General features: G+C 37.7%; 2 protein-coding genes, 1 long non-coding RNA gene and 1 pseudogene across 20 annotated transcripts; 2 read left to right on the forward strand and 2 right to left on the reverse strand.

Moving 5' to 3' along the window:
* The first annotated feature begins 78,841 nt into the window (after positions 1-78,841).
* LOC134737046 (uncharacterized) lies at positions 78,842-86,848 on the forward strand. Its single transcript, XR_010121599.1, has 3 exons — positions 78,842-78,861; positions 78,972-79,121; positions 86,728-86,848. It is a non-coding gene; the product is annotated as an uncharacterized lncRNA (long non-coding RNA).
* Positions 86,849-114,937: 28,089 nt separating this feature from the next.
* GRM8 (glutamate metabotropic receptor 8) lies at positions 114,938-960,116 on the reverse strand. 11 transcript variants are annotated; one of them, XM_055283870.2, is made up of 12 exons: positions 959,796-960,116; positions 949,684-950,504; positions 805,380-805,596; positions 587,176-587,311; positions 586,590-586,744; positions 585,277-585,414; positions 456,082-456,282; positions 284,150-284,286; positions 210,413-211,348; positions 122,615-122,861; positions 121,726-121,768; positions 114,938-115,710 (listed from the first exon to the last, which is right to left on the reverse strand). In XM_055283870.2, the coding sequence occupies exons 2-12, from the start codon at positions 950,191-950,193 to the stop codon at positions 115,638-115,640; spliced, it is 2,793 nt and encodes a 930-aa protein (XP_055139845.1). In that variant the 5' UTR covers positions 950,194-950,504; positions 959,796-960,116; the 3' UTR covers positions 114,938-115,637. The 11 variants fall into 11 exon arrangements, with proteins under 11 accessions (XP_055139845.1, XP_063498306.1, XP_055139846.1 ...); XM_063642236.1 differs by lacking the exon at positions 121,726-121,768 and having other exon boundaries at positions 122,560-122,861; XM_055283871.2 differs by lacking the exon at positions 121,726-121,768 and having other exon boundaries at positions 959,796-960,013.
* A 43,195-nt stretch (positions 960,117-1,003,311) lies between these two features.
* LOC129484027 (PRELI domain containing protein 3B-like) lies at positions 1,003,312-1,004,009 on the forward strand (annotated as a pseudogene).
* Positions 1,004,010-1,065,314: 61,305 nt separating this feature from the next.
* On the reverse strand, positions 1,065,315-1,112,550 carry ZNF800 (zinc finger protein 800). 8 transcript variants are annotated; one of them, XM_055283884.2, is made up of 6 exons: positions 1,111,869-1,112,550; positions 1,111,306-1,111,424; positions 1,105,842-1,105,937; positions 1,097,240-1,097,383; positions 1,093,400-1,095,092; positions 1,065,315-1,065,650 (listed from the first exon to the last, which is right to left on the reverse strand). In XM_055283884.2, the coding sequence occupies exons 2-6, from the start codon at positions 1,111,364-1,111,366 to the stop codon at positions 1,065,452-1,065,454; spliced, it is 2,193 nt and encodes a 730-aa protein (XP_055139859.1). In that variant the 5' UTR covers positions 1,111,367-1,111,424; positions 1,111,869-1,112,550; the 3' UTR covers positions 1,065,315-1,065,451. The 8 variants fall into 8 exon arrangements, with proteins under 8 accessions (XP_055139859.1, XP_063498293.1, XP_063498294.1 ...); XM_063642223.1 differs by having other exon boundaries at positions 1,112,362-1,112,529; XM_063642226.1 differs by lacking the exon at positions 1,065,315-1,065,650 and adding an exon at positions 1,090,107-1,091,880 and having other exon boundaries at positions 1,112,362-1,112,550.
* Between the last annotated feature and the right edge of the window lie 40,883 nt (positions 1,112,551-1,153,433).

A 1,153,433-nucleotide genomic window follows, 5' to 3' on the forward strand; every position in this document is an offset into this window, starting at 1 on the left:
CATGTTTGACAGCTGCTGGGTGGTAGCTTGATGTTAAGTGAGAGAGGTGAGTTAGCATGAGATAATTCTGTTTCTTAAAGTATTTGCCTATGATTAAGTTGACTTTTTTTCCCTGTATTTAGAAACTAAAAGACAGTTTCAGGAATGGCTTAATTAATTCTTGAATCATGTCAATTTTATCCTCCACTAGATAGGCATTAAAAATTTCTATTTAATAAAAGTCTTTTGTCTTATATCACTTGCTGATTTCTGCAGGAGGCCTACCTAACCCAGTAATTTGTATTCCTATTTTAAAATTATGTATTACCAACAACTAGGTGAATCCTATTAATAGACAACTCCAGGTGCAGAAACAAAGAGTTATCTTTTCGTTCAGCCACAATGCACATTTTGCTCTCACCATGGGTAGTCTGAAGTTCACAGATTTGTTTATCTGTGTACTTCCTGAGAAGCTCCACTTTATCCTAGCAGAGAAATATCACAGAGATGCACAACGTTTTTCTAAATAAGCAATAAATTATCAGAAACTGAGATATTTCTCATTTAAATTAATAACCTATATCACAATTCTTTACTTTCTAAAACAAATGGTAGAAATGAATAGTATTAAATAAGAGACTTTAGAACATAGACTGGGAGAAAAAAGATTGGCTTAATTCATGGATTAATTAAGGCAATCCTAGAGCAAATGGCTTTACTATGACAAGTTCTCTCTCACAGTTTCCAGGCAACTGATAAAATACAGAAAGCTGTCAACTCAATTGTGGGTAAGCAGTCCAACAAATCACTCACATGTACCATAAAGTGTTTTTTTTTTTTCCCACTTACTTCCCAGTCAGATTTATACTCAGATCAGTCCAGCAAATGAACCCATAGAGAGAAATTTTACAGAAGTGGAACTGTGGTGTGAGAGCCAAGAGAGGAGGCCTTGCCTACTCTTTATATGTAAATATGAACCTCGTGTTTGGATCTCACCAAGAGTCCAGCATCCCATCTTGTGTCAATGACTGTGCATCTGGGAAGACTGGAGGCTAATGCTGAGAGGTCCAATTCTGTGTGCCTCAACTCTATCCAACTAACCTCAATGCCACTTTTTATACACTAAACATTTTATGCACTAAAAAAATTTAGTATTATTTCAGAACAAAATACAACAAACAGTAAGACCACAATCACAATTGGATATCAACATATAAAATAAAGTGCAGTTTTAGAAAAATTTATCTTAGTAGAAATAGAAATCTACTGTAGATTTTCCTATAATTATATTACTGGGTTTTAGGATATTTTAACCAGTATTTCTTTATAAGTCTACTATAAATATCAGTATTTTCCCCCAGAGAGACATGATCCTAGCATCACTGAAAAAATGTCAGTCACGCTTGTGACTATGTAGATACACACACTGACTAGTTGACTTTTTTGACGGATTTGTCTACTGTAAGGATCCAAAAATGATCCAGCTGGTGCAATTGTCAACAGGGCCTATGTATCAAATGTTGTCAGGCTCAGCTGAAAATGAGCATACTTTCTTAGCATCACTAACAGCTCTCTTAATAAAGCTGCCAACATTGCCAAATATAGTGTGTTGGTGTTTGAAAGGTTAAAGTCGTATAAGTATTTATGTTACACATCTAGAAACAATTAGTGGAAAACCACATGGTACGTTAATTAAATTTGATGTTTTATCATCTGGTTCTTGATAAGTAAGTTGTATTTTCAGAGCTTTTTCTACCCCCAATTAAACAAAATTGTGAGAAAAAAGTTTGTGATATCTCTGTAAGGATTGTGTGTGTATCTCTGTGTGTGTATATATGTATATGAAATCATATATATATATATGAAATTATATATATATAACATTTTAAAGCTACCTAATTTTTTGAAATTAAAGTTTTGCTTTTGTAAGTTTTTCCTATATGAATTGTATAATGCTCATGTTTTTTTTTTTGTACACTATAGACACACACACCACTTAGTAAATATTATATAACCATTTGATAGGCAAAGTTCTTTCTTGATTTAAAGAAACAGGTTATTTTCCCAGGTTACTACATATGCATCAACTTCATTCTTTTTACAAGCTAAAGAGTATAATATTGTATATACATGTACTACAATAATTTTTTACCAGTTCCTTGTCAGCGGTCATTATTTTCAGGTATTTTTGCTATTACAAACAATGCTACAATAAAGATCCTTAAATAAATAAATAAATAAATAAATATATATATATATATATATATATGGCATAAATTTGCAAGTGCATCTATAGAGATAATTCTTATTCATAGAACTGATGGCTCAGAGAGTGTGGCCATTTTTCAGTTTGATGAATACTGACTACTTGCACTCCAAAGCAGTTTACACTAACTTAAGTGTTCATGGCATACCTATATTCCTCACAGTGCTTATACCGTTACTAACTGTTGCCAAATTGGTAAATGAAGATTATTAGGGAATTTCTTTCAAGGGATTTCTGAGTTTCAAATCAGGATTTGATACAGAAACTTACAACCCAAGGTTTGTAATTCTAGGTCCAGGATTCTTTGAAACTGTATTTATGTGGGCATCTTCATTTTTCCCTAAGGAAAAAGCTCATATTTTTTTTTTATCAGATTTTCAAAGAAACCATTGATCCACACCTAACTATGACCACAATGCTCTATTTCTAGAGAAAGTTAAAAAAATGCAATTATTTATTTCTGTTTACTAATATAATCTTATAAAAACAGTAAATAATTATTTTTTCTAAATTCTTGAGTTTTTAATTTTACTCATAGGGGAAAATAAAGCACAACCCAGATAAGAGAGCATGACATCACTTTGATCATTATATAAGGCTTTTGAAAAGCTTAGAAAATGTCTTGCTGATTCCAACAACACCTAACTCAAGATGGCATCACCACGTTGTTCTTTCTCTTACCTCCTCTCTTCTATCCCCACCACAGTCTGTCTTTACACCCATTTACTCCTCAAGCCATTGCAAGCAATGCCACTTTTGCTGTCTCCACTTACTCGCTTGCTTTCATCAAAGGTAAGATAAATATATAAAATGGATAGTTATGACTCTAGGGTAATCCTGAACTGGTCAAGATAATGTAACAGGATAATGTAATGCTGATGTAACAATAAATCCCCAAATCTCAATTGCTAGAAAAAACAAAGTTTATCCAGACTGCCCGAGTTTCATGGCTCTTCCATCTTGATATATGCCTGTACCATTTCTGTGGCAGGGCAACATAGAGCACAGAGACTCAAACTTCAGCTCATTAATTATAGCCTGATAGTTAGAATGTATCATATACCCCTGCCTAACTGTACTAGGCATTTCAGATAAGCAAATGTAATATTTGAGAATAAATATTGCCTCTGCCACAAACATCTATCCAACAATTTTTTAAGTTATGCACACCTAACAGTTACGGTTAGTATGTGTCAGATGCCATTCTAGGAGACTTTCATGTATTATCACATTTAATCCTCACCAAAGTCCTATCATGAATTTGGAAGTAGAATCACTGGAAGGTTATATAGCTTGCTCAATATTGTTCAGATGGTGAATAGAAGATAACGGAATACAAATTCAGCAGCATGCCTCCAGAGCACCTGATTTTACTCGCTGCTCCACACTTCCTTTTTCATCTTCTTATTCATTTCACAATTACCAAAAACTTACAGTGCCTATGATACTGTAGTGTGTGTTAATGATATATCTAATCCTAGTCCTGGAGAAACTCATCATCTCATAAGCTCAATGGGGTTGTGAAGGTATTCAAGAGTAAGACACTGGCCTATGCACACATACAGAGCTGGGAGAGTGTGTGGTGTGTTAGGAGAAATGTCAGTGGTTGTACATAATTGGGGCTTAGAGTATGAGAGAAGTGGAAAGATATATGACAGTAAGAGCTGCTTATTCCTGAAACTAGCCATTCGATACAAACTATGAAATGGCAAACATTGCTCTCTATTGGCACTGCTATATTAAATTCCAATTATCCTAGAGGAGTAACCCCTCTAGAAAAACCATGTTGACTATTTCCTCTGTGATAGGTCTCTCACCCATGTCAGTCTCAAGGTATCTGCCCTTTGGGAAATCCCCTTCACAGTACTTCTCATGGTTTTTGGACACACATTGCTCTTTTCTATGAGACTTGCATGATTGAAGGACACATATGGTCATGTTTGTCTTTGAATCACCAGCAGAAAGGCCAAAGTGCCAGGCAAGCACTTAGTTCTTTATTTTTACCCTCTCTAGCTTCTTGAATAACAGGGTATTTCTCCAGGTCTCAATTGCCTTGATTCAATCATCAAACATTGTTTTATCAAAAAGTATCTTTCATTCTTGATACTGGAATGCAATATCATTAATGAATAAAATCATGGAATGCATTAGCTATTTCCCAGTCATGAAAAAATAAAGAGTAAAGATAAATAGAAGCCACACAAATATGTACTGCCTGAAATAATGGTTTCTCTGAATTTAATGACTTTACTTTTTACTCTTTATATATAAAAATAAAGCAGTCTTGTCAAGTTATAATTCAGATAAATATTTGTAAGAAAACTGAGGTTGTAGGTGCTTCTCTAAGAGATTATCTCCTGGTACATCATTAACTAGTTTTCTCTCCTACTATTTATTGATTCCTAAACTGAGTACTCTACCCTAAATAATTGGTGTCATGAGAAAAACATGCTCCCCTGGATAACACTATTTGTTACACTGGAAAATATCAGTAAGATCTCAAATAAATCCAGGTTTGCAATTTGAATTTACTTGACTTGTCTATCGGCCAAAATGATTGATTACATTTTCAGGTACCAAGAACAAATACAAATTTAAATTATCTTCTTCTACCTTTCAGGTTTAATTTAATTTTCCTCTCTAGTGTATTTATTAGACCATCAAAAACCTAAGAATAATTCTATTTTGCTGTCTTCTTCTAGTTTCCTAACATTTATTATTCAAAAACCTACAGAGTATTTCAACTTTCAGAGTTACTGATGCTTTGCTCTATGGCCTTCTAAGGTAACATCACAGAAGATAGATAGATCTGGCATCAGTTACAGTTTCTGCTCATCTTTACAGAAATTTCTAGCTCTGGAGACATCTCTGTGGAACAGAAACCTAGCTGTATTTAGCCTGTTACCTCTAGCTGATGTGTGTGTCGATATAATCTACATTTTTTACTGTGGTATTTTCTGTATTTCTGTTGTTAAGAGGGAAACCTGGCCCCCCTGGCATTTTTTTTCCTTTTTTTCAGGAGCATAAACATAACCACAGTGTCGGCATATTGTCTCTGAGTCTCACTTCAGTTCATCCGGCCAGTGTATATATGTCTCACCTTTACTATTTCCAATTTGTGTTCTTCTACCTTTGTAACACCTAGTGAAGATATTCTGATGTAGGTTGTGCTCTAAGGGCTTCCCATTGAGGGTCATAAGTGATAAAATGTTGCAAACTTTGGCATGACTTGGTTTACTGATATAATTTCTTGGCTATATGATGCTGCCTAGAGAATCTTAGCACTGGGAAGGGCTAGAAAACATGTGGAAGCAACAGCTTCCTTTTTGTAGAGAGGTGAACAATGAATGGCCTGGGGAGGATGAATGATTTACATAAACTGACATGCTGATTGAAGGCAGAGGTATGAATGAGAGCCCAGGGAGTCAGAGTCACTTCCACCTTTTCCATACAGCTTCCCTTCTCTGGAACTGCCTCTAGTCATTATTTGATGTTCGAAATGATCAACATTCATACTCATATTTGTGGGAAGACAAGATAAGAGGCAACCTGACTGCCCCAGAGAGAACCTGAAAAGATGTTAGAAACATCTTTCCCTACCTGCTGTGTGATCTGAGCATGACCAGTAGGATAACCCTGTCTGATTCTTGAGAGAGTGAAGCAAAGGAAACGGTTAGTAAAGAATTTTGTTATGACCCCTGCAGTGGTGTGGAGAGTCCAGCCTGTGGTGGTAGAGGCCGGAGCTCAGCAACGAGATGTTAACTAGGGATGATGCCAGGTGCGGAAGTGACAGCCAGCCATCAGTGATGTCTGGGTAGACATGGCTCTGCCTCACTTGGCTCTCATCATAGCCTGTGGCCTCCCTGTAGGTTCTGTAAGGCATCCTCCACACTTCCCATGAACTTTTTTTCTGTTTAAGTCAATCAGGGTATTTTTTTGTTATTTGTGACTAACAGAATAGCTATAGAAATCTATTAGGGATGCGGCTGCTGATTTACTTAGCACAAAGGCAATTTCTCTTTCCTCTTGTCTCTTGACAGATCTCTTTTTTTATTCAAATTAAATCCCTTGTGCCTATGTCTCAGCACCTGATGCTATATAAGCACTAAAACAGTAATTGTAGAAAAAAGAATGAAAGGAATAAAGAAATGAAAGAAGGAATGGGTGAGGGGGGAGAACAGAGATACAATTTGGTAGCCTTCAGCATGTTACAGACACTTAAACCCAAGGAACCAGACTATATTACCTAGGGTTAAAGAGTAGATAGGAGTAAAAGGAGCCAAGACCAGATTCTGGGTAAATTCTTATTTATACTTCCAAGTGAGGAAGTAGTTCCCATAAAGAAGCCTCAGAAAGGGCAGCCAGTGAGGTAGGAGAAATAAGACTGTAGGATCACTGAAGCCGAGAAGAAAGAAGTAGACACCTGTGCCAAAGGCCAATGAAAATTCAAATAAGAGAGAACAGAAAAGTAACTATTGTGTTTGGCACCACCCAGGTTATTGGTAGCTTTCGTTAGTATATACATTAGTGGTCTTCATTAGTGCACTCTCTGTGCAGTGGTGCAAAGAAAGTCTGATCTGAGTGGGTGGAGGAGAGATTAATAGATGAGTAAGTAGGGGCAGCAACTACAGGCAACTCTTTCAAACTGTGCTTCCATAGAAGAGAAAATAAGACAGAGCAGAAACCAGAGGGAGCTGAGTCATTTTTAATATGCTCTTAGAGTTAGATCTTTGTTGTTCTAATGCTACCTAAGCCTTCTTCTATTATCACTTCATTGTTGGTGCTCTCAAGTATTTTATGTGCAGATTCTTCATGACTGATTTCACTCATTTTGATTGCTTTGATGAATTCACACACTTAATTCATATACTTAACTACAGCTGCCTCCTTTCTTCTGAACATAAAAGTCTTACAAGCCCCTCATATATAACAACTGACTCAAGCCAGGCTCACACTGGCTCTCTCTTTCGTGTGGTCCTTTTCTGGCCCACAGAAAACACTCAAATCCTTTGTGCTGACAAATCCTGGGGGTGGAATGAGAGGACTCCTTCCCAGTTCAACAAGTTTTCCTTTATCATGTTGGTCGTAGTTTATCTCTCCACTTTCATATATAGAAATATATCTTGGCATATATATATATATATATATATATGAAAGTTGTCTGTATATATGTATGTTATACATATTTTATAGTATTTTATAATATAAAATAAAATTTATAAACTAAATGTAAATATGAATATATAAACTATATAAAATATATAAGCTATTATATATAAAGCATAAACATATACATATATGTTTGTATGTACATGTTGATATTATAGGATTAATATATATAATAGGACTAAGACTTTAAGTTCATCGAGTCAACTGTCTTCAAGAGATACATACTAAGTTGTACAAGTGGTCCCTATGAAGCATCCCTCAGCAGATGTAAAGTGAGGAGCTAGTATCCTCCATCTACAACACATCTTTCTTCTTTGTAGTCATATGGGACGGTATTTATAAAACATTTCACAAGTTATCCTCTAAAATCCTCCCTCCCAACAATCTCTAAAGCTTGTATACCTGAGTACCTGAGATGTGGGGAAGGTGCTCAAAAGCCAAGAGACCATTTTTAGCTAAAGCCTCAGAAAATGTGTGACTTTGGCACTTAAAAAAGCTTTATTGAGGTATAACTGATAAACAAAACCTTGTACATATTTAATGTATGTGAAAGCTTGAGGAGGTTGAACATATGTATACACCTTGAACATGTGTATACATATGATGAGTTTGAACATATGTATGTACCTGTGGCACAATCCCTACAATCATATGCTAAATGTATCCAGTTTGAGGTGATGGGTTTTGGTATTTTGGCATTTCTTTTTTTTTTTTTTTTTTTGAGGAGGATGCTCTGTATTGTATCTCGGCACCTCAGCAAACACTTGCCTTGAACATGCCCATGTTTTCTGTTTTAGAAAGCTACATTTCCCATTCCTTAGGAGTCTTGGGCCTCCTCTGAGTCTTCAGTGACAGGCAACAGAAACTGAGAGATGAGAAAAAGCTGAGAGATCAGAGCAAACACAACTCAATTAGGAGACTCCCTCCTTTTTCAGCCCCCATACCTGATTAGTTAGCAAAGTTGAACATCTGTTTCTGGAACCTGTTTCTCAAATCTGTTCCACCCCCCTCTATCTAATTGTTATTGCCTTTCTTCAGGTCTTCAGCTGGATTACTGACCATTTTGTTTTCCTCCAACCTCAACCCTCCAAGCCATTTTAATTAGTTTTCAAAATCATACACCTGGACTACCTCTTCGTTGCTTAAACATCCTTTAATAGCATCCCATTGTCTACTGTATGAACTTTAAACTTCTTCACAAATTAGTCTCTAATTATATTGCCAGAATTATCTCCTGCCAGCTTTTTTCTGCTGTATGCTAATCTTCAGTGACATTGAATTGTAGTTTGCACATGGGGTGATAGCAGGGCACTTATTAAATAGTTGAAAATAAATAAAATCTCTTAAACTATAAAATTATACAATGGAAAAGTACAGTAATATGCTAATTCATCTTAAAGAGGCAGCAATCATTCCTAACACATGGGTCCACCATGCCTACAGACTAGCAGAAGAAGTAAATAATTACTGGCAGTGGTAATTGACTGATTCTCATCAGGTGATAGACTTGTTGCTACTTAATGAAGGACATATGGAGTAGAGAAGTCAGGGATTGATCCACTGTGGAGCCTCTTGGTGCCATCATATCTAGTGGTAAACATAACTGGCCAACTGTAGCAACAGCTCACCAAGAGCTCTGATTTCTCAAGAACAGAGACCTGAGGAGTAGTGGAGAATTAGTGAACCTTAACAAAGACTGATAGAGAAGGAAGATGATAAACATATTTTTCCTGAGGAACTGATGTTGGTATAATCAAATAATCATATAAGCTGCAGGTATAATAGCTTACCCTACTAAAGTTCTTTTTGTAAGTTTCTTTCTTTCGTTTTCTTTCTTTCTTTCTCTCTCTCTTTCTTTCTTTTTCTTTCCTTCTTTCTTTCTTTCTATTTCTTTTCCTTGAGTGACTTCCAACTTAAAGAACCACTGACAGGCTAGATTAAATTTAACATGGATCAAAAGTGCATCTGAGTGATGCAAGGCATTTACCTCCTCTGCATTTAGGGCCTCAGCCATCATCACTATCGAATGGCTCACAGACTGTCTGATTCATGACTATCTCAGTTGTATCTGACCTTACATAATTGTTGCCTTGGATCAAGGAACCTACTTTATTGCTGGGAAGTTAGATATAACAATGATCACATGACCAGATAATTCACTGGTTCTACCATATTTCCCAAATCCCAGAAGCTTCCAGCCTAGTAGAACATTGTAATGTCTCCCTAAAGGCACTGTTGAGGTACTCGCTTGGGGACTGCATGCAATCAGTCAAAAACTATGGTGATTATGAGGTGTTGTGTCCCTGATAAGTGGAAGACATGGGTCTGGAATCAAAGTGTGGAAGTAAGAGGAAATCTTCTCATTATTATTCCTTGTGACTCTCTTGGGACATTTGTGATTTCCTTTCTCACAACTTTAGTTTTTACCAGCTTAGATATTCAGAGATGGATATGCTTCTACCAGGGAACATAGTGAAGGATCTTCTGAACTAAACTTAAGACTACAGCCTGTTCTGAATCACATCTATCTCATGTCCCCATCCTAGGTCTTAATTAAGGCCCTGAATTTAGCACAGAAGACTAACAAAGACTTTGCAAATCCACTAATTTCACAATCCTACCTCAAACCTAGATTTCGATGCATTCTGCCATATGATTAAAAAGATAAAGGTCACTGTAAATGCTACCCAAAGACCTTCTGGTGTTTATACTGTTCCTTGAATTAGTAGTTGACTGACCTGAGTCTCTCACTTGTTTTTCTTTCCATGTTTCAATGACACTTAACAACAACCAACTGCCTACACAAACCTTACCATTACCACTGATGTCTCAAATACTAGAGTTATTATATAAGCAATGTACTTCCTTCTACTTTTATCTTCTACCTATATTTCAATGCAGATATATATAAAAGAGGCATGAGTGAACCTCTTAATAACTGTGATACTACAGCATACCCACTTGCCATCAACAGTGCTGGCATCCCATCTTGATGATCTGACCAAGAGGAACTGGAGCTTAAACTAGCTACAAGGGCTATAGGAACAAGTATAGAATATATTCACTGTTGTCCCACTAAATAAGCAAGGAAGCAGGAGTATTTAAATATCAGCTCCTGAGAGCAATGGTTAAGGGATGCTCACAGGGAGCAATAATTCCCCTTTTCAGATTGCTATATTCACTAGCAAAATGGACTTCAGAAATCAAGGAAGGCTCTCCAACAAAGAATGCAGGTGCTGGTAACTGTCCACTTTTCAGTGAATAGGGCAGGGTATATGGGCAGGGCACCAACAGCATCCACTACTAGAGTCAAACCTGGAAATATTGAGGTTTTCAAGATATTCTTTTCCAGCTTCCCTCCCAACAAAATCTTAACTTTCATTAACTCTGTTTTAAATTCCAAACTGATTCTTAGCATTTTCTTGATCCCTCCATGAAATGAATTGCTCCATATCTTTATACATGGCATGCACCAGAATGTCCTCCTCTGGTTCTCAGCCTAGGAAACCATTCATTATTCAAGTAAGTTTAGATTTTCCCTCTTCCCAAAACATTATCTGTTTCCCTGGTTCTCTGTTACTAACTTGCTCTCATCTTTTTACTTTCATAGAGTGTTATGCTTATCCCTCTTATATTTCATACCATACTGTATTGTAACCAAGCGTGTCTTCCCAGTTATGCCAGTAGGTTTTTCATGGCCTTACTCATTGTAGCTTAGCCTAAGTTCTGGTATATACTGAACAGTTATATTGTGAATTAAACACATCCTTTAACCTTAAGAATTGTAGCTTTTCTCTACCGGTTTAAGTATCTTAATGAAAAGATGAGAAAGCAGGTCTGATCCACAAGTAAGCAAAAGTTAATTTTCTTAGAAGTCATTTACCAATTCATCATCATATATTATGGCCATTTTTGAAAGAAATTAAATTATAAGAAAAAAATAGAGACAATTGGTTTTTTTTTTTTTTGAGAGAAAAATCTGCAAGCAAATTAAGTCCAGACCAAATGTACTTGTGGGTTTGGTCTTTTAAGTGAAAATATAATTAATTAAATTACTGCCTAGTACTGTTCCTATGTATTGAATGGGAAGAGAATTATAAAGCATTGGCTTTCAAGTGCTCATTAGCCTGGAATGTGAAATGTAGTTGTCATGTATGGTAAAATAAGCAGAAATAAGCCTTACTAAGGAAACGTTAGGATGAGAAATTGCTTCTCTAACTGCCCAATTCTAAATATTAAAACCTTTACTTAAATGATCATTTGGGGTTTACCTGTGTTCAGATATATATCATTAAAAGTAGCTGAAGCTGGTCTTTATAAGAAAGAAGTACAGAAACATCTGTAAGGGGAGTGAATCAGTGGGGAAAAAAGATACTCCCTGGCATATATTTTTAAATGGTGGATTGATGTATTAGTCAGAGTTTTACAGAGAAATTAGACCATCAGGAAGTGTCTATACATGTGCGTGGGGGGGGCAAGATAGTGCAGAGAGAGAGAAACAGAGATTTTAAGCAATTGGCTGACATCACTCTGGGGGCTTGGTAAATCCAACATGTGCAGGGTAGGCCAGCAGGCTGGAGTCTCAGGGAAAAGTTGAGAGTGAGTTTGAAGGCAGTCTGCTGGCAGAATTCCATCTTGCTCAGGGGAGGTGGTCTGTGTTCTATTAAGGATTTTAACTGATTGTATAAGACCCATGACATTATAGAGTAATCTGCTTTACTCGGGTCCACTGATTTAAATGTTAATCTCATCCAACAAACACCTTCACAGAAACATCCAGAATAATGTGTGAACGAATCACTCAGCATCACAGCCCAGCCAAATTGATACTAAACTTCGGCATCACAATTTTCCATATCACTTTATCTCGTTTTTTTTTCTGAACTCCATTTAAATGGCAGCAATGTTTACACATAAAAGGAGAATGAGAAGAGAAGGACGTGAAATCAGAAAGACATAAATGGTTATAAGGGTACTGATGGACTCAACAAAGTAAAGGAAGTTAGAATCTAAAAATCCCTGCAGTGATATTGACAAGAAGCGAGCCAGTTCGCCCTGCAGAGCCCCAAGAAAATTGACCCACACTAATGCTACACATGAGGGAGCTGACTCCCTGTATTCCCTCTGCAGACAAACAACATGATCACAGGTGTATGGTTTATTTTCTGGAGTAATTAAACGGGAGCACTCCATAGTCAGGGATGTCAGGCTCACAGGGTACAGCTCAGGTATAAAATAAGGGACATTCAAGTCTGCATGCTGAATTGTGGGAGCTTTTCCTTTATCACACCTGCTCCCACAACATTGATAGCCAGAAACATGCTCTGCATGAAGAATATTGAAGAAATCTTTACTGAGGAAAATAAAAAAAATTATTTCAGAGAAAAGATCTCTGATCATGAATATTTGGGAATCCCTTCATGAAAAGTTGTGGTGTGAGAGATCTAAATCTTCCTCTCCCAAGACAGGAAGTGACTGGATAATGCCTAACCTTTATACATCAAGAAATGAAGTATCATTGAGACTCTTTAGAAGAAGGAACCAGAGTATAGAGGCAAGTCCTTTTGGGCAAGAAGAATTAGGGAATGGGTAAGGAAATATTTGAGTTATTTAGTACTATGGGTCATGTCATGGAAGGACACTGTCATCCAAATTATTACAATAGCCTCCTAACTAGTTTCTCCTCTTCACTGCTCACCCTGTGAAGACGTGAAGTGAAGAAACCAGAGCTCATTTAAAACATAGGTTGTAGCCCTCAGTTCCTCCATTGATTCCCCAGCTCACTCGTGTAACAGCTGATGTCCTGACAAGGCCTGAGGAGGCTGTGCAGGACTGACCCTCCTCCCTCCCACAGCATTCCCTCTCCTGGGCTTGTGTCCTACATTCTCCCCAACTCTCCTACTATTTCCCCTTAACTCCAACCTACTGCCCTACTTCCCATTTTTAAAACATGCCAGAAGCACTCCTTCCTGAGCGCCCTTTTACTACATTTTCTCAGCACCTCCAAGAATGCTCACTCTAGATACTCTCCTAGCTCATCCCTTACCTCCTTCATATATTTGTTGAAATGTCACATTTCTCAGTCTTCCTTGACCATCCTATTTAAAATTGCAACTATCATCCCTTGTTCCCATCCCGTAAAGTCCTTCTTTCTTCATTTTGCTTTTCTTTTAAGATCTGATAACCTGAGTATCTGAGTCCCAACTAGAATATAAACTCAATCAGAATATGAGTTTTTATGTTTCTGTTTTGTTTATCATTCAATTCCCAGTATCTAGAAAAATGCCTGACTTATAGTAGGAACTCAAACATTTATTTAAAAGAATAAATAAATTTAACACTTTAATCAGAGTTCATGAGATGCATTACTTTGATTTTAATAATAATATTTTAAAAAGCAGAAAAATTAAATGGTTAAAAGATGACGTTGCTGTAGACAACATATGATTTGGGTGTTCAAGGTAAGCATTTTTGTTATTTTAAAATTGAAATAGAAATTCTTTCAATTTTTAGAATACAACCAATACTTCAGGAAGTTATTGGTGGAACAGGGGGACATTTTAAGGTAGCAACATTTGATTGGGAATATCTGAACTCGCACTATGAAATGTGATAAAGAATTATGCATGTCTATATATGTACCACCTACACACAGGCACATAAAACTAGTGCAGCTCATTTCTAGAAACTAGCATATCTTGTTATAGTGCATCTGTTGAATTCCTAATTCATTGAGAATTATTAAAACCTGAAACCAAAATGACTAAAGGACTATCTTTTCATTTTGTTTTCTCACTGAGGCATGCTCCATAGTGTTCGTATAACATTTAATCTACAATAAGATAGCTCCATTAAGTTAGAACTTTCCAAAATTCACACAAGTATCAATTTCTACCTACCATTGTGTGAAAAGCATATTTAAATTACTAACTTTATCAGTTGTACATTTGTCACTCTATCTCTGTTTTAGATATATTACCAATTAACTGATGCTATATTATACTAAAAAACAATCATGACTCTTCAAAAAGGAAGAGAATATTTAGTACAGCCACCTGTTAGGAGAAGAATCTCTTTGTAGGCTACAGTTCTCATCAGTGAATGCCATCTTTGGACAACTTGCTTCTACTGTGAGCTGCAACAATGGGATGGGGAATATAGGCTTTCCTGGCTTGTGACATTAAGTGATTTCTTAGTCTGAAATCCTCTAAAGTTATTGCCTCTATAATGTTTCCTATTTCATACTGTGAAATATAGCCCTCTGTGTTGTAGTTCAAAAATTTGCAATTAATCACCAGGTATGGATTCCACAATTGTTGCTTCATCCCTTAGTTGGAAAAGAGTGAGGCAAGTTTTCTTTCCAGCTTCATATCCTTTTCATGAATGAAGGAACTTGAGTCTACTGCTCGGTAACATGATGGGTTTTGAGGTAAATTCCCTGACCTGAAGCTACCACAAGTATGAAATCTGCAAGGGGCTTCTGAATTTATCTTTTTGAACAACAGGAACTATTAGACTCTGGAGAAAATAAATAGCAGCTATAGAATGTATGGAGGACTCCAGGTTGGATTAGAGATGTCAGAAATTACTAAGGTTTTCATTTAAGGGCGACTAAGGGAAAATAAAAGGATTTGAGTTGTTTGTCTTGGCTGAAAGCACTTTAAATGGAGAAAAGCAACTACGGCACTTATTTATAAGCTTAGGTAAGGAATTAAATTGAATTTCATTGGGTACTGTGATAGCTCTTTCCATGGACTTAGCCTATATTTTATTGTATTTCATTCTAAGACTGTCTTTTGACCAAATGAGCCTTTCCAGAATAAAACATTTCAAAGTAGCATCAGCTCTACCTTGATCTAAAAGATATCTATTGCTGTTTACTACCATAATGAATATATACATTTTTCATCTACTCAGTGGTAACAGGATCACACTGCTCAGTTTTATAATAATAATTTCATTTATTGCATGCCCATGTGCTATGCACTGTAGATACATTATATCATTTGATATTCACAAACATTTTGAGAAAGAGGCAGTGTTTTCTATAGTTTATTAACGAGGTCATAAAGGTTATAGGACTTTCTTGTGGATAGAAAACTTGGAGGAGGCAAAGCTATGGCTTGAAGTCACGACTGTTTGATTGGGGGTGATTAGTACTTAGGAGTAAGACAACCACGCATGTACATCAGAATCACATGAGAATTTTTCCAAAACACATAGCCCAGGCAACACCATAGATTTACTTAGGACCAGAATAGTTGCACTTTGTAGAGCTGCCTGTGTGGCTAAAAACCTCAGGTCTAAGGGAGGGATCCAAGTTTCATCTCTCCAATGCTGCCATTCACAAATGATGATGAAGGCAGCACTCCAGGCCAAGCATATTTACATAGGACACATGCGGGACCTTTGGTTAGGGTTCTACTTGTATTATCATTGTTCAGTGCCTAATGAGTGTTAATTAAGAAACTCGTTTCCCTTACCACTGAAGAGTGGTCAGGACCAAAGCGCTGGGGCAAAGTTTTGTTTACTCTATCCAGGAAGAGAACAAATAGAGTGGAGCAAAAGAAAACACACAAAAGAATTTAGAAAAGTCATTTTTTTTTTCCAAAAAAAATGATGTTAGGATTTTTTCTTGGATAAAGTTCTGGGAGATCAGAAAATGCTAGTATAGGGCAGGCAAAACTGTATGTCTGTTACCTTAGGGTAGTTTTCTGGGCCTGAGAATTAAATTTATATAAGATAGATTAACAGGAGAACACCATATAAATTTATACAAGTTTTATGTATATTTGAAAGGATGTGGGAGCCCTTGAAAGAAAATGAAGACCCAAAGATGTAGCAAAACCTAAATGTTTACATAGAAGGTAGAGGCAATTGTGGGAAAATAGGCTATGTGAAAAGGATAAAGAAAGATGAGAATTCTTTTAACAGGGTCTGTTTGTAAAGAATTTCCTCAGTCTCAACTTCTTGTCCTTGACTATAAAAATGTTGCTTTCCTTTGGTATAGAAAGGACATCTTTCACATGAGAATTTCATTTCCTGCTTTTAAGAAAAAAAAAAAAAAAAGGTCAGAATGTTTTTCTTACATCTGCTGTTTTTCTAGTGCTTTTAGCTCAAAATAATCTGTATGGAAAGTGACATATTTGGGGGTGGCATATTCTGCTAACCTTGACTGGTCTGGTACTTCCTTCCTGAAACCATGGCTGTTAATTAAACTGGCCCTGGATGGCTTGAATAACGTGGTCCCGGAAAGCTGCCGATGCCTGAGCCATGGAGAGGGGACTAGCTAGAAGAAGGTCTTGAATCGTCACAGGGAAAGCCATGGAATTGAAATCTCTTGTGCTGGACTGCTGATAATGAAGGAATGGTATTGAAAAATAGCATAAGCAAAAGACACTGGGTAGTCTCTAGTAGTTTCTCCTGGAGAAAACAATTCCAGCCAGGGGCTGTTTATGTATTTATTCATTAATTAAACAAACATTTACTAAGTATTTTCTCTGTACTGGTACTAGGTCCTATGATGCAAAGTTAATTAATCAGCCTAGTTTTTAGGGAGGGGCAATCTAGTGAGTGAAAAAGGCCTTCAAACAAGTAAGTGTAGCCATCTTTTGCATTGCTGACGATTAATCTTGATTTTGTTTTTTTCTGACTTACAGAGAAACTCTTCTGTCCATTTCTGGAAGTGAGAAATGTATTAGGAAGTAACAAAATAGTGCTCACTCCCATCTAGGACGGAAGGCAAATCTTTCTCCTTCTCAAAACTGGATGATTATGTTTGTGTTCTAAGAGCCAAGGCCTCTTTATGATAATTGATCAAGCTTTTATGGATGAATGATCAACCCCAATTAAGCGAGGGGCAAAAATCAAATTACAGAAGAAAGATACTGGGTCCCAGAGTTTAATGTTTGAGTTCAGTCCCTGTGAAAGCTCAGAGTCTGGCAGGAGTCCCAGGAAGAACTGAATTCAGTGGACTGGGATAGGGGGCATTATTAGGGTCCTATGTGAGTGAATAACCAGGAGCTAGAGGATGGACTGGGGATGGGTCATTGAGTAACATCGGCTTCACTCATGGGTCATCCAATCACAAGAGCCAACATAATGTCCTGACCACAGCTCAGTCTCTCAACACCTGGTCAAAGCAGTCCTGGGCTAGGAGACTCACAAGACCTAGAGAAGAGCGAGGAGTTTTTGAACCTATACTTCAGGGCTAAATTAGGTAGTAAAAGGACCAATGAAGGGACATAAAGGAGTGGACACCTCTGGGATATATTATTATATATATATAACTCCAATATCAGCATTTTCTTTAAGATCGCTTCTCTCTACTATAGAGATCAATAATAGGTGATTTAAACAACGGAAATTTATTTTCTCACAGTTTTAGAGGCTAGATCAAGGTGCCGGCCAATTTGGTTTCTGGCAAGGATTTTCTTGGTTTGTAAACATCACCTTCTCACTGTGTCCTCACATAACAGAGAGAACAAGCGTTTTGGTATATTTTCTTATAAGGGCACTGGTACCATCAAACCAGGGCCCCATTCTTATGACCTCATTTAACCTTTGCCAGCTCCTCACAGGCCCTGTTTCCAAATACAGTCACATTAGAGGTTAGGGCTTTAACATATGAGTTTGGGGGGAACACCACATTCAGTCCATAACAGTGAGTCTATGGACATTTAATTTAAGGTGTTAATAGAGCCTCAAGTTTCTGGGATCTAGGTTTACAATTGTTTGGGGGTTTTTCCGAATTTAATTCTCTGGTTAGCTAAAACAAATACGATTTATAGAGAGAAAACTGATTCAGAGTTATAATTTACAATCAAATACATTTCCAAAGATAGAAATTTTTAATTTCATAAATAAGTGATTCCCAAATATAAGACTTGTGCTAATAGTTCATGTTTTATGAGTTCATGATAATGTTTTCTGTTTTCTATTACAAGAATCAGGTATCAACCTGGGTATCAACTTGCTACTCCAGTTGAAAATAGCATATTTACTAAAGATGCTGATAGCCTCAAGCCTGTTTGTGAGACATTCTTGTGACTACTTTATGCTCATAATGTTTAACCCTTGGAGTTCACAGTTTGGAAAAATCAGCTGTTCAGTCAGGGAGCTGCTTCAGAGAGTTTAATTTATAAATCTTCTAACTCTTTGGTTTTATAATAACTCAATTATTCTTCATGTTTTTCTAAGAACTCCCATTGTATTCAATTTGCTTGAAATAGGAACTCCTAATTCTCATCATGTCTGTTTATTACAGTTACTTTAAAAAAAATCTAATATAGAACATTCCAAGACCTAATAATTCATTAGAAGGTCCTTAATGCCTTACAACACTTTCCAATTTATAGCAGGCACCAGTTGAAGATACAAGTAATAGGCAAAGTAAGGCATATAATGTAACAGAAAACATTTTGAGATTTTTTTTAGTTCATTGAAACTATACTAGATTGTACTTTATACTGTTAGAATTTTGAAACCATCAAAAAGTAGTAAATTGTTTATAGTTTTGCTTTAAATGTTAGCCCAGAAGATTTGAAAGGACAAATATATGCAAGGAGATGAATTAGAAGAGTATTGAGCTGGACTGTTCTAGATGTGGCAAGAGCTTGAGCCAGGGCAGTAATATCAGGGATGTATCATGTATTAGTAGTATCAGACGGCAGTATCCTAGTTGAATATCTGGGAAATACTCATTAAAAATCCAACAAAATGTTTTATTTCCCCGTTATTGCCCAGTTCCATTCCAGGCAAACAATAGTTAGACTTGATGAGACATTGAAAGATGGTAGGCTATGACTGGGACTTTTTGAGATCAAGATAATAAGCCTATTGTTATCATTTAAGATACAAAATAATTATTATTTCTGATGTCCTGTCACATGCCAAGAAAAGCACTACATGCTTCACGTGTTATTCTATTTAGTTTATAAAATACTCATAATCACTTGGCAGTTGAATGTTAAATATTGGGATTTGGAAAGTAACTTGGTGCCAGTTTACTGTTTTATTCACTAGATCATGATTTTCCCAGATTTCTATCTCATCTAAAGTCTAAAGAATATATACCTTCAAAATGGAACCAGATTCCTCACACTAGGGATCCAGCAAAATATACATAGTTATTATGTATAATATTTTAAATTAAAGCACTGAACATGGACTAGGTATATTATTAATAATAAAACTATTAATATTTGAAATATAATTTCTAGGAGAAAAATGTGCTATTCAAAACAGTGTTCTTGCTTTAGTCATAATAATACATATTAAGCATTCAAATCAATTAAAATTAAGTCAATAAAAAGGCAGATGTGTACTCAGATCTGGAAAGATACTAATGTCGATCACACACAAAAAAAATGTTTGGGTAGAACAAGAATCTGGACCATAGTTATTTAAACCACAGATTCAAAATTATCCAGGACATTTACTAGCCTCATTTTTTCTCTGTCAGTCAACTTTCTTCCCTCAGACTACATTTTTCAGCCAACTAAAAACAAGGCTCTCTGGCAGCTTCCACTATCACATTTTCTGTATATCTTGACCAGAGTGGGAAAAAGTTCTTTTCGTCTAGCAAAGTTTAAATAAATAAACACACAAATAAAAAAACAGTAACAAACTTATATATGGCTTGCCAGGAGGATGAATTATTCTCCAAGACTAGACCAAGGTAAATCATATTTTAAGCTCTGTGTCTGGGGTGATAGGATACCATGATTATCAGTACAATCAGACCATGACTAGAACCAGGGGAAGACAAATGATTTCCCAAAAGAAAAGCTTGTAGGACACGTGTGGGCACTGGAAAAAAGGCAGTATACTGGACAGTCAATCCAACTAGGGTCTACTGAATCCCCTACTTGGTTATATTAAACTAGGTTATCAATCCTTTCATAAAAATACAGAAAATATTTTATCTTTTATAAGAGCTTAATATTAATATAATTGATGTAAACAAGTTAAATCGTTTAGATATATGCAGTATGTTCATTGTTAAACAATTAGAAAACTTTGATTTTAAAGTAAATTATTTTAAAAGAGCATATTAAGTAGATGGAGAGTCAACAAATGATGTTAGAACAACTAGATGGGCTTCTGGCAAAAAGTAAAGGTAAAGTTTTTTCATAACTTTAGCAGAAGAAAATGGATTAAAGATATAAATGTTGAAATCATAAAAAAACTAAATACTCTATGGTGGTATAAAACATACATACACACACACACACACACACACACACACACACACATATATATACAGATTCCAAAAAGCAAAGCCAAAGGAAAGGAGTTTGTTTCTCCAGGAGATACAAAGCATTGATATATCAATAAGAAAAATATCTGTCAACCCAGCAGAAACAAACTTGGACAACTCATTGGAAGGAAGAAAGGAAGAAAAATGAAGGAGGAGCACCCAGTGGTGAGCGAGCTAAGGCAGAGTGCTAGAATGTGGTCACTGACACAGGGCAGGAATAGCAGGGGTTGCATCATTGATCTGTTCCTGCAGCTAAGGTCTCCCTGTATTTTTATGTCAGCAATTCTACAAGAGCCTGTAGTGAATCTTGCATTACAACTAGCCACAAAAGAAAAATAAAAAGGAGTGCAAAAAATCCTGCTTGTTGTATTAATATTATCCCCTTCAGATTGTCAGCTGGTGGATATTCCAATTATGAAAGACAGAACACAGAGGCAAAATAAGAAACGTCTGTCCCTTTCTCAAGGTTTTTTATACTTGAAACTATGACTTGGGGACACAGACTGATATATAACAATTAATACAACCGATATAGAAGTAAAAGTTTTTCTTATGGAGATTCAGTTAGTTAAAATTAACTAAAGATATTTTTAAAGACTGCATTCCTATCCAAACTTTCATTAAGAAAATGACAAATAATTGAATAGACAATTGAGCAAAGATGCCAACAGGAAACTCACAGACATGAATACCTAAATAGCTTAAAAACACATAAACCACTTAGCCATACTCGTACTAAAAGTTAAACACAAACCAAAGTAAAAAGAAATATAATTTTATACTTAATAGATTGGCAAGTTTTAAAATTTAACAATGCAAAGTATTGACACACATTTGTAGAATCTTTAACTTTGCAATGCAATTTGGCAAAAACTAGCAAAGATGAACATACACCCTGACACGAAAATTCTAACACCAGATATACACTAATGAAACTATCATCTGTCCACAAAAAGACATAAGATTGCTCGTAGCAGCATTGATTTTTAATAGGAAAATAAGAGGAAAAACTCAAATGACCATCAAAGAGAAAATAGATACATGAATTACAATACTGTCTCTAATGGAGTACGGTATTACAGTGAAAAATGTATCATCATGAATTAATCTCACAAACAATGGTAGTTAGAAAGCAATCTGCAGAAGAATACGTACAACATGATACCTTATATATTAAATTTTAAAAACGTAAAATAACATATGTCAACCTTTGTAGTGAAAGATGAACATGGGAATGGTGAACACCAAATGTAGAATAGTTATTTCCCTTGGAGACTGTGGTTATATTAGATGGAAGAGGAAAAGGAGATCAGCAAGGAGTATATCGAGAAATTTAAAAATATTTAAAATATTTTATTCTTAAAGTTTGGTGGTCTAGAGTATTTGTTATATCATTAAAAATATCTAAAATATTTTAAAATGTATTAAAATCTCAACGCCTTCTATTATTGTGTAAAACTTCAGCTCACATTCTGATTACAGTAAAAATCTATGTAAACAAACACAGCCCTTTTGCTAAAAAAAGAAAGTGAAACAAATGTATTGAGATATACTGTATCTTTCAGTGAGAGAAAACCTACAAATGGTGACTTAACAGAGACCCAGATAGAAATGTGTTATATATTATGTATTTCAAGTGTATTAACATTTGCATCATATTGAAGTGTTATAATCTTAAAAATTATATAGTTCTGGTGTTATAATCAATAAACGAATCAGTACTAACCCAAAATACTTTTGTAATAATAATTTTTAAAAATGTATAAAATTAACATCAACAACAGCAATCAAATATCTGAAAAAATATGCATGTCGCTACCTTGAATAGAAATTTGCCTAATTTTCTATTCAAATATTTGTCATTTTTCTTAATGACCAAACTATTTCCCAATCTCCCTTGCAATTAGGCATCACAATGTGGCGGATCTGGCCAGTGGCATACAAGCTGAAATAATATGCTCAAATTTATTTTGAGTGTATATAAAGGGAACTGCTATCTTGGTCTTTGTTAAGTCACCACTTGTAGGTTTTCTCTCACTGAAAGATACTATTTTTACATCAAATATTTATCATTCTTCTAGACAAAATTTACAATCAAATTACAAGTCCTTCCTCCCTACACCTCCCATCCACCGATCCCTATATAATTTGAAAAATCACGTATAATATCTTTGAACTCAGTTTTTCCATCTTACATTTTAGATGATATAGCTCTGTCCCTATTACTATAAATATAATTCAGCAACATTTTATATTTTTATTGAAATGTTTGAAATCTCTTTTTCAACTTTAGGAACACATTACAATTTCTATGTCCTTATTTATATTTGACATCTCTCAAAGGCGAAGAACATACTAATTATTCTCTTCCACAATTCTGTTATGTAAATTTCCTATATTCATATTTGAGCTATACAATTTGATTTTTAGCACACAAAAATTCATTAAATGAATTCTTTCTCTTTTCAATGTGAAATAAAATTCTGTTGTTTTTTAATGAATTTTCCCTTGAATTCAATTTTTTCATAAATTATGGTCTTTGCCTATGCATTTGATTTATAGGTTCCTAATTAGCTTTTGTGTATTCTTTAATTTCCAACCTCTAATTTTCCTCGGTTGTGTTTCTTAAGAGCAGCCTAGAGTTGAATTTTTAAAAATATGGGGCTACATTACTTTTATACAGATGTTTCCATAACCTATGTGGTTGGTTATTTTCTCACCTATTTTTTCTCTATTTTACTATATGAACTATGTTTTGATTCTACAGTTATTTGTAATTCATGCACTTGAAATATTCAAATGATTTCCTTTAAGTTTCTCAGAAACATGATTCATTATATACTTCTCAAGTTAATCAATAATAAGTTATCTTTTGCTTATTCTTTATATAAGACTATAAAATTAGAACGCTTTATTTTTATCCCCTACTTTCTACCACCCCACTTTTCTCCCTCCCCCAACACAAACTTAGTGTTCTTACAATAGACTGGTCACTTGTACACAAATAATTGCTATTAAATTACATCATATTATACACTTATTTTTAATGGTTCCATTTTTATAACCATAATTAGGCCAATTATTTTAACCTTAGGTTTAATCAGTTTCAATATTCTCTACCTGCTTTCTATCTCACAGTATTCTTATGCTTGTGCTTTTAATCTTGGTTTTGTTTTGTTGCCTGAAGTGAGTTTTTCCAAGGTCACTGAAGCCCTATATTTCTAAAATACTTTATGGCCAGGATTGTCTTCTATTTCTATCTTACATAAAAGCAATTCAAAAGAATATATAATTCTTTGCTCATAATCTTTTCATCATGAATTTTAGACTGATCTTTCTGAACTTTTTTGGTTTTAAACATCTTTAAGAATTCAGTAAAATGGCCTCTACATAGGAAACAAGTATTCTATTCAAAATAGTAACAAGATTTTACATGGGCTTTTATAATTCAAGAATTTCCTGAAGCTCACACATTAATCTTCAAGTAAAGAACTTCTTTCAAAGACAGTTCTAAGGTACATATGAAACCAATCTTCCAATCCTTATAGGTAAAATATTTATTTACGTAAATAAGTTATTTGCAAGATTTTCTCGTCATCACAATAATTCAGATTTTTTTCCTTGCTTATGTTGGTTTGAAGTTGCCTTTTGATTTTTTTTGTGTGTGTGTTGTTTTTTCCTAGTGCCCTGGGCCCTGGTAAACTGACATGGCTTATATGAACCATAAATGGCTTTCTTGTCCTCTGGTTTCAAGCTGGATTCTACCTAAGGGAGGCATCAGTAGGAGACAGGAGGGCAGAAGAAAAATTGCTCCAGTTTATTTCCCAGGCTTTCTGCCTCCATGCTGTGTTGCTGGAAGTTGACTGCATCCCTCAGTGATGGCACATGGCTCTGCACAAGGGTCACTCACCAGACAGCTACTCTCTCTGGGTTCAGAGTGCCATTTCTCCCTTCCCTTCAGGCCTGAGGTGACTAATGTAGCCAACCAATTCCTCTGATTCTCCTTCCTTCTCATGACTTCCACTACTTAGTCTTCTGTTGGTATATGTTTCCCACTTACTATATTTTTCTTACCTGTCTTTTAGCTTCTGTCTGCTTCTTTCTTCCTCCTTCCTTCTGTCTGCTTCTTTCTCCGTGTGTCTAATAAGGGAGGACAATAACCATAAATCAATATTTAGCATGGAACAACCTCCTATCCCCCATCATCCTACAAACGGCTGATATGGGAAACAGGCAGCAATCGCTGATACAATGTCATGAAGGACAGGTGAGTAGAGTCCAGATAGGGTAAAACATTTAGTAAGAAATCCCTCACCGGTGCCCTAAAAACATGGTAGAGATCCTGCAGATGAAGGGACTAGAATACATAATTGTCACATAACTCTGACTTTTCTAATATATCTGCTTCAATTATTTTGCTTATCTCAACCAGTACTGATCTAGAAGCTCTCACGCTGCAGTCTGCTGGTGGATGGTGATGTTACCTCTATTCTTCTAAGATTCTGAACACTCCTCCAATCACTATCCATCCTTCATGGATCCACACATACATACACACAAGCACACATGTTAACCCCAAGCAGAAAGGCCTCCACTCTTCACATACTCCTGTTCCCTTAATTTTAAAACTTCTTATTTTTCTGTCTCAGGGAACATAACATTTGGGGGCATGACAGGGAGTGAAATGTATGGGATGTATGAGTTTTTCCATTGATTTTACATGGAAACCAGAGGAGAGTTTAAAAAATATATATATTTGAGTGGTTTTGTTTGTTTCTTTTTGTGATTTGCATTAGGCTTTTTCTAATTGTAACTTCATTATTTCATTCCAAACCTTTGGCTCTCTGCCTCAAGAAAATGTATTCTTTTTAGTTGGGTTCCTATTCTCCTCCTTCCAAAACAAAACTTGTCCTCACTATTTTCTTTGTTCCATTTTTGATTTCTTTATAACGTCAACTCTGTTGCTTGTAGCTGCCAATGAGGATTTTAATTTTTCATCCTTTTTTTTAGACCTTTTTCACTTTTTTTCTCATAGTTCCCTTTTTTATCTCAGTTATGTCACCTTTGCATCTTATTTTGTTGATTTTTAAATTTTTTTTTAGTTTGGATTTCTGTGGGTGCACAAAATACAATACATGGTAAATATATACACAGTAGGTGTATAGGTGTATATATTTATGGGGTACATGAGATATTTTGATACAGCATGCAATATGTAATAAGCATATCATGGAGAATGGGGTATCCATCCCCTCAAGCATTTATTTTTTAAATTACAAGCAATTCAATTCCTTTTTTTTTTTTTTTTTTTTTTTTTTTGAGGCAGAGTCTCGCCCTATCACCCAAGCTGGAGTGCAATGGTGCGACCTCGGCTCACTGCAACCTCTGCCTCCCAGGTTCAAGCGATTCTCCTGCCTCAGCCTCCCAATTACACTCTTTATTTTAAAATGTACAATTAAGTTATTATTGACAAGAGTCACTCTGTTATGCTATCAAATAGTAGGTCTTATTCATTCTTTCTACTTTTTTATACCATTAATCAACAGAGAAATGTAAATAAAAACTACAACGAGATATCATTAAGTTGATTTTTAAAAAGATTCTCCCATTGTATTTTATCTCAGTAATTCTTCTTCTATGACTTTCTGCTCCAGTTTCATGGGTGCCTCATCTTCATTAACTTACAAGTCCAGCTTTTGAAGTTTATTCTAATTACTTCCTAATAACTTTTAGAATTGTTGTACGGGTAATTCCAAAATTTCACCCATTTTGTTGTTGTTTCTTGTTTACTTTTCTTCAAAGATAGGTGATCTAACCTCAGAATTTGCTAGCTGAAATATGGTTTTCATGTGGCCCCCGCTCCTTGTCCACTTGGAACCTGATAAAATCGTGTTCTTAGATTTACAGCTGGAACACAAGTATTATTCTCAATGGGTTGGCAAGTTCTAGTATCTAGCCAGCTGCATCTCCCACAGATCTACAGGACCTTAATGGAGACTTTCTGGGAGTTTCAATTTCCACAATGAGGCAGCAACTGGAGAAATCACTTTGGCAATCTTGGGCATCAGAGTGTTGTGAGGGAGGGGAAAGAAGGGTGACATGGAACTATTCCCTCCAGGATAGAAGGATGACTACTCAACTTTCTCATTGGTATTAATATGTTTCTCTGAATAATTGGCAGAAAGTACGAGAAGACTAAATTGTTTTTTCTATATTACTTGTAGATGGATGGAGAATAGGCAGTCCACAAATTGTTTTTTCTTCAAAGACTTTCTATCACCTATAGTTAGTACATTCCTCTGAAACTGTAGGCATTTGGTTGGTTTCCAGAGTTAGTTAATATTTGATTTTTGTTTTCTTCATCTCTGGATTTCAAACAAAAAATTGAGGGTTTTCAAACAAAGATTGAGATTTGTTAATTACATATCATTTGAACAGGAATTGAACTAAAAAATCAAAAACAATGTTGGACAAGCAAGGAAAAAATAAATACAATCTATAATTCTTTCTCCTGGCTACCAACCACTTTTATTTAAATTGTATTTGGCTCCTAAAATTGTAATTCTAGAAGAATAGACTTTGAATATGGCCTAGGGCATGGTATCATGTCAGAATAGCTATTGGTTTTTAAAGTGCCACAGTGTAAGTATATATATAGCCCACTAAAATTGTTGCTATGTGTGTGTCTTATATCTATAATGTATATGCCTGAATGTGTATACATACAAGTCTTATATGTCTGAATGTGTATATATACGTCTTATATGTAAAGATAATTTTAACTATTATAAAAATTGCATGAGATTTATATTGAATAATCTAAAGACGTCTCCTTTTTTATCTTATCAGTAACTGGAAGAGTAAACTTGGATAGTTTAATCTGCAGATTTCTCAGTTCCTCTATCTGAAAAATAAAAATACTTTCAAAATTATTTTCCAAAATCATAATCACATAAAATATAGAGAAATCAAAAAGTGATTAACAATTGTAAACTTGAAGTATTGACTTAATCATTTATTTGAGATTTTTTTCAGTGATATTATGTACCAATTTCTTATTTATTTGTTTAATGCTTATCTTTCCTGACTGGAACCTAAACTCTTTCACTGTCTTGGTCTTTTTCATGTCCCAAGACCTAAGGACAGTTCTCAGCCCATAATGAGCATTTGTTGAATGAATAAATAAATAAGCCAGCAGGGTGCTGGAAATAGAAACATAGTTTATAGTCCTTGACCTGCTGGGTCTCACGTTAGCCTTAATTCATGAATTTGAGGTTTAGAATATTTTGTATACATGTGTTCAAGTGAAAGTTCATAGAGTAAAATATGCTAGTTAAGAATGAATTCAAATTTTGAGAAATAATAGGTCCAAGGTACTGTAAACCAAAAAGTATCTGAGACAGATCTTAATTAATTTAGAGATTTATTTTGTAAAGATTAAGAACCATGGCCTGGGATGCAGCCTCAGGAGATACTGAGAACATGTGCCCAAGGTGGTTGGGTTTCAGCTTGATTTTATACATCTTAGGAACACATAAGTTACAAAGACATAAATCAATACATGTAAGGTATACATTGGTTCAGCCTGGAAAGGACATCTAGAAGTGGGTGGGGCATGCACAGGGCTTCTAGGTCATAGGTCGATTCAAAGATTTCCTGATTGGCAATTGGTTGAAAGAGTTAAGCTCTTCCTGAAGGGTTGAAGTCAGCTTGAGTTAAGATAAGGTGGAGGGGATTGTGGAAACCAAGGATCTTGTCATACAGATGAAGTCTCCAGGTAGCAGGCTTCAGAGAGAATAGCTATGAATGTCTCTTACTGGACCTTAAAAGGTGTCAAACTCTCCCAAAAAGACCTAGTAAGGGAAGAAGATTCTCTACAGAATGTAAACTTCCATCACAAGAGACAGCTTTGCAGGGGCCGTTTCAAAATACGTCAAAGAAATATAATTTTGGGTAAAATACATCAACATCCTTCAGGGTCTGCTATCTGTCATGTGATATTATACCAGAGTCAGATTGAAATGTATCATCTTATTGCTACAAAGAGTCTGTTTCTCAGTCTTCAGATCTCTGTTTTAATGTTAATGCTGACCAGTTGTGTCTAAACTCCAAAGGGAGGAGGGTGTAGTGAGATACATCCAAGCCCCTCCCTTCCCACCATGCCTGAACTAGTTTTTCAGGTTTTGAGGGGATCTGCTTGGCCAAGAGGGGGTCTATTCAGTTGGTTGGGGGGGCTTAGAATTTTATTTTTGGTTTACAGTACTTAGGCCAACTTTTTTTTCTTGGAATAATTTTACTTCAATATCAGTTTCTTACCTAAAAGTGCTTGGCTACTTTTTACATAAAAGACACGTTTAACTGGCTCTTGCAAAATTTATGTAACATATCTAAGCTACTAATTTCTTAATGTATATAATTCTGTTATGCTATAGATCTAAGAAAGGGTTGAATTTGAATACCAGACTTACTCATTTCACTTTGAGCCCATAGAGTATCTTTTTTATCTGCGTCCAATTCTCCTTAAATGTAAATAGCTTAGTGTCATTATTATGGTACAGAATTTACAATTGTCCTTCCCCTGTCTCCAAATCTCCAGTTCTTTAAGAGATATTGGCTTGTTATATATATAAGGGCTTAGTAGTTTCAGATGAAAAATTTATCTCAAATTTTAACAAAAATCTTTTCTAAATTGATTAAATAAAAATTATGCTCTCATCCAAATAAATATTGTAAACCAATGTCTTACAGCCCAATTGCTGAGTTCCTCCAACTGACCCCCACAGTTATTCATCTTCTCTAAACCTCAATTTCCTCATCTGCAATTGGAAATACTGTTAATGCTCACTTTATAAGTGCTTTTAAGGCTCAAATGAGAAAATGCAGGTAAAGAACTCTAACTTATAGTAATTATATTTTTGAGTGCTTAGTTCCTGCCAGGCACTCTTCTAAGGGTATAATATTCATTGAATCTTCACAACCCTGTTAAGCAGGTAGTAGTGTACTTTTAGAATCTTCAATTTACACATGACAAACTTAAAGCACAAGGGTTACAGAGTTTGTCCAAGATTAAATAGTAAAGATTAGAATGTGGGCATCTGTAGAGAGCCATTATTCTCTCTACCACACTACTGAGGATAAAATGCAAAGTAGTTGGTGACTGATTAGGGGAGAATGAAGGGAGAAAAAGGAGTCAAGAATAAATCCTAGGTTTGTAGCTGGTAGAAATAGTTAAGAGGGCTATTACAAGTGTCTAGGTTGCCACCCATAGAGCCCTGAAGGAAAGGCTGTGGTATGTCAGAGTAAGACACCACTAACTGCCTGTGAAAACTGCAAAAGTTTTCAAAGGAAATATGGAAATATCTCTTGGTCTTGTAGGGACACTAGAAGTTTACCAGACAAAGATGTGGGGGAAGGGTACATTAGAAACCACATGAGTAATGCTAAGAAATATAACCCAAAGTTTCAATTCCTATATAATTCTAATTTTCCATTTAATCTGGTTATGTGTGAGCTATGTTACAATGGGGTTTAGCTGGATCCTGAATTCAAACCCGAAGCAAATAGTGAGCTATTCCAGGAACTATGAGACCAACATTACACATTCCATATGCTCAATTTCACTACAAATGAGCAGCTTTATGACCTGACTCCCTTGAGAGTCTTCAAATAGAGATTTAATTAGAAAGCATTAGAGAAACCCATCCCGAAATAACAAAGGCAGTGTTAGCCATAGGAAGGCATTATCCTGTTGAGAACTTGGAAGATTAACTGCAGGTACTATTAAGTAAATGGACAAATGAGAAAGTTATCTCCGAGGGCAATAATCTTGCAATATGACAAGAGGTATTGGTATTTGTAAACTTACCTTAGGATGATAAATATTTTTATGATTAGCTTTATTAAAAGTTTTTATTAGTTTTTATATTATCAGTGGAAATGCATCAGAAAGAAGATTGTAGAAGATATAGTAAAAACAGAAGAGAGCTCTCTGAAAATGATGATTAATTTTTCCATAATTATGGGTACTTTGTTATAATTAAAAATTTGCATTATATAAATCACCAGTGTTTATGGTAAATATTTATAAATGTGATCTAAGTTTTTTGATTGATAAATCACTGATATAGCTATTGATGATTTAATCCCTATTTTAATACTGTTGATATAATTTTCTAAGATTATATGATGTCTTCTGAGCCTATTCATTATGTCAACAATTCTAAAATACATATATGCATGAAGTTGTAATAACTATCTATTACAGAGTCATAGATAAGGTCTATTTTGGGAGTAACTGATTTTTGGCTAACAGAGAAAGTGGGAGATAATTCATTGTTTACATCACTTATCATTATATATATGGTGAAACTTATGTGTGGGCTATACCATTGTTTAATCCTAGTCCTAAATACTTCTTATCAAGAGTTTTTAATTCCTAAGTATATTTACGTGAATGCTTAAGGTTGACATAGCCCACGTTTGAAGTGATAGTGTTTCTTACCTACTGATCTATCAGTAAAAATTTGAATTTGGAAGGAAAGTAATAGGATACATGATAAGAATTAGGGTAAGGGGAAGTGATCCTTAAGATGGATGATCATACTGAAAAGTAAAGAAAAAGAGGAAAGAGGATGAGGGGGAGCAGTAATGTGCACACATACACACACTGTACACATATGGGACTTATTAATAATTAGAAGCTACAAATGACATTTCTTATTAAGCAAATACTAGAGCATCTGCTCTTTGCCAGGCACTGAAAATACAGCAGTAAGCATATGTCCCTGTCTTCATAGTGCTTATATTCTAGAGAAGGGAGACAGATGATAAAAGGAGTGTGATGGTTAATACAGAGTGTCAACTTGATTGGATTGAGGGTTACAAAGTACTAATCCTGGATGTGTTTGTGTGGGTGTGGCCAAAAGAAATTAACATTCGAGTCAGTGGGCTGGGGAAGGCAGATCCACCCTTAATCTGGTAGGCACAATCTAATCAGCTTCCAGGGAATATAAAGCAGGCAGAAAAACATTAAAAGGAGAGACAGGCCTAGCCTCCCAGGCTACACCTTTCTCCTGTGCTAGATGCTTCCTGCCCTCGAACATTGGACTTCAAGTTCATCAGTTTTGGGACTGGAACTGGTAATCCAAGTTCCTTATTGCAGACAGCCTATTATGGGACCTTGTGATCATGTGTACATACATATATACCCTATTAGTTCTGTCCCTCTAAGAGAACCCTGACTAATAAATACAAGAAGGAAATTAGTATTATGAGAAAAATAAAGCTGGCTAAGGGTCGTAGAGATGGAAGCTCTCTCTGATAAAGGGACATACAAGCAAAGACAGGAAGTTGTAATTGCAACCCATGAGGATATTTGAGGAAAGGGCATTGCAGGCAGAGAAAATAGCTAAAACAAACATACAAAATAGCTAATACAAGCATCCTTTCTTCCAGAGAGAGTAGCAAATCGAGAGCGCTGGAGTGCAGTAAATGATCAGGAGAATGGAAAGAAATGAAGCCACAGTTTAGAAGGCCAGATGATATAGGGTCTTGTTGATCATTATACTAGGACTTTAGATCTGTGTTGTACAATACTGTGGCCCTCGGCCAAACAGAGCTTGAAATGTGGCTAGTGTGATTGAAATGTTAATTGTATTTGAAATAAAGTAATCTCAATTTTAATTTAAAAATTGACACTTGATTCAGTTATTGGCAAACTGTTAAGTACCTTTTAAACAACTTGGGTATATGATACATTTTTCTGTTGTAAATTTAATAAAATCTGAACATGAACTCAGGGTTTCAATTAAAATTCAGTGTCTAAATTGAGATGGGGAAATATAAAGTACAAACATATCAAAGATTTAGTATAAAAGAGAGTTACATATCTCAATTTTTATATTGCTTACCTGTTAAAATGACAATGTATGTATTTTGGTTTTAAGCCATCCTAATAGGGAAAGAAGTATTATCAAATGTGTGATAAATGAATACTGATACATATCTATAGAGAATGTACACTAGAACATTTTCTGGAAGATATTTTTGGGAATGCAGAGCAAAAATCTAAAACACGAGCTTACTTATTTATCAAGCAATTTTGCATGTAGCTTTGTATTATAGAAATATACATATCACAAAAAAGAACATGTTTATTACAATTTATTTAAAATAGCATCAAACTAAATCTCTCCAAATAGAAGAGATATTAAATTAATCATAGTATAATCATACAATGAAATGTTAGGAAGTCATTAAAATTACAAATGTATGTGTGTTAATATGTGAAGGGAGTCATGAATTTTAAGTTAGAGAAGTTGATAATCGAATGGTATATACCTGTAACATCATATTATTAAAAATTTTATAAAATATAAGTAATGTATGTTTAAATAAGTTCATAGAAACATTTTCCTAGGTTAATTTATATCTATCTTTCTGAAGCGAGGCATAGACCAAAATTTTAACAATGTTTCCTTTTGGATTGTAATAAAACAGGCAATTTTTATTTTCTACATTTCCTTATACTCTAAAATTATGTACATTTTTGCAATATAAGGATTTTAGACCACAATGATAATCAGTAATGTAAAAAACTGTTTTATTATTTTATTATTGTTTTTGCAGAGTGACTTTGAGTAGAATTTGAAAAAAATATATATATGTTTCGACATCACAGATCATAGGTGAAGTTTAATGGCCTCCTTTTAGTCTCGGAGATGAAATGTTAATAATTGCTGTCACAGGTAATGATCCAATTTTTTATAGTCGAATCAGTTTTAAAACATTTTATTAAATAACTTTTGGATCTATGTCAATGAAGTACCAAAGAAACACTTCTAAAATAATAATACATAAGCAATTATGTAATAATGTAACAGAGGTTACATTTTAAAAATCAACATTTTACAGAAAAAAAACTCACAGGTTTTGGTCCAGGAGAATTCCATGGTGTTATGAGTCTGACCTTCAGTGAATGAAAGTTCTTCTAGGCTTGAATAGATCCCATTTTATTTATAACCCATTTTGTTAGCTATTGCTAGTCCCGCTGTCTCAAATTTTAAAATGAGTAAAATATCATTATGACTTGCTTAGTGAAAAATAAAAGGGAAAAAGTCATTCAAGATCTGGAGAGTTTTACGGAAGATAAGAAGTGGCAGAAATGAGCAGAGAGAGCTGGGAAGAGACGTTAATGAGCCCTGCCCAGCAATTTAGATTGAGAGGAAAAGTGTGTGCAGGTAAAATGGAAACAGCTGATGGCGATTCACGAAGGAACCTGAATGTGATAAAGCTGTTAAAACCATTATAAAAACCTGCAAAGGCACGAGGCCAGGGAAGAGTATTGAGAGTCTCTTTGATAGTCTTTTGGAGCTTAAAGTGAACACTACTAAAGTCACTGAAATTAATAAGGTCTAAAGATCTCTTTTAGACCTAGGAGTCTATACTTCTGTATGTATCAACATATGTGCACGGCCGGGCGCGGTGGCTCACGCTTGTAATCCTAGCACTTTGGGAGTCCGAGGCGGGCGGATCACGAGGTCAGGAGATCGAGACCATGGTGAAACCCCGTCTCTACTAAAAATACAAAAAATTAGCCGGGCGTGGTGGCGGGCGCCTGTAGTCCCAGCTACTCGGAGAGGCTGAGGCAGGAGAATGGCGTGAACCCGGGAGGCGGAGCTTGCAGTGAGCCGAGATTGCGCCACTGCACTCCAGCCTGGGCGACAGAGTGAGACTCCGTCTCAAAAAAAAAAAAAAAAAAAAAAACATATGTGCACATGCTCATCCTCTATCCAACTTAAAAACCTCAATGATTTTACAATACAAAATGCTATTTTTTATTTGCAATAAAGCTCTTGTATTGTGCTGGTGATATAGGTCAAGGATCATAAATGCAATAATGGGCTACCCATAAAAGAAATACATGTTTTATATACACAAAGCTTATGCAGTGACCTACAGTTTAACCCAAATAATGGGACACTGAGAATGTTTATATTGGAACGTATCTTTTTATTTTCCTTAGGTAAACTCTAATGTCCATCTTCTAGGGAAAATCTTTCGAGATTTTACTTCAACCCTCTTGATCTCTTTTACTTTAGTGATCTTGTAAGAAAAATCACTCCCTATGAAACACTTCCAGTGAGTTATACAAACCACATTTACAGTGTAGGATCGTACACAGAATATATGAATCACACTAAAAACACATCTTAACCTATCACATTATTAAATTATTTTTAAGATAAATAAATGTGATAGCATAGATTTCAGTCAAACAAGCAAGAAAATTTAATCTAAAAGAGCACATAGTTCAACTGTTGGTCTTGTCTCATGATATATTTTTATTTTTTTATTATTTATTTATTTATTTTTTGAGATGGAGCCTTGCTCTGTCACCCAGGCAGGAGTGCAGCGGCACGATCTCGGCTCACTGCAACTTCTGTCTCCTGGGTTTGAGCAATTATCTTGCCTCAGCCTCCCGAGTAGCTGGGATTACACGTGCCCACCATCATGCCTGACTAATTTCTGTATTTTTAGTAGAGACGGGGTTTCACCATGTTGGCCAGGCTGGTCTCGAGCTCCGGACCTCATGATCTGCCTGCCTCAGCCTCCCAAAGTGCTGGGATTATAGGTGTAAGTCACCGCACCTGGCCTTTTACATTTTTTATGAAGAAGAGAAGGGGGACAGAAGAAGAAATAAAAAAAAAACTCTCGATCTTGAATATGTGTATCATTTGTATGTAAAGTGCAAAATAAACTTGGAGTTTAAAAGTAAAGGAAATACTTGCTACAGTTTTTGTTATGATATGGTACTGAATGAGCCATAGCACAATACACACACACACACACACACACACATACACACACACACACACACACACAAATACTGAAGAGCACTGCAAGACAAGTCAAAATTTTCAGAAAGCCTAAAGAGATGCTTCCGTTTTAAGTTTCTGATATTAAAAATTATCCCTGTCCTTGCAAGCTCTAAAAAGTTGTGAATTCAATTCTATTGCAGAATAACCTTGTTAACTGCTTGAGAGAGTCGGGTCAGAATCCTCACCCATTCCACTATTAACTTTCGCCCTCACCATGACAACTTAATGCAGGTTAAAAGGGCCCAAAAGACTTGTTACCAGAAAATTAAGCTAATGAATCCTTCATTTTCCAGGTTGAAGTAGTTCCTAATCAGTCCTCTCAACTATGTCCACTCAATCATAATATTGTTTTAAATAGATTGTCTGTCTCAGGAGCAAATAGGAGTTCAAATGAACTATATTCCTGTTCAGATCATTAATAACAATAAATCCACTGCAGTATCAGCAACTTGATATAGATTCTTTTAGAAGAGAAGCATTTCACTTTTGGTGAAAAACATATCAGCAAAAGATTTGTTCAGAGGTAGCCAAAAAGCCAGTATCATCAACATTGCATTGCTCAATGTGTTTATTTTATATATACACCCTCTCTATCTTACCCATCTCATTTAGTGCGTTAATTTTAAGCATGGCAAATATATTCTCAGCATCAAATTTACTCAACTTTTCCTCACATTATATTTTACATTTTATTAAATATTATTAATCCATGTAGATTATTTTATTTCTCAAACTCCTCTTCCAAGAATTTCTGAAATAGTCTATTAGAGAGCTGCACTTTTTTTTTTTTTTTTTTTTTTTTTTTTGAGACTGAATCTCATACTGTCACCCAGGCTAGAGTGCAATGCTGCAATCTGGGCTCACTGCAGCCTCCGCCTTTCAGGCTCAAGCAATTCTTCTGCCTCATCCTCCCAAGTAGCTGGGATTACAGGCATGCACCACCATGCCCAGCTAATTTTTGTATTTTTAGTAGAGATGGGGTTTCATCATGTTGCTCAGGCTGGTCTTGAACTCTGGACCTCAAGTGACCCACCTGCCTCAGCCTCCCAAAGTGCTGGAATTACAGATGTGAGCCACTGCACCTGACTGCCTCTTTTTAAATTCCAAATTTTATTTTAGATACAGGGAGTACATGTGTAGATTTGTTATATGGGGAAATTGCATGATGCTGAGTTTTTAAGAGTACAGATCCCATCATTCAGTTAGTAAGCACTGTACATAATAGGTAGCTTTTTACCACCTGCCCCCCAAGCAGTCCAAGTGTCTATTTTTCCCACATTTATGTCCACGTGTGCTCAATGTTTAGCTCCCACTTATAAGTGAGGACATGTGATATTTGGTTTTCTGTTCTTATGTTAATTTGCTTAGGATTAAGGCCTCCAGCTCCATCCATGTTGCTGTAAAGGACATGACTTCATTCTTTGTTATGGCTGTGTAGTATTTCATGATGTTACAGGTATCACATTTTTTTAAATCCAATCTACTAGTGATGGGCACCTGGGTTTATTCCATGGCTTTGCTATTGTGAATAGTGCAGTGATGAGTACATGAGTACATATGTCTTAACAAAGAAAAAGAGAAGATTCAAATAAGCACACTCAGAAATGACAAAGGTAATATTACAACTGATCCCATAAAAATATAAAAGATCCTCAGAGACTACTATAAACAACTCTATGCACACAAATGAGAAAATCTAGAGGAACTGAATAAATTCCTGGATTGAATGAAGAAGAGATTGAAATCCTAACTAGACCAATATTAGCTTCTGAAATTGAATCAGCAATAAGTAACCTACCAACGAAAAAAAGTCCTGGACCAGATGGATTCACAGCTGAATTCTCCAGATACACAAAGAAGAAATGATACCACTCCTACCGAAACTATTCCAAAAAATTGAGGAGGAGAGGCTCCTTCCTAACTCATTCTATGAAGCCAGCATCAGCTTGATACCAAAATCTGGCAGAGACACAACAAAAAAATAAAACTTCAGATTCATATCTTTAATGAACATAGATGCAAAACCCTCAACAAAATACTAGCAAATTGAATCTAGCAGCACATCAAAACTTAATGCATTACAATCAAGTAGGCTTTATTTCCAGAATACAAGGCTGGTTCAACATACACAAATCAATAAATGCGATTCACCATATAAACAGAATTAGAAGCAAAAACCATTCGATCATCTCAATAGATTTAGGAAAACATTCAATAAAATTTAACATCCCTTCATGATTAAAAACCCTCAACAGAGTAGGCATCACAGGAGCATACCTCAAAATAATAAAAGCCATATGACAAGCCCACAGCCAACACCATACTAAATGAGCTCAAACCATTCTGCTTAAAAACTGGAACAAGACAATTTGCCCACTCATACTATGCCTATTCGACATAGTACTGGAAGTCCCAGTCAGGGTAATCAGAAAGAAATGAAAAGTATTTAAATAGGAAAAAAAAAGAAGTTAAACAATCTTTGCTATCTACATCTAGAAAATCCTAAAGACTCTGCCAAAAGGCTGCTAGAATTGTTCAACAACCTTAGTAAAGTTTCAGGATACAAAATCAATGTACAAAAATCAGTAGCATGTCTATACACCACCAAAGTCCAGGCTGGAAGTGAAACCAAGAACACAATCTTACTTAAAATAGCCACAAAGAAAATGAGATACCTAGGAATACAGCTAACCAAAGTGAAAGATCTTTACAAGAAGAACTACAAAACACAGCTGAAAGAAGTCAGAGGTCACACAAATAAATAGAAAAATATTTCGTGCTCATGGATTAGAGGAATCAATAACATGAAAATGGCCATACTGCCCAAAGCAATTTACAGATTCAATGCTATTTTTACCAAACTACCAATGTCATTTTTCACAGAATTTGAAGAACTATTAGAAAATTCATGTAGAACCAAAAAAGAGCCAAATAGCCATAGCAATCCTAAGCAAAAAGAACAAAGTCAGAGGTATCACATTACTTGATGTCAAACTATGCTATAAAGCCACAGTAACCAAAACAGCTTGATATTGAGACACAGACACATAGGCCAAGGGAATAGAATAGAAAACTCAAAAATAGGCCAGGTGCAATGGCTCATGCCTGCAATCTCAGCACTTTGGGAGGCCAAAAGGCGGGCAGATCACTTGAAGCCAGGAGTTTGAGATCAGCCCAGTCAACATGGTGAAACCACGTCTCTACCAAAAACACAAAAATTAGCTAGGCACTGCCTGTAGTCCTAGTTAGTTGGGAGCCTGAGGAACCAGAAAATCGCTTGAGCCACAGAGGCAGAGGTTGCAGTAAGCTGTGATTGAGGTACTGCACTCCAGCCTGGGCAACAGAGTGAGAAAAAGAAAGAAAGAAAGAGAGAGAGTGAGAGAGAGAAAGAGAGGAAGAGAGGAAGGAAGGAAGAGAGGAAGGAAGGGAGGGAGGGAAAGAGAGAGAAAAAAGGAAGGAAAGAAGGAAGGAAGGAAGGAAGGAAGGAAGGAAGGAAGGAAGGAAGGAAGGAAGGAGAGAGAAAGAGAAAGAAAAAGAGAGAGAGAAAGAAGGAAATAAGGAAAGAAAGAAAACAGAGAAAGAAAGAAAAAGAAAAGAAAGAAAGGAAGGAAGAAAGAAAGAAAAAAAACAGAGAGAAGGAAGGAAGGAAGGAAGGAAGGAAGGAAGGAAGGAAGGAAGGAAGGAGAAAAGAAAAGAAAAAGAAAGAAGGGCTCACAATTAAAGCTGCACACCTACAACTATCGGATATTCAAAAAGGCCAACAAAAACAAGCAATGGGGAAATGACTCCCTATTCAATAAATAATGCTGGGATAAATGGCTAGCCATATGCAGAAGATTGAAGGTGGATCGCCACCTTTCATCATATATAAAAATTGACTAAAATAGATTAAAGATTTAAATGCAACACCTCAAACTATTAAAATCCTGGAAGACAACCTAGAGGAACTGGATAAGTTCCTGGAATCACACAATCTCTGAAAATTGAATCAAGAAGAGATTGAAACCCTGAAATTTCAGCTTCTGAAATTGAATCAGTAATAAAGAACCTACCAACCAAAATGTCCTGGACCAGATGGATTCACAGCCGAATTCTACCAGATGTACAAAGAAGAAATGATACTAATCCCACTGAAACTATCCTAAAAAATAGAGGAGGAGTTGCTCCTTCCAACCTCATTCTGTGAAGCTGGCATCAGCCTGATACCAAAATCTGGCAGAGACACAAAAAAATAGAAAACTTAAGAGTAATCTCTGTGATAAACACAGATGCAAAAAACCCTGAAGACTAATATCTTCTCAGTATTGGCCTTGGCAAATAATTTTTTGCTAAGTCTCAAAAGTAATTGCAATAAAAACAAAGATTGACAAGTGGGACCTAATTAGACTGAAGAGCTTCTGCACAACAAAAGAAATTATCAACAGAGCAGATAAGCTACAGTATGGGAAAAAATACGAACTATACATCTGACAAAGGTCTAATATTCAGAATCAATAGAGAATTCACCAAGCAAATCACAAGCAAAAAAGCTCCAAAACCTCATTAAAAATGGGCAGAGGACATTAACAGACACTTCTCAAAAGAATACATGCAAGTAGCCAACAAATATATGAAAAATGCTGACCATCCCTGATCATTAGAGAAACGTAAAATCAAAACCACAACAAGATGATACCCTCCTCACACCAGTCAGAATAGCTATTATTAAAAAGTCAAAAAACAACAGATGCTGGTGAGGCTGCAGAGAAAGGAGAACCCTTATAAATTATTGGTGGAAATGTAAATTAGTACAGCCACTGTGGAAAAGAGTCTGAAGATTTCTCAAATAGTTCAAAACATAACTACCATTAGACCCAGCAATATCACTACTGACTATATATCCAGAAGGAAATAAATTATTCTACCAGGACTGTGCCTCTTAAATAAGAATCCACTCTTCTGTCTCTTCTGCCTTTATTCTTCCAAATCAATTGCTTTAAGATGACCACAGTCCTCAAATCCCCTTAAACTAATTTTTACTCTAATCTCTAACACTCCCACAGTAGATTCCCCTCCCACTAGATTTAGTAATGTTCCCCATTACTGCACAAAAGTTTTAATTCTGAGCATAATTTTTTTCCTGTATTTAGTAGCCACTAATGGGTTGTATTCTTCAATTACTGGACATCTGCTTACGCCCTCCTTGAAAGCTATTTGTGTCCTCTGCAATTCGATTGTGGGGTTGGACCAGCAAATAAACCCATTTATTATATATATATATATATTACACTTTAAGTTCTAGGGTACATGTGCACAACGTGCAAGTTTGTTACATGTGTATACATATGCCATGTTGGTGTGCTGCATCCATTAACTCATCATTAAATTTCTAGTCTTTTCCTAGTCTTTTCAGCAGTTTGATGTTTGACGTCTTCTGACTTTCAGTCAGGTAATAGCTTTTCTGAACAGTTTTAGGAACTTATTTTCAAGAAATAGCAATATAAAAGATCCAAACTGTTTCACTAATCTACAGGTAATTGACAGTTTAATGTATCCTCCAAATTTTTTTTTTTTTTTTTTTTTTTTTTTTTTTGAGACGGGGTCTCACTCTTTCGCCCAGCCCGGAGTGCAGTGGTGCAATCTCGGCCCACTGCAAGCTCCGCCTTCTGGGTTCACGCCATTCTCCTGCCTCAGCCCCCCGAGTAGCTGGGACTACAGGCACCCGCCACTGTGCCCGGCTAATTTTTTGTATTTTTAGTAGAGACGGGGTTTCACCGTGTTAACCAGGATGGTCTTGATCTCCTGACCTCGTGATCCGCCCGCCTCGGCCTCACAAAGTGCTGGGATTACAGGCGTGAGTATCCTCCAAATTTTAGGGAAACTCCATGTTCATTTCGAAATATCAACTTCCAAATACTTTATCTTTATGTCTAAATATTATTCTAGAAATGTATACGTAAGTATAAAATTCCTTTCATATATATGTATTCTTTGACATATACTGGGAGTATATAGGACTAAAAACATCAAATATATTTAAAGGCAAGTAGTCCACTAAACCAACAACATTTCATTTAAGGCAGACAATATGTTTGCTTTATTAAGAACTACATACAGGGTAGGGGGCTGTGGCTCACGCCTGTAATCCCAGCACTTTGGGAGGCTGAGGCGGGTGGATCACCTGAGGTCAGGAGCTCGAGACCAGCCTGACCAATGTGGAGATATCCCGCCTCTACTAAAAATACAAAATCAGCCAGGCAGGGTGGCACATGCCTATAATCCCAGCTACTCGGGAGGCTGAGGCAGGAGAATCACTTGAACCTGGGAGGAGGAGGTTGCAGTGAGCTGAGATCATGCCATTGCACTCCAGCCTGGGCAACAAGAGTGAAACTCTCTACCCCCCTCCTGCCCCCCCCAAAAAATACATACAGTACCTACATATACTTGAATAAATATGATTGGTTATTCAGGCATCTTTTTGAGTATCTAACTAGATATTAAAACCACTTTCTTCTCAAGCATTTCTCTAGAAATCTCACTCATTTTATAATTTCTGAGTACATAGAATTTATTAAAAGCCTAAACTTCCTACAGATATGTGTGCTGCAAGAATATATGTTGAAGAAGCAGGGCAAGTCTCCAAAATACATATTTCTTTCTTACAGAAAAGAATAGTTTGAGCTGAAGGCAATTGAGAAAAAAAAAGAATAGAAACTATTGTCAACTTAAATAACAGAGAGGAAGACTCTCTAAGAGAAAATATTTATTCAAGAATAGGCATTGCAATGGGAATACATGTGCCATAATAAATTATGTGTCTATTCAGAGAAGTAAAGGAAGACAAAGATTTAAAGGAAGAATTAGGAGGATTACATAATTGTTTTGAGATCATTATCCTTGTCTACAAGGATCAATAACAAGGGTGGTACCAGTTTGAGGTTGGGCAGGGAGTTCTGGGCAGATATGCTTACACACAAGTATTTTTTATGTAAGGTTGTGATGACCTTTATACAAGGTTATGATTTTTGCAGAGTCTTTTGTGACGTTTTGTTTTTCAAGCATTTGTGCATGAGGACCCTCTCTTCATGGCCTTCCCTGGCTCTATTTGTCAGGGTTTGTAACACAAGTAACTCCATTTTGATGCTGATAACTTTCACAATATAAAGCTAACTTTTTATTTTGTTTGGTATATAGTTCAAGATTCATGTTACATAGTTTGTCTACTGAATGAAATTCAGTTATAGCTGATATGCTACTTAAAGATGTTTATCGGCTCAGGACAGGATTGTCCATAGTTATAATTCATCCCCTAGATAAAATTTTAGAAGAGTTGAAGATTCCAACCAACCATTATCTGCACATTTCCTCCCTTACTCTGTCCTTCCACAAATGGTTTCAATGCATTTAAGACCTATGAATTTATACATTTTTTACATTCAGAAACAATATTTTAGAAAGTTTAAATGCTCTTTGATGTACTGATAACAGTCAACATATTACTTTATAAAATAGGTATGGAATTTTTTAAATGACTAAAGACTTTAGGTAGAACAAGGAAGCTCTACGAGAGAAGTCTTAGGTTTAGTAAAGGGATCTGGGGCTAGGGTAGGAAATAAAGGAGTTTCCCTACATTCTTGAAACTCCACTTGGATAAGAAACTCCACTAAATTTGTGCCAAGCCAATCTCAATCCTACAACCTTGGACATAAAGACTTCTTTATAACAATACTTGAGGGAAAGTTGACATGGTTTGGCTATGTTCCCACCCAAATCTCATCTTAAACTGTAGTTCCCATAATCCCCATGTGTTGTGGGTGGGACCCGGTGGGAGATAATTGAGTCATGGGAGAGGTTACTCCCATGCTGTTGTCATGATAGTCAGTTCTCACAAGATCTGATGGTTTTAGAGGGGACTTTTCCCCTTTGCTCAGCGCTTCTCCTTGCTGCCTAAATGTGAAGAAAGATATGTTGGCTTCTCTTTCCACCATGATTGTAAGTTTCCTGAGGTCTTCCCAGCCATGCAGAACTGTGAGTCAGTTAAACCTCCTTCCTTTATAAATTACCCAGTCTCAGGTATTTCTTCATAGCAGCTTGATAATGGACAAATACAAAACTATTTCACTCCAAGTACATCTTTCATATGTCATGGAAAGATACAGATCACTAAACCATGTCATGAATTTTAAACTTGTCAATTTCACCTAATATCAATGTTTTCTTTTGTGAAACGAGGGTAAATATACAGGCATAGAGTATACATTCTGGTATTATGAACATTTCATTAATGACTCTAAAGTGCCATGTTACATAAATGTTAGCAAAGCTTTGTTCACATGAATTGAGCATCTTATTAGCCTAGTGTGTATTTGCTTAATTAACAAGGTATTTGTCTTTTTAGAAGTTCTCTTCCTTTTTCTTACTATAAACTTGATCTCATAAACTAGCAGCATGTTCTCAGTAAAATGAAAGGAAAATTCTTATAATGAAAAATGGGAAATAATGAAATAAAATATAACTAATTACTTTATGCTGCTTTAATGATACATTATTTGTTTTATATGTGTCTGTGCTAACTCATTTCACATTGCTTTCATGAGAGTGTGGAGGAAAAAGTTCAGGGTGAACTCTAGAGTAACTGAAAAGGACCAAGTATGAAAACTTAGAATAAATAACATGAAAGATTAGGTGTTGGAGGAAACATTCCTGAAAAATAAATTTGCTACAGACAGAAAAATTTGAAAGCATTGTCTGTGTAATCACTGTGGTAAAGACAGAGTTTTAAGATGGAAGAAAGGATAAATCTTGTCAAATTCAGCAGAGTAAAGGCAAACATTTAAAAATCAAATGCTCTTTAAGATTTGTTATTAGGCAGTCATTAGCTTGTTTGTTAAAGATAATTTCAATGGATGGATAGAAAACATGGTTCCAGAATGATTGGGCTTGGAGGTAATGACTTCTCAAACTGTCTACTTTTTCCTATTTTTAAAATGAAATAAGATGGAAAGAGGATTTTTCAGTTGAAGAAGAGACTTTTTTTCTACCCCAGCCAAAGGCAGGCAGGAGTTGTGAAATGAGGATTATGCCATATTCCCAGAAGGGACTGTGTTGGCTTGATGTGGCTGCTACAACAAATTATCACAAACCTAGTGGTGTAACACAACAGAAATTTACTCTCTCATAATTCTGAAGGGCAGAAGTCTGAAATGAGTATTACTGGCCTGATATCCAGGTATCAACAGGCCTGTATAGCTTTTGGAGGTCCTAGGGGAGATTTTGTTTCTTACCTCTTCTAACTTCTGGTGGCTTTGGGTATTCATTGGCTTGTGGCCTGAGTATTCACATTCTGCCCAAATACACTGTCTCTGTCTCTCTCAATCTGTCTCGTGTGTGTGTGTGTGTGTGTGTGTGTGTGTGTGTGTGTGTGTGTGTGTGTAATCTTCCTCTTTTACAAGGATACGGGTGATTGTATTTAGGGCTGATCTGCATAAAACAGAATAATCTCCCCATCTCAAAATTCTTCATCATGTGTGTGAAGATCCTTTTTTGACAGGTAAAGTTTTAGGGATTACGATGTGAATTTTTTTGCCTTTTTGGGGGGAGAGGATACGTTTTCCAGCTCACCACAGAGATACATATTGAGATTATTCCAATTCCACAAGGAACCATAAATCCTACATTTCTGTAATAGAATCTTAGTTATTTCTCCCATTTTACCCATCTCTCCTCAGCAGCCATTCCTATTTCCCCTAGTATGAAGAAGGAAGAGAAAAGATGCTATCTCTGTCTTTTTTTTCTCATTAGGAGAAAATAAATGTGGTAGACACAGTCATATCCCTGTTATACAGCTGCCCCCACTCTTTGCTGAAAGAATCCCAGTTTGGTTCTGGAGCTCATGCACCTGGGCCCAGACATGGAACCATGATTTGTCTGAGCCAACCACAGTGCTGCTTTCTTCCCCCTTTCCCAGATTTCATGCAGCCACGTTTGACCAGCGACATGAGCAAGCCTATGATGGTCCCTCCGGAAAAGGATTGTGCTTTCCTAGTGACAACTTCAGGCTCTGAATGTGCATGTGCAGGAAGGGGACAAAAGAGGTAGGCAAAGAAGAAAGGGCCTGACATTGAATGATTTTCACTCAATTTGCTGCTTTTCACTGATTAACACTTTTGAAGTTTAGGGCTTAAGGGCATATGATCACATTACTAGCAATGAATTTATTTTGCTTCTTTTTCTAATTGGTATTAGTTTTATTAGGTGTTTCAATTAAGAGACTATAATCTTAGCTTAACGCATTTAGCCATGATATTCTGCTTTGACTTTAAATAAATGTGTCTGCCATTCTTTATACTGAAGGCAAAAAATATATATATATATGTATCTGTGTGGCTTTGTATCTCACCCAGCTTTGGAAATCTGCCTATATGAACACATATAATTATGATCTATGATAAAAAAGATAAAACAATTTGAATTTTGTGCCCAAAGGGCTTTTAAAATGTTAGCTCTTGTAAATCTCATTAAAAATCTGAAAAATGGTGCTAAAATTGAATACTGTGCAAACAGAAAGCTGAGTTTCTAAATAATAATATGTTTGAATATTCACAAAGAAATGTGGTCTTAATTGTCATTTTCAGAAATAAAAGCAAACAATAGTAAACTAAAAGCTTAAATCAAAATTAAATGCTATCATGGAGCAGCATTGAAGAAACCTAAAGGGTATGCAGACATAACTGTCTTCTGGTGTTGCCCTCCACAAATAGGATAAAAAATTCCAATTATTGTATATTATCTGTCACAGGACAGCAAAGTCCTATTAGTTATGTAGACTGTAGTTGCTGAAATATAAATGCTCTAGTTTGTATATCTCTGAAGAACCATGTCTAATTGAACATGCCTGTTTTAGTCTCTGTTGCCTTTAAAACAATAAAAATCGCTGTCCCTAATGGCAAAAAATCAAGTAGTGCTGAAAAAGCAAAACTGAAAGGACTGGCAAAGTCCAGAAATTGCAAGTGAAATTCAAAAGGATTTGCATTTGCTGTGTGAGTTGGCTGATGTAGCAAATCACATTTAATGCTGACAATTGTTAAAAATAATGATAAATGGAGCCCAAAATAAGTAGGTAAACCAAGCAAGCAAACCAGAGTTGCTGAGTTACTAATAGATGACAAAAAGCTCTGACATGGGTTAAAATCCTTTGAATGGCAAGAAATGGGGCAGAGAAGGGGGAAATGCAGGAAACGAATTTACAGATCTTCTGAGTTTCAATCCTGAGTGTAAATATTGTTTTCACATTAATATTTTATCTCCCTACTTCTGCCCAAAATTGTGGCTAAAATGAAATTAAAATACAAATCATATGCATTTTTAGATGAAGATGTGTGGATTTATAAGCTTGTAGAAAAAAACAAGTCTGAAAGAGAAATTATTCAGCCACATTTTTTTAAAACAAGTACTATAGCAAATATTTCAAAATAATCAGCAATTGTTGATGTTGTTTTTCACTCTACCCTGAAAATGCTTAATGTTGACCAAAAGTTGTAGAAAGTTCATCTTACGGGTCTTAACATTAAAAGACTATTTCAAGCCTGATTCATATTGAACCACCTGGTCTCAACATTGTTTCTCATATATATATGGCAAAAAGAAAGATATTTGGGGCAGTTGGGCATGGGTATGAATGGTTTTATGAGCCAAGTCAGTATTACAATAGGAATAAGCTATAAGCTTTTCCATCAGTATTACAATAGGAATAAGCTATAAGATTTTACATCAGTTCTAAGTAGGTTGTGTTGCCAGGAGAGTGTATCAAATGATGGTTATACATATGCAGAATCATTACTTTAATCAGGTCTATTTAAAAATAGATTCATTGTGGATGATTGCATATTTCTGTTTGCTAGGATAAACATCTACAAATTGTCTATGAAAGCACTTTGCGGGCTTCAAGGTAGTTTATCAATATGAAAGATCATATGCTGCAAATGATTTATTTGTGGCTGCTTCCCACTGGCCAAAAGCAGCCTTTTAGTTGCTAAACAAATATGATTGTTTTTCTATATATGTCATGATGTGCAAGTCAGGGAACAATGGCTAGCCTAGCATAGAATAGCAAGACACGTCAGTTTTTGTCAACAGATAATGGGTAGCTAGTCCAAGATTTGTCTGAGAGTGCAAGGATGGTCACTGTTATTAATAGGTATAAATACAATTTATTTTGTATGTTGATCTTATATCCAACCACCTTGTCGAACATGTTCATTATAATAATGTTCTATATCTGATATTGTCTTCTATAAAAATAATTTAATCACATGTGATAACAGTTTTGACAGCCTTGTGATTTCCCTGACTAATCATAACATCTTTTTTCTTTGTTTAACTTATGTTACTATTGTTTGCTGACACCTCCAGTAAAATATGAAGTAGATGTGGTGACAGTGGCTATCTTTGATTGTCCCTGACTGAATGAGAAAGATTTCAATAGTGAAGAATTATTTGCTGGAGAATATTAGTAAATAATTTAACAGATTAAGGAAATTTTTTTTCTTCCTAAAAGAAAGCATTCACCTGAAAATAACATACATGATATCCACTCACATTTTTTTTTAATTATACTTTAGGTTTTAGGGTACATGTGCACAATGTGCAGGTTTGTTACATATGTATCCATGTGCCATATTGATTTCCTGCACCCATTAACTCGTCATTTAGCATTAGGTATATCTCCTAATGCTGTCCCTCCCCATATCCACTCACATTTTATTGACGAAAGGAAGTCACACAGAACCATGTCTAACTTCAGATAGGGTAAGAAAATACAATTTCGCCATGGCCCAGGAAGCAGCTACATCAAAATATTCAGTGAACAAAAATACTGACTCACGTATTTATTAAGAAATAGTGATTATAGGGACTGAGAATGTGGAAGTGATGGATGTAAGTGAATTTTAACATATTTGCATATACAAGCAACAATCTGCGAAGTGATTAGAAAATGAAATATGTGACTCTTCCAATATGACCAGTAGGTGATACAGTCAATTACAGTTATGTGGATGAGTGGGAAAAAACAGGTTTTATTTTTATTGAGGTGGGAGGAAAATCAACTTCATCTGTAAATACAGAAAAGAAAATTAAAATAATGTGGTATATAACCTTATATCCATTTTTTAATTCTTATTCTTATTGAGGCAAAGAGAGAATCTGATTCATCAAAATTACAGAACGTAAAGCTGAAATAATGGATTATATAGTTCTATATATGTTTTCAGTTCACTGCATCTGCTTTTAGTAGTTTAGATACCCAAAGCTCTCTTATGAACTACAAATGAGAGAGAAAACTCTAGTTCCTTAAGTAGACACACGAGAACAAAAGATGTATATAAAAGGAAAACTCCCCCTATTTTGCCAAGGCCAAACAGGTGTCTGTTGGTTGTACCCTTACTTCAAAGTCCACTTTTTCAATGATTCTTTTTCTAGGCTCTTGTCAGTTTAAACTTCCTAGCTGTCAGGTACAATGGTGATGTGCTTCATTTAGCTGTGCCAAGCACATCACTTTATTTCAGTTCCCAATAAAATGATTTCAGATAGAAAGGCATGCTTTGGGGAAGACTTCAAACCAATTAAAAAATGACTTACCTTTTAAAAAGATTCAAATTAAGTTTGACAGAAAATATGGCATCCTGGACCATTCAGGTTGCAATTAATTTTGATAATGTTCAATTAATTACACCTTTCATTGTGATTATACAGAGACAATATTGCATATTAAAATTTTCTGGACATTAGAAATTCAAAATTTAGGTCTCCTTTATCTCCAGCTGCAGAGGTGTATAATTTGACATTTGTCATAAAAAATATTTGTTCCTCCTATCAAAATCATAGATAGCTCCGCATGCTTAAAGGATAAAGACCAAAACTTTGAGTAAATTCAAAACTATTTAGTTTTTTAACTCAAATATTACTTCCTAGCGCCCTAGCCCTATTTTCTACCATATCACCACATAGACAGACACACACCCATATACAGTACCTCTTAATTTTAACTATACTAAACATAAACAAATACTTTCAGAGTATTCTTAGGGCTTCAGTTCTGTTTATCATTTTTTTTTTTTACCTTCCTATAGGGTATTCAAATCAAGCTATAGCTACTCATATTAGCACTATAACCTACCATCCACAGGGGTAATATCTCCAATAGCATCTACAAAAAATAAAGGTTTTATAAACCAATATCCAGAAAATATCTTAAGTTTATTTACCCAAACTGAACCACATGCTTATATCTGAACCATTTGCTGTGTTAGAATGTGGATTTTGAGTCTATTCAAATAAATTCACTGTCAGGAACAGAAAATGGCTGTAGTCAAAGTCAGGTCCCCACCCTAATATCATGGCTGAGCATGAGGATGGGAGTTTCACCAAAAGTGATACAATTACAGAAACTGAATATTATCATTTTTATGTCTCATTATCTAGTATTTATATATGTTCAACATACATTTGAAGGGTGAAGGAACTGTGGTCCTTTATCTTTTATACTGTACTAATAGTTGAAGTTATGCCAATAAAGAAAAATGGATAAAAGTTATAACACTGAGATTATAAAGAAAACCGAAAATTTGTTTTCTGTCATACTTTTCTCTGTATCTGAATGCATCTTTTCCCCATTCTCTTGTCCAGTGCTTTCTTCATAGGTTCCCTATTCCCATTAACTCTTTCTTCCAGGTAGAAGGTAACTGCTTATAAAATAAATCCAATGAATGCAAAACGTTCCCATTTTAACCAGGGTAATCCAGCCCCACTCTAAACACTTTCTAGCATACATAACCCAGCAACCATGTGCCACATTTCAGCTCCACGGAGCCCTCTTCCAGGACCCTTGTGCAATGAACATTTTATACTCCTATCATGTTTAGGAAAAATAACTGCCTTTCAACTTCTTAGGATCTTATTCCCACCACAATATTTGCATTTCAAAAGAGAAGAAAATGTCAGATCAATACCCATTTTATATACACTTTATATACTTTTCCATCTGTATGAGGTATACATATATATCTTTGGTTTATTTAACCAAACATTTACATCTCATACAGATGGAAATGAAAGAAATAAAATGTCTTTGTTCACAGACAATAACATCGCATAGATAAAAAATCCTAATGATTCTACTAATAAACTACTATAAATTATAAGTGATTTAACAAGTTTGCAGAACATAAAGCCAATATGCAAAAGTCAATTGTGTATTTCTAAACAACTGTATTGGGGTAAATGTCCTCCACATATTTAATGCATACAATTGGATGAGTTTGGACCTATGATATACCCATGAAACCATCACCACAATCAAGGTTATAGACATATCAATTACATCCAGAAGTTTTCTTTTATCCATTAGGTTTTGTTGTGTTTGATTTTGTGGTAAGAACACTTAACATGAGATCTATTCTCTTAAAAAATTTTAAGTGCACAATAGGCACTACGCTGTATATCATATATCTAGAACTAGTTCATCTTGTGTAGGTGAAACTTTATACTAATTGCACCACATTCCCATGTCCCTCTTCCTCCAGCCATTGGTAACCACCCAACCATTCTATTCTCTGCTTTTAGGAGCAATTGTTTCTTTAAAAACTAGCTATAAATAATTGGAGAATGAAAGTAAAAATATGCCATTTGTAATACCATCAAAAAATAAAACTATTATGAAGAAACTTAATGACAGATATGCAAAGTACCCTATGAAGAAACTTAAAGACTCACATGCAAAGTCTCTACCCTGAGAATCACAAAATATTGGTGAAAGAAATGTTAAAAACGAAAGCAAAAACATACATAAATGGTAAGCCAACTGGTTCATAGATGGGTAGACTCAATATTGTTAAGATGTTCATTCGTCTAAAATGATTTTTTCACAATCCCAACAGCCCATTTTTGGCAGGGTACAATTGAAAACTTGACTCTAAAAGTTTTATGGAAATTCAAAGGGCCTAGAATAGTCAAAGAAATCTGGAAGTTTAAGAACTTGTACCAGCTCATTTCAGAACCTACTCTATTGGGTCAAGATAGTGTGGTACTGGTGTAAATAAAAATAAATAATAAGTTAGAAAGTTCAGAAACAGACCCACACTTCCACTATCAACTGATTTTCATCAAAGAAGCACAGTTAATTAAATGGAAAAGTGAATAGTGCCATAACGGATTAACCATATTTTAAAAAGTGACCTTTGGCCTCTATTTCTGACTGTCCTCAAATTTAAATTCTATATGGATAGATTTAATCATCAATGATATAAGTCTCTAGAATAATGTAAAGAAAATATCAGAGAATGTTTTCAAAACATTGGAGTAGCACTAGTTTTCTTAGAAAGTAAAAAGAAAGCAATAACAATAAAAAGTTAAAACATTGAACTTTTAAAGTTTAAAATACTTGATCATCAAAAGACAGACTGAAGTTGCTAATCAGCTTAAGGAGATTTTGGGCTGAGACAATGGGGTTTTCTAGATATACAATCATGTCATCTGCAAACAGGGACAATTTGACTTCCTCTTTTCCTAATTGAATACCCTTTATTTCCTTCTCCTGCCTGATTGCCCTGGCCAGAACTTCCAGCACTATGTTGAATAGGAGTGGTGAGAGAGGGCATCCCTGTCTTGTGCCAGTTTTCAAAGGGAATGTTCCAGTTTTTGCCCATTCAGTATGATATTGGCTGTGGGTCTGTCATAGATAGCTCTTATTATTTTGAGATACGTCCCATCAATACCTAATTTATTGAGAGTTTTTAGCATGAAGGGTTGTTGAATTTTGTCAAAGGCCTTTTCTGCATCTATTGAGATAATCATGTGGTTTTTGTCTTTGGTTCTGTTTATATGCTGGATTACATTTATTGATTTGTGTATGTTGAACCAGCCTTGCATCCCAGGGATGAAAGCCCACTTGATCATGGTGGATAAGCTTTTTGATGTGCTGCTGGATTTGGCTTGCCAGTATTTTATTGAGGATTTTTGCATCAATGTTCATCAAGGATATTGGTCTGAAATTCTCTTTTTTTGGTTATGTCTCTGCCAGGCTTTGATATCAGGACGATGCTGGCCTCATAAAATGTGTTAGGGAGGATTCCCTCTTTTTCTATGGATTGGAATAGTTTCAGAAGGAATGGAACCAGTTCCTCCTTGTACCTCTGGTAGAATTCAGCTGTGAATCCATCAGGTCCTGGACTCTTTTTGGTTGGTAAGCTATTGATTATTGCCACAATTTCAGAATCTGTTATTGGTCTATTCAGAGATTCAACTTCTGCCTGGTTTAGTCTTGGGAGGGTGTATTTGTCAAGGAATTTATCCATTTCTTCTAGATTTCCTAGTTTATTTGCGTAGAGGTGTTTGTAGTATCCTCTGATGGTAGATAATATATTTCTGTGGTATCGGTGGTGAAAATCAATGTTCAAAAATCACAAGCATTCTTGTACACCAATCACAGACAAACAGAGAGGCAAACCATGAGTGAACTCCCATTCACAATTGCTTCAAAGAGAATAAAATACCTAGGAATCCAACTTACAAGGGATGTGAAGGACCTCTTCAAGGAGAACTACAAACCACTGCTCAATGAAATAAAAGAGGATACAAACAAATGGAAGAACATTCCATGCTCATGGGTTGGAAGAATCAATATCGTGAAAATGGCCATACTGCCCAAGGTAATTTATAGATTCAATGCCATGCCCATCAAGCTACCAATGACTTTCTTCACAGAATTGGAAAAAACTACTTTAAAGTTCATATGGAACCAAAAAAGAGCCCGCATCGCCAAGTCAATCCTAAGCCAAAAGAACAAAGCTGGAGGCATCACGCTACCTGACTTCAAACTATACTACAAGGCTACAGTAACCAAAACAGCATGGTACTGGTACCACAACAGAGACATAGATCAATGGAACAGAACAAAGCCCTCAGAAATAATGCCGCATATCTACAACTATCTGATCTTTGACAAACCTGACAAAAACAAGAAATGGGGAAAGGATTCCCTATTTAATAAATGGTGCTGGGAAAACTGGCTAGCCATATGTAGAAAGCTGAAACTGGATCCCTTCCTTACACCTTATACAAAAATTAATTCAAGATGGATTAAAGACTTAAATGTTAGACCTAAAACCATTAAAATCCTACAAGAAAACCTAGGCAATACCACTCAGGACATAGGCGTGGGCAAGAATTTCATGTCTAAAACACCAAAAGCAATGGCAACAAAAACCAAAATTGACAAATAGGATCTAATTAAACTAAAGAGCTTCTGCACAGCAAAAGAAACTACCATCAGAGTGAACAGGCAACCTACAGAATGGGAGAAAACTTTTGCAACCTACTCATCTGACAAAGGGCTAATATCCAGAATCTACAATGAACTCAAACAAATTTACAAGAAAAAAACAAACAACCCCATCAAAAAGTGGGCGAAGGACATGGACAGACACTTCTCAAAAGAAGACATTTATGCAGCCAAAAAACACATGAAAAAATGCTCATCATCACTGGCCATCAGAGAAATGCAAATCAAAACCACAATGAGATACCATCTCACACCAGTTAGAATGGCCATTATTAAAAAGTCAGGAAACAACAGGTGCTGGAGAGGATGTGAAGAAATAGGAACACTTTTACACTGTTGGTGGGACTGTAAACTAGTTCAACCATTGTGGAAGTCAGTGTGGCTATTCCTCAGGGATCTAGAACTAGAAATACCATTTGACCCAGCCATCTCATTACTGGGTATATACCCAAAGGATTAGAAATCATGCTGCTATAAAGACACATGCACACGTATGTTTATTGCGGCACTATTCACAATAGCAAAGACTTGGAACCAACCCAAATGTCCAACAACGATAGACTGGATTAAGAAAATGTGGCACATATACACCATGGAATACTATGCAGCCCTAAAAAATGATGAGTTCGTGTCCTTTGTAGGGACATGGATGAAACTGGAAACCATCATTCTCAGTAAACTATCGCAAGGACAAAAAACCAAACACCACATGTTCTCACTCATAGGTGGGAATTGAACAATGAGAACTCATGGACACAGGAAGGGGAACATCACACTCCAGGGACTATTGTGGGGTGGGGGGAGGGGGGAGGGACAGCATTAGGAGATATACCTAATGCTAAATGACGAGATAATGGGTGCAACAAACCAACATGGCACATGTATACATATGTAACAAACCTGCACATCGTGCACATGTACCCTAAAACCTAAAGTATAATAATAAAATTAAAAAAAAAAGAAAAACATACACACACACAAAAAAAAACCTAAATTGCTTTTTAAAAAATTTGCTTTAAAGGGCAGGAGTGCACTGATCTGTTCTTTATCCAATTAAGGAGTTTCTCGTTTTTACCTTCCAAATTATGTTTTCTAGTTTTCATTCTTTGTTTTGTAGTTAAAAAGTTTACACTAATTTAACATACTGCAAATGTTATAACCCTTACACTTCCGTGTAACATTTTTGCTGTTTTGTAAACACCACACAAATTGTGAAAATTTGAAATGTTTTCAAATGTTACATAATGAAATTATATTATCCACCCATATTTCATATGAATTGAGTACATAAACCATTTTTATATAAAAAGGATAATTATCTGAATATAAAAAAAAGACAGACTGGTTATCCTGCCTTTTTAAGGATGGTATTATTTTATTGCTGAGCTGGGCAACTCTACGCTTACATGTGGGTTTCCTAAAAGTCTGGTACTGACTTTTGGTCACTATAAGGATGAGATATACTAGCAAATGGTTATGGTATGTTATTAAAAGTTTGAAGCACATCTGGAGACACCTACTACTCCCTTGTCTATGTAGTTTATAAATGTATACACTGGGGGTGTTGTCTTGGTTTAATTAGTTACATCACCTGGCTTTAGCTACCTGACAAGTGGAGTATAAAAGACTCTGCAGCAATTATGCTTTGCCTCTCGTGAATCTGAGCTATCTCATGCATATCTTGGTAGTTCAAAATCCAAAGGAGAAAAGAACCTGGGGGACTACAGCTGTAAATTTTCAGGTCTATGGTTGTCTGTGCTTTCCCCTGTTGTGCTTTACTGGATGGTAGGAAATGGTAAGCACAGTTATTTTTTTCCCCATATGATTAACCAGTTGTTACATCACCTTTTGTTGAAAATACTTTGCTTTCTTAACAAAAGGTGATGTAACAACTGGTTAATCATATGGGGAAAAAATACTTTTGTTGAAAATACTTTGCTTTCTCCACAAAAGGTGAATGTAACAACTGGTTACATCACTGGCTCAGCTTCACAAGAGGCAAAGCATAATTGCTGCAGAGTCTTTTATACTCCACCTCACACCAGTTAGAATGGCGATCATTAAAAAGTCAGGAAACAACAGGTGCTGGAGAGGAACAGGAACACTTTTACACTGTTAGTGGGACTGTAAACTAGTTCAACCATTGTGGAAGTCAGTGTGGCTATTCCTCAGGGACCTAGAACTAGAAATACCATTTGACCCAGCAATCCCATTATTGGGTATATACTCAAAGGATTAGAAATCATGCTGCTACAAAGACACATGCACACGTATGTTTATTGCGGCACTATTCACAATAGCAAAGACTTGGAACCAACCCAAATGTCCAACAACGATAGACTGGATTAAGAAAATGTGGCACATATACACCATGGAATACTATGCAGCCATAAAAAATGATGAGTTCATGTCCTTTTTAGGGACATGGATGAAGCTGGAAACCATCATTCTCAGCAAACTATCACAAGGACAAAAAACCAAACACCACATGTTCTCACTCATAGGTGGGAATTGAACAATGAGAACACATGGACACAGGAAGGGGAATATCATACACCAGGGCCTGTTGTGGGGTGGGGGGAGCAGGAAGGGACAGCATTTGGAGATATAACTAATGTTAAATGATGAGTTACTGGGTTCAGCATACCAACATGGCACATGTATACATATGTAACTAACCTGCATGTTGTGCACATGTACCCTAAAACTTAAAGTATAATTTAAAAAAAAGAAAATACTTCGCTTTCCTATCCTTTAGTTTTACTAAAGCCTTGCATGTAGTTACCCTATAGAATCTCATGAGTCTTCTTATTTATCCGATCCTGAGTTATACACACTCTTTCCCTCCTAAACTACTGAATTTCTTGTTTTAAATCTATAATATTCCACTTACTAGATATGAATACAGTGGCTAGTTGTTTAAATTTCTTAAGCTTTGGTTTTCTCATCAATATAATGAGAATAATTATAGTACCAACCTCATGGGGCTGTTGTGAGGATTAAATGAGTAATTATAAGTGAGGTGTTTAGAATTGTGCTAAATAGCTACTATTATTATTTATTACAACCATCATCACTGACACTACTGCTCCTGCTACTATTACTTCTATTATTTCTATAACTACTATTACTACTACCACCATGATCATTATCTTAACATAGATTTGAGAAATGCTCATAGCAGTGTTTGTTGAAGTTGATGCATATGCTTACTGACGTCTTCACTCTGATACCAATTTGTATTTATGCATTAATTTGCCATTAATTTTTAAAATTCAAATAAAATTACATTTTGAACAGAAATTATTATTCAAACTTAATTACTCTAGCAAAGAAAAAAATATGTCTCAGCCTTGTCTCACTGACTGGACATAAACTACCTAAAAGTCCCTATCTCATATACAAGCAATTCATTCTACACTTTCATACCTCTATTTCCGGCATGGTTTATAACCCAACACCATTTTCAGAAGGACAAACTCTGCACAGTTTAAAATGGGAAAAATTGGACCAGAACAGTGGACCAATTTGAAGGGATAAAAGAAAAATTTCAATATCATATCCCAAAAAAGGTTAAGAATGTATCAAAAACAAATGTGGTCTAATTCAAAATATGTTCCAACATTTTTCCAGAAATAGATAATTTAGAATTTAATTAAAAAATCAAAGGATAGAAAAATATATTCCGTGTAAACAGTAACCAAAAGAGAGATAGAGTTTTTATACTGATATTAGACAATATAGACTTTGTTAATAGAACACGAAATGTTACAAAGGACATTATATAATGAAAAAGGGTCAATCTATCAAGAACATACAAGTATAAATATACATTTACCAAAAAGCACAGTCTCAATATATATGAAGCCCACAAAGACAAAAGACAGAGTTGAAAGGAGAAATAGACAGTCAACAATAATATTTGGGGACTTCAATACTCAGCTTTCAATAACAGATAGAACAACTAGACAGAATATCAGAAAAGAAACAGATGATTCAAACAACACTATAAAGCAACTAAACCTAACAAACATTTATAAAACAGTTTCCATGACAGCAGCAGAATCCACAATCTTCTCAAGTGTACATAAAATCTTGTCCAAAACAGATCATATATTAGGTCACATACTTCAATACATTAGAAAAGATTCCTTATTTATTTTATTTTATCTATTATTTATTATATTTACTATTTATTTACCTGACAGCTATGAAATAAAATTAGAAGCCAATACACAATCAAAAGGACATTTGGGAAATTTACAACTATGTGCAAATTAACAACACACTCCTAAACCAATAAGTTAAAGAAGACATCACAATGGAAATTAAAACATACTTTGAGATGAATAAAACCAAAAATAGAACATAACAAAACTCAAGAGGTTCAGCAAAAGCAGTACCTAGAAAGAAATTCCTAATAACCAACTATATTAAAAAGAACATTTCAAATTAATAACTTAACTTTACACCTTTAGAAACAAAGCAAAGAATGGGCAGGTACAGCAAGAAGAAAGATGAAAATAATAAAGACCACAGCAGAGACAAATAGGATGAAGAACAGAAAAACTATACAGAAAATCAACAAACCCAAAAGTTGGTCTTTGAAAAGATTTTTAAAAGGCAATACTTTAGGTAAACCTCTCAAGAGAAAAGAAATGAGTAAAATTACTAGTCAAGAAAGAAAGTGGAGACATTACCATCAATTATAATGAAATTAAAGGATAGTTAAAGAATACTATAAATATTAAATGCTGACAAATTTGATAACTTAGATAAAATAGATGAATATCTGAAACACATAGACTATTGACACTGACTCAAACAGAAGTAGAAAACCTGAAAAAACATATAACAAATAGTCATCGATTTTGTGATCGAAAAGCTTTCCAGAAAGAAACATATAGGTCTAGATGACTTTGCTGAATAATTTACCAAAAATTTAAAGATGAATTAACACCCATCTTTCTCTTCCAAAAATAGAAGGGTGAGCAAACGCTTCTAAGAAAATACTGACAAACTGTATTCAGCAGAATATTAAAAGCCTTATGCAAACTGATCAAGTAGGATTTATCCCAGGAATGCGACAGTGGTTCAACATACAAAAATCAACCGATGTAATAAACTTTATTAATGATTTACAGGAAAAAACGAACACAATCATCTCAATGGACACCCCAAAAAAATAACAAAATGATAAAAACACTAAACAAGCTAGGAATACAAAGGAACTTTCTCAAAGTGATGAGAGCATATGTGAAAATTCCACAGCTAACGTCAAACTTAATGATGAAACACTAAGTGTTTCCCCTGAGATGTGAAATAGCAATGATGTCCAGGATCACCACTTCTATTCAACATTGTACTCGAATTCTAGCCACGATAATTAGATAAAAAATAAATAAAGGTATCCAGACTGAAAATTGATAGATTACATGATCTTATAGGAAAAAATTCTAAAGAATTCACAAAAATAAATTTATAGTTAATGAACAAATTATCAAAATGCAGAATACAAGGTCAATATAGAAAATCAGTTGTATTTTCATATACAAGGAATGCACAACCCAAAAGTGAAATTAAGAAAATAATTATTTTCATAATAAAATACCAAATAATAAAATATTTAGGAGTAATTTAGTCAAAGAAGTGCAAGACTTATAGACTGAAAACTATATAACATTTTTGGAAAGTAGTGAAAAGCCTAAATAAATGGAAAGACATTTCATGTTCATGGGTTAGAAAGCTTAATATTAGTAAGATGACAGATTGATCTACAGATTTAATGCAATTCCTATCAAAATATCATCTTGTCTTTTTTTTTTTGAAGAAAGGGACAAAGCACAAACCTCTAAAATTCATATAGAAATACAAAGGATCCAAATTAGCTAAAATGATCTTGAAATAGTGGAGCAAAATTGAGGGACTACATTTCTTGATTTCAAAATTAATGCAAGGCCACGGTAGTCATAAAGTGAAGTATTGACATAAGCACAGATGTATAGATCAATATAATTAAATCAAGATATCAGAAATAAACCCATGTATCTATGTTCAAGTTGATTTAGACAAAGGAACATACATATTCAATGAGGAAAGAATAATTTCTATAACAAATAGTACCAGGAAAACTGGATATCCACATACAGAATAATGAATCTGGATCCCTATCTTACACCATACATAAAAAATAACTCACAATGAATTAAAGACTGAAACATAAGAGTTAAATCTATAAAACACTTAGAAAAAAAAGTAGATCTTCATGAATTTGGATTGGTCAATCATTTTTTAAATATGGCAGCAGAATGTTAAATGGATTAACAATATGTGGGTGATCTGTACAGCTGGATATTGTTCATCAATAAAAAGAAATAAAGGAAAGGCTGATACATGCTATGATATGGATAAACTTCCAAAAGATTATGTGCAGTAAACAAACTAGACACAAAGGACCACATATTATATGATTCCATTTATGTGAAATATCCAGAATAGACATATCCATGGACATGGAAAGTAAATTAGTCATTACCAAGAAATAGGGTGAGGGATTGATTGGGAGGTTCAGGATTTTCTTTGAGCAAATGTTGAAAAGGTTCTGGAATTAGTTAGTGGTGGTGGTTGAACAACATTGGGAATATACTAAAATCCACTGACTTGTACAATTTCAAATTGTTTTTAAAAAGTCCTATTTCCCATTAGAATCACAAATCTCCTGAAATGAAATATTCGCAGTCTCTTTAGAAGATATACCTCTCTAGAAGTACATTTTTACAATGAAAGATGCTCCTGTGTATGCTGGTCCATTAAGTCCCATTATTGCAAGCATAATCAACTGCGTGGAATAAGACAACCCTATGACAGCTGCTGTGAGGATAGAGAAATGAAGATGTGGTTAGCCCCAGACACATAATCAGTTAACTTCTGCACAAGGAAAAACTAAAGTAAGTGCAGGAATTAAGACAAAATCAAAGTGCTGCAGAAAGCAGCCTCTATAATGGAAGGAGTATTTTAAAGGACCTTGAAATTTGAGTGAAATAAGGAGAGAAGGACATTGAACGTGGAGGCAACAACATAAACAAACAAGGGCAAATGACACAGACTGAAGGGTAGGGTACAGAGGATAGATACTGAGATGAAGCAGCACAGGTGCAACCTCTCAGAATGGACTATGGATTAATGGGACAAGAATGAGCCAAACAATGAATTTATATTAAGTGTACTATTATTATAACTCTCATTACCTTAATTAAAGAATACAGAATACCTTAACAATAGTTCTATTTCTCTTTTATAATGTCAGTCTTATCTCTGGGGCATGGTGGGGAATGACACTCAGCTGCTAGTGACTGTTGAAGAAAACTAGGATTTTTTTGGATTAAGGAAGCTTACTTTTACGCTGTATTCAAGTACTTTGATAATTAGGATTCTCATCAGTTTTCAGGAGAAATGCATTCAATTATACTTTCAATAGAAAAAATTACAAGCAGCTGGGCTTTCTTACCTCATACTCAACTTAATATTGACAAGACTATATTATAATCTAGGGAAAAAAACAAATTCCGTGCCTAGTATCATTTGTTTCCTTTCTCCACTCCCCAGCTGTCCAATGTTTCAGAAAATTATTTACCTTCAAAATCAGAAGAAAACAAAATGCCTAAACACCTTGAAAGTTACCCTAAGGAGTTATTTTCCTTACATAATGATATTCAAGAAGACTGAAGAAAGTTAAAAATGATATGATGCTACATGCAGATGACAAGAATAACTTAACAATGTGAAATGCTAAATTATAAAACAATGCAGGACAAAGAAATCCATTGCATGGTCAGTTTGAGCACTGACAATAAATGGAGGGGATGAGTTAAGGCACTGGCAGTATACATGGAAATCAGAAAGTGAAAGTAGGAGATGCCACACAGGTAGTTTAGTAAATGATGGATGTGGGAACAGCAAAGACAATGCAGTCAAGTTTACAAACTAGTGTGTTGGGAAAACGGTAAAACTGTTATATGAAAGAAGATTACAGGAGCAAAGCAGATTTCAGGAAGACAATTTTGATTCTAAACATGCTCAATTTGAGGTATCAATGGGAAATCCATTTGTGGATATGCAGCAAGCAGTTATTAACTGAGGTCTATTGTTCAGGAAATGAATTTGAAGCATTGTTTTAAATTTGAGACACATTAGTACACAGCAACATTTCAGTCTACGATAGTGGAATTGTAGGAATTTTAGGGAAATAATTCAGTAAAAACAATGTCCTTACTGACTATTTGACTATTTTAAACCACCTTTATATGTGTTATGTATCATAAACTTTTTTTTTTTTTTTGAGACTGAGTCTCATTCTGTCGCCCAGGCTGGAGTGCAGTGGCGCGATCTTGGCTCATTGCAAGCTCCGCCTCCCGGGTTCACGCCATTCTCCTGCCTCAGCCTCCCGAGTAGCTGAGACTACAGGCGCCTGTCACCACGCCCGGCTAATTTCTTGTATTTTTAGTAGAGACAGGGTTTCACCATGTTAGCCAGGATGGTCTCAATCTCCTGACCTCGTGATCCACCCACCTTGGCCTCCCAAAGTGCTGGGATTACAGGTGTGAGCCACCATGCCAGGCCATAAACTTCTTAAACAATGACATCAAGTCCTAGAACTGCTGAAACTATTCCAAGCCATAATCCTAAACACTATTCTAACTGGTCTTTCTTACTTCCATTCCCATTATGTTTTCCCATGGATCCAAGCTAGTGGATCCACATGTCATTTACAAAGTTTTAGTGCAGGCTTGCTTTCCTATATTTGCCAGATGGAAGATATGACATAGAATGCCTCTCTGATTTTCTTCAAAAATTTAACTCTTCCTTCTTCAATGTAATATTTACTACCACATCTCTTTCTCCCTCCCTCTTCAAAAAAATCATTTAAAATGTCATTCATTTTATATGACTGATCATTCTCTCTTAACCCACACCAAGCAAGCTTCTGTTTCTAACAATCAATCAAAACTATTGTTGTCAATGTCATGAACAGCACATTGCCCAACCCAAAGGTAAATTCTAAATGTTCGTCTTTCTTGACCTTCTTGAAGCACGGGAAATGATTCTCTCTTGCAAACTTTCTTTGCTTGGTCTCTAGGAGGAACATTTTGATGTTTTCTTTCTAACTCACTGACCTCCCTTTTTCCATAGCCATCCCTGGATTCTCCATCTCTTTCCAACCAATATTCAGGTTTGAGACCTCTTGTCACCTCTTCACTTCTCTATCTACACTCAATCTCTGCTTATTCCCTTCAGATCTAACTTCAAACACTATTTATAAACTGATAACTTTCATTTTTACAATTACAAACCTAAATTCCTCCATAGCTCCAAACTTTATTTATTTATTTATTTATTTTGAGATGGAGTTTTGCTCTTGTCGCCCAGGCTGGAGTGCAATGGCGCAATCTTGGCTCACTGCAACTTCTGCCTCCTGGGTTCAAGCAATTCTCCTGTCTCAGCCTCCCGAGTAGCTGGGATTACAGGCGCCTGCCACCATGCCCAGCTAACTATTTTTTATATTTTTAGTAGAGATAGGGTTTCACCATGTTGGCCAGGCTGGTCTCGAACTCCTGACCTCAGGTGATCCACCTGCCTTGGACCCCCAAAATGCTGGAATTACATGCATGAGCCACTGTGCCTGGCCAAGACTTTTATCTAATATCCTATTTAATATTTTCACTTGTCTGTATAATAAACTCAAATATATTTGAAACCATACTCCTTGTTCTTCCTCACTACACAAATATATGCTATACTGTTTCTGACTCACTGTCTCTATGTGAACAGATATCATCAACATTTACCCATTTGCTCAGGCCAAAAACTTTGGAATCATCACTCTTGCCTCTTTGATTACATTCACCATCTGCTCCATTAAAGGTTTTTAGCTGTATATTCGAAATTATATTCCCTGATTTGATCTTCTTACCAAATTTGTTGCTTCTTTCCTAGCCTAGGTAATCATTATAACAAACTTGGATAACTTGGGTATCATATTCCACCTTGCCTCCCAGCCTCTATTCTTGCCACATTCACTACACTTCTCTCTGTGTGTGTCTATCTCTCCTTCTCTCTCCTCTTCTCTCTCAAGAGTTGACTCTATACATAATATCCGAAAAGGCCCTTCTAGAATTTTCCTCCTGATGGCCATACCGTTCCCTGCAAAACATCCTCCCATGGAATTTAGCATAAAAGAAAAAAAAATCTTACAATGGCCTCAGGCCCTATATACTCCAAATCTAATTTTCAACCACTCTCTCTCACCACCATAACTAGCTTCTCAAAAATGTGAATATACATTCTTATTTTAAGCCTTTGTTTGTCCTATTGCCTAAAAATATCTTCCTCCAGATATTTATGCTAGTCACTCTCTCACTTAATTCAGGTCCCAAATCAGAATATAGTACCAGAAAAAGCCCTACAAGAATACAATCTTTATCCTCTCCCCTTATTCTGTTTTATTTTTCTCTAGAGTATTTATCAATACCTGACATTTTATTGAATTTTTTTTTGTCTTTAAAACTTTAAGCATCATGGAGGCAGAGAATTCTTTGTTTTGGCTAACACTTTATCACTAATACCCAAAATCATGTCTGCCACAGAGAGGACACTCAAGTACTTTTTGAAAAAAAAAAAAAAAAAAAAGCATGAACAAAGGGGAATTATCAATAGTGTGAACTAATAGAAAAGATGAAATGAGGGCACTCCATTTGATTGACAAGAGGCCTTTGATGACTTCAGAGAGGGCAGTGGTGAAATAGAGGAAGAAATTAAGAAAGTTTGAAGGTATTCTTGTGAACATGTTCCCAGAGTACTTGGAAGAGGAGTTTATAATTTTGAACATGCTAACTAGGCTATTTTAGATAAGATAAAATATAATTTGAGAAAAATGAATTCAGTGATTATTTAAATTTATGACTAGTATGTTTATTGTCATGATAGAATATTACATCTGTAAGAACAACACATTAAAACTTGAGATAAACTTTATATTGAGGATTTCACATGTTAGCAAATCCATTTTTCAAATTATTACAAGCCTCTCTTCAGTGTAAGTTTGGACACTAATCCAAGATATAAAGCTAAAAATGTTAGGTCCTTAGCAACATTTTACATGGGCATCCTTGTCCTTAGATACTGCACAGATATTTAACCTACTGTTTTTCTTTAAGGAAAGTTAGAGAGTAGTCACCAGCGAGAATTGAGTGGCTCTATGAAAATATCTGCCACCTCAGAAGAGCAAAGGCAACAGTAGAAATTATTAAATTAGTTGCACAGGAAGTTAAGTATACATAAGAAGGGTACAGATTAGTAGGAACACATAAACTGTACTCATGTGGATAAGTAAGTGTGTGCTGACATATACTGAAGCCTTTTGCATTGCTTTCTGGCCAGTGCATTTCGACATTACAATGAGTCATGAATCTTTCTTTCTATCACGCAAAATGAGCTTTTTCTATAATCTGCAGTTCCATCCACTGTGAATAAATCCCAAGCCCTTGTTGCCACTACAGGGAGTGGTAATTGTGTTCATAAATACCTTTCTGGGGTACGGTGGCTCATGTCTGTATTCCCAGAATTTTGGGAGGCTGAGGCGGGAGGATAACTTGAGGTCAGGAGTTCAAGCCCAGCCTGGCCAACACAGTGAAACCCCATCTCTACTAAAAATACAAAAATAAGTGGGGCGTGGTGGCACACGCCTGTAATTCCAGCTATTTGGGAGGGTGAGGCAGGAGAATTTCTTGAACCTGGGAAGTGGAGGTTGCAGTGAACTGAGATCATTCCACTGAACTCCAGCCTGAGAGTTGGAGTGAGACTCCATCTCAAAATAAATATATATATATATAGATATAAATATATTTATATAAATATAAATATAGATATAAATATATTTATATAAATATAAATATAGATATAAATATATATATTTATATATTTACTTATACATATATCTGGGGAGGCAAAACTGACAGTATGAGGGAAAGAGTATGAGGAAAAGGGATAGTTATTTGTTATGACACTGTGACTCCTCATCTATCTCATCGATATATTATTACACACACACACACACACACACACACAACTACTAATGTTAGCAAGAACAATCCTAAGTGTTATAATTCCATTAAGCTAAACAAATAGTGACTTTTAAAATAAGTGTATTGATGCATGTTTCAAATGAAGTCCAAAGTATGTGACAACTTATCTTTGTTTTGCTCCTTAAAAACAATCATCATGATTTAGTACTGTTTCTTTGGGCCTTTGATTCTCACCACCGTCAACTGCTTAGATCTGGAACACTTGAAATAGGGTATATCTCAAGCAACTTGGTCAGATGAAAGGCATTTTAAGACTATTTCCAGTACAAGACAAGAGCATTGCTGCACTATTTTTATATCTGCTCGTCAAATAATATTTTGATCAGGTACTTCAGATCACATTATAAAGAGTACAAAAACTTGTCATTTTGGAAGAAAGGAGGCAAATAATATTGTAATTCAATGCAGCCTGACAGGTTTTAGATCAAAGACTGGTTTCTAGCAATTTTTGTAATTAGAAAATATCTATAAACATGAGGCGTGCAATTCTTAATTTGAATTCAGCATGGACCACTTTCTCCTGGTGAGTATAGAAATGTGTCACTTACTTGTAAATGAATAAACATGACTTTGGTAATTTAGTTCTTGCATTAAAGAAAACATGCTGATTATTCTCTTAGAAATTGCTTATATTTCATAAGTTCAGTTGGTAAGTTCATGGCAATCATGTGAGTCAGGCACCTAGTATGAATTCACTTCTCTTTCCTTTATTGTCACAGACAATGTGCCTAATCCTGGCTTCTTATTATACATAATCACCACTGATCCCAAGAAGGGTCAGACAAAAACTTTACATCCATTTTGTGAAGTGGTAAACTCACCACTATAAAAGGGAAAAAGAGCGAAGATCACTACAAAAAAACCAATTTGTGTCCCTAAACCTGATAAAGTTATTCTATTTCCCTGTCATGTTTTACACATTTGGTTTTCCTGTTGTATTAGAATAAGACTTTAAGACAACATTGTGAAATGTTTCACTGGAGAGGATTTTTTTTTTCTTATGTGTTCTTCAATCATAATACATACTTTAGAATTAGGTTAGAGAAAGCAATGCCCTACTTTCTATTTACTCCATCTGGTAAATATAGCGTCAACAATTTCCTGAGATGCTGCTATCCAGACCAAGTTTTATCTCCTTTTGTAACATGTATGCAAGGTTGCCAAAAGGACATGCACAGTGACAATAATCATCCAAAGTAACTCTTATTGGACATTTAGTATTTAATGTTTTAGGCTAGTGGGAGGAAATAATCTGCAATTAACTCACCTGTAAGCAATATACTCATCCTTATTTTTAAAAAAAATCTTAGACAATAGAATATGACCTCAAAAGGATAGTTTGTGATGCTGGGCTGAAGAATTAACTTTTGAGAAGGAAAATATCAGTTGTAGATGACTTTGAGCTTAGGATAGGGGAGGGAATGAAGAAGTTGGGAAAATCAAAAGATTAGGGACGTAAGGGTATCTGGAGAGCACAGCAGCCATGCTGCATAGTTTATGAATCTCCCCAAAACTCTTTGTAAAACAGTCAAGTAATCACCTAGCAAAACCCTAAAACCAATGTACAAAATTTACAATGAACTAAATGACAAGATATACTCTATGAACTCCAAAATACAAGTGGGAAAGGAAAAAAAAAAAAAAGCACTAACAACCACATGTGCGTTGTGTTAGCACCTGTGTGGGACGGAGCAGAAGAAAGCAAAAGTGTGTGAAGAATCTAAGAACTGAAGAATCTCCTAACAGCAAACAACCTGCATTGGAAAGCACATCAGACCAAAAAGAACAGCAGGTTAAACAAGGAGCGGTTTAGACAAGCCTAATAGCTGGTATGCAAAGGGATCCCTATAGAAGATGAAACCTGAAATAGTCCAGATGCTATGAACTCTCAAAACTGACCAGCCTGGGCTCCCTTCCTGCTCAGGCCTGCACACTGGAGTAGGCCTCTGAAAATACTGTTAAAGTGTAGCAAAGTAGGGATAATAGAGACGAAGGAAGAGAAGGTTCAGATAAGAATAGAGAAGAGAAAAATCTGAGAGGCAGGAAATCTTAGAAAGTTATTCTGAATGACATCTTCCTGTAAAAGCTCAGGAAAACTACTTTTCACAAAACAAATGAGCAACAAAAATGAGCAATTTAAAGTCGAATTTATACAAAGTTGTAAGAACAAAGAAAATAAGGGACATGCAATACAAATATGAAAAATAATCTAATTTTCAAAATGAGCTAAAAGACATTAAAAAGATACAAATATGAAAGCAATATAACTCAAAATTAGAAAACTCAAAAGTAAAGTAACATAAATTCAAAGAATTACAAATAAAGAAAAAAATACAGAAATTAAAAAGAAATTACAAAGAATATAAGAGCAGATGAGCCCAACAGATCACTCCAGAGAAATAAAACTGTGAAAAGCAACAAAATCTTAAAAGTTATAAAGAAATAAAAATATTAAAATGATTCAAGAAAAAGCAACATGTACTGAAGGTAGACTTAAAAAAAGACTTAACCTATGGATAATACGAGTACCAGAAGAAATATCAAAACAAGAGAGAAGAAAATACTAAAAATTATAATTCAAGTAAAGTTTCATGAAATTTAAAAAAAGACTAAAAGATTTCAAAATACATATTCTGTACATACCAGACAATATTGGCCCAGATATGTAATCTAGTAAAATGACTAGATTTTAGGGAAAAGACAAAAAATGCTTTAGACATGGCAATAATAGGCATTGTGGACTATTAGATGGGGGAGTAAAGAAGGAGGTTGTGAGTTTAAAAACTATATTGGGTACTATGCTTACTACCTGGGTTCAATATACTTCTGAAACAATCCTACATATGTACCCCCGTATCTAAAATAAAAGCTGAAATTTTTAAAAAATGCTTTAGGAATCTAGGCAAAAAGAGTAAGGTATTAGTGATAGAAAATTAGATCATATGGTAGATCGCAAAAATGGCCCAATAAGTCTTGTCTCCATATCCCAATGTGAAGTATTTTTCTCCCACACTGAGCCTGTGCTTGCCTATGCAACCTCCTTTGGCTAACACTGATATAAGCAAATGTGATTCAGGCAGAAACTTAACAAATACCTGCACAATGAGGTTTGCCATCGCTTACTGCTTTTTGGAACCCTGCAACCACTGTGATGAAGTCTGGATTAGCCTAATGGATGATGAAAGACACCTGACTCCGTCACTCTTATCATCCCAGCTGCCAGCTAGCACCAACAGCTAGACACAGGAGTGAGTCTTCCGCTGGCCAAATATGGGACAGTTTTAATTCCAATAAGGATAATAATAGTAATGGATTGAAACTCATCAAACGTGTTTAAATCTATGAGTTCATAATGCTGCAAGAAAGAAAAAAGAACTGATTAGCTACTTTCAGAAGGTTATGGGTGACAAATTTACTGTTGTAAGAAGTAGGAAATATAAGGAAATAAGAAAACATTTATCCTCCCTTGCCAATATTATTGAGTACCAAGTAATAGTTGGGGAAGCGCCTCTATTTATAGATTTATTTCAATAAATAAATGAAAAATAAGTGACAGTAGAATATGACCATTTTACAGCTCCTATCAAATTAATGGATTTGGTCAAAGCATCCACAGCTGCTTATATCACACGAAAGACAATCAAACAGCATGTACCTTCTAACAAAAGAACACAACACAACTTGTAGTGTTGCCAGAGGGACAAAGCTTGAGTCTAATCAAACCTCTACGCCAGCTGCCAAGTTGTGGGAAATACAGGGGATAGAAGAATATAAAAATACAGGCTAAATGGACCTAATTTTTCAATGAATAAATTGCAGTGAAAAGTAAGGGATGGAGGGAGAAACTACAGAGTAATAGTGATTTAAGAGACACACCCAAAATTCATCAAAACATAAAACAATTATAAAACTAGGCAGGAGCAAGACTAAACATAGTGTCTAACAATGCACACTTGAGAATGCAACATCAATGACTTAACTTGTTAAACTTAGTGTATGCTATTTGCAGGGCTCTGTTCTAGTTACTAGAATAGTAAGGTAATAAAACTAAGGAAATGCAAAAAAAGTGACTACTATAAAAGGAAAGAAAGTGGTTACTTTTGTGGTGAAGGATGTTATTCTGATGGTATGAAGCAATAGAGAGCCTTTGAGGGTTCTGGGCATAAATCTATTTCTTTACGCCAATGGTATAATGAGAATTCATTAAGTTGTATGTTTGTTTTGTATATTTTTCTATATCTCTGTTTATTTACATTTTTAAAAAATCTTAAAAAAGAAACCCAATAGATTAGAAAAAGTTACTCTATGGCCAGATCTAGAAATAAAGCATGGAACTTCCTCTTTTGTTTCCTTGACCCTTCTGTCCTGGGTGACATGGCATGGTCTTCATATAGGAATCCAGAACTGAGCTCTCATTTCCAGATGGATTCCTGCTTTTGTTTTCTTGCTATATCTCTAATGACCAAAACAGAAACTAGCCCATAGTAGGTACTCAATAAATATTTGTTGAATGAATTTTAAAAATACAGGTTCAAAGTTTTTACACCTCTTAGATTTTTAAATCTATAAAGGCATGCTCTTTCAATACCAATTGAGGAAAAACTTCTTAGCAAGATTTAAGAAGAGCTGGTCCTATACTTTGAAGTCTTCATAAAATACATATTAAGATGCTTTCATGAATGTGTAGTTCTATTTCTCTGAGGTTTCCAGATCGTCTGTATTATATTATCTTTTGTTTACTTAGGTTAAAATGATTAAATCATTGCTTTTGTTAAATTTAGGTATATAAATGGAATTATAGCACAAAATGTTCCTGATTCAAAGCTAACTAAATTACAGCTGAAATCCTGGTGAATAGACACAACATGAGGTCACTAAACATCATTAAACCAATGATCAATGTTATGTAATTACCTAACTTTAAAAAGTGAAAATGTCTAATGTATTTTAATTTCTATCATGGGAACATTCAGAGTCAAAGCAATATTTTTGTTATCAGTTTCCAGTATCACTTTATATTGAAAACTTATACATGGATATGAGTTTTCTTACCCAGGTGGCATTAGAATTATAGCCACTATTTCTAGGCTATTAAAAGTTAATTTTAAAAACAGCAAAAATTAAGACCTTGATTAAACATTAACTTTCCTTTATATTCTAACACTAAAAAATAGACACAGGACAAAATGTAAGAGGTTTCAGCTGAAGTGCATACACTCTTTAAAGCCTTGATTATATCCAAAGTTTCCATTTCTCACCTCCTAGAAATAATGGAACAAGGTTATAAATGAAAATTAAATGAAAAAAATCAAAGCAAATGTCAGAAAGCATCTCTTCATGAAAGATTAGAAACACTTAAAAAAAAAAAAAGAAAAACAAAACAGGCAAGGTTGTTAAAATCACTAGAGCTATTTGAAAAACAATTATAGGAAATGGCATCCTGAGGGGATAAAGAGATCTAAACACTAACAGAGGATAAACCCCTACAGGTTGAGCCATCCTCACGTATCAAGCTTTTCCTTATTCTTCCAAAAGTTCATTTGGATTGTGTCAGTCCACAGATCAGGTAAATAAATTTTGCTCTCTACAGTGAAAAGCACACAGAATAAGAAAATACTTAAAGCATACCTAAAAATCCTTAAAATGGCTTTAATTACTTACAGGTGCTAAAAGGCAAAGACAGGCTAAATATAAGACCGTGACCTCTTTGAGTTGCTGCTAGCTTTTGAATTTTTTGTTGTTGTTGTTTTAGATTTTAAGTGAACTTTCTCTTGCAACTGATCTCTACCATAAGTGTCCTAAGAAAGGCTAGGATAACAGAATGACAGAACTGGGAAGAATCATTCAAGTCCCCGCTGGGTGACTGATCCATTTAGTAAGTTTCAGCTGTCTGCACAAGGGTATGCAACTTACGAGGTAGAATTTCGCATTCGATCTAGACATCTCCCTAGTGATTTCTTTCTGGGTTATTTGTTTTTGTAGAAAATAAATGTGATCAGAATTCTATTTTGAAAATTATTAATATGCTTTCTTTATCACAGTTTTCTTTGACCTTCACCTAACGCATCCATCTTTCTGGGGCTTCATTAGGTTTCCCTTAGAATATTTAGGGTTAGAAGTAAAGTAATATTTTGCTGTGGGCATTCAAAATAGGATTTTGCAGTATGAGACAATGGCCCTTTTTTTCTTAATGGCCTTGTTTTCTTCCTATCCCTTTTATTGTATTAACACAGAGTTTTCCAGTAATGAAATGGTCGGCTGTTGATCAAAGAGAAGAGGAAACTAAGGCATATGTGAAAGGCAGGGGGAAAATGATAAAACAGCCTATCATTTTCCTAGCCCTCAAGCAGAGTACACAGTGATTAAAAGTCAGATATGAGAGTTTAGGTTTATTTATCACACACACTGGGCTTTGGCTTAGACACGGAGATGTAACAATTAAGTAACTGAGGGAAAAGGAAGACCCTTGATTCTACTCTCCATGTAGAACCTGGAGGTGATGCCATCTCCCTCAACCTAGCACCAGAGGTATAGGTGTAGGTTTAAGATACAATAAATTATATCTCCATCTTCTTCATCCTTCTCTAGCTAAGCCTCAGGTCAGGGAAAGCCCCTGCAGCTAATAATACTCTTATCTAACAGCTTGAGGCAAGTATTTTTAAGATCTCTTAGCGTCAGTTTCTAGACTGGCAAAATAAAGAGACTGTGCAATATCCTTTTTAATATGTCCTGCAACTTTAAAATCTGATGATGAGTTTACTTAAAAAAATTCTGTAGCCTTAGTTTGCCATTCAAAAAAATTGCTTCTGCTAAACCTATATATTAATTTTCTTTTGTTTTCTTCTATTACTTGTACTTTCCTGTTAACAAACAATAGGAGTTAGCTGGATATATTGAACTAGTTTCATTTTGTCAGAAAGAAAAGATTTATAAAGTAATAAAATTACGATTTATAGTAATAAAGCAAACAACGTTTCTTCAAGGATCTTATAGAGATGGGTCAACAAATCATATAGGTTGCAGAGAAAAATAAAATAGGATCTCAGCAAAAATTATATAGATTAAGAGAAATGTTATAAATGTCGATAGCTGAACATATTTATGCCTTACCATCAGAAATGGTTTTTCTTCTATAAGTTACACATTCTTTCCATTTTGGGGAAATATATCTCACACGAGCTTTATGACCATAGTAAAAAAAAAAAAAAAATGCAGATTGGATTTCTACATTTTCTTAATATTACTTTCCATTCCCATGGAAAAGAAGAGAAATAGGAAAATCAAATACTACTAGATATTGGGTTATTTTTCCCCAGTCTAATACATTGTCTCAAACAGAGCAGCAGCTGTTTTGTTTCTTAAATTCCTACATGATTGAATTGTCAGGTCTACCTTCTAATCTACTGAAAATAAGTGATATATTTCACCAAAATTCAAAGAGTTTTTTCTGTAAAAATCTGATTTGCATTTAATGAGCTATAAGTGCTTGACATTATCATCACAGCAATAAATGACTTTTCTTGATGACTACTCAAACGAACTCGCAGGACAGCTGTAAACCCTGGCTCTAATACAAAGGTATAACTCTCATTCTAATAACCTCCCTTGTCCTTCTCTTGGTCCTTGGGCTTTCAAGGAGGAGAAAAAGACATAGCTTTCCTGGGGCTGTAGTTATCTGACTCATACTTACTTAACATAGTGAGAGGTGACAGCTTGCTGGCAGTCCTCACAGCCCTTGCTCGCTCTCGGCGCCTCCTCTGCCTGGGCTCCCACTTTGGCGGCACTTGAGGAGCCCTTCAGCCCACCGCTGCACTGTGCGAGCCCCTTTCTGAGCTGGCCAAGGCCAGAGCCGGCTCCCTCAGCTTGCAGGGAGGTGAGGAGGGAGAGGCGCGAGCTAGAACCGGGGCTGCTCGCAGCGCTTGCGGGCCAGCTGGAGTTCCGGGTGGGCGTGGGCTTGGCGGGCCCGCTCTCTGAGCCAGCCGGCCGGCCCTGCTGGCCCCGGGCAATGAGGGACTTAGCACCCGGCCAGCGGGTGCGGAGGGTGTACTGGGTCCCCCAGCAGTGCCAGCCCACCGACAGTGCACTCGATTTCTCACCGGACCTTAGCTGCCTTCCCGCGGGGCAGGGCTCGGGACCTGCAACCCGCCATGCCTGAGCCTCCCACCCTCTCCACCGGCTCCTGTGCGGCCTGAGCCTCCCTGACGAGCGCCGCCCCCTGCTCCACGGCGCCCAGTCCCATCAACCACCTAAGGGCTGAGAAGTGCAAGCGCACGGCGCGGGACTAGCAGGCAGCTCCACCTGCAGCCCGGTGCAGGATTCACTGGGTGAAGCCAGCTGGGCTCCTGAGTCTGGTGGAAATGTGGAGAACCTTTATAACTAGCTCAGGGATTGTAAACGCAGCAATCAGTGCCCTGTCAAAACAGACCACTCGGCTCTACCAATCAGCAGGACGTGGGTGGGGCCAGATAAGAGAATAAAAGCAGGCTGCCAGAACCAGCAGTGCCAACTCGCTCAGGTTCCCTTCCTCACTGTGGAAGCTTTGTTCTTTCGCTCTTTGCAAGAAATCTTACTATTCCTCACTCTTTGGGTCCACACTGCTTTTATGAGCTGTAACACTCACCGCGAAGGTCTGCAGCCTCACTCCTGAAGCCGGCGAGACCACGAGCCCACCGGCAGGAACAAACAACTCCAGACGCGATGCCTTAAGAGCTATAACACTCACCGCGAAGGTCTGCAGCTTCACTCCTGAGCCAGCGAGATCACGAACCCACCAGAAGAAAGAAACTCTGAACACATCTGAACATCAGAAGGAACAAACTCCAGACGCACCACCTTAAGAGCTGTAACACTCACCGTGAGGGTCCTCGGCTTCATTCTTGAAGTCAGTGAGACCAAGAACCCACCAATTCCGGACACAATAGCACTGTTACCCACCACTTGTCCTGGTCATAGCAAACATTGATAGAGATACACTTAATTGAAAGAACTAAAGGCCAATTAAGATAAATGTACAGACAAAGTAAATGAAAATTTTATGGAAGAGATAAAGTAAGATTTAAACAGGAAAATCAAGGTCACAATATGGGTGGCTGTCACTGAATTTATACTAATAAAATGAAGAAAGGGGAAAAATCAGATAATTGAAATGATACATATTTTATGGGGAAAATCACATCACAAGGACAACTTTTGTATGATCACCAACAAAGGCAGGGCATATGATAGAAAACCTTCAAAAATGAAGTATTTAACTCACAGAAAACAAACTATGTCAAGAAAAGTCACTCATGCAAGCAGAGTAAAAAAGCTAATTCAATTGTTTGAATGATTAAGAACAATTATAGACAAAAATACTTGCTGTTGAAGAAAACAAGAATATTTCCCTCATGTTATCCAGGTTGACTGCCTGCATTAATCTAATTTATTAGATTGATTAATCACTTAGCTTTGTTTTTATCAGCACAGTCTTAGTGTCTTAAAGCCTTAAGCCCTGTGGCGTATTCTTTAGTCTCATCATCTTCAAACTGAATCTTTGAATCAATTAATCTTAGAATGCATACTGATTGTGCTCCATGTACCTGTGTCTCAAAAATAATACCATTTGTGATTAAACGTATTTTTTACATAAATCAGTATACCAAAACTCAACATGATTATTTTTCAAAAAATGTAGCTGAATAAATAATGATGTTCATTAAGCATCAACTAACTATATGCTCACTCTTTCCTTATTTAATGGCCTTTACTAGAAACTGTTCAGCTCAATTTGTTATTTGTCTGTTTAACCAGATATTTCTCTATAACTCATCTGCAACTTCTCCAGGCTTAAAGGATTATTCGTATAATACCTAAATTGCCTAGCATGTTTGGTCAGAGGAAGCCAAGCCTTTGCCACTTACGATTTTAGAAAAACTCCACCAAATGCATTTGTGTTTTATGCAGCCTAATGGTCACTTAGTCTCTTCTTCCTTCTTCTCTGGTTCTCCTCTGTTCTATGGTCAAGTTAGTTTAAATAATCCTGGTCTCCTACACTATTTCATACTAAAGGAGAACACAAACTCTTCTCCCAGTTGTGCAAAGAAATTCTCAGACCTGGCTATCAATTTTAACAAAAATTCATCAAAATCTTGGGGACAATAGAAAGGTTAAAAAAAAAGTTAACTAAACTGAGAAAAAAAAAAATGTATACTCCTAGTCATACCTCCAGATTCTTCTACTGAATGAAGGTGCTCCCAACCCCCAGGCTACTGTCATTTCAAGAGGCCAGTTCATCCACCACATAGGAGTGACCGACCGCCTCAGACTCCCCTGACAGAAGTCAAGACTCTCACCCCTTATGAGGTTCCTAGAGAAGAAACAAAAGCTTTCTTCTGTTGCTTTATGCAACTTTGTTGTCTTCATTTCTCTAAAAGTAAAACATCTCAAAATTCAAATTCATCTGAAAGAAAATAAAATTTTCATTATTATTCGCCAGTATTTTTCTTCTCATTGCCTCTAATTATTCCCTTTCAGACTGGGGATATTGGCCTTTACATTAGAAAAATTTTTAAAAATCTATGAATGCCATTCCCCACTTCCTCAAAGATAAGGTACAACTTCCTCTCAAAAGTAAGCTAAAAATGTTGTATTCTAAAGAATATGCAACAATTGGCAACTCTAAAGCTGCTGTTTTTCCTCTATACCAACAAAACTACTTGAATCCTCTCCCACTAAAGTACTCTTAACACATTGGTATGATTTACTAGCTAGTTATTATTTAGTTATTACTAAAATTAATGGTTATGTGAATAAAATCAGCAAAGAATTTCTAAACCAATTGACATGTGAAGTTTATTACTATGTCCGAGTTTATGGGCATTTTGACAGTGTTCTTAGACTTACATGTCTGAAACTTGGAAAACACAGGATAAACTGGCTTTAGTTGAATATTGCTGGAATATATGGAGCGATTAGTCAGATCACCGACTATCTAACTGACTCTCACCTTTAAAGCACCATATAGGAATTGTGCTAAACATCTTAATTATTTTTAAGAAAGAACCAAAAAAGCTCTATATACATAAGACATTGAATATATATTTAATCTTCTTTCCCCTCAAAACGTAAAAGAGAAATCATCCACAACTTTTTGTATAAGACAGACAAATGCAATTCTTGTAAAACCTTAGATACTTTTGGAAAAGAGCCAAATATTTTGTCTTATTCCCTGGAAATAGCATCATAATCACACAATATTAAAATTTACCATTTACGTGAAGGTGAATGAAGTGTGGATTATTCAGTGGCAAAAGGCAGGATTTAATTGGGTCCTAACCTTAAATTTGAAAATAATGTTTGGTTGGAAGTTCTTTTTACAATTAGCAGAGAGTATGATGGCCAAGCTCTCAATACTCCTGGATAAAATATTCATGAATTGTGAGAGCCCTGAACAGGTCAGAGGCGAAGATCACGGGACAGTATGTATAGAGCACTTGCTTTCCATATCATGATGATTAGAAATTTCCTATGAATCAGACTGGGAAAATGGAGAGACTAAGATATTAACAACAACAAGAAAATGGTACAAAGAACAATTTATTTTCACAATGAACAGTTTTCTATGTTTATTTACTCAATACAAATATATACTTCCAAATATCTATATATTTGTTTTGATTCTCTCCTTTAGTTTATGTTTAAACACAGCCCAACTCAAGCTTTTCTCTTCTAGCAATCTGTAGACTTATAATTTTTCTCTCTATGGCTAGTCTTTTCATCTCCTGAAACCCAATTTTCCCTTGAAAATATTTATCCAATCCTGCCCAAACCCAGTGCCACAATAATAGTTTATTATTTTGTACCATACATGCTGGGATTATAGCTAGTTTGGTGACAGAGAGCAAGCATCAGCCTCCACCATTCATTTTCTTCATGCACACATTTATTTATTCACTCAAAAAAAGTTCAATGAGTGTGAGTGATGGCACTGTTGGGCTTATTTTCTGTACTCAGAAAATAAACATAAAAAGAACAAGAACATATCTGCTGGAAGGGGGTCATAATTTCCCAAGTAAGTCTTACTGTCTAGTTATAATACTTACTACTTACTGGCCTAAGTATTAAAATTTTTCAGCATTAATTAGAGAATACTGACATGGTATCATTAAAGGTGCTAACTAGTAAATGGAAAAAATTAAATTATTTCTCTTTGATCTTTCTAGAAATTACTATGATCTTCTGCTATGTGGTCATAAATAAAATAGGTTAAAATAGAGGGAGACATGACTGCAAGGAAGCTGTATTCTGTTACAGCAGGTAAAGAAACCAATATTTAATTGAGATGATCAAACTGTCCTGTCGGATTATCATTGATGTCTGTGAAGATATCATCTTAATCCATGAATTGGAATGGCTTACATCTTCTGTGATTTTTAGGATTTCCAGTGAAAATTCTCTATTAGGTCAAAAAATACACTGAGAATTAAGCTAAAAACAGGAGTGAAGTATAATGTCCTGTACTCTGAACTATGTGACATACACTTAAAAGTTATTTAAGAAAATAATGTATAAACCTTAATTTGGGAGTCTGATATTGTTTGGCTCTGTGTCACCACCCAAATCTGATCTTGAAGCTCCCATAATTCCCACAGGTTGTGGGAGGGACCCAGTGGGTGATGACTGAATCATGGGGGCAGGTCTTTCCCATGCTGTTCTCGTGAGAGTGACTAGGTCTCACGAGATCTGATGGTGTTAAAAACAGGAGTTTCTCTGCACCAGCTCTCTCTTTTTGCCTGCTGCCATCCATGTAAGATGTGACTTGCTCCTCCTTGCCTTCTGTCATGATTGTGAGGCCTCTCCAGCAACATGGAACTGTAAGTCCAAGTAAACCTCTTTCTTTTGTAAATTGCCCAGTCTCAGGTATGTCTTTATTGGCAGTGTGAAAATGGACTAATACAGGGTCATATCTAATTCTAATTTGAAGGATACTCAGTGTAAAACAATCAGAATAGAAGAACAGGGACATTGACCATGAATGAAGACAATCCTGAGAATACCAATGAGGGAGGATGCTACTGGGCAGCTTTCCAGGGGCCAGCAGCACCCAGTGAGGCCAGACAGTTTGTACTGAAAGGTGAGCACCAAGAAACTCATCCCATGTAACATCCTATTGTTATTATATTCTTTTGAATGACATCGGTTGTCTAAATTTTACTCCAATAAAATAAAAGTGGGGTGCCAATCATCAAGTCATAACATATTAAATATGTAAACTTAAATGTATGAAAGAGGATGCCCTGGGATCTGGGTACAATATCAAATATAAATCACTTAGCTATCAAAAACATTGTCTTAGTCTAGAGCCAGATAGTTACTCAGCCTCAAGAGGAGTTGGGTTTTCATGTTACGGGTCAGAATTCATGATCTCTTGAAATTAGATAGTGTCATCTCATATTGCACTCTCATGCTAAAGAAAGTGGGAAGAAAACATAGTGATTACATTCAGTGTGGTCTTCAAAGCCATAAAAGTTTCAACAGTGTTATTTTCACATGCTCATATGAGATAAAGCTGCTGACATCATGAGTAGATGCAAAGCACATCATGTGGAATCCCAGTAAACAAATAAGCAAAGTGGTAAATTTGGATTCTACTTTTGGTTATTTGAGTCAACGTAGCCTGGACAATAAATACTAATTATATTTGATTATGTGTTAATATTATATATACATATTTGTATACTATTATATCAAATGCAACTATATTTCATTAGTTTGTTCTTATATATTAACAAATATAGTTATATACTTGTTATAATATGAGTAGATACATCAGGTTTGTTTGTGAGACATAAAAATATAAAATAAAAGTGGCATAAATAAGATGTATATAAATAAAACCATTTGTAAACATAAGCTCTCCAGGGCTTGAAGAGTAGCCCCACAATGATTTCTCTCTTATCAATCTGCTATTATTTAAAGATAAATTTCACCTTCTAGTCCAGGCAAGCAGCTCTAACCATTATATCTGGATGGTGCTTTTTTGTTTATTTTTGTGTTTGTTTTTGTTTTGCCTTTGAAATAAATTTCTGTTTTATTAACAATATTTTCTGCATACAATCGAAGACATAATATTATAAATATTTGTTTACTCATGAAATTTAATTGTTCATTTAACTCTTTCTAGCCCCTTTTCATAACTTCATTAACCAACAATGTTTTATTTAAACTTTTTTGTTTTGAAATAATTATAGACTCAGACCCACAGAAAGTTGCAAAAATAGTATAGACAGGTCTTATGTAACTATCATCCAACTCCGCTCAACAATGACATCTTATTTAAATAAAAAGCACTATGAAATCCAGGAAATTAATTAGAACAGTACAATTATGCAGACTACAAACAGTATTCTGTTTTCTTTATTTTTTGCATACATTTACTTTTGTATGGTTCTGTAAATAATTATATAACAATTATTACAAAAATGGATTTCGATGTATAATGATCATTATAATGAAGATACAGAATTGTTCCATTACTACAAAATGCTTACCTCATGCTAACCCTGTATAATCACCCTACATTCTCTTTTCTAACCCCTGGCAACCACTAAGATGTTGCCCATCTCTATAATTTTGCCATTTCAAGAATTTTATATTAATGAAACCATACAGTATGTAATCTTTTGAGACTGCATTTTTTTTTCCCCTAAGCATAATATCCTGAAGATTGAATGAAATCACTGCATGTATCAATAGTTCATTCCTTTTCATTGCTGAATAGTATTCCATTGTCTGGATGTACCACAGTTTGTTTAACCATCTCACAGGATATTTGGATCATTTCCAGTTTTTAGCTATTGTAAATAAAACTTCTACGAATATTCATGTACATACACACACACACACACACACACACACGTTTCATTTCTCTAGGATAAATAACCAAAAGTGCAAGTGCTGGGTCCTATGGTAAGTATATGTTTAATTTTGCAATGAACTTCCAGACCAATTTATTGATTGGCCGTATCATTTATGTTTCCACAAGCAGTGTAAGAGAGATCCAGTTTCTTCACAACCTTGTCAGCAATTGACATATATTTAAAATTGTTTAACCATATTAATAGATATGTATAGTGTCTCATAGTCACTTTCATTTGCATTTCTTAAGGGCTAATTGAACACCTTTTACTATGTTTATCTGTCCCTCGAATATTGTCTTTGATAATATATCTGTGAAACACTTTGCTCATTTTTTAATTGTATTACTTGTTTTCCTGCTGTTGGGTGTAGAGAGTTCTTGAAATATTGTGGATATGAGTATTATGCCTGATATGTGATTTGCGAATGTTTTCTCTAAATCGGTGGCTTGTGTTTTCATTTTTTAGTATAGTCTTTCCCAGAGCAAAAGTATTTAATTTTGATGAAGTTTAATATTTTTTTTTCTCTTGTGGATCATGACTTGATGCCATGTCTAAGAATTTTTTGCTAACCCTAGGTCATGAAGATTTTCTCCCATATGTTGTTTAAAAAGCTTTATAGTTTTACATTTTATATCTATTTTAAGTTAATTTTGTGTAAAGCATGGGCTTCAGGTCAAAGTTCACTTTTTTTGGAAGTTGATGCCAATTGTTTCAGCACTATTTGTTAAAAAGAATCTCTTTCTTCCATTGAATTGGTTTTGCTTATTTGCCAGCAATCAGCTGGGTGTTTGTGTTTTAAACAGCAGGAAGGTAAAAGAGAGAAGAGAAGGTTCATGGTCACACCATTTGCATGGGAAAAATGAAATAGGGTCTTTGTTACAGGTAGGAATATATCCAGCTAAAAACTGAAGTGCCTGTTACCATATAAGAGGAGGATAATGAATATTCAGCAACAATTAGAAGTCTTTACCAGGGCAGCTATCATTTCAAAAAACACAAAAGTAAAAAATGAAAATGAAAGCATGATTCAGCAGTGTGGCCGATTTTCCTTCTCATCAAGTTCTGGCAGAGAAGTGAAATGGCTGACATCTCTGGGTGCTCAAGGTCCCCAAGTCCTTTCTGCCTGCCTCACTATGCGAACTTTAATATTCAATGCCAAACCGTTCTCCTCCTTCCTTCTTAAATGCTGACTGTAGTATTCTAACCTTCGACTGGTAACCACCCTTGATTTCTTTCAGGTACTTCTGCTTCACTCATGGTTCACGATTTATTTCTCGAAATAAATAACTCTGGTTAATTTCAGGGGAGTTCCTTTAAGCTAACAACTCTACCCTAATCTGAATATTTTTGGAACTTGAACATTATCTTGATTCAAGTAAAACATAATAAAACTACTGAAATGGAAGAGCACAATCCCTTTCCCTACACATTGAAAGTTATGAGGGAAAAGCGAGTGATGGAAATGAAAAGTAAGGCTGTATTGAATCTCGAGCCAAGTACACATTCGCACCAAGAAACTGCAAACCAAAGCTACTAGGGCAGTTGAGAGAATAGAAACTCACCCTATCTCAACTGTATTGGTAGTGGCTGTGTATGGCTTAATGTTTAAATGGTGCCCAAGCATCTTTGACATTTTTAACTCAGATGAGAAACAGCTAAACATCATTAGAAAATTTGCCCTGTTTAATCATATGCTGAACCCTTTCTAGTTCCAGAGGAGGATTAGTCTGGTCAGCATCCAGTTGACTTGGCATCAAGGTGCAGCTGGAATGGGAGCTTCGCTAGAACAGGGAATGAATGTCGTCGAAACATGAATCAGGTTTCCTGAGACCCACTGTGTGAAATATTGGCATTCCTGTTACTATATTATATTTTCTCCTTCTAAAACTGTTACATTTTGTAACATAACCTAGGCTTTTACAGAAGTGACAAAAAGGTAATTCGACACTTAGAATGTTCAAGGGTGCTCTGGAATGATGATTGTAGCTCTTTTTGTGGTACTGCAAATATGAACATTTTAGGACCCAAATTCTTTTTACATTACAGAAAACTGAGAAACTAGATCAACCAATAATAATTATATAAGCTTCAATGCTGGTTTGTAAAAATATGTCAAAAAATTAACATGCCTGCCCGCATTGGATATTAGATCTTATCAATTCTGATTGCTACAGATGTATGCAAAAAAAATCATATCATTAATGGCAGATGCACTTAAACACATTTATCACTGAGCTTTGATGTATATCTACAGAGTGTGTTTAACAGTTAACTTTGACTTACATTTCACTATAGTAAAAATGTTAGGGTTAGGTACAGGGAAAGAGCGTAAGTCCTGCATTTGTGGAATTGGAAGTGATTAAGAGAGTGGGTTTTGAAGTCAGGCAACTGAGTACTTGGCAAGACTATTTAAGAGATAATGAACTCAGGTGAATTTCTTAATCGTTCTGTGCCTCAGTTTACTCACATGTAAATGAAGGTAATATAAATACCATATACAGTAGTACAGCAAAGAAGATAATCCATATAAATTGTTTGAAGGATTGTTGAATATTTTATTCATATCACATGCTCCAATATTGCTTGTTACTTATTCATTCATTTCCTCATTCAACAAATATTTAATTGCTAAAGTGCCTACCGTATACTTATGGTTCTAGTAGCTTAGAATTCATTAGTAAATAAAACAGAAAAAATCTTTGCCTTTGGGAGGCTTTTTTTTTTTTTAATCTTTGGAGGTAAGCTTTATATCCAACATTTTTGCTTGACTGATTTATGTTAAAATAACTCATGTTTTACTGCAGCTGAAACATTTAAACTTCAACTCACATATTATCAGTAATTATAATCACAATTTTGTCTCTTCAGAGATGGCCCAGAGAAGTTAGTCTCAATTCCATTACTGGCTTGATTCAGTAGGAAAATACCCCTCTTACAAAAGAAAGCTTTTATATATTGTATACTTGAAAATTGCTAAAAGAAGAGGTTTTAAATGTCCTAACCACAAAAAAGTACATGAGGTAATGCATATTTTGAATAGCTTGATTTAACCATTCCACAATATTTATTTATATCAAAATGGCATGTTTTACACCATAAATATGTGCAATTTTTGTCAACAAAAAATAAACAAATAACTGAAATAATGTATTGTTTTTAGAAAGAAGGCCTTTAGAAGGGTGGTTGTCTCTGCAGATTTTAACAGACACAGATAGTAACATCAAATTTTATTCCTTAGTCCTTGGCTCTTCAACAACTTATTTCTTCTTTTAACATGTTTTTAAGGACATTAGGACAATGTGTCACAAGCCACATTCTATGCTGTCATTTATCTTATGCTGGATGATAGTAAATAAACTTACAGCTTTTCTTAAAGAATTTAAGAATAAATGTCATTTACAGAAGAATTATTTTGATACACTTTAAAATAACTAAAAAAGTGTGACTGGATTGTTTTTAAGACAAAGGATAAATGCTTTAGCCCGTTTACCATGATGTGATTATTATACATTGCATGCCTGTATCAAAGTGTCTCATGTACCCCATAAATATATACACCTACTACGTACCCACAAAAATTAAAAACTAAAAAAAGAAATTAATTTTAAAAGCCCTCAATGTGCAATATTAGCTACATATAACTGTTCAAGTGGCCTATTTTTAGAGAAAACTACCTATTGTTTTATTTTTGATAGAAACAAGTTGTTTCTAGAGCTACTTAATTGTACTGGCAAAATTTGGCAACTATGTGATTTTTGGTTTCCATAGTATCATCTTGGTTTTCTTTTAACATATATAAATAATAGAAATATCAAGTTTTTAATTATTTAATTAAAATTACTGTAGCTTTAATGTGTAATATAACATTCAGAACAACTTTAAAAATTGTTACTTTTTATGAAGCAAGCATTTCAATGACCCACTGAAGTGATCAAAACCATTGCCAAGAGACCCCTCTATCTTTGTTTTTGAGCTGCATACATATTTTGAGATAGGGTAAAAAATATAGAGAAGATCTTTCCATAATGTTTCAATTTCTTCAGGTAGAATAAAATCATTCAAAGATGCTCCTCGCTTTGGCTTATTCTCTTGCCATATCTATTTTACTCACAGATTTTATTCTTCTTTCCTTGCCTCTCCATTGCTTACCCTCCAAATATAATAAGAAATAAGTAATCAAACATGCTTAGTTAAAAATAGCAATTCATGGCTGGGCGTGGTGGCTCACGCCTGTAATCCCAGCACTTTGGGAGGCCGAGGCGGGTGGATCACCAGGTCAGGAGATCAAGACCATCCTGGCTAACACGGTGAAACCCCGTCTCTACTAAATATACAAAAAATTAGCCAGGCGTGATGGCGGGCACCTGTAGTCCCAGTTACTCGGGAGGCTGAGGCAGGAGAATGGTGTAAACCCAGGAGGAGGAGCTTGCAGTGAGCTGAGATCGTGCCACTGCACTCTAGCCTGGGAGACAGCAAGACTCCGTCTCAAAAAAAAAAAAAAAATAGCAATTCATGGGAAAATTTCTTGGTCCTCTTATCTCAGACTGCAAAGCAGACATATCTATGATGTCAATCAAATTTAGAATTGCTTTGTAAAATGCTCATCTATTTAATTTTTTTCTATCTTAGTGATATGTTAAAGACCACCTACTAAACATCATTCATTCATAATGAATTTGAACATCCATCTCTCCACTGATGGCTTGATGAATCATACTACTGTTCCCAAAAGAAATACAAGGTTTTGCCTTTTACTAGCAAAGCAAAGCAGAATCTATTGAAATCACAATAATCCAATTCCTTAATTCAGATACTCTTGGTCCAAGACTTGTTTTAACCTGGACCATCTGGATTGGTTGTATCCATAGCTCAGAGGTGATTAAGAAACTGGGAAGCCCTCCATTTTGAGAGTAAATATTGGTAAGTATTAACATTGCTTGTAGTCCTATGATGTTTCGTTTTGGCATTAAGCAAAAGGGATGGGGGATCAGTGGAGTCTCCAATTTGATGCTCATTAAGATTGCCAGAATATTTTCACTGAAATCAGATAATTTAGGATTAAATCAGCCACACAAATCTCCCTGGGTATTTTCTGCTATGATAGACCAACAATGAATGAGGTGACACATGTGGTTGACTTCATTAGGTCAGATTTTGTGGGTTATGGAAACAGAGCTGCCCTCAGCATTCTAGGCTTTTCTTAGTCTAAAAACCCATTTAGAAGGCAAATGGTCAGACAACCCCACTGTCACATTTTAACATGAAATGGTTCAGCACAGCAATATTCTCATTTAGGTTTGAAAATATTGTTATTGTGCTGCTGTAGATGACAGCCAAAGAAGAATGTTGATCAAAGTATTTGAGACATCGTTTCCATCTTTTCCTAAATATTCCCCTATTGTCACTGCTCAGTTCAACCCCCAAGCCTGAGAAACAAGTATCTTGTTTGGGGAGTTCATCATATTTAAGTAGGTGAACCTCAACTTTGTTTGCATCTACCATATAGCTCTTCTTTGTTATCAAGTATTTAATTTGTGATGAGCCTGCAGTTAGGGATTGAAAATAAATACATTTTAAGCTTATTAGATGTATGTAATTGTGTTTGAATTTGTATCATTTGAAAAACTGAAGTTAAAATGGGCTTTATAAAACCTTTTTCTCTTTAGAAAACAACAAAGCATACCTTTGAAAAGTACTATTGGCAAGTGCAACCAATGTGAAGAAAAACATACAGTCAATTTTACCTGAATTTGCTTTCACCTTGTTATTTGTTGCTATGTTTTTTTCTTTTTTTTTTTTTTGGCCTTCTGCCATTTTTAGGAAACAGTTCATTTTCTTAAACGAAGAAAGAGATTCTGAGAAGCAGAGATTCCGATTCCAAGCAATCTCCAGAATACAATTTCCAGCTACTGGTCTAAAGTATTTGGCGCTTTTAGCCGAGAATTTATAATCCTCCATCAGACCCTGCCATCTGAAATAATCATAGTTTTGTTATTTTACCTTGAAAATTGTGCTCTCTGGGACTGCCATTCAAAGAAAAATAAACCAAAAATATAGATAAAACCAATCATTCTGTCATTCCCTGTTCTGCATCTTAGTGGAGATGATGGTGACAGACGAAAATTATCTGAAAGAAGGATTGCTTCTGTATATCAACCCAAACGTAACTTGTTTTGTATTGCCAGATTACAATGCTGACTGGAGTAATGAGAAAATAAACATGGACAGGGGCATCAGTGGAAAAGTCCATCACTCAATTTCTACCAATAATAAATAAATGGAGGAAAAAAATATATTCATTACATGGTTGAAAGACCCAACACCCATAACATCTAGAAATGCAATTTCCAAACACCCTGTGAGCATTTTTAGAAGCTGTAGCTGAATATCAATATAGTATTTGTTCATCTCCAAAGTCATATTGTTGTTATTTTTTTCTTCCCTGTGTTTCAGTATGGCATACTTCTTTTACTGATCCAGTAAACATAAAGCTTGGCAAGGTCGCAGGTCACAATTACTATAAAATTGACAAGCAAATTGAAGAAGAGAGATATTGGTGAAACAAACTATCTATCATGGGGAGAACCACTCATATTGTGGTCAAACTATTTTCAAACTTTCCAAATAAAACAAGTTGTACTATTGGTCGGTTGATACTCTTATCAAACCAAGATCCCCCGTGTTCTTGCAATCATGGTAACAAGATGCACTGAAGTGTTTTGGAATGATGAATGTCAGAAAAAAAGATCATTAAATCACTGAAAATACTGTTTTGCATTTTGAGGATTGTACTCTGGATGTAAATATATAAATTTAGTGGCTCTTTTGACTGATTTCACTAGACTGACCAGTTGGTAGTTAGACCAACAATCAAAAATGGAGAAGTCAGCCTTTATGAACTGAACCCAGTCTTCTCGCAAATCTGGCAACTGAGTGATACATGAATGCAGAATACTTAGTAAGCAGAGGCTATCCTTTCTTTTTTCTTTCTTTTTTTTTTAAAATAAGGCCTTTCTCCAATGTGAGGTTATATTTTCAGTTTCTACCTAAAATAAAAATATTTTCTCTACTTAGTGTTTCATTTTTCTCAAAATGAAAACACTTACGCAACTTTCAGGAAATACATTGGGTATATAACTTTTCCAATCTTAATTAATTTCTTATTGGGAGAGTATCATTCTCAGGATTTCTTTCTAATTCTTGCTGGCTTTATAACATGGAGCAAAGTTTAAAACAATCTTAAGGTGTATAAGCTCTGGAGAAGTCAGCTGAATCGAGTAATTAATCAAGATGTCGCTTTTCTGCTCTCTGGCCTCTGTTTGTGAATACTCCCGCTATTGGGCTCCCCAAGAATTCTACTCTACTTTGCAGTGAGTTGTGTTCCCCCAAAATTTATATGTTGAAGCCTTAAGCCCCTATACCTCCCAAAGGTTCCATCTTCAATACCATCATATAAGATACTGAAAGTATAATCATTATTATACTTTTATACTATATCTTCATTATGCTTTCAATATCCTTGTTATTGAAGATGCAACCTTTGGGAGGTAATTAGGTTTTCATGTGGTCATGAGAGCTGGGCCCTCATGTTGGGATTAGTTCCCTTATAAAAAGAAACCAGAGAGCTTTTCCTCTGTCCCCTAACGCTGTGAGGACACAAAGAGAAGATAGTCAATTGCAAGCCAGGTAGAAAGCTCTCACTAGAAACCAAATCAGACAGCATTTAAATAGACTTTCTAGCCTCAAGATCTGTGAGAAATAAATGTCTGTTGTTTTAGCCCCCAGGTTATGAGATTTTTCTGTTGTTATAGTAGCCAGAGCAGATGAAGAAAACCTACTACTAATGTTGAAGAAACTCAACATTATGACACGTAGGACAAGTTCCACCATATCACCTGTATTAAGGTTTTCCCAGGGCATACGTGTTTACGGGTATTCCACCTCACCATCAAGCCTGCTAAAAAGTCATTGGCTTCTTATCTTGTTCTTGCCAAAGAGTATTTCTAGGCCATCAGTGGGACAACTGGAATTGAGAGTATCATAGAATCTCTTTGCGTGTTATTTTCTTAAGGTCTAACAATAAAAGACCAATATGAAAGCACTTTTTAGATTAGATATAAAAGTAATTACTATTAGAAAGATTTCCACCAATGATAGAAAGCAAAACACAGTAATTTTTCAGATGAGTTTGCTCTCCTTTGGGTTTAAAGACATAAGTCAATTTAATAAGAAATGAACTATAACCCCTAAATTCCTTTGGATTAATGTCACGTGTTGTGTATAGATTGCAAGGGAATTAAAACTGCATATACACAAGCAGAATTAGACAAGAAAGAACCATCAGAAATGATGGGTTTAAACTCCCTGCTAGAGGTTAAAGAGATTATAAAACAGTCACTTGAGCCAGAACTTGGACTCAACCACGTCATTGCTCTCAAGTATGAATACTGAAGATATTTATCTAATAAGAATTTTATTAATTCATTTTCCATTAATCTGAAATATATAATAATTTGACCTGTCTTTTATGTGGTTTGGCTTTATGCTATCTCTTGAAAAGCAAAGCATAGAGAATATTATAGAAAATATGTTTACCCTATTTGAAAGAAGTGTGTTTAACTGCTTTATCGCATTAATTCGTTTTACATAACTAGATGTTGTTACTTAAAGATCATGGAATCATGGGTCATGGTCTGGAAAGATCCTGAAAGTTCATCTGGTTTCACCATCTGCCTCCTAACCAATGAAACATTCTTCTACTCATTTTGCAGTAAAATATGCTGATTAGAAGAGGTCAGGCTGTACCTGGAAATATCTTGTCAGCAATTATTTTTGTTGTTGTCGTCATTTCTCTGAGTATAGCAAGACTGCATTCTTAATCGAACATATTCTGTAATTTGGATTTTCTCCCAAATTTGATTATCCTATCTCCCAATTAGTATAATTTGGAGGAGTCTTACTATGCATGTGCCTGCTTGTACTCAATTTTTATGTACAGAATTTGACTCTAACTTGTGTCATTGCTGTATTTTGTCCATTACATTTATAAACTGTAGTCAATTTTGTTTTATAAATGATCAAGGCATTTTACCTTTTATCTGGTATATTCCTGGGCCATGCTGTTAAATTATATTGTATTCTATATAAATGACAAGTAACATAAATCTGACGTGGAAAACACTTGTCTATTTACAAGATATAAGTTAATGAGATTGATTGGGTGTGTGACTTGAGAATTCAGTTTTATGATTTTATAGCCACCCTTTATATGATTATAGATTTAATTTTTCTCAAAAGTGTTAATTTCTACAGGGAAAACTTCCCTTCAATCTTTTCAGAAACAGAGTTGCTGATATGTAAATGCAGAAATGTGGTGCTGCATAATGCTTTACAACCATTCTGTTCCAGGTGAGAATCACATAAATTGGACTGGACTGGCAGAGCTCAGAAATGGCCTTCAAACCACATCAGCAAAGAAAACCCACACACATAGACACACACAGCTACCAGGAGTATCTATGGTATTTGTTAAATTATTTTTGCTTATTATTCTACATATGCACTTAGCTCCATTACTCAGTTCACTCTCCTTCCATGCTCATCAGTCAGCTGGAGAAAACAACCATCGCTAGTCCGTTGACTTCAGGAAAAAAAAATTGCTAATGGGAATCTAGAAATTTCCCTCTTTTTACTCACCCTCTTTTCACAATTATCTTGCAATATGAGGCAAAAAGAAGGTTACTGAAAAAATGCAATTGTTTTATATGATATATATTTATCTTGTAAACGTAGGGTGTGGGGGAAAGGGACTGCTAGCACCTCAGTCCTCATTGCTCACTATGTTCTAATTGCTCTGACCCGAAGGAAATCTGAGAAAAGGGTTTAGAAAAACTTGAAAGATATGCTGACCTTCCATGCCTATCAGGTGAATGGCTCCTGGTGCATCACTGGGAAAAGAAAAAGACAGTACTGTAAATACAATAAGACTGGGGTAAATAGGAATTGCAGGCAGTTAGCTATGCTTGCTTATTTGACTTTGCCCATGATAAGGGTCTTGATTGTAAAATAAAGGAAGAACAAAGAGAGTAGCATAGGGAGTAAGGTTGGTGGGGAAACAGAGTCAGTGGCTCTCTTCAGTGATGATAGGACAGAACTCTGTTCACAGAGAGATTCTGTGATTATAAAGCTGTGTTCCTGAAACTCCTAATGGCCTAGGGTGCAGGATAGTCTCCTTCTGATTGACCTTCAACACAGAAGCATGTGCCCTGTGTTCAGAGATGCTAAGTGGAATCTATACATCACATTGTGACTTCTGTGATATGTGACTTATTAATATTAAATGATCACCACACCCTCACCCTTAACTCCCTCTCACACCTCCAGCTGTGTGATGTTCTATATCTGCATTGTCCAGTATGACAGTCACCAGCCACATGTGGCTACTGAGCACTTTAAATGTGGCTAGTACAACTGATGAACTGAATTGTAAATTTTATTTTATTTTAATATCTTAAAATTAAGTAGTCACCTACGGCTTTGCTTTAGAAGTAGCACTGGTTTGGCCAATGTCACAGGTTATACAACTTCAAACAGTTTAGTAGATTTAAAGTTGACCTTACTTTCCTTCTCTCTTGTGCAGGAGTGACAATAAGAAGTGTGCACTGTGAAAATTGACATCCTGAGTACATAAGAGCTGTCAACATCTAGGGGAAGACTGTGACCTTACTTCATAGCCCTCACTCCTCCCCAAGGGTAAGACCCTCTCTACCCAATGAGATCAGTTGTTACATCAAGTTGAGAATACTGACTTAAAGCAGCAACCAGTAAATGTGGAGCAAAAAGATAATGGTTACAGTTAATATCTTCATTAATGTCTATAGAACCTGAATGGTAAGGGGACAGTCGATCAATACCTGCTAACTGCAAATGAGAAGGCTTGCTAGCTAGCTCTCTAACACTCTTCAGTGCATACTCTCTTCTATTTCCTTTCACCTCCATTCTAGGACACGATTAAGATATTTAGAAGCCCTACACACTTAAGGACTATGGTGCTTCATTCATATGTCATCCTTAATGAAAACATCATTAGAGAGTAAAATAAATGTAAACATGTTCAGCAAAGTTTGTCCAAAAATACTATTGCCTTAAGCACAATGGTGAGTCTGCCTTGTGGGTAATCAGTGACTTCACCACCTCCATCCCCAGTGCTTTTTTTTTGTCAGTCCAACAGCTATTACCCTGGTTTGAAGAGATCAAGAGCAGGCATCCCAAACCAGCAACTCCCTTGGGGCATTGAAGTAAATGGTTTCTTTTATTCGACCTCTCAGTCCTTTTCCTCTAACTTTACATCTACCTTCCTCAGTTCTGAACCTTTTTTTTTTTTTGAGATGGAGACTCACTCTTTCACCCAGGCCCCAGGCTGGAGTGCAGTGGCGTGATCTCTGCTCACTGCAAGCTCTGCCTCCTGGGTTCAAGTGATTCTCCTGCCTCAGCCTCTTCCTGAATAGCTGGAACTACAGGCATGCACCACCATGCCCAGCTAATTTTTGTGTTTTAAGTAGAGATGGGGTTTCATCATGTTGGCCAGGATGGTCTCGATCTCTTGACCTCATGATCCACCCACCTCTGCCTCCCAAAGTGTTGGGATTACAGGCGTGAGCCACCACGCCCGACCCTCAGTTCCGAATTTAAAACCAAAGACCTGGGATAGACTTTGGAGAAAGTAGGAAGACCTCGTGACCATAGTTTATGTTGTTCTTTTAAGTCTTTGGTCCTTAAATATGAGTAACGCGTCCAAATCACCAGCAGAGCTCCTTAAAAAATACAGACTGCTAAGCCCCTTTTCAGAATGGCAGACTGAGTAGCTCTGAGATGAGGCGTGAGAATTTGCACTTCTAATACGTTTTCAGGTAATACTCAGATACTGATCTGGGAAACTTACTTTGAGAACAAATATTCTAGGTCTTGCTTTGGAATTTAGGTTTCAGCTCCAGCTGGTAAGGGTAACGGTTATTTTGTTTCCTTGCCTCAGTTGTGTGTGAGTGCGTGTGTATGTGTGCACACACGTGTGTATTCCCAAGGAACTCTTAGAGGAGCACTTGTGCCTGAGGGCAAGATTCTGCATCTTTGCATCCCTTGAACAAATGCCACCATTAAAATAATCTTTTCAAGGTACCCAAGAACAAGACCCAAATATTACTTCTACTTTCTCTTCTCCCTATTTTTAGGTTGTTATTTTTTATTAACCCTACCCTTGGTGATCGAATGACTTTTCATTTTTTGAGTTATATTCCAAGGTTAGGAATATTGGCTGAAATAGGAGCTAGCTAACCAATGGTTTCTGTTTTAACTTAACCTATGCAGGATAAGAAAACAGAACTATCTCTCATGCCATCACCATTTTTTCCGTGCTCATGGGAGAGGCAGAGCCTGACTGAGATAGTGGTTGCTATGCCCATGATAGGTCTACACAGCCAAATTTCCAAATTTCTCCCCCCCACCTTTTTTTTTTGGCATGGAAAAGTAAGGGTTGAACTGGAGATCTGAAGAGTTGCAGAGAAAAGGTATGAGGCTGCAAAATACCATTTCTTAAACACAAAAAGTATGTTATGAACTTTACCTACTCCCATGAATGGGCTGCTCATTGGAGTCCCTTGTGAAACTTTCTCCAAAGACATGAGCCTGAAAGTCACTTCTAGAGGGTCTGGTTCAATGGATCTGGTTTCATAAATGAAGGACCTGAGAAGATTGATTTAATACCACACATACTGTCAAAGTCAGATTTGAAATTCAGTTGCCTGAAACAACCTGTGCTGTTTCCACATCTGCTGCCTCTCTTTAAAGGTTACACTAATGATTCTTCCAAAAGAGAGAAAAAAATCTACCTTCATCCCTTCACTTAAAAATGGCAGCATTGCTATGGCTGAGACTGCAGGGGAAAAGGAATTTTATCGTTTTTCTGAACCCACCAAGATACTAAAATGTTCAAAAACAGGAAGAGTGTATTATTCTCACCTCTTCTGTAAGAGCAGTCCACTTCTGCAAATAGCCCACAGATCTTAGGGCTCCAAAGACACACTTTATAAAAGTCCAGATGTTCACAGACACTCTGCAATCAATTTCAACCTTGGATAATTGCACTCTTTCTATCCAAGGGCAGTTTCAACAGGATATGATATATTTTGTTTTTGTTTGCTGTAAGTACCAATAGCTCAAGAAGTGCTGTTATAATAACCCACTTTATCCCAGCAAGTAGCTGACCTCCAGGGAGCTCAAAACATTTTTTATGAGGTTCATATTAGTTATCAAAATTGAGGTCTTCTGAAGGAAATAGAAAGTCTATTACTTCCATTTTACAGATAAAGTAGTCAAGGCCCAAAGGATGAATGATTTTTTTGGATCATCACAAAATCAAAGCCCTTGCGTTTCTGGGGTCAGGGGTCTGAGATCTAGAAATAAAAACCAGAACAAAACCCTGCTGTATAAAATATCTATCTTGTCATCTCTTAACCTAAAAGGGAGTGGACTTTTCTTTCTGGCAAATAAATCATAACTTATACTTGATTCATGGAGCAACAAAACACATTTCTTTCTCCTCTCATTTTTGTTGTTAAGGTTGTTTTAAGTGAGTTTAGTCATGAGAATGTTAAATATTAAATTTTAAGAAGTTTAACCTATATTTTTCTTTCTACAGGTATAGTTTGGAGATATTCCAGGTTCTGTTCCAGACCATTACAATAAAGCAAATATCACAATAAATCAATTCACACAGGTTTTTTGGTTTCCCAGTACATATAAAAGTTATGTTTATACTATATTGTAGTATATTGTGTGCAATAGTATTATGTCCAAAACAATGTACGTAACTTAATTTTAAAAAGTCTTTATTATTTAATAATAATGACAATCATCTGAGCTCTCAGCAAGTCACCTTTTTGCTGGTGAAGGTTTTTGCTTCAATGTTGATGACTGCTGACTAATCAGGGTAGTGGTTGATGAAGGCTGGGGTAGCTGTGGCAATTTCTAAAAATAAGACAGCAATGAAGTTTGCTGCATTGACTGACTCGTCCTTTTGTGAAAGATTTCTCTGTAAAACGTGATGCTGTTTGATAGCATTTGACCCACAACAGAATTTATTTCAAAATTAGAGTCAATACTCTCAAACTCTCCTGCTGCTTTATCAACTAAGTTCACTCAATATTCTAAATTCTTTGTTGTCATTTCAACAGTGTTCACAACATCTTCACCAGGAGTAGATCCCATTTCAAGAAATCGCTTTTTTTGCTCATCCAAGGAAACAACTCCTTTTTCATTAAAGTTTAAAATGACATTGCAGCAATTCACTCACATCTTCAAGCTTTGATTCTAATTCTAGTTCTCTTGCTATTTCTGCCACATCTGCAGTTACTTTCTCCACTGAAGCCTTGAATCTTCAGTCTTTCATGGCAGTTGAAATAAACTTCTTCCAAACACCTGTTAATGTCGATATTTTGAGCTCCTCCCATGAATCATGAATGTTCTTAGTGGCATCTAAAGTGATTAATACTTTCCAGAGGGTTTTCAATTTACTTTGCCTAGATCCTTGAGAATACTCACTATAGCAGCTATAGCCTTACAAAAATGTGTTTCTTAAATAATAAGACTTGAAAATCAAAATTACTCCTTGATCCATGGGGTACAGAATGGATGTTGTGTTAGCAGGCATGAAAACAAGTCTTCTGGTACATCTCCATCAGAGCTCTTGGGTGACCAGGTGCATTGTCAATGACTAGCCCACATTTTGAAAGGGATATTTTTCCCTAAGAAGCACACCTCAACAGTGAGCTTAAAATATTCAGTAAACCATGTTGTACACAGATGTACTGTCATTCAGGCTTTGTTGTTCCATGTATAGACCACAGGCTGAGTAGATTTAGCATAATTCTTAAGGTACCTAGGATTTTCAGAATGGCCAATGGCTTTAAATTGGCTTCAATTTAAAGTCACCAGCTTCATTAGCTCTAAATAAGAGAATCAGGCTGTCCTTTGAAATTTTGAAGCCTGGCATTGGCTTTTTTCTGGCTACAAAAGTTCTAGATGGCATCCTCTTCTAATAAGAGGGCTGTCTGATCTACACTAAAAATCTTTTGTTTAGTATGGCCACCTCCATTCATTGTCTTAGCCAGGTTGCCTGGATAACTTGCTGCAACTTCCACATCAGTAGTTACTGCATCACCTTACACTTATACAGGTTGTTTTTTCCTTAAATCTCATGAACCAACCTCTGTTAACCTCACCGTTTTCTTTTGCAGCTTCCTCAGCTCTCTTAGCCTTCCTAGAATTGAAAAGAGTTAGAGCCTTGTTCTGGATCAGGTTTCAGCTTAAGGAAACGTTGTGGCTGGTTTAATCTTCTATCCAGACCACTAAAACTTTGTCTATATTAGCAATAATGTTGTGTTTTCTTACCATTAATGAGTTCACTGAAGCAGCACTTTTAATTTCCTTCAATAACTTACTCTTTGCATTCACAACTTGGCTAACTGTTGGGTGTAAGAGGTCTAGTTTTCAGCCTGTCTCAGCTTTGAACATGCCTTCCTCACTAAGTTTAATTATTTTTAGTTTTTGATTTAAAGTGTGAGACATGCAATTCTTCCTTTCACTTGAACACTTAGGTAATTGTAGGGTTATTAATTGGCCTAATTTCACTATTGTTGTGCCTCAGGGAATAGGGAGGCCAGGGAATGGGTATGGTTTTGTGGCTCCCCAAAACAATTACTGTAGTAACATCAAAGATCATTGATCACAGATCACCATAACAGATGTAATTACAGTAATAATAATAATAAAGCTTGAAGTGTTTTGAGAATTACTAAAATGTGACACAGAGACATGAAGTGAGCACATGCTGTTGGAAAAATCATGCTGCTAGACTTGCTTGAGGCAGGGTTGCCACAAACCTTCAATTTGTATAAAGCAAAATATCTGTGAAGTGCAATAGAATGAGGTATGCAGCCTGCATAAATAAATAATCAGCTGGATTCAGAAAAATATCCCTGGATTTGGAGCTTTGTGATGGCAAAATGGGACTTGGAAACTACACTACTCCATTAATTTCATCTTTATTCTGTTTTACTTTTGTGGCAATTGTGGTTTTATATAAATACTGATGGTGCATAGGAGAAGGAAGCTACTATAGGTTAAGTCCTTTCTATTTGTCCTGAGCCTCCCAGGCCTATTTCTAACAAAATACTCACAAAACCACTAGGAATTTCCCTATTTACTCATCTGACTTCCTGAAGGGCAGAGACTGTTCACTGTATCGTTGTACCCCATATACATAGAAAGGAGGCTTGCAAACAATAAGCAATGGTCTACTTTATTGAACTCCCTAGAGCACGCTCTAGCTTCATACACTCTATTGTGTGCCTTGTAGGCTGACACACATGGAAGCTATCAAAAAGCTCTCTTGGGTTCCGCCAATAGAAGGCACCCATAGGAGATCTGAGGGCAGAAGAAGAGTGAGGTTGAGGTAGGTCTTCCTCTAACTTTCTCCTTGTCAGGTTACTATGGGTTAACACTATCCATCTAGTAAAATCCACAACAATGTTCATAAACATTTCATGAAGGTTTGTTCAGAAATAACAGGCATGAGCTTAAAAAACAAAAAAGAGAAGGAAAGCATACAAGACAAAACAAAAATAGATCATGTCTTTCTTTTCCAGAAAGCTGAAATTTATATTAGGCTGACAGTCAGAAAACTATTTAATGTGATCTATGTGGTTTGCTGTTAAATTACAGATCAATGAGATTGCATTTTAAAATAAATTTTAATGTGCTTGAATTTGCATTTTCATGTTTGCTTTTTATTTGTCAGTGAATATAGATTTTATACATGTATACCTGAAAGACGTGCATCACACTGGCATATTAGTCATCCTGAGCAGATATTTAAAAAATAGTTTTCTAGAAACATCCTACAATCTCCCACATTTACCCATGCCTGTCTCTGCTCATGTTATACTTGTTAGAGGACTTGACTTAAGTCCTCTACTATGTAAGATGATTTTTCTTTTCCAGGTTAATTGTGGTTGATAGATTTTGAATCCTATTCAATATCACTCTAATAACTGCATGATGAATCTCAAAAGGGACTCGCAAATCAAGAGAATCTTAGCTATTAAACATATCCCTGCTGTGAAACCCCACAGGATTTTTTGCTTTTCTTCTAACATCTATCACAGTTGAGAAAACATATGGTGTCTTTTCTCCTTTGTGTTCCTTGCAGCCCCTAGCAGGGTGATTGGCGCATTGTAGGTAAGCAGCACATCATTGCTGGAATAAACTGAAGGGTCATCTAGTTGCACCTGATGGTTTAAAACAAGAAATTTCTGCACATTTCTAAGAGACAGTCATATAGCTTCTGTCTGAAACCTTGTAACACTGAGAGACAGTTTTAATATGCCTTATAACTTAACCAAATTCAATCCCTCTTCTAAGCAAGCCCAAGCATCTGGTATTAGGTTTCTCTTGACTTAAGTCTTGTCTTCTAACTTAACATGCTTAGTTCTTTCTATTTTTCCTTCAAAACTTTCTATAGTATAATGATTTCAGTTCATGTTCATCTGATTATTCTTGTTTGTTACTATCTCTGTTCAACTATGACTGCCCTCAGATTTGCTCGAATTATTGGAGTAACACTCCAGTAATTTAAGAGAGTTCCTTCAGTTCATCCATATAACCTAATGGTTCTCAAATTTTATTGAGTACTGGTCTCTCACAGGTACTAGTTTAAAATCTAGAGCCTTATACCCTGAAATTCTAATTTAGTAGGTCTAATTCATCAGGTTTTCATAATCTACCTTAAAAACAGGATGTGACAAACTATTTCTATGTCTGATCACTGTGCTTATTTTAACACCAAATGAGTCCTATTGCCTTTAAAGAGTATTACATCATACTGACCTAAATGCAAAGACAATTGTTAGCATATATAGAAAACAAAGACAGTGGCATGACAAACCACACACCGTTATCCAACTATTCAACTAGGGAAGAGGTCCTTCTCAGAGAGGGTTTATTAGGTTCTGACTTTTCAATAGAGAGAGCTTCTGTTGTCTCAATAGGCTTTACTCCATGTCACAGAGAGGCAAAGTGCTGAGAAAAACACATCACAAGTACATAAGTATTTTTTATTTATGCAAAAATGCATTCCATCATTTTTTATAAAAAGAGAAAGAGAAAAAAAAACAAGTTTGGTAACATGAGGAGGAATATGGACTAAGAAAAGAGATGACATTAAACTTAGGTATGCACACAGGTCAACATTTTCAGGATTCTTAAAGAATAATTTGTAATATCCATAAAGTAAACTCATTATATATTACTATATTGCTAATAGTTAGAATCTAATCGATTTTGCATGCCACATTTACTCCCTAGTGACCCATGACATGACAAACTATGTCTTTGTTTGAGATATAAGAGCAAAATACTGGTGGGAGGATGATCCCTATTATTCATATGCATGTTTAAATGCAATTCTACCCATTAGGGTGTGGTGCTGGAATGGGGAGAGTTAGATCATAGGAAAGTCTTTTCAAGTTTACCAGACTGAACAGTAAATGTTATTGGTTCTAGACTTTATTAAATAGAGAATGGTAAATCACTATTGTATGGAAAAGACTTTTCATTGAGATTAAGAAGAATGCTGAGATAAAGTCTTCATATCATATAGGAACTACAAAGGGTCTTGGTCATTTAAACACTACTGTAATTTCATATTCTGTTAAAATCTTCATATACTTATATGTAATATTAATGCAGTACAAAGAACTGATCAAAGTTAGGCTAAAAATGATAAGGTTTAACAGAAAAAAACTATATTTAGGTTGCACTGTGTATATAACAGAGTTCCTTCAACTTATCCCTCCAATTGAGCGGTTCTCAAATATATTGAGTACTGGACTCTCACAGGTACTAATTTAAAATCTAGAGTCGCTCTGAAATTCTAATTCAGTAGAATTCAGCAGGTCTTCAGAATCTACCTTATGAACCACATTCCAATTAATCCTGATGCCAGTGGTTTTCAGACAACTCTTGGAGAAGTACTGGATTAAAACTATAATTAAAGCATTTTCATTTTATAAGTTTTCTGAAATATTTGTGTCCAATGTACCCTCAAAGTGAACTGCTGGGGTCAGTAGTTACTAATCAGAAAAGAGAAGAAAGGCATATTTATGGATTGTCTTTTAAAACTTTTTATTTTGAACTAATTTTAGGCTTATAGATTGACACACTATCTTAAAAGGCCTAGTTTTAGGTCATTCTATGATACCGAGCATGATGAAATGATAATATATGTGTCCACCAGAAACATGAGAACTGAGCTCCCTGTTTGCTCATTACCTATCTTGTAAAATGACTTCCCCAAATACATTTATATAGGCTTCTAATATTCTAGTTTAATCAGCACCATCTGTTGATATATGATATACATGCTTCTTTTTGTATTTCATGCTTCAAAATATAATGCCAGTCAACTTAGTACGTGGACCAACCATATCATACTTATAGCATTTATATTAATCCTTTGAAATTATACAATTTTAGAATATACCTTAAATATTTGCTGCTAAATTTTCCATTGAAAAGAAGTATCTGTGCTCTATGCAATCATAAATTGATTTTATCCAGCTATGAAAAATTAAAAAGAAAAATTTTAGCGTGTGGGTATGCAAGTGACCTATGTACAACCTTTAAACAAAATCTGTCCATTAAAGATTTCAATTCCATAGTATAGCTGAACTTTGTCATTACTACGTTTAAAGCAATTTTAAATATTTATTTAGCTTAATTCTGCATAAGCCATTTCATCCTGGATTTTAATACTGACCTCAGAACATATACTGATTGAAAGAAGGAATCATTATTATGTATTAATGGTGAAAATTAAGTTAAAATATATGTTAACACATTTGTGAATTTCTAAAGCTGACAGCAATAAGGAATGTACTAAGAAGACATTATCTATTTTTCATATTAAATATACCACTTTTTATATTCTATAGGCAGAATGAGACCCACAAATATGGTAATTGTATTTGAATATTATACAATCAATATATTTTGAAATTAAGTAGGTTGAATCAGCTGAATTCTTCTCTTATTGGTCACTAGTAAAAAGTAATCTCATCAATAAAAGACAGTTGTCACTGTTAATTAAAAATCCCTACTGTGTAAATTGGTATTTAGGTACTTGCTAAGAGGTTTCTGCTACAATAGGCTATTACAACTTCTTCATAATAGTTAAGGCATAACACTGAAACCCTTCTGTGCTCTGTTTCAGTGACCCACTCCATAAAGTCATTGTGGACTATTGTGCTTGTCCAACAGCCTCAGGGCTCCATTAAACATCTATTTCAGATCTCAGATCCTTGCTGATAAAAGATGCATGATCTGAAATCTTGGCCACAACATAAGATAGGTCTAACAAAGTTCACATTTGAAATTTTCTTTCATGTGACTCAAACGGGGCCTAGCTTTTGCTTCTTAAAAATCAGGAGGTGGAGCCAAGATGGCCGAATAGGAACAGCTCCATTCTATAGCTCCCAGCATGAGCGATGCAGAAGATGGGTGATTTCTGCATTTCCAGCTGAGGTACTGGGTTCATCTCACTGGGGAGTGCAGGACAGTGGGTGCAGGACAGTGGGTGCAGCGCATCGTGATGAGCCGAAGTGCAAGGGGTCAGGGAATTCCCTTTCCTAGTCAAAGAAAGGGGTGACAGATGGCACCTGGAAAACTGGGTCACTCCCACCCTAATACTGCGCTTTTCCAACGGGCTTAACAAATGGCACAGCAGGAGATTATATCCTGCACCTGGCTTGGAGGGTCCTACGCTCATGGAGCCTCACTCATTGCTAGCACAGCAGTCTCAGATCAAACTGCAAAGTGGCAGTGAGGCTGGGGGAGGGGTGCCCACCATTGCCAAGGCTTGAGTAGGTAAACAAAGTGGCCAGGAAGCTCGAAATGGGTGGAGCCCACCACAGCTTAAGGAGGCCTGCCTGCCTCTGTAGGCTCCACTTCTGGGGCAGGGCACAGACAAACAAAAGGCAGCAGTAACCTCTGCAGACTTAAATGTCCCTGTCTGACAGCTTTGAAGAGAGTAGTGGTTCTCCCAGCACACAGCTTGAGATCCAAGAACAGGCAGACTGCCTCCTCAAGTGGGTCCCTGACTCCCGAGTAGCCTAACTAGGAGACACCCCCAAGTAAGGGCGGATTGACACCTCACATGGCCGGGTACTCCTCTGAGACAAACCTTCCAGAGGAACGATTAGGCAGCAGCATTTGCAGTTCACCAATATCCGCTGTTCTGCAGCCACCACTGCTGATACCCAGGAAAACAGGGTCTGGAGTGCACCTCCAGCAAACTCCAACAGACCTGCAGCTGAGGGTCCTGACTGTTAGAAGGAAAACTAACAAACAGAAAGGACATCCACACCAAAAACCCATCTGTATGTCACCATCATTAAAGACCAAAGGTAGATAAAACCACAAAGATGGGGAAAAAACAGAGCAGAAAAACCGGAAACTCTAAAAATCAGAATGCCTCTCCTCCTCCAAAGGAACACAGCTCCTCACCAGCAATGGAACAAAGCTGGATGGACAATGACTTTGACGAGTTGAGAGAAGAAGGCTTCAGAAGATCAAACTACTCCAAGCTAAAGGAGGAAGTTTGAACCAATGGCAAAGAAGTTAAAAACTTTGAAAAAAAATTAGATGAATGGCTAACTAGGATAACCAACGCAGAAAAGTCCTTAAAGGACCTGATGGAGTTGAAAACCATGACACAAGAACTACATGACGAATGCACAAGCCTCAGTAGCCAATGTGATCAACTGGAAGAAAGGGTATCAGCGATGGAAGATGAAATGAATGAAATGAAGTGTGAAGAGAAGGTTAGAGAAAAAAGGATAAAAAGAAACAAACAAAGCCTCCAAGAAATATGGGACTATGTGAAAAGACCAAATCTACATCTGATTGGTGTACCTGAAAGTGATGGGGAGAATGGAACTAACTTGAAAAACACTCTGTAGGATATTATCCAGGAGAACTTCCCCAATCTAGAAAGGCAGGCCAACATTCAAGCTCAGGAAATACAGAGAATGCCATAAAGATACTCCTCAAGAAGAGCAACTCCAAGACACGTAATTGTCAGATTCACCAAAGTTGAAATGAAGGAAATGTTAAGGGCAGTCAGAGAGAAAGGTCGGGTTACCCACAAAAGGAAGCCCATCAGACTAACAGCTGATCTCTCAGCAGAAACTCTACAAGCCAGAAGAGAGTGGGGGCCAATATTCAACATTTTTAAAGAAAATAATTTTCAACCAAGAATTTCATATCCAGCCAAACTAAGCTTCATAAGTGAAGGAGAAATAAAATACTTTACAGACGAGCAAATGCTGAGAGATTTTGTCACCACCAGTCCTGCCTGAAAAGAGCTCTTGAAGGAAGCACTAAACATGGAAAGGAACAACTGGTACCAGCCACTGCAAAAACATGCCAAGTTGTAAAGATCATCAAGGCTAGGAAGAAACTGCATCAACTAACGGGCAAAATAACCAGCTAACATCATAATGACAGGATCAAATTCACACATAACAATATTAACCTTAAATGTAAATGGCCTAAATGCTCCAATTAAAAGACACAGACTGGCAAATTGGATAGTCAAGACCCATCAGTGTGCTGTATTCAGGAAACCCATCTCACGTGCAGAGACTCACATAGGCTCAAAATAAAGGGATGGAGGAAGATCTACCAAGCAAATGGAAAACAAAAAAAGGCATGGGTTGCAATCCTAGTCTCGGATAAAACAGACTTTAAACCAACAAAGACCAAAAGAGACAAAGAAGGCCATTATATAATGGTAAAGGGATCAATTCAACAAGAAGAGCTAACTATCCTAAATATATATGCACCCAATACAGGAGCACCCAGATACATAAAGCAAGTCCTTAGTGACCTACAAAGAGACAGACTCCCACACAATAATAATGGGAGACTTTAACACCCCACTCTCAACATTAGACAGATCAATGAGACAGAAAATTAACAAGGATATCTAGGACTTGAACTCAGCTCTGAACCAAGCAGACCTAATAGACATCTACAGAACTCTCCACCCCAAATCAACAGAATATACATTTTTTTCAGCACCACACCACACCTATTCCAAAACTGACCACGTAGTTGGAAGTAAAGCTCTCCTCAGCAAATGTAAAAGAACAGAAATTATAACAAACTGTCTCTCAGGCCACAGTGCAATCAAACTAGAACTCAGGATTAAGAAACTCACTCAAAACCTCTCAACTACATGGGAACTGAACAACCTGCTCCTGAATGACTACTGGGTACATAACGAAATGAAGGCAGAAATAAAGATGTTCTTTGAAACCAATGAGAACAAAGACGCAACATACCAGAATCTCTGGGACACATTCAAAGCGGTGTGTAGAGGGAAATTTATAGCACTAAATGCCCACAAGAGAAAGCAGGAAGGATCTAAAATTGACACCCTAACATTGCAATTAAAAGAACTAGAGAGGCAAGAGCAAACACATTCAAAAGCTAGCAGAAGGCAAGAAATAACTATGATCAGAGCAGAACTTAAGGAAACAGAGACATAAAAAACTCTTCAAAAAATAAATGAATCCAGGAGCTGCTTTTTTTGAAAAGATCAACAAAATTGATAGAACGCTAGCAAGACTAATGAAGAAGAAAAGAGAGAAGAATCAAATAGACGCAATAAAAAATGACAAAGGGGATATCACCACCGATCCCACAGAAATACAAACTACCATCAGAGAATACTATAAACACCTCTCTGCAAATAAAATAAAAAAAAAGAAAATGAAAAAAAAGAAAATCTGTAAGAAATGGATAAATTCCTCAACACATACACCCTCCCAAACTAAACCAGGAAGAACTTAAATCCCTGAATAGACCAATAACAGGCTCTGAAATTGAGGCAATAATGAATAGCTTACCAAACAAAAAAAGTCCAAGACCAGATGGATTCACAGCCAAATTCTACCAGAGGTACAAGGAGGAGCTGGTACCACTCCTCCTGAAACTATTCCAATCAATAGAAAAAGAGGGAATCCTCCCTAACTCATTTTATGAGGCCAGCATCATCCTGATACGAAAACCTGGCAAAAACAGAACAAAAAAAGAATTTTAGACCAATATCCCCGATGAACATAGATGCAAAAATCCTCAATAAAATACTGGCAAACCGAATCCAGCAGCACATTAAAAAGCTTATCCACCATGATAATGTGGGCTTCATCCCTGGGATGCAAGGCTGGTTCAACATATGAAAATCAATAAATGTGATCCAGCACATAAACAGAACCAAAGACAAAAACCACATGATTATCTCAATAGGTGCAGAAAAGGCCTTTGACAAAATTCAACAACCCTTCATGCTAAAACCTCTCAATAAATTAGATATTCATGGGGCGTATCTCAAAATAATAAGAGCTATCTATGACAAACACACAGCCAATATCATACTGAATGGGGAAAAACTGGAAGCATTCCCTTTGAAAACTGGCACAAGACAGGGATGCCCTCTCTCACCACTCCTATTCAACATAGTGTTGGAAGTTCTGGCCAGGGCAATCAGGCAGGAGAAGGAAATAAAGGGCATTCAATTAGGAAAAGAGGAGGTCAAATTGTCCCTGTTTGCAGATGACATGATTGTATATCTAGAAAACCCCATTGTCTCAGCCCAAAATCTCCTTAAGCTGATTAGCAACTTCAGCAAAGTCTCAGGATACAAAATCAATGTACAAAAATCACAAGCATTCTTGTACACAAATAACAGACAGAGAGGCAAATCATGAGTGAAATCCCATTCACAATTGCTTCAAAGAGAATAAAATACCTAGGAATCCAACTTACAACGGATGTGAAGGACCTCTTCAAGGAGAACTACAAACCACTGCTCAATGAAATAAAAGAGGATACAAACAAATGGAAGAACATTCCATGCTCGTGGGTTGGAAGAATCAATATCGTGAAAATGGCCATACTGCCCAAGGTAATTTATAGATTCAATGCCATCCCTGTCAAGCTGCCAACGACTTTCTTCACTGAATTGGAAAAAACTACTTTAAAATTCATATGGAACCAAAAAAGAGCCTGCATCACCAAGTCAATCCTAAGCCAAAAGAACAAAGCTGGAGGCATCACGCTACCTGACTTCAAACTATACTACAAGGCTACAGTAACCAAAACAGCATGGTACTGGTACCACAACAGAGACATAGATCAATGGAACACAAGAGAGCTTTCAGAAATAACGCTGCATATCTACAACTATCTGATCTTTGACAAACCTGACAAAAACAAGCAATGGGGAAAGGATTCCCTATTTAATAAATGGTGCTGGGAAAACTGGCTCACCATATGTAGAAAGCTGAAACTGGATCTCTTCCTTACACCTTATACAAAAATTAATTCAAGATGGATTAAAGACTTACCTGTTAGACATAAAACCATAAAAACCCTAGAAGAAAACCTAGGCAATACCATTCAGGACATAGGCGTGGGCAAGGACTTCATGTCTAAAACACCAAAAGCAATGGCAACAAAAGCCAAAATTGACAAATGGGATCTAATTAAACTAAAGAGCTTCTGCACAGCAAAAGAAACTACCATCGGAGTGAACAGGCAACCTACAGAGTTGGAGAAAATTTTTGCAACCTACTCTGACAAAGGGCTAATACCCAGAATCTACAATGAACTCAGACAAATTTACAAGAAAAAAACAAACAACCCCATCAAAAAGTGGCCGAAGGATATGTACAGACACTTCTTAAAAGAAGACATTTATACAGCCAAAAGACACATGAAAAAATGCTCATCATCACTGGCCATCAGAGAAATGCAAATCAAAACCACAATGAGATACCATCTCACACCAGTTAGAATGGTGATCATTAAAAAGTCAGGAAACAACAGGTGCTGGAGAGGATGTGGAAAAATGGGAACACATTTACACTGTTGGTAGGACTGTAAACTAGTTCAACCATTGTAGAAGTCAGTGTGGCGATTCCTCAAGGATCTAGAACTAGAATTACCATTTGACCCAGCCATCCCATTACTGGGTATATACCCAAAGGATTATAAATCATGCTGCTATAAAGACACATGCACACCTATGTTTATTGCAGCACTATTCACAACAGCAAAGACTTGGAACCAACCCAAATGTCCAACAATGATAGATCAGATTAAGAAAATGTGGCACATATACACCATGGAATACTATGCAGCCATAAAATATGATGAGTTTATGTCTTTGTAGAGACATGGATGAAGCTGGAAACCGTCATTCTCAGCAAAGTATCGCAAGGACAAAAAACCAAACACCGCATGTTCTCACTCATAGTTGGGAATTGAACAATGAGAACACATGGACACAGGAAGGGGAACATCACACTCTGTGGACTGTTGTGGGGTAGGGGGAGGGGGAGGGATAGCATTAGGAGATATACCTAATGCTAAAGGACGAGTTAATGGGTGCAGCACACCAATATGGCACATGTATACATATGTAACAAACCTGCACTTTGTGCACATGTACCCTAAAGCTTAAAGTATAATAATAATAAAATCTAAAAAAAAGATTGAAACGTATTTGCTGTAAAAAAGAAATCATTACCCATGTTAGAATGTGTGTGTATGTGTGTGTGTGCACATGCATACATGCTGGGGAGTGAAGATGACTGGATAGTACCTACACTGTTAAAACTTTAAAACATCTAGGAAACCTTTTTGGCTAAGTTGGTTGACGTATCCAGTAAAGGTGAGTGTCAGCTAAGTATCCAAACACCTTACCTCTCCCCTGTGACCTATAAGGTTTAGCCCTGCCAGAAAAATTTAGCAAGATTACTGCCAAGTCTTCCTTTTTTGCTCTGCCAAGAGTTTCCATTGCAAAAGACTTCGGGAATGTAGACAGTTTCTATTAACACCAATACTAAGGTTGCAGGTCTAGTAAATATTAGATAACAACAATGTTCAAGATGCTGCGGTGATGGTGGGGTCATGTTGTCCAGGAGAGGTGGTGTTAGCCCAGTGTTGTGGATTGTTAGGTCCTATTCTTGGCTCGAATACTGGGAAATGATTTGACATTGAGCTTTAATAATCTTTGGCCCTGATCTTCCTGTTTGGAAGACATTATAATAATAATGTGCTAAGTATTATGAAGTAGTTGATGCACTAGTTACCCAAGAAATTACTTGTGCATGAAAGAAACAATCACAGCTTGCCATCCTAGGGGTATAACAAGAGCACACTCACAAACAATTTGGATAAATTTCTGAATAAAGTTAAATAAGGCAAATTATATAACTAGGTTAACTTTTGTGAACCGAAGTTGTAAATAAGTCCCTCAAGTAGTATTGTCATTTTTTCTCATTTCTTTCATATTACTTGAAAAATTTTCCATATAACATAACAGATCATGAACTATGTAAAGAAAAAGGCCTACATTCTATATCTTGTCTTGTGATGTGCATGGGTAACTAAAAACTTCACATTATGGACAAATCAATAAAAATGAAAACTGTCAAATAAAAAGTTGTCACTAACTTGAATTTACCCAAAGAGTATTCCCCAACATAAATATATTTCCCAAAGCCAAGATTTGATAACTGTCCTAGAAACAGGTTGTAATTCATGAAACACTGATATCAACAACCAAATCGAAGAATTCCAGGAATGTCTTTCACAGGCTTGTACCTAATTTTCCCAGTTGAATGGGAGTGTCTCTATTCTGGACCCCACAGCATTTTGTTCTCATCTGGCACATTTTGTCCGAAACTGCAGCTCAGTCCCAGCTGTGCACCTATGTATGCTATGACCTACAGCAAGTTAGCTAATCAACTTTTGCTTCCAGTTCATCATCTATAAATAGGAGTAATAACAGCACCTAGCCCATAACGTGAATGCCAAACCTGCTCCATAGCACTTAGCATGGTGTCTGATATACAAGTGCCCGATAATCTTAGCTATTATTATTATTATACTTATAATCGTTATTATTAGATATTATCATCACTCCCAGTTAGTAAGCTCCTTGTACCCCCACATAATAATTAATATATGATTTTTCACATTGGTTTTATTGTAAGAATGAAAAAGTGAATGATTGAATGGATGAAATAATGAATGGAAAAAAAGGCAAGCACTTGAAAGACAGGGAGCTTATTTACCAGAAGACGACATAAAAACTAAAGCAGATCCTAATGGCATATCTTTTTTGAAAATTTCCACAGTCTGACCACTTCTCATTACCTCCGCTGCTTTGCCCAGTCCAAGTCATGATTATTTCTAACCTAGATTTTCCAAAAATCTTCTAAGGGAAGACTGTGTTCCTGATATTGGCTTCTTTAAGGCTAATCTCACCTCAGATAATTTAGAAAGACTCAATTAAAATTAATACTTATCCTGTTACTTTTCTGCTCAAAATCCTGTAATGATTTCCTATCACTAAAGGTGAAATGTGAAGGTCTTTCAATGACTGACCAGGCCCTACAAGATCTTATAATTCACCCCTAACTTCTTTCACCTTTGCTTTGTCTAGACAAGCTGCTGCTTCAGGGGCTGTCTCCTTGATGCTCTTAGCTTGAAATTCTCTTTCCCAAGAGACTACCTGGATTAACCCCTCATCTTTTTAGACCTGTACTCAAATGTCATCTTTCTTAGCCATCCTACCTAACATTCCAACCCTGTCCTCCACTTCACAATTTTACTTCTTAAACTATTTTCCTATCCATCATTTTCCCTGATTTTTCTTCTCAGCATTTATCACTTTCTAACATACCGTACATTTGTGTATTTATCTTGTTTACTATTCATCTCTTCTACAGAAATATAAATGCCATGATGGCAGCCAATACTTTTTTCTGTTATATTCTCAGCACCTACACAATGTCTGCTACATAGCAGGTACTCAGTACTTTCTGAACAAAATAAATGATTAAACCATTTTAATTATATTGTTTATTACTTAAAATCCAGCTGTGCTATCTTCCCCTGGGGCCTTTGATATGCCTCTATGGTATCTGTGTGTGTTGAGAATGCAGGGAAGTTTGACACAGAAAAGTAATTGGGGTTGAATTATTGGAACAGAGGAAAGTAACAGTGAGTCAGAAGATGGAAACTAGGAAAGGGATCTGAGTACCTAGAATGTATACTGAGGATATTGGCCACCTGGGTGACATTGGCAAGAGGTAAAAAGAAATTGGAGAACATCATGAGGGGAAAAAAATCCAGAAAACAGAAAAGTCAATAAGCCATATTTCATCTACTTTATAATTTTGCCTTGTGCTGCCTCATTTCTTCTTCCAGGAGGTTAGTAAAGATCTTCAAAGGGAACACGGAGCTCCAGAGCTGCCAAATTCTATTCAGAAAACGGGCTCCCTATGGAAAGGGAGTCCCATGGTCCCACACTCCCCATTATCCTGCTCTGCAGAGCTTAGGATGCCAGACAGAAGTAAGGGATAGACAGAGGTTATTAAATTCTAGGATGTTTATGGAAAAGCAGAGCCCCACTAATCATACCTGTTTCCTCTCCCCATCTTTGATTAAGATGGCTTCTTTCATTCTTGCTTCTCCTGCCTTGAAGTTGTCAGGATTTGAAGAAGGCTTTGTTAGGAAGGGCCAGGGTTGATAGCCAATGATAAGTAGAAGGAACTCATGGAAATAAGTAAACTATCCATAGTTTGTCATCTTCAGGGACACTCTTGAAAAGCTGATTTCCCATTTTAGGAGAATATACTACAAAAGAGGAGAGAAAGTATTCACTAGAGATGGCAGTAGGTATGGGACAAAAGGAGTAAGTCATACTTTCAAAAATTATTTGTAGAACTGTCAGTGATGTTACCTGAAGGCAAGTACACTTTTATTCCCAGTTATTCACCTTATCATTTTACACAATTCAGTTCTGAATTGGAGATACAGTTAAGATTTGAGATAGGAAAGAATAATTCCAACAGCCCCATACCAGAGCTTCTCCATTACTGACTTATCTTCATGTAATTTTTGGTGTGTTTGTGATCTTTATTATTCCTATGTTGCCAATGTAATGTTTACAGTTAGGGAAAGTAAAGTAATAAATTATCACTCATCACAGAAATTATCCAAAATTTAGCAATAGCAAAAAATATGAATGGCTGTTCTTTCCATAGAGGGCTTCATTTGAGTCTATCAACAAAGCTACTTTACAACTCTAGGCATAGGGGTTACTTAGTACAGTTTCATCCAGTAGAAATGCAAATAATGTCTGTCCAATGGAACATATAACCTGAAATGTTATGGTTTACTATTATACTGTAGGATATTAAACCAGTTTTGTATCTAATCCTCTCATTTATCTCAATATTTATTTATATTATATAATATACACATACAACTAGCTTCTCAAATGCTCTTTGGACTGGTTTCAAGATCTTATTTGTTCCCTCATTAGGTAATGAGTTGAATAAAATCCTTGACTTGTTCATTTTACTTTTAAGAGTTGCTTTTGACTTTTACAAAATTATACTTTAACACTAATATTTTTTATTAGCTCTCAAAATTAACCTATATTCTATTGACTTTACCTAATGGGACATAGTTGATTGGCAAGTAACCTGATAATGCTTACTTTATAACCTGAAACATTACATTCATCATTCGTCTTTCCTGTTTTCTATAAACGCATCACCCATTCTTCCCATCCAAGTTATTACATGGTTAATTCTTGGGTTTTCATAAGCCTTGATCCATGCTTGTTACTTTATGACTTTGTAACAAGTTATTTGCAAAAATTAATTTTACAATAACCACCTAAGCAGTAGGAAACCAGAAAAAAACACTTCATAGTTAAAATTTGTTTATGTCCATCCTTGTCACTCTTAAAACAGATAGATAAATCAAAATAAAATATTAGACTTTATAGTGATGAGACTGAGTTCAACAAACAAAAATATTCTGAATGTCCTTTTTTAAAAAGGTGCCCAAAAGTAACACCACCACTAAAGATTATAATACAAAAAAATTTGAAAGAGAAAACTGTAATAAAACAGTCATAGAAAATAGGTTTTTTAAAAAATAAAATTATGTGCTGTTTTCTCCCACTACCCCTGTAATATGACACTTATCAAGTGGCAGTCTGCAACTTTCTGAGTATTCAAAGACAATAATTTCTTCTTAAGGAAATATTTTATTTTTCTAGCTGTGGTCAAATTTTTCTACACTATTTTCATCTTCATTAAAGGAGAACAATAAAAAATCAAAAAGAAACATTTCTAAAGATCACTGTATACAATAAGAGTATTCTATAATTTGGTATTCTCACTCATTCTTGCATGCAGTCTCATTGTTACTTCTGGCCATTTCATTCTAGAAGGTGGATGGAAATACAAACAACCAATTTTTTTTAGGAATTTATTAGGAGAAACTCAAAAATGAAATGATAAAAATTGGTAAGGTTGCATAATAGGATTTAAGAATGTGATTTCTTCCAATTGCTGACTGAATAAAACATCAGTATTGACTAATATAGTTTAGAAAATTGTTAGTATTCTTTCTACACTGTCAAGAAATATTGGTAAATAATATATTGTGTTAAAAGGGGAAGAAAACATAAATGACAAAAACTTCTGTTCCTAGTAAGATTTCATGTAATATGGTATTTAATTTTCTAAAAAAGCAAAATCTTATTCATCTGAAATGTCACATTTTGTGTAAAAATTTATGATAAACACTAAAAATCGAGTTATTAGGTTCCTGTTCATGTTCAAAGAGTCATCCCTCAAGTTTAAATTTATGAGTAGTTTTGTTTAAAAATAAGATTAGTTTGTGGCATATCAACTATCATTGATTTAGACATTTTAAAATATTAACTATTATAAGCTAGAAATATCTTAAAAAGTGAGGTCAGATTTGGTCCAAGGTCACGCTAATATATCTCTCATTGTCTACTAGTGACATTTGCTGCATATTACCTCAGGCTACATTTTTAGCGTTCCCTCTGGCACGTTGAGATTAGATATGACATTTCTTAGCCAGAATAAAACGTCAATTCTAAAGAATATAATAGTGCATTTTTCCATGCAACTTTGCATTTGCTTATCTATAGTACACAGTCAGTTCATTTTAAAGCATGGGACTTATGATCCACTACTGGCACATACTAAATCCCTCCTACAGGATACCTCACCACCATTGTCCCACCCCATATGACTACCTCTCAAGCCCTCAGCAAAATCCCTGAGAAAATAAACACAGTGGAAGGAAGAATTCTCCAGCTCCTACTGCAAGAGGCTGAGGGAGTTTATCCTCCCACTGCCTGAAAAAGGTGGTAGTTTCATCAGCAGAATGTTTCCCACTGAGATAATGTTACAAGCGATGACTGGTATATGTAAATCCACAAGAGCTATTATTCAACTTTATTGTGAATTAAATAAGATTTTGTATAACCCCAAGCAAGTATCAATTATTTGTTAAAGTACTTAGGAAAAACAACCCGTTGGTAGGTTGGTAGTAGGAAGAAGAATTTTGAAATGTTATGAATTATGCTTGGTATTTTATTTTTCTTCCTAAAACTTCAACTTTTTTTTTAAGTAACAATAATAATGAAAACCCACATTTGGCCTGAGAGCCAGCTTAGCTCTCATAATCACCCTGTCACATGCACTGAACCTGATTAGAATCAATTAGTAAATGAAATTAGTAAATAAAAATATACTTGAGTTTTGCTCTCTGAGTGAAATGTAAGGCTTTTACAATTCAAGCCATTTTCTCAACAAAACATATAGATGCTTAGTTAAAATGAAGTAAAAAACAACTTATAAACCACAAACAATCTCCAAAATGGAAAAAAAATTTCAACTTAAAAATTAAAATACAATTATAATTACTTCTTGTATGGCTATTGGTGCTGAGCTACATGGCACAATATACTTAATATGCAGTAATGGGTTTATTTTGCTTAGTCTAGGTCTTATCTAGAAAGGCACACCTAGAGGTGGGTTTAGGATCCTGATTACAGGATTGCATTATCAGTAATTCAGATGATCTGAAAACTTGAAAATAATGTCCTTACTCCTTGATTTAAATATTATCTACAAAAACCATTATTATTAGGAGAAACTCAACAAAAAGCTAATAGATACACATTTCCCTCTATATGCAGCAATATGTCTTTGTTGCTATCTAGGAAATGTCACTGTATGTTGAAGGAACCTGCGCTATGCTACTTCAACCTTCTCTATTAAATAAAGTAACTGTCGGTAACTGGGTTGAAGCTACAGAGCACAGACAGCTCTTTATATCTGTAAGGAGTGCAACGAGCCATCCAAGCTAACTCAGCAGAGAGAACATTCACTAACAAAATGATTGTGGAGACCCACTGACTTGATGGATGTCTGGGATTGTATGGCATAGAGGAGCCCATGACAAAAATGGTACAGATTTGAAAGCCACTATCAGCCTCCTTTTATCCATTCTGGCATGGTTTACTAGTATGACACAGGCTCCCTGTTTCCTCTCTCTTTAATGATACTGTTCCATGAACCAATGAATGTTTTCATTTGGAAAATAAGAAAGCATTGATATGTTATCTGAACTGTGGCTTCTTTAGTGGTGCCAAGGGAATAAATATGCTAATTCTCTGCTTTGAAGAATGTACTTGGTAAGGCCCATTACTTCACTGATTTCAGTGATTTTTATGCCCAGGTGAGAAAAGGTTAATACTATGTACCACAGGATATTTCATTATGCAAAAGTTTTGATTTAGGAATGTAATGGGGAATTTCAGTGACACGTTTTGATGTACTTTCAAATGGTAATTTTCATACTCCATTCTCCAAAGTAAAGTTTAATTCATCATTTGTTAATTAACTCAAAGCAATTTACCTCAAACTATTGCTTGATTCTTCAAAAAAGGAGCAGTTACTATGAAAAGCTACCACAAAAATCTTGAAATATTCACAAAGTCTTACACAAATAATGCCTTTTAATATAGGAATAAAAGACAAACTTCCTCATATGCACACAAATGTACAAAAACACATTCCTCAAAGAAATATTTTCTCAGAACATCAGGGCTTTCATAGAAGGAGCTAAAAAACAGCAGAAGTGCCAAAGAGAAAGAAGAGTTTTCCCTAGCTTTAAAACTGGAACGAAACAACTCTCAACATTTGCAAAACATTCCTTTATTATTAGAAATAAATTATTTGTATAAAAAATTGCATGCATCAATCATTGCATTTATTTTTAGCACAACCCAGGGCTTCAATCCGGTCAGCCATTACAAGAAACAGACTCACTGTCTTATACAAGTTAAACAATGTGGGACAGGAACGGGAGTTCTCACAATCACAGAAAAATACTTACAAGAATAACATCAGACATGATTTATTTCAACAGCATTTTTTTTTCACAAGCTAACATTAGTTTTCCTTTTGTGATTTTTTTTAACTGCTCATGAGTAAGCAATACTTTAGCGTGACACTCATTGGTTTTATTGTATAAAACGGGTTTCTTCACTCCCCGTTTATTGATACTTTTGGCTCATGGCTAATTTTTGTTCCTTACAAGACTGACTATTGATGTGATTGATTGTAGTCTACGGAGATCTCCAGGAGTGAATTTTTGTGGTCTCGTGTTCATTGTTTAAGATCATATACCACATCTCTTCAGATTGTGCTATTTCCCTGTTTCAGATTGAATGATTGCTGTAGCTGATATATGTTGTCTTGGTAGAGGAAGCTGTTAAGATAAATGAGGACAAATTAAAATGGTATATAATAATACATCCTTTTGTTAATATGATTTTAAAATTCAAGTCCTGTAATAACTTTTTATTAATATCTAGCTTTTACAGCATGTTACTCATTATTTTTAAACCATTCACAGTCATGCACAGCATAATGACATTTCAGCTCGACAGCAGACCGCATTATATAAAGGTGGTCCCATAAGATTATAATGGAGCTGAAAAATTCCTATCACCCAGTGAACACATAACACAACACAACACATAACACAACACATAATTCACATGTTTGTGGTTTGTTGTGTAAACAAATTTCCCGTACTACCAGTCATGAAAAAGCATAGCACATACAATTATATACAGTACATAGTACTTGATAATGATAACAAACGACTATGCTACTGGTTTAAGTATTTACTACACTATACTTTTTATCATTATTTTAAAGTGCACTTCTTCTACTTATACATTATAAAGTTAACTGTAAAACAGCCTCAGGCAGACCCTCCAGGGGTATTCCCGAATAAGGCATTGCTATTACGAGAGATGACAGCTCCATGCGTGTTATTGCCCCTGAAGACCTTCCAGTGGAATAAGATATGGAGGTGGAAGTGATATTGATAATCCTGACCCTGTGAAGGCCTAGGCTAGTGTGTGTTTGGGTGTGTGTGTGTGTGTCTTAGTTTTTAACACAAAATTTTAAAAAGTAAAATGAATAAATAAAAATAGAAAAAAGTCTATCCTTGAGTAAGGGTATAAAGAGAAAATATTTTTTATAGCTGGACAATGTGTTTGTGTTTTAAGTTTTTATTACAAACAAGTCAAAATTTAAAAAGAATAAAAAGTTTATAAAGTAAAGTAATAGTAATCTAAAATAGTATATATTGAAAAAGGAAATGTTTAAAATAAATTTAGTATAGTCTAAGTGTAGAGTTTTTATAATATCTACAGTGGCCGGGTGCAGAGACTCACACCTGTAATCCCAGCCCTTTGGGAGGCCTAGGCGGGTGGATCATGAGGTCAGGAGTTTGAAACAAGCTAGACCAGCATGGTGAAATCCCAAGTCTACTAAAAGTACAAAAATTAGCCGGGCATGGTGGCACATGCCTGTAATCCCAATTACTCAGGAGGCTGAGGCAGGAGAATTGCTTGAACTGAGAGGCAGAGGTTGCAGTGAGCCGAGATCATGCCCCTGCACTCCAGCCTGGGCAACAGAGCAAGACTCCATCTCAAAACAAAACAAAAAAATTTATAGTACTGCCATGTCCTAGGCCTTCACATTCAATCACCACTCATTCACTTAATGACCCAGGGCAACTTCCAGTCCTACAAGCTCCATTCATATTAAGTTCCCTATTTACATGTATACCATTTTTTATCTTGTATACTCTATTTTTACTGTATCTTTACTATGTTTAGATACACAAATATTGCATTACAATTGTGTACACAATTCAGGACAGTAACATGCTGTACAGATTTGTAGCTTAGGTAGACTAGGCTACACCATATTGTCTGGGTGTGACATAGGCTATACCATTTGGTTTGTGTAAGTACACCGTATGATGTTTGCACAAAGACAAAATTGCCTAACAACACATTTCTTAGAACATGTCATCAAGCAATGCATGACTGTAGTAAAAATTAAATGACAGTAGAAATAAAAATGCTGCAGCAATTTTAATCTGTCAAAGTCAGTAGCCTCATTTATAGCATATAGATATTTACTAGAAAACTAAAAATATAAAAGTGCTAATCTTTAATATTTTGGTAAAATTTTACATTTGCATATGTGTAAAATGAAAGAACAGATCAATTATCTGTCCTATAAAATATAAAAAACATCTTTTACTACCCAAGTCAAAGACCTCAATTCTTAGAGGCTGATGTAATGACCAAAAAAGTTAAGTAATTATAATTAGCTGTCCTATGAGAATGAATACATCTTCCACTTAAAAATACACAATAATCTTAGACTCTAGAGGTAAACATGCTAAAATATCAAATATATAGAATAGTAAACATGTGAATTGCCAATGCATATTTATGGTTTCTTTTGGTTTCATCAAAAGGAGACAAATGAAGATAAAATTTAAGAAAATAAAGACTCAAAGAAATGTTTAATTGTTCTGTTGCCAACATACTGTAAAGTAAAACTCATTATTGTAAGACCATTACAGAGATATTATGCCAAATTTATACTCATGCCTAATCTTCTGGAGAATATAAATCTAAATCCAAATAATTCCTTTGTATTGTTGAAAGATGTGATGCAATGAATCTCTGTCCTAAAATTCAAATGTGATGTCCTATTTTTTCGTGTAATTCTGGAATGAATAATCATAAGATAAAAGATATTTTAAAAAGCAAAGAATGTATGTGTTTCAATATATGAATCCAATTCAGGATGAAACAGATTTTTAGAAAATAATTTATTTATTGAACATTGAATAAGACTAGAAATTGTAAAGTTCCTCCTCTGAAATAACTGACAGTCAGACTCATTCCATCTTAGTGACACTATTGATGGACTAGACAAGGTTTTACCAGAGACCAAGTTCATACAAAGTTCACAACCACTAAAATTAACTCAGATAGCCCTAAGAAGTGCTACTATAAATGTTTTTTTGTTGTTGTTATTTTTTATTTCATTGAATATTATGAGCTTCAGGCTAAAAACAGTTGACGTATCTGCTTATCTTATCTACATTGCTTACCCTTCTAGGTTATTATTGCGGCACAGTGCAAAGGAAGTAGACTTTAGACCTGGTTTTAAATTACGTTCTATTGCCTGCAAAATGCGTGAAAAAAAAATCATTGGGCCAGGTTACTGGACCTCAGTTTTATCACTGGTTCAAAACCTACAGTACTGGGTTCCTGTAAGGATGAAAGCAGAATAGATTGGGATGGAACAGCTGTAGTCTGGAAGAACCAGTATAGAACCAGCCTCCCTCCCTCCCTGCCTCCCTCCCTCCTTTCCTCCCTACCTCCCTTTCGTTCTTCTTTCTTTTCTTTTCTTTCCATGAACCATACATGAGACCTAATGGAGTCCTACTTTCTACTTAACCTTTCCAAAAGGTAAAATATTTGTTACATTTGGTTTGGTGTGAAGTGAAACACAATGATTTTCTATGATCACTCACTTTTACTTTTTATTTATAATTTATATAATACTCTCATATGCCTCTAAATTCCCTCTAAGAAAATAAAATCTGTCCTTCAGTTCTGTTTTTGAAGGACTTTCATATAATCTTCACAGACAAGGTGGAGAAAAATTGTCATAAGAGTGATAAAAATGACTTAAAAGGGTCATTCAACTTCCTACACTGTTCAATATTTTCAACAATAACTAAAATGTATGAAATAGTTATAAAATTTGTATATAGCTAGAAAAAGAATCATGGTTGAAATAGAGTAACAAGAGCTGATAGACCTTGAACAATATAGTTTTCAGAAGATGTCCATTCAACAGATGACAGTTTGGATTAGACCAGTTTTAGGGATCTTTCCAACTTTGGGGCTCTGTAGCTAACTAAAAATTAACATACTATTTTTTGAACTCTTAAACGTGGTTTCTATAAAGAAAATGGTAGAATTCTATTGAGAATTGAGAAAACAATTCACAAAAGGACAGTAATGCTAATTTTTCTACTGGTTAGAAAAGGAAGTGTAAGGTTCTGGAATCAGATGATTTAGTCAGCATGAAAGCAATGATAAGGGACAAACTTTGTGGATGGCAGATACCTCGCAAGAATCTTTATCCCAGAAGTATTATAGAGCAAAATGAATCAGAGATGTACAGATGAGTTCATAGGGAGATTTTTTTCACAGTGGTGATGAATATGCTCATATGAAAATCAGTTTTTGAGCACAGCAACAGTAAATTAATTTCCTTGTGTGCACCACACTGTGTTCATAAGCTAGAGAAAACAAATCTACCTCCAGCAGCAGCTGTTTTCCTGAATTATTCATGAACATAGCTTAAAGAATACTATGTACAGCATTTGTTAATTGGGTACAGTTGGCAAAATTCATATATATCAACTTGGTTTCTAACTCCCCTCGCACTCTGCTGTGAAATAACACTTGACCTTTTTTAAAAATGTGAACTACAGTCTGCAAATTCAGCAACTAATACGGCACTCATTGGTTTCCCATCCAGGTTGTATTACTTATATTTATTCTGTGTAGCTTTTGAAACTTTAAAATCTTGAACACAAATCTACCTTTCATTGTAGAATGGCCACGTAAGTGAACAAACATTAAAAATGGTGACCTCGAGTAGGATTGTGGAAGGATGTGCGAAGATGTCATACACCTTTCTCTCCTGAATGAGTATACTGTAATCACTTTACTTGGGCCCAACTTATTCAAACCTAAATTATACTCCTATAAAAGATCAATGCACTAAAATCTCCAAAGTACAATTAAACCTTTTTTCCAGGCAGTAATTGATATTATCTTGATTCACTTTTTGACTTGACTTTACCTTCTAAAAGTGAGCATCTGACTTCTTCAGAATATTATAGGCTTACCCTCCAAATAGGCCTTGTTTTTGCAATCTTTCATTCTTATTTTACAGAACATAGAGAAATACATGAAGGCTATATAATTTCCATTTCAACATTAATAGAAACTAACCAAAGGAAAACAGTATATGTATGAGATTTACTTCAATAATATGAGATTAGTTCTTATCAATACTGAGAATTTTGTTTTTCAGGGCATATATTTATTCTTTAAAGTGATGAAAAAGTTTATTAAATTTTTTATCCACCACTTTCCAAAGGTGAGTCTGGATGACTGGTATTTATATCACTAAAAGTTTGGTTCTTTTATTTGGCAACCGTATTTTATAAAGTTTTCTGGATTGCTGCTAAAAAGGAAAAAAAAAAAGAGAAAAACAGGTACAACAATAGACTGGTGAGTCATACTGAGAAATGCCAGTGTTCAAATTACATCACTGGCCAACAGCAGTTTATTGGCATCCTATAATAGGTTTCAACTTCCTACACTGATGCTCTCAAGGTAAGAAAAAAGATAAAATTCTGTCCTCAAATCACAAGCATTCTACTTTGATGCCTTTAATGGCAGTTACAGTATACCTTTTGCTAAGAGCCGAAATGGTTTATCATTAGTAAATTGCTTACCTATACTCAGAGATGAATGTAATGATTTGTTACTAAAGCCCATCCTTACCTTGCTTCTTATATTTCTTACTTCATGAGGTTTCATGTTTGCAGAAAGGTATTGGAGGGTGTTTGTGAAATTCTTGTAAGGTTCATTTCTCTACACGTGACTAAATTTGGTATTGGTGACCCGAAGGTAATCTGGCTAATGATTCCAGGTAAGCTGATAGTAACTGAAACCAATATGTCTAATTAAGTCATGCTAATTAACAATCACAGGATAGTTCTGTGTATGGTAAATTAGAGCAGACAATGCTCATCTAGAAATCTTGATAGAAAAGAAGGTTTGTAGATGGAATGTAGACCATAAGTTGCTATAATAATCAAACCAAATAAAATTAATTTTTAGTTTTTTCTTATATTTAGTGTCAAAAGTATGGAGAGTAGGGGATATAGACTGCTGGATGAATATGAGAGGAAGAGAGTATTTTTGCATAGGATTTTGTCCTTAATGCCTGGCTGGGTGTGGTAACTCACACCTGCAATCCTAGCACTTTTGGAGGCTTAGGTGGGATGATCACTTGAGCCTAGGAGTTAGAGACCAGCCTGGGCAACATAGTGAGACCCTGTCTCTACAAAATAAACAAACAAACAAACAAACAAAATTAGCTGGGCATGGCAGCACATGACTGCAGTCCTAGCTATTTGGAAGGCTGAGGTGGGAGGATCACTTGAACCCAGGAGGTAGAGGCTGCAGTGAGCATAGATCATACCACTGCACTCCAGTCTGGGCAACAGAGCAAGCTCCTGTTTCAAACAGAAAAAGCAAATATTGAATCCCTATACTATATTCCAAAAGACTGGAAGCCACTCTAATACAAGTATCCTTGCTTTTCTTTCTTTTTTGATTCATCTGTAGAACCTAGTAAGGTAAAGGTTGTAATGTTTACCGTACTCAGCTTTCTGGTATTTTACCATACAAATCTTTAAATTATTTGCCACTCTTTCATAGATAGCAAGATGGGCTTCAATAGATCAGTTAAATTCTACTGGTTGAGCACTGATTTCTGTGTATTGTTATCATGTGCTTTTTCCTGGGTGGACTGTAGAGAAGAAAATAGGTAAAGAACAGAAAAATGGAAAGACAGTTGTAGAAGAGATTCTATTTCCAGGATCATGAGGCTTTTAAAGAAGAACTTTAATTATCTTAATATATCCAAGAAGGGAAGTCAAGGGAAGCCCTCAGGAAGCCCAAGGAAAGGGGACCATGTGGGAGAAACAAGTATTAACTGTGACTTAACTAAATATATTGGCTAACTAGAGTTCTCATTTCCCTAAAGGCACAAATAACATCATTTATTTGTGTAAGATCTGTAGTGATATTCTGTAAATATCAGTAAACTATTGATACTATAAAAAGCACCCAATATTGAACAAGAAAAATTGTGGAATTGTTTCTAAGTACTAAAAGATAGTTTTTATAAAAAGATGATGCTTTCAAATATCAAGCTTTGTAATGCTTCAAAAGAAAGATCTGAATGTCATGCTTTGTAAAAGAGATTTTGGGAGCAAGTTTGTAGAACAGCCACTCATCTTGAGACCATTTGCTTCGAATGGTTTTAAATGTGATGGTGTCACAGTATGTGAGTACCACCATGCGCCTGGAAACATGTAGCACAATCCCCAAGACTAGGAGAAGAATGTTCAACGTACATCTATTAGGAAGTGCTCCCGCTCTTGACCATCGGAAACTCTACAGATGACTTACTGTTGGTTTCAAGACTCTCACAGAGTTCACTTTTCACCTCGCCATTTGGTCTGTCATTTCCTTTTTGGATCAGTTTGCTTTGCATGGTGGCAGCTGTCACCACAGCCTTGAAGCTTCTCTTGCGTTTTTGAACATTCTGTTCTGGATGAAAAATTATAATATAAACCTTGGGCATATAGAGCATGCCCAGAGACACTGAAGCACTTAAACTCATGGAGACAGTAAGTGTTGTTGTCTGGATGTACATCTGAGGGAAGAAAAAAAAAAAGAATCACTGTTGGTAAGCCTAACAGTAGGAGATAATGCAAATAACATACTATTTTCTAAAATTGTTCCAGCTTCTCTGCTAAAGGCACATTAAAAGGCACTTATTGAAATTGTTCTTAATTATAGTCAACCATTCCTGTATCCTAACCTGCAAATGTAAATGAGTAAGGTTATTTTTTTATTGAACCCAATTTCTTAAAATAAAAATACAAACAACCAAGCTGGTGGAGCTTATTTTCCTTTTTAGATTTTAAATAAACATACATAAGGAACACTAACAATGCCACACAGAACTTCTTTAGAAGGTACTAGTGGGCCAAGTGTTATTTTAGCAATAAGTTTAACCCAGAAGGTAAGTATATATAGTGAAAATAGAGTGGGAGTGCAACATTCCAGAACATCACTATTACACACCACTGCTTGAATAATGCTAGCGGTTGCATCTTCACATTATTACATAATTCCAACTACCAAAAATCACAAGCATGTCATAAGGGCTTGATTTTTTTTTTAACAGTCCCTCTAAAGAACACTTCCAGAAGGTTCTCAATGATAGCATCATATCAAAATAAGTCAGGTGCTTTTATAAAATATGTAAGATCTCCTCCCTCCAAGATATATGCACTGGGGATATTGTCCCGGTCACTGCATTCTGAAATTCTTCCCCTGTGCCCATTGCTTGCCCTTATCCCACTGAAATCGACTGCTCTGATACTTACAGAGAGAGATCTTTCTGGAAGGTTTTTCTTTCTACAAGCTAGAGGTTAAGAATCTCAAAAAAAAAACTAAAGCTAAAATCACTGCTTTGGCTTTTTCTTTTTTGGTTATGGTATAGAAACAGAAACAGCAGTATTTCATTCTTTAAAAACAGAAACAAAAATCTTTGATCTGGTTCCACTTTTCATGTCCTGAGCTCAAAATAGAATTTTCCCCAAATAACTTGGGATACTGAGGCCACAGAAAAACCACATCTTAAGACTGTAAAGACAGTCTCCCTTTGTCATATCTACGACCCTCGTTAATAGATCTGTTCACTCTATTTACATCTCTGAATATGATCCTGATTAGTTGGATTTTTTAAATATGTTTTAATCTGTTAGTCTTGCTAACATCTATCATACTAGTCAGATCTCATCTGGCAATCCTCGAGACCAAACTAATTGTGTCCTTTTAAATAAAGAATCAAAAAACAAACAAACAAACAAACAAAAAACAACAAAAAAAACCATTCACCCTCAAGGGTAAATAACTGAATCAGCGTTAGTGTTGCCTTTTCCTAGAGGAGAAGTTTTCTCTTAACAGATGGCAAAACTTGAGGTAAAGAACTGTCCAAACCATGAGCAGGATGTGAGGCACAAGCTAAGAAACTGTCTTTGGATATAAAATCATACCATGCACATTGCTGAATTTACTGTCCAGTTCATCTGCCACTAAGGCTGTCCTTGCATAAGAGCTCATTGTAAGTGTGGAAAACACTTTAACAAGATTTACTACAAAGTTTACAAGATTTACTAAAATTAAGACCATCCCAATGAAATAGGGATGTGTACGTTTACGGCTCATAAATCTCGCTAAGCTTTGCCATCTACTTTTAAGCAACTTATTATTTTAAACATTCCTAAGCTTCTTTAGTATTGGTTAATCTTTTTTGAATTCCTGCTTATTTTCAAGCTAGCATTGCTGCAAAAACCTTATTTTCAAATGCTAGCAATGATATTGGATATGTTAAAAATTGACTGCAGAGAGAGGACATAAAGGTAAGAAAAGAATGTGGCAAAGTACAAACCACACCCTCACATGTTCCAATGCCCGTCAAATAGAAAACCATCAGTTTTGTCCCAGTCAGACTCTTTCAGGTCAATTAGCCTAAAAACAAACAAACAAATCCAACAACGAAACAGCCATAAAATGATGGGAACATCTATACTGATTAGTTGGATTTTTTAAATGTGCCTTAATCTGTTAGTCTTGCTAACACGTATAGTACTAGTCCAAATAGTATAAAAATATTTTTGTAATAAGCATCCTATAAATTTTCTCTGCTACCAAAAATATAAATAATAGTCTTCTCTTATTTGGAATAATTTCTGTGATATATAGTAAATTTAATCCTGCTAAATATTAGACATGAAGAGGACTCTGGAATGCTAGCTTCCTCGTTAAATAAATCACCGCAGTCTATCCTTTTGGCAAGCCAACTCAATGAAAGATGTAATAAACACAGACATTAGAATTAAATAGTACCATGGTTAGTGTAGCAAGCTCTTCATTAGACACTACACTTTCAAATTATACCAAAATGCTGATCTTAATTATGTACTTTCTTAAGACAGTTTCTGAAAAATTTTAATGTGAGTTTAATACCGGACAGGCATCTAACAAAATCCTTAGCAAACTAACACAAGAATAGAAAACCAAATACCGCTTGTTCTCACTTATAAGTGGGAGCTAAATGATGAGAACACATGGAGACATAGAGGGGAACATCACACACTGGGGCCTTTTGGAGGGTGACGCGTGGGAGAAGGGAGAGGATCAGGAAAAATAATAACAGGTACTAGGCTTAATACATGGGTGATAAAAATAATCTGTACAACAAACCCCCATGACACAAGTTTACCTATATAACAAACCTGCACTTGTATCCCTGAACTTAAAATAAAAGTTAAAAAAATCCACAAAATCATACCCTAAAGTCCACAACCTTACAGTGGCCTAGCATTTGTTACAGGGCCATGGACTATGTACGATTAGACTGAGTTTTTGAAATTCATCTTTGAAAAAATCATACATGTCATAACCTCAATGAAAGCAGTAACAGCAAAACAAGCAAAGAAATGTAAATGCCACCTATTGTCACTCTAGAGAAACTCAATCCTTAATAGCATGGATTATAGAATTCTGAATATCTCCCATATTTAATAAGAAGTTGAGAGACTATATTTAACATTGGAAAATAAACACCTGATTTTTAAAAATGCACGGATTTTTGTATATCTATAGAAAATTCTGATTACTTGAGCCATACAGGAAAATAAAAGTTAAAAAAATCCACAAAATCATGTGTGATAAAATAATCTGTACAACAAACCCCCCCATGACACAAGTCTACCTATATAACAAACATGTACTTATATTCCTGAACTTAAAAGTTAAAAAAAAAAAAAAAAACACAAATCATACCCTAAAGTCCACAACCTTACAGTGGCCTAGCATTTGTTACAGGGCCATGGAAGGAATATGTTCCAGCAGACCTGGGTACGAATTCTAGAACCACCACTTATATACATTTTTTTTTAAAAGATAAGGTTGACAGAGAAACTCCAGAGTTACTTTCTGGGTGATTAAAGCCCCCAGACCAACCTCCCAGGCTACAATCCAAACTAATCAATCTTCCCTGGTTATTGGACAAATATGGCATCTTATTTTCTTCTCTGAACAGTAAGTTCTTATCTATGTCACGGGGTGGGGTTGGGAGTAATACTTTTCTCATAGAGGAGTTACAGGGTAGAATGATATATTTATAAAATCTCTTACAGATACAAGATAGCTCAAGAAACATTCTTTACCCTACAACTTTGCATCTAAAAATATGCTAACAAAGTATCCTCCCAGGAGTATAGGACAAAAGAAAGACCTATTACACACTTATTCAAACCAGTTTTGTTTAGAGAAGAGCTGATAGCCAGGCTCTGACTATATGTTGTTGAGGAAAAGGCCTTTGTAATCTCACTTCAATGTAGACAGAATAAAATTTTATACAAATGTGAACTCAAGACCATATTTACTGCCTGGGCCACATTCTTAGAATAATATAACAGCTCTTTATCTCAAAGTTATAGCTCATCAGAATGCAGGAGGGGACTGTATTAACTCCCACTAACCCACAAAAATTCAAGAGATGCTAGCAATGATATTGGATATGTTAATAATAATCTTCTCTTTCCCAGCCCTCTCTTATGTGCTCCCTCCTGGCCCTGTCACTCCAAAATACTAACACCCAGAGGATGGGGACTATCTTTTCTATCACATGCACTGATGGCTTGTTACTTACTCTGCCTCCACGCCCCATGGACATTTTGAACCTGAAGCAGTCAGATGCACTGAAGCAGATTTAAGCAATCTCTAGATAAGCCAGGGGTGAGCTGTGACAATGGAGCATACTAATATGAAATCTTTTCTGGGACCTATTACAGTTCCCTCGTCAAACTCTGAATAGGTCATTTTTACATATCAAGGTCTGCTCAATGTAGGTCATGATGTGGAATCATTAAAGATTCCAGGAAGAGTGAGGAGGGAGGAGATTATATTTTTCCAGGATAAAGGTCAGTCTTTTGCTTTCAACCAGCTGCCAGTGCACAGACCACCACAGACTCTGACATCCAACCTGGTATTTTTGCAACCCCTTGGTAACTAAGGTAAACTATTATGAAACCTAACACTCAAAGCAACTTTATGCCACGTGATAAGAAACAGATTCAGTATTTATTCCTGACTATTTCTGTTTTGCTCTCGATGGTTTAATCTTACCACTTTGTTTTAGTCAGCAGGTTCTGTTTGGCTGCTTTGCATACCGTTTGACCAGTTAGAAAGCTACACTAACACTGACAGCCTGTAATTCTCTGCTTCTGTTTCTACTTCCTCATCTGCGTGTCTGCCAAAGTGAAACTTGCACCAAAAAATGGGTTTTCTTTTGCTTTTTAGCAGCCAATGGGCTTCAAAATACCATTTACTATTAGAAGTGATTTTTTTTAAAAGATGAAGTTTATAGAGAAACTGGAGTTGCCCTGTGGGTGATAACATCCCAAATCAATCTATCATGCGAAAGTCCAAACTCATAAAATTCCCCTAGCAATTGAAAATTGCAAAAACCAGAGGCAACCATTCAGCTTTGCTGGCTGAGCCTGGAACCACTACCGAGCCCATATCAAACGTTTTTATTTTGTTCCTGTCTTGTTTACATTAAATATCTTCCTAGTTTCATTGCTTAGTCTTTTTCTCTCTGTCTCTTACTCGCTTGCTGATCATATTTAGCATTATACCCTTAAACCAACACAAGCTTCGTGGGTGTGCACTTGTACACAAGACCGTGTACTAGAAGGGCCCCATGCTTGGTTTAATGCTCTGCTGCAAATGTTTTGAAGTCTGTAACAATTGTTAAAGAAAGACTCCTGCATTTTCATTTCTTACTGGGTTCCACAAATTATATAGTTAGTCCTCTTTTAAAAATCACTTATATACTGACAAATTCCAGGCTTTTCTTAGGAAAGGCATTTGCCTTTTGGGTCACTCCCTTCGGTGTCTGACAGCATCTCAAACTTAGCAAGCCTCTGATTCCCAATCTTCATCCCTAAATTTGATCTCCCAGTGGTCTACTCTATCTCATTAATACCATGCTTCTGGTTCTTGGGAGAGCAGGTGGACAGGGAACTTGAAATTGTCTTTTACTCCTTTTTTATACTCCCACCCTATCTATGACCAAATCTTATTGATTCTACCTTCAAAATTTGCTCAGAACTTTCAGAATGTCTCCACTGGTGTTACATTGCTCAGAGCCATCATCATCTCTCATTTGGATCAGTACTGTAACTGTCCTAGTGTTCTCTTTCCTGCTGCCCTTGCTCTCTTCTGTTTGAGCATCTGATTGATCCTAACACAGAAGCTAGAATAATCCCATTATTCACAAACTGAATTAGGTCACTCCTACTCTCCAAAGCCTACTCTCCAATGACTTCCCATTGATGGTATCTTGACAATGGTCCACAAGATCCTCTGAGAACTCCTCTGGTTTACTCTTTTTTTACTCATTCCCTTCCACCCATACTGGCTCCCTGGCTGATCTTGGAACATACCAGGCATGCTTCTACTTTCAGACTTTTATATCTGGTGGCTTGCCTCTTCACTGCCTTCAGGTCTTTACTGAAATGCCCCAGCTCAGTGAGACCTTTCCTGAACACACCATTGAAAATTGTAACCCCCAACCTTCTACTAGTATTCCTAGCTTTATCACACTCCTTAGTATCTAACACATTATATCCTAAAAGTCTATATATTTTACTCATTTAATGTATGTGGTATCTATTTCCCCTAGCTAGAATAAAAATTCCATGAATATTGGGAATTTTACCTGTGTCATTCACGGCTGTAAACTCAGCACTTAGAAAACTGTCTGGATTAAGAAAATGTGGCACATATACACTATGGAATACTACACAGCCATAAAAAATGATGAGTTCATGTCCTTTGTAGGGACGTGGATGAAGCTGGAAACCATCATTCTCAGCAAACTATCATAAGGACAAAAAACCAAACACCGCATGTTCTCACACACAGGTGGGAATTGAACAATGAGAACACTTGGACACAGGAAGGGGAACATCACACCCCGGGGCCTGTTGTGGGGTGGGGGTAGGGGGGAGGGATAGCATTAGGAGATATACCTAATGTAAATGACGAGTTAATGGGTGCAGCACACCAACATGGCACATGTATACATATGTAACAAACCTGCCCGTTGTGCCCATGTACCGTAAAAGTATAATAAAAAAAAAAAAGGAAAGAAAACTGTCTGGATAACAGACTTTCTCTATAATCTTTTGAGTTGGTGTGGGTTCATACTCCCAAATTTGGGTTTTAAGGAACATAACTCATGTATTTCCAAGAAAGAAAAAAAACAGATACTAAAACTACAAAATATCAGAAAACTGGAGGACTGGAGGACTCCATTCTTTTTCATAGCAATCTCTAGGCTGGGAGAGAAATGTAATCTTAGGCAGATAAACATAATGCCCTTTTAAACAGTAAACTTGGTAATAATGGGCCATTTTGCTCTCGATCAGCAATGAACAGTATAATTCAAAGTCAGTGGTTTTCACTTTGGGAATAGGAGAGCTCTGAGATCTGCCCTCAATACCTCCCCAAGTTAACTGTATAACTGAGGGTCGGGCACTCACACTACTTCTAAGCTTTCATAGACTTAAATCAAAGGATTTAATGAGACAACATATATAAACACTGGCACAGAGCCTGGGATATATTAATTAATAAGGGATAGCTCTTATTTTCATCATATAACCTTGACAACCTGTTCTCTATTCATCTTCCTTCATTCTCCACACCAGAAACACTTAACACTACTTCTCTCTCAAAATCAGCTCCAAGACTTTTAGCCTTTATAACAGAAACACACACACACACACACACACACACACACACACACAAATACAAGCAAAATGATTTATTCATAAGGAAATATACTTTATGTTTGTGGGAAACTTTAGAGTCACCACAGCAAAGAATTATAGTCCAATTTAACTGTGGGAAAAATCACCGTCCTGAGTGTTGTGTTTCTCCTGTCAGGTAGAAATCACAGTGCTGCTGACCCAGCAGCAGGTCAGATACATTGCACTGTGTTTTCATTAGTGGAGGTGGAGACCAGTTGTCTGTAATCCATTTGCAGTCACTTATCACATCCCCTTTCGGCTCAGGACACATATTTGCAACATGAAGAGTCAAATCAAAAGCTACGAATGAAGAATTGTGAAGGAAAACTATAGATGCAGAGCAGGGTTTGTTCTCCCTCCCGTGAGGTCCTTCTGAACCCTTCACCTTGGAATGTTTGGGAGAGGTGGAAACCAGCTGAAGAGAATGATACAGCATCAACCAACAAGCAGAATATCAGCTTCTCTAATGATAGGAAAGAACCACGTAAGGAAGCTCAAGATCTGTTAAAGAAGCAAAAAATCTATCTGATTTATAATGACTATAATTAAACATATGTGATCTCTAATATTTGGATTAGTAAATAATTTGTTTTTATTAAAGCCTGATGGAAAATTTAAAAATAGAGTAAAAATTTAAAACTATGGCATTATTAAATAAAATGTGGTCTTTAATTTTCAACTATTATATATAAGAATTACAGAAATATAGTAAATAAACTGATGTTGCATTTTCTACTGGGATATGTATATGAAAATTAATACAAGGTGTCTACTTTCTCAGTGCTTATTAATTCCTCCTTTACAGGTATTTTTGCTCACGTTTTCCCTCATGGATTTCTGCTTCCACGGTAACTTTTGGCCCTTTATCACTGCAGCAGCATGGACAGAACTGGGAATAACAGCAATGGGGATGTCTTTAATTATCATTTGAACGGATATCAAAATATAATAAACAATATTTTCAGGTAGAGAACAAATAAATAAAAGTATAAATTAGTTTAGAAAGAAGCAAGGAAGAGGAAACAATTGTTTCAGGAACAAAATTTATCTCTGAACTATATTTTAAAGTATCTCTATCTCTATCTATCTGTCTACAGTTCTAGAAGCCAGGAAAAGAGAAAATATGTTGAATCCTATATTTATCACTGCCTAGAGATGGAAGCTTTGCTAGAATTTAAATTTTAGGCTAAATAATAAATTCAGGTTGTGTTATCTAAGGAAAGTTGGTAAAATTATGAAAATGGTTCAACTGTAGTTTTGCGAAAGGCACTAAATCTTGGTCAAATAGATATTTTCTCTATAACCTTTTTTAAAGACAAAATAATTGATCCAGTAACTCAGTGCAGGTGCTTTTGTGGAGGCATATGATGTTTTAAAAGTGCTGTTTTTTTTTCTGGTGATATCCCTTAATATAGGAAGAATCAAGAAAAATGGTGTTATGGGCTGAATTGTGTCTCCTCCAACATTCGTATTTTGAAGGCCTAACCCCCAGTACCTCAGAATGTGACTGCATTTGAAGATGGGGTTTTTAAAGAGGTAATTAAGTTACGATCAGGTCATTTTGGTGGTCCCTAATCCCATATGCCTGATGTGCTTATAAGAAGAAGAAATTAGGACACAAGACACACAGAAGGAAGATCACGTGATAACACAGGGAAAAAATGGCCATCTACAAGCCATGGAGAGAGGCCTCAGAAGAAAATAACCTTGTTGACACCTTGATCTCAGACTTCTAGTATCCAGCACTATGAGAAAATTTATTTCTGTTGTTTAAGCCACTCTGTGTGTGATATTTAGTTATACCAGCCCTGGAAAACTAACAGGAATGGGAAATTAATATCACTGAAAAAGTTCTGAAAGTTCTGTGATAGTAGTTGGTTGTGGTTAAATATACCAATAGAATCTCAAAGATTTCTGATATTGATTAAAATGATGAGTTTAGATACTGTACAATAACTACAACCATAATATCTATCAATTATTGAGGATCAGGTACAGCATTATGCCAAAACTTTTATGCACTTATTTAACCCCTCACACTAATCCTGTAAGGTAGGAATAAGTAAGTCTATTTTTGAGAATTACACAGTCACGAAGAAGTCATTTTTGAGACACAGTCATTTTTGAAAAGTCATACAATACATGAAAATAAAGTGTAGATTCAAACTGAGGTTTCTCTAATTTGAAAGCCCATATCCTTACCACACACCATCTGGCCCCCATAAATACACTGAGAAGTGAAAGAGCAGGATTAATATGACTTGAGTCCTCTCCAAATCAGAAAAGCATCACTTTTCTAATAGATTTGGGCCAAATTTCTTCTAAATAATAGAGGCACAGTTAAAGTACTTCAATTAATATTTAGTTGTGCATTTAGAGGGTTTCTGCTGTTATTAATCAGCTACTTTCTTCATAAATAAAAACCTCATGTGGATCCTAAAGCAGCTCTGGCTTTCTTAGAACTATATCTTGTTAAGCTTGACAAAATAATCTAGCTGAGAATATGGGCCTGAAGAGCTGGATAAGTTAATCTTTTAAGTGATGTTTAGCATTGAGTTTGCACTGGGCTGGAGCAGGAAAGTGTCTGATGAACACTGGCCACCAGAAGGAACAGGGATTCCCTACATTCAGAAGACAAATTGCCAGCACAGTGTTGCTGCATGGGCACCATTCCACCTCTGTAGCACCAGAGACAGGCTATTGACAATAAAGCAGGCAGGCAAAGTTGGATTCAAATACAGATGAACTGACAACCAAGAATTAGCAAATACTTAAGGAGGACCAAGACACCTTACAAAGAGAATAACATAAACATACAAAAATAGATCCAATACAGCTAAAGAAGGAAGATCGTGGAATTAAAATTACTGTTATCTTAGAGAAGTTTTGAAAAAATAACAAATCCATAAAAATACCAAATAAATTCATAGAAGCTAACATTTTAATCATTAAAATAAAATCTGAATACATGAAGGACTTCTGATTCTGGCTATGGAGGAGTAGCTATAATCAAACCAAACCAACTTCTGAGAATAACTATAAAACAGTCATAAAGTTAAGGGAAAAAAAGACTATTTGGAGGCATCAGAGGAGAACCAAGGTAGCCAGGACTCAGTGGGCCAAGATCCTAGGAAGGAAAAAGAAAGCACATTGACATATGTCCAGCACTCTCCACTGCTTCTTATTCCCAGGTAACGTACTGATTCTACATAGGAAAGACAGAAATCTTTAGACAGACCTGTCAGCAGTCTCATGGGACTAGGGAGATAAAATCTGGAATTTGGGGTTATCATTGCCATCAGGACTTAAGGACCCACGATTCTAGGGTACTACAGAGAAGTAAACCTGGTATTTTATACCTTTTTTTTCCTTGAGACTTTGCTGAATCCTAAGTGTAAGAAAGCAGCAAGCTAAAAAAAAAATCAAACATAATCTAGATTCAGAGAGAATTCAGTTAGAATTCAGGTCCATGGAGGAGAATGATTATTCATAAAATATCAGACATTTAGCTAATATATCTAAAGGGATATTGCTGAGGAGGGAAGGTAAATCAGAAATAGACAAATCCATAAAAACCTGAAACTTATCCTCGAATTATCCCAATCCCAGATTATATCAAGGTGAAATGTCTTGATATATATATTTCATTTGCTGACTAGTAGACAATTGAAGCTTCTCTAGAAGGGAATAACAATATATATAACATCTACATTTTTAAAAAATGTATAATGTCAGGTATTCAATAAAAGATTACCAGCCAGGCATGCTAGGACACAAAAACAAATGACCAAAAACCACGGGCAAACAACAACAAACACTAAACAGGTGATAGAAATGGTGCCACAGATGATCAGAACCAGGCTTCTCAGACAAAACTTTAACATAAATGTATTGAGGAAAATGCATAATAAGATATTTTCACCAGAGGACTGGAATGTGTGTGTGTGTGTGTGTGTGTGTGTGTGTATTCAAGTCAAAAATTATAGGAGTGAAAAATATAATAATTGAATTGAACAGATGAGTTTCATAACTAATTAGCTACATGGCAGGAAATGACTGATGAATTAAAGATAAATCAGTAAAAAAAAATCGACAGTGAAGGATGGAGACTATAAATATTTTTAAAATCCAGGAAGAAATTATTGGGGATATATAAAACATGATACAAAATTTGAATAAACATGAATCTGAAGTCCTAGAAAGAAAGCAGAGATATAATAGGTAAAAAGAAACACTTAAAAGAGACACTGGACAATAATTTCCCAAAACTTATGAAAAATAATCTATTAAATTGTACAGAAAAAAATTACCAGATGGCCACATTCTGGGAAATCCTAAAAAATTTCATGGATTTAAATACGGGATATGCTATTTGACTAATGTGAAATCAGATTAGAAAATAGAGCTAGGTTGGAAATAAATAACAAAAGATAAGAAAATTGCCAACTGTTTGAAAATTAAACAATACATTTCTAAATCACTCATAAGTCAAAAGAAAAACAATGGAAATTAGCAAATAGTTTGAACTGAATAATAATCAAGATACAACATATCAAAAGTCGTGGGATATAGCTAAAGCAGACAGAAAAGAAGAAATCTTGATATGATTATTCATCTCAAAAAACTAAAGAAAAAGGAGAGAAAATTAAATCCAATCAATATAGAAGGAATGAAATAATAAAGATAAAAGTCAATAAAATAGAACACAAATGTAACATAAAGAAAATCAACAAAGCTAAAAAAAATCTTTGGAAAGACTGTAAAATTAAACCACTCACAAGGTTGACCAAGCAAACAAGAAACAAGACATAAATTACCAATAATTTGGTAATTATTCCTAAAAAGGGAAGAAGATGTGATATAAAATTTTAAAAATATGCCAGCAAATTAGTTCTAAATGTTGTTAGTCAAAAAAAAATCGTTAAAGTATATGTTTAAAGTTTAAGAGCAACTTAGAAAAAAATGAAAATAGGATCTAAAACTCCTGAACTATCAAATGAAAAAAATGAGAGAAAACTTGATCAGTTAAAATAATTTCAGAGAAGACAAAAAAGGAAACATGAGAACATAGTAAAAAGAAAACAGGAAACATTAGCAAACATAAATCAGTAATTTTCGTAATAAAGACTAAATTCCCTATTTAAAAACAGATATTATCAGGTTTGATTTTAAATTGTATTCTCAAAAAGAGAAAAGTATATATAAAGATTATAATAAGCCAAGTTAAAAATACATTTTCTATGCCAGAAAAATGTAAACAAAGAAATCTGAAAAGTAGTATTAATATAGGACAAAATAGAATGCAAGATAAAATCATTAAATTATGCAAAGAATATATATACACACATACACTTAACCCATTATCACAACGTATGTAAGCAACGCATTATAGAAATGCAAGGATGGACCAATCCATAACCATCATGAGAGATTTTAATTCATCTTTTCAAAGACAGAAATTTGATTATACAATATATAATTAAGAATAGTTTGAATAACTCAGTAATAAAATTATCATTTTCATTGCATTATTTTAAAACATAAATGAGCTTCACAGAGATCAATTATGAATTAGGTTATCCAGCAACAAAAATAAAATTTTCATAACAGGAAACATGAGACTATATCCTTTCACCTAAAAAGGTAATCAAATTAAAATTATAATTTATAAATAAATACGAGTTTTTATTTGGAAACCAAATATCATCCCTGTAAGTAACTCCTACAAAAAGGAAAGTACAAACTATTTAGAAGTTGAACAATCGTGAAAACAGTATGTATGAAAACTTGTAGATACAACCTAAGTGGTGCTTGAAGGAAAATTTAAAGTCCAAAATGGCAATCTTAGGATGCAGGAAATCTCAATAATTAATCATGGAACTAGATAAACTTTAACAGAAAAAAAAAAAGTAAACTCAATAGAGAAAGAAGAAAGTATTTGATTTAAAAAAAGAAAGCGATAACACAAAAAACTACAGTAGTCATTAACTGTATCATATTTGGTAATATGGTAAGTCCACACAGAAATGAAAAATAAGATGGATAAGTACAGGTACAAATTAGATTTTTTTAAATTATAAAAGCAAATTTTGCATAACTTTATGCCACTACATATATGTATCTAGAAAAAATGCAAGATTGCCCAGGAAATAGATATTAGAAGTGAGAAAACAAAACTATATAGAACTAAAACTATGGTGGGTAAATCAGAAAGGTAGTACATGACTGACGGAATGATGACTCTGCCCGAGAGAGAGCCGGGGTTCTTTTTACTAAATCATGGAGTGAGAACAAGGAAAACAAGAAAAGTATTCACCCCCAGCTCCTGTGCTGTTCCCCCACCTCTCATCCTGAGATTTACATCAGCATTTTTATTTTGCTTTTCATTGTGTATTAGGTAGGGTACAGTCCTTTTCAGAATTAGCAATGCAAGTGCATAGCAAATATAGTGGCAGAGACAATTTTTCTGATGTTCAATCTCCTCTTCTAATATTTTATAGTGCCTTGCTGCTATTTGAAAGGAAGAAAATAATGGTGAGTATCTTTTCCCAACGTGCTGAAAAAACTAATTACGGTGGCAATGCAGAGGCTCCACTCACCCCTTATCCATGGGCTATCTCTGGGGAGCCTGGATATTTACTAAGATTGGCCCCTTTACTAAGGACAGCCCTATGATAAGGTGAGTTGAGGAAGATGAAAAGGGAACTCTATCTGAAAGGGTGGAAAGCATAAGACAACTAACCACTTCCAACTCAGCCTCAAAGACTCAGAACCCTTTCTGTGTTCCACACCTTGGTAAATGGTATCTACCACAACTCAAGGATCATGACCTGCCATGATTCAGCAATATTTTTACCTGCTCTTGTCATGTCTGCCTAGATCCTGACAGCCCTAGACTTACTACATCTCTGAGACAATCTACAGGGAGATGTTCCTGGGTATAAGAAAATCTTACTGCTAGGACTGGTGCCTCCAGAAGATTCCCATGAAGGTCAAAGCAGCCAGGTTTCAAGAGAGGAAAATTCTCAGACATGACATTTAGAACTTTCTATAATTGGTCACTATCATGTCTGATATAGATATATGGGTCTGCTTGGATACTAGCTATGGCTGAAGCACTCCAGAAAATTAAAACTTTATCTATACATATGGGGACCTCTCCAAGTCACTATACCTAGCCAAGATGAAGCATGCACTAGTATGAGACCAGTGATCTGCTACAGTGTGTACTGATTTCAAAAATTGTCACTAAGAACCCCATGTTGAAGACTCAATTATTTGTGGTAATGACAGTTTTCAGGAAAAGACAAAATCATTTCAAATAGGCCAAAACCTTAAAACATTCAGTAATCACAACCTAAGAAACTGTAGGTCTCAAGTAACAACCAGTGAAAGGTGGAGAATGCTTTGACCAGTACTCATAACTCTAGACCACAGACAAAAAGTCCTCTTCTTGCACATTATTCCATAAACTCTGTGATGTAAAAGAGAGCTTGGTTGTTGCACAGTCTTATCTATGGCTGAAAATCCTCACCAGCTTTAGCAGAGGCATTACTCTGAATAAAGCACCTACAGGGCTTTAAGATTATTACTGTGACCAGGTACCTGAAAGAGCTAAATACAAGAGAGTGAAGGAGAAAAGCCTTATGTACAATTTTCAATGAGAAACTAGCCCGAAGTCCCTCCCACAACAGTTTGAGACAGCTTCTAGGACCATTTCATGACAGTCATTACCTTGCTGGTAGCCCTGCAACTGACATAAGTTCTCAGAACAAGAGAGTTGTGAAGTATGAGCTAGAACCAAGAAACTCGTAAGTATATTTTGGAGCCATTAGTCAATCAGAAGCCCTAGGCATCTAAATCTCCTAGGACAGTGAACTCAGATGTCATCTGAAATACCCCTCTTTTCGATGAGCATAGTGCCTTATGCTACTGGTTTCATTAACTTCATTGATGTCCTGGGTTCAGATGACCTATTTTGCCCCCACCCAGATCAACTGGACAACCTTCTTAGGTCCTGAATAGTCCTTAGGTCATTAGCAGTCTGACTGAGTCTTCTCTTATTGAAGCCCTGTGTTCTGTTGAGAATAAGGACAGCAGATTACTCCTCTAATAGCCAGTCAGCTCCCAAAGTGATGCAGCTCAGACACAATATTCCACTGAACCAACTAGAATACTCTGAATTTTATTGAAAATCACTCAATTCGTTACACATCTCTCACCTGTAAATCCATTTTAGTGTGCTTTGTACTCCTAACCCACAACCACAACTCCTCTCTATCCCCAGCCTCTTCTCCCTGCCTCTGCCCTTGTGGTCTTAACTCAAACTGCTCTTTCCAAGAGAGTTATTTCCACCCCAGAATTTCAAGTCATGATTGTCTTTATTTCTCCAACTTATATTCCTCAAGGAAGATGATAAGGTGGGACCATCCTTTATTCCCCTTTGCTGCTTCCAGGTCATTACAGACTTGTCTTTTTCTCCAATATCCTGCCTTTGAAACTGTCTTAACATTCAACTCTACATCCTCTTCCATCCTTGTTCCCGTATCTGCCATCAGTTGCCTTCATTCATTGGAGGTTCTAGCTCTGGTACCTAGGCTTGCTCTCAATCCCAAATGATGCTGTTACTTCGGATGAATTCTACATCTCATTCTCATGATCACAGCTAGAATCTTCAATACTGTCTTTAGTTTCTTGTAATACATTGTGTAAAATACTTTTGGCTTAATGTGTTGTTTTTAGTAAGAGATTGTTTACATTATGTTGCATTTTCCTTTAAGTTATTTCATTTGTCACTTATAATAAATATAAAGAGTTACGTCACATGCTTTAGTGATGTGAGCATTGTTGTCAAGGAGTGACAGGTAACTAAAAGTATGTAGAAGGGATGGATATTTCTCACTTCTCATAATGCATGTTTCCTTATGGAAGTGGCTTGCCAGGCAGCCTTTCAAGGTACCAAAATTAATATAAATGTGTACAGGAATCTTTTGCAATAAAACTAGTTATGACTTGTTCCAAGTATATTTTAAAATTGAGGCTGTTAAGTTTTACCACACTTTACTGTGATAGAATGTGAACTTTTCCAAGTGTGAAAATATAGGTATTAAATAGGGTAACTTGTATTTTCCTCAGTAATAAAAAAGCACATCTAGCTATTATCAGATAAGGTATGTGCAGTTATAATAGCTGTTTTATATATTATGGTGTCAAAAATTTTAATTAAATATTTTATATTCAAAATGAATCTTTATTAACTAGGATTTTTATGGTAATTACCCACATCACAATAACAATATTTACTACAGTTTTCAATGCAAAGGTCATGTATTTCAGTTAGACAATTAGATAGACTTTTATGGATGGCATAAAGACAATTATCACATGTAATATTATATGCATAAAATTATATCTCAAATGCCACAAATCAATTTACCAGCATAATTTTGGAACATAAACCATTTTTAAGTTGGAAGGCCATCTGGATGCTATTATTAAAACCATGTTCCTAAGAGTAGGAGTAAAGAAATATGTGGATAAATTATTCCATTAGTAAATCTGATAGGCTGAGTTCCAAATATGTCCAAACTACTGATGCTTCAGTTTTCAGACTAATTGCACTCAAGTGAAAACTTTAATTGTCATGGAGGAAATATTGAGTATTCTTTCTTTTGATGTGATAGAAAAAGTGGTCCTATACTTTTTTTTCCCTTTATTATTTTTACCAAGCAACTTTATAAATGTAGCATTTTACCAAGATGACACTCAGGAGAAAAAGACAGACAGTTGTAATAGGGAAAAGGGATGTGGCATAGATAGCTAACAGGACACCAAAATGTGTACTCCTTCTTCCATTGTATTGGATTGTTTCTGGGGAGTGCCTGACCAGTCATAGACTGTTCTGACTAGATGTAGTGTGGTTATTTGACTAGTTTTCAACCTATATAATGTGAACAAGATGATAAATGTCATAAAAGTGTTTTACAGAATTAATGTGTGTGCACTTTTCCCTAGAAACTCTTACCTCCTGTTGCTGATTCTATTATTTATGATGAGGAGACATCAGGGGATGCAAAGCTATAGGATGGAAGACATAGGGATTCCTGAATCACACTATGGAAGGAAATTGCCATTCAACCAGGAACTACCTCAGACTACTATGTAAGCGGGAAATAAAATTGTATACTCAGTGCATATACTTTGAATTATTTTCCTGCAAGTGGTGGATACGTATCGTATAACTGGTTAGTCAGCCCCTCTGACTAAGTAACAAGTGAAAACTAAGCAGGATGACAGATAACTTCCATGGCTATGGCAGAAAAATGAAATTACAGTATCCTCAGATGGATTGTAATGATTGACCTTGTGCACATTAATACAATGTTCTAACAAAGTGTCTAGTCTATCATATATAATCCCAAGCCATTAAATTTATTCCTAGGTTCAGTGACCTCGGTCTTTGGTTAGGGAAAGAAAGTACCAAGCTAGGCTTTTTATTAAGTTTTCAAGGAAGAATCATTTCAGGCACTTTATATAGCCTTCAGTACCTGAGGGAGTTTATAGTAAAGGAAGTCTATATAACAGCATTTCCAAAAGGAAGCTGGGCTGTCAAGTTAATAGCCTAAAATTCCTATGTCAGCAGCTTTGCACTTGTCCCTGATGTACAACTTTCTCTTTTGACCTCTTTCCCTCAGCTAGTTCAAATCTGACACTGCCTCTAACCAACTTCTTTGTCTCTGGAAACAACTATTGCCGATCTCTGAATATTTAAGAAAAAAATAAAGCTACAAAACTATCCTTGATAACTCTTCTGACACAGTAAACTTTTGCCAAGTTCTATAATTTCTTATTTCTTTTCTTTGAATGTTGATACTTCCTTGTTATTTATACTGTAAAGACTTTTTCATCTGTGTCTTTGTATGTCACGAATTTCTATTGTATATCATATTATTCTCCTCAGAGCATGCTTCTCTATCCCATCCATGTCTGGGTTCATTATGTGATATGTTTTAGACAATAAGTCATTAGCAGATACAGTACAGACCATGCCTGAACAGAAGCTTTAAGCATCACTGATTGGTTGATCCTTGTTCTTTACATCTGTCAAGGGAAGGTACATTCCAGGTGAGGGCTGTCCTTCAGCAGTGGAACCATACTCCTTGGTATGAAATGCAGGTCAGAAATAAAGCATTGTTGTTTTTGCAAGCCACTGATTTCAGGGTTGCTTATTATAGCAGCACACACAAATAAAGGCTGACTAACATATTCTGCAAACTCTTTAGTGTAGTTGGAAGGGCATTCTACTGAGAGTCAGAAAGCCACAAAATTAAATGCTTAACTTTGACACCCTTGGATATGGTAACTCCAGGCAAATAATTAACTTGTATGAGTCTTGTTTTCCATATGTAAAACACAAAAAACGTTTCCTGACCTGGTAAACTCAGAGGGTTGGTTGTGAATAATGTATAAAAAAGTGTTTGGAAAGTACTGAAATAACACAACTGTTGGATGTTAATATTTTTCAGTATTGATATTTTCCCTCAAGCATTTCTACCTCCATTTTTCTGTCAAATAAGAAATTTAGGAACTTCTTGCTTTCAGTAAATGTTGATCAGGGAGCAAGAAGGCTGAAACAACAGATCCAAGCCAAAGACAGAACTAGATGCAAAGATCAAATCATATGGCCAAGACTATAGTCCAGTAAGAAACTTAGAAAACCCAAGTCAGGGTGGAAAAATGAGACTTTTCTGCCTTACAGACCAAAGTAAAACCAAAGAGACAAAATACCAGAAGGGAGGAGAACTCCCAGAAACTTAATAATGAACTGCATTTGTAATAGTTGATTATGTACTGGGCTCTCTGTAAGCACTTTACATGCATTCTTACTTTATATGAATTCACACAACTCTTTGAGGGAGGTGCTGTGTTTATTCCCACACTGCAGATGAAGAAGCTGAGGCACAGCAATGTAAGGCCACTTGCCTAAGGTCATAGTGCTAATCCAGGTTCTCTGGCTCTAAAGTCTGTGTCCTCAGTACTTCCCTTTTTCTGAATCTGTGATTCCATGGTTCTACAAAGGAAAGACAGCTGAGTTCCACAAATTTTGAGAAAACATGTGACTCAATGAGGTAAGAATATAAAAGAAAATTGATGATACACTAAGGTAAACCTATCTATGCCTTGATGTAAAAAAGTGTTGCAACGACTCTTGAAATATGAAGGGAAGTAGACAATATTTGATTATTGTTATCCAAACCAGTAATTTCCCACTTGGATTCTGTTCCTTTTAAAATATAGACAAATCACATATATGAAAAAAATCATTTACAAAGATGTTCATTAGGAATTGTTTATGGAAAGTAGAAAGTTGGCATAACCCAGTGAACAAAAATACAACGGAGTATATAAATAATGGCACAGCCATTATTGGCATTATGAAGTAATTTTAATAATGTGGGAAACAATATAATTTTAAGAATAATACATATTGAGGCCAGAACCATTTCTATAGTATGATCTCAACACACACATTTCTCTCTAAGACCAGTTAGAAGGAAACAAACCAAAACATTAACTCTGGCTGTTTATATGCGCTAGAACCATGAATGATGTTTACTTCTTTCTGGTATTTTGGTCCACATTTTTCAAATGTTCAACAATGAATATAAATTATTTTTATAAAATAAAAAATAGTAGAACCTAAACAAGAAGATAGAATCATTGTTTTACAAGTGCATGTATGTGTGTGTGTTATTGAAACAACTAATAAAAGAATAGAAGTGAAATTACATTTCAACAGCTCCCTCTTACACCAATGAAGTGAACTACACAAATCATATTTACTCAGTATCTCTTATCAACCAGACAAACTTACAAAAATATGATTGTGCGAAGGTTAGAGTGACTCTTTGAATATAGCAAAGCCTAAAGCCAATTGCATTTGTAGAAAATTACTTCCATTGTTGATATAGGAATTATATTATTAATTTATAAAACAAATTTTTAAAACCCATAGAGTTTTATTTAGGGATATAATAATTGAATAACTCTTTGCAAATATATACTATAGACAAATATTTATTTACTGTTAATTTTGCAATACTTTTGAATGCTAATTCACATTTATTAATATATTTCCAAAAGTCAATAAAAAATCTTTGTAAATGTATTTTACTTCAAAAGAAATACACATTATATGATTCATTCTATTAATATGTATGTGATCTATTTATATGCTTATTTATATTTACTGCAAGATTAGACAACATGAACTCAGAGTTCTACAATGCTTGCTCTTTGATGAATTGCAGTGTGTCAAAATATATACAAAATATATAGAATTTATTGCCACATATTTTACTTTAATTTTAACAATTATGATCTTTTCATGACATAAATTTCCATTTTGTAACATTGACTAATTTTTTTAGCAAAAAGTTCCAGTTGTTATGTTTTACATATTATATATATTATATTTATATTATATATTATATTTATATAAAGATATATATTTATATATATATAAATACATTATGTAAAATGTAACAACTGGAACTTTTTGCTATTTATATATAAACACTATAGTTAAATGAAGACAATCTTGCATAGTTAGAATAGTGTGAATATTAATTCTTTGGCCATAGACATTTAAAAGTACTTTTTAGATTTTTTTCAGATTAATCTAATTTTAATAGCTGCATAATTTTGATCCTATTGATAACATATATTAAAATAGTGGGTACAAACATAGAGTTAGATGAAAGGGATAAGTTCTAGTATTCAATAGCACAGTAGAGTGGCTATAGTTAACAATAATTCGTTATATATTTCAAAACAGCTAGAAGAAAAGATTTGAAATGATCCCAACACAAAGAAATAATGTTTTATACTACGGATATCCTAAATACCCTGATTTGATCCTTACACTTGTATCATACGTCAAAATACCACATGTACCCCAAAATATGTATAATTATTATGTATAAATAAAAATAATATACTGATATTATATATTTAGATTTTGTTTCTAGTTTGGGACCATATTGTCTAAAATTACACCCTTCATTACTCCTTATCCTCCTTTTTTGATTTATTTTTCTCCCTATCATTTATAACTATCATATTTTTAAAATTATATGTGTTTATTTGTTTATTGTGAAACCTATAAAGCCAAGTATTGTATTTTCTGCTTTTCTCATTGCTGTATGTCCAGTGCCTATAATGACATATTCAATAACGCTTTTTGGTTATTAGGTAGGTATTGCCAAAGAGTTTTCCAAAGTAGTTGAACTAACTAAGACTGTAGTAGATGAAGATAATTCTAAATACTCTACATCCTAACCAGCACTTCAGATTGCCTGAATTTTTTATTTTTGCCATTATGGTGTGTTTCTACTACATAAAATGTAGCTATAGTTTTAATTTGCAGTTTTCTATGATTAAAGAAGTTGAATTGCTTTTCCTATAATTATTGAGCATTTGAGTATCTTCTTCTGAAAGTGATCAAATTTTTTGCCCATTTTCCATTGAGTCATTTATCTTTTTTCTTATCAACTTTAGCTCCTCCATTACATATTATGGATACAGGTTTCTTGTATGTATAATGCAAATATCTTCCACTTCTTTTACTGTGTGGCTTGCCATCTTTTTATAGTTTTTGTCTTGAAATCTATTTTGTCTGATAAACGTATAGCTACCCTTGTTCCTTTTTGGTTCCAATTTACAAGGAATGTATTTTTCCATTCCTTTATTTTCAGTCTATGCATCTTTATGGTGAAGTGTGTTTCTTGTGGGCAACAGATCATTGGGTCTTGTAGTTTTTTTAATTATTTTTTATGATTTTTTAATCCATTCTGTCACTCTGTCTTTTGATTGAAGAGTTTAGCCTATTTACATTCAATGCTACTATTAATAAGTAAGGACTTACTCTTGTCATTTTGTTATTTGTTTTCTGATTGTTTTGTGGTCTTCTCTTCCTTCCTTCCTGACTTCTTTCAGTGGAGGTGATCTTTCTCTGTTGGTATGTTTTAATTTTTTGCTAATTTTTCATTGTTTATCTGTTGTATGCTTTTTGATTTGAGGTTGCCATGAGGCTTGCAAATATCATCTTTTTTTTAGACCGATGACAGCTATTATTTTAAACTCATGACAATGTAACACTTATTACATAAACTAATAAGCAAAGAGAAAACTATTAAAAACTCTAAACTTAAACTTTAACTTCATCCCCCCACTTTTGAGCTTTTTGTTGTTTCCATGTATATCTTAGTGTATTGTCTATGTCTTGAAAAATTGTTGTAGTTGTTATTTTTGATCGGTTCATTTCTTACTCTTTTTACTCAAGATGGGTAGTTTACACATGACAATTACAGTATTATAATAGTCTGTGTTTTTCTGTGTACTTAATATTACCGGTAAGTTTATCACTTTCAGATTATTTTTTCCTTACTCTCCTAGCATATTTTTTTTTGATAATCAAATTCTCTCAGCCACATATGTTGAAAAAGAATTTCCACAACCCTCCATTGTGACCATTATCATGAATCAGGTGAACATATATGACTGGGTCTGTTTCTCAACTCTCTTCCATTCCATTGGGCTATTTTTCCATCCTTGTATCGATACCTGCTGCTTTGTTACTGCATAATTTGATAGCAAACCTCAATAGTTGGTAGTGTATGTCTTCCAACTTAATTTTTTTCTCCAGACTGTCTTCGGTCTTCTTGGTCCTGTATAATTCCATAAAAATTTTACAGTCGGCTTGACAATTTTCAATACACACACACACACACACACGCCTACTGGGATTTTGATTAGGATTGCATTAATGTATAGCTCAATCTTGGTATTTGATATCTTTATAAAATTGAATCTTCTGGTCCATGAATTTTTATATACTTCCATTTAATCAAGTCCTCTTTAATTTGTTTCTCTACTATTTTGTAGTTTTCGATGTAGAGGTCATTTATTTTATTAGATATATTTTTAGTTATTTGATATTTATGCTGTTGTAAATTTTATATTTTTATTTTCATGTATTCATTCCGTCTATATAGAAATGTAATTTTGTATATTGATCTTATATTCAGCAAACTTGTTAAACTTATTGATTCTAACAGTTTATCTGTAATTTCTTTTGGAATATCTTTACACAGATTTTATGTCATCTGCAAATATTGAATCTTACCTTTTCTTTCTAAACTTTATGTCTTTTTTCTTTTTATTGTCTTGCACTAGATAGGAACATCAGTACAATATTGAATAACAGATTATTTTCAGTATGAAAAACAAGTAGGCATCCTTGCTTTTTTCCCAAATCCAGGAAGAAAACTTTTAGCAATTCACTGTTAAGTATGATATCTGCTGCATTTTATAAAGTACTTATTATCAGATTAGATAAATTCTCTTATATGCTTAGTTTGCTAATAATGCATTTTAAGTTATAAATGGATATTAATTTAAGTGAAGTTTAGTTAAGAAAAATTTGCCTTTTTATACTTTTTCAGTCTTCCTGTCAACAAGTGTATCTTTTATTCAAATCTTGTTTTCAGTCTTTCAGTGGAATCCTGTAATTTTCTTAAAAAAGGTACTATTTCTTTTAGCTAGAATTGTTCTAAAGAATGTAATGGTTCCATTATAAAGAGGGTATTTTTTAACCCATCACACTTTCTAACAGGTTATTGATAGGATATAAGAGAGATGTTGATTTTTTTCCATTTAAAATGCATCTGGTCATTGTATTCCTTCTTAATGTAAGAAGCATTTACTTGATGTCTGTTGATATTCTGGGAATATGATAGTTGAAAAAAGAAAGATTATTTTTACTCTTCCTTTTTAAGAAGCAGAATTCTTGATTCTGTATAATGTCCATATTAGTCAGAGTTCTCCAAATACCAATTTCCTATTGATATATGTATACATTATGGAAATTGGCTCACACAATTATAGAGGCTGAGAACTTCCATGATCTGCCATCTGCAGGCTGGGGAATCAGAAAAGCCAGTGGCATAATTCAAAGTCCAAAGACCTGACAACCAGGGCAGCCAATGATGTAAGTTCTGGTCCGATTCCAAAGGCCTGATGTCCCAGAGCAGAAAACAACAGACGCCTCAGCTCAAGAAGAGAGATGGAATTTTCCCTTCCTATACCTTTTTGTTCTATTCAGGCCATCAATGGATTGGATGATGCCCACCCACACTGGTAGAGGGGTGGTCTTCTTTACTCAGTCTACCTATCCAAATGCTAATCTCTTCCGGAAACAAACTCATAAAGATACCCAGAAATAATGCTTTATTGGCTATAAGGCATCCCTTTGCCCAGTTAAGTTGACACAAAAAATTAATCCTCAGGACATATTGCATTGGCCTTGAATTTCTGGGTAAATTCTAAATAAAATTAAGGAATAAACATTTTTTTATTATTATTATACTTTAAGTTTGGGTATACATGTGCAGAACATGCAGGCTTGTTACATAGGTATACACATGCCATGGTGGTTTGCTGCACCCATCAACCCATCATCTACATTAGGTATTTCTCCTAATGCTATCCCTCTCCTAGCCCCCCACCCCCCGACAGGCTTCAGTGTGTGATGTTCCCCTCCTTGTGCCCATGTGTTCTCATTTTTCAACTCCCACTTATGAGTGAGAACATGCGGTGTTTGGTTTTCTGTTCGTGTGTTAGTTTATTTTGTTGCTGAGTTTTCAAGAATGCCTCTATAGTCTTATCATTATGAATGGCTTTAATTCTTTAAGACAAATTTTCTTCATCAGCAAATGAGAGCATTTTTCTATTACTAGTTTTCACACCAATCTCTTTTCTTTTAAAAAAGAATAGATATTGAAGGCTTCATGCCTTTTTCATATTCCATTTACAGTATCTTAAGGCTTTTATGATTAGACAAAATAATTAGATTTCCTTGTATATTTAATATATTCTCATTGTGACAGTATTTTAATTCTATTGAATTGTTGCTTCCACTATTTTATTTACTCTTTTACATCTTTATTTATAAGTAGTTAGTCTAGTTCCTTTTAAACAAAGTGTATACTCTTAATAATGCATTACTACAATAACTAACACGTTATGAATTACTATGTGTGCTTAAAACAAAATATTTAGTGTTTATCTCAGGAAAAGGCAGAAAAAATTAACATGTATTCTGAAAACAAAATCAAATATGTTTAAGAATTTTTTAAAAATTCCATTGCATATCAATATTCAGGCAAAGGCAGGGGCTTCATAAACATGTCAAAGAATGAGGTCAATATATTTGGTTGTGATACTCAATAAACTTCTTCCATTTACCATTCTCAGAACATATCCATGTGGAAATTGGTCTCATGGAAAATTTTTTTAAATCATTTCCCAGCCATAGATATAGTGGCAAATGATTTAATATAATCAAACTTCAATTTCCTCATCTATAAAGCTTTTATAACAATATCATCTCTAATTGTCTCACTAGATAACTATAAAAATAAATAAGATAATGCATATGAAATTGCCTCATAAACCATGAAGACCATAAAGCACTGTAGGACACTTTGAATATCTGGTGTTGACGATAAAATTTCAATATCTGCCCTTATCGCTTGCCTACAATCCCAGAGAGACAACTGGTGCAAAAAGAATTGAAATGCTGAATAACAAGAAAAAAGGCAGTGTAACACTGACATAATATTGAAGGTTTTGTATCCAGCTAAATCTCTCTCTCTCTCCTCTACTATTCTTTTTGATATCAACATATACATTGATGGTCCACCCAAATCCTTGGCCTTTCAATCCTTTTCATTTCTCACTTGCAATAATCATTTTCTTTCATTTGTCTTAATAATAATTGCACACTTGCCAATGTCTTAACTTCAAACATCCTGAGCTCTGACCACTACCCTACTTTTTCAAGCCTATTTCTTCTCTTACCCACATAACAATTCTTCAATCCTACAATTTCCTGTGATACTCCAGGATATAAGCCCTCTCATATTCATCTATTTCTTCATTATCTGTCTTGGATTTCATTGTTATTAAAAGCATTGCTTTGAAAAATCCTTCACTTCTTTGTTCCTGTCTCTTGCCATTGTTTGTGTCCAAAAAAGAAAGTTCCAACCTGCTAAAATCTAACTCACTGCTACTTCTATTGCAAAAGTGCTAAAACCTACCAGAATGCTGAAAGTTAGCTTATTGTCGATTAGACTCATTTTAAATGGTTAATGATAAACCTCAAGTGAATCTCGGGCAGCATGCTATTCTATTAGATTGTCCTCTTCAATCCTACCTTTCAAGAACATGACTAATTCATGTATCTTTCCTAAAAACTGCGATACCCCCTCTTCTCTTAACTTTTATTTGATAAAATAGTTCTTATCCCACAAAGAAAATAGAAAAGACAATTGGAGAACTTCACAAACTTCTATACAACTTTCAACAATCTACTGACTCCTTTAATCTTTGTTTCAGCATTTATTGTTGTTAGTATATAAGACGAACACCCACTTGTGCATAAGATCCCATCTCCTTCACCTAATAAAGGACACACTTGGAACTTGTTTTCCTCACATACATACATTTTCAATTTTACCAGAGAATAATCCATCTACTGGATTATTCTTGTCATACCAGAAAGAGGCTATCACATTCTATCTTATGAAAAGTCTTCTGAGATTCTCTAATTCACAAATATTTTTAAAAATCAATTTTCACCATTCTACAGTAAAATTCAGTGAAACTGTTATCTGTATTTGCTGAATCCACTTGCCTCCCTTTGATTCTTTTCTGAACATACTCTAATTAGGCTTTCCCCTCACTCCTTTATGAAAACTGCTTTTGTCAAGTTAACCCCCATGTTGTCAAATCAAAATGACCATTTCTCCATCTGATATGGTTTGGCTATGTCCCCACCCAAATATCATTTTGAACTGTAGCTCCCACAATCTCCACATCTCATGGGAGGGACTCAGTGGGAGGGAATTGAATCATGTGGGTGGTTACCTCCATGCTATTCTTGTGATAGTGAGTGAGTTCTCATGAGATCTGATGGTTTAATACGGGGCTTCCCCTCACTCCTTTGCTCTGCACTTCTCCGTCCTACTGCCATGTGAAGAAAGATGTGTTTATTTCTCCTTCTGCCATGATTCTAAGTTTCCCGAGGCCCTCCCAGCCATACTGAACTGTGTGTCAATTAAACCTCTTTCCTTTATAAATTACCTAGTCTCCAGTATGTCTTCATTAGCAGTGTAAGAAAGGACTAATACAGTAAATTGGTACTGGCAGAGTGGGGTACTGCTAGTAAGATACCTGAAAATGTGGAAAAAACTGTGGAACTGGGTAACAGGCAGAGGTTGGAAGAGTTTGGAAGTCTTGGAAGAAGACAGGATGATGTGGGAAACTTTGGAGCTTCCTAGAGACTTTTTGAATGGTTTTGACCAAAATGCTGATAGTAATATCAATAATGAACCCAGGCTGAGGTGGTCTCAGACGGAAATAAGAAACTTATTGTGAACTGGAGCAAAGGTGATTCTTGCCACACTTTAGTTAATAGACTGGTGGCATTTTGCCCCTGCCTTAGAGATCTGTGGAACTTTGACCTTGAGAGAGATGATTTATCGGCAGAAGAAATTTCTAAGCAGCAAGGCATTCAAGATGTGACTTGGGTGCCCTTAAAAGCATTCAGTTTTATTCATTCACAAAGATATGGTTTGGAATTGAAACTTATGTTTAAAATGGAAGCAGAGCATAAAAGTTTGAAAAATTTGCAGCTGACAATGCAATAGAAAATGAAAACCCGTTTTCTGAGGAGAAATTCAAGCCAGCTGCAGAAATTTGCATTAGTAATGAGAAGCCAAATGTTCACTGCCAAGACAATGGGGAAAATGTCTCCAGAGTATGTCAGAGGTCTTTATGGCAGCTCCTCCCAACACAGGCCTGGAAGACTGGGTGGAAAAATGGTTTCTTGGGCAGAGCCCAGGACTCTACTGCTTCGTGCAGTCTCGGGACTCGGTGCCCTGAGTCCCAGCCATGGCTAAAAGGGGCCAATGTACAGCTCAGGCCATTGCTTCAGAGGGTACAAGCCACAAGCTTTGGCAGTTTATAAATGGTTTTCAGCCTGTGTGTGCACAAAAGTCAAGAATTGAGATTTGGTAACTTCTGCCTAGATTTCAGAGGATGTTTGGAAATGTCTGGATGTCCAGGCAGAGGTGTGCTGCAGGGACGGAGCCCTCCTACAGAACCTCTGCTAGGGCAGTATGGAAGGAAAATGTGGGATGAGAGCCTCCACACAGAGTCCCCACTGGGGCACTGCCTAGTGGAGCTGTGAGAAGAGGGCTACTGTCCTCCAGACCCCAGAATCGTAGATCCACCTAGAGCTTGCACCTTGCACTTGGAAAAGCTGCAGACACTCAATGCTAGCCCATGAAAGCAGCTGGAACTGGGGTGGTATTCTGCAAAGCCACAGGGACAAAGCTACCCAAGACCATGGGAACCTCTTGCATCAGCGTGACCTGGATGTGAAACATGTAGTCAAAGAAGATCATTTTGGAGCTTTAAGATTTGACAGTCCTACTGGATTTCAAACTTGCATGGGGCCTCTAGCTCCTTCATTTCGGTGAATTTCTCCCATTTGGAACAGGTGTATTTACCCAATGCCTGTACCCAATGTATCTAGGAAGTAACTAACTTGCTTTTGATTTTGTAGGCTCATAGGCACAAGGGATTTGCCTTGTCTCACATGAGACTTTGGACCGTGGACTTTTGAGTTAATGCTGAAATGAGTTAAGACATTAGTGGACTGTTGGGAAGGCATAGTTAGTTTTGAAATATGAGGATATGAGATTTGTGAGGGGCCAGCTTGGAATAATATGCTTAGGCTTTGTGTCCCCACCCAAATCTTATCTTGAATTACAGCTTCCACAATCCCCATGTGTCTTGGGAGGGACCCGTTTGGAGGTAATTTAATCATGGGGGCAGGTTTTTCCCATCTGTTCTCATGGTAGTGAATATGTCTCATGAGATCTGATGGTTTTATAAAGGGCAGTTACCCTGCACAAACTCTCTTGCCTGTCACAAGGTAAGATGTGCCTTTGCTCCTCCTTCACCTTCCACCATGATTGTGATGCCTCCTAAGCCATGTGGAACTATGAATCCATTAAACCTGTTTTTCTTTATAAATTACCCAGTCTCAGGTATTTCTTCATAGCACTATGAAAATGGACTAATGTATCATTTTTATATTCATTTTATATTCATTGATCTCTCAGCAATATCTCACACATTTAATTATCTCAATCAGTTTCAGTTGATGTCCTAAAACAATTTGGAATGATTTATTTTCCACATTCCAAAATGAAGTGCTAGACTTCCAACTAAAAAGTATTTGCAAAGGAGGTATTTGAAATACACATACATGCACACACATTCATACGTGTGTGTGTGTGTGTGTGTGTATTTGGAGACAGGGTCTCACTGTGTCACCCAGGCTAGAGTGCAGTGGCAGGATCTTGGCTCACTGCAACCCCTACCTCCCAGGCTTAAGCGATCCTCTCACCTCAGCCTCCTGAGTAGCTGGGACTACAAGCATAGGCCACCATGCCTGCCTAATTGTTTAATTTTTTGTAGAGATGAGGTTTCACCATGTTGCCCAGGCTGGTCTTGAATTCTTGGGCTCAAGTAATCTGCCTGGGACCCCAAAGAGCTGGGATTATGGGCAAGAGCCACCATGCCCAACCTGTATTTTTTTTTTTTTTTTTTTTTAGATGGAGTCTCGCTCTGTCGCCCAGGCTGGAGTGCAGTGGTGCGATCTCGGCTCACTGCAAGCTCCGCCTCCTGGGTTCACGCCATTCTCCTGCAGCAACCTGTATGTATTTTTAATCCTTAACTGAACACCTATGTTCATCCTCAAAAGACTTTAAAGAGTCCTAGAGATAGGCTGTGAGTTGAATAGGGAATTTTCTTGAAGGAAGCTACTGTGCTGCTATAGCTTTTTCCTTCCTAGGCTTGCAGGGGAGGGTTTTCATGCCTCATATAAGACTGGTATGTAAGAAATAACAGCACATGAAATGTATCATTCATTCAGCAAAATCAAGTGGGTTTTATCCCTGGGATGTAAAGATGGTTTCATGTACACAAATCAATTAATGTGATACACCACACTTATAGAATAAAGGATAAAAATTATATGATCATCTCAATAGATGCAGAAAAGACATTTGACAAAATTCAACATCCTTTTATGATAAAAATAATTCTCAACAAATTAGGTGGAAAGATCCTCAACATAACAAATGCCATATATAACAAAATCACAGCTAACATCATACTCAGTGGTGAAAAACTGATAGCTTTTCCTCTAAGATGAGGAACAAGACAAGAGTGCCTACTTTTGCCATTTCTATTCAACATAGTATTAGGAGTTGTAACCAAAGCAATTATGAAAGAATAAAAAAAAAAGTCATCCTAATCAGAATGAAAGAAGTGAAATGACTAATGTTTACAAATGACATGATTTTACATACAGGAAAATCTAAAAACTATGAAAAAAACTGTTAGCATAAACAAATTCAGTATAGTTGCAGGATACAAAATCAATATATAAAAATCGGTTGAATTTCTATACACTAAATAACAAACTATTCAATTAAGAAAAAAATTCTACGTGCCATCACATTAAAAAAATAAAATACATAGACAAAAGTTTAAGGAGGTGAAAGATCTGTGTACTGACAACCATAAGACATTGATGAAAAAAATTGAAGAAAGACATAAATAAGTGGAAAGAGAGTCCATGTTCATGAATCGGAATAATTAATATTGTTAAAATTCTCACACTATCCAACATGATCTACAAATTCGATGTAATGCCTATGAAAATTAAAATGACTTTTTAAAAATAGAAATAGGAAAAAATAATCCCAAAATTGTATGGAACCACAGATAACCCCAAATAGCCAAAGTAATCTTGAGAAAGAAGAAGAAAGTTTAAGACATCAGACTGCCTGATTAGAAACTATATTACAAAGCTATAGTAATCACAACAGCATGGTGGTGGCATAAAAACAGATTTATAGATCAATGGAACACAATAAAGAGCTCAGAAAGAAAGCTACACATATGCAGTCACCTAATCTTTAACAAGGGTTCCAAAAATATGCAATGGGGAAAGCATCATCCAACAAATGGTGGTGGGAAAACTGGATATTCACATGAAAAATAATGAAATTGAAGTTTTATCTTATCTCATACATAAAAAATAACTCAAAATGAATGCATTAAATGTATGACCTGAAACCTTAAAACTCTTTGCATAAAACACAGGGAAAAGCTCCTTTATGTTGGTCTTGGCAAGGTTTTTTTTATACAACACCAAAAACACCAGCAACAAAAATAAAAATAAACAAATGGGATTACATCAAATTAAAAAGCTTCTTCATCCTGTAATCCCAACAACTCAGGAGGCTGAGGTGGGAGGGCAGCTTAAGGACAGGAGTTTGAGACAAACCAAGTTATGTTGTTTTGAGACTGAGCAACATAGCAATACTCATCTCTAAAAATACGAAAATAAAAAGATTAGCCAGGCATAATGGCATATGCCTGTAGTTCCAGCTAAGAGGCTGAGGTAGGCAGGTTACTTGAGCCCAGGGGTTCGAGGCTATGCAGTGAGCTATGATTGTGCCACTGCACTCTAGCCTGGGTAACAGAAAGAGCCATCTCTAAAAAGTGCTTCTGTGCAGGAAAGGAAACAGCAAATAAAAATACAAGTTGTGAAATAGAGAAAGTATTTGCAAACCATACACCTAATAACGGGTTATGTCCAAAATATATAGGAAAGTCATACAACTCAATAGCAAAAGAAACCCCTGATTTTAAAATGGGCAAAGGACCTGAACAGACATTTTTTCAAAGAGGATATACAAATGACCAATAGGTATATGAAAAGACACTCAACAATAATCATGACGGAAATGCAAATCAAAACAACAATGACACGTTTCCTCACAACTGTTAGATTGGCTATTATCCAAAAGAAAAAAAAATAACAAAAGTTGACAAGGATGGGGAGAAAAGGAAAACATTGCACACTGTTTATAGGGATATAAATTGTTATAGCCATTATGAAAAACAGTATGAAGATTCCTCAAAAAAATAAAAAAAAACTGCCATACAATCTAGCACTTTGGGCATATACCTAAAATGAATGAAATCAGTATCTCAAGGAGATATCTGCACTTCCATATTCATTGCAGCATTATTCACAATTGCAGAGATATGGAAATAATCTAAGTATCTGTCAGCAGGAAATGAATTTTAAAAGTGAGATATATTCAATTCTTTAATAGAATATTATTCAGCCTTAAAAAGAAAAGAAATTCTAACATATGGTACAACATGGATGAACTTGGAGAACATTATGCTAAGTGAAGTAAGGCAGACATAGAAAAACAAATATTGCATTATCCCACTTATATGTGGAATCTAAAAAAGTTGAACTTATAGAAGCAGAGACTGGAATCTTGCTTGCCAGGAGCTGGTGGGTGGGGGAAATGGGGTAATGTTGGTCAGAGTACAAAGTTTCAGTTAACAATAAATAAGTTCTGGAGATTTAATGTGGCAGCATGGTGACTGTTTTGTATACTAAAAATTTGTTAAGAGAGTAGATCTTAAGTGTTCTCACCTGACACACAGACACAAAGATAACTATGTGAGGTGATGAATATGTTAATTATCTTTATTGTGGTAATTATTTCTGCAATGTATACATGTATGAAATCATCATGTCAGATATCTTCTATATATACACTTTTTAATTGTCGATTATGTCTCAATAAAGAGAACAAGAAAAGGAGAAGAGAAAGAAAAAGAAAGAAGAAAGAGAAAGAAAGAAAGAAAGAAAGAAAGAAAGAAAGAAAGAAAAAGAAAGAAAGAAAGAAAGAAAGAAAGAAAGAAAGAAAGAAAGAAAGAAAGAAAAAAGAGGAAGGAAAGAAGGGAGGAAGGGAGGGAGTGACAAAGGGAGGGAGAAAGGAAGGAAAGAGGGAAGGGAGGGAAAAAAGGAAAGAAATTTTAAAAACTTTTATACCAAGACAATTTACTTAGAGTATTGTGTTACTTTCCTGTGGCTGTTCTAACAGATTCACACAAACTGGGTGGATAGAAGAAACAACAGAAGCTTCTTTTGTTTGTTTTCAAGTCTGGAGACCAAAAGTTCAAAATCAAGGTGTTGGCCATGCAGTTCTGTATTTCCCTCTTCTAGCTTCTGATGGCTCCAAGCATTCCTTGGTTGGTGGCTGCATAACTTCAATCTCTGCTTCCATGTCCACATGGCCTTCTCTTCTACTCTAAGGACACCTGTCATTGGATTCAAGTCCCATTTGGCTAATTCAGGATGATCACAGAGCAAAATCATTAACTTTAGATCTGCTAAGGCCCCTTTTCCATATATTTACAAGTTCCAGAGGTTAGGAGGTAGGACTATCCTTTTGGGAGAAACCATTTAACACACAACAATTATTAATCTCATCTCTTGCTTTATCCTTTCTTGCCTAAATTAATTTTATTTTCTTTGTTCTGAATGTCACATTTACTTTATACTTTAATATTCTGATTTTAAGTATGTATGTATATTGTCTTAAATCCATCTTGAGGAAGGTAAAACATAAATATGAGATTATTCTTTAAATATCCAAAGCTGGATCAGAGACATTACTGGTGTGAGATAAGGAAATAAATGATCACTTCTCTGGTCAGTTTCAATTTTTTTCCTGTTTACCTATGATTATTTTTCTCAGAATAATTAATACCTAAGAGGAAATAATCTATTTAATTTTCATAGTTTTTGTATATTACTTAGACTTAAAATTCAGAATAAAAGCAATATTTTGCATACTGTTTATTACATTAAAAAATGGTTTCTCTTAGAAGCTATAAAATTGTCTTCAAAGTAGCCAAATGATATGAGCATGCTAATTGAGAAATCATTCTCAAAATTCATGCTGGTAATCACTAGAAAGTATCAGGGCTTTGGGATAAGTTAGACGTAGATTGGAAAACTAGGTCGAACACTAAACGGCTGTGCTAATTTTTAGTAAGCGTCTTGCCCTCTCTACTATTGGGGTTCCTAGTTTTCACCTTATGAACTAACACCAAAATATATTTATGATAAAGAATATGAAGAGTCAATACTGTCCTAGATCAAAGCAGAAATGTATAACATAATAGCCATTTTTATAATTAAATATGGGTAAATCTGTTTTCAAAAGAGGGGTAGGTGGTAATGGGCTAGATATTTTCACATATTTCTCAGAAGATGATCTGAGTGTCTACATCATGATATTAATTTTCTTTTGCTTGAAATTTTGACAAACCTCAACTACCTTATCAGCCTTTTATGCTAAAAGTCTACACTAGTAAATATATGATAATATTCTGTTCTTCACAAGCAAATGAAATGATCCTAATCTTGTGTTGGTAAACTGAATTACTTTTAATGTAATGGAAGGGAGTTGTGCATTAAGACATTTTTAAATAAAGTTATTGATACAGAATTCATATATACACTTAAAGTACACAATTCAGAAGTTTTTAGTATATTCAGAGCTTTGCAACCATAAATGTAATCTAATTTTAGAATATTTTATTCTCTGTGTACCCATTAGCAATACTCTCCATGACCCCTTCCCCTAGCCCTAGGTAATCTCTGTATGTCTCTGTGTATCTGCCTAAATTTGGACATTTTATAAAATAGCCTCATACTACATGCAATCTTGTGATTGCCTTCTTTCATGTAGCATAATGTTTTCAAGGTTTATCCATTTCATAGCATGTATCAGTACTTAATTTCTTTTGGTTGCCAAATAATATTTCTCCATATAGATAAACCACCTTGGGTTTATCCACTAATCGGCTGATGTTTATTTGGGTTGTTTCCAGTTTTTGACTATTTTAAATAATGGTATTATGAACATTCATGAACAGATTTTTATGTGGACTTTCAAACTTTATCATGGAGATGACAGATAGATAGATGATAGATAGATAGATAGATAGATAGATAGATAGACAGATAGATAGAACCACTGTGTTATATAGAAACTATACTTAACATTTTGAGGAACTGCCAAATTGTCTTCCAAAGTAGCTCTATCATATTATAATCTCCTCAGCAATATACAAGGTTCCAATTTCTCCACATTTTTAAACACTTGTTGTCTATCTATTTTCATTTATGACACGACCAAGAGGGAAAAAAATCAACCAGAATGTGATGGCAACCCAAGGTGGAATGCAGACTGATGAATCAATCTAACAATATTACAAATAAATTATATAACTAGACTGAAGTGGGTGAAGAAGAAAGGAAATGACCTGAGTAACTGAACAATGGTGTTTTAGGCCAGGCTCAGTGGTGCACGCCTGTAATTCCAGCACTTTGGGAGGCAGAGGTGGACAGATCACATGGGGCCATAAGTTTGAGACCTGCCTGGCCAACAAGGTGAAACTCTATCTCTACTAAAAATACAGAAATTAGCCAGGTGTGGTGGTGCACACCTGTAGTCCCAGCTACCTGGGAAGTGAAGCACAAGAATTGTGCTAACCTGAGAGGCAGAGGTTGAGGTGAGCTGAAATTGTGCCACTGCACTCCAGTCTGGTTGACAGAGTGAGACTCTGTCTCAATAAATAAATAAATAAACAAATAAATAAATAAATAAATAAATAAAATGGTGTTTTGACTAGCTACTGTACAGTTAAAGACAAAATCAGTTGTACACAAAAACTATAATTGGTAAATTTGTTTCTCACAGAGCTATGGGTTAGATTTGTAAGCTACTGTATACATATACCAGGGCTTAACAAATAAAGATATATATTGTACATAAAGGGAGCCAAATTTCTCACTGTCTGAGAAAGAAGGTACAATCAAGAAAACAGGAAAAGTTAGAATGACCCTTGTAATGTTGGTTCAAAGTCAGAGGTATCAGTAGAATGCAATGGCTTCCAATATATATTTATGTGTACATGTATATATACATAAATAGATGCAAAAATAAATAAATAGGTGCCTGTGCCCATGGTTTAGTGCATATACATGTTTTCTAGCTTTGAGAGAGCCTAGAGACAGTGACACCCCAGTAGTAATGGGCACACTTAGCATCCAGATTTTGATTTCTAAATACCATTCTCCAGCATCCTTGCAGAAGACATTGATCCCAGGGTTGTAACAGGGAAAATACAAGATGAACCTGGAACATCTTGGGGTACAAAATTTAAGGAAATGATTTTTACAAAAATGATGGGGCATGCCAAAAGTAAACAGAAGCCATCTCAAAGAGCTCCCAAAGGTCAAAGCTAAAAAATTTGAGCGGCAAAATATATAATGATTAGATTGGATTATAAACCAATAAATAAAATAAATATTTATGTGTCCAAACTGACATAAATGTCTGAATAAATAAATTGAAGAGAAAGCAAAGCTTTTCCTTAAAGGATAATTCCAATTAGTGAATGAAAAAGGAATAAGGGAAGTAGAAAATCATCACTAGAACATCACAGTAATAATCGCTATAGACAAGATCCAGTTATGGATGACAAATTTAGTGGATATGTTTTAAAAATAAACACCTATTTGTACATTTACAAAAATCTCCTCCAAATAAATATTTATCAATTACCAATGAAAAAATCATAACTTCATAACGGAGAAATCTGGAAAAAGCTACCTTAAGCAAATGAGCAAGGTTCATTCACAAGTAATAAAGCATATTACTGCATATTAGTACATATGACATAAGACATCATATCCTTGATATGATACAAAGATAAGAGTGTATTATTTGTGTGACAATCTTCCCAACAGTATATACATTCAATCTAATCAAGAGAAAAGTGAGGGGCACTTTACGAAGTTAACTGACCAGTACTATTCAAATTCTCAAGCTTATTAAATTTGAAGAAAGCCTGAGGAACTGTCACAGATTGAAAAAAACTAAAGAAGCATGACAACTTAAGATAACGTGGGATCCGGGGTTAGATATTACGAATCAAAGAGGATATTAATGGAAAAATTGTTGAAATCTGAATAAAGTTGGTAGTTTTCTTAGTATGTTAGTTTATTTGTTTTGATCATTTTACTTACCATGGTTATATGCAATGTTCATATTAGGGAAAGCTGGGAAAAGGATGAAGGAGAGCTTTTTGTGTCACTTTTACAATGCTTTTGTAAGTCTAAAAATATCTCAAATTTAAAAATTAGGGGAAAAACAAACAACTATATTAAGAAATGGGCAAAGGACTTGAATAGACAATTCTTCAAAGAAGATTATGAATGGCTAATAAGCAAATAAAATGATGCACAGCATCACTGATAAGTAGGAAAATGCAAATCATGAGTATAAGACACCACCTGATACCCATTAGGATGGCTACTACTACAAACACAGAAAACACATGTTGGTGAGAATATGGAGATACTGGAATCTCTGTGCCCTGTTTGTAGTAATGTAAAATGGTAATGTTGCTTTGGAAAACAATATGGCAGTTCCTCATAAAATTAAAAATAGAATTACTATATAACCCAGCAATTCCACTTCTGGATATATGCCACAAAGTATTGAAAGCAGGGTCTTGAGGAGATATTTGTATGCCTATGTTCACAGTAGCATTATTCATAAGAGATAAAACCTGGAAACAACTTAAGTGTCCACTGACAGATGAATGGAAAAACAAAATGTGGTATAAACATACTATGGAATATTATTCAGCCTCAAAAAGGAAACTCTGACATACGCTTCAACATGAATGAATCTGGAAGACATTATGCTAAGTGAAACAAGCAGGTCACAAAAAAGACAAACATGATTCTGCTTATATAAGGTACCTAGAGTACTCAAAATCACAGACACAAAGCAGAATGGTAGATCCAGGGTCTGGGGGAAGAGGAATTGAGAAGACATTGTTTAATGGGTACAGAATTTCAGTTTTGTAAGATGCAAAGAGTTATAGAGAAAAATGGTGGTGCTGATTGCACAACAATATGAATACACTTAGCATCATTGCACTGTATACTTAAAAATGGCTGAGAGTAAATTTTATCTTCTGTGTAATTTTACTACAGTTTAAAAAATAGAAAAAGAAGTTAAAGGGGAAAAACATGACCATGGGCAAATATCTGTGAGATTACAAGTGTGTTCAGGAGTTTAATCTGGTAAATTCTATAAAGGTTTATGTGACAGTATCATGATTTTGGTTTTTAAACTTTTTTGACAGGGTATCCACACTAAGAAAAACATTTATATCTTATCCAAGATGTTTATGTGTATACTTATTTTAGTTACATATATATGTATATGTATAATTTATTTTAGTTACGTATATAACTATATTTTAGTTTTATAAATATATAACTAAATATGTATAATACATAATTATAAAATAAAATCCTTCCTTCCTTTCCTTCCCCTTCCTTCCTTCCTTCCTTTGTCATGATGCATTAAAGAGATTTTATGGTCTATTGAAAGGCTGACAAAAGCCACTAATGCGTCCCTAACCAAAATTTGAAAAACAACATTTATCTGGTCTAGAGTATATATAAACATGTTATCTGTTAATCAAATTTTAATATTTCCTAAACACTTATAACTAGACTTGAGCATCAGTCACTACAATGTTTATCACAGATACTTTATATATAACTAAAATAAAATTTCATAAAACGTACCCTTAGTATTCACTATTCTCTCCCTCCCTCCCTCCCTTCCTTTCCTTTCCTTCCTTCCTTCCTTCCTTCCTTCCTTCCTTCCTTCCTTCCTTCCTCCCTTCATCATGATGCATTAAGGAGATTTTATTATCTATTGAAGGGCTGACAAAAACCACTAATGCATCCCTAACCAAAATTTGAAAAACATTTATCTGGTCTAGAGTATATATAAACATGATATCTGTTAATCAAATTTTCATATTTCCAAAACACTTATAACTAGACTTGAGCAGCAGTCACTACAATGTTTATCACAGGTATTTTATACATAACTAAAATAAAATTTCATAAAACTTACCCTTAGTTTTCCCTCCCTCCCTCCCTCCTTTCCTCTTTTCCTCCCTTCCTCTCTTCCTCCCTTCCTCCCTTCCTCCCTTCCTCCCTTCCTTCCTTCCCTGGTCATGATACATTAAAGAGATTTTATGATCTACTGAAGGGCCGACAAAAACCACTAATGCATCCCTATCCAAAATTTGAAAAACAAAATTTATCTGGTCTAGAGTGTAAATAAACATGTTATCTGTTAATCAAATTTCTGTATTTTCAAAAACCTTATAACCAGACTTGAGCATCAGTCACTACAATGTTTATCACAGGTACTTTTGGAAAAGTGCTTTGCTGCAATAATAATTACCCTATCAGAAGGCCTCAATTTATAAAGCATTTAGTTACTTAGTGCTTATGACGTAAATGTCACAGTTCAAGTACTTGATGGAGAAAAATATTAAATGAAGTGCACTTGTTTTGAAGATAATTTCATTTAACATCTCCAAAGCAGGGCATAATTAAGTTACGCTGTCATACAAAATGATGGAGGCCTTAAATAAGTAACAGCTGGTTACCCCAATGGTGGAGCAATTGCAGGGCAGCCTTTGGCAAGGACAGCTGTGCAAACTCAGCCCACATGGTATGCAAATAGACTTACATTATGACTAAGGAAATAGCTGAAATGGAATGACATCTAGAAAAGCAAAAAAAACAAACAAGACTGGGATCCCTTAGCATGCATTTCAATAGCATTAAGATATAGAAATATTAATAAGAAGTGTTCATCTATCATTTCTGTAGTCAAATGTGTTTCTCATGTCTAGATGAATTTAAAGTTAGTCATTGCAGGGCAATGAGCACATTCATAACAAAATACCCTCATTTTTAAATGTAACTACTACTTAAATTACTTTACTTACTACTACTTTTACTTACCACTACTTTATTCCAAGCAAGAAATTAAATTCAATTTATTCATATTTTAACATTGGTAGAGTGATTTTTTTTAAAGTTATGCTAAATGTTTATTCCAAAAGTTTTTGTTTCTTTAAAACTTCTTGCACGGAAATCAAATTTGTAACAATGACCTTAAAATGTGAGAGCTGGCCTTCATAAAACAAATGTGCTATTAAAAATATTAAATAACTGACCCCATTTTTTGGAAAGCTGGGTAAGGCTGTGCTAGCATGGATCTATTGTTAAATGTTATTTTTTTTTGAAAATTTTTTATTGTCACTCGATCTGCATGTAAACAAGGAGGAAAAAGTGAGTCTGGCTTATGTACTTGATTTTGTTTGTTTACCAGAATTTTGCTTAAGTCATACTATGGACCTTTCTGACTTGAAATCATTTTCGAGGTAGTTATCAGACTAACTCTCCTAACTAGTATTTGTATTAATTATTTTTAAGCAAGCATTTATTATCATTGATTATGCAAGCATTATTGAGCAAGCAAATGCAAATGCAATAAGCATTTTTAAGCATTAACTATATGTTAGGCACAAGGTCTCTGTCCTGAAGAAGCTTACTAGCCACTAGAGAAAATGGACACAGAATCAAGAAATGTCATAATAATATGGGGTAACACATGACCCAGATTTGGAGTTCAGCTACAGTTTCCCAAGGGAAATGAGTACAATCAAGGTCTTAATAGACAAATCATACATAGGCAGCAAAAAAAAAAAAAAAAAAAAAAGGCATGAAAGGCTTTCCAGGAGAGGGAAATAGCACAAGCTAAGGCATGAGGGCACTGAATAGCACAGTGGGGTGTGTCCTTGATCCCCATAAGTAATTGCAATATGTGAAATGATGAGTGGTGTCTGGGGATGAAAGCTAGAGGATCTTCATAGGGGCCTTTATTGAAGTGTTAAGGAATGCAAAAGAGCTTGGCTTTTGAAGGGATTTAAAGAAGAATTAAAATCAGACCTCTCTATTATAGTATAGACACTGGGTACAAAGGAGACAAAACTGAAGACTCAAAAATCTTCAGTGGTTGCCCTTCTGCCAAATTAGCAGTTGTTAACCTTTTTGGCCTGAGAACTAAAACTACAATCCTAAGCTCCTCACATGATTGAATGGACCCTCCCTCGGCCAAAGGGACCCCAGAGAAACCTTAAAAAACTGAGTTCCTGGCCAAGATAGAATGGGGACATGCCTCATTATACTCCCTCCTTTTTGCAGTTTAAACACAACTGACCAGCATTAATGATAAACTAGAGATGATAACCAACAGAGCAAACTCTTTTCATGGCAATAAGATAACACATTACAAACACGACCTAAGGCCATGCCAGGCAAGCATTAAGTCACATACCTCTACACTTGAAGAATAAACTCTGTTATAACTGCCACAAGGTTTTTCTTTTTCTAGTAGGTAAACAAGCCCTGGCCTCTAGATAAGCAATATAATTGCAGCTCATTCATCAGACACTGACCAATTGAATCCCCTGTCCAACAAACCATAGCTACATAGCGCTGATTGACTAAGAGATTAATTTCAGTAACTTTATCATGGTAAGAGACCACCAACCACTTGGCTCAGTCTGGCCTGTGCTCGGAGGCTGCACATTTGAATGCCTTCATGTTCCTGCCTCACCTTTTGACATATAGGACCTAATTGTAATGCATTTAAATGTTGTCTCCACTCCAAAGTGAACATGGGACACATGTAACATACATGTTTGTTCAGTATCCATGTGTCAGGACTCCCTTTGTGAATATCCATAAGACCTTCTCAAACCTGTTGAATATGTTTACTTGGCCAACCTTGTCAGCATATATCCCTGTTCCACTCTCCCCTCCCTCAAAGTGCCTGCTGGTTTCGCCTGAAGGTTACACTTCCCAGCCTGTCAGAATCGCCATCTTAAAGGCTGTAATCATTCGTAAACTACACATATAGATCTCATGATTTTTAAAAATCTTGGCCGGGCGCGGTGGCTCACGCTTGTAATCCCAGCACTTTGGGAGGCCGAGGCGGGCGGATCACGAGGTCAGGAGATCGAGACCATGGTGAAACCCCGTCCCTACTAAAAATACAAAAAATTAGCCGGGCGTGTTGGCGGGCGCCTGTAGTCCCAGCTACTCGGAGAGGCTGAGGCAGGAGAATGGCGTGAACCCGGGAGGCGGAGTCTGCAGTGAGCCGAGATCGCGTCACTGCACTCCAGTCTGGGTGACGGAGCGAGACTCTGTCTCAAAAAAAAAAAAAAAAAAAAATCTTGATAGGGCTCATGACCCCTTTAAAATCTTACAAAATATCGAGGATACCTCAGTGCTTTGTTTTTTGTGGATTATGTCTGTTGATATTTACCATATTTGAAATTCAAACTGAGAAATATTTAAACAATTATGTATTTATTTATAATAACAAAGGTAAGCCCGTTACGTTTTTCAAGGAATACATTTTATGAAAATTAAAACTCAATGCTGGTTATGACCCAATAAACGGATCTTATGATTTACTGAAGGGCTTACAAAGATTACTAATGTGTCCCTATGGAAAACTGGAAAAACAAAATTTGACTAGTCCAGAGTACAGATAACTACAATGTGTTAGCTGTTAATCAAATGTTCATATTTCCAAAACACTTATGACCAGACTTGAGCATCAGTCACCACAATTTTTATCACAGGTACTATACAGTAGTGCTCTGTTTCAACAGTAATTACCATATCAATTTATCAACCTCAAATTATAAAGCATTTAAGTTACTTAGTGTGCATACTTAAGTGTTCTTTTCAAAGCAAAGTGTTATTGAGGAGTGGCTTCTTTTTTTACATTTTTGCAAATATCTTTAGCTAGTGGCTTAATAGAAGACAACTAGATTCTCATATTTTCTTCTAGATTCAATCTATAAGTTGTTTGGTAAAGGTATATAATGAAAACCCCGCTGCAGACAAGCAATATGGTTGAAAAATTGAGACGTATTTTAATTTTTCTAAGAGATGGGGTCTGCAATGTTTTCTAGGCTAGATTCAAACTCCTGGGCTCAAACAGTCCCCCTTCTCAACCTCCCAAGTAGCGGGGACTACAGGGATGTGCCACCACATGAGATAGAAGTAATATTTTGATAACTTTTTCTGATAATTATAGATTTATTTATTTTGATAGTACCCTATTACTTGACTGGGGTAGTTTCTGGAAGGTTAATGGCAGTGTAGAAGCCAAAACAATGTCAAAGAACTTTCCATATACTATTATATTAAAATCCATTGGTCAGTTTTGCACTTTAAATAGATCTTTCATCTATGCACCTACTTTTTTCGTGATGATTTCCTAATATCATACATTTCTCACCTGGTCAACATTGGTACACTGAGCTGAGAGATTTTATTATAGAATATAAAAAATACACTTGTTAATGTCGTCAGCAATCTCATCAAAAAGTATTTAAGAACGGAAATGCTATCAAGCTCATGGTGATGGAATACATTTTCCAAAATTCTACTTTTTGCTTGAAAGCTCAGATTTTATCATTGGCAACAAATACTGTCAGTTTGTTTCTTTGAAGTGACAAGCTTACTCCACTCATTTTCAAGGAAATATCCACCATATGTCCAAGTTTGAATAAACATAATTATCTGTCAGTCATTTCTTCAACTAAAATGGGCATTCCATGAAAAAAGCAACTAGATCAGCTTTCAACTTAACCTCGTAAGAGCTTTTCCTTGAAGCAACCATCATACTTTAAGGATCAGAAGTTCTTCTTTCTTATCATGTAGAAACCTGGTAAACTGAGATTTAATAAACTTAATAATTTTCCTTGCTTTATAAATAGCATTCAACTGTAACTGGACAGAAAAAAAAACAGGAAGTTAATGGTAGTGAAGAACAGAATGACTAATAACTGTTTTGGTGGCAGTGCCAACATTCATATTAACACACTAGCAATTTTGCCCACCAGTACTTTTGTACCAGCAGTGTAGATGTCAACTCAGTGAAAAACACAAATGATGGTTTAGTATTATTATGAAAACAGGGTTCATCGTTCTTCACAGTCCCTGAAAATGTCTTTGGGTATCCTGGATGTTTTCAGGTCACACTCAGGAAAATGTTATGCTAAAAGCCTCAAGTCTAAATTCTTATGCCTAACATCCATCCATAATCTTGTTCCACTCTATTGATAACCTTGAGTAAAACAGATTTTTTCACTTTTGTAAAACACACCTTTTTCCCTCCTCATCTTCTAATTTCACATTCTTCCCAATATTCACAATATATAAATCATTCAATCTTCCAGGAGCCAGTCCAATTCATCTCCATTCCAGATCTCTGAACTATTTTCTATATTATTGGATATGTACTCACTTATATGCTATTTATGATTTTTCTTTGGGAATTAGAATTATCTTCCAAACTAGATTGTCAGACGTCCAAAGGAAAAGATTTTTAGTTCTTCTGACTTTGCTATAGCATTCTGTACAGAGTTATGCATATGATAATGATAATAATATCTTGAATTTTATACTTAATATTTTTAGTGTAGGTCACAAATACATATGTGCCCCTATTGTATTTGTAGGGAAAACATTTAATATTATAAATTATTTTGTCATGTCCTCTACTTTGGGTAACTAATATATATCAAATATATACTTAATACAGAATATCAATTTATAAAGCAGTGTACAATTTCAAGCATACAAATATGACAATGCAGCCATATATAGTGGAAAAAACCTAGGCTAGGAAATAGAAGATCTAAATTTAACTATCCACATAGTATAGACTTAAAGAAGCATATGGATTTAGAGAAGCCACAAAACACATTTGAGTCCCAGCGTCTGCAACAGTGAAATTCTTATCCCCGTTCTGATATTTAAATGAAGTATTTTATGAGAAAGTTTTTTTTGAAACAATGTAGTAATCAAATGCAATCTTTTGGCATAGTTATTACCCTGAGTCCTGCACATTAATTGCAAATCAATATCAGCTATAACATAACTAGATGCACAGCATGACAATTAGAAGAACTAAAGACACACAATGGAGACATCTTTGAGAATTAAATCCAAGTACCTTGAGGTATGCAGTACTTGTCATAGAGGATGATTTGAATATTGGCAAAGTACTATGTGTGCACAGATTTCATATATAATCCACATAAAGCAAAGATGCCTTATTACCCAGTATTAGTAGTCTAACTCTGAAAGCTGTAAAGAAAAACAAGACTTTGAAGACGTATTACAGATTTATACAGGATACCACAAAGAAAGATCTTGTAAAAAATCTTAAGACTTTTCTTTTTCCCTTTAAGGTTTTACCCTCATCCACAGCAACCTTCATTTCTCTGAAAGTTATGTGTCATAATTACTTTTATGTGTCAACTTAACTAGACTTAAGGGGTGCCCAGATAGCTGGTAAAACATTATTTCTTGGTGTGTGAGTGAGTGTGTTTCCTGAAGAGATGAGCGTGCAAAGCAGTAGACAGAATAAAAAAGATGTGTCTTCACCAACATGGGTGGGCAGCATCCAATCCAGTGAGGGCCCAAATAGAACCAAGAGGCAAAGGAAGAACAAATTCCTCCCCCTCCCCTTCTCCCCCCACCCCTATCTCCCCACCCCCCCCCACCCCCCACAGAGCCAGGACATCAGAGTTCTTGGTTCTTGGGTCTTTGAACTCTGACACCAGTTACTCCCAACCCCCCTGTAGTTTTCAGGCCTTCAGACTCAAACTGGGAGTGACACTATTGCCCACTGGCTTTCCTGGTTCTCAAGCTTGTAGAGAGCAGATGGTGAGACTTCTCAGTTTCCATAACTGCATGAGCCAATTCCCATACTAAACCTCCTCTTACATATCTATATCTGTGGCCTACTGGTTCTGTTTCTGTGGAGAATTCTGGCTAATACATTACTCATACCAACATGTTGTGTCTTGTTTATTTCACCTTTCTCCTCTTATCCAAGTTCCCTAATATGACCACCTCTTCATTTCAGCCAAGTCCTTGGTAAGAGCACATTCCCTGCATGCTGACAACTGCTGTTCTCTTAAAAACGGTAGCATATTCTGCTGAATAAAGTCTTCCATCTTGTTTATAAAATCTTGAAGCCTTAACAGTGGAAAGACTAGCCTTAGAGAGCTTTGGCAATCAATAATCACAGCATCTTGACAAAAAAGGGTATTAATAAGCATGTGCCATTTCTTTTAAAATTAGTTTAGAAGAAATAGATCCTTAGAGAACAAGAACTATGCCAATGGACAAACTTTCTAGCCTCCTGTTATTCAGATGGATACATAGAGGAGGTGGTCTCCACGTTTCAGAGGTCTTAGGAGAGTGGAGGCCCCATGGACTCTAGACACACCCTTACACACCTCTGCTGCCTCCCCTGCTTCAGTCACAACGTTTCCTCACAGATTCTTCCTCCCAGATAAACTGCCTGCATGCATGTCTGTGTCTCAGACTTCTGCTTTCAGGAAAACTCAGACAATCACCGTCTTTTATGCAGCTTACACTACACTGTAGACTTTTCATATAGGTGATCTCTAATTCTAGAATAATCCCAGTAGCCTCCCATTTTAAAAATTAGAAAAGGTAATTTAAAGAGGTTCAGTAATATGTCCAAGGCATGGTAAATTCATTACAGAATCCTGAATGTGAGTATATTTTCGAACCATTCAGCTCCAAAGTTATACTCTTTCTTCTTCTATGGTAATTTTGTCAATAATTGCCAACATGAATTGAAAACCTTCTATATGATGTACCATTGGAAAGAATGTTTCAAATGATTAGTGAAGTTTGTTGAATCTATAATTACCCTATCTACCATGATGTCTGAGGTTGAATGTTTCCAACCAAACTGGCTTATCTTGAAATTTCAAAAATAAGCACTATTCTACAAGCATTACTAGCATCTTATAGGTTTCATGAAGTTATATACTATTTCACAGAAACATGATTTTCCTCTCCATAGGCCCTAGACAATTTTCTCAATTTAGCCCATCTTCTTTTATTTTAATGAAACTTAATCCAGGACTATTACAAATGTTCAAAAACAAAAACGTTTTAAAATAGTTTGTCTATTATCTTCATTTTACAGGGAAATACAATGAAATGGATATCGTTTTTGTCATTTACATTTTCATAAAAACTTTATGTCCTTTTTCAAAGAACTTCAGTTTAAGAAAAAGATTATTCACAAATTTATAGTGCTTGCATTTTACAAGTATGCAAATGTAAATGTACAGAACTTAACAACTTTTACAAATTTTCATACCGTTAGAAGTAATGGGGCCTCATACAAACAACAATGAATGGGAAACGAAGACCATGTGAATTCTCCTGATTTTTTTCTTATAGCTTCTGTGAAACTTTAGCCAATTTATTTTATCTTTCTTAGCCACAGGTGTCATATTTATAAAACCATGTTAACAATAGGAAGGGCTGTTGAAATAATAAATGAGATAATAGTTGGAAATAACTTTAGCAATATAAGAAAATAATGAATCTGTGGGTGTGGAAAGGATCTCACTGTTTCCTGTCTAGCCTTCAATAAATTTCAGAATATTTTAATCATTCATACAGATCATATATATTTCCACAAAACCTGTTTCCTCATTTATTTGTTTGAATCAGTATCTAAATAGGAAAGTGGACTTCAGAGAAGAAAAATAAAAAAGCCATCCTGGCCGGGCACAGTGGCTCACGCTTGTAATCCCAGCACTTTGGGAGGCCGAGGCGGGCGGATCACGAGGTCAGGAGATCAAGACCATCCTGGCTAACACGGTGAAATGTCATCTCTACTAAAAAGACAAAAAATTAGCCAGGCGTGGAGGTGGGCACCTGTAGTCCCAGCTACTCGGAGAGGCTGAGGCAGGAGAATGGCGTGAATCCGGGAGGCGGAGCTTGCAGTGAGCGGAGATCGTGCTACTGCACTCCAGCCTGGGTGACACAGCAAGACTCCGTCTCAAAAAAAAAAAAAAAAAAAAAAGCCATCCCTTCTTTCATTCATAGTATCAATTATGCTCAATTTCCACAAGCTTTAACAATTCAATGATTACATAATTAACATTTCTGAATAGCTTTTATTTTTCTTTGAGACAGGGTCTCAGTCTGTCACCTAGGCTGGAGTACAGTGGTGTGATCTCAGCTTACTGCAACCTCCTGGGCTCAAATGATCCTCCTGCTTTAGCCTCCCAAGTAGCTGGAACTATAGGCATGCACCACCATACCTGGCTAATTTTTGTATCTTTTTTAGAGATGGGGTTTCACCATGTTGCCCAGGCTGATCTCAAACTCCTGGACTGAAGTGATTCACCTGCCTCAGCCTCACAAATTGCTGGGATTACAGGCGTGAGCCACTGCACCTGGCCTATAAGGAACTGTTTATGTGGTAGGAACTGTACTAAGAACTTTACATTATCTTAATTTAATCCCAACACAATCAATGAGTACAGTGTTATTATTCCCACTGTATACGTGAAGAACTTTAAGACAGAAAGGAAATTACTGACTTGCACAACGGCATGGTCACAGGGCGATTGTTGAAGCTGGCCTCCATCACAGGTTTTTCTGTCTCTGAAGCTTTCTTCCTACTAATTCACCTCAAGCCAGTTCTTTATTAATATAATTGGGTCACAGTAACTATTTGGTAACATTTAACTAAATAGAATTGCTTTCATAAAAATTAAGATTCAACCCATGTTTTGAACTTAGGTCTTTTTATTATATTGGAATCACTGAGTTAATAGATAAAGATGTAAATAGCTTTATAGATAGGTATTCCTTATACATAGATTTCAAAATTAAGTAATTCTGTCAGGTGGACCTCTTTTCCTTGGCAGAGCTGATAAACAATCAAAATGGTAACATAAGCAGAAATCACAAGTGGACACATGATACATGCGTTTGAATATTGCCTGGAAAGCCTCTCCAAGTCCATTAAATTATTTTTCCTAGGGTGAATGTAAAACATATCAGTATGGGCACCAGCACATGTCGGGAGGGGAGAAAGCATTGGGAAGGTTTGTGTATTGATTTTGTTGGATAAAGTTGTTGAGAATTTTTTTGTTGAGCTTTGTTTGTTTGTTTGTTTGTTTTTATTAGAGAACAGAGTGGATAAAACATTTTCATCTAGTAAAATTGCTCCACTATGAAATCCCCTTTCCCTTTTTATGGTTAATAATCTTAAGTGATCTTAATCTATTCAACGTGGAAAATAGAGGGTAGAAAGCATCCAGCTTTAAGAAAGCAGGGCTATGTTACAAAATGCAACAGCAGGACTAACAGCAGGAGAGACTGGGGGCGCTGTCCAGATACAGAGCACAGAGTACCTCACATGTGGTGAGACAGGGCAGAGTTAGAGTGAAGAAGCAGAGCAAAGGACAGTGACCATGAGGCTTAGGAGGTTCTGGCTCAAAGAAATTGAGTGAAGTTTCTCTCAGACAGAGAAGAGAGTAGCATCTACCAAAAGATTAATGGGGATGTGCTAATGGAGCAATGATCATCTTTCCCTGAAGAACAGATTTTAGCACAAGATGGGACTGAGCTGTTGAAAATTCCATGGCAACCACTATGTGAGAAGAAAATGAGTAGCTGTATGCAATAGCACAGTTCTACAGCTGTGCTACCTTTGACTAATGCAGCCTCCCCAAGTAGAACATCTGAAGCTTTGCTCCATCAGTGACTAGCTCTGTGACCTTGATGGAGTCCCTGACCTCTATCAGGGTGCTTTCTCATTTTCTAAGTTGGAATAATAATGGCTACCCTAGAGTTTTCAACTACCAACTGTATATGCAGGTCTCCCTAATCTGTCTTTTAGCCAGACATCTAGATGGTTCCCTCTGGAAGGGGGAGTAATTTATCTGATCAGTAAGATTAGACAAAGGCACTAGGAATACATAACTCAGCCCTTCTTCCAAGTTTCTCTTTTCGGGATCAGCTGGCTGTAGAAGGCTGTCATGTGGAGCAGCTTCCCTGGCATGACTGGCAGGGGAAGTCACAGCTCTGCGGAGCTGCTTCCTCTCTCTGATAATGAGTCTCAAGAATCACACTCATGGCCACTGGGGAAGCATGGGGTATTAGGAAGCCAGAGTTCAGCTCTCTAATCCAAGCTCTACTTTCCATCACATATTTACCAGTAATGAAGATGACCATTTTCTCATTCATTTATACCTCCGTATTAGTTGTGTAATTGGTTTAGAGTCTGTAGGGAGACAGCAGCATGATTGTAATTCTCATACACTAACAACTCTTCTGATGCAAGTAGTGTAAATTGTCACCACCATTTTTTAAAGTTGCAATATCACCATTAGCTCAAATAGATGGACACACTACTTACTATTATGTAAACGAACCATCATTTCAAACAATCTTAGAGAATGTCTGCAAACCACATACAGGTTGTCAGTCATACACTTAATTCTAATGATTTTCAGGTAGCTTTAGTAGCCCTATCATCTATCACATAATAAAGACATCCAAAAATTCAAGTCTTGATGTTAATCATTTATATCTCTTTAAATAAACAAAAACAGTAAAACATAAGCCCAGAGAAGAAGCATAGTAATTGATTGCAAGCACTTAGAAAATGCTTGAGGAAGACAGGTAAATCTTTGATACTCTACTTATTTTCTTTTTATTTCAAAGAGCTCCTAGTACATTTCTGCATACATTACACACACACACACACACACACACACAAAGACAGAAAGTAACAAAACACTTCAAGTCTTCAAAAATAGAATGCCATAGCCACTGCCACTGTTAAAAATGCAGAATTTCAAATTGCACTTTTCTTGAAAATACATTGATACTCTGCTGGCTTAGTTTACTAAAATCACAAAATACAATGTTTAAGAGTGTACAAAATACGTTCCCTTTGAAGAAAACTGAACATTGGAAAATACGATATACTTGGTTAAAATAGATGACGGCTCGTGAATATGTTCAATTAAGTTCACAGCAAAATAATTTCCTAAGATCACTTATTAATTGACTTTATAATACCAAAAACATTAAATTAAAAATCAATTAAATAAAATGCAACCCTTACATATTAAATAATTGTTTAATCTTTCAAGGGGATATGACCTATTAATAATACAAGCATTTGCAAACTGTGCAACAGTGCTGGTACAGAGCCAGGTCCAAGGCTAAGAGGTCAGGAAAAAAGTAAGAATATGACAGTCCCATGGCATGAAGTTAGGCATCTGAAAACATGTGTGCTCCAAAACAGAGGTCAGTTAATGGAAAATTTTAGGAGAGAAAGTTGGGTTAGAGCCAGCACATCAAGCTGAAATCTGCTCTTACCTAACTGGCAAAGTCAGACCAGAAATGCAAGCAAGAATAAGAAAGACACAAATATTTTAGAACTAAATGAGGTAAGTAGACTACAATCCATTAATTGGGGGATGCTACTGAGAAGACTGCAATGATGACAGTACAGCAATCAGAAAAGATGTGACACATCCAGAAGGATCGTAAGGCCTTGATCATTTTTATTCTAAGTTTGATATTAAGCTGAACTTGGAGTAGAAACCAACTACCCAGGAACTTAAATGTAGAATTCTAATTGGGATCTCCAGTTTGGGTAAGGGAGTATATGAATACACAGTGCCTGCTAAGTAACAAGTTTTAAATTATTATTTTTTCATCTGGTCCTCATCATTAGGAGTATCTGGTTAAATTCTTATACTGAGAACTAATGTATAAAGATCAGCTCAGCCTACTCATGTGACAACTGTTGTTAAGGAATCCATTAACTCATATCTTTCTGCTTCTTAAGCACATATTTAAATATGCATAAATGTGTGTGTGTTTGGGTAACGATAAAAACTCGTTGGCAAGGTGGCTAATGAAAATATCCAATCTCACTAGGCATATGTGTATGCTGCTAAAATTATTTGCACAATAACCGTTGGTAGATTCAAAAAACTACTTCAGAGTAGAAGCTCAAAGCCAAATACTTCAAAACTGAATTCAGTGGTCTTCTAACTGGATTCCACAGGGCTCCAGAGTCCTGAGATACTTGATGAATGTTAGGGTGGGGGTAGTAAACAGGACTCTGACCCTCTGAGCTCTGTTTCTTCTATTTTACACTTAGAGTTTCAGAGAGATTTTATTTTGGAAATAATTTTTGCTACTAAAAACAAAAGGAATGCAGAAAGGAAAGGACAGACAGAGAGGGAGGAAGGAAGGAAGAAAGGGAGAGAGGGTGGAAGGAAGGATGGATATATGGAAGAAAGGAAGGTAGGAGGGAAGGAAAGAAGGAAAGGGAAGAAATGAAAGAAAATCTGCAAATTTTATAGATTAGATAAATGAGGTCTACATACATTAAGTGACATTTCACACATTCCTGACACAGGTAGAACTAAAACTCAGTCTTCCTTATTCTTCTATGACAAGAAGTATTGACGGCTCCATTTGTGCTTTTAGAAGAGAAGTTCTCAGATTTTTTGAGCCAAAGGTTTCAATAGTTCCACCACTGTGAAACCAAGACACATCTGTCACTTCCACTTAGATGCTAACAGACTTTTCTGAATGAGGAAATGTTCACTGGAACCATGTTTTTTGCCATTGTGTTTTACTATAATATCTAATTTGTCAACCTCTCCCTCTGAAGGTAAAATCATCCAGAGGTCAGTTGCACGTAAACTATATGATTATCACTCAATAACTCGGTGGCTTGGGACAAGTTCTTCCCTGTCTAATCAGTTGTAGAACTAGTAGGATGGTTGTAGGAGAAATTGGGGTGATGTAGTTAAATGAATTGAGTGTTTCTCAATTGATTTCTCATATTGTTCCTCATAAAAAAGTCTTTTTAGACATTATTTCCTAATCTCCCCTCCCACAGGTGAAATTTAAACAGCATACATGCACTGTATACCTCTGTATGTACTGAATGCATATCTGTGCTTTATTCATAAAAAGACAGTGAGTTTTGTATTTTTTTTTTTTTTGCTGCTGCTGTGCAAATAACCAATTTTAATCCCTTTGGGGCAATAATGTTATCATTGAGAAGGTGTGAAATAGGCTAATATTTAATACCATACACAAATAGCCAGGGTTGGGCATAGTGATTATGAGCCAATTTCAGCATGTGGATAGAATGCAGAGTAGCAGAGAGCCAACATCCCTCCAAAATAAAAGATGTAGCAGATTATAGAAAGATGATGGGGGCACACATGAGAAATACTAATTATTACAGTAATGTGTACTGTACTATGCTTTCAACTTTACATTTGCCAATTCACTCATTTTCTTAAATGCCTTAAAAACTATTTAAATATGAGGAAACTTGGGAGCAGAAACAGTGAATGGAGGGCCATCCTTCAAACCTGGGTATATCTGTCTCCAAAATTCAGGGTCTTTTCATTAGCACTCTGACATCTAACTTGGCATTTTAAGCTGCAACTGCCTGAAGTTACTAATTTCTAAAGAGGGATTCACTGGCTATTCTTGTCAAATGACTGGCTGTGTATGTAGATATATTCGAAATAATATTAGACAGTCCCAGTTGGAACTGCCCTGTCTGGACATTCTCCTTGGCCTGTTGATGTCCTTGCCCCATTTCTGTCATTATAACAACCCAATAATTGGTTTAACCTCTTAAAATTATTCTAGATGGAATGGGTTTTATCCCCTATGAATACATTACAATCTTTCTGTAAATGGTAAATGTAAAACTTAAAGGCTGCATTGCAATGTTGGGTTAAACCCATATGTACTAATGTATAAATGTGAGTCTTAAATGATAGGCAGTAGTAACCTATGATGCTGAGAGTGCCCTATGATAAAATGGAGGGAGGAATGGGCATCAGTAGATCAGCCACGACAGACAAGCATTAAAGGGCATTTGTCAGTAGAGTGTAGGTGGGGACCTCTTCCTTCTTGAATGGAACATAAAGTGCAAGGGAATAATTGGAGTGCAACAGAAATACATTTTTAGATGAGGGCTAGAAAATCAAGCCTAAGACAAAGAAATCCCTTGACTCTGAAATATCTCCTAGAGAAGAAAAGGATGGATTCTGGAAACTTAAGGAAGTCAGACACAAGTCTCCAAGGGTTAGAGAATTTCATGATGAGAGGTGGGCTCTGAGGCCATAAAAATTCTTGGAATTTACCAAAGGACATGGGAGAGTGGTGTATACGGAGGGACAGCTTTGCATATTCAAGCTGCAAGTACTTTAAGAAACTCAAATGTTCTGATGTATATTTGTACCTAGAAAACTGTCTCTTATAAAGAAAGGAAAAAAGAAACATCTTGACTGCTCATGCATGATAAACTGTGTGGGATCAAGTAAAGGAAGATGGTATTAAGGGCCAAAGAGAGGCATAATCTCTTTGTCAGGACCATAAAAGCAAGGGTATTAGCCTTTTGACCCCTGCCCATTAGTGGGGGCCTCAGGAGATTCTGCTTCCTGCAAGAGTACCTGGTTTCCAGGGTACCATTTTAATAGACCATAGCATGGGAAGCCCCTTGCTGGCATATCATCATAGACAATTGAAAACGGCTCTGCAGAAAACACTCACTCACACAGGAGGCAGTAAGTCTCCAGAAAAGTGGGGGGAAATGCACTGTTGGCTGTCTCTATTGTCTGATTAATGAGCTGGCAATTGATGGTAAATACTTTATAGCATAATTTACTTCTTCACTTTTTCCACCTTACTTCTGCCCTGTGCTATACCAATATATTCAAGCTTCATTGGCAGTAACTGTAAAAGACAAGCTCTAATGGACATAATGTAGCTAATGTGTCAAATTAGGACTTTTATTATGTAAAATTTGATTATGGGTCATAAATTATGTATTTATATTGCATTAAGTGATGAAGGTAACCTGTTAATTAGATGAAATCAAAGTTATTGACCTATAGTGAATCTCTACATTTATTGCTAGCATAAAATAAAATATCATGACAAGAATACAAATGCATATTTATTTTGTTACTAGATATGTAACAATTTTTAAAAATGCCTGGAAGAACAGATGTGAAATTTGGGAGAATCTATGAGAGATATACTCAGAATTCATATTTATTATCTTTTCCGTTTATGAAGTTGTCTCTCAACAAACCTCTCCACATTTGAATCTCTCCAAATCCACTCTTCTATATACTCTGTGGTGCTGGGGGAAGAGTGTCTGCAAACTACATTTTTTTTTATTTTCTTAAGGTTCTATTTTTTTTTTAATTAACAAACCACAATGAGATGTCATCTTATACCTGTTAGATTAGCTATTATCAAAAGAGGAAAGAGCTTAAATGTTGGCAAGGATGTGTAGAAAAGGAAACCCTTCTACACTCACTGTTGGTCATATTGTAAATTAGTAAAACCATTTTGGAAAATAGTATAGAAGTTCTTCAAAAAAAAAAAAAGTAGAATTATCATGTGATCCAACAATCTTACTACTAGGTATGGACCCCCCAAAAATGACATCGGTATGATGAAGGGATGTCTGCACTCCCGTGTTCATTAAATAAAGCATTACTCACAATAGTTGACCTAAGTGTTGTTTCCATTTGAGTATTTCTACACAGTGAAATACTATTCGGCCTTTAAAAAAGGGAATGTCTGTTATTTGTGACAACATGGATGAGCTGGGAGATATGTTAAGTGAAATAAGACAGGCACAGAGAGAAAAATATCATCTGATCTCATTTATGCATGGAATTTAAAAACGTCATAGAAGACAATCTAAAGAACTCATAGAAATAGAGAGTAGAATGGTGGTTACCAGAGGCTGGGAGGAGGTGGGTGGATGGGGAAAAAGGAAATGTTGGTCAATTAGATTGGTGACATAAGTTCTAGTGATCTATTGCACAGCAAGGTAATTATAGTTAATAACATTGTATTCTATATATACAATTACTATGTGTCAATTAAAAATAAAACTAAAAACAACAATTGTATATATTTATGGGGTGTGACGTTTTGATATGTGCATATATATTATATATATGTAGAATGATCAAATCATGCTAATTAATATATTTATCACCTCAAGTACTTATGATTTCTTTATGATGAGGACATTTAAAGTCCACTCTTTCATCCATTTTGAAATGTACAATACATTCTTATTAACTATAGTCACCTTGCTATACAACAAGACACCAGAACCTAGTCCTCCTGTCTTACTGAAATTTTGTGCCCTTTCATCAACATTTCCCCTTTTCCTGTCCTGTCTCCCCCGCCCCCTCAACCTCTGGTAACCACCATTCTACTCTCTACATAAATTCCACTTTTGTAGGTTCCATCTGCAGGTTTCTTCTTGTTAGTCAGATTTCTGCTTCATTCTTTGAATAGAAGGTGCTAGAGGGAGATGGAAGACAGGAGGAGAGAAGGGATTTTTCCCTTCCAGAGTCTCCCAGCAACAACCCTTAACCCAACAGCAACTTTTGCTTCTGGTCTTCAATTCCTGTCATCCTTCTAAAGGGTCTCATGTACCTCCCCATAAGAATTGGCACAGTTGGCAGCATTCTTCCTCAGAGGACTAAGCTCTACATTTGGTACTTAGAGGAAAGATCAGAGATCAGAACAATATGTTTGGAAAAGAACAGTAGGAAGAAACACAATGCATGAAAAATATTCAATAAGTTTAATGCGTAAAAAATACTCAGCACAGTGTTTGGCATGTAGTAATAAATGTGAATAAGTGTGACCAATTATTATACAGCAGAGGCTCAGCTTCTGTTAGTCATCTATGGAGGTTTTCCTTACATAGCTTTTAATGCATTATGATATAAATTAGGAGGTAATGTATCAACCAAAAGGGAGTTTGACTTAATTTTAATTGCATAGTGTCAAATTAACATAGTATGAATGTTTGCTTATTTTGTAGACCATTAAGCTATTTGCTATTTGTTATGCTCTCCCTTAGTCTTCGTTTATCAAATCACATGTTTATTTTTTCTGACCCTTTATAAATAAACTATTTTAGGACAGTCCTTTATTCTTATAATTTTTTAGTGCTTTCTATTTCTATGCTGCTTACATCCAATAATAATGTACTCATTTGAATTATGGTAAGACTTCGTATTCATATCATGTATTTTATGAGTGTATTTCCAAAAGTACCGCATGAATTACTTACGTTTTACAGCAGAACTAGTTACAAAAGTAAATGCTAATACTTCCATTCTACAGATTTTAAAAATTGAGTACAGAAGTGGAAAATGATTTTTTAAAAGGAAAAGAATAGTCAAAGGAGCAGGGCTTCATTATGGAGGCACATCGAACATTGGCTATCCAAAAATCAACTTTTCAGTTGATTTTTCAACCATCCCATTTTCTGAATTTTCAAACAAAAAACAGCTGGAAGGGGAGAGAAATGTGTTCATCACATAGACTACTCATATGATCCCAGCTGAGAAGAACCAAGACTCCAAAAGATACCCGCACTGAGATTGGTTAACCATGTGAAGCCTAGGAAGCAGCGGCAAAGTGGCAGTCAGTGAAGAAGAAAGAGGAAAAGAAAGTAGAAGAAAAGGGAGAAGGCTGACAGGTCAGCAGCAGTGGCAGAGATAATATTTCTTAGAAACAACAGTGAGTAAACAACATTAAATAAGAGCAAATACTTGTCACTGGGGATTTGGGAAAACTTTGAATCAGGCTGGACAAGTTCTAGAGATTTAGCTAACTCTTCAAAAGATCCAAATCTCAGGTCAGAGAGCAGGTTCAGGCAGGCTGGCAGTTGGTGTCTGACAGTATAACTGTCAATGAAGGCTGCTACAAGAAGGGAGAATGAGTGTCAGTGGGGTCCAGGAAGAGTCGGGGCAGGTCTGGGCAGGCCAACTGTCAGCAGTACAGATTTTAATCAGCCAGAAGGACCTGGGTGTAGTGGCAGGGTGCCTATTACCGAAATGATCAATGCCTGGTAGATACAGGTGATCGTAGAATGTTTGCAGGGCTTGATAACTTGATATGATTTACTTTTTTAGAGCAAAAACCAGCAGCAAGGTTGGACTGATTACAGTTACCATATGACCTGTTGGGATTGATATAAATTCTTGGTCTTAATGGAGAAGAACCTGTCATTATAAGACTAAGTGAGGTTGTCTTTAAATGTTTGGGATGCAAAGGCCAGAAATGTTCATTCTAAGAATGAAACACAAAAAAGGAAAAAGATTTATAATTTAGTGATCACTTAAGAATGGAAGAAAATGGCAAACAGCTACCTGTCCTTTAATGCTATACATCTCTACAGTGACAAGCTAAGTACCCACATATATGGTGGCATGTTCAAGAGGTATGCAAGGGCAGCACAATCAAAACAAATGTAGTTCAGAAGCCTCCCTCTTAGATCTGTTTACAGGAGTGGGGGGAGAAAGAAGTTTCCAAATCTATCTGCTCAAAGTGTTACAGATAGATCCAATTGATTAGTTCTCCCTCTAATCCACAAAAGTGTCTGCTATATATTAAAAAAAATACCAATTTTAGAGAAAAATATGAATATTTGCATTTGACTTGAAAAGAAAGTTTGCTAAAATATTTACAGAAGAGGAAAACACTGGTTTATGTACTGAGATTGTTTCAGTAAAACTCTGCAGATACTTGGTGTTTTAAAATAATTATACAGTCTAAACTAGAGCTTCTGGTTCTTATTCCTTATGATTTATTCTTGGTAAATGACTTGAGAATGCTTTTAATTCCGGCTTAATGGTTATTTAAAACATTTTAAAAATTAGAGGCATAAAAATGCTGCTGACTGGATGTGTACTTAATAATACATAATTTGGGGTGTCCAGTATGGACTCAGAGTTAAAAGAGTAGACATAATTATTAAACATGATCCACAGACATAGGTTGAAGGGACCTTTCTGTTTCTATGGGAACAGTCCTTTGCTCCATATTCCAGCTGGTTCCAGTGGTGCTGTAAAGCAAAGACTCTTCCTGGATGTCAGCACGGGAATGATTATGAGTCTCAAGCCTTTCATCAGGACCTCATTCCTATGGCAAGTGGGATTGGTTCACTGCTAGGGAATGAGACTCAAACAAGATCAACCAAAATGATTTCCAGGAATGGAGACAGTATTTATCTTCCTACTAGAGTCACTGAAACATGAGGAAATGATCTGGGATTGTTAGCTTTCATCTTCTCCTGTCATCAAGCAGCAGCATATCTGGATCTGATATGCTGATATGGGAATGAGGCTCACATGATTAAAATAAAATAAAATAAAAAGCAAAAATACAGCAAAGAGAGGGACAAGATGGAGAAGGGGGTCATGCCAGAGTACACAAATGTAAGATGAATATGAGTTGTATCTCTGGAAAAGCCTGATCAGACATGAGACTGTTTTCCGTAACTAATTAGACTAGTGTTTCTTTCATAAACCAAAGTTTTGAAAGCAGAAGATCCAAATTACTTATATTTTATGAGGATTAGTTTGGGATTATCAAATATTGACATGAACACAGGACTAGACGGCTAGGAAAATCTGGCAAGACTTTTTTTCATTGTTGTTAGCAATTGTTTCATTGTTGTTAGCAATTTGTTGTTAGCAAATCTGTTGTTAGCAGATATTGTGGTACTTTATTAATAAATCTGGCATATTTACAAAAAAGGTTTAAAATCTTTTAGCTTAATGTGTACTTCAGAAATATGCATTATATAGTAAAATTTTAAAATAGTCTGTACATTAAGACATTCTTATAAAGTTAACATCCATGACAGAGATAGTTGCCACTAACCAAATAGCAGTGTGTATTAGGCCCTCCTTCCCCAGGTCTCACGTAGACAGGGGAGTTGTGTAGCTAGGTCACACCAGTGACATCTGAGCAGAAGTGGCATCTATCACTTCTGGGCTGAGGCATTCAAGAGCCATTGTTTGATTCTCTAGCTCTCTGCTTTCACCTTCCAGATGGAAGCATTTCTCATTGTCCATTGATCACATGAAGGATGTGGCTCTGGAAGGTCTCCTAATTCACTACAGGCTTTGCATGAATTAAAACAAAACAAAAATAACTTCTGTTCTTATGAGCCACTGAGAATTAGGGGTTGTTCTGTCACCACCACGTAACAATCTATCTTCACTAATATTTTCCTTTTTATTGCCCATCTCATTTTTCTCATGGAGTTTGGTTTGATAATATCTGGGTGAGACACTTTCAAAGCCATTTTGGAAATGTACACGTGATTTACAGACACTCTGTTTTCACAGAATCATATGTCTTTATAATTCTCAAATGTTTTATAATGAGTGACTAGTCAAGATGTGCATATTGCATTTTAACAAGATACAGCCCCTTATTAAATGTAAACGAAAACATTTTAAAATTCACTATTAGTTTCCTATTCTCATATTAATTCAGTGTTTCATTTGTTATTGTAAGTCAAAAATGTCCTTCCTTGGAAACACGGACTTTTTCTACTGATTTATTTATTTCCTATTTTCTACATTTATGGTGATAATGTGTATGTATAGTGCCAGTATACTGATGACTTTGCTGACAACTTTTAATTTTTTATGTATCAATAGACATATAAAATGAGAACTGAAAACCTATCTACTGGGTACTATGCCTATTACCTGGGTGGTGAAACAATCTGTCTACCAAACCCCCATGACACGCAATTTACCTATATAACAAACCTGCACATGTGCCCCGAACCCAAAATAAAAGTTTTTAAAAATTACATCTTTAATCAATCAATTCACCGGTTATTTTTCAATTTTTCTGCTAAAATCACATATGTTGGTGATAAAAATAAACTAATATATGACACTGATTGTCCCTGATTTTATTTTTTCCAGTAACATATTTACCAGTGTTTACACAAGATAAATGATTGGGTGCCCAAAATTTTACAACAGTGCTCTGGAAAAGAGCTTCTTGTCCACTAATTTCCAAATAACTAAATTTTTATTACTAACTATAATACAAAATTACAAAATCACAAGTTAACAAGCATGGATAACTGGTAGTGGAGCCAAGTTATAGAAGTTTTTCATTCCAAGAAGGAAAAATGAAGGGCTTCAATTGTGCAGTTGAAGTCATTCTTCAGTTTCAAGTGTTGAAGTGGAATAGTGAACGGAAGAAGCAATTCTTGTCACCAATTAGGCTACAGATTGATGGATGCAAGCAAACCTTCACTAGGACTAAAATGGATTTGTTGTATAAGCAGACTTACAGACATATAAGAACCACAACAGTTCTGTGTTCCTTCTTGCAACACCCAAATTTACTTTAGTGTCTTAATTGTGTAGGCTTATAATAAATCTAACCACTAATTAACATGAACACTAACTTGAATGGCCCCAAGTTAATACCTTAAGTATCTTCTTGAATAGACAGACTTTAGTTCTTTCCATGGATTTCTTACAGAATGTATAAATTCGTAGGTGTTTTGCCCCCATTTACACAATCCCAATCTAAAAATGGTCCTTACTCAATGAAGGCTAATTCAGACCAGTGGTGGCCAGAGAACTCCTTGGAATCTAGGACAAGAACTGATGTTCCCCAAACTGAAAGGAGCAATTGCTCTGCAAACTACTTTTACATGGACATAGTTGAAGGTAAATAAAGTCCTAACAAGGAAAATTGAGGTAAACAAACCTTAGGTCCAGTCTGCCCTTTCTAGATGTCTCCTGCCGCACTTTATATAATTTTTAAAAGTTTTAATCTGCTTTTTAAAAACAGCTTGTCGAAGTATAATTGTCAAATAAAAACTGCATATATTTAAGGTATAAAACTTGACATCTTGATATACATATATGTTATGAAATGATCACCACAATTTGGCTAATTAACATATCCATCACCTAACATATTTAATATTTTCTCTTTTTTATTCCTGTGGTGAGAGCACTTAAGATCTATGCTCTTAGAAAATTTCAAGTATATAATAGGTGTTGCTAACTATATTCACCATGCTGTACATTAGGGGCCCAGAACTTATCTTGCATAACTGAAACTTCGCATCTTTTGCCCTGTCTCCCCATTCCTCTCCTCCTCCTAGTCCCTGTCAACCACCATGCTACTCTCTGCTTCTTTCAGTTTGACTATTTACTATTCCACATATAAGTGAGATCATACAGTATTTGTCTTTCTGTGTCTGGCTTATTTCACTTAGCATAGTATCCTCCAGGTTCACCCAACATTGTTGCAAATGGCAGGCTTTTCTTCTTTTTTAAGGCCGGATAATATTCCACTGCGTTTATGTGTACACACACACACGATTGTGTGTGTAGATATATCTATATCTCTACACACACACATATGTCATGTTTTGTTTATCCAGTCATCCATCAGTGAGCATTTGGGTTTTCCCTACATGACTTTATGATGCTTCTTTCAAATGTACTCCCTACAAAACTCTTACCTTCACAATGTGGATGTTAGATCTACTGCCTATTCTGACTGCAAACTTCCAGAAGGGACTATTCTTTCCCAGAAAACCCCTTCCCACCACTGACAATTATACTCATCATTTAAGCCTCAATAATTTATTCAATAAACATTTCCTTCCCAGCACTTTGAGAGGCCCAGGCGGGCAGATCACTTGAGGTCAGGAGTTTGAGACCAGTCTGGCCAACATGGTGAAACCCCTTCCTCTCTAAAAATACAATAATTAGCCAGGCATAGTGGTGCACACCTGTAACCCCAGCTACTTGGGAGGCTGAAGCACGAGAATCACTTGAACCCAGGAAAAATGGTTGCCGTGAGCCGAGATCACACCAGTGCACTCTAGCCTGGGCAACAGAGTAAGACACTGTCTCGAAAAAAAAAAAAAAAAAAAGAAAAAAGAAAAAAGAAACATTTCTTCAACCTCTCTCTGTGCTTCCTCTGCTAGGCAACAGGTTACGTATGTAACTAAAAGGCAACTCTTCCCTTCAAGGAAATAACAATCTAGGGGTGAAGACACAGATGCACACTGATATGTAAAATAAAATGCAGTAAATTACATAGGCAGGGCATACAAAATATGTCACAGACATGCAAGGAGAGGGAGCTAATTCAATCTAAAGAGGCTCTCAATGAAGCCTCCAAATCACCTACAGCCAAGTTAAGTGGCCCTCCTCCTTTTACTTTCCGCAAGTAATTTTCTTGTGGCAATGTGCTTTCTGATAAAGAAATGATGTCAGAAGCCAGATAGTATGTCTTCAAATCCCAGCTCTGCCACTCACCTATCTTTGTGACCTCAGGCAAATCACCTCCTTTCTGTAGATGTCAATTTCTTCATCTATCTCATTTATAAAACTGAATAAAAATAGCACGTCTTAAGGTGCCAGTGTGAGGATGAACTTGTGTCATGAACAGCAGTGTCTGGCACTTAGTAATTACTCAACAAATATTGGCTACAAATACATCATTTTTCTCTTCTACAATCAATTAGAGTTTGTTATTAGTATAACTATGACCTGTAATAAATCATAATTTCTTTGGGTGAATTTATCCATATTGCCAAATTGTAAAAAGTAGAGCTTTAATAATTGATTCTTTACTGGTACTTTTTTCTGTCTAAACTCCTGAAGTCTTCTCTTTCTCTGAAATCTAATTGTATTTGCCCTTCACTACTGGCAACATTAAAGTATCAACTTCCCTTTGATGAAGGTCTGCAGCCCAGGGCCTGAATGGAACATCTGCTCTTATTAACAATTCCTTCTTTTTCGAGCTTGTCTATTCTTTTCAAGCAACTTGGCCCTAAACACCCCCTAACACCTCATCTTCAACCCTAATTCCCTGTATGACCCTCCCCCAAGTTTTCCATGACCTCGGTCTGTTCAACATCAACTCCATTACTGTTAGTCCAATCATCTCTGGGGTCTGGGTTCTCTCTCTTCCCATCCTCTCTGTTCATTTCAAAACCCTCTATGTTTCCACTGTTTTACTCAAAGTAAGGAGTAAGTACCTGCATTGGCAGGACAAGTATAGAACGTCAACAAGTGAACATGTTCAATAAACCCTCATGATAGAGTATTCATTAATTATGACTGAAGAAGTAATCTACACCTCCAACTTCAGCTTCTGGCCTAAATTACATTTTTATACCTTTGTATATTATATTTTTGTATATTATTATCTCCGTTTGTTTTGTGTTGCTATAATAGAATACCACAGACTGGGTAATTTATCAAAACACACATACACTGACACACACACACATAGACACACACATTTATTTCTCACAGTTCTGGGGGGCTGAAAAATCCAAGCTCAAGGTGCTGTTACCTGCTAAAGGCCCTCTTGCTGTGTCATCACATCGTAGAGACTAGAATGACAAAAGAGAGAGCCCATTCCTAAAAGCCCGTTTAAAAATGATATTCCTCCATTCATGAGGATGGAGCCTCATGACCTAAAGACCTCCCATGAGGCCCCACATCCCAATACTGTTACATTGGCAATTAAATCTCAACATGAGTTTTGGAGGTGACAGACATTCCAATCATGGCAACAATAAATGAATGAGATTTGTTTTAGTGCAGTAAAATTATTTGTTGTATTTTTCAGTAATATTTAGCGAAAAGCTTATTTCAGCAGATGCAATAAATGTGTTACAAACGATCCTTCCAAACATTTATAATTGTCAAGCACAGCCATCAAATAAGAGTTGAAAGGTAAATTAGTTAGGAAAACTGGGTTGCCTCTCAAATAAATAATCTAGCATGTGTTTTGAAGAATGAATGACATATATGAAGAAGAGTTTAGAGGAAATTTTCAATCCTAGAATGGCATAAAATATATGAAGCTCTGTCCCACTTCATAAATCAGTACTATTAGTAGATCCATGTTAGACAGCAACTGTGTTTGCAAGTACCAACGTAACTACAAACGGAGGGCATCACTAGGAGTGGTTCTACACAGATCTGACCCAGGTGATTTACATAAAGGTTGTCTCTCCATAACATATACTTGGATGCAGTCACTTAAATTTGCTAATTGCTACTGTTTCCTAATTATTCCTGGGAGCAAGAAGGACAAATGATGCCCAAAGTAAATTTAAAAAGCATATTGAAACTCTAAAGACAGGGGCAGAAAAGTGAATATTTTAGGATAAACATTTTTAACACCTTTTTCTTCTAAAAGGTGTTAAATTTTCAATATGGTTAAAATATCGAAATAGATAGGTTATTGCTGCAGGAGATGGTTGGCTGCATAGCTAATATCACATAGTGGAATTTTGATTTCTGGGATGTGGCTTATGACACCAGAAAGACAGACACTTGAGGCAATAAAGGTCATTATTTTTGGGATTCAGAAAGTTTACATTTGTCCAGGTAATGGCTGATATGCACATAAATAAATTGAACATGGAGAGGAGAGATGAATAAAAGCCCACATTAAGTTGTGAAATAAATTACAAATTGAGCACATTATGAAGACAAATACAGTGTAGAAAGCACATTAAAACAAAGTAATAATAAAAGTATTATTACAAATAAGTGAATGCTTACTATATCCCAGGCACTTGAAGATATCTGATTCAATGCCCCAGTATCCCTTTGAGGTAGGCAATTATCACTTCCAATACACAGATTTTTTTAAATGAGACTTAATTGATTTAAATCTTGCTAAAATTCTCAGAGCTAACAAATGATAGCGATAAAATTTGAAATCAGGACCATCTAATTGCACAGTTCATCGTGGTACCTAGACATTTATGAAAAAACACCGGAGAAAAGGGCAGAAAATGTCCTAAATGACCTCAGACACCTCTACACATAGGACATAGGTAATAAATAAAATAAAATTGTGATGATAACAAGTGAGAAACAGAACTTCATAGATGCAAATAAAAATTAGGACAATTATTCCCATTGTTGTCATTCTGGCAATACCAGGAGAGGAAGCTTTAAGCACATACACATACATGCACACATGATGTCTATTAGAAAGAAAGGTAAAATTGTCTGCAAGTCCAGATGACATGCACCTGTAGCAATACTGAGTTCCCTCTGGGAAGAAGGATATGAATGAGGTATTCCTAACATGATCACAAAGTTGCAGCATGCTTTTTATCTGTAGCTGCACATTTCTTTTGGCAGAAAGCAGACTTTTCTAAGTTCTTTCTTAAATAATACAGCAATATTTTATAAGCTTTAAAAAAGTATACAAATGACATTGGACACTATCCATGGCTCAGCAGAAGTACACTTTAAAAACACATAGGTTTTAGCAAAAAAAAAAAAAAAAAACTGAGCTCAATATGATTTAAGAGTTGATACGGCTTCCAAATAAAAGATGATGTGATCGTAGTATTCATTAAGAGAGCTATCTAATCTAGTTCCCTGAGAGAACTGACCTGTGCTATTCCAATATCTCTTGGCATCTTCTGCTTCATTCTTGTCAAAGATTTCAAGATGGATTTATTGAACATTTAAAATGGAAAAAACCAAATATCTGAAGGACTTTTGAAGGAAATAAGCATGTTTAAAGTGAAAATAAATTTCAAAGAACCACGGTGGCTACACTCAAATATGTAACGAATTGATTGATTGCCACGTGGAAGAGGGTTAGATTGTTTTTATGGCTCCATTTGGTATATTTAAAAAGAGATATATTTTAACTTGACTTAAGGAGCAACTTACAGTCATTGCTGCCAACTATGTTATACATTAGCTTGGAAGATAAAGAGCTTCTAGTTACTGGAGGCATTTAGGCATCATCTGAACTGATGCATTGGTTAACATCATTTTTTAGTAATTGGACTCAGTGTCTTTTAAGAGCTCTCTCAGTGCTGACAATGTACTCTGCACATATTCCTTCACTGCCCTCCATGTGACATTGGCCAAATTTACTTGTGAAATATTTTGACCAAAATTAGAAGTCAGTCTTTAGAGATAACTAGCTTGAGGGCTTGCAATAGAGCTACATGGAGATTTAACCAGTGGCCTTGGACTCATTAGCACCACATCCTCCAAACCTGGCTCTTACATAGCCATGGTCAAAGTGTGTTGGTGAAGCAGACAGGTAAGAAGCCATCTGAGGATATTCTTACAATTCATACTTATCTATATATTGAGAAGTCTGCCTTTTCTTTTTCTCTATGGAGATATCTATAAGCAGGTAGTGGGTTGTAGGGAGATCAGTACTGCCAGTAACAGCTATCCCATGGTCTTCACGTAGTTGGGAGACTCACTAAGATGAAGCTCAGTGAAAATTTCAGGGCTGTGCTGTGTATTATGGTCTGCTATGGTATGATCACCCACCACTTCTGGTTTACACCTGTGTCAAATTCCAACAGCTTCTGAGGCTGAGTAAGTCATGAATATAATGAACTTTGACATGACTGAAGGAAAGTTAATTTGAATTATATCATCTCAGCAATACAACTCCTTGAGAATTTTAGAATAAAAACATCCTCAACAAATCTGTAGACAACATGGCAATTTTATATACCTCTTGTGGTTTTCAAATCATTCTCCCTCCAAGGTCAATCGTGATGAGGGTGACTCTATGGGTTATGTCTTTTATCCCATTGGAGGCAAGTTATCATAAGGCTAGCTACCACAGGAAAGTTACCACCAAGGAGATGAAGAGCATGTGCTTCAATGAATGACTGTGTTAATAGTGTGTTAATCAGATCAAGTACTAGGAAAATTAGGAATTTAAATGTGGTACAAAGGCCAAGGAATGCACCAATGTGAATTTAGAAAACTGTCGAAAAAATATGTATGGTTACTGCTGGAAATAATTCTTCAGCCAATTTGGTAAAACTCTAAATGTTAAAGTGATGAGAGATCCAATGGGAAATCTCTAGAGTTTGGCTGTGAGTTATAAAGTCCACAAGAATGCCAAAAAGGCCAAAAAATAAATAAAAGTAAAATAAATTAGTTGCAAAATCATATGTGGGGTTGGATCTAAAGGAAAGTTGAACGCATAGAAGACTGAGTTAAAACAAACTTTTAAGTCCTGAAAAGGCAGAGAATTAGCCAGTATAAGAAGCTGAGTCTCAAAACTAAGGATCTTGATAACTCTACAGAAATGAAAAGTTAAGAAAGGCATTTTCTGCATATAGATTAATAACCAGTATTGGAGGATGAGAAACATAGCAATTCAGATCTGTTTCCCTTCTCCCCCAGCAGATAGGATGAAAATTGGCCATTGTGGTCTTCAACTCACTGTATACCTCCCCAGAGGAAGTTAAAGAATAAGATTGACCTGATCAACTGGTATATTCAGCTATGGCTGAAAAGAGATAGTTCCCAGGCAATCCCATTATTAACTGTGCTGGTGGCTACTTTGTGCAGATTCCCTACAGGCTCAGAACAGACCTCCATATTATTCCCCGATAGGTTGATTCAAATGAGATCCCATATTTCCTGGTAGGAGAACGTGGTTAACAAGGTGCCGTATGCCAGTCTGAGCCACACTCTCGATACCTGACCTCTCAACAAATGGTGCTGCAGCCTCTTGTGGCCTCCCCGTTATTGCTCACACCATCAATCCCTCTACGGTATAAAATTGAACCATCCAGTATCTGCTCCAAATCCTAGGCTGTGGCTCTGCCTGATGCCCCCAGCTTGGGATACAAGCTCCACAGACATCATAATCTACAGCTGAAACACAAGTATAAGAGGCTTTGGACATTTCCAGGCTGCCTCAGCACTCCTTCAAAAGCGAAATCAAAGAATAAGAAAATGTTTATCCTGACCATCCAAACCATGCATATGAGGTTGACTGGAGAGATTTGGGAATAGTGCTGAGATGAATGGCTTGGAATTGCTACACCTGCTTGAGTTTATTTCACTCCAAAATGTCTTTATTCCATCAGGAAGGGAAGTGCCCTGGAAATAGGTGCTGTTGCTGGGGCCATCTCTTAGGCAGGAAAAAATTCAGACACCAACAAAATCCAGAATATAGCTCATTGTCTGTGACTTGATAGATTGAAGACAGACCATTATTTTCACGGACCACAACACCAAAAGCTACAAATGGCAGAGCCAATATATCCTTTTGTTTCAAAATGTCAATTATAAAAAGCCTAGAGTTTTCCTATCATTACCAGTTTTCTGGATTCTTTTATGTTTCAGACAATGGAATTATTTTCTCTGTAGGCTTTTAAAAATAAGTCTTTAAAAATTGGTCTAATATGTTGTACCAAAGTCTGTCAATTAAGAAATAAAGCTCTTGTTTTTTTTTTAAAAAAAGAGCCATGGAAACAATTTCTAAAATCCATATGCTTTAAAACCTGCAGTAAGATCATATTGTTTAGAATCAATGTGTGTGTTCCTCTTAACTGACCTTTTGGGTATTTTTTTTTAAGAATCCCAGGACAAGCACGTGTAGTGATAAAAACAGCAAACACTACATGGATATTTCACCAAAGGCTGGTGAAACTCAGGATAGTTAAACTAGATAGCTTTCATTTCCATCACTGGCTCTAGCTAATGTTAGTATCTTAAACCAGGACTTCTTAGAAGTTCAGTGGGGCACTAGCAAATCTGCATTATGCAGCTGGAAGAAACTTGTCCACATAGCCACTTTCCAGTCTTTGCTAACACTGTTGGCACAATGTCAGCTTATTCTCCACTTCCGGTTGCCCTACTGTCTGTTATCACCATGCTGACACAGCATACATTTCCCTTCATTATCACCTCTCTCCTTTCTCCTTACTTTTATCCTTAGGTAAGTAGGACTGAACTCAGGTGAAACCTGTTTTTTAGGTTATGAAATAGAGATTAGAAATGCTGAGAACATGGGTAGTAAGAGAAGGAGGACTTAGAGACCTGCTTGTCCATATTATAAATTCTCCATCAACCTAAATAGATTAAATACTGATTCCAAATTGATTATAATCAGAGGTGTATACTACCAAACACTGAATTACCCTCTCTTCATAAATGAAAACTGCCTACATGTAGCTTTTTATTGGAGTTCTTTTTAGGTGTTTCAAGAACAAAATTTTAGTCATCAGGTTCTAAAAAGAAACAAAGTAGAGAGAACAGACTCAGCCTTATTTGTGCAATCAGGCATTTGTTCATTTCTTCATATAAAATATCCTGCTTACCTATTATATTGTCAAGCACAGTGCTGGGTGCAGGAAACACAGAGATGAGGAAAATAAGTATCCCAGTGCCTACGGAGATGAGCATTTAGTGACTTAAATAGCCCCAGCAAGTCAGCAGATGCTGGAGTTGTGGTCCATCTGTTTTTGTTTCTCCCATTGACTTGCAATTGGGATACCAACAAGAAATCTGATATTACTCCATATGAAGGAGGATGCATCCAATTTCTATGTGGTTTTATAGGAGCCTAGTTCAATAAAGCTGTAGTGAATGCTTAAAATGAAGCAGTGGGTATGGCTTAAACAATTTGGACTTTGGAGACTTTAGGCTTCAAAACCAAACTTGTGTTTAAATCCCAGTTTTACAACTACAAATTCCATGAAACTAAGTTTTACTATCAGGAAAATGGGTGAATATTTATGAAATGATCTTTGTATAACTGTGGTCAAAGTATGCATTAGCATGTGTATTCTTCTCTTTCTCTAAGCTTTTACTCAACACCTTGAGGACAGAGAATACAAAACTATATAAGACCAGGAATACAGGAAGGTAACACATGGCAAGAGGAACTTTGAATATGACTTTAAAACATTTTACACCTGAGAAAAGATCAATTCTTATAAAATTAAATAAAAAGTGTATATAGAAATGAATAAGAATATACATTTAGATAATACATTTTAGAGGAAATGTATATCTCTAGGCATTGTTCATTACCATTCTCATTGTACTAATTAAAATTCTAAATATTATTTGGAAGGGTTAATATTTCTGTATCAACCAGATTCTAAGAATTTTTTAGTATTTCATTGAATGTTTCATAGGAATTTCCTTCTAGAGTTTAAAAATGAGCTAGCAAACTCAATTTGTATTGTACTAGCAATAGTACACTTATTAAATTATTATAATTACATATTACAATCCTTATAATCTATTTTTCTTTAAAATTATTATATGAAAGTCTCCCATATTTATTATATGAGTGTCTGATATAAGTGTGTGTGTCAGGGGGTATGTAAAATATACAACTTTTATTTGACTTATATTTTGGATTTTGTTTCGTTTTTGCAATGGCTGTATCTTAATCTCACCACATATAATAATTGAAATTGGCTTGAAAGTTTTCTTCAAAGTTATATATCTTCATTTACTATACATGTGATCAAATGTGAATCAGCATGCTTAATGTGTAGTATATCAGCTTAATATGTCATGTTTCAAATTGTACTTTCATATCCTTTGAAAAATGTTTAAGATTAAACACATTTTTAAAATCATCATTATTATAAGATAATCTTAAGGAATTGTATGTCCTGTCTAAAAACAGTAAAAAATTATACAAAAAGTCATCTATATCAATAATGTACACAGTATTTACTTACTGTATAAGTTTCCTATTGCTGTTGTAACAAAATTACCAGAAACTCAGCAGCCTAAAACAACACAAAGTTACTGCCCTGCAGTTTTGGAGTCAAAAGTTGGAAATGGGTCTCACTTGGCTAAAATCAAATTAGCAGCAAGATTGCATTGCTTTTGGAGGCCTTAGGGGGGCAATCTGTGTTCTCACCTTGTTCAACTTTTAGAGGCTGCTTTCTGCATTCCTTGGCTCATGGCCCCTTCCATCTTCAAAGCCAGCAATGGCAAGTTGAGTCTCAGGTCGCACTACAGACTCTTCTGCCTCCTTCTTCTGCCTCCTTCTTCCATGTTTGAGACACAACCAGGTAATCTAGGATAATCTCCTTATTTTAAGGTCAGTTGATCAGCAGCCTTGATTCCATCTATTACCTTAATTCTTTTTTGACATTTATTATATTCACAGGTTCTGGTGATTAGAATGTTCACATCTTTCAGAGGCCTTTATTCTGCTTAACACAACTATTAACTGTTGAATTTTATGTCATCTATTCAAGGAACATTGGTCTACTTTATATATTTTTCTTGTAATTTAAACAATATTTGCATAATTAATTAATGTTTTTGTGCCTTAAATGTATTTGTAGAATTTTACTAAATTCTTATAGCAAGTATTTCAGTATTCCAACTTTTTGTTTGTTGTTTATGATTCATCTTATCAATCTGGTGTCATTATCCTAGAATAAAGTTGCGGGATATAATACAGGACATCCAGTTACATTTGATTTTCAGATAATTATATTTTAGGATGTCAGAAATATTGTGTAGGACATATTTACACAAAATAATTATCCATTGTTTATCTGAAATTAAAATTTAACGTAACATCTGCATTTCTATTTCATAAGTCTAGCAACCCTAACCTAGGAAACTCTGAACACTGTTCCTCTGGAGAACTGAAAAAGAATTTGTGGGATCATCTGTTAAGACCTCTTATGGAGAACTGAGACCCAAATACAAATGCAGTTGGTGTTGGAATGGTTTCAAATAGAAGCTGAAGTGTTTTTTTTTTGTTTTTTTTTTTGTTTTTTTCAGAATTTTAAATGACTCAAAATAAATATTTGGCTAACAGAAATCAGAAAGAAGCATGCTGCTATTGAATGAAATTAAACTAAGCAAGCATCTATGTTTTCTTGACAGAAAGTATGCTTCCGGTAGGATAGCAGCAAGAAAGAGACCCCTTTGGTATAATACCTGATTATGTGGCACAGCTTTAAATTACTGTAATATTCTAAGAAAGAGAACATGGGAGGCAATTTGAGAAATAAGCCATGATTTAGGAATTCATAGTATGAGTGGATCAAATTGAAAAATACTGTGACTTGTATATATCTTACTTTATCTAAGATATGTTCCAAAATTATCTCAAAGTGAATTTCACATCAAAATACTATGGTTGTCTTCCTCCAGAAAATAAATTGTTTATGCTTTTTAATCAAATATTGCAAATATATGAATTCTTTTAAAAAAAACACATATTCAAAGATTTCTTGACAGACTATGTTATTAGAGTGTGGAGAATAGAAAAAAAAGTCTTATAAACAAATCATGTTATAACATATCTCTTTCTACTTAGAGTCATATTACGGTCATAAAAATAATTTTACTTTAAATACAAAGCAATTTAGTAATTGATATTAAATAATTGGGCTCAATTCCATTAAATCACATGAAAATATGAAACATTTTGTGTCTGTTTAGGGCCAGTTTTACACCAGAAGAATACAATGCTTATAATTACTATAGTTAGAGCAGATTTACATAACAAGAATATAAACTTAACATTTCTCAAGTGACCAAATGCATCAGCACAAAAGTAGGGAAAGCAGAGTTTAGAGAATGCCAAAGGGATTTAGGTTGGTCTGCATGGCAAATGAAGAATCGCCATCTCACGTTCATCACCATTACCAACACATGAGTAAGAAGAAGCAGGAGTCTTAGTCAATACTCAAACCAATCCTATGTGCTAAGCATTGTTTTTATCCCCATTTTACAGACACGAGCTGAGGCTTAGAGTGGGAATATATGCCACATCACTTAGTACATGCCCAAACCACAATTCGTGTCAAGCATCTAGTCTCTACATCCATGCTTTGAAACAGTATACCATGCTGCCTCCATGCAATTAAACTGAATGTGATTTAATTGCTCAAGTTGTTATGTTAAATAGTGTAAAGTTTGTAACGATCACACATTGTGATCAGTTAGAATTGATTATATAAAATATTATGTGTGTTGTGAATATGGCCTTTATTTTTCAAAATAATCAAAACTTTTTTCAACTTGCACTAATATCTTCATAGGGCTCCTAGATAATGGCATAAGAGTTTGCGGAATTAAGATTCTGGAGAAAAGCAACTGCTTTTGAAGATTTCCAGTCTAAGGGAAATAATTATTTTAGATAGATTGCCCCATAGGATTTTAACCAAAGGAAGAGAACTCGTCACCTATATCATTTCCATATTTGAATGATGAATTTATCATGAATTTATTTTTAAGAAAATTACAGCTTTTCTTGTTCCCAATTACAGAAGTACTTTAAAGCACTGGCTTTTTCTTAGGTTCCATAGGAAGAGTCAAGAGAAAAAGACATACAAGGGAACTTAACTGGTTCTTGTCACCAACACTTTACAATTTTTCATGACAGGACTGCTTAGTAGACACAGTGTCCTTCCCTCTTTTTTGGCCATTGAGGCAGAGCAATTTATGATACTACATTAACTGGCAGTATAAGGAAAATGTAGTAGAAGAGGATAAGGAACTCACTAATGTCAAGAGAAATAAAAAATCAGTTTCTAATAAGAGATTACTTTACACACTAATTTCTGGGGTCACATCAGTCTTCCAGCTTGTGACTTATGTATTTCCATAAGAGGAAAAACATTTTGAATGACAAACAAAAAATAATGAGAAGTAGAATGAGCCACAGAAAAGTTAGGTAATGTTCAACTAGCAAAATCTGATATACTGAGAGGTGTCTGCTGTGGGCTATATTTTTATTTTTGCAAACAGAGAGCAAGAAATTTATAAATTAATGTAAAGTACTGAGTACTGAGTGTCTTCTTCCTCTTTCTGCCTAGCTCTAAACTTAAACATATGGTATCAATAGATACCCCATAGGGCTCTTTGGAAAAGTAATTCAGATTCTGGATCATACATTTGTATCATGCTATGTTGATGTAAATGTGCTTGATTAAGGTTTATGAGACCAATAATCCACCTTAAGTACATTTATCTTCTAAAATGCTTCCTGCATTCATTTGCATCCCTCACTGAATATGCATAATAATCTTCATGTGCATTTGCTTAAAAATTAGGTCATGCCTCTGAGTAGTTGACCATTTCTTACGTAGCTGGCATTTTTTTTTTACTAAAATAAGAGCATCTTAGAATTAAACAGACCCTTAGAGACTACATAGTCAAGTTTTCACCTTACTTGAGGTAAGAGGACAAAGATTCAGAGAAGATAACTTCCTTAATCAAGGCCACAGAGATTTTAATGAGACAAGAATCTCAATTTCTTATCTACCAGGCCAATCATTTCCTTTACTTTTAACTTTAACTCACTTTTTGGAACACATTAACTCAGAATTGGCTTAAAAATATTTATCCTTTTTTCTTTTCTTTTTATCAATTTCAACAAAAACTTTGTACTTCAAAACTAGTTGCGAAGCACTTTGTGGGGCTAGCAAGAAGTGAGAGTTGGGAAGAATGCACAAGAATTATAATGATCTCTTCCTGAGGAATCACTGAATGGAAATACAACCATAGTTGCATAAATAACTGAAGAACAACACAGAACACAAATCTGGAAATGTAAAATAACAGACATCCAGATAGAACACATACGTGTTTAGAACTTGTATTAATAAGGATGATTTCAAGGATTAGTTGATTTCCTAAGAAAATTGGTTTCACTGAAATGAAGAGTGGTATAACAAAATGAAAGTGGTATTAACAAAGACAAAGTTTGGAAAGTTTGGATTTGAGCTAATGGTCAATAGGAATTAATTTTACTTTAAGAACCCTTAATAGCACCATTGAGAGTACACATAGCAATTTTTACTGAGTAACTAAATTATCCCTTTAAAGAAGTCTCTTCTACAGAATTCAAGCTCCATGATGGCAGGCCACTTCTGGCTCAAACAGTGCTGTTAGTATGCAGCAGAATGACGGTGTTAAAACAAAAATGGACTGATTGAGTAACTATAAAAGAAGTGGCGGTCTACAGCCATACCACCCTGAACGTGCCCGATCTCATCTAAAAGAAGTGACAAAGAAGAAGTGTTGTGCAAGAACTTTATGGCAAAAATCTGGAAGTCACTTTCGAGTACAGTGATCAGTGCTTACGTAGCTAGCAAGCTTTTTCTAAAATAAGAGCATCTTACAATTAAACAGATTCCACCCAGATGTGGACTAGAGATTTGACCTTGGAAGTGAGAAGGAAAAAAATAGATCTAGGAGAAATTTCAAACAAACACTACAATTTGTTGACAGAGTCTAAACAGGGTAAAAAGAAGAGAAGTCAGTGTCAACTTCCAAGTCTGGATCTCTGAAAGACAGAGATAATGTTGATACAGAAAGGAGGAAATAAAATAGACACTGAGCATAACACAGAAACATAAGGTAGGTTTTAAGCCTGAGACCTATGGACAAAAGGAGATTTGACCTTGGAAATGAGAAGGAAAAACATAGATCTAGGAGAAATTTCAAACAAACACTGTAATTTGTTGACAGAGTCTAAATAGGGGAAGAAAGAAGTCTAAAAAGAAGTCTAACTTCTTTTCTCTAAACTTCTAAAAAGAAGTTTTTATTATTCTAAAAAGAAGTTTAGAGAAAAAAATGGTTTAAATATAAATAATATTACCTGGTTTTTGGCACGATAGGAGACGTTCAATGAATAGTGACCATTTTAAATATGATACATTTGGGGTTTTAGATAGCTTAATTTCACAACTTGGGTTTTGGATGGCTTTCCGATCCCAGTTTTGGATTGTTTTAGTTCACATTTTTGAAGATGTAAAAGGGCAGAGATTAAGAAAGCAGTGAGGAAAGCATGAATGCAGCTTTTCTAGCAGGAGATATGTGAATGATGAGAACGTCAAGGGAATAGTGCCTGGGAGAAAGGCCAAAATCAGGGGCAACTTGAACAGAAGGAAGATGAGATAAAGAACACAAAGAAACAAAAAGATTCAAAGCAATGTGGTTTCCCAGAGTGCAGGGGAGGGGAAGATATAAAATGAGGACATATTAGCAATCACCAATCTATGCCTGTGCTATACATAAAAAATATATAAAATAATAACAGAGGTGGAAATAGCTAATTTGAGGGCCTTCTTTGGAGACATGTACATTATAATCCTATGGCAGTGACTCCCTTTACTCATTGCTAGTCTTCTTGCCATCTTCTACACATATTCTTCTTTTGCATTTCGAATGTAATTATTTCGTGCTTGTTATTGTCGGTTCTTAACAATAAATAGGCAGTGTAACCAAGTGTTCGATAAATTGCCATTTGATTGGACATTTTAGCATGGGGAAAATGTTTTGTTGAAGAAAGGACAGCGCTACAGTGATAAGCTGCCTGCTGATGTAAACACTTTAAGGGTTTATGACAGGCTCACAATCTACCAATACTATTTTCTATTCAATTCAATTTGAGTATATGAGGATTTTAGAGAAAGCAGCTGCCAGGAGAAACATATGACATTTAATCTCATCTGAGAACATGAAATCTTCTACAGAAGCTATAAGTACATACGTGTGTGTAATTTGAGTCTCAGTATATATTCAAAAAGGTTATAGAGGAAGCTGTATTCTATAGGATTTAAGCCAACAAAAGAAAATACATTTCTTGGTATTCTTCCCAAGATACACTTGACTGAACAAATAACATACAGAGTCTAAAATTCCAAGTGAAAATATTCAACTGATTGCAATTTTTGAACTTTTTTTTTTTCAAAATGGTAACCTTAATTCCTTTTCTAAAATCCCACAAAACCTACAATTAGTGTGGATGCTATTTGATTAGTTGAAAACTAGTCCCTGTTAACAGGATTCAAAACACTGCCAAAATACAGAATCCTGCGGATTACCTTATGGACTCAACATATTACTTTAAAAAATGATTTTAAAGAAAAACAACAGGATAATTGAAAATTGACTAATTCTGATTTTATATGCAAGGCACTCAAAATTACACAAAACTGAGTTGTGGTAAAGAAAAAAATATTTAGTGAATTTGGTCATGACCATGACAAGTAGTAAAAATAAGGATTACTCTAAAATTTGCCCAAGCACATTGTAATATAAAATCCATTTAACTTTCAAATTTATATAATAAACTGGTGATTATATATTTAAATTGGATGCATCATTTACAAATAATTTGGCTTTTATTTCTAAAGAGTGTGCCTTTTATTTCAACTATCAAAATTCGTTTCCCCATTATTTAGCAGATTTGTTTACTCAAAATCATAATCTACCAGATACTCATGCTGTGTATCTTTACTTTTGCTTTTATCCACACAAATTGATTTTTACCCAATTTTCACTATTTTGAGCCCAAATATTCTTCTCCATACTTGTCTAGATGCAGTCATTAGCCATTTAAAAAATGGTTTGCTCTTTTAGTCCAGACCAGAGAGAAGGCTATGACTCTTCCTTGAAGTCCAATTGGGTAGAACCCTTGTAGCAGCCCCAAAGAAGGTTGCACATTACAAGCAAAATCATATGCCATAAACTGCAAACATCTCATTTTCCATTGTCTTCTGTTCCTAATTCAAATTGAAAGGAGTCCTCTTCTTTCCACTTCCACTGCCACATGTCAAGCCCCCAATATTTCTTGCCTGGATTTCCTCAACAAACTTGTTATTTTATTTTTTCTTATCCACATCCCCTGCAACTCTTCAGACTCTCCACTGGCAGAGAAATTTCACAAAATATAATGGCACCGAGAACATATTCATGCTCAAAAAGAATAAATATACTCAAATCCCTAGCAAATGAAGTACAAACATGGCTTAAATCCCTTCATAAAATGACTCCCAATTATCTGACTATCCTTATTTTATAGCAACCGTATAATTTTTCACCCACACTGGAAAATACTTTTTCAGTGGAAAAGGTGTGTTTTTAACAAGGAAAAAAGGAATATGTGGCCTCCCAGTTCTCCTTGTGGCTTTCCTAAACTTAAAACAGGTTTTTGGTCACAGGTTTTACAAACAATGCTCGACTTTCCCTTTTCTGAAAGTGTAAACCCACTATTTCTATTGTCTAGAAGGCCGTTTGCACCTGTTTCTTTCCTTCAGGCCTTTTTAAATTCCCATTTCCTTCATGGAGAGTTTCTTCATCCCTTCACCATCCCTGGTCCCAAGACCTCATACTGTGAACTTCACCTCCATTATCTTACTCTGCCTTGACCAGTCACCTCTGCGCTTGGTATTATCCCCTGACTTGACCCTTAAAAATTTGATGACTTCTTATTCATTTTTGCATTATTCTGAATACCAAACAAAGGTTTTTGCATGAAGCAAACATTTAACAAATATTTTTGATGAAATGCCATCATCAGCTATAAGCTGACACTTAAATTGTGGCCATTGAAAAGTATTTATTTAGCAATTGTATTAAACCTAAAGAAGACGATGTTCAAAAAGGATTTGTGTCAACCAAAGATTTCGAGTCATTTTACAAATTCAAAATCATTCATCCATTTCTGCATCTAAAAGATTTTCTTTAAAAATTTATTATATATCAAAAGCTCCTAATATGAAAATATACCTTTATGTTGTCTTAGAAAAGTTTTTCTTGAGACTTTCACTTAAATTCTTCTGTATGCAGTGATTCACACTTGAATAATCTTCCATCTCCTGATCTCATTCTATAGAATTAATGAGTTTGAATGTTTTTTTGTTTTGTTTTTCCTGTTGTGTAAAGAATGCACTCATATCGCTTGAGTTACCAATTTTAGATTGTATCTATTGGCTACTCACAGAAAAAGAAGAGTGATTTAGTGTTTGCACAAGTCCCCTCTCTATCGTCCCTTTTCACAGACGTCTCAATTTTTGTTTATTTTTTTTTTTTTTTTTGGAAAGAGTCTCACTCTATCACCCAGGCTGGAGTGCAGTGGGCACAATCTCAGCTCACTGCAGCCTCCATCTCCCGGTTCAAGTGATTCTCCTGCCACAGGCTTCAGAGTAGGTGGGATTACAGGCACCTACCATCATGCCAGGCTAATTTTTGTATTTTTAGTAGAGATAGGGTATCGCCAGGTTGGCCAAGCTGGTCTAGAACTCCTGGCCTCAGCGATTTGCCCACCTCGACCTCCCAAAGTGCTGGCATTACAGGCATAAGCCACCATGCCCGGCCAGACCCCTCAATTTTTTAAAGTTATATTACTATTTTTTACTTAGAGAGTTTGTATAATATTTACATTACTCACATTAGCAGATAATATTTATTTGTATATTTGTTTGTATAATATTTACATTATTTACATTAGTAGATAATACTTCTCTATTCTGTTTCTAGATTCCTTCTAACAATATAATACCAATTCAAAAAGCAATTACTATATTATAGCTACTAAATATTATTCCCTTCAGATTCATTCAAGTAGCATGACTGGACTTGCAGAAAAGGAGTAAGCATAATTATTAAAATCCTGGCTTTTAAAGGATTATGGATATATATGACTATATAGTGAATATATTAACCACCAGGGTCTAATATATCCTTTCTCGAGTTAAAAAAAAAAAGTTTAAAATAATCCTTCTATCATATGTGATCATATGTGATTGCCACTGCCTTACTGTCTCATATCTGACATGCTTTTTTTGGATAATTCATATGTAGATATGTAGGCATCAGATTTTCTGGGCCATTTACATTTTTAGCCTAACATGGATTGATAGTTTGGTTGGCTATAGAATTTTAAGTTTAAAACACTGCTCCCTCAAGAAAGACTTTGCTCAATTCTGTTTAGAATTCAAGCAGGCACATGAGATCTGATGTTCATTCTTTGTGGGTATCTTTTTTTCCCTTCTAAAAGTTCCTAGAATTTTCTGTCAATTAGTGAAAATCTACTAAGATGTTTGGCCCTTTCCATTTTTTCAATTTTAAGAATTTCCTTTCTTCAGTTGTGAAATCTTCCTTCTGTTTTGTTTTTGTATTTAGATTATTTCCATTCTTTGTCTCTGTTTCCTCTTCTAGGATGTTTATTAGATATATATTGGGATCTTGCATTTATGCTCAACATGTCTTAACTCTTCCTCATATTTTCCTCTTTTTCGCTTTTCTTTCTGGTTCTGACTTTTATTTTGCCCTCTAGATCTCTGCTCTGGTTCTATGTTTCAGCACATCTGTTCAGCTTTTTATTTTCACATTCATAATTTTAATTTCTGGGATCATATGCTTATTCCCTGACTGATATTTTCCATAGCCACTTGCATGTGTGTGTATGGGTATGTGTTCAATATTTTCTTGATTCACTCTTAAAATGCTAGTTAAAATTGTGTTTTTTTAAGAACATTTTCTTATATTTCCTGAATTACCTGTGGGATTGTGTTTTTGTTTTTTGTTTGTTTGTTTGTTTGTTTGAGTCAGTTAATGCTGTTTTGTTTCTTTTTTAGTGTTTCAAAATTCTGCTCTGGGTTTTCTGCAGTTATCCTTCCATCCTTAGCTGTTGATGTAGAATTATAATGGGAGGGCCAGGCTGCGTGACAAAGATTACTGGTGGGGCCTGTTTTCTTTGTTTGAGAGGGCTGACTATGAACTTGTGAGTTTAGTGATTGTTTTACCTGGCTCGCTTCTCTTAAAGATGCATGGATATTGGCAAGCAAGCAGCCTGGAACTTACCCCAGGAGAAACCTGTTGTAAGAGTTGAGAAACTTATATTCTTATCCTAGGTAGAGCTGTATTTCCTATTCCCCCTGGCCATATCTGAAATAAAATCACTTCCAATTCTGCTCTTTTTCTCTCAGTGCCTTATAGGTACAGAAGTCCTCTGTCCTCACATAATTCCCATTTTTTAAGAGTTCTTTCTTTTAACTGGAACTCTTTCTACATTAAGGTTGGAGCAGAAAGGGGAAATGAGAAGCCCAGCTGGCCCATATCTCCTGAAATGCAGTTCTTTAAATATTTCCCTAATGGTCACTCTGATGCCTGCTTCAGGACTTTATGTTGACTTTAGGTTTGGAAATTATCTGGGACTTTTATAGTAAGAACCATGTATGCATCTTGGGTTGTGCTTCCCTTCTTTGAATTTCTCCATAAATCAGACCCAACTGGCTTTTACTTCCTGAGAGTTTCTCAGTTTTACCAAACGTTGGTTCTAACAATATAATGGCTTCCTCTCATTCTCTCTCCCTTTCTCCTTTCCTTCTAGTTTTCTTTTTTAAAATCTCATTATTTTTGTCATTTAATTGTTACCTTAGATGGAGGACATACATGTGTCTTTGTGCCAGCCATTATCTTGAACCAGAAACCAGGTTAAATTTATTTTTATATATTTCTTTTAATTATTCAAATAAATCTGTTTCGAATTTATTTTAGATAGCCCGGAATATATATTAATACTTGGTTAAATATTTTTTCCACACCTTAAGGTAGGTGGTACTAACCCATATGATACCACATTTAGATTTTTCTTTTACATTTCTCAACATAAAAAAATATATATATATGTGGTTACAGCCAAAAGGAACTGTTTGCTTGCAATCTGTTCTTCCTGGCACCCTGTATGTTCCATGAGAGATAAGCATCTACTAAAGCATAAAAAATGTCCTACAAAATCATAATAAGTAAATCAGTGACTACATTCTGTATTATCAACAGTCCTGGGTGTCATTAAGTTTCTGTCTGTATAGAAAAGATTAGGTTTGTGTATATGATATTCTCCTAAAGCATTTTAACATAAAGTCATGGTCGCTATGACTCTGAAAATATTCACATTTCAGTCTTAATCAAATCTAGTACCTCAGGATTTTTCAATCGTATTCAGAAAGCTGAACCATTTCGATGTGTTAGCTCTAGCTGTAAGTTCCCAGCCTGAGTATCCAATGGTCTAGTTGCATACATTATTGTAATTTGGGCAGAGAATTCAAACTGTTTGTAAACTCAATTTCAATTGAAAAATACCACAATGTCACTGATAATCAACACTTAAATTAAGTAATCTTCAGCCCCACAGCTTCCTCAGAACCCCCAAAAGTTGGATGTGTAATCTAAAAAGATTCACTGAGCAAATTTTATTTGTGCTATCAAAGAAGATGGCTTCCCCCAAAAGAATTCCTCTAAATGTTAAAGTTCGTAATTTTCTGCAGGAATAATATGTAGCACAATCAGAAAAAAATAAAAACAAAAACAAAAACTTATATAAGGCAGCATTCCCTAGGAGAGCCATTTGGCAGTCCTGCCTGCATGGGCCCTACATGAGAATTCCATGTTTCCTCTGAATCTTCACAAGCATATCATTTAAACTAAGAGCATAAATGAGGCCACATAAATGCTTTCTTTTCCAGTCTTTTTAAAATTTACTTCCCCTTTCCAGAGCAGATTGCAACAGTCTGGTATAATTGATCTTGTCCACAAAAAATCGACCACAATACATTAAATAGTTCTGTAATGTGACACCGTTCAAAAGGATCTGCTTCAAATGACTGTGAACTGACAAGGAAAGAAAATGGTATATAGTTGGCCGAGCATGGTGGCTCATGCCTGTAATCCCAGCACTTTGGGAGGCTGAGGCGGGTGGATCACTTGAGGTCAGGAGTTCAAGACCAGCCTGGCCAACATGGTGAAACCCCATCTCTACTAAAAATACAAAATTCGCTGGGCATAGTGGTGCACATCTGTAATCCTAGCTACTTGAGAGGCTGAGGCAAGAGAATCGCTTGAACCTGGGAGGCAGAGGTTGCAATGAGCCAGGATGGCGCCACTGCACTCCAGCCTGGGCAACAGAGCAAGACTTAATCTCAAAAAAAAAAAAAAAAAAAAAAAAAAAAAAAAAAAAAAAGAAAGAAAGAAAATGGTATATAGTTTACCAACAGATAGCCTAAGATAGTTATATGCAGTGATTAACGATTACAAACATACAATGTGGATACTGATAATCATTTCTACTGCCCTCCTTTAAATAATTCTTGCTTGCTCTTCTCTTTAAACATGTAGTAGTCCTATTTGAGAATAAGTGATAATGACAACTTTTTAGAAAAAAAATCTACATGACCCATCATTAAATGGGAAACCATTTTTTTCAGAAAAAAATTGTTATAATGGAGAATACAATAAGATGCATACAGAAGATTCCCATTGTGCTATAGTCTAACTTAAATCACAAATATGCATTTATATTATTATATCATTAATATTAGCTCATTGAATAGGCATTTATTGAGAATGGACTATAAGAAGAGCTATATGTTAAGAGACATATTCATTCAGACAGACATTGCTTATTGTCCACAATAACGATGACTTTTAAAAGTGAGAAGAGGAAATAAAGGGGCAGGAGTGAGTAGAGGGAGGAGTCTAAGGTGACAACCAGGTTTCTGACTTAAGCTGCTATGCATCCTGAGGCCCCTGGAAGAAAAGCTGGTTTGAGATTTATTGGAGGTTTTTTCTTTTCTTTTCTTTTTTTGCCTTTTTGAGTTTTATTTTCTTTTCCACTTTGAGGGTGTTTAGTCTTGTTTCCATCGGATGCTCTAGAAGAAGCAGAGTGCTCATTGGAGGTTGACAGTGTCATAACCCTTGTCTGATTATCTCGATTTTATGAGCCCAATTAAGGATGATAAAATATGTTTTAGAGATTTCTGCCATCCTTACAGCCCCTTACCATCCCTAAGGATACTTCTCCTGACTATTAAGTTAATTACATTTTAATTTTTTTCTCTTTTCAGTACAATTATGTGAGTTTGTGTTATTGTGTGGCCATGCCTCAATGGTCTACCCTTCCTTCACACCACTTTTCTATAGGGAAACAAAAGGTGCATTTATACCATAATTTAGTTGAATTCAGCAGTAGCTACAAACGATGTTATTAAAATCTATTGGGAAAAATGATTCATCTTGATTCATTCAAAATGATTCATTCAAAAACAGAGGACAAAGGAATGTGGGGAAGTTAAATGATATATCATTGAATAAAGGCACTTCAGAAAGCTATCTGTCTTCATAACTGCTACGTGTCCCTTTATAACTTGATTTTACCCAAATGTTTTCCAAAACATCTGTCTAAACTTTTCAACTAAGTTTAGTTGTTATTCCTGCTACTTGTAATTTCAGAGAGACCTGTATGGTTCGATGCATTCTCTGACGTTATTCTGAGAAGAAACAATTAAATGCATACTGGAAGACATTTTGCTCTTCTACATGTTGTAAATTCGGTGTCACCAACGCACAGTTGCAGAATGCACAGTTCTATTGTTTGCTTTCTCATCACAGATCTGACCCCTCACCATCTTCCCCTGCCCTTGAGCCTGATCTTTTTCTGATTTTGAGCCTGGCACCTTGCTGGTGCCGGCAGGCATCAGGAAAGCATGGGCTGGGAGCCAGACTCAGCCTTGCAAAGAAGGATCAGGGAAGCCGACTGGCATGGGCTCAATAATTAGTTCAAGGCAGGACACAATGCTCAATAAGGAGCTGCTGGGTTAATGGACGTGTGCGCTAGCTAGCTGTAGTAAACAATTCAAGTTGATAACATGGGGCTGATTGTCTGAACAGTACAAATGAAAATGGAGGACTGACCAGCTCTTTGGTCCTCCAAGGTCAATACAACATTTAAAGCCTCCTTATAGAGATATACAAGTTTTGTTCATTTTTAATATTCATGTCAATAATTTAAGCAATGTGAAAACATAAACATTCTCCAGCATTTATTTATTTATTTTTTGGTAGAGACCAGGTCTCACTCTGCTTCCCAGCCTGTAGTGCAGTGGCATGATCCTATCTCACCATAACCTTGAACTCCTGGGCTCAAGCAATCCCTGCTGCCTCAGCCTCCTGAATAGCTTGGACTACAGGTGCACAACACCATGCCTGGCTAATTTTTTATTTTTATTATTGTAGCGATAGGGTCTTGTTATGTTTCCCAGGCTTGTCAATCATTTTATGTATTGTCTTGAATAGTAAAAGAAACTTGGACAGAGAATAGCAGGTAGCAAATTTTCAGATGTAGATTTAGGGTAACACAAAATTTTATAATGTGAAGTACCTCAGTACCAAAATCTTAGCTATTTATAATATGATAGCCCTTGATGTAGAGCTAACTTAAATTCAACATTTCTATGACTAAATAATTTGTGGACTCTAAAATATTCTCAAAATTCCTAGAGTTAGCATTTCTTAATTGATTTATTTAGCCCTTTTCACATTCAACTATATTATAAATACAAAATGAATCCATTAACATATTTTATAATGTGTCTTTCAGTGTGCTTCTTAGATTTAGTTTGATTTCAGAAAGCTAAGAAAGAAAAAGGAATTTTGCTAGCCACACTCAATCATATCTGCTTAGGCATAGCTATATAGACACCCATAAAATCATGCATAACCCCCAAGTTTTCAAATGAATGAACACCTCCCACAGTCTCAGCAACACAGGGCAACCTCCATCCTCTGGCATATTCATGTGTCCATTTCACTGTGAAATTCTTATCATCTTCATCACTGCTCCTCAGGGGGCATCTACAACTCTGCAATGTTATTGTTCTGAGAGAAAATGGTTATTTTTTAAAAATTTCCTTCAAAAAACCTATTTAATAGAATCACAAGTTTATTCTCTTCAGCAGCAAGTTTGCTGAAGTACATTATTTGTCCAAAAATAGTTGAAGGCCACATTGACTGAGGAAGGGATGAATACTCATACTAATGAGCTTTCTGTCCCGTTGTTGTGGAAATTTTCTGTGAATTTGCTGGGATTTTCTGCTGGGTCATGCAGAACCTCCTTGGAATGTTATAGCCTGGGAAATGTAATTACCCCAGGACATTTCATTTTTCTCACAATTTCTGGTGTCAGAGGATGGAACAATCAAGTCCTCACTCTGAAAGGACTCTCTCACATGCCCATCAGGGCAGAAGGGCTATCATTACAGAAAGACAGCATTCTCCTCTGTTTTTCAAGCTGGTTTATCTCCATCCCACTACCCGAAAAGTGGAATTCAGAGTTCCCTTAGTTCTCTGCTTTTCTGTACATACAACTACAACATCCAACTCAGCAAACACTCCCTTCCTATACAGGTATTCTTTACCAGCAGTATTGTATGTGGAAAACATTAACAAGAGATTACTGACAAAAGAAATTACTTTGGGGGAGTCCATTGATCTTTGCCTTCTAAAATTTATAAGCTGCTTTATATAATTGTCCATGGTTGCCTTCTTTACCCTCATCATCAATTTCCACATATGAAAAACTAACAAGAATGGGGACTGAGAAGAAATAGTAAGATGGTTCAGACTGAACGAAGCTATTCAGTTTTTGTATGTGTGTGTGATTATTTCACTATAAACTCTGCTTCCATGACTAAAATCATCATAATTACCAAGCAATGGCTTTATCCCAGAGTTACATAAAACAGAAAAGAAGGCATTTATCATGCAGTGGCATATCTCGGGGACAGCTCACCCCTGTGAACCACGTCTGCCCTTTCTTCCTTCCTCTTTTAATTAACATTTGGAAAAGAACAGTAATGTTAGCAGATAGCAGAGCTGGGAAAGGAGACTCAGAAAGTGATGTGAGCTTTGTCAATCTTCAACCTTGCCAAGGAGGACACATTAAAGTGTTTTTCATGGCAAATCAGGCTTTGTCAACACAAATTTAAAGCAATGTGACCTTGATGGACAGATATATATATATATATATATATATGAATGCTAAGTAAGACTAGCACAGACTGAAGCATCTTTAGAGAATATAAGTGAACCAAATAAAAGGAGGAAAAGCATCCTAAAAGAAGATGTTAAATCCAGGAAAATGTTGTCAAGTGCATTTCCTTCTACTTACCTTTTCTGCTGACTGGGCTGTACCAAAAAAGATGGGGATGAAAGCTAACCAAATGATGCAGGTGGTATACATGGTAAATCCAATAGGTTTGGCTTCATTGAAAGTCTCTGGGACACCTCTCGTTTTAATGGCATAAACAGTACAAGTGACCATCAAGAGGATACTGTATCCAAGTGAACAAATGAGTGAGAGATCAGAAATGTCACACTTGAGCACTCCCCTGGCCTTCTCTGGATCTAGTGTCCGCTGCTCTCCATAGTCAATGATGATATGGGGGGGATCCACAACAAACCAGACAAACACTCCAAGGAGCTGGACGGAGATGAGGCTGAAGGTGATCACCAGCTGAGACGCTGGACTAATAAACTTGGGTGCTGTGACAGATTTCTTCCCCTGCTCAAATATTCGGTGGATACGGTTTGTTTTGGTCAGAAGGGCTGCATAGCTGAAACACATGCCAAGTCCTAGGAAGATCCGTCGGAAGGAGCATATGATTGTATCTGGTGCTGCAATCATTAAAAAGGTGATTGAATAACAGAGAAAAATCCCTGTTAGGAGCACGTAACTAAGTTCGCGTCCTGAGGCCCTCACGATAGGTGTGTCATTATAGCGGACAAAGGTCACGATCACAAAGGTGGTGGCGATGATTCCCAATATTGCAACAAACACAGGCACCACAGCCCAGGGAGAATGCCACTCCAATTTGATGATGGGGATAAGCTGGCAGCCTGTGCGGTTCATGTTGGGTCTCTGATCCAGAGGGCAAAGTTCACAGGACAGCTCATCCACCTGGTAGTTGTAACCTTCACAGCGTTCACAGTGCCAGCAGCAAGGAACCCCTTTCACCGTTTTCTTCCTCTCCCCCGGCTTACACGGCAGGCTGCAGACAGACGCCGGGTGAGTATGTTCTCTATGAGCCCACTGCATGTCTTCCACCTGTGAGTATAAAAAATTAATGAGCCTTCCATTTTTCCCCCATTTATAATATCCTAATCCTAGCCACGGGTTTGTAATAAATCATAGAATGCTGACAGTACAAATACAGTTTACCATAATAAGAGTCTAGTTTTTTTTTTCCCTTATATTGACTTTATGAAAGTGTTAAGTGACTGGATCCAATATATCATTCACCTCATCAACTTGATGAATGTCATTAGTTTCCATTTACCTCCTCAATGCTGACCAATGTGACATCTGGAGAGAGATTTATTGGTCAAAACAGTTTTAAAACTAAAAAAATAAAATACAAAATAATCATAAGAAGCCCCGTAGAAAGATGCTTTAGAGTTAATCACAAATATAAATGCCAGAATCCCTGAAACCCTGGGTCAGGATATAAACATATATAAAAGATGATCCATGTCTTTCTACCATACTTAGGGAAATTCAAACCACACTGCATCAATTTTGAAAGGAAATGGCAAAATGAGTTACTGTAATCTTTGACTTTCCTCATGTGTTCATGGAGATAACTATATTAATGTGTTTTGCCCCTGTTTAGGCTTGGAATATCCTTTTTTTCTTCAGTCTTGCATTTCCATGTTGTGCAAAACACCATGCAGAATGAGATAACTTGATGGTACTGTTTTTTTACTGAACGAAAGTGGCCCTGTGGTGATTTAAAGCAGGGAAATTAGTAGAAATGAGATTTTCCCTACTTTGCTTAGTATCTGCTTCAGGGCCTTAAAATTCGACCTTATGCTTTCAGGTTAAATCATAGCATAACTCTAATCGAGATACAAGCAGTTTGTGAAAGAGACAGTGCCAATCATTGATCTCTGACCTTGAATTTGTTTTTCTTATTAGACATACAGTAATTTTAGCAGAATGCTAATAGGACAAAACTGAAAATTACGGATGACAGGAGACCACTTACTATGAAAAGCAGCTACTACAAAAGGTAAGCTCTATGAAGTGGGTAATTTTTTCACTGGTGTGAACAAACAGTGACTGGCACACAATTTGCCCTCAATACATATTTGTTGAATTCATGAGGGAGAAAGGATGGAAAAGGCACCACAGCAGATCCCTGAGGAATAAGGAGACAGCTTGGAAGTACTGGGATATGGAAACAGAGGGTACTCAAGAGGCACAGAAAAGGGAGATGAAGGAATGTTTCAGAAAAAAAGAACAACTTATTTTCATAAGTTCGCCTTTACTAATAATCCAAAAGAATTACTATACTCTGTGGTAGTCAGTCCCCACTGTGGCCCCCAATAACCTCACTTCTGAAAATTGATGTACTCCTGTGGCCCCCTCCCACTTTGAATAGGGCTAGTCTGTGTAAACAATAGTATATTCCAGAAATGATGATATGTCTCTTCTGAGGCCAGGTCATAAAAGGCATTTTGGTTTCGGCCTTGCTCTCTGCGGGATAATTCACTCGAGTGGAAGCACTCCAGTGTCACTGATGCAGGACAGACGAGCCCCAAAGTGGGACCAAGCCTGCCAGAATTCTTGGCTTCACCCAGGAAAGAATTCAAGGGCAAGCTGATGGCGGTAGCTCCATGACTGTTCCTGCAGGGCAGAGTTACCCTACAGGCAGAGAGCAGCAGCTCAGGCAAGTTCTGCAATCGTGTTTATACCTACTTTCAATTCATGCAGAGTAAGGGGTGGATTATGCAGAAATTTCTAGGAAAAAGGTAATAACTACCGGGTTGCAGGTCATTGCCATGGAAAGAGGCTGTAACTGCCATGGCAATGGTGGGCATGTCTTACGGGAAGCTGCTTCTGTTCTGTCCCTGTTTTAGCTAGTCCTCAGTTTGGTCCAGTGTCCAAGTCCCACCTCCAGAGCCAAGTCCCTCCTACCTTATCATGAAAACTCTCAGCAGCCCTGTGGAAAGAATGGAGGCCTCCTGCCCACAACAAGCACCAACTTCCCATGCATGTGAAGGAGCCACCCAGAAAGTCATCACGTGGCTCCAGTCAAGCCTTCAGGTGACATCTGAATGACATTTTGAATACAACCTCATGAAAGACCCTGAGCCAGGAAAACACAGCTAACCTGTTCCTGAATTTCTGATCTACAGAAATGTTGTGAGATGATGTTTATTGTTTTAAACTGCTACATTTTGGAGTTATTTGTTCTGCAACAACAGAAAATGAATGCAGCTCAAATTAAACTTAGCTACTTGGTGGCCACTTTCATTTTAATGTCAGTGTAGCTATCTATCCAGAAGGCACACCCAGGGACAGTGACTGTATACTTCCAAAGCAGCCCGAAGTATGTAGCTTTAGCAATATTCCTTCATCATTCTTATGGTGGTTTACTCTCTGACCATCAGGTGACTGAAATTGTTCTCATGAAAGATTACTTAAGAATGCTTTCCTTTCTTGAATCTAGGGTGAATGGTTGAGGCCAGAGAACTGTAGTCTTCAAGCTCTATCATTTTAGAGGGCTGTCGAATCTCCTCAAGGTAGAGTAGAGACTTTGTGTCTTTAATTTCAGACATCCTTCCTTGAGAAAGTAGATGCTACTTCATCTGTCATATGTCATCAGGGCATTTGAGACTATTAGATCTATCCTGTCAGCTCACCACAAAGGAAATATAATCCATTATAACCCTCTAGTTTCTTATTAGGTTTTAACGACTTGAAAATATTATATTTTATTTACTTATAAGATTGTAGGAAGAAAGAAATAAAGGTAAATGGAAGCACACAGTGATTTCTTTCAAAAATACTGAGAAAAAAAATGAAATGCTCCACTGGGTGCTTCAGGAATTAACTTTACAACCTAATGGACTCTTATAAGATAAGAAAATACATTTTTTTAAGGTTATATTTAAAAGCTAATTACTGTAGAAACAAAATTGCATTTTTTGGGGAACTTCCATAGATTTACAATGTTCCTGCTCAAAAACACAAAACAAAACAAAAACAAAAAATGAAAAACAGCAAAAAAAATATTGGAAACATTAAACTTCAAGAAACCTTAAAGGTCAGTTTCTCTAACCACATGTCGGAAGCTTTAATTCTCAATATGCTTTACTTCTCAGAAGAACATAAGACGTGTTAAAAAAGAAATGTACCTATACTAGATAAGTTTCATTACATAGGATAACTATTTATCATTATAAGCTAAATGTGAAATTTTCCTTGATAATTTTTAATGTTTTGAACCAGTGAAAAAACGTTTTTCATAAATTAAAGTTATAAGAATATGAAAAATACCAGTTTATTAACAGCTATGAATTTTCTTTAAGTAAAAAAAATTAAGCAATATGTGTAACTTGTATTATAAAGGAGACTGTAATGTTATAGTTTATAGATTATGATTTAACACATATGTTAAATATACATGCTAAATATGCATGACTTCATTTTCATCAAGGAATCTATGTTAAACTATGCTGTGAATTGATTTCATAGCTAAAGTCTGAAAACCAACTAGTATCCACTTCAAGAAAGGACAAATAACAAATGCTTGAACAAGGATCTTACAAATACAGGAATATTTGAGACTAACAACTTATTTTACATAGTTGCTAAATGATGATTAAAACCAACACTATTTGGGTTGGATGTGGTGGCTCAAGCGTGTAATCCCAGCACTTTGGGAGGCCGAGGCTGGCGGATCACGAGGTCAGGAGATCAAGACCATCCTGGCCAACACAGTGAAACCTTGTCTCTTCTAAAAATACAAAAAAATTAGCCGGGTGTGGTGGCAGGTGCCTGTAGTCCCAGCTACTTGGGAGGCTGAGGCAGGAGAATGGTGTGAACCCGGGAGGCGGAGCTTGCAGTGAGCTGAGATCACGCCACTGCACTCCAGCCTGGGTGACAGAGCAAGACTCCGTCAAAAAAACAAACAAACAAACCAAAAAAAACCACTATTTGAAAGTAAATGACAACTGCCTAATTTCCACAACTGTTACAAAGCATAAACAAAGATTACTCAACCCTGTTTATTGCTATATTAACAAATTATACCATCTTTCATTATAGGTATAAAGAGATGCCTTAACCATATATTTTTAAAATTTGCCTTCCTCACCTTTGGTATTCTGTTATTAAGACGTTTTCAGTCTAAAATACATGGTATAACAAATGGAGGATAGTTATATAGATAGATCTTCCAGGGACAAAACAATGGCCCATTCTTATCTTGACAATGTTTACCAATAGTGATTCATTCAATAGGTTTCAATCCAGTGCATTTCAGAAAATGTAAGTCATCAGCTGGTTTCTGTTGTCAAATCCTGTTATTATTGCAGACAAATACACAAAGAATCATGAAACCAAAGTTTCTGGGTGAGTGTGCTTACATTTTTAAATTTTCAATCTTTTCAGAAAAGTCAACCAGGAGTACTGTTTTATAAACTCTTTAAAAAGAATATAATTTTTATAGAATAATTTTCTTCTGTATAGTTTTAATAACTCCTGAAGAAAGGATTACAAGCATATTGAACAACTAAAAGCCCCATTATAATTAATAATTTTCAGTATTCATTACAGAACTCTCAATCTAATATCTCTAATACAATGTTTTTCCTAAATATCAAGTGGTATCTTTCTTAATGTGCTTACCATATACAGGATGTGGGAAAATTTTAAATACAATGTTTACAGATAACTGATACTTAGTCATACCATTCTTAACACATTTCCTCTTGCTCTATATGTAAGCATAGTGTTAATAATTATTTTGTTGACTAGTTTGACACCTCGATATTCAAAACTCAACATGCCTGACTTAAGTAATGGAAGACTGCATGTGCAATTACTTCCAGAGACACTAATGATTATTTTTAAACCATTACTCATTAAATTTCATATAAATGCATACAATCTGCATGGGTACTTAAAATTTCAAAATTTGGTATCGTATTTTGCATATCACATGATTCACACATGAATGAGTACATGTTGCATAGTTAATTTGATAACAGAATATAAAATTATATAATTATATGTATTATATGTGTCTATATATATATTTCTTAATATTCTGCATTTCCTTTGAGTCATTTACAGCTTTAAGTGACCACAAAGAAAACAATATTTGTCTCTTCTTCAAAGTGGCCTGTGTCCTTTGAAATATCTAATATGCTTGAGATGATCCCCAGGCTGAAATCCTATTTTTTTTGTGATGTTCCAGATATATATAACCTTTAAAAGTGCGAAGACTTCTCCTATTTTAAAGACAATTTAAAATAAAATTCAGAAAATAATTTCATTTACATTAACATCGAAAATAAAATACTTAGGGATAAACTTAGTAAAAGAAGCACATGACTTACCCAGGAAAAACTACAAAAAACATCACCGAAAAAAAGTGAAAAAAAAAGGATAAATAGTTGAAAAGAAATCCTGTGTTTATGAATAAGATGATTTACTATTGCTAAGATAGCAATATTTCCCACATTGATCTGCATACATATTCAACACAATCCCAGTCAAAATCTCAGCTGGCTTCTTCACTGAAATTGATAATCTGATCCTAAAATTTATATGGAAATATAAGGAACCCAGAATATTTGAAATTATTTGAAAGCAAAGAATAAAGATGGAGTATTCACATTTCCTGATTTTAAAACTTACTACAAAGAATGTCATAATCAAGACAATATAGTACAGGCATAATAATAAACAAATTAGTGGCATAGACTAGAGAGTCCAGAAATAAACCTCTACCTGTATGGTCACGTCATTTTTGACAAGATACAAAGAAAATTCAATAAAGAATTTTTTTTCAAAAAATGATGCCAAAATAACTGGATATCCATATGCAAAATAATGAAGTTATATACCTATCTCACACCGTATACAAAAATTAACTCAAAAAGTATCTAAGACACAATGCAACAACTAAAACTTAAAAACTCTTAGAAGAAAACAGGAGTAAATCTCTGTGACCTTGTGTTAGGCAGTGTTTTTTAGATATGACACCAAAAGCAGAAGCAACAACAACAAAAAAAATAAATTGCACTTCATCTATGTTAAATAATTGTGTAGGTCAAGAGACACCACCAGCATTGTTAAAAGACAACCCACAGGATAGGCAAAAAAAATATGTTCAAGTCATTATTATCTCTAATAAGGGATCTGTATCCAGAATATATTTTTTAAAAACTGTAAAAATTCAACAGTTAAAAGACCAATAATCCAATTAGAAATGAGCTAATAAGTTGAATAGACATGTCCCAAAGAAGACATACAAATTGTCAACAGTGCATGAAAATATACCTGACATTATTAGCTATCAGAGAAATCTAAATCAAAACCAGTGCACCAACTAGGACTATTATAATAAAAAATAAAGACAATAGCAAGTGTTGATGAAGATGTGGATGAAGACATTTGGAATTCTTTGCATTGCTGTGGCAATGTAAAATGGTACTGTAGCTTTGGAAAATTTGACAATTCCTTAGAAAGCTAAACATACAGTTTCAATATGACCTAGCAATTCCACTTCTAGGTATATATCAAAGATAGTTAAAAAGATATGTTCCCACAAAAATTTGTGTATAAATGTTCATAACAGCATTATTCATAATACCCCCCAAAACCAGAAACAACCCAAATGTCCATTAACGGATGAAAGGATAAAAAATGTGGTATATCTATATTACTTAGCAATAAAAAGGAATAGCGTATTGACACCTACTAAAAAATGGATGGACCTTGAACATATTACACTAAGAAAAGAAAACAGCTAATCACAAAATACTAATATTGCATGTTTTTATTTTATATATAACATCCAGAATATGCAAATCCATTGAATTCCAGGAGCTAAGGGGAAGGAAATAGAGAATGATCACTAAAGGGCATAGGATTTCTTGGATGATGATGAAAATGATCTAAAGTTAGATATTGGTGATGGATGTGCAGCACTGTGAATATATGAAGAACCACTGAATTGCATACTTTGAAAGAGATCATTTTTGGCATGTAAGTTATCTCTATAAAGCTGTTATTTAAAAATGTGGAGACTATTTAAGTTGATATTTTCAGGCGGTTTTAAGACTCAGTCCTATAATGCTGTACAAAAACATAGTGCATGCCCATTTTGTTCAAGGCACAAAGTTCAATGTGAGAATTCAACAAGACCAAGACATGGTTCTTGCCCTCCAGACACAATGTAGATGGGGAGACAGAAAAACAAAGGCCAATCACAGCTCACAGTGAGGCTCCCTTACAGAAGGATGAGGAAATGGAACTGCAAGAGGAGCACACAGCAGGACCACGAAGCCCAGGGTTCATGGATGTGCAGACAGCACAGTCTGGAGGTTGTACAGGAGACAAGGCACAGAAGAGGATCTCAACAGCACATCAGGCAAAAAACAAAATTACTAAGATATAGTTTCAAAAAGCCTTGACAAACTGGAGGAACTAAAAGTATTAAGAATAGCAGGAAGGTAGATAAAACCAGTGGATGGAGTAGCAAGAAACAGGCCAGGAAAGAGGGTACATGTGAGATCATGAAGGGCCTTGTGAGCCATTGAGAGGAGTTTGGATGCCATCCTGAAGGTAGTTGGGATCTTCCATAGGGATATAGCTAGGATAAAGATGATGAGTCACGTTTTAGAATCACTGGACTGTAGGGTAGAAAGAAGACTGCAGGAGTCCAAGACTAGAGAGAAGTCAGTCACACTGAGGCTGTTGCAGAATTCCAGATGAAAGATGGTGACAGGAATGTGAGGAATGGCAATGGCCATGGGAAAAATGTGAGGATTCTGTTAGCTGCTTCTTCAAGGACCATCTAAACTTGTTAGATACAGATTATCAGGTACAAAGGTACATAGGAGAAAGATTCCTGGAGCTAAGAGCTACTTGAGATCATAGCATTCTAATCACTAAATACTTCGCTAGTGCTAAGGAATTCTGTTATGGGTTGAATTGTGTACCTCCCAAAATTCATACGTTGAAGTCTTATCCCTCAATATCTCAGAATGTGACTGTATTTGGAGACAGAATCTTTAAAGAGGTAATTAAAGTAAAATAAGATTACTAGGGTGGGACATTATCCAATATAACTGATGTTTTTACAAGAAGACAGAATTAGGACGCAGGCGTGAATAGAGGGAAGGCCATGAAATGGCACAAGGAGAAAACCATCTATAAGTCAAGGAGAGAGGCCTCAGAGAAAGACAACTATGCCAACATCTTGGACTTCTGGCCTCCAAAACTATGAGAAAATAAATTTCTGTTATTTAAGCCACCCAGTCTGTGGTACTTTGTTATGGCAACCCTAGAAAACTAATACAGGCTCTAAAGGGTTGGCATTTGTATTAATAAAGCACAGTCAAAAGATACCTCATTTTTCAGCTAATAAACATGGATTTGTACTAGGGGCTGTACATACAGAAAGGAATAAAACAGTTTCTTCTTTCATAGAATCACAGTCCATGGAACAGAAAGTCAATTAATATGTAATGATTATAAAAATTACAAGTGATGTTAAAGAGTCATGCAAAGGATACTAGGGGAACATAGAGCTGGGGCACTTCAGCATCAACACAGGGGTAAAAAGTTTCTCAGGGAGGTGGAACTGCCTTGAAAGATAAAATGGAACTGGAGAAGACAAAGAAAGGCATTTCTGGTTGGATGAATCCTATAAGCAAACACACATTGTAATCACTGTAAGCAATATGGTATGATTAGAACATGGTGTGTATGAATACAAGACAGTCAGTGGCCATATAACGAAGGGCTTTGTAAGCAGCACCAAGTTTCCAGCCTTTATTCTTTAAAACTGTGGTAAGTAATTAAAGGACTTTTAGGCAAACATATGACATGAGAGTATTATTTTTTAATTTTAGAGAGATCGCTGTGGTGACAGATCAGAGGGAGGATGGCAGAGAAGCAAGAATATGAATTAGAGAAATACTGCCATAATGTCAGGCAAAACAAGACCTTGTGAATTACATCTAAGTGGTGGTGATGAAGAAGATAGGATAGATTTGAGATACAGTAAAGACAACAGAGATCATGGTAGAGTAAGGGCAAAAGATGAATGAAAAGATGGGATCTAGTTTTCTGATTTGACATCCATCCTTAGCGTTTCACTTCTTTCCACTGCATACAGAAATCCAATAAACCAGCGTACATGGACATCTATGCATGATCTTGTCCCTGTCTAACTCCCAGGCAATGCACAACCATCATTTAGCAATCCTCCTTAGTCCTTTTAGTGTTCTTCCATGGACTTTTACAGTACATGATTATGTATTTGTTTGATTTTATTTTTATTTTAAAAAGTGGGTTTTAAATTTTAGGTTATACTCCTAAGAATCACTTAAAGATTTACTTAAAATGCATATTTCTCGTTCTTAGAGATTACAACTCAACAGGTCTGAGAAATAACCCTATGTTGGCATGTTTAAAAGAATCCCTCCTTCCTCTAGTGATTCTGACACATGCAAGTAATGAACTGTACTTTGCTAAGCCACTAATTAAAAGTTTATTTTCCTCAGGAGAGTAGAAGTCAGGTCTGATTTTCCACCACTGTGTTCCAGATCCTAACATCATGACCAAGACCTAATAGGCATCAATAACTAGTTTTGAATGAATGAAGAAAGACTAAAATGCCATGTGAATAGGTAGTGGTATCCTTCACTGAAAAGGGGCCACAAGGGAATGACTGGTTTTGAAAGGCCGATCATGACTTAGTTCATGGGTTTGTGAGTCAAGTTTGCCTAGAGGTAAAGATTTCAAAGGCACACGTATATGCAAGGCAATTGAGGTCATGAATATTTATGAGACAGCTCTCTCCCACAGACATGATGAAAAGTACAAAGAGAAGATGGCACAAATGGAGCACTGCAAAGAGTCAATTTAAGAAGCACAGTCAGGAAGACCAGTGGAAAACGATGTAAAAACATGATCAAATGGTAACTAGGGAAGAATCTAGTCCACAGTGCAAGAGGCCAAACAAATAGTTAATTTCAGGAATGATGAAGTAGTTGGCGATGTATGAAGACAGTAAAATTCATAACCATAGGATTTGAAAATTTAGCGGCCTTGGTTACCTTCATGAGATAACTTTTCTGTGAAGTCTTCTCTTATTTACTTTGCCCCAGACAGGTAGATATGTTCCTCCTCTGTATTTCAACCTCCTCCAAGACATATTTTTATTGTAACACTTTGGCATTATATGGTGATTATCTGTTGATGTGTTTATTTACCCACCAGACTGAGAGTACATTAATCTCAAGGACCACCCAACCCCTATATAAGACCTAGGATTTAGTAAGAGTTCCATGTTTGATAAATATATAACTTGATTAATAAACAGAACATGTGATAAACTTGTCTATGACTAGAAATTTATAACTTCTCTCTATCTAGTGTTTTGAGTAGGCCTGGTTTTAGGCAGTAGGCAGATGGGAGTACTAAACTTATCGTTTCCTAAATCTGTATGGTCGCTAGATTATGTCATCCATAGCTTCAGAGAAGCTAATTTTGAGGAGACTAAGTACCCTGATGCATACCTCACAAGGATATTTGGAAGACCTAACAAATTAATATTTTGAAAGTTTATTTTTTTTCTTTTTTTTTTTTGAGTGGAATCTCACTCTCTTGCCCAGGCTAGAGTGAGGTGGCACGATCTCAGCTCACTAACCTTCGCCTCCCGGGTTCAGACGATTCTTCTGCCTCAGCCTCCTGAGTAGCTGAGACTATAGGCTCACGCCACCATGCCCGGTTAATTTTTGTATTTTTAGTAGAGACAGGGTTTCACCATATTGGTCAGGCTGGTCCCGGACTCCTGACCTCTTGATCAGCCCGCCTCGGCCTCCCAAAGTGCTGGATTACAGGCATGAGCCACCATACCTGGCTTTGAAAGTATTTTATGAACAGATGATGTGAAAGACAGAAACTCTGCAGATTCCTTTATTAGGACTGAGAGGAGCCCTGGAGAAAAGATATCTACTCTCTAGCCATCATTAAATACAGCTGGTCTGTCTAAAAATTATATCAGGAGCAAAAAGTCAAAAGCCTCCATCTCTGGATTTCATCCAGATCTGCTATTCTTTGCTTTTATCTTCCAACAATCTCGGCTCTTAATGATAGTTTCTGATAACTGTTACATGAAGTGCCCCATCTTTCACTCCAGTTCTATGCAGAAAAAGCCATGTAAAAGAGTGCCTTCTCCCCATAACTCTGAGTCCACGGATGGTGGCATCTTGAGTGTGCATGTTGGCGTATGTATTGTGGATGAGGTGGTTTAAGTGAAGGGTGTAGGAAGTCAGATGTGTAATATTTTGGGTAAATGGGATGTAGTAACTTTATTATAAGGCTTCACCCCAAACAGTGCATATGCAAATATGCAGGGCACATATGGCATTTGTTGCAAAAGTATTGAAGTAGAATAATCTTTTCCCTTAAATTTTAACTTATGATAATTCTAATTTGGATATCACAGAGTGACCATTTTAAATTAGAAGCCATTGAGTTATGCTTTTGTTACTATGTTCATGATTATATTATTGATGGCCAAATTTAGAGTTTCAAATAATTTCCTTCAAAAAAATATTTTCAGGTAGGATTACTTCATCTGAATGTTTACCATAAAAATTACTATTTTAACTATTTTAATGTTATATTTTTGTGAATAGTATTTAGAAGTATAGTATTCATATTTTTGAACTTAAAAGTCAGCTAAGTTTTAAAATATGACTTAAATGTTATACATAAATAATTACATTGAATCTATATGGTCAGTACTTTATGATAACTAAATCTAATTAAATTGATCCTTCATTGCTAATAAATAGAAGTTAATAATACTAAAATCAGCTCAGAACTAATACTCCCTAATGGCAATTCTGCAAATTTTCAGAATATTTCATTTAATTATGTACATTTCTTTTTTCTATGTACTAATTTGATTCGTGCATGCAGAAACTGAGATAATTCATTATAAATTATTCTGTGATATTTTGAACAACATAGGAGATGTTCTGTTCAGTGCAAAACACTTTTCCATCCATTTCAGTGTTAGCCCATATGACTCAACGTGCATTTAATGCAATCTATAGAAGTTTACAAGAACACGCCTTCAGAATGTTAAAGATAGACAAAGAGGTTTGGAATAAATATTTTCAGTGGCAAACTATTTTATATTAGTAAACAAACAAAACATAAAGATGATAATAATAGTAATAATAATAATAGGAGTAATAATAATAACATTTATTGAGGACATACTATGTTTCAGATTGTTCTAATCACTTAACATTTAGTGCTTATAGCAAACCCGTGAGTTAAGTATTTTCCTCCTATTTTGTTTAAAGAAATATAGAACAGTAGTTGATACGCATCACATCACACAGCTACTAAATGATGTCTAAGAGATTCGAGTCCAGGGTGAACTACTGAATCACATTTTACTGCCTCTCCTCAATGCTCCCGGGGCAGTGCATGACCCATAATAGATAGCCAAAATGTTTTGAAAAACAACTCTATTAGGAACATCCCATCCAGAAGAGGGAGCAGAGGAGATAGGAGACAGTGAAGTCAGCATAAGGCATTTAAAATAATAGTCCAAGTGAAGGGAATACGGCCCTAGACAGGAGAGGCCTTAGACAGGAACAGGGGATGAATGTGTCAGGCCAGGCAATCAGTTCACTGAGAATAGAAAAGAAAGAGGAAGTTTAAAACAGATTTAGAAAGAAGAAGCAAAATAATTTGGTAGTAATTTATTTAAAGGATTTGTTCTCACAGGACACTTAGAATAAGGTAAACATTTGTTTCATGGTTTGAGAATGCTACATCCTAGTGATTCCTTTTCCCTCATGATCATTACAGTAAGATACTCTCTCCAGCTAGGATTATTCTAGTCATTTCATTCCATATGAGACATCATAATCATTTTTGTATGAATTTAGCATGTTTTACTCAAAGTAACCCTAAATGGAACTCTTCCTACAAAGTAAATCAAGGGGTCTCTTGGATGGAAGACACCTGGCACAGTTGGTATTGGGATACCATCGAGAAATTAGTTGTACCAAGTAAAAATCTGAATCCTGAGTTTTGAGTTTTCCAGATCTTTTTCCCACCTGGGTCACGGAATACTATTAGCCAGTCTTATACAATTAACAAGGGATCTGAAGATGCATCTTTGGGAAATTTTAGATTTAGCAACATAAAAGATCAAAATGTTATAATATTAGGTGATTTTTCAATGAAGCTCTCTGTCAACAGACTCATCCAAGTGCAAAGAGTTTTAAATCAGTGCTTTAGTGCTCCCTTACATATAAATGGACGTCCAAAGATCAACGGGCATTTGAAGAAATTTTCTGTCATGCAAAATCAACATTAAACAAATAGAGAGAAAAGTAATTTGGGGAAAATAGAGTCTTTTTCCCCAATGCATGGAGAGGGAGGTATCTAAAGTTATCTGTAACTTGAGACTTTTTAAAAAATAGATGCATGAAATAGGAAGTTTCTACTAAAAAATTCAGAAAGCATGAAACAATAAATTAACTATAATTATTATGTTTAATAATATGTCTATGATACATTATTATTCACTATTATTCATAATAAATTATAATTCTGGATAATTATAATTCTGATTATAATCTCAGAAATGAAGACTCAAGAGAATAATTTGAAGGTAAAGTTGAGATAATCTCCCAGAAATTTAAGCAAAAAGACATAGAGAAATAAATTAGGCAAAAAAGTTAATTAAAGATAATTTCAGCATGCCCAATATTTATAAGAAGAATTCGTGGAAAAGCAAATAGTGAGCTGGAATTATTAAACAAAAATATCGAAATTTTTCCAGAATGAAAGTATATGAAATTCTAGATTAAAAGATTCTACTGAGATTCCAGAACAACATATAAAAATATACAAACATTAGTTTATATCTTGCAGAGATGTCAGAATCCTGAGAACAAATAGATCGTAAAAGACTCTGGAGAGCAAAAAAACAAAATTAAAAAAAAAACAAAAACACTAGTTGATGTGCTGAACCTAAATAAGAAAATAAGTGAAGGACGAGGGGGAGTTGGCTACAGGTAATAGGAGATACACCACAAAAAAGATGTGAATCCACCACAAGAAAGATGCGAAGAACATATTCAGAATGACAGTCAACGGAGATCCTAGGATGCAAGCTGTGCTGTTCATCTAGACGGGGACCAGTCTAAATTGGAGAAGCTGGAGAGACTCTCTAAGAAGATAAACATTAACATCACACAACAAGGCCTGTTGTAGGGTAGGGCGGGGTTGGGGGTGGGCTGGGGGAGGGATAGCATTAGGGGAAATGCCTAATGTAGATGGTGAGTTGATGGGTACAGCAAACCAACATGGCACATGTATACATATGTAACAAACCTGCACGTTGTGCACATGTACCCTAGAACTTAAAGTATAACAAACAAAGGAAAAACAAAAAGAACATAAACTTGTTAACTATCCAAATGTCCTCTGGTAGAAAGTTCGGGAGCAAATCGTCCTTAAGTATATAAAAAACAAACCTTAATTATATGAAAACCAAAACAGAAACACTAAGTATTTAAGCAGATGACTTTAAAAATTATGTTACTATCTATAAGGACAACAAAAAAATTCCAAGAAAATAAAAGTAATCAAAGCATAACAGGTGACACAGTTATGAGCAGCATCTATATGCCCATGATAATGTAAGGTATGGTGTAGCTACATTGGGAAGATGATAGGAGAGAAAGTGTAAATAACAGGGGTAAAATAGGTATAAAGGAGATAATTCCTCATTTCCCATGGTAAGAAGTCAATATAAACAAACGTAGCAGAAAAGTAAAAAGTAGAAAGTAAGTGTGAGCAAGTTATTCAGGAGAGAAGAGTAAAACACATCAAAGACCATTAATTTAAAAAGTTGACTGTAGTTGACTTTGGGCATCTGAAACTAGGGGCAGAAGTACTGGGGGCTGCCCTCTTCCAAATGAGCTTGGTGGGACAAATGGACTTTTAAAATCATAATTATAAACAAATTTAATAAGCATTTTAAAGAAGAGCAAGTTGAAATGAAAAGTTAAGAAACCTAATCGAAAAGGAAGCCAGATAAGAAACAAAGTATGGAGAGCTAAAAATGAAATGTCAAATTTAAATCCACAAAGAAAACATTGAAGTGCAGGGTAGAGTTTGCATAAAATCAAATTATTAATGTAGAAACCACATAAAGCTTCTTCCTCAAACCACTGAAGACAAAAATACAGACATGGAAAATATAATAGAAAATATGGAAGAAAAGAGAAGACAGAGGCTATTGAGAAAATTATAGATGATTAACATTTCTGATGGGGAAATCCAAACAGCTGTTATAGAAAAATAAAATCAAAGATACGAGGAAAGATTTTTTTTTCTGAAGAAACATCTATGCAAATAGATTGAAAGTCAAAATCAATGGAAGGAACTGACAAAACGTAAGATTATTTTGGTGGGGAATTTCAAGTCAAAGAAAAGCCCAATAAAATTCAAGCAAGGACCCCCCGCCCCTGACAAAATCATCTAGTAAAAATCTTTTAAAAAGATAGTATCAAGTTTTGATGCAGCCTTCTCATTATCTTTTATTTTTAAATGGTCCTGATTGTACTTTTGACCTGACTTACTGAAAAGTTATTATTTAATTTCTAAATGGTTGTATTCTATGTTTATACTTTTATTTATTTCTAGTTATTCTGCCACAATACAAACGCAGAATAAAAAGAAGCATAATACTTTTTAGGAGAAACTCTTATGATCACATAATTAATAATATGACAAGGTTTATTTGACATTTGAGGACTAGAGGGAAACTCTCAGATATACAATCATTCAGAAAATATAACATTTAAAGATACTTTATTGGGAAAAATTACCTGAATATGTAATGCAATACACTAAAAATTCAAGCAAACTTGAGAGGTCCAATAAAGGAGCCATAATGTAAAAGAAATGACTGTGATTGCTCAAACATGTGAGAAACCTACAAAAATGTGAGTAAAGCTAATTATAAAACAGGATTATAATATCAAAAATAGTTATGAAGGATACATCATGTAAATGTAAGAATATAATAATAATCTAGATCCAAACACCCAGGTCTCAATGAAAATATAACTTGCATGTTGTTTTATGGGCAACAAGCAAACAGCAAGAAAAAAAAACTGTTAGAAAAATGACAAATTGACAAGTTCCAGAGTTCAGTGAAAATGATTTTGTTTTTGTTTTTTTGCTTTTTTTTTTCCAAGACACAGTCTCCCTCTGTCCCCAGGCTGGAGTGCAGTGGAGTGATGTCGGTTCACTGCAACCTCTGCCTCCTGGATTCAGGCAATTCTCCTGCCTCAGCCCCCCAAGCAGCTGGGACTACAGGCACACGCTACCATGCCTGGCTAAGTTTTGTATTTTTAGTAGAGACGGGGTTTCACCATGTTGGCCAGGATAGTCTCAATCTCTGGACCTCATGATCAGCCCGCCTCAGCCTCCCAAAGTGCTGGGATTACAGGCATAAGCCACCGCACCCAGCCGAAAATATATTTTTAAAAATGAATCATAAAAAATTCTTAGTAGATTAAAAGTTTTTTAAAGAAAACTTTGTTTAGGCCACATTTTCTGATAACTTTGTAGTAAAACTAGAAATAAACAAGATTATAGACATAAAATGCAACCATTTAGAAATTAAACAATAACTCTTTCCAATTAGTCAGGTCAAAAGTGCAATTAGGACCATTTAGAAATAAAAGATAATGAGAAATCTGCATCAAAACTCAAGTGTTACACACAAATCTGTACTTATAACAAAAATTTGTATCATTCAATGTTTTATTTTAAAATAGGAAATAAAAATAAATGAACTTAGTATTAATCATAGAGGGTAGGCACAAATAATACATAAAACTATAAGAAGTAGAGGGAAGAATTAATAATAAAAGACTTAGAAACAGAATAATGGTGAATTAATTAAAAACAAAATCCAAGAACAGCCTCTATGGAATAGCCAGTTGAAATTACAGATAGATGGCAAGTCTAATTGAGGGAGAAAAAAAGAGACAAAAAAACTCAAATACACAGCCTTGACTCTGACATACAGATGTAATTAAAATATAAAAAAGGAAAATAATAAGAAAATACCATATTTATGAAATAAAATAATAATAAAACATAATATAATATTGCTGTATTGCTTTTTAAACATCCCCGGTCTCCCACGCCTTGAAAATACCATCAGTGACATAGTTGTATTCTTTAACTGCCGCATTCTTTTTCTTTCTTGACCGTACCTTTAGAAGCAATGCTTTATGTCCCCTGTACCATCTTCCCCATGCAAAATAGCTTTTACAATCTATTCATTTTAAATGCTCACGAGAAAGGTATCAGCATTCAAATCTAATGGCCTCTTTTCTATCTATCTCTTTTTTGAAGCCCTCCTTACTTGAGTTCTGAACACTATTATTTCTCTCTTGTCATGAATGCTGGCTCACTCTTCTCGTTGATAGTTCCCCTATGACTGCCCATGGTTTTATCCTTCTTATTTTTTGACTTGTCTTTGTCAGAGGTCCCAACTATTCCCTGGCCTTAAACATCATTCCTGTACTTCAATCCTGATCTTGTTACTTATGAACTAGAATATTTCCAATGGCCTGCTGACCAAGGGCTGTGAGATAGAACTAAAGTATGAGACATAAAACTCATCAACTCTACAAATGGATTCGCCATTTGGCCTAAACATTTTCTTCTTGATTCTCTAATTTTTTTCAACTCAGTTTTATGTCATATATTGGCAACCATATGTAATTTTTTTTTATCCATCCATGGCTTTTTCTGACCCTGCTGGAACCATTTATCATAATGCCATTCCTTGACTACCACAAAGGAAACATTGCTAGGCTTTCTTTCTCTTCTAATCCATCTTGCACATAGAAATCAGGGCCGGATAAAAATACTTTTAACATTCTCTTTGTTTACTTGTTTACTTCTCTAATGAAAATTTTCAACTTCTCACAGGTTACAAAGCAAAATAAACATTAGTAACCTGACTTTATGCCCTCAAACACTCTTTCCCAATCTACCTTTTGAGCATCACATAAAATGCCCATACGAAAGTTATATGCTTCACTCAATTTTTGTATTCATCTTCTCTTACGTAAGTCTCTATTTACTCTTGTTTTGCCTCTGCTTTGAAGACCATTCTTCCATTCCTAGCTGTCAAAACACTACTATTTCTTCAAGAATTATTTCAAATGCCTCATCCATTAATTTGTCCCTGATCACTTGAATCATAAGTGGTCCATCCTTCCTCTCACATCATGCAATTTTGTTGGTATCATTTGTATGATAATTTCATTATGCTCCTATATTATAATGAACTCCTCTATTAGTTTTAAATCTCCTTTAAGTCAGGAACAGTGCCTAATATGTACCTTAAATATGCCTTATACTTTGGCTCCATATTATTTTACTTAAGCTAGCATTTGCACAAAAAAGGTGCTGATAATATTTTTAATGTACAATCTTGAGATATAATCCAACTTTCAATTTTTATAAGTATTAGGAAATAATAGCATAAACGTAATAAAGCAAATATGTGCTATCATTCTTCGGGCACTTTTGAGAATTATACAATACAAGCTAATATTCCAAAATCCATTTTTATATACTTTCTCTTCATTATACAAACTTTCTAGGATTGAATATCCAGTTAACCTCACTCTGAAATATAAAATAGAATGTATAATGGCAAAATTCCTAAGCACTTACTATGTGTTATTTGTTGGCCAAGGCATTTTAGCTAATTACATTTACTGAAAATGGTTATATATGTTATTGGTCTGGTTTATCTTTAAATAGGAAAATCTATCTTTTGTCATTATAAATTTCTAGTTTCCAATAATAAAAGCATTCTACATAACTTGAAAGCCACATTGACAAGGCACTTTGAAAATTTTCATCTTTAAATAAACATTAAGTTTTAGAATCAGATCAGGATTTAAGTCTCTTATTTATAACTTACTAAACATATTTTCCTGAGCCTCAATTTCCCCAGCTGAGAAAATAAATCAGTAAAACCTTACTTCAGATGATTTTTTAGTATTGAATGGATGAATCCATATAAAGAACCTAGAACAGGGTAGGCATAATAGTCATAGTTTGCAATAGTTATTATCATCATCAAGAACCACCACCAATCCCTCCTGTTCACTCACCTACTTATTCCGCCCAACACCGTAACTGCTGCTATTCTTCTTCCTAAAATAAATGTGATATATCCCCTACTTCCTGCTTAAATTGGATAGAGATTCTATTTTCTAGTTCCCATTTTAACATCACTATAATAAACAACAGATAAATTATTTTTAAAAAATCCCAAATGTTCTCTTCTTTGTATAAAATTTATTCCAGAAAATGTACAGCTCTGGTGTACCATTGCTATAATTTCATTACTATGTAACTGATACATTTTATGTGACATATTCTGTTGGGTTATTTTAATTAAATAAGCACAGTGTTGAAGCTCTTTTTTTCACTTTTAAAATGCAATGAAATATTAAAATGCCAGCTTTATGACCTTGACTTCTCCAAAACAATATTTTGTTTGACCAAAAGAAGTTCTGAAAGGCGAATTCGTCACATGAATGAATAAAACTCAATGTGATACTCTGCTTGGCATGGATTATAACCTGTCTCCATCTCCCAGTGCATAACATGAACCCTCTAGTACATCGAATACATCTAGTTTTGAATATATTAAGAATATCACATGGTAGTAATCTGAACTCAGACTCAGATATTGAACTCTCAGAAGCTAACCTAATACCCAATTGTATTGATTACAATACAAAATATGGTTTCATTGCACTCATCTCAAGAGATTTGTCAGGTGATGATGTTTGTAAAAATGGATATAGCTGGAAAGCAAACCAACGATAGCTTATCAATCAAAATATAAGAGTACATGTAAACACAAGAGGAAAGCTGGAGGCATTTTGGATTTCCAGCGGCAGGGCAGTTAGTTTCATTACTCACCAAACTGCAAAAGATACAAAATGGGATTTGCTCCCAATGTTCATGGTACTCTTATGTACTTTATTTTATTTTTCATTTTCAACACCTATCTTCTGCAAGTACATGTTTAATAATGTATCATTGTTTCATATTTGGAAAAATATATTCCAATCTTTTCTCAAAGAAATGAAATTTAAAATGAATTAAGTGCTTCCTAAAATTGCTTAAGCTATTAGTTTCAGTGTAAAGGAACGGAAAATGGCACATCTTTAATTACTAAATGTGTAAATACAGACATACTTTTTTTTAAATTGTAGATAAAAATAAAAACAAAAAGATAAGTTTTAGAGAAACCAACTCAATAATAAATCAAGCAAAAGAGTAATAAGGGAGGCCAGGTGCAGTGGCTCATGCCTGTAATCCCAGCACTCTGGGAGGCTGAGGTGGGTGGACAGCTTGAGCTAAGAAGTTTGAGACCAGCCAAGGTAACACAGCAAGACCCAATTTCTACAAACAACAATAATAATAATAATAATTAGCCTAATGTGGTGGCACATGCCTGTAGTTCCAGCTACTCAGGAAGCTGAGGTGGAAGGATTGCTTGAGCCCAGGAGGTTGAGGCTGCAGTGAGTTATGATCGTGCCACTGCACTCTAGCCTGAGTGACAGAATGAAACCCTATTTCAAAAAAACAAAAATTAAAAAGAGTCACAAGGAAGAAAAGAACAAAAGGCAAAGCACATGGTATATAACAAAACCTAGAAATAGTCTCCTGCTTAGAGGAAGAAATGAGATAGAAAGTATAGCTAACCAAAATTATTTTTATAAAAGTTTTCAGAAATAGTTTTTCTTAAATTTTCTGTTTTTGTTTCCAGTCTTCCTTTTTATTGTCATTTATGTTATTTTTAGGGCACTAAATTATATAACTTTGTTTCTAATATATTACGAACATCATATGGTTAATATTTATCATTCTTAAAGAACTTCCTGAATTGTTTGGCAAATAATAGGATAAATGCAAGAAGAAAAGAGTAAGTTGGAATTTAAGATTCCAATTTGTGGCACAGAGATTCCTCTTATTTTTAGAATGGAAATGATAGATGTGTTGCCTATAACTCAAAATGAAAATGTGAGAGCAGTAAGAATAAATTATGATGTTAAAACTCAAAGAAACACTTAAAAACAAAACAAAGAACATAAATAAAATTATTTAGAACAGAAACACCAATAGAACAAAACAGATGTAATTTATCTTTTTGATAGATTCACAGAAAGCTTAATCTGGTCCGTGTGAATAGGGGAGAGTAAGGTACAATTTATAGTCGATCCCATGACACGGTGCTAAGTTAGGTTTCCAACAGAGTGCCCATAGCTGGATGTGAAGAAGCAAAGTATGCAAATGATGAAAGGAGCTTCAGATTAATTGCTCAGGCCAAGAGACTATCTTCATAGCCTGGGCTAAGAGGTAGGCAGAATAACCAACAGTGTATGGTTAAATTTATCTTGCATCACTATCAGACAATGCTAAGAACAGCTATAAACTAGAATCCCTGTCTTGTCACACAGAAATATGATCTAAACATAAATCAGATCCATTAATTATTGGAAATGAACCATTACCACAAATACCTGCATGTACTATATTTGTTATATTTCATATTCTTATTAATTTGTCCAGTTATTAATTATTTATAATTGTTCTTATTAGTATAATTGTTCTTATATCAAATTATTTTTAAAGCAAAATAATTTATTATGAGCGTTTCTGCTATTTGACACTTCAGATCACTAAATGAAGCACCTACTAGCAGCTTGTTACTGTTGTTCAACCTTTATAGCTATGTTTAGTTCAGTTTTCTATTCGGTGTTTGTTTACTCGTACAGATGCAAATGCTCACTTTATTCTTCCTAAAATAAGTGTGGAATACAAATGCTCTCAGATTGAATTCCTCTTTGAACCATATATTTGAATATTTCTGCTTAATATTTGCTAATGCCCATGAAAAGCAATTTGATTGGCTGTAAAAGGACATATCAAGGAAAACTCATCTCCGAATACTAAAATGAAGTACAATGACTATCTCTACAAAGCACCAAAAACATCCAGTTGAAATGCGAACATATTCCCATCTCTGAAAAACCAAAAACAGCTTGAACACTTTCTTACCCTTACTTCCCAAAATAATAAATTACCTTGGGATTGGATACATATAGTTGAAGAATTATCCCCTTATTTAAAGTTACTTGAATGAGAGACAAAATACTCTGTATCCATGAAATAAAATAACTCATGAGAGCAGCTGCATGTTTGAATAATTTCAGCTCTCAAAGTTAGTCAAGCCTTTAAAACTAGTTATTGTTTTGTGTTTTTCAGATTAGCACCTACTATTGTAAAGCCTCAAACCAAGGCTCAGGAATGACACTACAACTAGAGTGTCAATGGAGAAGCAGTCCTCCTCTATAAAAAAAAAAAAAGAAAGAAAAGTGGGCCAGGCGCGGTGGCTCAGGCCTGCAATCCCAGCACTTTGGGAGGCCGAGGTGTGTGGATCACCTGAGGTCAGGAGTTCAAGACCAGCCTGGCCAACATGGTGAAACCCCATCTCTACTAAAAATACAAAAATTAGCCGGGTGTGGTGGCAGGCCCCTGTAATCACAGCTACTCAGGAGGCTGAGGCAGGAGAATTGCTTGAACGCAGGAGGCAGAGGTTGCAGTGAGCCGAGATCACACCACTGCACTTCAGCCTGGGGGACAGAGCAAGACTCCGTCTTGGGGAAAAAAAAAAAAAAAGTGTCCATAATTTTGATTAGAAAACTTTCCCCTTTTTCACGGGAGAACCTCCAGTCTTGTAAATGTCAGTCATGGTTCAGACTATTTATTTTAAAAAGATGTAATCAAAAGACTCCAAATGTATGTATTTTTGTTCCAAAAATGCATTTTGCCTCTAAAGAGAATGTCAGTTCCATTCCATTTTCTTTAGTTTCTTTCCCTAATCAGATATAAATGAAAGACTTCTTCATTGGTGTCCACTGGTGTCTTTAGTTTTATTTGTAATTCATAAAACTACTTGAAAGAAGTATGGATATACTATTAAGTACTGTTTTCAAGTAAAGAGCCAAGGAACAGCACAAAGAAGAAACACAAAGAAAAAGACAAGGTAGACCCCTATTCTCACTCTGAAAAATGAGCTGCCTGTGGGGAAGCTGCTCCCCTAAAGAAGGGATCAGGGATATCTTCCTGTGATATTCACTGGAACACTGTCTCCCAACAGACACTGGCAAGTACAGAAGACCTCACAGTGCCTTGCTGGCGATTTTCTCCTCAATAGAGTATATTTAAGAAGAAAACTTTGAAATCTTAAAAGAGAGCAAAGGCAGCTGTATTAGGGTAAGACTGGATAATGCTCTGGATCCATTACCACAAGGATAGCAAATAACAAGAAAAGTAACATGTATCTGACAGAGACGGGCTCAGGTGCTCGGTTACCACCTTGGAATCACTCTTGGTTCATCCTTACTGTCTCTGCAAATTTTTTCTCTCACGCCAGCACAGGGAACTTCATTGCTGCTTCTGTTTCCATCTTGCCAGGATCCATCTTCACTCTTGTGACAATCTTCCTTTCAGTTTTAGTAAAACAACCACAAGTGCAAATCATAAGAAATTTCTGGAAATTTCCTATTGTTGCTGTACGACCCTTCCTATTATAGAATTCACTGTGAGTAAAGAATTAAAATATGAAATTCTAGCTAATACCAGTGTAATGAGTAGCTCTAAAAAAGTTTTAATGTTTTCTTAGTAAGATCTTTTTATTCATTCATTGCCATATCTTATTCATCTTTGCATGCTCAGAATTTGGGCAAAGTGTAAATATAGAAATACGGCAACATATATGTGGATGACAAAGTATGTATATATGTATGTGTATATTGACAAAGTATGTGTATATGTATGTATATTATGTATATACTATATGAGCTTGCTAGGCACATGTTGAATACCAAAAAGTAATAAAAAGATGTACTTTAAGTTTGCTTTAAACTATAAATTATAAAGGAATTCTGATTTCACAAAATAATAGAAGAGAATAATTTGAATTAAAATTAACATAAATTCATATTAACATATGGCATCTGTTATTGGATTTGAAGAATTTTCACAGATCACATTTATAAGGTACATTTCAACAAATTTATAATTCACTGTCATAATGCAACTCGAGTAAGCTCAGGATTAAAAGGGTGGAAGGGTAGGATCAAAATTCTAGGTAGCATGTATGATTTGTGGTAGGTTAGCAGAGAGTTAAGTATATGTAAGTACCGTGGTGAAGAGCAAAAATGACTAATAGCTTACAACTGTGTACCAAGTATAGTTCAGAGTTCTTTTTATGTATTTCTTTATTAATCTTAAAACATCCCTATTGATATCATAATTGTAAAATTGAAGAAAATTACACAAAGTGAGAAAATCTAATTTGCCAAGGGCCATGTGTATATACATGTATATATACACACAAAGTAAGTAGCAAAGCTGTGCTCAACCCAGGTAGCTTAACCACAAAGCCACCCTCTTAACCTCTGTATGCCTCTGTATGCTGTTTCCAGGACCTTCCAGATGCCAAAATCCGTGGATTCTGAAGTCTTTTATATAAGATGGTGTAATATTTGCTTATAACCTACTCACATCCTACTGCATACTTGAAATCATCTCTAGGTTAATTACAATGCCTCATACAATGTAAATTCTATGAAAATAGTGTTTATACTGTAGTTTTTAGAGAATAATGATGAGGAAAAAATGTCTTTACATGTTTAGCACAGACACAACCATTCCCTTTTTTTTTCTGAATATTTTCAACCTATGGTTGATTGAATCCACAGATGTAGAACCCGCAGATACCAAGGGCTGACTGTACCTAAATGGCCTGTACAAAGAGCAATAAGTCATCATTCAATATCAAAAGTGGTAAGGAATCAGGAAAACAAAGAAACATTGCAAAGACCAAAGTAGTGAATCTAACCAAAGACCAGGGATAGTTTAGGAATCATGAATTCAAGAATCAAGCCAGGTGGGGCAATAGCAGCTACAATTAGTGAAGAGAGAGACAGGTACTGATGCAAGGCAACCTCACATGTATTTTTCCAGAGCAAATCATGGCTTATAAGTGGTGTGAGTAATGTGCACAAGGAAATGGGCTCCAGATAGCTGGAAAGTCAGAGCAAGTTTGATATTGATCTGAAGGAAGTGTCAGCTACTGGTAATCATTTTTTTTTTTTTTTTTAGACGTCCCAGGCTGGAGTGCAGTGGTGCGATCTTGGCTCACTGCAAACTCTGCCTCCCGGGTTCAAGTGATTCTCATGCCTCAGCCTCATTCTCATCCCAGCCTGTAATCTAGTACCTGGGATTACAGGCACGTACCACCACACCAGGCCAATTTTTGCATTTTTAGTAGAGACAGGGTTTCATCATGTTACCCTGACTGGTCTCAAACTCCTGACCTCAAGTGATCCACCCGCCTCGGCCTCTCAAAGTGCTGGGATTACAGGCATAAGCCGCCACACTGAACCAGCTACTGGTAATTTTGACACTAGTTGGTAAGCTGTTAGTGCTCTCCAACTTTAACAAAGAGATTCAAACCTCATCTCAATTACTGCTGTGCTGGATAATTCTTGAATAGATCACATTGTCTTGTGCAACAGTTCCTTTTAAAACACCTTTGAGATGGCTTAACAACTTATACTGGGACAAAAGTGGTGGACAGTGTGTTTAGAATCAGAACTAAAAAATGCTCAATTGATTCTGTAAGTCCTTCCACCCATAAATCTGAGTATAAATTGGAAATTTCAGGAATCCACCTGGTATGAATGTAAACTATTACTTTAAATTGGAACTGAAAATTTCAATTGTAGGCTCGATGTAAGAATAGTGAGTTTACTGCCTTTGAAAGTCACCCATGTCTCCATTTGCTACTGGATATATTTTCTCTTTGAAATTCTCTTCAATCACTCTCCAGTCTTGAATAGCAGCATCAGTAATTGTGTCAACAGACATGATCATTTTATGATCTAAGAAAGCTGGAGTGACAAATGCATTGCCATTTGAAATCTAACCTAAAGATAGAAAGCTGCATTGTCGAGCAGAAGGCTAAGCTGTACTTACATATCAGCAGCAACACTTACAACCTGCGCTGCCTTTGCTTTATTTTTTAAAGGCATGACTGATTTTCTATTTCAGATGACAATATCAAAATGTTGAGCAGTGATGTTTTCAAATCCACATAATTTTTAGTCTATATCAGTGATAATATAAGTCACTGATTTTTTAACTGGAAGTCAAGTTAGCAGCAAGATTTCTAATTATAACTCATTGCTAATATTTCATATGGTTTATAAAACCTATGAATAACATTGATTTATGTAATGGAAACTCAGAAAAGAATAGAGAAAATTATATAAAAATTACTGTATTCTGGGTTCAGAAATTCTAGAAAGATGTTTGTTTATATTTTGAGATTTCAAGCAGCAGTGGGGGGGGAATGCTTTTAGTCAGACTTCTATTGTTATCTATAAATGAGTGAATAAATAAATAAAAATTTCTGCATAGAGATGAAATGAACCAGCAAAATACCAAAGGAAACTAACACCACATATAAGATTTACTGATCAAAATTCACTGTTTTTGTATAGGAACACAGCATGGTAAATAGGCCTTATATAATAAATACATTATTTTCTATAACAGGTTTCTCCAAGAAGACCCAAAATGCTATAAAGCAGCACTGCAATAATTCTATAAATATCATTTTGAAGTACTAGCATTCCAATTTCAAGAAAGAATTAAACAATTCTGAAGTTGATGACATTTAGGAATGGGATAAGGACAGTATTGCTATTCAATAGAAATGAATCAAATGCATATTTATCAAGTTGGCTAAATAGGAATGCTAATAACATATACACATAAATGATAATCCTGTAAGTAATTTCATTATTATAGCAGCCCATGAAATCATGTGAGCTTTTTCAACCCTCTCTTTAATTTGAATTTATTGTAAACATTTGACGTTCAATACTAGAAATCAGATCTTTTATCTAAGACTTGATTAGTCCACTTTACTTCCTTGTGACAGACACACTACGTGGTCTACTAATCCTGCCAGCTGTCTGCACATTGAAATATATATTCCTGCTCAAATATTTATTTCACCCAGGTTAACCATAATTGCCATTATTGGCACCTTTTGTCTTGTACTTCCTTAGAAAAAACAGCTACAAAAGTAGTAAAATAGGCCGGGCGCAGTGGCTCAAGCCTGTAGTCCCAGCACTTTGGGAGGCCAAGGTGGGCAGATCATGAGGTCAGGAGTTTGAGACCAGCCTGGCCAATATGGTGAAACCCCATCTCTACTAAAAATATAAAAATTAGCCGGGTGTGGTGGCTCGTGCCTGTGACCCCAGCTACTTAGGAGGCTGAGGCAGAAGAATTGCTTGAACCCAGGGCGGAGGTTGCAGTGAGTCAAGATCATGCCACTACACTCCAGCCTGGGCAACAGAGTGAGACTCTATTTCAAAAAAATAAAAAAAAAGTAGTAAAATAAAAACCAATCCAGGATGCCATATCATATTATTACCAAAACGATAACACAATGGTCTGATCAACAGCAACAGCTATAGATTCTCCCTCATTTAAACTTGAATTATCTTTCATTTTATTTATTTAAAAATTTTATTTATTCATTTCTTTCATTTTAAGATGGGAATGTGAATATAGGGCATTTTCTTTTAAGATTAATAAATAATATCTAATTGACTCAGTCTTAGAAAACATTATTTCCCAATACCCTGATATCTGAAAATATAATTCCGAGGGTGAATATAAAAAATTAGACATGATAAAACCATAAACTGCTAAGCTGGATGGGTCATTAAAAAGAGTGAACTAAAGTTGAGAGAGATAAAGTGTCTTGCTGTCCAAAGCTTTATGTAGGAGTATTTGGGGAAAACACTAGATAAAGATAAATCACAAAAGATTTACTTGCATCAAAGGCATCACCAAAACCTTGTAATTTTCTGTAATAATAGGAATATGCACACTCCCAGTTTGTTCCAAACTGTTTAGTATGGCTTAACAGAATGGCCGGTTGGCTTCCCAGTTAGTTTTTGAGTTTTAATTAACAATGGAGTCCTGGTATCGGGAATGTCTATTATATTGAGGTTCAAAGAAATGCAATACTAAGTGTTTATTGTTGAAGAAATGTTCAGTTAATGTAAACTAAATAAGAAGTTTCAATGTGGAATATAATTTAAGAATCTAAATTTAAACATGAAATTCAGTATAATTTATCTTAAAAATAAGCAAAGGTTGCTGGGCATGGTGGCTCATGCCTGTAATCCCAGCACTTTGGGAGGCCAAAGTGGGCAGATCACCTGAGGTCGGGAGTTCGAGACCAGCCTGACCAACATGGAGAAACCCTGTTGCTACTAAAAAATACAAAAAAAAATAGCCAGTGTGGTGGCATATGCCTGTAATCCCAGCTACTTGGGAGGCTGAGGCAGGAGAACCGCTTGAACCCTGGAGGCAGATGTTGCGGTAAGCCGAGATCATGCCACTGCACTCCAGCCTGGGCAACAATAGCAAAACTCCATCTCAAAAATAAATAAATAAATAAATAAATAAATAAGCAAAGGTTTTAAGTGAACAGGCTCTAAATGTCAAAAAGATGACCCAAACAAAGATTTACTAAAGAAATATATGGTTAACTAATTATTATAACAAATGTATCCAAGCTGTTTCAGTACTGCCCATTGGACTATATGTGGATATGATGTTTGAAAGCTTAGAAGCCCGTTTTAATGAACGTAGCAATCTCATGCCCCTTAGCACTTACGTGTGCTTCCTCTTGTTACACTGCACTTAGTAAGGCATCTGGCCTTGTACAATACACAGGTATAACATTCTACCCCTTGGTGATTTACAGCATCAATAGTAATTTTAAATTCTTGATATTTTGAACAATTCTTCTTAAGTCCTCTTTTATAATATCAAAACTTCTACTTGCCTGGTTAACTTTAAAAAAAAAACATATTTAACCAAAAATATTCATTATTTCTCATGTCAACAGTGCAAATACTAAGAAATTGTAGTGTAATAGAATGTTGAGTAGGATTTTTCCTTTACCTGGAAATCCAGGTAAATCCTAAAGCTGAAAGGTCTGAGAAGAGCTTCCCAAAAACTACCTTTACTTTATATTCTAAGAGGAGTCAGACAGCCATCCTGAAGGCCAACCAAGACATGCCAGAGGCAGCCCTACTTGAGCAAGTTCCCATCCACCCTTCCTCTTAAATCTCATTTTTTAGGGAGAAAACTGAGAGGGAAGGGCTCAATGGCATCAAGCTGTGGCTTGTCAGCCTCTGGGAAAGAGCCATGTTTAGGGGAGTGGCTTTGGCTCTTCCCCTCAGAAGGACAGTTCTCCAACTGAACCACTTGTGGAGACTGCTAATAGCTGCATAAAAAGATATTCTAGGTGGATATTTGCTGAGCAACAAAACCTACAGGTATACTTGGGGCTACCACTACAGAGAAGGATGATAAGATAGTTTATTTTAGAACTTCTTAGTGCATGAAATTTATTGATTTCTCACATGTGTGAAAGTGTACATTAACAGAGAAAATGCTTATCGCTAGAAATTTCTAAAGGCTGGAGAATTTCTGGAGAACTCTGAACCAGTGGTATGAAAATTATAATAGAGTTTCATCAGGTCCAAGGCAAAAAGTTAGGGTGATGGTTATGGTTATATTTAGGTCTAGTAGATGGCTACCAGAACCCTTTGGAGATGACAAAGAGAATTTAGCAGTTTGGGTGGTCCCACCTCCACGTGAAAAATAAATGAAAGTCAGATGATGGGCAGGTGCCCTAGCCTTTTCTGGCAGCCACTGGGCAATGAGACATCTTTCCTAGTGAAAGTGTTTTAATTGGGGATTTTGATCAATAGCAAGGGCCAAGAGATGATAGGCCTGCTGTTTTCTGAAGGTCTCCTCATCAAAGAAGATACTAGTTGAAGCTGAACTCAGCTCAAGGAAGCAAAGCACACCACTGATTTGGAAACCACCTGTCAGCCATGGTCACCAGTATATGGAACCAGACTGAACCAGGGCGAAGTCAAAGATATTTCCCCATTGCAACTGATGCCAATGAAATAAAATAAATTATAAGAGGTTGCTAAAAGTAATTATACTCAGACAAACCAGATAATCTAAAAGAAATGGAAAAAATCACTAGAAGAACTTACCAAGACTGAATCTTTAAGAAATATGAAGTCCGAACATACTTAAAATTAGTGTGGAGATTGAACCAGTAATAAAAAATGTCCCTACAAAGAAAAGTGCAGGACCAGATGGCTTAACTGCTGAATTACACCAAACATTTAAAGATTTAATGCCAACCCTTCTCAAACTATTCCAAAAAAAACTGAAGAGGAGAGAACACTTCCAAACTAATTTTTTGAGGCCAGCATTACCCTCATACCAAAGCCAAATACAACAAAGGAAAAGAAAGCTACAAGCCAATATTCCTGATGAGTATAGAAGCAAAATTCTCAACAAAATACTAGCAAATCAAATCCAATAGCACATTAAAAGGATCATACACCATGGCCAATTGGGATTTATCCCTGAGTTGCAAGGATGGCAACATATGAAAATCAGTTAATCATTAATAAAGGATAAAAATTCCATAATCATCCAAATGGAAGCAGAAAAGGCATTTGACGAAATTCAACAACACTTCCATATAAAAACTGACAACAAACTAGGACTAGAAGGAAAATACCTCAACATAATAAAGACCACATATGAAAAGCCTACAGGTAACATCACACTCAGTGGTGAAAAGTTGAAAGATCAGGACAAAGGCAAGGATGCCTACTCTTAGCACTTCTATTCAACACAGTAATGGAAGTCCCAGACAGAGCAATTAGACAAGAAAAGAAAGTAAAAGGTATCCAAACTGGAAAGAAGCAAAATTGTCCCTGTTTGCAGATGACATCATATACAAAACTCTAAAGACTCAATTATTTAAAAAAAAACTGTTAGAACAAACAAATTCAATAGTTAAATGACACAAAATCAACATAAAAATCAATTGTATTGCTATATATTAATGACAAACTATCTGAAAAAATTGGGAAAACTGTCTCATTTACAATAGCATCACAAATAATAAAAATACCTAGAAATAAGCCTAAGGAGATGAAAGACTTATATACTGAAAATTAAAGAATATTGATGAAAGAAATTAAAGACACAAACAAATGGAAAGACATCCTGTATTTATGGATTAGGAGGCTTAATATTGTGAAAATGCCAGACTACTCAAAGTGATCTACAGATTCTATGCAATCCCTATTAAGATCTCAAAGAAATTTTATAGAAGTAGAAAAAATCCTAAAATTTATATTAAACTATAAAAGAACCCAAATAGCAAAGCAATTTTGAGCAAGAAGAACACAGCAGGAGGCATCTCCCTTCCTGATTTCAAAATATATTACAAAGCTACAAAAATCAAAATGATAAGATACTGGTATAAATACAGACATATAAGCCAACAGAACAGAATAGAGACCCCAGAAATAAATCTGTGAATATTTGGTCAACTGATCTTCAGTGAGGATGCCAAGAATATACAATGGGGAAAGGACAGTCTTTTCAACAAATAGTGTTGGGAAAACTAGATATCCACATGCACAAGAATAAAACTGGCACTTTTATTATTGCCATATGCAAAAATCAAGTCAAAAAGGATTAAAGAACTAAATGTAAGACCTGGAATTATAATATTGCTAGAAAAAATAGGAGAAAATCTCCATGACATTCATCTAGGCAATGATTTGATAAATTTGACATCCAAAGCACTGGCAAAGAAAACAAAAATAAACAAGAGGCACTACATCAAATAAAAACCTTCTGCAGAGCAAAGAAAGCAGTAAAATGACAATCTATGAAATCAGAAAACATACTTGCAAGCGATATATCTGAGAATGAGTTAGTTTTCAAAATTGGTAAGAAACTTCTACAATCAATAGCAAAAAAACTAACCCAACTTAAAATATAGGCAGAATAGTTGAATAGACATTTATCCAAAGAAGATCTACAAATGGCCAATAGCTATGAGAACAAATGCTCAATATTATTTCCTGATGATTTGCATAATCAGGAAAATACAAATCAAAATCACAATGAGGAATCACCTCACACCTGTCAGAATGACTATTATCAAAAAAACAACCAATGTTGGCAAGCATATGGAGAAACTGGAACCTTTGCACACTCTTGGTGGAAATGAGGAATGGTGTAGTCGCTATGGAATACAGCATGGAGGTTCCTCAAAAGGTAAAAATAGAACTACCCCATGACCCAGAGGTCTGCCTTCTGAGTATTTATCCAAAAGAATTGAAGTCAGGGTCTCAAAGAGATATTAGTATTCCTATCTTCACCACAGTACTGTTCACAAGAGTCAAGATGTGGAAACAATCTAAATGTTTACCGGCAGATGAATGGAAAAGAAAATGAGATGCATCAATACCATGAAATATTACTTATCATTTTTAAAGAGGAAATTCTGCAATACGTGACAACATAAACAAACCTTAAGGATATTAGCTAAAGGAAATAAGCCAGTCACAGAAAGACAAATACTACATGATCTCACTCATATGTGGAATCGAAAGAAGTTGGTCTCATAGAAGTCAAGTTTAGAATGGTGGTTACCACTTATATGAGTGGAATCATATAATAATCAAATTCATAGAATGAGAGTGGGATGGATGTTGCCAAGGACTGGGGGCAGGAATAAATGAGAACTTATTCATCAACATTTTAAAGTTTCAATAGAGCAAGATGAATAGGCTCTAGAGACCCACTGGACAACATTGTAGCTGTAGTCAACAATAATGTATTGTGCACTTAAAAATTTGTTTAGCGGATAAAAAATGATGAGTTCATGTTCTTTGCAGGGACATAGATGAAGCTGGAAACCATCATTCTCCGCAAACTATCGCAAGGACAAAAAAACCAAACACCGCATGTTCTCACTCATAGGTGGGAATTGAACAATGAGAACACATGGACACAGGAAGGGGAACATCACACACCAGAGACTGTTGTGGGGTGGGTGGAGGGGGAGGGACAGCATTAGGAGATATACCTAATGTAAATGACGAGTTAATGGGTGCAGCACACAAACATGGCACTTGTATACATATATAACAAACCTGCACGTTGTGCACATGTACCCTAAAACTTAAAGTATAATAATAAAAAAAAATTGTTAAGAGGGTAGCTTTCATGTTGTGTTTTTAATTATAACACAACATTTCTTTAATTGTGTAGACTTTTAGTGATAAATAAATTAGCTCTCTGGTGCAAAAAATAAAATAAAATAAAAAGATATTTCCCCATTACTGATAAGCCTCCGGTTAGGTAAGAAGAACTTGGTCTCATGTATAAATCCTCATTGCTCCCACCCAGCTATAAAGAGACAAAAATAAGATGTTATATCCAGAAAGAGAATACCAACCCTGGACCCACCATCATCCTTGCCCATGAGCCCTCACTCATACTTTGATTGGACAAAATAATATCTCTACTTTACAGTGGAGGATGTAAGGGGTAAGCTTCAGAGAGGATATGAGGATCGCTGTCCTAAATGATGGTGAATTAATTTTAATAGCCAAAAATTATCAGAAAGCTATGGAATCTGCACTCAACTCTTCTATAGCACAAAAAAAGAAGAAATAATGTCTTGTTTATATCTCCAACAAATTAAAATTATTTGGTAAACTAGTTAAAATTATAAAAAGAAAAGACATTTGGCTACTGTGTTATATTAGTTTTAGTGACGGTCTCAAAGTTGGAAAGAAGAACAGAACAGAGATAGCGAGGCAAAGAAGGAAGGAAGCTTCAGGAGTATGTATGTGCCTCCTCTTTCCTTAAACCTTTCCAACATGAATTCACTACTCTGTTTAAAGTGAACATTCAAGATATCAAATATATCCATAGTTATGTTAACAGAAAGAAAAATATATATTCCGAAACTAAAATATTTCCACATAAGCCATTACCTTCTTATTTTAAAACTCTATTAACACAGGTAATTCGGAACTGATGTAAGTCTTTAAAACTAAGTTATTTAGGGTTACCTGATTAGCATACAAAACATCTGGGTTTCTAGGTTACATTTCTCCAAGAAAGCTGCAGAGCTCCTCCCTCTCTCTCTCTCTGCCTCTCACCTCTGCAGACTATTATTTAAACTTCATATAACTGGGAGTTGAGAAGATTTTTTCAATGACTGACTTTGAAGTAAATGATTATTCCTAAATTTATATGCAGATCATTAAACTGATGAAAAGTACTACAAAAATTTATGTTGTCCTTCATTTTCATTATAAATGACCACACTAAAGTTTAAAAATATTGATCAAGCTACAAAATAAAGGGAATGATTCTTCCAAAAGATTTTTATAATCTTAAAATTAAATCAAAACAAAGGATGCTGCTAGAGCGTATTTGGTGGCTTCAGCATTGTGACAATTGTTTGTAGTTCTTTAATAAGTTGGAAATCATTTCAAAGGGATTTGGGATCTAGCCAAGATGAAATGTACTGAGCAACCATAAAATCACTATCAAGGTTGATACTATTGCAAGGAAAATCAAGAAGAAAAAACAATCAGGATACATAATCCTGAATAAATAAACCAGAGAAGAACAATGCCTTTGTCAATCACCTGCTAAACAGCAGTGATTCAGCCCCATACTCTGAAGACTTTTCAAAATTCCACTCTATTTTACTTCTTCAAATTGTTTTCTTTCCATTTATGCCCCAAAGTTTAGCTGCTCCAATGAACACACAAAAGATCCACAACTATCTAACAAGAAAAATTTTGTTTCTCCTCTCAAATCAGTGGGCCATCTAAAGACCGGGTAGTTTCTTACTCCAGTTTCGTTTTGTATTTTACATAATGTAGTCACAAGCCAATGTTTCTCTAATTTGTTCCTTAAAATGAAGCTGGCAAAAGTGCCACATAACTATTGTTTGCACAGAGGTACTTTCCAACCTGGGTATTTAATGACCATGACAGGCTCCATGTATCCACATTTTTGTTCCCCCGGGATATACTGAACTTCTTCAAAAAGAAACAAAAATGCTGAAAGTGAATTTTATTTTTAATTGTATTCTACTACAGGAAGAAAAGGACACTTTGTGTCCACATCAGAGCTGCCAGTCAAATACTGACACACCAGTACTTCTCTAGCAGTGTTAGCACGTAGTCACTAAAATTGGAATGAAACCACGTGGAGAACTCAGGGAGGAAGCGTTCTGTAGGAACTGTTCATCAGTTTTGCTATGACAACAGAAGGGGCCAAGTGGTTTCTCTCAGTAATGTGTGGTAAAGCGTGTCTTTTCCCACATCCTGCCAACAATATAAATTATCCAAAAATGCAGTCTCATCCATTTAGAAAGAAAATTTACTCTATTATCAGCTGCAAGGTGTTAGAACTCTAAGCTGAATACAGAAAGGCAAATTACAGGCACCTAAGTCAATCCTAGGTCTGCCAGTTTTTCACATCTAAACAATATCATTCTTAGACATCATCCTTTTTAAATTTCAGTCCTTAAAAATGCTTGGAGTTATCAACGAGGGCTTGAAGAACAACTTATCCCCATAAGATATAATTTTCTTTCTCCACAGTCACCTGAATTGTGAGTCTATTATTTATCCACGTGGACTTCATGACCAGAACATTCTGATTTTCACTGTAACCCTTCCCTGGCTCCAGATTACATCAAGTTTTCTAATTTCTTTGATTCCTAAACTAACTTGATATTTTCTTTTGTTGTCTATTGCCTTTTTCTTTTCCCTAGCTACTTCCTTCTCGTCTTGTTTATTTTCAATCAATACTTTGCCCTATGCCCACTGTCTATATTACATATTCATATGTTCTGGCCTTCTGTAATTTCATTTGTAATTTCAGTTCACCTGTACTTCCTCACTGGGAGACAGTGTAGAATAGTGTTGGATGAAAAATCCTTGCATGAGTGAGCATGAAGTGGGATATGGGTCCTAGACATCTGTCAGGTAGGATACTTCTTAAATTATAACTTTAGGGCTCAAAGCATTAAGCCACTCCAGCTGCAATAGCCTACTTCATTGTATGAATATAAAATAAACTAGAAATTAGAAATTCAAAATATCTCCTGTACTCCTAGACCGCAATCCACCTACTGACAAGAAGTCTCTAAAGAAGTTTTTATAAGTGGTGACAATGAATAATTTAGCACTAGTCCCATCACCATTTATTGGAAGGTTGAAGACTTATTGAAAAACATCTTCCTTTACCTGTATGCCACTGACACTAAATTATAAAACTATTAAAAATTCCAGGAGCATTCTCTGGCATTCCCCCCATTACCCCTACCCATAAGAATTACCACGACACTTCCCCTGGCTGCTCCAGCTCAGGAAAACCAGACTTGGGGAAGAGCAACAACACAATCCAAGACTCTTTCTGAAAATAGGTGTCTTGTTGATTCACATATTCATTCATAAATACCCCAAAAAGCTGAGATCCCCAAACCTTGGCTTTTCAGAACATATATTCAGAATGCCAGCAGAATGAGTTGTGATTATATTCAAATACCATTTCTGTGATGTTTGTCACTTTTTTTCTAAATCTAATTGTCTGCATAACCAACAGGCAACTACCCTCTTCACAAATGAGACAACATTGCATGAGTCACTTTCAAACCACACTAACACAGCTGGCCTAGGACCTGTCTCACGACTTGCTGTTCATCACTCCAGAGCCCTTCTGCAGTCTAAGTATGCAAGAGAGAATAAAGTCATTAGAGACCATGTAATTATACAAAATGCAAAGGAAATCATTCCCAATACAAGAAATTTTTAATAAATGTCAGAAATATAAAGTAGAAGCCCATAGGTTGATAGATAAAAATAAGTAGAAAATTCACAAACTGAAATATACTGCAAGACAGCTTCAATTACAATCTATTTTCCCAAAGGGAATCCCATGGAGACACAGCACGCAGAGATAGGAAGTAATTTAGATTTTATGAGATTTAAATGAGATTAAATACTGTACTGAAAATAAAGAGTCTAACTACAGAGCCATTGATGATCTATATACAGGACAAGGATGGGAGACCCATCCCACTCAGCTGGCCTTTACCCCTGGGCAAGAAACCAGAGTGCTCTTCTTTAAGAAAATGAACAAAATTCTGGGAATAGTAGGATTTCTAGTGTGCATGCTGGCCCTTCCCATAAGAACAAATATCCTCTTTGCCTGGCAACAAGTATTTCCCACTCTCCTTTGATCTGCAAAGAGTCTGAATCCCTGGCCTGACTTCACCTTCAGATCAGAAATCCAGGGCAAAAACAAGTCAATCGTTTTTCATAGCAGCAGAGGAGACCAATTCCAAATATCCAGGAATTTTTTTTTTTTTTTTTTTGAGATGGAGTCTCACCCTGTCACCCAGGCTGGAGTGCAATGGCTTGATCTCGACTCACTGCAACCTCTGCCTCCTGGGTTCAAGTGATACTCCTGCCTCAGCCTCCCGAGTAGCTGGGATTACAGATGCATGCCACCACGCCTGGTTAATTTTTTCTATCTTTAGTAGAGATGGGGTTTCACCATGTTGGCCAGGCTGGTCTCGAACTCCTGACCTCATGATCCTCCTGCCTCGACCTCCCAAAGTGTTGGGATTACAGGCATGAGCCACCACACCCGGCCCCAGGAATGTCTTAAACCATGTATCACCACACAGCAGGAGAGGCCAGAAGATAAAATGAAACTCTTTGGTCTTGGAAGACACTGAATTATTCCAAAGAAGGAAAACGAACTTTTAAAAGTTATAAGTAATATAGAGATTAGAAAGGAAAATACAACCATATGTACAAACATAAAGGATAAAATTGAGAACATGTAGCATGAGAGACAGTGTTAGCAAGATCAAGGATCATCCCACAGAGTATTATTTGGTTAACATAATTCCAAAAAATAAAGACCAGAGAAGATTTGTATGGTATAATATCTATAAAATAATACAAAGAAATGTTCCAATGCTGATAGATACACATGAATGTCCACATGACAACATCCGATGGCTGCTCTGCACAGGGAATGCTGAAGGATGCCAAGTTACCCTAGTTTCTTACAAAGGTATTTGATTTATTATTGACAATACTAGGTACTAAAAATAACAAAGTAATACCTTTAAAGTTCTGATGGAAAATTTTCTATTGTTGTTTCCAAATCCAACAAAACTATCAATTGAAATCTAAGCCAGAATAAAGCTAACTGTAAGACATTTTCTGAGATAGCTTCCTTCCTTTGCATCTATCCTGGGAATTTCTTTTAGGATGCACTCCAAACATTCAGAAGTAAACTAAGAAGGAGGAAAACTTGGAATCCATGAAATGATATTCCATCCCAGAATGGTAGAGAAAGGAATTCACAAGAGGGTAGTTGCGTGGCAAACTAAAAAGCAACCAGCAAAGCTGAAAACAAGGAGACACAGAGGTACAGAAGTGACATCCCTAAGGGGGTTGAAAGAAGACCCATAAAGATAATGAAGACAGAGAAAGACACAGAGAGAATGCATAACCACAAATGGTGCAAGAAAAACTAAAAGAATGATGATTGGAAACAACATTAAAATTTTTTAAATCTAAATATAAAGCAAGTAAAAATGCATTAGAACATTAAGCGATAGATTGAATACAAGAGAAGAGAACACAGGTGACCTTGATGCCAGCAACATCCTCTTTTAAATGGCCCCAGGTTTATGGTGTCAGATATTTTGAAGCGGGAAATGGAATCTTAGCCCAGAACTTAAATAATGTTTACATAGTCATCATAACGTAAATGTTTGTTTTCTCCTATTAGAGTCAACCCAGGAATAAAGAAAAAGAAAATTTTATTATTCTTACAAGACAGAATGCCAGTATTCACAATGGGATGATGTAAAAGTGTGGCTCAAAACAAACAAACAAAAAATAGGTTGTATATGTGAGAAGAAACAGCAGAGCAAAGTATATATATTTTAGTATTTTTTAATGAAACAGGGAGTCAAGATATATGTCAAAAAGCTGTAACCAAAAATAGAGGATTAAGTATACTTTTCTGGGGCCACAAAATTTACTAGAAGAAAAATCAGAATCTCAAAAATATACAAAGCAAGCTTTGGGGAGGGAAGAGGGTATGAAAGACAGCAAAAGTAAACAAATTCTTACCTTTATTTCATTTTATTTATTTTTTAATTTTTTTTGAGACAGAGTCTCACTCTATCACCAAGACTAGAATTCAGTGGCATTATCTCGGCTCATTGCAATGTCTGCCTCCCAGATTCAAGTGATTCTCCTTTCTCAGCCTCTCAAGTAGCTGGGACTACAGGGAGTGTGCCACCATGCCTGGCTAATTTTTGAATTTTTAGTAGAGACAGGGTTTCACCATGTTGCTCAGGATGGTCTCAAACTCCTGAGAGTCAGGTGATCCATCCACCTTGGCTTCCCAAAGTGCTGGGATTACAGGTGTGAGCCACCATGCCCATCCTCAAATTCCAACCTTTCTTATCACATTCTCAGTAAATAACCTAATAGATGAAGAATTTGAGGTATAATATTTGTAGTTATTAACAAAAATACTGCAAACAATTCAAAAAGGTTGCCTCTCTAAGGAGGTCCAAAGGTCTGGAGAAGTGAAATCAGATATTCTTGCTTTTGACTTAAAGCAATCTTCTAAAATAAAAACTTCAAAAGAAATTAAGAAGTAAAACTTAAAACACCCTTTTAAATGACACTGTTACCATCACCCACCTACCCTGGAGAAGAAATGCACATTTCTGGCTTCAGCCAATGAGGCTTGTTCAATGTTCCACCACTGAACCATAGCTATTGGTTTAATAAATATACCATTACATCAAAACCATTACTATAGTTACTGGCAGAACATTAAACTCCTCATCAATGTGGGAGATAAGCAACTCCACTGATTTTGGCTGGAATATAATACAGCTCTTAGATAACTTTAGAGAGTTCCAGCATGACTGAGTGCAGGCTTGGCAAGCAGTCCAGTAAGTCTGTAAACAGAGACTAAAGGGATATTTAAAAAGAATGTGATGAATTTGGAAAACCATGTATTCATCATAACACATTCCAATGCTGGATGTAAGTGTCATCTCTAAGGAGTTAGGGATTTTCCCACCTATTATACAGTCAGTGATGAAGCTACATCTTCAGGACTGAGGTTTGAAATCTTACTACCTGAATCTTCAGATGTGTTTTCCAACTCTCTCTTCACTTTGCTTTTTTTCTACAAAGTTAAGTCTTTGAGTGCTTTGTGACCTGAAATCCCCCAAGGCAACTAACATTCCACTTCTTTTTCATTTTCTTTTTAATTAGACACTCACAGAGTACACTGTACTTTTTTTTTTAGAAACAGGCTCCTTTTAATTTTTTTTAGACTGTTTTGCAGACTGGCCCCAAGACTACATCTATTGTCTGATACCATTGATCGACCTGACCGTTAAGGTGTGGACTCGGCACTTCTTGTGAAAAGATTCCCTGATGAATACTGACTCTATTAGGCAAGGGTAGTACAACATGACTCACAGTTTTCTGTCAGCCCTATTGAATTCCAAGCTCTGTCTCAGAACTGGCTCGAATTCTCTGGTGATTCCTTTTCCCTCAGTTAACTTTGAGCAACCATATACTGCAAGGGTAGACAACAGATCCTCTAGGGCAGGGGTCCCCAGCCCCCAGGCCATAGACTGGTACCGGTTTGTGGCCTGTTAGGAACTGGGCTGCGTAGCAGGAGGAGAGCAGCACAAGCATTACTGCCTGAGTTCTGCCTCCTGTCAGATCAGCAGAGGCATCAGATTCTCATAGGAGTGTGAGCCCTATTGTGAACTCAGCATGCGAGGGATCTAGGATGCATACTTGTTATGAGAATCTAATGCCTGATGATATGCCACTGTCTCCCATCACTCCCAGATGGTACCCTGTAGTTGCAGGAAAATAAGCTCAGGGCTCCCACTGATTCTGCATTAAGGTGAGTTGTATAATTATTTCATTATATATTACAATGTATTATAATAATAATAGAAATAAAGTGCATAATAAATGTAATGCACTTAAATCATCCCAAAACCATCCTCCCTCACCCCTAGTCCATGGAAAAACTGTCTTCCAGCCTCTGGTGCCAAAAATGTTGGGAACCGCTGCTATAGGGAATAAAATAAAATCTGCTACTTGACCCATGAGTTGTATCTTTGAACTTAAGGTAAGAAAAAAAATTCAACCAAACCGACATAATTGAATAATCAGATGTCAATGTGGAACTCAGAAACATTATCCTTGTTTACATACACAGTTTTTTGAAATTGTAAACCTGTGATACTCTCGCATTTGGGAGGTGCCAACCCCTTAAAAAAAATCATATTTCCTAAGGCAGTATAATGAGTTTTGCTTTCCTTCTTATATTGGTGTCTCTCTTATTTTGAGAACTTAACTTCCAAGTGCAATTTTTGGTCTTGAACCCAAATATATTTCTCTCATCACCCAATTATTAGCTCTCATCCACTCTTCTCCCAGAATGGTTACTAACAAGAAACATGATGGAGGCTGATTGAGGCAACCACTGTGTAATGCAAACAGCTTTAGTATTGGTCAAGTGCAATAGCTGGAGAGTCACGAGTAAGCCCTTTCTAGTCTCTGAGCTTTGGTTTCCTCATCTGTAAATATGTTTAACATCTGCAAAATCAATGCCCCACATAGACTGGGCCCAGAATTATGTAATATTTAAAAACTAAACTCTCACCAACATTTTGAGAAGTGATTAAAATATTTCTTGATGTCACTCACAAATGGCAAAAGAAGACTCAATTCATAGCACAGAGCAAACAAAAAGTCATTTTCCCCAACTTTTTGTATTGTTCTGTTTTGGTTTTTTGTTTTGTTTTTTGAGGCAGGGTCTCACTCTGTCACCCAGGTTGGAGTGCAGCGATGTGATCTCCACCCACTGCAACCTCCACCTCCTGGCCTCAAGTGATCCTCCCATCTCAGTCCCCCAGGTAACTGGAACTACATACACAAGCCACCATGCCCAGATAATTTTTATATTTTTTGTAGAGATAGGGTTTCACCATGTTGCCCAGTCTGATCTCAAACTCCTAAGGTGAAGCGATTCACCCATCTCGGCCTCCCAAAGTGCTTGGATTAGAGGCATAAACCACCACACCCGGCCCCCAACTTTTAATATCTCTAATACTTGCAACTATCCTCAAATCTCTTTCTTCTGTTAAACCTCTAAAGAAATCCTCTATCAGCCCAGACTGACTGACTCTCATCTCTTCTTCTCTCTTCCCACCTTTTTGATATTTTCATTTTCTATTCCTTAAAATGTCAGTGAGGATCCTGAGCTCCTGAGTTTTATTCCTCAAAATGTCAATGAGCTCCAGTCTGACTGCAAAGGTGGATATTTCTCTCTTCACTATCAAAATCTAATTATAAACCAGACTTACACTTACAGCCCCCATTGACTCTGTTGTATCCTTTCTAGGTCACTGAGGTGGTCTTCTTGTCTTCTTCAAAAGCACAGGTTGTGCAATGTTTTGACTCCAGGAAAACATCCTAAAGCCAAACTGTGCAATCATTCATTTCACTACCAACCCAATGGCTCCACAGCTTATCATAGCTGTCCTGTTTCAGTGGGAAATTTTTTCCATAACTCAGACTCCTATTTTTCCAAACTTGGCCATCAATTCCTTAAATTCCTAGTAGTACTGGTGGTTTCTAAGTCTAACCATAGGATAAAACCACAGTCAGGAGAGCAGAGATTTAAGTTATCACCCAATCTAGGCATGGGTGCCACAACTCCTTCCTCCATCCTGAATGATCTCTCATTTCTTAACATAGTTGACATCTTGGGAGATAAAGTTGAAAAGCTAATTTCCAATCTGCAGTTACCTAAAGGAACTTCCTAGGAAGTCTTGATTTAGTGTAATCATTTAACACTAACTTTAAAATGTAATCCATTTAGTAATCCAATACCAAATAGTAGATTATCACCAGAAAGCACTACTCTTAATCTCAGAGTAGTAACAAAATTTCTCTCTAACTTTAGTATAATATTCCAAGGACAACCAAAGACAAATTTCTGTGAAATTTTCAAAGCGTAAAACACTATGAAGTTCTACTCTACTGTATGTCCTAGGTGGTCATTTACTCCAAAATAGAAAGTAGATGTGACATTTTACATTCCAGTACTGTAACCACAGAAAACTCAGTTGCCTCATGGAACTATAGCATAATGTCTAAACATCAAAAACTAATTTGAAAGCAACTTAAATATTCATTGAAATTTCTCAGCAATGCCAAAAGATAAATCTCTACGTAACCCAGTACAATTTCTTAAAAGCCTTTTTGTACCCTCTTGAGCATGCTTTCTCCATGGAAGGGCTCTCAATTCAAAGCATTTTTTTTCTCACTCTCTCCCCATCTCTTTTAATATGTATCTTTCTCATTTTGCAGCTGCCCCAAAGACTCTCTTTCTTCTTACATAACTCTTAAAATCTCCCACCAAACCCAACCCATGCTTCTTTCTCTATTCCCTCCTTTTCATCTCCTACATCTATTCATTTCCTTCTCTTATGTTTTCAGTGTAAATCAATCAAACTGATTTCAACGATTCCTGATTCTCCCTCTCATTCATCAGTCTGATTATGGGCAGCAAAGATGTTTCTTTTTAAAGAGAAGACTAAAGTGAGAAAGTCTTATTAGTCTTATATGCATATTTTTCCTGTTACATATAAAAAGCAATACCCATCATAATGGATTGATTGGAAATTCTATGAAATGATGTATTTATATATATTTCTGACATGTAGGTTTTTTAAAGAATTTTTGGTTAAAGTAATAAAAATAGTAAGATGGAAAACAGGATACAATTTGTCCTCTCTGGGTACAGCTGTTCAATCTCCCTATCCCATTTCCACTTAGCATCCTAAAGATCGAATGGAAGTAACAGAAAAGAGAAGGATAAAAGATGGCAGAAAGGAGATCAGTAGCTTATGTGAGGAATGAACAAGTGGTGTGGAGAAGAATACAGCTTGACTTAGTGTGTCTGCTGGCTCCATGAGCTGAGCTGTGCATTTGCCAGGTGGTGAGGAGGGCAGAGGCAGCCACAAAGCTCCAGAACAGCTGTTCCTTTCTCTTCTTCCACTCAACATTTAGACAGTCTGGGCAGTTTCAGGGCAGCCACTAGGGAGCAGCAGCAGATGGCTGTCATGCTGCAGAGGTGTACTCTAGAAGGATGAGGGGCTCCAGTTACAAAAAGCATCTATCTTTTATGTGCTTTAAAGATATGCACTAAAGTCTACTTGAAGGCTCTATAAAGGCACATTCATAAAAATCACCATTTTTAATTTGGTCTTTAATTCAGTTCTCAAATTTTAGTAGTATTTTACATTAGATATTAGCTATCGGACAATTATTAAACTTAAAGAGGAAAAAAAAGAGAACTTAAAAAAGACCTATTTTTCTCTTCCCACCCTGGCCTTATCCATTTGAAGCAAGGGTGACAACCTTGTTGTCATAACCCTACAAGGAAATTTTTCAGATTTAAGCCACATTTACTGAGAATCTACTCTGTGTGCCAGTAATAGTACCAGACTTTTTCATGGCCATTATCTTACGTAAAGTAGGTATGAAATGGTATTTTTCTAAGTAGAGGTAAAAGATCCTACTCCTCCCACTAAAAATACAAAATAAAAGAAAAAGAAAGACACAAAAGTTAGAGAAAACAAAATATTAGAAGTATGGTTCTGTTTAAATGTATGCAAATCCAATTAGGACTAAATTTACACTTCAAAATACATCAAAAATTCTCTAACAAGAAAAAAGGACAAAGTTGAATTTTGTTTTTTGTTCTTTTCATGTGACTTTTTGTGACTGGTATTCTTTATACAAAATGGCTATGGCTCCCATAAATAATAAGCAACAATTCTACAGTATTTTGAAGTTTTCAAAGTATTTTCACATAAAAAATTCTTTTGATCTTTAAAAATTTTCTAAAAACTAAGAATCTCTATATAATCGGAACTTTCAATTCACATATGAGGAAAGATTTCAGTGCAGTAACATGCTGACTGGAGTCAGCCTCAACACTGGAATAGTGACATCTTAATAAGTCCATGGCAGGCAACAGACCTGACAACTAGGCTTTGCTCTGATGCAGGTAGAATGTGTCATCATTGGCCAACTAGTTTTATAAAGTTTTTATGAGAAGGGAAAAATCAGTTGGTATTCTAGGAAAAGGCATTTTTACTTGCCTTTCTTCTAAGATTGCACCAGGAGTGTCCATAATTTGTCAACTGAACTAAAGCTCAGCCCCAATGTCTTCTGAATTTGTCCACTAACTCATTCACTTATGCAAAATTGTGGCATTTAAGGAAATAGTAAAAACTAATTAACTTAAATAAGATATGTATTTAATACTCTGTTAATCAATGTTATAGAAAAGGTTACTAAGTAAATTTTGAAATGATATATCCCCCTTAAAAGGTCCCTAAATTCCTTAAAATGAGATCAGATAAAAGAAATACTACAGAATAAACCAGGATATTTGGTAAAAAGAAAACGTGCTTATCCCATATGAAAAAAAAAAAGTTGTGGTTAGAACAAATTATTTTTAAATTTTTTTCAGTAAGTTATAAATTAAATACATGCCTATTCACTAATAATTTGAATGGTCAAGGAGCACTGTTAAATGATGGTTTTCTCTGAGGGCCATCTTTTTATAGACATTGATACAGTTAATCTTCCTAATGTCCAGCTGGCATCAGGTTATTTCCTTAGAGTAGTGACTGATAACAGTTACAGGATAAAAGCCATGTTCCAAGTTGAAATCCAAACTCCACAATTTTCTTTTTAAATAGGACTTCTATGATTTCTCTTCTTAGTCCCTCTGTTTTTCATGAAAATTCCAAGACTCCCTCTTTTTGCCTTGGTGCAATCCATTCTCTACCACTGGTATTCCCTATCTTCATGTCCCTTGTCCAGAATAGTCTAGATCCATCTAGCTTAAATGTGATCATCTTCTTAAGGCTTTCTTCTTTTTCCTAAAATCTCTTTCTTCTGCATTCTCGTCTACTTAAGATTCATCATGAGCTCCACCTTCTCCTGGTCTCCCATATCCAATCAGTCGTCAACTTCTGCCTGATTTCCATTTACTGGTATTCCTGAAAGCATGAACATTGGCATCAGATATATATGCTTTTGAATTTTGGCTATGTCTCCACTAGCTGAATGAACCTAAATAAGCAACTTATTGTTAATCATAGTTTCCTCTTCTATAAAATGGTCATTCAAAGAGTACCTAATTCACAGAATTATAGTAAAGATCGAACGAGTTAATAAATATGTAATCCAACTTAGATGGAAAATTCAACAGAAGCCAACATTTCTCAAAGAAGGTTTAAGGAATATTCACTCCATAAATATTCTTCAAGTAAAAAGGAATTCATAGTTAAAACAATTTATTAAAAAGTATACCTAATACCCACCTCTCCATCAGTCATGAAGTATATTAGCATATTAAAGTCTCCAAGAGGTCTTTAAAAAAATAGAAAAAAATGAAAACAATTATCCTAACATTCCCTAAACTTATTTGACCAGGAAGCCTTTTTATGCATACATAGTAGCTATTTAAAAGACTGCAGAACCAGTGTTCTGAGGAAGGCTTTGAGAAAATGCTGACCTGGACAAGAACCACAGCTATCATCTTGTTTTTATTTCGGCCTTAGGTTTTCAAGTTTTAGAAAAAAATAAAAAATTAAAAAAAAAACACTGTAAAAGAGACCATCTCTTAATGTTCAGAGTCATCACAAATTCTCAGAAAATGAATAAAATTCCGCCCTTTGGGAAGATATGCCCAAAAGGGTAGCGGAATGGTATTAGCTTTCCAAGGCCAATTACTTCTTAACAATCTCTTAAAGGATATGAAAAAGTTCTATTTTTCATGGAATGCCCAGTAATTGCTTATCGAGCTGGTAGCAGATGCAAAACCTCATCTCAGGAGGAAAGTTTAACATACCAATTTGTGAAGACCTGATAAAGAGTGAGAAGAACTCTCAGGAGTCTCAGGAAATGAATAAGCTCATGCCTGTGATGAAGACAGAATTGAGACGTGATCACTATACCTGAGGTCTAATACATCTACCTTCAAACATAAAACTGTTTACTGTATACAAATAAAAGGGCAATACAGGTACACCTCACATTACGGTGCTTTTTTTATTGTACTTCATGGATAGCATGTTTTTTTGCAAGTTGAAGGCCAAGCAAGTTTCTCAGCACCATTTTTCAAACAGCATGTACCCACTTCATGTCTCTGTGTCACATTTTGGTAATTCTTATATTTCAAGCTTTTTCATTATTATAATCTGTTTTGGTGATCTGTGGTCTGTGATCTGTTTTGTTACTATTATAAATGTTTTGGAGTGCAACAGAACTACACCTCTATAAGTCGACACAGATAACTGATAAATGTTGTGTGTTCTGACTGCTCAATGAACCTCCTGTTCCCCCATCTCTATACCTCTCTTTGGGCCTTGATATTCCCTAAGAAACAACAATATTGAAATTAGGCCAACTACCAACACTACAATGGCCTCTAATTGTTCAAGTGAAAGACACATCTAACTTTAAATCAGAAGCTAGAGATGATAATATTTAGTGAGGAAGGTATATCAAAAGCTGAGACAGATAAAAAATTAGGCCTCTTCCACCAAATAGTTAACCAAGTTGTAAATGCAAAGGAAAAGTTATTGAAGAAAATAAAAAGTTCCACTCCAGGGAACACATAAATAATAAGAAAGTAAAACAGCCTTATTGCTGATATGGAGAAAGTTTTAGTGGTCTGGATAGAAGATCAAACCATCCACAACATTCCCTTAAACCAAAGCCTAATCCAAAGCAAGGTCCTAACTTTTTTAAGTCTATGAAAGCTGGCAGAGGTGAAGACGCTGCATAAGAAAAGCTTGAAGATAGCAGAGGTTTGTTCATGAGATTTAAGGAACAAAGCAACCTCTATAACATAAAAGTGCAAGGTGATGTAGCAAGTACTCATATGGCAGCTAAAGCAAGTTATCCAGGCAATCTAGATAAGATAATGAATGAAGGTGGCTACAACAATCAATAGATTTTAAATGGAGAAGAAACAGCCTTCTATTGGAAGAAGGGGCCATCTAAGACTTCCATTGCTAGAAAGAAGTCAATGCCTGGCTTCAAAGCTTCAAAGGAGAATCTGACTCTCTTATTAGGGCCTAATGAAGCAGGTGACTTTAAACGAATCCAATGCTCATTGAACATTCTGAAAAATCTAGGGCCCTTTAGAATTATGCTAAATCTAGTCGGCCTGTGTTGCATAAATGGAAATACAAAGCCTGTTACCCAGGCTGTCACCCAGGCTTTGTAGTTTCATGTATGTTGGTTTACAACATGGTTTACTGAATATTTTAAACATACCATCGGGATGCACTTCTCATAAAAAAAGATTCCCTTTAAAATATTACTAGTCTTTGACAAGGTACTTAGTCACCCCAAAGCTCCAGTGGAGACATATAGAGAGATCAATGTTGTTTTCATGTCTGAATATACAACATCCAATCCGTAGGCCAAATATCAAGGAGTGATTTTGAATTTCATATCTTATTATTTAAGAAATACACTTCTTGCCAGGCATGGTGGCTCATGCCTGTAGTCCCAGCACTTTGGGAGGCTAAGGCGGGTGGATGACCTGAGGTCAGGAGTTTGAGACCAGCCTGGCCAACATGGTGAAACCCCATCTCTACTAAAAATACAAAAATTAGCCGAGTGTGGTCATGCGCACCTGTACTCCCAGCTACTTGGAAGGCTGAGGCAGGAGAATTGCTTGAACCCGGGAAAGGAGGTTGCAGTAAGCCAAGATTGTACCATTGCACTCCCAGCCTAGGTGACAGGAATGAAACTCTGTCTCACACATACACACATAAAATAATAAAAATAAAAAAAGAAAGAAAAGAAAAGTAATACATTTCTTAATGCTGTAGCTGCCATACTGATTCCTCTGACAGATCTGGAGAAAATACATTGAAAACTTCCTGGAAAGGCTTCACCATTCTAGATGCCATTGAGAACATTCAAGATTCATTAAAAGAGGTCAAAATATAAATATTTTTTTTTTTTTTTTTTTGAGACGGAGTCTCGCTCTGTCGCCCAGGCTGGAGTGCAGTGGCGCAGTCTCGGCTCACTGCAAGCTCCGCCTCCCGGGTTCACGCCATTCTCCTGTCTCAGCCTCTCCGAGTAGCTGGGACTATAGGCGCCCGCCACCACGCCCGGCTAATTTTTTTGTATTTTTAGTAGAGACGGGGTTTCACCCTGGTCTCGATCTCCTGACCTTGTGATCCGCCCGCCTCGGCCTCCCAAAGTGCTGGGATTACAAGCGTGAGCCACCGCACCCGGCCCAAAATATAAATATTAACAAGAGTTTGGAAGAAGTTGATTCCACTCTCATGGATGACTTTGAGGTGTTTAATCTTCAGTGGAGGAAGTAACTGTAGAAGTGATAGAAATACCAAGAGAACTAGATTCGAATAGGAGCCTGAAGATGTGACTGAATTGCTACAATCTCATGATAAAACTTGAACAGATGAGTAACTGCTTCCTATGAATGAGCAAAGAAAGTGGTTTCTTGAGACAGAATCTACTCCTGCTGAGGATTTGGTGAACATTGTTGAAATGACAACAAACGATTTCGAATATTACATAAACATAGTTGATAAAGCAGCAATACAGTTTGAGATTCATTCCAATTTCAAAGTAAGTTCTACAGTAGGTAAAATGTTACCAAACAGTATCATATGCTGCAGATAAATCTTTCATGAAAGAGTTCATTTACATGGCAAACTCAATGTTGTCTTATTTTTTAAAATTGCCACAGCCTCCCCAACCTTCAGCAACTGCCACCCTAATTATTAGCAGCTATCAACGCAGAGGCAAGACCTCTACCAACAAAAAGATTATGACTCAGTGAAGACTCAGATCATCAGCGCTTTTTAACAATTACTATTTCAAAATTAAGATATGTATTTTTTTAGATATATTGCCATTGCACACTTAATAGACTAAAGTATACTGTAAAGATAACTTTTTTTAATTTTTTGAGACAGAGTCTCACACCATCACCCAGGCTGGAGTGCAGTGGTGCAATCTGGGCTCATTGCAACCTCCACCTCCTGGGTTCAAGCCATTCTCCTGCCTCAGCCTCCCCAGAAGCTGGAATTACAGGCACACGCCACCATGCCCAACTAATTTAGGTATTTTTAGTGGAGAAAGGGACTCACCTTAATGTGCATGTCTGACACTAACCTGTAGTATCTCTGAGGTATGCCTATAAATGTTTGTTGACTGTCTCAATGTTACAAGCTGAATGTAACCAAATTTTAGATGGCACAGCTGAAATTCTTAACTCATTTAATTTTCTTTTCATGAGAAGCAAAATAAGACTAGCTTACATTTATAGCTCATTTGTGGTCTGCTCTTCTATAAAACATAAAAACTCCTAACTTTACAAACATAGAACTTAACTCTTCTTTCATCTTCATCAAAAAGTGGTTTTCAAACAATTAGCATTTCCCAAATCACATTAGTCACTTCCGCTTAGCCCTGTTTTAATTTAGTCTACCTAATAGAATAAATTTAGCTTCCCTGTAGCAGAGCCCTATTTTTAAAAGCATATTTTAATACATGCTGCTGTGAGAGCAAAAAAAAAATCATAGTCATTTTTAATAATTTTTACATTTATTAAAACAATGGTAAGCAAAATAAGTGGTTACTGTACTCTCTCATGTTAGTTTTAGTTTTCATAAGCTATAAGCACTCATCCTTCTTTAAAATAAATAACCCAATTGAAAATAAAATGTGTTATTAATCATATAAGGAAGATCTCTGAATTCTTAAACACTGTGAGTATAGCATTGCTCCTATTTATACAAATAAGTGAGACCACAAACTTATTAGAGTACCTTTTAACTATAAAAATAAATAAATAAGCAGAAAAATACACTCTAACCTAATTTTCAATATCTGAAATAAATAATTAGAGAATATATCAGAAAGAAATTTTGGTGAATAACTCTAGCAAATTCCTAATTCTACGAATATGGAAAATGAGGCACTACATATTAAACAATAAAGCATAAACCCATCTGAGGATTAGTGAGAGTTAAAAACACATCTCCTAATTTCCAATTATGCTTTTCGTATCATCACAATCTTCATAAGTTCTATCCATTAAGTTCATTTGTGCCTTAAACAACATGAAATCTACCCCTGTTACACATTTTATGGATACTATTTATAAAAATCAGCCAATTATTCAATAAACTAACATTAGAAACAGGATAATTAGTCGCCTAAGTTTAAAAAATTGAAGGCAAATCAATAAACGTAATCCAGCATATAAACAGAACCAATGACAAAAACCACATGATTATCTCAATAGATGCAGAAAAGGCCTTTGACAAAATTCATCAGCCCTTCATGCTAAAAACTCTCAATAAATTAGGTATTGATGGGACGTATCTCAAAATAATAAGAGCTATTTATGACAAACCCACAGCCAATATCATACTGAATGGGCAAAAACTGGAAGCATTCCCTTTGAAAACTGGCACAAGACAGGGATGCCCTCTCTCACCACTCCTATGCAACATGGTGTTGGAAGTTCTGGCCAGGGCAATCAGACAGGAGGAAGAAATAAAGGGTATTCAATTAGGAAAAGAGGAAGTCAAATTGTCCCTGTTTGCAGATGACATGATTGTATATTTAGAAAACCCCATTGTCTCAGCCCAAAATCTCCTTAAGCTGATAAGCAACTTCAGCAAAGTCTCAGGATACAAAATCAATGTGCAAAAATCACAAGCATTCTTATATACCAATAACAGACAAACAGAGAGCCAAATCCTGAGTGAACTCCCATTCACAATTGCTTCACAGAGAATAAAATACCTAGGAATACAACTTACAAGGGACGTGAAGGACCTCTTCAAGGAGAACTACAAACCACTGCTCAACGAAATAAAAGAGAACACAAACAAATGGAAGAACATTCCATGCTCATGGATAGGAAGAATCAATATCGTGAAAATGGCCATACTGCCCAAGGTAATTTATAGATTTAATGCCATCCCCATCAAGCTACCAATGACTTTCTTCACAGAATTGGAAAAAAATACTTCAAAGTTCATATGGAACCAAAAAAGAGCCCGCATTGCCACGTCAATACTAAGCCAAAAGAACAAAGCTAGAGGCATCATGCTACCTGACTTCAAACTATACTACGAGGCTACAGTAACCAAAACCACATGGTACTGGTACCAAAACAGAGATACAGGCCAACGGAACGGAACAGAGCCCTCAGAAATAATACCACATATTTACAACCATCTGATCTTTGACAAACCCGACAAAAACAAGAAATGGGGAAAGGATTACCTATTTAATAAATGGTGCTGGGAAAACTGGCTAGCCATATGGAGAAAGCTGAAACTGGATCCCTTCCTTACACCTTATATAATAATTAATTCAAGATGGATTAAAGACTTACATGTTAGGCCTAAAACCATAAAAACCCTAGAAGAAAACCTAGGCAATACCATTCAGGACACAGGCATGGGCAAGGACTTCATGTCTAAAACACCAAAAGCAATGGCAACAAAAGCCAAAATTCACAAATGGGATCTAATTAAACTAAAGAACTTCTGCACAGCAAAAGAAACTACCATCAGAGTGAACAGGCAACCTACAGAATGGGAGAAAATTTTTTGCAATCCACTCATCTGACAAAGGGCTAATATCCAGAATCTAAAAAGAACTTAAACAAATTTACAAGAAAAAAACAACCCCATCAAAAACTGGGCAAAGGATATAAACAGATACATCTCAAAAGAAGACATTTATGCCGCCAACAGACACATGAAAAAATGCTCATCATCATTGGCCATCAGAGAAATGCAAATCAAAACCACAGTGAGATACCATCTCACACCAGTTAGAATGGCCATCATTAAAAAGTCAGGAAACAACAGGTGCTGAGAAGATGTGGAGAAATAGGAACACCTTTACACTGTTGGTGGGACTGTAAACTGGTTCAACCATTGTGGAAGACAGTGTGGCGATTCCTCAAGGATCTAGAACTAGAAATACCATTTGACCCAGCCATCCCATTACTGGGTATATACCCAAAGGATTATAAATCATGCTGCTATAAAGACACATGCACACGTATGTTTATTGTGGCACTATTCACAAGAGCAAAGACTTGGAACCAACCCAAATGTCCATCAATGATAGACTGGATTAAGAAAATGTAGCACATATACACCACAGAATACTATGCAGCCATAAAAAAGGATGAGTTCGTGTTCTTTGTAGGGACATGGATGAAGCTGGAAACCATCATTCTCAGCAAACTATCACAGGGACAAAAAATCAAACACCGCATGTTCTCACTCATAGGTGGGAATTGAACAATAAGAACACTTGGACACAGGAAGGGGAACATCACACACCAGGGCCTGTCATGGGGTGGGGCGAGGGGGGAGGGATAGCCTTAGGAGATATATCTAATGTAAATGACGAGTTAAAGGGTGCAGCACACCAACATGGCACATGTATACATATGTAACAAACCTGCACGTTGTGCACATGTACCCTAGAACTTAAAGTATAATTAAAAAAAGAAAAAAATTAATGTGAGGTATGAAAAATAATATCTGAAGAGTTTACATTTGTGTAATTAAAAATACCAAGATCAAAGAAAAAGAAAAAGAAAGTACAGTCACTAAGTTTATGTTCTTAGTAGGGGATTTATATAGCATATGACAACTGCAGTCTCCTCTGATTCCCCTCAGAAAAGTCTCACAAAGATGTTGGGTCGGTAGTCTCAAGGACAATGTAATGGCTTCATCTAGAACTCATATCTGATTTTTGAATCTCATGAAATGACCTGAATGTAAAAAAACATATGTACCCATGGCTCTGACAGCTAGAAAAGCAGTCAAATGAGAACTACTTACAGACAAGTCTAGAAGAGTATTAGAATAACTTAAGAAAGACAGAGCAGAGACAACTTTAATGAAGTCTTGGATACTCAGTAAGAGTTAGGTTCTAGTGCCACAGACAGTGTAATATTGATAGAAAGATGAAAAGTGTTTTGATTTGCATTTCTCTGATGATTACCTGTTGGTGGGGATATAAATTATTTCACCCACTGTGAAAAGCAGTTTGCAGAATTCTCAAAGAACTAAGAGTTGAACTACCATTCGACCCAGCAATCTCAGTACTGGATATATGCCCAAAGGAAAATAAATCATTCTACCAAAAAGACACATGCACTCACATGCTTATCACAGAGCTATTCACAAAAGCAAAGACATGACATCAACCCAGATGCCCATCAGTGGTGAATTGGATAAAGAAAATGTGATACATAGCATTTATGGGGGAAAATGGCAGATGGGAGGCAGGACTAAATTGCAGCTCCCACTCAGACAGGCAGAGCAGCATGTGGAGATACATCATGAATTTTTGCTGAAAGAACTACTGCAGGAACATACCAGGAATGCCAAGAGAATCCACAGACCCTTTGAAGGAAGCAGATTGCTCCTGCAGGACCCAGGAGACAGCCCAAATACTAAGAGTGCCCAAAGTATGAAAGTGGGAAAGGGGGATTGTCCATCCCTGAACACACACCCTCACTGGGGAACTCAAAGGTCCAGGTTAAGGGTGAAGGATTTGACCCTACCTAGAACTGAGACAATTTAGAGAGCCCAGGGAAATCCGGGAGTAGAGGAAGTGCTGGAAGAGCCCTGTGGGCTCTCTCGGTCCCCAAGGAAGCCATTTCTGACTTTGTCTCACAGAGATCCTTGGGGAGGGCTGCCAGTGGAACTGGGAAAAGACCACAGATAAAAAGAAACCTCAAGCTGAACTTTGTAATAATTCCATCCAAACGTGCAAAATTTCTTGGACAGAACTTGGGGGAGGGAGTGAATCCAGAGTGCAGACACAGGGAGGCAAGGAGGTGTGAAACCTGAAAGTCCTGCTTGCTTTCTCAGCTGGGAGGCTGGTAGCCTGGGGCAAGTTCTTAGCCCTGCTTGCCCACGGCCTGAAAACAAACTCAGTGCTGTTGTGGGGAGGCACAGTGAGAGTGAGACTGGCCTTTTGGGTTGCATGGGAGCCGGGTGAGGCCTGTAACTGTCGGCTGTCTCCCACTTCCCTGGCAACCTACATGACAGCAGAGGCAGCCATAATCCTTCTGGTAACATAACTCCATTGACCCGGAAACCACAACCACATTCCCCACAGCAGCTGCAGCAAGCCCTGCCCAAGGAGAATCAGCTCAGACATGTCTAACCCTGCCCCAACTTGATGGTATTTCTCTACCCACCCTGGTAGCTGAAGACAAAGGTCAGATTCTCTTGGGAGATCTAGGGCTCCAGCCACTGCCTGATCTTCCCTATACTACCACAGCTCATGCGCTCTTGAAAGTGCCACCTCCTGGGAGGAGGCCAATCAGCACAAAACTAGTGCAATAAACAACAATAATACAACTATGGACCCTCAAAGAATACATTTCACTCCCCTGTCACCTCCACTGGAGCAGGTGCTGCTATCCATGGCTAAGAGACCATAAGATGGTTCACATTACAGAACTCTGTGCAGATACCTCCTAGTAGCAGCCTGGAACCAGGTAGCCCTGCTGGGTGACTAGATCCAGAAGAGAAATAATAATCCATATAGTTTGGCTCTCAGGAAGCCACATGCCTAGGAAAAGGGAAAGAGTACTACATCAAGGGAGCATCCCATGGGACAAAAGAGTCTGAACAGCAGCCCTTGAATCCCAGATCTTCCCTCTGACATAGCCTACACAAATGAAAAGGAACCAGAAAATCACTTCTGGTAATGACAAAACAAGGTTGTTTAGCACCCTCAAAATATCACACTAGCTCACCAGTAATGGATCCAAACCATGAAGAAAGTCTTGATATGCCAGAAAAAGAATTCAGAAGGCCAATTATTAAGCTAATTAAGGAGGCAGCAGAGAAAGGTGAAGTCCAATTTCATGAAATAAATAAAAAAAATGATTGAAGATATAAGGAAAAAATCTTCAGTGAAATTGATAGCATAAATAAAAATATCACAACTTCTGGAAATCAATGACACACTTATAGAAATGCAAAATGCACTGAAAGTCTCAGCAATAGAATTGAACAAGCAGAAGAAAGAACTTCAGAGCTCAAAGACAAGGTTTTTGAAATAATACAGTAGAATAAAGACAAAGAAAAAAAGAATTTTAAAAAAATGAAAAAGGCCTCCAAGAAGTTTGGGATTATGTTAAATGACCAAACCTAAGAATAATTGGTATTCCTGAAGAAGAAATCTAAAAGTTTGGAAAACATATATGGGGGAATAATCGAGGAAAACTTTCCCAGTCTTGCTAGAGATCTAGACATTCAAATACAAGAAGCTCAAAGAATACCTGGGAAATTCATCACAAAAATATTATCACCTATGCACATTGTCATCAGGTTGTCTACAGTTAAGATGAAGGAAAGAATCTTAAAAGCTGTGAGGCAAAAGCACCAGGTAACCTATAAAGGAAAACCTATCAGATTAACAGCAGATTTCTCAGCAGAAACCCTCCACACTAGAAGAGACTGGGGTCCTACCTTCAGCCTACTTAAACAAAACAATTATCAGCCAATAATTTTATATCCAGTGAAACTAAGCTTAATAAATAAAGGAAAGAAACAGTATTTTTCAGACAAACAAATGCTAAGAAAATAGACCACTACCAAGCCAGCACTGTAAGAACTACTAAAAGGAGTTCTAAATCTTGAAACAAATCCTTGAAATTCATCAAAACAGAACCTCCTTAAAGCATAAATCTCACAGGACCCATAAAACAACACCATAATTTTTTTTTAAAAAAGGTATTTAGGCAACAAATAGCACAACGAATAGTACCTCACATCTCAATACCAACGTTGAATGTAAATGGCTTAAATGTTCCACTTAAAAGATATAGAATGGCAGAATGGATAATAATTCACCAACTAAGTATCTGCTGCCTGCAAGAGACTCACCTAACACACAAGAACTCACACAAGCTTAAGATAAAGGGGTGGAAAAAAACATTCCATGTAAATGGAAACCAAAAGAGAGCAGATAGTTATTCTTATATCAGATAAACTTTAAAGCAACAGCAGTTAAAAAAGACAAAGAGGGACATTATACAATGATAAGAGGCCTTGTACAACAGAAAAGTATCACAATCCTACATACATATGCACCTAAAACTGGAGCTTCCAAATTTATAAAATGATTACTACCAGACCCAAGAAATGAGATAGACAGCAACACATTAATAGTGGGGGACTTCAATACTCCACTGACAGCATTAGACAGGTCATCAAGATAGAAAGTCAACAAAGAAACAATGGATTTAAACTATACCCTAGAACAAATGGACTTAACATATTTACAGTACATTCAAAGATAAATTTAAAAATTTCTTGAGACAAACAAAAATGAACATACAACATACCCAAACCTATGGGATACAACAGAAACAGTTCAAAGAGGAAAGTTCATAGCAATAAATGCCTGCATCAAAAAAGAACAGTCTCAAGTAAACAACCTAACTTTGTACCTTAAGGAACTAGAAAAACAAGAACAAACTAAGCTCAAAGTTAGTAGAAGGATGGAAAAAAAAAAAAGATCGTCACAGAAATAAATAAAATAGATATTAGAAACTCAATAGAAAAGATCAACAAAACTAAGAGTTGGTTTCTGGAAAAGATTAACAAATTTGACAAAACTTAAAGAGACACAAATAAATAAAGTCATAAACGAAAAAGGAGACATTACAACTGATAAATCAGAAACACAAAAGATATGAGGCTACAATGAACAATTACATGCAAACAAATAGAAAAACCCAGAAAAAATGGGTAAATTCTTTGATGTATACAACTTACCAAGACTACACTATTAAGAAATAGAAAATCTTAGCAGATCAATAATGAATAAACACACAAACAGACCAATAATGAGTAAGGAGATTGAATCAATAGTATAAAGTCTCCCATCAAAAAAAAAAGCCCAGAACCTGATGGTTTCATTCTATCAAAAACTTAAAGAACAACTCATACCAATTATTTAAAACTCTTAAAAAATTGAACAGGGAATACTTCCAAACTCATTTTACAAGATCAGCATCACTCTGATACCAAAGCCAGATATAAACACTACCAAAAAAAAAAAAAACCTCAAGCCAATATCCCTGATGAACACTGATGTAAAACATCTTCAACAAAATATTGGCAAACAGAATTCAAAGGCACATGAAAAACATCATTCCGCATGATCAAGTGGGATTCATCTTAGGGATACAAGGATGGTTCAACTTACGTAAATTAATAAATGTGATACATCACATTAACTGAAGGGGGAAAAAAAAACGTATGATCATTTCAATAGATGCAGATACAAAATACTTGACAACATTCAACATACTTTCTTGATAAAAACTCTCAACAAATTAGGTATAAAAAGCATGTACATCAACATAATAAAGGTCCTATATGACAAACCCATAGCTAACATCATACTCACTGGGGAAAAGTTGGAAGCTTTTTCTCTAAGATCTAGAATCAGACAAGAGTGGCCACTCTTGCCACTTCTATTTAGTACGTACTGGAGGTCATAGCCAAAGCAATAGGCAAGAGAAAGAAAAACAATGAATCCAAATTAGAAAAGAAGAAGATATACTGTCGTTGTTTGTAGATGACATGCTGTTATGTATAACAAACACTAAAAAACTACTAGAATATCCAAATTCAGTAACGTTACATTACACAAAATCAACATACAAAAATCAGCGAAAAATCTGAAAAAAGTCAAGAAAGCGATCCCCTTTACATAACTACAAAAAATAAAACAATTGTGCATAAATTTAACCAAGGAGTAAGAAGATCTATACATTGAAAATTATGAAATACTGGTGAAAAAAATTGAGAGGATAGAAATAAATGAAAAGATATCCTGTGTTCACAGATTGAAAAAGTTGATATTGTTAAAATGTCCATACTACACCAAGCAATCTACAGATTCAATGCAATCCCTATCAAAATGCAAGTGCCATTCTTCACAGAACTAGGAAATGCAATTTTAAAATTTGTATAAAACTACAACAGACTTTGAATAGCCAACACAATCTGGAATGAAAAGAACAAAGCTGCATCATGTTACCTAACTTTAAAACATAAAACAAAGCTATAGTTACTATAACAGCATAGTACTGGCATGAAAACAAATGTACCAATGGAACAGAATAGAGAGCCCTGAAATAAATCCATACATTTAGAGCAAACTGATTCAACAAAGGTATCAAGAACATACAATGGAGAAATTACAGTCTTTTCAATAACTGGTGTTGGGAAAACTGGATATCTACATGCAGAAGAATAAATTTAGGTAATTTTCTCACATCATATGAAAATTAACTTAAAATGGATTAAATACTTAAATATAAGACCCAAAACTATGAAACTGCTATAAGAAAACATGGGAGAAAATCTCCACGGCATAGGTCTAAGTAATGACTTTTTGGATGTGACTCCAAAAGCACAGAAAACAAAAGCAAAAATAAATGAGGGGATTATACAACACTTAAAAGCTTCTGGACAGTAAAGGAAACAATCAACAAGAGTGAAGAGACAACCTACAGAATGGGAGAAAATATTTGTAAATTATACATCTGGCAAAAGGTTTTATCCAAAATACATGATACTCAAACAGCTCATTAGCAAGAAAACAAATAACCTAGTAAAAATTGGGCAAAGAACCTGAATAGATGCTTTTCAAAAGAAGACATACAAATATCCAATAGGTATATGAAAAAATGCCCAACATCACTAATAATCACGAAAATGCAAATTAAAACCATAATGAGGTATCACTTCACAAATGATAGAATAGCTATTATCAAAAAGATAAAAAGAATTAGTGAGGATATGGAGAAAATGGAATTTTGCAAGCTGTCGTGGGAATGTAAATTAGTGCAGCCATTATGGAAAATAATATGAAGATTCCTCAAAAAATTAAAAATAGAACTACTATATGATCTGGCCATCTCCTACTCAATATATATCCAGGGGAAGTGAAATCAGTATGTTGAAGATATATCTGTGCTATCATGTTCATTGTTGCATTATTCATGATAGCCAACATGTAGAATCAACCTAAGTGTCCATCAGTGGATGAATGGATAAGGAAAATGTGGTGAATATACATAATGGAATACTGTTTATCCATAAAAAGAATGAAATACTGTGATCTGTGAAAATTTGGATGAAGCTAGAGGACATTATGTTGAGTAAAATAAGCCAGGCACAGAAAGATAAATACCATATTATCTCACTCATATATGGAATCTAGAAAGACGCAGAGAGTAGAATGATGGTTAACAAGGGCTTGGGTCATGGGAGGATGGCAGAATTTGTGAGATATTGGGCAAAGGATACAAAATTTCACTTAGGAGGAAGTGAAGAGATCTATTATACAGCATAGTGACCATAGATAAAAATATATTGTATTCATTAAAAATGCTAAAAGAGTGGATATAAAGTGTTCTTATCACAAAAATCATGACTATGTGAGGTAATGCTTAGGTTAGCTAGATTTAAGCATTCCACAATGTATATGTACTTCAAAACATCATGTTGTACATAGTAAATACATAAATTTTATCTGTCCATTAAGAAATGGTCTAGTTCCGTTCTGAGAAAAGACATCACTCCACCCTGCTGTTCTCTAAATACAATTCAGTAAATGCTCATGGCAGGTTTCTTCATAGCTATTTTACAGGTGTCCTTTAAAGGGTGGGTGGTTAAACAAACCTTGGTACATTCATCATTAGAGTACTACTCACTAGGCCGGGCGCGGTGGCTCGAGCCTGTAATCCCAGCACTTTGGGAGGCCGAGGCGGGTGGATCACGAGGTCAGGAGATCGAGACCATCCTGGCTAACACGGTGAAATGCCGTCTCTACTAAAAATACAAAAAATTAGCTGGGCGTGGTGGCGGGTACCTGTAGTCCCAGCTACACGGGAGGCTGAGGCAGGAGAATGGCGTGAACCTGGGAGGCGGAGCTTGCAGTGAGCCGAGATCACGCCACTGCACTCCAGCCTGGGCGACAGAGAAAGACTCCATCTCAAAAAAAAAAAAAAAAGAGTACTACTCAGTAAAAAGCAATGCAGCAACTTGGATGAAATTAAAAAAAAAAAAAAATGCTCAGTAAAAAAAGCAAAATCCAAAGGCTTACATACTGTGTGATTTGTTTACACAGCTTTGATGAAAATTTTATATTACTTTATTTTTACTTTTATTTTAGGTTCAGGGGTACATGTGAAGTTTGGTTTGTGGATTTTTGTTCTTTTGTTTTTGTTTTTGAGAAAGGGTCTCACTGTTTTGCCCAGGTTGGAGTGCAGTGACATGATTGCGACTCACTGCAACCTCCCCTTCCCCAGTAGCTGGGACTACAGGCACATACCACCACCCCAGCTAATTTTGGTATTTATTTTTATTTTATTATTTTATTTTATTTTATTTTATTTTATAGAGATGGGGTTTTGTCATGTTGCCCGGGCTGGTCTCAAACTCCTGGACTCAAGCAATCAGCCTGTCTGGGCCTCCCAAAGTGCTAGGATTATAGGTGTGAGCCACTGCACCTGGCCCAGGTTTGTTATATAGGTAAAGGGTATGTTACAGGGGTTTGGTGTACATATTATTTTGACACCAAGGTAATAAGCATAGTACTTAATAGGGTACCCATGTTTCTGCAAAGGACATGATCTCCTTCTTTTATATTGCCGTGTAGTATTCCATGATGTATACATACCACATTTTCTTTATTCAGTCTACTGTTGATGGGCATTTAGGATGATTCCATGTCTTTCCTATTGTGAACAGTGCTGCAATTAACATGCACATGCACGTGTCTTTATGATAGAATGATTTATAGTCCAGATGGTCGCAGTAGCTCATGCCTGTAATCCCAACATTTGGGCAGCCAAAGCAGCCAGATCACTTCAGTTCACGAGTTTGAGACCAGCCTGGACAATATGGTGAAACCATGTCTTTACTAAAAATACAAAAATTAGCTGGGTGTGGTGGCACAGGCTACTCAGGAGGCTGAGCCACAAGAATCGCTTGAACCCAGGAGGCAGAGGTTGCAGTGAGCTGAGATAGCGCCACTGCTTTCCAGAGTGGGTAACAGAGTGAGACTCTGAATCAAAAAAAAACCCCAAAACCAAAACTATTTGTATTCCTTTGGGTATATACCCCAGTAATGGGATTGCTGGGATGAATGGTAATCCTGTTTTAAGTTCTTTGAGAAATCTCCAAACTGATTTCCACAATGGCCAAACTAATTTACATTCCCACCAGCAGTGTATAAACATTTCCATTTTCTCCATAACCTCACCAGCATCTGCTTTTTTTGACTTTTTAATAATAGCTATTCTGACTGGTGTGAGATGGCATCTGATTGTGGTTTTGATTTGCATTTCTCTAATGATTAGTAAAGTTGAGCGTTTTTTCATATACTTGTTAGCTACATGTACGTCTTCTTTTGAGAAATGTCTTTTCATGTCCTTTGCCCACTTATTGATAAGGTTGTATAACATTCTAGGAATGACAAAATTATGTAAATAGAGAACACATTAGTGGTTGTCAGGCATTGGGGAGAGAGGCATATGGGAGAGAAATCAATATGGATATAACAAGTCAACATAAGGAATCCTTGCGATAACAGAAATGTTCTGTATGTTTACTGTGGTAGCACATACACAGGTATAAATGGTTAACAAAATAGCAGAGAACTAAATACATAATATAAGCATATGCACTCACACACACAGAGGAATACAAGTAAAACTAGGGAGATCTGAATAAGATTGGTAGATTATATAAATGTCAGTATCCTAGTTGTGATACTGTACAATAATTTTGCAAAATGTTATCATTGGAAAAAACTATGTAAAAGGGACATGGAATCTTAATTATTTCCTACAACTGCAAATGTATCTGCAATTATCTCACAATAACATCAATAAAAATGATTTTATAACAAATGAAAGCAATCAAATACTAGTAAAATTTAGTACATTTCTATGTCCTTGTTGTATATTTCATCATTTAAATACACAACTAAAGAGAAATAATCTAAAGAGAAAACATTTTACACCTCAAACCTCTGAGATTATACACAATTGCATATTTCTGTAACTTCAGTTGAAAATATGGCACCCATGACCATATTAACATAGTATAGGGAGTTTAGGAGGATCATAGCTTTTGGCTCTCCTCCCTCAGTTAATTATTGGAAGCTTTGAGGAAAGATGTCATGAGAAATTTTTGATTCAGTCAATAAACATTAATTATTCTTTTGTCTTGCTCTTATAAATCACTGGCCTATCTACAATGGGAGGCTACATATTTTAATTCATATACAATACTTTTCAGTTCTTAGTTGTAATTCTCTTGTTTTAGATTTCACACAACACTGATGAAACCCACTGAGCTTTTAAAAGTACTCTAGGATACAGGATTCACATGTAAATCTACCATAATAAAATGACTTCTTACCAGTTATTCCTCCATTCCAGAGCTTCATTTTATGTTTATAACCTTATTTCAACCTTATTCTACTTGTTATGTTAAAATTGTACTTATTTTACTCCTCCCAAGGTTAAAATAAGGATTAAAATATCATTTATTTTCATTTTTATTACTTTATTATCCCCATAAAAGTCGAGTCACTAGCTTCTTTTATCCATCTTTGGTGCTGGTATAAAAACACGTTTCTTGTTTTATGTTATGTCTTTAAGCAGCATCACTTTCTTTGATTTTCCTTTTCTAATTAAACCACTATCTTTGAACTTTTTAATTTTTATGGATACATTATAGTTGTGCATATCTGTGGGGGACATGTGACATTTTGATACATGCATACGATATGTAATGATAAAACCAGGGACTCCTTCAAACATTTATCATTTCTTTGTGTTGGGAACATTCTGAATCTTCTCTTCCAGCTATTTTCAAATGTACAATAAAGTATTGCTAACTATCATCATCCTATAGTGCTACTGAACACTAGAACTCCTTCCTTCTATCTGACTATATTTTTGTACCCACTACCTAGCCTTCTTAATTCCCTTCCCCCTACTCCTCCCTGCCTTTGCTAATGATCATTCTGTTCACAAATATCACATGTTCTCAGTCATATGTGAAGTCTACCTTTTTTGTTTCTTCTCTATTTGTTATTTTCAGTTATTATTTAAATAACTAATTAAACTCTTGTGGTTTTCTCCTATGTTTTTATAATGATAGGTTTTTAATGCCCTATTTCTCCCTGACAAACAACTAGGCACTCTGAATACTAGTAGATTGCCCTAGAAACCTGCCTCCAGCTGGACCTAAATAACTGAATTCACCTTCTCAAGTCCTAATCAGATTAAATCAGATTTGGTATGGCATAGTTTTGTATATTCTTAAAATAGTAACAAGATTATTCACCTACTCTACTGAACAGCCTAGACGAGTCTATTTGTTATTATTATTGGGAAAATCTAAGTTGAGTATGAACTAAAATTCACTAACACTCTTTATCCCTTCTTCCTAATGTCCTCACTTATTTATTTGTCCTACTGTGATAAATGTATCTTAGTAAGGCCTTTCAAAATATTTTATGAATTAAGGCCGGAACAAAGTAGGTAAATAGGCGAGAGAGAATCTATCAGAAAATTAAGTAAAATAGAAAAAAAATCTTAATTACAGCTTTGACTTAGCTCACAGACTACCTCTTCTCCAGCTAATCTGCACTTTGCTGCCAAAGACATTGTCCTGAAGCTTAAATGTGAGTATCTCTCTATTGAAAAACCCACTGTAGCTCAAAAATATCTTAAAATGTTGTCATGGTATATGAGATCATATAGAATTTAAGTTCAAGCTATCTCTCTTCATTCCCCACAACGTTCTCTGATCAGATTGTCCTCTGTTCTGGGAGCTCAGAATCATACTCAGTCCCCAAAAGAAACTGAGCCTTTATCTATCTCTCTGTGAAAATCTAGACAATGTCCTCATCTGTATTATTGTACTTAACAACTTGCATTATGAAGTCCTTGTGTAAGCAGAATAGATCTGCCCATTCAATGGCAAATGCTCCTCAAAGGCAGTTATCAGAAGTCACTCAGTAACTCTAAGGCTGTCTGCAGTATTTGAAGGTCTGCAAATGGCATGGGCAAGAATAAAAGCCAGTGGTAATAGTAACAATGTGCCCCACAGAATTTTATCTGGGTCGCATACATGCACTCCTCTTGCTCCTGTGTGTAACTTTGGACTTTCCCACAGATTCTATCTGGCCTGATTGCAAGGATCTTTTAACGTGATTATCCACTCTGGAGTTTGTCCTTGATTACCTTGACAATGGCTTGAGCTCTACCCTTACTACAGTGTGCTCCTCGGTTATACATTATCTCAGTATCATAGGGTCAGCTCACCTTTTTGGCCTTGTAAAGATAACAGTGCTTTAAATTTTTGCTTTATTAATTTATTCATGAACATTTAGTAAGTCCCATATTATACTAATCATTAAAGACATAAAGCCAAGTAGAACAGGTTCCTTGCCTCCAATTATCTTGCTTCTCTGAGAACGGAAGGTAAGAGTCAGGCTGCATCTATCAGGCCATCTAACTACTATGGTCTTTTTGACCCATTTGTACTGAAATGTTTTAAACCAGATACACCAACACAGTTCTCTACTTCCCCAGCCTCTAGACCAAGAGAGAATATGTTTCCTTGTGAATGCTGATCATACTTTGCTAATAATGAATGTGTGTTTAAAGTTGAAAAAGAATAAAGGAACACAGCTGCATGTATTAGTATGGGCTCATGAAAGAGACATATCCTTGGATGCTGAACCTGCATAGTCCTGTTACTTCATGGATGACACAATGAACTGAATCTGAGACACTTCTAAACCATCCCAGCCTGCACTACAGCACTGGCAAACTGGAGGCGCTGTTTTACAAAATGAATACATGAATGGATGAATGGTGGATGGAGGAATGGATGCTTTTTCAATGGCCTATATATTCTTCCAAATATTTCTGACCATTAAAAGAATTTAAAGTCTAGTTTGAATTTCATCTATGTCAAGAAACTATCCAGTGTCCCTAGTTTAAGGTGATCATTGATTCCTTGAATTCACATTCAAACCACTGAATTCAAATAGTTTATTATTTAATCTGTACCTATTTAATTATACAATTATTGTAGTTATGAGCATATGGTTGCCTTTAATGAATTAGAAATCCATTGATATCTGGAAATACAGCTGACTCTTGGACAACATGGGTTTGGAGTGTATGGGTCTACTTCTACATTGTTTTTTTTCAATCGAACACAGACAGAAAATATTGTATTGGCAGATGTTTAACCTGCATATAAGAAGGCCTGATTTTTCATATGCATGGCTTCTGCAAGGCTGACTGGGGGAAATGATCATGCATAGATTTTGGTATATGTGGGGTCCTGAAACCAATTACCCATATCTACATAGGGATGACTGTATATCTTATACTGATGCCCCACCATGGACTATCATCCTGCCTGGCAGGGAACAGTCACTGAATAAATAATCTGTGCATGAGTGTACTTCCTAATAGATAATCTTGGATCATCCATTTATGTTCAGTCAATATGTAGAAAAGATCAGCATATTATTCATGACATATTAAATACACACTTACTGAGTACTTACTCTGGGCTTGGCAAGAATGTAGTTAAAATTTAATCACCTTAACACTTGCTCAATGTGTGAATAATATGACTTTACCAAATCATATTGTTACTTTATATCTTGTTATTTTATAAACAGAGATATAAGTAATAACCTCAAAAAGTCAGAATAAATTAGCATCTAATAAACAAATACACAGCTTTAAAAATCATCTTGTTGCAAGGAAAGGAAACAGAACAAAGTATTTTCATAATCAAGTACAAAGTTAAGAACTAGAGTGGCATTTAAAGTTCTAACAGAATATAGAGAAAGGGCCCAGGGAATTGACTCACATTTATGCTCTGTAGGAAAAGGAGTGCTTCATATGATACTTATTTAATAGGGTGAGCACACATACATATATATATATATATGTATGTATGTAGGTGTTTGTGTATATATATATGTATGTATGTGTGTGCACTGACAATCATAGGAAAGAGCATTTTCACATGTAAGCAACTTTGCAAACAGGGAAACAGAGGCAAAGAGAAAATGCATGTTTCCTAACAGTCAAAGCAAACAAAGGTCAAGTCTTTTCTCAAACCCTGTTTCAACTCTATTCATTTCTCAAACCCTGTTTCAACTCTATTCAGTCCATTGCTACCTCAAAACCATTTTAATACTTTTCATTATATAAAAGCTGTTCCTCTATGAAATTAATGAAACTAATGATTTTCGCATTAAAAAAAACAGTTGATGTTTATCCAGAATAAAAACAAAATCCCTGAGACAAATGGGGAGACTCAGGAATTTTCCCTTTTTTTAATCCAAGCAAGCCAAGGAAGCCCCAGTATACATACGTATAGCATGTATATATTTAGCTGATCATCTGTAGGAAAATACATACACTCAATTAAAATAAATACTATACTACAGGTTTGTGGTAAACACCAATTTAGTGGAGCAAAATTCCATCAGAAAGTTTGCTCAAGTTTTAGTTTTTCCCAAAGCATTTGAATCACAGAGCCTACTTTTTAAAATATCAAAACAAATACTTTGGGCTTATTGTGTAGACAGACAAGTTATCATGGTGCATATACCTCTCTTTACAGCTACTCCCTATTCAGAACATCAGAATAAAGACAGAAAGAAGACTGCAAATGCAGCTTCAGTTTGATTTCATACTGAAATACCCACTACAGGTCCTCTATAGTAGGCCGGTTGTACTGGCAAAACAAAACAAAAATTATTATTATCACATTCGTTCAATGCTTAATATGTACTAGTCAATGTTCTAGGATTTTTGTACATCCAATTTCCTTGATGATCTCAGAACTCTATCAAGTAGGTAGATAAGGAACCTAAGTCACATGCCCAAGGCTACACAGCTCATGAATGAAAGGTCAGAATTCAAATATCTTCTGTTTGACTTTGAGATCTTTTTCTTGATCACCATATTACAATGCATTTACTATTCATAATAATACCTATTATCCCACTTAGATGAGAAAACTGAGGCTTAAAACTCAGTACCCTGTCAGAAGTTTTTCTTCTATGGAGTCATCCACTGAAAATTAAATCAGGTTCAAAATCATTAAGTCAGTTTCTCCTTCAAATCACCCTTCCAAATTACACTCTGCCACTAATAATTGGGCAGACTTGGACACTCTTGTGAAGTCACTATTCTTTGTTATTTATCATTTATATTCAACTTTCTTCCTTGATTATAAAAAGAATAATATGTTGAAACCAATAAAAACATATGTTTCATTCCTACAGTAATCAAGAAAAAGTGGATCTGGTTGGAAAAAGCATTTAAAAAAAAAAAGCCCTGGGTTATTTTTGGCCCATACAGTATCCCCAATACACATTCTCCCTGTGGACACAGAGCAGCATATGGCTGTTCTTTTCACAGTTCAGGCTCTTCTGTTTACTCTGAACCTCTAGGTTACAGTATGTTTTGTAATCACTAATAAGGACCACCTGCCTCTTGAGAGATTCTGCCTAACAAAATAGAGAGACTCATTGTTTAAATTCACTCTCAGGTAGACAATATACCCTTCATGTGTGGGCTGAGATTACTGAGTAGAAGACTTAAACAAATTATGCTGATTGTAACTGCCAAATTAAGAACATATGTTAGTTTCATAAAAAGAAAAAAGAAACAGGAATGTTTGGAACAATAAAGACAATGTTTTTGAGGAAATGAAATACCTAATGTATTTACTAGGAAAAAGAAAAAGAATAATCTACTTATTTAAAAAATTCATTCAATCCGCTAAGAGATATTCAAGGCAAATTTACTGCATTCCAATATGCCTAACCATATACCCTCTTTGTACAAATTTATACTATGGTTGAATTCAGCCAGAAAAACTGGCTCTTTGAAAACAAGCAGAGTTCAATCCAATAACTGACTAATAAATGCTTACCACTGAGAATGTGAAAGCTATCATAAATCTGGTTTAATAGAACAAGAAGAGATAGGGTATATGGATAAGAGTAAATCCTCCTGTCAGTATCCTCCTTTGGCCACAGTGACAATTTCCACCAGAGGTCGGGCCAGATTAGCAACCTCTCTCTAGGCTGCCATTGCAAACCCATATATATACCTTCATCAGTGCACCTGCTTCATTGCGCTAGAATGGTTGGTCCGAGTGTTTGTCTCTCCTTCTAATCTGTGAGTTCCCCAAGAACAGGGTTCAGATATTCACTATAGTCTCAACACCTGTTAACAGAGTATGAGCACAGATTGAACTTACCAAATCCATTCAAAAAATAACTGCCTAGGTGATGATACCTATCCACATGGTAGCACAGGGAAATACATTTATCTTATATAAAGTTTGCTTTTTGAGTGCAGAGGGATTTTCCAAGTATTAAGGCCAATGTCAAAGACAGGCAGAAATGACTGGCTGGGGGGACAGTCAGCATTTTAAATGCAAAGATTGTCTCTGAACTTCCTCACACAAACTCAAGTCCCTCTTCTAATGGGACCTTTGCTTTACCCAGTACACTCACTTTCTATCAGGTCTCTCACTGACCACGTAGAATATTGAGATACTGAATTAATCATAAGTAACATTTATAGATATCAGGTGTACCAAACACTGGGCAAAGTGCTTTATTGTATTACTTCATTTAATGCTTATTACAACCATATAAGGTGGGTGCTACTGTTTTCATTTTAGACATGATAAAACTGAGGCAAATAATTTGTTTAGTGCTTTGCCATAGATCTAAGCAGAACATTAACAAGTTGGTAGCTTGCCAAGTGCTATACTGTTCCACCTTCAAGCAGGTGACTAATCCAACTCCTGAGGATAAAAGTCATTTGATTTGTCCTGATAATCCTCAGAATTCAATTCTTAACTTATAACCTGTCTCCACAGTGCAATTTATTGTTTTTTCTTCTAAGAGCTGCATTTTCCATTTCAGTAAAACCAGCAATGCTATCTAGTTATAAATGATCATAATCGTGCATGAGAAATAATTTTCACAAATTGTTTTGATACATTTTATGAATGATAACACAGTCACAAACATAAAATTTTCATGCACTGTTAAATGTACATAAAAGAGCAGCTTGAGATTCAATAGGAAGTTTTATAACTACATTATGCGTATATGGCGAGATGTGTATATATGTATACTTGTGTGTAAAATTATGTTACGTAATGGTATTGTATGTTAGCGTATATGTTTCTCAAACACTGGATTTTGCTGTGTAAATCCCTAATCATCAGAATATATTAATGATAGGCAGTTTGACATTAATAAAAGTCAGATAAAAAGTAGCTTTCCTATCTTAGACCTTGTCAAATCATTTCCATCTTATTTCATTTCCCATAGGCCCTCTTTCAAAAGGGCTTCTGTCAAAAAGCTATTGATTATCAATAACCTGTGGCATTATCAAAGTTATGTTTCAATAAATGTCAATTTGGATTGCAGAATAATGGATAAGATTTCATGAAGCGCCTAGAAGTAGTAACGTATTGATATGTGGCCTTATGTATCACAATAGTTAGAAACATAAGCTGTCTGTGCATTATTAAATGCATAGCTGTAATAATTATGAGGAAGAAAATAAATCACAATCTCTCTAGTTTTGTAATTTCTCATTGTCTACTTTTCTGAGAACTTGGGTGACTGGTGCTGCATAGACATATCACTTCGGGGGACATATTTGGAAATACAAAACAAAAAAATTGCTTAAAAATATCAAATTGATGTCTTTTGATTAGGTTCAAACATGAGACAGCATGTGCACACTCTCACAGTATCATGGTAGCTCTCAGAATCAAGAAGAGATGTTTTTTGTTAAAGGAAAGAGTGAATTACACATTAAAACAATACAACAGAAGAAGAATATTTCCCTTGTTTATTTGAAGCATTTTAAAAACATCCTACTGTCTACTGTTCTTGTAGTTATTTCCTGGCCACCAAATTTCTGTGAATAGTCCTACGTTTCTGTAGAAGAGATGCTGGATGAATGAACTCCAAACCTCGACTGAGACTACAGAACGTGCTCCATACTTCTCTACACCTAAAAAAGCCAGTGTGCACTAATACGGGGCAAAGGGCTGTTAAAATGTGAAATAATTCTTTACCTGGTGGTAAGTAGATGTTGCCCTCCCTGCCCTCCCCTCCCCCAGCATCCACAGCCCTGTGCACTGATTTCCTGGGCCTCCCTTATCCATCAAGTTCAGAATTGGTTTCCTGTTCCAGAACCCCTTAGGACTGAAGAATGATGGTACCTAGCAGCTCTCCCCAAATCCCTCAAAGACCTCTGCCCTAAGAGAGCTCCTCTGAGGGAGTGCCCACCAGCCTGGGAAACCTGATGAAGTTCCTCCTCCGTACTGCCATCCCCACGTGCTAACCCCACTGGGTACCCATCAGACTCCAGCCGAAAGAAACAGAACCCTGGGTGATGGTGTGGCACCTGGCAGGCAAATGCCCAGGTGCTTTTGGGCACCAATCCTAGGCCTTGGGAACTTGCTTCCGGCTGGGCTCTTCAAGTCGCCCTCACGTGGCCACTTGCGGAAACTGCAGAATTAATGGACCTTGGACCTGAAGAGTGCTTGCGGTAGACAAAAACAGGAGGTAGCTCTAAAGGCTGTTAAATAATCTGAACATCACCCTTGGATACATCAACTTTCCCTGGTGTTGCAATTGAAAGAGGCAATATAAACACAGAGTATGATTCACTTCCATCAACCAGATATAGCCAGAAGGTCTCACCTTGTGATGTGGCAAAGGTGATGTGCCTTTTTTTTTTTTTTTTTTTTTTTGAGAGGGAATCTGGCTCTGTCGCCCAGGCTAGAGTGCAGTGGCGCGATCACGGCTCACTGCAAGCTCCGCCTCCCGGGTTCACGCCATTCTCCTGCCTCAGCCTCCCGAATAGCCGGGACTACAGGTGCCCACTACCACCCCTGGCTAATTTTTTTTTGTATTTTTAGTAGAGATGGGTTTTCACCCTGTCATCCAGATGTGCCCTTTTTTAAAGCACGAATTTATAAATAAGGGCATATTCAGTCGATTCCACCCCACCTCCAACACACAGACATACAAAAAACGTACAAAGATTACAACAAATTACTCTTTCTTAAAAGGGCAAAATTTCTCTACGTGTATAGTCAATTGCAGGAAAAAAATCAGATCATTCATTAAATTCTTACAGGTATCAGGAGATTTCTCTAAAGAGGCTTAAGAATGTCCATAACATTTTTAAATTGAAGAGAGAATCAAGTCATATATTTTCTAAAAGTTTATTTATTGGGAAAATCTATTCTAGCAAAAGTTGTATAGTTAAAAATAAAGCATCCCTCCTGGAGAGCTATATACATTAATATATGTTTATAACAATACTTGCTTTTAGATGAAGCTGATTCGTCCAGTGGCCGATGACTTTGTATTCTGTGCTTTTGTTGGTTATTTGATACTGGAAGATGTCATAACGTCCAGGAGCATCTCCATTTTCATTAAAAGTGACAGGAGTGCCAGCACTGCCTATAAAGATTTAGAAAACAATGTTAATAAAGTTTTAGTAAGTTAGCCCACTGGGCTTATTTTTCTTTTAGAAGGAATGGTAGATAAAAATATATTGTGTGCAGTAAGTGATACAAAGATTGCAATCCACACAAGGTCATCCTTGATAGCATAATATCTTTTACATGAAAAGAAGCCCAGACATACATACACGGGTGAGACGTGCTTTATTGTACACATTAGAAAGTAAATGATGAGTATCCAAGTTAAGCAATGCACATAACGGCTAAATAAATGAAAGTTGATAGGCTGAATATTCAATACTGGCTACATAGTATGATAGTTAATAGAGAAAAATGTAAATGTTTTGAAGCATGACAGCTATTGTACAGTACGAACTACAAACAGCAATTCAAAATATGGCAGGAGAATGTTCTGGCCAGAATCCTGAGTTTTGCTTTTTCCAAACTCTCTAAAGCAGTTAGAGAGCACTGTTCCTGTGCCTCTGCTACCTCTGCCCAAGAGTATATCAATGTGATCTACTGTTGGGAACCTCTCAATGGGTGAGGCAGTGATCTACGGGAAGTCCCAACTCTGCTCAGATCATGATTGTTCTCCCCCTTCACAGTGACAGGTCTAACAGTGGCAGAGCAGCAGGATGCAAGAACTGTAGTCTTTTCCACACTCCATTCCCCTCAGAAGTTTTCATCTTTTCTCTTAATAGTTTCTGCTCACTTTTACTTTCCCTCTTATTAACTTTTATGTAATTACAGGGGAAGAGTAGAAATGGATCACCACCCCAATGTCTTCTTGTTCCATCTAGCTTCACTATCTATATAGACTTTCCTTTTCTCTAACAGCTTTTAGGCTTCTCTACATTTTTTTTTTTTGATAATTCTTTCCTATCTTGAAAAATTCACCTGACACCAATCCCTTGTGTTGGTGTCTGTCTTCCCTCTGCAGGCCTTTTATCTGACTCTCTTCTCACAGGATATTGGATTTAATTTCTAAACTGTGCTAGAGAGTTTCCCATTCCTGTTATCTCTGTCTCATGCTGTATTCTCCAAAAGTATACATTACCAATAGTTATATATGTCAACTGTACATATTCCCAACTTATAATGAGTTTCTTATTCTATCTGTAGAGTTGTTTACCTAATTACCAGCCATCACAAAATTCTAAAATATTTAACTTATCAAACAAATCAATGACTTTATCAAAAAACACAGTAACCTGTAAATAAATGTAATCAGAGTCACATAACAACAATGTGAAGACTTTTCCAGTAATTAATGGACAGATGTCTAATATTCTGTTTTCTTGATTCTTCCTAAAATCTAAACATAGTGTGAGGTCTCTGATGAGACTACAGATATCTGGTATCATCAGGAACTGCTGAGGCTGCAAGAGATGGCACCGCATGGAAGAAAGAGCACTGCTCTCAGAACTGGAAGTTCCATGTCCAGGCTCACTCCATTCCCCACTGATTTCCACAACTTGTGTATGTCCCTTTTCCTTCACTTACCACAGAGACTTAACAATAAATATGAATAAATTTTGAAGTCCTAAAAGAGCTGTAAATATGTATATTATTATTACAATTATTATTGATTCACATGAGAAATGACTTTATATATAAATCGATAGATATACATTACTCAGGGAATAAAATAAGAGCTCTCCAATCAAGCAGTGCTATCTTAGCTACTCCTTATATATTCAAGTGGAACCTATTTGCCAAACCTGACCAAAACCTTTCTCAGCTCCTAGTGACCTCGAGCAGGTTAACCTCTTAAATCCTCAGTTTCTTCACCTGTAAAATGGGAGTAATAATGATACTTTTCTCATAGAGTTGTTGTGAGAATTAAGTAATCAACAGTTGTCAAGTGCTTAGAACACTGTATGGGGATAGTTAAATTATTCACTCCACATTTACTTTCAGTACACACCAACACATAGTAATAGAAAGGACGTTGAAAGTTCTCTAAGTGATGGCTAGACAAAAGATTATTGAAATTCAAATGAGGAAGATATTTCTGGCTGGAAAAACACACGTATGTTAAGAATTTCACATTAACATGATCAATTCCTGACATTTATATGTCACTGTGAAATATTTTAATTATATATTCTCTCCTCAATAAAGGGATACTTAATTTTCTCTACTTAAAATATCCCAAGTTGTCACCTCCTTGACTCAATGACTCCTCATCTTCTACAACAGCAGTTCCCAATCTTTTCTACAATAACAGTACCTAAAATGAAATAATGTAATTTGTATAACACATTACCATGAATATACCCTGAGTTATACATAATTCCTAATGTGTTAGCTGTTTCTATATCCAAGTCAAGAAAGCCTCTCAAGAGAACTCATTGGAGAGCCACATTGTCACAAAATAGAATAATTTCCAACTTAGATACTTTGAATATCATTATTAAAATCAAGTTACACTAAATTTGACATTGTATTAAGGTGCAATATTCTAAAGCAGTTATGAGTGTGGGTTCTGGAGACAGATCATTGGGTTCAAACGCCCCTCTGTCATTTATTGATGTGGTGTCTTGAGTGCATTTCTTAATTTCCCTATATCTCACATTTCTCAGTTATATAGTGGGCTAATAGCAATTTCTACCTCAGAGGGATATATAAGGATTAAGTGAATCAATATATATAAAACATTTAGTACGACATATTACGTATGAACTATAATTTCTTCTGTTGTTTTGTGGAAATGCTGTGTTTGAGAGCCACTGTCTATATGAGAACATATGAACTCAGTGAGCGTATAAGTTTTCATGATGTCACTCTCACTAATCTCTGTTCTCTTTCAACACAATGCCACCTATACCTAAAATTCCAGTCCCTAAATTCATTATGCACTGTCTCACCATTCTGTTTTTGCTCAGGCTATTTTCTCTAATTTCCCATCCTCTTTCCTCCTTACCCCTCTCTATATAATTCCTTCAAGATGTGGCTCAAGGGTCATGCACTTACAGAAGCTTAATCTTACTCCAACCCTGGGGAAGGTGCCCAACCACCTCTTTATGTCCTAACATGAAATATCGAAGCACTCGCAACATTCCCCAGACTTTTAGTATCCATCCTGTACCTGACCAAACATTTATTCCACAGATACTTTTTTAGAGCCTATTATGTCCTCAACACTGGGTGGACCCCCTGCATCTTCACAAAACTATGGTCTTCTTAGGAAAGGCAAAAGTATCTATTATCCTTGTAAGCACTGCAGCAAAGACAGTGTTCAGTACTGAGTGAGTAATCAATAAATTATAGGAAAGCATGAAAGAGGCATCCCCTAATGATCCCAAGCAAATCCATGCTTCCCTCTTTATGACATTATGAATTTCATGTATATTTCCTGTCATCTTTTATATTCATAAATGGAGAGACCAAATAAATCCTCTCACCTTGTTATTAATGTGACATTAGAAACCACGGGGAAACTTTGACATATCTGTGAATGGGCTCTGAGTTAATCACCAGTAGCTGAAGTGGTTTTTATTACCGATGACCCTTGAGTCTTGTTTTCCTAATGCGATTTCTAGTCTTAAACTAGGCTTGCAGTTGAATTACATCAACTCTCTTTCAGGAAGAACTGATTCCATTACATATTGACTCATTTCAAATGACTGCCAGGGAACTCTGGTCAATGTAGAAAGAGCATCGTTGAGTAGCCATAAGGAACTAACTCATTAGCTGTTTAATAATTCCTACAAGTTGGCCATCTTTTAAAAATATCATTGTTTGTACTGAAACTGGCCACTCTGAGAAACAGAATTAAGTGGCAAATATTTTTTTGTCCACAAAAAAATTTCAAATGACAAATGTCTGTTAATATAGTCATTAATTTATCAAGGTTTAATAACAACACAGGTAAGAAATATAACTTTGACAGAGGGGGGTTCCAAGATGGCCAAATAAGAACAGCTCCAGTCTATAGCTCCCAGTGTAAGCCACACAGAAGACGGGTGATTTCTGCATTTCCAACTGAGGTACCAGGTTCATCTCACTGGGGCTTGTCAGACAGTGTGGGCAGGACAGTGGGTGCAGCCCACCGAGTGTGAGCCAAAGCAGGGCGAGGCATCGCCTCATCCGGGAAGTGCAAGGTGTCAGGGAATTCCCTTTCCTAGCCAAGGGAACGGGTGACAGACGGCACCCGGAAAATCGGGTCACTCCCACCCTAATACTGCGCTTTTCCAATGGTCTTAGCAAACGGCACGCCAGGAGATTATATCCCACACCTGGCTCAGAGGGTCCCATGCCCACGGAGCCTCACTCATTACTAGCACAGCAGACTGAGATCCAACTGCAAGGCAGCAGCCAGGCTGGGGGAGGGGCACCCGCCATTGCTGAGGCTTGAGGAGGTAAACAAAGCAGCCGGGATTCCCTCAAACTGAGTGGAGCCCATCGCAGCTCAAGGAGGCCTGCCTGCCTCTGTAGACTCCACCTCTGGGAGCAGGGCATAGCCAAACAAATGGCAGCAGACCTCTGCAGACTTAAATGTCCCTGTCTGACAGCTTTGAAGAGAGTAGTGGTTCTCCCAGCATGGAGTTTGAGGTCTGAGAATGGACAGACTGCCTCCTCAAGTAGGTCCCTGACCTCCAAGTAGCCTAACTGCAAGGTACCCCCCAGTAGGGGCAGACTGACACCTCACACAACCAGGTACCACTCTGAGACAAAGCTTCCAGAGGAATGATCAGGCAGCATCATTTGCTGTTCAGCAATATTCGCTATTCTGCAGCCTCCGCTGCTGATACCCAGGCAAACAGGGTCTGGAGTGGACCTCTAGCAAATTCCAACAGACCTGCAGCTGAGGGTCCTGACTGTTAGGAGGAAACTAATAGACAGAAAGGACATCCACACCAAAACCCCATCTGTACATCACCATCATCAAAGACCAAAGGTAGATAAAAACCACAAAGATGGGGAAAAAACAGGGCAGAAAAGCTGAAAATTCTAAAAATCAGAGCACCTCTCCCCCTCCAAAGGAATGCAGCTCCTCACCAGCAATGGAACAAAGCTGGATGGAGAATGACTTTGACAAGCTGAGAGAAGGCTTCAGATGATCAAACTTCTCCAAGCTAAAGGAGGAAGTTCAAACCCAATGCAAAAGAAGTTAAAAACCTTGAAAAAAGATTAGACGAATGGCTAACTAGAATAAACAGTGTAGAGAAGTCCTTAAATGACCTGATGGAGCTGAAAACCATTGCACGAGAACTACATGATGAATGCACAAGCTTCAGTAGCCAATTTGATCAACTGGAACAAAGGGTAACAGTGATTGAAGATTAAATGAATGCAATGAAGCGAGAACAGAAGTTTAGAGAAAAAAAAGTAAAAAGAAACAAACAAAGCCTCCAAGAAATATGGGACTATGTGAAAAGACCAAATCTATGTCTGATTGGTGTACATGAAAGTGACAGGGAGAATGGAACCAATTTGGAAAACACCCTGCAGGATATTATCCAGGAGAACTTCCCCAACCTAGCAAGGCAGGCCAACATTCAGATTCAGGAAATACTGAGAACACCACAAAGATACTCTTCGAGAAGAGCAACTCCAAGACACATAATTGTCGGATTCACCAAAGTTGAAATGAAGGAAAAAATGTTAAGGGCAGCCAGAGAGAAAGGTCGGGTTACCCACAAAGGGAAACCAATTAGACTCATAGCGGATCTCTCGGCAGAAACTCTACAAGCCAGAAGAGAGTGGGGGCCGATATTCGACATTCTTAAAGAAAAGAATTTTCAACCCAGAATTTCATATCCAGCCTAATTAAGCTTCATAAGTGAAGGAGAAATAAAATCCTTTAGAGACAAGCAAATGCTGAGAGATTTTGTCACCACCAGGCCTGCCCTACAAGAGCTCCTGAAGGAAGCACTAAAGATGGAAAGGAACAACCGGTACCAGCCACTGCAAAAACACGCCAAATTGTAAAGACCATCAAGGCTAGGAAGAAACTGCATCAACTAACGAGCAAAATAACCAGCTAACATCATAATGACAGGATCAAATTCCACATAAAGATGTTAACCTTAAATGTAAATGGGCTAAATGCTCCAATTAAAAGACACAGACTGGCAAATTGGATAAAAAGTCAAGACCTATCAGTGTGCTATATTCAGGAGACCCATCTCACATGCAGAGACACACATAGGCTCAAAATAAAGGGATGGAGAAAGATCTACCAAGCAAATGGAAAACAAAAAAAGGCAGCGGTTGCAATCCTAGTCTCTGATAAAACAGACTTTAAACCAACAAAGATCAAAAGAGACAAAGAAGGCCATTACATAACGGTAAAGGGATCAATTCAACAAGAAGAGGTAACTATCCTAAATATATATGCACCCAATACAGGAGCACCCAGATTCATAAAGCAAGTCCTTAGAGACTGACAAAGAGACTTAGACTCCCACACAGTAATAGTGGGAGACTTTAACACCCCACTGTCAACATTAGACAGAAACTTAACATGGATATCCAGGAATTGAACTCAGCTCTGCATAAAGCGGACCTAATAGACATCTACAGAACTCTCCACCCCAAATCAACAGAATATACATTCTTCTCAGCACCACATCGCACTTATTCCAAAATTGACCCCATAGGTGGAAGTAAAGCACTCCTCAGCAAATGTAAAAGAACAGAAATTATAACAAACTATCTCTCAGACCACAGTGCAATCAAACTAGAACTCAGGATTAAGAAACTCACTCAAAACCGCTCAACTACATGGAAACTGAACAACCTGCTCCTGAATGACTACTGGGTACATGACGAAATGATGACAGAAATAAAGATGTTCTTTGAAACCAATGAGAACAAAGACACAACATATCAGAATCTCGGGGACACATTTAAAGCAGTGTTCAGTGGGAAATTTATAGCACTAAATGCCCACAAGAGAAAGCAGGAAAGATCTAAAATCGACACCCTAACATCACAATTAAAAGAACTAGAGAAGCAAGGGCAAACACATTCAAAAGCTAGCAGAAGACAGGAAATAACTAAGATCAGAGCTGAACTGAAGGAGATAGAGACACAAAAAAACTCTTCAAAAAATCAATGAATCCAGGAGCTGGTTTTTTGAAAAGATCAACAAAATTGATAGACCGCTAGCAAGACTAATAAAGAAGAAAAGAGAGAAGAATCAAATAAGTGCAATAAAAAAATGATAAAGGGGATATCACCACTGATCCCAAAGAAATACAAACTACCATCAGAGAATACTATAAACACCTCTACGCAAACAAACTAGAAAATCTAGAAGAAATGGATAAATTCCTCGACACATGCATCCTCCCAAGACTAAACCAGGAAGAACTTGAATCCCTGAATAGACCAACAACAGACTCTGAAATTGAGGCATTAATTAATAGTCTACCAACCAAAAAAAGTCCAGGACCAGACAGATTTACAGCCAAATTCTACCAGAAATACAAGGAGGAGCTGGTACCATTCCTTCTGAAACTATTCTTCCAATCAATAGAAAAAGAGGAAATCCTCCCTAACTCATTTTATAAGGCCAGCATCATCCTGATACAAAAGCATGGCAGAGACACAACAAAAAAAGAGAATTTTAGACCAATATCCCTGACGAACATCGATGCAAAAATCCTCAATAAAATACTGGCAAACCGAACCCAGCAGCACATCAAAAAGCTTATCCACCATGAACAAGTGGGCTTCATCCCTGGGATGAAAGGCTGGTTCAACATATGCAAATCAGTAAACGTAATCCAGCACATAAACAGAACCAATGACAAAAACCACATGATTATCTCAATAGATGCAGAAAAGGCCTTTGACAAAATTCATCAGCCCTTCATGCTAAAAACTCTCAATAAATTAGGTATTGATGGGACGTATCTCAAAATAATAAGAGCTATCTATGACAAATCCACAGCCAATATCATACTGAATGGGCAAAAACTGGAAGCATTCCCTTTGAAAACTGGCACAAGACAGGGATGCCCTCTCTCACCACTCCTATGCAACATAGTGTTGGAAGTTCTGGCCAGGGCAATCAGGCAGGAGAAAGAAATAAAGAGTATTCAATTAGGAAAAGAGGAAGTCAAATTGTCCCTGTTTGCAGATGACATGATTGTATATTTAGAAAACCCCATTGTCTCAGCCCAAAATCTCCTTAAGCTGATAAGCAACTTCAGCAAAGTCTCAGGACACAAAATCAATGTGCAAAAATCACAAGCATTCTTATACACCAATAACAGACAGAGAGCCAAATCTTGAGTGAACTCCCATTCACAATTGCTTCAAAGAAAATAAAATACATAGGAATCCAACTCACAAGGGATTTGAAGGACCTCTTCAAGGAGAACTACAAACCACTGCTCAACGAAATAAAAGAGGATACAAACAAATGGAAGAACATTCCATGCTCATGGATGGGAAGAAAATATCGTGAAAATAGCCATACTGCCCAAGGTAATTTATAGATTCAATGCCATCCCCATCAAGCTACTGATGAGTTTCTTCACAGAATTGGAAAAAACTACTTTAAAGTTCATATGGAACCAAAAAGAGCCCACATTGCCAAGACAATCCTAAGCCAAAAGAACAAAGCTGGAGGCATCACGCTACCTGACTTCAAACTATACTACAAGGCTGTAGTAACCAAAGCAGCACGGTACTGGTACCAAAACAGAGATATAAACCAATGGAACAGAACAGAGCCCTCAGAAATAATACCACACATCTACAACCATCTGATCTTCGACAAATCTGACAAAAACAAGAAATGGGGAAAAGATTCCCTATTTAATAAATGGTGCTGGGAAAACTGGCTAGCCATATGGAGAAAGCTGAAACTGGATCCCTTCCTTACACCTTACACAAAAATTAATTCAAGATGGATTAAAGACTTAAATGTTAGACCTAAAAACATAAAAACCCTAGAAAACCTGGGCAATACCATTCAGGACATAGGCATGGGCAAGGACTTCATGCCCAAAACACCAAAAGCAATGGCAACAAAAGCCAAAATTCACAAATGGGATCTAATTAAACTAAGGAGATTCTACACAGCAAAAGGAACTACCATCAGAGTGAGCAGGCAACCTACAGAATGGGAGAAAATTTTTACAATCTACTCATCTGACAAAGGGCTAATATCCAAAATCTACAAAGAACTCAAATAAATTTACAAGAGAAAAAACAACTCCACTGACAAGTGCGCAAAGGATATGAACAGACACTTCTCAAAAGAAGACATTTATGCAGCCAACAGACACATGAAAAAATGCTCATCATCACTGGCCATCAGAGAAATGCAAATCAAAACCACAATGAGATACCATCTCACACCAGTTAAAATGGCGAAAAAGTCAGGAAACAACAGGTGCTGGAGAGGATGTGGAGAAATAGGAACACTTTTACACTGTTGGTGGGACTGTAAACTAGTTCAACCATTGTGGAAGACAGTGTGGCGATTCCTCAAGGGATCTAGAACTAGAAATATCATTTGACCCAGCCATCCCATTACTGGGTGTATTCCCAAAGGATTATAAATTATGCTGCTATAAAGGCACATGCACACGTATGTTTATTGTGGCACTATTCACAGTAGCAAAGACTTGGAACTAACCTAAATGTCCATCAATGATAGACCAGATTAAGAAAAGGTGGCACATATACACCATGTAATACTACGCAGTCATAAAAAAGGATGAGTTCATGTCCTTTGTAGAGACATGGATGAAGCTGGAAATCATCGTTCTCAGCAAACTATCCCAAGAACAAAAAACCAAACATCACATGTTCTCACTCACAGGTGGGAATTGAACAGTGAGAACACTTGGACACAGGAAGGGGAACATCACACACTGGGGCCTGTTGTGGGGTGGGGGAAGTGGGGAGGGATAGCATTAGGAGATATACCTAATGTAAATGACAAGTTAATGGGTGCAGCACATCAACATGGCACATGGATACATATGTAACAAAGCTGCACATTGTGCACATGCACCTTAGAACTTAAAGTATAACAAAAAAAGGAAAAAAAGAAATGCTATTTACCTTAAAAAAAAGAACTATAACTTAAATATATTTGATTAAGCAATATTCACACATATTTTACATGATAAATTACGCTCAAATTTTCCTGTCTTATTTCTCTCCATCCTACACTTTAGGTATTTCATAAATTTTGATGTGTATTAATTTTGTTTTTGAGGAGGGTGGTGGACAGGGTCTCCCTCTGTCACTCAGGCTGGAACTCAGTGGTGTCACCTTGGCTCACTGCAACATCTGCCTCCTAGGATCGAGGGATCCTCCAACCTTGGCCTCCTGAGTAGCGGGACCACAGGCCTGTGCCACCATGCCCAGCTAATTTTCGTAATTTTTGGTAGACATAGGTTTTGCCATGCTGCCCAGGCTGGTCTCGAACTCCTGGGGTAAAGCAATCCTCCCTCCTTGGCATCCCAAAATGCTGGAATTACAGGCATGAATAAATGTGCCCAGCCAAAAGTGGATTTTTAAAATAGTTTTCAGGCTTGGTGCAGTGGCTCATACTTGTAATCTCAGCACTTTGGGAGTCTGAGGTAGGAGGATCTCTTCAGGCCAGGAGTTCAAGACCAGCCTGGGCAACACAGTGAGACCCCCATCTCTACCAAAAGATAAATTAGCCAAGCAGGATGGCATGTACCTGTACTCCTCATTACTCAGGAGGCTGGGGTGGAAAGATCGCTTGAGACCAGGAGCTTGAGGTTACAGTAAACTAGAATTGCACTACTGCACTCCAACTCCAGGTGACAGAGTGAGATGCTGTCTTAAAACAAACTTCTCCATCCACATGTGCTAGTGCAGAAATGGAAACAAACAAAATGGAGTTGTGAGGTAATGTTTACTCATCAGGTGATACCCTTAGAGGTCACACATCTCCTTGAATATTTTCTGTTCGCTAAGAAATGTGTGAAAAAATATATTTTTATTTGTAGGCATCTCAAGCACTCCAACATGGCTTTGTAGGGAAAATGATATATTCAATGAAGATTTTTTTGCAAATGTTGGCTCTTTTGAATATTGTGCAGGGGAAGAATATGGGCTTGGGATGCAGGGACTAGAGTCTGCTTTCTGGCTCTACCAATTACCTGTGTGATCTGAGTAAGTTACCCTCCTTAAGCCTGTTTTCTCATCTGCCAAGCAGGCATAATAACCCCAAACTTCCTAAACTGTTACAAGCGTTGCATGAGATGACAGTGTATATGACTGGTACACAATAGATGTGCAATGAATGCAAACACTCATCATCTTCCATTCCTTTGGCTGCCCTTATGCCCCCTTAGTATACATTTTCTTGTTTACACCATGCAAAACACAATGTAAAAATAATGCATTCACCTTTATGTGCAAAAATTACAAATCTCTTTATAAGTGCAATCCTCTCAGTTTTTTATTGTCAAGTTTATTACTTTTCAGCTCCCCTCCTGCTACCAATACATTATTGTCCTGCTCATCACTGCCTAAACTATTGGAAAAGTAGGAAAAAAATAGGAAAGCTAGAAATGAAATCAGTTAATTTAGTAATTTTTAGCACCCTTAAATAAAGAATAAATATGTGAGATTTGTCATTGACCAAAATGCCATACGAAGTAGCAATTTTCAACAGTGTCTCAATTATTCATACTCTCGTTCCTTATCCAATTTACTAAGTATTTATTACACTTAAATAGATTCACATATTTGAATTAAAATCATATAGTTTTATTATTTAGGAATTTGACTACTCTTATATGTATCAATTACTCACTCCTGTTCTCTGAAGCCTTTAGCATGTGACTTACTGTATTCTTCTCCAACCATATTTCTGTTATCTCTTTGGTGGTGGTATCATTTACTCATCACTCAACATCCTGGCTGCAGAGTTAGACTTACTTATTTCCAATTACCTTTTTTGTTTGCTTGTTTGTTTGATTTGAGATGAAGTCTTGTCTCTGTCCTCCAGGCTGGAGTGCAGTGGCTCCATCTTGGCTCACTGCAACCTCTGCCTCTCAGGTTCAAGTGATTCTCCTGTCTCAGCTTCCTGAGTAGCTGGGATTACAGGCATGTGCCACCATGCCTGGCCAATTTCTGTAGTTTTAGTAGAGACAAGGTTTCACCATGTTGGCAAGGCTGGTTTTTAACTCCTGACCTCAGGTGATCCACCCACCTCTGCCTCCCAAAGTGCTGGGATTACAGGTGTGAGACATCACGCCTGGCCCCAATTACCATTAAAAAAAAAAAAATTCATTCATGCATCTTGACACATACCGTCATAGTCACTCTCTGGAAGTTGTCTAGTAACTATATCATCTCCAAAATTTTCCTCTTTGGACACCGCCTTCCATCCTCACTGCAACAATTATATGATTTCCTATACTTACACTTACCAATTCATTAATCACTCTGCTTTGTCACTCTGCTTCACTCCCATGATAGTGACTCTTCTCTCCTATTCCTAGACATGTTCTATGATCTTCCTAGGGAATACCCTCTATTCTCTTGTGCTTCTCTCTGTCCAATGAATTGCTCTATCAAAATCACAGTCATGATTAAATTCAATGGTACATCTTCTTTGCCTGCACCCAAGCAGCTGAACATTGTTTAATAAAATGATAAAATTTTATTGTCTGACAAGACAAGGACTAGGCTGAGGCAAATGAGATGCCCAGGGCATGACTCCAAGAGGGAATCTATCTCCCTGAATTTTGCATGCTAGATGCCTCACTTCCTTTACCTTGTCCCTGCTATCTGGTCTTACTTTAAATTCATACCCTCAGATTTCACATGGACAATCAGCATTGCTCTGCAATCCTATCACACTTTCCCAGTTGGTCAGTTTCCCCCTCCCTTCTAGGTAATATTTGACTGTTTCATGACTTATTCTCATCCCTCCTTCCTTCCCCTGTCATTCCGGCTTGCTTCATACGTTTCCACTGAGAAAAGGCAGCAATACAAAAACTTCCTCATCATTCCACCACAAAATCTACCGCCCACCTGCATCCACACTCATATTCTCCCATCCCTCCTGATGCAACGCATGTCCCAGGTCCAATCAAAGGCATGTCCTCCCTTGGTGCTGGGGCCCCATCACTCTCACCTTCCATGCACTTTCAGTTCACAGTTATCTTTTCTTTCTTTTACATCAACAAATTTAGACTTTTGGCAGAAGTATCCCCATCAATTTACAAATCAGTTCTAATAGCTCTCAAGAAGAAAGCAACCAAAACCCGTTACTCTGTCCCCACAGACTCATTCAGCTACTGCTTCATTTTTTACTCTACTTCATGGTAAAATTGTGTTCATTTTCTCCACTTTATTTCTCTTCTACTCTTTGACACATTTTAAGTGGAAATGTAACCTCATTCCTCCACTGATGAGTCTCAAATTTATATGTCTAGCCCTGAATGCAGACTTTTCCAATTATCTGTATCTCCACATTATTGTTTGATAATTATCTCAGACACAATGCTTCATTCTTACATATTTCCAAACATGTTCTTCAGACAGTCGTCTCTGCTTAGTAAGCAGCTGATTACTGTCCATCCATTCAATCAATTCAAAACCTAATTTAATACCCACATCTATAGCAACACACAGGACTAAATCTTAATGTAAACTAAGGACTTCTGTTAATAATGATGTATCATACTGATCCATTAGCTTTCATACATGTACCACATTCATACAAGATGTTGACAGTTGGGGGAACTATGTGTGTGTGGAGGGGTGTAATATAGAAATTGTGCTCTATGTTCAGTTTTTTTGTAAATGTGAATTATTTTCTTAAAAAGTCTAAATATTTTTAATGGTGACATTAATTTTAATATACTTTATGTAAACATATGAAAAATATCACATCAAAATACAATCAATATAGAAATATTGAGGTACTTTATACACTTATTTCCTAAGCCTGCAAAATCTTATGTATACTTTATACTACAGCTTATCACAATTCAGATTAGCCCTGTTTCAAGTGCTCAACACCCACATGGTTAGTGCTGACCATATTAAAACAACACAGGTCTAAAAGGCAGATAATTTGAGCAGCCACTGCTCCCTCGCTCCAACACTCCATTCACTGGGGATGAAGGCCCACTGCTGAGCCTTTCTAATCTGGCCTCCTCTTCAACTGGACTGAACCCCCTTCACTCATTTCTTCCCTAAACATATGTGGACCAACCAAAGACTGATGTGTGGCTCAGTGGATGCCAGATCTGGAGACCAGATCCTAAAATAAAATCTAAACTGCTCCAGAGGTAAAAATCAACAAGGCCCATATCTAGGCCAGGCATGGTGGCATATACCTGTAATCCCAGCCACTTAAGAGGCTGAGTTGGGAGGATGGCTTGAGCCTGGAAGGTGGAAGCTGCAGTAAGCTGTGATAGCACCACTGCACTCCAGCCTGGATGACAGAGAAAGAACCCGTCCCCACCCCGGGCTCAAAAAAGCTTACACCTAACGCATGGACAGGTTCTATCTTCAGAATGTATCTAGAATTTGCCCATTCCTTTTACCCCCTCTTCCATTAACCTTGTCTTGGCTACTATAACTTCTCCCTGAACTCTTAGCAGGTATCCTGCATTCACACTGAACAACAACAATCCACTCTCTACCCTGCATTCAGAATGACAGTGAAACACAAATCAAATAATATCCCTCTTCTTGATATCCTTCAATGGCTTCCCATTTCACTTAGAATAAAACTCAAAGGCTTATCATGGCCTTTAAGTCTCTTATTTATCTGATCCTGCTCATTTTCTACACTCCTTCCAACCTGGTCTTCTTTCTGTTTGCAAGCACATGAAGGTTGCTCTCTCTCAGGGATTTTCTGTTTTCTCTTTCCAGTGTTCTTCCCAACTTGATCTTCTGACTGGCTTCTTTCATTACTCATGTCCCACCCAAAATATCAAGAGAGGCTTGCCAGATCACCATATCTAATTTAGCCTGATTCCTATCCCTGTCATTCACTATTACACACATTATTGCCTTCATAGTACTTTTAAATATCTAAAAATATATGGTTTATTTAACTGATCGATATAAACCGTTGGATGATATGCTTGTGATTGTGGAAAATATTTCTATCACATTCTCTACCATATATATAGCTCAGACTATTGGATCTTTTCAAAAAAGATCCAAATACATACTATCTTTTTCCTGGGCACATAGCTAGGCTACCCTTTTCCAGTCTTCCTTGCACTTAGGCATGGCCAAATTATTAGTTCCAGACAATCAAATGTGAGCATACGTGATATGCACTACTTAGGAGTGCGTTAAAACCCCCTAAGTAGTCTTCTATGGTCTTTTCTCTTCCTAGCTGGCTAGAATGAAAATGTCATGCTGGACACTTTGAGCATGTACATATTAAAAATGACAGAACTTACATTAGGCTGGATTCCAGCGTGAGTGCATGAAGATCTGTGCCACTAACCTGTTAATCCACCATCCCTTTAGCATAATTGTGTGAGTATAAAACAAACTTCTATTCTGTTTGAGTTATTACAGGTTGTCAGTCTATTTCTTCCAGCAGACACCCATAACATCCAAGTATCTAGTGAGTTCTCAATGAATAGTTATTAAATGAATAAGTGAAATCATATTAAGTCTGGAAATAAATGTTTCACTTTATGTCACATTATAAAGCTTCAAGAATAGTGTAGAGTGGGTATCAGACACTGGCATGGATTAATAACTTGTTTCAGATTTTCCTTAAGAGTTAATACTCATTACTTCAATGCGCATATATGTAATATAAGGTGGACTTGACAAAGTGTAATCATTCTTCAGAATTGCACTGGATAAGTATTCATGTTTATTACCTTGGCTAAAATACACAATTCGTTTCCATATAAAAACCAAATACAGAAGTATTAAAAATGTGTGCCCAATTTTAGGTTGAAAATGGCTTTAACTGTTTTGGTGTGTTAAAAAAAAAAAAAACAGGACAAGAAATGTAGTTGAATAGCATTTCTAATTCTCTGAACCAACTCTTCTTCTTTATCTATCAAAAAACTGAGATAACAATAGTAATTTCTTCTGTGGAAATGTCTTTATGATCCTTGGATAAAAGGTGCTTTAAGATTGCAAAGTGTCATTGTCATTAATGAATAGCATGATTTGAGAAATAGAAATAGAACCTATAATTGCATTTATAGTACTCAAATAAGCTGATTAAACTTTTAAAATAGGAAAAGATCCATTATTCCGTGATATGCATCTCAGGGAAGCAGATGAATTAGGAGGTTTAAACAAAATCTCCTGTAAGAAAGCTAACCAAAGAGACTATTAAAATATCAAATGTTTGGCTAAAGGAAAGAAATAACAAAGAACACAAAATAATTAGGCAAGATTAGGTAATATATCTTAAAATGAATGTGAGAACAAACCAAAATATGATACAATATCCTGAATCTAACATATTTTTATTCTGTAACAGAAATCCTCTCTTCATCTTATGTGCTTGAAGCCCTTTATTATTTTTTCTGGGGTACATTAAATACTTTACATATAAAAATGTGTATATATGACTTCCATTATAAAAAGGACTTTGCTTTATTAATCATTGTATCTCTAATAGTGATGATTACATATATGAGAGAAGTGTGTGTGTGTGTGTGTGTACATATAGTCCAACATTTTCAAATTTTCTGTACTAGGAAAAGGTCTTTTATCAACTAGTCCACTGTGTTGGTGGAAAAAGAAAGATTCTCTTTCCATCTGGATTTACACGAGTCGCACTTATCAGTCTTTATAATGATGCTCTCATGGCTTGTATAAGAATCTCTTTTGTACCCCCAAGTCTAAAAGTTATTAGTTTACATTTTTTACTAAGAGTTTTTAAATTTTGCTGTTGATATTTTCATTTAATATACCTGTAGTTGACATCCCTACCATAGTAGGTATGGGATATGAGGTAGAAATACAATTTCACTTTTCTTCTATATTGGTAGCCATTTTTTCAGTTCTTTTTGTTGAATAATACCCTCTTTCCTACTGGTTGGAGCAATGCTTCTATTTTATCTAAGATCTGTAAATGGATCTTGTTCTGGCCTATCCTATTGCATTCACCCGTTTGTCCATCCTTGACACAATACCAATGGTCAATATAAATTACTAAAGTTTTATAATAACACAAAGCGGTATGACAAGTTTCCTGTTTTTCTTTCTCAGAAGTGTTCTGCCTTCTCTTTGCTTTATACTTTTCCATATAAAATGTAGAACAATATGGCTGGCATGTTGGCTCACGCCTGTAATCCTAGCATTTTGGGAGGCTCAGGCAGCAGGATTGCTTGACCCCGGGAGTTCGAAAACAGCCTGGACAACAAAGTGAGACCTTGTCTCTATTAAAATATGTTTTTAATGTAGAACCATCTTAATAATTTCCATGAAAAACACTGTGTGGATTATCACTGGAGAATTTATAAAATCTGCAAATGAATAGGGAAAGATGTAATATCTTTATATTATCTTCCTAACCATGTGTATTGCTTGCTTCCATTATTTAGACCTTCTTTTATAAGTCTTAGAACAGTTTTATAATTTTCTTTTCATAGCACCTAACCATTTTTGTACATTTATTCCTAGATAATATTATCTGATACTATTGTTAATGTTTCTTAAACAACATTATCGATTACTTTGCTGCTAGTATACAGAATGCAGCTAACTTTTTCTGTATCGGTCTTATAGCTAGCTGAGTGGTTCTCAACTAGAGGTGATTTTGTCCCTCAGAGGATATTTGGCACAATGTCTGGAGAGATTTTTGATAATCCCAACTGGGAAGGTGATGTTACTGGCAACTAGTGGAAGAGGTCAAAGATGCTACTAAACATCCCACAAGGCACAGGACAGTGTCCTACAGCAGTAAATTATCCAAAATGTCAGTAGTTTCATGTTTGAGAAACCATTGCAAATTCTCTTATTATACCTAATAATTGATCTCTAGATTTTTTATTTCTATGGAAAGCATCAAGTTATCTGCAAATATTTATATTTTTATGTCTCCCTTAATAGTTCGTGTAGCTTAAATATTTTTTCTTCTTTTCTTATTGTACTATCTAGGACCTTCAGTACAATGCTAATAAGAAGTGGCAATGGTGAACACCTTTGCATTTTTTTTAACTTTAAAAGAATGTCTCCCATATTCCCCAGTTAGTATCATATTCATTTAAGCCTTTTATGTGCACTTTTCATCAGTTTAAGAAAGTCCCTCATATTCTAAATGAACTAATATTTTTATTATGAATATATTTTAAATGTTAGCAATCTTTTTTCCTTTAATCTGTTACCATAATGAATTATATTTCTATATTTCCAAATGTTGCATTATGGAAACATGGAGTGAACGCAACTTGATTTCAATAATTTGTATTTTTATTCACTATCGGATTCGATCTGCTAATGTTTTGTTTAGAATGTTAACATTCATACTTATGAGTGAGAAGGATCTGTAATTTTTGTTTCTTATAATGTTCTTCTTGTTTGGGTATCAGGTTATACCGACCTCAAAGAATAAATGGGAAAGTAGTCCCTCTTTTTCTTTTCTTTTTTTTTTTTTTTGAGACACAGTCTCACTCTGTCGCCCAGGCTGGAGTGCAGTGGCGTGATCTCAGCTCACTGCGACCTCCACCTCCCAGGTTCAAGCGATTCTCCTGCCTCAGCCTCCTGAGTAGCTGGGATTACAGGTGTGTGCCACCATGCCCAGCTAATTTTTGTATTTTTAGTAGAGACAGGGTTTCACTGTGTTTCCAGGATGATCTCAATCTCCTGATCTCGTGAACCGCCTACCTCAGCTTCCCAAAGTGCTAGGATTACAGGCGTGAGCCACTGTGCCAGGCCTAGTCCCTCTTTTCCTATTGCCTGCAAATGTTTGAGTAAGCTTGTAATAATATCTTTCTTGAAAGTTTTGTATAACTCAACTGGAATTGCCCTAAATGCCCACAGGATAGTGAACAAATCAATCATGATATATGGTAAATTCATACACTGGAATATTATACTGCAGTCAAAATGGATGAACTACAGAGATGGCCACAAATATAGATAAATCTCAGCAATATATTAAATGAAAAAAGTAAGTACACGAGATACATTTTATAATGGTGTAACAATTATTTAGAATTTTTTCATTCATTTTGAGAATATATCAGATGCAAGACAAATGTATTTTAAAAGGCAAAGGAGTGTTTTTGGTTATTCAGGAGGAATGAGAATGGGTTGGTGATTTAAATACATGTTTAAATATAGCTTTCTGTCAAAATACTAGCTTTTGGGGACGTAAGAGTGTTTTCATAGGTGCATATTACATTTCTAAATAACTAAATAAATAAATAAATGAAAGTCACTTTGCATGGATCAATGATAACTATGTGTCATAAGCCAAACAGCCAATAAATAGAGGGAAAAAAAGCAGAAGAGGGAGGAGGAGGAAAAAAGAGAGGAAGGGATAACAAAAAAGTGAGGGAGGGAAATGAAAGGTAGAAATAATAAATCAAATAATAAACACTTAAAAAATGGGGAAAATCCACATTAAAACTATGGAAAAGAAAGGGTACACTAAACAACAATTATTTAACTTTTGTGTAACTAAGTGAATTAACTGAATGCTACTTAGCCTTGCTATTGTGCACATGGAGAATATGAATCCTCCCTGGAGGTCAATGAACCCAGACAAAATAGGTCACATACAGAATTGCCTTTACCCAATTCTCTAAAGCAGCTTTTCTGCACATTTTTAGATTTTATATGAGTCAACCTTCTGTCTGTTATTTCCAGTTTATAAACTATAACTGTGTGGGATTAGAATCGCATTACATTTTTAAGCCAAAAAGCTTAATTCATTTTTTTTCACTTTGTACACTTTTCAAAGAGTAAAATCAGGCAGAAATTCACCTTTTCCCAGTTGAGTCATTATTTCACGTCTTGCTAAGTTTCAAATTATTCTTTTATCTTGGGTTATGCATGCCTTTGTAATAATTTACTGTTTGAATAAGGTATAGTCTTTCAATGTATTTAACAATTAATATTTTCTTAATATTTGCAGAATTACAGTGAGCCAATCAAATACACAGGACTTTACAGGAACAGATGCCAAAGTGTCTGAAGAAATAAAAAAAATATCAAACTAGGAGACATCTACTCATCTCTAACAATAATTTATGGATTTAACTTAAAAAGATAGCAGATTATTTATTTATAATGGACCTGATTTTCTGTAATTACATTAACTGTCAATGAATATTAGGCCACTGTGATAAATGTGAATTGTCTATGTTACTGTGGTGATTTGAGGTGTTTCTATTCTACATTGCATGCATAACAATGTGGAGCATAATTAAAAGACACAGTGAAATATATATTAAAATTGCCATCAATTAAAAACAAAACATAGTCTGACTTTAGCATAATCCTTTCAGAAGTTGGCCTATCAAACTGATGAAAACAATAATTATTAATTAATATATTTTCTTTTCAAATGTATCTAAAACATTTACAAAAATGATAATTTTCTGCCAAAATGAAATGCTGACAATCATGATTTTGAAATATTAGATCATATTCTCTGACCATTATGTGATAAAACATGAAATTCTTAACAAAAGTCTTAAAAAATTAAAAAGTTAACACAACACCAAGTAAGAAAAAAACAATAGCATCAAATAGTCAAAGAAAAAATTAAAATTAAAATCATAGAGTACTATTTAATAGACAACAATATATCAAAATACCTAAAGAATGTGACCAAGGCTGTCATCAGAGGAAAATTTAGAGAATAAAAAGTTTTATTGACCAGGAAGAAATTGAATCCCTGACTAGACCAATAACAAGTCTGAAACTGAGGCAGTAATAAATAGGCTACCAACCACAAAAAGTCCAGGACCAGATAGATTAGCAATTGAATTCTACCAGAGGTACAAAGAAGAGCTGGTACCATTCCTACTGACACTATTCCAAAAAATTGAAAAGGATGGATTCCTCTCTAAGTCGTTAAATGAGGCCAGCATCTTCCTAATACCAAAACCTAGCAGAGATGCAACAACAAAAACTTCAGGCCAATATCCTTGATGAAATTCAATGGAAAAACAATCAACAAAATACTAGCAAACTGAATTCAGCAGCACACCCGAAAGTTTATCCAGGATGATCAGGTAGACTTCATCCCCGAGATGCAAGGTTGGTTCAACATATACAAGTCATCAAATGTGATTCATCATGTACACAGAACTAAAGACAAAAATCATATGATTATCTCAATGGATGTAGAAAAGGCCTTTGATAAAATTCAACATCCTTCATGTTAAAAACTCTCAATAAACTAGGTATTGAAGGAACATGTCTCAAAATAATAAGAGCCATAGACTACGAACCCACACAGCCAATATCATATTGAATGGGCAAAAGCTGAAAGCATTCCCCTTGAAAACTGGCACAAGACAAAGATGCCCTCTCTTACCATTCCTACTCAACACAGTATTAGAAGTTCTAGCCAGGGAAATCAGGCAAAAGAAAAAAATAAAGGGTATTCAAATAGGAAGAAAGGAAGTCAAATTATCTTTGTTTGCAGATGACATGATCCTATATCTAGTACAGAAAACCCCAAAATCTCTGTCTAAAAGATTCTTATGTTGATAAACCACTTCTGCAAAGTCTCAGGATACAAAATCAATGTGCAAAAATCACTAGCATTTCTATACACCAACAGGCAAGCCAAGAGCCAAATCATGAATGAACTCCCTTTCACAACTGCTACAAAAATAATAAAATACCTAGGAATATAGCTAACAAGGGAAGTGAAGGACCTCTTCAAGGAGAACTGCAAACCACTGCCCAGAGAAATCAGAGATGACACAAACAAATGGAAACTCATTTCATAATCATGGATAGGAAGAATCAATATCGTAAAAATAGCCATACTGCCCAAAGCAACTTATAGATTCAATGCTATTCCCATTAAACTACCAAGGATATTCTTCACAGAATTAGAAAAAAAACTATTTTAAAATTGATATTAAAAACAAAAAAGAGCGGCCGGGCGCGGTGGCTCACGCTTGTAATCCTAGCACTTTGGGAGGCCGAGGTGGGCGGATCACGAGGTCAGGAGATCGAGACCACGGTGAAACCCCGTCTCTACTAAAAATACAAAAAAAATTAGCCAGGCATGGTGGCGGGCGCCTGTAGTCCCAGCTACTCGGAGAGGCTGAGGCAGGAGAATGGCGTGAACCTGGGAGGCGGAGCTTGCAGTGAGCCGAGATTGCGCCACTGCACTCAGCCTGGGCGACAGAGCGAGACTCCGTCTCAAAAAAAAACAAAACAAAAAAAAAAAAAAAAAAACAAAAAAGAGCTCGCATAGCCAAGACAATCACAAGAAAAAGGAACAAAGCTAGAGGCATCATGCTACCTGACTTTGAACTATATTACAAGACTACAGTAACCAAAACAGCATGGTACTGGTACAAAAACAGGCACATAGACCAATATAACAGAATAGACTCAGAAATAAAACCACACATTTACAACCATCTGATCTTCGACAAATCTGACAAAAACAAGCAATGGCAGAAGGACTCCTGATTTAATAAATGGTGCTGGGAGAACTGGCTAGCCATATGCAGAAAATTGAAACTGGATCCCTTTTTTACACCTTATACAAAAATTAACTCAAGATGGATTAAAGACTTAAATGTAAAACCCAAAACTATAAAACCCTAGAAGAAAATCTAGGCAATACCATTCAGGACATAGGCATAGGCAAAGATTTTATGATGAAATCACCAAAAGCAATTGCAACAAAAGGAAAAATTGACAAACTGGATCTAATTATACCAAAGAGCTTCTGCACAGCAAACAAAACTATCATCAGAGCAAACAGAAAACCCACAGAATGGGAGACAATTTTTGCAATCTATCCATCTGACAAAGGTCTGATAGCCAGAATCTACAAGAAACTTAAGCAAATTTATAAGAAAAAAACAAACGAGCCCATTAAAAAGTGGGCAAAGAATAGAAAGATACTTCTCAATAAAAAGACATATGTGCAGCCAACAAACATATGAAAGAAAGTTCAACATCACTGATCATTAGAGAAATGCAAATCAAAACCACAATGAGATACCATCTCATGCCAGTCAAAATGGCAATTATTAAAAAGTTGAGAAACAACAGATGCTTGTGAGGTTGTGAAAGAATAGCAACACTTTTACACTCTTGGTGGGAATGTAAATTAATTTACCCACTGTGGAAGACAGTTTGGTGATTCCTCAAAGATTTAAAACCAGAAATACCATTTGACCCAGCAATCCCATTATTCAGTATATACCCAAAGGAATATAAATCATTCTATTACAAAGATACATGCACACATATGTTTACTACAACACTATTCACAATAACAAAGTCATGGAATCAACCTAAATACCCATCAATAATAGACTGGATAAAGAAAATGTGGTACATATACACCATGGAATACTATGCAGCCATAAAAAGGAACAAGATAATGTCCTTTGCAGGGACATGGATGGAGCTGGAAGCCATTATCCTCAACAAACTAATGCAGGAAAAGAATATCAAATACAGCATGTTCTTACTTATAGGTAGGAGCTGAATGATGGGCACCTATGGAGACGTGGGGGAACAACACACACTGGGGCCTGTCAGATGGTAGAGGATAGGAGGAGGGAGAGCATGATATAGATACATGTTTATTAAAGTTAAGCACCAAAATTAGATTATTTTTGTTAGTAAAATGTAAACTGATCTAAATTTTCCTATCATTTTATTTCCTGTAATAATCATTTTATTTTTATTAAAAAGACATTAAAAATATTTGCTTTAAATATAGGAAAGATGGAAAACCTGGAAGAATAAAATAAGAAAAGGTATATTTTGGTAAACAATACACATCATATCAATGGCTAATATAAGCAAATTTTAGCAGGTAGAAGTAGCTCTCAGAATCTGCTGACCACAATGTTTTCCCCCATAAAGTTGAGAAGAAATGTGGAAGAGCCTAGTTCCATTACCCTGGTTCTGTAAAAAACAAACACACAAAAAAACAAATTACAGTTCACCAGTGAGTCCAGTTCAAGTTGGCCAGACTTGAACTGAGAAGACCACCAATAATATTCATGTAGTTTTGTCTAGAAGATGTTAGTACCAGAAAAAAAAAAAAAAGGAAATGTGTGTGTTCAACAATTGATGAGCACTAGCATCAATGCTCCTGAAGATCTTGATATTATTTGCTCTTGGTCTGTGTCTATAGACATAAGCTACTTGGAGCACTTGGATGACAAAATCTTTTTGATTAAAATGAAAACAGTTGTGCTAAAACAAATGGCTGAAACAGTTTTCATGACACTGATATTCTTATACCATTTAATCTTAAATGTTGAAGACATTTAAATAGTTAAAAACATATCTGTCTTTTTGAAAAGCACTAGGAATTAAATCCATGTCCAAAAATACAATTTTTTGTATGTTAAAATAACCTCTTCCACTAAATAACTATTTGGTACATACAGAAAGTTCATATTAATCAAGAATTTAAGTCTCTATTTTATAATTAATTCAGTTTAGTTTTAATACTAATTAAAAGAGAACACGCTATTTATCATATTTTTAGTATATCACAAGTATATAAAAAATGCCTATTTTATCTTAAAACAGCTATGCTTTCAATGTAATTTTATAGATTTTATTAGTTTATTAGTTATCGTTTACAGAAGAATGCTACATAGAATTTAGTTTAGAGCACATTGAGGGGTGGAGCCAAGATGGCGGAATAGGAACAGCTCCAGTCTCCAGCTCCCAGCCCCAGCGACACAGAAGACGGGTGATTTCTGCACTTCTGCTTGAGGTACTGGTTTCATCTCACTAGGGAGTGCCTAACAGTGGGTGCAGGACAGTCGGTGAAGCGCACTGTGCGCGAGCCAAAGCAGGGCGAGGCATTGCCTCACTCGGGAAGCGCAAGGGGTCAGGGAGTTCCCTTTCCTAGTCAAAGAAAGGAGAAACGGACGGCACCTGGAATATCAGGTCAGTCCCATCCTAATACTGCGCTTTTCCAACGGGCCTGGAAAACGGCACGCCAGGAGATTGTGTCCCGCACCTGGCTCAGAGGGTCCTATGCCCACGGAGTCTCCCTGATTGCTAGCACAGCAGTCTGAGATCAAGCTGCAAGGCGGCACCGAGGCTGGGGGAGGGGCGCCCGCCATTGCCCAGGCTTGCTTAGGTAAACAAAGCAGCCAGGAAGCTCGAACTGGGTGGAGACCAGCACAGCTCAAGGAGGCCTGCCTGCCTCTGTAGGCTCCACCTCTGGGGGCAGGGCACAGACAAACAAAAACTCAGCAAGAACCTCCACAGACTTAAATGTCCCTGTCTGACTGACAGCTTTGAAGAGAGTAGTGGTTCTCCCAGCATGCAGCTGGAGATCTGAGAACGGACAGACTGCCTCCTAAAGTGGGTCCCTCACCCCTGAGCAGCCTAACTGGGAGGCACCCCCCAGTAGGGACAGACTGACACCTCATTCAGCCGCGTACTCCTCTGAGACAAAACTTTCAGAGGAACTAACAGACAGCTGAATTTGTGGTCTCACGAAAATCTGCTGTTCTGCAGCCACCTCTGCTGACACCCAGCCAAACAGGATCTGGAGTGGACCTCTAGCAAACTCCAACAGACCTGCAGCTGAGGGTCCTGTCTGGTAGAAGGAAAACTAACAAACAGAAAGGACATCCACACCAAAAACCCATCTGTACATCACCATCATCAAAGACAAAAAGTAGATAAAACCACAAAGATGGGGAAAAAACAGAGCAAAAAAACTGGAAACTCTAAAAAACAGAGCACCTCTCCTCCTCCAAAGGAACGCAGTTCCTCACCAGCAACGGAACAAAGCTGGATGGAGGATGACTTTGACGAGTTGAGAGAAGAAGGCTTCAGACGATCAAACTACTCTGAGCTACGAGAGGAAATTCAAAACAATAGCAAAGAAGTTAAAAACTTTGAAAAAAAATTAGAAGAATGGATAACTAGAATAACCAATGGAGAGAAGGGCTTAAAGGAGCTGATGGAGCTGAAAGCCAAGTTTCGAGAACTACACGAAGATTGCAGAAGCCTCAGTAGCAGACGCGATCAACTAGAAGAAAGAGTATCGCTGATGGAAGATGAAATGAATGAAATGAAGAGAGAAGGGAAGTGTAGAGAAAAAAGAATAAAAAGAAATGAACAAAGCCTCCAAGAAATTTGGGACTATGTGAAAAGACCAAACCTACGTCTGATTGGTGTACCTGAAAATGATGGGGAGAATGGAACCAAGTTGGAAAACACTCTGCAAGATATTATCCAGGAGAACTTCCCCAATCTAGCAAGGCAGGCCAGCATTCAGATTCAGGAAATACAGAGAACGCCACAAAGATACTCCTCGAGAAGAGCAACTCCAAGACACATAATTGTCAGATTCACCAAAGTTGAAATGAAGGAAAAAATGTTAAGGGCAGCCAGAGAGAAAGGTCGGGTTACCCACAAAGGGAAGCCCATCAGAATAACAGCTGATCTCTCAGCAGAAACTCTACAAGCCAGAAGAGAGTGGGGGCTGATATTCAACATTCTTAAAGAAAATAATTTTCAACCCAGAATTTCCTATCCCGCCAAACTAAGCTTCATAAGTGAAGGAGAAATAAAATACTTTATAGACAAGGAAACGCTGAGTGATTTTGTCACCACCAGTCCTGCCCTAAAAGAGCTCCTGAAGGAAGCACTAAACATGGAAAGGAACAACCGGTACCAGCCACTGCAAAAACATGCCAAATTGTAAAGACCATCGAGGCTAGGAAGAAACTATAGCAACTAACGAGCAAAATAACCAACTAACATCATAATGACAGGATCAGATTCACACATAACAATATTAAAGTTAAATGTAAATGGGCTAAATGCTCCAATCAAAAGACACAGACTGGCAAACTGGATAAGGAGTCAGGACCCATCAGTGTGCTGTATTCAGGAAACCCATCTCACGTGCAGAGACACACATAGACTCAAAATAAAGGGATGGAGGAAGATCTATCAAGCAACTGGAAAACAAAAAAAGGCAGGGGTTGCAATCCTAGTCTCTGATGAAATAGACTTTAAACCAACAAAGATCAAAAGAGACAAAGAAGGCCATTACATAATGGTAAAGGGATCAATCCAACAAGAAGAGCTAACTATCCTAAATATATATGCACCCAACACAGGAGCACCCAGATTCATAAAGCAAGTCCTCAGTGACCTACAAAGGGACTTAAACTCCCACACAATAATAATGGGAGATTTTAACACCCCATTGTCAACATTAGACAGATCAACGAGACAGAAAGTTAACAAGGATATCCAGGAATTGAACTCAGCTCTACATAAAGTGGACCTAATAGACATCTACAGAACTCTCCACCCCAAGTCAACAGAATATACATTTTTTTCAGCACCACACCACACCTATTCCAAAATTGACCACATAGTTGGAGGTAAAGCTCTCCTCAGCAAATGTAAAAGAACAGAAATTATAACAAACTGTCTCTCAGACCACAGTGCAATCAAACTAGAACTCAGGATTAAGAAACTCACTCAAAACCGCTCAACTACATGGAAACTGAACAACCTGCTCCTGAATGACTATTGGGTACATAATGAAATGAAAGCAGAAATAAAGATGTTCCTTGAAACCAACGAGAACAAAGACACAACATACCAGAATCTCTGGGACACGTTCAAAGCAGTGTGTAGAGGGAAATTTATAGCACTAAATGCCCACAAGAGAAAGCAGGAAAGATCCAAAATTGACACCCTAACATCACAATTAAAAGAACTAGAAAAGCAAGAGCAAACACATTCAAAAGCTAGCAGAAGGCTACAAATAACTAAAATCAGAGCAGAACTGAAGGAAATAGAGACACAAAAAACCCTTCAAAAAATTAATGAATCCAGGAGCTGGTTTTTTGAAAAGATCAACAAAATTGATAGACCGCTAGCAAGACTAATAAAGAAGAAAAGAGAGAAGAATCAAATAGATGCAATAAAAAACGAAAAAGGGGATATCACCACCGATCCCACAGAAATACAATCTACCATCAGAGAATACTACAAACACCTCTATGCAAATAAACTAGAAAATCTAGAAGAAATGGATAAATTCCTCGACAAATACACCATCCCAAGACTAAACCAGGAAGAAGTTGAATCTCTGAATAGACCAATAACAGGTTCTGAAATTGTGGCAATAATCAATAGCTTACCAACCAAAAAGAGTCCAGGACCTGATGGATTCACAGCTGAATTCTACCAGAGGTACAAGGAGGAACTGGTACCATTCCTTGTGAAACTATTCCAATCGATAGAAAAAGAGAGAATCCTCCCTAACACATTTTACGAAGCCAGCATCGTCCTGATACCAAAGCCTGGCAGAGACATAACCAAAAAAGAGAATTTCAGACCAATATCCTTGATGAATATTGATGCAAAAATCCTCAAAATACCGGCAAACCGAATCCAGCAGCATATCAAAAAGCTTATCCACCATAATCAAGTGGGCTTCATCCCTGGGATGCAAGGCTGGTTCAACATACGCAAATCAATAAATGTAATCCAGCATATAAACAGAACCAAAGACAAAAACCACATGATTATCTCAATAGATGCAGAAAAGGCCTTTGACAAAATTCAACAACCCTTCATGCTAAAAACTCTCAATAAATTAGGTATTGATGGGACGTATCTCAAAATAATAAGAGCTATCTATGACAAACCCACAGCCAATATCATACTGAATGGGCAAAAACTGGAAGGATTCCCTCTGAAAACTGGCAAAAGACAGGGATGCCCTCTCTCACCTCTCCTATTCAACATAGTGCTGGAAGTTCTGGCCAGAGCAATCAGGCAGGAGAAGGAAATAAAGGGTATTCAATTAGGAAAAGAGGAAGTCAAATTGTCCCTGTTTGCAGATGACATGATTGTATATCTAGAAAACCCCATTGTCTCAGCCCAAAATCTCCTTAAGCTGATTAACAACTTCAGCAAAGTCTCAGGATACAAAATTAATGTACAAAAATCACAAGCATTCTTGTACACCAATAACAGACAAACAGAGAGCCAAATCATGAGTGAACTCCCATTCACAATTGCTTCAAAGAGAATAAAATACCTAGGAATCCAACTTACAAGGGACGTGAAGGACCTCTTCAAGGAGAACTACAAAGCACTGCTCAATGAAATAAAAGAGGATACAAACAAATGGAAGAACATTCCATGCTCATGGGTTGGAAGAATCAATATCGTGAAAATGGCCATACTGCCCAAGGTAATTTATAGATTCAATGCCATCCCCATCAAGCTACCAATGACTTTCTTCACAGAATTGGAAAAAACTACTTTAAAGTTCATATGGAACCAAAAAAGAGCCCGCATCGCCAAGTCAATCCTAAGCCAAAAGAACAAAGCTGGAGGCATCATGCTACCTGACTTTAAACTATACTACAAGGCTACAGTAACCAAAACAGCATGGTACTGGTGCCACAACAGAGACATAGATCAATGGAACAGAACAGAGCCCTCAGAAATGATGCCGCATAGCTACAACTATCTGATCTTTGACAAACCTGACAAAAACAAGAAATGGGGAAAGGATTCCCTATTTAATAAATGGTGCTGGGAAAACTGGCTAGCCATATGTAGAAAGCTGAAACTGGATCCCTTCCTTACACCTTATACAAAAATTAATTCAAGATGGATTAAAGACTTATATGTTAGACCTAAAACCATTAAAATCCTACAAGAAAACCTAGGCAATACCATTCAGGACATAGGCGTGGGCAAGGACTTCATGTCTAAAACACCAAAAGCCATGGCAACAAAAGCCAAAATTGACAAATGGGATCTAATTAAACTAAAGAGCTTCTGCACAGCAAAAGAAACTACCATCAGAGTGAACAGGCAACCTACAGAATGGGAGAAAATTTTTGCAACCTACTCATCTGACAAAGGGCTAATATCCAGAATCTACAATGAACTCAAACAAATTTACAAGAAAAAAACAAACAACCCCATCAAAAAGTGGGCAAAGGACATGAACAGACACTTCTCAAAAGAAGACATTTATGCAGCCAAAAAACACATGAAGAAATGCTCATCATCACTGGCCGTCAGAGAAATGCAAATCAAAACCACAGTGAGATACCATCTCACACCAGTTAGAATGGCCATCATTAAAAAATCAGGAAACAACAGGTGCTGGAGAGGATGTGGAGAAATAGGAACACTTTTACACTGTTGGTGGGACTGTAAAGTAGTTCAACCATTGTGGAAGTCAGTGTGGCAATTCTTCAGGGATCTAGAACTAGAAATACCATTTGACCCAGCCATCCCTTTACTGGGTATATACCCAAAGGAATATAAATCATGCTGCTATAAAGACACATGCACACGTATGTTTATTGCGGCACTATTCACAATAGCAAAGGGTTGGAACCAACCCAAATGTCCAACAACAATAGACTGGATTAAGAAAATGTGGCTCATATACACCATGGAATACTATGCAGCCATAAAAAATGATGAGTTCGTGTCCTTTGTAGGGACATGGATGAAACTGGAAAACATCATTCTCAGTAAACTATCGCAAGGACAAAAAACCAAACACCGCATGTTCTCACTCATAGGTGGGAATTGAACAATGAGAACTCATGGACACAGGAAGGGGAACATCACACTCCGGGGACTGTTGTGGGGTGGGGGGAGGGGGGAGGGACAGCATTAGGAGATACACCTAATGCTAAATGACGAGTTAATGGGTGCAGGAAATCAACATGGCACATGGATACATATGTAACAAACCTGCACATTGTGCACATGTACCCTAAAACCCTAAAGTATAATAAAAAAAATAAAAATAAAAATAAAAAAAAAAATAAAAAGAATTTAGTTTAAATTAGGAATAAATTTCTTGGCTTCATTTAAAAGGAGAACGAGGTTATTATTCATGATCATTAGAGGAAATATCCTATTGCCGTTTTAAAGTTCTTTTATATGGAAACACACTGAATTAAAAAATAAAGGAATTAAGATTGATTAGAAGTGTTTTAAAGTGGCTTTTAGATGTATCTGCAAAAATAAAAAGTCAGTTCTACCCCCGGCCATTATCAGCTGTCTTGTTAAGTGCCCCTAGCATTCCCATATTGAAGTCCTGCAGTGCCACATAAAATAAGTCACAGGGAAGATCTTACCCCACCTTCTGAATTTCTCTAGGCTTTGCCTTATTTTTCCCTTCCCATTCATCAACTGAATGGGTTTCCTGACCCCACAGGCAAGTGAAACTTGGTTTCTCATTTTCCTTGTTTCCTTTGCATTTCAAAACTTAGCTCTAGACTATTCAATCTCAATGTTATCTTAAACCCCTATAGTATCTGGGGTTTGCTCATATTTGCTACTGGCTGCAAGCTCAAAATTGGCATACCAGAGCACTTTCTAACAGCCCAGTCCTCCAACACACCTAGAAGCACACCCCTGCCTGCCTTCTCCCCCTGGCCTTCCTGCCTTCTTTCCTCCCCCCACCTTTCAGGGAGATTGTACATTTTCATCATCTCCACTGAAATGATTACTAATATTATCAAATGATTATTGAGTCCTTATTTGCAGACATTATGAGTATACAGAAATGTAAGTCTAGCCTTTACTTAAGACAATACCTGAGATTTTAGTGATTTTATCTCCAAAGCAGTGATGTTAATGTTTACATTTAATGATGAAATGTTAAATAATCTCCATGAGGGTCATGACTAGACAACCATCCAAAGAGAGAAGAGTCTAGTGGTAGAAAGAGCAGAGGCTTTAGACTCAAACCTGCCATCACTGTGAGATCCTGAGACACCATCCCTGTGCATGTTTCCTCCTCTTATGGGTGTGAAAGTCACCCACATCATAGACTGGGCTGGAGAATTAAATGACTAAACATTTTAAAAAGTGCTATATGTTATCAATAATTGTTAGTCTCCCTGCCTCAGTGCCCCATCTATGAAAGTAGAATAAGTCAATAATTTTGTTCAGCCCAATAACTAATTAATTCAAAAAGCTAATTTTATCTTTCCTTGCCCATTGATTTGATCAAGAGTATATAAAAAATAAACAAGTTGACATTTCATTTTCGTCAACATGAATTCCCATTTGAAAAGAGTTAATGCCTTATAGCTATTTATGCTCATATTGGTGACTAATATCAACTTTCTGCATTTCCCACTATATTTGGCTAATTGAAAAATTGATCAACTGAATCCGACTAACTCTAAAAATATATATTAATTAAGAACACTAAACTCATACAACCCTTTACTTTGAGTATTGTTGCCTTCTGTTGAGGCCTAAGTTTATAGAGTTTTAATGCACTTATTTGTTCCTGAGAATAAAATTAAAATTTGGGTACATCACAAAATGTATTCTTTCAGAAATATAATTTTTACACCATATGCTCTGAGGAGTTTTTTTAAAATTTTTGTTATGAGTCTCATATTTTTGAACTACCTCTCCCTAAGAACTCTGGTACATTACTGGAATTAGCATCAGTAGGCAAAATTGCCTATCCAAATGCATAACACAGGTGGCATACCTGTTCTTTATCTTACTTGGGAGAGGAAACCTGATCCCTTGCTTTGTGCTGACTGCCACTCAGATCACAGACACACTTGTTAAAGGACTATAATGGGATTCAGCTCAACCATGAGTTTATGAGATAATAAATTTACCACTTTATTCAACCAATATTAGATTTCCTAAATACACACAAGCATTTACACATCGTAAATTCACCATTAAAACTACAAACACTCTTGTACTAGAAAGTTGATATTACAGGTAAATGGAGCCGGCATTTCACATATATGTATTTTTTCAATTCATAAGGGGATGTTTTGCATGCACGTTCCAAAATGTCTGAAAAGAAAATAAAAATATTCTATAGAATTTTTATGAAGCTATATTTTTCTTCCTTTGAAATTGCTAAATGCTTTATGCATTCTGATTTAAATGCCTTTTGGAATTGGGCTTTCTGAAGTTTATAGACGCATTTAGCTTTATGACTAAAAATCTCTCAGAAACTTATATAAAATATATATTTTGTATTTTTAAATTATGAGAGCAGCATAGGAGAATAGTGTATATAATATGTAAAGTTCTTCCCTGGGGTCCAGAGAGGCTTGGTTCCTAGACCTCCCATGGATACTAAAATCCAAGGAAACTCAAGTTCCTGATATAAAATGGTATATAACCTATGGACATCCTCCTGTATACTTTACATTAACTCTAAATTACTTATACCTAATACAAGGTAAATATTATGTAAATAGCTGTTACACTGTATTGTATAGAGAACAATGACAATAATAAAGTCTGTACATGTTCAATACAAACGCAATTTTTTAAAAAATATTTTCCATCCATGGTTTTTTGAACTACAGATGCAGAATCCATGGATACAGAGGATCAACGATACAAAAGAAGATTGTGCAAGCCCCTTTTATCTGAAAGAAAAACAAAATCAGAGACCATACTTCTAGTTTTTTTTTCTGTCATCTGAAAGCTTGTAGGAATTCATCTCAGTCTGTAGGTTATCTCATTAATTTGTTCTCATACCCTAACTAAATTCAAACACAAAACAGGAATTTTAAAAAAAATAACAAAAGCACAATAATTGAAAGTGCCTTTAATAAACTGGATGCCTTGTGACATTTTATCTTTCAATAATATACAACTTATTTATATTTATTTAGGTTTTTTCATTTTATTTAACTTTTGTTGCATGGATTTCTAAAGTTCTTCATCATCTCAATAGCAATGATGTTATTAAAATAGCTATGCCACATTTAAGGATAATTTGCAATGTTACCTTATAAGAACAAATGATCATATTATCTCATTGGAGAGGAGAAAAAAAATAACACTTTATTGGCCCATTGTCAAGTTCATTGTTTGTATATCGACAAAAGAAAACTATTATCTGAGGGCCAATATCCAATTAAATATGCTAGCATGCATGTGAAAATGCATTATCCTGGAGAGAATAATTAATTCAAAGCTCAAAGGAGTCATGACACCAAAAAGTTTATTGGGATATTTTATTGTGTTTACGGAATGAATAGAAAGACTGATTACATTGTGTTATATCTTCTCTACACACTAGATCTCTCCTCCAAAATTCTTTCCCAGAGTAACGTGTTAGTTTACTCACTGCCCTAGTCCATGCTCAGGTAGGTGGGGCATGCAGCTTTCTCTCTCAGTGCATTTGTATGTACAACACAAAAAATATAAAGATAAGTATGTATTGGCTTAATGAATAAGTGAATTTTAAAACCACTTGGAAGAATTAAAATTGTAGAAGTCATGCTTCTACCTCTCAAATAAGAGAGAATATTGGTCCTCTAAAGTAGACTCTATGGAGTTACCCTGAAGCATGAGAATGTCAACTCAAATACTGTTGGCTAGGACTTTCCATAATTATAATGAACTCATATTTACAGCAGGAGCAACACAGTCCTGGAAAGGCCAAACATTTCCAATTCCCTGTGTTTTTCACACTGGGATGTTAGTTCCCAATTGCTGGAAAGTATGGTTTACCTTCTTGAGACAAAAACACATTTGAATTAAAAATCTATTTTTGAAATAGTCATAAAATTTGGGTGCGAGGAAAGGATATGGTAGGCAAAAAAAAGAAAATAAAAGAAAACCATATTGCTTTAACTATACATAATCTTATAAATAAAAATGACTATGGAACAAAAATAAGGACTCTTGTTCTGAAGATGAGTAGTAGTGATGGTTGCTGAACAAGGTGAATGCACTTAACATCACCAAACTCAAAAATAATTAAAATGGCATATTCTGTTATGTATATTTTGCTATAATTAAAAAAGTTAAATAAATAAATAAATAAATAATGGTTCTGGATATTTCCAGATAACAAACAACCAAAAAGCAAATACAAAAATGGCTTAGACATCATTGCTCTGTTGAAAGATACTTATTTCTCCTTGCACACAATATTACAGTGTAGAACATTAAAGTCTCCCTGAAACATGTGGCTAGAAAAGAAGCATTAGCCTGTTGTGTAGGCCAAATTTAATTTGAGTAATTATGTTCTTGCTACTTCAAAGTCCCTTTAAGTCTCTCATAAAATGTGTCCTTTCTATGCTTAATTTGTTTATAGCAGTCTGTGGCCTTTCGAGTAATCATTACCATCTGCCCCTAAGGTAGCTGCATTTCAGCAGAAAGGATCATGATTTCTGTATTTTAGAAGTACCCAACATGAACAATTATTCCCCTGAAGGTAGATGATACAAATATATATGAGAACACCTGTGAAATAAATGAAAAATCTTCATAAAAAGCAGGTCATTGTTAGTAGTGATAATATTAATTTCCCATTCCTCCTAACTCCTGAAGTTTGTTTAAACCGACACTTTTCCATGATGAAAGTGTATTTTGAAAAAATAAATAAATAAAAGCATTATATACCATACTTTTCTGTAACATGGGTGTGATATGATTTTTTAAAATAATACATTTATATTTTTAAAATAAACTTTTATCAGGTGCTAAAATACATTTTTCGTTTAGTTTTGTAAACTGGGTTGCCTAAGTACCACTGATTAATTTTAATAACACTTTTCCTTTCCCTCATTGTGTTTCTAGAAAGAGCCAACTCTATCCACAAAAAGAAGGGAAGCATCTTGTATGACATAGAAGCCTCCAGATATCTTCCTACTGCTCTGGCACAAGGCAGAGAAATTCCCACTATTAGCATAACTATTTGGATTCACCAGAAGTTTATATGTAAAATGCAAAAGAATTATTGCTTTGGGAAGTTAACCCACTAATTTGTTCATGTATTAGCACAGACAACTTTATCTGTTAAATAACTCAGTGCAGGATTCTGATGGGATGGGGCATATAGACAAGTAGATTTATTTAGAAAGGCAGCCTAGAGTATTGGAAGGGGATGCTGGGTGGACATGTATTATATAGGTCAGCCAGAAGTCACTAGAGAATGGAATGGAGAACCACAGAGAGGGCCAGCAGGATAAAAAGCAATTGTCAAGTATAAATCACTCGGATGTACCTAAGATAACATTTGCCTGCTACGTAACTTAGTCTATCTTGCTTCTTAGGTATATTTATAGGTGCTAGGGCACTACAGAACAAGTCAGAAACATCCAAGTCTAGACACCCTGGAGCCACTCATTCTTTCCCTGAATATACTATACCAGGTTCTTCACCAAGTAATTTCTGTAAGTTGTCCTATGTATCTTTCCTTTGACTGTGGGCCCAGTTTCACTGGCCTTCTGGGCACCCCACTGCCACTTTTGTACTCTACTTCGGCCTCACTGCATTTTTCCACCTCACGTGCCACTGAATCTCACCACACAATCTACTCTAGCCACGTGGTCCACTGGAGCTACACGCTGGCTTCCCCAGGGACATCCACTCTCCCAAAATTGCTCAAGCACTTCAAACAACCTAAAATGTGTATCTGTCTTTTCTTCTGCTGTGAAACTCTGAATCTTCTTTCAAGTGCTTGTCCAGATGCCACCTCCTTGACATGCTCTTTTCCTGCCATTCAGAAGTAACTTTAACACTCTGCTTGCATCTCTCTTTAGGGCATCTATTTTATTTTGCATGGAAGTGCATCTACTGACTACATAGTACATATGAGGTTATAAACTGTAAGCGATAAGGATGTGTCCTCCCATCCCATGGCATAGTGCCTTACCCAAAGCAGATGCTTAACAACCATTTATTAAATTTATTTCCAGCAGTGTGGGGTCCAAAAGCCCAAAGGGGAGTTATTTGAGAGTGCAAAGGGGCAAATAGAAGGGACATGAAGACAATTCCATAGGCTTATCTCTTGGCTTCTTTGTACCTTTTATGATAGTTTTCTTAATTTTCAGTCTGATTACATTAGTAGGGCTCATAACACTGCTGGAAGCCAGTCTCCAGCAGGACTAGCTCATTCTGCAGTCACAGCCAAACAAGAAGAGGCAAAGTTAGGACATTTCTTTCCTGCAAGCCTAGGAAGGGTATTGTTGCAAAAAGCAAAAAGTGAAATTACACTAAACTAAAGTAGCATGACAAAGGTTAAAACAGGGGACAGCAATATTGGGATTAATACTGATCACGATTAAATGAATAATGTAGCAATACCTAGATTTTCATTAGCCAATTCTGACAGTAATAATTTTGTGTTCAGCAGACTCAGAAGCTGTGGTGTGAATGAGACCAACAACTAAGCACTTTCTAGTTGGATGATGTGAAGAATCATTAACCACATCTTGCTGAAGATCATTACAGGTTATAAAAATGTCATCTAGACCATGCAGACAAGCCCATCTGTATTTAAGGCTGAATTCCTTTGAAATAAAAGCACTCCATGTGGTTCAAATGGGTCTGTGATTTCAAATGTCAGAAAACTATTAACACATAACCAGAACACACAGACCATAATAGTGCAGTCGAAGGAATGTGAGATATGAAATCTTTCCAATAGTCTCACTTAGAGCCTAACTCATCAAAAGAGTCCATTTTATACATAAAGAAAAAAGAGAATGTTTTAAGAATTTTATAACATATCAATATAATTAATCAGAGCCTATGATAGCCTTTAGTGCAATTAATGGCTGGAGTTCTAGTTTATGAGGCGTTAAGAAGGAGAGGTCAAGATATTTATGATTGTCATTGGATACCATATGCCATGTGTGGGAGACAGGGAGGTGGAGTATTTTATGAGAATAAACTAGAATAACTAAGGATAAAATATTATTTCAAACTGAGGGAAAACAAAGCTAGTTTATTTTCTAGAATTATATCAATGAGCTAGATTGATGTTTGAGAGGAAATCAACTACTTTAATACCTATGCATATTGATTTATATATAAAAGTACACATTTATATATTGATTTATGTATAAAAGTATGCATTTATATTACCAATCTCTCTCTCTATCAGTATGGACAAAGAATATATATGAGGGTGGGTACACATATATTTTCTGCAGTTTTTGAGCCTAGAGGAAATCAGGAGTAAAGCTGTCTGGCTGGATTTCTTGACAACATATGTCTACTCCCCTCCTTCCATCCCTGTCATTTTCTGAAACTACAGTAGCTGTTCTACACCATCCCCCCTCCTACCCAATCTTCCTTCTTCCTTTCTGCTCTCTCCCCCTCTCCCGATTTCACTTTCTTTATTTCAGGTGTATACAGGTGGGAAAACTCATGAGAAGAGCGGCCCCATCTGAATTATATTTTGCTACTCTTCTTGCCATATCAAACCCAAAATAACTGAAAGAACATACTGCTCGGTAATATGTCATTAAAAAGTGAACTACCTCTAACCAAGAGGGTGTTTAATAATCTAGTGTGAATCAATATATTCTACTACTATTAGCACTTTTTAAAGAAAATTGGTATAAATGCACCATAAAATGTCATATCACCTGCTTTATACACTACTACTTTGGTCACTGACAAAAGCCTGCATAGTTAACATCAGCTTATATTTCATTTTGAATCATATTCTTCAAGTGCTCTGTTAGCAATGGGAATATTTTACTTTTTAAAAGTTTCTCTTGCCTATATCTATTTACTTGCTCTCTTTGTCCCCAGTGCAATGATCTGTGACTATTCAATAAAATCTTTTAAACTGACCATCTACTGTTCTGAACCCAAAACAAAGAAAAAGTCGGCAAATCTGCGAGATAAATTTAGGTTGGCTTAAGCTCTAGAATAACATATACTTTTAGTCCAATAAAAAGAAACTCACTATGAGCAAGGGTCAGTGACTTCAAGAAGCTTTCCTTTATTTGGTAAGAAAGACACAAATACTATTAATCAAAATAAAGAAAAAATAACATGTGACATGGAGTAAGCATGGTGCAGAGTGGCCCTTGGGGGAGAAAGAGCAAGATCATTTCTGCTGAGCACAGAGAAAGCTTCTTTGAGAAAGTATTCACTGTTTTGTTCCAGCTACCATATGGAGAAGCTTTCTTACATTATTCCATTTAATCCTCACATCCCTGACAAGTAGGGAGTTTTACTGTTTCATGATGAGAAAAATAAAGCTTAGAAAAATTCATTAATTTAGTGAAAAAAATTACCCATGGCCACTAATCCACAGGCCTCTTTCTACACCACTACATGAAATCTTGCAGCAGAGACTGGAGGGTGGGTGGGATTTGGAAAGGTAAAATGGGCAGAGTAGACAACATCAGCTGAGGCACAAAGGTATGAGTACCCAAAGCACATGTCTCTTGTGGCTAAACTGTTCTTTTTTATCTGAAAAAAAGAAATCTTCTCCACACTTTAACCTCCTGTCTTCCGGTTACACCTCATTGGCAAGACTGTTATGGGAGCTCCTCTAACTAGAACTTGGGTGGGCACACTGCTATTCCAAAGTAAATTAGACTGTATTCAGCCATACAAAATGAGTAGATATTGGGTAGGCACTAGCATCGTCTGTCATAAACGGTCAGCCACATAGGAAGCAGTGAATAAATGGTAGCTCTTCATTTTTGTTACTATATCTCATTAGTCTAAAGAACATATTTCCTACACACAAACATTTCTTAATGAGTATATATTTTACAGTGGTTGTGACGAGCACATTGCACAACTTGGCTTTGTGCTGAAGGTATTTGATGCTCATCCCTGCGTCACTTTCACTGGAAGCACCACACATCACTGGACTTTACATTTTTATTTCTAATTGTGATTTAAAATGTCATCAAAAAAGATGATGATGTAGGCCGGGGGCGGTGGCTCACGCCTGTAATCCCAGCACTTTGGGAGGCCGAGGCGGGCAGATCACGAGGTCAGGAGATCAAGACCATTCTGGCTAACACGGTGAAACCCCATCTCTACTAAAAATACCAAAAACATTAGCCAGGAGTGGTGGTGGACATCTGTAGTCCCAGCTACTCGGGAGGCTGAGGTGGGAGAATGTGTGAACCTGGGAGGCAGACAGATCTTGCAGTGAGCTGAGATCATGCCACTGCCCTCCAGCCTGGGTGACAGAGCGAGACTCCATCTCAAAAAAAAACAACAACAAAAAAACATGATGCTGTAATACAACATTCAAGCAAAGGGTTGTTATATCAAATGCGAAATAGATAGAGTTGAAGAAAGCAGATTTTCTTTAACAGGCAGTGTTGCTAGTGGTAAAAAACACACTTGCTAGAATCAGAAGCTTCTGTTCTAGTTCTTCTACTCAAGAGCCAGGTGATTCTGGGGAAGTTACTTTCTCTCCTGTTTCTTATCTGTAAAATGGGGGTGACAATAGGGTAAGTGTAAGGATTACATGAGTTAATATTAATGAGTGCCAAGAATTGTGTTTGGCACATAGGAAGGGCTTAATAAATGTTAACTATCATTGTTAGTAATATTGTTTGAAGCGGGCCAGGTGCAGTGGCTCAAGCCTATAATCCTACCATGTTGGGAGGGTGAGGAGGGTGGACTGTTTGAGCATAGGAATTTGAGACCAGCCTAGGCAACATGGCAAGACCCATCTCTATTAAAATACAAAAAAATAGCCGGGCATGGTGAGGCATGCCTGTGGTCCCAGCTACTTGGGAGGCTGAGGTAGAAGGATCACTTGAGCCCCATGGGGCAGAAGTTTCCGTGAGCTGAGATTGTGCCACTGTACTCCAGCATGGTGACAGAGTGAGAACTTGTCTCAAAAAAAAAAAAAAAAAAAAAAAAAAAAAAAATATATATATATATATAGTTTGAAGCAATGAATCACTGTAGGTAAAAAAAAAAAAAAAAAAAAAATGTGTATTATCATAAGTCCAACATCAAGTGGTTTCCAATTTTTAAGAAAGAATATATACACATATAATTAAAACCTTGTGTATATTTATATGTCTGTGTATGTCCATGTATATGTATAGTTATTAAATTTAAAAATCACCTAATATGCATGCAAAAGGATAATTAAAAGCAATAGAATTTGTCAAATATCTTGGAATATCATAGGATTTTAAAAACTACGAGACATTCCAGAGATCCACTGTGTTTAATTAAAGACTAAAACTCAATTACTGTCAAAAGCTTCCAGCCGATGTTCAAGAAAAACTGTTTAATATACAGCAGTATCTACTTCTATTATGGAAAATTTAAAACTGGGAATTCAACAAAATAGGAAATGCCAACAAAACCTGGTATTCTTCCCTATGCTTCAACATTATTCTGTCAAAGCTAAGGCAAGTGAAGAGGTCAAGATCAGAAGCACAGGCTTTGGAAAGTCACTCAACACTGGGTCACCGAAGGTCGTGCAGAATGCACAGACTATATATGATAAAGGCTTAGACTCAACTTTTGATCATGATACAGAAGAGTCTAGTCAAATAAAATCATTTGAATAAATGTATGAAAACGTGGGTTTGGTTAAAAGGAAATCATGTGCATTTAATGCAGCGTTTCATCTTTTGCAGAAATATGCTTCTAAAGTCAATGGTGAATCTTACATTCGGTGGTATCTTGGATCAATGTTGCAATTCCAAAATTTGTCTTTCAGTGCTAACTGTGAATCAATCAGTCCAAACTTTGTGGAATGAAGTTTAATATTAAAATATATCATATTTTCGAATTTAAACGTAAAGTTTGAATCATAAATGTCTCATGTCAACAGCAGCCTCATACTTTACTCATAAATATTCCCTCTTTCATTATAATTTGGTTAGGATTTTGAAAGGAATGTAGACAAAGTGTGAGAACTCATATCATCCCTTGGCTTTTCTGCTTTAAGATCTAATTTTCAAGGATTAAATATGTCTGATGCCGCGACCATATGGCAGTGTTTTCCATGGACAGAAATGATACATCCCCAAGGACAGAAGTCATGCTGCAAAAGAGGATGGTTTTCCTCCTATTGAAAATTAGTCTATTCAATCAAAATCTCATGAAAATATTGGCTAGTTTATGTGTTTTCATAGCTCGCACTTCACTTACCAGACTGTTGCCTAAATCTTCCCTATTCTGGAAGACTGTATATACAGTGCAAGTATTATATGATATAACCAATTTCCAAATGCTTTCTAACTCCCACAGTGGGGAAAGAACAACTGGCAACACAGTGAATTATTTCAGTTTAATAGTTGGCTATCAAGACAAATAACTGGATGTTGTCTGCAGTAACAGCCATGACCAGGGTCCAGGGAACCACACTCAGGAAAGGTCATAATAGATAACCATTTTCCCAAAAGGAAGAATTATTCTCTGTGAGGATACAAATGTCTCCCTGTTCTGAGTTCTGTTCAGTCTACAGTCCATTCTCTACACTCTCCCCAGTGTTATTGAAACTGCCTTTGCAAAATCAAGATAGCAAGAGAAGTCTGACAGGATTGACGCCATCTTACTTCTGACCTCTGAGGTGTCCTTGGTCATTCCCAGGCATAGGCCAAGCTAACTTTTGAAGGAATTTAGTTTGTAGTTTAACTTGAAAGCTAGGATGATACTAGTCTCCCCTTAAAACTAACCCTTTCCTTGCTCAGGGACCAAAAACCACCTTTGTTAGACTAATAAAAGGCCACAAGAATAGGATTATGGGAGGAACCTGAACTCTGCTGAGATGTAGGCATAGTTTCTCTAATCTCTTACTGCTCAGGGGTCATGTGGCCAGAGGTCACAAGATCTTTGACTTCTCTAATTGCTCCTATAGATAACATCATTATTGTGGAACCTAAGATTGGTTTTTGAGTACTTTTTCAGATGAATCCCACCAAAACTTGTGACTCATGACTCAATTGGTCCCATGGCCCCACCCAGAGGAAGACTCAGCACACCAGGGCTGTTTTCCACACCCCTATGACTTTATTCCCAACCAATCAGCAGCATCAATTCCTTAGCCCCCTGCCCACCAAACAGTCCATAAAAACCCCAGCCTCCAAGCTGTTAGGGAGATTGAGTGATAGCTCCAGTTCTCCCACATGGGCTGAACTTATGTCAATTAAACTCTATACTGCAATAGCACCATCTCAATTGATTAATTTTATCTATGCAGTGAACAGGAAGAACTCATTAAGTGACTACATTACAAGTTTAAAATGTTTTTCTGGTGAGAGAAAGAGAAATAAAACATGGCTTGCCTGATTAGTGCTAAGTAGTACTTCAACTTCATGATCATTAATATTCAAAAGACTTCAACACTGCCTGGAAATCTCACTAGATTTCATAGCCATCTGGCTCTCTCTCACTGGGCTCAACAAATAGTGCCCCTCTTCTACCTCCTACTAAATCTCAGTTTCCATTTTCCTTTTGCCTCAGCTGATGATCTTACCCTATATTTTACCAGGGAAAATAGAAGTCATACACCATAGCCCCTACTTTTATTCCACAACTGAATTTTCAAGGTCTTTTACTCACCCCCTCCCTCTCTGTCTCTAGAGCTGAAGTAGAGAGAAAGTGTTACATTAAGGGTCAATCCCACTGTACTCTGGTCGTCATCCCTTCATATGCCCAGGGGACTCTATTCACAGGTTATTATGTCTTACTGCTTTCTTAACCTCTTCTTCCCTGCCAAGACTTAACCTATCTGCATTCAAATGCAGAATGGTTTACTTTAGGATTAAAGGAAGAAGTGACTTCAGGGTGGAAGAGAGAGAAGAAGAAAAGGAAGAGAGAAGGAGGGAAAGAAGGAAGGGGAGAGGTAAGGAAGGAAGCAAGGAAGGAAGGAAGGAAGTTCCTTTGATACCCTGATCCTTCTTCAGCTAGCACTGTATCTTTCTACTTTCCTTTTCAGCCAAAGGTCTCAAAAAAGTTACCTAAAAGGCTATCTCCACTCACTAATCCATCTTCCTTCATCCTTCATCCCTCTGTAATTTCCTCCCTCTCTCAGCATTGAAACTTCCATTTCAAAGGCTACAAATTGTGTCCATGTTGCCAAACCAGGAGATGCTTATCAGTTCTTCCTTACAATGGCCTCTCAGCTGTGTGATACCACCCACATGCTTAAGAGAAGGCATTCTGCAGGCTTAGGTAAGTCTGAATCCAAGGCTCATTACATACCGGATTCATCTATAAACTTTTAAACTTCCTCATCTATAAAATGAGGATAGCAATTATTTTCCTCCATTGGTCTTTTGTAGTGATTAAATGTTATAATCCATGCAAAGTGCTTAATCTTGTACTTGGCACATAGCAAAGATTCTATAATTGTCAGTTTTTATAGCTGGTAATACTATTGGTGTTATTCTTCTGTAATTGTTCTCTCATGTTGCATTTCATTAAACAACACTCTCCAGAGGAAGAGAGATGGTTGTCCCATTTCCTACATACAGTGGCCAGGGCTGGTGCTATATTTACTAGGAGCCATCATGATTTTGCCCAGGGGTGGCAGCAATGTTGTCTTTCTCAGATGACTTTTAGGGGGTGATTCTAAGGCCTTGTTCCCAGTGGGTAATGCTGGAAAGTCTGCAAACTTCACAGTATCTTTTAATAAATCTCTTTTAGGAGCCAGGCACAGTGGTGCATGCTTGTAGTCCCAGCTACTCAGGAACTGAGGTGGGAAGACTGCTTGAGTCCCGTAGCTTAAGGCCAGCCTATGCAACACAGCAAGACCCCCCTAAATCAACAAATGTATAAGCACATTTATAGTGAAGGATTTAAGGGGATCTTGCTCTCTACATAGACAGATGGATAGATAGATATAGATAGATATAAATATATATATAAATATATATATTTATAGGTACATATAAATATATATATAAATATATATATAAATATATATATTTATATGTACCTATAAATATATATATTTATATATATATATTATGAGTTGAATTTGCCATATTTGGCTTTTATTGCTTGCAATGAAAAATTCTAGTCAAATATCTAACTCAGCCTATTCCCTTCTTCAAATTTCAGATTCATATATTCAACTACGCCCCTGACATTCCAACTCAGATATTTCATAGCCATCTCAAATTATACAATGCAGAAATGAACTATCAAGCTCCCTCTCCTCCATTCCAAACCACTTGCCTCTTAGCATATGGAAACACCATCCAGAGTTGCTTACATGAAGAATCTGCAGCCATCATTGGAAGCTCCCTTTTTATACATTTTCCAAGTGGTCGGTTTTGCCTCAAAATACACTTCAAATTTGTCCACTCATTTCTCTCTGCATTTGTTACCACCCTAAGTTGAATCACCATTGTCTCACAAATGCACCAAAACACCTGCCTGTAAAATGTCTCACCCTTTTCCCATGTTGTTCTCTTCCAATGCATTTTCTTCATAGCAAACTAAATTTTTAGAAACAAAATCATGTAATTACCTTAATCAAAATTCTTCAATGGTGTGCCATTGTACATTGGAAGAAATCCAAAGTTCTTACTATCACTTCCAAAACAATGAACAATTTAGATTCTGGCTAGCTCCTTAGCTGCATCATATGTGCCATCCCACATTTAATTCTCCATGATCCTACCTCATTTCACCTCCTTAAAACCGATAGGCTTTTCTGTTTTGGGACCTTTGCACAAGCTGTTTACTCTGCCAGGAAGGTGCTGCCCACCTGACGTGACCTCACTGCAAACTTCAGAGAGACCTTTTTATCCTGTCAGTGTCAGCAAAGAGTCCTTATTACACTCTCTCAAGCCATCCCCTATATACCTATCATAGTTCACATAAATCACTGATTTTTAATGTGATTATTATCTATCCTCCCTGTCTGTCTGATTTTCATAAAAAATGACAATGGTCTATTTTATCTATCTCTAGTATTTTATGCCTAATGTAGTGCCAGGTACACAGAGTTGCTATTCAAAAATATCTGTCCAATGTTTGAATTAATTATTTTCAATCACAACACCCATGAGTCCTCTGTGGTCTGTAGTGTTTTCTTTGTGCAGTGTCTGTCACAGCTCTAAAGAGAAGGGTAAGAACAATAGAACTGTCTAACAGGACAGATTCATTAGCTGAGATCCAAAACCAAAAGCCAAATCTGGCTAATTTCTCAGACGACTGGATGCATTCATGATTTTGGATCAGGGATGACATTTTCTGGTAGATACCAACAAGTTGCATATCTAGAAACTCCATTATCTGAAACATACACACAAACTCAAACAGAAAAATTTACTATGATTTAAACAATATCTTTAAATGAACAAATGCTGAACAACGACAGTGATATTAAGACCCATTTATTAGAGCAATATAATCCTTAGATGAAGAAGATAGGGGAACACCATATTCCCACCATATTTACTGGAGTAGTTATCTTTACTTCTGTGGCATCCCTACAGTGATGATATAATTTGGAGACTTCATTTCCCAGTCATTTATGAAATGGCTGTGAGAAGACAGTCTCATGATCATAGACTCACTTTTAGAAGCTATGTTAGCTTGGTGCATTTCTTTTTTTTTTTTTTTTTTTTGAGACGGAGTCTCGCGCTCTCACCCAGGCTGGAGTGCAGTGGCGCGATCTCAGCTCACTGCAAGCTCCGCCTCCGGGGTTCACGCCATTCTCCTGCCTCAGCCTCTCCGAGTAGCTGGGACTACAGGCGCCCGCCACCACGCCCGGCTAATTTTTTTGTATTTTTAGTAGAGACAGGGTTTCACCGTGGTCTCGATCTCCTGACCTCATGATCCGCCCGCCTCGGCCTCCCAAAGTGCTGGGATTACAAGCGTGAGCCACCACGCCTGGCCTAGCTTGGTGCATTTCTTAGTCAAGTAAATCACACTATCTTAATCTATGTCTAAAAAATATGGATCCCAAATGTGAATTATCTATTATAAATGTGATAAGAGAGACAAAGGAGGGAGATCCACTTAAGAGAGTATGATGGTTAATACTGAGTGTCAACTTGATTGGATTGAAGGATGCAAGGTATTGAGCCTGAGTGGGTCTGTGAGGGTGTTGCCAAAGGAGATTAACATTGAGTCAGTGGGCTGTGAAAGGCAGACCCACCCTTAATATGGGTGGCCACCATCTAATCAGCTGCCAGCACAGCCAGAATATAAAGCAGGCAGAAAAACATGAAAAGACTAGACTGGCTTAGCCTCCCAGCCTACATCTTTTTCCCGTGCTGGATGCTTCCTGTCCTCAAATATCGGACTCCAAGTCCTTCAGCTTTGGGACTCAGACTGGCTTCCTTGCTTCTCAGCTTGCAGACAGCCTGTTGAGGGACATTGTGATTGTGTGAGTTAATACTCTTTAGTAAACTGTCTTTTATATATATATATCTACCCTATTAGTTCTATCCCTTCAGAGAACCTTGACTAATACAGATTTTGGTACCTGGAGTGGAGTCAGTAGAGACATTCCTTCTAAGGTGAAGGATAAGTTGCTGCATTTGGCCCTGCCTACAACCAAGAAAGAGGCATAGCGCCTAATGGGCCTATTTGGTTTGGAGGCAATACATTCCTCAGTTGGATGTGTTACTTTGGCCCATTTATCGAGTGACCCGAAAGGCTGCCAGTTTTGCATGGTGTCCAGAACAGGAGAAGGCTCTGCAACAGGTACAAGCTGCTGTGCAAGCTGCTCTGCCACTTGGGCCATATGACCCAAGAGATCCAATGGTGCTTGAGGTATCAGGAGAAGATACGGATGCTATCTGGAGCCTTTGGCCGGCCCCCACAGGTGAATCACAGCAGAGGCCTCTAGGATTTTGGAGCAAGGCTCTGCCATCTGCTGCAGATAACTACTCTCCTTTTGAGAGATAGCTCTTGGCCTGTTACTGGGCTTTGGTGGAAACTGAACATTTGACTATGGGTCATCAAGTCACCATGTCTGCCTATCACCTGAACTGCCTATCATAAACTGGGTGCTTTCTGACCCATCTACTCACAAAGTGGGTCGTGTCCACAGCATTCCATCATCAAATGGAAGTGGTATATATGTGATCGGGTTTGAGCAGGTCCTGAAGTTACATGAGGAAATGGCTCAAATGCCCATGGTCTCCAGTCCTGCCATCCTGCCTTCTCTCACCCAGCCTGCACCAATGGCCTCATGGGGAGTTCCCTACAATCAGTTGACAGAGGAAGAGAAGACCAGGGCCTGGTTCACAGATGGTTCTGCACAATATGCAGGCACCACCCAAAAGAGGACAGCTGTAGCATTACAGCCCCTTTCTAGGATATCCCTGAAGGACAGAAGTGAAGGGAAATCTTCCCCCGTGGGCAGAACTTCAAGCAGTGCATCTGGATGTGCACTTTGCATGGAAGGAGAAATGGCCAGATGTGTGATTATATACTGATTGATGGGCTGTAGCCAGTGGTTTGGCTGGACGGTCAGGGACTTGGAAGAAGCATGATTGGAAAATTGGCAACAAAGAAATTTGGGGAAGAGGTATGTGAATAGACCTCTCTGAGTGGTCAAAGACTCTGAAGATATTTGTATCCCAAGTGAGCACTCACCAACAGGTGACTTCAGCAGAGGATGATGTTAATAATCAAGTGGACAGGATAACCCATTCAATGGATAACATTCAGCCTCTTTCCCCAGCCACCCCCGTCATCACCCAATGGGCCCATAAACAAAGTGGCCATTGTGGCAGGGATGGAGGTTATGCACGGGCTCAGCAACATGGACTTCCACTCACCAGGGCTGACCTAGGTATGGCCACTGCTGAGTGACCAATTTTCCAGAAGCAGAGACTGACACTGAGCCCTCAATATGGCACCATTCCTTGAGGTGATCAGCCATCTACCTGGTGGCAGGTTGATTATATTGGACCTCTTCCATCACGGAAAGGGCAGAGGTTTGTCCTCACTGGAATAGACACGTACTCCAGATATGTTTGCCTGTTCTGCACGCAATGCTTCTGCCAAGACTACCATCCATGGACTCACAGAATGCCTTGTCCACTGTCATGGTATCCCACACAGCATTGCCTCTGACCAAGGCACTCACTTTATGGCCAAAGAAGTGTGGCAGTGGGCTCATGCTCATGGAATTCACTAGTCTTACCATGTTCCCCATCATCCTGAAGCAGCTGGATTGACAGAATGGCAGAATGGCCTTTTGAAGTCACAATTAAAATGCCAACTAGGTAACAGTACTTTGCAGGGCTGGGGCAAAGTCCTCTGGAAGGCTGTGTATGCTCTGAATCGGCATCCTATATATGGTACTCTTTCTCCCACAGCCAAGATTCACTGGTTCAGGAATCAAGGGGTAGAAGTGGAAGTGACAGCACTCACCATCACCCTTAGTGATCCACCAGCAAAATTTTTGCTTCCTGGTACCACGACATTATGTTCTGCTTGCCTAGAGGTCTTAGTTCCAGAGGGAGGAATGCTGCCACCAGGAGACACAACAATATTTCCATTAAACTGGATGTTAAGATTGCCACCTAGACACTTTGGGCTCCTCCTACCTTTAAGTCAACAGGCTAAGAAGGGAGTTACAGTGTTAGCTGGGGTGACTGACCCAGACTATCAAGATGAAATCAGTCTACTGCTCCACAATGGAGATAAAGAAGAGTACGCATGGAATACAGTAGATCAATTGCCACATCTCTTAGTATTACCATACCCTGTGATTCAGGTCAATGGGAAACTACAACAGCCCAATCCAGGCAGGACTACAAATGGCCAAGACCCTTCAGGAATGAAGGTTTGGGTCACTCCACCAGGAAAAAACCATGACCTGCTGGGGTGCTTGCTGAAGGCAAAGGGAATACAGAATGGGTAGAAGAAGGTAGTCGTAAATACCAGCTACGACCATGTGACCAGTTGCAGAACCAAGGACTGTAATTGTCTTGAGTATTTCCTCCTTCTTTTGTTAAAAACATGTTTGTGTATGTATATACTTGTACTAAGGAAGTATGTTCATTTTATTTCCTTTTTCTTTTAACATGTGACATCAGATTTATTGACTTCATATTAGCCTTTAAGTATTGTTAGCTTTACGTAATAGCATTTGGGTTTGGGATTGGTGCATTTCTGGTTGTACGAAGGATAGCTGCATTATGTTAGGTGGAATTATGACCTTATTATTGTCTTTATTTGAAGATAATGTGTGATCTCAGATGCGTATGGGTTCAAGTCAACAAGGGGTAGACTTACAATGGTTACTACTGAGTGTCAACTTGATTGGATTGAAGGATGCAAGGTACTGATACTGGGTGTGTCTGTGAGGGTGTTGCCAAAGGAGACTAACATTTGAGTCAGTGGGCTGGGAAAGGCAGACCTACCCTTCATCTGGGTGACAAAGTGGGTGACAAAGAAATCATCTGGTGGGCCTCATCTAATCCGCTGCCAGCATGGCCAGAATATAAAGCAGGCAGAAAAATGTGAAAAGACTAGACTGGCTTAGCCTCCAATCCTACATCCTTCTCCCATGCTGGATGCTTCCTGCCCTCAAACATCAGACTCCAAGTTCTTCAGCTTTGGGGCTCATACTGGCTTCCTTGCTTCTCAGCTTGCAGACAGCCTATTGTGGGACCTTGATTGTGTGAGTTAATTCCTTAATAAACTCCCCTTTATATATGTATATATAACCTATTAGTTACGTCACTCTAAAGAACCCTGACCAATACAGAAGGCTTACACTCTTTATTCTAACAGGCTTAAGGCTAACTCTATGTGTCTCCTTCCCAATGTCAGGAATCTCTGTAGCTTAGAGGAACAGTTTTCCTCAGTGACATATGTAACTCAGTGATTAGTCACAGGAACACTGACCTCATCCCAATAAAATAGGGATCTCCCTATTTTAAGATCCCCCTAAGGAATAAAGAGCCGTGCACTTTAGGGAAAACTCTATAAAATGTGTGAGAATCAAAAGCGTTCAAAAATGGCCAAAACCAGCCAGGCAAGATAGTGAGAATACACCTCTACAAAAACATTTTTTAAATAGCAAGGTGTGTTGGTACATGCCTGTAGTCCCAACTACTGGGGAGGCTGAGGTGGAGGATCACTTGAGCCCAGGAGTTTGAGGCTGCAGTGAGCTACGATTGCCACTGCACTCCATCCTGGGTGACAGAGTGGTAAGGAGAGGGTGATCCTTACTAAAACAGGCAATTCAATATTCAATTAGGGGGATTCATTCAAACCATTTATTTCACAGAAATGGCCAAATAAGTGGCCTTGTTAATAAGAAGATAAAACCATTTCCTTTTTGCATTAAAATAACTGATTTTGTCTCAAATTATATTAAGTAAGGTAACTACAACAGAAATAAGAAGAAAATTACACTGATTATATAGACAAGATTTAGTTTCTGAAAGCACATAAACCTTTACAGAAAATATACTTACTTTATCAAAGTGGTTCAGTTTTCAGCTGCTTCTATGGCTTACAATAAAAAAGGGATTGTGCTACATATGGAAACTTCAAAAACCACAAAGCTCAAATAAAAATTATAGTCCAGGGCAATTAATCTGGAACAAGAATACCCATGAATACTCTGGGTATTTGTTTTAATGCACTTCAGTTCAATAGTGTTGTTTTCTTTCTCATCAAAGAGCAAACTATATTTCTATTTATCATCCTCAGAAGTAGTAACAGAGCCTATCCTGGTAATATGTATTGTGGGGAAGAAGAGGAAACAATTGAACACAAAGCTATTTCAAATAATAGAAAAGATATCTTTAATAATTGGCAGGAGATCTTATAACACAAACTATAAACAACTGCTGAATTTGAAAGTCACAAAGGCATAGTCCTAGAGTCCATATCGTGGGATCATAAGAGAGTTACAGCTTTCCCTAGAGTCAAGAGGAAATGTCATCCATTAGAATTAAAGTGAACTCTCTATATACCCATTTATAGAAATAACTAGACCCCTAAGCACATTCAGGTACATTCTTATTATTCCTCTACATCTGGCCCTGAATTAGGTGAGGTGACAAGTGTGGTTTTTCAGACCAACTCATGGTCTTTCTGGCTTATGGTTATACTGATCGTCCCTGGTGACTGGTGTGTGAACGAACCTCAGAGCATTCAAATCCCTGGGTTCTGCTCTGGCTCTGCTAGTATCCTGCTCTGCAAACTTAACCTCTCTGGGCTTTAATTTCTTTATCTTCATATTGAAGAAAAATGTGATACTTTATCCTTAAGATCAACCTCTAGTTCTAAATTCTTAATCAGAAAAATTATGGCAGGCTTATGGTCTGCAGAATTAAAATCAAAGAGCCTTGCTGAGGTAAGCGACAAAATTTGCAAAGGACAATGTAAGGTTCATTTTCTTCTAGACCGAACGAATTGTACCCAGTATTTATGTGGACTTGAAAACTATAAGTGTTTTTAATAAATTAAATCTAAAATGAAGGCATTTAAAATTATTAGCGGCTTATCAGCATGAAACACAAAGAACACTGAAGTGGGAGATCTTTCCAGTGAAACTCATCATTAAACTGTCAATAACAATGTCATCATTTCTTTTCCCTTCTGTGATCACACCATCTCCCAGGCACAATTTTAGGTTTAACAGTCTTAAAACCAGGTAAGACTAGGGAAGCTGAGCAGGCAAATCAAATGATTAAGCTTTAAAAAGTTTTATAGGTATTTAAGCCTTGGGAAAGCTTAATTAAAGTTAATGAAGAATTTAAAACAGGAGTGAAAATTAAAGCAGTAGGGAATGTTCAAGCAAAAATTACTATGCCACGGAAAAAATTCAGGACGAGCCACGGGGAACTAATGCAAATAATCGTTGATTGGAGGAAACGTCTCTGGCAAGTGCAAGACGTGACCCAAAGAAATAGAACTGAGAAAATTTGGCCAGAAAAGTAAAAAAAAACCATACACAAAATGGATGGTACAACATAGCTTTTATTTTTCAGAAAGAAAATGTGATTGATTCTGCGTAAATGTGCTTTTCATAACTTTTATATTGTCATAAAGACAATAATAATATCCTTAGCTCTTCCTATTCCTTTGCCAGTCTATCATTCACTCATGTTTTCAATGTAATATTCAGAACCCATCATATTAGATCATCTGGTTGAGTTCTGCACCACAATCTTCTCTGTCCACTTATCCTATGAGATCCCAATTGCATCCCATAATCTTTTTAAATATAATGGAAAATTTAAAACATTTCATCTGATATAGTTTGACTCTGTATCCCCACCTAAATCTCATCTCGAATTATCATCCCTATGCGTTGAGGGAGAGATCTGATGGGAGGTGATTGGATTATGGTCTCTGTCTTTCTCTCTCTGTCTCTCTCTCTCTCTCTGTTGCTGTCTCTCTCAGTCTCAGTATCTTTATAGCAGTGTTAAAGCGGACTAATACATCATCCTTCTTGGTCTCAACTACGGGTTATTCATCTTTAACCATGCTTATCCTGATGGACACTATCTAGAAATAAACACATGGGATGACATTTTCTTGGATATCTCATTACAAACATATTAGGCATCTGAATCAGTATTATTGTTTTAATTTATCAAATAATGTCCAAAATGATGATGGAAACAAAATAGCTGGTCCAAATCTAAAGAAGATATGTTACTTGCTTAATCACAAGGATTATTTAAAACATCCACATGTGATTTAACTGACTCCCAAGGTAGATACATTTCGAAAGCATGACACACGGGAAAAATATAGCATCAAAATCACATTCCAGGGTAACTATATTTATGGAAACACACAGAAAATGGGCTAATCTTTGCACTTTCTCCTATCGAGAGAAATAGATATTGTACTCAACCCTTTCTTCATAGCTGGTAATGTAACACAAATAATAAAATTTTTCTTAAATTGCCTACACCAATCATCAAATTCAGGGAACTGTCCACTGAACTTTTAGTATTGGCTTTCCGTTTGTTGGGGAGGGGAGAAGTGGAGTTACAAACTATAGACTAGAAATAATAACAATAAAATGATTCCAAGGGGCATTACATGCCAGAGTTCTGAGGATTTGGAGATTGGGGTAAGATAACTAACTAGAGTAACTTGCTGATTGTGCCTCACACATCCTTTTCTTCTGGTAGCCAAAACAGTGAGAAATGTGAAGGAGGGGCTTAGGCAAAAGCCAGCCTTGACTGCCTGGGGCATCTTATTGGCATCTGAATTGGTGAGAGATCTAACAGTCGCCACTCCTCCTCATGTTGTTTTGGAAGCAAGACCTACCAAACAGGCCAGGCACAGTGGCTCACTCCTATAAACTCAGCACTTTGGGAGGCCAAGGCGGGCGGATCACAAGGTCAGGAGATCGAGACCAGCCTGACCAACATGGTTTCTACTAAAAATACAAAAATGAGCCAGGTTTGGTGGTGCGTGCCTGTAATCCCAGCTGCTCAGGAGGCTGAGGCAGGAGAATCGCTTGAACCTGGGAGGCGGAGGCTGCAGTGAGCTGAGATTGTGCCACTGCACTCTAGCCTAGATGACAAAGCAAGACTCTGTCTCAAAAATAAAAAAATAAAAAAACAAAAAAACAAAAGACCTACCAAACAGAACCACAGCCATTAAAAGGAGATCAGAGTTAACAGCTGGGACAGAGAGGGGTTATTTCTGCATGTTGGAGATGCTTGTGTTCACAGAGTAGCTGTGTTTATCATGAATAATAATAATAATAAAAATGTTATGCCTCTCATCAGTAAGCATCGCCTTTAAAAGCTAGGCGTATTCAGGGCAACAAATTCATCCACTTCTAACATCAGTTGCAGGGTCTTACCTCTGGCAACAGATTAATGCATTAGCAAGGAACCCAAATGAAAAGTGCTTATGTAGACAGCACAATGGCTGTGATTTAGTAATGTTCGTACAGCAATTTATATTTACTGAGTGCTACAATGGTTTCTATTATTTATTCTTCAGGAGAAATCCATGAGGTACTATCTTCATTTTTTTTTAGGTGAGGAAAATAAGGCATAGGGAAATTAATACGGAATCACAGAGATCAAGTCAGGTTGTGCCTGTACGCACAAAAATAACCTTTTAGAAAGGAAAAATGAGCTTAAGTTACTTGCTTGACATTAAATATTACATTGGTGCAAAAGTAATTATGGTTTTTAATTGTGGTGAAAACCGCAAATACTCTTGTACCAACCTAATAGAGCAGTGGACACTGACATATTTTCTTAGCAGTAAAAACAATCCCCCCCAAAAAAAATGTCACATACAATTCCAATTTACAAACAAGATAACAATTACACTGCATTAGTAAACCAAATATAAATTTCTAACATTTACTAATTATTAGGGCAATCAATGTTTTATGAACATAAACTTTGAAATCAGAGGGCATGTATAATAGTTCCCAGCTTCTACCACTCTCAGCATCTGTGAATTTCAGAACTTCTGAACTCCAGAGTCTGCAGGCTTTAGGAAGAAAGTGTTTGCCTAAATATAACGGGTCAAAAGTATAAATTCAGTAAAACTACTTTGTTTGCATAAACCTAATGATATAGTGTGTATGCTGGGAATGTACTTGAACCTTTGAATTCAGTTGTTTAATTAGTGAGCCATCGTGGTGGGGCTGGAGTCAGTGGGGAAAACCCACAGAGGAGCCTCCGCAGAGTGATTTAAAGCATGTATGCACAGGGGGAACTCCTCCCTAATCCTCATTATAGATTTGTGTTCTCTAAAGCAGGAAACGACAAACTAAAATTAAGTAAAGAGATGCTAACGGTTATATTAATTTTTTAAGAAGAAACAACAGCCTGCAGCTGATGATGTGTTGGCTGGAATGGCCTGAGCTGCTGGGAAAGAATTTAATGGAACTAGAGCTTTTAAAAGTCATATAAGTTCAAAAGGAGAAACAGGAAAAATAAATAAAGAGAAGTAGGCAGAAAGAACAGGTGAGATTCAGCTGAGGGAAGTTGATGGCATAATATATGCTGAGGCCACATATTTCCAATAACAGTCCAGGAGCCACGAGCTGAGTTATGGCTCCCAGAGTCATGGAAGGCAGTTCTGAACAGAAGCTAAATATTGGTGAACTCAAATTCCAAAAAGAATAAAGTCATGCTTCTCCAGAGACCAAAGAGAAGATAAAGAAAATGGCCTGGCCTTATACTTGAGGGAGAAAGTAAAATGATTTACAAAGAACAGAACTAGTGATTGGAACCAGTGAGTAGGACTGGATGAGCAGAGAACAGGAGCTAAACCTGGCAGTCTTGGAAGGAGCCTAAGAGAGCATTGAATCCAAGAAGTTTGGGGATGATAAATGTGAGGCACAGTTATCACCTGTTATCTATGTCCACAGTCCACTCAGTACTGCAACCTGACCCAAGATGAATCCTGTGGCATTGGGTTTATCTGTTAACAGTTTATAAGAAGACCACATTCTAGATCGACCGGAGCAAAATACTTCAACTTTTTACACCAGGGAACCAGGGATGATGTGCTCTAAGGAAATGGAATGGAGGAATATACTTTATGTAAAGAAGGAAGACTAGAAATCCCAATAATAGATTGGAAAAAAAATCCTCTTCGTCTCCTGCCGGGCCCGACCAACAGACCCTGGCCAAATGACAGATGAAAACACATACAGAGACACAGGTTTTTTGCCGGCCACGTGGCTAGGGAACTGAGCCACTCACAGACATCAAGGTGGATGCCGTAAAGAGTCACAGAGGCTGCAGCCTTGACAAGTGGCCGCTGCGGTCATTTATTCAGTACAGATATAAAGACAAAGGCCTTGAGGCAACACACTTGTAGGTAATTAATATGGTTGCGAGCCCCCCGACCGCCCCCCTGCCCCCAGGTTCCCAGGCCTAAGTAAACTAACTTACCTTGATCAATTCCCTTACACTTCCTTGTTATCTACTCTTAGAGAATTCACTGCCTTCAGTCAAATCCTTTCCCAAAGCTTTTGCAAAACCTCCCGGCCTTCCAGGAAGGTTTCCATCTTTGTATCATTTTTCCCACCACCCTGACCAATCTCCTACAATCTCCAAAATTATGAAATAGAAAATCAAGCTATTACAAGTGGCAGGGGGAACCTACCTGTGGTAGCATTTCTGTTAAATAATAATGTGTATGTGATTGAACTTTGTAAACTAAAAATAACTAGAAAAGGGAAGTGATGCTCTGGAGTGGCTTTGAGTGTTTACTTCACTATACATACATATTTTTTTCCTAAATACAAATATGACACGTCCATTTAGAATATTTGGAAAACAGAAGGGAAAGTTTTTTTAAAAAGAGAGAGAAATATTCAACCATAATAAGCCTTCCACTTAGAAATGACCACTGTTAACAATTTGGTGCATTACATACTAGTATTTAATTCATATGCACATCTGTGCCTTGTTTATAAATAAAAGTGAGACCCTTTTCCTTTCTTTTTACTTGGCAATACATTGTGTGCTTTGCCATTTCATTTTATTCTTAAAACATTAAAGACTGCATTAAATTCTACTGCTTTTCATCAATTCTCTAAAGTTAAAAACTTAGGTATTTGTATTTCCACGATTTCAAATAAAAGTGTGGATTGATATCCTTGATTTTGTTTGCATTTATTTGTGTGCTAGTAAGATTAATCATTTTTCATGTTTTGGGCCATTTATACTTTTTTGCATATTGGTTTCATGTTACTGTCCATTTTTTTTCCTAGAGTATTAAGCTTTTTAAAAGAGCTCTTTATATTAAATATATTAATCCATCCTCTGTCATACACATTTAAAATATCATTGATTCGTCTTATTTCATTTAAGGTATTTTCTTCAAGAGGGGAGGCCTTTAGTTTTTATGTAGCTAAATTTTTTCCTTCATGGTTTTTGTTTGTGGTGACAAGTTTTGAAAGATCTCTGTGCTGCAACTACATATACATATTCAGCAGTAGTTTCATTTAGTTCTTTTAAGGAGTATTGGTTAAAAGCGTGGGGACTGGAAGCCATTCCTAACACTGACCTTAATCTTATGATCTATTCTGCCTCCACTGATCTATGGTTAATCTGATCTGTACTTTAATTTCTTCATCGTAAAACTAATAAGTAGTATCAGTATTTGCCTCACAGAGCAGTTAAAAGTAATAAATTGGATAATCTATATAAAGTGCAAGGCATAATATCTGGCACATAATAAATACTCAATAAACACTAGGGATTATTTAATTCCCTAATACCGGTGAACATTATTTTAGAGACTATGATACAAATAAATATAAGTTTAATTTTCTCCAAACTTGTGCCAACACTATATTTTGAATAAAACATATTGTGTCCCACTAATTTTAAATGCCACTTCTATTATATACTAAATGATTACAGGTGTTTGGATACATTTCTACACTTTTTATTGAAGTCCACTGATTTGCCTGGCTAGTAATATAAGTCTGCTACAATATTAAAATCAGTATGGCTGAATAATGTTTTAATTACTTTTAGTGCAATTATCCCTCCTTAATTATTCTTTTCTCAGAAAATACCCCTGACTAATCAGACTGCCAAAACTTCTGGTTAAAGTTCCAAGAGGGAATTAACAAAAGTATATGAAACTGTCATTCTTCTAACGAGCACTCCCTCTAAATATTTTTTGGGAAAGTCCAAGGTGAACTTTTCTGCCCAAATTATATTTCACCCCTAATCACTTCCTAGTTTCTGTCCAGTAGAGTATAAATGTATAAGGGTCAGTATCAACTGTCAAAACAAATCAGGTTTTTCAATTGAACTCATAGAGATAGAGAATAGAAGGTTACCAGAGACTGGGAAGGGTAGCAAGGCAGATGGCCTGGAGAGGAGGTGGGGATGGTTAATGGGTTAAAAAAACAGAAAGAATGAATAAGACATAGTATTTGATAGCACAACAGGGTGACTATAGTCAACAATGACTTAATTTACATTTTACTAAAAGAGTGTAATCGGATTGTTTGTAACACAAAGTGTAAACATAAACACTTGAAGGGATGGATACATCATTTCCCATGATGTGATCATTATGCACTGCATGCCTGTATCAAAACATCTCATGTACCCCGTAAGTATATACACCTACAATATACCTACACAAATTAAAACTTAAAAAAACTCTTTCTTTTCTTGTAAATGATCTTTATTGAATTTGAATTTTTATGTCTTCTAATATAAAACATATGTTTTAAAAAAATCATGTTTTTAAGCATACCCTTGTAAAACATTTAAAGGCCAAAAGGAGAATACATTGTACCTTCTAAATCACTTTCTAAACCCAGCCCTGGGACCCTCAGGACTCCACTCATTACAGGATGGGGGTCAGCCAGCATGAATAGCCCCTGTTTCATTGGTAATCATGAAGAGCAAGAAAACAAACACCCGAAGAGCCTGAGAATGGAAGCCCAAGCGTCAGTTCTTCCTTGTAGTGCCTCTGCACTGTCGCAAATGGGCTGGGGGGGCCTTTACCTGCCTCACTCGGGGGTTGGTCATGCCTCCTTCTTTGAGTAGGAAGAAGAGGAATTGGAAATATACAAGCATCAGAAGTGTGACTGCCATACTCTTCCTCCCAAGAGAGCAGATTTAAAATCCACTCATAGAGATGGAAGTAAAAAAGAAGCTCCTTAACAACTTGTTTCAAATCAATATGCCACTTTAATAAGAGAAAGTTCCCATGTCTTCACAGTGGCCTGATTTCTGCCTTGTCTCATATTTAATCATTCTATAACTCTGTGTGCAAAGCATATGATTTGATACATGACTAAAAAGGCATTGTTGTTAACTGTTAAAATACCATGACTATATTCCTACTTTGCTCAGTTTTAATTTTATAATAAATACCTTAAGATTTTCCAAATTGCTCTAAATTTACATTTTGTAACAGGTTCTTTAAGTTTGTTTTGTTTTGTTTTTTATTTTCTCCAGGGATTGGGAGGCTTAAAGGAAAATAAGACTGCAAAGGGATCTCTTAATAGAAATGTATAAATTATGCTGAAGATAATAGAATAAGCGGTGAGGAAAAACTGCAATTTTTCAAATTAATTCTGGCCACCAAGTAGATTGGGAGTGTGAAAATGAAAGAAACCATAGGAAAAAAGTGTCTATGACATCTAAAGCCTCATGAGATCTAGTGAAAGGAACATTAGCTTTAATCAGATGAATAGAAGCCAGGAAGGGAGCCTTCAAAAAAAGTCCTAATAAAGGGGAGCATGAAACCATGGCTGAAACTCTGAAATCGAAGAAGACTAAAGAGGTTTATTAGACTATTCAGAAAGAAATTTCAATTTTTCTTCCGCAAATAATTCAGAAAACAAAAAAGGTGGGGGCAGGAAGGCATATCTAAAGAGATCCATAGGAATCTCTGATGACCTCAAATTTCATGAGGATTTGTGCAAATCATAGAAGGACAGACAGCACAGAGGAGGACATTCCTAAAGTGTAGAGTCAGGAAAGCTCAAAAACATAATAAGCTAAGGCTTGAAAATATATAGAAAGCAAGAAAAATATTCTATTTTTTTTCTTTTTAAAGTATCATCCAGTACAACAAGAGTCGTAAAGCCAAGGAGCTTCTGTTCATCACAGAGGAAATGGATTATGAAATGTTTAGTGTTGATGGATGGGGTGCTGCTCTACTTCTCATTCTTTTCTGTAATAGAGACAACTGTCTATTAAAGAGTGTTGGTGTCAATACTGGCATGAAGCCAGGCACGAAGCTGGACAGACAGAGATATTGTAAAAGGCATTTTCTCACTCTGAAGGAATTAGAGACTCTCAGCCATGTTCACTTATGGGCGACCACATGCCCTCATTTGTCTGAGATATTCCTAGCTTATGCCTGCCTTTCTGGCATAGCTATTAATAGACCTCCTTTCCATTTTAAAAGATTTTAAGCACTGAGCAGACCAATATCAAGTTCCAAAGTTGAATCAGTAATACCAACAAACAAAAGCCCCACAGCAGATGGATTCACGGCCAAATCCCACCAGATAGACAAAGAATAAGTGGTACCAATCCTACTGACACTATTCCAAAAAATGGAGGAGGAGGGACTCCTCTCTAACTCATTTTATGAAGCTAGCATAACCCGGATACCAAAAGCTGGCAAAGACACAAAGAAAAAAGAAAACTACAGGCCAATATCCCTGATGAACATAGATTCAAAAATCCTCAACAAAATACTAGCAAACTGAATCCAGCAGCATTGAATCCATTCAGCAAACTGAATCAAAAAGTTAATTCACCGTGATTAAGTAGGCTTCATTTCCAGGATGCAAGGCTGGTTCAACATATGCAAATCAATAAATGTGATTCACCACAGAAACAGAATTTTTTAAAACCACATGTGATCATTTCAATAGATGCAGAAAAAGCTTTTGATAAAATCTAACAATGCTTCATGATAAAAACTTTCAAAAAACTAGGCATCAAAAGAACATATCTCAAAATAATAAGAGCCATCTATGACAAACCCACAGCCAACATCATACTGAACAGGCAAAAGCTGGATGCATCCCCACTTAGAACAGGAACAAGACACGGATGCCCGCTCCCACCACTCCTATTCAACATAGTACTGGAATTCCTAGTCAGAGCAACCAGGCAAGAAAAAGAAATCAAAGGCATCCAAATAGGAAAATACATCATCAAATTATCTCTCTTCACTGACAATATTATTCTATACCTAGAAAACCCTCACAGACTCCACCAAAAGGCTCCTATTCTGTTAAATGACTTTAGTAAAGTGTCTGGATACAAAATCAACGTGGAGAAATCAGTAGCATTTCTATACACCAATAATGCTCAAGCTGAGAGCCAAATCAAGAACATGATCCCATTTACAATAGCCACACATACACACAAATCTAGGAATATATCTAACCTAGGAGGTGAAAGATCTCTAAAGGGACTACAAGACACTGCTGAAAGAAATCAGCGATGACACAAACAAAACAAAAAACATTCCATGCTCATGGATTAGAAGAATCAATATTGTTAAAATGGTCATACTGCCCAAAGCAGTCTACAGATTCAATGCTATTCCTATCAAATTACCAATGTTATTTCTCATAGAATTCGAAAAACTATTCTAAAATTCATATGGAACCAAAAAAGAGCCCAAATACTCAAAGCAATACTAAGCAAAAAGAACAAAGCCAAGGGCATCATGTTATCCAATTTCAAACTATACTTTAAGGCTAAAGAAACAAAAACAGCCTGGTACTGGTATAAAAACAGACACATAGACTAATGTAACAGAATAGGAAACCCAGAAATAAAGTCATCTGATCTTCAACAAAGTTGACAAAAATAAGCAATGGAAAAAAGGCTCCCTGTTCAATATATGGTCCTGGAATAACTGGCTAGCCATATGTGGAAGAATGAAACTGGACCCCTACCTTTCACTATATACAACAAATAATTGAAGATAGATTAAAAAGTTAAATGTAAGACCTCAAACTATAAGAATCCTAGAAGAAAACTTAGGAAATACAATTCTCGTCATTGGCCTTGGGAAAAAAATATGAATAAGTCCTCAAAAGCAACTGCAATAAAAATAACAATAACTAGGACCTAATTCAACTAAAAACCCTCTACACAGCAAAAGAAACTATCAAACTGCAAACTACAGAATGGGAGAAAATATTTGCAAACTATGCATCCAACAAAGTTCTAATATCCAGAATCTATAAAGAACTTAAACAATTCAGCGAGACAATTGTAAAAACCAATAACTCCACTAAAAAGTGGGCAAAAGATATAAATAGACACTTCCTAAAAGAAAACACAAAAGCAGCCAAAAAACACGGAAAAATGCTCAACATCATTAATCATCAGATAAATGCAAATCAAAACCACATGAGATACCATCTCACATCAGTCAGAATGGCTATTATTTAAAAGTTAAAAATAACAGATGTTGGTAAGGCTGTGGAGAAAATACACTGTTGGTGGGAATGTAAATTAGTTCAGTCACTGTGGAAAGCAGTCTGGAGATTTCTCAAAGAAGTTACAACAGAGCTACCATTCAACCCAGAAATCCCATTACTGGGAAGATACCAAAGGAACATAAATCATTCTACCAAAAAGACACATGCACTTGTATGTGTATTGCAACACTGTTTGCAATAGCAAGACATGGAATCAACCTGGGTGCCTATCAACAATGGATTAGGTAAAGAAAACCTAATACGTATTCACCATAGAATACTATGTAGCCATAAAAAAGAATGAAATCATGTCCTTTGCAGCACTATGGATGCAGCTAGAGGCCATTATCCTAAGAAAATTAATGCAGGAACAGAAAACCACATACTGCATGTTCTCACTCATAAGTGAGAGCTAAGCATTGGGTACACGTGGACATTAAGATGAGAACAACAGACACTGGGGACTACTAAAAGAGGGAAAGAAGGAGGGGGGAAGAGGCAAAAATCTATCTATTAGGTACCATACTCACTAACTAAGTGATAGGATCATTTACACCACAAAACCTTAGCATCATGCGATATACCTAAACATGCACTTGTACTCCTTGAATCAAAAATAAAAGTTGAAATTATATAAAATATAATATTAAATTATATAAAACTATCTTTATTTGAATGACAAATTATGTAGTCATCTTTAACATATATCAACATGCCAAGAGTACTGCATGTTTTATTGTTTTCAATAATCTTTTTGATAATCTGAGGAACAGATTATCAAACAGATTTTTGTGATGACTTTGAAAGAGTGAAAGCAAACAGGAAGAGGAAACGGGTTTATAAAGACTAAATTAGGTGAGAGCCTCCTTATTTCCTTCTTCATTAGGGCTACTGCAGTACATGTCATGGGATTTCTGTAGATAGATCAAATGTGGATTTTAACAAGACCTCAGACAAAGATCTTTTTGATAGTTAGAGTCAAGGATGGAAATATGAATTGTCATAGAGTCTGATGTATTTTAATGAGTTGAATGGCTATTCCAAATAGTGTTGACTAATGTTTACTAATGAGCAATGTCAACTCTGCCCTTGGCACTCTCCTTTTCAATATTTTTATCACCAAATTGGATTAAGACATGCTGATCAAAGTTACTTCTGATGCATGGGAATAGCAGATATTGAGATGACAGAGTCAGGATCCAAAATTATCTCATCAGACTAGGAAAATGTGCCAAGCCTGAAAAATTAAATTTCAAGGGGAAAAACAATTTCACAGGGAGAAACTTATTTTTTCAAAGACCAGTTACACAAAAATAATAAGATAAAATATGAGATGAAATAAAGAACGTTTTTGCTGATTAAAACTCATAATTGGTGAGCTGGCCACAAAAGCATTAATATCAACATTAAGAGGCTGATGTATCAATCCTACTGAGTCCAGCATGTCACACCCAAAATAACATGTTCCACTCTGGGAACCTCAGCTTAAGCAAGACAGTGGCAAACTGAGAACCATACAAAAAAATAATAGGAGAGTAAATTCTAACATTGATTAAAAAAAAAAGAATAAGAACAATAATAGTAACAACACAGATTTGCAATCCCTTATCTGCAGTTTTAAAATCCAAAGTGTTTGAAAACCAAAACTATGTTTAATTTTTGTCAAATCCTGATCTGAAATACAGAAGGTATCTATGCTCCTTATCTATTTCAACTTGTCATACATATCACTTGCTGTACATATTTGCATACATATTAATATACTTGATTATGGGATTCTGCCTTATGCTCCATTGGGGATATTACATAATATCACCAGTGTATCTCTGTATTGCCTTTAACAAAAACCCAATAATAGGAATTTCAAAATATAGCTGGTCTCAAGGTTTGGAGTAAAGGATTTTGACCTAATGGTAATAACAACAATAATGATAATAGTAACAGGTAACACAAAAATAGCACTTACTCTATGTCAGACACTGTCCTAGGAACTTAGCATATATTAATTCATTCAATTTTTGCAATAACCAGAGATGTATATACCATTATTATTATCCTCACTCTACAATAAAGCAAACTGAAGCACAAAGATTTGCCCAAAGCCACATACTAAGATGCTATTTAAATGTTAATATGATAGTTGATAGTTGTCTTCAAGTTGAAACATTGTATGTGGAAGTAGCAGGAAGCAGGATGCCTACAAACGTAAAGCTTAATTGGGGTGTCACTGTAGAATGTTCTTAAAATATTTTGAAGCTTACAGAAACACACCTTGAAGCAAATTATTTTTGCTTGTCTTTCTTTGTAATTTTAGAAGGAAAATGTGCCAATTATTCAGGGAGAATCAAAACAGAAAATAATTTTGTAATTGATCAAACCACAACTTCCTAAAGCTACTACAATGCAAAGTTGAAGCTTCAGAAGGAAAAGAGAATGAGAATCTGACAATGGACTTACAGGAATCAAAGCTGAGGAGAAGGTGGAAGGGAAGCACAACTTCACCTTAATGAAAAGGAATAGGAATGGTGTAGGCTGGTGAGCCAGGCCCAAGACAGGTATTTAAAGGCAAAGCTGTTGGGCACAGCTTCTGACTAATACCAAGAACTGCTCTGGATGCAAGACACTGTGGGGAGACTTTGTGGTACAACAGCTGAGCATGTTTGTGTGAATATCCACGGTGGTGTCACCATTGCATCCAGACCAGCAGAAGCCTCACCATGGCAGAGGACAGGATGCAAGAGCAACATGTGGCCATGGGAAGCAGCAAGAGTAGACTGCCATACTTTTGCTTAGATCTTTATCTGTTGTTAGAAGCAAAAACCACACCCTATGTGGACTGAATACACCACCAACCTACTGAGACAGCAAAGGGGTGCCTGGAGAAACTCCAAGCGGCCTGCCCACTGGGGTGGAGCCACAGAAGTTCCAGCCCTTTGCAGCGGTGAGGAGCCGGTCTCCTCCTCTTCCTGCGTGGAACCTGGGATTCCAACAACCCAGTGGGAAGCACTCTAGCGGGGACTCTGGCCTTGTGAGAGTCCCTGTTTACCCCCCTTTCTTCCTTTTCACCCAATAAAACCCTGCTTTACTCACCATTCAAACCATTTGTGAGCCTAAATTTTCATGGCCGTAAGACGGACAAGAACCCCATCGTTAGCTGAACTAAGGAAAAGTCTTGAAACATTTTTGGCCTGCAACGTGGGGACTCAAGAAGCAGTGAGTGAAATGGGGACTCAAACTCTTACTGTTGCTTCTAAGCCTTTACATCCCCGGACTTCTGAGGGTGGAGAACCATGCCCCCAACCCTCTGTCTCTCCCAGGCCTTTTCATGCCTTTGCCTTCCTTTTTCGAGACCCATTTGTGAGCAGCAGCTCCCCACCGCCACCCCCATCCCTGCTGGCACTGGGAGGCGTGGCCCAAGGGTCCTGCACAGCCACTGGCTGGTTCGCAGCCAGGCATGCTGCCACAGCCTTCCACCTCCCTGGTCAAGGGGTTCAGCTCCATCAGACAGCAAATTAGCTTTTTTCTTGGTGGAGGGACCACTTACCTAAGAATAAGAGGTTCTTCCCCAGGCATTTTTAAACTGTTCTTTTTTCTTTCCCCTTCTCCATTCTGTTGGCAGTTAACTTTTAAAGTTTTTTTTCAGATGTTTTACTAGGCCAGGCTTCATCCAGCGACTGGGTTTCCTTCCGCCTGTCTGTGTATTGTGTGTAATGTCTGTCAAAAGAGCTCTAATTATTACTGATGGGCATTTGGGTTGGTTCCAAGACTTTGCTATTGTAAATAGTGCTGCAATAAAGATAAAGAAAATGTAACACATATATACCATGGAATACTATGCAGCCATAAAAACGAATGAGATCATGTCCTTTGCAGAGACATGGATGAAGGTGGAAGCCATCATTCTCAGAAAACTAACACAGGAACAGAAAACCAAACACTGCATGTTCTCACTCATAAGTGGGAGTTGAACACTGAGAACACATGGACACAGGGAGGGGAACATCAAACACCCGGGCCTGTCAGGGAGTTGGGGGCAAGAGGAAGGAGAGCATTAGGACAAATATCTAATGAATGTGGGGCTTAAAACCTAGATAACCGGTTGATAGGTGCAGCAAACCACAATGGTACATGTATACCTATGTAACAAACCTGCACATTCTGCACATGTATCCTGGAACTAAAGTAAAATAAAAAATTTTTAAAAAAACATGTCAACAAGAAAAAAAAAAAGCTCTAATTAATTTGGCCAAAAGAAAGACAATTGCTTGGATCTGATGTTTTTAAAGGGAAGATAAAATCTATGGTACCTTTCAGTTCATGTGACTTTAATCTTTAAGAAATAAAAACACCCCTAAGGACTATTAGTAAAATGCAGGTCAGATGCAAAGTTTTCTAAGTGTTGTGAGGTTACAAACTGCTTTTTGGGTTTTGAGAACTATTTGACTTGCTGGCTTCACAATTGGTAAGGCCTGGGGACTATGGAACTAACCATGCCCCTAATTATACTACAGTCAAACCTTGGCTGCACTTAGCACACAATTAAGGCAACCTACCCAGTTTCACCTTAACGATAACAATAGTTGGGGTTACCATTATAACATGTAATTGAGACTACTCAAAATAGATTTACCTGCAAGGGGTGTAAGAACAGTAAAATGTGGTTTTTCTTTGTAAAATGTTATAAGAAGGCATGGAACTATAAATTTTTTGCCTAGGGTTAAAGTATTGTTTTAAATTAGATAAGAGAAAGCCAAAGGTTCAAACAAGTGATAGAAGAACTGGGGAAATCAATCTTGCAGAAGAGGTTCTCTGGGTGAACATATTGACTAAATTCAAAAAAGGGTATTATATGGTTTTTCTGTAAATTGAGCATTAAAATATAAGAACAGCAAGGTATTCTTAAAATGCTAATCTGCTCCTTAACAAAATTCAAAAGGGTTATAAAAGGTTTTTGCTTCTTTAAAATTTCTGAGTCATTTTGGCAAAATAAATAATTTATGGTAATCTGGAATTCTATTTCATAATATTAAGTGTTTTAAACATATTTGACAGCTTTCCCAAAATCAAACTTCAGTTTCAAAATTGTCTTCCCTGGCACCTGGTTTTTTGAATACTTCAGAGGGCCCCTGAAGTGTCTAGAAAAGAGAGGTAAAAAGGATTATTTGACATGTTTAGGTACATGAGATTGCCAAAATGATGCTCAATCTTCTTTAGGTTATATCTTGGTGGATAATACTAATATATGTTCCAAAATTGTATGGGATTTCTAAAATTCTAAGGTCTAAGTATATGACATAAATCATAATTAAGGTTGTTATGTTAAATTATTGTAAAACACAGTGATAACAAACCTTCTTTGTCAATTGTGTGTCTAACTGTAACTACCCTGGACATTTTGTTATTCACAGACAATTGTCATCTTGTTTTAATCCTTTCAAAAGATGGTTTATAATAAGCTACAAAACTTTAACAGGTACTTTCAAATACAGGCTTCTGATAACTTTAGAGACTGTAACATTGGAATAAAGGAAAAAGTGCAGGACTCATAAAGAGCTGAAATGTTCATGAATGTCAAGCAAAACAAGAGTTAAGTAAATGGACTGAACTCAGGAAGCTAAAGGAAATCTTTTTGACTTTTGCTTGGAAAATTGCTGATCCTTGCTTTTTTTTTTTTTTTTTTTTATAGTCAAGGAAACTTAGTTTGAACTATTTACCGCATTTAATAATTAAGTAAAGTATACACTCCTGTGGTCAAAATTTGGAGCATGTTTGTTTCTCTGCCTGGTTCCTCTAGAATTTGGAAACTATCTGTGAGTATTCTTATGGCAATATAGTTGTTTGCATCAGTACAATAAGAATCCATTTTTCTTTTGCAACAGGACACAATTAGAGAAAGTAGTTATTTTACCAGGGTTTTGACTGGAAGGGTATGCTTCCCTTTAAGGACTCAATCTTGACTTGCACAGCCAATAAAAATCTAATGGGAAACTGGCCTCATACCCTTGTCTATGTAGTCCCTGTACAGGGTTCTTGACCTGTGGTCAGTAAAGAATGTCACCAACAGGTCCAGGAGCTCCAAGTTTATCTTGGGACCTTAAGAGGAGAAAATCACCCAACTCACAGGTATTTGACAATACAAACCCGTGGCTGGGCTTGGCTTTAAAAGGTCTTATCTAAGATTCCTTGGGAAACAGAGTTCCATGAAAGCCAATTCAAAAGGCCTATGTAGAAATAGTTATTGTTGCTGCCCTTTATGCACATAACCAGGCCAAGTATAAGACTAAAGTATATTTTGTAAATCATTCAGTCATGATGATATTTAACAAAAATGAGGACTCGCAAGAGAGAAATCATGTTTCAAAACTTATCACATGCTTGTCATTAAATTCTAAACTCACCAGTCGTTTTCAAGTTTTCACCTACATTTTAGATCAACCCTGCTTGTTCCTGTGAACCAACCACCGATCCCCAGCTGCAGCTCAGAAAGAACAAGAGGGATGGGTAATGTAGAAATCTGGATCAATAGTCTAGTTCTGAACAGTTATCCTACAAATCCTGCCAGGTGGTGGGAATAAATAGGATGCCCATAACCCAGAGGATTCCTTTTGGAGAAAGTAAGACCAAGGTAGCTAACTAAAGCCGAGCGCCATCCACCCAAATCCCAGCAAGCATAACTATGGCTACCAGTTATCTGGGTGTGTCACAAGACATCCATTCCTCTCTTGTTGGAGAACTCAGCTCCAGTTTGACCTTAGCATTTGGCTTATGATAAGGAGTCCATGTAATCCCTGCTGAGACACATTTTTGTCTGAAACTCAATTCCAAGCTTCAGGTAAAAACCCTAGGAAGAAAAGCTGGATCTGAGGGATCCAGAGGCAGAAAATAACAGAAGTTAAAAGGGATAGCACATGTGAGCATGGCTGATTTCTACCGATTAAACCAACCCCAAGCTTTCATGAATAAAGGCCATGTTAATATCCATGGCATAAAGGAAGTCTAAGGAACTCCAAGGCTACTGACAGTAGTGGAGATAGTGGCATAGGTGGGAGTGGGTAATTCCTATTCTCTAGGTCCTCCCTGCTTCGTGGGTTCAAGTCTCTTTGACACCCATGGTGGCATCTGCTGGACCCTGGGGATGCAAGGACAGAAGAGGAAAAGGACGCTCTTCCCACTCTTCCTTATGTACTGTGGGTATCTGCTACGAAGAGAAAGGAACCAGGGGTGCCTGCTCCCCTTTTTCTAGATGGGTAGCCATTTATATTCACTCTGTACCCCTTTAGAATGCATCCTAAGGCCCTGGGAATCCTTTAAAAGGCACCTTCTCTTCTTTTCTCTTCCTCTGGTCTCTCTTCACAAATAGGTAATCGTGTCTCTGTACTGAGACACTTCCCTCTAATGAATCCTCCAAACTGGGAAAAGTTACTTTCCCAAACCTTAAACTTGTTGGCTTAGGATCGAGCTCGGGGAAAGGAACCCAGAAGCACAACATGCTGGCAAAAGGGTAAAGTTCCTTTGCCAGTAGGGCTTTTGGCTTCCCTCTCCCTATGCAAACTGGTAAAAGGCCTTGGGATTTTTTTAGCTATCCTTACCCCTCCCCTTGTTTCATTTTGATACATGTTTTCTAATAACGTGGTGTGTCTGTTCTTACTTTCAAGCATCAAACTCCAAACACTCCTGTAACCAGAGCCTCTCACATGGCCCCTTCTGCCAGGAACCCTTAGATAGGCCTCTGAGGGTGCTCTGCCTGCTGTTTCCCCAAAACACTGCCCCCTTATCAGGAGGAAGCAGTTAAGATAGTTCTTTGTCCCTATCCTTAATCTAATGGTAGTTAGATGTTTTTCTCTAGAAAGTGGTATGAGACAGCCAGGTGGGAGGGGATGCCTGGAGAAACTCCAAGTGGCCTGCCCACTGCGGTGGAGCCACGGAAGTTGGCACCCTTTGCAGCAGGGAGGAGCTGTGCTCCTCCTCTTCCTATGTGGAACCTGGGATTCAAACAACCTGGCAGGAAGCGCTCTAACAGGGACTCTGGCCTTGTGCAAGTCCCTGCTTCTCCCTTTTCTTCCTTTTCCTCCAACAAAACCCTGCTTACTCACTGTTCAGATGATCTGCAAGTCTACATTTTTACGGCTGTGGGACAGACAAGGACCCTGTCTTTAGTTGAACTAAGGGAAAGTCCTACAACACTACTTGGGCAATTTAGGGAAATGCTTTCAAGTGGGAGATAATGGATTTACAGGATATATACACAGGTGTCTTGCAAAGTGGATCCACTTAAGGTAGCCATGTAATGCACAATGGTTTGAGACAAATTCTACGTTGCCTCACTAGAAATAGACTTTACTGGAGAAAGAGGAAACATGCAAAGACAGGATCAACAAGCCAAGAACACATGGATTCCCATCCTCCCGCTGTCTTTATAGAGAGGCGTGTGGGGCCGAGTGAGCTGCTAGATACAAAGTGTAGCTTGCTATGCTTTTTCCTTTTAGAAAGCAAGGTCATGCTTACCAAATTCGTCATGGTAGATGCTGAGTTTTAATAACCGATAACTTTTTAGTTGTTGAGTGTTTTAATCCCTCCTAATGTGCTGCTCCAAATTCTAACATTTATTAGCATGTATTAAATATAAAAGTTAAGGAGATAGTGGGAGAGGTAGACTATATGATCTCTAAGATACTTTCCAACTCAGTGTCTTTGGTTTTATGAGACACTCTGGAGAAGTATTACATATTATTAATATTTCCCTAATCTTAGTTGGCGTTCTATTAGCCTTCTTCACTGATACTGCACACCGACATGAGAACTTAAATATATCAATATAGACCTTTTCCTCAATTCTATTAATTGATTCAGTACAATATAAACTGCACTCCAGTTGAACATCATTTCTACCTAACTCAAACACTACAATTCAATCTCTTCAGATTCTTATTCCATCTCTCAACCTGCTGGCCTCTTCCCATTTATTTTCTTTCCCTACTCATGCCACTGATTCCACAAAATCCATACTCCAGCTCTACTGTACTGCTTACTAGAGATTTAATAATCCCCAAATAGCAACTAAGTAGACTTATAGCTGTCTGTGTCATAACAACTGAGGAATATAAAAGGCAGTGTGTTTTTCCCTAGTTACAATCCTTAAATGAAGGTGATAACGTTTACTGTGAACTATTTGAGATTCTTTCTCCCCTAAATAAGAGGGTACATTGTCTTCCATTCAGTTGGTACTCACACCCTCAAATTCAAATCTACAGAAACACACACTGTTTGTATCTATACTCAAAGCATCTTAATAGTGCTGGTTTCACATTAGTTATCACATTAATAAGACCACTGAATGGGTCAAACTTAGGTTTCTAAGAAAACTATTATAAGAAATATACTGGAGAAATAATTAGTTGTAGGTCCTGGCATTCAAGAACTCACAGTATAAAAATAAAAAATAACTATAATTTAATGAAATAAGTATAATAAAGGAAAAAAGTACAATTGGCCTGCCCAAGAAGATCATGTAGCCCCCAGAAAAAAAAAAAAAAGAAAAATTTGAGTAAGCAACCATGGCAACAAGGCAGGCTGCTGGCCATTTAGCCAAATTACATAGATCAATGTTTGCTGGCAATCACCATCAGATTTGTACATACTAAGCACAAAACCTAGATAAGGAAAAATAACAGGGGGAAAAAAAGAATCAGAATTCCGGTCACATTTCTCGTTAGAGAGCTAAAGTACATAGACATGCCATAAATGTAGGAATGGATATGGGCCAAATATTGATCCCTTCATTCTTCAAGGGCTAGGGTGAGGAGAAGAAAGGAACTTCCAGGGAAGTCACTTTGTGTCTCAAATAATCTTTTATGAACTGAACGTTCATGTCCACCCAAAACTCATATGTTGAAATTCTAACCCTAAATGTAATGCTATTTGGAGGTAGGGCCTTTACAAAGTACATAGGTCACGGTATCAGTAGTTATCTTTGGTTTGAAGCAACAACACTGATGCAAACCAAACATTAGCAACATTTAGATTTTACAGGAAGAAACAGAAATCCTGAACAGACCAATAGCACACAGCAAGATTGAACCAGTAATAACTTAAAAAAAACTCCCTACAAAACAAAAACCACAATCAAATGGATTCACAGCCAAATTCTACCATACATTCAAAAAGAATTGGTACCAATCCTACTGAAACTATTTCAAAAGATTGAGAAGGAGGGAATCCTCCCTATCTCATTACAAAGCTCATATCACCCTGATACCTAAGCCAGGAAAGGAAATAACAACAAAAGAGAAAACTATAGATCACTATCCCTGAGGAATATAGATGCAAAAATCCTTAACAAAATACTAGCAAGCTAAATCCAACAGCACATCATAAAAATAATTCACCACGATCAAGTGGGCTTCATCCTAAGGATGCAGGGATGGTTCAACAAACACAAGTCAGTAAATGTGATTCACTGCGTACATAGAAGTACTAACAAAAACCATACGATCATCTCAATAGATGCAGAAAAATATTTTCTAAAATCTAGCATCCCTTTTTGGTAAAAATCTTCAACAAACTAGGAATAGAAAGAACATAGCTCAATATAATAAAAGCCATCTATGACAAACCCATAGCCAGCATAATACTGAATGGGCAGAAGTTAAAAGCATCACCCCTAAGAACTGGAACAAGATCAGGATGCCCACTTTCACCACTTCTGTTCAATAGAGTGCAGGAAGTCCTAGCCAGAGCAGTCAGGCAAAAGAAAGAAGAAAGGTCATCCAAATAGGAAAAGAGGAACTCAAAACTATTTCTGTTTGCTGATGATATAATCTTATACCTAGAAGACCCTAAAGACACTTCCAAAAGACTCCCAGATTTGATACATTCACTAAAGTCTCAGGTTATAAAACCAATGTACACAAATCAGTAGCACTGCTATACACTGATAACAACCAAACCAAAAACAAATCAAGAACCCAATCCCATTTACTATAGCTATAAAGAACAAATGAACCTATGAATATACTTAACCAAGGGGGTGAAAGATTTCTACAAGGAGACTCACATGCTGCTGAAATAAATCATAGATGACACAAACACATGGAAAAACATCCCATGCTTATGAATTAGAATAATTAATGTTATGAAAATGGCCATCCTGCCCAAAGTCTGCAGATTCAATGCAATTCTTATCAAAATACCAACATAATTTTTCACAGAACTAAAAATAAAAATCCTAAAATTCATATGGAACCAAAAAAGAGCCTGAATAGCCAAAGAAATACCAAGCAAAAAGAACAAAACCAGAGGAATCACATTACCTGACTTCAAATTATACTACAAGGCTATAGTAACCAAGACAGCACATGGTACTGGTATAATAGTAAATACACAGACCAATGGAATAGAATAGAGAACTCAGAAATAAAGCCAAATACTTACAACCAACTTAAGGCAGAGAAAAACATACACTAGGGAAAGGACACTCTATTCAATAAACGGTGCTGGGTAAATTGAAAGTCACATGTAAAAGAATGAAACTGGAGCTCTATCTCTCACTACATATAAAAATTAACTCAAAGTTGATTAAATACTTCAATCTAACACCTGAAACCAGAAAGCCTCTAGAAGAAAACCTAAGAAAAACTCTTCTGGATATTGGTCTAGGCAAAGAATTTGTGGCTAAGACCCCAAAAACGAATGCAACAAAAAGAAATAAATGAGGCCTAATTAAACTAAACAGCTTCTGCATAGCAAAATAATCAACAGAGTAAACATACAACCTACAAAATGCGAGAAAATATTTGCAAACTTTACAACGACCAAAGGTCTAATATCCAGAATCTACAAGGAACTCAAATCAGCAGGAAAAAAATGATACCATTAAAAAGTGGGACATGAAGAGACGTTTCTCAAAAGAAGATACGCAAATGACCACCAAACATATGAGGAAATCCTCAACATCACTAATCATCAGGGAAATGTAAACTAAAACCACAATGAGATACCACCTATTCAGTCAGAATGGCCATCATTTAAAAAATGAAAAAACAATAGATGTTGGCACAGATGTAGTGAAAGGGAACACTTACACACTGGAGATTGGAATATAAACTAGTACAGCCTCTACAGAAAATAGCACGGAAATTTCTCAAAGAACTAAAAGTAGATCTTCCATTCAATCTAGCAATCCCACTACTAGGGGCTTCCACCTAAAGGAAAAGAAGCCACATCAAAAAGACACCTGCACGCATACGGTTATCATAGTACAATTCACAATTACAAAGATACAGATTCACCTAAGAGACCATCAACCGATGAGTGTATAAATAAAATGTCATATATATACACCATGGAATACTACTCAGCCATAAAAAATAATGAAATAATATCTTTTGCAGCAACTTGGATGGAACTATAGGCTATTATTCTAAGTGAAGTAACTCACAAACAGAAAACCAAATACCATGTGTTCTTATTTATAAATAGGAGCTAAGCTATGGGTACACAAAGGCATACAGAACGGTATAATAGACATTGGAGGCTCAGAGGGAGTTTTGAGGAGGAGAATGAGGGATTAAAAAACTACCTATTAGGTACAACATACACTATTTGGATGACAGGTATCCTAAAAGCCAACTTCACCACTATACAGTTCATCCATGAAACCAAAAACCATTTGTATTCCTAAAGGTACTGAAATAACAAATTAAAACAAACTAACTGTTGACCAAGCTCCCACAGTCGTGTAAGGTCAAATCCCTGGAACAAATCCCATCTCCTATAGCAGATCTCACTGTTTCCTCTGATGGAATCCCGATTGATAACAAGAGGCATGGAAGAGGCATCCTGGGCACTGGGAACATTCTACTTATTAACCTGATGGTAGTTATGATGGTGTTCCCTTAGTGTGGATCAATTAAGCTTTATGTTTTGTTCAATTTTCTGTATGTGTGCTAAACTTCACAATAGAAGTTTTTAAAACTCAAAAACATAAGATTTTATATTTAGTACTGGAATTTTATCATTTTTCTTTGTAAACTTCTTCTGAAGGTTAGGATTTACACAGATCTAAAAAAAAGACACTTCTACCCTTTATAGTTTATTTTTTATATTTAGGACATACCTGCTTTAGTTTAATAGTTGTTGAGTAGATATAGAATAGTGCTCTTGATTCAAAGAAAATAATCAAAGAATACCATGCAGTAATCTGATTCTGAAGTATCTTTGGTCATGTTGTAACTACTGAGTAGCTCAAGTCTTTCATCCATAAAAAAGCCACTGAGTGTTATATTTGTGTGAAGTTGGAAGGAGAAATGTGTTGATTCTGAAACATTCTTTTGGGGGGCAAGGGGAGGAAAAATTACAATGAAGCAGAATTTTTTAAGAGAAATATCTTTATCCAAGCTTCTTAAAGCACTTTTCAAACAGCAGCTCTCCTCTTTCTGATAAACTAAGAGCACTTCTCAGAAGTACCCTGTTAAAAAAAAATCATTTTGTAAACAGTTTTCCATTAAGTGGTACTCAGCTGCCTGGAGGACCTTATGCATCTTCAGTGTGCTTGCCACTTCCTTCTTTTTGACAGATATCCAGGTTGCGATGACAGTTGCATACAGTATTTTAATTTCAGGAACAGATGGAATTTTCCAAAATTGACTAACAGTGAGGAGTGGGAGGCTCCAATTAAGCACTCAGTCCTCTCTATTGTTTTAAATTTAAATGATAAAAATATTGTAAGTGGTAATTTGGAAACTGTTTTTAAGTACAGAAATGTCTTTGTCTAAAACTCTTGTAAATCATTAATAAGAAATTAAAATATCCCACTTGAGTACCTTTATCTAATCCCATTTTTCCTTCAAGCTCCTCAGGCTTCTGCCAACAAAGCTTTCCATTGCATTATTTCTATTTTGCCACCATTTTTTTTCACTTGACCTCCCTTATTAATTTAGTAAAGACTGTGGGCCATCTTCCAGGGTATGTGCTAGAACTAGAGTTTAAAAGATGAGTAAGCATAGTACCTCCCTTCAAGAAGCTTGTGGTCCAATGGAGAATGCTCTGCTAGCCCATTTTTAAATTATTGCAGTTCATTTTAAATGTCTAAAATTATTGCATCAAATGTACATACTGCAGGAAATCTTTCCTACATGTATATTTTATCTACTATTATTTTTGGACGCATGGACAAACAATTCATAATTAAAAGCTAGAATTTCATCTTATACAAGATTTCAAATGAAGATATATTAAAAGAAAATTAATACAGAATTTAAGGGCTGGAAGAACTCTATAAAGACCTTTTAGTATAATGTTCTTATCTAACTGATGGAAACACTAATGCCTAGAGAGTGAAACAACTTTATTTACTCAACAAATATAAATGGAGCATCAACCATATGCCAGATAGTAAGGTAGAAGCTGGAAATATAGTGTTGATTAGGACCCACATTACTCAGCTGTAATTAGCAAATAATTAAATTGTAATTGTAATAATCACCATACATGAGAAGTACAAGATGCTGAAAGAACATAAAATAGGGTGATGAAACCCAATCTGTCGATGCAAGGGCTATTTTTCTCAGAGGGTCTCATTAAAGATGGAACTTAATAAGCCGGGTGCAGTGGCTCATGCTTGTAAAATCAGCACTTTGCAAGGATGAGATGGGCAGATCACTTGAGGTCAGGAGTTTAAGATCAGCCTGGCCAACATGGCAAAACCCCATCTCTACTAAAAAATAGAAAAATGAGCCAGGCCAGGTGATAGGCACCTGTAATCCTAGCTACCCAGGAGGCTGAGGCAGGAAAATCGCTTGAACCCAGGAGGTGGGGGTTGCAGTGAGCCAAGATTGCTCCAGTGCACTCCAGCCTGGGCAAGAGAGCAAGACTCCATCTCAGAAAAAAAAAAAAAAAAAAAGATGAAGATGGAACTTAATAAATAGGAGGCTCACCCCAGATTGCACAATGAGATGCACAACTGGAACTGAAGTCAAAGTCCTTATAGCATGAGTGGCATATCTCTGCTACAGCAAGCTGCCAACTGGTAGTTATTTATGGTGCACAAACCACGAAATTGTGAATAGAAAACTGTCAATCTCATTGACATTGAGAGGTGAAGCCGGCTGGGCTTCTGGGTCGGGTGGAGACTTAGAGAACTTTTCTGTCTAGCTAAAGGGTTGTAAATACACCAATCAGCACTCTGTGTCTAGCTAATCAGGTGGGAACTTGCAGAACTTTTCTGTCTAGCTAATGGATTGTAAATGCACCAGTCAGCACTCTGTGTCTGGCTAATTGGGTAGGGACTTGGAGAACTTTTCTGTCTAGCTAAAGGAGTATAAATGCGCCAATCAGCGCTCTGTGTCTAGCTAAAGGTTTGTAAATGCACCAATCAGCACTCTGTAAAATGGACCAATCAGTGCTCTGTAAAATGGACCAATCAGCAGGATGTGGGCGGAGCCAAATAAGGGAATAAAAGCTGGCCACCTGAGCCAGCAGCGGCAACCTACTTGGGTCCCCTTCCATACTGTGGAAGCTTTGTTCTTTCGCTCTTCATAATCTTGCTGCTGCTCACTCTTTGGGTCCGCACTACCTTTAAGAGCTGTAACACTCACTGCTAAGGTCTGCGGCTTCACTCGTGAAGTCAGCGAGACCACAAACCCACCGGAAGGAATAAACTCCAGACACATCTGAACATCAGAAGGAACAAACTCCGGACACACCATCTTTAAGAACTGTAACACTCGCCGCATGGGTCCACGGCTTCATTCTTGAAGTCAGCGAGACCAAGAACCCACCAGAAGGAACCAATTCCAGACACACTTACAGCATAAGTGGCATATCTCTGCTACAGCAAGCTCCCGACTGGTAGTTATTTATGGTGCACGAACTAGGAGATTGTGAACAGAACACTGTCAATCTCATTGACAGAAGACTGTCAAGAAGAGGTGAGACTATAAGCTCACCTCTAGTCCTGCCTGACCAGCCTGCTCAACCTTCAATAAGAGTGTTGAAATATATAACCCACATTTCTTTGATCAAGAAGCAATTATTAGCACATATTCAAGTTTCCAAATAATTGAGACTTGCTTTTTAGTTATGTATCTTTAACGCCCTTTATGTAGCAAATAAATTATTATTATATAAAGTTTGTTTTGCAATAGATATTACAATGGAAGAAATGCAGTATATTTCTACATTAAATGTGTGAATTTTTCCAATTACTTCTTTCTTATTGTTAGGTCTTGCCTCTCAGTGGCATACAAGACAATCCATTTAATGATGCCAAGTAAGGAAGGAGAGTTTTAGATTAATAACTCCTGTAAGTAACCTATTTGTCACTAATATAACCATTTTATCATTGTCTATCTGCCCTGGTGCACTGCTAACATTATTAGTAGCATGCTTTGCTTAGGAGAATGTAAGAATAACTAATTTTATGCTGTTTTCCCAGAAATATTTGTTTTCTCCAACTTTTATTGGTATCCAGATACCACTCGTTCTAATAAAGCAAAGCCCTCAGTGCTTTTCAGAAGCCCATGAAGTGTGTGTTTGGTTACTCTTTACATGACTGAGTTTCCCTTGTTAGTTTCTGTTCACACACACACGTGTGTATTCACCTGTGTATCACTACCGCCTTTCCCCTTTCCATTGCGTGATTGCTTTAAATAATAAAAACAAAATACATTTATTTTTAGAGTTTAATAAGAAGTGATTCAGGAACATATTTATAAGTACTTTAGAAATATTTGAAAGAACAGTAAGCAGGTAGAGAAAATAACTGGTTAGGCAGCCAGTTCTCTGACTCTTTAAGCCCTATATTTATTACACCCCATTTTCTGCATACTCATTCTTGCCCTTTCTGCATTCGCATTCTTGCCCCATATACTGATGCAGAATAGCTAGCCCACTAGAACTCCCCCCTATTATTTTAGGATTCCTCAATAGGTATCTCATTATTTAGCAAAAGTTGTTCTCTTCTGCTCTGTGGCAGCAGCATTTCTTCACCAGCTCTGACCCCCTTCCAAGAGTGGTCCATCCTCCACTCTCCACAATCAGGGCCTGAGAGCTGCCACTGTTGTTGGTGTGCACGAGAGCTAAATCTACCTAAGGTACTTTCCTCATGACTCCAAAGCTACTGGCCACCTCCTGGCAATGACATTTAACATAAGATTGCAAGCCAGACAGAAAGTACTATCCATGCATTATTATCCCCGGAGCTATTCCTCATCAGAGAAAACAAAAGCTAGGCTGAAACTCAACGATTCGGATATCTGAGGGTTTTCCTTCAGACTGAATCAATCACCAGTGACAGAGCAGGGACTTTGTCTCATTCCCAAGTACACAGACTTCCAGGCATCACACTGAGGTGTATTTACTTTCAACTGCTAGATACATGCTTTAAGAGGCAGACAGAAGAAGGATCCTTTTCAGTTGATAAATTCAAGAGCACAGTAGCTTCAATGATCTCACCTTCTCTAAACACACACTTTTAATTGACAATGATTATGTATCCAGGCAAGTTTTCCAGAAAAAGAAAATACGCTCTTTAAACTTTGGAAGCTGTTTCCTTCTTATTTACTGTATTTATTATTTACGGTTAATTATAATGGGTATAATGGGTAATTCCTCCTCCTTTATGAGTATGTTTTACTTGAATTTGATGAGCCATCCCAACCCAATATATAGAAATAAATTAGCAACTTCTCTAAATATAAAAAGTCTCATTCAAAGCCAGGAAGCTTCAAAACTAAACTAGATAAATGTATATACCCTTGGTAGTTCCCAAAGCATTTCTTTTTTTTTTTTTTTTTTTTGAGACGGAGTCTCGCTCTGTCACCCAGGCTGGAGTGCAGTGGTGCAATCTCGGCTCACTGCAAGCTCCGCCTCCCGGGTTCACGCCATTCTCCTGCCTCAGCCTCTCCGAGTGGCTGGGACTACAGGCGCCCGCCACCACACCCGGCTAATTTTTTTGTATTTTTAGTAGAGACAGGGTTTCACCGTGGTCTCGATCTCCTGACCTCATGATCCGCCTGCCTCGGCCTCCCAAAGTGCTGGGATTACAAGCGTGAGCCACACGGTACCTTTCTTAGCACTGATTCCTTACCATATAAATGCTTACACACATGTTTATTTTCCCTCCTATACTATTTAGTCCCTTTAGATCAGGGATAGACATTATGTATTATTGTATCCCTACTGTACTAAATACCTGACACACAATAGGCACTCTCTAAATGTCTGAATGACTGAATGCATGAATGGAGAGTGAGCAACTAATAATGATAGCTGTCCTCTATTGAAGACATAATACATCTCAGGCACTGTCTTGGGCAATTTTCATAACTATCTATTTCTCGTGGTATCATAAGGGAGGCTTTATTATCCCCAATTTGGAGATGAGAAAACAGCTGCTTAGAGAGGTTAAGTTCCTTGGCAAAGGTTACAAATCTTGCAGATGATAGTTCTAATTTGAACTCAGTCATTTCCTATGTAAAGCTTACACACTTATTCACTAAGACGGGGGTCAGCAAAGAATGGTCGGCACTGTTTTTGCCTGCCAATGTTTTAGCAAAGACAATTTTCTGGCGACTCGGCCTCACCCATTTGTTTACCTATTGTCTATGGCTGTTTTGAGGCTACAACAGAAAAGTTTAGTAGTTGCAACTGAAATAATCTAGCCTGCAAAGCTTAACATATGTATTATATGACTCCTTACAGAAAAAGTGTGTGGGCTGGGCGTGGTGGCTTAAGCCTGTAATCCCAGCACTTTGGGAGGTTGAGGCGGGCAGATCATGAGGTCAGGAGTTTGAGACCAGCCTGGCCAATATGGTGAAACCCTGTCTTTACTAAAAATACAAAAATTAGCTGGGCATAGTGGTGCGCCCCTGTAGTCCCAGCTGCTCTGGAGACTGAGGCAGGAGAATCGCTTGAACCTGCGAAGTGGAGGTTTCAGTGAGCCGAGATCGTGCCACTGCACTCCAGCCTGGGCGACAGAGCAAGACTCTGTCTCAAAAAAACAAAACAAAAGAAAACAAAAGTGTGTGCCCCTGTGGTAGGATATACTGAAGAAGCAGACCACAGCAGTCAGAAAAATGGTGAAGGAAAGTCAGGGAAACCTGCCCAAGTGAGAAACTTGTTCTCTACATTTGCTGAACCCACAATTGTTTCCTACTCCCCACCCTAACATAATTGAATTATTGTGGGATTAAAAAGTACCCAGGCAAGGCCTTAGTTTAAATCTAACCGGCCTTACATTAACCTGGTCTGTCTGTGCTGTTGTCTTAGCTCATTTTCTTCTCTGTTTGGTGCTATGACTAACTCATTCCCAATGAAGCCTCTGATATTTCAAGCAGAGAGAAGCTAAAGAGCTGAAACTCTTGTTAAACAATTCATTAGTCTTTCACAGGGCAGAGATAAGGTAATCACATTCTTCAACTCACAACATAAAGTGCAGAAGTATTTCAGACCTAGTGAGCCTTTCTCTTTTTCCTTAATTTTCCCTTCTCCTTTTCTCCTAGGTGTTTCTTTCTCCCCTCCCTCCATCTCTCCACTTAACTGTTCACATGTAAACCTTACTGAAGGTCAAGTATATATTGTATTAATTAAATAAAATCCAATGCTGTTTTCTTAATATTCAACATTACATACAATATATGTTGCATAAACAAGATACTTTGTCCCGACAGGAGCCTGGAAATTGATTGCTTTTGTTGGAAAGACTTACGGTCTTTGGATGATGTGTGGGTCTTCCTTCCCACAGCTCTTTTCATCCATGAGTGATGAGATAATAGTAGATTAAAAGGCTCCCGGGAGAAAATGAATTTGGACTGCACTCCCTTTTGTGTGAGATAGCGTTAAAACATTTCTGAGGTTTTCAGATAACCCCAAATAAAGCCAGAAAGGCAGGCAATTGTAACCTCCATGAAAGAGGGATCATGTTGAATTTTTTCACTACTGTACTCTACAGTGCCTAGCATAGTATCTAGCATGTAAATATTTGTGGACGAAGGGAAGGTGAGCAGGAAGGAAAGAAGTAAAGAGGATGGAAGATAGGGAAATAAATGGAGAGAAGAATGTGAGAAAGAAAAAAAATTGTACTTAGGGCACGATCACTGTATATGGAGTGGGTGGTGTAGGCTGATACTCTGAACCCAGCATCTGTCTGTTGAAGAGGAAGGCTATTGTAGTCACAGCAGACTGTGGCTGATTCTAGAATCCTCTTGGGTCCAAGGACTCAGCTTCAGGAAAGTGGCCCACTTTGTGTATTATCACACTCGGCTCCCAGTGATTCTTGCTGTAACTTGTGTCTTTGTAACAGGACTCTGTGGAAGAGAATATCCTCCTTCACACTTTGATGGACCAAATTTTAGGGGGAGTGGCAGAGATCTGCACTTGGGACAGAGGTGTCTTCAAGCAATGCACTAGGTTAGCAAGAGAAGGGGCCTTGATTATCTACCATATCTGTAGACCTGTAAGACTTCAATGGCACCAGGGCTCCATTGGAGGTAGTAGGTGGCCTACCCAAGAGCACCTTCTGAAAAGTCTGGCTTGAAGCAGTATAATGGAGTTGCATCTCTCCAGCACAGGGTCATAGATGTGTAGCAAGACAGACAGGCTCAGGATTAAACGTGACCAAAACTGCAGATTCTAGGGATTATCTGGGTACGGAAAACCTGGGTAAAGCCTAGATTTTCTACTAGTTTAGGAATTGGGAGCCCATACATCTTGTGTTCTGTGTATTTTGTTTGTATTATTTTGTTAGTCACAAGTTGTTGAAGTCTGAAAATCTGGACTTTCATGTCATCCTTCATTACCTTCCACACTGTGATCTCGGAGGCAAGCAATGCACTAGCATCTGGCTTAATGTGTTACTGATGGCAGCGGTGGGCCATCCAGAGTGGCTGTTGCCATTACACCTGCTGCAGCAAGGAGGCACAAGTGGTAGCAGCAGGAGAGGCTGCAGGGCAGCAGTGGTGGCCATGGGACCCCTGTGCCCTGCATCCCCAAGGCAGCTGACTGCACTGCCCCCACCTTCACACAGCCGGGCAGTACCCACTCCAGGCCCCAGCCCTGCTTGCCACTCTTGACAGCCACTGCTATGGGGAGGTCATGGGGAAGAGGCAAATAGTCCCTAGAGACTTCCCCTGGGGTACCCCCTGTAGCCTACCACCCTGGAGGCCACCATGATGGGGCTAGGCCAAGTTGCCTACAGGCGGGGGAGCAGCATGGTTGGGCACAGAGGGGTGAGCAGAGAGGGGACCCCAGGCGGAGCTGGGCCTGGGGTGGTACCACGCTTCAGGGAGCCTGCAAGAGCCCTGGACAAGTGGGAGACCCGCCCCTTCTGAGTGAGCCGTGTGGGAGCTCCCCAGGTGCAGCTGCAGCTGCTCTACCCCAACTCTGGACCCAGGCATCTCTGTGTTCCTGGGGGCCCAGGAAGGCCCCTCTGACCCCTGCAGGCTCAGAGGTGCCTGCTTCCACTGCCTGGCTTCTCCCCACTGTCAGTGTATGCTCTGATCTTGGAGTAAGGTTGGGGCCAAGCCTGTGCACTGTTGCAGTCTGGCCAGGGGCACATGCTCAGGGCAGCAGTGACACACCAACCCCCTACTGCCTTGGCTCCCTCTAAACTTTGGGTGTGGACAAGCACAGGAGGGAGACACAAGGGGTGCTGAGGACAGTGGGGTACTGGCCTGCAGGTTCCCCTTGGCATGAAGTCTGGGTGCCATGAATGGTGACAGGAGGCAGACAGGCTCCTGGGCAGAAGTGGGAAGGTCCTCAGTGATGCCCCATCTTCAAGCTGGGGAGGGCCTGAACCCTGGGGGCTGGGAGCCATTCCTGCATACCAGAAGGTGAACTCGTGGCGCTTTTCCCTGGGCCCACATGGGTGCCCATGGACCAATCAACATGCACTTCCTCCCCTCTGAGGCCCATAAAAACCCCCAGACTCAGCCAAACTCAAGCAGAGGACAGAGAGATGATGGGGAGATGACCAGATCACAAGCTGCAAAGAGGAGCTGCCCACCCCAAGGTCTCCTCTCTGCTGAAAGTTGAGGAGACAATGGGATGACCAAATGCAGAGAGGAGCTACCCTCTCCGCTGAGAGATGAACACTCACTGGGATGCCCTGGCTACAGAGAGGAGCTGCCCACTGAGAGTCTCTTCTAAGCTGTTCTATTGCTCAATAAAGCTCCTCTTCGTCTTGCTCATCCTCCACTTGTCTGCATATCTCATTCTTCCTGGACTCAGGACAAGACCTTGGTAGCTGCTGAATGGCAAGGCTAAAAGCTGTAATAGAAACCGGGCTGAAACGTGCCCCTTGCTTGCCATGTTGTGGGTGAAGAGAAGGAGAGAAGAGCTGTGGCCCTTCAGGGAGCCCAGCTCTGGGAGCTCCCTGAGCCAGGGCAATGACTCCCTCTTTGGGGCCGTGAAGTTCCTGACATCTCCAAGCTTCCAGAAACTACTGCATTTGCCAGTACCAGCTGGGGAAGCTGTTTGCAGTCCTCCTGGTCCAGCTGTAGCCTCACAGAGAGCCAGCACCAATACCGGCACCTGGAACTGCCTGGCCCGCAGCAGCAGCCAGTGTGTCTGGCTGTGCACATTCGCCAGACTCCACACTCGCTCACACTCCCCTCACCACTCCACTCCTGACTCACAGTCCCCCTTGGAGTCATAGGATCCAGGCCAGTAGTGTGAGCCAAGTGCAGCCTGCCAGGCCAAGTGGGCAAAACGAGCCCAGCAGGCCCAGTGAAAATTCAGGCAAAAGTGCCACCAGCCATAGAGGTTTCCAGCCAGAAAAGCGACACCCCATGGATCCTGTAACATTACTATTTCCTTCTACCCGAAGATATGTGAAAAACCAGCCCAGGAATTATTGACCTGTCTTGTCCCTCTCAGGGTGCCTATCACCCTACAATTCCAGTAGGTTGCATCTACCAGTTTTTATCTTTTTATAGTGCTTTTAAAATATAAAATACAATACATACACAGAAAACTGAATAAAACCAAACCACATGTCTCAGTGAATTATTACAAAACAAGCCCCTGTGTGACCATCACACAGGTCAGGAGATGGAATATGGTTGGCACATTCGGGGGTCACTCCCCAGCACACATGTCCTCATGTGCCCTGCTATACCAGCTGCTAACCACAAATCTCTACTCTTGATAGCCACTCTGACTTTTAAGATAAACTTTGTCTTGATTTTTTAAAATCATTTTTACCTAACAGTGTATTCTAAACCTTTTAGTTTAGTTTTTGCCTGTTATTTTTCTAACTTTACATAAAAGAAATCACTTTCTCTCCACTTGAACTTTATCTGCTAGGCTACTTTTGAGTTTGCTTGTGAGAAGTATCTCCATTGTTATGGTTATCTGTAATTCACTTATTTTCATTGCTGAATAGTATTCCATTACATGGACACACTATAACTTATGTATCTATTCTAGTATTAATGAATATATGGATTGTTTCTAGCTTTAGCTATTACGCACATTACTGCTAGAAACATGCTTTTATTTATGCCTTGTTGCAAATGGATGTGTATTTCCATTAAGTATGTAACGAAGAATGGAACTGGTAGATCATCTGGTATGCCTGTCTTCAAACATAGTAGATATTGCCTATCTGTTTTACAGGGAGGTTTAGGACACTACATGCCTCACAACAGTGTGCAAGAATCCTACAGCTTCAGACTCTTGTCAAGACCTGATATTCTGTTTCCTTTAAATTTAGTCATTCTTATAGACAGATGTTGCTATCTTATCTTTAACTTGCATTTCCTAGATTAATAGACCTAGATTTATGGATCTAACTTGCATTTCCTAGATTATTAGGACCATTTTAACTTTTCTTCTTTGTATTGGTGAAGTAAGTCCATGTTCAAATCACATGCTCATTTTTTCTATTGGGTTGTATTTTTTATACTCACTGATTTGTTGGCTTTTTTAAAAAATAGCCATTCTAGACTATACACAAGCATTTCAATCATTATGTATACTGCAAATATCCTATCGCATTCTGTGTCTTTGTTTTTCACTGTCTGAATGCCCTTAAAATTCTCATATCCAATAGGAGAAGATACATGTAAATAAAACCTTTGTGCCAGGTTCTCTCATATACATATGTTCAGGGTATTATGAAGTATAGAGAAGGAGTTGTCAATTAAATGTAGGAGGGATGAGAATTCAAAAAAATGTCATAGATGGGTAAAGTGAATATTGGAAACATGCATTCATATTTTTCAGGAAATTAAAGGAGCAAGGATCTCTATGCAAAAAAGCACTCTGGGTCCTCTGCGGCCCTATTTATGCAGCTGAGTGAGAGAGCAGTACTCTTGACTAGAGAAATTTTTCAAGGGAGGTCGGTGATGAATAGAGCCCTAAGTATAATTAAGGAAAGGTAAAAGAGGTCTCCGGGATTTAGAGACATAGTTTCACTTAGAATAAATATTCTCAGTGGTTTATAAAAGGAGTGAACAGAAGTATAGTTGTCTTGGGGTGGAGTAGAGCTGAGCTAGATGGCAATGAGAGTGAGTTTAGGAAGTTGCAGATAGAAGGAAAAAAATACCAGAAGTTTGGCAAGTATTACAGGAAATAGATAACTTATCAGCTTTGGAGTCATAGAGATCTTGGTTTAAATTCTGCCCCTCCTTTCCCTATTTTCTCTCTCTTTCTGATACACACACACACACGCACGCACACACACGCGCGTGCACACACACACACAGACACACACAGTGTCTATGGCATGTAATGCAGACTTTTCAAAAAGTGGCTGGGAATGCTTTCTGTCAGTTCTCTGGACAATAAAATAACTCACAATGAGAGCTCTCGCTTGTCCTCTACAAAAAAAAGGTTCATACCTTTTTTGATGGTGTTACAGTGCTTTATTCACCCGCAAAGGAGCAACTGCATCTTTCCACTGGTTCCAAGCTTCCCAGGTTTTGAGCAGCTGGCTTCCTCAGAAAACTCAGGAAAACAGCTGACAATTATACCTGTTATACAAATAGCCTGTCTGCAGAGTCTCTTCTTCTTGCTCTATAAGAACAGAGACCAATCACAGGCAATGTTGCTTTAATGTAATATAAACCCACTATGTATCCAGCAAGGGACTGGCCCTGGCTTACCTCTCTGTGGGAGGCCAAGAGGCTTCAGGAATGTGTGCCTCTCTTGCTGACTCCAGCCTATAATTTCCCCCAATAAAGCCTGTTCCTTAACCAAATGATTCTGTGGAATATGTCTTGACCCCTGTGCACAATGGCAACCTGAGACAAGCAACAACCATTCTTAGCCTCGGTATCCTCATTTGTAAAAGAGGAATTATGCCAACAACAATAAGTTATTGTGAAGGCTGAGCAAGATAATATATTTAAAATGTTTTAGCACTGGGCCTATTTTACATGGCTAATAGAAGAAAATGTACTTATAGCTAAAATAATGAAAGCTGAGTAGCCTCAATTTCTCAACTGAATGATAATGTTATGGTGCTGACCTCAAAAAAATCATTCACTAGATAACTGAAGACTGCCAGGAAAGTGTATGTGTGTCAGGGGTGAGAAGGTTGGGATCTAGGGGGTGGCTGGAAAGGATTTTCCAAAAGAGATTTGCAGAATGAGAGGGACTGGCCAGAAGTAGATCTACTCTGTCAATTTATCTCACCAACAAGTGCAGATTGCATTTTCACTTGTAATAATGATCCAATAGCTATTTTACTTATGTTTATATATACATATATAGTTTATGTATATAATAAATATATAAACAGAAGCTTCTGCATGATCATGGGTAAAATTGCTCTTATGCTACTGGACTCGGAAAGGCTATATGTTTCTATTACAGTAGTTGGACTGAATAAATGAGTTCTGGCAGGGAGGGTCTGTTTTCCTGTGTTTAAGCTGTAAAGTGGGAGATTCTCTATAGAGCAGATTATAAGGAAGTTGGCCCAAGGATGACATAAAAGACAAACTGTGTGTAAATAAAGTAGTCAAAGCAAACTAAGGTTTCCAGGGCTAAACTTCCTGTGTTGGAGCTGGGAATTGCTTCTGATTTTATTCCTACTGCTACTAGTGTCACAGGATCCTTGGAGTGCTGCTTTTCTGGCTGAAAACCTCTGTGGCTGATGGCGCCTTTGCCTGAGTTTTGCTGGGGCCCGCTGGGCTCATTACGCCCACTCGGCCTGGCAGGCTGTGCTCAGCTCGCGCTACTGGCCTGGTTGCCACGCATGCCAAGGGCAAGCCAGGCACGGAGTGGTGAGGGGTATGTGAGCAAGCAAGCGTGGGATCCAGCAACTGTGCACAGCCAGGCACACTGGCTGTGGCGGGGTGCCAGCTCCCTGCAAGGCTGTAGCTGAACCCGGCATACCACAAGCAGCTTCCACGGCTGGCACTGGGGAATGCAGTGGTGCCCAGAAGCTTGAAGATACCAGGAACCGCAGAGCCCCAAGAGTGTGTCACAGCCCTGGCTCAGGGAGTTCCTTGGCCTGGGCTCCCCGAAGGGCTGCAGCTCTTCTCTGCTTCTAGTAGACCACAACACGGTGAGCAAGGGGTGTGTTTTGGCCCTGTGTGTGTTATAGTTCTTTCAGCCCCACCATTTGGTGGGTCCCCAGTTCTTGTCCCACATCCAGGAAGGATGAGGTACACAGACAAGTGAAGGGTGAGCAAGGCAAAGAGGTGCTTTACTAAACAACTCAGAGGAGACCTGCAGTGGGTAGCTTTTCTCTGCAGGCAGGGCATCATCCCATTGTCTGCTCAGCTCTCAGCAAAGAGGAGACTCATAATGAGTAGCTCCTGTCTGACCAAATGATGGTCAGCTCATCATTTGCCTGAGTCTGGCTTGAATCCAGGGTTTTTATGGGCTTCAGAGGGGAGGTAGTGAATGCTGATTGGTCCATGGGCAGCCATGGGTGGGCCTGGAAAAAGCACGGCAAGTTCTCACTCCTATCTGCAGAACTGGCCTGAAGGTGGGGTTTCAACAGGGAACAGCCCCTTTCTACCCAGGAGCCTATCTGCCTCCCATTGTCATTAACCTGCCATTTACAGTGCCCACAGCATCCAGGCTATTCATGCCGAGGGGTGCCTGCAAGCCAACACTGAGCTGCCCTTAGCCCCCATCTTGGCCTCCCTCTCATGCTCATCAGTGCCCAAAGTCCAGAGGGGGCTGAGGTGGCAGGGGTCTGGTGTGTTAATGCTGCCCCAAGTGTGCATGTATGCACCTGGCCAGGTTGTGACAGCACCTGAGCTCAGCCTTAACTTTGCTCTGAAATCAGAGCAGGCACCGGGAGTGGGGAGAGGCCAGGCAGGGGGAGCAGGTACTTCTGATCCTGCAGGGGAAAAGGGGCTTCCCAGGCCCCCAAAAGGGCAGAGATGCCTGAGTCTGCAGCTGCAGCTAGGTCGCTGCAGTGATGCCTGGGGGAGTGAGGTTCCTGCCCCTCCAACTTGGAAGGGGGCAGGGCTTCCATCTGTTCCTGAGAGGGCTCAGCCCTGGCCGCACCTCCCCCACTGCAGCCAGTGTCATGGCAACAGTCACTCCAGACAGGCCATTGCTGTTATCACTAGAGCTGGCCAGAAGAACCAACACTTTAGTAATGAGTTAAGACAATATTGGAGGAATGAGAGTCTGTTTAGGCCCACCTGAAGGCATAATACTGGGGCCCCCACAAGGATGAAAGTAAGCATGCAAGCAGGAGGGTAAGAGTGGAGCAGATCAACTTCAGTGCTGCCCTTAATTACAAACATAGCTGGCTGGGTGAAAGAGACACCAACCCCTAAAATACACCTGACAGATCTGCTAACTCAAGGAATTCTACTCAGTGAGAATTTAATCCTGGTAGACTACCTAGATCTTCGGGCCCTTTTAAATGCAAATGACAGGAAGAATGACAGAAACCTCATTGTAAACTTACATTTAGGTCTGAGCATGAAGGACTGTATGGAGTTCTTTCTCAATGGCAAGTTTAGGGTAGGATGGAGGGAAGATCAGAGCTCTGGAATTTTGAAGGAGAGGGAAACGGGCTGAAAAGAAAGAGAACTGGAGGGGAAAGCCAGGAATAGAAAAGACAGTGTTGCCCATTCACAATGGGAATCAAGCTTTTCCTATAATAAAGACCTTGACACAGAAGTGAGTGGGCTAACGAACTTTCTCCATCCAACAGTTAGTTCTATGTGTATCACTAAAGTTATAAACACATTCTTGACTACCAGAACTTTAATTTTGATACCACAACCTTTGAAGTTCTACTATAATTGGGTGAAACTCTGGAACAGTAGCAGATATGCTGACTTGCTATAGAATGAGAGTGACAAAGAATGATGAGGAAATTTCTGAGGTTGAGTCCCAAAGGCCTCTAAGTGTCCCCCACCAAGGACAGTGATGACTAAGGCCCTCTCCATGTCCTTGATGTCAACATTAGATGACGTGTGTTAAAAATGTTGAGAATGGAGGGGACTTTCTTTAGGACAAGGCATTACTCTCCACATGGAAGGTGTGTTCAATATGCCATCCTGGGAAGATTGAATTCTTGCAGCAGCACATAATGGAAAAATACTACGGCACTAAGCAGTAAACTGAAAATATATTAAAATCCCAAAGACTACATCCAATAATGCTTCTCTTAACTGCAGAATGTAGCTATACACTGTTCTGACTGGAAAAAAAAAAATAAAACCCTGCAACTTTTTCTCTTCTGTATTGAGGACGAGTTCCTTACTAACTTTGAATTCAGTTAAGGTTTGGTTTAACCAAACTATTCCTTAGGGAGTTGATTCCTATCAAAGGTCAAATCCTGAAAGAGTAAAATAATCACCTTCCAAATATCAATCAGATATTTGGAAGCAGGATCAGAAAATTAGTAGGTTATACTTTATGGGCAATTTCTCTTCACAGCTTTGTTTATTTAACTATCCTTATTAAATTATTTTAGCAGTAAGAATGGTGTTGCCTTCTCCCCACTTCACTCTCCAAACCCTCAATAGGAAAAAGTTGGCTGGAAGAGTGAATAACATACTAATCGCCTCAAACTTCACTAAGATTAATTGGATATGTCACCTCCTCTAAAGATCACAGCAGTCATTCACTGGAATAACAAATGGCAAGATGGGAAACCAAATTGTCAACACGGGTACAAATAATCTACTAATTTACTTGAGGTTAGTGGATAATAGGCAGTGTTATATTAACATTATTATTCCTTTGTGATACGTTTCCAACCAAATTTCTTTTATTAGAAATGCCTTTTTTTCTGATTATGAAAATAATAAATGCCTCTTATGAAAAATCAAAAATATATTTTAAAAATACAAGAAAACAATAATTAACAATAAGACTGGCAACCACAGATAATCATTGTAATGAATTAGCATTCTTCTTTCAGTGTTTTGGTGTATATAAGTACGATACATCACACCATGTAGATGCTTTGCATTTTATGTGTATAAGCATGGTCTCATTTTGTTAAATTATTATAAGCATCAATATTAATGCCTGTATTATATTCCATTCTATTGACATTTATAAATACTTTGTTTTCTAACATAAAAAGCTTTTAAAATAGGTACAAATACTTTTTCTAAAAGTTTTACATTACTTCTTAGGGTAAAATTCTTGGAAGTAGTGTTTCTGAACCAAAGAGCAAGAACAAAATATTTTGCCAAATTATTTTCTAGACAGTTTTGTTTTATAGTTTGTTTAATCTTTTGCCAGGCATATAAAATAGTAGTCTGATCTCTGTGCCTTCTTATCAATCCAAAATATTTCTTCTGAAAGTATTTTCTATTTCAAAAGATGAAAAATATATCTCAAGTTATGTTTCATTTATTACATCTAAGTCTTAATCATTTTCATAAATGTATCAGTCAAATGTAGTTTCTTTCATAAATTGTTGGAATATGCCCTTTGTAAATTGCTATTTTAAGATTTTTTAAGATAGGTCATTAGAAATTTGTATGACCATTGTAAATATTCAACATATTAAACGTTTCTCTTATATTTGAGGCAAATATTTCTCCCAACTATGTTTTTGTTATTTATAAGAAAACAAACTATATATAGTTATATTTATTAACTAGTTAGGTCTATTTATATTTCTCTATGTGATTTTGACTCAATTCCTCTACGTTTAGAAAAATTCCTCCCCCTCTACAGATTAGACATGCACCATCTAAAAAATAGTACTTGCTTTTTAATTATTATTGTTAGAATTAAATGAAACTGAAACTTGTTAATGAAATTAGCCAACAAAATTTTCCACTGCTGACCAGATATTATAAAAAAACATTGAACCTATCATGTTTAATAGTGCATAGATTTTCCCAAGCCAGAATTGTGAAATAAAGTGTAACCAATGATTTGAGTGTAACTGTGATTAAACTTTCCAATGTTGGAAGACACTTTTAATGGAAGCTATTACCTACATTTATAGCAGTTTCATTTTTTACTTCAGCTGTTACTCAATTTTTTTCTTCTCTTTTTTGAAATTGATTTGCAAAATATTCCATTAATTGCCTCATAACTGTCATATGTGTGGAAAATTGTTAGCATGCCTTAAAGTGATCAAGAAAGCTCTTGAGTGTTGAAATATACTAAGTCTTATTTTAGATCTACATTTCTCCTCTGGGTTTTGCTTAGGCAAAACTAGTTAGATTTAATGATGCTTTCATGCATTTGCTATTAAATTATATTAGTCTAGGTCAGTCAGAACCCTGAGATACATTTGTCTCTTGAGGCTCCTTGTCTGGACTAGATGTCCATGCAATTCTTGTTCGGCTCCAAGTCCATTCAGACACATTTAATGTGGCCAACAACAATGGTCTCATGCCTTGATTCTAACATGTATCTGAGAGTCTGAGCTTAAGAATGGAGAAACAGAATGTGCATGGTCCTGTCAGTTGTTAAACTACTCTTTCCCTGCATCCCCAATCTTGCCTCATAGATATCCTCTGAATAAAATATCATGATTTTTAAGCATCTCAGTTTGTACTAGGATTGCATGGATGGGTGGCTTTTCCAACAGAGGAGGGATAGAGATGGGAGGGACTGAGATGCCTATATTCAAGAAAAACTATTTCTAGGCAGATAGCCAAATCTTGATCCATCAAAATATTAAATTAGTAATATGTTAAAACATTTTTAAAGGGAATTCTGTTATTATTATGAAGAAAACGAGAAAAGAATAATATTCCATACTGATATCTTCTATCATTTGGAAATACCTACTTTCTTCCAAGAACTGTATAATGTACTAGAGACACAGGATTAAAAGATATGGTCTCTGTTCCCAAATAGCTCATAGCATGGAGACCAGGCTGACCAAGAAACAGTATCAGCTATGAAACGGAAGTACTGAATTACAGGAAATAGATGGAATGAATGCCTAGCTGAAACTGTAAACATCAAGAAGTATTCCTGGATAATGTGCCCTATGAATTGAGTTTTAAAGGAAGAGAATTTCAGGCAGAAGAAATAGCATATTAGAAGGCCCAATGCTGTGAGAAATATAAACCCCTGCAAGTATTTCGACAAAGGTCTTAATTGGTCAGTGACAAGAGATAAAAATGAAGGGCTTAGCAGGTCCAGATGACTAAGGTTTTTATACGGCTTGCTAAGGATTTTGGATTTTATGCTAAGCCAATAGAAAGGTATTGAAAGACTAAGTAGTCAAGGATGTATGAGCAGATTTGCATTTTAGAAAAATTTCTCTGGCCACAATTATGTAAATAACAGAGAAGGATGGGGCGGGGGAATATTAGCACCAAAGAATAGTTAGAGGACAATTCTTGTCAATTCAGGAAAGAAATGAGGAGGGTCTTAAGTAGAGACAGTATTTCTGAAGAAAGATATTAAAGAGCCATAAGAGGCAACAAATGATCATTGATTATAAGATTGGAGAGACAGGGATAAAGAAAAGGGTGAAGGCAAGCCAGCTTTCTGGCTTTTACAACCAGGTGAAATGTGATGATGTTCACAGAAACAGGGAGTAACAGTGTGAAAGAAGGCTTGATTGAAGGTAGAATACAAATAGCTTGAGTTACCTGTGAAATGCACAAGTGGATACACAGGGCCAGGACTAGGGTGAAGTGAGTGATGCACGCAATTGGATGCAAAATTTAAGAAAAAAAACCTCTTTTACGAAATGCATTTTAAGTCTGGGATACATAAGTAGGATGTGCAGGTTTGTTACACAGGTAAACGCCTGCCATGGTTTGCTGCACCTATCAACCCATCACCTAGGTATTAAGCCCCACATGTATTAGCTATTGATATTGATGCTCTCTCTTTCCCTGCCCCCTACTCCTGACAGGCCCCAGTGTGTGTTGTTCCCCTCCCTGTATCCATCTGTTCTCATCGTTCAGCTCCCACTTACAAGTGAGAACATGCGGTCTTTGATTTTCTGTTCCTGTGTTAGTATGCTGAGGATAATGACGCAGTGGTAACACATGGAAGCCTCCTCTCTTTAAGGAACTATTACTGAGAGAGAGAAAGAAGGTTTAAAGGTTATGTTTTTGTTTATTTTTACTTTTCTCTTATGAAATAAGAAACTTGAACATGTTTATTTGCTGAGGCTAAAAGGAACTGGCAATGGAGAAGGGGCGTGGGAAGGAAGAAATCAGAGAAGATAGATGCCAAAACAGAGAGACAGACGCTGAAGAAAAGGAGGCTCAGATGGGATTATTGTAGACAGTTTACTGAATACAGGCCTTCAAAACTATGGGGGGCTTCCACCTAGGAAGTGAAACCATATGACCCAGCAATCCCTCTTCTGGTTATACACCCAAAAGGAAGTGAAATCAGCACCTTGTAGAAATATCCTCACGTCAATGTTCGTTGCAGCACTATTCACAATAGCCAAGATATGAAAACAACCTAAGTGTCCCTCAAGGGATGAATGGATAAAGAAAACGCATAATATATACACAATAGAATATTGTTCAGCCTTTAAAAAAAAAAAAGAAAATCCTGCAATTTTTGACAAAATGGACAAACCTGGAGGACATTATGCTAAGTGAAATAAGCCAGGCACAGAAAGACAAATACTGTATGTTCTCACTTATGTGTGGAATTAAAAAAAAAAAAAAAAGTCAAGCCCATAGAAAAAAATAGTACAACAGTGGTTATCAGGGACAAGGAGGGGGTGGGGAATGGAGAAATGCATGTCAATGGGTGCAAAGTTGCAGTTACATAAACAACTGAAATAAGTAAGTCTCAAGAGCTAATGTACAGCATGAGGACTACAGTTAATAATTTTGTATTATATACTAGAAACTGGCTAAGACAGCAGATTTTAAGTGCTGTTACCACCAAAAAATAAAAAAGAAGGTAATTATGTGACATGATGGATACGTTAATGTGCTTGACCTTAGTATATTTCACTAAATATATATGTAATATACATGCATCAAAGCATCATGTTGTATGCCTTAAATATACACAATAAAAGAAGGAAAGTAATGCACTTTCATTGCCTGAACAACACATTAACACATCTCCCCAATGTGGGTCATATTTTTTTCTTTTGAAATGTTTATAACATTTACTCACATCTTTCCGTATTTCTCCCCATCCCCAAATTTAGGGAAATTAGTACGCAATACTTATCTGCCTGTAATCCCTTCTCTTTGGGGCATTAATCAGCAGTTACTAATCTGAAGATTTAACAAGGGAAGAATGAAGAAGCATTAAAAACACTATTTACTGAAAATATAGAAGGGGTGCTTAAGTGTTGCTCATATCTCTTCAAAAATGCTCTTACCCAACCTTCAGGTGGAAATTATACTAAAGGCTGCAATGGCTGGAACCCCAAGTTCACTGAAATCTGCATCTTGAAGGAATTTTTCCATAAAACAGTTCATTTCAGAAATAAAATATTTACTAAAAAGTTGAGAAACAATGCAAGCAAATACAGTAAATATTTGTTGTTCATGGAAGCAAATTATTCCTTTACACACTCCTATTGTCTCAGTGAAGTTCTGGAGGGTTATACAAATGGAATAGATTGTGGAACTACCCCTGAGAACTACTCTTAAACATGCTAAGTATTCAGGCTGTCAAATTAAGGAGTCTCTGAGGCTGCCGCTTCTCTGGTCATCTTTAATTAGGCAATACTCTGGTGAAACCCTCACAATTAATATTAAGAGTTGTTTTTCTTCTACAGTAAGTGGAAGGGGAATTATGTAGTGGCTTGCTCTTTGTTATAATTTTATTGAGAGGGTTGTGGAGGAAGGATTGGAATATAATAGAATTGTTCTATTTTCTACCATTTACAGAAAACTAGATGCATCACAAAATTGAAGAAAAAATGATGCTTATCTTTTAAATATGTATTTTATAAATATTTAACTTATATTAAAATTACTTTCCACATATTACAAAATGCTCTAGGCATATCAGTGCATATGCTACTCAATAAATGTTACTATGTCTTTCTACCACAGAGATTTATTTAGGAGGGAGATTGTCATGTTATTTCCTATACCTGGAATGACTCACACTTCTGTGCCTGTTAACATTTTATACATCTGATACAATCTAGACCGTGAAACCTTTCCTAATCAAGCTATTATTTCATAAATTTAACAACTGTCATAAATGAATTGACTGTCATGAATGAATGAAGCAACGAAACAATGAATGACTCATTGTGGGCTGGTTCTATGAGCTGCATACCTTTGTAACCCCAATAGAGCTTGTTAGGGTGCCTGAAATATTAACAAGCCAAAAAAATACTTACTTTATTATTAATTATGTAGGCAACGCATAAATTGAAATACATTTATATTTATCTCAAGAAATTCTCTCTAAATTATATTAGCTTCTGAGGAGAAAGTGTCTTTCTAGCAACCTGGTTTTCAAAACCATCATAGGCACTTTCTCTGTAAAGGTAAATAAACTTTCTTTGGAATGTGGTGAAAGAAGCTGTTAGATAATTTCTGAATGTCTGGTTTTATAATAAGGAGGGTCACTGTCCTCAAAGTTTAGCAATCACTAGACCCTGAGGGACTTTAATCTTAACCCTGCACCTGACTGCCAGGCAGAGCTAATCACTTAACCTCCCAGTGAATTAATGGGTTCATCTGTAAAACTCGATTGCCATCAAAGGGCATGAAAGGAAAAGACTAATGATAGACGGAATGAGGTTAGATTTAAAGACTCAACAAAGCCATCAAAATTCACAGCAAAGCCATTTTCCATTATTTCCCTCAATTGTAACTATACTGCTTTTACAAGAAGTGAATTCGACAAAAATAAGTTTATAAGAGTTCTGTTGTGCTAGTTTGTATCTGCTGGACTGATACGGTATGTAGGAAAATTCCCTTGCTTTCAAAAATGTAAAATTTAAAGCACATTGAAAATTCATGATATTTCATGAGATGCCTAAGGATTTGAGACTCTGACAAAAAAATCCCCTGTGATTTTGATAAGACTGCTAAATAAAAAAGCAGTTCATACATTTATTTTTATCACCTTCTTCCTTTTCTATTTCCTCTTTCATTTTTCTATTACATTTTGATTTTGACTTTTATGTTTCTGCATTTTTACTTTTCTCCACCCCTGGAGCAATGGGAAGTATTTTTGCAGGCTCCAAGTTACCATTTTCAGTGTCTGATGAAGTTCTCCCTTTGGTGTGTGTCAAACAATCATTTCCAGGCTCCACATAAAGAGACAGAGTGGCCCAGAAATGCCCTAAGCCTGCTAGAGGCATGCTTGCCTAGGCTGGCTGCATCTCTCCAGTTGCAATGCACATTTTTTGGGACAATAATAAATACTGGCTCAAAAGAGAATGATAGAAAGTACATTTTTAGGAGATATGAGATCTAGGTCTATTGATGGATAAACTGATTTTTTTCCAGTCACTATAACATCTGTTCAGAGTAAGTAAGCATCACTGCACAGGGAGATGGAGGATGTTAACTGATATTGGGACTGCAATTAGATAGAAGAAAACCAGAACCAAGGCACACACACTGTTCAGATAGTTTATAGGGTTATTTTAATCACTGATTCAACTTTACAGAATGAAGTTTCTCCATTCAATTTCACATCAGTAACTGCAGGTTGTATTATGTCTAAGATTGGTATAGAACAACAGCAATTTCACAATATCTAGACAATGAATGAATATTAAAAATCTATTTCATTAAAAAGCTCTTTCAGATACTGGTATCTGAAAGAAACCATGTTGGACGTAAAATATATCAAGAAATCAAGAACTCAGTATAATGAAAATAAGGCTGAAGACTGCAACAGATTTGAATACAGCGTGCCTCCATATTCTAGTTATTAATGATTGATTTTTAAGAAAACCTGTTTCAGTGAAAAGGGCAAGTAATCTTTTTTATTCTCACTTTAAAATATTTCCGGCTGGGCGCGGTGGCTCACGCCTGTAATCCCAGCACTTTGGGAGGCCGAGGCGGGCAGATCACGAGGTCAGGAGATCCAGACCATCCTGGCTAACACAGTGAAACCCCGTCTCTACTAAAAATACGAAAAATTAGCCAGGCGAGGTGGTGGGCGCCTGTAGTCCCAGCTACTCGGAAGGCTGAGGCAGGAGAATGGCGTGAACCCCAGGAGGCGGAGCCTGCAGTGAGCCGAGATCACGCCACTGCACTCCAGCCCGGGCAACAGCGCGAGTCTGTCTCAAAAAAAAAAAAAAAAAAAAAAAAAAAAAAAAAAAAAAAAAAAAAAATATTTCCTAGAACTTTCTCATTCATTAGCTCACTTGATTCTCAGAACAATGAGTCTCATTCATTAGCTCACTTGATTCTCATATTCTCATAATTCTAAAATAAATGTTGTTATAATCTGTATTTTAAAGTTTAATATTTTGAAAGAAATAAATTACATAATTTGATGAGGGTGATAAATTGGGACTCCAGTCCCAATTTAGTTCACCCTGAGCAGGTCCATTCTCACATCAACCTGTTAACATCATTGAAAGAAATAAAAAATCTCCATTACATATATTTTTAAGTTACATTCAGCCAAACAAGCAGTTACCTTAGCACTCAGATGTGTAAAAACCAGTGCAACAAAATTTCAGTTTTTAACAAGTCATCTGAAACAACAGAGGACATAATTTTGTCCTGTTCCCAAGATACTTTGTGTTTATGTTCCTAAATCCTAAATTCCTAAAATTGCATCCTGATAAAGAACCGTAAATTTGTTTCTCTACTATATTTACCATATTGCCTCATTATTTGATCCCTCCTTCCTTCCCTCCCTCTCCCCTTCTCTTCCATTCCTTTTCTTCCTTCCTTCTTTTAATAAATGTATATATATATATATATATATATATAACCAATAATTACCAAGCACTTACAGTACACTGGGCAGAGTGCTAGGCTCTTCACTGAAAACATTTCAAAGTATAATAAGAGAAACAGGAAGCAATGAAATGAGTCAGCTAGATTTGGAATCAGGTTAGTCACAGTTGATCTCAGCTGCAGGCCGGAAGGTTGGGGGTGGGCTGCCTTGTATTGCAAACACATGCATCACATCACACAGACATCCTGCACGCTGGAGCACAGTAGCCTGTCAGTTCCCATTGCTGAATCATTTACAGCTTTTACCATAGTTAATGCCAATGATTATATATGTTAAAAGTACTTATTAATCCTTGTACCAAATATAGAAGAGGCCTCAGACGCTTCTTATCTCATGGTTCTTAAATCTAACCATGCACCATACTCACTGGTAGTTTCACAAGGAATGGATTCTTGAGCTCCTCTAAAGAAATGAGTAGCTCCAAGAGAGATGTTTTTAAAAATCTGTTTCTAGTAAACTCTCCCAGTGATTGCTGAGTAACCTACTTAAAATGGCATTGGAAAACCATACACTAGAACCCTGCTTTTGATTTTTGTTACAAGATCTAGAATCAAGTTCAAATAGTCTAGATAGTAAAATATTGTGAGAAATTTTTTTTAGTTTTAGAAATCCCACAAGAAGTATGAAACTGTTGTTATAGTCCATGCAACCAAAATCCTTACCCAACTACTGGAAAATGAAGGAGTAAAAACAGTTGGCCAGGGTAGAGACATCTGGATCCCTCTGAGGCAACCTAAGAAGATAAGTCTGTCAGAGAAGAGTGATTTTAATGAGTTAATGATCACATGCCTGGTTTGCTTTAGACAGCCCCATGTCATGCCTTCTGTCTTAGTATAATTATTAATCATGCTACCCATTTCTCTCTCCAAAGTGTCCCTATTTGAGCAACAAGTTATATGGTCACCCCAACTAAAAGGGAATCTTGTCAGAGACCAATGAGTGTCCTTTAGTGAATACAGAAACAGTAAGTAGGCTCTATTTATTCATTTATTCAACTCAATTCAGCAACACATTTGTGCTAGCATTTGCACATGCCAAGTCCTGCATAAGTAAGGAAAGCTCCCTGCCTTGTGGAGCTTACAGTCCAGCAGTGGAAGACTCATACAGTATACAAATGAAAAATAAATTAAAAAGGGTAGAGATTATAACTGCTATTATGGGAATAAAGAGGATGATATAATAGGATTTCATGGGCTGGACAGGTGGAATGAGGGGAGGCCTTCTGGCAGACCATCATCTGTTTCAACCTCATTTTGCATACCTTCTTATACTCCAGAAACTGGAAAGCTAAAAGCTACGTTTCATATCCTCCTCCGCAGCTAGGGATCTGGATTTAGACACAGACAACCAGATATACTCATGCGAAGCACCGATTCAGAACTAAACTGTTGAAGGACGATGCAGTGGCAGAGAAGGTGTCTACTTCATTGGCACAGAAGTCCAGCCTCCTTATTGTCAGACAGCACATAAGATGTGTTCCTGAAGGTAATGGTTCTGACTCCACTTCCTGATCCCCTACTCATGGTTACAGTAGTACAACCCTGAAGCCAGCAGTTGAGACAGCAGCCTCCTAACTCCCCAGCTTCCTGATGAGGCAGATGTAGAGGGCCAGTTCTGCGGTGGTGTTCTTGGAGTCTGGAATAGCTCCACATCAAGAGCTATTCCCAAGACCTTCTAAAAAATTGTAAGCACTAACTTACCAAGTTAAGTTCCCTTCTGATTAAAATGGAGTGGTTTCTGTTATCTGTCACAGGACGCTGAGTGATAAAGACCTAAAGAATGAAAAGGAGTCATGTGGCAAATAAGGGGAAGAGAATTCCAGACCGAGAAAATAGCAAGCGTACAGGGTTGAGGCTGGGAAAAGACTTGGCACATTCAAGCCACAAGAATAAAGTTACTGTTGCTGGAGGAATGAAGAGGGGGGAATGCAGAAAATGAGACACTGTGGGAGTCTGATTAGGGCCACGTCAGTGAGAGACAAGTTCAGATTTTTTCCTAGCATATTGGGAATTCATTGAGGAGTTTCAATCAGGCATGATCTAGTTTTAAGAATATTAGACTAGATGCCTTGCAGAAAAGGAATTAAATCAGGAAGATTAGTATAGGACTATGTCAGTAGTACTAGCAGGGGTGAGGAAAAGGAGGAATTAAATCCTTGGCTTTCAGCTAGATCAGAAGGTAGATGTGCTGTAATTCATTAAAACAGAGATGCATAGGATAGAATAAACATATGTTTGAAGCATCAAGAGTTTGTTTTCATTTTGTTTTGGGGTATCTTTGGTTGCACAAGTCAAAGTTGAGATGCAAACCAGACAAAAGACTTTGACAAGGAGAATTTTATAAATAAGAATCTGCAAAGGAAGTCAGTTTTCCATGGAAATCCTCATCTAAACCAGGTCCTAGGGTCAAGACATTTTAACACAAGAGTCAGAAACAAAACCTCAGAGCACAGTGCATCCAAGCACCTTTTTCATTTTTTATATGAGGTCTCGTCTTTATCACTCAGGCTGAAGTGCAGTGGTATGATTACAGCTCACTGCAGCCTCAAACTCCTGGCCTTGAGCGACCCTCCTGCCTCAACCTTTCAAGTTATCTAGGACTATAGGTGTGCTCTGCCATACCTAGCTAATTTTTAAAATCTTTTTGTTGAGACAGAGTCTTGCTATGTTGCCCAGTCTGATCTCAAACTCCTGGGTTCAAGCAATCCTCCAGCCTTGGCCCCCAGCATGCTGAGATTATAGGCTTAAGCCACCACACCTGGCCACCAAAGCGCCTCTTTCTTATGTTGGCTCTTACCAAAGCCTATCAGCCATTCCCTCTATTAACCCTACAACCACAGACCCTGTCCTTACCTGCAAATTCACAAACACTTCCTCAGGCCCAGGAAGAACTGGACTTCTTCTGTCTACCTATACTACCAGCAAATGATTAAGTCAGACTGTCAGGACATCTACAACCCTCTTATTATATGTTTCCTATATTCTTTCAACCCTGATCAGTTGCTGTGGGAAGTCAGGGACCCCGAACAGAGAGATCAGTTGAAGCCATGGCAGAAGAATGTGGATTGTGAAGATTTCATGGACATTTATTAGTTCCCCAAATTAATACTTTTATAATTTCTTATGCCTGTCTTTACTGCAATCTCTAAACATAAATTGTGAAGATTTCATGGACACTTATCACTTCTCCAATCAATACCCTTGTGATTTCCTATGCCTGTCTTTAATCTCTTAATCCCATCATTTTCGTAAACTGAGGAGGATGTAGGTCGCCTCAGGACCCTGTGATGATTGTGTTAACTGCATAAATTGTAGAGAATGTATGTTTGAACAATATGAAATCTGGGCACCTTGAAAAAAGAACAGGATAACAGCAATATTCAGGGAACAAGAGAGATAACCTTAAACTCTGACCACCAGTGAGCCCGGTGGAACAGAGCCCTATTTCTCTTCTTTGAAAAGCAAATGGGAGAAACATCGCTGAATTCTTTTTCTCAGCAAGGAACATCCCTGAGAAAGAGAATGCGCCCCTGAGGGTAGGTCTCTGAAATGGCCCCCTTGGGTGTGGCCGTTTTCTATGATGGAGCTGTAGGGATGAAATAAGCCCCCGTCTCCCATAGCACTCCCAGGCTTATTAGGATGAGGAAATTCCCACCTAATAAACTTTGGTCAGACCGGTTGCTCTCAAACCCTGTCTCCTGATAAGATGTTATCAATGACAATGGTGCCCAAAACTTCATTAGCAATTTTAATTTCGCCCCAGTCTTGTGGTCCTGTGATCTCGCACTGCCTCCATTTGCCTTGTGATATTCTATTACCTTGTGAAGTATGTGATCTCTGTGACCCACACCCTATTCGTACATTCCCTCCCCTTTTGAAAATCCCTAATAAAAACTTGCTGGTTTTGCGGCTTGTGGGGCATCAGGGAACCTACCGACATGTGATGTCTCCCCCGGACGCCCAGCTTTAAAATTTCTCTCTTTTGTACTCTGTCCCTTTATTTCTCAACCTGGCTGACACTTAGGGAAAATAGAAAAGAACCTATGCGACTATCGGGGGTTCCCTGATAATCAGCAGCCCTGAGTCTGCTTACTTTGCTATAATTACTATCTGGAGAGCTGACTTGCTATTCTTATAAATGTAATCCTAGCATTGCAGGATACCATGGGCCATCATGCCAATCTCCTTGCTGCACAAACTTGCTAAGCCCATTACATATGCAAGTTTTATCATCATAATCATCAATACCATTGTGGCTGAGGTTGATGTTATGATTGCCATACATCGAAAAGTAGCTATGTAAGTCACTAAACAAACATTTTATCTGCACTTAAATATATTTGTTGGTCTGAAATAATTACAGAGAGAATATACATAGATCTATGCGTGGACAAGCCTGTGTACGTGTGTGTGTACATATATTTGTGCACAGGCCTAAACAAATATATATGTATGGATGTACATGAACCTAATATGTAATCAGTTAAAAAGTTAGTTTAATATATATAGGTTAACATGTATGTATATTAAACTAACAGGTTATCATGAATGTGTTATTTGAACTCATAGTCATTAAGAGATGTAAAACTTTTAAGATTTTTCACTGTTGGAAAACATTGGAGAGCCTCAAAATATTTAAACATCTAATCTTTAAGTTGAAACGATTCACACTAAAAGAAAATAAAAATATCTGAGCATATTTATTCAGGAGCAGCAGTAAATTAAGAAACCAAGAGATTTTTTTTTAATGAATGTTCACTATATTAATTTCAAGCTATTTATTTTATGGGTTGTTTGGTTTGTTAAAGCCTAATTAATGTAAGTAAAGAAGCCCCAAGTAATCATTAAATATATCACTATGAAATGAATTTTAGATAAAATTACCATTACTTTAAGAGAGGAAAGAACACGTAATTGCCACGGTTGATATTAATTTTAATGTCATGGAAAATTTATTTAGTAGGAAGAAGATGTTTGCAAGTAACATCTGAATTTTTCTCTTTGTTTCAATATCCATGTGAACCTGAGAGAAATTGCCTAGTAGATTTTAGAAATCTATAGTATAGGTGTTCTAATTAGGGGTCTCCAGAGAAACAGAACCAATAAGCCAATTCCTTATAATAAATACATTTTGATATAAAGAATGGCTCACATTATTATGGTGACTGACAAATCCCAAGGTCTACAGGGTGAGTTGGCCAGCTGGAGACCCAGGAGTGCTAATGGTCTAGTTCCTGTCCAAAGGTCAGTAAGTTTGAGTCTCAGGAAGAGCTGATTTTCCAGTTCAAATCAGAAGGCAATGTCCCAGTTTGAAGTCAGTAAAGTGGGGGGAAATCTTTCCTTGGAGAAGGTCAGCCAATTTGTCCTATTCAGGCTGTCAACCACATGAATGAGGCCCATAACATTAGGAAGAGTAATCTGCCTTACTCAGACTACCAATTTAAAGGTAAATCTCAACCTAAAACACCCTCATAGAAATGCTGAGAATGATGTTTAACCTGGGTACCTTGTGGTCCAGTCAAGTTAATACATAAAATGATCACCACAGTAGGTCAACTCTCAGAATGCAGAATGTTTTGCCTTTACTAATACTTCACGCTAAAGGAAAAAGTGAACGAGTAGTTACAGCCACAGATAATGTAAGATATTGTAAGTCTGGTTTCAAAAAGCATTATGTGCATTCTTCACATGTTATTTCCAATGGTCCCCATTACTCAATAGTCTTAATATACACCTGGTATCTGCCATGTCTACTGCAAAGGTAGACAAAATGCTCACTGGGGTCCTAGTCCTTTTTACCTCATGCCTACCTGGCCACCTTATAGCTGCTCTCTCTTCAAGACAATCTACTTTCTACATATTTACTACATAAATATTCCTGGCTGGGTATGGCAGCTCATGCCTCTAATCCTAGCAATTTGAGAGGGAAAGGTGGGCAGATCGCTTGAGTCCAGGAGTTCAAGACTAGCTTGGGCAACATGGCAAAACCCTATCTCTATTTTTTAAAAATGTCTAACAAAAAACAAAATCGTAAAACACTGCTGTTATTACAATACTCCCCTGCTCAGGAACCTACCATGGCTCACCAGAGAAACAAAGGTAGATTAATTTCATCTCCACAAAAAGGCTATAGCTATTATTGTGTAGAAGTATTTTTTTAAATAAGGCTAAAGTTTCTACACTGACTTTCAGAATTTCAGAGAGGAGTCCAAGTTGTAAGCCAGCTGGAAACAAGATGACTACTATAATGGCATGAGGGCAAATTGTATTAAGATACAATTAAGCAAATACAAGATACAATTAAGCAAATTGTATCTTGCCATAAGGTCTGTATGTGGGGAAGGGGGTGTATAGTATTAGACAATGCTTCATTTAAATAGACTATCTTTTCTTTATCAAAGATTTGTTTACTTCTCCAATACTCTAGGTCTATACTAGGCTCAGAGTTTCAACACATTAAAGGCACAGCCCCCTGACAGAACTAAATAGAGAACCCAGAAATAAACCCATTCATATATGGTCAACTGATATTCAACAATAAGGAAAGAAAGTCTCTTTTATAAATTATGTTTGAAAAACTGAGTATCTACACGAGAATGACATTTGCCCTTTATCTTACACCATACACAAAAATCAACTCAAAATGGATTGAAGATCTAAATGTAAGACTTGAAACCATTAAAAGCCTAGGAAAAAAACATGGAGAAAATCTCCTTGACATTGGTCTTGACTATGCTTTTTTGGCTAGAACACCAAGAGCACAGCAATAAAAGCAAACAATACCAAGTGGGACTATATCAAACTCAAAAGCTTCTGCACAGCAAAGGAAAAAGTCAACAAAATGAAAAGGCAACACATAATGACAGAAAACATTTGCAAACCATATATCCGATAAGAGGCTAATATTCAAATTATATGAGAAATCATACAACTAAATAGTAAGAAAACAAAGAATCCAGTTAAAAAATGGACAAAGGACCTGAATAGGCATTTCCAAAAGAAGATATACAGATGTTCAATAGGTATATGAAAAAATGTTCAACATCACTAATCCTCAAATACAAATTAAAATCATAATGAGGTATCACTACACACCTTTTAGAATATCTATTATCAAAAATGAAAGATAAATGCTGTCAGAAATGTGGAAAAATGAAATTTTTGTATATAGTTGGTAGGAATGTAAATTAGTGTAACCATTACAGAAAAGAGTAGGGAGGTTTCTCAAAAAATTAAAAATAGAACTACCATATGATCCAACAAATCACTACTAGGTATATTTCCAAAGGAATGAAATCAGTATATTAAATAGATATCTGCACTGTCATGTTCATTGCAGCATTATTCACAATAGTGAAGATATGGAATCAGCCTAAGTGTCAATGGATGAATGGAAGAAGAAAATGTGACACATATATATATGATTCTATATATATATCATATACAGATTATATATCATATAGAGAAAGCTCCATATATATATACATATGGAGGCTGAATAGTATATATAGTAGAGTACTATTCTAAAGAAATTCTGTGATTTGCAATAACATGGATGAACATGGAGGACATTAAGTGAAATAAGGCAGGCACAAAAAAAAAAGCCTCATAAACTCAGTTATATGTGGAATCTACAAGAGTTGTACTCATGGAGGTAGAGCATACAACGGTGGTTACCAGGGGCTGGAATACTTGGGAAATGAAGGATGTGGGGAGCAGTTGGCGAGATGTCGGTGGGATTCAAAATTTTAGATAGGAAGAATAAATTTTAAGATGTTTATTGTAAAACATGGTGATATTCTTAATACAATGTATTCCACCCTTGAAAACCCCATAAAAAGTAGAATTTGTGTTCTCACTGCAAAATATGTGAAGTAATGCATATGTTAATTAGCTCAATTTAACCATTCCATGATGTATGTGTATTACAAACAATATGTTATACAAAATAAATATATACAATTTTTTGTCAAATAAAAAGTTTTGAAAAAAACAAGGAAAGGCTCTTAATAGACATATTTCCAAAGAAAACAGACAAATTCTAACAGGTACACGAAAAGATGCTCAACATTACTAATCATTAGAGAAATGCAAATTAAAACTGCAATGAAATATCACCTCACACCTTTTAAGATAGCTGCCACGAAAAAGACAAGAAGCTAGGTGAGTAGCTCATGCCTGTAATCCCAGCTATGCAGAAGGCTGAAGTGGGAGGACTGTGTCAGCCCAGGAGTTTGAGACCAGCCTAGGCAATATAGCAAGATCTCATCTCTGTTTAAAAAAAAAATAAAAGAAGAAAAAGAAGAGGATGAGGAGGAAGAAGAGGAAGAAGAGGATGAAGAAGAGGAAGAGGAAGAAGAAGGAGGAGGAAGAGGAGGAAGGAGGAGGAGAAATAATAGAAGACATAAGTGTTGCAAAGGGTGTGGATAAAATGAACCCTTGTACACTGTTGGTGGGAGTGTACTGGAACAGCTATTACCGAAAACAGTACAGAGATTCCTTTAAAAATTAAAAACAGAGCTACCATATGAACCAGCAATCCCACTTTGGGTATATATCTAAAAAATAAAATAAATATTTTGGAGAGGTATCTATTCCTCCTTTTCCATTGTAGCATTATTTACAATAGGGAAGCTATGGAAACAACCTAAGTGTCCATGGACAGAAGAATGAGTAAAGAAATTGAGGTACATATATACAATGGAATATTATTCAAACATTAAAAAAAGAAAACTTGTCATTTGCAACAACATGGATGAACTCAGGGGATGTTATGCTATGTAAAATAAGTCAGGCACAGAAAGACAAATACCATTATGTTCTCACTTATACAGGCATACCTTGTAAACACTGCAGGTCCAGTTCCAAATCACCACAATACACTGAATATCACAATACAGTGAGTCACACAAATATTCTGGTTTCCCATATAAAAGTTATTTTTACACTCTATAATCATCTACTAAGTGTACAGCAGCATTATGTCTAAGAAAGTACATAATTTATTTTAAAAATATTTTATTGCTTAAAATGCTAATTATCATCTGAGCCTTCGGCAAGTCATAAGCTTTTGGCTAGTGGAGGGTCTTGCCTCCATGATGACGGCTGCTGACTGATCAGAGGGGCGATTGCTGAAGGTTGGAATTGCGTGGCAATTTCATAAACAATACAACAATAAAGTACGGTGTTGATTGACATATCCTTTTATGAAAGATTTCTCTGTAACATGTTATGCTGTCTAATAGCATTTTGCCCAGAGTAGAACTTCTTTCAAAATTGGAGTCAATCCTTTCAAGCCCTGCTGCTGCCTTATTAACTAAGTTTATATAATATTCTAAATCCTTTGTTGTCATTTCAATAACGTTCACAGCACCTTCTACAGGAGTAGATTCTATCTCAAGAAACCACTTTCTTTGATCATCCATAAGAACGTACTTTTCCTCCATTCAAATTTGATTATGGAATTACAGCAATTCAGTCACATCCTCAGGCTCTACTTTCTAATTCTAGATCTCTTGCTATTTTTACCACATTTACAGTTACTTCCTCCACTGAAGTCTTGAACCCTTTAAATTCATCCATGAGGGTTGGAATCAATTTCTGCCAAACTTCTGTTAATGTTTATATTTTGGCCTCCTTCCATTAATCATGAATGTTCTTAATGGCATCTAGAATGGTGAATTTTTTTCAGAAGGTGTTCAATTTCCTTTGCCTCGATCCATAAGAAGAATCACAATCTATGGCAGCTATAGCCTTATAAAATATATTTCTTGGCTGGGTGCATGGCTCATGCCTGTAATCCCAGTAGTTTGGGAGGCCAAGGCAGGTGGATCACTTGAGGCCAGGAGTTTGAGACAGGTCTGGCCAACACAGTGAAACCGCCTCTACTAAAAATAGAAAAAAATTACCTGGGCATGGTGGTGCATACCTGCAAACCCAGCTCCTCAGGAGGCTGAGGCATGAGAATTGCTTGAACCCAGGAGGTGGAGGTTGTGGTAAGCCCAGATTGTGCCATTGCACTCCAGCCTGGACATCACAGTGAGACTGTCTCAAAAACATAAAGTAAAGTAAAATAAAATATATTTCTTAAATAGTAAGACTTGAAAGTCAAAATACTGCTTGATCCATGGGCTGAAGAACAGATGTTATGTTAGCAGGCATGAAAACAACATTAAACTCCTTGTATATCTTCATCAGATCTTTTGGGTGACCAGGTATATTTTCAATGAGCATTAATGTTTTGAAAACAATCTTCTTTTCTGAGCAGTAGGTCTCAACACTGGGCTGAAAATATTCAGTAAACCATGCTATGAACAAATATGATATCAACTAGGCATTGTTTGCACTGACAGACTAGATTTAGCATAATTCTTAAGAGCCCTAGGGTTTTCAGAATAGTCAATGAACATTGGCTTCAATTTAAAGTCACTAGCTGCATTAGCCCCTAACAAGAGAGTCAGACTGTCTTTTGAAGCTTTGAAGCCAGGCACTCACTTCTTTCTGGCTATGAATTTCTAGATGACATCCTCTTCCAATAGAAGGCTGATTCACCTACACTGAAAATCTGTTATTTAGCATGGCCACCTTCATCAATGATCTTAGTTAGATCTTTGGGATAACTTGCTGAAGCTTCTATATCAACATTTGCTGCTCAGCTTGCACTTTTATGTTATGGAGATGGCCTTTTTTCTTAAACCTCATGAACCAACCTCTGCAGCTTCCTCTCCACTATCAGCCTTCATGGAATTGAAGAGAGTAGAGCTTGGCTCTGGATTAGGCTTTGGCATAAAGGAATGTTGTGACTGGTTTGATCTTCTAAACAGATGAATCAAAACTTTATAAGCAATAAGACTGTTTCACTTTCTCATCATTTGTGTGTTCACTGGAGTAGCACTTTTAATTTCCTTTAAGAACTTTTCCTTTGCTTTCACAAGTTGGCTAACTGGCACAAGAGGCTTAGCTTTCGCCCTGTCTCAGCTTTCAACATGCCTCCCTTACTAAGCTTTTGACTTAAAATGATTCTTCATTTCAATTGAACACTTAGAAGTCATTGTAGGGTTATTAATTAACCTTATTTCAATATTGTGATGGCTTACGGAATACGGAGTCCTAAAGACAGGAAGAGAGATGGGAGAATAGCAGGTTGGTGGAGAAGTCAGAACACACACAAAGTTTATTAAGCTTCCCATCTTATATAGATGGGGTTTATGATGCTCCAAAACAATTATAATAATATCAAAGATCACTGATCACAGGTCACCGTAAGAGATGTAATAATAAAAACTTTTGAAATATTGTGAGAATTACCAAAATTTGAAACAGAGAAACAAAGCAAGCACATGATGTTGGAAAAACAGCACCCACCGACTTGTTTGACATAGAGTTCTCACAAACCTGCAATTTGTAAGAAACACAGTACCTATGAGGCGCAATAAAACATGGTACACCAAAAGCAATTGCAACCAAAGGCAAAACTGACAAATGGGATCTAATTAAACTAAAGAGCTTCTGCTCAGCAAAGGAAACTATCATCAGAGTGAACAGGCAACCTACAGAATGGGAGAAAAATTTTGCAATCTATCCATCTGACAACGGTCTAATATCCAGAATCTAAAAGGAATTTAAACAAATTTACAAGAAAAAAACCCCATCAAAAAGTGGGCAAAGGATATGAATAGACACTTCTCAAAAGAAGACATTTATGTGGCTAACAAACGTGAAAAAAAGCTCATCATCACTGGTAGATAGAGAAATGCAAATCAAAACCACAACAAGACACCATCTCACACCAGTTAGAATAGCAATCATTAAAAAGTCAGGAAACAACAGATGCTGGTGAGGATGTGGAAAAATAGGAATGCTTTTACACTGTTTTGGTGGGAGTGTAAATTAGTTCAACCATTGTGGAAGGCAGTGTGGTGGTTCCTCAAGGATCTAGAACCAGAAATACCATTTGACCCAGTAATCCCATTACTGAGTATATACCCAAAGGATTATAAATCATTCTGCTATAAAGACACATGCACGTGCATGTTTATTACAGCATATTCACAACAGCAAAGACTTGGAACCAAACCAAATGCCCACCAATGATAGACTAGATAAAGAAAATGTGGCACATATACACCATGGAATACTATGCAGTCATAAAAAAGTATGAGTTCATATCCTCTGCAGGAACATGGATGAAGCTAGGTACCATCATTCTCAGCAAACTAACACAGGAACAGAAAACCAAACACCGCATGTTCTCACTCATAAGTGGGAGTTGAGCAATGAGAACACATGGACACGGGGAGGGGAACATCACACACCAGGCCTGTTGGCAGGTAGGGAACAAGGGGAGGGAGAGCATTAGGACAAACACCTAATGCATGCAGGGTTTAAAACCTAGCTGATGGGTTGATGGGTGCAGCAAGCCACCATGGCACATGTATACTTATGTAACAAACATGCACATTATGCACATGTATCCAAGAACTTAAAAGTAAAAAAAAAAAAAAAAAAAAAAAAAAAAAGGTACGCCTGTATGTGAAATCTAAAAATGCTGAGCTCATAGAAGCTGATAATAGAGTGGCATTCTTCAAAGGCTAGTGGGTGGGGAAAATGAGTAGGTGTTAGTCAAAGGATATAAACTTTCAGTTATAATGAATACGTTTAATAATCTAGGGTACAGCATGGGTGGGGATGGATGTGTTAGTTTAATTGTGGTAACCACTACACACTGTATATGTATATCTAATCATTACATTGTACACATTGTGGGGTGGAGCCAAGATGGCCGAATAGGAACAGCTCCGGTCTCCAGCTCCCAGCCCCAGCGACACAGAAGACGGGTGATTTCTGCATTTCTGCTTGAGGTACCGGTTTCATCTCACTAGGGAGTGCCTAACAGTGGGTGCAGGACAGTCGGTGAAGCGCACTGTGCGCGAGCCTAAGCAGGGCGAGGCATTGCCTCACTCAGGAAGCGCAAGGGGTCAGGGAGTTCCCTTTCCTAGTCAAAGAAAGGGGAAACAGACGGCACCTGGAATATCGGGTCAGTCCCATCCTAATACTGCGCTTTTCCAACGGGCCTGGAAAACGGCACACCAGGAGATTCTGCCCGCACCTGGCTCCGAGGGTCCTATGCCCACGGAGTCTCGCTGATTGCTAGCACAGCAGTCTGAGATCAAGCTTCAAGGCGGCAGCGAGGCTGGGGGAGGGGCGCCCGCCATTGCCCAGGCTTGCTTAGGTAAACAAAGCAGCCAGGAAGCTCCAACTGGGTGGAGCCCACCACAGCTCAAGGAGGCCTGCCTGCCTCTGTAGGCTCCACCTCTGGGGGCAGGGCACAGACAACCAAAAACTCAGCAAGAACCTCCACAGACTTAAATGTCCCTGTCTGACTGACAGCTTTGAAGAGAGTAGTGGTTCTCCCAGCATGCAGCTGGAGATCTGAGAACGGACAGACTGCCTCCTAAAGTGGGTCCCTCACCCCTGAGCAGCCTAACTGGGAGGCACCCCCCAGTAGGGACAGACTGACACCTCATTCAGCCGCGTACTCCTCTGAGACAAAACTTTCAGAGGAACTATCAGACAGCTGAATTTGTGGTCTCACGAAAATCCGCTGTTCTGCAGCCACCGCTGCTGACACCCAGCCAAACAGGATCTGGAGTGGACCTCTAGCAAACTCCAACAGACCTGCAGCTGAGGGTCCTGTCTGGTAGAAGGAAAACTAACAAACAGAAAGGACATCCACACCAAAAACCCATCTGTACATAACCATCATCAAAGACAAAAAGTAGATAAAACCACAAAGATGGGGAAAAAACAGAGCAAAAAAACTGGAAACTCTAAAAAACAGAGCACCTCTCCTCCTCCAAAGGAACGCAGTTCCTCACCAGCAACGGAACAAAGCTGGATGGAGGATGACTTTGACAAGTTGAGAGAAGAAGGCTTCAGATGATCAAACTACTCTGAGCTACGAGAGGAAATTCAAAACAATAGCAAAGAAGTTAAAAACTTTGAAAAAAAATTAGAAGAATGGATAACTAGAATAACCAATGGAGAGAAGGGCTTAAAGGAGCTGATGGAGCTGAAAGCCAAGTTTCGAGAACTACGCGAAGATTGCAGAAGCCTCAGTAGCAGATGCGATCAACTAGAAGAAAGGGTATCGCTGATGGAAGATGAAATGAATGAAATGAAGAGAGAAGGGAAGTTTAGAGAAAAAAGAATAAAAAGAAATGAACAAAGCCTCCAAGAAACTTGGGACTATGTGAAAAGACCAAATCTACGTCTGATTGGTGTACCTGAAAATGATGGGGAGAATGTAACCAAGTTGGAAAACACTCTGCAAGATATTATCCAGGAGAACTTCCCCAACCTAGCAAGGCAGGCCAGCATTCAGATTCAGGAAATACAGAGAACGCCACAAAGATACTAGTCGAGAAGAGCAACTCCAAGACATATAATTGTCAGATTCACCAAAGTTGAAATGAAGGAAAAAATGTTAAGGGCAGCCAGAGAGAAAGGTCGGGTTACCCACAAAGGGAAGCCCATCAGACTAACAGCTGATCTCTCAGCAGACACTCTACAAGCCAGAAGAGAGTGGGGGCCGATATTCAACATTCTTAAAGAAAAGAATTTTCAACCCAGAATTTCCTATCCCGCCAAACTAAGCTTCATAAGTGAAGGAGAAATAAAATACTTTACAGACAAGCAAACGCTGAGTGATTTTGTCACCACCAGGCCTGCCCTAATAGAGCTCCTGAAGGAAGCACTAAACATGGAAAGGAACAACCGGTACCAGCCACTGCAAAAACATGCCAAATTGTAAAGACCATCAAGGCTAGGAAGAAACTATAGCAACTAACGAGCAAAATAACCAACAAACATCATAATGACAAGATCAGATTCACACATAACAATATTAACGTTAAATGTAAATGGGCTAAATGCTCCAATCAAAAGACACAGACTGGCAAACTGGATAAGGAGTCAGGACCCATCAGTGTACTGTATTCAGGAGACCCATCTCATGTGCAGAGACACACATAGACTCAAAATAAAGGGATGGAGGAAGATCTATCAAGCAACTGGAAAACAAAAAAAGGCAGGGGTTGCAATCCTAGTCTCTGATAAAATAGACTTTAAACCAACAAAGATCAAAACAGACAAAGAAGGCCATTATATAATGGTAAAGGGATCAATCCAACAAGAAGAGCTAACTATCCTAAATATATATGCACCCAACACAGGAGCACCCAGATTCATAAAGCAAGTCCTCAGTGACCTACAAAGGGACTTAAACTCCCACACAATAATAATGGGAGATTTTAACACCCCATTGTCAACATTAGACAGATCAACGAGACAGAAAGTTAACAAGGATATCCAGGAATTGAACTCAGCTCTACATAAAGTGGACCTAATAGACATCTACAGAACTCTCCACCCCAAGTCAACAGAATATACATTTTTTCAGCACCACACCACACCTATTCCAAAATTGACCACATTATTGGAAGTAAAGCTCTCCTCAGCGAATGTAAAAGAACAGAAATTATAACAAACTGTCTCTCAGACCACAGTGCAATCAAACTAGAACTCAGGATGAAGAAACTCACTCAAAACCACTCAACTACATGGAAACTGAACAACCTGCTCCTGAATGACTATTGGGTACATAATGAAATGAAGGCAGAAATACAGATGTTCTTTGAAACCAACGAGAACAAAGACACAACATACCAGAATCTCTGGGACACGTTCAAAGCAGTGTGTAGAGGGAAATTTATAGCACTAAATGCCCACAAGAGAAAGCAGGAAAGATCCAAAATTGACACCCTAACATCACAATTAAAAGAACTAGAAAAGCAAGAGCAAACACATTCAAAAGCTAGCAGAAGGCTAGAAATAACTAAAATCAGAGCAGAACTGAAGGAAATAGAGACACAAAAAACCCTTCAAAAAATTAATGAATCCAGGAGCTGGTTTTTTGAAAAGATCAACAAAATTGATAGACCGCTAGCAAGACTAATAAAGAAGAAAAGAGAGAAGAATCAAATAGATGCAATAAAAAACGAAAAAGGGGATATCACCACCGATCCCACAGAAATACAATCTACCATCAGAGAATACTACAAACACCTCTATGCAAATAAACTAGAAAATCTAGAAGAAATGGATAAATTCCTCGACAAATACACCCTCCCAAGACTAAACCAGGAAGAAGTTGAAACTCTGAATAGACCAATAACAGGTTCTGAAATTGTGGCAATAATCAATAGCTTACCAACCAAAAAGAGTCCAGGACCTGATGGATTCACAGCCAAATTCTACCAGAGGTACAAGGAGGAACTGGTACCATTCCTTCTGAAACTATTCCAATCGATAGAAAAAGAGGGAATCCTCCCTAACACATTTTATGAAGCCAGCATCATCCTGATACCAAAGCCTGGCAGAGACATAACCAAAAAAGAGAATTTCAGACCAATATCCTTGATGAACATTGATGCAAAAATCCTCAATAAAATACTGGCAAACCGAACCCAGCAGCACATCAAAAAGCTTATCCACCATGATCAAGTGGGCTTCATCCCTGGGATGCAAGGCTGGTTCAACATACGCAAATCAATAAATGTAATCCAGCATATAAACAGAACCAAAGACAAAAACCACATGATTATCTCAATAGATGCAGAAAAGGCCTTTGACAAAATTCAACAACCCTTCATGCTAAAAACTCTCAATAAATTAGGTATTGATGGGACGTATCTCAAAATCATAAGAGCTATCTATGACAAACCCACAGCCAATATCATACTGAATGGGCAAAAACTCGAAGCACTCCCTCTGAAAACTGGCACAAGACAGGGATGCCCTCTCTCACCACTCCTATTCAACATAGTGCTGGAAGTTCTGGCCAGAGCAATCAGGCAGGAGAAGGAAATAAAGGGTATTCAATTAGGAAAAGAGGAAGTCAAATTGTCCCTGTTTGCAGATGACATGATTGTATATCTAGAAAACCCCATTGTCTCAGCCCAAAATCTCCTTAAGCTGATTAACAACTTCAGCAAAGTCTCAGGATACAAAATCAATGTACAAAAATCACAAGCATTCTTGTACACCAATAACAGACAAACAGAGAGCCAAATCATGAGTGAACTCCCATTCACAATTGCTTCAAAGAGAATAAAATACCTAGGAATTCAACTTACAAGGGATGTGAAGGACCTCTTCAAGGAGAACTACAAAGCACTGCTCAATGAAATAAAAGAGGATACAAACAAATGGAAGAACATTCCATGCTCATGGGTTGGAAGAATCAATATCGTGAAAATGGCCATACTGCCCAAGGTAATTTATAGATTCAATGCCATCCCCATCCCCATCAAGCTACCAATGACTTTCTTCACAGAATTGGAAAAAACTACTTTAAAGTTCATATGGAACCAAAAAAGAGCCCGCATCGCCAAGTCAATCCTAAGCCAAAAGAACAAAGCTGGAGGCATCACGCTACCTGACTTTAAACTATACTACAAGGCTACAGAAACCAAAACAGTATGGTACTGGTACCACAACAGAGACATAGATCAATGGAACAGAACAGAGCCTTCAGAAATGATGCCGCATATCTACAACTATCTGATCTTTCACAAACCTGACAAAAACAAGAAATGGGGAAAGGATTCCCTATTTAATAAATGGTGCTAGGAAAACTGGCTAGCCATATGTAGAAAGCTGAAACTGGATCCCTTCCTTACACCTTATACAAAAATTAATTCAAGATGGATTAAAGACTTATATGTTAGACCTAAAACCATTAAAATCCTACAAGAAAACCTAGGCAATACCATTCAGGACATAGGCATGGGCAAGGACTTCATGTCTAAAACACCAAAAGCAATGGCAACAAAAGCCAAAATCGACAAATGGGATCTCATTAAACTAAAGAGCTTCTGCACAGCAAAAGAAACTACCATCAGAGTGAACAGGCAACCTACAGAATGGGAGAAAATTTTTGCAACCTACTCATCTGACAAAGGGCTAATATCCAGAATCTACAATGAACTCAAACAAATTTACAAGAAAAAAACAAACAACCCCATCAAAAAGTGGGCAAAGGACATGAACAGACACTTCTCAAAAGAAGACATTTATGCAGCCAAAAGACACATGAAGAAATGCTCATCATCACTGGCCATCAGAGAAATGCAAATCAAAACCACAGTGAGATACCATCTCACACCAGTTAGAATGGCCATCATTAAAAAATCAGGAAACAACAGGTGCTGGAGAGGATGTGGAGAAATAGGAACACTTTTACACTGTTGGTGGGACTGTAAACTAGTTCAACCATTGTGGAAGTCAGTGTGGCGATTCCTCAGGGATCTAGAACTAGAAATACCATTTGACCCAGCCATCCCATTACTGGGTATATACCCAAAGGACTATAAATCATGCTGCTATAAAGACACATGCACACGTATGTTTATTGCGGCACTATTCACAATAGCAAAGGGTTGGAACCAACCCAAATGTCCAACAACAATAGACTGGATTAAGAAAATGTGGCACATATACACCATGGAATACTATGCAGCCACAAAAAATGATGAGTTCATGTCCTTTGTAGGGACATGGATGAAACTGGAAAACATCATTCTCAGTAAACTATCGCAAGGACAAAAAACCAAACACCACATGTTCTCACTCATAGGTGGGAATTGAACAATGAGAACTCATGGACACAGGAAGGGGAACATCACACTCCGGGGACTGTTGTGGGGTGGGGGGAGGGGGGAGGGACAGCATTAGGAGATACACCTAATGCTAAATGACGAGTTAATGGGTGCAGGAAATCAACATGGCACATGGATACATATGTAACAAACCTGCACATTGTGCACATGTACCCTAAAACCCTAAAGTATAATAAAAAAAACCACATTGTACACCTTGAATATATTCAATCTTTGTTAATTAAACATTTTTTAATTAAATAAATAAATGCATAGCCTCTGTCATGAAGCTCAGAAACAAGCAGAAGGTAATTCAATAATGATAGTATTGGCCGGGCACGGTGGCTCACACCTGTAATCTTAGCACTTTGGGAGGTCAAGGCGGGTGGATCACTTGAGGTAAGGAGTCCAAGTACAGCCTGGCCAACATTGTGAAACCTCGTCTTTACTAAAAAAAAAAAAAATTAGCTGAGTGTGGTGATGTATGCCTGTAGTCCCAGCTACTTGGGAGGCTGAGGCAGGGGGATCGCTTGAAGCCAGGAGGCAGAGGTTGTGGTGAGCCTAGATCGTGCCAGTCTACTCCAGTCTGGGTGACACAGCAAGACTCCATCTCAAATAATAATAATAATAATAATAATAATAATAATAATAATAATAATAATAGTATCTACCTACAAAGTGCTTACTTTGTGCCAGATGTTGTGCTTGATATTTTACACATTTAAGTCATTTAATTTTCACAATAGTCCTATCAAGTAGGTTCTCTTATTATCTCCATTTTACACATGGAAAAAACCTAAGTTACAGAAAAGCTGAATAATTTGCTTAATGTCATTCACTAAGTGGTGTAACCAAACTTTGAACCAGACAGTCTGGCTTCAAATCCTGTGCTTTTAGCCATGAGATTCTACTGTAAAATTTACCAAGGAAAGGTTTCCTAGAAGTGTATGGGAGCCCAAATGAAATGCAACATAGGCAGTGGCTTCATGGAAAAGATCATCCCCTTTTTCATATATACAGTTGACACTCAAACAATGCAGAAATCTGCATATAACTTTTGGCTCCCCAAAAAGTTAACTACTCATAGCCTGCTGTTGACCAGAAGCCTTACTGGTAACATATACAGTCGATTAACACATGTTTTATATGATATATATGTGTATATATATATAAACACACTCTATTCTTACAATAAAGTAAGCTAGAGAAAAAAGGTATTAAGAAAATCATAAGAGAAAATGCTTTCATAGAACTATATTGTATTTATCGATATCAGAAGTGTATGTCATCTGTTGTCAAGATGAATCTTCTGTCTGAAATGGTAGGCAACCACGGCTGCAGATCTCAATCTATGGTACACATCAAGCAAGCCAACTTTTTCCTGTAATGTCATGACTTTCTCTGTTTCTTGGGAGCACTTCAAGCATTACTACTGGCACTTTGTATGGGTTCCATGGTGCTTTCAAGGTTTACAGTATTGTACTAAACGCAATGAAAAATACAAGAACGTTGACACATCACTTTTTATTGCTATATACAATTTACTGGAGAGATGAAATTGCTCATGTGGAGATGATTAGCATCACAAGGCATTTTAAGCAGATACTCACAACACTTGAGCTCACCACAATAGCAGCAGCAGGTGGTTACAAAATTATTACAGTAGTACATATGTATTACTGTTCATTTCATGCAGTTATGATTTAATACTGCACCCTTAAGTTTGTTTACATTTCTCTCAACTGCAAATGGCACCATGTACGGTCTGAAATTGTGTAAGTTTTGATGAACTTTTTTATAATAGATTTGTGTATGTTTTATGGCAGTAAATAATAAAATAGGCTAGAATCTACATTTTTTGCATTTACGGTATACCTACCTTTTTAATTTTTTGCTACTTCTAAGCTACACAGTTTATCTGTGAATTATCTCAAATTGTCACACATCTCCAAAAAAGTTTCCAATACATTTATTGAAAAAAATTCATGGATAAATGGATCCATGCAGCTCAAATCCATGTTGTTTAAGGATCTACTGTACTTGTTTGCACCCATCTCTATCTCTCCAAAACCAATATTCAAATATAACTAGGCCAGGTTTCTATAGCTAAAATTTTGCTTTTGTAGGCTGAGGTAACCTTACTCCTCTCTTTTCAAATACCTTTTCTATTACTGCCAATGGCTTTTCTTTCCCATTTCCTTTATGGATAATTCCATCCAAAACTGATTTTATTTTTTCTGACCACCATTATAGGTTATTAACTGAGCATATATTTTCACAGTTGCTTATAATTGAACTCTGTTCTCTAATTTTTTTCACATGCGTAAGTCATTTCACCTAAAATAGATTTTATATCACTTAGGCATAAATATATTTGCATCCTCTAGAACAGACAGACATATAGTAAGTGTTTAATAATACTCAATTTGACACAATTTAACTGAATTAAGAACCATTTAAATTTAGGCATGAAAACTGAATAAACGTTGAATAAACACCTTTTTTTTCTCTCTCTCTAAAATGCTCGTCTGGCTTCTTTTTCAAAATAGTTTTTTTTTCCTTACATATAGTCAGGGTCTTAGACTCCTGAATTGCAGTCTAATTGGCCTAATTTAAGACTCATGTTGGCAGCAACAATTTCTGTAACTATCTGGAGTTATGAAGTGGTTAGCCAGAGAAGTATATTTGACAGCTAAGTTATTTCTCTACAGAAAAAAAAAATCTATTGCGATTCAGAAAGCGATCAGTTAGGCTTGTAATAGTTACTGTTTTTCTATAACACCCTTTGCTCCCCTGTGGCATCTGCCTATGTCATTCTCCTTGGGTGCTGCAGGTGGGTGCTGCTAGACCATATGACTTCATGATGCATCACTCAGGATTCCTTTCCTAAATTCCCCTATGAAATGTTGGCTTTCACCTCCACCATCCTGATGCACGCTCTCTTTTGTCCAAAACTTCTATTCTGTTGCGTATTTTATGTGTGCCTGTGCCCAGAAACTTTAAGAGCCAAGAATTTTCATTCTCCCTGAGTATGTTTCTAAGGATCTCTCTACTCTCATGTATGATTTTTTACAATGTTTGTAGGTAGAAGATAAATTACCAGTGAGGAGAGAGAAACTGAAGAAATGGGAGTGATTGAGAGGAAAGCATGAGGGAGAAGAGGGAGAAGAGGAAGAATCATGAACATGAGTGGAGGGGTTATTCTCTAAGAGGCCAGCATGCTCTTCTTTCACCAATAGGGAGGGATGATAAACATGTCAAGAGGAGCAGAAACAAAAAGAGTTCCTTAAAATCTTTTGAGATGGAGAAAAGGAACTACATGAAAGACGACAGTCAAGAGCCAAAAACTTTTCCCTGAAGAAATAGGGAGTAAGATCATTTGCCTGAGAGATGCAGCAGATTATGAAAATGACTTAGAACCATCTTTGTGAGATTTGGGCATCTATTAGAGGGTCATAATTGTGGTGGGCACCTGAATGAAAGTGGCTGGCACAAATGTATTATGGTATAGTCACTGAAATCTATGGCCCTCAGGCAACTTTGGACAGGGAAGAGAGAGAAAGTATGGACAATGGAGCTGATCCCTGAGGCAAATAATTCTAGAGGGGTGGAGATGGAAAGCATTAGTGTGACTGACAGGGAGGTCCAGGCTTGTGGGGTGGAGGGTGAAACAGGATTTGTGGAGATTTCATGTAACATGCTGTGAGCCATCCAGGGACACAAGTGCTGGGAGTAAGAGGGCTCACCAGACACAGCCATCCTTCACCCTCCTTCACACCAGGAGGGCAGCTCAAACATGTTTGGGACATACAACTATGGACAAAGCTTCCCCGAAGAGAGACAATTAGGAAAAGTAATACAGACCAATAACCATGCTTTCTCTACATACTATTTCAAATAAGTAGACTGTGTAGTGTAACCTGCATTTCTACTTCAAATAATTGTGGAATCTAACATTTTAAAATACATTCCCTTTATATTACATATTACCAATCTACATACTTGTAAAAACATAAAAATTTAGGAGGCAATAATTTATTTACTCAAAATTATAACAGGACTTAAATTACCCATTATTTTGGTTAATATCTGAATAATTTTGTGGATAAAAATTCATTTACTTAGAAATCATGCTAAGAACATAAATTTAACATCATCTAAACTCTTTATTTCTAGAAGTAACTCTTTGATAAGTACATAGTTAGATAGGTTCCTTAGTTTGAATGGTGATGTCTATAATAACTTCAGTGTTGGCCAGGCGTGGTGGCTCACGTCTGTAATCTCAGCACTTCGGGAGGCCGAGGCAGGCGGATCACGAGGTCAGGAGATCGAGACCACCCCCGCCAACACGGTGAAACCCCGTCTCTACTAAAAAAAAATACAAAAAAATTAGCTGAGTGTGGTGGCTGGCACCTGTAGTCCCAGAGCTACTCGGGAGGCTGAGGCAGGAGAATGGCGTGAACTCGGGAGGTGGAGCTTGCAGTGAGCTGAGATCGCGCCACTGTACTCCAGCCTGGGAGACAGAGCAAGACTCCATCTCAAAAATAATAACAACTTCAGTGTTTTTTTTCTCTATTTACTCAGTTTTCCAGAGGGAAGGCTAAGCTTGTTCCATATTAGGAGGTTAAAAAAAATGCATACTTCAGTGACCAAGAGTATTTAAACCTGACTATTTTAGGCTCAAGTTCTAGGGTGGGGGTATAGTTGATTCACAGATTTTTGGGATTTTGATTCTGAAATTTCACAACCTGGGGTGAGTCATTTGCAAGAATTTGTAGTGATGAACTTTTGTCTCCCTGTGCTAGTGAGTTGTTTTGCTGCTGTGCTGTGGAGGCCAGGACTTTTCAGGGTGATGCCTCCACTAGCTACTTTGCACGGGCATCATAGCCAACTGAGAGTCAAAGGTAGATGTAACCACATATGAACTTCAGACTTTCCATTTGACTTGCATCTCCAGCCCTCTAGAATTATTTGCTGCAGGGATCAGCTCCATTGTTCATGCTTTCTATCTCTTCCATGTCCAGAATGGCCTGAGTGCCACAAAGTTCCAGTTACTGCACTATTATATGTTTGTGTCAGCCACTTTCACTTGGGCTCTCACCATGACTATGAACTCCTTAGAGATACCCAAATACATTTCTCATGAAGCTAGCTCCAAATCATTTTCATAACCTGCCATACTTTCCAGCTAAATAACCTTACTATCTACTTCTTTAAGGAAAAATATTAGGGTCTGTACCATCATCTTTCATATAGTTACTTTTATATACTTTGGAAATAATTTAATATATAATCAATACTGCATATTGTGAGACAATGGAATTACCTGGGTTTTGGAGTGAAACACATGTGAGTTCAATTCTTAGATTAGCTACTGAAAAGGTGGGAGGGTTTAGAAAAATTATTAAACCTCTGTGAACTCCAGATCTTTTTTTACATAAGTGTGTATTATAATAATATACACTTTGCAAAGTTACCATAAAATATAAATTAATAAATGAGATAATATTGATGGGATAAAAGTATTTTGCATAATTTTTGGCACACAATCAATAAATTATCACAGTATGCATTATTCGTTTTAACTTACTGAGTGATATAAAAGGATATTTTGAAAGTAGTTGTTATTAACACAAACATAGATTTCACTTTCTAAACTACATTAAGCAGTCAACATAAAATGTTTACTCAATAAAGTATTCACCAGTATGTTTTCAAACCTATAGGAATTCTGCTGCAATTATATTCCAGTAACTGGGTAGGTGTGGTTCAGGTATTGTACTAAAAGGAGTCATAGACTAGGTTGTAAATGATTTTGTCAAGGTGTCAGTCATGTCATACATGAAAGTATGCTGTTCTAACTCTGTGAGAGTCAACATGTGTGAAAAATAACAATGAAGGGCCAAGGAACCACCATGACACCTTACAGAGGTGTATTATTGGACAGCCCTGTGATAGCTGAAGTTTGCCCAGGCTGTGATCTACTAGTTTTTAGCAGGGCAATCTTTCTGTGCAAAAATGCCACACAATTCACCAGGCCTCCAGGGAGCTGGCAAATCACAAATAGACAGAGACCTGAAGAGTGGGTGGATTTTTTTTTCTTTAAAGCGGCAGCTGTTAGGTTAAAAGAAAATCTTTAGTCTTGAAAAAAAAAAAAGAAATAAAAGGTATTTACTGATTTCTATAGTAAGCTCTATATTTTTCTTTTCTCTTACTTCTTCTAATTCCAATCTTATATTTTTTAAAGTAATAGTGATAATTTTATCAGTGTCTCTATAATGTCTCCAGTAAGAGTAGCTGTTATATCAATATACTATAAACATACCGTTTCTTACTTCTCACTCCCTCCTCTTCTGCTGCTTCTTACATTCCTTTCTTGTCCTCTCTTCCTGTTCTTCCTTTATTATGTATATTTAACTCATGTTATTCTCACAAGTTTTTTTTGTTTTTTTTTTTTTTGAGACAGGATCTGGCTCTGTCACCCAGACTGGAGTAGAGTGGCATAATCATTGCAGCCTCAACTTCCTGGGCTCAAGTAATCCTCCTTCTTCGGCCTCCTGAGTAGCTGGGACTATAGGCATGTGCCACCAAACCTGGATAATTTAAAAAATTTTTTTTTGTAGAGACAGGGTCTATGTGGCCCAGGCTGTTCTCAAAGTCCCAGGCTCAAGCGATCCTCCCGCCTCAGCTGGGATTACAGGTGTGAGCAACTGTGCCCGACCACAAGTTGCCTCTTAAATGAATAGGTGGTTATTAGAGCAGTCATCATTCTTCTGACAGAATACCTTCCTGACAAGGGTTTCACATGTGAATATAATGAAAGCAAAATTTAACTTTTAACCAAAAATGTTGCAGTATGTTCATTTGAAAAGGATGACACAGAAAGGATAAGTAGATTATTTCTACGACCCCATACACACTCTCTTTACAATTCCAAGATTCATAATTCTCAGAATATACTAATAAAATATAAAACTTTTAGTGTTTATAGACAAAAATACATGTGGATCTCTTATACACAACTGAATTTTATATATTAATACTTCTTCGACCAAAGGTATTTCTTTGTAATTTTTGTCTTATTTTTACAAAACAGGAAAATGAGAAAAAATAAACTTTCACTAGACAGAGGTAGAATTTTCATTGGCATCTCTAAGAAGAGTATGGGGAGACTCGGAGCTTTCAGATGGCTTTTGAGGAAACTGCTTTGTGTTTATTTTGCTGCCTTCCTTCACTTTTTCCCTCTAGCAAACACAGAGATTAAAGATCAGTGTGTTGGCCATTCTACTGTCATCACAACATAAAATGTTTTCTGCTCTCTTGAGCTGACATCTCATCAGCACTAACAGCTTGACCCTACACCCCAATGGTATATAGGATATACCTGTCTTTCAAATGTGTGAACTGAATTTTATCTGCAGTGATTTTTCTTTTTATCCTTTGATCTGTCTCACAATGTCAAAAGCCTCAGGGCTTGGCTTGAATGGTGATCAAACTCAAAGGCACACAATTTTGGGTCTAATCCTGAATCTACACATCAAAAATCTTTTCAATTCAGACCCAAACCCTGTACTTTGTCTTACAATACTGAAGTGCGGCCATCACTAAAGCACTGCTTTTCCCTTTGAGCTTTTTAAAGAATGAACATAATGAGGTTATAAAGAAATGAAACATTTCTTTTACCAACTGTACATATGTATAATAAACTATTTGCAAAAAAAAAAAAAGATTTGGGGGCTTTGACTGTTTTAATACATCTCCTGTTATCTTAAAAACTGATTTTAAGCAGCACTTTAAAAAGAAGAGAAAAATCATTGGCTTGGGGAAGATAAGAAAATGAAATAAACAAGACATCTGAAGTTACTTGAATGGATGCACATTCTTATATATAGCTGGAAACAAATAGTACCTTGTGTCAGGTTTTACAGTCTGTGGGTTCTCTCAGATGAGGTGCATGCTGTGAAAATGAATTGCAAAGGAGATGACAAGAACAGATGTTTGCTCAAGATGACTGAAGATGTTTCTGAAAGTATCAAAGTGCACAGTCTACAAGTTATCAACAGACAGGTAGATTGTGGCCAACTTTTAGATTTGTATTTTCAGACAAAATTGGCTTCTCTAAGGGTAGTTTTATTATACTTGGTAATGAAAGAAAGTGATCTGTTAGATTGTGAATAATCACATACATAAATACATGTGACGCATGTTTATTTCAACCCAAGGCATCCCTCTTTACAACTGGGCAAAGAATATGCCCTCGTCAGGCCCCAGATCGTGATGCTCAAGACCTCACAAATAGCATCAGGAGGCCCTATCTGTTCTTTCCAAGACTTACACTGCCTAGGCCAAAGGTCCACAATCCCTATGTTGACTAATAGTAAGGCTAAAAGTGGAGGGAATACAGAATAATCCAATCTGGTCCACTCCTACTCTAAAGCCCTGACTGTAACAGAATGTCTTCTGGATTCCAATAGAAATAAAGAATGACCTAGAAGCTAAGAATATAAGCTTATGAGGCCGACTTAACCAATTACCAGGTTGGACATTTAAATGTACCTGTGTTATAATGGCTGTTCTTGCATTGCTATAAATAAATACCTGGGATTGGGTAATTTAAAAAGAAAAGGGGTTTTATTGGCTTATATATGCAGGTTATATAAGAAGCATGGCATCGGCATCTGCTCAGCTTCCAGAGAGACCTCAGGAAACTTACAATTATGGCGGAAGGCAAAGTGGGAACAAGCATATCACATGGTCAGAGTAGGAGTAAAGGAGGTTAGGTTGGAGGTGCCACACACTTTTACACAACCAGATATCCTGTGAACTCAAGAGTGAGAGCTCACGTGTTATCAAGGGGATGGCCTAAGCCATTCATGAGGGATCTGCCCCCAGGATGAAAACACCACCCACTAGGCCCCATCTCTAACACTAGAGATTGCATTTCAACAGCAGATTTGGGTGGGGACAAATATCCAAGCTACAGTATCTCTCTGTGTTTCATTTTGAAGAAAATGTTAAATGGAAGTAATAATACTTTCTCACAGCATTTTTTGAGAAGTAACATAATTAATACATGTTAAACTCTTTTAAGAGTGTCTGATGCATAGTAAACTCTATGCCAGCCACTATTATCATTGTCATCATTCATGGATCAGGTTTAAAAAAAAAAAGGTAGAGGATAAGGAAGTCCCCATTTTAGTGGCAGTCACAGACCCCTTGTTCTGTGATTCTTGGAGAGCAGGCAAGCCCCTACACTTCAGTGGCTTGCCTGCTAGATGGACCAGGAGACTTGGAGTCAGTAGTTCTTTGATACACTAATCCAGACCCTTCACAAGCATGTGGATCCAGACTCCAAAGGGGTGTTACACCTCTGTGCCTGTGCTGATAAGTGGGTCCCGGCTCTGGCCACTGCTTTGGGATAAGAAGCTTCTCCCAGGCAAGGTGGTCCCAATCCTCCAAGTGGTCAACAATTTCTGTCACTTACTCCCCATCCTGGCCCAGAACAGGGCTTGGACCCTGGTCCTATTGCCATTATCTTCCCCCAAATCCTCCAGGATCTGACGGCCCTTTCCTACTAGTGAGACAGAGTCCATTGTAACTCAGAAAACAAAAGAGGAATTGGGAAGTATCTGCCCCTATCTCCCAGAAAAATCTTCAGATTTTTATAAAAATTAGTATATCTTACTGCAGAGCTATACAAAGATGAAATAAGTGTTTTTTAAAAATCTGAAACTGTAAGCCCAGCAAACCTTCCAATCTAAAGAAAATTCTGACAAAACCAAGATAGGCCACCCAAGATTTGCTCCAAGAAAAAAAACCCATTTCTGGTTTGCATGAGTAATGTGTTATTATTCATAAAAATATTGTCAAGCACTTAATATAAATTTACATATTCTCGATATATCATTTTCCTCCTTAATAAAATAAAATTCACCCAAAGTATATCATAGTTCTCAATTAGCTACGTTCCAATTACTGCATAACTTTTTCATAAATTCTATACATACTTACGTGTATTTAATCATAAAAATAAAATAATTTTAACTATTATCTAAATATATTTAAACCAAATATTTAAGTAGTTAAATGACACAAATGTAAAATATTTACATATAATATTAATATGTATCAATATATAGGTTCAACAAGACTGCATTTAGAATATCCTATATAATTCTGTGGGTTGGGTATGAGACATTTGAGTGCTGTAAGAACATACTTTTTAAAAAATGCTAATCATTGACATTCATATATTAATATATGAAATCTGTATATATTTAGAAAAAAATTTGATTCCAAGTTTAATTGCCTCAGAATAATGTAAGATTTTTAAATATAGTACATGACTACATGGGAATTTAATAAGAAACCTATGCTTAATGAATTGGTACAATGAAGATCTCAACAACTCAATGGGATCAGTTTCCATATAGGTAGATGTCCCAGATACAAACTTTTCTAACTTCCCCCTAAAATAACTATAAACACTAAGGAAAACATAAAAAGAAATACCTCATTTAAAGCAGGTACTTACAGTAAGCCTTATTCCAGGATCTGGAAAGAATTTTAAAATGGCTTAAAGCAGATTTTAAAGCACACCTGGTGGATTGCCCAGAAAAGAAAACACTTGCTCATCTGAAATTATACACACACATACACACACACAAACACACACACCCCTAAAAAAAACAAAACTATAGGTCCTCCCCTGCTGTTTGCCTCTCCACACCCTATATCTATCTCCCACAACCTTTAAGACATGATAGAATTTTAACAACCTGAAAACTGCGTAGCAGGGCATTACAGCCAGCTGGGATGTGTATAGCAAGTAGTTTTTTACTAGTATTATTGTATGTACACTTGAGCATAATTACACTTAAGATTACATTATTGGTGCTTACATTCTGACATGATTGACATTCTGAAAGAAAGGGGCGGAGCTACTAAGCCCTATAGACACAAAAGGAAGTGAGTCATGCATGTGAACCTCATTTTAAGAAATGCCAGGAAGAAAATTGTTGAGAACTTGTCTACTCCACAGCCGCTGCTTTCAAAGGCAGCATGAGTAATCTATCTCTGCCACTATCTGCCGCGCACCCTCCCCACTGCCATTAGTGCTCTCTTCACAGATCCAGTAGGGGACTGCAGCACATGGGTAGCAAATCAAGGAAGGGAGAAACACATGAACTAAGGCCATTCTCACAGTGCTGTGCCACACAAAGCTCCTCCTGTCTGTGCCCCTGCCGACAGCGCTGCTTGGAATACTGTCTGTGCAGAACCACTAATTTCCCTTTGCTTCCTGAAGAAATATGGACCCCAGCTGGCTGGCTCACAGTGGGAGTAGAAGGAAAGATCCCACTGCAGAGCAGTAATGATGCAGACAAGGAAAGTCTCCTAGATACTAGGAACTGGGCTTGGAGCTTTGTGCTCCAATTGTCTTCTCAGTCTGTGAAAGACCAAACAAAGGAGCAGAGAAAGAAGCTCAGAAAAGCAGCATACCCACACTGGCTCTGGAGAGGTGGGCCGTCCACACAAATGCACAAACAAGAAAATAAAAACATACAGTAACTTTGAAAAACACTCGAAGACAAGGAAAACTTGATTCTGGAAAGTCATAGGAAGAGAAGACCTTTGAAAACACTTCAATACAGGAGCTAGAGGAACAACTCAGAAAACTGATCGGCTCAACAGGTGACAAGGAGGGACACTATCCACGATCCAGGGAAGGCTTCCTGCTGGCTTCTGGGCCCTATGTGAGGTAGTCCCAGCTGCTGTCCTTATTCCCTGTTCTGCCCACCCTGGTCTCTTTGCTGTACCTTAAACATGTCAGACACTCTTCTAGCTGGCAAGTTCTTTCCTGAGATAATCGCTGGCCTCACCACTTCATTTCCTTCAGGTCTCTGTTCACACAGGACCTCTTCAGAAAAGCTTTTTCTCTGACCACACTGCTTAAGTAGCAGCTTCCTTCACTCTTTTTCTCCTCACCCTGCCATAAAGGCTTCACAGCCCTTGAGCGCAACGGCAAGCTATCATAGTGATTAAAGACCTGATTCTGTCCCCTCCCGCCTGTATGAAGTTCAGCTAGCTATTCACCCTCCCTTTGCTTCATTTTCTCACGTGGCACCAATTGTAGCCCACATGATTGCTGCCCCACCCTCTCCTCAGTCACCATTCCAGAGTGCTCTGATGGCTTCACACTGATAGTACCTGCAATCTGTAGCCAGAAAATGTCATCTGGCCCCAGGAGCATGTTCAACCTATGTGCTAAGCAGGACAGAAGAGCCAAGGAGTCAAAACTCCAGGGAATGGCCTTCACACTATGGTGAGGGGGAAGATAACTATCTCAGCTTCCTTACCCTCTGGGTGGAAAAATGAAGGCCATGTCGATTCCAGGAGTCTGCAGCCAAACTAAGACCCAGTTGCCCATATCTTGTATGCCGTGTAATAGATTTCTTCTCCTTTCTCTCCCTGTCTTAGTTCTCCACTCTTTTACCAGTCCAGCACTGGGGAAGTAGCAAACAGGTAACTTCACTAAGTTCCAAAACATCAATTGTGTTTTCCCATTTAGAAGTTCTACATTTGGCAGATACTGGGTAACTGACTAGGCCTAAATGAAGTGACTTTTGTATGTGATTACCTTGTGTCTCCTATGACTTCTTTTTCCTCATCTAAGATCTCAGAGAGAGGATCTCGAGCTCTGAAATCCCACTGAAGGCTTAACAACTCAAAATTATTTTTGGGTTTATAAGAATAAGTAAATGTCTCTCAAGCATTGAGGCAAAAGTGAAGACTTAACTAAAGAGGAACGGACATGAGATTGTCCTAAGCTACCTCTACTACATTAACTGCTGGATGACAATGTAACAAATCTAAAGAGTTCTGGAGCAAAAGTCTGTGTTCCAAGCTAAGATAACAGAAATATAGTATCAGACATGCAAGAGTTTAGAAAGACGATCTTTTATTGAGAAAGTTCAATTGGAAAAACAAAACACATCGATCAAATAAGAGGGGAATCAAAAGTAACAACTTAGGAATAAAGAAGTAATGTAAGAGTAATGTTTCAGTGTCTTCTATTCAGATCAGACTATAAGACTCATGGAACTAGTTGAAAAGATTAGCAACAGTTCCACACATAAACCATAAATGTGTCAAAGAAATAGTACTTAGCAATGCACTGATTTAGAATTTGAAATAATTTGGGATCATAATGAAGGCTATGAAGCTTGATCAAAGATTTGAAAGAAAAGATGTGTATTTGTATGGATAGGAAAAAAAATAAAATAAGAGCACTTTTGAAGTTGGAAAATGCCTGAGCAAAGATCCAAGATTAAAGATGCTCAAGGTCAATTTTTGCCACAGTGAATACACCAGCTGGACTGGAAATACAGAAATCACTGTAGGATATCAGGATGTAAATTTGGAAAAGTGAATTTGGGGTAGACTGTGGGGGGACCTGGATGTCAGACCAGGAAATTAAGAAATATTTTACTTTGTAAACAATGTGGAACCGTTGAGAACTTTGACCGTGAAAAATCAAGTAGCTAAGGGGCACTAACCTGTATCTGTGGAAGAATGAGGCAGGATAGAAGCCTGTCACAAACATTTGAAAAGAGAGAAGGGAACGTGAAAGATACAGTGCGATAAACAAAACAGCAATAGTTGGCAACTGCTTAAATATGAGGCTCAATATGGAGAAAGTTACTACTTTGATGTATCAAAATCAAGATAATGTTGAGGCATTAATTAAATTAAAAATTAGGGAAACAGGTAGTTTAGATACAGAGCATAGAAGGAATAATGTTATTTACTATCTACATTTAGGGATAATAGTTGGCATTTACTTAGTTATCAAATTCACTTTTTGATAAATATGTATAACATCTCTTCTCGAATATAATTGTTTGGTAAACATTACAGCATTTTATTAACAAACCTTGTTAAAAGTTATAACAAATTATACATGTTTTAAGAATTAATTTGGAATACAATTATATGCTTAAAGGGACCTCAAAGAATGAAGACTTTAGGTGAATTTTTCATATTAAGCCAAATTTGTCAATTGGAAAGAAATGTGTATAAAAGATTTTTTTCATCGTTTGTTTTCTCCTGGTGTCCCAATGGTAAAGCTGTAATATTGATTAATTAGAAAGAGATCTCATAGAGAAGCCATTTTATTCACTGTAATACCCTGGCCACTCTCAGGAGGATGTGAGAGAACCACTCAATACCCTGAGCACTTCCTGTGTAACTGACTTGCCTCTAGACCCAATTTGAATTAAATATTTGCCCTGGAACTTGAATCATGCCAGAAATTTGAAGAATCACCTTTTGCGTTTCCTGATTTTTATTTCCACCTATTCCCTTTCCTATATTTATTTTTAATTTCTAAATTTTCTAAAAGGAGAAATTGAAGTAATATTGGCCGAATATTCCCAATGGTAGTAAATAAAAGAGAAACAAAGTACCTACCAGAAACTGACCATCTTAACTTGTGCATTCTGTGACATTTTATTACCAAAATGAACTATTTCTAGGCATCCCAAATCTCCTGCTGACTTCTACAATTAATATATTCCCATATTCCACAATACCACCAGGAATAAGTCAATATTTAGATTAGAATATTTCTCCAGTACATGCACAATTATTACAATGATCATGGTATTATCAATACATATATATATTCATATAATTTATATCATAAATATTTTTCCAGAGACAATGAGACTATATCATTTTATTATTTCCTCATTTTCTATGATGTCTAATAAATATCCATAAATGGAAAATAAATCTAAGTAATCAATTAAGTATATTATTTGTATTATTAAGGAGTATTTTCCCCTTTTTAAATGAGATGTTCTTAGAGCAGTGCTGTAAAGACTTCTAACAGATAATATATATTTCCTATTTTGAGGGTATAACATCATTTGATATTGGAAGAATTGCCATGGGGTAAAAAATGTCTAGAAAGCTACCATATTGACAATCCCTCAGCATGCATCACCAAAACTCTTACTTAAATGTGCCAGTAGTTATTTCTTGTATACAGTCATTAAATTTAGTTTGTAGCCAGAATATTATCATAATATATTTTTTCACCATATTAAATGTTTAATATAATTTCAATAAACTACTTTATACTATACAACTGAAAAACTGCAGGCAGATTATTAATGATGACAAAAGACCAGTTGTAAAAGAACATCTGTTATAAAAGTTAAAAGGCCCATTAAGAAATTATGTAATTAAGTCTTCTATGTCCATTCGGAGCAACAGCAAATATCTCTAAGTCATTTAAGAAAAATCCAAAGTCCCCAATTAACACATTCTTTTTATTCTTTTGAATTTTGCATCTTGTGTGAATTTTGCCTTAAGAGTTGTTAGTAGAATCTATTCATATCCTAAATTAGAGGAAGACATATTAGTGAGGTCAACCTCTCTAGCTGTAATCACTTAGCATATGAAAAAAGAAAACATTTTTCCTGTTTCATTAAAAATGTGAATATGGCATATAGAGAGCTTTATAAAGCAGATCAAAAAATTCACTTATCCTTATTTGTGCAGTCCATTTGAGCTAGTAATTTCTGCTTAGGTGAAGGTCTGCTCAACTATGTTACAGTGTATCACGAAACCCACATAAGGAAAATACCTTCATTTATCATTGTTAAATTTTTTCAAGTGTAGAATACTTTCCATTGAATCACTGTCCTCTGTACCAAAATTTCAAGAGATGGAAAATCTGAATGTTCTTAAGAATAGTTTAGGAATAAAAAAATCCTGTTTAGTTTAAAGGCATATTCAAGCTAAATCAGTTATGTTTAGATAACGGTTACCCAACCATGGCCAATGGGCTACATGCATGTGTCCCAGGACAGCTTGGAATGCAGCCCAACACAAATCTGTAAACTTTCTTAAAACATTAGGAAAATTGTTTGCAATTTATTTTTTAAGCTCATCAGCTATCATTGGTGTTAGTGTGTTTTACATGTGGCCCATGACAATTCTTCTTCCAATGTGGCCCAGGGAAGCCAAATGACTGGGCACCCCTGATTTAGATCATGTTAGTCATCGCTTTTTTTTTCTTCCTCGCTAACTCACCTATAAAGAGCAATGTCCTTCCTGATAAAGTGATAAAGTGAAAAAAATGTTAGAACTATTAAAGGACATTTTAACATTAATTGATCCGTCCTAATGGAAGTTGTAATAAAAGAAAGATTAGCAAAGCACAAATTTTTCTTGCTTTTACTTTGTGAAAGTATTTGTTTACTTTATTATATATAATATATATTAAATTGATAATATAATAATGTATTGTTATTTTACAGGCTATATGTCAGGCTATATGTTTGGAAATGAACAGTGTCTCTTTCTTCCTAATTAAAAAAATAAGTGGCTTGCTTGGAAAAAAAAGAGGAAAAAAAAAATAAAGCCCTGTAACTAAGTCTCATTTATAAATATTAACGCAAAAAGTTCTCAATAAAATACTAAATATTAAGTAAAATTAAATCTAACGTTATATTAAAAAACAATACACAGTATCAAAGAAGTATTTATTCCACAAAAAACAGTGTAGTTAGACATTTGGAAAAAATTGATAAATGCATTAATAATGGACAAAAATATATCATAATGTTGACAGGTGACAAGGCATTTGACAAAATTTATAGTGTATCTATATTTAGTGAAACTTTAAATTAGGAATCATTTTTAGCATGGTCAACAGTAACTATCAGAGATCAGCAGGCATTATTTAAAAATTGCAATATTTGAGGATTAGGGTCAAAACGGGAATGCCCAGCATCACAATCAGTACTCCATGTCATTCCAGATGTGCTAACCAATGCAATTAGACAAGTAAAAGAAATAAGAATATAAATAACTGATAATCTGAAATTCCACTGGAAGCAGTTAGTAAATAAAAGTGCTACTTAAAAATTATTATTTTAAGCATATCAATAACTTCTTAATATACCTACAATTACCTGAAATGAGAAAAATTTAATTAGCAATTATAACACATTAATAACATCAGCAAATATCAAATCTCCATAAACTTAGTGGGAATTTCCCAGAACTACATTAAAAATTATAATATACTACTGAGAGATAATATGAGTTGAATAAAAACTGTACACATTGCTCCCATGTACAGATACAGTATTTTTTTGAAGTTTATCTGTAAGTTTATCCTGTTCCTAAAAAAATTCCAGTTAAGTGGATAAATTTTAAAACATGTATTTATATGTTCAAAAACAAAGCCAATAAAATTTTGAAACCCATTCTAATGGCAGTGGCTTGCCCTACTAGATATTAACATATATCATGGCAATATTTTAAATAATGATATACTAGCACAAAAAAGATAGCCAGATTAATAAAATAGACAATTCATAAGCAGATCTAGAAAATATAATATTGTATAATATATTCTTAATATTTTATATTATTACATTTTAATAATATATTAAAGTGGCCTTCCACATCACTAAAAAAATTTGATGAGTTTTTTGAGAAATAACTTTGGATACCGGCTATTAAAAACTCAAAAATATTAGATGTCTATTTCATATCTTACAATATAAAATGAAGATGAATTAAATGTTTCATTATTAAAATGACATCATGAAAAAGCTACAAGAAAATATATCTTTTTAAAAGTCCTGAAAGCGTACTATAGCTATTTTAGTTTAAAACTAATTTCCCAGTTCAAAGATTGACCTGTGAACAAGATATAATAGTAAACATGAACTTATCAGGTAAGAGTAAAACAAAATATTTTATTGACATCTACACTCTGGAAGCAGTGGTGAGAAAAGAGAAAGGTCTTTAGCACCAGGAAAGAGAGACATTTGGTAGTCAGTAATCAAGGGAGGGTTTGCTTATTTATATTACTCTTATTTAGTAGAGAGTTGGTAGTACAAAAGAAGAGAAACCTTTTTGAAAGTTAATATTTTTGGCCAATCCAGGCCTTTCACAGCAGATCTTCCATAGGACTGTTACACATTTCTAGGCATAACATGACAGAAAGTGCAGAGGAGAATCTTGATGGATGGGCCCTCACAATTTGTTTAAATTGCTGTAGGGTGAGTAACACCAAATATGAATAGATGAATTACAGAAATACAATTGTAAAATATATGTCAGACCACAGATTAATGTATGTAGTCTCAAAGAGATTTTGACAATCAAAAGGAAACAGAGGAATATTCTGAAAGAAAAATAGGCAAAGTAATGAACAGGCAATTTGCAAAAGAATAAATACAATAGCTAATTAGTATACAAAAACTCTAAATCTCAGGAATCAATGATATGCAAATTTAAATAATAATAAAATTAAGTTCACCACTGATGTAGATAAAGATGAAAAATAATAATACCCAGTTTTGGTGAATGTGTGGGAAGATACGTAAATTGATATGTTACTATTATGTATATGACTATGAACAGCAATTTGAGAGTAGCTCTCAAGAATCTTAAAGGCAGAGATTACATGCCTAAGAATTTTTCCATGAAAATAATTGAACAAGTAAATTGTCATCTTCTTCATATACAAAGGACACCATATTGTTACCGAGATTAAGATAAATTATTTATTTTTTCAGAATGAAAAGCTATTTACTGTTGTAAAGACCCTGTCCTCGCAGTAGACTAAAATCAAGAAAACACAAAGACTCTTTTTTAGACAGCACCCACAATTCAAAAGCTCTAATCATAAGAACAAAGAGAGACACAGAATAAAAGAGACAGATGGAGACAATGTGAGTCCCATTTGAGCACCTGCAGGGAATGGGTTCTCTGAACAGTAAAAAGCTGGAAGCAGAAGCAGGGACACCTAGGCACTACCCATCTTTCTTTCCCTGGATGAGAATGAAGCCTTGCTAATGCTAACTTCAATTCAAGAACCAGAAGAGCCCAATATTTTTATACAATACCTTAAATAGAAGTGCACAGATTGTTAATGTTAAGTTCTTCCAGAAGGCTGATGTAAGCTCTGGGTACAAAAGACTCATGGCTCAGCATAAATGGGGCATTTTCCTATACCACTCTAGTTTGTATGGGCAACACCAACAGCAATTCTGTGATCTATTCCAGAACCAGGGGCCAGGAAATCCTCCAACAAAATGTGCCATGCTAAATCAGAAACTTAACCTAACTTAACACATAGGCACGTATGGTCTCTTCTCACTAATTGGAAATATGCAACACCTTTACAACTATGTACCTATTTAAATTCTGGTTTATTTTTAATTTCTTAAGCCATGTGCAAACATAACCCCCCAAAAGAGGGATCAAAAGTGCTCTAGAGTTTATAAACACAATCTGCTGAACCAAGCAAAAGCATTTCCATTTGTCATGCTTGATATACTCAGCCCATCCTGTAATTTGGACAAGGTTACTCATTAATTATGTGTCAATGTTATGAGTTTATAACTGCAAACTGGATGTTTTTGTGTCCCTCTCCTTACATTTAGGGAAAAAAGTGCTTTAAATATTTCTAACCTTTGCTACTCTATTTCCTCTGAGGCTACATGATGCCAAGATAGCTTAATAGAAATGGAAAAGTGCAGTCAGTACTACTGTAAATAGCTTTTTCATATGAAACCAAATGTGCTTATGTTTGTAAATACCCAAAGATTCATCTCATTGGAAACTCTTTAAGTCAGTGTTGTTGGCATCACAGTAATACTATTGAGTTTCTAGAGATTCAAAATCATCTCTCAACTTAGTACCATTTCAATAACATACAGTCTTTCTCATTCTTCCCCTAATAATAACCTTGAAACCACCATTGCAAAATTATAACTGAGACAGTGAAAGAGATCTGACCTAACCAACTCCATCTTGCTTCTAACCTTCAAGTGGTCCTGTTCCTTTGGGAGGAACTGTTTATAGTTTATTTATTTTTTTTTTTTTTTTGAGACGGAGTCTCGCTCTGTCGCCCAGGCTGGAGTGCAGTGGCGCAATCTCGGCTCACTGCAAGCTCCGCCTCCCGGGTTCATGCCATTCTCCTGCCTCAGCCTCTCCAAGTAGCTGGGACTACGGGCGCCCGCCACCATGCCCGGCTAATTTTTTTTGTATTTTTTAGTAGAGACGGGGTTTCACCGTGGTCTCGATCTCCTGACCTCGTGATCCGCCCGCCTCGGCCTCCCAAAGTGCTGGGATTACAAGCGTGAGCCACCACGCCCGGCCAGGAACTGTTTATAGTTTAAATCAAAGATGATAATAGCCCATTCCCAAAACAAACCTGCTTCCTGCCTGGGGACTAGACTGCCTTTGTAGGACTAACAAATTAGCCACAAGATTAGAAATTATGGTTTACGAATCATGCAGCTGGAGACTACAAGATTCCAGCCCTCCCCAAATTGCTCCTGAGGGTAACATCACTATTGTAAAGCCTAAGACCACTGCTTCAGACATTTTCCAGACCCTGCACTTCATGGATCAGCTGGCACCACCCAAGATGGATAAGCTGGTTCATCTGATCTTGTGGTCTCTACCAAGGAACTGACTCAGTGCAAGAAGACAGCTTTGACTCCCTATGATTTCATCTCTGACCTGACCAATCAGTACTTCCAATTTACTGGCACCCCCACCCACCAAATTATTCTTAAAAACTCTGATCCCCGAATGCTCAGAGAGACTGATTTGGGTGGTAATAAAACTCCAGTCTCCTGCACAGCCAGCTCTGCATGAATTACTCTTTAATTGCTCTTTCTCTATCGTAATTCCCCTGTCTTGATAAATCGGCTCTGTCTAGGCAGCGGGCAAGGTGAACCTGCTGGGTGGTTACAACCTCTCTCATGATATTAAATTTAATACTAGACTGAAAATTCACTAGTATGTAATTTCTCCATTCCCTTCCTGAGCAATGTCCAGACTTACAAAAAGCCATTTCAAATGCCCATTAAGTTTTTCATTCATTCAGCAAACATCTATTGAACACTTCTTAGCTATGCACTAAACTAAGTCCTAAGAATGTAAGGTCAAGTAAGTCAGACTCCCACCCTTAAAAAGCTGTAGTCTAGGGTGGAGGCAGACAAGTAAATTTGCAATTCAACTGCAGTATGGTAAGTCCTACCTACTGATAAAGGAGCATGTAGGTGGAGCGTCAAAATCAGACTAACACTAATGAGGGTGATCTCAAGCCAGAGAAGCCTTTCTAGAGGTAACTTTTGACCTCAGTTTTGAAAGATAAAGAGTAAAATGTGAAATGCATTTTGAAAAATAAAGAGTAAAAGGTGACATGTCAAAGACAGAAGAGAGAATTATTCAGGAAAAGGAACAACATATGTGCTGTCACAAAGATGGGCATGACCCATTTCCAGAATCACAAGTCCAGCATAGCCAGAGAAAAGGGCACATACAGTACAAAGACAGAAAATAAGAACCTTTTCAGAACAGGTATGATGTGTTAAGCCAAGGAGTTGAGGCAGGATGCTGAAAGCTGCAGGGAGCCATTTCATGACTTTAAGCAAGAGGAAAGTATGATGATAGAAGTGTTTTGAAAACAAGCCTTCTGGCTGCTGCACATAGCCCACTAGAGAGAGGGGAATAAAATGTTATTGAAATAATTAAGATAGGAGCAATCTAGTGAGGAAGAACAGGTTTGCAAGATATTTCATTACCGGTGAAATACTGAAAACAACTTTAGTAGTTTAAACTGGTTCTAGTTTGCTGACTTGGAAGACCAGGTTGGATGCTGTTTAACTCACTAAGATGAGAAACTCAAGAGAAGAAATAGGTGTGAAGTGAGAGTTGATACACCTAATTTTGAACTTGATGAGTTGAACAACCAAGTGAAGGATACAGTTGGAGAAGTGAAAGGTCTGGATCTTTCTAGAGAGATGAGAATCATCTGTATAGAAGAGAAGGCTGAAGCCATAGGAGTGGTCAAGCTTACCAGTAGGGGGGTGGGGGGTGGGGGTTGGGGGATGCAGAAAGAACGGAGGAACCAGCATAGAGCCCTGGGAAATTCTATGTTGAGGAAAGCATGAGTGGTAGATAGACTATAAATATTTAATTGCTGGAAGAGGAGAAGGAAAAAAAGGAGGAGGGGGAGGAAGAGGAGTCGGGGAGGAAGGAAGGAGAAGAAGGGAGAGATCCACAGATGTTGATGAAAAACTCCAAGAAGGTAAAGTGTCTCAGATGCTTTAACAACATAACTTAGGATGAGCAACACAAATGTTCGGAGCCTTCAGCAATGTGCAAATCAGATCTGAAGGAAATGGTGGTACAGGGAGGAAGAAACCAGATTCCAGAAGGCTGAAGAGGGAAATGGGCAGTGTGGCTGTAGTGTAAGGCAGTTTTCCAAATAGTTTATTAAAGAAGAGAATGAAGAATGCAGACATCCTCATATCAACCATTACATTTAAAAGGACTAATTATTATCTAATTCTTTCACAAGGCATATGTTGGCAACATCCTTTTCAAGCAGAAATAAGGTCTTTTTAAATCAATTTTAATGGGTTCCCATTAAATTAGTTCCCATTCTAATCTGATGACAAAAGTTCTAATAAAGTAGCAGCAAGAATAGGAGCAGTAGCTGGGAATTAGAGTGAATCACCTTGAGATTCCATCCAAAGTTACTCAAAATTGTGTTTGCACACACACACACACCACACACATAACAGAGTTTATATTAGAGTATAAATAAATACGTTATATTCACCTCTTAGCATCTTACATTTTTGATAAGACCATGGTGTTACGTTTAGTCACCTAATATTTAATAGCAGTGTTTTAGATCACTTCTTTCCAATAGATTTAAATCATTATTCTCAATTTTCCTAATGCAATCTTCTCTCATTATTCCTTTTTGAGATTGGTGGTGATCCTCCCACAACCCCTTTGTATAATTATTTTCAGTTATTACTAATGCTTGTTTATAACTCTAACATCAGCTATAAATTACAGTCATGCACCACACATATTTCGGTCAATAACAGACTACATATACATGAGATTATAATACTGAATTTTTACTGTAATTTTCTTTTTTTTTATTATACTTTAAGTTTTAGGGTACATGTGCACAACGTGCAGGTTTGTTACATATGTATACATATGCCATGTTGGTGTGCTGCACCCATTAACTCGTCATTTAGCATTAGGTATATCTCCTAATGCAATCCCTCCCCCCTCCCCCACCCCACAACAGTCCCCGGTGTGTTTCTATGTTTAGATAGGTTTAGATACACAAATACCATTGTGATAAAATTGCCTACAGTGTTCAGTACAGTAACATGCTGTACAGATATATAGCCTAGGAGCAATATACACCATATAGCCTAGGTGTGTAGCAGACTATACCATCTAGGTTTGTGTAAATACTTCTATGATGTTTGCACAGTGACGAAATCACCTAAGAACACATTTCTCAGAACGTGCCCCCAATGTTGTGACACATGACTGTATCAATAACTATAATGGTCTACATTTATATAGTATTGTTCTGAGAGATCCCAAAGGACCTTTCCAAACAATACATTTTTCACATAAATAAATGCCAGGGAACATTGAGAATGATAAAAGCAACCAGTCACACAATTAACATACTGTTTACCTAGCTCTTGAACAATAAAAATGCTTCTCAAGACTCAAGTTGATATCAATCACAGTAGGTACTCCACTGAACAATATGCCACAAGCTAATACACCTCTGAATATTAACATGGGGCAATTTTTTATTCCCTAGGAGGTAATTTGTATCAAGTCAAATTGAATTAGTTTGTACAAACAGTACAAAGACAGAAAATAAGAATCTTTTCAGGATGGGTATGAAAAGGATCAGTGGCATTTTTTAAAGTCTTGACTAAAATGGTACTTTATGCATAATTTATATACAATCTTTCTTATACTGAGCTTTTTCTGCTAAACAGGGAAATCTGTGCTGATAACTGACACAAAAGGTGGTCCCAAGTCACAAATTGAGACTCAAGTAAGCACTCCTTCCCTGACCTTGAACAAATCATTTATACTGTTGACCTTCAGTTTCACTGCTTTGGAAAGAAAACGCTATCATTTCTGACATGAACTCAGCAATTCTTGATTTGAAAGGTCATGAAAATGTGCTGAAAGATTCCTCTTTCCACAGGTGGTTTTGGCAGCATATTCTTGTCTTAAAGATTCATGTTATTCAGGTATGTTTGTCAACCTGCTATAATAAGTAGTAATGTAGAATTTCAAGACAATACCGAAGCACAGACATTTCCCAACAGAGAAACTCTAACACCTTCCTTCAGTAAACCACATAAGATATTAACAATAGAATAACCCAAAATACATCTTCCCATCTAAAACTTATATTACTATGAAAATGAGAAGTAGAAAGTGGGGGAACTTAAGAATTAGTGATAAATAAAATCAATATGGGCAATTAACTATCCTCTATATAGAAAATGATTGCAAGTGTAAAACTAATACTTGCTTATATGGCTGTGAATAAAACCAGTGAGATGTGGCTACAGAGAGTAGGCTTTCACCATTACACTCTTCTGGTCTGACTCCACTGAAAAGCTTTTAGAAAATAAATAACTGGCAGTACTCGGGATCCACTGAATCAGAATTCCGTAAATCTGTGTGCGTACGTGTGTGTGTGTGTTCAGTGTTCCTGAGTTGATTCTAATGAGGCTGTTTCCAATACACAGAAATCACTAACCTTGCTTACCTGCAGAAAACAACCACCACCAAAAATAAAACTCTGTTTTCAAACAGAGGAAAGGAATCATATTCTCCAAGCACTTGATTTTCCATTGGGAGGACTGTCACATAATAACTTTTAATTCAGAGATGCACATGATATGTCTGCAAGGGTAGAGAATTTTGTAAGCATCAATTGCTCTCCTCTCTGCTTACCCTGGGAACAGGCCAGGATTTTCCCTTGCAACTCTGGTCCTGAATGTGGGAGAGGAACTGAAATGTCCTCAGGAAGACCGGTCTAACACGAGCTGACAGCATGATGTCATGACAAGAACAAAAGTTCTGAGGAGCACCACGAATAGATACTAAAATCCTAGCTTTGTTATTTATGATAGTATAATAATAAGGGGAAATTATTTCCCTTATTAATCTTCCTGAGCCTTCGTTTCCTTCTTTGTAAAATGGAAATAATAGGAGCCACTTTCACAAGATTGTGGGAAGCAGTACAGCATGATGTTTAAGAGTGGATGCAAATCCCAATGCTGTCACCTACTTTTAAAAGACTAAGTTCCTTGCCTGTAAAATGGGGATCCCAAGAGTGCCACCTTCAGAGAGTGATGAGGAGGAGGATTAAATGAGACAACACATCCATTACAGTCATCCCTCTGTATAAGCTTGGAATTGGTTCCAGGACACCCACCCCCCACACCAAAATCCGAGATATTAAACTTCCACACTTGGCCCTGCAAAGCTGCCCACAGGAAAAGTTGGTCTTCAGTACAGGCGCGTTTCATACCTGCAAACCCTGTATTTTCCACCTGCATTCGGGTGAAAAAAAAAAAATCCATTTGTAAGTAGATCTATACAGTTTAAATCTGTGTTGTTCCAGGGTCAGCTGTATTATTATTATGATTGCTGCAGTAATTAAATTAAAATATTGTAACAAAATTGGGCCAATGTTTAAAACTTATTCTCACATTCTTTAACTTTATATAGGTAGAAAGACATACTGGCTATGCTCAAAAGTCTATATACCACCAGAAAGACTGAAAAGGCAAGGGAAAAGGCAGCTTGAAGGCATGTTTTAGGACTGCAAAACAGTCCTACAACAGTATCCTATTTCCTTTAATTTGGGACTTTAAAAAAGATCTGGGTAAGCATTTCAAGGATTAACCTCACAGCCCCCACCCCACACCACTTCTCCAAGGCCAGCCCTCACAGCCGCCTCTCCTACTGTGCATTGCGGCCAACTCACCATTAATCAACCATGCCAAATATTTTACCTTCAGTGCCCAGACTCTTAGCCTGCCTTCTGCCTGGAATATAACCGACAAACCAAGTCCCCATCCAGCAAAATCTCACTTACTCCCGTAAGACCTGACAAAATACTCCTTCCTCTTTCTCTAAGTTTCTCAGTCAGAATACATCATTCCTTCCACTGGACTCCCATAAAACGATCATGTGTATACCTAATTCTAGTCACTAGTTAATTACTAATTCTGGTCAGTAGTTAATTCGGATACATTTTAATAACTGCTTATTTATAAGGCTGGCTTTCCTTTAGATTTCAAGTTTTCTGGGGGAAGGGAGTCTATCTTACATATCTTCATTTCCAGCACTCCTCCAACAGAGGTTGACCCGCTGTCTGGCATATTGCAGGTATTAACACAAATTTGTTGAAATCATATTTATACACTGGGGACTGCAATGAACGGAGCCCAAAGCTCACCTCAATCACTTGGTACCTCCCCTAATGGCTTTAACTCATTGTATGGTATATACTAAATGAAAGTGCACTTTGAAAAATAAAGCATAAAGCCATTCATATCTGAAAAGTAGACTAGTGCATAACTGAGCCTAGGACATATGTAGTATGATTTCAGTGAAAGGATACAACTGATTGGCAATTTAAAAAGTCATGTTCCCATATAAAGGTATTATAGTTTAATGTGCTATAATGCAGATCCAATAAAATCTCCACCACTCATTTTTAAATATTTGAAGACATATAAGGTAATGTCTCAGGAACACAGATTGATTTTCAGTGGATGTGCTATTAAAATGATCCACTTTTCATATCATACTCTATGCTGACCCTTTAGACAAGTGTCTTAAACTATACTAAATTATATTTCAATCACAATCCTATAGCAATAAAAAATAAATAAAAAGAATATGCACCTGGAGTGAAAATGGAACAGAAACGTAGCCATTGCTAAACATAACATTTTCTCTATTTTGATATTACTTTTAAAAACTTAGTATTACTTTTAAAAAGTTATACCAAGTGGAGGTATTAAAATTTTCAAACAAAGTAATATTTGAGTTGCTTCTCTAACAGTATACCTTGCTTACATGTTTTTGTAATAGTCTGTTTCTTCTTACTTCATACAATAGTACTTACGGAGAGAAATTATTTAGAATAGTGGCTCTCAATGTAGTCCACAGATCCCTAGGGGGCCCCAAGACCCTTTCCAGTGATCTGCCAGGTGAAAAACATTTTCATAGCAATATTAAAATTGTATTTGCCTCTTCCGATGTGTTGACATTTGCACTTATGGTAAAAAATAAAAATAAGAAAAAGAAAAAGCAACAATGGTAAAATCACTGATATTTTACAATGAAGCAGACAGTGGTGCCGAACTATACTAGTAGTCATTATATTCCTCACTGCTACACACTTGCAATGGAAAAAAAAAATTGCTAGTTTCACTTAAGAATGGCCAAGAAGCAAAATTTATTGATTAAAACCTTGATGTGTGAGTAAAAAAGCAGTGAAATGTAGAACTAAAGCACTGCTGTTCCAGACCAAAGCATGATGGTTGACTCAGCAGGGGTGGGGGGAGCATTTATATGATTGAGTTGTGATCTGAATTAGCCATCTTTTTAATAGCATGTTTTTTCTTGAAGAAACGACTGACATATAAACCATGGTTATTAAGACTTGGGTGTTTGGAAGATTTTTCTTAAAAATGAATAAAGTTAAGCTATTAGCTCAAGAAAAACTGACAGAATTTTTTACCAATGATAAAATTTGGGCCTTCATATAATAATTAATATTCTGGAAAACTAGCATACTCCTCAAATAAAGTCCAGGTTTTCTGATCAGAGTTTTCTGATTACATTGGTGGTGATAACAACTAGTGTAATGTTTTGTTATTATACAATAAAATGTTCCAACATTTAAAACAGATACATAACTCAGTGAACCAATATTTTGCAAATATTTTAAAGCTTCTATGATTAAAATATATATTTAAAGCACAACATAGACCAATGAATTTTAAGTTTATTGAACCGTCTCAGAAAACTGAAATTAATCTTTATCAAACAATATTTGTCATATTTTGGTGCGATACCAAAGATTATCTGAAAATGTTATGAAAATACTCTTATTTTACAACTAGATATGTGTCAGACCAGATTTCTTTATATTCCTCACCCAGAATTTAACATGGCAACAGATTGAATGCAGTAGAAGACATAAGAATGCAAGCTGTCTTCTAGTAATCCGGACATTAAAGGGATTTGTAAAATTGTCAAACAATATCACTCTTCTCACAATTTTTTATTCTTTTGCAATGGCTATTTTCATTAAAATATGTTATTTATTAACATGTAATTGATTTATTATTAACATATAATTGATTTATTATTTTTAGAATGTAACTTATTATTTTAAAATGAATCAAACACATTTTAAATGTTTCTTACTTTTAATATCTAATATAATCAACGACAATGCACACAAGAGCTTCTTGGAATCCTCAATAATTTTTAAGTGTAAAGGTTTGCTAGGACCAAAATGTTTGAGAACTACTGATTTAGAATATATATGTTAGGATTCTCTACAATTTAATAGAAAAAAAAGATCATTTCTCTGGCAATGCTTTTTTTCATTCTGTTGAGTTTGATTCTTATCTGTATAGATTCAATGATCTTCATGTCATTTATTCAACATTTTTCAGTCCTTGCTATATGCCAGATATAGTGGAAGAAACCAGGACACCGTTCCTGTTGTCAAGGTACTTACAATTTCCACTGTTATTCATATTAAGACATAGTCATACTTGTTTCTCTTCTGTGTATGTGTGTGTGATGTGTGTGTCTGCATCTGTGTGTATATGTCCAACTGCTTCCTAAATATCTTCACTTGAATATTCCACAGAGAGCTCTCATAGGTCCAAAACTGAAATTATTCAATCACATTTGCTCAATTAATAAAAATGTATTACCTTGTACTTTGCTTTTGGGTTTTTTTCCCCCTAATATTAACACTAGGCTAAAATGTGCATAGTTTGTCTTTTTCTTTTGTGATGATAAATCATAGCTGTGAAGCTTCATTCTTTTTTATTCTGTTCCATTGTACAACCTCTGCTTATAAACATATTCTCCCTAAGTCATGCTTATTGAATTTCTTCATGTACACTGGATTTTCACAAGATTATTCCTCTTATCTTGTGTTTCTCTCCTTCCAAATATTAAATACCACCCTCACAATAAAAAGCTATTTAGAATTATGTGTATCTGTATTCCATTTACAGCATCTCTATAATTCATAAGCAACTCAGATATATAATAAATTTATATATACAATAGATATATAACAAATTTATATCTTCTGAAAATTCTCTTTTGATTTGGATATATTTATTTGCCCTAAAGAAAGCTAAGAGAATACTGCTTATTAAAGTCACAAAGGGGCCATTATAAAATATTACAACTAGAGTTTTAATGTGATGATTTAAAACAAATGAAGTACATTTTTTCAGCTCACCAGGGAAAATATCAAAATAAAAATTTAGAAGATTCATATGTATTAAAATATCACATTTCCTGTGAATTAGACAAAAATTATACAAATAAACCTTCAATGTATGGCCATGCCAATGGAGACATTTCTATGTTATGCCATAGTACTCATATTATTGAAATTATATTCATAAACTACATGAGTCATTGTATGTTCCCTAAGATTATAAATCTTTAATAGTGGCAGACTATAAATTTATGAATAACCAGGAAATTCATCCATGGTTATCTAGAATTTAGAAATGAAATTTTCTGATTCAGATATTATTATTGCTTTATTGAGACCACCATCATAACAGTACCCTAAAAGTTAAAAACTTTTATAATTAGTAACAAAAAGCGAAATTTAAACTTTTTAAATTTAATTTTTAGATAGTATTAAAATGCATTTGCCAGTTTTACACATTTATGTTACCTATTTGACTAGTCCCTCTAAGAAGATCAAATTCCCTGGTTTTGATAAAGATTTTATAATCAAGACCAAACAATCCATTTGATGGTGACTTACTAGCATATAAGCCTAGTAACACATCAAGAAACTACAATGACTCCCTTTTGCCTACACTACCAAATCTAAATTATTCTATTTGGTTTTTAATTAAATATTAAATTTAAATTTTTAGATATTTAAATTTAAATATCTAAAATTGCTCAATAAAGCACGAAAAGTCTTGATAACAATGATCTTTCATACAAGGCATATACAATATTAATTATACTTTAATTTTTCAGTTTCATACTTCTATGTAGTTTATAATGACTGAATATAAAAGAAAGAACAGTAAACCACTGTGTAGTTACTGTGTTGTTAATGGTTTCATGCTAATATGTTTTGCTTATTATATTTAAATGTATGTATCTTAACTCCTAATTTTTTTTTTTGCATGTTTAGGGCAAAGTGTTAGTCAAATGTATCATTGGTGCCCTCCCAACACTATATTACACTATTTTCAACATAACATATATTCAGTACCATTAAATGTCAAATCACACTTCAATTTACCTTGGAATGCCTGGTTACAAGAGGACAGCCATATACATAGACGTTACTTTCTCAAAGACAGACTACTTGTCTGTAGTTTGCTATTACTGTTCCATGCTTCGTAACTTCAACTACAAAACTATTTTGTTGGACAAAAAAAAACACATTTACATTTGAATTTTAGGCATTTAAAGGGATTCATTCCTAGCCACTAGCCCTATTATGCTCTGTGGTCATGCATTCTGCCAGTTTCACACATTTTTGTTACCTGTTTGACTAGTCCCTCTAAGAAGATCAAATTACCTGGTTTGGATAAAGATTTTATAATCAAGACCAAACAATCCATTTGATGGTGACTTACTAGAATATAATAAGCCTAGTAACACATCAAGAAACTACAATGACTCCCTTTTGCCTACACTATCAAATCTAAATTATTCTATTTGGTTTTAATACTATTCATATTCTGATGCTAACATATTAACCAACTTTATTCTCATTACTAACAAAAATATATACAGTATTCACTGTATTTTCTTTATGCTTACATTTCTCAGGATGCTAATAATATTCTTCCTATTTTCTCCACTTTCATAAATACTATGGATACTTTCTCTTTCAGTTTTGCTTTGAGTAATAAAACCATACAAATACAACTGAAGAATTAAAAATTTTCCTTCAGTCCAATTCTTCTCCATCTCCTTGCTTTCCAGAGACAAACACTACCTTGGTATTTATTATTCCTATGTATATTTTTATTCACTTTGCATATATGTTTCTATCTACAGAAACATATAGTATGTATTAATGTTCATATATTTTATATTATTTTATTGTGTCATATTATCACACTATTCTACAACTAGCTTGTATCACTCATGTTTTCTAGATTTACCTATATTGGTACATCATACTTAATGGTGAAAAGGTAATTATTTCTGTCTATGACAGGAAAAAAGACAAGGATGTCTTAGTTTATCATTTTCCAGTACAATCCAACATTGTAATGGACGACCTAACCAGTAGCATAAAGTAGGAAGAAGAATTAAACATCATGCATATTGGAAAGGAAGTAATAAAACTATCTTCATTTGTGGATAACATGATTAAGTTGAAAGGCCTAAGGAGTCTACCAAAAAGCAGCTGAAAAAATATGAGTTAATAAAGATTGTTGGACACAAAGTGAACATACAAAAATAAGTTTTTCCATTACCAAACTAGAAATGGTTATTTTTTAAATAATTGTACTCACAAGACCATCAAAAATATGAAATAAAGAGAAATTTAACAAAATATATGGAACACCTACATGCTGAAAATTTAAAACATTGTGGAGATAAATTTTAAAACACCTAAATAGTGGAAAGATAATGTTTATAGATGGGAAGACTGAACCATAAGATGTCAATTCTCTCCAAATAGATCTATAGATTCAATGCAATACCAACTAAAATCAGAGGAGGTCGGGTTTTTTTTTTTTTTTGTAAAAACTGACAAATGGATTATAAAATTGATACATAGATGCAAAAGTCATAGAATACCAAAGCAATTTTTAAAAAGAAAAACAAAGAGAATTTACACTATTTGATTTCAATTCCTAATATAAAACTATAATAATCCAGACAGTGGGGTATTAGAATACGCACACACATATAGACCTTTAGAACAAGATAGCAAATCTATAAATAGACTTACACACATGTATTCAACTGATTTACAGCAAAAGTATAAATATAACACAATGGGAAACAGTCTTTTCAAATACTGGTAGTAGAACAATTAATATCGATATTTTTAAGATAAATCTCAAGCTTCACCTCATATTTTAAAATTACCCTTCACCGGCTAGGTACCACAGTACCTCACACCTGTAATCCCAGTATTTTGGGAGGCTAAGGCGGGCGGATCACTTGAGGTCAGGAGTTTGAGACCAGCCTGACCAACATGATGAAACCTCGTCTCTAACCAAAAAATGTTTAAAAATTAGCCAGACATGCTGGTGCGTGCCTGTAATCCCAGCTACTCCAGAGGCTGAGGCAGGAGAATCGCTTGAACCCAGAGGGAGAGGTTGCAGTGAGCCAAGATCATGCCACTGCACTCCAGCCTAGGTGACAGAGTGAGACTCCATCTCAAAAAAATAAAAATAATAAAATAAAATCACCTTTCTAAGGATCACAGACTTAAATATAAGAGCTAAAACTATAAAACTTTGAGAAGAAACAATGAAAAAAAATTCATAAGCTTGAGTTAGGCACAAATTTCTTAGCTATGAAAGACAAGTAAGATTCATTTTAAAAAGTTGACAAATTAGCCTTCATCAGAATTGAGAATGTTTCTCAAAAGATACCATTATGAAAGTGAAAAGAAAAATATTTGTTAAATATATAAACAAATATTACATATTTTATATAAAATAAATATATATAATTAATAAAGGTCTAATTTTCAGAATGAATGAAGATTTTTTACAGTTCAAGGGTAAGCTGTAAATAATTCAGTTTTTAAAAATAGACAGAAGATTTGAAGATACTTGATCAGAGAAGATATAGGAATGGCTAATAAGCTTATAGAAAGATATACAAGATAACTAGTGAGCAGAGAAATGCAAATTAGAGCCACAGTGAGTAACGACTATACACTCACGAGAATAGCTAAAATTAAAATGACTGACAATATGACAATATCAAGTGTTGGAGAGGAGTATAGCAACTGAAACTGTCATATATTGCTGTTAGTGATGCAAAATGGTATGGTCACTTTAGAAAACAGTTTGTCAGTCTCTCGTACAGTTAAACGTCTTCTTACCATAGAATCTTTAACTTCTATTCCCAAGAATTTAGCCAAGAGAAACAAAAGCATATATTCTCACAAACAGCTGTACTTGAACTTTCATAAAAGCTTTATTCTTCATGGGGAAAACTGGAAACAATCCAAATGTCCATCAACTAATGAATGAATACACAAATTGTGATATGCAAAAAGGGAGGTGGGCAATGAATGAACACAACACAGGTAAATTTTAAAAACTTTGTGCTAAATGGAAGAAAGAACACAAAATCTGCAAAATGTATAACTCCATTCATACTACCTTTTTTAAATTAAAAAAATCTACTGATAGAAAGCAAATCAGTGATTTCTGAGAAATGGGATTCAGGACACGACACTGCAAAGAGACAGGAGAGAACGCTTGAGGTGATAAAAGTGTTCTAAATCATAACTGCAGTGGTGGTTACACCACTGTATGTATTTGTTAAAAAAATGAAACCTCAAATTGGACACTTGAAATTGATGGGTTTTACCGTGTCTATATTTTGCCTCAATTAAGCCGACGAAGAAAAAAATAATGGGCTGGAAAGAACCTTAATGTCCACTCCTCAGCCTCAAAAAAGTCATGAATGTTAATATCCAAGCCTCAAATATGACTGTAATGAACTTTCAAAAGATTTATCTTGACTTCATATTTGTTTTAGCCACTGTCTTCCAATTCTTTAAAACAACTTTTTGGCTTTTGCTCCTCAGTTCCTGTTTTCACTTTGCTTCTCATAATCTTACACTTAGAGAGAACTAGTCTGACTCTACTAGTCCCAGTGTTCTGTCTAAAGTATAAAGGTTCTTTGCTTTCTCTTTTAGACACATATTTTTTTCACTAATAAGTTTTCCCCTGCTTCTACAAAAGCAGTTATCATTAGAGGTGGTATACCTTAATTACCATAGTGATTACCTTAATCACCCTGTAATTAGGACTACAACTAAGGATGAAGTGATTCTTCAAAGTCACAAATCCTGGCTTCACCACTTAACTTGTATGGGTACTAGATGTATGCTTCAGTTTCCTCATCTGCAGAAATAAGGATAAAAATTATCCCTACTTTATTATTTTGAGGAATAATATAGAAATAATGCCTAGAAATCTACCTGACACATCATAAGGACTCAATAAATGTTAGCACTTGTATCAGTCTCACATTTTCCATTGGAAATTCCAGAAAGAAAGAAAGAAAACCAATGTGACTAAATAAGTCCACAAAATGAGATTTTTAAATCTAGGAATTGTACTTAACATCAATGGTCAACAGAAGAGTCATTTTCTGTGTCTCTTTTTTGTATGGCTTTTTTTAAAAAAAAGAAAATATTGTTGCATTCTTAAGTTTCTGCTCTGTATTACAATGGAGAAGACAATTTAAACATTATTTCTTAGAAGGATATTTCTTATACCTATTTAACTTGTCTATTGTGTGTGTGTTTGCCTTGTGCATGTATGTATGTACATGTAGTTAAATTTACCTTGTCTTAAAGTTAACTTGGGGCTCTTTAGAGGACTTGCATTAATTGGGGCTGTGTAAGTGACTTGAATCATTTAGACAGAAAAACTAGGAATACCCAAGTCCCTCCTTGGCTTAGCCAATCCTCCTCCTGTGGAGGTCTCCAAGGAAACATACACACAAAAGAGGCAAAGGAAGGCACCATTGCACTTTATTACTAGCTATGACTATGGCCTGAAACTCCATAGTGAAAATTCATAAACTAGAACAGACAATAAGGAGGGCTCCTTGCCCCTATTTCAGTTAGAAAAATGACTCAGTTATATAAGCACGGCCTAATTTTGAGTTGAACTGGACCAATCTGCCCCAGGCCTTCTCAGGCCAGAAGAGTGATCTTTGGTCAGCCACTGTATGTGAGAAAGCACATCCTTAGAAGAAAAGCTGGGAGGCCTGAACTGCTTAGAGAGCGCATCTCACCACCTCATTATCACTGGTCCTTTAGGGAATCCTCCAACAAGAGCCTTGCTCACTTGCTTTTAGCCAGGTGATGACTCCACCCAGCAGCAAAGAGTTAAACCTCAAATCTAACCCATGCAATTCAACCTCTTCCTCCTTGCATGGAGTGGGAGGAATTCAATGATAAGATCAAGTGGAGAGCGTTTACTTTCCATAGAAGCCTACAGCAGTCATTAAAATGGCTATATTGGTGGTCACGGTGGCACGTGCCTGTATTCTCAGTTACTCAGAAGGCTGAGGCAGGAGAATCACATGAAGTCTTGAGTTCAAGGCAGTAGTGCACTATAGTATGCCTGTGAAAAGCCACTGCACTCCAATCTGGTCAACAAAGCAAGATCAAGTCTCTAAAAAAAAATGACTATGAAAATTAATTAACATTTGACTAGTTGTTATCTGATGTAGTCTGCTATGCTATACTTTCCAGAAGCTGCAATTAAAATCTAGGAGGTATTTGCAAGACAAAATATTTTCAGTGTTCAGTAGTGTCATGTTCACAGCGTGAACTTCAAGAAAACACTTTAAAAATCAGTACTTCCTAACTACAGTAGGGTGTAGTACAGACTCATGTAGAAGACATGCCTGGATGCTAAACACTGTGAGAATAGCTATAAGGATCTCCATGGGTTTCTACAAAGTGTTTACTAGATGATGTATCATTTTAACTCTAAAGAGCAAATCATACCGTGAGAACTTCAGGAAATAACATACTTTTTAGCACAAAGGGCTCTGACTCCCATGACAGAAGAGAATTTACTATGGTGCTTACACAAATCTCTTTTCTGTCTAAAAGCTTTTGTAACAGCTTTTCCTAGGCTCTTATCCTTCTTACAAATCAGGACCCAGTTCAAATACCTCTATCTTGGTGACATTTTCCTTGACTTCCCTACCTAATTAGTCCCACTCTCCTCCTCTGACAATATCCTGTTTCTGCATGGAAATACTTTACATTTTGTAGTTGCTTGTTAAGTATATGTGTTACTAAACTGCATCCTCCTGAGGACAGGGTTTGTGTTTTGCTTATTCAGCTCCTAACAATGCCTAGTATATAGTAAGCACTGATTAATAATCTGTTCAATGACTAGCTTGAGGAATGAATGCAGATTTAGCAATTTTAATTGGCTATCTTCAGAGCAATGTCCTCTTTTAGCTCCTTTGATACTTGGAGCATTGAACATAGAATTGAAAATTCTGGATCTAGTCCCAATTCCTTGACTATCTGTGAGTCTTAAATATAGTGAAGCATATATCTAGTTCACCTACCTAGTTAAGTGGTAAAGCCAGGATTTGAGCCCTTGAAGAATTACTTAGTCTATATTTAAATTTTATATATATATGTATGTTGTCAAATGGCATAATAATGCTCAGTTGCTCTACTAGACAGGACAATTAGGGCTAATGACAGAATATATACTCACACACACAGGCATATATACATATATATAGATATACACACATATATACACATATATATACACACACATATATACACACATATATGTACACACAAATGTATATACACACACATATTAAAATTAAAAGCATTAAGATGTCTGAAATTTTTATTGTAATTTGAAAAAATTCAAGATGATTAACAGTTAAAATGATTTAATATGGTTAAATTTTAAATTTATCACCAAAGAAATTTTCCACTGAGTATTGAAATAAGAAAACCTGGGATACTTATTAGGAGCTTATCATCTTTGTATATATACATACATTAGTTTGAATATAAATCTCAAATGATGAGATTATTTTCCACCTCAAATACTAAAAGAATGTTTATTATTCAAATATGGGATAGGGAAAACAATACAAAATAGGCAGGCAGTTTAAAGCAATTTATTATTTTTCTAAATGCCATATAGTGTATTTTATTCTACCCCTCCGAATCTACATTTTAAGTGATCTGAATCCACACTGGAATGCATCAATCTTTATGTATTTGTGATATCATTGCCTTGCCAGGAAACTGTGCAAAGACTTTTCAATCACGGTGATTAAGTATTCATATTCCCTTGTCTACAAAGAGAAATACTTAAAATCTTAGAGAACCACCACCGGATAATGATATGGCATTTAACAGTTTTTTTCCTAATTCAGACCAAACATTAGAAATGGATAGGCTAATCAGGTATTATTATTTCAAGGAACGCTTGAAATGCACAGGGTTAATTTTTTATGTTAGATTGAATCTGTGAGCATAGTCCCTTGCGTTATCAAATAGAATCACCTAAACTTGCATATGTCAATTAAACACCCTTCCCATGGGGCCATTCAAAATGCAGTATTTAAAAACCTGCAATAAATCACTAAAGTTTTAAAATAGCTCATTAATCTGCAATAGTATCATGCCTAAATTATGATGCTCTTAAAATGTAGTAAAGAAGATAGATGTTGTCCACAGTACTCTGAGCATATTTGTTTCTTGTTCGATTCTTAAGATTAAAAACACTAATAACAATATAGGTAGTGAACTGGCTCTGGAAACATTTTCCGTAAATGCCAGCCAAAAGCTAACACAAGCTCAAATGTCATTTGGTTTATCCCAGTCACTGTTCAAAGGTATGAAGCAATTCAAAATCTACTTTTACTCAATATCTCTATGAAGTTAGAAAAATTTATCTTGACATTGGCAAGAAAACATATCCTTTCTTTACATATATCATTTTATTCTTTTTATTTCCTCTATTTCTATATAAAGACAGGTAGCTGTGTGTTTATGCGCACACACTCCATTGTAAACTTAAAAGCTCTTGTTATTATAAATTCACTTTCTAGTTAGACCTGTGGTAGGACTTAAAGCTATTCAGCTGAAACCATTCCGGAGTTTGCAAAATATGCTATTTTATTTTCATAAACATTTTGTGTCTGGAGGCTGCTAGAAAATTTATGGACTGGTTATTTTCTGCTTCAGTACCAGTAAAGCACATTGCCATCATGCTCAAAAGCCAAAAGATGGTTTCAATAATGCTAAAAAGAAAAAAATATCCAACACGAAATGGTGTTTGTTTATTCATATATTAGCATATCATTGTCCAAAGTAGTATCATTTAAACTTTGTATCTGCAGCTCATTTGAAAGGTTCACATAGTGCTAAACTGATGAAGCACATAACCTGTAAAGGTATAAAAAGAAAGTATTATGCTAACATTGCAATAAAAAATCTCATTATTTTTTAACAATATCTGATAGTTTGCGCCTATGCACATAGACTGTTTAAGATAAAACGAAAAACTTTCTCATTTAAATCTACTAGTTAATTGCAGTCTTTAACAGTGAAAATGTCTTTCCTCTCCCTCTCCCCAAGATAGTTTTTGTGTATAAGAAGTGTCAATTCTCTTTATGGTTTTGACTGAAGTTTATCTAGAAGGATCAGAGAGATATACCCAAGTAATTCTTATTTAACTACTACCTGGAAAAAATGTCTGAAATGTCAGTCAAAAGCTTTTTTTTTTTTTTTTGCAGACGGCTGATGTCATTTCAGAATAAATACGGGGATAGAAAAATCAGAAAGCACTTATTTTTAGAAAAAGGAGCAAAGTACGATCAAGAACACTGCAGTTTTCTCAAATGTCTCTTTAGCACTCTAGAATTTATTGACTCTAGAATGTGTGACAACTCTGACATGCTGTCATTAACAACTAAGTGAAGAAAGGCAAATGTGTTTTCCTCCCTGGTAAAATGAAACAATTACATGCTAAGAGAAAGAAAACGTTGGTAACCTTTTACTGATGTTTTTAGTACTTTGGAAATACCCTAGAGAATTAGCTGGGAGAGTATAATTTTCTTCTCCTCAGTGCCTAGGACAGAGACTGATGGGATTAGATTATTTTCTGATGGTGTCAATTGAAACTGAAACAGATGTAAGAATGCTGTTTCCTGGAAGATGAAATATTTCAGGAATTACATTTAATATCCATACGGATTAATCAGGTGCTCAACAGCCGGCCAATAAATCCTATGCAGTAACATTTTCCCTGGGTAGGTTTTCAATTCAATCTTATTTGTTTTTATTTATTTCATCATTGTTTAGACAATATTTATGTTCCTTCAGTCCCAACAATCACAAAAATAACAACAATAATGATACATACACACACAATTCTGACTACAAAGAACACTTGACTTCACTTTTAATGACATTTGAACAATTGAGTATGGGCAAAAGTTTCATCCTCAAATCTCAAAGTGGAAAAAAAAGGATGTGTTCAACAAATAGTGCTGGAACAACTGGACAACCCCATGCAAAAAAAATATAAATAAATCTAGGCACAGACCTTATTCTCTTTACACAAACTCAAAATGAATCATATAGACCTAAATGTAAAAGGGAAAACTATTAAAACTATTAGAAGATAATAACATACGAGAAAGTCTAAATAACACTGGGTATGGGGATGCTTTTTAGCTACAGCACCAAAAATACAAGTTATAAGAGAAAGAATTGATAAGCTGGGCTTCATTAAAATGAAAAACTTCTGCTCTGGAAAAGATACATTCAAGAGAAGCAGAAGACAAGCCACAGACTGGGAGAAAATATATGGAAAAGACACAACTGATAAAGGACAACTATATCAAAATATACAAAGAGCCCTTAAAACTCAATAATAGTAAGATGAAATGAACTACCAGGCCATAAAAAGACACGGAGGAAGCCCAAACGTATATCAGTAAGTGAAAGAGGCAAATCTGAAAAAGCTAGGTACTGTATAATTCCAACTATAAGACATCTGGAAAAGGCAAAACTGTGGAGATAGTTAAAAGATCAGTGGTTGCCAGAGATGAGGTGGGAAGGAAATATAGATAGGTGGAGGACAGAGGACTTTCAGGTCAGAGAATGAACCTCAACGTAGAACTATGGATACTCCTATACATTCCGCTCAGTTTTGCTGTGAGATTAAAACTGCTCTACAAAATGAAGTTTATTATTTAAAAGAATGACGATAACAAAACCAAGACGAGAAGGTTCATGAAGGTAATATTTTCTTTACCAGTTTCAAAGAAATTATGGGTATTGTACTAAAATGTAAACCTTTATAAATTTAAACCTCATTAATAGATATTAAATGTTATTTCATAAAATAATTTCTTCGGCTTTAAAAATTAAATATGAATATCCAACAAAGTAAATTTAAATAATTGAATCTAACATTAATAGAGACAGATAATGGTAGAAATATATTTTATCTTTATTAAAAATTGCTGTGAAATGAAGCCAGACATTTAAAAGTACAGATTATACAATTTTATTTATATAAAGTTTAAAAGCAGGAACCCCTAGTCTGTGCTATCAAAAGTTAGGAGAGCGACTTCCTGGCACGGGTGTAATGAGGAATAGAGAACCCAGGAGGGTTTTGAGGTGCCGGCTGAGGATTTGGGGGTTTGGTTTGGTGTTCTGGATTCTGTGTGGGGTGCTTTCAGTTTATGAAAATTCACTAAGCTATAGATTTATTACACTCTTCTGTATGTATTTTATGCTTTCTCTAAAGTTAACAACAACAAAAAGCCCAAGATCTGGGGAAAATTAGAGCTTTCTTAAGCAGGATTAAGTATAAATTGTACTTGCCAAAATGTGTATTTTCATTTCCATTTGAATTACTTTTTTAAATAAATAGGGCATATGACTTTTAACTAGTTCTGTCATGCAGAATCCACTTATCTCTGTTATGTGAGCATGGACAACTGAGTCAACTGGGCAGTGCTACAAGGACTTTTCTCTGATTGAGTTGGGTGTGATCAAAGGGCAACAGTTTCACTCTGCAAAGGAAAGAGGGTCTCCTCCCATGCAACAACTAAGTTTCTGAAGAGACTCTTAACCTAGGAGGTGTATTGTATTCTAGTACATATTCCCTGAACACCTTTTCAACCAACAGCCTCCACCTTCTTATCTATCTTGTCATTTTACTTGAGGCCAGATATATTCATATAGGTTTTAGGTCATTTTACTCCCATATCTTACCCTAAGGTTCTAATAAGAAATCAAGGGTTCAGGAGGTGACTGCAAGAGAAAAAAGAAAGGGTAAACTAAAAAGCCTAACCCTTTGGGGAATAGATGAATAACACCTTGAAGAAATAAGAAATTAAATTCAAACAGCACAATATTACTGATTACAGGAGATTTATCAGATGCTTTGAAATCTAAGGCATGTAAAGGAATTAGTGTGGATGGGCATGTATTTGGTGGGTTTTTATGTGTGTATATTTGAAATTCAGTAAATATATACTGAGGGTTTATTGTCAGGAGCAGAAAAAAATCATAGTTACCATCACTGTGCCAGGCATCGTGTTAAGTTCTTAAGCATGAATTATCTCATTAAATGCTCACAATAACGCTATGAGGTAGGTATTATTATTTTTTCCATCCAAAGATGAGGCCATAAAGGCTTATAAAATATAAATAACTATCCAAGATCTTTCAACATTAGTGGAAGAGCTAGGATATGAGCTCATGTCTGTCTCTCAAAAGTTCACGATCCTAGCCACTTGCCACTCTCTTGGTTACTGAATGATCACAAGGGCAAACAGAGAAATATTGGGAAGAAAGAGGACAAGAGGAGAGAAGAAGAATTTTAGGATATAAAGGAAGATGAAGTAAAAGAAGTCAGAGACGGAACGGAGAAAAAATACAAATGGCACAGTTGGGCACATAATAGACATTTAATAAATGTTAAATGAATGTTTGTGACATATGAACATAAATACCATAAATGCATACTTACAGATTTTTTTAATTAAAATTGAGTAATTGTTCACTTAGCTACAGACAAGGTGTTTATGTGAGTCTAAAGTTATTTTATAATCATTTTTAAACACATCCAAAAGACTGGGAAAACTAAAATCCCAAAAGTATAATAATTAGGCACAAGAATTTAAAGGAATTTTTTCATTAATGTTCCTCACTTTTTCTTTCTTTTTCTTTTTGAGACAGAGTCTCCCTCTATCATCTAGGCTGAAGTGCAGTGGCGGGATCCTGGCTCACTGCAACCTCCACCTCCTGGGTTCAAGCAATTCTCCTGCCTCAGCCTCCCTAGCAGCTGGGATTACAGGTGTGCATCACCACGCCGGGCTAATTTTTGTATTTTTAGTAGAGATGGGGTTTCACCATGTTGGCCAGGCTGGTCTCAAACTCCTGACTTCAAGTGATCCACCAACCTTGGCCTCCCAAATTCTGGGATTACAGGCATAAGCCACAGCGTCCAGCCCCTATCCCTCACTTTCAAACTAATTTTGTGTTTAAACCTTAATGTAATTATAAAAGTTAACAGATTTAAAGAGGAAAAATAATCAAGTCTCCATTATAAATCTTGGGTAGATTCTTTCTGAAGCAAAATACCACTAAGAAAATAATTATCCCTAATAACATGGGCGCAATTCCATTAAATACCATCAATAAAAAAGTAATATATAATTTTGAAGAAACAAGGATAAATAATGAGAGAATGAACCCCACCTGGTCAATTCTAGATTCATTAGATGCCCATCTCATCAGTAAAGTACTTTCCTATTTACTTTAAGAATGTCATGAAAACATTCACATTTCTGTTCCTATATCCAAGGACCTGGCACTGCTGAAAATACCCCGTTGGTTGGTGCTGTCCTTTCCAACTCCTGCCTTGTTTTCACCTCCCAAACTGATCCTTATATGTAGTACTTTCTAAGTCTGCATCTTTCTAAAGATTCTCAAGTCCTCAGTCCCAACTCAGTCATCTCATCATTTTTGTAAGATGACCCAAGCAGTCTGTTAAATCTCTATTGATAAAATATTCTCCATATTTTGTACAGTTTATATATTTTTAAGTGTTGTCTATGTATCATCACCTTACATTTAAACTTGAGAGGAAACCAAAATAGATATAATATATATATTCTTATCATCTTTTTTTATAAATGAGGAAACAAAAATTTATAGAGTTTTTGTTGCTTGGCCACTGTTACAAGGTGTCGAAAGTTGTAAAGCTAGATTCAAACTGAGTATAAAGTTTGTGTTTCTGATCGCTAGAAAAAAATACAAACTATTAGATATATAAACTCCTTCAGAAACTTTTCCCACCACCTCAAATCCTCTCTGTTCCTACATCTGTTTCCTCATTCTTCATTCAAGGCTCATTACTGCATCCCAGTTTAGACCCAAGGTCAGCCCTCAATTATTAAGCCCATGGTACTCCACCTCTCTCCAGGGTTTATCATTTATCCTGCTTTTTTTCAAATGTGATGAAGACGACCAGGAATTACAAAAATAAAGAATGATAAAAGAAGCCCAACACAGTGGATGAAGTTGAGTAGGACTCTAGGAAGAGCTAGAGTAAAAACTGATTTGCTTCAAGCTTTTCTCCAATGCTGGCTCAGTCTTGGCCCACATGTAAGTCCTTATATTTTAAGGGAGAAATAAGAGATATAAACCTTGTCCTTCAAGACTATACAAGAAATCAGACTTTGAAAACCCCACAGTTTAACACCTCACTCGGTTAGAAAACAGATGCAGGTAGAATTACAGTGCTAAATTTCATGGTGATTTAATGGGTAAGATTAATACTTTACAGCTAGCTTGACGCCTCCTTCATCAGAAACAAAAAAATTACTTGTGAATCGACTATTTATTCCTAAAAATATTTATAAATTTTTAAAAAGTGAATGGATATACAGTAATATTGATTATATAGCGATAAGCAGACTTCAAGAATTATATATTTCCAAATTATTAATTTCCTCAATTGTATTTCTGAGACAACCCTTATTAAAAAGGATATTATTTTTAGATCAACAGATAATCAATCATATTTGACTTTATTTCATTTACTAGACAAGTAAATTTAATCATAAGGAAATTATGCACCATAACTTCAAGAGATGACATTTTATGTCAATTTTCCTATATAATGAATTTCTGTCTCATTTTCTACTTATAAAAGTAGATGAGGCCGGGCTCGATGATTCACGCCTGCAATCCTAGCAGTTTGGTAGGCCAAGGTGGGCAGATTGCCTGAGCTCAGGAGTTTGAGACCAGCCTGGGCAACATGGTGAAACCCCGTCTTCTACTAAAATACAAAAGAAATTAGCCGGCTTGGTGGCATGCACCTGTAGTCCCAGCCACTGGGGAGGCCGCGGAAGAAGAATTGCTTGAACTTGGGAGGCGAAGGTTGCAGTGAGCCGAGATCGCACCACTGCACTCCAGCCTGAGCGAGACTCCGTCTCTCAAAAAAAAAAAAAAAAAAAAAAAAAAAAAAAAAAAAAGTCGATGAAACAAAGTAGGGTCAAGTTGATTACATCAATAGTATATTTACTAAAATACTGAATTATCTCCAGTAATGAGGTTGTCACAAACAGTTATAAAGAGAGATCACTGGGGAAGTTAAGATACTTCTTTGGTTTCTAGTCAAAGCACAGTACCTAGAACAGAGTCATCATTCAAATAATTCTGTATTTCCTTCCTCTATCTTTGACTTCTTTCCATTTCACATGTACCTTTACTTTCCTATTTTAGATACTATTTTCTCATTGTGACTACTGGAACTATCTCTTAAACATACCATCCCTGTCTTTAATCTCACTTGCTTCAGTTTTCAAATTGCTGCCATAGTTACTTTTCTAAAACGCTTACCCCCTAGCACTTCACTGTCCTGCTAAAAAGCTCCATTCCTTTTTCCCTGCTGTGTCAAATTCAAAGCCAAACTTGGCAGAGGTTTCTAACCAGGCCCAAGCTCATCTTACAGTCTCATCACCTGACTGCCCCCACAACCACTGTGTTGCATTCTTCCACAGTGGATGCTCAACTTTCTTAGAATGTGAATGCTCTTCCCAGTCTTCAAGCTATTATTAAACTGCCTTCTCTGTCATGAATACCTTTTCCACATCTTGTCCACCAGAAGAAATGTCACTTTCTATTTGCAACTTAAATTAGATGTCACTTGCTCTCTGTGTTGTAATCTTTAAGCTTCCCTTATGTAGTTTCTTACTCTCAACCTTATGCTGTGTTTGTAAGTGCTCATTCCTCTATCATATCACTTATCAAATTGAATTATTGTTAGTAACAGGTTTCTGTACCTCCACTGTTAAGCTATGATATTTGACAACTCACAGAACCACACTGTCTTAATCTGTGTATTCTCAATTTTAAAAGACACAGCACTCTTGTAAAAATTAGTTACCTTAGAAGAGAATCAATAAACTATATGGAAAATAAATAAATGATTTATGAAAGATAAACATGAATATAAACAACTAAAGAAAGACAAGAACACTGATAGGCATCTATTTTTTTTTCTTGTAAAGAACACCTTTGGCTTTAAAAGATTATGTAGAGAATTCAGACCTGGAAGAGAACTCAAATATTAGATCACTTTAGTATAATCTTTCCATTTAAAAGATGAAGTTGAGAGGCTTGGAAGGGCTCGCAACACAGAAAAGTGGCAGAACTAGGGAAAAAAACCTAGGATCCCAAATACGCAGTCAACACAATTATATAGTGTTATGCCAACTTTACTGGGAGTCATACAGCATATTTGAAAAAACAGAAAGACATTTCTTGTTTATGGACAGAAGAGCTAAGTATAGGAAAAATGTTAATTCTTTCTGAATAAATCTGTATTAAGGCATATTATAATCCCAGTAGAAATAACTAGGCAGTATTTTCTGGAATTTTCATAGTAATTTAAAATTATGAGAGTAAATGAGCAAAAATAACTAGAGTGATTTTATATTATACAATATATTGTTGGTGGGTTTTAGTTAAAAACAAAGTGAAATTGTGATTTGTTTTTTTCAATGAATTACTGTAAATATAATTATTGTTAATAATTTTCTTAGAATACATTTCTAGAAATAAGAAAATAAGAATTTGATATGTACACCAGGCAAATGATCTCCAAAAAAACAATGCCGATCAATATAATACATTTTAGTAACTATAAATGTTTAAGTCTTCATAAATTTGATAAGGGGAAAATAGTCTCTCACTGATGAATTGGCCTTTCTTTGATTATAAGTGAGACTTAACATTTTTTCAAATGTTTATTAACATTTACAAGTTTTGTCAATTGATCTCTTAGAGATTGCATAGTTCATATCAATTCATGTAGTTCTTTTAATATTTAGGATATTCATGTTTTGACACAACTCCCCCCCCAATGAATCCTTATAATTTCCATTTTGAAATTATGTTCATGATAATTTTTAATATCCAAGTGTTATACTTTTAAAGAATCAAACATGGCATTTTTAAAAATAATTTCTTTTACTGATTTTAAACTTTCCCATTCAAATCAAATAAACCTTCTCCTGCGTTTTATTTTCTTTATTCTTTTGCTTCTTTTTCACATAATTCTAAAATAAATTTCAAATGGATAATACTTTCTTATGTGGAAAAATCATCTCAGGTGAATCTACTGTAAACTCTTAATCAATAAAATGTTATTTCCCACTGAGTTCTAAAGCCACCATTATCATATGATAAATTGATATATATATATATACACACACACACACACAATTGTAGAATTATTTACTTATTTATCATCATTACATGTTTCTGACTATTTCTATTTGGATTCATTTATCACATGTCTGTTTTGGTACTAGTTTCATACTGGATTGATTATTGTAGTTTATCACATGTCTATTCTGGTATTAGTTTCATACTGGATTGATTATTGTAGTTTAACATTATGCTTAAGTGTTAAATGTTTGGTAGAAATATTTTTCCTTAAAATCACTCTAGTAATTTTTGCTCATTTACTCTCATATTTAAAATTTAAAATACTATTAAAATTCCAGAAAATATTGCCTAGTTATTTCTACTGGAATTATAACATGCCTGAATACAGATTTATTCAGAAAGAATTAACGTTTTTCCTATGCTTAGCTCTTCTGTCCATAAACAAGAAATGTCTCTCCGTTTTTTCAAGTATGTTGTATGTCTCTCAGTAAAGTTGTCTTCAAACAGGTTCAATTTACTCCAAAATATGTTAAATAATTTTTGCAAAAGAAAACAAGCATTCCAGTTCCCATGTATTAACAATGACTTAATACTATGTAGAAAAGTCTTAATGTTCTAATATTAATGTTATGTTTTATCTTTCTAAGTATTGTTGAGATCAAATAATTTGAAAATTATCATGAAATAATTTTTTCCTTACAGTAATAATCTTTGTCGTTTTTGTTTCATGTTTATCACACTGGTTAAAACTGATAGAATATTAATAACAGTGGTAATAGGTTTAATCCATCTCTTTGATAAGAATAACTATAAATATATAATGTTATAGATTGAGAAAGATGTGCTTTATGTTAAATATTTGTTCAATTTCTAGTTTTTTTATTTTGTATTTGTAACATAAATTAGGCTAGTATTTTTATCATATGACTTTACACAATCTTATGAAATGTTTATTATTGTCTTATTTGACCTATTAGCATGATTGTAGTATATTTTCTAATGTTAAACTATAATTATTCCTTTCAGATAGCTTAAAGGTATTTTATGCTAACAAATCTCCTTCAAAATCAGACTACAGTGTTCAGAGACTCTCAAATTGCATATTTGGAAATTTTGCATTAACTCTTTGAAATCAATAAGGTTTCTAAAGGAAAGAAGATGCTGGTAACTTCTATCTCTGTACTGGTCTCTACAATCTAACAAACATTTCCATATTATTCTTGGAATATTGAGCACTGAAATATTTAGATCACAACTCACTGCTGAGTTTAGGGAAGCTGCTTCCTTCCTCTTGGTGTCAGAGAATTCAACCCCAATACAAGGGTTTGCATTACAAAATTCCGAAGTTGACTCTTCTCTCCAATTATCACAGATTCTACCTGATTCCTGTCTCCCTCAGACTAACACAAACTCATCCACCTAAAGAAGCAATGAGATTCACATACCTAGGCATCACCCCTCTCTCCGGTTTCCACCTCCCTGCTTAAGCTTTCCCCATAAGGCACTTATAGAAACTTTCTAAATGTCTCCTTTATCTATAGGGTGTGGTCTGCGACAACCAAGTTTGTACTACTTCCTCCTATACAATGATAATCTGGAACAGATCTAACATACAACCTAAGTTTGGCTAATGAGATTCAAGCTTCCAAGAAGTTGACATTGAGACTTAAAAAAAAAGTTAGTTTTAACAAGTGTCTTAAAGAATAGCTAAACCCTAGAAATGTAGACCCTCTGCTACCCTGTGAACCTAGAAGAAGAGAAAACCAATATAAAGAGAAACAGATAAAGCAGACAGACAGAAAGACAGAGATGCTTTTTTTTTCCTATAGGTTTTTATTTCTTAGGACCAGTTCTTTCTTTAGACTCGTTTCTATTCCTGCTGTGGGGTTTCCTGATGCACATTCACAAATTCTTCATTTCAGCTTAATTAAGCAAGTTTTAGTTGCTTTCTAAAGCTGGTTGGTTACATACAATCAAACAATTTGGATTAATAGGCCACTGTCCTTGACCTGCCCTGACATGAGCTCAGCTATAGGGCAAGGGAGTAGGGAGATAGCTCTGAAATTCTATCCAACACTTTCTTTGTGATAAATAAGGTTCTCATAGCAACAGAAAAATCTTTAATTCTATACAAGATGTACAGAATTAATATTTTATTGCCTATAGATCAGTCTGGAGTAAGAAATTGACAAGTTCCTAAAATACTGACCTCCTTTTCTCTATATTTGTTGATAAATCTTAGGGTTTAAAAATTATAGAAATAACATTTTGTTCAGATAGCAGCAATAAAAGTAACCCTAAAAGGAAAGTCTTTGTTTCCTTCTGGCTTCCCAAGTAGATAAAAGATGTTAAGAAAACTTGTAAGGAAAACATGAGTAATTCTGGATACACTATGATTCAGAATGTGCTTAAAATACAGATGCAGAAGATGGTTCAGGTACCTTTTTTCAGTGATTTAAAAAAATCAGTTTCAGTGATTACATTCAATTAAACCACCATTGTAGCTTATGTCTTTGATGCCAATTAGTACTCTACAGTTCAGCAGTTTGACTGAATATTCCAGCTTTAGTTAGTTATTTTTTAATGAAATAATTCTGGCCAGAAATACTAGTCATTTATCACTCTAAATTCTAACATATTCTTTGCTTTGTCAATTAAATGATACACTGGAAGAAGCACAATCTTTTACATATCTTTAAACCATTGCTTAAGTAAGCATACCACATACCTGGTTACAATGTGAGAAAGATTAAATTTTAACAAACAAACAGTTCTCTTTATTTTTGTACCAATCATCTGATGAGCTTCCAGTGCTCTGGCTACTTCACCTCCTGCTCCTATAAACTGGAAGCAGAATCTTCCTCCACACCAATAACACAGTTTTACTATCTCAAACTAAAAAGGAGCATACAAAGAAATGTATCCTGATATCTAATTATGTCAAAAAGAACTAATTTAACAACAACTTTATCTATACAAAAATTACACATTGGGATAGCCACTATTCAATTTTAAATGGGCATTACTAAGTAATTCCATCTAATGGGTCAATTTTTTTAATTCCTTGGAGTACCTTTTGTAGCTCACTGATCCTGGCAGACAATCTAGAAGGCCACACTGTACAAACTTGGCAGTTGCCTTATAAAGCTCATTCTTTGACAACTGGCAATAGCTAGGCTAAAAACCTTCTAATATATAATATTTTTTGTTGTCGTGTATAATAAGCAGCTCTGATTCTAGTCAAGCACATCTGGGTTCTTCAGAAAATTAAAAATTGGTCCCAAGCAAACCTTGTTTTGGCCAATGGCCTCCTTGCACTTTTGGTGTTAGGGAGGTGGGTCAGCTGTCCCACCAGGTGAGAACACTGGCTATCACCAACATAACCAATTCAACTAGTTTCCAATTAACAACATAACATAGCTGTTTTCTAGGTTCCTAACAGCTAACACAAGCTCCAAAAGTCTACTTCCAGCTGCTGTTAAATCCCTGCGAAGAGCAATGATATGTGTGTAAGTATGCAGATTGTATGTGTGCTTCATAGAGCCACTGGGACTCTTCAAGGTACTTCCAAGACCAGTAAGCAAGACTAAGGAAGTGGACCAGCCAGGGCTATGCCAATCCCTTCAAGCCAACAGTTCTTGTTTTTTAACAGATTGAAATGTTAGATTTCTGAGTAGGATATTTTTGAAGACAGAGTCTTAAAACTAGAGTATAAGGGAGATGTTCTTTATTTATTCTTCAGAGTATGGTACATCCCCATATCATTAGGGCTCAAAGGAATTATACATCTAAATCAAGGATGATTATCTTCCTCCTCCTTGGAAACATCTTTAATGAAATATACTTCCAGTGTTATAAGAGTTACTTCATTTCTTAACTTTGATTGGGGGTACAAATGCAAAACAGCAAGAGAAGACTTCTGCTTTTGCTGTAAAATTTTGTTAATTAACATTGCTCACTTGGCTGTCAAAGTCACACATGACACCTTTCTTTTGGAAGTAATTTCCAAGAAAATTTGTTCTCTCTTGAAAAATAGGTAGGCTTGCTTCTATCATATAATGAAAATTATAAATCACATTGTCGGTCCCTTTATGCTTTGACTGCTTAAGAAGCTCAAAAGTTAATGATTTCATCCTTTATTCTGCTTACCGTATTTGTTTCTTCCTCCTTTAGTAGTTTTGATGGTGCTCTTTTATTTGAACAGCTTTGTGTGTCATTTTTATCATAAACAGAATGAACATGAATACGTAAGTCAATAATAAAATTAAAATGTGATGAATATCCTGGAAATTACTGAAAATCAACAGAATTATGTATTCTATGTTCATTTGCTTATCTTCAGGTCTCTTATCATGTATTATCAGTTACTGGAATACAATCAAGACTCAAGCCCAGCAAAATCAATCTCCAAAGAGCTCAAAGAGATTGTCTTTTAAGTTCATATACTAAGATTTATTTATTTTCCATAACCCTCATCTGAGATATACGCAGCCTTATATCAGACACAGTTCTATTATGCTCCAATAGGTTCTTGTTGCTTTCGAGATGAAGAACAAACCTTAATAATGGCCTATAAGACCTCACATGGTCTACATGGCCCGGCCTATTGCTCTACCCTTACCTCAGACACCTACTCTCTTCAGATTTCATCTGTTCCTAAATCCCTATATCAGGGAAATGTCCACTATTATAAACTCTAAATCCAGAATACCTCCCTTTTCAGCACTCATTGCAGGTTACATAATTATATTTTTGTGTGCTTATTTAATACCTAAGTTCTCCAGGAAACTCTAAGTGCCATGAATGTTTTGTCTATTTTCCCCAGTAAAGTATCATCAGCACCTGTCCTAAAAAGAAGCACAGCAACACTTTGATAATGTAAAAAAAAAAAAATTATAAAAAGTGGATAGAACTCAAAGATTATTGGAGTCTAGAGGCAAATCCTTTTAATACCCATTACATTAAGATATTCTTTAAGTCTTTAATAGTATCATTATATTACAGGATGGTATAATAATTATAATAATTGACGTCATCAAGGAAGGGTTAGGTTTTGATCTATCGTTAAGATGAAAGACAAACTAGTAATTTGCCTTTAAAATGCTTTCTTTGGTGCTTCTTTAAAAGACTTCCCTGTCTTCTGGAGGTGAGCTTCAGTTCTATGGAAATTTCACTTATCTGCGTTATTCTTCCCACCTCTTAACTAGCAATACAAGACAAAGGAAGTGTTCCCCAACCTCAGGTTATGGTAAACAACCTTGTATTGCAATATTCCTCTTTTGATCAATTTCATAATTGCATAAAAATTATTTTCAAACTCCTGTTAGTGTTCATATTCCCAACAAAAAGATTAATGTTATGTAATGTTTCACAAATATTCTGCCACAGACAATGTGTGTTGAATTTAAACCAAATTCTGTCTTAGGTTGCCTTTAAAGGAAAAATGCAAAAAATGCAAAAAAAAAAAAAAAAAAAAAAAACAAAGAAGAAGTTTCCACTTGAATTCTAAATTGAAGATGACCTTGTGCTTTTCTGAGAAACGCTGGCAGCTGAGGTCACTGGAGTGTGTTATGATAGACGGTGCAGTGCTCTGTGTGTCTCAAGACGTGTCCATTGCATGGATTAAAGCCAAACCAAAAGTATTAGACAGCTCAGAGCATTCTATCATTTCATTTGAAAATAATGATCAAAGTCATGGGCAACAACCATTGCAACTCTCATGAAAGAACAGCAGCATTCAATAATTCCATCACTTTAGACAGGCAGTTGGGCTATTCTCAATCAAATACTGTGAATCCAGTATATTCTGTATCAGTTTCTTGTGGCAGTCACAGAAACATTTCTGCTTTTACAGTATAAAAATCCTGTCTACATTGTGTGCATCCCTTTGCTTCCAAAGGACTGAGTCATTGAGAAAAATATAAGGAAACAGAAAACATAGACACTTAACACTCATTGACTATAAATATATAGCAACTCCAAATCATCCATTTTCTTCAAGTCAACTTACTGTTTCAAAAGTTTAAAATCAGTTTCAAAACAAAATGTCTACAATCTCTTCTCTAATAACGGCATGAACAAAATATTTTCAAAGAAATCTAATGTCAGTGGTTTCAAATAAGCCTTCTAAGTGATCTCTTCAATAGTGATATTTAAGTAGAACATTTTGATTGATAGAGGCTTATTTTAAACTTTTGCTTCCTTCACACATAGATTAATGGTAGCATAAAAAATGTTTGAGATTTAAAAGCAGGTGGAAAAACTCACACTTCTGATCAAAGAAGAGAACTGCTTCTAATCCTGTGTTTTCCACTCTGCCTGGGTATCTTCTATATATAGGAGGAAAAACACACCCTGTTGCTTTTAATGTATTTAGACGCACACACACGTTGTAACTTACCATTAAAATTTACAGCCCGAATATAACCAAGTAGCTCTTTCCCATCAATGGTACTCATTCGTGGACAAAGGCCAATGTATCCAGGGCAGAGATCTTTGTGCATATTGTGCAGGGCGTAAGCCATGGAATATACTGCATCAATTACAAATTGGACCTTTCCTTCCTGTTCGTAAGATGAATCCCGAGCAATTCGCTCCAGCCCTGCAAAATAAAAAAGTTAAAACCATCAGTTGATGTTAGATTCCAATAAAAGACGGCATTAGAGCTAAGATTTCCATCATTTGGGGAACACTTAATGAGACACAACTATTTGATTTCACTTCTGATTAATTCTATACTTACTGAGTCAGGTTTTTAAACTGGATATTGAGTTTATTTGGAAAGAGTAAAACTATTTCATTAGCAACAAAACGATATAAAGTAAATAAAAGATGTATAGTTTCATTATCTTTATTTCCACCTTATTGAGTCCTATTATATTGTGCATTCTAGCAATTACATAACATTTTGGTAGTGGCTTGATCTTTTAAGTAAAATGTGTAGTGTGTCATTCTTGCCATCTATCTCAGCTCCAGGAGTGTCATTTAATTAGTGGCCCAAAGTAAGGTCTTTCACCACCTATCAAATCAGTTCTAATTTTGAACGTGCTCTATTTGGGAGCATTTTTGTAACTATGATATGACAATACTCCCTTAAGTGACCCTGGTTATCTTTATAATAATCATTCAATTTATTTTCTTTTTGAACTCAATTTTCTATTTAGAATTTCTATTAAAAAGATGTAGATACCTCAAAATGAATGTCACTCAGAATAAATGTACCTGTGTTTGGGGCTGATAATTGGCACTGGAGATTACTTTTAGGTTGGTGTTTATAATTTAATATGGAATAGAAATATATTTTAAATGAAATATAAATGAGAGATCAACTATGATCCAACATTATCATTTTGAAAGCAAGGAAACTGAGACTCATGGAGATTATAACTACATGGGGTACACAGAGCAGGTTTGGGAAGCATTCATAGATCTCAGACTGCAAGCCCAAGAAAAATTTGGTAGATGGCAAGAATTTTGGGCATGCAAGAAAAAATTATGAAAGGGACATCAAGAGTTTATTAAGGGAACAAAAAATGATCTCCTATTACTTCTACATCCCTCACCAGCCCTTACACAACTGGTAACACTTAGACAAAAGCAAGTATTTTAAACTTTCCATGGATGTTACTAACCTTGAATAAATTGTATTTAAATTCAACAAGTATTTGTTTTCTAAACACCAATGCATATAACCTATTTATTTAGAGAGTTGAATTAAAGTGGTTTATATTTGGATATTTACACTCTGAAAAACTAGTGTTTTTTTTTTTCTAAACAAAAATAGTGGTCAGTTTTATTTTTATTCATCCAATTATTGTTTTTGTTTTTCCTCTGGTCTTAATCACTTGTGATACTCTGTTCTTTTAGATGCTCTTGGTTGGTATTCTGGTCTCTGTGGTCCATCACGATGCTGAATTCTGCTCCTCCCTGTTTGGCATGGGTTTCCTGATTTTCTCACGTCTCAACTTTTCATTCTCCAAGGCTGAGTTTCTTCACCCCCAACCTCAGAATCTGCTCATTGTCAATTTTGTCAACTACTAAAATTTCTACAGTCTAGAAATATAAATTGGACTATAAAATGTTGGCTACAGAGTCCAGAACATTAGATCAATTTATAATAATTAGTTTAATTCATTTTGGAAGTTAGCTTTTGGAAAATTAGTTTTCTAAACCTTTCTTGCTGTCTAACTGCTATCGTCCCATATTTCCAATGGCCTACCATATCTCTATGTAGTCTGCTGCTTCCATATCAAACAATATATGTAAAACGAGGCTATCTCTGCAGGGGATTCCCTAAAATATCCTACTGAAAGTTTTGCAAGTTTGTGAGCACAAACAGTCAGAGAAGACTACTTCTCAAAAGGTATATTGTCTCCTTCAACCTACTTTAGCTGCATGATCTAAGCTAAGATCCACAAGACATGGGGACTATGCTCTCTCCCTATCTCTAGGTTATACTTTTGTCTCCTGAGTCTTAGGACAACACTGCTTGTTCCCAGAATCACTCATCAAGTTTCCTGTGAAAACAACCCTTTCCCCTTCTGCCTAAAATTTCTCTCCCATGGCTTTAACCACAAAGTAGAGCATTCATAAAAAAAATATTGAAGGATGGTTACAGCAACCAAATAGATGCTATTATTTCCTTACAGATTCTAGTCTGGTGACTATCCCCTCTTGTTAGTCCAGGACCGAGGGGCTTCTCAGGACCTAGGACCAAAACCTGAAGAACCCTAGGAAAATCAGGATGGTTGCTTATGAACAAAGACGCAAGTGATGAGGAAATTTCAGAGAGAAGACCCAATAACGACTTTGAGGATCAGTCGCTAGGTCTGGATGGATATCCCTGTGTTTCATTTATTTTGCATCCCTGAACTTGATAACGGAAAATGAAGACAGTGAGGTTTAGGGCAATTGTTTCCACACTTGGTTCTCTCCATAAGTACAGATTTCTCAGCACCACCCCAGACTTGCTGGGTCAGAATCTCCCTACTTGGGACATGAAGGATCTGTCATTTCAACAACTCGCCAAGAGATTCTGGTGCAACCAGCTGAGTCTGTGGGCCAGCTTTAGGAAATTTCTGCTCTTCCGTACAGCAATCCTCAAAAATACCACTATAGATCTATTGTTTAGAGAATTTTATGGTACTCAAGTATGAAAATAAAAATAATTCTTTCATGATATGCACAACCTGAAGAAAATCTAATCAAATTCTTCCCCTTTTCTCACTAGATGAAGAGTCAAAGAACACAATTCCCAATATTTACGCATTTCAAAGCTTCCACCATGTCCTTAGACACACACGGAGGCCTGGAGCTGATGACAAGGGTAGAAGCCAGAAAGACAAGAAAGATCTGCAAATAAGAAAGAATTTCCCATTTCTCAGGATACAGTTAAAATGTCAGAAGGCTAATTTAATTGTCCTGAAATTAGGCATATAAAACTTCTAACATCAATGCAATGATGGTCCAATAAGCAGGAATTGAATGTGTTCCTCCTGAGAGGGTGGAAACAGAAAATAGAAAGCAGTAGGAAGAAAAAGATAGAGAGGAGGGAAAGGAGGATGCAGCAACACAGAGAAAGGCTTGAGCCTAAGGTACAATAATGGCAGGGGGAAATCTAACATTCCAGGTTGTTTGTATTGCTGCTCTGTAAACAACTCTGCTGCAGACACATACACACACACACACACACACACACACCTCACACACCTCTTCTGTAAATATTATTTGTTTTTAATCTAATTATTTTTTATTCTGTCGGCTTTAAAGAAAAGGGAGGACTTCCACGTTTCCATTACTGCAGGATGGTGAAGGGTGGAGAGTGGACACAGAACTGGCAGAAAATGCCTAAGCCAAATGGCTTCAAATGAAGCAATGACTACAAGACCATTAAGGAATTTGGAAATTTTTTACAACCCATGGAATTCATGTAACAGCTAGACATGTGTGAATGTTTTATAGTTTCAAACTTACTCTATCCTAAAACGTTCTTAATTTAATATATTATCATTTTAGTGCCAGTCCAACCTCAATTTAATATATTATTTTATTATATTTAATATATTATCACTTTATTTTAATGCCAGTGCAACTTCCCTGTCAATTTATAAAGATACTCCTCAGCATTCAATAATTTCCTGATAAACTGTAATCGACATGCTCCAATTTAATACATACACTCTTCCTCAGCATTTCTTAAAAAATAAACAGCCTGGTGTGGTAGCTCACAGCTGTAATCCCAAGATTTCGAAAGGCTGAGGTGGGAGGATTGCTTGATGTCAGGAGTTCAAGACCAGCCTGCGCAGCAGAGTGAGACCCTGTCCCTACCAAAAAATAAAACTAAAAATTCAACTTTATATACAATAGCTCTAAATGAACAATCATATACACATAATCTTATTAAAGAAACATATTTAAAATTTTACTATTCAAATTATTCATTTTCTTTTCTAGTTATAAACTCCAATTATTTTGACTGTTGATTAAAGATATTCAACTTTGTACATTTTTGTTCTTTTAAAGAGTTCAGAAGTCTGCCTAGTAACTGGTGCCACATGTGAATCAATGAACACTGTAAGAATCTCCCCATAAATCAATGTAAGCATATGGTGACAAACTGAAAGACTGAACACTATTACCATTTCTAAACTTAAAAGTGAATCATTTGATTTCTTTTCAGGCTGTTTAGACAATGTATTTTTCTGTTCCTTAACACTTCAACCTCATGATGACACTTAAGATTTTACAGCAGCTAGAATTTGCTCCTCACTTCCCATATTTGATTCTCTCATTCGTCTAAAAGAGGAGTTTAGGAAGCTGACAGTGACTCATCAACCTAATTGGCTGTAAAATTTCATTATGCTATAGTTTCTAAAGTTAGTGTTAACGTATTGCTATGAAGTGCTAAATATTGTCAAAGGCTGTATGTCAGCTAACCATTTTAAATATCACTGATTGTAAAGTTGTGACGTGTTTTAGTGTATAGCTTAAAATTAACAACATATAGCAAAGTGTTTGCATGGCAAGAGAGGAAGTCAGCCTCCTAAATTGTATGGGAAGATTGTTTTACATCTTCATTAATGAAATCTAAATCTTGTGACTGGATCTCAGGTTCCTGGAAAATAATAAATTCTTATTGGTCTAAAAAATATCACACATAACTTTAGTTAAAGTCTTTCACACTTTGTGGTATATATTCTTGGGTTTTGTTCCTTTCAGTAAAAAAGGCAAATTGGCTTAAGCTGGCAAAACATTGTATATGTTACAATGTAAGTTCCTAAGATGAGCCTAAGAGAAATTTCAGACTCTTTGATGCATTGTGGTTGCAAAGCATTGCTTTCTAAGAATTTCCCATTTCTCAGGATAGAGTTCAGTTTTATAAGTTAAAATGTCAGAGGGCTAATTTAATTGTCCTGAAATTAGGCATATAAAACTTCTAACATCAATGCAATGATGGTCCAATAAGCAGTTGGTCAATTCAAGTTAAAAAACAAATGGAAGTCATACCAGTTGCTTAATTCCAGGGAAATCAAACATCCAATTGGTTGCCTTTTTTTAACAACCATCTCAGCTTGGAGTATACATAATCCCACAATCTAAATTTGTAGATTAAGAAGTATTTTTTAAAGTTTCTCCCTGAATTTTTCTGAATTATGAAGCAACTATTTGAAATAATTAAGTCAGTTTCTTGGAGTTGCTGCGGAGAGAATGGCAAAGAGGAGGAAGGGAATTTGTGAACCTGCTATGAATAAATATATTCATGCATCTAGACCCAGATTTCAAAGTCATTCTGAATTTCACAGGAGCTTCTCTGCCTATTGATAACCAGGAACAAGACTGTCATGCTTTACATTGTGCTTTTCCCAATGTGACACAGATACATTATTACTGTATAGTGCGGTGACTTTTAAATCCATGAGAACCATACCAAGAACCACATCACACACTAAAGTGTAAGCGCTATCAAGATGACAAATAGGTTTTTTTTTGTTTTTGTTTTTGTTTTTACTGAATTTAAACTGATTTGGGTTCCAGGATACAATAGGGGGAACATAAGGTAGAAATACAAGCACGTTCAATTATACAGGAATATCTCCAGAGCACTAGGATCCACACATGAAAGTATGCACCTCCCATACTGAAGACAGATGAAAACATGAACCCTGAGGTGAGACAGAAAGGCAAACTGACTGATAGAAGCAGCTGGCTAGGGGAGAGAGAGGATTAGTCAGGTAGATCTGGATCCAGGTCCTAGCTGGACAGCTTAGAAGGCGAGTGGCCTTGAACACCTTCCTGAACCATGTCACTTATCTTGGGCCTTCAGCTGGCATTGCTGCTCTTAGGGACCTGTGTAATGGGGCTCCTCATCCCTCCAGCTTCATGTGCTGCACCACCCATCTCTCTGCTCCACTCTTAGGTCCTTGAATATTACATAAGATCTCCAAATGCAGGCCTTTATTCAGCTGCTCACTCTCTTCATTCCTTGCCTAGATGTTTCCAAGCCTCAGGGAGATGTCACCTCAAATTAGTTAATATTTAATGATTTTCTTCCCAAATGTAGCCTAGATTAGATTATAGAGCATCTTAAATACTAGGCTTAAATACTGAATATTGTTCACTTGAAATGGAGAACTATGATCAATATTTAAAATTACTGCTGAGAATAATGTGTAAAATCAATTGAAGCAAGCATAGGTTGAAGGTAGAGATAAGTTGGGAGGCAGGTTATGCAGAAAGTGGAAACAGGATGACCCAGGGAAATGAAAACAAAGGAATGAGAGAAAATATGTTTTAGATGCCAAATTGACAGAATCTAACTATCTGATTAAATATGGCAGTAAAGATCAGGAGGCAATGAACAACTCAGGGTTCTGATGCTAGGTAGTAGACAATTGGCACCATGAACAGTTTGAAAAATCAGGTGAAGATTTGGTTAATGATATCTCCCTAAGGGCATCAAGACCTCAATTAAAAGGACTGATTTTTAATGTTCTGTGCTATTTATTATATCCTCTAACAGAGTATAGACTTTACATAGATGTTTAATTATTAAAAGAATAAAAGGCCCAAACGTTCAGAGTAATCACATACCAATAACGTGGTTGATCATTTATTTGCAACACTGGCATAATCGAAGAAGCTACGTTGGAGTAGAGCACCTTATGCAGTGTTGCAGTAAAACCAATGGCCTGAGAAGCCAGACTTGCATTCTAGTTCTAACACCACAACCAATTAACTTTGTGGCCTTGGGCAAAACATGATCTCTCTGGCTTTTGGTTACTTCTCGGCAAAAATTAGAGAACTGAACAAGATGCTCTCTCAGGGCCCCTCCAGCTCTGAAGTTCTGGATTCTAAGGCATGTTCTCTTATTTCTAACTGCTTCCTCCTTATACTCTCTAAGATCCCTTGAAGATTATTTAAGTAATCTTCAAGTAAGTGTGATGGAATAAACCCAGTTCTCCAAAACAGTATGAAGTATACGGTAACTGGGCTACTGCTGAGACCTGGAAATTCTGCACTAACAAAAATACCAAACGTCAACTTGGATTAACTTTTTCCTGCATTCAGAGTTTTGGTTCACTGTGTCACCACATTTCCATTATTCTTAGACTTAGAGCCATTGACCAGATCTGGTTCCTCAAAAAAGAGAAGTTTTTAGGTCTCTTCTTTTTCTGATACACTGGCTAAATGAATCAATTATGGAAAATAAGGTCAGACAAGTAAAAGGGAAGAGGCAGGATACAAATAATTAAAATGATAAGAGCACTTCACAAATAGTATCCCTTTAATTCTAAATTATTACTACTACTCTTCTACAAATAGAAGAACTGAGATTCAAAAAGTCAAATAATTTACCCAAGATTGCAAAGTAATGGCAGTAAATGGTAATTTAAAATCAGGTCTACATGACTCAAAACCTCTGCCATTACTGCTATTCCTTCTCCTCTGTGAAATTTCCTTTGATTCTTCCAGTTCAGGTTTATATTTTGCTTCTCCAAACTCCCCTTTCACTTACACCCACCAGACCAATGATTAGCCTGTCTCTTAAATTAACTGCAAATGCAGGTTCTCTATGTGTAATGTGTTCATGCACTTGTGTTAATCTTTAAAGACAACAGTGTAGCAGAGTCAAAAAATATTATAAAATATAAACTTTCACAGAAATACTGACAATAAGTATTAACAAATACTAACGAAAATGCCAATACTTATATTGAACTACACTTAAAAAAGAAAAAAGTTTCTATAACATTTTAAGCATTTTTCTGAACTGTTAAACAAAAAAAACTTCTTGTGAATTTCAGCCATCCACTTATGGAAAAGTTGTCATAAAATGGCTGAAATTCCCAAGCAAAAGGACTGGACATTTGTGATAAATACCAACACTAATAAAGCTTATACATTTATATTTATAAAAATGACTAAAGTATTTTAGTCTTGGAAGGTGGTGTGTCTGAGTCTATGCCTCTATATGATTTTTCTTAAAATATAACATCAAACTCAAAAGAGAATTTCACACCCAAGGTTCTGCTTTGTGGATTCTTCAGCTGGCTCTGTCAAGGACCTGTAGAGACAGATGTATTGGACTAATGAAGTAATTTGAGCCACTACCTTGTCTATTTACAAAGAGCAGAGAAAATTAGAAGACAAGGGTCCTTTGCTGAAAATCACCTGCTCTCTAACTTCTTCTGTAATTTAAATGTAGCAGCAAGAACTGAAGGCTCTTAGCTGCCTGAGGACACATGAGGAGACACTTGTAAATCAACCACTGAAGAGCTCTAGATCAGCTCACAATAACATCTCTCCTTTGTGCCCCGCAGGAAATAGAAAGTGCTTCAGGCAGGTGCCAGGTGTCCCCTTCAGGTATTAAAAATTTCCATGCAATGCCCTAGGGTTTCTAAAACACTGAAAAACCTAAGGTAAGTGGCAAATAAGATTAAGAGTGTATCTTCAGGCAAAACAACCAGTTTAAAAGAAAGACTTTCAGAAAAGCAAATTATTTCATAGATATATCCCTAAGTCCCTGAACAAAGAAAAGCCTGTTTGATTAAATTCAATTATTTGCATTTTTCTACATAATTATCTTAGATCATACACATGAGAGACAAATTTTGATTTAAAATAATTTATAAAATTTGATATATCATAGTTAATGTTTCTCTTTTTAAGGCATATTAAAGACACTCCTCCCCATACAATTCAAATTTGGGCCTTGAAATTACCACTTCAGCAGATAGGACTTCTAATTCTCCCCCCATCCCCAATATGTTACAGTCATTTCAGACCCCATGACTTGGCTCAGGATTTACCTTTTAAAAATATAGTCCGTTTTTTAAATTACAAAAGTAATGCATATTAATACTAGAAATATGAAAAATAAAAGCGTAGAAAGAAAATAAAAAAAAAAACATCTATTAGCCTCCCAGCTTAATGACCATTTGTGTACTGGTGTGGTGTCTTACAACATTTCTCTCTTTGCCTCTTTATTTTTAAACATGAAAGTGATACACTCTTTTTAATATGCTATATTCACGTCACCTATAACGAGAATTTCCCTATATTATAGAAAAGCATGGTTTTTTTATCTTGTCCTTAATCTTTCATTAAGATTCTTATCTAATCTTTAATCATTCAACAGATTAATATTTTTGCGATTAATTCTTTTGTTATATTCAATGTGATATTTGGGGTAAGGATCATAACTTTTACATTTTCCAAATTGTGAGCCAATTCTCCCAGTGTTATTTATTACATGTATATTAATTTCCCAAATAATTTATATAACATTACTTTTAACATATCAAATTTTTATATATTCTTGAACACCTCTCTGGATTTTCTGCTCTAGGCCATTTTTCTCTTAATATGCCAAAGCTACATTTTTATGATTATTATGTGTTTGTGTTATACCATTGGTTCATGTTGTACTCTATCATACTCTTTTTAAAAATTTCTGATTAGTCTAATAGTCTTTATAACTAATTAAACCAGTTCAAAAAGTTAGAACTTTTATTAGTCATATCAATTTTTAAAATTAATTATGAAAGACATAGCTACAATACTAAGCCTCCATTTGCTAACATAGAGTCTATTTATTCAAATCTTCTTTAGGAATCCTTAATAAAGATATGTCACTCACATATTTCTTTTTAAGTTAATTCTTCAATATTTTATGTTTTGTAGCTTTATAAAATGATTTATTTTCATTAACTGGTATAATTTATAAATATCTATTTTTAATACTCAACATTTTTCTCTCATTTAAATTCTACACATCCTAGCAAGCCCAGATTTAAGTCCTATCTCTTCTACACAACAAGGAAAAATATAAAATAGTGTGGGTTTTGAGACCAGATTAAGATTTTAGGCTCTGCCTCCGAGTCTCTGAATTCTTCACTCATAAAATAGGAATTTATGACCTATGTTGAATGGCTGCTGTGAGGATTAAATGAGATAATGTAAGGCATCTGGCACCTTATGTAGTAAATAAATGAACATCACTATTTGATATGTGAGGCTATAAAATACTTAATCTTCTATAACATACAACACTTTTTCAATTATACAAATGAAAGAGATTACAACAGAAAGTTAAACTCAGTATATATTCATATATTCAATTACTAAGCATGAGAAAGGTAATTTAGTTCTGTGATTGAGACCAACCACCCTGCTTCCAATCTGCCTGGGTTCAAATCTCGATACCACCATTTACTAGTTATGAGGCTTTGAGTAAGCCCTTTAACCTCCTATGCATCATATCTGTAAAATGGGGATAACAATAATATCTCCCCCATAGGGTTGTTGTCATAATTAAATGAGTTAGTATATATATTAGGCAGTCAGAAGAATGTTGAAAAGAATAGGCACTATATAAGATGATATTATTATCTTTATTATTATCATTCACTAAGCTTGTGTGATATACTAAGCAGTGAGCAGGATACAATGGTAAACAAAAACTGACCTACTCCTTGCTGTCATACAGTGACACTACAACTACGATCTGAAAGATAAATGGGAGTGAATTAGGTGGGCAAGGGAAGTAGAGGGGAGCACAGGATGACAGCAGTGGCAAAAGCCCATTGATGGGGGCAGCAGAAGAGTAAAAGGATTGAGGCTCAGCCAGTGAGGCTGCAGCAGGGGAAGAAGGAGGGAGGCACAGGTGAGGACTGATGGGGGCAGGGCCAGATTATGGGACAAGGCAAATGACCTGGAGTCTGTCTGCTTTCTAAAAGCAGAGGGAAGCCATCAAAAGGTAACATAACCAGATTTCCAGTTCTAAAAGATCACTGAGTCAAGAGAACAAATAGGAAGGAGGAAAGAGCAAATGGAGTAGGCAGATTGGGAGGTGATTTTATAGTTCAGAAAGGAGCATATGGTGTCATGGGCGAAGGTGGTGATGAAGGTGGAGAAATGTGATTGCACTAGACAAAACAGAGGATAAAAACAACAGGATTTGGATATGGGCACTATAGCAAAGAGTGGTACCCAATGGTGACTTCTAGGTTCTTGGCTTAAGTATCTGGACAGATGCCAGTGCTGCTCAATTAGATGGGCAACTGTGTCTAGGCCAGAAATATCATGTCCTGCCAGCCAGATAACTGCACATTTACCTAATGCATGGTCAACATGGTGAGTTTGTTCCTGTTATGACAGGTCAGGGGAATCCCACTAGCCTGCACCTCCTAAAAATTGTATACTCACTTGCCACTATGAGAATGTAACCTGCCTTATTTGTAGCATGAATATGTCCAAGTTCAAGGTTCCAACACTGGGTTATCATTATTTTTATTACCTACAATCTCCCTAGGTTATAAATTCCAACCCAGGAACAGAGAAAGAGATGGCATCAGAATTGTTTTCAAGAATGTGTCATCATTCAACAACTGACTTCATTCTATTTGCAAGTTACTAATAGTACTCTCTCAGGTATTCCCTTTTAAGCAAAAAGCTGAATAGTCAATGTGATGACCTGCTTTAAATATAAACATAGAAAAATAAAACATTTCCCCTTTCCATTCTCTTTTTAAGATTTTGTCAACAATGAAGTAATATTATCACGGGAACACAAGGTTATGATACCTTAAATTTGTAATTAATAGAAATGCTTATGTTAAAATAATCTCATCCTATTTGTCTTTTTCTAAAAAATTATTTATTTATTTATTTATTTTGAGACAGGGTCTCACTCTGTCACCCAGACTGGAGTGCAGTGGCGTGATCAAAGCTCACTGTAGCCTTGACCTCCTGGGCTCAGGACATCATCCCATTTCAGCCTCCCCAGTAGAATGGACCATGGGCATGAGCCACCACGACCAGCTAATTTTTAAATTTTTTGTAGAGATGGGGTCTCCTCATGTTGCTCAGTCTGGTTTTAACTGGCCTCAAGCAATCTTCCCATCTTGGCCTCTCAGTGTTGGAATTATAGGCATGAGCCACTGCACCCAGCCGTATCTGCTTTTTTCTAAGCTATCATGACCTATTAGTGATAATAAAATCAATGTAGTTGGTCACACACAGCGTATTTCCAAAATAAAGAAAACAGGTAGAAATCAAGTTCATTGCAAATAGTAACAGGAAGTGTTGTTTCTTGAGTCTTTGTTTCAGTTGAGAGGTGGGTTTGTATACTGTGTTGCCATAAACAATATATTATTAATCTGGAGTGAAGTAAAAAAAATTGAAACTCATTAACCTAGTCTAATTCTATTATTTCACAAATGGTGAAACTGAGACAGAGGAACTGAGTGATTTTTTTTCCAGGTCTGATAACCTGTGAAGAGGCACAGCCAGGAATAGAACCCTAATCACTTAATTCCATGACTCTTGTTTTATATCATGTCTCTTTTCAGCTGCATTTTCTCTCCCATTGTAATTAAGTTCTATTGAGGATAACTAAAACTTAAGGAAATCACTGAATGAGTTTGCCCATGAGGAATTAAAATCATTGAAAGAATAATGAAGTATGAAAATAAATGAATAACAAGAAAGTATGAGTAATGGGCAGATTCTCTCTTACCTCCAGAGGGAAACTGTATCAGTGAAAACCAACAACAAAGAACCACAGCATCTGGTTTTAAAATGGCAAAAAAATCTAAACACAAACGATTTTTTAACAGAAACTTAAATTTGTAAATAAAGGCCCAAAAGTGCCTGAAGTTTATGATGCATATCCTTTAAGTGAAAATTTTAGGGTGTCTGTGTGTAGTATTGGACCACCCAGATGAAAAATGAAAACAATTCTTGCCTCTGCACAATGCGGTCAATCCTCTGGATGACTGACTAGGTCTTTCACTTTTCTTCTCAATTTTAGGGGTCACAGCACAGGCATAGGTATAGTGCCAGTGGCTGATTAAAGCAGGTCGCAATCTGTCTGGGAGAGTTTCTGTGCCATTCTTCATAGGGACAGGGACCAGACAAGATGACCTCTCTTGCTGCCTTCCAATTAATTCAATCAACCTCCGCTTCTATCGGACATCTTCAGAGATGCAAACTGTACACTCGCTCCAAGTCCTCACCAGGAATCAGTAAACACAGAGGCTGCAGACTGTGTTTAATGAATAAGCAGGATTTATCTTTCAGTCATCATTTTTATTTACAGCTTGTTTCTAGGTACTATTTTCTCCCCCAATGATCTAAAATCCTATGGAAGACCAGGGCTGGACCTAACTTATCTGAGCTCCTGCTGGGGTTAATCTGGTACCCAAATACATCTTAGGTTAATATCAATGTTGTTAAACCAACCTAACCTGAGTTTCTTTCTCAAGAAGGATGTATAAGTAAGATAATCCCAATTAGCTCTCCATAAATCTTTTTACTTTAATATTCTATGAAGACCCACTCTAGGAAACTGTTATGAGATACAGTAAAATGCAGTGAGGAAAACATTGTCAAACAAACTAAATCTATGCCTTCTATTTCTGAAGGCATATATTTACTGAGCCACTGCACCCAGCCCTACCTGCTTTTTTCTAAGCTTCATATAGGCCATGGCCTGTTAGTGATAATAAAATCAATGTAGTTGGTCACAAACAGTGTATTTCCAAAATGAAGAAAACATGTAGAAATCAAGTTCATTGCAAATAGTAACAAATTGAACATTGCAAACGTTCAAATAAATATACATAAAAGGTAGAGTTGGTATGGGGTGTTTGCTTTTTGTTTCTCTTCACATGGACTGGCAGGATAATTTCCATAATAGAGGAAATAGATCATCTGAGACTAACTATATTAGACAATGTTGGTACAACAGATCCAAGATGAGGTAAGTGCTCACATGACAGCTCATTTCAAACCCTTCATAAATCAGGAACCTGTGGCTATATTTCAACACTTCCTATACAATCAATCAAACATCAGTGTTCATTAGGCAGACCTCATCTATAGCCTCAGATCAAAAATTGTGGTTTTTGACTACAAACCTACCTTACAATAAGAAGGGAGTGAATTTAACACATCTTTTCTTTAAAAAAAAATCTAATATAAAATGTGATGTCCTTCAACATTACATATAAGCTAAATTACAGCACATGGTTTGTGTGAGCTTTAGTGGGCTGCATCAGGACCTGGAAAACATTCCAAAACTAAAGTGGAATTTTGGCCCAGTAAGAACTAAATCACTAAGGAACAAACCCTGGTTTCACCTTGAGAGATAATGCATGACCTATTAAATCTCTCATTATTACCCTTGTGTACAAAAACAAAAAAAAAATCAAAAACATTTTCATCTTTAAACTTTCAATGCTTGCACATGCAAAAAAAGAATTAAAAATATTTTCATCTTTAAACTTTCATTGCGTGCTTTGAATATCAAAACATATTTTGTGAGAAAAATTATAAATAGAAATTTGATAAATTTAGAACCAATGTGAAAATCATAGCCTGAGATGCACTTTAAACTTATTTCTAACAAATCTGCTTTTCTCAGTGATTTATTTTTGCTCCCCAAATTATGTTACTGGCACCAAGGACTTGGAGAGAAAACAGGTATGATAAAGAGAACATTCAGACATAATGGTGCAAATGTACACATGTTCATAAATAGCCTTCTTCACAGAAGCTGAAAGGGGAAGACCTAACCATTTATTGGGATCTATTATGAGCCTACCACCATGCTAGACAAGTTGGACAGATTGTTACATAATGCTTATAATCACTCTATGAGGCAAGTATTACTGTTTTTTTAGGAAAACTGAAGCTCAGGTTAAATAACCTGCCCATTATTGTAGATTTAGTAAGTGATAAGCCAAGAATCCCAACTCTGCCTGTCTATTCAAAGTGATCTGTCTCTTTTTATTACAACTCAGGTCTAAACAATAAAGAACATGACCATGTACAGTGTAATGAATTTAGATGAAGATATAAACATGTTACCAGATCCTAGGAAAGACCAGTTTCAACTAACACTAGTACTGTAAGCACATAGTAACCATTTGGCCTTTGACTTTTTATCACAAGTTTGCGTTCAGCTTCTATATGAGGTGACTTTTCCAGGCTGGAGTGCAGTAGCTACTCACAGGCATGATCATAGCACACCTCAGCCATGGACTCCTGGGCTCAAGCAATCCTCTTGCCTCAGCCTCTCAAGTAATTAAGACTATAGGTGAATGCCACTGTGCCTGGCTTAACGTGTCATTTTTTAATATGTGAGTTTTCTAATAGTCTTCCAATGATTTTAGGAACAAGATAGACTCAGGTATTGGAGTAATCTGGTAAAACACCCTCTCTTTCAGTCAAGCTCTTCAGAAGAGCCTTTATGCTTCTACTTCCTCATTGCAATGCACATCTTGGCTGCTGCAATTTGACTTCTATCCCAACCACACACCAATGCTACCTAGGCAGAGACCATTAGTTGTACCTCATACCAATTCACCACTTCTTACATGGTATTAGAACCCATGATTTTTAGGAAGGCATGACTTGGTCAGAATAAAGACTTTATTTTCCAGTCTCCTTTGCAGCCAAATTTAGCTGCCGCCAATAGGATGTAGGCAAATGTAGAGCGTGGTAATTTTTAGGAACCTTTCTTAAAAGACCCAGGTACATGTCTTTTGCTTCTTTATCCTTTTTCATCCTGTTCTCCATCCTGCCACCTAAATGGCAGATGTAATCACTGGAGCTCTACCTGTCACCTGGAACCACGAGGAATTAGAGCCACAATGTGGAGATGGCAGAGTAATAAACTAGAAGGAGTCTAGGTCACTACAGCCTGGGTAAAGCAGCGCCGCTGCACCCTTCCTGCACCACCTCCTCTAGATTTTACCAGACACAAAAATGGGGTTTTATATCTCATTGAAACAAATGTTATTTCCACTCTCTGTTACTTTTAGCTGGACACAATCTTATATGATATATAACTATGATCTCCTTGTGTCTAAACCCAAGGATACTAAACATACTCCACCACATTTTGACTTTTAATTTTACCAGTCTTTTGAGGTTTTCTGGAGCACTAGGAAAACCATAAAATTTATAAGAGAAATCCCTCCTCTTACTAACTCTGTTATCTATGGCAAATAACAACCTCTTTTGCTTTCACTGTCTCCATCTGTGGTGAAAGAGAGAATAATGACCTCCTACTTCAAAGTGTTGTAAGGAATCAATCAAATAAAAACTACAATTTCTACAGTTTTCTTGTGCCCCTTTTCAGAGGACAAGTCACTTAAGATTCAAAATTTTTACATTTGACTTTAAAATACCTATTTACCTGAGTACTTCTTTTCTAGTTTCACCTACTCACCAAATTAATGAACTTTTTAATGAACCAATTACTGTTTACAAAATAAACAAGGAAAAAATAAAAGCCTTTAAAGACATTCTGTTATCTGTTGTTTCTAAATTCATCTTGCTTTCCTATCTAATTTTAAGACAATTTCATTAATGGTTCACAAGGGCAGGGATCATATTTATTTTCATTCATCATTTTATTTCCAGTGCACATGGTAACATCTCAAAAAATGTGAGTGTCCTCTATCCCAACCTTCTATGTCAGCCATTCCTGCAGTGACGGGTCATTTCCACTGCCATGTTACAAAAAGTTATAAGTAGATTTATGTCCTACCTGTACAGGCCACCCCATGGCATCCCCTTGTCCTTTATTTTTAGTACAATTCTATAACCCATCATGTTCCTTAATAAGAACTAGTTGTTCTACTCTATACTCTTATACTCTAATAATATTACAAATTGATAAGACAAATTCAAAAGTTATTATAGTTACCATGTATGAACTTTTTGTCCATTAGCTAGATGTGCCAATCTAATTTAGATCTGATTAATCTGACAAAGGATTTCTGAACTGTATGACTATTTTTCACTCTTAGTTAAGCTCACAGAGTTATTTTCAGCATCATATTGTTTTCATTTTGCAAATGTTTTTCTGGGTCACAATGCTGGCTCTTTTCTGCACCCATGCGTAGTACACATCTAACCTAGTAATGAGGGAGGCTAAATTAGTCTCCAGTGCTTCTTGCTTTTGCAGTTCTAGATCATTATCTCCTCTAAATAGCCATCCTTCTTTCTCCACATCTCTGCCCAGCAAGTGCCCAATACCAGCAAAAGAAACTGCTTCACACAGAAATATTAATGACTGATAATTCCTGGGTGTGACCACTCTGAGTGCATTTTGTCAACATGTTATCACTTCTGGAATTTATGTCACCAACAAGTTTCATGTGGGTGAGAATCAACAAGTTTCATGTGGGTGAGAATCAACAAATTTAGATGGCCATTTATTTCAACTATCCCAAAGTCCCCTTCTCAGATTTCCAGAATTCAACAAAAAGAGGAGAGGGAGTAATAATAATTCCAACTAAATCCTACAGTGTCACTTTTGTTATCAAAGTAGCAAAGGCCTAGTTTCCTTTCGATACTAGTCATTTGAAATTAAATATGAAAACTCATTTACCCTTAAAACAACTTGCTATGTATTACTCTATTAATGAAGTCTGTCTTCAAAAGTACAAATCTTCCATTGTAAAATACATGTGAAAAATATTATTAAATCAATTCTTTCTCAACCTATGAGAAAAATTCTCAACCTTCCTCTATTCCTATTGTATTTACAAAATATTTTCTATTCTCCTTGATCACTTTTCCAAATAGCATCCCATTTTATTTATTTGCTGTTATGTTTCTGTTCTTTTTTACTTCATAACCTTCTCTTGCCTTGACTTGCTGTGGTCGATATCGTATACTTCAATAATCTGATCTTCATCTTTTATTTCTATTTCTGGATATTCAATATCATCTTACATATTTGTAGATCATCATGCCTCAATATGAGAATTCATTAACTAGGGTAAATTCTACTGAAATGTAATTTTTAGTTAATTTCACTAATATTCAGAGAAATTCCTAAAACTTTTCGTTTGTGATCTGTTTCATTCTCTTAGACAAAAAATATCACCTAAAATTAAATATATCACAAATGGCTAAAGGGGAAAATCTCCATCTAATTATTTCTGTTTGAAAGTACCACATTAAAAAATGCAGCTCCTTTGTTTTCCTCAGTGAATCTTTGATCAAATCCAACAAAAATGATGAGTTACCTGAAAAATGTAGATTTCTATCATTAAAACAATCTGGCCGGTGTGATGGCTCATGCTTGTAATCCTAGCACTTTGGGAGGCCAAGGAGGGAGGATTACCTGAGGTCAGGATTTTGAGACCAGTCTAGCCAACATGACAAAACCCCATCTCTAAGAAAAATACAAAAATTAGCTGGGCCTGGTGGTGGGCACCTGTAAACTCAGCTACTTGAAAGGCTGAGACAGGAGAACTGCTTGAACCCGGGAAGTGAAGGTTGCAGTGAGCCGAGAGTATACCACTGCACTTTAGCCTGGGTAGCAGAGCAAGACTCCATCTCAAAAAAAAAAAAAAAAAAAAAAAAAACTCTTTCAGATATCTTTAACATTTATGCCTTGTTCACTCAAAATTGTATGTGCTTTTTAACACCTCCCATCCTACTTATACTACATCTTCTTTATATTTTCTTTTTTTCAGAGTCACTCAAATATCTCCTATGCCCTAGAATGTGATTCTTCCCCCATCTTTTGAAATGGTAAAATAAAATACAATTGTGTTAAATGACATGAAGAATGAATTTTGTTTCCTCTACAAACGGACTCTATCATAACTTTATAGTTGAACATACAATTAGTAGCAAACCATGAGAGCGTTTAATTAGACCTAGACTCTAGGAGTTGAGTTTGCAGATTGTGCCTATGAGAAAGCAATTAGAGGTAGATTTGGTCAGTTAAAAAAAAAAAACAAACCTCAGAGACAGAAAAAAAAAGTCCATTGTTTTGTCTTCAGCGGATGTAAATTCAGCCTTAATGAAAGATAAGCTATTTTCACAGAGAAACAGATTTTTCATATTGCTCAGAGTGTATTTGAAATCTTATAGCATATGGCATTCTAACTTTGATATGACTTTTGCTGAGCTACCTATATGTTATCAAGGAAGAGAAAGGAGAAATAGAGCAAACAGCAAAGACCACATCAAACGTATTACAAATGACTATAGACAGGAAAGCAAGACGGTTTTTCATAGCCTAGACTTAATTTGTCTACGATACATAACATGCAATAAGATAATCACTATAAACATCTTATGTATATTACACTTATTTTGCATTTCCTGCTTGCCAGAAGCCATACTGAAATCCAAGATATACTAATAATGTTCAAAAGACTAACCAAAAAAAAGACACAATGAAGCACAATACAGAGTAATTACTATTCTGTGGAAAGAACAACAAAGGCATTTTTTTTTCCTCTAGCTGTAATCAGTTTATAATTATGGCCCGGCAAACAAGGCAACACAAAAAGAAACAGTAAGAAACTCGTCGTCAGCTTCCATGTTATAAATTCATGGTGTCTTCAAGCTTTTTATCTTCGCTGCCCTGACAGACGACAGGGACTCCACAATTCTTAAGCGGCTGTTGCCTTCATCAGTACCAGCATCCATATGTACAGGTTAATGTTCCACAGCCGCTATTTTTTTAATGTTAAAACCCCATAGAGCATGACAAATAACACAGGTTTAAAATATAAACATCTAAAACTCAGCAAAAGGAGAAAGTAGCTTCTTATTTGCCAGTGACAAATAACAAGCCTGCAGAAATATGAAAAATGCTCTCCGAAAAATATATGGATATTATCTGATACGGTGACTTGGTAAAAATTATTTCATTCTAGTAAAATAGAAAGTGCAAGCTGCTTTTTGCTACTCCATCCATTTACATTTTCCATTAAGTCCCTTTCTATAGAAGGTTTGCTATATAAGTTATGTGGTATATTCTCAGGTATAGATATATCTGGAAAAGGAGAACAACAAAGACTCTTGATTTTTTTCACAGTTGAATCTCTAAACTGTTTTCCAGCTGGCATGTTGGAGTACGAAATCCAACTATTTTATTTGCTTAATTCCAGAATTGGTCTCTATGTGAGAACACATTATCTCTCTCTCTCTCTCTCTCTCTTTTTTTTTGGACAGAGTTTCGCTCTTGTCACCCAGGCTGGAGTTCAATGGCACAATCTCGGCTCACTGCACCCTCTGCCTCCCAGGTTCAAACGATTCTCCTGCCTCAGCCTCCTGAGTAGCTGGGATTACAGGTGTGCGCCACAATGCTCGGCTAATTTTTGTATTTTTAGTAGAAACAGGGCTTCACCATGTTGCCCAGGCTGGTCTCAAAGTTCTGGGCTCAAGTGGTCCATCCGCCTCAGCCTCCCGAAGTGCTGGAATTACAGGCATGAGCCACCACACCTGGCCAAGAACACATTCTTAATGACATTGTTAAAGATATTCTACTTTTTAAAAAATGCATAATACTAGCTAAAGTGTGTATTGAAATTTTCTGTCATTTGATATAGAGATACGCTACTTCCCAAGAAGTTTACCTTCATGTAGCTTCATAAAGATGCAATAGATAATATACCCATTCACACCAACATTTTAAATTAAATGTCAGGAATTTTGTTTTGTATTTGTAATTATTCATGTCGTTGCATTAGCCATTGTATTAGCATTTTATTTAAAAGTTTACTTTTTTTCATTAAGGATTATGATTGTAAGTCCTAGAGGTGAATCCGCTTTGTTTTCTTATGGTTGTGCCAAGGCAGTCAGAGGGTGAAGAGGTTTTTGCCAAGTCAGAGACCAGCCCTGGAGCCAGGGCTGCACTTATGATGGCAGGAACATATGATAAAATCAATCCAGAGTCAAAACAAGCGAAGGTGAACGAGGAAGGGCAGCAGTGATGCTCCATAAAGTGTGGATGCAGACAGGAATGCCTGGTGACTGGGTCGGTGAGAATCTAGGGCTCTGGGTAGGATGACTTGGCATGAATGTCAGAAAGTGCCAACTGTTCTCCTAGACTGAAGAATGGGAGTCAGGTATCTTTCCTGTGGAGCATTTGGTAGGAAATTTGAGATCCTCATTAACTCTTTGATACCACTAGGGGGCCATTTGATAAATGACAGTGCCAGTGTTCTAAATGGAGTCTAATCATCTGTTGGAATAAATGTACATCCTAAAGTGCCTAGCTTATGAATAGAGTGTCACTCCCAACCAAACAATGTGCAATAATGACTTGTACATCTCATACATGCAGTTATTACACCAGGGAGAGAGACAGGGACCTATTCAGGCATAGCACACAGTTCTTACGAATATTACATTATTACATTTTTTTAAAAAGACAATTTGAGAGGTCGTGCTTAGATAATTGAACATCTTCTCTTGCTACTAGCATTCTTTGCCTACCTTTGTGACTTGCTTTCACAAAACAGACCTTCTTTCAGAGTTACTATAATCTTTCTACCTTCTGCACTATTTTCATATTTTAAATGCAAAGCATTGTCTACATTGTCTTATATGAGGCAGCTTTCCCAGACTTTCTGTTTTTCAAAGTCCTGCTGTAACGAGGGAGGCTGCCAACTTGAGGTGGTGACTCACACTCTGAGTTCTGCACACATTCGACTACAGAGTCAAGGAGGAGGCATTCTCTCTTTCCCTTGCTTAGGAAATCTGAAGGGGAAACTGACTTGTAATGGCTATTGCAAGTGCAACAGGACTGTGTTCAAAAGCATAGGCCTTAAATGATCTTTCAAAGTAATTTGCTCATAGGCATTATTTTGTTGCCAACTCTTGGTCACAGCTTGTGGGTAAAAGAACCATAGGGGTGGTTAACTGGATTCCATTTTTTAAAAAATGCAACCCTAAAACAGATAAACATCAATATTAATCAGGCTATTAATCTCTATACTGAAACTGGACATGTAATTGCAGTGAAACAGGTTTCTCGGAAAGATGGAGACAGATACACCGAACAGGCACACCTGAGTACTCTGCATTCCTCAGTGAGAACGTGGGCTTACTGATGCTGAGTTTGCTTCTGAAATCAGGAGTGCCTGGTATTTGGAAACATCCGTTCAATGGAAGGTCACAGATTATAAGTGAAATGGTTTCAGAGTGGTGATTTTAAATGCTTGTGGTACATGCAAAATGCTGCTGTTATCCCAGTATCTGGAGAGCAAGGCCCACGGTGCCAGGATGCCCCTCAGCAAAAAACGCTAGGAGAGGTCAGCAGGAGGATCTGAGCTTGCTCCAGTCCTGGGTGGCCTCTCCATGTCTGGTCACTCTTTGTATTCTTGATGGAAATTTAAAAGAACATCATGGTGAATGCTTGTGTTCTCTTTTAACCAATATCTATTGCTCCTGGAAACCTAATCAAAGCAGTATCTAAACCAAAAGTTAGCAATGTGTGGTCTCTGTACTAGCAACAGCGGCATCACCTTGTCAGGAAACTTATTAGAAAAGTAAATTCTCCAGTCTCTCCCCAGCCCTGCTTAAGTAGAACCTCTTGGCTAGGGCCCAATAATCTATACTCTAATAAAGTGATTCTGATTTCTCCTAAAGTTTGAGGGCCCACTGGCTTAAACTGTAAGCAATTAGGTACTGTTACTCTAAATTACTCTCAGCTTTCATCATGAATTAATCTGAACTTGGTGTCTCCCCTGACTTAACTACCACAGCCCTACAATTCAAGCAGTTTCAATCTGCAACACATCTACAGTTCCAGAAAATAAAGCCATTGTTTTTCCAATGAAAGAGAAAAAGGCCTCTATGTAGGTTACGGGGTGCTTTTTTTCCATCCCAGCCATGAATAGTGTATTCACTTTGTTGAAGCTGTTTCTGTGACTATGGGAAACAGAGTAGCTGCACTTTCTAACAGTTTTGACCACTTGCCAACCATCAGTATGGTGACTGGCCACAACAGGATCCCATTTCTTCTTTGGCTCCTCCTGCACCACCCGTCAGCTACAAAAGATACATGTTCCTTCAACATTCTTTCATTTTCTCCTTCTCTACTGACGTCTACTGTAAAGATTGTACATCAGATTCTTCCCTGCAATACAACTTAAACTGCAGAACACTCTTTTATGTTTGTGCTAAGCCCCTGTACCTTCTTTTCCCTTCCAGAAACAGAAAAGAGTTGGAAGAGTGTGTTGAACATGATCATGCTGCTATGTGAACATTTTTTTTTTTAATTATACTTTAGGTTTTAGGGTACATGTGCACAATGTGCAGGTTTGTTACATATGTATCCATGTGCCATGTTGGTGTGCTGCACCCATTAACTCATCATTTAGCATTAGGTATATCTCCTAATGCTGTCCCTCCCCCCTCCCTCCACCCCACAACAGTCCCTGGAGTGTGATGTTCCGCTTCCTGTGTCCATGTGTTCTCACTGTTCAATTCACACCTATGAGTGAGAACATGTGGTGTTTGGTTTTTTGTCCTTGCAATAGTTTACTGAGAATGATGTTTTCCAGTTTCATCCATGTCCCTACAAAGGACATGAACTCATCATTTTTATGGCTGCATAGTATTCCATGGTGTATATGTGCCACATTTTCTTAATCCAGTCTATCGTTGTTGGACATTTGGGTTGGTTCCAAGTCTTTGCTATTGTGAATAGTGCCGCAACAAACATACGTGTGCATGTGTCTTTATAGCAGCATGATTTACAGTCCTTTGGGTATATACCCAGTAATGGGATGACTAGGTCAAATGGTATTGGTACCACAACAGAGACATAGATCAATGGAACAGAACAGAGCCCTCAGAAATAATGCCACATATCTACAACTATCTGATCTTTGACAAACCTGACAAAAACAAGAAACGGGGAAAGGATTCCCTATTTAATAAATGGTGCTGGGAAAACTGGCTAGCCAAATGGAGAAAGCTGAAACTGGATCCCTTCCTTACACCTTATACAGAAATTGATTCGAGATGGATTAAAGACTTACATGTTAGACATAAAACCATAAAAACCCTAGAAGAAAACCTAGGCAATACCATTCAGGACATAGGCGTGGGCAAGGACTTCATGTCTAAAACACCAAAAGCAATGGCAACAAAAGCCAAAATTGACAAATGGGATCTAATTAAACTAAAGAGCTTCTGCACAGCAAAAGAAACTACCATCAGAGTGAACAGGCAACCTACAAAATGGGAGAAAATTTTCACAACCTACTCATCTGACAAAGGGCTAATATCCAGAATCTACAATGAACTCAAACAAATTTACAAGAAAAAAACAACCCCATCGAAAAGCGGGCGAAGGACGTGAACAGACACTTCTCAAAAGAAGACATTTATGCAGCCAAAAAACACATGAAGAAATGCTCATCATCATTGGCCATCAGAGAAATGCAAATCAAAACCACAATGAGATACCATCTCACACCAGTTAGAATGGCCATCATTAAAAAGTCAGGAAACAACAGGTGCTGGAGAGGATGTGGAGAAACAGGAACACTTTTACACTGTTGGTGGGACTGTAAAGTAGTTCAACCATTGTGGAAGTCAGTGTGGCGATTCCTCAGGGATCTAGAACTATGTGAAGATTTTTCATGACAGTTTTCCTATCAGCTTGTTTTCAAATCTTTACTTATGTGTTTTCTTTTTCTCCTTGTGATAAAGTCTCCTCTTTTTCTACCTCCTTTCTGATCAATACTTTGAAAAAATTAAGTAATCGTTGCCATGTGAACCAATATCTACCAACTGCACTTTATTGTTTTGCTTAGTTCGGTTTGCTCTAATAAGAGAAGGTTATGATAGAGTGGAAAGGGCACTGCGGTCAGAAGGTCCACATTTAAGGAAAAATTCCAGCACTTCCAGACTTATCAGTACAGGCCACTTAAAATTCTAAGCTTGAGTCTCCTGATTTGAAAAGTGGGATTCATAATTACTCCTGCCCTGCAGACCCCACACAACTCTTGAGAGGACCAAATTTTAAAAATGCATGTGAAGTCATTGTGAAAACTGTAAAGAGTTGTATAAACCTGATTTCCTAGTTTCTGTGCGAGGATTTACTAGACTCAAAGTTAACAAAACAAACAGAACTAGGACTTGAAAGCAATCACAAGTCTCCTTAGAATAATAGTAGCCTTTTAACCTATAGAGTCACAATACCACAAAGAATTTAGACAGGTTGATCCAATTGAGTAGCCAGTAAACGTTTGTAATAACAAGCAAATAGCAGTTGTTCAGTTTTGCTAAAGCAGAGAAACTTAGAAAATATATCCTATTTCCATATTTGAAGGAAATTGGAACAAAAGGAATAAATAACAACAAAGACCACACTAACTAAAAGAACCATGGAAGGGGATGTGAGGTCAATGATGGCATATAGAAACGTCTACTAATATAAAATGGGCTTTGTGGTTAATCAATAATGTCTTAATAAATTATGGGAAATAATCACACCAATAAGGAATTACTCTGGATCATTAACAGCAGTAGAGATTTCCATCCATTTAAATGGCCCTTGAAAATAACACACAATATTTACTTGCCTGGATTTTCTTTAAGAAAAATATCGATTTGAAACTCAGAAATCACAAAAACAAAGAGGCTAAAATCAGACAGAATGTCTTTGCTCTCTTTATTACTGAAACCACATAAGAAATAGAAGAAAAAAAAAAACAGCCCTTAGCACTAGCAGTATTATCCACATTATTTATCCTGATAGACAATCTTGAAAAAAATCTGCCTGTTAACCTTGTGGAATGCATTCTCACAGCCATTTTGCTCAGCAGGAGCTTATAACCAGTCCTAAATTGTTAGTGGCAATTCCCAGGTTTAGTGTCTCCAAAGGTCATTTTCTCCAGTTACCAAAGATTAGAGTCCTCAGAAAAATGGGGTCCTTAAAGTTAACATACTGTCATCACAGACCCATTTTTCAATTCAGAAGATAAATGTATTTTATTTTCTAAGAAATGATAGCAAACAACAGGACACAATTCATATTGATTTTTCTTCTGAAAAACATCTTCCTAATCAATATCATTTATTCTAATATATAAAAATAGTGTTCATACTTAACCAGTGCATTATGCTGTACCCTGGTATTTTATTATTCTGAGTTTTAAAAAATAACAAGACCACAACACTAATTTAAAAATAAAAGAAACAGCAGTGCTTGTTAATATGCCCTAAAATGGTGTTTGTCAAAGTGTGGTGGTTCACACACCTGTAACTAGAATTAACCAGGATGCTTGTTAACATTCTGTAACTCCACCTTAGTGAATTAACTGGAGGGGAATTTGGAAACTGCATTTTCACAAATATTTCTGGTGATTCCTGTGCACACTACAGTTTGTGAAACACTGCCAAGCTAGCTAGTGGTTCCCAAGTCGGCTGTACATTATACTCACCTGGAAAATTTATAAAAACACCAATGGTCAGACCTCAGCCCAGAGCAATTAAGCCAGAATCTATGGGCCATGGGCAGTGTTTCCAAATACAGAAGGTATTTCTTTAACATGCTTATACTAACAAAATAATTGTTGTTTATCTGAAATTTAAATCTAACTAAACATCCCATGTTCTTATTTATTACATTTGGCAACCCAAGTTATAAAGCTCAGGCACAACAAGATTTTTAAAAAGCTTTCCTTTTTGAGTCAACTGGGCAGTTGAGATTGAAAACAACTGATACTAAAACTAGGCTCTAAAGATATCGAAAGACATGACTACACAGAAACTCTCAGGTATTAGGCGCAGAGTTGAAACAATCTAGCTCAGAAGCAAATACAGTGAAGTACCCATCACAGCTCCACTATTTCATACACTCATTTGTTTTCCCCAAAATTTCACAGGTGTTGACTGATTTTTAGGTAAGTTTATAATAAATGAAAAGTATTAACATAAGACTCATCTTTTTAAAATAAAATATCATTTTTAGGAAATGCTTAGAAAATACTAAATAAAACAAGAGTTTCCAAAAAGTTGGTGTCCATGATCAGCTAAATTCTTTTATAATTGGAAAATTGGCTTCTACAGTCAAAAATCCCTCTTTTTGGATCACCAGAATTCCCATTAGGAGAAGAGTCATGAGTAACAACCACCTGTCTCAATGCCATTCAGTCTGCCTTGAAGCGTTCACCTGGCAGCAGAAAATTATCAGTATTACCTCCTTGCGAAAAAGTTAGGAGCCTTTAGACATTATCCAATTGTCCAATGAATGGGGATCCATGTGGATAAACACAAGCACAAAATCATCCACAGTTTTACACAGTAAGGGAGAAGATTAAGGTTACTGGATGTATGTTGCTGCAGCCAGTGAAGTTAGAATAAAATAAGACTGGAAAAACAAAAGCCCAAAATTTTTGGAAAGGCAGTTTCCCCATTACAGTCACCCCACATTTAAAACATCAACATAGTCTACACATAAAAATAATTTACAATAAAATAAAACATCAATATATGACCCTTAAAATAACATTTTCTCAAGAAGAATTTCAGCTTCTAATTTTCCTTAATATATATGAGTTAAGATTTTAAAGATGAAATTAAAACAAAGCTGAATTCTAATCAGATAACTGATTTCAGGAGTTACTAAATAAATTTTAACAAGAATATATCTTTGTAACGTACCTTTGTAAATGAAGAAAGAACACAAATTAATTAATATGAGAAAAGTACATGCCCATTTAAGCCTTTTTTATGTAATTTATCTCTGTCATCCATGATTTCAGATTTCCTGATATTTCCTTAAAAGGTATATTCCCGGCATCACATCAACACATCATATCATATCAAACACTTAGCCATCATCTTGCTTCCGAAAAAAAATGAAATTCTAAAATTATCTTGATATCTATTAGCATATAGCTCTAGATTTTGATAATTAATCCACTTCTTTAAAATGTGGTGTTTACCAAAGAGGGAAACATAAATGGCCGGTGGATGACTTAAATGACCTTCGCTGAGTTAACATGGCACTCCTAATGACCATTTGTCATGGCTCCTGGTAAATTATTTCTCACTAATAATTATAGTAGAGTGGCTCATAGGAACCCGGTGATTTAGTGTTTACACACTAAATCCCTTTAAATTAAAAATAAACTAAGCACAAGATGCCACCTCATTTGAGGTTCACAGTGTGCCCATTCCTCCCTTTTGGTCTAGTAGAACACTAGCCCTCTGTGAATGCATGGCATAGACTCCTCTGGCTAAGATCCTCTAGTTAAAGCACCCTCCAAAAAGAATAACCCTCCTCTCATGGATATTATATTATTAGCAAATAAAGATCATTATTCCCAGAAACAATTTTGGAGGACCCACTGGGGCTTGTCTCAATTCAAGGCATTATAAAATTCAGTCCTACACTGAGCTCACCATCTTATCTCTCTTTAGGATAAATAAATGTGGGTTGCCAGATTTAATAAATAAATATGCAAGATGCCCAGTTAAATTCAAATTTCAGGATCAGAAGTGCACTGTTCTCTCCTTTTGAAAGGGAGAGTCTAATTGGACATTTTACAATTATAATCCATTTACTGAAAATAAAAATAAAAGTTCAAACTGAACTCCAGACTACAGAAATGGTCATTAAATGTGAAAGCTTCCTATCCCCACCCTATGAGTTATTATCAGACTTGCAGTTCATTAATTCTTGAGATATTCATGGCTTATAATTCTCCTAGCTTTTCTGTCAGTATAAAGGTTAGAATTTAATCAGTTACCATGCTAAATCTCTTAATTTTTATAAATACTTCATCTGTGTTGTGAATAGCATTAGTAAAGGTGGCTTAAACTGAATGGCCTAAGAACATCATTTGTGGTTTATCATCTATTATTTACATTTTTAACATTTAATCTGGAATTAAAAGTAAAATAGCACACATTCTTGTTATTTTTTTAAAATACTAAATCACCAATAACATTTCCAACTCTATTTTTTTTAAAAAAAAATCATATTTTGGATTTCTCTAAATACCAAGCCATGCTCCATGGTCCATGAATATATTCATTAGGACTGCAGCCAGCAGTGTGCAAATTTATCAATAACTCGCAAGTAACAGAATAGAAACACTGCTCCAATCTGAAGTCTACTGACAATTCTCTGAAGCTAAAACCTTTTAGTCTATCAAACATGGATTTATTCATGATTTTTGACCTTAAAAACTTCAGGGGGAGAGTGTTGAAAAATTTAAAGGTCTAATCATTGGATAAAAATTACTCTTAGAACATGAAATATTATTCTAAAATCTGTACCTAGGACTAAGATTGTGTAAAACAACAAAGGAGCTCAAAATTGACTGCTCCCTCTCTTCTCCCTTACACAGCAACATGAACTTTTGTCTGGCTCAAGCCCAATGCTATCTAAAGATACATTTTGATGTTCCCATTAAAAGTAAGATTAAGGAGAAAAAAAATATTGAGCAAGCCTATTTAATGCATAGAAGTGTATCTAACCACTGATAGTATTTGAAAAATGATTTGAGATTGTCTTATTTGGGGATAAGTTTACATCCCCAGGAAAACTGCAAGAAGAGAATGCCTCTAAGAGAAGGGCCAAATGACATCAAGATGCTCTAAATTCTGCACCAAAGAAAGTCTCAGAATTCTTTCCCATATTTACACGTTGCCAAGTCCACTGTCTTCAACTTGTCTTCCATTATATTGGGATTAATACTTTAGAGCATTTTTTTCCATCGTGTAGTGTGCATTACCTTCATAGGGGCAAAGAGAATGCCCAAAAGCAGATTCAAAGTGTATAACTCGGGATTAAGAAAAAAGGCTTCAACATTTGCATTTTACCAAGATAGAACAAAGACATCAAGGAGAGTCCTGATGGGGAAAAATTACAGATCCAGATGAAATAGTCCAGAAGTCTAAGGCAAAGAAAAACTCGGTAAAAATATGAATATTTTTCTTTACGTTTAGAGAAGGGGAGGAAGACATGGCCATGGCCACCTCATAGTGATAGGGGTGCTTCAATATGTCCTCAGGGCCACACCCTGGATCATTCTGAATCATCAGCACATATCCGAGATAATCACAGGGATGGGCCAGCAAGACCATCCTGTGCATCCAGTAAAGAGACAGTAAAGAGAAATAGGGCTGAGCTGTCTCCATGTCAGCCTTGGCTCCTGCCTAGTAGCAGGCCTGTGTAGAAAATCAAAAGGGAAAATGGGACAGTTTCCTTCAACAAGACGTTTTACTCAACTGAACTTCTCATACATCCAAGAGTGAAGTTCTGAGACTTGCTGCTCCTGACACATCACTGAGGACAGATGACTGGCATTTGCACAGGAGGTCAGAGAGCAGGAAGCATTAGAGGGCTGGGGCTGTTGGAAAAAGCCTTACCTATCAGATGAGACTGGGAAAGTCTCCCAAGAAGTGTCTGTGTTCGATGAATGCGGATCAGAAACAACAACAGTGATAATAACTTGGAGCAAAAGTTCCAAGGCAGGGCCTAGGTAGCACTATTGGAGAACACTCCAGAGCCTGGTTTGACTGCCTCAGAGACATTATATAAGGAGCTTAGAGAACTCATTTGGGGAGTTGAAAATGGGCCAAAGATATAGAGGGACTAAAATGCCATAGTAACTAGTGTAGACACTCTCATCCCTTGCTGCCCAAAGTGTGATCTATGGACCAGCAGCATCAACATCATCTGGGAACAGATAGAAATGCAGACTCTCAGGGCCCACTCCAACCTCTTGAATCAGATTCTGCATTTTGACAAGATCCCCATAGGATTCTTGAACACACTGATAATTGGAGAAGTACCACTCCAGCATTTAGTGGAAACACCTGGTAGTAAAACCGAAGGCAAGCTCAGGAATCTCCATTTTCAACAAACATCCCACGTGAGACAAATAAGAAGATGGCAAATACCAATCAGTAGTGAGGAGCATGTTGGTCTGATGAGGATTAGTAGGGTGGATGTAAGAGACAAGCAGAAATCATTTAAAATACAGTAACAATAGTGTAGACATGATGATATTTATGCGTAAGGTCACACAACCGATTTTAAACAACCTCTTTGATTCTCAGCTTGGCACACAGGAACACAGGATAGATTAAGTATCAAGAATCCCTCCTTGTACCTAGAAAATTCATTCCAAAGATAGTACCTCCATTCCTTCTTCCTCCATCCCTAGACTGTAGGAAGCAGATTCCCCAGCTGGGGCACTCAGCTATTAGTAACCAAAGTACTGCTCATAGAGTACCAGAAATAGTGGCTGAAGTGTGGCAGGCATTCTATAAATGTGGTTCATGTCCCTGCTATAATAGCAACAATTATTACTAATATCTTTGCTATGCCTCTTCACCTGTCCAATCTGCTCCCTCTAAGTTGGGTTTACTTAGCTCATTGAGACTTCTAAGAACCTGGATGAGACAGGCCTGGATTTGAGGCAAATCAGCACAAAACTTCAGTATCCAGTAATCTCCTCCTTCTCATCCCAAGGAAACTGACGCCAGGAAAAGGAGCTGATGAGTTCCAATGCCTTTTCAGAAGACAGTTAGAATAGGAATACTCATCTTACTTTACAAAGTCAGAAAGTATATACATCCTCTTTTTTCAAGTATGATGACATGGTTATTCTCCAACACAAGCTCTAACTTTCAAGTTTTTTTTTTAGATGACAGTGATATTAATAATGATGAATGCTGATACAAATATTCTACTTTGCCAAATTACTTTGTGGTTCCTTAAAAACCATAAGCTCTACGAATCTCATCATATCCTAATGCATTGCTTTGTACAGACCCAGGAAGGAGACCAGCCTCTATCATTCATCAAAGTGTCCTTCCTAATGCAGTCTACGCTCCCTTTAGAAGTCCATCTGCACACCCATCAGGCTTCCTTCTCACTCCTGTACTATGAAAGTGCTGCCTTCAGTAAACTTTCCCATTTTTCCCATTTAAATATTTATAACTGTAATGCAGCCATGCCCTAGTTCATCAATAGTGATTCTTCTTATATTCAATGACGAAGAAATGTAGAACATTAGTGAGTTAGAGGTTGGTCTCTCTTGCTACATGCTAATTTGTTTCTTTGACCAGCCTATGAGCTTGCAGCTGCTCACATCATCCCAACTGTGCCACTTGGAGGGCATGAAGTTTCAAAGAATATCCAGCCCTCTAGGATCCTTTATGTGGTATCCCAGCCAATAATTTGGGGAGAAAAAGTGTTCAATCCTTTTCTCAAATGTACACCAAAATAAATTCTAGATTAATTAACTTTTAAAATAAAGTGTTTAAAAGAAAATAGAGCACTAATATTTCCCTGCCTTGAGAAAGAACTTTAAGGAATAATACTAGTCAGAAGCCTTAAAAAGAATGATTAATATGTTTAACTGAATAAAAATATAAAACTTGTAAAATATTTTTAAAGCCATGTATTATTAGTACTATTAAAAAGCAAATAAATATCTTGGATAAATATTTGTAATATCTGATGAACAAATATGTAACACTGTATATGGAAAAAGCTGCTTAAAATAAATAAGAAAAATGAGAAATATTTGAAATAAATTTTTAAAATCTAAATGGCCAAGCTTATAAATAGGATATTCAAAAACGAGGAAATACAATCAACCAATAGGCACATGAAAAGTGCTAACCTCACTTGTGTCAAATACAAATCAAAGCCATGCTATAACACTTATTTTTCACCTACTAATGTCTTATATACTGCTAGTGATAAGTTGATTCCCATTCTCTAGATAACCATTTGCCAACATTTAAAAGAACTTTAAAAATGTGTATATGCTTCATGCCGCAATGCCACTTGTAGAAATATATCTTAATTAGAGGTAGAGGTGATGTCTATTAAAGCAACCAACAATAATGAACATGTATATAATGGAATGTTTGTGACCATAAAAATTTATGATCTAGATCTATAATTATTAAAGGTTGTTGTTGACATATTGCTATAATAGAAACAACAAGTTTAATGAATACTATTTTTCTTATAATTCATTTAGGGTAAAATGAAAATGATGATATGCTTATGTTTGCAGAGGGCACCAAAATAGTCAGTATTACTATGTGGCTGGTATTTAATAGGTTATTAATTAAATATTTTCTTGTCTGTATATAATTTTCTATAATATGTATGTATTATTGTAATGCATGTTGGTTAAAAATAAAAAAAATATGTAAATATTTACAATGCAGAGGGGAGGGAGAGGGAGAGAGTCAGCAAACAAAATATTCAGAAGGGGTCCCCTCTCATAGGAAGAAGGTAAGTAGAGAGGGCTCACCCTTTCCGAGCGACTAGTTACAGAGGGAAGAGAGGCCATAGTGGGTTGTCTGTCTCCTTTGTGGGTTGTCTGTCTCCTTTGCTTCAAGTCAGATTTTATTGCTTTGTACACTTTCTCAACTATACAAGGAGCTATTAATAAAAAGAGTTAAACATCAACATTGGTTACATTGGACTTCCAGCAAGTGAGTTGCCTAATGGTTTATTTAGCTAACATAAGTAATGTGTCACTATATTACTGATGCAATATTCTGAAGAACAATGATAGCTCTACGTTTGCCTTGTTATGTTAGAAGCACTTTTAAAATTAGCAAATAAAAACTATATATTTATGGTGTACAAAATGATGTTTTGGTATTTTATACATTGTGGAATGGTTAAATCAAGCTATTTCACACATGCATTACCTCACATATGTATGTCTTTTTTATGGTTAGAACACTTAAAATATACTCTCTTGGCAATTTTCTAGTATACAATATATTGCTTCTAACTGTAGTCAGGGTGATGTACCATAGATGTTTTGAACTTACTTTGCCATATCTAACTTTGTATCCTTTGGCTAATATCTTCCCAATCTCCCTTCTCCAAGACTGTGGTAATCACTATTCTACTTTCTGCTTCTATGAACTCAACTTTTTAAGATTCCACATAAAAGTGAGATTAGTCAGTATTTGTCTTTCTGTGCCTGGCTTATTTTACTAACCTAAGTGTTCATCAGTGGATGAATGGATAAAGAAAACGTGGCATATATACACAAGGGAATGATATTCAGCCTTAAAAAAAAGGAGTTCCTGTCATTTGAAATAACATAGTTGAGCCCGAAAGGCATTTTGCTAAGTGGAAAAGTTAGAAGAATTTTTGAGTGAACCCCATACCTGTGATTTTTCTGGCCAGTCTCTTCGTTTGGCCTTCTAGAATACTCCATCAGAACACATTATCCTAACCATGCCTATTTTCCTTAAGAGCTGCAGCATAAATGGCAGAATCACTAGAAGCCATGCCACAAACTGGAATAAAGCCACAAAATTAAAGTTTTAAATTAGGAAAGAAAAATCTTCACCCTTTGGAAGCACAAAGGTCAAAATGCACTGAGAATATCATGGAGACAATGACTACTTGGTTCAAGGAAATGGTGTTCATTCACATAATCACAGCATCATAGGGATAAGCTAATAGACTGTGGACCATAAACCTGGTGAACAGGCATAAATGTACAGGTCGTTCTTAGCAGGATTTACTGAACTCGAAAGTGAGATGGAGGCTGATTTAACAGAGGCAGGTCAAAGAGATCAGTTTCCAAACAGTCAATTATCTATTCGTAAATGAAAATCGTCTTTGAATAAATTAGTGATTCTCTTGGTGCCTGTGAGGCCCCAAATTATTCTGGCTTTTCATTGTAAATGTTTTGGGTGCCATGATTTCACTTCCCTTTAAAACACATCCTTTACTAGCAAGGACTTTGGAACCTTGTGTCTGAAGTTCAGAGAAGCTACCAGCAGGGGGCAATATTGGTTTATTGAGTAGCATCACAGGTACATGCGGGCACAGGCTGCGGGTAGCTCCATAGATACTCTCCCTAAGATGTGTAGTTTAATACTTTCAAAATACAAAACTACTTACAAAGCCTCCAGCACTTAGTGGAGAAGAGGGAACTCTAATCATAAACGTATATACTTATATAGAAAGGTAATGAGAAGCAAGGTTCTCTTTGCAAATATAAATCAAAGTCAAAAAAAATTATAGGTAGTTTGAGTCTCATGGTTAGCTGTCTTATTATCAATGTTTTCATAAATTCTATAATGAGTTTACATTCTTCCACATCCTCAGAGATGATCTTTGCCTTTCTTCCAGTCCTGCACATTCTAGTTATTGTGAGATTTAAGCATTGTTCTATGACCCCACAAACCAAGTAAACAAAGTCCTTAATTATCTCTAAGCAAGGGTGCTGACTACAATGGTCAAGAACTCCAGCCCCAGTATCAAACAGCCATGAATTTAAGTTGTTCACCACTTACTTGGGCAGAGTATTTATTCTCGTTAAACCTAACTGTCTTGACCTGTAACATAGTGTTAAGGATACACCTGCCTCATAGGATTAAATGAGAGATCATGTGTTTAAAGTGCTAAGTTTAAGGCAGTATGCCTGGCACATAGTAAATTGTCATTAATTCTATTATCATGACTTAATGCAAGTCCCTGACTGAGTACCTTTTCTTTTAATGGTCAGATTTTAAAAATGGAATAGTTAACTTACCATTGCTTGTACCCTAATCACAAAAGATGCAGAAGGGTAATTATCAAAGGGATGCACTCTCTCTTCTAAAACTGATTTCAATCTCCTCTCCTAACTGTCCTCTCAGTCTGCACTTTTGCAATTACAGCTCTTATCAATGTTGTATTCCACTGGCCTGATTCACCAGCCCCTTGGCTTTTCCTACAGCTGTCTGGCAGCTTGGCTTTTTTCCCTTATCTCTACTACTTTAAGGAAATCTCTCACTTAGCAGGATCACTTCTTTTCGTTATCTTTCCAAATATTCCAAACATAACCAAGATATACTGAAATGACTGTACACAATCATTTTATTTTCTACAAATCCCCTCCAACTCTATCCCGCTTCATTGTCTGATTCCTTTGTTTATTCTCCTGCCATAATTGGCCAGGTCAGGCAGCCAGTTGAAGTAAACATTTTGCCATTAACCTATTGACCTCAGAACTTTCTGTGTGAAAAACCTGGCTTGAGAGCTCCCTCCTCTCCTCTCTCTTCTCTGCATCCTTCTCCCTGCTTCCACCTTTAACAGATGCAGCTTAAACAAAACCTAGTTATAATTCCACTTCAAGATCCATTCAACGAAGACACCTGCATTTTATCTTCATTAAGGATGTTCTACAGGCTGAAAACATTACAGCCTGAACTAAAAATAGTGCCCCTTTCTTTAGGGCTGATTACAGCAACTTGGTTGTGGTTGCTGACATGCCTCTGTATAACAAAGGATATGAGATGGAATTAACTACATCTAGCTTCTGTTATGATTTACTCTACCTATGCTCAGGCTTGTTAATAATTTGTAGTGCTTTCAGAATCTTAACCAACTCTATCTTGCTCTGCTAGAAACTATTCTACAAGAAACTCCACCCTCTGCTCCAAATAAATAAATCAACAGCAGGGGGAAATTCCTTGCCCAGACCGTGCTCCTCTTACCACTCGATATTCTCCATGAACTTATTGTGACACTTTCCTTCCATCTGAGATGCTGAGTATACCAATCCCAATGGTCAGCCCATAAATCGTAATGGAACTCTCACTCATGATCCCTATCATAAGCCTAGAAAGCCAAACCATAACTCCTAAAGAAATTGGCTCAGAAAGGCCAGGACTTGACCTACTCAATGACTGTCAGCTTCCCTATTTTTTGTCCCCACTCTTGCAACTTGGGACCAATTCAAAATGCCAAAAATGATCCCCCAAACCCATCATATAAGATGCCCCACCTCTGGTTAACCTACCTTCAGCTTCCCCTTGGCAATAATGTCCAATCAGAGCACACCTGGAACTATTTAATATGTATATATTTGTTGAACAAAGCTTCCGCATCCCCCTGCCTGTCTTGGAATCAGGCAAGTGATGGTGGCCGATTCCCTTGCTGTAGCAAGTTCTGCGTGAATACCTCCACTTATTCTCGTTTGAGTAGTCTTTGTTATTCCCCCAGTATTCCTAGACGTTCCACTGAGACATGGTCTGCACTGCCCATTGTTTCTGTCCCTAGGTTTCAATCAGGTGCAGTACCCATGGATACCTCTTACAGCTTGCTGCTTGTGGCTTGCATCCAGGCAGATGTGAAAGTCAGCATGAGGTCTGAACTCAGCTATCTTTTCACTGAGTCCCTTAGCTGTTTATTCTGTTTGGTATCCAAGTTTTGTTACTGTCTCCCATTTGTTTGACATCCTTGGCAGGCCTTTCCTACACACCCTCTTTGCTTTCTTTTGTTCTTCTGTGTCGGACTGTCTGAAAGTGTTTATCATTAGAAGGAGAATCCCAGGGGAGAGCACAGGCATGAGTCCTATAAGCCTACAGTTTGAGCTGGTCTCATAGACTTTCGGTTCTCACCAGACCAGTTTCCATTTGTACAAACTTTGCTGCGAGTCACCAATAAAACTGGACGAGGTCTTTCTTCTACTCTATTTTGTTTTTGGGGTCCTGAAGTTTTGCTTTGATTCAGACAGTTTTGTCTCTGATGATCAACCTACTGTGTCCAGAATTGGTGGGTTCTTGGTCTCGCTGACTTCAAGAATGAAGCCGCAGACCCCCGCGGTGAGTGTTAAAGTTCTTAAAGATGGTGTGTCCAGAGTTTGTTCCTTCAGATGTGTCCAGAGTTTATTCCTTCTGGTGGGTTCGTGGTCTCGCTGCCTTCAGGAGTGAAGCTGCAGACCTTTGCCCTGTTGCAGCTCAGAAAGGTGGCATGGACCCAAAGAGTGAGCAGCAGCAAGATTTACTGCAAAGAGCAAAATGACAAAACCTCCAAACCTTGGAAGAGGACCCGACAGCGTTGTCGCTGCTGGCGCCCGTTGCCTGCTTTTATTCCCTTATCTGGCCCCACCCACATCCTGATTGGTCCATTTTACAGAGAGATGATTGGTCCGTTTTGACAGAGTGCTGATTGGTGCATTTACAAACCTTTGGCTAGACACAGAGTGCTGATTGGTGTGTTTACAATCCTTTAGCTAGACAGAAAAGTTCTCTAAGTCCCCACCCATCCCAGAAACCCAGCCGGCTTCACCTCTCACTGGCAGACACGCCGCGGGACTTTGCGGCACCTAGCCGGCCACTTTGGCAGCCCAGAGGGAGCTCCTCCCCCAGTCAAGCCCAGCAGGTGCCGGCCAGCTGTGCCGCTGAGTGCGGGGCTTGCCGAGCCCGCGCCTATCCGGAACCTGCAATGGTGGCCACGCGCAGCCCCAGCTCCCGCCCGCGCGTCTCCCTCCACACTTCCCCGCGAGCAGAGGGAGCGCGGCGGGCTGACGGGCTCCTCGAGCGCAGCCAGAGCGGACACCGAGGCCGACGAGGATCCGAGAGTGAGCGAGGGCTGCTAGCATGTTGTCACCTCTCACTACCAGGGGATATATATTGTCAGGTCTGTATTTATAGGCAGCTGACTTGTTGAGGACCTGAGACATGAAGTACACAAGCATTACTTTTGACTAATTTTTGTCAGGTCTCATGAGGTTAAGACTAGGTCTTCTCCTCCAAGAAAAACTTGTGCTTCTTTTATGTACTGTCATTGCAGTCCTAACTCTTGAGCATAGCTCCCTAAATGGCACAAGTTCACGAAAAAAAATGTTGAGACCAAAGGCTACTTTGACTTGAAAGAAAATGTTCATTTGAGAGGTGCCTTAGGATAAAAAAAGGAATAAGATTTCTCAGGCCTAAGGAGCAGCGTTTTTCTCTTATGCAGAGGCCTCCAAATGAAATTCTGATTTAAAAACTTCTTCACTAAAAGATGCTTTGGTCTAGGCTAACCCTCGGTTTGACAAACTTAAAAATCAAGCGAGATGCATTTCCCTAGTAAATTCCTCCCTTTCTAGTCCTTCAGTTGCCTCCTTATATCCAGGTTTCCCTTTTCCCCCTTCATTATTATCTCTCCTGCCACTCTTCCATCATCTCCTCCCTTCACTTCTCCTTGTCTGGACTCCCTACCTCTTCCAAATGATTCTCCTAAAACCCTAAAATCCCAGTTGCCTCTAAAGACCCAACCTTCCTAGTCCCAAGTGGTCCCAGGCATGTAGGCAATTCTAGAATTTAGGCCTCAGATCTGAGCTGAATTAAAAGCTATAATTAAGGATTCTCGTAACTCCACACAAGACTAGCACGTATTCATGGAATAATTTAGAATATTTTGAGTGCATACAACCCATACATGCTTGACCTATGACAACTTAAATGTATGTTGGTTGGAACCTCAGACACTAAATCCTAAATGGCAAAAATGGACTGGACTGACTCAAAAAAGAGACCTAGATGATCCCTCTTTCCACAATAAACCTCAGGGTAGAAAAAAAATCCTAGTCCTGAAACAGCTATAGTAAAAATAGTTTGGGCTATAATTCAATCATGCAAACAGAGAAAAGATGACACTATAGGATATTTGTCAATGAATTACACGTGAAATTGGAGACTCAATTTAGAAACAGAAATTAGCATAAGAAGTAGCCCCTTTTACCTGAATTACAATATTGTACAGAACATTTTTAAAGGGCTTCAGAACCCAAACAAGACAAGACCCAAAATAAACTTAGAGACCTGCATATCAAACAGCTAGGTAGCTCACTTTCTGACCCATCACCTACTGAAAAGGATACTTGCAAGTATTAAAAACAGAAGAGATATTGGAAAAAAAGATTGTCCCATCATGCAAAATAAATACCAAGTCAAAGAAAAATCTCTCAATTCAGATCTGTGAAGGTAATCTGAAGAAAGAAAAAGCACCCAATATCCTACCTTACTGTAAACACTCAAGATGAATTAACTGTAATATAGATGGTCAACCTGCTGGCAGGTACAAGAGCTACTCTTCGTTAAACCCTGTCACCTTTGTTCAGCCTCTTCCTTAGAGCAAACATACAACATATGTGGTAGGTTTTTCAAATAATGCACAGATTGTTCCTATATCTCAATCTTTAACTGTAATCCTTGGGCTCTTGAGTAAAAAACAGTCCTTCCTTCTCTGTGATACCATCCCTGAAATTTTAATAGGAAGTGACTTACTTTGCAAATGAAACTGTATTATGAAATGCAAACCAGAAGAACTATTTCTTGAGGTTCCAGAGTCCTCCTCTATTCATTATCAAATTGTGTCTGCTCTGGTATATCTTTGCCTCCTCCATTACATTTGATGCCTACCGCAGATAAAGCTCCTGATACATGGATTAGTTTCCTATTGAAACTGTAACAAATTACCACAAACATAGTGGCTTAAAACAACACATATTTATTATTTTACAGTTCTGTAGGTCATAAGTGCAAAATGGGTCTAACTGGGCTAAAATCAAGGGTCACCAGATTTGCATTACTCCTAGAATCTCAAAGGGAGAATCTGTTGCCTTGCGTATTTTAGCTTTTAAAAGCCACCTAAATTCCATGGCTCATGGCCTCTTCCTCCACTTTCAAAAGAAGCAGTGGGGCATCTTGAAATCTCTCTAATACCAGCCTTCTTCTTCTACTTATAAGGACCACTGTGATTATATTGGGCCCACCTGGATAATGTAAAAGTCAACTAATTAGCAATCTTAATTCCATCTACAAACTGAACCCCCTTTGACATATAGGATGACATAGTTTCTGGACAGTAGGATGTGAACATCTTTGAGGGGCTATTATTCTGCTTACCACAACATTTTACCTGACACTCCATGGGCTAAACTTTCTAATGACATAGGAAAAATAATTAGAGGAAAATCTATTAAACTTTAGAAAGATTCTACCAGACAGTTATCCGAACTCCCCCAATATCCAAAAAGCAAAGGAAGGACTTAAACCTATAGATAAAAGCCTTATATCAAAGGCCTGCCCATACTCTACACTAGCCTTTGTAACACTCCTGTTCTGCCACTAAAGAAACCAAACAAGTGAGAATATTGATTTGTTCAAGACCTCAGGGCCATCCACAAAATTATTATCCTTAATTTCCCCATAGAATGTAACCTACCATCCTCTCATCAATTCCAAATGCCAGCCACTCGCTGCACTGGAACAGATCTCTGCTCTGCCCTTCTCAGAGTGTCTGTAGTGAAGTCAATGCTGTTATACCTTCACCTGGGGAGTGCAACAATATACTCAGACAGTCATGCCTTAGGTGTTCACTAAAGACCCTCCTATTTTCCTAGATTCTCAAATAAGACTTAAAAGACATAGGTTTCCCTTCTGATTCAGTTTTGATACAGTATGTAGATAATCTCTTACTTTGTTCAGAGGACAACAAAGCCTGTAAGAGGTATTCCACTTACTTACTCTCAGTCTTAGCAGAAAACGACATAACATTTCAAAAAATAAATTACAATTATGCCAAAATAGAGTCAATTATTTAGGGTATGACCTAAATACAAAGGGGAAAACATACTCTCATGATAAAGACAATTCAACTTGTCCTGGCCCTCTAATAAATGACAACTTAAAGAAATTCTAAGTTTAATTGATACTGAAGATAATGTATGCCAAACTTTTCTGGGAATGCAACATCTCTTTATGAATTGACTAGGGCTTCAATAAAAGATACTCTCCTCTGAGAGGAAAAACATGAACAGGGCTTCTGTAATCCAAAGAAGGCTCTTTAAAGAGCCTCATCTTCTCTAAGAACCCTTAACTACAAAAAGCTCTTTTACCTATTTGTGCATGAGTAATCTGGACAGGTTGAGGTTCAAACTCAAATTCAAGAGAAGCAACAGAAACACACTGCTTACTATAACTGCACCCATGACCTGGTTGCACAGACTTAGCCTCCTCGTCTCAGGACAATAGCCACTGCTGCAAAAATTGTCAATGCTTCTGCTGAATTAGTTCTTAGCTTCCCACTTGACTTCATGGTTCCTTACACAGTACAGACATTGCTACTGACTAAGAGCAAACAATGCTTTTCAGCCCGTTAGTTAACCTCTTATGAGACTCTGTTACTCTCTCCCTCCCACATTACTAAAATTCACCACTATAGTACCCTAAGTCCTCTCACTCTCCTGCTCCTACCAAAAGAAGGGAAACTTTACAATTATCTTACCTAAGTGGAGGAACTTTATGTACCTCACTCAGATTTATTAGAGATTCCCACTGGAATGACCCTCACCTAATATTATTTGTTGGTGGATGCCTCAAAACAGAAACTCGAGGTTATCAAACAGGATATGTTATCCCTCGCTAATTTAAGCTCTCCTTTAGAGTACACTTGGCCCTCCACATCTGTAGGCTCCTCAACCAAGAATTCCACCAACCACAGATAGAAAATATTCAGGAGAGTTTTCCCTAGGTTTTCTTCAAGTATTGTTATAGTATCAGGTCTCACATTTAAATCTTTAATCCATCTTGAGTTGATATTTGTATATGGTGAGAGATAGAGGCCCAGTTTCATTCTTCTGCATATGGCTATCCAATTTTCCTAGCATCATTTATGGAAAAGCGTGTTCCTTCCCAATGTATGTTCTTGTAGACTTTGTCAAAGATTGATTGGCTGTAAGTATGTGGCTTTATTTCTGGCTACTCTATTCTGTTATTGATCTATATGTCTGTTTTTATACTAGTACCATGCTGTTTTGGTTACTATAGCCTTGTAGTATAATTTGAATTCAGGTAATTTGATACCTTCTGCTTTGTTCTTTTTGCTTGCTTTGGGTGTTCGGGATTTTTTTTTCTTTGGTTTCATACAGATTTTAGGATTTTTTTCTAATTTCATGAAAAAAGACACTGGTATTTTGGTAGGATGTGCATTGAATCTTTATATAGTTTTGGGCAGTATGGTCATTTTAATGATATTAATTCTTCTGAATCATGAGAATAGGATGTTGTTCCATTTTTTAATGTCATCTACAATTTCTTCATTAGTGTTCTGTAGTTTTCCTTGTAGAAATCGTTCACTTCCTTGGTTAAAGATATTCCTAGGTATTTTGGGGTTTTCTGTGGCTATAATAAATGGGGTTACCTTCTTGATTTGGTTCTCAGCTAGATGATTATTGGTGTATACAAAGGTTACTTATTTTTATTTGTTGATTTTGTACCCTGAAACTTTACTGGATTCATTTATCAAATCTAGTTTTTTGGTAGAGTCTTCAGGGTTTACTAGATATAAGATTATATCATTAGTGAATAGGGATAATTTGACATCCTTTTTTTTCTAGTTTGGATGTCTTTTCTTTCTTCTTGCCTAATTGCTCTGGCTAGGACTTCCAGTACTATATTGAATAGGAGTGGTGAAAGTGGGCATATTTTTTATTGTTCCAGTTCTTAGAAGAAATGATAGGCAACGAAGGTTTTGAAGAGTGGAGGGGTGAGGGGGTGAAGATGAAAAATCACTTAATAGGTACAATATGCATTATTCTGGTGAAGGATACACTAAAAACCCTGAGTTCACCACTATGCGATATATCCATGTAACCAAATTACACTTGTACCCCATAAATTTATGCAAGTAGCTTTTTTAAAAAATTAGAAAAAATAACACAAAAAATACAGTAAACTACCATTTGCATAGCATTTACATATATTAGGTATTTTAAGCAATCATGAGACGATTTAAAGTCTAGTCATGCATTAATTAATGAGGGGGGATACTTTATGAGAAATGCATTGTTAGATAATTTTATCATTGTGCGAACATTGCAGACTGTACTTACACAAACCTAGGTGGTATAGCTTACTACACACCTAGGCTATATGGTATACCCTAGCGCTCCTAGGCTGTAAAGATATACAACATGTTACTATACTGAATAGTGTAAGTAATTTAACACAATGGTAAGTACATAGGAGAGGTACAGTAAAAGTATGGTATTATAATCTTAGGGTATCACTGTTGCAAATGAAGTCTGTCATTGGCCAAAACATTGTTATGTGGCCCATGACTGCATACAGGAGGATATGTGTAGATTATATGCAAATATTACATTTTATGTAGGAAACTCGAGTGTACTTGAATTTTGGTATCTGTAGGAGGAGTCCTGAAACTAATCCCCTGCAGATACCAAGGGAGGACACTCTATACTCCTCCAACTGAGGTACCATCAGCTCAGGTGGCAGAATATATTATGCTTACTAGAGCTTACCATCTAGCAAAACCCTAGAAAGTAAACATGCATACATAGAGCAGGTATGCTTTTGCAGTAGTACATGACTTTGGGATGCTTTGCAACCAAGGAGGTTTCTCATCTCTGCTGGAACTTCCATCAAAAACAGACAAGAAACTTTTATGCAGTCTACCACCAATAGGCATTTAGGTTGATTTCATGGCTTTGCTATTGTGAATAGTGCTGGAGTGAACATTTACCTGCATGTGTTTTTATGCCTACCAGGGGGTGGAGGGTGGGAGGAGTGAGAGAATCTATAAAAATAACTAAAGGGAACTAAGCTTAATACCTGGGTGATGAAATAATCTGCACAACAAACCCCTATGACCCAGGTTTACCTATATAAAAAACCTACGCATGTACCCCTGAACTTAAAATAAAAGTTTAAAAAAAGAAACTTTTAGATGCTTCCTAGGGAGGTGGCTATTACAAAGGTTGAAGCCCATGCAAAAACTGATAGTATGAAAGTTTGGGGAAAATGCTATAGCAGATCATTCTGCCAATAAGCAGGCTTCACCAAGGTTATGAGCCTAATTAAATCCTCAAAGAATAAATCCCTTGAAATATTCAAAAAGGTCGTTATGAAATAGCAATGTTAAGTTCCTAAAATCCTAAAAAGGAAGAATGGAAAAACTCTGGTTGCACATTTCACACAGATCATCTCTGGCACCCCCAATGAGCACACTGGAGACATGAGTAACTTCCAATGTATATGAACAAAATTTCTCTATAAAACTACTCATCATGGTACAGACAAATTTGTTACTATCTTAAATCAACATTGGTGGGGAAGATTTATGGACTGATGAGGCTATTTTTAGATCATGTGTCACCTGTCAACCCAACAGCATCTTGGAGAAACTATAAAAGTGGATGTGAAACCTCAAGAACACTTAACACCTTCAGATAGGTTTTGTCCAATTTCCATTCTCCATGAAACTTGTATGTCTATTTTCAGGATTGGCTGAAATATTTCCTTGCTGAAAAGCTACAGCCTTCACAATCAGTACAAAGCTCCTTGATAATGCATTTCTAATTTGGGGCATACCAACTTTTATAACAAGTAACCAAGGCTCATGTTTTATTGGAGCCATTGTCAAAGAAATCTGTAATGCATTGTCCCTTACTCAAAAACGACACTGCCTTTATTACTCACAATCTTCTAGAAAAGTTGCAAGAACCAATAGCATCATTAAAATTAGCAAGCTTTCTGAAGGATGTGAGCCTCCTTTGGGAGGCCAAAGTTATTTCCACCAGCACTTATGGCCATATGGTCCACCTGCTTAGAGAATTATTGGTTATCTACCTATGAACTGGTAACTGGAAGGCCCCTTCATTTATGGACACCACCTACGGTATTAGACTACCCTGCTACACAAAAATATGACAAAATATCAAAAGAGGCTCATGTAGTATACTGAGTTTTATCACCAATAAGATTGACTTCTTAACTTGTTTACAACCCCTTCCTACACAGCCTCTTTACGATCTTCAACAGGAGATCCTGATGATTGGAACAGACATTAGAAAAAACTGTTCTTGAACCTCCCCTGTAAGGGACCTTATCAGATACTTTTAACAACAAATACATCATTGAAACTCCAGAGATCAATCCTTGGATTCATGTTTCAAAACTAAAGAAGCAAGCCAATATTCTACACAACTGGAAGACTACTCCAACAGAAAAACTTAAACAGAATTCTTAGAGATATTATAGAAATAGTCGGTCTTCAGAAGCAGATGGCTGATCCAAAACCTCCAGAAAAAGATGATCTCAGACAGTAGACAGCTTGCACCCAATACATCAAACCTAAAACCCCTGTTAGTTTGCTTTTTGCATACTTGTTTGTTTTTTAATCTTCTTACCTGTTACCACTCTTCTCATTTTCCATAGAGCCCTGATTGTCTCCACTAATAATGGTTCTTTTTCTCTTTTTTTGTCTATTATAATTAAGTCAGAACATACTCATTGTAATGCCATTCTTATATTTTTTTTCCAAAAATTAGCCACTGCCCTCAATATTACAGACTGCTGTATAGGTCAACCAGAACCAGAAGCCCTGATAAAAAACCTCTGAGCAATCCTAGTCTCATCAAATGATACCCCAGCAAATTATAATCAGTGACATTTCCACTTGTACCTACATGGACAAATGACTTTAATCAAATCAACCTATGACTTTGCTGTTATCTCTCTATACCAGAAAAAGCACCAATTCTTACTGCCTGTTTATCAGACCCTACATAATTCTAAATTTGAATTCCATAATCTTCACTGGACAATGGGCCAATTACTTCATGCCAGGAAGACAGTAATAGAGATTCAAATATGTAACTCAGCTAATGTGAGGCCTTGGTTCGAACCTCATGTCATAAATAATTCTTTTTGTCCATGGCTGTCCAGTTCGTGACAAAAATTCCTGGTCTCATTTGCCTCAGGCTAACACCTCAAGTCTTTTCGGTACACAGAGACCCTGATTTTATAAATCATCAAGGCTGGAAATTCTGACTCAAATACAAGTTCCAAAATGAGGCCACCTTTGAAGCATTCTATCAGGGAGAATTACTGACTCATTGTTTATATGAATAGTAGAACAGTGTTCCCAACACCAGAAATCATATACATAGAAAAGACTAAGAAATTTAACATTAACTCTAACAGAAGTTATTAACAGTACCAACTCTGCCCTAGATGTAATACACATCAGTCTTAACTCATCAGCAGTAGTAATGCATAATCTCATTGCACTAATTTCTTGTTGGCTAGCCATGGTGGAATCTGTGCCAATGCTAATACTTCTTGCTGTACATGAATTAATAAAACAGGCAAGGTAGAACAGGCTATATGCTACCTTACAAAAAAGCTACCTAAATCTCTAAGGTGATCCTCATGCCCTGTAGAAATTTTTCTCACAGCCTCAATTGGGCAATTTAGGTTCTTGGACCGAAAACGTCTTGTAAGGACTATAAACTATTCTTTTTGTCATAGTGCTTATGATGCTGATCTGTTGCATTCTGTCTAGAGTCTTAGATACTTCTGTGCAGCCACTCTCTTATCAGATGATAGCCATGATGATAACACAATAAAACGGTCAAGATCTTGGGAAATGATGACTATATGTACAACTGAACAATCCCTAAATGGTGAAGGTCTCAAGCCTTCCATGAGAATGATGCAAAGGTGAGACTGAGACTAAACATACAAATAGACAATGGCCAGATATTTTATATATATATAAATACAGTCACAATATATGACAATAGCACTCTGATGCACAATCTCCACAGCAATGAGCCTGGGAAACCAAACCACCGTCTGCAAGCTTCAGCCAGCTTCCCTACATTTTGTCCCTATTCTCAACTCAGGGCCAAAAGAAAGATCCAAATATGCATCCCAAACCAAACACATAAGATGCCCCACTTCCAGGTAGCTTACCTCCAGCTTTCCCATGCCAAGAATGTCCTATCAGAGCATGTATAGTATCTTTGCTTTTTAAATTCAATATAAGGCTTTACCACTCTCCTGCCTATCTCTAAATCTCCGAAAAGTGCAAGTGATGTTATCTGGAACTATAACAAGCTCTGAATAAATAGTTTGTTATCATTTAGGTAGTTTAAATTTATTTTCACACATCCTTGTACAATGTCCACAGGCAACCCAGAATACTAAACTCTAGCAAGTGTACTAATAATGTAGGAAAGTAAATAGACCTTAAAATCACCAGTTCTGATATTCAATAGATATCTACCTTGGAAAAGACTGTTAATATCTCTAAGTCCTAGTTTCCACTTCTGAAGAATAAGAGTAGTGTAATCACCTAAATGGATTTGTGTAATGATTAAATGTGATGATGATGATGATGATGGTGATGATGGTTTCTGGTAATAGCTCTGTTCTTCAGATGGGATGGTAACTGTATCTTGCTGTTTGCTACCTAATGTGAGATAGTATATGATTTTGTGTGTGTGTGTGTGTGTGTGTGTAGTGTAGTGTAGTGTATAATTTCAAGCATATACAGAGGTACACAAATAGTATGACAAATCTCAATGTATTCATCACCCAGTTTCACAAATTATCAACTCATGGGCAATCTTTTTTATCCATAGTCCTTCTATTCATGCTTCCATTATATTTTATTTGAAGAAAATCCCAAACATCATTATTTCATTTGTAATATTTCATTATATATCTTTAAGAAATAAAGACTCTGTTATGAAATATAACCACATTGTTATACTCCTTTAAAAATCCTTAATATCTAATACCAATTTCTCATGCTATGAATCTAATATGATGAAAAGTTCAACATTGATTTATATACATTTCAATTGTTTCCACACATTTATTGCCCCCTTTTTTCATTTCTATTTTTCTTTAAAATGGTGTTCATAAAACTGTATGGTTACTAACTGGATTACTTATATATTTTTGACAAGGGGTAGAATTTGGAATACAACTAAGTTTTGTCTCCATTAATACTTATCTTCACTACCTTTGGTGAATATTCCTTATATCTTATAATTTCTTGCTATTTTAATATCTAAACAACCTAGAGTAGGCTGTGTAATATTTACTATTTAGCTCCTTCTAGTACAGTGAAGGGAATTACAATAAAATGATACTATGGAGAATATGCATGGGTCTTCACTTAATCAATGTCATAAATATCCATTTAAATATTTTCAAAATATTTACCAGTTCCCTTAGAAATAATTTACTTGAGGGGTGACGAGTTTTGCTTGTCTGATTCATTTGTAAGGTTCAATTTATTTACTGAGGATTATCGACGTACAGTTACCAGTAAATTTAGAAAGTATCCTGTAGGTTGCATATTTACGAAAAGTCCTTCCCTATCATTTATCATCCTCTAAACACATCCTGACCACTTTTGCTATCATCAGTTTTGAGCAATTGATTTTCAGAAGCAGACATTTGAGGGGAGTGGTTGAAGGGGAGGTCGTTTGAGCATTGCTGTTTTATGAGTCAATAACTCACCTCAATGAAAAAGAATTAATTTCACTGAGGTAAGTAAAATGTCCTTTTAAAAGGATAAAATGAAAATATCATACATTCATTCTGTATAGTTATATCGTTAGATTTTCTATTTTTAAAAATTTCCTCTGGACACACTTTATTTTCCCAAACTATAGTAAATACCACAGCAAACAAAAATTTTTGCAAACCTATGGAATTAAAAAAACAACACTTAGACTCAAAGGACATTCAACTAGTGAATTATTGCACATAAGTCTTAAACTTCTTTGACTCTTTTTGGTGAACAGCAAGAACAGTGAAATTAAACAAAAAATTTTTAAAGGATTTGTTTCCAACCGATAAAAAGGAAGATGGTAAAGGAAAAGGAATCTTCTAAGAAAACTGTGACTTTTTAACATCTTAACAGGACATATATTAGTCAAATGTAATATTAACAGAAATGTCTCATTTGTACCAGTCAAACAATAAAATTGGCTTCTAGACAAGATATTTTCATTCCATAAATCTTAGGAAACACAACTTGAGATATTTAGTAAAAGCATGCCCTAAAACCCGTTAAATCTAAATTTAATTTTCTGTGGTATTGGCTAAGGGTTTGATTATCTTCTTTAAGTGAATAAAATCAACTGTTCTGTTAAATATTTTCCAGGAAGGAAAACCAGAAGATATAATTGCAGGAAACAAGGATAACCTCTTCTTGCCTACTGTCATTAAGTTTTAGACCCTCAATGCAATAAAAAAAAAATCAAATGTCAAATCTTTCAACTATAATAATTTTATTCTTCCTGGTTTATTTGGTCTGCCTCAGATAAGTTCTGTAAAAGGGAAAATGCTGAGTCATACATTTAAAATTTTAAAAGTTGTAACCACATTACTCTTATCAGAATTAATCTTGGCACTGTTATGAACAAAGGTAAGTAATTTTTCTCTAGCATTAAGATTCTCTTCCATGCTAAATTCCGGCTATGTTCAAACATAAGGAAATCACATCTAATTATCAAAACTTTGACGAGGAAATGATAGTAATAAGGTGAATGACTCATTGCCTAATACTCAGCTGTCCCATGTCAGCAAACCGATTCATTCTTGGCAGAACCGGAGGCATACTTCAGTCTACAGGTATACCTTGGAATATCAATCAATTAGAGATTTCTTCCAAATCCAATTATTACCAACCCCTGTCACTTCCACCTTCTGAGAGTCTCTCTAATCCATCCCACTGCTAATACCCCAGTTCAGGCCCCCTTCAGCTCTCACCTGAACTGCAACTAGGGTGGCCATCTGAGGGATCTCCCTGTTTCTGTGTCTACCCAGCCAGCAACTGATCCTTAACTGAACAGGAGATCTGTCTTCCCAGAGAACAAATCTTTGGATGGCTAACAAGCCAGAGAGTCACACACAAAATATTTCACAATTTAGTTTCACCATAGTTTATCATATTATTGTCCCCTCACTCTCCCCTTTTTCACTCCCTTCCTATTCAGACAGACACACATACACACACAGAAACACACACGTGCACGCGCATATTCCACATTAACCCTAATCTCACAACTTCCCAAATATAGAGCCACTTTAATAACCTTTGAAACCACATTGGACTCATTTTCACATTCCTACAAATACACTCACATAGCATTGTAAATATTTGTTGTGTCTATTGCCTCCCTGCTAAACTATGAATTTCATGGGGGAAGTAACCGTGTCTTAGTCTTCATCATATTAATCTCTTTGATAAATATTCATCAAAGTGAAACTAATTCTAACAGACAAATCAATATAATAAATATTCAATAAATAAACTATGAATATTTAAGTATTCATTAAATGTTAAAGATGCCATTTTGACTTCATTTAATTTTATTGGGATATATGTTAAAATTTTTTAAATATGAGTAAGACCTCAGCTCGTTCAATACAAAAAAATACATTCTAGAAATATTAACAATGTAAATAGATTTTTTTTAAAGACTACAGAAATACTAGTAGGAAATAAAAAGTCACATTTATATCATGTTGGGGAATGGAAAAGACCTTTCTAAGCATGAATCTGAAGGCAACCATCAATAAAAAAAAAGCAATATCAGCTTTTCCAATTAAAAAAAAATTCCATAGCAGAGTTATAGCAATATAACCTTCAGCAATTATGGAAAAATTTTATAGGTACACTGCCTAATACAGTAGCTTCTACCCACACATAACTACTGGTTGCTTAAAATTTAGCTAGTGAGACTTCCTAACTAAATTTTTAATTTTATTTCATTTTAGGAATTTTATTTCATTTAAACACAATTCAAATTACATTTAAATTTCATAGCCACTTGTTAATGGCTATTTTTTGAACAGTGTGGGTCTATTGGTTTAAATAAAATCTTCTAAAAAGAAAGTAAAAATGCAAACCACAAAACTGAAAATATTTGAAATACACCTATTGAATAAATATATTATATCTTTAAAACATAAACTGTTCTTACATATTCCTCAAAAATTATCTTTTGGAAAAGATGATATACAAAATGAGAACTATAGATGGCTAATAAATGTATGAAAAGCATTCACCACTCACTACTAATCAAAGAAATCCAAATTGAAACAATATACTGACTGCTGTCACTTCTTCAGCACCACCCTATCTTCACCTCATTTCCATTGGTTAGATTTGAGTCTATCCATTCTACCTTTTCTTTACAACATCTTTCTCTTCCTTAATCAATTATTTTTCTGGCACCCACCTGACAAAAACTGAACCTTGGATAAATTCAACAGTCCACGCCATGAACTAGAGATCACATAATAGAAAGCCATATGAGACAGTGAAACCACGGATAGGTGTGGCCTTGCCACCTCATTCTCAGCACAGCCTGGACCTCCTCTGCATGTTCTTTACCAGTTCTTTCTCTCTCTCTGTTTCTCCACACTGGCTGCTTAAACCCTTTCTACTCTCTCAAATTTCCAACCCTGCCATCTTCCTCCTATGAGCTGAAGGCCTCACTACTGCTTCACAAAGAAATTAAAGACCATCCTAGGGCGTGGTGGCTCATGCCTGTAATCATAGCACTTTGAGAGGCCAAGGTGGGTGGATCACTTGACGCCGGGAGTTTGAGAGCAGCCTGGGCAAAATGGCGAAAGCCCGTCTCTGCAAAAACTACAGAAATTAGCCGGGCATGGTGGCACACACCTGTAGTCCCAACTACCTCAGGAGGCTGAGGCAGGAGAACTGCTTGAACCTGGGAGGCAGCGGTTGCAGTGAGCTGAGATTGTGCCACTGCACTTCAGCCTGGGCAACGGAGCAAGACTCTGTCTCAATCTCCAACCAGTATAAATGACACACAGTTGTTACCTTTCTACTGATCCCTTAAACTTCCCCAACTATTACCACAGATGCAATGTCAATATTTATTTCACCGTTTGCTGGATTTCACCCTTTGTTTCTTATCTCCTCTTTTCCTTGTGTTTTCTATTCTCTTCATCTAATGCACCCATCCTTCAAGCATTTAAATACACTTAATTCTCTCCTGTTTTGAAAAGACATATACTGCAGTGCCTTAGGAAATCAGCCACAAAATCCGAGCTCTACCACTTACCGCTGTGTGATCATGTTTGGCCCCCTTCATGTTTCCCTTTCCATATCTACAAAAGTGGAATAACAACAACATTCCATCCATAGTATGGTTATGAACAGGGAATGAATAAGTTTCCACAAAGCACTTAGCATGGTCCCTCGCACATGATAACCTTTTGGAAAACATCAGCAATCATTTTCACTACTATTGATAATTTTGAGCTCTCCTCAGCTTCATATTCTTTCCAGCCATCCCCCATCACTCTCCTTCCCTTCAGAGCAATTCTTTTTTCTTAGCTAATTTTAGATTTAAAGAAAAGTTTCCAGATACTACAGAGTTCCCATATTCCCCTTATCCTGCTTCCTCTAAAGTTAACACATTGCATAACCATGGTACAATTATCAAAACTAGGAAATTACCATCATTGCAATACTATATTAAACTACAGGCCTTTTCCGGATCTGACCAGTTTTTTCATAATGTAATTTTCTGTTCCAGGATTCAGTCCAGAATCCCACATTGCAACTGTGATTTCTCCTTAGTCTCCTATAATCTATAGTAATTCCTTTGTCTTTCCCAGTCATGATCTCAACCCCTTTGAAAATAACTAATCAGTTATTTGGTAGACTGCTCTTCATTGGGGGTTTGTCTGATATTTATTCATTATGAAATTCTGAAAACTTCTTACATTTTTTAGTAAGAATGCCACAGAGCTGACACTGTATCCTTCTCAAGGCATCATATCAAGAAATCATGATAGCAGTATGTCACAGGAAAGTGTTTTGTAAGAATTATATCCTCTCACTGACTGCATTTCATTTCCTCTTGCTTCTCAATCTACTGTTCACTGGCCTCAGTCTCCATCAGTCCATTGAAACTGCTCTGGTTAAGGACACCAAGAACTCTCTTGTCATTTAAAGTTTCTTTAAAAGAAACTTCTCAAGCCTTTACTCCTAGACCACGTAGTATTTTTGACACTGCTGAGGACTATCTTCTTTACACACGCATTTAGCTGCCACAACACATTTGCATGATTTACCTCTGATTTTTTATTTTCTGAGTGCTTACCTGCACTCAGGCCCTTCCTTCCTTCCTTTCCTTCCTCTTTTATTTTTCTTTCTTTTCCTCTGTCTTTCTCCTTCTCTCCTTTCTTCCATTCCCTTCCTTCTCTGTCTCTCTCTTTGTCTCTCTTTCTTTCCCTCCTTCATTCTCTCCCTTTCTTTAGAGATGGGATCTCACTATGTTGCCCAGGCTGGAGTGCAGTGTCTATTCACAGGCATGATCATAGCACACTACAGCCTCAGACTCCTGCGGCTCAAGTGATCCTCCTGCCTCAGCCTCAAAGTATCTGGAACTATAGTTTCCTATCTCTTAGTGCTTTCCTCAGTCCCCTTTCCTGGCTCCTTTTATGATAAACTACCTCCAAACGTTGAGAGTGCTTATCTCTGACTATACACTCTTCTTAGATTAATGCATCTACATATCTGGTTTTACTTGCTATCCAGATGCAGACAACTCCCACATCAATGCCTTCAACACATTTCTGTCTCCTAGTCTTCATCCCATATACACAACTGTATTCCAAACATCTCTAAGGGATATCCTACATGAATTACAAATGGAACAGATCCCCCAACCAACTCTACTATGATTCTAAAGTTGAGGCTTCTAAAATATGATTTATTTTATGCCACCAAACCTACTAAGCCACTATACATATAAACACAACAAAGTAGACAGTAGGTAAAGAATGTCATATGGTCTTTGAAATAAGATTTTATTAATGTAGTCTAAGCCTGCAATTAAATTTTGTGGTAGTCACATCATATAACTGACACATTAGCTGACCACAAAAGAAAAGCTTCGATTTTAAAAATAAATATATAGCCATAGCTGTTTTTCCAATCCTGTAATTGTATGGGTAAAATTTAGGACATGCTACATCACTCTGTTTAATTTTGCCCTCACTCCAGTCTGACATAATTTGTGATCCAAATGCAGTTATCCAACCAGCTGTTAAATTACGATACACTGAGCAAACACTACTAGAGATACAGAAGTGAGGCAGAGTATTAGTTGTCCCTTCAATCCATTCTTCTCTTTATCCATAGTATTGGAGTTTAATCTAGGTCCCTGGCCATTAGCTAGATGTGACCCTATCTAAGATAAATATAATAGGGGCCACATATGTAATTTTAAAATTTACAATTGCCACATTAAGTAAAAAGAGGTGAAATTAACTTCAGTTACATATCTGGTTTAGCCAATACATCCAAAATATTATCATTTCAAAATGTTATCAATATTAAAAATATTTAGATATTATGCATTCTTTTTTTCATTCTAAGTTTTTGCAATCAATGTGTATGTTACACTCAGAACATATGTTAATCCAGAGCAGCCACATTTCAAGGGCTCAGTAGGCTCATTTGAATAGTTTAGAGGTAGAGAGACTGCATTTCTGGTACAGCAGCTTAAACCTTAACTCAATGTACACAAGAGTTGAACAAGCAACCACATTCCAGGTCCTAAATTTGCCTTCTATCTGCAAATTTGGTGGCTGGTGGATTTCCAGGATTTCCATATATAAGATAATGTGTGTGTGTGTTTGTGTGTGCATGCACGTGCGTGTGTGTGTCAGTGCAGAGGTTCGGGGAGAGAGAAGGGAATCTCTCTTAAATCTGTATTTGCATAAAAATAACACTTTTGTTTAGATTCCATGTTACCAGTCAATAAATATAGGATATCTAAAAATTATTTTATTTTTACATAAGACTAAAGAAACTGTTATTCATATTAAAATATAGTCATCACTGTTATTGTTATTATTTCTTAGGTTGAGATAAGCATTGTTTATCCCTCAATTAGTCATTTCATGTTCTCCAGTGGCAGACAGCCTGGGTGAATTTATAGCAATGGGATGTTGCCAAGTTTGTTTCAATTACTCCCTTAGCATTGTGTCACAAAAAATGTGTGTATTTTTATGTATGTATCAAAGTGCACATGAGAAAGGAAAGAGTCAAAGTCAATGGTAAATAAGAAACCAATAAATAAAATGTACTGTGCTTTAAAAGTTTGTTGATCCACTTCCCAGGAAGTCATTAGTGTCTAATAATGGCAAGTTTCTCCCCACTGCCCATTCCTGTTGACTGGGGAAAGGCAGCCTTGTGAGTGGAGAAGAGGATATGCTACCTACAGAACTGTGTTCACAGTGTTGGCATACTTGTGTGTCCTACCAACTGTGGCTAAGCCCATGGCAGGCTCCAAGGTGTGGATCATTTTATCTATTTGTCAGGTCACAGTCATGACCACTAATGGCACCCATCCCAAAAGTGTATGATTCTTCAGGAAATACAGCTGGAGATACCAATGGAAGTATCTTTTTAAGCAAAAATAGGGATATAAGATTTTAAAAATTATTTTCTCCACCTTCTTGGTTAGTGACTAATAACTTTTTTGGAATCTTTTGGCTTTCATGAACTGTTAGCAGTCCCATTATACTGGCTCTTTCCTCCCTAACTCATATGTGGTAAAATTAAAGAAGGCAGCAAAGGAGGCTGAATGACCATTAGTCATGAAAACCTCAATACTGCAAAACTCTCTCAAAAAGCCTCTCTTCCTCAGGAGAGTAATTTGAAAACAGAAAATTTGGGAAGGCCACTTGGGATAATCTTTGGTGTCTGTTGCTGCATCAGCGTTTACAAAGTGAGTATCCAAACATGTATTTTTTTTTTTTTTTTTTTTTGAGACAGTCCCGCTCTGTCACACAGGCTGGAGTGCAGTGGCGCAATCTTGGCTCACTGCAACCTCCACCTCCTGGGTTCAAATGATTCTCCTGCCCCAGCCTCCCAAGTAGCTGGAACTACAGATGCGCGCCACCGTGCCTGGCTAATTTTTTGTATTTTTAGTAGAGACAGAGTTTCACCATGTTAGCCAGGATGGCCTCAATCTCCTGACCTCGTGATCCGCCCATCTTGGCCTCCCAAAGTGCTGAGATTACAGGCATGAGCCACTACACCCGGCCTCAAACATGTACTTCTTTAAAATGCACAAACACTCAATGAGTGTTATTTTCCTTATTACTATTGTTATACCTAACTAACAGTGAGGAAATCTAAGGTGTAGAGACATTAAATGACTTTTCCAGAGTCAAAGGCTAATCAGTGGTAGATTACCAAGTTTTCTCAATTCAAGTCCAGAGTTTCCACCATGAATAGCCTCAGAATATTGCAAAAGGCTATGCTTTGGGAATGGTACTTAATACTGTTAAAGGACTGGGTAAAATAAGATAACCATACCAAGAAAAATAGTTGTAACTGTAATTGACAACTTATGATATGAAAAACCTAAACACTGTTTAAAAAAAGGAAACCGTGAAACTCTTACAGGCAAATAACATGTCTATAAGTAAATTAATTTCTTGAATGTTACACATTTGAACTGTTAAACTTGTTTTCTGTTTCATTTTAAGAGTTTACATCTCTGAAAGTTTGGTAGAATATATCGTCTATTTTCATTTTCAAGTGTGAAAGCCATATCAATAAATAAGTGCAGACTTATATAACTGCAAAAATGCATCTTCAAGCATTTATTGTGTACCTACTATGTGCCAAAAGCTCAGTGAGCCTCAAGCTTGGGGGCAGAATCATGACTAGAACTCAGATCATTGTCCAAGAGTTAGTATGCAACACAATGCCATCTTCCAAAAAAAAAAAAAAAAAAGAAAAGAGAAAGAAAAGAAAGAAAGAAGTGCCATAGTGGACTAGATCCCTTATCTACTCATGCCTGTGATCTAGAATGACAATAGTACACACTGGTAGCAATGATTGTTTTATGATATCAATTTTATAAAGCTAGGAATGTGCATTCAAACATCGTCTTACTTGTCTTAACAACTCATTGTAAATGCCTTTTCTTTGAATTCATTTAAGCCACACTTAAACCTATTTATATATTGTGTATCTAAACTCACTCTCTATTCAGATAACGCCAGAAAAAAAACACCCCAATATACATAATAAAACACTATAAAGTTGAGTTAAAATAGCAACTTTTTTCTATACTATAATTAATTTGCCTACTTTTTAAAAATTGTTTAACCTAGACTTGCACATTATGTCATCAAACATAGTCATAGTACTAAGAAGATATTCAATATAAAGCTACTGTTACAAAAAGGGATGAGAGAGTAGCTGCAGGCTTTCATTTTGCTAAACCACGGGACTATCCTTCTCAACAAAATGTAGAAACCTGCACTTTTGGTACTTTTATTTTAGATAAAACATTCTTCTATTAGTTTATTTTTCTAAAGCATTTTGCAGTTATTCTCTGGCTAATAGTAATAACCAAGAATTAAAAGCTACAGCATATGTTGAATAACTGTATTACACCATAAATCACATTTACTGCCATTTGTTAACATGCTGTTTTAATTTCAGAAAATTCAATGACAGATCATGAATTTTGAAGAATCTCAAAAATAATGACATGATTTTATGTTGAAGACTAAAGGGATGTTTTCAATTTTAATGTGTACTGGGAGGTCACATGGTATTCTCAAATTTAATCGTAAAGCAAATTTAGTTAACTCTGCAGAAACATAAGGAGTCTTGCACAATCAGTCTCTTGGCTAGCCAAGGGCAAATTAGGAATGAAGACACTTACAAGTTTAAATCCAACACCTGAGGGTTCTTTGAAAACTTTTCTGCACCAAATGCAGCTGGTGGAAAGAGATACTCGAACGGTAAGGAAGAGGTGGTACAAAGATACCTGATAAAAGGCAACAGTCACAGCAGTAGAAAAATTTAGACAACTATTTGCAAGAACTTATCATCTGAGTAATCACTCTTTGCACCCCAGGTCTTTATTCCCACCCTCAAGAATAAAGTTAACTCCAGCTATGTCCAGATACAGGTAGTTTTGCCTAGGATACTAGTTATCTTAGTTTGTTCAGTCTGCTATAACAAAATGCCATAGATCAGATGGCTTAAATAACAGACATATTTTTCTCACAGTTCTGGAGGCTGAGAAGTCCAAGATCAGGGTGCCAGTATGGTCAGGTTCTAACCTGATCTGCTCTTTCTAGCTTGCAGATGGCTGCCTTCTTGCTTTATCACATGAGGGACAGAGAGGAAGCCAGTGTGTCTCTTTCTCGTCTTATAAGGGCACTAATCCCATCATAGAGCTCCACCTTCATGACTTCAGCTAAACCTAAACCTCCCAAAGACCCTGCCTCCTAATCCTATCACATTGAGGATTATGGCTTCAACATACAAATTTGGGATCAGGGAGGACATAAACATTCAGTACATAACAATGGTCCTCAAGCTTTAGGGTGCCTAAGAACCACTTGGGGAGATTTAGGAAAAATGCAGATTACTCATCCTTCAACATTTGTGATTCTGATTCATTCCATCTGGGAGGTGGACAGAAAACACTTTCAAAAGCAGTCCAGGAAGTTCTGTTGTAAGGGTCCACTGGCCACAATGTGAGAAATTCTGTCCTGGCTTAGCTTCAAGCAGAAGGGATTGCTTTCAAGTGCCTGTGCTGTGCCTCAATGACTGAAAGAAGTGTATTCAGAGATCAGACTGTCCTATGGATGGTAAAAGCCAGAACCAGGAGGTGCCAAGAGAGGTGCTCCCACATAAATGTCAACCAAACGGTGCTGGGTAATATAGATGTACTCACTGTCCAATTCCCATCCTTTCCCCCATTGCCATGGCCTTTAGAAAACTATCTTTGATAGGGAGGACACAAAAAGAAAACACCTGGCAAGAATCCTCATATCCAATCTAAAAATAAGTTTTTAAGATGGATTTTAAGGGGAAACAATACATGGGAATTCAATTGTGCATATCGTAGTGGAGTCACTCTGGCCAATGAGCGCTCACCCTGAGAAAGAGGGTATCTCCCTTACAATATAACAAGGAAAAGTCTTTTGAAATAAACAATAATAGTAATAACAACAGTAACAATCCTATGAGGATTATATTGAAGTCCAAGTAATGTTTTTCCACTTATCGGTTCATTTTGTCTTCTGTGATAAACATGAAGGAAAATGTATGGTTGTAAATGGTTCCAACTAACAAAATAACATTCAGAAAAAAGTCATAAGGAGAACCGATTTTTCAGTTGTCCTAAAGATAATGCAGTGTAGTCAGATTAAAAACCCTGAATGGACAAGGCTTTAATAGATTTAACTTCTGGGGCTTATTTTTTAAAATACTGAAATCACAAACTTCAACAGCTTCAAAGTGTTTTGCAACACACATATAATGATTATTTTAAAAACGATTATTGTTTATAAGCTTAAAAGGGAAGCACCAAAAGAAACAGCATTATAGGCTGGGTTGGGGCTCACACTGTAATCCCAGCACTTTGGGAGGCCAAGCTGAGAGGATTGCTTGAGCTTAGGAGTTTGAGACCCTGTCTCTAAAAGATAACTAAAAAATTAGCCAGGTGTGGTGGTGTGTGCCTGTAGTCCCAGCTACTTGGGAGGCTAAGGTGGGAGGATTGCTTGAGCCCAGGAGGTTGAGGCTTCAGTGAGCCATGCTTGCACCACTGCACTCCAGCCTGGGTGACAGAGCAAAACTCTATCTCAAAAAAAAAAAAAGAAAAGAAAAATAAAACAGAATTACAACGCTGAGAATTAAAATTACTTTTACCGTGTAGCGTATTTCCCTACAAAAATTCAAGTTGTCCTTTAAATACAAATACATGAAACTACTGATGTTTCAAGTAAAATAAAAATGAATGTCTTCATAGCACTGTTTATTATTAAGCTATTTCTATACTGGATTTATGCAAGCTATGTTTTACTAAAAGAATAAGCAAGTAGAAAATAATGCATAATTCCTACAGGCCACTCTTCTTTAAAGATGAGGACCTTCTTAATACCAACTGAAATTGCCTGTGTCAGTGATTCCGGTGAAATGTGCCTCAGTAAAGATGGGACTCGCGAAATATAATAAAAATCTGTCAGCCAAGTTCCAAGTGCCTAGGAACTTGTCATCACTGGCATATTGTAGAGCAGTTTGATAAGCATAAAAAAAAGTTTGTAGTGATAAATGATTAACTATTGTTGAAATTAAATTGAATACTTATATCTTTAAAATCCATTTAATTTCTTTAACGCCATAAGGTTTTTCAAAGGTTAAGGTTTATTATGGATTTTGGTTTCAGGTGATTGGTAAGTACTGGCCTCATAATGCCATTTGGCACACAAATTGATTCCCTCAGGAAAACTAAAATTATGTGGATAATCCCATCTCTATGTCCTGTCTCTCAAAAACTTTAGAAAATTAATTCAAAGGACAGAAGTGTAGGTGGTTTTCAAGCAAACAACTTCAAAGTGAGTATATTTCTCTCCTTTAAAATACAAACACAAACTCTAAAAGGGTCAGGCCATCTTCAAGGGCAGAATACTTGTTCAACATCTAGATATAGGCTGCTAAGGCTGATGAATGAGAATGGAAGTAAGAGAAAAAGCTGACAGTCAAGGGCATCATCCCATATTTTTAAAAAATTCCTTCTTTGGGCAGTTCATTCCACTTTGATCAAAAGCATCAAGCAACCACTTGTTTAACATAAGAAAAAATTATCTCAAAATATAAGATGAATTCCACATTACTGAAGCTCACAGAGAATGAAATACAGTTTTTCTAGAACCTTACATTAATTTCTTGGCCAAAATTAAGTCCTCTCAAAGGCTAAAAAATTTGCAAGACTCACGAGTTATGGCAGCCAACAGATCAAATACTCATATACTCATTGTATACAAGAAAATGGTGTATTTAAACATTCAATAAATAAATACAGACAAGAAAACAAAAATTTCCTGGGAGCACCACCAGAAGAATGATGATGTATGTTGGTGATAGCCACTGAACTTGCAGCTGAATACCTGGTTCAAGGAAGATCATGCCATTCTCCTACCTTCTGTGTCACTTAAAAGAAATTCAAATTCCATAACATAGCCCACAATATTCTGCTGAGCTGCCCCCTGCCTCTCTTTTCAGTTTCATCACCTATTCTCTCCTCCTCATTCACACTGGCCTCCCTTCAATCTCTCCAGTTCAGCAAGCTTCATCCTACTTATCTAGCACTCTCTGGCTCCTCCCCTGCCTCGTACTCACCTGCTGTCTCCTGCTCATCTTTCAGGTCTCAGACTGCATGTCACCCCTTAAATTCAGTCATTGCCTGTCCCACATTCTTAATCAGGTGCTCTATTTTCTTTCAGAGCATGCTCTATGCTTCCTTTGAAACATTTGAATCATCAACATAGATGATTATATATTTGTGTAATTATTCATCTAATTTCTCTTTCCCTCATTAGACCATAAGATTTCTGAAGTCTTAAATACATGGTAACTAGCATGCAGTACAAACTAAACAAATCATATTAAATTAATAAAATCCTAGTTCTGACAATTATATTATCTTAGGTAAGTCACCCAATTTCTCTGAGCTTTATTTTATCTATAAATATAGGCATTAATCTAATAATTTTATATATTTTAACATAATAGGAATATATTCACTTTTGCAAATTGGAAAGCACCACTCAGATTTAAGACATTATTTTTTTCTTACGTCAAGATTATGAACCAAAGAACTTTTAAATTGATCATTATAGTCTTCATTTAGTCGGCATAGGCATATCCAGAAAGGCCTCACATTTAGTACTAATAAAGCTTGGTATTTAAGGAATATTACAGACAATGAATAACAATGATTCCTTATAATTTACAACTGAAGTTGATGCCACATCAGGTATATCAAAATCTTCATAAGACTATTTCCTTTAATACAGTTTATGCTACCATGTTACATAAAAAGGAATCAATTGGTATTATTTAGTTGTTCTATTTATATGGACTATTTTAGCAATTTAGAAAAGATGTAGGGTACATGCCACTTTATATGCAAATATGCCTTGACAACTGTATGAATAAACAAGAAAACTGTAAATATACTTTAAAAGCCAAGATGATACAAATGGCCATTCATGAGTGGACTTACTGTCTAAGTTATTTTTCCAAGAGTGGAAATTCATTCATGTTGATACACACAATTCTCACTTCATTCCCTCTTCCAATGACAAGGTGAGAAGATCTATGTCTAGAGCACTTTTTATCTAAGTGAAAGGAGCCAACAAGTGCCAGATGAACATGACTGTGGTCTCATCTTTTTTCACCTTAACCCACTGGCCTAACAAGCATGGACAGCAGAAGATTTGTGATGCTAAAAGAATTTACTTCTGCCTGGATATTTTAGGGATTTGACTCCTGTCAGGTATTGCAACAAAGTCAAGTGATTTCAATTTACCAGGCAAGGACAAGAAATGGTTTCAGGAAAAACCAAGGTGATGAACTATTGAGCATCCCGTTCATTAGCTGTCATCCATCTTGACATCTTCATCTTTCAAGCAGTACTGCAGAAAATCAAAGTCCTGTAGTGCTTCCCTTAAAAAATCTGAGAAGGAAAACATATCCTCTTAAAGTTAAAGAGACCGTGAAGGCTATTTCAAATGGATTATGAAAGACAACCATTGCCTCAAGTCTGAAAATCTTGAGAGATACTCGATTGTAAATACTATCTGTGCCCTTAAACACACTAATCGTAAAAATAATATCATTAAAATATGTACTGCATGAACTGCTAGAGTATTTTTAGCTTATTCAAATTTGATGCATTGTGCATTTTAATATGCAGTAATAGTTACATGACAAATAACTGACCTTTTAGAAATAGTATCTTGGGGGAAAAAAAAAGACTCAAGAAAAAAAGTGTTTCCCTGAAACATCAGCCAATAAAACATGGGCAGTAAGACTCCAGTGACATAGCCAAGTATTGGTAATATCACCTTCCTTCTTTTGTTTCTCTGCTCTGCTTGTTCAGCACTGAGGTATTGAAACTCTGGGTTTTTTGCACTTATATGCAGAGTTTCCTGGAATTAAAGAGTAATGTAAGCAACCAAAGACATTAAAGAAGTGATTCATAACCTTCCCCACCTACTATTCTTTATCAAGGGGAAAGTTTCATTTCAAGTTCTTGAAGACCCCTAGAGGTAAAGGTGAGGTGAAAATCATGCTTTTACTTCTATATCCCACATACTATTTTATTAATGCTAAGAAGCACTGTAATGTTGCCTTTTAATTCTCCGCTTTCTGAAACACTCAGTAAAGATTATTCCAGATCTGTAGTTACTAACAAACAAAATAAAATGAAACAAAGACTCTTACATTGTTCCCTCCTGAATTTGCCATTTAAAACATCTAAGTCAGGCTGTGAAAGAAAATGTTAACTCACGGCTCACATCATATAAGCGACTAGACCACAAAACCTAAAAGATTACCATGGACTCTCAGAAGCCTCTGTAGTCTTAAATTATTGGAGGACAACTAAGGAACTATTCAGGTGTATGCTTTGCCCATCAGGGAAAGCCTTAGGTGCAGGTGACTGAATGGCTGCTTCTGAAGAATGGCATTTGGTATCTGAGTAAGTTCCTATACCTAAAAATTACTTGCAAGGCCTTCAGCCTGAAATTTCCCAATATATTATTAAAACTCTAATTATCTCCACACTAAGTGCTGCTACCACCACTACCACCATACACTGCATGATTCTTGGCCGGGAACTATACCAGGCACTTTACATAAGGCACACATGTAACACCCGCATCAACTGTAGGAAGTAGGGGCAGTATTATATTCAGTTGATAGAAAACAGAGGCAGGTAAGATGTTGTAGGCTTCTGCTAAGCAAAACATGGTCCATGGAATAGCAGCTACAACATCACCTGAGAGCTTGTCTGAAATGCAGAATCTCAGGCTCAAGTCCCTGATCTAATGAATTAGGATCTGGATTTTAATAAGATATCCAAGTGATTTATATGCACATGAATATTGAGAAGCAGTGCTTTGGGTAAATGGAATCACTCAGACTCAAACTCAGGGGTCTCTAGCTCAAAGATACAGATATTAAAATAGTCAGCTCTTCCTGATGATGAAAGACATCTAAAGAATGTAAAACACTGAATACATTCACATTTAGGACCAAGTTTTTCATCAGCTGACAAAATCTGATACGGAGAATTACAAATTTGAGAGGAGAAAACGATGACCTGGGAATAACAGAGGAAGGAGATACCTGGTAGGGGAATAGAAGAGAGCCACTGGGAAAAGAAATTGGGCTAAAAACACTTTGTGCCTTTTGGTTTGTCCATTTCATTTTGGTTAAGGGAGTTCTTAGCCAAACTGAACAGAGTTTTGACTCTGTTCCCAAAACTCTCTGCTCACCTGAAGTGGTGCTTGATATCAGATAACCTTACTGGGGAGCTCAAGGGTGCTTAATTGAATTATTCACAAGATGACTTTCTCATGAACCAACCACTCCATATCCAGACATCTCTTTGCTGAATGTACATACTTATTCTTCAAGTTCTTACATCAATCAGCCCAATATGGAGCTATCTAGAGATACTAACTGCTTCACTAAGTCTGATAAATGAAAACATCTGTATGAGTGACTTTTTAAATGCAATTTTAGTTGTTTTTTCACCACCATATATAATAAATCAAACTATATTCATCCATCAGTCATCCATCTGGGATCAGTTTTGATGGTATTCAAGCCTGATAAGTAATTAAAATGTTATTTCCATGCAAATTGCATCTGATCTTGAAAACAGTTTCCCTGTTTAATTTAAGCTGCAGTCTTAAATTATCCAAATTTCCAAGCAAATATTTTTGTTTCCATAATAGAAAGGTAAACTGCAGGTCATTCATGAATCAAGTTATCATAATTAATTAGGTTTAGCTCTATTGCCTTTTTATTTAAAAACTAACTGGATACTACTATTTTTCCTTCCTTTTGTATACAGTATTTCATAACTGACTTTCATAGTATCCACTCTAAAATTTTTTAACACTTTGATGATACAGCATTTTCATCTTTTATTGGAAAAGAAGTTATTGCTACTTTCAAGCATAGTTTTTTTCTCATTCATTATATTGTTATCATAACCACATGGCTTATAAAGATATGCAGATACTCATGTTATATCAATACTTATGTCTTTGGGCTTTTTATTTAAAAATTAATTGTTGACTATGTATTTTTTTATTGCGAAAACTTTCCCAAATTCCACACCATAGCATAACTTGCTAATGAATATATTTACACCAAGAAAATAAAATGAACTTTGTGTAAGTTTCTAATATGAAAGGGAATACTTACTTTTGAAAGAAAGATAATTTCCTATCAATTTAATAATTTCCTTTCATTTTAATGGTAGAAAGTATATACCAATTTTATGTCACAAAATAGGTTAGAGCTTGTTTTTATAAACAATGTTTGTTAGATTACTCTTGCCCCTATCAGAGGAAGATGTGAAAATGTAACAAAGAAGATATATTTCATTTTTGTGCAAATAGATATGTATATAAAGATTAAAGGCTCTGACCGAGCCTAAAAATGTAGTCCTTTATTTAATGTACTGGAATAATGCATGCATTGGCCATATGCCAGCTTTAAAATTGACATAGAATGAGCCTTAACTTCTCCTGCGTGATTCACTATCAGGACCAGAAAGCCATTCAGTAATGCTTGTCATCTCTTGCTATATAACAAAATAACCCCCAAATTTTGTGACTTATAATAACAACAACCATCTTATCATATGTTATACATGTGTGGGTCAAGAATTCAGGAAGGGCCTGCCTAAGAAATTATCTGTGCCATATGGCATTAACAGAAGTCACTTGGTGGTATTCTGCTGGTGGTTGGGCTGCTCCAGAGAGCTCAAGTCAGCTTTACTTACATTTCTGCAGTCTTGGTGGTAATGGCTAGAAGAATGGGCTCAGCTGGACAACTGACCATAGCACCTATGCTAGCCCCTCTGATATGGTGGTCTCAGAGAGTGGGGTATCTTTTCATAGAGTCTTAGATAGAAGGTATAAGTCTTCTTCTGACTTAGCATCAGAAGTCCCAGAATGTCACTTTCACTGCATTTACTGACTAAATGTAACATAGATCCCAAGACAGAAAATGAACATGCATTAGGTAAAAATCAAAGAAATCTGAATGAAGTCTGGCCTTTATTTTATTTATTTATTTTTTGAGATGGACTCTGGCTCTGTCACCTGGACTGGAGTGCAGTGGCGCAATCTCGGCTTACTGCAAGCTCCGCGTCCCGGATTCACCCCATCCTCCTGACTCAGCTTCCCAAGTAGCTGAGACTACAGGTGACCACCACCATGCCTGGCTAACTTTTTTTTTTTTTTTGTATTTTTAGTAGAGATGGGGTTTCACCGTGTTAGCAGGGATGGTCTCGATCTCCTGACCTCGTGATCTGCCCGCCTCGGCCCCCTAAAATGCTGGGATTATAGGCGTGAGCCACCGCAACCAGCCCTGGCCTTTATTTTCAACCAAATGTTGTTGGGAGGAATAAATATGACAGTGTGGAATAAAACAGAAGCTCACACACCTACATTGGCAGAAAAAGTTAGATATGATCAATAAATTGTTAAACCATTCAATGTTTTTGCCAAAGAAAGAACACAATAATTTGAAGAAAAAATTTAAATATGGTTTATCTGCCTATAATAAAATGGAATAGAGAAGAGAATACTCACTAAAGAGAACAAAGGTCAAATAACAAGGGAAAAATACAAAGGCACAGCCAGCTGTAGATCCAGGAGGACAATGGGAGGGCCTTGAGCAGAAGGATACCAGAAAGGGATGTCTAAGAGGCAATAGGATACTGCAAACCAGATGAGTCTTTATAGTTTGTTTAGCTGACCCTGAAAGCAAGTGATTTCTAAGTCACAAACTGCCGAAGAGAGGAGGAACTCCCACCCAAAACTGTATAGTAAGAAGAAAAAGACTTACTAAATATCATTTAACTTCTGAAACAGGAAAGAATCACTACATATTTGTGATAGGCAGACTAATGCCTGCCACCAAAGATGTTCATGTCTTTCCCCCTTGAACATGTGAATGTATTATTTGCATAGGAGAATTAAGGTTGGAGATGGGATTAAGATGGCTGATCAACTGGATTTAAAATAAGAAGATTAACCCTGGATTATCTCAGAAGACCCAATATGATCACAAAGCTGCTTTAATGAGGAAGAGGGAGGCAGAAGAGCCAGACCAGAGAGAAGGTATAATCAGAAAGACTCCACTGGTCATTGCTGGCTTTGAAGATAGAAGGTGTCCATAAGCCAATGAATGCAAGCAGCTTCTAGAAGCTGAAAAGGGCAAGATAACAGATTCTCCCTAGAGCCTTCAGAAAAGAATGCAGTCCTGCTGATACCTTGATTTTAGTCCAGAGAGACCCATTTCAAACATCTAACCTCCAGAACTGTAAGACAATACGCTTGTGTTCTTTTAAGACACTAAATTTGTGGTCATTTGTTATAGCAGCAATAGGGAACTAATACAATTGTGAAAAATGTTGGAGGGGAATTGGAAGGAAAAAAATTAAAGCATTTAATTTGCAAACAACTGTTCAAACATGATAAAAATGATGAGACTTACAAAATATCTTACAAATGAAAGAAGATAACTTTCCTGAAAGAAGATAACTATCCATAACACATAATGATTGACATAATCCTGAGGGTCATGACAAATATGCTCTATGAAGTGTTGGGATTTCAGCCTCCTGTTTTATTTCATGTCAGTTTTGGCAGATCTGGACTTCAGTAACTAGCAGTGTGCCTAGTACATGGTAGAAGCTCAATAAGGACTAAATCCATTATATAAACTAAAGGGGACTATAAAATAGAAAAAAAACTCATTATCACATATGGCTTGTGAAATTAGGCACATAGCAAAGGAAGGAAGAGAGAAGAGAGCTAAAATTATTTGGAATAAAAAAAGAAATCAAATTGAGATCCAAGTGAAATGCAAATACATTTCTAGTGAGACATTTTTAACCATTGACGAAGCTTCTTAGTTTCAGTTGGGTCTTCATAGCATCCTGCAAAAATGCATGGCAAAGATACAGCTGAACACCCACCAGCTGAAGCTGGGCTGTGATTGTTCTGGCAAACACACAACCCAGAGTAAATATTGTCTTGCACGAAGGAGTGAGGAGGTGGATTAGGCATTGTAATTACCATTTGCTGGGTATTTGGCATTCTTTTTAAAGATTTAATCATTTAGATGAGACTTAGTATCACTAAAAAAGGAGTCAATATTTCTGTGAGCCAGGGAGGAACAGCGCTGCTGTTTTCCTTCTGCTCAGCTGTTACGTGTGCCTACAGAAGACAACTTCACCTGCTACTTTTTTATTCAAGACAGCACAGATAAAGAATCATGAGCAGTAACTTCTTTCAGTTCTTTTTTTCTCCCTGAACACACTGTGTTCTCATATATAATTGATCAGAAAGTGATATTTAAATAGGATGGCAATTTATAAAATTGCACGGGATCTTATTACATTATCTTAATTAATTTTACAACCAGCACTCACTCACTGTCCTTTATAGTACATCTAAAGAATTCATGTGCTGATTAACAATAGCCAAGCAGACTCAGATAGTAGCTTTCAGACAATAACTTCTGTTAATCTTCTGCTTGTCAATTGGAATCTACTGACATAAACTGCTTTAATCTGAGTTCCTGGCATTAAGCATTTATAGAACAACATTTTGAGACACTGATTATTGTACCATTCCTTTGGGGCAGTGCCCCTAAATTTTAGTGTACAAAAGATCATCTGGAATTTGTTAAAATCCAAATTATTTAGCCCTTTCAGAGAGATTCTAATTCTTTAGGTCTAACGTGGGTCCAAGAATCTATATTTTAACAAGCATTCGGAAAGTGTCTGAGCCATGGGGCGAGGGGTATGTAACCAAACTTGTTTTGCAATCATATATAAATATGGACAATATTTTTGCTGAAACTTTTCTTCTTTTCTTTAAATGTCCAAGTCCTTATGTACATGATCTCTTTTAGTCCTCACAATGATCTTGTGAAGTAGGTATTATTATTTCTATTGTAATAAAGAGACAAAGGGTTAAGTCACTTTTTGTCTGTTTGCTCAGGCTGCCATAATAAAATACTATAGATTGAGTGGCTAAAGAACAGCAGTGTATTCTCTAACAGTTTTGGAGGCTGGAAGTCCAACATCAGGATGCCAGCATGGTCAGGTTCTGGGGAGAGCTCTCTTTCTGGTTTGCAAATGGCTGCCTTCTTGCTGTGTGCTTACGTGGCATTTCCTCTGCACATGCATGGAGAGACAGAGAAAATGATCTTTCTCTTCTTCTTATAAAGCCACCAATACCACTGGATTAGGACTTCACTCTTACACTGTCGTTTAACCTTAATAAGCTCTTAAAAGCCCTATCTCCAAATAGTCACATTGGAGGTTAGGGCTCCAACATATGAACTTATTTGTGAGAGGGGGTGGAATTTAGTCCTTAGCCCTTGTATAGTATCACAACTATACACAAATAGTAAGTGGGATCCAGGATTTGCACCCTAATTGCCCTGACTCCAAGCCCACACCATCTCTACCTTACCTTGCCCCTCTTGCCCTCTGGGCCATTGGCAAGAAGTAGTGATGGGCTACTCAGCAACAGAGGCATGGAGGTTGGTTAGATGCATATTCAGTCTTCCATTAACTGAGAATTGACTTTAATGTAATCAGACCACTTCATTAAACTTTAACGGCCGCCTTATATCTGGTGACTATGACTATTTTATTCCTGCAGCTTTATTACTAGTGACATATTTGTGCTCTTGGAGAAAAATAGTTCAAGAAATCCCTTCCAGACAGGGATATTCAGCAGTTTAAGAGAGGGTATTGGACAAGGCTGAGGAGGTTACATATGCTTCTATGAGCAGTTCTTCCATCTTCCCTTTCAATGCTAGATGCCTTAGCTCAACCTAGGCCAACTTAGTCTTATCCTTTTTCTTATCCCAAAGGAGTAAAAATAAAGTATACTTATCAGCATTTTTCCATCTCACAATCTGCACAGAAATGAATCATTCATTACTAAACTTCCTTTACACACCATAGCCTGATGAGAAAACAAATAAAGCTTAAAGAAAAATATTAAAATACATTTGTACAATCTCATACCAATAGCCAGGCAAAGTCAAGTCAAAAAAGCATATATTTAAAGAATCATTTCTTATAAGTGTATAAATATTTGTATCTTTGTTGGGAACTTATATATTCAAAAATAATATACACTACAAAAATTATATTACTTACATAAGATCATGGAGAGAAGGAAATTCCATTAAAACAAGGAACTAATATCTTTTTGTAAGGATGAGTTCCTGTCCTAGGGTTTGAAGTCTAGGTATCATGTCAGGGAAGGCATGTGTGGGAGAGTGGGTCAGGGTGAGTTCCTTAGAGTGATGCAGAGAAGGAGATGGGAAAAAAATGTGCAGGGGAGTGGGGCTAGATGGATGTTGGGAAGGGTAGATTATCATCACTGATTCTATTCTTCCTATAAAAAATGGAAATAACAATAATTAATTCCTATTATATTTCCAGCAATATAAAATATATATAATAGTATAAAATATATCTTTCATAAAAATTCTGAATATTATACACATATTTGGGGCTCAGTAAGATCAGTTAAGTTGCACAAGTCATATAGATACTAAATGTGGAGCCAGGAAATGCAGCAAATTCAGGAGAAGTGGAATATGACATTCTAGATTTAAGAGTTTGTCAAGGAAACTTTGGAAATCTACTGTTAAAACTCAAACTAAAAATTAAACTCCTTCACTCAAAAATGTAACTACATAAGATGCAAAAGCATTTATCAATAAAACCAAATGTAGGAGAAGATGATCCCCTCTCGCCCACCACAAATTCCTACTTGAGATGACAAAATCATTTCGTCCACAAAATAATCACACAGTGTGAACTTAAGTGTAATGGTATCTTATCTTTAGAACGTTGTCTAAGCAACATTATAGGAGGGAAACTTTGGTTACTGAAAGATATAGCCCAAAGGGCTATGTTATTCTAAGAAAAGAACAAAATTTTCTGTAATGAGTTTTCTGGTAAGCACAGACCTTTGTAACCCTGGAGTTGAATAATATGTCCCATTTGTACACAGCTGATATTCAAAAAATTCAATAATAGATTCAGCTTTATGGCCATTAATACCATGACATTTGACTTCCCAACTATTTATTAACAAAAAATATAAAAATCCACAAATATGTTATAAAGCAAAAAAAAAAAAGAAGGAAGAGAGAAGGAAGAAAGAAGGTTAAAATAAAAGAGAGTAGAAACAAAAAAGACTATAGCAGTTTAGTTCTAAAACAGAGGGAGAGCTTTATCAATTATTGAGTTCACTCTCTCATGTTACCCAGTGTGGGCCAGGGCCAGAACACACATCAAAAACACAATTCCTACCCTGGTATTTTTCCTATTGCACTACAGTATAAAATGCAAGAAACCATATTCTCCATTTATTAAATATAATCCTAAGAAAGGCATGACATGTCTATTTTTAAAATTATCTCTATACAATTAGTTTGCAGCATTCTTTATATTTTAAAATGAGTTTACTTTGGATGTGTGGTTAAGGTAAGTAATATAAAATTGATAGTATCTTTCACAGTTCAGTTGACATTCACAGAAGCTATCCTTACTTTGTCTAATATAGCCGAAGCCTCATTTTCTATGCAACACAAGTAAAAGACTAGAATGAGGTGAAAGGCAACAACTGTTAATCAATTTGTTCTTATAGAACAACACTAGCTTTTTCCAGTTTTTGTATGTGTGTGCCAAAAACTTATTCTTATCACCTTGAGTACATAATGAAACTCCTAGGATTAGGCAGGTGGATGATATACAAAGAAAAAAAATGAGAAGTGACAAGTGTTCTAGATATCTAATGCTGTGTAACAACATGCCCCAAACTGAATGAGCAACAGCAAAATTTATTTTGCGTATGACCCTGCAATCTGGGTAGGATGTAAAGTAGATAGCTCATCCCTGTTCCACTCAGCATCCACTGATGCCCCTTGAGGTGTAGGGGCTGGTGTCATCTTAAGTACCAAACAAATAGTATTAGAGTTGGGGATCCCTAGACATTTCTGTCTCCATGTGGTCTCCCCACATGATTTCTCTTACATGGTAGCTTCAGAATAGCTGAGCTTTTTGCATTTCGGCTCAGGGATCCCAAGACATGAGCCCAAGAGAGAGAATCAGGTGAAAGCCATTATTGCTTTTTATGACCTAACTCAGAAGTTTTGCAACTTTGCATCTGTTTTGATCACAAGCCTTCCCAGATTCAAGGGGAGAGAATATGGACCTCATCTCCACGTACACAAGTATCAACTGTATGTTGTATGAGGAGAAAATGTGGGATAGATATATTGGTGGATCCACTTTGGGAACTAAAATCTGCACCAATGTCCTTCCAGCAAGACTTAAAGTGACATCATGAAACCTGAGATCAAGAGGGATTTCTCCTGAAGCAAAGCATAAAATGGAGAGGAGATTACAAATGGAGAGACCAGTTAGGAGGTTATTGCAATTGTCAAGGTAGAAATTATCATGGTGAGAACTAGTGTGATGATAGGAACAGAAAGGAGACTTCCAAGAGCACTTGTTCTGACCCTTTTCTCAATGGAAAATGAGAGAGGACAAAATAAAATAGAAATTTAATAAAGACAGGAAGAGGAACAGATCTGAGCAGATAGGATTAATTTGGCTTAGAAAATTTTCAGTTGTTCTTGTGGGATATCGAGGCAGAAGTGTCCAGTGGTCATTGGAAAATGAGAGTCTAGAGCTGTACCGTTCATTAAGACCACATATGGCTATTGCGTTATTGAAATGTGGCTGGTTTGAATTGAGAAGTGCTCTAAGAAAAAGTACACACTGAATTTTGAACACTTAGCACAAAAAAATGTAAAATATCTCAATATTGTTTATCTTATTTCTTGAAATAATATTTCAGATAGTTGGGTTAAATAAAATATATTAAAATTCGTTTTACCTTGTGTCTTTTTACTTTTATTAATGTGGCTGCTAGAAAATTTAAAATGACAGGCTGGGCATGATGACTCACACCTGTAATCCCAGCATGGGGGCAGATCACTTGAGGCCAGAAATTCGAGACCAGCCTGGGCAACATGGTGAAAGTCAATCTCTACAAAAAAATACAAAATTATCTGGGCATGGTGGTGCATGCCTGTAGTCCCAGCTATATGGGAAGCTGAGGTAGGAGGATCACTTGAGCCCAGGAGGTCGAGGCTGCCATGAATCAAGATTGCACCACTGTACTCCAGCCTGGGCAACAGAACAAAACCCTGTGTATTAGTCTGTTTTCACACTGCTGATAAAGACATACCCAAGACTGGGCAATTTACAAAAGGAAGAGGTTTAATGGACTTACAGTTACATATGGCTAGGGAAGCCTCACAATCATGGTGGAAGGCGAGGAGGAGTAAGTCACATCTTACATGGGTGGAAGCAGCCACAGAGAGAGAGCTTATGCAGGGAAACTCCCCCTTATAAAACCATCAGATCTCATGAGACTCCTTCACTATTATGAGAACAGCATAGGAACAACCTGCCCCTATGATTCAGTTACCTCCCACCAGGTCACTCCCACAACACATGGGAATTCAAGATGAGATTTGGATTGGGACACAGCCAAACCATATCACCCTGTCTCAAAAGAAAAAAACAGAAAGAAAGAAAATTTAAAATGATAAATGGTTGTCCCACTATAATTTTACTGGACAGTTGGTCTAGTTTTGATGAGAAAGCATATATTTGGGAATACTTTACCCTAGGCTCTACACTATACCTGAAAGCATGGGATTGAATGATGTCTCAAAGGAGGGAATTTTAAAAGGGAAAAAAGAGGAACTGAGAAGATAACCTTAGGAATTCTCACAATTAGAGAGGAGAGAAGGTAATAAGCAGAGGAGTTCATAGCTTGATATCCTACATTTCCTATTATATGTTTATGTAAATATTTACTGAAAGAATAAGTACATGGAAAATGAATTGTTTGCTTAATTTAAGAGAGTTCTTCATGCTGCTCAGCAATCACTCTTTATTTCCCTAAACCCCCATCTACTTTCGTTCTCCTAAACAACTATTTCCTTCTGTCTCCTCAAACCTTGAACCTCAAATATTTCCTCCTATCCTCACTGTCAGCTGATGATCTTGCATCCCCATTCTCTAAGAACTAGAAGCAATTACAAGGGAAGGAACCTCTTCCCTAAGCTTTGCTCCCACCCACCTCATCTGGTCTGCATACCTGCATACCCATCTCCTCTCCCTTTACCATGCTCCCACTTAGCCAACCCTTCCACTTGTACAATAGGTCCCAGCTCCATTCAAAAAAGAACATGGCCCCAGCAGTACTTTCTCTCCTGCACCATAATGTCCCCTCTCTACTGGATTGTTTGTCCAATCAATGTAGAAAAGTGCTATTTCTCCAATCTTAATGCAGCCCTCTTTTGATCCCACTTCACCCTCCAGTTATTGCTTTTTCTCTTCTTCCCTTTGCATCAAGATATTTTAAAAGAGTTGTCTATGCATGCTGCCTCCAGTTTCTCTTCCTTATTCTCTCCTGAATCTACATCAGTCGTAATTTCCACCATCCAGTTGTCCTTATCAAGGTCACTAATAAAGTTGCCAAATCGGCTCTCAGTCCTTGTCTTACTTGACCGCTCTAAAGCAATTGATGCAGTTGGTCATTTTCATCTACACTTGGCTTCTAGAACAGCACACATTCCTGGTTTACCTTCTATGCCCCTGGCTGTTCTTTTCAGTATCCTTAATTGACCCTTTTCATCTCCCTGTCCCTTACGTGTTGGAGTGCTTCAGGGCCCAGTCCTTAGAGCTCTTAAATTGTTTATGTATTTTCTAAGTCAATTCCTTCCATCGAAACACACCTGGAACACACCTGTAGTTGAGAAAGTTGGGTTTATTACTCACTACAACAGGGAGAACACATACTCATACATAGGTAACCATGACAGTTTTAGTAAGATGGGGTTAGAAAGGATTATTACAAGGTTTAGAATTTGGTTGGATGATTTTGGAGAGAGTCCAAGGAAGGGAAGTTTCACTCTGGATTGAGTGCTGTCTGAAACTTCTATGATTATCTCAATATATCTATAGAGAAGGGCAGACTAGAGCAAAGCTACAACTGTAACTAGCAAAGAAGCAACAGTCAATAATTGAAATAGGAAGATAGTTGATCTTCTTTAAAAAATGTTCATGTTTTGTCTGTGTCTTTTTTCTTGATTCATTGTGGTCAGAGTGGCCTTGCCCAATGTTGGTGTTCAATGCAATTGTTTATGGGCAACAGGGGAACACCAGGGCTTAGGTGATAGCGCGAGGCAGGCTCCTGAATGTCAGGGGTTGCTTTTGTCTAATCTCATTTAATCCCATGACTTTAAATTCCATCAATATGCTGAATATTCTCAAATTTATATCCCTAGTTCTTATAGCCATGAATGGCCATGACAGCCAAAAAGTCTTCACCTACATGGCTTTTCATACTGAACATATCTAAATCTAGTGTCCTGATGGTCCCCTCCCAATCCGCTTATTGGGGTACACTTCCCCATCGTTGTTTAGGTAACTCCATCCTTTCCATTTATTCAGACCCCAAACCTTTCTTGACTCATACATACTTTATCTATCATACATCTGATATTTGGCAAATCCTGATGGCTGCACTTACGAAATGTACCCAGAATTTGAGAACTTGTCACCTCTCCAGGGCTATCCCTCTGTTCCAAGTCACCATCATGCCCCTCCTGGACTACTGGAATAACTCCTAACTGCCCCCACCCTGATTCTACCCTTTCTCCACTTAAGTCGATTCTCAACTCAGCAGCCAGAATAATCCTGTTAGAAAGTAAGTCAGATCATGCCACCCATCTGTGGAAAACCCTCGCATAAGTTCCCATCTCAAAGTAAGAGAGCCAAGAGCCTTTCTATGATGTGCTTGGTCTGGATCTTCTATCTGACCTCATCTCCTGTTATCCCCACCCTAACCCACACTGTTTTAGCTACACCTCCTTGTTGTCCTTTGAATACCTAGAAAGTCACCCATTTGCAATGGTCTTCTCTGCCCAGATGACTGTTCAGGGCCTTTGCAATGGTCTTCTCTGCCCAGAAAACTTTTTCCCCAGCTATCTCCATGTATTCCTTCCTCCCTTCCCCCAGGGTTTTACTCGAATGTCACCTCAGGGTGTTCCTCCCCAGCCTTTCTGTCTAAAATGGTAACCTCCCACACCTGACATTTCCCCTCCACATTTCCCTGCTTTATTTTTCCCCTTAGCACTTACATTACTCTCTAGCTAATATACTATATATTTACCATTTTAGTTAATTGTTTCTCTCCTAACCCCCATAGAGACAAGACTTTTGGGTTTTTTACCGCTGTATAAAGAGTACTCAGTACGTATTTGTTGCATGAGTGCTGTATTGCCATGCCAGAGACAGTAGATACTGAGGCTGAGGAGGACGGCTGCCTGGCAGAGCAGTCTGGCCCATATCTCCACTGGCTGGAGGGGTTGGTGTTAAATATGCATAGGTGTGATGCTGTTTCTGGTTCCGAACTCCTTCGTGGATGGAGATGTCTACCTGTCGTGTATGCTCAAGCCAGTGGCACTGTATCCATCTGAGTCATCCCTCCTTGCCCGGAGAGTGCCCCGCTCCAGCCATTCTTTGTGCCTGTTTCTGTGTATCCCAGATCCTAGGCAGCCAGGCCCAGCATGAGCCATAACATTATGCTTTGAGCTAGACAGCAGTGCCTGACATGTTTTTCCCTTCTTAGATATCATTAGACAAAAGCTTAGCTAGGGAGTTGGAGGAATGTATCATTACAAACAAACAAACAAAAAATCGAAGACAGTAGCAGTTCCTCAGTTAGTAGCTGGAAAGGCCACAAGTTGGCAATAGCAGGATGGTATTCAGTAATCATTACCCTTCTCTTTCATCCTAATTAAATTATCCTAGTCCTAACAAAAGGAATAAATGAAAAGAAAGAGCTGACAGTAAATAGGTTTATAGAACTGAACTAGAAAGATTAGAAATTGCTTTTGTGCCAAATTGGAACATTTAATAAACCTTCTTAGAAATCTTAAAATGTATTGAGAGTATTTTAAGAGAATTTTCAAGTGTTGTATTTGCAAAATCTAGTGATGCGTGACTTATTCCTCACATAATCCAGCCTGTGTAATTAATCTTGGATCAAAATATGTCCATGTTATATACTTTTATATGTTTATATTTATTTCTGTATATTTATTTTCATATATTTGTATGCTTAAATATATGTATTTATAAAAAATGGATAAAATTTCACCTTTTTCAGTATTTTTAAGTTTTGGGTTGTCCTTGATCATAATAGATTAACATTTTTAATTTAGTTTTGTTCAAATGACCTAGTGTTGCTCCAAGCAGTTTAGAAGTAAACAGTAACGTTGCTAGCATCCTCATTATTTTCAAAGTTCAGAGAAAACAATTTTGTGATGGGTGGAATGTTTCATAAATACAGGCCACAAGTCCAGGGTTTTCAAAGAAGGATGTATTAGATGGAGTAATACCAGTACTACTTGCCTCCTCTGTTTCTTTCAGCCGTTTTATGTTAACAGTGATGTTACTTGACTGGCCTTAGAGGATGAAAGAATCAGATCACTGGAGACAGAGCATGCTGAATTTGGCATCTGCTTTTCTCTGCATCATCAGTTACTAGTGTTTTGTTTGATCTGTAACGTGTAATAATTGATGATGGAGGTCGCAAGGTGTTTTTTTTTTTAAAGTCTTTGTTCTCTTTATTTTGCTGTGTTAAATTTTGCACTTACTTTAAGAGGCTCCAGGTCATAGAAAGAATAGGTGAGCCTCTGATGCACAAGCCTTGCAGAGGCTGCCTTCTAGAGACAGGAAGCCTGGTTTCTAACTTAACCTATGAAGCAGTTAGGACTCTTTCTGGACCCAGAAAAACATACAAGTTTACCAAGTCTTTTTATGCATGACCCACTCTACATAAGTAATCTTTGACACAAGATTATGTATACATATAGACTTAAATTCGATATCATTGCACCTTGATAAGCAGCAAGTAGCTTAAGCAAAAAAGGGACTTTACTGTAAGGATACAGTGGCAGTACCTGGAACCTAAGGCACCTATGAATGGTGCTGGGCCTCAGGAATGGGCAGGACCCAGGTGCCACATGCCTGGAGGTGTGCTCCCGTTCTCTCCCACTCCTCTCTTCACTTGCTCTCCAACGTCTCCATTATTTGCTTTTCCTCTTTCCTCTCTCTCCTTTGCTTTCTCCCAGTTATAGAATCTCCTTTTCACTATGCAGTAAAAAGGAATGGATCCTTACTGGCTCTGGCTGAGTCAGGTACCCATGCTTGCCCATCAGTGGAGGTTGTGGTCAACTGGGAAAACACAGCTGGAAGGAGGCTCACAGCTGTAAAGATTGGTACATGAACATCAGGGTGGGAGAAGTGGGGGTGGGGTATGGATGCTTCCCAGAAAGGGAACTGGGAAAACCATTTAATGTGTCTACTGTAATTCTTTCTGGTTCAGTGAGCCTTTTAGTGGGCAGAAAAATGAGTTGCTCCCAAGTTTTAAAATCTCTCACAGTGCTTTGTCCCTGTTCCCTCAACAGCCTTTTCCATGGTTCCCCTCCACCAGTGGAATAAAGCCAAAACTAGCTTAAATGTAACAGGGAAATCCTTCATTTAGATTACATCAACCTAACTTTTTCTTTTGCCACTGCCTCTCTTACACCATAAAGTCCAGAAAAATTGAACTATCTTCCATCCCCTGAAATGGCTTTATCTTTCCCAGCTCTTACTTTCACTTGGATGGTTTAATCTAGTGGATATAATTTTAGTATGCATCAGAATCACCTGGAAGGCTTGTTAAAACTCACGTCATTGGAAGAATCCACAGAATTTCTGACTCACTAGGTCTGGGATGGAACGCAAAATCTTACATTTCTCACAAATTCCCAGGTGATGCAGAAGCAGCTGGTGCTGGGTTCACGCCTTGAGAATCTTTAATTTCTCAGGAGTGCTCTTCCATGCATCTACATTTATGCAAATGTTAAGGTTACTTCATTCTTAGCTATTATGTCTTATTTTGTCTTCCTTAGTTGTTAAACCAAAAGTAATTTCTGTCTTTACTGTGCTTCTGTAGCTAGTTGGAATTCTCTTAAACCATTACCTACCTTGCATTACAATTTGTATATGAATATTCCTTATGGGTAATAATAACTTACCTATTTTTGCATTATCCATAGTGCATGTCAAAAATATTTTCTAGGCATATCACTGGTGAACAGCAACAGTTTTTACTTTCTCTTTACTGATTTGGATGCCCTTTATTTCTTTCTCTTGTCTGATTGCTCTGGCTAGGACTTCCAGTACTATGTTGAATAGAAGTGGTGAAAGTGGGCATCCTTGTCTTGTTCCAGTTCTCAGCGGGAATGCTTTCAGTTTTTCCCTGTTCAGTATAATGTTGGCTGTGGGTTTGTCATAGATGGTAATAACCTTAAGAATATTTTCTATATATTTTTAATTGAATTACAGATGTAGACCATAACCTCAAGAAATATGAATCCTTCTATAAGAAACTGGAGAGTATTTCTTTTTTTTCTTACTCATAATAGTTGTACCTTAATTCTTGACTTACATGGTCCATGAACTACGGTTTGTGAAGAGGTGAGTGGCTACCACTTTTGGATCATCTACATTGTGCTAGCTAACTTGCATATTTTATTTTAAATTCTGTCAGCAACCCTGAAGATACATACTGTTAATCTCATTCTACAGATGATAAAACTAAGTCTCAGAACAGCTAAGAAACTTGCCCAAAGTCACCCTAGGAAGTCACAGAACCAGAATTTGTAAAGGGCAGCCCTTACGATTTTTTTTTTTTTTTTTTAAACAGAGTCTCGCTCTATCCCCCAAGCTGGAGTGCAATAGAGCGATCTTGGCTCGCTGCAACCTCTGCCTCTCAGGTTCAAGCAATTCGCCTGTCTCAGCCTCCTCAGTAGCTGGGATTACAGGCATGTACCACCATGCCTGGCTAATTTTTGTATTTTTAGTAGAGATTGGGTTTCACCGTGTTGGCAAGGCTGGTCTCAAACTCCTGACCTGAAGCGATCCACCCGCCTTGGTCTCCCAAAGTGCTGGGATTACAGGTGTGAGCCACCATGCCCAGCCCTCTTATGATTTTTTTTATATCCCACACTTCCTTTCCATGGAGAATATACTTAACACTGATCATGAAGTGAACTGCCAGCAATCAAAGAGGTGATAACATCCCTGGAACACAGCAGGTGTCCAGGAGAAGATGGCCCAACCAGGCTGTCAGGAAAACACTCCTGGCTTCCTGATGCCATTTGCCATGTGAAGCTCTATGCCAGATGCTGGATTGTGAGAATGGAGAGTCTTTCCTTAAAGGAGAAAAGTGGCTTCAATGATTAAGAAGCATGAACTTTCATCAGCTTTTTGTACTTCTTCTCACATATTACTAAAAATCTACGTTTTTTTTCCAAAAGTAAATTCCGTCTATTTTATTCCTGAACTCAAATAATTAACAAAAGAACAGGCTTATATGCAAAATGTTACAACTACAGACCTTACTGGTGCAAGTAATTACTTGAAGAAATATCTTATCTTAAAATATTTCCACCCAGTGCATCCTTTTTATTAGCACTCTATAAATTTGCTGTCACTGTGATATCTGCAGGGAATGCTTATAAATTAAAAAATCAAATAACAAAAATAACATCGCTACATTTATTTTTTCAACAATCTGTTCTGAAGGATCTGAGTAGATGCAGTTGAAATATGGACATAGAGTTTGAGTGATTAGAATTTATAGGGGAAACAGTACTATTTCTACATGACTTTCATTTGCATTTATTTGTTATTCTCCTAATTTTGTCTGGAGTAGCCTTGGGGATGAGTTCTGTTACACGGTAATATCTTCCTTTATATAACTAAGTTTAGAGGTCAATCAGACCACTGAATAAATTCATAATATCTAGTCCCATGATGTACATAAAGCAGGAAATATTTTAGCTAATTCACTTGGGGGAGACTTCTTGATGCAAGGAATTGGAAATGGGGGCAAATATACAACAATGCTAAGTCATCACCTAAACCAAGCAATGATAAAACTTTGAAGCCCTTAGGTCAGGGAAAAGTTAGTAAGTTACACATTGCTGTTTAATTCTTGTTATGGGGAACACCCATGAAAGTGAAGTATTATCCACTGGAAGATTCGTGCATTCTTTCCTTCTGCCCTGTAGGTGGCAGACTTCTTGGCTGGGACAATTACCTCTTCTTTTGTGGCATTTGGGGAATTCGTGTACCTTTCTTCCAGTCCTTTGAGAAAGTTCTCTGAGACTAGATTCTTGATGCAAATGTCTTAATGATAAAGAAGTTCTTTGTAATTGCATGGTACATTTACTCTGTGGCAAAAGCAAAATAAACATTCTTTTCCATGAATAGGAAGATCTTTACTCAAAGGATCTTAAAAATTGACCTAATTACTCACTAGAGAAACTATGTCTATTCTAGAAGGGACAAGGGAGAGATTCAAATAATAGGGAAAATTCTGCGTACTACCACAACAACTACACAGGAGGGTATCTTTGCTTTTATTCATGCCTAGAGGTGTCTGTCTACGCTTTATAAAACCTCTTAACCAAATGGTGTTATTGCCTGTGATTCTGCAGGCAGGGGTGGCAGCTGCATTTATAAGCAACTATTTTCCACTGAGTTACCCAGGTAAAGAAAGGAAGTTGAATATCTGACCTATGGATAGAAGACATGTCTCAACCCTTAATCCTCACAATTGCAGTGAACCATCTTCTCTTGGCATCATCATTTACTCCCTAAAACTGGATCACTTCCATTCATAAAATGTGTTCTAAAAAAAGTTCATCTTAATAAAAAAAAAGAAGAGAAATCCTCCCAGGCTTGACTCAACTCCCACTTGTGCCTACAAAATCATTTCTATGCTTTCTCTTGGAGCAACACGTGTCAGGTGAGATGAATTGCCTACCCAGGTCTTCTTTACTTCTCTGTCTTATTCATCCTGTGGTTAAAATAGCCTTTGTATATTGTTGATTCTCAATCTTCATCTCAAGGCTGCACAGTTCCCCTGCACTTTAGACTCCTATATTCTATTATATTACTGGATGTTTACTAGGTACCTAAAACTTGATATATTGAAAATAGAGAACATCTGTGATGGCAGATGCCTGTAGTCACAGCCACTTAGGAGGCTGAGGTGGGAAGATCTCTTGAGCCCAGAAGTTCAAGGCTGCAGTGAGCTACAATCCTGCCACTACATTTCCAGCCTGGGCCAACAGTGAGAACCTGTCTAAAGAAGGGGAAGGAAGGAAAAAAGGAAGGAAGGAAGGAAGAGAGGAAGGGAGGGAGAGGAAGAAACAATTTTCCACTCTCCACACACTAAAATCTGAGACTTCCTAGTCTTTCTCATCAAAGAAAATAATAACCCCATTCACCTAGTTATTCAAGCCAAGAACTTGGTAATTAACCCCTTCCCTTCAACCCTACACTGCCAAAGAAGAGGCTGGATCTGAGATATACATCTGGAAGTGATAGAACTTGGAAGATATCTTGATAGTTTTGATCTAGGGGGACTCCCTATATCTACATTGACCCCTACAGTCCCTTTTCCAAGGATCACCGGGAGTCATAGTTTAAACACTTAAATCAGGTCACTCCTTCTACTCAGAATTTTTAAATTTACTCCTATTTCTCTTACAGAAAAACCCAAATTCCCAAACCTGGCCTATAAGCATTGGTATGATCGGACTCCTGCCTGCCCCTCCAACCTTACTGCTTACCTGTCTCCCTCACACAGGATGCTCAAGCCACACTGGCTTCTGTTAAATAAAAGTTATAGAAGGCCATTGTTTTGAACTAAGCTCCTGCACTCGGCTCCAACAGATAAAGGGCTGAAAGATAAAAACCCACACCAAAGTTCTGTCACCAAACAACCAATTTACGAAACAGGCCAGTTTCAATCTTCCATCCGCATGATAATGAAGTTCCCTCTGCTTTAAGTTATGTTTCCACTGTTCTGTCTCCCTACTCCCGCCCTGCAAGAAAAGTAATGCTGAAATGACCCTCTACTTCATGTTCCTTGTTTCTGTTTTTTTCCAGTCCTGTTAAAACTAACCCCCTCTGATCAACTCATTGAAACACTTACATTTTATGGATTCTAGATTTGCAAATAAAGCCAATTAAGATCTTTAAATTTGTTATAATTTTGTCTTTTGACACTCCTTTCTGTTCCTTGAACAGGACATACCTTTTCCCACTTACCTGAGGCCTCTGCCTTGTTATTGGTTTTCCTTGCTCTTTTCTTGGCAGTCCCAGTCTAATGTGTCCCTCCACCCCCCACTCCACACACACCACCTTCCAAGACCTTCCCAGACCACCACATGATAAAACAGCCCCCCTAAAGGCAGCAGGGTTGGTTTCCATCAGGGCACATATACCTCTCCCTACACATTCCCACACCCCTGTCCCCACCCCCAGTCCCCTGCCCCTGTACTTTAAGATGCAAAAATCCTCAATAAAATACTGGCAAACCGAATCCAGCAGCACATTAAAAAGGTTATCCACCATGAGCAAGTGGGTTTCATCCCTGGGATGCAAGGCTGGTTCAACATATGCAAATCAATAAATGTAATCCAGCATATAAACAGAACCAAAGACAAAAACCACATGATTATCTCAATAGATGCAGAAAAGGCCTTTGACAAAATTCAACAACCCTTCATGCTAAAAACTCTCAATAAATTAGGTATTGATGGGACGTATCTCAAAATAATAAGAGCTATCTATGACAGACCCACAGCCAATATCATACTGAATGGGCAAAAACTGGAAGCATTCCCTTTGAAAACTGGCACAAGACAGGGATGCCCTTTCTCACCACTCCTATTCAACATAGTGCTGGAAGTTCTGGCCAAGGCAATCAGGCAGGAGAAGGAAATAAAGGGTATTCAATTAGGAAAAGAGGAAGTCAAATTGTCCCTGTTTGCAGATGACATGATTGTATATCTAGAAAACCCCATTGTCTCAGCCCAAAATCTCCTTAAGCTGATAAGCAACTTCAGCAAAGTCTCAGGATACAAAATCAATGTACAAAAATCACAAGCATTCTTATACAGCAATAACAGACAGAGAGCCAAATCATGAGTGAACTCCCATTCACAATTGCTTCAAAGAGAATAAAATACCTAGGAATCCAACTTACAAGGGACGTGAAGGACCTCTTCAAGGAGAACTACAAAGCACTGCTCAATGAAATAAAAGAGGATACAAACAAATGGAAGAACATTCCATGCTCATGGGTTGGAAGAATCAATATCATGAAAATGGACATACTGCCCAAGGTAATTTATAGATTCAATGCCATCCCCATCAAGCTACCAATGACTTTCTTCACAGAATTGGAAAAAACTACTTTAAAGTTTTTTCCAAAAAACTACTTTAAAGTTTTTTCCAAAAAACTTTGAACCAAAAAAGAGCCCGCATCATCAAGTCAATCCTAAGCCAAAAGAACAAAGCTGGAGGCATCATGCTACCTGATTTCAAACTATACTACAAGGCTACAGTAACCAAAACAGCATGGTACTGGTACCAAAACAGAGATATAGATCAATGGAACAGAACAGAGCCCTCAGAAATAACGCCGCATATCTACAACCATCTGATCTTTGACAAACCTGACAAAAACAAGAAATGGGGAAAGGATTCCCTATTTAATAAATGGTGCTGGGAAAACTGGCTAGCCATATCTAGAAAGCTGAAACTGGATCCCTTCCTTACACCTTATACAAAAATTAATTCAAGATGGATTAAAGACTTACCTGTTAGACCTAAGGCCATAAAAACCCTAGAAGAAAACCTAGGCATTACCATTCAGGACATAGGCATGGGCAAGGACTTCACGTGTAAAACACCAAAAGCAATGGCAACAAAAGCCAAAATTGACAAATGGGATCTAATTAAACTAAAGAGCTTCTGCACAGCAGAAGAAACTACCATCAGAGTGAACAGGCAACCTACAGAATGGGAGACAACTTTTGCAACCTACTCATCTGACAAAGGGCTAATATCCAGAATCTACAATGAACTCAAACAAATTTACAAGAAAAAAACAACCAACCCCATCAAAAAGTGGGCAAAGGACATGAACAGACACTTCTCAAAAGAAGACATTTATGCAGCCAAAAAACACATGAAAAAATGCTCATCATCACTGGCCATCAGAGAAATGCAAATCAAAACCACAGTGAGATACCATCTCACACCAGTTAGAATGGCCATCATTAAAAAGTCAGGAAACAACAGGTGCTGGAGAGGATGTGGAGAAATAGGAACACTTTTACACTGTTGGTGGGACTGTAAACTAGTTCAACTATTGTGGAAGTCAGTGTGGCGATTCCTCAGGGATCTAGAACTAGAAATACCATTTGACCCAGCCATCCCATTACTGGGTATATACCCAAAGGACTATAAATCATGCTGCTATAAAGACACATGCACACGTATGTTTATCACGGCACTATTCACAATAGCAAAGACTTGGAACCAACCCAAATGTCCAACAACAATAGACTGGATTAAGAAAATGTGGCACATATACACCATGGAATACTATGCAGCCACAAAAAATGATGAGTTCATGTCCTTTGTAGGGACATGGATGAAATTGGAAATCATCATTCTCAGTAAACTATCACAAGGACAAAAAATCAAACACCGCATGTTCTCACTCACAGGTGGGAATTGAACAATGAGAACACATGGACACAGGAAGGGGAACATCACACTCCGGGGACTGTTGTGGGGTGGGGGGGGCGGGGGGAGGGATAGCATTAGGAGATATACCTAATGCTAAATGACGAGTGAATGGGTGCAGCACACCAACATGGCACATGGATACATATGTAACAAACCTGCACATTGTGCACATGTACCCTAAAACTTAAAGTATAATAATAATAAAAAAAAATAAAAATAAAAAATAAATAAAATAAAATAAAATAAAATCTCCTTGCTGGTTTGTTTGCTTACTTCCCTCTCTGGTTCACCACGACAGGTCGAGTACCTGGCGCAGCTTGTGGCACACAGTAAGTTTTTCATTGAAATGTATTAAATGTGAATAGATAAAAGCTGGGCTTGCCCCTACTAAATTTGACAAAGTGAAGTCAACTCCAGGTTAGAAGCCCTTTATCACCCCACCTCATATTCCCAGGGAATTAACTCATCTTGAGGTATGATGGATGAAGATCAGATCTGTTGCACTTTCCCCAAGCTATTTGCAATTTAATGGAGAGGGAAAGAGAAAGGAACAAGAATTTTTGGTGTATGCGCAGTTCACATTTTGAAAGTGAAGCAAATGCGCTTATCCAAATGTGAAAAGTAGCCTGGACGATCCTCAGTATCATTCTGTTTCATAAAGGATGTACCATTCATGTTTAAGAGCCAGCGCATGCTAATATTTCAGAGAAGATGGGTACTTTGAAAGTCTGATGCAAGTTTAGACAGAAATCTAAATGAAATGCATATACATAAAGATAATTACATACAATTTGAGTGGTGCATGGGCCTCCAGAAGCCTATCCATTACGCATCCTGAAGATTCTAAACAAATCATCCTTCTATTTTACTATGTGAACAAGATTCCACTTTCTTTCATGGTAAATCCTGGGTCATTGATTTTGTTTATAGCTCTTCCTAAAGCAATTTGAACTTCCTCACTGCCCTTATAGCTTGAAGAGAATATGTTAATTGGGAAGAGTGAAAGGAAGGAATACTAATATGTGTTAGACATGAATATGTATCCAGCATTCTGCAATATAAATTCAGAGGAATTTATTTCTCAAATTTAATTCTCGTATTTACTACAGAATTAAGTTATCACATTTAACTATCAAAACAATCCAGTAACACTGTGAGTCCCATTTTTGCAGACTGAAAAACTGAGGGAACAAAAGGACAAATAACTTACAAAAAGAAGTTTATGATGGAACCTAGATTCCTATCCAGATTATAAATTCATTTTCTCAATCTTATACTACATATTCATATTTTAAAAGTGGCTGATTCAGTCTTTCATTTAACTAATGATATGGACACCTCCTCCTCAACTCTCTGACTTCATCTTCTGTTACTCTTCCCTTTGCTACTTTTATCCAAGCCACATTGGCCTTAATCTAAGATCCTTAAGGAAAAGTCTGCTATAGAAGCTATTAATAGACTATTGGTGGTGAGTCTGTAAAATATATTTATACGAATAAGAATCTGTATCTTCTTAAGAAACGTATTTTGGTAAAAATTATTTAGAAGATGATTGCCTCTACTAAGATACTTGCAATATAGATATATTTGTGAAATTAAAGCATATTATCCATTCTAAAGAAACAAATACTAATTAAAATGGTTACAGAACAAATCGTTTTACAATAAAAGCATAAACAAAATCTCATTAAAAATGTGCTAATATTTTACCCAGTTTGTAGATATTAACGCCAATTCTTTTAAACAGCAGCAGATTTATTTATGGAAACTGCAAGCATAATGTGTTCAAATATTCTACTACATTCTACATAACACATTTACTGGCCAAAACATGGATTTTAAATTGGGAATATTGGAAAAATAATACACATTTTTTATATATTCATGTCCTTTTGCTTTTCTAAACATACTTTTTATATATTCATGTTCTGTTGCTTTTCTGGAAATAAAATCACTCTCTTGACCTGTGAATATTAGTATATAACTGAGAAGACTTATAAATAATGAAGAATCCATTTGGTATGGTGACCATATTAAAATTGTTGTATGGTTTGTGACTCCCACAATCACTGTAAATCTTTTATGGGTGAATTTTCCTCTGTGGCCTTCAGCCATGCTCAGACATGCATTTCCCATTCCATATCAGCCAGCTATTCTCCTGTTAGATCACATACCACCAAAAATTAATTCTCCTACCCAGGCATTATTATAATACTGCAGTTGCTGTGAATCCTTCCCCATCCACATTTTTATTTTCCCTCATATGTATCTATTTATAAAGAGCGTATTATACCATGCTTTTATTTGTTTCTATCACCGCTATGCTCTCAATATTTGGCCAATATTAGTACATGAAGATACAGTGCGTTTATTTTAACTCTTACATAATATGTCATATATAAGTGGTAATCTACATTGTTTCCAATTTTTCACTATTAAAATCAATGCAGCTATTAACATCCATGGCACATATATGAGAATTTCCCTACTATTACTTGTATAAAATGCAAATTTTCAACATTACTAGATATTGCTAAATTGCCCTCTAAAGTAGTTTTACCAATTTATTCTCCCACCACTAGTATTTGATAATTTCCAATTCCCTGTAACTTCTCCCATATTTGGTACGGCCAGATATTTTCATTTTTTTTTTCTTACCTGATGAGACATAAAATTTTATGTCCTTGATTTTTTTTAAACTTGTATGATCTTGATTACTGGTAAGCTTGAACATTTTCTTATTTGTTGGCCATTTTCTTATGCCTTGTTATAAATTCCTTGTTCCCATTCTTGGGTTTTTATTCTATTCAATAAATTGGTTTTCATTTCTTACTAATTTGTTGGAGTTATAGGCCTGGAACCTAATCTTTTTATTTTTGTTTTGTTATATAAAAAGACTCAAGTATATATAACACAATTATCATTTTTTGATCTGTAACTGCCCTTTTAGCTTTTTATTTTGATATACTACAGCTTTTAAGTAGTTGTGGTGTATTTAAATTGATCTGTCTTCTCCCTTTTGGCTTGTTTTTGTTTTGTTTTGGTTTGGTTTTTTTGGGTTTTGTTTTTGTATGCTTTTAAAGAAATCTCTTGGTATTCCAAGGCAGAATATATATGTATAGATTCCCCTATATTTTCTACAAAATTTAAACTATTTTTGCTTCAATATCTATGTGTTTAAATTTGTCTACATTTTAGTTTGTTTTAAATGTCAGCTACAAACCCAATTTATCTTTGTATAACTTATTACTTCAATGTCATCAACAATCTATCCTCTCCTCACTGATTTTTAATGCCAACCCATTAATTTGATGTTTTATATGGTCAGTTTCTGAGATCTCTATTCCGTTTTGTAATAAAGGTACAAAAATAATACCTAGATATCTTATAGGCATTTTATGGCTATTATTGCTACTTCGATTTTTTAAATGTAGTATTTTTCTTTGTTTCTGTATTATAAAAATATTCTTAAATGATTCTTATATACAACAAAATTATTACTTCTAAAATCTGTCAGTAAGTGCTCTTGGATTTTCTATGTACATACTACTTATGCAACCAAACACTTTGTTCTTTATTTTCCATTCCCTACATACTTTTCTTAACTTTATTGCATAGGCTAGGACCTAGCTACAATAAATAACTGACAGCATGCATCCTTGTGGAAGAAAGCACCATTTTTACTATTAATTTAATGCTTTAAATTATAATATTAGTATATTTAGATGTTCTCTTCCTATGTTGATATTGAAAATTTATATTTAGAAAATTGTTCAGTTAGTCTAAGATTGCAGGTTATTTAGCATAACATGTTCAAATTCTTCTCTCAGAATTTAAAAATCTTCACTAGATCTGAAATGATGTTTTTATTTCTCATATTGCCTGTATGTGTTAATGTGTGCTTTTTAAATTGATCGATTTTGCCATGGGCTTGTCTATTTCAACATCCTTTTCAAAAATCCATCCTTTGTATTTTGTTAGTAATTTCTCCATTCTTTCTGTTTGCTATTTTATTACTTTGTGCTTCTTGTATGCTTTTCCCCTTCCTACTTTCATTAGAGGTTCTCTGCTATTCCTTCTCTAACTGCTTGGGTTGAACCTTCTTTTATTTAGTTCCAAATGACTTATTTTCTGATATGAACAGTCATTTTTGGAAACTTCAATTTAAGTGATCACTGTATGCCACAAGTTTTTATATATACTATGTTCACTGATTTAGTTACAAATATTGTTTGATAGCTATTTAACTTTCTTCATTAACTCATGAATTATTTAGAAGTCTATTTTTCAATTTCCAGCTATATGGGGAAGTGGGGACTATTTTTTATAGTTGGTGCCACATTTTATTACATTTATTTCATGGAATTTTGTGCTTCTTCTTTTGCAGTCATCGAGAGTAATAACACCAACTCACATTTTTCAAGTATTTACCATGTGTTAGGCACTATTCTAAACAGTTAATATGTTTCAACTTGTTAAAGCTCACAAACGCACAAGGTACTATGATGATCAATAATTTACGAATGAAGCATCTGAGCCACAGTAAGATAAACTAACTTAACCAAGTAACACAGCTGCCAAGCCGCAGTGCTAAGACAAGCTTAGTCAAACCCCACAGTCTGCTCTTAACAACCACCACAAAAAAACCTGCCTCTGAATTTAGCATGCTTGAGAGAATAGATATTTGCATTTGCAGAGCATGCAGTCATACATGCATCTGTCATATCAGCTTCAGTGAGTTATTGAAGTCTATGTTTTTTCTAAATATTTTCATCTAATTTATTAATTTCTGAGGTAATGTGTTAACATCTCCTATTTGGATAATTTCATCTTATTTTGTTAATGTTTTGCTTTGTAAATTCATTTTATTTCATAATGCATATTTTGATATCTTTATTAATATTTCTCTTTATCTTTACTAATGGTTAACTATAAATTCTATTTTGTCTGATATTTACTATACACTGTTTTTTCTTTTTGTTCTAATTTACCTGATATATTTTTCATTTTTATTATATAGATATATAAACATATACAAATACATACTTGGTTAAGTTACTTTATTTTGCTATGTGTGGCTTTTTTTTTTTTTTTTTTTTTGTAGTGACAAAGTCTTGTTATGTTTTCCAGGCTGTTCTTGAACACCTGGCCTCAAGCAATCCTCCTGCCTCAGCCTCCCAAAGTGTTGGGATTACAGGTATGAGCCACTATGCCCAGGATATCCGTATCTTTAAAGATTTCCTTTCCATTTCATTCCTATCCATTTCACAGTTTCAGTGTGATGTTTCTAAGTGGGCCTGGTTGCTGCTTCAGTCTGGGGATTCACTTTTCTACTATATACAGTTACCTACTTGGCTATTGCCTCTCCTTCATTCTTCCTATACTCTTATTCTGGAATTCCTGCTTTAGATTTTTTTAATTCTATCCTTGACTTCTCTATTTCCATATTTCTAGGTCTATGTATTCCATCATGGGTGATTTCTTTATAATTAACTTCAAACTCACTAATTATTTAATTAGTTGTCTGGTCCACTGTTTATCCAATCTATTGATAATTTTATTTCTAGAAATTTCATTTTAGTTCATAACTGCCTACGAACCTGTAAGTCTACACTTATATACATATATACCTATGTATACATGCCTATATATCTATATGCCTATATAGCTTTAAGTCTATACCTTTTAAGATATCAAATTTATTTTTTAATGTCTCAGATTATTCTATATTTCTAGACTTATTTGCTGATTCTACTTCAGGCTGATTCATTTTCTGATATTGCAATTTTTTTACTATGAGCTGCTGTGTTTTTGTTTTGTTTTGGCAGTTGTTTTGCATGAAACCATCCCTACAAGAAATCACTTCTATAGTACAATCAGTGGTCTCTTCTGCTGAGACCCCATACATGTTAGCAATTATAGGCCAATTTTTGCATTATTTTCTCTGTTTGGGATTCCTATACACTACTGTGAGCGTAGTGTAAATTCAGGGCCTACTCTGGTACAGGGCACAGATGTGGTCTTGCCAACCCACAGCCCTGGACAAATAACCAGTTTTCTTTTGGCTTCCTAAGGCTGTGGAGACTTTTTAGTACTGTGTTTGTGAGCTAAGCAGAATCCTAGCTCTGAGATTTGTTCAAGGAGCTTGGCTCCAATTCCAAACCCAGCTTCAGTATCCAGTATTGATTTCTCATGTCAAGTTTTGATACTTCCTGAGCTCTCTTCACTGTGTTTCTTCTTTGTTTATAAAACTTGGTGATTTGTCTTAGTTTTAGCCTTTCTTGGTATAGGAATTTTTAAAATTATACTTTTTCCAGTGTTTATATAATTTTGGCATGGAACAAAGAACCTTTGATGTCACCTCAGTTCTTCATATCACTTTTGGTGTTTCCGAAGATCTTCCTTAGGCTTTATTCTTCTAATCAACAAAGAACTTTTAGTTTGGTAACAGCTTTATTGAGATATACTTCACATGTCACACAATTCACCCATTTAAAATGAACAATTCAATGGCTTTTAATATATACACAGCACAGCTCATCTATCAACCAATTTTAGAAGATTTTTATTACCCAAAAAGAAGCCCTATTCCCCTTACATACCACACTTTAATCATCCTGTTCCCGTCCCTTCACCACCCAACCCTAGGCGATCACTAATTTACTTTTCCTCTTTATAGATGCACCCATTCTGGATATTCCATATAAATGGACTCATAACAGGTGGTCCTTTGCGACTGGTCTGCTTTCACTTAGCATCATGCTTTCAAGGTTTATCAACGGTGTAGCATCTATGAGTAATTTATTTTTATTGCCAAATAATATTCCATTGTATGGGTATGTCACATTTTATTTACCTGTTCATTAATTGATGGATATTTGACTTGTTTCCACTTTTTGGCTAATATAAATGATGCTGTCATGAATATTCACATACAAATTTTTGTGTGTATGTGTGGTTTCAATTCTCTTAGGTACATAGCTAAGAGTAGAACTGGTGGAATATATGGTAACTTTACTTAACTGTTTGGGAAATTGCCAGACTGTTTTTCAAACTGGCTATAGCATCTTCCATTCCTGCCAGCAACGTAGGACATTTCCAATTTTTCCACATCCTTGCCAAAACTCGTTATCTGTCTTTTTTATAACAGCCATCCTGGTGGGTGTGAAGTGGTATCTAATTATGGTTTTGATTTTTCAGTTCCCTGGTGACTAACGGTGTTGAGCATCTTTTCAGGTTCTTATTGGCCATTTCTATACTTTTCTTTGGAGAAATGTCTGTTTAAATCCTTTATCCATTTTTAGTTGGGTTGTCTTTTATTGAGTTGTAATAGTTCTTTATATTTTAGCTACAAATGCCTTATCAGATATGTGATTTGCAAATATCTTCTCTTATTCCATGAATTGTTCTTTCACTTTCTTGGTGGTTTCCTTTGAAGCATGAAAGTTTTTAATTTCAATGTCCCATTTATCTATTTTTCCCTTTTATTTCTTATGTTTTTTGGTGGCATGTCTAAGAAACCATTGCCTAATCCAACGTCACTTCTGTGAAGAAAGTCATTGGTAGCTTGATGGGGATGGCACTGAATCTATAAATTACCTTGGGCGGTATGGCCATTTTCACGATATTGATTCTTCCAACCCATGAGCATGGAATGTTCTTCCATTTGTTTGTATCCTCTTTTATTTCATTGAGCAGTGGTTTGTAGTTCTCCTTGAAGAGATCCTTCACGTCCCTTGTAAGTTGGATTCCTAGGTATTTTATTCTCTTTGAAGCAATTGTGAATGGGAGTTCACTCATGATTTGGCTCTGTTTGTCTGTGATTGGTGTACAAGAATGCTTGTGATTTTTGTACATTGATTTTGTGTCCTGAGACTTTGCTGAAGTTGCCTATCAGCTTACGGAGATTTTGGGCTGAGACAATGGGGTTTTCTAGATATACAATCACGTCATCTGCAAACAGGGACAATTTGACTTCCTCTTTTCCTAATTGAATACCCTTTATTTCCTTCTCCTGCCTGATTGCCTTGGCCAGAACTTCCAGCACTATGTTGAATAGGAGTGGTGAGAGAGGGCATCCCTGTCTTGTGCCAGTTTTCGAAGGGAATGCTTCCAGTTTTTGCCCATTCAGTATGATATTGACTGTGGGTTTGTCATAGATAGCTCTTATTATTTTGAGATACGTCCCATCAATACCTAATTTATTGAGAGTTTTTAGCATGAAGGGTTGTTGAATTTTGTCAAAGGCCTTTTCTGCATCTATTGAGATAATCATGTGGTTTTTGTCTTTGGTTCTGTTTATATGCTGGATTACATTTATTGATTTGCATATGTTGAACCAGCCTTGCATCCCAGGGATGACGCCCACTTGATCATGGTGGATGAGCTTTTTGATGTGCTGCTGGATTCGGTTTGCCAGTATTTTATTGAGGATTTTTGCATCAATTGTTCATCAAGGATATTGGTCTGAAATTCTCGTTTTTGGTTGTATCTCTGCCAGGCTTTGGTATCAGGACGATGCTGGCTTCATAAAATGTGTTAGGGAGGATTCCCTCTTTTTCTATGGATTGGAATAGTTTCAGAAGGAATGGTACCAGTTCCTCCTTGTACCTCTGGTAGAATTCGGCTGTGAATCCATCAGGTCCTGGACTCTTTTTGGTTGGTAAGCTATCGATTATTGCCACAATTTCAGAGCCTGTTACTGGTCTATTCAGAGATTCAACTTCTTCCTGGTTTAGTCTTGGGAGGGTGTATTTGTCGAGGAATTTATCCATTTCTTCTAGATTTTCTAGTTTATTTGCGTAGAGGTGTTTGTAGTATTCTCTGATGGTAGATTGTGTTTCTGTGGGATCGGTGGTGATATCCCCTTTATCATTTTTTATTGTGTCTGTTTGATTCTTCTCTCTTTTCTAAATGTTAATCAGAGGAAAAATGAAGTATGAAAATAAAGGTGTGAGTTCTAGCAGAGGGCACGGTAAGACATAGAGCTTGGCTGGCACCCTCTGGGCCCCTAGCTCTCAGGCTGCTGGGTGAGCTGAGTGCTCTCAGGCACAGGGCCAGGCTTAGGCCCTGATGGCAGCAATCCCCATCCTGCCTGTGACCTCTCCAAGCCAGACCCACTGGGCCCCAGCTCTGCAGGTCACAGCTGAGCCCCCACCATGCCCAGAGTAAACAACACTACTGTGTGAAGGACATGGAAGGCTGGGAGAAACACGACAACCCCAACCCAAGAGGGGAATCGGGAGTTGAAAGAGTGGGCCAGTGTGGACTCGAGCTCAAGATGCTCAGCCTCAGGCTAAGCAGCTGTACAGATCCCAGATCTGAGGTGACCACTGTGTCCCTAGTGAACAAGATGCTACTCTGTACTGGCCCTTAAGGGACCTGGAAAATGAGCTGAGGCTAGAATAGTTGGTTAATCAGAACCAGACCTTGATGTGGGAAGAGAGAAATGGTAAAACAATGGGCCGCCACATTTGGCCAACAGGATGTGTCTGCCATCCCTTGGGAAGATTAAGTAGCCATTAATAGAAGACCAGTGTATATACAGATATCTCAGAGATATTGCATGTTTTGTTCTACACTACCACAATGAAGTGAGACCCATGAAATTTTTGGTTTCCCAGTGTGCATACGAATTATGTTTACACTCTACTATATTAGTGTGTGATAGCATTATATCAGAAAAACAAGGTACATACGTGAATTTAAAAATACTTTGTTGCTAAAGATGCTTTCAGCATGAGCTTCAGCAAGTCACCTTTCTGCTGGTGGAGGGTCTTTCCTCCATGTTGATGGAAGCTGAATCATCAGGGTGGTGGTTGCTGAAGGTTGGGGTGCTTGTGGCAATTTATTAAAATAAGACAACAATGAAGTTTGCTGCATTGATTGACTCTTCCTTTCACAGAAGATTTCTCTGTAGTATGCGATGCTGTTTGATAGCATTTTACCTACAGAAAAACTTTTCAAAATTGGAGTTCAATCTTCTCAAATCTTGCCACTGCTTTATCAACTAAGCTTATATGAAGTTATGTCTTTGTCGACATCTCAACAATGTTCGAAGCATCTTCATGAGAAATAGATTCCATGTCAAGAAACTACTTTCTTTGCTCATCCATAAGAAGCAACTCCTCATCTGTTCAAGTTTGATAATATTGCAGCAATCCAGTCACATCTTCAGACTTCACTTCTAATTCTAGTTCTCTTGCTATTTCTACCACAACTGCACTTACTTCTTCCCCTGAAATCTTGAAACCCTCGACGACATTTATAAGGGATGAAATCGATTTCTTCTAAGTCTGTTTTGCCCTCCTCCCATTATATATTGGCTTATTTCCATGAATCACGATTGTTCTTAATGGCATCTAGAATTACGATTTTCTAGAATGTTTTCAGTGTACTTTTCCCAGATTCATCAGAGAAGTCACTATGTATGGGAGCTATAACCTTATGAAATGTACTTTTGTAACAATCAGGTTTGAAAGTCAAAATCACTCCTTGATCCATGGGATGCAGAATGGATGCTATGTTAGCAGATATGAAAATAGCATTAATCACTTTGTACACTTCCATCAGAGCTCTTGAGTGACCAGGTACATTGTCAATGAGCAGTTATACTTTGAAAGAAACCTTTTTTTTCTGGGTAGTAGGTTTCAATAGTGGGCTTAAAGTATTCAGTAAACAATGCTGTAAGCAGATGTGCTGTCATCCAGGCTTTGTTATTCCATTTATAGAGCACAGGCAGAGGAGATTTAGCATAATTCTTAAGGGGTCTACGATTTTCAGAATGGTCAATGAGCATACGCTTTCACTTAAAGTCACCAGCCGCATTAGCCCCTGACAAGAAGGTCAGCTTGTCCTTTGGAGATGTGAAGCCAGGTATTGACTTTTCCTCATAGATTAAAAAAAAAAAAAAAAAACAGTCCTAGATGGAATCTTCTTCTACATTGAAAATCTAATGTTTAGTGTATCCACCTTGATCAATGCTCCTGGCTAGGTCTTCTGGATAACTTGCTGAAGTTTGTACATCAGCACTTGCTGCTTCACCTTGTGCTTTTCTGTTATGTAGATGATGACTTTACTTAAACCTCATGAAGTAACTTCTGCTAGTTATTTTCTTCGGCAGCTTCCTCACCTCGATCAGCCCTCAAGAAACTGGAGAGAATTTGGGTCTTGCTCTTTATTAGGCTTTGGCTTAAGAGAACGTTGTGGCTTGTTTGATCTTCTATCCAGACCACTCAAACTTTCTCCATATCAGCAGTAAGCATGGTTCACTTGCTTATCATTTGCCTGTTCCTTGGAGTACCACTTTTAATTTTCAAGAATTTTCCCTTTGCATCTACAGCTTGGCTCTCTGTTTGGCGCAAGAGGCCTACATTTCAGCCTACATCAGCTTTCCATGTGCCTTCCTCACTGATCTTCATCTTTTCTAGTTTTTTATTTAAAGTGAGAGATACATGACTCTTCCCTTCACTTGAAGATTTAGAGGTCATTGTAGGGTTATTAATTGGCCAAATTCCAATATTATTGTGGCTCAGGGACTAGGAAAGCCTGAAAAAAGGGAAAGCAATGGGGGAACAGCAGGTTGCTGAAGCAGTCAGAAGACACACAAAATTTCTCAACCAGAGATAGGGTTTGTAGTGCCCCCAAACAATTACAACAGTAACATCAAAGACTCCTGAAAACAGATCACTGTAACAGATATTACAATAAAGAAGTTTGAAGTATTGTGTGAATTAACAAAATGTGAAATCAAAACACTGAGCAAGCACATGTCATTAGAAAATTGGCACTGATAGACTTGCTTGATGTAGGGTTGCCACAGCTCTTCAATTTGTAAAAAATGCAAAAACTGCAAAGTACAATAAAACAAGGCATGCCTGTAGCATATGAAAGAGCTGCACTCAAGTTTCCCCCCATTTTTTGAGAGGAAAACTTATTTTGCTATATCTTGGCCTTCTATTTGTAAAGAAGTTCTAAGGTATGCTAGAAAATCCCACATCTTGTAAATGTCTTATTTAAAAAGAGGAAGAAAGAAGAAATCATAGGAAAGACATGTCTTCTGAAAATGACTTTTGACTTTTGGATATGGAATTGTGAGACCACCTCTAGAAGTGACAACAAGAGCCACATAAGTCCATGTTCGCTCAGTGGGTTTTAGAGGAGATGGAGCAGAAGTCCACAAAAATGAATAGAATCGTTCTCTATAAGCCTATGACAAACTAGTCACACTTTGAAGACTTTTTCTTATTACACTTATTGTTCTGTGTATGCATTTTATTCCCAATAAGTGTACAAATAGTTAACAACGTTAAGTACTTTTCTGAAATATTGAATCTTTATAGATGTTCTGGAATGCCTTATACATGTTTAAGGTAGTAATAAAAGAGCACGTTTTATAAATATCCTTGATAAAATTCATACGACATTTGTCTTTTGGAAATGAAATAACCAAATCGCCTTTTTGAGCAGTATACATTGAATGTGTGCACTGGTTCAGGGAACAAGGCGGAAGAAAGAAGAGGAAAGGGCTCCACGCCAGTCATTTTATAGTAAGCCAAGATTAGCCATCTTATCCTGAATGTTCTGTGCATTTTATTTTACTTTGTTCTCTATGTGGTATACATAATGAACAAATGAGTCAATTTTACATCTTGTCTTTCTAGTTGTTAAAGAGCCTGCCAATATATGACAAAAGTAGAGTTTGTAAACTATTTGGTACATTTTGTGTTATATGGTAAAGACTGGCTTCTGAAAACAACTTGAGAATATGAAATTAAATCCATCTATAAGCACTATAGATACTTGTACACACAGTAAATACTAGAACTGTTAAATTAAAAGCAAAGTATTCAATAAAAGAGACAACTTTGTGGTTGATCATAAACTAAAATACTTTTAATACATATGATTCATAAGATGTGTTATGATTGTGGGTTCTAAACATCCTTTATATTTTATCATTTGCATGAAGAATGTGCAGATATTGCCAGTCCACACCCAGGGACCCTCACAGAGTAAACTTGTGTATGTCTATAAGTGATCTGGGTGTCTTGGCATGAAAGCTACTTCTGCTCTTGATCTTTGCATGTGCATAGGATGGAAGGAAGCGAAGGGACTCTGCTGTTCTCAGGACAACTTCAACTCTATGTCTTTATTTTTGAGGATGAGCAAACTCTTCAAAGGGCTCTTCTGCCCTATCTCTTATTTTCTGCTTTCCTAACCTTTCCCCATTTTCCTCTTCATTCTGAAGTGTTAAGAACATTTGGGAAGCTGGAGGACACATGCTTAGAACCATAGGGAAAAAGCCATTCACATTCCATTGTGTTATCAGTCCATATCTCTTTGTCTTACCCGGAGGCCATTTCCCAGCACCAAAAGGAATATTAGGAGTATTAATTCTTTCCGCTACTAAGATGTTGTTTAGGATACCCTAAATAGCAGTCATCTAAATAAATGAAGCCTCTATTTTAAAGTTAAAGGGACACTAGCAGTTTAAGCTGTTAGGTACAGTGTTTTTAAAGTATGGAAGATAACACTCACCTTTTTTTGAGATCATGTTAACATTTTCAAAACTGTGCATTATTCTTTTCAGTAGATAATACATTTAAGGTCAGAACTATGCTAGAATATCCAGATTCCCTGCAGTTGGTGTTCTGCCACTGAAACCTCAAAACCAGATACTCTCAGCAGTGTACTGCATATATTACACAGGTGCATCAAAGATTTATCACTCCTCTTGGTCCACCTCCGGGGAGCGTTTCATCATCGAAGAAAATAACTAAACTCATTTGAGCCGCTCTTTAATTTTTAAAATGAAAATCTATATCCATCAGGCATATGTCATAGTTTCAGAGTAAGAAAAAGAAGATAACTTTTGTGAAATGTCTTTTTTTCCTATAAACACAATTACAAAGCACTCAACTTATAACATTTATTTTATATTAATAAAAAGAATTTAGCAAATTCCCAGTATTATGCTAGATGTTCATACTCTCTACTATAGTTTAAAACACACACCCACACATACATACACACACATACAGTTTTAAAGATGCATTTTTCCTCTTCTGGAATGTGTTACTATTGCCTCACCTTTGATAACTTTCATTGGGGAGCACTTTTCAACTTAAATTGTGTCTGCACAGTACATTCAATTTGGCTTTCTGATGAAATTGACAGGTCAATTCAAAAACAACCATATTCATTGCAATTTTTTTCTATTCCGAACATGACCAAATCCACTAAGCATATTAGTTTCCCTTAAAACTAAAGAACTTTTTAAAATTTAGCCTTGAGAGAGGCGAAACTTATTTTAATAACTGAAGGAAAAAATGGTTGATGCTTATAAACTGTGTATCAGATTTTGGCCTAAGTGTTCCATATCTATATTATCTAATTTCACTCTCATAAACCCTTAGATAGTAGGTACTAATACTAATTCCTGCCTGTGGAACCTACCATTCAGAGTAAAATAACTTCCCTAAAGTTACCTCAGCCCAGGAAATCTAGCTCCAAAATCAAATGCCCAATCCCTATCCTATACAACCTCTCGAGAATGAGCACATGTAGAGGAGGATAAGCAGAAAAGTATCATTAGTTCAAATTAACTGGATGTAATTGAGGGTGAATAAGCCAAAAATGTGAATCTCTAAGTTCCTGGCTTTACCTTTTCTAGAGTTTTCTTTGTCTTAAGCCATACTCTATGTTCAGGCTCTCAACATGGCAACCTATTGGGCTGAGACACATAGAAAATGCATCCATGATCTCAAAAAGTAATTGGCCTCACCTATCCCGAATGCATCAAAAATCTGCTAATTATCATGACAGAATTATGTGGACATTCAAATTGTTTTTTAGATTTTATATTCTAAGTCAATATTTTGTAAACATTTTAGAATTAATAAGTAGTGTTATTCTTAATGGGTTACCCCTACCATGAATATTAGGAAAAATATATATAAATGTAAAACTTGCCTGCATACATTTTTGTTTCTGAGGAAGTGTTAGTCACTTTCATTCTTTAAATATCATTTGTGTTGTCAAATTCCCATGTTTTTTAGCTCTGCCTTCTTTCCTGAGTTTCTTCTCTAACTGCCTGATGGAATTCTTCACCTGGATACCCATCATGCTTTTAGAATCAACATTCCTGCAGCCTCTAAATCATTTTGGATTAAATGCATTCTCAATGATTACAAAGGAGGTGCATGACTGGGGTAAAATAAAACTTTTTATTTAATAAATTTTCTGACACAAGTTCAGATGTGACTCATATAAGTCATTGAATCCTAACTTCAGTCATCAAATATGGAATTCATCCAATCTATTAGCTTCATTTTACAAACAAAGAGGCTCAGATCCTGACAGAAACTGTGACTTGTTCAAGATCATCATGAATCTGTAGCTGGACTGCAACTAGAATCTTTAATCCTGATTTTTTTAAATAATAGTGATTGCTGTTATTTTTCCACTGGGCATACCATGACTCAGATGCCATACTGACATTTTACTTCCGTTATCTCATTTAATCCTCAACACAACCCTGTAAGTAAGCATTTTTATTCCCATATTACAATTGAGGAAAGGGAAGCTATGGGAGGTGAACCCATTCATTAAGGTTCACAAAGCTAGAAGAGTCAGAATCCCAAACCATGTCTGTCTCACTCCAAATTCCCTTGCTTCAGTAAGCTTCTCTAGGCCAATGTTCCTTCTGCATTACCCATTTTCTTCCTATGAATGCAAATTGCATAAACATGGAAGTACATTTGACCATTTTAATTGTTCAACACTCCATATCACAGGACCTTCCACAATAGAATCAATGAATTAAAATGTGTTAACGACCACACATTTTACACAAATGCTATGAATCCTTAAGGTGTTCCAATTTATAAAATATGTATGCAAAGCATACTTTATGATGCTTTGTATTCTGTCAGTAATTGGATGTCATATATTTAAATTCTATTAAACTGCTTATTAAAACGTCCAGTGCCTCTTTTCCTGCATGGCCACAAATATTGTCACTATAAATCACCACCTTTCAAAGTTAGTTTCATGACAACTCAAGATACTTTATTTTAGAAAGTCTCAAAATAATTCAAAAATAATTCATTTAGTTAACATATTTTATAAATATACATATTCTATATATTAATTTGAATTTGGAATAAGTCAAGGAAGAGATATAAAATGTCTTTAAAAGGTATTACAACTGTAAGTAATCAAAGAAGGAAAAAAAACCAAACAGAATAAACTGTTAAAGGGCCAGAATACTAGGAAGAACTTAAATAGGTAGTAAGCAATACATACTTCCTCACCTATATAATATCAAAGAGTTTGGGATACCCACAGAAGCGACTGTGAAAACCTCTTAGACCATCCTCTGCGTTGGTGTCTCCTTAAATCAATGGGATAAATACTGAAAATCTTGTTCAATAGCAATCCAATTTAAGAAGTCACCATAGGTATGAATAGCAAACAATTATATGTTCCCCATCATGGCTAAATGTATCATGTGAGCCATATGTGAGCCATCTACAAAATCAATTATTCAGCAATTCAGTTCATTTCATTGAGACAATATTAATAAAAAGATCAAAAGAACTATCATCTGATTATGTCATACATAATAAATCACCAAGTATTTATCAAAAACTGTTCTTTCCATTCTACCTCTGTGGTTATTGCCTTAGGTCAGACAGCATCACCTCTCGCCTGAATTAATGTATTAAGTTTTTAATGGGTCTCCCTATCTCCAATCTCACCAACCCCAGATTACCCTTTAATGATTTCACATTACCTTGAAAATAACTAGGCACTTATTTTTGTGCTCTGGTACAAAAATGCCTTTGTCTGTTGCCACACAGGCCATTATCTCATGGAAAACCTGTTTTCCAGCTGTGTTGAATTCAGTAGTATTCATAGACCCAACACAATCTCTTCTTGTCTTTAATGTGACATTTATCCTGAAAAGAGTGCTTTTCTCTCGCACTCCCTGTATATCTGGTTGGCTTATCCTTGAACATCCTACTCAAACTTTACCTTCCCCAAGCACAGCTTTCCATGGTCTCCTCAGTGCTGAGCTGCCCTTCTCTGTGCTTCTTTTGCAACAGCTACCAAGCCATTTCTTACATGGCATTTACTGTCTCCTCTTCCAGAACAATTTCTTGAGGCTAGAAACCACATCTTAATTATCTTTGTGTCCTAGTATCTCAATGTCTGCAATATGGAAAAAACGCTCCATTGGTGTTTGTTGAAAGGATGAATAAATAAACATTTCCTAAAATTGTCTGATACTAAGAATCGCTCAGGTGCTAATTAAAAATTCAGATCCCCAAGCTAAGATTTATATTGACCAGTATGAATTGAGGCAGAAGATTTTATACATTTATCAAGTATCCCAAATGATTTTCATAATGAGGAAACTGAGAGAATTTAATCATAAGTGATAGGAAAATCTGTCTTTGCATGAAATTTCTCTGTCCTCTGTCCATGGGTTACTTGTCTTTGAGGTATCCATGAGGATACTCCTCCCCCTTTATCTGATACCTAACTGTGCTGTGCAAGAAAAACAAAACAGTTTTTCATCATATAAGGGCATGAGGCTAATCTATCCTTAGCTCAGAATTTAAACTCAGCAAGGGGCTTAGATATGATTTCAACATTGTTTGTATTCTTTCAGCTACTGTTTTCAATGTGGCCTAAAAATGTCATGACTCAGAGTACTTATTTGTAGAATTGCTTCAAAATTTTATCTAAACCACTATAATTTCACACCTGGCATTGAAACTACCTAGTTTGCCTGCAAGAACTCCACTTACTTGGCATATATACAGTACTTGCTGAGACTAACTTAGTGTGTAATGCTTTATCCTATAACTCTAGGAATACAAACTTTTTTTTTTTTTTTAAAAAAAAAAAAGGCTGTTCCATGTTGCCTCTATTCAGCCTAACTTACTCCTAATTTCCTGCAATATTCTTTTCGCCTCTACCACTCAGGGGAAATTTTTTTTCTGAAAGTCACAAAGAAGCTCTGAATTACCAAATCTAACAAATTTTTTTCCCATACCCATTGGCTTCTAACTAACAGTACGAGGCAAGCCTTTCTTCAATGCCCCTTCCTTGTTGGATTCCTGGCCTTCCTATTTCTCTCTCTGCAATTTTTTGGTCTCCTTCATAAACGTATTCTTTTGTTTTGCCTGCTTCTAAATATGTTTGTTCTATTTTGGAATCTAAACTTGTTGGCCTAGCAGTTAAGTTCTTCAAAATTTGCCAATCTGTTTGGATCTTATCACACTAAACTCCTCTCCGTGTATCCTATGGTTTGAGCTGGCACTCGTCAGATGTGGTTTTAAAATGTATACTAATTAAAATAAAATAAAAAATTCAACTCCTCAGTCACACTATCCACATGTCAAGTGTTCAACAGCTGCTAGTGGCTACCATATTGGACAGAACATTCATACAACATTGCCTTCATGGACAAAAGTTCTATCGGACAGTGCTAGTCTAGACAACTGGACTACTCAAATGTCTCATCTCTACACTTTAGCTCATTCTATTCTCTGTCTACCTGAAATGCTGTCCACCAACCATATCTCTTCCTATTGAGATATGACTCATTCTTCAAGATTTATTCTTAATATTTACCTGTCTCCAAAGTCTTTACTTATCACTCTAGCTGAAAGTATGGCAGCCCACCTATGAACTCTCAAAGTTGTTTATACTACTACTCTTTCCCATGTTGTTTTGTTCTGTCATTACTGGTGCAAATGCCTGCTTTCCTTGATTAGAGATATAACGTTTGAAGAGTTGATTGATAGTTGCCAACTGTCATTGAGCACTTTGAACATGTGAAGTGCTTGATCATAGTTCTCACATCCTCATAACTCCCCTGTGAAATATATGATGTTTTTTCATATCCACGTTAAAGAAACTGGGATTTACAATGATGAAACATTGGACAAATTAAGGTCTCAGGACAGGAGGTCACGGAGTGATGAGCCCTGAATTACTCTCGGTGGGTTTAACTCCAAAGCCCATGCCCTTACCCAGGGGAACACACTGCTTCTCGAGATCTCATTCACCATGTTAATGACACCCCCAACCCCACCACGTGCCTCCTAACGCTAGGCATGCTCTATTTGCGAATGAGTGAATAGATGACTAATACTTTATATGCTTAAGGTCATTTACAATTCACAAAACTTATTGACAGCCATACTTGATTTCCATATGATTTCCCCAACATCTCTGAGGCAGCTCCACAGGAAATGTTATCTCCACTTCACAGAGGCTGAGAGAGTTCAGAATCCTCCAGAAGCTCACACTGCTATTTAGTAACAGGCATAGACAAGACTTCAGCCCGTGTGTTCTGCCAGCCTTTCTTCAAAACCCTGTGAGTTTGAAACTCATCAACAATCAGCAAAGGCTCAAAGTGTTGTTGTATCTTAACATATTGTCTTTTTTTTTTTTTTTTTTTTTGAGACAGAGTCTTGTTCTGTCACTCAGGCTGGAGTGCAGTGGCGCCATCTCGGCTCACTGCAACCTCCACTTCCTGGGTTCAAGCGATTCTCCAGCTTCAGCCTCCCGAATAGCTGGGACTATGGGCACCCGCCATCATGCCTAGCTAATTTATTTGTGCTTTCAGCAGAGATGGGATAGGGTTTCACCATGTTGGTCAGGCTGTTCCCGAACTCCTGACCTCAAGTTATCCACCCATTCTGGCCTCCCAAAGTGCTGGGATTACAGGCATGAGCCACCGCACCCAGCCTTAAGACACTGTCTTCTAAAACTTGCCCTTTTTATTATTTAAAAAATATGATGAGGCCGGGCACAGTGGCTTATGCCTGTAATCCTAGCACTTTGGGAGGTGGAGGCAGGTGGATCACCTGAGGTCGGGAGTTCAAGACCAGCCTGGCCAATATGACAGGAAACCCCGTCTCTACTAAAAATACAAAAATTAGCCAGGCACAGTGGCAGGCCCCTGTAATCTCAGCTACTCAGGAGGCTAAGGCAGGAGAATTGCTTGAACTCAGAAGGCGGAGGTTGCAGTGAGCCAAGACGGCGCCATTGCACTCCAGCCTGGGCCACAGAGTAGTGAGACTCTGTCTTGGGGTGGGGTGGGGGGAGGGGGTGGGAGGGAAGAAAAAAAAAAACATGATGAGGCTTAATTGTTTATGTCTAAGGGAGGGGGAGGGGCAATTTAGTCAAGTTTTCAGTGCTTTTAAATAGCCACATATTTGAATCTTTATCATATTGTTTTTGCCCTAACCCTATTAGGATAACTTGCTTACATTAAACAAAATTCTGAGAATGTTAATTAGCAATTTAGCTATGAATATGCATGATTATTTTTAAGTCCACTAATATTATGCATAGGTCTTATCTGTAATTATATCTAAATGTTCTCTTTTTTTCTCTCCCTCTCTCTTTCTCCTTCAGGAAAACCATTTAAAACACATTTGGGAAATGTTTGAAAAAATTAATTCTATTACTCTTATTTCCAGAATTTTCTTAAATATTTTATGGCTATAATTATTTTTTTCTACTCAAGGCAAAGCAGTACATCACCACATACATTATCATATTTGTTGACAAAATATGAGAATCAAGGAATTAATTTTACACCAGTTAAATAACAGAAGGAAAAGTTATTCTGTATTTTCTTCTTTATTATACTAATTTTCTCACATCTTTAAATGGTTTTCTATTTTGTGGCTATCTGCAACTATATTTAAGAGCGAGTATTATACTACCATTTGTTTCACATCCAACTTGGAGCATTGTGTATTTGTGTATACATATAAGGTTAGTCGGGGGTGAGAGATAGGAGGATTAAACTCATCTAGTTTGCGTGCCCTTTCTCAGTCACAATGCAGTCTTTACAAACAATTTTTCCTTTAACAGAAAAACTGAAAAGGTGTCTAAAAAAATAATTTGCCTTAAAACAACCCTTCTACGAAATGGCAAAGATCTGTTTCAAACCCAGGCCTGCCTCATGCCAAAGCCTATGACCTTTTCACTATTAATGACCAAATGGTTGAATGACTGTTAAATAAGTCTCTTGGGTAAAACATAAATGTGCCTGATACCCATTCATTAAAATGTTTATTAGATGAATAAATAAATTGGTGGATAGAGCTCAATATAATCAGCTCATTTGCCTCCACACCAAAAGAGAACATTTTCAAATGAACATGCAGGAGGAATACATGATTACAAAAATGCTTCAGCAATGATTTCGCTTTTATAGGATTACTCGTCCCAAGTTCAATAGTCTTAATGCACATGCAATTTGCTTGAAGTCTATAATGCCCTTGGATTTCCAGCTGAGGAGTCTGATCATCTGGAAATTAAAAATTAAGGATCTGAAATATTGTTAACTAAATAGATTGAATTAAAATTAGCCCCTTAGGACTTAAAGTGCTTCCACATAAAGTCCAAGAGCTAGAAATAAGAATGATGTTCTCTACAACCAAATATTGCCTTAATTCCAAATTTAGCTTCTGCCACTTGATCTAATGTTACATCAAGGCATATGGGCCCTCTGCATGTGAAGAGCTTACACCAATTTAAAGCAAATGCATCACATGCGCAAGAATGCAAATTCCAATAATAATAATGTTTCTTTCACTATTTATTTCATTCCTTATTTTTCATACTTGTTGCCACTTTGTGAACCTGCCTCCAATCACTTTACACTGGCTTATTTTAAAAGCCTTTTAACTGTCCTCCTTACTGTCACCCTTTTTTTCCTAATTCCACTGTTCCTACAAATGGTTGCTAGAAAAATCTTCCCCAAACACAGCTTTTATCACAGGCTAAAAAACCGATCACAATTCTCTAATGCCTGGTCAATAAGACTGTTAAAGTCTTTCCCCCTTCTCACCAGCCTAGTCTCTCCCTGAGGCAGGTTCTTTATTAAGAAGAAACAATATTTTGCTATGCCCTGTATTTTCTTATCTGTGCCTTTTGGCATGCTAGTGCTAGTGATCCTAATGTAGAGCTTTCAAACATGCTTTGCAAATTATCTTTGATATATTTTCATGTGGGTGTAGTATCAGCCTCTGTATTAGTCACGGTCCCAGAAAAGAAAAACAGAATTCATCCCAGAGTGTTCAACTAAAGAGATTTTAATAAAGGATTTATTTGCATAAATTGTAGACAGACTTAAGGAGCAAACAAGATGGCAGGGCACCCAAAGGATAGCAATGGTGAGAATATGATACTACCCCTCGGGATAAACAGTCAAGGAAAAGGAGCAGTGTTTCCTTAGGAGCCCTGCATCAGAAGAGGTACAGAGGAGAACAGGGTGAAGGGAGTTATATCCTGAAAGGACATGATCACGGCCAGCACACAGGGCCAAAGTAGGACATGAAGAAGAAATATCCTGACTTCTTTCTCTTCCTGCCCTCCAATATCCTGCTAGAGCCTTCCACAGGCCTCACCCAAGATAAACACAGAGAGCAGAGTCCCAGTCATGCAAATGACAAGGGTCAGCTTCCCAGAGCACAGGGAAGACATGGAATAGTGTTGAGTGCATGGGGGCATGGCAAATGGAGAACAATTTGCACAGTCTGAGCTACACTGTAGCCTTCTGGAGGATGGCAATTTCTGAGATACCCCACATTTGGAGTAAGAGAACAGCCACAGACCTCAGTCTATGTGTCACTTTGAGCAAGTTTGCTTAGTTAGAAGCTATTTCCTTACCTTTAATATAAGAATAATACTCAGTTTGTATAATAGTCCTGGACATCCAATGAAAAAATGTGTATAAAATATCTTGTCCCATAAGTGGTAAATAAATTGTAATTACTGCTGTGACTGACTAAATAAAAATGATATGTGTATAAGTATAAAACCTCTTACAAAACATGTAATAATAAAAGAATGAGTCATAAAAGACAAGAATCAATGAGTGTCACCTTTGTTGCTCACCTCTACCCTCCATCCCCTGGCCTTAACAAATATGGCAAGACATCTTCAGGATTTGGCAGGCAGACGATTTTATTTTACACTAGTGACTTGGATGCCATTCCTCTTCCTTCCACTCAGTAACAGACGGTGCCCTGGACAGCAGTGACATCTGCAGCCCCAAGGGAGAGGGGTCAGCACAAATTTTAATTTTGCTTTTGGTTTGGGGCTTTAAGTACACAAACAGGTTTTTTTATTTTTTCCCTGTCAGTTTGCATCTAGCTTCGCATCTGACATTTTTTAATGCTTTATGTATTTGGATTGACCTAGAAATTTATAGCTTCAGGTTTTTGCTTATTCTGCTCTGTCTCTAATTCAACCTCCTTGATTTAAAAATAAAAGGCAAAATATAACATGAACAAATACTCTATTTGTCTGTATCACTAAGGGGGTAAGGAAGAGGTCATTCTGCTCTTTTTGAGCTTCTTATTACAATATATTAACATTTGAATATCTTCAATAACAAGAAACAAGAATACTAGGGATAACCTATAAAAATCTGAGTATAATTTGACTCATCGCTAAAAAAAATCTTAAAAGCTAAGAGGAGAACATTTACAAAAATTGTTATGTTCACTGACAAGGCATTAGATTTCAGACTAATTGCTGCTATGAGAAAAATAGATACATACATACATACATACAGCTTTATTTTTAGAAGGTCAAGTATCTACACCAAATGTTTCATCCTCCAGAGTTCAGTTTCAGGGAAATCTCTACAATAGGAGAGGCTCTTGATATTGTGGCCACATTTGGAGCCATCAAAATTTCCTACTCAGGCATCCCACAGAGAAAAAGCATCTACCCCTAAGAATGTGAAATAGTATCCTCATTACTGAGTTGATTACTCATCAACCTTAATAGTATTTGTAATTCGCCTTTACCCTGGGGCAGTTTTCAAAGGTCACAGAGAAGGCTGAAGGCTGTGTCTATAAGACAGTTTGATCAAAATAGAACTAAAGGCTGGCCTCAGGTAGCTATTTCTAATCTGAGTTGGTCAGAGGACAATGAAAACTACAGTTCATGCCCAAATGTTCTCCTTGGTCAAGGGGAGGCTGGCTAGACAGAGTCAAATCTTAAGGGTCATTTCTGATTGGCCTCCATCCAGAGTATGACAACAAAACTCGAGAAGCTTCACAGATAAATCATGATGTAACTAATTTAGGTGTTTAGATAAATCATTCGAAGTCTCCTTTGTCTGCTTAGGCCTGATTTTCCTGGGCTAGGTAAACACCCTGAATTTACAAGACAATGTTCAACCTCATTTTAACTATGCAACTGGTAGAAGAAGAAGAAATAGGCCTTCTTTTATTTTGATGCTAGAAAGACAAATAAAACGGCATGCATAAGTCATTTAGAATAGTAAAGCAAATAATCAACAATTCACAGGATTGAATTGTATGATAAGAAGACATATGGAATTTCTCATCCTGGTTCTTTTCTTTGTCCCTTTTGTAAGTTACTTACTCCAATTGATTCCAGCTTTTCAGTCTGTAAAAAAGGGATATAAGATAAATAATCTCTAATATTCCTTCTAACTCTATAAAAATAGCTATTGTTTTATGTATCAAGAATAATCAAAGTATATTTTTTTAGATTGTAGACCTATGTTCTCATGAGACTGCATTTCAGATGGATTGGAAGCAGCCTAATATGTATTCAAAAACTAGCACCAGATGAAAGGACTCAGCCAGAATCATGCAAAGCAGAAGAATCAAATTCACAGAGACAGACCAAACTTTTTAACTAAGACTATCATGCAATTATATTGTTGGTATATCCCACATCTATTGGTTGTATATGTATCCAAAAATTAGGTTTAGAGATGGATGATAGATACACAGATTAGATAAATTGATCATCAATGGAGAAATGGAAAAATAGACATTTTTTCCAAGCACATTTTCTAAAATATCAGATGTATAAAATATGTGTATTCAATGAAAGAAATAAAATTAGACAGGAGACAATACAGATAATTTAGCAAGAAGTTATCAAGGATGAATAATAGTATTCAGATATATCTGTCATAAGGCCCTACAAATACTAAAATTAGCTGTGATTTTTTTCTGTTAGTTCCCTAGGATTCTGCTAAAATCAGCATCCTCATGAGCACTAGTTAACACTATGGTGTAAATCATTCACTGATGCCATAAATTAAAAACAAAACAAAAAACTATATTCAAAGTAACTGAGATATAGGAACATCTCCTTAAAAGATAGAGGCATTAAGAGCATTTTCCACAACCGAGAACTAAATGTCATTCACCTGTGAATTAAAAAAAAGGAAATCAAGGGGGAAAAATGAGCAGCCAGATCAATTGCATAAACCTTTGTCAAAGATAGAAATGTTTGTATGGGAGTTCCGTGGCTAACAAAATGCAAACAGCCACATATTTTTTCAACCAACAACTGGATATCAGTAGCTTAAATAACCTCTTTCATCTTTTTATTTTTTTCATCCTTATCCTTGCTTTAAAAAAATGGAACGCAGTATTTGTTGAAGATTTTATGCACATATTGCGTCATAGCCCAATTTCTCAACCTCAAAGTCAATTTAGCAAATAGAAATGATAGTAGAAAAAACATATAATGTCCTGTTGGGAAGAACTGTCTTTCATTGTAGTGTGAACTTAATGACTGCATCACCTACCTTGAAGTATTTTTTAGGTCTAGTTATTCATTTAACAAAGGATTATTCAGTGCCTTCTATGTGGCAGGCACAGTGGCCACAAAGGTAAGCAAAAAGATATGCTCCTTATCTTCATGGAGCTTACAATTTAATAAGAGATAAATATCCATCAAACAACCCCACAAATAAATGTACAACTGTAACCATAATAAAAGCTAAAATGAGTATGGTGCACTACGGGCATACAGTAGGGAGATCTGACCTAATCAGAGAGTTAAAACAAGTTAGGGGCCTTGTATCCTATTCCTGGAGTCTTGCTCATCAGCAAACAGGTAAAGGAAGTATTTGTAAGGATAGTATATCCTTCTGTACATCCCAAAGTCCTGTCCTGTGCACAGCCACTGACTACGTACCTCTGCATCCAAAGCAGACTCAGCTTTCAGCTGGCCTTGCTGAGAGTGAGCCCAGCATATCATGGAAAATGAATTCACCACACTGTGGCACAAACCCCATATCATCCAACAGCTTTTTCAACCAGAGCAGCCCAGTCTTGGTCCTTATCCATGAATGATGGTTGCAGAACCACGCTGGCTTTACAGGGATCTGGGTAGGATCCATTGCCCCCACCCTGAATGTATTCATAGTGATGTGCTATATGCTTTAGGAGCCTTGGTAAATAAGTCAAGGTAGAACTGTACAAACCCAGAACTTTATTCAGGTAAGAAGTATGCTTCCAACAGAAGTTCCTAACAGGAAGCAGCTGTCAACATCAAAGGGGAATACAGAAATCAATCCAAGACTAACCCCACAGTCTACTCTTTTCTTCCCTATCATCTGTGCCCCTAAAGCAGTCAGGGGAGTTCCCTAGCCAGACCTAACTCAGTACTTAAATATCTTTGATAGGCCTGGGAAACAGAACACAGGAAGAAAAGTCGTGGCTTTTCACCCCAGCAGTGGAATCTATTCTTGTTTTTTGTAGCATGAGATTTTTACACCTAAGGAACAGAAAGTGAACTTAAAATGCCTTTAATTAAGAAATTAGGTTTAAATGATTCCGTATAACAAATCTGATTTAATTTTAAATTTTTGAATACATTTACTCATTCAAGAATGGTTTCAAACCCTCCGGGGGTGAGAGAAAGGGCAATTCTAGCTATCTTCTACCTTCAAATATAACTTTCCTGAAATAAAAACAGGAAATCCAATTTGTAGTCACAATAAAGTTTCTTATCTAAATCCAAAGGCCAGTTTTTTTCCCCTTGGAAACATAAGCGCCTGAAGCAGGGGCTGCATTTTGATATTCTTTGTGGCACTTGGCACAGTATCATTTCTGTGAAGGTGCCTTGTAAGTAGCCTGGGGTGATTATGGTGGTGTAATTTTCATCACAACCACAGATAACCCAGGTAACTGTGCAGGTACAATGATGTTCAGCTTAACTTAAGTGGCTTTGTTCCAAACAAGGGCCTCTATTGTAAAAACAAAGCAGGTGTTAAAATGTAGAGATATTGAAGATAGGGGTCATTTTACATACTAACATGCACTGAAAAGTAAATCTGAGCTTCCCCACATTATTACCAGGAATTACTGTATACTTAAGATGAATCCATTAAGTACACAACTGGACAAATGATGAAATTTTATGTTAGCGAAATTCCTGACATATTTCACACCTCTTACTCTATTAAATTACACTTTTTTTTAACAAAGAAAAGCTTGCCTACTTCTACACATTTTCAATTTTTTCTCCTATGTATTTCATATTAAAATTTCAAAATAATTTGATCAGAGATCCAGCGCACAAAGGTGCCTAAGTGAATAATAATCACCAAAAACACTTGCAATGGCTGCAGCAGTGGGATTCCCATCAGTGATGTTAACAGTGATGCCAAGAAGACAAAAGAAGAGGGAAGGAGCTAATAAGAAAATCCATAGAATAAACAGGCTTCATTAATTTCTGAACAGGCTACATAAATCCATTAATGCCTATAGATTAATAACATGGTCATATAAATGAAGTTACTGCATACGTGTTTTCTGAAAAACATCATTGCTAATTCATCTTATACTGTTAAAATTTCATTATCCAAAATGTATATATTTTTGAGGAATATCTTCTCAAGAAAGTAATACTCAAGAAAGTAATACCCTCAATTCCCAAGTACTATAGTTTATATGTGACCAGTTTTTGATATAATAAAATATATAAAATGTAAAGTTAAACCTTAGATGTCTGTCTAGTGCTTATTCTGAGTGGCAATGAAATAATGTAACAGAACACAGCAAAAGGCCAAAAGAAGGAAGAGCTGCATTTTGGGAGTACAGAGAAGCATTACTTCAGAAATGTGTCCAGACAAAGAAAACTCATTCAAGGGACGTGGATAAGGGCCAGGTGGACTAAGGAAGAGGTAGTCTATCTGGGTGTCTCAAAAAGGAAGTTTTCATTCTGGAATCTGAAAAGAGGATGAATGCACCTGAAAATCAAACCAGCAGAGAGTGTTTCAAGAACTAGAGTTAGAGAGAAAGAATCAGCTAGAGATAGATACATCAGACATAGGAAAGGAAACCTGTAGCTAACTGATAGTTTCCATAAAGACAAATTGAATAATAAGAGTGTGTATGGTTTACAAACGCAGGCAGTATTTTTCTCGAGGTGTCCTTGTAGTGAATCTACTATCTTTATATTTGCCATGTTAAAGATACTACTGAGCTGCCCAGAGAGCAGTCAAGGAAAAAAGATTTCTGGCCACAGGGCTGTGGTCGTTGAGAAATCCTGGAGCTCCTGTGTGATTAGGAAGTTATCAGAAACAGAACATGCTGTGAGTGTCTGTGTTTGAAGTGAAAGAAGGGAGATATTGAGAACAGTGATGAGTTTGCCCCTTTTTGACAAATCTTACTCTCTGCTTATTTATATCCAATTACCATCATCATCACCCTCATCTCCAGTGATTACCCATCTCTTGTTCACAGTCCTCCAAACTGTCTACATATACCTCCCCCTACAAATACACACTGAAGTTATTAAGAATTGAAAGAACAAATTGTTTGCCCATCCTCATAATCATCTGTCCTAAAAGGTCATTTAAACATTTAATCAAACCTGCAGTCCTCCAGGGGAACGTGTGAGTCATGCCGTTCATCCCACACACTCAAGCGGGGCTTTGTATCAGTCCTGGAATGATGCAGACTGGTCCCACAAAGAAATCAGTAACAGGGGACATTTTCTGTCATTAGGCAGAGACAAAAAGCTAACAGTTTCCTGGACTCTACTGAAATAAACTTTCGCACCAATTAATGAAACCCCTATGGAAAGCATCATGCCAGAATCCAAGGAGGCTGGCCACGTATTGACATGCAAACTAACACTCCTGCAAAAGAGGGGGTAGGTGAGCATCCTAGGTCAATATGAATTATTTGTTCTTCTGCTACTTTGGATCAGCTATACCACTGCTCCCTTTCACAGGTACAAATACACAAAAGAGGGCTTCTGTTTCATAAAAGTGGATCCGACAAATGACACTCCTCAGGGTGCTGAACCCAACACTGGCAGCCAGCCTGTTCTGTGCCCTCAGTCTGCCAGCACTTTTCACTTCCAAAGCTATCAGCCTGCTTCAGACCTATGCCTTCACTCTGACTAGGGACAAAGAAAAGATCACAGTGGAAATCCTTCTGCGTGCTGCTAATAACCCTATTTAGAGTCAATGAGAGAGCCTCATTTTGCACCACCAATAAAGGCCTTCAAGAGTACTACTGAATCAGAAAAACCGAAATGTTTCTATGTACTCCCTGTCCTCATTTTACATCAGCCTGAGAGGTGACGCTCAGCAAAATATCGGACACGATGACCTCCAAGTTTCCTTCCTTCTCTAATGTCCTCTTTTGGCCAGTAGGATTTAAATTTTATTTAAATTATCTCATATTCTGATGGATTCCTGAGCCCTTTTTCAGTTTTAGATAATCTCTCTGTGGTTTGCTGAATTGGCATATCTGGAGTCTAGGATCTCTCTTGGCAAAGGACTGAATATTGCTCCCATCCAACAGCTTAGCTAGCACTGCCTATTTTCTTTCTAAAAGAGATCTGGGTAGGAGGCAGGTGAAGAGCACCTTTCCACCTCCCACAGAAGGGCTAGGGAAAGCTTTGTTGTGCATGAACAAAAGGATAATTCAAACCAGCAATAATGTCTTTAATAAAAAATAATAATCATTTTCCCAAATGAAAATCTACAATTCTAACCATTTGATCACAGTGATGTAAGCAAACAAACCTGCCGCTAAAGGTTATATATGGGTCAAAGATTTAATGGAAAGTGGTACATGGGTGGAATGACATCACCTATTTGTCAGAATACTAACTCCTCTACCACATCCTATGTCGGCCCACCATTGGGGTATAAGGGAAAGGTGCATAAAGAGATAAGTACCCATTTCTAAACATAATGCAAGTTTGACATTTAAACTCAATAGTTTAGCTACAGAGCATTTTGGTAACATAAAAAGAAACCAGAGCAATTTGAGTGACCTTTGTGAAAGACAGGCATAAAGGTAGCAACCACCACTCTCACCACCAAAATCTAAAAACACGGAAAATTAGCATTTATCAAACTTTCTCAGAGATTACGTTACCTACCCAAGATTCCACAGCTAGGATGCAGTGTTTGAGTGTCTACTAACAAGGCTGGGAATTATTAGACACAGAAAGCATAACAGAAACACTTAGTTCCTCTTGGGTCTTATGGTCCAGTTGATAAACCTTCTAGCACTTTGAACAGATTTTCACTTACTGCAAAGAAAAATGCTTAGCTGAATTACTGTCTATCTGGGTTGCAAGTAGCACACCCTCACCATCTGTAAAATAATATTTTGGTAGACTAGAGGGCATGTTGTTAAAGGAACCCAAAGGAGAATTATTTTGATAAAGTTAGGGACAATCTCTAATGTGTGTGTTTTATAATTCTGCAACTTATGTAGAAATACATCTGAATGAAAAGTTGTTGAAAAGCTGTATATCACTTTAATTTTAATAAATCAAATCACATTTTATATTCACTGACCAGGAAGTCAGTATTTAGGAAACCTGTGAGAAATTAGTTTAATATAAATAATTTGTGTGTATTGCAAATATTCATCTCCTGACTTAATTCAGAATTTCTATATAAAAACAAAAATTTAATTCTTTAATATCATCTTAAAATGAGGGATGTTCATGCCATGTTAAATAAATCATTTCCACTTATTTTTAATACATTGTATTAGTTAGGATGCTTGCAGCTGCAAATGATAGAAAATCCAACCCAAATGTCTTTAAAAATTGTTGTTCTATAGGTCTATCACCCTAGACTTCTGCTGTCCAATATGATAGTCATTAGCCACATTTAAATGTAAAGAAATCAAAGTTACATTTACATTTAAGTGTAAAGTAATTAAAGTTAAATACAATTTGAAATTCTATTTTTTCAGTTTGCACTAGCCATATTCCATCAAGTGACCAATAGCCACATGTCACTAATGGCTGCTCTATTGAACAATGCAGATATGGAAAAATCTTCTTCACCTCAGAAAGTTCTATTAGACAGTGCTGCCTTCAAAGAAAAGGAAGTTGTTAAATCAGTAAGCAACAGTATCTGTTATATTCCCTAAGTAGCAGGCAATAATCTTTATGCATATTATTTCCTTTAACTTCCCAATCGCTCTATGAGGCAAGTATTATTATAATGTATTAGTCTGGACTCTAGGTTGCTAGCTAAAAATGAGAAAACATAATTAGGAGAACCTTGAACTATCTCACATATCTACAAGAAGAGCCTGGTTAAGGTCCTCATCACCATCAGAACTCTTTCCATCTGTCACCTTTATTCTGTTGCACAAGTCAATATTATTCTTCCAGATCAGCTTCCCCCTTGTGGTGGAAACTTTCTAGCCTCATATCTCACAGCCTCAAACTACTGCCGCCCACCCCCTGAGAGAGAATGATCCTCCTCCTTTCACTCCCATTTTAGATATTACTCAGAAGGATTCTGATAATTTAGCTTTGGTGAAGAGCTCAGTGTTAAATCAATCAGTTGTGGCTGAAGAGACACCAGGGAGAGGATCAGGGTTGTAGAATAGAGATATGGCCAGAGGGGCTCCACTTATGGACAGGGAAGACAATTTCTAGAGAAACTGGAATGCCAGGGTCCTCTCCTTCAACACATTTCTGAGTCCTCAAGGCTCTATCTCAGGCCCTCTGCAATTTCCACTCCACATACTTTCTGGGTCTGTCCCACCAAGTCCCATTAATATACTAGTGAGGCCCCAATTCTCTGTCTCAGCAAGACCTTGTATTCTTAGCTTCAGACTCACATAACCAACTAACACTTCCCAGACATCTGCAGCTGTATATCTCACAGGCTCCTTAAACTCAGTATATCCCACAAAATTCATCATCCTCCTTCCCCCTCTTCCCCAATCATTCATTATATCAGGAATGCTCTTTCAATCAATGACCAAATTTCCCATTCCAAGAATCAAGGCATTATCCATGATTTGTCCTCTCCTTAAACATCCAGTTAAGTGCCAAGCCCTACATATATCCCTAAAATGTCTTTTTATTACTATATCCATCTACTTCTGTCCATTCCTAGTACAGTGCAACCATCACAGGCTGGGCCGCTGTCATTTCTGGAAAATCACTGTAGTATCTCATGGGTCTCCCTTCCTCCAGTGTTATGCCTCACCAATACATTGTCCATACTACAGCCAGAATAATCTTTCTAAGATGGTGATTCTATTATTCTGCTTAAAACCTTCTGGTGCCCATTCATTGACTTTCAAAACATTTTTCAACTGCCTCTTGAGGCATATAAAGTCTTATATGATCTGTCCCTTGCCTAGGTCTCTATCCTTACTCTCTTACTATCCCCCTCTCCTAGTCTCTACAACTGCCATCCTTTTTCTTGTCCACTGGTCTTTGTGCCACCCTCTGGTTAAAATAATACTACTACTTATAACCTCTTTTTCTTAATTCTGCTCATATTTTAGTCTCAACTTCAATGATACCAATCTTCTCCCTTAGGCTACATCAGTTCTCCCTGCTATATGCTGGCTATTCACTTAACATAACACATTGCATTGCAGGAACTGGGCTAAATTATTCACCTTCCCAATTAGACTGTAAGCCCCATGAGGACAAGAACCATTTTCGTTTTGCTCACGAACATGTCCTTGACATCTAATAGCTAGTGCTTGACAAAGAGCAGAAAATAAGCTGAATTTAATTCTTTCATTTATTCCACAAATATTTTAAGGAAGCCTATTTGTGCCAGATGCCACCCAAGGCACCGAGATGCAGCTGTGAATGAAACAAAATCTCTTCCTACATGAAGCTCATGTTCTTGCAGGGTAAAAACAAACAAACAAAAAAGAAACCCTAATAAACTAATAATTTTTTAGAAAATGCTTAAACTGTATAAATAAATACAGTTTTAACATTTGTATAATTTTTAAATTTTTAAAATTGTATAAATGAAACCTTTTTAAATGAAATTTTCCATTATGTACTCCAAGTTGTCTTTTCATTATTCTGTTACCTCATTAGAGGTAGTATGGAAATAAAGTGCTTTCCCCTCAAATAGTATAAATGTAATTTTTTTTTTTAGAAAAACAAAACACTGTGGAGTCATGGCATTTATAATGACCAATTAAATATTCAGGTAACCAAATATTCCAGTTAAATATTCAGGTAACCAAATATTCCAATTAAAATTTGACTGATTTTATAGGACACAGGCCTATATGTGTTTCTAGAATCATATTCCCATTTAAATTAGCATCGCAGTTAGGAATTTAAAGACAGACTATCAGAATAGTACATTTTCTTCTTAAATTACAGTAAAAGCCCTTTTATAACTATGTTGAGCTTTTTCTTTTATTAAAAAATATCATTCCAACAATTAAACTATTTATCAAATGCATGCCAAGCTAGGCACCATGCATCATATCTACATCACTATAATGAAGAACAGGAGGACTATTTGGCCATACATTATAGATCAATTAATTAACTTAACAGATATATAATGCTAAGCATATGCTAAGTCCTGAGGATACAGACCCTGCTTACTAGCAACTTACAAACTATTGTCTGACTATTATCTTCCCCACAAAATATAAGCTCCTTGAGGGCAGATGTTTAGCACAATATACAGTTTAACAAATGTCATAAGTAATCAAAAAATAATCAAGACTCTTCGGTAGGTTTTCTCAATTAGCCTTAGTAAGCTCTAATCACACTTTATGTCTCCTTTGCCCTACTGTATCCAATCCTTTGTTCAGCTAGTTATTTGTTTAGCTATGTTCCTAAGAGTTTATGGTAATTCTCTTGTATTTCAGCAAATCATATCTATGAGACTCTGAAATCCTCTGAGTTAAAAAGAATCCCAAGATAAAACATAGAGAATAAATTTTATTTTTGAAATATAGTCTCCTGTATTTATCTGCTTTGTATCATTTTTAGAAAAGAGGAGAAATCAAGTTTTCCTGATATTGAATCATCTATACATTGTTCCTTTTTAAAATTTTGTTTGGTTTTAATGAATGGTTCCCTCAACTGAAGTTTAATAGCCATTTAAAGGAAGACAATTTATCCTAATGTTTCTGTATTTTTCTAAACTTTCTCATCCTCTCTGGCCCAAGTCTTACCTAGTTTTTCAAATAATTGGTGATCAAAAGTGCTGAACTGTCACCTGTTTGCCTATATTCTCTTTTCCATTTCTGAGTTCTTCAGTGTAATATTCCAGAGATTGTGTTTATTCAGATACATTCATCTTCCAATCAATCAAGCTAATGCCAGCTTCTGTTGTGGGTTTTGCAGAAAGGATTTCCTAGACTCCTGAACTTATTTTTTCTCTGTAGGATGAGCATTTTTCTGTTTTAAATTATTGTCTGAAAAAATGTGAGCATTTACATACTCGAAATTTTAACTAGAATTGCTTCCCTTCTAAAAATGTTAGGTTCTCAGACCAAATGTATCAATCTGACCCTCTTAGAAGTCAGGCGCTTCACAAAGAGGGAATACTTAACCTTAGGTGCCCAACAAAAAAACATACTGGCCCATATACCAGGAAAAATAGTAGAATGGGTCACTGCAACTCAGCCCCACTTTGGTAAAGGTCTTCAGAGCAGGAAAGGATGAAGGAAAGAAGCAAGTATCAAATCAGACTTTAGTCCTATCATCGTTAGGTAGCTACAGGGATTTAGACAACTAACTTGACCAGATGAGCCTCAATTTCCCTTTCTGCAAAGTGAGGAAACTGAGCTAAATAATCTCTAAGGACCTCTTCAACTCCTCCACTCTATGGGTATTCACAATCGACAGTACAGTTTTTTAAGTTTTCAGAATATTTTTTGTTTCTGATGGAAAACCTTACAATCTGCTTTGCAGACTTTGAAGATACAGATGCATCTGTGTACGTTTATTTAAATTTAGTAATTTAGTAATTAAGCTTCCCACTTTCAAATTTACTAATGAGAAAAACACGCACACACACATATACATATTACTCTGTCATTATACTTTACTGATTTGAATATATACTCAAGTAAGTATATAAAGCTGGATACTGATTGCATGTTTTTGCATTGACAATGTATAAGTAAAGTCTTGTTTAGACTATCTTCTGTAAGACACCTTGAGTTTATCAGTAACCTTTAGCACAGTTGAATGTTTATTTTGCTAATTTAGCTTCAGGTGCTATGGTTATCATTATAAACTAACTCTAATATTCTCTGTTACTCAAAGTATACCCTAGAGCTCACCAGGATCCACGTCACCTGGAACTGGTCAGAAATGCAGAATGCCTACCTCCATTCAGAGCTACAAAATCAAAATCTGCATGTTAAAAAGGTACTCAAGTGATTTGTGTGCATGCTAACGTTCTAGAAATGCTGTTAGACATAGTGCTTCCCATATTGCTTTAAAATAGATTTTTTTCTTTAAGAGAATGAATAAATGAGTAAACTAACTATAATTTAGCAACGTGAACTGCTATAATTCAATGTCATTGGACTTAGAGTTATAGAAACTTCTAGTTGATAGTTTCTCCTATTTTGTTTTTTGCTTAATGTAGTCATAGGTCTACTCTTGTACAAGGCAAGGGGCCAGGGAACTGGATGTAAAGGTTTATTCTGTTCAAGACCCACTAGCAAAAACTACATGTATAACTGAAAATCAATGTGAAGAATATTAAAATATTTACTACTTTATAAAGGATTAGGTAATAACCAATATGTTATTTTTGCTTCACTTTATTCCAAAATGTATTGCACCACACATACAGTATCACAAAGAGCAAAATGGGAAAATATTTTTCAACTATGTGGTAAAATGTCTAATATAAGTAAATAATAAATGGAGGATATAAATGTCAAGGACAAATCCAAATAAAAGAAACCAGGATCCTGGCTGCAGCTCTGAGATTAACACTGTGATTTGTCAATAATTCACTTTACTTCTCTGGGTTCTAGTTTCTTCACTAGAAAACAAGAGATTGATTCTTATTTTACATCCCAGCTCTAAATTCTGAAATCCAGTATGGCTGAAATCAATGCCTGTTTTGTCATCTCAGATGGATCTATTGAAATTCAACATGAAATCTCAGAAACAGTATAAATAAGTCATCCTTGGATTTCTGCTATTTTACTTGCAAAGAACAAGAGCATATGGATGGCTACCTGGTAGTGCTAATGTAAAGGCATTCTCCCCAACAGAGTTTTACTCTAGGCAAGGGGACAAATGGGTATGGCAGAACACGTTTTAATTCAGGGGAACCTACCTGGGTTATCTTTCACTCTGAATCACCAAATCAAATTATGTAAATTCATCCCCCTTGATGACTACCTACTTCCTTCATATGGTCTCTATGCATCCTAAGTGAATACGGGAGAGCTTATACCTTTCATAACTTCACAAAACAAACAGAGGACTGCTGAGAGGTAGTTATACCTGAAAAGTTACATAGTTAATCTAGCACCAGAAAATAAACTGACAGGTCTTTCAGGGAGCTAATTATTGAGCCTGCTATTTGGTTCACTGACAGGATTGCTTGTTTGTGGGAAGAAACATATTTGTGCATTGCTTTTTCCATTACCGCTATTTCTATCATCATAAATAAGAATCAATAGGCCATTTTGCATAGCATATGCTCACCACTATTTAGTATCTGAGTGTCAGCTGTATGCAGGCTAAGCAGCAGTGCCCCAGCCTCCTGGCTGAGAATTAAAACCCAGCAAAGAAAACACCTCAAATTCCACATGATAGTGTATATGTCTTTATGAGCTCCTTGAGAGCAAGGGAGGTCTGTTGTTTGTCTCTCTATCTGAAGCACAGTGCCTGGCACATGGTGAGATTCAAAATGTATAAACAACTAAATGAATAATGAATGAATGGATGGATGAATGAAACAAAGGAAGGTTTTAAGATAGGATATGGAATCAACTGTATTTACTGGGTCAGTCAAGGGATGTTGTTTCGATAAGGAGCTATTTACAATTCGTGATGGAGACAGGAAGGAAAAGACCCGGCCTGAGTCCAGAGGGAGCTGGCTTTTGTTTAGCAGCTTAACCCACATACTCAGGTCTCTGCAATATTCACTATCGAGTCCTCACTATAGAAGACAAGAAATCAAAATGACAATCATTTAAAAAGTAAAGCAAAACCTCTGAAGAAAGACTCTCTATTGCCAATGAGAATATTTCTAGACAAAACAAGGTCAAGTAAGGGACTGATCAGAGAAAAGGTAGGAATGAGAAAAAACAAGATGAAGGGAGAGGAATTGTGGCAGAGGCCTGAGTGGGGAAATAAGTGTGTAAAATGTGTAAAGACAGGGAGAGGATGAAGATGCAATTCTCAAGAGAGTCTGTGGGTGTCTGGGTTTTGGAGAGTGGAAAGACATTAAGCCTGAGAGTACAATGAGGGAGGAAGGGAGGGAGGGAGAGGTCAGATAAAAGTCTATAAAATAACACCCATCACCACTGATAACAAGTATAAAAGAGTCCTTTTTCTTGAGAAAGACAAAGGGAATTTTAAGTAGGATTAAGTAGTAGTAGCTTTCAGAACTCAGCAGCTCTCGGAAGCAATAATAACTACATAAATAGCTAAGTGGATGGTAGGAATTACCTCACTTGGAATTTGGCCAGCAAATCAAAAGTTAGCAGTAAGATCACATCTTTTTGAAAGCTTCCCTGAGATTCTAGAGGGGAAAATTATCTCAGAAAACTGTTTCTACTGAGTAAATTTCAGGAAGAAATGCTCCTCACTGCTTGAAGATGTTCTAGCTCTGGAAAATTGGTAAGACAGAAGCCCCTCCCTGCTAGGAAGCACTCTCTCATCCATGTAAATACATTGCCAATATTGCCCCCAACGGAAGCAAATAATTACATTCACAGATTACCGTCGCCTAATGTAAAATGTTACTCAACACGTATAACCTAACCTACCAATGATATTCTGAATGCACAAAAAGGGCCTCATGGATATCTCACTTTCAGAGTGCCTTAACTTTTTGACCCATTGCAGGTAGTTAAAATGTAAACTTTTTAAGGCCACATTTTAAAACACTTTGCAAACGCTGGACACCTCTACTCGTGAATATCCTATAAATTTTTCCTTTCAAGTACATTTGACCACTAACATGCCAGATCATCTCCCCTTCTCCCCTAAAACAGAAATGAAAACTGGGTAAAATGGTAATTTGGGGGACAAATATCTTCTCTCATCATCTGAAAACTGTCATATGTTGCTTTTTTAAAAAATTAAATTAGTGTTGTTTCCTACCCAGAGACAAGTTATTTTGGTATCACCCACAATGGAATTTGCATGAAAATCTGTTTACTGACCCAGTTCCCTAGGGGTGCATTTGCCCTAGCACTTGGAGTAAACACCATTTTCATTGCACTAGAAATAGTTCTAATTAGACAAATTGTTATAATTTTAGCAACACCCAAATAAATCAAAGGATTTGGAGGCAGACATGCCACAGAATCTGGATTCGGCCACAAACCAGTTCAGTATTTGTGCCTGAAATAAAAGTCTAGTCATACACTATCTACAGATGCTAAAGGAACAGCTACATACCTCGACTGAACTTAGAAAATATGATTTTTTTTTATTGTACTTTAAGCTCTGGGATGCATGTGCAGAACGTGCAGGTTTGTTACATAGGTATACATGTGCCATGGTGGTTTGCTGCGCCCATCAACCCATCATCTAGGTTTTAAGCCCTGCATGCATTAGGTATTTGGCCTAATTCTCTCTCTCCTTTTGCCCTCAACTCCCTGACAGGCCCCACTGTGTGATGTTCCCCTCCCTGTGTCCATATGTTCTCATTGTTCAACTCCCACTTACGAGCTTAAAAAAAAAAAAAGAAAATATGAGTTTGGAGAAACTGGTTATTCTGAAAATAGCCTATTAAAAAGTTATGTGGTTAAGAGTGTGTGTGTGTGTGTGTGTCTGTGTGTGTGTGTGTGTATGAGTCTATCCATTTCATTAACTGGGGTATTTTCACTAACGCAGTCTAAATAACAGGAAATGAATTTAAAGAGAATCAAACAATAACATTCAGAACTCAAAGTTAAGCATAGTGTAAAATATATCTCAGTGGAAAGCATGTAAGTGTCTAAACTCTCCTTCCAAACCCTTCTATAAACTGCCACTTTGTATTTTCCATTCATGTATCCTCCTCTCCAAAGACCTGGACCTTTTTACCGCTGTTCACGCACCTACACATCACGCCCTACTCCATGCCTTTGTCCTGCTGACTCCCCATTTCTTCTCATCTTGGATGTCTTTCCCAAATCCTTCTTGTCATCAAACACTCATTTCATCCACAGAGCTTTGGATTTTACAGTATGAACTTACATACATTTTCTGAACTTCCCTAATTATCTATATCCAAATTTAGCATTTAATCATAGAACTTTCCTCTCTGATTACATATATGTTTGTGTGTATCTATTTTCCCCCCAACCAAATCACATGATTTAAAGGTAACATTGGTCTTTAATGCCTCTCCTTAAAATTTCCATCAAGATCCTACTCTGCATTTATTCTCTTTCACTAGTTATCCCTTCTCTTTTTTTTTTTTGAAAACATGCTTAAATGTGCCCTATCCTAAAGAAATCTCCAATTCTTTCTCAAGCTCTCCCACCATATCTACTTTCTTTCTCTCAAAACTTCTTGAAACAGCATCCCTTCCTCCACTTCTATTCTGTTCTCTCTCAACCCCTCTAATTTGGTTACCCAGGCACACCCTTATCTCTCAGCTGCAGGTCCCTGCCGCACTGAAACCTCACACACCTGTCTTTCTCCTGGAGACTGAGACAACCTTGACTCCTGGTTCACCTCCTTCCCCCAAGCCCAGCATTCTCAGTGTCCTTTCCTGGTTCCTGCCCTTGAATTCTCAGTCATCACTCCTCATCTTTCCTCAGTCTCCCATGGCAATTGCATCTCTGCTTTTGTCTTTAACTTCAAAATCTCCAAGACTCTCTAATCTCAAATTTTAGTGAACTGTCTATGGGGTCCCAGACCTTATGCTGCCACCTGCTGGCCAGTTTCATGGGGCTATCTCAGAACAAACTTCAAGTTTATTCCCAAACACCTAACCATTCTATTTATTTTATTTTTCCTGTTAATTAATTACATCACCATTTTCCTAGACCTCCCTGATAGAGGTTTAACATCAGCATCTTCCATGATTTAACGATCTTCGCCCCAGCATCAACCACTCAGCTGGTTGTTACATAAATATAACACTACATAGCGTTAGATAAATATAACACTACCTACCAGAGCGTCTGTCCTGTGTGTTACATCCCTAGCTAGCTTTTTTTTTTTTTTTTTTTTTTTTTTTTGAGATGGAGTCTCACTCTGTCGCCCAGGCTGGAGTGCAGTGGCGCAATCTTGGCTCACTGCAACCTCCACCTCCCGGGTTCAAGCAATTCTCCTGCCTCAGCCTCCCAAGTAGCTGGGACTATAGGTGCCCGCCACCATGCCGGGCTAATTTTTGTATTTTTAGTAGAGATGGATTTTTCACCGTGTTGCCCAGGCTGGTCTCAAACTCCTGAGCTCAGGCAATACGCCCACCTCGGCCTCCCAAAGTGCCAGGATTACAGGTGTGCACCACCGTGCCCGGCCCCTAGTTAGCTCTTCTTAGACCATGACGGCCTGTCCCCAGGATACTGGATGAGTCCTCATTGACCTGCCTCCATTTTCTCCCCTGAACCCCAATCCTCCTCACACTTTTGCCAAGCAAATCTTCTTGAACCGAGTGTCTGAGCAATTCTCTAAGATGAAGAGCCTCAAGACATTGTGTCCTACTGGTAGAATAAAGCCCAAATTCCTCAACTCTGGAACTTCTGGAAAGAACTTCAAGACCGTGCATGATCTGGCTCCAGACTATCATCAAAGCCTCAGCTGTCATCACGCTTCCTCTCGCGATATTCACTCTTGCTCCAAACTCCCTGAACTATTTTTTTTTCCTGTATTTTGAACAAAAGAGCCTTACTCTGGCGCTAGAGCTTGTCATGCACTCCTGTCATATCTTTACACAACTGACCACTTCTTGTCACTCAGGTCTTATCTCAAATGTCACCTCCTCTGGCGAGGCATACTCAGACCACTAAGTCTAATTACCTTCCTCCTCCTAATACCCAGGTTAGTCTTTCACAGTTAATCTGTTGTATTTCTTCTAAGCACATCTCAGCATCTGAACACATCCGTTCATTTACGTTTATTATGGAGTGTCCATCTCCCCACACTCAAATGTAAGCCCCATCAGCATGAATATTGCCTTTCTTCACTCAACCCAGCTCCTGGAAAAGTGCCTGGCACATAGAAGCCTGAAATCAGATTCTTCCACAGCGTGGCACCCATTTCCATCTCCTTGTTCTGTCTCTGTTTATACGTCTGTGCTAGCTTTTAGTATATTACATCTTTTATTTGAACAGCTATTTCCAAAGAAAGTGAGGAGGAGGGAAAGGAGGACATATCAAAGTCTGGGGGTGGCGGGGTAGAAGAAGGAATGAATCATTTCTAAAACACACATTCAAGTTGTGTAGTTTTCAGTGTAAAGGATTCGTGCATTTTTGTAAAATTGACCCTTATGTTGTATGTTTTTGATCCTACTATCAGCAGTATTCTTTAAATTTCATTTTCTATGTGTTAGTTTCTAATATGTATATTAAAAATGAATGTTTATATTGACCTCATATCTGTAACCTTGCTAAATTTACTACTCAGTTCTAAGTAACTTTTAAAATTATGTGGTTTTGGGCCAGGCATGGTGGCTCACGCCTGTAATCCCAGCATTTTGGGAGGCCAAGGTGGGTGGATCACGAGGTCAGGAGTTTGAGACCAGCCTGGCCAACATGGTGAAACCCCGTCTCTACTAAAAATACAAAAATTAGCCAGGTGTTGTGGCACGCACGTGTAGTCCCAGCTACTCAGGAGGCTGAGGCAGAAGAATCGCTTGAAACCAAAAGACAGAGGTTGCAATGAGCCAAGATTGTGCCACTGCACTCCACCCTGGGCGAAAGAGCAAAACTCTGTCTCAAAAAAAAAAAAAAAAATTATGCTTTTTTTTCTATGTGCACAATCATCTGAAAATAAATATAGTTTTAATCATATATTCAAAAATGCATATTCAATATCATTATTATTTTTAAGCACAAGCTATGGAAAGTAAAGCATCAAAAAAATCATACATGTTCCAGGATAGCTGCTGTGCAGGATTTAAGAAAATAATAGTATTATAGGGGACAGGGATTAAAATAGTTGAAAAATACTGTCTTATAGCAACTTACTATGATATATATTACATTTTGAACCCCTGGAGAGCAATACCATGTCTTATTTGTCTGTATTCCATCAAACCTAATAAAGTACATTTTCCAAAGTAGACAATAAATGTTTCCCAGATACCCCAGTACTGTACGCATGGTATATGTTCAATAAACACTTGCTGATCAATTGAAAGAACCAATAAACAAATTTAAGTTTGTTGAATGATCAGTGCATGCTCAGCCCTGAGACACTATAACAAAAAGAAACAAAAAAATAGAAAATACACTCATCATTATCCATATAGTAAAACGTAATTTATCAAGTAATGAAAACAAGTGAAAATGAAACAAATGCACCACAGGAAACATTTGAGTGGTTACCTGTGCATTTCCTTATATGACTGTTCCTTTTCCCATGTGATCCTAACTTACAGCCAAAATTCTCCTCCCAAAATTCTGCAAACCACACATTTCTTCGATTATTGGCAAGAGTTCGGCTTCTAAAGTATCGATCAAATCCTATTTCAAAGGAGAAAGGTATGATTTTAATATTCTTTCAAAATTAAATATTGTCAGAACTTTCGAATGGACATTATATTCTGATCACTGCATGAGAAGAAAAAAAAACACATAACAAATGAGAGAAAGCCAGTAGCCCATAAATAAGGCCTCTCTTACGGCAAACGTCAAGGAGGATCAATGGACAATCCCCCCACAACACCACCAGTACTCAAGCACCTGGCTCTATGAATAAGTACAACAGGAAAGCCTGGTGTCAGCGTCCTTCTTATACCCTCTCCTACTCTACTTCTCCCAGAGGCAGCAACCAGTGACTTCATGCTGAATCCTGAATACTCAGAACCCAACTTCAACTTCCCTCATTCTTTTCTCTTTCCTAGCATGGATCAATGTTTCAGACTTTCCTGTGTTTCCACATACTTCAAAATTTCTCCGTCCTATATGTTCTGTTTTCAGCTAATTCAATAAAGCAATCATGTTAATGTCATCTTATGGAGTCACGAACTCAAGTGTCGGTTTGCTCAGGTAACTGCTTTATTGAAGGGAGATCCCCTGGAAATAATGCCTTACTCCAGAGGATAATGTTAAGATGGGAATTTCAGTTACTGTCAAACCGACTGGAAAAGATGTTTAGAAGATAGACTGCCTTTCAGGATGCTCCAAGTCTTTCCTGTTGCATTTATTTATCCATATGATAAGCCCAGCATCATATATTCATTTTCTATAAATCAAGCATTTCCCTCCAACAATGCTATAACCACCATAAATACCCATGGAAATATGCAAACTCAAACTCAAAATGCAATTACTAACATAATGGAAATAACTGACTATGGTCTTTTTCTTAAAAAAATATAATGGGTCCTCGTTTCCTAAATATACACACACACACACACACAATACATATATACATATATAGGTATATATATATATATAAAACACATATATATATAACATATATATAATATATATGTTATATATATATGTGTTTTTTATATATATATGCGCATATGCATGCTGGTTTAAATACTGGTCTTGACAATTCTGCCACCAAAGCTAAAATTTGTATCAAGCCATCAGTAATGAGTGCATTTCCTCATATTATGATACTCCAGTTTTGCCTTTGAGTTCAGATCCAACTGGAATAAAACAAATTCTCTGCAGTGCATTCTTACCATCAATTGATGCTCGTTTGGGCAAAATTGTCACAGCCCCTTCTGCAATCTCCTCTTGCTGATAGACAGGTGCTATTTTGGATCCCCAACTATCTGAGCCAATCCAGAGAAAATGCCCACTTTGGTTTAGTTTTTTTGCTGCTTCCAATATCCTCCTATAGGAATAAAAATAAATAATGCATATCACATGTATTAAAAATACCACAATTATGAATATTACAAGACCAGCTTTAGGAAGTTGTATACACTCGGTAGATCACTGTTTAACAATTAAGACGATCATTCTAACTGCTCGAGTCTTATCATCTCCTAAAAGCAAGATAGCAGAGACTAACTCCAACATATGTTAATTAGCCTTATCCTTAACCTCATTCACATCATTCTGTCTATCATCTTTGTTTGTCTTATCTCATTTAGTCCCCAAGTTTTACTCTGTAGGTATTTCAGATTTACAAACTAGAAGGCAGCAGAAGGCAGTCTGTTATTGGAAGGGAATTACAAGCTTTTATGTTGAACATGAAATATGTTAGAAAGAGGATATGGGACTCAAATCTGACCCTACATACAGAAGAAAAGTAATCAGCACCTGATGTCATCCTCATTGGCAAACATAATCACTGCTCGAGCATTAGGTGTTTCTAGCAGGCGTTTGATAATTTTTTCAAATTCTCCAGGTCTTGGTTCACGTGGGATTTTCTGTGACTGAGCAATGCAAACACCACCTATTTAAAAAAGAAGGGAGGGGGTGATTCAGAAAGACTATTTAATTAGCAAACCCAATTAGCTACTTTATAAAAGCACATACTTCTGTACGAATATTATTTCTCAAAATATGTGTCACTATCACCTATTAAGAGCAATTGTGTTTGTTTGCATTATAATATATTCACCAAATAAATGACAACAATTATTAATCAGACATGGGTTTGTTTCTCAAAATTTAAACATAATTTTTGTGGATATAGCTAAGAAAACCAAGGTGTATAAGATGTGTGATGAGAGTCAAAAGGTGGAAAGAAGAAGGGCTCTTTTGATTTATGCAACATAAGCCAAAGGACAAGTGACAGAATTAATAAAAGTATGAGTATGTCTTATAGTTGAGACCCTTATTAAGTAGCAAGGTCCTTTTGTTACTTTTATTTACTAGTAGACTTCTTTTAAAGTTAATTTCATTGTATAGCTAATAGAACTGCAGCAAGGTCTTCACACATCAGCATAGCAATGTCTTATGAGACAAGTGGTCTTCAAGACTATGTAAGACACAGGCAAACCCCAAAGATGCCAACTTTGGATTGACATACATCTCCACTGTGAAAATCGAAATGGCAGAAATACCATCTCATTTTCACTGCATGTAAAATGAAAGAACCTTCTTTTGGCCTCTCCTTCTTAGGCAATGAGGGACAAAAGAGAAAAGTATAAAAAAGATCTCTGCCTCTGGGCTGGGGTAGGAGGAGAAGAAAGAGGTTCCCCCAATTGCAGTGAAACAGAGAGATAACATTCTGAAACTAGATGAGAAAGCAATATTAGCAATAGGTTTCAATTGCATTATGGTATAAACAGTATTTTTTTTTTAGTCAGCTAAGAATTAAATCACCATTTATAGCATTGCTTCAGTAGGCAAAGGCATTTTTACTTCCAAACAACTGATAATGCACTCAGTCATCCAACTGTTATTGGATGCCATTATATTCTATGCACTGGGCTCAACATTGGAAATGCACAGTCTAATCCAGGAGTTACCGCCTAGTCTGGGAAATAGGCATTTGAATAAGTTACCATGGAATAGATAATAAAGTATATAATTAATAGGATACAGAATACAATGAGAACACAGAAGGAGGAGTAACTAAAGTGCTTGAGAGAGCTGAATTTTAAAGAGAAAATATACATCCATTTGAGGACAAAAGTGGAACATGTCTGGTGGAGGCCAAAGTATGTAAAAACCTAGCATGATCATGGCCTATGGTAGAGACTGGCTGGGTTTGAAGTTGGAAACAATGACCAGGTCCAGCTTGAGAATGGCTTTGTTAGACAAGCCAAATTCTGTAGGCTGAGTGTTCATATGTTAAAACTTAATGCCCAGTGTGAAAGGATTAGGAGATGGGACTGTTGGGAGGTGATTAGGTCATGAGAGTGGAGTCCTTATGAATGGGATTAGTGCCCTTATAAAAAAGACTCCAGAGAGATTTCTTGCACCATCTGCCATGTGAGGACACAGCAAAAAGACACTGAACCAGGAAGAGGGCCCTCATCAGCTCTTGACCATGCTGGCACCTTGCTCTCCGACCTTCAGCCTCCAGAACTGTAAAAATAAATTACTATTGGTTAAGCCATCCAGTATATGATAATTTTTATTTTTTATTTTTTAGATATGGGGGTGTCACTCTGTCACCCAGGCTGGAGTGCAGTGGCCAGATCATAGCTCACTGTAGCCTCAAAGCCCTAGGCTCCAGTGATTTGCCCACCTCATCCTCCGGAGTAACTGGGATTACAGGCACATGCCACCAACACCGCACTGGTCTCCTATAATAATTTATTATGGCATCCCAAAAAGACTAAGACATCAAATAACTTGGACTTTATCCTGAAAACAATGGAAATCCATTAGGTTCATCAGCAGGAGAAGTACGTGCCAAGCTTTATGCTTTAGTAGACTTTCAAAGAAGAAACATCTGGTAGCCAAACGATAGATTTCCAGGGCACTGTGATCGGACCTAATATGTACAGCAGATGTATGACTAACTGGTGCTGGTATATAAAACTATTTTTCTCATAAGTTAGAGAACATTCAAAATTATGCCTGTAATAGCAGGACTCTTAGTAACCTTATAATATGCATCCCAGGGGTGGGAATTGCCCATAATACACAGATTGGGCTGTGTCACTACCTGCAGTTAGCTGGTCTACCGATATACCACCACTAGTTGTGATAATTGATTCATTCCTTCAGCAAATATTTCTTGAATGCCCAGTATCTGCTAGATACTGCGTGGGTGCTGTGGACACAATGGTGAATAAAAGAAATTCTCTAAGTTCACAGAATTCAGAAATATTGTGGGTAAATCAGGCTTAATGCAAAATAAAAAGAAAGAAGAAGAAGAGAAAAAGAACGGAGAGGAGAAAGAAGAAGAGCAGGAGAAGGAGGAGGAGAAGGAGGAAGAGAAGGAGGAGGAGAAGGGGGAGGAGAAGGAGGAGGAGAAGGGGGAGGAGAAGGAGGAGGAGAAGGGGGAGGAGAAGGAGGGGGAGGAGAAGGAGGAGGAGAAAGAGGAAGAAGGAGGAAGAGGAAGAAGGAGGAAGAGGAAGGAGGAGGAAGAGGAAGGAGGAGGAAGAGGAGGAAATGGAAGGAGGAGAAGAAATGAAAGGAGGAGGAGGAAATGGAAGGAGGAGGAGCAAATGGGAAGAGGAGGAAGAGACAGAGGAGGAGACGGAGGAGGAGGAGGAAGAGGAGGAAGAGATGGAGGAGGAGTAGGAGGAAGAGATGGAGGAGGAGTAGGAGGAAGAGATGGAGGAGGAGTAGGAGGAAGAGATGGAGGAGGAGTAGGAGGAAGAGATGGAGGAGGAGTAGGAGGAAGAGATGGAGGAGGAGTAGGAGGAAGAGATGGAGGAGGAGTAGGAGGAAGAGATGGAGGAGGAGTAGGAGGAAGAGATGGAGGAGGAGTAGGAGGAAGAGATGGAGGAAGAGATGGAGGAAGAGTAGGAGGAAGAGAAAGAAGGAGTAGGAGGAAGAGAAAGAAGGAGGAGGAGGAGGAGGAAGAAGGAGGAGGAGGAAGAAGAAAGAAGGAGGAGAAGGAAGAAGAAAGATGGAGGAGGAGGAAGAAGAAAGAAGGAGGAGGAGGAAGAAGAAAGAGGAGGAGGAGGAAGAAGAAAGAGGAGGAGGAGGAAGAAGAAAGAGGAGGAGGAGGAAGAAGAAAGAGGAGGAGGAGGAAGAGGGAGGAGGAGGAGGAAGAGGGAGGAGGAGGAGGAGAAGGAAGCATGGGAAAGGGCGGGAAAGGGCAGGAAAGGGCCAGGGGCGTCAATGAATGAGGGTGAGAGGAGTGGGCAACAAAAATGAGATGGAGATAAGGGTCCGATTGCGTGTGGCTCTGCAGGGCCTGTGGAAGACTATGAATAATTAAATGCTTAACTTTCTCACTAAATGTTTCTATTTCTTTGATCTTTGAGTGGCCCATAGGAATATGTCTCATGTATGAGCTTTGCACTCCACGGAAGAAAAATGGATGAGGATCGCTGATACAGAGGGCAGCCTGAAGTGGGATGAACAGGAGGCAACGAGCCCAGCAAGGAGGTATTGGAATAGGCAGTGGGAAATGATGACTGAGCCAGCACTACTGGTGCTGGGGAGGAGCAGCTGGAGCTAAGGCAGAATCTCTGAGTCAGAATCAATGGGGCTTTGTGTTGATTTGATGTAAGTAGCAAAGCAATGGGAAACCACTAAGTATGACTCCAAGGATTTGGTCTTTGTGACCAGTTATGTGATGGTATCATTAAACAGGTGGGAAATCCAGGAGGATAAGGAGGAGGAAAGAATTATTTTGATCAGAGGCCGGTTGTCTTCAAAGTATGCATGGAATGTCAAACTGAAAAAGTGAATCTGGAGCTAAAGAGAGAGAAGGGAATTGTAATGCTTTCCTCAGGGGCTGATAGTTTAGGTATTTGAAGTGTTGTGGGGCAAAGAGATCACTGAGAGAGAATATTTAAATCAGCAATAGAAAAGGTGAATCATAGAACTCTGAAAAAAATCAGGTTTGGAGAAGGAGGAAAGGAGTGATTACATATTTTGAGAAAACTTTTGGAATGAAGTCCAGAGGTAAGTTGAAGACTATGTATAATTTCTTTAAAATGCAAACAAACAAACCTCCGTGAGTGGAAAAGTTAGGTAACTGCAAAAATGTAACATGAAGTAACACACTCTAGGGAACAATAGCTGTTTCAAAAGATGACTGCCCTTTTAATTAAATTGCCATGATTACTTAAGCATCCCATTAAAGACATGTTATATGCTGAGTATCATTCTGAGACTGTTACTGACTCTGTAGCCATAAAAAATTAAGTTCTGAAAATTTTTATTATTACTGTTTCAGAAGAAGCAAACAAGCAATCCAAACATAGTTTAATCTGAATTCATTATTTATTCACCATGGACCTATTAAACATTTTTGTTTGTAAAGAGCTGAGTTAGCTGAGTTGAATTTTAACATAGCTTAAATCCATTTCACTTTTTGCTATTCCTGTACCTCACCTCATATCTTTCAACCTGGTCAGTTTGAATTTTCCTGGAAAGAGGCACTGAACTATTAATCTATTTAAGCTGAACAAATGCTTGTAGAGAACCTGTTCCACACGGCATTGTGCTGTTTGGTGCCTGTGGATATTTTATTAAAGTGTAGATTAATTATTTCTCAAATGATTGTAGTTAGAAGACTGGGATTATTTCCTTAACCCTGATACCCATTCACACTTTCTTTCTTTATATCAGTCAAAAAGCCAGACAGCTAATCTGTTCATAAGCACTCATGGTCTACTATGTTTCAGGAGCTACAGACAAAGACTGCCAGTCCTCAGCAGTTATGAAATAATTGAATGACAATACGTACACATAAGAAATGTCAGACAAGGGTGTAAATTAGGTAACACAGATAACAGCATAAGATATACCACAGTTCAGTCATAAATGACAAATAGATCATCCCCTAAAATAGTCCTATGACTTCATAAGAGGAAGAGGTCATTATATACTGTTAGAATTTGGTTTTAAAAATAAAATGAAATTCAAAGATTAAGACCTCAAAGATACGTTTTCCATACGATACTCCACATCCATTGCTTGACTTTTTAAAGAGACTCTGTGTCCTGATTTAAATTCCTGGGGTAGGTGAGAGGAAGAGAAGTTGCCCTTCATCAAAGAATGTGTCCACCACATCTACTCTTCCATGTCTCAGTCTGAAAGATTACTAATTGTGTACAATTCAAGGGACATTAACTTTCCTATTCTGCAGGGGTGTTCCTGTTCTGTAATTTTTAAAGCTTAGTATTTACAGGCAAAATGTTGTATGAAGGAGTTTATAACTGGCTGTTTTCTAGAATTTCCTGGCTAGTTTCCTTGCAGCCTGTGTATTTTTTTTCCTTCTGGTTACTTAACAATAATTTAAAGATCATTTGTTGAATTTAACACTTTATGTATACTTTACAATACACATGATCACTCCTTTCCAATCTCATTTACTCAGTGACACCATCTCTATTCCTAATGGCAGAACTTGAAAGTTTGTATCATGACCATCTTTCTGATAAGGAAAATGAGAAACAGGGGTATCAACGGCTTGCAAGATACTGAAATCCAGGTTCAAAGCCAGATTTATCTGCCTCTAAGTCTAGACTTCTTCCATCATCTTGCCCATCCACAATTGACTATACCTGTGGCTTAATGGTTTAGTGACTGCAAATGATTGATGGATAAGATAAAGCAAATTTAAAGACTCTTTTTTTAAAACCCTGCCAGTTGTCCCTTGTAAATCTAATTGACAGCTACATAAATACAGTCCTTCTGTTATCCTAAATAAGAGCTTAATTAAAATACTTGGAATCCATGCAGATTATAGAAGTGACTTAAAGCTCTTCAGCATATAGCCGGTCTACCCTCCAAACTTTCCAATTGTTTCTATTGATGCATGTTCTCAGGAAGACTTTTCTGAGGTTCTTGTCTTCCACTTCTTTTGTATTGCAGCAATCATAATAATTTTAATTTTACTTGTTTATTTTGTTACTTCTTTTTCTTTTTCTTCTTCGGTTAGAAATCCATGAGTATTGAACCTTGTCTTTCAAATTTATCAGTATACCTCAACACGTATCACTGTGTTTGGTACATAGACTTCAACAAATATTTGTTGAATGAATAAATGGAAGAGTTGTGACAGGTACTGCTAGGATAGAGAAATAGAAATGAGACACTGCTGCTTTCAAAGACTTCTCCATCAAGTAGGGCTACATGTAAATATATGTTTAAAAGTAGCTGTCATTAAAAGAAGTAAAAAAAAAATTGGGGCCATGACAATTCAGAGGAAGTTGTCACTGAAATGGGATCTGCCTCCCAAAATAGTTTTTATTAGGGTGCCATGAATTAGAATACTACCTAAGCCTTAGTGTATTCATCTGTAGAGTGGCATTAGAATTTCCTCATATTGATACAAGAGCAAATTTGTAAATAATGCCACTTCAGAATTTTTACCTCTTTAGAAGGCTGAGACTTGTGGGTGAGTGTTCAGTTGTCTCAGATATGAGAGATAAAAGGCTTGTATGTATTGATTTGCTAGTGCAGAGAGATGGTGGAATGAGAATGAAAATAGACTTGTCAGAAGATCTGAGGGTGGCCCCATATAATCTTGAAAAGTCTCTCATCTCTCAGTTTCCTCATCTCTGTAATGAGGTTCATAATAACTATCTCTCAGGTATACTGTGAGAATCCAATTATAAAGGGTAAATTCCTATGCCAATGTAGCACATTATTATTAGTGTTAATAACAGTAATAATCATAATCAGACAAGAATCATCACCAACACTGAGAGATACTTGATATTCAGCCCTAAAACAACGGTTTTTCAACAGATCATATTTTTGAAACTTCACCATTTTATGGGTAATATTATCAAACATCCTAAATTCTGAAAAGTGATACTTGCTCACTTGCCTGTGCCAATAGATGAAATGACTAGATTTCACTCTTCATCATTGTTGATTACAATGTGATTGGGGCAATTTTAAGGTGAGAGAATGAGAAAAGTTATTTACATTCTTCTCCCATCCCCCAGTTCCTACCCCCAAGAACTAATTCTCCTTTCAAATGGATTCCATAAGTAGTAAAGATTTGGCTCCAATATCTGAGTTGACATTAGAATTTAACTCTTTAATAAAATGGTTAAAACTATTAAAATATTAACGGGTGCCAATTGTTAAGCAAAAGTTGTTATGGAAACAACCACATGTTCTGTTTCATTCAAACATTTGTGCTATCTTTTTAAGAGGCTGGAATCTAATGTGTTGAGATAATACTGTTGGACTCTCCTAGAAGCAGACCTCAGAAGGAGTTTGAAATGCACAAAATTTGCTCTTGGCATCTACCTGATGGAGGGCTCAGGGGAAGCAGAGAAATCCAGGCAGAGAAATCCAGCTGGCTGTGGCCCAGTGACAGGCTGCTGACACCACAAGAAGTTCTGAGGCAAGAACGAACTTCAGAGTTGCTTTAAAACAGGCCACAAAGGCCAGGCCATTATACCTCCACATCAATCAGTGTGATGATTCATTTTATGTATCAGTTTGACTGGGCCACAAGCTGCCCACACAGCTGGTTAAATATTATTTCTAGGTGTGTCAGAAAAGATTGGCTGGGCGGGGTGGCTCATGCCTGTAATTCCAGCACTTTGGGAGGCCAAGGCGGGCAGATCATGAGGTCAGGAGATCAAGACCATCCTGGCTAACGTGGTGAAACCCCGTCTCTACTAAAAATACAAAAAAAAAAAAAATTAGCCGAGCATGGTGGCGGGCACCCGTAGTCCCAGATACCTGGGAGGCTGAGGCAGGAGAATGGCGTGAACCTGGGAGGCGGAGATTGCAGTGAGCTGAGATCACGCCACTGCACTCCAGTCTGGGCGACAGACCGAGACTCTGTCTCAAAAACAAACAAACAAATAAAAAAAGAGAGAAAAGATTAGCACTTGAATTAGTGGACTGAGTAAAGCAGATTACCTTCTCCAATGCAGGCTGGGATCATTGAGGGCCTAAATGAAACAAAAATGTAGACCAAGGCTGAATGAACTCAGCCTGACCGCTTGAGCTGGGACATTGATCTTCTGCTCTCAGTGCCTCTGGCTCTCAGGCATTCAAACTACACCACTGGTTTTCTTGGGTCTCCAATTTGCAGACAGCAGATTGTAAAACTTTTCAGCCTCCATAATTATGTAAGCCAGTATCTGACAAAAAATCTCTTTGGTTCTGTTTCTCTGGAGAACCCTGACCAATACAATGAGTCATCAGATTTGGGCCACTCTGGAAGAGGGGAAGGTGACCTTGGGCAAGGCAGCTCTCTGTAGCCAGGGCACTCCCTCACGGGGTTCAGAGCTGAAGGCTGTCTGTCTATAGCACTCCCAGAAATAGGAATAACAGGTCATGCACTGATGGGATCTTGAAGGTCAATTCACCATATGTACATTAGTGTTAATAATGTATAATTGAAATTTATACAAAAATGAAGACATTTTTCTGAAACAATAGTATACTATTGTTTGCCATATAAGGCAAATAATTAATAGAATGTTATTGTTTAATGTTAAAACTTCCTTTCAAAGACGTCTTGTTGCACAAAGAAAGGCAATCTATACAAATGGTAGAAAACTGGAATTGTAGTCAGCACGAGTAGGAGAAATAGGATCTTAATTCTTTCTGGTATTTCAATAAAGAAGTTTTGTTAAACCAATCTAAAAGGATAAAGAATTATGTTTTTAGTTGATCATTTATAAGACAAAAATCGCTATTAATAATAATAGGAGAAAAATAAAACAAGAAACAATGTCACAGCACCAAGTTCCAACTGTGATGGAAATTGAGGATTAACTTATTGGGATGAAATTACTTACAAAGCTGTGTATAGAATACTAAGTGCGCTTTTTAAAAAAACAACATGACTACAGTATTATCAGTATCTCAAGTTGGTTCACAATTTCCATCAAATTAAATTCTTCCTAAGGCAACTCAAGTCTCTGGTTACATAATTTGTTAGAGCTACATGACAGACCTTGGTTTTGGTGTACAAATAAGCAAACAAAATTACCATTTTATCAATCGTTAAGGAGAATGACTAGACTATTGGTTAAAAATGATTAGACTTACAGTTTGACGATAAGAAATTTGCCTAGAATTAAACATTCTTTGATCTAATAAAAATGTGATACAGCCCATCCACCATTATTTATTTCTTATGAGCATGCCTTCAGATAATAGCAAGGAGCAAAACAAAATGACCAAGTGTCTTTTTTTAAGGCAACAGAAACACATAAACTCTCTACCCTAAATATCCTTAGCATCATTTATATTTCCATCTTTCTGAAAACATAAGTAAACAAACAATTTGGCCTAAAGTAATTGGTCCTTTAGTGGTAGTTGAGTAAAATTTATTCTATGGTTTAAATAAGTGTAATCACGCCTCCTGTAACAATATTTTCACCTCTCATGTGGTGTACAACTGGGACTTAGCAGGAAAGTGCACAACATGAAGCTGTAAGTTTATCAGCTTAAAGTGTACTTTGCAAAAGGGAAGATTTATCTCGCACATCACTGTAAAGAAAAAGTGTTATCTCTACCAACATGGATTAAAAGAGCAAAACTGCACTGATATTTATGTTCATTTTCTCTTTCTCACTTTCAAGCATTTTATACTTTTCCCTCTATCAAATGCCATGTGGAATCTTAAAGGGACTCTGAAAAGCAATGCAATGAAGGAATGGTACAGAAGAAGCATGTGCTACCATGCATAGGGAAATAAAGACAATCCACTATGAAACGAGACTGCAACAGAAGCAGACACTTCTCAAAAGAAGACGTACAGGTGGCTAACAAACATATGAAAAAAAAAATGCTCAACATCACTGGTCACAGAGAAATGCAAGTCAAAATCACTATGAGACATCACCACACACCAGTCAGAATGACTATTATTAAAAGTCAAAAAATAACGTGTTGATGAGGCTACAGAGAAAAAGGAAGACTTACACACTGTTGGTGGGAATGTAAGTTAGTTCAGCCACTGTGGAAAGAAGTATGAAGATTTCTCAAAGAACCAAAACCAGAACTACCACTCAACCCAGCAACCCCATTACTTGGTATCTACCCAAAGGAAAAGAAATTGTTCTACCAAAAAGACACATGTACCTATATGTTCCTCATAGCACTATTACAATAGCAAAGACGTGGAAACAACCTAGGTGCCCATCAGCAGTCGACTGGATAAAGAAAATGTGGTAGATATACAATGTGTAATGCTATACAGCCATAAAAAAGTGAAATCTTGTCCTTTGCAGCAACGTGGATGCAGCTAGAGGCCATAATCCTAAGCAAATTAATGCAGAAACAGAAAACAAAATATTTCATGTTCTTACTTATAAGTGTGAGCTAAATCTTGGGTACACACAGACATAAAGACGGGAACAATAGACATTGGAAACTCCACAAGGATGGAGGGAGTGGGGCAAGGGCTGAAAACTTCCTATTGGGTACTATGTTCATCATCTGGGTGATGGGATCAACAGAAACCCGATCCTCAGCATCACACAATATAACCTGGTAACAAACCTGCACATGTATTCCCCCAAATCTAAAATAAAAATAGATACTTTTTAAAAAAAAAAAATCATAATTAAAAAGAAAAGAAAAGGACCGTGGCACAGAGAGCCCCTCTCCTGCCTGTCTGCAGATGTACTCTCAGAGAGATGCTGTGATTTGGAGGTGGATCGGGTCTAGGTAGATTCACAGGGTCAGTGTCCACGCTGGGCTCTCACTCAGCCACAACCCACCACAGATATGGAGGTCTGCTCAGAGGAACAGAGGAGTGGGGTGAACATGAATCTTGTCTCTAGGGTCAGACTTCCTAGGTCCAAATCCTGGCCCTTCTCTTCTTAGCTATGTGAGACTGGGTAAGTGAGGTGGCTTCTTTGTACCTCTGTCCCTCATCTGAAGATTGAGAAGATGCTCCCCAAATGGGCTTTGTGAAGAGATTCAATAGACACTCAACACATTATGTTTGCCTCAGAAAACACCTGCTAGTTGTAAATTGTTTAAAATCAAAATCAACAGCCCCCACACAGAAACAGTGATTGGCTTTCATCAAGTGATATTTACCTGCATTATTTCTAGAAACCTCAAATTTCACTCCCCAAGTATACACAGAATCACAGCTCACACTAGAGATTCCTCAAGGGGGGTATAGAGTCGGCTGCAGAAAGCTGTATAGTTAGAAGAAAAACTTACGCTCACCACAATAGAAATGAATGTCTGATATGTTGCCTCTTCTTACCTCTTCCTTTGAATTAGAAATGTCTAAGGAGACATGGGTACAGGAACTGGGAAAGATTCAGAGAAACAAAGAAAGAAATATAAAAGAAGAGAACTAGGAAGGGGAAAGGGGAGAAGAGAAATGGTGTCCGGGGAGAATGAAAGAGAACAAGAGTAGAAAGAGGAGAGCTGAGAGAGAACACCCAGTCCAGAGGTATCTATGGAACTGGGCAGAAAAGGAATTCTCTATAGGGTCAAAAAAGCAAGTGCGGGGTGAGGAACAATTGGAGAAGGAGCACTTGACTAGGTTTAAATGAATTTCATTAATGTGCTGTGTGCATTTGTATTCTTTTTTGGATTATTTTTTGGTGAGTGATTTGTGATCTTTATTTTGTTCTGTCTATTTGTTTTTGCCATTTCAAATGAGTTTCCCAGAATCTGCAGCAAAAAATATGACAGGAAAGTTTCAAAAGAGAAAACTAACTCCCTCTAAATGCTCAAATGACCAATATGAACAGACTCTCTGACGTATTTTCCAGCCCATTGCCTGGAAAAACCATTATGACAAAGACAATATTGAAATCAAAGTGAGCACTGTTTAAATTTCTTACCTGTTCTGGACTTTAAAAAAAAACAGCATTAGACTTTGAATTAAGCCCATTACAGAATTAATAATATCATTTCAGAATTGCACCAATTAAACATCCCAGTGTATCTCTAAGTCTAGCGAAGCCTGATAGCTGTGAACACTCATTGGATGTGTGACAAATAAGTGAATAAATAAGAAGCCACTGTTTCCTGATACAGTGAAATTATCTAATAAATAGATAAGCATATCCATGTTTTAAAACCACCATCATTCAGAAAAAGGCAAAGTATCTTGGTGTCTGTGTTATATGTGTACATATCATAAAATCGTTTCCAAATACCTTCTGCAGATAGGACATTCTCAACAGTACATCAACAGCAGCTATTAGAGCTTATAATCTATGTGCACCCTTCTACTCAGCACCAAGTAATATCTGATTCTACTTATCAGCATTACCCGAATTCTGCTATGTATTAGCTTCCAAACAGTGAGGGGTCTTTGCTCAAAGCAACATTTTCAACAGATACAATGGCTGAGATTCTCAATTTAAGAAAGAATAAACTGATAGCAGAAAGGTCATTATTATTTTAGCCAAATAACCCTTCTGAGCAAGGGTTGTACAATGACCAATGTATGGCAGTAACCAAACTAGGAAATGAACTTCAGAGAACAAACATCAGCACCCAAAGCATTTAAAAACTCAGTCTTTCAAGGAAATACAAGTAACGTGTAGTGTTTCCCTAGGTAATGCAAGATCATTCCCTATAGGAGGATTTGATCCATGTGTTTAGTACATAAAAAGGTTAAAAATGCAGTTATGTTTTTAACTTTTTGGATTCAGATAGTACTAAAAAAAAGGATAGTGAATACATATGTTTTGGATAGCAAGCCATCTAACATTTTCTTGGGCTCCAGGGACAATCCTACCCTGGCCTCTCAAGCAGCTAGGACTAGAGTTGTGTGCCACCATGCCTGGCTAATGTTTTTGTTTTTTGTGGAGATAGAGGTCTTGCTATGTTGGCCAGCTGGTCTCGAACTCCTGGCCTCAAGCAATACTACTGCCTCTGCCTCCGAAAGTGCTGGGATTACAGGTGGAAGCCACCATGCCCAGCATAATTCTTTGAAGGACTCTTGTCAAAATACATTTTGGACTAGATGTTATTCAAAATAGAAGACAGTTAGTAGCTTGAGATGCAAGAACCTCCTCCAACCACACACACACACACACACACACACACACACACACACACACACACACGATTCTATCACCTTTTCCTTAATGAAAGATCTACTTTTAGAACAAACAGCAAATAATAATATATTTAAACAGAAAAACACTATTTCACTAATGTTTTAATATCTAATTTCAGCCTCATAATATCCTAATGCTATCAAGTTAGTAGGGTAAACATTATAAATTTCTTTTTACATGGAAAAAACTGTCCCCAAGATCACACGGCTATTGAGGAGTCAAATGCAAACCTTGTCAACCTAATCCTAATAGCAAATAATTACTGTACTTTGCTATCATCTCTCAATAATTGTCTCCTTGGTCATTAGGTCACCTCAATGTTCATAATTAAATACAACATCAACAGGTAAGGTGGTATATTCAAAATGTGAACTTCAAAGTTTTACATCATCAAGGCTGCACAGTTTAGATAAATGTGTTTTGGTCTGGTTCAAGTTGGACAGAAATTTCATTGACTGACATCCTCTCAAAAGAGCCTATTGCAAGCTATTTTCTCCATAAACCCGGGTCTGCCTGTCATCACTCATGGAGCATTAACTGAGCTCTGGCTACATGCTGAGCTCTCTGTTAGAATCTGGAGTTACATGAATGAATAAGAAGACACAGTCCCTCATCTTCAGGAGATAACAGTAAACAACACAATATGTAAACAAATATTACAATTTGATGTGAGAAATGCTATCATATAGGGCAGCCTAGGGACAAAAGACCAAGAAAATGGAATTTGGCAACTGTAAGTAAGATTTACTGGCTCTTGCCAGCGGCCTTGGAATTACGTGGTTAGAGAAGCATAAAAAATAGTTGTATGATACATTGATATGCATCAGAATCAACAAGTCAGAAAACATTTCAGAAGTGAGATTATGCTTGATTCAGCCAGCCAAAAACCAGCAAAATCTATTTCTAATGGATACTACCAGTCCACAGAGATGCATATTTCCTTTGACAATGTTGTCATTAAATATGATGTAATAAACACCCTGCTTTATGTACAAAAGGAGATTTAATCTCACTTTTCCACAATAAGAAGCAGACAACTCATGTTACCGTAGAAGGAATACAGAAAAAAATCAAGTTAACCATTAAAATGACCACTGGAAGAGGAAATAGCAACACATCAATCCTAAGAACGAAGGATTTCAGCTGGACTCAATAAAATGTAATCACAACTAATCAAACAGCTATCTACAAGGCTTTATTTTAATGTTAAAACACATCAGAACTTGTGAGAATAGGTTTTTAAAAATTTATTCCTATTATTGGAAATTCTGAAAATGTGCAAGCCAGGTCAATACTGCATAATTTAAAGATGCATTGTCAAACAATCTTTTACTGAAACCAAAAATATCTACATTCTCAGTGTTATAGGAAATATAGCAGGTGTTTTATAACATTCTGCATTAAATGGTATTGTTTATCTAAGGGGGTTCTTAGAAAAGAACATTAAGCTTTCAACAATCCCAACATCATCCAAGCACAAAAATGAAAACCAATCAGAACTGCAAATGACAAAAGAATAACAATTTGTTACTTCATAAATTTCTGTGATATAATTTCTACAATTTCCATTGATGCAGTGACTTCTAGATAAAACTCATTCTCCTTGCAAATGCATTATAGCTTAACCATATATAACATGTAAATATCTACAAATGAAAAGCAGCTTAGCTTGTTTAAAAAAAAAAAAAAAGATCCTGGAATATAAACAGAGTAACAGAAGCACTCGTTCAAGTTCACTCATGGCATGCTATCCTCTTCTCATCCCTGCAATGGAGCACACCCATGTTCCCTCTGCATGACCCTGGGCAAGATGTGTAACATTTGTGGCTATCAGTTCCTTCATTTGTAAAAAGAAGGGTGCTTGACAGGATGATCTCAAGATGCCTTTGAATTTCAACATTTTGTGTTTCTATGAATATACCACATAGCTGCCTCCCATGAGTACTGTGAATTATGTAAGTTCTAATACGGGAATAGAACATCATGTAAAATACAATAAATTGCTTTTTGAAAAGCCTACAGGAGATGAACTAGAGGGTACATCAGAAAACTTTTCCAATTCAAAATTATAAATCCTGACTTCACAAGTCGAAGCATGACTGGGGATCTTAAAAACTTATTTTTTGTTAGAGTATTGGAGCCTTGGTCAGGTGGTAGGGGTCTGATGACCAGTTCATTGAAGCATTATAGTTCTCTTGTCAGTTCAAAAAAAAAAAAATGAAAGGAGTGTTGGGGATGGGCTGAAGATGAAGACAACAATGGCTTCCATTTTACTATTCAATAATAGCCTCGCTTTTCCTCTCCTCGTCCATTTCTCTCTCCTATTTCTTGATCCTGCTCAACTTTCCCTTTCTCTCCCTTCCCTTTCCCTTCTCTTACTCTGTCTTTCCCATTTTAAAAACCTGAAAATGGAGATGAGCCACCTGATACAGCACCCTTTCAATTACTTCCATCCTGTTACTCTGAGACTCACTAATAGCAGCAGCGAAAAAAAAGGACTGTTGCATGGCCTGGCCTCTTGTTCAGCATAGAAAATAGAACACATTTATTTACCTCCATGTTATAAACTGAATGTCTGTATACCCTTAAAATTCACATGTTGAAGCCCTACCCCTCTGATGTGATAGTATTACCTTTAGGAGGTAATGAGGTTTAGATGAAGTCATGAGAGTAAGACTCCCACATGGGATTAGTGTCCTTAATAGAAGAGGAAAGATCAGACTGATCTCTCTCTGTCTCCGTCTCCATTCACCATGTGAGAACACAGTGAGAAGGCCATCGTCTGCAAGCCAGGAAGACAGCCCTCACCAAGAACCCAACCAGGCTAACATCCTAATCTCAGACTTTCCAGCCTCCAGAACTGTGATAAATAAATGTCTCTTCTTTAAGCTACTCAGTTTATGGTATTTTGATTTAGCAACCTGAGCTAAGACACTCTAATTCCTCCAAATACCCAACTAAGTTGTCTACTGTAAAAAAGGTGGGGAAAAGAGGAGAGAAATGTCATCAATGTTTTGAAAGCTGAAAAGCAGATGATTACCAAGTTGCAATTGACTTACCAGAATAGAAAAAGCTCAGTGAGAGCCCACAAGGAGTGGGGCTGGGGATGAGGCCAACAGAAAGAAAGCTGGTGTTCCACTTAACATGATGAAGGCCCTGGAGTGGAGGTACCAGAGGTTCCAGAAGGTGCGGTTGAAAATGGAGTTGGTTGAAAATCTCTAAAGTCCCTTCCCTCAACTCCAGTCCCTCTGCACAGAAGATCAGAGAGTCATTTCCTATAGAGGATGAACTCAGGGACATCAAACACAGCTGAAGACATAGCGAGTTTCTATAGAATAAAAGTCTGCACACTGAATGGATAGTCCCTGGTCCCCTCTCCCTGTTTAGCATCCAGACTGCAGTAGCCTAACTTATCTCCCCCCACCCACCCCTGCCCCCACTAAACCCCATACAGAAAATTGGAAGAGTCTTCTCTGGAGAATCTGGTCCAAGGGTAATGACATACTGATACTTATATGGATGTTTCCCAACTAAATGACCAATTCCACCTGCTCGAGCTAAAGTAAAGCCCACTGGCCAATGAATTTGTCCTCACTTCCAAGGCTCACAAACACCATGTCAGCACCTCACTCTTAATATCATAGCAGACATTTGAGAGGAGCCTCTACTGTGAAAGTCAGGCACCGAAACAAACAGAAGAGATAAACTTAGAGGACATAGAAATAAGACATACACAGATAACTTCAAGATTATTAATATCCTCAGAGACAAGAAGTGTGTCCATGCAACAAGAATAGGAGGCTTAAAGAATAGAAACATTCAGAGGGCAAGAAACAGCTCCTAGAAATTAAAAAGGAAAAGACAAAAATATCTCCATAGATAAGGTATAAGAGCAAGTTGAGAAAATATTTCAGAAAGTAAAACAAATGAAAATGACCATAAAATTGGAGAATTCATTCAAGAGGCTTAACTTTCCAATTTTGAAATCCCCAAAAGAGAAAATAAAGAGAGGCCATTACCAAAGAAAAATTTAAGAATATTTCTGGGAACTGAAGAACAAGAACTTTTGGATTGAAAATACATGTAAAATGCCAGCAAAAAGAAAAGGGAAGGAAGGGGAAGGAAGAAAACCCTATAGGAAGGAACATTAACACAAAATTTTAAAACACTTGTGAGTAAAAACCGATTACAGAGAGGGATTAAGGCTCAGAATGGTTTCAGGATTTTCACAGCAATAATGTGAAGTCAGAAGAAAATGGAGCAACACCTTCAAAATTATAAGAAAAAATGAGTTTTATTTGAAATGAAAAGAAAGCAAGCCAAACTATATATCAAGTGTGTGGGTAGAATAAAGTCTATTTAAAATATGAAGAAAACTAAAAAAAAAAATCATTTACCTTCCATACATACCTTTTTTAGGAAGCTTCTCAGGGATGGAAGGAAGCTTTCCAATCAAGAAAGGAAACAAGAATGAACAAGACCCAGAATCCAAGTAGCAGGGAATTCAGCACAAGAGAAGGAAAGGGGATTTCTCAAAGTGATGATGAAGAGAAGCAGAGTTAACAGCCATCAAAGGTCCAAAGATCATACCACCCAGATTAGAGCAGGGAAATGGAAGCCTCCAGAAGAATCTCCAAGAAGAAAAGAAACTGAGGTGTTTGAGGTGGATATACTGAAAGGATATGTACAGTTCTGTCAAAGTTTGAGGATGAATTGGTAAGTTATATAGAAATCTTAGCATATGACAAAGCAAGAAATGATTAATTTAAGGAAAAACAAAATGTTTAAGAATAGAAATGGTATTTTAGTACACTAGATTAACTCCAACATCAAATGCAGAATCATGATAATACAAGCACTGAATACTAACTAAATCAGAATTAGGATACAATCCTACTGGAAAGATTGGAGGAAAGGAAGTGTATGTGTGTTCATACACACATCCATGTGCAATGTGTGCACTGTGGGGAGTTAAGTCATCATCTTCCGTAGTAGACAGACAATCAAAATGAAAGCTAAAAAAAAAAAAAATCAAGAAATAGCAACATAAAAATGTTATGTGAAAAATGGAGACAAATACCAGAAAAAGAGCTAAAGAGGTTGGAAACAATTGTTCTTGGGGATCAAGATTCAAAAGTACAGGGAGGGCAGTGGGTTTTTGTTAAGTCCAGTAGCACTATATACAATACCACTTGGGTAAAATACATGTTTGGGGCCCTGATTTTTAAGGTCATTAAGTGAGAGTGGGGATGATATGGTTTGGATGTGTCCTCATCCAAATCTCATATTGAAATGTAATCCCCAATGCTGGAGGTGGGGTCTGGTGGGAGGTGATTGGATCATGGGGGCAGAGTTCTCATGAATGGTTTAGCACCATCCACCCTTGCTACTGTACAGTAAGTGAGTTCTCACAAGATCTGGTTGTTTAAAAGTATGTAGCACCTCCCCCTCCCTCTCTTGGTCCTGCTCCTGCCATGTAAGACACCTGTTCCCACTTTGCCTTCCACCATGAGTAAAAGCTCCCTGAGGCCTCCCCAGAAGCAGATGCCACTATGCTTCCTGTTCAGCCTGCAGAATCATGAGCCAATTAAACCTCTTGTCTTTATAAATTACCCAGTCTCAGGTATTTCTTTATACCAATGCGAGAACAAACTAATACAGAGGAAAAAAGAGTTTAAAGACAGTAAGATAATTTTAGTCCTATATGTTAGGGAAGCATCTTCTGTAACCAGGTTTCTCTTTAAAACATTTCTGCACCTTTATGCCTGTGCCTGTATTAACTTATGCTGATTGTTTGTTTGTTTTGTGGCATAACAGGTACTTGTTTAATATTTTTAGGAACAAAATCCAGAAAACAACATGCATTGATTAAAATAATAAGGACCACATGAAAATCCATGTTGCCTGGGTTTAAAGCATCTGCTTTTCATGTAAGTCAACACTAACCTACTAATCTGTCTCTAATTGGTCTGATATCCAAATGTCAAAAGTTCTTTTCAGATATATCAGTAATTGGTTTTAATAACAAATAAGACCTATCATTTAATCAAAACCACTACTGACACTTTATCTGGATATTGTTTGCAATATAATATTATGTTTGTTGCTATAATAAAGAAAATAAGAGTTCTCTCACATGCAGACATAATTATTACCCAAGTAATCTTTTTTAAGCACTTCAAGGGCCACAAGAAAATGAAATTCAGTGGACAAAACGGCTTCAGAGAACAGGCAAACACGTGAGAACCCACAGGTAGGTATTTGCAGTCATGTACCTTGGCAGAGTTTAGTGTCCTAGCTATGAAGTATGCGAGTTCATAACTTTGGTAGGTGTTCAGTAGTGTTTCATAAGGAAAGGGAGTAGAGTGTGAAATATATCAGTGGCTGTCTTCCAACTCCTCCAGATAGAGCTTGAAACTCTGGCATGAGTGCTTTTAGGAAGAGAAGAGGTTTGAGAAAGCTTCTTGGCAAAGTCTGAACTAACCCATTCAGATTGAAACTTGATGAGTTCTATTTGAGAAATAAATCACAGATTCCATTAATCTGTGATTCAAATACATCTACATGTATTTTTTAATATATGGTAGACACTGAAGCTCTAGAATTAATTACCTCACAGTTCTCCAGAAAGGATCTGAGTGGTTTCTTTTCCAACAGCAAATGGGCCACCTACGTCTAGACTCCTTGCTGAATGAAGAGACGCCTTTCTCCTCGTCACTTACACAAGAGAAAGGAGAATCAAACATCAGCAATAGGGGGAAAGGTCTCACACTGAGGCGCATGCCCAGCAAGGGGACTGTATCCCAACTGACAGATAATTTGGGATCCAAGTGATGAAAGAAATAAAAGGTATTGGATTCATAGGGCATTCCTTCATTTTAATACCAAATAATAAATATTCATTTTAAATTTCATGGATTTCAAACATCACTTGGGCATAGACTTGGGAACAATCATGTAACTCAAAAGATGTTAAGTTATTTTCCTGCATTATGTCATTCTACAACAGGGATTAGACTGCATAATCCCTCTGGATCTCATGGATGTCCCAGATATAGTAACTCGTGTGATATCAGGTTGGCACATTGTCTTCTAGTAACAGGTTTTTCTCACCCTCCACCAACTCATATCCACAATCCTCACATGCATGATACTGCCTGCCTTTTTGCTTTTCTTTCTTTCCTTCCTCCTTTTCTTTCCTTCCTTTTTCCTTCCTTCCTTCTTCCCTTCCTTCTGATTCTCTCTTTATAGAAAAATATACTAATCTTAGAAGCTGATGATGTCAGTAAGAATCAGGTTCTTATCTGGCTCTAATTGTACACAGCATCATGCAAAAGAATTTAATGAACTTAGGAGCCTCTCTGAGCTTATAACGTACATAAGAAGTTGAATGAGGAAAATGAAGGAGAAAGAGGTCACTGGCCCTTATAAGAACCAAATCCATAGGCAGATAAATGCTGCTTCACAATACTCCAGGAAAACAAGACCCCAGTGAACGTCCTAGAAACTCAGCAGGCAAGACAATTTATGTGAGACCAAGAGAAAAACAGGCAAAGAAGACACACACACACACACACACACACACACACACACACACACACACAGAGAGAGAGAGACAAAATATATAGAAATGGAGGGAAAGGAGATAGTGGTTAATAACTTCAGGTAGAATGTGACAGAAGAGAGCAAGACCTCAAAACAGGAACTTTTTCTTCATGTTTTCCATTTATTATTATTAAACATGAAAAACTCCCCAAAATGGCACTTGATTCATCATTTTCAGAGCTATTACAAAGATTTCTTCTATTTTTCTGCCGAATGGTTACCATTCAAGTTATTTTTGCATGGGTGCCATAGCACAACATGGGCATAAAACTGTGAAAAATTAGATAGCTCAAACGTGTAGGTGGGCTTCTGTGAAATTTGTGCTGAATGAATTTTTAGAAAGCAGAATGCAGTACTAGAATTGCTGCACATGTGTTCTATTATTAAATATCTAACTCTTCTAAATTGGGAAGGATAATAACAAGCAATCTGTGGGAAAGCTGAATATCTAAACAATACAATTCTGAAACCAAAATAAAACTGATTTGGTATTTTTTTACTTTTTTAATTGTTAAAACATCATTGTGGAGTAATAGCACAAAGACATAAAGAAAAATTTCTAACAAAAAATATTGTCCATATTCCTACCATCCCAACACTAAAAATTATTTCTTTCAGTCTTTATCCACAAAAATCCATAAATTATTAATATGCATGTACTTTTTGTGTTTGGTTTCCCACTGAGCATTATCATGCTATCGCAAGAGACGCAACAGAAAGAACATTTGATTTTGAACCTAAGATGTGGTTTAAGTCTTGGCACACAGTCGTTCCTTGTATAGTCCTCATAGTCATCATTTTCTTAGCTACCTAATATCCCACAGAATTGATGTAACCAATTTTACTTACTCTTCTCCTTCTTCTTGGACATTTAGGTGATGACCAATATTTCACAGTTCTAAATATCACTGCAATACATACTTCCCTGATACAGCTTTCTTCTTCTATTCTGTTTTCTGTATCCTTGATATAAATTCATGGCAGGTTGAATGTATTTATAGCTTTTGGTACATAGTGCCAAATTGTTTTCCAAAAGATTTATACCAATTTATACTTTTATTAGAAATATATGATTATATAGCAGACTTGCCAATATTGAATACTATATGGTTAATGTTCTCCTAATGTAATATATGGAAAATGATATCCCATCATACTATGTAAGTGTTATGTGTCAGCTGTATTACATTTTAAATTATTAGTGTAAGCTGTCAGGAGTTCTGAAAGTTAATAAAATTTTAAATTATAGCTCATAGACCTGTAAAAGACTATAGATATTATTTAACCTAGTCTTTCATCCATGGAGAAATTTTTGCAGCAATATCTTTGATGGAGACCTGATAATTATCTTACACCCCTCACTGTGCTTAATTGCCCTCATTCAATGAGTCACTAAGTCCTACTGTTTCAAACCCCAAATCCCTCTCAAGTCTACTCCAGCCATCATTTCTTTCTCCTCACTGCCACGGCCTTAGTTCAAGTCCTCCTTACCTCTCACCTGGGTTACTGTAATAACCTCTTTGCCAGTATTTCTGCCTCCAGTTCAATAGTTGACATACTGTATGTGGTCTAAAATTTCAATCTGATGTTGAACACTACTTCTCTGTTTAAATACTTCAATAGCATGTTATTTTCTTCCAGGACAAAATCTGAACCTCATGGCATAGCACACAAGGCTCTTCATAATTTAGCTCAGACTTCAGTCTGATCTCACATCAGTAACTCCACAACCATCTGCCACCAACTAATTTCATGCTCTTACAAACCTTCATCTGGACATGTCCTGCAAGATGCCTTTCAAGGGTCCACTCCTTGAAGAGGTCCTTCACATCCCTTGTAAGTTGGATTCCTAGGTATTTTATTCTCTTTGAAGCAATTGTGAATGGGAGTTCACTCATGATTTGGCTCTCTGTTTGTCTGTTATTGGTGTACAACAATGCTTGTGATTTTTGTACATTGATTTTGTATCCTGAGACTTTGCTGAAGTTGCTAATCAGCTTAAGGAGATTTTGGGCTGAGACAATGGGGTTTTCTAGATATACAATCATGTCATCTGCAAACAGGAACAATTTGACTTCCTCTTTTCCTAACTGAATACCCTTTATTTCCTTCTCCTGCCTGATTGCTCTGGCCAGAACTTCCAGCACTATGTTGAATAGGAGCAGTGAGAGAGGGCATCCCTGTCTTGTGCCAGTTTTCAGAGGGAATGCTTCCAGTTTTTGCCCATTCAGTATGATATTGGCTGTGGGTTTGTCGTAGATAGCTCTTATTATTTTGAGATACGTCCCATCAATACCTAATTTATTGAGAGTTTTTAGCATGAAGCGTTGTTGAATTTTGTCAAAGGCCTTTTCTGCATCTATTGAGATAATCATGTGGTTTTTGTCTTTGGTTCTGTTTATATGCTGGATTACATTCCATGCTCATGGGTTGGAAGAATCAATATCATGAAAATGGCCATACTGCCCAAGGTAATTTATAGATTCAATGCCATCCCCATCAAGCTACCAATGACTTTCTTCACAGAATTGGAAAAAACTACTTTAAAGTTCATATGGAACCAAAAAAGAGCCCGCATCGCCAAGTCAATCCTAAGCCAAAAGAACAAAGCTGGAGGCATCACGCTACCTGACTTTAAACTATACTACAAGGCTACAGTAACCAAAACAGCATGGTACTGGTACCACAACAGAGACATAGATCAATGGAACAGAACAGAGCCCTCAGAAATGATGCCGCCTATATACAACTATCTGATCTTTGACAAACCTGACAAAAACAAGAAATGGGGAAAGGATTCCCTATTTAATAAATGGTGCGGGGAAAACTGGCTAGCCATATGTAGAAAGCTGAAACTGGATCCCTTCCTTACACCTTATACAAAAATTAATTCAAGACGGATTAAAGACTTAAATGTTAGACCTAAAACCATTAAAATCCTACAAGAAAACCTAGGCAATACCATTCAGAACATAGGCGTGGGAAAGGACTTCATGTCTAAAACACCAAAAGCAATGGCAACAAAAGCCAAAATTGACAAATGGGATCTAATTAAACTAAAGAGCTTCTGCACAGCAAAAGAAACTACCATCAGAGTGAACTGGCAACCTACAGAATGGGAGAAAATTTTTGCAACCTACTCATCTGACAAAGGGCTAATATCCAGAATCTACAATGAACTCAAACAAATTTACAAGAAAAAAACAAACAACCCCATCAAAAAGTGGGCAAAGGACATGAACAGACACTTCTCAAAAGAAGACATTTATGCAGCCAAAAAACACATGAAGAAATGCTCATCATCACTGGCCATCAGAGAAATGCAAATCAAAACCATAGTGAGATACCATCTCACACCAGTTAGAATGGCCATCATTAAAAAATCAGGAAACAACAGGTGCTGGAGAGGATGTGGAGAAATAGGAACACTTTTACACTGTTGGTGGGACTGTAAACTAGTTCAACCATTGTGGAAGTCAGTGTGGCGATTCCTCAGGGATCTAGAACTAGAAATACCATTTGACCCAGCCATCCCATTACTGGGTATATACCCAAAGGACTATAAATCATGCTGCTATAAAGACACATGCACACGTATGTTTATTGTGGCACTATTCACAATAGCAAAGACTTGGAACCAACCCAAATGTCCAACAACGATAGACTGGATTAAGAAAATGTGGCACATATACACCATGGAATACTATGCAGCCATAAAAAATGATGAGTTCGTGTCCTTTGTAGGGACATGGATGAAATTGGAAAACATCATTCTCAGTAAACTATCGCAAGGACAAAAAACCAAACACCACATGTTCTCACTCATAGGTGGGAATTGAACAATGAGAACTCATGGACACAGGAAGGGGAACATCACACTCCGGGGACTGTTGTGGGGTGGGGGGATGGGGGAGGGACAGCATTAGGAGATATACCTAATGCTAAATGACGAGTTAATGGGTGCAGCAAATCAACATGGCACATGGATACATATGTAACAAACCTGCACATTGTGCACATGTACCCTAAAACCTAAAGTATAATAAAAAAAAAAAAAAGTTTAAAAAAAAAAAAAAAGGGTCCACTCCTCCAAGACACCTTCCCAACTTGTCTTCCCAGCATTGGTTGGACATTCATAATCTCATTCAAACAAGTTATAAACCTCTAATTGGAGCATTTATTCCATTGCACTGTGTTTGTCTAGTTCCACATTTTCCCAACCAGCCTATTGATTAAGGTTAGAAATGTGCTTTTAACTCTGCATCTTCAGTGTCCTGCAGAGTGTGAGCCCTTGGTGGTGGTAAATACATGTTTGTTGGATTAACAAATAAATAAATGAATGCTCCAGTCTCTGTTCAATGTCTTCTAGTGGTAGTACCTTATCAAACAGTCCATCTCAATTTTTATTTTTATTATATTTGAAAACAAAAATTTTTAGAAGCAAAGTCTCACTCCATCACCCAGGCTAGAATGCAGTGGTGCTTTCACAGCCCACTGTAATCTCAAACTCCTGGGCTCAACTGATCTTACTACATCAGCTTCCCAAGTAGCTAGGACTACAGCCATATGCCATCACACTCGGCAGTATGTTTTTTTTTCTTTAGAGACAAGGTCTCACTATGTTGACCAGGCTGGTTTTGAACTCCTGGCTTCAAGTAATCCTCCCTACTCAGGCTCCCAAAGTGGTGGGATTATAGGTGTGAGCCACCATGCCCAGCCCTGTTTATCATGACTTTAAAAATCAAAGGGCCTCTTTTAAATTTCTGCTATTTGTGACTGGGCAAATGGTCTGTTAAACAAATTTAAAAGAAAAAAACAACCCCATCAAAAAGTGGGAGAAGGATATGAACAGACACTTCTCAAAAGAAGACATTTATGCAGCCAACAAACATATGAAAAAAAGCTCATCATCACTGGTCATTAGAGAAATGCAAATCAAAACCACAATGAGATACCATCTGATGCCAGTTAGTATGGTGATCATTAAAAAGTCAAGAAACAACAGATATTGGAGAGGATGTGGAGAAATAGGAATGCTTTTACACTGTTGGTGGGAGTGTAAATTAGTTCAACCATTGTGGAAGACAGTGTGGTGATTCCTCAAGGATCTATATCTAGAAATACCATTACTGGGTATATACCCAAAGGATTATAAATCATTCTACTATAAAGACACATGCACATGTATGTTTACTGCGGCACTGTTCACATTAGCAAAGATGTGAAACCAACCCAAATGTCCATCAATGATAGACTGGATTAAGAAAATGTGGCGCATACACATTATGGAATACTATGCAGCCTTAAAAAAAGCATGAGTTCATGTCCTTTGCAGGGACATGGATGAAGCTGGAAATCATCATTCTCAGCAAACTAACACAAGGACAGGAAACCAAACACTGCATGTTCTCACTCATAAGTGGGAGTTGAACAATGAGAACACATGGACACAGGGAGGAGAACATCACACACTGGGGCCTGTTCGGGGGTGGGGGGCAAGGGGAGGGATAGCATTAGGAGAAATACCTAATGTAGATGATGGAGTGATAGGTGCAGCAAACCACCATGGCACATGTATACCTATGTAACAAACCTGCACATTCTGCACATGTGCCTGAACTTAAAGTATAAATAATAATAACAATGTGCAAGGCGCCCAGGCATGGTAACTCACACCTGTAATCCTAGCACTGCGGGAGGCCAAGGTGGGTGAATGGCTTTAGCTCAGGGGTTCGAGACCAGCCTGGGCAACGTGATGAAACCCCATCTCTATAAAAAGAGACACAAAAATTAGCTGGATATGGTGGCTTGCACCTGTAGTACCAGATATTTGCGGGGTTGACGTGGGAGGATCACTTGAGCCCAGGAGGCGGAGGATGCAGTGAGCCAAGATCATGCCAGTGTACTCCAGCATGGGCGACACAGTTAGATCCTGCCTCAAAAAAACAAAATGAAACAAAACAAAAAAAAGTGCAAGGCACTGTTAAAGCATTTGCTGGCCTAAAAGATAGATAAAATTGTTCATCTTGTGTGATTTAATAAATATAATATGGATACCATCTTTGACAAGTACGTTAAATATGAGGTCTACCCTTATAATAATAGGAGGAACTACAAAACTATTTTAAAAAGAAAGTGTGAACACTTTTAAGGAAAAAAAATACATATTCAAGGGTGATTCAGAACCTCAGGCCCAATCTGGCTGTATCAGAGAATCCTCTTGCAGGTCAGAAAAGGTTGTCTGAAGAAGCAAGGCTGCAAGCAGACTGCCCACAGGCAAAGGTGTTGATGCATTTAATGGGTTCTGGCAGCTGCTTTCACACATACTCAGTATGGAAGAAGGAGTTGAAGTAGAAAAAAGGAGGAAAACAAAAGGAACAAGAACAAGGAAATTTGCTTAAAGGAATTAATAAGTAAGCAAGAAGACCGAGGGGGAAGAGACATTATACCATATTAATTCTATAAGCATAAAAAAGCTTAAAAATAAGATAGTCCAATGCCAATGTGATTTAATTATGTTGCCTCATTTGAAAGGAAATAATGCCTTTTGTAATCTGTCTAGTGCTGGCCAGTGGAACTTTCTGCCATGACGACCACATTTTATAGCTGTGCTGTTGAAGACAGCAGCCACTAGGGCAACATAGGACAATTGAGAATATGAAATGCAGCTAGAGTGACTAAGAAACTGAGGTTTAAATTTATTTTTATTTTTTATTTTTTTTTTGAGGCAGAGTCTCGCTCTGTCACCCAGGCTGGAGTGCAGTGACGCGACCCCGGCTCACCGCAACTTCTGCCTCCCAGGGTCAAGCAATTCTCCTGCCTCAGCCTCCTGCATAGCTGGGACTGCAGGCACATGCCACTATGCCCGGCTAATTTTTATATTTTTAGTAGAGACGGAGTTTCACCATGTTGGCCAGGCTGGTCTTGAACTCTTGAACTCAGGTGATCCACCCCCCTCAGCCTCCCAAAGTGCTGGGATTACAGGCATGAGCCACCGTGTCCAGCCTTTAATTTAAATTTAAATAGCCACATGTGGCTAGTGTCTACCCTTTTTGGTAGAGCAGAATTCTGTACTCATACAAGATTTAAAATATAAAGAAACTTAAATTTGAGGAGGACCTAAGGGACAAATTCCCCTGTTTGGGAGATAATTAAATATTTGTATTGGTCTTTGCAATTTATACTGTACTTTCATGTATTTCATTGAATTAACAAGAATATAGAAGCTAAAGATGAATGTGGAGTCTCCATCAACAGAGGCTTAAGACAGGAATCATAGCCCTGTGTCTTCACCAATTAGAATGTGATTCTTGTGGAGCAAAGCCCTTACTGAGCTATATTAGATAGGAAGGAGACAGCAGTGATTAAGAATGAAGACTCTAGAGCCAGACTGCCTGTGCTTAAAACCCAGTTCCTATTTCCTGGCTGTGTGATCTTACTGAAGCTACTTAACTTCTCTGTGCCTGTTTTCTCCTTATTTTAATGGCAATAGTAGTAGTACTGACCTCATAGAGTTGATATGAGCTATATGAGCTAGCACATGCAGAACAGCTAGAACAGTGGCTGGCATACAAAATAAATTGCTCAGTGTGGGTTAGAAATTAACCAAGGGATCGGCAGTCCTACAAATGCATGGGAAAACCTCTCTGGGGAAGACACACTGCTCTGGTCTTGCCCAGTCCTCCTCCTGACTGTGATATGTTTTTGCCTCAGGAATGTCAGATGAGGTCTCAGACATGGTTCTAGACAAGGGAAAGCACAATATTAAACAAATGATAATGATGGGTCTTCAACCAAGTTTTCATTTCCTCTGATAATCCAGTTCCATCATCCTATCAGCCTAATTGTTATCCTATTTAGTTTTCATGGCCACTCTTCCTTCTAACTTCTAATGGGTTACAAAACATAGTTAGATTATGAGCTGATAATTCCTCTCAATTATTAAATGTTTTCATGTAAGCCGAGTATTATAAGTGATATTCATAGTCAGAATTCTTGGAGACCCCTACTTTTCGCCTTGCAACTGAGGTGTATTTTGTATTCATAATCCCTGTTCTTTGTTATATCCTGGCCTGTTCCTGAACTCTATCTTTCTCTGCTTTTCCAAGCCTCCTGTGTCCCCATCCATCTGGCACTCACATACCCCCTCACTTCTCCTTCCACCTCTCTCCAGCAGGCTCATTGCTTGGTGCAGATGGACAGATACTTTTGAAGTTTTCAGGAAATCCTCTCAAGGGCAGTGAAACAATTTGTCTGTAAGCAGAGCTGATACTGAATGCATTGGAATGGAGGTAAAATTTAGAATATGCAAGGGAAAAAAAGCGTTAGTTAAAATAGAGGACGATTTTTAAAATAATTTTAAGGAGTAATGGAAAATAAAGATTTTCAAGGTGTGCCAGAGCTAACAAGCCACAGCATATGACAAGAGCTCCTATAATTGCTAAGAAATAAAATGCAAGAATATATTTTATTCTCTTCCAAATACAAATTCAATGATGTGCTTTGAATCAGTACATGAAAACACTTGGGTTGTAAAGATTCTATGAGAAATGGTAATCTCTAGGGGCTTACGGATTAATCCTTACCTGAGGCATGCTTTTGCATGCTTAGTATAAATTATTCTTTATAAAATTGCAGTGAGCATAATAGAACATGTAGGTTGTAACTAGGTTAACAAACAATAGATTAATAGCATTTCATATCATTCACAGATAACTAAAAAGTCAAAAGCCCAAAATATTAATCAAGAATTTATAAAACATTGCTTCAAGTAGAAGTCAAATTCATGTTTCGGAAAATACTGGTATTATCTCAATAATTTCAGAGGGCAGAAGTCTCACCAAGCCAACTGAACAATGTAAATATGTCTTTATAATTCTTCATTTTCTAGTTTGAAGTTGTAAAAAAAAAAACCTTATAGGAAGAAAAACACAGTCTCCTGCAACAATCTGAGTTACTAATGAGTCCACTGCTTCCTCAATCTCACACAACATTCTAGACAAATGCCTCAGCCAGTGCTATTTAGTGACATCAGCTCACATTGCAATATATTTTCTGATGTGTATAATAAATTACAAATACTTAATAATTTATCATGGTTGCTTTGAGAGCATCACACAGCACTTAGCATCTAACTCAAAATAACTATTGCCCTTCTCACAACAAACTCCAAAGCCCTCATTTTTCTACTTACTATGCTAACTAACATTCCTTTTAATCTTCTTCTTCAATTTATCCTGTAAATTTTAAAATAGCATCTTAGAAAGAAACTTAAGGGTAATCTTGGGTCAACCTTACCAATGCAGGAATCTCACTAGCATCTCTAAAAGATGCCCATAAATGATTTTTTCTATTCTCAAGACTGTTTTATGTTGGTTGGTAGGTTGACTACTTTGTTTAGTTTGCCTTTGCTATGAGTCTTTCTTAAGAATCTATTAAGTTAATTGCGGCATTCTGACATTTACTTAAAGGGCAGTGGAAACCAAAGTGTGTAAAGGCTAATACTCCTCAATGCCAAAAGTAAGACAGTTAAGAAAGGTCAATCAATGATTAAATTGTTTATCCTTAGTTAATGTAAAATAAAGGATGTATTTTTAGCTGACAAACTAAATTCAAGGTTGGCACTACACAAAAATAATCACAGATAATTGAGTAAAGAATTACCACAGTATTAGTTATTTAAGACACGTACTTGTGTATCCATGGTTGATCAACATACAGGATTCTGTGAAAAATTATTTTATAAAAGCATAGTGCTCACCTTAAAGAGTACACTATCTTGCTAGAGAAAATAGACATACATATTAAGGCATATTATTGCATTCAAAGGATAGCAGGTAAATAATATACAAATATGCCTGGAGACTACAAACTAAGTTTAATGAAATGAGTTAAGCACTTTCTTCTCTCCACTTTCTTGGAGAGGTTCAGGTCTTACAAATTAGGATATGTGAAAAAAGAATAATAGTGCCTTATAGCCAGGCAGGAGTGAATATTATCAGGTCATATAAAGAAGAAAAATTCTAAAGAACTGTCAGAAATGAATTTGTGCGATTCAGATTGTGGAGGCAAGAAAGACAGAGATAGATGGATTCCCTCAAATGTCCGATTAAGACCAGATTGGCTATGAAATGAAGTAGAGAAGATCTCAGGTTGTGGAGTTATATCATATCAAGAAGCAATAAGTTAAGAGAGCTGTCAGAGTTCTAGTGGCTGAAACCTATCCCTATCCAGGAAAGGCTAAAACCAGAATGAGGATGACTCTGATAGTGAAAAGCCCGAGATTCTTTCTCTAAGGAATTATGTGTGCTGACTCCTAGAAAGACCCATCCTCTCACAGTTACAAGAATGACGCCTTCAGCATCACAAACACAGCTGCAATGTGGCTTAGTCCCCAGCAGAATGCAATTGACAGAAACACATTTATCTTCCTCTTCTCCAGAAAATGTTTTTAAAGGGACTGGATTCAAAGCTACAGAAAAGCAAGGGGAGGGCTCCTTTAGGTTGTACAGTCAGGGGCGAAGAGAAATGCAGGCAAATAGTACATCCTGGAAAGAGTGAAGAACATAGATTAAGGATTGGATGAACGTTATCTGGAAATTTCCTCTAGTCAGGTAAAAGCTGGACACACCAAGTGCTGTGACTTGGTCCAGTCTCTGTACCATTTACACTTCACTGGCTACTTTTAACTATTCTCTATGTAGCCTTCTCTGAACCCACATTTACCAGTCCCAATTAAATTCTCACAGTACCTGGTGTTCTTAGCACTAATCACAGCTTACAGGTCGATAACTCTGGACATACTGGCTGATTATGTAGGAGGACAGTGGGGAAGTCAAGGGCTATGGAGAGAAATGCTAGGGTTCAAATCTTGGTTCCAACAATTCCTAGTTGTAAATAAATGTATTTCATACCTCATAATGTTATTGTAAAGATTAACAACTAGTACATGTAAAGGATGCAGAAAAATGTCTGTCATGTAATATGTGCTGAATAAATATAGGGTACATCATCCATGGACCCATGAGAGCAGGAACCATGTCTGTTTCATTCTCTATCACCTCTCTGGGACTAGCACAATGTTTGGGAAGCAGCAGAGCTCAGTGAATACATGTGGAGGGCATGGATACTTAATCACTTCATTCTTTGCTACCCATTAAGCCCTTAATATATTTGTTGATACATGTTTACTGCATCCACTTATGCCCCACTTGCTAGGGGTAAGACAGTTTTCCTTTTGTATACCCCATACAACTCTTCACGATGTTGATACTTAAACTTAACGAAGTACTTTCCCAAATACTTAAGGAGTCAGATTTATAGAAATGTGGATGGAGGCAAAATCCCCCGGAGTTCTCAACTATGCTATCAAGGTGCTTCTACATTATAAAATGGATATAAAAATACATAGTTCTAGTATATATTTAAGAAGGCAAAGAAATGGATTAGCCCTCTAACTTATCAACTGAGAGTCTTTCAGCCACAAAATGTAATTATTTAGCCCCACTCTAAATCATTCATAAAAATGTTCAGTGATGGGTCTCCACAGTATGCTTATGACTTTTTAAAATTGATTTTAATAATGGTGTACATGGAGGTTAAACCACAGAGTTAAAAATGAACATACTGGCAATATCTAAGCCAGAGAAATAGCAATACAAAAAAATTGAAAGGCAAATGAATAAAATATATCTTCAAATGACTGGCAATATTAAAGTCAAAAAACACTAAATAGTATGAGGTTACACTTAAGGGTCAGAGACAGAAATCTCAGATACTTTGTACTTATAGTTAGGGTCAAAAGAGAGGCAGTAAACACTTACATGGGTCAAACGAGACACGGGCAGAAACTAGAATGGTTGGTTGGTAGGACTGGATCTAAAGGAGGTAGTCTTTTCTGTGATATGATTTCTGGCTTTCTGAGAGAGTCTTTAGTTTCATAAACAATATTTCTTAGCATAAATCTCACAGTTAGAGCTTAATTTCTTTGACTAAGATAATATATGTTTCTCAAAGAGGAATACTTTGACTCCTTGGAGGTTTGGAGCCACGTGTCAAAAAGATTGTGCAAAGCCACAGGATAAACAAGTTTATTTTCCTGCAAATTATGTTTTTCTTAAATATTGGAAGCATAGGGAGATGAACGTTCTAACTGGTAGTAATTTAGATCATTTGTTTATTTAAAAAATGAATGAATTGTGCTGTAGAATCCAAGATTGGCATTCTACACTTTTAAAAACAAAGCATGAAACTACAGAGAGGCATCATGCTTGTGTAGATCACTTTAGGCTACCTAGGGCTTTGGGTTGAAGAGGGAAACTTAAATGGCAAAGACGCAAAAACAAGAGGGAAAGGAAATGAAGGACACAAAGACACAGTTAACTGTTTTGGCTGAGACCCAGAACTCCTTAGCTCAGAACTACTAACAGCAAAGGTGGCAGAGATACCATGGTAGAGTCTGTAACACGCAAACTTACTAGAACTGGCAATCTTCAACATCCAGGCAGTATGGCAGCAACTAAAGCTCACAAAACACTAGAAAAGTATGTTATCAGAGTTGAGGAGATGCTATGTGGACATGGGGGAGGAGAACAACAATTTCAAGGTCAGAATGAGGCAAAGGCCAGAGCACCAGAACTGCAGTTACTTGTCAACTTACTGAATGGTGAGGGATGCAAAGGCACAGGTGTGCACACTAGCAAGGTTCAGAAGTGAATTTTGACAATTGTGTGTTAGAGATGATGACAGTTCAACTGAGATGACAAGGAAATTGCTTATAGATGTCCACATGAACTTACCACATCAGAAAACAATACATACGTATACCTTTCAAACCACATTTTCCAACCCTACTCATTTTCCCAGGCTTGATGCCACCTCTGTGTTTTCCTCCTCTTCTCATCCTAAATAAACCTTGTTCCTCAATGTAAACTCAGAAAGCAGTTTCGTCTACAGTTTCAGTGTTCTCAGGGGCAGCAGAGATTCAGACAGGGTAAGCTCATCATTTTTACATCTTCATTCACCAGCATAAGTGTGCTTGCTCTCAGACAGACATTACCACTACCAAGCCTGAATTACTCTATCTGGGCTGGCAACAATGGCAGTATTAAGAAAAGATAAAAACCATCTAAATCATGCTGCTTGGAACTAGTTATAACCACCTTTCCGGACACACAGATACGTTTCCGTGATTAAATTATAATGTGGTTGGCTGAAAGGAATTCAGAAAATGATGGATATTCGAACTTAAAACGTTTGATCACTTATCCTGTGATTTTTTTTCTTAAAACTCAACTCACATTGTATTTGTAAGAACACAGGGAGAGAGCTGAGTAACAGGACCAAGAGGAGATTTTTCTTTCCTATCACTTTTCATGATGGATAGACTCCTTAGGAAAGAGAAAGTATTTAAGGGCCTGCCACGACTTCAGTCATGTTTTAACCTCATTTTATAATCCGTCAATAGGATTGTGTTAGAGACTATTTGACTCCCCCCACTATCCACTCTTCACTCTCCCTTTCAGTTATAGAATTCCCTGAATTTTATTTAGGCAAATGGCTATCCCACTAGAGACTACACCTCCCTACTTCCACCAGCCTTCTTTGCACCTTGGAGTGGTTAAAGGAGTAAGTTTTGGCCAATAAGGTATAACTAGGAAGGATGTGTATACCTTTCAGCTCATGTTTCCTAAGGACAATGTTCACCCTCCACTTTCTCTCCCACTTGCCCCTTCCTGCAGACTGGAATGTGAGCAGGATTGTGGGAACCAGTTTCAGTGCTGCAGCTGAGAGCAACTCCCGGGGACTCAGCAGAGTAACAAATAGAAGGAATCGGGGCTTTCTCTAATCAATGTTGCAGAGCAGAAGTACCGACCCATCCTGGGCCACCTACCCGCCTTGATTGAGATGATTGGGTAAAAAAGAAAGAAATTTCTAGCTTGTTTAAGCTATTTTCACAAATCTCTGTTACAGCAGTTTAGCCTGTATTCTAATATAGAGTTTCTACCTAGAAGTGGGTATTGCCATAACAATATCTGAGACCAGGGTCACAGGCTATAAGGACAGAGATACAGATATTGATGGCTGGAAAGCTGAGGACTCCTGCTAGAAAAGCCAACTTTTTCTGTTCCCTAAGCAGTACAAGGTAAGATTGTTGCTCAGAACATCCTTCAGAACCTCCTGTATTCTCCTAGGCCACACAATGGGAGCCAGTTCAAACACTCAGGTAGGGCAGGCCTGGATTTCCCATTCGAGCCTATTGCTTCAGATGACCTCAAGGACGAAGCCCTTAAACTGAGGGAGTTAGGAGTGGGCTACCAAGCCAATAAATAAGCTACGAAGCCAATAAATCAAAAGGTAGTTAAAAACTCTAACCAAAGGCTACTTTAATGTGGAACTGGAAGCAGACAGACTGGAATTTTTGCGGGTATTACATTGCCAAAGAAAACAAAAACCTGGCTGACAGAGCTAGTGACTGTTTAATCACTAAACCAAATCTCGGTTTCCCAAACCTGCACCAGTAGAAAGCAAGCTGTACAAGGGGGGAAGCTACCAATGAGGGCATATTCTCTAACACCCACCACAGATGTGGCCACAAAAGACAGAGGCCATCAAGGAAAATGGACAGGGAGTTATACCCAGAGAGTGAGTCTGGAGTGGCCAAGATGACCTAATAAAGACTGCCAAGTTGTTCTTGCCCAGAGAAATGTAATAACAACAACAACAAAGTGTTAACTCCTACTGACCAGATTCTGCTGTTTGCTTCCTATTTTCCCTTTCCAAGTAGGGATTTCATAGCAGATAACTCATCCTTTAGTGCCAGGGTCACTGGAGGCACATCCACCCTGATAGAGAGACCTAGACATATCCCAGAGACCTGGACTCTCAGCTGGGTGCAGTAAATAAATGGGCTTTGGTTTGCCTCTTTGGGAAGAAGGTGGGCATATCCTCTACATGGGATGAAGGGTAGGAAGGGATACTTGGATTCTAGAGAGACAAGTTGGGAACAGAGACTGTTCGTTATCTCCGATGTCCATTCTTCTCTTGTCCTTTTAGATAAGAAAGGTGGCTCAGCCAGAGCCTACATTTCACAACCCCCTCTTGTAGCTAATTAGACATGGTCATATAACTAGATTTTGGCCAATAAAATATGATTTTTAGCCAATGATATACATGTTTATAAAGGAAATTTTTTGTCCTTAACTTTCTCTGTTCCTTCCCCCTTCCCATGGGCCAGAATGCAGATGTGAAGGAGGGTGCCACCACTGAGCACATGGATGGGGACAGTTGCCTGGGAGTGCAGAGCAATAAGACAGAACCTGAGTTTCTGGTGACTTCATGGAGCCAAGCTGCCTACCCTCCCTGAAATGCCTTCCTAAACAACGTCTATGTTGTTTGAAGTATTACATTTTGACATCTAATTTTTACAGCTGCCAAATCTGTACCCTAATTAATATAGGAGAAAATTGGAAAGCAAAGTGGTTTGAGTGCAAAGTCTACATATTGTGTATACATATGCATGAGCTAAAGGTGAGGACCTAAAAACTGTGACTTTAGAAAGAAGAGGTGGTTATAAGATAAAGTAGTAAGTGCATTAAAATCCAGCATCCCTCACCAAAGCACAGCTAAGAAAATTCATTTGAATAAGTAAAACTATATTCAATTTGAAAACACTTTATCTTAAAAAAAGAATTTTAAAATTAAGGCAATTTTCTTCTTTTTCAACAGTTTAAAGCTAATAATAAAATATCACTTGATCAACTCAAGAAGGAATCCCATAGAGGAAAGTTATCTCAATTGATAAATGGTTACATGTGCAAATATTAACAAACATCAGAAAATAAAATCACATAGTATACAGGCAGTGAAGTGCTCTGATCCTGAAAATAGATGGATCGTTTATACATCCTAATTCCCCCAATTACAGGCTACCTGACCTTCAGCTACTTACCTAGACTCTCTAAGCCTCAGCTGTCCGTGCTTCAGTTTCCTGTGGATCAAATGAGATAATGTACAAAGCACTTGGGGCAGTGCCCGGTTCATTTCATGATTTCAATTAATTTTGTCTAAAAAAATCATTGCCACCTGATTGTAAAAATATCTCCGTCAATCAGAAGACAGGCATCTTAACCATCAGTGTTCTATGAGACTGACCTCTTTCTCAGGTTGGCAAGCCACAAAATGCCCAGTGCCTTGGGTTTTAAGGAAAGACACGAATTCAATCAGGGCATTCACTCATTTACCACGTGTGTTGATACCTTAGCATGAAAAGCACGATCTATGTGATAAAATAAAAATATACTTCTAGGTTTGAGAAGCTAATTCCCATGTCACCCTTATTTAGCTGAGTCCACCTAAATAAGAACAAGTCTTTGAATTATCACTCCCTCATTGACTGATATTGGACAAGTCTCCACACATCTGTGAGACTAGGTTTCCTCCTCTATAACATGGAGAAACAATATCTCCCTCATGGACTGCTATGAGTATTAAATGAGGAAATTCAAACACCTGGTTACTACTATGCCTAGAAAGAGTAAGCATTCAGATAATAGATGATGGAAAGTTTATTACTGCTATAGTTATGGCTACATAAAATAGTAAAATACCTTATCATAAGAAAATTGTGCCTGCATGTATTTGAGACCCACTGGTTGTAGGGTAAATGCTTTGTGCTATCTGTCTCATCATACTGATGGCCCATACTGACCACACATATTCATTCTCTCCCAATCTCGATCGATACCAAAATGTTATTTTTGCAAGCCTGTTGTCCAGAGATGGGATGTATTCATGAAATACAGACTTCTCCCACTCTGTGAAGTCAAATAGCTTGCATGAGATTGTATCCACAACATTGTTTCTTATTAGTGTCACATTCTGTTCAACTAAGTTGACCACTCCAGGCTAAGTGATAAGTACAGCAATGTGTGTCATCCAGTATCCTCCAAAACTTAATGAATTTACAAACTAAAAGTATATCTGCAAAGTAAATGTTATCTTAACCTTCAGGGAGCTGATTGGGACAATTAGTGTAATCATTTTACCCAACATCCAGGGTGGACCAGGGGCCTTTATCTTTTACCTGTAACATGAAGATGAATCTGAAACTAAAGCACATGCTTGAAACAGAAGGGAAAATGAGACTTTTTCTTTTCTGGATTAAAATAGAACCCTCCCACTAACCCCCACCTGCAATTCCAATTATTTATCCCATTTCTATCAGGGCAGAAGCTATCTAGCATGGCTTATTTAATCCATTGTTTTATCTTTATTTTTTAAATAATCAATTTTGCCCTGGCTAATGCATTTGCAGTGTTTCCGCTTGCAGGTTTCTGATATAGTCACCACCCAGGTCTGACCCAGTTTTCTAAGCTGATTTTTCTCAGCCATGGAGCCTCTTGCTGAGTGGCTACAGGGTTCATCTGCTTCCATTCCCTAATGCCATGGTCCCTGCGACCATCTTGGCTGCATATGGTGGGCACTCACTGGAATGGTTAAAATTGCTACCCTCTTCACTGAGGCCTCAGAGGAGTATGTAGGCCCAACTCATACTGCTCAGCGGTATCAGAGCTAAGACCAGAATCCATCAACTTTGTTGTCACCATGTAGACAAGAGCCCTTGATCCTCCATCACTCAAAACAAAATTAAAGATGAGCTCCCAATTGAAGTGTTCTACTGGTAACCTCACATAGGCACAGACGTATTCCAGAACTCCTGGTTATGCTATAATATCCCTTGCAAAGTTTTGGATGTCTTCTATGATTGTCATTTTGGGTCAATTTGTTGTTGTTGTTGTTCCTTCTCTTCCTTTGAGGATGCTTTTGGATTTGTCCAGCTGGATTGTTTGGTCCTTGGCTGGTTGTCCCGGCTAAGAGCCCAGCCTAGAGCCAGTGTCCACTGTGTAAGCAATGCAGATGACGTTGTTGAAAAAGGGACTCTGCAAAGCATTGTTTGCTTAGTTGGCCCCTTTCTAGCTATCTGTTTGCATCTACCTTGATAAAAAGGCGCTGATAATGAGGGACAGAGTTTTATACATTTTAGTTAATCATCTCCACAGCAGGTTTTTATACAGGATGGTGATCAGTGTTGAAATTCTACCTATCTGCCCACACTGACTCATTAGTCATGAGCATTTGTCATCATACATCGGGACTTCCCAGTGCCTTGCACTGCTTTGGCCATGTGCTTAGGAAACACTGGGCCAAAGGACGTCTATCCAGTGGACGTTTTCAATCTCAGCAGAAACAATTCTAATTCTGCACTTCCTGAAATAAAATCTTGCCATAATCAAAGCAAGAAAATTAAATCCCTTCCTAGAAATAAAATATATTTATTTGAAAGTGTTTCAGGCTGGGCACTGTGGCTCACGCCTGTAATCCCAGTACTTTGGGAGGCCGAGGCAGGTGGATCACAAGGTCAGGAGATCAAGACCATCCTGGCCAACACAGTGAAACCCCGTCTCTCTAAAAAAAAAAGAAAATACAAAAAATTAGCTGGGCATGGTGGTGGGTGCCTGTGGTCCCAGCTACTTGGGAGGCTGAGGCAGGAGAATGGCGTGAACCCAGGAGGTGGAGCTTGCAGTGAGCTGAGATCACGCCACTGCACTCTAGCCTGGGCAACAGAGCAAGACTGTCTCAAAAAAAAATAAAAAAAGAAAGTGTTTAATTAGCAAGACAAGTTCATGTCATTTTTAAAAATAGTTAACTTTTACTTCCAGAAAAATAGCAAACAAGATAATACTCAAATGCAACCGTGGTTGCAGAATCTAAAACCCAAAAGTCTGAGAGATTTACAAATAATCAATATTATAAACAAAAATCACATCTACCTAGAAACATTTCTTTTAAAAAAATCTGCTGGCAAGTCCCTCCACTCTTACCTCAGGTGGGCCATAAATATTTTCTTCCAAGTATATAGGATAACCAGAAACTTTCTCTTTCTTTAAACAACAAAAATTGATTTATAATTAAAATGCACTTTGGCATATCTTTCTGCAATATTTTCCTCACTTGAGTTGGAGTAAAAATTTGAGAGAAAGCAAAGCCTGTTAACCTCATGAATTGTTTTCTGGGTAGTGAATTTGGCAAGGTGACTTCTCCAGACTTTCAAAAAGAATCAGGCAGGAAAACTACCTTCTGGATGTTTGATTACATAAGCAAGCAAATTTCCAAGCATCTACATTCCCAATAATCAAGTCATAGTCTGGAAGGCTGTCGTTACTATATTGAGAACGTATCTATTTTTTAAGTGTCAAAACTGCCTGATAATGAAATACCATGTGGTCCAAGATAACCACCTGGCAGGCCTACATGCTATTATTTGTTTTTCCATTCTGCATGTCTTTTGTCCTCTCTTCTTTATATCATTTCCCCACTTCAGACTGTGAAAGTTGCTTGAAGGCTGAGCCCATATTGCCAATAATTCATTATAATTGGAAGCAGTGGGTGCTTAAGCACTCATTACCTGACAAGGAACGTTGCAATAACAAGCTCAGTTTAGAGGTCAGTGTTAACAAGGCCAAGGTCCTAGACCTGACATGGGTGGATGTGGACGTTTGCTCTGCTCCATGACAATAAGCCAAATACCTTGGTCTGTGCTACTGCTCGCCCGGCATGCAGCAGGGAGGTGCAGAGCATGAGGAGTATGTGAATGTCCTAGTCCAAGTCTCCAGCACAACTAGGACTGGAGAAGTATAATCAAATATTGCTCAGCCCAGAAGAATCAGGGTGTGGTCCAGGTCAGAAACAGGCAGAGTGAAGATGAGACACACTGGTTCTAACCTTTGTTTCCTTTGCTAGCACATTCAAGTGACAGCCACGCTTCCATCAGCAGCACAGACTCATGAGAACTGGTCATTCAACAGAGAGTACTCTGTTTAATTGGGCAGGTGAAGGGGAATATGTCCATTATTGTGAGGGGTTCATGTTTTGACAAAAGGATCCTGATACTGATACCCAATACTGAGTTGAAATTCAGTCAAGTAGAGCAGCACATATGAATCACTTGGGGATCTTATTAGAATACAAATTCTGCTCAATATGTCTCAGGTGGGACCTGACTAATAAGCTCCCAAGCGATGCCAAAGCTGCTGGGCCTTTGGCTCTCACTCTGAAAAGCAAGATTCTAGATTTTATCAGATCATCAGGTGTATGGGAATCCTGGACCTCATGAAACTGGAGGTTCAGAAACATCTGAAGAAACTGAGAAAACACTAATGGTCAGAGTCACCAAGTTTTCAGGAATCCAGAGATCAGACCAGTCACAATCACTCAAAAGATGCCAGAATTCAGTCGCAACCAGTGCCCTGGCTTCTGAGTCCCTTGTTTCTGTCTCCACTACCCAGAGCAAGCAGCCAGGGACTGTGGGACACGTGGCAGAGCCCTGATCTTGTGGGCACAGGCAGATCAAAGTAGCTGCAGATGATGATAAAGAGACAGGTGTGGTAGGCACCAGTAGGAGGCTAGGAAGTCAAGGTCCTCCAATTTCAGATCCTTGTGTTAAGGGTAAGATCAAAGGCTCGCACAACACTTACAGATCATTTTATATGAAAGTTGGTATATGCTTGGGGCCTTGCGGGACATCTTCTCCATATCAAATCCATTAAATCATTGGCCCAGACTCCATTTGTCTTTAACAGGAAGGAATAGCTCTTGGGGTGATTCAAGGTGAAACCTTATCCATTTCTTCCCTCTTTCTCATTGACGCCGTGTATGTGCAAGGTGGTGAGGGAGCCGAAATTAGGACTATAGAGTCCTTCATGTTCACAGAACAAGCGCTGCAAATGGGTGTGAGTCAGCCTTGAGCTCAATTGAGAGTAAACAGACAAATTTACATTCATATATGGATTGATTTAGACATTTGTCAAATATTTGCTAAAAGAGCTTTTCACTTGTCTAAGGAAGGCATAGCCTTATTATTTTTCTTTGTTTCTAAACGACTCATTTCACCCACGTGCTTGATGAAAGTTTAAATATAAAATGCCTGAGATGAAAATGTATATTAATATTTTCTGTCTTTCCAGGTAGATCTGCTGACCTCCTTCTTGTGCTAAATCTGTTAATGAGCAAATAAAGCTCAGGTCCTTAGATCAGTACTGTAGCCAAGAGATACTAATAGTAGCCATCAGAATCAGATGTTAAGCCTCTCCAGAGAGCTCCTGGCAACCTGAGAGACTAAGCTCACATGGGCATTCCTCTGACTACCAACAATGGAACACAGAATCAAACATATCCACAATAAATCTTATAATGTGATCTGAAATTAAGAGAAAGATAGGAGGTTCTCAGAAGCCATGAATAAATACAGAAGTAAAAGTTAGGAATATGAGGTGGACCTGGGCTGCACGCAATATCCCAGAGGTGTATTTTTCAAGAATACAGGTCCTAGAGGCTGGGCCTGGAGTCCTGGCCTTGGGCCGTGGCCCAGCAGAGAACTTAAACTAGATACTTGGCCCACGAGGGCTGCACAGGCTTTGAGGAGAGGATTGGGAAACCCCCAACACAGCCCAGGGGGCTGAAGCAAAGCTTAGTTTCTACTGTAAATATATAAAGTATTAAAGATGTTAAACAGTAGTCAAAAAGAGGTTTAGAAGTGAGATTTGCTAGAATCCATCTTAAATTTCAACTGTTCCAGAAAATAGAAAAACAAATTAGCCAAAGTTTCTATTATGACCTCAATACCCAAAAGATAACATAAACTAAGCAAAAAGACAAACCACAGACTGAAAGAGGATAAGTGAATGTAGGTAAGACACAAATAATTAGTCTCCAAAATATAAAAAGGACTTACAAAAGTCAGGAAAAGAAAGCCAAACAATCCCATATAAAAATGAACAAAGGATATATATTAATACTTCACTAGCAAAATGATTCTAAAATCTAGTAAGTATATTAGAAGATGCTCAATTTCAATAATAATCAGAGAAATGTAAAATGACTAACAATGTGATGTCATTTCACATCCATCAGGCTGAGAAGTATTAATAACTCAATTGTGAGTTAAGATATGGGGAAACTTTTATATCCTGCTGGTGGGTGAGGAAGTTGGTACCAACCTTTTGGGGAAGAGAATGAAAATATCTAGTAAAGGTGAAGATGCAGAGGCCGTAGATCCATAAATTACATATGTAGATGTTTACTCTAGGGAAACCCTGACAAATGTACACAGGGAGCCATGCAAGAATGTTCCCTGCAGAAATATTCACAATGGCAAAAAAAAAATACAAAACCTAAATATTAATAAATAAGCAATTAATAAATACATGGTGGTATATTCCAATTTATAGCATTTTCTTTATAAAGGGAAAATCTCTAAATTATGTTACAAATATTTCTATTACTTAATCAGAGTGATGGATATAGAAGTTTTTTATTTTATTTGTGTTTTCTGTATTTTAAAACATTATTTTATACAGGTTGAGCATCCCTGATCTGAAAGTTTGAAATCCAAAACTCTCAAATTCAAAACTTTTTGATTGCCATCATGGTGCCACAAGTAGAAAATTCCACACCTGACATGTGACAGGTTGCAGTCAAAACACAGTCAAAACTTTGTTTCATGCCCAAAATTGTTAAAACATATTGTATAAAACTGCCTTCAGTCTATACATATAAGATGGACATGAAACAAATGAATTTCATGTTTATACTTGTGTCCCATCCCCAAGATATGTCATTATGTATATGCAAATATTCTAACATTTGAAAGAAATTGAAATCCAAAACACTTCTGGTCCCAGGCATTTTGGATAAGGGATATACAACCTATAATTAACATTTAAATCAAAATGTATTATAAAGTCTCCCTAGAGCTATACATTTTGTCAGGGGAAGTTATATTTCCCCATCCCTATGTAGAGATACACATGTAAAGGCCTGGAAGAATACACAGAATTGTTAATAGTGTAACTTACGGAAGAAAATAGAACAGTAGAAGACCAAAGAGGAAATTTTCCCTTTACTATGCCTAATTCTGTGTTTTTCACATATTTATGAACACATATTCGTGTGTTCAATGTGATTGCAGTGAAGCCTCAATTAATGTCCTTCCTATATCTATACCCTTTGCCCTGTAATTTTGCATTCTTCCTTCTGATTCTGGCTGGCCCTGTGAGTTGGTTTGGCCTATAGAATACAAATGAAATGATGATGTGCCAACTACAAGGTTAGGTCTCATGAGACTGTCGTGGTTTTCCTTGATCTCCCTCTTGCAGTTAGACTTAAACACTCTTAGAAAAAGCCTGGACTTGGCTAGGCACAGTGGCTCATGCCTGTAATCCAGAACACTGGGAGGCCAAGGTAGGAGGTTCACTTGAGTCCAGGAGTTCAAGACCAGCCTAAGCAACATAGTGAGACCCCCCACTCTACAAAATATTACAAATGTAGCCCAGTGTGGTGCCACCTGCAGTCGGAGCTACTTGGGAGACTGAGATCGGAGGATCGCTTGGGCCTAATAAATTGAGGCTCCGATGAGCCTGAGCTGTGTGCCACTGTACTTCAGCCTGGGTGACAGAGCAAAACTCAGAAAGGGAGGGGGGGGAGGGAGAAAAGGAAAGAAAAAGTCAAAAGAAAAGAAAGAAAGACCAGGACTTACCGGCTGGATAGTGATAAACCATGTTCAGGAGAGGCTAGTTATCCTAGCCCAAGCTACTCTATACTAACCTGTAGATACAAGAGTGCCAAGTCATGATCAACAGATCTGCCTACCTGACCCACAGTGACTACAGACCCAAGCTGAGATCAGAGAAATATCCAGCAGACCAATAAACTCATGAGCAATAGTAAATGCTTATTATGTTAAGCCACTCAGTTTTGGGATGGTTTTGTTATGCCTCAATAGTTAATTGATACAAACATTCATCAGATGTAAAATTTTTAAGAGTGGAAAACAGGTCCATCCATTTGAGAAAAGGTGACCTGCTGATTCATACCTAGACACAATATATAACAATTCCAAGCCTTTATGATTCATGTCATCATTAGAGTTTGACATCAGAACTTGCTCTATATTGCCCACAAACTGTCCAGTTTCTTATCTGGAAGATATGTCCTTCATCTTCCATGAAGCTGGAGCCCCACTAACTGAGGCTTAAGTGGGTTATTTTAGCATATCTTCTATCAGGGTGTGTCCTGTCAAGTACCCTTTATGAGGCTTCATTTACTCTTCATTTACCCTTTGTGATGCTATTCAAATTGATGTGGGAAAAAAGACAACAAACAACAAATTGTTCATTAATTTGTGCTGCATTTGGCAGGAAAGTCCAAGCCAATATGAACATAAAGAAATCAAAGGTGTTTAATATGTCATTAAGTCTTCTCTGTACTAAGCCAACTGTGAAACAGAAGCTTGGAGAGTAACATTAATACTTTGCCCCTTGTACATATTACCAGTCAATATTATTCAACATATTTAGTTGTAGAGACCAAATGCTAGGTGCAGTAGAAGGGTACAAACTGGAGACTCCAGAGGCTGCATTCTGCTTCAGATCAGTGCTGGGATTTTGAGCAAGTAACTTAATTTAAGTATAACTTGTTTATCTTAATTTATATATATCACATATATATATGCACTCACATACACACACACATATATATGTGTATATGAAGTAAAGAGGCTATTGGACTTATTTCTTAGGTTCCTCCCAATATGAACATTCCAAGAGCCTGTGACAGTGAAACAAGCCCTGAGGCCTTCCTATTATAAAAACAACCTTTTCATTCCATTTTGGTCTCCATAGATTTCAGTGTCCTTTCTCTCAGTCCAAATCACTCACTTCAAAAACTTGGACTAAAATCAAGATTTTAGCCAAAAGCAAGCTGACAAGTAGTTGCCATTGGAGACTCCTTAATACCTCATTGTTAAACTGGCTAATGGTGCTCTAAGGATGAGCCGTTAGAGGAAATGGTCAAGATCTGCATCTCAAGGATGAGGAAGCTAAGGTCCTGAAAGGTCCTGTGATTCACCAAATGTCAGACAGCATCCTAGCAAAAAGGGTAAGTTCTGCTTTTAAGTTTTGTGATTCCAGATCCATCCGTTAACCCACTCATGTAAGACTTATCGAACACTTACAGACACTATGCTGGGCACTAGGGATGCATAGTTCCAAGACAAACCCGTTGCCCTCATGGAGGTCACAGCCCGGTAGAAGTGAAAACTAAGATAAACACTATTGAATCTTGTCACACATGATTAGACAGGAATTTATAGGATGCTCTGAGAATCCAGAGGAAGGAATACCTTACTCTGCATGAAGGGACAGGGAATTTTTCATGGAGGAGGATACAATTGAGCTGCATTCTGAAAAATAAGGAGTTTTGAGGCACACAAGACATGGGAGGAAAGGGCACAGAACACAGGATATGCAAAGGCATTTAAACACACAAATGCACACACAGATGTGTTTGGGAGACTGTAAGCAGCTGGATATGCTTCCACCTAGGATGCAGGCTGGGAATGTCAGGAGGCATAAAGGAAGAAATAGGCAAGAACAGATGATGCCAAGGAAAGGAGTTTTGACTTTTGTCTAGGGAGATGAAGAAGGAGCCACTAAAAGACAGGTAATGGGAATGGCTATCCTTGCTTTCAACAGACAGCATGTCCCTAAAGAAGAGAAGATGAGAGGACCCACTTAGGAAAGGAAGGACAGCAGTGGGAGGCTAGTCCATGCCTGCTGCTCTTTCCTCTAGTCTCTGTTGGATTTCCTTCACTCCAGCCTCAATGTGCCATTCATCATCAGTGACCCCATCCCCTGGGGAAGGCACTGGAGACATTCAGGATTCTCAGATGGGCCAGCCCAAGGACCACAGCCAACTGCCACTCATGGCTGGCTCAGTGCGTAAAGGCTGCTCTGAACCCAAGAGAAGCATGAACTTGGGGGAACCCCAGAGACCCACAGTAAGATTCAACCACAGATGAGTGTGGTTGAGTGACACTAAGGTAGTAAAGATTCTAACAGACATTGGTTAAATTTCAACAGGTGGTTTACTAACTTGGTAACTGTGTGACTTCAACAAGGTTATTTCACTTCTCCAAGCCTGAGGGTCCTCACCTATCAAATGGAGATAACACTAACACTTACCTTGTATCCTGTATTTATTCGAAGAAATTATACAATTAATTATATTTCATCTGTACACTCCTGGAACATGGCAAATACTCAGCAATCCACAATTATAATTATTAACATTTAGCATCATGCAGTAAAGCACCTTGCCTGTTTCTAGAGAAGCTTGGAACCTGAGACATGGTCCTAAAAGAACTCTCCTCAATATCACACTCCCATTCTCTTCCCTCCAGAGACCTCGAAGACAAAACATTACATTTAAAGGCCTCTTCCCTGATCCACAGCAGCATTTCTTAGATTCTTACGAAGCATATTTAGGTTAAGATAAATAAAATATCAGATCTACCCTTGGAGTAGATAATAAAAAGTTTTAAAGTGATTTTCTTCCTTCTACCTCTAAGAAGACCCTCTTTTAAAAGGTGCAATGAGTATCAGAATCAACTTACAGGGGATGTGAAGGACCTCTTCAAGGAGAACTACAAACCACTGCTCAATGAAATAAAAGAGGATACAAACAAATGGAAGAACATTCCATGCTCAGGGGTTGGAAGAATCAATATCATGAAAATGGCCATACTGCCCAAGGTAATTTATAGATACAATGCCATCCCCATCAAGCTACCAATGACTTTCTTCATGCTGATCAGCATGACTTTCCAATTCACAGAATTGGAAAAAACTACTTTAAAGTTCATATGGAACCAAAAAAGAGCCTGCATCGCCAAGTCGATCCTAAGCCAAAACAACAAAGCTGGAGGCATCACGCTACCTGACTTCAAACTATACTACAAGGCTACAGTAACCAAAACAGCATGGTACTGGTACCACAACAGAGACATAGATCAATGGAACAGAACAGAGCCCTCAGAAATGATGCCGCCTATATACAACTATCTGATCTTTGACAAACCTGACAAAAACAAGAAATGGGGAAAGGATTCCCTATTTAATAAATGGTGCTGGGAAAACTGGCTAGCCATACGTAGAAAGCTGAAACTGGATCCCTTCCTTACACCTTATACAAAAATTAATTCAAGATGGATTAAAGACTTACATGTTAGACCTAAAACCATAAAAACCCTAGAAGAAAACCTAGGCAATACCATTCAGGACATAGGCGTGGGCAAGGACTTCATGTCTAAAACACCAAAAGCAATGGCAACAAAAGCCAAAATTGACAAATGGGATCTAATTAAACTAAAGAGCTTCTGCACAGCAGAAGAAACTACCATCAGAGTGAACAGGCAACCTACAGAATGGGAGACAATTTTTGCAACCTACTCATCTGACAAAGGGCTAATATCCAGAATCTACAATGAACTCAAACAAATTTACAAGAAAAAACAAACAACCCCATCAAAAAGCTGGCAAAGGACATGAACAGACACTTCTCAAAAGAAGACATTTATGCAGCCAAAAAACACATGAAAAATGCTCATCATCACTGGCCATCACAGAAACGCAAATCAAAACCACAGTGAGATACCATCTCACACCAGTTAGAATGGCCATCATTAAAAAGTCAGGAAACAACAGGTGCTGGAGAGGATGTGGAGAAATAGGAACACTTTTACACTGTTGGTGGGACTGTAAACTAGTTCAACCATTGTGAAAGTCAGTGTGGCGATTCCTCAGGGATCTAGAACTAGAAATACCATTTGACCCAGCCATCCCATTACTGGGTATATACCCAAAGGACTATAAATCATGCTGCTATAAAGACACATGCACACGTATGTTTATTGTGGCACTATTCACAATAGCAAAGACTTGGAACCAACCCAAATGTCCAACAACGATAGACTGGATTAAGAAAATGTGGCACACATACACCATTGAATACTATGCAGCCATAAAAAATGATGAGTTCATGTCCTTTGTAGGGACATGGATGAAACTGGAAAATATCATTCTCAGTAAACTATCGCAAGGACAAAAAACCAAACACCGCATGTTCCACTCATAGGTGGGAATTGAACAATGAGAACTCATGGACACAGGAAGGGGAACATCACACTCTGGGGACTGTTGTGGGGTGGGGGGATGGGGGAGGGACAGCATTAGGAGATATACCTAATGCTAAATGACGAGTTAATGGGTGCAGCAAACCAACATGGCACATGGATACATATGTAACAAACCTGCACATTGTGCACATGTACCCTAAAACCTAAAGTATAATAAAAATATATATATATATATATATATTACAGGTTTATTTTTCATATGGCAAAAGCAGTATGCCTATCTCTATCCTCAAATATCTCCATGGTTTTATGAGTTAAGAATTGGAGTTAAGAATGTCCCTTTAGATGGAAACTTTGCTGAAATTTTATCCACTCATTGCTTGCCCACATGAGTTTAAAAATGAGAATAAAGCTAGATCTTTTACATCACTGGAAATTTTCTTATGTCTCAGCACCATCCAAAACGTTGGCAATATTAACAGACCAGCAATACTTCTTGCATGATGGAGCCAGAGGAATAAGGAAGGGTGGAGAGGAGGAAGGGAGCAGTGGGGAGCTTTGGGAGACTTTCCCTGACTAATTCTTCTTCAAAACTGTGAAACTTACAATTTCTAAAAACCATAGTCATGATGAAAATGCCTTCTTTAAAACTGCAGCCTTAGAGGAAGCCTGTAGGCTTCTGTCGAGTATTTTAGATCAAAGATGTGGGTTTGAAGTTAAGGTTAATTCCCTCACTTTGCAGTACTACTAAAATGAACGTCACAAACAAAGCCTGAAAAGCAGTAGCTCACTTCTTTGAATTAACTCTATCTTTTCTAGGTAAGTACTTGGAAAACACTGCATTTACAAAATATATAGCTGGTTGAGGACCCAGGTGATTCAAACATTAAAATTTACTGAGATTTCTGCTTAGTTTGCCTGTCTGCTTATTCAATTTTGTTTCACACTTGATTAATCAGACCTTAGGTTGGAATAACCAAATGATCTGATAGAGCTTTCTGGTAAGAAGAATAATACTGCAGAAAAATATTCACAATAAAAATTGAGATGAATGATTCAGGTATGTGGAATATAACATTCTGTTTAAACTATACATCTGTTGTCAAAAGATACATACTTTGTAAATAAGTATAGAAAATTATCTGGAAGAATTGATACTAGTATATTAACAGCAACTTTCTCTGGTTAGTAAAATTGGGGATAATTTTCATTTTATTTTTATCTATTTCTGTCTCTCTCTCAGTATTGCTTTGATATAAAGACAGCTATTTTTTTAATTCCAAGTGTTTTCAATTGTGTATATAAACCAAACCATCAAAAACTTCAGCTTAGAGTAAAAATTAGTACATTTAGGAGCAATTGGCAACACAATAATGATTATAGCCAGTTTTAGCTTCCATGTTCCATACCCCATGCTAAGCATTTCCCATGGCTTATCTGTAACCCTATGAGGTAAGTATTCTTATCATGCCTAATGTATAAATTAGAGAAACTTAGGCATGAGGATGTTAAATAACTTACCCAAATTCACAGTACTAGTAAGTTGTAAAAGTCAAAAACTTTTGGTGGTACAGACCATCTAATTAACTTCTGTTTTGTTCTACCTGGATTGATCCTAAATGCAGCAGCTACATGTAGCAGCTTTGTCCAAGTCTTTTTTTTTTTTTTAACTGTCTTATTCTTGCTTCTTTTATAATAACATTAAACTTCCTTAGTCTGTTAACTGGCACACATATCTGCAAGGGAAAGTGGTACATAAAGAAGATATTGTCATACATCTCCAAAATGGAGTACAATAATGCTGTAAAAAAGATTAATGAAGATCTCTTTGAATTGATACAGGCTAACTTCCAGGATGTACTGTTAAGGCAAAAAAAAGCTAAGTGCAAAAGAGTATCTATATTATGTTACTCTTTGTATAAGAAAAGTGATTATAAGAAAACACATATGTAACTGCCCATTTGTACAAAGAAAATATGGAAGGAACTCACCAGAAACTAAAGAAACTATCTACAGAGGGCAGGTGTCAAAGAGCTGGAAAGAAGACGGAAATGGTTATATGTATCAAGACAGGATGGAGTGACAGATACTGTCCTGGGTGTATCATTTTGTAAAGCTCTGGCTCTTAGAACCACAGTTATGATTCACATTTTTCACATGCCCCTAAGCAATCAACAAGTAAAACTAACCATGATGAGGATCCAAAATGCAATACAAAATTAACAAATAAGCCTATTACAAGTGAGTTACAAAACTACGCTGAAAGGATGGGGAATAGTAATACTAACCTAAATAACTACAGAAAACAGTATCTTGACTGGATACCATGAAGCTAAAGACAAATATAAATGCATAAATGCTAGAATTTAGTCAGTAAATATGTTTCTCACAGGGGTATGGGATAGCAATTCTGAAACTATGTGTTCACTAGAATCAGACGAAGAAGTAAACATATCATGGAAAATAAGCAGATTTCTCACTATTTGAGAAATAAATTACAAATAAAGACAGGAAAAAGCTAAAAGTGAACCCTGAGTTTACAGTATTTAGTATAAATTTTATGGTACAAATGGCTTTAAGTATCTATATAGACAGATAGATATAGAAATATAGAGGTGTGTATATGTGCAGGCTATTTGTATGCATATATTTCCTGGCTCTGCCTGCTGAGAGGGCTTAGAGCAATGACATCCCAGTAGTAATAAGCACATCCAGCATGAAGATCTCAGTTTCTAAACACCATTCTCTGATTAAAAAAAAAGAAAGAAAGAAAGAAAGAAAAAAGCTTGGACAAGTGATTGATTTCAGGACTAGAGCAGGAGAAAAAAAAATAAGCTTAGAATATAGTGTGAAGCAAAAAAGTAAGGAAGTGTTCAAAAAAATAAATAAGGGCTTAATAAGAGAGCACAAATACTAAATGAAAAGAAGCTCCTAACAGCCAAAGCTGGAACAAATTAAACAAGTTAAATAATAATATTAGAATATGACCTATAAAACCAAATAAATATCTATAAGTTCATACTCATGGATATAAATAATCTATTATCTAAATAGGAGAGAAAGACAGCTCTTCCATGGCTGTAGAATTCCAATTAATAAATGTTGAACGAAAGAGGGAAGTGGAAAACCACCATTAAGCAAACACCATAATAACAATTGTAACTAGAATCAAGATCCATGGATGTATGCTGAAATAATTTGTTCACAGTCTAAAGAGAAACAGGATTTGCACAGTCTTAAAGCATGTCCCCCAAGATCTTTCTTAACAATAGGAGAAAAGACAGTAACTATAAAGTGGAGAACCCAGCAGAAACCACCTTAACCAAGTGGTCATGATCAACACCACCACTAATAAAAAATATTGGCATCACAAATCCCATGACATGATGCGCTGAGAAGACCACATCATTTCTGTGGAATTCTTGCCAAAAATACATAACCTCAAAGCAAACATGAGAAAACAGCAGACAAGCCCAAATTGAGGGGAATTTGGCAAAATAAGTATTCTATACTCTTCAAAAACATGAAGGCCTTAAAAGTTAAGGAAAGATGAGAAACTGTTACAGGTTTCAAGAGACTAAGGAGAAATAACAACAAAATGCGACGTGGGATCCTGAACAGAATCCTGGAAAATAACAACAACGAAACATTGATGAAAAAACCGGTAGAATTTGAATAAGATTTTTGTTTAATTATTGGTATTATATCAATGTTAATTTTTGGTTCTGATAATTGCACTTTGGTTAAGTAAGATTTTAATATTGAGGGAGGCTAGGGCAGGGATATGTGAAAACTCTCTGTTCCATTTTTGCAACTTTTCTTTAAAGGTAGTTTGAAATTTAAAGTTAAAAGAAAATGTATTGCCTTTACTTCAACATAATTAAAAATGTTTTCAGGAAAAGCAAATCTCCTTTGAAGAGAAAGACCATGTTGGGGGAGAAAAAAACCACTGATGTGAAAATTATACCAGGGAAACCACACTTTGCTAAGTTTCCACTTTCTGATACTTATTATGACTTAAGAATCTATTATCAACAATTCTGTCCCTTGAATTCAACACACTGAGGTTTTATTCCTCAGCTATAATCGATCTTAATTTTTCAGTTTCGACACAAAGACATCTTTCCCTCTTGCAAAGACCGCGGCCTTAAAAAGCTTTTGTCATTTCTCAGTTGTTTGCAACTCCAACAGTGAAACACCGCCACTACATTTGATTTTTGGCTTAAAGAAACTCTATTGCTAAGACGGACAATTTGGGCAGTGTATTTCACTTTTGTTTGCTGATGTGTTGCATTTATTTGCTTTCACTCATCAAGAAAAGAGCCAGGTTTTTTCTTCTTCTTCTTCTTTTTCTTTTCTACTCCTCCACCTCTTTCCTATTTAACCATGTCTGTCAGAAGGAAAGCTATCAAGAGGAAGCTATGCAAGTTAATCAGTCAGGGCCTGAGAGTGCCCAGGAACTGTTTGCTACAACAGCAAAGGGAATGAAGCATATATAACGAAGCCTCCAAGCAACAAACTAATTAATACCTCTCTCTTCTTTGAAGAAAATGACCCAATATTGAACTCCAGTGGATTATACAACATTTTAATTTACTATCTGCTAAATGGATGACTACTTTATAATATGCATTTCTACTTATTCATTTACTGATAACACCAGTAGTCATTCAAATTGAACCCCCTGGCCAAGGTCTAAGAGAAACCTAACCAGGACTAGAAGATATTTAATATACACTATTATATAGTCCTGCCTCTTGTTTCTACCGAACGAGATGCCATATGGAAAGGATGTTGCACGATGCTGGCACACAGAGCAGCCAGGAACTTTTCCTTGTTGCTTTATTCTTCCCTGCCTCTACTTTTCTTCATGTTGTTATTGGTAAACTGTTTCCTAAGATGTACTTTCCAGATAACAGTTCAGAAAACAGGTAGGAGACACACACCCTTAGAAATATCAAAGGCAAACTTTCTCAGAAGTCAAATGAAAAACTGCTGAGGAGTTAAAAAGGCAGAATGGCAAGGTCATAAATCTCACTTTATTGCCAGTCATGGGGACATGAAAATCTGAAGACCCCTAAGCCTTTCCCCTGGATCCTAAAACAGTAGGGCTACATGCCCTTGAAAGAACTTCTGGCTCAAAATTAACTCTGCAAATAATCCAATGTGTTCCTAGGGTTGCTAAATCTAGCAAATAGCAATATAGGATGTCCATGTCCCAGGCAATATTTGGGACATACTTATACTAAAAGTTATTTGTTGTTTATCTGAAATTCAAATTTAACCTGTATTTTAATTGGTATTTCCCTTCCCCCTTCTGAGAAATAGGTAAATAATGCTACAATTTAATTTCCAGACCTAGACTTTTATATAGATTCATTACTTTCTAACTGTGCTACTGAAGCAATTTAATGTCCTTACTGTACATGTCCTCATCTGTCAACTGAGATAATAATAACAATAACTTTCTCATAGAGTGGTTGTGAAGAGTAAATCAAATAATCTGTACAGTACCTGGAATATACTATGTATTCAATACATGCTTGCTTTTATTGTAATTACTTTAGTATTACTCTTTGCATTAAAAATATTTGTTGAAAGAGGAAACAGGTTAATAAACAAAGTTTAGATTTTATCGGAAAGACAGTATCTTTTCTAAGCAAGGTAGAGAAAGAAGAAGAGTCTGAATAAATTAAGAATCTCTAAATTACACTGTAAGATTTTCCTGTAATCCCCAAATAATAATTACTGTCAGGCTTCAGAATGAGGAGAGCTTACAGAATTTTCTTGCAGTGTTTTACACATTTCATTTTTCATTTCAATTCAAAATAAAAGGCAAAAGAATAAGAGTGAAACAACTAAGATAAGCCCAAACAAAAATGAGGAAAAGGTGTATATGTAAATTAAGAACACATTTATTACTAGCCTTTTTTAAAAAAGGAATAACAGTGACCTCTAGTAAAATATTTCTGTCTAGAGGCAAGATTACCCATGCCTGGATAACAGCCAATGTTTAAGCTCTTCTCTTAGAAGTGTCCTATCTACCTCTCCCACCTTCATTTCTTCAAGAAGTCAGCTAAGAACTCATCAACACCAACACAAAGGCTGTAAAATAACATTTTCCTCTTGACTGGATGCAAAAACTAGAACTGCAGAAAAGTTCTCAATAAAAATTGTTTGAATCACTATCAACTCATTCTTTCTGCTGACTAGGAAGTTAAATAAATAAAAGGGACTCCAAGTCACCAGTTACGCCAGCAGTTTCCAAAAACTATTCTCTCTTTCCCAGGAGCATGGGTCAACATAAATGATTTATTTTCTTTATAACTAGTATTTATAGGTATTTGAGGGTGTTCCATAGACTCAAATGGGTTCCTTTTATCTGGCCTCAAGAGATTAATTATTTCTGTCAATTCAACTCTATCTTCCTGTTAACAAATCCCAATGGGTCTTTTCCCCTACTCAATCAGATAAACTCCAGATTCTAACATTTTAATGATTTTTTTCTGCATTACAGTGCTGCTTAATTGTATAGCATTTAAAGAATTTGTGGATCTTGATAGGAGTTTATTTCCTTAATAAGAGAACAGCCTGACAAGTTTGTCAACTTAATGAGTACACACTGATGTTTGCTATGGGGGATTTTCCTAGTGATTATAGGACTTCTTTTCTAGGGATTATATTCCCATTTAAAATGTTTTTTTAAAAAAGGAACTTGGATGGTCAAGTTCAAATTAAATGGCATCCTTTGCACATGTATATGTGATGTGTCCAACAGAAAGCACCAATTTGATGTGTCCAATAGAGAGGAACCAATTTTGGTATATTATCAACTACCTAAAATATAAACAGCACTTTAAAGCCTTGGGAACAAAAATATGTATATAAAATATTTTAATCTATGTTTATCACTCTAAAATTGGGATACTGTCAGTTTTAAGAAAAAGGAGAAGAAACATGCATATACGACCACCTTTAATGTTTGAAGCTGTCCAAAGAGGCAATGATGAGAAAAAAGATCATGTATTGTGGAATTAGAAGGATCCACTATAGCACTTACTATTATTTTATTTCTCTGAGCCTCAGTTTCATTGGAAAAAGGCAAATAACCAAGCCTACCTCACCAGTTTTGTTTGATTACACACAGCATTGTGAATAAGAATAGTGTCTGACAGTTAGTAGGTGTTCAATAAATGCTAAGTCTCAATTTGCTCTTTTTCAACATTCCCTTTTTTATTATACTTTAAGTTTTAGGGTACATGTGCACAACATGCAGGTCTGTTACATGTATATACATGTGCCATGTTGGTGTGCTGCAGCCATTAACTCATCATTTAACATTAGATATATCTCCTAATGCTATCCCTCCCCCCTCCCCCTTAAAATGAAGAGAACTGAAGAGGATACAACTTGATTTCTTTATTACTTTCTAATACTTTCATCATTAACCTGACAGGAACATGAACAGGGAAAAACAATAAGCACAAAATAAGAAGAGATCAATAGCTTGTGATGAGAAGACATGAATCTTGTCAGAATTCACCACAGAACACATGAGAAGCAAACTTTATTCTTTCAACCGATAAAATTTATCTTTTCTTCTCTCTGATAATGGAATATTTCACTCAATACAGAGCCCACTATTACCATGAATGAGTTATAAAGACAGATGTAGAAAAAGAAAAATAATCTATGCAATGAAAGACTGTCTAATGAGTACATGAATGTTTTTTCAACTCTGGATAACAAATCAGAAGCCCAGGGACAGGACCACGGTATGAACACTTTTTTAAAGTTCCACAGCTGATGCTGGAGCCTAATAAAGTTAGACTACTACATTGGTGCAGCCATAGATGCTGCAATATATCTACTACATTGATGTAGAAGGAGCTTGTGCCTGGAAGGTAAGGAAGATCTCAATCGGAGAGTTGAAAAAAAATAAACACTAAAGCATGGTAACTGGAAAAAAAAGTCAAAAACCTGTAATATAAAAGTCTCTTCCACTTCCCCACAACAATTAGATAACCATGAGGTCTCTTCCTGATGGCAGCAGCAGCCTGTCTGGAGCAGCTGTGGCAGGGACACCAGCTGCAGTGGGGAAGGCTCCACAGGAATAGGTGGGAGCCCCACCCCCTACCGAATTGAAGTCCCACGCTTCTGGGCGTGGGAATCCCGCACTGCCGCCGCAGGCTCAGAAGTGCCTGCTCCTGATCCCTGGCCTCTCTCTGCTCCCAGCACCCGCTCGAGTGCAGAGTAAATTTGTAGCTGAGCCCAGGCACTGTTACAACTCAGCTGGGTATGCACGCACTGAAAGCAGCACTGACATGCCAGGCCCCTGCTGCCTCAGCCCCCTCTGGACTTTGGGCACCAACAAGCATAGGAGGGAGGCTGGGGGATGGGCGTGGCTCAGTGTGGGCCTGCAGGCACCCCTCGGCATGAATAGCCTGGGCACCATGAACACAGGCAGGAAGCAGACAGGCTGAGAGCAGAAAAGGGTGTGTCCTCGCCCACTTAAAGCAAAGGATGGCCTGAAGCCAGGGGGCAGGGCTGCCCATTCCAGGTGGAGTCCGCAGCCAGAAGTGAGAACTTAGGTCCTTTTTCCGGGCCCACCCATGGACCAATCAGCACACACTTCCTCCCTTCTGAGCCCATAAAAACTCCTGGACTCAGCCAGTCTTAGACAGACACTGGGATTACCAACTGCAGGAAGGGGCCACCTACTTGGTGTCTCGGGTCTCAGGGGTCTCGGCTTGTTGGGGTGACCTGCCTGCAGAAAGGAGCTACCCTCCCGAGAGCTGTTTTGTTGCTCAGTGAAGCGCCTCTCTGCCTTGCTCATCCTCCAGTAGTCCACATACTTCATTCTTCCTAGATGTGGGACGAGAACTCAGGACCCACCAAATGGTGGGACTGAAAGAGCTATACCACAAACAGGGCTGAAAAACGCCCCCCACTCACCACATTGCAGGCAATGAGAAGGTGAGAAGAGCTGCAGCCCTTCGGGGAGCCCAGACCTAGGGGATCCCTGAGCCAGGGGCTCTGAGTTCCTGGCTCAGGGCTCTGCAGTTCCTAGTGTCTCCAAGCTTTCAAGTGCCACCACGTTCCACTTGCCCAAATACCAGTGCCCACAGCAGAAGCCGCTTGCGGTATGTCTGGTCCAGCCGCAGGCTTGCACAGAGCTGACGCCTGGAGCTGCCTGCCCCACTGCAGCAGCCAGTGCGCCTGGCTGTGTGCAGTGGCTGGATCCAATGCTCGCTTGTTCACACAGCCCCTGCCACTCACCCGGCCCGCCCTTAGCAGGTGTGGGATCCAGACTGGTAGCGTGGGCTGAGCTCAGCCTGTCAGGACAAGTGGGCATAACAGGCCCTGTGGGAGCGAGTAATACTCAGGCACAAGGCGCCACCCACCACTGAGGCTTCCAGCTGGCAAAGTGACACCCCAAGGATCCTGTGACATTCCCTTAAAGAATAATCTATATGGAAAAGATCCAAATCTATTATTATATTAAGGGTTTTCTCTACTTCTTCCCCGCTCTCCACCTCATGTGCAGATATACCAAATAATTCAACACTCTACCCAGTTTATTTCATACATAAGTAAATTCAGTAAAGCTGCCCAATGTTATCAAAATTGTGAGGGAGTAACCATCACAGAGGATATACTTAAACTCATATTTCATTTTGTTGACTCCCTAACAAGCTTCAGAAACATGGAAAAAATTTAACCTGGGTAGAAGGAAGGAGAAATCTGGAAGATAAAAGGAGATGAGGCAAATGAGCTTTAACAGAGTAACGCTGGGAAAAAGACTTTGAAGCAGAGAGTGAAGGCTCTTAGCTCTAATTCACAGGGTCTTGTGAATCCACAAAAATTTTAAGAACTGACTTGGTAGAACCCATAATTGAAAGAAAAACACCACAATAATAAGAGGCAATAAGGACAGTCTACAGAAAGTAGTGCCCAATACTACAATACTACAGAAAGAAAACTACAATTGACCAAACCAGACATGGAAAGTCCCCAAGCTAAAGCCACATTAGAGAACTAGAAAAGAGGGATACAGGAAGTGTTTAGAAGCAAAATTTAGCAACAGTGAACTTGAGGAATAAAGGAGATGATTTAAAGACTATTTTTGATTGCTTATTTCAGAGATAATAACATTGTACAGGGAACAGAAGAAAGTCATGGAAATTTATATATTCATCATATTGAGCTTGAACAATGGAAATGGGACTCATCTTTTACAAGGAAAATGTATACTTTCTGGGGTTGAAAGGTGCAGAGATTTCAAGCAAAAAGGGCCACCTTCAAGGGAAAAGAATCTAAAGCTCACCTGCAAAAATTTACTTACCAATTATTACTTATTTGCACACATTTATTTTTTCCTTTAAAGGACTCTAAATTCCTTGTGGTCTTTGCATCCTCCATGATTCCTAGTAAAGCAGTAGGCTCAGATATCTTGAATTTAATTTGATCCTAAGTCATAATTTGATCAGAAGCCACCTGGCCTGGGTTCTGAAGTCAGATAAACCTAAGGCAAAATCAGTTTCATCACTTGTTAGCTGCATGGCACTGAATAAATTAATTATCCTCTCTAAACTCAGCTTCCTCATCTGTAAGAGCCAGTTCTTGCAAAGATTAAAAGAGATAATGTGTATGAATTATTGCAATGCCTATCAAACTGTAAGCATTAGAAAGGGTAGAATTTATTATTTTTGTTATTGAGCTCTTTATTTTTTCTTCACACACACACATAATCCACAGCACCTGATGCTACACATTCATCAGCCAGCCAGAAACCCAGGTAAATCAATGAAAAAGAAAAGGACACCAATCAATCTTCCAATTTTTCTGCTCTGACAAGATTCTGGCAACTAGTGGTGAGGGAAAAAAAAGAAATCTCCTGCAAATATATATCATCTTTGTCATCAAAATAGACTCAGGTAAAGTCACAATCAGCAGAAGTCTGTACACATGAAAACCAATTTACTAATGCAATACTGTTTTATTCAGGCTTCTTCGAAAATCCAGGGGAAAAAAACACTCCCTCTAAAAAACACAATTCAGATGACTTGGGTTTTGAAACTATGCAGAAAACAGAAAACAGTTTTTATTATCAAAAGGTAGACAATGTTTTGTTTCAACAAGAATGAACAAACAATAAACTAACATTATGGCCCAAAGACTACACTATTCTTAGAAGATTGGTTTAGAATTGAAGAAAACTTATTGTATTAAGTCATATGTTCAAAGGAGATTCTATCAGGGGAGAAGGAGAGGCAGTCATCTTTATTTTGGGCAGACATAAGAAAATAATTTTGGAGCCTTAGACTAATACCTAGATTTGGCTTTGTTCTAGACCCAGAAAAACTATTTTTGGATGCTATTTCCCCAGATACATATAAAAAAGGATTTGAATTCAAATATGCAAATGGTATTGGACTATGCCATTTTGAAGCAGGTAAGTTTTTAAAATCCAGGCTATTCCTGTTTTAAAGCAGTGCCATTTAATTTTGTAATTTTCTTGCTATTACCACTTTCTATATGAATTGAGTGGGATCTCAAATCTCCTTGCTAAATGGTTTAGCAATACTTAAAATTCAGCAAAGAACATTCCCACCTTCAGGAGACACCTCTCCTTCATCATTATGGATGACTGACATATAAACAAATGTGATGCCCAGAACTGGAGTCAGTTCTGCTCTTGAAAATATTCATACATCAAACAATTATCCTTCTTCATTTTCATAAAGACAGTTCTGACTGTATTATCATAGCTAAAGGACAAAGTGTATAGCTCTCAAAACTCAATTGATCTTAGTTATCTAAGTCTTACTTTAAATGAAGATAACAGAAATCCTTTCTGTATGTAAAAAGGTTAAGCTTAGGAAAAAAAAAAAGTGAAAGATTTTCTGGTTCATCCTAAATAGGCTTTGGAGAAAGAATTGCTAAGTGTGAAACTCCTCACCTACTGCATTTCATTGATCAAAGTGTTTTGTAAAACAAGCAAAGGCAGAATTTTGAGAGGCATTTAAAGGGCTTGTCTTTTGGAAGTTAATACCCTTTGCTTAATTTATCATTGATTTCCATTCTCTTTTCTTCTCTTATACCATCACTGTGTGTAAGTGAATATAACAAGAGTCTCATTTCTCTAGAATAAAGCTTGAATTGTTTATGCTGCAGATACTTATGAGGCCTGTAAACTGTGGGATGTGTGCATTCATTCTAGTCCTGTCAGCACCATGGGATCCTACTATGTGCCACACTCTGCTTAAGCGGCCTGCTGCTGGCTCTACTCCTGCCTCACCACAGAGCAGGTGCTCTCAGACACAGCAGATTCCAAGAACGGATGCTTTGTACATGTTCTGTTTTCATACTGTCTCTCCGGCAGCATATGAATAGAGGCCCAGGAGCCTGAAGGAAAGCACGTGTCCCCACCACAAGCCTCATGGGAGGAGAGAGAGCAGTGCTTATTTCTTCACGCTCTTTTTGATTGGACATCTGCTAGTCAGGCAAAGCTGAGGCCTGTTCTCCAGTCAGAGGAGAATCACCCAGTACTGCTGTTCCTCCTCTCTCAACTGTACTGGTTCTAAGTATTTCTCTGTATCCAGCATAGAGCAGACTTGATCTCTCCAATGGCTCCAAAGAGAAACGAAGCAGCTTTCTTTGCTGTTGCCATGGGCTCCCTTCTCCCCTCTCCTAACCTTCTTCCCTACACTCTTTCTCTCCTCCTTCTAAACCCTGGGACCAGAAGAATAATATTGTTCATATATACAATGTTCATTTTAATTACATTTTCTATTACATGAAACTAACTGTCCTTGTAAAAAAAATAAAACAACAATTATGTGCTAAGCAATACATTTTATATTTTCTCCCCTAACATCCCTGTAAGGATAGGTATTAGGGCCAAGAAAATTGAGGCTTGGATAGATTAAGTGACTTGGCCAAAGTCAAACAATCAGTAGTAGAGACACTATTCAGACCAGGTATGTTCAAATGCCAAAGCCCAGCTTTTTACAATGCCCCCATGCTGCTGCATAGGGTCAAGATGTGAAAAGCAAAGCAAAAATAAGATTATAGCACCAGGAATTTGTTGAATACAAATTTGTTTCCCTTCAAGCTTATCAGAAAATTATTTCACTTTATTTCAATAAAAAACAAACACTATAAAATTAGTTAAAGTAGCTTAAACATTTGATTTGTATTACTGTGAGTGGAACACACAGAAGTTTATGTTTAAATGAATACTGGCAATGGAGTAGAATATAATGCAACTTAATTGATTTATAGATACTGTGCCTCTGAATAGCTCAGTTAGCAATTTCCAATTTTAACCAATCCTCTTCAATAAGAGCTTGCTCAAAACACTTAACATTGTTTTCTTTGAATACCTACAGCTAGAGCAAATGTTGCCCACCATGATAACACGATCAGCTAAGCCCACAGTAAATGATTTACTACACAACCCACATATTTGCTCTGGCCAGTGGTTTGCCCTATAGGTCAGATTGTTCCCATGCACTTACCCTCAAAAACTAAGTTTTGTGCTTAGTACTCAAGACAGTTATGTTCTCTAAAGTCTTCAATTCTGTAGTCACCTCTCCACTAATGAAAACTTAGAGATCTTTGACCCTAACTTCTCTTCCTGTATGTCTCTGTCCAACTTTGTAAATATACATATACATTACCTATGTTTATATCAATGAATTTATTCCACTATTCTGCATGCAAACCAAATAACTCACTGAGTTTTGTTTGTTTTTCAAGACAGAATAGACTCTAGTTTAGAAAAAAAATATTTTTACTTGCCTTATCATGAGACCATAATGACAAAAATAAGGCTCTCTATATTACCAATTTCTCTTTATTTTGGCCAGATTCAAGTGACTATTCATTTCCAATTGCATATTCTGTTTCATTTTTGCATATCTGATACCATACAATCACCAGTTTATTTCTGTTTCCATAATGAACATTATTTCTCTTCTTAGCCCAGTAATTTCCACAACACATGCAATCAATAACTATCAACTGAATCTGAATTATTTTAAATACACATAACTAGAAAGAGATGACATGATTGTATATTTAGAAAACCCCTTTGTCTCAGCTTAAAATCTCCTTAAGCTGATAAGCAACTTCAGCAGTCTCAGGATACAAAATCAACGTGCAAAAATCACAAGCATTCCTATATACCAATAACAGAGAGCCAAATCATGAGTGAACTCCCACTCACAATTGCTACACAGAAAATAAAATACCTAGGAATACAACTTACAAGGGATGTGAAGGACCTTTTCAAGGAGAAAAACCAATGCTCAAGGAAATAAGAGAGGACACAAATAAATGGAAAGACATTCCATGCTCATGGATAGGAAGAATCAATATCATGAAAATGGCCATACTGTCCAAAGTAATTGATAGATTCAATGCTATCCCCATTAAGCTATCACATTGACTTTCTTCACAGAATTGAAGAAAACTACTGTTAATTTCATACGGAACCAAAAAAGAGCCCATATAGCCAAGACAATCTGAAGCAAAAAGAACAAAGCTGGAGGCATCACACTGCCTGACTTCAAACTATACTACAAGGATACAGGAACCAAAACAACATGGTACTAGTACTAAAACAGATATACAGACCAATGGAACAGTACAGAGGCCTCAGAAATAACACCACACATCTACGACCATGAGGTCTTTGACAAACCTGACAAAAACAAGAAATGGGGAAAGAATTCCCTATTTAATAAATGGTGCTGGGAAAACTGGCTAGCCATATGCAGAAAACTGAAACTGGACCCCTTCATTACACCTTATACAAAAATCTACTCAAGATGGATTAAAGACTTAAATGTAAGACCTAAAACCATAAAAACTCTAGAAGAAAACCTAGGCAATACCATTGAGGACATAGGTATGGGCAAAGACTTCATGACTAAAACACCAAAAGCAATAGCAACAAAAGCCAAAATTGACAAATGAAATCTAATTAAACTAAAGAGCTTCTGCACAGCAAAAGAAACTATCATCAGAGTGAACAGGCAGCCTACAGAATGGAAAAAAAAATTTTGCAATCTACTCACGTAACAAAGGGCTAATATCCAGAATCTACAAAGAACTTAAACAAATTTACAAGAAAACAAACAACCCCTTCAAAAAGTGGGCAAATGATACGAACAGACAATTCTCAAAAGAAGACATTTATGCAGCCAACAAACATATGAAAAAAAGCTCATCATCACTGGTCATTAGAGAAATGCAAATCAAAACCACAGTGAGATACCATCTCACGCTAGTTGGAATGGCCATCATTAAAAAGTCAGGAAACAACAGATGCTGGAAAAGATGTGGAGAAATAGGAATGCTTTTACACTGTTAGTGGGAATGTAAATTAGTTCAACCATTGTAGAAGACAGTGTGGCAATTCCTCAAGGATCTAGAACCAGAAATATCATTTGACCCAGCAATTCCATTACTGGGTATATACCCAAACGATTATAAATCATTCTACTATAAAGACACATGCACACATGTGTTTAATGTGGTAGTATTCCCAATAGCAAAGACTTGGAACCAGCCCAAATGCCCATCAATGATAGATTGGATTAAGAAAATGTGGCACATATACACCATGGAATACTATGCAGCCATAAAAAGGATGAGTTCATGTCTTTTGCAGGGACATGGATGAAGCTGGAAACCATCATTCTCAGCAAACTAACACAAGAACAGAAAACCAAACACCACATGTTCTCACTCATAAATGGGAGTAGAACAATGAGAACACGTGGACATGTGGGGGGAACATCACACACCAGGTCCTGTCAGGGGGTTGGGGGGCCAGAGGAGGGATAGCATTAGGATAAATACTTAATTTAGATGACAGGTTAATGGGTACAGCAAACCACCATGACACGAATATACCTATGTAACAAATCTGCACATTCTGCACATGTACCCCAGAACTTAAATTTAAAAAAAAGACGAAACATTTGTACCAAATATTATACAAAACATAGACACTATCAATTAATTTGTCAGAAAGTATTTGTTAAGCATTTATTTTGTTAAACACTGTCCCCTCCATTAAAAATATATCTAGACAAGTGTTCCGCAATAGCAATCTGATACAAGTCATGTATGTAACTTTATATTTCCTAGTAGTCACATTTTAAAAAGTTTTTAAAAAGGTTAAAAGTTTTCATTATTTAAAATTTTAATATAATAAAGTTATTTGACCCAAGATACCTGAAATATCACTTTAATATGTAATAATTATGAAGCTATTATTGACAGGAGTTCCTACACCCTCAATACCATAAGGGTTTTTTCCCTAATATATCCTTATTCACTTATTTTCTCAAAAAAATTCAGTAAAGTTCAGTATACTCCTCCTCTATGAAGCCTTCCCTGACCACTGGCATCCCCACCGACCCCACACTCTGAGTCACTTGGCACACTCTGGACATTAGTAATTACACGTAAGTGTAATTAGCTTCTCATTACACTTATGCATATAAATAAGCAGAAAATTGAGTGATTTTTTTTTCTTGCCAGACTGTGAGCTACCTAAAGGCGAGTCCATGTCTTTTCATATTCCTGTCTCCAGTCCCTAGCACAATGTGTGGCCATAGGAAGTATTCAAAAAATATCATTCAAATTATATAAAAACAGAAGAAATAGCACTCTCTAAAACCAAAAGAGAGCCAAAATATATCTCCATAAGAATATAAGAAAGGATTTATGGGTATAGGAGGAGGTACAGAGATTTCTTTTGTTGTTGTTCTTTTCTTCGTTTTGAGGCAAAGTCTGGCTCTATCTTCCAGGCCAGAGTGCAGTGGCATGATCTTGGTTCACTGCAACTTCTGCCTCCTGGGTTCAAGCCATCCTCCCACCTCAGCCCCACAAGTAGCTGGGACTACAGGCATGTACCACCACACCCAGTTAATTTTTGCATTTTTAGTAGAGATGGGGCCTCGCTATGTTGTCCAGGCTGGTCTAGAACTCATAAGTTCAAGTGATACACCCGCCTTGGCCTCCCAAAGTGCTGGGATTACAGTCATGAGCCACTGCGCCTGGCCAGAGATTTCCTAAAGTTGTTTGCAATTATTTCACCTTAAAAGGAAAGGAAAACAATAGTAGGTATCAGCTTGCATGCTGGAAATTTTCATATAGAATAATATTATGATGACCTTCCCATGAAAGAGAGAGAGAAATATATATATAGTGATATATGTATAATGACTTCTATACTTAGATTTAGGGAGTAGACATGTTTTATTCTAGTAGCAAAATAATTAAAGATACTGTTATACTGGTCAGCATGACCCAGCCAGAAAACTTTTTATTTAGTAAACTCATCTTCTCAATGAAACAAAACAACTGGGCCAACAGAAATAATTTGCTACTCAACTCGCTCCTAGATTTCGGAAAAAAATAAGTCAATGAAAAACAGAATTGTATTTGGAAAGGATAGTGATGGACCAGGATTGTGATTCTGGTCTGGTCTGATGGACAAAAGTCATGGGGCAGCAACAGCGGTAGAGAGGGAAGGTGAAGCACCCATTGTTCAAAAACTGGGGCTGCTAGCTTTGTAATACAATATTTTAATGTCCGCTTTAGGCCCAACCCCACCTTCTCTGATCTCCCCAGGACAGAAAAAGATAAGGACTCTGCATCTATTGTTAGATTTATTCATCCTGAGAGATAGAATGCCTAGGCCATAACATAACCTATATTGGGATCATGGGTGACAGATGGGTTTCTGGTAGTTGTTGGCACTGCCTTGTTTACTCTGTGTGTGTGTGTGTGTGTGTACACCTTTCTCCCTTTATATATCAGGTATCAAGATTTTTGGATTTGATCAAATACATGGTTAGACCAGGAAAGATTTGAATAAACTTATAAACTTGACTTAAACAAATTCCAAATCCATTTAACAGCAATGGAAGATGAAATTCTTCTATTTTTTACTTTGTTCATGTCAATTCAGAGATACCACTGATTATTAAGACTTCCTCCTATGACTCACATCATCAAAGCTACATATTCACACACATTTTTCAAAGGGAAAATAACCCACACTTTATTTCTGTAAAGTCAATGGATAACAGTAATTTGTGCCAGAATAAATGCCTCACAAGCTTGGATTAAGTGAAAACCTCTTGAATCTACATCCCTTGAGAAAAAAAAAAGTACAGCACTCTCAGATGCATTACATGGACCTTGTTTCTTCATTTTTGACTTTCATTAGGAAATCGTCTCTTCCATTTGCCCCCAAATGCTTCTTCAAAAACACTTTAAAATGTTCAATCACATAAAACAGAAAGCAGCCTTCATGATTAGAAACTTACAAGGTTGCAGATGTTATTTCTTTAATCCAATTCATCAAATCTTAAATAGGTCCAAAATTCATATACAGTCCTAATAAGCTTTGAAAAGAATAGTCCTCGCTTCAAAGAAAACAGTACTATTAATATATAACTGGTTAAGTTTAAACCAATAAATCATAATGAAGCAAAAGTAGGTTTTGAGGAAACTGCCTTAAGCCTCCATGACTTTACAATTCCATATTGAGCACTAATAATAAATCCCAATTCATATGTGTGACTACATAAATATTCATGCAGAGTTAAATGTGCACCTATAAATGTACACGATACGTATGCAGATGTAAATGCGTTTTATGACTTCAGCTTATGAAAATGTCTTATCTGTTGGTTTTGGAGAAACTATCACTTTGATATCCATTAGATGTAATATATGAGTTTATCATTGTATCACCATCATGTTATAATGCCATTGTCTAAGATTTATCTATTAAACAACTCAGAAGTATGTAAATGCTCTTAAAATGAAAAGAAAATTGTGAACCTATTAAATCATGGTCAATAAAATATTTCTATGCCAGTCATTATCTAATCATCTGACTCCATCAAGTCTTAACTGCAATGATTTCCAAACCCACTTAAGTACTTTTGCCTCTTCCTCTGCATCCTTGTTATAAGAATGGTAAATTGCTTAGATTAGTTGACTGCTGCTGTAAGGCCAAGCAACAGCCAAGCTTTGAAGCCAAACCAATGATTATGTCTATAAAGTTGCCCTAATTAACAAGGAAGCAATCCTAAGCATTAAATGGTTAAGCTTTAGTATTACCTGAGTTCTGCTATTTACTCAAATTAGGAAGTCAGAACTGTGGAATTAAACATTTGTATTTTGATACAGTTTCTTCCATAAAAATCATCACAAAATTTTAGGAGAAAGACTCCTAAAAAGCTTTTTCTTATTGCATAAGATTAAGGAAACCATTTGATTCAAAGGCTCAATGCTGATAAGCTTTAGCATATAATAATAAACTCTCTAAAGAAATTATTTGATTCATACTAATTTCATTGGTCTTATAAATGGCAGGATATGGATGGTTGTGGGATGGAAGTAACCAAGACTAGCCAATAGGGAAACTGTTAAGTGTATAAAGGAATGCATATGTTAAATAGCTTGATTTAGTCACCCCACAATGTATACAAGCATAGCTCAGAGATGTCACAGGTTCTATTTCAGACCACTGCAATTAAGTGAATATTGCAATAAAATGAATCATATGAACTTTATTTCCTAGTGCATATAAAAGTAATGTTTAGGCTATATTGTAGTCCACTGAGTATGCAACAGCACTGTATCAAAAAATGTACACATATTAATTTTAAAATATTTTATTGCTAAAAATGCAAAGGATCATCTGAACCTTCAGAAAATCATAATATTTTTGCTGGTGGAGGGTCTTGTCCTGATGTTGATGGCTGCTGACTGATCAGGGTGGTGGTTGCTGATAAATGGAGTGGCTGTGGCAATTTTATAAAATAAAACAACAATAAAGCTTACTTCATTGACTGACTCTTCCTTTCACAAGAAATTTCTTGGTAGCATGCGATGCTGTTACAGCATTTTACCCACAGTAAAAGTTCTTTCAAAATTGGAATCACTCCTTTCAGACCCTGCCACTGCTTCATCAACTAAGTTTATGTAATATTCTAAATCCTTTGTTATTTCAACAATGTTCACAGCATCTTCACCAGGAGTAGATTCCACCTCAAGAAATTACTTTCTTTGCTCATCCATAAGAAATAACTCTTCATCCATTCAAGTTTTATGAGATTGAAGCAATTCAGTCACATCATCAAATTCCACTTCTAATTCTAGTTCTCTTATTTCCATCACATCAGCAGTTATTTCCTCTACTACAGTCTTGAACCCCTCAAAGCAATCCCTAAGGGTTGGCATCAACTTCTTCCAAACTTCCTGTTAATGTTGATATTTCTTCCTTCTCCCATGAATCACAAATGTTCTTACTGGCATTTAGAATGATGAATTTTTTCCAGGAGTCTTCATTTACTTTGCCCAGATACATACAGGTATCACTATCTAGGAAAACTATATCCTTAAAAAAAAAAGTATTTCCTAAATAATGAGACTTGAGATGTTAAGTTACTCCTTGATCCATGGGCTGCAGAATGGATGTTGTGTTAGTTGGCATAAAAACATTAATTGCCTTGTGTATGTCCATCTGAGCCCTTGGAAGACTAGGTGTGTTGTCAAGAGCAGTACTATTTTGAAAGGAATCTTTTTTTTTCTGAGCAGTAGGTCTCAAGAGTGAGCATAAAATATTCATTAAACCATGCTATAAAGACACGCACTGTAATCCAAGCTTTGTTGTTCTAATTATAGGGCATAAGCAGAGTAGATTTAACATACTTCTTAAGGGCCCTAGGGTTTTCAAGATGGCAAATGAGCATTGGCTTCCACTTAAAGTCATCAGCTGCATTAGCACCTAACAAGAGGGTCAGCCTGGCCAGGCGCAGTGGCTCACGCTTGTAATCCCAGCACTTTGGGAGGCCGAGGCGGGCGGATCACGAGGTCAGGAGATTGAGACCACGGTGAAACCCCGTCTCTGCTAAAAATACAAAAAATTAGCCGGGCGCGGTGGCGGGCGCCTGTAGTCCCAGCTACTCGGAGAGGCTGAGGCAGGAGAATGGCGTGAACCCTGGAGGCGGAGCTTGCAGTGAGCCGAGATCGTGCCACTGCACTCCAGCCTGGGTGACAGAGCGAGACTCCGTCTCAAAAAAAAAAAAAAGAAGAGGGTCAGCCTGTCCTGTGAAGCCAGGCATTGACTTCTCCTCCCTAGCTATCAAAGTCCTAGACAACGTCTTCCAATAGAAGGCTGCTTTATCTACATTAAAAACCTCTTGTTTAATGTAGCCGCCTTCATCAAGCTCTTCACTAAATCTCCTAGATAAGTTGCTTCAGCTTCTACATTAGCACCTTCTGCTTTACTTGGCACTTCCGGTTATGGAAACAGCTTCTTTCCTGAAACCTCAGATTCTTTTTCTGCAGCTTCTTCACCTATCTCTGCCTTTATAGAATTGAGGAGAGTCAGGGCCTTGCTCTGGATTAGGTTTTAGCTTATGGGAATGTTGTTGCTGGTTTGAGCTTCTATCCAAACCACAAAAACTTTCTCTATATCAGCAGTAAGGCTGTTTTGCTTTCTTATCATTCAAGTGTTCACTGGAGTAGCATTTTCAATTCCCTTCAAGAACTTTCCAGTTGCATTCACAATTTGGCTGTTTGGCATAAGAGGCTTAGCTTTCAGTCTGTCTCAGCTTTCGACCTGCTTTCCTCACCAAGCTTCATCATTTCTAGCTTTTAATTGAAAGACAGAGGTATGAATCTTCCTTCCACTTGATAACCTAGGGACCACTGTAGGGTTATTAATTCACCTAATTCCAATATTGTTGTGTCTCAGGGCACAGGGAGGTCCAAAAAGAGGGACAGAGATAAGGGAATGCCTGGTCAGTGTAGTAGTAAGAAAACATATAACATTTTTCAATCAAGTTCACTGTCTAAACAATCACAATAGTAACATCAAAGATCACCATAACAGATATAATAATAGTAAAAATAATTTGAAATATCTGGAAAATTACCAAAATGTGACACAGAGATACTAAGTGAACACATGCTGTTGGAAAAATGTCACCAATAGACTTGTTCAATGTAGGGTTGCCACAAACTTTCAATTTGTAAAAAAAAAACAAAACACTATCTGTAAAGTACAATAAAGCGAGGTATGCCTGTACATATAAACATCATGTTGTACATAATAAACATACAATTTTTACAGATCCAGACCAGTTTATATATAGAGGGACTGAGTGGTAACAATATTAAAAACAAATAACCAAAGAATAGGAGGGAAATAATAATAACAATGGTAAAAATATGTTGAACTCTATCCTTGCATTAGGCTTTGCTAACTGCCTTAAACATATCCTATTTTATGTTCGTCAGCATTTCACTCATTCAAATATATTCATATACATCTCACTGAATATAAAGTAGATAAGGAAACTGAAGCCCAGAAAGTTACTCCAGATTTTACAATCACTGAATTGTTGATAGGGGCTTCAATTAAAGGCCAGTCTTATGAATGCACTTAACTATTACACTACAATGGTAGCCACCTTCATCAATGATCTTAGCTGAATCTTCTAGGAGGGCTATGAGTCCATGAGGAGAACTAATATCCATTTAGAAGAGATTAGTTAAAATGGAGGTTGTCAGCAGGTTTTGAGTTTGGACAGGTGGTTTGGACTCCCAGTATAGAGACCAAATAGCAACAGGAGCACAGGCAGCAATAAGATCCGGGTGTATAAGGCAAAAATCCAAAGATTTATTCAAGGCAGAAAGACCCAGGAGGAAATTTTGGGTATAAATCAGGTAACATTTTGAAATTCAAGCCACACATCAGAAACAGGTATCACAAAGAAAGCATTTCAAGATCTGCAACAAGGCCTTCAATCCCTTTGCCCTATTTATAAGACACCAATCTGCACTAATAAGTGTGCACAATTCTGTGGAGGTAGAGACAGGGTCTGCAGGTCACTGTAGCCGAATAACAGGTCCCTAGGCTGAGTAGTGCTCATGCTTCTAAAATTTCCAGTTCCAAGTTCCAAATGCTATGCTTTCCCCTTTTCCAATTACCCCATCTTCATCCCCATACATGTCTATTAGGAAAAGACAACAGTAAGACATCTACTTAGTTCAGTCATCTGGGAAATGCTGTGGATAATACGGTACTGTGGGTCAAATAACACATTCAAGAACCAGTCAATTTGGTGAAAAAAGAAAAATCAAATTGCTCATTTTGCATCATGCAGAGCAAAAAAATTACTATTTGAATGTTGTGCTTTTCAAATAGTTGTACTGATGTTGAGTAGACACAATCATATTCACCAGGCATCTCTACACTGTCACTTTGGTATATTATTTTTTACACTGCCTTTTCTCTTCTTGGAATCAAATTTAGTTATCCTTTGGGGATGCTTAATTCCTAATGTCAATCACCTTTTTTTTTTTTTTTTTAACTAAGCAAGCAGGTTATTTTTTCAACTAAATTCTTTAATCAGCTTTTGTTCAGAAACTGTTTATTTCTATCTGCATTACAAATGCTAGATTTAACCAATCTATCAAACCAGGATAATACAAGGAAGGATCTTGTCAGTTCATCCTTTCCTTTTAGGAACAAAGATGCCATATTTTGTACTTTAAAAGAAAAGAAATAATAGGATTAGACTAAGATTGAGGACAAGAGGATGTCAAACCAAAGAAAAGCATGTGGTCTTTCTAAAGCTTTCCCAACTAGTATGGGGAATTGTAATCCATTCATGCTAAGTGTTTTGACTATGCTCATTATGCAAAAAACATTAGAGCCTAGTATATTTTGTTACCGTAGTTCTGCCTACTGGGAACTATAATTAAAGCACATTTGAGCAAATGCAATTTTATTTGTTATTAAGCAACTAAAAGCTTAGTCAACCTTGCAAATATGGCATTATCTTAAGATTACAATATGAGCCAGACAGCTATCCAATAAAATTTATTAGGTCCTATCTTTATTAGCTATGTCTTATATTCCTATTGCAGGAGCATTGTACGCTATACAACAGAGGTCTTAATAGTTCTAATAGTTTAGGATGCACCAGAATCACCTGGAAAAGCTTGTAAAAACACATTACTGGGCCCCACTCTCAGAGTTTCTCATACCTTAGGTCTGCAGTAGGACCCCAAAATTTGCATTTCTAACACATCCCCAGAGGATGCTCATGCTGCTGGTCTGCAAACCACACTTTACAAACCATTGCTTTGCTATATAACTAGTGGTTAGAGCTTTGGAGTGAAACCCACCTGGGCTCATGTACTTGCTCTTCTACTAGTATGTACATGTCCTTGGACAGGTTACTTCATCTCTCTAAGCCTGTATCTTAATCCATATAGTAGGGATAATAACACCTATCCAATAGGTTTGTTGGGATAATTAAATAAGATTAAAAGTATAGAAAGTGCTTAGCCCAGGTCCTGGCAACAGAGAAACCAATGAATGTCAGTGGTAAGTTTATTATTGTTGTTAATTTTTAAAATATGCCAAGATCTAGTTCAACATATTTATAACCAATGGTGTGCATCAGACCCAACTGTAAAGCTTTTGTAAAATTCACACAGTGAGACACCATCCCCCTCAGAGATGTTGATGCAATCAATATTTCATTGATTCTAAGATGCCACTGATCATAAGATACACCATTATTTTATGTATCACTAAGGAAGACAAGGCAGAAATTAAACCATGATTATTCTAAGTGAAATAAATGAAACATAGAAAAATATTCCATAATCTCTCTCATATGTAGAGTCTAAATAAAAAACGTCAACTACACAGAGATAGAGAATAAAAGGATAGAGTAGCAGTTACTTAGGATGCACAGGTCCAGAAATATAATGAACAACATGAGGATTATGTAGGTTGAGTATCCCTAATCCAAAGATCTAAAATCCAGAATGCTCCAAAATCTGGAACTTTCTGAGCACAGACATGATGCTACACAGGTACCTGAGATAGTGGCAACATTGCCTTCTGATCATTCAACATACACAAACTTTGTTTCATGAACAAAATTATTTAAGATATTGAATAAAATTACTTTTAGGCTATATGTATAAAGTGTAATAAAACATAAATTTTGTGTTTAGGCTTGGATCGCATCCCCCAGATATCTCATTATGTATGTGTAAATATTCCAAAATCCAGAAAAAGGCCCAAATCTGAAACACTTCTGGCCTCAAGTATTTTGGATAAAAGATACACAACGTGTAGTTAATAAAATTGTATTGTATTGGGCATTTGCGTTAAATAAGTAGATTTAGTTGCCTGCTTTTGTCACCAAAAAAGTAACTCCAAGAGATGATAGATATGTTAGTTTGCTTCACTATAGGAAACACCTGTCTACATGTATCCCATAACATCATGTTGTAAGCCTCACATATGCACAATAAAATTTATAATTCAATTGAAGACAGACAGCAAAGATAGAAGATATATACAGCCAAATTGAAGATTTATGTTGCAATCAACATTAATTTCATCACGTTTTCTAATTTGGTTACTACATATGTAAATTTTGACATGTACAGTTTTTATTTGGATTTATGAAATATAAATTATGTCTGTACCATGAAAAAAAAACTTTTATCAAACTAATGTAAAGCACATCTAGGTTTCAAAAATGAGAAAATATGGGGAAAAAAGTACATACTGGAACTGATGAAATAAGGTAGCTGGAGATATAAGTTTGGGCTTGCTTCCCAGGTTATTGTGATGTGCAATTCTGATTAAAAACCACTAACTTGGCCGGCCACAGTGGCTCACACCTATAATTAATCCCAGCACTTTGGGAGGCCTAGATGGGCAGATCACAAGGTCAGGATATTGAGACCATCCTGGCTAACATGGTGAAACCCCGTCTCTACCAAAAATATCAAAAAAAATTAGCCGGGCATGGTGGCAGGCACCTGTAGTCCCAGCTACTCAGGAGGCTGAGGCAGGAGAATGGCGTGAACCTGGGAGGCGGAGCTTGCCGTCAGCCAAAATTGCGCCACTGCGCTCCAGCCTGGGTGACAGAGGGAGACTCTGTCTCAAAAAAAAAAAACACTTTGTCAATGTGACAGCTGCAAGTGGGACTCAAAGTTCAGATGCCTCAAAGCTGAGAGAGCTCATAGGTTGGAATCTCCATTCTTAGAACAAGAGTATAACCCAATATCATAATCAACCACCTAATTCCATAGACTGTTTATGAAACAAAAAATATTTCCTCTTGGTGTAAGAGCACCCACCCTCTAAACTTAGAAGAAGACTTCTCCCACTGAATAGTAGTTACCCACATGAACTGGTCATGTTCATGACCAGAACACATCAGTCAATCAGATCAAAGGAGAGTATGGCACAGTTAGCAGGAAGGTGTCAAGGTATTAGACCAAGATAGGTTTTTCTTCTTAAACGTGAATTCCAATCTTGAGATTTGAGGATTATTTAGGGAGACAAAACATGATCTACATTTCAGGGAGAAGGGAGGATGATGAAGGTCACATATGTTACCAGGACGTGGCCCTAGTAGGCTTCTATTTTCCATCTTGAGTTTTAAATTGCAGTTTGTAATTTGTTTCAAAACAAAGAAAGTAGATTTTGTATAATCTGATTGTCTTATCAAGTTTATGGCCACTCCCATTTGCCTTCACTCTGGGAATCCTGAATGAAGGTGGGGAAGGCATGGGCCTACCCTCAACTTTATGCTAACACTCCTGCCCATAGGAAATGCATTAATTCTGTAAGCCATCACAGAATAGGACAAGATCTTATGACAGTTTTATTTGGGAGCTCAGAATTTCTAATAACTTCAATAATTATCTCTGGTAGTCTCCATGCACATGAGTTAATTATAACAAGAAAATAAAATAATACTTATTTCAGCTTCCAAAAATTCTAAGAATGTAAATCTCTAATGAAGTGTTGAAATAATACATAGCTGGTTTTATAAACTTTCAACTAAGAAAATTTCATTTTAACTCCTGCCTCCCTCATGACCACCCAGGCCTCTCTTATTACCTATGTTAATATTAATTTAATTATTATTAATTTTCTAACCAGGGCTCAACCCAGATGGACAAACAAACATGAAATCAGGGACTGCCAAGGACATTTCTTCAAGGTCCAAATAGTTACAAATTATAGTGATAATGAAGTTGAAAAACATGGATATGGATGACTTTCTCATTTTCTCACTGTACTGGAAACACACACATACACTATCAATGAAATCTATACTTCGAAAAATATATTTTCATACCTTAGAAACCTCTTCTGGTCCTGGTCCATATTGAATTCCTTTCTAAAATCAGAAATTAAAGCTTTATCATAATACTCTTTTTAAAACTATGATGTTCTTAAATTTTTATGTTTCCAATTGGAGAACGGAAAATACAAAGTATTGGCCGGGCGCAGTGGCTATCGCCTATAATCCCAGCACTTTGGGAGGCCGAAGGGAGTGGATCACAAGGTCAGGATATTAAGACCATCCTGGCTAATATGGTGAAACCCATCTCTACTAAAAACACAAAAAATTAGCTGAGCGTGGTGGTGGGCACCTGTGGTCCCAGCTGCTCAGGAGGCTGAGGCAGGAGAATCGCTTGAACCTAGGAGGCGGAGCTTGCAGTGAACTGAGATGGCGCCACTGCACTCCAGCCTGGGCAACAGAGTGAGACTCTGTCTCAAAACAACAACAAAAAAAAACGAAAATACAAGTATCATGAAATTTAACAAAAAAATGGTCTTATGTTTCCAAAAGGATAACACTGATTTTATTAAAATGTCTACATAATTTAAATGACTGCACATGTGGAATAAAATTTAATATAAAACTCAGTCACCTGAATAATGACAACTTAGAAACAGTCACATTGGTCATACAAAGTATCTGTTGACTTGAATGAGAAGCAAGCAGCCATGTCTTTATAGGAAATTAGTTCCTGTTTTACTATAGAGATGACAGGGGGTTGGGGTTTGATTTTCTTTTTTCTTTTTTTACAGATTTTACCTTGATTTAGTTGCATAATGAATGCAACACCTATTTTCCACATAAGAAGATAAAGACTGATTTGAAATTTTTCAATTCTGTCCATCACTGTTGTATCCAACTAACTCATTAGCACACACCTTGCTGCAAGGGTTTTATTTTTACTGAGGGATTCTTTGTGTGCCTCTTCTATTTTGACCAAAATGTATATAAATCTCCTGAATTTTCATGACACTGATGTGGCTAAAAATTTTAAATATTTTAAGTTCTTTGAAAATACAAGAAAAACCTTAAGAAATAAGAATTAGCCAGGGTTCAGAGGTTCTGATTTTTTTTAACGAAAACATCAATTATTTCAAGTTCTCTGCTGACTAGAAAATAGTGGATTTCATTTGAAATAGTGGATTTCATTTGATATGGCAAAGCAACTTGTTATGTTTTGTGCTACCATCAAATGCATCACAATTTATAATAATTACCTGAATATTCAATTGTTTCTGGTATCCTCCTCTCAGTCCTACGTGTCTGTTAGAGAATCAAAGGGTACTGCCTGTCTAAGAAATATGCTAAAGAGAGGACAACAGAACATCTGGAGAAGGAAATAAGAATCATCAAATGCCCTTTCCTTCTTTGATACAATTCCTAAGATTACAGAAATTGAAGATAACCTAGCACACATCACCTCCAAAGAGAACAGAAGAAGGTCTTTTAACTTCATCTTGTAGACAAAATGGATTACAGGAGCTGAGTGCCCAGACAGTGAGGCAGATCAGTAACAGTTTCAACAGCTATATCCAAACGGTGTTAACTAGTGGACCAACATCAATCTAGTTCTAAATTTCAGAATCATAGAATTCTTTTCTGGGTTCCACTTGTTTCACCATGTTACTCAATGTCCTGGAAGAAAATAGAGTGGACATCATAAAATTTGTAGAAGGGAGAGTGGCCATGTGGATGACTGAATGGGGTTGGAAGCTGACAGGTTGGAGACAAGGACTATATCTTAAATTAATAAAAATAAATTTTAAAGTACTTATAGAAATGAATTATCCACAAATGAAAAGTATTAATAGAAATAAATTGAAAAGAAATAGAAGTAAATATAAAATGATGTGATTAACTCCGAAAGGACAATTGTTTTCTATAGAATGGAGAAGATGTGGCATAGTAGCAATATAGGCAACTAAGGCTTAGAGATTTTAGTCTACAGAAAGGTTAATGTGAATCAACAGTAAATGGAATATTTTTGAGTGAATGAATAAATGTAATGTATTATAGGAGGGGAGAGGAGGGAAGGAGAAAAAGAGCAGGGGAGCGGAGGGGAGGAAAAGACAGGAGAGGAGAGGAAGGAGAGGAAAAGGAGGAGAGAATCTGTATAAAAGGAAGCAAAAGCCCCACTTATCTCTATATAGCCCGGACAACCCATGAAGTACTGCAATACAAGCATAGAGAAACTGAGCACATTCAAGCGTGACCTGAGATGTACAAACAATCAAATCAATAATATCCAATAATTCCTCAAAGTACTTGAGCATATTTACCCTGGAGATCTGATCAACATGCTCAAATATCCTAATAACCTCACTGGGAAAAAGAATTAGAGGTGTTGTGTTTGACCCCAGTGGTTACAAGTAGGACAGATGAATTAGACTCTCTAAGGTTACCTCGGTGTCAAAGTCCTCTAAGGACAGAATGGCTCAGCTTGGGAGCCACTGATCACTCTCTCTCCTGAAGATGCTGAAACCCTGATTGGATGACCCTTGGCAAGACTTTTCCAAAACCAAGTCAAGCGTTAGATAGGTGCCAGGGTTAGATGATCTTTGAAAGTCCCTCCAAACCTTAAGATTCCAATATGTAAACATTTTCCTGTGGTGCAAATTAAATCCTTACAAAAGACTTTCTCTCATAAAGACAATGAAAACAAATGGTTAGCCTAAGGGAGGTGAACCAATCTTCAGGAAACCCTGAGAGACTCCCCTGTTTTCTTGCTTGTTTGCTCGTTAGAGAACTAATCTTCTATAAAACAGGAACATATTAATATTTCTTTGTCCTCTGCTATACTGGCCGACTTTGGGAATTTGCACACAGCACACTTTATCTTGCTAAATATAATAGTCTGTCCGGCATTCTTCCTTTGTGAGAAATCCTTATTCACTTGCACAAATTTTGTGTAAAGATCTGAAGCATACTTTCCTTTCTTCAATACAGACTATTCCCAGAAGTAGCCTGAAACATGCCAAACATCTGCTCCTACATGCAGCTCAATATATGATATTGATATGTATTATCACTGGGTGAATTCTAAATACAAAGCCAATTTAGCACACTCCTGAACAATTCCCTCCTCCTCTTCCGGCCAAGCTGCAGGGAGCTCAAGGAAATCAGAATAATTCTAATACTTGCCTAAGCAAGCTATAACTAACCAGGTAAATCTGCTAAAACAAAAACCACAGTAGAGTATTTCAAAATCTAATAAAAATTAGATATACATGATAAATATAAATGTTCATCTAAATGAATACATAGCTAAATATATAGAAGTATTTTTTAGTATCTGCTACACTTACAGTATTGAAAGGTGTTGCTTTCCCCAACTGTGAATTCCTGGGTGTCTGAGTGTTTGTTAAGCATTTATATGAGCCTAGTCCATCTTTTAGTGATCGAATGCAATTATCATTCATGTGGTACAAAGAAAAGTGACCAGAATCCCTAAATCTTAAAGTTTTTCTAGTCATCTATGAAAGCCTCTAGTTCTCTAACAGGTATTTTCACAAAGACCTTCAGAGTAAACTCATTTTTACTGCTAACTAGGGCTTTGGACCCAAACACCTCTCTGCTCTCTTTCCTTGGTGAAGTAACCTGGATCTCACATAAACTTGGCAGACAGCTCCTATCCCTTGGGCTAAGGATTAATAAAACCAGCCCCAGCAGTGAATCCGTTATTTCCTTCCCAAGTCCCACACTGCTTCTGGCCCCTGGCAAAGCCACTACCCTGGCACAGGTTACATCTGCCCAGAAGAGGCAGGTTTCCTAACTGGTGAAGTCATTATACACATCTGCATTGCCCAATACAGTAGCCACAAGCTGCATGTGGCGATTAGTTCCTCAGATGTACAAGCCACATTTCAACTGCTCCATAGCCATATGTGGCTAGTATACAGAACATTTTCATCATGCGCTACTGGACAGTGTGCCCTAGGATTCCATTTTGTTTTCAATTTGGGCAAACATTGTTCTTGGACTTGGGCAGACTTTATCTCCCACTTAACGTCAGAGTATGCAATGGTTTATTCATTTATTCATTCAACAAATATTTATCAATCCCTTGTCTAGCTACCGAACATATAACCACAAGTAAAGCAGACATGGCACCTACTCTCATGGAGCTTACATTCTGATGGGATAAAAATTAACAATAAAGAAGTCAACACCTAATGGAAATGATTCTTTCAGTTATGAATTTCAGTATTAGTTTATATCATTTTTAGCTTCATGGTAACAAGATATTTTGGTTTCATTCAAGTGGATCCATCCCCACAGCAGTTGGCCTGCTTTCTCTTGATTTTCTTCAGATAACAGTAACTAATGGTTTTAATATTTACTTGAATCTAGAGTTACTTCAGCCTTTGTTTCTTTAGAACTTTTACTCAAAGCTTAATTCTTGCCTCTGTCCTTGATTCTGTCTTGAAATGTCCTCCAAACTTTAACTTTTCAATCATCAGTTTTAAATTAACTCTTAACTATTTATATTCTCAAATAGTACAACAAACTACAAGGCATTCGCCCTTGGAAGACACCACTTCCTCAGCTCCTTAACCTTGGCGATAGATCTTCAGAATTTCTCTTGAACTATTACCTTTCTTTCATTCCCAGCGGGCCATACTAACTAAGCTGTCATTTCTCATACATGAATCTCTAAAACAACATCCCCAAAAGGTTTATTGTCTCAATTTTGTTTCCTTACAATTGGTCATGCACACTACTTTAAAAACTACTTTTAAAAGAGCCAGTCATTGCCTCTCTCAACCTTCTCTGAACTAGGGAAGCTCCCTTGCCCCAGTCTTTCACCCCCGAAAATGTACACCTGTGCCAAGTGTGTTCCCACCTTTCTCTGTTTGAGGGCACCTGTCAGGTGCTAAGCCCACCACTCTCTGCAGCGGTTCTCAAACAACCAGAGACACTAACAGATGAGAGCTTCAGCAGTTTGGCAGCCCCACATCCCCTGACCTCACTTAACCCTAGTCACAGCTTCCAAACCAGCACCACTTCAAGGGATATTGGCATAGCAGCCAAGTTCACTGGGGCTAGGACTTCCAAAGTCAGGACAGCTGGCTCCAGGGCTAAAATTGCAGCTGTGTTTTGGATCCTCACCATTGATTATGCCAAGAACCCTGTCTGAAGCAACAAGTCTTCTCCTATGCCATTCTGGGGCTCTACACTCTATATATAAGTCAGTTTTTTGCTGCTTAGAATATCTGAAAACGGGTGATTTATTTTTAAATAATTTATTTCTTGTATATGGAGACCTTGAAGTCCAAAGTTAAAAGACTATATGTGGTGAGAGCCTTTTTGCTGGTGGACACTCTCTACAGTCCTAAGGTAGTACAAGGTATCACACAGCGAGGAAGTTGAGCATGCTAAAGTGCTAGCTCAAGTCACTCTTCCTCTTCTTATAATGCCACCAGTTAATCCATTAACTCATTAATCCATGAATAGACTAATCTATTCCTATGGACAGATCTCTCATGAGCCAATCACCTCTTAAAGTCCCTACTTCTCAATACCAACACACTGGGCATTAAGTTTCAACTTTGGAGGTAAAAAATATTTAAACTATAGCACCCTCTTAGATGCCATGGAGTTCTTTTGCCTAAGGGTGGCTTTTCTCATCCTCTTCACCATGTAAAGAAGCTGTCTCTACCAATAATAGTTCTTTTCTCCATGTCTCATCTATCTTGTATGTTCTTTTCCCTATACCTTCTCAGGCAATCTGAGAAAAGTGGTTGGCTCAAGGTTTGACAGAGGGAAGACAAATAAATACTGCCTCTTATTAGTCGGGGTTCTCTAGAGTGACAAAACTAATAGGATAAATATATCTATATCTATATCTATCTATTTATCTATCTAGGGAGTTTATTAAGTAGTATTAACTCACGTGATCAAAAGGGCTGACAATAGGCTGTCTGCAAGCTGAGGAGCAAGGAAGCCAGTCCGAGTCCCAAAGCTGAAGAATTTGGAGTCCAATGTTCAAGGGTAGGAAGCATCCAGTATGGGAGAAAGATGTAGGCTGGGAGGCTAAGCCAGTCTAACCTTTTCACACTTTTCTGCCCACTTTATATTCTTGCCATGCTGGCAGCTGATTAGATGGTGCCTATCCAGATTAGGGTGGGTCTCTCCTTCCCAGCCCACTGACTCAAATGTTAACCTCCTTTGGCAACACCCTCACAGACACACCCAGAATCAATACTTTGAGTCCTTCAATCCAATCAAGTTGACACTCAGTATTAACCATCACAAGTCCACCCCTTGACAACTTGAATCTATACACATCTCCTGAGATCATAATCTTCAAATAAAGATAATAATAAGGTCATAATTACGCCTAACATAATACAACTATCCTTTATACAACTGGAAATGCACCAATCCCCAACCCAAATGCTATTCCATAGAGTTAACAATACTTAAATACTGATATGAAGGCAATAAATCTTATGTCACATGATAAAGGAAAAAGGAAATAAAATGAAGATATTTTCTTAGTACAAGTGTATACATGCACAAACATGTTTTTAATAAAAGAAGGAAGAAATACTCATGACAATTAGTCCTCATTTCTGCAACTGGTCACGTGGTCATAGCTGGTATTGATGACTACCTTCTTCTACTACCCATTCTGTATTCCCTTTGCCTTTAGCAAGCACCTCAGCAGGTCATGGTTTTTTTCCTGGAGTGACCCAAACCTTCATTCCTGAAGGGTCTGAGCCATCTGTAGTCCTGCCTGGATTGGGCTGTTGTAGTTTCCCATTGACCTTAATCACAGGGCATGGTAATACTAAGAGATGCCCTAATGAATCTCCTATATTCCATGCATAGTCTTCCTAACCTCTGTTGTGTAGTAGAAGACTGATTTCATCTTGATAGTCTGGGTCAATCACCCCAGCCAACACTGTAACTCCCTTCTTAGCCTGTTGACTTAAAGGTAGGAGGAGCCCAAAGTGTCCAGGTGGCAATCTTCACTTCCAGTTTAAAGGAATAATTGTTGTGTCTCTTGGTGTTCCTCACTCTGGAACTAAGACCTCTAGGCCAGCAGAACATAATATTGTGGGAACAGGAAGCAAAATTTTGCTAGTGGGTCATTAGGAGTGATGGTGAGTGGTGCCATCAAAAGGCCATTCTGAAGCAGCTGGATTGAAAAGATAATAGAATTGCCTTTGGAAGTCAGAATTAAAATGCCAGTTAGGTGACAATACTTTGCAGGGCTGGGGCAAAGTTCTCCAGAAGGCTGTGTATGCTCTGAACCAGCATCCAATATATGGTACTGTTTCTCTGACAGCCAGAATATGCAGGGTCCAGGAATCAGGGGTGGAAGTGGAAGTGGCACCTCTTATTATCACCCTTAGTGACCCACTAGCAAAATTTTTGCCACCTGGACACTTGGGGTTTCTCTTACCTTTAAGTCAACAGGCTAAGAAGGGAGTTACAATGTTGGCTGGGGTGACTGACCCAGACTATCAAGATGAAATCAGTCTACTACTCCACAACAGAGGTAAGGAAGAGTATGCATGGAATACAGGAGATCCATTAGGGCATCTCTTAGTATTACCATGCCCTCTGATTAAGGTTAATGGGAAACTACAATAGCCCAATCCAGGCAGGACTACAAATGGCCCAGACTCTTCAGGAATAAAGGTTTGGGTCACTCCAGGAAAAAAACCCACTGCCTGCTAAAGTGCTTGCTAAAGGCAAAGGGAATACAGAACGGGTAGGAGAAGAGTGTAGTCATCAATACTAGCTATGACCACATGACCAATTGCAGAAACAAGGACTGTAATTGTCATGAGTATTTCCTCCTCCTCTTGTTAAAAACATGTTTGTGCAGGTATACAGAAAATATCTTCATTTGTACTAAGAAAATATCTTCATTTTATTTCCTTTTTCCTTTATCATGTGACATAAGATTTATTGACTTCATATCCATATCAGTATTTAAGTATTGTTAAGTCTATGGAATAGCATTTGGCTTGGGAATTGGTGTGTTTCCAGTTGCATGCAGGATAGTTGTATTATATTAGGTGTAATTATGACCTTATTATTGTCTTTATTTGAAGATTACATATGATCTCAGGATGTGTATGGGTTCAAGTTGGCAAGGGTGGACTTGTGATGGTTGATACTGAGTGTCAACTTGATGGGATTGAAGGACTCAAAGTATTGATCCTGGGTGTGTCTGTGAGGGTGTTGCCAAAGGAGATTAACATTTGAGTCAGTGGGCTGGGAAAGGCAGACCCACCCTTAATCAAGGGACCACCTAATTAGCTGCCAGCTAATTAGATCAGAATATAAAGTCGGCAGAAAAACGTGAAAAGGCTAGAGTGGCCTAGCCTCCCAGCCTGTAACTTTCTGCCGTGCTAGATGCTTCCTGCCCTTGAACACCAGACTCCAAATTCTTCAGCTTTGGGACTCGGACTGGCTTCCTTGCTCCTCAGCTTGCAGAGAGCCTATTTTCAGCCCTTGTGATCATGTGAGTTAATACTAATTAATAAACTCCCCTTTATATATATATATATATATAGACAGATATAAATATATCCTATTAGTTCTGTCACTCTAAAGAACCCTGCCTAATATAGATTTTGTCATTACCCTATCAGTAATCCATTATGACTCCCTATTATCTATGGAATCAAGTTTCTTTTTCATGAAATTATTGCCTTGAAAATATAACCCTAAAATTGAATAATTGTTATTAAAATACCATTTTACTTAGGAGTAAGAATTATAAACTGTTTGGTTCTGAAAATGATTTTAGATTTTTCAGGCTGATGCACCTTTTGGTTCATGTGATATATACCTGCATATGACTCATTTTATGTAATTAAAAGTTTCCTGATTATTATGCTCTTACAGTTTCCAATAAATTCTTCCACCATACACACACACAGCACACACACACAGCACACACACACATGCATGAAGTAGAAAAAAAGCTTTTAGAGATCATTTACTGAGCTTATTGACACAAATGAAAGTTTTAAGAAGCACAAGAGAACTATTTTAGCATATTTTGGCCAACTTTACATATATTAATATTTCCCATTTCCTTGTCACGTGCATGAAGCCCACATTATGTCTTTTTCCACAGGGTATAGGGCCCCATGCTCAATAGCTTGAATTAGTCACAGAATGTCTTTCTGTTGGCAACTTTTGGATTAACATCCACAAACTAAAATCAGCTCAACCTCAAACTAAAGTATCTGGTTATCATTAATAACTTCACCACCGAACAGAATGATAAAAAATAAAAAAAGAAAACTCATTAATTTATTATGATCTCAAACTAAATGTTTTTCTCTTATGTATTTTAAAGATCTGAGAAGCAAAATTACAATTTGAGTTAATTAGTAACTATCTGAGTCCACCTTCTGTTGCTTATAACACAATACCTGAAATTGGTTAATTTGTATGGAAAATAATTTATTTCTTACAGTTATGGAGGCTGAGAAGTCTCCAAAGTCAAGGGACCACATCTTGTGAGAGCCATCTTGCTGGCAGAGACTCTCTGTGGGGTCTCAAGGCAGTGCAGGGCAGGGTATCACATGGGGAGGAAGCTGAGCATGCTTACTCAGGCCTCTCTTCCTCTTCTGATAAAACCATCAATCATTTCTGATGATAACCCATTTATCTATTCAGCCATGAATACACTAATCAGTTCATAAAGGCAGGTTCCTCACTATCCAATCATCTCTTAAAGGCCCCACCTCTCAATACTGCCATACTGGGGATTAAGTTTCAACATAAGTTTTGGAGGGGACATTTAAATCATAGCAGTAACTGAAGCAGAACTACTAAAAGATTGTTAAAATGTTCTAATCACCTTTTCAAAAATATATAATTCCTTTTTCATGAGGGTTAAATGTATAAAAATTCAAAAATTCAAGTCATTTTTTTTTTTTTAGACAGGGTCTTGTTCTATTGTCCCAGCTGGAGTCCTGTGGTACAATCATTAGTCTCTGCAGCCTCCACCTCCTGAGCTCAAGTGATCCTTCCACCTCAACTTCCTGAGTAGCTGGGACTACAAGCATGTGCCGCCACCCCTGACTACTTTGTTTTAAACATTTTTTGTAGAGACAGGGTCTTTCAACCCTGGTCTCAAACTTCTAAGCTCAAATGATCCTCCTGCCTCCGCCTCCCAAAGTGCTGGGATTACAGGCTTGAGTCACCACACACAGCCTGTAATCCCAAGTCACTTTTATTATCATAACCTGCTTTAGTAATCAAGAGAAAGAAAATTCTTTTTATCCTTATGTCATATTTTATTATGGTTGAATTAATTCTTGTAGTTAGAGTACATCCTAAATACAACTAAAGAAGTTAACTGATGCTTAAAGTTACTAAAGTCCAAATTATTTTTACTTTTCTTCATAATAATCTCTGTTTCTGTTATCATAAATGTAGTGGTCTCTGAGAAGCTATGCACTTTTATATTTGTTACTCAGACCTCTTGAAAAATGTTCAAAATTATTAATATACACAAATGTATAGAAAATATCCATATACATTAATATACAGAAATAATTTCCTCTCAGTAGAGGAGACTAGATCATAGCGAATCAATGTTTAACCCATTTCCCGATACTATTTAACATGAGCTTCAGGCCACCAGAATTACCTCCACTGACTTAGAAAAGTACAGAAGACATAAGTCATATCAAAGACAACAGGAAAATGTTTAATTGTGTTTAAGTGCTTCTATATTTGTACAACAATATTTACTTAACAAACATTGATACAGCACTTGCTACATCAGGCAATGTTTCAAGCTTTTTAAATAAATATTAATTCATTTAATCCTCATAACAACCTTATGAGTTAGGTAATATTACCTTATGAGTTAGGTAATATTATCCCTATTTTTCAAATGGGAAAACTGCACGTAAGAGAAGTATCTTGCCTAAGTCCCTAGAATCAATAAATGGCAAAGTCAGAATTTGAACCTATGAGTCTGGCTCCAGAGTCTGAGCTTTTAAGCACTACATTAAGCTACCTCTCAATATTCTAAATCATTTCCATATTTGGAATCTAATTTAATATAAAGGTGTTATAGTTTTTAGTCGTGTAAAAAACTTTTCTTTTTGAGATCTGAAAGTGACTTCAGATCTCAAACACCTAAGGAGACGTGCGCTGGTAGAGATCTGAAAGTGATTTCACTATGTGGCTGCTGCTATGCGAACACCCAACGTCTCCTTGACTCTCATCCCACTAGCTCATGTACCTCCTGCTCTGCATCCACCAAACTCTATGTTTTCTCCTATAGCAACGCCTACCACAATATTTGCATATTAAGTGTTACGTTCTTTAAGGGCAAGAAACAGATCTTGTTCACAGGTTTTTTTGTTTGTTTTTTGAGACAGAGTCTCGCTCTGTCACCCAGTCTGGAGTGCAGTGGCGCGATCTCGGCTCACTGCAAGCTCCGCCTCCCAGGTTCACGCCATTCTCCTGCCTCAGCCTCCCGAGTAGCTGGGACTACAGGCGCCTACCACCACGCCCGGCTAATTTTTTGTATTTTTTTTTTTTTTTAGTAGAGATGGGGTTTCACCGTGTTAGCCACGACGATCTTGATCTCCTGACCTCGTGATTCGCCTGCCTCGGCCTTCCAAAGTGCTGGGATTACAGGCGTGAGCCACCGCGCCTGGCCTTCTTGTTCACAGTTTTATCTCCAACACATGTACCTGAGCAGACAAAGCATGACTATAAATTATTCAACAGCCAGAGAGTTAAACTAACTTCTTATCAGATTACAACACCTGAAATAAATAGGTTTCTTCTCTTTACCTATGGGAGTAGGTACTCATTCCAATTTTAAAATTAGTATGTGTGTGGAAATAATCTTGTGATTTAAAGAAAATGACACTGCAGAAAAATACATTAATGAATGGTCCTCTCCATCTTGGCACAGAGATTTAAAATTTGGATGTTTCAAAATTAAAGACACTAAAGCTCTTCGTTTAAAAAAAAATGACAACACAGATGCACTGAGCTTTTCAAACTAAAAGTCAGGAATATATACCAAGCTACTATCACAAAACACTTCCATCAAAACCCTGCAGGAAGCAAACAACTGCCAGCTAGCACATCGCTCTTCGTGTGAAATGACGTGGGTCATTTTGTGCAAAGGACATCAGAAGAACTTGTCAGTTAAACAGAGGATTTAGATATACCATGAGAAAACTTTCATGCACCACTTTACATATTTCCAGCAAAATTGCTATAGAAGCTCTTAAGGCACAATAATTTGAACCTAACTTGACTTAAGTAACCAACACAAACTACTTTTCTAAAATGTCTCCTATTTTCATAAGTGACAGAATTTAGTTATAAAAGTCCTACTAACTCTTGAAAAATAATCTACAGAGACATGGTGATTCATTTGCTTTCATTTAGCAGCATTCGCTTGTCAAATTGTTAATTATGTGCCTATTATGTGCTAGGTACTCTATTGGGTGTGCTTGTACAAATCATTTTTCTGCCAGCAAAGCCGCATTTTTTTGAGTTAGTAATTCCCAGATTTTTGTCAAATTCAACAGCATTATGCAATGAGTTCTTAGTATGTACAGTAAGGAAGAGCAGAATTTTAGTTGACATAAGTAATTCTACATTTTATTTTGGATAACAGGAACATACAAACTATATACATACAACGTGAGTATTCTTATTAATTGTTCATTTTGCATTTCTGTCCAATTTGACCAGTCAATTCACTCAAATAGTCAAGTTGGCTTTGGCATTTAGGTAGGACCAGTAGGTCCATAAAGTGAGAGAGTCAAATGGGTACTGGAAGACAAACTCCCTCCTAGATCAAAAGCTCCTGAGAATAAGAACTGTGACTTCTATAGCACTGGGGCTAAATGTATTTCCTGGCACAGACTATGCATCAATATATGATTGTTTGAATGAATGACGTCACTAAACTTCTCACAGACATATAAAACTATATCCCATCTGTAAAAATTTCCAGAGGGACCAGACATGATGATGGTCATTTGGTCATTATCCTTATTAATATTAACCTCCCTAAGTACAGAGATCCCATAGAGGCTCCTAGGGTACGATAAATCAAACCTAACTACATTAATTAACCAACACAAGTTATAACTTTACTAACAGTTATTATTTTCAGTTAAATTTCCTAAATTCTCTTAATCTTTTATCACTGAATCTGTTTTTTTTAAACTTTTTTCTTATCTTTTAAATTATTCTGATTATTAAGTTAAAGGTTAACAAGATAATAAATCATAACTCTGCTTCGAAGCTTACCAGCTTAAATTCTATTAAAAATGCCTGATTATTCAAGCTTATCTCCTTTTTATAACTTTGAAAATAAGCTGAAATCTGCACCTCTAATCACAGTGTCCTGTACACTTTCAACTATATGTTTGCCTTGTCTTCCACTAAATCCTAAGCTAGAGCAGGGGTCAGGTTCTTGTTCCTCTTTCTTGCCATCCTCTCACCCTGACACACACTACTGTATCCACTTCAAGGGCATGTTCAGGAAAGATAATATAGTACTGCAAAAATGGGGTATTGGGGCTGGGCACGGTGGCTCATGCTTATGATCCCAGCACTTTGGGAGGCCAAGGCAGGCAGGTTGCTTGAACCCAGATGTTTGAGACTAGCCTGGGCAACATGGCAAAACCCCATCTTCACAAAATATACAGAAAATAAAAATAAATAGCCAGGCATGGTGGTGCATGCCTGTGGTCCCAGCTACTTGGGAGGCTGAGGTGGGAGGATCACCTGAGCCCAGGAGGTAGAGATTGCAGTGAGCTGAGATCCAGCCACTGCACTCCAGCCTAGGTGACAGAGCGTGACCCTGACTCAAAAAAAAAAAAAAAAAAAAATGGGGGATAGGAAGGCAGAGAAAAGCACCCCAAAGCCCTCTGGTGGAAAATTGGATTAAAACCATAAAGAGAAGTAAAATATTCTCCTTTACTGTCTCCATTTCAGTCATTGCCTTTAAAATTCATACATATATTCCACTAGTGCTAAACTAAGAGAATCAGCATTATCTAATATTCATTGCCTCAGACACTGTTGTTTGGCCAACGATAGTCATTCCCAGGCCCCAGCCACCTTCTTCTGTGGCTAGGAACACTAAATGCTTATTTTTCCTGCTTCTCTTGCAGCTAAGAATTGCCCTTGACACAGTTCTGGCTGATGAGATATAAGCAAAACCCACCAGAGGGTTTCTTGAAAAGATTTTGCTTTCGTGATTAAAAAAAAAAAAAAAAAAAAAGGAGCAATATGGCTGGCATTGCCACTTCTCCCTTCATCATGTCCTGAACATATAATACCTAGGCCTGCATTATGTATTTTGCAACCATGAAATAAAAAGCATGAAAATGAAAAGCAAACTCAATGGGAATGGTGGAACAGAGGATTAAATAGGATTATTAAGCAACTAAACCTATGCAAACAATCCCCTATTTTCAGATAGCTTGATGTGGGAATAAAAGATTGTTGAAGTTACTGTTACTTACAGACAAATGCTTTCCAATGCAGATGCTACTTAAGACAGCCATGGTTTAAATCCTGGTTCTGCCTTTTACTGTGTGACCTTGGGAAAGTTAATAAACTTTTCCAAGCCTCCATTTCTCATCTGTAAATGGGCATAAGTGAAATTGCTACAATAGCATTGTTGTGAAAAATATAAAACAATGCATTTAAAGTACTTGGCATTGAATTTGGCACAAAGTATTTCTCTCAAACATTAAAGGCACACTTTAATACTAAATACAAACAGAAAGGTTTTGAAAATAAATGTTGCTTTTTTCTCCAAATAATTACATATAAAAATTAAACATTTAGGGTGTTAGAGAAGTCAATTCTTTATTTTTAAAATCATCATTATATATAGCTTAACTGAAGACAATTTACAACAAGAAAATGTATAATGTAAATGTAAAATGTACATTTCTGTGATTAGGTAGCACAAATGTCAACTAATAATTGCTATGTGGTTTAAATTTTTTACATTATTCTAATTATTGTGATACAAAACAAGCCATTTCCTCCAGCACAAGATAGACTGAAATGACTAGCAGTAACCTCATAACTTCTTGTTGCCATACCACCCAGAAACCTGAGACATGTGAATCTTTACTGTTCCACTTATTAGGTTATTTTCAGGACATTCAATCATTTCTCTTTAATCACTGAAGGAAACAGCAGATCTCTATTGTTTTGCTTTGTTTTAGTCAGAAGCATTTTTGCTTCACTTCAACAAGATCATCACTCCAATTGTTTCTCTTTAGCAGCTTATCTTACAAGGCCAGTAAAAGCCTGTGTTACCAAGCCTAGAGACTTTCCATTTATAGCTTTCCATTAAGCCTCTTAAAAGTAGGTATTTATACCAATTAATTATTTAAAAGGTAGGGCCTTTTATGAAATAGCTTTTTTATTAATTCAAAGAGATTATAATTTTTAATCTAAACCTTTTTAAAAAGGATTTGAGTTGACTTACAACAAAAGACATAAATAGATTAAGATTGTTAAAAGAAATCAAAACATATGCAAATACTGGGAAAAAAGAATGCAAATAAAAAAATCATCATGGCCACAATTATGCAAAACATTTAACTGTGAACTTCTACTAAAGCAAAAATGGAAACAGAGTTGATTTTAAAAATCTCATTATTTTAGAGGGAAGGTGTATGGTCTATATTTTTATATGCTGATACTGAGTGTAGCCTTAGTACTAAATTTCAGTAGGATTTTGTCTCATGGCCCTTCCCCAAGAAAAATTAAGTTCCATAATACACAGTGTTTTCATCGGTGAGGCTCAGTGGCTGTTTTGAACTTTAATAAAAGTCAATAGCATGACATTATACCAGTAATTTTAAAATGATTTTAAGCTATGGAATCTGAAAAAAATATGCAGCAGCTAAATATATAAAATTATAGATAAGAACTTGTCTAATTGAAACAGAGTTAAAATGCCTAAAGCTACCATAACCAGTGATTACAGAATCTGAGTAAGGAAAAAAACTGTAGCCAATAAACTGATCACAGTGCCTTGCTTAGTTACAAATATACAAATGCCAATACAATGTCCTAAGCTCTTATGCTCTCCTGACAAGGTTGGGGATGAGGCAAGAATGTCTACTCTCATTGCTCTTATTGAATATTATACTGCAAGTCCCAGTTCAATAAAGCAAAAAGAAAAAAATGATACATGAGGAAGACAGACAGGAAGAAATAAAACTGTCTTTATTCAGAAAGAGTATATTGTGCATGTAGAAAATCTTAAAAATCTACCAAAAGAAAGCCACTAAATCTAATAAGTTAATTGAGCAAGATTGCAGGATACAAGTTCAATAGACAACAATCATTTGTATTTCTATATATTAACAATAGGCAATTGGAAATAAAACAAAATATATTCACAACAGCGTCCAAAATCATGTAAAACTAAGGATTAAATCTAACAACACGTGAGCACAGGCAGTTCATTAAAAATTACAAATTATTACCAAGAAAAATTAAAGAAAAATTAAATAAGGACATTTCTATGGAGTGAATTGTGTCCCCTTCTCTACTCAGTTTATATGTTGAAACCCTAACACTCAATGTGACAGTATTATAAATGGGTACTTTGATAGGTAATTGGGTTTACATGAGGCAATGAGGATGGGCCCTCATAATTCAATTAGTGTCTTTATAAGAAGAAACACCCGAGAGCGTGCCATCTCTCCGTGTGTGTGTGTGTGTGTGTGTGTGTGTGTGTGTGTGTATACAAACAAGAGGTCATGTGAGCACACAGATGGTGGCCACCTGCAAGCCAAGAGAAGGGACTTCAAAATAAAACTTACCTTCCCAGCACCTTTATCTTGGACTTCCCAACATCCATAACTATGAGAAAATAAATTTCTATTATTTCAGCTACCCAGTCTATGATATTTTGTTATGGCATCCCAAGCTGACTAAGAGAGAGATATACAGTGCTCATGGATCAGAAGACTTGAGGTTAAAATTTAAGATACCAATTCACTCCAAATTTTTCTATAAACTCAGTATAATCAGAAATAAAATCCCACCAGGCCTATATGACGCAGGAATTCCATTTGTAGGCATATACTTAATATAATAAAAAACACGGACTCATACAGATATTTTTATCATTGCTGGATAATTCACAATAGGCAAAAGTTTAAAACAACCCAAGAGTCAATCAACAGGTGAATGGATAAACAAAATGTGGTATATACATACAGTAGAATATTATTCAGCCATGAAAAGGAATGGAGTTCTGACATATGCTACAACATAGATGAATCTTGAAAACATTATGCTGAGGGTGGAGCAAGATGGCCAAATAAAAGTCTCCACAAATTGTCTCACCTAAAAGGAACACCACATTTTAACAACTGACTACACACAATAAAAGCACCTTCATAAAAAACAAAAATCAGGTAAGCCATCACAGTACCTGGTTTTAACTTTATATTGCTGACAGAGGAAATAAATGGGTAGGAAAGACAGGCTTAAATCACTGAGACCACCCCTCTCACATTCCCCAGAAATGATTACATGGCATAGAAAGAGAATCTGTACACTCGGGGGAGGGAGAGCACAGTGACTGGGGGACTTTGCATTGAACTGAGTGTTGCCCTGTCACAGTGGAAAGCAAAAGCGTGATGAACTCAGCCAGTGCCCACACATGAAGGGAGCATTTGGACCAGACCTAACCAGAGAGGAAGTGCCCATCTCAATGGTCTGAACCTGAGTTTGTCTGCAAGTCTTGCTACTGCAGGCTAAACTGCTCTGGGATTCTAGGTGAACTTGAAAGGCAGTCTAGGACACAAGGACTGCAATTCTTAGGGAAGTCCTGATGCTGTGCTGGACTTAGAGCCAGTGGATTTGGGGGGCACATGGCCTAGAAAGACACCAGATGGGCCAGCTAGGGGAGTGCTTGTGCAACTCCTCCCACAACCACAGGCAGCAAAGCTTGCAGCAGTAAAAGGACTCCTTCCTTCTACCTGAGGAGAGGAGACAGAAGAGCAAAGAGACCTTCTCTTGTACCTTGGATGCCAGCTAAACCAACATAGGGTAGGTCAGTGGGCAGAGTAGTGAGGCCTGCATCCTAGGCCCTACCTCCCAGATGACATTTCTAGACACACTCTTGGCCAGAAGAAAAACTTCTTCCTTGAAGGGAATGAACAAGTACTGGCAGAATTCATCACCTTCTGACTAAAGAGCCCCCAAACCCTGAATCACCAACAGCAATACCCCGGTGGTATACCATTGGCCTTGGGTAAGACTCTGAGACATGCTGGCTTCAGCTACCAGCTCAGCCACAGTAGCACAGAGCACCAAGTGGGCTCTTAGGGATCCCTGAATCCAGGAATAGGCTATAGGATGGCACTGATAGACCTGCCCTGGGCCAAAGGGGAGCCCACTTCCCTGAAGAGTGAACCCCAGGCCTGGCAGCATTGACCACAAGCTGACTGAAGAGCCCCTTGTCCTTAAGTGAACCTTAGTGGTGGCCTGGAAAAACTCCCTATGGACTAGTGGTGGTGGTGGCAACAGGGAAAGACTTCTCCGCCTGTGGAAAGGGGAAAGAAGAATGGAAAGAGCTTTGTCTTGTGATCTGAGTACCAGCTTAGCCACAATGCAACTGAACATCAGGTAGATGTCTAAGTTTTTTTTTTATTCTAATCCCGGGCTCCCAGATAGCATCTCTAGAACTGCATGGGTTCTGGGGAAACTGACTGCCCTGAAGGAAATGACAAAATCTGTGGGTTCCCCACCTACTGACTGTAGATCCCTAGAATCTTGAGAGAACATAGGTGGTAGTCAGGTAGCAAATATAGTGGACGTTGTGTGAGACTCAGTACTGTGCTGGCTTCAGGTCTGACCTGGGATATTCCCAGTGGTGGTGGCCACAGGGGTGCTTGAATCATGCCATCCCCAGATCCAGGTGGTTGAGCACAGAAAGAAAGACTTCATTTGTTTAAAAGAAAGTAGGAGAAGATAACGAGAATTTCTTCCTGGTAATCCAGGGAATTCTTCCAGACCTTATCTAAGACCACCTAGGTGGTATCTTTATGAGTCTGTATTACTGGGCTTGGAACCCAAGTCTCTTTTGAATATCTAGAAAGCCTTCCCAAGAAGAATGAGCATAGAGTATAGACAAGCTCAGACTGAGAAGACTACAATAAATACCCAACTCTTTAATGCCCAGACACAGACAAACATCCAGAAGCATCAAGACCATCTAGGAAAACATGACCTCACCATACAAACTAAATAAGGGACCAGGGACCAATCCTGGAGAAACAGAGATACGTGGCCTTTCAGGCAGAGAATTCAAAATAGCTCTTTCGAGGAAACTCAAAGAAATTCAACATAACACAAAGAAGAATTCAGAATTCTAACAGATAAATTTAACAAAGAGATTGAAATAATAAGAATCAAGCAGAAATTCTATAGTTGAAAATGCAACTGATGTATTGAAGAATGCCTTAGAGTCTCTTAATAACATAACTGATCAACAAAAAGAAAGAATTAATGAGCTTGAAGACAGGCTTCTTGGTAATACACTGTCAAAGGAGACAAAATAAAAAAGAATAAAAAATAATAATGTAAGCCTATAGAATCTAGAAAATAGCTTCAAAAGGGCAAATCTAAGAGTTCTTGGCCTTAAAGAGGAAGTAGAGAAAGAGATGAGGGTAGCAAGTTTATTCAATGGGATAATATCAAAGAACTTCCAAACTTAGAGAAATACATAAATATTCAAGTACAAGAAGGTTATAGAACACCAAGCAGATTTTACCCAAAGAATACTACCTAAAGGCATTTAATACTCAAATTCAAAGATAAAGAATCCTAAAAGCAGCAAGAGAGAAAAAAAAACAACAACACACAACAGAACTTTAATGCATCTGTAAGCAGAGTTTTCAGTAGAAACCTTACTGGCCAGAAGAAAGTGGCATGACATACTTAAAGTACAGAAGGATAAAAACGTTTTGCCCTAGAATAGTATATTCTGTGAAAATATCCTTCAAGCATGAAGGAGAAAGACTTTCCTAGACAAACAAAAGCTGAAGGATTTCATCAATACCAGACCTGCCCTAAAAGAAAGGTTAATGGGAGTTCTTCAGTCTGAAAGAGAAGGACAATAAGCAATAAGAAATCATTTGAAGGTACAAAAATCAGACAGTAGAAAGCAGACAGAAAAACACAGAATACTATAACACTGTAATTGTGGTGTGTAAACTATGTTTATCTTAAGTCAAAAGACTAAATGATGAACCAATCAAAAATAACTATAACTTTTTAAGACACAGACAGTACAACAAGACAAAGAAAAACAACAGAAAGTCCTTACTTGTCAATAACAACATAAAATGTAAATGAACTAAACTCTGTAATCAAAAAGCATAGAATGGCTGAACGAATTTTTAAAAAAAGACCCAATGATCTGTTGCTTATAAAAAACACACTTCAACTATAAAGATACACATAGACTAAAAAGAAAGAAATGGAATATTTAATGGCAATGCAAACCAAAAAAGAACAGGAGTAGCTACAGTTATAGCTCACAAAATAAATTTAAAGACAAAAACTATAAGAAGAGACAACATTATTATATAATGGCAAGTGGGTCAATTCAGCAAGAGGATATAACAATTGTAAATAGATATGTACCCAACACATGAACACCCAGATATATAAAGTATTATTAGAGCTAAGGAGAGAGACAGACCTCAGTACAATAGTAGCTGGAGATTTCAACACCCCACTTTCAACATTGTTGATTTTCGGCCTGGAAAATCTGTCCAAAGAAACATCAGACTTAATCTGGAATATAGAACAAATGCGTCTAATAGATATTTACAGAATGTTTCATCCAATGGCTACAGAATACAAATTCTTCAACTCAGCATCATTCTCACAGGCAGACCATAAGTCAGGCTACAAAACAAGTCTTAAAACATTCAAAAACAATTGAAATTGAAATAATATAAAACATCTTCTCTGACCACAATGAAATTAAGCTACCCATCAGTAACAAGAGGAATTTTGTACACTAAAAAAACACACGAAAATTGAATCATATGCTCCTGAATGCCCAGCGGGTCAATGAAGAAATAAAGAAGGAAACTGAAAAATTTCTTGAAATAAATGATAATGGAAACACAACATACCACAACTCATAAGATACAGCAAAAGCAATACTAAGAGGAAAATATATACCTTTAAGTGCCTATATCAAAAAAGAAACACTTAAAATAAACAGCCTAATGATGCATCTTAAAAAATTAGAAAAGCTAGAACAAACCAAACCCCAAATTATAAGAAAAAAATAAACATCAGAGCAGAAATAAATGAAATTGAAAGGAAGAAAACAACATAAAAGATAAATAAAACCAGAAGTTTGTTTTTTTAAAAAAGATAAGCAAAATTGGCAAACCTTTAGCCAGACTAAGAAAAAAAAGACGATCCAAATAAATAAAATCAGAGAGAAAAAAGAAGACATTACAACTGATACAGCAGAAATTTAAAGGATCATTAGTGACTACTATAAGCAATTATATGCTAATAAATTGGAACATGTGGAGGAAATGGATAAATTCCTAGACACAAACAACCTATCCAGACTGAACCATGAAGAAACCCAAAAATGGAACAGACCAATAACAAAGTAACAAGATTGAAGCTATAATAAAAAGCCTGCCAGTAAAGAAAAGCCTGGGAACCAATGGCTTCAGTGCTGAATTCCACAAGACATGTTAAGGACTAATACCAATCTTACTCAAACTATTTTAAAAATGGAGGAATAAATACTTCCAAATTCATTCTATAAATCCAGTATTATCCTGATACCAAAACCAGACAAAGACACATCAAAAAAGAAAACTATAGGCCAATATCCCAGATGAATATTGATACAAAAATCCTCACAAAATACTAGCAAGCTGAATTCAACAATACATTAAAAAGATCATTCATCATGACCAAGTGGGGTTTATCCCAGTTTCAACATATGCCAATCAATCAATGTGATATATCATATCAACAGAATGAAGGATAAAAACTATATGATCATTTCGATTGATGCTGAAAAACCTTTTGCTAAAATTTAACATCTTCTTATGATTAAAACCCTCAAGAACTGTATATAGAAAGAACATACCTCAACAGAGTAAAATCCATATATAACAGACCTACAGTTAGTGTTATACAGAATGGGAAAAAAACTGAAAGCCTTTCCTCTAAGCTCTAGAACACAACAAAGAACTCCAGTGTCACCACTGGTATTCAACATAGTACTGAAGTCCTAGCTAGAGCAAACAGAAAAGAGAAAGAAATACATGGTGTCCAAATTGGAAAGGAAAAAATCAAATTATCCTTATTTGCAGATGCTATTATATTATATTTGGTAAAGCCTAAACACTCCACCATAAAACTGTTAGAACTGATAAACAAATTCAGTAAAGATGCAGAATAAAAAATCAATATAAAAAGTTAGTAGCATTTGTGTATGCCAACATGAAACGATCTGAAAAAGAAATAAAAAAAGGTATTCCATTTAATATAGCTACAAATAAAATGAAATACAAAGGAATTAAGTGAAAAAACTCTACAATGAAAATTATAAAACCCTAATACAAGACATTGAAGACACAAAAAAAACGAAGACATTCCATGTTCAAGGATTGAAGGAATCAATATTGTTAAAAAGTCCATACTACCCAAAGCAATCTACAGATTCAATGTAATCCTTGTCAAAATACCAATGACATTATTTACAGAAATAAAAAAGTAATCCTATGATTTATATGGAACTACAAAAGACCCCAACTAGCCAAAGATATCTTGAGAAAAAGAACAGAACTGGAGAAACCACATTACCTGACTTTAAATTATACTACAGGGCAATAACAAATAAAACAACAGGGTACTGGCATACAAACAGATACCTAGACCAATGGAACAGAACAGATAACCCAGAAACAAATCCTCATTTTCAACAAAACTGCCAAGAACATACATTGGAGAAAAATCATCTCTTCAATAAATGATGCTGGGAAAACTGGACATCCATATGCAGAAGAATGAAACTAGACCCCTATCTCTTGCCATATGGAAAAATCAAATCAAAGTGGATTAAAAACTTAAATCTAAGACCTCAAACCATGAAATTACTACAACAAAACATTGGGGAAAATCTTCAGGACATTGGACTAGGCAAAGATTTTTTGAATAATACTGCACAAGCACAGGCAACCAAAGCAAAAACGGGCAAATGGGATCACATCAGTTAAAAAAGCTTCTGCATAGTAAAGGAAACAATCAACAAAGTGAAAAGATAACCCACAGAATAGGAGAAAATATTTGTAAACTACCCATCTGATGAGAAACTAATAACCAAAATATAGCAGTAGCTATAAAAACTCTATAGGAAAAAATACAATAATCTGATTTTAAAAAGGGGAAAATATCTGAACAGACATTTCTCAAAAGAAGACAAATGGCAGATGGGCATACGAAAAGGTGCTCAATGTCACTGATCATCAGAGAAATGTAAATCAAAACTGCAATGATATATCATCTCACCCCAGTTAAAATGGCTTATATCCAAAAGACAAGCAGTAACAAATGCTGGAGAGAATGTCGAGAAAAGGGAGCTCTGGTACACTGTTGGTGAGAATGTGAATTATTACAACCAATATAGAGAACAGTGTGAAAGTTCCTCAAAAACTAAAAATAGAGTGACTATGCGATCTAGAAATCCAACCCCTGAGTATATACCCAAAAGAAAAGAAATCAGTATATCAAAGGGATAGCTTCACTCCCATGTTTGTTGCAGCACTGTTCACAATAGCCAATAGCCAATATCTGGAAGCAACCTAAGTGTCCGTCAACAGATGAATGAAGAAAGAAAATGTGGTACACATACACAATGGAGTACTGGAGCCATAAGAAAGAATAAGATCCTGTCATTTGCAGCAACATGGATGAGACTGGAGGTCATTATGTTAAGTGAAATAAGCCAGGCACAGAAATACAAACTTTGCATGTTCTCACTTATTTGTGGGAACTAAAAATTAAAACAATTGAACTCATGGAGATAGCAGAAGGATGGTTACCAGAAACTGGGAACAGTAGTGGGGATGTGGTGGGGCAGGGAGTGGGAATTGTTAATGGGTGAAAAAAATAATTAGAAACAAAGAATAAGACCTAGTATTTGATAGCACAAAAGGGTGACTATAGTCAATAATAACTTAATTGTACATTGTTAAATAACTAAAAGAAATGTAATTGGATTGTTTCTAACACACAGGATAAATCTTAAGGGGATGGATATCCCATTTACTATGATGATATACATTGCATGCCCGTATCAAAGTATTTCACATGCCCCATAAATATATACACTTACTATGTACCTACAAAAATTAAAAATAAAAAACATTTTAAGAACCATTACACTCAGTGACATACACCAGATGCAAAAAGAAAATATAGTATGATCCCACTTATATGGTGTATAAATACCTAGAATTGGAAAATTTCCCTAGAATAGGCTCATTCACAGAAATAAAGTAGATTTATTACCAGGGGCTGGAGGGAATGAGGAGTTATTGCTTAATATGTACAAAGTTTCTATATGGGGTGATGGAAAATTTGGAAATATTGGTGACATGACAATGCAAACGTAATTAATGCCACTGAATTGAATAAAGATGGTTAAAATAGCAAATTTTATATATTTTTATATAAATAAAACATTTTGTAAATAAAACACCCTTATTTAATTTTGTAAATAAAGCACCCTTATTTACAAAACAAAATCCTAGGAGACTTTTTTATGAAATCTACAAATTGATTGTGAAATACATATTAAAATGTAAAGGACCCACAATAGCCAAAATCATTTTGAAAAGAACTAAGTTGGATGATTTCCCATTATCTGATCTGAAGACTCACAGAAATGCTACAATAATCAAGACAGCATAGTATTGGTGTTAACGGTAGATATATTGATCAATAGATGACGGAATGTCAGAAATAGACACATATATGATCAATTAGTTTCTGACAAAGTGCCAAGATAATTTAATAGGAAGAAAAATGTTTTCAACAAATTGTATGGAACATCGAGATATGCATATGAATACATAAACTCTGACCTTTCCTCAGATCATATACAAAATTAACTTATCAATTACAGACCTAAATGTAAAAAATCTCCTAAAAGAAGAAAACTTTGCAAAAAAACCCGAAAGTGATAAATTATATCAATTCATTAATATATAGACTATAATTATATATGTGTGTGTATACATACAGGTGTCCAGAACTTAATAACCTGAATCTTAGCAACAAGAGGACAAAAACTCATTTAAAAAACTGTCAAAAGATTTGAACAGACACTTTGTAAAAATACAAAGGCCACTAAGTACATCAAAAAATGCACATTTAAGCCACATTTAGTTACCATTACAAAGTCATTAGAATGGCTAAAAATTAAAAGGCTAGAACGAGTGGAATTCTCATACAATGCTAGTTGCAAAGTAAAATATTGCCACTACTTTTTAAATCTGTTTGGCAGATTCTTACAATGTTAAACACATGTCTGCCATATGACCCAACAATTCCAAGAGAAATAATTATATGCCAACCCTGCAACAATAACCATATCAGATTTATTCATAGTAGCCACAAAACTGGAAAATAACCCAACTATCCATCAATATGTCAATGGATAGCCCAATTGTGACACATCCTTTCAATGGAATACTACTAGGCAATGATAAGAGAATAGAGTATTGTTATTATCATTACATGCAGTTACATGAACGAATTTCAAAGACATTTTTCTGAGCAAAAGAAGGAAGGCACACTGTATCATTCCATTTATATGAAACTCTAAAATAAGTAAAACTAATCTGTAATGACAGAGCACACATCATTGATTGCCTGGGGTTGTGGCTGGTAGGAGAGAGGTGTGACTACAAAGTGGCAGAAAGAACATTTTTGGGTAATAAAAACGGTCTATATCTTTATAGTGGTGGTGGTTACATAAGTGTATACATTTGTCAAAACTCATCAAACTAGAATGGATGCATGTTGTTAAATGTAAATCATGCCTCAGTAAAGAAGAGTAGAAATAAGGATCTATACCCATTACTGAATCTACATTATATACTTGCTGAGGCTGTGACAGAATACATCATCGACGCAATATGGCTAAACTTACCCACAAGTAAGCTGGAATGTGGGTATAAATTAAGTTTAAGGATAAGCAGAATACCAGGTAACTGGCAACACCAGAAAAAATTTCTTCCTCATACCCAGCTGGGAAATATCCACAGTCTTTTCTACTACAATGTACACATCCCAGATTAAACAGTTTGAGAGTCAGGAGAACACTATATGGCATCTTCCTCCTAAAAGATGACAACTGCTCTTGGCAGTGAGTACTTGAGACAGAATTTAGGAAACCTCTGCCATGGCTAGCTCTCAAGAAGTATATTAATTAGTAAACCACTTTATCTGGGAACGATAAGATTTTGTGCATTTTTGTTACTGCCATTGCCTCCTTGACCAGGAGAGTCCACTAATACTCAGTCTTCCACCTCCAAGGTAGTCCTTTAAGAATTTGTTCAGAAACCCTAGGTATTCAGCCAGGAATGATTTTAAAACATTGAAAGCATAACCAAGTGATGGTGTATATATTCTTCTTTGCACAGATATAAATTTATTGTGCAGTTTTTCTATGTTGTTTAATAAAGTTCACTTTCCCTGGTGATCTTACAGGCAACTTCTAATACTACTACTACTACTAATATTAATACTAATACTATGGTTCTCAAACACTGCATGTTCCTAAGTCAAATTCCCAGAGGTCTGGGGAATGGGGGTCTAAGATCTGGTCTAACCTCTCTCTGGTGATCCTAGTACAGATAGCCTTCAAACAATTTGAGAAACACTGCACTAATGGGTTCACTGTTCCACTGCTCTGCCAGGGACACTTAACTTTTTAGTCCTCCAGTTAGGTGGGAGTGAGTTGACTGACAGGCTAAAAAACAACCAAATACATAATCAAAATCAAATGTATCATAATGTACTTTCTACAAGTTGTCCCTCATGAAGACATAGCATGATTATTTTTGCATGGGACACTTTACAACTGATGGTTGATGTTTACTTCTGTTAAATGAATTTTAAATACAAGTGGCATTGATTATATAAACAGCAACATCTTAGGAAAACATCCTGTAAAGAATCTCCACACTTAGCTCCTAGAGAATGATGACAAGGACTGCTTAAAAGAACATGAAATAGTTTGCTGCTACAGATTAAATTTCTTCTGAGAAAAAGTGTGAACTTTTACAGGTGGCATCCAGATGGAGAATTAGTCCCTTCCCACCCACAGGAAGAAAGTCTATAAAACCTCTTCCACAACAGGAGAAGAAAGAGAGGACATTTTGTGCCAAGAAATTTTTGCAATTTGTGCACTAGAAGAGTACTGCAACTCTCTGGAGCACTCCATATTATGTGTAGCTGTGTCATGTCAAATAGGACAGATACTAAACTACAGAAATTGAGTTAATGAAGAGGTAATATGTCAAAGTCTAAACTTAAACAATGGTAGAAAAACTAATTGTTTTCTACAATTATATCTGCTTTTAGTTTTGAAAGTGACCAATCCAACATGAGCCAGCATGGGTCAGCATAGAATACAAAAGATTACTAAATAAATGGGAACTAAGACCATAACAAAGAGATAATCCAACTACAACCAGCTAGAGATATTCTCTTAGAATCTTGTGGTTAAGGGTCTTACCAACACCTTGACAATTAACTCCAAAACAATATGTAGATATATCTGTATACAATCTATTTATGAATTTTTCTGTATATATACTTACATTAATTAATTGTTTAGTTCAATTTTAACAGTTCATTTTGCTGAGTGGAGCCCTTCATTCTCAGTAAATCTTTTTAAGGACTTTATAAACATATACATTATTAATAAAAAGTACTCAAACTAGGTGAATCCAATCAACAGTTGCAATTATGATCAGATAAGAGCACTTATTTAAATCGTGTCTCTCACCTTTTAAAAATATTTTTATGAAAATTCACCACAAATACTTTATTTTAATAAAATGAGTTATATGGATATGAATTAAATTACTATAGCTCTAGAACCAGGTGATGAAACAACAAAATGAATCAGAAAGATTGCAGAAGTAATAAAACAGAGTGGCAAAAGAATATCATTAATAAAATAATAAGATCAAAGAAATGAATAGACAAGGTTGAAAACTAAATTACTCACTAGAGGAAACATTTGAGAGACATCACAGTAATGCAGATAAAAGACACAGAAACAAAAACAATTATTTAAAAGTAATATATAGAGAAGATAGAAAAGATAGCTAACACAATAAATGTGACAGAAAATGTATTAAAAGATATAGTACAACAAAGCTTCACTGATATTAAGGTAAAAAATAAACTTGTATATTGAAAGGACACGAGAAATTCCTGGAAAAATTTATAAATGATCATCTGTAAGAAAGTGCTTTAGTGAAATTGTTTTTCAACAACTTTAAGAATGAAGAAAAATAACTTGGCTATCAGTTCTTGCTATCCATCCTTTTACCTATAAACACAGAGAGATTTCCAGAATCATAACCTTCAAAATTATAATGATTCTGTCTAGTAGGTGAAATTTGAGTTATTACATGTTTCTTTGGACTTTCCTCTATTGCTTGTATATTTATAACGAACATTATGTTACTTTTATAAAAGCAATACAGTCATTAATATTAAAAAATTAAAGAAGGAAAGAAAGGGATGAAGAAGAAAAGAAGGAAAGAGACTATTATTGATTTGCCAAGATACTATTTTATCACTTTCCTAGTTACCTAATCATTACAAAAGAGGAAGAAAAGGAGGAGAAAGAAGAAGAAGATAAAGAGGAAAAAACCACCATTTTGTGCTGATTACAGATTGTGTATGTGAAGTCTTGGGAATTTCTGCTTATGTCTGATATATTACAACTTTACTGCCAGGAACTTTTTTTTTTTTTTTTTGCCTGGTATTTGTCTCTAATTGAAGTATCTGAAAGAGAACTCCATATTTGTAGAGGCCCAACTGTGCTACTGTTAAAAGGGGTTTATATTCCATAAATATTTACATTCTGCTCTACAAGAGCTGAGAAACAACTTGATGTGCCTGTTGTTCCCACTTAAACAACAACAACAAAAAATAAATTGTGAATCATTTTTCTACATCTAGTATCTTTTCTACCAGGTCTCTTGTAGAATGTCAATTCCCTAAAAACACAGACAGTGCTTTTACTTTGTTCCAGACAATATGTGTCTTTTTAGGGTAGAAGTACTAAAAAACGAAAAATAAAATGCTAATTCATGGCTATGATATATTGTTTCAATCCCCCTAAGGGCAGGCTGTGAACTATTTCAACCAGACATAAGCTCCACAAAGTTGTAGATCTGAGTAACTCTGCCAAGCATGATTCTATTTGCAATAAGTGTTTTACAGTTATCTACTATTTTCTCAATCACTCCCTTGCATTTGATTTGAGGTTTAGCAACTAGTTCACTGTATACCTCTCCACGACTACTCCATGCACTAGCTTTAGTAACTCCAATATTCCTTATCCTCTTTTTCTCCTGTGTTCACCTAGCAAACTCAAACTCTGTTAAAACCCAACTTTCTATCTGCTCCCTACCTGCACCTCGGCAGCTGGAAGTAGTCGAAGAAAAACATTCATTTGAATTAACTGATTTTGGGTAAACTTTTAGGAAAGAATTTTAAGAAATGCCTTCATATTCTTAAATTTATGACCACAAATCTTAGAAAGACCTCCCCACCACCAAGCATCGTTCTATGTTTCCATAATAAATTCATTTTCCCACTCTCTCAAAAATTTGTTTTACATATTTTCCTCCGGCCTCAAAGCCTCCCTCAATACTCCCTCCTTCCACTGTCCTTCACTCTCAGATGATGACCTTGACTTCTGTTTAACTGAAAAACAAAGTAATCAGAAGAAAATCTCCTCATTTTCCCATCACTAAATCTTCTAACTTATTTGTGACTGACCCATTCACTTTATTTGTCCTCCTAATATGAGGGATGAAATCTCCTTGGTCCATCTAAACCAACTCTTCACAGTGCACTGATTTCCAGCACCAACATTTAAGAACTCTGGAACTGGAATTTTCCCCTCCTTTGCTGCTTTCTCTGCAGTTTTCCTCTCTCAACTGGATCATTTCCATTTGCATGTAAACATGTTACAAAAAGCCTCTCACCTTGAAAAGCAAACAAACAAAACAAACTTCCTTAATTCTATTTGCCCCTTCAGCTTCCGTCCATTTCTCTGCTTCTTTGGCAAAGGGTATCTACTCCACCCGCTTTTTCTTTAATCCACTCCAGTCAGACACCTGTCTCCACTACTCCCATGAACTGTTTGAATCAAGGTCATTAACAACCTCTATCTTGCCATATTTGTGTCTCAATTATTCAGTCTCTCAAGAGTATTAACTTAATGGAGAATAGCATTGTTGTCAAACACTAGCTTTGCTTGACTTCATGTGAACAGTGCTTTACTGGTTTTCCTCTTCATTCTCTGGCAGTTTTTTTTCCCTCAGTTTCCATTGCTGGATCCTCCTTCTCAATATCCTCCAGAGTTCAGCCCTTGAACGTCTTCTCTTTTTTATACTTAGTTCTCACCAGATAATCTCAAGTTCCATTGTACTATATGATACATATGCATCCCCTATTTGATCTATTTCCCTGAGGAGCCCTCACTAATAAAATAACCTTTCCTCTGTCTCCTATGGAGCTCTGGAATCAACTCAATGTGGAAGATGTCTCACCAGTGTCAATCCTTTCCTTCTTTCTTAGTAACAGTCTTTTATTTTACGTAGCCAGCCTCAGTCTGTCAACTGAAGTCGAGTAGACACTGGGATCCTTGGTGGAAGGTGGAACCCATCTTTCCCTAAAATTCTGTGTTGGAGAGAAACAATTCCAATTCCTCCCTCTAGCAAAGGCAAAGAGCTGCAAACTCTTTATCCCTTTCTTTCAGGGCCATCATTTTCCCCAGGTAATCTCAGAACTATTTATATATAAAATTAATACAAATTGCTGGTTGACATGGTGGATATAGTACTTGTTTTCACTTATGCTAATAAGTTGCCATTTTTGTTTAATTACCCCTCACCTTTTTAAAACTACAGAATACATTCATCAGTCATGACTGTAGGAGAGATTTTTATCTTTATATGGGGGGTAAAAATATAAGGGTTTCTAGTCTGTTTTATGCTCTACTTCTTTAAAAATTTTAATTCTCCCATAAGAAAACGTTACCCCTTAGGGAAAAATCCTTGATTCTTCCCATCACTCTGCTTTACTTTATATTAATAACTTCTTTCATTAATTTTTACTATTAACTTTTGACTTCTAGCAATGTTTTATCACTAGTGGATTCTTTCAGACCACTATAGGGTAATGTGGTAAGGATTAACATCTTAATAAAAGAGAGTAACTTTTTTGCATTTTTTGAAAGTTCAAGGCCAAGATAAATTTCATGCAATCATAGTGAGGGAAAGCTTTTTCACCTGGCTTTTATAAAGATGCCAAGTGAAACTCTACATTAAAATGTTATCCAGGTGGAGCCAAGATGGCTGAATAGAAACAGCTCTGGTCTACAGCTCCCAGTGTGAGCGACACAGAAGACAGGTGATTTCTGCATTTCCATCTGAGGTACCAGGTTCATCTCACTAGGGAGTGCCAGACAGTGGGTGCAGGACAGTGGGTGCAGCGCACCACGAGCCGAAGCAGGGTGACGCATTGCCTCATTCGGGAAGCACAAGGGGTCAGGGAGTTCCCTTTCCTAGTCAAAGAAAGGGGTGACAGACGGCACCTGGAAAATCCGCTCACTCCCACTCTAATACCACGCTTTACTGATGGGCTTAAAAAACGGCACACCAGGAGATTATATCCCGCATCTGGCTCGAAGGGACCTACGCCCACGGAGTCTCGATGATTGCTAGCACAGCAGTCTGAGATCAAACTGCAAGGTGGCAGCGAGGCCGGGGAGGGGCGCCTGCCATTGCCCAGGCTTGATTAGGTAAACAAAGCAGCCAGGAAGCTCGAACTGGGTGGAGCCCACCACAGCTCAATGAGGTCTGCCTGCCTCTGTAGGTTCTACCTCTGGGGGCAGGGAACAGACAAACAAAAAGACAGCAGTAACCTCTGCAGACTTAAATGTCCCTGTCTGACTGACAGCTTTGAAGAGACTAGTGGTTCTCCCAGCACACAGCTGGAGATCTGAGAACAGGCAGACTGCCTCCTCGAGTGGGTCCCTGACCCCTGAGCAGCCTAACTGGGAGGCAACCCCCAGCAGGGGCACACTGACACCTCACACGGCCAGGTACTCCTCTGAGACAAAACTTCCAGAGGAACAATCAGGCAGCAGCATTCGTGGTCCACGAAAATCCACTGTTCTGCAGCCACTGCTGCTGACACCCAGGCAAACAGGGTCTGGAGTGGACCTCTGGCAAACTCGAACAGACCTGCAGCTGAGGGTCCTGTCTGTTAGAAGGAAAACTAACAAACAGAAAGGACATCCACACCAAAAACCCATCTGTACATGACCATCATCAAAGACCTACAGTAGATAAAACCACAAAGATGGGGAGAAAACAGAGCAGAAAAACTGGAAACTCTAAAAAGCAGAGTGCCTCTCCTCCTACAAAGGAACACAGTTCCTCACCAGCAATGGAACAAAGCTGGATGGAGAATGACTTTGACAAGTTGAGAGAAGGCTTCAGACGATCAAACTACTCCAAGCTACAGGAAGAAATCCAAGCCAAAGGCAAAGAAGTTAGAACTTTTGAAAAAGAATTAGACAAATGTATAACTAGAATAACCAATACAGAGAAGTGCTTAAAGGAGCTGATGGAGCTGAAAGCCAAGGCTGGAGAACTACGTGAAGAATGCAGAAGCCTCAGGAGCCGATGCGATCAACTGGAAGAATGGGTATCAGCAATGGAAGATGAAATGAATGAAATGAAGAGAGAAGGGAAGTCTAGAGAAAAAAGAATAAAAAGAAATGAACAAAGCCTCCAAGAAATATGGGACTATGTGAAAAGACCAAATCTACATCTGATTGGTGTACCTGAAAGTGATGGGGAGAATGGAACCAAGTTGGAAAAAACTCTGCAGGATATTATCCAGGAGAACTTCCCCAATCTAGCAAGGCAGGCCAACATTCAGATTCAGGAAATACAGAGAATGCCACAAAGATACTCCTCAAGAAGAGCAACTCCAAGACACATAATTGTCAGATTCACCAAAGTTGAAATGAAGGAAAAAATGTTAAGAGCAGCCAGAGAGAAAGGTTGGGTTACCCACAAAGGGAAGCCCATCAGACTAACAGCTGATCTCTCAGCAGAAACTCTACAAGCCAGAAGAGAGTGGGGGCCGATATTCAACATTCTTAAAGAAAAGAATTTTCAACCCAGAATTTCCTATCCCGCCAAACTAAGCTTCATAAGTGAAGGAGAAATAAAATCCTTTACAGACAAGCAAAGGCTGAGAGATTTTGTCACCACTAGGCCTGCCCTACAAGAGCTCCTGAAGGAAGCACTAAACATGGAGAGGAACAACCAGTACCAGCCACTGCAAAATCATGCCAAATTTTAAAGACTATCAAGGCTAGGAAGAAACTGCATCAACTAACGAGCAAAATAACCAGCTAACATCATAATGACAGGATCAAATTCACACATAACAATATTAACTTTAAATGTAAATGGACTAAATGCTCCAATTAAAAGACACAGACTGGGAAACTGGATAAAGAGTCAAGACCCGGCCGGGCGCGATGGCTCAAGCCTGTAATCCCAGCACTTTGGGAGGCCGAGGCGGGCGGATCACGAGGTCAGGAGATCGAGACCATCCTGGCTAACACAGTGAAACCCCATCTCTACTAAAAATACAAAAAATTAGCTGGACGTGTTGGCAGGCGCCTGTAGTCCCAGCTACTCGGGAGGCTGAGGCAGGAGAATGGCATGAACCCGGGAGGCGGAGCTTGCAGTGAGCCGAGATCGCGCCATTGCACTCCCGCCTGGGAGACAGAGCAAGACTCCGTCTCAAAAAAAAAAAAAAAAAAAAAAAAAAAAAAAAAAAAAAAAAAAAAAGAGTCAAGACCCATCAGTGTGCTGTATTCAGGAAACCCATCTCACGTGCAGAGACACACATAGGCTCAAAATAAAAGCATGCAGGAAGATCTACCAAGCAAATGGAAAACAAAAAAAGGCAAGGATTGCAATCCTAGTCCCTGATAAAACAGACTTTAAACCAACAAAGAACAAAAGAGACAAAGAAGGCCACTACATAATGGTAAAGGGATCAATTCAACAAGAAGAGCTAACTATCCTAAATATATATGCACCCAATACAGGAGCACCCAGATTCATAAAGCAAGTCCTGACCTAGAAAGAGACTTAGACTCCCACACAATAATAATGGGAGACTTTAACACCCCACTGTCAACATTAGACAGATCAATGAGACAGAAAGTTAACAAAGATACCCAGGAATTGAACTCAGCTCTGCACCAAGCAGACCTAATAGACATCTACAGAACTCTCCACCCCAAATCAACAGAATATACATTTTTTTCAGCACCACACCACACCTATTCCAAAATTGACCACATAGTTGGAAGTAAAGCTCTCCTCAGCAAATGTAAAAGAACAGAAATTATAACAAACTATATCTCAGACCACAGTGCAATCAAACTAGAACTCAGGATTAAGAAACTCACTCAAAACCGCTCAACTACATGGAAACTGAAGAACCTGATCCTGAATGACTACTGGGTACATAAAAAAATGAAGGTGGAAATAAAGATGTTCTTTGAAACCAACGAGAACAAAGACACAACATACCAGAATCTCTGGGACACATTCAAAGCAGTGTGTAGAGGGAAATTTATAGCACTAAATGCCCACAAGAGAAAGCAGGAAAGATCCAAAATTGACACCCTAACATCACAATTAAAAGAACTAGAAAAGCAAGAACAAACACATTCAAAAGCTAGCAGAAGGCAAGAAATAACTAAAATCAGAGCAGAACTGAAGGAAATAGAGACACAAAAAACCCTTCAAAAAATTAATGAATCCAGGAGCTGGTTTTTTGAAAAGATCAACAAAATTGATAGACTGCTAGCAAGACTAATAAAGAAGAAAAGAGAGAAGAATCAAATAGATGCAATAAAAAATGATAAATGGGATATCACCACTGATCCCACAGAAATACAAACTACCATCAGAGAATACTACAAACACCTCTATGCAAATAAACTAGAAAATCTAGAAGAAATGGATAAATTCCTCGACAAATACACCCTCCCAACCCTAAACCAGGAAGAAGTTGAATCTCTGAATAGACCAATAACAGGCTCTGAAATTGTGGCAATAATCAATAGCTTACCAACCAAAAAAAGTCCAGGACCTGATGGATTCACAGCTGAATTCTACCAGAGGTACAAGGAGGAACTGGTACCATTCCTTCTGAAACTATTCCAATCCATAGAAAAAGAGGGAATCCTCCCTAACTCATTTTATGAGGCCAGCATCATCCTGATACCAAAGCCGGGCAGAGACACAACCAAAAAAGAGAATTTCAGACCGATATCCTTGATGAACATTGATGCAAAAATCCTCAATAAAATACTGGCAAACCGAATCTAGCAGCACATCAAAAAGCTTATCCACTATGATCAAGTGGGCTTCATCCCTGGAATGCAGGCCTGGTTCAACATACACAAATCAATAAATGTAATCCAGCATATAAACAGAACCAAAGACAAAAACCACATGATTATCTCAATAGATGCAGAAAAGGCCTCTGACAAAATTCAACAACCCTTCATGCTAAAAACTCTCAATAAATTAGGTATTGATGGGACATATCTCAAAATCATAAGAGCTATCTATGACAGACCCACAGCCAATATCATACTGAATGGGCAAAAACTGGAAGCATTCCCTTTGAAAACTGGCACAAGACAGGGATGCCCTCTCTTACCACTCCTATTCGACATAGTGTTGGAAGTTCTGGCCAGGGCAATTAGGCAGGAGAAAGAAATAAAGGGTATTCAATTAGGAGAAGAGGAAGTCAAATTGTCCCTGTTTGCAGATGACATGATTGTATATCTAGAAAACCCCATTGTCTCAGCCCAAAATCTCCTTAAGCTGATAAGCAACTTCAGCAAAGTCTCAGGATACAAACTCAATGTACAAAAATCACAAGCATTCTTATACACCAATAACAGACAAAGAGAGAGCCAAATCATGAGTGAACTCCCATTCACAATTGCTTCAAAGAGAACAAAATACCTAGGAATCCAACTTACAAGGGACGTGAAGGATCTCTTCAAGGAGACCTACAAACCACTGCTCAATGAAATAAAAGAGGATACAAACAAATGGAAGAACATTCCATGCTCATGGGTTGGAAGAATCAATATCATGAAAATGGCCATACTACCCAAGGTAATTTATAGACTCAATGCCATCCCCATCAAGCTACCAAAGACTTTCTTCACAGAATTGGAAAAAACTACTTTAAAGTTCATATGGAACCAAAAAAGAGCCCGCATCGCCAAGTCAATCCTAAGCCAAAAGAACAAAGCTGGAGGCATCATGCTACCTGACTTCAAACTGTACTACAAGGCTACAGTAATCAAAACAGCAATGGTACTGGTACCAAAACAGAGATATAGATCAATGAAACAGAACAGAGCCCTCAGAAATAACACCACATATCTACAACTATCTGATCTTTGACAAACATGACAAAAACAAGCAATGGGATAAGGATTCCCTATTTAATAAATGGTGCTGGGAAAACTGGCTAGCCATATGGAGAAAGCTGAAACTGGATCCCTTCCTTACACCTTATACAAAAATTAATTCAAGATGGATTAAAGACTTACATGTTAGACCTAAAACCATAAAAACCCTAGAAGAAAACGTAGGCATTACCATTCAGGACATAGGTATGGGCAAGGACTTCATGTCTAAAACACCAAAAGCAATGGCAACAAAAGCCAAAATTGACAAATGGGATCTAATTAAACTAAAGAGCTTCTGCACAGGCAAAAGAAACTACCATCAGAGTGAACAGGCAACCTACAGAATGGGAGAAAATTTTCGCAACCTACTCATCTGACAAAGGGCTAATATCCAGAATCTACAATGAACTCAAACAAATTTACAAGAAAAAAACAACCCCATCAAAAAGTGGGCAAAGGACATGAACAGACACTTCTCAAAAGAAGACATTTATGCAGCCAAAAAACACATGAAAAAATGCTCATCATCACTGGCCATCAGAGAAATGCAAATCGAAACCACAATGAGATACCATCTCACACCAGTTAAAATGGCCATCATTAAAAAGTCAGGAAACAACAGGTGCTGGAGAGGATGTGGAGAAATAGGAACACTTTTACACTGTTGGTGGGACTGTAAACTAGTTCAACCATTGTGGAAGTCAGTGTGGCAATTCCTCAGGGATCTAGAACTAGAAATACCATTTGACCCAGCCATCCCATTACTGGGTATACACCCAAAGGACTATAAATCATGCTGCTATAAAGACACATGCACACGTATGTTTATTGCAGCACTATTCACAATAGCAAAGACTTGGAACCAACCTAAATGTCCAACGATAGAGGATTAAGAAAATGTGGCACATATACACCATGGAATACTATGCAGCCATAATAACTGATGAGTTCATCTCCTTTGTAGGGACATGGATGAAACTAGAAATCATCATTCTCAGTAAACTGTCGCAAGGACAAAAAACCAAACACCACATCTTCTCACTCATAGGTGGGAATTGAACAATGAGAACACATGGACACAGGAAGGGGAATGTCACACTCCGGGACTGTTGTAGGGTTGGGGGAATGGGGAGGGATAGCATTAGGAGATACACTGCATGCAAAATGACGAGTTAATGGGTGCAGCACACCAACATGGCACATGGATACATATGTAACAAACCTGCACATTGTGCACATGTACCCTAAAACTTAAAGTACAATAATAAAAAATTAAAAAATTTAAAAAAGAAGAAAAAAAATAAAATATGTTATCAAGTATCTCCTTAACTTAAACTGATACACGTAGCTGTTACTTAAGAACTCCAACAGAATTATAGGACTCAGAAATCAAAGATGCCCCACTCTAGAAGTCATTGTAACAGAGCTCCTGTTAAAGCTCCTAACTTCCAGTAGCTATTGCAGATTAACAATGTTCAGAGCATTGCCAAGCTTCTACATTGCCATAAAATGCTGTATTTATACCTAAAAGAGTCAATTTACCAGATCCTCTTAAATTTATAATAGGCACTCAGATCCTGAAAATCACCCACACTACTTGTCAGGATTAATTGTTTCTTTGGCTTTCATATGAAAGTGTAACAACAATGAAACAAAGAAAGACAGGCAAGCAGAGGAAAGTCAGACTAAGAGGTACAGTCTCTACCAGTTGCTCCATTTTTATCTTTCTGGCAGAGGCTTTAAATAGGTATTTGATTATATGATACAAAGAGTAAAGGGTTCTTTCTAGAATTTCTCATGTAGACCCAAATATCCAGCCAGGGTTGAACACAGTCTTTTCAATATTAACATGATAGGTAGAATTTTAACCATAACCCTCATGTTGCACCACTTAGCATCTGACTGATTCAAATAATGAGCTTCCTTTTAGAAAATCTTAGAAACACTTGGATATAAGAATACGAAAGAAGAAGAAAACACGCCAAATTTCAACCATCTATATTTTAAAGTAAATCCATGCTTATAAATATACACTATTAAAATTCTCCCTCATGCCTCAGGACCTGGGTACTAAATTGTTTGAAATGCATTTGTGAAGAGTATGTGCTGTTCTCTAAATTATTTCAAACTATTTATGTTTTTATGTTGAAATTTAATCTCTCAATGTTTGTTCAGACAAACTATTAAAAGTAAAACATTTACCTAAGCCTTGTTTTTGTCTTGTAATGGCATTTCTGCTTGATTTAATTTAAATCTGTTATTTTTAAGTCAATTAGTAGTACAAAAACAATATTCAAAAATTCCATGGCCATTTTAAAAACAGCCTCTGTTCCCAGGATTATAAAGCATCAATCATTGGTCATGACAGTATATTCTATATATTTGAAGGCTGCTTTCTATATAGTGAAAGTAAAATATATATCCGTTGTTCATCGAAGATGTCAACTGCTTTGACTTTTCCACTTTTCAAATATATTTTTACCTACATCAGTGTAATAAATCATTTATAAAATTCTCATTAAGAAGCATTACATAACACACGCCACCATCTTATCTAACATTTCTAAATCATACACTTCATTTGCATTCTTTCTTCTTTTAGTTTGCCAGGCTGTGTTGAGCCACACAGCTTTTCCTCTAGTGACAGGGGAAACCAATGATCCAGTTGTTGTTTTTTTTTTTCCATCTCTGCACAAAATCAGTTTGACTTTGATTAATGTGACACCACTAGGGGCTTGACTAAATTAACTATTACTTTACTTGTTAAGAAATCAGTTCTTTCAGCTGAGAGTCAAACGGATTGTGTTTCAAGTATGACCTAGAATGATCTTTATCAACGTTAAGAGATCCAGTCCAAAGCAATAGCTAAAGAATAAAGTATTTTAAAAGTGGCATAAAAACTCATTAGCTGTATTTACATTAATTTGGAATTTTGATCATTTATACCTATGCTCTTCTGAGTTTGTTCCATAAGACGCTAAAGTGTTAATGAAACACTTGACTCACATGTGTATTGTAACTATGTGGGCACTGCCTAGAATGACATTCTTTACAAAGCATTAATTATACAGAAAGTATAAACCTGACTGAATAAGTGGTACCTCATAGAAAACCTCAACATTGCTCATGTAACCCACTGAGCAGGAAATAAATGCACTGCAGGAAAATGGAAGCTTCACTCTAACCTATGTTCTTAATTTTGAATATGTTTTAAAGAAAAGTAAAAATGAACAGAAAATTTTTACTTTATCACAAAAATTACAGAGTGCTAAAATGTCACAAATTACAGCCCTACTGATTTGGAATTGTGAAAAATCTAGATTTTTTTTTCTTTGTTGAAGTTTGTATTTGATCCAGTAGAGAAAGAAGTCATTCTCCTTTAAATTCTTTTCAACCCTTATAGCATGGTCAGAAATAAGGCTTAGTTTAGTATCTATATGTCTTTTTTTTTTTCTTTTTGCCATGGAGTCTCGCTCTGTCACCCAGGCTGGACTGCAGTGGTGTGATCTTGGCTCACTGCAGCCTCTGCCTCCTGGGTTCAAGGATCCCCCTGCCTCAGCCTCCCAAGTAGCTGGGACTACAGGCATGCACCATCACACCCAACTAATTTTTGTATTTTTAGTAGTGTCAGGGTTACACCATGTTGGTCAGGCTGGTCTCGAACTCCTGACCTGAAGTGATCCAACTGCCTCAGCCTCCCAAAGTGCTGGGATTACAGGCATGAGCCACCGCACCTGGCCTATATGTCTTTTATATTAATACTTCTCTAATAGTTGCCAAACTCTCTTTAAGAAAATTTATCTCAGGCTCAATCTCCCTCAAGGCAACAGAACTGGCCAAAATTTAATAATGTCATTTTCATCACACTGTGTTTATTTTTATAGTTGCCTTCTGTTTGCAACAGAGAATACTGGTTTTCTGTTCACGGTACTAATATAAGTTTTCTCTTTAAATGAATTTAGATTGCAAAGTGAATCAATTTAAAGAGAATATTGGGAAATAACTGTACAGGTGGTAAGCAAGTATGTCAAAAAATCATGAAAATAGTAAAAATGACTGGATGTCAGGAACTATATATAAAACCAAAACAAGAAAAATGATATACAAAACTGTAAAGAGAGAACAATCTATTTGAGCAAATTAATTTCAATCCTTTTCCCAGTATTTACATAATATCATGTTTAATTCTAAATGATGTATTTATTAAAGTGGGACCATTAAAACCTTTACCCAACAACATTGTGATAATTTCTCACTCAGTACAATATAAACTCAAAAACTGTAAAATTCATCTTAGTGAAAAAATTCTGGAATTCAAAAACTTCATTGAACAAATGCTTATCAATCACTCAGTATACCCAACATAGTGAGCCAGATTTGAGGAGGGATAAAAACATTTAGGTATCCACTTATTAATTCAAAAGCTGTTTTTTGAGTAGATATGATATTCAAAGCCACTTGTTGTGTAGGATTTAATGAAAGGAAGAGAAAGAGGAGCAGAAGGAGGAAGAGGAAGAGAATGAGGAGGAAAGTAATTATTAAATAAGGGTCCTGAGCTCAAAGAGATTACCATCTAGTTCATTATTACTTATTATCGTCCTTGAGTTTTACTTATTATACTATATCATTTTCTCACATATTATCTCTTTTTTAAAATCCATGTATTACTCAGTCTGTGGTAATATTTAGGAGACATTTCTTTTGACCATCAGATTCTATGAAACTCAGTAACAAATTCATGGAATACAAAATAGCACAACCTTAAAACTCATAGCAATACTTACGAAATTGGGCAGCCTTGGCCTTTCACATATTCTTTGTGAAAGGGGAGATGCTACTCCAGAAAAAGGAGTCAACATTCAGTAAAATAAAGTCACTGTGCTAACTTGAACATATGCATTCAATGACAATCCACATGCAAAGCATAACTTGAGGTTTAACTACATAAATTAAAATTGTTCTAAGCTGTTATCCTTCACAAATATAGTGCTTCCAATTTTTACTAAATTTATACATCTCACTTAGGATGTGGAGTTGTGATCATGATATATAATGTTTATTAAACTACCTGCCTATATAGCCTTCTCTTCTTCCTCTTTACTCTGTGCCTGAAGCCCAATGAAGACTTCTACAAAAAAAGACAAAACCTATTGTGTTCTAAGGAATAGTTGTAGTTTTTTAAAATATGAAAATAGGTTGTGATGTTCAACACTTAAAACAAATTTTCATTTCTGATTTACTGAAGACACATTTCCAACAAAAGCTTTATACCATATGTACTCACATACCACTATTTTTAAAAATCAAAATCTTACAGAAAGATTACAAGAGTTCCTTCATACCCTAAACTTTGTGTGATAGTACTTTCTTACCTTCTCGGCCTAGAATGCCTTCCTTCTGCATTTTAAGTGGATGATGCAACTGGCATGAACACTACAGCTGCTCTCTAATCCAGCCTCTCATTTGAATTAACTCTGTACCTTCCACACCAAAAAACTTGAGCTGGCAAATACTAATATCAGCCACCTGTGAATCGACATTAATCATTTCATAACTTAATTGTCACCAACAGTATTGAAGGAAAAATAACATTTGGTGTCAAAGAGATTGAACCAGAAAACTGGCCCTAAGGAAATGTGAGTGTAGTGATCCTAGCTGGGAAGCTCTCCGCGCTTAACTGGGTTATGGGCTAACTCTGTTTCCTCTGCAGAAAATGAAATAATATGAGATCCAAACACGTGCAACTCCTCAAATCCACCTGAAGCCAATCCATCTGTGTTCCAATAACCCAGGCCTAGGTTTCCTTCTGACCAGACCAATTTCTACTTGGTACTATAGTTCTACTACATGCATCCTTTACTGTCTTTTCTTCTCATTCTGTATACCTGGTGTTCCCAATACTGTGCTAGCAATAAGAAACAAAGAAGAGCAAGTCTCTCAGAGCAGGGATGCACACTAATTCCTAGGATTTCAGTATCTTATGTGACAGCTTTATCTAATTTTCCTTCCCATAAAAGTATAAATATTTTAGTTTTTTGCAATGTGAAAAAAATTTAAATACTCCATAATTGCAGGCATTTGGGCCTTCCACTCTACTTAAATAGCATTTTTACTGCCTTGGATGTCATAATGAAAGCATTTGCTTATTTTTCTTGCAATGTTTTTCCTTCAGTTCACATCACAGCTTCTACGATGGTCTTGGGTTGCAGGCTTCCTTAATGGCTCATCATACAGACTCACTGGAGTTTCCTGCTAATTGGAAATAAATACTTCAAAATTATTTTACCATGAAGCTATTTTTAATATTCTGTAAGATTTGTCACTTCCCTTTTATTCCTGTTACACCTTATTTAAGGAGAAAATAATATCCTTGCTTCAGGAAAAAGAAAAAAGAGAAGATTTCCATTGTTTCTATCACAAATCCAAAATATTCTCAAGAGTTTGGAAGGTGTGTTAGCATCTTATTGTTTAGTCCTACTGCAGCCTTCTTGCAGCCAGAAGCAGAAACACTATCCATACACGGAGGGTGGCAGAGAGGGGACGAGAAACAGCTTGGGGTCATTGAGGCCACTGCTAAGGCAGTGAACCAACTCTGGGCCTCTTATTTCTAGAATTTCTGTTAAGTAAATAACGATTCTTGTGGTTGAAACCACTTTTAATCAGGAATGTTTTTACCTGATACCCAAAGTTACCCTGATATCCCTATAAACACAGCTTGATCAGTTAACTAGTTCAATCAAGGATGGGTGGAAGGACTCACAGGCTGGAGCAGAGAGGCAGCCAGTTTCAAGTGATGCCCATTCTGGGCTTCCCAATCCAGTTTTCTCTGAGCTGTTTTCTGTAGTTTGGTTTTCTACAGTGAACATAAACTGTCATCCTCTGCTCAGAGAGTCATGACAGCAGAGGCATGGAGACCAACAGAGTGACCTCACCTCCACCTTCTCCCCTAGTGTAAACACTAGACCCACGGCTACTAGCTAATCCACAAAGGAGAAAGAAAGGCAGGTGCCTATGGACCACATTTCCTATGGAAATGCTATAAACAGGAGTGTCCTGGCTAACTGGCTCTCTGGTGGGGATGGGGGCAGTGGGCAGGGATGAAGAGTTACCCTGATGTGTAGCCTTTCCCAAGTTTTGTGGTATAAGTAATCTTACCATAGATGTCAAACTGCTAATAGATTAATAACCTGCTGACAATATTCCTGAACATTTAACTATTGACTCTGGAAAGCCAGATATTAATTTAATGAGTTCTTTTTCAGGGGCTGTTTTTGTTTTTGAGAGAATCCTGTGAACTAAGAGGGAACTCTATCAAAGGAATGTCAAGCATAAAACCTATAATCAAATCCTCTCTTCATGGAGCTTATAGTCCAGCTGCAAGTTCAGCAACATGCAATACAGAAGAATCACTTGCTTATAAGGTAAGATGATCATAAATGCAAATTAACATAAAGCAAATTGACATATAAGCACCTAAGACAAAGTGCATCAGCCCATCTCATAAGGTGGCTGAAAGGCCCAAATGAGATTGTAGATGAGAAGACTCTTGGTGAGTTATGGGCCACAGCAGAAATGTAAAGGATCATTCCTCTTGGTGTGCAGTGAGGCTAATCAGACAAGGCACCATCTGGATTCCCAGAACATGGTAATTGATAATGACAAGGTCAAAGATGGAAAGGCAGAATGCCTGGGGATACTGAGAAGACAGAGAAGCAAATAGGGGCCGCTGACCTCAAAGACAGTGGAGTAAATTGTGTTCACCAATCCAAATTATTTTCTAGCACACCATCGCTGCCTTTTTCATCCAATTTGTTATATAACCATAACCAAGACTTTAACTTATCTAGTACTCAAAAGCTCCACCTGTGAAAATGTCTTCAAGGGGCTGCTTTTAGGATATTCAGGATGAAGACCTAAATGATCTTCAGAATAGCCTTCTACAAATTCAACGTCTCATCATGGCTTAGTAGGTTAGCAGCATGGCCTTTGGGACCGAATTCTGACTCTGCCACTTGCTAGCTGTGTGCCTTGTGTAAGTAACTTAAATTCTCAGTGCCTCAGTTTCCTCATCTGTAAATGGAGATGGTAATATTTAACTCATAATATGGTTGTGCAGATTAAACAAACATATAAATATAAATTACCTAGGACAATGCCTAGCACATAGTAACAACTCTATAGCTGATAGATGTTATTAGTATTGACTTTAAGAGTATAACATTCAAAATTTGGCTTAAAATTCTTAAATGGTAAAGAAATTATAGGCAATTAAATTAGTTTTGCCACCTGCCTTTAAATGGGATGGTTCTAAATTGGCTAGGATGCTTTCTTTCTGCCACTTAGAGTGTCAACTTCAGCTTAAGTGTGGCCTTCCTGTGAAGCAAAGTCAGTTGACCAGTAGCAAGAACTGCTTCATACTTCAGGCACATCCAACATAGGAGGGGAGAAAGGAAAGAGAAGGAGAGAGAAAGAAGACAGAGAGAGAGAGAGACAATGAACACGAACCAAAGAAGAAAGAGGAAGAGTCATTCTGATCGTCCAATATATGTGTCCTCCTATTACATCACATAGACCAAACCACTGTGTCCAGAGATTTGTGATATGCTGATAGGATGGAGCTGGAATGTTTCTTTGGGAAAACAGAGGTTCAAGTGGGAAGAGAAAAAGGTAAGGGGATGGATACTAGGCTGTTAACCTACAAACGGTGAGTATAGTTTTAAAGCCATTTTCTGTATTCATCTGTTGACCTTAAACCATAAGGTACAGGCTATTCAACAATAGGCATGATTTGTACTTTCACTGTTTGCAATTCGACCACTACCCTATTACATCTAAAACATGAATGTGGCTGCTTACCCTTGGATTTTCCACCTCCATAAAATGATAAAGAGAATGTTCCTTATATACAGAATACCTGAGCTTTACTAGCACCAGGACTGGTTGTTACTGTATGTTTTTGATAGAGCTGATTTTCCTACTTCATTAGAGCGACATATATCAACACACAGAAGGTTGATGTATAAAAAAGAAATAAGCCCAACCACCTGAAAGAGGAAGAACTTAATTTATTGCTGAATAGTGACAATCAATTCAAATGATTTTAGTCGAACTGACATTAAATTATAACCTCTTGGTTTAAGACATTTGAGAGAATGAGATCCAAAGAAAAAGATTGGGCATATTTTAAAAAATTCCTTGAATATCTTTTATTCACTGTTTTTGCCATACAAACAAGCTTAGCTATTTGACTTAACACTGGCCTAGTTCTCAAGCCTCTAGTTTCTCTTCATGACAGTAGCTTTCTATTATGATAGATGAAAACCCAAATAACATTTATTCTACCCTATTGGAAAACACATGAAAATGTTCAGAGGAGAAGCATCTCTAAAAATAATAAATGAAATACATCCACCAATAAAGAGGAACAGAATCATGGTCTCTGATCTCCTTTTTGAGGCACTATTCCTCCCACGGGAGTTAGACTGTAGCAGAAATCTAAGCATGGCCCTAATTCCTATATTCGAATCCTAGATACACTAAAAGGACCAGAACTAGGTAAAGTAAACTTAAAAGGAAACAAAGTCTTTATGCATTCCAAAAACAACACTTTTCTCTGTGTGTAGTCCCCATAATCAAATTGATGCTTGAATGACAAAGCAAGAAAAATGATATAAAATCAGGGAAATTAAGAACGATGTAATCGTGTTACTGCCTCTGTGCCCTATATATTTAAATATGTATCTATCAAAAAACCTCTCCCACAGAACATGGTGATAGAGATAAATTTCAATTTGACAAATGCACCAAATGAAAAATGAAATGTATCATAAACCATTGCTCTTTCTCAATCCAAACACAAAAAAATTCCTAGAGAAACCTGCATTCTTTATAACAACTAGGGTAATGTATGACATATTCTCTCAATTTCTGAAATACTACGTAAGTCACGAATCTAAAGCCATGCAAAAGTTACACATTCACAAGATGCTTTTAGAAGATTCATGTTAAATGTGGCTTTGCTCATGGTTTTTTTTACAACTGGTAGTTTTGACTACAAATACTAAAATAAAGTTTATTAAAATTTTTTCACTTTTCAAACAATCATCTTAGTATAGAGACACTGCCTTATTCATTTATTCATTCAATATATTCAGATAATTCACTATTTTCTATAAAAGAAAAATGTACATCTTGATTAATGAGATCTATGAAGCAATTGTGCTAACTTTCCTAAATTTCATACCTATTAATTTCAAAAAATTTCCACTAATTTCTGCATTATGAGATTGATTGAGTGGGAACATCTAATCTGTCTTTACAAAACCCTTTATTACTGCAACTATAATCTGTAGATTTAAATACTGTTTTCCGATCTTTTCATCAATACCGCAAAAGTTGTCCATATCTACCATCATAAAATTCACCACCTATTTTAAGTAGCTAAGTCCTCTTAAATTTTACAAAGTAATCCCAAATTATCTAAATTGATTATTCCATGAGTCATGAGCACCAAAACATGTTGTATAAATGAGCGCACTGGGGTAGTGAATTGGCAAAGCTTGATGGGGAACATTGGTCAGCTGACTCCTGTCACCCTTGATCTTGCCATCCCACAGGTACCAGCACCCAAAGCACCCACAACCCTACACATTGTACCCCTATGTGATGGCAATAAGAATACAGAACAGCTAGAGCTATTGGCCAAGCTGCAGAAATAGCCCTTAGTGATATAAATAAATGATGTCACAAATGACACCAAGTTTTCAAGCTTAAGTAGCTAGAAGAAGGTGTCATCATTTTCAAAGAAGAAGGTGTCATCTTTTTCAGAGGCTAGAAAATTGAGATGGGGAGCTGATGCATGTCATTTGGAACTTGTTGAGTGTGGGGTGATGGAGAGGCATTCCAGTTAAAAAGCAGTAGGCAGTCAGATGTGTGATAACTGAAACCTGAGTAAGAAAACTGGTATGGAAATGTAAAGATAATACTCATCCGAGAGAGGGGAAGATTAACCAAGAGAGAGAAAAGCAGGGACAGAGAAAAAGAAATATAAATGAATGAATATTAATGAAAATACTTAAATAATGCTTAAAGTGAGAACAGAGTAAGAGGATGAAAAGAAATGCATTTTTTAAAAAAGAAAAAACAGGAAAGAAAAGCCAACAAAATATATTCATTATTAATTTATTCAAATACTTATTGAGAATCCACTTTATCCTAGGCACCATGTTAGACACTGGGGAGAGGAGGCATATACAGATTCAAAGTAAATATGGCCTCTGGCCTCAAGGAATTTATAGCCTAGTGAAGAACAGAGCAAAGCACTGGACAAGTAACACACACATACACACATACAGACCAATAAGTGTAATTGTAATAAATCTGCAAAAAAAGAAAAAATCAAAAAACAAAAACAAGGTCCAGGTGCTGGGCACATATAAATGGCAGCTGCCTCACTATGCCTGGAGTGTTAGAGAAGGTTACACTAAGAAAATGACATACCTGGCAAATGAGTAATAAAAAAAATAATAAGGAAAAGTGATCACCAAAGTCAGAGGGAGCAGAGACAGCAAAACACCAAGGAAGAGAAGAAAACACACAATGGAGAGCAATAAAAAGCCCCCTGAAAATCTTAAAGCGGCCTCTTTTTCCTCTTTTTTTTTTTTTTTTTTTTTTTTTTTACCATTTCCTCCTCCATTTTCCATCCTAGTCCGAAAGCCAAGTGTAAGCAGGCAGTTCAGGGCTAGGGTTTGGGTCAGGGTGGACACTGCTAACTTGTTACCCAATACACATTCACCAGTTCTACCTACTAACAGAACCCCACATTTTTTAGGGTAGCAATGAGCCTAGATAAATAACTAATTTTGCCAGCCTGCCCTGTAGCTAGGGGTGACTATGACAATTCGGACCAGTAAGTCATATGCAGGAGGCTGCTAAGGATTACCAGGAAGTTTTGCTTTCCCAATGGTAACACAGCCCCTTCCTGCTTGACACCTGATTTTCTTTTTCTTACCCTGAACAACAGGTTGGAAGCAGATCAGTCATCTTGTAACATGAGGCAACCATAAGAATGAAAGCCACGTACTAAGGAAGACACAAGAGAAAAACAGATGACACTAGAGCTTTGAGGGCATCTTGGAACCACTGCATCAGTTCCAGACTGTCTAGCTGTACACTTTGTTACGTGAGAAAAGCAGACTCCTATATGGTTAAGCCAACGTAGACTAGTTTCTTTTACTTGAAATCAAATACAATCCCTAGTTGATACAGGGTTGTAGTGGGGTGGGAGGAGGAGTTATTATTGTTAAGGAAGTGATCAAAGTAGGGATGACATATACAGAAACAAAAATAGAAACCATTTAAAGTCCCTTTTTACAATGTAGACACACTTACTACACAAACACATGGGATAATCAAACTATACAATGAATGCATTACCTTATTTAGGATAAGGTTTTGGAATTGTAAACGTTATCTCTTGGAAGCTTTTTAGCTTTAAACTATTGAAAACTGGTATATTTAAAGACACAGTTGTCATATCATAACATTCTCCTTAAACACAAACTTTCTCCATTGCTGTATATGACTCAAGACCATCTGAGGAAGTAATGGGAGTGTTGGTCTGAGAGCTCAGCCAGGTGCTACAGCAAATGGTTAGACATTTAAATAGCATTATTTATCATAAGTAACATGAAAGAATTATCTTACAGTCTGATTCCAAAATGTATGTCAATTTGGCAGAAAACCAGTGCCTTTTTAATTATTAAAGCATAAATAGATTTCTAACATTTTCCTTTTCCTAATTATACACATTGATTTGTCATGACACTGCCATTTTGCAGGATATGTAAAAATCAGCTCTGGCCAGCTTGAACAAGTATTACAAACACCAAGAATCATTACACGGGCACACTCTACAACATTGTCCATTGCCACACAAATTTCACTGTAAGGTGTGTCCAATCTGATACAGCTTTGAAGCCAAAAACCTTAAGATTTGAATCTTATCTCTATTGAATGCTAATTATGTTACCCAAAGCAAGTCACCCAATCTGTCTGAGCTTTGGTTTCCTGAATACCTATATTTTGTGAGTATTAAATGAGATCCTTTATAAACGAACACAATGAACACAAAGGCCTATCTACACCACTGCAAGCTCTCTGCAAACATTATCTCCTTTCTCTACACTGAACTACATTTGAGGAATTTTCATTAAAAGAAACAGAAGTAAAAGCTAGTAAAATTCATTGCTACAGAACAGATCCCAACCTAATTAAGTGTAACAAGAAAAGAGAGTTTCTACTTAAATTCTGAGGCAAAGATTATAAATACACAGAAGCCCAAATGTGGCAAGATTGTGCCCATTATCAGAAGAGCATGCAGACCACAAAAAGAATATTTTAAGGACTGTTTCCATTTTCAAAAGGCTAATAAGTTAGTATTATGTAATCACAAAGCTATACTAGAAAAGAACTTTCAGCAGTCACTCTCATTTTCCCAAAAATACAGTGTGGGTCATATGCCTGGGCACAGCCCTGAGCAGAGAGAGGTTGCACTTGGGGTAGTGCTCCCTGATGAATTCACCCTGCTCTCATCTTTCTGTGACCCCTCACATTCACAGCTGTCCGTCTCCCTCACCTTGAACCAGCACAGAAATAAAGAAAACAAACATTTCCCCTAGGAGAGCAGCCGGAATCCCCTTACCAAGCATCACCTCCCTGATGAGTTGTCTTTCTGACTATGTCACTTCTTTTAGGGCAGTCTGGCAGGCAAGGGACAGTAAGAACAAAATGTTTATAACTCTAGTGATAAAACAGTAGCCACAATTATGGATACTTACAATTCATATTTTCCTGCAGGAACTAGGTGTGAATGGTATCACCATCTTGGCCAAGCTCAGAAATGCCCATTCATTTAATACAAATGTGTTGCCTCACTGGTTCCCTCCTAAGAAGGTGCGGGGAAGAACCATCATCACCTAGCCTTGTAATTATTCAGATTACATTTCGTTTTATTTTATGTGACAGTGGCCAAATTTGTATTATTCTTCTGTTGCCCTAATTATCATCATAAATCAGGAAACAGGAATCTCAATGTCCAATTATCTGAGATAGGAAATTAAACCTCTTTTTAAGTGGGAGAAAGGGCAATTCCACAGAGCTTCCCTTCGCTCAGGGAATGGATACTGTGCTGAACAGTACATTATTGAAGAAGAGATAAGCGATTGTGTGATGTGCAATTGCCAACACTTTCTATTCTTTCAACTTCAGTTTTAAATGTTTACAAGGAATAACATCTTCACATTTTTCAAAAGGCTGCTACAGGAGAAAGCCACTTACGCTCACTTATATTCACAAGTATTGCAAATACAGCAATTATTTTCTAAAGAAGAGAGAGGAAGAGAGACAGAGACCAAAAGAGACAGAAAGACTCTGAAGTCTTGGCTTCCACACTGTAGAGGACTTTGGCCAGGAATGTTTTCCACTGAAACCCTGCCCTCACTACTATCGTACACCTCCCCAGCTGCTTCCTTTAAGGAACTGAAGCCAGAAAGGTACTGCAGAGGGAAAATTTTTTTAAAGAAATCAACTTCTCAGAAATATAATAAGCCCAAACCTAAACTGTTGTTTTCTCTCCTTGGTAATTTTTATTTTTCTAATAATAAAAGTGGCTACTAAGTGATGATACTAATTTCCAGCAAGTTAACTATATGTTACTTCTCAATGTAATCATTACAGCTATGTCACTGTAGGTGGTATAAAAAGGTGAGTCAATCCAGTTGTTTGGACAGTTCAATCAATGACTCAAAGTGGTAGATCCTCTAACTCTGTTTAATTACACCTAAATTAAATATCCCTAGTAGACTTTATTCAGAAAAAGACAATATATATCTGTGATGTTACTAGAAAAATCTACTTGCCGTGGTCTTTTAAAACAGGGACCTCAGCTATTGACATAAAAACATTTTTAGAAAAAAGATTAATTTAGCCACACAACTAGTAATAGTTATTAAGTTTGTTAGACTGAATCCAACCATTTTTAAGGTGGTAAATACAAGATGAGATTCAGATTAGAAATGATACTAGAAAATACAATGAAAAGATATGAGCAATTTTTATGTCTCTGATTTTAGAGGATTTTTAAACAATTTTGTGTCCTTCCATTTCAGTTTTATAATTGAGTTGAATCCGATGAAACAATATGGCATCCAAACCTAAGTCCTATGTCGTAGGTGACTAATAATTGACAACAATATTAAAACTGTTGTTATCACTTCTAACTTTTCTGGCTAGGAACTAGCTGGCTCACAGCCCAAACATGATAGTAAGCCATAGTTAAAACTGCCTTTGGATCTTATTAGAATAACGCCACTTATTTTCTTCCTTTGAACTGATAATGTTTCTTTTTTTTTTCCAATACAAATTTTATTATGGCAGCACAGGTCACTGTGTGGTAACTGTCTGAACTCTAAGCAATCTGGGAAGCAGTGGTTCTTCAAGTATAGTTCCAATGTGGTCTGTAAGGATCTTCTAGATGTTTGAAGGATTTGTCTAAAATTTAATTCATTTAAAAATGGAGATGTATTTAAATATATAAATCAGTTTCCATTGCAAATGTCAACTTATAAAAGACAAAATTTTTTTAATGACTATAATAATTCTTTACCCTACCCAAAGCACCACAGACCACTCATGCACCCAACCCTGACAGGGGAAGAGAGATGGAGAGGCATGGGGGTGGGGGGAGGAACGGGGTGGGGAACAAAGGGGGAATAAGGGATTTCGTTTCAGGCCAAAAGGTAAATAAGAAGAGGTTGGGTCCACAGTTCCCAAGATCATGACTTCTAGGAAGAAGGATGTGAATCAGGAAAGAAAGACATCAGAGACAGAAAGAGAATACTTTTTGCTAATCAAAAAAATCTCATTAATTGTAATGCAAGAGTATTATACTTTTCTGTACATTTTGTTTCACCAATCACCTAAATTTTACAGCTTTTTACAATAACTAGAAGGCAGTCTAGCATAGTGACTTCAGTTCAAAACCCAGTTCTCCCACTTAATTTCTCTAAAACAGTTGCCCCATCTATAAAATGAGAGCAAGATCTATATTATGAGAACATGTTTTTAAATGTCTAGCAAAATGCTCAATTGACAGTAGTAACATAGTAAATTAGAGTAGGTGACTTTCTAGAAACCCAGCTGTGCCCACCGCTTAGTCTTGTGTGTCTAGCATTGGTGTGAAGTAACTGCACACTTCCACTTACAGGGTGTTTTTTCTAATACCCTGAAAGGATACTTTTATGTTTTCGGTAGTACTTTGGTTTTCCAAACTGTTTTCTTCATAACAGGTTTTCTCGGCTTTTATCACAGGTGTTTTTTCTTTATTTAGATGAAAATTTAAACAATTATAAACATTGTTTATTCATCCATTATTTATAGTTTATTATTATGGCAAACCTATTTTTAAGGCTTTGTTATCAATTAGTGCCAACAACCCTCAGAACAAAATTTAAACAATTATAAAATGTTCTTTATTCATCCATTATTTATAGTTTATTATTATGGCAAAACCTATTTTTAAGTCTTTGTTATCAATTAGTGCCAACAACCCTCATGTTATTCATAGAACCACACAGTATGCAAAAGGGACAAACACTGAAAATACTTTCCAACTGTACATAAAAGAGGTTAATTTTCAAACCTGGACAGTGGTATTTAAGGAGAAAATTTGTCTCTAAATAGTCACAACAGCTAGTCATATTCTAAAACCTAAAACCATGATTATTTCTCCTCTAAGTTTTAAACTATTAATTTTACATTTCAAAGGGATGTTAGCTTAGAGCCAAAAGGTTTTGATCATTTCATCAAGTAAAAATTGTAAAACTGAATTCATGGAAACAAACCCCCCAAAAAACTCCTTGGCTGACAAAAATTTCCAATTTCAAATCCACAGTCATCCTTCATTCAGTGTTTGCACAGCTCCAGGGAATCTTGTTTGCTCATTAAAGTGAGGCCCTCCATAAATAGAAAAACTACATTGGAACCTACTATGTAACATAAAATTTCTAAATATTAAAAGCCATACCATCTGAAGGGCATTTTAGAAAATGATCAGTAATTTTTCTGAGATGTATTCCTGACACTGCCTGTAACTTCAAAATATCTCTGCATGTAGGGAGGACTATTTCACGTGTTCTTTTTGATATTAAAGTCTTTTCTCCAAGGCTAGGCCTGTAAATAAAGTAATAAAGTAGCTTTTGTTAAAAGAGGGAATTTAGTCAAATATGGAATTGGTTTTACATCACTGCACTGCTAATCATTTGCTCAACGAAATTGATAGCTTGTCAAGTCTTGTATTTGGCTATTAACAGCTGCCACCTCTTCTACAGCATTGCTGGTGCATATTCTTATGAAGATTAAATAAGGTAAGATTAATTAATATGCCTGGCCCAGGGCATGGCACTTAGTGAGCACTAAGGACATGACAGCTGTTAATACTTTAATAGCAATTATTTCACAGTTGCTATGAAGCTAAGGGAGACAGAAAGAGACTTGTCCAGCATTTGCCATCAGGGGTTTCCACTGTTTTCTGGGGGCTATTCTGTATTCATCATTAACAATGACAACAATTGAGATGTTAATACGATAGTCGGAAAATACAGCTAGTTACTGTGGTTTCCACACTCGTCCTGTCCTCTCCATTCTTCATACATCACTCAAAAGCATCCTTCTAACACACAAGAGACAACATCCCTTTTCTGACTGAAACCCTCCAGAGACTTCACACTGAGAATAAAATAAAATGCAAACTTTCCTGTGGTTCACAAGGCCTCCCAGAAATTGATCCCCGACCTCATCACACACCAGGTCTTCCCTCCTTCGAGTCACACTGGACTTATGTTCCTGGTTTTAGCACCTGCTGTTGCCTTTGCCTGCAGAGCTCACTCATGTTTTCAAACAGCTGGGTCCTTCTTTTCATGCAGACATCAGCTCCAAAGGCCACCTCCTTGGGGCAACCCCACCACACCCTACCTAGAAAAGCCTCATCCCTCCCACTCCACTGCCCTCCCCCCCTTCATACGATCTCACCAATTCCATTTTATTTCCTTCACTTCCTATGTTTTTGTTGTTTTTATTTATGTAATAATTTTATGGAAAAATCTCTGCTTATGAGGACATAAACATAAGGCCACTTCCCCTAACAGTACTATGTCAACTCCCCCTTCTTGAGAGGAATCAGCTCCTTTGCAGAAACTTGGCCAAATTCTACAGCTTTTCAGCCACTTCAGCCTAAGAGCAGTCCCACTTTGACATTTAAGACTTGGCCCTATTCATTTTAAAATATCCATCTCAAAATTTATTCAAATCTAGGCTCTTCCTGTTCCCAGAACAAGGTAGACTACAGGGTCTTTTGATAGAGAGTGGAGTGAAATCCCCTCTTTTTACACACTTCTTTACATTATCTCCTTAAACTTCTTACTCTTCTTTCCTCAGACACTAGACCCTTGGGGACCATCAATACCAGCCACCATACCCAGGAGAAAAGCTGCATGAAGGGAGAGACTCTTTATTTTCTATTTTGCTTGACTGTTATGAAACAACAATATTGTCCCCCATCCTTTTCCTTGCCAAACTGCAGTGTTTTAGCTCCACTATGTGCTAGTTTAGAGATTGGGAGCTGCCTCTCTTTTAGTCCCACAGTCCATTTGTTCATTTATTTATATGAACAAACATGTACTGGATGCTTTGTATGTGCCAGGTGCTGTGCTAGGTACAGGAACAAACATTTCTTAGAGTTTCCTTTATCTTCAATATTTACATTTTTTTCAAGTTGTGTACAACTCACTGGAAGTCAATATCCTGTCCAGAGACAGTCCACAAGGGAGCTGGCCAAAAGCAGCCTCTATTTTCTCTATTAGCTAAATCTTTGTCATTCTGAAAAATAGAGGAGCTAGGCTTGCTCCCGGTAGAAGCAGCTAGAGCTACTTTAACAATTAGAATCATATCATTTCTAGGTGATTTATATATATATATATATATATATATATATATATATATATATATATATATACACTTTTAAGTTCTAGGGTACATGGGCACAAGGTGAAGGTTTGTTACATAGGTATACATGTGCCATGTTGGTTTGCTGCACCCATCAACTCATCATTTACATTAGGTATTTCTCCTAATGTTATCCCTCCCCCAGCCCCTTTCCCCCCGCCCGACAGGCCCTGATGTGTGATGTTCCCCTCCCTGTGTCCTTCTGTTCTCATTGTTCAACTCCCACTTATGAACGAGAACATGTGGTGTTTGGCTTTCTGTCCTTGTGATATTTTGCTGAGAATGGTTTCCATCTCCATCCATGTCCGTGCAAAGAACACGAACTCATCCTTTTATATGGCTGCATAGTATTCCATGGTGTATATGTGCCACATTTTCTTTATCCAGTCTATCATTGATGGACATTTGGCTAGGTTCCAAGTCTTTGCTATTGGGAATAGTGCCACAATAAACATACGTGTGCATGTGTCTTTATAGAATGATTTATAATCCTTTGGGTATATACCCAGTAATGATATTGCTGGGTCAAATGGTATTTCTAGTTCTAGATCCCTGAGGAATCACCACACTGTCTTCCACAATGGTTGAACTAACTTACACTCCCACCAACAGTGTAAAAGCATTCCTATTTCTCCACATTCTCTTCAGCATCTGTGTTTCCTGACTTTTTAATGATTGCCATTCTAACTGGTGTGAGATGGTATCTCACTGTGGTTTTGATTTGCCTTTCTCTGATGACCAGTGATGATGAGCATTTTTTCATGTCTGTTGGCTGCATAAATGTCTTCTTTTGAGAAGTGTCTGTTCATATCCTTTGCCCACTTTTTGATGGATTTTTTCTTGTAAATTTAAGTTCTTTGTAGATTCTGCATATTAGCCCTTTGTCAGATGGGTGGATTGCAAAAATTTTCTCCCATTCTGTAGGCTGCCTGTTCACTCTGATGGTAGTTTCTTTTGCTGTGCAGAAGCGCTTTAGTTTAATTAGATCCCATTGGTCAATTTTGGCTTTTGTCATCATTGCTTTTGGTGTTTTAGTCATGAAGTCTTTGCCCATGCCTATGTCCTCAATGGTATTGTCTAGGTTTTCTTCTAGGGTTTTTATGGTTTTAGGTCTTACATTTAAGTATTTAATCCATCTTGAGTTAGTTTTTGTATAAGGTATAAGGAAGGAATCCAGTTTCAGCTTTCTACCTATGGCTAGCCAGTTTTCCCAGCACAATTTATTAAATAGGGAATCCTTTCCCCATTGCTTGTTTTTGTCAGGTTTGTCAAAGATCAGATGGTTGTAGATGTGTGGTGTTATTTCTGAGGCCTCTGTTCTGTTCCATTGGTCTATATATCTGTTTTGGTATCAGTTCCATGCTGTTTTGGTTACTATAGCCTTGTAGTGTAGTTTGAAGTCAGGTAGTGTGATGCCTCCAGCTTTGTTCTTTTGGCTTAGGATTGTCTTGGCTATGCAGGCTCTTTTTTGGTTCCATATGAACTTTAAAGTAGTTTTTTCCAATTCTTTGAAGAAAGTCAGTGGTAGATTGATGGGGATAGCATTGAATCTATAAATTACCTTGGGTAGTATGGCCATTTTCACAATATTGATTCTTCCAACCCATGAGCATGGAATGTTCTTCCATTTGTTTGTGTTCTCTTTTATTTCATTGAGCAGTGGTTTATAATTCTCCTTGAAGAAGTCCTTCATATTCCTTGTAAGTTGGATTCCTAGGTATTTTATTCTCTTTGAAGCAATTGTGAATGGGAGTTCACTCATGATTTGGCTCTCTGTTTTTCTGTTATTGGTTTATAGGAATGCTTGTGATTTTTGCACATTGATTATGTATCCTGAGACTTTGCTGAAGTTGCTTATCAGCTTAAGGAGATTTTGGGCTGAGACTACGGGGTTTTCTAAATATACAATCATGTCATCTGCAAACAGAGACAAATTGACTTCCTCTTTTCCTAATTGAATACCCTTTATTTCTTTCTCTTGCCTGATTGCCCTGGCCAGAACTTCCATTACTATGTTGAATATGAGTGGTGAAAGAGGTCATCCTTGTCTTGTGCCGGTTTTCAAAGGGAATGCCTCCAGTTTTTGCCCATTCACTACAATATTGGCTGTGGGTTTGTCATAAATAGCTTTTATTTTGAGATACATTACCTCCATACCTAGTTTATGGAGAATTTTTAGGATGAAAGGCTGTTGAATTTTGTCAAAGGCCTTTTCTGCATCTACTAAGATAATCATGTGGTTTTTGTCATTGGTTCTGTTTATGTGACAGATTACAATTATTGATTTTTGAATGTTGAACCAGCCTTGCTTGCATCCCAGGGATGAAGCCAACTTGATCATGGTAGATAAGCTTTTTGATGTGCTGCTGGATTCAGTTTGCCAGTATTAAGGATTTTTGCATTGATGTTCATCAGGGATATTGGCCTAAAATTCTCTTTTTTTGTTGTGTCTCTGCCAGACTTTGTTGTCAGGATGATCCTGGCCTCATAAAATGAGTTAGGGAGGAGTCCCTCTTTTTCTATTGATTGCAATAGTTTCTGAAAGAGTGATACCAGCTCTTCTTTGTACCTGTGGTAGAATTTGGCTGTGAATCTGTCTGGTCCTGGACTTTTTTTGGTTGGTAGGCTATTAATGATTGCCTCAAATTCAGAACCTGTTATTGGTCTATTCAGAGATTCAGCTTCTTCCTGGTTTAGTCTTGGGAAGGTATATGTGTCCAGGAATTTATCGATTTCTTCTAGATTTTCTAGTTTATTTGCATAGAGGTGTTTATAGTATTCTCTGATGGTAGTTTGTATTTCTGTGGGATTGGTGGTGATATCCCCTTTTATCATTTTTTATTGCATCTATTTGATTCTTCTCTCTTTTCTTATTAGTCTTGCTAGCAGTCTATCAATTTTGTTGATCTTTTCAAAAAACAGCTCCTGGATTCGTTGATTTTTTGAAGATTTTTTTTGGGTGTCTCTATCTCCTTCAGTTCTGCTCTGATCTTAGTTATTTCCTGTATTCTGCTAGCTTTTGAATTTGTTTGCTCTTGCTTCTCTAGTTCTTTTGATTGTGATGTTAGGGTGTCAGTTTTAGATCTTTCCTGCTTTCTCTTATGGGCATTTAGTGCTATAAATTTCCCTCTACACACTGCTTTAAATGTGTCCCAGAGATTCTGATATGTTGTGTCTTTGTTCTCATTGGTTTCAAAGAATATCTTTATTTCTGCCTTCATTTCGTTATGTACCCAGTAGTTATTCAGGAGCAGGTTGTTCAGTTTCCATGTATCTGTGTGGTTTTGAGTGAGTTTCTTAATCCTGAGTTCTAATTTGATTGAACTGTGGTCAGAGAGACAGTTTGTTATGATTTCTCTTCTTTTGCATTTGCTGAGGAATGTTTTACTTCCAATTATGTGGTCAATATTAGAATAAGTGCAATGTGGTGCTGAGAATGTATATTCTGTTGATTTGAGGTGGAGAGGTCTGTAGATGTCTATTAGGTCTGCTTGGTGCAGAGCTGAGTTCAAGTCCTGGATATCCTTGTTAATTTTCTGTCTCATTGATCTGTCTAACATTGACAGTGGGGTGTTAAAGTCTCCCATTATTATTGTGTGGGAGTCTAAGTCTCTTTGTAGGTCTCTAAGAACTTGCTTTATGAATCTGGGTGCTCCTGTATTGGGTGCATATATATTTAGGATAGTTAGCTCTTCTTGTTGAATGGATCCCTTTACCATTATTTAATGCCCTTCTTTGCCTCTTTTAATCTTTGTTGGTTTAAAGTCTGTTTTATCAGAGACCAGGATTGCAACCTCTACTTTTTTTTTTTTCTTTCCATTTGCTTGGTAGATCTTCCTCCATCCCTTTATGTTGAGCCTAGGTTTGTCTTTGCATTTGAGATGGGTCTCCTGAATACAGCACACAAATGGGTCTTGACTCTTTATGCAATTTGCCAGGCTGAGAGATAGGGAGCCTCCTTGTTAGATAAAGTTCCATTTTTAATAGACTTTATTTTTTAGAGTTTTAGTTTTACAGCACAATTGATCAAAAAGTACAGAGTTCTTATATGCCCTCTGCCCCCAAACCTCACCATACAACATACACACAACCTCCCCCATTATCAACACTGAAGAGATTCTTTTTATGTGCCTGGTGAATAAAAGGTGTTCAAGGTTTTATGCTGAGTCAGTATAGTCTTGACCAAGAAATCTGCCCAGGTAAGGAATGGGATCTTCTGAAGGCAGCACCCTCTCTGCTACCCTTCTAGGGGGTGGCCATGACACTTTTGCCTTTCCTCAAGTTGAGTGCTTCAAACTCCTACTCCTACACCTTGGTCCAGCTCCTGCACCTTGGCCACTCCCCAGATGCCTACAAGTGGAGCTGCTCTAACACCTGAGGTCTTCTCCCTCATGGGAGGAAAGGGGATAGCTCAGCTCTGAAAAAGCACTCCCCAGAAGGTTCACCCCTCCCAGTCTTCTTACACTGACTGGTGCAGGTGGGCTTAGTGGTGAGGTTGGTTCTTACCCAGTGCCTCTCAATAAGTACTTCAAGAGAGCTATTCCAGGGGCCAGTAGCACCTTCAACTTAGAAAAAGGGGCACTTAATTTTCTGGTCCTCAACTTTGAGCCAAAGCCCCAGTTGTAGGACTAATGGGGGAAATACCATTGATATGTATCAGTTTACTCTCCGTTTATGTCAACTCATTCTTTTCTTAATCTTCACCATCTCAGTCTATCCTCAGCACCTAGAACAGTGTCTGACACATAATGGTACTCATTAAAGATCTGTTAAATGAATTCTATTTGGAACACTTCTAAACCAGGGAATTAACTACATCCTAATGAAACCCATAACATGCTCAATAGGACTGGTAGTTCAAAATAAAAAGAATCTTGTGTCCATTTAGCTAAAATGTGCATCTATTTATCCTATTTCTGCCAACTTAACAACAGGAAAACTACTTTTTTCCTGCATGACATCCCTTTTAAATGTTCTTGGATAGAAAGGATGTTCCTGACTCCTCTTCTTCACAAGGCTTCTAATGTTACATGGTTTCCAGACCCACTGACCATCATGGCTGACCGTCTCTGAAGCATTAATATTACTTTTAAGCTGTGGTCTACCAGTGAAGAGCAGTTGGACTATAACTTCCTAAGAGCCGGACAATCCTCTTCTGTTAATGCAGGTTACACTTGCATTAGGTTTGGGGCATTTGTTATATAGAATTAATTTCTTCAGCAGAGGAACCACACACTTGGTTCACATCAAGCCAACTGTGTAGTCAACACAAACCCCAGGTTTTCTTTATGTAGACTACTGTCAAATCAGACTTCCACATCCTGTATTGGTTCAAGTCACTTCTTGAAATATAAATGCTGAATCTTATATTTAGCTCCATTACATTTCTTCCTTTTGTTTTTTTCCCCTGATTTCAGTATCTAGAGGCTTTAAAAATGTTGATGTCATATTGTCATTATCTGCAAATTTGACAAACATTTTTCTATGTCTCTACTTACACTATTTTTTTAAAATTATTTATTTTCAATTAACTGAAGAGAATGGAGCCAATGAAGAGCCCTGAAATGTTCTAGAGACCTCCACCTGGATTGGCCCTTTTTGAACATGGCTTCTCCTCCCACTGCAAATCCACCTAAATCCATCTAATGGTGCCCTCATGCAGTTCATATTCTTATTGTATCTCTCTGTTACAAACTCCAAAGCTTTTAAGAAATACTCTGTTGAAATAAAAACACAGTACATCAACAAATTAATAAGATTACCTTATTCTCAAAGGTATGTTTATGTTAGTGCAATATATATATATAGTTCACTCATTTTCTTCATAAAAAAAGTCATTGAGTTACCTGCTAAAGCACTACAAACTATCCAAACATCAATACTGTTGTTCTGAACTTCCAAAAATCTTTGTACCTTTGTTGAATATCTCAATACCTCTCCATCTTCAGATTCTTCTTAAGCTCCATAAGCACCTGCAGAACTCCACCATTTCCAGGGCCAAATCTTCACATTCCTTTAATACCTAAGAAGTTCTACATCTGTGCCTGGGGCAGTGACAGTGCCTAGACCTTCTATTTTCTCCTCATCTACCTTAGGAATTAATTAGTTGTTCATATTCATATTTCTTGTCCTCCCCTGTCCCAATTTGAAGATTATTAGCTCTTCTAGAAAGAAAAAAATAGAAGTAAATGAAGATGTGAATTGGTCTTTCTTTTCTCCATATCTATGCTATCACACCATCATGTCCAAGTGGTGAACCTATTCTTTTATTATTCCTGTTATTCCGAACGTAAATCTAAAATATATTTCATGGTTCAGCACTTTTCAAAGCTACAGTTTGTTCTCTTTTTGAGCCCCAATGACACCACTGTGCTCATCTCAGGAACTTAATCCTCGCAGACATGCTCCAACAGCTCTCACACTTTCTACTTTAGCGTTTCCTGTAATTGTGCATTGCTATTTCCCTCAGTACTCCTGCTCCAGGACACTGTCACATTCAACTCACTTTCACTGATTGGGTGACTGGCCTCTAGCAGCATTTCAGAGGAGTGAGCTCTTTTTGCTCACCCTTCCCCACCCCCGTCAGGCCACGCTCCTGGGACACTCAAATTGTGCAGTCTACCACCAAAGATTATTCCAACCATCTTTCGAGCAATGCTCTGCTCCTTATAGAAAATTGAAGCCCTGTACTTTGTAAAGGTTCATTTACTGCCTCAATTTGGGGTACTTAAAAAATCAATAGCAATCTTAATTCCCACCAGAGACAAATAGCCCAAATCTTTAACTATGCATGAACATGGGAAATTTAAGAAAATATAAAAAGACCACTTAGCCCTCAAATCATCCATTCCCTTTGCAAAACTCCAACTCTCCCCAGTATGGATCTCCTCCAGATTTGGGTACAAGAGGGGATGACTAAGAGCTTGTGGTTTTTTTCTATAAGAAGAATAAAAGTTTTCTATTTTTAAATTTTATTTTTGCTTTTTGTTGTTGTTATTTCTACTAAATGCTGAACTGAAAAGCATCTTTTGCTGTACAATCTAGAGAGAAGGGCTTCTATCTAAAACTTCTCCCAAAGGCCATTCTAGATATCCTTAATCAGTGGATCTCCAGAAACTACCCTGAGGCCTTTCGTTTCTTTTCCTTTTTTTTTTTTCTAACATGGTATCTTGTTTTAATAATATTTTCTTGAGCATAGCGACAAGAATTTTTTCAGATGTTATTTTTGTCTCCTGGTCTGTTGCTTTATTTTTTTAACTTTATTTACAATGTTTCCTCCACTTAAAAATTATAAAAATCTTCTGCTATGTTAACTTCTAATTCTTTTCATCTACAGACCTAAGTAACATATGCTTTAATCAGATTGAATAGCAATATTCTGTTTCTTCGGCTTCATTTCTCCAGCCTAAAAATCTTCAGCTTTTAATTTTTTTAAGTTTTTCCCAATGTTCCATATTACAAGCCTTACATTATTCTTGAGACTTACTCAAAATAACCTCCATGGCCCCTATGTCAGATTAGAAGACCTGTATCTCTAGTAATAATATTAATTATAATTGTAAGTAGTAGAAATATCTAAACATTTATTGAGCACCTATGTACCATGAACTGATCAGCTCATTTTACCTGTACCACTTCATTTAAGCCTTACAAAAATTTTATTTTGCAGATGAGAAAACTGAAGATTTAAAAGGTTAAGTAGTTTCCTCAAAGTTATAGAAATCATATATGTTAGAACCAGAATTCAAACCTGGGAAGCTGGATTCTTTCTCCAAATCTCATACACCTCATCATGGCTTTCCATTGATTATGCAAAACACTATACACACTTTTCCCACAAATCTTTAGATAGAAGGGACTTTCCTAAGTATTAAACCACAACTCCTATGTTTTAAAAGATATAGAGAATGATCACCCTCATATAAATGCTGGACACATACATTAAAAAGAGTAGACTCCATTAATAATGAAAGCTGAAATCACATGTGTAAACACATTACTTTTAATCTATTCAATTATTTCCCCATAAACACTAATTGTGCATCACAAATTATGCTGTCTAGAAGACATACCACAAGAGTTAAAGCTGGGAAGATTCATTGTCATACTCTAATGGAATAGTTTTCTGAAAGAATGAAAATTCTGAATCTCCAAGATGGAATGCCTCCATCCACTGTTTCTTTATCCTGTTTATCAAATTGTAGAAGGACATATAAGACAAACTACACAGTGATATCACTGCATAATTAATTGGCACATCTCTACCAGTTACATATAAATACATTTCCTTCTCATGTACTTTTAGCAGTTGCAAACCAACCATGCTAAGTGGCCAAATTCAGCCTGCAGAAAAGCCTTAACTGTCTTACACAAATGCATGGACAGTCTCCAGTTTGCCATTGGCAATATTATTCCCTATTGTGTCACAGCTGGCCTGTTATGTTTATATAGCTTGGACCAACAATTATAGGCATTTGAGTTTATGACCCTTGAACAGATCAAATGACTACAGACAGTAAGATAAAAGCCCATATTACAGACCTCATTATCTGTACTACAGGTACACTGCCCCAAAATAAACTTAAGAGGTAAAGCAGCTAATCCACTGCACAAAAAACCAACAGTTGCTCTGCTATACTAACTTTATTCTCCCTTTTCCCTCTTCATATCCAGACCTAAATGGCAAAGTTTATCTGTTTTTTTTTCTTTTTCTTTCCTTTTTTTTTTTTTTTTTATTATACTTTAGGTTTTAGGGTACATGTACGCAATGTGCAGGTTTGTTACATATGTATCCATGTGCCATGTTGTTTTGCTGCACCCATTAACTCGTCATTTAGCATTAGGTATATCTCCTAATGCTGTCCCTCCCCCCTCCCCCCAGCGGACAACAGTCCGCAGAGTGTGATGTTCCCCTTCCTGTGTCCATGAGTTCTCACTGTTCAGTTCCCCCTATGAGTGAGAACATGTGGTGTTTGGTTTTTTGTCCTTGCGATAGTTTACTGAGAATGATGTTTTCCAGTTTCATCCATATCCCTACAAAGGACATGAACTCATCATTTTTTATGGCTGCATAGTATTCCATGGTGTATATGTGCCACATTTTCTTAATCCAGTCTATCGTTGTTGGACATTTGGGTTGGTTCCAACTCCTTGCTATTGTGAATAGTGCCGCAATAAACATACGTGTGCATGTGTCTTTATAGCAGCATGATTTATAGTCCTTTGGGTATATACCCAGTAATGGGATGGCTGGGTCAAATGGTATTTCTAGTTCTAGATCCCTGAGGAATCGCCACACTGATTTCCACAATGGTTGAACTAGTTTACAGTCCCACCAACAGTGTAAAAGTGTTCCTATTTCTCCATATCCTCTTCAGCACCTGTTGTTCCCTGACTTTTTAATGATGGCCATTCTAACTGGTGTGAGATGGTATATCATTGTGGTTTCGATTTGCATTTCTCTGATGGCCAGTGATGATGAGCATTTTTTCATGTGTTTTTTGGCTGCATAAATGTCTTCTTTTGAGAAGTGTCTGTTCATATCCTTCACCCACTTTTTGATGGGGTTGTTTTTTTCTTGTAAATTTGTTTGAGTTCATTGTAGATTCTGGATATTAGCCCTTTGACACACAGTGCAATCAAACTAGAACTCAGGATTAAGAAACTCACTCAAAACCGCTCAACTACATGGAAACTGAACAACCTGCTCCTGAATGACTATTGGGTACATAACAAAATGAAGGCAGAAATAAAGATGTTCTTTGAAACCAACGAGAACAAAGACACAACATACCAGAATCTCTGGGACACATTCAAAGCAGTATGTAGAGGGAAATTTATAGCACTAAATGCCCATAAGAGAAAGCAGGAAAGATCCAAAATTGACACCCTAACATCACAATTAAAAGAACTAGAAAAGCAAGAACAAACACATTCAAAAGCTAGCAGAAGGCAAGAAGTAACTAAAATCAGAGCAGAACTGAAGGAAATAGAGACACAAAAAACCCTTCAAAAAATTAATGAATCCAGGAGCTGGTTTTTTGAAAAGATCAGCAAAATTGATAGACCGCTAGCAAGACTAACAAAGAAGAAAAGAGAGAAGAATCAAATAGATGAAATAAAAAATGAAAAAGGGGGTATCGCCACCGATCCAACAGAAATACAATCTACCATCAGAGAATACTACAAACACCTCTATGCAAATAAACTAGGAAATCTAGAAGAAATGGATAAATTCCTCGACACATACAACCTCCCAAGACTAAACCAGAAAGAAGTTGAATCTCTGAATAGACCAATAACAGGCTCTGAAATTGTGGCAATAATCAATAGCTTACCAACCAAAAAGAGTCCAGGACCTGATGGATTCACAGCCGAATTCTACCAGAGGTACAAGGAGGAACTGGTACCTTTCCTTCTGAAACTATTCCAGTCGATAGAAAAAAAGGGAGCCCTCCCTAACACATTTTATGAGGCCAGCATCGTCCTGATACCAAAGCCTGGCAGAGACATAACCAAAAAAGAGAATTTCAGACCAATATCCTTGATGAACATTGATGCAAAAATTCTCAATAAAATACTGGCAAACCGAATCCAGCAGCACATCAAAAAGGTTATCCACCATGATCAAGTGGGCTTCATCCCTGGGATGCAAGGCTGGTTCAACATATGCAAATCAATAAATGTAATCCATCATATAAACAGAACCAAAGACAAAAACCACATGATTATCTCAATAGATGCAGAAAAGGCCTTTGACAAAATTCAACAACCCTTCATGCTAAAAACTCTCAATAAATTGGGTATTGATGGGACATATCTCAAAATAATAAAAGCTATCTATGACAGACCCACAGCCAATATCATACTGAATGGGCAAAAACTGGAAGCATTCCCTTTGAAAACTGGCACAAGACAGGGATGCCCTCTCTCACCGCTCCTATTCAACATAGTGCTGGAAGTTCTGGCCAGAGCAATCAGGCAGGAGAAGGAAATAAAGGGTATTCAATTAGGGAAAGAGGAAGTCAAATTGTCCCTGTTTGCAGATGATATGATTGTATATCTAGAAAACCCCATCTTCTCAGCCCAAAATCTCCTTAAGCTGATAAGCAACTTCAGCAAAGTCTCAGGATACAAAATCAATGTACAAAAATCACAAGCATTCCTGTACACCAATCACAGACAAACAGAGAGCCAAATCATGAGTGAACTCCCATTCACAATTGCTTCAAAGAGAATAAAATACCTAGGAATCCAACTTACAAGGGATGTGAAGGACGTCTTCAAGGAGAACTACAAACCACTGCTCAATGAAATAAAAGAGGATACAAACAAATGGAAGAACATTCCATGCTCATGGGTTGGAAGAATCAATATCATGAAAATGGCCATACTGCCCAAGGTAATTTATAGATTTAATGCCATCCCCATCAAGCCACCAGTGACTTTCTTCACAGAATTGGAAAAAACTACTTTAAAGTTCATATGGAACCAAAAAAGAGCCCGCATCGCCAAGTCAATCCTAAGCCAAAAGAACAAAGCTGGAGGCATCACGCTACCTGACTTCAAACTATACTACAAGCCTACAGTAACCAAAACAGCATGGTACTGGTACCACAACAGAGACATAGATCAATGGAACAGAACAGAGCCCTCAGAAATAATGCCACATATCTACAGCTACCTGATCTTTGACAAACCTGACAAAAACAAGAAATGGGGAAAGGATTCCCTATTTAATACATGGTGCTGGGAAAACTGGCTAGCCATCTGTAGAAAGCTGAAACTGGATCCCTTCCTTACACCTTATACAAAAATTAATTCAAGATGGATTAAAGACTTACATGTTAGACCCAAAACCATTAAAATCCTACAGGAAAACCTAGGCAATACCATTCAGGACATAGGCGTGGGCAAGGACTTCATGTCTAAAACACCAAAAGCAATGGCAACAAAAGCCAAAATTGACAAATGGGATCTAATTAAACTAAAGAGCTTCTGCACAGCAAAAGAAACTACCATCAGAGTGAACAGGCAACCTACAGAATGGCAGAAAATTTTTGCAACCTACTCATCTGACAAAGGGTCAAAGTTTATCTTTGTGCTTGTTGTTGACTAAAGTTCAGACTAGGAGGCTGCAGTCAGATTACAGAATTGGTTATACAATCTATGTCACAGAGGTACATCCCTGGCCTTATACAAATTCAGTGTTTTCACTAGTACAAGCTCCTGGGGTAAAAGCAAAATTGTACTCACTTTATCCCTCAAATAACTCTGAACATTGCTGTAGAGTAGATCACGGAGACAAAATTGGTTTTTTGGAAAAGAAAAAAACTAAATATCATTCTTTCCTTCCTAAAAATAGCACTACTGTAGGAAAGCTCATAAAACTCTGAACTTTCACTGAAGCCATTTCAAAAGTGATTGGTTGGGGTGGGCATGAAAAAAAAATACCTGCAGAGCTTTAAAAGCAAATATTTTTAAAAGCTAGGAAAGTGAGCATGGTCATAAACGAAAGCAGCTCAGTTTAGATTGGTTGCCAGTAAACAGCCAGAAAAAGAACTTTAGCCTTCAAAGAGAGATTTCAAACACATCTTTGTATCACTGAAATAATGCCAGCGTTGGAAATATTTGAAAATATTTGCAGAGCTGTATTTCAGACGATGAATGATACTCCATAAAAAACAATTCTTTTCCCACTGTGGGGCAGAATGTCAAAACATGACAAGATCACTAGCCCAGATCCCCTGGAAAACACCATATAATCATTTCAAAGGCAAGAGATTACAGTGATATTTGCCTTGTTAAGGCTGTGTCTATACGATGCCAGCAAACACTTGATTAGGTTGATTCACTCAAGCAACCAGTCAATTTCGTGAAACATTTACTCAGGCCTGTGTATTTTGCATAAATTAACCAAGTGATTGACTGGCTGGTTGGATTGGTTGTATACTTGGCTGGACTTCAACTGACTGCTCTCCCACCTCCACTTCAGCCACTTGGAGCGCCCAACCACAGTAGTCGCTTCCCAGTTCCACTCTCCACAAGGTTATTACTGGTTTCTCAGCTTATCTCTCTAACTAAACACCGAGCTCCTCAAAAGGCAGGGACAGCTTCCTCTCTATCTTCCACCTTCAGCACGTTGATGAGCATCAGAGTCCACATAGTGTGAGAAATCAGTCAATGGTGTGGCAATTTACAAGCTGCCTTTTGACATAATGGTAATCTGTGATGTTTCTTAATCCCCACAGATTTCATCATGCCTAGAGGGACCTATTAAAAAATGTTAGTTAATTCTTCCCATAGAGGAGCCACACAGGCTGCCATCCCATACTGCTTCCCTCTCAGATGGCTTTTTTCACTCTGTTCTCCTCTTGAGCCTCTTCCTCTTTTAATTCCACATCACGCCTTCCACCAAGCTTTCTCTGACAATATGACAGGTATTTTTCTCTTCTGACTTCCGCTGTTACTTGCCCCCAACATTTCAGCTTTTAATTACAAACTACTGGCTTGCTCTATATTTATCAGTATTACTGCATTTCACTCACCTCAAAGATTATGAAGCCCTTTGAGATTTGGACCAGTATATTTGTTAAGCTAATTCCAGTTGGCTTTCTTGTGAATGATTAACAAGTCATAACTATCAGTTTTCCAGTGTTCTACACTTTATTTCACTCAATTGCTGTAAGTGCAGTTCTAATTCTTATACCTACCATATTAAAAAAAACTGAGGTATAGAGGAGTTAAGGAATCTGCTTATGATACAACTAGTAAATCTCCCTTGTACCCTTCTTTTTTATTATTATTATACTTTAGGTTTTAGGGTACATGCGCACAATGTGCAGGTTTGTTACATATGTATCCATGTGCCATGTTGGTGCGCTGCACCCATTAACTCGTCATTTAGCATTAGGTATATCTCCTAATGCTGTCCCTCTCCCCTCCCCCCAGCCCACAACAGTCCCCAGAGTGTGATGTTCCCCTTCCTGTGTCCATGAGTTCTCATTGTTCAATTCCCACCTACGAGTGAGAACATGCAGTGTTTGGTTTTTTGTCCTTGCGATAGTTTACTGAGAATGATGGTTTCCAGTTTCATCCATGTCCCTACAAAGGACATGAACTCATCATTTTTTATGGCTGCATAGTATTCCATGGTGTATATGTGCCACAGTTTCTTAATCCAGTGTATCATTGTTGGACATTTGGGTTGGTTCCAAGTCCGTGCTATTGTGGATAGTGCCGCAATAAACATACGTGTGCATGTGTCTTTATAGCAGCATGATTTATAGTCCTTTGGGTATATACCCAGTAATGGGATGGCTGGGTCAAATGGTATTTCTAGTTCGAGATCCCTGAGGAATCGCCACACTGACTTCCACAATGGTTGAACTAGTTTACAGTCCCACCAACAGTGTAAAAGTGTTCCTATTTCTCCACATTCTCTCCAGCACCTGTTGTTTCCTAATGGAAGTGGGGTATCTTTCTGTTCAGTCACATATCCTAACAAAAACTCTTCAGTTTCCCTGCAAGAAAACTGCAACCCTTTCTCCAGCATTACTGTTAAGGCAGATGAGTGTTAACCCAGAATCCACAATTTTAATGCAAACTCATGGCTACCCAATCTGTATCCTCAACTAGGTGGAAGGAATCCTTTGTATTTGATGGCCTGCCTGGAGCACCTATATATTGCCCAAATACTCAAAACTCTAATGCCCATTTTGCAAGGAAGAGCAGCAGATCCTCACCCTTGGATCCCCATAGTATTGTCCCTAATAGGATTGCTTGTATTGAGTTGCTACTTTGAAAGTTGCCATTTGGTTTGGTCAATCGTAGAGCCAAGTCTGTGGGGTTTGACCATGGGTTCATGGCTAGGAGATTGTAAGGACACTGCTTGTTACACCGCAGAGTGCCCTTCATTATGATTCTGGGGAGAGCCCTGTCTGGTTTTAGTACTAAGGACAGACTTTTCCCAAAGCAACTGTTCTGTCTTTTCTTTTGGATCCTACGGCATTTTCAACTAGCCAGGTTTCCCTTTTTGGTGAGAGCCAAATTTATGACCTATCCTAAGCAGGTAAACAGGTTTTATAGGCATCTTAATCTTGCTCCTGATTCTATTTCATGACCCACATTTACCTTTCGTGTTAATTTTCTCCTGCTTTTAATTTAAAATAGACAAACAGAAGGATAAGAGCCAGAGAGACAGAATACTCTTACCCCTCAGCTTCTCTCAGTTCCTTTGCTCAACCCCACACTTCCTCCCACATAATCAGCTCAAAAAACTGATTTAAGAGAATCATTTTACATGATGGTGAAATGATTTTTAACCAATGTTTGAATCACAGATCCCTTTGCTAAGGGTATAGATCTTCTCACTAGGAAAAAAATATACAATGCTATCCAAAATCTTTCAGGAACTCATGGATCTCTGAGACTGAAGCCATGTCTATGGATTCCAGAGAACAAACCCTTGCTTGGGTGAATACACAAGGCTTCTGGAATCCCTGATTTGCCTCCCAGGACTTGCTCCAAGCCCAGCAAACTTGGGGGAATTTTCCAAGCTACTGTCACCAAGGTAGAGCCCGGGTCTCTCACCTGTCTGAGCCTCTCCCTCCCGCAACCTCACTTCTTTCCTCTCTGACCAAAGACTGTGACATGCTGGTCCCTCCTGCTCTGTTCTTGCCCCCACTTTACGCCATAACTTACCTGGCATTCTGGGCACTCATCTGCTTCCTTTCTCTCAAAGTATTACCATCCTGCTGCATCCATCAGCCCAGGCTGCACCCCCAAAGTTTTTCTGTCTCACAATTTCAAAGGAGGATAGAGGGAGCAAGGAGTGGGGGCTACGAGGACGTTTTAAATTAGAGGACAAAGAGGTGAAAGGAGGAGCCTGCAGAACCACAAACAATAGCAGAGATATCTCAGCCCTGCAGAACACAGGATCACAAGGAGTCATAGCTAGTCAGATGCTGAATTCCAGACATGTGCATGCGCGTGCATGTGCATCCGTGTGTGTGTGTGTGTGTGTGTGTGTGGTGTCTCTGTGTTTAGTTACATTATATATAGTGTCAGGAAAAAACTGCTAACTTGGATGCTTTTAATATATACCTCAGAATTAATGAAGAAAAATTGAAAACATGGTTTGACTATGTAAAAGAAATGCCAATTACAGTTACATATGAAATACCTGTATCATTTTTGTCTATTAATTCGTATGGCAGTATACATATCTATCACAAATTTTTATTATAAATTGCACTTGATTTGCATACTGAATGTTGTTTTCTCTCAGTTGAGCCTCAAAATTTGCTGCTCACAATTTCCAACATTAAAGGAGACATTCACAGGAACCATATCTTATACTCTTTTTGTTTTTCCCTTAGCATCTAAATAACACAGCAAGATATGCCTGGAAATTGATAATCTAGCTCTGGGGACCAGAGTTTGTACACATACCTGAAGCCACTGAAGAAAAATATAAGACAAGACGTAAGAAAGTTACAGTACACATGATTTATAGAAAAATACGAGAGGAGAGGATGGGCCAAAGTAAGAAACCAACCTGAAGAAAATGAGATTTGAACTTAGCCTTAATATAGGATATAAATTTGGTGAAAGGACATTCCAGTCCAGGCAGAAAAATTGTTTTCTCTGACACAGAAGATATTTAAGATCTTAACTCTTTATTTCATATTAATGTGCTCATTACATTATAATAAGCTTTGAGTGAACTCATATAAAGAACATAAAAAGATTATCTACAAGAATATATATTCTTGACTGTCAGTTAAAAGAAAGAGCAAATAAAAAATTTAGAAGCCAGAAACCTACCTATGAAACTTAAATAAAAATAATCCATTGTAAAAATGGAAAAATAAAATCTCCACCAGTGGATGACATACAAAACTTTATATTACCTGCTAAAATGGAGTGGTAGGTATTTCTTTATCTTCTTGGTTTGAACCTAATAAAACAATGGCTGTATCTGACCAACTAACAACTAGAAATAATGACAGTGGATAGTGAATTCATTTAACCATGGTAACCATAGCCAAACTTACTATAGCATATAAAGTGAAATGTCTGAAAGACAAAGTTAAAGCTAAAGACTTTGGGAACCCTCCAAAACAGGTAGGAGGTCAAAGAGAGCCCTCACCCCACAGTTGTCTCTGAGGCTTAGCAAACTTAGTGCACTGCAATCTGAAATCAGAGGGACCCATTAGGGAGGCTGGGTGTATTGGCCCACTTCCTCTAAGAAGTAAAGGTTAATACAGGATTAAACATGAAATAAGTTTAGTAGGTGTTATGGGATGCATTAAACATGGAATAAGTTTAGTAGGTGTTATGGGATGCACTAAACATTCATATGTTGTCCCAACCTCCAGTAGCTCAGAAGTGGCTATATTTAGTGACAAGGTCTTTAGAAAGGTTAAAGAATCAACAAGTTAAAATGCAGTCATTATGATGGGCCCAGTCCAATAGGACTGGTGTTCTTATAAGAACAGGAAATTAGGACACAGACACAGAAGACCAACCGAAGACACAGGGAGAAAAGAGCCATCTAAAAGCCAAAGAGGGAGGCCTCAGAAAAAAGCAACCCTGCCAACACCTTGATCTCAGGCTTTTAACATCCAGAATTTTGGGAAAATGAATTTCTGTTCCTTAAGCCACTGAGTCTGTGGTATTTGTTGTGGTAGTCCCAGCAGATTAATTTATTTGGGGAAACTCCTATGGGAGGAAATGAGGAGGGAGTCTGTGGAGGCTGGGAAAACTGTGAGTCCACAATGCTGATCTGGTCTGCTCCCCAGTGAGAAGGGGAAGGGCAAGAGAGGGGAAGGGGAAGGGCAAGAGACCAGAGGGGGGATGGGAGGGGGAAGGGGAAGGGAGGGGAGGGGGAAGGGGAAGGGGAAGGGAGGGGAGGGGGAAGGGGAAGGGGAAGGGGAAGGGAGGGGAGGGGGAAGGGGAAGGGAGGGGAGGGGGAAGGGAAGGGAGGGGGAAGGGGAAGGGAAGGGAGGGGAGGGGGAAGGGGAAGGGAAGGGAGGGGAGGGGGAAGGGGAAGGGAAGGGAGGGGAGGGGGAAGGGGAAGGGAAGGGAGGGGAGGGGGAAGGGGAAGGGAAGGGAGGGGGCAGGGGAAAGGAAGGGAGGGGAGGGGGAAGGGGAAAGGAAGGGAGGGGAGGGGGAAGGGGAAAGGAAGGGAGGGGAGGGGGAAGGGGAAAGGAAGGGAGGGGAGGGGGAAGGGGAAGGGAAAGGAGGGGAGGGGGAAGGGGAAGGGAAAGGAGGGGAGGGGGAAGGGGAAGGGAAAGGAGGGGAGGGGGAAGGGGAAGGGAAGGGAGGAGGAAGGGGAAGGGAATGGAGGGGAGGGGGAAGGGGAAGGAAGGGGAAGGGAGGGGAAGGGGAAGGGAGGGGAAGGGGAAAGGGGAAGGGAGGGGAGGGGGAAAGGGGAAGGGGAAGGGGGGAGGGGGAAGGGGAAGGGGAAGGGGAAGGGGAAGGGGAAGGGGGGAGGGGGAAGGGGAAGGGGAAGGGGAAGAGGGGAGGGGAAAGGGGAAGGGAGGGGAGGGGGAAGGGGAAGGGGGGAAGGGGAAGGGAGGGGAGGGGGAAGGGGAAGGGGGGAAGGGGAAGGGAGGGGAGGGGGAAGGGGAAGGAGGGGGGGAAGGGGAAGGAGGGGGGGAAGGGGAAGGGTGGGGGGAAGGGGAAGGGTGGGGAGAAGGGGAAGGAGGGGGGGAAGGGGAAGGGGGGAGGGCGGGGGGAAGGGGAAGGGAGGGGGGAGGGCAGGGGGGAAGGGGAAGGAAGGGGCAAGGGGAAGGAGGGGGCAAGGGGAAGGAGGGGGCAAGGGGAAGGAGGGGGGAAGGGGAAGGAGGGGGGAAGGGGAAGGGAGGGGGAGGGCAGGGGGAAGGGAGGGGGGAGGGCAGGGGGAAGGGAGGGGGTACGGCAGGGGGGAAGGGGAAGGTGGGGGAAGGGGAAGGGAGGGGGAAGGGAAAGGAAGGGGAAGGGAAAGGGAGGGGAAGGGAAAGGGAGGGAAAGGGAGGGGAGGGGAAGGGAAAGGGAGGGGAAGGGAAAGGGAGGGCAGGGGAAAGGGAGGGGAGGGGAAAGGGAGGGGAAGGGGAAGGGAGGGGAGGGGAGGGGAAAGGGAGGGGAAGGGAAAGGGAGGGGAAGGGGAAGGAAGGGGAAGGGAAGGGAGGGGGAAAGGGAAGGGAAGGGGAACGGGAAGGGAAGGGGGGGAGGGGAGGAGGAAGGTGAAGGGAGGGGAGGGGGAAGGAGAAGGAGAAGGGATGGGAGGGGAGGGGAGGGAGAAGGAGAAGGAGAAGCAAGGGGAGGGGTAAGGCAAAGGGGAAGGGAGGGGAGGGGGAAGGGGAAAGGGAAGGTGAAGGGGAACAGAGGGGAGGGGGAAAGGGGAAAGGGAAGGGAGGGGGAAGGGGAAGGGGAAAGGATGGGGGGAAGGGGAAAGGATGGGGGGAAGGGGAAGGGGAAAGGATGGGGGGAAGGGGAAAGGAGGGGAGGGGAGGGGAAAGGAGGGGAAAGGAGGGGAGGGGAAAGGAGGGGAAAGGAGGGGAGGGGAAAAGGGGAGGGTGGGGAGGGTAAGAGGGGAGGGGAGGGTGGGGAGGGGGGAGGGGAAGGTGGGGAGGGGAGAGGGGAGGGAGGGAAGGAGGGGAGGGTGAGGAGGGGAGGGGGGAGGGAGGGAAGGAGGGGAGATGGGTAGGGGAGGGGGGAGGGAGGGAAGGAGGGGAGATGGATAGGGGAGGGGGGAGGGAGGGAAGGAGGGGAGATGGATAGGGGAGGGGGGAGGGAGGGAAGGAGGGGAGATGGGTAGGGGAGGGGGGAGGGAGGGAAGGAGGGGAGATGGGTAGGGGAGGGGGGAGGGAGGGAAGGAGGGGAGATGGGTAGGGGAGGGGGGAGGGAGGGAAGGAGGGGAGATGGGTAGGGGAGGAGGGATACTATAGTCCAGGTCTAAGGCAAGTTTTGCAAGACTATAGAGGAGTCCTGTATCTCCAGGAATGGGCTGCTTTAGTCGCCCTGCTATGCTGAGTCACCAGCCAAGAACAGTTCATGGGCAGCATTGGTGATGGATTTCAGAGCAGAGCTGTTGGGTTTGTCAGTTTATTATATTCCAATACCTGAGAGACACATTCTCATGGCCACCTCACTGGAAGACCTCCATCACTGTGGACAGTGCCCCGCAAGGACTTTACGCTCAGATGCCACAAATGCCCATCCAAATTTCCACTGAATGAACCACATTTCCTATTCAGTTACCAATGTGAAACTACAGAATCATCTCATTTTCTCTCAAGCACAAATATTTCATGCTCTATAAGAGTAAAACCAGGGTAGCCAAACCCCAATGATTGAAGAATTATAGCTACATAGAAGATAACTGTCCTGCAAGTTACTTCTATATTCCTTGTGAAAAAAAAAAAAAAGAGACTACCCAAATTAATAATGTAAATAAGGACAGTGATGACCCCACTGAGGCTTGTCCAAAGCAAAGCCCAGTTTGCTAACCCCGGAATGGGAAGATCAAACGTGGTGTTGGGAGTTTGGTCCCAAGTTACCACACAAACTCATTCTGCTTCTCACCTTTCAAGCCTACCTTCTTTCCTTTGGATGGGGAATCGAAATGCCTCTTTCTTAAAGCTACGAGCTGTCTAACATGCTACATCAGGAAGAGGAGGGGAAAAACAAACAGTACATGAATAGAAAAATGTGCCAGATTTAAAGCAAAAAGATATAACTAATCTGACATGTAAGTCCAATCCTTGCATCTCCAATACGTAGCATAGTGGTTGACAGCAGGTGTTCAATTCATGTTTGAGAAATAAATAATGGAAAACACATTGAATTAGAGTTTTATAGTGATTAATAATAAATGAAAGTAGTTCCTTTAAATGATAGTAATTAGCATGTCTGTGGTCAGGCAAGGAGGGGGTAAATTACCCAGAGCATAAAGTGGCAGTGAGGCTCTTCTTAAGTTCTCTGAATCAAGGGCCAGTCCCAAAAGCAGGGGAACAAAATGGGGCATAGACAGTGGGCTGGGATCAGCAGGTTTCAGGGCAGGGTTGCATCTGTAGGAGAGAGGAGGCTGAGGTGTTTCATTTTACTTCCTTTACAATGCCGGTGCAGGGTAATGTTTAGGCAGAGAAGGCTGAAATATACGACATATGGGCTCCCACAAATCATCATCACCTCAACTCAAAATTTATCAGTGTCTTCCTTGGACTTATAAAATAGAAGTTTCCATTCACTCATTAATTAATTAATTCATTTAGTGCCAATGATCAGACACTACGCTATTTGGGGAAACACAAATTATCAAAATGTATTCTCTACCATTTAAGAGGAAGATAAATGTACCAACAGGCAGTTATAGTACAATGTATGAGATATGCTGACAGAGATTATGTTCTATGAATAAAAGTTCTCTACAGGAATATGGAGGAAAGAGACTTTATTCCAGTGAACAGTTTGGAAATCAGAGAGACACACCCTGCTGTGCAAAATGAAGTTATGTTCTGGAGAACAATGAGAGTGTTGTGTTTTATAGAAAAACCTCCTACCCAGGTTTCCAGTCAGGTTGGTTTATGCAAATGAACAATGGAAACTAGCTTAGTGCTAGTTGGCTGGCACAGCTGAGTTTTGATTGATCAATACAGCTTAGCCCTGCTTGGTTGATACAGCTGAGCTCTGTTTCATCCAGTCGATTCAAGAGAGCTCTGATTGGTTGAGCTCTGATTGAGCTCTGTTTGGTTTCCAAACCCAAAACCAGGACTCCTGGCGGATGTTTCTTTCTGGTGAGAGGAAGGGGGATTGGGTCACCGTTCATCTTGGCACTAACAATAGGAACTGGTTTAGCTTCATTATAGAAAGAGAGGTCCCGTGATACTTTTACATCTTTCTGAGAACACAATTACCGTTCCTTCCCCCAGCTAGGACCACCTGGTTCTGTTTTAACTTTGAGAGCCTCAGCCTCAAAGATTCCATTTTCTGTCCGCCAGGGGAATACTTTACAGTTCAAAGGGCCTCCAGAGCAGAGACAGGGGAAAATACCTGTCTGCAGGGTAAGTAACAGGATTGCAACAGGTTGGCATTTGAACTGGGCCAAGTAGAGCACCAAAGAGAAAGGAAATGGGTTATATATCTAGACAGAAGAGCAAAGAAATGGCAGGTGCCAAGGCATAGAGGGGTCATGGTTTTGATTAAGATGAAGTGGGGACGTGCAATGGGTGATAAGGTTTTAGGAAGAAACGGAAAAAGAATTTTAAAGATAAAACCCTTTGCAGATTGACAAACCTGACAAAAACAAGAAATGGGGAAACGATTCCTTATTTAATACATGGTGCTGGGAAAACTGGCTAGCCATCTGTAGAAAGCTGAAACTGGATCCCTTCCTTACACCTTATACTAAAATTAATTCAAGATGGATTAAAGACTTAAATGTTAGACCTAAAACCATTAAAATCCTACAAGAAAACCTAGGCAATACCATTCAGGACATAGGCGTGGGCAAGGACTTCATGTCTAAAACACCAAAAGCAATGGCAACAAAAGCCAAAATTGACAAATGGGATCTAATTAAACTAAAGAGCTTCTGCACAGCAAAAGAAACTACCATCAGAGTGAACAGGCAACCTACAGAATGGGAGAAAATTTTTGCAACCTACTCATCTGACAAAGGGCTAATATCCAGAATCTACGATGAACTCAAACAAATTTACAAGAAAAAAACAATCCCATCAAAAAGTGGGCAAAGGATATGAACAGACACTTCTCAAAAGAAGACGTTTATGCAGCCAAAAGACACATGAAAAAATGCTCATCATCACTGGCCATCAGAGAAATGCAAATCAAAACCACAATGAGATGCCATCTCACACCAGTTAGAATGGTGATCATTAAAAAGTCAGGAAACAACAGGTGCTGGAGAGGATGTGGAGAAATAGGAACACCTTTACACTGTTGGTGGGACTGTAAACTAGTTCAACCATTGTGGAAGTCAGTGTGGCGATTCCTCAGGGATCTAGAACTAGAAATACCATTTAACCCAGCCATACCATTACTGGGTATATACCCAAAGGATTATAAATCATGCTGCTCTAAAGACACATGCACATGTGTGTTTATTGCGGCACTATTCACAATAGCAAAGACTTGGAACCTAGCCAAATGTCCAACAATGATAGACTGGATTAAGAAAATGTGGCACATATACACTATGGAATACTATGCAGCCATAAAAATTGATGAGTTCATGTCCTTTGTAGGGACATGGATGAAGCTGGAAAACATCATTCTCAGCAAACTATCCCAAGAACAAAAAACCAAACACTGCATGTTCTCACTCATAGGTGGGAATTGAACAATGAGAACACATGGATACAGGAAGGGGAACATCACACTCTGGGGCCTGTTGTGGGGTGGGGGGAGTGGGGAGGGATAGCATTAGGAGATATACCTAATGTTAAATGACGAGTTAATGGGTGCAGCACACCAACATGGCACATGTATACATATGTAACAAACCTGCACATTGTGCACATGTACCCTAAAACTTAAAGTATAATAAAAAAACAAAAAATAAAAAAAATAAAACCCTTTGCAGATAGGTGGCTCTGGAGTCACCTGCAGGAGATGCTGGGTAGCCAGGGGCATGGTAAGGCAATGGACTTCCGAAAAAACAGTGACCAAGAGGTTTCTAGAGATTAGGGGGACAGGAGTCCTAAAGGGGGAGCTGGAGAATACCAAAGACAAACTTGATTTGTTTTACCCTTTTCACACAAGTTACATATTTTTAAAACCTCTTCTTAGGACCTAATTTTCTCAAGTCTTGCTTAATCCCTTGCTCAGAAGGGAGAGGTGAACAGAGGAAGGGGCTCCCCCAGCAGCACTGAGCTGGCTCTCTGATGAAGTGGGGGCACCTGTGGAGGGGAAGCTCAGAGCTCACCAGATACTGCCAACAGCAGCTGCACAGGAGGGCATCTGAGAGGAAGCTACTGTTCCCAGAATAATTAACCCTCTTCAGAAATCATGGGCACACACACACCCTCTCTCTGAAGCAGAACCAAGCTCAAGGGCTGGAGATTTCCTGTTCCCCACCATCAGGTGGACAGCCCGCTCTCCCTACTCCACCTGCCTACAGACAAGGAAGATCAATCTGGGTGGCTAACACACCTTGCCCTAGAGTAACCAAGATTAGAAAGATGCATCTACTTTTCCACATGAGACATGAAATTGAGTCTATTTAAAAGTTCTGGCACAATTTAGATATTAAAAGTAATTAAAATAAATATTTTACTAGCAATCTACCTAAATTATGCACACAGTGTTTCTCAGTAGGTACTCTTTTGAACTACAATTTAGCTAAAAAAAAAAAAATCAATCACTAAGGAATTTAAGTACCAAAGTTTGGCTTGAAACTTCAAATCCCTCCATGTCAAGCAGGACAGCAGAGCTAATTTAGAGGGAATGTCCAGCCAGGGATGGTGTCAGGCAGGCTGAGGGCTATATAATGACTTTGCAGGGAGGTAATTAAATAGGGACATAACAGCAATTATAGCAGCAATGGCTAACCTATACTGACCACTTCCAGTGGGTCAGGCAACAACATGCTAAGTGCTTTAAGTGTATTCTTTGCTTCAATCTTTTTCTTTAGTACACAAAAAAAGTACAAAGGAAAATATAGCAAAACCTACATATCCACCACCCAAAATTTAAAAATGACATTTTTTCATATTTGCTTCAGATTTTTTTATTTTAAAAAAGTTGCAAATGAATTTATACTCCCAAATCCCATTTCCCTCTGTTTCTCCTCAGAAACAGCCACTATATGTCATGAATGTGGTTCATATTCAGTGACATTTTCATATTTTACCATATTTATATGTGCCTATAAATATTATAGAGTATTATTTTAGGTTTTTATTTCCTGAAATCTTTTATCAACTCAAATGCATGACTTCAAAGTCTATCACTGTTGATTAATTTGTTCCATCACACTTATCAACTTTGAACGTACTGTCAAGTTTATTCATTCATTTTATTATAGGTTGCCTTCTCTCCATTAGAATGTAAGGGAAAGATTTTATTTTCTGTTTTATTAAATAATGTATAAATAGTGTGGCATATTCATATTCTTTGCCCCTGTTTTCTATTTCATTATCTGGAGTTTTTTTTTTTTTTTTTTTTTTCAGTAATTTGTAGGAGTCTTTGATCTATCATATATCCCAATATCTTCCACCAGGATGTGGTCTAGCTTTACCTTTGTTTTCGGTCTTCAGTCATTCGAGAGATGCCTAACTCCAGGCAGTCTAATCCATTATTTTTTCCTTACCTGATATCATAAAAATATCCTTTTGTATCTATATCTACCTATCTATCTTGTAACTGTATTCTACATACAGTCATAAAGTTTCCTTTTTTGCATTTGGTCTCTAATCCATCTTAATTTTTTTAAATGGTGTAGAGACTTAATTATATTTTCAACAACAACCAAAAAAATAGATTCCATTCTTTCTTCACTAATTGGCAATCCCACCTCCACCATATACCCAGATCCCACATGTGCATAACTTATCAAGCTACCTCTTGTGTTCTCTCAATTTGTCTATCCCTGTGCTAACTCCAAAGCCCCATGTCACATACTGAAGCTTTTTTACAAATCAATATATAGGCAAGTCCTTGTTTTCTGCCTGTTTGCTTGGGTTTCACAATTGTCTGGCTACTCTTTCAAATTTTATATGAATTATAGAATCTGTCAAATCTCTCACACATACACACCACAACCAGTTGATATTTAATTGGAATTTCATGAAATGTTTTAATTGTGACTAGACAGCTTTTCAATACTGAAACATCCCACATATCTAAATAAGCATAGTATTATTTCTCTAATCATTTCAGACTTTTCTCTCAATAATGTTTATATTTTCTATTTTTTCCTAAGTAACATATAGTTTTAGTTGATGTTATGAAAAGCATTTTTTCAGGCGGGCAGATCATGAGGTCAGGAAATCGAGACCATCCTGGCTAACACAGTGAAACCCCGTCTCTACTAAAAATACAAAAAAATTATCCAGGTGTGGTGGTGGGCGCCTGTAGTCCCAGCTACTCAGGAGGCTGAGGCAGGAGAATGGCGTGAACCCAGGAGGCGGAGCTTGCAGTGAGCTGAGGTCGCGCCACTGCGCTCCAGCCTGGGCAACAGGGTGAGACTCCGTCTCAAAAAAAAAAAAAAAAAAAAAAAAAAGAAAAGAAAAGAAAGTCATTTTTTCTGTTACATTTTTAATGCGCTAATTCTGGTATGGAAGACGGAGTTACTTACTAGGTATGTCACCGTGGGCAAGCTCTTTATCTCTCTGTGCCTCAGTTTTCTCAAATTTCAAATGGGAATAATAATGCTACCTAATAAAGTGACTGACTGTTTGTGAGAGATAAATAAGTTAACACATGCCTAGTGCCTGGCACATAGTAATTATATGTAAATGTTAGCTTTTATTATTATAAGAATATTAATTTGCATATTGATTTTATATCTAATGGCCTTGCAAATTTATCAATTATCTTGAATTTTCTTTTAAATAATGATATACTCTTGAGTATGAACGAATTCACTTTCTTCTTTCTTCTTCCTTATAAACATTTCTCTTTCTTGCCCTACTGTATTATCCAGGACTAAAAATATCATGATAAATGGAAAAAGAAATAGCAACGTTCCTGTCTTACTCTCTTTAAAAGATATATTCTAAAATTTTCACCTTTACTATTTATGTTTGCTGTCATTTTTCACTAACTATAATACTATTTATCAGGTTAAGGAAGGCCCCTTGCATTCCTAGTTTGGTGTGTGATTTCACCTATAGTGCCAGCTACTGGAGCAGCTGAGGTAGGAGAATCACATGAGCCCCAGAGGTTGAGGTTAAGGCTGTAGTGAGCAGTGATCACACCACTACACATAGCCTGGGTGACAAAATGAGACCCTGTTTCAAAAAATAAAAAAGCAATGCAAAATATCTTCCTCTGATTAAACAATAAAACTGTCCAACATTTTTTCAATATATAGTGATAGCCAATATATAGCTAGGTGCTTTACTAAGTTACTTTATTTAAAATTCATTTGCTCAACAAAGATCTATTGAATGCTATTTGCAAGGCACTGTTCTAGGTGTCTGAAATATAACAGTCAACAAACAATGATTCCTGCCCTTGGGAAGCTTACATTCTAATTGAGGGAAATGAACAATAAAAATAGAGCAAATAGTAAGTGATGAAAAAGGAAACACACAGAAAATGGTAAGTGGGAGGGGGAGGGAAAAGAACTACAGTTTTGTAAAGGATATTCAGCAGGCCTCTTTGCAAAGGTGCCATCTAAACAAAGATTTCAAAGAGGTGAGAGTATGAACCCCCAAGCCCATGGCAGGAGCATTCCTGGTGTGTCCAGGCAATGGCAGGGAGATTGGGGTAGCTGGGACAGATGAAGCAGAGAGAACAGGAGGTGAGATCAGAGAGGTTATAGAGACCAGATTGCAGAGGCCCTGGTGGGCTTTACTCTGACCAAAATGAGAAGCCACTGAAAGATTTTAAACAGAGGAATAAGGTGGTCTGGCAGATTTTTAAAGGCTTACTTTGGCTATTGTGGTGAGTACAGTTTATAGAAGCTGCAAAGCCATTCAAGAGGCCACGGCAGTATTGAGGGAGAATTCACGTCATTTAATCTCTCAGCAGTTGGATAAGATATATACTATGCCCTTCTTCCAGATGTGGAAACTAAGACATGGAAAGTTTAAATAACTTGCCAAGTCACACAGCTAATATAAAGCAGAGCTGGTTTTAAACCTAGAGTCCATCCAAGGTCAAAGGTTGGTATCTGAAGTTAGACTAGTTTGGATTTCACCTTGTGAAAATGCTTCATAAACTATTTAATGTCTGATATTATAATTATTTTAAGAGTTTCATGATTTTAGACTAATCATGTATATTTTATGTTTTATGAATTTTTAGATAAATCATACTTTTAAAATAAAAACTAGTTGGATGCTATAGATCCAGACGCCTGGATTTTGTTCTTGAATAGCTTATGGATAAAAGCCCCTAAGTTTTCACGTATTAGATTTGCTTCAAATAAACCTATAGACTTGGGAATTTATTTACTCTAGCCCTAGGAACTAGAGGCTCACCATTATATTCTTATTCTCCCATAGAGTTTCAAATTATATTCTTTAAAAGACACTTCATGACTTGAGTGTTGAATCTTCTTTTTTAAGCCTGCTGACTGATAGGTAGATTCTATGTTCAAATCTCATCTTGCATACTGTAAATGTCTTCCATCATAATTTTAGTAGGTCTAGAAAAATCATCTCTCTCTCTCTCTGTTAAACATACACATACACACACACAAAGAGTAGCCTACATTACTGGCAAGAATGGTAATATATATGGAAGGATTTGCTAATGAAATATTTCTGTATATTCTTCAGTGACAAACTGGGTGGCTCTATGTTAAACAACATAAAAGTAGGTCATACAAATTTTATCTCCAGTTTATTCGTGTTGAGTTTTGTAAACCATGCACACTGACACAGGTTTACATGTAAATGATGTTGAGAAATTCAAACACATACATATGTGTGTGCAATCCATATGTGGAAATGCAGTCAATAATTTATATCAACCAGCCACAGATATTTATTGCAATTATTAAGTGGCCCCTAGGCACAATCTTAGGCCTTGGGGATTCAGTGCTAAGAATAAATAGGCAAGGAAACCAAACAATAAATACTTAGAAGCATTAGGAGAGCCATGAGAAGGAGGGAAGATGTAGAGCTGTTCTTAACATGAGAGCAAAGCCAGGCCAGCATGGTGGAGGGACGATGGTCACGGAAGACAGCCCTGTGGAAGTGAGGCTTAAGCTCCACTTAAAGGAAGGGTACAGGTTATCAAGGAGAAGAGCAAAGCAGTGAGGGAGGAAAGAACTTCTCAAGTAAAGAGAAGGGCTTGTGCTTGATACAGAGGAGAATCCAATGCCTTAGGAAAAAAGAAGTGGGGGAGTCTGGTGTGCGTGGTGGAAAGCAGCACAAGGTGGGTGCCACATAAAGTGATGCTGGAGACAGGCAAGGGCCAGGTCAGGTAGGGCTGAAAGATATGGATTTAACTTTGAGGACAATGAGATGCCACTTAGGAAGGATTTTTAGCAGTGGAATGACATATTTAGCTCTCAGTTTTTAAAGGTCAGTCTGGCCACTATGTGAAGAATGGACTGGAAGGGAACAAGAATGGAGCACATTTAGAAGGCCATTGCAATCACCCAGACGAGAAGTGCAGTGATCTGGACAGAGGCAGAGACAGGGTGGATGAAGGTGAACAGATTCAAGTCAACAGGGACTGACTGTGCACGGGGGATGTGTGAACAGCAGGAGCTGATAAGGAGCCCTCATTTTCGGACAGGGAGGGTACCAAGACCATTCAGAAGACTGGAACCATGGAGGAAGTGCTACTTCACACCAGGTATGAATCCATTTCAAGTGTGTTTTAGAGGTGGAGGTAGGAGTGAAGGTCCATTTCAGCACCAATTCTCCCTACCAACCTGAATTGTTGATTGCAAAAGATTTTATTTCATTAGTCTCTTTTTACTGAAGGTATAAATGGAGTGTCATCTTTTCAAGGAGAGATACACAGATGTCCTTTGAGAAGGGGAGATGGAAGGGGAAGGAAAGTTCTGAAGGCAGACGTGTCCAGAGAAGCCAAAGCATGCAATGGGAGGGACAGGAGTGAGAGTGAACTTCCATAGACACACACTGACCCAAAAGAGGTGTGCATCAAAGACACATTCTGATAACTCTGCAACTTTTGCTGAGAGCTGAAGACGTTCTAATTGTAACATTTCCCTTTTTACTTTTTCTTCCTTGGTGAATGGTGGTAGACCTATTGATTACACCATAAAGATAAGAGGGGAAAGAAGGAAGGACTGCTTTTCTCATGTAATTATCTTTTTAAAGTCCTTGTCCTGGTTTGCACACTCAAAAAGGAACACAGAATTTGCAATTATAGGGAAGTTATTTCTGAGCATAATTAAATGCTGTCCATCTTTCTCTCACACAAAAGCTTCCAAATTCCAAGCTAGTAGATTTTTGAATCCTATCATTTCTATTTTTAAATTATATTCCAGATTTATTATATGATATACTAATTATAATACAATATTTGCAATAACAAAAGTGTATTTGAATAATCAATTGGAACCCACAAGTCAACTCCTAGATAGATGCCTTAGTGGCTCTGAAAGGTGGTCCCCACTTGGGATTTGTTAAAATGCAAACACGTGGGCCCCACTCTGGGTGTACAGAATCAGAAATTCAGGGAGTGAAACTCAACAATCTTTTTAATAAGCCCTCCAGTTGATTCTGAGACATGTGAAGATTGAGAACCACTTCTTCAGCAGTGTTTCCCAACCTTTTCCCTTCGTGGCAAAAAACCTGCACATGTACCCTGAACCTAAAATAAAAGTTTAAACAAAAGAGAAAATGATGGCATTTGTACAACACCCCATGTTAAGTGGATAAGACTGCCAGAGGCTTGCCCCAGACCCTATTTGTGTTGGCCTGAGCAGCTCACCGTAACCTTTTCATGATCCACCAGCAGAAAAACTCAGATCTGAAGAAACTCACACCAGTGCAAAAAGAACCATATATACATTCTTTTTGTTCACTATGGCACCATTTCCAATAATGAAAAATTATCCAAATACAAATTAACAAACTGTGACATATTTGTGCATAGAAATACTACTCACAGTTACAATGAATAAACTGGAGTTCCACCATGTATCAACACAGAGAAATCTCAAAAACATAATGTTGAGCAAAAAAAAAAAAAAAAAAAAGCAGGTTGTAAAACAATGCATACATTTTGATAACATTTATATAGTATTTATAACATGCTGAACAATACTGAATATTGTTTGTGGCATGCCCACATGTAGTAAAATCATAAAGGCATGCATAAGAATGATACATAGTTAGCCCTTAGGAAAGAGGAAGAAGGGGAATCAGGGATGTGTATTCATGGGGCTTTACCCATTTTATTTCTTAAAATATCTAAAGAAAATATAGCAATTGGTTAAGATGTGACCTGGGGAGAAAGGGAATAGGTACACATGAGTTTCTTATATGACTTTATGTTTTTTCTGTATAGTGAAAATGCTTCATGAAAATTTTTGATAAGAAAAAAAAATCAATTGGAGTCTGCTGTCAATTTATCTGAGTTGTAAACCCAATTTTGTGTTAGCTCTTTGGTGTTGGGCAGATTACTTTCTCTCTCTGGGCCTTCATTTCCCATTTGCAAAATAGAAGGGGCTGAGTTCAGTGACCTCTGAAGCTCTCTGCCTCTTGCACCCTCTTCAATATATTTTGGTGCTCAAATAGAAATACTCTTAGCCCCTTCTCTTTATCCCCTCTATGCACAGGCAACAACCTTCTCAGTAGTTGTTCCCTGTCCAGCTGTCCACCCTAATAGCCCCGTGTTTACAATGGCCCCAGCAAATGGGCTGGGGACTAATAACACATCACAAAGCAGGAATTGTAGAACCTGTGTTCAAAGATATATTTTAAGGCAAAAAGAATAAAATAAAACCAGAAAAGTTTGGTACATAGACAAGCAGTGTAGGATTTAGAAAATGACCTTGAATTTGCAAGCAACCTTTTCTTGAAGGAGAATCTTTTCCCTGAGTAATGAATTTCACTAAGTGGAAGAGAATTTCAAATCAACATTACAGCAATGTTCACTACTTTATTCCTACTCTTTAGGCATCACCTCTATCTCCTTATCCCTCACCCCAATATTAGATATGATACAATACAACTAGCTGACTTTTTCAATGAAGGAAAGCTTAGTTTCTCATGTTTAGTAACTGATTCCTTTGATCTTCCCTCAAGTTATGCCTTACATAGGCAATTCCCTTTCCAAATAGGTTAGTGTGTAGATTCTGTCTTTGAATGTGCTCAGTCATTTCAACAACATTAACATCATAATATTGATGAACTGTGACTACAAAGGGCGACTGATTTTGACTAATTTATTATTTACTACAAAATATTTCCAATGTACAAAAAATATACTCACCATCAATATGCGTTTTCTTTTTCAGTTTTACTAATTTGCACACTCAAATCAGAACGCCAAGTTAAAATGGCATCTTCTACCTTATGATTTGTGACACCATATCACAAGCTTGAGGGTTCCATGCTCCTTTTTAGGCACTTGGTGAGTGTGATATGGTAGGAAACATATTTAATGTATGGTTTTAGCTCTAAAATGCACTAAGTGGTTTTAGGAAATCATTCAACATCTCTTGGCTTCAGTTTCCTAATCTATGATATAGACAAAATGGACTTTGTTATTTACAAGGTCTCCCCGTCTTTGAAACCCCTTGGTTCTATGGAATGACCTAACAAATCTATTGATCTGGCATTGTGGCCAGTCTCAGTCTAAGTTTGGAACTCTTCTGGTTGAGAAATGATAAACTCATTAATGAGATCCAAGCTAGATTCAATGCAGTGTGTATATGTGTGTGTTTATACTTACTTATATTGATTATATACACATACGTATTTCATTTAACAGAAGGGGCTGGATGCAGTGGCTCACGCCTGTAATCCCAGCACTTTGGGAGGCTGTGGCAGGTGGATCACAAGGTCAGGAGTTCACAACCAGCCTGACCAACATGGAGAAACCCCATCTCTACTAAAATACAAAAATTAGCTAGGCATAGTGGCGGGTGCCTGTAGTCCCAGCTACTCAGGAGGCTGAGGCAGGAGAATCCCTTGAACCTGGAAGGCAGAGGTTGCAGTGAGCCAAGACCACACCATTACACTCTAACCTGAGTGACAGAGAAAGACTCTGTCTCAAAAAAAAAAGGGGGGGGGGGGAAATATACATTTCATCTTGGTTATTATACAAAAAAATCCCAATATCTGGCACATAACAGCATACAGTTAATACTTACTGAATTAACAGGATTAATTTTAAGTTCATACTATTTGATATACTATGCTAGTGACATTAAATGACAATTTCTCTTTTAATCCTTACAGTAACTCTGAGAGGTAGATACTTCTTAACTGGTATAGGTTTACAGTACTACTAAATACGAGTCACCATTCTAAGTCTGACTTGGTCCATCTCAGTGATAATATTAATACCCAAAAGATAGACATATGCTTTGTAAATTAACTTTATAAGAGCTTCACCCTTGTATATCTAATTACTTCTAACCAGCATTCAACATTGACCTACAACTTTATATTTCTTCCTTAGTACTCCCCTGAAATTTCCTATTATTCACTGTTATGATGTGCCTTGCTGATTAAAAAACTAACTCAAAACTAAAATAATGAGGGCCCAAAATGAGAATTACTTAGTGGGACCCATCCAGACCTTATTCTTATTTAAATAAATACAGTTTACTTTACTGTGAATGACTGACTTTGGAAATTATTTGTGGTACCTATATTATCCCACTAAACTGCTTAATATATCATATTATGTACATCAACCTCATAACCTTCTTTGAGGGGGTTATTAGTCTGTTTGGTTATAAAATGCAGTGAATAATATGCATTGCATTACAGCAAAACGTCTGACAGAAAACAGAAAACAACATACCTAAACAGAAAAGATGGAAAAATGTAGACTGGATGTTAGGGCAACTAGTAACTAGTTGAACATTTGCACCCAAAAGGCTAGTGAATAAGAGAAGAACCTCAACCTGGAAAAAGAATTGAGCCACAGGATTCTGTTCTGGACCTCTTTCTGTTCCCAAATATTATCAATGGCTTAGATAGACAACAAGGTCTTAAAAATGTTAAGACAAAACGTTGAGTGGGATAATAAATAGGTTGTATAAACCAAAATAGATATGGTAGTGTACAGATATGGGTCAAGCTGAACAAATCGAAATTTAAGAGATAATCATAAGATCAAAAATAATAATTCTCAAGTGCAGAATGCTAAAAAAAAATAATAGTTGGCAGCTACCTAGACAGAAACATAGAAACTTTGGTTGGCAATAAATTCAATATGAACCAACAATATGGTATGTCTGCCCATAAGCTATACCACCTTTAGGTACAATAATAGAAACAAGAAATTTCTATAATAACAGAAATAAAAGTTTCTCAGACAGGTGAGATTATAGGCCTGCTCTCCTTGCCAAAGATAACTTAATTCCATGCTGCAGATGGATTTTGGTGTTGAACCTTAAAGAAATAGACAAACTGGATATTCAATTTCTTATACCAGAAGAAACTTCCCCATGACAGATAAGGGAACATTTTTTAAAATGATGTTTTTCATCTACAGAAAAGAAAACTAAAGAAGGACATGGCATCTATCTTTAAATATTTTTTAGGTAGTCTATGGAATGAAAATAGTCTTCATCTATAGGATCCAAAGAGGTCAAATGAGAATTAATAGGCTCAAATAAAGGAGATTGTGACTTGGCACAATAAAGAAATATATGGTATGGACTTATCAGAATGTGAGTTCTCCCATGTTGGGTAGAGGGACAAAAGGCTGAACAACCGATTAGTAGAATATCGTATAGGGAATTAAGTCACTAGTGGGAGCTTTGTCTGAATGAATTTTGAGGTCTCTTGCAAACCTGAAAGAAAATAAATCCGTAATCTACAAATGGCCTAAAAGAAAGGTGATTGCAAGACTTATTCACATTACTAACGGTCTTAGCAAGATATGATGTGAAGTCCAATCTGCTACCCATCCCCAAATATGTATATACACACACACACACACACACACACACACTCACATAACACACATATGCTTCTTATCAACGTGGAAAAAACACCAAAGCCTCATTAGCTCAGATTCTACCATTTGAAATGTGTAATAATTCAGAAGAAAATAGGATCAAGGTTTGCTATCTCTAAGGGGAAAAAAAAAAGTTTGCGAAGTAAATTGTTAGTGTAAACAAGATTCTGGGAGGAAGCTTGACCTTACAACCAAAGTCAAAAAAACACACCATTAAAAATAAATAGCTTATGATTTCTGTACAAATAAATCTTCCCAATTTCTTAATGACCCATTCTTTAACTCAGCTCAGGTAGGACTGAACAGTTGTAAGTCCTTGCTAGCAGTCCTTACTGAATACTGTACACACTTGAAAAAATAAAGTTATTAAAATTTTGTTTAATTCAGCTTTCATTTGAACTAGGCATTCCCCAAGTTTAAATTAGGTTTCATTAATTCAAGTTATTTCAGGAAATTTTTGATGATATGTTGCTCTACATTATTCTTGAGTACAGATAAGCAAGAAATGGCCATAGATCATTCCCAGCCAACACAAAGTAATTATTATCTAGAAAGAGATAAAAGTAATATTATAAGTAAACTATTATCTAGAAAGAGATAAAAGTAAGTAAGTAGTCCAAAACTAACATTAAAGAAGCAGAAGGTCACACAAACAGGCCATAAACTGTAGAAGCACATTAAATCCAAAGCTGCCAAATGCATGACATGCCTAGCAGATCTGCATAGGTGTACAACCTGAGCAGCTGCCCAGGGCCTGTATGCAGAAGGGAGGTACACTTAGCTAATGATCTACTGTCAATGTCTTAAAAGTGTCAATAATTTTTGAACACTGGGCCCCACAGATTATGCAGGTGGGCCTGGAGACTGGCACATAATGGTGACTGCGACATGAAAGGCAAGCAAGTAAAATGTATGTACACCGGCAAAATCTAAAAATAGCTCCATTTATTAATGGACAACAATATCCTGTAATCAAGACACAGCCTGTTGGTTAATGTTATAAAGAATTACTTTGCTTGTTTAATGTGTAAACCAACGATAATTCGCAAATTTGCTAATTGTTTTTCTGCAGATGTGAGCTGTTAACCGGTGGAGCTTAAGTATTCAAAAGTAATCAACCACCATTTCAAATTCCATCAAAAAGTCATGTATCACTTTCAGGAGACATGAAATTTTGGTACATTTTTACTGGAGCTGCAGAAGGAGTGATAAAGCAAAAGTGAATTTTAAAACAACAAAGCGATCTCCTCCCTTCACCACGGAAAATTAAATGTAGTGAAGCAGCTTTGTGACACTTCAGGCTTTTCCAGTATTCTCTGGATTGTGAACTGACAAAGCTACATATGAGTGAAAAAAAAAAAAAAATTGAACTTTTGCTCAAATTATATTCACCCTAATGTGGATTGTAAAGTTCCTTTCACCAGTGAGAAACATACACCTTTGTATCCACGTTTACAGAAGAGAGTTACCAAAACTTTAAATATCAAAAATATTTTTATGCCACTGTCTTCTATACTTCAGCATAACTCATTTCTAAACATGTAAATCTAGAAATGAAGCAATCAGAGGGAAAAGTTAAGATGAAGAATCAAACATAAAATCCATCTTGGTTCTAATCTAACAAATGTTTCCCCACTGGATTTCAAGTTCATGAGTAGAGTGTATGTAGCTCTGGAGAAGGTATTTAATAGTACCCTAGATTTACATAACATTTGTTCCAAAGAACACAAAGAACATTTACATACATCATATAGTTTGTCCATACAATATCGCTATAAAAACAATAAAAAAAAGCATCTCCATCATTTTAAAGATGGTAGAACTGAGGCACAAAACATATAAAGGTTTTTCCAAGATTTCACACATATACAAAGTAAAACATATTTGCAAATCATTTCTCCTTTTTAACACATCTCTTATTAAAATCTGAGTGCAAGATTATTATAAAATGTATGCCCAGAAAAGATATTAGTTACAATGTAATTTCAATTATAAGTCATTTTACCTGGAGCTCTATGAGGTACTAAATAATTTTTAACAAATATGCAAATTAAAAGATTATATTTTCTAAATCTCATTGTGAAATTATGCTTAAATTTAGCACCAGCTCATATCCCACAAAAAAAATCTAATATAGGGAAAACTTGTGATAGAAACAGTCTATTAAATGAAATTATATTTTGATTTCTAAAGCTGCCTTGCAAGAACAGAGGTTACAATTTCTAGAAGGAGCCATATACAAATTTAAAAAGAGCCATAATTCATGCAAAGAAACATTTTCTAACCTGTAATTTATAGTTCATCTGCCTCTCTAAAATCTCAAGCTTTTAGTTAAATGATTGTAGATCTGTTGCTTAGTTTAAAAACCCTCCTGGAATCACGTCTTTAACTGGCGTTGTGACGTCTTACGTCATGATGTTGCGTCACCACGTGATGACGCTGTGCCATCACAACACATCATCGCATATTGACACAATGTCATGGCATAATATCATCAAATTAAATTCATCAGCACTCCCCACAGCTTGGCCCCAGGAAGGGCAAGAGAGCTTTAAAGTTTCTCTTTGTTCTTGTCAACGCACTCCTGGTCGTTAGGAGAGAACAACAACTGGACAAATCATTTCCTGGTCTATTAAAACTTCCTAGATCTCAAATTAGGAGAATTTGAAAGTTACAGCTTAGAGTTGGAGGAGATAGTTTTCATGGGGATAGATTTCATGGCTTGTTACTCACCTTGCCCCATAACTAGTTACACTTGAATCCCATTTTAAAGATAAACATTTATAAATGTTACTTCCTCCTTTTTTTCCCAGGCCCTAAAATAGGATCATATTTAGGCTGGTGGAAAAAAAAAACTCAATTATTTTGTTTCTAATTTCTTGCCCTCAATGTCCACCTTCCTCAAATTGTTTTCCTTCACCACAATATTCCTCTTCTATAACATTCTGAAATAGCAAGTAATGGAGGATAGGAGGCAGATCCATTCAATAGTTTTGACTAGAGACATTTATATAAGGCTGGAGGGGGTGTTGAAAGCTGTGAGAGAGGGCCTTTTGCCATCACAGGCTTGGTGACAAGCAGAGTCTCCGTGTTAGCAACCATGATAAACCTGGGCATTTGGATGAGACATTTATCTGAATGTTATCTGAATTAACGTATGAACTCTTCGAAAAATATGTAGTTACCAGTTCATTAAACATAATGGGCGGTTTGTGCAGACTGTCAGTGTGTGACCTCTCTTTCATCAGTTCATTTGCTGTGTGCCAGACACTGTTCTAGGTACAAGGGCTCAGATGAAAAAGAAGAAACAGTGTCACCTTGAGGTGCTCACAGAGCAATAAGGGAGACAGGTGAGCAACAGATTTCAAGACAATCTGCTAAGGGCTCTAATGATGATATGACAGAGTGTTCTGAGGACTCAGAAAAGGAAAGGATAATCTAGGGTTGCCAAGAAGATCCTATAGGGAAGATAACATATTTTTGTGTCTTGAAAAATGAATAGGCAGAAGAGAAAAAAATTCCAGATTCAAATGCAAGAATTGGACAAGTCGGACATGTGGGAGACATCAAAGTATTAGACTAACTCCATCATTTTGTAGATGTTTTCTCAAAATGATCGGTTCATATAATTTTTTTTTTTTTGAGATGGAGTCTTGCTCTGTCACCCAGGCTAGAGTGCAGTGGCGCAATCAGCTCACTGCAACTTCCGCCTCCTGGGTTCAAGCAATTCTCCTGCCTCAGCCTCCTGAGTAGCTGGAATTACAGGTACACGCCACCATACCCAGCTAATTTTTGTATTTTTAGTAGAGACCGGGTTTCACCATATTGGTTAGGCTGGTCTGTAACTCCTGACCTTGTGATTGCGCCCGCCTTGGCCTCCCAAAGTGCTGGGATGACAGGCAAGAGCCACCGCGCCTGGCCCATATAAATGATTTTTAAGAGGTACTGACTCACACTCATATTACCATAATCCTTCATCATAATTACAAACAGCCTCTAGATAACTCATGAATATGCTACATCAATGCAGTGGAGTTATCTTGTAGGAGCATTTTCCATCCATGAGACCAAATATGTTCCTTCTCTCTTTGTAACCAAATAAAAACTGAAAATAAAAGCCACTTGTACTTTCTTGAAAGCATCTGACCAGCCATAAAAAACTTGGCAACTTCTCTTCTTGTGTGTACATAAAGATGGATTAGGAATATCCCTGCTGCTGATTCACCTTTAAAACAAGCACTGAAGAAACACTTCAGCCCAGTCAATGATAAGTGGTTATATATTCTGACATTATGCCCCACATGAAAGTCACTGGTAGACATTTTCTACAGCTACCATAATCCTCAAGAGGTGTTGAAAAACTAGACATGACAAAAGAATAAAAACTCGAGGGGATTTCAGTCCCAAAAGACTTCATCTTTCTGAGAACTACATGATATTGAAAGGCAAGTTTTCAAACAAGTTTCTAAAATGTCACTTTTTTTTTTTTTTTTTTTTTTTTTTTGAGACGGAGTCTCGCTCTGTCGCCCAGGCTGGAGTGCAGTGGCGCAATCTCGGCTCACTGCAAGCTCCGCCTCCCGGGTTCACGCCATTCTCCTGCCTCAGCCTCTCCGAGTAGCTGGGACTACAGGCGCCCGCCACCACGCCCGGCTAATTTTTTGTATTTTTTTTAGTAGAGACGGGGTTTCACGATGGCCTCGATCTCCTGACCTCGTGATCCGCCCGCCTCGGCCTCCCAAAGTGCTGGGATTACAAGCGCGAGCCACCGCGCCCGGCCTAAAATGTCACTTTTAAGCTAGACAAACACATATCTTTTTAGAAGTTATGAGAGCAATTATTTAAACTTGATAAAATCTTTAATGTATGGCTTTGAATCTTTAATGTATGGCCAAATAAATACTCATATACGATATATATACATATATATTCATTAACATATCTATTTTATAAAATGATACAAAGAAGAGTACTAGTACCTACACTCCAAGAGACATGCAGTAAGTATTAATTTGGTTAGAGAGAGAAAAAGTTTTCAAATAACAATTATTTTTCACTGATAGTTTATACAAAATTTTATCATGAATAGGATAGTAAGAAACAAGATACAATATGAAATTTGCTTGAATAAGTGATATATTTAGTAAATGGAATACAGAAAATATAGGCAAAATATCTGCTGAAAATGGGAACCCAATAATATACAACAGTCGAATATGGAGTTAGTGAACTTCTTAAGATTTGTTTCTTTAAGAATTATAAGTATGGTATGTCTTTTTTTAATTCCAAATCCAGAAGATAAACAAGAATAGCAACATCAGAAATTCCTAGTTTTTGCAGATTTATTCAGCTGTATATTAATGTAGTTTTCATCTAGATAGAATTTAGTTTAAGCAACAGATGCATGTAGCCAAAAAAAAAGAAAAAAAACATTTAACTCATTTTGTGTCTTTCAGAGCAAAGAATCTTTTGTAGTGGAATAATCACCCATAATTTGCCTACTTGGCAAGTTCAGGGTTCCACATATTGGCTTTTTCAAATAGGGACTCATTTGTGCAAATATGTCCAGTTATATAGCAATAGGGTGGCCCTGAAAGTGGGGCTGAACATGTTCATATGAAACTTGCCTGCCTCCATGTTGCACACCTACCTTGTATACCTGAGACAGGTATAACAAACAACTGCACTTATTCTTTCTGTCCCCATATCTTTTCTTCTGCTTCTTTAGGACTCTTAAGATTCACATGAACTGAAGCAAAATATCCACAGAGAGACATTAAATTTTATTTACCTATATGAATAATTTTCTTTAAATCATCGAATTCAGAGAAAGGAAGGGGTAAAAGTACTCCCGCTTATTAAGGACTATGCTAGCTACTAGAAATTGTGCTAGGTGATTTACATATGTTATCTCATTTAGTTCAGTTACTTATTTAATGATCTTGAAAAGGAATGCAATTAATACTTATACAAACTACAAAATTCAGCTGTTTGAATTAATCTGATAGCTCATTATTTTTAACCAAAAAATACATTAACATTTTCAAGTATCTCTATGAACTGGGCATTATTTTAAAATTAACCCAACTTATTTTCCCCTGGTTACTAGGTGAATGGGCACAGATCAAGCTACCAATTTAATCAATAATTTCTGGCTTTGGGGCCCCTGGAGCAGAATATTCATCTCCACTTCTATCTTCCTTTCCCCCACACCCTTCCTCCCCCTGCTGATGCTTGTGGAAGTTCAAGCTCTACTGTGTTTCCAGATCTTCCTCTACCATCTGGGGTGTTGACTGACATCTCTCTGCTATCATTACTGATGACAGGATTTTATTAATGTAATCTCAGTGTCCACCTTGTCACTGCTCGATTCAGGCCTGCAGATGCTAAAGTGGGGGAGAATACTTTTCCCACCAGAATGGAAATAGTCTACTATACTTCCATACTGGATGTTCTTGATTTTTCACACTATAGGAGAGCCCCAGACTGATTAACTAAAGAATCCTAAATTTAAGTTAAAGTTGGTGAATCTCAATTTTCAAAGCAGCTTCTTGACCTCCTTGATGCTGGACCATCCAAAATTCCCTACAGAAGAAAGGCTGCCAGGCGTGGTGATGTGTGCCTGTAATGCCAGCTACTCAGGAGGCTGAGGCAGGAGAATCGCTTGAACCCAGGAGGCAGAGGTTGCAGTGAGCCAATATCACGCCACTGCACTCCAGCCTGGGCAACAGAGGGAGACTCCATCAAAAAAGGAGAGAGAAAGAAACAAAAGAAGAAGAAAGGCTAATCTCAGGTAATTTAGAGAAAGAGATGATGTGGGGAAAAGGCAGATAGCTAAGCTGGTGAAGCCAGGGGTGCAGGAGGATCCCAGCAAATCTGGGGAAACATACATGACTAAAAAAGGATACACCAAGAGAGGAGCTGGCTTGACACAGCATGCGATAGAGAGTCATTGCCATTTATAGAAGAAGGAATGGTGTAATAAAAGCAGTACTGTAGAAAGATTCAGGAGGAACTGGAGGAATTCCAGGAGTCAGAGCCACCGTGACACTGCAAGCATGAAAGCTAGGGTTCAGCTGGTGTCAGGGGACATGGGGGTGTGAGAGTCCAACCAGAGATGTTTTCAGCAAAATAAATGTCAGGACTTGTGAACACATTGTATATAAGAAATATTGTAAGAATGGCTGGTACTTTTCTTTATATATCTGGTAGAATTTGGCAGTGAATCCATCAGGTCCTGGACTTTTTGGTTGGTAGGCTATTTATCACTGATTCAATTTTAGAGCTGGTTATTGGTCTGTTCAGGGAATCATTTTCTTCCTAGATCAGTCTTGGGAGGGTGTATGTGTCCAGAAATTTATCCATCGCTTCTAGGTTTCGTAGTTTGTGTGTGTAGAGGTGTTCACAGTAGTTTCTGATGGTTGTTTTTATATCTGTGGGGGTCAGTAGTAATATTTCCTTCGTCAATTCCAATTGTGCTTATTTGGATCTTCTTTTCTTCTTTATTACTCTAGCTAGCGGCCTATCTATTTTATTATTATTATTATTATTTTCTTTCACCAAACCAACTCCTGCTGGGTGCAGTGGCTCACACCTGTAATCCCAGCACTTTGGGAGGCTGAGGCAGACAGATCACGAGGTCAGGAGATCAAGACCATGCTGGCTAACATGGTGAAAACCCGTCTCTACCAAAACCTACAAAAAAGTAACCAGGCATGGTGGCGGACATCTGTAGTCCCGGCTACTCGGGAGGCTGAGGCTGGAGAATGGCGTGAACCCAGGAGGCGGAGCTTGCAATGAGCCCAGATCGCGCCACTGCCCTCCAGCCTGGATGACAGAGTGAGACTCCATCAAAAACAAACAAACAAACAAAAAACAACTCCTAGGCCAGGCCAGGTGCGTGGCTCATGCCTGTAATCCCAGCACTTAGGGAGGCCAAGGTAGGCAAGTCACTTGAGGTCAGGAGTTTGAGAACAGCCCAGCCAACATGGTGAAACCCTGTCTCTACTAAAAATACAAAAATTAGCCACTTGTGGTGGCAGGCACCTGTAATTCCAGCTACATGGGAGGCTGAGGCAATAGGATCACTTCAACCAGGGAGGCAGAGGTTGCAGTGAGCAGAGATTACACCACTGCACTCCAACCTGGGTGACAGAGTGAGACTCTGTCTCAAAAACAAACAAAAAGAAAAAATGAATAAACAAACTCATGGTTTCTCATGTCTCGATTTTCTTCAGTTCAGCTCTGATTTTTGTTATTTCTCATCTTCTGCTAGCTTTGGGGTGGATTTATTCTTTAATTCTTGCAGTTGTGAAATTAAGTTTTTAACTTGAGATCTTTTTGACGTGGGCATTCAGTGCTACGAATTTCCCTCTAAAACTACCTTAGCTGTGTCCCAGAGATTCCAGTATATTGTTTGTTTGTTCTCATTATTTTCAAAGAACTTCTTAATTTCTGCCTTAATTTCACAGTTTACCCAAAAGTCATTCATGAGCATGTTGTTTAATTTCCATTTAATTGGATGGCTTTGAGTCATTTTCAAAGTCTTGACTTTCTATTTTTATTGTGCTGTGGTCTGAGAGTGTGTTTGGTATGATTTCAGTTCCTTTACATTTGTTGAGGACTGTTTTATGTCTAATTATGTGGTTGATTTTAGAGTATATGCCATTTGGCAATGAGAAGAATGTATATTCTATTGTTTTAAATGGAAAGTTCTACGAGGTCTATCATATCCCATTTGGTCCAATGTTTAGTTTAGGTCCTGAATATCTTTGTTAATTTTCTGCCTTGATGATCTCTCTAATACTGTCAGTAAAATGTTGAAGTCTTCCACTATTATGCACAGAAGTCTATGTCTCTGTGGGTCTCTAAGAACTTGCTTCATGAATGTGGGTGCGCCTGTGTTGAGTGCATATATATTTAGGTTAGGTATTTTTGTTGAATTGAACCCTTTACCATTTTGTAATGCCCTTCTTTGCCTTTTTTTTTTTATCTTTGTTGGCCTGAATTCTGTTTTGCTGGAAATTGGGATTACAACTCCTGCTTTTTTCTGTTTTCTATTTGCTTAGTAGATTTTCCTCCACCTCTTTATTTTGAACCTATGAGTGTCATTACACATGAGATGGGTTTCTTGAAGACAGCATACCATTGGATTTTGCTTTTTTATTCAGCTTGCCACTCTGTGCCTTTTAAGTGGGGTATTTAGCTATTCAAGGTTAGTATCTGACAAAGGTCTAATATCCCACATCTATAAGGAGCTTAAACAAATTTATAAGAGAAAAACAACCCCATTGAAAAGTGGGCAAAGGACATGAACAGACACTTCTCAAAAGAAGACATAAATGTGGCCAACAAGGATATGAAAAAAAAGCTCAATATCACTGATCATTAGAGAATTACTAATCAAAACCACGTGAGATACCATCTTATACCAGTCAGAATGGCTAGTACTAAGAAGTCAAAAAATAACAGGCTGGCAAGGTTGCAGAGGAGAGGGAACACTTATACACTGTTGGTGGGAGTGCAAATTAGTTCAACCATTGTGGAAAGCAGTATGGCAATTCCTCAAAGAGCTAAAAGCAGAAGTACCATTCCAACCAGCAATCCCATTACTGGGTATATACCCAGAGGAATATAAATCATTCTACTGTAAAGACACATGCATATAATAAATGTTCATTGCAGCACTATTCACAATAGCAAAGATGTGGAATCAATCTAAATGCCCATCAATGACAGATTGAATAAAGGAAATGTAGTACATATACGCCATGGAATACTATGCAGCCATAAAAAAGAACCAGATAATGTTTTTTGCAGGAACATGGAATGGCTGGAGGCCATTATCCTTAGGCAAACTGATGAAGGAATGGAAAACCAAATACCACATGTTCTCACTTATAAGTGGAAGCTAAATAAGAATTTATGAACACAAAGAAGGAAACAACAGATACTGGAGTCTACCTGAGGTGAGAGAGTGGGAGGATGGACAGGTGCAGAAAATATATCTACTGGGTACTGGGCTTAATACCTGGGTGATGAAATAGTATGTACAACAAACCCCCATGACACGTTTACCTGTGTAATGAACATTCGCATGTACCCCCAAACCTAAAATAAATTAAATGTTTTAAAAAAAGAAATGCTGGAAAGCAAAAAAGACAAGCACAACTCTGAATAATTTGAGGATGAAAGATAAGAAGAATGTTGGGCTACTGACAAAAATGAGGATGTCAGGGGGCTGTGGTGGTGGAGGTAGAAAGTGGTTTAATTTAGATGTGAGCAAGTCGAGATCACAACAGACTGCCCAAGTGGAATTCTCATTCTTTTGTGACTGCCACAGTTGCAGAGCCCACCAGAGAAGTCTGGGACAGAGATGGTGGGGGCACCTATTTCCCAGCACAAACCTTTTCAACAACTACTAAAATTCCTGGTCAAAATTAACCAAACCTATTCATTCTTTCATTTAAAAAAATTAACGTATCTTTCCCTGTAAAAAAAAGAAATGAATTTTTCTCTTCTTACTCAAAAACTGATCTTCAGAAAAGCATTGAAATCATTCACGATTCTGAAACTTTTGCCGGAAAGCTTTGATGTATTAAAAAGAATAATTACTTCAAAAAACAGATCCTTTAACACTCCAGATTGGAATTTGATGACTTTTTTTTCCCACAGTGATTCAATTAATTGTTTTTTCTTAATGTTTAATGGTAGCAAAGATATCACATTGAAGAAACCTTATGTCATTTATCAGCTTCTTCTCCAGAGCCCTGAGAACACCTGATGATTATTTCAATCAAACCGATCATTCACTGAACACATAATCATGAATAATTTAGTAGAGCAATAGATCTATTACTTAATATAGTGCTAACCTTTTATAATGCTCATACCTGGGGAGAGGACTAATATCTGTGTCACAGAACAACTGATATCAGGCCTTGGGTTTTGAAGGTAACTTTGTGACTGACGGAATACCTAAATGCATGCAATTATAAACCACATTATGGGAAAATAGTTAACCTTTGTGGAGCATTTCAGAGTTTACAAGGTACTTTCTTAGACATTATCTCATCTGATGCTCAAATCAAACCTGTGAGAAAGGTATTATTTTTTATTCTGTTTTTTAACTGACACATAATTGTACATATTTATGAGTTACATAGTGATACTGTGATATATAGAATGTATATTGGGATCTGGGTAATTAGCATATCCATCAACTCAAATATTTATCATTTCTTTGTATTGGAAACATTCGATATCCTGCTTCTATTCGAAACTGTGTATCATTAACAGTAGTCATCCTAGAGTGCTAGAGAACACAAACTTATTCCTCCTAGCTAGCTGTAATTTTGTAAGCTTTAACAAATCTCTCCCTATGTCTCCTTTCCCCCTACCCTTCCCAGCCTTTGCTAGCCTCTGCTCTACTTGTTTCTTCGATTAGATGAACTATTTAGCTTCCACATATGAGTGAGAACACGTGGTGCTTAATGTTTTGTTCTTGGCTTATTTCACTTAACGTAATGAGGTATTATTTTATAAGTGAGGACAACAGGGCTCAGAGAGGCCAAGTGGTTTGCCTAAAACTGCCTAGCTATTAAGTGGCAGAGCTGAGATTCTCCCCCAACAGTCTGTGCTGTCTCTTGTACCAGTATTCACTCTGATGTGATAAAGGCCCAAATGCCAACAGGCTTTCTAGAGTATGCTCTGTCCATTCCACACAGCACCAACAGCCTACCCATGTGAGGGCCCTGTTGCCCTTCATCTTTGTTGGCCAAGAGTTCTCACATGAGACCCTTCAAGAGGAGCATCATAAACTACCATTAAAGCAAAAAAAATGCTTGTTTCTCAGGAATCAAATCACACATGAGCATTTCTGCAACGTATACCCATCATCCTGTAGCAAAGGAAGCCACACATCTGGTAGTAACAGGTGCCGTATTCTTTTTTTAAACGATTCCTGCCATGTGACAGTTCACGTAAACAGCACACAGAATTCTACCCAATCAAGTAGTACTCTTTATTTAAAATTCTTAAAGGAGACTTGCCTTGCTGTAAGCTAATTTTGTGAAAGTTTGTTTTGCCCATTCAATATTTAGCTTGATTTCAGAAACTATCTGGAACAGTCTTTACTAGGTTTGTCCATTTCTCTCTCTGAGACTGCCTATGACAGATAAAAGCTTTATTTCTATAATCTGCTCTTGAGAGTTCCTCATTATGCTTAAATGTCTCCCCCTTGTTTTAAAGGGTATTATCCTGCATTCAATGCAAGCAATTAAAAGTGTCATTAGATAAAACTGACATTTCTTTTACAGCAAAAGTAAACTCAATCCAATTTAGAATAGTATGTCAGGTCCCATCTTGTTAGATAAATCACTGTTACAATAATCTTCATTTTCATCTTATTATTATTTAAATTTTTTACTTACAAATAACAGCACTCTAAGGATCATGTAAAACTTGAATTTAAACAAAGTTCCGGGAAAGGTGGCTGGTGATTCAGGGAGAACAGCAAAGGGAGATATCGTTTATAATTGCACCTATTTAGGTAACTGCCAAATCCCTTTAGACCATTGAAAGCACACAACAGAGGAGATCCTTTCCCACTAAATAAACAATAAATAAATAATTTACCATGATATGGTGAGCCTTGAGTTTTCCCCCATTCCTTCCATCCCACCTATTAGTCAAGGATAATTTCCTGAAATATCTACTATTAAAGAAATTCTTTTACGAATCAAAATTGTAATCATTTAGAATTTGTGCTCAAAAGATGTGGGTGGTTTGATAGTCAAAATCACATTATTTAGGGGAACTTGTAGCCAGCATTCCAAATTCAATTTATTAACTCCCTCATCAATAGCCAGAGTATTTGGCAATTTATTCAAAGGTTTCAAACGTAGCAAGAGACAATAAGAATGCCACGCCTAGTGCTAAGGGGATTCCAGGCACATTACCAGAATGGGAGCTTGCAGTGTAACTGACCATTTGTGGATGCATGGGACAGCAACATTTCCTGAGACATGGGACTTTTGGTGCTGAACCCAAGACAGTCCTAGACAAACCAGGTTAGTCACTCTAGGGTCAGGTTGAGGGAAAACCTTCAACTAAAACTCGGGCACACATGGAGAAGGATTTCTTCCTAGAAACAGGAGAAAAGCTGCCTTGCTGGAGACAGAACACAAGGTCAGAGCTGGACTCAAGACCTTGATGCAAGGGCAACAGGAGTATTCAATTAAAGCTTTTTACCAGCTACCGACTGAAGACAAGATTGGTCCCAGAGCAGGAGACAGGCTGAATCTTGGAGTAGAGATGATTACACCACACAGTGAGGAGGAATATGGGAATAAAATACCAATATTTATTGAGAGGATAAGAAGACCTTATCCTCCTAGCCTGTCTTCTCTTTGTGCTCTCCTGTTAGCTGAATCCAGTCAGCTGTTCTCTTTCTTTCATTTATGCCAGGATGCATCACTTTATACTTAAGCATGTGTGGACAGAGAAAAGCTCCCACTAAAACACTGACATAAAGAGAGGAGGATCGCACCAGAATTATAGGGCTTCCCTGCTTTTGTGAAGGAAAAGTCTTTAATGTTATTATAAACATAATATATGGTACTCAGATTGGGGTTTCTGTTATATTGAACCATTTTCATTGGAAGACAAAGTTTCTCTCCACTCTTTCCACAGGCAGCCAGTACACATTGTTGTCTCCATTATAACCAATATTTTATTTTTATTTATGTATTATTTAGAGACAGCGTCTCACTCTGCTGCCCAGGCTGGAGTGCCGTGGCACACTCTCAGCTCACTACAACCTCCACCCTGTGGGTTCAAGCAATTCTCGTGCCTCAGCCTCCCAAGTAGCTGAGATTACAGGCGTGCACCATGATGCCCAGCTAGATTTTTTGTATTTTTAGTACAGATGGAGTTTTGCCATGTTGACCAGGCCGGTCTCCGACTCCTGGCCTCAAGTAATCAACTACCTTGGCGTCCCGAAGTGCTGGGACTACAGGCATGAGCCACTGTGCCTGGCCAATAACAAATATTTTAATTAAAAAAAAAAAGAAATCACCCCTTTGTGGGTAGGAAATTCTTTTGTAGAGACAGGGATTCATGAGTATGACTTGCTGCCAGGGTGAGGACTGTATACTTGGGACAAAGCAGATGAGAGAACCCCAGGAGGAAAGTAGAGAACTGTTGACATTCACCTCTTCCCACCAGAAGGTTCCTCTCTCAGAACTAGAAGTTAGTGATATTCTATACGCTGATTTATTTTACTACAGGAGACAAATATTCCTTTACAAATGAAGCAGCAATACGGTATCATGATAAAGAGCATTTGTTTATTCCACTGGTTAAATGTATGATCCTAGTTTCGTAACCTCTCTGAGACAAACTTTCCTCATTTGATAAATGGGTACTATAACTCACAACTGCCAGGGATTTTGTGAGAAGTCATCAAGTAGCAAATATAGAACACCATGTCCAACATTAGTAGGTGTTCAACAAATGTTATTTTCCTTCCTTTTTCCCTGCCAATATCCTATCTGAAAACGAATAGGTCACTTTCAAATTTGAAAAATTATTCATCATCACTATTCATTGCCAATCTCAGTAACAGGATGATGGACACATTCAGTTCATTTTCTTTTAAATTTACCTTAGCTTTCAAGATCTAACTTATCTTTAAAAATACCTTTGCACTAAAAAAAGTGGATATCTGGTAGAGACAACCTGATATTTATACTTGAAATGTTCTAAAACACACTTGGACAATCAATTCATCCGCTCACTTACGTATCTGTCAAGTGTGTTGGTTTCTACATAAGGATCATTATATACAAGCCCCATTCTGAGCGCCTCACTGTGTTTGATTGTTTTCTAAGAAAAATCATGATTTCCAGGTGGAAGAGTGAGTACTACCCTTTAAAACCTCTGAAGTTGATTTTTACTTATATCACAAACACAAGCATCAAATGGAAGGTGACATAAAGTTCACCACCATCTTTGAACAGTAAAAACCACAGAAATTGTGAGTTCTTTCTGAAATAATGCATAGAAGTCAATACAGCCAATAACTCTTTCTAAACCTTGTCCAAGCAAAGACCCTTCAAGTCACTATAAACCATGATGTCTCTCAGAAGCTTGTTGAAAACAATGAGCTAGCACAGGGATTATTTTCCTTAGTTTTGACTTTTATTACTAGTGAAAATTAAGAGCTATCACCATGTGTATTCTTACAAACACATTATATGTATAAACAAATTGGTTTAACTCTCACAATAATTCTAAACTGAAGGGGACTATGATTATCCCCATGTTAAAGATGATGAAACTTGGAAAATAACCCAGGGTTCTAGAACTGGTGACAGCAAAGTTAAGACTGGAACCTGTCTCTTTCTGAATTCAAAGCCCATAATCTCTAGCCGTTAAACTGGGTAAGAGAAGAAAGGTAATTTTTTCTTTTTGGAAATATTATAATTCTGCCTAAGAAAAATTCCAAAACAGTTCATTTCATCTTCAGTTTCTAACAGCATTAAATAATGTACCAGAATAGGTACCTTCGTTTTACCTTCCAAATCGTCTAGCTAGTCCAAATATCAGGGTCTGCAAACTGCATTTTCTTAGTCCCAGGTTCCAGATGATCCTTACTATTTCACAGAAAATAACATCACTGCCAAAGAAGTTATTTCTCCAAAGTAACTTCTTAGACTTGACGTAAGTAGTTTAAGCAAATGTCCTTTAATGTTCTCTTTATCGTGGCTGGGGGAAAAAAAAAAAAAACCTAAAAAGCTCTGAGTTTTATTCACTTCAAAAACGGAATCTCAAAAGATTTGAAAAAATGTCCTAGTTTTTCAACTCAACTTTAAAAGGTTTTTTCAAATGGTTAATTTGATATCCTAGAGTATTCAGCAGGATCCCTTAATGAGCTTAAAACTGGACATTTTTTCTACAGACTTGGTTTTCAAATAATGATTTAAGACCACCTCACCCTGCCTTCTTTGTGCATGGATGTCATTAGACTCAAAGTCAAGCATGAAGGTGAACAGACATTAATTTAAGACCATTTGGAGCTACGTTCTCTGCATCACTCACAACAAGCCTCCTTTATTAGCCCCTGACGGGGGATTCATTAGTTAGTTGGACTGGATCAAAAGCTAGGTGGAAATAACCCTTCCTGGCAACTCAGACATTTCTATTTCTCTTCTTATTTGTAGAGGTCAGTTCAAAGATAATAGGAAACATTGTAACTCAAAAGATAATGTGGTCTCTGAACGCAAATCAAATTAATAGATTAAAAATATGGTGACATAGTTGAGGTTCATAGTTGATCTTTTCTAATATATACATATTTCTTTTGCCAGAAATAAATCCAACTGGCTGCTTCTCCATTCAAGATTTTCAAACTGAATATCAGGCCCCCAACTGAAATTCAGTATGGTAAAAATAGAAATATGTATATTTGCTTTCAGTATTTTCCCTCTCTACTCCCACATGCCCAGTTTTGCTATGTGGAATGCTACTGATACCACTGAAATTACCCCCTGAACTCCAGTTTCTCTCCATTCCTTTGATTGCTCAGTTCTTACTCAAGCTGTCTTCAGCGCGGCTCTTCTTCCCACTGAGACATGGTAAGGTTTATGCTGTTTTCAGGCATAGACAACTAGCTTCCACCATTCTGTGTAATATATCGTGTCTCCTTGCCTGTGCACACCTGGTTCACCCAAACATCACCCTGTACAATCTACGCTTCCCCCAACTACCCTGTAGCCTCAGCTCAGCAAGCATTCTCCCTTCATTTTCCTCATACTTGCGTTTGAGGGTGTCAGAAGCTGTCCCTATCTGCACAAACTCTTCATTCACATTTTACTGAGTCAGTTCTTCCACAAAGAGTTCTTATGTGCGCCCCTCTTCCAATAGGATCTCTGAGACTGCTAACATATTTCCTAAAAGTTTCCCATTATCTGTAGAACAAAATACGATCTTCAGCCTGGCCTTTAATGTTCTCCAAGGTCTCACTGTGTTTGTGGATTATTTTTCACAACCACTCCAGATTATACTGATCTCTGAAACTTTTTAGCATTTATATCTGCATCATTTGTTCTCAAACTGGTTATACGCTTTCTTCCACTGTTTCACGAGAATTTTATGTCTGTTTCTTGCCCACCCTGCCAGCACTAAATGCTGGACCCTCATATTATACTTTTTTTTTTTTTTTTTGCAGCATCTGGCTCAACACACAAATCAGGGGCACTTAAAAATATTAATTCAGTAAAATGGAATGAGTGAAAATAGAGTGCTACCTAGAAACAGAGAAACACAAAGGATGTTCAATTTGGGGAGAGAAAGCTGTAGGTGTTTTTCCAACCCACATGATATATCTTAAACATTATTTTTAGGGAGTTCTTGAAGACAGGCAAGATAAGGTCAGACACTGTTCTAGTTCACCTTTTTTATTTTGACAAGGCACCAGGGGAGACAAAGCTAGCCCACCTCCCTTTTATTTCTTCAAAAAAGGCCATCCTTGCTTCCTTTTTCCTTTTCCCTTTTTCTTCAAAAAGTAGTATTCTACAGGAACAACTCTCAGAGGAGGGGAAAGTGAAGGGGAAAGGAGAAGGAGAGTCAGTCATCACCGTCACAGCTGTAGGAAGAACGCCTTCCTCTGCCCAGAAGGCAGGAACAAACACCATCCGATTCCAGCCCACTGAGCAGACCTTTGAGAGGGATCAAACTTCTAAGTACTAGAAGGACCTAGAAAATTGCTTAAAAGCCAGGAAGGGTCAGCCACACAAAGGCATGCAGGGCAGAAGGCCAGTGCCTCTGGATCACTCTGAACCCATGAACAGAAGAGCGGAGTAATGGTCCATGACTGCAAAGGGGGCAGATGAGTAAGACAGATGGTCTGCATTCCATCAGTGAAACCCTGAAGATGATCCTTCAGGATGCTTATAATGATTGCAGGTTTTGAGAAGACGGATACTTTTAGACGGGTCAGGGATTACTAGCTGAGAAGCTTCCACTTACTCTTTCAGGAAAATGAAAGTACAGGCTCTGTTCTCTGCATCACCCACAAGACTCCTTTATTACCCCCCAATGGTATGGGGACCTTTATTAGTCAGGGGAATGATTATTATTTTGTCTAGCTCCACAGCCTGATTGGCTTGGCTTTCCCAAAGTCTATGAAACTAAAACTGACCCCGCAAATTAATAGAAACAGCATGAGTCATTTGGAGTTCAAGCTTTAGGAGCCACTCAGGTTCTCACGAATCATGAGGTGGGAGCAAGCCACCAGACGGAGGGCACGAAGAGAGACCCAGCCCAGAGAATCCCCTAAATTGCAACCAGCTTTCTTCAGACATTTTTATGTATATAATAAGACTGTGCTCCTCCAACTAGACAGAAAGTCCTGTTGAATATGAGTCATTGGCTCTTAAATAGTTTAAAGTTTTTGTAAGGAGTTTTTGTCCTTGAAAATCCTTCTACAGACAAGACTGAAACATTAATCAAACCTTAGGTAACCAAAGGAATATGCTTTCATTTAACTTGTGTTTTCAGCATTATGGAAGTTCTAGTAATGCTGGAATGTTTCACATACAAATTGCTGTAATGTGTTTTGTTTAATAAGACTTGGAAATGGAAGTAGTTGCTACTGATAAGCCCAGATGGCAATACAATAGTATCATGAATTAATCTGATATTCCAAACAATATTAAACTTTTAAATAATAGAAGGTAGCAATAATATAGTATTCTGTTGATTATAATCTAGAACATGGGCAACACTATTGGGGTAGGGGTGGCTACTGGGGACTTCAATGTAAAACTCAGCCTTTTTGTCATTCATGAAAATTTAATTCCACATAGTCAATGTTTTACATTTCCAATTTTCATTCACCCATCACATCTGAGCATGAAATTGTGCAATATAGGCAAAGGACAAGGACAGCAGAGGGTCACAATATGTGTACTGGAAGAGAATGAGGCAGGGTGCTGCTCCTCTGGGGACAGAGCTTCTGAGATGTCCCCACTTGCCCTGTTCTAGGTGATGAGTCTCAGCTTTGTATATCCAGCAACTCAGTTTTGCTAGCCACCTTGGAACTGGCTCACGATAACCCACACTATCATTTGAAATGAGAAGATGATTTTCAGACATGCCTCTTGAGATAACCCAAAGCATCCTTCCCCATTATACAAGTTGCCTTGCCTGTAAGACCAAAATATTTCATCCAGTCTCCCAGCCCTGTCTCCTAACAGTGCTGGATACGAATCAACTGCCTTCTATATGCTCACCATTCCCCCTTTTAAATGCTAGACTGACATTGCTGGCACCTCCTCTTGGATAAGTTAGTGCCTTCATCCTGACACAGCTGGATAGTTGGATTGACTGATACAGTCAAGCCCTGTCTAGGGCTCACCCTGATCTATTGAAAACTTTGGATTTTAAGATACTCCTCAGGTGTTCATCAGTGTCTCATTTACAAGCAGTCTCCCAGCCAGAGTATTCCAACAAAAGACCGGCTTCATCCTTTGTGTATTCTTGAAACTAATTTCACTCTCAGAGTTATAGGTGTGTTTCCTTCCTATAGACAGCCACATTTTATGTAGGAGTCTTACTCATTTTGTATAAAGGCTTATTTTCCCAGAGATTTCTGTGGTAAGAAATGCTGTCCATAGTCAAGTTCCTAGTAAAGATCTCAGGGATAAAGGTGGGAGGTGGGATGGTGGCAGCCAGGATCGTATAGGTTCACCAGGTGAGGCTTTAAGCTCAATCTATAGGTTACCCAGTTAATCACAGGTAACAAATAGTGTTTTCCACAAAATGTAGCATTACTTTAAGTCCTTTATAATTACATATTTCCCACAATTACTTAGCTAATGGACCACTACAGAAAATTTGGCTACCTTCATAGTTTAGTAAAATGGAAGTGATTACAAAAAATAAAATTGATGGAAATACACTAAAATATTTACTTGATAAATGCATTCATAAATTAATTTTAGTTGGAATTTTAAGCTTTTAGTCAGAGCGAAGTATATGTGGGGCAGGGGGTTGGGGGGAGGTACATCTAACAACAGACAAATCAGGAATAAATAAGGACATTTGTCTTATTATCCATGAGATAAATCTACCTTCTTTGGTTTTGAGTGGGATAATGTGGAGGGAGTAGTAGTGGCCTATGAAGCCTGCCAAGAAGCTGTTGAATCTAATTTATGACATAGTCCAGACCTGTTTTTGAGCCACTTGCCAAGGGGATTCTTCCCATTATTGAGGAAGGGAGAGGAAGGCATGTGAATGGCCAGCACTGACCACCCGGTTGGGCTAATGTTCACTGGGATCCTGAAAGAAAGAGGGCAAAACAGCCTGCTCACCCATACCTGTCTCCCAAGCTCCCACCAGTTTCACTGACAAGGGTAGCATTAGTTAGGGGAACGACTCCCTATCTTATTCACCTTTATACCACCCAAGAGCACCCAGCAGAAGGCCTGACACAGAGACAGTGCTACAATGTTTAATGAATTGAATTGTATGCTGGCCAATATTAAGCTTTACAATTGTTAAAAGATGGTTTGATATGCTTAGTCTTGTCAAAAACATTGTAAAAAGAAGAAACTTGAGAAAGGTGGTCAGTAGGGAGCCTCTTTGACTAATAGAGAGTTTGAGCATCTGACAGCTGCATTAGAAGCAGAAATTGGTAAACAACTTGACATAGTATAGCAAAACGTTCATGAAGGCAGCCCCGAATCCCAAACAGGGATGGATAACCTGAGGACAAAGAAAAAAAAAAGAGGCAAATAGAGTTTTAATGCTGTAATATACATTAAACAGAAGCCCTCTATTTCTGTTCCATGTTCGGATCCATCTTGAGAGCACAGCAAACACCCAGAGTATCTGGGGGAGAAGGTCAGTTTTCATTCATCATTATCAGCAATGAATAGTTACTAAAAGGAGTGTGGCTTTGAGCCCAGGAAAGCAGAAAGAACAGAGAGAGGCTGGGATGAGGCAGGAAGCTGCTCAGGAGGATTAACGCCTGACATGGAAGTGGTTTCCATTCTTCTCTTTTATTCCTAAGTTTCCTCCATTCTTCTCTTTTATTCCTTAAGTTTCCTCCAATGACAACACCCAGATCTTAATGCCCTTTAAGAAGTCCCTGAAGAGCAAGACCTGGTAGGGACCCCCCAGGGATCTGGTGGCTGACTAGAGCCCCAAGCTGTAACAGGGCCATTTGCTCTGCTCTTGGCCATCGTGTCCATTCCAAAACCGGCTTTGGCATCCACTGGGCTGGTCTGGCTCAAGCTCTATAAACAAATGCCCTTCTAGGTAAGGCCTGCCCAAGTGGAGAACAGAAGTCACGTCCATTATGCCTTATCGTTCTCAGGGATTCACAGTATTTTAGAGCTGTCCCGTGGTTAAACAGTGGACAATTTAGGCCAATCAAAGCCATTAATGAGGAAGAAACTAAAGTCCAGAGAGATGGAATGACTTCCAGGGTCACACAAAGATCCCAAGGGTGAGCCAGTCCAATCCTTCGACCACTACCTGCACCCCGTATGCATGTGCCGTTCTCCCTTTATAGCCTTTGTTACTCTGTGTCCCATACTATTTCCATGTTATTTTCCTAAGTCCAGGTCTTCAACGGAGTGTGTGTGCAGATGTGTGTCTGTGTGAGTATGTGTCTGTATCTGTGCTGAGAAGGGCAACTGTGCTGGAATAAGAACTTCAAGAGGTCTTCAAAGAGCCCAGGTGTTCACTCTAGCCCTCTCTCTGGTGTTCAGCCAAGCAAATGTCAGGAGTTTTCATAAGTAATATGAAAACTCTAACTGGCATATTCTTTCCCGCGTAACCCAGATCTTCTCAAACAGAATCTCTTCCCTCCTTGAGATTTAAACTGTATTCGCCTAAACTTTCATTTGTTCTTCATGTGCATCCATGAACTTCCCCCAAATTGCTGTGATTTCCAGAGCAGGTTCCAGCCTTGTGATTCTAAGCTCCTTTTCTAACACAAGTTCCAGTTATAGCCTAGCTACTGGGGTGAAGGTGACATTCTCTGTCCTATATCATATGTGAAAATCAAACCCGTTCCAAAGACTGTTACCCAAAACAAAACAAAAACCACCCACACAGGGCCACTGTGAATACGAGAGTATTAGAGGCAGTTTGCATTAAAACAAACCACTTCGAACTGGCCAGTAGACAGGCCCATTTTTTAATTATGCTCTCTGCCAGGTAACAACCCCCTTGGTAACTCAAGTTTTACCATCTTCTTATTTTTACTCTTCTTTCTTATTCTCTTGCTCCCCCTTTCTCCTCCTTTCAAGATTGCTTGAGATTCTGTATCCTCCTTGTTCTACTACTTAGAAGTAGCAACTCTCAACTGGAGGGTATTTTGTTCACTGGGGAACATTTAAAAATATCTCAAGACATTTTTGGTTGTTTCAGTGAGGAGGTGCTGGAAATTGACATGTAGTAGGTAGAGGCCAGGGATGCTGATAAACATCCTGCAATGCACAGGACAGCTCCTACAACAGCAAATTATCTGGCCTCAAATGTCACAGAGTTGAGAAGGCTGTAGGTTGGGAAACCCTGATCTATAGTGACTTGGCTATAGCCATGTCTATTCAAATACCAACTACAGTCCTAGGCATATCCAAATTCTTTCCACCCTCCTTAGAACGTGGCAATAGTTTAAAATAGCATTTTCTTACTTCAGTTGCACTAACAAGATCCAGATGAAATGTCACCTCCCCTGGCAGCCTTTCCTGGTCCCTCTTTCCACCCCTCCATCTGTGCTTTCATGACACTTTTTACACACCACCATCCTACCATCCGTCTACCTTGTTAGACCGTAGCCACTTAGCAGCATAGATCATTCCCTTCTAGCTCCTCTAGCACAGTTCCTGGCATAGAATTGGTGTTTAATAATCCCTATAGAATGAAACTGAATCTTCACAGAGCAGCTCCTCCAATCTTATTATCAAGCCTGGCAGAAGAGTGGAGATTATCTTGGTAGCTGAGGGCAATCATAACTCTTGTTAGAGAAGGTACAAATGTCATGGGGATGACTATATGATGATGCATGGTACAGCCTTGGTTGAAAAGACCACACTTAGTGTGAAGATCCAAAGGTGACTCAACATGGCTCTTAGAGACACCCATTGTCGACAGAGGATATCAACCTGAGAAGATGGTCCCCATCCCAGTTTTCAGTGATGGAATCACAGCTTTCAATTTGCATTGCAATCAGGGCTATTTTAAAGGAAGAAACGTAACAGCCTATCTAAATATTGCTACAGCACGCATAAATGCTGATTTTTCTTGACTAAGTATACATGGTATAATTATTTTAGAATTAGGAATAATTTTCCAAAGCTTTGTAAGCACTTCATTAAGTAATGGAATTTCAAATAGTAACTTCTGGATAACAATCGGTTGGTGAGAAAGAAAAATTGACATTCATCTATAAGGAAAAGGATGTATGAAAGAAATAGGAAATTTCAATTTAACACTTCTAATCAATGATTTTCATCTCATCTTCCAGATATTGTTGCATCAAGCCATCCAACCATGATATATACGCATAACTGAAGTATTAGGCAATGTCATTTATTTACATATACATGTGGGCTTTGTGTTTTTTTCTTTTCTTTTTTTTTTTCTGAGACAGAGTCTCACTCTGTCTCTCAGGCTAGAGCACAGTGGTGTGATGTGGGCTTACTGCAACCTCTGCCTCCCAGGTTCAAGTGATTCTCTTGCCTCAGCCTCCCGAGTAGATGGGATTACAGGCACCCACCACCACACCAGGCTAATTTTGTATTTTCAGTAGAGACGGGGTTTCACCATGTTGGCCAGGATGGTCTTGAACTCCTGACCCCAGATGATCCACCCGCCTCGGCTTCCCAAAGTGCTGGGATTACAGGCGTGAGCCACCACACCTGGCCATGTATTTTTTTTTTTTTTTTTTTTTGAGACGGAGTCTCGCTCTGTCGCCCAGGCTGGAGTGCAGTGGCGCAATCTCGGCTCACTGCAAGCTCTGCCTCCCGGGTTCACGCCATTCTCCTGCCTCAGCCTCTCCGAGTAGCTGGGACTACAGGCGCCCGCCACCACGCCCGGCTAATTTTTTGTCTTTTTTAGTAGAGACGGGGTTTCACCGTGGTCTCGATCTCCTGACCTCGTGATCCGCCCGCCTCGGCCTCTCAAAGTGCTGGGATTACAAGTGTGAGCCACCGTGCCCGGCCGAGGCCATGTATTTTTTAAAGTTAATGACAATCAAACTTTGATGCCTTCTAAGGATAGATATTTCATCATTTCCTTTATTTAAAGATAAAATAAAAACAAATAGAAAATAGTAGTGAGGAAGAGCTAACAGCTACAGAAACCATCTGAATTCTGCTCTTCCCTGTCAAAGTTCATGCCAGCCAATTACCCTTCCTCTACCCTGCCTCAGCTTCAAACAACTCCCCTAGAGCAAATCCTACCTCCTGCAGACCCAGTAGCTGTTTCCCCTTTTTCCTTCCTCATGGACTACTGGTTGGCAGTGGCCATTTGCCTCGGAGTACATTGGCCCTGCCAGAGCCCAACTGGTGAATCTCAGTTTAGTTAGTTATACCCAGTATTTATCAAACAAAAAGGCCCCCAGTGGAGACTTCGTAGGTTTTTTTTTTTTCCTTAAGTACTCTCAAACCTCCTTCCCCATCCTGTAAAAGTTTAATTCCACAGATACAATATCCTTTGGAGGAACATAAACCATTGTAACATCTAAGATTATTTTTGTCCCTGTGGTACATAGAAAAACAGCCCCACAAAGACATCCACATTCTAATCTCTGGAACCTGTGAATATGGTAGGTTACACTGCAAAGGAAAATTAAGGTTGCAAATGGAATTAAGGTAGCTATCTAGCTGAATCTGAGACAGGAAGATGATCCCAGATGATTCTGCTGGGCCCATTATAACCACAAGGGTCCTTAAATTGGGAAGAGGGAGGCAGAGGGGTCATAAATGAGAAAGGTCATCATAAAAAAAAAGACTCGCTTGATCATTGCTGGCTTTGAAGATAGAAGGGGACCACAGCCAAGGAATGCTGGCAGCCTCTAGAAGCTGGAAAACACAGCAAAATAGATTAAGAAAGGAGCACAGCTCTGCTGAATAATTAACACACCTTAATTACAGCCCGTAATTATTGGGCTTCTAACATCCAGAAATGAAAGATAATAAATCTATCTTGTTTAAAACCACTAGGTTTGTGGTCATCTGTAATAGCAGCATAGGAAACTAGTACATCCCCCGTCCCCAAGAACCAATTTTAGTCACCACGGTGGCAATTCTGCCACCACTGAGAATGTATAGTCTAACTCAGATATTGTAATCTCACTCCTTTCCCAAGTATTAATTTAAAAGTAGGCATGCGACTGAATTCTGGCCAAGGAGATATAAGGAAGGGTCCCCTGGAAGTCTCTGGAGGCTTTTTGGCTCTTAAAAAAAAATGGGGAGATTATTTTAAGACAAACTTCCCTTTGTTTTTCTATAGATGTCACCATTTACTTGTGATCCCCAGACCTGCTACCAGGAGACAATGAGGGCTAACTGATAAGAAAGACCACATGCTAAGGGTAGAAGCACAGAACAGTGGGAAGGAGCTGGATCCTCCCTGCCTTCATTTGCAGAGGGACGCAACCAGCCAACACACTTCCAGACTTCTTGCTATATAGGAAGAAAAACGCACTCATTATTTAAGCTAGTTTCGGGATGGATCTTTCCTGCTTGCCCTCAAAAGCAACCTTTCTTCCTTTTACCAAAAATGAACGCATTCTATAAACAAAACATTCATCCCTCAGTATCCCCTTGTTAGCTCAAATCTAATATGGTCAGCAGAGATATTTAAGGGAGAAGATTTCGGTGTCAGAGAATATAGGAATGAGATTCTAATTAGAGATATTTAGCAGACAGTTAATCCCTAGAATAGCACGAAAGGTCCTTTCTGGGCTAGCCTTCGCCCAGAACAGCTTGTTCTCTCATACCCCATTTCCCTCACCTGCCTTCACCCTGAACTCCATGTATCCTGTGCCTCAGTTACACTGAACAGCTTGCCATTGCAAACACATGCTTGCCTTCTCCATCCCTGTGCAGTAGAGCAGGATGGTTCCCTAGAGCCCTTTTACCTAATACCTTCTCATTCTTCACAATGCAATGCAGATATTGGCTTCACGGAGCCACACCTGGCATCACCCCTAACCAGAAAGAGTGAAACATTAGTAACCTTACTTTACCTGTGTTCCCACAGAACCTTAGGTACATCTTTGCCCTGTATTTTTCAAATTGTCAGAAGTGCTGTAATTGGATGAGTCAATGCCTGTCTCTCTCCCACTAACCTGGAACCCGAAGGTAGAAACTGCGGCCTTCATGAGTAAACCCCCACACCTAGTACTGTGCCTGGGCCAGAAGGAGAGGGAGGAGGCAGAGGGAAAAAGAGAGAGCAGATGAATATGAATGAGAGAGTGTGAGTCTGGAGCTCGGATGAGACATCAGAACTGAAGATATCATTTGGGGAGTCATCAGCATAGAGACGACAATTGAAACTGAAAGCTTGGACGAGATTGCCAAGGACAGTTCCTTTAGAAACATTCGCCATCATGGGTAGGAGGAGGTAAAGGTGCAGAGAGAGAAGCATGGGAGAAGGAATTCTGAGTGCTGATAAAGGAGACAACTTCTGAAGGTATCAGCAGTGCTGGAGGATGCAAAGGGGTCAAGAAGGAAGGAAGCCAGGAAAAGGCCTTGGACTTGGCCTCAGAAAGAACCTCTAAGAAAGTAATAGTAATTTCACCAGAGTGAGTAGAGAGGAAGTCTAGTGGCAAGGGATTCAAGGGAGAGTGAACACAGAGTCAGTGGGTACACACTGAGCCCACACTGCTCCTGCAGATGCTCACCAGAAAAGGAAGAGAACAAACTATACCGCTCTTTGCCTTCTTTCGTTCCATATTCATACGGGCTGATAATCCTGGAAACATTTTTATTTAATTAAAAAATACAATGTCTTTATATATTTTGGTCTGTTCAGGAACAGCCTCTTTAGGGATTTTGCCAAAGAGGATATAAAATGTAGTCCACTCTGCCAGGGCTGGTGTGGCAGCCTGGGGATTGGTTATGTGGTATGGATTCAGGGGTGGGCTTCCTTGCTCCAATAGACCAGGAACAAGGAAACCTGAGTCCCTGGTGCTAGTCTTTCCTTGTAATTCACTCTATGATCTTTATTAAGTTATTCATGTCTCTGGGCCTCAGTTTCTCCCTTCTTAACCTGCTTTAGTTCTCAATCCCACTCAATGATACCAGGAAATAATTTGACCAGTCAACGAATATTTACCTATTAGTTCAATGTGCAAAGCACTAAGCTAAGAGGCTAATTCTTCTAATGGAAAACTCTGATCCCTATTATGACATAAATCTCTCCTGGGAAAGTAACAATCTTAGCTGTTATTAGTCATTAACACTACTGTGTAAATGTTTCCTCGATTATAACAATAATGGCAAACATTTCTTAAAAGCTTATTGCATGCTGGATCCTAAGCTTAAAACTTTACATGGGTTTTCTCTTTTAATGATTACAAAAACCATAGGAGGTCAAGAATATTGTTAACCTTGTTTACAGATGTGGCAGGGGGGGCTTGGAGAAACCATTTGTCTAATATTGTCACACAATGATGTCACCAGGCAAGTGCCGGAGCAGGATCGGAACCTAGGCAGCATGGCCTCAAAGCCTGTTGCTTTAATCAGGGTACTCCACAGAAACATAACCAAGAGGAATTCCCTCTTGCTCAGGGAAGGTCAAACTTCTGTTCAGTCCTTCAGCTGATGGGATGAGAACCACAGAAACATCCAAAATAATATTTGTCCACACACCTTGTGCAACTTGGCCCAGATAAGTTGACACGTAAAATTAACCATCACACTGTGCACTTAACAGAACAAGGTACTCAATATTTTTTAAAATATTAGTTCACCTCAAAGCATTTCTTTTTGTTCTCCTCACTTTCGTTGATAATATAATTATTCACCTAGGTGCCAAAGCCAAAACTTTGAGCACCATCCCTGCCTCTTCCTTCTCCCTCACTCTGTATACCCCATTGCTTGCAATTGTTTGATTCTACTTCCTAAAGGTCTTCCTACTAGTCACCTCACCTCCATCCTTGCAACCACAGCTTTATTTAGGACCTTGTTATTCCCTGCTTGGACTATTGCAACACCCTACTAACTCAACCTGCTGCCTACAGATGGACTGAATCTCTCCATCCATTTTTCAGCCTACCGTCAGAAGGAACTCCCTCAAACACAAATCTGGTCATGCTGCTGCCCTTTACATAATTCTTCAAATGCCCTATCTCCTTGGTTTGTTTTTTAAAAAAGGTCCCCCCATCATCCCTTTCCTAAGCCCCCATACGCCTTGCATCCTACCTAACAACAACAACAACAAAAATCTGCTTCCTTGAAATTGCCATAACCCTTCCTTGGTTCTAAACTTTTGCAAATGCTGCCCCCCTCTTTCTCAAAAGGAATGCTGCTCCCTTTTCCCCCAAAATCGGCTCAAACACCATTATTGTCTGAAAGTGTTTCCTGATATCTCTGGGCAAAATAAATCATCCTTGTCCTTCCAGAGCTTCAGTACAGAATTTACCAACCACTGTAAGTAACACCCCCTCTAGACTATAAATCCCTGGGAGACAGTGCTATGTTCTGTTCATTTGGGGAACCTGAACACCTGACAATATACCACCCAGAAATGTGAGAACAAGTACTTTATACATGTATTGGAGACCTTAGCAGAGATACAAACTTCTAGAGAATACATTTGTGGTTTATCTGTTCCCTTCATGAGGAAAAAAAAAAAAAAACAGTACTTAGTATCTCATAATGTAATACAGGGCTTAAAAATCATTGAAGGTGCCTAAAAAACAGCAAGTAGGTCTACTTTTCCTTGGGAAGAGTTTTGATAAGATATTTTTGATCTTTTAGGAGTTAAAAAGATGTTTCTCAACCTCTAAACAGAGTTGGTGGCCAAGGGAGAAAGGATTTGCAGAATATTAAAAACAGAGTGAGGCTAGGCTGTTCCTTCAAGATATTTGCAAACACTAGAATTTTTAAACACAAAATGTTACCAGTTCTCTGTGGACACAAGACCATTGATAACATGGGGGACATGAGGTTGTAATAAGCCTTAGATTCTATAAGTCAATAAAATTAACCCATGGCACAATTGTGTCACATCTACAGAAAGGCAGAGCAGATCATCACTGAGGGAGACAGTGATTCTAAGCCTCACTCACCTTGGCCAAGCCTGAAGATCTTGAGAAGTGTTTCTGTCCCATCACTAACTTACCCACTTATACTGGTGGTGTCAGTGCAGGAATCACTGCACTGGTGGAAGGAAAGATCACAGGTTTTTTTTTTTTTTTTTTTTTTTTTAAATACTTTAAGTTCTAGGGTACATGTGCACAACGAGCAGGTTTGTTAATGTAGGTATACATGTGCCATGTTGGTTTGCTGCACTCATCAACTCGTCATTTACCTTAGGTATTTCTCCTAATGCAATCCCTCCCCCAACCCCCTACCCACTGACAGACCCTGGTACGTGATGCTCCCCGCCCTGTGTCCAAGTGTTCTCATTGCTCAATTCCCACCTATAAGTGAGAACATGCAGTGTTTGGTTTTCTGTCCTTGTGATAGTTTGCTTAGAGTGATGGTTCCAGCTTCATTCACGTCCCTGCAAAGGACATGAACTCATCCTTTTTATGGCTGCATAGTATTCCATGGTGTATATGTGCCACATTTTCTTAATCCAGTCTGTCATTGATGGACATTTGGATTGGTTCCAAGTCTTCGCTATTGCGAATAGTGCCGCAGTAAACACACGTGTGCATGTGTCTTCATAGTAGCATGATTTATAATCCTTTGGGCATATATCCAGTAATGGGATCACTGGGTCAAATAGTATTTCTAGTTCTAGATCCTTGAGGAATTGCCACACTGTCTTCCACAATGGTTGAACTAATTTACATTCCCAACAACAGTGTAAAGGCATTCCTATTTCTCTACATCCTCTCCAGCATTTGTTTCCTCACCTTTTAATGATGGCCATTCTAACTGGTGTGAGATGGTATCTCATTGTGGTTTTGATTTGCATTTCTCTGATGACTAGTGATGATGAGCATTTTTTCATATGTCTGTTTGCTGCATAAACGTGTTCTTTTGAGAAGTGTCGGTTCATATCCTTTACCCACTTTTTGATGGGTTTTTTTTTTCTTGTAAACTTGTTTAAGTTCTTTGTAGATTCTAGATATTAGCCCTTTGTCAGATGTGTAGATTGCAAAAATTTTCTCCTATTCTACAGGTTTCCTGTTCACTCTGATGGTAGTTTCTTTTGCTGTGCAGAAGCTCTTTAGTTTAATTAGATCCCATTTGTCTATTTTCACTTTTGTTGCCATTGCTTTTGGTGTTTTAGTCATGAAGTCTTTGCCCATGCCTATGTCCTGAATGGTATTGCCTAGGTTTTCTTCTTGGGTTTTTATGGTGTTAGGTCTTACATTTAAGTCTTTAATCTGTCTTGAGTATGCATATCAAGAATATTGGAAACATACATATTGTCAATAGAGCAGGCCCTCTGGATCATAAAATTGAAGGTAGGAAGAAAACAAAGGCATTCATGCCAGAGGAAGCAAAGTTTTTTGTTTGTTTTTCATTGTTTTGTTTTTTGAGACGGAGTCTCGCTCTGTCACCCAGGCTGTAGTGCAGTGGCACAATCTCGGCTCACTGCAACCTCCACCTTCTGGGTTCAAGTGATTCTCCTGCCTCAGCATCCCAAGTAGCTGGAACTACAGGCACACGCCACCACGCCCACTTAATTTTTTGTGTTTTTAGTAGAGGCTGGGTTTCACCATATTAGCCAGGATGGTCTCAATCTCCTCACCTCGTGATCCACCTGCCTCGGCCTCCAAAAGTGCTGAGATTACAGGCGTGAGCCACCGCGCCCAGCCCAGTATTTTTTTAAATAATTGAGAAAGCTATGTATCCAAATTCCGAAGCAATCTTGAGCAGTCATCAATGAAAGTCTTTAACTCAATGAAGCACACATTGTCTCAAATGCCTTTATCTCTTTCCCTGGTCTCTGTCTACATGTACCTCCCCTTCCTTCAGTACCTAGCCCAAGCTTCCCCTCCATAAAGCCCTCCCATAATGTCCCTGGTTGGAACCAGTCACCTCATCCTCTGCACCTGCATAGCTTATGTGCATATATCTAGCAATTATTTTCTCATCTTGGCTCTAAACTTTGAAGGGCAACTATTGTGTCCCTCTCCAGTGACTATCACAGCACCGTGCCCATAGCCAGGGTGCAGTGCATCTTATGGAATGTGACCAAGGGACATCTCCTGTTTTCGCATAAATAAAAGAAACCAGAGTTCTGCTCTTGTTCCACCTTCATTAATCAAGTTGTACCTCCAGCTTGTTGTTTACCAGCAAGGGAGAGAAAAGCTGAACTCACAAGTTCATGCTGTTGAGATCAAGACCTGAAGCATATGTTGGCCCACAGGGAGGGCTCGATGCCAAAAGCTGGGGAGAAAACTAAAGTCTCTCCAAGGAAAAAATAAATAGGGGTGGAAAGGAGAGCACCTCCAGTTAAGGACAGGTACTATGACACCTGACGCCAGGAATGCCTTTGCTGCTAAGGTGCTTCCTTAACTGTGACAGGACATTAACACAGGACCTGCAGCTGGGGCAGGAGAAAAAGAGATAAAAGAGCAGCAGAGAAGAAACCAGCCTCAGCCCCAGGCCCTTCTCCACTGCAGGGTTCCAGCCTAGAGCAACCCCAAGCTGTGGGAGGGGAGAAACTTTCAGTTTGGCTGAATTTCAGTTTTATTACATAGGACTGGACATTTTAATAACTGAAATGAGACTTTTCATATATTTAGAAGTGACTAGAGAATGAAGAGTATGAGACCAATATATCTTCCAGATGGGGGTGAGAGAATCCTAGACCTTCACAGGTGTAAAATCAGTATGAAGAGGCAAAATTAAGAAGTTTCCAAAAACAAAAGTCAAAGCTTGAGGACATTACGCTAAGTGAAATCAGCCCATTACAGAAAGACAAGTACTGCAAGACTCATTTGAGGTATCAAAAATAGCTAAGTTCATAGAATCAAAATGTGGAATGGTGGTTGCCAGGAACTATGGGAAGAGAAAAATGGGGAGTTATTTAATCAATGGGCAAAAAGTTTCAGTCAAGCAAGATGAATAAGCTCTAGATATCTGCTGTACAACACTGCACCCACAGTAAACACTAATGCAGCATGCTCTTAAAAACTAGTTAAGAATAGAGCTTATGTTTAAGACTTTTTACCATAATAAAATAAAAAAAATAAAATGAATCTGAAAATTTAAAATTTTAAAATAAAGAAGTGGTATTATGGAGTCTCACCTATTACATATACCAGTTACATTGACATTTTAAAAGTCAGTGCTCAATAATAGGGCTCCCCCAGAGCACCTTGCCTGCTTCACGATTCACAGAACACACAAGGCTTCCATGCTTCCTGACAATCACACATGGAATTCCATTTTTTAAATGAAGAAATGAAAAATAATTTAGAAACCATAAAAGGAAATAAAATATTTTCTGTAAAAATAGAGGACTCAGCCACGTTTATGACAGTCAAACAAAATATCTGTTTCTCTCCTTTTTGCCAGGGCTCCTCTGATTGCCATCCAATTAGCTAGTGGTCAGAGTGACCCATTGGTGAGAAGTCCTGTTAGGGGAGCCCTTTAGCTGGTATGCGATATGTGCTCTTTTCACTGACTGGACTCAATTGGAGGTGGTGAGTGGAGTCTGCATTCTGCCACAGATAACTACTGGGTAGGTAGATGTGGTTCCTCTCAATAACCATGAAGGCCCTGGGTTAATTCCTTTGGTTGCCAACACACTAGGGCTGGTGAAGGTAGCACAGAATGGAGAGCCTTTTGAAAGCTGGGGAGAATGCTCCAACAGAAGCTTTTTCTTGTCCTTGAAACTGTTTTGTTGTCATTTAGATGAAAGCCAAAACTATTTCTGACAAATATTATGATGCATGGTTACATTTAGATCCTACTTTTCAGGGGAATTTTGGCTACTGTAACTGAATTTAACATATGTTGCTAGAGCTCTTTCATGCCCTGGGCACTGATGAATAAGACCAGGTTGCTAATTCCCCCAAGAAAGTTACAGTCTACATAGAACGCAGAGGTGTCAATGGACTGACACCATACAGCATGTGCAATGGACATCTATGTGGTTCACCTGCCAGGCAGCTCTTCTTCTTGTTGTAGGAGAGCATCACACTTTAGCTTTAAGAAATGACTCCTCTCTGTGGTTTTGACCATATGTTTCAAGTGGAGCTCACCCCAGCTTTCTCTCCCCAGCTCCAGAAATGGGCATATGTCCCATGCATGGCTAAAGTGAATAGCACCTTCCCCAGGCCACAGTGATTGCTTGAGTGATGAACTGTCACTTCTTGTACAGTGGGGGCCAAGCCTTGGACTTCTGCAAACACAAATGGAAGTGAAGCACATCCTTTCCACTAAAGGTGCCGTATTGGGTTGAACTATATCACCCCAGAAGATATATCCACCTGGAGCCTCAGAATGTGACCTTATCTGGAATAAGGTGTTTGCAAACATAACTGCAGTAGGGAATTCGAGATGAGATCACCTTAGAACAGAGTGAGCCCTAAATCCGATGACAAGTGTCCTTATAAGAGACAGAAAAGGAGAAAATACAAGTACACAGAGAGAAAGGTGATGTGACAATGAAGCCAGAGACTGGAGTTATGTGGCTACAAGACAGGGATGCCAAGAATTGTTGGCAGCCACCAAAAGTGAGGAGAGAAGCATGGAGCAGATCCTCCCTCAGGGCCTCTGTAAGGAGCCAGCCCTGCCAACACCCTGATTTTGGACTTCTGGCTCCACAATTGTGGGAGAATAAATTTCTGTTGTTTTGAGCCACCCAGTGTGTGGTGATTTGTTAAGGCGGCTCTGGGAAATGAATACAGTTACTAAGCTGGCAGTATGCAAGCCTACAGCTGCTGGTGGCCGTCTTCCTACCACATGGGCAAAACCTAAGCATACAGCCAGCACACCAGAAAGCAGAGCCCAGAGCTGGAGCAAGATACATTCCTGTAGACTTCATTTTAAAATGTGGAGCTAACCCTACCTGAGAAGTCAGATTTATTCCTATAATGTTTTAAGTTTTTGGATCCTAAATTGCCTCATAGGCTTACATTTGAGTCCTGTCTGAGACAGTGAAATAAATGCTTTCTTTACTGAAGGTACACACACAATGTTGCAATCACAGCATAGAGCTCATCTAACACTACTTAAGGGAATCCAGGAAGGCTTCACTAAGGAAGTATCATTGATGCTGAGTCTTGAGTGGAATTTTGCCAGGAAATAATTCATCTGATGTCCCATCTCTTCATCATTCTCTGTGACATTCTTTCTGGGGAGCCACATAGTCATTCTGCACACAGCCATCCCAATCTAAGGGCTCCAGGACACAAACTGCGGTTGGCCAAGATGTCTTAAATGAGTTTTGTTTCAATGGAATAGATCCCCACAGCATCAAGTGATTTCCCTCCTCCATGCCTGGGACCTTGTGACCACTTATGCCAATACCAACTTGCTTCCCGCCCTCATTCCCTCTCTGGTCCAAGCCAATCCCAGCTCTTGCCTGGAGACACACAATAAATTTCTAACTAATCTTCTGCTTCCATCTTGACCCTGCAATCCAGTTTCTGCACATGTACCTCAACTGTACCATACCTCTCCAAATCAAATCCCTTCAAAGGCTTTTACCAGATCTGTAAATTACCAGCACCTAACAAGTTCTTGGAACTTCATTTGGGTACCAATTATGTGTTAAATGAATGGTGAATAAGCAAGTTCATCAGGGTCTGGAGTCATGACTCAATAGCAGAAGCTTTAGACCTTAGGACATCTTGCAGTCATGACTCACATCTCATGTTACATACCTGGAACATTCCAAACCAATTGAAAGAGGAATAATATATTCATCAGATTTATCTACTTCTGATTTTGCATCCACTCTATTTGCCTGACATAGCAGATCTCTGGTTCTTAATCTAAGAATGGTAGATCTACTATCTGGTTCTGGTTTTCAGACTCAAGTTTAGCAACCTGGGTGTCAATCCTGCTATCATCTACTTAAGCTACTGCTTCTGTTTCCCAACTGAAACCTGGCCCTAATTCTGATTCCTGGCTCTCCTTCCTTCCCATGTGCCCTCCTGTTGCAGGCACAGGCATGCCCCAGAACCTAGATCCCATGTCTCTCAACTGCTGCTAAACAGAATGAGATGCTGATCCCTGACCCTAGGGCAGGGTCCCATCCTCTGCTACAGAATAATTTTTATGTGGAACGTTAGCCACGCCATCTGACTGTCTCCAAGCTACCTACTTCCTGATGTCCTGTCTCCAGCATGCACTCACCTGCCATGTCCACTTATTCATTCACTCAACAAGCACTCTCAGATTATCTTCTAGACGGTGCAGCTACAGTGCTAATGAAAGATGCCTGTGGTATGCTCTCCACCTCTGAAGAAAAAGAAGGGAGTAATTTAAAAAGTGGTAAGATGTCTGCATGGGACCTCAGAAACTGACCAAGTATTCACAGTCGTTCACCTCTTACCCTCTTTGCCTTGACAGAACTTAGGATTCTCTCCTTTCTACAGGTCCCTGAATTCTACTTGGCCCTAAGCCTGAGAAAGCACTAAACACTGGAATGTGGCCCCCTTATTAGCTTGCACTGAGAATCAGCTGACCACAGCAGGACAATTCCTGTCATACCCCACTGATCATCCTCCCCATCCCACTTGTCATCCCCCAGTTCCACTGATCATTCCCCTGTCCCACCAATCATCTCCCTCAACCATCCCACTGATCATCCCCCCCATCCCACTGGTCATCCCCCCACCACCATCCCCATCTCACTGATGACTGGTCATCCCCCCACCACCATCCCACTGATCATCCCCCCCATCCCACTCATCATTCCCCCCGTCCCACACGTCATGCCCCCCCGTCCCACTCATCATCCCCTGTCCCACTTATGACTCCCCCACCATCCCACTGATCATCCCCTCGTCCCACTGGTCATCCCCCCCCGTCCCACTGATCATCCCCCCACCGTCCCACTGATGACCGACCCCGCGGTCCCACTGGTCATCCCGCCGTCTGGCCAATGACTGCCCCCCGCTGATGACCCCCCCACCGTCCCACTCATTCCCCGCCGTCCCACTCATCATTCCCCGCCGTCCTACTGATGACCGCCACCCCCATCCCACTGGTCATCCTCCCATCCCACTGATCATTCCCCGTCCCACTGATGACCCCCCCGCCACCATCCCACTAGTCATCCCCCCGTCCCACTGGTTATCACCTCGTCCCACTGGTCATTCCCCCGCTCCACTGGTCATCCCTCCATTGCTTGCTCCCCTTTTACAATTTTAATTAAGCTTTTGCTTATCTCTCCCTACCCTATATAACGGAAGCCTCTTTCTTTTTGATTTTGTGACACTTGCCAATTTCTGAGGTTGGAGCATTCTCTCTGTGGCAATGGTCTTTCTTCTGAATAAAATCCCTCCTTATCTAAGTCTAGATTTGTTTTCATTTGACAGAATACATAGAAGAGAAATTAACTTGGGTGGGAAGAGGAGGGGATGAAGATTAGAGAAGGCTTCCAGGAAATAAACTGTGAACAGAAAGAAAATAAAACATTGGCTGGGCACGGTGGCCCACGCCTATAATCCCAGCACTTTAGGAGGCCAAGGCAGGTGGATCTCTTGAGGCCAGGAGTTTGAGATGAGCCTGGGTAACATGGTGAAATCTTGTCTCTACTAAAAAACAGTAATAATACAAAAAGCTAGCTGGGTGTGGTGGTGCATGACTGTAATCTCAGCTACTTGGGAGGCTAAGGCGCGAGAATCACTTGAACCCAGGAAGCTGATATTGCAGTGAGCCAAGGTTGTGCCACTGCACTACAGCCTGGGTGACAGAGTGAGACTCTGTCTCAGGAGAAAAAAAAAAAAAAAAGAAGGAAAAGAAAATGTTAACCAAACTAACATGGAGGACATGCAGGGATACAAGGCTGTGAGGTGGCACACGTGACTCTCTTGCCTTGTGGCAGTAGGTTCAGGTCCTCACCAAGACCACCATCTCTGATCTGTGCTCCATAAACCTGAATGGAATTCTTCACGCCACCTGTACCTGGCAATGCTCCCAAACAACTGCACCTGGAAAAGCTGGCCTAGCTCCTTCCTCGGTCCAGGCCTAGCCTTCTGTGTGTGCCCACAAAAACACATGCACACATGTTCTTTCTCATTCAAATGTGTGACCCCTACCCTCAGCATGCCACGGACACCTCAAGTGAACTCTAGCATCTCCAAAACACCCAAGGGGTCAAGTAGTTATTATGATAGATGTAGGCCATCTCTACCTTTTCATGGACTCTCTGTTCATGGCATCTCACTCTGTAGGCTTAGGCAAAATTCCTGTAGCCTAGAGAGATCTGAGACTACAAGGACATGAAAAATGCAAAGAGGGTAAGCTTGACTGGAAACTGCACGAGGACTGGAAGCAGGTCTGACTCATTCAGCATCATATCCCTACCACCTAGAACAAGGCCCCAACACACAGTAGGGGCTCAAATATTTGTTAAATAAAATGTCATATCAGCTCTCGTGAATAATTCCATCCATCAGTTTCCTCTGACACTATCATCAAGCAACATTTTAAAGGGGAAAACAGTGGTTTCCCTCCATGATATGAAACACACAGGCTAGCAATGCACTCTGAACATCCCTGTTGCCCTTAATAGACCATTATGCACATGCCAGCCATGATTCATGATGTAAATGTAACTCTAGAGTCGTATGACTGTAAGTACCAATGCCTTGGAAGTGTATCTGAGCTGCTACAAGAGAGATTATTTTTTTTTCCTCACTGCTACAACTGCCAGAAGATATGTTTAAATCATTACTTGAAATTCTTTTCCCAACCAAATCTCTTCCCAGAGCTGTTAACAAGAAACAAAATGTGCTGACTTGAGTTTCACTTTCTTTCCATTCCTCTGCCTTCCTCTTGTGGGACCCCCAACGAATCATGAAATGGCTTTGGTCAGGTAAGAGTGAAAAAAGCAAAGAAAGAAGCCCAGTCTGTCAAACATGCAGATCCTAGAGGACAGAGACTCTGCAGCCCAGTTCTACCAACAGACATAACCCCTGAAATAACTGGCACCTATTTCAATCAACTATTCATCTGATAGCCTTCTGATTTTATATCATAAAGCCATTTATTTTCAAGGAAACTATATTTGTTGCTTAGTTGATACATGATGAAGTAAACTGAGAAAACACACTAATTCTCAGGCCAACTCTTTTCAGGCCTATAAAAAACGATATAAATAGATTCTGATGTTGCTTCATTTCTGCAGAAGGGTGTTTTTATATTATGTTCTTCTATCAACACAGTAAGTACAGATTGCATCTTAAAGCTCTCATCTAGTGCTGGAGTTTCCAAACACAATGGCTTTAACAAGGAAATGACTTTGGAAAGGAAAATAAAAGAATGTGATTTCTCTGGGGCTAAGCATGGGAGAGAAGCACACTTCTTGTCATGACTTGGGAGGCATGCAGAGACCAGCTGGCAAGGCTCTGATCACAGAAGCTAATCCCTCAGGAGAAAATGGGTAATCTCAGGGCCAAAATTCACCCAAAGAACCAGAACAAATATGGGCTTGGGTCAGACAGAACTTAATTAATTGGGGAGATGCCATGTAAAGAGGAAAGCAGAGATTGAAGTGATGCTTCTACTTGCCAAGGAATGCCAAATATTACCAGCAAACCACAAGAAGCAAGGACAGAGGTTGGAAGAGATTCCTCCTCACAGCCTCAAGAGGATCCAAGCCTGCTGACACCCTTATCTCAGGTTTTTGGCTCCCAAACTGTGGAGGCCAATTCTGTTGTTCAAGCCACCCAGTTTATGGGACTTTGTTACAGCAGCCCTAGCAAACTAATACAGTTGGCAATAGGAGTTAGTAGCAGGAAATAATAAATAACTGAAAACAGGGACCACACAGTTCATGTGAAGCTCCTGGCCCTTTTGAAGCATTTGCACAGGAATCTCTGGGAAAGAGATTCAAACTATCACTTGAGGCTAAATTCCCTTATACTTGGGAATTCACATTTATTCATTTGTATGACACTAAAAGAACATGAGAAATATAAAGACAACAAGCTACAGGGGGTCAGGGCCCCATACAATAGCCAGGATTCTGCTCAATGGCTTCATGCATAGTCAAACCTCACTAGCTGTGTGAGAATAAAGGCAGAGGAGGAGACCCTTCAACCCAGTCAGGTAAAGTTGACAAGGAACAGGTAGTGTGTCATGGTCCAAAACCAGGAGGCCAGAATATAGGGATGGGTCCATCTCCAAGGATCTGAAGTGTAAGTCAAATGTCTGGTGGGACATCACTGTGAGTTTGCAGTGACAGAGAAGGGCTCAGGGTTCACCCCAGGACAACCATATATAGGGTCCATCATGACAAAACCATTCCAAACCCTGGCAACTTGTGGGTTGATGCTGGGTAGAAGCTGTTGGCCCTGGCTAAGACTCAGGAACTGAACAAAATTAAAATTGCTGCCAAGGGCATGGGTGATGCTTGGCAGGGGTGATCATGGAAAGCAGGGACTAATACTGTCAGGTAAAGCCACACACTGATTACATGTAAGAGGATACATGAGAGTAATCATCAATAGATGAAGAAATAAGAACCGTCAAACACTAGATATTTTACACATATTAAACATTTCTCATATATTACATTACAAAGTTGGCATAATATTCTACATTCAACTTTTTGCATTCTTTATTTCCTTAGGAAACTGTGTTTCTACTCAAGTTGTCTGAATTACTTTAACTCATATGCCACTGTGTACTTCCTTTGAGCTTGGGGTCCATAGCTGTCCTGCTCCACTGTCTCATGCCAGGTCTTTTCATTATATGAACTGCAGGATGCCCTCTCTCAGGCATAGTGTTTTGGGGGCAATGCCTCTAAATGATGCCTCCACTGAGGCAAAGATCACATGAATTTGTAATTGTTTGCATCTCCATCTTCTCTGAAACACAGTGACCTGCTAGAAAGCAAAGACCATGATTTGTCTCTGTATCCTCAAAGCCCAGCATAAGTATCACCTGACACATGCACTATAAATGCTCAGTGAATTGATTCATTCTTAAGAAGATTCAAAATGAAAAAGAAGCAAGCAGATTTGGTGAGCCATTTCTGACTGGTATTTCATGAATTCATGTATTTAACTATGGGCCAGCATTATGCCAGGTAGTATATTATTCATGTGAAGAAACAATAAGATTGATCACTGATAAGGTATAGAGCAAGTTTCAGGAATGGCAAGAATGGGCTGCCCTTAATTGAGCATTTAGCCTCTCTGCTGCCTTTTGCTCATTGAGCAAATTGGATATATATTCAGGCCAGTAAGAACACTCATAGGCTAGCTGCTGGTGTAGTTGGGCTCCTTACAAGATACAAATTGAGGCTGGGCGTGGTGGTTCATGCCTGTAATGCCAGCACTTTGGGAGGCCAAGGCAGATGAATCACTTGAGGTCAGGAGTTCAAGACCAGCCTGGCCAACATGGTGAAACCCCATCTCTACTAAAAATACAAAAACCAGCCAGGCATGGGGGCATGGACCTGTAATTCCAGCTACTCGGGGGACTGAGGTAGGGGAATCGCTTGAACCCAGGAGGCAGAGGGTGCAGTGAGCCGAGATCATGCCACTGCACTTCAGCCTGAGTGACAGAGTGAGACTGGGTCTCAAAAAAAAAAAAATACAAAATGACCATTGTTGAACACTAGCCATGAGCCACACATTGTTAGGTATGATCTCACCCAATTTTTATACAATTGTTATCCCCATTCTACACATGAATAAATTGGAGCACAACATGATTAAGTAAGTTACCCAGATTCCTTTGCTACAATATGACAAATCTGGAACATAAACCCAGCCAGTGAGAAGTTCTTAACCACTCCCCAGTGCTGCCTAAGAGATTAGGGTTGGGATGAGCCTACAGATTATAAGTTTTGGTATTTGCCAGCAATAAAAACTTGAACTCTAAGTGACTTAACATTACAGTAACCCCTGAAGGTTCCCATGCATTATCAAAGATAATACATAAGGTGTGGTTGGAAGTAGCTCTGCCCTTTGGTTCCCAGAGGCTGAGCAAACTTACTCCCAGACTCACATTACTAACACAACCGTGAATCTGGTGACAATGGTCATTCAACGGAAATTCATGAAGCACCTGTTTCATGCCAGGTACTATACTGGGTATTGGGGATCTTTCCACTAAGAAAAAACACATGCTGATAGTAGAGATTGACAGAGAAATCAGCACTACAATCAGAGTGGCAAGTGGTACCACAGAGTTAAGCACAGGGACCCTGGAAGCACATTGCTAAGGATGAGGCAAGATACCCCAAACTTGTCCTCAAATCTCAATAAACTCTTTTAAAGTGGTAACTGAATGGTCACATTCAAGCAGAAGCAACTGTTAGGTGACATGGTAAATAATATTCAATAGCCAAGGATGACAAGAATAGGACAGGGTAGAATACTTAGCCCAGAAGTGAGTGGATGGCATTGAGAAGTGGAAAAGAGAAAAGAGAGGGGAGGTGGTCAGGAGTCATTCGAAAGCTTCCTCTCTGGTCTTTCATGTAGAATCTTAGCCACATATAGCTAAGATTGAAGGTAATTAACAAATTCAGCAAAAACACTCTGCTATTTCAAATATCCTACACACCAGGCAACATACCTACCATCTTTATAATAATATACAGCTTTGTTATGCCTTTTGGGGGAAAATCTGTATTATCCCCATTCCTTTCACTAGTAATACCTGATATTAAGTAACACTTTTGAGTTTATAAAGAACATTCACAAGAATTATATCATTGGATTATTACTGAGCAGACAGGGCCTGCATTTTACAGACAAGGAAATTAATTCTCAGAGAAGCTTGTTAACAAAATCTCATAATTGAAAAAGAGGGATTTAAAGAAGTGCTTCTAACTCCAAGGTTGGTTCTACTGCATCAAACTGCCATTGTTTACTAAAAACTTAACTACAGCATTAGAATCATGGGTTTTAAAGCACTTATTTGAATGCTGTTTGCTGTTTCATATTAATAGCAGCTGTTGCTACTTGGCAGTTACTAAGCCCTAAATATTAGGAATGGCTGGGGTGAAGAACAGCTTTGAAATGACACTCTATTTGATCAGGTTTTGCAATAATTGTTAAAATCATATGCATGTCCTTTGGATCCCTATAAAGCTTCTACAGTATCACTGCACCTGCAGTTCCAATTTGCAATTTTCTCAGCCCTCCTTTGAAGTTATTCTTGCCAATTACCTGGTGTTAATATTAATTAAATATGATTTGTAACTCAAAATGTGGTGTTATCAATGGAACTCAGCTGTACGAATATAAAGTAAAATTTTCAATTGAATTAAATTGTTTCCTTTCATTCATAGTATTTTACAACATTAATACTTTTGTCAAATTGATTTTTGCCTGCTGGAAGTCATTTTCCCAAAGCAATGAACATCTGAGGGGAAACACTGCTCTTTATGTATTCTTTCCTTTCTGTCATTGAAAATACTTTGTTTTAATCTTAAAGTGAATCCATTTCAGTTAACAGAAACTTGCTTCTTGTTTATAACCCAAGAGGGGAAAATGCTTTCTTTTAAAACTGTACTAAGATACATTAAAAATATGATCAGTGAACACGTTTCAATTTTACACTAGGGATGAAATTTTCCTTACTTTATTGATTGACCCTCACAAAAAAAAAAAAAAAAAACACAAAAAACACTATCAAACTTTTTGGCAACTGTCATTTCACATACACAAAAAATGAATTAATTAAATTGGTTTATTACATTAACATTTCAAACAGAATCTTCCATCCCAACAACTCTCTGGTCCCTTCCAACTCTAAGACGTTAATATTTGGAACATGTCAAACAATAGTCAGAAGCTTCCAGCATTTGCAAATTTAGGGGGAGAAAGACACATATAGAATATTTGACAGAATTAGGTCTATTCTGCCCCCTGTAATGTATGCAATGACGACTTGAAGGCCTGTCATCTTCAATAAGCCATTCATAAACATGATGACTGATTAAAGAAGGTGTGCCGCCATACTGCGCAAATCTACAATGAAAAGATATGTTCTCTCACATTCCTTTTATCTTCAAAGATAAAGCTTTAGCTTATAATGATAGCAGTAGCATTAAGATTTATTATCCTGTCTTCTTTTAAAAATAATACTGTAAGACAAAGAAGGGAAGGAACCTGTCTAAAGACTAAAGGAAGTCACTTATTGAGTCATGAGCCACCAGGCCCAGAGCTTATGATGGAAAAGCATGAGTGAATATTATCAACCCCTTTATTATAATATCAACGAAACATTATATCAAGGAATTAAAACAAGACATAAATAGAGGACTGTGGATCTAATAGCTGAGAGTTGTGTAACATGTAGGTCTTAACCAGCAGCAACTAAGCTATTCCCTTCCCTCAGGCCAAAAGACCAAAAGGGGAAATAAAAATAAATTAGGCCGGAAAAAAATCTCTGGATGTCTGTAATATTCCAGGTGTCATCAAAGAGAAGCTTCTCGGAATTACACAAAGTGGAGCGGGTGAACAGCAGGTACACACCTATGTTGGCAGTGTCTATTGTGATCCTACTGGGAAGTTCTACCTAGGAAAGCCAGACAGACACTGAGATCCCATCACTTACCCCAGTCTGGAACCCTCAATTATCCATTAGGTTACCTCATTTACCCGAGAATCAGGATTGGGAGAGTAGAATTCTGTAACATTTGTAACATTCCAAAAGGAATTTGTGAACTCCCTATATTACAGGCTTCTCCGTCAACCAAATTCTGTCTGCTTAAGCCCCTCTCATCCTTATTACTAACCTGTTGTCCTCCTAGCCCAAATCTCATCCCTATCACTGGAAGCTAACCTTCTCAGTATACCCTCCCTTCACCCTCTGTTAAAAACTGAATTATCTCCCAAGAAAACTACATTGAAATCGTAACCCTAGTACCTCAGAATGTGACCTTATTTGGAAAGACGGTGATTGCAAATGTAGTTAGTTAAGATGAGGTCATACTGGAGTAGGGTGGGCCTTTATTCCAATATGTCTTCATTATTATAAGAAGAGAAGACACAGAGACAAACGCAAGAAGAAGATGGTCATGTGATGGTAGAGGCAGAGACTGGAGTGATGCATCTACAAGCCAAGGAATACCAGGGATTGTCAGCAAACACCAGAAGCTAATAGAGGCAAGGAGGGATTTTCTCCTACAATTTTCAGAAGTAGCATGGCCCTGTTGACACCTTAATTTTTTATTTCTAGTCTCCAGAACAGTGAGATGATAAATTTCTATTATTTTAAGCCACCTAGTTTACTATAAAATACCTCCTTTCAAGGACCTCACTTCATGTAGGAACCCTAGCCCTAACCCCAACCCTACTGTGCATGTTCAGCTATGAATTCTGGCAAAAGTTCCTGTTTTCTTATGAAACACTGCTCAATATCCTTAAATTTTTTTCTGAGGAGCTCCTTTTATCATCTCACATAATTGAAGTCTTCCTCAAAGGAGACTGAGAGCCCTCCCATGATCATAAACCCATGAAAAGAGAACACTCTACCATACTGTTACCTTCCTATTGCAATGTCTAGGCCATTATTCCCACACTGTATTAGTCTGTTCTCACAATGCTAATAAAGACATACCCAAGACTGAGTAATTTATAAAGGAAAGAGGTTTAACTGATTCACAGTTCCACATGGCTGGGGGTGACCTCACAATCACAGTGGAAGGCAAATGAGGGACAAAGTCACATCTTACATGGTGGCAGGAAAGAATGCTTGTGCAGGGGAACTCCCATTTATTAAACCATCAGATCTCATGAGACTTACTCATTACCACGAGAACAGTATGAGGGAAGCCACCCCCATGATTCAATGATCTCCACCTTGCCCCACCCTTGACACATGGGGATTATTATAATTCAAGGTGAGGTTTGGGTGAGGACACAGAAAAACCATATCACACACCTTTATATGAAAGCTTCTCCCCATGAGTCCATCCTCATTCCCCTATACTTCTCACGTTAGCAACCACCTTTCCATACTCAACCATCAATTTTATGAGAATGAGCTTTGATCTATATCTCAGTTCCTGCTTGGCTCTAGATCAATGTTCCTTGCCATTCTTCTCCACAAAGCTATGTACTGGTACCTAAAGTTTACTGTGTTCATTTTACTGTCTCTTTTCTGTTTATGGTACCTGCCTTTTCCTAGTTACCCAGGTATGCAATTTCAAGTTCAACTTTAATTTCTTTCATACCCTCAAGCTCTGTGTCCAGTTACTAAATTCCATAGACTTCACCTCACAAATGACCCCCAAGTCTATCTCCTCTTCCATTTATATTATCACTGCCCTAAATCAGGCCAAGATTGTTATTGCAGTGGCCCCTGAACTGGTCTCCTTGTCTTCTACTTCTTATAGTATAACCTTAAATATACATTCTGACAGATCCCCCTCTCCTCAGCAGTTTCCTCCTGATATAATTTGAATATTTGTCCCTGCCCAAATGTCATGTGCAATTGTAATCCCCAGTGCTGAAGGTGGGGCCTGGTGGGAGGTATTGGGTCATGGGGGCAGAGCCCTCATGGCTTGGTGCTCTCTTCAGGATGGTGAGTTCCCACAAGATCTGGTCGCTGAAATGTGTGTTGCATCTCTCCCATTCCCAACTCTCTCTTGCTCTTGCTTTCACTATGTGGTGTGCTTGCTCCTGCTTTACCTTCTGTGATGATTGTAAGCCTGAAAAGGCCTCCCAAGGAGCAGATGCTGCTATGCTTCCTGTACAGCCTGCAGAAACATGAGCCAATTAAACCTCTTTTCTCATAAATTACCCAGTCTTGGGTATTTCTTTATAGAAATGAAAGAACAGCCTAATACAGAAGATTGGTGCTGAAGGGTGGGGCATTGCTACAAAGATACCTGAAAATGTGGAAGTGACTTGGGAACTGGGTAACAGGCAGAGGCTGGAAGAGTTTGGAGGGCTCAGAAGAAGACAGGAAGATGAGGGAAACTTTGTAACTTCTTAAAGATCAGTTATATGGTTTTCACCAAAATGGTAATAGCGATATGGACAGTGAAATCCTGGCTGCTGAGGTGTCAGATGGAAATGGGGACTTACTGGAATCTGGAGGAAATGTTACCTGTGTTATGCCTTAGCAAACAACTTGGCTGCATTCTATCCATGCCTTAGGGCTCTGTGGAAGTTTGAACTTGAAAGTAATGACCTAGGGTATACAGCAGAAGAAATTTCTATACAGTAAAGCATTCAAAATGTGGCCTGGCTGCTTTTAATAACCTACATCAGATGTGGAAGCAAAGGAATGACTTAAAGCTGCAACTTATATTTAAAAGGGAAGCAGGGTATAAAAGTTTGGAAAATTTATATCCTAGCCATTGGGCAGAGAAAGAAAAAGCTTTTTCAGGAGAGGAATTCAAGCAGGCTGTGGAGCAACCACTTGCTAGAGATATTTGCATAACTAAAAGGAGCCAAGTCCTAATATCTAAGACAATGGGGGAAAGTCCTCCACGGCATTTCAGAGACCTTCATAGCCGTCCCTCCTATCACAGCCTAGAGTCATAGGGCCCCACTGCCCTGTGTAGCCTCAGGACACTGTTACCAACATCCTAGCCACTCCAGCTCTAGCCTTGGCTCAAAGGGCTCCAGATATTGCTCATGCCACTGCTCTGGAAAGTATGAGCCACTATAAGCCTTGGCAGCCTCCATGTGGCATTAAGCCTGCAAGTACACAGACTGCAAGAGTGATGAGGCTTGGCACCCTCTGCCTACTTTCAGAGGATGTATGGAAAAGCCTGGGCACCCAGGCAGAAGCCTGCTGATGAGGCAGAGCCCTCGCAGAAAACCTCTACAACGGCAGTGCCAAGGGGAAATGTGGGGTTGGACCCCCCACACAGAGTCCCCAATGGGGCACTGCCAAATGGAGCTGTTAGAAAGAGGCCACCATCCTCCAGACTCTAGAATAGTAGATCCACCAGCAGCTTGCACCCTGTGCCTGGAATAGCTGCAGGTAACTCAACAACTTATGAGAGAAGACACAAGGGCTGAACCCTGAAAAGCCACAGGGGTGGAGCTGCCTAAGGCCTTGGGAGCCCACTACTCACAACAGTGTGCCCTGGATGTGGAACATGGAGTCAAAGGAAACCATTTTGGAGCTTTAAGATGTAATAACTTTCCTGCTGTGTTTTGAAGTTTTGAACTTGCATGGGGTCTGCAGCCCCTTTCTTTCGGCAATTTCTTCCTTTCAGAACAGGAATGTTTATCCAATGCCTCTGCTCACATTATATCTTAGAAGTAAGTAACTTTTTATTTTACAGGCTCATAGGTTGAAGGGACTTGTTTTGTCTCAGATGAGACTTTGGACTTGGACATCTTTTTTTTTTTTTTTTTTTTTTTTTTTTTTTTTTTTTTTTTTTTTGAGATGGAGTCTTGGTCTGCTACCTAGGTTGAAGTACCTTGGTGCAATCTCAGCTCACTGCAACCTCCATCTCCCAGGTTCAAGCAATTCTCCTGCCTCAGCCTCCCAAGTAGCTGGGACAGCAGGCACATGCCACCATGCCTGGCTAATTTTTGTATTTTTAGTAGAGACTGGGTTTCTCCATGTTGGCCAGGCTGGTCTCAAACTCCACTCAGCCTCCCAAAGTGCTGGGATTACAGACATGAGCCATCACACCCAGCCTGGACTTTTGAGTTAATGCTACAATGAGTTAACATTTGGGGTGACTATTGGGAAGGCATAATTGTATTTTGCAATGTGAAAAGGACATGAGATTTGAGAGGAGCCAGGGTGAAATGATATAATTTGGATATTTATTCCCACCCAAATCTCATGTAGAAATGTAATCCCCAGTGATGGAGGCAGGGCCTGGTGGAAGGTGTTTGGGCCATGGGGGCAGATCTCTCACTGCTTGGTGCTGTCTTCAAGATAGTGAGTTCTCACAAAATCTGGTCATTTAAAAGTGTGTTGCACCTCCCTCCCCTTGCTCCTGCTTCACCTTCTGCCGTGATTGTAAGCCTCCTGAGGCCTCCCCAGAAGTGGATGCCACCATGCTTCCTGTACAGCTCACAGAACCATAAGCCAATTAAACCTCTTTTCTCATAAATTACTCACTTTCAGGGATTTCTTTATAGCAATGCAGGAATGGCCTAACACACCTCCATTGTCTAGAAAACCAAGGATAAAATAAACACCCTATGATTGGAAATAATCATGTGTCTATGTCAAGCCTTCCAATTTTGTCTCCCATAATTCACTATATGAACTATGCTCCAGTCAGTATTTGCTGATACCAAATATGTTTTTTTCCTTCTCCAGCAATAATCCTATAGTCAAGAGATGCCTTGGGATGACACTATAACAGCTGGAATATCAAGGGGCTATTTGTCTTTATCAAGTGTCTCCTGGCCCTCTCCCATTCAGAAAGATCTCAACTAGGGAAAAGCCATCAATGAGGTCTGCTCATGACCACCATACACTCATAAACTCTATTCTCCCAGATTCGCAAAAGACACTTCCCCAAGTCTGATTTTTTTTTTAAATGAAAAACATTCTAATCAAACTGTACAAGCAATTTATAACTAAACCAATTTTCACTTCACCATCATTCCATTATGATCTGCTTGAGTTAATCAGAGGTAAGACAGAGGAAGACTCAATTTACACAGAAATTTCTTAGCAATCAATGTTGCTAAAGAGAAATTCAGAACAAAGTACAGAAAACATTATGAGTTGGGGAAATATACAATTCTATTAATGGGCAGACACTCCAAAAAAATTGAAAGTATACATCTCCTTCTCAGTCAAGCTACTGAGTTTTTTTTAAAAACACACTACTAACATGGTGACAGATGTCATCAATGTTGTAGTAAGAGCTGCAAATGTTACAGAACTAATGAATTTTCATTAGAGACATCAGATAATTTCAGAATGGGTTAAGCTGCTACCATTTGCCATTCCCATTAATATCATTGTCATGTAAAAGGTTTAATTTTCAGCTATTTTTGTTCTAGATAAAATCTTTGTCATTAAAATGAGGGATGATTTTGATATTTAATATATTCCATGGCATACTCCAGTGTGGTACTAATTTGGCCTTTTCAGTATTCTGCATATTAATTGACAATCCATCCCTCCTCCATTCCCCAGATAAGTGAGAACTGAAATAGAATGGACAACCAATCAAGTCACAGAATACTGAAAAGATCAACACAGAAGAAATGTGTTGCTCTCATCAAGAGCATATACAAGGCACCAAAATTATTTTCTCCCATGCTAATGACTATGATAGAAACAGGAATAATGAATGGCACCATCTAAATCCTTTTATGTGACAGTATTACCAAAGCACAGCAATGCTCTCTAAAAAGTAAAAACTAAGTATTTCTTATTTTAGTCAAAAGAATAAAACTGTGGTTTCACTTAACTTTTAGAACAATGCATTTTGTTGGATTCTGCAACAATTGGCAGATTATGTCCTGTTTTGAATTTTTTATAGTAATCTATCTCATGCACATAAAATGTGTCCTCAAGTTGCAGAATGTCCAGGATCACTGTGGAAAACTTATTTCAATACATACTCTATTAGTTCCCTCCTCTTGCTAAATTATCACTCTGGTAAGAACTGACATCAGCTGCTTAAATAATACATTAACCCTGTTTCCAGAAGCTATTGTTTTCATTTGAGTGGGCATTTCCTCTAAGGATAAACTTTAGATTATTACCCAAGAAGATAATATAATTTGTCATAATTTAAAGATCAATTGAATGTTTTGAATCAGTTTTATAGCAGTAATGATATAAATTCCCAGAGAGCAAAGATTATGGCATAATGTACACTTACAGCAGGTGTGAACAGTTGTCCAATTAAATCAATTAGCCCAATCTGTCCAACAAGACCAGGCCCTTCACACATTTTCTGCAATAGCACAAATGTGGAACAAATGTTAAAGATACTAAATATTGTGTATTATAATTTTCTATGTCCTACTATGTACAGAAAAGCTTGCAGTCATCTGCAAGTCTCTCAAGTGAAAATCCTATTTCAATAACATCAGACATTTGTCCTTGGTAATTATGGTTAAGCCCAAATCAGTCCCATGGTCTTTTTTCTGAGTCGAGGCCTCTAAGAAAAACAATAAATTTGTCAACATAATGTCTTCCTTCAGGCTCAAAATTACTGAAAAACAATCAATGCGCACTTTAATTTTTCCACAAAATATTATTACTTATAGAAAAATTCATTCTTAATAAGAATAATAGTACTTAAGTAACAATAACATATTTCATTCACAAAGATACGTTGTTGACAAATCATCAGTTAAGATTTGTGCTCTAAGTTGTTCCTTTGTTTTGCTCTGTGTTTTCAAAGTAGTGGAATGGATTTACAACCTCATGGCTACACATACAAGATGGTGAAATGCCTAGACACTTGAATAAGCACCTTGAAAAAAAAGCCCAGGATGGACATCAGCAGTACCTTGTTGTAAACAAGTTTTTACATCTTGCCCTTCATCACATCCTAAGCTTCAGAGTTTTAAGAATAAAAATGCAAAAAGTCAAATATGACAATAAGAATAGTGCTTAAGTATAGCCTTGGGGGCTACTTCAGCATTGTTTTAAGATGATTACTAGACTTAATCCCTCTAGTGTTGGAAATTCCACTGACTTTTTATAAATTTAATGACTTGCTAATGTAAACTTCCATCTAGAACAATCAAATAGTATGTCATTTATTCAAATTTACAGTGGCTCTAATGTGCCAGCAAACTCCCTTGTCAAAACAGACAACTTTAAAAAGGGTTCATTTGAGTCAGGAGTCCTACTTCCTAAATTAGCACCAAAGTGTCACCTTGATAGACCTATGAACAACAAAATCATTTATAATAAATCCAGCTTCCCTCTAGAGTGGACAGCCTAGTTCATGCATCTGTAGGAGTTCTAATTATTCCCTACAGATAAGAGAGCACTTGGAGATGCTCAGGCATCAGCAATCTGTCACCTCCAAATACAATCATCTGATAAATATATGCTTACCAATCTCCCTCGAGATCTGAGTGAAGGCCTCCACACCGCTCTCACCATAGTTGCCCTCAGAAGCCAGTGTCGACACATAATTCCATCCCAGTGCTGTCACGATGTCCACCATGGCTTGGGCTTGGTAGGAGTCAGGCGGAACCACTCGAGAGAAAAAGTCATACCTGGTGTTATCACTTAGCTCTGGGGCTGTGGATGCATAGCTGATTTGAGGTATCTGCAAAACAAATGATGGGTCATTTCAACCCATGAGGAATCTTGAAGAATGATGGATTGTCATACGAGCTAAACAGCCAAGGCTATACCAGAAACCTAGACATATCAACCTGAAGCCAAAATACAGTTTTATGACTACCAATTTAATTAGAAAGTATTTTTGAATGGCCCATAGGCTTACTTTCTCTCAATGCACAGTATTTCTAAACAGTGAGAAAGAATTTCATTTTGCTTTAGTTTCCATTGTTTCTGGAGCCAAAGCAAAACATTTGTGCTTTTTGTTGATATTGCTTTTTTTAGTCTGTACATGATAAGCACTGGTGCAGAAAGGAGAGAAAAATGAAGGCATATGCATCAGAAAAGATCGCCTCTGAAACTGGCTTTGGCTTTACAGGACATAAATGCTATACAATGACTAACAGGGAATTTAATATGAGATTTTTTTACACTTGATACCATTTTAATCGTAAGACTACATTTTTAGTAAATTATTTTAAATAGTTTTGCAAGTCTATTAACTGTTTATTGATATAATCAGAGTGCCACAAAAAGATTTGAGAATTGCCAGCAGCCACATATCCTCTCATAGAAACATCATTCTAACCCCCTTCAAAACATCACAGAAAAGGGAATCCAGACCATAAATTCTTTAGAAGAGACTATTTTTCTTTTAATGGGGAGAATTGCCAGAAATTCTTCAAAACGAGGAATCCTATGTCATTTTTCAATAATGTGGGAGAGTGAGCTATGTGATTGTGTATAGTAACTCCTCTGCTGCCATGCTGTGGTATGAGTGAAAGTTCAGAGATCAAAGTGACTCCAAGATGCCCTAATTCAGGCAGCTTGGTTGAAGATGCAGGTCTGACTTGTACATGAAAAAATTAACTTTATGCTACATCACATGTTGCAGCTAATGTCAGTGCTCAAAGAGGATGTCGGAGTTGCAGTTCCATCTTTCCCCACAGGGCTGCACACTCTGGGATCCAATAGTCCCCACTACAGTCTAGACAGATGATTCCCAATCTATATAAACGTTTCAACTCCACCCTTGACATATTTGTAAAGCTCTCAACATCTAAATAACCTTCCTAAGTCTAGAGAGTCCTATTCCCTACTAGTGGCCAGTGAAATAACAGTGAAGTTCCTAAAACGTAAAAGTCACCCCGGGAGCAGCAGCAGAGCAATGTGCTTGGAGCTGTCCAGGGTGCTGACTGTTCATTCCCCTTCCATGTAACTTGGATCCACCTACACTGGCCGTAACAGTGAGTACCCAGAATAGCGTGACCCATTTAACCCCAAATTCTTTCTGGTTCTGTTCTCCTGGTGGGGACTGTGTTAACTTATTTGTTAACACTGTGGGACCATGAAAACCATCTGACCCACCTCATCCTGCCCTTTGCCTTCTCTGCCAGATATACTGGCCTTATCTTGACAAATTTTTCCCCTGGTTAGATTTTGTGACTCCATAGTACAAGACTACTCGCAAAGACACCCCTCCAAATCTCAAACCACACACCAAATCTTGCCCTTTTTCACCTTTTCTTGTTTGTTTTCAGAAGACCTGGGAAGGAAACCATGGATAACTTAGTGAGATCTACCTCTTACTAGGTAAAAATTTCCCAAATATCAAAAGTATGTGCATTCCTATCTTCTAACGAAAATAAGTCGGCCATCTGACTTTCACTTTAGAAGAAATTCTGTGTATGTGCGAGCAGGGGTTGTGTGGGGGGAAGGGAATAGGGGAGCATTCTATAGCAAATTGTATAGCACTATACCATTTCTTTGTCCTTTTTGGATACCGATACTCCCACTTCCTGAGCTACTAAGAGTCCAGCAGTAAAATGACTTACACAACTCCCACCCTGCCTATAATAATGAGCCACCCTTTCTAAAAATGAGCAGAAAGTGTGAAAATTGTTTGAAACCAAAACTAATTATCTCAAATTACTACCTTCAGTCAGTCACTACCAGGCTGTTTAATTAGCAGTCAGCCTCATGTTTAGGATTAATTAAACAGGTGTAAAGGGTATAAAAAATAAAAGTGCAGATAGAAGATGGTTGTTTGATTAATTCAGTAATGGACTTTCTCCCCAAAGTCTTGAAGAGTTTTCTCTTTGCAGATCAATGTGTGGGAAAGTAATGTGAGAGTATGTGTTTGTATTTTTATTTTTTCACTCTACAATAATACACATCAGGGTATATGAATAGTATTTCAAGACAAGTTTTCAAGTTTTCATGAAGTCACATCTCATTTTTATTTTGTTGTGGTAGACCACTAAGCATTGGTTCATTAAGCATTTTAATTTCTGTGCCAGCATCCCCAGTATTTCTACCATCCACAAATTAAACCCCTACTGGCAACTGAAGTAGAAATTTTTTTAAAGACCTGGAATGTTTTCTTTTATTTTCCCTACATCAAATCCACTGTAACTACCCCCTTAACCTTGGAGGTTTCATTACCAGAAACACAGCAATGGAAAAAAAGGTGGTGAATGGTGAAGAAAAGCAGAGAAAAAAAATGAAAGGAAAAAGAAGGAAAGCATCCCAAGAAAAGAAGTTGCAAGGAAATGCACCCAATATCAGTTCCTCCATCCTTTAAAAAAAAAAAAAGTAGTGTCTTTCATAAGCCTCTGTTAACTCCCATTGCCAACGTAAAGGATAAAATACAAACTCTTCGGTCTGGTTCACAAAGATCATCAGATTCTGTCTCATCTTCCTCCCCTGACCTGTACCTTCTCTCCATATTCTCACAGCATCTTCACCCTTCTCCATACCAGGGAGATTTAATGCTCTCCTCTATCTAATGATCCTCTACACAAATTCAATATCCAGCTCAAAAGTCACCTCCCTCTGGGGACAGTTTCATTAACTCCACCAGGCAGAGCTGTCTTTTGCTATTCCTGTCTTCCAAAGCCTCCACCATCTAACATTAGAATCATGACTCTGCTGGCTTATGATCCTCTCAAGACCAAGCAGGGTCTCTGTTTCTTTATTTGGTATCCCCAACACCAGGCAGAGCAAGTGGTCAATGAATGTTTGAGGGCAATTAATTAATTAAACTGCTGCAGGAAATTTAATACAGCTTCTTCCCCACCACCTCCTCCCTGGAATTCCACCAAAATATTGTGTGGGCTATTCTCCATTTGACCCTCCTGATCCTTCCCTATCCTGCCAAAGACCCTGGGAGGCTGCTCTGTATAACCATACTGCCTGGGCTTCCTTGCCTCTGGCTTCTAGTTGAGTTTGTCCCGGAGGCACTAGCAGAACATGGGAAGGCGAGAGGCGACAGAAAGAAGTTAGATATTTATCCCCCAGCTTCTTCCACTGACTCAGTGTTTCTCCCACTAGCCCCTCACCCACAGCTAAAGCTTTTGCCAGATTCCAGTGACCACTCTGTACCATTGCCCCTGTAAGGTCTCCCCACTGCTGTTGGCTCCTAAGCACTTCATCATCCCTTGTTTTTTCTAACTGTGCCCACACTTACAAATAATCTTTTTGTGAACTGCTCTTTCATTACCCCTGGGTGTGCCAGAAGCCTGATGAACACTCCCCTATGACAAGTCTCTGTAGAAGACAACATTGCTGTGGCTCCCCAATCTCAGCCCTGCCCTAACTTCTTAGCCCTTCTCTAGCCACCTGCCCTTCCAGCCTTCTCTACCACTGTCCTTAGGTGACTTTCTTATTTCCTTTCTCCTTCATTTCCCTAAGGCATCCTATTGCATATTTGAAAACACCTGTCATTTTGCTTTCCTTCATTTCTTGTTTTCTTTGTGCTGAGACTTCATAAAAATATCATATGGGCTTAAATAAGGCCATATTTCTATTACTCAAATGAAGCATATTTGAGTCAATTAATTATATAACTCAGGACACTCATCATCTTTTTTAAAAAAAATTTTTTTACATTCCACTTTTCTAATAATTATTTTGGTTAGGAAAAACACTTTTTCTTCTCTCACTATATTCTCACTTCAGCCCACGGAAGAGGAGATTCCTACCCCCCAACTCCACCCTCTTTGGGAGCTCCAGAACAAATATTTCCTCTCTCACTCTCCATTCCTTTACTGACTTTCCCCACCATGGAGGGGGAAAGAAATCAAAGCCAGAGCTCTACGTTTATTGGGCAGAAGGGGATAGCAGGCTCTCCCTTTATTCTCTGACCTGTCCACATACATCTCAGGCTTCTTTACTCTATAATGTCAAGAGACCATGCTGGGCCTCAATTCTTGGAAAGGAAGCCCACCTTCTTCTCTCTATATTCCACTGGCAACCAGACATTTGAGAAATACTTGAAGTCCATGCTACTCACTGCAAGTGAACTTTAAGTCTTCTGTGCAGGCAGAAGTGGGTCCCAAGGTTGAGATGTGGTGCAAGAGTAGGAGGCACAGGTTCAAGCTGAATTATCTCGAATGCAGTTCTTAACAGATAGTCATGTGCCTGGGGAGTTATTTGGTGCTTGCCCAGCTGTTAATAAAGCTAATTACTTAATCTACATTTAACTAGCTATTCTGTGAATATTGGACTTGCAAACTCGAGAAATTCCAAAAATTTGACTTAGAGCTCAAGGAGATTAAAATTGTATTTCAAAAGAAATTCATTTACATATATTATTAACAGGAGTTAGCAGAGATTATTGTCTTCTAGTATCTGTTCTCCTTCTAGATGAAACCTCCAGTTTTTACCTAGCCACCCAGAACATGACTACATTTCCTAGCCTTCCTTGAAATGGTAAGTGAAGCTTCTGAAAAGGATCCTTAAAGGAGAAGGCATGCCTTTTTCATGATCCTCCTTCTTTCTTGCTGGCTAGAATTTGGACATAATGCCTGGAGTTCCATTAGCCATCTTAGGCTATGACCTAGCAGCAATGGTGGAGCAAAGAGCCACACCCTAGTCCAAGCCACTGTGATATCTGGATTCCTAAAGCCACTTGACTCTTCTTCCTGCTTCCATTCATGCTCTTCTCAAATCTATGCCACACCAGCAAGAAAACTGGTATTTTACAAAAATAGATCTTAAAGGCTGGGTGCGGTGTCTCACGCCTGTAATCCCAGCAGTTTGGGAGGCTGAGGTGGGCAGATCACCTGAGGTCAGGAGTTCGAGACCAGCCTGGTCAACATGTTGAAGCCCCATCACTACTAAAAATACCAAAACTTAGCCAGGCGTAATGGTGGGCGCCTGTAATCCCAGCTACTCAGGAGGCTGAGACAAGAGTATCACTTCAACCCGGGAGGCAGAGGTTGCAGTGAGCCGAAATCACACCATTGCAATCCAGCCTGGGCACCAAGAACAAAACTCTGTATCAAAAAAAAAAAAAAAAAAAAAAAAAGATCTTAGAAAAATCTTGCTTAGAGTCCTTCAATCATTTCCCCATTGCCCTTAGAATATAGCCCAAACCTCTTGTCACAGGATCCTTTGAACTGGCAACTGACCACCTATCCCTCTCACTCACCTGATCCAACCACACTGGCTTCCTTTTTGTTTCACCTCCAGCACTCACACATATCACCACAAACATTTTCCCAAGTAAGTCCTTTCTGGCCTTTCTCATCCTTCAGCCTCAGCTCAACAGACCTTCCCTAACCACCCCATCTAGTGTTGTCTCCTCACCTTCCATTATTACCTCATCACCCTACTTATTTCCTTCCTCTTTCACCACCTGCATTAATTTGTGTATTCTGTTTCCCCTACTAACATGTAGATTCCACAGGGTTATTTTCTGCATTGTTTACAGATGTAACATGAGCTCCCAGGAGATAGTAGGTGTTCAATAAATATTCATTGAAAGTAAAATGAGCCCATCCATCCATTAATCAAGAACTCCTTTTGTTATTTTCTTCCATGTATCCTAACTTTGAAAGATTTTTCTATAAAACTATTTAAGTTAAAACACCACCCATTTCCCATATTCTTTTTTAATCAAAGATCTGTTCAGCTGCAAAACTTCTGATCAGCACAAGGCATCTGTTTTTACCAAGCTGAAGTGATGGAATTCCAGTTCAAATCACCGAAGTGCAGCTTCAGTTGTAGCCTGTACAGTCTCCTCGTAGGGAAGCTTACAACTGCCACTTTGCTTTTTGAAATGCCAAAAATGGCCATGAAAACTTCATAACTATCTTGGAAAACACCTTGACAGCCCATGGACTTCAGTGTGTCATTAAAGAATAAAAATTACATTTCTAATCAAAAGCCAATATCATAGATTATTTGATCATTTACCCCTTCTTATCTTTATCTGTAAGATGGATATTCCAGACAGGGAAAAAAGTGCTTATATCTCCCCCAAACCAACTGTCTCTCTCCATGTTGCCTTCACTGAGCCTTACTGTACATGACTGAGTGATGAAATAAAGGACTTCTGAGGCTCCAAGGGACTCGGAGACTTTTAGATACCAGAAATACTCTTTTTGTGGTCCAAGGAAGAACAACTTCAGCTGCCTCAAGGTTTCCCACTGCTTGCACATCAAAATATTGCCATAAGCTTGAAACTTGCCTTGTCTATTCAGAATGCCGTTAAGTTTTGCATCTGTTCACCACAGTTACTGGTTTGCTAAATATCCCAAGGAAGCCAAGACACCCCTGACAAGGCTAGCAAAAAGCCACCTAAAGCACAGCTTAGAGGAAGCCCCTCCAAATTCTAGGAAATTTCAATCTTTCTGCAAGAAACTTGCATACATCTGAGTACAGGTTTGCAGACAGAAGACAGTTTAAGACCTGAATCACATACATTTTCGCCATGAAAAAGCGTTTCTCCCCCGGCTTGCCAAAAAAGGTTTTTGTTCTCTACAAACAACCTTGTCCATTGATCATGGAACTTAATTGGTGAAGCAGATTGGCGGGGTGGGGTCTTTGTGCTACTCAATAACATCATTGGTTTTTTCCAGTGAAAGATCAGCTTGAAGTCGCATTCTTCCCTTAGGGGGTAGTGCTTGCCTGAGCACTTTTCCAGTGATGGTGGTTAGCAACAGCGGCCATCAGGATGATAGCTTCCTACCACCTGGCCTCTGGGTAGATTTGTTTTTGCTGCAAAACTCAGGTCAAAAAAAGCATAATTATTATAGCCATTAACTTTGTCTTTTTATACTTGACTGCTCTCTAGTATTAAAACTACTAGTTGCTTGTGGCAAAACATCAGTATATAATCAGAAATTAGATAAAAATGAGGAGTTAGGACTAGAAGTCAATGTCCAGCACTGGCCCAACTCTCCCGGACACTGCCCTGAGCTTTCACGTTCCTCCCACCTTCATCAAAGCAGGCTAAGGAGAGGGAAAAGAAGAAAGGAACTGTAAAGCCAGAGAGTGAAACAAAAAAGAAAATGGATGATTACCCCAAGTTTGCATCCAAAAACATGAAGTAGTAGTATTCCTTCCCCAAATCAGGACTGGCTCAGAATAATCCTGTCCACATAGTCGACAGTTAAGATTCCTGTTTGTACAAGTTGGTGTCAAATAGGAAATTCAGTCTCTGCCCTTTTCTTCTCAGTTGAGTTCCCATAGTTGATTCAGAGGAGGATGTGAGCCTTTGGGTTTTGATGCACAACAGAGTTTAGCAAAAGCAAAGGAGAGGAAGCCTACTGAAATGGGAAATCATGGGGTCAAGGAGAGCCAGGAGTACAATATATTGCACCATATTTTTATCTATCTCCCCAACATGAGCTCATTAAGACCAAGCAGAGCTTTACACACACACCTGCACCAAAGGGGCCTGTGGTTAGTTAACACAGCTGAGTGTAACACAGTAGGTTTAAGGTCATGAGTTGAATTCCATTATGGGCCAGGATGAAGACCACACTCCTCACCAGAACCTTCCTCTCACAAATGCAGAGCACACTAACAAAGTCAACCTGAGAGAGGAGAGACAAGATCAATCCATTCTCACTGCTAGATGAATAATTCAAAGATGGTTTGCTACTAATGGTGAACCTAAAATTTTGGCAGCAAATCATGAGAGATACGTTTTCTTCAAAACATAAAGAGTGTGTTTTTGTATCTATATCTGCCTGAAAGTATAAATATATATTACACTTACAAAGTCATACGTTGATTTCAGATAATTCATTTGAATAGACCATTGAATTGTAAAAGGGCACATTTTCTCACCTCCTTTTCATGGGTATTGTATGAGTCATAGAGGCAAAGAAAACAAATGACTCAAGGAGACTAAATAAAGGGACTATTTTCAAGGCACGAGCAGCATATAGGGAAGGCAGTGGAAAGCCACAACCCAGAAGGAGTCAGAGGTTGAGGTTGGCAGTTGTTACCCAAGAGCCCTAAGAGAGAGCAGTTACAGAGTCATGAACGGAAGCCACCTTGAGGGGAGCAGTAATCTCTCTAAAAGGACACAGCCAGCCCCTGGCAAACTCAAAAGGAAATTACATTCTGGCCTCTCCCTTATACACACCTCCTGCTGGGTTGCCCTCTGACCAAATCTATTGGAAGCCAGAGAGCAAGAGAACTTGACTTTGCCTGCACAAAGGAACCTTCCAGGGCAGCCAGCAGACAGCAAAAGAAAGTGGTTGTGGCAGGCCAAGCAGAAGCTATCTAGCCAAGGCACCATTAATCATTGCTCACTGGACATGTGAACTAAATGTATGGATAGCTGTGCAGATTTTCAGTTTTCTACATTATATTACTTTTTCATAATTTGATGCTTTCAAATATTTTTGACAGAAAATCTACACTAAGACATTTTGATTTGGCTATTGAAAATCCCAATCCTAAGATTAGACTAATGAAGTTTGGATTTCTTATGGAAAATAAAATAACTAATACCATGTTTTAGAAAGAAATGTAATGATTTTAATCAAATTGGTAATGGCATTTTGACTTCTAACCTGTTTATTTAAAATGAAAGAAGCAATCTATGAACATGAAATAATTTACATATAAGCAACCATAATTATACCCTATAAGATTAATAAACCTTTTTTTACATCTGCTAATTACATTTTACAAGGAGAAAGCACAACAGCTCCTTAGGAAAAGAATTGTTCTAATCCATCAAGTTACTAGTAGTGTGGGGATTTTTAAGCCTAACTACCCTAAAAGTTTTACTAGCAAGTTGGATTTAAAACTTTCACTTTCAAAGAAAGGGACTTTAGGCTTGGCCTAGTGGCTTTCATCTGTAATTCCAGCCTTTTGAGAGGCTGAGGCTGTAGGATCCCTTGAGGCCAGGAGTTTGAGACCATCCTGGGCAACACAGTGAGACCTCCATCTCTGCAAAACATTAAAAAATTTGCCAGGCATGGTGGTGCACCTGTAGCCTCAGCTACTTGGCAGGCCGAGGCTGCAAGATCACTTGAGCCCAGGAATTCAAGGTGACAATGACCTATAATTGCACCACTGTACTCCAGCCTGGGTGACAGAGAAAGACACTGCCACTCAAAAAATTAAAAAGAGGACTTTAATATTCCAACTAATTTTATAGTTTCTCTAGTTTATAGCACCTCCTTATCTTCAATTTTGCCTTTTTAAAAAAATTGAACAGTTTTATTTAAATTTCCATATATTTCAGTACTCTGTGATTCTAAAAAATTACAATCAGTGCATATGCAAAATTACACAGAAATTTAAAAGGCTAAACCAATACATACACTTCTTCTAATAGTTAAATTAAATGTTTTTAATGGTTACTTTTTTATTAATTCATTCAACAAATTAGCTCCTACTACATGCCAGACACGGTGACAGGCCCTGAAGACAGGACTGTAAACAATACATGGTCCTCCCAGCCCCATGGAGCATATGGCCAAATGGAAAAAGCAGGCATTCAATAAATAATCAACCAAATAAACATTTAACCGCAATTGTAATGGTTGTTGTGAAAGCTACGAACCTGCCGCTAAGAGTTACAGGGCCACTCACCTGGTCCGCAAGGGACAGGGCAAGCTTCCCTGATGAAGTGACATTAAGTTGACACATTGAAAAATGAAGAAGAAAAAGGAATGGACACTGAATACCAGCCACAGATTGCCTCTTTCACTTGAGATCTCCTTCAGATGTGTACACTACCCAATTTGCAGAAATGAAGAGGACAGGCAGTCTACTGACAGGTACTTAATTTTAGAAAACTTGCCACAGGCTGAAAAATATTAAACCATAGACCACCATCTCCCATGCTTATTACAAATAATGTTTTCAAATACTTTATGCATAACTGGGGTTCTTATGCCAGGACTATCAAGAAAATGCTACGTAATTTATCAGCAGGGACTTGCATTACATTCTCACAGATATCTGAGTCCTGAGGCTTGCAAGAGTAAGTCATGAATAAATAAATGAATGGATAGATGAAAGGTAAACAGATGAATGAAAACAGAAGACACTAAGAAGCAACTTTAAGTCAAGAGCCCAGAAAAAAATAAATGTATACTTATATTACTCATAAGCTCTAATATTTGTTTCCTTCCTTAGGAAAGTAAAAAATAAGTGATTGAAAAGTAGGAGGAAACTGTCTTCTTTGTACTCAAGCAGTGAAGGCTTTGGGATAGGACTTCAAGCTATATGAGAAGCAGGTTAGAACTAATTCTAAAAGAACCTGGCTTGGCTTTGCTTTGTTTGTTTCGTTACATGGTAACATACAGTTTCTGCACCTCTCAACAGGAGGAAAGAGAAATATATGCATCTGTCCACCTCTGGAAACTCTGCTCAGTGAGGCAGCATCCCAGGCAGACATGGAGAATTGCATTCCCTGATTTCATTCTATTTCTGCCAGTTTCTTTGATATCTTCTTGGTAAAGTCTTCAAGCAGTTTGGGATTTCAAAATGAAATCTCTATTATTCTTTAAAAGAAAAAGTAGGCGGAGTTTTGAAATGAGCTGCTTAAGACAGTGAAAGTTTTCTATAAAGTGATTTTCTTACATGAGTACAAAAAATAATAAATTACATTGTGTTATAATAGAAAAACCAAAACGATGTCATGGCACTTTATTAGCATCATTTGCTAAGTTACTTAAAAATTTAACTCTCCCACCCACTCATTCCCATCAATGCTGACTTCAAACTATCACCTAGCATTTAATTTTCCTCTTCTGATTTCCTTACTGTGCAATCACTGCTGTGGTTCAATTTTTCCCCCAAGCATGTCAGCACTAGAACATTATAAAATAAAAAGTCAGTAATTATAACTAACAAATTGAAGTCAATAAACTTTAAGCTGGCAAATATCCCATTTAGACTGGCATTCTGCCAGCCAATAGTACATGATTTGACTCCTGCAAATAAAAAAGAATGTTGATAAGGACGTTTGTGCAAATAAGTTTCCTGGCTGGCAATTTCATGGATTTTTAGTGATTATCCACATTCACAAAATCTTGGTCTTCAAGTCATTATTTATCTCCCAGCTAGCATTCAGGTACTGATTCTGAACACCTAATAGCACTGGAAATTCTCATTTACTTTCTGTTACCTAAGTTAGTAAACTCAGTAGGTTAGAAGAAGGTACACATGAGGTTAAAGGTCTTCATTCGAGCTCCATTTACACAGGGGGAAAACCCACTCCATTTCCAAAGACCAAATAGCTGATTTCATAAATGGCCATCACTGGTAACAGGAAAAGTTGATAAAAGGATGTAAATGACTCAGAGTCCTTTATTCCACTGCATACTACAGAATGCAAGGACATGTTCCTCTGAGAAGGCATCATCTCAGTATCCAAAAGGCAATACATTAAGTTTCTCCTAAACAAATTGATTAGCCCTTTCATCCTGTCAACATTTTTGGGAAGCCTAGCTTACTGCTCTCTATAAGCCTTCTTTATGTGTCATATTCCATAATGTGTGCGTACGTGTGTGTGCATACACATGTGTACATGTTCATTTTGCCAACAATTATTTAACATGTTATATTGGCCAAGAACTGTGCTTAGTGCTCTAGCTTCATTTTATGAATGACTAAACCATAATCTGGAGAAGTAACTTGCCCAAGACCAAGTAATTTGTAAATGACAGAGTAAGATTCAAATTCAGGTAGTCCGACCCCAGATTCATTTCTTAAACATCTCTACCCTCCACTACTTTGGGTCCATTTGTAAATCTGATATTAATCCTTCAGTAGTTTTTCCCACAGGTGTTCAGCTTCCTCCCTGTTTCTACCTCTGTTCACATCTGCAACTCCTTTGGGGTTGTAAGTCATGGCTTGGCTGGGGCTTAGACATCACCAACCATTGCCATATATGGTATCACAGTGAATAGGAGATACTAGCATCTATGATCAGCTAAATATTATCTGCCTCCATTGGTTTTCATCAATCCCAATTGCTACGGTTCCTTCTGCGGAGGGGGGCCTCCTGGCCCAGTTGGGTACCAACAAAATGGTCTGAGACAAGTTTGGGGCAGGTTGGACAGCAATCACATAGGTCAACAGGGGAAGGTAAGTGCAAAAAGGGCTAGCCAAGTTCCCAAGTTCAGAGAGAGCACATCTAAACACAACAGGCAATGGGGAGCAGAGGCAAGAACGAAGAAATGGGGCCAGGCCTGGTGGCTCACACCTGTAATCCCAGCACTTTGGAAGGCCGAGTTGGGTGGATCGCTTGAGGTCAGGAGTTCAAGACCAACCTGGCCAACATGGTGAAATCCCATCTCTACTAAAAATACAAAAATTAACCAGGCATGGTGGCGTGTGCCTGTAGTCCCAGCTACTCAAGAGGCTGAGGTATGAGAACCACTTGAACACGGGAGGCAGAGTTTGCAGTGAGCCAAGATTGTGCCATTGTACTCCAGCCTGGGTGACAGAGCAAGATCCTGTCACACACACACACACAAAAGAAAGAAAGAAAGAAGAAAGAAAGAAAGAAAGAAAGAAAGAAAGAAAGAAAGAAAGAAAGAAAGGAAGAAAGGAAGAAAAAAGAAAAGGTAGAAGATGACTGAAAGGTGTTCAGGCAGAGAAGACAGCATCTGATAGAAACAAACCTATGAAAGGCTATAGATTGCTTAAGAAAAGCTAACAATTCAGTAGTCTTAGTGAAAGGTGTTCATGAGCCCAGTTCAGTCTGCTTTCTGTTTGTTCCTGTTTTTCATTTCAACAAGTATTTGTTAAGCACTTACTATATGTCAACACTCTCTTACTTGGCCTAAATGACAACTCGCTCTCTAATTTTCCTCTTAAATCTCTATCTCCTTTGTTGGCTATTCTTCCTTTGTTTCATCCTTTAAGTGTTAGTGTTCTTTAGGATATGGCCTAGACTCTTTTATTTTCACTTCATACCCACTCCAAACCTATAAATGCAGTCTGAATCTCTTCAGTGAGTTCCAGACCCATGTCTTACTTATTTGACCTCTCTCTTAAGTGTCCAACAGGTATCTCAAAACGACATGCCCAAAACTTGTCACAAACACCAATCCCAGCATAAACTGAAGATCATCTGGTGCACCAGGGGTCCTCAAGTCATAGCTGGCCAGTTGGCTGGTTCCAGAATTATGTGAGTGCCACACACTTTCCAACTATGAAATTTCCAACTATGCATCTGTCATCTATGCATGGCTTTGGTCTGCCTTGTTTAGCCCTCTGTTTTTCTTTTTTTTTTTTTTTATTATACTTTAGGTTTTAGGGTACATGTGCACAATGTGCAGGTTTGTTACATATGTATCCATGTGCCATGTTGATTTCCTGCACCCATTAACTCGTCATTTAGCATTAGGTATATCTCCTAATGCTGTCCCTCCCCCCTCCCCCAACCCTACAACAGTCCCTGGAGTGTGATGTTCCCCTTCCTGTGTCCATGAGTTCTCATTGTTCAATTCCCACCTATGAGTGAGAACATGCTGTGTTTGGTTTTTTGTCCTTGCGATAGTTTACTGAGAATGATGTTTTCCAGTTTCATCCATGTCCCTACAAAGGACATGAACTCATCACTTTTTATGGCTGCATAGTATTCCATGGTGTATATGTGCCACATTTTCTTAATCCAGTCTATTGTTGTTGGACATTTGGGTTGGTTCCAACTCTTTGCTATTGTGAATAGTGCCGCAATAAACATACGTGTGCATGTGTCTTTATAGCAGCATGATTTATAGTCCTTTGGGTATATACCCAGTAATGGGATGGCTGGGTCAAATGATATTTCTAGTTCTAGATCCCTGAGGAATCACCACACTGACTTCAACAATGGTTGAACTAGTTTACAGTCCCACCAACAGTGTAAAAGTGTTCCTATTTCTCCACATCCTCTCCAGCACCTGTTGTTTCCTGATTTTTTAATGATGGCCATTCTAACTGGTGTGAGATGGTATCTCACTGTGGTTTTGATTTGCATTTCTCTGATGGCCAGTGATGATGAGCATTTCTTCATGTGTTTTTTGGCTGCATAAATGTCTTCTTTTGAGAAGTGTCTGTTCATGTCCTTTGCCCACTTTTTGATGGGGTTGTTTGTTTTTTTCTTGTAAATTTGTTTGACGTCATTGTAGATTCTGGATATTAGCCCTTTGTCAGATGAGTAGGTTGCAAAAATTTTCTCCCATTCTGTAGGTTGCCTGTTCACTCTGATGGTAGTTTCTTTTGCTGTGCAGAAGCTCTTTAGTTTAATTAGATCCCATTTGTCAATTTTGGCTTTTGTTGCCATTGCTTTTGGTGTTTTAGACATGAAGTCCTTGCCCACGCCTATGTCCTGAATGGTATTGTCTAGGTTTTCTTCTAGGGTTTTTATGGTTTTAGGTCTAACATTTAAGTCTTTAATCCATCTTGAATTAATTTTTGTATAAGGTGTAAGGAAGGGATCCAGTTTCAGCTTTCTACATATGGCTAGCCAGTTTTCCCAGCACCATTTATTAAATAGGGAATCCTTTCCCCATTTCTTGTTGTCAGGTTTGTCAAAGATCAGATAGTTGTAGATATGCGGCATCATTTCTGAGGGCTCTGTTCTGTTCCATTGATATATGTCTGTGTTGTGGTACCAGTACCATGCTGTTTTGGTTACTGTAGCCTTGTAGTATAGTTTGAAGTCAGGTAGCGTGATGCCTCCAGCTTCGTTCTTTTGGCTTAGGATTGACTTGGCGATGTGGGATCTTTTGAGGTATCTCAAAATAATAAGAGCTATCTACAACAAACCCACAGCCAATATCATACTGAATGGGCAAAAACTGGAAGCATTCCCTCTGAAAACTGGCACAAGACAGGGATGCCCTCTCTCACCGCTCCTATTCAACATAGTGCTGGAAGTTCTGGCCAGAGCAATCAGGCAGGAGAAGGAAATAAAGGGTATTCAATTAGGAAAAGAGGAAGTCAAATTGTCCCTGTTGGCAGATGACATGATTGTATATCTAGAAAACCCCATTGTCTCAGCCCAAAATCTCCTTAAGCTGATTAGCAACTTCAGCAAAGTCTCAGGATACAAAATCAATGTACAAAAATCACAAGCATTCTTGTACACCAATCACAGACAAACAGAGAGCCAAATCATGAGTGAACTCCCATTCACAATTGCTTCAAAGAGAATAAAATACCTAGGAATCCAACTTACAAGGGATGTGAAGGACGTCTTCAAGGAGAACTACAAACCACTGATCAATGAAATAAAAGAGGATACAAACAAATAGAAGAACATTCCATGCTCATGGGTTGGAAGAATCAATATTGTGAAAATGGCCATACTGCCCAAGGTAATTTATAGATTCAATGCCATCCCCATCAAGCTACCAATGACTTTCTTCACAGAATTGGAAAACACTACTTTAAAGCCCTCTCTTTTTCATACCTCTCAGTGGCCAGTTGGCCACCAGAAATGAAGACTCTTTAAAAATTAAATTTAAGGTCCAAATTTCCTCTAGAGGAAAACATATGCTCATATGTTTTGGTATAAAAGATATGTTCACATTGCAAAAGATGAATTCAACAGTATTGACTACAGTAACTGTGGCACTAAGTTTTCTCTAAAATCTTGCTACTCAGTGCTGTCGGCAAACCCACAGCATCAGCATCACCTGGGAGCTTCTTAGAAATGTAGAATCTCAGGCCCCACCCCAGACCTACTGAATGAGACTTTGAATTTTAACAAGATCTCCAGGTGATTCGTGTTCACAATAAAATTGGAAAAGCTCTGCTATAGTATGAAACATTGAATGTGTACTCAAGAGCCCTGTTTCCCTTTGAAATTTTTCCGTATCATGCTCAAAGGGATTTAAACACATTCATTGCAAAGATTATTTTGGTAGCTCTGCATGTTGTTATCATGAGGAGATATAAAAGCTCCCTCTAATTCACTTTATGAAGAAGTTGATGCCTTGAACATTATGTTCACTTATCCTAGGGTGAACATCTCATAATCATTAGAAATTTCATATCAAAAATATTCTGCATCCAAATTTCTGTTTTTCAGAGTATTATGTTTCAGTTCTTGCATCAAATGCTAGCATGGAGTTTATTTTTAGTGTCATGATAAATCTATAGACCAGTAAATATGTCATATCAAGTGTTGAGTCAGTAAAAGCTTTTTAAATATATTTCTTACTTATTTGAAAATAACAGATGAGTTTTTGAAAAATAAAAATTTGGCAAAGCCTGCATGATGAAATGCCAAATAAAAGATGCAATGTACCTTGTCATCGATACATTTTCCATAGCATTCATATGCAGCAGGATAATTTACTAAGATATTCATTTCTGTCTGATTGTTACTGCTTTAGGAGATGGATGAAATGATTTCTTTTCCTTTGTGCCCTCCACATGAGCAATCAAGCCTGCATGTCTTGGCGAATTAGCTCATTTTCAGGAGACTTGGCCTATAGAGGTTATAGAGCTGAATTACTAGAGGAGGGGCATCTCCCAAGGTTTGAGGAGGAGGAATTGGAAATGGAAATAGAAGGAGAGAATAGTACTTCACCAGAGACTTGGGAATGAGGGAGATCTTCAGTTTCTTCCTTGGTAGTGCCTGAGAACCCAGGAACCCTCAAAGAAGCTCATTTCCCATGCTTGCCATAGAAGGAATGGAATCCCCCTCCTTTTAATAGCCCACAGGGGCTACAGTGAGCATCTCTGTGGTTAACTCTGTACCTATATTAGTCCACTCTCACACTGCTCTAAAGAACTACCTAAGACTGTGTAATTTATGAAAAAAGTGGTTTAATTGATTCACAGTTCTTTCTGCAGGCTGTACAGGAAGGATGGCTGGGAGGCCTCAGGAAACTTACAATCATAGCAAAAGGCAAAGGGAAAGCAAACACAGCAGGGGTGAGGGAGACAGAGTGCATGCAAAGGGGGAAGTGCCACACACTTTTAAACCACCACATCTTGTGAGAATTCTATCACGAGACAGCATTCGGCGGATGGTCCTAAACCATTAGAAACCACCCCTATGATCCACTCACCTCCTACCAGGCCCCACACCTTCAACACGTGGGGACTACAATTCCACATGGGATTTGGATGGGGACACAGAGCCAAACCATATTAGTAGCCTTGGAAACTGAAGGCTAGGTCTCCAAACTGAATATGATTGAATTGTTGACACCCTAGTGAATGTGGCTCAGTGTCAGAATTATTTGATATCAAAGAAAAAAGTTCCTTTCACTTCAGTTTTGAAAAGCAAATTCATTTCTTATACCTACTTTACCTTAGAGAGTAGGCTTATGAGCTGAGGCACTGGGATACACTGCTATTCTTCAGCAAATCCTAGGAAAGCACTTTGTACATAGCAGATAACACATGGACATTGTTGATTAACTGCTTACTAGCGACAGTAAAACAACTCAGGATTCCTGACTTTTAATATCAACAGTCTACCTAGTAAAACTGCTTCTCAAAAGCTTCCCACATTTTCTGTGCTTAAATGAAAATATACTTTTTTTTATGAGTAGCTGAATCCTTTTGCATAGACCATAACTTAGATATATGAAGACATTTATTGTCTTTCCAATTCTAATTTTCTAAATAATCTAAATATGTAAACGTCTCCATAATGCTTTGCTAGAGACTGTATGTAAATATCATTAGGCTTTCTATTTAAAAAAAAAAAGAAAAGAAAAAACAAGAAAACCTTTTAGGCACGTCTGTCTTTTAAAAAAAATACCATTTCAACCTCAAATTTGATGAGACATACACTTTGCTTTTTGGATGCCCTTTAATTTTTTTAATTCTAAGAAAAAAAATTTGAGGAGATTTAAAGTAGTTTAAGATGACATTTAAGAATATAATCTAACTTAAATTAGGATTGAGGTACTGCAAATGTAGACATTTTCTTCTGTAAACAAATAGAAAGTAGGACAACAAGCGGAATTCAAGGTAGCTCAAAAAATGCAGGAGGAAAAACACTTGAAAAGAAAATGGAAATACTGAGATAAAAAAACTCAACACATCATAAAAAGACTTTTTGGGAGAGGGACTGAGAAAAGTGGGAGGTAGATTAAATATACTGGTTGAGAAACCCGCATTAGAGAAGTAAGACTAGGGACTAAGGGTAAGGGGATGAGTGGAGAAGGCAGTGTGGCTTGAGTCAACGTTGAACTTCAGGAACAGGAGAAGAAGATGGGAAAGAGGAAAAGAAAGACTTTTAATCCCCTGTAGCAGGAGATGGAATAAGCAAAGAAGTCACTGTTTGCCCTCCAGCCTTCCATCCCTGCTAAGTGGCTACTATTGAATTAATCATCTGTAAGTCATCATTCTGGACTGGCATAGCCTTGGTTTAGGCTGTCTCATTTCATCCATATAATAGTCACCAGGGCTACTGAGTCCCTTCAAAACTAGTTATCAGCCAGATGTTGCAATCAAACATGTCTGTGCCTATACAACTGCTATGGTTTGAATGTTTGTCCCCTCCAAACCTCACGTTGAAATTTCATCCCGTGTTGGAGGTAGGGCATAATGGGAGGTGTTTGGGTCCTGGGGGGAATACTTCCTGAATACGTTAATGCCCTTCCAAGATTGGGGGAGTGAGTTCTCACTCTGTTAGTTCCCTCAATAGCTAGTTATTTAAAAGAGCCTGGCACCTTCCCTCTGTCTCACATTTCCTCTCTGTGTGTGACCTCTGCACACTCTAGCTCCCTTTCTGCCTTCAGCCATGAGTGGAGGCAGGCTCAGGCCCTCATCAGATGCAGACGCCCAATCTTAAACTTTCCAGCCATCAGAACTATGAGCCAAATAAACCTGTTTTCTTCATAAATTACTCTTAGTCTCAGGTATTCCTTTATAGCAATACAAAACGAACTAAGACAACTTTATTATTCTGCCCATGGTTTCTAATAAAACATTACCAAATTTTCTTCAAAAATGCCTCAGATCTATTTCAATATGGGTCAAATATTTTTCGAACATTTTGTAGAATGTATCTTTTTCTTCCCCATAAGAAATAGAAGCCATCAGTTAAAGATAGCTCTTAATTTACCATCATCACATGACAAACCTTCCCTTCCTTCTTCCTTTCCCTTTCCTTTCGTTACAAGAAAAAATGTCACCTTTGCTATCTAAGGTGAAGCCTCAACTCTGCTCTGAATTGCACATGCAGCAGCCTTTTTGAGCCTGACATTATAGATTATTGCCTCTCTCTTTCAAGTCATTAACCACGTACTTTCAACTGGGTCCTTTCTACTGGCATTTGTATATACTCAAGCCTCTCCAATTCAAAAAGCAAACATTTTTAAAAAAGAAAATAAAAGAAACCATTACTCAACTCCTCATCCAACTCCAGCTCTCAAGCTAATATTTGTCTACCTTTTACAACCAAACTTTAAAATTTCAACTAAATGCCCTCTCCATTGTCTTATCTCCCACTCACTTTTCAGCATTGAGACTGGCTTTTGTCCCAGGGCTGTATTCAAACTGCTCTAAGCAAGATCATAAAACTTTTCATGTCACAAAATCCAATGGTCAATTTGCTGTCCTCATTTCACTTGAATCAGCAGCATTAAAATCTGGACAATATTTTACTTGGCTTCTACAACACACTCTCTTGGTTTTCTCCTACCCCTCTAGATATTCCTTGTCATCTCCTCTAGTTCATCTTTATTTGCTTACAATTTAAAAGTGAGGTTCCCTGAGGCCTGACCTGAGCCCCAGTTTTTTTGCACCCTTTCATTCTCACAAGATGACAATGTCCAACAAGTTTATGGCTTTGATCACTGTCAGTATAACTACAATGTCCAAATTTATCTCTGAAATAGTCAACTCAGACTTCTCTAAAATGCATACCTACTACCAAGTGGATAATGAACCTCCACTTAGAAATTTTAAATTTACCTTAAATTCAACATGATCAAAACTGATTGCACAGACTTGTGCTTCTAGCCAAAATGAAATAACTGGAACCAGATGTAGCCCCTACCCTTTAATAAAATATTAGGAAATCAACCTTAGGAGTATATAAAAATAATAAACAATGACAATGAATGTGATCAATTCACCATATTAACGGTATAAACACAAAAACATAATTGGTGTAGAAAAAGCATTTGAAAAAATTCAACATCCATTCACAAAATAGATAAATAAATAAGTAAAGTCTCAGCTTATTAAGACTCTACAGAAATATCCTCAACATGATAATGGACATCTGTTGAAAAAATACATCTAAAATCATACCTAGTGGTGAAAGGCTCAATGCTTTTCCCCTGAGTCTGCAAGATGCAAGACTGTCCATTTCACTGGAAATTAGCAAGCTGATTCTAAAATTTGTATGGAAATGCAAAGAATTTAAAATAGCTACAATAATTGTGAAGAATAAGAGCAAATCTGAATAATTCATTAAATGTTTTCTAAACAAACTATCAAACTACAGTAATCAACAAAGCAAAGGACTGGCATAAAGCTAGATATAGAGATTAATCAAAAAAAGTGAAGAGTTTAGAAATGGTAGGTTGAATTTCTATAAAGATGCCAAGAAAATTCAAAGGGGAAAGGATAACTTCTCAACAAATGGTGCTAGAACTGAATATCCATATCAAGAAAAAAGACACTTGATTCTCACATCATGCATAAGAATTAGTCAAAGTGGACAACTGACCCAAACATAAATAATAAAACTATACAGCAGTACATGCAAGGATACAAAAATACTAGAAGAAAACCTAGGGAAAACTCTTCAGGACAAAACTCTTCTAGACAATGAATTCATGACTAAGACCTCAAAAGCACAAGAAACCGAAACAAAACCAGATAAATTAGTACTTAACTAAACTAAAAAACCTTAACACAGCAAAAGAAATAACAGAGTGAACAAACAGATAACCTGCATAATTAGAGAAAATATTGGAAAACTATGCATCCATCAGGGGACCAATATCCAGAATTTATAAGGAACTAAAAAAAAAAAAAAAAAACCACACACACAAATAACTATTAAAAAGTGAGCAAAAGACGGTTTTCAAAAGAAGATATACAAAGGGCCAACAGACATTTGAAAAAATACTTTACATCACTAATCATCAGAGAAATGCACATTAAAACCTCAATAAGACATCATCTTACACTAGTCAGAACCATTACTATTAAAAAGTCAAAAAATAACAGATGTTGGTAAGGATGCGGAGAAAAGGAATGCTTATACACTGTTGGTAGAAATGTAAATTTTTACAATCTCTATGGAAAACAGTAAAGAGATTTCTCAAAGAATTAAAAGTAGAACTATCATTGATCATCCAACAATCCCACTACTGGGTATCTACCCAAAGGAAAAGAAATCACTATATCAAAAAGATACCTGTACTCATATGTTTATCATAGCACTATTCACAATCTTTGCTAAAGATATGGATTCAACCTAAGTGTCTATCAGTGGATGACTGGATAAAAGAAATGAGGTATATATGGACAACAAATACCATTCAGCCGTAAAAATAATGAAGCATGTCTTTTGTAGCAACATGAATGGAGCTGGAGGCCATTGTCTTAAGTGAAATTACTCAGAAACAGAAATTCAAGTATCCTATGCTCCCACTTATAAGTGGGACTTAAATAATGTGTACACACAGAATATAGAATGGTAGGTCTAGTACACTCAGAAGGGTTGGGAAGAGAAACGGGGTGGGTGATGAAAAATTACTTAATGGGTACAATGAACATTATTCAGGTGATGGATACACTAAAAGCCAAGACTTCACCACTATACAATATGTCCATGCAACAAAATTGCACTTGTACTCCTTAAATGTATTTAAATACTACTACTAATAAAACTATTAGAAAAATTAAAGTGAAAATTTTCACAAAATTGAGGTAAACAAAGATGTTTAGAAAAGACACAAAAAGCACAGTTCATAAAGTGAATTAACAAATTGGAATTCACCAAAATAAGAAACCTCTTCACATATCATTATTAATAAAATATAAGTCAAGTCACAGATTGAGGAGAAAATATTTGGTAGATGTATCTGATTAAAGACTTTTACCTAGAATTTTTAAAGAATGCTTACAACTCATAACAATACAAACAGTCCAAATTTTAAAATGGGTAAAAAACTTGAACACAAATTCAGAAGAGAAGATATACAAACGGATAAATAAAAAGATGCTAAATCATATTACTCTTCAGGGAAATTAAAATTAAAATCAATGAGATATAACTACGTACTTACTAGAATTCCTAAAGGTAGAAACACAATACCAAGTAGGGCAATGATGTGAAGCAACTTAAACTCTCCTACATTGCTGTTGAGAATGCAAATTGCTACAACCACTTTTGAAATAATTTGGCAGATATATATATATCCCTTATGTGTGTGGGGGGTATACACACACATATGTACATATGTATGTACACTTATAAAATATAAATATGTGTATCTACCACATAATCCAGCAATTCTATTACTAGGTATACTTACCCAAGAGATATAAAAACACATGTTCACACAAAGACTTGCACTCAAATGTTCACCGCAATTTTATTCATAGTAGCCCAAAATTGAAAACAACCTAAATATCCATCAATAGGTGACTGAATAAACAAACTGTGGTGTAGCAATAAAATAAAATACAACTTGGCAATAAAAATAAACTACCGATGAACACAGTGATATGAATGAATCTCAAAACTATTATACTGAGCAATAAAAGCCAATCCCAAAAGATTACATACAACGTGATTCCATTTATTGAAATTCCAGAAAACACAAATCTAACCTATAGTGAGAAAATAGATCAGTGATTTCCTGGAGCCAGAGCAGGGTAAGAGGACTGTAAATGGCACAAGGAAACTTTTTAGGTGATGGAAAAATGCTGTATCTTGATTGTGACTGTGATATACAGGTTTATATATTTGTCAAAACTCATCAAATACTCATTTACACTAGGTGCATATTATTATAAGTTATTCTTTATTAAAGATTTTTTTAAACAATCAATGCCTGGTCTCTCCTTCCACCCTAGCACACACCCTTCAAAACCAAGTCCTCCTTAAGTTATTTGAAATCTTGGTATAATGTTTTCCTACTTCCATATCCTTCAACACTCATGTTCATGCAATCATTATATTCTGTTTACCTTCAAAATATCTCGGTGTCTTGACATATCTTATCTCCACTGGCTCTTTTAGGCCTATGCCCTATTAGCTCTTACTCACATCTCTTGTGACATCTCAGCAGACACTCTCATGTCCTTCCAATCTATTTTCCACCGTCAGCCAAGTGCAGTACCCATTATGACAACCCTCTAAAAACTGTGCAATCCATACCGTGATCAAAGAAAGCCTCACGTGGCCTGGCCCCTGCATGCCTCTCCAATCTATTTCAGTTATCCTCTAGGCCTCCACACTCCAGCACAGTGGCCTTTTTTCAGTCCTTGAAGAGACTGTGTTTCTTCTCTCTTTAAGACCTTCTCACTTGCTGTGCTCCCTACTCATATATCCACCCACCCAAACTCTTGCTCATCCTTCTGATTTCTTCTTAAATATCACTTCCCCAGGAAAGCCTTCCCTGCTCCACTCCCCCAGCAAGTCAAAGCCTTGTGACACAGGCTTTCATAATACTCTGAATCTCTCCTTCACAGTGTCTGCTTTCATTGGAATTGTATAGTTATTTTTGTAACTTATTGTTTAATGTCTGTAGCTCCTGTTGGATTTAAACTTCGCAAGACAGTGGCCCTGTCCATCTTACTACATTTCGAGTAACTAGTATTAAAAGGTTCAACAAACATGAATGAATGAACGAACGAATATAGCCTATGACAAAGAACCTAGTGAGCCCATAGTGACAATAAAATAGTCAACAACGACCTTCTCTGAGAATAAGTAGCTTCTTTAATCACTAAGATTTTGCTTCTAAAATGAGTCCAGAGAGACCCAGGACTCAGCCTTGAATAAACAAGCCTATAAAATATGAGTGTCATTTTATCTTTAAGGACTTATTCATTGTAATCTCTGTTTTAACATCTGAAAAAGACGGACTCATTACCTAGGATGGGACAACGTGCATCTAGAATAACTTAAATGAATACAAATATATAAAATATGTAATGATTCATGAAGTCATAATAATACTAAAAAAAACACTGGTCACCACTAGAACTTGCTTGGGCACCAATTTCTTACCCTGAAAACTGATAATAAATGTGGAAAAAATCAAATATTTAATATGCCTTTTCAGGAGTTTGGAGTAATCAAAATAATTCTAATAAATGCACAAGGAATCATTTCTATGATGGTGACAAACAAATTTGCTTACTATCTTTAAGCCTCATTTGACTTGGTCTCTCCACAAAACATTTCAAACAACACATCCTCCATGGCAAAGTCAGAGATGCCTTCCGTATTTCCAAGGATTTTGCATGTCATTAGATAAATAGACTGAAGTATGTATGAAGAGAGTCTCAACATAGAGGTAGCTTTGGGGATATTTTGTGGAGAATGTTGAAGGCCAGCACAAATTTTGTGCTTAATTTGGTAGGTGGTGGAGAGCCACAGATTTTCTCTCTAATGGTGCAACATTATCAGATCTGTACTTTATAAAAATAAATCTGACAACAAATTTTAAAATAGACTGTAGAATAGAGGGACTAGAGGTGGGGAAAGAGTTATGAAGTTATTACAATATTTAAGGAGGCTGTCATAATGGTCTGAAGTGGGGTGATAGTCAGAATGGCAAATTCAGAAGCCAGAGGGGAAGTACAACTAGACAAAATCTAACAGCTGAAATTAAAAAGGAAAAGCATAAATGTATGAAATGGTATCACAGTGTGATGACTGATGATTGATAAATGACATGATAATAATGACTGTCAGGATTCAGTTTACAAGTTCTAAACAGCTAAAGATTCACAACATTCTGTTGATAAAATGAAATGTGAAATGACTAAGCAATACTACTGCATCAGTCTAATCAAGTAATGGAAACCACTGGAATATAATAAGACAGAAAGACTCATAATGTAAAGAATTAGTTACATGGGTGGCAAAAGAACTAAAATTCAAAGGACAGTGAGGCAACCTAGACACTAGCACCAAAAGGAAGCAACTACCATGCCTAAACCAGAGAGAAAGAGAGAAGGTGGTACAACTAGAGCCAGGGAGGCCAGGGTCACTCATTGAAAGATGAAAGCATGACAAGCCAGTACAATGGGAGCTGAGGCTTCAGGGGAGACACAGCTGCTGCCGGAGATGATTCATAGGCAGAGATGGAAGGGAAGAAATTATTTGAATTATCTCTCCTTCCCACCTGCTAATCTCCTACTAGAACAAAGACCAATTATAAGCCAGCTGACAGGAGAATCAGAGAAATGCAAACTTCAGGGGTCATCCCTGCTACATTACAGAGGATGGAGAGTAGATGTAAGAGCAAATAGACTGAGGGCCAGCACAACTGTACAAGTTAGGATGAACGGCTTCACATTTTCAGCATAAGACTAAAGAGATACTAGTATAAAATAAAGCAAATTAAGTAAAAATTCTGTAATCTTAAATTTGAGTTGTAAACGTCAGTCTAAACTCATGATTTATTTGCAAGTGTGCATTTCCCAACTGTATCTTCTGAAAAGGCTAAATGCAACGACAATGCAGTAGCCAGGAGCTCTTCTGGCACTCAGATTATGGTCTCTAAATACCATTCCCCTACTGAAATGGAGCGAAGTTCTTTTAAGAATCACTCCTCTAGATATACAGCAAAATGAACCTGGGACATCTTATTGTGCCAGAGAGCAAGGACATTATCAAGGACACTATGTTGTGCCAAAAAACACCAGAGCCAATATGAAGGAGTTCCCACTGACCTAAAATGGGACAATGTGCATTAAAAAAAATAACTACTGCAATGAACTGGAACACATTAAAATATTATAATCCCAAAATAAATTGAACCTGCATCTAATCAAGCCTCAATGTCAAATTATATAAATTTATATGAAATACAAGAATAGAGCTGCAAGTTAAATGACCATGAGAAGACAGTCAAATCCAAAATATGGAACATTCTACAGTGTAAATGACACAGTGTTTCCAACAAATCAATGATATTAAAAAAGAAGAAAGACTTAAGGAATATATCAGCCAAATGTGATGTGTGGACGTTTTTTAATAATGATTCAAACAAACCAACTATAAAAAGACATTTTTGAGATAATTTATACAAAGTAAATATAGACTGGGTTTTTGAAGATATTAAGGAATTATATTAATTTTGTTCACAGTGGAAAACAATGATAGTTATCAAAAAATATAAAAGATAAAGGGTCTTAAAAATAATGTGTAGCTACTCACCCAATGATGCTCACAGTTGGTTTGAAAAATCTGGGTCTGAATCTTAAGAAGTGGTTTCCAAAGCTGAGTGTCAGAATTACCTGGGTGGCTTTTTAAAAATCAGATTTATTAACCTCATATGGAGATTCTAATTCAGTTTAAGGATGACACCAAGCACTTTCTCCAACTATCCTGATAATCATCTAGTTTTGAGGATCATACTACTCTGATGCCAGTGGAGTTACTGGAAGGTTAAGTCTCATGCCAAGACCATCAAGCTGAGTCGTTTTGTTTATACCACTGTTTCCATACAGCCTGGCAGCTATCCATTAGGAAACCTGCCCACCAAGTACCAGGTTTACCACTCACTCTTACCAAAGTGATCTGTCTTTATCTGAAAGATCCCTTCAATGGTAGTAATTATTGTAATACTAATTATTGTAAACTTTCCAAGTACTTTTATGTATACTATAACTTTTGCAACTATCTTATAAAGCAGATATCATTATCTCTACTTTATAGGTAAGAAAACAGACTTGAAAGTTAGGGTCCTTTGCTTACATACAGCTAATGAATAAGGGGTAAGGTTTAAGCCATAATCTTTCAGATTCCAAAGACCACATTCTTTCTATGATACTATATAGTTTCCCTAGGAATAAGCAGGGAAAAAAATGTTCCCTGTCATATGCACTGCTTCCTTTATATCTACCTTCTGAATTTGTGCTTCTCCAGTCAGCTTTTGGATGGCAGCTGCCACAGGAGAAGGCCCAGCAAAGGACTGAACAATAGCTAATATTTGATTACAACAAGGAAGAAAACTGACAGGACAAAAAATAAAACCACATGAATTAAGGTCCTATGGCAACTGCATTATCAATATTAATCATATGACTTCAGAATGACTCCTTATTCACCATATCCAACCTGATAAATTGGAATTATTTCTTCCTACGCATAAATGATATGTAGGAATGTCTATGTCCAAATTTCATGCATCATGAATTTCACAGCAGAAACCCAGCTAACGTCAACATTTTCATATCCTAACATTTTTAATAAATCTATAGAATCAAAGGTATAAACCCAAAAATTATTAGCCTTTCAGTTGAGGTATAAACAAGACTGAATACTTTTATTTACCATTCCTTGCTGAAGCTATTAGCTAATAGCCTTACTTTATGAACAGATATTTATTTCCTTTGAACTGCTTTCCCCACATCAAGGCAAAAGTACTCAATATCTTTGAGAAACTAAACTGTTGGGCATAAAACCAAACTTTTGTTAGTATAATTTTAATCATCACTTTATTATATACTGAAAATATACATGTACTCATGTAAGTTAAATATTCAGAACAGTCAAAAATCAAATTCCCAAACACTTGTGCCAAACTGCTAAAAAATTTTATTTTTCATCCTCATCTAGACATGACACAGAACAGCTTGCCATGATACTGCCCTTCTCAGTAAGTATAAATTGCACACAGTAGGGGATTTAATTCCCAGACCATGGAAAGCTAAACCAATGAGAAAAATCAATCCAAAAGACTGCCGTTGGCAGCCCAATCATGAATGTAGTTATTTTCCCTTAAGCCAAAGTCATGATAGAGATTCTTTATTCTTTCTAGTTTGTCCTAGAAAACTAATACATGGGTCAAACAATAATTTTCTGAATTTGGACCACTGTTGCAGCCAATTAAGATAATTGTGAAGCTACTCAATCTCTGAGTCATTTCTCAGTAATAGAATTTGTGGCAAGTCAGGAGGAATGATATGGTTTGGCTCTATGTCCCCACCCAAATCTCATCTGAGATTGTAATCCCCATGTGTGAGGGAGGGACCTGGTGGGAGATGATTGAATCATGGGGGCAGTTTCCCACATGCTGTTCTCATGATAGAGAGTTCTCATGAGATCTAATGGTTTAAATGTGGCAGTTTCACCTCCTCTGTCTCCTGCTGCCATGTATGATATGTCTTCCTTCCCCTCCCAATCATAGAAGCCATCATGACTGTAAGTTTCCTGAGGTCTCTCCAGCCATGTGGAACTGCGAGTCAATTAAACCTCTTTTCTTTATAAATTACCCAGTCTCAGGTAGTATCTTTACAGCAGCATGAGAACAGACTAATACAGATAATTGGTACAGGGAATGGGGTACTGCTGTAAAGATAACCTGAAAATGTGGAAGTGACTTTGGATATGGGCAACAGGCAGAGGTTGGAACAGTTTGGAGGCTTCAAGAGACAGAAAAATGTTTAGAACTTCCTATAGACTTGTTCAATGGTTTTGACAAAAATGCTGATAGTGATATGGACAATGAAGTCCAGGCTGAGGTGGTCTCTAATGGAAATAAGGAACTTATTGAGAAGTGGAGTACAGGTCACTCATGTTATGTTTTTGAAAAGAGACTGGCAGCATTTTGCCCCTGCCCTAGAGATATGTGGAACTTTGAACTTGAGAAAGATGATATAGTGTATCTGGCAGAAGAAATTTCTGGCATGATTGGTTTTGAAATGTGAAAAAGGCATGAGATTTGGGAGGAGCCAGGGGTGGAATTACATGGTTTAGCTCTGTGTGCCCACCCAAATTTCATCTGGCATTATAATCCCCAAGAGTGAGGGAGGGACCTGGTGGAAGGTGATGGGATCATGGGGGCAGTTTCCCACATGCTGTTTTTATGATAGTGAAGTAGTTCTCATGAGATCTGATGGCTTTCTCCTGCTGCCATGTAAGACACACCTTGCTTTCCCTTCACCTTCTGCCATGATTGTAAGTTTCCTGAGGCCTTTCCAGCCATGCAGAACTGTGAGTCAATTGAATCTCCTTTCTTTATAGATGACCCAGTCTCAGGTAATAATTTTGTAGCAGTATGATAATAGACTAATACAAAAAGGTTTTTGTTTGGGAGCAGAATTACAAGAGTTCTTAATTGTCTAAGCATGTGTTGCCCAAGAAACCTTAGTGCAGGAGTTGCATGGAGAAGCAAGTTGTTATAACTGAAAATATTCACTAAGCCACTGACCTCTGAAACAGGCTCCCCCTCCCAATCTTCATTTTGTTCCAGGCAAAATTTTTTAATCAACTTCTTGTTGATTGCTTACAATAGCCAAAAGTAAAATGCAAAACAACTGCAAAATGAAATTGGAAATCTTATAAAAGATCCAGGGTTATAGAAAGTCACTGGAAGCAGCATTGAAAACTTGCCAGAATCATGTGCAAAACCATGGACATATGACTTCTGGGATGATTAGACCAAGGGACAGACAACAAAGTTTTCAGAGGAAAGTGGTTTCATAATTTTGTTTTGATTTTTAATATAAAGCCTCAATCAATTTTTTAAACTAGTTATCTGGAAAAGTTTATTCCCATTCTAAGTAGAATCACATGTAAGTGTCATATTCCAGCTCCAGGAACTGTCAGATAATGAGGGCTTCCTTATATCACCTTCTCAATTCTTCTCTGCCTGAGGGGACACTGGTTTAAGGTATCTCACAGTCCCGAGTTCCTAATTTCCTTATTTTATTAAAATGATAATATGACTTACATATTTTTAGGAAATCAATTTTCCATAATTCTCATTTCTGTGTTTTTTTCAACCAGGCTTTAAAGACAGAATTGACTGAACCCATCTACCATAATTTTGTGGTGGGAGACTTGCTGCATGTCTATTATTTCTTGCTATATTACTCTTATAATTTAACATTTCCTCTTTTTATCCTTTGTTTCCTGGAATCTGTTATTTATGCTTAATTATGTTTTCTTCCCTAAACCTATGCAGCTCTGAACTCTTAAATGCAAGAATAATCTGAACAGCATGAACTTAATTTTTAACTCTAATAACATTTTTCAAAATAAAGAGTAGCCATTTAAAACATGTCATTTACTTTGAATTTGGCAGTCTTAAGGAAAAAAAAATAAATAGGGACAAACTAGAATCCATTATGCACCACAGACCAGTCTTCATTATCTATGGCAAGCCACAATCAGCCTTCTCTGAAATACAGCAAATCTGAGGCCTGGATTTGGAATCGGGGTCTTGCTTTGTTAGAAAAAAAAAAAAGTTAACAGGGACACAGCTGTTTCTCAGAAGATGAAGTTGGGACACCCTTGTTCACTTTCAAAGTGGTCGGGCAAATCTGAGATTCACATGCTAACAGAAAATGCTTTCCCCTCTCGCTTGTTGCTACTCATCTCAATTCCTTTGCTTAGGCTATAATGAGAAAGTTACTTTTACTGTATTTTGTTCCTTTTAATTATTTCTTCTCCTTTTCCAAGCTTTCCAAGTCATCTGGTCTTTCATTCACTCATTTCTCAAATATTAGTACTGAGTATCTATCACATGCCATTCTGCTCAGTGCTAGAGACACAATAAGACAGACAGACATGGTTCAAGAAGCTTAGGATCTAGTAGGTGAAACAGACAACAAATTGACAGAAGCTAATGAAAGCAGTACACTGGAAATACTGTGTGGGAGAGATGAAAGTGAGGAGGAATCTCACTTTATTTGGAGGGTCAGATAGGGACTTTCTGAGAACACGGCATTTAAGCTGAGATTTGAAGGACAGGAGGGAGCCATGCCTTCCTGGCCTTGCAAGTACCTGAGGAAGAGGTTGCCAAGCAGAAGAGCTGATGTGATTATGCCAAGAAATGAAAAGGTCTGGGCACTCTACGACATGCTTCTGTGGCTGGAGTGGATGAATGGACAAGAGGAGTCCCAGACGTTCACTGGCAAAAGCAGGGCACATAGCATGATCAGTCCCCAGACCCACATTCCCCAAGTAAGGCCCTTGGTAGAGTAATAGCTGGAATCTTTCAAGAATTGAATCAGTCCCATAAATCTCTACCAATGTTTTAAAAAGCAGATAACAAGCTGGGCATAGTGGCACATGCCTATAGTCCCAGCTACTCAGGAAGCAGAAGGATTGCTGGTACCCAAAAGTTCAAAGCCAGTAGTGCAAACTATAATTGTGCCTGTTCACAGGCACTGCAGACCGGCCTGGGCAGCATAAGAAGACCCTGTCTAGGGCCGAGCGCAGTGGCTCACGCCTGTAATCCCAGCACTTTGGGAAGCGGAGGTGGGCAGATCATGAGGTCAGGAGTTTGAGACCAGTCTGACCAACTGGTGAAACCCCATATCTACTAAAAATACAAAAATTAGCCAGGCATGGTGGCGCACGCCTGTAACCCCAGCTACTCAGGAGGCTGAGGCAGGAGAATTGCTTGAACCTGGGAGGCAGAGGTTGCAGTGAGCCGAGGTCACGCCATTGCACTCCAGTCTGGGCAACACAGTGAGAGTCTGTCTCAAAAAAAAAAAAAAAAAAAAAAAAACACAACCCTGTCTCTAAAAAAGCAAACAAAATCCCAGCACTTTGGGATGCCAAGGCGGGCAAATCACGAGGTCAGGAGATTGAGACCATCCTGGCTAACGCGGTGAAACCCCATCTCTACTAAACATACAAAAAATTAGTCGGGCATGGTGGCGGGCGCCTGTAATCTCAGCTACTCGGGAGGCTGAGGCAGGGGAATGGCATGAATCCGGGAGGTGGAGCTTGCAGTGAGCCGAAATCGTGCCACTGCACTCCAGCCTGGGCGACAGAGCAAGACTCCCTCTCAAAAAAAAAAAAAAAATTAATAAATACAAACAAGATAAACTGGCATTTTTTCACCCTTCTTGGGTTTTTTTTTCTTAATTCTCTATAATGTGTATGCTACTGAATGACAAAGTAGTCAAAAAGTGTTATCTTCCTGAAAGTTCTAGCTGACTAAATGAGGTGGGCTGCCAAGAAAAGTATCTTTATTGAGACAGATGCACTCATTAAGCACATGAACTTTGGCATCCAGGCAAATTCTGGGTGTGTACACTACTTCCACCTCATTTTATCTCTGTGAGTTGGATATTATCTCCATTCATCCTCATAGATTTATCCCTTAGCTTCCTCTTTCCAAAAAGTAGGCCTAACTACGAGACTAAATAATACATGTAAACCGTTTAATACAGAGCCTAGTACATAAAAGTACTGACTAGGCATTAGCTGCTATCATTATAATTTCATGTTGTTATCATATACTCTATCAGGCACTCTATTAAGATTTAACTTCTGGGTAAATCAAGAACTTGTTGCTAAGTACATTTGTGCTCAGAAAGTTTCCTTCATTAAGAAAAAATGGCAAAAATTACTAAAGAAGAGAAAATATCTACTATGCTGCAATAAAGGTGTTCAACACTTCAAAGATCAATGTAAACAGTCACATCTTGTTACAGATCTCACCTCCATGAAATAGCACCTTGACTTGTTAAATCACTGTTACATGAATTCCAGTGGGCCTGATTTACCTTAAAATCTGTAATGATTCAACGAAGAAAGTGTGAGAACCAAATGGGATTATTTCAAGCATGAACTAAAACATTTTGATATCAATGGTAAAGATGGTCAAAATATTAATAGAATTTGAATTGTAGGAAAGGCAAAACAAATTTTAAAGAGAAAAAAATTAAAATCAAAATGTAACATTGTTCATCTTGCTACCATAATATTTTAAAACATTATAAATATCAGAGAAGTGCCCACATATTTCCTGGTCTGTTAACTGATAGGCATTTTCTTATATACAAAAAAAATTAAGGTCTTAACATAAAATATAGGCAAGACATACATCTTCTGGACATAAAAAACATTTTAGCTAAGTGAAAAGTCTATCAAAATTTCACCTAGCTTCCTCCTGAGCTCTGAACATAAGTCTGCAACTTTCACAAAGACCTTTAAAAACAGCTAACATTTCTGCAAACTTCATAAACAATTTTTAAAAATGTATTAAACATATGAATAACAGAAATTTAACATGATGAAAATATAACAGGCAAAAAGATTTTTATGTTTAACACATCATTGCTAAAAAATGATGTGTTAAATAATTCTAATCATAAAAATATGACTACCTGTCATTTTTTTTAGATCAATGATTTAGACTTTACTAATTTGGAATTAGAGAAGATTTAGGTTGAGTCAGGGTTTATGTTTTTATCATCCATTCAAAAAGGAAGTTTACTCGGTAAATTCATATGATGAAAACATTTTCAGGAAAAAAAATAACCCATTCAAAAGAAACTATTTTGTGAAATCTAAGAATGCCCATTTCCATATAAATAAATCTGAGCTTTGTGTAAAACTAATTGTAAATCTTTTTTTCACTGTTCACTAAAGCGGGTGTATAGAAATCTAACTAAAAATGTTCCAAATTTTAGGTAGTGTTTGAGCGATTATAGATATTTGAAAATAATAGAACTACAATTTAAAATATTTATAATAAAGACATTTTACTAATTCCAACTGATCTTTCCTCACCTTCCCTCCAGATTTAACATTGCTCTGTAGTTCGGGATGGGAATAGGTGAGAAGAGGCTAGTTAGAAAGTCAGAGTTGACAGATTAAGAATTAATGAGTAATTTTTTTCATAAACCGGGCATGAAACTGTTACATGCACTTGGGCAGAGAGATTATATTTACATTCGTCTACAATCGTTCTTCTTATTCTTAAGAAAAATTTAAATATGATAAGATAGGTCATTTTCTCCATTTGGTTTGCTCCAAGGAGGTTGTTGATTTCTGGCAAATAGATCTTAACTATTATTATTTCATTAGATAGTAATTTCTAAAAATTGAGAATTACTTTTCTTCTTCAAACCAACTACATCTTGTACAATGCTCTGGATATTGTAGGAGTCCCACAAAAGTTCATCAAATTCAATTGAAAGACTAAAATTATTCAGTAATCTTAGATTCTTCAATACCAAAGCATTAAGATAAAATCAGACAAGAGCACTGAATTCTGAACTAATTCAATAAAAGTCATAAATTATGAAGTACTTTCACTAACACATGGCTACATATGGGCACCTAATTTAAAAATGGCTTAGTTATTATAGGACAAAAATAACATGAATATCATAGAATTTTCAAAGGAGCTTTATAATATGTGTAACTTGCTAGAATTGGGGTTATCAAATTTAATATGAGCAGCTCTCATCAAATTTGAATTTAATGAATGCAGTTGTGAAACAGGCAAATCCAATACACTGCGAATAGTCTAAACTCTTAATTCATTCCACAGATATGATTTACCCCTAATAGCCAGAAGCATCACTTCTAATAGCTCATGTTATGGCAGAATGGATTATGTTGTATTCATTCTACCTCCTGGAAGGAAGCTAGCATCCATAATAGTACCATTCAACTGTGTGTTATAAATAAAGCACAAGCCAGCAGAACTTTTATAACATAAAATGTGAAGATATTTAAAACATAAATTTAGTAGGTTGTGACAGATCAGAGACTTCTCTCTTTCCACTGAAGGGATATATTTTTTGATTCAGATCTTTCAAATCCTAGTACCGAAGCTCAGCTACAAACTTACCCAGGACTGGAAAAACGTGTCAGCATCTGTGCTGTACTTTGAGACTCAACTCACTATTTCTATAAACATGTATGTACACAGGCAATAGACGTCTCTACAAAGAGTAAATTTATTGTTCATTTAACAAGGAGGATGTGTCAGCATTTGAGGATGTTTTGGACACTTACACTTCTTTTTCCGAGAGGAATGTGTACCAAGCAGAAGGGCTCCAGATTGCTAAGAGCTCAAGCTCTCTTTTTAAATATTCCACTCCTCAGAAAATTCCCCATCAGATATAGGCAATTTCTAAAAGACTTTCAATCTAAGGATATTTACATATATTTCTGAAAAAAAAGAATAATTGCATATTAGCTTTAAAGAATGTATACAAGAATTAGATCACAGGGTAAAAGTCACATTATCCTGCAAAGAGCATAGGTTTTAAGGTCATTCAGACCTCCAAGTTCAAATATGAATTCTGTTAAAAACTAGCTATGTGATCTTGGATGACTTAACCTATGTAAGCCTTGATTATCTCACCTATAAAATGAAGATAAAAGCAGGACTGTTCTAGGAGTTGGAGTTTATACACATACACATGAATAAACATACACACACACACACACACACACACACACATTCCATATAGTCAGGTCATTAGCACAGTGCCAGAGAGTAGGCACTTTGCAAACTGGAGCTATAAATGCCTAGTAATGTGGACACCTCTAAGTTGTATAGGCACTATCTGCTCATGTTCTCACCACCTCACTACATTACAGGCCATTACAGACAGGAACTATGTCATATCCAATTCTGTAATCCCAAGAGCTAACAGAACACATAGCATATAATAGAAACTAATAAACTGCTACTTATATTTGGTAATCGCAGTTGGCTCCTCCTGTATGTGAATAGATTTTATCAAGTAAATTAAACATAAAATGAAGAATGTTCATTCTTAACCTAATAAATTTTCTCCTTTTTTAAACTTAGGTTACTTGGCTATGATAATGAGCTGTTGTTTTTCTACTTAAAGTTAAAATTTAAAATTCTTCCATTGTTTTGCCATCTTTGGGTTAGTCTGGGTCCCTTTCCAAAATTTACTTTGCTTTGCTATTAAAAAAAATAAAAACAGAACTATGAATCCTGAATACCAGGTTAATTTCTTCTTTGATTCAAAATGCAATAAAATTTCTGGGTAAAAAGTTAAATAACTGAGTTTTGCCTAGAGGCAATCTTCTTCATTTACTGTCCTTTGTGAAAAAGTAAAGAAATTAAAATGTTTTTTACCTGACTCTAAACCCACAGGAAAGTTTCAATTTAGAGTTTGTACTAATTGCTTAAGCTCCTTTCCTTTTAAAAATGAGACCCTAATTTTTTAACAACTTGCCAAGATTGCAGCAGCCTGTTTGACACAAATCAAATATTTACTTTCTCCCTCTCTCCCTTCTCCAAACTGGTTATCCAATCCCAATCAAAAGTATACAAGCAGCACCGCCAATTCCCTCTTCACAAAGAATGTTGAAAACAGATAGCACAAGAGAGTTTCCACAGCCCTTAATGGTTCTGTGCAGAGCTGCAAAGCCCTTGCTTCAATCTACCTCTTCCAAACAAGAAAATCATGTAATCGAATCCTCCTCCCCACCCATTGCATTCTTTTGAAATATTATTTTTTTGTTAATTTTATATAATTGGGCCAGTATACCCAGAGGCTCGAATATTCCCTACACACATCATCTCTTAGATAATCACATCAGTTAGAATCTGCAGAACCTTTCCATTCCCCACACGGGGTCCAGAAACCTGTATTTTCACAAGCACTCCAAATGATCCTCATACAAGAAATACTGCTCCAGCCCTTCACTTGGAGAATATGCAGCCCAGGCAGGCAGATTTTCTTCATGGCTTCTCATTTGTACAAACAAGCTGAGGGTTCCTGTCATCTGACTGATCCCAGGGCCAGGATCTGAATGACTTGGTGTTTAATGGGATCACAACATTTCCATTTCATTATAACTAGTATTTGGGTTAATAAAGCATTTGTCTCCTGGAATTTGACCTGCATCACTATAAATTTTAAAAATTGTAACACACACATACACACATATGCCAAGGCAACTTAAGGAAAAGCCCAAAGAAAAGAGATAAAACAACTCTCTTTAGTGATGAAAAGCACTGAAGAATACCCAAAAGCACAACCTACCTGAAAGAATACCCAAAAGCACAACCTACCTGAAACCCAACTTTCAGCTCACCCTCTCTATCTTAAACAAGAAGAAAATCAGAACAAAGAAAACAGAGTCCAATGCAATTAACAGCAGTGATAATAACAAAAACATTTTTTCTGTCCTTACTAACACTGGCACTCTGTCAAATGAGCCACATATATTATTTAATCCTCACAACAATATTCCCCATTTCACAGATAAGAAACCATAAGCAGACAGATATATGCGACATGCCCAAGGTCTTCTATAATAATAAGTGGCAGAGGTGGAACTCCAACTTAAGTGTGTCTGACCTCTGAGCCCACAAATTCTAACTACTTTGTTGTGCTGACTTCCAGCCCATCAGCTTAGATCTGGTGGACAGTGGAAAGAACAATGTGTTCTCATAGTTTCATAATTGTAAGTTATCCAGAAACTTCTCCCATGAACCAAGACACCGTACTTTGTACATTAAGTTTGACAGTATCTGGAACACCTCACATACCTATTGAGGGCCTCATGTTCTTCCTACCACAGAAAAGAGATAACAAAATGTAACCTGAATACATCCAACTTTGAGGCTAACTATGACAGTCACAGTACCTCATAGTAGTCACATTAGTGTGGTACCATCTTGAAAAATGGAGCCATGAAAGCAAAAATCTCAGAAAGAAAAGAGCAGTGAGCAAACTGCCTAAGTAGACCTATTTTTTAAAAAGTAATCTTGGCATATATTCTTCAAGCAATATTCACTTACCCCAAAGCAAAGATTTTAAGTTTCAGCTTTGGAATCAGTTGCTTTTTTTAAAGTCATCAAACCTCCTCAAGATAATCATCAATCTCTCATCAGCACCCTCCACTGCAAGTACATCATTACGATTGTTTTCCTTTATCTGCACTAAATCTCTGTAGCTCATGGAAAGCCTGTGTTAGAGTAGACCAAGACTGGGCAGTAGGCAGAAATTCATGGAAAAAAAGAAATACACAAGTCCTTAACTTTAAGCTCTTTCTATTGGAAGTTATATAGAGTGAAAAAGTCAGAGTAGCTGGAAAGGCCAAGTGATCCCTAGTAAACATAGTAAACATTACACAGAATCCCATGGAAGCCATGTCACAAGTGGGGACAATGTACCACTCATGCTAGAAGCACAGGTTCCCTCACAGGCCCATGGATCAATGTTTTCCAGGGCAGCCCCACTCTGCTTGCTGGCTGGGTTGCTCTGCATCTCCAGGGAAGCATATGCCTAGGCTATTTACTCTCTAGTCGAGTCATGTTTTGCCAACAACAAAGTCAGAACTAATTTATGTGCACCCAGAAATATATTGCATTGCTCATATAAATTCAATATTCAATCAAGACTATGCAGAGTAATCTTACTCTATTTCAGCTTTTCTCAATCTCAGCACTATTGACATCTTAGACTGGTTAATTCTTTGATGTGAAGGGCCATCCTGTGCATTGTAAGAGGTTTAGTGGCATCTCTGGTCTCTATTCATTAGACAGTAGCAAACCCTGTCCCCAACCCCACAGTCATGACAACCAAAAAATGTCTCCAGACATTGCCAAATGTCCCTGAGACAGTAAATCTCTTCCAGTTGAGAAACACTGTTCTATTTTCCCAATTGTCCCTTATCAATGGTGTTGAAAGGCAAATATAATATTTCTACACTACAATGTAACTACTTAAAAGATATTTCACACCCCAGGTTACTATGAGCCTCAGTGATTCTGACTTATTCTGTCTAACTTCAAGTGCTCTGCCCTTCTTATTCTAGTGCTGTTACCTGTATTTAAAATGCCCTTGGGTGGAGTATGAGGGGCCCACTGCCAGGGCCCTGACTGATTTCCATCTCTCCATTTCCTTTTCTGAACACCTGGGGCCCTTGAACGCCACCCAGCTTTAGGGTCACCTCCAATTTTGTCTCTCAAGAACTGATCTTGATTTGGCAAGGAGGAACACGATCCTCATGTTCTGGTAGTCAGTGTCAAGTTACTCCTGCTGTTTGTCATTAAACCCATCCTTGTGACTCACTTTTGAAAGCCAGGCATGTGCCTTGAACTGGAGACAAAGTCTCCATTTATCACTCCATGTTGATAATATAAGTTTTTTTTTTCCTACACTTTCATCATTGGTCTCATGATGTATGACCCTCTAGGATTATGACCCTGAATTATTCTTACCAGTCCCAACTCAGAATTTGTGATTGTCTGCATGCTGACAGCAATGTTAACTCAATGTTATTTTGTCTGCTCCTTGGAATTCCAAATATTACCTGCTTTGGAGGTGACCATCACTGAGCTTCCACAATTTGTCAACCCTTGCTCATTAGACCTTGCTGCACCTATATGGTGCCAATGGCTATATTAGGCCACTACCAGCTGCCTTCTCACCAACCCTGCAGCTCTCATCTTTAGCCTGCCTGTCTCTTTCTGTAAACCTAACCTCTCCCCAGTGCCCAACCCACCCACACAACTGAGGGGTTTACACGTCCAGATCTTGGCTCATGACATTCTAGATGCCCTGGCGAAGCTATGGCACTCAGACCTGAGTAGATGCTAGAATTCATATTCAATTAATTCTTCTAGATAGTTTACCTTAATTTTACTCAAGACTTAAGCCAGAATGTTGCTTTCTCTAGTCAGATAATCCAAAAAATTGAAGATTAGAAAATGTACAGAAACAGGATCCCCAGTCCTACTTCACAATGAACCTAACATTTGAATACATTATCCTTTTTACTCTCACATATTTTCTTAGGAAATGAAAGACTTTCACAGTTCTCACACCTATCACAACACTTAATTGCATCAATTTCTCTACCTCATCTCCTTCCTTCTTCATAGCTACAGTGAGCATAAAATTTAAGTACAGATACCTCAAAAAGAAATAAAAATAAAAAGACCTTAAAAGTGTTAAAATCCATTAATAATTTAATTTCAGCATCTGTATGGAGAAGTATGCTCATTGTGGAGAGAACTTTATAACAGGTTACTGTTTGCAATCCTCTGCCTTTATGGAGAGCTACATCCAAACCAGCTCAGGCACAGACCAAGACTAGACTATGGCACTACCCAATAATGAAGCATTAGCCTGGGGCTTCACAAAAATAGGACCCACTGGAGTGCAACAAATGCTTTCAGAACTTCCCAGAAGCTGGTCAAGAACTAATACTAGTTGACGTGTGTGTGTGTGTGTGTGTGTGTGTGTGTTTAAAAAAAAAAAAAAACAGACCAGGTCTTGGTCTGTCACTCAGCCTGGAGTACAGTGGTGTGATCATAGCTTACTACAGCCTGGACTTCCTGGGCTCAAGCAATCCTCCTGCCTCAGCCTCCCAAGTTACAGGTATGCACCACCATGTGCACCTAATATTTTTTAAAAATTTTTGTAGAGACGGGGTCTCACTTTGTCATCCAGCCTGGTCTCAAACTCCTGGCTTCAAGTGATCCTCACCTCAGCCTCCCAAAGTCCTGGGATTACAAGCATGAGCCACCATACCCAGCTTATACTAATTGACTTATTTTACTAGCATGCAGTTGGTTAGGGTAATATGAGTGCACAAGCTAGCTCATGGACTGGGGAAATACACAAGCTAAATGAGGCATTGTGACAGCAAGAAAGAGAAGTCCCAATGACACAAGCCAATTTACACACAAAGCCAATTGCTCCCAATGACAATTAGTGTTTTTCAAATTGCAGATCATAACCATGAGTATTGCAAAGAATGACCTATTAAGGTTCTCTCCCTCAATAAATGTACTCAAATTAATTCAGTTTTTTCTTTTTATGAATATTTGAGAATGCACTGTAAGCAAATAGTAAGCATAAGAATGTTTGATGAAATATTTTTCCAGAAAAATTGATATACAAAAGATGATTAATAGAATTGATAGATGTATGGATAGATGGATGGATGGATGGATGGGATGGATGGATGGAGAAACAGATTGATTCAACAACTATTTATTGAGCATTTACCATGTGCCAAATACTTCTCTAGACACTTGGATACATTAGTGACAACAGATAAAAATCTCTACATTTATGATGTTTAGTAGAACAGACAGCAATGTAAAATATATTTATTAGTGTTAAGTCATGATTTAAAAAAAAATAACCGTTTGAAAGTCACGTTGAGAGTAAGGAGATGCCCATACATCTTTCCACCACTCCAAGGAGTCAACCAACCAATAATCATCCTTCCAGAGTGGAAAATCCTAGAGGGGTGAAGTGAAAGGGACAGTCCAAGTCATTCCCCTTCTCCCCTTTCAAGCTGGCCTTTAAGATTAAGCATGGCTTCCTGAAGCCAAGCTCTCTTGGCTCTGTTTTGCATCTTCCCCTTTAATTTTGCCTTTTTCCTACAGTTCTAATAGGTAAGCCTGTTGGAAGGGAAGGAAAACAGCAAAACGAACCAGCTCTTGGTGGATATTTCCTAGTGGTGTAACAGATGGAGAGGATTTATTTTATCCTTAATAGATAGTCACTTCTAATAATGGGCAAACCATTGAAATTGTGATAGCCTATTGTCTTAAGCCAGTTAAACTACACATCTACCTCTGTTGTTACTAAATCTCTTCAGAGATATCCTAATAGGTATTAACTAATATCCAGTGTGATACCTCTCAACATAATTTGCTTATTTAATTTGTAACAGCTGTAGCTCACATTTAGTGGGTGTCTAGTATAAGCATAAGCCCATCATTGCACGCTATGTGCTTTACCTTTAATCTTCATGACGACCCTGTGAGGGAGAAATCATTATCTGCATTTTGCAAAAGAAGATACTAAAGCTTACAGAGGTTAAAAAATTTGCCCATGATCACTTGGCTAAGTGGCAGAGCTAAAATTTTAACAAAGGCCATGTAGCCCCACAAAATTACTGATGGTATCCCCATTAAGGGCAAAGGCTTATTATGTATGGAAAAAAATTAAAAATTATTCTCAGAAAACTTATTTTACAGGCCTATGCTTCCCCTTGTTTGCTTTTAATCATTCTTTAATATTTAATGGTCATTAAAAAACTATAAACAAATCATTAAGTTTAGAACCAAAGAGTTAACACAAGCACTTTTTCTTCTCTTTGCTGCAATAGGTATAAATGTGTGGGTGCTAAAAATATTTTGATATCTCTTGCACAAAACCTTTTCAGTACCCACAAGTTTAGTAGGAGAATAAGAGGATAGATTCTATCCAGAATACCTGGCCTCAACTCCCAGCCTCACTGCTTATTTGCTGTGTGACCTTGAGAAGGCTGTGCCTCATTTCCTCATCTGCAAAATGGGAATAATGATGGCACATACAGGATTGTTTTGAGGATTAAAAGACAGGTACTTGGAACAGTGTGGGGACTAAATAAAACTACTTATTTGTTATTCTCATTATTACTTCTTAAGCAGCACTGGCTCATCTCATTCCACTAGACATTAAAGTCATAAAGCTTATCAAGAAGAAAAAAGAGTAAGTTCTTTAAACTTGAAGGTTGGTAGGAGCAAAGAGCTATGTCTATTCCATCATCTGTCTTTTCAATCCCCAGTGACTTGCGTTGCTGGTAGGGCACAGTGGATGCTACTGCTAACCAGTGCTGTTTTGGGAAAGCACTACCCTTCATAAATTATTTGAAAAGGAACCATTTTGCTTTTATACTGATCTATGAGATATTTTTGCTTTTCAAAACACAATCAGCATATGTTTATTTACTAAATAGAGGTCAATACCACAGGTTTGTGTGAAAAAGAAAAATCATGACCATTGTTAAAAGAAAATCCAAACTAATTATTCAGCATAGTTCTATATGTTGTTTTAAACAACTATTTCAAATGTTGCTCAAATGAAAAGGTCAAGTATACGTCAACATAAAAGAATATAAAGGTTTTCATTATCCTTTAGTCTGTTCTGTCAGTGAGGCAAGAACATGTTTAAAGTGCATCTCCCCATAATCAATTTCTTTACTTAGAAATGTCATTCTGGATGGACATTTTACAGCTGATTAATTTCTGTCCTTCTTTCTCATATGCAAATACAAGACTAAAATGCACACTTCTGGTAGATTTCCTTTCTGCTGATTAAAGTGCTAATTTCCTACAGATCGGTTATCTACAGTTCTAGCAGAAAAAAATGATCTTTCAAACTATGCTCTTACGTTTCTTTAATATATGCATCTTTTCCCCAAAATATTTGCATTAAGTCGACAAACATTTGAATGTAAAAGGTAGAAGACATTGTCATGGCTTTTGTCAAAAAGTCAACATATTAAGTATGTTGCACACACAAATGTACTCAATTAACATTTTAATTAAGGATAACAAATAGTAATTAAACAGATGACATTTTAATTAATTTCTCAACTGTAAACAGCCTGATGAAAATTGTTAAACCTGATTCTAGTTAAATATCTCTTCTTGAAAACATGGTAACCCCAAACTAATCATGATCAGAAACATTTCCCTTTTATGTACTTACATAGTCATAATGTCATTCGCAAATACATTTTTCAAGTTTCTCAGTGTTATGAACCATATTCTCTTTATTATGTAGGATGCAAGTGATAGCATAATTGTATAATAATTGTTTCAAGGCACTTCTATATGTCTTGTGAAAAAGCACAGTATATAAAGTATTTATTGTCTTTCTACAATTAAAGATTCATGCCTGGCTGTTAAATCCAAATTAACAATTTTGTCAAGCTTAGCAACCCAATTCCATAATATCAAGTTTTCGTATTACTGAACATCTGTAATACCTGTCTCTGATTTCGTAATACACTAGGGGTAGCTAATTGTGTCAAATGGCATTATTAATTTCTCAAAGCAAAATTAGATATAATTCATTTATTTTTTAAAATAAATATGGGCCATTCAACACTTTGAAGCAGAGTGGCATAATAATGCTGAAAATGATGCCTAGGATACTTAGTCAGTGAATTAACAAGAAAATAGAACAAACCCTGCTCTGAGGATTACTGGATTTAGCAAAACAAACAGAACAAAAACACAAATAAGTTTGTGTTTTTGTTTTCTATATTGCATGTAACATACTTACAATAAAAGATTCTTCATTGTTTATCTGAAATTCAGGTTTAATTGGCATCATTTTATCTGGCAACCCTACTTTTAAAAAAGCAGTATCTGTAAGATAAATTCACCTTGAGAAACACTTTTTTTGGTCTCTGGTGCAAAGTGGGCTACGGCAAAATGGGAGCAATCTGGTGGTAGAGGATGCTCTGGGCCTCTCTGGGGCCCTGAGAGGGTACTAAGATGAGCCGCAGCCAGTATTGAGACAGCACGTCCAGGAGACAAATACTCTGTATTTAGTAAGTCAGATTTGAAGTTTAAAAAGTTATTGATCTATTTTTAATCTACTCTGCTTTAATTGTTTCTTTTTTTTATTATTATACTTTAGGTTTTAGGGTACATGTGCACAATGTGCAGGTTTGTTACATATGTATCCATGTGCCATGTTGGTGTGCTGCACCCATTAACTCGTCATTTAACATTAGGTATATCTCCTAATGCTGTCCCTCCCCCCTCCCCCCACCCCACAACAGTCCCCGGAGTGTGATGTTCCCCTTCCTATGTCCATGAGTTCTCATTGTTCAATTCCCACCTATGAGTGAGAACATGCGGTGTTTGGTTGTTTCTTAAGTGTAATATAGATAGGTCTCATAGGGTAGCCAGCCTCTCTGTTATATTTTCCCCTTCAGAATCATTCAGAAAAGGCATGCAGACCCTAAGGAAATACAACCTACATCAGGGGCACTCTGTCGCTGAAGAGAGTGTAGGAGATACTTGTGGCATTCTAGGGTCCCTTGCATGGCAATTCCTGAAAACTGTGGTTCCCAGAGCTATGGCTTGAAGAGACTCACAACTGCTCTCCATGGCAAAAGTGAGCCTCAGAAAAAAAACAGTGCGGGGGTCTCATGGCTCCAGGAGATAGAGGAACAGGGAAACAAGGGAAACCCAGGGACAAACCCAGGAAAACTCAGAGACAACAAATTCCAAGTTTTGGACATGGAAGTGTTTTTTCCCAACTGAGAATTCTGAAGAATATGAGAACCGGGACATATGGTCTTCTTGAAATTCCTGTTTTAATCTGCAAGATCAAAACTGAATATTTTAGTTCAGTTATCCAGATATTTCACAAAAGATGAGTATCAGCTCTAGTAGGACACAGCTAAGGCTACTAATCCCCTCCCCTTCACAAACATCCCTCTGTTCACCTCCACTTACTCAAAAATCTCATTAAAATTTGGCATTCATCTGACAGTAACTCTGTATACCACCTCACCTCTGCAGTCCCATACCTCTTGAGAGGATCTTCCATGACCTAAAAGATGGCCCCTGCCAGCTCTTCAACTCAAAGAAAGGGTCTCCAACTTAAAAAGGGGGTTGCTTAGGGAAACAAAAGGGGAACAGAAACTAATCACCTAAAACCATTGTCTACTCGCAGTGTAGGAAGCTCTTTGGTAGGCATTAGGAAAGCATCTCTCCCTAAGTTAGATGGTATTTTTCTGTGTGCTATTATTGCTGTTGCTATTTAACTGCCAATATGCAATTATCACACCTTTAGCATGAGGTTCAGTAGACATAGAGGCACTAGATTCAACAATATTCAATTTACAAATGAATGGTCCAATGAATGAAAGTTGGGCAGCCACAGAAAGCCTCAGAGAGCTAATCAGTGTTTCCCAAGAAGTCTGAACCCCACCACCAAACCAAGCAAAGCTGAAAGTAAACATGTTCCAGCCAAAGTACAGAAAGCAAAAATGCTACCTTCCTACTGCTGAGGATGAGGGTCCTCTGACAGGCCTCACTGATAGAGAGTTGGAAGCTCAAGTTTACCTTAAAGGACCTTGTTTCCTAATACATATTGTTAAACCCTTTTGTAACGCTCTCTGCAAGCTTGGCTGGCTACTTCTCTGCTAACTACTACTAAGCTGCAGTTTTCTCTTGGTCTCTGCTTTGGGCAAATTCCCTCCTACCCCCCCACTCACCTTGCTTCAGCTGTCCCTAAGGCTTAATTCCACCTTCTGCCCTGTACAAGTATACTAACTTAGTATATTTCTAATATCCTCTAATCCACATTTGCCATATCTTTCAAGTTGGGTTCAAAACACCTCTTTTTAGAAGCTTTTCAGAATTAACTAATGCAACCCAATTTTGCTGTTTTCTTTTATCTATAATGCCTGAATCCTTTTACATTTATATGTCAAGACTTTACCATATATTTTATGTTGTTTACCCAAAGAATATTAGAGCTTTGTAAAATTATTGGTGCCTCAAATGCAGCTTTAAAATGAGTTAAATAAATAAAAATTAGTATAGAAGAGCACGGTAAGCTTTGTTGTTTGTAAAGTAATGTATCTACTATTGCCCATCTTGGAACTCAACTCTTCAACACATTAATGTGGCCCACCCCCTTGCCCATGAACCAGCATCATCTGGAAACTTGTTGAAGATACAGAGTCTCAGGTCCCACTCCAGACCCACTGAATCAGATTCTGTATTTTAACAAGATGCCCCCAGTGATTTGTAGACATGATAAAGTTTGAGAAGCCTTGAGCTTCCCCATACTAGGCATGAAATATTCTACAAGGAATATCTCTTAAATGGGTGCAACAGAGGCAATTCAGGTATCTCTACTTCTGCCCAATCCAATCCACCAATTAGAAAGCAACTTTTCCACTAAAGAAGTTTAAGGGATCAATTCATCAAGAGGACATGGCTATTGTAAATATATATGCACCCCACACCAGAGCACCTAAATACATAAAGCAAATAATGGACATGGGGAAATAGATAGCAATACAATGATCGTAGGGGACTTCAATACCCCACTTTCAACAATAGATAGATCAAGCAAAAAAAAAAAATAAGGAAATACTGGACTTGAATAGCACTTTTGACCAAATGGGCCTAGGAGACATAGACAAAAATTTCTATCCAACAGCAGTATAATACATGCACATTTTTCTCCAACACACATAGAACATTCTCCAGGATAGACCATATGTTAGGCCACAAAACAATCTTAACAAATTTAAGAATACCGTACTCATATACAGTATTGTTTCAGGCCGCAATGGTATGAAACTAGAAATCAGTAACAGGAAGAATCTTGGAAAATTCACAAATATGTGGAAATAACATGCTCCTAAACAACCAATGGGTCAAAGAAGAATGCAAAAGGAAAACTTAAAAATAACTTAGGACAAATGACAATGCAAACACAGCATAGTAATTTTTGTCAAGGGCACCAAGGGAAAACAATGGAGAAAGGTGAGTCTTCAACAAATGGTGCGGGGAAAACTGGATTTCCACATGTAAAAGAATGAAATTAGACCTTTATCTTACACCACACACAAAAATCAACTCTAAATAAAAGGCCTAAACATAAGACCAGAAACTATAAAATTTCTAGAAGAGAAAGAGCAACAGCTCATGGACATTGGCCTTGATGACTTTTTGGATACCACATGAAAAGGTCAGGCCAAAAAACAAAAATAAATGAGACTACATCAAACTAAAAAGCTTCTGCACAGCAAAGAAAACAACGAAATGAAACGACAACCTACAGATTGGGAAAAAAATATTTGCAAACTATATATCTGATAAGGAGTTAATATCTAAAATGTATAAAGAATTCATATATTAATAGTAGAAAACAAATAAATCAATTTTAAAAAGACCTGAAAAGACATTCTCCAAAGAAGACATAAAAATGGCCAGCAGGTAGATGAAAAGATACACAATACCATTAGTCATCAGAGAAACGCAAATCAAAACCACCATGATATACCACGTCACACCGATTAGAATGGTTATTATCAAAAAGTCAGAAGACAACCAGTGTTGGCAAAGGTATGGAAAAAGGGAATTCATACACTATTGGTGGGAATGCAGACTGGTATAGCCATTATGGAAAAGAATATGGAGGTTTCTAAAGAAATTAAAAATAGAGCTACCATATGACCTAACAATCCCTCTTCTGGGCATATACCCAAAGGAAATAAAATCACCACTTTGTAAAGACATCTGCACTCCCATGTTCATTGCAGCATTATTCCCAACAGCCAAGACAGGGAAACAACCTAAGTGTCAGCTAATGGACAGATGGCTTAAGAAACCGTGGTACAAATATACAATGGAATATTGTTCAGTCTTGAACAAGATTCTACTTGCCACGACATGGATGGGCCTAGAGGACTAAGTGAAATAAGGCAGACACGGGGGGAAAAAAAATCACATGACCTCACACGTGGAATCTAAAAAATCAGAGATAGAGAACAAAACAGTGGTTATGGGGTCAGGGTGGGGGAATGAAGAAATGTATGTCAGAGGATACAAAATAGCAGGTGTGTAGAATGAAGAAGTCTAATGTACAACACGAAGGTCATAGGTAATAAAATTGTACTCTATATGAGATTCATGCTAAATGAGTGCTCTCACCACAAAAACAAAGGGTAACTATGCGAGATAATGGATGTGTTAATTTGCTTCACTATAGTAACCTTTTTACTATCTACATGTATCCCTTAACATGTTTTATACCTTGAATATATACAATACAATTTATTTTATAAATAAATAAAATTCTATTTCCCTTGCCTCAATGAAACAGGAAAGAAGACAGGCATAGAATGGAGGGCTCATATGAAAGAAAAATTCTGCCTCCTGGAAAACAATTGCTAATGAATTGGTATTTGACAGCAGAGGCATTGCAACGGCAGGGACTTCAAAAGGAGGCTGGTCACTGAAACCAGTGGCTGTTCTCAAGACAGTGGAACAGGAGCACATGGACATGCAGGAGGGCTCTGTAGAAGCCAGGAGCCACCAGAACCTGACCAGAAAAGAAGACAAAGGCATCAGGCTGTCCAAAGTCTTAATGGGGAAAAACTGGAAATTTAAATCAGAGCCCCACTGGCTCTCTTTTGCACTCAGTGTTGGTGGTGCCCAGTGCTACACTAAGCACTCTACCTACCTCATTGACAACGACTATAATAGACCATAAGTATTATTATTCCCATTTTACAGATGGGACAATTGAAAAAAACAAAGACTGTAAAAGTCACATCCCAAACACACCACTTAAAGTGATGGCATGGGATTCAAAATGAATCCCACTCCCGGTCCTGTCCTCAACCTCTATGCTCTACTGCTTCCTTCTGTTGAAGGAGAGTAGAGTCTGTATGGGTCTCATTACACAGTGTGTGCCCACCATTCTCAGCTGACCCTTGGGTTGGCTTCATAAAGCCCAGAATTAGAGAAACCCTCCAGATGTTACTACATACCTGTATCTGAAGTAGGTAAGCCCTGCCTCAAAAACAAGATTGCCATCATGGCGAGTCTATGAAATGCTGGCTTAAGAAGGTAGTTGCTTTTTGTTTTTTCCAGTTTGTACCCATCAGGTTTTAGCAGAAAGTCAGGTTTTAGCTATATACATCAGGTTTTAGCATAACAACAGGTTTTAGCTATACACATCGGGTTTTAGCAGAAATGAAGCACTTTCTTTCCTTGGGGGAACAACATATGCTGTCATCACTAAGTGTGTGGCTGCCCAGCTCCTTGGTACACAAGAACTCTGTGGGAGGTCAGGCCTCCTTAGGACAGCACTGGAGACTCTATACTCCAAAAGTCTCTCCACCTGGCCTAGAGGGTATGTTTTTAGCCCTCACAGGTTATGCTATTCAAGATCCTTCTCCAGCCTTGACCTCCATAGAGAAAATCACATGACACTTCAATAAACTCAACCACCTAAGGGTTCTTGTGGTTCTTCACCATACAGAGCGACCACCTCCAGCACATCTCCCACTAGCAAAAAGCAACTTATCTCTTCCATGGATCTTCCTCGGATTTCTACTATTTCTTATCTAAGGACCTCTTATTTCTTCCGAAGATCTGTTTGTGTCATAAAAGAAAAAACACCCCAACACCCAATTATAGATGGTTGTGAAAAGCCACATCAAATTAAGGGGATCATCAACAACATTTTCAACAGTTCACATAGGAGGCGATCAGGATGCTGTCCAGTCACGCTGCAACTTCTGCATTTCATCATCATCATCATCCTCACGGTGTTCTTGAGCCCCTGAGTTTATGGCTTTCTCTTGGGATTTTAAGAAATACACAGAGATGTATCAAAAGTTGAACCTGTGTATTTACAGAGAATCTCAGAGAAAAATCTCTTCAGTATGATACAAGGCCCAGGGACTTGTACTTTACAGAATACAAATCTAAAGAAGAGATATTATGTGCCTTGAAAGCTTGTTAGAAAGCTAGATGTTACACTTTTCTTCTCTTGGAACTACTGAATGTAGATTATATTGTATATTCTGAGGTTTCGTAGGTTTCTCTTTTGCATTCCAAAGCCTTTAATTCTGTAGATTAAAAAAAAAAGTTAATATTAGGTGTTCCCAGTACCCTTTAAAGTTACTTACAATTTCTCACTTGCCAATTGTTGAATTTTCATGTTTATTTTTAGTGTTGAAAATAGGGAAACTGCTATCTCTCCTTCACTTCCTGCCACCTTAGGGAAAAGTGAACAAAGAGTACAGAAACTATACGAACAGGGAAAACAGCAAGACAGACAGAGTGGGAAGGGGCCAGAGCGTTTGTTTTAAGTCATTCAGGCCTAGTTGCCATGTGAGTTTTATCACTTAGTGAGTAAACTTGAGCAAGTTCATTAACCTCTTTGAAACTCATTTTCCTCATTGCAATCACCTTGCAGGAGCTGGTCTAAAGGTATATAGCAATGCAGGTAAGGCACTTGGCACAATACAGAAATCCAAACTATGACATACAGGATGATGGTGGTGGTGGTAACAGGCAAAAGTGGCAAGACAGGGCAGAAAAGGTAAAGGTAGCAAAGTTAGAAAGAAATACTAGACATGGTTTTCCCTAAAATCCAAATATAAGCATGATTGAGAGTATCTATAGCATAGGAAATATTCTACCAACCGGATTAACAACTTCATTCTGCTTTGAAAGACACTCAACCTGGATTGCAAATTCCATGAGGATCAGCAGACTAGCTAATCTCATTTCAGTTTATCTCCACAGTAATCAATAATTGATCCCAGGGGAAGGTCAGCCTAGTGTCCTTAGGTGACTTTTCCTTTGCCAATTTGTTTTGAGCTCTCTTTATACAAGAGTGTAGGTATTATGATACAGAGATTATTTCTTTAAATTGGAGATGCATCTGATGACACTTGGAGAAAACCATCTAAAGATCACCAAAGGAATTTACCAAAAAGTAAAACCATGAATAAAAATAATTTTCAGACATGTTTCATAGGACTAGAGTTCAACTGTTATATACTACTTATGTTCTTAACGGTTTGGAACCACTTGTCAATCAAAATTAAATCACAGGCTTTCCATTTGTAGAACAAATTAGTCAGTCTTATTTGCATGAATCACAAAATTCTTACAGCTCTTCATTTTCTTAAGGTATTTAACACCCTCCCCATTTTCTCAATGTGAATATCAGGGTACATTAATCACAAGACCATAACCCAATTACTTAAAGGGTATATCACATAACTGATCACACAACCTGCTGTGAAATACTGTATCTTTAGCATTTGGACCACTTGGGACATTGAGAGGAAGGATTCATTAATGAAGTGTGAAGCTCATTTTTATTTATAGTCCATGGGAAAGGCATATTTCACAGCCCTCAGAAGCACTTCTGCAGGCAAGAAGTTACAGCTAATCCAAGTGCTATACCAAGCTAGTACAAGTCCAATCCTGGTGTCCCTGGCAGTCAGAAATGTTGTAAAGGGGAAAGAAATTTTATAAAAAAATTGATAGCACAAGGAGTATGAGAATGTGGAAGATCAAATCCAGACCACAGCCGAAACCTTGATAGGAGGGACACATGATGAATTAGGCTGTAGGCTGAAAGGTCTGGAGGAAGTTGTGATGGTATGGGTCAGATATCTTCCACTTCCTCTGTGAAGTAGCAGAAAGTCATTTCTTGAGAAAGTGGAAGTGGAGAGAGTGGTGACTTGAAAGAGTCACTGTGGGATATGGTAGGGCAAGTTAATTGGGAAACAGCAGATAGTTAGGCAATTTGAAGTTGGTGACTATGAACTTTGAGAAGCATCAAATCTCTCAATCCATTTCTGTCAATTTACCCTACTACTGAATGATTTAATTCATTTTGTGTCACCAGCACCTAGCACAGCTCCTGGCGTAAGGTAGATGCTCCTATTTGACTCAATTAGAAATGGCAAATATCTGAATTGTCTGAACATAAACAGTAAATGGTAAATAAATACTGGTCTTCTTTTAGGTTTGCAAACCACAATTGATTTGATAGTGAGGGCCAACATATACATAAAGAAAAACCAGAGGCCTCGATTTTACATTCAAGGTAGGTCACTGGTACACAGGAAGCCAGTTGAGGAAAGGTACAAGTGAGGGGACGTGAGGAGCACGGGTGGTGAGTATGAGATGGCTACCCAGTTATCTCTGTGGAAAACCACCTTTGAGAGTAGCAGGCTTCTAGAAACAGGATCAAAAGAATCAGTGTAGCACCATATATCACTGCCTCTGTAAGAAAACTGTGCTTGTCAGCCTGGAGTTTGGGGAAAAGCTTTAAAGGAAACCTGTCATTCTGATACTCCAGCTTTCCAACTTTGCAAAAGGCACTTTTCCTTGGAACTCAGGCAGAAAAATAATAAATCATGCCTAGCTCTCTTGCTCAGGATCCAGTCCCGGTTCCCCACCTGCAGTTCCCTCCAGCTGTTTCCTGCTACTTCCATTCCTGCAACCTTATGCTCCAGCTATTCCAAAGTACTTCCTGGCTTAAAACACCAAGTGATGTTGTAAGTCCCAACCTTTGTAAGTGATGTTCTCTCTCACTGGAGTCCTTTCTCTCCCCAACCCCTTCCATTATAAATTCCCACTCCTTCTCAGATGTCTCTTCTTCTACAAAGCCTGTCCCGCCCCTTTCACAGAGTAAAGAAGCCCACCCCTACTGTGTCCCTGAACGTGGCTTTAGGCATGGAAGAAACTACGCTTAACCTTTGTTCCCCATAACTTGAAAAGCAACTGGCACATCATAGATTCTCAATGCATGTCTGTTGAATTAAGTTTTACTGTTCATCTACCTTGCAGACAAATGACATTTCTTAGATATCAATTCTTTTTGATTATTTCCTTTTTCCAACCCATGGACTATAACTTTTTTTTTTTTTTTTAACTAATTTCAGGAACACATACGATGTATGCACTACTGGAGTCTGAATAAAATTTCTAAAAAGTAGAAATAATTTAAATGAACACTGATTTATTTATTCTATCAGTTTTTGAACTCAAACTGTCTAGAAACAAGAAGGTTCATATTGATTTAAAGATGTATAAAATATAACAAAAGACATGGGGGTTATGGAAATAAGACTGTTCATTCTACAAATTCACAAATATTAGAATTAAAGGCACCCCTGAAAGCCTGAAGAAGGTGGCTGTAGAATAAATAAAAGGAGTGCCACTTTACACAGCAGGTGGCAAACATGAAACTTTTTATTCTAAGAATTGGTGCAGATTCGAAAGTACAAGTACGTTCCAAGGAGGACTTAGCTATAATCTAGGATGATGGTTCCAGCATGTCACTGGGTGGAAATTAGAGCTATTTACTTTGTCAGCAGGGCGTGCCCACCCCACACTTACTCACAAAGTGCCACCTGTAACTTTGCCACCATAGCTGGAGCACTGAGCAAGATACATCCAGTTGGTCTGATCTAACTCAGCACAGCATTTCCGGTGTTTTTATACTTTCTAGAATCATAGCTCTGTTGTTTGGAGAAATTTTTTTTCTTGAAATAGGATGCAGTTCTTTCTTTGATTCATCCTACGTAACTCTCATCAATCTTTTAAAATAAAATATCTTCCAAAATATTTACTTCATTGAACAAATACATGAGGCAGGTCAAAGAGGTATACTGCATACCCCACCCATCTGCATGCTGAATGTCTTTCTAAACCATCAAGCCTTGAGAAGGGAAAGGCTAAGTTACCAAGTGGACTGAGGTGGATATGTGGCAATTGGAACCATATTGAACCACGCAGGAAACAAAAAGAAAAGCACAAAAAGAACTTATCTGGAACCAAATGGCAAGTTCAGTTCACGAAAGTTTTATTCACAAGTTTTTCCATGTGAAGACCTTAAAATTCCACTCAATAAACATGTTTATAAAATAAGCACACAAACAGCCTGGAAGCACATGTCAGCATTATATAAGAAGTAGAGAAAGAATGAAATCACTCCTGTCCTCCTTATGCTGATTTTGATTTAATGTCTCTAGGGATCTGTGCTCATGGAAGAAAATCAAGAAACATCTTAACATGGGAAACAATAGGAGGCTAAACTTGTGGCTCAGCACAGGAAAGGGTAGTAGAAAACCTGGAATTGAGGCCCTCTTGATGGCTGCCAATGTTTAATAACCCCCAGAGCCCATTGTTGTAAGATGTGGCTAATTCTAGCAGTGGTTACTTATAAAAGACAAGGGTATAAATCTGGAAACCTAAGATAAAGACTATGAAGAAACTCTGAGGAGAAAGAGATTGGTCGTAAGCAAGTGTGGAAGAAAAGTGGCAGCCAGTGTGGAGGAAGGAGGGGCAGTATGTGAGTGGATAGGCTGGGGCTATGCATGTGATTTGGGCACTCTTTGCTCTGTACAACTTCACTTGCTCTCTTACCACCACTGGGGTGGAAGAATAGCAGCACCAGCCCACCTTCGTGGCAGTTATGGGGTATATTTGGGGCAGAGCTGGAATCTGGGCTGTGTTGGGAGAAGATTAGCCTATCCCTAAATGGTTCCTCTACCTCACTGTCCCTCTCTACAGCCCAAAGCTTAGGACTTGACAACCAATTAGCAAACTAAGGTGTAAAAAGAGAGCAGGCTCAGAGCAGAGGCATAGACAGTTTTACGTAAGAGCAGAGTTTCTTAGAAAGAGGCAGCAAATGCTAACCTCAAGTACAGGCTTTGGTGATATGAACTCTGTGTCCTGGGGCACTCCATCACCCTCCTCTTCTTAAACTCACCAGGAATGACAAAGACTAGGATCTGGCTTTGGCTCTTCCTCTACATGACTGATACCTGAAGCAGACAAAGTGGGATAGGGTTCAAGGCAGCAGTCATGATGAGAGGCAATACACTGAACGACTTACACCCAATAAATCAGAACTAATGAAAATGAGAAATTGAGAAGTTAAAATAAGCAAAATAAATGTCATCAAAGAGGGAAGAGAGATTATTGATAACATGAAGCAGGAACAAGAAGTTATAAAAATCTGAAAAGAAAAACAATATATGAAGAATATAAAGTTGAAACAACTTCCTAGATGGAATAAATAGCAGAATGGATGCAACCAAACAATGATTGAGAGCAGATGCAGAAATTATCTCATAAGGTATTGGGAAAGAAAAAAGATATAAAGTGTAATAGTTAAGATCTGTGAAATATACAAGCGTCCACATCTTTTTAACAAGAGTCTCAGAGGAGAGGATAATAAAGTAGTTGAGGAAATAACTCCTGAAAATTTCTATGAATTAAAGAAAGGTGGAAAAACTATAGATTAAAGGTCTAACAAGGAAAAGAAGGAAGAGAGGAAGGGAGAGAGGGAGGGAAGGAGGGGAAAGAACAAGGAAATGAGAAAACATAAGGAAAGAGGAGAAAGAAAAAGAAAGAAAAGAGGATGGGGAGGAGAAAGGAGGAGAGAAGAGGACAAAAGAGGACAGGAGAGAAGAGAGGGAAAAAAGAAGTCAAATGTATAGAAAAGCATCAAGGACTAACAGACTACACTGAAGGTTCTTAACTTGTTTTGGTGTCATGAATCACTTTGGCAAGCTGGTGAATTCTATGGACTCATTCTAAAATGAAAAAATTTTTAAAATTGTTATTCATTGCATAACAAAAATACATAAGATTATAAATAAAGCCACTTATGTTGAAAAATAGTTACCAAAATATTTTTTAAAAACAAATCTATGATATAGTAATAGGTGTTCTCCTTTATTAATGAGAACACAACAAGACTTAGTGGATGGTCTAATACTGTAATTTTGAAGAACCACAGCCAACCCATTTTATCACGGATGAAAAAGATGTACGTTGTTGCTGACACAGAAATGCAAGTTGGTTGTGACTGCAGCCTAACCAAGCATTAATGATAAGCATAGCTACATGGATAAAAGTAGAAAACAAAGCAAGATTTATAGTACAATACCACTGATAAAAGTTAAAAACACATTCACATGCAAAACAATATCACAGACTTAACAAGGATACACACATAATGTAAAACAATTACATCAAAGACACCAAAGTGAATGCTAAGGGAGAGAAGGGAATTGGAGCAGTGATCAGGGAAGATGAAAGAGAAAGAAAATAAGACAAGAAGAAGGCTTTGCACCAATCAGTGATGGCAATGTGCTTAAAACTAAGGATAATGATTAACTTAACTCTCAGTACCTAAGATGTAATTAAAACAAACAACCCCATCAAAGATGGGTGGAGGCTGAAAGTCAGACATTACTGGCATTTGAGAGAATAAATAGAAAAAAAATTACAAGATAGCAACTAAAGATTTTATACAAGTAAACCCAGACTTTGTCAGCTCTAATAGCCCTAAAAATTGCTTTTTTCAGAGATGTCCTTACCCCATCTCAAAGGAGTACACCATTGAGACCAGGTCAGGCATAAAAGCCTGTCAGCCTACAGAGGACATGGAATAGCTCTCAGAACTGTCCTATTCTGAAAGGCCAGCCACAAATTGTCTTTTCCAGTTCAGACAAAGGACATCGTCACCATCCACTCTCGTCAGTGGAGACAGAAAAAAACTCAGGAATCCAATGGTTGACCAGACATTTGGGTGAAGACATGACATTCCATTTGTCTTCGATCATTACTGCTGCTATAATAAAAATATCTTAGTCTGGGTAATTTATAAACAACAGAAACTTATTTCTCACAGTTTCAAAGGCAGGGACGTCCAAGATCAGGGCACCAGTACATTCAGTGTCTGGTGAGGGCTTGATTGTGCTTCAAAGATGGCACCTTGCTAATGTGTCACCACATGGTGGAAAAGGAGCAAGGGAGCCTCTTTTATAAGGGCACTAATCTTATTCATGACAGTGGAGCCCTCATGACTTAATCACTTCCCAAAGGCCCCACCTCTTAATACTATTACGTCGGGTATTAGGTTCTAACATGTGAATTCGTGGGGGGACACAAACATTCAGACCATCACACCATCTATACCAAAAAAAAAAAAAAAAGGCTGAATATGCTCTCCTGGTCTTTTTACTGCCCCCTAGCTGTAGGTGGTAGCAATAAACAACTAGTTGTTTTCATTCTGTTTCTCTATCTGCCTCACGACCTCTAGAAGGGCCCTAACTTAAATTGGAGTGACAGCATACAAAACTCTCCAAGCAAGTCCTCTTGGTCCCCCAACATGCCATGAAGCATGCTCCCCAGGAGAAAGCCTGTATGGAAATTATGCTGATGCATTCCTCCTCACATTCAGGTTTGGTAAGAGCAGGCTGTGTGCAAGTGGTTACAGCTGCTCAGTGGACCAGGCCATGGAAAAGGAAAACGAAGGCTTTGATTTCATCTCTCCAGGGTATTCTCCACATCACTTTTGTTGTGTGCAAACTAATAACAGATCTGATCTACATACAGTTCTTCTTGTCTAAAATTACTCATCTAAATTAAGCATTTTAGTCACTGTTTGATAATAAGATGCAAGGTAAAGTACTTGTGAGCACAGAAAATTAATAGGAAACACTGAGCGTATGTTGAGTTTAGCCACCAGCGTCTATTTTTAAAGATGACCTAATTAATTGTTACATAGAATGTCAGGAGAAAAGAAACACTGGTAAAGCTTTTAGACAAGGCAACTACTAACTTTAAAAGTATGGCACTGCTGAAACAGCTCTATAAAAGCTTGCAGCATTGATTTCAACACAGGTTGTCAAACATGCTGGAATGAATACATGGCAATAAAAAGCCATTTAAATTTCTGGGAGAAAAAAATGACAGGACTGAAAATTGAACTTTAAAAAAAATTGTAATGTTTAAATTGTGTGTATCTCCTTAAGATAATCCTCATTTAGTAAATCATATTTACAGTCATTTTGCCACATGCTTTTCTTCCCTAGCTGTACATGTGTACAGTGCCACTAAGCTTTACACTGTTTTTCATAAGAGTTGTGGTTATTTAAATGGCAAATAAACCAAAGACAAAGACTTGGTTTTTATTAAATTACAGCATTCTAAAATTTAAACAAAATAATCCAAATGCTGAACTCCTCCCTGAAAAACTGACATAAATTGCAATAAATCATGCTCGCAAAACTGAAGCATCCTACTTTGTTTTCACAAATAAAAGGTGATTCTGAAAATTGACTTTACTTCTATAGTAGGAAAGCAAAACTAAAGAATACTCTAATGGAATGTAAAAGAATAAGTTTAATAGAGAGGTTTTATAAAATCATTGCCTAAGCATAAGAAAACTGGAAAATGGTATTTCAAAGACTATTAACATACATCTCTTTCAAGAAAACACTAATCTAATACCATATAAAAGGAGAGGTAGCATATATACACCTACTTAGATTAAACCCTAGCCACCAATATACACTCTGAGGTCCTTATAACCCCTCCTTGCAAAAAAGGAGGGTGTTTGATTAGTGAGTTTACCAAATTCACATTAACTGGGAGTGGAAACCTGCCAACAGGACTTGCAGGGTTGGAGGATAGAAGAAACTCACTCATGTCATGTCCCTCTATCCAAATTTAATAAAATAAACAAAAACTAGCAAACAAAAATTAAAACAAAAACCCGCCAACACATAGCAAACAAAGAAAAAGCCACAAGCTAAGGCCATTACCTCAGAAAATAATGGGTGAGGAAAAAAAAAGAAGATTCCAGAGCAGAGCAGGGTGGCCCGTGTAAGGGTGTAAGGAGGTTCCATCTCACGCGCGCATGCGTGCGCACACACACACACCCCTCACAAGTTATACAGCAGAGCTGCAAAATCCTGCACCCTCACATCAATAATGGATCTGGAAAGAGGCCAACTTAGTAGGGTGGGCCTTTTTTCCCTTTTCTGGGGAGCTGTGGAAGGGATGCTAGGGAGGAAAAAGCAGTTTTCCGGTAAAAGAGAAGCCTCTAGGCTAAGGATGAATTGAGGGAGGATCAGAAGTGGGGATGCCTGCAGGGATAGAGGTCACCCCCCTCCCCCGCCCTTAGGTGAACATTTAGCATTACCTCTCTCAGAGGTGAGAATCCAGACTAACTCCTGCACCCACCTCGACTGAGCTCTCTGGCTCCCAGCCTATTCCCAGGAAATAGAAAAGTGGATCAAACACCAAAAAGCAGAGCCTGAGTGGCCTTTTCTTAGTAGAAACAAGAGTTCTCAGATTAGAGGAGAAACAGTCAAGGACAATGATTATTTCTGGATGACGGGGATTAGAGGTCATTCTTTTTACTTTCTTCTCTGTACTGTTCTGAGTTGCTTAAACATTCTTTACCATACACTTAAAATTTTTACTTACAACAAAAACAATTTTAATTGAAAGAAGAAACACGACCATACAAATTTTTAAGAACCACGAACCCGAGGTAGGAAAACAACAAACCACATAATGTTCCTGTCTTCATAAGATAAATCCCACCTGTGTGGCCCTTTGATCTTTGAGAGAAGAGCAAAGAAGGAAAAGAGGAGGGAAACATCAAGATTTAGAAAAAACAAGATGCACAAAAGAGGAATCTGATCTGTGAGACAGGGAGGTCCAGGCTCTACTGGAACAGCTGGAGAGATAGAATCTTTCTTCCAGTCCTAGATTTTCCCTCCCATTTCCAGCCTATACTCCTACAAATTGATTCTTCCATCATCCAATCACCACCAAACCCTGACACTCAGTCTCAGTCAGCTCTAGCTACGGAAGCAATTGCAGGGGGCTGATGTGAGAATTGCATTACTTTAGTGCATGTGTGTCCATGCATACACTTATGTGTGTGCATGCATGTGTACAGTAGAGCTGCAGAAGCAAAAGACTTATTCCAAACATGAACAGATGATATCTGAAAGAAAAGATACCATTCTTTATTTGAATGCACTTTTTCTACCAAAAAAATCTATTAAATAACTAATTTCTATAAGACATGAATAAAGACAACTATAATGACAAACAAGATTTAAAGGGTACCCTAGAACTTAAAGTATAATAAAAATACATATATATAAAAAGATTTAAAGGGTGCATCAGCAGAAAGACACACTATTCTGTCACTGTTTACCCTATTTCAGTGGATTTAAGGATCACTGATTTACGAGGTACCCTTATTTTATGTGCCACTATGAGAGAAAAAAAAATTATCAAGTAAATTATAACTCAGTACTTCCTCATCACATCAACCGCAAGACACATGCTGATCACAGGGATGTTAGAGTAAACACAATGCAATATTACTCATTGCTCACACACCTGTCAAGATGTGTGATCCTTGATGGGTCCTTTAACTCTTCTGGTATACAATGTTGAACTATATAGCATTTGTAAGATCCTCTTATGTTCTGAAAATTCTGTGCTTCCAGGTCTCTCGTTTTCTCCCAGAACTAAGATATTTTGGAGCCCTGGGGCCTTCCAGGCCACAAAGAACAGGAGCTGCAGGTGGGTTCTGTGGTTTGGAAAGACTAAGCGGCTCCAAGCCTTTGGGGCAGCCCCTTCCTCAGCTCTAACAAGAAGGCACCAGTGAAAAGATAGCCTTCCTCCCCCAACCACCGCCTCTCTCTCACCAACACCTCCATTCAGGGCTTTTTCCCACTTATTCCTATTTCTTGGTTCCTCTTTTCCCAGGCCAGAAGAGAAAGCAGCAGAAAGGAAGATCCCAGGCCTTTTTCTTCCATCTAATCAAGACTTCAGGATGGCTTTCTTGCAGTCAGGGAGTGGTTGCCTGGGTAACCAAGTATTAACTATAAGGATCTCCCCTTCTCTCTTTTTGCTAGACTAACCATTCTGGTTTCTCCCTCCTGTCTGAGTAGGGAGTTAATAGTAAAAGGATTTATTTAACTAGGCTCTGGATTTTATAACCCCTGCTGGCTTCCAATAGCAAACTCCAAACTGCCTTTTACTGGAGGCTTGTCTTAAATGAACCAGAACTACTTTTTCTCATCTATTATTTTAAACCTAATTGGAACACAGCAAAGCAAAACAAGTTTGAAAGGCAGTTAGAGTAGCTTCCCTATGCCATGATTTATCAATGTCTGAGGCTAGCATATTAAAATATAGCTCTTGTTTTGTACCATCAAGATTGGCTGAAAATAGGAATGCCTTTGGAAGGGAAAGGGCTTTCTTAACCAAAATATCTAACTCTACTCCTTATCACTGTTCACAGAGTAGATTATTGTATTTAGTTATGTAGATGATGGGTGGGGCCCAAAGAAATAGATCCGGGGTCTGGGGTACAGTGTGGTAAATGCAAGCCTGAAAAGACATCTTCAGAAGAAGGTGTGTAACAGAGGGATAGGGGTTGTAGTAGGCTGTTCTTGTATTGCTATAAAGAGATATCTGAGACTGGGTAATTTACAAAGAAAAGAGGTTTAATTGGCTCTCAGTTATGCAGGCTGTACAGGGAGCATAGACCTGGCATCTGTTTCTGGTGAGGGCTCAGGAAGCTTATCAGGCAGGGGCCATAACAGCCTGCCCTTCTCTCTGGCTTCTTGTTGAGTTTAATCAATGCAAAGGACTTGCCAGGGATGAGAAGGCAGGAGGAGAGACAAGTTGAGTTACGTATAACACCCTCTTTCCCTGCTGGGATGGCAGTGACTGTTTCTCTGCTGAAGGCCACAGGTCCTGCCTGGCAGAACTCTCCTACAAATACAACCTCCATGGGTTTCAGCAGCTTCTTCAAGCCTAGGTGGTAGGGAGTTCCCCCTGTAACTAGGGTGTGGGTGCTTCACCATCCCATGTTGAATTCCCTTAATTCCTTTTCTAAATAAATGCTTCCATAACCACTTTCTTCAGAATTATTTCTCCATGTGTAACAATGATACTGTGATTATTTTTTCAAGTGGGCTTTACCTTTTAGAGATACATCCTGAAATATTTATGGACAAAGTGATATTTAAATGAAGCGTGTTTGGTCATGATTTGATAATTGTCAAAGCTAAGAGATCATGATTTGGTAATCATCAAAGTAAAAGCGTTCAGGGTCTTTATAATTTTCTCTCTACTTTTGCACATGTTTAAAATTTTCCATCATAAAGAAATTTTTTAACAATAAAAAAATTGTTTAAGCACCCCTTTGGGAGATGCTGTTTCCCACAGGGACCTGGACTGACACAGGAGCAGAGGAGGAATGAGCAGAGAATATCAGCAAGATAAATGATATAGTTTGGATAATTGTCCCCACCCAAATCTCATGTTGAATTGTAATCCCCAAAGTTGGAAGTGAAGCCTGGCAGGAGGTAATTAGATGTGGGGATGAATTTCTCATGATTGGTTTAGCACCATCCCCTTGGCACTGTCCTCAGGATAGTGAGTTTTTGTGAGATCTGATCATTTAAAAGGTGTAGTAACTCCCACCTCACTCTCTTGCTCCTGCTCTGGCCATGTGATGTGCCTGCTCCCCCTTTGCCTTCCACAATGTTTGTAAGTTTCCTGAAGCCTCCCCAGAAGCTGAGCAGATGCCAGCATCATGCTTCTTGTACAGCCTGTAGAACAATGAGCCAATTAAACCTCTTTTCTTTATAAATTACCCAGAATCAGGTATTTCTTTATAGCAGTGCAAGAACGACTAATACAATGACAATGGCCTACTTTATTTTGCCTGGAGCTAGCCCTAAAAGTAAAGGCTACAAATGATGTGTTTGTGATTCTTTCTGAACTGGGACTAGACAGTAAAATCTCAATAATTCACTGTAATTAGGAGAACAATTCAATCTGACTCAGAAAAGATCTGTATTATAAACTATTTCTTAAATTCTTTTGAAAATTGAACAATGTATTCACCCAGTTTGGACTGGCCTTCGCACACACAGACTTTGGAGAGTTCCAATCTTATCTCTCAGCACACCTTATTGGAAATCTTTATAAAAACCTCTTTCATAGCCATCGTAGGCAGCTTTTCCTCACACTATCATAGAGTACCTGGCTCTCTCTCCACTTCAAAACACTCATCTCAAAATTTAGCTTGTTTCACCTCTCCTTTAAAGTCTGTCTTAACCATATTGGCCCAAAAGGAACTCTTCTTAGAAATTATTATCTCACCTCCATCAATCCCTAGGTGACCTTGGGCAAGTTACTTAACCTCTCAGACCTCAGTTTTATCATCTGCAAAATGGGATTAATAACAGTACTTATTTATTAGGATTTATATCAGTATTGAATGAGTCTGAGATTGGCTAATACTAGGCATTCAATCAATATTAGGTACTATTATTACCATTTATTCAGCAAATATTCCACTATATATCTGGTTTTTTCTAAGTCCTGAGGATGTAACAGTGAAAAACATAAAGCCCCTGCCCTCATGGAGCTTCCTTTCTAGCAGGAGAGGCAGATAATAAACACGTAAACAGATATATATTCAGGTTTCAACTAGTGCTAAATGCTATGGCAAAACCAAAACAAGTAAAAATGATGGAAAATATGATTTTTGGTAAAGAGGAGCGGGATGCCCTTTCTAAAAAGGTGACATTTTGATGATAAAACACATATTGAAATTAGTTTTTAAACTCATTTTACAGCCTAAAGAACCCTCTTAAATATATATATATATATATATATATATATATATATATATATATATATTTATCAAAAGCTTTCAAATATTTGGGAATGATATATTTTCCAACTCAGTAGCTGTGATAATCCAGAATCCCAACCTGGGTTGGCAGACTTATCAGTGGACAAGTTCACATCATAAACCTTCAGCATGCATTCCAAATCTGCATTCTCCTTTCATTTTAAATGTTATCTTCCTTATGTTTTCTTTCTAATACTGACCTAATTTTTCAAACACAGTGCTTTGTCATCACAACTTCTTCACACTGTTGACAGAGTCTTCTCTTGCTGCCATTTCACAAATGTGGCCTTTTACTTTCTTCACCTTTGTTTCCTAAGAAATTGCCCACAGCCTGCCTTACACCTTTAAACTGGTTTCATGCCACTGTTCAGCTGTTTTCCTTTTATATCAGAGTCACTGTCACTGAATTATTCCACTTCTTTACTCCCTCTTCTTTATTCTCTTTGCTGCCATATATAGCCAAAGTGAAAGGAGATCCCAAAAGAAGCTGCTAACTTCAGGGAGGTGTGTTTTTGGTACTGGTAGGAGTGGGAGAATCAGAGAAATCTGGGCATGGGAGAGTAGAAGCAACATGATCCAAGAGCTCTGACATCAGTTTTCTGACAATTTCAAAATCTGAGAATAAAATAAGGATTTGTGTTGGAAAGTATCAGGAGAATCAGGAAGATAAATAGGATGCTTTTTCCCAAGGGAAAAAAATTTCTACTAATGAAAATCATCACCAATGAGTCCTTTGTAAGTGGGTTAATGGAATGATTTTAAAACACACATTCACCTCTAGATATACAAAATAATACAGGATACTTTAATCCTGAGATCCTGGACTTTTCCCACTGTGAAGCAATAAATATAAACAAATATCTTGGCTTAACATTCCTCTTTACCTCCTGCTTCTTTTCTCTGATGATTTTTTTTTCCTTCTTTATGCACAAGGCCCCAAATCACTCAAGATTAGAAAACATAAAAGGCTCAGAAATTAAATTCTTAAGATTAAGGAATTCACTGAAGCCACATAAATTTAGAGCCTTTCTTTGCCAGCCAGGAACTCAGCAACTCAGATTAATAAACCTGGTTTCTGAAGTTGTGATAAATGAGGGCCATACAAAATCAGCCCGGTTTTCAGCTTGTTGCAGGGTCCACATGACTGCTGGGACGGAGCCATCAGCCAAAGATTGGCTCATGCACAAAACATTCCAGGAGCCAGGAAAGGCGGCAATGGGACTGAACACAAAGCTCTTTAGTATGTGCAACAATTAATGTTTTAAATATTAAAACAAATTAATATGAGAATGTTGCTTTCTTATAACAAAAACTCAATCTCATCTCACAAGTTAAAATATTACAGAGAAGAAAAGATACCTGAAAATGCTAGCTTTTTCCACTCTCACATCCTTATGGAGTCCTCTTATGAAAATATCCTGGATTGTTCTAGTTTAAATTTTTTTAAAGGATCTGAATATTTGTTCTTAAATAACCTGTTTAAACTAGTATTGGTTCACCTTCAAGTGCCCTCTGGTGTAACTTATTTTAATCTTCCAGACAATACTTTACCCCGATCAAAGGAAAGGATCCTTTTTTTGCTCCTTTTGTGTTTGGATTAAAAATTATGATCTGCAAGCATGAGTTGATTAAATTGAAAGTTTCTTCACTAAGAGTAGGAAATCACTAACTCTAAAACATCCTTTTAAAATCTGGGCATAAAAGGTTTAGAGTCTGGTTTCCCAATGTGGCCGAAGGTGGAAACTGGGGGCAATCTGCAGGCAAAAAGGAGGCACCCTGTCTGTAGAGAATTTACAAACATAACGAACACTTTATACAAGTAATAATGTTTTAATAATGAAACTGACCAAAAACCAGTCTGCTTCTTATCATCATGTACATGCCAACAACTAATATAAGTAATAAAATACTGCTCCCTCCACACCAAAACTTTGTTGTGTAAGTTCTAACAATTGCTGTGGTTACTGTTGGGTTTCAATAATATATATGCAAACTTTAAAATAGCACATTTTTACTACTCATCCTTTTATACAGGCATATGTTTTATTGCACTTTACAGATATTCCATTTTTCACAAATTTAAGGTCTGTGGCAACCTTTCATCAAACAAGTCTATCGCTGTCATTTTTCCAGCAGCATGTACTCACTTGTGTCTCTGTGTCACATTTTGGTCATCTTTGCAAATGCTTCAAACTTTTTCATTATTATTATATCCTTTATGGTGATCTGTGATCAGTGACCTTTGATCTAATTATTGTAATTGTTTTGGGGTACCACAAAATGTGCCCGTATAAAATGGCAAATTCAATCAATAAGTTTTGTGTGTGTCATCATTGCTCCACTGATCAGCCATTCCTCCATCTCCCTCCTTCTTCTCAGACCTTCCTATTCCCTCAGACACAAGATTAAAACTAGGCCAGTTAGTAACCATACAATGGCTTCTGAGTGTTCAAGTGAAAGGAAGCCTCTCACTATAAATTAAAAGCTAGACTTAATGAAAGACCTAAAACCATGAAAACCCTAGAAGAAAACCTAGGCAATACCATTTAGGACATAGGCATGGGCAAAGACTTCATGACTAAAACACCTAAAGCAATGGCAACAAAAGCCAAAATTGACAAATGGGATCTAATTAAACTAAAGAGCTTCTGCACAGCAAAAGAAACTATCATCAGAGTGAACAGGCAACATACAGAATGGGAGAAAATTTTTCCAATCTATCCATCTGACAAAGGGCTAATATCCAGAATCTACAAAGAACTTAAATTTACAAGAAAGAAACAACCCCATCAAAAAGTGGGCAAAGGATATGAACAGACACTTCTTGAAAGAAGACATTTATGTAGACAACAACATATTTTAAAAAGTTCTTCATCATTGGTCATTAGAGAAATGCAAATCAAAACCACAATGAGATACCATCTCACACCAGGTAGAATGGTGATCACTAAAAAGTCAGGAAACAACAGATGCTGGAGAGGATGTGGAGAAATACGAATGCTTTTACACTGTTGGTGGGAGTGTAAATTAGTTCAACATTGTGGAAGTCAGTGTGGTGATTCCTTAAGGATCTAGAAGTAGAAATACAATTTGACCCAGCAATCCCATTACTGGGTATATACCCAAAGGATTATAAAACATACTACTATAAAGACAAATGCACATGCACACATATGTTTATTGCAGCACTGTTCACAATAGCAAAGACTTGGAATCAACCCAAATGCCCATCAGTGATAGACTGGATAAAGAAAATGTGGCACATATATACCATGGAATACTATAGAGCCATAAAAAGGTACGAGTTCATGTCCTTTGCAGGGACATGGATGGAGCTGGAAACCATCATTCTCAGCAAACTAACGCAAGAACAGAAAACCAAACGCTGCATGTTCTCACTCATAAGTGGGAGTTGAACCATGAGAACACATGGACACAGGAAGGGGAACATCACACACGGAGGCCTGTCGGGGGTGGGGGGGGCTAGGGGAGGGATAGCATTAGGAGAAATACCTAATGTAGATGACAGGTTGATGGGTGCAGCAAACTACCGTGGCACGTGTATACCTATGTAACAAACCTGCACGTTCTGCACATGTACCGTGGAAAGTATTAAAAAAAAAAACCTCTAACTTTTAATGTTTTTTATTTCTATGTGGAATAAAAATCAGAAATAAGCAAGGGAAAAAAGAGCTAGAAATGAGGAAGCTTAATGAGGAAGGCAAATAAAAACCTGAGACTGGCCAAAAGCTAGGCCTCTTGCACTAAACAGCCAAGTCGTGAATATAATGAAAAAATTCTTAAGAAAATAAAAGTGTTACCCAGTGAATACATGAATGATAAGAAAGTGAAACAGCATTATTGCTGATATGGAGAAAGTTAGAGTGGTTTGGACAGAAGATCAAACCAGCCACAACATTCCCTTAAGCCAAAGCCTAATCTAGAGCAAGATCTTAACTCTCTTCAATTCTATGATGGCTGAGAAAGGTGAGGAGCCAGCAGAACTAAAGTCTGAAGCAGAGGCTGGTTGATGAGGTTTAAGGAAAGAAACTATCTCCAAAGAATAAAAGTGCAAGGGGAAGCAGCAACGGCTGTTGTAGAAGCTGCAGCAAGTTATCCAGAACATCCAACTAAGATCATTGATGAAGGCAGCTATGCTAGACAACAGATTTTCAGTGTAGCTAAAACAGCCTTCTATTGGAAGAAGATTCCAATCCAGGATTAACTAGAGAGGAAAGCTCAATGCTTAGCTTCAAAGTTTCAAAAGACAAGCTGATTCTCTTATTAAGGGCTAATGTGGCTGGTAACTAAGTTGAAGCCAATGCTCATTGACCATTTTGAAAATCCTAGAGCCCTTAAGAATGATGCTAAATCTACATTGCCTATGCTTTATAAATGGAATAACAAAGTCTGAACAACAGAACATCTGTTTACAGCATGATTTACTGAATATTTTAAGCCTACTGTTGAGACCTACTGCTCAGGAAAACAGATTCCTTTCAAAATATTATTGTTCGTAGACAATGTAACTGGTCACCCAGGAGCTCTGAAGGAGATATACAAGGAGATAACTGTGATTTTCATGCCTGCTAACACAGTATCCATTCTGTAGCCCATGGATCAAGGAATAATTTCAATTTTCAAGTCTTATTGTTAAGAAATATATTTTGTAAGGCTATACCTGCCATAGATAGTGACTTCTCTAATGAATCTGGGCAAAATATGTAGAAAACCTTCTGGAAAAGATTTACCATTCTAGATGACATTAAAAACATTTGTGATTCATGGAACAGACAGTTCTCAAGAGAAGATATACAAATGGCCAACAAACATGAAAAAATGACCCACATCACTAATGATCAGGGAAATGCAAATCAAAACCACAATGTGATACCAACTTACTCCTGCAAGAATCTCCATACTCAAAAAATGAAAAAATAATAGATGTTGGCATGGATGTGATGAAAATGGAACACTTCTACACTGCTGGTGGAAATGTAAACTACTAAAACCACTACGGAAAATAGTGCGGAAATTCCTTAAAGAACTAAATGTAGAACTACCATTTAATCCAGCGATCCCACTACTGGGTACCTACCCACAGGAAAACAAGTCATTACATAAAAAAGATGCTTTCACATGCATGTTTACAGCAGCACAATTTGCAGTTGCAAAAATACGGAGCCAGCCCAAATACCCATCAATCAATGAGTGGATAAATTGTGATACACACACATACACCATGGAATACTACTCAGCCATAAAAATGAAGAAAATAATGGCATTTGCACCAACCTGAATGGAACTGGAGACCAGTAGTCTAAGTGAAGTTAAGTCAGGAATGGAAAACCAAACATTGTATGTTCTCACTTATAAGTGGGAGCTAAGCTATGAGGATGCAAAGGCATAAGAATGACACAATGGATTTGGGGACTCAGGGGAAAGGGTGGGAAATGGGTGAGGGATAAAAAACCACCCACTGGGTACAGTGTACATTGCTCGGGTGATGGGTGCACCAAAATTTCAGAAATCACCACTAAAGAACTTATTCATGTAACCAAACACCATCTATTCCCCAAAAACCTATTGGAATAAAAAAAATGAATTAAAAAAACCATTTGTGACTCAGGAGATCAAAATATCAACATTAACAGGAGTTTGGAAGAAGTTGATTCCAACCTTCATGGACAACTTGGAGAGATTCAAAACTTTGGTGGAGTACTGCAGATGTGATGCAAATAGCAAGAGAACTAGAATTAGAAGTAGAGCCTTAAGTGTGACTGAATTGCTGCTATCTCATGATAAAACTTGAACAGATCAGAAGTTGCTTCTTATGGATGAGCAAAGAAAGTGGTTTCTTGAGATAGAATCTATTCCTGGTGAAAATACTGTGACCATTATTGAAATGACAACGAAGGATTTAGAAAATGACATAAACTTAATTTGTAAAGCAGCAGCAGGATTTGAGAGGATGGACTCTAATTTTTGAAGGAAGTTCTAATGTGGATAAAATGTTGTCAGACAGCAATGCATGCTACAGAGAAATATTTTATGAAAGAGTTAACTGATGGGGCAAACGTCATTGTTGCCTTATTTTAAGAAATTGCCATAGCCATCCCAACCTTAAGCAACCATGACCCTGATTAGTCAGTAGCCATCAACATCAAGTCAAGACTCACTGAAGGCTTACATGATCATTAGCATTTTTTAGCAATAAATTTTTAATTAAGGCATGTATATTACTTTTTAGACATAATGCCATTGCACATTTAATAGACTAATATAGTGTAAATATAACTTTTTTTTTTTTTTTTTTTTTTTTTTTTTTTGAGACGGAGTCTTTGCTCTTTCACCCAGGCTGGAGTGCAGTGGCGCAATCTCGGCTCACTGCAAGCTCCGCCTCCCGGGTTCACGCCATTCTCCTGCCTCAGCCTCTCCGAGTAGCTGGGACTACAGGCGCCCGCCACCACGCCCGGCTAATTTTTTGTATTTTTTAGTAGAGACGGGGTTTCACCGTGGTCTCGATCTCCTGACCTTGTGATCCGCCCGCCTCGGCCTCCCAAAGTGCTGGGATTACAAGCGTGAGCCACCGCGCCCGGCCAAATATAACTTTTATATGAACTGGGAAACAAAAAATTTTGTTTAATTCACTTTATTGCAATATTCACTGCATTGTGATGATCTGGAACCAAACCCACAACATCCCCAAGGTATACCTCTATATACTATAGGCTACAAGTAAGCTAATTCAGAGAACTCCCAGTTACACAGCTGACTCCAGACACATGCAGTCTTGGACACACACATATCTGTTCCATAAGCAAGTTTGTGAAGGTTTGGGAATCATTCCAGCTCACTTCAAAAAAATCTTATGATACTCCATATTCTGACATTTAAACAGAAGATTCAAAATAAATAATTATAGGATATTGTAAAAAAAAAAAAAAAAGAAACAAGTTAATTCATCATTCCACATGATTAATGAAATTTTTGTTTTTAAAAATGTAAAGTGATGAAATGAAGTACGGAATGTGAGATGTAGTATTTTTATTGGTAAGCGTAAACTTTATATATGATTTTACTAAACTTTAATAATATCTTTAAAATTGATATTTATTTTGTTATTCCTGTATGATTATTTAATAAACTATCATATTTATTACTGTCATAAACCAATAAATAAATGGTTCTTTCCCTTTGTGCAAAAATTTATACAAATGTAATTAAAAATTACCAACCCATTACATTTTTCCTTCTAGGTACATAACATTTTATAAGTTTCTTTACTTTTTACTAGCATAATTATATATATGAAGTCCAATAAAAAATTTCTACAATTTGGCTGGGCGTGGTGGTTCACACCTGTAATCCCAGCCCTTTGGGAGGCCGAGGCAGGTGGATCATTTGAGGTCAGAAGTTCAAGACCAGCCTGACCAACATGATGAAACCCCATCTGTACTAAAAATACAAAAAAAAAATTAGCCAGGTGTGGTGGCATATGCCTGTATTCCCAGCTACTCAGGAGGATGAGGCAGGAGAATCACCTGAGCCCAGGAGGTGGAGGTTGCAGTGAGCCGAGATCATGCCATTGGCACTCCAGGCTGGGCAACAGTGCAAGACTGTCTCAAAAAAAAAAAAAAAAAATCCACAATTTGTATTTCCTTTATGGCCATTATCATGCATATATTATTCATATAAAATAATTTTTAAGATAATTTTGTCACCTAAAGGAAGGAGGATTAAAATGTTATGTGCTCTGAGTGCAAACATGCGTTGTACCAACATGCCTTCTGGAGTTTTCTCAGATTCTCTGACTTTCTTACTTTTTTGTCTCATACAAGCTTGCATCAAAATTGTGAGCTGGCTTAAGATGGTGGGTTATAGGAAAACTAGAAGAAAACACTTCCTAGAAAGGAGTAGAAGACAAGTAACTAACATGCATTTATTCGCCCCTTTATTCATTCAACAAATAACCATTAACCATCTACCACTGTACCAAGCACTGGTCTAGGCACCAGGAATATTATTTCATGCCCTCTGGAAGGTTGCCTTTTAATAGAAAAACACAGACAAATAACACACATAATGAACAAGTAAATTATGTAATATGTTAGAAGGCAGTAAGGGCTATAGAAAAAAAATAATAAATTCAGCATGATAAAACAGTGCCAGGAAGTTGGAGTTTTAATAGCGTAGCTATTGGTTATTGGGAAGGTGTCTTTTGATCAAAAACTTGAATAAGTTGAGAATTAGCCATGTGGACATCTAGGGAAAGTGTATTCTGGGCAGAGAAAACCAACCAGTGCAAAGGTCATGGGGAAGGGGCAGGCCTGGATTGTTCCAGGAAGACAAGAAGGACATGAAGCAGAGAGTGAAAGGGAAAGAAAGGAGTAGTAGATGAAATCAGAGAGGTCAGGAGGATCAGATTGTACAGAGCTTTCTTAAACCTTTAAAAGGACTTTGTCTTTTACTCTGGGTGAAACACAGAACCACCGCAGGGCTTTAAGCAGAGGAATGACATGATACAACTCATGATTTTTAAAACAGTGGCCTTAGTATAAGTGGGTTGACTACCTTAAAAGCCCTCCAATCTTCCTGGAGCGATATGGGGTGACCCACCTAATACATCTGTCCCCATTCATCACCAAGATTGATCTGTCTGATCTGACTGACTAGGAGTACCATTCTTCCCTGGCTTCTTGCCTTGCATCTTCCCCAAGGTGCACACCTGGTCAACCCTTTCAGATTTAGGAGAGGCATTCTTCAGGTAAGGGTCTAGAGGTGCTACCTGATGCTAAAACTTTGACCATTTGAGATTATTTTTCACCAACTATCTTCAAGAGTCTTCTGTAAAACTATAAATTGCTCTTGAATTCTTAACCTATGAAAACTGACTTTTGATATAAATTAAATTAGCCCTTAACTGACAATTAAGCAGATAACTGACAGGTGGGAATGAACACCAGAAACATTCACAGCAACACACACACACACACACACACACACACACACACACACACCTAGACCTCAATATTTAGATATTCATCATACATACATTTTCTATCTACAATTGACTACAATGCTAACAGTTCTCAAACATACACAAGATGTACATAATGTCCTGTCCATTTGTATTTCCCTCTTTCACTGTTATAACTGAACAGGGATTATTGGAGGATATAGTGAAAAGAAAGGCAAACTCAGAAGTTGTGCATGGCAGCCATGCTAGGAAGTAGGAAAAGTACAGGCAAGAAGACCCCTGGAGAAAGATTTGACTGCCTGAAGTTTGAACCAAAGCCAGCTTCCACCTCAGGCCAACCCATTCTCTGAGCAGAAGGAAAGGATGTTTCCTGAGGTACTGACCTGGCCTATGAACTTCACTCCCAGGAAAGCTGACCAAAGGATGTCTCCTGGTAGCCTAATTGGTCCTCTTGGTCCTCAAATTCTCTTTTTTAAAAACTACTATTACATTCATTCTACCCATGCGTTTTTTCAGTAAAATGTATTAATATTTTTTAGTCACAATAGAAGGTTTTTAACTTCTCAATTATTTTTCAGTCTCTTCCAAGGTTGGTACTATCAGAAGCAAGATGAAAAGCATCAAGGTTGTTACCAATTTTTACCCACACTTTCCACCAAAAGTTGAATTTGAAGCTAGGATTGGGCAAATATAAGAATGACTATTTCCTAACCATGTATAAAAAGCTGTTTTAAAGTTTTCTCTGATGTTCATAAACATCAAGTATCTTACCAGTACTCAATTCTAAGCTGGTAATTTTCCAGTATGTAGGCTTCCATACTTCTGAAGCCTACATGTGAATGCTTAAATTACAGATGCCTGTTTCCCTTAAGGTAGTCACGTATGGGAACAGCTTATGGACAAACAGGGAGCTTTTGTGTTGAGTGTAATAGATCAGCCTCTCTTTCATAAATGACAGCTTCTACCCAGATTAGTCTTATAAGGAGATGGCAACTCCCTATTTGATATAATTTTACATGCTCTAGAAAGTTTTCCTTGACTCCATCACTCATGAAGCTTACCCACCTAATGAAAAAAAAATGTCTAATGATAAAATTAGACAACATGCAAGAACAGATGGGTAATGTAACCAAAACTAAGAAAAATCTTAGAATCAAAAGGAAATGATAGAGATCAAACACTAACAGAACTGAATATGCCTTTTAATGACTCATCAGTAGACTGCACATGGCTATAAAAAGAATCAGTGAGCTTGAAGATATGTCAATAGAAACTTTGAAAACTAAAATGCAAAAAAAAAACTATAGTGGAAAAAACAGAAGAAAATATTAAAGAATTGTGGGACAATTTCAAAAAGTGTAACATACATAATTTGAATACCAGAAAGAGAAGAAAAAGTGAAGCAGAAGAAATACTTGGAAGAATACCAGCTGAGAATTTTCCAAAATTAATGACAAACACAAAACCACAAATCCATGAGGTTCAGAGAAAAGAAGGATAAACACTTAAACTACTTGTAGGCATAGCATATTCAAACTGCAGAAAACCAACTACAAAGAGAAAACCTTAAAAGAAGCCAGAAAGAACAAATGCTTTACCTATAGAAAAACAAGTTTAAGAATTACAGCAGACTTCTCATCAGTACTATGCAAGCAAGAAGAGAATGAAATGAAATATTTAAAGTGTTGAAAGTCAAAAATCACCAACCTGGAAATTCTATATCTAGCAAAACTGTTCTTCAAAAGTAAAAGAGAAGGACTTCCTTCATGCAAAAAATAATAATAACTACCCTGGGGGAATTCATTACCAGAAGACCTGTACTGCAGAAATTTAAAAAAAAAAAAAAAGTTATTTAAGGAGAATGAAAATGATATAGGTCAGAAACTCAAATCTATATAAAGGAAAATTAATAGAGAAGGAATAAATGGAGATACAATCATCTGATAACTGTACTTAAAATAATAATACTAACAATGTATTGGGTGATTATAGAATATGAATAAGTGAAATGAATGACAGCATTGTCATAAGAGATAAGAGGGAGAAATGAGGGATACTGTTATGATTAAGAACCTGAAGTGCAGATGCAATTGTAGAGTGTTATTAGAAGCTGGATATAGATGTTAAAAATTTATATTGCAAACTCTAGACCACTATTAAAAAAATTTTTAAGAAATGTAATTGCTAGGAAAGGAGATAAAATAAAATAACATGAAGTACTCAATTAAAAACAGACAAGGCAGGAAAACGCTGGAACAAAAAAAGAAACAAATGCAATTATTATAAAACAGATACGAACATGGTAGATATTTATACAACTATACCAATAATCACTTTAAATGTTAATTGTTTAAAAACACAAGGTAAACAAAAAGGTAGTCAGCGTAGATTGAGAAAACAAGGTCCAAATATATGTTGCCTACCAGAAACTAAATATTAAAAATTCAAATGGGATCATCATGGCAGACAGGAGGCAGAACTAGATTACAGCTCCAGAGACAGCAATGTACAGAGGCTCACACTGTGAATTTTAGCTCCAGAATGACTGCAAGAACAAACCAGAAATCCCAAGAGGACCCACAGACCCTCTGAAGGAAGTGGACTGCTCCTGCAGGACCTGGGAGACACCCCAAATACTGTGAGTGCCCTAACTGCAGAAATGGGAAAAGGAGAATCTCCTCTCACAGGGCTCTGTGCAGACAACCCCCAGTACCAGTCCAGACCCTCACTGGAGAAGCTGAAGGTCTGTTTGTGGGAGAAGTTTCCAACTTTACCTGGAGCTGAGTCAATTTAGAGAGCCAAGTGAAATACAGGGAAGAGGAAGCAGCAGAAAGGCCCTGGGAGCTTGCTGTGTCCCCTAGCAGCCCACTCCTGCCTGGCACCACATGGATCCAATTGGGAGGGTGACCAGAGGAGCAGGGGGTAAAACTCCACAGGAGGAAGAAAATCTCTAGCTGAACTTTGTAACAATTTGAAGGGTGGGAAGCCTCCTGCTCAGAACTCAGGGGAGGGTGCAAATCCAGTGTGCAGACTCCACAGGCAGGCGAAGAATCAAGCCCTTTTCTTTCGCAGCTGGGAGGCGGGTAGCCCAGGGCAAGTTTTCAAGCCTGTCACACCCTCCGCCAGGAAACAGACTCCGGGCTATTGGGGGTGGGGGCACAGTGCGAGTGAGACCTTCAGTTTATGTGAGATCTGGATGAGGTCTGTGACTGCTGGCTTTCCCCCACTTTCCTGACAACCTGCATGACTCAGGAGAGGCAGCCATAATCCTCCTAGGTACACAACTCCAGTGACCTGGAAATCTCAACCCTGTCCTCCACATCAGCTGCAGCAAGACCTGCCCAAGATGAGACTGAGCTCAGACATGCCTAGCCCTGCCTGCACTTGATGGTCCTTCCCTATCCACCCTGGAAGCAGAAGACAAAGGGCATATAATCTTGGGAGTTCTAGGGCACTGCCCACTGCCAGTCCCTCTCCATACTCCTACAGCTGATGCTTTCTGGAAAGTGCCACCTCCTGGCAGGAGGCCAACCAGCACAAAAATAGAGCATTAAACCACCAAAGCTAAGAACACTCACAGAATCCACTGAACACCCCTGCCACCTCCACCTGAACAATCACCAGTATCCATGGCTGAGAGACCCATAGATGGTTCACATCACAGGGCTCTGTGCAGACAACCCCCAGTACCAGTCCAGAGCTGGGCAGTCTCACTGGGTGGCTAGACTCAGAAGAGAGACAACAATCACTGCAGTTTGGCTCTCAGGAAGCCACATCCATAGGAAAATAGGGAGGGTACTACATCAAGGGAACACCTGAGGGACAAAAGAATCTGAACAACAGCCTTCAGCCCTAGATCTTCCCTCTGACAGAGGCCACCCAAATGACAAGGAACCAGAAATCCAACCCTGGTAATACGACAATACAAGGCTCTTCAACACCCACAAAAAAAATCACACTAGTTCACCAGCAATGGATCCAAACCAAGAATAAATCCCTGATTTACCTGAAAAAGAACTCAGGAGGTTAGTTATTAAGCTATTCAGGGAAGGACCAGAGAAAGGCGAAGCCCAGTGCCAGGAAATCCAAAAAATCATGCAAGAACTGAAGGGAAAATTATTCAAGGAAGTAGATAGCTTAAAGAAAAAGCAATCAAAAATTCAGGAAACTTTAGACACACTTTTAAAAATGTGAAATGCTCTGGAAAGTCTCAGCAATATAATTGAGCAAGTAGAAGAAAGAAACTCAGAGCTCGAAGACAAGGTCTTCAAATTAACCCAATCCAACAAAGACAAAGAAAAAGATTAAGAACCTCCAAGAAGTCTTGGATTATGTTAAACAACCAAACCTAAGAATAATTGGTGTTCCTGAGGAAGAATAGAATTCTAAAAGCTTGGAAAACATATTTGGGGGAATAATCGAGGAAAATTTCCTTGGCCTTGCTAGAGACCTAGACATCCAAATACAAGAAGTACAAAGAACACCTGGAAAATTCATTACAAAATGATCTTTGCCTAGGCACATTGTCATGAGGTTATCCAAAGTTAAGATGAAGGAAACCTAAGAGCTGTAAGACAGAAGCACCGGGTAACCTGTAAAGAAAAACCTATCAAATTAACAGCAGATTTCTCTGGAGAAACCCTGCAAGCTAGAAGGGATTCAGTCTCCGCAAACAAAACAATTATCAGCCAAGAATTTTGTATCCAGCAAAACTAAGCATCATCTACGAAGGAAAGATACTGTTGTTTTCAGACAAACAAATGCTGAGAGAATTCACCTATTACCATGCCACTACTACTAGAACTGCTAAAGGGAGTTCTAAATCTTGAAACAAATCCTGGAAACACATCAAAACAAACTCTTTAAAGCATAAATCACACGGGACCTATAAAACAAAAATACATGTTAAGAAGCAAAACAAAAAGCAAAAAAATCAAAGCATACAGGCAACAAAGAGCAAGATGAATGCAACAGTACCTCACATCTCAATAATACATTGAATGTAAATGGCCTAAACGTTCCACTTAAAAGATACAGAACCACAGCATGGGTAAGAACTCACCAACCATCTACTGCCTTCAGGAGACTCACCTACCACATACAGACTCACATAAACTTAAAGTGGTAGAAAAAGGCATTTCATGCAAATGGACACCAAAAGCCAGCAGGGTAGCTATTCTTAGACAAAACAAACTTTAAAGCAACAGCAGCTAAAAGAGACAAAGAGGGACATCATATAATGGTAAAAGGCCTTGTCCAACAGAAAAATATCACAATCCTAAACGTATGCACCTAACACTGGAGCTCCCAAATTTATAAAACAATTACTAATAGACCTAAGAAATGAGATAGCAACACAATAATAGTGGAGACTTCAATACTCCACTGACAGCACTAGACAGGTTATCAAGACAGAAAGTCAACAAAGAAACAATGGATTTAAACTATACCCTGGAACAACTGCACCTAACAGATATATAGAGAACATTTCATCCAACAACCGCAAAATACACGTTCTATTTAACAGCACATGGAACTTTCTCCAAGATAAACCATATGACAGGCCATGAAATGAGCCTCAATAAACTTAAGTTGAAATTATATCAAGCACTCTCTCAGAACACAGTGGAATAAAACTGGAAATCAACTTCAAAAGGAACCTTCAGAACCATGCAAGTGCATGGAAATTAAATAACCTGTTCCTGAATGAGTATTGGGTCAAAAACAAAATCAAGATGGAAACTAAAAAATTATTCAAACTGAATGACAATAATGATACAACCTATGAAAACCTCTGGAATAAAGCAAAGGTGGTGCTAAGAGGAAAGTTCATAACCCTAAGCGCCTATATCAAAAAGATTGAAAGAGCAGAAACTGACATTCTAAGGTCACACCTCAAGGAGCAAGAGAAACAAGAGCAAACCAAACCCAAACCCAGCAGAAGAAAGGAAGTTACCATGAAAGATCAGAGCAGAACTAAATGAAATTGAAACAAACAAAAAAGATAAATGAAACAAAAAGCTGGTTATTTAAAAAGATAAATAAAATTGATACACCATTAGCAAGATTAACCAAGAAAAGAAGAGAGAAAATCCAAATAACCTCACTAAGAAACAAAACAGGAGATATTACAACTGACACCACTGAAATACAAAAGATCATTCAAGGCTACTATGATACATTTACGCACATAGCTAGAAAACCAAGAAGAGATGGACAAATTATTGTAAAGATACAAACCTTCTAGCTTAAATCAGTAAGAATTAGATACCCTGAACAGACCAATAACAAGCAGTGAGATTGCAAGGGTAATTTAAAAATTACCAACAAAAAAAGTCCAGGACCAGACGAATTCACAGCAGAATTCTACCAGACATCCAAAAAAGAATTGTTACCAATCCTTTTGACACTATTCCACAAGATAAAGAAGGACTCCTCCTTAATTCATCTTCTGAAGCCAGCATCACCCTAATACCAAAATCAGAAAAGGACATAACCAAAAAAGAAAACTACAGACCGATATCCTTGAAGAACATTGACGCTAAAATCCTTAACAAAATACTAGCTAACCGAATCCAACAACATACCAAAAAGATAACCCAGCATGATCAAATGAGTTTCATACCAGGGATGCAGGGATGGTTTAACATATGCAAGTCAATAAATACACCACATAAACAGAATTAAAAACAAAAATCACATGTTCCTCTCAATAGATGCAGAAAAAGCATTCGACAAAATCCAGCATTGCTTTGTGATTAAAACTCTCAGCAAAATCAGCATACAAGGGACATACCTTAATGTAATAAAAGCCATCTATGACAAAACCATAGCCAACATAATACTGAATGGGGAAAAGTTGAAAGCATTCACTCTAAGAACTGGAACAAGACAAGGATGCCCACTCTTACCACTCCTCTTCAACATAGTAGTGGAAGTCCTAGTCAGAGCAATTAGACAAGAAAAAGAAATAAATGGCATCCAAATCAGTAAAGAGAAAGTCAAACTGTCGCTGTTTACTGATGATATGATCATTTACCTTGAAAACCCTACGAACGCCTTCAGAAATCTCCTAGAACAAAAGAATTCAGCAAAGTTTCCACATAAGATTAATGTATGAAAATCAGTAGCTCTTCTATACACCAACAGCAAGCAAGCAGAGAATCAAATCAAGAACTCAACCCCTTTTACAATAGCTACAAAACAAGAAATAAAATACTTAGGAATACACCTAACCAATGGGTCAAAAGACCTCTACAAGGAAAACTACAAAACACTGTTGAAAGAAATCATAGATGACATAAACAAATGGAAACACATCCCATGCTCATGGGATGGGTAGAATCAATATTCTGAAAATGACCATACTGCCAAAAGCAATCTACACATTCAACACAATCCCCATCAAAATACCACCATCATTCTTCACAGAATTAGAAAAACAATTCTAAAATTCATATGGAACCAAAAAAGAAACCACATAGCCAAAGCAAGACTAAGCAAAAAGAACAAATCTGGTGGCATCACACTACCTGATTTCAAACTATACTGTAAGGCCAAAGTCACCCAAACAGCATGGTACTGGTATAAAAATAGGCACATAGACCATGGAAACAGGATAGCGAACCCAGAAAGAAACCCAAATACTTACAGCCAACTGATCTTCAACAAAGCAAACAAAAGCATCAAGTGGGAAAGGACACCCTTTTCAATAAATGATGCTGGATAATTGGCTAGCCACATGGAGGAGAATAAAACTGGATCCTCATCTCTCACCTTATACAAAAATCAACTCAAGATGGATTAAGGACTGAAACCTAAAACCTGAAACTATAAAAATTCTAGATGATAACATTGGAAAAACCCTTCTAGACATTGGCTTAGGCAAGGATTTCATGACCAAGAACCCAAAAGCAAATGCAACAAAAACAAACATAAATAGCTGGGACCTAATTAAACTAAAGAGCTTTTGCATGGCAAAAGGAACTGTCAGCAGAGTAAACAGACAACCCACAGAGGGGGAGAAAATCTTCACAATCTACACATCTGACAAAGGACTAATATCCAAAATCTACAATGAACTCAAACAAACAAGTAAGAAAAAAGCAAACAATCCCATCAAGAAGTGGGCTAAGGACATAAATAAACAATTCTCAAAAGATATACAAATGGCCAACAAACACATTAAAAAATGCAAGACTAAACCAGGAAGAAGTTGAATCTCTGAATAGACCAGTAACAGGCTCTGAAATTGTGGCAATAATCAATAGCTTACCAACCAAAAAGAGTCCAGGACCTGATGGATTCACAGCCGAATTCTACCAGAGGTATAAGGAGGAACTGCTACCATTCCTTCTGAAACTATTCCAATCGATAGAAAAAGAGGGAATCCACCCTAACACATTTTATGAGGCCAGCATCGTCCTGATACCAAAGCCTGGCAGAGACACAACCAAACAAGAGAATTTCAGACCAATATCCTTGATGAACACTGATGCAAAAATCCTCAATAAAATACTGGCAAACTGAATCCAGCAGCACATCAAAAAGCTTATCCACCATGATCAAGTGGGCTTCATCCCTGGGATGCAAGGCTGGTTCAACATACGCAAATCAATAAATGTAATCCAGCATATAAACAGAACCAAAGACAAAAACCACATGATTATCTCAATAGACACAGAAAAGGCCTTTGACAAAATTCAACAAGCCTTCATGCTAAAAACTCAATAAATTAGGTATTGATGGGACATAGCTCAAAATAATAAGAGCTATCTATGACAAACCCACAGCCAATATTATACTGAATGGGCAAAAACTGGAAGCATTCCCTCTGAAAACTGGCACAAGACAGGGATGCCCTCTCTCATCACTCCTATTCAACATAGTGCTGGAAGTTCTGGCCAGGGCAAACAGGCAGGAGAAGGAAATAAAGGGTATTCAATTAGGAAAAGAGGAAGTCAAATTGTCCCTGTTTGCAGATGACATGATTGTATATCTAGAAAACCCCATTGTCTCAGCCCAAAATCTCCTTAAGCTGATAAGCAACTTCAGCAAAGTCTCAGGATACAAAATCAATGTACAAAAATCACAAGCATTCTTGTACACCAATCACAGACAAACAGAGAGCCAAATCATGAGTGAACTCCCATTCACAATTGCTTCAAAGAGAATAAAATACCTAGGAATCCAATTTACAAAGGACGTGAAAGACCTCTTCAAGGAGAACTACAAACCACTGCTCAATGAAATAAAAGAGGATACAAACAAATGGAAGAACATTCCATGCTCATGGGTTGGAAGAATCAATATCGTGAAAATGGCCATACTGCCCAAGGTAATTTATAGATTCAATGCCATCTCCATCAAGCTACCAATGATTTTCTTCACAGATTTGGAAAAAACTACTTTAAAGTTCATATGGAACCAAAAAAGAGCCCACATCGTCAAGTCAATCCTAAGCCAAAAGAACAAAGCTGGAGGCATCACACCACCTGACTTCAAACTATACTACAAGGCTACAGTAACCAAAACAGCATGGTACTGGTACCACAACAGAGACATAGATCAATGGATCAGAACAGAGCCCTCAGAAATGATGCCACATATCTACAACTATCTGATCTTTGACAAACCTGACAAAAACAAGCAATGGGAAAAGGATTCCCTATTTAATAAATGGTGCTGGGAAAACTGGCTAGCCATATGTAGAAAGCTGAAACTGGATCCCTTCCTTACACCTTATACAAAAATTAATTCAAGATGGATTAAAGACTTAAATGTTAGACCTAAAACCATAAAAACCCTAGAAGAAAACCTAGGCAATACCATTCAGGACATAGGCATGGGCAAGGACTTCATGTCTAAAACACCAAAAGCAATGGCAACAGAAGCGAAAATTGACAAATGGGATATAATTAAACTAAAGAGCTTCTGCACAGCAAAAGAAACTACCATCAGAGTGAACAGGCAACCTACAAAATGGGAGAAAATTTTTGCAACCTACTCATCTGACAAAGGGCTAATATCCAGAATCTACAATGAACTCAAAACCAATTTACAAGAAAAAAACAAACAACCCCATCAAAAAGTGGGCGAAGGACATGAACAGACACTTCTCAAAAGAAGACATTTATGCAGCCAAAAAAACACATGAAGAAATGCTCATCATCACTGGCCATCAGAGAAATGCAAATCAAAACCACAATGAGATACCATCTCACACCAGTTAGAATGGACATCATTAAAAAGTCAGGAAACAACAGGTGCTGGAGAGGATGTGGAGAAATAGGAACACTTTTACACTGTTGGTGGGACTGTAAACTAGTTCAACCATTGTGGAAGTCAGTGTGGCGATTCCTCAGGGATCTACAACTAGAAATACCATTTGACCCAGCCATCCCATTACTGGGTATATACCCAAAGGACTATAAATCATGCTGCTATAAAGACACATGCACACGTATGTTTATTGCGGCACTATTCACAATAGCAAAGACTTGGAACCAACCCAAATGTCCAACAACGATAGACTGGATTAAGAAAATGTGGCACATATATACCATGGAATACTATGCAGCCATAAAAACTGATGAGTTCATGTCCTTTGTAGGGACATGGATGAAACTGGAAAACATCATTCTCAGTAAACTATCGCAAGGACAGAAAACCAAACACAGCATGTTCTCACTCATAGGTGGGAATTGAACAATGAGAACACATGGACACAGGAAGCGGAACATCACACTCCAGGGACTGTTGTGGGGTGGGGGGATGGGGGAGGGACAGCATTAGGAGCTATACCTAATGCTGAATGACAAGTTAATGGGTGCAGCGCACCAACATGGCACATAGATACATATGTAACAAACCTGCACATTGTGCACATGTACCCTAAAACTTAAAGTATAGTAATAAAAAAAATGCTCAACATCACTAATAATCAGGAAAATGCAAACAAAAACCACAATGCGATATCATATTACTTCTGCAAGAATAGCCATAATCAAAAAATCAAAAACAGTAGATGTTGGCATGGATGCAGTGAACAGGGAACACTTCCACACTGCAAGTGGAAGTATAAATTAGTATAGCGGCCATGGAAAATAGTGTGGAGATTCCTTAAAGAATTTAAAGTAGAACTACCATTTAACCCAGCAATCCCACTACTGGGTATCTAGCCAGAGGAAAGGAAGTCATTATTCGAAAAAGATACTTGCACACGCATGTTTATAGTGGCACAATCCACAATAGCGAAATTGTGGAACCAACCCAAATACCCATAAATCAATGAGTAGATAAAGAAAGTGGTGTGTGTGTGTGTGTGTGTGTGTGTGTATAGATAGACAGATATGTGATGGAATACTATGCAGCCATAAAAAGGGATAAATAAACAGCACTTGCAGTCACTTAGATGAGATTGGACACTATTATTCTAAATGAAGTAACTCAGGAATGGAAAACCAAACACCGTATGTTCTAACTAATATGTCGGAGCTAAGCTATGAGGACGAAAAGGCATAAGAATGATACAGTGGACTTTGGGGACTTGGGGGGAAGAGTGGGAGGGGGGCGAGGGATGAAAGTCTACAAATATGGTGCAGTGTATACTGCTCGGGTGATGGATGAACCAAAATCTCACAAATCACCACTAAAGAACTTACTCATGTAATCAAATACCACCTGTACTCCAATAACTTATGGAAAAATAAAAATAAATAAAAGCTCAAATATGTTAAAAGTAAAGGGATAGATATAGAGCACATACCATTCTAATGCTGACCAAAAGGAAGCTGGAATAGCTATATTAATTTTAGACAAATGCAACTTCAGGAAAAATACTTAAAGGCATAACATAAGGTAGACAAGTATCCACAAAGACATAATAATCCTTAACATGTATGCACATCTTCTAAAGCTCACATGGAATACTAACCAAGATAGAACATTATGGATCAAAAAAACACATTAACAAATTTAAAAGAATAGAAATCATACTAAGTATGTTTTCAGATCACAACAGAACTAAACTATAGATCAAAATCAGAAAGACAACCGGAAAATAGAAAAAAATGAAGATTAAACAACACAATTCTAAGTAACACATGGGATCAAAGTGGAAGTCTCAAGAGAAATTGAAAATATTCTGAACAAAAATGAAAACATAGCACCAAAATTTGTGGTATTCAGTAAAGTAGATCTAAAGGAAAATTATGGCACTAAATGCATATGTTAGAAAAGAAGACATAAAATCAATAGTCAAAACATTCTCCATAAAAAACAAACTAGAGAAAAAGAACAATTTGGAAGCCTGTAATAAAAAGAAACATAATAAAAATCAGAACATAAATCAATAAAATTTTAAACAGCAAACAATAGAGAAAAATCAATGAAATCAAAAGAAGCTCTTTGAAAAGCTCAATAAAATTTATAAACCTCTAGTTAGGCTAGCCAAGAAAAATAGAAGACACAAATTACTAATATCAGAAATGAAAGAAAGATCATCACTACTGATCACATGGACATTAAAAGGATAATAAAGAAATAGTACAAACAACTCTTTGCCCACAAATTAGATAAAAGGAATGAATTCTTCAAAAGACACAACTACCAAAAGTCACAAAAGGAAAAGTAGATAATCTGAAGAGGACCATATCTACCAATGAAATTGAATCAATAATTAACAACCACGAAAACAAAAGCACCAGGTTCAAATGGCTTCACTGGTGAATTCTACCAAAAATTTAAGGAAAAAATGATACAATTTCCACTATCTCTTACAGGAAATAGAAACAATTCCTAACTCATTCTATGAGTCCAGAATTACCCTAACACCAGAAGCAGATAAGAATATTCCAAGAATGGAAAACTATAGATCAATATCTCTCACAAAGATAAATGTAAAAATCCTCAACATATTAGCAAATCAAATACAACAATATATAAAAATAATTATACATCATGATCAATTGAGATTTATTCTAGCTAGGCAAGGCTGTTTTAGTATTTAAAAACCAATGAATGTAATTCACCACATCAACAGGCTAAGGGGAAAAAAAAGCAATATTATAATACTTGGTACAGAAAAGGCATTTGACAAAATCCAATATCCGTGTATAATAGAAATTATCAGTGAAGTAGGAATGCAGGGAAAGTTCTTCAACTTGATAAAGAACAGCTGCAAAACACCTCATTACTTAATAGTGGGAAACCAGTAACTCTCTAAGATCATGAGCAAGGCAAGGATGTCCCCTCACAACATTCCTAGTTAACATCATACTGGAAGTCCTAATTAAATAAATAAGACAAGAAAAGGAAATAAAAGGTATACAGATTGGGGAGGACAAATTAAATTCTTTATTCACAATTTTCTCTGTGCAAAATTCCAAAGGATAGGGGAAAAAGTTCCTGGAATTAATAAGTGAGTATAGCAAGGTCACTATAGAATAGAAGGTTAATATACAAAAGTCAATTGCTCTTCTATATGCCAAAAATGACCAATTTGTATTTGAAATGAGAGAAAATACATTTGCAATAGCACCCCAAAATGAAATACTTAGGTATAAAGTTTCAGAAAATATGTATAAGATCTGTAAGAAGAAAACTACAAAACTGATAAATCAAACAAAATCTAAATAAATGGAGCGATATTCCATTTTCAAGGATAGGAAGACTCAATATTGTTAAGATGTCAGTTCTTCCCAACTTGGTCTATAAATTCAAAGCAATCCAAATCAAAATCTCAGCAAGCTATTTTATAAATTACCTGATTCTAAAATGTATCCATTTAAGTTTTAAACCTAGAATAATCAACAGAATACAGTAAAGTAAGCTTGAATGACACATAATAGGCAATTTCAAAACTTACTATAAAGGCACAGTAATCAAGGCAATGTCATATTAGCAAAAGAATAGACATATATTACTAGATAAATGGAACGAAATACTGAGCTCAGAAATAGACCCAAACAAATATAATCAACTGCTCTTTGACACAGAAGCAATGGCAATTCAATGGAAAAAGAGCCTTTTCAACAAATGCCATGGGAATATTTGGATGTTTATACGCAAAAATAAGAAAAATAACTTAGACATAGGCCTCATACCTTTAACAAAAATTAACTCAAAACAGACCATAAACTAAAATATAAAATGCAAAATTACAAAATTTCTAGAAGAAAACGTAGGAGAAAATTTACGTGACCTTGAGTTTGACAACGAATTTTTAGATACAACACCAAAGCATAATCTATGAAAAAAAAATTGGTAAGTTGGATTTTATGAAAAAGTTCATTCCTTACCCAAATGACTGCCCATGCACTGGGCTCAGCCAATTTCATCAGCTCGGGTGTCAATATTATTTAAGAGAACTTGTTGCATTTGGGAGATTAAGAAGGAAGAGATCCAGGATCCCTGGCAATGTAGTATTCAAGAAATAGGTGATCCCAGCAATAATCTATGTATACAATTTGGTGTGAGTAATCTTTCACTTGGACACAAAACATTTTACCCACTTAATCATCTGAATAAATTTCTGTCTCTCAACCTCTTTCTCATTAAGTATGCATTACTACATTACTATCTATTTCACTAGGGTATTTTTTTTTTTTTTTTTTTTTTTTTTTTTTTTTGAGACAGAGTCTTGCTCTGTCGCCCAGGCTGGAGTGCAGTGGCGCAATCTCGACTCACTGCAAGCTTTGCCTCCCGGGTTCACGCCATTCTCCTGCCTCAGCCTCTCCGAGTAGCTGGGACTACAGGCGCCTGCCACCACGCCCGGCTAATTTTTTGTATTTTTAGTAGAGATGGGGTTTCACCGTGGTCTCAATCTCCTGACCTCGTGATCCACCCGCCTCGGCCTCCCAAAGTGCTGGGATTACAAGCGTGAGCCACCGCGCCCGGCCTTCACTAGGGTATTTTGTGACTTAATAGCATGCACTGATTTGAGACTTAACAGAGGAAAGAGCTAAACAAAATTCTTTATGTATATACTTGTACTATGGAGAATACAGAATGATGATAAATATGCAATAACCGTATAAAACAAAAAGAGCTTTAGGACAGACAGATGAAGGAGGTGATGTGGAGAAGAGAGACACATTGTATAAACCATGGCTAAAGAGATAACCAGGGCAGATATCTAGGCAAGAAAAACCAGTTAGATCAGTTGTAAATCAAATATATTTATTAATGTCTTGGTGGGGTAAGGGGAAAATGACCTTATATTTTGATTAGACATGGATACATATGGATGTTCAAACCAAGACTTGTAGCAGGTATTGTGCTAGATATTCTCCATTGCCTCCTCAGATAACACTTTCTACCTTGTGTCCAATCTGCCCCAGCAGTCTGGCCTTTATGCTCTACATTAAGGGATCCCTTCACTCTGGCATCCCAGGAAGGCCAAGTGGCAGGAGAGCAGAAGGCAGGAAGAGAGTGAAGCAAGAGTATTTATCTTCTAAACTCCCTCCCTTCTGTGCTGTGGTGGAGGATGGCTGGGTTCCTTCCCCAAGTTCCTAGCAGATAGCCTCTCCCCAGCTGCCTTCTGCTCTTGCACCACCCCTCATTAGCTTTTCTTGACCTTGCCCACATCTTTGAAACTGTTCCTTAGTTTATTTCTCTTCATCTGTTACCTGCCTAAACTCTTACTGATAAAAGCATAAAACATGTACACAGAGAATATAAAATGTATTAATTTGCTCATAAGGGCTTTTCAATTATAATTCAAGAACTCTTACTTACGGGAAAAGTAGTGTAAATAGGATGCACCTGCTCTGTGGAGCCTATTCTGAACCCCAGAAGTTGGTTATGCCTTCTTTGTTCTCCTTGCCCTTTATGCATAGCACATAATTATTGTGAGATTGTGGTGGGCATGAAAGACCTTAGTCAAGGGGACCTCATTTGGGAAGTGTTTCATGAGGTGAGGGATCTGAGAAATAAAGGACTCCCTAAAGTTCTGGCAGTTGGAGTTATATGAACTCAGTCACCTGAGGTTGGCTTCCACAGTTGTGCACAAGCAAGAGATAGCAAGTGCTGCACAATTCAGTGAGGCCCCTCTTACCTTCAACGCATCCATCTCCTCAGACAGTGAGAGCAAGATACACATCTGTAGATCTCCTACTCTAGTTGAGAACACACAATAAGAACATAGTGTTTATTAATGAGCCCAGAACTGCCTTCTTCCAAGTGGTATTCCCTGACAAAGACAAGTACAAGCTGTTTAAAAGAATGCCATTTAATATCAAAACATCTAGGTTATGATAACCCCAACACTGCATACCCTGAGACGTTATATGTATATGCTTTTTTTCCCCAGTGCCAAAACAAAACTATTTTGAGAGAGGATTTACTTTTTTAAAGAATTCTCATGTCAAAGCAAGCAGGAGTGGTTTTTTAACATCTAAATTAAAATAAGAACTGCATGTCTGTCTGCATAGTTTAAGTGAGTCTCCAATCCCTGAAGTCAGAACATTAAATTCAGGGTTTTTCATACAAATAGCAAACAGGAGTTCACCCAGATAATCTGCGAAGCTACCAGCTAAGAGGCCATAACTGGCACTAACTCCTTTGTCACATATATGCATTTGGTGTTCTCAGCTCTCCTCTCAATCACTAACTCCTGGCTCTTTCTCTGCATGATTTTTGGGCATGTCCCTCCATCATGGCCTCTGCTATGTCAGGTCTACCATTATAGACCTTGGAGCCCATGGTTCCTATTCTCACTTCCTAGACTCCTTTCATCTTTCCACTCAAGAATAATTTTTCTCTGATACAATATCTTTATATCATCATCCTGTTCACTACATTCAAATGACTGAATTACTCAGACCGGTTTTCTCATCTGTAAAAATGATACTAGAATGGGGCTGAAAAAAATCAAAGGTCTCTTTTATCTCTGATCTCATTATTCCTCCACTGAACTCATTTGATCTCATGTAACAATCTTTTTTGTGGTTGGCCCCTTGCTGTCAGCCACTCTTCACACATTCATCTAACAAAATTTACTGAGTGCCTGCAATGGAAGAACACAGTGCTAGGTTCTAGAAATAAAATTAAAAATTCCTACCTTTGACATGCAATAGCAGTTATCATTTCTGAGCACTTCTACATGGGGTATTTCAGGAGGGCTCACTGTATCCTCACAATAAACTTATGACAGAAGCATTATTGATAACTCCACTTTATAGAAAACTGAAACACAGCTCAATACGTGGCCCAAGTCATATAACTAGTAAGTGACTGAGCCAAATGTCATTGGTTCTAAATGATTGTGCCTCAAATAATTACAGTGAAAAGTTCTTAAAGACATTAATAAAATACTGAACAGGAAGATCTTAGCTTTGCTGCAGTTTCTAGGATGAAGGGTTACTTGAGCTCCAAGAAGCTTTCCACCCCTACCCCCTGCCGATGCCATGCCCCTTCTGGAGCACTCATCACATACTCTCAGCCAAGTCATTTCCATCTCAAGCATTGTGCAAAAGACCAGCACTCACCTTGAAAAAACCATCTTCAATGAATGGACTGCCATCTCTGCTTTATTATTTTGTACATAAGATTGTTACTTTGTACATATACTACATTTGACGTAATTTTTTTAACTTGTTTTCATGCCATGCTTAATCTCCCCAACCAATCTATCAAAAGCACCTCCAGCCAAGCTTGATAATAAATCAAGCAATTCACTTTATCCAGGGAGTCAAATCCAAACCCTCCAGACAAGTTTGATGACATTCACTCACCTTGACCTGGCAGAGCCTCCCCCATCAATCCACCAGGGCTGAGTTGACAACAATTCTCCTCCAATCAGTTCTCCACACTCCTATCCCTGTGACTTTTATCTTGTATTAAACGATCATATAAACACTAAGCCTCCTAAGCAGTGAAAGGAACTTTTATTTTTCTCATGGTTTCCATCTCCCAGCTTCTTCTATTGTATCGTAAATCCAAAACTGCCATAAAAGTTAGAAGCTTCAGAAGTGTCTTTTATAGAAATTTGGATTGTAGTCAAACATCTACCCTCAGTGTTCTCTTTCCAGTGTGGCATTTCCTCCCTACCACCTAATACACGTATACACAGTATGCTAGGAAGACCTGCAGACCTAAGCAGGTTTGAGATATTTTTCCATCACTCATCATTACAAATGTGTTTGTGTTTTCACTGTGGGGTATTCTTAAACCCTGCTGCTGGTGATGCTTTCTGTAAACAGTAATTCTCAAGTGCCTTATTGTGAATGCAATGAGTCATCTCCAGTGCAGAGAAGTGGCTTTATTTAGGACTGGCCAGAGGGGGATGGCCATCATTATATTCAATTTGATAGAGGATCTGCAGAATTCTGTCTCATTGCCCTGTACAGCAGGTCCAGTTTCTTTCTCCTGATAGAAGAACTGTATGCCTAAATATTCAGCACATATCCCCAAATTGATGTTTTACCTAAATTGTTTCTTAATTGGTTCAAATTAAGTGCATTTTGCAAATTCTCCCTCAGTCTAGTCTGTGGTCTAATGACTGTCTGACATAGGAAGCACTAAATGTTTAGTTAATATTTGCTGAACAATTAAAGGAAAAAATAGAAACAAAGGAAAGGAGGTAAAAGTGATAACTGTGGGTGAAAAGAAGTCAAGGTCAAAGCCTGCATCTCTGTCTGGTTCATGAACCATTGAGCCTTTACAGAGTTAAAACTATTCTATGACCCCCAGGAGCCAATCAGCCCCCTCAAATTTATACTATTAGGAGAACCTTTTGAAAGAAAGCAACCAGCTTACAGCAACTCATCCCCACTGCTGGAAAAATACAAGTCAACATATTTTGACCTCTGATGGTAGAGCCGCAAAAGTAATGTATCAGATATCTACTTCCATAATAGTACTGCATAACAAAGAGCCACAAAAACCTCAGTAGCATTCAGCAATAAGCATGTATTGTTTATGCCTGGGTCAGCTGAGGGCTGGCTAGATGGCTCTGCTAATCTTGGCCAGACTTCTTCACGTCTGCAGTCAGCTGGCAGTTAGCTGATATCAGCTGGCCTTGGCTGGGGCAACAGGGATTCCTCTGCCTTGTGCCACATATCTCTCATCCTCTAGAGCAGGCTATGCAGACATGTTGTCATGGCGATGCAAGAGAAGCTTGCCACTAGAAATACGCAAGGGCTTTTGAGGTCTAAGCTCAGAGCTGGTATACCCTCATCTCTACCTCATTCTAGTAGCCAAAGCAAGCCACATAGCGGAGCCTAGGAACAGAGAATTGTTAATATGTCCTGCCTTTGGAGTTCGAGACCAGCCTGACCAACATGGTGAAACCCCATCTCTACTAAAAATACAAAAGTTAGCCAGGTGTGATGGTGCACACCTGTAGTCCCAGCTACTCAGGAGGCTGAGGCAGGAGAATTGCTTGGACCCTGGAGGCGGAGGTTGCAGTGAGCCGGAACCATGCCATTGCACTCCATCCAGCCTGGGCGACAGAGCAAAACTCGGTCTTAAAAAAAAAAAAAAAAAAAAAAGTCCTGCCCTCAGTGGAAATGAACTGTAAAGTTAAATGGCAAAGGAAGTGGTAGGGAGAGATGGAGAATTAAGACCAGTGATGCAGTCTACCCCAAGTATATTTACATAAAAATAAAAAGCAGAGTATTATGAATTGCAAAGATGGAACCCATGCATATTTATAGATACTGAAGTAACCAAACTACAAGACAGTGCTTATTTTTTCTAATAAATATCTAGCTCAGACATTATTTTTTTAACTCATTCTTATTGTCATTATAATTAGTTAAATATTAGCTTGAGCTAAAAAAATCATGCTGTGAATGAACGGATTTCTTTCTTCTATGGATATTCTTTAGTCAAGTGGTCTGGTAAACACTTATGAGCTACTAAAAGCTTTGAACGTTTATGTAAGTCTATGACAACAGTACATTTTTCCAATTGTTACAGAGGAGAATTAAAATATCCTATCTGATATAACAAGGATTATGAATAGATTAAAAAATTATTTCAGTATTTTAAATTTAATACTCTCATTTAACAGGTTTGACAAAATGAAAAGTATTAGATTCTGATTCCTACATTTGTATTTCTCATCTGATTCAATTATGTAAGTTTATATTTTAGAAATACCAACTCCTTTACATCAGGGCCAAGACTAAATAACTCTGCAATATCAGAAGAAGCATCACATTGAAAGAACGCTGAAATGAAATTACATTTCATCTCTACAAAAATCAGAATCTCTATTTCTGGGTTCAATGTATTTGACAGTTTAACTACCTACATTGTTTTTATCATATAAAAAAGGAGAGTGTTTTAATTTCAATCCCTTAACCTTCTAGCAATGAAATAGTTCCAGAGAATATAATGAATATAAAAGGGGTCAGTGTTCAAATTATATTCATTTATAGCTAATTGGAAAGTTTCTTTTGTTGCTGAAGACCAGGACCTTTTTCCTGTCTATCTGCTAGTGACTATCACTCTGATGCCTTAATCTTCAAGTGGACATTCTCTTCATTCAATGCAATTATGGTAACCTGAAAGGTAATGTAGTCTCATAAGAGATATGCCATCGTCACACAGATTTATGGGCAGAACCACATCCATAAAATTTAGATAATTGCTTGTGTACTACCAGCCTATTTTGCCTGTTAATATAAATAATATTTTCAACATTAGCTACCAAGAGGACAAATTTCTCATAACTGACTTTCTGCTTAATTCTGTCAGATAATCTCTGCTGCAATATGATGAAGAACATACTGTGAAGAATTTCTGACAACCTTCGTTTTTCTAGGGTGTTTTGCTGAAGAGGCCCAATCTGTTGTTTATTTGGGGCTGGTACCACATTAAATTGATTTAGGGACACCATTTTCCATTCTTCTATCTTCCATGCTCTGTTAACTTATGTCACATTTATTAAAACTCATGGTTTTGCATGTATGTTTCAATTTGTGGTAGCAAACTGATGAAACACATTTCTCCCCTTTTTTTGTAAAATGGTGTTTTAACAACTGCTACTCCCATTAATGGATTGCCACCTTATAAGTAAACTCAATATGAAGAGATCTGCACAATATTCTGATTAAGAAATTCTACCTGGGGCACAGAATATATGTGAAATACCTTTTCAAATAAAAACTTGGAGGAAGTAAACAGAGCAAATGCATAAAAGAAGAACATATGTTTTATGCTACCAAATTATGCATCATTATTTTGAATAGCTAACCACAGTTTGTTACAGATACTAAAGCTTCATTTAAATTTTAGTCCGTTTGTAGTTTGTTGTTGTTGTTTAAAATTCCTCAGGCAGGGGTGTGCGTGGAGGAAGTGACTTCTCTAGGGAGCTGAACTCTAAAATCTTGTTTCTGGGAGATACTGCAATTTGTGATCTCAGATTCTAGACTGTTCCAAAGAAAGCTCTCTGAGTTCCTGTGTGTTAATTTATGACATATCTGCTTTCACCTGATAGGTTTGTGCTTTATCACGAGTCTCAGGGAGCCCATCAGGGTTCACAAAGGAAAGAAGTCTGAGACACTTAAAAAATATATGACTCCAAGCCAGGGAGCACTTTATGTTGTACACAGCAAAGGAACCCCTGGTACCACTGAACATGAAGGTCATGTTCTACACAAGTATAAGGACTGGGCTGCCATCCTCACATTCTTCATGTTATTAAAACAAAATGTCTAATCATGCTTGAAGCTGTCCAAAGCCTTGTTGGAGAAGAGATATCAAGCTGGAACACAGCCAGTCCACACCTTCTGCTTTCACCCACTCCCAATTTCTGTATGCACACTCTGACCCTGCTCTGGCCAGACTGACCTATTTATCCCCTTCCCCTAAACATATCTCATGTTTCCCACCTTCAAGCCTCTCCACACCTACATTTCACTCATCTTTTAAGGTCCAATTTCCCACTTTTTTAAAGTACTCCAAATCCAAAGTCAGTGCGATCTCCAGAGAGAAACAATACTTTTAATTTCTCTACTGTCCATATAGCTACCATAAGACTTATGTAAGTATTCACTGTTTCCCTAATAGATTACACATTTTCTAAGGATAAAACCATATTTGAATGCCCAGTTATGCTCCTAAGTGGCTAACATTGAGCCTTACTCAAAGTAAATGCATAACACAAATTTGTTTTTATGCTTTTAATACATGTTGGTATTTTTAATATTTTTCTTCTCACCAAAAGAACACAACATCATCATACATACAACCTTCAAACATAAATGAGAATGTAAAAGCCATAACCTCTATCAATGTCCAATCAAAGTGCTGGTCAATGGAAGAGAGAGTTTACACCACTGACCCAGGCATATGTTTCAGGCTGTGGTGAAGCTTGAAATTTTCCTATCATTTGTTTGCTAGATGACCCAATTTGGTCAAAATCTACTTTTCTTTATTGGAATGAATCCCCTAGCAGGTAGGTCAACTCCAGAGGACAAAACTTCAAGGTGAATGTGAGGTGGGTTAATTCTCATATCAACTCTAATTTGCAGCAAGACGCCCATGGCATTTCAAGAGGCTTTGAGTCTTTCTGAAGCTTCAAGAGTGAGGTAGTAGCTTCTCTTGAGCAATTGGCAATACTTTGGGTCAAGAACAGTGGCTATGGAACATATCCTAATAATCACCTTCTCAAATGTTATTGAGTCTTGCAAGTGACAGAAAAAGATGGGAAAAAATACTCTCATAGTTTAGGAAACTGCTTTCATAAGCTTTGGCATCTCTAAAACTTAGATTCCAGCCCATCCAAAGAGCTCTTTCTGCAGTATGTTTTCAGGAAACATTTTCATCATTGATCCAAGCATCAGAAAACAAAAACAAAAACAAATACAAATATACAACATAAGATCCCAAGAGCATCAGCATTCAATCACTGTCATTACATGAATTATACTTGAAGCATGAGCAAGACACATGAGACCCTATCTCAAAGATGAGCCATCCCTACTGGTGACAGAGGGCACCCAGAAAGAAGCAAGACCCTCATTTACCACCAGCTGACCCACAGGCTCTGAGCTCCTCCAATGACTGGGTCCAAAGATGTAGCTTCCCCCCACTCTTTCAAAACTAGTCCTATGTTTTCAATAACTAGCTTTTCTCTGCCTCAGCATCCTCGAGTATATAATGAAACAGTAGAGGATGACAGAAAAATGTGGGCTTTAGAGTTGGAGTCCAACAAACCAAGGTTATGACCTTGGATAACTTCATCAATCTCTCTTAGCTTTAGTTTCTTCATCTGTAAAATAACAATGTTTGCAGGACTGCGGTGTAAATAAGCTAATACACAGGTGAGAGTAAATGTTAGCTATTATCATTATGAGTATTGTTATTATCAGGGTGTCAGATTAGGTTATCTTCTAAATATCCATTCTACTTCCAAGGCTTATAAAATAGAAGATTTTGAAGAAAGCCCCCATTCAACCTTTAATAACCCTAAAGATTAATTTGCTCCTTCTGCATAATAATGAAAGGACAAGGTAACTTGCGGATCCTAGGGCATATCTGTTCAAGCACCAAATACTTTTTAAAATTAAGAAAATAAATAATACTTGGAAAATGGCCCCATTCCAACAAAACCCTTAATGTTTAATCCGTAAGAAGTCATCTGAACTCTCATTTAACTAGCTTTCCTGATGGACTGATTGTACGGGGGACATGGAAAATGCGAATACCAAGTAATGAGACTGATTTTGGCAAGACATCAGGGAAATCAGCATAAATTACTCCTTAGTCACACTTACATAGGAAAATCATTTTAAGAGACTTTATATCAAAAGAATTAATAAATACCAGTCAAGTCACGTTTTCCAGGGACTTCCAGGTCACATGGTGATTTACAAACAGGTGTCTAAATCCCCCTTCCCCCACCCCAGATTCCAGGTGAAATATCAAGTAGAATATTAAAACGTCAAAATAAAGTTTCACGTTGACTTCTCTAGTTTTGTCGGGCTATTTATAGGGATCAAATAGTGATCTTATTATAGATCACTCCCACAGCAACTTGGTCCTTGCCCATTTCTCTTTGCCATCCTTTCCACAAAGGGTGCTTCAACCTTCATTCCACTCATTGAACCCGATATATATGTACAAATTCTGTCAGTTAAAAATTTTTAAAAATTTTAAATATACTATCTATTCTTTAAAATTAGTTTATCCTCTATTACTATTTTAATGTAGATATACATTAAAACATACCTACACATGCTTACACCATTTAATTTTATATATAGTTTTCTTTATGGAACATGGGATCAGTCATTCAAAACAAATAATTTTGTCATCTTCAAAAATTCCAGAGTCTAGATATTGTTATGACTACCTGAATGGGAGAAAATCTTAACTAACCAGTAAGTTAAAAATTAGCTAATAATTATTAGAGCTCAGAACAAACAAAACTAGTTAAGCCGCACACCTTACAGAATTCTACCCTGTCAAGTCAGGCCTTTTAGATTCAGCAACCCTAATTATCCATTTCAGACTTGTTGAATTACTTAAAGTCCTCAAAAGGGCCAGTTCTATCCCCTCTGGACCTATGCACTATCATCTCCCTCTCCTGTCAACTTAGAAGGGCCTTCCCCACCATTTTCCCAGGAACACTTCCTACTCCTCCTTCCAGACTTAACTCAGGTGACTCCTCTGGGCCTCCTTTATGAGCCTATCCAGAAAAATGAGGTGCTCTTCACTCTGCTCCCACCAAACCCTGAGCATCTCTCTTCATAGCATTCATGCCACTGTTTTGAGGCTACTTGTGTACTTGCCTATCCACCCCCTCCTGCAAAATGCCTGGTTTTTATCTTTAAAGGTAGGTATTTGTTTTTCCTTATACATCTTTGTCTTCCCCGGCACTCAAATACAGCCTGGTGTAAACTACCAGCATTTAATAAATATTGAATAAATAAATGAATGGATGGAAAATAAACAAAAAGCTTAAGTCTCTCTCTACATTATTATAATCTCTTAGTGAAGGATATATGAAATGACATCACCTACAAGTATTAATAGCAAAATAAAAACATAATGAGCACTTTAATGTGCTTTCATTAATTTATTTATGAAGAGATAATGTGACATTAAAGTTTGGGGGGATTCCTACATCCTAATATCTACCATTATTACATAATAGTTTTCAATATCTACATAGTCATTATATAACAAGAATACATGCCCAGCTGGGCACAGTGGCTCATGCCTATAATCCCAGTACTTGGGGAGGTCAAGGCAGGGCAGATTACTTGAGGTCAGGAGTTCGAGACCAGCCTGACCAACATGGTGAAATTTCATCTCTACTAAAAATATAAAAATTAGCCAGGTGTGATGGTGCATGCCTGTAGTCCCAGCTACTTGGAGGCTAAGGTGGGAGAATCACTTGAACCCAGGAGGCAGAGGTTGCAGTGAGCCAAGATCGCACCACTGCACTCCAGCCTGGGCAACAGAGCAAGACTGCATCTCAAAAACAAAAAAACAAAAAACCACACATGCCCCTACCAGCCAAGTATCCTTTAGATAACATTATTCTGCACATGCTTCCACATTGTTACACTTCCTTCATAATTATCTCTAGTCTTGCCAAATAACCTGTTAATTTATTCATAATTTGAAGGCAATAAAGCAGAGCCTTGAGCAAGGCTGCCTGAGTTTAAATCTGGACTCTCTCACTTTGCAGGTGTTTGATCTTGGACAAGTCACTTAACTTCTCTGTGCCTCAGTTTCCTCATCCTGTAACATAGAGGTGATAACAAGAGTGCTATCATATGGTTTTGGTGAAGACTAAATGAGCTAATACATTTAAAGTGTAAGAGGTGGTTTTGTTTTGAGACTGGGTCTCGCTATGTTGCCCAGGCTGGTCTCAAACCTGTTGGTCTCAAACTTCTGGGCTCAAGCAATCATCCCACCTCAGCCTCTCAAGCAGCTGGGATTACAGGGAGGCCATCTTGAAGAGCTCTTGATACATGGTACATACGCGATAACTATTAGCTATATATTTTATTGTAATTATGAATTCACTAATATTGGTCTAGGTTGTTTCTATATTATTTGCATCACAGTAGCACATTTAAGCATATGGATTTGAGGATGGTTTTTTGGGTAGTTGGTTTTGTTTCAAATTCTCAAGATTTCTAACTCATTTCCAAAAGGGCTTCTAATCCACTTTTTAAATGCTCATATGTAAAAATTACTTAATTTTATATGTGTAAACTACTTTTTAAGAAGATACTTCACAAAATCTCGACAACCTACACAGACAATTGTCAAAGAAGTTGGAAGGGGCCAACATTTTAGTTTGTACTTGAAGATTTTCATCTCAGAGGAGTTGCCAATTAGCTATCTCTATGCACATCCTAGCAAGAGGGAGAGGGTTGTGACCAAAGAAACAATACTTTTTCCTAATGTGCTTCACAATTCAAAATTCATTGATTTGTATGTGTATTTTGTTTTGTTTTGTTGTGACTAAACAATCCTAGTTTCTTTCATCTCTTTCAATAAAAGGAATCATGTCTGTCAGAAAAAAAAAGGGGGAACAGCAAAGGGAAAACATCCCTGAGAAAGGAGTGAACAATAAAAAGGTAAGCAAACCAGGGATTTCTTTGATGTTGCCCATTTATTTGTGAGAACAAAGTATCAAACACTGAAGGAGAACCAAGTATAGATTAGGCATAAGGTAAAAGGGAGAACATTATTCTTCATTGTTCTTATCTCAGAGGCATCTACTACTAAATGACGTGGGGCACAGAAAGTGGGCAAAGGAAACACTTATACTCTATAAACTTACCTCCTCTGGGTGATAATACATGTAGACCCAGTGCCATTTCTTTAGCAAAATGTATTTGAAATGCAAACCCCAAACCATGTTCATACTCTATGTCTTTTGCTTTCTAGACGTGGAATCAAAAAAAAAAAAAAGACCTTTTGGTTTATCTAGGCCTAATGAGGTTGTCTGATTCTTGATTATCAAATAGTTCATTTGTTTAACCAATATTCATCCTTTTGTATTTTTGATATAATTGTACAAGTTTGGGGAATACATGTGATATTTTGATACATGTATACAATGTATAATGATCAAATCATGGTAATTGGGATATCCATCACCTCATTTATCTGTGTTGGGTATATTACAAATTTTCTTTTAGCTATTTTTAAATTACAGTAAATTATTGTAAACTGCAATTTCCTTACTGCGCTATTGAATACTAGGCACAGATCACAATATGATGCACATAAACTGGACAAAAGTCTTTGTCACCACAAACACAGATATGTACTGAATTTGAATCCCAAATCTGCTCTGTGGCCTTAGTCAAGTTACTGAACTCACCTGAGCGAGTTTCCTATGAAATGAAAATGACCGTAATTGTGGTGCATCTCCTTGTACAGCTGCAGGGAAGGCCAAATGAGCTAATTCTTATAAAGCACCCTGTGCCTAGTAAGCCCTCAATAAATGCTAGCTACTGTTGTTATTGTTTCTTTCATTGAGAGATGTTTTGTGGTGGTTTTTGTTGTTTTGTCTTGTTTGTCCATTAGCCAAGTTAGAATATGACCTCTGACTTGTATTGTCCAGTGCTATTTTTCATAGAAATGATTTTTTTTTTTTTTGAGAGAGACAGTTTTGCTCTGTCACCCAGGCTAGAGTCTGGAGTGCAGTGGTATGATCATAGCTCATTGTAACCTCAAACTCCGGGGCTCAGTGACCCTCCTGCCTCAGCTTCCCAAGTAACTGAGATTACAGGCAAGCACCACCATGCCTATTTTTTTTTTTTTTTTTTTTTTTTTTTGCCCTTGTTGCCCAGGCTGGAGTGCAATGGTGCAATCTCGGCTCACTGCACCCTTCGCCTCCCGAGTTCAAGCAATTCTCCTGCCTCAGCCTTCCTGAGTAGCTGGGATTACAGGCATGTGCCACCATGCCCGGCTAATTTTGTATTTTTAGTAGAGATGGGGTTTCTCCATATTGGTCAGGCTGGTCTTGAACTCCTGAGCTCAGGTGATCCATCTGCCTCAGCCTCCCAAAGTGTTGGGATTACAGGCGTGAGCCACTGCATCCATTTTTTTTTTTTTTAAGAGAGAGGAGTCTCACTATGTTGCCCCCAGGTTGACCTCAAGTGATCCTCCTGCCTCAGCCTCCCAAAGTGCAGGTATTACAGGCATGGGCCACTGGCACCTTTCCTAGAATGGATTTTCAACTCTGTTTAAAGATGATTGCTAATGCACAGCCAATTGAATGATTAAGTAGAAATTAAACTTGCTTTCAAATAATGAGAACATATGTCACAGATGAAGAGTTGGTCCTATTGCAAGTTTACAAGTAAAAGACAAAGAACCTTTCAGCCATTGTGACTAGTTAGTCCCTTCTTTTACAGATGTACCCGTCTGTGTGACAAAAGAAGCAAGGCCTTTTCGAATCTTTGCAGAGATGGCACGTGATAAAAGTTAGGTTCCACTGGCTTGGATGCTGATTGCCCCTTCAGGATTACAACCACCCAGTTCCCTGCATTGTTTGTGCTATATCATGAGAGAACAGGGGCACGAGAGGACAGGATTTCTTTTCATTTCACCTTTCAGCAGCCTTGTCTGAAACCACACTGACTGTTGTTAAAAAGGATGCAAATTGTGCCTTTTAGAAAAGCACAAACCATTCTCCCGTTTTCCCCCAGTCCAAGAACTGTACAGGACCTTCATTAGCTAGAGGAACACGATGATGGCAGTGCCTATTTTAAGCAGAAAGATGCTCTAAAGGGAAAAACATAAAAGGCTTCAGACAAAATACTATTCAGTTCATTATACTATTGATTTTTAGAATACTCTTCAGCTTTGCTTTTTTTGCAGACATATGTCAAATAACCAGCAGTGCTTTAAGTTACTTGTAGAAGTATTTATCATATATATTTTTTCTTAGAGAAGAGAAATAAAGCTTTGGTATGGACTAACCCAAAATTGTTTGGGAGGTAAAACAAAACTTTCAGATCAGTTATGTGGCAATAATCAAGACACCCAACATGATTTTAATTTTAAAAAGGAGAATTCCATTATAAAAACCTGCCAAGTTTCCTCAGGCTCATCCCCACACATACCTTTTCTGGTCTATGTAAGTTCATCTGTTTAGCAAAGGGGTGGGATTGACTAATTGGACACTCAAAGCTTTCCCCCAGCTCTGAGTTCATCCCAGCTTCTTTAGATTTTTTTTTTTTAAGAAGAACAAAGAAAAACCAGTATTTTGGGAACTCTTACAACATGTAGATAATCTCAGAATTAATTTCCACTTGTGGCAGGATTTCAGTAAAGTTATAAGACCTCATATACTTTTTGTCTAAGTTAAAGCAACATCTTTACATCACTTTAAATTATACAAACTTCTAACCAATAAAAACAGAAGAAGTATGGTATTTGTTTCCTTGGGCTTCCAAAATGAAGGACGTTGGGTGGCCTAAAGCAACAGCAATTTGTTCTCTCACAGTCCTGGAGGCTGGAAGTCTGCCATCAAGGCATCAGCAGGCCCATGCTCTCTGCAGGCTCTAGAGAGGACCCTTCCTTGCCTCTTCCAGTGTCTGGTGGTCACTGGTAATCCTTGCCTCCTAGATGTATCACTCTAATCTCTGCTTCCATCTTCACATGGCTTTGGCCCCTGTGTGTTTTCTCTTCTTATAAGGACACAAGTCATTGGATTAGGGCCCATCTTAATGTGGTATGATCTCACCTTATCTAATTAAATACGTAAAGACCCTATTTCAAAATAAAGTCACATTCTCAGGTTCCAGGTGGACATAAGTTTTGGGGAACATTATTTAACCCTGTACATATGGAGTGCAAAACTACTCACCTTTCCATTACCAAGGAATTTCTAAGGGAGTCAAATTAATTTAAAATCTTCACCAACTTCTCAACAGATGCACAGCTTTATTACATCCAAGATCATAAAATCTGTCATTTTCCTTGCTTATGTCGATATTGTGCTTTATATTTACAAAGTGTTTTCATATTGCTTCATTTGATACTCACAAGCACAAATACTCATTTTCACACAAGTAGGCAGGGTGACTGGTCTCTTTTTATAGATAAAGTGAGGGAGAAGGGAAAGAAGCCTACCTTTTATCAAATAACTACTCTGTGCTAGATACTGTTACTAGTGCTTCGTGAGTTGTCTTATTTGATCTACATAAAAAACTCCAAGGTTACTGTAAGTAGTATTATTCCCATTCTGAAGTAGAGTATAGCATAAAATAGCACTAAATAACTTACCCAAGGTCACACACAACTAGTAAGTAACAGATCTGGGGCTGCCACTCAAATGCACCTGTGTTCTATGTCCATCATGTTTCCATTCTTCCTTCTCAATTAAGCCTTCTTCCTAACAAGTCTTTAACTTTGTTCAGGGTTAGAATTTGCTAAAATATGTTTGGTAGTTGAAAGTCATGACAAACTCAGTGATCTCATTAAAGGATCAACCGGAGAGATCTAGGCCACTTAACATGACACATATAGGGGACTGTGCTTTTTGTAGTTATCCTTCATGTTGCAATAAAATGCAAATTTTTCCTAACTTTGAAAATAGAGGAAAAATTGTAGTGGTAAGAATCGTCAAAAATTTACCCACTTTTGGAATAGCCTCAAATAGAATAACCCTCTGGGACTTTCGTTCATTCTTCTCTGTGAGTACCAATAGGGTGAAGTCAAAAAATGACTCCACCATTCTGTGGATGGCCCAAATCTGAGAAAGAAGGAAAAGAAGTTATCATAACCTTAAGAAAGAATAAGTGGGAAAAACCATTGTTCCAAATGTGGGCTTGAATATGCTTTAATGTTTCAAAGCAGCAAGTAGAGTATACTTGTTAAGCATACTCTACCTACCTACGAACCATTGGAGAAAATGAACTATTTTGATGCTGCCTTTAAAGAGTTGTATCTTCCGAGAAGCCAAAATTCCCTGCTGAAAGATTCCTTCTTGAATCTGTCTCAGAAACAAACTTGGATTTAGAATGTGTATGTATATACTTGTGTATGTGATTATACTTAACACCATCAGTTCTACCTTACATTATAAATATACCATGATAACAGAACTTTCTTTTCAGATTGTGTCAAGTCTCACTCTGTCACCCAGGCTTCAATGTAGTGATGCCATCTCTGCTCACTATGACCTCTGCCTCCCAGGCTCAGGCAATTCTCATGCCTCAATCTTCCAAGTAGCTGGGATTACCTGCGTGTGCCACCACACCTGGCTAATTTCTGTATTTTTAGTAGAAACAGGGTTTTGCCATGTTGGCCAGGGTGGTCTTGAACTCCTGGACTCAAGTGATTTGCCTGCCTCGGCCTCCCAAAATGCTGGGATTACAGGCATGAGCCACCTCACCCAGACTCTTTTCAGATTCTTAATGCATTCTACATATTTGCAAATAAATATTGCTAATAGCTACCATCTATTGAATACCTACTGGGTGCCAGGCAGCTAAGCACTTACTGTACATATTCCTAGTCCTCACAATAATCCTACATGGTACTTTTTACTGATCCTCATTTTACTGGTAAAGGCTCTGAGACTGAGAAGTTAATGTCATTCAAAACCTACTAGATGGGTGAGCCAGAATTTGGACTCAAGTTCACATAACTCCAAAGTCTGCCACCACACAAGGAAAATATGCATTTATTCACTTATATAAGATTGTGGACCTCTTCAAATGTGCTGGTTTCATCCTAATCCTCTAAAAAATTAGTCATTCTCATCTTTTGAAGTCCCTCTGACCTAAGGGGGATTCACAGAGAATCAAGTAGGTAGGATCAAGAATCCTCATCTTCCGAATACATTCATCTTTTTAGCTTGATAAAGCCAGAATGTTGGGGCCTAAACTATGTAGACAATTTCCTCACATTTAATTAGAAGACAGACCTAAGACTTGTCTTTGAGGCCAAATGCTACATACCAGGTTTTCACCATGAATTATGTTTTAGGAGAACGTGGCTGAATCCATATTAATACTGGATATCTAATAGAGATCATGTTATAAATGAAACTATCATTTATGGATAGGTAAATATTATCAAGTACATGTTTACATTTTAATATTACATAGCAAATCATTAGGAAACCAAGTGATTAAATTTGGGGTTTTGATGGGGTACACATGGATGTAAAAATGGAAACAGACACTGGGGGCTATAAAGGGTGCAGGCGTAGGGCTGAAAAACTACCTATTGGCTGCTATGCTCACTACCTGGATAACAGGCTCAATCACACCCAAAACTTCAGCATCACACAATATACTCTTGTAACAAGCTTGCACATATACCCCCTGAATCTAAAAGTTGAGGCCAGGCGTAGTGGCTCACGCCTATAATCCCAGCACCTTGGGAGGCTGAGGCGGGTGAATCACACCTGAGGTGAAGAGTTTGAGACTCACCTGGCCAACATGGTGAAACCCTGTCTACACTAAAAATACAAAAATTAGCCAGGGATGGTGGTACAACCCTGTAATCCCAGCTACTTGGGAGGCTGAGCCAGGAGAATCGCTTGACAGGGAAGTGGAGGTTGCAGTGATCCAAGATTGTACCACTGCACTCCAGCCTGGGTGACAGAGCAAGACTCCATCTCAAAATAAAACAAAATAAAATAAATTGAAAAAATAAGAATCAATTGTCGAAACCTCAAAAAAAAGGGGGGTGAGGGGGTGGCAGGGAGTTTTGAAAGGTTGAACTTTGCATGCATTGGTTTACCAAAGGAAGAAAAAGGGAGTGGGAGAGACAGAAAAAAGAAAAAAAAGCTCCATAACTAGAAAAGAAATGCCTGTATTGTAGAACTTCTTAAATGTTATTTTCATAAAGTTATATAAACGTATGTCATGCAAATAAGGACAGGTCAAATTGAAATGTTTATAAAATATGCTAAATGTAAGAGTTGTAGTCAAAATGTATTATAGAATCTAATTGTGGAGTTTATTAATTTACATTTTCATGGCATAAAAATAACAGGACTCAAGCCATGCAGTTAATGTACACAACATTCACTGAATTGTAGACACAAACAGCCTAAACACTAGAAAGTGCTTTTAATATTCTGTAATGTTCTTTATCAAGCTGTTTGTACAAGACTTAATGAAACACAGTACACGGCTTAACAATCTCCAGTGCATTATTATACATTTCTAACTCTCTAACTTTTGCCTTCGGATACTCCCAGCAAAGGACAACAGCTTCTCAACTTTACTGTACCAAAGCAATATGGTCAGGAAGGCAGCTTCCCCATTCTGCAGCAGCTAAATGTCAGAGAGCCAAGGGTTCCACCGAGTTTTCCCAAAGCACAGCAGTTGCCATTAGAAACTTCCTAGCCCTCCAATGTGCATTTTACAGAGTGTTCAGAGGGTGATAAACAGATCTTTTACTTGATTTGCCATCTGTGAATTTTAAAGCTGTTAAGGCACTTTTCTGTCTTTATTTCCATGATGCTCCTGATCCCATTTGCTAGTTAGACGCACTCACTAATATATTACTAAGTTCTATTGAGAAAACCATACTGAGGCATCTCCGATTTGACATTACTGTCCGGTTGCTCTTTCTTTTTTTTTTTTATAACATATCAGGTAAAATAAACCAGCTTGAAACCCTGGCCTTTTTTAGTGCTTCAAATAATTCTTTTCATTTCTTTGTGACTGAGAGCTCACATTAGAAAGCTATTAATACATTTGAGTACAATTTATGTTTTCAATGCAACCCAGACAAGAAATGAAAAGGCATGGAGAAGAAACATGGCCTTCCCGGACAGCCTGAATCAATAAGTTGTTATTCTTCACCAAATGTAGCTTATGTACAAATGGCTTCATTTCCATTCCCCTTCGCCATGGGAGCCTCAAGAACCACAGTTATAGGAGCTAGAGGATGACGCTGACAGCTGTCACACAGGCAGTACCCACTCAATAGCCTTCGCCTTTTCCATTTGTTGGTTTGCTGAAAGACAAAACTGTGCTGATCCTGATTGTATGAGACAAGAAAATCCAGGCAATTCTATTTTACGTGGTGCTTTTGCCTTAGTTTCTTTTTCAGTGAGAACAGACGTGCCACTGCTACAGCTGGCCCTGTATGTTATTTTTTTCTAGCATTAGTAATGGAGTCATTCATTCAATCTATGAATGGAGTCCCTACCAAGTGCCAAGCATGTAACCATGAACAAAACAACTTCTGGCCTCATAGAACTTTCATTCAAGCCGGTGAGATGGGAGGAGCCACCAACCTACGAAAACAAATGTAGTCACATTTCCATTAATGCCTGAATTACCAAGACAGGGGCTTTCTTTGAAGCCTTCCCCAACCAATTTGAGAGCACTTTCAGACGTCCTGCCATGTGCACAAAACCAACCACTCATTTCCCTCCACTTTGGCCTTCTTGCTAGTTGTCTCCTTGTGGGGCGGGCAAGAGACCTGGCACACTGCCACATCTACAGAGCTACCACCAGGTCACTGACATAAAAGTCAGCATCTCTACCACTGTTCGCCACTCTCTACCACTCTGCAGAGGCCATCAGAAGGGCCGAGTATATGAAACCTCACCTGGGATCTATGGCAGGGTGGAGAGAGAAAGCTGGAGGCTCCCCCAGTTGCTAATATTACAGTTGGTTACCTGGGCCCTATGGTTCTGTTTGTGCCCAAACTTTCACGTGGTCTTTCACAAACATGACTTTTTCCCCTTCTGACCTTCACCTCTCTCTCTACCCAGGCTCCATGTATTCCCTTGTATTCTCATCTCTTTCCCTCATCTCTCTCCAGGCACCTATCCACAAAATAAGTTCCTCTTTTTTCACCAGAAGCAGAAACGTATATGACCATTATCTCTTGCAACTACATCCCCATAGGGATGACTAATCTGATGCTCGAAGAGCCACAATCCACCCTGGACTCCGTTAGGAAGCCCTGCCAGGTATAGATGGGAGAACTGAGCTACCAGCATCAAGGATGCCAGCACCAGAACCAGTCTTCGAACTATTCGATTTTATTTCCTGACAAATGTATTTCTCCACCCAAATGCTGTGCATCCCAGGCTCTTCCTCAACCTCTACCTACAGAGAGGATGATCAGCTCTTGTGGGTGAGGTGCAGTCACACGAGTCCAGCAATGTGCTTTGCGATTCCTTGCCAGGCTGGATTCCCTAACCATTCTGGTAAGCCTATCAATAAGCTTGCCCAAGTGCGGTGAAGACCTCTCTCAGAACAGCCGATTTGAATATAGTAATCCATTTAACCGGGGTTTTCCTAATCAATATGGAAACGTTTAGCCTCTGAATTCTGAAGGATTGATTCCATAACCCTGTATAACATTCCCTGGCTATCAACTGCCCTGAGTAGGTTAGCCTCAAGACATGTGTAGGCTTTGCTAAATAAACTTTGATAAAATAAATAACATTTTTCTGATATATATGAAAATGGTTTTCTCATCTGTGTTGGACTTTTCCACAGCTACATCTCCTGTACTCACGAGAAGTTTTATTTCCTCAGAATTAGTGTGCCTCCATAACAGAAAACTTCAGAAAACTCCCAGGCACATGCATGTCAAATGCATGTCCAATAGGCTTCCACAGCAGTCTTCTCATATGTAATTCACCCAGAGAGGAAGCAAGCACCTCCAGTGTTCTGCAGACTCACAGTAATCCAAGCTGCTTAAATCCTTCATAAATCCTCTGTGCAAAAACACTAGAGAGATTGTCAGCAGGAAATTCAACCACTGGTTACCTTGGACATTCCTAGAAGACTTTTCCTTAATTATCAGCCAGAGCACTATGTCATTAATTGCAGACAAGAGTTGACAGTAGCTGGTCTAAGGCAGTAATAGCAGAGACAGACACACAAGACAGGTTCAGAAGCTAATCGGGAGATGAAATGGGACATGGCTTGTATGACCACAAACATGAATGCATGTGAGGAATGAAGGAAAAATCCCAGCAATGATTCCCCTGGTTTCTGGCTTAGATATTTGAGAGGATGCAGCCACTTTTTATTAAACACACGAGGAACAGCAGACCTGGGGAGAAATATGGTTAACTGCACACTAATTTATATTTGCAAAATGATGAAGCATATGGAGAGCAATTTTTATTTTTATTAAATTGCTGATTATGTTCTTAAGAGAAAAATTTGTATTTACTATCTATGCATTTGAACCATCAGAACCCTTATTTTCAGGACCCTTATTCCCAAGTTTTCTATATGTCTCGGTAATTCATCAAATAATATTAACCAGCAAGGGAGGGAAGTAATTAAGTGAAGATGAAATTTTTATTAAAACACTAATCATAAATGCTCATTTACTTATTCAACAAATGCTTACTGAATGTTGGCAATGAGCCAAGTACCAATGTGAATGACAGAAATATAGATAATAATGATACTGAACACATAAGGAATACCAGCCACCATGCTAAGCACATCATCTGCCATTGACAATCCCCATCACAATCCTGCTAGGAAGGTGTTATTACCATGACTATTCCATAGATGATGAGAACTAAAACTAAAATCCTAAGCCCCCAACTGGCTGAACAAACCCCCTCTTGGTTAAGGGGACCCCAGAGAAACCTTAGAAACTGAGTTCCTGGCCATGGTGCGATGGGAAGCCAGACACGTCTCATTACATCCCCTCCTTTTTGTGGTTTAGACAAAACAACTGACCAGCATTAATGTTAACATAGAGATCCTAAGACTAACAAGATAGACTCTGTGGCAATAAGATACCAAATTATAAAGATTACCTAAGGCCATGCCAGGCAAGGGTTAAGTCATGCACCCTCTACACTTAAAGAGTAAATTCTGTTCCAACTGCCAGAAGGTTTTTCTTTTTCTCTAGCAGTTAAACCAGCACTGGCCTCAAGATAAGCACTATTGAAACAACTGCAGCACTCTCACCAGACGCTGACTCCCAGCCCGTTCCACAAGCCATACCCACAGCTTTGATTGGACAAAAGACAGCTGTGGTTTAGTAACTTTCTCCTAATAAGAGACCATGGACCATGGACTGATTCTGGCTGGTTTACATAGGCTATAAACTTGAGGGCGTTCGTGTCCCTGCCTTACCTTTTGCCATATAAGGCCTAATTGTAAGACACTTAAATGTTAAGTCTCTACCCCAAAGTGAATATGGGATGCAGGTAATATGCATGTTTGCTTATCACACATGTACCTCTCCCACTTCATGAATATTCATAGCTCCTCCTGTAACCTGTTGAATATGTATGCTCGGCCGACCTCAGCATAAATTCCTGTTCCACCTCTTCCTCCCTCAAAGTGTCTGTTAATAGCCTCTGCCAAAGGCTACACTTCCCAGCCTTCAAAAATGGCCAGCCTGCAGGCTATAACCCTCTATAAGAAATAAAGTCTCCTTCACAGATTTAAAGATCTTGTGATTTTTCCATGATGAAACTGACATAGCGACGTGTTGAGTAACTTGGCTAATGAGTAGGAAACCAAAGTTTGTACCAAACCCTGGGACTCTAGAGCCGATCTCTGCCATGCCTCTTCCCTCAAGGAAGTCAGGATCCTCTTGGGAGGCAGACCATACATGTCATTAGAAAGCTTTTACAATGACCACCTTGCTTGTTCATCTCAAATCTCCCAGATCTGCCACTTTCTCCAGTCCTCTAACCACTTGATTTGGTACACTTGATGTGATCTAGCATTACCAGTCTCTCCTCCACCTCACGCTGCCTGTAATCGTAGCAGTCACTTGTTTTCAGTCATATCATTACAGAGCAGCATTGAGTTTTCCAGTGTATAAGCAGCCCAAATTTCTTTGTTTTCCTGTTGAGCTTTTGCCTTGAATGTCTGGCTTTCCCTTGGGGATACAGAGTTCCCAGTTCCATTTCCCACAGGAGCTTTACTCTGGAATGTCTAATAGTGTGTGTTTGTTTCAACGTTGGGGATATAAATAGGTAAAATGAAGTTCTGCTTGGTGCTGCTGCATGGCTGCAAGAACCGACGGTCAGCCAATCATGAGCTGAGGGACTTACCGTATTTGTTTAAATATAGTTCAGGTTTCTCCCTTCTCTCTACCTCAACAAGATTTAGCACCTAGAACAAGACACTACACCTTTAGTTTGCACTCTGAAATTGCTAGGAAGTAAATCCATCTGGAAACCACACTGGATAAGGAGCAGGGATACACAGCAGTGGCTGGAAAAAAATTACTCAAGTGCTAAATCAGGAAGGAAGCTCGTTAACACCCCACCACCTTTTGTAAAGTCAAGAACACACTGTCCAGTATGAAATCCAGCCAAGATCTCAGCTGTTGACTGTTCAGTGAAAGAGGAACATGAAAGTGACAGAAGGACATTCATTCCAGAAACCCTGAGAATCCAGCAGCCCCTGCCTGGTCTCCAGCTCCATGACTTGCCAACCCCCTCACTGCTCCAGTCTAAATTCCACACTTTCAGAGCTAGAGTCAGAGTTTCCACGGTGGCAGGAGTGGAGTGAACCAGGGGGATCCCAGCATCCTCCTCAAATGTAGGGACTAAGACTGGTGGGGAAAAGGGGCAGGGTCCTTTTGGGATTGTAATGTACCCAAGGGGAAATCCCAGAGATCCAGGTCCAGTCCTCTGGGCCTCCCCAGCTAGCCTGCTGTAGCTCCATCTTCACTGCAGTTCCTCTGGTGATAGGTAACACATGTTGAAGAGGATATTTAGGGCTTCCTGAGACAAAGCTGTGCTAAACACATGAACTCTCAGCAAATACTAGCGAGTGAATTAAGAATGAATGAATATCCTATAAAACAAAGCAACAAATCAGGGGCAACCCCCTACCCCCAACCCCATGGCTCAATGAGAGCTCCTGGACCTGCAGCATCCCCACAACATATAATTCACCCACTACCCCATACTAGAGAAACCTAGGAGGCTCTCCGTGTCCTGGGGAGCAAGCTGTTAAGTAGAAGTGGGAGAATTCCTAACCCTGTTAAGAGTTGGAATGTTAAACTCCAAAGATAAGCCTGAAAACCAGCTTTAAAAAATGTGAGCATTCCTAGTTAACCTAGAGAGGCAGAATTCTTTTCTCTCCTATCAAGACAAACCCACAGTAGCTCAATGCCTGGATTATGTGGCCACATCACAAAGATGTTAGTTTTTTCAGTTTGGGTTTTGCTGAAAAGAAAGTAAGAATTTAAGCATTACAATTCAGACTAGATGCATCCATTAGGTCCACACCACACCAGTAAACAGTGATACAGATTTGCATAGTGTTTTTTTAAATTCATATTTAATAATGTTTTACTTTAATAATAAACATATTTAATAATGTTTATGAGCTAGGCATTAGCTAAAAAGGTTTTGGCTCAGTACAAAGAAGAATGTTCCACGCCTGTGAAACACCAAACAATGGAGCAGTGGTGTTGTAAGGGAGTAGCCTCTGGCCCATTCAAGCCAAAACTGGATCATTATTTGTTGCAGATGCTTTAAAGAGTTTTAATAATTTAGGTGTGAGGTGAGAATAAATAATCTCTAAGATGTCTTCCAATCCTAGCATATATGATAAATTTTTTCTGTGGAAAAAGCACCCAAACAGAAAGTGACCAGTGACTTTCCCTAGTCACACAACCAGACCCTCCAGCTTCTAGCCTACCACTCTTTCCACTGGATGGTCTTCACCACCACCAGTGCTCAGCTCCAAGACACCAGGGGAACACTGGCACTGTCCCTTTGGTTTCATAGAAAATGAGCACAAATAAAAGATTCAACATCTGACAGACACGCTTTCACATATTTTATAAGATGATCAATTTAGTACCATATAGGTACCAAGGTACTATAGGTACCATATAGGTACATTAGACAGACTGTTTTGTAAACTTCTGAAAGCCAATACAAAGAACATCTCAGAGTTAGTATGGTAGAACCTTCTAGAACACTTGTCATGGCCTCAATCTTCATGTCCCTCCAGAATGCATATATTGCAACTTGTATGAGGGTTCTCTGGAGGGACAGGACTAATAGGATAGATGTATGTATGAAGGGAAGTTTATTAAGGAGTATTGACTCACTCAACCACAAGGCGAGGTCCCACAACAGGCCATTTGCAAGCTGGAGCAAGGAAGCGAGTCTGAGTCCCAAAACCTCAAAAGTAGGGAAGCTGACAGTGCAGCCTTCAGTATGTGGTCGAAAGCCTGAGAGCCCCTGGCAAACCACTAGTGTAAGTCCAAGAGTCCAAAAGCTGAAGAAGTTGGAGTCCAATGTTCGAGGGCAGGAAGCATCCAGCATGGGAGAAAGATGAAGGCGGGAACACTCAGCCAGTCTAGTCATTCCGAATTCTTCTGCCTGCTTTATTCTAGCTGTGCTGGCAGCTGATTAGATTATGCCCACCCAGATGGAGGGTGGGTCTGCCTCTCCCAGTCCACTGACTCAAATGTTAATCTACTTTGGCAACACCCTCACAGACACACCAAGGAACAATACTTTGCATCCTTCAATCAAGTTGACATTCAGTATTAACGATCACAGAACTTAACCCCCAGGGTGATGTTATTAAGAGGTGAGGACTCTGGAAGACCCCACCTTCATGGCTGGGATTATTGCCCTTTTAAATGGGTTGAGGGAACAAGTTTACCCCGATTTGGCTCCTTCCACCCTGTGAAGATGCAGCAACCAGACACCATCTGTGGAACAGAGGGCAAGTCTTTACCAGACACCAAATCTGTTGGCACCTTGATCCTGGACTTACCAATCTCAAAAACTGAGAAATAATTTTCTATCATTTACAAATTACTCGGTCTAAGGTATTTTGTTATAGCAACGGGAACAGACTAACAGAACCCTATATTTCAGTATTTGGGATAATTGGATTAAACTAATAATTTCACTATTACCCCATAACCAAACATAATGGCAGCATTTATTTGGCTGAGTTTCATGCTTAGAGTATGGGAATAAGAATTGTTCCATTATAAAGGTCACAACCTTACATAATGATCTCCCTTACATAATAGTCACACCCCTATTTTTGGACCGGCACAGCCAGCATAAAAAGTGTTATCATTACACAAATACAGCACTTTAGAGGTGTTTTTAAGGACAGAAACATATTTTCAATTCTATTACTATTTTTCAAACAGCTGAGGCTAGACAGAGATTCCAAGTGCCCTGCTTCGCTGTTTTTGAGCTGTCAAAAAAAATGAATCAACTGACTACAGTCACGTATCTAACCCAAACATAGAATTTCGCAGGAAGTCTGAGGTTATTTGGGTCAAGTTCATATGGTATTTGATCTACAGCCTGATAATATAGCTTTTGTGCTATATGAGCACACTAGGACATGGTGTTATTTTTTAACTGAGACATGAAAACCAAAGTAACAATCTACTTGTATTCATTGTCAAGTTTTCATATCCTTATAGCCAAAGAAATGAAAACCACTTCCAACCAGCCTGCTTCTATTAATACACACAGTGATCTTTGATGTAAATGTCACACATGCTCACTTGAGGCTTCTGGTCAAATTTGCATGAAGACAATTAAATTCTGAGGTCCTGAATCTCCTCTGTAAATTCAACAGATAGATTTCTCTTCTTGTACTAAGCTATTGTTTGCTATTGTTCTGAACTACTCAACAGCTGTAATTCTGCAACTCACTGGATGTTGAAGGGTATAATAATTGTACCGAGAGATATGAATGTGTGTAAACCCAAAGCCCAGTGCTGTCTCTATGGTGATACACTTACCCACATTCCTCCCACCGTCATGACACTGCCCTCTTACTTCAACTGGCTCACTTCTCCAAATGCCTGGAACTTCACTCAATTCACCTTCCCTTATACACCTTAGATGTGCACCTTAGATAGTGCACCTTAAATGTGCACTATTATGGTAGCCACTAGCCCATATGTGGCTTCTGAGCACTTGACATGTGGCTAGCCTAAACTACTGAGATGTGCTGTAGGTACAAAATTATATACTAGATTTTGAAGACTTAGTATGACATATGTAAAATACCTCAATAATTTTTATATCATCCTGCTGAAATATTTTGCATATATCAAGTTAAATAAAAACACATATATTATACACTAGAAAATTTTAAATTATGTGTGTAGCTCACATTATTGGATAATATTGAGTTGGCTAATTTTAGGCTCTCTTTCCCTGACTCCATTCTACTGAGCTCTCTTCAATTACACATAAATTGGGTCTTCTAATTTTATCCTTTATCTCTTAATCTCCTTTTCTATCCTTTTGTTTTTTCTGTGCTGCATTCCGGGCAATATCTCATATTTATCTTCCAAATCACTGATTCTTCCTTCACTAGGTCTAATCTGTTGTTAATCCATCCATCCATTCCATTAGGTTTTATGTTTACTTTGTTTTGATGTTTTGAATATGGTTTTGTTTACTGAACTTCCACACAAGATTTCACCTGGTTTAGAAAAATATTGGAAACCATTAGGCAATTTCTACTAATGCTGAATACATGCATACTCTGTCACCAGCAATTCTACTCCTAGGAATAAACCCAACAGGAATAAACGATAGCCCCAAACTGAAAATTACCCAAATGCCCAACAGCTGTAGAATGTGGCATATTCACACAATAGAATACTAAATTAAATAAGTATAACTATATGGAAAAAATATGAAGTTCTTATATCCTTTTTCATATGTTGAGAGACAAAGGTCATACAAAAGATTATATAGTATATAAATCCATGAATAAAATGTTTTTAATAGGCAAAATTAAAATGGTATAAGAATTCAGGATACTTGCATAATAGTCACACCCCTACTTTTGGATACTGGTTGACCTTGGAGTAATACTACTTGACCTTGGAGTAAAAGATTACATGAAGGGAACAGAAAGGGGGTTTATGAGATGCTGGTAATGTTCTGTTCCTTGATCTGAATACTGGTTACATAGTACATTAATTTATGGAAATTCATCATGGTATACCCTTATGATTTTTAGACTTTGCATATAACAGTATAATGAACTCAAACTCTAATCAGTGATTTTCAGAAAAATATTTGGATGTTGTATTAGTCTGTTTTCACACTGCTATAAAGAACTACCTGAGAGACGGTAATTTATAAAGAAAAGAGGTTTAATTGACTCACAGGTCCAAGTGGCTGGGCAGGCCTGAGGAAACTTACAATCATGGCAGAAGGTGAAAGAGAAGCAAGACACGTCTTACATGGCGGCAGGAGAAGGAGAGTGATAGAGGAAGTGCCGCACTTTTAAACATCAGATCTCATGAGATCTCGCTATCACAGAACAGCATGGGGAAAATCTCCCTCCATGATCCAATTACCTCCTACCAGGTCCCTCCCCTGACAGGTGGGGGATTACAATTTGAGATGAGATTTGGGCAGGGACACAGAGTCAAACCATATCAGATGTCAAAACCTTTTTTTTCCTTTTTGAGTTATCAGTTTTGAATATAATTTTATTTCAAAAATTTCATTTGTTTCCTTTTCAAATTCTGCCTAGACATTTTTAATAGCTTTTTGCTCATGTTTTCAAATCCATCTTTTATTTCTAGAAACATTTTAGGACATTTCATTTATATTCTGACTGATAATTCTTAAATTCAAGTTCTTGGGAAGTCTAATTCTACTGTTTGTTGTTTCCACTGATGGCTTGTTTACTCTGTGTAACTGGAAACTTTTCATTGTGAAGTCATATGTGGTTGATTTTAATCTGTGAGAATTCTAAAGAGCCACAGCTGTGGGAACATTCCTACAAAGCTGATTCTTTTCCGATTCTGCTGGAATCCTGAGTCTCTCTCAAACTGGAATTATCTTAATTCTTTGCTTGAGGTTTCCTGGACGGCATATGTGGATAATTTGAGTTTAAGCCCTAAACCTTCATGAGTTCAGAATTCTCAGGAGAGACATTTCCCCCATCCCCAGCCAAGGCCAGAACAATTTCTCATAGCAGTTTTTCTTTGCCAAATGGATTTTTCTAGTCCATCTTTTCACTGAGGGTGTAGATCTTCCAGATTCCTGGCTTTTGCTGACTCTTAATCAGTTCTGTTGACCTTGTAGTGCCCAAGTCCTCATCTCCCATTCCACAGTGCACCCCTACTCATCCCTGTTGTATGGCAATTAAAACCGAAACTCTCAGTTTCTGTTATCTGCACACACTCCCAAGGCAGCCCATATCTTAGATCCTCACTCACCACCCTGGTGTCAGCTCTCTCTCCATTTTTAACTCTGTAGAGATTTACATTCAATTTTTATGAGCTTAGCTACATATTTAAAAGGTTGTTTTTTATACCACATTCAACATTTCTCAGTGTCTGTAATTGAGAGAGTTTCTCCAAATATCTATTCTTCATAATACTAGAAGCAAACATTCAACAGGCCTTCTCTATCTGATGCTTTAAAAGCCAGCGAGGCAGTCATTTCAGGGGCTTTGGAGAGGTCCTACTCTGTTACCTTCCAGCTTAATTACAACTGAATTTTCTAGAACTAAAAAAAATGTTTAATGTGAGCAGAGGTGAGGTGAGGTGTCAACCAATCCATTTTCACAATATGCTACCACCTACCATTCAGTGGACTTGCTAAAAAGTCACCCAGCAGAGAGCCTTGCCACTTTGTTATGCCAAAGGATCAAATAATGCAGAAACCATTCATTCATACAATAAATATTCACCAAGAATCTGCTCTTTGCAAGGTACAAAGTGCTAGGCAAACAAAAGTGATTAAAACATGAACTTGGCCCTCAAAGAGTTTAGCTAGAATGTCTAAAAATTTTCTGGCCTTAAGTGCAAATTGATCAATAAGTAGAGATTTCCTGGAGTATTGTATTAAGAATCTGAGGCTGGGCGTGGTGGCTCACGCCTGTAATCTCAGCACTTTGGGAGGCCGAGGCGGGCGGATCACGAAGTCAGGAGATTCAGACGATACCAGCCAGCACAGTGAAACCCTGTCTCTACGAAAAATACAAAAAATTAGCCGGGTACGGTGGCATGCACCTGTAATCCCAGCTACTCAGGAGGCTGAGGCAGGAGAATTTCTTAAACCCAGGAGGCGGAGGTTGCAGTGAGCCAAGATTGCACCACTGCACTCCAGCCTGGGCGACAGAGCAAGACTCTGTCTCAAAAAAAAAAAAAAAAAAAAAAAAAAAAAAAAAAAAAAGAATCTGAGGACAAGTCTAGACTACTGAGTAATCTGTTAAAATACAACCCACACTATGCCATTTCCCTGTTGAAGCACCTCTAATAGCTTCCCATTACTCCCAGGTTGTAATCCAAACTCCGTGGCCTACAAGGAGGCCCTCCTAGATGTGGCCCTGCCTGTCTCCCAGTCTTCCTCTTATTCACTCCATTCTATCCATACTAGCTTCCTTCTGCTTTTCAAAGGTGCCTAGTTCATTCTCACTTTAGCTCTTTTGCACATATTCTTCCTCCCACCTAGAATATTCTTAGTTCTTTACATGGGTCCCACTTCTCATCATGAGTCTCAGCTTAAATGAGACACACTTTGAGAGGGCCCTTCCCTAAAAACCCTGTAAAAAGGATCTCTCCCACCATATCATTTATCTGTCACGTCACCCTTTTTAAATTTTCTTCATAGTCCATATCAGTATCTTAAATTATTGAGTTATTTGTATATTTTCTCATTTATTCTTTACTTTTCTCTATATTCTCTAAATGTACCTGGCATATGTAGTGGGTGCTCTGTGGTATACATATGGATGAATACATAAGTGGATAAATTGTCAGTGATGTCTGCAAGCATGCAAAATAGGAGGGTGGCTCTACTTGTACCATCTAAGTGCATCAGAGGAAAGGTGACAGCAGCAAAACACATCAACTAAGTGCAAAAAATGCCATTAGTTTCAGGAGTGACCAAAGGGGGCATAATAAACTCTGTTGGGAGCAAGTGTAAGACACAGGCAGGGAAACTGTCCCTGAAAAGGCAGCTTATCAAAGGCCCTAAAGAAAAGCTGGAAGTTACTGGCAGGCATGGTGGAGAAAAGCATCCAGACAGAAAAAGCACACGCAGCAACAAGCAGGTGTGAGATTCCTCCTTACTTCATGCTATCACCCTGAATTCAGGGAATGCAGAACTTCCCAAAAGGTTCCAGTTTTGGCCCCTTGTCCAGAGATGGCCAGGTGGCCAAATATCTAAGTCCTGTTTCAGACTTTCCCATCAACTAATCATATGATTTCTAAGAGAGTCGTTCTACCCCTGAGGGCCCCCACCTTCAGCAGCTATAAAACCAGGATGTGGCTCGTAGGTCTCTCATATCCCTTCCATCTCTGCAGGTCTGTTAGATACTCCCGTGTTAGCTCCAGCACACATTCTGAATTGGCCAGTACTGGAACTGTAAAACGTATTGACTCCTTTTGGTGATTTCTTTTGTGCTGGTTTTTGTTTTTTAATGATTAAGAGATAGTCTACAGAATATCAGTGTTCCACTCTGTCACTCAGTTATAGCTAAACAAATCAATTATAAAATTAAGCTCTGAATTTTGGTAAATTCCAAAGCCTTGCACATGCCACCTCTGGCCAGTCTGAAGTCCACCGCTCCACATCACTGAAAGCCCTTCTTTAGAATGCAGGTGACTGGGTCCAACCATTTACCATCCAACCCCCCAGAGCCACTGAAATAGCATCTCTCATGAGTGGGGCCCAGAAATCCACGTTGTCAACATTGGTAATGCCCAGTTAATTCTTTCTTATTCACCCTCAAGGAGAGAACCACTACCTCTTAGCTTCGCTCTGTTCCAGGATAAAAACAAAACAATAACCAAAACACTAACAGTGGCCAGCATGCATTGAGTGCTTCTTATGTGTCGTGATTTGTCCCAGGCTTCTGACTTCCTTTCTTGCCCCAACGGTGTTGAATCACTTGCCCAGGTTCACATAGCAACCAGCTGGGGAATGAGGATTTGAGTCCATGTTCTTTGGACTCCAGCATCCATGTTTCCAACTGCTAACTACACTATAGCAGGGTACAATGCTTAAGAGCCTCATTCAGCTCTAGCATTGGACTTGATGAGTTCAAATCCCAGCTGCACCATTTACTGGCTGTGTGGCCTTGGGCAAGTTATTTTGCCTCCTTCAGCCTCAGTTTCCTCAATGTAAGGTGAGGATAATAAGCATTGCTACTTCATAGGGTGCTTGGTTGTGAAGGACAACTGAGGTGAGTCCAGTAAAATGCTGAGAAGGGAACCTGGTACATAGTGAGCATCAGCCATGATGATCCAGCCTCCCTTTCTCCAGGCTTGGGCTCCTTGGGGCCTGGTAGTGGTCCCAAAGGAAATCTCTGCCAAGCATGAGTAGACAGAACTGAAGAAAATCCATCCTCTCTGCTGGAAAGCAACCCACAGCCCATGGTCTACTGACAGTGGGTCAGTAGTGTTGTCTTTGGAGATAAAGTATGGCACATTATTTGAACTTAAATGTTCAAAGGGCATCAACTCCTTTCTAGCACAGAACACTTTCAGCCTTGCTGCTTCTTTTTCTTTCATGCCTCCTAATGGTTCTGTCTGTCATTATGAACCTTTCAGCTCTGCTTCCACAAAGCACAAAGGGATCCCATCCTTTAATCCTCAAAATAGTTTGTCTTTATAGTTTGGCAGGTAAGAGTTGGTTGCAGCAGTAACTCCTGAAACCTGCCTCTCATTATGCCAAGAACTGCAATGTGTTTGCCACATCAAAGCATGAGTGATAACAAATGCTTTCCGATGGTGAGAACTGCTCTTTGTGACCTGCTTTCCAAGTGCCCTCTTGACATAGAAGAACTTTTTTTTACTAACATCAATCATCATTAGTAGCAAATGGTGATATCTGTATCTGTCTAGGTGACATCTCAGCCAAGGAAGGAAGCCACTTCCTGAGAATGTCAGCTGTTACCTCAAGACTGAAATACAGAAATAGTTACCTCAAGATAGAAATATAGTAAAGAACTTTTGTCTCTCATGACAGAAATTATACCATAAGTCATTTTTACTAAATCTTCTAAGGAGGTACTTAGAATTAGTAATTTTTCGTTGTAAATAAAACTAGTTTTAGAGTCACGCATAATATTTTATTCTTTTATTTTTGAGACAGGGTCTCGCTCTGTCACCCAGGCTGGAGTACAGTGGCATGATCCTAGCTCACTGTAGCCTCGAAATCCTGTTCCAGTGGTCCTCCCACCTTAACCTCCCAATCAACGGGACTACAGGAATGCACCACCAAACCAAGCTAATTTTTTTTTTTTTTTTTTTTTGTAGAGGTGGGGGTTTCACAATGTTGCCCAGACTGTTCTCAAACTCCTGGCCTCAAGTGATGTTCCTGCCTAGGCCTAAAATTTTAAGTAAGTTCCTATTTATGACCACAGATATTTTGAGAGTCCATTGCCACACTAGCCTTATGCAAATTCAGCGATGCACCCATGAACCACTATACCCATCCCAAAAGCAACATCCAGGGGAGACAAGGCATCTGAGGGGCACAAGCCCCAGCAGACCACCATGGATCTGCTGACCTGGGAGCAAACAGACTCCTCCTCTTAAAAGATCCACCCACTCAGCAATACCTGAACTTGGCAGGACCCAGCAAACAAGCACCTCACTCCTTGGTAAGACTTTCCTTTTGCTGCACCAAACTGGAACCTTCCTACCGTCCCAACCTACTGAATCTATACCACTATTTCAGCAAGAGAAACGGAGCAAAACATTGACTACTTGTGTTAGAGAACAATGAAATATTCTCATCGGAAACCCTATCCTAGAGAAGGAAACTGTCGGCAGTAGAGGGAGGAGCTCCACTAACTTCGGACAGCTCCAGGACTGACATTGCTAAGGTCTTCCCAACTTTATCTTCTCTCACTAGTCCCCAGAGCTGTCCAGTTCCAGCACATGGACATATATGAAAATACAAAATCATATGCCTCCTCCACTGACCAGGGCAAAAGCTGCAGTAAAAGAACTATCAAGTCAAGGAATTATCTTAAAACATTACTAATAACATTACCAAATTACAAAAAAATAGGATCTTTAATAAGCCTTCCATCTAATGAAGAATGGAATGAAAATCAAGAAAAAATGTTGACAGAATACAAAAAGCTGAAGTTCAGATGCCGAACACATTCTTTTAATGTTTTATTTATTTATTTTGAGACAGGCTCTCACTCTGTTGCCCAAGCTGGAGTGCAGTGGCACAATCATGGCTCACTATAGCCTCTACCTCCCAGGCCCAAATGATCCTCCCATCTCAGTCTCCCAAGTAGCTGAGACTATAGGTGCATGCCACCATGTCTAGCTAATTTAAAAAAAAATTGTAGAAACAATGTCTCAATATGTTGCCCAGGCTGGTCTCAAACTCCTGGACTCAAGTACTCCCCCTACCTTGGCCTCCCAAGTAGCTGGGATTACAGGTGTCAGCCACTGTGCCCAGCCACGGAACATATTTAGTCAAACTTCTTAGCAGAGTAAATCCCATTGTAACCACTTAGGCAAGCTTGGCTCCTCCCAGAATCTGCTTTCTAGGCTCAATCCTTCACGTGGTCTTCCTTCTTGTCCCCTTGGTCACCAAGCCATGCAGCCCTTCACCCTTGGCCCATGCAGGTATAATTCTGGTCCCTAGCCCCCAAGGTAAGGAAGCCTCTTCACTTCCAAGTCCCCAAAGGCACCTGCCTGGGCCACTAGCCATGTGGCAGTAACTTCATACCTCCCTCCTTTGCTCTTCTTGAAGGTTTCTATGGTCCAACCATAGGTGAGGAAGCCCTGGTCTTACTAAATTAAGTGTTCTCAATCAACTCACCTGAGTCAAACAGGCCTTAAAAGTCTACCTATGCCAATCTTGTCATTTACATGTAAGGCAGAGAGGCTGAACGACTTGCTCAAGGTCATAAAGAAAATTAAGGAGTACAAGCCAAGCCTCCTGTTACCCAGGCCAGTGGTTTTCACATGGTACCACTGATGAAGCCTGGGGCTGTAGACCCCGTTGAGCCCTGCCCAGTATTCCTTTTCCACCTGTCACCAGTGCTACTGCTAACCTCACACCTCTAATCTTCTCCAGAGAACCATTCTTGGGTGATACAGCCACCTTGCCCAAGTATGCCTGGGAATTATCACTTCGGACCAGGCTGTCCATAGCCCAAGACTGGTTGATGCAAGGATACAAAATTCCTACTTTCTTGCCTCAAGGAAGAACACACCCTGCTATGATTGATGCTTCAGAGCATCCACAGGATCAGGTTCAGGATGGACCTCACCTGAAAGTGCATCCTTTCCTCCTGAGAATGCTTGTTAGTAATTCATTTTGCTAAGATTCTCCTATATTCAGCTCTGCTTCTAGGGAATATAACCTGACACTGGGGTTCTCTCTGAGCATTCCAAGCATGTATACTGGTTCAGGCCCCACAGTGCTCAAATGGCTTCCATGACAATCTTTATCCAGAGCCCATCAACATTCAATCCAGTCCCTCAGTCAGGAATATCCCCCTTGTCCCTTCCAGCCAAGATGTCCACTCTTCCTCCTGGGAGAAGCACCAAGTCCCTCCCTCCTGCCCTCTCAGCTCTCACCTGACTTGTAGTTAGGAGCTGAAAGAAACTCTAAAGTCAGTGAATCATCAAGCTGAGGTTATCAGCAGCATAACACTCCCTAAAATATTTAGTCTTCGGTGCTCCTTAGGAAGCAGAGAAATGCCCCTCCAGTGTCCCTTAATTTGCTTCTTACATGGTGAAATCTCTTAAACAGAGAATGAGGGTTTTCATTACAGCATTAACATCACCAACATACAGTAGCTCATGCCAGCAATCCCAGCACTTTGGGAGGCCAAGGCAGATGGATCACTTGAGGCCAGGAGTTCGAGACCAGCCTGGCCAACGTGTCAAAACCCCATCTTTGCAAAAAAGATACAAAAAGTAGCTGGGCGTGGTGGCACATACCTATGGTCCCAACTATTCAGGAGGCTGAGGCATGAGAATCCCTTGGACCTGGGAGGCGGAGACTGCAGTGAGCTGAGATCACATTACTGCACTCCAGCCTGGGTGACAGGGTAAGACCCTGTCTTAAAACACAAATCACCAACAAGCCACCCACTGCTTTTGAAAATATGCTACCCTACTTTCTCAGAGGAATCACTGTTTTTGCTACATGTTCTAACTGATGTTCTTATCTGGATACAAAATTAAAAAGGTTTGTCACTCTGGAGGAATTATTTAACTATGACTTGTTTACATAAAACAGCATCCTAGAAAATGAGTTTGCACTGGTTTCTTTCACAGCAGAGATCAGATTATTGACAAAATATCTGGAGAACTTATAACCTGCTTTGTAACAATAATGGCTATTCATGTACAGTGCCCGATATGTTCCAGGCACCAGAAATATGTCCCTTCTAATCCTCGCAACAGGTAGGGACAATATTGGTCAGAGAAGTTAAATAACTTGATCAAGGTTAAGTAACAAATATATGGTAGAAACAGGATTTGAACCCAGGTCTGTCTACCCACAAAGCAAGTGACTGGGCAACTTCACCACCTCTACCTCCTGTTCTCCAGTGCTTGAGACTTGTTCCACCCTGCAGCAGTTCCTGTTCCAAGCCAAGCTACGTACAAGAATTGCTGGATGTTCTCGAAAGCACACCCTGTTCTCTGACACTGAGAGTGGAACAAGAAGAGCATCTGGTGTAGACAAACGTAAGGATCAAGAGGGGCTTTGACAGGAAGTTAGAGTAAACATTCTCTTCCCTGTTTCCCCCATAGGACTAGCTAAAAACTGAGCATTAGATCTAAAATAAGCATAAGAAGATACCGAAAGGTGGGGAGCGGGTTAAGGACCTCAGGACCCAGGGAATCACATGGCAACGAGTTCCTGAATTTTCTTTTTCCCTCATGTATTTCCTCATCTATACTTGAAAAGTCAGCAACCTGGAAACACCAATACACATAGACCAAAAACAAATAAGCAAAAAAAAGCTCCTCTCTTTGTCCAAAGAACCAGGAAAGGAGCAGCCTAGCTCCTTTTAGACTGAAGAAAAAAATGAAAACGTTTAGATAATAACCACTCTACTCCAAACACAACCCCCGGCACCACACACACACACACACACGCACACACAAACTGTGGACTCACTCATACAAGCAAAGACCTAGTGGGGAACCTAGACAGTAGTGAGGAGCCCCAACACCTCCACCAGGATAGTTTCTGAGAGGCTGAGTGTGGAGGCTGGACTTTCATCTCTGCTAGGTGGCAACGTGGCTGCAGAGGTGTCAGAAGAGGCTGGTAGAGAATCAGGTCTTACCAGCCACCACTCAGCAGTAATGAAGCCATTCCAACAGTGGGAGTGGAGGTCACCTGGAGAACTGTAAGAGGACCCCTCCTCCTGTTATAAGAGCAACTAAAAACGTTCTTGAAACAAAAAACTACAAAGAACTAGCAAAGTAATGAGAAGTATCAGCAAAGAAACAGAAGATAGAAGAACCAAGTAGAAACTCTGGAACTGAAATATATTATAAATTAAATGTAAAAAAAAAAAACTCAATGGATGGGTTCAACAGCAGAATAAAGAGAACAGAGGCCAAAAAAATCTGTGAACTTACAGATAAAACAATTACCCATAAACAATCAAAATAAATTAGACTGGAGAAAAAAATGAACTAAGCCTCAGAGATGTGTTGAACTACAAAAAAAGATGTTAAAGGTAGGTCATCTGACTCCCAGAAGGAGAGGAAAAAGAGGGTGGGGCTAGAAAAGTATTTGAAGAAATAATGGATAAAACTTTCCAAAGTTGGCAAAAGACAGAATCAAGAATCTGAGCACCAAATGGGATAAACACAAAGAAATCCACACCAAAGATGCATCACGGTCCCACAAAAAGACAAAGGAAAAAGCCTTGACAGTAGCCAGAGAGAAATGATGCATGAAGCCATAGGGGAAGAACGATTTGAATGAAAGAGGATTTTGCAAAAGAAACCACCAAGGAGGCCCGTGGGAAGCAGTGCAACATTTTTTAAGTGCTGAAAGAAAGAACTATCAATCCAAAATTCTATATCCAGAGAAAATATTCTTCAGGGATGACATTCTCAGATGAAGAAAAACTAAGAGGATTTGTCACTAGCAGACCTGCCCTAAAATAATGACTAAAGGAAGTTCTCTAAACAAAAAGGAAATGATAAAAGAAGGAATGTCTTGGGACATCAGGAAGGAAGAGAAAAACATGGCAAAAATATAAATACAATCGAGTTTGCTTCTGAGTTTTCTAGATTGAGTTGATGATTAAAAAAATCATTAACACTGTCTAATGCGGTTCTCAAGGTATGCAAAAGAAATATCTAAGACAATCATTTAATTGGAAGGGTAAAGGGAGGTAATTTTCTTTTTCTTTTACTTCTTTGTAGAAACAAGGTCTTGCCATGTTGCCTAGGCTGGTCTGAATTCCTGAACTCAAGCAATTTGCCCGCCTTGGCCTCCTCAAGTGCTGGGATTACAGGTGTGAGCCCCTGTGCCTGGCCCACGTCTAGGTTTCTATACTTCACTGGATCTAATAAAATGAAAATAATAGTAGGCAATGATAAATCATGTATGTCTACATGTTTAAAAAGCCATGTCAAAAGATACACTCTAAAGCAACATAGATAAATCAAAATTGGATTCTATAAAATGCTCAAAGAACCCACAGAACAGCAGGAAAAGGTCCCAGGACAAACTGGAGAGGAGGAATGGAGGCATCTGCCCCTCCTTCTGCCGGGTCACTTTAAAACTAGACCCTTTTCACAAGGCGGGGAGCACAGTCATTTCTGCTGTTCTGGGGGTACATCCAGGGTGGGACAGGGATGAACCCACCAGGCTTTTCCGCAGAGCTTTGCCTTGCATTGGTGAATGTGTGCCCTGGTGCTCATGGAAGGCTCTTCTCAAAGCCCGCAGGCTGACCTGCCAGCACACCCAAAGGGGCTCCTTGTCAAGGCTCAAGGTCTCAGCTCACCTTCAGCATGGTGGAGGTTCCCTCCTAGGAGAGAACAGTACATTTGCATTCTGTTTACCAAAAGCCAAAAGCTATGCTTTGTGTGCAACCTATCTGCTGGAAAAAAAAAAAAAATGGAACTAAGGTGTCTTTGAGAATGATCTGATGCAGCTAGGTCAGGGGGAAGAAAGAAACAACAATTTGGAGCAGTGCCCCAAATGCTTAAATGAGCTGGGTACAAATCAGTCAGCGTTGGTAAACTCTACCTATAGATAGATATAATATCTATTTTATAAGAGATAGATTATATATTTATAATATATATACTATATATTATATAGATATTTTATAATAGGCATTTTCTGACTTAGAAATACTAAGACAAAACAGACACTAAGTTCCAGAGAACCTCCCTTTTAATTTTATTAGGGACAGGAGTCCTGAATCCTTCCAGGCAAGAAGATAGCCCCACAGTCTTGTAGTAAACCATGTGCTGCTCTGTGTTTCTAGACCCTTAACTTTGTATCTCCTAGAAGAATGCTTCTAAAAACTTTCATTACACTTCTTGATAATGTTTACGCTTTAAAAAATATACATATCTGGGAAGGTATTTGTACACGTCATTCATTATTCCAAATATAACGGTATTTGTACATTACATATCATTCATTATTTCAAATGTAATTTTATTCAGATCAACATAAAAGCATCTTAATATAATCAGTAATGACACTGGTAACTTTAAATATTAAAATCTACAATAGGGAAAAAGGAGCTTTGATTCATTGTCTCTTTTCAAATTAGCACAATCAACTTAGCACACACCTCTAATCTTTCTTTCCAACCTCTCGTGTTCTTTCTGCCTTTTCTCTTGCTTCTCATTCCCCCAACCCATGATCTAACAAAGAGAAGGCTGTAGAGGGCAGGGTCAGGGTTGACAAAAAACAAATTCCAATTATTCCTTCTCCTTCCACGTATTCAGAAGCCTATCGCCTTTTATAAAAATATTTCAATTTTTTCCCAGGAAATCTACTTTTTATGTTTGCCCTGTCTTCAGCCAACTCTAATAGATTTTTCTGTGAGTTCTGATCTGTACCTGAGATTCTTAAGAGGTATATTTGCAGACAAACCAGGAAGATTTCCCGGAATTTTTTGGAAACAATCTTCCTTACACCAAAAAGTAAATTGCCCAAGGAAGCCTCTCCTCCCACCTAGGACTTCCTAAGAGGAGAATTGGCACTTGTAAAAACTCAAGAAGGTTGCAAAAAAATTGGAAATGGGGTTCCATGGTTTCCATATAATGTTAAATTTGAAAATTAACGCCTCAAGTTAATTTGGCTCTTTCTGCCTTGAGCTGATTAGTGAACACTAGAATTCATGCTAGAGCTCCCAAACCATTTGCCTGCAATGCAGGGCTCATGTTCCAAATTCTGCTTATTGCAGTAAAAAATAATATGCTCACATCGTTTCATGACTGTGGTGCTACAGTGTTTCTACCGGCTTGCACGCCTCTTATGGGTGGGCTGATGTTTATTGTGTTAGTACATAATGCTGCAACTTTCCACTGGCACACAAAGCTAGTGGTTTTCTAAAGCAGTCCTGGAATTCATTACCATGGAAACAAAAGGTATAAAAAGCTGTTTTTATCTAATAGGAAAACCTAGAGAAACTCTAAAAAAGATCAAAAGTGTTTCCAAAGTAAAGGTAGAGTCAAATACATTAAGTTTAGGTTAAAGGAGCCTCGGAAAGGAATCGCAAGGGTTAACAGAGGAAGGAGGCGGACTCTGTAGTGATGGGAGAAAGCTCAGCAGCACCACTGGGAGGCTCTGAGGCTGGACAGGGATGGATAGGTCGGGCTGCCGACCAAGTCTACCCCCAAAAAAGTGGCTGAAAGAACCCAATACTCTTCCTCTGCCAAGGTACAGGAGACACTGTTAGAACTCCAGTCTCTCCCCACAGAGGTGAAAATGAGTAGTTTGTTTTTCGGACATTAATAATATCATACACACCCTGGTCCTAATACATCCATCCAACCATTCTAGACTCTAGATTCTAGACGTGGAAACGAGAAGTAAATGAAAAGCTTAATACAAATATGTTCATTTTATCAACTCATCATTTGATCTAGAGCTTGATCCCATGTGTTCAGGAAATGCTGTCACAGGTCCTGTTTTAGTTTGGGAAAGGAGTAAGTGCAAACCACAAGTATTTATTTTGGTGTTTACAGTGTTTTCCTAACATCCAAATAAGTTCACCACATCTTGCCATCAGCTTCAAAATAGAATTTTGGATATATTCTTCCTTCCATGGAAAACTTCCTGATACATAAACTGCTCTGACCATCTGTAATAATACAAACTCTTATCCAGTATCCTCCTTAGAAAACATCTGGAACAATAGGAAGCTCCCATCAATGCTGCTAAAGGAACACAATGTTTCTGGAAGCCATGTGATCATTCCGGCAGCAGGGAAGATACATGGGGTCACGGGCAGTCAGACTCCATCCTTGTACTGAGGCCACTGCCCACCATGGGTGTGCTGGCCAGCCCATCTGCCATTCCAGCCAGCGATATAATGAGAGTATGAGGCTTACAGAGCTGAAGTCCTCTGCATTAAAAGGTTTAATTTTCCTGCTCAAAGGCAGTCTTTTAGAATGGCAAGGAAAAATTATTTTAACTTAGAATGGGGTTAAACTAACAGCAGGACTGTGTTTAGAGAAAGGAAACTATACAGAAATAATTTGAAAACATACCATCTAAAAGGCAGTAAAAAGCAATGGTTGAAAGCATGGACTTTTGAGTCCATCAGACACATAGGTTTGAATATCACATGACCACTTACTTTCCATGTAACCTTAGATAAGCCTCAGTTCCTCATCTGAAAACCATACCTATCTGACAGAATTGTGGTAAGGATCCAATAAGATCAGGCATGTTACGTGTTTAGCATAGTGCCTGGCATATGGGAAACTGTCAATAAACATTACTTCTTGCACTGTTTCTGTTATAGGGAGCAGGTGATGTTTAGCCTGGAGAACTGAAGGCTCAGGAAGAACGGGGTCATCAAACAGCTGAAGGACTGTCTCATGAAAAAGAGATGCACAAGACAGGGGAATTGAGCAGAGAGATGTTTAACTCAAATTGAAGAACAAAGACAGCATTGAATCACCACCTATCAAGGGTCTTACTTGAATAGACTTTGGTTTGGATGAGAGGCTATATAAGAAAACCTCAAAAATCTCTTCCAATTCTAAGGTTTCACGATTCCAGGCATTTGGAGAATTAGGAAAAAAATCACTTAAAAAAAAAAAACTATTTTGTGCCAAGCTTCCTAAAACATCTTTAAAATGTCCAAATATCCATGAATCATAGGGTATTATCCATTTTATTTGAAAACCATGGAACTCTACTACTGAACTTCATTCTAAGTTGTTTAAAACAAAGTACAATGCAAAACTGTCTACTTTTCTTTCATAAGAACCATTTTCTAGATGGGCATAGATTCTTTGGGGAAATTCTTATCATACAAATATTTTACTTCAAAATCTAAACTTGTACCACTTTACTGGAATGAAATATTAATGATATTAGTTTAAACATCATAACATTTTTAAAAAATAAGGTGTTAAAATAATATTTATTCATCAATCCTGTACTACTACAATATTTTAGATCAGTGATTTAATATCTGAAAAAATTTATTATATACTATGCATAACACTGATCAGTAGAGGCTGAAATTTTACTGTAATTCAGTCCAAAGATACAGGTTTCAATTTTAGTTCTCCATAATTCACAGAAATATTTAAGGGTAAATATAAGTCTTAATTAAAATCTCTATTCTCCCAGCATGTGCTAAACCCACCCTGCTTCACATGCAGACCCTTGGCCCCAAACAATCCCAAGAAGATATTGGCTCAGAGCAGCAAGGAGCCGACAGATGGGGCATTCAGTAAAGGAGTGGTGCTGGGTTTTTTCATTTTTGTTAGAGATGAAAGCTGTGGGAAAAATATTCTCCACTTAATCTATTTTATTTTCAGCAAGGTTTTACCTGTAAATATTAATTTATACACCAGCAAAACTCACTAGATGCTTGGGCTACATGAATATAAATGAAATAAAGCTATCCAAACTAAAAAAATGAAATTTCCTGTATCTTCCTTTCTCAGGCAGAGGAAAAATATCCAAGGATTTAAAATTCTGTACCAGTGGTTTCAAAGGCAACAAAAGATCTCACATTGAGCTCTCATTTAAATAGGTGGGGTTACCAGGGTAGAAATTACAAATTAAAGTGCTGCAGCATAAAGAAGAAAAATAATCATTTATGCCATTTTCAATACAGAACCTATTTCCAAATCAAAACCCTTTACACTTGGAATATTGTCAAATCTCAAATTTTTACCTTGCTGAGATCTACGACCACCTTTTGAAACAGAGACAGTGTAGGTATGATTACTCCCTGTATACTCAAGGGTTAGGAAAACGGAAAAGAACCATGAGTCCCTCAAGAATGGTGGCTTTTCTTATTGGAATGAAGTAAATAAAATAAATTCATCGGCAATGCATTTAATTTCTCTCTTAGCAATTAATTGTGTATCTACATTGAATGATAACCGTGTAAACAGTCAAGATATGCACGTGGCAAATGAAAAATACAGCAAAATGTTTTATCTTAAGTTATATGGATTCCCAGAGTGCAAAGGATGGGGAAAGGGTTGGGAGGAGGGATTCTCCTAGGTTTGATAACACTTTCCTTAAATTCGACAGCAATTCACCCCTGTCCAGCTGTTCTACAGTGCTGATTAAGAGGATACGGCATTGTGCCCTCTGGGTGCTCTGTGCTCACTGGCTTGGGTTTTTACTGGGACCCCCAGTTTTGTGTCCAATGGAAGTTGGGAACACAGCACTCCAACCTTCCTCATTTTTAATCCTCCTAGAGACTCCTAAAATAATCCTTTGAAGTTTTGTCATAGCAGAGAGATGCTGTGAGAGGGAAACAGGTTTCCACATACTTCCACCCCCACATAGCTGAACATGAGCTGGCATCGGGTAAAAGTTCACAGGATTCCCAGTCTTGGAAGACTCTTCCTCCTCTCTCAGCCTCTCAGTTTGTACACTCCTACCCATTCCTCTAAGCCCAGCCCGATCCCACATTACTCCATGAAGCCTTGTGCTATGGAATGAATGTGTATCCCCCACCAGAATTCATGTTGAAATCCTAACCCCCATTGTGATGGTATTTAAAGATGGCATCTTTAAGAAGTAATTAACTCATAAGCGTGGAGCCCTTGTAAGTGCCCTTATAAGGAGAGACAGGAGAGAGCTTTACTTATCTCTCTCAGGACCATGTGAGGATTCAACAAGGAGACAGCACCTATAAACCAGGGAGAGGGCCTTCACCAAGAACCCACCAAGCTGGTACCCTGATCTCAGAATTCCAGCTTCCAGAAAAGTGAGGGGAAAAAAAAGGCTATTGTTTAAGCCACCCAGTCTAAGGTATTCTGTTGCAGCAGCCTGTAACAGAGCTGATTAAGAAACCTTGGCTAACTGAAGCTTCCTGGAATGAAGTCAGCCTCTCCTTTAAACCCCAGGACCACACTGTAGCCCTTTTCACACAGTTTTATATTACTTGTGGTTATTTTACAGGATTTTGGTCACTTCCCCTCAACTAGAGTACAAGCAACATTGATGGCTTAGAGTCTTCTTTTCTTTCATATTATCCACTACAATGTCGAACATGCTGCATATACCTATGGGATGGTGCGTAGACCTGTTGATTATTACCTGCCTACCTGTATTACTAAGATACAGAAGGAGAATAGGTGGGTTAAATGCTACCATCTCTTACACTATTCTACTTCTCTTGATAGGGGGAAAAAAAAGAGATTTAGCACTTACTGGGTTTAGAAGCTATACCAGGCACTGTTCAGCATGGTCTCACAAGGCTAGGACAGGAGTAGATCACATTAACTCTGCATTGATTTCTTTCCCTGTGAAGTCCTTTTACATTTGAGTAAATTATCCATATTTGATTGAAATGAGAATTTACTAGGGCATAATTGATATGTTTGACTGAATTAGTCACATTTTAAACAGGTGGCACAAGATAGGTCACAGTGTGAATCAGAATACAATACATTTAGTTCCACTGTTTTTCTGATTGTCCTAAAATGAATGTGACTTCTACAACAAGTATTTCTGAAGCCTTTCAGTGCTTTCATTCTGACATTTGTATCAGAGATGATAGGAATTAGTGTCATGTCAGCCATCTCTGGCAGAAAAAAAAATTCTTCCCTCAACAAAAGGTAACATTCTCATCCGAAGCAGGCCTGTGTTTCTGTCCTTACCACACATGGAAAAGAAAGGGAATTCCAACCCAAAGGACAGGCTTGAGGGCTGCCACCCACCCCTGGGGTTATTCAGCTGTTCATGCTCAACCACAACTCCACCATCAAACCTGTGGCCTATGTGAGCCAGAATTGGTGATTTTTTCTTTTTTATTTTTCTTTTTTTTTTTAAAACAATTAAATCCTAAGAGTATTTTTCTTTTGGTGCTGAAACAATATTAAAATTTAGTGCAACTTTATTTAAAAAAATAGAAAACTAATGTTTCTCTGGGTTTTCCATTTTTTGAATAAAACTGACTCACCACCCAACACATGGATTTGGAAGGATAGCAGTACACCACCTTCTTAGCTCATTTGGCTGGAACATGAGCTGATGAAGTCCTAGTCTCAAGTTCGGCCTTCAAGAAAACTAGATAGCCTTGCCCTATGCCAGAGCCAATCTGGACCTGCCATCAGTTCTGTTTCTTTGTATGTGTGTGTGAGTGAGTGAGAGAGAGAGAGAGAGAGACAGACAGACAGACAGACAGACAGACACAGACAGACAGGGTTTCATTCTGTTTCCCAGGCTGGAGTGCAGTCACATGATCATGGCTCACTGCAGCCTCAACCACCTGGGCCCAAGTAATCCTCCCACCTCAGCCTCCAGAGTAGCTGGAACTACAAGGGCATGCTACCACACCCAGCTAATTTTTGTATTTTTTATAGATACAGGATCTTGTCATGTTGCTCAGGCTGGTCTCAGATGCCCAAGCTGGTCTTGAACTCCTGGACTCAAGTAATCCATCCACCTTGGCCTCCCACAGTGCTGAGATTACAAGTGTGTGCAACCACACCTGGCCCATCAGTTGTTTCTTGACCAATGACTACACCTTTAATGCTAATCTGCCTTTGTTCACAAAATAGGGAAAGTCAGCATGAATGGCTGAGAAACTGGAGGAGAGGTACCACTCAAAATGAATATCCTCTTAATAGCAGATGTAAATATCTTCCTCCTCATTATCATCATCATAACAAACATTTATGGTGCCTCCTATGGAGCAGGGATTTTGCTTAGGACTCTGAACCGTATCTTACTTGTCTTCATTAAATACCTTATGAAAAAGGTTCTATTATTAACTGCGGTTTTTTGTTTGGTTTTTGAGACAGAGTCTTGCTCTGTTACCCAGGCTGGAGTGCAGTGGCGCGATCTCGGCTCACTGCAACCTCTGTCTCCCAGGTTCAAGCGATTCTCCTGCCTCAGCCTCCTGAGTAGCTGGGATTACAAGCACATGCCACCATGCCCAGCTAATTTTGTATTTTTATTAGAGACGGGGTTTCACCATGTTTGTTAGGCTTGTCTTGAACTCCTGACCTTGTGATCCACCTGCCTCGGCCTCCCAAAGCGCTGAGATTACAGGTGTGAGCCACTGCACCCGGCCTGGGTTGTTTAACAGATAAGAAAGCTTAAGAATTAGAGAGATAAACTATCTTGCTTAAGGTAACACAGTTAACAAGCATTAGGTCAAAGTTTGAACTCAGGCAGTCTGACTACAGAGCCCAACCTATTTCATATCATTCATATTAATCTATTTTACTCAAGAGTATCAGCACCACTAGATAAATACGTTAAAATAATCTATAATTTGAACAGACATCTCCTGATAACAAACATAATATCTGTAAGTCACAAAAATCTAAGAAATTTACATCAGTATGACATGGTATTTGTTCTAGAAATAATATAAGTTCAAACACTCTGAGATGAGATGATAAATCACTCTGAAAACTAACAAATAGAATTGCCACAATGTAAAGAAATAGTACAGGCACTAGTCGAAGCTAGAGGTCACTCTCAATCCATGTGAGAGGAAGCAAGAGTAAGAAACTAGAGCAAGAATAAGTCACCATCCACATGTCCCAAGGGAGCCTCAGTGGCACTGCAGGAGATACAGAGACAGATCCATGGTGTCCCTGAAGCTGGGACTAAGCCAGGGCTGTATTACACCAAGGAAACCAGTCTCCCTAATCCCAGAGGGAAACTTGAAGAGTCTTAGAGGGAGACTAATGGCCAACATTGAGAACACATGTCTATTAGCTTGCTGAGCCTAATGAAGTAATACAGCAGAGACTGGCCTCATTCTAGAAACAGATAACAGTGGCTGTGCACAATGCTATGCCTAGACCCCTACACCTTGCCAGCCTGGTATTCCTTATGTATTCAAGATACATAAAGATTAGATGTATAGACACAGGTTGTGAGGACAGTGTTTGGGGATAGAAAACGCCCCCAATTACAGCTAAAAGAGATGTCTCTTTTGCCAGAAAGTGTGTTATATCAATTAAATGGGTAAATAAGCCCTTTTCCCACTGTGGGGAAAAAAGGGCCTCTTGTGACCCTCTATTGATTAAGACTCCTGTGGAATGTTATTTGCAATCTCATTGCATAATGGAAATCAGGAGGTAGCTGTCATGGTTTCTGAAGACAAATTGCTGGTAGCTGAGACAAATCATAGCCTCTTTCATCTTTTACTGTTCTCAATTCCCAATTAATGTGTATCTTACAATCTAAGTTTCTTAAATCAGTCTGCTCTACTGTCTCAAGTAGTAAAAATGCGTAAAATGGTAATCTGCCTGACCCTACTCTAAGAAATTCTGTTTCAGTGACCATTGCACTGATTATTATTCATGAGCTATGCATTACTTAATAAGGAACACAACTCAAAAATGCACACAATTAAAAATAAATCCACACAACAGCTGCTGTGATTATGACCAATATGAACAGAAATCCAACCAGGTGTGTGTCAAAAGAAAAAAGCTGCTGCCAGACAGAACATTGTTAAATCTCATTTTTGTTTTGCACACTTTGACTTGCTAAGTCAGCCAGCAAGCAATTTGTATGGAGCAGTGCTTCCAAAGGGTGATGTGCAAAAGAGCAGCATCAGCATCACCTGGGAACCATTAGAAATGGCAGTTCTCAGACCCCACCCCGGGCCTCCCCGGACCCACTGAATCAGAAACTCTGCAGGTGGGCTCAGGAACACGTGTTTCAACAAGCACTCTGGGTGATTTCTCACATGCTACAGTGTGATAACCATTGGACTGAGCACAGGAGAGCCTTCAGATTTTAAGTCTTCCTAGGAAGGCATTACCTTTGGTTGCAAAAAGCTATCAGAAGAGCCCAGGAAGTGTGTTAAAACCACTGCAATCTTCAATTGTGCTGTGAACCTAAAACTGCTCTGAAGTCTATAAAATTTAAAAACCTGCAGTCTCTAGGGTGAATGGGTAGAAAGAGCACAGTACTTCCCTTATGCAGATTTATTTACATAGACCCTGACTTATTCTAGAAAGGTTTTCAGACAATTTGTAAACCAAAATATATAACATCCAGTCACAAACCATTCTTATGGAAAGACTTCTCACTACTTTTCAAACAACCTCATTATTTAAAACACCCCAAACATAGGCATTTATCACTAAGCACGCTCTTAAGATGTCTTTGGTATTCATTTCAGGATTTCAGGCCATTTAAGGCTAGGGGAAAGAAAATTTAATTTAAATTCACCAAGTTTAAAATGTGCTCTGCCCAAGAGTCATGGTGCTCTCTGAACTGTCTGAGCATATGACCGTGATGCTGATTCTAAGTTACTGCATGTTTCGAAGAGACATGACTTGGAATGTCTGTGTCCCGTGACCCTGTCTTACAGCAAGATGCTTTTAGCAATTCACTCATCTGGCCCCTTTGCTGGTCCAAGAAAGGGCCCTACACCACCAAAATTCATTCTAGAGCTAATAGTATTCGGATGAGGCTCTAGCATTGTTTCAACTGTTTTTCAAATAACAAATTTGAAGAGCAAAGGGAAGTAACTTGTTTATCAGAGATTTGTAAAATAAAGTATGATCCATCCATATGATTAAAAACCAAGCAACTATTAAAAAAATAAAGTCTTGCGGTTCTCATTCTTGACCAAACATCAGAATTACCTGGTGATCTTTTAAAACATACCAATGCAGGGCTCTACCCCAACCAATTTAACTGGTCCTGGCTAGGGTTTGGGCATCCATAATTTTTAAAAGCTATGCTGGCAATGCTAACATGCAGCTGGGGTTGAGAATTACTGCAGTACATCTATATTAACCAACATGGAAAATTTTCCCAAATATATTAAGTGAAAAAGAAAGCAATAAATCACATATCTATTAACAAAATCACGTGTGCATGTGTTATTAACGGATTTATGCATTTGGAAGTGGACTTTCCTTTCATACTATTTATTGCTTAAACCTTCCAAAATGAGAATGTGTTCATGTATTTTGCTTAATTATTTTACTTTATTTTTGATTGACAATTTATATGTATTTATGGGGTACAATGTGATGGTTTATGTTTACAATATGGGGTGATTAAATTGGCTAATTAACAAATCCATCACCTCACACTTTTTTTGGTGTACGGTGAAAACCTTTAAGATCTACTCTTTTAACAATTTTGAAATATACAGTGCAATTTCTTAATGTTAAAAATATGTTTAAACAGAAATTTGTAGGAAAAAGAGAAAGCACATGAAAATAGCAACTCTCAAAATACAATCATGTTTCCTTCTTTCTCCGCTTCTCCCTCTGTATTAGTGTGCTTTCACACTGCTACAAAGAACTGCCAGATACTGGGTAACTTATAAAGGAAAGAGGTTTAATTGACTCACAGTTCAGCATGGCTGAGGAGGCCTCAGGAAACTCAATTATGGCAGAAAGCAAAGGAGAAGCAAGAAACCTTCTTCACAAGGTAGCAGGAAGGAGAAGTGCCAAGCAAAGTGGGAAGAGCCCCTTATAAAACCATCAGATCTCGTGAGAACTCACTCACTATCACGAGAACAGCATGGAGAAAACCACCCCCATGATTCAATTACCTCCACCTGGTCTCTCCTTTGACATGTGGGGATTATAGGGATTACATTTCAAGATGAGATTTGGGTGGAGACACAAAGCCTAAACATATCACCCTCCTTTTTCTAAAGGAGTATACAAGAAAAATAAACAAAATTATACTTCTTTCCTATCTATTCAAGACATATTTCCAACACTGAGATTGGGATGAGAGAGAGAGAGTACAGAGGTACGATTTATTCATTCATTCATTATTTCTCTGACAGGCCGATGCTGGGTGCTAGGAATACAGCAACAAACTAGATAGACATGGCCCCTGCCCACATGGTGCTTACAGTCTAGTGGGGGATGCAGACAAGTAGGTAAACAACTACAACCCAGTGAGAGAGACGCTAAGGAAAGGAAGCACAAGCTGCTTCTTTGTTACTTGTATCAAAGAGAAAATCTAGTCAAGGAAAGTGAGAAAAGGATCCCCGAAGTGGAGGTGGACCTTCATCCTGGGGAAAACCCTAGCCATTAAAGAGTTTTAAGAAGGGGAAAGACACTACCAAGTCTCCATTTTGAAAGATCTCTGTAGCTGGGAGTTGAAGTGCTACTTACCAGTCCTCTCTCATCTAAGGAGAGTGAGCCCTTTTCAAAGTTAAATGAAACCCTGCTACAGTACCAAAGAGTTGACTGAAGAAGCCCATCTCCCAATATTCCATTATCTATTTGCCATCAAATGAGATTGAACACGAAATTTACCTCCTACTGAGTTTACTGACTGCACTCATTTATGAGTTCATCTCTACATGAGCCCGGATATGGCAGATTTACTTTTTCAAAGTTTTGAAGCTAATAAAACCCATTGTATGCAATAAATAACTCAAAAAATGCTTGGCTTTATGGAAGTGGTTGCTACAATTAGTAGAATCTCTTGGAAGAAAATATATCTTCATAAACATAGCAGGGTAGGCGAAGACTGCCAGGGAAACAAGATGCTTCTCAGTATTTCATTGACTTCACATGAAGATCAATTTTAGCCATTTATAACCAGCACACTTCCACATAGGGTGAAATTATCTAGCCCACCCACAAATGGATTTCTACTTAAAAGTCTCATTTGATTGCTTTGGGAAGGATACACTACAGACTATCTAACCCCTATCCTTCAAGGGTAGAAAATTAACAATCCAGGTAAAGTTAACTGGAAAAACAAAAGAGAGAGGAATTATCTTTGACAGTGTCCTCTTAGGACCCAATGCATCTTTGTGGACATTAATGTGAGCTACCTCCAGCATCAATGTGCTATTTTTAACTTAGAATATTCAATCTTTGCTCAAAGTAAGACATATGATTAGTGTTTGGAGGAATCGATTTGCTTTAAAGGAGAGGAGTGGAAATGTTCTAGAAAAGGGAAAAAAATGAGCTCTTTATAAAATGCAAATTTATGGGCTTCTCAAACATTTCCAAAGACCCTCTCCTTTTTAAATTCTTTCCAAACTACACAATCTCTTAGGGGGAGCTGGGCCCCTCTTTGCATTGGGTTATCTGCAATACAAAAGCCCCTGAGGTGTCGTTTATACCTCTGTATAGGATGGAGCTGTTCTGGGTCTGCTATTCTGCAGTTACATGTCACATTATCCTAATTGATACCTCTGTTATCTAAATCCATTAGCATGCTATATGAGTGAAGCAATCACCTAGGTCTGCTCTGCCCCATGTTAGCTGATATACGATGTGTGTGTGCACGTATGTATGTGTGTGTGTGTGTGTGTGTGTGTTAGGGCACACTAGTGCATCTTAAAAGTTCACATCATTAAATTCTTGTTCTGTAACTCTCAAGTTTGTTTCCACTCCCAACACACCTGAGGGATATGAGACACTCATCTCAATAAAAATAGTTCCCGGAGAGGGGCTTGGGAGGCACACGTCATTCGAAAAGCCTCCCAGGTAGTTTTAATAATGCAGCCCACACCCCTTGTGGGTGAGGCAACAGCAGTATGAACCCCACCGTACACTCAGGGTTGAATATCACTAATCTAGTAAAGCACTCAGTATCCTATGGACCTACGCCACACGGCATCTTCTGTTCCCAGGTTGTGTCCAGCTCCAGGCCCTTATTCAACACTCTTCTGAAGTTAAAGAGGCCCGTTATTTTCATTTGCTTCTGAGCTTGGATAAGAAGAGAAACAAAGATAGGATGACACCACTTCCCTCTAGATCAGATGAGCAGGGCCACTTGTATTCCAGCACAGGAGGTGGCTATCCACTAAGTGCAGTCTCTGTTGGGGCTAAATGAACCTCCCAAGCTGATGCCAGCATCTCCTTTACAAAGACAAATCCCATTTCATTCCACATATTAGTGATCCTGAAGGAAATAAAATCCTCCTCTGACTTAAACACAGACATACTAACACAGACAGCTGACAACACATAGATCTCTTGCATCAGGTTTTGATTAGGAGAACACTTAGGAATAAAGCACTGGAGAGGCTGACACAGGAGGAGCAAGACTGAAGAAGGTGGTAAATGGGGCTGCGTAGAAGATGTTGTCTCCTTCACATTTTAGTTTAGGAAGATGCCGCAGGTAAAATACATGGCCTTGCTAAAGTTGTCCAAAAAAAGAAAACTGAGACATTTAGGGATCACTTCCAAATTTGGCCCGAATATTTTCCATAAAATTTTAAACACATCGCAACCACATTCTTAAAACCCCAATTTATGTTTATTGTTGAGCATGACAGTGAGTAAGTTCATGAATTAAGACCCTGTTTGTATTCCTTATGATCCAGGTTCATTGCATGTCTTCAACGGAGATGCTCTACCTTCTTTAACTCCATTATCTGGTAATAACTAGCAATACATTAATTTCTGGGCATATTTTTAGATTCTGTGGGTCTTTTGCTACCCTGAAAGGGCCTAAGCTTGAGAAAACTGTCATAAAACTTACTTTTACTCAAGTCATAGCCTTTGGAAGATTAGTATTTAAGAAAAGTATTATTTTTCAAAAAGGAGCTATATGCCAATCTCCAATGCACTAACTGCTAATCATTCCTCTGATAACTATTCTAATATTTCATGTCCGTCCTAGCATATATGTATAAACAGAAGTCATCCATACATAGACAATTTTCTATCACAATTGTTTTATAATTAATACTACAAATGGAGTGCTTCTTGAAAGTCACACAAAAATCAAAGTAGCATAAGTTGCTATTATCTAATTCACATTCTTATGGTTCCAGAATTACCTGTAAGATGGGCTAAGCACCGACATCTCACTGATGGACTTTGGAATTACAGACGATTTTCCAGTCCAATAACTTGGTTAATAACTAGATTTGCTTCTGTAGATTAAACGCGCACTCTGGACCGGTGAACCGATCATGCTAGTCATGACATCTACCATAACAGCGCCCCCTCCTGGCGCTAAGTGACCCACCCACTCCCTGCACTTCAGTTAAGGGCAGCTCTTGTGTTGGTGGGTGTCTCAAGAGATGGCCTGGGGCATTGGACTCTGCCCAGAGAGTCAGTAGTAACCCTCTCACCCAGTCAGATGGGGTCCCTCCAGAATTACCCAAGAAATTAAGAGAACTAACCAGTCAGTGAGGGAAGACTAGAGAAGAGAGAAGCCAGATCCCCGGTGCATAAAAACAAAACACCCTCTTGCCTTTAAGTGGCCTGGAGTTTCCTTCAATAGCCCAAAAAACCAAAAGACATGATCAGGTCCTGATGGAAGCCTTCCTGCATTTTCTCATTAAATATACCCAACAATCTAACACAATCTTATTATTCCCATTTTGCAGATAAGCTGATTCTATGGCCAAAAAAAAAAAAAAAAAAATGCACACAAGCTTGGAAAACCTCATATGAACACCTTATCTCCTCCACCACACTCCTCAAATCCTTGCCCACTTTTGGCTGGGCACCAGGCTACAGGAAACAGCCAGGATTCACAGGAATTACAATGGTATTGGCGGGAACCCGAATTGGTTTATAAGGGGAGGGAAACCAAAAGGAGAAGATTCTTAGGAAACTTTTCCTCTCCTCTAAAAGTGATGTTTTTGAACCACAGCTGCTAAGTTAAAAATAGAAAAGAGATGCCTTGGAGCAGGTGAGGAGGGAGTCCAAATCAGAGAGAAGAGTTACAGAAATGTCTGAGATGGACACCACCCTAGAGCAGAAAATGCCACGTGGCACAGAACTGGGGTAACTGGGAGGAATCCTAGATCCCAAGATATGGGAGGAAACCTGGAGAATTCTGGTTCCACATCTTCCCTCTAAGCAAGGAGTCCCTCTAACTAAGAGAAATGGTTAACAACTGCCTAGTTTCCCTTGAAGGTTTCCAGAAATGGAGAACTAGAGCAACTCTGGCTATATGTTTTAATTGTGTCCTTCTCACTGTCGAGAGGCGCTTCTTAATGTCCTGCTCAAATGTCTCCAGCACACCCTGAAGCCTGTTTGTGCCCCTTCAGTACTCCTTAGACGCAGAGAGCTTCTGCTTAGCATCCTCCTTATTTGAGAAAATTTCATCTACCTGAAAATAGCCATTAAGTTGCCTCATAGCATTTTCTCTTCTAAACTAGGAAAATCCATACAGAGGCCACACAGCCACTCAAGGGGATGTTACAAAGAGGATTCCAGTGTCATGAGTGGGCCAGACTAGATGTGCCTCCGAGATATCTGCCAAGCCGGAAATCCTTTGATTCAATTCCTTTCATCTTTTGTGTGACATTTCCCATCACTTTGTTCACATTTGTCACAATACCTGTCATCTGTCCAGCTTCTTTGTATTCTTTTAATATTTCTAAATCTAATGTGCATAGGACCTTTTTTTTTTTTTTTTTTTTTGAGACAGAGTCTTGCTCTGTCGCCCAGGCTGGAGTGTAGTGGCACGATCTCAGCTCACTGCAACCTCCACCTCCCAGGTTCAAGCAATTCTCCTCCCTCAGCCTCCCAAGTAGCTGGGACTACAAGCATATGCCACTACACCAGGCTAATTTTTTGTATCTTTTTAGTAGAGACGGGGTTTCACCGTGTTAGCCAGGATGGTCTCAATCTCCTGACCTCATGATCCGCCCGTCTCGGCCTCCCAAAGTGCTGGGATTACAGGCGTGAGCCACTGCACCCAGCCAGGAACCATTTTTCACAATATAAAACAAAGGCTCATTAATTCAGATTAAGTTGAAAAATTCATGTCCCCCTGAGTAAGAAACCAGAGTGAAAGTATTTTCAATTAAACAAATTTTGTCTATTACAAAAGACTACATGTTGGTTATTAATAAAAAAAGAGAAAGTTAATGAAAATGGTGAGTTAACAATAATTTTATCTCACGGCACTTTATACTTTTCAAAGTATTTTTACATATATTATTCCATATTTCCAATTTTATTCAATATATAAATGTAACATATGGGTAATAGATCACCAAACCTAAATCAAAAAGCCTAATTTATCCTGCTAAATTTGAACTTTTAATGCAATAAGAATTATATACAATTATTCCAAGTCTGTCTAAGAGCAGTCTGAATTAATAACGTTCTGCTCTATTGTAGTTATAACAAGCCTGACAATGTTATGGCCATCTCATCTCCCAGAGTGTCACTCCCATCTACACATTAGTAATAAATACTGTTTCTTCATGAACAAACTTTTGTCATAACAGATCATTCCACCTTAAAGAAGTTTCACTCAGTAAATTAAATAGCTCAAATACCATAGAAATGTTTTCCACGATAAATGCGCTCAGAGTTCATTATTCTCTGCAAAAATGCTTGTTTAATTTAAAATGAGCCTAATATGGAGGTTATCCCAAGATGACAAGGACCCAATATATCACAGAACTTATCACCTTTCTCTTTGTTCAGGAAAAAAAAAAAGTCAAAATTAATCCAGTTAATTGTAAATAATGGAACTAAACCAATACATGTAGAATGCCCCATACAGAATGCCCCATTTGAGGAACCTGGTGACACCAAAAGGGTCTATGAGCACCTTCACCATCTTCACTTTCTTCTTAAATCTGCAGTTGGAGTCATAGCATTTCATTGTCCTTTCACAATGGTCAGAAAGACAATGTCTTTACCTACCTTAAAAAGTCTTAAAATGTTAGCAACCATGATGGACACGGAGCTTGCTGCAGCACCTATGACGCCAGAAATCTTGTCAGGCTTGGTGAAAATGGGTGGATCTCCATTAGCACACTTCACGTCCGAAGCATCCTTCTCTATTAATGCCTGCACGAACGTTAGAGACTGCTCCAAAGCATAGGTGTCCCTAGAGCACGTGTCGAGGATGCGAACACCCAGAGTGATGTTGGAAAGGAGATCAGGGTCCTTGTTAATCTGGTCAATTGCATAAAGCATGGCCTCCAGTCTGTGAATCCCCTTTTCCTTCTTCAGCTCCCCACAAGGGACCCCTCTCTCTCCCTTTGCGTGGACAGGGAAGAGACCCCCCAAAATAATGTCCCCATCCACCCGTATGGAATGGGCATACTCCTGGCTGTGAGTTCTTTGCATCATTGTGAGGATCCAGTAGAACTTGGCGGTCAAGAGGAAGAAACAAGGGCAAGAGGCTGATCGCTTTCCCTCACATACCATTTTCTCCACAGGTGGTATTACAATCCAAGACCCAAAGTTTATTCTTGCCACAGAAGAAAGGGGACCACCTGAGGCTGCACCTTCTGGAGGCTACCATCAGGGCCCATGGGGAAAAGGCTCTGTGGGCATCAGCAAGTTTTCTTGATTTGAATGTCACAGTGAATTTCCATCAGACCCCTAAGGTTCAATTTTATTTCCTTATAAGATCAACTTGCCTGGAATGGTGCAAAAATTAGAACATCTGAGGTTCTGATGTTGGGATGAGGTCAACAATTCATGTCCTTGAAATCAGCCTTGTAGCAGAATTATTCCTGGGAAGAGGGGAAAAAAGGGGTTCAGTTCAGTGGGTCTACATGTTTTACATTTTGCAGCCCTGTTTACGCCAGCCTCTTTAAAAAAAAAAAATCCCCTATTCAGTAAGAAACTAATTCTTTTGTCCCCCTGTGACTCTGAACACCTGGCTGCACTGCATCTAAACAGGGAGATTGATGACAAGGGAAACAGAACAGTATCTGTTTTGGAGATAGGGAAACAGAACAGTATCAGGAACTAGGTTGATTCCCCCAAGCCAGAAAGCATTTTTATTTATCATTTTATTTCAATAAACCTTATTTCCATGAAGGTAAAGATTCTGCAACTGATGGCACCATTTCTTTTCAAATCTGTTTTTATTTTTTTTTGCAGCTATCTGAATTTTGCATTCTAATTTTGTCAACAAAATCATAATAAATATTATTTTCTGTGATGTATTCAACAAGCCAGTCATCTGTTAATGACTTTTTTTTTAGTGCCTCAAATTACCCAGTAGGAAAAAGTGATTATTCAATTACAAAGTGAAAGAGAGAAAAAAATCCACCCAAAGAGCTAAAAAATGTGTAAGTTTTGTAGCTTGTGAAAAAAATTAACATAGAAAGTCAGCTATTTCGTATAAATTGTCTTATTCTCTGGTAAGAAAACAAAGACTTGAAAATGAAACACACAGGGAAGGTGACATGTGAAGATATTGCTATTACCATTGTCAGGGTTTCCAATTAATTTGTCGGGATGGGAGCAATGGGTATATTAACAGTTCTGAGGGAAACATGCCTTGATCCCAGAATCACTAGGAGCAGATCAGAGTTGGCGATCAACTGAAGAGCTGCTTAATTTTGTCTGACTCAGTGGGGAAAAATTCATCAAGATTGAAATAACTTGAAGTGAAAAAGTCTACACGCAAATCTACAAAGTTTTTTTCCTACAGCCTTCACCCTTAATTCTGTAAGATTTTTTTCAAACGACTTTTGAAGAGATGTGACTGAAAACGAGAACTGACTTAACACAGGGAATCTGAGATTTGTAATGCACAGCTAATTAAGAGAATAAAGAGCACCAATTTACTTTGGCAGGATGGTTAATCTAATGCTCATTTCTAACCTATTTATATATGGGTTTGAAACCTGAAATTTGGACAGTTCTCCTGTACCCTAGCCAACCAACATCTGCTTGTATTTTCCATTCACTTGTTCAAGTTCCAGTTCATAAAATTTTCTTTTTATCCTTCTTGTCCCGAAAGGAAAGATGGTGCTTCCCTGGGGGATAACTTAAAATATGCCCAAACACCTTCAAAGAAAGCTGCATTTTTTGCACTTTCAGATTAGAAAAGAGGGCTCATAGCAGCCCACTGCCCCATATTTCTGAGCAAACACCTGCAGCCTCACCAGCCAATGGCCCACTCGGCTGAGATAGTTCTGTGCAGCCTAAGACAAGTATTCCCTGCCTCCCGGCACACATTAAGCCTTAGATTTCCTCTGTGCTGCCCCCAAAATACTTCGTCCTTTCTGATTTTTCTCACCACTTAACTGGTAGTCCCTCACACTGGATTCTCCTAGCAGCTGCTTTTCCCTCAGAAAATCTGTGATTCAATAACAGCCTGACCTCAGGCATTCCACAAAAGGAAACACTCAGAAAGTCAACCTGATTTTCTGGATGAAACCATTTAAGTGATAGGCCATAAATTACACCGGCCACCCATTAAGAGAAGTAAGATTGTGTTTAACAGTTTCATAAGGAAAACCAGTCACGTGATAGTAAAACCTCATTAACTCCGATCACTAGTTGAGAATTTGAGACCAATTCCACGTGGCTGGGCTGACCCTTGTTCTGACAGAGTACAGACTAAATGAATAAATAAGGTGAAGGAGAAATGTCTAGGGGGAGTGGACGGGTCTTGGGCCCGCCTTTCCTCTTTACACCAAGCCATCCCCCAAGTACTTAAAACACTTAAGAGAATAAATGGCTTTCAATTATAGACGAACATACAAACAGCCCATCTGTTCGTCACAATGCACCCTTACCTATCCATGTGGCATTAACCTAGTTCCACTTGCTGTACAGTCCAGAAAGAAATAAAATTGAGTCGCTTTTAAAATTATTGGTGATTGCAATATTGTTTACTTCTTTGGCATCTCGTAGCTCTGTTTGGAGCTTTAATTTTTAAAAAAAGATTGGGGGATGAATAGCAGTGAGGCAGGAATCAGTTTTGTTTAGTGGTTGAATGCACTGAAATGGAAAACGAGAGGTTCAGTTTTGGTTTCATTTCAGTTTCATTTGTTGGACAGCTCACTTGAATTTTTGCTGGAGTTTCCGTCTCTGGAACATAGAATTAATTGCACGTAACCTCTCTGAAGCTTGCTTTTCTTGTCTGTAAAGGGGTGATAGAACCTGCCACACAGCACACATGGAAAGCATAGTATCTGGCTCAGTAAACAGGAGTTATTGTTGCTAACTTAGTCTGTAATTCATTTTCTACTAGAGCAGAGCAACTGTTTCTGTATTTGCCCAGGTGGTGAGCTTTTACTGAATTTCGTTTGTCACTTTAAACAATAAAATCAGAGCTACTTATAAAATATTTAAATCTTGCATTTATTTCAAAATCTGATACATTGTCATAAAAATCAGACTCCACTGCCAGAAGGTTTAGTTTCCCCTTTTAAAAAGCCTAAGGAAAAATATATTTGAAAGTTTGTGAGAAACTACATCAGTTAGGTTTCATTGTATAATCTTAAATTACTTATCTTGCTCTGGTACAATTCTTGTGAGCTTTAATCCAAACTCATCCTAGTGGAGTCTATGAGTTTTAAAGAAACCATAATCTTTCAGAGCTATAGATCCAAATACCTCTATTGTATGTTTTGTGTTTGATTTAAAATATAAACAGCTCCTCTCTCAAACTGACCTGCCTCTGACATGTGGCAGAAGCCTGGCCTGTGCTGGACTGTTTCAAGGAGGCGTGAGGTCTGGACTCCTGAAACCAATCTCAGAGGGGGACAAATCCTCTCAGCACTATGTCTGGGCCCACAGGGAGAGGCCGTGCAACTCTTTGGGGAGGCTTAACCATGAACCCTCATAGCCCTTCCTGTGCACTCCCCCGCCAGCCCACCCTTACTTACACGGCACATCATACATCATTGGGCCCTCCATGGGCAGTCCCCTGGCCTAAGACTCCTGGAAGCAGGCACCCTGGCTGGACCCTGAGCCTGTGGCCCCCTAAATGTGCTCTGTTTCCTAAAAGGCCAGAAGGACACCTCCTCACTGGCCAGAGCCCAGAATCCTGCTTTATTTTCTACACACCTTCTCTGTACCAGTGTCAAGTACCTAACACAGTATCTCCATAAATTTTCATACCCCAGGCATTAGCTCTTGTATAAATGAGAAAAGAAGGCTCAGAGGGATTGAACATGGCCCCAACCCTTGAGATGGTGAGCTGATAAGTGGCAGTGCCACCAAAGTCATCTGTCCCAGAAGGTGGGTCCTGTGCTTGGAGAAAGACCCCAGTGCTGCAGGGACTCGCTGTGGCAGCACAAGAAAAGGGAAGAGCCCTGCCCCTCCACTGCAATCTTTCAGAAAGGTGCACATCTTCGATGCTTAGCTCTGGAAGAACAATAACGTACTAATTAGGAAGGGACAATCTGGGGGTATTTCCAGGGAGGTGATTTCTGAATCTCTCAAAGGGCTGAGAAGATCCAGTGCGGTTTGTCCAAACACTTCTGCTCCAAATGAGGTCTCCTGGCCAGGTTGATGTCAAGGAGAACACACCCACCAACGCATGCAGGGTCTCTCTGGGTCTGCCATCACATCTTCCTTGGGCATTTAGCAGGTATGATTAAAATATGATAGGGTAAAATCCTCACTGAGGAATACCATTATCCAAGAATGGTAATTTTTTTCTCATAAAAAGGCCAAAGCAGCATTCCTATGCTGCATTCCATTTAGCTCTTTAACAAAAAGGTTAAGCTGAATATTCTCATCAATTCATATGACTGCTCACACTTGCAGCTCTTTTGGTTGTTTTGAAAATGCATCATATTTCTGTATCATCTCCCATGCTGCAATATGTGTGCATGTCTGTGGATTCTTGGTGGGGCAGAGTGAGGATGGGGCAAACAGAGCTCTCCCCTGGCAACAGAGGCTTGGAATCGGATCTTTGTCTGACAGTCACTGGCTGGTAACACTGAACATGTCCCCTCACCCCTATGTGCTTCCATTTCCTCATCTGTGAAATGAGTGAGATGGACCACATGATCTCTAAGGTGTCTTCCAGCTTCCTATTCTGAGATTCTATTACTTAATAATAAGGGAATATGAGATTACGCTCAAACATCAGAGCAAGGCTTTGCCAACTGAACACAATAACTGATTTTGTTTGCAAGTTGAGTGACTTTTTTTCATCAGTGAGAGGATTGTGAAAGCTCTTCTACACAAGCCAGCCTCATATTTTAAAAAATCTGATACAGGAGAAGCTCGACTTACTAAACAGATAAATTAGAAAGTAATTATTTGCATTACAAAAGAATTCACCACAGGTTTCCTTTAAATAGCTAAATCCCAGGCATTTAAAAAAACAATCTGATTTAGGAGAATTCAATTTGTGCCCTTATTTTTCCAATAACACAGCTATTGCACAAAAAGACCATATTTAAAGTAATGATAAGCTACTTTTTATAATATGTATCAGATAAGAAGAGAGAAAGTGGGTGACATCAACACTTACTGAATGCCAGCAGTGTGCCTGGAGCTGCAGACACATTATTTCATTTCCCTCTAAAATACAACTATGAGGTGGTATCACAGCCTCCATTCAGGATCTAAGGAACCTGAAAACAGAAAGATTATATGACTGTGTCTAAAGTCTCAGGCAAGGATTCAAATGCAGGACTGCCATTATGTTCCTTCCCTTACTCCATGCCCCATGGGGGCAGGAGGCCATGCTGGATCACAAACTAACCCTGATTTGATAATGAGGACTGTGAATGAGATGTTCTAGAGTCCTAGGGGACACTGATTCTAGTCTTACTTCCCCCAGTATTCACTGTATAGCACTGGGAAGTCACTTAACCAGATCTCAGTTTCTTGGTTTCTAAAATGGGGAATGATTTTCGCCCATCTTCCAGTTTGTGAAATCCAACAATATAATGTGTGTCAAAGTACTTTATAAACTGCCAAGTGCTATAAGAATGCACAGGGATACTATTAGTTTAACAATCTGTCCTAGAACTAAAATATGTCACTGGAGTAATTTACTTAGAAGATCTAAGAAAACCACTTTCTCATCACACTTGGGTCTAGTCAGACCTTAACAAGGGTCACAGGTCCAAAAAAAGTCAACCCTGGCAAGCCTATACGGAGAGCACAGAGCTTGAAGGAAAACTGGAAAGGACGCAAGAAGTCAATGGAAGTACCATGCCTCACCTGGAGAACTAAAGGTCATGGACACTGAGCATCTAAATCGCTATTCTGAAGAAAGTGGTGACAAGATAATCTCCTGTTGTGAAAACAAGACAATCGGAAAACTTCCTAAGTTGTAGGTACAATATAATGCTTCCACCGCTGGGTCATGACCACTGGAAAAGTCAGCCAATAAATAGCCAGCAGCTTTCTAGCTTTAGGCATAACCCTGCCTGGAAAAGTATGAAATTGGCAACACATGTGTCCAACAATCTATACTCCTCTGAGGCCTCTCCTAGATATTCCCACTTCTGCTCACCTCCTGCCCTGCCCTGCCCTGCCCTGACCTCCCCAGAACTAGGTCTCTTCCTTCCCTCAGTGCCTTTGTTCTTTCATCACCTTGGCCCTCCCCAGGGAGTGAGTGGATTCATTACCAGGTATCAAAGCCTGAAGATGCATTACTGTCATCCCCAAATGGAACATCTGCATTCTCAAAATGATCCCTAGGAGAGCCATAATTTATTTACCAAAGAAATATCACCATTAATAACGGTTAAGGCTAGCAATGCAACAAGCCAGAGCAGGGAGCTAGGAGTCAGGAGCATCTCAATAGTACCTCTCAAATCATTCCAACAGCAACGCCCACCACTGAGAAAGTGGTGGGATGAGACAATATTATGCTCAGGGTCCCTCCCAGTGAGTGGCTGAGTTTGTTGCAATTTGTCAAAGTACCAAGTAGAAATGAAAATCAAAGAAAAAAAAGAAGAGAGAAAGCCCAAATCTAAATTCCAATTCCATTCCTCTTGAAATGGAAACAATAAGCCAGCCAACTCTCAGCTCATAGCCTCTCCTGGGAACAACATGAAGTGGCCATCCCTACTGAATGAACCACATTTGTGAGTCTGGGGATGCCCAGTCAGCGTCTATAAAGAAAACAGCAAGTTTCCTGAACCTCCACAAGCCAGCCAACTTGACAGACATGGAGATGTGGCCAGATCTTGGCTGTGGGTCCAGGAAGAGAGAAATTCAAGCAGCATCTTCTTTTAAGACACTGGGACAGAGCAACTCCACTCCCCCCAACTAAAGCAAGGTCATCTTTATGATGGGCATTCTAACTAACTGAGGAAGGTGATAGGAAGGAAACTTGGAAGGAAAAAAACGTGTGTAGTGTGCTGTGCATCGTGCCCTGAAGACAATGGAACATTCATACACAAAGATTGGCATGCAATTGCCAATGTGAATGTCAGACGGGTTATTTGCTGCATAAATACCAATTAAACAAGCCCCGCAGCAGCTTCAACCTGCTCAGCCAACTTTGAAAAGAGCACATCTCTCCAGACCTCTAACTTTCTCCTGCACTCACTGGAGCTCAGCTCTTCCTTTTCTCTATTCCTTTTGGATGTAGATGTTTTTAGAATTATTCAAGCAGCCATAACTTTCGAAGGGTGCATAACAGGGCAGAACTAGCTAGCACAATCCAAACAGAACAAATTGAGCCTAAATAACAGTATAGAGCTGTGTTCTCAGTATCTTCTTCTTTATTCCGGGTCGATTGTCTCCTACAAAGCCTCCCGTCATCTATTTCTCCCCATATCCCTTATTCAAAAGCAAGAATTCTCTATCTTAGACATGGTACAACCTGTAGTTGACTCTAAAATGGGAAAATTGCATTTTAAAAAACCTTGGTTCGTTTTCCCCGACGGAGGAAGCTTTTCTTTTCAAAATTATCAAGCCACACATTTTCAAGAACCAGAGAATGAATTGCACACAGCTGATTCTGCCTCCTACAGCGATCTTTCACCGTATTATTCACAAGCAAGTGACCAAGGTAAACTAAAGTGGTTTCTGTAGCCATTTGCAATTATTGACAAACAATTTCATAACGGAAAATGGAAATTACACGCAAGTGCAATAAGCTGTTTATCCACGATCTACCTGCTGGTGGCTCTTTTTCTCTATTTTTCTTTCAAGCAAAATACAAACTACCATAGGAATGCATTTCTCCCGTTCATGATTTTTCTTGTATCTCCACCACCAAGCCTGTTTTCCAGTTCTGTCAGTTGGCAGGATTTGTATTCAATCGCGGTAGTAGCCCAGACTCTAGTGTATTCTTGGGTGTTCCAGAGACTCCCGCACCTTCAGGTTTGTGGTAAAGGATCCCCCAAATGGCAAATAAGGCATTCCCTCCCGGGGTAGGACTTGCTTAGGGGACTTAAGGGTTTCTGCACCCGCCGAGGGGGTCTGTTTTCACCCCGGCTATCCTGGGTGCGCAGACACCCTCTGACACCAGGCTTCGCAGTTTGGGCCACGGAGGAAGTAATTCCCCAGGGAACCGCGGGGGTGCGGTTTTGCGCAACTGGGTGACTCGCGTGTCCCTCCGCATTTCATTTGCACCAAGGGAGCGCGTGTCAGACGAAGGGAATTTTTTTCTTTTTTGGTGATTCTGTTATTTTTTCACCAACTGTACGAAGCTCAAGGGATCTCCGAGCTTTCTGGCTGGGCGGATGGGCTTCGCGCTTGGCCTGGCTGAGCGGTCCATCTCTACCTCTCTGTTTCTATCTCTACCATAACAGCGGCCACTCAGCCTGCCCGGATCCCCTGTTCCCCAGCGCACGTTCCTTTTTCTTCTCAGTTCCTTGGGCTGTTGAAGCCGGGTTCTGGGTAGATAGAGACTGGGGCCCTGGGGGGAGCGCCAGGCTGCTCTTGCCTTTCCCGCGCCCCGGGGCATTCCGGCGCCGCCCGGGTGCCCCCGCGCGCTGGGGATGCAGCCTCCGCCCCCGCCGCACCTGGCCGCCCGAGCGCCCGCGCCCACGCCCCGCGCGGGGCCGCCCGAAACTGGGGCCGCGCCAGCCGCGGGAGCTGCCGAGGAGCTGTCGGGGCGCGTTTGCCTTTGCTTTTTAAACAAGATCCCCGAGACCTTTTCTCCATCCCCCAACCCCCAACAGGACACGGAACTCCGGCGTTTCCCGAAAGCCACAAAAGAGGGGCACGGAAATCCCAAGCTCGCCGTGCTAACTCGGAGAACGCAAACTCGAGGCAGAGCGTGCGCCGTGCGGGGATGCGGGTGTCGAGGACCCTGAAGCGCCTGGCTTCCCCCGCGACCCCCATCCTCCCTAGGTCCTGGTTAGACAACCATCCAGCCCACGCTCAGAGGGCGGGGGTTACCCCGACTCATCCCGGAAGCCGCTAACTTCGGAAATCCCTCCTGTTAGGTTCGCGAAACGAAGGTACCTCGTCATCTCCGCGGGGCAAGTCCGGATTCCACCAGAGCAGGTCCGGGAGGTCACCCGGGGCAGGCGATCCGAGGCAGAGCGCTTTAAAATCCTGCCGCCGCACGCCCCGTCAGGGCGCCGAGCACGCCTGCCCCCTTCCCGTCACCGTTCAGTCTCCCATTCGCCGACTAAACTTTTGGGGGATCACATCTCCAAGCCTTGGGAGTTCCGGGTGAAGTCTCCCTCGTTTCTGAACCTCTTTACTGTAATGTAATCACGGGCAGACAAGAGGGGTGGCTGCCTTGTTCTTTGCAACGTAAAATCAACAGACACCCAATCAAGCTCCAATGCCCGGCCAGCCCCTCGCCCCCTGGTGCCCACTCTCCTTCTCCCCCCATTCCCGTCACCTCCGCCCGCTATTTCTCTCACAGACTACGGACGTGCAGGGCCATCTACTTGTGCTCAGGAAAAGCAAATCACTAGAGTGATCGGAGAAGGAATGGTGCACCTGGCTGTCCGCTGAAAGGTTTTAGAGAAGAAAACGGAAAGGGGAATAAAACGGGGGGATTCTCCTTTTCCAATAAGAAGGGCGTTTCTGGGAAGTTTGGGGGCCAGGGGCTTTTCGTCCCGTGATTCGGCACTTGCTTTCCTCGGAGCCGCTTTCTGCTGCCGGGCAGCGAGTCTTACCCTGCTCCCCGCAGAGGGCGCGGTGAGGAAGCCCGCTGGGGGCCCGCAGCTCCATGTCAGCGCCGCCGCCGCCGCCGCCGCGTGAGGCGAGCACAGCGGCCGCACTTGTGGCTGATCTCTGGGCTGAGGGGGCTGAGCTGGCCTAGCCGGCGCCAAGTCTCTTCCATGTGAATAACAAATACTCCCACCGGCGGCCGCGATTGGTCTGCGCCCGGCGCCTCCCGATCCTCCGCCCGCGGCCATTCACCCGGCGCGGCGCGGGGAGCCGCGGCCGGGATCGCGCCCGGGATCGCCAATCGCTTCGCGCCAACCAGTCACCTCGGGAAGCGGGAGGAGGAACCCCCGAGGGGCGGGAGCCTCTGGATTTCGGTGTCACCCAGCGGCCCTGGCGCGGGCAGGGACGGGGACCCTTGGCCCGCGGATCCCCCTCCGCGCTTCAGCCCGAAGCGACGAGGAGACCAGAAATGTCAATAGTTCTGATTTTTAAAAATCATCCCCCCTTCCCCGCCCCCCCAAAAAAGGGGAGGACCCAACGACAGAGTGAGAGGGTGGGAAGAAGCGGGAGCGGTAGAAGGAGGAATATGGCTGAGGAGGAGCCCAGCGGCTCCGGCTGCCTGGCGAGCCCGGGACCGGCGCGGGGAGGCGCGACGCCCGCCCGAGCACAGCGGGCAGCACCCGCGAGCCCGGGTCCCCGGTGAACACAGCTCCAGAAAGCGTCACCGAGAATAACACATGGTAGATGACAAGTGTCCCGCCACATGCTTTCTTTTCGGGAATGCTTAAAGTAGAGCCGGCAAGCCGCGCGGTTCCCCTGCAAAGTTTGCCTGGCGCCGCGCGGCGGTTCCGCCATTTGTCCCGCCCCACGGCTCGGGCGATTGTCTCCCCACTCCCCGCCCCCGAGGGTCTGAGGGACGCGTGCTACAAAGTCCCCAGGGCTCGAGGTACCACACAGCGCGGTCTGCTGCGGGAACCTTGCAGGAAGGGGCGTGGGTGGCTACCGGGACGGTCATTTTATTGAGATGATTCAAGGAGCCGCAGATGCGGGGCAGGAAACTCCGGAGGAGCCGTGCTCGGATTATGCAGGGAAACCTCGGGATTCCTTTCGCATGCCGCCTGTGGAAACCTGCCGGGCTCGACGTGCACGGTCCAGCGCTCCTCCCCACTAGTTACCGCCCAGGCCCCCCGACCCTGCACCCGCCAGAATGAGTGAAAGGAGCCCCTCGCCGCCCAGCTCCCGGGTAGCTGCTCCGGCCGGGCCTTGCGTTGGTGAGAAAGTTCCATCTAGAGGCGGCCGCGCGCAACTGCAGGCGGCGCCCTAGGCCCGGGCGAGCCAGGGAGGGCGGGGCGGGGGAGAGGGGGCAGCCCAAGAGATAAGGAGGATGGAGAAGGACGGGAGAGACCCCAAAAAGGCAGGCTCTAGACCCCCGTTCGGCATCTCTACAATGAATTTTATCTTCCTAAGCATCATGAACTTATAAGCATCATGTCAGGAATCTTGCATTAATTCCTGTATATATCGCCTGTTCTGTTCGGGTTATTTTAATTTTCACCTCAACTCTGTGAGATGATCAAAATTATTAAGCCCATTCTACAGATGGAGGCAGAAACCGAGGCTTAGAGACACGGCTGGAAAGTATTAGAGCCAGAAATCACAGTGTCTGGCTTCAAAACCCCGTAGCACTTCCTCCCTGGTGGTGTTGGCTTTTCCCAAGGCTGGTTTTAATGTGCAAAGTTTCGATTGAGGAAACAGCTGTCTCTCTCCTAATTTCAAAAAAGGACCCTTGCCCTTTGTCACTTAGAAAAAATCTACAGGTTTTCAGCCCAGGGCACTTCTTCCCCTTTCGTTCCCTTCCTTCTCCCATCTTTCGAGAGGCTCTTTGATTATTGAATCATTATTTTATATCTGCAACCACAAAAGAGGGAGGGAGGAGGATTTGGAGAGAGAAAATGGGCTGGGTCCTCTGTCTGAAAACCTTTCTGCATAGGGAACCTCAATTCCCTGTGAATGTCTGGTGCAGCTCTGAAGAGGGTGATCAGTGGCCAGTGCCACTTGGGACAAGGAAGGTGGGAAGAGGGAAGAGCTCCTAATTTATGCGGAGATGGGGCTGGGTAGACTTCCTGGTTGCATGCCTGCGTGTAAGACGCTTTAAAGATTTTCTTTTCTTAGGGACTGGAAGAGATCCCTCCTCCCCCAGAAGTGTAAACTAAGTGCAGCTGCCTGATTTCTATTGCAAGAAGCCCACTCCACCCCAAACTCCAGACCCATGATCTCGGTCTGAGCAATGTTATCGCAGATAACGTAGAGGTATGAATAAGTCCGTGTTAGACCCTTTACTACGTATGCATTAATAAATTTGAGGGGAAAAGAGACACGACGGAGGGGAAAGGCAGAGGAGGCCCGGAAATACGTTGGGCATCCGCAACTGCTGACCACACATCGTCTTCAGGGTAGGCTAGAGGCCAGCTGCAGGGCCAGTAGGGTCGTTGCCTGGCATGAGCCAAGAGGGCAGCAGCCTGGTGCTCTAGTGGGCCCATTTTAATAATAAGGGCAATAAGGCTGGCTGTGGCTTTGGAGGCCTAAGGAGGCTGAGTGAGCCGCTTGGGGAAGAAATGCCTAATGAACTGCTTTTCTCCTTTCCCTATTGATCATTACCTGCAGAGAACTGATGTCTTATGGGCACATCGCTGCCCTTTTTGGTGCAGCCTTCTACGAGAAAACTAGACTTGATCTCTCCTAAGGAAAGTGCAAGTCCGATGCTTGGTTTTGCATCATCTTTAACTCTTGATACTCAAAGTAGAACGGTCACTCAAATCCTACATGGAATCTGGTCAATAAGGAATAGAGCCCTTCTGTATATTCTTCAGTGTTTATCTGAATGGCTTTATCTAATAGCCCCTGAGCAAGTGACATAGGCTCCTGTACAGGTTATAATTCGCCCAGACTGATAGCAACACTGGGACACAGGAAGAAAGATTGCCTCCAGGAGGGACTGGTCCCTATCAGTAACGTTCATAGGAAAAAGTCATTGGCTGTACAACCTCTTATTCGTCAGGGCCAAACACCATGATGCTGCTTGCTCATTGCTGCAATCTGAGTCAGGGGAGAGTATCTGAAGACCAGGCCGTCCAGACATGCAGGTTATTCTAGAGTCATCCACCTTGCCTCCCCTTGGGCTCCCACCTTCTGCAATATACAATCTGTCTTTGGAAAGTGTCTGACCTCGTCCTCCATCCCACCCCAAATGTTTATTCAAACCAAGTATATTTCCTAGTAGTTAATCCTCCAAGAAGATTTGCCTATAATCTTCTCATTTTCAGTTGATTTAAAATGTGAGAAACTGCCCATGTGTTAGAAAATGCAAAAAACAATGCCATATGTTTGGGGTCCATTTAACTCAAGCTGTGATATATATTCCACACATGGAGATTTATGCCACAGTTCCTGCTTTGGGGTAATCATTAAGGCTGAGAACCTTTGCAGGCTACTCACCCAAGAGAAATATCGACAGCATGATGCTCCCACATGGAGCAAAGCTGACAGGGGAAAGTGGGAATGGGATTTGTTTCTTTTGGAAACGAAGACAATATTTTTCTTGCTAGACCATCTGCATGTGGCAGTGAGTGTACCACGCGGGTTTTGCTCAGTTTATTAGACACTGGCTGCTAGAAGCAAGATCAGACATGTTAGACTGACAGTCAGATAGAGCCAATGAGGTTCATGACACCAATGTCATGAATGAGTGTGTTCTGCACTTCCACAGTCAACTCATACCTGCATACAGGAATCATGGGAAAGATGCTTTAAGAATTTCTGACATACAGTATATGGGCATCTCTACTGGCTTCATTTGGGTTCCCCTAGAAGTACAACCTGAAACAAGGATTCAAGAGCAGGTAGTTTAAGAGGTGAAGGGAATCCCAGTAGTCAGGTGGGGAAGTGAGCCAATAAAAGGTGCATCACCAAGCTAGGTACCACTGTAGGCACCTGGTACCTAATGCCAGTGGGGAACTCTGGAAGTCAGTGTAAAACACACAGCAGAGAGTGGGTCCAACTGAGGGATGAGGGAGCTGGGGTATCTATACACCAACACTTATAAGGTGTTAGTTAAGAACTGCTCCCAGATGATGTTTATTCTCTGGCAATTCTAGCCTGTCACATGGATGGCAAAGCAGCCTCCAGAGGTCATGTAAAGACCTCTGGGAAAAAAACGCACGGGCTGGCAGTTAGTAGGCAAGTGATATGTAATCAGGGGTCAAGGACAAGACAATAAGGGCAGGTCACAGTTAGCCTCTGCAACACCTGTGTAGGCAAACCTCATAAAACTTGTGCTAATCAAGGCAATGCCTCTCTGTGTGTGTTGCAAGGACCACCTGCCTCAAAATCACAGGGGTGCTGATTGTAAGCACAGATTTCTGGGCCCTATCCCAGAGCTGTTTGAATCAGTCTTGCTGGGATGGGGCCTGGGAAGCTGCATGTTTTGCAAACATTCCGGGAAATGACGTTCACTAAAATTTAAAATGTACTGCATTCAGGAAATCATTCTCCTCACAGGCAGCCAGTAAGCAGCACATTTAAATATATGAATACTTGCTTGCAATGCCTAAGGAGGCAGACCTGAGAAAGGAGGAGCCCAGGGAAGGGGTGCCTATCTGCTCATATCTGTCCATGGCCACAGAAGCTCTCTTTTCTCTCTTTTACTCCACTCTCCCTTTAGATGGGGTTTAACACTGAGAAGGTTCCATCAAGTATTTTCTGGGGGGAAAAAGAGGCTGAGTTCCACCCCTAACTTTGCCATTAATATGTCATATTATCTTGACCCTTTCACATTTCTGTACTGCAGTTCCTGACCTATAACATGTGGTTGGCAAAAAGACACCTGTCCGGCCAAGGTTCATGTTCCCCTTTCAATAGTGTAGAGTTTTTACTGGAAAGAGGCTGTCCCCTCTGCCGCACACACTCAGGAACTACATATCCCTTCCCTCCCTTGCATCCAGCTGGAGTCAAATATCTAGTTCTTACTGACAGTATGAACAAAAGTGATGCGTGTCCCTTCTGGGTCAAGGAAGTCAAGAAGCAGACACCTTCTCACCCTTTCTTTCTCCTTCTGCCAGTGGAGATAGAGATTAGCAGCTCGAGATGCAAGGGCCTGGGTCCTCAAATTTCCAAGCTGAGGAATGCTGCATTCCTACCAGAAACATCCACATTGAATTTTTGGGTGAAAGAGAAACTCACTGTGTCGAGTCACTGAAATTTGGGAATTCAATTGTTAATAGCACTTATAATGTGGACCTGGTAACATCCGTCTCCACTAACGTAGGAAACACAGGGGGAAGATGTTCCTGTTTCTCAAAGAACCAATTGAGGTCAAGCTGTAATCATGGTCATGTGCCCTTCCTTGATAACATTTATGACTCAGAGGAACAAGGCCACATTTGTCTCCTTCCTGAGCCCAGTCCTCCCTATCACTGGCATGGCCTAAGATAAGGCAGCTCCTCTGCCTCACTGTAGTGTTTGCCTCTTCACTGAATAGCCACTCGCTGGGACCAGGAACATCTTCAGGCCAAGGCAGAGAATTGCTTTTCATCTCTTCTTTTATCACCTCTCTCAAGTATCAAAAAAAAAAAAAAAAAAAAAAAGGTTCTTTTGAACTACCTGAGAAAAGGAAGTTGTTTTTCCCCCAAGCTCTGAAACACACTTACTTTCTTCCGTACCCATCCATCTCAGACCAGTTTAGTCCTATCTTCTCTTTAGAAACCTTCCCAAACTTCTAGAGCATCCTAATCATGCCCACACAGTTCAGCCATCGGTTGTTTATTTTCCTATATTTCTCTATATTGCTGCACGTCTGTCAAGCTGAACTAGACTGTCTTATGGTGTACTGGCTGTGACTTCATTTGGGTCCCTGAGCACATAGTAGGTAATTATGAGTTATCTGATGATTAACCTGGAAAGAGTCAAATAGCCACCCCACCACTACTGCTATCACCACAACTTCTGCCATCACCACCACTAATGATATGGTTTGGCTGTGTTCCCACCCAAATCTCATCTTGAATTCTAGTTCCCAAAATCCCCATGTGTTGTGGGAGGGACACAGTGGGAGATAATTGAATCATGGGGACAGTTACCTCCATGCTATTCTTGTGATAGTGAGTGAGTTCTCATGAGATCTGATGGTTTTATAAGGGGCTTTTCCCCCATTTCAGTCTGCACTTCTCCTTCCTTCTGCCATGTGAAGGATGTGTTTGCTTCCCCTTCCACCATGATTGTAAGTTTCCTGAGGCCTCCCCAGCCATGAGGAATTGTGAGTCGATTAAACCTCTTTCCATTATAAATTAACCAGTCTCAGGTATATCCTTACAGCAGCTTGAGAACGAGCTAATACAACCATCGCCTTCACAACTACTACAATCACCAAAACCACCACCACCATCACCATGACCATCACAACAACCACCAGCACCGCTTTCACCACAACTGTCACCACAACCACCACCATCATCACCACCACTGCCGCCATCACCACCACAATCACTACCACTACCACAACCATCACCACCACTACCACCATTACCACTGCCATCACCACAACCACCTTCACCACAACCACCACAATCACTACCACCATCACCACCACCACTACCACCACCACCATCACTACCATTATCACCACCACCACCACCACCACTACCACCACCACCTTCACCACAATCATCACCATCACTACCACCATCACCACCACCACCACCATCACCACCACTACCACCATCACCACCACCACCACCATCACCACCACCACCACCACCACCATCACCACCACTACCACCATCATCACCACAACCATCACCACAACAACCATGACCACTATCACCACAACCATGACCTCAACCACCATCACCACCATCACCACCACCACTACCACCACCACCACCATCACTACCATTATCACCACCACCATCACCACCACCACTACCACCACCACCTTCACCACAATCATCATCATCACTACCACCATCACCACCACTACCACCATCACCACCACTACCACCATCATCACCACAACCATCACCACAACAACCATGACCACTATCACCACAACCATGACCTCAACCACCACCACCACGATTCCTTCTACCACCACAATCACCATCATCGCTACCATTGTCACCATCACCACCACCATCACCACTACCACCCCTCACAAACACAGTGTAGCTCCCTTTGAGGCCAAAAGGTGACACTAAAGAAAGCTTACTATACATCATATTTGAAAACACTTGGTAAAAATTGCTGGATGTCACTTAATCCTTAATGTGACTTTGATTCATATATTTATCTCATCTCTTTAGGTTTAAAAATTATTTAAACCTTACATTATTTTATATTTCATTAGATTTTTATTCTGAATCTCAGAAACCTGAGTAAGAAAAGCAATTAGGACAATGTTTGGTAAATAGAACATAAACGTTAGCTGCTAGCTGATATTGTCCAGAAAACAATCTATATTACATTTCATATGAGTTTAAGTTCATAACAAAAACTTCTTGTGATAATCTTAATGTCAGAAATGAGCAATAATTTCATGAGACTTCTAGTGACAGAATTCTTTGGCTTGTTTTGCTACTGCCTTTCATCTGACCAGGTAGTAATAGCCAAACAAAAGGATATAAATGAGCATGAACTCAATAATGAATCCAGCCAAGCTATTTGATTCTTTCGCTCTTGAACACCCATTTGGCTCAGGGACCCAAATGAGGTCATAGCCACTACATTATAAGACAGTCCAATTTAGCCTGACAGATGTACAATCATATAGAGAAAATATAGGAAAATACACAACCAACAGCTAAATTATATAAGCCAGATCAGGGTGCTCTACGAGTTTGGGAAAGTTTTGAGAAGATAAGACCAAGCTGTTCTAGGAAGAATTGGTAGAGAAGAAATAATGAGTGTGTTCCTGTGCTTATGAGAAACAGTTTCCCCCTTCCCAGGTAGTTCAAAAAAATCTTATTAAAATATCTTCTGGATGCAAAATGTGACTTAAGGTAAGCAAATCATGAATTCCACCTAAGGGTATTGAGATACCAAAAAGGACTCTGCTAAAGGAATAGTTCACCTAAAAGGCAACATATTAATTATCTACTGCTACATAACAAAGTACACCCATAACTAACAGTTTTACACTGTACATATTTATGATCTTGTAGTTTCTATTGGTCAGGAATCCAGGCATGGCTTACCTAGGTTTTCAGCTCAGGTTTTCTCATAAGGCTGCAATCAAGATGTTACCTGAGGCCTCAGTCATTTCAAGATGAGTCTTGAAAATGGGCTGGGGTGGAATCTGATCTGCTTGCAAGCTCACTCAGTGGTTGTTGGCAGGATTTAGTTCTTTGCTGGCTGTTGGGTGGAGGTCATCCTAGTTCCTTGCCACATGGGCCTCTCTCTAAGGCAGCGCATAACATGGTAACTGCCTTCATTAGAGTGAGCAAGTGAGAAAGAGAGCAAAAGAATATCAGCAAGATGAAAGTCACCACCTTTTATAATCTAATCTTGGAAGATTTGCCATATTCCCATCACATTTGCCCATATCCTATTCATTAGAAATAAGTGTCTAGGTCCAGCTCACACTCAATGGAAAGGAAGTGATTACACTACACAAGGACATGAATGCCAGGAAGCAGGGCTTATTGGGCCCCACCGTAGAACTCTGCCTACCACAGGTGGGTCTACAGTTGGTACTTGGAAGGCTCTGTTACAAGGGGAGGTGTAAAGCTTTTAACATGCTCACCTACAGTTAGATCTCTTGAGCAAGGAACAGCATATACCATTTATAAAGCACTCTAGTTAATGGAGAGTTAATGTGTTATTGCATTTTTTCAAACAGGGAAAAATAAGTGTGTGAGGTGAAGAAGTAACAGTGGGCAGGGATCCCACTGGTTTTTAACAGCTTTAATTTTATTCTTTTATTTCTGGGTGGTCACAAAGCACTCTAAAGGATTTCTCCTGCAGTACCTGATATCAATCTTATTTTTCCCTTTCTTCTCCTCTTCCTACTTCCTTCTCACTTCTTCCATATTCATACTTAGCGGTGACTTCATTGAAGGGAAGAAGAGTGAAAGAGAATAATTTGGAGGAGTTATTGCACTTGTTAATTTTCCACCCATTTCAAGCTGAGAGGAGAAAGAAAGAGAAGAAGCAAAGGAATCAAATAAGAAGGAAGGAAAGGAGAAAGAGGAGAGAAAATGAAGGCTACAGAGAAGACTCTAGCCATCTGTGTCTTCGTTGCCTTAAATTAGAAGTGAGGGAGGAATCCCCAGTTCCCTTCTCTGAGATAGAAAAGCGGAATCGAGGAGGATTGCCAGGAGCAAGTTCTGGGTGCAGTTTTTGGAGTGGGGAAGTGGTGGTAGAGCTGAGGCAGGTGCAGGCTGGTGGGAACGCTAGGGGCTGCAGGCAGGAAAAGCTGCCCAACAGCATGGGGAGCAGTGAGATCACAGGGCAGTGGACCCATAAGGGAAGAAAGGGAACTGTGCCCAGAACAGCAGCTGGAGGGCAGATCTGGGGTCCAGATTATGAGTTATGAAATATGAAGACTTGAATGAAAGCTGGAAACTAATCTTTCCCCAAAGACATGGTACTGGATGATCAAAATTTGGGAGGGGTCTTTAGGCTGGCCTACAGAAAGACCCCGTTTCTGTATTCTGTGCCTGCTTACTTCTCTCTCCCTCCTTCTTCAGGTTCTTCTCCCCTTGTCTCCTAACTCTACCCTTTCCCTTTCCATTTTCCTTTCTTCCATCTTCCTTTCTCCATGTCTTTCAGTCCTCACTCCTTAAGTGAACTAATTATAGGATAGAAAGATATTTATTATATGTTTTACTTCTGGAATAGAATTTCCTGTTCCCTGTTCTAAATTTAAAACCTTGACAGATGTTTATTTGTTATAAATCCTTATGTTTTAACTCCATTAAGTTATTTTTCATTGGTGTGACCCTCAATAGATTTTTCTCTCCTGTGACCCTTGATGAAAAAGAATTTTCACGTTCCCGCTCAAACTATAAAGGTCGGATTCAGTGTCTGTATCATGTGCTTAGCATTAGGATAAAAGAGCACCTTTTTAGCAAATCCTTCCTTGATGAAAGAGATATTTTCAAAAATAAAAGTTCAAGGTTTCCAATTGGAAACTGCCAAATCTGAACTAAATTTAAAATCTCTGCACATGACCTGTGGATTGAAGATTTCTTACAATAGATAGTCAGTAAAAAACAGAGGCTTTCAGTGTTAAACTGGTTTAAATAGTCTATATTGCAAATCTGTTGCTGCATCCATTCTTGACGAATGATGGTCAAGAACTTTATCGCCAGCAAGGAAAATAAAGATGATAAGCAACAATTTGATCTCAGGCTTTGTGGAGAAAAAGGCCTAGCTCTTAAAAGCCTAAAATTAAACATTTCACCTCAATTCTGATACTGTTTTAGCAGCATGTGGAGGGCCTCCAGCTGCTGCACTCTGAGGTGTAATCCTGTCACTGTCACAGCTTACGGACTGTGTCACAGCAGTGCCTTGACTAGGAAAACTCCCAGAGACACCTGCATGTCCCTGGATGGTGCTCCAGCCACCACAAGGCAGGGCTGCACTCTTCCCCACTTCCAGGCAAGGCCAAAACATCCCCTCACATTAGTGAATATTTCAGGCAAACCCAGTGTCCTACCATAAAGACGTTTAGATAATACACTGTGTGCAAGTCTAAATCAGGTGAAAATTTTGTAAACTCCAGAGTAAACAGATTGGCAATACTATCATGTCTTCAGAGACTGCACTGTGCACAATCGGCAGAGTTCGTACGCTGTCATCTAACCGTCTGACAAGACCAGCCATTTTGCCAGCATTGTTCTCTCAGAAGAATTGTTTTCAGATAAATGCATTCAAGCACATACATTTGTGAAGCTAAAATTAACCACATAAGGTCTGAGATTATTTTTTATAAAAGTTCAAAAGTGTGAGGGGAGGAAGTTTGAATCTTCCCTCTATCAATGAGGACTACAACTTCCAACTAGGCTTGAAAGAAGAAGAAAGAGAAGAAAACAGAAAGGGAAGAAGAAAGGGTAGGGCAGCTAAGGCAGGAAGGGAGGCCAGAAGGTTGCTTTGGAATGAAGGAACAGAATGAAAGTCACCCCCAAAACAGAAGCATTGTTTCTAAAGAACTTAAATTTTGGTCAGACCTAGAATCCATAAGCTAGAAAAAAACTATTGAATGATCCTGTCCTAACCCATCATGTCATGATGAGAAAACTGATGATGCCCAGAGCAAGGAAGCAATTTGCTCAAAGTCCCCTGGTGAGTTATAGAAAAAGATGGGAATAGAAGACTGACTTCTTGATGTTGGACACATCCTTTGCACACACAAGGACTCTTAAAAGAGCCCATGGCTGCTGGACTTGGCATTAGCCATGACTGTAGTTGGACTCCTTTCTGGGAGTTACGGCAATGGGTTGAGTCTTATGCATATACAGAAAAAAAAAATATATATATATGTATATAATGTAAATTTTAACTATAGTTAAGTATGTATACATAATATATATGTTTACAGTATTACACATTTCTTTGTAGATTATTCTATGTAATGTATACTTTAAATAGAAGCAATAATATGTTTTCTACTAAACCATGCTCTAACGTTTACTGAGTTTTTTAATTCACCTGACCAAACGTCTTCACCACAAGTACATTCAAATGGAGGAGACAGATAAAGAAGGCAAATATGGCAATTTATTTACATTTTCCAAATGCACATGTTAAACATTACCTCCACTTTAGCACAGCATTATCCTAGCAACAGCTTTTATTTCAATCTTATTTTCAAGACATGTGAATAAAAGGGATGGATCCTATAACAACTTTGACTCCTCCCTGAGAACAGAATTAATTCTAGGCAATGCCAACAAACTGACAAAGATTGCTAAAGCTCCTCTTCCTCAGCTAATGTGACCTTAGTCCTTAGTCTTCCTCTTGCCAATCCCTCATACCCTGTCCCCCAGGAGTGAAATTATGAACATTTTAACACAGGGGCATCATGGAAACTCTTAATGCTTAACATACGCAGACTATTTCTTCTGTGTATTAAAGAGGACTGTTCAGATCACTAAACTGTGTCAAACCAAATAACTAAATGCTGAAAGCAGCCATATACATATTAACTAGACAGACAAGGAAGTCTGATTTTCTAGATTTTGAATTCAGCTAGGGTTAAGCTACTTGGCTTCTCAAGAATGGCTTCTAAGTGTCTTACCATGCAACCTTGGCGGCATGTTTAGTGCCTATATGTACTAAGATGATGAAGCCCTCCGCATTTCTAGAACTTGTTTTTTCCACCTGCCTTACTCTCACCCCCATAATCAGGGCCCAAGTGGTATTTCTGTGATGTCCTTCTCTCCCTTCAATTCTCTTCTGTCTCTCCTTAACCAACCAATCAACCAACCAACAAATAACCAACCAATCCTCTTCTGTCCAAAACAAACAAACAAACAAAATACAAAACTAAACAACTTCACAACTCTCTCAACTCTCTCATATATTCCTAAAATGTCTGAAACTCCATCGTCATTTTTCTTCATTCCTTCATTCAAGAGGGTTCCTCTTCTTACCCCTTGAGTGTTCAAATGCCTTTATAGTCTCTATCCTAAACAAAAATCTACTCTTGAAAAATCCTACATTAATATTTAAGTGACTACCAGTACTGTAGAAAGATAACATCTCCCAGGGAAGATCTTGCCTTTTAGCAAAGTTCTGTGAGGTTGTATTCCCAGTGCCCATCCAGTTCCCAGAGCACAACAGACTCTAAATTTTTGTTGAATTGGCATATGTTTCTGTGGGCAAAATTAAAAATTTCCCAACCAAACTCTGCTTTTTGGAGGGGTAACTCTATTTATAATAATTCACTTTGGAGAGGGCCAATCTCGGTTGACCAGGTAGGTATTCAAAAAAGCTATTGGATTGTGACAATGATAAATTTTATTATTTTAGTCTTGGTGAAAAAAAGATAACTCATAATTTTCATGGATGGTTTGTCACACCAACTAGTTTATAAACTTGAATCCAGAGAAGGTATGAATATGATGTGTTAAGGATTTATTCTCCACACCACCTAACACATGCTTTACCTGTAGTCAGAGTTCAGTAGATACTTGTTGAATAAATGTGAAAACAAATGAATAAAAATTGATGGAAAAATGAATGGATGGAAAGATGGATGCATGGATGGATGATGGAAGGACAGAGGGATGGATGAAACAAAAGAGGAGAGTATTAGTTTACTGAAAGGGAAGTCACAGATTAAATTCCACAATTCACTTTCACCCAAGACAAAAATTAAGTGTAGTTTCAACTAGAAGGGAAAATACATATTAAAGACAGAAAAAGGTAATAAAAGGATGAAGAAAGGGATCAGTGCAAGAAGTAGACCTGGAAGTAAGAGATTCATGATGATAAGAAAACTTTAGCACACCACAGTGTCAGAAAATTATCTGAAACTTGGAAATAGGCAAAAGGGGATTACTGGGAACCTTTTCAGTCAAGTGCTGAGCTTGGTTGGCATTTTATTGCCAAGGCCAATTTACAACTCTGCAGAGACAGTGGTTAACCTGTAGATTTTTGCTTGCTACAGTGGATAACCAGAGGAGTTATGGTTTATGGTTCTACTGAATATTAACCACTTTTGTATCTAATCCCTCCATCTTATTTTAGCATTGCCTATAAATTCCTAGCAACTCAAAATGCTCTTGGAACCAGTTTTAAATGTCTTTCAAGTTTCCTCATTAATTAGTGAGTTGAATAAAATCTTTGACAATTGCTCATTCTATATTTGCATGAGAGTCATGATTTTCTCTTTACAAAATTTATCAAGGGTCTTCACAATATATCATTAGAGAAACATTAGGTTATTTAGCAAATAGAACTTTCAACTGTGGTTCTACCTGGTTCTCTGACCCCAAAACACACAAAGACATTTGGCTAGTCCCTTGCAGTTTGGCTTCTCTCTGTGAAAGTCTTGATTACTAAAGCAAATAGTTGTGCATCCTTTTCACAATGTGTATTCAGTACCCATATTACATATTTCTGTACTAGGAAATATGAGAAAAATGTACTTTTTGAAAAATTCAATGTACTTTTGGATAAAATAGGGACATGAAAAGCCATTGCAGTTTTTCACCAAATGAAAAGAACAAATAGTGATTACCTTTCTCTTTGAAAGTAACTAAAGTTTGAAAACTTTTTATTTATTCTTTTATTTTTAACTTTTATTTTAGGTTCAGGGTACATATTCACATTTGCTACATAGGTAAACTGTGTGCCATGGGGGTTTGGTGTACAGATAATTTCATCACCCAGGTAATAAGCATAGTACCAAATAGGTATTTTTTTCTGATCTTCTTCCTCCCCCATTCTCAACCCCCAACTAGGCCCAGTGTCTGTTGTTTCCCTCCTAGTATCCATATGTTTTTGCTATTTACTTCCCACATATCAGAGAGAACATGTGGTATTTGGTTTTCTGTTCCTGTGTTAGTTTGCTTAGGATAATGGCCTCTAATTCTGTCCATTTTGCTGCAAAGAATTTGATTTGTTCTTTTTATGGCTACAAAGTATTCCATGACATATATATATATATACATGTATATATATATATATATATATACATGTCTATCTATATATATATATATATATGTATATATATATATATAGACATGTATATATATATATATATACATGTCTATATATATATATATACATGTCTATCTATATATATATATATATATATATACACACACATTTTCTTTGTTCAGTCTACTGTTGATGGGCATTTAGGTAGATTCCATGTCTTGCTATTGTGAATAGTGCTGCAGTGAACATATGCATGCATGTGTCTTTATGGTAGAATGATTTAGATTCCTTTGGGTATATACCTAGTAACGGGATTGCTGGGTCAAATGGTGATTCTACTTTAAGTTCTTTGAGGAATAGCCACACTGCTTTTCGCAATGGTTGAACTAATTTACACTCCCACCAGCAATGTATAAGTATTCTCTTTTCTCTTCAACCTTGCCAGCATGTGTTTTTTTTTACTTTTAATAATAGTCATTCTGACTGGTATGAGATGGTATTTCATTGTGGTTTTGATTTGCATTTCTCTAGTGATTAGTGATGTTGAGCATTTTTTCACATATTTGTTGGATACATGTATGTCTTCTTTTGAGAAGTGTCTGTTCATGTCCTTTGCCCATTTTTTAAAGGGGTTGTTTGTTTGCTTCTAAATTTGTTTAAGTTCCTTAAAGATTTCAGATACTAGACCTTTGTCAGATGCATAGTTTGTAAATATCTTCTCCCATTCTGTAGGTTGTCTATCTGTTGATAGTTTCTTTTGCTGGGCAGAAATTCTTTAGTTGAATTAGATCCCATTTGTCAATTTTTATTTTTGTTGCAGTTGCTTTTGGCATCTTCATCCTGAAATCTTGGCCAAGTCCTATATCCGGAATGATATTTCTCAGGTTATTTTCCAGAGTTTTTATAGATTTCGGTTGTACATTTAAAAGTCTTTAATCCATCTTGAGTAGATTTCTGTATGTGGTATGAGATAGCAGTCCAGTTTCAGTCTTCTGCAGATGGCTATCCAGTTACCTTGGAACTAGGGAGCCCTTTCCCTGTTGCTTGTTTTTGTCAGCTTTGTTGAAGGTCAAATCATTGTAGGTGTGTGGCCTTACTTCTGGACTCTCTATTCTGTCCCATTGGTCTATGTGTCTGTTTTTGTGGCAGTGCCATACTTTTTTGGTTATGGTAACCCCCTAGAATAATTTAAAGTTGGCTAATGTGATGCCTCCAGCTTTGTTCTTTTTGCTTAGGATTGCCTTGGCTATCCAAACGCCTTTTTCGGTTCCACAGGAATTTTAAAATAGTTTTTTTCTACTTCTATGAAGAATGACATTGGTAGTTTGATAGAAATAGCATTGAACCTGTAAATTGCTTAGGGCACTATGGCCGTTTTAATATTGATTCTTTCTATCCATAAGTTGGAATGATTTTCTGTTTGTGTCATCTCTGATTTCTTTGAGGAGTGTTTTATAATTCCTGTTGTAGAGATCTTTTACTCCCTAGTTAGCTGTATTCCTAAGTATTTTACTCTTTTTGTTGTCGTTGTGAATGGGATTGCATTCCTGATTTAACTCTCAGCCTGTTTGTTGTTGGTGTATAGGAATCCTTGTGATTTTTGATTGTTTATTTTATATCCGAAAAGTTTGCTGAAGTTGTTTATCAGCTGAAGAAACTTTTTGGCCAAGTCTATAGGGTTTTCTAGTTATAGAATCATGTCAACTGCAAACAGTGATAGCTTGACTTCCTCTCTTCATATTTGGATGCTTTTTATTTATTTGCTGCCCGATTGCTCTGGCCAGAACTTCCAATGCTATGTTGAATAGGAGGTGAGAGACAGCAACCTTGTCTTGTGCTGGTTTTCAGAGAGAATGCTTCCAGCTTTTACCCATTGATTCTGATGTTGGCTGTGGGTTTGTCATAGATGGCTCTGATCATTTTGAGGTATGTTCCTTCAATATCTAGTTTATTGAGGGTTTCTTAACATGAAGTGATGCTGAACTTCATTGAAAGCCTTTTCTGAATCTATTGAAATAATCATGTGGTTTTTGTTTTTAGTTCTGTTTATGTGATGAATCACATTTATTGATTTGCTTATGTTGAATCAACCTTGCATCCCAGCAATAAAGTCTACTTGATTATGGTGAATTAGCTCTTTTCTGTGCTGCTGGACTCAATTTGCTAGTATTTTATTGAGGATTCTTGCATCTATGTTCATCAAGGATATTGGCCTGAAGTTTTATTTTTCAGTTGTGTCTCTGCCAGATTTTGGTATTAGGATGATGCAGCCTCGTAGAATTAGGAAGGAGTCCCTCCTCCTCAAATTTTTGGAATAGTTTCAATAGGAATGGTACCAATTCTTCTTTACATATCCCTGTAGAATTTGGCTGTGAATCCATCTGGTCCTAGGCTTTTTTTTCTTTTTGTGGTTTGTATGCTTTTTATTAGTAATTCAATTTTGAAACTCATTATTGCTCTATTCAAGGATTCAGTTTCTTCCTGGTTCAGTTTTGCGAGGTTATATGTGTCCAGGAATTCATTCATTTCTTCTAGAGTTTCTAATTTGTGTGCATAGAGGTGTTTATAGTAGTCTCCCATTTGTTTTTTAAAAAAATTTCTGTGGTATCAGTGGTAACATCCCCTTTGTTATTTCTAACTGTGTGTATTTGGATCTTCTCTCTTTTTTCTTTGTTAATCTAGCTAGGGGTGTATCTTATTAATTTTTTCAAAGAACCAAATTCCAGACTCATGTTCTTTTGTGTGGATTTTCATGTCTCAATTTTCTTCAGTTCAGTTCTGATTTTGGTTATTTCTTGTCTTCTGCTAGCTTTGGAGTTGGTTTGCTTTTGCTTCTCTAGTTCTTTTAGTTGTGGTGTTAGGTTGTTAATTTGTGATATTTCTCACTTTTCAATGTGGGCGTTTAGTGCTATAAACTTCCTTCCTAACACTGTCTTAGCCATATCCCAGAGATTCTGGTGTGTTATATCTTTGTTCTCAGTAGCTTCAAATAATTTCCTGATTTCTGCCTTAATATCATTGTTTACCCAAAAGTCATTCAGGCGCAGGTTGTTTAATTTCAATGTAATTATACGGCTTTGAGTGATTTTCTTAGTATTGATTTCTATTTTTATTGTGCTGTGGTCCAAGAGTGTGGTTGATATGATTTCAGTTCTTTGAATTTGCTGAGTATTGTTTTATCCAATTGTGTAGTCAGTTTTGGAGTATGTGCCATGTAACAATGAGAAGGATGTATATTCTGTTTAAACTGTGAAATTTCATACCTACAATAAAAATATGGCTTCAAAGGGGCTAATGCTTTTCTAAAAGGGGAAATAATTTCAAAATCCTATCACCAATATTTGAACATTCCAATAAAATAGAGGTAATGAGAACTTTTTTTTAATTCTTAGACAAATTTCACTAGCTGGAGTAATTAGATTGAGATCTACACAAAGCAAGCATTGCTTCATTATCCCTCTAGTAATGATGATGAATGGGACCGATCATCTGGGATAACCCCCACAGACTGGTTCTCTTGGTTAGAATGCTGTGTTACAGAGACCAGGATAACAGATTGACCTCCCCGGTAAGCTAGTTAGTTGTCAATTCTACAGCTGAAAACAGTTCCCATATCTCCTGTTAGCCATAGGAATGTGAGGCCGTGTCCACAGCTAGAAGGCCAAAGGACTGGGATTTCTAGTCAAGATTTTACCACTGGTGGGCTAGATGACCTTAGGTAAGTCACTCTGATCCTCAGGATCATCCTCAAGATAAGGTCCCTAATGGAGCACATGTTGTCATTATTACTACATTTAATTTAGACAGTTTGAAGATAAAATTAGGAATCGGAAAGTAACTTGATAAAATGTAGCAATAAGATGAATTATTAAATGTTGTTTAAGTAATGTTATAATAAAAGTTTGAGGTAATTGATAAAGGGGTCAAAAGCAACAAGATTACCAAAATAAATACAGTCACACGCCACCTAATGATAGGGATACATTCTGAGAAATGTGTCATTAGATGATTTCATTGTTGTGTTAACATCAAACTGTGTACTTACACAAACCTAGAGGGTATAATCCACTGCACACCTAGACTATATGGTATAGCCTATTGCTTCTAAGCTACAAACCTGTACAGAATGTTACTGTACTGAATACTGTAGGCAATTGTACCACAATGTTAAGTATTTATTTATCCAAACATAGAAAAGATGCAGTAAAAACACAGTATAAAAAATTCAAAACTGCTACATCTGTCTAGGTCACTTACCATGAATAGAGCTGGTTCCATGAACGGAGCAACAAGAAAAGTTACTTTGGGTGAATCATTGAGTAAGTGGTGAGGAAATGTGAAGGCCTTGGACATTACGAAACTGTAGACTTTATAAACACTGTACACTTAGGCTACGCTAAATTTATTTTAAATTTTTTCTTTCTCCAACCATAACATTTTTATTTCATAAACTTTTTAATTTTTTAAAAAAAACTTTTTTACTCTTTTGTAATAATACATTTCTTGAAACACATTATATAGCTATACAAAAATTTTCTTTCTTTAATCTTTATTGTATATTTTTTTCTATTTTTAATTGTTTTTTATTTTTTAAACTTTTTATTTTAAACTAAGACAAAAACACAGGCAGTAGCCTAAGCCTACACAGGGTCAGCATCATCAACATCACCGGAAGATATTCAGGGGCGATAACACCCATGGAGCTGCTGCCATCTCCTAGGATAACAATGCCTTCTCAAATCCCTCCTGAAGACCTGCCTGAGGCTGCTTTACAGTTAACTTTTTTTAAATGGGCAAAAGGAGTACCCTGTAAGATAGCACTTAAAAATATAGTAAATACATAAACAAGTAACACAGTCATTTACTATAATAATAATAAACATTAATATTATATACGATACATAATTGTATGTGCCGTACTTTAATATAACTGTCAACACAGTAGGCTTGCTTACACCAGCATCACCACAAACAGGTGAGTAATACATTGCACTGTGACGTTAACATGTTACTGAGCCATAGTGTCACTAAGCCTTTCACTGTATAGAACATTCCTAACCAATAGGAAATTTGCAGCTCCATCACAATCTTACGGGACCAGTTATGTCGTCCATTGTTGACCAAAATGTTGGGCAGCTCCTGACTATACATGTAACTTCAGTTCAGAAGAAAGAAAAGAGGACCCTAAATATAGTTAATCAGAACTTATTTAGACAAAAATAGTCCTAAGCTGTAGAAAGCTAACACGGCAATATATAAGGCTAAACCAAATATTATTTTAGCAACACCGTATTTCCTCACTCTTACTCGGTGGTCTCCAGGCAGCATTCTCAGCAATAGCTGCCAAACCATCCAAGAATGGACTGCTTATTCAACCAGCTGGGGGAAGTGGTCCTTCCATTGCAATTGGGTACACTGGGATTCCTGTTTAAGAAAACATTCTATGAATGTGTCTTGATATAATTAACCCCAAGAAAAGTTAAGCTTCACGAAGCGACAAATTTAATTTCATGACTTTAAAAAATGAAGCTCTCACCTTGAGATAGATATCTTTCCAAAGCTGTAACCACTAAGATTCTACTTGAAACAGGCAGCCAGCTATACCCTTACCTCCAATGAGAGTACATGTGTAGGGCTTTAATCAGAAGTTAGTTGTAAACAGGGAAAATGCTATTAGCAAATTCATTGTGTAGGCTTCCCTTTAATCATGTCTTTGTGGAGGCGCATCTCCCAACTACATGGTGACAACAAAGAGATGTCAAGAAAAAGAAAGAATTTTCTATACCACGAAAGTCATTGATTCAATACTTCCACTTACCCAGCTACCTCATAAATTGTGGAACTTGGGAGAACAGCTTAGGGACATAAGTACTTAGGATCTTAACAACTAAACTTAACAATAGTCTTGAGAATAATTGCTGTATTCCATTTATTGAGTTCTTCAGGAGAAGTTGCAAACCACTTGGATTTTAAGTCAACAAATATTTCCAGAAAACATGTTGTATGCAGGGACTGTGCATTCCAATGGCCACCCCGTCAGTAGGTTCCAATCACTAACCAGCCAAATGGCAAAGGTTCCTTAGAGGGAGCAGTTAAGCCAATTTCAATGTCTTAATATGATGCAATCCTCCATTATTAAGGAAAAAGATAAAAACTGAAATATCAAACATCTTAAGGACTTGACAAGTCCCTAAAGTCACTTACTTTGTTTTCACTTACGAATCTTAGGGCCAGATTTCTGGTGTGATCTCTGGGCCACCTGCTTTGAAACTGCTGAAGAGCTTCTTGAGAATGCAGACTTCTGCTCCACAGGTGTACTAAACCAGCACTTCTGGAGTGGAGCCTAGGAATCTATATTTTTAATATCCTGCCCAGGAAATTTCTTTTTTTTTTCTTTTTTTTTTTTTTTGAGACAGAGTCTCACTCTGTTGCCCAGTCTGGAGTTCAGTGGCACAATTCTGGCTCACTGCAACAACCTCTCTCTCCCAGGTTCAGGCAATTCTTCTGCCTCAGCATCCCCAGTAGCTGGGACTACAGGTGTGAGCAACCATGCCTGGCTAATTTTTGTATTTTTAGTAGAGACACGGTTTCACTATGTTGGCCAGGCTGGTCTCAAACTCCTGACCTCAAATGATCCACCCGCCTTGGCCTCCCAATGTGCTGGGATTACAGGCGTGAGCCACTGTACTTGGCCATGCCCAGGAAATTTCTAAACACACTCCAGTTTGAGAGACACTATCTTAAGAGATGTTTACTGAATAGGGACATGAAAATCAAAACCAAAGAGAATGCAATATTGCTTACTGCAGATCCTTTTGGACCCAGGTCTACTCTCTCCCTTTTTCTCTAGATTAGTGTATTTTACGTGCAAATTCAGGAATGTGTAATTCAGCCTTCTGGAATCATCTCCTTCATCTTAGTCCCTTCAGGTTGCTATAACAAAATATCCTAAACCGAGTGGCTTCTAAACAATAGAAATTTATTTCTCACAGTTCTGAACGCTGGGAAGTTCAAGATCAAGGTGCTGGAAGATTCATTACAGTATCCAGTGAGGGCTTTCTGGTTCATAGATGGCTCCTTCTAGCTGTGTCTTCATGTGGTGAAACAGTGAACAAATTCCGTAATTTTTTTTTTTTTTTTTTTAGACAGAGTCTTTCTCTGTTGCCTAGCCTAGAGTGGTGCAATCTTGGCTCACTGCAACATCCGCCTTCTGGGCTCAAGCAATTCCTCTGCCTCAGCCTCCCGAGTAGCTGGGATTACAGGCACCCACCAACATGCCTGGCTAGTTTTTGTATTTTTAGTAGAGACAAGGTTTCACCACGTTGGTCAGGCTGGTCTTGAACTCCTGACCTCAAGTGATCCACCCGCCTTGGCCTCCCAAAGTGCTGGGAGTGCAGGTGTGAACCACCACACTCCATGGGTCTCTTTTAAGGGAAGGACACCAATCTCATTCCTTAGGGCTCCACCCCCATGATCTAATCATCTCCCAAAGACCCCACCTTTCAATACTTCGGATGTTAGAATTTCAACAAATGAATTTTCGGGGAGACGTAAGCCTTCAGACCATAGTGCCCTCTCTCTGATCCTCAATCACCTACCCTAAAACCTCAAAACTACAGGAAGGGTCATGTTCAAGCCCAGAATCACAAAAAACACAGGCTTCCCTTGGTTTGTATGGGGTCGCCTCTGTCATGTTATGACAAAACATAACTCAGTCTGTTTCTATCTATGATAATCCTACTTGAGAGGATGTGAGACCAGCACTGAAGAATGCACACTGGCTTTGGTGAAAGGCAGACCTGGGTATAAATCCTGTCATTAGCTCTTGGTAACCCTTTTTGCTTTGGACAAGATAATCTAGCTAAGCTCCAGTTTTCTCACCTAGTAAATGGGAATCATAGTGCTCAGGATTGTTAAAAGGATTAAAGATAATATCTGTAATGTGGTTGTTCAATTAATTCAATCATGCATTCAGCAAATACTTACTGAATGCCACTGTTCACTTAGGACTTTTTTCTGGTCCCTTGGGACCCATAAGTGAGTGAAACAAAGATTCCTGTCCCCATGGAGCTTAAAATTTTAGAAAGAGGAGCTAAATGGTAAACAATAAGTAAGATCAATAAGTAAATTATACCATAGGTTAGAAGTGTTAAATACAATGGAAAAAGGGGGGAACCGGGTAAATGAGATCAGGATAGCAGGGTGGGAAAGCAGAACAAAGTGGGCTTCTTTGAGACAGTGAGGTTGGAGTTAACCTGAGTGGGGAGAGAATGAGCCAGAGGACAAGTGTTCCAGGCAAGGGAAGAGCTGAAGCAAAGGCCTCAAGGTGGAGGGAGGGAGGAGGAAGCCTTGAAAGGCACTGTGAGGACTTCAGCTTCTACACTGGGTGAAATGGGAAGTAGAGTTGACCCTTGAACAAAACATGTCTGAACTGTGCAGGTCCAATTATACGAGGCATTTTTTCAATAAACATTGAAACAAATTTTGGAGATTTGAGACAAATTGAAAAAACTTGCAGACAAACCACACTGCCTGGAAATATCAAAAAAAAACTGAAAATCAGCCTGGACCATATAGTGAGACCCTGTCCCTACAAAAAATTTAAAAATTAGCCAGGTGTGGTGGTGTACCCCTGTAGTCCCAGCTGCTTGGGAGGCTGAAGCAGGAGGATCACTTGAGCCCAGGAGGTCAAGGCTGCAGTGAGCCATGATCACACCACTACACTCCAGCTTAGGGGACAGAGTGAGACGCTGTCAAAAAAAAAAAAAAGTTAACAAATGTTAGATATGTCATTAATGTGTAAAATATATGTAGATACTAGCTTATGTTATCATTTACTATCATAAAATTTACACAAATTTATTATAGGAAGTTAAAACTTATCAGAATGTATGCACACAACACAAAGACCCTGCGTGGTACCATTCACAGTTGAGATCAATGTAAACCAACATAAAGATGCAGTATTAAATCATAACTGCATGAAATTAACTGTAGTATACACTGTAATAATTTCATAGCCACCTTCTATTGCTATTGCTGAGCTCAATTACGTGCTGAAAATGTGACACTAATCATCTCCACATAAGCAGTTCATCTCTCTAGAAAATTGCATATTTCAGTAAAAAGTTATCTCATGCGGTTCTTGCATATTTTTTATTGTGTTTAGTGCAATACCATAAACCTTGAATAACATCATGAGACCCATACAAAGTACCACTAGTGATGCTGGAAGTGCTCCCAAGAAAAGCCATGAGAGAAAAGCCATGCCATTACATCTGCTTGATATGTACCCTACACTGAGTTCTGCAACTGCAGGTGCCCAACATTTCAAGATAAATGATCTAGCATAAGTACCATGGTAAAAAAAGAAAAAAGAAAGAAAATCTGTGAACACATTGCTGCAGCTATGCAAGCAGGCACGGAAACTTTGCACATTTTGCAAAATACCTTTTTATCTCATATTGAAAATGCAGCTTTTATGTGGGTGCAGGATTTCTATAATAAAGGCATACCTATAGACTCCAGTATGATTCAAGGAAAAGCAAAGTCATTATATGAGAACTTAAAGCAAAAGGAAAATGAAGAATCCAAAGCTAGAGAATTTAATGCCAGCAAAAGATGACTTGATAATTTTAGAAAGAGATTTTTGGCTTTAAAAATGTCAAGATAACAGGAGAAGCAGCTTCTGCCAACCAAGAGGTAACAGACATCATTAAGAAAATCATGACGAGAAAGGATATCTGCCTGAACAGGTTTTTCATGCAGATGAAAGTGCCATGTTCTGGTGAGGAGAAACGCCACAAAAGACATTTATTAGTAAGGAAGAGATGTAAGCACCAGGATTTAAGGCAGAAAGGGATAGTCTAATTCTACTGTATTATGCAAATACATTTGGGTTTATGCTCAGGACTGCCCATATCTATAAAGCTGCTAACCCCTGAGCCTTGAAGGAAAAAGATAGACACCACCAGCCAGTCTTTGGTTGTACAAGTAAGCCTGGACAGCGAGAACCCGTGTTTTCTGAATTGATTCCATCAATGCTTTGTCCCTGAAATCAGGAAGTACCTTACTAATAAAGAAATGCCTTTTACAATACCATTCAGGACATAGGCACGGGCAAGGACTTCATGTCTAAAACACCAAAAGCAATGGCAACAAAAGCCAAAATTGACAAATGGGATCTAATTAAACTAAAGAGCTTCTGCACAGCAAAAGAAACTACCATTGGAGTGAACAGGCAACCCACAGAATGGGAGAAAATTTTTGCAATCTACTCATCTGACAAAGGGCTAATATCCAGAATCTACAATGAACTCCAACAAATTTACAAGAAAAAAACAAGCCACCCCATCAAAAAGTGGACGAAGGATATGAACATAAATGAAGAAGACATTTATGCAGCCAACAGACACATGAAAAAATGCTCATCATCACTGGCCATCAGAGAAATGCAAATCAAAACCACAATGAGATACCATCTCACACCAGTTAGAATGGTGATCATTAAAAAGTCAGGAAACAACAGGTACTGGAGAGGATGTGGAGAAATAGGAACACTTTTACACTGTTGGTGGGACTGTAAACTAGTTCAACCATTGTGGAAGTCAGTGTGGCAATTCCTCAGGGATCTAGAACTAGAAATACCATTTGACCCAGCCATCCCATTACTGGGTATATACCCAAAGGACTATAAATCATGCTGCTATAAAGACACATGTACACGTATGTTTATTGCGGCACTATTCACAAGAGCAAAGACTTGGAACCAACCCAAATGTCCAACAACGATAGACTGGATTAAGAAAATGTGGCACATATACACCATGGAATACTATGCAGCCATAAAAAAGGATGAGTTCATGTCCTTTGTAGGGACATGGATGAAGCTGGAAACCATCATTCTCAGCAAACTATTGCAAGGACAAAAAACCGGACACCGCATGTTCTCACTCATAGGTGGGAATTGAAGAATGAGAACACATGGACACAGGAAGGGGAACATCACACACTGGGGCCTGTTGTGGGGTGGGGGGAGGGGAGAGGGACAGCATTAGGAGATATACCTAATGCTCAATGACGAGTTAATGAGTGCAGCACACCAACATGGCACATGGATACATATGTAACAAACCTGCACATTGTGCACATGTACCCTAAAACTTAAAGTATAATAAAAATAAATACATAAGTAAATAAAAAAGAAATGCCTTTTAAGCTTCTTTGATATTGGACAATGTCCCTGGCCACCCAGAACCCCATGAGGTAAACGCCAAAAGCGTCGAAGTGGTCTACTTGTCCCCAAACACAATGTCTCTAATTCAACTTCTGAATCAAGGGATCATAAGGACCTTCAAGGCTCATTACGCATGGTACTGTATGGAAAGGAGTGTCAATGCTACGGAAGAGAACCCGGTAGGGAGAACATCATGAAAGTCCAGAAGGATTACACCATTGAAGATGCTGCTCTTTTTACAGACAAGCTCATGCAAGCCATCAAGCCTGAAACAAAAAATTCCTGCTAGAGAAAACTGTATCCAGACATTGTTCATAACTTCCCAGAATTTACAAAAGAGCCAATCAAGGAAATTATGAAAGAGATTGGGGATATGGCAAAAAAGTTGGGGAGTGAAGGGTTTCAAGATACGAATCTTGGAAATATTCAAGCGCTAATAGATACCATGCCAGAGGAATTAACAGAAGATGACTTGATGGAGGTGAGTTCTTCTGAACCAGTGCTAGACAATGAGGAAGAAGATGTGGAAGAAGCAGTGCCAGAAAACAAATTGACATTAGACAATCAGGGAGAAGGGCTCAGATTATCCAAGATTGATTTTGATTTCTTTTACAGCATGGGCTTTCTATATATGGGCACTGAAACTAAAGCAAATGGTGGAAGAATTGGCACTAAATAGAAACATTTTTAGAGACATGAAAAAGCAAAAAAGTCAGATAAATTACCACATATTTTCCTAAAGTTACACCAACTGTGCCTGCCTCTGCTGCCCCCTCTTCCACCTCCTTCACTTCCACCTCTGCCATCCCTCAGACAGCAAGACCAACCCCCGTCTTCCTCCTCCTCCTCAGTCTGCTCAATATGAAGACAAGAAAGATACAAGTCTTTATGATGATTCACTTCTACTTACTGAATAGTAAATACATTTTCTCTTCCTTAAGATTTTTTAATAATATTTTCTTTTATCTAGCTTACTTTATTATAGGAATATAGTATATAATACATGTAGCATACAAAATATGCATTAATTGCTTATGCTGTCAGTGAAGCTTCCACCCAACAGTAGGCTATTAGTAGTTAGGTTTGGGGGAAGTCAAAAGTTATACATGAATTTTTCACTGCCTGGTGCATCCATGCCCCTAATCCTCCCATTGTTCAAGGGTCAACTTTGGTTTTGACCCTTTAACAGTGATGAGGATTAGGGACACAATGCAGGATTTCGAACAGAGGCATGACATGAGCATTATGACTACTTACCTATCATCAGAGATGATGTGCTTCAATTATACATTCTGGAATCTTACCTTAAGTCCGAAAAACTTTTTAGTAGATTAGTCCTTTTTCAAATATTCTGCTCGGGTTTACAGGGATTATTTTTTACAACAGGACTTTAAAATAGGACTAAATTTGCCAAGGGCCTCTTCCATGTTCACAAAACCACCTTTAAATATGACATCTCTGGAGAGGACTGTGTGCGTGTGTTTGTGTGAATGTGTCTAAGTGTGTATGTGTGTGAATGCATGGGTGTGGTGGTGAGGGTGTACATACATGTTATGTGGAGGGCTTGGTGTGTACATGTATGTACAGGCACACACTCACACGCTCCCAGGCTAATACCTGAATGCTGCTGCCATCCTACTGGACTCATGCCAAATCCCTTCCCACTCTGATATTTTAGGTGCAAACCTGTGTTTCTGGGTGTGGAGCAGAGTCTGAGAAAAAGTAATATCCCTAGGCCTGTAGTCATGGGCCAGTAATAAATGAAACTTCAGCTCTAGATACACACAGCTTGGGGAACTTGACATCTGAGAGAAAGATTTTGTAAATTATGCATTTTCTCCATGCTGCATAGTTAAATGAGAGATGATAGATACAATGTTAGATCTTGTGCAGGCATTTAGAAGGAACCACATCATCTTCAATTTGTTGGGAAATAGCTAGCAAGAGCAAAAGAGTATTCTTTCACATTGTATTTTTCCACAAAAGCCCTGTCACGAGGCACCACGTATTTCAAAGAAATTTTACTGCTAGAACTTTGTGGTACATTTTAGGGTTTCTAGCAGCAAGGGCATTAACTTCTCATATTTTACTTCATTCCTGATATCTTTATTGAAAGTTAATTTTTCTTTACAGGTCGCTGTACTTGCTAATATTGCCTGAATAAAATGTAATGGTGCAATAAGGTAGAATTTGTCCCATGGAACAGATAAACGTGAGGCTATTGAATAGGGACCTTGAGCTTACCACCCTTTGTTTGCTGTTCCAAGGTGCCTCTACGATAAGCTTAACAGATCCTTTAACTATTAAACTTTCATATCCAAAAGGCACTCTATTAACATATTTATCTAATAAGAGAGGAGTGCAATATTACGCCGTATTAATTTCTTTTTAAAAATTCATCTAGAAAATTGAATTAAACCAATTCAAATCTTCTGATAGAACATGCAAGTCAATAAACTTTCTTCTCTATCTCTCTTCTAACTGTCATGTAATCTAAATGCTGGCACTCAGTTTTATTAAATTATTATTTGTCTAAGGGTGTTTACATCAATTTTCAAACTGAATGGTAATCTTCTGAGATGGAAAATATGGCAGTTTAGATGTATTCTTTTGCTGATATAGTCAAGGAGAGCATGGACCCTGGAAGTAGCCTGCCTAGGTTTGAAGCCCAGGCCTGAGCCCACTAACTTTGTGAATAAGGTCAAGTTATCTAACCTCTCTGGAATTCCATTTCATTATCAGTGAAATGGAAATAGCAATAAGGATGTCAAGAGGATAAAATGAATTCATACATGAAAGCACTTAGAACAGTACTTGATACGTGATAAGTTGCTATCGATAAACGGAAAAATATTTATGACCTACTCTAAAGAAAAAAACTCGTGAGGTGGGGGACATGTAAATTACTGCCTCTATCTGTAGCATTATTTTGCTGCAGACCAGCTGGTCTCATTAAATCTCTCTAAATCCTCAAAGGTATAGGGCCCATGCTCTCCTCCTTGCAAAGATAGTATTCACACAGGTGATTCTGAACATGAGGACAAATTGCCATTCTCATTTCTTCTCTTCTTTTTTGAATGTTCTTGTTGATTATAAGAGAAGAATATCTTGAGCTTATCTCTGTGAGGGAAGACCTAATATGCTCCTTCCCAGGATTATTGGTGTTTATGGGGGCAATACGGAGTGGCAAGGCCTAAGAATATGAATAATATAACCCAGAAATGGTTTTAGGGATTCATACTCCCTGGCATTCTGGTGAAATGCTGATGCTGCCATCCTTCAGGGATGTAGATCAGTGTTGAAGTGAACCCGAGAGAGTGTTGTGCATCATTTCCTACACATGCCCACACATACACACACACTAACATGGCCCTGCCCACACAGTGATCATTCACTCAAAAATGTCTTGTCCTTCCACCCATCTCCCTCCTGAAGATTCTGCATTTGTTCCCTCTGCCCAGAACGCTCTGGTCCAGCCCATGTGTTACTTCCTCAGAAAGGTTTTCTGTGATCAATCAAGGGTCTGGAACAGTAGCTGGCACATAATAGACACTCAATAAATACTTATAGATATATGAAGGAATGATCTGTGTTTTCACAAAGTCAAACAGTATCTAGCCAAAAAGCTACAAAGTCAAAAGACAGCCTTTGTCACTTCCTTTTGAGGGGATAGAAGAGTTAACATATACACGTGGTTCAAAATTCAAGTAGTACAGAATAATGTACAGTGAAAAGTCATCTATTTTCCTGTCCTTCATCCATCCTGTTCTCCTCCTAGATACAACTGATGTTGTGAATTTTTTGTGTGTCCATAGATATTTTCCTTTTGTCAACCACTATGTGTGTATGTGTATAGACATATCTATACAGCTATACATATATATGTATAATCTGCCCTCCCCTCCCAATTTATAACAATTATAAACAATCTTTGTTTTCTCTTTCTTCCCAGAGCTCTTCTGTCTTTGCTTTGTGTTTTGTCTGTTTTGAACACCTAATATAGTTGAGCTTAGAGAATTACCAAATCAAATAATAATTATTCAATTCTTTAAAATGAGAGCTATTTCATTGAGAATAATGGCCTCAAGTCAAACACCACATGTCCTCTCTTATAAATGGGAGCTAAACAATGGGTACACATGAACATACAGGTGGAATAATGGACACTGGAGACTCCAAAACATGGGAGGATAGGAGAGATGGGGGCTGAAAAATTTCCTATTGAGTACAATGTTCACTATTTGGATGAGGGGTACACTAGAAGGCCAGACTTCACCCGTGCACAATGTATTTATGTAACAAAAATGCACTTGTATCCCCAGATATATAAATGTTTTAATTCAAAATAAATAAGTAAAATAAAATGAGAGCTCCTCTAATGTTTAAAAGTCATCTTGTTTATAAAAATTTATTTTGGGCTAGGCGCGGTGGCTCACGTCTGTAATCCCAGCACTTTGGGAGGCCAAGGTGAGCAGAACACTTGAGGTCAGGAGTTCGAGACCAGCCTGGCCAACATGGTGAAACCCCGTCTCTACCAAAAATATAAAAATTAGCGGGGCGTGGTGGTGTGTGCCTATAATCCCAGCTACTTGGGAGACTGAAGCAGGAGACTCACTTGAACCCGGGAGGCAGAGGGTGTGGTGAGCTGAGATTGTGCCACTTCACTCCAGCCTGGGAAACAAGAGCAAGACTGTCTCAAAAAAAAAAAAAAAATATATATATATATATATATACACAGCAACTCATTTTTTAGAATACTATGTGTTGTATAAAGCAAATAAAATGTAAAATCTACACATAAGTTCATGAGCAGATAACCTTTCTATGGCATGGGCTATATTAGGAGAAGGCTCAGGAACATATCCTATCAACATAGGATATGTGGTATTTTTATATTTACCATCAGTGTGAATGTGATTTTTAAACACAGAGGGATTCTGGTAACAAATTAACTAAGCATTTTTATCCTTTAATCATTTTTTGGAACGACTTGCATACATAGGTTAAAAATCTCCATGTCCTATGTGATCCATATCTAGTTATGTTGTTTGGGCGTCTAATGCTAACATTCCTTTATTTTCTACCCACTCAACTGCGTGAAGCCATGACTTCTGCCTTTCTTCCTTTCTAGAACATTTTATTTTACTTTTCTTATCTCACATTCCAGGGGTAATGTACAAATTTCTGCCCAACACAAATATCTACTTGCTTCGTTTTACCCCCATTTTCAAATTTTCAACTCTTACAAAATCTCTTTGAGGCTCATCCATAGCTAAAAGTGATGAACCATAGAATAGGTTATGACCAGTGCTGTGTCTTAGAAATAGGAATCATTTCTAAATTAATTGGCTTAAAAGTCAATACTTTCCCACTATGAAGCCTATTATGGAAATGAATAAAACTGTAAAGTAATGAATTAAAGGTAATTTTGCATTGTATACCATTTGCCATATTTGACTTACAAATTTCACAGTTAAATAAGAGAAGTTGGGGTTGAAATAAAAAGCTGTTACACAAGGAAAAAAGAAAAATACTTAATAGAAATTAATGATCACTATTTCTCTTAAAAGAAAAATAGATTACTTTTGATAAAAGTTCAAACAAGTGACTCATGACAATATGAGTTTTACATTTAAATATAAATGTGTGTGTGTGTGTGTGTACGCACAGACAACAGTAAATTTCCTTGGAAAGCTTGGGTTCTTCTCCAACCTATGGCCAACTGAACTGAATAGCATCCTTGGAACTTTATCTTCTACCACTAATGGGCTATATTTCAGACAGAAAAATTGAACAGAAGAATGAAAAAATGTAGCTGTAGAAGTTTTTTTTAGAAAAATTGATTCAATATTATGTTTTCAAATCCAGAAACTATATACATACAAAAATATAAATACATGTCTGTGTATTTTTCATAATAAAAACTACAGAAAGCAAATCAATACTTGATAATATTTTCTTGGCTGGAAGAAATATGCAGAATGTATAGTGATTCTCAAATGGAGGTTTACATCTGGGGAGGTACTGAAATCTCAAAAAAAGGGAAAGATGCAAAATTTTTTTATTCCAGTATAAGCAAAGAATCTGAAGCTTTTCAAAACATGGGTATGTGGGAGATAGAAAGAGGGTAATTGACTATAGGACTGCTTAGACTAAAGACAGAACCAGTCTCTGTTTGGACTCTGGCCCCAAGTTCATAATCATGATTCTAACAGCCAGCATTTGTTGGTCATCACTCTGAGCACCAGGCACTGGACTAAGCACTACCTCAATTTGTCCTTCCCTGACATTCATATACACACTGTTAATACCTCTATTTTATGGATGAAGAAACAGATGTCTCGAGCGCTCAAGTAACTTACCAAGATCACACAAATAGTAAAGTCAAAGTCAAGATTTGAAACAGGACATCAATGCTTTACTTTACTTTTTTTTTTTTTTGAGATGGGGTCTTGCTCTGTTGCCCAGGCTGGAGTGCAGTGGCGCCATCTCGGCTCACTGCAAGCTCCGCCTCCCGGGTTCACGCCATTCTCCTGCCTCAGCCTCCTGTGTATCTGGGACTACAGGCACCCGCCACCAGGCCCGTCTAATTTTTTTTTTTTTTTTGTATTTTTAGTAGAGACGGGGTTTCACCGTGTTAGCCAGGATGGTCTCGATCTCCTGACCTCGTGATCTGCCCGCCTCGGCCTCCCAAATTGCTGGGATTACAGGCATGAGCCACCAGGCCCAGCCAGGACATCAATGCTTTTAACCACTGTATACTATGCTACGCTATTCTATTCTACTCCACTGGAAAGAACTGATTTTTGCTTCTCACTAAAACATTCTCATTAATGTCTTTGCTATAGTTGACTATGATTACACCTTATAGTCTGTTCTCTTAAACCATATCATTTCCTAAGAGCTATATTCCAAAATTATTTGGATATTTAGCATAAATAGATGGATTGTACTGGGATTCAGTGGTTGAATTGCTGGCTTCCTACAAATTTGTTCTGTGGCGAGGTGCATAATAAAAGCTCTTTTGTCTAACAGGAATAATAATAGCTAACGATTTTTGAGTACCATGTGCTAGCTGCTATTCTGAGAGCTTTAAGTTTATTAACTGAAAGGGATTTAATCTTCATAACAACCTTATGAAGTAGGTGCTATTATTATATCCAATTTATAGATGGGAAAACTGAAAATGTGCTTTTTGAAGACCTGTGAACAGATATAATCCCTAAAAAGATATGAAAAGCAAGCTGCAAAATTAAAACAAATGCTTAATAAAATGTCTACCATACATAACATTATATGGAATCTATTAGTTATTGAATGTAATATATGTAAAGTCTTTATTACATCTGAAAACAACTTGTAGAATAGATTTTTCTCACTTGCAAGAGTTCCTGAGTATTCACTGTGCTTGCTAAGAAAGACATCTCAGCCAACCTTTAAATAAAATGAGTATTCATAGCCAAAGAACTCAAAAGGAAAATCATAAAAATCTCTCAAACATTTTCACTGAAAAAACAGAGAAAGAGAGAGAGAGAGAAAGAAAGTTGAGGGGTTTCCCAAAGAAAGGGAAAGACTTTTGAAGGGGCTAAAATAGCCTTGGAAGTGCCAAGGACTTTACATTCACCTTGTTCAAGTTCACTCTAAGTTTAAGATGCACTAAAGAATCATGAAATAAGATTTGAAAGCTGATGATCCTACTCTGCTCCCTGCTGGCCGTATGACCCTGGGCAAAGCCCTTAGTGGCCCTGTTCCTCATCATCAAACAGTACAGTTGTAAAGATTAAACAAGGTTGTGTATTGGAAAGTGCTTTGCCAACCATATATTTCTACGGAAGTAAGATAGAGCTGTTAATTCCAGCCATTCGGTTTTTCTCCTATTGAGGGAAGAGCAATTAAAGTTCTAAGGTATTTTTAAAAGAAATTTTGTTTTCTTTATTATTAAGTAAATGTAATAATGCAACAAAATGTTGTCAAGTCACTCTCTGTCCTTGGGAGACTTCTTTCTATAAATAGCTAAGGATAATTAGCCTATTGACTTTCTGTAAATGAGCATTGCTTAGATGCTGGAGAAGTTTATTTATTTAAGTAGTCTCAACATATTCTCTGAAATATTATTTATACCTGCCAGTGCTCATCAAGGTGCCCTGAGCACTTTTGCAGCCACCAGCCTCTGGGTAAGGTGCTGCTGAGACCCACAAGGCAAATGTCCACTCTGTTTTCTCAAAAACCCAAGTCCCTGCAGCTGCCTGTGGGGCTGCTCTAAAGTGCGTGAGGGCCTCAGACACCCTGTCTCTCACTCAAGGCCTGGGCTTGAGCAGAAGAGATAAAGACCTTCTTTTCTCAGGTTCAGTGAGGAGATGGCTCAATCTGCCAGCCAGACTTTTCCCTCCACTTCAGAAATTTAAGGAACCCTATGCAAGGGGAACTTGCAAGCCCGTATTGGCACAGAGGTCACTAGAGACTAAATAAAGAGAAGCAGAGAGATAAAGGGGAATGATGGAATCCCACAATTCTCTCCAACCATGTGCCAATTAATTTTCACAATATTTTCACCTGGCTGAGTGGAGCCTCAAATACTGAGGACAGCCAAACCTTCCTTCCCCCTTCTCTTAAGCTGTGTCCCCACCCCAGCACCTGTGTCCCCAGACTCACAGGCATATGCATAGCATTATGTCTTCTACCATGGAGAGACTGGGGTGGGTGTAATGAAAGGGGAGGAGGATTAAGAAGACAAACGTAGAGGAAAGGGCAAAGGGTAAGGTAACTACTCCATCTCTGTCCCTCACTCCAAAACTGAAGCGTTTGAGAGATTTAGTGCAGCTCCAGAGTAGCAGAGCCACCTCATGGCTAGGGGAACAAAGTGCAGGACAGCAGGGCCATTCTCCCAGCCCCTTAAAGAAGGCAGGAACACCTGAACTCTGGAAGCATTGGAAACGTGGAATCAGCCCAGACTTGTCGCAGGAATTCTTGTGCTGGGCATGGCAGCAGTGAGAAATCACCAAGTGACATTACCACATCGAAGTTAGAATAGAATCTGAATCAAGGGTGCACGAATCACTGCTGCCAGCCTGGTGCAAAGATGTGCATAAAGCACCCTAAAAACAACACCCAGAAATAATGCAAGTGACCTTGAGAGGCCACCAGAGTCAGACAGGTGGGGGCTCATGCTAGCATGGCTTACTTCCTAATGACAAATGTGGCCTGGGACACCTTGGTTACATTCCCTGCATTACTCCTCTCACTAATCCATCCATGTGTCTTACAGTCCTGACCCACATCTCAAGGCACCCCTGCAGATGGAGGGGGAAGCCTTCAGCTCCCAATGGAGAACCACTTGTGGGCTCGACAAAACTCCTTCTCATATAAAAGTTCAACTAGGTTTTTGACTCTTTATCAAAAATTCGAACATGGGACAAGTTGATAAAGTTTACACCTGTCAGTGAGACAAAGATGATAACAATTAGGCACAAAAACTGACTCATCTTATGCAACTCTTGCACCCAAGAGGGCTGTGTAGCAGGTAGTCTGAACTTGCTACATACCATGCCTTAAATCTTTGTCCAAAGAAAGACAGCACTGGGACAGGCTTACACTGAACCTAAAGAGTTGCTCTGGTGGTCTTCTCAAGCTTGAAGCAACTATTTCCATCTTCCCAGGACTGAAATGGTTATGAATCACTGTTTCTATGTTCAAATTTTGATTTCTTATGATTTTTAAACATAAATGGTACTACTTTTAGCTGTTCACAGATCTAGAAAGGCATGGATACATACCTAAAATTTGTGGCTGTATTAGATACAATCTCCTTTCACAAAATCTTGCATATCACACTACTCGCAAAAGGGTGCCTTTTCCCAGTTGTATGGCAGGGAGTGGGAGGAAATTTCACTTTATGTTAAAATGTCAACTTTTGATGGAATAAAACCTGAAAATGAAGAGACTATCATATGAATAAGAGAAGATAATATTGTCCATTTACTACCTAGGTGGATTTCACTGTTTCTTTTAAAAAAAAAAAGTTTGAAATGGAAAGGAACTTTTAAAAGCCAAATTAGGCACCAAAAAAAGTTCTTATCTTACTCTGATTCCCCCTAGTCCCATTCACCTCTGTCTATGACCCAAAGCATTCTAGGGAGAATAATAGGAAGAGGTAAAAGGAAAAGAAGGTAGAGGAAGAATAAAATTGTCCTCCAAGAATCTTGGGAGACACTAAAAATTAGGGAAAAGGATGCAGAACTTCACATGAAATCGCAGAATAAAATCTTACATTTTTGCTCCAACACAAGCATGCTTTCTATGCTCACTAGTTATATTAATATAAGGTGTAATTTAATGGGTCTTCATTTGTCATTTGAAATCTGTTTAACAGAGTTGCTCTATCTGGTTTTATCTACTTTAATTAATGTTTACACTTCTACTCCTAAATCTAAGGCATCTTCAAAAAGGGTATTGCCTAAAACTTTAAAATGATACAACTGTTACTCTAAATAGTCATTTAGTCTCAATCCTACTTGGGTCTATTTGGTTCTGGCTGGAGTACAGTGGCTCCTTCATAGCTCACTGCAGCCTCAATCTGCCAGGCTCAAGTGATCCTCCAACCTCAGCTTCCTGAGTAGCTGGCATGTGCCAGCATGCCTGGCTGATTTTTTATTTTTATTTTCAGTAGTGATGAGGTCTTCCAATGTTCCCCAGGCTGATCTTGAACTCCTGGCCTCAAGCAATCCTCCTGCCTCAGCCTCCCAAAGTACTGGGGTTACTGCACCCAGCAAGTTTAAAGTCTTTAATGGAACAAAAGAGAGTCACTATTTCAGGGGAACGCTCCTTGCTACATGGACAAAGGATGCAGAAGCTGGAATCTAGCTTTTGTTTTTGTCCTCCTTCGTTGAGGAGCAGGAGCAGAGGATTGAGCTAATTGACTTCCATAACTCATGGCACATTGCTTTACTTGGTCCTAGGAAAGTCTCTCTTTTATTTTACTTTCGAATTTTGTACTACTCCCTATTCCTTTTCCATCTCCCCCTCCCCAAACTGGCTTCGTTTCTCACGTGTTTGATATATTTTTCTTTTATCGGACCACCCTTATTCTGTACTCAAGCCTCCCCCTAATCTTGGCACCCACTCTCCAGAGTCTTCTCCCCACCTATGGTCATGCCCTGATGTCAGCTTTAGCACCCTGGGTTATCTGTCCCTCTGCCTGCTCACTCACCATTTCCTTCCCTGCTGGCTTGATGTTGCCATGACTGTCCAATCAGTAACCACCCTGCTAGGCTCAGGGCTGCAGTTCTCCAACAAGGGCAATCTGCAGAAATAGCCTGGATCTTCCAGAAGGCCTTTGGCTTCCCAGAATCTGCTATCAGGGAACCTCCATCTAACACATAACCAAAATATAATAACTCTCTTGGAACTCTAAGGAGTATGTGTCATACATACTCCTAATTCAGAATTGGAGAACAAAAAGTATCTTCATAATGGCATTGAACTCCACTTCAGGGGAAGTTGGAAAATATGAAAGAGACAAAATACTTGTTTGTGTCTGCTCTTCATCAATGGTGGCCTGCTATTCAGTATTTACTAGGCAACCATAATGTTCAAGCACTGACTAGCTATCCAGAATGCAGACAATGTGTGCCCCCAGTTCAAAAGAAGCATAAAGGAGAAAATATTATTGTGTTTATAACACCATAAAGGGATTGAAAATGAGCCATGGTCCGCCAAACTGACAACATTCAGATTTATGCTACTGTTGGGGGCCTGTTGCCAATCTTGGACTCCAGTTGACCCTGCTGTAGGCTGAAAGAGTTCTTACATGTCCAAGAAAACTCTGGTCACCCACTGGACACACCATTCTTTTGGTGGGATTTACCACAGCAGGCCCATCAGAGAGGTGGCTTAGTAGACTGTTAATAATTGTGTTCTTTATGAAAAAGCTTTTAAAATATGCAGTATGATAGAAATTCTTTGAAACTCATTTTAAATCTTCAATCTGGCAATGTCAAGCAGACAAAACATGGAGCAGCATATGTTTTTAAGTATCTCACAGCTGTCGTCTTAAAAGCTGTAGACAGCTTTAGTTCAGCCAGCATACTCATTTCCTGCAAATAAAAAGTTGAACAGACAAATACCCATATCTCTGCACTCAAAATGCATGTGCTTGAATATTATTCTTCATTATATATAGCACTTTTTATTTGTAAAGCACTTTCTAATTACTCTGGTGACTTACTCTCTAAGGCAATCCTGTGAATGGCATTTTCAGAGTTGATAGACAAGAGAACTAAAATGCTGAGACTGTGAAACAGGCTGAGGGCCTGTGCCTCTTAGGTCCTGCAGCTCCATTTGTTGGGATAAGGAGATGTTGAAAAATGTGAGGTGCATTTAGTGACTTCTGAATCACTACTTTCTGCCCTAAGTGGATGTTCTTGGGGCAACCTGTTATGTGGTGAGATCTGTCCTTGGCAATGTGAAAGTAATGCTGGTTCATACTTTATGATTCTTTTCTCCTAAGTTACTTAAAGTGCTTTTCAGGTAATAACTCACAAATTACCCTAGCATCTCTACGATACATGTCTGCGGCAGATATTATCTTCATTTTAGCAATAAGAAAGAAATGGAAGCATAGAGTCATAGAACAACTTAGAGCCTCCCCTGGCTCCCAGGCAGCAGGCTGATTTAGCAAAGAAGCATGCAAGTAAATTCAATGAAGATCATTTTTCTTTGAGACAGGGTCTTGCTCTGTTGCCAGGCTGGAGTGCAGTGGTGCAGTCATAATTCATTATAACCTCAAACTCCTGGGCTCAAGCTGTCCTCCCACTTCAGCCTCCCAAGTAGTTGAGACTACAGGTGTGCACGACCATGCCCAAATAAAATTTTTTAAGAAATGGGGTCTTTCTATGTTGGGCAGGCTGCTCCTGAACTCCTGGCCTTAAGTGATCCTCCTGCCTCAGCCTCCCCAAGTGCTGGTAATACAGGCACGAGCCACCATGCCTGGACTCAATGAAGAACATTCTGATGGAAAAGACTTCAAACATACTTATCTATTAGCAACAAAACTAAGAAATAATTATGTGCTAAGTCCGAAATAGGGCTCTTTGCACTGATGATTCACAAGAAATATTAAATGACTGCAGCAACAATAAGAATCTGCTTGTTCTTTGTTTAGGAGCAGATTGCAGACCCACTTTGGCCATTTAAACTTCTTTTCAAGGCCAATAAATTCTTATTGAGGGATTTTTTTGTTCCCCTCTATTCAGAAAATAGAAGCCCCTTTTGCCTCAGAAAATGTTTGTCTGACAAAAAATGTTTTTAAAACTTTATGAAATAAACAGAAAAAAGAAATGGAACAAGTATAGTTCCTGCCATGCATAATTAACCGGGTAGCTCTTAGCATGTGTGTGTGTTTATTCATCTGATTTTCCAGCTCTTTCAAGGATCCAAATGTAAAATGGAGCACTTGGGAAAAACTCACAGATTTATAAGGCACTCTGGGGAATGCAAGGTCTATAAACCCACACATTAGCCTCATCCATAGCTAGGGTATGAAGTTCTTTTACTGCCACAATATGGACCGCAATGTTTCTAATCCAGAGATAATTTGGTATCAGTAACCAATATAACATTGGCATTGAAATGTCCTTCATTTCCCTTTACTGCTTCCAACCTAGGCAACGTGAATGTAATTGAGTGGAAATTGCTTTTCAAGGAGTTGTGTCTGCACTAGAACATGAAACAAAGGATTGAGAGTCCATCTCATCTCCTCAGGCCAGCTACCAAGCACTTTTATATTTGTTTCTTTTTATTATTATACTTCAAGTTTTAGGGTACATGTGCACAATGTGCAGGTTTGTTACATATGTATCCATGTGCCATGTTGGTGTGCTGCACTCATTAACTCGTCATTTAGCATTAGGTATATCTCCTAATGCTGTCCGTCCCCTCTCCCCCCACCCCACAACAGTCCCCGGAGTGTGATGTTCCCCTTCCTGTGTCCATGAGTTCTCATTGTTCAATTCCCACCTATGAGTGAGAACATGTGGTGTTTGGTTTTTTGTCCCTGCGATAGTTTACTGAGCATGATGGTTTCCAGTTTCATCCATGTCCCTACGAAGGACATGAACTCATCATTTTTTATGGCCGCATAGTATTCCATGGTGTATATGTGCCACATTTTCTTAATCCAGTCTATCGTTGTTGGACATTTGGGTTGGTTCCAACTCTTTGCTATTGTGAATAAGCACTTTTATATTTGAAAACTTAACAGAAAGTTCATATGGTGGCTTCTCATGCTGAATTTATATGGTTTAAGTAGAATTATGTACTGAATACAGTTTTCACAAGCCAATAAACAGGAGTGCAAAAATAGAACCTTTACTTTTCTCTGTAATCAAGCTAAACTTCTATCTCAGGCTCTGAGTCTTCTCTGTAGCAGGAAAGTTAATCTTCCCGATTTAAATTAATTCAAATTAGTGGTTCTTCAGTCACTTCAAGGATAAAATTAGACAAATTCAGGGTTTCATGCTTTCCCTTTCATTGTTCTGGGATGTCAGTGCAGTTCTGTGGGAACTGCATGCATCATGGTGCTGCGAAGTGAGGCAGCTTCTCCACTGGCATCTGATGACAGCACTTTCACCTGCTGGTCTTTGGTCAATAGTCTCTATCTCCATAGCATCCTCTGTTGGTGTGCTTGGGTCCACAATGGCCTCTGACCTTTCCATGCTGCTCCTGACTGGAAACCCTTGTCACAACCTCTCTCAGCCACGTCCACAACCCACTAGGGACATTGAAAATTCTTGTGGGCTCTTCTCTAAGCTGCAGGAGTCTCAGAATTTCCAGAGCCCTTCTTACCTAGATTTGCCTCATTGCCGTCTCTGCTTTGCTAGTGCTTCAATGTGCCCATGAGGTTCGCTGTGCCCTCAGGCCTCACCCACAAAGCAAGCACAATTTTTCTCTGCTCTTGGAACCCTCCAAGTCAATCTGAACCTTCTCTCAACCTCACCCAGGGATTGGTCACTGCTAAACAAGGACTCTAGAGTCAAACTTCCAGAGTGCAAACACTGGCTCTGCCACTTACTAGCTATGAGACTTTGGGCCAGTCTCTTGACTCCTTCGTGCCTCAGCTTTCTCATCTACAAAATGGGATCTACATCATAAGGTTGTTGAGAAGAGTAAATGGATTAAAATATGTATACTTGGAATACTGGCTGGCACATAGTAAATACTACATGGGTTGGATATGATTATTGCTGCTGGTCCATGGTGGAGGCTGAGGATGAGGCACTTCTCTCAGAGCCATATCAGCATCTACCTCCAAGCCCGCTGAGGGGAAGAATTAGCTGTCACTTCGCACTGTCTTCTCATTCTAGTGTCTACTGTATAAACATTGTGCTCTGAATCCTTCAGTCTCTTAGGCTTTGGGAAATCAAAATACCTTTTCTCTTTCAAAAACCTGAACTTATCCAATTTCAGTCTTTGACTCTGCCATAGACATCAAGAAACTATTAAACTGTTGGAAATTAAAAGTCAAGAATTTGTCTTCTTCACTTGTCTCTCCCCTAAGGTAATAACCCTGATCTCCCTGATCGGGGGAAAGACTATAAGTTACAAAGCTAGCATTTCCCTCTTTTTTTTTTTCTTTGGATGAGGAAATTAAGTTTCCATCCAATTATTTTTTTCTTTTTATTCCTTTTACAGCCATCAGAAAACTTCAGAAGAAAGAGAGATAGAAAATAGGATATTATGGGGATAAAAAGGGAGAAGGACAAGATGGCTGGCTAAATCCAGCCAGGAAGAGCTTCTCCCACTAAGAGAGGCCAGAGTAGCATGGCATATTCCAAACAGATCTTATAAGAGAATGCACTGAAAGTGGATGGAGAAATGATGCAGATACTGGGGCTGCAGTGGGAGGAAGCTGGGAACCCTGCACAAGGTTGCCAAGTGCTGAGCCTCATTCCTGCCCCTGAAAGCTCCCAAGCAAGGAGTGAGTGAGGGAATTGCAGAGTGGCTAACTCTTACCATGGACCACTGGGATCCTAGCTGCAGGAGATTGCATGGCCCCCATGAGCATTTAAGTTGGCAGGGAAAACTACCAGGAGAGTCAGTAAAGACAGAGATCCAGTCTGCATGGAATCTGGGGAATTTGGTGTACAAAGGGGTGCAAAGGAATACGGACATACCACAAGGCTCGCCATACTTCTCTAGGTGACTGTGACCTTTGTTAACTGCTTGATCTGGCAAGCAGGGCTGTCTTTTCCATGGGACCAAGTTAAGTGTGATCTACATACACACATACCCATCCACTGGTCCCTCCCAGGGTCCCTGCCTGGCCACTTCCATGAAATCAGGCACACAGTGAAGCGTCCCCTGCTCTGCCAGAGCACTTTTGCCAATCACCAACACCATAGTGCTATTACTGGTGGCCCCTGCCACCCCACCATAGCACTTTCACTGGTGGCCCCCACTGCTCTACTGGAGCACTTTCACCAATGGCCCCCCAGCTGTCTTCCTGGAGTGCTTTTGCTGGCAATCCCTGATGCAACACTTTAGTCAGCAGCCACCAACAGAGCACTTTTGCCAGTGGCCTAGAAGCACCTCAACCCTCCAACCTCAGTACAGCCAGTGCTCAACCTAGAGGGGCCAGAGGGCAAAGGCATGGGGATGGTCCCAGCCCCCTAGGGCTAGAGGACACAGCTCAGGAGTGCTATACTAAGGCTTGTCCATCTGAAAACATTCATAGCTCCAACTTATAGTTGAAGTCAATCAACTATATTCAATTTAAATGATCCAAGAGTTGAAAGATGATATAACCATTTTAAGAAAGATTCAAACTGAACTTCTAGAATTGAAGAATTCACTACAGCAATTTTGGAATACAATGGAAGTATTAACAACAGAATAGTCCAAGCTGAGGAAAAAATCTCAGAGCTTGAAGATTACTCCTTCAACTCAATGCAAGCAGACAAAAATATAGAAAAAAAGAATTTTTAAAAATGAACAAAACCACCAAGAAATATGGGATTATGTAAGGAGACCAAACCTATGACTCGTTGACATTCCTGAAAGAGAAGGAAAGAAAGTAAGCAACTTGGAAAACATTTCAGTACATAATTTTCAAAAATTTTCCCAATCATGCTAGAGAGGTTGACAGGCCAATTCAAAAAATTCAGAAAACCCCTGCAAGATACTATACAGGATGACCATTTCCAAGACACAGTCATCAGATTGTCCAAGACCAACAGGAAAGAAAAAAATCTTAAAGGTAGAGAAAAGGAGCCAGTCACTTAAAAAGAAAACCCCATCAGGTTAACAGTGGACCTTTCAGCAGAAACCTTACAAGCCAGAAGAGATTGGGGGCCTATTTTCAGTGTCCTTAAAGAAAAGAACTTCCAACCAAGAATTTCATATCCAGCCAAACTAAGCTTCATAAACAAGGGAGAAATAAAATCCTTTTCAAACAAGCAAATGGTAAGGAAGTGTTTTACCACTAGGCCTACCTTACATAAGGTCCTTAAGGAAGTGTTAAATATGGCAACAAAAGAAAGATTTCTGCCATCAAAAAAAAAAAAAACACACACACACACACACATACACACTTGCAGGTGCAGGGGGTGGGGGCTGGTGTGGCCTCTGTGCCTCGTTGTCCCTGGCACCACCTGGACATCACTCAGGCTGCCGGCACCATGAAGATCTGGACTTCGGAGCACATCTTTGACCACCCATGGGAAACTGTTACAACAGCTGCAATGCAGAAATACCCAAACCCTATGAACCAACTGTGGTTGGAGTTGATGTGTTGGACAGACATATAGATCCCTCTGGAAAGTTGCACAGCTACAGACTTCTCAGCACAGAGTGGGGACTGCCTTCCATTGTGAAGTCTCTTATTGGTGCAGCAAGAATGAAAACATACATGCAAGAACATTCCGTAGTTGATCCTGTAGAGAAAACAATGAAACTTAAATCTACTAATATTTCATTTACAAATATGGTTTCAGTAGATGAGAGACTTACACACAAACCACATCCTCAGGACCCAGAAAAAACTATTTTGACTCAAGAAGCCATAATCACCATGAAAGGAGTTAGCCTCAGCAGTTACTTTGAAGAACTGATGGCAAGTATGATATCCTCAAACACTAGTAAAGGCCAAGAAGCAATAGAATGGGTAATACATAAATTAAATGCTGAGACTGAAGAACTGACAGCCTCAGCAAGAGGAAACATAAGGACTCCAATGGCAGCAGCAGCATTTGCAGAGAAGTGGTCATGAAAGTTGGTAGACAACGTTGGGTAGCCCAGGTCTCTCCAAGCTGACTATATATTTATTTGTTATTTAAAAAATACAACTATATTTTAGGTAGTTTTTTTTTTATAAACTGGTGTAAGACTATGTGATTTTTGATTAAAGCAGATGCAGGGCCTCTAAATAAAAGGGATCATCTGAAATTAGTGTTGTTTGAAATTACTATCTGATTTTGAGGGTTCCAGTCTTTCTGTGAAAATTCAACAAGAACTCCTTGGAAATTGGTATTGATATTGAATCTCCTTAAGGTAGAATTTTCAAGCTTTTCATATATTGGAACTCCACCTGACTTTGGACCAACCCCAGAACGGAGCAGAGCCACCTCCTATAGACACACATTGCCCTGCTGCTGTACACTTCAACAGCTTGCACAAGGGAACTCACTTAAAAGGAGAAATTGTGTAGTTTTAAAATGTATTTTGTGTAAAATAACTTGCCGTGCTATAAACCACCATTCAAAACCAGTGTTTTGATTTGGTACTTAAATTTATTTTTGGAGTGAAAATTATTACTAAAGTAACATGACTCCAACAAAAGTATGGTTTCATTAAAGAATACTGTATTGATTTGCCAAAGTTTTGTATCTTAGTAAAGGTATTAACTTCCTTAGATTTGTACTTTGTGATTTAGTATGCTGTACCACGGGCTGGTTATGTTTACTGAAAAAAATAAAGTCATTACCTGGGTTTTGCAGTGCTCTAACTTAGAAGAACAGCTGTTCACATCTTTTAGCATTTCACATTTGCCTAACTTAAAAATTTTCATGTGTCAAAATCATGGTTTTGTAATTGCTGAGGTATGATATGTCAGATTATTTTAATATAATTACTTTTTGAAGTAATTGTGACCACAAAACATCATTTTTACATGAAGGAGCTGTATATCATTTGAAATCACTCAAATGATGTTTTGCTCTGAAGCATAAACCCCAGGTACTTAATGTCTTTAATAATACAGGGCCACTGCAGGATTTGGGGGCGGTGGGGAAGAACAAGGATAATGGTGGGGGGAGGCTTGGCCTGAAACTAACCACTGAGTGAATTGCACTGCAGCTTTTATTTATGGGAATTCCTTATTTGGGATGTCAGAGGGCAACTTCAAATTGAAAAACAGTTCAATAAATGTACTTTGTTTTATATTTTGTAGCAGGCAATTATCAACCACTAAATAATAGCTTTGACATTTGCAATAGTTGCATAGAGAGTATTTTTACTAGAAGATGATTAGCTCTTCCCTTTATTTTACTGTGCTTAATGTGATAAACTTCTAGTCATGTTTCCTATCAACAGAACAGTTAATATATATACATAAACCATAGAAATAGTATAACAAACTATTTTAAAATTATCATTTTTCTACTTAAAAATTGTTTAGCTTAAGAATTCTTAGGACATTTGTAAAAGCAGGTTAAATTTAATAAGGTTTCTCATTCTTTTTTGTAACTGGAGATAGTTTTTACAAGTGAAATAACATTTCTTCCAAATAAAACATCACTAAATAATTGATATTTGATGAACATCTGCCTTGTATAATTTCTGCAAATTACACTTGTTCTGAAAAAGGTGTAATGCCCTAATGATAAGAGATTTTTAAACAATTCCTTATCCTTTGATTTTTTAAACTCTGATCTAATGATAAAATTCTATACATTTTCATTTTCCAGTGTAGTTAGTTACCTTTTTTGAAATAGCTGGTAATTGATAGCTTTTACCTGTTAAACATACACAGCAAAGAAATGTATTTAAGAAGACTAAACCGGAATAAATGTTCATAAATGAAACCCTTGGACTATTTAATACTAAAGTTGAAATCTAGATTCAGAAAAACTTTTGTTAATAAAAGCTTTCTTTTAAGTGAAAAAGAAAAACACACTTAAGTACATAGCCCACTGACACTAGCAAGCAACTACACAATCAAGTTTACATAACAACCAGCCAACAACATAATCATAGGATGAAATCCTCATGTATCAATATTAACCTTGAATGTAAACAGGCTAAATGCCCCATTTAAAAGACGCAGAGTAGCAAGTTGGATAAAGAAGGAAGACACAACTGTCTGCTGTCTTCAAGAGACCCATCTCACACATAACACCCATAGGCTCAAAGCAAAGGGATGGAGAAAGATCTATTATACAAATAGAAAACAAAAAAAGAGCAGGGGTTGCTATTCTTATATCAGATCAAAAAGACCTTAAACGAACAATGACCAAAAAGGACAAAGAAGGGCATTACATAATGATAAAGGGTCCTACAGGAAGACTCAACTATCCTAAATATACATGCACCCAACACTGGAGCACCCAGATTCATAAGACAAGTTCTTAGAGACTTAAAAAGAGACTTAGCCACACGATAATACTGGGAGACTTCAACAGCCCCACTGACAGCATTAGACACAGCATCAAGGCAGAAAACTAACAAAGATATTCTGGACTTAAACTCAACACTTGACTAATTGGACTTAATAGACATCTACCAAATATTCCATCGAACAACAACAGAATTACATTTTTCTTATCTGCCCATGGCACATACTCAAGATCAACCACATGCTCGGCTGTAAAGCAAGTTTCAATAAATTAAAAACAACTGAAATCATACTAACCACCCTCTTAAACCACAGTGCAAAAAAGGTAGAAATCAATATCAACATCTCTCAAAACAATACAATTACATAGAAATTAAAGAATTTGATCCTGAATAGCTTTTAGGTAACGAACAAAATTAAGACAGAAATCAAAAACTTTTTGAAACTAATGAAAACAGTGATACAATACACCAAAGTCTTTGGAAAACCATTAAAGCAGTGTTAAAAGGAAAGTTTATAGTACTAAATGCCTACATCAAGTAGTTAGAAAGATCTCAAATTAACAACCTAACATCATATCTAGAGGAACCAGAAAATCAAGAACAAACTAACCCCAAAGCTAGCAGAAGAAAAGAAATAACCAAAATTAGAGTAGAATTGAATGAAATTGAGACTCAAAAATCTATTAAAAAGATCAATGAAACCAAAAGTTTGGTTTTTTCAAAGAATAAATAAGAATGATATACCACTAGCTAGGTTAACAAAGAAAGAATGAGAGAAAATCCACATAAGCACAAACAGAAATGACAAAGATGACATTACAACTGACCCCACCAAAAAAAAAAAAAAACCTCAGAGACCATTACTAACATCTCTATGCACATGAACTAGAAAACCTAGAAGAAATGGATAAATTCCTGGAAATACCCAACCTCCCAAGAATAAACCGGGAAGAAACTGAAACCCTGAACAGACCAGTAACAAGTTCCAAAATGGAATCAGTAATTTAAAAAACCTAACAGCTAAAAAAAGTCCTGGACCAGACAGATTCACAGCTGAATTCTACCAGACATACAACAAAGAGCTAGTACAAATCCTCCTAAAATTATTCCAAGAAATCAGAGAAGTGGAGACTTCTCCCTAACTCATTCTACAAGGCCAGCATCATTCTAATACCAAAACCTGGCCCAACAAAATACTTGCAAACTGAATCCAGCAGCATATCAATAAGTTAATTCATCATGATCAAGTACGCTTTATCCCTAGGATGTAAGGTTAGATCAACATACACAAATCTATCAATGTGATTCACCATGTGAACAGAATTAAAAACAAAAATCATATGCTTATATCAATACATGCAGAAAAAACTTTCAGTAAAATTCCATGCCCCTTCATGTTAAAAACCCTCAACAAACTAGGCATCAAAGAAACATACTTCAAAATAATAAGAGCCATCTATGACAAACCCACAGCCAACATCATACTGAATGGGCAAAAACTGGAAGCATTCCCCTTAAGAACTGGAACAAGAAAAGGATGCCTATTCTCACTACTCCTATTCAAGATAGTACTGAAAGTTCTAGCCAGAGCAATCAGGCAAAACAAAGAAATAAAAAGCATCCAGATAGGAAAAGAAGAAATCAAATTATCTCTCTTTGCTGACAATACAATGCTATACCTAGAAAACCTCAAGAAATCTGCCAAAAGGCTCCTAGAACTGATAAATGACTTCAGTAAAGGTTCAGGTTACAAAATCAATGTACAAAACTCAGTAACATTTCTATACACCAATAACGTTCAAGATGAGAGCCAAATCTAGAATGTAATCCCATATATAATAACCAGAAAAACAATTTTTAAAAAAACTTAGGAATACAGCTATCCAAGGAGGTAAAAGATCTCTACAATGAGAATTACAAAATGCTGTTGAAATAAATCAGAGATAACACAAACAAATGAATAAACATTACATGCTCATGGATTGGAGGAATTGATATTGTTAAAATGGCCATAAGCCCAAAGCAATTTACAAATTCAATGTTATTCCTATTTACCAATGTCATTTTTCACAGAATTAGAAAAAAAAGATTCTAAAATTCATATGGAACCATAAAAGAGTCCAAATAGCCAAAACAATTATAAGCAAAAAGAACAAAGCTGGCAGCATCTTACTACATGATTTCAAACTATACTATAAGGATACAGTAAACAAAACAGCATGGTACTGGTACAAAGACAGACACATAGACCAATGGAACAGGATAGAAAATCCAGATATAAAGCCACACCTATAACCGCCTGATCTTCAACAAAATTGACAATAAAAAGCAATGGTAAATTGACTTATTTATTCAACAAATTGTTCAGGGATAACTTGGTAGGCATATGCAGAAGATTGAATCTGGATCTCTACCTCTCACCATATACAAAAATTAACTCAAGATGGATTAAAAACTTCAATGTAAAATGTAAAACTATTAAAATTCTAGAAGAAAAACTAGAAAATACCATTCCGGACATGGGCCTTGGGAAATAATTTATGTCTAAGTCCACAAAAGCATTTACAACAAAACCAAAAATTGACAAGTAGAAACTAATTAAAGAGCTTCTGCACAACAAAAGAAATTATCAATAGAGTAAACAAACAATGTACAGAATGGGAGAAAATATTCACAAACTATGCATCTGACAAAGGTCTAATATCTAAAATCTATAAGGAACTTAAAAATTCAATGATCAAAAAACAAATAATCTCATTTAAAAATAGGCAAAGGACATGAACAGACACTTCTCAAAAGAAGACATTCGTGTGGCCAACAAATACATGAAAAAACGCCCAACATCAGTAATCATTAGAAAAATGCGAATTAAAATCACAATGAAATACCATCTTATGCCAGTTAGAATGGCTATTATTAAAAAGTCTAAAAATAACCCGCGCTGGTGAGGTTGCAGAGGAAAGGGAACACTTATACACTATTGGTTTTTATGTAAATTAGGTCAACCTCTGTGGAAAGCAGTCTGGAGATTTCTCAAAGAACTTAAAACAGAACTAGCATTTGACCCTGCAATCTTACCCAAAGGAAAATGAATCATTTTACCAAAAAGACACATGCACACGAATGTTCATTACAGCGCTATTCACAATAGCAAAGACATAGAGTCAACCTAGATGCTCATCAATGGTGGACTGGATAAAGAAAATGTGGTACATACCCACTATGCAATACTATGCAGCCATAAAAAAGAATGAAATTGTGTCCTTTACAATAACATAGATGAAGGTGGAGGCCATTATCATAAGCAAACTAAGGCAGGAACAGAAAATTAAATATCACATGTTCTCACTCATAAGTAGGAGCTAATATTGAGTACACATGGACATAAACATGAGAACAATGGAAACCTGAGACTACTAGAGCGGGGAGGATGAGAGAGTGAGAGGGAGTAAAGGTAGAATAACTATCCAGTACTATGCTCCCTACCTGGGTGATGGGATCATTTGTACACCAAACTCCAGTAACATGCAATTTACCTTTGTAACAAACCTGCACACGTACCTACTGAACCTAAAATAAAAGTTGAAAGAAAAAAACAAGAAAATAGAATGAGAAGGAAGAATTGGTGCAATCCACTGGAAATTCTTGTTAGCAAAGTGATGGTCCTTGGGTCAGAAGTTAGAGAGTATGGCTTGCTCATTGGTGTGTTTTCGACATCTTCTTTCTGCTTTTGCCCTCTTCTCTCTACTTTCCAATGATGAGAAGTGGAGATGTTATTTAACATTGGGCAGGTGAATTCAACTAAAATACTGCAAGGGCTGGCCCTGTTTTCCATGCCACAGTACCTCATTCAGCAAACAGGCTGGTAGTTTGCTAGGAAGAATTTTCTCTTAATTGAACTGCTAGTCTGATCATTTGTGGGGATAAGAATAAGAAGGTGGCTAGGCTGGCCACACCTGTCCCATGCTTCAAATATTTCCAGAAGTCTTGAGAGCAGTTAAACACTATCCAAGGCAATAACCCACTAAATGAATGACTTCAGGTAACTCATGGAAAAATGTGAAAAATACAAGAAAACAAGTGTGACATTGTCATCTGCAACAGCACAAAATCAACCCATATCACCAGGACACCTTTTTTATAGGTGTCTAGAGCTTTTAAGTTGTTCTCATTTGAAATAAAGACATGCTAAAAATATTGACTTAGATGCTGAGAAGATACAAATCCAGAGACTTCTGGAGGCTCATCCCTTCTGCTTTTTCACAAGCTTGGAAAGAAGCTGATTCTTCAGAAGAGTAGGCTATCCAGAGGCTGACCTCAGGACAGTTCCCCTTTCTAAGAAGGTCATCTTCTTTCCATGATGTTCCCACTTTTTTATAGGTGTCTAGAGCTTTCTCGGCCCCTTTCCATGCTTTGATAACTATGTAAGGTGGCAGATATCCAATCATCTGCTCTATGATTGGAGCAAAGATGCTAATGGTTATCCTGAAAAATTAAAATTAGTAATAATTCTGTTCCCACAAGAACTTTGTTCTGTTCTGAGCACAAATGGCATCAACATCTTGGAAGCTGATGGTTAGCTAACTTGAAGCAGATCCTCTAGAAATGTATTTGTTTATGTATTTATTTTAGAGACAGGGTCTTGCTTTGTCACCCAGGCTGGAGTGCAGCTGCGCAATCACAGCTCACTAGAGCCTCGACCTCCTGGGCTCAAGTGATCCTCTCGCCTCAGCCTCCCAAGTAGCTGGGTCTACAGGCATGCAGCACATGCCCAGATAATTTCTTCATTTTTTGTAGATATAGGGTATTTCTGTGTTGCCCAGGCATGTCTTGAACTCCTGGCCTCAAGCAATCCTCTCACCTCAGCCTCCCAAAGCCTAAGATTATAGGCATGAGCCACTGCGCCCAGCCTAAACATTTATTTAAATCATGGGATTGCCCATTGGAATTTTCATTTTTAGCTCTAAATATGTTTTCGGTTACTGAACCAGATCTTCCAGCATTAGAATACATCCCCTGTGCATACTCAAGAGATATATTGCCTCTTCCAGGCCACTACAGGAATATTTGATGAATTATGACCCAGGCTATAATAGGAGAACATTACTCACACCGAGTCCCTGAAAGCATCTGTTTAGTTCCACAGGCTCAAATGTTACAGCTTAAAGTCTTCAAAAACCTTTTTAAGAAACAGCTAAATGACACCACCAGGCATTTTCAATCAACCCACATTCATTTGAACTTCAAGTGGTCAAACTTTGTGTGAGAAAAGGTAACACCTTTTTCTCAATAGTCATGTGCTACCTCAATACAATGTTCTTCCACCCTCAGATTAGCTCTGTCCACGGTTTTTTTTTGTTTTGTTTTGTTTTTTTGTTTTTTGAGACGGAGTCTCGCTCTGTCGCCCAGGCTGGAGTGCAGTGGCGCGATCTCGGCTCACTGCAAGCTCCGCCTCCCAGGTTCACGCCATTCTCCTGCCTCAGCCTCTCCAAGTAGCTGGGACTACAGGCACCCGCCACCACGCCCGGCTAATTTTTTGTATTTTTAGTAGCGATGGGGTTTCACCGTGGTCTCGATCTCCTGACCTCGTGATCCGCCTGCCTTGGCCTCCCAAAGTGCTGGGATTACAAGCGTGAGCCACCGCGCCCGGCCTGTCCAGGGTTTTTAAATGTCAGCTTTCAGGCACTAATGAATCCACAGCTTCAGCTCAGGGGTTACAATGGAGTTAATTATGATATATGAGAGGCAGGATCCTTGAGAATGCCCCAGGCAGGGAGCTTTTAAAATCTCAGATTCATTTATGTACGTAAGGGAGGCTGTTCCACATTTCTGTAAAACCACAAAATTATTGATCATTTTCATTGGCATCACTTTCATCCTAATAGTTTCAGACTGATATTAAATGTATAATTAAATGACTGCCCCATTGTTTGGTCTCAGATAATGGTAATAGCTCACACTTAACAGAGGGTTTATTATGGTCTACTCACTGTGCTAGATTCTTTACTACAAACATTGTCATTTTACATAAGCCTCAGGAAGGTTCAGGAGCTTGTCTAACGTCACACAGCTCATGAGTGGTAACACTGGAACTAAACCCAGGTTGGTCTGATTTCAGAGCATGAACTCTTTACTCCACCAGCCCATCCCACTGCATATACTACATAATTTAATCAAAAATTGAGCTTCTCTATTTTCAGCCGCCAAATCAGAGCCAAATATGATTTTGCCTCTGAATAGATATTAAATTTTCCTCCTTGAATTGTCTTTCCTTTTTTCCTTCTTTCCTTTTTAGCATATCTCTTTGCCTCCTTTCACCTTAAATCCCTGCGCCCTTTTAAATGCCAAGAGTCTCAAGCTCCACCCTCACAGAACGCCCCTGCAATAACACAGTATATCCATTAGGGTCTAGAAGTCACTTGGAAAATTAAAGCAAAACCTCACAAAATATAATCATTCTTAATTCTTAAAAAATTAAAAGCAATTAAACTGAACAAAATATTTTGTCATAAAAACTTGCACATTTGTACTGATATTTGCTTCTTTATAGCCCATACCTGAAATTACAGTCATGCACCACATCATGATGTTTCAGTCAGCAATGGGCCACACTGCCAGTCCATAAAAGTATAGCACATGCAATTGTGCATAGTACATAACACTTGATAACAATAATAAATGACTATGTTACTGGGTTATGTGTTTGTTAGACAACACTTATCATCATTTTAGAGTGTACTATGTCTACTTGTTTTTTAAAAAGTTAACGGTAAAACAGCCTCAGACAGATCCTTCAGGTGTATTCCAGAAGAAGGCATTGCTATCATAGGAGATGGTAGCTCCATGTGTATTATTGTGCCCCTGAAGACCTTCTAGTGGGGCAAGGTGTGGAGGTGGAAGACAGTCATACTGATGATCCTGATCCTGTGTAGGCCTAGGCTAGAGTATGTTTTTGTCCAGGTTGGAGTGCAATGGTACAAGCATAGCTCACTGAGCTTCAAACTCTCAGGCTCAAGCAATCCTTCCACCTTGGTCTCCCAAAGTACTGGAATTACAATGCAAACTGCCACACTGGACCCCCAAAATTTTTAAAAATAGAAAAAAGTTTACAGAATAAGGCTATAAAGAAAATACTTCTATACAGCTATACAATGTGTTTGTGTTTTAACATTAGTGTTATTACAAAAGTCAAACGTTAGAAAAAATTTTAAATGTATAAAGTAGAAAATGTTACAAGTTAAGGTTAACTTATTATTGAATAAAGAAACATAACTTTATAAATTTAGTGTAGCCTAAGCATACAGTGTTTATAAAGTCCGCAGTAGTGTACAACAATGTCCTAGGCCTTCACATTCACTCACCACTCACTCACTGACACCCAGAGTAACTTTGAGTTCTGTAAGTTCTGTTCATGGCAAGTGCCTTAGGCAGGTGTACCATTTCTTTATCTCTTATACTGTATTTTTACCGTCTTTTCTATGTTTAGATATGGATGAATACATAAATGCTTACATTGTGTTCCAGTGTCCTACAGTATTCAATACACTAATATGCTGTACAGGTTTGTAGCCTAGGAACAATAAGCTATACAGCCTGGGTGTGTAGTAGGCTATACCACCTAGGTTTGTGTAAGTACACACTATGATGTTTGAACTATGACAAAATCTTCTAGTGATGCATTTCTCAGAAGAGGGTATCTCTGTCATTAAGCAATGCATAACTAATCTAATGTAAAATACCCCAAAAACTTAATTTGGACTTGTTAATTTTTCATTGTACATTATACTTAGATTAATTGTTAACTTACTGTCACTTTCATCCATTTTCTAATCATTCATAATATCATGTTTAAGTAGTTTATTTTTACACCATTAAAATACAGAAATACTGTAAATCAGTATAAAATGACACATATAATTTCGTTAAAACTTACATAGAGTAAGTATATATTAGTCTATGTGGTACTCACAATAATTAATTTCATCATGGGGAAAATTATAATAGTCTTTAAAATTATTACATGATTATAATCTAAATGATAGGGTTGCATTCTGTGATCTGTTGTGCAAACACGACATGGACACCACACGATACAAATATGAAATAAGATTTTTAGGAAAAAGCAGTCAAAGAAACATCAGAGGTTATGAGCTCCATCCTCTTGCTATCCTGCAGTGAGGCAATCTCAAGTCACGAATATCCAGGCATACCATGGAAAGCACATTGGAGGAAGGACCCCACACCTGTGCCACCTTACATAGTTATCAAAGCATGGAAAGGGGCCGAGAAAGCTCTAGACACCTATAAAAAAGTGGGAACATCATGGAAAGAAGATGACCTTCTTAGAAAGGGGAACTGTCCTGAGGTCAGCCTCTGGATAGCCTACTCTTCTGAAGAATCAGCTTCTTTCCAAGCTTGTGAAAAAGCAGAAGGGATGAGCCTCCAGAAGTCTCTGGACTTGTATCTTCTCAGCATCTAAGTCAATATTTTTAGCATGTCTTTATTTCAAATGAGAACAACTTAAAATATGTCAAAAGGACACAGCAACCAACTTAGAGGGGCTCTCAATAGTCAGATTTGAGGAAATTTAAGTAACAATAAGAAAAAATTATACAACCCATAGACTAAAATAAGAAACCAAGGGCCCACAATGATATAAATAAACAAAATCTTCTCACAATAGGCTTCCAACTTATAGATGTTGGATAAAGGAATGATGAAAATGGAAAATCAATTTGGCAAACATCACAGTAATCATTTTTCTTCAGACAAGAATAACTGATAAATTCTTAAACTTCTGAAAGTTTGATGAGATACGGAATAGTTTACTGAGTCACAAAGTATCTTTCCATAGATGCATATTAATCACCATGGAAAAAGAATAACTTTTTGGAAAAGCCTGGTAGACATCTTCTTAAGTGATTAAAAGTTATCACCGGTAATGGAATAATTTGATATCATGTGCTTCTCAATATGATGCATTGAATATCAATTTTATGGTCTTCTTGCCAAAAGGGTGCATAACCTAATTTGAATCATGAAGAAACATCAGAAAAATTCAAACCGAGTGACATTCTTCGAAATAACCGGTCAGTCAATACTCTTCAAAAAGTGTCAAAGTTCATGGAAGACAAAAAGGACCAAGGAACTAGCACAGATTAAAAGACCTAAGGATACATGATAACTAAATCCATCATGTAACCCTGGATTAGGTCTTGGACCAGAAAGGAAATTCATGGAACGGTTGCTGAAGTTTGATATGCATTATTAATAGTACTCTATCAATGTTAATTTCTTGATTCTAATAATTTTACTATCATTAGGTAAGGTATAAGCTTCTGGGAATCTGGGCAAAGGGCTTGCAGATATCCTTTGTACTGTTTTTACAACTATTTTGTAAGTGTGAAATTATTTTTAAGTGAAAAGTTAAAAAAATGAGTAATGATTTTTAAAACCCTATTAAACTCTGATGTAAGGATTTTTAGTATTTAAATATTTCTTCATTTTACTAATTGTGTATTTCACTCTGTAATAATGTATAATTTGATCCTACTATTAAAATAATTCTAAATTTGTTTTGTGTATATTTGTGAAATAAAGAAGAAAGACAGTGCACGTTATTTTTTTCTATTGTCAACAGTTCTATGTCCTTTGCTCTTCAACTTCCTAATTTCTCACTCCTTCAAGACTTGAAATATAGCTTACACTTCCATTCTCTTGACTCTTCACAAATCTACAAAACTTCTCTCTTAAGGGTCACTGGTGACTTCCTAGCAACTCAGTCCAAGGGTATTTCTTAGTCTTCAGCGTCCTTATTGTGCTTCAGCAATGTGACAATATGGGTGACTGCTTTTAAAAAAATAAAAGTTGTGTCAACAATCATTAACTCATGGACCATCTTCTTTTACCTAGTCCCATTCCCACTAGATTTTTGTTTTTGTGGAGATGGGGGTCTCACTACTTTGTCCAGGCTGGTTTCAAACTCCTGTGTTCAATTGATCCCCCCCACCTCAGCCTCACAAAGTGCTGATATTATAGACATGAACCACCATGCGTGGCCACCCACTAGATTATTCCAAAGACAATCCCAGACATGCTACCATTTCATTTGTAACTATTTCGTTATACATCTCTAAAGATAGTACCTCTTTTTAACATAATAATACCACTATCAATTTGAAAAAAGGCCAATATTTGAATTTCCCCCCTTGGTTTATATTTTATAGTGTTGATTGATTTGACCCAAATAAATTTATAGGTTACAGTTGGTTGATATTAGACCTTAGCAGTCACCTAACAAAATCCCAGGCCAAGTTAAACCAACCTGTGCACTCGCTCAATGCACCCAAGTGACCCATGGAACAGAGCTGTAGAAAACGATACATAAAACTGCCCTCATTTTAAATGTGTGACAGTTGCAGAGGAAACCTCTTCTCTGCAGATTCATGTTTCCATGCAGAGGAAGCACTGCAGAGCAATACTATTGGCCTTTTTTGCCCCCTACCCTCCATTACTCATTCCTCTGCTGTTCCATGAGGTGGCCCCACTGCAGACTGGGTGGACGACAGTGGTGGTATGGTGCTCAGTGCTGCTTGTGTCTAGGTGGTACCTCTGCCTAATTTTGAGGTAAGACGTTAACAAGACCTAGAGCTTCATTCTCCACCAGCTGTATCAGTTATGAAGCTGACATTTTGCTTTCTATCAGTTGGGTTCATGGGCTATTTCTCAATAAGTCTGAATCCGGACAGAAAGGAGATAGCATTATTTATTAGGAGGGTGGCTATACTATACACTTCATTGCTCAAACAGAAACACTTTAAAGAAAAAAAAGGAACACTCCAGGAAAATCAGGACTTGTCCCCTAGCAAACCAGGATGTATTAGGCCTGGCTTGTGCCTGAGCTGAGATATTGAAAAATAAAGGAAGAATGGAATTTGAGGAAAAAGTAACACTTTGAGATTCAGGTGAGGTAAGAGACAGGACTAGACTCTGGAGGTGGGGCTCAGACACTGGACCCAGTTGAGGACTAGCTAAAACAGACCCAGGGTGGAAGCACCTCCCCATAAGATACACCTATCAGTGTGCCATGTCAGTTTCCCATTGCCGTGGCAACACCCACAAGTTACTGCCCCTTTCCATGGTAAGGGCCCAGCAACCTGGAAATTACCACCCTCATCCTAGAAATTGCATAAAATGCCCCTTAATTTGCATATAATTAAAAGGGAGTATAAATATGAGTGCAGAACTGCCTCTGAGCTGCTACTCTGGGTATCTACTGCCTATGAGGTAGCTCTGCTCCACAAGGAGCAGTACCTCTGCTGCTGCTATACACTGCCACTTCAAAAAAAGTTGCTGTTTACCACCACTGGCTAAGCCTCAAATTCTTTCCTGGGCAAAGCCAAGAAACCTCACTTGCTAAGCCTCAAATTTGGGGCTGGCCTTCATCAGAGGCTCCTGGTGAAGTTTGATAGGGTGGCTTAGACTTTAGAAAGCATAGCCACATGGAATTTCCTTTACCATTATATTATAAAAAAACAGAAACAGAAAATAGCATATAACAAATATATAGCTTAGTGAATATTATAAAGCAAACACTCTTACAACCAACCGTGACACAGCTCAAGAACTTGCCACACGAGAAGAATTTTGGAGATTATATAAACATGCAGAAATTAAACAACATACTCCTGAATGAACAGTGGGTCAATGAAGAAATTAAGAAGAAAATTTAAAACTTCTTTGAAACAAATGACAATGGAGACACAAAATACCAAAGCCTATGGGATACAGCAAAAGCAGTATTAAGAGAGAAATTTACATCTATAAGTGCCAACATCAAAAAAGAAGAAAAACTTCAAATAAATAACTTAATGATGCATTTTAAGGAATTAGAAAAGCAAGTGCAAACCAAATCCACAGCTAATAGAAGAAAAGAAATAATAAAGATCAGAGCAGAAATACATGAAAATGAAATGAAAAAACAATATAGAAGATATTGACTGAAATCAGTGAAAAGTTGGCTTTTTGAAAAAAAAAATTTACAAACCTATAGGCATACTAAGAAAAATAGAAAAGACTCAGCCGGGTGTGGTGGCTCACGCCTGTAATCCCAGCACTTTGGGAGGCTGAGGTGGGGAGATCACAAGGTCAGGAGATCGAGACCATACTGGCTAACACAGTGAAAACCCATCTCTACTAAAAATACAAAAAATTAGCCAGGTGTGGTGGTGGGCACTTGTAGTCCCAGCTACTCAGGAGGCTGAGGCAGGAGAATGGCATGAACCCAGGAGGCAGAGCTTGCAGTGGGCCAAGATTGGTGACTCCCGGCTGGGTGACAGAGTGAAACTCCGTCTCAAAAAAAAAAAAAAAAATAGAGAAGACTCAAATAAATTTTTAAAAAGAGATTTAAAAAAAAAGGAGAAATTACAATTGGTACCACAGAAAATCAAAGGATTATTACTGGTTACTATGAGCAACTATATGCAAATAAATTGGAAAATCTAGAGGAAATGGATAAATTCATAGAGACCTACAACCTACCAAGATTGAACCATGAAGTAATCCAAAACTTGAACAGACCAATAACCAAGTAACCAGATCAAAGCCATAATAAAAAGTCTCCCAGTTAAAAAAAAAAACAAAAAAAAAACCCAAACCCAACCCAACCCAACCCAGGACCTAATGACTTCACTGCTGAATTCTACCAAATATTTAAAAAGCTAGTATCAACCCTACTCAAATTATTTCAAAAAATAGAGGAGGGAATACTTCCAAACTCATTCTGTGAGGCCAGTATTACCCTGATACCAAAACCAGGCAAAGACACATCAAAGAAAGAAAACTACTGGCCAGTATTTCTGATGAATATTGATGTAAAAACCCTCAACAAAATACTAGCAAACTTAATTCAACATTGCATTAAATAGAGCATTCATCATGACCAAGTGGGATTTCTCCCCAGGAATGCAATTATGGCTCAACATACACAAGCCAATCAATATGGTACATCATATCAACAGAATGAAGAATGACAACTTTATAATCATTTCAACTGATGCTGAAAAGGCATTTAATAAAACCCAACATCCCTTTAAGATTTAAAAAAAATACCCACCAAAAAAAAAAAAACTGTGTATAGAAGGAACATATCTCAACATAATAAAAGCCGTGTATGACAGACCCACAGCTAGTATCATACCGAATGGGGAAAAAACTGAAAGTCTTTCCTCTAAGATCTGGAAGACAACAAGGATGCCCACTGTAACCACTGTTATTCAATATAGTACTGGAAGTCCTAGCTAGAGCAATAAGACAAGAAAAACAAATAGCAATTGGAAAGGAAGAAGTCAAATTATCCTTGTTTGCAGATGATACAATCTTATATTTAAAAAAACCTAAAGACTCAACCAAAAAGTGGTTAGAACTGATCAATAAAATCAGTAAAGGTGCAGGATACAAAATCAACATACAAAAATCAGTTGCATTTCTATATGCCAACAGTGAACAACATGAAAAAGAAATAAAAAACAATAGCCACAAATAAAAATGCAATACCTAGGAATTAAACAAAGGAGTGAAAGATCTCTATAATGAAAACTATAAAATGCTGATGAAAGAAATTGAAGAGGACACCAAAAAAAGAAAGCTATTCCATGTTCATAGGTTGGAAGACTCAATATTGTTAAAATGTCCTTATTGCCCAAAGCAATCTACAGATTCAATAAAATCCCTATTAAAATGCCAATGACATTCTTCACAGAAATAGAAAAAAACAATTGTAAAATTTACATGGAACCAAAAAGACCCAGAATAGCCAAAGCCATCCTGAGCAAAAAACAAAAACAAAAACAAAAAAAACCTGGAGGAATTACACTATTGGATTCAAATTATACTACAGAGATATAGGAAGCAAAACAGATATAGGAAGCATGATGTTGGCATAAAAACAGACACATAGACCAATAGACCAATGAAATATAATAGATAACCCAGAAACAAATGCACATATCTATGGTGAACTCATTTTTAACAAAGGAGCCAAGAACGTACACTGGGGGAAAAGACAATGTCTTCAATAGATGGTGCTGGGAAAACTGGATATCCATATTCAGAAGAATAAAAGTAGACCCCTATCTCTCACCATATACAAAAATCAAACAAAAACAATTAAAGACTTACATCTAAGGCCTCAACCTATGAAACTACTACAAGAAAACATTGGAGAAACTCTCAAGGACATTGGAATGGGCAAAGATTTCTTGAGTAATACCCCACAAGCACAGACAACCAAAGCAAAAATGGACAAATAGGATCACATCAAGTTAAAAATCTCCTGCACAGCAAAGAAAACAATCAACAAAGTGAAGAGACAACCCACAGAATGGAAGAAAATATTTGCAAACTACCCATCTGACAAGGGATTAGTAACAAGAATATATAAGGAGCTCAAACAACTCTGTAGGGAATAAAGTCTAATAATCCAATTTAAAAATACACAAAAGATTTAAATATATATTACTCAAAAGAAGACATACAAATGGCAAACAGGCATATGAAAAGGTGTTCAACATTATTGATCATCAGAGAAATGCAAATCAAAACTACATATCATCTCACCCTAGTTGAAATGGCTTTTATCCAAAAGACAGACAATAAAAATGCTAGAGAAGATTCAGAGAAAGGGAACCCTTGTACACTGTTAATGGGAATGTAAATTAGCATAACCACCATGGAAAACAGGTTATTTTTTAGCTTTTTGTTCCTCAAAAAACTAAAAATAGAGCTACCACGTGATCCAGTAATCCCATAGCTGGGTATATAATCAAAAGAAAGGAAATCAGTATATTGAAGGGATATCTGCACCCCCATGTTTTTTGCAGCACTATTCACAATAGCCAAGATTTGGATGCAACATAAGTGTCCATCAACAGATGAATGGATAAAGAAAATGTGGTACATATACACAATGGAGTACCATTCAGCCATAGGAAGAAAATGAGATCCTGTCATTTGCAACAACATGGATGGAGCTGGAGGCCATTAAGGTAAGTGAAATAAGCCAGCCCCAGAAAGACAAACATTGCATGTTCTCACTTATTTGTTGGATCTAAAAATCAAAACAATTGAACTCATGGAGATAGAGAGTAGAAGGATGCTTACCAGAGGCTGAGGAGGGTAGTAGTGGAGTGGGGTAGAAATGTGAGAATGGCTAATGGGTACAAAAAAATAGAATAAAAGAGACCCAGTGTTTGATAACACAACAGGGGGGTTATAGTCAATAATAATTAAATTGTACATTTTAAAATAATTAAAAGGGTATCATTGGATTGTTTGTAACACAAAGGATAAATACTAGAAGGAATGGATACCTCTTCTTCCATGATGTGATTATTACACTTTGCATACCTGTGTCAAAATATCTCATGTACTCCACAGATGTAGACACCTACTATGTACCCACAAAAATTAAAATATTTTTTAAAAGAAATTGCCCTTTGCCAACCATTCCAGAAGCCTTCACATATCCTAATCCCAATCACAGCTTCCTCCCTCCCTCCAGAAATAACCTCCACATTATAATAATCGCTGCCTTTTATTTCTTTTTGTTTTATTGCCCATGCATGCATGTATCTTTGGACTCAATAGTTTAGTCTTGCCCATTTTGAATATTTTATTAGTTCTTTTAAGTCTTTTTTAATCTACAGATATTCCCTTCCATCTTTTTCTTATTCTTACATTTTATCTATTTGAGGTTGTATGTCATTTGACTTGGTTTCCCACAGTCTGGATATCACTGGTTGCAGATTCATGGTGCGGACTCATGGTTCAACATATTATTCTGTCCTTTGTGCTTCCTGCAAATTAGCAGCTGGGAACAGACTCTTGATTAGACTCAGGTTAAATCCACTTGGTAAGTCTGGAAGCAATTATTTTGTCTCTCATGTGATGTTAGCAGCCATTAATACACATCATTCAGATTCATGAATTCATTGGGAGTAGTAAAATTCTATTTCTACACTTTGTCTTTATTTATTAGCTGGAATATTTTTATAAGTAGGTGTTTTATTTTATCTACTATTTAGTTACCCAGTGTACCCACTTGTATTGTTCATATAGTAAATGCTTTATTCTTTGCTTTAAAAAAATGGGGTGGATGGTTCCAAGATAATGAATTAATTTCCTGTCATCTTCTGAATATTATCAATAATTATATATCATTATGAACTCATGAATTTAAACATATTTTATGGGTTTCAGTCCATTGAACTTCATGTCCTTAATAAAGCTAGATTGTCCCATCTCTAGCCAATGGGAACCTCTTCCAGTTTGATAGTCATCTTACTAGCTCTTATAACAAGATATTCTAGACTCATCTTATTCATTTCCTGTCCCAGACCTGGAATCAGTTATTTCCTCAATTATTTCTTGTGTCTTTTAGTGGGAAAAGGGATTTCAAGACCATACCCCTGGCATAGAAATGTTAAGAAGCACAATTCAAAAGTAATACTATGGGTTTTTACTTAACCTCTCCTATGTTACATCTAAAAATCCTTTCTTCCACATTGAGACTCCTAGTTCTCAAGGACAGACACATGAAATAAAAGAATTAATATAACCCATGACTACTCATTTACTTTAGCCCATATTACAAACACAACAGTCCCCTGAATAACAACAGGACCAATTATAATTACCACTTGTATTTATATCAGTGTTTCTCTAATAGTGTTGGTTGGCTGAAACTTGCTGTCTACTGGATTCCTTAGGAAATGTTCAATATTTCCTGTGTTTTTTTTATACTGCTGTGTTTGTCTAAGCCTTTTATACTTGAAAGTCAGTTATTCTGGATACAAAATTCCTTGTCTTTTTATTTCTTTGAGTAGCTTAAATACACTGCTCAATTTTCTTCTGTCATAAAGCACTGCTGTTAGAAGTTTAGTATTCTTTCTCTTGTAGTTCATATGTTTGGACTTTGTTGGTTGGTTAGATAGGTTTTGCCTGTATGCACAAAGGATTTTTCCTTTCCTTTAAATTCTAGAAGCATGTGTCTTCACGTTGGTCTTTCTGCATACAAATTTTAAGTGTGCTATTTCAGTATGCCATTTTTAATTTTTTTAGGAATGTTTTCTTAAAGTATAATTTCTACTATTTATTCTGTTTGCTTCCTTGGAATTTTTTCTTCAAAAACTTCTATTACCCTTATGTTGGATCTTCTTGACCCATCTTCACTATTTGTCATTTTTCTCTTAAATCTTTTTTTATGAATTTATATAAATGTTTAAACTTTTCCACTTTCCTTTTTGGCATTTTTTAATGTTTATTCATATTGTGATGCTTCTAGTGATGTTTTTCTTCCTACAATCACTGTTTTAGTTTATAATATTTTTATTTAATTACCTGTCAGCTTTAGTCTTTCTAATTCTAATTCTGTCTTGTATCATTTAAAAATGTCTTTTAGCTTGTTTTGAAATGGTAGTTTAGCATTTTAATCCATTAATGAGCATGTCTTTCTGAGGTAATTTTCTTTTATGTGATGTTATTCTATTTCTTTTTTTTTAATATAATAACATTGCATGAGATTAGACCACAGAATGTTTTTGCTCATTTTAATGTAAAATTCCTGCTATGGTTTGAACATGTTCCCCAAAGTTTATGTGTTGGGAACTTAGTCTCCAATGCAACAGTGTTGGGAGATGGGGCCTAATCAAAGGTGATTAGGTCACAAGGGCTCTACCTTCATGAGTGATTTAAAGTCATTATCACAGGAGTAGGATAGTTATCCTGAAAGTATTTTGGTTATAAAAGCGAGTTCAGTCCCATCATGCTCTCTCACTCTTCCCCTCTCTTGACCTTCCACCTTCTACATAGGATGATGCAGCACTAAGGCCCTCACCAGATGCCAGTGCCATGCTCTTGGACCTCTCAGCCTCCAGAATCATGAGCCAAATAAATTTCTGTTCATTATAAATTACCTAGTCTGTGGTATTCTGCTATAGCAGCATAAAATGGACTAAGAAACTCTCAAAGAAATGCTTGCACATATTTAAACAAAATTTAAAAGGAATAATCTGGAAGACTAGATAAAAACTTGAAGAAATATTAGGTGCGTTTCCAGGCAATAGTTTTTTTTTTTTGTAGTCAGTGCCCTAAAAAAGCATGCTTGAAAAATTTATAAAATTACGACTCTGTGGAAAGTGCCAATAAAGGTGAGATAGACTAAAGTGAAGCTAGGAAAGATAAAAATATAAAAGCCAGATAATGATACAGTGGGAGTATTGCTCCTGGAAGGAATAATCCAATGCATGAATGTGGTAGACAATATTTGTTTTAGCAACAAATAATTTGGGCAGACTCAGAACTCACTATTGGACAATCTAAAGGGCAAAATACAAAAGAGCATGTTTTTAAGAATCTCTGGCAGACAGAACATAGAAAGAAAAAGGAAAAAAGACCCAGAAAGAACTGTGCCACCATATAGGAAAGATGGAAACTTGTAAAATACATTGAACAAATAAAAATTTGTCTTAATCTTCCTGAAAGGAATAGAGGGATAGCAGAGGAAAATAAACCTGCATTTTCCTCAATTGGCTATAATTTTGGGAGAGAAGGAAGGATGTTATTGGACCTCTAAAATACCCAGAATGACCACAAATCCCAGATGGGTCATCAGCTCTGCCAGATAATCCCAACATGCAGAAAAAATAGCCTAGATTCATTCCTTTGCACTTCCCCAAAATATCCCTCTAGATTTTTCTCTTTCCCTTCAGCATAGTCATTTTTTTTCTCTCTCTCTCTCTCTCCTGGGTGATTCCTAGCACCATATAAATATGACTTTTTAAAAAAACTACTGGAAAATAAAACAAAATGACTTAAAACTGTAATGACTTTAAAAAAATCATCTTTAAAAAAAATTATTTCCACAATTACCACCTTGATTCTTGGCTCCTCTTCATAGCAAAACTTCAGGAGCAAGTTCTTCACTCATTGTTTTGTTGTTGGTTTTTTTTGTTTGTTTCTGCGTCCTGTTCTCTACTCAACCCACTTTCATACAGCTTTGTCCTCACTGAACCACTGAAATGGTTCTCATCAAGGCCATAAATGACTGACATCTAAACAGTGGGATTATTGGACATAGTGATCACTCCATCATGCTAGAAAATCTTGCTTTTCTAGACTTCTGTGACCCACACTCACCTGGTTTTCCTCCTACCTCAGTGGTGGCTTTTCTCAGTCTCCCTTGCTGGCTTGTCCTTTTCTTAAAACAATGAAATGATGAAGTGACTCAGAACTTTTTCCTCAGACCTATTTTATTATCTTCCCTAAGCACTCTCCTCCTAAATGATTTCACCCACTCTAGGATTTCAGTATCCCCAGTATGATGATGATTTCCAAATTTCTCTCTCCAACGTGGACTATCTATCTAGTTTAGCACAATTTTCTTGCTCACCAGTTTCATGTTTCATGTAGATGTCTACTAGAAATCTTAAATTTAACACGGCCAAAACTATTGATTTTAACTTTTCCTCACCTAAACCAAAAGTTCTCCCCTTTTGAACAAATCTTTCCTCATATTAGTAAACCACATCACCTTCTCCCTTAGTTCCTTGAGGGATGAAACCTAAGTTTCATCCTTTCTTCCCCTTAAACTCTATATCTAATCCATAAATAATTCCTGTCAATTCCTCAATCCAAATATTTTTCTATCTGATTACTTCTCAACTTCTTCATTTTTACGTCTGAGTTCATTTGCTGCCATTATCTCTCATCTGATGCATCCCCGTAATCTCCCTTCTGGCTTTTGACTCCTGAAGTCTTTCTCTCATGCAGCAGCCAAAGCAAGTGATCTTTCCAAAGCATGTTTTTCATCACACTTAAACGACAAACTCTTTAGTGTCCCACACAAGGTTCTGTATGATGTATCACCTTTACATATTTATCCTACCACTTTCTCTCTTGTTCATTGCACCCTGACCAGCCATCCCTTCTTGTTGTTCCTTGGTCATGCAAAGCATGTTCCCACCTGCAGTTTTTCTGCTTGGAATACCTCTCTTATATATCTTTGTGAGTCCGCAGCCCCGTCATCATTCAAATTTCATGCCCCAGCATGCTAGCTGGAGCCTCTCCAACCCCAACCCCACCCACCCTCTACCACACTATCTGGTTTTATCTTCCACAGCCTGTACAATAACTGAGGTTATCTCATTTACATGTTCATTGCTTACCTTCCCCCATTAGAATTTAAGCCTCTTTGGAGAAGGAACTGTCTGTTTTGTTCACCCCTAGATTCCCACACTTAAGACAGTACCTGGTATATCACAGGTGCTCAGCAAATGTATTTTAACAGATTCACTTATCTTTCCACATAGAGCCCAGCACCTTATCAGTGCTCCAAAAAATTAACCTGAAATGTTAGTAGGATATATACGTTTCAGATTCCACTGAATTATATAAGGCTATAAGGAGAGCCACATCTGAAAAGAAGCAAAGCCCAAGAAATAGACAATAAAGACAAGTTCTCTTTCTCTCTCTCTACCTCCCTCTACACACACGTGTGTGCATGTGTCTGCATGCACAACTTCAACCCCAGAGTCCCTCTCTTTCTTACTGACTGTCTTCTTTGAGTAGGGGGGATATATTTGGGAGATAGTTGCAAGAAAATTTACCTTAATTACAATATTTTCTAGAGAAAATCTTTTTTCTAAGTGAAGAAAAATTAGGGGTGGTGTATAGATTCTGGGTTAAATCATCATCCTCATCAAGAAGCACTTCTTTTGTGCCTCACTGTGGTAGGAAACTAACTCCAAAAACAATTTGGCATCATGGGAAGAACATGACCATGGAAGTAGATCTAAGACTAACAACTCATGATATGTGACCTTGGGCAAATTACTCTGCCTCTATGCATCTCAGGTTCCACATCTTGGTCAAATGAGGGATTTGAACTAGATGACTTCCAAGCTTTACAATTTTGAGATGATAAGTCTTGGATTAATCAGAAACATTTGTAAACATTTTTTCCAATAAACCATATACTTTTGTACTATAATTTTTACCTCTATTATGGCCTTTACCAAAACTTTCACTGTACCAGAACTATTTTAATAGTTGCACATCTCTCTTGCCTAACCGACTCTAAATGCCTAGAGGGAAAGGATAAACCTTGTTCATCTTTTATCCTTCTTACCCTGTAACCCATTATAGATATTAGATAAGAGCTTACTGGATTAAACTACAAGACTTGAGGAGTTTACGATCTTAAAAGACTATATTACTGGATAAACTTTCTGTATTATAGAAATGTAATTTGGAGCATAACCACTGATAAATCAATATAGCAGACAGTTTACTTGTTAATAGGGAGAGGGAAAGAACAGGACACAACACCCGATTGTAAATTCAACATTAAAACAAATCACAGAGGTGGCTGGCCGAGATGGCTGACTAGAAGCAGCTAGTGTGTGCCACTCTCATGGAGAAAAACAGAAGAAGCAAGTAAATACACACCTCCAACTGATACATCCATGTACACGCGTTGGAATTTATCAAGAAAACAACTTGACCCATTCAGAATGGAGAAAAGCAAGGCAGGACAACCACTCACCTGGGAGGCCACCAGAGCCAGGGGAGCCTGCCCAACCCAGGGAAGGGGCGAGTAAGTGAGCAACCCCAGGGACTCATGCTTCTCCCACAACCTTTGCAAGCCTTGGGTCACCCTCATGAACCCACTTCTCCAGGGCCCTCAGTCTGACACACAGAGCTACATGGAGTCTCAGCAGAGCAGCCACTCAGGCACACGCAAAGACCTAAAAGCTTTAGATTTCTGGGCTTCCCAGCAAAAGTGGCTGCAACTCTGGCAAAGCAAGAGGTTAGACCCTTACACATACCCCTAGGAAAGAGGCTGAATCCAGGGAGGTGAGCAGCAATGGTCTGCAGGCCCCACTTCCACAGCACCTTGCAGGATAAAACCCACTGGCTTGGAATTCCAGTAAGCTTTGGGTAGCAGCTTTGCACCTCCCTAAGATGGAGCTCCCACAGGGAGGGGCAGGCTTCCATCTTTGCTGTTTCACAGCCTTAGCTGTTGTTGCCTTCAGGCTTTAGAGAGGCCAAGGCAATTAAGGGCTGAGCAGACACCAAACACAGCACAGCTGCTCTATGGAAATGTGGCCAGACTGCTTTTTTATGCAAGTCCCCAATTCTATTCCTCCTCGCTGGGTGGAGCCTCCCAACCAGGGGGCCCTGTCATCCCAGCCAGTGTGTTTGGTCCAGCAACAGGTCCATACCTCCTTGGGAGGGAGCTCCAAGTGGGAGGGGCAGGCCACCATCTTTGCTATTTCACAGCTTTCGCTATTGATATCCTTAGGTACTGCAAAATCCGAGGTGACTAGGGACTGGAGCTAATTCCCAGCATACTGCAGCATCCTTATGGAAAAGTGGCCAGACTATTTGTTACATAGGTCCCTCATCCCATATTTCCTCACTGGGCAGGTCCTCCAGCCACCACCTGCCGAGGAGCAAGTAGAGACTCTGCAACTACCTGGGACAGAGCTCCCGGTGGAAGTGGTGGGTTGCCATCTTTGCTGTCTTGCAGCCCTCGCCCTTGCTGTCTCCACACTCTGGAGAGAGCAAGGAGACAGGATCTGGAGACAGGCTCTGGAGAGTCTGTAGGGACCAGGGGCTGGATGGAACTCCTGCACAGAGCACCCACTTTACAGAAAAGTGACCAGACTGTTCTTCACACAGTTCCCAGTCCTCATTTTTCCTCACTGGGCAGGGCCACCTGACCTGGGATTTCAGCCCAGCTACCCTGCCCCTGCCTGACCACTTCAATTAGAAGCAACCCAACATTTCTCTGAGGAGAAAATCCCAGAGTCAACCCACAACTTCTCCACCACTGCAGTTGCAGTGGCACAGCCCTAACAGCCCTTGGGCTGGGAAAAGAACAAAGGGCCTAGTCACTATGTTGGCACCTCCAGAACATCATAGCCACTATATGGAAGGGAGTCGAGCCCTTCTTCCCTGGAACTCCCACCCCTACTCTTCCCCAGGCAGAGCCCCTGGCTTATGACCACAGAACAGTCACCCCACCCATGGCTGAGCATACCTACTGGTAATGACCCTGGGTTTCCCTGGGGAGAGACTCCCAGAGGCATCTGACAACCCCTCTGCCCCTGTTACCCTCAGACTAACAAAGGAGCAAAAACCTTAAGTGTCTTATCCACACCTCCAACAAGCAGCAGTCAACCCAAGGAAAGGAGATCAGTCCATCTCCTATGTATCCCATCCACCCTCCTTGTTCGTCACCAGGCAAGGAACCCCCAGCTTGGGCCCACATCACAGATACTCCATCCTGGGATGACTGCACTAAGCAATTGCTGACCTGCATCTCTCTGGGGTGAAGCCTCAAGATACAAGTAAAAGACCCTCAGCCACAACCACTGCGAAGGTCCTTTCCTCTCTTACCTCCAAGTTGGGGAGAAAACTTAAACCCCAATATCACCCCAGAGCTGTGGTGGGCAGCCTGGGAGTGCCAAGCTGCAATCTACATCCAGCACTCAAGTGGGAGAAGAGCCCACACTTTCAGAGAATTGAAAGGGAACACAGCTACAACTGTGAGGAAATATAGGGGGGCAACACAACTGAGCAAGAGCCTACCAACTGACTTGTTAGAACTAACTCTCTATCACAAGAATAGAATGCAGGAAACCACCCCATGATTCAATTATCTCCACCTGGTCCCTCCCATGATGTGTAGGGATTATAGGAACTACAATTCAAGATGAGATTTGGATGGGGACACAGCCAAACCATGCCAATGCCCCATGTAAAAGGCACAGAGTGGCAAGCTGGATAAAAAAGCAAGACCCAATGATATACTTTTCAAGAGACCCAACTCACAGGCAGTGACATCCATAGGTTCAAAATGAAGGGATGGAAGAAAATCTAACAAGTGAATGGAAATGAGAATAAAGAAGGGGTTACAATCGTAATTTCAGACAAAAGAGACTTTTAACTGACAAAAATCAAAAAAAGACAAAGAAGGGCATTCATTACATAATGGTAAAGGTTTCAATTCCAAAAGAAGACCTAACTATCCTAAATATATACACAACCAACACGAGAGCGCCCAGATTCCTAAAGCAAGTTCTTAGAGACCTAGAAAAAGACATACTCTCCCACACAATAATAATGGGAGACTTTAACACTCCACTGACATATTAGATCATTGAGGCAGAAAATTAACAAAGATATCCAGGACATGAACTCAGTGAACCAAGTGGATCTGATAGACCTTTACAGACCTCTCCACCCACCAAAAACAGCCAAGCCGAGAGCCAAATCAGGAATCTGGACCCATTCATAAGTACCAAAAAAAAGAATAAAATGCCTAGGAAGTAGTTTGTTCCAATTCTGTGAAGAAAGTCATTGGTAGCTTGATAGGGATGGCATTGAATCTATAAATTACCTTGGGCGGTATGGCCATTTTCACGATATTGATTCTTCCAACCCATGAGCATGGAATGTTCTTCCATTTGTTTGTATCCTCTTTTATTTCATTGAGCAGTGGTTTGTAGTTCTCCTTGAAGAGGTCCTTCACATCCCTTGTAAGTTGGATTCCTAGGTATTTTATTCTCTTTGAAGCAATTGTGAATGGGAGTTCACTCATGATTTGGCTCTCTGTTTGTCTGTGATTGGTGTACAAGAATGCTTGTGATTTTTGTACATTGATTTTGTATCCTGAGACTTTGCTGAAGTTGCTAATCAGCTTAAGGAGATTTTGGGCTGAGACAATGGGGTTTTCTAGATATACAATCATGTCATCTGCAAACAGGAACAATTTGACTTCCTCTTTTCGTAATTGAATACCCTTTATTTCCTTCTCCTGCCTGATTGCTCTGGCCAGAACTTCCAGCACTATGTTGAATAGGAGTGGTGAGAGAGGGCATCCCTGTCTTGTGCCAGTTTTCAGAGGGAATGCTTCCAGTTTTTGCCCATTCAGTATGATATTGGCTGTGGGTCTGTCATAGATAGCTCTTATGATTTTGAGATACGTCCCATCAATATCTAATTTATTGAGAGTTTTTAGCATGAAGGGTTGTTGAATTTTGTCAAAGGCCTTTTCTGCATCTATTGAGATAATCATGTGGTTTTTGTCTTTGGTTCTGTTTATATGCTGGATTACATTTATTGATTTGCGTATGTTGAACCAGCCTTGCATCCCAGGGATGAAGCCCACTTGATTATGGTGGATAAGCTTTTTGATGTGCTGCTGGATTCGGTTTGCCAGTATTTTATTGAGGATTTTTGCATCAATGTTCATCAAGGATATTGGTCTGAAATTCTCTTTTTTGGTTATGTCTGTGCCAGGCTTTTGTATCAGGACGATGCTGGCTTCATAAAATGTGTTAGGGAGGATTCCCTCTTTTTCTATCAATTGGAATAGTTTCAGAAGGAATGGTACCAGTTCCTTCTTGTAACTCTGGTAGAATTCAGCTGTGAATCCATCAGGTCCTGGAAAAAACTACTTTAAAGTTCATATGGAACCAAAAAAGAGCCCGCATCACCAAGTCAATCCTAAGCCAAAAGAACAAAGCTGGAGGCATCATGCTACCTGACTTCAAACTATACTACAAGGCTACAGTAACCAAAACAGCATGGTACTGGTATCACAACAGAGACATAGATCAATGGAACAGAACAGAGCCCTCAGAAATGATGCCGCATATCTACAACTATCTGATCTTTGACAAACCTAAGAAAAACAAGAAATGGGGAAAGGATTCCCTATTTAATAAATGGTGCTGGGAAAACTGGCTAGCAATATGTAGAAAGCTGAAACTGGATCCCTTCCTTACACCTTATACAAAAATCAATTCAAGATGGATTAAAGACTTAAGTGTTAGACCTAAAACCATTAAAATCCTACAAGAAAACCTAGGCAATACCATTCAGGACATAGGCGTGGGCAAGGACTTCATGTCTAAAACACCAAAAGCAATGGCAACAAAAGCCAGAATTGACAAATGGGATCTAATTAAACTAAAGAGCTTCTGCACAGCAAAAGAAACTACCATCAGAGTGAACTGGCAACCTACAGAATGGGAGAAAATTTTTGCAACCTACTCATCTGACAAAGGGCTAATACCCAGAATCTACAATGAACTCAAACAAATTTACAAGAAAAAAACAACCCCATCAAAAAGTAGGCAAAGGACATGAACAGACACTTCTCAAAAGAAGACATTTATGCAGCCAAAAAACACATGAAGAAATGCTCATCATCACTGGCCATCAGAGAAATGCAAATCAAAACCACAGTGAGATACCATCTCACACCAGTTAGAATGGCCATCATTAAAAAATCAGGAAACAACAGGTGCTGGAGAGGATGTGGAGAAATAGGAACACTTTTACACTGTTGGTGGGACTGTAAACTAGTTCAACCATTGTGGAAGTCAGTGTGGCGATTCCTCAGGGATCTAGAACTAGAAATACCATTTGACCCAGCCATCCCATTACTGGGTATACACCCAAAGGACTATAAATCATGCTGCTATAAAGACACATGCACATGTATGTTTATTGCGGCACTATTCACAATAGCAAAGACTTGGAACCAACCCAAATGTCCAACAACGATAGACTGGATTAAGAAAATGTGGCACATATACACCATGGAATACTATGCAGCCATAAAAAATGATCAGTTCATGTCCTTTGTAGGGACATGGATGAAACTGGAAAACATCATTCTCAGTAAACTATCGCAAGGACAAAAAACCAAACACCGCATGTTCTCACTCATAGGTGGGAATTGAACAATGAGAACTCATGGACACCAGAAGGGGAACATCACACTCCGGGGACTGTTGTGGGGTTGGGGGAGGGGGGAGGGACAGCATTAGGAGATATACCTACTGCTAAATGACCAGTTAATGGGTGCAGGAAATCAACATGGCACATGGATACATATGTAACAAACCTGCACATTGTGCACATGTACCCTAAAACCTAAAGTATAATAAAAAAAAAAAAATGCCTAGGAAGACAACTGACCAGGGAGCAGAAAGATCTCTGCAATGAGAATTACAAAACACTACTCAAAGAAATCAAAGATGGCACAAACAAATAGAAAAACATTTCATGCTCATGGAGAGGAAGAATCAATATTATTAAAATGGCCACACTGCTCAAAGCAATTTACAGGTTTCTATCAAACTACCAATGACATTCTTCACAGAACTAGGAAAAAACTTTTAAAATTCATATAGAACCAAAAAATAAATAAAGACCTTGAAGAGCCAAGGCAATTTTAAGCAAAAAGAACAAAGCTGGAGACATCACACTACCAAACTTCAAATTATACCACAGGGCTACGGTAATAAAAAAAAAAGCATGGTACTGCTACAAAAACAGACACATAGACCAATGGAAACAGAGTACAGAGCCCAGAAATAAGGCCGCACACCTACGACCATGTGACGGTCAACAAAACTGACAAAAACAAGCAATGAGGAAAGGAATCCCTAGTCAATAAATGGTGCTGGGATAACTGGCTAGCCTTATGCAGAAGATTGATGCATTAAAGATTTACATGTAAAACCCAAAACTATAAAAACCCTGGAAGATAACCTAGGTAATACCATTCTGGACATAGGAACTGGCAAAGATTTTATGCCAAAGACACTAAAAGCAATGCAGCAAAAGCAAAAATTGACAAATGAGATCTCATTAAACTAAAGGGTTTCTGCACAGCAAAGGAAACTATCAGAGTAAACAGACAGCCTACAGAATGCGAGAAAATATTTGCAAACTATGCATCTGACAAAGGTCTAATATCCAATCTAATCTAATCCAATCTAATTTAAGGAACTTAAATTTACAAAAAAAAATAATTAAAAAGTGGGCAAAGGACATGAACAGACACTTTTCTAAAGAAGACATACATGTGGCCAAAAAGCATATGAACAAAAGCTCATAATACTGACCATTAGAGAAATGTAAATCAAAACCACAATGAGATACCATCTCATACCAGTCAGAATAGCTATTATTAAAAAGTCAAAAGATAGATGATGGTGAGATTATGGAGAAAAGAGAATGCTTATATATTTTTGGTAGGAGTGTAAATTAGTCCACTGATTGTGGAAAACAGTGTGACAATTCCTCAAAGAGTTAAAAACAGAACTACCATTCAACCCAGCAATCTCATTATTGGATATAAACCCAAAGGAATATAAATCATTCTACCATAAGGATACATGCACACATATGTTCATTGCAGCACTATTCACAATAGCAAAGATAAGAAATCAACCTAAATGCCCATCAATGGTAGGCTGCATAAAGAAAATGTGGCACATATACACCATGGAATACTATGCAGCCATGAAAAAGAAGAAGATAATATCCTTTGCAGGGACATGAATGGAGCTGGAGGCCATCATCCTTGGCAAACTAACACAGGAACAGAAAATCAAATATCTCAAGTTCTCACTTATAAGTGGGAGCTAAACAATGAGAACACATGGATACTAGGAAGGGAACAACAGACACTGGGGCCTGCTTGAGGGTTGAGAGTGGGAAGGGGGAGGGGATCAGAAAAAATAACTAATAAGTACTAGGATTAGTACCTGGGTGATGAAATAATCTGCACAGCAAACCCCTGTGACATGAGTTTTCTATATAACAAACCTGCATATGTACCCCTGAACCTAAAATAAAATTTTAAAACAAATTAAAAATTTAAAAATAATAATGAGATATCACCTTATACCTACTAGGATGGCTAGAATAATAATAAAATGACAAGTGTTGACAATATTGTGTAGAAATTGGAATGCTCATGCTTATGCATTGCTGGTGGGACTATAAAACAGGGCAGTGTTGTGGAAAACAGTATGGCAGTTTCTCAAAAGGTTAAATACAGAATTGCCATATGATTCAGCAATTCCACTTATGGGTGTATACACAAAAGAACTGAAAGCAGAGTCTCAAGGAAATGGTTGCACACAGTGTTCATAGCAGCATGATTCACAAGAGCTAAAATGTGGAAACAACTCAAGTGTCCATCAACAGATAAATAGAAAAACAAAATGTGTCCATACATATGATGCAATATTATTCAGACATAAAAAGAAATAAAATTCTGACACATGCTACAACAAAGATGGACCTTGAACACATTACAGATTGTGAAGTGAGCCAGACACAGAAGGGCAAATATTGTGTGGTTCCACTTTTATGAAGTCCCTAGAATAGGCAAATTCAGAGACAGAAAGTAGAATGGTGGTTGTTAGAGGCTGGAGGAGGAGGGGAGAAAGGGGAGTTATTGTTTAATGGATACAGAATTTTCTTTGGGAATTATGAAAGTTTTAAGCATGGAAAGTGGTGATGACTACACTATAAATGTATTTCATGTCATTGAATTGCATACTTACCAATGGTTAAAATGATAAATATTATGTTTTGTTTTGTATATTTTATCACAATTTTGAAAAGCACATTAGAAAAAATAATAACAGGTTCATTACAAGCTCTCAACTCTATCCTGTATTCTGAGAGGCTTTTAGAAAAATTCAACAATACCCCCTAACTTTTATTTTTTTAGGAGATGAGAATAGTAGGAGGACAGAAGGAGAAGTTTCTTTCCAGAACATTGCAAATTCAGTACCTATTGATTCCATAATTCTACGGCCATGTAGATGGACAGGAAGACCAAGAATAATGGATTATTTTTAAGCTTTTGCTTCCTCTTGTGGGGGCAGCTAAAGAGGCAACCCTCCATGTGATGGGGCTTTCATAGAGTAGGAGTAGGATACTCTCTGATAGAGTCAGAGTATGGAGTATGAGTGGAGAGGATGCAGACAAAGTGGGGACTTTACCCTACTCTAGGGCTTCACATTTATGGGAACTGAAGAGCAGAAGCTCTGTCCTCCTGTTACAAGAAAAAAGATAAATAATAATGTTAAAAGTAGATGCCATCAGTGTTTTCAAGATGGACTATAGCCATATGTCAATTACTTAAATAAAGCAAGAGACCATGTGTATCTAGAGAAACAGAATAGCATAGATATTTATATAAAGGGGAGTTTATTAAGTGGTATTAACTGACATGATCACAAGGTCCCTCAATAGGCTGTCTGCAAGCTGAGGAGCAAGGAAGCCAGTCCGAGTCCCAAAGCTGAAGAACTTGGAGTCTGATGCTTGAGGGCAGGAAGTATGCAACACAGGAAAAAATGTAGGCTGGGAGGCTAAGCCAGTCTAGTCTTTTCATGGTTTTTCTGCCTGCTTTATATTCTGTGCATGCTGGCAGCTAACTAGATGGTGCCCACCCAGATTAAGGGTGAGTCTGCCTTTCCCAGCCCACTGACTCAAATGTTAATCTATTTCGGCAACACCCTCACAGACACCCCCAGGATCAATACTTTGCATCCTTCAATCCAATCAAGTTGATAGTATTAACCATCATACCATGTAAGTATTTAGCATTTTTTAATGAAGTGCCTTGTTATGGATATTTTACTGCTCTGTGAAAAGCTGTGTGATTATTGGCCTTCTTGTCAGAAAACAGTACTTTTCACTCCCTAGCATATGGTAGTCATTCAGTACATCAAACATAATAATTTTCTGTGTTAAAGATAGTTTTTAGGAAACTTCTGCTTCTGGAAATATATAGTAGACATACTTTTCCCCGTTTCTCCGATGAGTACTATGAAATGCCAAGACATTACTTATAAAACAAACACAAGAAGACTGAAAAGTGAAGAGACAAAATGTGCTTCTTCAGATTATGTTAAACTGACACTCTGTTTCAAGATTCTCTTTGCAGTACCTTGTTCTGTATGTATTCGTTTAATGTTTCACTTTGCCCAAATAATGCATTTGGGAAATGTCTCTGTCAGATAGCCCAGTGAAGAGCATTTCACCACAGGACAACCTCACCGCTTTTTACTTCTCTCCCTGATGGACTTGAACTAAGGAAAAACAAAACTTTAGAAGCACTCAAATTGTTGTAGTCACAGCTGTGTATAGGTATGAACCTCATTATGTGGCCTGATCTCTGGTTCATTCTAGGCTGGTAAGTCCCAGAGTAGATGTACAAAGAAGTTTTGAAGAAGCCTCAGTGAATTCTCCTTTCAGTTCTTAACAATAACTAACTTTTATTGAGCATCAACTGTGTGCCAAGCATTCTTCTAAGTGCTTTAAATGGATTAACACATTTAATTCTCACTCCATGAATTAGATTCACTCCTTTTTATTTGGGAAACTGAGGCACAGAATGGTTGTATAACTTGCTCAAAGTCATACAGAAAGTAGAAGCAGGATCTAGACCTTGAGAAACCAACCTCTGGACTTCTCCAGCTTTGGAGACCAAATGCTTAAAACAGGGTTTTTCAACTTTGGTCCAAAGCATTCGCTTCAAGATCATGCAGATCAAGTGCCTGTAATCCCAGCACTTTGGCAGGCTGAGGTGGGCAGATCACGAGGTCAGGAGATGGAGACCATCATGGCTAACATGGTGAAACCCCGTCTCTACTAAAAATACAAAAAATTAGTTGGGCGTGGTGGCACGTGCCTGTAATCCCAGCTACTTGGGAGGCTGAGGCAGGAGAATCGCTTGAACCTGGCAGGAGGAGGTTGCGGTGAGCCGAGATTGTGCCAATGCACTCTAGCCTGGGCGACAGAGCAAGACTCTGTCTCAAAAAAAAAAAAAAAATCATGCAGAGGGAGTGCTTGTTATAAAGCTGATTACCGGGTCCCACCACAGCATTACTACATCTAAATTCTGCGGGTGTGGTCTAGGAATCCAGATTTTCAACAAGCACCCTAGTTGATTTTTATGTGAATCAAAGCTGGAAACTCACTGGCCTAAACAGAGTATGCCTCATTTCCTACAGGAAAAACTCACAGATTTCTGAGAGAACCAGATCAAGCACAGGTCCCTCTTGATGGCCCAGTGGGTCCCTCCCTATCCCAATATGTAAAAATGGAAACCAGAGTGAGCAGATGCGTCTAGCAGCTCCCGAGCGAGGATCCTGGAGACTGGTGCTGTGTGGAGGTTGTACACAACAGTGTTTCTTTTTTATTCTCTTTCTTTAGAGCTTTAGTCCAAAGCTTAGTGGCAGCATTGTCTTCCCACCCAATGAACCAGCCACTTAACAGTCAATGCACTTCATTAGAAAAGTCCTGATATTTTGCCTGCTTGTTTAACTGAAGTTTCTACTATACTTCTGCCGAAAATTCCAGACCACAATTGTCTTTTGAAAACAAAATAACCAATTAACTGAATGAATAAAAGAATGAGTGGACAAATAAACTTGAAATGTACAGATCATGCATCGAAATTGCTCATAATTTCCCATTCACTTTAACAAATATCTCAAGGTACTGTCATTTACAAGCAGCATTACTCATGTTAAGATACAAGATATCATGGTTTATTTACCTAGGTAGCATTTGTCCCTTGAGCAATATAACTGTGGGTGCCCTTTATGATGTAATAATTCAAAGCTGACCATTCTTCATGATAAAAATTGACAAGATTCAGAAGTGAGTAGTGGGGGAAGCATTATAAATGTTGGACTAAAAAAATTAAATGTGTCTCTACTGTGTAACGAGTATTACTGAAGTAAATCTAGCCATTAATATCGAAACATCAGTGACCCAATTAAAAAAAAACTAAAAAGAAGTGTGAATAGCTTTCTTTGGGTGATGTTTATAGATAATTACATAAACCTGTTTGATGGGAACACGTGTTTGCCATAAACAGAGGCTTAGATTAGCATTTAAAGAATTAAGAGTTGGTCGGAAGGTCTAAGAGGATGGATAGGTAATAGCATTTAATAGAATGGGGCTAGCATGAATTTTGTGAACCAAGTAGAACTGGGGGGACTGGTTTTTTTCCAAGGAAATGGTAAAATTACTTCGATGCACTGGAATCCAGCACAAGATTAAAGCATTTGGACCATCCAAGGTCATAGACATAATAAAAATATCATGGACTTTGGAGTCAGGTCCTACATCAGAAGATCCTAGATTCAGATCCTACTTACCAGCTATGTTCACTTAATCCAATTACATAGTTTCTCAGAGTTTCCTTCTACTCACCTATAAAATGGGGATACTAACACATATTCTACAAAACTATTGGGGGTAATAAATGAGATGACAAATACTGAGCACCTAGCACAGAGCTCAACTTATATTAGGCACTCGATAGATGAGAGTTCTCTTCTCTCTCTCCCGTGCAAGTAGCTACATTACCAGAATAAAAATAAAGCCTCAATGATGGCATCTCTCACTGTCACATAAAGGACTCCATTGACATAAACTCAGATGCTAGCAATATGTGGAAGCTGGACTTGCAAGGATTCATTATACATTTGTCATTCTTTTTTTTTTAAGTAAAATAGAAGGTTAATGTTGACTTCCTAGCTAGTCTTTTAAAAAACATACCTTTAAAGTCATGTGATTAGTGCTCTGTTTCCATAGATTAATAGAAATCAAAATTGTAGAAAGAATAGTTAAAATATTATAGGCTTTCTGCTGTTCCTTTCTTGTTTTTAAATTTTTATCTTCTTAAAAAACTGTTATGTACGTACGGCAATCCTTAGTTGCAGCACAGCAGGGCTTTTGCAGTTCTCTGAATTATAGGTAATAATGAAACTCTGAAACTTCACTTTCCTCCCAGGCTGGTGTGGAGCTGACATGGCCAGGGGAGGTAGCTTAGCTATGTGAGTCGGTGGTAAGGTAGGAGGTGATGAATAAAGCAGAAAAACCAAACATGAAGAGAGCAGGGCTGGGCTTTTCACAAACCCAGGCTGCAGGCTGAGCAGAGCTGAGCTTGGGTGCTTTCGCAGAGGTTTTGTAGAAAGGTGATTATATCGCATCATCCTCCCCTTTGAAAAAGAAACATCTGACAATGTGGTTTCTAATAGGTAAGAAGGAGATCAAAGGTTGCAAGTAGCCTGATGTCTGCCCTATGCTGTTTGCACTTTTAATGCGTCCCTTAGTGAGCCTCCAAAGCTGAAATAAGCCCCGCCTGTCTCTGTTGATGGCTGTTCCTCCATCAATCTCACACAGCTCATACCTGTGCCCAGAAAAAGCCTGCATCCTACGGCATGTTTCTCCTACAGGGCTGCTTCCCAGAAGCCAGTGGTCACGTCCAAGTCTTGATAGGCTTATACAGAACTTCAGCTGAGACAGGACCATTGTGGTGGTTCTTCACTCTTGGTCCAAATCTGTCCACTCTGAACATATTTGTGAGACTTAGCACAATGGACGCCCCTCCTGCCATCCCACCAGCCAATGGCACTTTACCTTTATCCCTAGATGGCGTCTCTCTCAGTGCCTCTCTCCTTGCTCTGCTAATTCAGCAAGTGTGGAGAATCATGCTGGTTTCTTAATCAATCTCCCCTGAGCCAAGAGCTGTGGTTCCTCATCTTTTCATTACCAAGATCTCTTTTGTCTGTGCTGAAACATCATGCCCAGCATGAATGGAGTCAAATTCCCAGCTTTGAGTTCCCAATTAGAGCCTTGATAGCTCTGACTTTTCATTTTAAGAGCCAGGTATTTGTAAAAGGAAAGACTTAGGGGAAGTGGTCAGATGGGTTGGATTTCCAGATCTTAGCTTGAATACCAAGAACTAGGCCAAGAGAACTATAAGCACAGCATTTCAGCAACAATCCAGAGAGTGGGAAATGGTGTGTGTTGATGTAAGTGACAAGTTTCCAACACATGAAGAGCAGATTCTGGGCTGGGGAGAGGAGCCTGGAGAGGAGAAGAAGGGTTTCCATACTGGCCAGGGCACCTGGGCTACCATTTGTCTATGTGGTATCTTTGTGTGAATTAGAAGAGAAAAAAAAAAAAAAGCACTCCTTCCTCAAGATATGTGAAAATCATCAGAATAAATGTACAAATCAATGGTGTCTATGATGTGAATAGCATTCCCTCAGGTGTGCCACTGTCCTGCGATGGATAATAATTTCATGAAGGCCCTAGGGGCACACACTGTTCCTTGCCTGCTCCCTCTCAGCTGTAGAGGGGAGGGAGTTGAAAATTTTTAGTAGATTGGGGATTTGAGACCAGAGGGGAACTGTGCCCTGCTTGCCATCAGAGATCTCAGGAAGGAGGCAGCCTCTGTGCACTCCCCACCAGCATGCAGCTGCAGTAGCATGGACCCTGGCAGCTGGCCCTGTAAGCAGAGCTAGGTCAGAGATGAACATCCCTCTCCCACCTCGATTCTTGAGGCCTCCAAGAAATCCAGAGAGGCATTGAAGGCAGTCGATGATTGAAAGCCGGCAAAGCTACTGAGGAGTGAATGGTTCCAGGTGAGCAGACTGATAGCTGAGGCTGCAGATGAACCAGTAGAGCCTGGGAGGATGTTGCTGACCCTCAGAACAGCAAGTGCCAACCAGAGCTATGGTTAGGACCAAATCTGGAGAGGAAAATGCTGAACTTCTGAGGAACACTCGCCATATGTGGACTGTGCCTAAGAGAACAGATGCCACAGGGAAGCAAGACAGCCCTGGTGTCCAGGGAGGGAATCTGGGCTGTCTTGCTCCCCTGTGGTATCTGTTCTCTTAGGCACAGACCTAAGAGATCTAAGTCCCTGGGGGTGATGGGTAAGACCCCATCACTATCAAACAGAGTCCTCCTTCCTCTCCTCCTCCCCTGCTCCCTGGCTGTGATCTGCGTCCCTAGGGGTGATGGGTAAGACCCCATCCTTGTCAAACAGAGTCCTCCTTCCTCTTCTCCTCCCCTGATCCCTGGCTGTGATCTAAGTCCCTGGGGTGATGTGTAAGACCTCCCACGGACTTAGATCACAGCCAGGGAGCAGGTGAGGAGAGGAGGAAGGAGGACCCTGTTTGACAGTGATTGCACTACTTTGAATTGGCAAGAATATATTTTTTTCTAATTACTTTGTTCTAGATTAAAGAAATTTATTTTGTGTCGACCACTTGAATTTTGTGACTATGTGAACATCATGCCTGCCACAAACAAAACACTCATTCTGTATTTATCAGGTGTCTCCTTCTCTTCACTTTTCACCTCTCCTGCTGCTGCAGGCTCGGAATTCGAATTTCATAGTTAGCCCCCAGAAGAACATTTAACTTTGTAAAACTTCAGACATTTGCGTTTTAACTGTGGGCTTCTCCCATTTATTTTATCCTGTTTGTTCTCATAGAGTAACTAATGGTAAAAATTTTTAGAAACAACATGTTTCTTTAGGAAATTGGAATAAAAGGGATTAGTAATCAAGTTACATTTCTGATCTAAACTGGACAACAGATAATCTTTTCCCAGCCACATGCCCAATGTGGCAGTGAGGAAGAGTCAGGCATGGAAGGGAGGGTATCTTTATCACAGCAGTTCTGGGGCTCAAAACCCTGGAGATCTTAACGGTGGAAGGATGAACTTCTCCATTGAATGTACTTTTCCAAAGGTGACGATGATCTGGATAAAGTATAGAGTTTATAGTGTCTACTGTTTAACTTGAGGAATAAAAGATGAAATGTTTTCTTTCACAGGCAACATTTAATATCAACAACTATATTTAATTTTAACAACTGCAAATTTTAGATTCTTTCTGAAAATGAGTTTAACTCCTTGTTCTACCCAAGCAGTGGCTTTGACACAATTCAGCACCTTTCGTATCACCTGTATTCTTTCATGTAATCTAACACTGACATCAAGCTCTGTGGGACTGTGCATGATAATAATTGTTAACATTTATTGAAGATATAATTATGTCAGGAGATAGTAATAACTATATAAATTAGCTCATTTAATTCTTGCAACCCTATGCGAAAATTACTATTCTCATTGTACAGATGGAGCAACTGAGAAATATAACTTACACCTGTTCAGTCTCCTCAGAAAAGACGCTGCAACTATTCTCTATCCACTGGTGCATGGAACTAAGGATTTGGCAGCCTGGATACAGCTGCTAGGCTCTTGGGTGCCATCTTCACCTTCCTCTCCTCCCCATGCTTTCTTTCTACCCAACTGGATCTCTTGTGTACAGGGAGCCTCAGGGTCTGAGTATCTCCCAAGTTGAAACACAAACTCTCTCCCAGCCAAGGAACTTCTGTGCCAGCCTGAGAAGACCTAGGTAGGGGGCCAGGAGATGGCTTGCTTTAAACTGGCCTTTCCTTGCCGTTAGTGGTGAGATCTGAGATTTTAAAATGAGCTTAAAAGAAAGAGTGGTCTTTCTGCCTGCCTTAGTACACACTTCACAGATGCTTCTTGTAGCAGCAAAGGAATCCTCCACTCTAAGGTTTTACATTATGATTTGGAGCCACAGTGCTAACAAGTGTACATTTGCAGGTTCTGTCCTCTGCGCCCATATTTCCCACAAGACCCTCAAAGAGATGGTAAGATGCTTCAAGACAAAGGATACATATATATATATATATATATATATATATATATATATATAGGACTTCTGATCAAATACTCTTGTCTTGTGTGTAATCATGATTCTAGATTCCTAGCATTCTGAAATAATGTATTATTGTTTATGTTATAAATATAACTCAACTTTGGGGTTAAAAGTTGTACTCTCTGGCTTCTAAAAGTTCTAATTAAATGCTTCGAATTAGTAGAGGATATTAGATTGCTAAAAGCATCCTGTGTCTTATGCTAAAATTATTTTTTAAATATTGCATTTATATAACAGAATTAATGTTCTGAGTTGTTGTGACTTTTGTTTTTGTTTTTGCTTTTAAGAGTGAAAAGAAAAAGGCAGAGATCCGGAGAGCTGAAGCTGATGGGTATTTGCCTGTATGTCCACGGATTGATTCCAATGGGATTAGACATTCATCATCAACAGCCCGAGGTGATGGTTTAGTTTTTAGTAAGGAACTAACGACATCTCTGATGGTTCCATTGATCTTCTGCTCACACCATCCTCAGACTATTCTTTACTTCTTAATAACAGTTCTTTTTTCCTTTCTTAGGAAGAATTGATTTTTCAGTTTAGTCCTTATGATTTGCAGAACAAAGATTATGAAGATCGTTGCCTTTAGAAGATGAAAGATCATGAAAAGAATGTGGAATTAAAATGGATCCTTATTTTTAATATGATATCCTTCCTGACAAATCAATATGGTTTTTTAAAAAGCACACTCCCTAAAGTTACTGAAAATACATCTAAGCAATTCTAAATCAGAGAGAAAATATTTAAGTTCACTTTATTTAAATGGAAAAAGAATAACAATAAAGGTGTCTCCAAGAGAGAGAAAGAAACATGAAGCCCTTGGAGGACTTCTACAGCTAAATATATTCACAATAGCCTTTCCAGGCTATTCTCATGGTAGGAGTAGCCGTAGCAGAAGCAGCAGCAATAGTAGTAACAGTGGCAGCAGCTAGCATTGGGAGCATACTCACTGTGTACCAGAGCCTGTGCTGAGGTTTTTACATGCTTTGTAAATAAGCACAAATACTACATTGTTAGTATTATTCCTATTTTGCAGATAAAAACTAGATTTTCAAAAAAATATGAATAACTTTGCTAAGACCAATAATTAAAAAGCAATAAAACAGGATTTGAATCCAGAACTGATCTAAACGCCTGGCCTCAGATTTTCAAAACTAAAACAGTCCTTACACAGTCTCTACTCCAATCTCTTATTTTCCAGATTTAGGGGCTAAGGCCTAGAGTGCAAATGATTCACCCAGGGTTGTATGACTAGAGTTAGTGGAAGAGCAGGGAAGAAAACAGTCTCCTGGCTTCTGAGTCAGTGCCTTGACACTATAGAAGGTTAATATGACAGCCCTTATCTCTCGTGGGATAAACATTCCAATTCCTAGAGTTAAAAAAAAAAAAGCACCCAGCACCATCAATCACACACACATACATTCATGAAGAAGCGGCATTGGATAGACCAAGCCACCAGATGAGTACCTCATTCTTCCCTCTGTGCGCCATCTTAGGTGGTGTCTATGGATTATGGAGGCAGAACCATCCCAGGCAGGCTGGGAGAATTCAGAAGACTTGAGGAAACACAGGTGAGATTAGGTGAGGACAGGAATTTGAGTGGCCTAAGAAACTGTCATCAATAACAGCTGAGAAGCAGAGAGGCCAAGACAGAACATTCGAGTTCTGCCTAATGTGTAGGAAGTAACTAGAAATCAAACCCCAAAAACAAATGGAAATAGAATAGAACTGTCTGGGAAGAAGGAAAACTGAGGAGGAGCAGGCCTAACTGGGAGTTGCATGCCATGACCTCTCAACTTTAGGAAGAGGAACCCACCACTAGACAAGTGCAAATATGCCATATTTCCCCATCTTTTCACTATAGAAGTTTTCAAATATACAGAAACATGGGAAGAATTGTACTATGCACACCTGAATTCTCCCACCTAAATCTGACAGTTAATTTTTTACTACATTTGCTTTATAATATATTTATCCATCTATCCCTCTAATCATCTTTTTTTGATCTTTTACATTTTACTACATTTACACCTTACACTTTACTATAATTTCTTTATAACATATTTACCATCCATGTATTCATCCTTCTATTCAACTTATTTTTGATGCATTGCAAAGTACATTGCAGACATTAGTACCTGTCACTCCTGAACACATCAGCATGCATATCACCAGCTAGAGTTCAATATTTGTCTATAATTCTTTCCTCTTTTTGAGATTAAATTTACATACAGTGAAATGCACACATTTTAAGTCATTCATTATGTTTTGACAAATGCACTCACCTGTCTAATCCAAACTTCTATCAAAGTTTAGAACATTAAAATAATTCTAGAAAGTTCCCTCAGGTCCCTCTCCAGTCAATCCCTATCTCCCACACCAGATATAACCACTGTTCTCATTTTTTTTTTTACCATAGATCAATTTTGCCCATTCTAAAACTGTTGAAATAAAATCACACATTATATACTTTTTGTGTAAAGCTTCCTTTACTCAGCATGGTGTTTTGAGATTGATCCATGTTTTTTGGAGTGCCAGAGGTCCATTCTTTTTATTGCTGAGTAGTATTCCATCGTATGGATACACCACAGTTGGTCCATTCTCCTCCTGAAGAACACTTCAGATGTTGCCAGTATCCAGCCAGCTATTAGAAATAAAGCTGATATGAATATACTTGTACAAGTCTTTGAGTGGACATATGCATTTATTTCCCTCCAATAAATACTTAGTGATACAATTTTTTTCTTTTCTTTTCTTTCTTTTTTTTTTTTTTGAGATGGAGTCTCGCTCTGTCACCCAGGGTGGAGTACAGTGGCATGATCTCGGCTCACTGCAACCTCCACCTCCAGGATTCAAGCAATTCCCCTGCCTCAGCCTCCCAAATAGCTGGGACTACAGGCACGCACCACCATGCCCAGCTAATTTTTGTATTTTTAGTAGAGACAGGGTTTTGCCATGTTGGCCAGGCTGGTCTTGAACTCCTGACCTCCCAAAGTGCTGGGATTACAGTTGTGAGCCTGGCCACAATTTCTGAGTCATCGGATAGACGCATATTTAATTTTATAAGAATCTTCCAGAACTTTTTCAAAGTAATTTTGCCACTTTTCACTCCCAGCAACAACGAATATAGGAGAATCTAGTTGCTCCATATGCTCGCCAACATTTGGTGTTGCCAGTTTCTATAATTTTAGCCAGTCTGGTGGCTAAAATTCATTCATATAACTTTTCATCTATTTTCGTCTCCCATAATTTAGAGAGAGAAAACTGATTCCTTCTATATTCAACAATCATTACAACATTCTTTGGACACTTATAATGTGCCGGATACTGTGCTAAGCACACACCCCCATTATATGGGAGTTACTTTATTATTATCCTTTCACAGAGGAAGCTACTGAGGCTTAGATAATAACTTCAGGAAAGCCACTTGTCAAGTCAGTGGTACCACCTGTGCCTGCCTGACTCCTCCAAAGCCCGTAATCTTAGTCTCTCTGCTATACCCCATTCTAAAGCTGGTGCTAAGACAGAAAATAATTCACATCTAGAGCTACTGCCTCTCCTTTCTTCTACATAACTAAAGTCTCTTCCAATGTGACACACATGTCCTGTTTGGTTAGTATGTGGAATAATGGGAGCACATTCCAAGCGTAATAGGAATCCGTACAGCCAGTGATAACCCACCTGAGTTGAGGGAAAAAAATTAAACTGTGAGTTTAGTCAAAGTGGCAATGCTAATAAAACCTAGGTGTTCTTTGCAAACTTCCTGAGTGCCCATGTAAAAAGCATCCAATTGCAGGGTGCACTGTGCCAGTCATTCTGCCAGCAAGTCAATAACCTCTTACTGAGCTCCCCCAGGATGATGGTGCTGTGCTAGACATAGGATTCCAGAACAAGTCATGGAATCTAAGGTGCCACTCATTTATGTACTACTAAGAAGTAAATAACACTGCTTTCTTGTCTTTTGGAATTTTTATTTTATACTTACTAAAACAATTGCTTTTATACTTAGAGACAGGTGTCCAGTAATCTGTGCTAACCTGATCTTGATCCTGTCTAGCACCTTTGCATTGACATTATAATTTCAAGACACATCAAAGAACACCTAGGTTTTACAAGCATTGCCACTTTGACTAAACTCATGGTTTAATTTTCTTCCTCAATGAAATCACATGTCACTTGAAGTTAAGGAGTGTCTAGTCAAAGGTAAGCAGGAAGTCAGCAATAAATTCATGTTTGATTCCTTAACGATAGAATTACACCAGGCATGGATTGATCCCACCTGCTTCTCTATTTGCTTTAAAATTCTATTACCTATTCTGAGAGATGTGGCAAGTTCTTCTGTTTTCAGAGGTTTTAATTGGGCTGCAACAGGCTGTCCTTTTGTCTGTATCTCAGGAATGAAACATACCACACCTTCCTTTGCTTGTAGAGACTTCCTTTCTTAGGTACCTTAAAACACTTGGTTTTGAAATAAAGTACAGAATTGAAGTTGTTCTTCCAACAATGAATATCCGATTCACCAGTATCAAATGTATGTCCTATTGCTCTGTTTCTGTGCCTTTCCTTGTACATAGTACCTTTTCAAGGCTGAACCATAGTGTATCATTTCTGAAGACTTTTTTCTCAATCAGTGAATTTGTTGTCTTTACCAAAAAAAAAATCTTCATGGAGACTTGGGATTGTATTGGCCAGTTTAGGCCAGTACCTGAACTCTGAGGAAACTGGCTACCTTCTGAATAACCTGATCTTTCTTCCAGACAAGGCAGAATTTAGGACAAGTCTACCTCCTTTTAAGCTTTAAGTATCTTGTTAGAGACTGGATTCTCTCTTGTAGTAGCACTGAGATAAAAGAATCACCACTGCCACCAATGTCGGGAATCTTAAACGTAAAAATAAAAAACGACCCATCTAAAAATGGAAAACTATGATAAGGTACAGCCCTGATTTCAGAAGTATTAATACCAGGGCTTATCTCCTCTGAGTACTCTGAAAGGATTCAGCTGTCATTTCAGGAATCATTTTTACACATAAGTGAAAATTATCTTTAAAATTTTCTCTTTCTGTTATACAACTAAAATGAGAATACATTTAATACAGGTGGAGCTTAGAGATGAATACCAATGTGCATTGCTAGAAAAAACAGCGGGCCATCATTAGGGTTATGCTTATTCTTCTAACAAGAAAGAGGACTTTTTTTAATTTAAAGGACTACGTAAAATGTGGTTTCCAGGGGTAGCCTAGAAAAGTACTGATGACTTGCATTTCCACGATACAAAAATGTGAAACTCAAATCTATGAGTAGACATTTAAATACATCATAAATTACTTCAAGTTTCTAAGTAATTAAGGGGGAAAAAGCCTTACCTAAAACAAATTTAAAGATTAGTGTTGAAATCACTGATCATTAGAGAAATGCAAATCAAAACTACAATGAGATACCATCTCACACCAGTCAGAATGGCTATTATTAAAAATTCAAAAAAATAGCAGATGCTGGCAAGGTTGTGGAGAAAAAGGAACACTTACATATTGTTGGTGGGAGTGCATATTAGTTGAACCATTGTGGAAGACAGTGGGGCAATTCCTCAAGGACCTAAAGACAGAAATACCATTCAACCAGCAATTCAATTACTGGGTATATACCCAAAGGAATATAAATTGTTATATTATAAAGACACATGCATGTGTATGTTCACTGCAGCGCTACTCACAACAGCAAAGACTTGGAGTCAACCTAAATGCCCATCAACAGTGGACTGGATAAAGAAAATGTGGTATATATACACCATGGAATACTATGCAGCCTTAAAAAAGAACAAGATCATGTCCTTTGCAAGGGAATGGATGGAACTTGAGGCCACTATTTTTAGCAAACTAACTGAGGAACAGAAAACCAAATACTGCATGTTCTCACTTATAAGTGGGAACTAAATGATGAGAACACATAGACACATAGAAGGGAACAACACACAGTGGGGCCTATCAGAGGGTGGAGGGTGGGAAGAAGGAGAGGATCAGGAAAAACAACTAATGGGTACTAGGCTTAGTACCTGCGTGATGAAATAAGCTGTACAATAAACTCCCATGATACAAGTTTACCTATGTAACAAACCCACACATGTACCCTTGAACTTAAAATAAAAGTTTTTTAAAAAAAGATTAGTGTTGAAAACCAAGTATGAACAGTACCTTAACTCCTAGATTCTAGGTTTCCTTTTTCTTTTCCCAGCTGTAAAGGCTAAAGCCTTCTTTCAGGCTTTGACCATATACATAAAATAGTTAAACTTTCTATATCTCATTGTGTTTTAAGAGGGTTTCACTTTTATTAACTTATGTTTTCCAGGAGCACTGAGTTAAATGACTTCTATGTATTCCACTTTATTCAAAACCTAGAAGTCAGCATCAAAAGATAGAATAGTGTCTGTGAAAAAAAATGATTAGATGTCAGAGCCATGTTCCAAAGCTCTGCTTATCCTATTAAGTCACACTCTCTTTCAATTTGTACTTCAATTTTCTGTATTCATTTCTATTAACTCATTCAATCAAAATGATCTGAGTTCTTTGGATGGGGACTCCAGAATGATGACAGCTCAAAAGCAAATCATGTCTCTTCTTTTTTGTTCCTTTGTCATCTTTTTCAACTTACGTGAGAATGCAGAAGTCTAACAGAAAAATAAATAAATAAAGCGTAACTTTTTTAAAAATATGATTATCCTAAAGCATTTGCTTCAGCCAGAAAGTCAGTCCTTTCAAAATGGATTTTCTCAAGTAACATATCTCTAATTCCTCATTTGGTTCCTTTGATTTTCTGTATATGATATGGTGCTGATGTGGGTAACTACTAGAAACGTTTATATGCAAGAGGATGATCATTCTATTATGTGGAGATATTTCCTGGGCAATTAATCTAGAGAAATAACTTCTGACATTCTATTGAATTTAATATGCTATTTTACATTTTAACTAGTCAGCAAATAACTACATTATGAAGTATGAATAGGAACATTTCTGAGAGCTGTGAACTTTAAGTCTTGCCCTCACTGTTCTTTCTTTCTGAACCTCAGCCTACCCTTATTAAATATAGAACTTCTACTGATTTTAAAGAAATGGAATCTCCATTATAATAGCTGAAGTGCTTTCAGGAGGTTAGCATTAGGCCATTGTATTTGATGTATTATGCACAATGATAAAGCATCATATATTATGGATTAGTGAGAGTCAGTTGAGTAAAACAATAGCAAACTGTGTTTTCCTTTAAGTGTTGCTTTATCCTAAAAAAAAACTTGGGTTTGCATGTATTATTTTCAGATTTCTGCTAACAAAAACCTACAAAGAGGGATAAATGACATTATTTGAACGAAATCTAATTTCTACAAAGCACTTTAAAATATTTGTATTTTAAAAGTGTCAGAGAAAATAATTAAAGTGGAATTGCTAACTGCATATCCCTTTTACTTAGAAACAATTAATGATGTTAAAGAATGACATAGAATATCCCATGCTTATAGATTAGAAGAATTAACATTGTTAAAATATCCATACTACCCAAAGTGATCTACAGATTCAATGCAATCCCTATCAAAATACCAATGACATTCTTCACAGAAATAGAGAAAAACAGTCCTAAAATTCATATGAAACCACAAAAGACCCTGAATAGCCAAAGCAATCCTGAGCAACAAGAATAAAGCTGAAGGTATCACACTACCTGACTTCAAAATATACTACAAAGCCATAGTAAACAAAAAAGCATGATACTGGCATAAAAACAGACACATAGACCAATGGAACAGAACAGACAACCCAAAAATAAATCCACACATTTACAGCCAACTCATTTTCCACAAAAGTGTCAAGAACACATGCTGAAGAAAGGATAGTCTCTTTAATAAATGGTGTTGGGAAAACGTAATAACCATATGCAGAAGAATGAAGCTAGGCCCTTTTCTCTCCCAGCACAAAAAAAAATCAAATCAAAATGGATTAAAGACTTAAATCTAAAATCTGAAACTAAGAAACTACTGGAAAGCAATATAAGGGAAATGTTCTGGGAAACTGATCAGGACAAAGACTTTTTGGATAATATCTTAAAGGCATAGGCAACAAAAGCTAAAATAGACAAATGGGATTGTATCAATCTAAAAACCTTCTACACAGCAGAGGAAACAATCAAAAAAATGAAGACACAACCTACAGAATGAGAGAAAATATTTCATCAGACAAGAGACTAATAGCCAGAATATATAAGGAACAATAACAACTCACTAAAAAACAAATAATCTGATTTAAAAATGGGCAAAAGGCAGAAGTTACAGACCAGCCTGGCCAACATGGCAAAACCCCATCTCTACTAAAAATTTAAAAAAGTTAGCCAGGCGTGGTGGTGCATGCCTGTAATCCCAGCTACTCAAGAGGCTGAGGCACAAGAATTCCTTGAACTCGGGAGGTGGAGGTTGCAGTGAGCCAAGATCATGCCACTGCACTACAGCCTGGTGACAGAATGAGACTCTGTCTCAAAAAAATTAATTAATTTAATTTAAATGGGCAAAAGGTCTGAATAAACATTTCTTAAAAGAAGACATACAAATAGCCAACAGATATACGAAAAAGTGCTCAACATCACTAATCACCAGAGAAATGAAAATTAAAACCACAATGAAATATCATCTCACTCAAGTTAAAATGGCTTATCAAAAAGACAAAAAATAACAGATGCTTGTGAAGATGCAGAGAAAGAGGAAGGCTCACACACTGTTGGTGGGAATGTAAATTAGTGCAGTCACTATAGAAAAGAGTATGGAAGTTTCTCAAAAGACTAAAAATAGAACCGCCATATCATCCAGCAGTCTCACTGCTGAGTATATATCCAAAAGAAAGGAAGTCAAAATATTGAAGAGATATCTGCAGTCTCATGTTTATCACAGCACTATTCTCAATAGCCAAGATAGAGAATCAACCTAAGTGTCCAATAACAGATGGATGGATAAAGAAAACGTGCTATATACACACAATGGAATATTATTTGGCCATAAAGAGAATGAAATCCTGTCATTTGCAGCAATATGGATGGAACTGGAGGTTATTATGTTAAGTTAAATAATCCAGGGACAGAAAGACAAATATTGCATGTTCTCACTCATAAGTGGGAGCTAAAAACGTAGATCTCATGGAGAGAGAGAGTTGACTGGTGATTACCAGAGGCTGGGGAAGGAATAGGGGGTGGGGGAATGAAGTGAGGTTGGTTAACGGGTACAAAAATACAATTAGAAGGAGTATTGTCTAGTATTTGATAATACAATAAGGTGACCATAATTAACAATAACATATTGTATGGTTCAAACTAGCTAGAAGAGAAGAACTAAAATCCTCCCCACAAAAAGAAAAGATAAATGCTTGAGGTGATCGATATTCCAATTACCCTGATTTGATCATCACTTTTATGCATGTATGCAAATATCACATGTGTCCCCAAAATATGCACAGGTATTCTGTATCAATAAAAAAAGACATAGAAGTAAAACTGCAGGTTTAAGGCTTGTAATTTTGGAAAGCTTTTTCATTCAGTTCAACATTGGTAAACTGCTCATTAAGGACTGGCAGTTAAGCTTGAGGCTTTCTTTCTTTTTCCACAAAGAGCTATGAAGCTGCTTAAGAGAGAGTTATGCCAAGGTTTCAAGCACCATGCAGTTTAAAAATGAAACTGAAATCTGACCTATGACAAGTCAAAGTAGAGGGACTTTAAAGGACCACTCAGATTGGTTATCATGCGTTCCTTCAAATTTGAGGCTATAGTGAACTTTGGTCATAGTCTTGCTCGTATTAGTCGCCCACTACTGCTACAACAAATTACCACAATTTTAGTGGGTTTATTATCTATATTTTTTTTAGACCAGGTCTTGCTCTGTCACCCAGGCTGGAGTCACATTTTTGTCAGCTTAAATTTCTGGAGGTCAAAGCACTTTGAGAGGCCAAGGCAGGTGGATCACCTGAGGTCAGGAGTTCAAGACCAGCCTGGCCAAACATGATGAAACCCTGTCTCTACTAAAAATACAAAAATTAGCCAGGAGTGGTGGCACACGCCTATAATCCCAACTAGTTGGGAGGCTGAGGCAGGAGAATTGCTTGAACCTGGGAGGCAGATGTTGCAGTGAGCCAAAATCACACCACTGCACTCCAGCCTGGGTGACAGAGCAAGACTGTCTCAAAAAAAAGAGTTGTGGAGATCAGAAGTCTCCATTCATCCACAGATAAGATCAAGGCATCAGCAGGGATGTGTTCCTTCTGGGAGCTCTTGAGGAGAATCACTTCCCTTCCCTTGCCCAGCTTCTGAGGCTGCTGGCATTCCTTGGTGTCTCCCTCCAGCCTCTGCTTCTGCTATCCACATCTTCTCTGATTCTCCTGGATCCTCTTTTACTTAGAGGAACCTTTATAATTACATTTGGGACCACCTGGGTAATCTGAGATCATCTCCCTGTTTTAAGATCCTTAATCACGTCCCTATCGCAGAGTCTTTTTTGCGATGTAAAGCAACATGTGTTCATTGGTTCTGGGGATTAGACATGGACATCTTTGCAGGGAACAATTGTTCTGTCCAACCACTCCTGAGGAGCACCCACTGGCTAGCAGCTGGGCAGTGAGCCATGGGAGGATGTCTCATTGGGCAACCTGTACTCCAGGGCCACATCAGGGCAAAAGATGCCTTAGTGTTTTCCATGGACCAGAAGTGGACAATGAGAGAGAGAGAAAGAGAGAGATTCAGTCACTAAGAGAGCAGACAAGCCTCAGTGGAGAAAAGCCAAATATCACCATCTCCCAGGCATCAGGAAACAAGGGAAGGAGCAATGAGTTAGATCTGTGCTCTTCATGTGGGGCACAAGGATCAGGGCTGGTCCACTGACTGTTGCTTGACTGTTACTGGTCTATGGTGGGAATAGTACAGAAATTGAAAGTAAGCTTTGCTTTGTTGTTGTTGTTGAGACAGGGTCTCACTCTGTTGTCGAGGCTGTAGTGCAGTGGTGTGATCTCAGCCCACTGCAACCTCCACCTCTGGGGATCAAGTGATCCTCCTGCCTCAGCCTCCTGAGTAGCTGGCACCACAGTCACAGGCCACCACAGCTGGCTAACTTTTATATTTTTAGTAAAGACACTGTTTTGCCATGTTGGCCAGGCTAGTTTCAAATTTCTGAGCTCAAGTGTTCTGTCCGCCTCGGCCTCCCAAAGTGCTGGAATTATAGGCATGAGCCACTACACCCAGCCCTTGAAAGTAAGCTTTTAGAAAATTTTACAGCAGCTTGACAGTAATTTTATGTCTATTCAATGTGATGATTTAAAATGTGGGCTTCTATTTTGCATGACTTTTTTTCATTTTATCTTCGCGGTAATTCATTTTTACTGTGTGTTTTCAAAAGTATCAATCCATGGCAGAATGGAAATTAAAACAAAACAAAAACAAAATCCCTTGGTTCTTTACCACAGATGGTTTTTCAAGAAGCCCCAAGCTAGGAGAGAGTGTATTATTCACAAAAGGGAACTCTAGGTAATAAAGTTCCCCCAAAATATCCAAGAGGAGAGAATCAGCTTTAAATACCTGCCAGGCACAGAGTTCCGTGCCAACTCACTACACTATCAGTCTATGAAGAACTTTCCTGGCACTCTTTCCCCTACTCCCACCCCATGCTCCAACCCCAGAGGCTTGGCAAGCTGGGGAGGAGTTGGGGCATTGGGCACAGAAAGGGAGAAAAAGCCTGCCACTCCCGCTTCCTCCAGCACAGCCTTCCCCATGCCAGGGGAAGGGAGAGGCTCCACTTTAAATCAAGTTTATTATTATTATAGAGACTACACATGCTAATTACTGAATTGAGAATGTACTCTGCAGTTTCAAGACTTTTTTTCATTGTGTAATAGTGACCAGAAAATTCATGAGGCGTGTCCAAGTTTTCAGCCAATAACAGGTCAAGAACAAACCCCACAGAATCATTTTAAAGGAGCAGTTCAAGACTGGAATGGAAGTTACTTTCTGGTTTTGTCCCACAAGTTATGATTGTTTAACCTAATAATTACATTACTCAGATATAGGGCAAGTCTTCATGTAGAGCCACTCAAAGTATGATTTAGGGCAGGGTTTCTCAACCTCAGCACTATTGCCATATTGGACTAGACAATTCTTTGCTGTGAGGGAGCTGTCCCACGCATTGCAAGGACAATGACCTCTAGAACATCCACTCCAAGTTTATGGTAGCCAGAAGTGCCTCCAGACTGCCAAATGTCCACTGGGGGACTAAATTGCCCCTAGCCGAGAATCACTGATTTAAGGGAAGCAGTGTCTCTTCTTCCTGCCCTTCCCGCACTCAGTAATTACCTCCCTATCAAGCCGCAAAGCATCTGAAATTCCATCATTCAACACACTCTTTGCCCATTCCGGAAATACTGTTTTTAATTCAACATTCTCTGAGAAATGACATTGAGCTGCTATCATTGGTAGGTTAGTGTGAAAGGGATCATCAGATTTCTCTCTTACAAATTGGCCCATTATTAACTTACCGGTTGTATGAAGCCAAGCTGAGTGAGGCACAAAGATCTGGGGAAGCCTGTTGGTTTCTTCCACTGGTGAAACATCTCTTGAGACCATCTTCTCCCTAACGGTGTCCCCGCACCAGTTCTCTCATTCAGGGACTCCACCTCTCACCCGTATAATGGCAATTTTTACCATGTTCCCCTGTACCAATTTCAGATCCCTCAAACTCATCCTCCACATTTTTCTAGGAATGATCTTTCTCATAGTCTTTAAAGACTTGCCATCACCCATACAAAAACATCCAAGCTCTTTAGCAAGACATTCACCCCAGCCTCCATCCATACCGCACTTTTCTATCCCCTAAGATTTTGCTGTTGCTCTTCCCTGTCCCTTTCTCTTTCCTTCGCCACCCATTTGTGTCCTAGAAAACTCCCACTCAACTTCCAGGCTCAACTTAAGCACTCAAGTTCTTGAAAATCCTTCTCTGATTCACTCAGCCATATTTAAGTGCTCCTTTTTCCATGCTCTCAGATAACAGTGAGTAGATCTTTAGTGCAGCACTTACCTCTTTGAATTGTTTTCTCATTAGAATTTTGTCTCCCACTAAACCATGAACTCAATCATTGAAGGTAAAAATCGTGGTCTGATTATTTTCCTGGAGAAGTTCATGATGCGGTTTATAGAGCACCATGATGTGATAGAGCATCATTGTGTCATTCCTCTTCGTCTCATCCATCCACTCTGTCTTGCTTTCAACTTCCAAACCTTGCAGGCCTCCATTTAGTTCTAATTCATCCTGCTCTCTCCCACCTCCAACCTCCCCATATGATCTTCTCTCCTATTTGCTATGCTCTTCTTCTTTTCTTACTGTTAACACTCTCTGAAAACTCTGCTCATTTTTCACCTCTTAGCTAAATGTCGCCCTTTCTAGGAACTTTCCCTCAACTTCCAGACCAAGAGAGGTCCCTCTGTTTCACTCTTCCAAGGCATCCTGTGCTTTGTTTTGTACTATTCTGTACTTATCACAATTTGGCTACTGTGACTCTCATACCATTACACTTGGGTTTAACAGATGTGCTATTACTTTAATTTTCTAAATAAAATTCAGTCTGATTTCTGAGCTTCTCACTTGCCAATGTAGGAAAAAAATCAAAATCAGTCATGTTTTGGCAGGCCTTCAAGAGCACAGAATTCTGGAGGCTTCTGTAGTGCCTAGGACTTGGGGTAAGAGTCTCTAGTCTTCAGTCCACTGTGGTCAGAGGTCCCTGCTGAAGTACTCATTATTCAATGTATGGTCTATTCAAAGACTGAAGGCTTTTGTGCTTCATGCCAAGCTTTAGGGCTCCATCAGGCTGAGTGTTGTGACTGACACCCAGGGTTCTCCCTCAAGTTGCACCCTGCAGCCACTTTCCCTTGAGGCCCCAAGACTTCCCAGTGCCATTGTGATTGCAACTTTTGCTTGTAGCCTCCAAGCACCAATCTCATCCCTAATATTTGCAGAGTAAAAACAGAAGCTTATATACCATATGGCAAAATATTTTCTTCTTTTTCTTTTCTTTCCCTCCCTCCCTTCCTTCCTTTCCTTTTTCTTTCTGGCAGGGTCTGCGTCATGGCTCACTACAGCTTCCACCTCCTGGGTACAAGAGATCCTCCTGCCTCAGCCACTTCAGTAGCTGGGACTACAGGCATGAGCCACTGCACCCAGCCCCAAATATTTTCAAAGTTGCAAACCCAGCCAATGAATTGTTAAATAAAATGTGTTCTATTGCTGTATGCTGACAAATATACCTACATAATTTCCTAGAAGGCTACACTCAAATTAAGAATTTTTAGATTCCTTGGAGTTCTGTGCTAGAACATGGTGGCCTGGTAAGTATAGATCCCTATCCCACACCCCCACTGCATCTCGCCAAAGGGCCTCGCATGCCTGTGTGTGGTTCTTCAGCCTGCAGAACCAGGCTGTGTCCACACCCCTGCAAATGACCATCCTTTGGCCTCCCTTTGGTCCTGGGGTGCTCAACTGATGGCACAATAGGATGGACCTGAAGGTAGGGCTGTTTGGATTGAGAGTTCTGGGCCCCAGGAGCCCAGAATGTAGCCTAAAGAAGAAGGCTTATGTTCCAGGTGGACATATTCCCTTGGCTGCATAGATGCTTTACCCTGGCAAAGCAGGAGTACCCAAAGGAGGGCCAGGGCAGAGCCCTGTAAAGTATGAGTCCAAAGCAGGACCTGTCTTGCCTGAGTCTGACTGCAATCCTGAGATCACATCCTATAGCACTGCTGGAACCAACTAATCAGTAAGCAACAAGAGGCATCAGAAAGTAAACTTTCTCTGGCCGGGCGCAGTGGCTCACACTTGTAATCCCAGCAATTTGGGAGGTCGAGGCGGGTGAATCACCTGAGGTCAGGAGTTAGATACCAGCCTGGCCAACATGGTGAAACTCTGTCTCTACTAAAAATACAAAATTTAGGTGGTGCGTGACTGTAATCCCAGCTACTTGGGGGGCTGAGGTGGGAGAATCGCTTGAATCTGAGAGGCAGAAGTTGCAGTGAGCTGAGACCGTGCCATTGCACTTCACTGGGTGACAAGAGCGAAACTCCATCTCAAAAATAAAGAAAGTAAACTTTCTCCATATGATAAATCAATTGAGAGTTGACTATTAATGCTAATTTAATTGACACTGATATGTGGAAACAAAGCTAAAGGCCCATGAGTATGTTGCTAAGCCAATAAACAAACTCACTGTTTCCAAAGTTGTATGAAAATTATTAACAGGTCTTATTAGAAGAAAGTATTCAATAACAAAATGTTTGAAAGAAATACATATTTTGAAGCAACCATTTTTTCTTTAATGCAGAACTTCTAGGAGCCTTTTTTTTTTTTTGACAGCGTCTCACTCTGTCACCCAGGCTGGAATGTGGAGTGCAATGGCGCAATCTTGGGGATTCAACCTCCATCTCCCAGATTCAAGCAATTCTCCTGCCTCAGCCTCCCAAGTAGCTGGGACTACAGGTGTGTGCCACCATGCCCGGCTTTTTTTTTATTTTTTTATTTTTATTTTTGTTTTTAGTAGAGACGAGGTTTCACCATGTTGGCCAGGCTGGTCTCAAACTCCTGACCCAAGTGATCCACCTGCCTCAGTCTCCCAAAGTGCTGGGATTACAGGTGTGAGCTACCGCACCTGTCCAGGAGCCTTTAATATAAGAATGTGGCCTGTGAATCCCCAATAGACAAATAAAGTAGGTTATATTTCCCAGACTTGTATGATGTGTGTGTATGTGTGTGCGTGCATGTGTGTGTGTATGCACACATGCCTGCACATGTATGCATAATATATCTCTTGGCAGTAGAATTCTGAAAATGCTATCAATCAAAAAAAAAAAAAATCACCGTATCAGAGTTCTTGAGTATACGGGATAGAAACTACTTATGGCCAGTTAAAAAAAAAAGGAATTAAGTGGAAGGATATCACGGAGCCTTCAAGGCTCCAGTTTGAAAAGCAAGCAGCTTGGACAGTAGAATCCACAGCAAGAAGAGCCCTGCCCTAGAGCTACAGTTACTGAGATCAATGAGTTCCCAATCATCTCCATTTCCAACATCACAGGGAGATGCTCACAGATAATAAGTGAAAAAAAATAAGCAAAAACAATATGAGCCCAATTCAACAAAAAGAAAGAGAGAAAGATTTACAGGAACAATCTTAGTAGGAAATACAACAGAATGTTAGCTGTGCTTTTCTCTGGGTAATGAAGTTACAGGGTATTTTTATTTTATTTATGTACATAAATTACATCTGTAATTATAAAAAACAAATATTTTTCAAACTATTTTTGCCAAGTCTAAAAGAAAAATTGTTCTAATGCCAACATTTTGAGACAAAGTCCATTTTCACAATATTCAAATCCTTCCTGATTTCATAAACTTTGATGAGTTGCTCTAGTTATCAGATGACCTTTTAAGTTTTATCATACTTGAGGATTTCTGGTCCAATAAACATTTTTAAAGTTCTTTCTTAACTTTTATATGGATATATAGGACTTTATAAAATCAGAATTCCCATAAATTATTGGCATTAGTGGTATACCAAGTCCCTGCTGTCAATAATTAGTATAGCTGCCACTAGCTGATGCTATTGGTAGAATCTTGTAACAAGGAACTCTCCACGGTGCTTGTATACAACTTCAGATGAGACCGCTTCACAGATAATTTCACTTTTTCCAAACAAAATCAGCTCTTTATTAAAGTAGCAACATAAATATTAATGTTTCTTTATTAAAAAGAAAGTAGAATTAACAATAATAAAAACTTCACAACACTATCCTAAATAATATGTCAAAAATAAAATAAAAAGAGTAATATAATCCATTATTTTTAAATAGCAACAATTAAGAGACTACATACCAAAACTTCTGAGATGCAGTCAAAGCTGTGCCCAGAGGCAAAGTTATAGTCTTATGTGTCCTATTATTAAATAAAAAAAATGAAAATAAATGAACTAAGCCATCAATTAGTACAAAACATTCATAAAACAACAAAATAAACATAAAAAAGGAAGGAATTAAAGATGAAAAGTTATATTAATATTATATCAAATAGAAAAAATAGAACTGATGAAATACTTGTGTTGGTTCCTTTAAAAGACTGGCAAGTCTAATAAAAGAAAGGAAAAAAGTAACTAAAAAGACCAGAAATGAGAAAGAAGCCATAACCAGAGATACAGAGAAAAATATTTTTAATTATAATTATATATAGACAACAAATTTTAAAATTCTATGAAAATGCATGTTTTTCTTTAAAAATATGATTTTTTAAATTGATACTCAAGACGTGACAGTTAAAACTACAGTTAAACTGTCACGTTTAACTGTAGTTTTAACTGACAGTTAAAACTTAAAAAAAAGGTTTTTTTAAGTTTTCAGAGAATTGTCGTCTACTCAACCTCCCTTAAAGAGATTGAGGCCTAAACAATGTTATTGGTGAGTTTCTCCAGACCCCAAAGAATAGGCAATTCATATGCTATGTACCAATCTAGGTTTTCAAGCTGATAAAGGTAGAATTCAAAAATGTAAAACTACACCCAATCTTATTCATAAATATAAGTGCAATAATCCAAATAAAATGTAAGAAATTGAGTTCAACATTGCTACAAGAAAAAAAGGGGAAAAACACCATTATTTAACAGGATACATCTCATGCAGAAATAATCCAGTATTGAGAAACTATTAACATAATTTATTGTGATAATAGGCCAGAGAAGTAAAATCACATGATCATTTCTAGTTGCCTAGAGTATGCTTAATATAATTGAACAACTTCTAATAAAATGCTTAGTATATTTGAACCATCAAACCACATCTTTAACCTGATAAAGACCTGTATTTCAGTCTAAGAGCTAACATTTAAAAGCTGGTAAAATTTAATGGCCTACCTAACAAGTCAGGAATAAGGGCAAAGTTATTACCATCATTTATTTAACACATGAGGTATAAATATTATAAAGGAAGAGAGAAAAATCACCATTAATTATACTTAAAATGATTGGCTACTTAGAAGAGAATCAACTAGGGAGTATTAATGAAAGAGTTCAAAAAAGTTATCAAATACAAAAATCAATAGCTTGACCCCAGAAGGAGCAGCCAGTAATAAAAAATAATGGAAAAATGATCCCATTCAAATGCAACAAAGAAATGAAATATCTAACAATACAATTAATAAAAATATGCAAGACATACAAAATTACTAAAGAACATTTGGAGATTGTCTTCAGTAACCTTTACACGACAAGTTCCTGAATAAGAAATTTAATACTACAAAGTTGGTAATTCTCCCCAAATTAGTCTATACTGTTAAAGCAATTCCGAACAAAATGGCAATAGAATTTCTTTTGGAATGTGACCAAAACATAACTAAAGCTTATCTGCGAGAATACACGAAAAAAATATAGCCAAAAATATTTTAAAAAGAAGAGTAACATTTACCCCCATTAACTGAGAAACTAAACACTCAGTAAAGCAAATGATAAAATGGCAATAATTAAAACAACGTGGTTCAGGAATAGAGGATATAAAAAAATAAACAAACAATAAATTCAGAAACCACTCCTAGTGTGTGTAAGAATTTAATATTTGATAAATGTGGAATTTTTAAAACAGTAGAAAATGGAGTTTTCAATAAATGATGATACAATAACTAAATAAATATTTAGACCCTTAATCACACCTATATCAAAAATAAATTCCATTTGGAGTAAAAATTCAAATCTGAAAAAATGAAATAAAAAATAGATATTTATATAACACTAGGAAAAGAGAAGACCTTTTTAAACATAACACCAAAAGCAGAAATCATGAAAGACTGATTTATCTAAATAAAAAATGAAATATTTCTGTTTATCAAAGACATCATGGATTAAATTGATAGATATCTGACAAACAGCAAAATATCTGCAGCATGCAGAACAAAGAAATGGTTAGTGGTTTCAATATATAAAAAGTTCTTACAAATCAACGAAAAGTGAACCCTCAACAGAAAAAATATCAAATGTTCATTCATTCCTTCGACAGATACTTATTGTGCACCTAGTATGCGTCAAATATTGTGCTACAGGTGGAGAACACAATATTGAAGAATCTAGACATCCAAACATGGTCTCTTCCCTTATACATTATAGTATGGGAAATAGACCCCCCCCCAAAGGTAAATAAACAAATAAATAACACTACAAGTTGGGACACAGGATTAGAGTGATGAAGGAAAGAAAGGACTGATACAGCAAATGGGAGGACACAAAGGGAGGGTCTACTTTCAATAGAGTGCTCTGTGCAGGTCTTTCTCAAGATGTTATATTTAATCAGTTATCTAAAGGATACGGTTGTGGTGGGAGAGAGGGTGGCTGTGAAAAGCAGCTTAAACAGAGAGAACAGCATTTCCTAGGCCTCTGAGGTGCAGAAAATATCTTGGCATATTGCAAGAACCAGTGTGGCTGCATTCGAGTGGGCAATAAAGAGAGGAGCATAGATGGGGGTGGAAGGATAGGTAAGGGTCACATTGTGCAAGGCTATGTGAGCCATGGTAAAGGGGTTTAGATTTTATCCTAAAAGCAACAATTTGCTTAATTCAATTTGTGAGAAAGGCTGTTGCTACCACTCTATCAAAAATGTATTGGAGTGGTTAAGAGTGGTAGCACAGAGACCAGGTGGGACTGGTGTCACGATATCCCGGTAGGAAAGAATAGACAACTCCATTAAAAAGTTTGGTTCTGAAGGAGAGCTGAGAAATGATTCCCAGATGGAGAAGACGTGGGTGTGGTTAAGATGAAAGACACTGGAGCATGTTTGCAGGGAATAATCCATTGAGAGGAGGTGGGATTGATGATGCAAAAGAGAGAAAGGGGAAACCTAAGGAGGAAGTCCTTGAAAAGGCAAAGGGACTGGGATTTGGGGCATGAGAGGAGGGGCTGATCTGTGAAGCTCCCTCTATTACCACAAAAAGGAAGGTTACCAAGGTAACTGGGTTGGAGGGTCTTGTGATGACAAGATGAGGAAGTCTGTATGTAGTAAATTCTGTTTTCTCAGGGAAATGTGAAGTAAACAGGGAGAAAAAGATCAGAACATTCTGAGGAGATAAAAAGGTATGAAGAGTAGTCTCAGATGTGGAGAACTAAGACTACAGTAGGAACAACAGCACCAACTTGGTTTGAGTTAATGGATTGGAAGTAAAAATGAATTGCCTGAATTGTATGTTTTTCTCAAAGAAAATGTTCAGTTGTCCCAGTAAGGCCCATGGAAGGCAGATGGTAAGATTTATCCAGAGTTGGGATTTTGTCAGGAAAATTAAGAAATTATGGTTCAAGAGTGCTGAAAGCAACGCATTTCAAGGAGAGTGATCATGATAATGGATCACAGAATCTAGACCAAGCAAGGATGAGAACGCAAGACAGGGGCTGATAAACAGTGGGGAAAAAAATGAAGCAAATGAATTAACTGTCAGTGAGCAAGGAATCTAGGATAGGAAGATGGTGATCAGAGCATGGAATGTCTGATGATGTGCTAGTTCAGGTCCTCTTAGAAGCAGACAACAAGACAGGGTTCAATGTGCAAGGGTTTTATTAAGGGAACTCCTGTGAAGGATAAAGGGAAGGAAGCAGGAGAGGAGAAGGGAGACTTCATATCATAATACAGGTCTGACACCTGTGAAAGGAGAGGGGAACTGGGCCCAAGAGCCTCAGGCTGCATGCAGCATAGTTCTCAGAAAGATTCAACCAGGCCACTCAGGTGTTCCCAAGCCAAACTTGCTCATCAGAGGAGTCCTACATCTTCCATGAACGCGCCACCACCAACACCCCATGCTGTGCCCGCTCACTGACTGGGAGTAGTGCCAGAGAAGCATGGCTTCAGTGCAAACCCAGCGGTGGATGCCTTCGGAAGGCAGGGGGACCTGTCAGTCACTTCCGCTCCCTGGAGCAGGAGATCTGAGAGGCCATGGTCACCACAGACAAGACTGTAGAGAGGATGCGGATTCTAATGATAACACGGTCTAGAACTGTGGTAGCAAGGACTGATTCTGAAGGGGAGAAATAATCACTGGAGATGAAGTTACAGGAAGGAGGGGACTGGATGTTGGAGTTCAAGTTCAACCACAGTTGTGCATAACACAACTCCAAGTTGTGTCAAGCACCCCACAGTCACTGAGGATTTGGACAGTTATTAAAACAATCTTCTGGCAGATGGCAATATTTGGGGTTGTGGCGCGGGGGGTGGGGAGGTGGACGGGGGGAAACTAGTTTGTCGATGCCAGGATTTGAGGTGAAGGTTCAAGTAGGAGCTAGTCTTTGAAGAACTAATTATGACAAAACTCACTAGGAATAGGAAATCTATAAATTACAGGCTGAAAGGAAAAGGATGGTATTGTCCAGTGACAAGATTCTCAAAGAAGCCGGGATTTTGGCAGGCAAGAGAGGACTCGCACGGAGGCCGCCCCCAGCCTGTCCCTAAGGCACGTGGTCCTCTAGAGGGCTTCGCGGGAGAGTTCTGGCTGAAACCAGGGCCGGCGAGGGCAAGGGGTGAAAGGGGTTTGAGGCGAGGCAGAGGACTCGGGGTCTGCGGACGACTGGTCGGCCCGTGGAGACGGCCGCGGCGAGGCGCCTGAGGTACGGCGGTGCGGAGCGAGGGCGAGGTCCCGCCAGCGGCCAGGCGGCGGCGCTCACGGAGCCGCGGGCTTCCCCAGGCCCCGGGCCGCGTGCTGGCGCTCTCGGGCGGCGCCGCCGCGGAGCTTGGCGCGGCAGCTGGCAGCGGCCTGACGCGTGGTGACGGCGCCCGCGGGCGGGCAGCGGTTCCCGGGGGCGGCCGGGCGCAGGACGGCGGCGCTGCGGGACGACGGCTTCGCGAGGCTTCGGCCCGCACTGGTGGCAGCGGTCCCCAGGGAGGAAAGACAAAGATATGCGGGTTAGAAACCAAGGAAAGCGCGCCGACGCCTCTCAGCCCCGCAAGAGCTGCAGACCCAAGGGCAGTGCGGTGCCACTTTCGCCCAACAAGGTGCTACGAGAGAAAACTGCGGTGGTCATAGGAAAACAGATCCAATTCAGGTCTCATGCAACAACTTGGTGGCAATTTAGGAAAATGTATCAAAACCCTTAAATGTCTGAATACTCTTTGACCCAGAAAGTCTAGCTTGAGAATTTTCCCTTAAGGAATAATTATGAATACCTACTAACCTTTTATACAGGGTGTTCAGTGCAGTATCTATAATAGAAAAAAATGCCAGAAAAAAATGGCAAAAAAAAAAAAAATGGGAATGTCCTATACCCAACAATAAGGTATTGGTTATAGTCTTTTTCTTAAGCGAATACTAAACTGCTATTAAAATAATGCTGTGAAATAATACGTAATGATATGGAAAGGAATTGATACTATATGCAGTGAAAAAAATCAGTTTCATCCCCATTTGTACCATGTATGGGTGTATACTTATGTGTACATGTGTGTACACACGACACATCACATATGTAATAATGGACAGAAACACATCAAAATGTTAAGCAGTTATTTCCAGCTGATAAAGCTGCAGGTAACCCTTTTTAAACTTATGTTTCCCAAATTTCATACAAGCATGTTTTATAGTAAAAAATATAATACAAGGAATTTTACTCCATTCTTACATACCCATTCTATATTTATCTCAATTCAAATTTATGAAAATCTTTCTTTTCTATTGTGTAGCAAAGTGGTAGACATCAAGAGATTTTTAAAAATGAATAGAGTCCACAAAAGTAGTTTTTCTTCCTCAAAAGTTCTGCGTAAAATACAGTATTACAGAAGAGTTTATTGCTTAAACATTTTGCAGTTAATCAAAGCCACTGTCTTTTGTGACATTATATCTTTTAACTCTAGTAATAATTTCCACTTCAGAAAAAAAAATTCTGGGCTTTTGAGAAATGAGAAATGTAATTTGATTTGTAATTTCCAGGCTTGGGAACACAAAGTTTGCTAAAAACAGAAAAATGTGGGACAAATGTTTTAGATCATACCAATGTTTTAGAGTAATTCAATGAATCTTTCTTTAGTTTGAAATAATTGAATGGGATCAAAACTAAAATATGACAATGAACTAGAATCTAAGCTTAACATCCTGGTCTCCCAATCATAAATTAATTTAAAATTTTAAGTTAATACCTAGGGAGTCCGTTTTGCTAAGCCTTGTTCCGGGAACATGCATAAAAGTGATAATAAAATTATAATAATATAACACAGGAGAGGGGTTCCAGGGCTTTGTTATTAGATTGATAGAAGATCCATTGTAAGTTTCAGATATATTTTAAGCTAAAGTGAGCTCAGAGTTGTCAGGCTGATTTTATCTAATGATGAGCAAATCCAAGATTAGATGTTTATTGGAATGTTGCTTTGTTGTTTAAACAGATGATGACATAAGTAATCACACCAATCCTGTAAGTGTCCTTCACCCTGAAGGTACTGGATACAATAATTGTGTCTGGAAGCATACTTTTGGTAAAAATTATCAGAAATAAATAAAATGTCCAAAGAGAACAAATCCTCTTAAGGCCAAAAGTTTGTGTTAACCAACTGCTCCTGAATAAAATGAAGGTTATAGGAGCTTTTAATAAAACATTTTCTCTCAAAAACCTTAGTATTCCCCAAATGATGTAACCAAACAGTGTTAAATACAAATAAGACAGAAGAGCATTTATTATTGGTGCTGCAGTCCAGCTTTCACTATCCATACAGTGATTTCAATTTAACTCAACATTTTTGGAGTCCCTATTATGTCTCCTGCACTGTGCTCAGACAGTATGAACAAAAAAGATAACACAAGGTTCCTACCTTTGAGAAGCTCTATCTAGAAAATTACCTTCAGATTACTCAGAGGCGGGGGATAACCTGAATCCCTAAATTACTCGCCATTGTCATGCCAAAGCTTCGCATCCCATATTCTTCAAATGAGCTGATTTCCTCTCATTCCTTTGCTCAGATTTATCCAGAGCAACCCACTGCCTCCACAATAGCTAAATCAATAGAGATTCTGACTAAAAATATGGACTTCCTCCTCCAGAAACATGCGCAGAAATGCATACACCATTTACTTCGTTTCACTGCACTGGAAGCTGATTTCCTGAACATAAGCAATATTTATAAAGGATTATGCCTCCTTTCTCTTTTGAAAGAAAAATGACTGTTTCCTGGAAAAAAAATTAAGAAAATTCTGACTGTTCAGTAGTACATCTCAATGAGATCTAGTTTAAATGAGTTGAAACTGTGCTTTGGCTTTTGACATAGCAACATATACTTCATCTTTGATAATCCATTACAACTTTTTCCCTATGGCAACAAGTACTGAAATCCTTGACTCACAAAGGTACATATTTAATAGAACGAAAGCAGAATTGCATAGAATGGAATTTGCCAGGTTAAGGTGGCCTGCAAACTGTAACACCAAATTCCTCCAAGACTTTCAAGTTAGATTCAAGTCACATTATTTCCTCTGCCTTCAAGTTCAATTAGACTTCTGGAAAGTCAGCAGATTTCTGTCTGGTTAGAGAAAAACATCTTACCCTGCTCCTGTTTCTTGGCAACACCTTTTGGAAAGGTGGTAACAGCTGCTGATATGGAAAGCACCGAGGCACAATGACGTGCAGCAATCCTTTCCTCATCAAGCAGGAAAACCATGCTGTGTTCCTGACATCACAGGTGCACCAGCTGCCCCCAGAGTGCAATTTTTCTTCTTCCATTTGAATATTTATTGAGAACGATTATTTTGAAGATATTGACAGTCTTTCCAGTTTCCAAAAGGTGTTCTAAAATGGAGTTCTCCTTTGATGACATCAGCAAGCACATGAAAATGTGAAGCTGGATGCACTGAGAGGCATCAAGAGTTTCATTCAATTGCATGCTGAAGAGAAATATGCAGAGCTGCCCATTTCTTCCAAGTCTGAAGTGAGTGATGTCATTTGACAGAAGCAGGGCCTCAATTTTCTTTCATGGACCACATTTAAGAACCTTTGAGTCAAACTATTTGATTCCGCACTCCCCTTACACTATTGTTTCCCACCTCTGTACTTTTGTTCTTGGCATTTCACCCATCGAAAAATGTTTTCTCCCTGCTCTCATCTATTCAAATCCTGTCCATCTCTCAAGACCCAGACCAAAGCCAGTCTCTTTCATTAAGCTTTCCCTGACTACTGCAGCCTGAAATGATCTATCTCTCTTCTGAACTCTGACAATGGTTCCTATCTTTGACAGTTCTCAAAATGTGGTTCTGAGACCACCACCTTTAAAAATGCACCATAATATGTATTTTTACAAGCACCAGAAAGAGCTGTGGTAATTTCTCCCGTTTTCCTGAATCTTCTTTGCGACTCTTAAAAGAATAACTCACTTCCCAGATGGATGGAGAGAAGACTGACAATGATTATTTTTGCTGGGGTGACCAACTGATTCATCTGAATTATTCCTTTCTGTACTCATTTTCACAAATGTTTTGATTTGTCAGTTGTGTATCTGTCAGGTCTGTAGTGTCATTGCTGACTGCTGAAATCCTACATTTACCCACAGACTTTTCAATCACAACCTCCCAGTGCCATGGCCATCCTTCTAAGGATTCAGATGGTGCTACCATTTTCAAAATAACTTCACACTCTATGAGAAAGAATTTAAGCAGAGCTTAAAATGAAGGCAAGCACAGTTAGATGGAAATGGCTACAACTGACATCATATACTCAAATAAGATGTAAAATCAAATGTATTCTGGAACTGAGCAGCAACTTCAAGATCATCTCTTCCAACAGATTCACATTACAGATGGGGGAAATGTGGAGAATGGGGTATTTCAGAGCAAGAAACTGAAATTTAAAAGAATAAAAATCTTAAAGTTAAAACAATAGCAAGATCACATACAGTCCAAGGCATTGTCCTAATTAGCTCATGGATTCAACATTAAGGATAAATAAAATTGAAGAATTAAATGAAAAGAATTAAAGAATGAAAATAACTCAAAATGTAAAAGATGGATCACACTCATCTATAAAAATGGCCCAAAAGACTGTCTTTGATATTACTAGTAACAAGATGACTTGGACTCAAAACCAGTTATGCTTATTCATAATAGTTATCATGTACTTACTGTATACCAGGAATTGGGCTAAGTGTTTTACATACATTAGTCAGCTCAACTGCATTAAATTCTAATAGAAAAAAAGTATCAAAAGAGAAAGTCTATAATACCTCTGTAAGAAAAGAAATGAAGAAAGCAAAAGCTGGCCATGCATCTGCAGCCTGGTCTAGTGGAAAGGATGCTCTGCATATTCAACAATATCTGGTCTGAGTGGCAGTTGCATTCCTATGGGGAAGATGAGTGTGTTGCACTACCAGAGTTTACTGACACTGGTTGCTGAGAGCTGATTCAATGCTCACCAAGCAACCTTCTGATTATAATTTATTTTTCCATGTAGATTTGCCTATTGGGAGAAAATGCACTGAACCATAAACATGAGAAACGATTGTGCCTGACACTTCCCATCACAAATTAAAGAACTGATTTGTGGTATTTATACACTACTATGAAGCCGGTTAAAGTGATGCAGTCTACTAATACCTAGTTACCTCTCTGGATGAACCAATAGTCAGGGTCAGCCTTAGAAAGCAGTGGCCACATCAAAGTTACCTGTGAGGCCTGGCAGGGAGGCCAGCCTACCCTCTGTCCTGCTCTCCACCTTCTTTGAACAGCAAAATCCCACATGATTACACACACACACACACACACACACACACACACACAATAACCATTTTAATTAGAAATGGAAATGATGGGAAAAGGAGGAACAAAATATAGTGTTTTTCCATGCTCTAGAGCACTACCTTGTGAGCTTAGTTTTTACAGCAGATTAGGCCAAAGTGGTTCTTTTTTCCAATGGCACCGATAAGTACTTATTTTGCTTATTAAAAGAATAAGTCACCTAAGCAAAAAGAAAAAGTTCAAGTAGAACTTGGACATATAAACTTTTACCAAAGAATAAATATAAAAATATTTCAGATGTCCATAAATACATGCAATACATCATTACTTAGGGGTGTTGTTTCCTTTTGGGATGTTTTGTTGGCCAGTTTTTGTTTTCTGACATCATCTCCATAGGAGAGAAACTTATAAATATAGCAGGATCCTAACATGACTTATCACAATTCTTGACAAGCCTTTTTATTCATTATCTTACATCAAGAATTCCAAAGTCAGAATGCAGTAAGAACCATTAGGACCCTGTGTTCAGGGTTGAGGATAACACACCTAAAAGCTGTGCTAAAGCTATGAACATCATGAATACGATCTTACTTGTTCAACTACTGAATTTTAACTATGATGATGGTGTTATGAAAATATATTTTTAGTCTGATTAACTTTTTTTCCAATCAACAATGGTTGGAGTCTAATAGTATTTTCAAACAGAACTACCAAGTAAATAATACATTGAGAAGGCCTGCCATCTTTAGGAAGAAAGCAGAATTACTAATTATCTAACATGAAGTTCAAATATAAGTACTCAACCTCTATGAATATTATCATGGACATTTGGCATGGGACACATTTTTTAATGGATGTGTCTTTTGTGATACAATTTGGTCCATAAGATCTAAAATCAAACGGTTCTGACAGGCTCTATTTTTCTCTGAAAATTAAAGCAATAATTGCACTGATAGATAAGTTGGCCAAAGAAAAACCCAGAATGATCAAAATTAATGGTGTATTTTTATATAGATGATCATGAATCATATCAAGATAAAATATATAGTTACAAACTGTTTTGAGAAACAAATGAAAAACTATTTCTGTGACATGCATTTGAGGTTGGAGATTTTAAAATTTAGAAAATGAAACAAACATTTGTGGTTTGACATTTATACCATCATTGCTTCTCACTGGCCTTGAGATAAACTGTTTGTACATACAGTACAAATTTTTACACAAGTCTGAAGGTAAATGATTTCCCTGAAAACTTCATCTGCCAATTCTTTCTCAAATGGAAAATTAAATATACAATTAGCTATTTTTGGTAACCAGCAATAACAGCTATTTATAAATTTGCCTTATTATTTTTTAACTTTCAACATTATTTATCATAAAATAAATCAGTGACCCTCTCTTCCTGAAAGAAATGTGAAATACATCATGTTGCATGTGAGGTACTCAATATGCTAGAAATAAATAATAATTTAATACTCTGTCCATTCATATTAACAAAAAACAGTTGTTTAATAATAATAGGCAGTATAGCAAAATGGAAAGTTCATGGACCAAGGAACAAAAAAATCCCCGGCTCTACAATTTTCAGACATTGTTAAGTAAAAAAAGGCAAGGTGCAGAAAGGTATGCATAATATGCTACCATCTGTGTGAAGGACAATGTATACATTTCCTTGATTGTACATACATGAAATAGCTCTTGAAAGTCCAAGAAATTGGTAACTTCTTGCCTCTGGGGAAGGTAATGGAAGAACTGAGAGATGGGGTAGGGAAAAAACTTACCTTTCACAGTATACCTTTTTGTACTTTTTAAAAACGTTATTACATATTAAAATAATCTTTAAGAGATAGCTGGCTTCTATTCCTGACTTCTTCATCAGCTACACATTTGACCTTGTGCAATCACTTACCTCAGTTTTCTCCATTTTAAAATACTAAATCTCTAGATTCTCCATGTACAACTCAACAGAATTATGGCTCAATCGAAGGTATATACAAAATATCAGGTGGTGAAATAAAATAACTATTAGCCTTAATTTGCAATGACTTACTCTTCTGTCTTTTTATTCTGTATTGAAAGTAAAAGTGTGGTTAACCCACCTTTTTAACATATCCAAACTATTGCTTCTGACATACACACTCTCAAAACATTTCAATTACTGAGTAAATATTAAATGTAAGTATAAAGAGGTAGAATTTTTGTGGTAGAGTTTCAAAATTGAACCTGAGATAGGAAAAAGCTGAAAATCACCCATATATCTCCAAAGTTATCCCAAGAATCTTCTAAAAGTCATCCATAATCTTTATAAACAGAAGATACTAAAAGAATCAGAGAAGGCCATGAGTAGAGCAATAGAAAGCTTAGACCAGGAAAAATAGGACATGAAGAAGACACTACAAAACAAGAAATCAAAACTTATTGATACCTTACAGGACAGGGAGAATGGGGACAGGACTGGTGATCCATTCTTTCATAATTCTACATGCTGTGGGGTAAAACCGATAGCCTTGGGTCTCAAAGGGCTTAGAGGCTAATCATGGGGGGCAATGTAATTAATAATGCAATAATAACACAAAGGATAGAAGTAAAAAATAAATGGTAAGGTAAATGTGAGTTTATCAGAAGAAGTCTCCATGAATTGGAACTGTCAAGAACAGATTCATAGAAGAAATAAGACTTTGAAGTCTATGTAATAAGCAAAGTGGTGGTGGTAGCATGAATAAAATGAAGAATTCAAGCAAGGAGAGTCAGTTCCAGTAGGATGGGAGCAGTAATCGTAGATAACAGGGTGATGAATTTAGTTTTAGACATAGTTTGATTCTAAATAGTAACTTGGCTAAAAATATTAAAAATTATTTTTCAAATGTTGGGTTGCCAAATTTTCTTTATAGAACTACATAGGAATGATGACATGCTAGTAATATATCAAAACTGGCTGACTAGGCAAGATCAACACACACCTAGATCCAACTTTCTAATAGGCAGGGCCCTGAGGTATGAGAAAATCACACTTACACAGGATATTTGGTAACCATCTTCCAGTATTTTCTTGCAGGTACCTAATATGATTTCCTAACACAATTTTCATACTCAGGAATCAGCTCCACCCAAAAAACATAAACCAGGAAATCAAGAGGTGCCAGTTTTACTTTGCCTTTGATTAAGTTTGTGAATTGGGCCTGGGTGATGAAATTGAGTGCTGTGGGTTTTAACTATATGAAAAAATGTCAAAACAAAATAAACCAAAAGAACCATCTGTCAGTGATCTAGTGATTTTGTAAAGCTAAAGCAATGATGTATAACCACTTAACTTCTGGCAAAATACACACTATAAACTCAAGATATTTGTTATTACATGGATAAAAAGTTGTGTCTGTATGTGTGTGTGTGTGTGAGAGAGAGAGAGAAAGAGTGTGTTATTGGTAGAATACTGATAAATCTTGTAAGAAATTTCTAAAAATGTATTTCTAAAATGTTGGCATAGGGCAAGAAAGAATATCAACACATATAAAGAAGGCTATAAAGCAAATGAAGTCCTCAATGCAGAAAGCATATATTCTAAAATTCTATTCTACTTTTGATTTTTGTTAAAATCCTTCAAACACCCAAATACACATATCTTCATCAATAATCTCTTAGTGATTTACTGGGGTGTGAATGAGAATATAGAGGCTTGCCAGGAAAAAAAAAACTGATGTTTGAACAAAAAAAGAGAGACTGGAAACAGGTAAAAGTTTACGGTTAATATAATTGTGTGTTACAGCAGTGTGCCTTGTATTACCTGATGTGGATATTAGGCCTTAATGCTAATACCCATCATTGATTAAAGTATAAATAACAAGAAAGAGAAACCATTTTCAAAGCATTAAAACAAAAAACTTAAAAATGTGTGTGTGGGTTTTTTTTTTTTACTATAGATCATAAGGGAATAACAAAAATTGTTTTATTATAGCTATCCTCTTCTAATTCAGGTCTGTCATTTCTATTATTGACTTCGGTTTTTAGGAGTTATAACTCAGCCATAAAATTTACTATATTGAAACTTGACAAAGTCTCCTGGAAATTCTTTCCTTTAAAGGCATATTTTAAAAGTTAATGCCAAAAAAGTTGGATACAGACCAATGGCATCTTGAGTGGTATACAGACCTATGCTTTCTTTATTACATCAATGGTTTCAATCCCAAGCAGGGCTGATTTCTGAAAAGTCATCTTGCATACCCTCATAAGTACCCACTGGCCTGGGGGTGCATGGTGGTAAATAGGCTGCTTCATTTCACTTTTAACGAGACACAAATTTCCACTTTAATACTAGTGTTTTCTAGATGGCAAGATCAGAAACAGTTTTATCGTTAGGTTCTTCCTCCAGAAAGGAGGTGGAAAAGGGAAAAACCAGTGAGGGCCACAGGATGACAATGCAGGATCTACATTTCATTAAATATTCACCAGTCCAAAAAGTGCAGCTTTACAAAGTATAATTAATATATTTAATCATCTGTTCAACCTTTAATAGTACCTTTATTCCCTTAGACTCTGGCTATGGATACTAAATTACTTAAGTTTCTCATATGGATTATGTCAAATTCTATCAGGATCTTATCAGCCAGATGGCTTTCTCCTAGTTTCCTTGACTAGATTAGGCACACAGACATAGTACCTGGCTAGATAAGAGGCATGGGGAGTAAATCATGAAAATTCCTGGACAGATCAAAGCTATAGGACTCAACAAATAAATCTTATTTAGTCCAAGAACACTAATAAATTGCTTTATTTTTTAAAATAAGATTTTTCCTTTTTCAAGAAATAATCTTTTAAAATAGGTCTTACAGATTTTATCTTAAAACCTCTCTGAATACAACACATAAATTAATTCATATTGCCTAATACTATTACAATTTAATTATTCAGCACTTCTCAGAGTAAAATCAAATACATGTTATATTACATATTTTATATGGAGTGGGGGTAACAGAGAGAGAGACAGAGAGAGAATCAGAGCTAGCCAAATACCTGCTCCCAAATGAAAAACTGAAATAGGTAGGTATTATCATAAATTACATAATAAATGAAAAGAATCCATGTAGTAGTATAATACATTGATTCTATTTATTCTTCCTGGTAATCCCTTCAAAGTCTATGGCTTCAACAACTACATGAACACTAATGACTTCTAAATCTCTAGCCCCTGGGCAATTTCTCTCCTGACCTCTAACCTGTACATCCTACTCCTATTAAGCATCTCCTATTAGATATCCTTCTACCACCTCGAACTCAACATATCTAAAATTTAATTCAGCATTTCCCCCTGGAAAAGTGTTCTTCTTCCTCCTGTATTCTTTGCCTTGAAGAATGGTGCCACCCACCTGCTCAACTAGAATGCCTGAAACTGAATCATACTGGATTCTTTCTTCGTCTCCACTGCCTGGAAAATTTCATTTCTGAAATAATTATTTCACCTGTATCCTTTTCCGTAGTCTGATTGCCAAAATCTGAATTTATGTCCTATCACTCTTACTTAGACTTCTGAAATAGTCTCCTAATTGATTTCCCTCACACAATCCTACATCCCCACCTCCACTCCAATTCAGTCCCCTTGGTGCTATTATATGTCCCTGTTTATAATCTTTCAACGGTACTCCTAATCTTGAAATATAGTTCAAACTATTTACTTGGTACATTGATTTGGCCATTTCCCTGTCTCATACTCCTTCCCTTAATCTACATGTGATTTCATGTCTCTGTACCTACATGGAAACTTTTTCTGCCTATCTCTTTCAAAACTCAAGAATAAATTTAGGAATTATAAGTCTTTCCTAACTCCTCAGTGTGCCTTAATATTCCACTTCTGTGTCCTTATAATGTATTCCTCTTCCATCATACTTGAAGAGGAACTGCATTGCTTATCTCTGTACCTGACTGAGTGCCTCGCACGAAGCAGGCGCTTATTTGTTTACTGACTGAATGAAATAAGTCAATGTAAGACAGTGAAATCTGAAGAATACTCATGGAATACTTTAACTTTTGATACTGAACAAGCTCTGCCAAAAAAAAAGTGTTTAATTTAATTTGCTTATTATTACTAATCTGTCCCCAATCGTATTTTTAAATAATTTCTTTCATCTTCTATTCAGTAAAGTGTGCTAAGTTGAAGTCTTCAACTTTAAAAGGCAAATACCTCATTTCAAACACAACTAGTCTTACAAGTAATAAACTTGTCAATTAACATGTAATACAAAGGCTTGCATTACTCAAGAGACTAAAAGGAATTTGGGTTAATTCAACCTAGCAAATACCTGTTTGCCTGCATACCTAGGACACCATCTATGCATCAGTAGCATGTAAACAAATCTAGCTGTCACCAACCCACAGCCCCCAAATCAACTACAGTCACGTCAGTAAATCTCCTGTCACGTATCATAGCCCCAGCATCCCTTCAGCTTCCTATGATCAACCCAGTAAGGTTTGGGTTATTTTTAATTCTTACCAACAAAGTTAATTTAGTTATTTAAAAGCTATAACACTACTTCCACCTCTGTATGGAACATACCAAATTAAAATTCTAACAAAGAGGATCTGAAAGCAAAATATTTTTAAGTAAAGAAATTAAAGTTATTTTTAAAATAGAGCTTATTCAAAAACAAAATTGTCAGTCAATGCCTTAAAAACAATAAACACACCTAGTCCTAACAATATCATGATGAAAATTAAGCACGTGTAATCTTCAGAGTTGAGTGTTATTTTTAAGAGGCAACAGAGTCTCTGAACAGATGACTTACTTCCTCTACTTGTCTTTTATTTGACCTCAAAGGACCATAGCTGACAGGAGGATCGGAAATGAGAAATTACTTTTAGATTCATGTTTATCATTTATCTGATGGTCACTGGAAAAAACGAAGGACAAAGTTTCATCCTCTGCGTACTGAAACTTTAATGGAAGACAATATCCAAAACAAAACTATTTTAGACTGGATCTAAAGCCCATTACACTTCTCTTATAGATGGTTATTATTTATAACCTTATTGTTCAAAGTGTGGATCACACACCATCAGCACAGACATCACATGGAGCTCGCTGGAACTGGAAAATCTCAGGTCACATCCAGAGCTCCTGACTCAGAATCTGCATTTCAACAAGGTCCCACATGATCATATATACGTTAAGGTTTGAGGTTCTCTGGTTTATATAGTTGAGCAGTTCTGGCTAACCCATCAAATTACCCAGGTAGTTGGTACAAAATATATAGGAGCTTGGACACTACCACTAGAAATTGCAATCTGATAGATGTGGAGTCAGCCAGACATCTGCATTTTTTCAAAACTTTGTAGGCAATTTGAATTCATATCCTGATTAAATAACCAACCACTAGTGTAATCAAAGGAATTTTGGCTTTGCCAAAGTACAGAACTCCTTTAAAATACCAAACTCCTCTACTCTAGTACATTGAAAATAACATTTTATGTATTCTTGTTTCAGACACTCTATTTTGTAAAACAGACAAATGTTAATTTGTATATTTACATATAATCCTTTATAGGAGATTCAATAATCTCTCCTACAGAAAAGTTGAGGTCAACCCAGATGTATGCCCTTCTCTGAAGAGACCCAAACTGGTTCTTTGCTGGAACAAAATACATTTGAAATCACAAGGTATCACTAGCACATAATATTACTTGTGATTTTTTTTTTTATTAACATGGTAAGTCATCCAAGATGGAAACTTTATTTATACTAACAGCAACTCAAATACTCAAAATTCAATCAACAACAAAGTTAAAATAAAGAGTCAAAAACATGAGAACTAAAATATGAAAAAATACTTTATCAGTGTCACTGATATCACTACAGGCATGTAATGAAGCATGCAAATGTGTACTTGGAGTATAATTAAGTTAGGAATAAGGACATAAGTTAGTATTGCTTCTCATCAATAATGAGCAAAGAAGACTGATCCTGGCATGATACTGGAGCAGTTGTGCAGGTCACTTAACCAACAGCCTCCATCCAAAATGCATTTCCTCCACAAATTCTATAGGTCACAAACTGTGTACTCAGTACTGTGCTCAGCACTCAGGACACAAGGACACAGCCCTGCCTTCAAGCCCCTTTTTCAGTCTAGTTGGGGACACCCAAATAAACAGGTAGTTACAAAACATGGTACTAACTGCCACAACAGGAGACGGAGAGGGTAGGATGAGTATATTGGAGGGTACTCAGCTGCCTTGGAGAGACAGGGAGGGTTCCTAAGAGATGAGTCCTGAAAGAAGAGAGGTGGGTAATACAAGAGGACATTCCAAGCTGAGGCCCTAGAAAAAAGAGCACGAATTTGCACTTTAGAAAAATCACTCTAAGGCCACGTGTGGTGGTGCATGCCTGTAATCCCATTGCTTTGTGAAGCCAAGTCAGGAGGATTGCTTGAGGCCAGGATTCGACACCAGCCTGAGCAACATAGAGAGACCTCATCTCTACAAAAAATAAATAATAAAAATTAGCAAGGTGTGGTGGTACAGGCTTGTATCCCAGCTACTCAGGAAGCTGAGAAAGGAGAATCACCTGAGCCCAGGAGCTCGAGGTTGCAGTCAACTAGGATTACACCACTATGTACTTCATCCTGAGTGAAAAAAAGGAAAAGAAAAATCAATCTGGCCTCAGACATGAAAAAAGCCTAGACTTATAAAATTCTTGAGAGTAATCAAGTCGTATTTTTCTTCAAATCCTAAATGTTTAGTACAGTCCTTGGCATAAAGTAGTTGCTCAAGTGTAGATGGCTGAATAAATGGGTGAATGGAATTATATGTAAAGAAATTTAAAAGTCCAATAAAGTTTAGCCCATGAACTATATTCATGAATTCACTAATATTTATTCATTCCATATGTTCTAAATATAACCTATTCTTGATGACTCTAGATGAATAAACTCAGCTTATGTAGAAAAGTATATCTTTTGGAAAGGTTCTCATTCAACATAGTTTCATTATTAAGCTTTAGAACTTAAGGCAAAACTGCTGTTACCAAGTAAAAAGCTTAAAGCAAAACTATGTTGAATATGATTCTCTCCTAAGATGCTGAATATATGAGAAGCTACATAGTGAAGGCCCTACATAAGATGAGGCCTCAGACCTCAACATGTGCACAATTCCAACAGAGACAGAACTATTCCAAGGCCAAGCACAGAGATATAATTATTCCAAGCCCCAGTGTAAGAACCACCTTTCCCCAAAAGCTTTTTGCGGAAAATGCCCCAAAATAATATTTAGACCAGGAAAAAAATCTAGTAATCTGTTATTTGATTGGAATTTCCTCAGAAATACAAACAGCCTCCATGAGACAAGTATGACACTAAAACTGCTTTGACTGAATCATCATCAAGCCTGGTCCCATCTTCTGATTAGAAAGGTTCCACAGTGCCTTCACGAAAGTGTCAGTGTGGGGTAATAAGTTGTTCACTCTCATCCTTAGGGAAATAAATGCAAAAAGCAAAAGAGAGAAACCCATTACTATTTTAAACTACAGATTAAGGTCTGTGAGAATGTAGTTAAGAGTCTAGGACCCTGTAATTTCCCTGCCTTTGCTACTTGGTATCTGTTTGCCTGTACTGCCTGTACTTTGCTGTTATCCATCCACTCATTCAACAGATATGTTTTAAGTGTTAGTATGTCCCGAGCTTTGTGCTAGGCCCAGGGTCTACATAACTCTCCCCAGTCCCTTACATAAATCTCTCCAGTGGGAAGAAAGACATTAAACAAATCAATGCACAAATATAAACATAATTACAAACAGTATTAGATGACAGTAGGAAAGGAACATGAAACAAACAACAAGGAAGGCAGACATACTTTATCTTTATTTAGAAGTGACATTTGGCAGAGACCTGAAAGACAAGTAAATTAGTCAAGTGATGAACATACAGTAACAACAGATCTGTGTTTTAGGAAGATATTTCTAACAACAGCATGGAAGACAGATTACAGAAGAGGTCAGTTAAGAGACTACTGCAATAGTGAAGGTAAGTGATAACAAAACTACTAAGAGTGGAGATGGGAAGGGGAAGCAAACGTGAAAAACATTTAGAGGCAGGATGGATAGGCATTGATCACAGATTAGGGAGAGCATAAAAGAAAGAAGTTAAGGCATTTGCCAGGATTCCAACTAGCATAGGTAACCAGAAGGGTAGGGGTTAGAACAACTGAGACAAGGAGCACATAGGGAGGAAGAAATTTTAAAAGGAAGGTGAGTTTGGATTACTGAGTTTTTTGTTGCATTTAAGATACCAGTGACACATTCATGTGGAGATGTCTGACATGCAACTTTGAAAACAAATGGTCTTATAATAAGGAGAACAGCCAGACTAGAAAATGGACCTGGAGTCATCTTTATAGAAGTGATAAGTGATACCTTGGGAATAGAGGAATCACTAAGAGTATATAAAAAGAAAAAAAAGACATTAAGGAAACCTTAATCCATATTTGAAGACCTAGTAACAAAACAAAAGCCAGTGGCAAAACAGAAAGTATTAAATTTCACAGAAGCATCAGTCCAATAAACATTTATCAACACCCACCATGTTCTAGGTATTATGCTAGATACGGGGGTATAAAAAAAAAGACAGGACCCCTACCCTTAAGAAATGTATAGCCTAGAGAAGAGATAGAAATAGATTATTTCCAGAGAGTTATAAATGGGGCACCACAGAGACACAGAAGGGAGACACCCAGGAGGTCAGGGAATACTCACTGATGTGAGGCATTAAGATTAAATAAAATTATGCAAAGAAAGTTGGTAAGGGCAAACCAAATGAAATCAAGACAATGCTCCTGGACTTCTAAAATACTGAGTAAGATAACTGGTTTAGGAAAGAACTTGGTTGGAAGGAGCCAAAAGAGGCTAAAGTGATTTAAACCGGAAAGAATAATCTATCATTGGAAGAAAATAAACATAGAAGATGAAAAAAGGGGACAAGGGACAAGGGGCTTTTGGCCAAAAGTGTACAAGTTTTGGGTGAACTGTTACAAAAGAGAGATTGAAGGTGCCAAGCTGTGTAAGGATATGGGAAGAAAGGTGGGTAAAGAGAACTTATTTGAAGTTTGCTGAGCTTTATGTAATTGTATATTTCTATCTCATTAGAAGATTTCACCAATATATTACAGAAGTTCATTACTTTCCAAAGGTTTGGGGCTTGTCTGCTTCTTTTGAATGCAATACTGAGACTGGCCCAAAATGACCCAGTTATACGTGACCATGAATGTGTGGAAAAGGTAAATTTGTAAGCACTAATGCTTGCAGAGGTTAAGCATGATGTAAAGAGAGAAGCCACTAGATTTCACATTTATGTGGTGACCTTCAAGTGAACTTTCAACCGAAATGTAGGAGTAGAAAAAATTTACAGGTCGTTCACAAAGTTAATGGCATAGGCATGGCTCTAAAATTGTTCATTCATTCATTCATTCAAAAAATATTTACTGAATGCCTACGATGCACTAGGAACTAGCCTGGGCTTCGGTAATCAACCATGATCAAGAGACAGATTTCTCAGAAGCTTACACAGTCTGATGTAGAAGGAAAACAAGGAAATAAACAATTACAATGTGACAGAATCAGTACTAAAACAGGGTAGTATGAGAGCACATGGAAGTTTGACAGACTAGATGGCAGTAACTAGGTTCAAGGTAGTATAGAAGTTTATTTTTTGACTGAAAGGAATTTGAGCATGTTTGTAGGTTGAGGAAGAGGAGCTAGTGGACAGGGAGACGGAAGCTGGGGAGCAGTAAAGAGGAGGATTTGTTGAAAGAAAGTCCAGTGAAGTAGACAGGCAAGGGTGGAAGTGCTGGACTTGGAACAGAAAAACAGCTCTTCCTCCAAAGAAGGGACAGAAGATAAAAAAATAGTCCTGATGTGAAAAGAGCATAAACAAATGTCCTCTACTTTTTGTCATGATATAAGCAAGATCTGACTTTTATAAAGGAAGCAAAGATGGGGTTGAAGGCTTAAGAACAGTGTGAAAAGTTTGAAGCAGGCAAGGATAAATGAAATGATAACCAATCAACTCCACTTCTTAAGATTATGTAAATGAGAGAAAGCACAATCAATCAACAACTGTAGGCATGCTTTGTTTGGATCTGGAAGTGGAACATGAAGTGGAAAGCGAGCTGCATTTCACGGAATTAATTAGGTATGAATTAAACAAAGGTTAAGTATTAAGAATTATCAAGAAAAATCACTAAATGCACACCCATATAGCATGCAATTATATATGGGCTAATACTAATACAGTCAATGTAGCACTACCATGAGTTTGAACCTGTCACTATCACTTAGTAGCAATGGCAGAAGCTAGAAGGTTCACACAATGAAGGCAGGCAATAGAAACCATAAGTAACCAGAAATGAAGAGGAATCTCACATGTAGAGAAGCTATACAGATTAGATCACATAATGGGAAAAGTAAAAGCCAAGACAGACTGTTGACTAATGATAAGCCTGAAGATAACTGAAGTGTTGTTCCTGCCTTCCTTCTTTCTTCCTCCATCATTCTCTTAGCAACTGTTGTGTGCTAGGTACACTATGAGGCATTGGTGATACAAAGAAAAGACAATTCTTGCTTGTAAACTCAAAATGCATTCCTGTACCCACAGCCTAATGTTTACCAAAAAAAAAAAAAAAAAAGCTGTCCTGAGTTTTGCTATTCAAAACTACATATTGTTCAATAAGACATTAATCATGAAGAAGCAAAATAATATCATAAAAGGTCAGCAAATTCATGAACAATTAGCAAAAGGTGCCACCAAAAATGGCATCAAACTCCAGCATAAAGGCCCATAAAATAACGAAGTGCTCTAACTTAATAAACTTCTGTGAATCTTGGCTTTATCACAGATGTTACATTTGACTTTTCATTTAACGGTTGGATTATTGCCAACAAGAAGGCAACAAACATCAAATGGTAAAGCAAGATAACCAGAAGCTAAGTGCTAGAAAGTATTTCAGAAAGAAACCGATGCAAGTTCAGTGATCACTACAACAGTAATATTTACTGAGCTCTTCCCTGAGCCAGGTATTGTGCTAAGTACACTATACACATCATTAAGCTTTTATAAATTCCCACAATAAAGCTATCTATAAGGTAGTTTCTAATATAATCATTTTACAGACAGGAAAATTGAAGCTTAGAAAGATTTGGTAACTTGCCCACACTACAGAGCTAGTAAGCAAAGAAGCCAGGACTTGAACTCAGGTCTTCCTGACTCTTAAAAAATCTGTGCTTTAACCACCGCATGATTGTTTCCCCAAAAGAATGGAATGATGCTAGGCACATGATGGATGCTCGATAGTGTCTGTCATTGAAGGAATGAACAACAGGATATAAAGCAGCCATTGCACAGTAAGCTCAAATGTGGAAAGCACAAATAGAAAAGCAGAAACAATACTTTGAGGATTCACTAAATCACCACCTCAAACTGTGCAGCATAATTGTGGATGTCTGGAAAATAGCAGCAACTGATGCGGTGGCCTAATATGCTGCTACAAAAAATGTAATGGCTCTGAGTGAAAACTTTAGGCTGTCTATGAATCTACAAACCCAAAGAAGGAAATGTCATCAGGCAGTTTAGAAAAGGAACTGCAGATACTGATCGAAAGACTATTTTCCATGTTTTCTCGGTATGGAAAGGATTGCTGATGCTGCATTGACCTAACAGTCAAGATCACAACTTGCCTTTCATTCTGTCACCTTTCAAAAGAAAGAAAAACATGTATACTGGAAAGCTCATCGCATTTTAGGACTATCGTCTTTTAAAAGATTCCCACCAAAAGATTCCTTCTATGGGGCCCAGGGCCATGTTTTATGCCACTGACTCCGCCACCATGATCACAAATGACAGGACCAAGAGAGAGCAACTGTCCCAAGAGCAGCCAATCTACCGACTGGCCAGCAACCTATGAAGGGGACTGACATGACAGATTTGCCCAACAGGCAATGAATATAACTGGACTAATTAGATTTCCTCTTATAGAAGATTGAACTCAAGCTGTACGGAAAGGGAAAGTAGCCGAAAGATACAGAGCAGAGGGCAGAACGAGGCAGTTAAGACCATATTGAAAAGATACAGAGTGAGGTAATTTGTTCAAAACAAAATAAAGCAGAGTCTGAAAAGGGCTAATAGCAGCAGAGAAGCAATACTTCTCCTGCTCAGAGGGCAACATCCAGACACTAGAGTTGCATGATTTTTTTTTTCTAATTTTCTAACACCTACCTAGTTGAAATCTGAATGGTGAAGCCGAGTTGTACAATTACTTTTGGAATCCTATAAGGCCTGGTGACTCATATCTCCCATATTTCCCCAAATAAAGTCTTCTAATAAAACTCCCCTTAGAAGCTACCAAGTAAAATTCTGTGCTTGCAACTCAAAAAAAGAGCATAACATAACATTTGTATCTATGGGTACATATGCATTCACACGCCTCCAATTAGATGACATGGCAAGCTGGATGGTGGCTGGCAATCCAAGCATTGTGGATCTGACTTCCATCTTGCAGCATTTGTGGTTTGAACACTGTGTTACTTACCCCTAGTTAACCGTTCTAGAGAGAAGGGCCTCTATCCTGAACCTTAAAAATTAACACCTCCTACCATTACAATTGTGCACTTTGAAATTAAAAAGATATCCAGGGCAGTTAAATAAATAAAACCAAAACAAAACCAAAAACTCCTTTAAAAGTTTCTTGCCCTTATGTATGTGTAAATCGGTTTGTGGCTGAATTTTATGGGAAATAAGTGAATTTGTTCTCTTAGAATCACAATAAACAATAGCTGATTAGTCAAGATGGCCAGGAAAAAAAGGAAAAATCGGAAAACTAGGAAGACGTTTTGTGGAAAATATAACTTCTAAGTCTGGAAAATTATTCATAAGTTTCACTAAATGTGTTGTTATCTCTATGGGCCTCATTACCCTATGATCCTCTCACAGCCTACCTATACAAAGAAAGGAGAATGAGGCTAAAAAATTCTCAAACATCTACAAATGCCCAGTGCACTGCATCACAAGGAATTCGATACATCTCTAATAATCAAGAGGCATGCAAATGACATGGCTACTCTCCTACAAAAGCTTACATAAAACTACCCTAACATCTTCCTCCCTAACAACTTCTATGTCAAAATTGAAGGAAACTACATAAAAATTATTTCCCTAAAAGTCCTGGGTGGTTCATGTAATTCAACCATTTGTGTACACTGTGTTCCTAATGCTTCACTATTTTTTTCTTAGAAGAAAAAAGTATTCTTTGCTTTTTCTGTCCATCTAAAATAAAAGCTACTAGTCACAACTAGCAGGTACTTTAGGGTTCAGTACACCAAAGCAAGAAGAGTTTCAACTGTTTTTAAAAACACCTTTGCACAGCTGGGAAAGTCTGACTAAAAGCCACAGTTCTATTTCTCAGAGCTAATTTATTTTCAGGAGAGTCCCACAAACAGACGGAATTAAAATCCAATATCCAAAACCTAAGTTGTAATGAAAGCTAAATGCACCTAAGGTTCATTTTGGTATAATAATTTCTCATCTGAACATAACATCATTACATACTCTTGTACTGAAAATGTTGCCAGATTATACAGGGCAGGACAGCCAGATAGCATGCTCAAGCATCTAAAGACAGGCTGTTTTGTTTATCTTGGCTATTTTTTCAATCACAACATTCTACTGTTTAAACATTACAATGTTTTGCATCCCAGGAATATGTTCTCACTACCTGACACAAGCACTTGAGTATCAGAAACATAAAGAAGCTACACAGGTATAAGAACACCAGCATTTGATCTGAAGTTCAGGATGTAAAGAGTCATCCAAATCTAGGGACTCAAGGTTTTCTCTGGAGACGCAAATTATACTAGTCCCTAAACACTGACATTTCTAAAATCGTCACCTTATCATTTAAAAAGCCAGATCAAAAACAGTCAGGTGTGAGAGTAAACTCTCTCAGCAGATAACTTAACACTAGGGCCTTAGCTAAAATGTGGAGTACTGCCACAAATGACAACCATTGACAGGACTTTTAATAATTGCCATTCTCTTTTTATCTCTTCATGACACATTCACCAAAGAAATTTCTGGTTCAGCCCAAATCGTGCTCTACTGAAGAATCCTTTATTTCCATAATTGAATGCTTCCTTTCAAGTAGTACTACATTGCTACAAGTTTTGTTTCATCAAAATATTTCAGCAATGTTATCCAATTAGTATTTGCTTCATGTCAGTATTTTACACATGACCAAAAGTAAAATAGTTGTGTGATGAGACAAATAACTAATGCAAATGTTGAAACATATGTATTATTCTGGGGAGAAACCATAAAAACAAAGCCTAACTTAAAATCAACGTGCTTAAAACTCCCTAATGTCTTTTTCAAAGTAAATGAAAAATGTATGAGAATGATAAAATACGAATATCTGACTAGAAGAGAATTAGCAGCAAATAATATAGGTGGTTGCCTTCACTGTCCCAATTAAATTTAAAATCAGCAGATAAAATTGGATGTGCAGCAATAAAATTCTTCTAATGCATAAATTTCTATCCATTTAAATAGGTAAAAAATTCCAAATTTGAATATGTTGTGCAAGTCACTTACAGCAATATTATATAACATTTATTGTGATATGCCAGAAACTATTCTAAGTGCATTATAGGTATTTTTCATTTTATCCTCAGAAAAACCTATGAGGTAAGAAATAATAGCCCCATTATAGATAACTATAATCCCCCTTATAGGTAACAAAGGCACAGAAGGTTTAAGTAAACTTGCACAAGGTCTCACATAGGAAATAATTTATGGATCCAAAAATTTCACCAACTAATCTAGTTCCAGATCATTACATTAAGCTGACAAAAAGATAATGTAGTAAATGTGCTTTGCAAATACTAAAATGTGCAAACATAAGGTTGCACTAAGGGCACAGGTTTTGTCAGATCTAGTGTAAGTTTCTTACCAGCTATGTGAACCTAAGTAAATCACTGAACTTCTCTAAGTTTCTATTTTCTGTTCCATAAAATAGGGATAATGAAAGAATAGGTTTTAATTCATAGAGTTGTTGGTAGGATTAGGGACATTATGCATGTAAAGATTTAGCAGAGTGCTTAGCATATAACAAGCATGCCATAAATGTTCATTATTATTAGCTATTACTAAGAATTATCTTTCTTTTTTATAAACACAACACTGGTGAAATTTCCTAAAAACAAGTGAAATCCATCAATATTGAGAAGATAAAATGTTAAGACTCGAAGTCTCAAAATACATGCTGTATAATTTAGAGGTGGAAAAGGCTTACTTGCCTTAATACCATTACCAAATATTTATTTAAAGTGTCTTGGTATACATGAAAATGTGCTAGGCACCGCACAAAATTATCAAGAGTCCCTGACATCAAAAATACACAATCAAGCAAATTAATTCTGCTGAGTGGACACAAACACCAAAACCTCCAACTTTGGGCATTTTCTCAAACAGATGCACCTATGGTATGCTAGGTCCCTTTTTGTTTGTGGTGTTGTAGTGGTGAAAATATGTAGAGGAAGAGGCTTGAAAATAATAAGCCTCCCAAATTTGGTGTGGAGCAATAAAGATTCAGGAGGAAATGAGCTGCATTTTCCACTCTCTTACCCTTCCAAAAAACACTTTAGCTATCTTGGTACTAATGATTTCTATTAAATTAGAAGAAAAAAAGGCAAGGTAGGAGCTGGAAGCTCAGAGGAATAGGGTATAGAAACAATTTAGGAGAAGAGAAGTGAATTTGGAAAGTTAGAAAAGCCAAAATAATTGTAGGTTTTAAGTGAGACATGTTTTTAATCTGCATTCTACCATGTGTTTAATGCCTCAAAAACCACAGAACAACTATTCCTGAAATTGCTGATCCTTATTCCTTTTCAATACCAAGGATCCCTTTAGCTCTGAAAGTCAAAGAGAGACGAAAGGATAGCACAGAGTACAGAAGGATTTTGTCTAACAGCAGAGCCAATATCCTGCCACACATATCTTAGAGCTTGGCTTCAGATCAACTGAATGCCATGGCTAAATCATAATCCTGATAATCTACGGATTCCATTAGAAAAGTAACTTCTCCAACTCCAAACTAAGGATCTAGAATACTTCAATGGGTCACTGCAGGATACCTGGAAACATAATTTCCAAAATTTTTGAAGCATCTCTATCTCATTTTCAGAAGTCATGCTATTTGAAGAGATCTTTTGCAACTTCACAACAGGGAATGAATGATAGCCACTTCTACCTATCTCCACATGTATTTACCGTAACACCTATAGGGAAATTCCTCTTTCTATACTCATAGCCTCATGCCACAGCAAAATCATTAACTCCCCACTACTGCATCCATAGGCTCTTTAATGCAAACTGAGTAGAACAGACTATTGACCATAAAGTAATATAATAAATATATTCCTAAAAAATCTGAAGGTACATTTCAACAACTAAAGCAACCTGTGTCAACCAAAAACTTATATATACAAAACTAGACAAAAAACTAAAACCTAAGAATGGGTAATGTGTACATTCTTCAAAGGTTTTCTTCTTAAAGAGTAAAGGGGAGGGGGAGGGAATAGAGACATAAACCAAAAAAAAAATGGTTGTTGTGTATTCAAGGCATGTCTAATGAACACCTGCCCAATGTCAGCTATACTTCAGCTCTCATTTGCACTATTCAAACTTATGAAGTTGAACTGCAACCTATACCTGTTGTTTCTCCTCTCCCACCACACTTAGGAATGGAAGGCATCTTTAGGAAGGAAAGTAAGTTGAATTCTATAGGAAAACTCTTAATTGATCAAATAGCAGCAAAGGTAGATATAATTTATGGCCAGATAGGTCTTATATAAAATGAGCAGTTTCTGATGGCTCTTTGTGTGCTTTAATCCTCACTATAACAATAAACAGTCACCTAAATATGTGTTTATGTAGCCTACATGCAGAAAAGCTTCTGGCACAAACTTCTTAGGCCTCTTCTCAAGAGCCTTAAGCCTGAGCCCCTGAAATGACAGAGCTCAAGTCAAATCAGGAAGGATGAAGACCAGAAAGGAATACGAAGAATAATACTTTCTGGTCACTTGTTTGTTCTACCTTTCTAAACTGGTCCTAGTTCAGCTTCTCTTATATATGCCATTATCCATTAATTCAGCTATTATGATAAAATGTTTCCAATCTCTCTAATTTAGGCAAGTACTGACACAGTGCTATTTTTCCTACATAACCCAAATGAAATCTTTTGACAGCCCTGGAACTCTCATTTATTTCCTCCTCTAGATTCCTATTCTGTGGCCCCAGAATTACTACGGAGGAGACACACTGAATGGTCCCTGTAGAAACAGGTGGGTAGAGTAAGGGAATTCCAGCAATGGGCTCCCCTCCTCCAACATCAATTTTTCTTTCTTCTCTATAGTATTTTTAACAAGCAAGCAGAGAGGGAAAGGCTGGCATACAAATGAGAGGATGCTGCAAAGAGCAACCCCAAGCTTTTCAGGAATCCTCATATCTTTTCAGGGGTTATCGGCATTTATCTGGAAAATATCTTTGGAATATGTCTTGTGTATAGGAATGCATAAAAGATAACACCTTGCAAAAGTCAAACATATAGGTTTAATAATGTGCAACTAATTAAGATGGCTTATAAATGAAATACCACCTACACATTTACTTCCCTAAATATATTATACTATTAGTTATTAAAGTTAGATCTATAAGTACAAATTTTCAATATGTGGGAAAGTAAATCTGTTTTTAAATTAAAGAGAAATTATTATTCTATTTCTTAGAAATAAAACTATCAGAATATAATTCAAGTGTAGCTGCTCATAGTCACTGAATAAGTTTAAATTTGATAATAAAACATTTAAGTTTCAACCAATGCACCTTTGCTGAAGCACATTTAGCTGAAATAACTTTGAGTCTGGTTTATTTCCATCACATATAGTACATTTTTCCAACAAGAGCATGTACATTCAATATAGAACATTTCCAGCAATAGTTACAGTCTTTCTAGTTTCCTTTCACAGTATATTTTAGTGCAAAGCACTGGGAAGGTAAATGTTTTTCTATCTATAGAATCATTTTATTAAGACCTTGTGGATCTTTAACATTTTAAAATTTTATACAAAAAGTATATAGATGGACAGGGTCCCTCCTAAGTACAGGTGTGAACCTATATAAAAACATGGTATATTTTCTGCTGTACCTTTTATAATTATAATTTGACACAAATAACTAAAAAATAAAATATTCCTTAAAAAGTACAAAATATTGATACACAAAAACCTGCCCAAAATTTCATAAAGATAGATGTACTTCTGTTTTTCCTAAAAACTTGATTATAAAAATGGACAAGAATTCATCATTTTCTAAATTTTACAGTAGGAATCAAATATTATCTAAAGTGGTCCTTCAAGATTTTTCTTGGGAGAAAAAAAATCAGGGCTTACACCCGCATCTTCCTTTTGTAGCAATATTTAAGGAAAAAACTAGTATCATAAGAAGTGGTTGTGCATGGATTGTCTGCATCCATAAAATATCAGTAAGCTATTTATTACCTTCATATTAACATTAGTAAATGTGTGGTCTTTAAAAAAATAGGAACTGAAAAATAAGGTTGCATCTATCATTAAAGTGCTTTGTATAAAATTTAAAGAAAAATAGGGGAATGTTTAATTTTCATAAAAACCTACATTTACAAGTGAAAAATGTAATGATCCATGCATGAAAATGAACTGGAACTTTCCTGTGGTATATATTTTAGGATGAAACTTTCAAACACTTAAGTGCTGGAGAACAAGCTAGAAATAAATGGATGTAAAAATAATTACAAATATTTAGTAAGCTAAATATTTATAATGTGTTGATACTATTTTGTCTTTTGTTCCTAACATACACTCACTAGAAAATCATATATCTATACAATTCAGATGAAAATGTTGCCAAATAAAGAGAAACAAAACTAAAATCACTAAGATATAAAGTCTTTGTCAATTAAAAATTGATATTTTCTTCAGGTTGTTGATCACTTAATCAACAAATTGTTTAGAAAACAAAATTTGTAACATTTTTGTAGAAACTGTAGACCAAATGCACAAGGTCAAGGGTGGTTAGCTGATTGACTGTGATGACAACATGTAATGTCACAGCTACTTGAAAGTGCTGGAATAGGCAGTGCCTTAGAAACAAGTGGTTAGATGGTTATTATTTTAGTCAGAAAACAGCAGTTATAGTTGAATATTTAGAAAAATGTTTTTCTTTTTTTCCTCATAGTACCATTTGAAGATGTTTAGTGGTTCTAACACCAATTTAAAGTCTTTCCACAAAAATGAACTCCAAACCTTTTCGTACATCACTTGAAGTTATCTGAGGAGAAATGGGAATAAATGAACACTTTTGAGTTTACTAATAAAACCTTGTTTTTAAAATTATGCAACAGTAAATTACTTCTAAAAGATGGTTTCATCTCAAGTTTTCCACACAAATAAAAACATGTGTGATAATCAAACCACATTTAACCCTCACAGCACTCAAACTAATATTTTTCTTTAGAACCTGAATCTGAAACTAATTTAATACTCATTAAATACATTAAATGCCTTAATACAAGGGACACAGGTATAGAAGGTGAACTTTTAAAATATATATAGACCTGTGAAAAGTATAGGCAGTCTACTCATTTTATATTGCATTTTTTAAAAATCTACATTTGTTCCAAAACTTTCTTTAACAAGTAGTATTTTTTGGCCAGCCACGGTGGCTCATGCCTGTAACCCCAGCACTTTGGGAGGCCGAGGTGGGCGGATCACCTGAGGTCAGGAGTTCGAGACCAGCCTGACCAACATGATGAAACCCCATCTCTACTAAAAATACAAAATTAGCCAGGTGTGGTGGCTCATGCCTGTAATCTCAGCTACTTGGGAGGCTGAGGCAGGAGAATTGCTTGAACCCAGGAGGCGGAAGGTGCAGTGAGCCGAGATTGCACCACTGCACTCCAGCCTGGGCAACAAGAGCAAAACTCCATCTCAAAAAAAAAAAAAAAAAAAAAAGTAGTATTTTTCTTTCTTCCAAATATGAATTTTACTTTTCTTACAACACACAACCACAAAAAAAATCCCTAGTTAATAATATTAACTATGTTAAAATTATCACCAAAAAGTTTATTAAAAAGAGAGGGAAGCATTTGGGACCTAAATAAGCATTGTTTCCATAGATCAAAACTAAAAAACAGTAACTAACACATACTCCCAAGGAGAAGGAAAAAAAAATCCAAATTTCTATTTACCAACTTTCCCCCTTTGCCTGGAAGCACTATGTTAAAAGTAAATGATAAATGCTAATCATTTTTAATTCAATTCAGGGATTTTTTTTTCTGAGTGCAGCACTTTATTTAGCCGTCACAGATTAATTTTTACAATAATTACAGTGCCTCAAAAGATTTTTTCCTATAATTATCGGCTTCACAAGTTCATTCTAATATATTTAACTTTCCTACAATTCATTAATTAGTAGACTAAATCACTGAATCAAATTAAACCTGTGCAAAGTTAGTTAAACAGAAGACCTCTATTGTAAACATAAGCCAATATAAATGTATACATTTTACAACATTAAAAGGAAAGCACTGACCCTGTGCCATCTACCTATAACTACATTGCATTGTCCTGTGGAAGATAAGTTCTGAAGTTAATTTTGTTCCCAAGCCACTGGAATAAAGGTCACTGAAGAGGTAAATGCAATATGCACATCACTCTTGCAGTTCCCATTGCCATGAGATATATGGAAGCAAACGTGTTAAAATGGAACCAGCTATAAATTATGGTCAAATGATTTTTTTTTTAGTTCGATGGGGGTAAAAAAGCAAAACTCTGTAACTGTTCCTCACCAGACAAGAGCCTTAGATCTTGTACTTCGGCCTTTGGTTTTGTTTCCTTCAGGTGAATTGGAAGCATTTGCCTTATGAGTTTTCTTATGATGCTCAAGATAAGTCTTTTTGGCAAATGCCTTTCCACATTTATTGCATCTGTGAAGAGAAAAGTTTTTTGTGACTTTTACTTCAATACCGACGTCAGCTACTTCATACTTTTTACTAGGAGAGTTAGAAGTGCCATCATGTTTTGAATCACTATGTTTTGCTTCGTCCCTCGAAGGGCCTCTTTTTGCCACTTTATTTAGAACAAAATCAATAGGCTTTTTTATAGCTCTGATCTCTAAACTGGCTGTTATTTTCCCAAGATAACGAGATGACTTTTTATGAACCACAGTTATATGTCGTATCACATCACGTTTCCGACGAGTTTCATAAGTGCAAAGAGGACACTTGTAGAATTTAACATAAATGTTATTTCCATCTGTGTGCAACTCGATGTGTTTAGTCAAGTTCTGTTTGGAAGTAAACTGACGTTTACAAAGTTTACAGTAAAGTTGCTTAAAGTCAAAGCCAGCTGAAAGTTTTGGTTTCCTGGTTTTTTGCTGGCCACCTGCAGCCAACGGACTAGTTGATTTAGGGCTTTCAGAGTCTTGTTTAACTTTATTTTTCTGTGCTGCCGGTGTGTTCTTTTTTTCATTTGAATGATTTGTTCCCTTTAATTCATTCTGTGGAGAATGGGTAATGGAAGGGGGTGAAGATTCTACAGAATCTGCTGGTTCAACTTTAACTTTTATTTCTGAACTGTTGGCAGTATTATTAGGGCCTTTCTCTCTTTTAGAGTTTGTTCCAGAAAGAGTTATCTTGTGGACAATTTGCATATGTCTTTTAAGCATTATTTGCGAACTATATTTCCTCTTGCAAAGGAGGCATTTGCATGCAGTTAAATTGTATTCAGCCTTTGAAGACGACTTTTGTTTTCGAGTCTTAAAAGATTTTTTAGGAGAAATAGAATCCAGGAACAAAGGTTGCCCAGGCTTTGTTGCTATATCAGGAGTAATTGAATCCCTCCTTAGTCCTCTATGAACTTCATCAAAATGCCTCCTTACATTCGCTTTTGTAGCAAATGATTTACAACATACTGGACAACTCCTACTTAATGGAACTAGAACATTCTTACTGCGTCCTTTAGAGGATTGGTTTGGATTCTTTCGTGTCTCAATGTACTTTTTTAGTTCTTCCATCTTTTTCTTGTGTACTTTTCGAATGTGACGGCGAACACCTCGTCTAGAATTGAATTCTTTTCTACAAAGACAACATATCAACTGGTGACCAAAATCAGAATTGTCAGAAGTTTCCAAGTCAGCCTGCGACTCCTGAGGTTGTTCATCAGATGTAGGTGCAACTTCATCTGTAACAATCTCAACAGGAGGCGGCTCTACAGTTTCCACCTCTATATCTGTAACTGGTACTGTTTTTGACTGTTCAGTGTTAGTTTCCTGTATTTGAACTTCGGTTTGTTCAGGAGTACTGCTTGACTCTGTGACTTCAACAGGATTATCAGTCCTCGAAATATATTGAAACACTGCATTTTGATTAGTTTCTATGGGTTCTAGCTTAATAATATATTCTCGTTTGTCCACACTTGGATATATGGCTTCTAGGAGATCATGTATGGCTTGGCTTTGTTTATCATTTACATCAGGAAGGTCTGTTAAGGAAAAAACAACATTTTAATCTGAAGTAATTGGCCTGCTGTAGCCCTCTAATATTTTAAGATACATTATGAACCTCTATCTCAGAATCTATTACCAGTTTATTTTTATAAGAGCATTATCTACTTTTCAGTATTCTACAAAGATAAAAACTAGTATTAAACTAAAATTTCCTTTAAATTCTCATCATGATACACAAAAATGTTAAGAAACATATATAATCTGAAGGGCTACTTTTGCTTCAAATGCCCTTAATATAAAATATATAAGCACTTACGTGTCCTAAATAATAAAAACGATATTTCATATTTTTAGTCTGAATGTTTTAGACTAGCAAAGGCAACTCAAATTCTCGTAACTCAAGATTGATAAAACAGCATGAAAAATGTTACTATATAAACAAAAATGGTATTTTTTAGAAAACATAACAGCATTCCTATTAACTTAATGCATAATAGTCTAATCTAATCTAGTCTATTTGAGCATCTTATGAAAACGAAAGATTTGTAAGCAAATATGTAAACATAAATGGGATGATGTGTAGAAGTATTTGCTAAACTCAGTCCTATTACGTCTTCTTAACACGACACAATTTTACTAAAACAAATGATTAAAAACTATACACATTTATTTAAAAATCATAAGTAGTTTTATTTCCTTGTACAATAATTACACCCTCTACAGACAATCAATTATCCTATTGTAACAGAGTTGTCTAACACTGGTTAGGTTTCCATGTATTACTACTCTACAATCTAGCTACAAATTTAGTACCAAATCTCGTATCTATACCAATCAGGAAGTGATTCATTATAGCTCTTCTAGTCTATTCATCTGTCTTTTAAGATGAATAAAGTAGTGTCTATAAGAAAAACACTTTCACAAAAGTATTTCTAGAATGAGTATTGCCAAGACAAGTGCACAATAATCTAGCAAATCCATTTACCATTTCACTCTATAAGTTAACTCTACAACCAAAAAATAAATAACTACCAAAAGACAAACTAATTTTCTACTAGTATTTTAATTAAAAGTTTAGATTTGAAATGAATCTCTACAGACTGCTTTTTAATTTATATCTCAATGAGAGAATAGTAAGATCAAAATAGCAGTAGGAAAAATTTCTAGGTAAATACAAAATTTGTATTTAATCAATGCTCTATAATATACTTTAAACCAGCTTCATTATAATTAAAGCCATACTTATTTGGAGATTGCATTTCATATCAATCCCAAAAAGGTTAAGTTGAAAAATGCACAGAATCCACAATGCATCTATGGTATCAGACTGACCAAGTAAGTTCTATATTTTGTAAGTCAACAAAGAGTTAAATCCCTAAACAAGAAATAATAAGGTAACCCAATATTGAATTTTTTAAAATTTACATTAATTCTTTAAAGAAAGAAAATAACATTAGATATACTGCCAGCTTAATCACACAGAGACAATACACTGCATTCAAAACAAACACTCTGTTCTAGAAAGACTTTATATTAGTCTGCTATCTGCCTTTATCATATAAAGTTATACTGGATCTCAAATCAGCCTGTAACATAACGTAATTTCTGAGAAAATGACTTATCTAAATTTTTCTGAAAACAAAACTGATCTTCAAATCAAGACCTAGAAAATACTAGAAAGATTAATAAAGACTTTTTAATGCCCTCCACCATTCCCAAGAAATGAACAAATTTACCTCATTCTTTGCTCTTTATTCCCAACCTTCTCATTTACTTAAGGGAAATCTAAATAAGTGATCAGTCACATCTGGTTGCAAGTTGTTAAAGAATAAACAAGTAAAAAGTAATATAAACTAGAAAATCCATTTATGGCCCATATAAACATTCTAAAACAATATCCAACATTTTAATACAAATAAATATCCTCTTAAATCTAACCTCTTATATGTCATCTTTAGGAAAACCCAAGTGGAAAGCATTGATATGAAAGTACCTAAGAAACTGAATGTAATATTGAGTCAAGTATTTCATTTTATTCTCCATCTCCATCTAAAAATTACCTGTAACTAGACATCATTATCAAATTATCAGTAACTAGATACCATTTTAATGCAAATGTATAGTTGCAGTATAAGAATATTTAGCTGTAAAATGCATAACTGAATATATGAATAAAACTTACTGTCATCCATCTGGAGACTTGGTGGGCAGTAGAATTTTTTATGGGTAATTAAATTTGGTAATCCTCTGAAGAGACTGCGGCATAACTTACATTCAAAAATAGTGTCCACATCTTTTAATAAAATATGCTTAAGTTGTTTAGTTCCTGAGAGAAAAAAGAAAAGACAAACTTAATACAAAATGTAACTTTAACATGCACTTTTAAACTGGACAACCACTGTTGACAGACCAAAAGTGCAGTTACTCTCTGAAAACAAAATATAGGCATTGCCAATTTCTACCACAGTATATTTAGAACTAAGTTATAGACTAAATTCTAAGCAAAACCCTACTATCATTTGGAAATCAGGACAACTAAAATTGATGCTTCGTTCCCACTTCAGCAGCCAATCAATTCTTGATATATCCCAAGGCAGTGGTTCTGACATGAGGTTAATCATTACAATGAGCTGGGAATAAAGATGTACACAGCCCTCCCCTAGAGGTTCAGATTTAATAAATTTGGAGTAGGGCAGAAAAATTAAATGTTCCCCCATTATTCCCTGGCAAACTTTTTGGCTGGTTCTTTCAAGCTCTTTTCTGTATTAGGAAGTAAGCAAGGAGTTTTTCAATACATTTTCCCCTTATTCCTTAAAGAAGGTCAAAACTGTATTACAGGATTGCCTGTGACTTTTCTTTTTAAATTCAGCTCAAATTACTTCAGGTTCTGGGCCAACACGGGATTATGGCTATTTAGCGTGATTCTCTACAAAGTAGAGAATCTTTGTCCATACTGAGACATAATTTTGAACTTTGCTCACGCCTCTTGACAGCATTATAAATTTATTCAAAGTCTTTCTCCCTTAAAACACCCCAATTACAATTAAGTATTGATATAATTACTAGTTTAATGCCTGTCTTCTCTACTAGATTATACACTCCAAAGCAGCCAAGAATAAGCCTATCTTATCTACAAGTGTAACGTATTCAGCTCTTATAATGCTCAAAAACTATTTGTTGAAGAAACGCTACTAATCTAGGGAATCCAAGTACTATGAAAGAATATCTTTAGGCAGAGAAAAAATAAATGGCAAAAAGCACCTGATCTTTAAAATAAAAACATCCACCAGAAATAAAATACAAATGGAAGGTCTTTAGTCACTACTTTCCTACAGCTGTTTGCCACAGGTAAGGTGGCAAAACTGATCTGCACTACTTTACTAATTAATGTACCTTTACTTTCCTCAAATTAAAACTTTTTTTAAATTGACAATATATTGACTTGAACAGGAAAAGACCCAAGTACCCTGAAAAATATCCTTAAGACTGTCTAGGTGCAAAGTGTTGTGTCATTTAAGAAGCACTTAACCATCTATTAAGCTCTGGGACTACTAAAGAGTATAAACTATCTTAGAAGTATAATTAATATAGTAGGGTCTATAAATGTTAAATAGCTCAGATTCAATCTTTTGCAATCTGTTTACATTTAATCTTTGAAGTGTATTTTATCATTTTGAAAATGATGATAAAATCATTTCCCCCACCTCCACAACATACACACACACACACACACACACACAGAGAGAGAGAGAGGGAGATAATTATTTTTGATCCAAGCATTCAAAATTCTACTGCAAAAAAGTTACCAGGTTATCACAACTTTACTAAGTCTTGAGAGATTCCAAATCTGATATTATCTACTTGTATGACCTTAAAAAGCTTTATAATCTTTGTACTTTGGTTTACTCATGTTGTAAAATAGAACAAACCTAACCAAACCTAAGTTGAAGAATTATTAAAGAAGATATGAACCTAAATCCCAGGGAAATTATATACTTGAGTTTCTACTGGAAAAAATGTATAGAATAAAATAATTTCTACCATTTCCCAAATCCAAATCTATGTTTACTCCACTAGTCCTTATTACCACAAAATCAGAAAACATAAATTTAAAAAGATTCAGAGAATAGCCTGAGTGTTATTCTTTAAATTCTCATATATATATATATATATATATATATATGAAGTCAGAAATATATATATTTCTGAAGTCCATTTCACATTACAAAATATCTTGGCAACGGACTGCTAATATATTTAGTTCATAGTTAACTTCATAAGTGAGTGACAAACTATGAGAGGTAGACTGATTTTAAAACATGCTTTGGCTAAGCCTAATTGACCTATATATATTTCTCAGGAAGTGTAGGTGAGTATAGTAGCAGTGGGAAGAAAACAGGAAACTTTTGCACACTGATTCTAAACTACGAAACCTGCTAGACCCGTAATACAGATTCAATTCTGCCTTTAAGGATAGTCAAAAAAAGATTGAAGAGGAACACCAAAATAATGTGAACTAGGTTTAACTTAAGAATTCAACTTTAAGATTTAAATAGGATACATGTACATGGCTGCAGATTTAAAGCATAAAATAATCAGTCTGTAAACAACATGAGGTTATACATAAAAAATAGTCAACTGTAAAATATAGGACTGCATCTCTAAATCAGACATATCACTTTGCCTACCAGGTTCTGAATCACAGAAAAATAAAGACACTATCAATTTCTTAATTAGTCCTAATTATACAGTTAAGTTATATTCAGTAGGGACTGCATATTTATTCTCAATAAACATCCAAAAAAAAGTATTTGCCTCTAACTTTAACTAATCAATCTTAATTATCAATCACAAATGCTTCCCCTTACCCCTGCCCCCCCCCCCACAGAGAGAGAGAGAGAGAGAGAGGGAGAGAGGGAGAGAGGGAGAGAGAGGGAGAGAGAGAGAAAGTGTGTGTTATTGTTGATCCAAGCAGTCCAGATTTCTTTCAGGTCCACAGATACACCACATGTTCTCTTTCCCTCACTTTTCAGGCCTTCACCTATGTTTTTTCCTCTCTGACTATAACATTCTCCCACTTTCCTGATCTGACTCACTTCTAATAATCCTTCAGATCCCAGTATAGATGTCACTTCCTCCAGGAAGCCTTCAATAATCAACTTCTTCTCTGTTTTTTATTGTTGTTGTTTGTTTGTTAAAAATCCTTTACCTACACTCTCATAGCACCCTAGACATCTATACTAGCTTATCCACTGTTCTGTAATTAATTACTTTTCCATATCCCCATTCAACTGGAAGATTAGAAGAGAGAAGATATCTCTGATGCTCACCGTTACCCCAGCTCTCAGGATAATGCATGACTGACATTTGCTAAATGAAATACTACAGAGCTCTATGTATTTAAAAAACCTTCTCTAAAAATAAGATTTTTTAAATCTATGTGAAGTTAACTGAGGAGTCAAAAATGAGACTTTAAAACTTCTCTAATTCCACTTACATATTTAACAAACGAGAAAAATAAGGTGTGTCTCAGTCCACAAACAGAGATAATAAAAGTTTTTCCCTTAGTTTCAGTCACCATTTAAGATTTTGTTATTTTTTCCCATGGAGACAGAATAGGTTTATTCAAAGTCAGCTACCATTTTCTGATTGCTCTGCTCACTTACAATTGGACACAGCCAACTGTAAGTGCCTCTGTCAATAGCTAAAACTTCCTGTCACCTGAGACAACAGACATGGTCATCTAGACAGCAACATAAAGTTCCTCCACAGCTCTTGATGCTGAGAAACAGAGAGCTATGCTGACTTCCTTCTTCTTTTCCTATATTGCTCTCTTTCTTGCCTTAGGGTTTTAAATTATCTTAGAAATCACCACTTACTGCTTACATAGATCAGTACCTTTCAAACATCCAGCCCTCCAAAGGAAAGGCTTTTGATAGCTAAAGATTAACGACCGTATATTCCAGATTTTCACACGTAATAGGTGCTCAATAAAAATTACTTAAACTTCATCAAGGGTTTATCTTGTGTTATTCTTTAATGGCAAGTGCATTGCATGTACTGGTGAAAATGTTTAAAATATTTTTTCAAAAGGAATCAGTATTCAATTTTACATTAGGTTTCATGGCAGTCACATTACAATATGACAATATTAATTCTAACTCTGCTAGACAAAGACAAGGTTTCATTTTCTTACTTAATGCACTGACATGTTGGTCAATGCCCATTTTAAGTGATGACAAGAATGCTTCTTAAATGGTATACTACTTGCTTACTACTGGCTCAAACATAAACTCAATCTTCTTTAGGATGACCACTTAACTACAATATCATCCAAACACTGCAAGTAAATAAATGTACGTTCCTCATCACAACTCCTGAAGGAAATTTCTTACTGATCATCCTTAACATAAGGATTTAAAGATACAAAGAAAACTTAAGAAATTGAAAGTTTTATCCTAAAACTATCACCTATAAGGGTTGGTTAAATATACATATACGTGTGTTAATTATAGAGCACTGCCACATACCACAATAAACTTATAAGTAGAATAAAATTATCTTAGGACAGTGCCTACTTGGGGAATCTTTTAGTTTAATCTAACAAACACTTATTGAGCACATATTAAATACCAGGTACACTGTTACTCATTGGAAATATGAAAGATACGGTCTTTCCCCAGCTGAGAAACTCACAGACCAATATAAATGGCTGTTGTCTTGGGAATGTAACATCAGATGACATGCTTTGAATGTGAATGTAAGGAAAACAAATCTACTTTTTTCTTATAAAAAAAGTCCCACTTTAAATTTCCTATAACTGCTATATAACAATAAAAAAAGAAAAAGCCATCATAGGTATGGCACTCTCCTAAGTACCTCACAAAAATCACGTCCACCCTACGCTTTGCCTTTAGAATCAGGACAGAAGCATCACCATTCAGTCAGAGATTAAACTAATTGTAATTAAAGTTGTTTTAAGGAGAAAAAAAAAAAGCCTAAATGACCAAACCCAAATTTGGAAAAATAATGACAGCAAACATCACATGAAGCTAATTCTCATTTTTCATTACCATACAATTAAAGTTACAATTTATTCCTCCCTAAGAGTCAAAAAAAGAGTTCCCTGCACGTACTGCTCTAGCATATTCTACATGTAGAATCTTTTTTCTACAAATTATATATTTCTCTTCTTACAATATTATATATTTCAAGAATTTAAAAAGAAGATGTCTGCTTCATATTAAAGACCAGTCTTGAATACCAGACAAAATGATTATCCTTCTCTTTTCCCCTCATTTTTCTCTTTCTAACCATAGGGGCATTCCATAGTTCCTTTGCCTCTAGCAGACAACTAAGAGATTCTGAAAGAATACTGAACTCAACTAAACCAATTTAATAAACACATAAAAGATATTTAATAAATATGTAAAGGTAGTACACTTTTTATCTGCTATTTAAAATTTTGTTTTGGTTTGGGGAGAGAGGTCAAAGAGGAAGGAACATAAACTGAAAGTGTTATAGAGAGAAGGGAAATCTGAAGACACCATATTACAAACATGATCCTAGCAGGATGACACAGCCAAAGCAAGACTACACAAAGGGTAAGGCACAGTCAAGGTAGTACAAGAAACCAGGGGTTCAGAGCAAACAGCAGGTCTCAAGTCAGCCAATCATCAGGAATTTCCAAGTGGAAAACCTGCAGCTGCAAAACACGCAGGATTCTTAAAAAATGAGGCATCTATCTATGGACTGACGTCAACAATAAACAGTTGAATCTACAGTTAATAAAGCAAAGGTACACAAGAGTACGTAGAGTCAGCTACCATTTGTGCTAAGAAGAAAATGACAGATATATGTTTGTATATGTATAAAAGGTCTCTGGAAGAAGACACATAAACCATGCAGCAGTGTTGCCTGAGCAAAGGGGAACTGAAGGACAGAATAGTATAGAAACTTATTTTTTCATCTATACCCTTTTGTACTTTACTATTTAAAACCACAGACACATATTACTTATTATAAAAAGAAAAACCCATTTAACTTAATTTGCAAGTTAAGCAGACTAATAAAAATATACCAGAAGTCAGTAAGAATTTGTAATTTAAATCCAAGAAAACAGTTCAAAGCAAAAGCTGAAGTGTCAGGCAAACAGGATGGGTTAAAACTGGTCAAGCAGTCAGTATAGCACACATCAAGTGGTGGACATTAAAAATGAGTCAACTCCTTCATAAGACAGAACCTTTTACGAACTTCCAGCTTGTATAGGAATTAATACCTGGTCATAGCCCAGTGTAGGCAGAAGGTGAGACACAAAAGGAGATGATACAGCAGTTGAAGATAACTATCTGAGCTTGAAGATAAAGGTAGATAACCTAACATATTACTACCATTCAACCTGATTTATACCCTATAGGTTAACAAGAGCAAAAGCATGGACTTCAGGGTTCTATCTTCAAATATGTCAAAGATATATAGCACCACCAGGATAGTTCTCTAAATGCAATGTGTGTGACCTAATTGTAATGGAAAGAGCCTAGAAATAGATGAGTCATTGAGGGTGTGCTTGGGAGTAGAGTGGAATAGGAAGAACAGAGCCTCAGAGCTAGAAGGGATCTTTGTCCCCAAGTTATACAGTCCAGACTTCCGTACCATTCTCCCAAGGTTTTAGTCAGTCTCAACTTAAATGCCTTAGTGCTAAAGAAGGGCTACCATAGTAGACATTAGATTAACCAGAAATGCAAGAGATTACTATCTTGAAGAAATTAAAATTTCTTAGTTACAGGATACAGTAATGAAGTAAACTAATTCTTCTTTTAATCCAAAATTAAGTTTCTTTTTACAACTCAGCATATTTCTAAATCACCTCTAACTTAAACTGTTGGGTACTCAGAAAATTAAAATAATAGTATTTTCAGAATTTGCCTAAATAAAAAAAAAAAAGGCAAATTTGCTGATATCATTTTAAAAAGAACACAGTTCAAAAAATCAACATAAAATGGCTTTGGAATTATATCATTTCAAATTACCCATTTCACTGCCTCACTTCTTTAGCTCAGAGAGTAAAAATACGACAAACACTGAGAACAGATATGATCACAACACAATAAGAAAATAATTAATCTTTAAATATTTGCCTTCTAAAATTAAAAAAGATTTTTGGAATCTTTTTTAATTCTGTATCCACACAGATTTTGGGTACAGGTTCTTGTTGAAAAGACGGTTTTTTAACAAGTCAAAGCACTTATGACTTAACTAATTCTAACTTCTTAATAAAAAAACACTATAATAAACTGACACAGTATAACTTCATTAATTCCAAATTAAGAATTTTAAAAAAGAAAACTATAACAAGTAATATTACTAAATATGAAAAGCTATTGCTGTCATTTCCATGGTATAAGAACCAAAAAAACCCTTTAATCTCTATTCTGAAAGTAGCTAAAACAAGCAGCAACTATTTTTTCTGTTATGCCAGAAATATAAATACTGTCCCTGATAAGTAAAATTCTATTTTAATTGAACTTATCACAAGAAAATGTGACCTATAAATTATCTGTTAGTTGAGCGCAATTATCAAAAGTAAAAATCAAACAACAAAAAATCCCTAAAACAGTTTATACCACCATCCAACATAAGGATAGGCACTTGGTATACAAGCAATACTTCCTAAATTAAATACAAATAAAAGCAATGCCATGAGTACTACAGATGAAAAGTCTAAGAAATGGATCTTTTGGAGAGTCAGAGAAAAAATAAATGTTTTAATTTAGATTCTATGTCTTAGAATCCTAAAGTAAAGCAAATATATGATTTCCCCATTTATAACAATTTAGAAAGAAGCATCTCAAAAAATTTCTTATGAATACAAAACAAGTAGTTACATATGAATTATTTTTTCCTTTGAACCTCAGAAATTTTTCATTAAGGTAGTTAAGACTTAAAAAATAATGACAAGGTATTCTAATCCTCTAAGTGTCCATCAGTCATATTTATTTGCTTGTTCACATCTGAGTGAATACTCTGTAATGTCAGAGAAGCCAAATACACAAGGGGTGGACAAGTGGATTATAGGAATCACAGCAACCTAACATCTCACTGATAACATAGGGGCACTAACAGTTTCCAATCATTTTACATGTTGTAAGTAATACCTATTTTAAAACACTGGATTGCAATTAACAATTATATTTATTATAAAGCTAATTCTTATTATCAGCTAATGAAAATAAAATCTAAGCAAATCTATCTGAAGATATCAGGGCTGGAATATTGTCTTTCTTCTATCTTGTGCTCTATTAAAGATACCAAAACTCCACAAACTCAAGGGTTAGGGAGAAGAAGGTGAATCACACAAACATAAATAAGGTAATTAACCTAGAACAAATGACATCTCAGACATTCTGAGTAATCTACTGTACCAAAGCTCATGAAGACCCAGAATAATTTACTGCCTTTTGAGAGTTTACACAAAACATGCCAAAAGATATCAACAGATCTTTAAGAAGTGCTTTACCAGAAAATACACCACATAATATATTTCTTTAAATAATACTAAACAAATTTATTTTAAAATTAATATACCATATATAGTACTGAAGAATAATCTCTAGACCAAGTCAATATTTATACATCTACTTTTTTAAAATATAAAAATTTTAAATATTCTATAAAGAAAGCCAACATATACATTTTAATGTTTTTTAAAAATTATTTCTAAGGACTTCTAGGTAGTTTTTAACTACTATGTGAAGATTGAAAAATATATCCTAAAACATTCATACCTGATCGAAAGCACTCAATTATTTGTTGAATACCAGATTTGGATGTCTGTAGTGGTTGCTGTAACAAAGGAGGATCTCCAGGTTCCAGGATATAAACTACATGGAAGACAAACACCCACCCCAATCCCCACAAAAAAAGGGTTATTTAAATCATTTACTATTAAAGTAAAACAATGGCTTTCTACAATTACATTAAGGATAATCACACTTGTGCCCGCAAACACACACGTATATATAATATGTAGATATATATATAATTAACCATCATCTTTGTAAGGCACAATGAAACAATGGAGAAACTAAAACTATTGTCAATTAAAGGCTAAATTAAGGCTACTTAAGGCTAGATATTAGGTTTCAATACAAAGACCTTACTATTTTGGTATTATTTAGCACACATTCTTCATGTTTGCCTTCTTATTCCCCTTGAAGAGGAACCACTATATTTAATCAAAATTCTAAGGCAATGGTGGCCTAGCCACACTTCATAAACCATTCCAAAACCCTCTGGATAATCTGGTATAACTCTGGATATTTGGGAGCAAAATGTCAAAAATCACTGCCTAAAGAAATAACTGAACAAGTGCACAATGATGGATGCAGAAGAGTGTTCACTGTAGTGCTCTGCAGCACTGTATATAATTAAGAGAAATTTCAAACAACTTAAAAGTCTCTTAATAGTGACCAGATTAAATAAACTATGAAATGTCCATAGGACAGACTTTTTCACAGCTGTTAGAAAGCATGAACTAGTTCTATGTGTATTCACAACAAAGGATGGCAAGAATTGTTAAGCAACAAACACAGGTTATAGAATATGATCCCATTTACATTAATACATAGGTAGGTGCAGAAATATATAAATTTAATATATATTTGTATATATGTATAAATGCTGTTAGGGTGGATTTTCAGGGATGATGTTTGCTTTCTGCCTCACACTTCAATGCTGCTTCAGAGTCTGGCTTTTAGAAGTACGCATTTTAGAAAGGATACATTTTTACAATAAGTAAAAATAATCTTTCCATTTTAAAAATTAAAAATTTCATTTTTACATAAAAGAGGTTTATATTATCCCTAATTCCCAAGATTCTCAGATTAGTAGTATAGATACATAATGAATTACAGTAATATGAATAAAGGCAACAGAAAAGCAAAACTGGGTTTCTTCATCAGTTATCAAATATTGTGGTGGAGAAAAACTGACCATTTTAATTATCTTTTTTAAATATGCTGTAATGTTCTACTCAACTATGACCATCGTAACACAGGACCGCCCGCTTAGTGTGAGGAGAAATGAAGGGTGATTTCAACAATGTGTGCTACTCTTGCTTCAGGGTTTAGGCTTGGACAGTACTTAGCTTTCTGATAGGGGGGCTAAACTAGCCTACTGTACTATGTATATAGATACAGGCTTAGATTCTCCTTTATGCTTCAAGTCTAGTGCTCAGTGTACACAAATAAGAGGAATGATGTTTTAGGATCAACTCATTTCATCAAGCAAAATTTCCCCAATTTTAAGAGAAACTTGGCCCGGTACAGTGGCTCAAGCCTGTAATCCCAGCACTTTGGGAGGCCGAGGCAGGAGGATTACTTGAGCCCAGAAGTTCAAGACCAGCCTGGGCAAAATGGCAAGACCCCATCTCTACAAAAAATACAAAAATTAGCCAGGTGTGATGGCTCATGCCTCTAGTCCCAGCTACGTGGGAGGCTGAGCTAGGAGGATCATTTGAGCCTGGGTGGCAGAGGTTGCAGTGAGCTGTGATCACACCACTGCACTCCAGCCTGGGCAACACAGCAAACCTAACTCAAATAAATAAATAAATAAATAAACAAATTAATTAATTAATTAATTTAGGTGTATTTTAGATTAAGAACACACACACACACACACACACACACACACACACACTCATTTTGAGAATATCTGACATTGGCACTAACTGCAGCGATTAAGAACATAAGAATCCAGACCTGGACTCTCAGTGTTTAAATTCTTTTTCTGCCATTTACTAGATACAATTAGGGCAAATTAAACTCTCTGATTTCTCTTTTCTCACGTCTAAAATGGAGATTTTCAAAGTACTTAAATTATAGGGTTGTACAGGGGTTAAATAAGCTAATGTAGATCAACTGCTTAAAACAGAGCCTGGGACATGGTAAGTGCTCAATAAACATTCTACCATCACTACCATCAACATGTATCCATCAACTGTTTTCCTGACACCAAAAACTAAAAAATCTTTTTTCAAAATCTTAGAGAAAGAGAATTAAACCTCTTGGGAAAACAGAAGTTTGTAAACAGACCAGTATCATCTACTTGAATAAACTGATTTCTCCTATTTGCACATTATAGCAACAGGTAACTACTTACAAAAAAAAATAACTACATAAAAGAGGGTGAAAACCCACACAACTGTAAAAAACTAAATGCTTCAAAGTCTGCCTCTATCAGTTGCAAGAATTCTAGAATTGAAGAATGAAAAAACAGAAATAAATAAGGGAAGGATACTGGGAAAAACAGACTCTTCTCCTTAGAGCTCCTTCATTTACAAATGTGTTCCAGAAAACCTTCTATATAAAATACACCATCTTCCACTTCCACATGACAGCATCTCATTTTAAAGCTAAAGCTAAATATTCTTACCGATCACCCTCAGAACACTGCTACCACCAGAACATATACACATCCTGAGATAACATTCAAAATAAGCCCAGGATTAGCTTAGCTGTGCCTAGACACAACGACTTGGTATACACATCTGTGTAGCTCCCACTCTAAAGAAACAATTCTTCCTTCACTTGAAAACATACTCTCAACTCTAGAAAACTTTATTATATTAATACTTTATAAAATTGCTTCTTACATATCCTATCATCCTCCCAAGATCAGACCCACCCAGGTTACAAGACCATTTAGAAAAAAAAAAAAAAAATCTTTCTCCAACCAAAAAACCCAAATCCTCAGAACATCTTTCCTTACACCCTTCCAAAAACACACTTCCCAGAATATAACATTGACTTTTGTAAGAGTCTCTCCTCCCTTAAAACAAGGCCCTTAAAAGATCCTTCTACTTATGATGTATGGGACTTGCTTACAAATACTAGGGGGAGAGACAGTAGGTGGAAGGTAGAGAGGGTAATTGGGGGAGGAGGGGAGGAGAGAACATAGAAGAAAAGAGATTGTCCATGTAACAACAACTGATGGAGTTGTGTGATGGTTACATCAAGTTCCTCACATCATCTAGTTTTGAAGGTTTGGAAATTTCTATTAATAAAATCTTTAAACATAACTAAGAAAATACACACATTGTCAGAGTTATAGTGCCACCCTTCACTATAAATTGACCTATCTCTTCAAGGCAGAATGGCCTCATCAGGAATATACTGATCTCCTCTGGAGACTCACCCAGTATTCCTAATCCAAATGTGGACAGATTTTTATCAAACATGTCATCTTCCCTCCATCTGTGGACATGATTTTTTAAAAGCTATCACACTACAACATATTTCTTTCAGTCCTGGAAATATCCTACCCACTCAGCATATACCTTCCCCTGAAATAATGACAATGAACTACCCTATAACAAACTTCTAGCTTTCCATTCAACAAAATTCTCAGAAAGTTTGATTCAAGCTAACAAGGCAAGAAAACAATAACTACTGTTGACGTGGTAAGTCTGAAAATTAACCTGCATGGAAAAAGTTTCTAGTAAAAGATAATGAAAATTTTAAACTAATACAATTTTATCTGAGTTCCTGCTAGTTGGGGAGAAAAAAAAAACAAGCAAAAACATCTCAATACACATTAAAAAGTTCAAGTCTAGAAAATATCTTTAAAGACATTAAAGTCTTCAGAAAACTTTCATTACCAGAACATACTAAATAAGGTATAATCACAAATTAGCTTATTTGTTTACTTCTTTATGTCTATCTCTTCCCACTCAAACATTTTATAAAGAAAGGATTTTATGTGTCTTGTTCACCACTTATATCCCCATTGCCTTCGACAGTGCCTGGCTCTCAATAGATGTTCAATAACAATTTGTTAAAGAAATGAATGATCAAATAAATTTCTTCCTAAATAAGATGGTTTCATTAACTAATTCAATTTCAATGATTAGAAGTGTTCTCAGAAAAAAAAAAAAAAAAAAACTAGACTAAAAGGTCAGTGGAACATTAGTTTAAATGGCATTCACATCTGTTTAGTTCAAAACTAGCAAACTCCATTCAACATCAGTAAAACATAAGTGATATATCTGCAGTTCAAGTACACAAAATACGCAGTGTGAAAGGATCCTGAAAGTTAAACAGGTCAAGATCAGTTCAATAGAAACTGGATCCCATCCAAGGATTGCCTGTTTTATTAGTACAGGTAAGTTATTACTGATCTCAGCCAAGTACAGTAGAGATAGGGTTGTAGTACGAATTTTATCCTTATCTGTAGAAAGTTTTCTTAAAATGGAAGATCTTCCCTTCTACTGATGACATTTTTTTCCATTAATCAGAAAATTACCTAAAATGAACACTACTGTGATAAAATCCAAGTACATATGTGCAGTTACAATACTCCAACAAAAAGCAAGCAAATGTATTAAAAATCTAATAACTTTTAGGTCAAAAATAATGATAAACATCTGCCTTTAAACTAGAATAGCATAGCCTTTATTTGATTTAGTGATGGTATGCATTCAATGATTCCCTTTTAAGTTATACCTTTTAATGATTGTCATAAAGCATATCAAAGTTCTAAGCAGAACTGTCAACAGTATATCAAGTTTATCAAATTAAAGTTTGCTAGTATTCTTCATGAGACTCTGAAAAACTTTTTCATATGATAAATTCAACTAAAGCAAGTTTCATTCCATAAAATATCCTGGAAATAATTATGTATTCTACCTAAATAAAAAAGAGATTTCTCTTTTATTTTGCAATATAATATGTTCTGCCCAAGAAATTTTTTTAAAGGTTGCACTTAGCAAAACCTCATTCTCCCAATGAGTTCAAAAAACTTTTAAAACCCAAACTAAACTCACTTTTAGACTTTCAGAACTACTTGCTGATTAAAATGCCTAAGAAACTTTTAATTTTTAAAGTTTCAGTGAAACAATTTCACGACAACAAATCTAGTATTCTACGTTTTCCTTTCTCTTCAATTTCAAACATTTACAGACCATAGGAGTATATTAACTGCAGGATGCCTTGAAAGAGAAAGAAGAAAGACTGAGCGACTGATCTTGTGGAAATGATTTAAGGTGACACTTGCAGTACTTTTTTTAAGGGATCAAGCAGGGGAGACCTCTTGTTTGCACAAGCTTTTAGCTTCATAACTGGCTTATGCTGGGGAATATCATAGCCTGCTTAAGAATGACTACTGGGGCAGGAGGAAAAAAAACTAGAAAGAAAGAGAAGGCAGAGTGGCTCTGATGGAGGGCAAAGCAATTGCGGACGAAGAGGGGTCTACCTGGTTCACAGCATCCGTGATGATGGTGGTCAGTCTGACAGTATTTGTCCCTTAAAGGCATTTTCAGTGGACTCGACCTACTTTGCTTTCACTGTAAGAAGCTCTTCATTGCGGCGTGGCTGTTGAAAGAAGCACAAACCCGTCACTCGCCCTGAACTTCCTGGGGAGCACTGGCTGCATTTTCCAGATACGTTCCCATCATCAGCTCTCCGCTTTCCCTCCACGGACCCGCATCTCCCTCTCGAAAAGAAAACAGAAAGACGCAAAAACCCTCCTGCAGCCCAAACTCCCCACACAGGTTCATCGCCCTACCCGGAAACGCAGCCTCGGGTGCGCAGCGCAGGGCGAAGGCCTGGCCGGCAGCGCGGGCGGCTGCGGCCTCGCCGTCCCGGGCGGGCGCGCAGAAACGGAGCGCAGAGCGCGGCGGGCACCGCCAGGCTCCGGGACTACGGAGGTGCCGCTCCCGCCGGCTGCTGGCCCACGCCGCGCCCTCCCGCTACGCACGTGCGTTGGGGTCTCCCTGGCGGAGATCCCGTCCCCACAACCAAGTGCGCCCAACTTACTCAACTCCTAGGGCGGGCCGGCGGGCGGGCGGAAGGAAGGAAGGCAGGCCGGGCGGCCGCGGGGACAGCCTGGCGTGGGAGGCGGCTGCGGGCCCCACCTGGCGCAGCCTCCGCTGACCACGCGAGGGAACCGGGACTCGGGCCCGACGCGCTCCGAAAGAGTCCCCGCCGGCGCTGACGCGGAAGCGCCACAGCTCACCACGTCCCTCCGCGGGCCGAGGCGACTGCGGCGGCGGCTCACGACGTCCTCCGCGCCGTGTGGCTAGGCTGGAGGCACGCGGGCGGAGGCAGTTGACAGGAGGAACCGCCCGGCAGCACCCGCCGCCGCCGCCACCACCACCGAAGGAGCCGGAACCGGAGCGGGCAGGACCTGAGGCTCCCCTCGCCGGGGCAACGGCTGCCGCCGCAACCAGGGTCCCACCAGCGCCGCTCCACCTGCAACGGTCCCTCAGGCTTTAGGAGAGGGGCGGAGAAGAATGGGGGTCTCCCCCACCTTGGGCCTTTTCGGTAGTAGTTGTTGTTTCAGGAAACTTTATTAAGTCAGCCTTTTTCTCTGTCGCCCCCTCCTCCGGAGAGTCCGAGCTACCGCCGCGGAGCGCGTAGGAACGGGGAAGCAGAGACTCTCCGGCAGCGACAGGGAGCGACTGACTGACCCCGGACGGAGATGGGGCGAGGGCAGGAAGTGACAAGCTCACTGAGTGGGTGGGGGGAGTGTGGCCGGCACGCCCGGGAGAGCCGCGCGCATGCGCCCGGCCGGCGCCCCCGCCTGTGGGTAGGCGACGCGCTGTGCCCGCCACGGCCGGTGGGGAGGAGACCGGGGCCGCCGGCGCGAGGGCCGTGTCCAAGGGGAGGGAACCGGGGCAGGGGACACCAGGGCCGCGGCGGGAGTCTCGGGCCGACCGAGAGCCGAAGCCCAGGGTGAGGTGTGAGGCCCGCGGTGCGGCGTGCGCGCCCACGGAGACGGGCTGCTCGGCCACCAAACTGTTGCTCTCGCTGTTCTCTGTTCAGTGGAACTGAAACTCGGGGAGGGTTGGGAGAGGACTTAGGAAGCGGTGGGCAGATGTATGAGCCATAAATAGTGATGATCCCCAAAAGGCTGTCAGTGCATTGCTAAATGGCAAAAGTTGAACTTATTTTTTTCCCGCCAACAATTTTCGAAGCATGCCTCCCGGAACTTGGGGATTCTTTTATCAGGCCCAAGGGAGGGAAAGCATCTATTGGTAGCAGATGGGTATTTATGCCGGCAGCTCCGCTTCTCAAACCTGAAAGTGGAGTTGGGTCACGTGGGCTCACGCACTTTCCCTCCTCTTCTGCGCCCGGAGCCTGCTTGGAAAATACACGAAGATCCCAGTCATCTGTCAAATTCTGCCAACCGAGGGCCGCTTCTTGGGGGCGAGGGAGCCGCCTCCGTCGTTTTCCTCCCAGCGCCTGGAACGTAATTCTTGCTCTTGGTGACATCAGCAAATATGTGTCCACTGCGGGTCAGGAAATTTTAAGAGAATAAAGCCCATTCGCCTTATGTCCGATCCTCCCCAAGATCCACTGAAAACCTTTCCAGTTGGTCCAACTTAAGTTGCCATTGTGCGGGGTCCTGAAAAAACTGAAGTTTAGTAGATAGACTTTGTTTAGAAGAGAAAAAGTTCAGTTTTCAAAATCCAAAGGAACGTTTGTAAATTGATACATTTGTTACTTTAAAAATGTTGGGCCAGGCGCAGTGGCTGATGCTTGTAATCCCAGCACTTTGGGAGGTCAAAGCGGGAGGATCGCTTAAGCCCAGGAGTTAGAGACCAGCTTGGCAACATGGCAGAACCCCCTCTCAACCAAATAAAAAAAAATTAGCCCGGCAGGATGGCGCGTGCCTGTGGTCCCAGCTACCCGAGAGGCTGAGGCGGGGGGTGGGGGGGGATGGCTTGGGTCCAGGAGGTGAAGCGTTTGCATTAGGTCTCCGGGGACTGCAGCAGCTTGATTACAGGGGAAGACAAGAAAGGGATAGAAACATGATCTTTAACTAGTCACGTAAGTGGTATGATCATATATATCTGTCCCATAGTCAAGAGGCATCACCCAACGTGAAACTAAAATATGAAATGCCACAGTTTATAAATTAATGTAAAATAAGTTATGATACTTCTGTGATAGTGTTTGTTATGCAGCCAATAAAAATCACATTTTATATAAAATTTAGTATGGAATATGCTTAAGCAACAAAAAGGAAGTAGTTTGAAATGTGATATTTTAACGGTGGGCTGTAACAGTGCAATTATGAACGATTTTTATTTTCTTTATTCTTTTGTATACTTTGCAAAATTTGTAAATTAAGTATATAAAACTTTAATAAGCAGAAAAATTTTGAAACGCAGTAAGAAGGCTGTAATAATATGAAAATGGTATACAATAATAAAGCTCAATGTCACTCCAAAAAATGCAGTGAAAAAAGACTGAAAGAAACATAAAAATATCTACATTGGAGATCTCTGAGTGGTAAAATGTGAGGTAAAATATTTTCTGCATTTTCAGAGGATCTTTTCCTACTTTTATGTAATAAACATATCTATCATAGGCTTAAAAATGAATATGCAAGTCTAAATTGTTCTAACCCTGAAAAAGCTTTGCTTCAGATATATCAGTTGTTTGCTGACCAGGTGTGAGTTAAAAAAAAAAAAAAAAAAAAAAAAAAAAAAAAAAACCACACACAGAAGTATGTTTTGTGAGCAAATGTAGTGTTATTTATATTCGAATGCAAAGTGGTCAGTACCAGAGGGTCCTCAAAATTGCTTGCTAACAGAGTAAGTTTAGACAATCTTTGAAAAATTAGAATTAGAATCAAGATGAAATGTGCATGTGGGTAAAACAAATATTAAACATATCTGTATAAAAATGAAATAATCCAATTGAACCCGGGAAGCGGAGGTTGCAGTGAGCCGAGATCACGCCACTGCACTCCAGCCTGGCAAGAGTGAGACTCCGTCTCAAAAAAAAAAAAAAAAAAGAAAGAAAAGAAAAAAAGAATATAAAAATTGAGACCCAGAGAGATTAAGTAATGTGCCAGTCAGTAGGAACTTGGGATCAGGACCTAGATTACTCCCTACTATAATTAACAGTACTACTATTTGACATGTATTGAGTAGTTAATATTTTTTAAGCTCAATATTAGCTCATTTAATCCTATCAACAATTTAATGAGGTTTTGCTATCCTTCCATTCTGCAGGTGGGAAAACTGAGGTAAAGAGAGTTTAGATGGCTTAAGTGATATGGTTTGGCTGTGTCCCCACCCACATCTCATCTTGAATTGCTGTCCCTGTAATCCCCACGTGTTGTGGGAGGGACCCAGTGGGAGGTAATTGAATCATGGGGGTGGTTTCCCTCATGCTGTTCTCCTGATAGTGAATTCTCATGAGATCTGATGGTTTTATAAGCATCTGACATTTCTCCTGCTGACACTCATTCTCTCTCCTGCTGCCCTGTGAAGAGGTGCTTTCTGCGGTGATTGTAAGTTTCTTGAGGCTTCCCCAGCCATGCATAACTATGAGTCAATTAAACCTCTTTTCTTTATAAACTACCCAGTCTCAGGTATTTACTTATAGCAATGTGAGAATGGACTAATACACCAAGGTTACAGCTGATAGGTAGCTGAGCCATCATTTGACCCCAAGCAGTTTGGCTCTGGAACTCATGAACTTAGCCATCACACTGTACTGTCTACACTATGCTACCTTCACTATGCCATAGCTGTTTTGGTTCACATTGTATGCGAAAGATGAGCCAATAGATCCTGCCAATTGTGAAAGGTATTGCATATTAAAATGCTATGTGCAAGTTCATTAACTGGAAATGAGTTGCTAAATTACAAGAATTTAATTGAAATTTCACAGGGCTCTAGAACTTAAAGGAACCTTAGATATCATCTAGAATTATCACCCTACCTCTAAAAACAATGCACACAGACTATCCCCAAAAAATTATCTGCCTTCCCTTTCGTTGTTCACTGCAGCAACCTAGGTGACACATTACTTTTTTATCCTTAAAAGTCTAGAAGTACGCCGTAATGGTTAACGTAAATCCATTTTATAGTTTAAAATTCTCTCATCCTCAAGGTGAGAGGACACTATCTCTCATACACCCATACACATATACAGTATATTATTGCTGCATAGCCACCCAGAATTGGTGGCTTAAAGTCATTTTATGTGCTCTCAGTTCTGAAGATTAGTAATTTGGGCTGGCCTTGTCTAGAGTCACCCATGCAGATGCTACAGTCAACTAACAGCTTGACTGGGTACAATCACATGGTATTTGGTGTTGGCTGCTGGCTAGACCTCTCTTCTTGTAGCCTTTCAACCTCAAGGAGACTAGCCTGGGTTTCCTCATATAGTGGCAGCATGCCAAGCCAGTAGAGAGTAGAAATTACAAGATTTCTTGAGGCCCTCAGTTCAGAATTTATATGACATCACTTTCACTACATTTTGTTAGTCAAGTCAAAGAGCCAGCATAAATTCAGGAAGTAGAGACTTAGACTTGCCTCTTGCTGGGAGAAGCAGCAAAATCACATTGCAAAAGGGTATGCATTCAGGAATGGGAGGAATTATTGTGATGATTTTCACATTTAATCTATCACAATATATACTTATTTTGAAAATGATGCTAGCTAATTAAAGCCGCTGATTTTTTTTAATGCTTTAAGAACAGTAAAACAAGGAAACACTAGTCAGACTTATTCTTACAACTGACTGAGTCCATTTGGTGGCCTTCTATAAATAAATTTTGGTGATTCCTTAAGTTTTTTTTTTAATTATACTTTAAGTTTTAGGGTACATGTGCACAACGTGCAGATTTGTTACATACGCATACATGTGCCATGTTGGTGTGCAGCACCCATTAACTCATCATTTAACATTAGATATATCTCCTAATGCTATCCCTCCCCCCTCCACCCACCCCACAACAGTCCCTGGTGTGTGATGTTCCCCTTCCTGTGTCCATGTGTTCTCATTGTTCAATTCCCACCTACGAGTGAGAACATGTGGTGTTTGGTTTTTTGTCCTTGCGATAGTTTGCTGAGAATGATGGTTTCCAGCTTCATCCATGTCCCTACAAAGGACATGAACTCATCAATTTTTATGGCTACATAGTATTCCATGGTGTATATGTGCCACATTTTCTTAATCCAGTCTATCATTGTTGGACATTTGGGTTGGTTCCAACTCTTTGCTATTGTGAATAGTGCCGCAATAAACATACGTGTGCATGTGTCTTTATAGCAGCACGTTTTATAATCCTTTGGGTATATACCCAGTAATGGGATGGCTGGGTCAAATGGTATTTCTAGTTCTAGATCCCTGAGGAATTGCCACACTGATTTCCGCAATAGTTGAACTAGTTTACAGTCCCACCAACAGTGTAAAAGTGTTCCTATTTCTTTACATCCTCTCCAGCACCTGTTGTTTCCTGACTTTTTAATGATTACCATTCTAACTGGTGTGAGATGGTATCTCATTGTGATTTTGATTTGCATTTCTCTGATGGCCAGTGATGATGAGCATTTTTTCATGTGTCTTTTGGCTGCATAAATGTCTTCTTTTGAGAAGTGTCTGCTCATATCCTTCGCCCACTTTTTGATGGGGTTGTTTGATTTTTCTTGTAAATTTGTTTGAGTTCATTGTAGATTCTGGATATTAGCCCTTTGTCAGATGAGTAGATTGCAAAAATTTTCTCCCATTCTGTAGGTTGCCTGTTCACTCTGATGGTAGTTTCTTTTGCTGTGCAGAAGCTCTTTAGTTTAATTAGATCCCATTTGTCAATTTTGGCTTTTGTTCCCCATTGCTTTTGGTGTTTTAGACATGAAGTCTTTGCCCATGCCTGTGTCCTGAATGGTATTGCCTAGGTTTTCTTCTAGGGTTTTTATGGTTTTAGGTCTAATATTTAAGTCTTTAATCCATCTTGAATTAATTTTTGTATAAGGTGTAAGGAAGGGATACAGTTTCAGCTTTCTACATATGGCTAGCCAGTTTTCCCAGCACCATTTATTAAATAGGGAATCCTTTCCCCATTTCTTGTTTTTGTCAGGTCTGTCAAAGATCAGATAGTTGTAGATATGTAGCATTATTTCTGAGGGCTCTGTTCTGTTCCATTGGTCTATATCTCTGTTTTGGTATCAGTAGCATGCTGTTTTGGTTACTGTAGCCTTGTAGTATAGTTTGAGGTCAGGTAGCGTGATTCCTCCAGATTCCTTAAGTTTTTTTACTGAACTTGTTTTTCTAATCAAATGTTGTTTTAAGATTCATTCTTAGTTTTCCATCTATTCTAAGCAGATCACACTAAAACAGCATAAGAACCTAACATCAAGTAGAAGCAATTATAGTTCCTAAAGGACCTATGTACTCTGGTCCAGATTTTGACAGCTTAGATTATGATGTGGCATTTTACCACACATAACTAAATCCAAAATGATGCAGAAACCAAATTATGAGCCAAGATAGGGTCTGAGATTGTAGAAAGGGTCAGGGAAAAATTGATTTAGAAGGACAAATATTAAACTGTTGATCTATTATCAATTATGTAGAACATAACATCTAAGTATTTTGCAAACAACATAACATGAAAAACGAAGATAATCCTTTCCCTAAAATGCTTGTTTTAAGGAGGGTAGGGAGTGGATATAACTGGGTTGCTACCCTGGAGGTAAGCTGCCTACTGGAGAACTGCTGACGTGACTTTGTATCTTCCATTCCCTGTGCTAAAGGCACTCATAGGTCTTGCCTACCAAATGACACAATGATGCATGCACCATGCTGCCTTGTGGGTATCAAACCATACCTTACAGATCTTTCATTTAAATGCATTTCATGTAGCATTTAAGCGAATTCCATGGAGAAAAAAGGGGTTTTTGTTATAGTAAGTTAGCTATTACAATAATAATAAAAATATTAGCTGTATTGCAATCTAATAATAGCTAATGATAATTTTGTCACTTACTGAACTCAGACAACATGCTAAGTGCTCTTTAGTTTTCCATCAAATCCTTACAAAGATCCTGGGTTAGATATTATCCCATTTTACCAATAAGGAAACAAACAATGAGTGTCTGAGCTAGACCTAGATCTTTAAACCTAAATCTGAGTCCAGAGCCTCTGCTTCCAGTTACATATATATTCTGATGATTCCTAAAGTTTTATCTCCAGGTCAGACCTGCTTTGAGAGCCTCTAAATTCTGTTTGTAACTATCCATAAGACAGACCATCTGAATTTCCCCAGGCATGTCAAAATTAGCCAGACCAAAACTGAATTTATCTTCTCACCAAACCTGTTTTTCCTATTCCAGATTTTGATAACAGTGTTGCTATCGATTCGGGCACCCAAGGTAGAAGTCTCAGAGTTATACAGAGGAGCATCTGCAGAGATGCAAAGTAATGAAAATTACCTGTTTACAAGGTTTGTCTTCTCACTTATCCCCAACATCTAACCTGGAACCATAAGCTATTGGTTATATTTCAAAAAGGCCTAAGAAATACGGTTTCCTCTCTCCATATGCACCATCAGTCTTCTAGTCCCAAACCTCATCTCTGAACCATTGCCATAAACACCTCTGTGCTCTCCCTACCACTGATCTCTGCCTCACTCCAATATTCCACACTATCAACAGAATTATAGTCCAAACAAACCTGACGTTACTCTGCACTTCAAAATCCCTTTTGACTGCCAACTGCATAGTCTAATAAGTCAAATCAACAAAAAGCATTAGTACAAAGATTGTGTTTTGGAGTCAGAAAAAATCTGAGCATCCTATCTCCATCACTCACAAGTTTTATGACTCTAGTGAGACCCTCTCTTGAGAAATCAGTTAATGAAGAAAGCACTCAGCAGGACCTAAAATACAGTACACAAAAAAATACTATTAAACCTGGTCCTGCCACAACCTCACACACTTTATGTTCCAAACACACTAGATTTCTTACCCTGTGCAGAAATTCAACAAAGCAAAAATTAATTAAACTGGGTGGGGAGGGAGTATGGGACACAGGGGAATTTTAGGAGAAGATAATAGAGCTGTTGGTTACATAAGTATATCCATTTGTTAAAATTGGACCACTAACATTTTTCAATGTATGCAAATTTAGCTTTAAAAAAATGTAAAAAGGCCAGGCGCGGTGGCTCACGCTTGTAATCCCAGCACTTTGGGAGGCCGAGGCGGGCGGATCACGAGATCAGGAGATCGAGACCACGGTGAAACCCCGTCTCTACTAAAAATACAAAAAAATTAGCCGGGCATGGTGGCGGGCGCCTGTAGTCCCAGCTACTCGGAGAGGCTGAGGCAGGAGAATGGCGTGAACCTGGGAGGCGGACCTTGCAGTGAGCCGAGATTGCGCCACTGCACTCCAGCCTGGGCAACAGAGCGAGACTCCGTCTCAAAAAAAAAAAAAAAAAAAATGTAAAAAGTAATAGAGTGGGAGTGGATATAGGTGGCTATATAGATGATAGAAGAATGGCAGAATGTTGATAACAGTCGAAGCTGTGTGATAAGTACAGGAAGATTTATTATACTATTCTGTTTATTTTGCATATGTTTAAATTTTTCTGTAAGTTAAAAAATATGAAGATATGTTAAAACTTACTAACAAAGAAATGCAAATTAAAATCGCAATGAGATACCTCTATATACCCAGCAGAATGGCTAAAATTAAAGACAATTCCAAATGTTGATTTGGAATTCCCATTGAGAGGATGTGGAGCAACGGGAACACTCATAAATTGTTGATGAGTGTGTACAAAACTGTTTTGACATTATCTACTAAATTTAAAAATGCCACTATCTTTTGACCTAGTAATTTCACTCCTAAGGTGTATATCACACCAGAAATATATGCACATAAACACCAAAAAACAGGTACAATAACCTTCACAGAAACTTTATTGATGACATCCAAAAACTAGTAACATTTCAAACGTTCTTCAACTGAATGGATAAATTATGTTAAGTTTATACACTGGAATATGATCAATGAAAATGCAAGAGTATGGCTACACAAAACAATGGATGAAATCTTTAAAAAACCAATGTGGACAGCATTAGGAGATACACCTAATGCTAAATGACGAATTAATGGGTGCAGGAAATCAACATGGCACATGGATACATATGTAACAAACCTGCACATTGTGCACATGTACCCTAAAACCCTAAAGTATAATAAAAAAAAAAAAAAAAAAAAAAAAAAAAAACCAATGTGGAATAAAAGAAGTTAAACACAAAATATGCAGATAATGTATAATTCTACACATAGACTATATGATTCCACAAAACTAATGAATAGTTTTATTCCTGTGAGGAAGAAAAAAGTGGCAGTAATTGATTGGAAAAGATCACAGGAAATTCTTCTGGGTAATTGGTGATGTTCTACTCCAATAGCTGTATGATGGTGCCATGTTCATTTTATGGTAAATCACTGAGCTGTCATATGTGATTGTGCATAATTCTCTGTATGTTTTATACCTGTTAAAATATTTAACTAAATAGTGTTTAGAAATGCATTTCCTTTTTTTAATTACACTTTGATTTCTGGAATACATGTGCAGAATGTGCAGATTTGTTACATAGGTATACATGTGCCATGGTGGTTTGCTGCACCCATCAAGCCATCATCTACATCGGGTATTTCTCCTAATGCTCTCGTTCCCCTTGCCCTCCACTCCCTGACAGGCCCCAGTATGTGATGTTGACCTCCCTGTGCCCATGGGTTCTCATTGTTCAACTGCCACTTATGAGTGAGAACATGCAGTGTTTGGTTTTCTGTTCCTGTGTTAGTTTGCTGAGAATGATAGTTTCCAGCTTCATCCATGTCCCTGCAAAGGAGAGGAACTCATCCTTTTTTATGGATGCATAGTATTCCATGGTGTATATGTGCCACATTTTCTTTATCCAGTCTAACATTGATAGGCATTTGGTTTATTTCTGAGTCTTTGCTATTGTGAATAGTGCCGTAATAAACATACGTGTGGATTTGTTTTTATAGTAGAATGATTTATAATCTTTTAGGTATATGGGATTGCTAAGTCAAATGGTATTTCTAGTTTTAAATCCTTGAGGAATCGCCACACTGTCTTCCACAATGGTTATACTAATTTACACCCCCACCAACAGTGTAAAAGCATTCCTATTTCTCCATATCCTCCAGCATCTGTTGTTTCCTGACTTTTTAATGATCACCATTCTAAATGGCATGAGATGGTATCTCATTGTGGTTTTGATTTGCATAGAAATGCATTTCTAAATAATAAAGACATGAATTAGGGCGGGCATGGTGGCTCACACCTGTAATCCCAACACTTTGGGAAGCTGAGGCAGGTGGATCACTTGAGGTCAGGAGTTCACAACCAACCTGGCCAACATGGTGAAACCCCATCTCTACTAAAAATACAAAAATTAGCCAGGGAGGTGGTGGTGTGTGCCTGTAATCCCAGCTACTCCAGAGGCTGAGGCAGGAGAATGGCTCCAACCCAGGAAGCAGAGGTTGCAGTGAGCCGAAATTGCGCCACTGCACTCCAGACCAGGTGGCAGAGCAAGCTCCATCTCAAAATAAATAAATGTAAAGACATGAATAAATCAGAATAGTGTCTTATACCATATACAAAGTGGTATATCACTAGAAGTTAGACTGTGAAAAGTCTACCTTCTACAACTCTAAAGCAACTATTAAAATAATAGAAGAATAGTTACCTTTGGAGAAAGAGAAGTGGTATTGAATGGAGGGGTACTGATTTGGGGGTTACCAGACATTTTGTAGATTTTGACCTCAATGATTGTTACATGCATATTTGCTTTATAATAATTCAGTAAGCTGATAGTTGTTTTGTGCACTTTTATTATGTGTGTAATATTTCATAGTGAAAGTATTTTTAAGTAGCTGAACTCAGTTTTAATGCCTCTGAACTACATCTGGCATAAAATTAGACATGATTATTGAATTTTTCAAGGCTTTGTTCCTTTACACATGCTACTCCTCCTGCCTGGAGATATCTTTCCCCTCCACCTGGAGAACTGTTATTCCACCCTTCAAGATCCACCTCAGATGTGACTCCTGTGAAACTAGCTCCCACAGACAACTAATTTCTCCATCCTCCTGCTCCTGTACTACATCATTCTGATTCAACATCTGACTCTCCCATTGGTCTCAATTTCCTCAATAAACATATTCCCCTTTGTTTTGCCAATATCTAGCACAGTACCTGGCACATAACAGGCAATCATTGAAAGTTACCGCATGGGCCTGAGTGAATGACTTTCCATTTCTATTGGGATAATGAAAAAATATTGACAGCATATTTAAAAGAGGTACCACATCCAGAGGCATGCGATGTCTGTTTGATATTAATCTTCATCACTGGCTTAAGGGGTTATTTAGTGTCTCCACTGCATAGTTACTATTTTTCCTTTTGTTATTAACAAGTAATTTGTGAGGAGGAAACAATGGCTTTATCACAGAAACTCCTTTTAAATAATGATCTTGATAATCTTACTTAGGTTTTAGACATTATCAGGGTCAAAGCAAAAGTAAAAGAGAAAACTGAATTGTATTGAATCTAATATAATTAGAAACTAATGACCAATTATGTAACTGGAAACTACCTTTTGGTATACTCGTATGTAAGATAAAATTAGAAAAAGCATATCATTACTGTGTGATAATTATCAGTAAATCCATTCCAACAATATTTCTGAGTACCTGCTATATTCCAAACATCATTCGAAACTGATGAGTAAGACAAGGTCTCTTCCCTTTATTCAACAAAAATTTACTTAGTGCCTACGTGCTAGGTCCTAGGAATACATCCATAAATAAGACAAGAAGTTCCTATGCTCCTGGGGTTTCTAGTCCAATTACTGAAGTGCTCCCAGCCTAACAATGGAGGCATGTAAGGGGTGTATTTTTTCATGATAATCACATAAGCTAGGCACAAGAGATGACTGAAGCCATGGAATTTATAAGGTATCTTAGTAGACAACAGCAGCTTTTGGACACAGGGAAGGAGTGTTTGCAGCATCAGTTTTTAAACTCACTTGAATTAGAGAAGAGATAATAATAATTGATGATAATAATGTGGGTTTGTTTCCAAGTAAATAGTATCATGTTACCAAGACTTATTTCCTAAAGACACCTGACTAATGGATTATCTATTGTTACATATAAGCAGGGTAATTTATCCTAAATCATAAGTTGGAAATGCTATGTGATTCTATTTGAATAGGTAATTATTGGAGAGCTTTGTATTTGATATCATATCATCAAAAGGCATTTTGAGTTTTTCATTGATTCTCTCAACTGCTCCTCCTTATGGCCAAGGAGACTTACTTGCAAGACTGAGAAAAAGGCTGCAGTTCAAGACTGTGGAATAGAATGAAGTTAGCTCTTTTATATGCATGAACCTGCTACTCTAACTTCAATCACATCCTGTTCTCAACCAGCAAATCGGAAATCTTCTCTGGAAAAATGAGATTGTGTCTCATCTCTAATGACAAAATGTCAGAAAAAAAAATGTTCACTTTTGGCATATAGGAACTGAGTGCAAAGTTAAAAATTCATACCCATATCTCAAGTCTTAATTCTGGTTGAACACACAGACTACTGTGTACCAGACCATAACCTACAACAAAATTAAAATATTAATTAGATGTCTGGTATTTGCATATATGATCTCTTTAATATTTTAAATAATTTCTAAAGTAGTACCTTGATTTACAAACTGATCTTTTTTTATCTTTTTCAACTGACATTCATTTTCCTCAAACTCTTTATGTTCTGTTCAGATGAAAGTTGTACATCTTGAATCTAAGAAATCTCTAGAGTCAGAGCAGACGAAGGTACTTTACAAAAAGTCAGGGAGCTTGGTGTTACTTCTACTTTCAAGTCATCAGCTATAGACAGTCAACAGACTAGAAAGCAATTTTCAGTGTTGTGATCTTTATATACAGAGTAAAGAAAAGGTAGATCGCTGAGCATTTTGAAAAAGAACAACAGGAAATTAACTCCTCCACTCAGGCAGACTTGCTTTTATCTAGTTAGGAGAAAGCCCCACAGAATCCACAGTGTCCACATTCTTGGCAAGACCTGTGATACCAGGCAGTATCCCATAACACCTAGATGGTGGAGTTAATAGCACTGTTTTCAATGGCATAGAATGACATTTTCTTCTTGGTTCTTTGTGGCTGAATACCTAAATCTAGTGTCACTCTCATTTATAAAATAAATGCCTTTGAAAAAAAGTGGGTCAAAGTTCAATGTGTTTATAATGATCTCATTGCTAGAAGAGACCATGTACCCTAGCTGTCATCAACGGCAGTTTCATTTATGGAAACGAAATAGCTTTACATTTCTCAGAAAATTTTTTTTTTAAGGGACAACTATTACAGGTTATTTAAAAATTCCCACATCAACGTTAGTTCTCTTTTCTTAATCACTTATTAAACTGACAACTATAATTCAAGAAGCTGCAAAAAGATAACATTGAAACCCCTAATTTTTTTTTTTTTTTTTTTTTTTTTTTTTTTGAGATGGAGTCTCGCTCTTTTGTCCAGGCCGGAGTGCAGTGGCGCTATCTCGGTTCACTGCAAGCTCCTCCTCCTGGGTTCACACCATTCTCCTGCCTCAGCCTCCCGAGTAGCTGGGACTACAGGCACCCGTCACCGTGCCCGGCTAAGTTTTTGTATTTTTAGTAGAGACAGGGTTTCACCGTGTTAGCCAGGATGGTCTTGATCTCCTGACCTCGTGATCCGCCCACCTTGCCTCCCAAAGTGCTGGGATTACAGGCGTGAGCCACTGCGCCCGGCCTGAAACCCCTCATTTTTTAAAACTCTTGTCTTTCTAGTCTTAAAAAACTCATTTTAAACACACAACCCGGCCAGATGAATGAAGATACAAAATAACGCTCAAGTCAGCTAGGTAAGTAGAATTAATGTCTTAAAGATTATTCACTAAAAGCCAGACTTCAAGACTACACAATATATTCATATAATGAAAGTGCACTTGTACTCCTTAAATTTATACAAATAGAAATAAATATTATGAAAGTGCTATATTTTATTTGGAAATGTTTGAAACATATCTAGACTTGTATTTCATTTAACTGTTCCTTAGGATTTCACTTAAAACAAAGAACTCTTGTATTCAAATAATTAAAAGCATCTACAGAAGATATTTTATAGTCCACTTGTTCATCCCTACATTATCTTTGTGTTTAAAAGAGACAGAAAAATTCGAAGAAAAAATATGAAGACAGGCTGGGCGTAGTGGCTCACACCTATAATCCCAACACTTGGGGGGGCCAAGGCTGGAGGATAGCTTGAGGCCAGAAGTTTGAAACCAGCCTGGGCAACATAGGGAGACCCTCATTTCTACACAAACATTTTAAAAATTAGCTAGGCATGCTGGCACTTTCCTGTAGTCCTAGCTACTCAGGAAGCTGAGGTGGGAGAATCACCTGAGCCCAGGTGTTCAAGATTATAGTAAGCTATAATCACACCACTATACTCCATCCTGGGCAACAGAGTGAGATGGTCTCAAAAAATATATATGTATATATATGTGATATTTACGTATTAATATATGTGTACCTATATGTACGTATATGATGTGTACCTATATGTACATATATGATGTGTAAATATATATAGACATACATATGAGATTAAGAGAAAGAAAGAGCTAATTAACATTTGTTGAGTCACTATTCTGTCTGAGACACCAGGCCACTTTATATCCATTATCTTACTTAGGGAAATATGAACCAAAACAAAGCAAAAGCATTAGCCAGCTTTATTTTAACCTTCATATGCTCCCTGAGCATGGAGATAAATGGAGTTACATATTCTCTCCAGTAATTTTTTATATGACCTAGGAAAGAATCACTTTCTCCAATCTTTCTTTAGCTTTACTTACACAGGAGGTTGTTGCAGATTCATAGAAACTGTCACTATGCACCCAGAAGAAAATGTCTGAGACACACATGGCTATCTACAAACCCAGTATTTTGGTAGGATCATGGTTACTGCAAATAAACCACACCTAACATACTGAGATCTGTCCAAACACCACACTTTAAAAGAGATATAAACAAATGGATACACATTCACACTGGGAGAGGAGCTGGAGAGGGAGACTTGAAACCATGCCCTGCATGGAATGTTCAAATGAAGTGGGGAGATTTTGCCTAGCCAGCAAAGTCTTCAACTCTATATGAGAGTGTTGTATGGAAAAGGAATGTGTTCTATATAGTCATCCTTGCTGGGGTGTGAGAAGCACAGGAATGCTAATTACAATGCAACAGAATAAATAATTTTCTGACCAAGCTGTCCTATAATTGAATGGATTGCCTCAGGAGGTGTTAAGTTCCCACCACTAGGAAATGTTCAAACTTTGGCCAGGACATTAGTAGAAGTATGGTGAAAGGGATTCAAACACTTGATGGGAACTTGGAGTAAAAAGGGTGGTTTTAAAGTTAATTCCAACACTGACAGTGTGCAAAAATGAAAGGGATAAGACTGGCAATTGAACCAAACTTTCATGCCTCTGAACTCATATATGTAGAAATATAACAAATCTGAATAAACTTTTCTCACATGAACCATGCAATAAGAAGTCAGACTTACTGTTTTGATCTTCCTAATTCAGAGTTAGAATATACTTTTTACTGAGGTTTCTTTCATAAACTGAGACACAGCCAGCAACTTGACCTATTAACACCAACACCGAGATCAAGCATTGTTAGTTATCCTCTATAAATATCAAGTACACAATTCAATTGATTGAGCACTTGTTATATGCCAATCATGGTACTAAAGTTTGGGGGATATAATGGTGAACAACAACAAAAAAACGTGATCTCCATCTTCGTGGCATTTATAGTCTAGTATAATTGCTGTCTCCTACAGATGATATGAAGTCTACTGTTTTTAGCATAGGTTTTCATTAATTTACTTTCTGATTAAAAATAATCAGTTTTTCAAAATAATTTTTAAAAGAAAAAAGCATTTTCCTTCTATTAAACACTAAGCAAAAAATTCATGATTATCAACCCAGAAGTGTCCAATTTACATAATTTGAGAAACTCTACTTCTACCAAAAATACCTTACTGCTTATACTCATGGAGTTAGTACAAATATGCATAATATGTAAGAATCTATTTTGCTATGACTAATTTATATAGACTACATCATTTGCCTAAAATACGATTTCATTAAGAGAATACAATTACTTGTATAATCAAAAGTCACTGATGAAAGTTAATCAGCTGGCTTTTTGCAGTCTTCATATAGGCAATACATGACTAGGTCAGGATTTGAAACATTTGTGGTTATTTTTTCTAGTTCTTACATATACCGATAGTTTAATTTGCTACAAAACTAAATTTGCAGTTGAGCAAGAAATCTGGAAGTAGGATTAGGTTAGGAGCTAGAAAAAAAACTTTCAAGGTTAAATTAGATAATTTAGTTGACTAACATTATCAATAGTAATATATTGAAGAGTCCATAGGGATAGCCCATGAAGCCTTAAGTTTCTGCCGTATACACAGTCACATTCTAAGGAGATGAATTCCTGTATTCTTGCCAGGGATCATCCAGAATCATTTGCAGGTAAAATGATTCCTTCTACCTAACAATAGTTGATTAGACCAGTTATCATTTAATCAGTCACAGGCAATCATACGGTCTGACACATGATAGGCACTCAATGAAAAAAAAAAAAATATATATATATATATATATATATATATATATATATATATATATATTCTAGAGACAGGGACTTGCTCTGTCACCCAGAGGCTAGAGTGCACTGGCACAATCATGGCAGCCTTGACTTCCTATATTCAAGCAATCCTGCCACTTCAGCCTCCTGAGTACCTGGGACTACAGGCGTGCTCCACCACACCTACTAATTTCTTTTTTCTTTTCTAGGGACAGGTCTCATTATGTTGCCCAGACTGATCAAGCAGTCCTCCCGCCTTGGCCTCCCAAAGTGCTGGGGTTACAGGTGTGAGCCACTGTGCCCAGCCTCAATGAACATTTTTGAATGAAGGCACAAATGGACAGAAGTGGAAGTAAACTCAGAAATGGCGTAACAGGGACTAAGGAGAAAAATAACTCACTCATTGACTCATTTAATAAATATTGACTGATTTCTATACATAGATTAGGCACTGTGTATCAGATACTGTTCTAGGGTGTGTATGGGTAAACAAAACCAGACATGATTACACTGGCCCTCAAGGAGTTTACAATTTAATTGAAGAGACAGATATTAATCCAAAATCACCAAATATAATATGCATAATATGATCAGTGGTGTGGTAAGAGATACGGTGCTAGAAGAGGGTATAACAGAGAGATTTGACCCTGCCAGGGAGGTCAGGGAAGCCTTGCTTAAGGAAATAAGGAATTGCCCAATTAAAGTGTAGTAGAAAGAATGTTTTAGGCAGAGGGTCTGACAAGTTCAAAAGTCTTCATGAAAGAATGAGAGCTAGTGTGACTGCTGTACAGTGGGCATGGTATGGGATGAGATCAAGAAGACCCTTATAGGCCATGTAGAGGGGTCATTTATCTTAACAGCAAAGTAAAAACATCAGAGTATGTAGCAAATATATAGATTTGCTCACTAAACTCAAATGTGCACACAAAATGTGGAGTTGTTGTGTGTGTGTACTTTTTGAGATATTGACATATAATAAAAGTTGCCCTTTTAAAATGAACAATTCAGTGGGGTTTAGTACACTTATAGAGCTATGCAACCATCACCACTATCTGATTTCAGAACCTTTTAATTACCCCAAAAGGAAGTCCTGTACTCATTAGCAGTTGCTTTCTATTACCCTCTTCCTCCAGTCTCTAGCAAACATTAATCTGATTTCTAGCTCTGTGAGTTCACCTATTCTGGACACTTCATATAAATGGAATCATAGAATATGTGGCCTTTTGTGTCTGGCTTCTTTCACTTAGCCTAATGCCTTCAAGGTTCACCCATGTTGTAGCATGCATCAATACTTCATTTCTTTTGAATGCCAAATAATACTGTATGGTACTAACATACCACATTTTTTAATCTCTTCATCCATTGATGAACATTTAGGTTGTCTCCACTTTTTGGCCATTACAAATAATGTTGGCATGAACATTGTGTATCAGTTTTTATGTGGATGTATATATTAATTTCTCTTGGGTGTATACCTAGGAGTGGAATTTCTGGGTCATGTGGATCTTTTGCTAGTGTTCACTATTAACATCTATCTTGGATGAATTTCTGGCCTGTTCTTCACTCTGCTTAGAGCCCATTACTGCCCCATGGTCCAGGCTCAGCCTCTCCTGGGATCATGCTGGCATCTGTGTGTTTGCCACATACTCTATCCAGCTCCCGGCCCAGACTGTCCATAGCAGCCCTGCCAGCTCTAAACTCAGCATCCAAGCCTCACAGGAACTGAGAGAGAATCAGGAATGCAAACTAAACCTCTCTCTTACTGAACACACCACATAACCCTTTTAACTATGGTATGCACTCCCCCAAGCGGGTGCAGGACTGCCCTGCACTACGGTTTCTCCCAGGATCCCAAACAGTGAGTGGAAGGATAATTCATCCAATTGTGATGCTTGCCTCAATTTATCTAATATATTTTTCCACAATTGGTGAGGTTAGGAGAAGGCCAGCATGTCTCTTCTCCATTTAGAGTTTCAAGGCCTCAGAACAAAGATAAGAATTCATTCAACAATCTTCCCACCCTGATTTCTGTCTCCTCCCTTCTAGTCCACCAAAACTGGTACAATTTTTTTTATGTCTCACACAATTCAATTATTCTCACTAGGGAGTGTTTTGGAACTCTGTGGAGGTATTATTAGTTGGCACAATGATTGGGAAGTGTGACTGACACTTAGTTGAACAGGTTCAGGGATACCAGATGTCTCGCAGTGTTTAGGACCATCCCTTGCAACATTGTGCCTTATGCTTTTTTAGCAACAGTTTTATCAAGATACATTTCACATACCAGGAAATTCATCTATTTAAAGTATTCAATGGTTTTTAGTGTATTCACAGTTACACAACCATCACCAGAATCTTAGAACATTCATCACCCCCAAATGAATCCTGTACCTATTAGCAATCACTCCCTATTTCCCCTGAACTCACTATCCCTAGGCAACCAAAAATCTACTTTCTGCCTTTATGATCTATGTTGTATATTGCATATAAATGGAGTCACACAATATGTGACCTTTCACGTCTGACTTCTTTTACTTAGCATGTTTTCAAGGTTCATCCATGTTGTGTTTCATTCATTTTTATGGCTGGAAGATATACATAAAAATATTGATATACATCAATATTGTATTGATATACCACATTTTAATTATCCATTCATCCATTGGTAAATTTGGGTTCTTTTCACTTTTGGCTATTGTGAACAATGCTGCTATGAACATTCAGATAAAAGTGTTTGAGTGGACATGTTTTCACTTTTCTTGGGTATATTCCTAGGTGCATAATCCTGGGTCATATGGTAACTCTATGCTTAACCTTTTGAGGAAAAGCCAGACTGTTTTTCAAAGTAGCTGCACCATTTTACAATCTTGCTAGCAGCATACGAGGGTTCCAATTTCTCCACATCTTTGTCAATACTTGTTGTTGTCTGTCTTTTCTATTATAGCCATCTTACTTGGTGTGAAGTAGTATCTCATTGTGATTTTTTTTATTGTGATTTGATTTGCATTTCCCTGGTGGCTAATTATGTTGAGCATCCTTTTATGTATTTATTGGCCATTTGTATACTTTCTCTAAAGAAATATCATGGCTGACTTTTAAATATCTCACTAGACTTCATAGAGGTGAAAACATTGCTTATCATTTTCTGAGCCTAGAATCTAACTCCAGTTACATGGAATCATGAAGTATTTTTGCATGGTTTTAATATGCAGTGAATTCAAGGAATGCAACCACCATCTAAATTGTGTGCCAATTATACCTTGTTTTATTTGGAAGCTTAGCAAGATTTGTTCGTTATTTCAGAATACCTCATCACCAGTGGCAGTGCCCTCATGGTATTTGAATTGCTGGCACAACATGCTTTTTTTTATCAGTCTGCATTTGTTGCTGTGAGATGCAAATATGTATCAGATGGAATTTGAGACTACTTTTACCAGACTTAGAAACCCAGAACTATAATTGAATGTTAACAATAAGGGTTGTTTAAAAATATTTTATATGATTTCCAACTTAGATATTTTAATGTTGTATAAAATGTTACCTATGTTGTGAAAGTTACTTAATTACTAAAATTAAGTAATTTTTAATGGTCTGTTGGTTTTCAATCTTTCTTTGACTCTGTTCCCAGAAGCCTGTCAAGCAACCCTTTTGGAAGCCTCTTCTGATGTTATTTTCTTTTTCAATCTGCCTCTTTGCCTATCTAAGAATATAGTATCCAAGGTCTTTTTAAATACCAAAAACAGAATGCAGTAGGATTTTAAGACAGGAGATATGTTTTCTGCGTGTGTGATACAATCTGTCCAATGTCATAATAAAGAGACTCATTTTACATTGTACTAACAAACAAGACCAAACTCATTTGTACAAATATCATACTTCCTCATTTTCTCCTTTTCAACTGTCTGTAATTTGTCTCGGCTGTTATCCACACTTCAATTATGGTTATTTCCCCTCTTTCTCTTATCACATGCAAATAAGTCTGATCTTTTATTACATATCCTAATTCTAGTTTACATTTTCATCTCCATTGTACTTCTGCTCTTTCATTTTCTTGTATTTCTTATACAGAAGAGTTTCTTACTTCTCTTAAATTCAAACTTTTTCATTATAACAAGAGAGAAGCATCTAACTGCTTCATTATATCTTCTAGTCTAGACATGCCCAGGCATTTACACATTGAAAGACTTACTATTTTATAACAAATTGCTTTCCCTCTATGTCTCTTTTATATTAGGTTTAGGTTATTATATTGACTTTTGAAAATTATATATAGAGATAATTTCTGTTACCTATGACTTTCATTTCAGAATTAGAAAGGAGGTATTACAAAACATTAGTTATGAAAATAGGACTCTGGGTTAAAAATCACTGGTCTACATTGTATCTTTATCCAAGCCAGTGCTGCAAGCTTCATGGGCTGGCTGTCACACAAGAAAAAGACATTTTCTCTGCGCTATGGCAGGTGCAATGATCTCAGGTGAGTAGGCTTGGTTCTTGATATGCTAAAGGAATTTAGATACTAAACTGTAGCCCAAGCCTAGTTTCATGATTAAAGAAGTCAAGTAACTATTCTCTCATTCCCACTGCAGTGAGTCTCAAGGCTCAGCTTCAGAGGAGGAAGACAATAAAACTCATGATTTAAGGGACAGATTCAAATGTATTATTTTAATGATTGCTAGCTATAAATGTTTTAAGCATGGTGGGAAGCAACTATAATCTCCAGCTGCTGTGAAGGAATGATGTTAAGAAACTAGCTCCTTTATATCCGAACTTTATATATTGATTATCTTCAAGTAACATAGTTGCTCAGCTGTGGTCTGGGGCTCTGCACATCTCACTAATAAAGGGAGAGACTCGAACGGGAGGAGTCTAGTTGCTGCTGCATGAACTGGAAAATACGGAGGCTTTATGCATCTTGCCTTCTCTCCCTGAATCTTCCCATTGTGTTTGTTTTAATATATGATTCAATAAAGTTGAACTAAATCCAATATCAAGACATTTCCTATAATTATTACCTGGTTTTATAGCAAGAAGCGTCACATTGGTCCCTGTAAATGGTTTAATGAAGATTGTATTATTGATCCAGCCACCAACATGGCTATGACTTTCCAAACTAGAGAGAAATAGGGTCATCAACTGCCTTGAATCATTTTGGGGAGAAAGTGTGTATAAATTGTAGATATGGAATAACTAAGTCCAAATGACCAGCAAGAAAAATTTCTGAGAAGGATCATAGAATCTTTTCATGGGAAATATTCAATATATTTATGTCTATTGGAAATAGAGAGGACAGGAGTACTGGATTTCTTTGTCCCTTTCAGACAGAGGGTTCTGTGATTCTTTAAGGACTGTAACTAAAATAGAAAGATTTAGGGTTCCTTGAGTCATCTACTGGCGGATTATATTATTGAAATTGCTGGTTTATTCTGTATACCTTAGTGACACATGGTTCCTGTTTCTTTTCTCTTGTTTGAATCAGTCACTTCCTAATAAAATGGAGAATCTTTATGAAATATGACTTCTTATCTTACAGATTCAGCAGTATTTCTGCCTACTATATTAGTTTTCTGGGGCTGCAATACAACACACCAAACAGATTGAGTGGCTTAAACAACAGAAATGTATTGTCTCATAGTTTTGGACACTAGAAGTACAAAACCAAGGCCTCAGCATGGCCATACTCCCTCTGAAGGCACTAGGGAAGGATCAGTTCCAGGCCTCTCTCCTAGCTCCTTGTAGTTCCTTTGCTGTGGGAGCAGAACTCCAATCTTCCCATGGTATTTCCCCTGTGCGTATGTATCTCTGTGTCCATATTTCCCAGTTTTATAAGGACACCAGTCATATTAAATTAGGGACACACCCTACTCCAGTATAACCTCATCTTAAGCAATTACTCTGCGATGACCCTATCTCCAGATAATGTTACATTCTCAGATACTGTGGGTTCACAACACAACATATAAATTTCTTGGGGGCGAAAACACGATCCAACCCAAAACAACTTTTGCTAAAAACAGTAATGCCTTGTCTGTGAAAGTATGGCTATACGAAAGGAAGTAAAATAGTGGTTTTGAATAGTGGTATAGCAACCACAACTTCTAGTTTCAATTTCTAGTCCTCCTGCTTATTTTTCTTCTTGATACTGAAGTAGAAAAACACCAGAAGTCTGGCACAATTATGTGTCTATAAGTTACTCTGAGTGGCTTGTTTTTGTGTGAGAGGTAACATAATACCAACAGAGCTACAACTACTTGTCACAGGAGAATATGCAAAATTACTAGCCGAACTTCAAAGATTCTTTTAGATTTATGCATATAAACACTGCTGATACACACCTCACCTTCCAGCTGCCATTTTCCTCAAGGTTAAGAATCTTCAAAGCAAAGCTCAGCCCAAGCTAAGTTGTCAGGCAAAGGAGAATTCCCTTTTTGCCTATCCCCTTTCCCTCCACTCTTGCGTCTCCTCTCCTTGCACAGCATGCCTGGGGCACTTCACTGTGTCTCATTTGCCTTTCCCAGCCAGGATCCTCTGAGGTCCTCTAGCTATTCTGCCTCAGCCTTGCAATTTGGCCCAGCCTGCCTCTACCACACAGGATTTGTTATCATGAGTTTACTTGCAGAAATCTGACAGCCCTGGATTTCCTCAGGATCAGACTAAGATGCCTTCTTTGATCACAATTAGCAAAATCATGAATTGATCCATACAAATGTGGTAGTGGAAGACAGATAAAGGAGTTACCCAGGATCCTTCCATACCTTCTAGGTAAATCTATGTGTCAGAAAAAAAGAACTTCTGGAGACAATGGGGATGGCCTTGTTATATAATTCAACATAGTGGCTTTAGTTGGGAATCTCAGGCAAGATCAGCTACATAATGTGCAAGGTCTAGTGCAAAATGAAAACACGGGGCCCCATGGTCAGCATCCCAACCCCAGGGCAACAGGCAACCTCAAAGGACTGTCATTTCCATGTCAACATATACTCAGTGCCTGGATCTGGTGTGTTCAAGAGGCTTCCACCAAGTCACCTGTGAAATGGGTTGTGGCATTTCACAATGTGAAATGGTGTCAAGATTCTGATGGAGACAGCTGCCACCTTGTCCTGCCCTGAGATACCACAGGGCATGCACCAGATTCTGGCCCTCCTTGCACCTGCACCCGGGACCTGGTTCCTGGCCCAGGCAAAGGATGGCACTGGTCATAGGTGAGAATAGGAAGGAGATAGCAGGGCATGCCTAGGGCACCAGGGGCTGGAGAGCAGGCAGCCAGAGAACCTGTCCAGGGGAGGTAGGGAGGCAGCACTTTGTGTAAGTCTAGGCCCCATGTCTCCAGCAAATGCTCTGTTGTCCTATCAGACTTCACTTGCAAAACACAAAATCAAATATAAAATTATTGAAGTTTTAAGACAGCAGCCACAGAGCATTAAACCCCAGGTGCAAGGACTCCACAGAAAAGGGAACAATGTTTTCATACAAGTAGACCTTCGTGGTATTTCTTCAATCATGTGTCATCATAAGAGACACCAAAACATCCTGCAAAGAGTATAGGATTTGGAGTGAGAAGATCCAGATTTGTCTCCTGAGTTTTAGACTTACTTTATCATTAAAGAAATGATATTATCATTAAACTGTACAAAACCATGCATTTTCCATCTTATGATGGTCTCATATTAGGTGGTATCCTCTAACAGCTAAACGGAATAAGGTTAGTGTCACAGAGACCATGAGCTAGCTACCAAAATCTATTCATCTCATCTCTGGGTACAGGATAGCCTAGATTTCCCAGACTTTCTTACAGATAGGTGGAGTCCTATGACTGACTTCTCTCCAATGGAATGTGACCGGAAATGACATATGCTACTTCCAAGCCAGGCCCAGAAAAATCTCCCACAGCTGCTTCTCTGTGCCCTTCTTAGACTGGTTGTAGGCAATAACAGGGCCCTAGAAAGAGGAATTCTTAACTGGGGCACATGGAACCCCAGAAATTCTCTAGATAGAATTCAGGGACTCTATGATTTAGATGAGAAAAATATTTAAATTTTTATGTCACTGATCTCTATGTGGGATGTAGCATTTCTTTTCACTATTAATATAAGCAACAAAGCACAGTGTGATGAGAAGTAATTGACTCTTTAACCAATAATGTCACCAGTGCTGTCATATTTTATTACAGTTGCTGCAGACATCTCAAAATACAATGTATTCTCATCACTACTGTGATATTAGAGTAATAATTAGATCCACTGCTAATTATTATTTAAGCATGAAATAAAAGCACATATACTATGTGTGACAAATTAGATCTTTTAATATTTTTTTTTTTTTTTTTTTTTTTTTTTTGAGACGGAGTCTTGCTCTGTCGCCCAGGCTGGAGTGCAGTGGCGCAATCTCGGCTCACTGCAAGCTCCGCCTCCCGGGTTCACGCCATTCTCCTGCCTCAGCCTCTCCGAGTAGCTGGGACTACAGGCGCCCGCCACCACGCCCGGCTAATTTTTTGTATTTTTAGTAGAGACGGGGTTTCACCGTGGTCTCGATCTCCTGACCTCGTGATCCGCCCGCCTCGGCCTCCCAAAGTGCTGGGATTACAAGCGTGAGCCACCGCGCCCGGCCGATCTTTTAATATTTTTAAAACTATATTTCAACATAGTTTTCATTATGTCATCTTAATATTTAATTTTATGCATTTGTAAACATTATTCCAAGAAGAAAATCTTGAGGCTTGACCAGACCTCCTAACATGGCCCATGACACAAAAAGTTTAGAAACCCTGATAGGATTATGCTAAAGAGAAAAAATCTACACAGGAAAAAAAAAAAAGGTTATTTACTATGTGATTCCATCTAAATGACACTGTGGAAAAGGCAAACTTATCAGGTCAGAAATCGGTGAGGAAGGAAGGAGACTGTCTACAAAGAGGTACAAGAGTACTTTTTGAAGCAATGGAAATATTCTGTATCTTGAATGTGATGGCGGTTACACAACTGTATACATTTGTCAGAATTCATTGAACTGTACACCTAAAAAGACAGAATTTTAATATATCTAAATTATACCTAAATTTGGTAAATTTAACTTTAAAAAACAGCCCTGCTAGGAGATAGCAGGGTCACAAGATTAAAGGAGCTGGCATGTTGTCTTCAAGGGGAGCCACCCACTAACCTGAACAACTGCCCAGGGCTGTCATGTGAGAGAGAAATCAACTTCTATTGTGCTGAGTTTGTGTACTTGAGTTTATTTGCTACCAAATAAACTTAGACTACCCTTACACATTTAGGAAGAGTATTTTGTACAGCATAATACAAATGTTGGAATGAGAATATAATGTCCCTGATGCTGTTAGTCAGGAGGTTTACATAATTTGGACAACCACTGAACTTCTCTGAACTTCAATTTCCCCATCCATGGAATGAATGGAGTTGATAGTAACTACCCACCCCCGCCCCCCACCACACCCCCTTGCAGTATGTTGTAAAGATGAGAGACTGCATAAATCTTAGCCTAGAGCACCCAACAAATGAAAAGCTGTTATTCAAGTAGCCACCTACTCTGATTATACTTGGAGCATTGCCTAATGTATTGGTAGTCCCAGCCCTATAAAATCTAATATTACACTTTCTTTAGCAAAACTATTTCTCGAGGTTTCATCTTCTTTTTTTAGCAAGTGGTTTTCATATCTCAAAGTTAGTTGAGATGTTCAAGACCATCTGATCCAACCCTTTCATTTTCTATTTCTGCTTAGGGTAACAAAATGAAAGCAAGTGCATGGCCTTCTTCTGAGTGACAGAACTGGCAGCTCAGAGCCACTGCTGAAAAAGAAGATCCAGAAAATCCCCACATTTTGAGTCACAGCTGCTGCTGCTGAGGGCCAAGATACCATCCCACAGGGCTCCGCCACTCTGGAAGAACTAAGGAGGAAAGACCTGGGAGAGGAGAGGTCACAATTTGGGAGGCTACACTTTTATTGAAATGAGGCTATTCTCTTCCTTTACCTCTAGGAAGCCAAAGAAAGTTCATCAGAGAGATTGAGGATTCCCAAACCCCCCCCTCCTCCCTGCCACCTCCACTAAGCTAGGGACTAGAGCTAGCGTCTTATCTAAGAGTGGATCAAGAACTGGATTAGCAAAGGGCCTGATGCTGCTTCACAGACTGATGATCGATCTTAGAGGTTTGCCTGTGAGGGGCAACCTGCATTTCCACCATCGGCAGCAACAAGGATTCTTGAATGCCTGTGGGCCAAGATGACACTGTTAAAGGAGCCTGATCCTTAGCGATCTACTCCACTGAACAATGGCCAAAGAGCCAATGGGACCCCAACAGCAAGAGGCAAGTGGCGGGAACCAACTGGGACAGGAGCTGCAGACATGATAGCTGTGGAGTCCAAGCCAGATCCCCAATGCCAGGGACTACGCAAAGACGAGGTCCCTATTAGCACCCTTACAGGAACCAACAAACGCACCTCAGAGAATCCGTATGTGCTTGCTACCAAAAACGCAAATGTGTTAAGCACCAGTCAGTGTCAGAGAATCAGTAACTCAGTCACAACAAACGGAGTGGAAACTACTACCTCACCATAAGTCATTCTGTAAGAAGACCTCTGCTTCTACCTTTCCTACTCACTTCCCACCCCAGCGCCAGAGGGGAAGCAGTGCGAAAAGAGGGATGAAGAGAGGTGTCTCACATAGCATCCACTTTGTGTGCTCTCTCCACCCTCCTGCCAGCTATACCCAAACCACCACTCCAGCTTCCGCCACCACCACAACTGCCACCACCACCACCATTACCACTACCATCACCACCATCACTGCACTATTGCCACCATCACTACCATCACTACCACCATTATTACCACCACTATCACCACCACCACCAGCACTACTACACCATTGCCACCATCACTACCATCACCACCACCACTACTACCACTACTATCATCACCACCATCACCACCACCACTACTATCATCACCACCATCACTACCATCACCACCACCACTACCACCACTACTATCATCACCACCATCACCACCACCATTACACCATTGCCACCATCACTACCATCACCACCACCACTACTATCATCACCACCATCACTACCATCACCACCACCACTACCACCACTACTATCATCACCACCATCACCACCACCACTACACCATTGCCACCATCACTACCATCACCACCACCACTACCACCACTATCATCACCACCATCACCACCACTACTATACCATTGCCACCATCACTACCATCACCACCACCACTACTACCACTACTATCATCACCACCATCACCACCACCACTACTATCATCACCACCATCACTACCATCACCACCACCACTACCACCACTACTATCATCACCACCATCACCACCACCACTACTATACCATTGCCACCTTCACTACCATCACCACCACCACTACCACCACTACTATCATCACCACCATCACCACCACCACTACACCACTATACTATCATCACCACCACCACCAGCACTACTACACCATTGCCACCATCACTACCATCACCACCACCACTACTACCACTACTATCATCACCACCATCACCACCACCACTACTATCATCACCACCATCACCACCACCACTACACCATTGCCACCATCACTACCATCACCACCACCACTACCACCACTACTATCATCACCACCATCACCACCACCATTACACCATTGCCACTATCACCACCATCACCACCACCACTACCACCACTATACTATCATCACCACCATCACCACCACCACTACTATCATCACCACCATCACTACCATCACCACCACCACTACCACCACTACTATCATCACCACCATCACCACTACACCATTGCCACCTTTACTACCAGCATCACCACCACCACCGCAACACTACCACTACTACCATACCACAACACCACTGTCCCCACCATCACTATCAGCCTAGAGCCAGAGGTCTTACTGGTATATGTGAGGGTGTGGATAGAGATTTGGGCCTACCATGAGTTTAATACTTAAAAACAAATACTACTGAATTTTAAAACATGTTTAATAAACTGTCTTAACAAACGTGTGTCTTCAAAGTTGTGGAAGTGTACTACTATGCCTCAAAGGAGCCCATTACCCAAAGACAGAGCATCACTTGAAAAAATAAAACCATTTCATGTTTATACCCACAACGAATTGGGAATTTTTGATAGAATGAATAATAAATTCAATAAGTTGACATTCACTGAGCACCAAGTATATCTCAAGCCATTTAAGGCTGGCATTCGTTTAAGCATGATCTCTTTCATACCTAGGAGAACCGTCTTGTTGTAATAGCTTCCAAGCCAAGGTAAGCCAATGAATTCTTCCCAATTCTGATGATAAAATAATTGGTTTGCCAATGGACTATGTGTAAATATGTCTTAACAAGCACAGTTACTGGTCAGGCAATCATTGATGCCTCATAAATTAAGAGCAGGAGGCAAGAACAAGCGGTCCAGTGGATCTCAGAGCTTTGCCAGGAAACTACTCACCAGGGCATTACCTTGTTGGTTAATGAATGCCCATACAGCAGAAAACGTGGGATGCGAACATTGCTTCTTGCCACTAATGCATTTAATTAGTGGATGATCAGTATTCATTTGCAGAAAATAAGCACATCTGTTCTGAGACATATATTAGTAACAAAAGCAAAGTCACAACCAGATGCTTCCCTCAGGGTTTTGATAGTGGTAGTGGTGATGCTTGGTTTGCTTTTTTGCTCTTGTATAGACAAAAGTTCACCATGAAATGACTCACCAAAACAGAAACTGAAAAACAAAAGTTAAGGATAATTCATCATAATCCTTCTGCAACCCCAGTAAGAGGAAAAAGGCTAAAATTGCATGCTTTGCCATTGTTATAGGTTGAACTGTGTCTCCCCAGATTCATATGTTGAAATCTTAACTCCCAGTACTTAAGGACGTGCTTGCATTTGGAGATAGAGTCTTTAAAAAGGTAATTAAGGTAAAATGAGGTAATTAATGTGGGCCCTAATCCCAAAAGACTGCTGTCCTTATAGGAAATGAAAATTTGGACACAGACACACACAGGGAAAAGAGCATGTGAAGACACAGGAAGAAGACAGCCATCTATAAGCCAAGAAGAGGGGCCTCAGAAGAAACCAGTCCTGCTGATACCCTGATTTCAGACTTCTAGCCTCCATAACTGTGAGAAAATTAATTTTGTTTGTTAAGCTACCCAGTTTGTGGGTACTTCACCACAGCAGCCCTAGCACACTAGCACAGGCCATCATTGTTTTTCAACAGTATTTTCACTTAAAATCATGGCACTGTAGAGCTGGAAAGTGCCCAAGCATCCATTATTCAGTCCAACCTACCATTTATGTATAGTAATAACAACTAGCAGTATTGAGTGCTTAGTGTGACAGACACTGTAAGGGACATATAATCTATTCTGATATTTACATCAACTCTGCCATGTATTTACTGTCATCTCCATTTTTACAGATTCCCAGAGCCAGTGAACACCAGAAACTTGGATTCAAACCCTGATTTGCTTGACACCAAATTCCTGAACTCTGGAACACTACATAGAAATGAGTTAAGCAATTTGCATAAAGTCAACAACTAAGTCACAGCAGAACTAGACCTAGAATGGAGGTCACCTAACTCCCAAACCGTATCCTGCCTCAATTACTATAAGGACTTTTTTAAACACAAAGTTTTATAAAGTGCATGGGCTGGCACACGTTGCCTAGTAAAGCTGTGAGACCCACTGGATGTGCCTCACGCTCTACAATATCTTTACAAATATTTCAATGAGTATCCAAGGATGAATAGGTTGGAAAGTGTGTGAAGTTTCTGAGGTCTAGGGACATGTGTGAGAGTGTCTGGATGCTGCACAAAAGTAACAGAAGCGGGAGAGGCCATGCCAATAAGGTTTAAGGTTTGGAGAGTAATATTCAAGTAGTGGGGTTCAGAAGATGAGGAACAGTTTTCGCCATACCTGCAGATTCATAAGCTCACTTATACCCTAAATCCTTTTATACAATTGGCACCTAAATAGGAAATTCTGGGATTTAGGAGGGTTTCTTTTGAAGGAATTGCTTTTCCTCTTCATGCTTCTAGAGCTTTAAGTTAAACTCCACTTTAAACTGAACTCCTATAGTCTACATTCAAGCTTGTTCTTGACATTCTCATTAAAGCTGGATTATAAAATTTCATTTTAAAAATCCAAAATAAAACCGACAGTTTATGACTGTGGTGTGAAGTATCGCAAATGAAAAATGAAACTAGGTTTGCAGGAGAAATTGCCTCCTCTAAGCTGCAATCACGTGTCAGTAGTCCTCAAAGTGTAGTTCCCGGGCCAGCAGCATCAGTATCACTCAGGTGGAAACTTAGAAACACAAAGGCTCAAGCTCCTCTCTTGGGCATATTGAATGAGAAACTCCGCAATCTGTGATTTAATAAGCCTTCTAGGTGATACTGACACACATATATGCATTAGAAACGCTGCTCCGTAGGTACTAAAATGTTTTTTAAAGTCTTGAAATACCGAACTCCAAAATCTTTAATAAGTGATTTTAAAGGGAAGGTGTCAGAATGACCCTTACCTATTGTTAAATCATGTTCTTTCAAAGACGCAACACCATCTATGAAAGTGATTCCTGTATGTTGGCCTTTAAGTGCCCTTGAACACCAACAGTCTGTGAGCATTGAGGGAGAACAATACACAAAAATAGTGGTGTAATTATAAATCATTGGCACTTAATTTTCTTAAATTTTTGATATTCCTACAAAAATATCCTTCTGGAACATTATCTGTTCCATTAAGTATTCTGAAATCTAAGGAATACACCAAGATATTAACAATGGTTATCTCTGAGCAGGGGAATTATGGGTGAATTTTATTCTCATCTTAATATTTTATATAAATATTTTTTCTTAAAATATTAAGGTAAGGTTAAATAAGCAATATGAGGTTCTATCAAACTCAATAAAAAGCCATTATTCATAATAGCTATAGCCAGATCCACTTTTAATAGTAGAGAAATGTTTTTTTTTTTCTAACTTTTATTTTACATTTGAAGGTACATGTGAAGGTGTGTTACATTAGGTAAACACGTATCTTGGGGCTTTGTGGAACATATTATTTCACCATGCAGATTCTAAGCCCAGTACCCAATATTTATGTTTTCTAATCCTTTCCCTCTTCTCACCCTCCTCACTCAAGTAGAACCCAGTGTCTGTTGTTTGCTTCTTAATGAAGAACAAAATTTTTACAAATAAGTTTAACCATGGAGGTGAATTATCTCCACATTGAAAACTGTAAAACATTAATGACAGAAAATGTAGAACACACAAGTAAAATTGTATCCCATGTTCATGAATTGGAAGAATTAATATGAAAATGCCCATGCCACCCAAAGTGATCTACAGAGTTAATTCCATCTCCATCAAAATTCCAATGGAATTTTTCACAGAAATAAAAAAACTCCAAAATATATAGAGAACCACTAAAGGTCCCAAACAGATAAAGCAATCATATATATATATGTGTGTGTGTGAAGTTCCCCTCCCCATGTCCATGCGTTCTCACTGTTCAACTCCCACTTATGACTGAGAACATGCAGTGTTTGGTTTTCTGTTCCTGTGTTAGTTTGCTGAGAATGATGGTGTCCAGCTTCATTCATGTCCCTGCAAAGGACATGAACTCATCCTTTTTTGTGGCTGCATAGTATTCCATGGTGTATATGTGCCACATTTTCTTTATCCAGTCTAACATTGATAGGCATTTGGGTTGGTTCCAAGTCTTTGCTATTGTGAATAGTGCTACAATAAACATACGTGTGGATTTGTCTTTATAGAAGAATGATTTATAATCCTTTTGATATATACCCAGTAATGGGATTGCTGGGTCAAATGGTATTTCTGGTTCTAGATCCTTGAAGAATCGCCACACTATCTTCCACAATGGTTAAACTAATTTACATTCCCACCAACTGTGTAAAACCATTCCTATTTCTCCACATCCGCTCCAGCATCTGTTGTTTCCTGACTTTTCAATGATCACCATTCTAACTGGCCTGAGATGGTATCTCACTGTGGTTTTGATTTGCATTTCTCTATTGACCAGTGATGAGCTTTGTTTCATATGCTTCTTGGCCACATAAATGTCTTCTTTTGAGAAATGTCTGTTCATATCCTTCGCCGACTTCTTCATGGGGCTGTTTGGTTTTTTCTTGAAAATTTGTTTAAGTTCCTTGTAGATTCTGGATATTAGCCCTTTGTCAGATGGATAGATTGCAAAAATTTTCTCCCATTCTGTAGGTTGCCTGTTCATTCTGATGATAGCTTCTTTTGCTGTGCAGAAGCTCTTTAATTAGGTCCCATTTGTCAATTTTGGCTTTTGTTGCCATTGCTTTTGGTGTTTTAGTCATGAAGTCTTTGCCCATGCCTATGTCCTGAATGGTATTGCCTAGGTTTTTTTCTAGGGTTTTTATGGTTTTAGGTCTTATATTTAAGTCTTTAATCCATCTTGAGTTAATTTTTGTGTAAGGTGTAGGGAAGGGCCCAGTTTCAGTTTTTTGCATATGGCTAGCCAGTTTTCCCAACATCATTTATTAAATAGGGAATCCTTTCCCCATTGCTTATTTTTGTCGGGTTTGTCAATGATCAGATGGTTGGAGATGTGTGGCATTATTTCTGAGGCCTCTGTTCTGTTCTGTTGGTCTACATATCTGTTTTGGTACCAGTACCATGCTGTTTTGGTTACTGTAGTCTTGTAGTATAGTTTGAAGTCAGGTAGCATGATGCCTCCAGCTTTGTTCTTTTTGCTTAGGATTGTCTTGCCTATATGGGCTCTTTTTTGGCTGCATATTAAATTTAAAGTAGTTTTTTCTAACTCTGTGAAGAAAGTCGATGGTAGCTTGATAGAGATAGCATTGAATCTATAAATTATTTTGGGCAGTATGGACATTTTCATGATATTGATTCTTCCTATCCATGAGCATGGAATGTTTTTCCATTTGTTTGTGTCCTCTCTTATTTCCTTGGGCAGTGGTTTGTAGTTCTCCTTGAAGACATCCTTCACATCCCTTGTAAATTGTATTCCTAGGTATTTTATTCTCTTTGTAGCAATTGTGAATGGGAGTTCACTCATGATTTGGCTCTTTGTTTGTCTATTGTTGGTGTATAGGAATGCTTGTGATTTTTGCACATTGATTTTGTATCCTGAGACTTTGCTGAAGTTGCTTATCAGCTTAAGGAGATTTGTGGCTGAGATGATGGGGTTTTCTAAATATACAATCATGTCTTCTGCAAACAGAGACAATTTGACTTCTGCTCTTCCTATCTGAATACGCTTCATTTCTTTCTCTTGCCTGATTGCCCTTGCCAGAACTTCCAATACTATGTTGAATATGAGCGGTGAGAAAGGGCATCCTTGTCTTGTCAAAGGAAATACTTCCAGTTTTTGCCCATTCAGAATGATATTGGCTGTGGGTTTGTCATAAACAGCTCTTATTATTTTGAGATACGTTCCATCAATACCTAATTTACTGAGAGTTTTTAGCATGAAGGGGTGTTGAATGTTATCGAAGGTTCTTACTTCATCTATTGAGATAATCATGTGGTTTTTGTCATTTGTTCTGTTTATGTGATAGATTACATTTATTGATTTGTGTATGTTGAACCAGCCTTGCATCCCAGGGATGAAGCTGACTTGATTGTAGTGGATAAGCTTTTTGATGTGCTGCTGGATTCAGTTTGCCAGTATTTTATTGAGGATTTTCACATCAATGTTCATCAGGAATAATGGCCTGAAATATTCTTTCTTTGTTGTGTCTCTGCCAGGTTTTGGTATCAGGATGATGCTGGCCTCATAAAATGAGTTACGGAGGATTCCCTCTTTTTCTATTGTTTGGAATAGTTTCAGAAGGAATGGTATCAGCTCCTCTTTTTACATCTGGGAGAATTTGGCTGTGAATCCATCTGGTCCTGGGGTTTCTTTGGTTGGTAGGCTATTAATTACTGCCTCAATATCAGAACTTGTTATTGATTCATCCAAGGATTTGACTTCTTCCTTGTTTAGTGTTGGAAGGTTTATGTGTCCAGGAATTTATCCATTTCTTCTAGATTTTCTAGTTTATTTGCATAGAGGTGTTTGTAGTATTCTCTGATGGTAATTTGTATTACTGTGGGATCAGTGGTGCTATCCCCTGTATCATTTTTTATTGTATCAATTTGATTCTTCTCTCTTTTCTTCTTTATTAGTCTGGCTAGTGGTCTATCTATTTTGTTAATCTTTACAAAAAACCAGCTCCTGAATTCATTGATTTTTTGAAGGGTTTTTTGTGTCTGTATCTCCTTCAGTTCTGCTCTGATCTTAGTTATTTCTTGCCTTCTGCTAGTTTTTGAATGTGTTTGCTCTTGCTTCACTAGTTCTTTTAATTGTAATGTTAGGGTGTCGAATTCAGATCTTTCCCGCTTTCTCCTGTGGGCATTTAGTGCCATAAATTTCCCTTTAAACACTGCTTTAGCTGTGTCCCAGAGACTCTGGTGCATTGTGTCTTTGTTCTCATTGGTTTCAAAGAACTTATTTATTTCTGCCTTCATTTTGTTATTTACCCAGTAGTCATTCAGGAGCAGGTTGTTCAGTTTCCATGCAGTTGTGCAGTTTTGAGTGAGTTTCTTAATTCTGAGTTCTACTTTGATTGCACTGTGGTCTGAGAGACTGTTTGTTATGATTTCTGTTCTTTTGCATTTGCTGAGGAGTGTTTTACCTCCAATTATGTGGTCAATTTTAGAATAAGTGCAATGTGGTGCTGAGAAGAATGTATACTCTGTTGACTTGGGGTGGAGAGTTCTGTAGATGTGTTTTAGGTCCGCTTGGTCCAGAGCTGAGTTCAAGCCCTGAATATCCTTGTTAATTTTCTGTCTCGTTGATCTAATATTGATATTGAGGTGTTAACGTCTCCCACTATTATTGTGTGGGAGCCTAAGTCTCTTTGTAGGTCTCTAAGAACTTGCTTTATGAATCTGGGTGCTTCTGTATTGGCTGCATATATATTTGGGATAGTTAGCTCTTCTGGTTGTATTGATCCCTTTACCATTATGTAATGCCCTTCTTTGTCTTTTTTTGATTTTTATTGGTTCAAATTCTATTTTATCAGGGACTAGGATTGCAACCACTGCTTTTTTTTTCTTTCCATTTCCTTGGCCGATGATCCTCCATCCCTTTATTTTGAGCATATGTGTGTTTTTGCACGTGAGATGGGTCTCCTGAATACAGCACACCAATAGGCCTTGACTCTTTTTTTTTTTTTTGAGACTAAGTCTTGCTCTTTCCCCTAGCCTGGAGTGCAGTGGTGCGATCTTGGCTCACTGCAACCTCTGCCTCCCAGGTTCAAGCAATTCTCCTCCCTCAGCCTCCCAAGTAGCTGGGATTACAGGTGCATGCCATCACACCCAGCTAATTTTTTGTATTTTTGGTAGAGACAGGGTTTTACCATGTTAGCCAGGCTGGTCTCAATCTCCTGACCTCGTGATCTGCCCACCTCAGCCTCCCAAAGTGCTGGGATTACAGGTGTGAGCCACCACGCCTGACCTGGGCCTTGATTCTTTATCCAATGTGCTAGTCTGTGTCTTTTAATTGGGGCTTTTAGCCCATTTACATTTAAGGTTAATATTGTTATGTGTGAATCTGATCTTGTCATTATGATGCTAGCTGGTTATTTTGCCCGTTAGTTGATGCAGTTTCTTCATAGTGCCGATGGCCTTTACAATCTGGTATGTTTTTGTAGTGGCTGGTACTGGTTTCTCCTTTCCATATTTAGTGCTTCCTTCAGGAGCTCTTGTAAGACAGACCTGGTAGTGACAAAAACTCTCAGCATTTGCTTGTCTATAAACGATTTTATTTCTCCTTTGCTTATGAAGCTTAGTTTGGCTGGATATGAAATTCTGGGTTGAAAATTCTTTTCTTTAAGAATGCTGAATATTGGCCCCCACTCTCTTCTGGCTTGTGGGATTTTTGCAGAGAGATCCGCTGTTAATCTGATGGGCTTGCCTTTGTGGGTATCCTGACCTTTCTCTCTGGCTGCCCTTAACATTTTTTCCTTCATTTCAACCTTGGTGATCTGATGATTATATGTCTTGAGGTTTCTCTTCTCGAGGAGTATCTTTGTGGTGTTCTCTGTGTTTCCTGAATTTGAATGTTGGCCTGTCTTGCCAGGTTGGGGAAGTTCTCCCGGATAATACCCTGAAGTGTGTTTTCCAACTTGGTTCCATTCTCCCCATAACTTTCAGGTACACCAATCAAATATAGGTTTGGTCTTTTCACATAGCCCCATATTTCTTGGAGGCTTTGTTCATTCTTTTTCAGTATTTTTTTTCTAATCTTGTCTTCACATTTTATTTCATTAAGCTGACCTTCAATCTGGAATATCCTTTCTTCTGCTTGATCGATTTGGCTAGTAATACTTGTGTATGATTCACGAAGTTCTCGTGCTGTTTTTCAGCTCCATCAGGTCATTTATGTTCTTCTCTAAACTGGTTATTCTAGTCAGCAATTCCTCTAACCTTTTTTCGAGGTTCTTAGCTTCCTTGCATTGGGTTAGAACATGCTCTTTTAGTTCAGAGGAGTTTGTTATTACCCACCTTCTGAAGCCTACTTCTGTCAATTTGTCAAACTCATTCTCCATCCAGTTCTGTTCCCTTGCTGCTGAGGAATTGTGATCCTTTGGAGGAGAAGAGACGTTCTGGCTTTTGGAATTTTCAGGCTTTTTGGGCTGGTTTTTCCTCATCTTCATGGATTTATCTACCTTTGGTCTTTGATGTTGGTGACCTTCAGATGCGGTCTCTGAGTGGGTGTCCTTTTGTTGATGTTGATGCTATTCCTTTCTGTTTGTTAGTTTTCCTTCTAACAGTCAGGCCCCTCTGCTGCAGCTCTACTGGAGTTTGCTGGAGGTCCACTCCAGACCCTGTTTGCTTGGGTATCACCACCAGAGGCTGCAGAACAGGAAAGATTGCTGCCTGTTCCTTCCTCTGGAAGCTTCGTCCCAGAGGGGCACCCACCAGATGCCAGCCAGAGCTCTCCTGCATGAGGTGTCTGTCGACCCCTTCTGGGAGGTATCTCCCAGTCAGGAGGCATGGGGGTCAGGGACCCACTTGAGGAGGCACTCTGTCCCTTAGCAGAGCTCGAGTGCTGTGCTGGGAAATCTGCTGCTCTCTTCAGAGCCAGCAGGCAGGGACGTTTAAGTCTGCTGAAGCTGTGCCCATAGCCGCCCCTTCTCCCAGGTGCTCTGTCCCAGGGAGATGGGAGTTTTATCTGTAAGCCCCTGACTGGGGCTGCTGCCTTTCTTTCAGAGATGCCCTGCCCAGAGAAGAGGAATCTAGAGAGGTAGTCTGGCTACAGTGGCTTTGTGGTGCTGCGGTGGGCCCCACCCAGTCCGAACTTCCAGGAGGCTCTGTTTACACTGTGAGGGGAAAACTGCCTACTCAAGCCTCCAAAATGGCAGACGCCCCTCCCCCCCACCAAGCCGGAGCCTCCCAGGTCGACTTCAGATGCTGTGCTGGCAGGAAGAATTTCAAGCCAGTGGATCTTAGCTTTCTGGGCTCTCCGCTGAGCTTGAGCTAGACCACTTGGCTCCCTGGCTTCAGCCCTCTTTCCAGAGGAGTGAACGGTTCTGTCTTGCTGGCATTCCAGGCACCACTGGGGTATAAAAATAAAACTCCTGCAGCTAGCTTGGTGTCTCCCCAATGCCTGCCCAGTTTTGTGCTTGAAACCCAGGGCCCTTGTGGTGCAAGCCCCGAGGGAATCTCCCTGTCTGTGGGTTGTGAAGACTGTGGGAAAAGCATAGTATCTGGTCTGGAATGCACCATTCCTCATGGCACAGTCCCTCATGGCTATGAGAGGTGACAGCGTGCTGGCAGCCCTTGCAGCCCTCACTCACTCTTGGCGCCTTCTCAGCCTGGGTGCCCAACGTGGGGCTGCACTTGAGGAGCCCTTCAGCCTGCCGCTGCACTGTGGGAGCCCCTTTCTGGGCTGGCCAAGGCCAGAGCCAGCTCCCTCAGCTTGCGGGGAGGTGTGGAGGGAGAGGCGCGGGCGGGACCCAGTGCTGCACATGGCGCTTGCAGACCAGCACAAGTTCCAGGTGGGCATGCGCTCGGTGGGCCCCACACTTGGAGCAGCTGGCTGGCTGGCACCGCTGGCCCTGGGCAGTGAGGGGCTTAGCACCCGGGCCAGCAGCTGCAGAGGGTGCACCGGGTCCCCCAGCAGTGCCAGCCCACCAGTGCTGTGCTCAAATTCTCGCCAGGCCTCAGCTGCCTCTCCGCGGGGCAGGGCTCGGGACCTGCAGCCCACCATGCCTGAGCCTCCCCCCACCGCCGTGGGCTCCTGCGCAGCCCAAGCCTCCCCAACGAGCACTGCCCCCTGCTCTGTGGTCCCATCAACCGCCCAAGGGCTGAGGAGTGCAGGTGCATGGCGTGGGACTGGCAGGCAACTCCACCTGTGGCCCTGGTGCAGGATCCACTAGGTGAAGCCAGCTGGGCTCCTGAGTCTAATGGGGACTTGAAGAACCTTTATGTCTAGCTAAGGGATTGTAGATACACCAATCAGCACCCTGTGTCTAGCTCAAGGTTTGTAAATGCACCAATCAGTGCTCTGTGTCTAGCTAATCTAGTGGGGACTTGGAGAACTTTTGTGTCTAGCTCAGGGATTGTAAATGCACCAATCAGCACCCTGTCAAAATGGACCAATCAGCTCTCTGTAAAACAGACCAATCGGCTCTCTGTAAAATGGACCAATCAGCAGGATGTGGGTAGGGCCAGATAAGGGAATAAAAGCAGTCTGCCCCAGCCAGCAGTGGCAACTGGCTCGGGTCCCCTTCCACACTGTGGAAGCTTTGTTCTTTCACTCTTTGCAATAAATCTTGCTGCTGCTCACTCTTTGGGTCTGCACTGCCTTTATGAGCTGTAACACTCACTGCAAAGGTCTGCAGCTTAACTCCTGAGGCCAGCAAGACCACGAACCCACCGGACGGAATGAACAACTCCAGATGGGAGGAACGAACAACTCCAGATGTGCAGCCTTATGAGCTGTAACACTCACCGTGAAGGTCTGCAGCTTCACTCCTGAAGCCAGCAAGACCACGAACCCAACAGAAGGAAGAAACTCTGAACACATCCGAGCATCGGAAGGAACAAACTCTGGACATACCACCTTTAAGAACTGTAACACTCACTGCGAGGGTCTGTGGCTTCATTCTTGAAGTCAGTGAGACCAAGAACCCACCAATTCCGGACACAGCTTCCCTTGGCTAGGGAAGGGAGTTCCCTGACCCCTTACACTTCCTGGGTGAGGCAACACCCCACCCTGCTTCTGCTTGCTCTCTGTGGGCTGCACCCACTGTCTAAACAGTCCCAATGAGATTAGCTGGGTACCTTAGTTGGAAATGCAGAAATCACCCGCCTTCTGCGTTGATCTTGCTGGGAGATGCAGACCGGAGCTGTTCCTATTCGGCCACCTTGCTAGCTACCCCAGGTTTTTTAAACTGACATAAAAAGCATTTTTAATAAACTGAATTGAACAAACACATTATTTTCCATTACCTTTTTTTTTGCCTTCTAATATGTGATGAATGGGCTGATAATATTAGGTGAGAATTAGGCAGAAATTATTCTAGAGAAGTCCAAATAGACTTACTTTAATTATAACTGAATTTGTTAAAATATTGAAATATTTCCTACTCCAAATAAAGAATATGTTTTGGAATCTATAGAGAAATTCTTCATATAATACACAGAGTCACTGCCTATAATCCCTTGTCATGCGTGGGCTGCTCCTCTTTTTGGTTGCTTGGCAGTTATACTGTAATAAAAGGGAGTTCATATTTTAGCTGTTTGCTTTTTATTGCTGCAACTGAGATTGAAGTTTTTTATTTTCCTCACTTTGATTCTTTAAGATGTTTTCTTTTACATAGATCTATTGTTTTCATTTTTAAATGTTTTTCATTTAGATTTCTTTTAGTTACTTCCTGTGAATTTTATGGGTCTCCATTCTTATTGTTGTGGTTGTCATTTCTGAAACCAATGAAGCATAGCCTTTTACAGGGTTGCCTTGTAACAATCTAGTGAGCTAGAAGAAAGTTTGACATTCTATTTCTCTACAGTTTCCTATCCAAATAATGATTCTGTATGTAATGTTGTTAGAATAACTTTTGAAATTCCAAATATGGTCTTTTTTCTTATGTTCATTTTTGGCAATTCCCAAATACTGTGTTATTGTCTTCCTATTATGACTTACTAAAGAAAGCACAGAAGTAAAGTCAAAAGCCCTGGATTAAGTCCAAGTTCCACCACTTACTGATTCTATGAATCACTTAACTTCTTTGAACTCCACTTTTCTCAGCTGTAAAATGGGAGTTATATTAACAACATCACAGAGGTTATAAAAACAAATAATATACTAGTAATGCTGTAAAATTTTAGAGTGATTAATTTTATTGTCTTCTGTCCTGACTCAAGTGCCCCAGGTAGGATGAAGTAAAGGGAATAGAAAGAGTATAATTCAAAGGAAATAAAATCTGCCTTCAGAATAGAGCTTAGAATTTGTCCTTGACACATTCTCATTTCCACATATACACCCTGCACTTACTTTACATACACCTTATCTTTTTTCAGCTTGTGATCTTTTTCAGGTGGCTTGAAGTTTTTAACCAGGCCTGGGAAGATTTTCTAAACTGAAGAGTTTCTAGGATGAGGTTGAGTGCTGGCGGTAAAAAAATACCAGAAGAAAACAAAATTTAAATGCACCCTAGCACTGCCATCTGTCCAACCTATCTAGTTCCCCTCCAGA

Source organism: Symphalangus syndactylus, chromosome 6 (assembly GCF_028878055.3).
Source record: "Symphalangus syndactylus isolate Jambi chromosome 6, NHGRI_mSymSyn1-v2.1_pri, whole genome shotgun sequence".
NCBI classification, from domain to species: domain Eukaryota; kingdom Metazoa; phylum Chordata; class Mammalia; order Primates; family Hylobatidae; genus Symphalangus; species Symphalangus syndactylus.

Excerpts from the sequence above, each read along its gene's own strand:
- ZNF800 (XM_055283884.2), bottom strand. The coding sequence starts at position 1,111,366 with ATGCCTTTAAGGGACAAATACTGTCAGACTGACCACCATCATCACGGA. Across the intron at positions 1,095,093-1,097,239 it reads AAGTCTCCAGATGGATGACA|ACCTTCCTGATGTAAATGAT; the intron begins GTAAGTTTTATT and ends TTTCCTTAACAG. Across the intron at positions 1,065,651-1,093,399 it reads AGATCTAAGGCTCTTGTCTG|TGCGGGCCGAAGCCTCGCGA; the intron begins GTGAGGAACAGT and ends CGCTGCCACCAG.
- GRM8 (XM_055283870.2), bottom strand. The coding sequence starts at position 950,193 with ATGGTATGTGAGGGAAAGCGATCAGCCTCTTGCCCTTGTTTCTTCCTC. Across the intron at positions 805,597-949,683 it reads ACATTTTAAGACTTTTTAAG|ATACCTCAAATCAGCTATGC; the intron begins GTAGGTAAAGAC and ends TTTGTTTTGCAG. Across the intron at positions 587,312-805,379 it reads TCAGATCTCGAGGGAGATTG|GTGGTGTTTGCATTGCTCAG; the intron begins GTAAGCATATAT and ends TTTTTTAAATAG.